The sequence below is a fragment of the Nycticebus coucang genome, chromosome 6 (assembly GCF_027406575.1).
Source record: "Nycticebus coucang isolate mNycCou1 chromosome 6, mNycCou1.pri, whole genome shotgun sequence".
NCBI lineage: Eukaryota > Metazoa > Chordata > Mammalia > Primates > Lorisidae > Nycticebus > Nycticebus coucang.
This window is the reverse complement of record NC_069785.1, coordinates 127,314,963-128,447,092: the sequence shown is the minus strand read 5'-3', so window position 1 is coordinate 128,447,092 and position 1,132,130 is coordinate 127,314,963. Positions and strand designations below refer to the sequence as shown.

At 43.2% G+C, this 1,132,130-nt stretch overlaps 33 protein-coding genes, 1 long non-coding RNA gene, 2 other non-coding genes and 3 pseudogenes across 58 annotated transcripts; 21 read left to right on the top strand and 18 right to left on the bottom strand.

Moving 5' to 3' along the window:
* The first annotated feature begins 6,848 nt into the window (after positions 1-6,848).
* On the top strand, positions 6,849-6,994 carry LOC128589574 (uncharacterized; annotated as a pseudogene).
* A 5,721-nt stretch (positions 6,995-12,715) lies between these two features.
* LOC128588573 (olfactory receptor 8D2) lies at positions 12,716-13,749 on the top strand. Its single transcript, XM_053595474.1, has one exon. The coding sequence runs from the start codon at positions 12,797-12,799 to the stop codon at positions 13,730-13,732; it is 936 nt and encodes a 311-aa protein (XP_053451449.1). The 5' UTR covers positions 12,716-12,796; the 3' UTR covers positions 13,733-13,749.
* An 11,903-nt stretch (positions 13,750-25,652) lies between these two features.
* LOC128588958 (olfactory receptor 8D1) lies at positions 25,653-26,666 on the top strand. Its single transcript, XM_053595791.1, has one exon. The coding sequence runs from the start codon at positions 25,718-25,720 to the stop codon at positions 26,642-26,644; it is 927 nt and encodes a 308-aa protein (XP_053451766.1). The 5' UTR covers positions 25,653-25,717; the 3' UTR covers positions 26,645-26,666.
* Positions 26,667-31,963: 5,297 nt separating this feature from the next.
* Positions 31,964-32,893, bottom strand: LOC128588873 (olfactory receptor 149-like). Its single transcript, XM_053595634.1, has one exon. It carries the CDS (start codon positions 32,891-32,893, stop codon positions 31,964-31,966), a length of 930 nt encoding a protein of 309 aa, XP_053451609.1.
* A 9,715-nt stretch (positions 32,894-42,608) lies between these two features.
* Positions 42,609-43,544, bottom strand: LOC128588872 (putative olfactory receptor 8G3). The gene has a single exon (XM_053595633.1). The coding sequence runs from the start codon at positions 43,542-43,544 to the stop codon at positions 42,609-42,611; it is 936 nt and encodes a 311-aa protein (XP_053451608.1).
* A 6,678-nt stretch (positions 43,545-50,222) lies between these two features.
* On the bottom strand, positions 50,223-51,194 carry LOC128588871 (olfactory receptor 150-like). Its single transcript, XM_053595632.1, has one exon. The coding sequence runs from the start codon at positions 51,189-51,191 to the stop codon at positions 50,223-50,225; it is 969 nt and encodes a 322-aa protein (XP_053451607.1). The 5' UTR covers positions 51,192-51,194.
* A 16,742-nt stretch (positions 51,195-67,936) lies between these two features.
* LOC128588979 (putative olfactory receptor 10D3) lies at positions 67,937-68,875 on the bottom strand. Its single transcript, XM_053595828.1, has one exon. The coding sequence runs from the start codon at positions 68,873-68,875 to the stop codon at positions 67,937-67,939; it is 939 nt and encodes a 312-aa protein (XP_053451803.1).
* Positions 68,876-75,709: 6,834 nt separating this feature from the next.
* On the top strand, positions 75,710-77,828 carry LOC128587874 (glycylpeptide N-tetradecanoyltransferase 2). Of its 2 annotated transcripts, XM_053594330.1 has the most exons (2): positions 75,710-77,193; positions 77,270-77,828. In XM_053594330.1, exons 1-2 carry the CDS (start codon positions 75,718-75,720, stop codon positions 77,312-77,314), a joined length of 1,521 nt encoding a protein of 506 aa, XP_053450305.1. In that variant the 5' UTR covers positions 75,710-75,717; the 3' UTR covers positions 77,315-77,828. The 2 variants fall into 2 exon arrangements, with proteins under 2 accessions (XP_053450305.1, XP_053450306.1); XM_053594331.1 differs by having other exon boundaries at positions 75,710-77,828.
* Positions 77,829-82,099: 4,271 nt separating this feature from the next.
* On the bottom strand, positions 82,100-83,041 carry LOC128588870 (olfactory receptor 958-like). Its single transcript, XM_053595631.1, has one exon. It carries the CDS (start codon positions 83,039-83,041, stop codon positions 82,100-82,102), a length of 942 nt encoding a protein of 313 aa, XP_053451606.1.
* Positions 83,042-98,459: 15,418 nt separating this feature from the next.
* On the bottom strand, positions 98,460-99,395 carry LOC128588551 (olfactory receptor 149). Its single transcript, XM_053595451.1, has one exon. The coding sequence runs from the start codon at positions 99,393-99,395 to the stop codon at positions 98,460-98,462; it is 936 nt and encodes a 311-aa protein (XP_053451426.1).
* An 8,430-nt stretch (positions 99,396-107,825) lies between these two features.
* VWA5A (von Willebrand factor A domain containing 5A) lies at positions 107,826-134,367 on the bottom strand. Of its 2 annotated transcripts, none has more exons than XM_053594333.1 (18): positions 134,295-134,367; positions 131,797-131,854; positions 131,505-131,707; positions 130,964-131,186; positions 130,673-130,848; positions 130,300-130,414; positions 127,261-127,430; positions 126,945-127,033; positions 126,592-126,736; positions 125,839-125,918; positions 124,666-124,780; positions 123,763-123,927; positions 123,383-123,483; positions 122,867-123,102; positions 113,348-113,467; positions 112,340-112,476; positions 109,333-109,459; positions 107,826-108,837 (listed from the first exon to the last, which is right to left on the bottom strand). In XM_053594333.1, exons 2-18 carry the CDS (start codon positions 131,837-131,839, stop codon positions 108,758-108,760), a joined length of 2,325 nt encoding a protein of 774 aa, XP_053450308.1. In that variant the 5' UTR covers positions 131,840-131,854; positions 134,295-134,367; the 3' UTR covers positions 107,826-108,757. The 2 variants fall into 2 exon arrangements, with proteins under 2 accessions (XP_053450308.1, XP_053450307.1); XM_053594332.1 differs by lacking the exon at positions 113,348-113,467 and adding an exon at positions 113,123-113,293.
* A 9,701-nt stretch (positions 134,368-144,068) lies between these two features.
* On the top strand, positions 144,069-145,004 carry LOC128588869 (olfactory receptor 148). The gene has a single exon (XM_053595629.1). It carries the CDS (start codon positions 144,069-144,071, stop codon positions 145,002-145,004), a length of 936 nt encoding a protein of 311 aa, XP_053451604.1.
* A 5,885-nt stretch (positions 145,005-150,889) lies between these two features.
* On the top strand, positions 150,890-151,825 carry LOC128588868 (putative olfactory receptor 10D4). Its single transcript, XM_053595628.1, has one exon. The coding sequence runs from the start codon at positions 150,890-150,892 to the stop codon at positions 151,823-151,825; it is 936 nt and encodes a 311-aa protein (XP_053451603.1).
* A 17,732-nt stretch (positions 151,826-169,557) lies between these two features.
* LOC128589061 (putative olfactory receptor 10D4) lies at positions 169,558-170,490 on the bottom strand (annotated as a pseudogene).
* Positions 170,491-177,109: 6,619 nt separating this feature from the next.
* Positions 177,110-178,072, bottom strand: LOC128588867 (putative olfactory receptor 10D3). The gene has a single exon (XM_053595627.1). It carries the CDS (start codon positions 178,040-178,042, stop codon positions 177,110-177,112), a length of 933 nt encoding a protein of 310 aa, XP_053451602.1. The 5' UTR covers positions 178,043-178,072.
* Positions 178,073-188,490: 10,418 nt separating this feature from the next.
* Positions 188,491-189,426, top strand: LOC128588915 (olfactory receptor 10G7). The gene has a single exon (XM_053595678.1). The coding sequence runs from the start codon at positions 188,491-188,493 to the stop codon at positions 189,424-189,426; it is 936 nt and encodes a 311-aa protein (XP_053451653.1).
* Positions 189,427-196,079: 6,653 nt separating this feature from the next.
* LOC128588957 (olfactory receptor 10G9) lies at positions 196,080-197,006 on the bottom strand. Its single transcript, XM_053595790.1, has one exon. The coding sequence runs from the start codon at positions 197,004-197,006 to the stop codon at positions 196,080-196,082; it is 927 nt and encodes a 308-aa protein (XP_053451765.1).
* A 7,795-nt stretch (positions 197,007-204,801) lies between these two features.
* On the bottom strand, positions 204,802-205,734 carry LOC128588976 (olfactory receptor 10G9-like). Its single transcript, XM_053595821.1, has one exon. It carries the CDS (start codon positions 205,732-205,734, stop codon positions 204,802-204,804), a length of 933 nt encoding a protein of 310 aa, XP_053451796.1.
* A 9,060-nt stretch (positions 205,735-214,794) lies between these two features.
* Positions 214,795-215,718, bottom strand: LOC128588865 (olfactory receptor 10G9-like). The gene has a single exon (XM_053595626.1). The coding sequence runs from the start codon at positions 215,716-215,718 to the stop codon at positions 214,795-214,797; it is 924 nt and encodes a 307-aa protein (XP_053451601.1).
* Positions 215,719-227,156: 11,438 nt separating this feature from the next.
* LOC128588864 (olfactory receptor 10G6) lies at positions 227,157-228,146 on the top strand. The gene has a single exon (XM_053595624.1). It carries the CDS (start codon positions 227,208-227,210, stop codon positions 228,144-228,146), a length of 939 nt encoding a protein of 312 aa, XP_053451599.1. The 5' UTR covers positions 227,157-227,207.
* Positions 228,147-233,672: 5,526 nt separating this feature from the next.
* Positions 233,673-234,644, top strand: LOC128588863 (olfactory receptor 10S1). The gene has a single exon (XM_053595623.1). The coding sequence runs from the start codon at positions 233,673-233,675 to the stop codon at positions 234,642-234,644; it is 972 nt and encodes a 323-aa protein (XP_053451598.1).
* A 20,546-nt stretch (positions 234,645-255,190) lies between these two features.
* On the top strand, positions 255,191-260,789 carry LOC128588862 (olfactory receptor 6T1). Its single transcript, XM_053595622.1, is given in 3 exon segments — positions 255,191-256,102; positions 258,376-258,493; positions 260,743-260,789. Coding segments are annotated over 3 exon segments (1,077 nt in total).
* Positions 260,790-261,312: 523 nt separating this feature from the next.
* Positions 261,313-262,256, bottom strand: LOC128587184 (olfactory receptor 4D5). The gene is given in 2 exon segments (XM_053593095.1): positions 261,313-261,347; positions 261,350-262,256. Coding segments are annotated over 2 exon segments (942 nt in total).
* A 15,643-nt stretch (positions 262,257-277,899) lies between these two features.
* Positions 277,900-278,916, bottom strand: LOC128589179 (olfactory receptor 8D4). The gene has a single exon (XM_053596094.1). It carries the CDS (start codon positions 278,896-278,898, stop codon positions 277,948-277,950), a length of 951 nt encoding a protein of 316 aa, XP_053452069.1. The 5' UTR covers positions 278,899-278,916; the 3' UTR covers positions 277,900-277,947.
* Positions 278,917-296,661: 17,745 nt separating this feature from the next.
* Positions 296,662-300,255, top strand: TMEM225 (transmembrane protein 225). The gene is made up of 4 exons (XM_053595621.1): positions 296,662-296,842; positions 297,560-297,706; positions 299,033-299,167; positions 300,023-300,255. The coding sequence occupies exons 1-4, from the start codon at positions 296,662-296,664 to the stop codon at positions 300,253-300,255; spliced, it is 696 nt and encodes a 231-aa protein (XP_053451596.1).
* Positions 300,256-314,932: 14,677 nt separating this feature from the next.
* Positions 314,933-315,880, top strand: LOC128588860 (olfactory receptor 6M1). The gene has a single exon (XM_053595620.1). It carries the CDS (start codon positions 314,933-314,935, stop codon positions 315,878-315,880), a length of 948 nt encoding a protein of 315 aa, XP_053451595.1.
* Positions 315,881-344,181: 28,301 nt separating this feature from the next.
* LOC128588214 (olfactory receptor 6X1) lies at positions 344,182-345,228 on the top strand. Its single transcript, XM_053594894.1, has one exon. It carries the CDS (start codon positions 344,224-344,226, stop codon positions 345,160-345,162), a length of 939 nt encoding a protein of 312 aa, XP_053450869.1. The 5' UTR covers positions 344,182-344,223; the 3' UTR covers positions 345,163-345,228.
* An 8,750-nt stretch (positions 345,229-353,978) lies between these two features.
* ZNF202 (zinc finger protein 202) lies at positions 353,979-368,044 on the top strand. Of its 2 annotated transcripts, none has more exons than XM_053594885.1 (7): positions 353,979-354,100; positions 361,404-361,902; positions 362,561-362,771; positions 363,121-363,209; positions 363,933-364,062; positions 364,872-364,991; positions 365,487-368,044. In XM_053594885.1, exons 2-7 carry the CDS (start codon positions 361,501-361,503, stop codon positions 366,476-366,478), a joined length of 1,944 nt encoding a protein of 647 aa, XP_053450860.1. In that variant the 5' UTR covers positions 353,979-354,100; positions 361,404-361,500; the 3' UTR covers positions 366,479-368,044. The 2 variants fall into 2 exon arrangements, with proteins under 2 accessions (XP_053450860.1, XP_053450861.1); XM_053594886.1 differs by lacking the exon at positions 353,979-354,100 and adding an exon at positions 354,184-354,410.
* A 56,617-nt stretch (positions 368,045-424,661) lies between these two features.
* SCN3B (sodium voltage-gated channel beta subunit 3) lies at positions 424,662-449,770 on the top strand. 7 transcript variants are annotated; one of them, XM_053594893.1, is made up of 6 exons: positions 424,662-424,818; positions 426,027-426,102; positions 433,875-434,038; positions 437,205-437,430; positions 443,398-443,536; positions 445,058-449,770. In XM_053594893.1, the coding sequence occupies exons 2-6, from the start codon at positions 426,048-426,050 to the stop codon at positions 445,119-445,121; spliced, it is 648 nt and encodes a 215-aa protein (XP_053450868.1). In that variant the 5' UTR covers positions 424,662-424,818; positions 426,027-426,047; the 3' UTR covers positions 445,122-449,770. The 7 variants fall into 7 exon arrangements, with proteins under 7 accessions (XP_053450868.1, XP_053450867.1, XP_053450866.1 ...); XM_053594892.1 differs by lacking the exon at positions 424,662-424,818 and adding an exon at positions 425,003-425,148; XM_053594891.1 differs by lacking the exon at positions 424,662-424,818 and adding an exon at positions 425,271-425,471.
* Positions 449,771-450,357: 587 nt separating this feature from the next.
* Positions 450,358-713,750, bottom strand: GRAMD1B (GRAM domain containing 1B). 12 transcript variants are annotated; one of them, XM_053594643.1, is made up of 21 exons: positions 713,310-713,750; positions 631,490-632,311; positions 584,130-584,219; positions 494,767-494,977; positions 488,824-488,844; positions 478,478-478,562; positions 477,833-477,936; positions 476,731-476,826; positions 474,995-475,075; positions 471,947-472,062; positions 469,759-469,915; positions 468,460-468,649; positions 467,486-467,629; positions 466,398-466,516; positions 466,022-466,164; positions 464,164-464,267; positions 463,457-463,660; positions 462,229-462,319; positions 458,368-458,475; positions 457,964-458,081; positions 450,358-455,128 (listed from the first exon to the last, which is right to left on the bottom strand). In XM_053594643.1, exons 2-21 carry the CDS (start codon positions 631,861-631,863, stop codon positions 455,039-455,041), a joined length of 2,646 nt encoding a protein of 881 aa, XP_053450618.1. In that variant the 5' UTR covers positions 631,864-632,311; positions 713,310-713,750; the 3' UTR covers positions 450,358-455,038. The 12 variants fall into 12 exon arrangements, with proteins under 12 accessions (XP_053450618.1, XP_053450619.1, XP_053450621.1 ...); XM_053594644.1 differs by lacking the exon at positions 713,310-713,750 and adding an exon at positions 644,871-645,159; XM_053594646.1 differs by lacking the exon at positions 631,490-632,311 and having other exon boundaries at positions 713,310-713,747.
* A 12,845-nt stretch (positions 713,751-726,595) lies between these two features.
* LOC128588086 (uncharacterized) lies at positions 726,596-851,121 on the bottom strand. The gene is made up of 3 exons (XR_008380709.1): positions 851,015-851,121; positions 792,788-792,884; positions 726,596-726,719 (listed from the first exon to the last, which is right to left on the bottom strand). It is a non-coding gene; the product is annotated as an uncharacterized LOC128588086 (long non-coding RNA).
* Positions 851,122-861,726: 10,605 nt separating this feature from the next.
* On the top strand, positions 861,727-964,320 carry CLMP (CXADR like membrane protein). The gene is made up of 7 exons (XM_053594711.1): positions 861,727-862,116; positions 939,607-939,764; positions 954,888-955,089; positions 956,179-956,346; positions 957,096-957,218; positions 962,761-962,902; positions 963,477-964,320. Exons 1-7 carry the CDS (start codon positions 862,089-862,091, stop codon positions 963,775-963,777), a joined length of 1,122 nt encoding a protein of 373 aa, XP_053450686.1. The 5' UTR covers positions 861,727-862,088; the 3' UTR covers positions 963,778-964,320.
* On the top strand, positions 917,440-918,171 carry LOC128588085 (60S ribosomal protein L23a-like). Its single transcript, XM_053594714.1, has one exon. The coding sequence runs from the start codon at positions 917,595-917,597 to the stop codon at positions 918,087-918,089; it is 495 nt and encodes a 164-aa protein (XP_053450689.1). The 5' UTR covers positions 917,440-917,594; the 3' UTR covers positions 918,090-918,171.
* Positions 964,321-976,816: 12,496 nt separating the features above from the next.
* On the top strand, positions 976,817-981,931 carry HSPA8 (heat shock protein family A (Hsp70) member 8). 3 transcript variants are annotated; one of them, XM_053594706.1, is made up of 9 exons: positions 976,817-977,118; positions 978,142-978,351; positions 978,701-978,906; positions 979,129-979,281; positions 979,383-979,938; positions 980,146-980,348; positions 980,576-980,774; positions 980,971-981,203; positions 981,495-981,931. In XM_053594706.1, the coding sequence occupies exons 2-9, from the start codon at positions 978,147-978,149 to the stop codon at positions 981,690-981,692; spliced, it is 1,953 nt and encodes a 650-aa protein (XP_053450681.1). In that variant the 5' UTR covers positions 976,817-977,118; positions 978,142-978,146; the 3' UTR covers positions 981,693-981,931. The 3 variants fall into 3 exon arrangements, with proteins under 3 accessions (XP_053450681.1, XP_053450682.1, XP_053450680.1); XM_053594707.1 differs by lacking the exon at positions 976,817-977,118 and adding an exon at positions 977,262-977,401; XM_053594705.1 differs by lacking the exon at positions 976,817-977,118 and adding an exon at positions 977,262-977,406.
* On the top strand, positions 980,403-980,488 carry LOC128589295 (small nucleolar RNA SNORD14). The gene has a single exon (XR_008380891.1). It is a non-coding gene; the product is annotated as a small nucleolar RNA SNORD14 (small nucleolar RNA).
* LOC128589294 (small nucleolar RNA SNORD14) lies at positions 981,274-981,362 on the top strand. The gene has a single exon (XR_008380890.1). It is a non-coding gene; the product is annotated as a small nucleolar RNA SNORD14 (small nucleolar RNA).
* Positions 981,932-1,053,864: 71,933 nt separating the features above from the next.
* Positions 1,053,865-1,061,728, top strand: BSX (brain specific homeobox). The gene is made up of 4 exons (XM_053594713.1): positions 1,053,865-1,054,397; positions 1,056,663-1,057,251; positions 1,059,227-1,059,423; positions 1,060,372-1,061,728. Exons 2-4 carry the CDS (start codon positions 1,056,990-1,056,992, stop codon positions 1,060,615-1,060,617), a joined length of 705 nt encoding a protein of 234 aa, XP_053450688.1. The 5' UTR covers positions 1,053,865-1,054,397; positions 1,056,663-1,056,989; the 3' UTR covers positions 1,060,618-1,061,728.
* A 14,367-nt stretch (positions 1,061,729-1,076,095) lies between these two features.
* On the bottom strand, positions 1,076,096-1,130,579 carry JHY (junctional cadherin complex regulator). The gene is made up of 9 exons (XM_053594704.1): positions 1,130,447-1,130,579; positions 1,127,055-1,127,465; positions 1,112,731-1,113,250; positions 1,096,214-1,096,327; positions 1,087,943-1,088,607; positions 1,086,356-1,086,650; positions 1,079,570-1,079,650; positions 1,078,702-1,078,830; positions 1,076,096-1,076,599 (listed from the first exon to the last, which is right to left on the bottom strand). The coding sequence occupies exons 2-9, from the start codon at positions 1,127,378-1,127,380 to the stop codon at positions 1,076,402-1,076,404; spliced, it is 2,328 nt and encodes a 775-aa protein (XP_053450679.1). The 5' UTR covers positions 1,127,381-1,127,465; positions 1,130,447-1,130,579; the 3' UTR covers positions 1,076,096-1,076,401.
* LOC128587700 (mitochondrial genome maintenance exonuclease 1-like) lies at positions 1,104,100-1,105,368 on the bottom strand (annotated as a pseudogene).
* Positions 1,130,580-1,132,130: the final 1,551 nt, after the last annotated feature.

The following is a 1,132,130-nucleotide window of genomic DNA, read 5'->3' as shown; positions in this document are numbered from 1 at the left end:
AGAAACCAGGGTGAGATGTGGGTTGGGAGAAGTGTATTTTATATAGTGGAAGGAAGTTCTGAATGATCTGAAAGTCCAGCTGTGTCCCTTACTAGCTGTGGAGACTTGGCAAGTGATTTTGTTTTCCTCCGTCAGATTGTTATCATTTATAGCATGAGGTTCTATCATAGTAGCTCTATTTGTCAATAAAAATAATGGACTGCTATTCATTTTAATGTATTAGTTTCTCATTATGTCAGTAACTATGCATCTTTATTTTTCATGTACTGGAAAAAAAATATATTGGGTCTGGAAATTGAGGAACAGGTCTTGACATCTTGTTCACCACGAGAATGCTCCACAGTGAGACCTCTAGAAGACTTATCCTACCTCCCTAGCTTTCACGCCATCTTAGTTGATGCTCCTTTTAGAGAGGAAAAGGGAGAGAGAGGTGGAGGAAGAATTTGGTAAAGAAAATTATAATTTCAGGACAGGTGCAGTGGCTCACACCACTTTACCAACATTCTGGGAGGCCAAGTTGCGTGGATCCCTTGAGCTCAGGAGTTTGAGAAAGCGTAAGCAAGACCCCATCTCTATTTAAAAAATAGCTGAGCACTGTGGTCCATGCCTATAGTCCCAGGTACTTGGGAGCCTGAGTCAAGAGGATCTCTTGAGCTCAAGAGTTTGAGGTTACTGTGAGCTATGATGACACCATGGCACTCGACCCAGGTGACAAGGTAAGACTCTGTCTTAAAAACAATATATAATTTCAAAAGAAATTTCTCACTAGAAACTAGAAACTAGAGTATTACTCATACTCATTTCATTTGGATATTAGAATTTAGCAGTTTTCACAACCTGATTTTGATTTCCTTGAGAAGAAATCCCTTTGGAAGTTGAGATAGAAAATAAATTGCCCTCCATTTTACATCATGAGCCTTCAAAATTCCCAAAAGTTGGGGGGGGGACTTTTAATAAATCCATAAGGCATTTATCTCCTTCAGGACACAAAGAGGACTTACCTTGCGAAGTTCATTTTATTTTTCTACTGAGAGATTGTGGCTCTTCCTTGTCATGTAAGGGGGTTGGGAATAAGCTTTGGGACTCATTAAACTAACTGCAACTTTTGAGGGAATTCTGAACAAAAGCTATACAGTTAAGGTTGGGTATTAGAGAGAACCTTACTCTTTCTTGCCTTCTTCCCTTCTTGTTTTTAAATCCTGTTATTGCCTGATGTGTATTTCATATTTAAAATTGACCTTTCTTCCTTAGTTAATGAACCTGAACTGTAAAAAAAACAAGGAACCAGGCTGCACACTAGTTATTATTGAATTTTTATGACTATAAGTAAAAAATGAATATTTTGTTCAAAGATACAGACATAGATATAACCAAACCATCATTACATTTACAGAAGAAGATTCAGAGCAAATTATACCAATACATTAGCATCCTGAAATATATTCATTTACTTAGTCAAAGGAATTACTCAGCACTTCTTGCTGTGTATATCTATGTAACACTACCCCAGCATTCTAAGCACTGGGATGCAGAAATTAATAAGGAAGATATATGGTGCTGGCCTTCAAAGACTTACCACCTAGTCAGAGTTGCTCAACCTTTTCAAAGCTCTTCCCCCTAAAATGCATTTTAATTCTTCTCTATGTACTCAGAAGACTAGACATGGTACAGAATTCAAAAATTTGAAATCTTCATCATGAAAACCATAGATGTACTTAATGTATATTTTCAAACTGCAAATATTTTATAGGCAACTCCTGTCACTTCCACTATCCAGTTAGGAAGGACATCTTTTTAATTTTATAACACTTATCATTAATGGTTTATTTACCTTCTTGGGATCTCTTTCCATCTCTTAAATCTAATATCAGGTAGTTAGAATTTTAGATAGATCAGACAACCATTCAACTGATACAGTTTTATAAGGTCAGATAATTAAGCTCACAAACTCATCCTAAAAAGAGTGTTACATACCTTGCTGATGAACATCACTATGGTCACCAGATGGCCAAGGGGAGTACTTCAAAGGTGACCATATTGATATTCAGCAATGAGGTTCTATTGTTGGGTATAGTGGTAGCTCCATAGAATATAGGTATGAACCATGCCTTCACTTTCCATTTGTCCTTTTTCCACCTTCTGAAAAGATTTCATTCACTCCACATAACTTCTGTCTTATCACATATATTAAGGTAACTTTCCTTTTTATTTTGCTAGCTTTATCTTCTTCAATTCATCATGACCACCAGTAATAATAAGCACCATCAAATCTTTTAACAAGGTTCTACAAAGTGGAAAATCCTTTGTAAGGTTCTTTGAACAAAATACAATTCCTTCCTTTAAAGAATTTACAGTCAAAAAGGAGAGACAGTAAAGTCTCTCAGGCACACAGGCAAGTTCAATACTCTAGTAAATTCTACAATGGGGTAAAAAAGCATGGAGGTTCAAGGAGAAGAATCCAATTCAGTCATGGGGAAAGCAGTGAAGTCTTCCTGGAGATAGGGGAGACCTAGGGAAGTAGGAGCTTGTTTACCTAGGAAGGGGGCAGTCTCAATGGTGGTGGTGGTGGGGTGAGTAATATAGACTTGCATTTTAATGTGCTTTTTAGAACATACCGAACGCAAGCTGAGTTGTGTCTTCGTTCTTCACATTACCAATGGTGAACTCATCAACATTTCACCCCAAACTAGTTTCTTCTCATTCTTGTTAATGACAATGTCATTCTCCTAGTTTCCAAGATGGAAAAACATGGTAATTTTACAATTATTCCTTAAGTCTGTATCCCATATTTTCCATGCCATGTAAAGTCCTCTTGTTTCTCTCAGTCACATCATTTTCATTGTCACCTGACCCTTCTGCTGAGCCCTGTTCCAAGACTCTACCTCTGATTTATTGTGTATCATCTCTGAGTTCATTTATCTACAAAAGTTATTTAATCATGCCATTCTTCTATTCAACATCCTTTTAATGATTCCTTATAGTATTCAGTCCATTTCTATAAAAAGAGAACTCAAATCTTTGAAACTTTGTTCTTAGTTTCATGAATAGACTTTTAGCTTTCCCAACATCTACTCTTGGCCTCAATTAAACTGAAATGGTCTTTCTTTTTCTAATGTATTTTGTGTTTTTCTCCCTCTAAATCACTTTAATTCTCAAAACTAAATTCTCTTGAGAATTCCACTGGTCAATCCATCAACTTCGAGATTTCTCTCTTCAAACTTTCCAATTTGTTAGTAAATTTTTGCCCTGGGAAAAATATACATTTTTGTATTTTTTTATCAGTGCATAGCATGAGAATGCCTATACATGGAAAACAGCATGGAATTTTCTCAAAGAACTAAAAATAGAACTACCGCATGATATGGCAATCTCATTTCTTAGAATATGTCCAAAAGAATTGAAATCAAGATCTCAAAGATATGTTTTCACTACTATGTTCATTGCAATACTTTTCACAATAGCCAAGAGGTGCCAGCAACACAAATGTCCATCCATGGAGGAATAGATAAATAAAATCTGGCATATACATACAATAAAATATCATTTAATTTAATTTTATTTTTTTATTTATTTTTTTATATCATTTAATTTTAAAGAAATAAGGAAATCCTTCTATTTGTGACATGGGTAGACATGGAAGACATTATGCTTAGTGAAATAAGTCAATCAAAGAAAAACAAACACTAAATGATTCTTACTAAATGAGTCATCTAAAACAATCAAAGGAATAGAAATAGGCAATAGAGTAGTGGTTCCAGGGAATGGGAGCAATGAATATAAAATTACAGTTATACAATAGGAGCAAATTCCAGAGATCTGCTATATATCATAGTGTGTATAGTTAACAATATGTTACTGTGCACTTAAAAATTTCTTAATAGGATATATCACATGTTAAGTGTTCTTATAAAAAAATAATAAAAGATAAAAAATACCAAAAGCAAAATCCAAGGAGATATAAGGAAACTTCTGGAGGTGACAGATATATTTATTAACTTGATTGTGATGATTGGCAACAAGAGTGTATGCATACGTCCAAAGTCATCCAATTGTATACATTAATTATGTACAGTTTTCGAATACCTGATATACTTTAATAAAGCTGGAAAATATGAATACATCTGGGATGAATAGTTCCATGTATTGCTTTCAAATAGTTAGATATAATGTAAGACATAATAATTTACTGTTACTTTAATTTCTATCATTTTAGCAGGCTGACTCTAGAGGTTGGCCCCCATTATAATAGCTGCTATACTCTATACGGAAGACTTAAAATAAATGTAGTCTTCCATATTTGTAGTTCAAATGTAGATGCTTTGTAAGTGTAAAAGATGCGTTAGATTTTGCATACTTAATAAGAACAAAAATTGTAAAAGATGTCAATATTTTTTGCAATACTTATAAATTGAGATGATAATATTTTGGGTGTCCTAAGTTAAAAAATATATCATTAAAATTAGTTTCAATTGTTCCCTTTTCATTTTTTAGTATGGCTACTGGAAATTTTAAATTACTTCTTATTTGGCTCATATTTGTTCACTCATACTATATTTATGTTGGACAGTTGCTTTCAGGTGCATTGAATACAAGCAAATAACTGTTCTACATGCTTCTTCCATTTGTACCATAATTTATGCCCATTAAGAAAACATCTAGGGCCTCCTCCTAATAACAACTCAATAGTAAGGAAAGAAATAATCCAATTAGACAATGTGCAAGGAACCTAAGTAAATATTTCTCTAAAGAAGACATACAAGTGGCCAACAGGTATAAGAAAAATATTCAACATCCCTAATCATCCGAAAAATGCAAATTAAAGCTGTGATGATATACTTTACTAGAATGACTATTATCAAAAAGACTAGAGATAACAAGTGTTGGTAATGGTGTGGAGAAAAGGAAACTTATAAAGCACTGGTAGGAATACAAGTATAAATTAGTACGGCCATTATGGAAAACATTATAGAGATTTCTAAAAAAAATAAAAATAGAAATATTATATAATCCAGCAATCCCACTACTGGGCATATAACCAAAGGAAATGAAATCAGCATATTGAAGAGAAATTTGCATTCTTCTGTTTATTGCAGCATTATTCACAATAGCCAAAGTGTGGAATCAACCCAGTATTTATCCATGAATAAATGGATAAAGAAAATGTAGCATGTATACACAATGGGGTACTATTCAGCCAGAAAAAAGAAGGGAACCTAGTCGCAATAACATGGATAAACTTGGAGCATGCTATGTTAGCTGAAATAAGTTAGGTACAGAAAGACAAATACTGCATGATCTCACTCATACATATATATGGAATAAAAAAAAAGTGATATCATAGAAACAGAGAGTAGAATAATGGTTATCAGGGACTGAAGTGGTTGGAAGGGTGGTTAGGAGAGGTTGGTCAATAAATACAAACTTTCAGTTTGGAGGAATAATTTCCAGAGGTCTATTGTACAACGTGGTGACTATAGTTAATAATAAATTTTATTCTTGAAAAATGCTAAGAAAGTGGATATAAAGTATATTCACAAAAAAATGTTTACTATGTGAGATAATGCATATTTTAGTCATTCTACAATGTATATACACTTAAATACATCATGTTATAATAAATAAATACAATTTAATCTATCTATATAAAACTATATACATATACAAGACGTAAAAGAAAGAACAGTCATGGGCGGTGCCTGTGGCTCAAAGTAGTAGGGCGCTGGCCCCATATACCAGAGGTGGTGGGTTCAAACCCAGCCCCAGCCAAAAATTGCAAAAAAAAAAAAGAAGAAAGAAAGAAAGAACACTCAGAAACTCTAGAACAGCGGTTCTCAACCTGTAGGTCGCCACCCCTTTGTAACAATGAAAATACATCCTGCATATCAGATATTTACGTTACGATTCATAACAATAGCAAAATTACAGTTATGAAGTAGCAACAAAAATCATTTTATGGTTGGGGGTCACCACAACATGAGGAACTGCATTAAAGGGTCGCAGCGTTAGGAAGGTTGAGAACCACTGTTCTAGAAGAATTAGAAGATACTTTCTGATTTAGTTGCAGAAAAAGAAATTTTACTAAATTTTGGTTTGGGGGGACTTAGGAAGAGTGACAAATGAGGCCGTATGCGGAATATAGAGTCTGAAATTTTAAAAGCACTGACATAGAGACTTCCATTTCAGTGAAATCGGCAGAGGCTCTGCCTACAGGATGCTGTTGTAAGGAGACAAGCACTGACCAGCCTACACCTGACCTGCATGTACCCGTCTTAGGGACTGTAGTTCTGATACTCCTGGCCTCACAAGTTTCACCCTGTAAAACTCTAGAGACAATTGCCAGGTAAATGACCAGTATTAGGGCAGCACACTATTACTTAACATCCAGATGCAGGGCTAGAAGTATCTAGGGAGTACTGCTCAGCCATTAAAAAACAATGGCCTAGACCTTTTGCAACAACCTGGATAGAACTAAATCAATACTAAATCGGATCTAGTGAATCAACACTTATGTGGACATATAGAAAGAAAACTCAGTGTGAACCAAGTAGGTGGGAGGGAGAAGAGGGGTTGGGTTAATTCACACCTAACTGATGCAATGTACACGTTCTGAGAGAAGGGCACACTTATAACTTTGACTTAAAATGAACAAAAGCAAATTAGATAACCAAAATGTGTATATGCCTGAAATTAAAAAAAATAAAATAAAAAATTGGGACATGACTTAAAATGCCAGGTACAACAAATAACATCCTGATAATACCATCGATAATTCTCTGTAAGAAATGTGAAAACTTAGATGCAACCTTTTGAAAGGCCATAACTTAACAAAAACTTGTTTTAAAATGTTCATCGCTTCTCGGCCTTTTGGCTAAGATCAAGTGTAAAATGTTCTGAATATAACTGTAGTAATAAATGGAATAAATCAATAGTTTGTAATTTTTATCTTCCCCAAATTACTAGAGGTAGTTTTACATGCAAATTCTACTTAACTGCAAAGATAGATTATCCTTAACCTATGTGAACAATTTTATGGATTCGAAATAAAAGGATAACTCTCCCAAATTGTTAAAGTAACATGTATAGCTCAACGTAACAAGGAGAGCATCCGAAAGGAATATTAATAGCACAATCTGACATATTTTGAACTGTCAGTGATTTATTCTTATTGTTATGCTACAGAAATATTTACATTACCTGACATCATATCACACACTAGAAAGTCGAGATTTGAATTACATTATTGAATCTCGTATTGATTTTATGAAAAAAAGCAGATGGACTATTAGGTAGGAAAACTTCAGAAGCTTTCCATATAGCAAAACTCTTTGGGGCTGTCTGAGGTAAACTAGAGCAGAGATTCAGACAAGTAATCTCTTTGTAAATTGACAACACACTTTGTAAATTCTAAAGTGTTATGGAAGGACAAAGCATAATTTATTATTTATTTCTACTAAGGGAGACCAATTTATTGGGTGATTAAATCTTTCTGAGATCAGGTGGAAAAGCTCTAGTTTATTTTTTCATTAATTGTGTATTACACAGAGCGCCAAATCTTGAGAGATTTTGTAAACCTTTGGGAATTAGTCATATACTTCTAAGCTCCATCTCAACATTTCTGCTAAGTACTAGGATTGCAGTTTTTGAAAGGCAAATGTCTTAAGTAAGTGGTTATCCATTTTTATAAGTACTACATAGTGTTTGCATTGGCTCTACTTACATGCTTTAATTAGCAATTAGTTCCTAAAGATGAGTAGTTTATAATGTCTTGCAGTTGTATCACATTAAATATGTGCCAGGCTTTTTACTATTTCAGATTTTATCGTTGCATTTAGTCCCTAAAAAATAAAATCCCTGTAAGATGTGTTTTACACATGAGGACACTACGGCATAGCAAATAGGTGTATAATTTGCCCAAAGTCACAAAACTGGTAAGTGACAAAACTAAGATTTGGTTACAGGTAGAATGGCTTCCAAGTGGCATTAAAACTCACCATTATGCCATTATATGCACTTACTTCTTGAGATTGTACTCATCTATTTTTTTTTAATACTGTAAAAACATACATTGCAAGAAAAGCCAAATGCTTTGAAAATTTTGCCTGGAAAAAGGTAAGCCTGAATTTTACATATGCAGATTGTCTCTGATTTGTGATGGTTGAATTTATGATTTTAGGACGTTAAGATGGATTTATCTGCACGTAACTTCATTTTAAGTTCCACTTATGGTTTTTTGGCTTTGCATAGGATGGGCTTGTTCGGGTATTAAATGACTATTTTCACACTATGATTATTTTATTGGGACACAACCCCATTGTAAGTCAAACCATATCTGTAGTTACTTACCTATTTTCTGTCAGAGTGGACCCAGAATGACTTTGACTACCCTTTCTTTGATGCAATTTCCCAGTATCTGCATCTCAGCTTTCGTGTTTCCACTAATGAGCCAAACAAATCTTGAAGGGACCAACATTTTAGTGTCTTATTGTCCCGAAATTTGTTTCATTCCAGGCTTACCTGGAAGGTCTTTTCTTTTACACATCATTTTAGCTAGTTAAATCATGTCTAATGGAAGACACAAGCCGCAATTATGGTACTAATTGTCAAACTTAGGTTGTGCCTGGGCACTAACTTATTCTTGATTATATTCACTTGGTTGTGCTTTATCAAATATTGTTTGCAGGAATAGAGTTGGCATAATTGCCCATGTGATCCCTTTCTACATGGGAATCAGAATATTCTATTACTCATAGCCTCCAAAATGTCCCTAGATCTTGGCAATTCTTCCAGAGTAACTGTAAGAACCCCAGGAATCTCTTAAGCTCTGTGTTTCTTATAAATTTTTATTTTTTTTTTTGCTCTTCCAACTTGAATGAGAGGGCTCTTCTTGATAAAAACCAGGAAGAAATGCTGCTTTTCTTTTGATGATCTCAAACAATGCACACTCTCATCTACCTTCTTGTTCATTCCCCTAGAGAAGGCGGCCCTGCCACTTTGGGGAGCTTTGGAGTAAATTAGAACAACAAACTCAGAAATTAGTTAATAAATGTAAAAAAATATAAAATAGTAACCAATAATTACACAGTGGCTTAACGTTTGCAAAACTCTGTACAGATCTTTATCTTTCTAACTACCCTATTTATAGATGAAGAAATAAAGAGTCAAGGTGACTGCTGTAGTCACATACGTGCTGTCCCAAGCAGTGAGGTCATCTCACACCCCACTCTTCTGACTTCAGAGAAGAAGCTTTTCCCTCTATGTCATTATAAGATAATAGCTGAGAATTCTTGAAATTAATAGAGATTTCATTCTGACGAAAGTTATACAGATGTTTTGTAACCTTTGCTTTGGGTAAAATAACAAACAAATGAGAAAAACACTCCAGATTTCTTCAACAACTATAATTCCATATTCCATACTCTACAACAGATTAATTTAGGTATTTTTAAAAAAATTAAATGTTATCTTTCTAGTGGGAGAAAATAACAGATTAATTCCAGCCCTAGATAATTGTATGTTTAAAAAGTAGGGGGTTTGCATGAAAGATTGTCTTGTATTTATGTATCTATGTTAAATAAAAGAAGAAAAATGACATAATTTAATATATTCTAATTAGGCAACTACATGCATAATTTAATTTAAATCCTGGATATTCATAGTTAACTTGAATGAGACCATGTTTTTGAATAGCTGATGGTGCAAATAACCAGTTACTTTTCTTGATGAATTTATGCTTCTCAAGCAAAAGAGCTGGCATTTTTCTGTCTTGCAGTGGTAGCATTAAAAATCCTTAAAATTAGTAAAATTGTAGGCCACCAGCCAAGGGGGAAGAAAAAGATTGGGAGACAGACGAAGCACTATCTTTCTCTGCCCACAGAGGAGCATACCGCCTGGAAAAATAGGTCAGTCACTTTCACTTTAATTTGGTGCAATATCATTTCATTTTCATTAATTACATAAATGCTTTATTATTTTTCTTAACTTTAAAATGCCTTGTTTACCTAATTACTTTGATAGAAAATTTACACATTGCATTTCATGTCCCCCTGCTGTTTTGGGTTGAAGACAGTGAAAACAAGGAAATGCTCTCTTGATGACCCAGGACAATCATTTTTATGCCCATGAGCTGTTTTGTGTACATATGTGTTTTCATGGGGTACAATTTTCTGCAATCCTAGATAACTACGCAGTTTGAGGATATTTTTACTGTTTTTTAAAATAATTTTCTGGAATTCTCTTTTGATGCTGTTAAACTGGTCTTCTTTCTACCCTTAGCTTTATTTAACAGCTTAGTCCTGTATCCCTTTCCTTTGAATTTGCTGCTTCATTCTGGTTTCTTTCAGGTGTGTTAACACTAAGGACCAGTATAGACTGTAAAGTGAATAAACTTTAATAAAAGGATATTGTGAAATTTAAATTTATTTCTAATGGGCTTTGTAAACTCTGATAGATCAGCCATTTTATTTTATTTATTAAATCGTTATGTACATTAATGCAATCATGAGGTACAACATGCTGGTTTTATATACAATTTGAAATATTTTCATCAAACTGGTTAACGTAGCCTTCATGGCATTTTCTACGACTACCTTTTTTTTTTTTTGTGGTTTTTGGCTGGGGCTGAGTTTGAACCCGCCACCTCCAGCATATGGGACCGGCGCCTTACTCCTTGAGCCACAGGCGCCGCCCGGCATTTTCTTAGTTATTGTGTAAAGACATTTTACATTACATTTAGTAAATTTCACATGTAGTACATTTAGTAAATTTCACATGTACCCTTGTAAGATGCATCAGATCAACATTTAGTAAATTTCACATGTACCCTTGTAAGATGCATCAGATCAACCATTTTAGTCTTAGCAGGAGGGATATCTTTACAAAGACAGAGAGAGAGAGAGAGACTGACTGACTCTGGTTCTGACCAGAAGATAACTCGTCCTAGTGGTAGTGATTTCTATATTGTTTGGAATTACACTAGGAAGTGTAGTCAGCTCTGAGTGAGCCTATCTAACAACTTGGGTGCCCACCAAGTAGACCTTAACCCCAAATGCCCCTCTTTTCTCCCAGCTGATTTGCATAGCTTGTTGGCTTCTGTAGGAGTTACAAAAATGTTAGGCTGTATTCTGACTCATGTGATTCAGTGAACAAGGTCAGAACATCTAACTGAAGATGGGCCAACATTGTATTCCTTATTAACGGGGCTACGTAGAGTTGCACACTGGCAACTCGGATTCTTTTTCTCTTAGAGTATTACCTAATTTCCTGAAATCAGAAACATGGCCTTCCTGTGTTCTTGAAGATAACAGCATTCCATCTAATTCAGCCTTTAAGTCAACACATACATTTAGCACTCTTAATATAGAGCAGGGGTCCTCAAACTGTGGCCCACGGGCCACACGAGATGGTGTTAATTGTATTTATTCCTGTTTTGTGTTTTTACTTCAAAATAAGATATGTGCAGTGTGCATAGGAATTTGTTCATAGTTTTTTTTTTTAAACTATAGTCCAGCCCTCCAACGGTCTGAGGGACAGTGAACTGGCCCCCTGTTTAAAAAGTTTGAGGACACCTGATATAGAGTATAAGGTGTATAAAATATATTGCAGTAAATTTTCATAAATTTTTTTTCTTTATCATAAAATTGCTTTTTGTAACAAAATAAAAGCAAACTATATATCACTCCATTTGGTGTTTTCCTCCATTGATATTTTTTTCTCATTTTGGAAATACATTAACAGAGTTTATAAAATGTAGATATTGCATATTTATCTCTTGGGTATTATTAATCAAAGGAATAATTTATGCTTTTAAAACAACCCAAGGAAAAATTATCAAACTTGATTCTTCAGGTAATATAGTGTTTCAGCTGACAGCAAGAAACCCTGAGTCCTCTGTTTGAAATTCAGGGGAAACTAAATCATTGCGTGAGAACTCTTCCAGTTCTGATCCAACAGCTTTGGGAGAGCAATATCACTGAGAGTTTGGCCATCAATAATAGACAGTCAAGAGTGGTTGGGGACAGAGGCTGTGATTCATTGACAGCTTAGGTATTACACCCGACAGTCATTCCTATTTCTTTCTCTTTCTGGAACAGGAAAGGTCTAAAGTGTAAACTGAGAGTGGTCTTTGGCTCCACATTTCTGGCTACCAGGTTAACACTGAACAAAGAATGTCCTGGCCCACTCCATTTTCCATTCAAAGAGCAAGAGTGAGATAATGAGGATATGAATTGATTAGAGTCATTTTCTAAAATTTATTTTTGTGCTCACACTCTATTTGCAGAGGTTCTTTTAGTTTTCTTTGATCTCAGTTCTAAAGAATGCTAATTGTGCTGATTAATGTAGATGGCTTGGGAAATTGAAATACACTACTTTGATACCATTATAGCTAAACCGAAAGCCATGTTGTAATGAAGTCTGAATGTTCTATTGGTATCTGCTCAGATAAACAGGGTAGTCAGTCTTATTTTAATGGTAGCAATGATAAGCTAATTAGATCTGGATAGTTTGTGCTTTCAGAGTAAGGTAGTTAGGGGTTTAAGTCTGGGCACAGAAGGAAAGGATTCTGACTTAAAAAGGAGTATTCAACAGAATTGAGCAAAACCAAGGCTCTGGGTTATGCTCATAGTCTTTGTCCTTGAGCTTTTAAGGGGTTGGGGGAAAGAACCTAGTCATGGCACAGATGAGGCTATCAGGGAAGAAAACAGTCAAGACAGGGCATAGCATTCTGTTTTGGGAGTCAGAAAACGCTTAATGTCCTTCTTTTCTTTTATTTCTTCCTACAGCTAATACCTTGTAAGAAATGGCTACTTCAAACCATTCTTCAAAGACTGAGTTTATCCTTGAAGGGCTAACAAAACGATCAGAGCTTCAGTTGCCTCTCTTTCTCCTGTTCCTTGGAATATATGTGGTCACGGTGATAGGGAACCTGGGCATGATCCTCTTAATTACTGTCAGTCCTCAACTTCACTTTCCAATGTATTTCTTTCTCAGTCATTTGTCCTTCATTGATCTCTGCTACTCCTCTGTCATTACCCCTAAGATGCTGGTGAACTTTGTGTCAGAGAAGAACATTATCTCCTTTTGGGAGTGCATGACACAGCTTTATTTCTTCCTTATTTTTGTGATTGCAGAAGGCTACCTTCTGACGGCTATGGCATACGACCGTTATGTTGCTATCTGTAGCCCACTGCTTTATAATATTGTCATGTCTAATAGAGTCTGTTCTATAATGATGGCTGTGGTATACTCTCTGGGGTTATTTGGGGCCACAGTCCATACTACCCGCATGTCAATATTGTCTTTCTGTGGGTCTCATATTGTCAGTCATTATTTCTGTGATATTCTCCCCTTGTTGACTTTGTCTTGCTCCAACACCCACATCAATGAGATCCTGCTGTTCATTATTGGAGGAGTTAACACCTTAGCACCGACACTGGCTGTCCTCGTCTCTTATGCTTTTATCCTCTCTAGTATCCTCCGCATTCGCTCTGCCGAGGGATGGTCCAAAGCCTTCAGCACATGTAGCTCCCATCTCATGGCTGTGGGCATCTTTTTTGGGTCTATCACATTCATGTATTTCAAGCCCCCTTCCAGCAATACTATGGAACAGGAGAAGGTGTCCTCTGTGTTCTATACCACGGTGATTCCCATGCTGAACCCTCTCATCTACAGCCTAAGAAACAAGGATGTGAAGAATGCACTGAGGAAGGTGGTTGGGGATAGATTGACATCTTGACAAAGTGGGATCTCATAGAAAGCAGGAAAACATGAGTCAGATGAAAAGTTGTCATGGCTTTTTGTAATTGTTTTTCTCTTTTACAGGGTGAAAAATTCATGATTATTTATGAATTTTCTACTTGAGAATGATTCAGACTTTTTTGGAGATTATCAAGCAATATAATTTTCTTTTTTTTATTATATTCTTTATTTTATTTTATTTTTATTGTTAAATCATAGCTGTGTACATTAGTGCAATCACCCGTACCCATTCTAAGATGCACCATAGATGTGGCCCCACCCATTACCCTCCCTCCACCAAAACCTCCCCCCTCCCTTCCCCTTCCTTGGTCCTTTCCCCATAGTCTTGTGCTATAGTTGGGCTATAGTCTTCATGTGAAAGCTATAATTTAGCTTCATAGTAGGGCCGAGTACATTGGCAATATAATTTTCTAATCTTCAATATGCTTTGGAAAAGTACTAGAAACAAAGAAGTTGACAGAAGAGGGAGGGCAATGAACATAAAAAAATTTTGGCTATGTTAATTTTGAAAATGCTTGATATGAGAACTAGAGAGTTAGTTAATTGGAAAATCAAAATCCCTGAAGGGCAGAAAGAATAATGCTTTTAAACATTTTGAGAAGAGGAGTTGTTTTTCAATCTCAAAGCCTTTATATAATTTGGAGGATATTGAGAGGGAGCAGGGTGGGAGTGTGTATGTGTGTGTGTGTGTGTGTGTGTCTGTGTGTCTGTGTGAGAGAGAGAGAGAGAGAGAGAGAGAGAGAGAGAGACAACTATGTTTACACTGTAGCTTAGTATAAAAAATGTCAAAGACATAGGCTAATGTTATCAAGAAAGTATGCACATTTAGTAAACATCACTAGTAACTATCCTGAAGTTGCCTATTCCTTCTCTTCAGAGGCCATCGCTCAGGCTATCACTGTCCAGAACAAAGTTCAGTAGAGCATAGCTCCCATTTGGGCAAGTGAATTCAGTTTTGACTTTGTGTTAGAATAGCTATTTTAATGATACCAATGATGCTTCTTTTCTTTTGGAAATATGTAGCTGTTTCTTACCCCCCCCCCCATACGATTACCAGTTTTTTCATAACCTGTGACATCGCCTCTATCCTCACTTTCCCTTTGGTGCAGGAATTCAATCCTTTCAGAAAACGGAAATAATATCTCATTGGGACATCATTCCAGGTATCAGGACATGACCTTCAGATCACTTTACACCTAACTACAGAGCTCTCTATTAGAGATATGTGCACGAAGTAGCTAGGAATCAAGCTGTATGATATAGTACTTCTTTGTGCCAATGATTTGAACAAGAATGTTAAAGAGAACAAGAATGTTAAATATGTTTGGTCATATTTTCAGATGATGTGAAGTTGTAAAAACAATTGATCTAATTGATAACAGAATCTTGATTCACAAGGTGATTGCCACATTTAATGATATTAAAATAAACATGGGTAATATGAGATTCTATACTCAAACAAAAACAAACAAGTGTGGGAGAGACATTGGTTGGCTACAGAGAATTAAAAGTTTTTGATGATAATGGAGTCAATATAAGTAAAAAGCGGAGCTCCATAAAAGTTAATGTGACCTGTCTACAGTAGCTACATTTGGTATTTAGAGTGAGAAATGTTCCAGTCATCATTTGCACTATAGTAATTAGACTAGATCTATTTGAATGAATTTATTTAGTGGATATCACTACTCAAGGGGCCATTGAAGTATATTCTGAGGACTATGGCCATGGTAAAGGAAATTGAAATCACATATTCATTGATTAGTTCATTCTCTTGATCATTCATTTTACAAATACTTGTTGAATATCTAGTAATTGCCTGACAATATTCCTCATGTGATAAGGAGATGAACCAAAAATACAGAGTTCTTTCCCTTATTAGATTTAGGTTTTAGTTTCAAGAAAAGTTAATTAACAGGCAGACACATACACAGTACAATCTCAGGAAATAAAATGTTCAGAGAGAAAATAAAGCAAGATAAGAGGGTAGAGATTAATTGCTGATATTGGGGGACTGTTAGGTTATACATTAGCAGGGCTGAAGGTTAGTTATTGAAGTTGTAGGAGTTTTTAACATAGTAGTTTTTATTGAATAGGAGAAAGTTACAGAAAGGCACACTTTTTCTTAATTAAGGAAGACCCTTCCAAAAATCAGAATTGTCCAAAATATAAGCAGTCAGTTTAGGAATTTTTGAACAATAGGGATTGAAACAGACTAAATGGTTCTATCTGGCCTACTTTAGAGAAGAATCAAACCCTAGCTAGGGAGATGATGAAACTGATCTTTGTTTATTTACAACATTGAGGCTTTCAGACTCATTCATTTTATCACCTTCTGATTCTATTTCTTCCCCTTTCTTTCTACTCTCTTATAAGGCCTCCCCACCCCACCCTTTTCCTTTAACCTCTTTTATTTCCTTTCTATTTTCCCAGCCATATGGTCTTCTTAACAGTGTGAATTACATTGGGACACACAGTTTAATCTCTAAGGCAGGAGGGTGGTAGCTGTGCATAGGAGTCAGCCATGTTCCTTTCAAGGGGACTCCAAGTTCCTAAGGGATTGATCTCTGCCAAAATTTTGCTCCTTCTTATTCTCTTCTAAAATTTCTTCCCATGGAATCTCTGGTAGCTCCTGATACTTTTTCTACATTTAATGCTGTTATTATTATTTGGGAAAAAATTGGAACTAAAACATGCTACTGAGTAAATTCAATTCTAAGTCAACTGGACCAATGTATTATTTATGTATTAACTTCACTAGAGATTTTTGGATGTTCATAATTCACTGCACTAAAGAAGGCACTTCACTGGGGAACTCTGGTGTTTCTAGTAGGCCCAGCCTAAAAATCTCAGGTACCTCCAAAGTACTGCATCCTCTCTGACAGCATCTCTATACCAGGCGAGCATATTCCTCAATTGAATGAAATGGGAAGTACCCTTGACAGGATTAATTGTGAAAATAGGCTAAAGCTGCTTAAGCCATCGAATGACATTAACTGCATCAGAAGAAGAATAATTATTCCCTAATGAGGGAATTATTCTTTTTTTTTTTTTTTTTTTTTTTTTTTTGTAGAGACAGAGTGTCACTTTATGCCCTTCGGGTAGAGTGCCATGGTATCACACAGCTCACAGCAACTTCCAACTCCTGGGCTTAAGCGATTCTCTTGCCTCAGCCTCCCGAGTAGCTGGGACGACAGGAGCCCGCCACCATGCCCAGCTATTTTTTGGTTGCAGTTCAGCCGGGGCCGGGTTTGAACCCGCCACCCTCGGTATGTGGGGCCGGCGCCTTACCGAATGAGCCACAGGCGCCGCCCCGAGGGAATTATTCTTTACCTGAATTTCTGTAAAGAGAAATTCAGGTAAAGATTGCTTCAGTGGGCAAGAGTGCATGGAAAATTTTCTGAAAGGTACTGAAAGATGTCTAATCTGAATCCTTTTATAGGAGGAGCAATAGAGCATTTGATCTATTTTAGTCAACTCTATACTTCTGAGAATTTGGATTTCCTACAACAACAATAAATTTCAATAAGTGACCATGATAGGACTGCCAAAAATTTATTTTGGCAAGTAAACACAATATACAAAATAATAAGGAAGCAACCAAAAATTATAACTATTATTTACTGTCAGAACCATATCAAAATTTAAAGACTATTTCAAATTCCAAAATATTTTAAAAAGTAAACATGAGTCATAGTTCTTCTCATGACTCATAGTTCTCCTTGCAGAGGTCTTTTACCTCCTTGGTTAAATACATTCCTAAGTACTTTACTTTCTTCGTTGGTATTATGAAAGCTATTGAGTCTGAGATTTGCTTCCCAGCTTGATCACTGGTGTACAGAAATGCTACTGATTTTTTTTATTAAATCACAACTGTATACATTAATGCTTTTATGGGGTACAATGTGCTGATTTTATATACAATTTGGAATGCTTACAACAAACTGGTTAATGTAGACTTCATCTCATTTACTTAATTATTGTGTTAAGACATTTAAACTCTACACTGATAGATTTGACAAGAACATTTGCAGTATTCATCATAGGTGTGGTCCCACCTGCATCCAACCTCCCTCCTTCTCTTCCATCTCCTCTTCTCCCTCTTCTTCCCTCCTTCATCCTGGGATAACCTGAAACCTTCTTGAATTTATTTATCAATTCTAGGCGTCTCTTGGCAGAATTGTTGAGGTTTTCTAGATCATATTGTCAGCAAAAGTGATAGTTTGACCTCTTCTCTTCCCATTTGGGAAGGTCATTCTCTACCCTTGATTTCATTCTCCTGTCTGATTGTTTTGACCAGGACTTCCTGCACTGTATTGAGTACAGATGGTGACTATTGACAATATTGTCTAGTTACAGTTATGAGCAGAATTGCTTTCAGTTGTTGTCCCTTCCATATAAGATTGTGGGTTTGCCATATATGGCTTTAATAATTTTGAGTAATATAATATCTATGCCTATTTTGTTAAGAATTCTTATCATAAAAGGGTATTGAATATACTGAATTTTGTCAAATGCCTTTTTCTGTATCTACTGAGAGGGTCATATGGTCTTTATTTTTGTTTATGTTTATGTGGTGAGTAACATTTATAGATTGATATAAGATAACCATCTTTGCATCCTTGAGATGAAACCCATGTGGTCATGGTGGATTTTTTTTTTTATGTGCCACTGTATTCAGTTTTCTAGAATTTAATTGAGAAATTTTGCACTTATATTCATAGGGATATTGGTAAGTAGTTATCTTTTTTTGTTGTGCAGTTTCCCAGATTTGGTATCAAGGTAATACTGGCTTTATAGAATGAGTTTGGGAGGATTCCCTCCTTCTTGATGTAATGAAATAATTTCTGTAGTATGGGTACCAATCTGTCTTTGTAGTCTGTTAAAATTTGGCTGTAAAACCAACCAGTCCAGCACTTATACTTGTTAGAAGATATTTTTATTGCCGCCTCAATTTTGTTACTCAACGTTGGACTATGCAGATCATTGAGGAAGGAAATCACAGAAGATATAAACACCCGGAAAAACATATCATGCTCATGGATTGGAAGAATCAACATTATTACAATGTCTATAGTACTCACAGTAATTTAGAGATTCAATACAATCCCCATTAAAATACCAATGTAATTTTTTCAGGTCTAGAAATAATAATTTTATGTTTCACAGGGAACCAGAAAATGCCACAATAGTCAAAGCAACCTTAAGCAAAAAGGACAAATTGGGAGGCATTACTTTACCAGACTTCAAGGTAAACTATAAGGCAATAGTAACCAAAACAGTATGGTACTGGTATAAAAACAGAGACATAGACCAATGTATCAGAACAGAAAACCCTGATATAAAACTATCTTCATATTGTCATCTGATCTTTGACAATGCAGAAAAAAAATGCACTGGAGAGAAGAGTTCCTATTCAATTAGTGTTGCTGGGTAAACTGGATTGCCACATATAAAAGACTGAAACAGAATCTGTGTCTCTTGTCAATCACAAAAATTAATTTAAGATGGATAACATACTTAAATTTAAGGCATGAAACTATGAAAATTCTAGAATAAAAAGTTGGAAAAACTTTTATAGATATCAACCGAGGCAAAGCATTTATGAAGAAGACCCCAATGGCAATCACAGCAAAAACAAAAGTTAATGAATGGGACTTGATGAAATTAAAAAGCTTCCGCATAGTCAAGGAAACAATCAACAGGGTAAAGAGACATCCTACAGAATGAGAGAAAATATTTGCATGCTATAAATTTGGTAAATCTATAGCTGGCTAATAACCAGAATCTACAAAGAACTCAAGCCAATCAGCAATCAAATAACCCCATAAAAAATGGGCAAAAGATATGAGCAGAAAGCTTTCAAAAGAAGATAGGCTAATGACTAATAAATATATGAAAATGTGATCAGTTTCTCTAATCATCAGAAAAATGCAAATCAAAACCACAATAAGTCATCACATAACTCCAGTGAAACTAATTTTTATCAAAAAATCCCCAAACAGCAAGCGCTGGTATGAATGTATAAAGGAACACTTATACCCTGAGCTTGCAAACTACTACAACCTCTATGGAAAGTAGCAGGGAGATACCTCAAGGAACTAAAGGTAGACCTAGAATTTCATCCAGCAATCCCACTACTAGGTATTTTCCCAAAGGGGAAAAAATACATTTTATAAAAAAGAAATTTGTACTAGAACGTTTATTACAGTACAATTCACAATTGCAAAAATGTGGAATCAACCGAAGTGTCCATCAATACATGAGTAGATTAAGAAAAAGTGGCATATGTATACCATGGAATACTACTTACCCATTAAAAATGTTAAATGGGGCAGCGCCTGTGGCTCAGTGAGTGGGGCGCCGGCCCCATATGCTGAGGGTGGCGGGTTCAAACCCAGCCCCGGCCAAACTGCAACGAAAAAATAGCCGGGCGTTGTGGCGGGCGCCTATAGTTCCAGCTGCTTGGGAGGCTGAGGCAGGAGAATCCTGTAGGCCCAAGTGTTAGAGGTTGCTGTGAGCCGTGTGATACCACGGCACTCAACCCGAGGGCGGTACAGTGAGACTCTGTCTCTACAAAAAAAAAAAAGTTAAATGAAAACCTTTTGTAACAACCTGGGTGAAACTGTAGACCATTCTTCTATAAATGGAAAAAGGAGCACCATGCACACTCATTTTGAATTGGTGCTATTCCATCAACACTCACGTGCATATATGGAGGTAAAACTCAATGGACATCAAGAAGGTAGGAGTGGGAGGCAAGTAATGGATAAGATCATACCTGACAATACAATTCACACTATCTGGGTGAGGGGAACACTCATAACTTTAACTCTAATGGTACAAATTGATGTAGTGAAAACATGTGTACCCCCATGATATTCTGAAATTTAAAAATTAAAATAAGGTCCAAAAAACAGTGCTAACATTGGACAGTGAAAATAAACTGTTAAAATCCATAAATTCCGAATATATGCTTATTCTTTTCATTAAAAGTGCCTTGCATAGGAGTTCAGAAAATGTATTTACAATTTCACTGTCTGCAGTATAATCTTGCTCATTCTGTTAGGGCAGCCATAGTGGGGTCCTATAGACTGGATAGTTAAACCAACAGACATTAAAACAGAAAAAAGGAAAAATGACAATCTCAGAAGAAGATAGTCTTTAAATTTAGTTTTAGAAAACATTTAAATTACCATTGTCCCCCAGTTTCCCACCATTGTCTTTTAACTAATTGATGAAATTTTTAGTTCTTAGACCAAGCGATTGACTTTAGACAGGCTCAATCCTGGGAATCACTGATCTAAATTCCCTGTGTTACAAAATCCTTTTTAGTGACATAAAAAAAAAAAATAAGAAATCTCTTTTGTGATCTTTAGAACTCTTGGGATAGATAGCCTTAGGGAGCACAGAGCAGATGATATTTTCGCAGAGGGTCATTAAATGCTGAGCACATCAGAGATCTCTGGTTTCCATAGGTCTTGGGGGACTTGAGTGTGCCTTGTGTGTGTTTAATATTTCTAATGAGGACCCCGAGGTCCCTAAACCTCAGATGAAAGCTATATATCATGCGACCCTCTTGCTTCTATGATTGGGAAAGCTGATATCATGATCTGCTTCAAGGTGCCAAGAATTCGTACTCCCTTATGAAGTTTGATGTTTTACTTTTAGCCAACCAAATAATTCAGTCATTGGCGTATAAAACGTGTATTGGGCAATAGGAGAGATTTTGCTCTTTGTTGGCTGTAACAGGGATCTGGGACATAAAGTCAGCAATTCCTAAGAACGTCAATCTCTGTGCAGGATCAAGGTGAGTGTCCACTTTCATTTATGGCAATCAGATCATATCCAGTGGAAATAGTGGCGGTGCTGAGGAACACGCAGCATTTTACCTGTACCCAGGAGCATTCGCCTCGCTATTCTCTCCATTTGGTTATGTCCCCCTTTTCCCTCTTCTATCAATCTTGCCTTGTCACTTCTTTAAATTGGGTTCACAAAATCTGCAGGGATGATTCCCAGGTTAAATTCAGTCAACTCTGGTGTGATGAGCTTCACTGGGATTCCATGTGACTCTGAAGAGTTTCTTCCCTGAAGTGCTTCTGGCTTCTGTATTTGTTACTATTGTCTTCTTGTACACAGGCCCACACATACAAGTTTCTAAGAAAAAAAGATACAAGGGCAGATATAATCCAAAATAGAGTATTCATTTTTAGAATATTAAAAAATGAATACTTACCTTCTCGTCTATCTTGAAAGAATGTTCTCAGGATGCTAGGACATAGAAAGAGGGCCCATTCAGCCTGTGCAGCCCTATTTGGTCTCCTCGGCTTCAGAAACACTTGCCCCTTTGGAATAAAAACCCTTCAATAAGTTTGATGAGACTATTTCAGATTGAATATGAAACCAGCACATTGTACCCCTTGATTGCACTAATGTACACAGCCATGATTTAACAATAAAAAAAAAACCTTTAATACCTCAAATCCTCTCCCCAAAAGGCTAAATATTTCCAACTCTTCTCAAAATTTCCAAACCTAGACACAGGAATATTTGAAAATTTAACTAACCCCAAATGTTTAAAATGGTTTCATCTTTCATACCAAGGTAATAGATCTAGGTTGAAGAAGAAACACAAGTTTTCTTCATACCAGGATAGTGTTTACATTTTTCATATTGTATGACTTTCTATATTCAATCATATTCAAAAATATGTGCCACATTAAAAAACACTATACATTTTTTTTTTGAGACAGAGTTCTCACTATGTCTCTCTCAGTAGAATGCCATGGCGTCACAGCTCACAACAACCTCAAACTCTTGGGCTTAAGCGATTCTCTTGCCTCAGCTTCCCAAGTACCTGGGACTACAGGTGCCCACCACAACACTTGGCTATTTTTTTGTTGTAATTGTCATTGTTGTTTGGCAGGCCTGGGTTGGGTTCAAACTTGCCAGCTCTGGTGTATGTGGCTGGCACCCTAGTTGCTGAGCTACATGTGCCAAGCCTATACAATGTTTTTAAAGAATGAATCTTGGGGTGGTGCCTGTGGCTCAAGGAGTAGGGTTCTGGCCCCATATACCAGCGGTGGTGGGTTCAAACCTGACCCTGGCCAAAAACTGCAAAAGAAAAAGAAATGAATCTTTACATTTAATATTTTTAGCTGATCATAATAATCATTTGCAACAGGTATTATCATTCCCACTTCACAGACTAGAACACTGAGATTTATATTACATGACTTGCCCAGTGTTACAATCAGATCACAGTGAAGCCAGCCCTGGAAATTAGTTTATTTTGACACCAAAACCTTCTGACTGGTTTGCTACACAGACTTTAAGTTCCTCTTGTTAAACTCATTCAAAGTTTTGTTATCAAATAGGTGTGGGAAGTGTTGAGTTCACAAAATCAAACGAACTTCTTTTTATTGATGACTTATAGCATTTAATGCACAAATGTTCACTGTGAACTTTTAAGAGAGGTATGTGGAAATACTTTAAAATAGGAGCTCATCTATTTTGTTTTGTTTTGCCTTACAGAACATCTTGAACATTGGGAAATGCTGTGAACATCATGACTCAGTACACCCCTTTATTTACTCTTTAAATATTTTTTTGTACACTCAATATTCTATTATATCAATACAATAGCTGAAAACATCTCTTTTTTTCTTCTCCATTTTCTCTAAGCTCCCATCCAGTACAGGTAAAATTATGAGACAAAGACGTTTGAGCCGGGTCTCTGCTATTGCTGCTTTGAACCACTTCGGGATGTCCCATGTCCCCAGGTTGCTCACTGCACAGGAGCCCCACACCTTGTTTTTGTACCTCATTTGTCTTTTCCCTGAAGTGTTTTGAAAGCTGTCCCATTCTATAACATCTCATAACATTCAAATATCCTCAGAATCTCTATTCTCCCAGTTTTCTCACGAGACAGAAGACAATAGCTACTCATGATAGATTTGAATTCATCACTTAAGTAAAAACAGCAGAACTTGGTGGGAAAAAAGAGATTCTGCTCCCTGTACATCCTAGATTCTAATCTCAACTCTACTCTTAAATTCTGTGCTTCAGTTTTTTTATCACTAAAATAGGAACATAAATAATATCTATCATTTTGACAAATTAAATAATATATGTCGCACACTAAGGAGTAATGTGCACTCAGTGAAAGAGAAGGAGGAGGCAGAGAAGGGAAAGAAGAAAAAGAAGGAAAAAGAGGAAGAGCATCTCTATTGCTATTTCTGGTTATGTTTTCTTTCTTTTCTTTCTTTTTCTTTTTTTATTTTTTTTTGCAGTTTTTTGGCCAGGGCGAAGTTTGAACCTGTCACCTCTGGTATAGGGGCCAGCGCCCTACTCCGTAAGCCACAGGTGCCGCTCCTGGTTGTGTTTTCTAAATGGAAAAACAGAATACCTAGTATCCTGACAACACACAGTCATCTGAAATGGCTCACCAGGCAGCCAGTTCATGCTGAAAAAGGGTAGACCAGCTAGATTTCCAATGCCTCCCCTGGGAAAAAAATGCAGCATTTTTTTTTTTATTTCTTCAGATTCAAAGGCCAACCCACCAGGGTTCCAAGCTTTGGAAAATTCAAGATTTATAACAGTAGTAACATTCTTCTCAGACACACTCGGAAGCACTTTTCCTGCCAGAGTAAGAGCTGTTCTGTAGCATTTGGGAGGCTCCTAAGTCAACGGATAGTTCACTACTACGTTTCCAGGGAGCTGAGTTGGTTAAGGTCTGAGCAGACTCTCCCTTGTGATATAAGAGCCCCACTTTCATCAGTGATTCCAGTGGAGAAGCTTCTACCTTCTCCCTCCACCCCCAGGCTATCAGGGGACCAGGAAGTGTTTGTTATATGAGTACTGTCACCATGGACTGGCAGACTGGCATTTCCAGTCATAGAATAATGATTAGACCCCTTAATTCCAGGTCCTCTATTAGTTTAATTGAAAGTCATAGACTATTTTATTTTATTTTTTTGCAGTTTTTGGCCAAGGCCAGGTTTGAACCCACCTCTGGTATATGGGGCCGGCTCCCTACTCCTTTGAACTACAGGTGCTGCCCTGTCATAGACTATTTTCAACACTCTGAGGCTGAGTCTTTGTTTTCTCCTTGTTTAAAGATGTTATGGGAGCTGCCTATAGGCCTTAGAGTGGGAGGAAACTGGGGAAATTGAAAAAGTGTTTACATTTCTGTTCTAATCCAGGGGTCCTCAAACTGCGACCCGTGGGCCACATGAGGCGGTGTGATTGTATTTGTTCCCGTTTTGTTTTTTTTTTTTACTTCAAAATAAGATATGTGCAGTGTGCACAGGAATTTGTTCATAGTTTTTTTTTTTTTTTTAAACTATAGTCTGGCCCTCCAACGGTCTGAGGGACGGTGAATTGGCCCCCTTTTTAAAAAGTTTGAGGACGCCTGTTCTAATCTGTCAAGTGTAGAACATAAATGTCCTAACACAATAAGCGAGTAGATGAGGCGAAAGCTATGTTGATTGGTTTGATGTCAGCACGTCAGATTGTATAAAAAAATCAACACATTGTACCCCATATATGCATAAATGTGTTCATAATCTATGTGTATATGACTTAATAAAAAAAAAGGAGTTTGAGACAAAAAAAGAAAGAAAAAGTGTTTACAATTGTCCATCAATCTCGTTGACTATTTAGCTGTCAACAAATGGCTCTTCGTGGTTCTTCTCATAAAGCACACATTTTGTTTTTCTGCCTGATTTAGAAGGTAAAGATTTCTTAGGGAACAATTTTTGTGACTTGAGTTCTGGACCAACTCGGAGGAGGCCAAGGGAGCTTTAGCGCAGAGGTACCAGAAACAGAGACAATGAAAACTATGGCTCAGTCTTTCTGCTATCGTCTACCTCCCTTATGCGGGTTTGATTTTGTTTGAAGAGGAGTGGAAGTCCATGTGAATGTAATTCTTACTTTCCATTTCCACAGAAATCTCGGAAGAGAAATGGCCGTGGGAAACCATTCTGCTGCAGCCACCTTTCTCTTAGTGGGTTTAACACAGCGGCCAGAGCTGCAACTACCTCTCCTCCTCCTCTTCCTGGGAATCTATCTGGTGACCGTGGTGGGGAATCTGGGCATGATTCTCCTGATAGCAGCCAGCCCTCTGCTTCACACCCCCATGTACTACTTCCTCAGCAGTTTGTCCTTCACTGATCTCTGCTATTCCTCCGTCATCACTCCCAAAATGCTAGTGAACTTCCTAGGCCAGGAGAATCAGGTCCTTTATTCTGAGTGTATGGCCCAGCTCTTTTTCTTTGTGGTCTTTGTGGTAGCTGAGGGTTACCTCCTGACTGCCATGGCATATGATCGCTATGTAGCCATCTGTAGCCCACTGCTTTATAATGTGGTCATGTCCTCTCGGGTCTGCTCACTGCTGGTGCTGGCTGCCTTCCTCCTGGGCTTTCTCTCTGCCTTGGCTCATACGAGTGCCATGATGAAACTGTCCTTCTGCAGAGCCCACATCATCAACCATTACTTCTGTGATGTCCTTCCCCTCCTCAATCTCTCCTGCTCCAGCACACACCTCAATGAGCTTCTGCTTTTTATAATTGCGGGTTTTAACACTTTGGTGCCTACCCTGGCTATTGCCATCTCCTATGCCTTCATCTTCTACAGCATCTTCCACATTCGGTCCTCAGAGGGCTGGTCCAAAGCTTTTGGGACTTGCGGCTCTCATCTCATGGCAGTGGGAATCTTCTTTGGGTCTATCACCTTCATGTATTTCAAGCCCCTTTCAAGTAATTCCCTGGACCAGGAGAAGGTGTCCTCTGTGTTCTACACCACAGTGATCCCCATGCTGAACCCTTTAATATACAGTCTGAGGAACAAAGATGTGAAAAAAGCATTGAGGAAGGTCTTGGTGGGGAGATAAGTCTTAATTTTGGAGGTTTATAGATGGGAGAAACGAATGGTTCCAGGAAAATTATGTTCTTCTTGTTCTTCTATTGTAACATAAATAATATCGACATTAAAAAATTTTTCTGATCTATAATTGGTTCAATGGAATCAAAAGGAACTTTTTAAGCATATTTCAAGGATACAAGTCGAATCTGTCAAGTGTAGAACATAAATGTCTTAACATAATAATCAAGTAAATGAGGTGAAAGCTATATTGATTGGTTTGATGTAACCACATCAGATTGTACTAAAAAAATCAACACATTGTACCCCACATAAGCATAAATGTATTCATGATCTATGTGTATATAACTTAATAATAAAAAGAAAACAGGAAAAAAAAAGAACTTTGTAAATCAATTGCCAGAGAAACTGAAGTTTGGATAGTTTTATTTTTTGTTACTGTGATAGGAAAGGAATGAGAATTCAGATCGTTTCTAATGTTAATTAGTCTTCTCTTCCTAATATTATGTGTTTGCTATTGAATACCCACTTTGGGGAGGTATTGCAATATCCTCTGATATGAATGCTAAGAGATATGTTAACCTGATGCCAGATGTCTATTAATTCTCAAGGGAATAAATCAAACACAAAAGAAAAAGGAAAGAAAAAACCATTACAAAGGAAGAATAGCAATTTTCATCAGCAGGTCTTACTCAAAAGACTTATACTATTTTTTTCTATTCAATGTATACACAGTCTTTTTATTTCCATTTCCTTGTTGATCTTCATGGGTTTCTTTTATATGTATGTATTTTGTTCCACATTAAGGGATTACTAAGTAGAGGTTTTCAGGACTGTGTCACAGTGGGGTTTTCACTACCAGTTGCAATGGAGTTGTTGAGGTAGATAAGCCCTGCCTCCTGGGAAAGGTATAATCCCCACATTCGTTTCTGTTGAAGAACTGCCCTCAGCAGATTCCTGAAGTGAACTTATGGTTGATGATTCTGAACATGTGACCTTATAGTACAAGTATCATGAGCTTGCATCCAAAGTTTTCCCTGGGTTTTCATATTTCTCAGGCCTCAAGTAATGTTGCCTCCATTTGGGGGAGATGTGTTGCAGGAAGTAGTACTGAAATGTTTTGAATCCTTTGTATGTTTCCTCTTCCTCCAAAGAACGTTCTGTTGAATTTCTAGTATTTAAACTTCCATCTCAGATTTGTTCTCTTCACTCTATATCATACAATGAATTAGTAGTGTTTGTTGAAATTAGTTGTCTTTTTCCCTTTACTTTTTATTTAATTTTGAAATGTAGTTTTTATGACATAATGCTTTAGATTTTATCTTAGAGAGTCATTCCAATTGAGAAATACAAAATCAGTATAATTCTACAGCTACCAAAATCCCACACTGTTCTAACAAAGCTTATCTACCTTTAGCTCCTTTCTTTTGATAACTCCACCCATAATATATCTCCCCATCACTTTACTTAGCCAGATTTTAGAAATTTACCATTGCCTTGTCCACCTTCCCATTTATATGTAATCTCTTTTGTGTGCCTTGCCTATATATTTCTTTTATGTTTTCTCAGCATCCAGATAGTATCTGTATCTTCTCAAGCCCTCGCATTCCTTAGTATAGTTCACTTTGAAAGGTGTCTGTTCAGCAACAGCCACATATTACAATGAATGGTTTTCTAGATCCAGATACCTGGACTTCAAAGTATGATTTCTATCACATGCATTTCTGGTATATTCTATTATTTTATTCTGCTGTAATTAATTTTTAATTAAATTCTAATTAATTTATTATACTTTTTATTTTTATGCTACTCTTACTAGTATTATAAAACTGAAGAATCTTTTATAAATCAATTTCCCATGCAGACTTGATTCTTAGAAACAAACCAAGTGTTTCAAGTCCAGGTTTTTATTTTTTTTTGCAATTTTTTTGGCCAGGGCCAAGTTTGAACCTGTCATCTCTGGTCTATGGGGCTGGCACCCTACTCCTTGAGCCATAGGCACTGCCCAAGTCCAGGTTTTAAAGTATGTTCATAGTGTTCAGGTTTGCAATAATTCAATTGGGCTGTTTCTCTATCTCAATATAATAGGATACAACATACATTTTATGATATGACCTTACCCCATTTTTATTTGTTAATTAATAAATATACTACTCCTTTAAAGAAGAAGACTACTGGTTAAAAGGTGGATATTTATAGCCCTGGTCAGTGCTTATGCATTTAACAGACTCAGGAACAGCTTGAGAATGATTGATGGGAGTTGACTCTTGAGCTTATGGACAAGCTTAAAAACAAAATGGAAACAGAAACAGTTTTCCCACTCCCTATTGTCTTAAAGATGTTTACATGAAAAAGTCCTCTTTTATAATCAAATCATTAACTGCTTGGAAAAAGCTTCTATATGTTCGAGTTTGAAGTGCAACACTACTTGCTGATTTTTGAGTGGTTTGGTGCTGTTACTAAGATTTGCTCAACCCTCCCAACCTGCACTTCCTGAGGACATTAGATATTGACTTACAACAGGTTTTCACAGCTTGTACCGATGGAACAAAGATAAATTAGATTGTACCTGGTTACCAAACAATATCATTTAGCACTTAGTGACAGTGTCTTTTAGGAAGATCAGCATGGATATTGCCTTGCCTTGGGTCCCTGGAAAAATAAGTTTAGCTCACAAATAAGAAAACAGAATTTTTCAAATTGTATAAAACAAGGTATAAAGACACAAATGGCTTGGAAGTAAAATTATAGTACACGTGAGAAATATGGCCTGTCTATGTTATTGCCAGACAAAATAGATTCAGAACAGAAGCTATTACTAGGAATCGAGACAGACATTGTATAGTGACAAAGGAGCCAATCCTCCAAGAAGACGTAAAACAATAAATGTGTATGTACCTAACAACACAGTATCAAAATACAAGGCTAGTATAAATAAAAGAAGAAATACACAAATCCCAATTACAATGTGAGATGTCAGTTCTCTGTACCCAATAAAAAGAACACTAAAAATTAGTAGAGACAGAAGACTTGAAAAACCTATCAAATTAACCTGATTTAATGAACAATGTAGAATAATTCATATAACAAGATATACCTTTTTTTTGGAAGCACAAGAAACATTTACCAAGATAAACTGTACTCAGGGCCATAATAATAGCTTGTTAAATTTAAAAGAATTAATATTATATAAATTATATTCTTAGAACTTAAAATAGAAATCAATAATTATAAGATACCTAGAAAATACCCAAATATTTGGAAATGGAATAATTCACTTCTAAATAGTACAGAGTAAAAGAGATAATAAGAGAAATTAGAAAATATTTTATATTGGGTGAAAATAAAAGTGTAACATTTCAAAGTTTCTGGAATTCAATAAAAACTTTGCTTAGAGAGAAAGTTATAGCATTAAATGCTTTATAACATGAAAGAAGAAAAATCTTAAATCAATGATCTAAGCTAAGCTAAAACTAAAAGTAGAGACCAAATTAAAGCAGAAGAAATAAATTAATGAAGCCAAACACACAATGAAGGATATTTAGATAAGAAACAGAATAGTAAAAACCAAAAAAAAAGCAAAAAAAAGAAATGCTCTCTTAAAACTGGGTTCTTTGAAAAACATGAAGTTGATAAACCTCTACCCAAAATGATCAAGGAAAAACACAGAAAAATTTCAAATCAATAAAAAGGAAATATCAATACATGTATTACAAATATTAAATGATAATAACAAAGTACTATACATAACTGTTCACATTCATTTAACATCTTACAGAGTGGGCAAATTCATTTGTTTTATATCAAAATAGCCATTCCAGCTCTCTCATATTTATTGTTTACATTGTAAATCCTTTTGAATCCCTTTCTTTCATTTGTATCTTTGCATCTAAAATGTGTCTCCTATAGACAACTTATAGTAGAAAACTGCTATTATTCAATCTAGTCTGAAAATCTTTAACTTTTGATTGGAATATATAGTCAATTTACATTTAATGTAATTAGTGACATAATTTGGTTCATCTGACATTTTGCTGTTTGTTTTCTGAATCTTTCATTTGTTCCTTTGTTTCTCCATTACTCCCTTATTTTGTGTTAAATAAATATTTTAGTACATCCCTTAACTCTCCCCAATGCATTGTTTTGACTGAAAAATCAACTTAATTGTGTATATGCAAACAACTGACTTGTAATACTTAACACAATACTCTCCACTATACAACATTCCACCCAATAGTAATGAACAATTTACAGGCATCAACTCAGCACGCTGACATGAGCACCAAACATAATGTTGTGTCTAGTTCAGTCTGGCAGATTCCTTGACTGATAATCATCCTGAAAAGAACCAAAAAGAGGGAAGACTTGCCTTTGCTCCTTCCATTCCCATCACCTTCTCCCACATTATCTCCTTCTTTTCCCATCAGACCCTTCTTTACCCTCTTCCCTTCTCATTGCCTCTCTCCTTTCCCATCACCACCTTTTTTTCATCAAATTGCTGTATGGATTATAATAGCACATTTCTCATGCTAAGCCCACTAGGAAAAAAAAAAAAAGAAATATAAGGGTGAAGGAACCAAGGTCAAGCCTTTGTATAAGAGGAGTAAGCAAAATCACTAAACAATAGCAGCTTGGACATCTCCTTGCCACATCTGTGAAGCCAAACTCAAATTTTCTAATACTGAAAAGCAACAGACTCATCACCCCTTCATAGAATCTATGTATCTATCTGCTCCACATTCTGTTTTACCCACTACCTCAGCACCAGTTCAATACTGATTTTTTAGGTCTAAGGGCAACAGACAGGCCTTGTTAATGATAGATCACATAGTACCTCTGATACATTCATAAGAGACTGGTCTTAATGTTCCATCTACAATTTTTTTTAAACACAACCTCCTTATGTTTCAGAAATCACAGGATACCGCCTGAGCCATGTAAACTTCACTGACTTTTTCAGGAACTTCTAGACTATCAGATGGTGACTTACCCAATTTAGACATTTCAGGAGATAATAATACCAGTGCAGATGACATAGTGCTAGAGTAAGGAGGAACAGAAGAGAAGAGGATGTAGAAGAGAAATAGAAAATTGAAGAGAAGGTTCAGGATCTTCTTCCAACTGGGAAGAGATCATTCTTCCTGGGAAGGATAATTTATTAGTTATTTCACCTCAAATCATTTGCTTTATTTATTTAAGTCTTACCTTCTTCATCTGTAAAAGGAGGCAGTGATAATACCTGTGTTCTCTATTGCACCAAAGGAAATACCGGGTTAAAGCAGTGTGGTCTTATTGAAGTGTGAAGCTACTGGGCTTTCTCTATCACTTCTCAGGAAGGCAGGCAGGTCACCTGCCATAGCACCTTCCTCAGGGAATATTTAACTTCCTTATTTCTCAGGCTATAGATCATAGGATTCAGCATGGGGGTGACCAGGTTGTTCAGAATCTGAACAGTTGCATTAAGCCAGGGATTGGGGGTAGGCTGTAGGTAGATGAGAACCACTGGCATGAAGGAAAGGAGGATGGCAGTGAGGTGGGCACTGCAGGTGGAGAAGGCACGGCGTCGGCCCTCTGTAGATCGAATTTGAAGAATGGAGCAGACAATGAGACCGTAAGAGGTAAGAATGAGAAGGAAACAGCTGAGGGACATGAGGCCCACGCTGATGAACCCCACCATCTCCAGGGCTGAGGTGTCCGCACAAGCCAGCTTCAGCATCACTGGGATATCACAGAAGTAATAGTCCACCTCATTGGGGCCACAGTAGGGCAGTTGGAAGGTGAGAGTGGTTAGAAAGGTGGCCTGAATGCAGCCAAAAAATGAGGTCCCCGTGGCCAGGATGGCGCACACTCGGTGGCTCATGATGACGGTGTAGCGTAGAGGGTAACATATGGCAACAAAGCGGTCATAGGCCATTACCGTGTAGAGGAAACACTCGGTGCAGCCCAAGAAATGGTAGAAGAAGAGCTGGGCCACGCAGCCTGCATAGGAGATGGTGCGGCTGTTCCCCGAGAGGTAGAACAGCATCTTGGGGGAGCTGACAGAAGGGAAAAATATGTCAAAAATAGACAGCTTGCACAGGAAGAAGTACATGGGAGTGTGAAGCCGAGAGGAGGAGACAATGGCCAGCAGGATGAGCAGGTTCCCCACGAGGGTGAAGATGTAAAAGGACAAAAACAAAACCAAGAGAGTCGTCTCCAGGCCCTCGGAGTGTGGGATGCCCAGCAGGATAAATTCAGTCACCACTGAGAGATTCCTCATTTTTGTCAAAATGTTGGACTTCAAGAAAACACACAGGACTCCAAAGTGTGAACACTGATGTCAAACTGAGAAGCTCTCTAATGGATCTGTTGGTTCCACGTGACTAAAGTCAACAAGCAACCTTCTTACGTAGGAGCAGATCTAAAAACAAAGTACAAGAGAAATTCTTGACTATATCCTGAAACTTTTGGTTTTTGTCACCATAGACTATCTCCCGGATTACATTTAAAAATCTAAGTAAAATAACAAAAATTATTTTCGCTGATAAACTCCAAAATGTAAACAGAGGAAGGCAGATTGGGAAGAGGAGAGAAAGGCTGGAGGACAAATCCGTACTGTGAGTTTCTTTTGTTTTCCCAGCCAATCTTGCAGTTTTGAACTGAGTGTGAGCCACAAATGCAGAATTGTGTGGTGGTTGCTCAGGATGCTAAAACTTTGGTGAATAACCCACACTTTTGACATAAGAAACTTGACAAAAGGAGCCTCTGTGATCAAAGTGTATAAGAAAACCCCCACTAATGAAAGCAATAAAAGAAAACAAAGGAGTAGGGCGCCAGCCCCATATACCACAGGTAGCGGGTTCAAAACCAGCCCTAGCCAAAAAAAAAAACTGCAAAAAGGAAAAAAAAAGAAAGAAAGAAAATATATATAGGTGGAGAAACAAACAATGTTCATGGGCCCAAAGACTCAGTGTTGTTAAAAAAAAATTACCATTCTCTCCCAACTACTGTATAATCCATGTAATCCCAGTCTTAATTCTAAGAGAATGTTTTTGATATTAATAAACTGACTGATACTGAAGTTTATATGAAAAGGAAAATAATTATAATAGAAAAACACTTGAAAAAGTATAAAGCTTGAGAGCTAATACTACTGGATTATAAAACTTACTTTAATGCTACATTAATCAAGATTATGTGGTATTAGTGAAGGAAGAGTTGCAGAGCTCAAAGAACAGACTGGAGAACCTGAGGCTAGACCACAGACATGTGGTCAATTAATTTTTAACAAAGGTAAGTAAATGGAAAATAAGCAGTCGATTCAACAAATAATTCTGGAACAACTATTAATTTAAGAAACAAAATAAGGTTCGACTCCTGTAGCACAGTGGTTACGACGCCAGCCACATACACCCAGGCTGGCGGGTTCAAACCTGGCCGGGGCCAGCTAAACAACAATAACAACTGCAACAACAACAAAAATAGCTGGATATTGTGGTGGGCACCTGTAGTCCCAGCTACTTGGGAGGCTGAGGCAAGAGAATCGCTTCAGCCCAAGAGTTTGAGGTTGCTGTGAGCTGTGACGCTACAGCACTCTACTGAGGGCGACATAGTGAGACTCTGTCTCAAAAAGAAAAAAATGAAAAAGAAACAAAATAAAACAAAACCAATAATTCTAAACCCATTCCAAGTATTAAAATATACTTCAATGGATCATACGCATATATTTACCCACGAAATGAGAAACTATTAATGTAATACCTCTGAATACTCACATTGCCAGCAGGGACATAGTGGAATTTCCTACAGTATCATAAAAGGTAATCCAACTCACATTCTCTGGTTTCCAGAAGGGCAGTCTGTCCCAGCCTCAGGAACTGAAATATGGTGTTCATAAAGGAAGGTTCCAAGGACATACATGTACTATGAACACTTGAACATACTCATTTTGCTAGATCACTTTCTTCAGATCTTCTTGGGCATATCACATGATTCAGTCATTGGTAGGTCTAAGGGAGCAATGACATTGAAGTTAAGCACATGTGCCACCCAAAGTCAAATAATAATAAAATGCTTTGATAAAGGAAATACCGATATCATTTCCCAGTCTGCTTGCTTTGAGAATGGACTCTAATGCTCACCTTCGCGTTTCTTGCTTCTTTTTGTTTCTTAACGTGTTTAAGTCTTTGAACGTAGCCACGTTGTAAGACTTCCACTTCAATTATAAACACGTTTCTGGAATTATGTAGGTGTCAACAGTTAGCATCACTATTTAAGACAGGATTTAATAAGTGATAAACAAGCATTTAATTATCATCTATGTGTTCCTCCTAGACACACCTTTAAAGCAACATTAATAAATTTTGTTCATTCAAAGGAAGATTATATATTGGTAAAGTGGCTGTAAACCATCCTAGATGAACATTACTTATTATAAATAACAGTTAATATTGATCGAGCATTTACAATAGTACTATGATAATTTTTAGGTTTAGATGTTTCTTTTCCTTTTTCTTAAGTCTCAACGCAATCCTGCTAATTATGAGAGGAAACTAAATCACAGAGAGCTTGCCCAGTTTGACCACACAGCTGGAACATGACCATGAGAAGAATACATTTCAGGTCTGATCCCAATGCCAGAGCCTCTAAGCCTTCCCTGTGAGAGCTCCCCTACATGGCACTTGATTTCAGATACTCGAGTACTATGTAAGTTTGCTCTGTGCTTTTCCATGGTGAATAATCAATTAAAGGGTGTAGAACTACTAAAAACTTTGATTTCAGCTCAGTATAGATAGAAAAAAACAAAACAAAACAGTGAGGTAAGTTGCCTTGTGAAGGACTGAGTTCACCACCACTGGAAAAGTTGAAATATAGATCAAAAGACATTCTTTCAGGGATGTGATAAAGAAGATTCTTCATTAGAATGCAAGATTATCTTACGTGAACCCTTTATATCCTTTTAACTCTGAGAGTCTTTTATTTTGTTACACAGTCCATCTTTTCCCACATAACCCAAGTAGGTGCAATAAAGCTTAATAAATGTTTCTCCCAGTAAGCAAATGATGGTGGATTAAACAGGGTATATATCCACATTTAAAACAAATAGCAGTAACAATAATAACAGGCGCCTGTGGCTCAGTGAGTGGGGCGCCGGCCCCATATGCCAAGGGTGGCGGGTTCAAACCCAGCCCCGGCCAAACTGCAACAAAAAAATAGCCGGGCGTTGTGGCGGGCACCTGTAGTCCCAGCTGCTCGGGAGGCTGAGGCAAGAGAATCGCGTAAGCCCAAGAGTTAGAGGTTGCTGTGAGCCGTGTGACGCCACGGCACTCTACCGAGGGCAGTACAGTGAGACTCTGTCTCTACAAAAAAAAAAAAAAAAAAAAAAGAATGCATCTTAAAAGAAGAAAAGTACATACCTTAGGGAAGGCCAGAATATCACTACAGAAGAGTCTCGGGATGGTAGAATCTCACTGGGATGTTTTTGTGTGTGGTATGTAGTTGAAAACCAAACAAAAACCTAAGTTACCTTAAAACAAGTATGCACAAACATTGTACTGAATGCTGTAAGTATACTTAACTCTTTCAGTTCTTACTACAACGCTGTGAGACATGTAGAGAGAATTCCTATTTTACATTGAGAATTGAGGTGAGACTTTAAGTATATTTAAGTATCTACATCACTTTGTGGGTATAGTTGGGTCCCACACATAGAATGACTTGTTGAGTAGTTATCAATTTTGACTCCTTAATACTCATTCAAAATTAATGGCAAAATCTAAATGATGTTATTTAGATTCTATGCTTTTTAAATTCATTCTCATAAGATGCCTGTAAGATTGTGGTAATCGACCTCAGTTTTCATACAAGAGAGTTAAAAACTTTTCTTAAAACCTAAAAGTGAAGAGCAAATCATACCCAGATCTTCTGACTCCAAATTTAGTGTTCTTTCTGATATATCATCACTGCCTTCAAAAAGACTTGATACAGAGAACAATTGCCCCTATGTAAGAAAAAATTCATTCACAGATTCAATCTACAAATTTGGAGAAGTCTTCCTGGCATGCCTGCAAAATCAGCTTCCTGGCATGCCTGCAAAATCAGCTTCCTGGCATGCCTGTATTTATCAACTATTCTCTGAATAGTTTATTGTACTGTAGTCTAGCTCAGGAGAAGGATGCAAATCTCTCAAGATTATATTATGCATAATTGAGTCAATAGGTCCCAGAGCGACAGAGACATTTTCCTACCCAAAGATGATTCCCCAAGAGTATACCTCATGTTATGATAAAACATAAAGGAAAATTTATGTCATTTTATATTTGGTTCCTTTAGAAGTAATAGCCTGTCTCCTTGTTTAACTCTGAAGTTCTAATATTTGGTAAGCTTGCAGAGATTTCCCCCCACTAACTGGCCTAAAATGACCTCCCCTGCCTAAAATGACCTCACCCATAGAGGTAGATCTCATCTCTTTAAATGGCAGTTTTAAGTCTTTAAACTCAGGTACTACAAAAACACATGCAATACATATTCAAGAATAAAGAGGTAAAGGCTCCATCTTTTAGTACATTGGATTCCTACTACTCCATTCTTGTGATATGTACTAAGAAGAATGTTCTCCAACTCTATCCAGGTTAATACAAAAGATGTAAAGTCTCCATCTTTTTAATGGCTGGATAGTATTCCATGGTGTACATAACCATAGCTTGTCATTCCATTGGTGGGCATTTGGGCTGTTTCCAGATTTTGGTGATTGTAAATTGAGCTGCAATAAACAGTCTAGTGCAAATGTCCTATAGCTAAATGGTTAGAGCACTGGTCCTTTGCACCACCGATATTTTTTTTTAAAGACAGTAAAAGGAAAATAAAATAGAGAATAAATAAGATAGATCCACAGTAAACAGTATCCAAGACTTTTATGTTTAAATATCTAATGCTCTCGTTTTAAGTCTAAATGGCAAGAAAATCTCCTCTATGATAGCATGAGTTATTTTCTACTCTGTGTTGTTTGGTCCCCAGACATCACTCTGTCACCTGATTTTTTATATTGACTTATCAGTTGCAAATCTATGTAAATATGTTTGAGTTTTTATGCTGCATACTTTAATTCATTTCAAGAATAAACTTGACTTGCTTCAGGAACTCCATAGTTGTCAAAAGGATTTAATGGCTTAAGGAATCAGGTATGCACAGTTATCACACCTGTGTGGGATGTGCCGCAGAAGGAAGGCAAGACTAACATTTGTAAATCATTACATAGAAATAGCCAAGGATGTTGCAAGTTACCTTACAAATCTTAAAAGTTTCTCCCAGCTTTAATGTAACTCATTGGAACAACAACAGAAAGAAAAACTCAAAATATCTGTGCGTAGCACTTGAGTGACGACTATGTTGGCTGTCTGAGGGCTGTCCAGAAAGTATCCAGCCACACATGTCTCTAATTTGCATCTTGCCCAGCTGGAAACTTTCCGGACGGGCTTTTTATATAAATATTTTATAGCGGTAAAATATCCAAAAATGTATCAAGGACTTCACAGGCATCAGGCGTTCAAGTCGCTCTTAAAAATGTGGCAGTGAAGTACATATCCGGGAGAATGTTTTCATAGAGGGGGTCCATGCAGAATTCAAAATAAGCAGGCAATTAGAAACAAGAAGGATGATTGGCAAAGCGGGGGTTTACTGGATTGGATGTAATGACAGTACACACGTGGATGTGTTACTCAGATGCTCAAGTTCTGATTGAGTTTTCTTTAAATAAAAGAGAGAGGACATAACCTTGAAGAAAAAGAGGTGGAGTGGAATATGGTAGGGAATAGACTTCTTTTTGTTGGCTGGAAATGTACAAAGCGAAGGCATACAGGCATTCATTGCTATGGTTTATATTGTTTTTTAAGTGGATAGAATAAAAGAGGTTGTTAATCATGGCTAGAGATGGTGTTATTTTTATTATGTTGAGGATTATGTTTTTATCAATTTTACAAAAGCACATGAGGGTGATGAGGATGGCCTTACTGGGTACATGTATCCATATCATCCTCAGTATTTCTTATAATCTGTGTTTCAGTGATACATACCAGAGAAAAAAAGCCAAGGGAAATGGAATTCAAAAGTCCATAAAATAAGAAATAATTCAATAGTATCCCATCAAATGAGGAAAACCATTAACAGAGACACTAGAATGAAATGTGTTCATAGAATGTGTTAGCCAAAGCCTTAGATCTAATACGATCTTCTCCACGTTAATCTGTTCACAGAGGTATTCTTCTCTTTAGCATTTTCTTCAAGGCAACATTGGCATGTTTATTCTGAAGGCTATAAATTAGTGGGTTCAGCATGGGCATCACAATAGTATAAACCACAGCAGAGACTTTCCCTTGGTCCATGGAGCTGACTGCTGACGGCTGCAGGTACATGAAGGCTGCAGATCCAAAGAAGACAGCAACAGCCGAGATGCGGGAGCTGTAAGTGCTGAAGGCTTTGGACCTGCCCTCACGGGAACAGATGCGGGGAATGCTGGCAATGATGAAGATGTGGGAGGCAAGGACGGTCAGGCTGGGGATGCGAATATTAATTCCACTAAAGATTAGAATCAGTGATTCATGGACATAAGTACTAGAACAGGAGAGCTTCAAGATGGAAAGAAGATTAAAGAAATAATGATTGATCACATCAGATTTACAGAATTGCACCCTAAACATGCAGCCTGTATGAGCTGTTGCACAAACCAGGCCGATAATTAGTAGATTTTAGAGCACCAGGCATATCCTGAACAGTTATCTTTCTGCTAATAGGACCAGAAAATCTTGCATTTTGAATTAAACCACTTGTTTCTTATATATACAAAAATATACATTATTATATGTATTAGATATACAAAAATACATATAATTTATTTTATATGTAAATAGGTATTATACTTAACCCGGTTCAAAAGTAAAATCTATAATGAGATTTTAGAAATAATGGGGTAACATTTCAGAGTAGTGATGTAGTATTTCCCTTTCTGGCATCCTTAATAATATTGTTGTTGTTCATTAATTTGAAGATGTACAGGAAATGCTTTATTTATTTTATTTTGTATTCTTATGTTCCATGTTACTTCTTATTTCTTATAAACTTTTACATTTTTTCCTCAAAATAGAAATAATTGCATGCAGTCTTAGCAGTTTACATCAAGGGAAATGTGGACATTCATCAAAGTAACTTTTATAAAGTAGGGATAAACATGTTAGGCTAAATTAACATCTCATAAGATGAAGAAGTGCGATTTCAAAGTTGTAAAATGAACTTATGTCACATAACTTTTCATGTGTAATTTTTCTTGCAAAATTTATAAATGAAAAAACAAAGATTAAGAGATTGATTATAAATAATAAGGCAACATGCTTTCAGAGAAATCTTTCCATTTACAAAAAAGAGAATCCCATTCTAATTTTCCCTCCCCAAGAAAATTTCTCACAAGTACCAGGTAGACTAACATCCAGTTACAATTAATACCTGAAATAATTTCTAGATTATCAATTCAATATGCTCCATAAGACAATTCCTGAAGTGACAGAATACTCTCTCTGAAGTGTTGCTTTCGTGCTTAAACTAGAGAATGTTCTAATGCCGTCAGTGAAGCTGACGTGTACACGTATTGCTGCCTTGTGAAATGAAGTGGAATCCTGGTACAAAGACCCCTGCGGAAATCATTTACTTTATCTAACAGTGCCTGTTTGGAACCTATGATTAAAAACAAAAAGACTATTCTTCTTAGAGGCCGAATTCCCTAAAGTACCATTTCAGTGTTTGTCCATAACCTGAGGATAGGTTTCTTTCAGAGTTTTTTGTTTTTGCCCTGTTTGAAATCTCTGAGATGCTGTTTCCAAAGCTTTCTTTCTTAAATTAATTTCAGGAAATCCATTTTCTCTCTCATTTTGTTCTTCAGTTATTTCTTCATTTTCAGAGGAGGCAGGAATATTATATATTATTAAATACTATATATAATTATTTATAGAAATTAAATAATTATTATATATTAATTACAGAGCTTGGTAAGCTGTACCTATTGACTTTATGTTAACAAGATAAAAGTCTTGCATGCTAAATAATTGAAGCATAAAATTTCAACATAAATTCTTCTTAATTTTTATAGATCCATAATTTTTGGAAAACAGCATATAGGCATGATTCATTTGATTGTAAGCATATACTCATGCTTCATGACGTGGACACTCCATTGCTTAATAACTTCTCTCCTATTTGAAGATAAATCTGCAATGCCAGAATATAAGGTGCTTGTAAACAATGAAATCTGCAGTAGTTCAGAGTGCATCAAAGGCAATGTAGCTCATCTCTTGCTTCAGTTTGTTGTCCTTTGTTATAAAGGAACTAAAAAATATTCATTATTACTTTTGGTTTTCATTCAAAGTATCTTTTCTTTTTCTTGAGTGTAGATCCATAGTGAAATGATTCTTTAACCGCAACAGTTTGAGTAGGTTTTACTGAACCAAGCTTGTTTTCTTGATGGAGAGTCTTTGAATTTCTAGAGGCAAGAGGCTTGGTGATAGGAATTGTAGAATTACCACTGGTCTCCCCTGTTCAACGAAGAGTGAACTGTGATCCAGGCCCTTGAGAAAATGTTTCAAACGAAAGAAGCCTCTTTCCATCAAGAATCGTCTTTCAGGTTGCTCTTTTCTTGCTTATCAGACATCACGTTATGGTTGCTGTGCTGGCATTTTTCTAACTAAACTATTTCTTTACCTAACTATGTTATTTACATGGATTTACTTTCTACATTTATTGCTCTGAGTTATTTCTGATTTTTAACACAGAGTATGGGACCATGAAAACAGTCCAAGAGCAGGACATCAGAGAAGACCCCAATTAGGCCATACACACAAGTCACAGAAGTGACAATTAACACTCAAGCTTTTTGCTCCGGCAGACAGATGCTTCTGGTCAAGGTGACAGAAGAAAGATATTTTATATCCTTATCTGGTCTGGAGAAAATCTTGCCATCTTTAACAAAGTTAAAACATTCTGCATAGCCTAAGTCCACAAAAGCACTCCCTCTCTCAGAGCAAGTAGCCCTGCCCATCCAGAGGAGTCTCTCCTGCTTAGAGACCTCCACAGCAGCAGAGTCACTTGGGGGAGGGGTGAGATTTCAACAAGATGCTTATTGACTTTTAAAGGTGCCAGGCCTCAGGCAGGGCTTTGCACTGGGTTCAGGGTTCTCCACATTCACTTCTTTCCTGTTTCTGTTTTCCTCTGCCCATCCTCTGCAATCATTTCTTATTTAATTCCTAACCTACTTATAACTAGTACTTGAATATTGGTTTTAAGCTTATTCAATCACTATTACTAGCAATGCAAGTAACCAAGATGTGACTCTTCCCTTAAGTACTCGCACATGTACCTACAACACTTAATGTGTAGAAGGGAATTCTTAGGAGTGCTTAGACTAACCCACAAGTACCTGGGCAGAGTAGCAGTTGGAATAATACCACAGGTCCTGGTGCCAAAATTACTAAGATAAATCTGGACCCTGAGGCAGTCACTCAAACTAAATAAGCTTTAACTTTTCATCTTTGAAATCAAAATGCTAAGATTTTCTCTGGAGGAATACTGCAAATAATAAAGTGATCCACCGAATGTGCTGGACACTGTGCTTAATATCGCATAAAATCTCAGTCATATATGTTATTACTACCATCATCATCACTGTCATCATTATCATGGTTGGCCTTGTTATTTCTTGTATTATTACAGATAAAAAGTACAACTAGAGCTCCTTTAAACCTCATGAGTCTTCTGATTTTATTCTTAATATTTTTCTAGATACAGTCACTGCAATATAAGTTCAAAAGAAGCAAGCTAGAGAGGAAATTTATTTGAGATCTGTTACATAGGAAAACATCCCCTAACTTCCAAAATTGAAACCTGAAATCTAAGAAGTTATATAACTGATCCTCTCAAAGGCCTGATTTTATGTGACAACATGACATTGATCTTATTCACGAACAGAATTTCCTCCCCACAGTTCTTTTCAGGGCAAATTTGACATCCTTATTTCTCAGGCTGTAAATCAGGGGGTTCAACATGGGCACCACAGTAGTATAAAATACAGAAGACACTTTCCCTTGGTCCATGGAGCTGACCGAGGAAGGCTGCAGGTACATGAATGCTGCAGATCCAAAGAAGAAAGCAACTGCTAAGATGTGGGAGCTGCAAGTGCTGAAGGCTTTGGACTTGCCCTCAGTGGAGCGAATTTGGAAGATGCCGGCAATGATGAAGACATAGGAGGCAAGGATGGTGAAGGCAGGAGTCAGGATGTTAAAAGCACTCAGGACCAAAACCAGTAACTCATTGATGTAGGTGCTAGAGCAGGACAGCTCCAAGAGGGGAAAGAGATCACAGAAATAGTGATTAATCACATTGGTCTTGCACAAATAGAGTCTCAGCATAAAACTTGTATGGATCGTAGAACCAAGGACACCCAAAATATAAACTCCTGCTGTGAGGCAGAAGCAGACACCACGAGACATGATGACATTGTAAAGCAAGGGGCTACAGATGGCCACATAGCGGTCATACGCCATTGCAGCCAACATGTGACACTCGGCAATAGCAAACATGAGGAAAAAATAGAGCTGAGTCATGCATGCAGGGTAGGAGATGATGTTCTTCTCTGTCACAAAGTTCACCAGCATTTTGGGGGTAATGACAGTGGAATGACAGAAATCAATGAAGGACAGACTGCTGAGGAAATAGTACATGGGGGTGTGCAGGTGTGAACTGAGCCCAATCAGTGTGATCATGCCCAGGTTCCCCACCGCTGTGACCATGTAGATTGCCAGGAAGAGGACGAAGAGGGGCAGCCGGAGCTCCGACTTCTCTGTAAGCCCAGCCAGGATGAACTCAGTCACTGAAGAATGGTTTCCAGGGTTCATTATTCTGTTACCAGGTCTAAGCTAAAGAAAAGAAAGTATGTTTGTGAGTGCATGTGTTTGGGTGTTTGTGGGGTTGGTGAATGAGAGAGAGAGAGAGAGAGAGAGAGGGAGATCACTAATGTGATAGAGATATATGTGGTACATGACATTTATATCCAAATGTTCAAGTATTAAATGATTTGTCTTTTTAGGGTGGCGCCTGTGGCTCAAAGGAGTAGGACGCTGGCCCCATATGCCAGAGGTGGCGGGTTTAAACCCAGTCCCGGCCCCAAACTGCAAATAAATAAATAAATGATTTGTCTTTTTCACAAAAAGGCAATCGGTAGGCTCTCAGTTTTAATTCATAGTGTTTCTTTAGCTTCTGTCTTCTATCACTCCTATCCTGTGAAATCCTACTTAGTAGTTAAGACTCTTTAGGTAAGGACCTTCATAGAGTAAATGCCAGTTAATAAGAGACCTTTTTTTCTGTGCCTGTGAATGTTTCTTATGTTTGTATGTAGCACTTGCTTAACTCTGTTTTAATTATTATAAGTTGTTTTATAACTTTCTTCTGTGCTAGGCTGCAACCCAATATAGTGTTTGCACAGTGCCTTGCATAAAATAAGTCTGCAACATGTTTTCCATAAAATTGCTGAAAGAACTTTAGAGATAAATTAATACAGATTTAAAATATTATAATTGAACAAAGCCCTCATACTGCATGAGCTAAGATGAGTGAACAAATAAGTGTTTTCCATAACTTTATACTGCAGAGGACTGAGCAATGACAAGAAAACTTGTGCTCATCTGAGAGTGTGCATCTTAGAATGAGGACAGATATAGGTAGGTAAATAGCCACGGACATCTCCCTTTGCACTGGGAGAGAGGCTAGAATAGAAGACTCTAGGATTTTAAAGTTCAAAAACTGGGATTCAACTAGTGTATGGTGCCCCATGATCACATTAATGTACACAGCTATGATTTTACAAAAAAAAAAAAAAAAGAAAGAAAAGATCATTGTAACCGCAAAAAAACAAACAAAAAAACCCTGGGATTCTGACATACCCCTTCTTTTTTTTTTTTTGTAGAGACAGAGTCTCACTTTATGGCCCTCGGGTAGAGTGCCGTGGCCTCACACAGCTCACAGCAACCTCTAACTCTTGGGCTTCCGCGATTCTCTTGCCTCAGCCTCCCGAGCAGCTGGGACTACAGGCGCGCGCCACAACGCCCGGCTATTTTTTGTTGTTGTTGTTGTTGCAGTTTGGCCGGGGCTGGGTTTGAACCCGCCACCCTCGGCATATGGGACCGGTGCCCTACTCACTGAGCAACAGGCGCCGCCCTACATACCCCTTCTTCTTCCCAGACAGCAGTCTTGCAGATTTTTTCTTCTTATTTCTCTAGAGGGAAAAAGGATTCTGATGATATGAGGAGATCATAGCCCAAAAGTCTTCTTGGCAGTTATTTGGAGCCATTCATCTTTATCTCCAATAAAGCTGATAACATAAGGCCATCAGTTCTCTGTAAAGGTTGGTTAACAGATGATTTTATATGTTGGGTACATAGCCATTAACAGTCTGATTAGGAACAAGTAATGATAATGACCTCCCACTAGAATCTTATCCCACTAACATCAGCTCTTGGGAAAAGAAACGATTGCCCTTTTCCCCATTGGCTCTCAAGTGTTTAATGTTGTCACTTAGGGGTGATTCATTGTTTTGGTTAGATTATAGAATGGGAACAAGAATGTGAGAGACATTATTGAAATTCAAAATTTCAGAAAATTATTAAGATACACACTGAAGAAATTGTTACAAGGATAAAAATTGAAAACATGAAGAGCAACCAATGTCTCAGACTTGGAAGTTTTTATTTTCTTTGGCCTCTACTAACTATACTTAGACACTGTGATATGTTCATAAAACAGTAATACTTGAAATATTTTAACTTGGGGGCTGAATTCAGCCAAAGACTGAATTCGATATCTTTGGTAGATATGTAATACCAAAGCCAAAGATCCACAACAAGTCTAACAAGAAAAGTGTGATTTTTTTCTTCTAAAAATAAAAGATAAATATTGAGGAAAATGAATATCATGTGTTGTCGAAATTATTTTTGTACTACATAAAGACTAAACTATTTGGAAGTAAAATTATATTTAATGCTTTGTTTGATATTCATTAAATATATAATTTTTGAGATAATTGCAATAAATTTTCTTAATTTACTTTGAAATGCTTTAAATTATTGTTATATGTTGGAATTTATTTATTTATTTATTTATTTTTGTAGAGACAGAGTCTCACTTTATCACCCACAGTACAGTGCTGTGTCATCACAGCTCACAGCAACCTCCAGCTCTTGGGCTTAGGTGATTCTCTTGCCTCAGCCTACTGGGTAGCTGGGACTACAGGTGCCCACCACAATGCCCGTTTATTTTTTTGTTGTTGCAGTTGGCTGGGGCTAGGTTTGAACCCGTCACCCTCAGTATATGGGGCCAGTGCCCTACCCACTGAGCCACAGGCGCTGCCCTGGAATTTATTTTTTAAAAGTTATTTTTGCAAATTGCTGTGAAAAGCCTAAAAACTTAGTAACAATAAACTATAAACTCCATGAAAAATGTGGCTCATAAATAATCAAGTGTTAGAATAAGAAATATGATACCATGCAAACATGATTTTTTTGTTCCCCAAAATTTGAAAATTGCTATATATATACATATCCTCATAAGCATTCATTATCAAAGAAGACATCATAATATTATAGTTCTGATTTATAACCTTGAGAAGAAAGAAATACATTAGAACAAAACCCTGTGTTTACCACTGAAAGGTATATAAATTTGAAAAGGCACGATTGAGTTCAAAAGATATTTTAGGATGAGGCAGCAGCATAAATAAAGACATGGTCATAGGACACAGGAATGAACCCAGGAATTATTGAGAGACTGTAGGAACAACTCCACCTAGAAAGGACATACACCTTTCTAAAAGATCTTTATCATTATTAAAATATTAGTATATTTTATTTATGCATTATACATTTTACTTTAATCATATCAAGCACCATTCTTCTTCTCCTTCTTCTTCTTCTTCTTTTTTTTAAGAGACAGAGTCTTATTTTTTTGCCCTCAGTAGAGTGCGGTGGCATCACAGCTCACAGTAACCTCCAGCTCTTGGGCTTAGTTGATTCTCTTGCCTTAGCCTCCCGAGTAGCTGGGACTACAGTCACCCATCATGATGCCCGGCTATTTTTTGTTGCAATTTGGCCGGGGCTGGGTTTGAACCCACCACCCTCGGTATATGGGGCAGGCACCCTACTCACTGAACCAAGGCGCCGCCCCCTGCTATTTTTTTCGTTGTTGTTGTTGCAGTTGTTTAGCTGTCTCAGGCCGGGTTCAAACCCGCCACCCTCGGTGTATGTGGCTGGCGCCGTAACCACTGCTACAGGTGCCGAGCCAAGCACCATTATTCTTCTTCCGTGCAATGCTAAACCCAAATACGAAACACTTGAGATAGCAAGTCAGCTATGACTACCTACAGATATTGGAAATTGTGGATGACACTGTTAGATAGTCCTAATATTCCATCTTCCCTTTTTGCTCAATACTAAAGTTTCCGAATCTTAATTGGCACATGGTCATGTAGGTAACCAGGGCGTTTCTCAGTCCTTCTTGCAGTAAGGTTTGTCTATGTCACTGAGTCCTTACCAAAAGGATATAGGTGGTGATGAGGTCTGTCACTTTCAGGCAGTGTTCTTCACCTTTTCTCTTCAACTTCTCTTCTTTTTATATATCAGAATATTATGGGGGTGCCAATGTTCAGGTTACACAAATTGCTTTGTACAGTTTGAGTCAAAGTTATAAGTGTGCCCATCACCCGGATAGTGTGCATTATTCCAGTTCATTGTGAATTTGCCCTTCCCCTCCTACTAATGGCTTGCTTTCCATTGAGTTTTATTACCATACCTGCACATGCGTACTGATCAATTAGTTCCAATTTTATAGTGAGGACACGTGGTGTCTGTTTTTCTTGCCACATATTTCTATCTGATCACTGGGTGAAAGATGGATCTGCTACCATTATTTGAGCTGTACATGGATTGTACGTGTTGTAACCAGTAGGGCGACAATTTAAAAGAAGCTTATGTCTGTGATGAGCCATTGTACCACACATGAACCATCATCTGGCTTAAGGCACTGTGGTGTGTGTGTTTGTGTATGTGTGTTGCACATGTTGTGTGATGCAAAATCAAGCCTAATTACAATTATTACAGATGGTAAAACAAGATTCTGTCTAAACTCTGTGGCTCGCTGATGGCTTCCATTAATGTGAATTATACATGAGGAACTGTTTCCTTTTGTTAATTAATATATGATTGTATTGAAGAAATGAAACACCAAGGACATTATTCAAGTTTATCATAGTGCCTAGTGTCAGAATATATTTACCCTGTCACGTTCTTTTCAATTGTTAAAATGTTTGATTACATGTATTCTTTTGTAGTGGTGCTTGGTAAGTCTTATATATTTGCATGGTTTTCCCATTTGTGATAAGTCTCCATCTTCAAGGTCTTTCTCTCTTTTTTGTGGTAGTATTCCATCTCCATTTTGGAATTTGTAGGATAGCTATCCTAATAATGTAATAGGATATTTTCCACCAGTTCTCAGAATCTCTAGAGATGGTTCAGACATTTTTGTCCTTCTGAATACCTTTGAATAGTTTTAATACATAAATAATTGCTTACCAACAGGAAAAATAATGGCCATTTGTATCACCTATCAATATGAGAAAAAAATTGTTTTCTTTTTAGTGCTTAGAGTAATAAAATAAAAAATACATATACATAATAAAAATACATACACAGCTGAGCAATGCAGATGTGTATTGGTTTACAATACACACATAACTGTTACACATAAGTGTATTACACATACATGGATAGGTATACAGGCATATGGATATTTTTGTAGAGTAAATAAAATGGAGTGTGAAGATAAGGACTGATTAGTATATAGAAAGTCAAGAAAGAAGTTTTCTCTAGTTTTCAAAGAGGGAAATAATCTTGTGTCTCCCGTGGCAAGTTTTCATTTTATGGTAAGATGAAGTGACATCACATTGGGGTGCTCAGTCCATATATTTGAAAGTAAGCTGATGACAAAGTAAGTACTTTTTTTTTTTTTCTTGTGGTTTTTTGGCCGGGGCTGGGTTTGAACCCACCACCTCCAGCATATGGGACTGGCGCCCTACTCCTTGAGCCACAGGCGCCGCCCGTAAGTACTTTTTATACCTGTGAGATAAGATAGATGATCGTAAAAATGGACTTTAACCAAAAGTAAATTCTCATGCTGAGTTAAAGCAAAACAAGCAGCCCCGTACTCTGCCTCTGGGCATAGTGTAATGGAAGGAATAGTGAGGACCATGATGTTATTTGGAGATTACCAAGCTTGATCCTCAATACAGCTTTTTTTTTTTTTTTTTTAAGGCTTTGAAGCTCAGAGACACCAGAAAGAACACAACCTTGGCCTGTTATCTAAAAGTTGCTCTGAAATATATGGTCCCTAAGGATCTACAGAGCTTATTCTAGGGAGAAATAAGAAGAAAAATCTGTGTGCTGGTGGAAGCAGCATCATCATTTGGCCAAGAGATGGATTCTGCCAAGAGAAGATGTGGGAATTGGCAAATTGATGGATTCCGCCAAGAGCTACTGAGACTTAGTCATGGGAATGTCTACCATCCAGAAGGACAACCCAGTCTTCTGCTTGCTGTTCTCAAAAGCAGTAGTAGGAGCTTAATTGGGCAAAGGGGAGAAGAGATTTATTAGTTAAAAGTCTCCTTCTCCACCCCTCAAAAAATATCAGTTTTGTTTTTTTTCCAGAAGGTATAGTGAGTTTGGGGAAAGAGGGGTTCTTGTCTTTAGTCAGAAAATAATTTTCCAATTTTAACTTTTCCAAGTGAATAAATAACCCATACAATCATGATAGTAAAAGTATGTCAATTCTAAATCCGAGATTCTATAATGTGGATGGAAAAAGAATTATCCACCCACTTTGGGGACAGGGAAAATAGGTATGGGTTTTTGGGGGGGAGGGGAGGGAAGGGTGGTAGCAAAGTCCCCAAACTGTGGAACAGGGAATTTTGCATAAATATAGATCAAGAAACACATTCTGCTTTAATTCCTCTTTATTATTTTCCATTTCCTCCACTATAGTTTCATCTCCTTATAGGTAGCAACTATCTTATCACCCATGATGTGCCTCCATGTTACCTACTGTAGTTCTAGGCACTTAGTAGGAATTACGGATTAAATTCTGTGTGTTCTAGGTGGTGAAAATTATTTATTTTAGGTAAATCACTCAGGAATGTTTGCCTGTACACTTAGTAGAAAAGACCAGGTACTCAGAGTGTGGAGAATATCAAAGGATACTGATGAGATGTATTTATTCTTTGAATTAAGATGAACAAGACTTGTCTAAAAGGTGCCACATTCCAGACATACACAGTATAATCATCCACATGGAGACCTTCAAAGATTTTAAGAAAATATTTAGAGGTCATACAGGATAGTCTGAGTAGATGGACATTGGGTGTCCCAGAAATAGTGCTTCCCCCATAAAATAATTAAGCACTGGCAGTAATTTCATTACTTATGGACATGGCTTGCTATCTCTGAACTGTTTTCTTACCAATTCTTCTCCAGAAATTATAAATTTTTACTAGAGCAAAATGTCCTTTCTACTGAAACCATCTTTTTTTCAAAGAACTTATTTAGGGCGACTTTGACATCTTTATTCCTCAGGCTGTAGATGAGGGGGTTCAGCATGGGCACCACAATAGTATAAAACACAGAAGAGACTTTCCCTTGGTCCATGGAGCTGACCGAGGACGGCTGCAGGTACATGAATGCTGTAGATCCAAAGAAGACAGAAACAGCTGAGATGTGGGAGCTGCAAGTGCTGAAGGCTTTGGACCTGCCCTCAGTGGAGCGAATTCGAAGGATGCTGGCAATGATGAAGATGTAGGAGCTAAGGATAGTCAGGGTGGGAAAGAGGATATTAAACGCACTGAAGCACAGAACTAATACCTCATTGATAGAAGTGCTGGAACAGGAGAGCTCCAATAGTGGGAAAAGATCGCAGAAATAATGGTTGATTGTATCAGTCTTACAGAAAAGCACTCTTAGCATGCAGGCTGTGTGAGCTGTGGCCCCGACCACACCCATGATATAAACTCCAACTATTAGCCATGAGCAGACCTGATAAGACATGACGACGTTATAAAGCAGTGGGTTACAGATGGCGACATAGCGGTCATACGCCATTGCAGCCAACATGTGACATTCTGATATAACAAAAACAAGAAAGAAGTAGAGCTGAGTCATGCATGCAGGGTAGGAGATAGTATTCTTCTCTGACACAAAATTTATCAGCATTTTGGGGGTAATGACAGTGGAATGACAGAGATCAATGAAGGACAGACTGCTGAGGAAATAGTACATGGGGGTGTGCAGGTGAGAACTGAGCCCAATCAGTGTGATCATGCCCAGGTTCCCCAGCACTGTGACCATGTAGATTGCCAGGAAGAGGAGGAAGAGGGGCAGCTGGAGTTCCGGCTTCTCTGTAAGCCCAGCCAGGATGAACTCCGTCACTAAGGAATGATTTCCTTTTGCCATTTTCCTCTGAGAACTTTATGGAAGAAAAAAGAAGAAAATTTGAGTTAAGTATTTGTTGTCTCACTACTCAGTAAAGGATGAAACAAAATTCAAGTCTTTTCAACCACGTGTCTCTAGTTCTTTACCTATTCTTTGTCTATTTAAGTAGTCAAAGACCCTGGGATCCCAGAAATATGGGACATGTAAATGAATATTAGATATTACTATCTTTATTTGTGTTATATGCTGTAAAAGTGGGTGTATTTCCCAGCTCCTGAACACCCAAAGGCTACTCTGATTACTTTAATTGAATGTCTAAGAATGTCCCATGCTTTGCTTGCAATCCTCTCAATTCTTTTGCAGAGTAAATAATAGTATATCTATTTTACTATCAAGTGACTAAGGCTTATGGTGGTTGAATATCACCCCACAGTTAGGCATGTTCTAGGTAAGCAATCAAAAATATGAGAAAAGACCTGTATGTCTCACTTTCCATCTCTTATTTCAGCTATTCATAGCTTCCATCCTATCTTTATGTCTTTGTTGTATGAGAAAAAACTCTCACAGCAATGAATGTTAAAGACAAAAAATTTCATGAAGGACCAACAATGGAGTATCAACCATTGGACTCTCCTTTACTGAGTACCTTGGTTACTGGCACTGCTTTGAAAATGGAGAAATAGTAACTTCAAAAAATAATGTTATTAGTCAACTTGAATGCCACATCTGGGAAAGATGTGAGTTTCCCATTGAAAAATTGGAAGAGAGAAACAAGAAATGCCCAACTTTAATGTAAGTAGCTGGAATTTTATATGGCTGTCAAATAGATTAAGTAATTTTTAGCTTTCACATTTTCGAATCTATGCTTCAAAGAGTGATAATGAAGTATAATGAACATTCAAAACAAAATTATTAAGTGCATTTTATTTCAAATCATGTGCTTGAAGTATAATAAAAGATACAAAAATTCAAAGAAACACTAATAATTAACTGTTTTGATCATTTTGGATTTTGTAGTAAGCTTGAATTTTGCCTTGCATATTAAATATCTAGTATATAAAAACCATTGAGTTATGAATTTTATACAAGTCTTAGCACTATAAAAGACTCAAAAGCCATTATTTCCAATGTAATAAATTCCTAATTTTTAAAATATTTGAAAATCCCATGTGTTTTCAAAAAAGATTTTAAAAATCATCTAAATAGCTTAGAAGCACAAAGTTCTGGACTCAAGCATAAAATAAGCTTAAACATTAGGGGAAAAAATCTTAGAAATATGGCCAGGGCATAGCTTATAGTAATGTGTATGCAATATACACTGCAGTTACACTGAATTTCTAGTATGCTGTATCATAAATTAATCCCTTCCAATTTTTAAAATGATTCCCATCCGCTTTCAGTGTAATAGTGTAAGTCATGTATCTCCAAGGCAGGGCACCACATTTTACAAAATACTGAAATGGGTCAAGTATCATCTTGCACATTAGCAGAATTTTGTTCATATATTTCTTCTCTAGCTGGGCCAGCTTTCTTGAAGCTATTGAGGGGTAAGGCTGTTTGTTTCACAATTTCTCCTGAGTCAGCTCACTGCAACCTGCTTCTCGGCTACCACTTGACCTCTGTCTTCCATTGTTAGCATGATGGGTCTTTCTCATCTTTGCCACACACTAAGTGCTGGAACTGATACAACCGTCCAAGCTTTTCTTATTTTATTTTTATTTTTTGAAACAGAGTCTCAGTCTGTCACCCTGGGTAGAGTGCCACAGTATCATAAAAGCTCACAGCAACCTCAAACTCTTGGGCTTATGTAATTCTGTTGCCTCTGGCTCCCATGTAGCTGGGACTATAGCACTTAGCACAACACCCAGCTAGATTTTTCTATTTTTAGTAGAGACAGGGTCTCCCTCTTGCTCAGGCAGGTCTCCAAACTCCTCGGCTCAAGCAACTCACCCACACAGGCGTGAGCCATTGTGTTCAGTTCTTCTTACTTTATTTTTTATTTTTATTTTTTAATTTTTTTTCATCATTCTAGAAGGATTTCTTCTGTTTACAGTTACCTCATTTCCACTTACAGCCTCAGGCAACCACTAATCTTTTTCTGTCTCTTGTTGCCGTCCACTGGCCTAGTCAGAGACACGGAGGCAGACACTGCAGATGAAATGAATGATTTATTAAGGGATGGCTGGTGCTCGCTCAGGCACAGCAGCCCTTACTTTATTTTTTAAAGAGCCATTAACTCATGACTTTTGGGTACTATGTATAATATATTTTCACTACAAGCTTGGGTAGAAGAAAGTGGTTATATCATAGGTATAATTTTAAATTGAATGTTCTAAAGTCGTGGTGTGGAGAATTTCATTCTAACTATTTTAACACTGTTCTTCCAGCACTCTGGATTTGTCTGCTGTTTTCCTATCTTTCTGAAAAGGAGTCATAAATTGCTGGGTTTAAGCAGAAGTAGTCCAGTCAGTATGTTCTGTTGTGGGAATACAGCGTTTCAGAAATAAATTTGCATTCAGAGTCTTTCACAGAACGTGCATTTTCCAAATCATAACAGTACTGTCTTAAACCCTTTATGTACTCCTGTACCTGCTTGACCTGTGAAAATACTTGATTTTCTGAAACAGAATAGAGAACCAAGAGATGAATCCAGCTACTTACTGTTATTTGATCTTTGACAAGCCAATTAAAAACATTCAGTGGGGAAAAGATTCCCTATTTAACAAATGGTGCTGGGTGAACTGGCTGGCAACCTGTAGAAGACTGAAACTGGACCCACACCTTTCACCATTAATGAAGATAGACTCTCACTGGATTAAAGATTTAAACTTAAGACATGAGACTATAAAAATACTTGAAGAAAGTGCAGGGAAAACTCTTGAAGGAATCGGCCTGGGTGAATATTTTATGAGGAGGACTCCCCAGGCAATTGAAGCAGTATCAAAAATACACTACTGGGACCTGACCAAACCAAAAAGCTTCTGCACAGCCAAGAACATAGTAAGTAAAGCAAGCAGACAGCCCTCAGAATGGGAGAAAATATTTGCAGGTTATACCTCCAATAAAGGTCTCATAACAGAATCCACAGAGAACTTAAACGTATTAGCGAGAAAAGAACACATGATCCCATCTCAGGGTGGGCAAGGGACTTGAAGAGAAACTTCTCTAAAGAAGACAGACGCACGATCTACAAACACATGAAAAAAAGCTCATCATCCTTAATCATCAGAGAAATGCAAATCAAAACTACTTTGAGATATCACCTAACCCCAGTAAGAGTAGCCCACATAACAAAATCCCAAAACCAGAGATGTTGGCGTGGATGAGGACAAAAGGGCACACTTCTACACTGCTGGTGGGAATGCACACTAATATGTTTTTTCTGGAAGGATGTTTGGAGAATACTTAGAGACCCAAAAATAGACCTGCCATTCGATCCTATAATTCCTTTACTAAGTTTATACCCAGAAGACCAAAAATCACAATATAACAAAGACATCTGTACCAGAATGTTTACTGCAGCCCAATTCATAATTGCTAAGTCATGGAAGAAGCCCAAGTGCCCATTGACCCATGAATGGACTAGCAAATTGTGGTACATGTATACCATGGAATATTATGCAGCCTTAAAGAAAGATGGAGACTTTACCTCTTTCATGTTTACATGGATGGAGCTGGAACATATTCTTCTTAGCAAAGTATCTCAGGAATGGAAGAAAAAGTATCCAATGTACTCAGCCCTACTATGAAGCTAAATTATAGCTTTCACATGAAGGCTATAACCCAACTATTAGCACAAGACTATGAGGAAAGGGCCAAGGAAGGGGAAGAGAGGGGGAAGATTAGGGTGGAGGGAAGGTAATGGGTGGGGCCACACCTACGGTGCATCTTAGAATGGGTACAGACGAAACTTACTAAAGGCAGAATACAAATGTCTATATACCATAACTAAGAAAATGCCACGTAGGCTACATTGAACAGTTTGATGAGAATATTTCAGATTGTATATGAAACCAGCACATTGTATCCCTCGATTGCACTAATGTACACAACTATGATTTAACAATAAAAAATAAAAGAAAATACTTGATTTTGTGATGCCTTTCTAAATCCTTTTATCAAATCCCTTGTTTAGGGAAAAAACAAAACAAAACAACCTCTTCCCTGAAGGGAAAAAGTATGACAACTTCAAAGTTCTATTTGATTTCTCAAACTTGTCAGCTTAATGTGAGAAAATTCGAACTAAATAGATCACAATGAAATATGAAAAGTACATGTCCTCTTGAAAAATGCTCTGAATTAATTTTTACATGAAATAACAGTAGCATTTACAAAAACTCACAGCTAACATCAAAGTTAACAGTGAAAGAATAAATGATTCCCCCCACCAACATAAGACATGATGTCCACTCCCTACGCATTTATTCAACATTATGCTGGAAGTTCTAACCAAGAAAATCAGGCAAGAAAATGAAAATAAATGACATCCAGATTGGAAAGGCAAAAAGTAAAACTGTATTTATAAATGACATGACTTTGTATATAGAAAATCCTGAGTCTGGGCGGCGCCTGTGGCTCAGTGAGTAGGGCGCCAGCCCCATATGCCGAGGGTGGCGGGTTCAAACCCAGCCCCGGCCAAACTGCAACCAAAAAATAGCCGGGTGTTGTGGTGGGCGCCTGTAGTCCCAGCTGCTCTGGAGGCTGAGGCAAGAGAATCGCGTAAGCCCAGGAGTTAAGAGGTTGCTGTGAGCCGTGTGACGCCACGGCACTCTACCCGAGGGTGGTACAGTGAGACTCTGTCTCTACAAAAAAAAAAAAAGAAAGAAAATCCTGAGTCTATCACACACACCCACATGCGCACACACACAAACTATTAGAATTAAAAACGTATGTTTCTTGTAGAGCATGAGAAAAACATAAAAGTTCAATTGTCTTTCTATACATTTGCAATGAACAATGCAAAAATCCATTTGAAATAGTATTAGAAAGAACAAAATGCTTAGGAATATATTAAATTAAAGAAACAAAAGATATCATATTGAAAACTACAAAATGTTGAAAGAATTGAAAGAAGACCTACATCAATGAAAATATATCTCATGTTTAAAATTCAGAAGGCTTAATATTACGAAAATGGCAATAACTTCTCACCTTGAACTACAAATTCAATGCAACCTCTATCAAAATGCCAGCCCTGCATTTTGCAGATATTAACATGCTGATCGTAGAATTCTTATGAAAATTCAAGGGACCAAGAATAGGCAAAATAAAGACTCATTTTGGAGGTCTCACATGTCTCCTCTTGAAAATTACTACAAAGTTACAGTAACCAAGACAACGTGACACCATCATCAGTTGTAGACATACAGACCAATGGAATAGAATTGACATTTCAGAAACAAGCTCATACATCTGTGGTAAATTGATTCTTGGCAAGGATTTTATGACCGTTGGATGAGGAAAGAATAATTAGTTCAACATATGGTACGAGGACCATTAACAGCTATATGCAAAATAATGAATTTGAGACCTCTTCCTGACACCATTCAAAAAAATTAACTCAAAATAAATCACAGAACTAAATGTAACAGCTAGAACTATAACAATCTCAAACAAAAACGTGTGTAAATCTTTGTGACCTTGGATTTGGTGATGGTTTCTCAGCTAAGATGCCCAACCAGAAGCAAACATAGAAAAAGCAACAACTAGATGCTATCAAAATTATACTTGTTCTTTAAAGGACATCATCTAGAAAGTACCCTCATACCTCACTGGTGGGATTGCAAAATAATGTGGATTCTTACAAAAGAGTTTGACCAGGAGAAACAGAGCGTTACCATACGCCTCAGGTATTCCACTGCTGGATACAAGCCCATGAGAATTGAAAAGATATGTCCACACAAAAAGTGGTACATGAATAGTCAGAACAGCATTACTCATAACAATCCAAGATTGGAAACCACTCAGACTTCCACCAAGGACAAACAAGGTGTGGCACATACATGTAAGTAGAATAACATTCTGAAATAAAAAGAAATGAATGAACCTGAAATATGCCAAGAGAAAGAAATCAGACACAAAAAGCTATACATTTTATGATTCCATTTATAATTATTAAGAAAAGACAAATTCGTAGACATAAAGCAGTGTCTTCCAGGGGCTGTGGGAAGGGAGGTAATGGATGTGACTGATAATGGGTATGGAGATTTGGGGGGATGGTAATGAAAACATTCTACAATTAGAACATGCTGATGGCTGTACAACTCTAAGAATATACCAAAAAATCACTGAAACGCACTTGAAAAGAGTAGATTTTATACTATGTCAAGTACATTTTAATAAATGTTATAAAAATTTAAACAACAAAATAATGATGACACCATGCTGATCATATAAATATTCCACCACAAGTTACTACGTTGCCACCATCCTCTCAGCCTTTGCTATCTAGGCTATGCCTGGTGTATGCCTCTTTATTTAGGCCAAATATGTTCATTAACTTGGTCGCCAAATGATATATTTCTTTCTCTGCGCCCCCCGAAGAAAAAAAAATGCTATCTTGACTCATGAATTATAACTACCTTCTACCATCATATTTTTTCCTTTCATTCATAAACAAGAAAAATATGGATATTTCTAACCTTTAATTATTAGTAAGTTACAGAAATAAAACAGACACATACACAATTTTAGATCTTTCTTCTTTCATTAGAGAAAAAACATCAAATACAAAAATATAAACATAGACACGGAGGACTGAAATCACAAAGTACCCTGTTTTCCCCAAAATAAGACATCCTCCGAAAATACGACCTACTTACAGGAAAGATAAGATGTTCCCTGAAAATAAGACCTAGCTCATCTTTGGGAGCACACCTTAAAATAACACTGTCTTATTTTCGGGGAAACAGGGTAGTTGAAGAGACTGTCAGAAAATATGCAGGAGGCTTAAGAGAGGTGTCCAGTACGTGTTGTGTGGCACCTGCTTTCTTCTGACTTCCCAGTTTCCCATCTCCTGCAGAGGGCAGCCAACCCTAACTCTAGGTCACTTTTATACTAGAAAAGTTTAAGGATGTCTAGAGTACAAAATTGTCAACTCATGATCTAGCCAAACTATCACTGATTTTTGTAAAGCCAGAAATGATAGCTTCCTGATTACCTTTTATAAAATCCCAGTTTTTGTGTTAATATATCCTGATTTTACTACTATTAAAAGAGCTGAGTTTCCATATCCTTCAAAGTTTCTGACTCTTTTTTTTTTAGAGACAGAGTCTCACTTTATCGCCCTCAGTAGAGTGCTGTGGCATCACAGCTCACAGCAACTTCCAACTCCAGGGCTTAGGTGATTCTTTTGTCTCAGCCTCCCGAATAGCTGGGACCACAGGTGCCCACCACAACGCCTGGCTATTTTGTGTTTGCAGTTTGGCTGGGGCCGGGTTTGAAGCCACCACCCTCAGTATATGGGGCTGGCACCCTACCCACTGAGCCACAGGCACCACCCTGTATGTTTCTGACGCTTTACATTGGCCAGGTGACTTTTGTTTTCTGTGTACTTTGTCTCTTGCAAGGCTGTCCCACTACAAACTAGCTTACACACAGAAACCCCAGTATCTCTTGTCCAATCTTTGCAGCTTTGACATCTGGTGTGGGTTTTGGACCCAATAGATGTGACCAGCTTCCCAAGAAGTCTGACTCTGACACCTTTCTTAATTCCTACTGCTTTCTGCAGGTCTGTCCTGTTATCACCACTTTTGCCCATTACTTGTGGAGAATTTCCAGATAACCTGGCCTGTATCAGCAGTCTTAGCCTATCTTTGCCTGATTCATCTTAGAGATGAATGAATCCTAAGCCAAATACCAAAACAGTTTAAGGTAGAAAGGAGATTTTGTTTTGTTGTTTTTTTAAACAATTTTATTGAGGTGGAATTGACATACAAAGAACTGTGCATATTTAATGCATATAATTTCATAAGTTCAGACATATGTAAACACCCATAATGCCATCACCACAATCAAGGTAATTAACACCTGTCTCTACCCAAAGTTTCTTTGTGTCCCTGTGTGTGTTTTTTGTTTGTTTTTGTTTTCATACTTTGTCATAAAAATATTTAACATATCTACCTTCTGAACAAATTTTGAAGTCCATATTGTTAACCATAGGCACTATGTTATACAACAGATCTTTATAACTTATGCATCTAACATAACTGAAAATTTATACCCCTTGAACAACTCCCTCTTTGTCCCACCTCTCAGTCTCTGGTAACTATTATTGTATTCTCTGCTTCTATGAGTCTGACTGTTAACAGACTCCTATAATTGGAATCAGGCAGTATTTGTCATTCTGTGAATGGCTTATTTTTCTTAGCATACATGTAATTTCCTCCAAATTCATCCACGTTGTTGCAAATGGTAGGATTACTTTCCAGGGGGAAATGTTTTATAAAATAATACAGTGATGACCCTGAGACAGCAGAAGACTGCTAACGTACACCAAGAATTTTTGTTTTAAGTTTTATTAGATTAATACAGTTAGATAATTGTATACTTTATTTTAGTAAAGTATGTGTCAAACCTCTTATAATACATGTATTATGGACATGATACATTGCATTGGCCTAATAGCATATTATGCCAAAAGATCTGGATCTGAAGGAAAACATCTAGAATGGCAATAAATTCCAGAGGATTTATTACAAAAAATAAAATACCCCAAATGAGGGGAGTGATGGCCACACAAGATCAATTGCGTTCAGTGAATTGTGTTTAATTCTGGGAGTTCTATTTCATGATAGTGATTCATAAATTACTATTATGCAGGAAAATTTAAGATTTAGATTACAATAGTTTACACCTAGTGTCTATGTGACTAATTACAGAAATTAACATTGGAATTACTGTATGTTATCACAGAAGGCTGAGCTACAGCTGATAAGACACCTTTTGTCTTAACAGCAAAATCTCTGTTGGATATGTCTGAAAGTAGTATAGTTTGAATCATGAAAAGGATAATTCTCTGTCTGTAGATATGTTACATCAAAAGATGAATAATCATTTCCAGGCAGTTTTGGAAAATTCCTATAGTTGCAAGGAGGCTAGACTTCCTGAAGGTCCTTCGACATACTAGAGTTGAAAAGTTCTACGACAGGTGGAATTCAGATACTCACCCTTTCTCTACCTGGAAACCTGTGAAAGCTTCACAACAGTGTGGTTTCTGGAAAATATCTCTCAATAATGGAGATGGTGGCAGTTCAAACTAGAGACTCCTGGACTTTCTTTTACTTACAGGTTCAGAATTAGGAGTTCAGATCGCAATTTCTGAGTAGCCCACATACATATTACCAATCAAAAGCCATGATTCCATCTTGTAACTTCTTCATAATGCTACTCTACTCAATAGACTAATAGCATTATTTTCATGTAAGGCTTTGATATATTAAGAGGTATAATTAAAAACATACAGATGAAGTTCCCATAAGATTTACTTTCACCAGGGATGAACAACTGGGACATAAGAGCAATTAAAATGTGCTTTACTCATCCTTTGTGTGAAACTCTTTATTAACTCCCTTGTGTATAATATTCTGTCATAGCATTGACATGGTAGCAGTTGATAGATGAAGGGCTATCTTCTGAAGCCTAGCAGACATGATTCCAGGAGGTCCTCATAACAACAGCTTCCTATCTGAATATAATCTTTAAGATCTTTGGAGTTATGATTATCATCTTATTCCTTTTCTTAAGGCTTGGGGAAATAGTTAATTACATATAATTTTAGTGGAAGTAGCTTTCTATGGTTTTCAAGATACGTTACTTTTATGTGCATAAATCATTTGTTCATAATGATAATAGCCAAGCTTTATTAGACACTTATTATGTGTGTAATAATATTATTATATTCACTAACTCATTTGTTACATTTACTAACTCATTTAATATTTACTACCTCATTTAATTCTCACAACAGCTCAATGTGGAAGATAATATTAGGTTGTAGTTTCATATAATTCAACTTACTATGCCTACTTAAAAAGAAAAGACGCACACATAGTTTGTGTCATTTGTCCACACTTATCCAGGTAGTAAGTTATGGTTTAGTTTGCTCATAAAATTATTATATTTGGAATATTACACATATTTTCAAGCTTTTTATTCCACAGACATGCTATATCCAGTGTTATGTATTAAGACCTAAACTCAAAATTGCAAACTATGCTTTATTTTTTATTTATTTAATTATTTTGCTTTTAATTTCAGCTGGCTTTCACTCTTCTTAGTTTGAACTTTATTTTTTTTTTCTTATTTTCTTTTTTTTCTGTTCTTCCTTTAGTGATTCTCTTGCCCTTTGCCTCCCAAGTAACTGGGATTACAGGCGTACACCACAACGCCCGGCTTTTTCTTTCTTTCTTTTTTTTTTTTTTTTTTGGTAGAGACGGGGTTTCACTCTGGCTCACTCCTGCTCGTACTGGTCTCGAACCTCTGAGCTCAGGAAATCCACCCGCCTTGGCCTCCCACAGTGCTGGGACTACAGGCATGAGCCACCATGCCCAGCTCAAACTATGCTTTTTAAAAATTTTCTTACAATTGAACTTAATGCCTACATAGTAAAGAGTCATATAGGATTTACTTCGTGTCAAATAACATTTAAGCCCTTTACTACTTTATCCTTATAGATTTACCTATACAAGAATTCGTCTCATGTTATGGGTGAGGAAATTGAAGTCTAAAATGTGCATGAATATTTTATAAATAATTATGAAAACACAACATGCCTAAAACATGATCACGCCTGGCAAAATGAGAGATGTGTTTACCATACTTACCAATATGGTAGCCCTGGCCCTGTGTCATTCAAACTTTAACTAAATTAAATAGAACTAAAAATTCACTTTTTCTGCCAGAAAAAGTCAGCTGAGTCAGAAAAGGTTACACATGGTGCACTTCCATTTATATGATCTTCTGGAAAAAGAAAACCTATCTAGTGAGTAACAAACCAGTGGTTACCAGGTATTTGGACAGGGGAAAAGGTTGAATAGGTGAAGCAGAGAGACTCTTCATGGGTGTGTGTATGATTCTGCAGTGGACAATACGTAATAGTAAACTTCATCAAAATTGAAAGAATATTACAGCACAAATAGTAAACTTTAATATAAGTGAACCCCAAAAAGCTAATTAGGAGACAAGAGACCCCATGATACAATGTAGACTGTGGCAAAAGAGTCTAACTGCATTGTAAGTGTATGGCATAATTTCAGTGAAAGAGTTGGGGAAGACCGGACTGAACTTTGTAACATTAGAAATGAGTGGAGATTGCAGGATTAAAGATAAAATAAATTGTACGTAAGCACAGTACTTTAGTATACAAGGCAGTTGATAAAGTTGCTGGTAAAATGGTTTCCCACAGGCGTACAGGCTAACGATTGTGAAACCATTGTAATTTTTTCTACTAGGAATAAACAAGTAAATAAATGGGATATGGATAATACCAACTGGATGTGGATAATGCAGTGGAAGGTCACAGATAAACAAGGGGGATGTCAAATTAGAAGGTAATTCAGAAGACTTCAGGAAAAGAGGTTGACAATACAAAGGAAGGTTTGAAATCTTCATGGTCTACATAAATCTGCTCCATTACATAACTCAACCCAAATCTCATTCTTCACTTCTTTTTTCAGAGTCACCTAATTGAATGAAATTTGGGGGAGAGATGATCAAATATGGAAATAAGGAGTAAACCTCCTAAAGAAGTATCAAAGATAGGGAAAGATCTGATGGGCGAGGTGGAGGGCAAACATCATAAGGTTGTGTTATGGCATCTAGGTGTAAAGAGAGCCTTCAGATTTGTTTATTTGGAGCGTGCTAGAAAGAACAATTTATTAGAATGAACGGGAGAGATGAATAAGTAAGAAGATCTGAGGCTTTAGACCAGTGACTAGAGAGGTGTGGTAGCAGAAAGAAGCTGATAGTGATCGTTGGGTCTGTGGCCAGATGACTTTGAGATTTTTTTTGCACCCTCCTGGTCATGTGTCTTGTGAGCATGAGTGCAAACCACATCCTGCTCATTATGGGACTTTCCACTTAGTAAAACAGAACATGCCTTTATCTGATCCTTTGTGGTAGGATTATTTCCAGGCCGGAGTGTGCTTTAAGAGGGACCCTTAATTTTTCCGTGGCTTTTCTCTCAATGTCTAGTCGCTATCACCATCACATATGTAGATTAGCAGGCAGAGGGGCTTATGCAGGATTAGTTTAAATTTGGAAAATTAAGAACCCACGATATATGTGATTTTACCTAACAGCATGTAATAAAAGGAGACATTATTGCTTACATTTGAAAAGAAGTTTAAGTGGTATAGCTAACTGAATTTAGAACAGAGAAATGAGACAGTCCTAATCTAGTCCCAGCCTTGCGGGGAGGTTGCTGAATGAGCTCAGGTAATGGATGAGAAAGGGTCTTTTCAGCTGAGTGGCTGAGCTCATACACCTTACATCTGATGATGCAAAACTCAGTGGGTGTTAAGTACTCCTCATTGGAGTACAAGACAGCAGAGTCCTCTCTGTTCTGATAGTGGAGCATCCTGCCCACTTCATTCTTGGTACTAGTTCAACTGGCAAATTTTCTCAGATGACTTTTTTTTTATTGTTAGGGAATCATCGAGGGTACAAAGAACCAGGTAACACTGCTTGCATTTGTTAAAGTCCCTCTTATAATTGTGTCCCACCCCCAAGATGACATAAGTCATACTCAGTCTCCACATGCTCCTGAGTCTCCACCTCCACGTCATCCTTAGCTTTGCAGAGAAGTAGGGTGTCCATATAGTTTATCTTATGCAACAAAACACTCTTGAGGGTGTGGACAGTATTAAAAATCATGTGTAAATTCTTCTGGTAAAGCCATGTGTGTGGGCTTTCTATCTAGAGGGCCCTTCGCACTATGATGCTTTATCTCTTTCTTTCACTCCCATCTCTGTCAATCCCTTTTCTACCAATATAATTTTCCCTGCAAGCAACGTGCTCATTCCACGTCTACACAGCCACACGTCGTCCCTTCTCCCCGATTCTACACACTTCCCAACCTCTTTAGTCTTCACTCAGCCTCCACCCACTGATCTCTCACAGCCCAGCTCACATGTCACTTTCCTCCAAAGCCTGCAAAAGGGCCCTTTACAAAAGTAATCGGTCACTTCCACGTGCTTTTATTTTTCTTCTGTACCATGGTGTTGGGGTTATAATGAAATTATTCAAAGAAAGAGCACGGAAGTCACCTGCGGGATTCTAATCTGATCTTTATAACTTACTAGCTATAAAAATTTCTTAACTTCTCTGCATCTCTGTTTTCTTCTGCATAAAATAGGATAAAACTAATATTTCATAAGCTTGCCATGAGAATCAAATGAGTTAATGTAAGTGAAGTGCATAAAAAAAATACCTAGCACATGGTAAGACCCAAAAAGTGAGTTTTGCTGTGATTATCATATTTCATTATGAATAATTCCATTATTATCTGATTCTATCAGCTTTTTTTTTTTTTTTGAGACAGAGTCTCAAGTTGTCACCCTCGGTAGAATGCCATGGCATCATAGCTCACAGCAACCTCAGACTCTTGGGCTTAAGCGATTCTCTTGACTCAGCCTCCCAACTAGCTGGGAGTATAGGCGCCCACCACAACGCCCGGCTATTTTTTGTTGTTGTTGCAGTTGTTTAGCTGGCCCGGGCTGGGTTTGAACCCGCCACCCCTGGTGTATGTGGCTGGCACCGTAACAACTGTGCTATGGGCGCCAAGCCTCTATCAGCTCTTGATAGACTCCTTCAGGGCAGGGATCTTTTTCCTCTTTATAGATCTAGCTTAAGATTAGGATCTGCTGCAAAGCAGGCATTTGACAAATACGCACTGACTTACTTCTCCAGGTGTCTTGCAGCAAAAGAGATTTGAGGATGCCAATCCTGACCTTTGGCCAAAATGAAATCTAGAGAGAAATATTTCTATGTGCCCTTGGATCTGCCTCCTTGCCTTTCCTCCCTCCAATCATAAATATCTCTTTCTTGAACTGGGTATCATCGCATTTCTGTTGCTTTTGAAAAAGAATATACTATTAGTTGGAGAATTCGTTGTTCACTAGCAGAATTTCAGGCACAAAATTAAGCACACCTTGAAACAAGTGCTCTGACTACCCTGACTCAGGGTACACCTTCATGGGAATTGAAAGGCTGACTCAAGAAACACCTGCTGTGTCCTTGCTGTATTATGATGGTAAGAAAAAGAGTGAGAGGTCTGGAGCCACTTCCAGCAGTGTTGGGACATTACAAATTGTTTCCGCCACAGACTGGTAGACTTCAGGCATCCAGGGCCTCCTAATCTGTCTCTGAGAGATAGTTTATGAGATATAATATTGATACAGGATTTTTCCACTCAGGGTTAGGCAGAGAACTCCCATTTTTCAGGCTCAGGTGAGCTCAGACATCAGACTCCCATCTCTAGAACAAACATGTTGCAGGCCATACATACCCTTTGAGCCCTAGCAAGGTCATGAACCAAGCAGTCCCAAACATTTTGGATGGCTCCACCCTGAGTAGAGAACACACATCCTAATCCCCTCCCCAGACATAAACCCCAGCAGGGACCTAATAACCTTGCCCAAGGTGAGGGTCTGCATTCATTCATTTGCTAGAACACCCATTCAGTTTGTAAAGGTATTTTTCCATTTACCAAGTCCTGGCCAAAATATCTCCCAGGGACAATTATTTACCCCTAGACAAAGGACCCATGCAGGAAACCTCTGACTTTGGCCTCCTCCCTCCTTCCAGAGGCTGTTCACCTTGTACACCTGTTGCTCAATTCTTAAATTCCTGAGACCAAGGACTCACTGAAGAAATTCTAAAGTTTCGTTATTCACTATGAAGTAACAAAACTACAACAACATCCTTTCTAATGTCATTTAATTTTCCCCCAAGTCCCACATTGCCACACCTAAGACAGAAAGCAGAAAACCTGGAACTTCCAGTTTCTCTCAGAATAGCCAGGGGGCCAAGTTGGAGCAGGGAAGAGGGGCACACTCACACATTGGTTTCACCCCATGAATGGGGGGTTGGGGGGGCGGCAAAACCCCACCTATTGTTGCTCATTTCAGTCATTCTCCAAGCACTCACGTGTGCATTCTCCACGCACACAATTCCAACACATTTCTTGACTTGGGCAGACGTGATTTCCCACTTGAGCTGCCACTTAGCCATAGGAGGCAAACCAACACTTCCCCAGGCCCTGTGAAGGGAGGTCCAACTCCACCCTCGGAGTTCTGTCAGTCACACAACATTCATACACCCTTACACACCTCTCAACAGAACTGCCTGCGATCTAATGCCCAAGGAGTTGATCAGGCTCCGTCTTCCACTAAAACTGTAGTGGGACACCCAGATCAATCACACCTTGCCTTAGACATTTCTCTGCTTAGGTACCTGTTCCTGCATGCCAATCCTCCCGGTGTTTGACTCCTTGAAGACCCACAGATGGGGTCCTTTCTCAGCCCAGTCAAGGCGTCCACACAGGGAGGCCAAACTGCCTCCCTAGTGTGCTCTGTGGTTCATGTCACCCAGGCTGATCAGGGGTCCCCACGTTGGTGTCCAGAGGATTGGTGGCAACTACCAGGTGCGTGTTCTCTCCAAGGGTGATCTGGCTTCCCAGTCAGGGAACCAAAAATGTTGCAGGAAGACGAGGCAGAACGGAGAGAAATAGCACCCAAACACCATGTTTATAGGAGGAAGGGCTTTATTTACCAGCTGGGAGCTTACAGCATAGAAAAATTCCAAATGGCCGTGCTCCAACATTTTGTTTTTAACTAAAAAATGAGAGAGAGAGAAATTAACGCACAGAATGCTACTCCACAGTCTCTATTTAGCAATCTAAACAAGAGAGAATATAGAAGGACTTTGCTGTTATGAAGATGAATGATCCCAAACAGATTTGTATAAGAAGCATAGCTTTATCCAGGCATGGGGATGGTGGCTCATGCCTGTAATCCTAGCACTCAGGAAGACCAAGGAGGGTGGATCTCCTGAGTTCTGGAGTTCAAGATCAGCCTGAGCAAGACCAAGACCTTGTCTCTACTAAAAATAGAAAAAATAGCCAGCTGTTGTGGCATGAGCCTGTAGTTCCAGATACTCAGGACACTGAGACAAGAGGATCACTTGAGTCCAGGAGTTTAAGGATGCTGTGAGCTATGCCTTGGTACTCAACCCAGTGTGACTGAGTGAGACTGTCTCCCTCTGTCCCCCAAAAAGCATAGCGTTAAAGTATATTGGAAGAAATGTATTAAATAAATGCTTCAACTCTGGTAATAGCAAGCTACTAGGTAATGACTCATTATTGAGAAACTTTAAAAAAATTAAAATTGCATAGGATTCTGCCTTTAATAATGTGCACAATGCAAGGGTACATTTCAAAACAACTAAGAGTGTATTATAAATGTTGTACCACAAAAATAAGTAAGTGAGGTGATGGTTATGCTAGTTTGATTCAAACATTCCACATTGTACATCAAATCATCACATTGTACTCCATGAATGTATACAGTTGTGATTTAATAAAAATTATGTTTAAAAAAATGGGATAATACAAGGAAATATGATACACAAAAAGAAAATGCATTGGTCCATACCACCTAGTAGGTGCAGAAAATCCCACATCATCATCGTATGCGAGGATTCAAGAGTGAAATTTCACAGCCGAATAGAAGTTATTCTAGAGTTGTGCACCCATCTATCAATCTGTACTAACTCTCAGAAACACAGCCTGTTCTGTGCAGTATTTTTTTCAGAGCTGTTTTTACTTCCTTATTTCTCAAGGTGTAGATCAAAGGGTTCAGCATTGGTCCTACGAGATTCATCAGAATTTGGACCACAGTTCCCAGCATGGGGTTGGGTGTGGGCTGCAGGTAGACGGTGATGATGGGCCCATAGGCACAGAGGATGGCGATGAGGTGGGCACTGCAGGTGGAGAAGGCACGGCAGCGGCCCTCAGTGGTACGGATACTCAAGATAGACACTGTGATGCGAGTGTAGGATACAAGGATTAGGAGAAAGCAGACGAGAGATACCAGGCCTACATTGGTGAAGCTCACCCTCTGGGCTAAGGATGTGTCAGCACAGGCCAATGGCAAGAGTGCTGGGATATCACAGAAAAAGTGAGCCACTTGATTGGGACCACAGTACGGCAGGTTGAAGGTGAGGAAAGTCAAAACGCTGGAATGAATGCACCCTAACAGCCAGGTGCCCGCAGCCAGGGCCGCGCAGACTCTAGGGTTCATGATCACTGTGTACTGCAGAGGGTGACAGATGGCAGTGAAGCGGTCATAGGCCATCACAGTGTACAGGAAGCACTCGATGCTCCCAAGGAAATGGAAGAAAAAGAGCTGGGAGACACAGTCTTTGTAGGAGATGAGTCGGCTCAGTCCAACAAGGTAGAGAAGCATTTTGGGACAAGTCACGGAGGAGAAACCCATGTCAAACACAGATAAGTTCCCCAGGAAGAAATACATGGGTGTGTGAAGGCGAGCGGAAGAAATAACAGCCACGAGGATGGAGAAATTCCCCAGCAGGGTGCAGGCATAGAAGGGCAAGAATAAAACAAAAAGTATTGTTTCCAGCCCTTCTGTGTGTGGGATTCCCAACAGGATAAACTCCGTCACCACAGAGCTGTTCTGTGTTTCCATGGGAATCAGTCCTGGGGGAGGAATAAAAAGCAGAGGGCCATGACGGCGACAGGAGGCGGAGCAAGATGGCAGCCGAGTAACAGCTTCCTTGCATCTGGGCACCGTGAGTCTGGGGAGATAGGACTCCAGGCATCTCTGGCTGGTGGGAACTGCCTATCATCACTCCTATGAAAATACAGGGAGTCAGCGAGAGACTTCTGGACCCCAAGAGGAGGACTAAAACAGTGGAAAGCCGGCAAGTGGTCGCGTGTGTTCAATCCGTCTAAACCCGCCCACAACTGTAAGTTCAGTAGCAGCGAGACTGCAAACCAGAAAGGCCTTACCTGTGAACTGTTTTGATGTCCTTGGACTTGGCACTGAGTTGAACTGCCTTGGGGAAGGCCTGAGCGGGAGTGCGGAGAACTTTGGCCGTTGTCTAGGGCCCCAGTCTGAGCCACTGAGCCAGACGGAGCTGATAGTGTTTGGTGGTGGGTCACACGGATCCATTGTCAGGGATCTGCCCCGGCAAGCTCTGCCCTCAGGGTCGCAGAGCTAGAAACGGGTGGGAGCTGGTAACCCAGCAACCAAGTAGCCTAAGGGTGGGGTCTGAGCCGCCTTGCAGCCCTAACCCTCAGGGGCAGAGTGAGATCGGTTTTGGCACACTGAGTAAGTGCATAGCCACTTCAGCAGCGATTCCAGCGAGAAAGCTGGGAAAGCTTCTGCTCAGCAAGTTTACAAGTTCAAAGTGCCTTTTAAGTAGGCTGAAGAGAGATTTAGGGTGTCTACCTGCTGGGGTTTGAGAAATCAGCAGCCTCCAGTCGTATCAGAACTGTGACTAACATCTCATACCCCAGAAGACCACGTGTTGCCCAGACAATATTCAATAACATATACAAACTGCTTTGTTTTTGGTTGTGTATTTTTTTCTTCTTTTATTTTTTTGGTTTGGTTGTTTTTTTTGTTTGTTTATTTTGACGTTGCTGATGTTCTTTTGTTTTTTTAATTTCAATCTTTTCCACACAGATCCCTTTTTCTTTCTCAATTTTCCTAGTTTAATTATAATTTCCCATTGCTGCCTTTTTTAATAACTTCAACTTCATTTTTGCTAGTGTTTCTACCGATATAATTTGGTTTTTCACCCAATTTTATCCCCGTAAAGTTTTCTGTTTGCTTCTTTTGGTTTGATTTATAGCATTTTTGTCTTTCCTCTCTACTTGGTGGAGGTGGGGTACTGTGTCTGATCAGGTTAGCAAAGAGCTGCTGACCTCAAGGGAACCACGCAACTGGGCACCCCCAGAAGGTGGGGTTTTTTTAAGGTTGTGTCAAAGTACCCTACTGTACACCTATATTGCCCTGTCTCCCTCTTTCTGTGCCTCTCTTCTTTTTGTCCATATTCCTTATACCCACCCCCTCTCCTTTCTCTATCTTTCTTTTTTTCTTATCACTCGGTCCTCCTTTCTTTCATCCCCTTTTTTTGCTCTTCAACCTTCTCACCCTTCTGGTCCTATAACCCTTAGTCCACAGGCATAAGAACTTAAAGAGCAAAAGGAAGTGAAAGGAAAATTAGGGCAAGGAAACAGATAAAAGAAATCACTCATGAGGAAGAATCAGCAGAAAACTCCAGGCAACATGAAGAACCAGTCTAGAACAACCCCACCAAGGGACCATGAGGTAGCTACTGCAGATGATTCCACCAGTATAGAAATGTTAGGAATGACAGAAAGGGAATTTAGAATACACATGTTGAAAACAATGAAAGAAATGATGGAAACAATGAAGGAAATTGCTAATAAAGTGGAAAATAACCAAAAGGAAATCCAAAAACAGAATCAAATAAGAGATGAACGATATGAAGAATATAAAAAGGATATAGCAGACCTGAAGGAACTGAAACAGTCAATTAGGGAACTTAAAGATACAATGGAAAGTATCAGCAACAGGTTAGACCATGCAGAAGAAAGAATTTCAGAGGTAGAAGACAAAGTTCTTGAGATAACTCAGACAGTAAAAGAGGCAGAAAAGAAGAGAGAGAAAGCAGAACGTTCACTGTCAGAATTATGGGACTTTATGAAGCGTTCCAACATACGAGTTATAGGAATTCCAGAAGGGGAAGAAGAATGCCCCAGAGGAATGGAAGCCATACTAGAGAATATTATAAAAGAAAATTTCCCAAACATCACCAAAGAGTCTGACACACTGCTTTCAGAGGGATATCGGACCCCAGGTCGCCTCAACTCTAACCGAGCTTCTCCAAGACACATTGTGATGAACCTGTCCAAAGTCAAGACAAAAGAAAAGATTCTGCAAGCTGCCAGGAGTAAGCGCCAGTTGACCTACAGGGGCAAATCCATCAGAGTTACCGCAGACTTCTCTAATGAAACTTTCCAAGCAAGAAGACAATGGTCATCTACCTTTAATCTACTTAAACAGAACAATTTTCAGCCCAGAATTCTGTACCCTGCTAAGCTAAGCTTCAGAATTGATGGAGAAATCAAATCATTTACGGATATACAAACATTGAGGAAATTCGCCACAACAAGACCAGCTCTACAGGAAATACTTCAACCTGTTCTGCACACTGACCTCCACAATGGATCAGCAGCAAAGTAAGAACTCAGAAATCAAAGGACAAAACCTAACCTCCACACTGATGCAAAAGATAAAATTAAGCAATGGACTCTCACCAAATAAGACGAATAGAATACTACCACACTTATCAATTATCTCAATAAATGTTAATGGCTTGAATTCCCCACTGAAGAGACATAGATTGGCTGACTGGATTAAAAAACACAAGCCATCCATTTGCTGTCTGCAAGAAACACACCTGGCCTCAAAAGACAAATTAAAGCTCCGAGTCAAGGGTTGGAAGACAATTTTTCAGGCAAACGGAATTCAGAAGAAAAGAGGAGTTGCAATTTTATTTTCAGATACATGTGGATTTAAAGCAACTAAAGTCAAAAAAGACAAAGATGGTCACTTTATATTGGTCAAGGGAAAACTACAACAAGAAGACATTTCAATTCTAAATATTTATGCACCCAATTTAAATGCTCCCAGATTCCTGAAGCAGACCTTACTCAGTCTGAGCAATATGATATCTGATAATACCATCATAACAGGGGACTTTAACACACCTCTTACAGAGCTGGACAGATCCTCTAAACAGAAATTAAACAAAGATGTAAGAGATTTAAATGAGACCCTAGAACACCTATGCTTGATAGATGCATATAGAACACTCCACCCCAAAGATAAAGAATATACATTCTTCTCATCACCCCATGGAACATTCTCCAAAATTGATCATATCCTGGGACACAAAAAAAATATCAACAGAATCAGAAGAATTGAAATTTTACCTTGTATCTTTTCAGACCATAAGGCACTAAAGGTGGAACTCAACTCTAACAAAAATGCTCAAGCCCACCCAAAGGCATGGAAATTAAACAATCTTCTGTTGAATAACAGATGGGTGAAGGAAGAAATAAAACAGGAAATCATTAACTTCCTTGAGCATAACAACAATGAAGACACAAGCTACCAAAACCTGTGGGATACTGCAAAAGCAGTTTTGAGAGGAAAATTCATCGCTTTAGATGCCAACATTCGAAAAACAGAAAGAGAGCACATCAACAATCTCACAAGAGATCTTATGGAATTGGAAAAAGAAGAACAATCTAAGCCTAAACTCAGTAGAAGAAAAGAAATATCCAAAATCAAATCAGAGATCAATGAAATTGAAAACAAAAGAATCATTCAGAAAATTAATGAAACAAGGAGTTGGTTTTTTGAAAAAATAAATAAAATAGATAAACCATTAGCCAGACTAACTAGAAATAGAAAAGTAAAATCTCTAATAACCTCAATCAGAAACGATAAAGGGGAAATAACAACTGATCCCACAGAGATACAAGAGATCATCTCTGAATACTACCAGAAACTCTATGCCCAGAAATTTGACAATGTGAAGGAAATGGATCAATATCTGGAATCACACCCTCTCCCTAGACTTAGCCAGGAAGAAATAGACCTCCTGAACAGACCAATTTCAAGCACTGAGATCAAAGAAACAATAAAAAAGCTTCCAACTAAAAAATGCCCTGGTCCAGATGGCTTCACTCCAGAATTCTATCAAACCTTCAAGGAAGAGCTTATTCCTGTACTGCAGAAATTATTCCAAAAAACTGAGGAAGAAGGAATCTTCCCCAACACATTCTATGAAGCAAACATCACCCTGATACCAAAACCAGGAAAAGACCCAAACAAAAAGGAGAATTTCAGACCAATCTCACTCATGAACATAGACGCAAAAATTCTCAACAAAATCCTAGCCAATAGATTACAGCTTATCATCAAAAAAGTCATTCATCATGATCAAGTAGGCTTCATCCCAGGGATGCAAGGCTGGTTTAACATACGCAAGTCTATAAACGTTATCCACCATATTAACAGAGGCAAAAATAAAGATCACATGATCCTCTCAATAGATGCAGAAAAAGCATTTGATAAAATCCAGCATCCTTTTCTAATTAGAACTCTGAAGAGTATAGGCATAGGTGGCACATTTCTAAAACTGATTGAAGCTATCTATGACAAACCCACAGCCAATATTTTACTGAATGGAGTAAAACTGAAAGCTTTTCCTCTTAGAACTGGAACCAGACAAGGTTGTCCTCTGTCACCTTTACTATTCAACGTAGTGCTGGAAGTTCTAGCCAATACAATTAGGCAAGACAAGGAAATAAAGGGAATCCAAATGGGAGCAGAGGAGGTCAAACTCTCCCTCTTTGCTGACGACATGATCTTATACTTAGAGAACCCCAAAGACTCAACCACAAGACTCCTAGAAGTCATCAAAAAATACAGTAATGTTTCAGGATATAAAATCAATGTCCACAAGTCAGTAGCCTTTGTATACACCAATAACAGTCAAGATGAGAAGCTAATTAAGGACACAACTCCCTTCACCATAGTTTCAAAGAAAATGAAATACCTAGGAATATACCTAACGAAGGAGGTGAAGGACCTCTATAAAGAAAACTATGAAATCCTCAGAAAGGAAATAGCAGAGGATATTAACAAATGGAAGAACATACCATGCTCATGGATGGGAAGAATCAACATTGTTAAAATGTCTATACTTCCCAAAGCTATCTACCTATTCAATGCCATTCCTATCAAAGTACCTACATCGTACTTTCAAGATTTGGAAAAAATGATTCTGCGTTTTGTATGGAACTGGAAAAAACCCCGTATAGCTAAGGCAGTTCTTAGTAACAAAAATAAAGCTGGGGGCGTCAGCATACCAGATTTTAGTCTGTACTACAAAGCCATAGTGCTCAAGACAGCATGGTACTGGCACAAAAACAGAGACATAGACACTTGGAATCGAATTGAACACCAAGAAATGAAACTAACATCTTACAACCACCTAATCTTTGATAAACCAAACAAGAACTTACCTTGGGGGAAAGATTCCCTATTCAATAAATGGTGTTGGGAGAACTGGATGTCTACATGTAAAAGACTGAAACTGGACCCACACCTTTCCCCACTCACAAAAATTGATTCAAGATGGATAAAGGACTTAAATTTAAGGCATGAAACAATAAAAATCCTCAAAGAAAGCATAGGAAAAACACTGGAAGATATTGGCCTGGGGGAAGACTTCATGAAGAAGACTGCCATGGCAATTGCAACAACATCAAAAATATACAAATGGGACTTCATTAAACTGAAAAGCTTCTGTACAGCTAAGGACACAATAACCAAAGCAAAGAGACAACCTACACAATGGGAAAGGATATTTGCATATTTTCAATCAGACAAAAGCTTGATAACCAGGATCTATAGAGAACTCAAATTAATCCACATGAAAAAAGCCAACAATCCCTTATATCAATGGGCAAGAGACATGAATAGAACTTTCTCTAAAGATGACAGACGAATGGCTAACAAACATATGAAAAAATGTTCATCATCTCTATATATTAGAGAAATGCAAATCAAAACAACCCTCAGATATCATCTAACCCCAGTGAGAATGGCCCACACCACAAAATCTCAAAACTGCAGATGCTGGCGTGGATGTGGAGAGAAGGGAACACTTTTACACTGCTGGTGGGGACTGCAAACTAGTACAACCTTTCTGGAAGGAAGTATGGAGAAACCTCAAAGCACTCAACCTAGACCTCCCATTCGATCCTGCAATCCCATTACTGGGCATCTACCCAGAAGGAAAAAAATCCTTTTATCATAAGGACACTTGTACTAGACTGTTTATGGCAGCTCAATTTACCATTGCCAAAATGTGGAAACAGCCTAAATGCCCACCAACCCAGGAATGGATTAACAAGCTGTGGTATATGTATACCATGGAATACTATTCAGCTATTAAAAAAAATGGAGACTTTACATCCTTCGTATTAACCTGGATGGAAGTGGAAGACATTATTCTTAGTAAAGCATCACAAGAATGGAGAAGCATGAATCCTATGTACTCAATCTTGATATGAGGACAATTAATGACAATTAAGTTTATGGGGGGGGAAGCAGAAAGAGGGATGGAGGGAGGAGGGTGGGGCCTTAGTGTGTGTCACACTTTGTGGGGGCAAGACATGATTGCAAGAGGGACTTTACCTAACAATTGCAATCAGTGTAACTGACTTATTGTACCCTCAATGAATCCCCAACAATAAAAAAAAAAAAAAAGAAAAAAAAAAAAAGCAGAGGGCATGGAAGAATGCCCTGGCTTGCTGTCAGTGGAGTGACTGTACCAAGTAAATAATTGTTTTTAAACTCAAATGACTGTTTTGATTCTAAGTTTTAGAAAGACTACTTGTGGAGCCCGCGCCGCCGCGATGGCGGAGGACAGCGAGTCTGCGGCCAGCCTGCAGAGCTTGGAGCTGGACGACCAGGACACGTGCGGGATAGACGGGGACAATGAGGAGGAGACCGAGCACACCAAAGGAAGTTCCGGAGGGGATTTGGGAGCCAAAAAGAAAAAGAAGAAACAGAAGAGAAAAAAGGAGAAAGCAAATTCCGGGGACACCAAGTCAGACTCCGCCTCTGATTCCCAGGAGATTAAAATTCAGCAGCCCTCCAAGAATCCCACCATCCCAATACAGAAGCTGCAGGATATCCAGAGAGCAATGGAGCTGTTATCTGCGTGCCAGGGCCCAGCCAGGAGCATTGATGAGGCCGGAAAACACAGATACCAGTTCTGGGACACACAACCGGTACCCAAACTAAATGAAGTCGTAACATCTCACGGTGCCATTGAACCGGACAAGGACAACGTGCGCCAAGAACCGTATTCTTTGCCCCAGGGCTTCATGTGGGACACTTTAGACTTGAGTAACGCTGAAGTGCTCAAGGAGCTGTACACGCTGCTCAATGAGAACTACGTGGAAGACGATGACAACATGTTCCGCTTCGACTACTCGCCCGAGTTCCTGCTGTGGGCTCTGCGTCCCCCAGGCTGGCTCCCCCAGTGGCACTGTGGGGTCAGAGTGTCTTCAAATAAGAAACTGGTGGGGTTCATAAGCGCCATCCCAGCAAACATTCGGATTTATGACAGTGTGAAGAAGATGGTAGAAATCAACTTTCTTTGCGTTCATAAGAAACTGAGATCGAAGCGGGTAGCCCCAGTGTTAATCCGAGAGATAACCAGAAGGGTGAACCTGGAGGGGATCTTTCAGGCTGTGTATACAGCTGGCGTTGTTCTGCCCAAGCCCGTGGCCACGTGCAGATACTGGCATCGATCACTAAACCCCAGAAAGTTGGTGGAAGTGAAATTTTCTCACTTGAGTAGAAATATGACTTTGCAGAGAACAATGAAGCTATATAGACTGCCAGATGTTACAAAGACATCAGGTTTGAGACCCATGGAACCAAAAGATATCAAAGCAGTTCGAGAATTAATCAACAATTACCTGAAGCAGTTTCACCTGGCGCCAGTGATGGACGAGGTGGAAGTAGCCCACTGGTTCCTTCCCCGGGAGCATATCATCGACACATTTGTAGTGGAGAGCTCCAGTGGAAAACTGACTGACTTCCTGAGCTTCTACACGCTCCCTTCAACAGTGATGCACCACCCAGCTCACAAAACCCTCAAAGCCGCCTACTCTTTCTACAACATTCACACAGAGACGCCCCTGTTGGACCTGATGAGTGATGCACTCATCCTGGCCAAGTTGAAAGGATTTGATGTGTTCAATGCCTTGGACTTGATGGAAAATAAGACTTTCTTGGAAAAACTCAAGTTTGGTGCAGGAGATGGCAATTTACAGTATTACCTGTACAACTGGAGATGTCCGGGAACAGATTCCGAGAAGGTTGGACTTGTACTACAGTAGATGGATATTTTTATTTCTAGAACTCTGACATCATTTGTTAATATTCTATTTAAAGATTTCTGGAACTGCTATTCCAAAGAAGAATAAAAGCACAACTTAAATGAACCCGAAGCAGTGGATAACAATCAGAAAAGATGAAAAATCCCTGTGTGACCAATAGTGTCCATGTCCTAGCTGGGATGGTAAAATTCATCCTTTTTTCACTGTTTACACATTGGTAAGAGGGATGAAAGGGTACAGAAGAGCACATTCTTCTAATGTTCAAACTTTGGTTGTCTCTTCATGAAGAGAGAGGTATTTTTCCTCTAGAAAAGGGATTTTTTTTCTCTGTGGACTAAAAGGTCACAGAATCATGTAAGAAAATCTTTGCTGTTATGTGAAGATAAAGTGCTGCCTTTCTATTTATTAAATGTATTTGTCCATGTAACAGAATGAAGGATCCACTTGGAAAATTCTTACTTCTGTTGTACACGGTATCGTTGGGAACCTATATGGAATTAACACTTCCGTAACTCAGTGACCAGTGGTGGATGGTGAAAGTGGGGAGCAGTATAAACATGTACCGATGACGAGTCCATCTCTTTCTCCCTAAGCAAAGTTGCCAAATCAATAAATATACAAATGCGTATTTTGTTCTTCACCAACAATCAGTGGATTATTTCAAAAGCCAAGTTTTGTACACACGTTGTGTACCCTCTGAAAGAGCATATGCCCCTTGACTGACCAGACTTTGCTGCTGCTACGAAAACTCCACTTTCTTCTCGGCAACATCAAGGATATGTGAGGAAAAGGAAATGAAAGCTGTCAAGTCAAAAGAGATGCCCGGTGGAATTTATTAGTGCTATCAGGACATTGATAGTTTGAATGTTTTTATTACTTATGCAAAATTGCACATGTTCCTTTATGCTGACTTTAATTTATCATGAAAACTGTCATGCTAATGGAAGATATCTTACTTGTAAATAACTATTCATAATTTTGTTACTGCCGGTGTTTTTACCTAGAATTTGAAAACAAAGCTTCATAGTGTACATAGACGTGTATATATTGCCAGTCACCCAAGGGAAAAGATGTTACAAGAAGCCACATAGACTGGCCTTGTCTCAAACACAAAATAGATACTTCCTGCCTTTACTGTAAAAAAAAAAAAAAAAAAAAAAAGAAAGACTACTTGTGATCCCAACTATAGGGCATTATAATTAGAATATAACTAACTGCCATAGACCACTTAACAGAATCTGTAGCAAATGTTATTATTGCACTCATTTCAAATATAGATGCCCTTTATTAGAAAAGATGTTTCAAATGTTAAAATTTTTGAAGAGAAAGACAAACCTTCCCCCACCCCCACCAAACATATGTTGCTTCTCGCAGGGTAGAGGGATATCAAGTCTCAGGATCATTCAGTGTATTTTTATATATACAACTTGAGCTTCACTGTATTTGTGAGCCACTATTCATGACAACATTTTGTTTTATTTTAATGTTTTCTTAGAAAGGGATCACAAACAACCTTGTAAAGCAGGTTGACCACATATTAATGTGGGCATATTAACTTCATTTCCTCAATATTTTAGGATTTCTCTGTTTGCCTCCATGGCACCTGCACCCTGAAAGAAGCTTGGCACTGTGCTCTGAAAGTCGACCAGACCCAAGAAAAGAGCTATGCATAATGTAACTGCCTCTAAGAAGGGCCTGGCTGTCATACATCACAGAAAGAATCAAACCGAAGGTATCTGGGTGAAGGTTATTTAGAGTTTCCATTCTTTAATCATATAAAATCAAGTCCAAATTTCAGGATCTATAAAAGAAAAACCGGTCATTTTATAAAAAGGACAGCTGCACTCAAATGATTATAGCAGCACATTAGCAATCACAAAGACATGGAATCAATCCAAGTGCCACCAACACATGAATGGATTAATAAAATGTGGTAGACGAAGAACTACCCAGCTGTAAAGAAAAATGGTGGTCTAGTATTGCTTGTGACAACCTGGAAGAAACTGCTTCTAAGTGAAACATCACAGGAATGGAGAAATAGGTACATGTACTCAAAATGAGGTTGGAACTGACTGACCAACACTGAAGTGCGCATATGGAAGTAAATCTCAATGAAAATCAACCTGGGAAAGGGAGAAGGATGGGTAAATTCACACCTATTGGGGAATGGTGCATGCTGTCTGGGTGAGGACACACTTACAACCTTGACTCCATTTGTGCAAAAAACAAAGTATGTAAATAAAATACATGTGCCATTAATATCCTGAAGTTTAAAAATAAATAAATAAAGGAAAATAAGAAGAATGAAGTTTGAAAGCTGATGGACTAACATGGTGGACTAAAGAACAAACCAAACAAGTAACATCCCATTCTTATGGCCAGTAACCCCAGGCTCCTATTCATCCTAAACTCTGGGAAGATTTGTTAACCAAGGACTCCAAGTCCTCTTCTCCACTGAATATGTGATGCATAAAAGAGAAGTATCAAAAGACATGCGTATGGCATTTAATTTGACTTACAGGGAGGAAATTTGGTCCTTTCGCCATCTGTCTTTCTAGGATCTTTAGCCCAAATTTGCCTTTGACATCCCACCATAAGCCAGGGTCATGGATCTCCTCCCATGATCTGAATCTCCTTATTCTTAGCCAAATAAACTCAGACTGCATGACATAAAGTTGAACATGCCTCTGTCTTCTGTAAAGATGTCTTCCAAGACACTAATATTAATAGGTACATTGTTTTCTTCTATGTGGAAATTTAAATGTCCTTGGAGCCCTTGGGACCTTGTTCCTGAATGGGCCTATTCAAGGAGGTTGTTGAGCCAAGGGAGTAATTAGATGTTACTGAACTATCTAGTTGAAATGGATATGGTAGTGTTTCCCTTTGCGACATTACTGTGATATGAACTAGATGGAGCCAAACCTATACTTCCTATGTCTCAGAATGGTTTAGGAATGTGAGAAAAAAGTGAAAGGTACATCTCAATCCTAGGACATATACAGAATCCATTTACTCAATTTCAGGAGATTGGAATTAAAATAACAACTTTATACCTCAGACTTGTAAAAATATCTCATTTCAAATGCTTAATCACTGTTTTCCTCAAATAGTCCATTTTTTCTGCCGCTCTTCTGGTCCTTCTTTCTTTCACTTCCCTAGACTGGATCCTGATATATCAGACATGTAACTTTCCCCCTAAAACCGCTATTGGATAACTGTCACAGTAGAAAGTAAAGGACAGGTCAATGACCAAAAAAAGAAAAATAATATTGAGTCAAGGTCAATGGCTATACAAACTCCTACCCAAATCAAAACCATCTGTGATGAATAACAACCTTTCCAGACAACATCAAACTCAGCAATTGGTGAGATGTGTGCAAAATATTCTATAACAATTGGCTCCTGTCCTTGGGAATTCATGTGTATTTTACATTCTTCCAGAGAATTAGAAATGGCAGAAAGAGCATCTCTTAATCTAATGAGGATTTTGAAAAATTCTGGGTAGGTTGGCACCATGAAGTTTTGTGGGGTTTGCCTTTATGGAGAAGTGAGTGGCAAGTTGACCCAACACAGCTAGAATAAAAGGCATATATATATATATATATATCCTGCTTTCTTTATTTTCTATAGATATCTATATTAAATAGATATAGATATCAATTTATCTATCCTGTCAAACCAAGGCCACCTCTGATTGCCAGTATCACTCTGAAAACCCAGTTGGTGGAGTTAGTTATACTAGAACTAGGTAGGTCCCGAGCACAGGTGATGATGGGGGTTTGGTCCCTATAGAGACCAATCACTGCCAACAGAGTTTGCCTTTCTGTGATGATAAGAGGACATCATACTTCATATTTCATACTTCATACATCATACTTCCTGGTGCTCTCTATCCATCTGACAGGGCCTGAGCCCACCACCAAATTAGCCATAACAGCTCCTATGCATGTATGACCACATCACACATTTTTGTCTTTCATCACAGAGCAGTCAGACTAAAGACAGCAGGAAGAGATTCCCTTTCAATAGAAACCCTCTCACCTGATACAACATCATCTTGTGACAACGGTTTGGTAACACTCATCAATGGAATATTCACACCCCAACCTCATGGTGGTTTATGAATGGAACGCTCATGGAGTGATGATACTGGGAGAGGAAAGTTGAGCGACTTCTGAGGTGGTGATGCTGAGATCTGAAATCTCTAAGGTGAAAGCATTTATATTTAGGAGAAAGAGTAGTGGTCATTTACCTTTATAGCCATCTAGGGTACGAGGACCAGAGGAACAAGTATGTTTCTAGGTGTGAACATGGATCCCAGGCAGATGGGTCTGCCTCAAAGAGTGGTTCTCACTGTGTGTAATTGGGATATAATGAAGTTCTCCTTAGGGCATGTTCACTGTGCCCCTCAATATCCAACACTTCACTGCCTATTTCTGATTAGTAATTAAACTCCTGTCCTGGAATCCAATCTTAAGCCATTATAAGCATTGCTGTAAAAAGAGTGTTTTCAAATTCAGCTAGTCTTTATGACAGGGGTCACCAAATTAGGGCCTGTGGGGCAAATCTTGTTCACCACGTGTTTTTGTAAATAAAGTTTTATTAGAACATGTCTTCACCCATTTCATTATAGATTTTCTATGGCTATTTCCATGCTACAACAGGAAAGTTGAGTATTTGCGACAGATTATATGACCCATAACACCTTAAATATTTACTATCTGGACTTCAGAGATATAAGGAAGATGGCAAAGGTTTTTAACTGTTAGAATTTTTCCCAGCTGTTTTTACTCCAGAGGGACCCTCACAACTTGCATGGACAGATTTTTTTTTAATTAGTCTAATACACAAATGAGAAGATTGAAAAGCTTCACCCCCAAGGGGACTAGTGACGTTCTTCTGAAACAGTCTGGGCCCCGGATAGCTTCTTCAGGGCTCCCTTTACATCTTTGTTTCTCAGAGTGTAGATTGTGGGGTTCAGCATGGGGGTCACCACATTACCAAAGATCTGCACCGGGGTCACCAGCACTTCGCTCAAGGATGGCTGGGTATAGATGAGGGCGCAGGGACCAAAGAACAGCGTGACCACCGAGAGGTGGGACACGCAGGTAGACGCCGCCTTGCGCCTCCCCTCTGCAGAGCGCATCCTCAGGATGGCGACGACGATGCGGACGTAGGAGGCGAAAATGAGCAAGAAGCAGGTCATGGGCACCAGGCCGATGTTGGTGAAACTCACCGTCTCGATGATAATTGTATCGCCACACGCCAATTTGACTACAGGGAAAATGTCACAGAAGAAATAGTCCACCACATTAGAGCCGCAGTAGGGCAGCTGGAAGGTCAAGGTGGTGAGAATCGTGGCGTGGAAGGAGCTGGTGAACCAGGTGCCGGCAGCCAGCAGGGCGCACGCGCGGCGGTTCATGACGACCGTGTAGCGCAGCGGGGCGCAGATGGCAGCAAAGCGGTCGTAGGCCATCACCGTGTAGAGCAGGCACTCGGTGCTGCCCAGGAAGTGGTAGAAAAAGACCTGGCACATGCAGCCACCCAGGGAGATGACGCGGCTTTTCCCCAGCAAGACGGCCAGCATCTTCGGGGTGCTCACGGAGGAGAAGCCGATGTCCAGCACGGAGAGATTACAAAGGAAGAAGTACATGGGGGTGTGGAGGTGGGAGTCAGACACCACAGCGACCAGGATGAGCAGGTTCCCCAGCAGGGTGCAGAGGTAGAAGGTCAGGAACACAGCGAAGAGCACAGTCTCCTGCCCCTCTGTGTGCGGGATGCCCAGCAGGACGAACTCGGTCACCGAAGTGTGATTCTTTAGCTCCATAGAAGTTAGATGTTATCCTGAGAAAGAGGGGAAATGACAAGTTGATCATCCAAGGGACTCGACTGATTGCCACCAGTCCATTCACAAGGAAAACATCAATCACAGATTGATAGAAAAAAATCACATTGATTCACATAGGAAAAATCAATCATAATGAAAAGATAATGTTTATCCTGATCGTAAATGAGCAGATTTTATCTCACTATCATCAGACAAAGAGGAGCAAATGACAGAGGGGAGGTGTTGAGGAATGAGAAAGGCAGGGAAAGGCAAAAAAGGAAATAGAGAACATGTGAAAAAAAAAAAAAATAGGAGGGCGGTGCCTGTGGCTCTAAGGAGTAGGGCGCTGGCCCCATAGGCCAGAGGTGGTGGGTTCAAACCCAGCCCCGACCAAAAACTGCAAAATATAATAATAAAATAAAATAAATGTTTATAGCATTCATATTTTCCATAGAATTTTCACCACGATTTTCTAGGCAAACATGAACGTAATTCTGTAAGGTAGATGTGAATATTTTCATTTCATAGATGATGAAGAAATTATGAGTCAGGTAATTTAAATAATTCAAATTCTCTTCTACAATTCATGGCAAATCCCAGGTTAGAATCTAAGGATTTTTAATCTATCATCATTAGGAAAGATTTAAAAAAAAAAAACAAAAACCTATGGAAATGTAGATAGGAAAAAAAATTAATGTATTTTTTTGAGGTGGCAACAGTTCAAAGATAAGTTAGCTTAATTGTTTATCTTTTCATTTGGATTATTTTATATGCATGCTTGTCAAAATGGTCTTGAATTTCTCCCTGGTAACTTTTGTATTAACCCCCTTCTTTTAAATATTGTTCAGCACTCCAGACAGCTAGACAAAGAAGAATGTTTTCATTGAATCCTTTATTTTTGTTAATGCATTCTAAGATCAAGTGAGATTTCAAAGAAGTCACTAGATAAAGATAAAGCTCTTAGGAAGCTGAACGTTTTCATTTGTATAACTGTAAAGAAGCTTTCACACTGGTTTCTACTCTGCCGTGTTAGGAACTTTCTGTCTCTCTGGTTTTTAAAATTTTGTTTATACAAAAACACAGGTTCTGGGGTGGCGCCTTTGGCTCGGTGAGTAGGGCGCTGGCCCCATATACCGAGGGTGGCGGGTTCAAACCTGGCCCCAGCCAAATTGCAACCAAAAAATAGCTGGGCGTTTTGGCCGGCGCCTGTAGTCCCAGCTACTCTGGAGGCTGAGGCAAGAGAATCAACTAAGTCCAAGAGCTGGAGGTTGCTGTGAGCTGTGACATCACAGCTCTCTACCAAGGAGGGCAACAGAGTGAGACTCTGTCTCAAAAAATAAAAAACAAAACAAAACAAAAAAACACCACAGGTTCTGTTATATATCATTTTTGGCTGTCCAGTTTCAACATTTTGATATTCATGCATCATTCTATCCTATCAAAACATCTTTGTGGATTTCTGCTCCATCATCCAATATAGACTGTACTTTTTCCAGCATGAAGTTCTTCATAAGATCTCTCTATGCCTACCTTTAAGACCTTGCTTACAGAGAAAAATAAGCATTTTTCTTTCAAATGAACTGGTAAAAATATGTTAGAAATGGTCCTGATTTTTTCCTTTACTAGAAGAGTTATGAATATTATACACACTTTACCTGATCTCAGTGGGTAAGAAAACCATATAATCTTTATTGATCATTTCCATTTAATTAAATTTGGGAATAGTATTTTATGTAGCAATGCAAAAATGTTTTTCGGATCTTGTGGATAAATTAAGTGACTTAGAAGATGGAATATTTCATAAAATTTTAGAGAGTTTTTCTGTTCAAAAGGGAGTAAGAAAGAACAAATTCCGTGACCTACCTGTAATAGAATATTTTCTGTTCATGACTCTACCTCATGAATACAGTTAGACTTAATAATCTAAACAGTTTTTTCTCACGTGTAATGGGTAAACAAACTCCAAGCGAAAAGTTGGGATTAATATGTATAATAAATCAGGAAATAAGATTACTAATTTTGGGGGTGGCGCCTATGGCTCAGTGAGTAGGGCGCTGGCCCCATATACCAAGGGTGGCGGGTTCAAACCTGGCGCTGCCAAACTGCAACAAAAAAATAGCCAGGTGTTGTGGCAGGCGCCTGTAGTCCCAGCTACTCGGGAGTCTGAGGCAAGAGAATCGCCTAAGCCCAGGAATTAGAGGTTGCTGTGAGCTGTGTGATACCATGGCACTCTACCAAGGGTGATAAAGTGAGACTGTCTCTACAAAAAAAGATTACTAATTTTTGGAAAATCCATCATATCTATACCTATGTGGCTTTTACTCTTCATTGCATTAGTGAGTAATAATAGAACCTATATTTTATGATAAAATAGGCCACAAGAGGTAATTTATACTGTGCTATTTTTAATGATACATTTTGACCTTTTTTTGAAATGTTGGATAAGCAGAAAAAAAATCCATTCGTTCTACAGGCTCAAAAGTTTATGAAAGGGAAAGAGATTACTACACTAGAGCCTAGGAATTATAACATCAAGTTGGGCAAAATTTTAAATGTTTAGATGTTAAAAGGAGGAAAATGCATAGCTGTATGCTAATTTTTTTATTCAGTAAACATATGTTGATTACAATCTACGGTCATAAACCACATGAGATGCTGAGAAATTATTTATTATTAATAATTAATTAATTGTTTATTAATTATTAATAATTAAAAATTAATTATTAACTAATAATTAAAAATTATTCATAGACTCTTCTTTAAAGAAGAACACAGACGTTCCCCTTTAGGGAAAATAAAATGTAAATACATTAATGAAATAAGATAAAGTATATAATTATATAATTAAATGTATTTTCTTTCTTTTTTTTTTTGTAGAGTCAGAGTCTCACTGTACCGCCCTCGAGTAGAGTGCCGTGGCGTCACACGGCTCACAGCAACCTCTAACTCTTGGGCTTACGCGATTCTCTTGCCTCAGCCTCCCGAGCAGTTGGGACCACAGGCACCCGCCACAACGCCCGGCTATTTTTTGTCTCAGTTTGGCCGGGGCTGGGTTTGAACCCGCCACCCTCGGCATATGGGGCCGGCGCCCTACTCACTGAGCCACAGGTGCCGCCCAATTAAATGTATTTTCATGGCACAGTTTTGAAATAATACTAACCGTTTAAGTTTTGAAGGGAGTTTTCACAAAAGAAGAAAGTGTCCAGGGTCTGTACCATGAAAGGTACAGGGATGAAAAATGATAAGCTTTGTGTTTGAGATAGTTGACTTCAGTAACAATATCTAGTACATTTTACAGGGTGAATAATCTATAGCTGAGGAGACAGGCTGGGAACATAAAACAATCATCCAGGCAAAATTCACATACAATGATGAAGTAGGATTGATGTCTTAGTAAATAGAAAAGCAAGGTGGACTATTAAATGATATATGGAATTAAGTGAATTATAGAATTAATATCAATTTTTTCAAGACAAATAACGAGATTACTTTTATATATGTTGATTTTGAGAAGTCTGTGGTTCGACTCATAGTAATGTCCACAAGGGAGTTGGATACATGACTTTGAAACTAAACAGAGGACTGGGGCTAGACAGGTACTTAAAATCATGGAAGTAGGCAGGGCGCCATGGCTCACTCCAGTAATCCTAGCACTCTGGAGGTCGAAGCAGGAGGATTGCTTGAGTTTAGGAGTTTGAGACTAGCCTGAACAAGAGTGAGATCACGTCTGCACTAAATCGAAAACTAGCTGGGCATGGTGGTGGTCACCTATAGTCCTAGATACTCAGGAGGCTGAGGGAGGAGGATCACTTGAACCCAGGAATTTGAGGTTGCTCTCAGCTATCATGATACTATGCAGGATGACAGAGTGAGACTTTGTCTTGAAAAATAAAATAAGGGGCGGAGCCTGTGGCTCAGTGAGTAGGGCGCTGGCCCCATATACCAAGGGTGGTGGGTTAAAACCCAGCCCCGGCCGAACTGCAACATAAAATAGCTGGGCGTTGTGGCGGGCGCCTGTAGTCCCAGCTACTTGGGAGGCTGAGGCAAGAGAATTGCCTAAGCCCAGAAGCTGGAGGTTGCTGTGAGCTGTGTGACGCCATAGCACTCTACTGAGGGCCATAAAGTGAGACTCTGTCTCTAAAAAAAATAAATAAATAAATAAATAAAATAAAATAAAATGAAGGAAGTAAATCATATTTCTTAGGTAAATGAAGAAGAAAAGTACTGAAGAAAGACCATGAAAGAAGAGCTAAGAGGACTCAAGTGTGAGGAGATTGGATGATCCCTTTGCTACTTCCCCTCACTACTTCCTCAATAATGAGGAAATCATTATTCTGTGGCAGAGATGCAGTTAAGATCAGTACACTTAAATACATACATAATGACAGCTAATCCTTATTTTTCACCCCGTGTGAGCTAGAAAGACACCATCTTAGCCTTTTATATAAGTTAATTTGTTCTATTCTCTTGAAAACCACATGCAGTTGGACACTATTACTATTATCAGTTTATCAAGGAGTAAACCCAGAAGGAGAAAGTCAAAGTTAATTTGCCCAAGTTTATCATAATTTTGGAGCCAAATAAAAATAGAGATCTGGGACTAAGGAAGCTACAGTTGCTCTATTTAGAATATTTGTTTTCTGAGTTTTTAGAGCCCTACTCTAGATTCAGATCATCTCTGTAGGTTGGAGAAAAACAAGCCTCATACAGTTCTGTAAATGAGATTTCATAGGAAAAGTGAAAAAGACACAGGTTCATGTGTGATGATACTGAAGTTAATTCCTGAAAATGATACCGTGAGCAATGCTAGTGATTTGAACAACCTTCAGGGACAAGAAGATTTTAAATATGTTAGGACGGTGACTGTTCTTTTCAGCAACTACCAAAATTCATGAGAAAAATCATGCCTGGGACATTTAACAGACCAGGAACCCAAATTAAGGTTTTGATGTGTAATCCTATGGTACAGTGCCTCCGCTGCACCTTCCTCATCATGAAATTAAAGACGGCCATAGATATATCATGCATTGGTACTAAGGTAGAACATATCTTGGATGATGAAACCTAGAAGAAAGCAAAAATTAAAAAAAGAAACTATTTCATTTTGTGTCTCAGATATTATGTATTAGAAACAATATATATAGAAGTTAAGAGAGAAGAAATTTTCCCAAGGTCAACCACCCAGAATCAGAATTTAGGTCCAAGGTATGATGCAGTAATTCTGAATCAGTTCTGCCTTAACCCTTAACATCCTTTGACATTATATTTAACATTTTGTGAAAAGTGACACAAAAACAACAAACACACTTTTTCTGGGGAAAGATCCTCCAATAAATAGTATTCCTGTGCTCTTTAGAGGATCCGCAATCACCCAATGGTGAAGAACTGCTACTCAACGGACTTAACAAGAAAAATGACACATTACATCTGTTATGGAGCAGATTAAAGTGAAGGCAAAAAAATAATTTTTGTTCATGTTCTATAAAGAAACCATGAAAGTTTTGGACTAGCCCACTTAGAGCAAATGATGAAAAATAAAATAATAAGAAAGGTGCAGACAGAGAGAAAGAGTGATGAGAAAAAACATAAAAGGTGGGGGGGGCGGTGGGAGAGAGAGGAGAGTGCACAGTAAATAATAAAAGAATAGTCTTACAGCTTTCTTGTATATCATGTTCTGGTCCAAGTCAAATTCAGGTTTATTGTCTTCTGGTGCCACATATACAGGATTTGGTAGGTCACCTAAAAAAGAAAGGGGTCTACACTGGCTTGGTCTTGACACCTTTAGAATGGTGGTTTTTCTGTGTCTCTACTCTTGAGCCAATCGGGGATTATGTAAATAAACTTGCAAACCAGAACTCTTTGATCCCCTTGTCCTCTCCATAGGCTTTAAGGCCTCTCCAAAGGGTGTGTATCCAAGGTTTAAACAGAGCTGGCATGACGAAGGGACCTAATCCCCTAAAGTCTGTCTTGAAGACTGGAGGCTTTGAGGTTGCATCATTTTCTCACTAATTAGTTTGGAGAAACTATTATAATAATTTATTTTAACTGGGTCATAATCAATTGGTTTATGTACACAAGATGATGAAACTTTTGCTCGATATTATTCTGGAAGATTTACCATACAACTTGGAGAGTATCTAACTTATCTCAACTGGATTCATTTTACTGGAAAGCAAAAAGATAGTGTTCTTTTAAAAAAAATTTCATTTGTGACCCTTTTTCAAAATTCTCAGTGATCAATTACTCCCCAAATAAGATTGCAATGTAAAAGTTTTTAGAGCATAGGACTGAATCGTAAGATCTGAGTTCAAATTCTGAGCATGTGATCACTGATGTATAAGTCTGTACAGGTTTCTTAAACTGAGGATTATTTCATTTCTTTATCTATATTGGGCAGCACCTGTAGCCCAGTGGTTACAGCACCAGACACAAACACCGAGGCTGGCAGGTTTGAACCCGGCCCAGGCCTGCTAAACAACGACAGCTGCAACCAAAAAATAGCTGGGCATTGTGGTGGGCACCTGTAGTCTCAGCTACTTGGGAGGTTAAGGCAAGAGAATTGGTTAAGCCCAGAAATCTGAGGTTGCTGTGAGCTGTGACGTCACGGGACTCTACCCAGGGTGACAGCTTGAGACTCAAAAAAAATAATAATGATAATAATTTCTTTATCTATAGAATTGAGATGATAATACCTCTCACACCTGTTTTATGTGTTTCAAATGGGATACTATATGGGTGAACTTTTCTTAAAACATAAATCTGTCTGCAAATGTAAAGAATTTGCACTGTCTACATTATTTTTAATTTAATAATAAGTACTGATAAAATGTTTGACATGTCTTTACGAGACCTCAACCACTGTTATTTTTAATAACAAGTTTATTAAGACATAATCCACATACCATAAATAAATCTTTGTAAAGTGTAAAAGTCAATGATTTTCAGTAAATTTACAGAGTTTTACAACAAAGCCATAGTCCAATTTCAGGACATTCCTGTCATTTCAGAAGGATCCTCCATGTCCTTTTGCCTCCTGTTCCTACCCGTAGGCCTGGGTATTCAGTAATCTACAGTCGGTTGTATGAAATTCTTTTCCTGAGTAATTAATATAAATAGAATAAGATAATATATGGTCTTTTGTATCTGAGTTCTCTAAGTAGCGTAATATTTTTAAGATTCACTCATGCTCTAGCCTCATCGGTTCTTTCTTCACACAAAAATGTGATTACTGATATTCCGCTGGGTGTGAACAGGGCCTGAAATATAATGGCCAGGAGCAGAATTATGAGAAAAAGATAACAGTTCTAAGTCCATACAGTGGACTTTGAAAATTATTTGACCAGTGTGTTATTCTGCTTGCAACATTTTCACTGACCTTAAAGCTCACACCGCATTTCACATGGCTCAGTGAATTATCTGTGGTCTGCTGCTGACTCAGAGTCCTCTCTAGAAAGGTCTCCGTGGAAACCAAAGCAGATAGAAAGGAGCGTACATTAGATAAGCTAACAATTTGAAGCCCATTATTTCCTGTTTTCCAAATCCTGATAATAGAGCCAGTCCTTTTAGCATGGCTTATAACAAATGAATATAAATTGATTATAGAATACTAAGTTCAATGTAAGCATTTCACATTGTATATCGAAGCAGTACCCTGAACCCCATAAATGCGTCAATGTACAAAGTTATGACTTAATAAAAAATAATTAATAATAAAAAATAATAATAATATACTATATAATAAATAGTATATATACTAGAAAATATTGTATTATAATAACAATGTAACAGAAAAATATATACAGTAAATAATATTAAAATATATACAAGAATATTATAATATTTAATATTATAAGAATCCTATGTTATTATTTTTTAAACTACAGAGAAAAAGAAATGAAAACTAATTGCCTTTCTCCCATCTTCTTGCCATCTCTCTTAAAGTCTTAAACTTTCCCAGATTTTTCCTCTAACATCTACAACTATTCCCAAGTTTTCAAAGCCTAAAGGCAAATAAAACTCATTTTGAATGTCATCTCCATCTTCAGACCTATCCTGACATACACACCTCAAATTAACCTCTCTCTTTTGTACCGACTTCAGATGTAGCCATATTTTTCTATAGACGGTAATACATGATTTACTTCAAAGTTAATTTCATCAAACCCTCTACCTAATTCCTCTTTTTTATTTTACTGTATTCATTCTCATGCAATCATTTAGCTATATAGGATTTTTTTTCTTCATTTTTAAGATCTATGTTTATATTATTCTTCCCCAGTGTCCCTGCTAGTTTAAAAGTTCTATATAATAATCATCATATAAAATCAGATAAAATTATGGTGCATTAAGGCCACCTTTTGTTGTGTTCTATTACACATTTGCTTCCAAGTGGTTACACTTGTATCTATAAATGAAGAAATTGGCAGAGGACTCCGGGATGGCTCCATAAGGATATCAATTACCAGGCGATATCTGACCCAATGTTACAAATAGTTCCAGTCTTCCAGCTATGCTCAGCATCCTGTCCCACTAGGAAAATACAAACAGGATTAGTGGTAACAGATGTATCTGGTACTACCCTTAGGGAATTTGCAACATCTATAGTAGATAAGACAAATGTTTAAAGATACCTAAATGCTATTTGTCCTGTAGCTTTATAGAATAAAATAAAATAATTGTTTTACATGATAGTGAAGGTCCCATCCACATCTATCCACTTATGTCAAAAGGATATAAACATTTATCTCCCCCATTTTGATAGAGATGATTTGTTTATTGTGAAGCCTATCATATTTTTATGCTATTTAATTTAAAACAAATCCCAGCCTATTAGAATATTATCAAATTATGATCCCAATTGATTAAGTCATATATGTGTGGGTATGTGTGCATGTTTGGAATGCTTGTGGGTATTTAAGGTAATTAAATAGTCTTTAGTGTCATGAAAATAACTAAGAACTTAAAGTACATCTTACTTAGGGTTTAAAAATGAGGGGGGGTGGAATTTCTCATAAGGTATAATACATCTTCAGAGCAAGCTCTGATGGAAAAAATCAGCAAGTATCTGGTTCATTTAAGCTATGAGGACTGTCATGGTTGATAAATTGAGCCCTCTGCATTCCCTCTTGGAATTCGACCGAGTATCAAATTGCTTGCCCTGGCCCTGTTCAGTCTAACTGCCCGATTGTGACTCTGCTTTTCACCATGTGCTGGACAAGGCCAGTTCTGAGCATACGACTGACAGATTCCACTGATGCTTCCTTGAGTGGACTTCCTTGGAAAAAGTCCACAGTCAGAATATGTAGCCATTTGGAGCTTTGACATTAGAAACTCCACATTTTCACTGTCTCTCCTAACAATTCCACTCAAGCCTGTTTAATTGCATTGTAATTGAAAAGTGGCATTTTTATCACTAATTCCCTCATAAGAAGTAATATTATACGAAGGCTGGAAGTTTTTTATTTATTTTTTTGTGTTTGTGTGTGTGTGTGTGTGTGTGTGTGTGTTTTATGGTAGTGGTGTAGAGGGAATCAGCCTCATCTTAGAAGTGCTGGAAAAATTGATATGAATGAAATTGGCCATGAGCATGTGTGTGAAAGGAGGCTGTGTGTTAGCATATGTGTATCACACTCATGATTAGATTTTCCTTGAAATAACAAGTGCAAAGAGAATTCGAGACATAAGCCTAAGCCAAGCCACTTTGTCCCATGACACAACCACAAATGGAGGCAAAAAGTTAGCAGGCAAAAAAAGCTCATGTAACAAGCATAAGAAGCATCTCATAGGAGTAAGTACCTTCGAGATTAATTAACCAAAACAGTTTTCATCTCAGCGATTCCCTTAGAGAGATCTTCTAGCTTGATGTAGGAGGTAAAAGAAGTTTTTGTAAATGTGTTTCTTCTCAGGAGTTTCCCACTATCTAATTTAAGAAACAAGAACCATTTCCTGAATGTTAACTAAGTCTATCAATTTGCTCATCTAAGTCCAATTCAGTCTAATATAACTTTTAGTCTTCGATTGAAAAGACTATTGTTGATTCTGTTTAATTACCTTGGCAAAGTATAGGTTTTTGGTAGTAGTTACAAGCAGTAGCAAAGTCATATATTTCCTAAGAATTTGAGAATAATTGGAAATGGAAACTATTTCTCTGCTTTTTTTCCTACTAAGTCTTTGTTTATATTTACGTGTAATTTATTAATTTGGTCAAAAGCCCAAATATGTGCTGGGTTGACAGAAACAGTGCAATTCCAATACCTACTACTTTTGTGGGGTCATATATGCAAAGGTTCAGCATTTCAACAACTCCACATGTAAGTCATTGTGACAACTACAGTGGAAACATGGCTTTATTCAATATTGCTTCAATCCAATATATTGCATAAGTATAAATTAAAACATAATATATTTTAAATTCGATTCCACTCTAATGCTTTATCATACACAGTATTCAATATGAGTTTTGATAGTTAATGATATGTGTGTCAACCTGAGTGGGCCACAGCATACCCAGATATTTGGTCATCAGCCATTATTCTTGTTATGTTTGGGAAGGTAATTTTCCATGAAATTAACATTTGAATCAGTAGACTGAGTAAAGCAGATTGCCCTCCTTAAGGGGTGTGGCCCTCATCCAATTCGTTGAAGGGCTGAATAGAGAAAAGAGATTAAGTAGGAGAGAAGTTTGGCAGCTTAACTGGTTGAGCTGGGACATGAATCTTCTCTTGCTGCCAGATTGAAACTCCACCATTGACTATCCTGGTTCTAGGTCCTTCAGACTCAGACTGAGCTTCATTATTAGGAATCAGGTGTCCTGGGTCTCCACATGCATATCTACACACACACACACACATCTATACATACATACACACACATATACACATCCCTCCTGTTGGTTCTGTTTCTCTGGAGAACCATTACTAATAAGACTAATATATTGGCTAATTAGTATATTAGCTATTAATATATTGGCTAATATTTATTAATTTTTTACCATATGTTAAGCTCTCCCCTAATCTCTTCACATCGATGACATCGTTGTATCTTCTATATAATCCCGTTATATACTTTTATTCCCTCACAAAGCAATTCACAAGACTGTATGTGAAGAGCTTGCATAGGGCCACACAAGTGATAGGAGTAGGAACTTAAACTCAGATCTGTCTGATTATAAAGTCCAAGACTTTCTTAAACACTGTTCATAATCACTGCTCTCTGCCACGAGAGACACAGTCTCTTTTTTCTTTGAGACAGAGTCTCACTATGTCACCCTCAGCAGAGTGCCATGGCATCACAGCTCATAGCAACCTCCAACTCTCAGGCTTAAGCGATTCTCTTGCCTCAGCCTCCCAAGTAGCTGGGACTATAGGTGCCCACCACAACGCCTGGCTATTTTTTTGTTTCAGTTGTCATTGTTGTTTAGCAGGCCCAGGCCAGGTTCAAACCCACCAGCCTCCGTGTATGTGGCTGGCACCGTAACCACTGTGCTACAAGCGCCGAGCCAGCCACTAGCATTCTTGAAAAGTTGTTTCCAAAAAAAAATTCTGTAAACTGAACACTCATTTTCTATTGCTATTTTTGTGATAATTTATTTATCCGTTTCTCTGTTATTTTATCATTTATAAATTTTATTTTTATTAATATATAATAGTTGTATGTATGCATTTTGGAGTATAGATAATAATTGAATAAATGTATATAGCTTGTAAAGATCAAATCAGTGTACTTTGGATATCCATCACCTTAAATATTAGTCTTTTATTTATGCTAGAAATATTCTAACTATTCTCTTATAGTTATTTTGAAATATACTCTCTACTTGTGTCCATCAATCAATCTCTTTTCATTCCCAACCATCCTACCCTTGCCAGTCTTTGGTGACTATCAGGAGTCTATCTTCATGAGATACTCTAGTATTGCCCCATCCCACAGATGAGGGAGAACATGCAGTATTTGTCTTTCTGTGTTTGGATTCTTTTCCTTGGTGTATTGACCTCTAGTTTCATCCATCTTATTGCAAATGGCAGGATTTCATGTTTTTATGGCTGAATAACGTTTTATTGTGTATATACTTGTAAACCACACTTCCTTCATCCATTCATCTATTGATAAGCACTTAGATTGAAAGCATATTTTGGCTGCAATACACATGTGAGTACAGATATTTGATATTCTGATTTCCTTTTATTAGATGGACTTTCTCAATCTTATGGTAGTTACATTCTTAATGTATTGAGTTACCTCTATATATAGTTTTTCATAGTGTTTACATTTACAATTTACATTCCCACCAAAAGTGTATGAAAGTCCTTTGCTCTCCACATCCATTATTCCTGGGCTTTTTGATGAAAGCCACGTCAACTAGGGTGAGATGATGACTGACTATGGTTTTATTTGCATTTATATGATGCTTAGTGATGATGAGCATTTTTCATATATATGTTGACCATTTTTGTATGTTTTCCTTTGAGAAATGTCAATTCAGATCTTTTGCCCAATTTTTAATCAGAATATTTGGATTTTGGTATTGAGTTGTTTGATTATATATTCTGGTTATCATTCCTTGTCAGATGGATAGTTTGCAACTATTTTCTTTTTCAGATTGTTCACTGCTGGTATACATAAATGCTATTGATTATTGTAATAATTAATAAGTTAACAATAATCTCTAAAATAATATTATTAATATTCTGATTATTATTAATAACCTTACATATCTGAATTTCTTTTCTATATTGTTATCTCTGTGTTTTCTTAAGAGTACTATTTTGAATTCTTGATCAGAGAATTCACATAGCAGTGTCTCATTAGAGTCAGTAACTGGTTATTTGATTTGTCCAGTTGAGGAGAACATGGTTCCCTGTTGGTTGATGTTTCTTCTGTATATATGTATGTGTGTCTTATACATGTTATGAGACACACACACAAGTCTTTTCATTGAAGGCTTGTTTATTCTATATCTTCTCTCTGACTTGTTTCAGTTTTATATTGTTTCAGTACATTTTGATTAGCAATTGTTTGAAACTTACCTGTTGATTTTCTTTCACCTTCCAAGTAAATTTCTTATACCCAAACCTTTGTCTCACTGTTTGCTATTAGGAAAATCCAAACTATTTATAAATAAAATTTTTGTTTCCTCTTTTTTCTAGTAGCAGGAAATCTTGAGAGGCTGGTGATGGTATTTTTGAGCCATAGGTATACACATTAATGGGTACGCATAACTCACCAAACATTTTGCTTATTTTTAAAAAAGGAGTCCTTACATTTTGGAAATTCATATTTATTTATAAATAAAAATAACAGCAGAAAAAAATATTTATAGCTTCATACAATGGGATACTGCATTTGGGTGTTACACAATATGTAATTAGGTTAGTTAGGCAAAAGACATCGGGCACAGAAAGATAAATACCACATGTTCTCACGCACATATGGGAGCTAATAAAACTTTAGCTCAATAAAGCAGACAGTATAATTGCAGTTATTATAGACTGAGAACGGCAGGAGAGAGGGGAGGATAGGAAGATGTTGGTTAACAAAAAATTACAGCTAGACAGGAAGAAAGGGTTTTGATATTATATAGCACTGTATGGTAAATGGGATTAACAATAATTTATTGTATATTTTTCAAAAGTTAGAAGAGAGAATTTTGACAGTTCTTAGCACAAAGAGACAATAAATCTTTGAGGCGATTAATATACTAGTTACCATAATCTGATTATTAAACATTATGTACATATAAATTATGACAAGTCAATTAAAAGAAAAAAATAATATTTATGTGAAAAAGCCAATTTTAGTAGAATTTCATTGGTAAAAGTTTAAAGTCTTTCAATATAGTGTTTAAGGACACTACAATATGAGGTAAAACTCAAAGAAAAACAATGTTATATGAATCAAAAAATTCAGGAAAATGCTGATTTCTAGGGAAAGTAAAATGGATAGGTTCAGGTCATAATGAACTGGGAACCTCCAAGGAACTAACATTACTCTTTCCTTTGAACTAGGGAATAGGACATAACTGTTCAGCATATCATAGTTCTTAATACTTTATATATTTCTCATTAAGATTATTTTCTAACTATTTAATATTTAATAAAAATTTACTTTCTAGCAAAAGATACCCAACAATGAAGAAACTTCCTGGGGTGTCTTTATTAAAGAATATTACTATACTATTATAGGATATTACTGATCCAATAATAAAAATAACATTTTAGGGCGGCACCTGTGGCTCAAAGGAGTAGGGTGCTGGCCCCATACCCCAGAGGTGGTGGGTTCAAAACCGGCCCTGACCAAAAACTGCAAAAAAATTAAAAATAATAATAAAATAAAATAACATTTTAGACAATACAATGTAAAATAAAAGAATGATAAATAATAGGCTTGACTGTTCTTCACTAATTTAGCATTCCATGAATTATAGGCATTATTTCCCCTAAACTTCCACATTAGCCTTTTTTTTACTGACAAAAAAGAAAGAACAAGAGAAGTGACCAGGGAAATGCTTGTCTTGCTTCTGGGAGATGTGGGCTCACCCCAGATGAGATGTGGTTTATTCTGGCAGGTTTCAAGTCATCAAAACAGTAGCTAACCACATTGAAAGAGCACAGTCATTCTTAGCATGTTTCAGCCAGAAAATAAAGACATGGAAGGGGGGAGACCAACGTCAACCTCTTTCAGTGAACAGAGAAGCTGAGAACGCACAGCGATGGCCATGTGGACCCAGCGCATCCCCCCGGGGGATGCTGAACAAGACAAAGCCAAATATGGATTTTCTCACCCATGACAGCACAGTCACTTCTCCATGCATTCCCCTACCTGCTTCCTCTTCTGATTCACAAGCCACCTGTTCACATCTAGGTCTAAGCCCACTGGGCAGGGTTTGGAAGTGATGTGATGGAGCACACTGCTTCACCTGTAAGAGTCCTGCTTTAGGTTCTGGCCAGCAGTCTTACTCTTTATATGACTTTATGGTACATTAGGAGCAGGATCCAATTGGAAGGCATGGAGATGCCCTTCTCCTACTTTTTCATCAACTCTGAGGACAGTAAGGTGAGGGTTTATCCAATGCAGGCATTGGAGGCTGCAATAATGCAGCCAAGATGAAGTACCATGGTGGGGGTGGGACAGGTGAATGGGATGGAGGATGAAGAACATTAGGATGGAGACTCAGAAGGTCCAGGTTCTTCTCCCTCCTGGGAAGAGTCCTATCCCTCTATCTTGAGCAGTACTGTGTCTTTGAGAGAGCAAGGTCTTGGAGTAAGACCACCAGTTAAGTGCCCTTGGACACGTTGCTTTAACCTTAAATTATTAGTCTCCATGTTGTGAAATGGAGATAATAATGATACCTGTGTTCTCAAGCTCAAAAATATTTGGGAGAATAAAACCCTTTTCTAAGCTACAACATGTGGTTCTCTCTCTACAACTGCTCAGGAAGGAAGCCCACTTGATGTAGGACCTTCCTCAATGAGGATTTCACCTCCTTATTCCTAAGGCTGTAGATTAAGGGGTTCAGCATGGGGGTGACCAGGTTATTCAGGAGCTGAACAGTTGCATCTAGCCATGGGCTTGGGGTTGGCCTCAGGTAGATGAGAACCACTGGCATATAGAAAAGGAGGATGGCGGTGAGGTGGGCACTGCAGGTGGAGAAGGTGTGGCGTCGGCCCTCAGCAGAGCGGATCTGCAGGATGGAGCAGACGATGCGACTGTAGGAGGTAAGAATGAGAAGGAAACAGCTGAGGGGCATGAGGCCCACGCTGATGAACCCCACCATCTCCAGGGCTGAGGTGTCCGCACAAGCCAGCTTCAGCATCACTGGGATATCACAGAAGTAATAGTCCACCTCATTGGGGCCACAGTAGGGCAGTTGGAAGGTGAGAGTGGTTAGAAAGGTGGCCTGAATGCAGCCAAAAAATGAGGTCCCCATGGCCAGGATGGCGCACACTCGGTGGCTCATGATGACGGTGTAGCGTAGAGGGTAACATATGGCAACAAAGCGGTCATAGGCCATTACCGTGTAGAGGAAACACTCGGTGCAGCCCAAGAAATGGTAGAAGAAGAGCTGGGCCACGCAGCCTGCATAGGAGATGGTGCGGCTGTTCCCCGAGAGGTAGAACAGCATCTTGGGGGAGCTGACAGAAGGGAAAAATATGTCAAAAATAGACAGCTTGCACAGGAAGAAGTACATGGGAGTGTGAAGCCGAGAGGAGGAGACAATGGCCAGCAGGATGAGCAGGTTCCCCATGAGGGTGAAGATGTAAAAGGACAAAAACAAAACCAAGAGAGTCGTCTCCAGGCCCTCGGAGTGTGGGATGCCCAGCAGGATAAATTCAGTCACCACCGAGAGATTCCTCATAGCTGTGAGTCTATCCGACCTCAAAACCCTCAAGACCCCATGGTCTAAAACACCGATGTCGAATGATCAGCTTTTTGCAGATGAGTGCATTGGCTGTATTTTTAACAAGCAACAACCTGCTTTCTTTTGAAGAGTGAAAGTGAGATCTTTATAAAAATATCATGTAATGAGAAGTTCCTAGTTCAAGAATCACAGTCTATTCAACTCACGAAAAGAAAGTTTTATATTGGCAGACACTTATCTTCTATAGCAAGATTGGAAGGTTAGAGATTTTCAAAGCCTTCTCAAGTCAGAAACTATTTTATCTGTTGATTTCATATTTGTAATGCATCTTCTTAACTAGTGGGCGCAATGTAAGGGTATATGGCACACTCCCAAGGGGAAGGCTTACCTTTACCTCTACTCAAACTTTACCTAACAAATGCAAACAGTGTCACCTAATCATTTGCACCTTCATAGTAATGTGAAATTTAAAAAAGAAATCATTTTATCATGGAGATCATGGATTTAGTCTGTTTGAGTGTTTTCACATTTGAAATGTTAATGTCTCTGTGTAGCAAACTCCCACTATTCATTACCCTCTGCAAAGCAACAGAGAAAAACAATTGTATGTATTAGAAATAAGAACACGTAATATGAATTCTAGCATTGCTTTTTATTAGCTACACTAGTTAAAACAATTTACACAAAGTCTTTACACACACAGTTTTGTGGCCCACAAAATGGAAATCATAACTATTCTAACAACATTAGCAACAAAATATATCCTGGTATTATATAAAGTTTCTGAAATTGCTGTGAAAATGTCTAATAAAAGTATAAGTCCTAATGAAAAGTTTTTGTTTTTGTATCTTAGACTTAGCTCTTAATGCTGATATCCTTTAATGCTGGTGTTCTAATTATGGGCAGACAAATGTTTTATTAAATAACATTATTGGATCGACTTGAATCATATCCTCTTCAAATTACATCCTTCCGCACATCTTGAGAGGGCTAAGATTCCCAATTTCATCAGAAGATGGTGCTCTGGTTCTTCTGTTTTTTAGTTTTTTCTAAGTGTAGTTAATGCAACTCTGAAATATTAAGGAAAAAAGAAAAATACCCAGTAGCAATGAAGAAAGCATCCAGTTGATGTTACTGCGACATATTAATGGCAAGAAATTCAGTGACCCAGGTAAAGAAAGGCAAAGAACAGCATTAATGACGTAGGTTATACAAGTTAAAAGCAGGATATGGTGCCTGTAAAGTACAGAGTCCTCTTCACCTCATTACTCAGTAATAATAATAATACATATATAATAATTATATGTGTATACATATATACATATGTGTGTATATATGTAATATATAACATTTAATGAATACATTCTGAGGATTGATTCAGCAATTTTAAATTTATTTTTTTAACCTACCTATTAAGAAGAAACTACTATTATTATTACTATTCTCCTCTACACATAAAAAAGCGAAGCTTAGAAAAATTAAGCAAGTTGCCCAAAGTTGCAAAGCTATGTGACAGATATGTTTCGGTCCATTGTTCATGCCCTCCACGTCAGGAAAAATGTCCCTCTGTTTCCCTGTGCCTTTGTAGAAAGCCTGTTTCACTGCTGACAACAACACCGTTCCAGGCGGTTTCACATCATTGCTTTAGAGGAAAGTGGGAAAAGTTTTCATGTCTTAGTTCCTCCTGGTTGTTTCCAGTCCTGACTTTAGAGAATGCATGGTTAATATTTTATCCCTGTGATGCCAGATCTTAGTGTCTGGAGTTCTCAAGTTGTAGAGCCACATTCTAAAGTAGGATTTCAATCATAAACTGTGGCCTTACCCCTGGAAAACATTTCTAAAGAGAAAGACCAAGCCAGAATGAGTCACCTATCTGCCACCCTAGAACTGGACAAAAGTGAAGACTGTAAAGAGAGGAACAGTGACATTCCAGGGGAGAAAGGCTTCCACAATCTATTCCTTGCTACTAATTCTAGCTCACTTGTACTAGTCTTACTGGGCAACTCAAATTCCTATGAGCTCTTCATTGCCTTCCTTTGGTCATCAAAGGCTGTCAGAGATCTTTGGTTCCTGCCTATAATCAGAAAACATGATGTTCTTTGATTTTATATTCCTGTTTGATTTTTAAGTTCATTTCAGGAAGAAGTTCCCCAAAGACCAGGAAGGTCCCATGTGTTGACTCACTAAGGTATGAGAGGCAGAGGGTAACAGGGAGACATGGGGAGAAGTTCAAATACTCACACCGCCCACCTTGGATCTCTGTCAAGCATTACAGCGTGATCCCACGTTTACGGTTTCTGAACAGTGCACCACATGCCCCAAACAAAGGAGCATAATTCTCATGTTTATAAAGGACCAAGTCTCATAGGGTTTGTACATGTGCTGCACACTGACTCTCCCCGGATTGTCGTCTCAGAAGTCTGTTTTCGGATCCCCTTAATCCCTCCTTGGAACTCAGAGTTAGCTCTGAGGGAGCAATTACTTTGTTAACTTTTTCATCATTCAATCCTGAAATAAAAGTATTGATATCACCAGAAAAGAATGCTCTGAAGGGGAAATATGTTCCTCCAAGATTGTTTGCCTAGTAGAATACACTCACAGACTCCAATTATCCATTAACTCTATAGTTATATCTAATAAATATCAATATTCAAGACAGAAACCTAATCAGGTGATAATTATTTATTATCCTTCTATTACCAGTATCAGGCCATTATTCCTAAAAACATTCACCTACTGACATAATCCTGGGAGGATAACCATTATAAATAAAGGAGCTATAGACTATGTCAAAAGAAAAATCATCAACTAAATAGCTCATTTTTAGTTAACAATCCTCTGTAAACACTTACCATATGCTGTCATGCTAAATTTTTAATTCACTGTCACATTTAATCTCCAAGAGAAATTTTATAACGTAGGTGATACTATTTAGCAAAGACTGAAAAACAGATTGAATAACTTAAAGGGTACACAACTAGAAAGTAAATGATCTGAGACGCTAATTTAAAAACCAATGTTTTTAAGCCTGTGTTATAATGAATTCCAGAGATTTTGGTCTTGGCATCTAAAGGAGAAAAAGATATAATATCGTCTTCAAATGCTTGCAGAGCTGTTGGGTAGCCTTAATATGAGCTGTCGCAGGCAGAGACTCCGGAATAATTGGAAGATACAATAAATAGATTTATTTTCAGTGGAAAAAGGAATTATTAGAAAATGTACATCTACGAAATAAGCAACCTGATGTAATTATGTCACCACTTAAAATATTTAAGAAGATGCAGAGAGAACCATCTTTCAGGTATACCATTAAAATAATTCCAATTAGAATGAATAAGTTGAGTTAAAGTTGTAATTGTGAAGTTATTTTTGTTTTTACCATAAAACTTTTCAATGATACTGACCTAACACAATAAAAAAGGAGTTTTAAAAGGATGATGATAATTTGACTAACCATTATAGCAAAAGCAGGTATAAATAGGTCCATAGTAGTTTCAAAAGTTACAGCAGTGTTACTATTATTATAATACCAAGACTATTGTTGAAGCATTTTAAAAGAGAAGAAATATGTTGTGAATGGAGTACAGATACTACTCAAACAGGGCTTTCCTGGCTAAATGTGGCCTGTTGGGATGTCTTAGTAAGTAGAGCACAGTTTTAATAAAAGCCAGCATTTACTGTGCATTTGTGTTGAGGGCTCTGCATGTATTATCTCTTTCAATTCTTACCAGAAATCTATTAGCCAGCTATACGTACGGATCTCCCCTATTTTTAATAGTAGAAAATTTAATCTCAAAGGGTTTAAGCAAAGGAACCAAGGTAAGAGAGTTGGGTAAATAACAGAGCTATGTCTCCAATCCAGAATGTATAACTTCTCCATCTGAGTTATTAAAAAAAAATAAGTTCATTACTAGTTCTGATGTTCAAATAATCATAACTAATATCACCTAACATTTGTAGTTGACCTGGTTTTCCAATGCACTTTTATGTGGTTTTAATTAGCTTTAAGAATTGTGTAAGGTGATGCTTCTTAACCTCTTTTTACAAACAAGGGTATTAAAACTCAGAGCAACTGTGACTTTCCCAAAGTGAGGCAGTGGAATAGCCCAGGCATTCCAAAGCTTAGCTCTGTTACCATCACCTCACAACTGCTTACAAAAATGACTCCATATAGAAGACAGCTGTCCTTGGATGAAAGATTTATTAATAGATTCATTTAGAGATCTGGATAAGTCTTCTGTATATCCTTATAGTTATTACTGTTCTAATCTTGTATTCTCTGACAAGATTATGGCCTCAAAATGTAAAGAGATAGAGAGGAAGAGAGAGAAAGAGAAACTCTTCAGCTCTTAGGGAATAAGAGCCAACAGATAATCCTGAACAGAGCTCTCTTTCCATGGTATCACTTTCTCCCATCTCAGCTAAGGAGGGGGGGACAGCTAAGAAACATGTGCAAAAGTCACAGCTGAGGGACACAGACCCTCTGAAGGCTAAGATTTAATTATAAGGTTATAGGATGTTTCCCCTTAACATATCTTGCCATCAAACCAATATATCTTTAGTATAAAACCAGTAGATTAGAACTGGAAGAGCCACAAGATACAGATTCTCTTTGAGGAATAGCACTTGTGGATGACTGCAGCCAGTAGGCAGAAAAAAATGAGGGGCATAGAGGATTTGGAAGCTACTGGCACCTTCAGCAAAAACAAACAAACAAAAAAACATTAAACACAGCCAAACCCATGGCCACATTAACACAAAACCTGACGAAAGTCTCCTTAACTCAATTCTTATTACCTAATGTCTCATGTCTGACTTGCAACCGAAAACTCCGAGACACACTAAAAGACAAAACAGTCTGAAGAGAAAAAACAAGACACAGGTGGCGCCTATGGCTCAGAGAAGTAGGGTGCTGGCTCCGTATGCGAGAGGTGGCAGGTTCAAACCCAGCCCTGGCCAAAAACTACAAAAAAAAAAAACAAACAAAAAAACAAGACACAGAGCTAAACTTAAATATGACAAAAATGTTAGAATTATCAGATAAGAAATTTTAAATGGCTGTGATTAATATAAGGATTCTAATAGAAAAGGTAGACCATATACATGAACACCTGGATAAACAGAGAGAAGAAAAATGCTAAAAGGAATCAATATGAAATCTATCTATCTTTGACTCTTTTCTCTGTCAAAGATTTTTACCTTTTAAAATCTTCTAAGTAGAAAGAGCGACGGAGGGAGGGGGGTGGGGCCTTGGTATGTGTCACACTTTATGGGGGCAAGACATGATTGCAAGAGGGACTTTACCTAACAATTGCAATCAGTGTAACCTGGCTTATTGTACCCTCAATGAATCCCCAACAATAAAATAAATAAATAAATAAATAAAATAAAATCTTCTAAGTATCAGTTTGACTAAGTGAATTACTAACTTTATGGTAAATTGTGATCCTGTTTTACGAAAAGCATTTTTGGTTAAAAAAAAAAAAGAAGTTAAATAGAAAAAAAATAGCACTGTAAAAAAAAAAACAAAAATCTTCTGTGGCAAAACTTTTTCCTGAAATAGAATGACTGGTTATTTAAGAAAAGAGAAAGTGAAGACAAAACAGAAAGTTTTTAATATATTTGTAGATTATCTATGCATATTGAATAAAACTCATAAAAGAAAATTTTTAAAAGAATTTACATGTGATACAGTTTGCTAGGATTTATGAAATTTGGCTAAAACATTTTCTTGAAATATTTCTTCACTCTTAATGAAATTACATGACCTTTTTCTCTTTAATTAAAAAAAATATCATTACAGAAGGTTTTTTAAATTACCTTTTCAATAACTGGCCTGATAAAAACAAAACTTTTATGCATTATCAAGATGATCTCTGTGTTGTCTTTATTAGCGTTTGGTTAACTAGAAAATAAAGCTAAACTTAAAAAGAGTTAAGGTTTATACCCATATAACCTCCTGTATTGCCTTAAAAAAAATCTATTGACATATAACCCTATTTGAACAAATGATGTAAGTTTTTGATATGTGAGAAAACTTCCAAAGTCAAAATTTGGAATTTAATCTTTTTGACCTCAAATTAGCTTTTTAAATATTAGAACCTCTGAAAGTCTAAGACAGACATATTAAGCTTATTTGGTGTGTTAAAACTGTATAGGAAACATGTCAAATATGAAATGGTGTTTAATTTTATTTGCATTGTTTGTACATACACATTGTTAATATGTTCTGACATTGCAAAATATTGAAATGTCTTAATGCATGTTATCAGTAATTATAGTTATTATGTTGAATTGTTGTGTTCAACAAAAACGACCAACTTTGTCAATCATCTCTTAACTATGGCTATTCTAGGAGCTTTCTCTTCCTTAGACAATTATTTAGATTCATCTCAGAAAGTGTTTTTCTAAGTAGCTAAGTCCAAAGTTTGTCCTTCAAGGAAAGTAATAGGCTGATAGGTTCCCTCAAATTCAAACTTCTGATAACTTTGGAAATTATATACCATCAAACTAACAAACTTCCAGGACTTTAATTAGAAAGCTGACATGTTCATGAGTATTGCTAACTTAACCTCAAACAGAACAGAAATTAATTACATAAGACTAAGGTAAGTTTTATGACTTTTTGTTTGAAACATCGCCAATTACTTCTGAAAGGACACACTTTTCAATAAATGATCTGTGAAAACCGGAAAGCTCCACGCATAACTATATCCCTATCTCTCACCACATACGAAAATTAACTCAAGGTCAATTAGAGACTTAGAATCTATCTAAGACCTAAAACAAAAGCGTTGCTAAGAAAACCTAGGAAAAACTCTTCTAGACATTGTCGTAGGCAAAAAATTCATGCCTAAGATTATTAAAAGATAACTTTTAAAGTTGTAATAGTAACATTTTTGATAGCTATAATATATGAATTAAGTAATAGAAGTAATGTTCTTCTTCTGGTCTATAAAATACACCAGAAAACAAAGGGACTGTTTTTAAGGAAGCAAAGGGTGTGAGCTGGGAGAATAGCAGATGCTAAATGACCACTAGTGTGACAGAGTTGGACTTGGGGCAGGTAGAAGTGCATTTTATCAGTATGTCTACGTTGAACAGGGCACCCTCCATTGCAGCTCCTGGCCTGAGTTTGAGTGGGAGACCCCCGAGGCAGGGTTATCTGCCATCCTTCCTGTAGCCAAGTTTGCAGCAGATGGGAAATTTGAGTGAAAGTGAGGCCAACCAATGGGAGAGAACAGCTTCTCTCCTGGGCTCCTTACCCAGAACATCAGTTTCTGAAAACGCAGATGGTTCATTACATTTTCCTAAAACGCAAAGCACCAACCTTAAAAGGGGTTTCAACAATTATCCCAAAACGCTATTTCCTGATGACGAAGACTGGTACTTGCTTAGATTTGAGAAATTCACAGCTGTCACATTTCATTGTGTGGGAGCTCAAATGGAAAAATAAAACCACGCAAATTTAAAACTATAGTTGGTCCTACAGTTTGAAGAAAACAAAAGACCATTGATTGTTTTGTTGGTTTTGGTTTGTTATTGGGGTGTTTTGATTTTTGCTTCAGAAGGCTCGCTCTCCACTAACTCCCCAAGCCCTATCCTCATCTGGAAGCTGAAGGGTAAGAAAAGAAAAATAATAAATGTAACGTGTGTTCTGCATAAAAAATTTAAAGTGACATTTTTGTGCAGAGGGTAGTTGTAAAAGTTTCGTGATCCTTAGTAAACAGCATCTTGTTATATTACATAGATGGAGTCTGTCTGGATGACAGTCTTAGATACAAACCTTTTTCATGAAAATACTAAGCCCTTACTGCTCAAACTTTAACTGCATACCAATTAGCTGGGAGCCTTGATCAGATGCAGGGTTTGATATAGTTCTTGGGGTTGCCTTTCTGCATTTCTAATCAACTTCCAGGTGGTGCTACAGTCTTATTCCATGGGTCACATTCGTCATAAACAAACTTGGAAGACTTGGGAGATAAAACTCCACTACAAAAGTCACGCAAGTCTTCCTAATCCCAGTTCCCTCCACAGCTCAAACTCAGGCCTGTACCACCCATTATCTGAGTCACAGGTACCAAGGTCCTGCTAGGAGTTCTTCATTGTACAACTGGAAGGTGGTAACAGAGCTCTAGTTTAATTCCTTAGTTTTACAGATGAGGCTACTGAGCTCCTGAGTTAAATCCTTTGGCCATCATCAGGTAACTATTAATATGTACAATCAGGATTCCAACAGCAGTCTTCTGACCAGTGTGCTTTACTGGTGTCACAGAGGACAAGTACACCTACAACAGAAGCGTCAGGGACAGGATCTGTGTCAACAGAGAAGGGATCAGCAAGGTGGGCCAGAAAACAAAGGACGATGAAACCAGTGTACGTCCAATCAACGCATCCACAAAAGACCAGACACCAACAAAGTGCTGTACTACTAATTTAATATTAACACAACAGTTATGGAGAGCAGCACATCCAGAAGGGCCACTCCCACTAAGAAAGGCAGGTGAGGCCTAAGGGTCTGGGGCAATCACGTGAGCTCCTTTCCTCCTCGTGTGGTAAGTGATCCAGGTTCGGGTCTCAAGCAAAGCTGCCATTAAACCCCGTCTTCCCTTGATTACACTAGATCAGAGCCTGACTTAGAGGTCGCCCAGATTCAGGTGAGGACGAAGGAGTCCATTCTATCGAGTTCTAAGGCATTTAAGGATCAAGGAGAAACACTTCTCTCCATCAAGGATAGCTCAATCCAAGTCTCAGAGGCAGTAAGAACAGTAAAGGAAAGGCACGTAGGGTAGGCCAGCACAGCACAAGGTCCCAACAGTGCCGACTCTCACAGTGGACCGCTTTAGTCTCCCTTTGTGATCTTGAGCTTACACTGATCCTAATGTTTGGCTTTCCACCTCCCTCTAACTCCTCTTCCTAAGGATGGAAAACTTCCAAGCTCACCAGTATGGTCCTGATAAGTATTAAGATTAAAATTGAATAGACAAAGAGAGTGCAGAGAATTATCTAAGTCAGGCATCCTGACATCAGTGTTGCAGCCTTTAGTCTGAAATCCATGTCACCTGTTTTTCATGTTGTCACTATGGGAAACCAAGTGTGTATCAATCCTTTGAACTTCTCCAAGAAAGGGAATAGGGCCTAGGACCACTGTCACTTGTCTGAGTGAACATGGCAAGGAAGGGAAAATCAGAAGCAAAGGGAATGTGGAACAGAGGAGCAAGGGGTGGGGGGCACCCTTTACTTTTATGGCAGGAAACTGACAGAAGAGGTATAAGACCCAAATCATTATCACAGCAGAAGAGATGGTAACGGAAGTGGCAGAAGCCAACAAGAGGCACTTCTGTTCCTGGATGACGTGCTCAGATGGCAAAGATAGCAGGATCCACGGGTGATTTCAGGAAGCTAATAGCGGCTTTCACAATCGTTGGCATGATGGGGCCTGTGGGGAGGGAAACCAGAGTGAGGGCTGAGCGACAGCAATCAAAGTCTTGCCTAACCCTCCCTGATCATCTGCCCTCAGTGAGTCCGGCTCCTACCCTGATAATGCCCTCCACTTTCCTCCTCTTAAGTCCAGCTTCTCCTTTAATCTTCTCTGGCCCCAGAACCACGCAGCAGTAGTGAGCTACTGACTAACTCAGGGGTCCGTGCTCCCAGTCCAGACTCACACTCAGCTCAGTACCCAGACAGTGAGGGAGATAAATGCCACTTGTCCCCCTCATTCATACTCCTCCGCCATGTTCCTGTCCCTCTTTACTCACCTCCTCCCTCTGTCCCAAATTTAAGATCTAAGATTCCTTCTTCCAGGGAAAGAACTAGGTAGGAAACCAGAATGTCTAAAGCAGGGAGCTGGAGGGAGGGGGCAGTGGGACTCTCGTGGTCACCCTCTGCCAGCCCTAGGAAGATGGCTGGTTGGGTCTCAGGATTGTGCTCCTACCTGTACTGTGGCGAATCCAGGTCACAGCCTTCCTTTCCAGAAGGTTCCACTCACACTTCAAGTCCTTAGCATTGGTATGCAGCCAGATCACCGCCAGGATGGTGGCCCAGCCTAAGGGGTCCACGAGCTGTGCAACAGAGAGTTCCCTGCAGCTTCCATGTTGGAGTGGGAAGCCCCCACGGGCATGCAAAAAGCTTCACTCACCATCCTTCAAACTGCTACTAAATAGAATTACCTGGTCTCTCTCTACCTCCATCTACTACTCGTAAGGCATAATACCAGGCCCTGAACCTTGGGGCAACAATCCACTTACTCTCAGGGTAGACAGGTTGGAAGTTTTAAATCCAGTGTTGCCACCAGGACTGTGCTGGAAACACCTGGGCAAGTATTAACCAGCTCCGGTAGGAAAAACAAATGCATTTATTAAGTCCCTTAAATGTTCCTTTTTTTAATTTGAACCCTCTCGACCCCAAACAAAATCATGAGAAAATATTAGTAACTACATTTTTAAGAAAGAAAACAGATTCATGCAGAGGTAAAATGATTTGCCCAAAGTTAGGCTTCCAGCAAATGATGGAAGTAGAATTGAAGACCAAATATTCTGAGTCTAGTCACGTTGCTCGTACTTCTCAACAGAAAATCCCAGCCACAGAGCAGAAAACCGCCTCCCGTGAGCTTATAGATCCAGAGAAATTCTACTTTTATATGACGACTGTTAAAATTTAGAAACAGCTATCCTGTCCTGAGTTGTCTTCTTCCAGGTCAAAATTCTCAATTCTTTCAATACTTCCTTAAAGAGGACTTCTTATGACAAAGCAGTAAGAGTTTTCACACTTGTCACCTCAATACAAAATACAAGTATCATAATGATTTTTAAAATATATCTCCTTAAATGGTTGCGCCTGCAGAGAATACTGCAGCTTTTCAGCTAATCGTGCTGCACTGACCCACTTACGTTTCAAACATACTGATTTATATTGCTTGGAGTCATCTAAAATCTCTGATTTCCACGTGCAAGTGCTCCCGTTATTTCGCTTCTCTTCTGCACTTCTATAGCTGAAAATTTAGTACCTGAAATAGTCCCTGAATTTTTTCCCTATTAACATTTTTCCATGAAAAATTGCAATCCATTGTTCAGAGGCCTTTTGGCCATTTGGATTCTTTTGTCTATCTCATATGTGTATTTTATTCTCCAGTTTTGTACCTACAAACAGGAAAACCTTGATCTATGTTTTCTTCTAAATCTTTACTGAAAACTATGAACCTCCAGAGCCAGAGAATTCAGAGCCTGATGGATGTAAAATTATGTTTCAAATTTGAAATCAACTTATTATTCAGCGTTAAGGGTTTTCAACTAGTTTGCACAGGGTCCATGTACTCGTCCTTTAAAAAAATTCAAATCCGGGCACAGTGACTCATGCCTGTAATCCTAGCACTCTGGGAGGCCAAGCTGGGTGGATTGCCTGAGCTCACAGGTTCGAGAACAGACTTAGCAAGAGCGAGACCCTGTCTCTAAAATAGCAGGGCACTGTGGCAGGAACCCATAGTCTCAGCTACTTGGGAGGCTGAGGTAAAAGAATTGCTTAAGCCCAAGCGTTTGAGTTTGCTGTGAGCTGTGACGGCGTATCACTTTACCTAGGGCAACGAAATAAGACTCTGGCTCAAAACAAACAAACAAACAAAAAAACCAACAAAAAAATAATCTTTATAAAAAAAAATCAAATTGTTTACTGAAATTCAAATATACCAGGTTTGACGGTTCCTGATTTATTAGTCTGGTTACCACGAGAAAGGAGGAAATATCAGTCTGATTTTTCCTGTTGTCAGTGAATCTAAGCTAAATCCATGATCCCTGTACACTCCCCCAAGTGTTTCTGAATTAAATGATAATTTTAATTACTTGTTCTTACTGGTCCTGGCACAACATTTTCCAGAAATTATCAGGCTAGACGCATATGTAATTTTAGATTTCCTAGAAGCTACCTTGAGGAGTAACGAGAAAGAGGCACAATTATCTTACTAATATATTTTCTTTAACTCAATATATTAAAAAATATTAATAGGCAATCAGTATAAAAATAAATATTAATGAAATATTTTATTCTTGTTTATATTCTTTGGAATCAACATGTATTTTCTACCATAGCACACCTCCATTCAATTAGAAATTTAGTTTCTAATTTGCATTAGCCACATCTCAAAGGCTCAATAGCGGCATGTGACCAGTGGATAGATACTGTATAAGAGCAATTACAGAATACCTAAAGTTTATTTAATCACTTTCCACATTTGGCAAATTCAGACTATTTGTCCTTCAAGGTTTTTGTACCTGTCTCCTATTTAACAATTTCTCAATGACGATGAGATTTACCAAGTTTCCTTGAAATTCTGAAATGTAATTTATCTTTGTCAGCACATTTTAACACGTTTGAGATAACGAGATGGCTCCAATGAACCCTTCCCTTACTCTGACTTCAGTCAACTTTTTCTAATATCTGGACCACTTCCTTTCGTATGAAGAGGACCAAGAAGGGCCTTATTACTGGGGATTCTGAAGAAAGATAATCCTAGAATTGAATTTGGCTCTGCCACTGTCTGGTGAGGGAAACTCAGATGCATTATTACACCTCCTTAAGTTTCACTTTGTTTATTTACAAAATGGCAACACAAAAAGTCTCTACCTAATTAATATAATAAAATAAAATCATAAAAAGATCACTTTTTTCATAAATGCTTAGCACGACGCCCAGCACAGAGTAACTGGTCACTAAATACCATTTACATGACTAAGTTTTCGCTTTCCCTTTGCACTAAACTATCAACTCCTACTAGGTAATCCATTAATTTCTTGTTCTTCTTGTAATCTCTGCTAACTATAAATTCGTTAGTCCATGGCCCGCTATGTTCTCCCTCTTCGGCTGGGTTCTGGTCCACTTCAATGATCATTTCTGACCTCCCTCCCTCAAAAACATTCCTTTTCATGTTTCTTTGGTCCTTTGGATCTTACCTCAGTGGGATGTGCAGCCATTATATCTTCCAAACTCATGTCAAGGGCCTTGGCCAGATCTTCACTGGGATCCCAGGAACCATTTGCATTTTGGAGGGATATCAGCTGTATAACAGGGTTCCCCCTAGTGGCTTTGGCTTGGGGGAAGAGAGAGGATGAGAAATTATATATAGAGCTACTGGCCCCTTCAGAGAGGCTGCTAATTTCAGAGGCAGGGAGTAGCAAGAGTGCTATTATAAAGTCACCAGAAGCATTAAAAGATCCCTCTTCAAACTCAACTTACGGAAAGACGATCAGAGCACAGGGCCCCAAACAGGCTGGCAGTGGAGTTCTGCAAAGGGAAGGCCCAGCCTGCAGGCAAGCTGTGTGGGCTGATGTGGTAATGGGGTTTGTTAAAGTAGGGGTCACTTCAAACTTCACTGGGATAGCAGGTTTCAGGGTCCTATATTATACCTTAATGAGGCTGGCTGAGCTGACTCTTATAAATACAGAGACTGAACAAGGGACACCTTCTGTCTGATGCTTTTCAAACATATTACCTCCTCGGTAGAAAAAGACAAAAGAGGGGGCGGCGCCTGTGGCTCCAAGGAGTAGGGCGCTGGCCCCATATGCCGGAGGTGGCGGGTTCAAACCCAGCCCTGGCCAAAAACTGCAAAAACTGCAAAAAACAAAAACAACAACAACAACAACAACAAAAAAAGAGAGACAAAAGCTAGCACAGCTTTGAAGCTGAGTTCTTCAGTCTCTACAGATCAAAAAGACATGAACTGAGGTCCAGCTCACCTGTACGGTGAGTTCCCAAGTTGTTCCTATTGGTGGCAGAATGAGTCGTTTTCATTTTATACTTTGCATGAAGAGGACTGCTAGACTGAATCTGCGGCAGGTTATAGTCTGCTTTAAAAAGGGCGCACATCATCAATGGGTTGAAACCAGGAGGTTGGGCTGCGCCTACTCCTGCATGTGTGACAGACAAACAGTGATGAGAGAAGGTCCTGTCAAGAGGCTCACCCAGATGACGATTCGTTGACTCAGGGATACTGAAACCATCTGGCTGGTACGTCATGCTTGCACAGTCAGCAAACTTGCTTTGAGGCAAACATGCAAAACGCAGAGAACGGCAGTAAGGAACTGAAAAAATACCAAGACAAATGTCAGGACTGAGGCTCCCTACAGTGGGCAAAGGATGTGGATCATGTGAGACATACCCTCCCATACACAATGACTTCAGTCGCCACCTTTATCCTGTACCCACTATCCGCCTCTGAACTCCTCCCACTTTCTACTCTGTCCTCTGCAACTCCTGACATAAGCTAAATAAGCAATCTCACCTGCATCTTTAGTTTCAGGACAGGAGGCATCTTCCAGTTAAATCTTAAGACCCATTTGTCCTCCTTACACAATTATTCCCCCTCATCCCCCCTCAAATGGTTGTTGCTCAATTGCATCAAACTCCAAGTACAAAGCTCACAGTGCTGCATCAGAACATCATTCCTCCACCCTCACCTGGGCCACCTGCCACATGTCCTCACTACTGTCAACTTGTTACCTCTTTGTCCCTTCCCATGATCCGCTCAAGTATCTGAAAGCTAGACCCTAGATCTCCACTCCATTCTAAGGCCTGCCATGACCTGGAGATTCCAGCACCCATGCAGACAGCCCATGCAACACCCTAATGCAAAACTTCATGATTTCCTCAAGTCCAGAGACTTGTACTCCATTCTACTTCACCCACTTCCTCCCAAGCCACTGTTATCATGCAGAATTATTCTACCTGGAAAAAATAAATTGAAAAAAAAAAAAAAATCCTACTTTTAAAGTATAGTACCTGAATTTTCCAGCTTCCTAATTCAGAGATTGCTATTTTTCCTGATGCTTGGCCTCATCTGTACCACCAAGTCTTTAACTTATCTTTCTTTCATCTATACCTCAACCCTGTTCTATTTTTACCTTTGTCTCTACTCAGCCTAAATCTCAGGCCCAACACTTTCGCTACCAATATTGTCAATTCTATGTCCCAAATTTCTGTTCCTCACACCTGTCTGGCAAAACCCAATTCTGGAAATTAAGCCAACACTCTAGCCCTGTCATTTTTCTCCCAAAGCTGTTTAGTGCTGGAATCAATCACATCAACCGTGATTCTCTTAAATAGTTTGGTAAAGTATACAAACCAAAGTGTACACTCAACAAGCGCTGACAAATGTTTCTGTTTCTCCCTGGGCACCCCACTCTTCAGCTCTTCCCAAAGGCTCTTTCAAACCCCCTCCTTTTCCTCAAATTCTCTGTTCCACCACTTATTATTGCCCATTAGCTAATCTTGCTGTCTACTTAACTAAAACCACAGAAAAAAAATCATCAGAAAGAAACTCCAAAGACTTATTTCTCAGGCTATAAACCACAAATCTAATCCTATCACATTTCTTCCCCTTCCTAACAACAGTGGGAGAATGGACTCGTCTTACTGAGGTGAATCCTTCAAGTCTGGTTCTGGACTTCGTCCCTTTTCACGTCCTTCAATACCCTTCCCAATCAGCTACCCGCTGCGTCCCAGGATCTTTAACTCTTCTCTACTGACACTTTCCTATTTGTATCGCACCATTCTCAAATCTCCCCCATCTAAAAATTTAAAGAGATACAACATAAAAGACCCCATCTCAACACCTCTACAGATAACACCCTCTATTCTCTCCACTTTTCAGCCTAACATTTGTGACAAGTTTCTACACAAGTGGCCTCTTCCTACCATTTACTTGCTCTGTCCTGGCCACACGGATGAAACTCTTCCTGATAAAATCAGCAAGGACTTCTTTGCTAATACCCTACAGTCCCTTTTCTCTTTTTGCTCTGAATTCTCCACAACATCTCATACTTTGATAACTTCTTGTGCTATAACACAGTTTCCTTTGGTTTTGAATAGCTCCTTTCTCTTCCTCTTATCTCATTAATTCCTTTTTACCCCCTTTGCTGTCTACCCCTTACCTACTGGGTATTCTTCAGGGTCTCAGACTCCACCTCCTTTATCTCACTTTCTACCTGCCCCCTAAATAATCTCATTCATTCTCATGACTTGAATTATGACCTAGATGTTAAATATTGCCAAATCCCTATCTTCGCCCCTGACATGGCTTTGAACACCAAATCTATCTATATCCATATCTACCTGACATCTCTGTGCAGATCATCTATAGGCATCTCAAGAGCAAAATGCTCTAAAAATAATTCAATATTTTACTCCCTAAACATATTCCTCTTTTTCCCCCCCCCGATTTAAATGATACTATCATCTACTCAGTTGCCAAGCCTCTCAATCATCCTCAATGACTTTCCATCTCCACATCCACCTGTCCCTGAACTGACCCTCTCATAATCTACAACACCTGCTCTCTTCTTTTTTAGACTTACCACTAGTTTTATCCACTTCTTTCTCCTGGTCCAATATAACACGTTGTTATCTAGTCTCCCCAGAAACCTTGCTTCTTTTCAAACCATTCTCCACATCAATGTACGTATGAAAGTTATAGCACAGGTAACACATCAATCTCCTGCTACCACTCATTCAATCTCCGTCAAAATATGGGTTAAACTCTTTAATACAGTTAGCTTTAAAAAGAGAGTTAATAACAGTGCCTAACTGGTAGGGTTGTTGTGAGGTTTAATTAATATGTGAAACGTACTTAGAAAAAGCGGAGGCCCATGCCAATGTCAGCTATCGTGGTTATCAGCATCATCATTCACCAGCTTCTTGGTCCTACCTCATCATTCACCTGAGAGTTTCGGACCTGGCCCACCCAGCGTTGTTGTTATCCTAAGTTTTACATCACGTAAATGATCAGTATCCTTAGACCTCTGTTTTCCCTGTCTTTCCTCATTCTCCACTTTTTCCAGTATGTTCCAGCCGAAGTACAACACACATACATCACTTGTATCACTGCTTACTCTTTCTTAGAGATGGGTCTGTTCAGATGTTAACCCATATACCTAGAATGGTTTTGTTCCCCACTTCTTGAAGGATAACTTATACAACCCTTGAGGTCTCGGTTGAGATGGTACTTATTTGAGGAAGAGTTCCTTGATTTCCATACCACCACTCCTGGGGCTGAAACCTCCCCACCTGCTCTCACACTCCAAGGTTGTGGTCTCCCTGTATCGTCTTGAAAATCTTCATCTGTTTGCTGCCAGACCCGATAACCCCCAACCCCAACTCATTGGAACTATATATTTATCCCTGTATCTCTAATGGTAAGTACTATAACATAGAATAGGTATTAAAATAGTTAAATGTTAAAGAAATAAATGTTGCATAATGACATGGGACTCAACTTGAAGCCTGCCTTTAGACAAGTATGATACATTCTCCTAAAGCTATAGAATTCTTCGGGAATTTCTTCACCTGACCCCAATCCTCAAGCACATAATCTCGATAATCAAGACAACATGGTTATGACTGAGACACTCCTGGCACTCAGCACCCACTCCCCAAGACTACCAGATTTTCCATCAGCCGTCTGTGTGGTCATTAACCATCTAATTATCAAGAATTTTAATCGGGACATCAGCCAAGATAGCCAACTAGAGGTGCCTAACACTCACCCACCACCACCCAAAAAGGACCAGAACAACAAAGGAGCAAGGACACGTGACTAGTGTCTAAAGAGCAGCACCGGAGTACAAAGGGCAAAGGAGCGGTGAAACCCCGTGGAGCACAGGCATTGGGGATGGCTGCACAGAGAAGGGGAGAAAACACCCCACCTCTGCCACACTCCAGTCTACCCAGCCAGGATCAGCTCAGACCAGGAGGTTCTCTGCCTACAAAGAAAAAGTAAGCACACACCTGCAATCTCTGCTACAGGAGAATTCTACAGTTCTCACAAGTCCCGAGCCCTATATAGGGAGGTTCCTAGAGTTTGCGTGGCTGCATTACTACCCAGGAGCCAACATAGTGTCCCCCACCCCACAGCCCAGATCATTACATCACAGCACCGTCTTGAAACCAGGGCATCCTGCTGCTCCAGGAGACACTGGGCACCGTGTCTCTCTGCCCTCTCACATAGAGTACTGTACCGTTCTCCAGCTGGCTGCTGCATCACTCCTCCCTGAAAACAAGTGCCTAGGAACCAGCAGAAAATCTAAACAGACCAGTAAAGCGAAGGGAATACTTCCAAACTCATTTCACAAGGTCAGCATTACCCTAATACCAAAACCAGCCAAGGATGTAACGAAAAAAGATAACTACAGGCCAACATCCCCAATAAATATAGATGCTAAATCTTCACCAAAATAGTAGCAAACCAAAATCAAAAGTACATTAAAATGGTCATTTGCCATGATCAAGCGGGATTCATCTCAGGGATGCAAGGTTGGTTCAACACACACAAATCAATAAACGTGAATCACATGAACAGAATAATGGACAAAAACCATATGATCACTGCAATAAGAAAACGTATCTGACAACATTGAACATCCCTTCATGATAAAACTCTCAGCAAATTATGTACAGATGACCTCAACGTAAGAAAGACCATCTAAGACAGTTCTACAGTTAATATTATGCTAAATGGGGAAAAGGTAAAAGCTTTTTCTCTAGGGTGAGAAAACAAGACAAGGATGCCCACTTATATTCAACATAGTACTGGAAGTCCTAGCTAGAGCAATTAGGCCAGGAAAGAAATATAAGGCATCCAAATTGGAGAGGAGAAAATTAAATTGTCTGTTTGCAGCTGACATGACGTTGATACAGGACACGTGGTGCCCCAGCCGGCTCGGTGTAGCTAGGGGGGCAAACTGGCTGCCTCCGCCTTGGGGATGTTGGTGTGGTGGCAGTGAGCAGAGGAACCAGCTAGAGGGCTGGAGAGTAGGTAGGGGGAGCCCCACACAGGAGGCTCCAGTAGCCAGAGGGACTGGGCAACTGCTAGGGGAGACACCAGCACCTTAGGTTTCCCTCCCCTTGTACTTATAGCTGAACAGGGAACCCCTATTTCCCAGGCCTGGTCAATTTCATGTAAGTTTCCTAGGCCTGGGAATGAAAGGGATCCTAGCCATTCATTTGGGACCCAGGCATGACCCACGCATGTCCCAGACATGCCAGGCATGTCCAGACATGTCTCACACCTGCTGTCCCAGACATGCTAAATGTAACCACTGAGCCCTGTACTACTGAGGGCCTCATGCGACTGTACCCCTAGACAAAGAGCCTGGAGTCAGACAGACAGACAGAGCTTTTCTCTCCTGACTTGGGTTTTCTCTCCCTGATGGGAATTTTGGTGTTTTTGTATTCTTTTCTGTAAATAAATCGTATCTTACCACTGATCTGTGGTCTGCAGATTCATTCTTTGAATCACTGAGATCAAGAACTAACTTAAGACAAAATTCCAGTATCGATGTTACATATAGAAAACCAAAAAGACTATTAAATCTAAAAAAGGAATTCAATAAATTTGAATTTATTTAAGGATACAAAAATCATTATGCAAAAATCTATAGTGTTTCTATACACCAGTAGCAGACAATCTGAAAAATCAAGAAAACAATCCATTCCTAATGGCTACAAAATAATTAAAATACTTAGGAATAAATTTAACGAAGGATGTGAAAGATCTCTGCCCTAAAAACTACAAAATAGTGATGAAAGAAAATTAAAAAGGACAAAAGATACCCTATGTTTGTAGATTAGAAGAATATTGTTAAAATGGCCATACTACCAAAGCAATCTACAGATTCAGTGTAATCCCTGCCAATGTACCAATGACACTCTTCACATAAATAAAAAAGTCCAAAAAATTGTATAGAATCATAAAACATCCAAATAGCCAAAGAAAACTTGAACAAAACAAGCTACATGCATCATGCTATCTGACTTCAAAATATTCTACAAAGCTACGGTAACTGAAACAGCATAGTACTGGCATAAAAACAGACACCTAGACCAGTGGAACCGAATAGAAAGCCCAGGAATAAATCTACACACTTACAGCCAACTAATTTTTGACAAGGTTGCTGAGAATACATAATGGATAAAGGACAGCCTCTTTACCCACTGTGTAGAGCAAACGGTGTGGGGAAAACTGCACATACACATGTGGAAGAGTAAAACTAGACCCTCGTTCCATGTCATACGCAAAAGCTAACTCAAAATGGATTAAAGTCTTAAATGTAAGATCTGAAACTGTGAAACCACTAGAGGAAAACAGGGAAAGCTCTGGGCAATAGTTTTTGGGATATGGCCAAGCATACGCAACAAAGCAAAAGTAGATAAATAGATTAAATCAAACTAAAAAGCTTCTGCATAACAAAGGAAATAATCAAGGGACAACCTACAGAATGGGAAAAAATATAAGCAATAAGGGGTTAATATATCCAAAATATACAAGGAACTTAACTCAATAGCATGAAAAAAAAATAACCTTATTTAAAAAATGGACAAAAGACTTGAAAAGACATTTCTCAAAAGAGGATGTACAAATGGCCAACAAGCATATGAAAACAAGTCCAATATCACTTATCAAAATGCAAATCAAACTCACAACAAAGTATCACTCAATGGCTATTATCAAAAAGAAAAAAGAGGCTCAGCACCTGTAACTCAAGCGGCTAAGGCACCAGCCACATACACCAGAGCTGGTGGGTTCAAATCTAGCTTGGGCCTGCCAAACAACAATGACAACTACAACCAAAAAATAGCTGGGCGTTGTGGCGGGCGCTTGTAGTCCCAGCTACTTGGGAGGCTGCGGCAAGAGAATCGCTTAAGCCCAGGAGTTGGAGGTTGTTGTGAGCTTTGATGCCACGGCACTCTACCCAGGGCGATAGCCTGAGGCTCTGTCTCAAAAAAAAATAGGAAAAAAAATAATAGGTGTTGGTGAGACTATGAAGAAAATGGAATCCTTACACATTATGGGTAGGAATTTAAATTAGTAAAGCCATTATGAAAAACATCTTGAAGACTTCTTGAAATATTAAAAATAGAACAATGACATGAGCCACCAACCCTTCTACTGGATATATGTGTATATCAAAAGGTCTGAAATCAGGATGTGGAAGAGATACCTGCACCCCCATCATTTACTGAGCACTATTCATAACAGCCAAGACCTGGAATCAACACAGGCATCCATCAGTGAAGGAACAGATATTGAAAATGTGGAAAACATACACAACGGAACGCTGTTCAGCCGTAAGACAGAAGGAAACCCTGCCATTTGAGACAATGTGGAGGAACCTGGAGAACATAATGTTAAATGAAATAAGCCAGGCACAGACAGAAACGCTGCACCATCTCACTTACACGTCAAGATAATGATCTCATGCAAGCGGACAGTGATGGTTACCAGAGGCGTGGTAATTAAGGAGTGGGGGAATGGGAGGATTCTGGCCAAAGGTGATGCAATTGATACCAGAATTTCGCTCTTCAGTAGGTTCTTGGTCTCGGTGATTCAAAGAATGAATCTGCAGACCACAGATCAGTGGTAAGACAGGATCTATTTACAGAAAAGGATACAGAAGCGCCAGAGCTCCTGGCAGAGAAAGAAAACCCAAGTCAGGAGAGAAAAGCTCTCTGTCTGTCTGTCTGCCTGCACAGGGCCCTCAGTAGTTACATTTAGTGGGGCTTGGCAGTTACATTTAGAGTGTCTGGGACATCTGTCTGGGACATCATGTCTGGGACATGTCTGGAAAAACATGTCTGGCCCTTGGTAGTTATATTTAGTGGGCTTGGTAGTTACATTTAGCCTGTCTGGGACATTATGTCTGGGACATGTCTGGCCCTTGGTAGTTACATTTAGTGGGCTTGGTAGTTACATTTAGCCCGTCTGGGACATCTGTCTGGGACATCGTGTCTGGCACATGTCTGGAACAACATGTTTGGGACATGTCTGGCTCTCAGTAGTTACATTTAGCCTGTCTGGGACATCATGTCTGGGACATGTCTGGCCCTCATTTAGCCTGTCTGGGACATCTTGTCTGGGACATATCTGGAACAACTGTCTGGGACATGTCTGGCCCTTGGTAGTTATATTTAGCTAGCGTCTGGGACATATCTGGGTTGCAAATGAATGGCTACAATCCCTTTCATTCCCAGGCCTAGGAAATGGGCCCCCCCTGCCCAGTCTCCAACCCGCTGGTTCCACTGCTTGCTGCCACCACACCAACACTGCCAAGGCGGAGGCAGCCGGTCTGCGGCCCCCAGCTCCATTAGCTGGCTGGGAGGCCACTTGCCCTGTATCACAATTACAGTTAGGCAGAAGGAAAAAGGTCCAGAATAGTCAGATACATAGAGATATAAAAGATTTGACACATACTGAGACACAGAAAGCAGGTGGACGGGAGAGGGGTGAATAGGTTAGAAGAGAGGCAAGGTGGGGGCCAGGAGAAGAAATGACTGCGCTTGGCAGTGGACTTTATTTCTTAGGTGATGAAAATGCTCTAATGTTGATTTTATTAATTGTCATGATGGCTGTACAACATACTAGAAACCATCAGACTGTATACTTCAAAGGGATGAATTGTATGATATGTGAATTGTATCTCAATAAAGCTTCTTGTTCTTTTAAAAAAGAAGATAAATCTACTTCAAATTTTGACAGTTTGATTAGTCAATGCTTATGTGCACTTTCTATTTTTTGTTTTGTTTTCTTCACTTGGATTATATTAAATCTCCTTATGAATGCGATATATTCTAGTTCCCTAGGACAGAAAAGTTTAACATTAGCCAGAAATCCTAGATGTGGAAGGACAAGGAAAACAAGACAATTTCAGAATGTTTCACTACTTTCTCCTTTAAATATTGTGCTCAAATATTCAGGACTTTTTGTTCTGTAGGAGGTTCAATGAGACAAAACTCACCACCTCCAAGATATCCTCTAACCCCAGTGAGAATGGCCCACATCACAAAATCTCAAAACTGCAGATGCTGGCGTGGATGTGGAGAGAAGGGAACACTTTTACACTGCTGGTGGGACTGCAAACTAATACAACCTTTTTGGAAGGAAGTAGGGAGAACCCTCAAAGAACTCAAACTAGACCTCCCATTTGATCCCGCAATCCCATTACTGGGCATCTACTCAGAAGAAAAATCCTTTTACCATAAGGACACTTGCACTAGACTGTTTATCACAGCTCAATTTACAATCACCAAAATGTGGAAACAGCCTACATGCCCACCAACCCAGGAATGGATTAACAAGCTGTGATATATGTATACCATGGAATACTGTTCAGCCATTAAAACAGATGGAGACTTTACCTCTTTTGTATTAACCTGGAAGTGGAAAACACGCTTCTTTATAAAGCATCACAAAAATGGAGAAGCAAGAATCCTATGTACTCGATTCTGGTATGAGGACAATTAATGACCTAGTACATGGTGGGAGGTGGAGGAAGGGGAGAGCAGAGAGGGAAGGATGGAGAAGTGGGGGGTCACGGTGTGTGACACACCTTTTGGGGGTGGGATACAAACTTAACAAATGCAGTCAGTGTAACCTGGTTCTTTGTACCCTCAATGAATCTCCAACAACGAGAAAAAAAAAACAAACTCACCACCTCCACGTAGACGGGGCATCAGAACTGGCCTCGGAACCTCCATTTGAGACAAGGGCCCCTGAACTGGCTCGTTGAGCTCCTTGTTGATGGCAATGAAAGCTGTGAAAGAGCTAATGACTCCAGTCTCAAGGCTGATATTTAACACTTCTTTTCTGTTACTTGCCGGTGTCTCCGTGAAACCCATGTCCTTGGTCTGGATAAAGGACTTGGCAGCAAGGCGGTGAATGGTGAAGCTGAAAGAAAAAAAAAGAATAACAAAACTAAGGGAAAAACGCCCAACGCAACAGTCACTCAGAGCTCTTAAAAGTTAGAAATAGCAGAGAGAAGAAAAATTCAGATAAGGGGAGAGATAAAACTTGGGTGGCTTAGAAATAAAAAGTGATTGAGCCCAGAATTACGAGAAGAATTCGACCTCCAAGAGGGGGAGAAAGAGAGACAGAAAAGAAAGAGAGAGAGAGAGAGAAAGGGAAAGAGAGAGAGGGATAGAATAGCAAAGGAAAACAGAATTCTCACTTGGCATCAGGCTTGGGTTGTAGAGAAAATGTCACCTTATCCTCAAAGTGCTTGCCCTGGAATGCATACTTGAGGCACACTTGTCCTGTTGTCTCTGTTGGCTATAAATTAGAGAAAAGTAGAAGAGACAGGAGGAGGAGCCCACCAAGAAAAGGATTAAAATGGGGGCAGGTCCCCTGCACAATCCATGAAAAATTCCTGACTAGCAATCAAACAGCCCAGAAAACCAGAGCCCTGAATTGATGGGGCAGGGCGCAGGCTGGCTCTACCTGGCAAGTGCCATCTCTTCCTTTGAGATCCAAATCCACCCACCAATTTTAATGAAATTGTCACTAGGGTAGCTTCTCCAACTAGAGGAACAAACATGAATGGGGACTCACTGGCATCACTCCAGACAACTGGGCATAGACGATTAACCTCTGACCCTTAAAGATGACAGTCCCTTCCGGGGAAAGCATTTTAGCAGACAGACCAGGAGGCAAAACCCAGCTGACAGAGACGTCATCCACTGCAGGCTGCAGAGAATGTTTCAGGGTCCTAAGAGCCTAATGGAGGAAAGGGAACAGAACATGCATAAAAAGAAATACCAACAGTGATAGCTCATATTAACTGAGTATGAATTACATATAAAATGCCATGCTATATGTCACGCCTACTTCTTAAGACTGTACTGGGAAATGAGCGTTGTTTCTGTTGCTTTACATATGAGGAAGCTAAAGCTCACAGACGTAATAACATCGATATGAACGAAGAAAATGTTTAGAAACAAGACTTTTGCAGAAGAGGATTAGGTAAGAGACAGATCAAATGAAAAAGAGTAGCTTAGATAACAAGATGTCTTCTTGGGCAGACTGACTAAATGGAGTATCACTTTATCACCTCTTCCCATCTGTTAGATCACACTTGTTCCTTCTTCACTTCTTTGTATCTTTGCACGGAGGTTTAAGAAGTCCTAAAGCACAGACCTAGAATCTCAATCATGACAACCAAAGCGCTTAGTTTCTCTGTCTCTGCTGTTCAATGCAAAGGCTCTAATCCCTTTCAGCATCTCGTTTTTGGCCTTTCAGCTACAGATGGACCAGATGCCATTTCTTCAGATACAACAGGGCTCCCCCTTTACAGGAGGCCAAAAGTAGTCCTACTAAGTATATAGTGCAAGGCCTTGGGCATATAGAAAAAGGCATCCCAGGGGCAGGTTGCTGCCCCTTGCGCTTGCAGGGTCCCCCACCCTGTTCCACACGAGGTCCAGAATGTCATCTCTGAACACACAGCCCTTCTCTCACCTTGGCCTGCATCCTGTCCTTGCCTGTGATGAATTCCGACGTGCCCCTTGATGCCTGGGCAATGCCTTTTATTAGGCTGGTGGAGGCACCTTCTCCAATACCAAATGAGAAACACCTGCAAGTGTCAAAGCATGAAGATCAGAGACAGGCGCTAACGAGCGATGTGGTAAACTTAACACCTCACAGTCAAAGGTACGTAAACAGAGTCTACTTTCTTGATAAAAGCACAATAGCTACCATTTACTGAGCATATTCTGTATTTTAGGAGCTATGACAATGCCTACCATTTAATCATCCCAATACTCCTAACAGGCAGGCTTCTACCTTTATTTTGCAGATAAGAAACTGAGGCTCAGAGAATTTAAGAAACCTGTCCCAGGCCACACAACTACTGAATAATAGAGATGGCCGGGAGCACTAGTCTGTCGTCCTTCCCTAGGCTGATCAGATTAAGAGTGTTTCCTACACTTTCTTCTAGGGTCTTTTTAGTTTTGTGTCCTAAATTTAAGATCTTTCATTTATTGTGAGTTAATTTTTGTAAGTGGTGAGAGATACAGGTTTCAGTCTTTTACATGTGGCTAACCAGTTCTCCCAGCACCATTTACTGAATAGGGACAATTTCCCCAGTGTGTGCTTTCCTTTGCTTTGTCAAAGGTCAGATGGCAGAAAGAGGCTGGTTTCATCTCTAGATTTCTCTGTTCTGTTCCAGAGATTGGTGTTTCCATTTTTATGCCAGTAGCATACTGTTTTGACTTCTATACCATAATATTAAGCCTGGTAAAGTGATGCCTCCAGAATTGTTCTTATTTCATAGAATTGCACTGGCTATTTGGTTTTTGTTCTGGTTCCACATAAAATGTAGAACTGTTTTTTCAAGATGTTCAAAGTGTGATCAGATCCTATGAAATTTAATAACAGTATCAGGCAACATCATGGACCCCATCTTCCTAGTCAAATCTTGTTCCATTGTGGTTAAGAATGAGGGATGAAGGTTCTGCTAGGTTGATGTTATTTGGAAAATTTTGTAGTCAGTAATAAATTTTCAGCTGATAAAAATAAAATTGTGGAACCGTTCTGTCCTCTACAAGAAATATCAACACTAAATGACACAGCAGCAGATGACAGGGGGCACCATGTGGACACAGCCACCCAGAAATCGCACTGTCTTCCTACCTGTGTTTATGCTTATTGATTCCAACTTCTTTAATTACACTGAATGTGTCATTAACTTCTCCATCCGTGAAGACAAAAAGCTGTACAAAGAAAGAAAATGCTCGTCAAGCTCTTATCAAGTTCATTTTAAGAGAACAGAATTTACCCTTGAAACACTCAACTATTTCATTCCAGAGGCTGTGATGCCTGTTTCAACAGCCATGAGACCCTTCATGTCCCACAGCCGCTAGCACCACATTCTCACGTGGTCTGTTCAGAACCCTGGGAATTTGCAGCACCTCCCCCAACTAGCTTCACTTACCTTTACAATGCAACTTCCATCGCTCATCACATGGAGTTAAAGAAGAATAAAAATGCCTTGTCTTTTTTTATTTTTCCTCTTTACTATATAAGACTCTGAATGAAACTATCTTTCAACAATCCCACTCTTTTTTTTTTTTTTTTTTTTTGAGACAGAGTCTCACTTTATCACCCTCGGTAGAGTGCTGTGGCATCACAGCTCACAGCAACCTCCCAACTCCTGGGTTTCGGTGATTCTCTTGCCTCAGCCTCCCGAGTAGCTGGGACTACAGACACCGGCCCCAATGCCTGGCTATTTTTTTGTTGTAGTTTGGCTAGGGCCGGGTTCGAACCCGCCACCCTCGGTGTATGGGGCCAGCGCCCTACTCACTGAGCCACAGGCACCACCCAACAATCCCACTCTTGAACAGAATCTCTCTCCAACCCTTCTGCTAGCTCTGTTCCGATTCTTACCTGCAGGGGGTGGCCTGGGATCGAGGGCACCCTGTAAATGTTCTGGAGTGGTGCCAAGATTTCAGTGCCTCCTAGGTTTGCCCGCATAAGCTTCACCCTCTCCACGGCCTCAGTCATTGTTTGCTGTGTGTACTTCACACTTTGCCTGGGAAAAACAAACCCACCCAGTAACACAGTTAACACAATGGCTGCTGGACACTGCACAGTGCTGAGTCTCTGAATTGAAGTCCTCCTACCAAAAGCCAATCTTGCCTGAAATCTTCAATGCCAAATTCTGCAGTAGCCCTTCGACAATGGAGGCCCTTTTTTTAAAGTATCATTCTGGACTCTCTATGGCTTTTTCAGACACTTACTCAAAGAATGCCTCGTAGGTAGAGCCGAATCCGTAGATGTTGAAATAACAGCCTATGGGTAAACTCTTCAGCAGCAAAATCAGCGTTTCCTGAAGAGAATAAGAGGCAGCAGAGTGAGCGATGACCCTCTTGCAGGCACAGACCCTGCCTTTCTAACTCAAGGGTGTGGGCCATCAGGTCTCCTTGCATTCCTTATATTCCAAGGCTGGGCTCAGGCTGAAAACACACCTACAGCTTCCAATGCCCCCTAACTTAACCGTTCAGATTCATCCTCCCTTAAGCACGTCAGCAAGAAAAAGAAAGCTATGAGTTTCACCTTGGCCGCCTCTATGCGCTGCTGAGATGTGCTCTGGCTGCTCATGGGGGTCTCCATACTGCCTGAGCGGTCCATGAGGAAGATGAATTCTCCGCAGGTACTAGGCGGCTCGGCTTCTGGGATATTTGGATAGAAACTCACCATTGCAGATGGCTCTCCCAGCAAAAAATCTACAAAGAAAAGATAAACTATGAAACAAAGAAGAACGTATGAATCCAAAAGTGCCTAAGAATCAATGGTAAGGACTCAACAGAGAGCTGAGAAAACTCAGATCTCTAACACTGTGTTTTATCCTTATGCTTTGTCTCTTTGTAAAGGGTTTGAGGCGAGTTACAAACATATAAAAGAGATAAAATCAGAATAGATACGAAAGACAAGAAAGAGGGCCGAGGTTAGCAGACACAATCAGTAATTAAAATATTGCGACTGGATGCTAGTTTCCCGGCTGCTGAGCAAACACATGAAAGACATTAGGTTAACACGTTTCAGAGTCTGCCAAAACAATCAGGCATGTTTACCAGCAGAGGCAAACCTTCTCTTCAAATCAAACCAATGGGGAGTCTAACACATGGGTCCTTGGGTAAGTCTTTAATTACAGCTTTGAAAAAATGATAGTTCTATGGACAATTTTTAGGCTAATTTACAAAAGTTGAGAATATAGCAAGTGTTATACACAGCAAGGCAGGTTTGCTTGCTTTGGTATGAAGTACTCGCTGATGGTCCCCAGAAGAAAGGGAAGCACCGGGATGTGGGTTAGATTCTCACAGCATCATTTAAACAAGGGAGTGGGAGTGACCAATAGGGCCTAGCCTCTGTGGCTAAATTGTCACAGCCAGAGTTGTGACTTTACTTTTAGGGGTAAGGGAAAGCTGGTGTAGGAACTGAAATGCCACAGTTGAGATAGAGAGGAAATGAAAATGGCTGGGTTCTATCAACTCTAGTTTTATAGTTGAGAGAATATAAAATTAAATCCCATTATCCTATCTTTACAAAGTGATTCTGGGATTATAGATTTATATTCTCAGTAGCCCTGAAATTCAGTGTGATCCCAGGGAATACCAACAGGCAAGGAAAAAACAAATAACCACTGTACAAAGAAATAGCATGGAGCTTCGCTAAGAGCCAGCCAAGCTGGCTGAGGCTGAGAGCCCCTCCACTGCCCTTAGCATGGACATCTGGCCTTGAAGAGTGAGAGTTGAACAAAAGAGGACAAACTAGAGTTCCAATCTGTGAGCTCAAAGATGAAGCTACTTTGGCCAAACATTAACAAAGAGAGACTGGGTGGCTTACTGAAAACCAGCTATAGGGAATGTCCTCACAGCAGCTACAATTGCAGAAGCAAGAGCCTAACCAAGCCATGTCACTTTAAATAGGATCGTCACCAAAGATACTTCTGTCCCACTCTGTGCAAAAGGCTTCAGAAGTGGCAATACTAGTCCTGCTGCTGCTGCTTTTTTTTTTGTTGTTGTTGAGACAGAATCTCACTTTACCGCCCTTGGTACAGTGCCGTGGTATCACAGCTCACAGCAACCTCCAACTCCTGGCCTTAGGCAACTCTCTTACCTCAGGCTCCAGAGTAGCTGGGACTACAGGCGCCCAGCACAAAACCCGGCTATTTTTTTTTTTGTTGTTGCAGTTTGGCCGGGGCTGGGTTTGAACCCACCACCCTCGGTATATGGGGCTGGTGCCCTACCCACTGAGCCACAGGCGCCGCCCTAGTCCTGCTTCATGAAATCCACCAGTATGGCAGCCTGGGAAGTCCCCAACAGCACAACAGATTGATATGGGTTATAATTTTAATTGTAAAGAAAAGTACATATATATATATTTTAATTTTTTAGTTTATCAATAAATTGTATAGAGCAAGTAGGGAAAAAGTTAAAGTTCAGTCAGCATAAAGGCACACCAGTTATCAATTAAATATACAGTCCAACTACCATGTATTTTTAAAAATGTAAGAATAAGACATTAAAATAAACTAAAAAACTAGGGCAAGATAAAAAAATTGAGAGATAGATGGTGGTCAAGGCTACAGAACAAGGTGAATATACTTGAGGCCCCAGAACTGTTCACTTAATATTTAAGGAGGTTAATTCTGTTAAGCACATTTTCCCACAATAAGAACAATTAAGAGAGACTGTATGAAGGTGTAATGAATCAATCAATAAAAGTTATTTATTAAAGAAAAATTTAAAAAACAGTTTTAATCTAATCCTAATTACCACTTGCATGGTTTCCTGTTTTTAAATGTTTTCCCTAATTTTTGTGGTAATTAGCCAGTATAACTTACTTTTCTTTTACTTAACATTCTTTGGAAGCCTTTTTTCCAAATTATTTAAATCTGTCTCTGTACACTGTTTTAGCAGCTACATGATAACTCATCTAGACCTTGCACAGTAAATATAGCCACTTAAAAATATTTTGATAATTAATATTTGATATCATTAAAATGGCAAGGGACAGCTCGGTGTACCTTTTTACTTAGATTTAGATTTTTTTCCTTAGGTAAGATTCCCAAAATTGAAATAATCAAAATAAACATTTATTTGACACATATGGACAAATTTCTCCGCAGAAGGTTGACACCTCATTGTTTTGCTTCAGGTAATCTATGATAATGCCAAATTCATCACAGCTTTAAAGCATGAGGCATTAGACGTTTGGAAAAATGATAATTTGCAAGACGAAACTATCAGGATTATTTGATTTGTATTTCAGATGAAATAGCATTTCATTACAATCTGCCCTGCAAGACTGATCACTGTCTCGGTGTTTATAAACTGTTGTGTTTTGTTTCATTAATTATTTGTTTATATCCTTTGCCCGATTATCCACTAATCTTTTTAGGTTTACCTACCAGACGTAACTAAGTATACTGACCATTTTTGTTTGCTATGGGTAAGCTATGTTTACCTCAGTATTTCACATGGATGTCTTACCTGCTACTGGAAAGGAGAAAAAAGTGAGGGTAATTTGAGGGTAATTCCAAGACAGGAAGTTACCTCTTAGGAAGTGACTACAAAGGAAAAAGGAAAATACCTGGGCCCATATCCGGCATCCCCATCTCCACAGTTACATTGGGGGTATGCACTTCATTGTAGTAAATCAGGAGTTCCACGTCCCGGTCATACTTGTGTCCATCAGCCAGGGACACCTGAGTTGGGGACAGGCAAAGAAGCCACATTAGAACTATCACTAACTGCTTCCTGGAGCGGAGGTCAGAGCGGGGGGCTACGGGCTTCCTCCTTGAGTGAACATGATCAGGAGCAGAAGGGAGAATGGAGAGAAAATTCTGGATATTAAACAGAGATAAGGAAGGACTCCCTTTGAGTTAACACTTGGGATGGATTATATGAGGATGAAGACCCAAGGAACAGGGAAACTGGAAAAATAGTACTCCTTCATTAATTACCTGAGCAGAAGTCTTATCATCTCCAAGGTACTCAGTAGGACTCAAGGGGCAGTTGGATTGGACTTTCTCGATGCCATGCTGGGAACTGATGGTGGCGACCATACTGAGTGTGTAGGGCAGGTCCTCCAAAGGGACTACAGGAGTCACCTTATTAAGGCAGCTGTCCTGAGAACTTCCTACAAAAAGTTATTTTAGTTGTGTTTTACTTTTTAGCATGGTCACACGCAACCTTAAGGGGATTTACCCCATTAAGTCACCCATCACCAGGATTCACAGGGGACAGGTATTCACCAGAGAGCTGGTATCTAGGGTTCAGCACAGTTGGCAGCACAAATCGCAGGGCTCCATCTGCTTCCAGGGACAGCTCCTGCACGTACTTCAGAGTGAGTGCCGCCTTTGACCCAGGTTGGAGGTTCCCCACATTGCAAGAGAAGACATCCCTGGAGCTCACATCCTCCTCCAATAAGAAGGCCTGGTGGCCCTGGGAGATGGCATTCTCATAGTTTTCATGGGCCTATGAAGAACAGGGTGATAGTGGGAAAGAAAGGCAACATCAAAGGTGACCTTGTTGATGAACAGACAAGTAGCATGGAAAGCAAACAGGTGCATGTGTGCGTGGGGGGCAGTTCAGATTGGTCTTGTCAAGTTCACAGCTACACTATGAATGTCTCTGATTCCCCCCCCACCAAATGATTTTAGGAAAACAGCAGTTAGAAGGAAATGTAGGAAAGAGCTTTTGGTATCAGCATGTTTTGTGAAGTCGCATTTGGTAGATATTTTAAGAAACGCACATTAATAAGAAGGGAAGAAGCAGTGTGCCCATCCCCAGTACCTTCATCCTATCCTGTAATTCTGCTACAATTTTCTTTCCATCTACCAAGGCTTCAAAGCTGTAGACAGCAGAGTCTTCATCCATGGGGAATATAAAGAAGACCTCCAAAGGAACCTTCTGCTCATTTTCATAGTTTAGAGTTGCAGACACACCAGCCACAAACTCATTAATGGACAAGCTCACTGAGATACTCTTCAGGGCCACTGGAGACAAATCAGATTTTGCAAGTTTTAACAGAATGCCTTCTGCAGACCCAGTCTTGTGCTAGAAAAGAGTCACAAATCGGGCTTACCTGGCCCCTGTTTGTTGGTGAGTAGGCCACACTGGGTCACCATGATGACGCAGAGTTTCTACAATAAAGACACAACACAAACAGAGTGTCATGTTGTCTGTTTTCACACCAGTAGCTTATGTGCTTTTGTCTGGCACAAGAATATATTCAAAGGGCTGATGTTGGTGCTAAGAAGGGGGCAGAGAGTCCAACAATATGGCTCCTTCATTTTTTTTTTTTTTTCATGGCTCCTTCTAAATATCAGTCTCACTTGGGGGAGCTGTAAGATACAGTTGTACCCACTGAACAGGAAGTTCTTTGAAACACCCCGAGGCTAGATCAAACACTGATCCCACTTTTCAAAAAGTGTATTTAATACACCACTCTTTATCCTACTGATTAGTTGTCACTGATTTAACCCCTCTGAAACTCAGTATTGTTTTTGTAAAATGAGAACCATAATACCGGCGTATCCTATACGAATTAATATACATGCAGTCCCTGGAATAGCGCCTGGCCCGCAGGAGGTATTTAATCAATTAGGACAATCAGCATCGTTCCTACTGCTGTGGTTCCTGGTGTCTAATAAACCTCTGTTGCTATTCACTTTGGATCATACTATTCAGAGATCTGTATAGGAAAAGGTGCATGATCCAAAATGGACTCCTGTACCTTAGACTGCTTGATTTTGGGACTCATAATTGAAGTCACTGTTTTCTCTAAGATATTCTGATGTACATAAATATTACTTGTGTTCATGCCCTGCATTTTAGACCAGGCTGTCCTAAACATATCTCTGAAATTCTATTAAAATCTTGGACAACCATTTCATTTAATATAACAAAGAGATAAATTTTACAAGTCTTGGTTATTATTTACATTATGATTTTTTTTTTTTTTATCCAGGGAGTCTGGTCCCAGTGATGATCCCTAATATCCCTGGAGAATGTTCTGGAACCATTATGAATCGAATCATTCGCTTGCTTTGCCTATCCCTGTTTTGTCAAAGCATTAACTGACCTGCAATCCCCAGCACCAGTAAAAGAGGTTTTTACTGAAAACACATCTTACCAAGCTGAAGTGGCATTTCCTGACACACAGGAAATACTAAAGAAAAATGAAGGTGACGTGTTTATCCAGATAAACAGATAAATCAGTGAAGACCAATCTTCCCTAAGGAACCAACAAGCCAGATAATCTCTGGTTCTTGAAAAAGGCAGCTTCCCTTCCTAGAAAAGTACCAGCTTCAGGCTTCTGAAGCGTTCGCCAGGACTATTTCTACACCCTCTCTGCTCACCCTAATCACCCTTGAAAACACCCCACCCCACCCCAATCCACCTTGTTCACCCATGGAATGGGGAGAGTGTTTCCATACACTTTGCCTTATCTCCACAAATCAGCACCCATAAATCAGGCTTTTCAATTCATATTTGCAATGATTTGGGGCCAATGGATAAAAACTGAGTGGCGAAATAGTAGACAATTTGACAGCAATACAGGGACAGCAGCAGGTGTGAGGTAAACGGTGCTTAGGAAAGGAGCTTCCGTGTAGATTCCTGACTGGGGCAGGTTCTCTGAAAAACAAGCTGGAGGCGGGGGAGCGAGGAATTTCTATTAACACCAACAGGGACCTTAAAGCAGGAGAATCACACAGGAGTGAAACAGCTGAAAAAAATGTGTCTGGTAAGCCAAGAACTCAGGCTGGGCAATACTCACCAAGGGGGCCTGTGAGTGGAAAATACAGCCAAGGGACGTCCCCTACAAAGAAACAGCCTTAATTCCCTAATCGTACACCAGAACAAAACCCTCGGGGAGGGAAATTTGCTGTTCTGCACCATTCCCCCTACCCTTTCCAGTGAAAAACAAAAATTAGTTGGCATCAGAATTAGTTCTGGTTCTTGGGATGGCAGAGCATAGGTAGACTGGCCATAGTGGCGTGACTAGGGTCAAAGCTTTGAATCTGAGGAAGATGGAGAATACAGGGCTTCTCCCTGAGCCAGGGAGCTGCTTCTCAGCTGGACCCTCGGGAATAGAGTCCCAGCTCCACAGGAGGGAGAGGAGAGGGCTGGGTGGCACCGCCTGCCTGAACCCTGCTCGCTACCGCAGAGAAGTGGAGAACCTGGAATTCGGCCAAGAACGAGGGATACGGCGTGGGGCTCGACTGGAGTCCCAGAGTCATTTAATCCTTCCATTTTCGATCCTAGATTTTTAACGTCCTCGTATTTACAGAGGGTCAGCAGCGTGAAGGGACTGCAATTGATTGGAATGGGTGAAGGCTTACAAACCGAATTTCCGCAATATAAACTTACATGAAATTAAGAAAACATCCACTGTCTATATCAAAGGAAGAAAGGAAAAAGGAAAAGAATGAGAAAAGTAAAGTAAAAGAGAATAAAAGTAGGAAGGGGGGCCGTCAGATTCTAGCACGGTGGGTCCCCCCCGCAGCCCGCACGCGATCCCTCTAACCAGCCAAGTCTGCAGACCGCCCCGGAGACCACGCGCCGGACTAAATCCCCCACCTCGCGGGCTGCAGATCAAGAAGCTCCTACAGGTTTCGGATCCGGGCCCAGGGAATCAGAATGTGCGGTTCTGCGTCCTCAGGGGCAGGGAGTGGCGTCCAGCCCCAGGACCCGCGGCGAACCCGCCTACCTGCTCCCGCAGTCACGAGGGCTCTGAATCACCGCGGGGAAGCGAAAGCAAACGCTCCCAAATTTCCGGTAAGAGTGGCCGGCTTCTAGGGACCGTTAATAAAGTAGCAACTACGTGGCTAAGGGATCGATGGAAAATTCTTCTTCTTTTTTTTTTTTGAAAAAGAGCCTGACTTGGGACGACACAGGCTGGAGTGCAGTTGATGAGCCTAATTCAGAGCAACCTCAAACTCCGAGGTTCAAGCGAACCTCCTGCCTCAGCCTCCGGAGTAGATAGGACTGCAGACCCGCGTCACAATGCCCCTCTAATTTTGGGGGGTTTGTTTTGTTTTGGAGGCAGTTTCACTTTGTCACCCTCCTTAGAGTATAGTGGCGTCATAGCTCACGGCAACCTCAAACTCTCGGGCTTCAACAATCCTCTTGCCTCAACCTTCAGCCCAGCTAGTTGTTTTTTTTTTTTTTTTTTTTTTACTTCTAGTAGATATCAAGTTTCTCTTTTTGTTCATCATGCCGGTCTGGGACTCCTGAGTTAGGATTCCACCGCCTGAGCCTCCTGGAATGTCCTTTTAATTTTTCTGCTTTTAGTAGAGTTGTGGGGGGTCTCGCCCGTGCTCAGGCTGGTCTTCTGAGCTCGAGGGATCCTCCCACCTCAGCCTCCCACAGTGCTAAGATTACAGGCCTAAGCTACCACCAGGGGATCAATGGAACATTATTAAATACAAGCAGCCACTGAGGCGATGCTTTCCTGAGAAAGTCTTGAGGTCAGATTTGCACGTAACGTGGATTCCTGATGAACAGCACATCCATGGTAGTAGTAATAATAATAATACTATAATGGCATTCACGTGGCTGTGTCATACTGCCACGACAATGCCTCAGTACTGTCCTATTAACCTGCAGAAACCATCACGCTTATTCTTTTCATTCAAACAAACAAAAACAAGCTCACACAAAAACTTTCCATAGGAGATAGGAGAAATTTCAAAAGAGAATATTAAAGATAAACAACTAACCTTGCATCAATGTCTTGCTTACTGGAAGGGCCTTTGGGGGCCGGGGGTTTGGCAAAAAGGTAGGCTAACCTTAATCAGAAGATGATAATGAATATGGTTCTGGACAGGATGGAGCAGGTTCTGGAGAATCAGGATTTGCTTCTCTTGGTGGAGGAGGGACGCTTACCACTGAAGCCTGTTTCTTGAAAAGGATATCCTGGGTTGTTCACACCCCCTTTTTCTTTAATTACAAATGGCCAGCTGCTGATGGTCTCACTAACTACGAGGTAAACCTTTGTAAACCGCTCAGTGTTAGGGTCTCACTCCTGAAGCTTAGCAAATCCTGTTCAATGAGAGGAAAGGCTTCAGCCAATTCTTTTGACATTGACTTTCTTGGCTTCGAATCTGCTGATTCTTTATGTTCTTGCATTTCTAACAGCTGCGTGTCTATCTGTGCGACCAGCTGCTGGGGTAAAGCTGCTGCTCCAACCCACTGCTATATAATGCAGGTTTGTGTATGTGCACAGAGAAAACTAGGTCCCGAATCATTAATTCAATTAATTAATTAATTATAAATTAACCTTACAGGGAGCCTTGGAAGTCCATTTGTAAGTATGGAACACCTTAAATCACATCATCTGTAACCCAGGTACTATTTGTTATCAAACTTTCACTTTTCTCTGGGTCAATGGAAAAATCTTCAATGTTGGAACCTTTGCTGTTTTCCTTTGATCTTCCCTAACGAACAATACAAGGACAGGAGAGACCCATTATATCTTTTTAAAAAACTACACATTTCTGCATGGGCGGCGCCTGTGGCTCAGTCGGTAAGGCGCCGGCCCCATATACTGAGGGTGGCGGGTTCAAACCCGCCCCGGCCAAACTGCAACCAAAAAATAGCCGGGCATTGTGGCGGGCGCCTGTAGTCCCAGCTACTCGGGAGGCTGAGGCAGGAGAATCGCTTAAGCCCAGGAGTTGGAGGTTGCTGTGAGCTGTGATGCCACGGCACTCTACCGAGGGCCATAAAGTGAGACTCTGTCTCTACAAAAAAAAAAAAACAAAAACAAAAACTACACATTTCTGCAACAGAATTACTTACCAAGGGCTCACGGTGTTCAGGGTCCTGCCAATAAAAACTATGGTATTTTGTCAGTCACTCCTTATTTCTTTTTTGAGCATTTGTCCCAAATTGTGCCCTGCCCACAGCACTGGGGAAAGGTCAGCAGTTAGGCTAATAATATACACACTTCTGCTTTCACGAGAGAACTTCCAGTCATACAGGGCCAGGTCTTCCCATCACAAATCATGTAGGGGTGTATCAAATGTTTTGGGCAACAGTGTAAATAATTGAAAATATCTGTGTTCAGTTTCCTAGGCAAAGGACACAAGAAGAGATCAAACTTCCCTTATCGTCCCTATTTCAAAATGACTCATTAAACCTGCAGCTTAAAGAAAGAGTCATGTTGCTGCCAGAATTCGTTTAGGGTAAAGAATATATAATATATATGGAAGAATCAGCCTGATTTTGGTGTCTGTGATGTATTTCTCTTGGCAATTTTCTTCTCCCTGACGTATCTGTTCTCTTTATCTGTAAAGTGAGGATAATGCTGTATCTACCTCCTCTGGTTAAGATCTAGTACATCTTAATGGTATGAAAGTAGTACGTCTCTGTGTGTGTGAGAATAGTATATGTGTACACACACACACAGACATATATGATGCACACATGCACACGTATACATATATATATACCCATACATATATTTACAGTATGCGTACGAGCATATATAATAAAGTACAATATAAGCACAAATTCTATTTTCGTGGCCCTGGGTACGTTTTTCCATGTACCAAACTAGTTAAAGAGAGACTGATCCTTTTCTCTGGGTAGAAATCATGTCTGGTATTGCTTTCTGTGGATGTACCTTCTTTCCATCTGGGAAATGTTACCTTTTTTTACACTAACGGGAACCCCAAGTTTAGCAATGTCTATGGTCATGAAGAACAAAGACATTTCCCAGCCTCCCTTAAAGCTGGTATGACTTTGTGACTTTGTTCTGGCCAATGGGATGAAAGAAACAACATCTGCAATGCTGCATCACGCCCCATCACGTCACCCTCATCCTGCTCACTGGCGGGACTGTAGATATATCTTGAGGCATCTTGGACCATGAAAAATGCTAAAACGCTAAAAAATGCTAAAAAACGGAGAAGCAATGACATAGAAAGGTCTTGAATCCCTGAGACTCTGAAGCAGCAGAGCCCATGTAATATCAGAGACGTTTACAGGAGAGAATAAATATGGTTTATAACACCTCTAGGGCTCCACCTCACATAATCCGTATCCTAGGTAACACACCTGATTATGATCAAGAAAAAGAATAGACATTTAAGAAGACTACCTTATTTTGCATATGAAAAGCACATTTGCATAAAATGAGAAGAGAGAATTGTGTATGGCGTGTTATGTGAACAGTATCCAATTCATCTTAGCACCCACCAAGGTGCACACGTGTGTCTTCCACTATGTCCTTGTACGTCGATCATAAACAGCTGCTTATTTTTCTACAGTCCTGGGAATCATTTCTGTTCCTACAATAAGGGCTAAATTGTTTCACACATCCTTCCATTTCTGTTATTCTTTCTTCAGCGTTCTCTATCTTTATGTCCAAGGAGTTTTTTTTTTTTTTTTTTGTAGAGACAGAGTCTCACTTTATGGCCCTCCGGTAGAGTGCCATGGCATCACACAGCTCACAGCAACCTCCAACTCCTGGGCTTAAGCGATTCTCTTGCCTCAGCCTCCCGAGTAGCTGGGACTACAGGCGCCCGCCACAACGCCCAGCTATTTTTTTGTTGCAGTTTGGCCGGGGCTGGGTTTGAACCCGCCACCCTCGGCATATGGGGCCGACGCCCTACTCACTGAGCCACAGGCGCCGCCCGTCCAAGGAGTTTTTTTAAGTCACCTGTTCTGTTTGTTCTCTCTCCTCTGATGTTTTCATAGCAATTCATTTAACACTTCCTATAGTTCTTATCATGCTTGAGCCCTTCATGTTCTCTAAAAACTTACAAACCTTTAATAAAAAAAGATCCAAAATGCATACAACTAAATGATTAATGAATCAATTCATATCAATACTGGTGGTTGTATAGACTCTTATGTCTTATAATTGCTACCCACCATAGGTAGTATAAGACAGATTTCAAAGAGATCAAATGAACTGATGTGCAGACTTGTGCACAAGCCTTAAACATGTATTACCTGGTAATAATGATTAAAATTAATAGGCATCATTTTCATATGATCACTCACGACTTGGAAATTTAGTACTTGAAAAAGTCACATACAAATTGGGCTTATCAGAAACGTAACATGGATAAATAGGTAGGGGTGGTCCCGCCTTTTACCCTCCCTCTGTCAAACCTCCCATAGAGACAAATTCCTGCTTACAAAGCCAAAGCTTGCACAAGTGAGGCCCCACTGGGATACTCCTATGGTGCATATGACAAGGGTACAAGTCAAATTTGTCAAGTGTAGAACATAAATGTCTTAGCACAATAATCAAGTAAATGAGGTGAAAGCTATGTTGATTGGTTTGATCTAATGGGTCAGATTGTATAAAAAAAAAACAACAACACATTGTACCCCACATATGCATAAATGTATTCATGATCTATGTGTATTTGACTTGTTAAAAAATAAATAAAATAAAATAAAATTGTTTTAAATAAATTTAAAATAATAAAAAAATCAAAAAAGATAAATAAATAGGGTAGATTTATATATATGCTATACATATATATACCACATATATATACATACATATCTATTTAATATACATACACTCACTATTCTGTGTGTATATATATAGTTTCTATTTGAAAGCAGTGCTGAATGTTTTACATGATACATCAACCTCCATTAGTTGCAGTCAGGAGTAATGCCTGTTGTATGTAAGCCCCTTAACTGTTGGAAATTTCTTAGAAGATGCTGACTTCTGCTTAAGAGTGCAATTTTCATCACTTACAAGCAAATGCAATTCTGAGAAACCAAAAGCATAAGTTAAGTGCCAAAGAGGATGTGCAAGATTAAGTCTAAGGATCTAAACCTCTGAGGACTACTAAAGGTCATACCTCATTCACCCAGAAGGTCAAAAAATTTGTGGCAAAAACTAGGAAGCAGGTACTGATGTAGCGGGGTCAACTTGGTTCCGTCACAGAGTTGAGTGTGTGAGCTTTAGATTCAGGCAAGCTAGGGCTCAGTTTGTACTTTTAGGGCTTAATAATTGTGTAATCTTGAGAGAACAGTTTACTCCGAGTCTATGTCATTATTTGGTAAATTGACTAATAATATTCACCCTATACGCATGTTGTGAAAATGAAGTAAAATATGATTTTGTTAAGGCATCCTTCACAAGTAGGCACTCGCTAAATGTTAGTTTCACTTTTCCTTGTTGTGTTGGGCAGATGAATCCTGAGTCAGGAAAACCGGATGCCAGCTCCGTATACACCAGGGGATTTTTATGAAAAGGATTCCGAGATTTCCTACACTGCTTCTACATCTAGTAATACTAGTTTTATTTTGTTTGGTTTGGTTTCATCTTTTCCCTGTAATGACACATACTTAAAAAAAATGAAACAACCAAACAAACAATAAAAAAAAAAAAATCCCTCATCTTAAAATTGGGAACAGAAGAAGGAAAAAGAGTAAGAGGGAAGAAGAGTTCAATGACGAGGCGAAGATGTTGTAATCCGTCCAATTTCAATTAATATCAATACAATGCCTAAAATAAATAAATATACTTATTTATTGTATTGATTGAAATTATAAATATCACAGGAGCATGGGGTATATCAGGAGGTTTATAAGCACTATCTTATTTAGCCCTCACGATCACGGCATGAAATACCAGTATAACTCCATTTTCCAAATTACAATACTAAGGTTCAGAGGGAACTGTTCACCTGCCCCACAGACTTGGTCTTCACACATGAAAATCTGGTTCCAAGGTAAGTGCTCTTCATTATGTTACAGTTTTTCCCACAGCCATAGAGCTAAGGGGATAGCTAAAAATAAGAGAAATTACAGATTTGGCCTGCTAGATCCTTGAGGTCTTTAGAGAAGGAAAAGGGTCAATGGAATTGACACTAAATAGAAAAGTAGGGGTGGTCAAGAGAAATCCACAGCTCTTCCATTCCCTATTCTTTTAAAGATGACCTTGATTGCTACATCCTATTTCCTGACTCCTGAACTCTCTCAACATCTGCCATGTAATGCTCCCTATGCTCAGAGGGCTCCTGCTCCCTGAGTCTCAGGATATATCACAGAGGAGGATCCGTAAGATCCTAAGAGATTATAAGATCATTTAAAATCTCCTCAAAGACAGGAGATGTTTTCACTCCTGCTGACACTGAGGAAATCATCCTAGGTAATATGATAGACTCTCTGTGTGTTATTCTGAATGAAAACTTGAAAGGCCATCTGGGATTGGCAGCAAAAGAACCCAAACCCAATTCCCTGACATCTAGGAAAAAGAAAAATTGGGGGTGGAGAACCCCAAGCTGTATAGAAGACACTGAAAATGAAGAGGGAAAAACATTTATTTTTCTTACTTAAGCCAGTCACAACCTTTCAACTACATAAGTGTTCAGAACTTCTCATTTTCTAAATTTTTACTTTTTACCCTCATGCCAGAGACCTGAGTAGTAAAGATTGTGGGAAGAAATCACCATGCGGGCTTCCTTCTCACTGGATGTGAGGACCAGGGTCCTTTCCTTTCTTCACTCTCTCGCACAGCGTGAAGGAATGAATTTCATTTTTTTTTTATTAAAATCATAAAGAAGTAGATTATGTATACATGAATGCATGTGGGGGTACAATGTGCTGATTTCATATACAATTTGGCATGTTTACATCGAAGTGGTTAATATATCTCTCACCTCGTTTATTTAATTATTTTAAGACATTTATACTCTATACTTAATAGATCTGACATGTACCCAGGTAATATGCACCATAGGGGTGATCCCACCATTCACCCTCCCTCTACCTAACTTCCCCTCCCCCCTCCCATGCCCCCGGGGCCATAGTTGTGATCTGTTTTTCATATGAAAGTGTGAGTGATTGTAAATTGGTTTCATCCTGGGCCATAGTTGTGATCTGTTTTTCATATGAAAGTGTGAGTGATTGTAAATTGGTTTCATAATAGTCCCGAGTACATCGCATACTTTTTCCTCCGAGATACTTTGCTAAGTAGGAAATGTTCCAACTCCATCTACACAAACATAAAAGAGGTAAAGTCTCCATCTTTTTTTAAGGCTGCATAATATTAGGAATGAATTTCATTATTCTGTTCTCTGTTTATTACTCATTAATTCAGCAGCCCATCATGTTCCATGCACCACTTGCTTAGAATTAAAAATTAGTTGGATATATTCCTTGACACGGGAGAAAGTATATTGCTATGACATGAAATAACAATCTTTATAAGACAAGGATAAGTAAAAGATTTTCCTGATTTTCTTCCTAATTATGGAAGAAATGCATTTCTTCTTAAATGACTCCCTCTCCTTCTTTTCTGAAAACGTAGTATTTCTCAAGGTTTGGCTTCCAGTCCTATTTTGCCCTGTGTCTCCTAGTGACCTAATTCAGGTTTAAGACATCATCTCTATGCAGGTAAGTCTCCAAATTGTTCAGCATAAGACCCCCTATGGTGAATATATTGCTAATGAACTGTTCTATAGCATCTTTTTTGTTGTTGTTCTATAGCATCTTACTGTGTATGAAACTCTTTCATAAACATCATCATATTTGATCATGACATCAACTCTCTGAGTCCCATATTATCCCAGTTAATAAAACACAAATATTTAGTGGATACTTGCTATATGCAAAATGTTTGGATTGGAGTTGAATCTTCTAGAAAAGCTGTACCAACTCTGAATTACTATTTAAATTATCATTCTCTGTTCAGTGTGTCTTTGATACCAATGAATCTATCTGTTTATGGTTCTAGGAATGGGTGAAGGGCTTAAATGCTAAAAATTTTGTTTAAAAAATTATATTTGGGGCAGCACCTGTGGCTCAAAGGAGTAGGACACTAGCCCCATATGCCAGAGGAGGTGGGTTCAAACCCAGCCCCAGCCAAAAAAAAGAAATTATATTTAAAGTTATGAGGACAAAACTTTTTAATTATGATTAATAAAATCTTAACCTGAAATAGTGTTATTTTCATCAGCTATTTCTCATAGATTTTCTTTGCTTTGAATTTTTGCTTATAGAAAATAATGTTTTTACTATACTGCTTGGGTGTCAACAGCAGTGGGGCTGGTTTCCCCTGTCTATCACTGATGTAATATCAGAATAATTCATCTTTACTGTGTTTTGAATGGCTGGAAAGGTACTCACATGTGGGATGTGAGACTTGCAAGAAGCCACTTAACCCATGGCTCCCGATCTTCTCCATCACATATGCTATTTTTGCACCTCAACATGATTCAGTGGAGACCTGAATGGGTGCTCAGAGGTATTTTCTAAACACCTCCCCAAAACAATGTTATTTAGCATTAGCTATGCTCATGCTAATATAATAAGAGCCTGGAGGATAGGCCTACATAATAGTTGGTGGGCACCGGCAGTGTTTCAGGCACTGTATTAGACACCTCAGACTGCATTATCCCATTCAATCTACTGAAAAATCCTCAGCATGTACTACTTTTCCTATTTTACAGGCAAGAAGCTAAAAGCATAACAGTCATAAAATTTGTAAACAAGAGCCTATATTTAAAATAAAGTCTATCTGCCTTTAAAACCCTGTCTTTCCTGATCACCAATCCATGGTCTCCTTTCCTCCACAAAGACAGCAACAGAATTCTCTACATTTTCCAAGGTTACATCAGGAATATTATCGTGTTTATTCTTTACAGCAATTCTATGAGATAAATATTATCTCCGTCAATCAAAAGTTAACATTTAATGGGTACTCACCATCTGCCAAGCACAATTACAAGAATACCTCATGTTTGCATGATTATTTTTCTGTTTATTTGATCTTGTTTTCTAACATCAATTTCTTTTTCTATTTATCCCCCTACATTGTCATGGTTTAAAAATCACATATTACATTATACCTTTTTTCTGCACTGTGTTATTAAAAGTCTTTTCCTAGGACTATGTTAAAACACACATATAGCAGTTATATTTTTTGTACCCTTAGTTCTTTGAGCCTGTCTGAAATGGTTCAGAACCTGCCCCGGATGTCTAAGAGATGACTAATGCAGAACACAGAGGCCACCAGTGGCCACATACTCTTTCTCCAAGAACTTCAAATTGACTTCAGATCCAGATGATCCCCCATGGGAAGTAGACAAAAGCAGTTTGAAGAAGGAAAAAAAAAAAAGTGAAAATACTGGCTTTCCTCCAACAAGAAACCAAAAAGGATCCAGGAACTCCAAGTACCCAATACAACGAACAGAATCTCTATCAACTTGATACCATAGAAATCAAGAAAGGGCATGCATTTTATTAATATGTTGTGATAACACTGTTCTAAATCTAATTATCACATAGACCAAGATACATGTAGCATTTGCTGTTTCAGTCTTCACATTCATATTTTCATGTCTTTTGTGAAAACTCGACCCCTGCTCCATGCACATGAGGAATCACACACTGCTGAATGAGTTCATTCTCCTGGGGATACCTCAGACGGAGGGGCTGGAGGCTGTGCTCTTCGTGACCTTCTCATCCATCTACCTCTTCACCCTGCTTGGAAATTCACTCATCCTTACAGCCATCATTTCTTCCTCTACCCTTCACACCCCCATGTATTTCTTCCTGGGACTCCTATCAATTTTTGACATTTTATTTCCATCTGTAACCTGCCCCAAGATGCTATTCTATCTCTCTGGCCAGAGCCCAGTCATTTCTTTTAAAGGGTGTGTTACACAGCTATTCTTCTATCATTTCCTGGGTTCTACCGAAGGCTGCCTCTATTCTGTGATGGCTTATGATCGCTTTGTTGCCATCTGTCACCCCCTGAGGTATATGCTCATCATGAAACCTGGAGTCTGCGTTGGTTTGATCGTGGTAGCCTGGTTGGTGGGCTGTCTTCAGGCCACTATCTTGACATCCTTTACTTTTCAGTTGTCTTACTGTGGCCCCAATCAGGTGGAACACTTCTTCTGTGACATTCCTGCTGTTTTACCCCTGGCTTGTACTGACAGTGCCCTGGCCCAGAGAGTGGGTTCCATAAACGTTGGCTTTCTGGCTTTAATGCTTCTGTTCAGTGTTTGTGTCTCCTACACTCGCATTGGGATTGCCATCTTGAGAATTCGTTCAGCAGAGGGCAGGCAGAAAGCAGTCTCCACCTGCAGCGCGCACCTCACTGCCATCCTCTGTGCCTACGGACCTGTCATTATCATCTATCTGCAGTCCACACCCAACCCCTTGCTTGCTACCGTGGTACAAATCTTAAATAATATTGTCTCACCCATGCTGAACTCATTAATTTATTCTTTAAGGAACAAGGAGGTGAAAAGATCCCTGAAGAGGGTGTTCCAAAATGTTTTACTTACTGTCAGGGATATATAGTGGATTTCAGAAATTTAATGTCTCTTAACACCATCCTCCTGTTTCCTCCTCTTAAATAAATCAGCTCATATTTGAACCTGCCTCCTCTAAAAGCATTATATTTTGTTGTCTAAGAAGATTTCCTATATTTGTGTGTCTCTGTAATCCCTGAGGCCCTATAAATAACTCAATAATTAATATGATTCTTTGTGTCTTAATTCTGGGCAAGGAATCTAAGGAGCATAGCAAACAGCTGGAGATAGATTTCTTGTCCCCAGAATAGTCAGTCAACTTTACCTGATTGAAGATAGAGAGGATCTTTGTCAACACAAACATTGCCCTTCAGAAATCCTGCTCTGTGCCAAATCATTTCTTTTTTTTTCCTCTCCACTTTCTTCTCTTAGAATGTAATGGTTCCTCTTTTCTACCTAAAACATTCCAGTTCTTTTGTCTTGCAAAGAGGAGTGTTAGCTAACATTTATAGAGCAGGATCTGTCTTCCAGTCATTGTGATGAACATTTTACATGTATGAACTCATTTAATCTTCAAATCGCACTGTTAGTGGAGTTAGTAGAGGAACTGCAGGATCAAATGGTGGGTCTACTTTTAGTTCATTGATTATTCTTCAAATTCTTTCTAAAAAGGTCATATTAGCTTGCATTCCCACCAGCTGTCAGCCCTTTCTTGTTGTAGCTTTTTATCAAGTTCATGGTTCTTACCCAATATTATCATTAGTTCCAAATTGCTCAAATCCTTCCCTCCACCACGTCTCCTTGCCCGGTCTTCAGTGAGCTCATCTGCCTCATTAATATTCATGCACCCACCCTGTTGTTTCTAGAGAAAGTTACAAGCCAGGCATTTGTGCAATGCTGCAAATTTATTTATATCATTATTGCCCACCTCAAGCATTTGCTAGAAATTCTATTATTTTTCTTCCATGGTATTTCTCACATTCCTCATCAAAATGACTATGGATGTGGCTTCTGGGCCTGAGACTTCTACTTGACTCCTAGGTTCTAACTCACAAAGAAAGAAAACAGGAATCAATAGCAAATAGGGTATGAAAAAATCAGCAAGAGTTCAATATTCCCCGCCAATAGAGTTCTCTGGTAAGGTGAGTGGGAACTGTGGCTCAAGCTGTGTTCAAGTGTAGACTCTTCTTTCTTGGCTGAATTGGACACAACAGAACCTGTAGAATAGGACCTGCCTGACTCACTCACCTGTCCCAGGAGGGAAAACTGAAACAAGGAGAGAAAGGGAGAATAACTTTCTTCCCTCACTAGTCCTCCTCACCCCTGACCCTTTCTCTGTTTCTCAGATGAAGAACCCAACTCAACCTCCCCACTCTATCATTTCTTTTTCTGTATGATCTTTATTTCCAGGCACAGGGCTAAATGCACTGCAAGCTTTCATGAGTACTTAGCCTTTTTTTTTTTTTCCCTTTTACTTATTTTTCTATTCATTTACTTGTTAAGTTCCCCGCCCTCTTAGAGCTTATATTCTAGTTGTAGGAGGTTGTGTTAATTATATTTTCAGGTATAAGTAACAATAAAGCCAACTAAAATTGGCTTAAGTAATAAAGGAACACCTTCTCTCACCTTTAATAAATTTCCTAAAGGGTAAAATATCTTCTGCATGATAACTTCCTTAATCTATCATTTTTCAGTTGAAGAAAGTAGAAATCCTCAGTACATTATTTTACTCAGTAATAAAATTGGTTTCATAGTAGGGCTCAGTACCCTGGATACTCTTTCTTCCATTCTTGAGAAACTTTGCTAAAAAGAATATGTTCTACTCCATCCACGTAAACAGGAAAGAGGTAACGTCTCCATCTTTTTTAAGGCTGCATAATATTCCATGGTGTACATATACCATAATTTATTAATCCATTCCTGGGTCGATGGACACTTGGGCTTCTTCCATGACTTAGCAATTATGAATTGGGCTGCAATAAACATTTGGGTGCAAATATCTTCGTTGTAAAGTGATTTTTGGTCTTCTGGATATATACCTAGTAGGGGAATTGAAGGTTAGAATGGCAGGTCTATTTTTAGATCCCTAAGTGATCTCCAAACATCTTTCCAAAAGGAACGTATTAGTTTCCATTCCCACCAACAGTGCAGAAGTGTTCCCTTTTCTCCACAGCCACATGAAAAATAATATTTTAATGTCTTACTTAAGACAAAAAATTCCAGATGTATTTGAAATGGTGTAACTACTTAAACATTCCCCAAACACTGAAACTTTATAATCAGAAACTTTATGGCCAAAAATCCTAAAGAGAGCATCAAATCTCATTGCCTTCCAAGGTAAACAGCATGGTTTGGGGAAAGTTATTTGAATTCTTCAACTCTTAACTTCCCTCATCTGTAGAAGACTTCATCATGGTTTTAAGGATTAAGTAAGACATTAAAATATTATTTTTCCCGTGGATGTGGAGAAAAGGGAACACTTCTGCACTGTTGATGGGAATGCAAACTAATACGTTCCTTTTGGAAAGATGTTTAGAGATCACTTCGGGATCTAAAAATAGACCTGCCATTCTATCCTTCAATTCCTCTACTAGGTATATATCCAGAAGACCAAAAATCACTTTATAACAAAGATATTTGCACCAGAATGTTTATTGCAGCCCAATTCATAATTGCTAAGTCATGGAAGAAGCCCAGGTGTCCATCGACTTATGAATGGATTAATAAATTGTGGTATATGTACACCATGAAATATTATGCAGCCCTAAAAAAGATGAAGACTTTACCTCTTTCATGTTTACGTGGATGGAGCAAGAACATATTCTTTTTAGCAAAGTATCTCAAGAATGGAAGAAAAAGTATCCAGAGTACTGAGCCCTACTATGAAACCAATTTATAGCTTTCATGTGAAAGCTATAACCCAATTATAGCCCAAGAAGAAGGGGAAAAAGGAAAGGGAGGGGAGGGGAGGGGGAAAGATGGGTGAAAGGAGAGAAATTTGTGGGACCAAACCTAGGGTACATTTTATAAGGGTACATGTTAAATTTACTAAGTGTAGAGTATAAATGTCTGAACACAATAACTAACAAAATGTGGTGAAGACTATGTTAACCAGTTTGATAAAAATATTTCAAATGGCATATAAAACTAGCACATTGTACCCCATGATTGCATTAATGTACACAGCGATGATTTAATTAAAAAATATTATTTTTCTGCCATAGATTACAAGATTTTTTAAGTAGAGGAAATATATCTAACTTACCTGTTCTTGCGCCCAACTTTCTATCTCTCCTGGCAAATAATTAATGCGTGACATGTAAATGACACACAATATCTGTTAAAATAAATGGATTTCATGTACGCATAAATAAACAAATAAATGAACGTATTCAATGAAGAATTTGGTATTCTACTCCTCCAATATTTATTAGGTATTCAAGAGATTTATCTTAGAAGCTTTAATAGATGCCAAATAGTACAGGATGAATACTTTGAGTGATACCTTAAAATTGTTTTTTGCCTCTCAGCCCATTTGTTCCCCTTTCTTCTGGCACTAGCCTCTCCCCCACCTCCTCTAACCTTTGGAGAACTGCTCATCTCCATCCCTTCGTATCCTATCCCTGGTCACAAGGGTAGGCATGTGTCTCTGCAAAGGAAATCAGATTTGAATCTTGATCTGGGGCACACAGAAATAAAGCAACTGAGCCCCAAGCATGGGATGACAGCCCTGAAGCTGCTCCTTAGCAGGTCCCTGGAGTTGCCTCGTTCCTGTCCTTCCTGGGCCTGGTTTTCATGGGTTTCTTTAATTTTCTGAGCTACCCTAGTTACTAATGCTTGCAATAAGTCCACCCTGTTGGTACTATGTAGTAAAATTAGGTTTAATTTATTCATAAAACAACACATATACATGAAATTCAGTAAATAGAAAAATGCACACATAAGGCCAGGAGCAGTGGGAGTTAAAGGCATAGCTGTAATCCTAGCACTCTGCGAGGCTAAGGCACGTACACTGCCTGAGCTCACAAGTTCCAGACCAGCCTCAGCAAGGGTGAGACCCTGTCTCTACTAAATACCCCACTTTAAGGACCCTATTGTAAAGAGAAAAATTAGCCGAGCATTGTGGCAGGCTCCTGCAGTCCCAGCTACTTGGGAGACTGAGGCAAGAGGATTGCTTGAGCCCAAGAGTTTGAGGTTGTTATGTGCCACAGCACTCTACCCAGGGCAACAGAGTGAGACTCTGTCTTAACAAAAGAACAAAACAAACAAACAAATCACACAACTATGTGTGACGTAACGTGTCAAATGAATTTTTTGAAAATTGTTATTCCATTGAAGTATATTTTACAAAAGAAATTAAAACAATCAGATACTCTCTCTTTCATCGCCAAGGTCCAATTATACCAAGTAGTTAATTGCTCCCTTGCTCAATAGGTTCCTTAACGTAGGGTATTAATACCCAAAGGAAGACCAGGCTTATTTAAAATCTCCTGTGTCTGGGAATTATTGCAGTTCCTGGAGTGAGACAGGAAATTACTATAAGAAGCTAAAGCGCATTTAAATTCATGGCATTCTATTTGAAAGTGACTAGAAAAGAGAAGAATTCAAGATTTGGACTGAAGACCGCAGCCGATGGGGATTTAGACTGGGGTGGCCCCTTCCTTCTGCTTGGGAAGGAAGGGAAAACAACAGTTGCTAGCATCGGGAAGTTATGTCCCTGGTTTGCCATGTAAGTGCCCAAATTTCGACCTTCACTTTTTCCCTGGACTCTCATTTCTCTCCTTCTCACAATCACCAGGAGAAAAAACCAACAACAAAACAAAACATAGTTTAGAGAGAGATTGATACATACACAGATAAATAGAGAGAGTGTGTGTTAGGTACTAGAATAAATGCTTTAAATGGAGCTATAATTTAAAGATCTCACTGTGTTGGAAAAGATCAAATTTATAGAAAAATAGGTTAGATTTTTTTTAAAAATATGAAGCTTGGACAGGAGTCTTCTGTACTTTCTCTTGCCACAAAATTAGAGTGGGGTCCAGCTTGGATCTGGTTAGGCCATCACAGACTTGGGAGATTGCAGTTATTCATGTAGACTAAATTCTGCTGACTCCAGAGGATAAGAGCCCTGTCATTTTCTACTCTTGAACAGCTATCTAAGACCCTCCTTTTGGCTTGTAGATCATTGACCCTCATACCAAAGAAGACAATGTGGGATGCTTTATACAGTAGAACTTCTGTAAGTTGACCACCCAAGAGACTGTAACAAACTGGTCAACATATGGAGGTGGTCAACATAAGGAACTAGGCCTACTGTACTGACATGTCCGTGTGGTGCATGTCCACTCTGTGAATGTTAGGTCAACTTAAGGTGGTCAATGTGATGAGGTGGTCAACTATGGGGGTTCTACTGTATTTTGTATGTGTGTTTTACATAATCATAAATGACTTCTGGAGAGTTCATATAACCAGTTTGTCTTAGACCAGTGGTTCTCAACTTGTGGGTCGCGACCCCTTTGTAACAATGAAAATACATTGCAGCATTAGGAAGGTTGAGAACCACTATCTTGGAGGAATATAAGAAATTTGGAAGAAACTTAATGCTTGTCTCTTCAGAATCACAAAGCAGCATTTGGAATCAATGCAATTTAATGGTGAATACATGTAAGAATAAGGGGGATTAGTTGTGTGAGGTTTCTTGGTGAGATGATTAATGAGGGGCATTTGCAATTAGAACTTGCTCTGCAGAAAACTCCAGAACAAGATGAAGCAGGCAGATCAAGATAATTCTACCAAGAAGCACCATTCTACAAATGTCCAGATCTTTTGCTCTTTTTCCATTTCACTGACCTCACCACAGATAATTTACATACAGAGTAAATTTAGCCACACATATCTTTTCACAGACATCCAAGAATTGCTTCTTCCATAACCATGAGAAATCGCACAACAGTGACTGAATTCCTCCTGCTGGGAATCCCCGAGACCGAAGGCCTGGAGATGGCCCTTCTGTTCCTTTTCTCCTGTTTGTATATGTGCACTCTCCTGGGAAATGTGCTCATCCTTACGACTATCGTCTCCTCCTCTCGGCTTCACAGGCCTATGTATTTCTTCCTGGGAAACCTCTCTGTCTTTGACCTGGGTTTCTCTTCGACAACCGTTCCCAAGATGCTATTCTACCTTTCAGGAAACAGCCGCGCCATCTCCTACGCGGGCTGCTTGTCCCAGCTCTTTTTCTACCATTTCCTGGGCTGTACTGAGGGTTTTCTCTACACAGTGATGGCCTGGGACCGCTTTGTCGCCATATGTTTTCCTCTGAGATACACGGTCATCATGAACCACAGGGTGTGCTGTGTCTTGGCCACAGGGACCTGGATGAGTGGCTGTGTCCACGCCATTGTCCTAACTTCCCTCACTTTCCGGTTACCCTATTGCGGCTCTAACAAGGTGGGCTATTACTTCTGTGATATACCGGCCCTGTTGCCTCTAGCCTGTGAGGACACGTCTTTAGTGCAGAGGGTAGGTTTTATAAATGTTGGTCTTTTGTCTCTCCTTTGCTTTTTTCTCATCCTTGTTTCCTATGCTTGCATTGGGATCTCCATATGGAAAATTCACTCAGCAGAGGGCAGGCAACAAGCCTTCTCTACCTGCAGTGCTCACCTCACCGCCATTCTTTGTGTTTATGGGCCAGTAATCATCATCTATCTACAGCCCCATCCCAGTCCCTTGCTTGGTGCTATAATTCAGATATTGAATAATCTTGTAACCCCAATGTTGAACCCACTGATCTACAGCCTGAGGAACAAGGATGTGAAGTCAGCCCTGAGGAACGCATTTCCCCAGAAAAGCTTCACTCTGAGACATACGTGAGAAAATCTAAAGCTTTGCTGGACAAAGTTTGAGTCTCCATTTCTTAAGAAAAATTCTTAGGCGGTGCCTGTGGCTCAAAGGAGTAGGGCGTCGGCCCATATACCAGAGGTGGGGGGTTAAAACCTGGCCCTGGTCAGAAACTGCAAAAAAAAAGAAAAAATAATAAAATAAATAAATAAATAAAATAATAATAATAATAATAAATAGGGTGGCGCCTATGGCTCAAAGGAGTGGGGCGCTGGCCCCATATGCCAGAGGTGGTAGGTTCAGACCCAGCCCCAGGCAAAAACTGCAATAAATAAATAAATAAAAAAGAAAAATTCTTCTCGTGGGACCACATCTATGGAGCATATTGCAAGGGTACAAGTCAAATCTATCAAGTATTGAACACAAATGTCTTAACACTGTGATTAAGTCAATGAGGTGAAAGCTGTGTTAATTAGTAGGATGTAAGCACCCCAATTTGTACAGGTAATCAACACATTGAATCCCACAAAGGCATAAATGTATTCATGATCTATGGATATATGACTTAATAAAAAAAAATTATAGGAGAAAAAAAAAGAAAAATTCTTCTCTGCAGATTTCAAGTCATATTGAAATGAAATGTCTTCCAAATCAATCTACCATTTCACCTTGCTGTTTTAAAATATGCCTGGTTTTAGGCACAGAAGGACAAATACCACATGATCTCACTTACATGTGGAACCTAAAAAAGTTGAACTCACACAAGTAGAGAGTAGACTGGTGGTTACCAGAAGCTGGGCAGGGGTGGGAGGGGATAGGGAAGATGCTGGTCAACAGGTACAAGGTGACAGGTGGTTGGAAGAGGTTCTATGTACTAATGTTCTAACAGGGGTGGTGACCGTAGTTAATAATTACGTGTTGTATATTTCAAAATAACATTCAGGATGCTGAATGTTCTCACCACAAATAAATATAAACGTTTGAGGTGAGGGAAAAAAAAATAATAAAATATGCCTGGTTTTAACAGGTGCCGGGCTTTAAAATGAATATTCAGAGTCACTGTGATTACGCTGACCCTTAAGCTGTGTGGATTCTCTAGCATTGCCAGTTCCCCTAAGTGCCCCTAGGCCCGCAAAAAAAAAAAAGTCTTAGTTCTTAAAACCTTTGAAAGAGTGAATAGAATACATTTTCTTTTTCAGGGTCTGAGCAGTAAAAATGCATTCATCTACATTTACAAGGAACGGAGAAGGAAAGAAAAAAATATTCAAGAAATCCTACCTTATCACAGAATATAATCTCTTGTTTTCTTCCAATCAATAACAAAGCTCGAAGTAATTTAAGTAATGTTTACAGTAAGATCTTTATAATGTGCAGTTTTGTGTTATTTTAAGATTTTGCTAATATACAGTTTCCTTTGGTGTCTAGATATCTCTTTATATTTTAGATTCCTGGAAGGCTATATATACATTTGAGTTTGTTTGCTTCCAAGATAAAAATTTTTAGAAGAAGTGTTGATTTATAACTGTGTCTATCACTGAAATCCCATGTTAGAATTTTCTTTTAAATTCAGGTTACAATAATAAATTTTCCTCCCCACGGGAAAGTGTACGTTTCTGCCTTTCTCCTGATAAGATCTATCGAACATCTATACATCTTATTTTGCTTCCTCTAATCTCTATGTTCCGTAACGTTGAGGAAAAATAGGGAAATTTTTTGTATAGGAATGAAGTTACCTTTTATAATGAACTTATTCTCATGGCTCTCGTTATGATTTTGTTTTTTTTTCTTTCATTCTATATTTTATCTGCTACTTATTTATGACTTTCCTTGTAAGCGGCATTAAGTCCTTTTGGGAAAGAAATAGGGGATAAATAATACACAGAGAGAAAGAAATGGAGGTTAAATAATACACAGAAATAAATAAATAAAAAAAAAGGAGACAGAGAGAGGCAGAGAGAGACCAAGGGGAAAGGTGGAGGATAGGAGGGAGGGAAGGAGGGACTTAGGAAGAAGATACAAGTAAACAAGCTAGCTATGCTTTGTAAGTAAAATAACAATTGATAATGGAATAATTACTTCAATTCTTATCTAGCAACACAGATGACTAAACATCAGTTCTCTAAGAGGAAACTGTAAGTTGTCACACTGAGTGTGCAGTGAGCTAGGAGAAAATATTAAACAGGCTTCAGTGACAGTCCACGCCAGTAACCACTGCTTTCTTATCCAGGGTGTCCAAAAGTTGTTCCCAAAGTTGCCATACACAGAGACTATGGAAAACTGTACCTCAATGTGCCTTTATTTACAAAATATTTATTACAAAAATTTACAAAAAGTGACCAAAACATAGAGAATATTTTTGTAAATATTTTGTAAAATTTTGTAATGGATGTTTTGTAAAAAAGGTACATTTAGGCTGGGCACCTGTAGCTCAGTGGCTAGGGTGCCAGCCACATACACCAGAGCTGGCGGGTTCGAACCCAGCCCAGGCCTGCCAAACAACAATGACAATTCCAACCAAAAATAGCTGGGTGTTGTGGTAGGCAAGTGTAGTCCCAGTTACTTGGGAGTCTGAGGCAAGAGAATCAATTAAGCCCAAGAGCTTGAGGTTGCTGTGAGCTGTGATGCCACAGCACTCTACCCAGGCAACATAGTGAGACTCTGGCTCCAAAAAAAAAGGTACATTTAGCTACAATTTCCCATTTTCCCTATGTATGGAGACTTTAGGGGTGCCTATTGGGATATCTTGAACAAGAATCTCTACTGTAAGATGCTATAAATGTACTTCAGAAGCAACCAGCTAGTCACTCTAACTAGAAATCGAATGGATCCCAAGCCAATTTCAGAAAATCTTAGTGACACTGACGTTTGTTTAGAATAAGGAACAGTTTGGATCGGAATATTAAACATGTCAACATTAAAGGATAAAATGTAAATAACAGCTTCATTTTCCCTTATCTCTTGAACAGAAGCATCAAAAATGTAATAACTATCTATTCTAGCAAGGTTGTTGTAATTCTAAATGTCCTGTTAACTGGGACACTCATCACTCACTGCTGCCTGGCTCACCAAGTGTTTCCTTTCCTGCCCTTCCTTTTTTGGCAGGCAAATGCTGATCTAGTCTTCTGTTCTTTAAACATGCGAACATGTACACACACACACACACACACACACACACGCACACCTTTGTTTTAATTATTTTGCCCTTGTCAGAAACAGATGGCAATACCACAAAATAATAAACACTTGTAAAGTTAAAGGGCTTAGCAAAATCTCTTTGCCTTTTTCACAGCAGTTTGTATCTAATGGGTATGACAATGTACTTTCAGCCAGCCCTGTCTCTCTCCTCTCCCACAGTTTCTCTCTTTCCTTAATTTTTCCTTTATTTATTAATGTGAGGGTACAAACAACTAGGTTACACTGTCTGCATTTGTTAGGTAGAGTTCCTTTTGTAGCTGTGTCCTGCACCCATGAGGTGTGCCTTATGAGCTTAGGTGGTGCCCATTAAGTGTGAGCACACAAATCTTTTCACCCAAGGGTCCGGTTGATAGGCTAAGAGCTTTCCTTATTAATAATGGTATTTTTGGAGGGAGGGGTACTTTGCAATTATGTAAATATCTTGTTACTCTTGAAATTTTTACCTGCCAGTTTTAGCATCCACGAGTGATGTTTACCTGAATCTATTATCATGATAATTGCCAAATAATTATTTTATAACTGAACTATTCCTACTACACTAACTGGTTTTCTACCATGTGGAAGATCTTTCTCTCTCCCCATTTGTTTATAACAAAATGATACCCTAACAACTGGATAAAGCACACGATACTTATCTTGTTGCATGGTCAGCTAGAGTCACGGGCTAAGATGGTTATCTCTCATTAAGGGAGGAACATCCCTTTTTAGGAGAGGGGATATAAACAAAATCAAAGAAAAATGTTTCCATGGGCTTAGAGGACTCTGAAATACTGATTCCCATCCAACTCTGAAATACTAATTCTGTGATTTCATATGGTTATCTCATAACCGTTGACCTACTTATCTGGTTAGAGAAATGAAACTATGGCTGGAGGAGGGGAAGGCAAATAGGAGATTATAATGGAACAAAAAGAAAGATTTGTTCTTTAGAATGAAATCTTTGCTCAATTAGTCAACAAATTAAAGAAAAATCGTCTGTTACTTGCCTTTTGCTGGCTAGTTCTAAATATTAGATATGAAATACTAGGCAAGTACATCAAACAAATAATGAGAGGGATTTGTTCTGAGGATAGGGAAGAGAAGTGACAGAATCAGGATATATTACAGAGAGATTGGGAACATTTGTCAAGACCAAAGATGCAAGGTCCCTGGACTCGGATATCACCGATGAACACAAGAATTTTTATGATAACATAGAAATGAGTAAATTTATACCAAAGCCTCGGGAAACGTTGTAAACTCCCTTTACACTGTACGTTAAAATATAAAGCTCAAATTGTGAAAAGAAAATTAAAATCTTATGGCCATCTCCTCAATTCCTTATGCAAAAGAGAAGGTAAACTCTTCAGCCACTGGTGAAGAACTGGCCCCAGAGATCAGTCATTAAAAAAAAAAAAAATCTTGCTAACCTCTCAAAAGCAAGGTCATGCAAATCATACCCATGTCTATTCAATTCCACAGGAATAATGAATTACAAGATTAACTTACAGGTAACAGAACTGGAGACAAGACAGAATCTTTCTTCCACCTACTCAGGGACATCTAAGCAACTGACGCTTCCTTTACTCCCTTATTTTATGTAAAATGTTTATTTTTTGGGCCTCACATGAACATAGCCACTTCCTCACCAACCGCACCACCACACACACACTAGGTCTTTACCACAGCCCTGTTTTTCTTCTCTTTGTAAACCTTTAAAATGCTGAATGTTCAAACCTCCCCTTAGGAAAAACATGTACAGCTTATCTGCAGTTCACATTCTCCCCAGGTATGTCCTCAAAAATCTTGGCTTAATAAACCTCCATTGATTGAGATTTTGGCCTCTGTCATTTATTTGGGTTGACAGTTTGTGCTACCAGCTGCTTCAGCCTGGGGCAGATGTACCACATCAATCTCCGCGTGGTGTGTAGGATAAAAGCCCAGGGACCCCAGACCATCACAAAGTTCTCACCCCCTGCCCTCTCACTCCGCGGTTCATGCATCTGTGGTGAGTACATTTCTGAACTGGATCGCGCAGAATGCTGTTTCCCAGGATTCTTGTTGGACTAGTCACTCCCCAGTCCATCTCAATCAACGCTTTGTTTCAGTCCACACCCAAGGCTATTTTTCTATTTAATATATTATATCAAACATAATTTGGGCTCGGCACCTGTGGCTCAAGTGGTTAAGGCTCCAGCCACATACACTTGAGCAGGTGGATTTGAATCCAGCCTGGGCCCACCAAACAACAATGCTGGCCAAAAAAATATTAGCCAGGCGTTGTGGCGGGCACCTGTGATCCCAGCTACTTGGGAGGCAGAGGCAGGAGACTTGCTTGAGCCCAGGAGTTGGAGGTTGCTGTGAGCTGTGACGCCACAGCACTCTACCCAGGGGGACAGCTTGAGGCTCTGTCTCAAAAAAACAAACAAACAAAAACCAAACATAATTTGTCCTGTATCTTGTACTAGACAGAAACCCTCAAGTCAAATGGCCTGGTACTAGGACACTTTACAATACAGGGGCTTTGCTCATGAAGACCTTAATATTAAATCTCCATGTTTTCCCCTAAACTATCAACTGTGAGCACACGATATGAAATAACCTTGTCTAAAACTCACTTAAGCGGGCAAGGATTAGTTAAATGGCAAGCCTCTAAACAGTTCCGGAAGGTTCATAGAATATGGATACAATCATACCTAGAGCAAATCCCCTATAGAATGAAGGAGTTTTTCATTGGAGACAATACAAAGCCATAAATATTGCTTGGAGAGTTATAGATGTGGGGCATCAAAAGAAGGGTGCCTTAAGTAAAATCTGGAGACCGTGATGTCACCACTGTAAATTTCTGAATATATATATAAAATACATATATTTTAAAGGAATTTCTGAAATTTCTCTATAAAGAAAGATACATCTCTAGGGGAATCCTTCCCCCAGATATGGCAACCTAATACCCTATAAATTTCTCCATAAGATATTACTCACAATTAAATTCTAAATCCAGACTGAAGTTTACAGGCTCTTGGCAAAATTCACAGACTGACCAGCACCCAGACGAGGCTGATTTTCTCCTTTCCCTCACATTGCCTCTGTCTACCCTCCTACCTCCCAGAACCACTAATGACCTCACACAATGTTTGAAATTATACCATGAACTGGGTCCTAAGAATATTATTTTGCTTGGAATTTTACTATATGGCTGGGAATTCGTTTTTGTTATTCATTTTTCAGGTCCTGGTCTGGGATCGCAAAATTAAACACTGTCATGTTGGAGCAACTCCAGTTTGGAAGCACCAAGGGAGCCTCGCATTATTTCATAAGGAGAGAACTCGGAGGTTAGCCACAGAAGGAGGAACCAGGACGGGAAATAAGGCACTCATCCTTAGAAGAAGACAAAATGAAACTGTGGAGGAGAAATTCTGGACTCTCAATTCTTTGGACTTTAATATCCACTAAAAGGCTATTTCAGATTAGTATTTTTATTTCTTTCTGAACATTTAACAATAAGAAAAATTCATATCCACGGTTGATGTTCATATGCAGTTTCATTTTGTTGGTGTTACATTATTTGGCCTATTTTAACACTGTTGTGAGTGTGCATTTGACAGCTTTTTCTGTTGAGCTGCACTGAGTGTCATGGCTAGTCATAATTGGTGGAGAGAAATAGATTAGAGAATGCATTTTGGCAGAGGGTGAAGTTCATCTTTGATATTAAATCAATTTAAGACAGCGCTCCCTGGGTTGCCTGGCAACAAGCTGGCTGATGTCAGAAGCCTGCTTTCTCCCCAGCAGAGGAAAGGGCAAGCGATGATGTCCTCGCCTCCAAGGTTTTAGAACAAGAGAGAGAGAGGATATTTATTCTTGCATTCTTAATCCAGCTTTATCATCAATAAAACTAACAATTTATTTTAATCCTCAGTTTTATCCTTACGCTCCTTCACAATGTTTTAGTGCTCAGAGATGAAGCAGGCAGACAGGTGATTGATTATGCTCCTTCGGTATACACTGTTACATCATTCTATCTGCACGTGGTCTGGATACGTCACACAGCCCAAGTTGATTCCAAGTGAATGGATGAATTGGTGGAATAGGATTTGATACATTGGTTTTAATTTCTTCCTAGCTTCCGCTTAATATATATGGAAAAGTGTCACAAATCCTCTCCATGTGGACGCCACACTAAGCTTCATGCTGGACACACCAGAAAGAGAGTAATACTCTATCAATCATCACAGCCTTTTGATAAGACCCAAGGTAAGATACTACACAAGAGAAATTAGCATCTCCCTTCTTCCATCTTTGGAATAAATGGCCTCACAATGTGCTCAGATGCCAAGTCAGAAGCTAAGATGTGCGTTTAGCGTTCATCCCCCCCCCGCAGACCGTGCATTCAGTCTCACTACTCTGGGTCTTCCCTTTTTCCTGCTATCTCTTCTTCCCAGTTGACACCACCTCATTTCACCCTCATCCTATCCTAATAGCCTTTGAAGAGGAATTCTAGCCTGTGTCCAGCTGCCTGTCCACACTGACTCATATCACCTTTTCGGAATACCATCTGATTACCCTGCCCACCTACGGCTCTGCTTGACCCGTCTGCACAGGGTATCTTTACAGACCGGGTGCAGTGGTCATCCCTGTAATCCCAGCACTCTGCCAGGCCAAGGGGACGGGACTGTTTGAGCTCAGGAGTTCACGATCAGCCTGAGCAAGAATGAGACTCGGGCTCTAACTGGCCAGATGTTGTGGCAGGGCCTGCAGTCCTAGCTACTTGGAAGTCTGAAGCAAGAGGATGACTTGACCCAAGAGTTTGAGGTTGCTGTGAGCTATGACCACACGGCACTCTACCCAAGGCAACAGAGTGAGACTCTGTTTCAAAAAGAAAGGGGAATAAAAGGATCTTTATATTCTTTATATTAAGCAAAATTTTCTTTTCATATATATCCTGTGTTGATTCTTCTTTAAAATGGGAAATCCCACAGGAATATCTGAATTTGCTCTACTGTGCATGGCAAAGGGCTGGCAAATGTATTTGATTATTCTGATTTTTATCATGTACCATCTTCGGAAACATTGCATTGGAGACTATTGTTTGTTCCTTTGGACTTTAATGTATTTTTTTTTCTTGAAAAATATCTTGGGCGGTGCCTGTGGCTCAAGGAGTGGGGCGCCAGCCACATATACTGGAGGTGGTGGGTTCAAACCCAGCCCCGGCCAAAAACTACAAAAAAAAAAAAAAAAAAAAGAAATAACTGAAAAACGCCAGGAAGGCTATGTCAACCAGTGTGATGAAAATGTATCAAACGGTTTATGAAGCTAGGGTGTGATGCCCCATGATCATATCAATGTACACAGCTATGATTTAATAAAATAATAATAATAATAATTAAAAAAAAGAAAAGAAAAATATCTCGGTGTTTGACCTGAGTTTCTCTCCCATTTTGGGGGTTCTGCTGCCCGCGTTTTCTTCATCCTTTGCCGTGCTGTCAGCTTGTCACCTGTGGTCAGCCGCTGGAATACCCAAACACCAAGAAGCACCAGCTGCATATTCTGCTCACCATAGCAACCTGGAGAGCCCGCTGGCTATGTGTCAAGCTGCTGACCCTTCATTTTACAGTTGCCCTTAATCCAGTTTCAAAAAGCATTCCCATGAAATTCCTAAAGTTCCTAAAGTTAACTCATAAACCCAGAAGGAAGGTTTTCCTAATGCTGGTATTTTCCCCTCTCTCTCTTCTTTTTGTCTTTATTTCCATATCCTATATTTGCAATAAAATTGCCAAACCAAAACATGTCTCAGCAGATGGCATACATGAAGCTTTCCCACCAGACTGTAATTCTTGGTGGCCATGAACAGACGCTTACCCCACAGACCTCTGTGGTTCAGCTACTAAATTTGTGGGACCCTTTTGTGGAACTCCCTGATCTCTAGTCTGAAAAATTAAAGTGCGAAACAAGTTCCAAATAAAATATTTAAAGGACAAACTGTATTCATGAAAATAATTAAGAAGCCTCAGAACTTCTAGAGACATCTTGACTATCTTCTATGAGCAGCTTTCAAGAATCTATGATTTAAATGGTACTGTGTCTTTAACTTCATGTCCTGGTGTGAAAATACACTCATGCCCATGCTTTATAGCTTATTATATACATAGCAGATATTCAATTTCTATTTCACATTTGATCTGCCTCCAAATTTAATTTTTGGTTCTTTTTCTGATTTCCATGAATCTATGATTCATTATCTCCCTTAAGTTAGGATACTAAGTATCAAACATTTTTAGAAGAGATCTTACTAAAAATTAAACCTTTTCTAATTCCTGTACCTAAAACAAAAGTTAACAAGAATTTTTTTTAATAAGGCAGGGTTCCTTTTTTGGAATAAAGCTAAACTAGGTAGAGAAAAATTCACCTCGCTTGGTGTAATAGAAAATCATCTCTTTATATTCATGTAGTGAGAATTATCTTAGACTCTCTTCTATGCACTTATTTTCTATTAATTAGAGCAAACTTCAAGGAATGTTGTTTAAAGAAAATTGTGTGTGTTTAATACATGCTAACTTCAACTACTAAAATGTTGACCATTGGTGCCTGATGCTTTAATTACATACATTCCAAATAGTAAGAGATAGTTGAAAAGTGTGTGACTCCCAGTTAGATTAAGACTGTTGCTTATTGTTATGTACAATAAAGAGGAAAAGTTGAAAGGGAGAACTAGGAAAGAAATTGGTAGGGCTCTATCTCATAAAGCAAAATGCTGATTTCATTGTAAGGGAGGCAATCTTGCAAATTATCATATTTTAAAATATATGGTTCTCCTCACCAATATAGACTATACTGATTCTGAAAATGAATGTTTTTCCATGGTAGATTTGTAAGGCTGAACAGGTAGCTTGTAGACCCTTAGGAATATTTGAAACAAGCTAGTAGAAGTCTGTAGTACTGGTGGGGGTAAGGTGATGAATGTTGGGGTAAGACTCATTCCAATGCGTAGGGATTAGGCTTCCTAGAAATTTCATCACTAGTTAAAGGACAGAGTTAGAATAATAATTTTTAGAAAAATGTGGGTGTGAAGGGAATAAAACAATATTAAAAACTGTAGCTATCCAAAGGCAAAGACTTCTCTACAATGGGTTTAACTTCTCGGGGGAATTTCTGTTGTACCATCAACAAAACCAATATTGAAGTATTTATTTTATAGAATTCTCTTTACCATGGTTCAGCTCCCGTAGCTCAAGTGGCTAAGGCACCAGCCACATACACCAGAGCTGGCAGGTTAAAATCTAGTCCAGGCCTGCCAAACAACAATGACAGCTACAACCAAAAAATGGCCAGGCGTTGTGGCAGGCGCCTGTAGTCCTAGCTACTTGGGAGGCAGAGGCAAGAGAATTGCTTGAGCCCAGGAGTTTGAGGTTGCTGTGAGCTGTGATGCCACAGCACTCTACCCAGGGCGATAGAAGTTATACCACATCTGGTATAACTTCACAAGCCATGGGTGGATGGGTGGTACATTGTAAAGAGAAAAGGAAAAGAAACAGGAAGGGGAGATGTGACCTGTTTCACTAGAAGGAGGAGACTTGATGGCTGGACTGTCAAACTCCCCTCCAGGCCCAGAGGTGCCCAAATGGAGCTCCCAATTCCTCTCCTAGGTATATACCCAGAAGATCAAAAATTACTTTACAACAAAGACATTTGCACTAGAATGTTTATTGCGGCTCAATTCATAATCGCCAAGTCATGGAAGCAGCCCAAATGCCATCAACTTATGAACGGATTAACAAATTGTAGTATATGTATACCATGGAATACTATGCAGCCATAAAAAGATGGAGACTTACAATTTGGGGCTTGGAGAAGACAAGGAAAAATATATATCAGAGATGTTATAGAAAAAAATAAATAAATATATTTATATGTTGTCAATGGAAAAGAAGCCACATTCTGTAAATAATTTAAAGAAGTATATTTTGAGCCAAATTTGAGGACCAGGACCTGAAACCATTATCCAAGAAGCCTTGAGCAAGTGGACTCACTGTGGTGGGGGTCACAGTTTGGTTCTATACATTTCAGAGAGCCCACAATTACATGTAAAGTCATGAATCAGTACGTGGAAGGCATACGTTGGTCTGGCCCCTAAAGGGTTTAAAGATTCTTCAGTTGACAATTGGCTGAAAGAGTTAGGCTTTGTCTAACAGACCAGCAGTCATCAAAAAGGAATGTTTGAATTAAGATAAGAGCCTGTTCATTAGGGACAAACTAGTGGACATATGCCCAGACTCAAGTGGTTTATTGTGTATATTGAGGACTTGTGGGTAGGTCTTGCACAGCCTTAAGCCTAGTAATGAATCACAAAGGACATTATTGGTAAGGAGGGAGGGGGACAGGATGAAGCATGTCTTATCTCCTTTTTCAAGGCTAGCACTCAGTTTTAGGGCATCTCCTTGGCCAAGAGGGGTCCAGTCAGTCAGCCACTGGGGAGGGTGACTTAAGATATTATTTTAGGGCTCAGCACCTGTGGTTCAAGTGGCTAAGGCGCCAGCCACATACACCTGAGCTGGCGGGTTTGAATCCAACCTGGGCCCGCCAAACAGCAATGACGGCTGCAACCAAAAAATAGCCAGGCATTGTGGCAAGCGCCTGTAGTCCCAGCTACTTGGGAGGCAGAGGCAGGAGAATAGCTTGAGTCCAGGAATTGGAGTTTGTTGTGAGCTGTGATGCCACAGCACTCTACCCAGGGCGACAGCTTGAGACTCTGTCTCAAAAAAAAAAAAGAATATACAGAAGATGTTATTTTAGTTCACAATACGCACACACACACACACACACACACGAGTAACAAAAGAAAAAATGTATACATATTTTAAGAAAGAAAAGAACTGAATTTAAATTGAAATATTCAATATATGCTGGTAACAAAAGGTGACTACGAGTCGCATTGGGCACCTCTAGTCATTGAAGAAGTCAACTGTGACTACAATATTAGAAATTTAATACAGTTTTTCCTTTCTTAAAATGTGTATACATCATTTTGGTAGTCTCTGTATATATATTGTTTTCTTCATATATATATTATAAGAATATAGAAGAAAGCAAATGAAAAGGATGTGGGAAGGGTAGACACAAATCAGCTTCTCCCACAGTTCTAACTAAGACAAGAGTGTGGTGTTTCAAGGCAGCATCCTAAAATGTGGGGCTTCTGGCAGCTGCCTAGGCCCTCAGTCCTTAGAGTGCTCTTGATCAGAAAATGACCAGAGCCCCAAAGTAAGGCAAGAATGAAACAAAGTTTATTGAGGGAGAGAGAGAGAAGTGTACAGATTAGGAGAGATTACAAAGAAAGACATGTTTGCTATAGATAGCGAATGAGCCCCCAGTGTCATGGCAAGTAGACAAAGAGGCCAAGAGGCCAAGAGGCAAATGCTATGGCTGGGAATTCTGTTTTGTACCTCCTGGTTCAGGCCTACCTTGTGGTCCAGAGGTCACTTTGGAACTGGAGTTTCACAGTGCACCTCGACCTCTCAAGAGCCTCTCTGAGAGCCCTTTGCGGGGTGTGAACTACAATGTAGATTTAAGCTAATGACATGACAATTAGTCTTAAGGCTATTGTAGGTCACTGTGTTGTACCTTTGGTTGGGCTGGACAGTCTTCTATATGTTTGTGCAATTGGCACGTTAAGTTCTGATTGGTAGATTAGTAAGACGTCCCCTGCCTCAGGTGTGAGTAATTATTTGAGCCAGGATTAAAGTGGGCAGTGCCAGTATGGGGTCTGGGGGTCCCCCCCTTGTCCTACCTACCTAACAAAAGGACATGTGCTTCTCTCTTTCTTTCAGATTTAGTGTAAATTATTATTATTATTATTAAATCATAGCTGTGTACATTAATGCAATTGTGAGGTACAATGTGCTGGCTTTATATACAATTTGCAGATTTAGTGCAGCCTTTATGTAAAGTAATAGTCATGATATCTTCTAGTAGGAAAGTCCCTTTATTCAGCTTCGTTTTGTTGAAACTAAAACTTGGGTTATGTTATGATAGCTCAGTTTCCTATGTTAAAATTAACTCCTGGGACTTCTTGACAAAGGAGATCAAGCTCCTTCTCGTGATGAAAAAAAAAAGTCCAATATTCTTCTCTACTAGCTGAAGAGTGGAAATAATGAAAGTGTAGGTTGAATTAAAAATGTCTTATGCCAGCATGAGTTGGCTCTTTTGCAGGCAATAAACATAATGAGGTGCCTGTGACCTCTACCAGCCATATTTCCATCGAGACCTTCTCTCTTCCTACGTGAAATACGTTCCAATGTCTACTGTTACACACGAAGAGCAGTGCATCTTCTGGCATCAACATTAAAACTGGTACCCTGATTCCCTGAAAATAAGACAGTGTCTTATTTTAAGGTGTGCTCCCAAAGATGCGCTAGGTCCTATTTTCAGGGGACGTCTTATCTTTCCCGTAAGTAGGTCTTATTTTCGGAGGATGTCTTATTTTCAGGGAAACAGGGTAGTAATAAGGGTATATGTGAAACTTAGTAAATGTAGAATGTAAATGTCTTAACACAATAACTAAGAAAATGCCAGGAAGGCTATGTTAACCAGTGTGATGGAAAATATGTCAAATAGTCTATAAAACCAGTGTATGGTGCCCCATGATCGCATTAATGTACACAGCTATGATTTAATAAAAAATAAATAAAAACTGATAGTAATAATTGACCATCTATTTGAAGCTGTTTCTTTAAAAAGAGTTTAGCACAGGGTGGCCTCTGTGGCTCAAAAGAGTAGGATGCTGACCCCATATACCGGAGGTGGTGGGTTCAAACCTAGCCCCAGCCAAAAACTGCAAAAAAAAAGAGTTTAGCACATGGTGGTGTCATCAGAAATCGTGACCATCGCAGACCTCTCTCACACAGTTTTATAATCGTTTTGTTACTGAAATCTCAGCCTTTGTTCCTAAGGCTGCATCAGAAAAAGAACAAGTGGGTTTTGAGAAGAAAAGGCAAATTTATTACTTTGATGGCAAAAGAGGAAAAATGTAAGGCTATTGGTCTCAAAATACGATTTTTGTTTTTCTGAACAGAACACATAGCTTTTATAGGGGAGGCACTATTGTTCTTCAGCTACAGTGAATGATTCTAGTCTTCCCATCTCTGCAGAGGATAAAGTCCTGAATAACCTGCCCACCTGGAAGACCCCCCCCACTCACACTTCTGCCAACCAGGTAGAAACAACAAAAGCACCAGCAAAAAAAGAAGCAGGTGCTGCTTCTGTAGCGCAAAGAACAGAAAACACTCCCTTGCCACTCACAACCGCTCCCAGTGGCAGGGATACAGATTTCAATTTTCAAAAAGAGTGGGGGAAGATTTGAAGAGACAGAAAACATCAGGTCCTTTCCTCTGTTATGATTTTAACCAACTTTATCCTAACAGTTCATTTCCAGGATCTTTATTGCTGCCAGCTAGTCACTGTGGAGATTAGTCAAATTGTCAGTGCCCCAATAGTGCCAACTGCTGTCCAATATTGGGCATTTCACCTTTATGAAATCTCAAGATCAGGATCTCAAAATCAATAGTACTAGAAATAGAAATCATTGCCCTACTTTTCTCTTCCTGCAGGATATCAGGTGATTACCTTCTACTCCTCTCCCAAAACAAGGTAGAACCCTGGCATGGAGCCAGTTCCTTTAATATGTAGACCCACCAGCACTCAGGATATCTCAGCTAGAGTCAAGGAACAGGAAAAGCTACTCAGCACAACCTCAGTAGCACATGGAGCTTAGTGCGTAAGTGGCAACCAATGAGTTCTAGCGCTGGAATTACGATTTTGGAATTGGGAGAATATAGCTAGAGAAGGTTTTAGTTACTCCCACATGTATCAAGGTCTGAGATCTTGGTCTGCTAATTTAAAAAAAAAATATATATATATATGTGTAACTTTGTACCTTAAGGATAACATGGATAGTCATTATTGGACCTTAAAAATGTGAAATAAAAAATCAAAGTAAATTTAGGTGACTATGTACACATACAATTAATTCCACTTGATTTAACATGTACTTAGCAACTTCGATGCCTCAGATATGGGGTTAATAAAGTAAGTCTCTGTATGAAGTAGCTCACAGCATAGTGTTTATGTGAATGTCAACTAGGGAGGGTTATATCAACCAATTTCTTATTTTAAGTTCAACTGTAATTATGCTCTAGACATAGTGACATAAAACAAGAGGAAACCACTGCAGTTAGGCTGGATTAGGGAGATATTCCCAGAATAGAAAGAAGATAACTGAGCTGTGTGGATAAGAATGGGAATGATAGAAAGTTGTCTCTTTTTTGAGAGTCTAGAATGGGCTTGATACCTGGTGCCAATTATCTCATTTAATTCTTACAACAACCGGAAGTCTCTGGATTATCACACCCATTTTACAGATGATGAAACTAAGACTGAGAGTGATGAGGGTAGAATTTGCAGCCACAACCTCTAGTTTCCAATCTTTCATTTGATTGTCTTGCCTTAACTATTGATGGGAGCCTAGACAAGGAAGTGGAGTATACTTATGGGAAGATATAGAGGCATAAATTATGTAACAGCTCATTTAGTAGCTGGAGTTTGACTATGTACGAATGAATGATTGTGCATGAAAACAGACAAAAAGACAGGAGATTGTTCTACTGAAGGCTTTGAACACGTTCCATTTAGTCAGAGTTTTCAGAGTGGTAAGGGAGCATTGAGGGCAGGGATAGCTGGAACTCAGCACCCACAAACCTATGCCTACTATGTAGAAACTAGAATAGATTATATTAGCTCTTGGTAAAAGTAGGAGAAAATGGCCTGAATTATGAAGTGTTTTCTTACCTATGACAGCAAAAGCACCAGCAACAAAAGAAAATATAGACAAATTGGACACTATGGAAATAACTTTTGTGCATAAAAAGCATTATTGAGCTTTCATATGAAAGCTATAACCCAATTATAGCCCAAGAATATGGGGAAAGGGGGAGGGAGGAGGAGGGGACAGGATGAGTGGAGGAGAGTAATTGGTGGGACCTCGGTGCATCTTACAAGGGTACATGTGAAATTTACTAAATGTAGAATATAAATGTCTTAACATAATAACTAAGAGGGTGCCGTGAAGGCAGTTTGATGAAAATATAACCAGTTTGATGAAAATATTTCAGATCGCATATAAAACCAGCACAATGTACCCCATGATTGCATTAATATACACAGCTATGATTTAATAAAAATAAATAAATAATGACTATGTCAAAGAAAAAAAAGAATGTAAAAAGATAGCTCACAACATGAGAGAAAATATTTGCAAATCATTTATTTACTAAGTGTCTAGTATCTGAGAATGTATAAAGAATTCTTGCAACGCAACAAGAAGACAACATACTAATTAAAAAACAAAGAACTTGAATAGATTTATTATCCAAAGAGACAAACAAATGGCCAACCAAAAAAATATTCTTTACATGTTGGTTACGTCTTTATAAATTTTGTTGTGACTATTTTGTAAATAAAATGACATTTAGCTACAATTTCCCATTTTCCCTGGGTAAGGCAAGTTTATGGGAGACATTTGGGAGACCTCGTATTCAAAATATGATGTCAACTATCTACATCTCATATGTACATATATAGATATGCCTATAACCATAGATACAGATAATATAGAGATGAAATGATTCTAAATAAGAAGCAGGAAATCCTAGTTCCACTCTAATGAAAGAGGAAGAACAAATTACCAAAATTTTAATAGCGGTTCTCTTTTAGTTATGAGATTAGTAAGTAGTTTCTATTCACTTTACTTTTTTGCAGTTTCCTGGTTTTCTTCAAAGGTATTTACATGAGAAAAAATTATGATCTTTGGAAATCCACCAATTCTGGAATTCCAATTCGGTCCTTAACTGAACAAATGGAAACCTGTCATTCTTCTTATAGAAATCATTGTCATAAAGAAAGAATATACTTGAGAATAGAGACTATTGCTAATTTATCTTGATAGATATAGATATCTTTTTTCTAAAATATAAGAGAATTCCTTGATATCAGACTCAAATAAGGTCATCCATCAAAATATAGACTAAAAATTATAAAAATGGAGCAAATGTCATCAACTACAGATTTTTTTTTTTTTGTACATTGGAAAACATGCTGTATAAATTGAAAAGAAGTACTTCCAAGTGTTTATGTTGCCATCTTGACAATCAGGAAGCATTTCCCCAAATTAAGACCCTTGGAGTCACATCCTAGCTCAGCAACTTTTTAACTCTGTGACACTGTAGACATGTCTTAGCCTCTCAGTACCTTAATTTCTTCCTCAGTAAATTGGATTAATAATATTATCGACTTTGTATGTTTCATATGATAATTACATATGTCAATATTATAAAGTGCCAAAAATTGTGTCTGTCACAGAATAAGCATTCTAAAGGAGTTTGTTAAATAAAGTTATATAAATATATAGACATAAATCATAACAGAATCTATTCGTTCTCACCTATGTACCCTAGACCTCACTTAGTAATCACAGCAAATATAAGAGACTAATTGCCCACAGGTAAATACAAGACAAAGTTGCAAAGACAGGTCTTGACATAAGCTTACTCTCCACCATCACGCACTCCTTGAATCAGTGCTTTTCTTGGCACCGACTTTACCTCTTTGTTTCTCAAGCTGTTGAACAAAGGATTCAGGGAAGGGGTGACAATATTGTTCAACACCTGAACCACAGAATCCAGCCAAGGACTGGGGGCAGGTCAGAGATAAATGAGGACCACTGGTCCATAAAATAGCAAGATGGACGTCAGATGGGCGCTGCAGGTGGAGAAGGCTTGGCGCCTGCCCTCTGGGGAGCTGATTTTCAATATAGAGATAATAATGCGAGTATAAGAAACAAGGATAAGGAGAAAACACATGAGTGCCACAACACCTACATTGACAAAACTCACTGTCTATACTTGGGAGGTGTCCGCACAGGCCCAGGGCAACACCACTGGAATATCACAGAAAAAATTATCCACCTCACTGGGGCCAGAGTAGGGTAACCTAAAGACAAGGAATGCGAGAACACACGCGTGCAGACAGCTCCCCATCCAAGTGCCCAGAGTCATGATGACACACATCTGATGGCTCATGATGACAGTATATCGCAAAGGGTGGCAGATGGCTGCAAAGTGGTCGTAGGCCATCACGGTGTACCGGAAACACTCCGTGCAACCCAAGAAGTGGTAGAAGAAGATCTGGGAGGCACAGCCCCAGTAAGAGATGGTCCTGCTTCATCCCGTTAGGTAAAGCATCATTTTGGGGGAGCTCATTGAAGGAAAAAATATGTCAAACACTGACAATTTTCCCAAGAAGAAATACATGGGCGTGTGAAGGTTTGAGGAGGTGAGGATGGCCAGAAGAAGGAGCAGATTCACCATCAGAGTGAGCAGGTATAAGGCCAGAAATAAGACAAAGATCATATTTTCCAGCTCTTTTGTCTGAGGGATTCCCATCAGGAGGAACTCAGTGACTGGAGTGCGATTCCCCATCTCCGTGTCTGGTTAGTCATAGAAGATCACAGCCTGGCTTCACTGAGATGAGTCCCCCCCACCCACCAAAAAAAATCTAATATCTTCATAGAACCTGCTGGAAACTCATAGTTACTAAACACAGTAAAGAACTTATAAACAGGAGTCAGTCCAATTCTGTTACTATTGTGTGACATTCATATGGGCAAGTCATCTATTTTTCATCTTTTCCCTCAAAAGTAAAATGAAGAGATGACACTAGAGGAGGTAGAGAAGAAAAGGCATAGAATAAACTTTAAGATTGAAAATACCTGAGTTTACATGCTAAATCTGCTGCCTACTCTGTGGCTTTAGGTAATTAAAAAAAATTCCAAATCTCTTCTGAACCTTTGTAAACAGTATGAGACTATCTTAGGACCCTTGTGAAGATTAATGCTTTCCAAAGTACCTGGTATACACTCCTATCCATCTTTGTTAAAAATAAATTATTACAGCTACGACTGTGCCGGTTTTAAGAAGACTTCATTCCCCATTATTTCTATAGGTTGACTTGGAGCTGTTCTAGAATTATCTACCCATGTGACTGATTCACAAAGCTACTTCCTCCTTCAGCTGGAACAACTAAAAAGTGGGAATTTTCTAGTAGGCACAAAATTAAACAAAATGGAAAAGGAGATATTTGATGTAGGAAAAAGAAAGATAATTACCAATATTAAAACCGACATCGTCTTTTAATATAGACTTTAGAATCCATTAGCAATTTTGCCTGCAGCGTGACTGCCCATATGCAATCACCATTAAGGTTTTTATGATAAGCTTCATTCATCAGGGAATATCTTAAGAAAATACCACAGAGTCAACTAAGTCAGAATTAGCCCAAACTCAGATACAGCCTATCCCCACATTCTTCCTATCTTCCGCTAGTGCATGTAACCCATTGGAAGGTGAGGAGAGCAAAGCACTTTAGAGAGAAAAGTCACTTGCAGACTGAAGGGAGATATGGCAGAGTTGGGCTGAAAACCAAGCCCCACATCCACCACGCCTATGACCTCTGCCTTTAAAGGCTATGGAACATCAGTAGCTCTGGGGCCAGAAAAGCTGAACATTCCTTTTTCTCAGCTTTAGCCACTCCAGCCTGAAATTCTAGATCCAGCAGTGTCTCTGGCCCCTGAGTGAAGGAGTGGCAGTCAGCCCCTGGACAGAGATACATGTGTTTAGCTCCCTCTGGAATCCTCTTCCTTACGGGGCACCAGGGAGCAATCAGACTGGAGACATTCTTCCCTTCCCTCCTTCCTTGTTTTTCCCCACTGCCTCTACCTCATTACTTCTTAGACCAAAATATAATTATACAGTGGTGTTTAGCTAGATTCAGTGTTTAAAGCTCTTTGATTAACAAGAACTCTTGGATATACTTTTCCTATAGTAGAGAACCACTGGGTGCTATAGCACAATGGATATCACATTGGCCCTGCACACCAGAGGTAGCAGGTTCAAACCTCACCTGGGCCTGATTAGAGAAACATCCGCTGGGCTCAGATATAAATGAGATTGCCCAGGGATCCTGTACTTGGAGGATCCGGGCTTGAAGAAAGAGCTGGTGATGAGGAAAGTACCCACTTAAACAAAAGAGGCTGCAGTCCCATCTGATTGGTTAAAACAGAACAAAACACACCTGCAATTCTTTTTCCCTACCATTAGGTTTTTGGGGTTTTTTCCCCCTACCATTAGGTCTTTAATCCCCATTAGCATTTCCAGAACTGATTACATTCATATCTTATTCATTTTCTGAAAACTCCTCTTTTTATATTCCTTTTAGACTGCTGCTGAAGTTTTAGCATTTATTAATTACTGAAATTTGCTTCACATGTACGTTAAGAATTCAATCTGCTGACTACTGTGTAAAGAATGGACAGGATGGACAGGGATGGATTAAGTAGGTCTGTGAGCACATCATTTTACTGGCTGTCCAATGATACAAGCACATGGGCTTATCAAAAATGATAACTCCCGGGCGGCGCCTGTGGCTCAGTCGGTAAGGCGCCGGCCCCATATACCGAGGGTGATGGGTTCAAACCCGGCCCCGGCCAAACTGCAACCAAAAAACAGCCGGGCGTTGTGGCAGGCGCCTGTAGTCCCAGCTATGTGGGAGGCTGAGGCAGGAGAATCGCTTAAGCCCAGGAGTTGGAGGTTGCTGTGAGCTGTGTGAGGCCACAGCACTCTACCGAGGGCCATAAAGTGAGACTCTGTCTCTACAAAAAAAAAAAAAAAAAAAAAAATGATAACTCCCTTTGAGAAAAGGTAGAAGGCATGGAAATTATCACTACCCTGAGGTATAAGTAATTTTAATAGCATTCTTAGATTCATGGCCCTTCTTCATGATAGAAGGAATACAGAAGAGACTCCTAGCTCCAAGGATTTGAAATAGTAATTCCTGATTACTGGGCATAGCTCTCTCTCTTTCTCTTTATTTCAAACTAGACTGTGAAAAGTCCCTTTATTTCATTATAGCATCAATGTTATGAGTTAAATGTTATTGTCTGTCTTTTTTTTTTTTTGTTAGAGACAGAGTTTCACTTTATGGCCCTCGGTAGAGTGCCGTGGCCTCATACACAGCTCACAGCAACCTCCAACTCCTGGGCTTAAGCGATTCTCCTGCCTCAGCCTCCCGAGTAGCTGGGACTACAGGCACCCGCCACAACGCCGGGCTAATGTTATTGTCTTTTAAAGACAAAAGTGGGGCTCAAATAGTTCAAACATTTGCCAAAGTTTACTGCTAAAGCCAATCATAGAGCTTGAATTTGAACTTTGATTTGCATTTAAAACTTAGGTCCAATAGAATAAATACTTTAAGTAGCAATTATGAAAATAAATATCTTGCGTAGTTAGACATTCCCGCCCATTTTTTTGTTCTCTAGCTTTGTATTAGATCAAATCAATACGAAAGTTAAATTTTTTAAAACTAGCAATGATGTCTATATACTTAAATAGCTTTGGTGAGATATACTGTACATGCCATAAATAGTACTCATTTTAAGTGTGTACAATTCAGTGAATATATATGTAAAAAGAATATATATTTACAGAATTTAAAGATATCATCATAATCTAATTTTAGAACATTTTCTTCACACTAAAAAGAAACTTTATATCCATTTATAATCATTCCCATTCCCACTCCCAGCTTTAGGCCACCATGAACCTACTTTCTGTACATATTGCCTTTTTTGAACATTTCTTTTAAGTGGAATAATAAAATATGTGTTAATTTTGATCTGGGTTCTCTCACAGACTGTAATTTTTTCGAAATTAATTTCTGTTGTTGCATGTACTAGTATTTTTTTCCTTTATAGCAGCTAATAATTTTCCATTATGTGGATGTTTCTATTTCTTGGACCACAAGCTAAGATTCTAAATTTATTCTGGTGCCTGTAGGCCCCTAAAAGATTATGAGTGTAAACTTAGAAACATTTTGCAGATTTCAAAATCATCATCTAGTCGAAAATGAATTATTTGGGATTGTGTCATATATCAAATAGCTTAGTGTATTTGGGGAACAATACATGACTTTGACTTTGATTATCCAGTTTCAGCTTGTCATCTCAATTTCTTCCTTCTAAATCACTATGACAAACGGTATTAAATTAGTGAACAATCACCCCAGTGCTGAAATAATTTATAATTAGCGATGTGTCCCAATCTTCTCCTTTTCAACCACCCTTATCATCAATTGAGTATTTTACACTGCATCTAAGTAATTCCAAGAATTAATTCGTCAAGCAGTTTGTATATCTCATAATTACTTTTCCTATAACTCATTAAAACACACAAGATACACACAGAAATTAGGAAGAAATTAAAGCAAACATGAGCTTCCAAATACACACCACTCATTTCAACTTCCCAGAACTGTTCCTTTCAGTAAAATCTTAAGCATCACTGAAGTAGCGAGCAAGTAACATGCCAGATTCAAAGCATATCAATCTTTAATCAATCCTCTCTAAACTTTGCAAATCATTCATTCATTTACATGGAACACACATCAACCCTAGAAATTCCATAGTTGTCAGCCACCCAGATTAATCAGTTCCTTGAGACATTCACTCTCAAAATACATATGATTTGCATCGACATTTATGAATATATTATTTATATATATTTGATATCAATACATAAATTTTATAAAGAGAAATAAAAGACCATATTCACTAGAACACGTTAGTATATTAGCATATAACAAACAGGAAAACGTGTTAGCTTACTCCAAATAGTATGGAGTTGTACATTCAAAACAGAATACTCTCCTAAGAGGCTGCTAAGTAAGTGTAAAGTTAAGGCATACTGAACTGGTGATTATAACTAGGTGTTTTCCTGTGACCATAGTTGACACACTTTTCTTCACTGTATCAGTAAGCCTGTTAATTGGCCAAAATATTCCCATCAGTTGATATTTATTCTCCCGTGGGCATTAGAGATGCACCACTCACATGTTTAAAATCCACTTTCTTTTTGTTTTTTTAACAGCTTTATCAAGGTATAACTTATAGGTCATAAAATTCACTTGTTCTAAGTGTCAAATGATTAAGTGTCATTTGTTAATGACACAAGTGTCAAGTGTTAATGATTTTTAGTAAATTTATAAACATTGCCAAAATTCAGAACATTTCTATGACCTCCAAAGTTTCTTGGAGGCCATTTTTAATTACTTCTCATTCCTCCTCCTACCTTTAGAAAAGCACTAATTTGCTTATTGTCTCTATCAATTCGTCTTTTTTAGGTATTTCATATAAATGAAATGATAAAATACACTGCCTTTTGAACCTGGTTTCTTTCAATAAGCATAATTTGAGTTTCATCTGTGCTATTACGTGTGGAAAATGGTTTGTTCTTTTTTATTGCTGGATATTTCATTGTATGACAATACCACATTTTGTTTATCCTTTCACCAGATAATGGACATTGGAGATGTTCCCAGCTTTATAATATGATGAATGATGCTCCTATGAACTTTCTCATACAAGTATTTGCATTGATCCTTTTTTTTTGTCTGTTACCAAAGATTGTAAATTCTTTTTTTTTGAGACTGATAAAATTATCACAATATCTTCTTTCTGATATCAGTGATAAACCTCATAAAACCAAGCTATGCTGTAGAATGTCTTCTGAAGACATCTAATCTCACCACTTACATATTTTTTTTTAATATGTAACTATTGCAGAGAGTGTTCTTTCCTTGATCTATTGGGTCAGCCTAATATAACATTTCTAGAATGGAAGGAAAAGTATCTAGTGTACTCAGCCCTACTATGAAACTAATTTATAGCTTTCATATGAAAGCTATAACCCAATTATTACCCAAGAATATGGGGAAAGGGGAAAGGGAGGGGAGGGGAGGGGAGAGCATGGTGGAGGGAGGGTGATTGGTGGGATCACACCTACAGTGCAGCTTATAAGGGTACATGTGAAACTTACTAAATGTAGAATATAAATGTCTTAACACAATAACTAAGAAAATGCCATGAAGGCTATGTTAACCAGTTTGATGAAAATATTTCAAATTGTATATAAAACCAGCATATTGTACCCCATGACTGCATTAATGTACACAGCTATGATTTAATAAAAAAGAAAAACATTTCATATATACAGTGCCCAGAGTTGGATATATCTAATATCTAGCCTGAAACCATACAAAAATTTATTAGAAATAAAAACAGTTCACTTTGAAATAGTAGTTATCACTGTGCTGATATGTGAGGTCTTCCCTACTCTTATTTTCTCATGCTGCAACTCAGGGGTGGCCGAAAGCCTAGCTTACTTGGTAACAGTGGAGCTATCATGCTAATCATGTGGTTTAGAAACGAATAAGTCAGATACAGCCTTAGAAGAATATATCACCCCAACAGGGAAACTGAATTCACTGCATTCACTGAGGAAAAGATTAAGAAGTATAGTTAGCCACATACCCAAACCACATTCTTTAATTTAGTAATTATATAACTTAGTCATCAGTAATTAAGTTGTGATGTAGTCTGACACCTTTATTTTTTAATCTCAATTATTTCTGGACTTAGCTGCAAAATAGAAGCGGGTTTTTTATTGATCTCTTCAAACATCAATAAATAGGAGGGAATCCACAGATTCACACATAAGGAATGAATCACATTTTATGCCAATCAGGATAAAAGGCAATTAGCATAAATGAGGGATTTGTGAAGAGTTGACCACGTGTTCATGTGAGTCAGTACATTAACGGTGAGTTGACAGTGTAACACTGCAGTAGAAAAAGGGCAGATGTAAATTTTTAAATGATTAAATGATGGGAAGATGGAAGGGAGGGAGGGAGGGAGGACTGGAAGATGAAAGGAAGGAAGAAGGGAAAGGAAAGGAGAAAGGGAGGATGTAGTCCAGGGCCTCTAAAAACTTGCTGCATTGTGATCTAAACAGAATTCCACCAAGTACAGACTTGGGTGATGCAGAAAGTTGCATTGGCTCAGTCTACCCATTTCATGCCACATGACTGGTAGGACTCCCAGGAGCTGCCTGATAATCACTTTGCCCACCTTGCTATTTGGAAACAAACCTGATGTAAAACTAGTGCATGTGTAGCAACTCCCCAAAGAATTTCAGAGAGGAATTGATCCTATACCCCAGAAGCGTGCACCATTTGAGTTAACATCTTCCTTAGGGCCAATTTCACATCCTTGTTTCTCAAGGTATAAATCAAAGGATTAAGAGAAGGCGTGACAATATTATTTAAGACCTGAATAACAGAATCTAGCCAAGGGCTGGAAGCAGGCCGGAGGTAGATGAGCATCACAGGCCCATAAAACAAGAGGATTGACAGCAAGTGAGCACTGCAAGTTGAAAAGGCCCGGTTCCTGCCTTCCGAAGAGCTGATTTTCAGTATGGAAAAAAGGATACGACTATAGGAAGTGAGGATAAGAAAGAAACATACAAGAGTCACAACATCCACATGAGTAAAACTCACCGTCTGTGCTAGAGAGGTGTCTGCACAGGCCAGGGGCAGCACCACTGGTATGTCACAGAAAAAATTAGCCACTTCATTGGAGGCACAGTAGGGTAATGTAAAGGTGAGAAAGGTGAGGATACTTCCATGTACACAGCCTCCCAGCCAAGCGCCCACTGTCAGGCCGGTACACACCCTGTGGTTCACAGTGACAGTGTATCGCAAAGGGTGACAGATAGCCACAAAGCGGTCGTACGCCATCACAGTGTAGAGGAGACACTCAGTGCCCCCGAGGGCGTGGTAGAAGAAGACCTGGCAGGCACAGCCCTGGTAGGAGATGGTTCGGCTTTGCCCCATTAGGTAGAGCATCATTTTGGGAGAACTAACGGAAGGGAAAAATATATCAAACACAGACAGGTTTCCCAGAAAGAAATACATGGGGGTGTGGAGGTTGGAAGAAGCCAGAATAGTGAGGAAGATGAGCAGGTTCCCCAGCAAGGTGAAGAGGTAGAAGGCCAGAAAGAAGACCAAGAGCATGTTCTCCAGCCCTGCAGTGTTAGGAATGCCCAGCAGGATGAACTGTGCCACGGAGGTGCAGTTCCTCATGTTGACACTTGGGGGAGTCCTGGAAAAGCAAAGTAAGAATCGCTAGGTGAGGCCACAAGTAACTGACAAAATTAACCTTCTGAACAAAGTGATTTCTAAGACGGGGGCTGCAAGCAAGAGAAGTCCAAAAGAGGAAAGGGACATCAATAATATATCTGGCCTTGACACTAAGTAATGTGTCTTATTTAGTCTCGGTTTCTCCATATGTTAATTGAGATAGCAGAATAATTTATCTTTATACTTGGCAAAACTCTTCCAGTAATCAATTCTTATTACCAATGTTGTGTAGTTTCTCCCAGTAAAAAAACTGACAGGTTTCAGAACCACCTTCTCCACTGGAAAATTTGACATCGGGTGACAACTTCATTTTAGTATCAGCCAGACCATATAAAACCAACAGAAAAGATCTCCACTTTACCTAATTGTTTTTACTTTTCACAATATTTTTTCAATTCTTTAGATGTCATATTCAATACAACAACAATGGAAAAGAAACCAAACTCTGTGAAATAATATAAAGAGATTTATTTTGAGCCAAATCTGAGGACCGTGGCCAGGAGCCATGGCCAAGAAGCCTTTAGCAGGTAGACTCATAGTGGTTTGACTGCAGTTTGGTTTCATACATGTCAGTATAAAGTCATAAATCAGTACATGGAAGGTGTACAGTCATTTGGCCTGAAAAGGGGGAACATCTGAAAACGGGGCTTATAGGTTATAGGCGGGTTTAAAGACTCTGATTTGTAATTGGTTAAAGAAATGAAGCTTGTCTAAAGGCTCAGAATGCTTTAAGTTAAGGACGTCTGTTAATTAGTGACAAGCCATTGAGACACATATCCAGACTCAAGTGATTTGTTATGGACTCACAGGTTTGTCTTGTACAGTATTAGGCCTGTTAAAGAGTTACCAAGGACAAAGGAGGGAGGTATGATGAGGCATTACTGATCTCCTTTCTCATGGCCATTAACTCATTTTAAAGGTATTCCCTTGGTCAAGAGGGGGTCCATTCAGTCAGCTGTGGGGGACTTAAATTTTATTTTAGCTCACATAATTCATATTTATAACCCATTCACGCACATACAGAAATTGGATTGAGTCTAAAAGATATTGCATAGGCATTGGAAATTACTGCAATCCACCAGAAATTATCCCTCCTCAGCTAGGTTTTCCTTTCTACACTACAGATCTTACAAATACAATTTTTCTTAATTGTTGGAGATTCATTGAGGGTACAAAGAACCAGGTTACACTGCCACAAAGGCAAAGTTTAATAGCATTCATATTATGTACCTTTATTCATAAGTATGAATCCTAGATAAAACTAAAAACTAAGCTGAATTCTATTTTCTGAAGCCCCACTTTCTCTCCATTTGCAACCCGTTTTATGTCAGCCCTTCATATGTTGCCACTAGATATAACTAATTTCTCTCTTCCGTGATAAATATTTGTTCACAGGAAAAATTTGATAAATATACTTATACTACTTTATATATTGCATTTGTTACCATTTCCTGCATTATTTCAATTTTTCCAAGGATAAAAAGGGCATGAATAAAAATCTCAATAAGTGAAATTACTGCCAAGGATGAAGAGATAAAGGAAACAGGAACTTTTCAGATCACTGCTGTAATCAATCTATATATCCAGCCCTGTGTAGAGTTGGTCCTGCCCAGAATGTTTACACTGAGTTTTCTACCAAAGGCATGGACAGAAAGACAAAAAGACTTCTTTTTGCAGCCCTAAATGCCACTTAAACATTGAGTTTGGAACACAGCAATCAATTTAGTCTTGCATTTTTTAGCTGCCTTCTAAAAACATAAAGATGAATAAAATAAACCACCATCCTTTGCATGGCTCACTCTAGAGTTCTATATTGTTTTCTAATCCTGCAAAACATCCATTCTACCATTTGCTCTCTTTAGAGAGACTTACTTCACCTTTTATAAACCTCATCTCCTTCAAAAGAAAAATGGATAATAATAAAATTTTCTGAGCTAGGAATCGAAGTTCATATCTGTGATCCCAGAAGCACTTTGGGAGGCTGAGGTAGTAGAACCTCTTGAGACCGAGAGTTCAAGACCAGCCTGAGAAACATTGCGAGACACCCCTCTGCACCCTGCCAATCTCTACAAAAACTTTAAAAATTAGCTAGGCCTGGTTGCCTGCACCAGTAATCCTTCCTACCTGGGAGGCTGACACAGGAGGATAGCTTGAGCTCAGGAGTTCAAGGCTGCAGTGAACAAGCTATGATCACACTACTGCACTCTTGTCTGCACAACAGAGGGAGACCCAGCCTCAAAAAACAAAACAAAACAAAAAAAATCTGCATTATCATAAGAGTCTTTTCTGTAAGTGAGATAAGGAATAGGTAAGGTTTTGCTCCGTGCTTGGCACTTAGGGGTGAATGTTTAATGAATTTGGTTTAACAAACAACCCTCATGACCGTAGAACTACAGTGAGAATAGTAATAACGGAAGCATTGCAGGTGCGAGGGAGATAGAATCAAAAAGGACTTCGAAGACTCTGTAGGATTTTAAAAGGCAGAGGAGGCACACAGGTCAGGAGAATACCATTTTCTTCAGACTCAAATGGTTTCGTAGGTAACTACACTGACAGATTAAAGATCATTTTGTAGTCTACAAGTCCAAGTGCACAAACTCTCCCCTTAATCTGAACCTTCCTGATTCTAGCTCAGCAGGGAAATTCACACTGCCAGTTGGCACAAATGTCTAGTCCAGACTTGTCCTAGGCAAAAGTGTAAATTCCATAAACGACCCTAAATCCACTTTCAAAATCTTCATTCTTCCTCGGTAGTCAGTACTCAAAGTTCTTTTTTTTTTTTTGTAGAGACAGAGTCTCACTGTACCGCCCTCGGGTAGAGTGCCCTGGCCTCACACAGCTCACAGCAACCTCTAACTCTTGGGCTTACGCGATTCTCTTGCCTCAGCCTCCCAAGCAGCTGGGACTACAGGCGCCCGCCACAACGCCCGGCTATTTTTTGGTTGCAGTTTGGCCGGGGCTGGGTTTGAACGCACCACCCTCAGCATATGGGGCCGGCGCCCTACTCACTGAGCCACAGGCGCCGCCAGTACTCAAAGTTCTGTCTTCATCCAAGCCTATTCTCAGGAAAGGCTCTGACGTCATCCAGGAGTTGGAGGGCAACTAAGAATAGTTATCCCCTAAGTACAGAGAGTCACTTGTTGAAGAACTGAATTTTCATCACTGAAGATCTTCAAGTAGAGACTCTCAGACTCATCCCTCCGGAAAACAGAAGAAGGAGTTAGTGTCCTACAAAGCAGGGTAGACAATGCTTTTTCCAATTCTAAGTTTTAAAAGTTTTACATTATTAGCTTCTATAATTTCTGTTTCACTATTGTCACACTTATTGCACTTATTGTATATTTACATTTCATGCTTTAGTCTTTAACGATAAATATAAATATACAAGCCTATTAAGGGAAGTTCTCATATGAGTAAGAAGAATCCATGCTGAGGGTAGGGACTTTTTCTGATTTTTATACTGACCGCAAAATAAAATTTCTAAACAAAGATTCCATCTCCTTCAGCGTCACCCCCATTCCCCCTACCAGGCTTTCTCCTGTCACAATGCTCATCCCCGAGACTTCTCCCCCATTGCGTCTTTCTCAGCGCCAGCTTAACAATGTATCACTGAACTCGACCACAAGTAAGAATTTTCTTACGGTCCACAATTCTCCTCCTTTGTTTGGTTGAGCAGGTGAAATAACCAGGACATGAAGGAAGTCTAAATGGGGGACAGGGAGAAAGAGAGAGAAAAAAAAAGAGAGAGCAGCAGTGTAAATAGAATAGGAATTAAACAGAAGCAGGTAAAGTTTAAAACACAAACCAGCTGATGGAAATCACATCGAATATGGGTGATGAGATGTTTTGCTGAGGTTTCTAGGCAAGAAGAAGGTGTCTCTAAGACCAACACTCTGTTTCGCCTAAGATGCCATGGCATAAAGTCAAGATTTTGCACTTCTCCTCTTGAATCCTAGACTCAGGGACTCCACATTCAACTCTGCTATTAATCCGGACCTGAAATTCTGAATTTATAACTTTTTCAAATTGCAGAGTATTAAGAAACCTGGCTTCCTTTGAGACAATATTCTCAATGGTCCAATCCCCAGACTCAAGAAGCATACATGAGCACAGGGACTATTTAGAGGCTTCCTCTCTCCCCTCTGCCCCTTTCTCATCCCCTACCTCATGAATCTATGGACCACAGATAGGTGGTAAAATAGGATTTATTAGAAAGGAATACAGAAGGATAAAAAGCACTAGAGCTTCTGGCAGGGGGAAGACCACAAGGGGAAAGTCTCCATATAGGTCCTTTTTCTAGGGGTATAACGTTTTGAGAATTAGTAGATTGGAGACACCTTGTCAATGTTAATAAATGTATTAACAAATGAATGAATGCAGTCCCTCCAGCTGGGGCAAACCGGTAGGGCCTTCCCTTCATGAAATTGCCCAGGCTTAGGAAACTGGGGGCCCCTGTCCAGCCTTGAACGGGGGAACCCTGTGTCAAAATGAGCTGAGCACTTCTGTTGAGATGTACAGCAGGGACCATGGTGCATGATGGGGTCTCAAGTAGAGCAAAACAGTTTTATTGACTTGAGAGGACAGAGTCAGGAGCTCACATTAATAAAGAAATAGCTGGGCGCGGTGGCTCTCACTTGTAATCCTAGCACTTGGGGAGACGGAGGTGGGTGGATTGCTTGACTCCGGAGTTCTAGACCAGCCTGAGCAAGAGCTGGAGCCCCATCTCTAAAAAAAAAACGGCTGGGCATTGTGGCAGGCACCTGTAGTCCTAGCTACTTGGGAAGCTGAGGCAAGAGGATCACTTGAGCCCAAGAGTTTGAGATTGCTGTGAGCTGTGACACCATGGCACTCAACCCCAGGGTGACCAAGTGAGATGCTGTCTCAAAAAGAAAAGAAAAGAAGAAAAGAATACCAAATTTATACAAAGTCTTTCAGAAAATTGAGTATCTAGGAAACCTAACTAATTTGATGTTTCCAATATTACTTTGATTGCAAAATGAGACAAAGACATTATAGGAAAAAAGCTACAAGTTTATATCCTTTATTAACAATGATATGAAATTCTTAACAAAATTTTACCAAACTGAATCCAATTTGGATTCAATGGAATCCAGGTGTAAAACTTATTTACATATTTTTGTACATATCGTCACTCACAGGAATGTAACTGAGGTTTAACATTAAGAACTCAAGGAATATAATTTACCATGTAAACAAACTAAAAAAAAAAAAGAAATGAAAAATTCCCTGTTTTTTTTACAAAAACAATCTCAGCTAACTAGAAATAGAAGGAATCCTTCTCAACTTGTTAAAGAGCAAACAAAACAAAACAAGAATCCACAGCTAACATCATACTTGATGGTAAAAACAGAAAAGGATGTTTCCCCCCCCTAAATTTAGAAACCAAGGATATCTTCTTTTATGATTTCTATTCAACACAGAACTTGACTTTCTAGACAGGGCAATTAGCTGGGAAGAAGAAGTAAATAAAATGCGGATTACAAAGGAGAAGTAAACTATATTTGCAGACAACATGATCATCTATGTAGAAAATGTGACGGAAAATCTAAAAAGGCTTCAAGAACTAGTAAGTGAGTTTAGCTGAGTTGTGGAATATAATACTGATCTACAATAAGCAATCGTCTGTTTACATACATGTATTACCAATCAATAATTATAAATTGAAATTTTTAAACTACTGTTTAAGATAGTATCAAAACTTTAAATAGTGATAAATCTGACAAAATGTGCTGGATCTGAACACTGCAATTATACAACAACTATATATATATATATATATATATATATACAATTTTTTTTTTTTTTTTTTGGCCTGGGCTGGGTTTGAACCTGCCAACTCTGGCCTATGGGGCCGGTGCCCTACTCCTTTGAGCCACAGGTGCCGTCCTAAATTCAATACAATTCTAATTGAAATCCCTGTAGGCTTTTTTTTTTTTTTTAAATCATAAAGACACTTGCACTAGACTGTTTATTGCAGCTCAATTTACAATCGCCAAAATGTGAAATAGCCTAAATGCCCACCAACCCAGGAATGGATTAACAAGCTGTGATAAATGTATACCATGGAATACTATTCAGCCATTAAAAAAGATGGAGACTTTACATCCTTTGTATTAACTTGAATGCATTATTCTTAGTAAAGCATCACAAAAATGGAGAAGCATGAATTCTATGTACTCAATTTTGATATGAGGACAATTAATGACCTAGCACATGGTGGAGGGTGGGGGAAGGGGAGAGCAGAAAGAGAGAGAAGGCGGGAGGGGGTGGGGTCTCAGTGTGTGACACATCTTTTAGGGGCAAGACACAATTATAAGAGGGACTTTACCTAACAAATGCAATCAGTATAACCTGGTATCTTATACCCTCGATGAATCCCCAACAATAAAATTAAAATAAAATAAAAATAAAAATAATTAACAAACTAATTCTAAAATTCATATGGAAGTGAAAAGAACTTTGAATAGCAAAAATAATTGGGAAAAAAATTATATAAGAAGAAAGGTTCGGTGGCAGAGCAGGCTGAGTGATGAACACCAGTGGTAAATACATGCCTCCGGAGTTCTACCCTTTTCTAGTCTCTGTTAGAGAATTAGCAGAAGTCACCAGAACTCATCTGTGCCTTTTTCCATGTGCAAAGGACTATGGGCACAGAATTCCTGATAATATTAGAAGCAGTGGCTCGTTTCTCACATAAAATCCTATTGCATTTAGTGAAACATAGCCAAAAAAGAGGGAGCATTCCTTTCTTACTCTTTTTTTCTTTTTTTTTTTTTATTAAGTCATATACACATAGATCATGAATGCATATGTGGGGTACAATGTGTTGAGTTTTTATACAATTGGGAGTGCTTACATCAAACTAATTAATACAGCTTTCACCTCATTTACTTGATTATTGGGTTGACATTTATGTTCTATCCTTGATAGATTCGACTTGTACCCTTGCAATACTCTCCATAAGTGTGGTCCCACCATTTACCCTCCTTCTACCAAACCTCCCCCCTCCTCTCCCTTCCCACTCCATTTCTCTCCTTCACTTTCTTACCCTTGAAGAAGATAAAACTCAGCAAATGTTGCTACTGATCTCCTCTTGATGGAAAAACGTATTGTGTAGTACTCCCAGGAAATCTAAGTAACCCTTACACAATGGAAAGATGGGAAACAACCGTGTTTTCTTCCAATGTGGTGAGACAGGAAAGAAAATGAACATGTATTTACTTTGAAAAGGAAAGAGAAAAATTAGTATTTTATAATGATCATATAATTTTTATATCTCTGTGACCCAAGAAAGTCAAATAGAAGTTGATAGCATTCATAAAAGAAAAAGAGAAGTCAGATAGAAGTTTAAATTAACAAAAATTAATAGCATACACTTGATTAAAAGATTTAGAAATATATTATTAACTGGAGTAATTTCAAATAATTATTGAAATGGCCTTTCAAGATAGGATTGTGATTTTACATTAATTAAAATGCCTTATACTAAATGGATAACCAGTGTCAGAATATTGGATAATGTGATAGATTAATTGGAAGAAATCAATTCAGAAGACTTTAGCTTCTCCAAAATTTATTCTACAGAGAGCTATATTTTCCAAATACAGGTGAGAGTATTTGTATTAGTACAAAAGGCCCACGAAGCTGCTAGTTTCTTTCTTTGAAAGTAATAGTGCTTCGCGCTTTTACAGCATCAGACTAGTTTTTCTCCTCACTCTCATAAAACCCATTTCCTAATAACTAAAGCAGGCATTAATTTTGGAAGAAACGTATCACTTCCTTCTCTTTAGTTGCATTAATTCAAGCTAAAAAATAAAAGCAACTGTCACAGAAAGTTTAAAAACATTTTAAAGTTTAGAAGATATGAAAATACAAAGACAGAAAATGTCTGAGAAGGAGAGAAATCTCTGACTAGAACAAGGGGAGGTAGCCTCCATTCTTAGCCAGGAACTCGCAAAGGCAGAGACTCTCAAGCCCCAGAGGGAGGAAGTCTAATTAGTAAGATGTTTATCTAGAAGGAGGAATACTGCGATCATCCCTGGAGCACAGCAGAACCAGAGCTCCTTCTTGTGACTGGCCATAATTCCCCAAAAGTTAAATATTCATCAGAAAAACTCTGCACCTCACCAGGGAATTATCTCTGTGCTGATAAAAGCCCGTTTTTTTTCTACTTCTGAATGTAGAGATGAAATAAGAAAAAAAATCTTTCCCTGCACAAGATATTTCAAAGTTCAGAGTGTCATGGTTATTTCTTTTGGAAATTAATTCTGGCGTAAATAGAATGGCTTATGAAATGATGGCCTATCAAATGCAGAGGCAACTTTAATTGCTGTATCTGGAAAAAATGCTAAGACTTTGTCACAATGTCAAAACATTATCCTCATCCGTGAGGATGCCACGGCCAAGGCAGTATCTCCTGAGCTATTAAACCAATTTTAAGCTCTATTTTATAAGTGTTTAAAATATGGTTTCATCTGTGTAAGAGAAAGAATTATGTTACTCATCAAGGACAGAGCATTTCTTTAAACCGTGTAAACTTTGAATTTTGTCTTGTGACCCCAAACCTAGTAATAAAATTAGTAAGTAGCAAAAATTGGGAAGAACCGCCACATTTTTCATTCCTGGATGCTTTGGAGGTAATTACAATATGTTTATGGTCATAGCTTTTCTTTTTGTTTTTGTTTTTTTTTTCTTTCCCATTCTTCTTCAGCTTTGACTTAGATTGCTTAACTCAAGACTCCATAGAGCCAATTTTGGGTGATTTTGTAAAAGACTCAAATGTGTTATAAAACCATAAATAAATAGAATGTTTCTCTATAAAACTTAGCAGTAGGACTCTGATTTTCCAACTCGGTTCTGGCTGAGTTCCATAGTGGAAAATGTCTGTTCCTATTAGAGATTCCAAAATGCAAATGTGCTGCTGATGTGGTCTATGTTGTACGACAGAAGCAACGTAGAAATTAGTGAAGAAATGCCTTCTTTCTATCAGAGACGCCCCATCAATCAGAATTGCCCTATGCAATCAGAATTCCCTATCTTTCTAAGCCATTTCATTTCTTTCCTCTTTGAATATATAATTTCTGGGACATCCAGCATGCTCTTTAAAGAAGAAAAAGCTTTTGGTTTGAGTTTTGCAATATTAGAAATTCTAAATTCTAGAAATAACAGAAATAATTTCGGGTTATGTATTTTTTCTTTATTTCTAAAGGCATAATTTGTGTTTGTTTTAGAACGACCATGTTGATATATTTCATTCAGTCCTGAAAGCCGAACATCAGAGCTACAGTTTAAACCTCCTGATTCCTAAAGTGTTATCTCATTCTTCTTGGCCATCTCCAAATATATTAAGAGATGATTTGATCGTGCTTTAGAGGGAGAAAGATTGATTGCTTACAATCCCACAGGGAGAAATAATAAAAGTTTATAAACAGAAGACCTGGGAGAAGAAGAGTTGATGAACACAATGATACTCGATTTTATATTAATTTGAGATTAGATTCTGCAAATGACCAGGAAGGGCTAGTGAACAGAGAAAGAGAAAGAAGCCCCCATGCTGGACCATTCCTGAGATCTTGCGTTAATTACTCCAGCCATGGACCAGGAAGTTTCAAGAAGGCAGTTTTCTCCCAGCCACCCAGGATGAAGATTGCTTTAGAAATTTGTATTTATAATGGAAATCCTCTGATGATGAAAGAGAAGGAATCTGTGCGTTTGAAGTATATATAAAGAGAGAGAGAAAGAGAGATACTTGAATATAGGCTCCTTAATACTGAATTGTGGCTACTGTGGACATAGTTTTTCTCTTTCTTTCTTTTTTTTTTTTTTTTTGATGAGAGTCTCACTAGGTAGCCCTGGGTAGAGTGCAGCAGCATCACAGCTCACAGCAACCTCAAACTCTTGGGTGATTCCCTTGCCTCAGCCTCCCTAGTAGCTGGCACTACAGGTACCCCCCACAACGCTGGTTATTTTTTGGTTGTAGTTGTCATTGTTGTTTGGCAGGCCCGGGCTGGGTTCGAACCCCCCAGCTCTGCTGTATGTGGCTGGCACCCTACCCACTGGGCTACAGGCGCCGGCTAGGACTTATTTTTTCTAATCTAACAAAAACACCATGTAAATGTTTGTCTATTTTTGGAAGTTTGGCTGATTTTATATGAATTCCCTCCTTTCTATTTGGTTGATTTTGATACTGGAATAAACACACACTCATTTCTCATCAAAGCCACACTTGGAAGGTAAAAGATAAAGACAATTTGACCCTCCTGTTCTCCATCAGGAAAAAAAAAGTATTTGCCATATTTCATATAAAATATATTCCTAATAAATGCTAACTTTTCTTTTCTTCTTGTAAAGATCGAGCCCTGTGAGAAGAAATGTCCAACGTGAGCCTTGTGACCGTGTTCGTCCTCACTGGCCTTCCCCGGGCCCCAGGGCTGGACACCCCCCTCTTTGCCATCTTCCTGGTGATTTACGTGCTCACCGTGCTGGGGAACCTCCTCATCCTGCTGGTGATCTCGCTGGATTCCCACCTCCACACCCCCATGTACTACTTCCTCACCAACCTGTCCTTCATCGACATGTGGTTCTCCACTGTCACGGTGCCCAAAATGCTGATGACCTTGGCGTCCCCGGGGGGCGGGGCTGTCTCCTTCCACAGCTGCCTGGCCCAGCTCTATTCCTTCCACTTCCTGGGCAGCACTGAGTGTTTCCTCTACACGGTCATGTCCTATGATCGCTACCTGGCCATCACGTACCCGCTCAGGTACGCCAGCTTGATGAGTGGGAGGACGTGTGTGCTCCTGGCCGCCAGCACGTGGCTCGGTGGCGCTCTGCACTCTGCTGTCCAGACCTCACTGACCTTCCGCCTGCCCTTCTGTGGGCCCAATCGCGTCCAGCACTACTTCTGCGATGCACCGCCCATCCTCAAACTGGCCTGTGCGGACACCTCCACCAATGAGATGGTCATCTTTGTCAACATTGGGGTAGTGGCCGTGGGCTGCTTCCTGCTCATAGCGCTGTCCTACGTGTCCATCGTCCGCTCCGTCCTGAGGATCCGCACGTCGGAGGGGAGACGCAGAGCCTTCCAGACCTGCGCCTCCCATTGCATCGTGGTCCTCTGCTTCTTCGGCCCTGGTCTCTTCATTTACCTGAGGCCGGGCTCCAGGGACGCTGTGGATGGGGTTGTGGCTGTTTTCTACACCGTGCTGACACCTCTGCTCAACCCTGCTGTGTACACCCTGAGGAACAAGGAGGTGAGGAAGGCGCTTCTGAAGCTGAGACGTGCGCCAGTGTCCGCTCAGGGTAAATAAATAATCAAGATGGACCACACACGGCTGACTTCCTTTTCTTACTTGTATTAAATTAAACCTTCAACATGAGCATTGTACATAGAGACAACATTTCGATTATTAGATCTTAATTTTTAATGGGCAGTTAATGAATCTTCAATTTTTATCTTTAGAATGTTTGTTAGAATCTCAGCCAAAACATCCATTTAATGGTTATAATCTAAGAGAGAGGATTATAGTCTGTTCTTTTCTTTTTTGTTTTCTGTGACTTTTGTAAAAACGTAGTCTGTTCTTCTATGTTCCGTTAAGTAAATCATCAGAAAATTAGTTTACTTTTAGCATCTATATAAATATTTTCCAGAATTTCTATCTATTAATGCTCTTATAGCTTATTTTGTGTGATTTAAGTCAGAACTTTGTAAGCAAAATGTTTTTTATGTTTTAACTTTACATATTAAAAAATCACTTATAATATTCATAATCCAGGATATAATATAGTATCCACATGATAGAATTTTCACTTTACAAAATACTAGACAAAAAATGCTTGATTCTCAAGAATAATGGTTTTATTCACATTTATGAGCTAATACAACTGCATAACTATTTAATTTTTTCTTTATTTTTGCTTCCAAAATTAAAAAAAATTAATATTTGTCCACTAATATACTCTTTGCACTGCATATATTGTAGCGGTCACTGATAATAGCTATCTAGAATTTTCTTAAATATTTGTAGAGCAGCTGAGCTCTTATCCTAAATACAAATCTTCCATTTTCAGCAATATTAAAATTATTTTTGTAAGTTAACAGGTGACAAATAATAAATATTTAAAAGCCAAGCCAATAACCTTAATAGACAAAAAAAATACAGTCAAAAAATATCAAGGTCATCCATCTATGTGAACGAAGTACTAGAAAATATTTCCCATATAATTAGAATATGTCTGTTAATTACATTTGTTTGACTTATAAGATGAACTTTGGACACTATGTAGGGAGGTAGAACATGAACCTCAAAATCAGTCATTCAAATACACACAGACATTGAAAGCTTAAATTAATTTTTCTCAAAATAAATACTAAAGTGTCAGATGTATTCTATTAACCCAATACATGCCACCTCTACCGCGTATCAGGAAGAGTCAAAGAGAAAATGACAGCTGATAGAACAGAAGAGTGTTTCTCAAACTCCTCAGATCTGCAGTAGCTGTCTTGCAAAGTCACTTTAGCAAGACGTCCCCTCGAGCCTGGCTTGCCGTATCTTGCTCTGAGTCAGCTGTGAAGCTGTACTGAAAGGAAAATCATACTGACTTAAAAGCATAACCTACAGTGATGACCTACTCATGAAACAGTGATCTATGTAAGAGGTTAATTATCAGCATTCCTCCAATTAATCAGATTGGTATGGGCCAATTACATAACCCAGCTCATTTTGCAAAAGAGAATATTGTACAAATAGACTAAAATTACTTAGCCATGAGATTTACTTTGATACTTTCCAACTCCTTATAACATCACACTATTGCATGTAAATCACAATTACATAACACGTTACGGGAAACTTATTGAGTGCTAAAGTACGTAATAAGTAATAGATACACAATAGTAATGGACTAGGCCTCAATAATCACCTAGTTCATTGGCAAGAGAAAATAATTGTACCATGATTTAGGGTACAATGTGGTGCCTAAGGAGAGATCCATTATTAGTTTTGACTTAGCAATATGCTAGAAGATTCAAAATACTGTAACAATATGTATTATACAAAAGTGTTTTGAAAGAAGTTTAAATATTTAGTGGTAATATATAAAGTAAATATCGGTGTTTTTATTTAATTGAAAGTGTTATTGAAATAATTGTAGAATCAAATGAAGTTATAAGAAATAATACAGAGAGAGCCCTTATACATCTTGCCCAATTTCCCCTGGTGGTAACAATTTTCAAAACTATAGTTTAATATCACAACCAGAATATTAACATTTATATAATTCACAGATCTTATTCGGATTTCCCCCATTTTACTTCTACTTGTGTGTTAAGTTCTGCATAATTTTAACAGCTGTGTAGGTTTATGTTCCCATCACCACAGTCAAGAGACCAAATGTATCATATCTTGAACCGTTCTAAGACTCTAAGACTCCTTATGATGCTTTTATAACTAGTATGAACATGACCATTGTATGAAGCGGTCAAATATGAGTATTTCATATGTTTGAGGATTAGATAAACCAACTTTTAGTTAAATTTCATTTTTTTTTTTAGATCTTTTATGTTCTCCTTCTCTTTCACAAAGGGTGGGATCTCCCTACCTAAATCCACCTGTTAATCCATTCAATAAATAGACATTCATTGAGTGGTGATTATGCGCTACCCATTCTGAGTACAAAGATTCAATAAACATAGACCTCCTTATAAGGAGCTTATAGTTTCAATATAAAAGAAGCATAGGGTTCATAAGAGATGAGCCATAAAATCAAATCATTAAGTAACTTGTATACAACACTAGGAAGAAGTATCCTTATCTTTCAAGTTTGGGAGAGTTACTGAAATAACCTCATGATGTAACGGTGGTTCTATAGCATTTATTTAGAGACATAAGTAGCAACAACGTGGAGGACCAACTGGAAGAAGGTTTGTTTTAGAGCAGTAAGGTAAACTAAAGGGCTTTTTCATCAGTGTATCAGGAAACTTCTGTGCATGCACACACACGCGCACACACATATGAAGACCCAAGCTCAGGCAGCAGCAGTGGGAATCAAGAGTGGGGAAATGGATGGCGAAAGGTTGCCCATTGTGTGAGGAGGCAAAGCTGATGGAGAAGTTCATATGCTTTGGCAATTGTGGCGGCGTTTGCCACAATAGGGAAAGTAACAGGTGTAGTCTTAAGGTAAAATTATCTAATTGAAGCAGCAGAAACTTACAAAGTTAAGTTAGGAAGAGGATTGATTAGTATTTTCTTTGGTCTGTGCTGTCTGTTAAACGTCTATTTCTTAAACATGGAGAAGCAAACTTCTCTTATTCCATAGTAGCATTAAAATGAGGCCAGGAGCACACCTACGGTGCATTTTACAAGGGTACGTGTTAAAGCTATTAAGTGTAGAATATAAATGTCTTAACACAATAACTAAGAAAATGCAGTGAAGGCTATGTTAACCAGTTTCATGAAAGCATTTCAAATTGTATACAAACCCAGCACATTGTACCCCATAATTACATTAATGTACACAGCTATGATTTAATTAAAAAATAAATAAAATAAGGCCAGGCAGGAAGTATATTCACACACTATAAACAATACTTATGGAAATTTTTTAATTGAATAAAATTAATCAAAGTGGAAGAATGGAAGTGAAAAAGAAATAAATAGTAATAGGGTATTTATAGGGTAAACATAGAGGTAAATATACAAGACTGTTCACTGTGTAAAGCCCCTACAATAACATTTTGTCACGTTTACAACATATTTAGAAATTAAATATAGTGCAACAACAATGTATACAGTTATGATTTAATTTAAAAAAAAGAAACAATAAGCTTAACTGAAACAACTATAAAAAAAAAATAAAAAAAAAATATACAAAGCAGCTTCACAGAGCTAAATTTGTAGTCCTTGGAGAATTTAGGATATAGCAAAAGTACTAATATAAGTAGACGATAATGCATTGAAATGACATTGAATTTATCATAAAAACATAATTAAAAATGTTTTAATTTTGTAAAAAACATAATTAAAAACAGTTAAAGTAAATAAAATACTGAAAATACTTAGTTAATGCATTAAATATTTCGACTAACACGAGAAGGAAAAAAACAAGAGTAAAAAGTTCAAGGTAAGAACTGAAAATAAATAGTAAAATGTTAGACTATTATAGTAACCCACTACATATAAAAGAAAAATATTGACAGGCAACGTTTAAAAAAGGAACACTTAATTACAACTGGTTTATAAGAAACTACAAGGTTAGGGTGTATGGCACACCTTCTGGGAGAAGACACAATTATAAGATGGACTCTGCCTGACATTGCCAATATTGTAACCTAATTCTTTGCACCCTTAAACTAACCTGAAACAATAATTTTAAAAAAAGAAACTACACTAAAGACAAACACACACACACAAAAATAGAAAGTAAAAGGGTGAGAAATTTATGCCTAGAAAAATACTAGAAAAAGTAAAACTGGTATGGCTCTATTATGTGTGTTACCAGATGAAGTGGACTTTCAAGTAGGAAGAATTCATGTAGGGAGGGAATTAATGAAGGTCAAGAGAGCCTGAATGCAGCCTTTTTGACCTTATCAGGCCCTAACCACCCAGATGGAGGAAGTCACCAGCAAGTCACCAGCCCAGGACCCCCAAAGAAGGATGAATTACTAAGGCAGATGCCATACAAGCTCACCTTTCTGTGACACCAGTATATGGTTAACCTTTATGGTCTGACCCCAAGAAAATGTTGGCTTTGTATGCCTGTCTCCCAATAAGGTTTCCGAACATTTAAAAATGTTACCATTGCCTGGTAAGGGGTCCCCTGCTACTCAGAAGAGCACCCCTACTCTAGGTAGTAGGATCTGTGTGGTCTGTGCCTCTCATTAAAATTTCTGTGGCTAGTTGGCTCATTCTTAAATTTTTTTCCTTAGCAAAGCCAAAAACCCACTTGATGAGTTCAGGGGGCTTTCTTCCCTTCCTTGGGACACGCCTTGCATCCGTATTTTTAGCGATTTCAAGTGCATTTTATAAAGATAAACATGTCAGTTTATCTTTTAGGTGGAGCCCATCACATTCATAAGTTTTACCTTCATCAACTCCCACCAGTTTCCCGTGGTGAAAAACACGATAACTAAGTAAATGAGGTGAAACCCTATATTAACTAATTTGATCTCAGCATTCCAAATTGCATATAAAATCAGCACATTGTACCCCATAGATGCATGACTTAATAAAAAAATTTAATTAAAAAAAAAGAAAATTACCATCTTGGATCTGGGAAGATCAGGGGGAAAATAATCAATGTGAAATAGACTCAGAGCCACCTCCATAACAAATGCCTATTGCCTGGAGCAGAGGCTACGCCAGATCCTCATACCAATTGTGGAATGGCATTTCTCCCCTGTAGTCTTCTATCTTACTTAAAGAGGAGAAAATAGTCAACAGGGGTCAGGGCAACTAGGAATTAGATTTTAAAAGCTTTGACCTGTGTTTAGAATTTATTATGAATCAACATTGCTCAGGGAACTTCTATTAACTCACTCGAATCCTCCTAAGAGTATATCGACAGGGGTCTCTTATAAGTGGAAATTAAGGTACAGACATAAGACACCTTCTAAACGTGTTTGAATGTGTTTGTTTTGGCTGCCCACAGTCCCAGCACTTCTAGTCCATTACTACAGGCAGATGTCTGCAAGTATGTGCTGTGTGGGGGCTGGGTAGCCATGCTTTAAGTTTTGTAGAGTGTTTTGCCTGTGCTAGGCCCATTTTTCTAATTTGTTAAAGAAATGTATTGAAATTCCATGATCATGTTGCCTAATTGTATTCTCATTTTTCTACTTTTTAAAGAGAAAAAACCATTGGCCCACCCGGTAATGTGGGGTGTACCTGTCCCAGAGTAGGTTGTAGTTTGGTGTAGCTGAATTTCCAAGACTCGGAGAGAGTGGGAGAAATTGCTGTCTGGATAGCATGACCAGCCACCACCATCTCCGAGAAAGGAGCCAAGGTAGCCCTCCAAACAGGTATCTCATATTCAAAGTCAGAATCTGTGATGGAAACTAGAGCATCTGCTACTAACTTCATCATGAACCAGCTAAAAAGTCTGAAGGGCTCTAACAAGATGGCAGTGGCTCCCAGGTACTAAAAGAAGAGGGTTCGTGCCAGAGACAAAAAGACAGCATGAAAGGAGGTTAGGACTTTTCCAGGGTAGGAGCAATTAACAATGTCAAAATATACAGTGTTCTCAACCTGTGGGTCGCGACCCACAGGAATCGTATTAAAGGGCTGCAGCATTAGGAAGGTTGAGAACTACTGTGCTAGGGGAAGGTTAACCACCTTGGCCTATCTCTCCCTCGCTCATATCACACACAAAAGCACACACATACACGCACACAAGCACAGCTGCCAGAAGAGTTAAGAAAGCCTTTGCACACCTGCAGCCTTAAAGAAATGACCTTGTTGCCCATTTGTCGCTACCCTTGAATGGTATCCCCATGATAGCAAATTCTCAAGTCTGTAGGCACAAAAATTAAAAAAAAAAAAAAAGAAAGCATATTATAAACTTAGATATGTGAATAATTCAATTCTGGTGCCTGGGATCAAATTAGAATATTTATTTTTTATAAAGGGAAAATAAACCTACTCAGAAGAAAAAAATCAGCATTAGGAATATGTGCGCATTCATCATAAAGAAAAGGAGAAGCTATGAATGAAAAATTTCCCACAGATGTCTGCAAAAGAAATATTCTGAATAGGTGGCTTGGAAAAATATTCAACACTGATAATTACGTGTTCAATACATTTCATGTTAATAATTTCAATTTTATTAGTAATTTTGAAAAACATGGATACATTTACTCTCGACTGCCAGAAGAGTTAAGAAAGGCTTTGCACACCTGCAGCCTTAAAGAAATGACCTCATTGCCCATTTGTTGCTACCCTTGAATGGTATCCCCGACTGTTGATTTGCTCTAAGAATGTGATATTTTTTCTTTAAGCTTTAACAGAGATTTCTTCACTTCTTTGTTCCTCAGGGTGTACACAACAGGATTGAGAAGAGGGGTCAGCACGGTGTAGAAAACGGCCACAACCCCATCCACAGCGTCCCTGGAGCCCGGCCTCAGGTAAATGAAGAGACCAGGGCCGAAGAAGCAGAGGACCACGATGCAGTGGGAGGCGCAGGTCTGGAAGGCTCTGCGTCTCCCCTCCGACGTGCGGATCCTCAGGACGGAGCGGACGATGGACACGTAGGACAGCGCTATGAGCAGGAAGCAGCCCGAGGCCACCATCCCAACAGTGACAAAGATGACAGTCTCAGTAACTGAAGTGTCCACACAGGCCAGTTTGAGGATAGGTGGTGAGTCACACAAATAGTGCTGGATGCGGTTGGGCCCACAGAAGGGCAGGCGGAAGGTCAGTGTGGTCTGGACAGCAGAGTCCAGAGCACCACTGAGCCACGTGCTGGCGGCCAGGAGCACACACGTCCTCCCACTCATCAAGCTGGCGTACCTGAGCGGGTACGTGATGGCCAGGTAGCGATCGTAGGACATGACCGTGTAGAGGAAACACTCGGTGCTGCCCAGGAAGTGGAAGGAATAGAGCTGGGCCAGGCAGCTGTGGAAGGAGACAGCCCCGCCCCCCGGGGACGCCAAGGTCATCAGCATTTTGGGCACCGTGACAGTGGAGAACCACATGTCGATGAAGGACAGGTTGGTGAGGAAGTAGTACATGGGGGTGTGGAGGTGGGAATCCAGCCTGATCACCAGCAGGATGAGGAGGTTCCCCAGCACGGTGAGCACGTAAATCACCAGGAAGATGGCAAAGAGGGGGGTGTCCAGCACTGGGGCCCGGGGAAGGCCGGTGAGGATGAACACTGTCACAAGGCTCACGTTGGACATTTCTTCTCACCCTCTCTCCCTGTGGGGATCTAATGACCACCCAGAATTCAATGAATTCAGTGCTGAGAATTCTCCAGATGACAGCTATGTAAATCTAGAGTTGACTGGACTTTGTCCATTACAAAGTTGCTTGATAACCATGATCAAATGACTCAAAAACTCTTTGTCCCCCACACAAGAACATGAACACCCAAATCTCTGCTACTGCAGAGATACGCAGAAGTAGGAGAAACACATTTCATTTCTATTGGTCTATTTCAAATTACTGCAAACTTAGTGGCAAAAAAACATGCAAATTTAGTCTCCCACTTTTTCTATGGGTCAGGTCCTCTGCTCAAAGCCTTAAGGCTCTCATCACTTTGATCAAGGTGTAGACTGGAGCTGCTGTCTCATCTCAGCCTCAGGATGGTCTGCCAAGCTTATGGGGTTTATTGTAGGATTCAGATCCTTGTAGCTTTAGGTCTGCGATTAGTTTTCTTGATGGTTTTTGGCCGGACATACCACCCTCAGCTTCCTGTTTGCACTCTGGTTTCTAGGATTCTAGCCACCAGGCCTTCTCTCAATAGTACAGTTCACTTCTTCAAACCCAGCAGGAGAAACTTCAGTTTTCTGTGACAAAGTATTATGTGATAATGTAATCAAGGAGGTAATACCCACATTTAAAGGGAGATTATTAGTAGAGGCTACTTGGAATTCTGTATAAGTGTATTTTTTTTCTTCAGGGCTCATGGGAAATATTTTTAAAAAATAAAAATTTGGGCAGCGTCTATGGCTCAGTGGGTAGGGCACCGGCCCCATATATTGCGGGTGGTGGGTTCAAACCTGGCCCCAGCCAAACTGCAACATATCAACAACAAAAAAAATAGCTGGGTGTTGTGGCGGGCACCTGTAATCCCAGCTGCTCGGGAGGCTGAGGCAAGAGAATCGCTTAAGCCCAGGAGTTGGAGGTTGCTGTGAGCTGTGTGATGCTACGGCACTCTACTGATGGTGATAAAGTGAGACTCTGTCTCTAAAAAAATAAATAAATAATTGGGCGGCGCCTGTGGCTCAAAGGAGTAGGGCACCAGCCCCATATACCAGAGGTGGCAGGTTCAAACCCAGTCCCGGCCAAAAACTGCAAAAATAAATAAATTAATTAATTAAATAAAAATTCAATTGTTGGTAGCAGTGACTATTCACAAGCAGATACTACAGGGAAGTGATTCTCTAGTTTCCTCATATGTTACCTGGCATGACGAACATCACCTATTTCACTGAGAATTTGTAACATGTTAAATAAGATGAAACATTTAAAGTGCTTGCTACTATGCCTGTCATGTGATAGCTGCTCAGTAAATGTCAGGGAATCTTACACTTTTGTGCCTTGCAGCAGTATTACGAAACTGTAGCGTGTGATGTTAGAGAGAAAGAGAATAGGTGCCTTCTCTTCTGTTTCCAGAGACTTTGTTTTAAAAGGTAGGTCTTTGCGGAACATTTCATTCCTGGTACTGTTCATGATGCCCCCACCATCGCCTGCTTCTAAGGAGCTTCTCTCAGATCTCCCAGAACAAGAGTCTCAGTAAAACTGCATAATGAGATCCCTGTAACCTCCAAAAATGATGCAGAAAACACCAAGCTTGATGCATCAGTGGTCCACTGTTTCCCTTATGTGTGACCATCCCCTACGAGGATCCAGGGACATGGGGTCCATATGTGCTCTCCCAGCCATCTACTCAGTAGCGCAGGCCGGTTGTCCATCATATGTCAACCTGTCATAGATGTCTTGACATGTGCTAGCATTGACCTTATCAGAGATTGTCTTCACCCCACCTGCCCCTACTCCTCATGTCCATAAGCCCAGGCAGTGCTCGATAAAAGGCAACAACCCCAGTAAGTGTTGGTGTCTCCTACTTAACAATTACAACCTGAGAGAGGAAAACATGGACTCAACACAAGAGGAAAAGACTGCATCAGCCTGACGTCAAGATAAGCTGGGAGTGTACACCATTGAAATCAGGGCAGAAATAAGGTTTTTGACTCATACCAAAATGTCATCTTAGTTCAAGATTTTATAAGTTGTTTGGTGAGAAAAGGCCATGAAACTGGTTCAGCAAAACAAGAGAAACTAAGATTTCTATTCTTTGAAAAGACAAAAAATGTCCCTTATTTCTATGGAATGTGGTTTAAGCTACATTTTTCAAATATATGAATAAACATCAGAGACAGGATTGTGTGATCATCAATAGGAATGTCAGAATTTCAAAAATGGAATGGACGTGACTCCAAAATTTCTACTGCACTGGGGAAATACTCCCTAAGATAGATTCATATTCTGATTGCTGAATAATGACGTTTTCATCAGCAAAAGTCGAAATAGCCTGAACTGAAATAGGAGTCTCCACTGGAAGGGTCAATATCCGACTTGACTATTCCCTGTGTGACAATGTCGCCCCTATTTGCACGCACTCACTACCTGTATAGCTGTCTGTCTCTTTATCTATCTAGATAACTGATTTGAGAGTGAAGCATAAAAATTCCCAAATGTTATCCACAAATAGAAAATTGAAATAAAGAAAAGAAGGAAAGCGGGGGAAACTGTGACATCTTACTTTGTAAGAACTCACCTTACGACATGTAAATCATTTCAGTGGTAAAGCTCATCTGAGTTTTCCTCTGTCTTCACTCTCCCCACACTATTAAGAGGCACTGGCCTCAGGCATCACTCAGAGAACATGTACGCAGTGTTGAGAAAGAGAGGTCCATTTCTAGTCACGGGCCAACCATGTGGAAGTGCAGGGAACAGAAAATAACATGGGTCTGAGTTTCATTTGATTTGTGCCTCAGGGGATGAGATGGCTCCTGGGTTTTCAAGTTCCCTTGAGCACAAAATCAAGAGACAAATGGCTGTTTCTTGATGTGCGTGCACAAGTTACCCTGTATGTTTCTTCTTGGAACCCTCCTGAGAGAAGCCCATGTATGCCTGGAACTGATCTTATACCTAAGAGGAAGGAAGGAGGACTTAGTCTTTTCCCTCGATTACAGGAAATTGAGAGACACAACTGCCTGCTCTCAGCTTGTAATTGGCCAGAATCCATAATGGTCCCCGCCTGTTTGAGCTCCCTGACTGATAATCACCCCCTCAGTCATGATCTTTGCACAATGTCTTAAAACATCCCGATTCCAAACTGCCTTTGTGGTTTACAGTTTTGCAGTGGTTTTCCCCAAAGAAACATGCATATATGTAATTATTTCCCAGTGCAGAAGTAATAATGAGATTGCATTGCTGGCATGATTCTTACTGCTTTCTATAATCATGAACAAACACTTGGATATTTTATGTTTATATCTCTTTTTGCAGATTAGCGTTTCAGGATCCTTATTCATTTTTTTTTTCTTTTCAGGTAATAACCTTTATTTTATTGATTCTTCTGAAATTTTACAAAGAGAACATATATTTAAGTTTAACCATGAAGTAAAATGAACTTTTAAATTTATTATCATTCAAATATATATTTTTTATATATATGGATTTTCTAAATGTTCTAGGGAATTTCATCAATTGATGTGCATATGTTTTTCATCTTGGTATTTTGCTTTAAAAGAGTTTCTCTTGCATAAAATATTTCCCAGTTTTCACTTATGTAATATTTTAACGATTTCACATTTTATTGCATCATGTAAATGCTTAATTCTCTGCGATTAATTTTACTTTACCTGTGACACAAAGATGTTTTTATTTTCTAGATAATTTGAGATTGTACTTATAATTACCTCATCAATTGAAGGGCATTTTTAGGAATTTTGTTTAAGTTCTCAAATTATTTTTCTTTATTTTACTTTGATTATTAAACTATAGCTGTATTACCTTGTAATGAATGAAAATGATCTGCAAAATGTTTATTTCATAATGTAATAATTTTAGTCTCATATATTACTTTTATGATCAGCTTTATTTGTTTTCTTCTGTCTAACATATGTTTCTCTAAACAAATGTCATACTTTGTTTATCTACTATCTGCTGTAATTCATTTTTTGACGTGCCCTTTGGGGTCAAAATTGACTTTTTTCATTCTGAGAATTCAAATTACCCCAAATAATTTTTGAATAAAGCCATTCTTGCTTTTCTCCCCTGCAATGTCATCATTATCACGTGACTATATATCATTCTATTTCTACACCTTCTCTTCAGTTCTACCTTTCCATTTCTCTAGCCTCATATAAACACTACACTTCATAAAATACAACAGCTACATAATAAATTTTGAGGTTGGCGCCTGTTGCTCAGTGGGTAGGCTGCCAGCCCCATATACCGAGGGTGACGGGTTCGAACCACCCCGGCCAGCTAAAACAGCAGTGGCAACTGCAACAAAAATAGCCGGGCGTTGTGGCGGGCGCCTGTAGTCCCAAGTACTCAGGAGGCTGAGGCAAGAGAATCGCCCTAGCCCAAGAGCTGGAGGTTGCTGTCAGCTGTGACGCCACAGCACTCTACCGTGGGCAACAAAGTGAGACTCTGTCTCAAAAAAAAAAAAAAAGTTTTGATAGCTGGTGCTGTGAATTATCTAGTTTCCTTATGCTTTTTAAACATTTTCTTGACCATTTTGAGTGTTTATTTTGTTTTCCATACAGTGTAAGATTCACATGTCCATATCTACAAAATCAAATGCTGAGATTTTATTTGGAATTACATTGAATCGGTAAGGAAAAAACTGCAGAGATTTGGCTTTTTAAAAAGCTATGTCTTATTTTTTATGGTTACATTATAATATTTAATTCTTCAACAAGTTTTCTACTTCCTGAAAATATTGTATTATTTCTATTGTTGTGGTCTTATACAACTTTATTGACATCATTAAACTTAGATAAAGGTTTGTCAACTTATTGACATTTTGGGAAAATGTCAACTGATTGGCAAAATAGGGTCTGGCAGTGCGGGGATACCCTGTGCATTGTGGGAGGTTTAGCAGCACCCCGACTTCTACCACCAGATTCAGTACCTGCTATGAACCCAGTGGGAAAAAAAGTGCCCCCAGTTGAAAGCCACTGATTAGATATTTAAGAGATATTTAATTTTTCATATTGAATCTTATCAAACACAAATAGGCACAAAAGATAAATGCATAAGCCATTATATATGTAGTTATGGATCATATATGATCACTGTAGTACAGTAACACATTGTATGAATGTAAAACAATTTATTTTCCATAAATTAGTGGATAGTCAGATGGATTATTTTCTATTTTGCCTACTAAAAATAATGACTGTGGAAATAATGTTTAGGGTATGTGTATGCACACGCACATAACAAAATGCCTTTAATAATCTTCTATAAATTACACACCTTCTCTGCATACACCCTTGGATTTGTACACACACACGACTGCACAGATCCAATAACAAAAACTGAAAAGATATTTGAATAGCTACAACCAGAAAACAAATGAATCTGATATTTGTTGATGTTCTCAAACAATATCCTCAAGATTGTAAATTCTACCCCGTAAATGCATCAATGGACAAAGTTATGATTTAATGAAAAAAAAAAGCAAAAAAAACAACTGACATGTTAGGAAAGGATAGTTGCATATTTTGAATTGGATAGGAACTTGAGAACTAGGATCTACAGAGAACTCAAATTGATCAACATTTAAAAAGCCAACAATCCCTTATATCACTGGGCAAGAGAGATGAATAGAATCTTCTCTAAAGAAGACAGACAAATGGCTAACAAACATATGAAAAAATGTTCATCATCCCTAATTGTTAGAAAAATTCAAATCAAAACCATCCTGAGATATCATCTAACCCCACAAGAATGGCCCACATCACAAAGTCTCAAAACTGCAGATGCTGGTGTACATGTGGAGAGAAGGGAACAATTTTACACTGCCACTGGGACTGGAAACTAATAAAACCTTTTTGGAAGGAAGTATGGAGAACCCTCAAAGAATTCAAGCAAGATCTCCCATTTGATCCTGCAATTCCATTGCTGGGCATCTACCCAAAAGGAAAAAAAAAATCCTTTTACCACAGGGACACTTGCACTAGACTGTTTATCGCAGCTCAATTTACAATCACCAAAAATGTAGAAACAGCCTAAATTCCCAACAACCCAGGAATTGATTAACAAGCTATGGTATATGTATACCATGGAATACTATTCAGCCATTAAAAAAGATGGAGACTTTACATCCTTCATATTAACCTGGATGGAAGTGGAACACATTCTTCTTAGTAAAGCATCACAAGAATGGAGAAGCAAGAATCCTATGTACTCGATTCTGATATGAGGACAATTAGTGACCTAGTACATGGCGGGGAGTGGGGATGGGATGAGCAGAGAAAAGGGAGGAGGGAGGATGGGGGGACACAAGGTGTGGTACATCTTTTGGGGGTGGGACACAATTATAAGAGGGTCCTTATCTAACAAATGCAATCAATGTAACTTGATTCTGCGTACCTTCAATGAATTCCCAACAATTAAAAAAAAGAAAATTGGAAGTAATAAATGCAACTGTCCAAAAAGTTAAAAAAAAAAAAAAAGATTGTAAATTCTTAATTTGCAAAAGGTGGCTTTGTCTCATATGTGCTCCTTGAGGTACGGGAGAACCTGGGAAGGGAAAATTCCATTCTCGGCCATAAGCGAGACTCGGGAGTTAATTCATCCCTGCTTGCTAAAACAGCAGAGGCAGTGGTTAATTCCTCCCTGTTTGCTAAAAAGGCCTTCAGATATGATTCCCTGAGGTCCCCCCCACCAAGTCGTAGCTGGAGATTTAGCACCTGTCTGAGGCTGAACTGTTGCTCTTCATTCCCTAACTTCAAATTACACAAAAGTTTCATTTAACCTTTTAGGGAGGTGGGCAAACAGAACAGACAGCCTGGTGTCCTTGTAGTTTATCTTTAAGTTAAATGCTCCAGACTTAGAAATAACATGTATGTGCTTTGTAACATTTATGCTGAGGAGAAATTTTTATGGCAGTCTCAACTAATGCTTTTGCTCTTTATTCTTACTTATTCTTATCTGATGAGTTTGGATATATAATACAGTGAATAAAGATGTACAATTGCTGATGGCTTGAGCGAGCCCCCAGTCTTCCCTTAATTAATAAATAATTCATTCTGTCTGCAGTGATACCTCTGTGTCATTGATTGGGCTAGCAGACAGCAACACACAGCATATCAGCAAATAAAATTTATATATAATTGACATAATTCTCTGTCTCAGATCTGATTAAAATATGTACATTTAAAAAAGGGAAAAATCTCTTCCAGAGAAATGAGGTAATACATCAGAATAGAAGTGTGTTCGTCATAAACAAAAATTTACTTAAAATTTTAAAAAATTCTGAGGAAATCTATGAAAAATATACAATTGAGTATATGGTTCTCCACGTTTAACACAAAGAAATATACATGTAATAATTCTAAAGGCATAACTGAATCATATCACTTATTAAGAGAAAATAAGTGTTTTTACTTCCTAGTGTTGATTCTTTAAAAATCACTTTTAAATGATTAAAATCTAATGACCACCCAGAAAAAAATCACTTTTTTAGAGAATCAATTTAGTGTTACATTGACTTTAAGCTTTTTTTTTTTTTTTAGAGACAGAGTCTCACTCTATTGCTGTCTGTAGAGTGCTGTGACATCACAGCTCACAGCAACCTCCAGCTCTTGGGCTTAGGCAATCCTCTTGCCTCAGCCTCCCAAGTAGCTGGGACTACAAGTGCCCACCACAACACCCAGCTATTTTTTGGTTGCAGTTCCACAGAGGCAGGTCCCCTGCCACCCTCTGTATAAGAGGCCTGCGCCCTGCTCACTGAGCCACAGGTGCCACTCTGCCTTTAAGTCTCAACAGAGCGTTCTTCACCTCCTTGTTCCTCAGAGTGTACACAACAGGGTTGAGAAGAGGGGTCAGCACAGTGTAGAAAACTGCTACAACCCCATCCACAGGGTCTTTGGAGCTTGGCCTCAGGTAAATAAAAATACAGGGAAGAAAGAAGCAGAGGACCACGATGCAGTGGGAGGCGCAGGTCTGGAAGGCTCTGCGTCTCCCCTCCGACGTGCGGATCCTCAGGACGGAGCGGACGATGGACACGTAGGACAGCGCTATGAGCAGGAAGCAGCCCACGGCCACTACCCCAATGTTGACAAAGATGACCATCTCGTTGGTGGAGGTGTCCGCACAGGCCAGTTTGAGGATTGGTGGTGCATCGCAGAAGTAGTGCTGGACACGGTTGGGCCCACAGAAGGGCAGGCGGAAGGTCAGTGAGGTCTGGACAGCAGAGTGCAGAGCGCCACCGAGCCACGTGCTGGCGGCCAGGAGCACACACGTCCTCCCACTCATCACGCTGGCGTACCTGAGTGGGTACATGATGGCCAGGTAGCGATCGTAGGACATGACCGTGTAGAGGAAACACTCGGTGCTGCCCAGGAAGTGGAAGGAATAGAGCTGGGCCAGGCAGCTGTGGAAGGAGACAGCCCCGCCCCCAGGGGACGCCAAGGTCATCAGCATTTTGGGCACCGTGACAGTGGAGAACCACATGTCGATGAAGGACAGGTTGGTGAGGAAGTAGTACATGGGGGTGTGGAGGTGGGAATCCAGCGAGATCACCAGCAGGATGAGGAGGTTCCCCAGCACAGTGAGCACGTAAATCACCAGGAAGATGGCAAAGAGGGGGGTGTCCAGCGCTGGGGCCCGGGGAAGGCCCGTGAGGACGAACACGGTCACAAGGCTCACGTTGGACATTTCTTCTCAGGCTTGATCTCTCTCCCTGTGGGGATCTAATGACCACCCAGAATTTAGCAGTTAATTGTGAACTGAGTGTCCATTCTCTATGTGGCAATTGCATCAAGGATGATGAACAATTCAAGAGTTCTGCTGAAAGTGCTTGTTGCAAAGCTTTGGTGAGAGTGTTGATGTTGATGAAATGATTTCTGCATCCCTCTCTCTCACATCTATGCACACACAGACACTCATGACAAAGAGATAAGCATAAACACCTTGTGTTCGATTTCTCTTGGTGTACTAAAAATGACTATATATTTAGTGGAGTAAAACATGCAAATTTATCATCTCACTTTTTCTCTAGGTGGGGAGAACTGGGCCTTCTGCTCATAGTCTCTCCAGGTTTGAATCTAGATGTCAATGGGGGCTGCGTTCTCATCTGAAGTTTAGAATCTTCTACCAAGCTTCCTGAATTTTTTGACCAGCCCCTCTTCTTAGACTTTGAGGAGTGAGGTCCCAGTTTTATTCTAGTTCCCACCCTGGGTCTTGGCATCCTAGCCACCTAGCCTTCACAACCTGACAGTTTCTACAAAGCCACCAGGAAAATCTTTCTCAAGTTTTCTATGATAGCGTTGTGTAGTATAATGCAATCAAGGGGGGATAACCCATTGCCTTTCTAGGTCCCAGCCATACTCAAAGGGAAGTTATTGAATGGTGAGTGTAAATCAGTGGGCAAGTAATGTTGGTGTTCACTTGCCATCCTACTTACCATCTTGTGTGTTTGCTTCAGACTTCATAGAAAACTTGAAACAACCATTTGTTGGCAACCAATGATCTGTCAGAACTCCAGAGTATACCCAAATCATTCTAATTTCCTCATAAGTCATTTGGCATTACTAACATCACCCACCTCACAGAACAGTTGTATTTAAAAAGATGGTACATTTAAAGTACTTAAGACAGCCTGGCAGGTGATTCCTGCCCAATAATGATAGTGCATCATACAACATTACACCTTGCAAGAGTATAATGCTTTTTGGATCTTAGAGAATGGTAAATAAATACAGTAAACTCCCATTACCTGGAACTGGAGTAACTGGTACTGTCAAGCAACCAGCATAGGACCCGGAACAAAAAAAAAATCAGAGTTTGTTTTCAGAGTTTAAACTTGGTGCCCCATGTCACCAGTCTGCCCATTCTTCATGCACCATTCCTGTGGCTCCCTGTGTTTCAGCACCCCCCAAACATCCATATTTAGGACCTCTACTGCTTTCCCGGCTGGTCAGAATTATCTTTCTTCCACTGCCTTTATCCTACCCTGTGCTTTCTGTGGGACATTTTGGTTACAGGGTGGGTATACATAATACAGTTAAACTGTATTATAGTAAGATAACTTTGCTTTTATTTTCATTTGCTTTTAATTAGTATATTTCAATATTATTATCAAGTCAATACCCAGTTCATGGTGTAGTATATTATGCAGTATAGAATTAGGCCTATTTTTAATAGTAACTTTCAAGCAACCAGAAATAACATTTATCCCAAATCTACAAATCCCCAGGGGTGCCAAATAAAGGGGAGATTATCACACTCAGTGTTTCCGGAGATGACTTTTCAACTTAATAGCTAGGGTTTTCTGGCATGTTTGACAACTGGTACTCTTATGGTGCCCCCACTCCTACCTACTCTAAAGGACTTCTCCCAGGTTTCTCTGGCAGGTAGGAATCTCTGCAGGGCTCTATAGTGGAATTCCCACCACCTCCCGATGATTCAGAAAATATCAGGCTTCATACATGACTAGCCCCGGTTTCTTTTAGATAGGACTGTCCCCTATGAGGCTCTAAGTAGATAAAGTTCATACATGCTGTCTCATCCACAATGTGCTGGGTAAGGCCAGCTTTCCATCACACACCCTTCTATGTTAGATGCCTAGGTATTTTCTAACCGTGGCTTTCCTAGAGATCCTGTTTCCCCCACCCCTCATCTTTACAAACAGCGTTCTCATAAAAGAAGACAATTCCTCCAAGCCAGTGTTTCTGACTTAACCACCTATGCTCTTAGAAAGGAAAAGCAAACTCAATGCAAGAGGAGGAAGCTAGGCTGCTTGATGTCAAGAGAAGTGGGGATTATATACTGTTGACATTGAGGCAGAAATAAGGTTTTAAACCAAACACAAAGTGTGAGTTCAGGATCGTGATTATTTGCTCAGTGAGAAAAGGATAGGAATGTGGCTCACCAATCAAGAGAAACTTGGAGCTCTGCAAAGCCCAGATGAAATGTGTTCTATCCCTTGGAAATATGGCTTAAGTTACATTAAGATTATATTTTTCATTATTTAAATAAATAGTGGAGACTGGATTAGTGTCATCACCAACTCAGATCTTAGAACTCCAAAATGGAACAAAAATAACTCTGAAATGTCTACTGTGTTTGGGGGACCAAATATGTAGAATGGCTTTATCATCAGATTTGACAAAACATGAAAATTTGCATACAGTGAAGTCTGAGGTAGTCTGAAACTTAGGGCAAGAGTCTCCATGCTTGACTTGAACACTCAGCACACAGCAACTTAGTCTTTTTTGCACCCCTCCATTATCATCTATCTCTCCCTCTATCTACATTATTGATTTTAAAATGAAAAAAATAAAATAAAATGAAAGTCTAATAATCCCCAAAGATCTTAGCTCTGAACAGAAGATTAAGATGAAAGAGTGAAAACAGGTGAAACTCAATGAAACCTACCTTTCTAAGAACGCACCTTACAATAACACATGAATCATTTCAGTGGTAAAACTCAGTTGAGTGTTTTTTTTTAATTTTTCACTCTCCGCCTTCTATTTTAGGGACTAGCTGCAAAGCATCCCCCCTAGAACACATTGACAGTGTTGAGAAAGTGGGGTCCATTTCTAGTTCAAGACCAAACTAGTTGAAGTGCAAGGAACAGAAAGTAACCAGGGTGAGAGCTTATTTGATTGGTGTCTCAGGAGGTGGGACTGCACCTGGGTTTTCAGGTTCCCTTGATAAGCACAAAACAGGAAAGGACCAGAGGCAGTTTCTTGATTAGCGCGCACAAATTACCAAGTATGTTTCTTATTCGAACCCTCCCAAGAGACACCCAGGTATGCCTGGAACTGATATTTATACCTAAGAGGAAAGAAGGAGGATTTCACCTTTTTCCCTTGCCAGATAATTGAGACACAACTGCTTACTCTCAACTTACAATTGGCCAGAATCCATGACTCTGGTCTCACCATTATGATGTGCTCTGTCACGCCACTGTCTCAGTCACTATCTTTGTGCAGTGGTTTTAAACATCCCAACTCCAAACTGACTTTGTTGTTCAGAGTTTTAGGGTAACTTTTCTCCAAAGAAATATGTACCATACAAAATTATTTCCCAGTTCTGTGAGTAATAGTGAGACTGTATTGCTGTCATGATTTTTATTCCTTTTACAACCACTTTGATATTTCATTTGTATGTCTCCTTTGCAAATTAGCTTTTCAGGGTCTTACTTTCTTTCTTTCCTTTGAAGCAATATTCTTTATTTTATTGATTCTTCTGAAGTTTTACAAAGAGAACATTAATTTATGTTTTATGGTAAGGTCAAACTTACCATTATTTAAGTATATTATATGTATAGATTTTTCATTTTTTTAAAGATCTTAGTTGGCTTTCATTTGCAATTCTGTAATCATGCAACACCTCATTCTGTACCATAGAAAGAGTGTTCTAATGAACAGAGGAGAGGAGGTTGGCTTTATAAGCAGAAAAGGGCTGAGAAAAGCAGAAAACAAACAAAAAGAGGATGGGTCATTTCAAAGTTACTTTCCTGTAGGGGTTAAAGCACACGGTACTCCCATATCATGTTGGCTAGAAGCTGGCTTATTTGGGGATTTGGCAATTATTTCTATCTGATTTCTTGGAAAGTCAGATAAGCAACTTATTTTTAGCTCAATGAAGTACCCTGTTTCCCCGAAAATAAGACATCCTCCGAAAATAAGACTTACTTACAGGAAAATAAGACGTCCCCTGAAAATAAGACCTAGCGCATCTTTGGGAGCACACCTTAAAATAAGACACTGTCTTATTTTCAGGGAAACAGGGTAGAACCTCAGCATGAGTGACTTCATTTTGGTTTGGTCTGTTAAGCCTCATGCTCAGTCCAAACCAATGGGCTCCTATAAGTTTTATTTAACAAGTGACTTGGATGGTGGTAAGGCCCATTTATCTTCTGTACAATAGATCATCAAGACATTCACATTACACTTTTCGGATGACTTTCCCTCCACCACTAACCTGAAATTCTGTGTGTGTGTGTGTGTGTGTGTGTGTTCAAGTTTTACTTTGTAGAACCAATGAATTTTCTCAAAAATCTGTCTTTTTAGCAACATTAGAGACTGGCATTCCATTTACACTTTTTTTTTTCTTTTGAGACAGAGTCTCATTTTGTCACCTTCAGTAGAGTGCCAGGGCAAACTCTTGGGTTCAAGCGATTCTCTTGCCTCAGCCTCCCTAGTCGCTGGGACTACAGGCACCCACCATAATGCCCAGCTATTTTTAGAGACAGGGTCTTGCTCTGGCTCAGGCTGGTCTTGAACTTGTGAGCTCAGGCAATCTACCTGCCTTGGCCTCCCAGAGTACTGCGATTACAGGTGTGAGCCACCATGTCCGGCCTCATTTACACTTTCTATTCCCTCCAATTCTATTCCTTCTCTATTAATCATAGAAGTACCATTTGATTATTTTTTACATATTGGAGTTTTGTGAAAGATTTTCAAAACATGTATACCCCTAATATTTTGTGTAGACTTTTTTTAAATGTTTGTCAGGTTCATTGAGTAGACACCAAGTTCATGTCCCCTGGTTCTTGGTTTTTGCTACCAAAGACTGGTACTGAGTTAATGGAGTAAAGGAGCACCCCAAGCAGGTGTAAGCAAGCAAAGCACCAAGATTTATTAAGTAAGAGTAGTACATGTCAGAGAGGGAAAGGGTCTATTCTATGAATGAGGAGACCCTGGCTTTAAAGATGTAGTATAGAAAGTGTAGTAAAGGGTGGCGCCTGTGGCTCAAGGAGTAGGGCGCTGGTCCCATATGCCAGAGGTGGTGGGTTCAAACCTAGACCGGGCCAAAAACAAACAAACAAACAAACAAAAGAGCAAACAATCCCATTAAAATCTGGGCAAGGAATGTGAACAGAATTTTTTTCTCATGAGGACAGACAAATGGCCAACAAACTCATGAAAAAATACTCATTATCTTTAATTATTAGAGAAATGCAAATCAAAACCTTTGTTTTTTTTTTTTTTGCAGTTTTTGGCCAGGGCTGGGATTAAACCCGCCACCTCCGGCATATGGGGCCAGCACCCTACTCCTTTGAGCCACAGGCACCACCCAAATCAAAACCATTTTGAGATATTACCGAAGCCCAGTAGAATGCCCCACATCACGAGGTCCCAAAACAACAGATGCTAGCATGGGACAAAGAGAAGGTAGCTCTCCTGCACTGGGGGTGGGATTGCAAGCTAGTACAGCCTCAATGGAAAGAAACATGCAGAGTCCTCAAAGAACTTAAAGTAGACCTTCCCTTTGATCCTGCAATCCCAGTACTAGGTATCTACCCAAAAGAAAAAGTCATTTTACCATAAGGACATAATGCACTCACATGTTTATAAGGGCCCAGTTTATAATTGCAAAGATGTAGTGCCCTTTGACCAGGAATGGATTAATTAATAGACTGTAAATGTATAGCATGGAGTACTATTTAGCCATAAAAAGATGGAAATTTTGTATCCTTTGTTACTATGTGGATGGATTTGGAGAACTCTCTCCTGAGTAAAGTATCGTAAGAATGGAAAGACAGGTATCTTATGTACTCTGTGTTAATTTGAAATTTATAGATTAACATTAACAACGAAGTGCTCACATGAGAAAAAACTCAGTTGAAGCCATGGAGGAGGGAAGGTAGGTTGGCAGGTTCCTTCCAACAAGACACAATGTGTGGGTGTGTGGCACACTTCCTGTGTGAGGGACATAGCTCCAATTTAGACTTTGCATTGTGGCCTAATTCTAGGTACCCTCATATTAATCAGAATTATAAAAAAAGAAATAATATTATAAAAAAGAAAAACAAGTTGGTAGAGAGCAGACTGTTCCGTTAAGGAACAGCAGCTTGGGCAGCACTCATAGCTCAGTGGTTATGGCACTGGCCACGTACACTGAGGCTGGTGGGTTTGAATCCGGCCAGGGCCTGCTAAACAACGACAACTGTAATAAAAAAATAGCCAGGCATTGTGGTGGATGCCACCTGAGTTCAAGGTTGCTGTGACCTGTAATGCCACAGCACTCTACTGAGGGCGAAATAGTGACATTCTGTCTCAAAAAAAAAGGAACAGCAGCTCTCCGGGGTTATGGTCTGCCCATTTATGCTTGTCCCTAATAATATGCTAAGCTAGAGGTGGAATATTCATAAATATTCTGGGAAAGAGGTAGAGAAGTATCAGAACTTGGACCCTCCCCTTTCCTGACTGTATAAGGTAACTTCCCGTGTCATTTGTAAACAGTCATGGTGCTGGTGGGTGTGGTTTTTACTTTGCTCATGAGGCTAGATCACTTGAGGACAATGTCACTTGATTTGTACCCATGCTCTAAAGACCCCCTTGTGTGACTTTGATCATATCTCCACTTTGTAGTTTCTATACTTCTTTCTGGTTGGTTCAGTCTTTGGAGACCCCCTGGACAAGGCACTTGTTGCTTCTTAGAAATTACCTCCCTCTGGTCAATTTCTTCCCTCTAGTAGGCAAAGGGTTCATGTTTTCTTTCATGTTTAATTCATCAGAGATTAACTGTACTCTGCCTGGGACACAGGGATTTGTTATTTTCTATATAATTTGATATTGGACTTGGACTTACCTCATTATGTGAACTGTATTTTTTGAGAATTTAAGTTCACAAAAGATTTTTCTTTATTTTACTTTGCTTATTAAACTCTGGCTTTATAACATGATGAATGAAAATGAGCTGTAAAATGTTTATTTCATAATATAATAATTTTAATCTAATGTATTATTTTATGTATTATTTTAGCCTCTTTTGTTTTCTTTAACATATCTTTATCAAAACAAATGTCACACTTTGATAATTACTCTTGTAGGCTTTAATTGATTTTTTAAGGTGTCTATTGTGAAAAAGGGGTCAAAATTTACTTTTTTCATTCTGAGGACTCAAATTACCCATAAAAATTTTCAAATAGGAAGACATTATTCTTAGTAAAGCATCACAAGAATGGAGAAGCAGGGGCGGCGCCTGTGGCTCAAGGAATAGGGCGCCGGTCCCATATGCTGGAGGTGGTGGGTTCAAATCCAGCCCCAGCCAAAAAAAAAAAAAAAAGAATGGAGAAGCATGAATCCTATGTACTCAATTTTGATATGAGGACAATTAATGACAGTTAAGGTCATGGGGGAGGAAGGAAAAGCAGAGAGAGGGAAGGAGGGAGAGGGGTGGGGCCTTGGGGTGTGCCACACTTTCTGCGGGCAAGACATGATTGCAAGAGGGACTTTACCTAACAAATACAATCAGTGTAACCTGGCTGATTGTACCCTCAATGAATCCCCAACAATAAAAAAAAAAAAAAAAAATTTTCAAATAAAGCCATTCTTGCTCTTCTGCCCTGCAGTGGTCATATGAATATGCATGACTCTATCTCCAGAATCTATCTCTACACCTTCTTCAGTTTCTATTTTTCTATGTTTCTAGCCTCATACAAATATTATACTCACTAAATTACTGTAACTTCATAGCAAGGTTTGTTATCTGGTGGGAATCTTCCCGTTTTGTTTTGTTTTGTTGAGATTCTCTTCACTATCTTGAACAATCGTTTCCTTTCACGGTGCAGCGTAGAGTCCACAAGTCCACATCTACAAAATAAAACGCTAGAATTCTACTTGGAATTACACTGAATCTAAAAGAAAAAAATTGAAGAGATTTTGCTTCTTTAAAACCTAAGTCTTAAGATTCTGTGGCTACGTTACAATACTTAATTCTTCCACAACTTTCCTATTTCCCTGAAAATATTTTGTTATTTTGATTGTCATGGTCTTATATACATTTATTTACACAAGTTTGTCAACCTCAACACTATTGACATTTCTGGCAAAAATAATGAGGCGCTGCCCTGTGCATTGTGGGAGGTTTAGCAACACCCCTGACTTCTACCATCAGATGCGGGTACCTGAGAGCAACATCTGAAGACATTGCCTAGAGAACCCAATAGGGAAAAAGTACCCCCAGTTGAGGACCACTAATCTAGATATTAAAGAGATATTTAATTTTTTTAAGAGATATTTAATTTTTTATATTGTATCTTAACAAATATAATTAGGCACAAAAGACCAGTTACAACTTCATGTCCCATGACAATTTATGACTACAGTTTTGTAGATCATAAATTATCATAGCTGTATAGTAACTCACTGTGTGAATATTCAACAATTTACTTTTTATTCATTCATGGATAGCCGTTTAAGCAGTTTTCTGTTCTTGCTATTAAAAATAATGTTTCTAGAAATAATATTTTGAGATATGTATAGAAATATATATAGATATATGGAATTTCCATTCGCAACCTTATCTATTATATACTTTCTATTGCAAATACCTTTAGATTTGTATACACACAAAAATGCACAGATCCAGTAAAAAAAAAAAATGAAAAGAGTTGGAACAGCTCCCACCAGGGGAAAAAATGACATCTGATAGTTGTTTGCTATTCTAGAACATTATCTTCATGATTGTAAATTCTTAATTTATCTGTACAAAAAATAAGTCAAAAAGCGCATATCATTGATTTAAATATTAGAATGACTTGATCTTCTGTTCTGGAGATTCAATTAAAATATAAATTTTTTAAAAGATAAAGCTATTGCAAATAATGAATCAACAGATCAGACTTTAAAAGTTTCTTAGGAAACATGTGAAATAAATATAACTGAGTAGATGGTCCCTTAATATTTAACGCGAGGATAACTAAGTTAGAGAACTTATTTTGAACAAATTAGTGTTTCTACTTCCTAGTGTTTATTCTCTCTAAAAATGTGCTTTGGCTTTAAGTTTCAACAGAGCGTTCTTCACCTCCTTGTTCCTCAGAGTGTACACAATAGGATTGAGCAGAGGGGTCAGCACGGTGTAGAAAACGGCCACAACCCCATCCATAGTGTCCCTGGAGCCTGTTCTCAGGTAAATGAAAATAGCAGGGCCATAGAAGCAGAGGACCACGATGCAGTGGGAGGCGCAGGTCTGGAAGGCTCTGCATCTCCCCTCCGACGTGCGGATCCTCAGGATGGAGCAGACGATGGACACGTAGGACAGCACTATGAGGAGGAAGCAGCCCGAGGCCACCATCCCAACAGTGACAAAGATGACAGTCTCAGTAACTGAAGTGTCCGCACAGGCCAGTTTGAGGATAGGTGGTGAGTCACACAAATAGTGCTGGATGCGGTTGGGCCCACAGAAGGGCAGGCGGAAGGTCAGTGTGGTCTGGACAGCAGAGTGCAGAGAGCCACTGAGCCACGTGCTGGCGGCCAGGAGCACACACGTCCTCCCACTCATCAAGCTGGGGTACCTGAGCGGGTACGTGATGGCCAGGTAACGATCGTAGGACATGATCGTGTAGAGGAAACACTCGGTGCTGCCCAGGAAGTGGAAGGAATAGAGCTGGGCCAGGCAGCTGTGGAAGGAGACAGCCCCGCCCCCCGGGGACGCCAAGGTCATCAGCATTTTGGGCACCGTGACAGTGGAGAACCACATGTCGATGAAGGACAGGTTGGTGAGGAAGTAGTACATGGGGGTGTGGAGGTGGGAATCCAGCGAGATCACCAGCAGGATGAGGAGGTTCCCCAGCACGGTGAGCACGTAAATCACCAGGAAGATGGCAAAGAGGGGGGTGTCCAGCGCTGGGGCCCGGGGAAGGCCCATGAGGATGAACACTGTCACAAGGCTCACGTTGGACATTTCTTCTCAGGCTTGGTCTCTCTGGCTATGGGGATATAAAGAATTTAGCAGTTGACTGTGAACTGAGTATCCATTCGCTATGTGGCAATTGCATCAAAGATGATGGATAATTCAAGATTACACTAAAATTGTCTTATTACAAGGCTTCTTTGGTGAGAGTAATGGAATGATTTCCATCATCTCTCCCATGTAAGTACCCAGAGACACTCACACTAATAGGTACACAGAGAAGCAAGCAGGAGAAATATATTGTATTAAGATTGTATTGGTATCTTAATAATTACCACAAACATAATGGCCTGAAACATGCAAATTTATTATCTCACCCTTTCTGTGGGTCCGGACAGTTGGTCCTCTGCTCATGGTCTCTTCAGTTTTGAATCTAGGTGCCAGTTGGGGCTGCAATCTCCTCTGAGGCTGAGGATTCTGTCCCAAGCTTCCTAAAGATGTTTGTCAAGATTCTGTCCCTTACCATTTAGTACTGAGGTTCCAGTTTTATTCTAGTTGCGACCCTGGGTCCTAAGAACCTATACTAAAGGTTCGTGGCATTAGGAAGATTGAGAACCACCAGGATAGGGAATGTATGCTAATGAGAAGAAGTCTCCGAGTTTACTTGCAATCCTACCTATCATATCCTATTTTGTTACAGGGTTTATAGGAAAACTTCACAAAACAAGAATCTGTTGGTAGTCATGATATATAAAAAGTTCCTGGTGCACCTGAATTATTACCTAATTTCCTCATAAGTATGTTGACATGACTAATGTCACTTCTCACTGAGAAGTTGTATGGTTTAAGTAAGATTCTCTATTTACAGTGCAGAGCCCAGTAGCCGGCATATAATAACTGTTCAGTAAACGATAGTGTTTATGGCAAGTTAGAACTTGCTACAGTACTGCAGAATTGCCTTTTTTGCTTTTAGAAAGAGAAAAATAAATATATTTTTTTCAGTGTTTCTAAAGACTTCTAATCAATGTAATAGCTAGGTCTTGTGGAATATTTCATCCCTGGTACTGGTGTTCCCACCACTGCGTTTAAAGGGTTTCTCTCCAAGTTTTCACAGTAAGGATATCAGCAAAACTACATATTAGGGTACTCCAGAACCTGCTAAGTGATTCAGATGAGTGGAGCTTCACCCAAGACTACCCCCCATTTCTCCTGTATTTTTCCCTCCCTTTGAGGTTTAGCAGATGGTGTTCATATGTGTTGTCTCAACCGCAATCTACTGTGTAGGACAAGCTTTCTATCACGCACCCTCCTATTGTAGATGTGTAAATATTGTCTAATATGGGCTTTGTTAGAGATCATATTTCCCCACCATCTTCCTACCCTTCATGCTCATAAACCCAGGCAACACCCTCACAAAAGAAGACATTCCATCATGTCAGTATTTATCGTGTAACCACTATGACCTGAGACAGGATAAATGGACCTCAAACAAGAGGAGGGGACCATGTCAGTTTGATGTCAAGAGAAATTGGGATTATGCACCATTGAAAGTGAGGCAGAAATGGGGTTTCTGGGCAAACACAAAATGTTCTCTTAGTTCAGAGTTTGATGAGAAAAGACTGGAGCTGGTTCACAAAGACAAGAGAGACCAGGATCTCTGCTCTTAGCAAAGCTTAAGTTACATTAAAGCTATAATTTTCAAATATGAGAATAAATAACAGGTACAGGATTATAGTAATTACCAACATGGACAATAGAACTCCAAAATGGAACATATAAAACCAAACTATCTACCATATCCAGAGGAACAAATAGCCAGGATAGCTCCATAATTAGATTTGATGAAATCTGAACATCTGCATCTTATCCCAGGTAGTCTAAGATCTAAGGCAAGAGCCTCAACCAACAGGGTCAACCTTTACTTGAGTATTCATGGTGCAGCAACGTGGTCTCTGCTTGTACTCAGGTAGTGTCTATCTACCTACCTATCTATCCCTCTAACTGATTTTAGAATGAAATCTAACAATTCCCAAATAATTCGTCCTGAATGTAAGTTTGCAATAAAGGAAAAAAAGGAAACTGGAGGAAACTAAGTTAGACCTACCTTTCTAAGATCTCACCTTACAACGCATGAATCATGTCAGTGGTGAAACTCAGATCTGAGTTTTTGTCCCCAAATTCTTCACCCTCCACATGCCATTTACAGGCACCAGCAGCAAAGCATCACTCAAGAGCACAATGCTGAGAATGAGTGGTGCATTTCTAAGAAGAACCAAAGTAGTTGAAGTGCAGGGAACAGAGTGACATGGGTGGGACCTTAATTTGATTTGTGTCTCGGGGGTGAGATTGCTCCTGGGTTTTCAGGTTTACTCGAGCAGCGCAAAAACAACAGGGAGAAACCAGGGGAAGGCTTTTCATAAGCACACACGTATTTCCCTTTGGGTTTCTTGTTTGAGCCTTCCTGGCATAGCTTTTGTCTTCTTGGAACTAATATTTATGCTAAGCGGAAGTTAGGAGGATTTGGCCTTTTCCTTCACCTGTATTTGATAGACATTCACAAATGCTTGCTCTCAATACAAAATTCCCAGAATCCATAATTGTTATCACCTTATTGTGCTCAATATTACTATCTATTTCTCTATTTTTCCTTTTTTTTTTTTGAGACAGAGTCTCATTATGTCACCCTTGGTAGAGTGCTGTGATGTCCCAGCTCACAGCAAGCTCAAACTCTTTTTTTTGCAGTTGTCTTTGTTTTAGCTGGCCCGGGCCAGGTTCGAACCCGCCAACGCCCTACCCACTGAGCTACAGGCACCGCCTATTTCTCTATTGTTTATGGAGAGTTAGAACATTCCCAGTTCCCAAACTTTTTATTGTTGTTGTTTACAGCTTTTGAGTGACTTTTTCCCTAAAAATTCCTATGGGTATTTAATTGATTGTTCAATTATATAATAATTAGATTTTATCATTGTCATAATTTTCATAGCTTTTAACAAGCATGAGGAAACAGTTAAAATATTTTATAAGTGCATCTCACTTGTAAGTTAGCCATTCATAAACTTTTATTTCTTTATTTATGATAATAGTCATTTTGAAAATTTCCCTGTACCTTTACAAACTAAGAAACTAATTTGTTATTTTATTGTAAAATAAAATGTGCTTTCAAATTTGTCTTTTTAAAGTGCTTTTTCTTACTATACATATTTTGTAATGTTCTAAGAAACTTTATTGATCAATTTCAGTATGGTTTTTGATGTTGGTCTTTTGCTTTAAGCAGGTTGTTTTGCATCCAACATTTATCAGTTTTCACTTATCATATCACTTAATATTTGATGCTTTGAGTTTTACTTTCCTTCATTTAGAATTAATTTTACTTTAGCTGTAGTTGTAGAATAAAGACATTTTTAGTCCATATAATTTGAGATTGGAGGTGTAATTACTTCATTAATTAAGTGTTTTCTTAGGAATTTTGTTTAAGTTTCTAACTTTTATTTATTATAATTTGCTTATTAAGTTCTAGGTTTATTAAGCTCTGCCTTTGTTTGATCTTTATTATGATCAAGGAAAATGAGGTAGAAAATTTGAATTTCAAAATGTAATAACTAGTTCAAAGTATTACTTCTATAGGTAGCCTCTTTCCTTTCTTTTTCCTAATCAAATGTCATAAAGACTACCACATTTGGCCAGGGGTGGTGGCTCACGCCTGTAATCCTAGCACTCTGGGAGGCCGAAGTTGATAGAATGCCTGAGCTGAGAATTCGAGACTAGCCTGAGCAAGAGCAAGACCCCATCTCTAAAAAATAGCCGGGCATTGTGGCGGGCACCTGTAGTCCCAGCTACTTGGGAGGCTGAGGCAGGAGGATCACTTGAGCCCAAGAGTTTGAGGTTGCTATGAGCTATAATGCTATAGCACTCAAACCCAGGGCAACTGAGTGAGACTCTTGTCTCAAAAAAAAAAAAAAAAAGACTACCACATTTGTATCTTCAGCCTATCTGCAATTAATTTTTTGATGTGTACATTTTGAGATAGGTTCAAGATATTTTTATTTTTTATGTGAATGCCCAATTAATCCAATTTTTAAGAAGTCAGTCTTTATTGCCTTGCAGATCATCTTTGTCTTATGAATATGTATCCATTTTTTATTCTCTACTCTGTTTTATTTTCCTCTAGCTTCATAAAAATACTACACTTTCTGAATTATGACAGCTTCATTTTCTCCCAGAAAATCTTACCTGCTAGCCTGCTCTTTGGATCATTCTCTTTCCAATTCTGAGATTCCTTTCAACCTCATAAGCTTCAAATGTCCTTTTTCCCCTCTGCCTCTTTCCCTTTCTTTCCTTCTCTTCCTTCCTTCCTTCCTTCCTTCCTTCCTTCCTTCCTTCCTTCCTTCCTTCCTGCCTTCCTTCCTTCCTTCCTTCCTTCCTTTCTTCCTTCCTTCCTTCCTTCCTCTTTTTCTTCCACTATTCTATCTAAAATATACTTACTAACAGCTTATTATTATATACCATACAGTAATCCCACACTGCGCTCCCAATTTTGTGAGGTCGCCCTAAGGCATCTGGCATTAGAGCTGCTTCCGGGATTGCCCTTCTGGGAAGGATGGCCTTACTTCCCTAAACCTTTCTATCCTTTTCTCCCACAGCACGTACATACTTTGCCCAAAGGAGGAAGGAACAACATTTACCAAGGTTTTTGTCAGGCTGCAGGATCTTGTATTGACCCATTCATGAGAACTGGCAAGTTCACTTTTTAAGCAAAGGGATTAATTAAACATTTGATCTCAGTGAAAGGTCATCTCTTTTTACCAGCTCTGCCTCCTGCTCAGCCTCAGAGAGCAAAGGAACTTTGGATAAGACTGGAGCATTTCTTTTTTTTTTTTTACTGTGAAGGACATGAGATTTTATTCTGAGGGCACATGGGAAATCCTGAAAGATTTTAAGCAGGAGAATGATATCATCAGGATTGTGCTTGGAAAGGTCACAAAGGCTCTGTGCTGACCATGACCAGAGGGGCACTGGATTAAATTTGGGGAATTTTATGTTACATGAAATGATGATGAATTGGTGGGAAAATCCAGGCTAGAAGAAAATAGTTGGTTCTGAGATATTTAGGAGGCAAAATGAATAAAATTGTTGACTGTTTGGGTGAGAAGAACATGGGACACAGCAAGGAATGCTTGTGGGTTTTGCTTAGATCATGAGTGGGTGAGTGGAAGGCCCATGTTGAGAAAGAATGTGGTGATGGAGGGGCAGGTTAAGTATTGACAAATCTGTCACTCAACATCATGACAATTATGTCTGAGAAAGATGATGTTTATGAGCCTTGCTTCAAGGGTATGCGATCCATTTATTTCTCAGTATTATCTAGATTCCATCCCTGTATTGAGTGCTGTGCTTCATAAAAACATTGTAGTCCTCCTCAGAATCGTTTTTATTGATTGTTGTCCAGTGTAATGGGATCATTTTATATGGGGGTGGTGTCAGAAAGGACCACATGAATCTTACTGCACGTTTTTTTTTTGTGAAGCTCAGGAATGTCTCCATGAGAAATTATTCTGTGATCTTGGCACACGATTAATAACTTTCTGGTGTGTTCTTAATTTATAGATGTGGAACCAGGAAAAAAGTTGAGATTCTTTCTTTGTATGATAGGCTGTTTGAAGGCTTGGAAGCAATCTTGCTGACCTCACTCTTACCTACTATCCTCTTTAAATTCATTTAACGCTTTGTTTCTTCTTGTTGAACTGAATGTATTTCTGGTAAGCTGCTTTTAATTTTTCTATAACAAATTGGAATGCAAATAAGCAAGCACAAATCCAAAACTAAGCCACTTGTGAGTTTGGAAATAAGACTGGAGCATTTCTTTTAAATTTGTTTTTCCTATCTTTCTTCTGTCTTACTTTAAATGTGGAAGATGGCGTCTCTTCAGGAGAAGTCCCTCCACCTCCTCCCATATTCCCATCCTTGTAGAAAATCAAATGGAAAGCAAAGGGAGTTCTAAGGAAAAGAAAACCACTAAGTTTCCCTGATGTAGATAAAAGTTCTTTACTACCTTCCTAAAGCCAAGGATCCTTCTTGAAATTTGCAACCAAAGTCACAATTCGTAATCAAGGACTCCTTTGCCTTTTTTTATTCAATGTATGTATATGTAGTACAGATGAACTTCCATAGTTGACCACCTCCCTTACGTTGATCTATGAACTCATGCTCCATGTGTACATATCAGTTCAGTAGGCCTAGTTCTTTAGCTGAACACTTCTGTATGTTGACCAGTTTGTTACAGTCCCTGGTGTGGTCAACTTACAGAGGTTCTACTGTCTTTCCATCAGAGACATCATAGTGCATGAGAGCTCTCTGTGACTGGGGAGGATCAGGCACATGGGGTCTTAGGTCCCTTTAGTCTTCCTTGCTAGATGTAGACTTATCTATTAACAAAACCCTAAATCTAACTTAAGTTCAGTAACATGAGGAAGTACAAAAAAACTGGGAAATCATGTCCTTATAATAGGGAAATATACTAAAAAAAAAGCTAAAATACTTGATGCTGACTTTGATTCCTTAAGTGGAGGATGGTTCATTAAAAAAAAAAACAGACCAAGTAAAGTGCCGTGTTTCACAAAATACTACTTACACGTTGCAGACAAGCAGCGGATCAAAGTAAACCATTAAAACATATTAAACACAGACGAAAAGTATTTTAACAAATATTTATTGATCTATAGTTTTCCCAGTACTAGTTTAGAGCTATGAGTTCCTCTATTCTCAGGGCTGAGGGAACCCATATCATTTATCTACACAAGTGTGTAAGAGATTTTTTTACCCACTAAGCAGTATGACTTTTCACCTTTGGAAACGTCCTTATTCTTTTGAGTTATTTCTCTAAAGGTCCTTCCAGCTTTAACTTAAGTGTGTTTGACTTTTAAGGAATTGCTACAGTTTTCATATTCCATCTAGCATAGTCTCCTGTTTGCCTATTACATGATCCCGACAGTTCCGCCTGAAATATGTTGTCTACCCTATGAAATGTTCTAGTAATTTACTCCTTCTGAGTTAAATTCAGAGGGTGGATTTTAGTAAATCACATATGGCACGCATGTGGTACCTTTGGCTTTAAAGCTCTTTCAGATTCCATGCCTGTACCTTTTGGGGATAAGTGAGTTAGGCATCATTATCCCCAATTTGCAGGTGAGAAAACTAAAACCCAGAGAAATGAGAGGGGCTTCCTGACTCCTGATCAAGGTATGTAATCTTAGCAGGATCCTATGCTATGGGGACACTGGTAGCCAGTAGGTAAGCTCCCTGGAATTTCTGTAATTCAGGTTTTGCTGTTAATAAAGCCCACTGCAACTTATTTTATGTAAGGTAATTGCCGAAAGAGTGAAGCAGAAGTGATGTCAGCCCCCTTGTCTCTTGTCCCTTAGGGACCACAGGAAGGAAGAAACTGTTTGCCAGAAAGTGAGCTCTCAGAGGTCAAAGGATTAGCCTGCTGCCAAAAGTTTCAAAAGGGATATAAAGGGTGGAGATGCGCCCACAGAAGCACACAGAAAGTGTGTGGTGACCAAGCAAGAAGGGGCATGTCAAAGGAGAAGACTGGGGAATGCACTGAACTCAACAAGGGGCCTCCACAAGGATCAGTGAAGAGCAACAGGCAGCTGAGGCTGGAGTCAGGCAATGGCCTCCGGGCAGGCGCACACGTAGGGAGTGGGCTCTCGCAGAGGAGGATCCAACAGGGAGGTAGATGTGTACTCACAAAATTCTGCTGGGATATATAGTTATTCAAATTATGTTGGAGATGTGGGAACAGAGAAGGCATAGTAAGTTCTCCTAATGGCATTATGCTTTACAAATACCTGGGGTTTGGAGAATGTCTTTGTACTCTGCTCACCAAAAGGCAAAGACCTCTTGGGTCTTTTCTGACACGCATGAGTTTTCTGACACACATGAGTTTCAGGATCTACTTCAGACCTACCCTTCACTCATACAGGGTTTGAATAGTCCATAGCATATGGGTATATATAGCTAGTATCTTTTCTCCCCCAAGACTTTTTATAACACGGGCAGCACCTGTGGCTCAGTGGGTAGGGTGCCGGCCCCATATACCAAGGGTGGCTGGTTCAAACCCGGCCCCAGCCATGTAAAACAGAGTGACAACTGCAACAAAAAACAGCCGGGTGTTGTGGCGGGCGCCTGTAGTACCAGCTTCTTGGGAGGCTGAGGCAAGAGAGTCGCTTAAGCCCAAGAGTTGGAGCTGTGACCTGTGATGCCACGGCACTCTACCAAGGGTGACAGAGTGAGACTCTTGTCTCAAAAAAAAAAAAAAAAGACTTTTTATAACAATTGCTTCTTTTCCCACTACACAGATAAATATATCATATGTTGATAATATAACGTGGCATTGACTAAAACGTATACACCAAATAATTGGAGCAATTTTAGTCTTTAATGCATAAAGCAAGAGGTTTTCTGTCTTCCTAGAAGAAAAATAATTACTACTTTTCTGTAAAGAAAATTAAATTATAAATATGAATGAGAATTGAGATGTCAAGCTAGCAAGGAGGCAAAAACTATAATGGTATAGGAAAGAATTGTGAATAGGAGGAAAATTGATTTTCTTTAAGAACAAACTTTAATTTGGGGAATTGATTTAATTTTGGGGAATTGCTACAGATCCGGAACAAAATGGTTTTCTTCAGTGGAAAATCTAAACCTTCCCTTTCCCTTTATTTAAATAAGAAACCAAAACTAGAAATTTTAATATTTTTGCTCGGAATACTAGAGCTAGTAAGCAGTGATGGTCTCGGTACCAGAATTCGTATGATTTTGGCTGCCAGATTTTAAGACCTTATTGATATTATCCTGGTTTCAGTGTCTACCTAATAAGGACATCCAGGCAGAGGAAAATGCATGTGTTCATCATTATTTGAAAATCTTTCTATAAAAGGTATGCTGTAAACTCAGGATGAAAAGGAAAGTGAGACAAAGCCTCTGTAGGAGCTCCCAGCCTCATGGGGAGGTCAGGTACACACAAGAGTACAATGCACCTTGCTTCTAGAAAAGCCCATCATAGAAATGGGAATGTTTTTGTGGCAGCTGCAAAGAAGGGATGACCATTGTGGGAAAGGGAGGACAGCTTTACTGGTAGGTGACATCTGATCGGGATCTTAAAAGATAGGAAAAAGAAAAAAAGGAGAAACTTTGCAGACATCAGATGAGCAAGTCTATTTCAGATTAAAATGGCTGATGTATAAGAAAATAGAAAGAATAAGTTTGGTTACAGCCCCAGCATGAGATAGAGTGCTGAGAGAGGTTAGGGCGGCACCAGACTTCCAGGCTCTCTGCTCCTGTAGGCCCTGAGTTTGCACTTCTCCCTTGGGCCATGTGGTACCATTAAAGGTTGGTTATCAAGGAAGCACCTAGGTAATCACTACAAATTGCCTCAGAAATTGTTTTAAAGTGTACTGCAGTTAGTTACATTTTAAGAGATTATTTAGTTTTTATTCAGTTTAAACCCTTATTTAGTGCAACTATTTTGGTTTACCAGGGACTCTCTTGATTTAGCACAGAAAGTCCCAAGTCCCTGAAATTGCTGAATCCACCAGGCCCTGTGGCTCACGCCTCCTAATCCTAGCACTCTGGGAGACTGAAGGGGGTGGAATGGCTCAGCTCAGGAGTTCAAGACCAGCCTGAGCAAGAGCAAGACTCTGTCTCTACTAAAAATACAAAAACTAGCTGGGTGTCATGGCAGCTGCCCTTAGTCCCAGCTACTCGGGAGGCTGAGGCACCAGGATGGCTTGAGTCCAAGAGTTTGAGGTTGCAGTGAGCTATGATGATGCCATGGCACTCAAGCCCAGAATGACAGACTGAGACTCTGTCTCAAAAAAAAAAAAAAAAAAGAAAAAAGAAAAGAAAAGAAAGAAAGAAATTTCTCAGTCTCCAGCCAACTTATTTTCACTAGGAATAGTCTCTGAGTAGGTAAAGAAGATTGAGAAGGTATAAAGAATATTCCTCTTATTCTATGAAGTTTAAACCCTTATTTAGGGTGACCTACTGTTTTGGTCTACCAGGGAGGGACTCTCCTAGTTCATACCCACTGTGCCCCCACCCACCCAGGAGGAGTCCAGCTGGAAGTCCAATTTCATTTCACACCCTCTGAAGCCTTTTGAGTGACTGTGGGTTGCCCTTGAGCCTTTGTGAAGCTGACAGGTCATTCGGATGTTTGCCTTCTGTGTGTAAACAAGGCCAGTAGAGCAAATATTAGTGGAAGGAGAGTGGCACTAGGAAGAAAACCCCATGGGGGCCTCTCAGTGTCCAGCAGTGCTCCAGCGCCTCTCAGCCACTTCCCTGCCTCCTTCCTTTCCCTGTGGCTGATGACATTCACCAGAGTTCCCAGGAGAAGAGAACCTTGGTGATGCTGCTTCAACTTCAGAAGCCCACAACTCACCAAAGCCACAAGTTCACTCCAAACTTGAACCAGAAATAGGACTGCAACACCCATACGTCATGGAAAATAACAGCTCATGTTTATTGAGTGCTAGTATGAATTGTGTGAATTAATTTAATTAATCCTTACAAGAATCCTATGAAGTAGGCGCTATCACTGTCTCTACTTACATTGTAGAAACAGGTAAAAAAAAATGTTAAGTGGGTTTTCCGAGTAAAAGGGGAAGGGCTAGATTTTTTAACTCAGGAAGACTTTAGAGGTCATGCTCATAACATATAATATACAGTGCCCTACTGTATAGACAGACGGATAGATGGACAGTTGGACTATACTTATCCAGATGTACAGAAAATAGAAGACAAACAGGTGCCTTGGGGCTGGAATTTTATTCTGCTTCACTGTTCTGAGGGATTTTAAATAACATGTGAATTTTTATAGATAATTTTTGAAAATCGGTATTTCTAGCTAAACCTTCAGAGATTCTGAATATATTAGGTTCAAGGTACAGCCCAGATAGTATTTTTAAAGATCTGCCCAATTTTTGGGCACACTTAGATTAGGAAATACAATAATTACAACTCTCATCTTCCTAGAAAATAAGTAAGATGTCCTTAACTCTTTAGTATATGGATCAGAGATCAAACTGAAGGAAAACCACAGAATAGATATTTCTTTATTGGTTAATTTAGATTTTACGTGATTATACGTCTTCCCTCACTGTCCTAAATTATACACATGTAATCTGTTACATTTAACCTTGGAGGAAACATCTGTTCCTGGGAAACAGAATCTCAGAATCAGGAGTTGGCAGGAAGAAAAGAGAGAATAATAAAGAGAGAAAGAGAGAGAAATGGAAAGAGAGAGAGGGAAGGAGAGAGAGTAAGAGAGAGAGAAGGGAAGGGCCACAGGACAAGAAAGAGAGAGAGAGAGGGAGGGAGAGAAAGAGAAGAGAGAAGAGAGATGAAGAGAGAGAGATTGAGAGAGAGAAAGACACTTTCCTGTCCGTATTTGGGAATGACACAGAACAGAGGGGCCATGCCTAGAGATTTCAGAGGGGTACTGAGCATTCCCTCTGCTACTGTTGGCAGATGTGAACAGCAAGATGATGCCCAGCGGAAACCAGACCTGGGTGTCCCACTTCATCCTGGTGGGCCTGCACTACCCTTCACCACTAGGGGCGCTGCTCTTCCTGCTCTTCCTGGTCATCTTCCTCCTCACTGTGTCCGGCAATGGGCTCATCATCCTCACCGTCCTAGCAGACACCCGGCTCCACCGCCCCATGTACTGGTTTCTATGTCACCTCTCCTTCTTGGACATGACCATTTCTTGTGCAATCGTCCCCAAGATGCTTGCTGGCTTTCTTTTGGATAGTAGGGTCATCTCCTTTGGGGGCTGTGCAGTCCAACTTTTTTCTTTCCATTTCTTGGGCTGCACAGAATGCTTCCTTTACACACTGATGGCTTACGACCGTTTCCTGGCCATTTGTAAGCCTTTACACTACGCTACCATCATGACTCGCAGAGTTTGCAACTCCCTGGCTTTAGGCACCTGGCTGGGAGGGACCATCCACTCCATTTTCCAAACCAGTTTCATATTCCGGCTGCCCTTCTGTGGCCCCAATAGGGTGGACTACTTCTTCTGTGACATTCCTGCCATGTTGCGTCTCGCCTGTGCTGACACTGCCCTCAATGAGCTGGTCACTTTTGTGGACATTGGCTTCCTGGCCCTCACCTGCTTCGTGCTCATCCTCACTTCGTATGGTTACATTGTGGCAGCCATACTTCGAATCCAGTCGGCGGATGGGCGCCACAACGCCTTTTCCACCTGTGCCGCCCACCTCACCGTGGTCATCGTGTACTACGTGCCCTGCACCTTCATTTACCTGCGTCCTGGCTCACAGGAGCCCCTGGATGGGGTGGTGGCTGTCTTCTACACGGTCATCACTCCCTTGCTGAACCCCATCATCTACACGCTGCGTAACAAAGAGATGAAGGCCGCACTGCGGAGGCTGGGAGGCCGCGGGGAAGTGCAGCCTCCCTGACTCCAGCCCCCACAGACGTGCAGGGGGCACTTAAATGCAGGGGATAGGCCTGGACACTGAGGCCTGGACACTAAGAAAACTTAGTATGAAAAAGAAAGATTCACACAGAAAGTAGAGGATCCCTAGGTAGAAAAGTGGAAACTCGGAAAGATGCACATCGTAACCTGCTCTCAAACATGATTTTCCATAGGTCTTCCGTTAGCACCAGTGAAAATCAGAGCAACTCAGCAAGGGTGGTACCTTAAAGGAAAGATTCAAGATGCATAAAATGTCCATATGAAAGCTCAGCTTCTCTGTGGCAACCATCGCCATCTATGTTATTGCTTCTAATCCCTACACTGATACCTGCCTACCTCTTCACAGGCTCTAAATAACTTTCAAGCCAACCATCTGTTTTCACCTTGACAAATACTATGTGAGGTAGGTTATTATTATTATTCCCATGTAACTATAGGGAATCTGGAGATCAAGAAGTAAGTGGATTGTCCAAATTTCTTCTCTTTCCTTTTACCTTGAAAAAAAAAAAAGGTATATGACCTTGGACTTGAACTTGAGGGGGTCATTACATGTGCACTGCACCAGGACCTTCATACATCTGGTCTTTTGAACTTACACAGGGATCCACTTAGGTAACATGGATGTAGGTATATTGAACAAGAATAAGATTTCTTGCACTGCAAACATCGACTGGATCTCCATATTACCTTCATGGATATTAATAAAGCAGAGCATCTGAGATGGTGAACAAATGTATGTGCTACCACACTCTCCTGACTGTTACGTAGCTCTGGGCAGGGTGGGATGAGGCATGATGCTCAGTTGCAAGAAGACAAATAAAAATGACCTGAAGCCCATTCTAATGACTGTCCTTATTAGAATGTTGTCAGTGTCTAAATGTGGGTCTTTTACTTTCAGTACCTCTTGGATGCTAGAGGTGCTTTTTTGCTGATGTTTCAAAAGTACCTGGGCAAATACAGCCCAAAAGGATTACTATGTTTCCCAAACAGCTCCAATTGAGGAGAACTGATTTTTATGCACCAGGAGCTTTGTGAGAAGAAATGTATGTTGTCAGTGACTTTCCTTATTGTAATAGCAGAGATGGCAAAGTTAAACATCAAAATAAGTATGAATAGGCAATCCAAATCAACTCAGGAAAATTTATTCAGTATAACTCTCAAACTGTGACATTGTCATGTAAACCAAATGAGTTTATAATCTATGAAAAAATGCGCTCATGTATGAGATATATAGTCACTTTCTATATGACTATAAAATAAATAAGAAATAATTTAGATAACTCAGTATATAATAAGTATCATTATTGAAAAGAAGAAAGAGGGAGAAAGACAGAGAGAGAGCAATCATTAGGTCTATAATTTATAAATCTGAATTCCAAGGAAAGATAAGATAATCTGTGGTTTAAAGTTCTTGTAAAATCTAGTCCAGAGGTGGGGAAACTACAGCTATAATGGCACATGTGGCCTGCTAGGTCATTAGGGATGTCCTTTTGACTGACTCCAAATTTTACAGAATAAATTCTTTTATTTTTATTAATACTATTTCGTTCATACTTTATACATTTATTTTTTAAAAATACCAAAAAATGAAATAAGTTTTTATGAAATAATCCTCCCAGATGGGTTAGCACTATTAGAACATTATTAAGCGATTAATCACACTAAGCTTATGATTTAGTTCTAAAAACCCCTGCATGACTGGTGTCAATACCACACTACGCTGGTTGGCGAAAGTTTATAGCACTCAAGTAAGACGATCTTTGTCAGCTTTTGACAATGGTGCACTGTGTTTCTGTTTGAAGTGGAATTTGTGAATAGTGGCAAAGTTTGACAGTATTTTTTAATTCTGTCTGCTTAATAGTTCCTCATATCAAAGAAGACCAAAAGAACACTGAAGGAAGAAAACAGATTTTTAATTAGTATTGGGAATTGCCATCTTATCTTGTTTCTGCTAAAGATGAGATGGTTTGCTTGCTTTGTGATACTGCAATGTCAATATTAAACAAATTCAATGCTCATCATGACACTCATAAAGATCACAAATATTTTAAATTACTGGGAGAGGCATAAAAGGCTGTATTGCAGAAATTAAAAGACGAAAATCAAAAGCAAAGGCAATTCTTTCAAGGCAGCAATAAGACCTGGAAATAATGCCACTGAAGCAACTTATAAAGTAGCTTATATATTCAGGGGGTGGAGGAAGGGAAACAATTCAATGGGTTAGAAATTGTGAAAGAATTCACTATCAAGGTTGTGGGATATTTAGACTCTGATAACATTTCAAAGTAAGAACAACTTCCTCTTTCAAGAATCATGACTGATCAGCAACATGAACTAGTTTTCAACTTAACAGAACAACTTCATGCGATACATTAAAAGGAAAGCATATACAGTAGAACCTCTATAAGTTGACCACCCAAAGGACTGTAACAAAGTGGTCAACATATGGGGGTAGTCAACATAAGGAACTAGGCCTTTATCCATGTAGTGCATGTCCCATGTATGAAAATTGGGTCCACTTAAGAAGGTGGTCAAGGCAGGGAAATGGTCAACTAACGAGGTTCTACTTCATATATTATTCTATCACTTTGGATGACTCAACTGATACCACTGGTAGGTGCAAGTTTTATACCTCATTTTGGTCATAACAGAAGATTTTCTTTGATACAGATAGTTACTCACTGAAGATAAATATCATGAAGTTGGACTGAATTTGGTAAATTTAGTGAGTGTACGTAGACAGTGCACCTTCCATGACAGGAAAACATGAAGGGTTTATTGCACAGATCAAAAAAAGAATTAATAGATTCGGATGGTCTCATTTCTTTTCATTGTATCCTGCATCAGCAAAATCTCTGTACTAAAGCTACTATTTTAAGTGATACTTTGCAAAAAGTTATAAATATTGTTAACTACATTCGTTCAAATGCAATATGGCATCATCAGTTTCATAACATGCAAAAGATGAAGGGATGAAGAATGCGGTATTCAGTGTGGATTCTCCATATCATTCTAAAGAGCAATAACTACCACAGGGACAGGTGATAGCCAAAATTTTATCTATGTGAGAACAGATAGTTAAATTTTATGAATAACCGAATCAGCAATATGAATCATTGAAAGAAGATTTCTATAGGGATGCAGCATTTTTGTGCGATATCATGTCAAATAAAAGTGACTTGAATATTTCTTTGCAAGGTAAAACTAGATTTATGTATGATATGTGGAAAAAAAAATCCAAGCATTTTGCAAAAAGCTATCTTTTTCCAAAACACTTCTTCATTAGGAAGTTTTGGATGAATATTTTCCCTAGTTAGCAAAGGTCATTGATGAGCAGGTATAAACTATTATTAGTATTTTGTCCTCTCTTATTGATGAACGATGCTCTGTTGCATGGATATACCCTTTTTTTTTTTTTAATCCATTCATTAGCCAAGGATCAAGAAAATGTCTGTTTCCAGGCTTTGGCCACTGTGCAGTATTCTACTATAAACATTCATATGAAGTGTTTGTATGCACATAAGTTTTCATTTGTCTTGTATAGATTGCTAGAAGTAGGAATGCTGGGTCATATGGTAAATTCATCTTTAAATTTTCAAACTAAAAGACTATCAAACTATTTTCCAGATTAGGCTGTCCATTCTACACTTTCATTAGCAATGTCTGGGAGTTTCAGTTTCTCCCCATCCAATAATACGTGTTACTCTTCGTTTTTATCATACCCTTTCTAGAAAGGTATGAAAAAGAAAATCTGAACATGGTTGGTTGCAATATTGGAAATACATATACAACTGATGTAAATAACAGTATAATATATTGATTAAGCCAACATTGGAACACTCTTTCCAAGTAGGGATTGCTTCTTTGTTGAACTTCTTCTAAAGTTTCATAATTTTTTCTCAGGAACATCATAGGAAATGTCATTACATTGAATAAATTATTGAATATAAAGAAATTTAAGGTTCCACATGCACTGCTCTATCAGCTGGGAAATAATAGTAACTACATTAAATGTAGCACCAATGATAATATCCCTATTTTAAATTTGAGAAATGAAGAAACAGAGAAATCAAATACCATGATTCATATCTTTCGAATAATAAGTGGGAAACATGGGTTTAAAAAGTGGCAGCACCTGTAGTTCAGCGGTTAGGGCGCCAGCCACATGCACCAGTGGTGGAGGGTTCAAACCCGGCCCTGGCCTGCCAAACAGCAATGACAACTACAACAACAACAAAATAAATAAATTAAGTTTATAGGTGTTCAAATAAACTTGACTTCTTGCTATTTCTACTGTTCTATCCCCCAAATGTTACGAAAAGTTTAGATTTTTTTCCCTTTTGTTCCTCTTAGGGACATGACATGTGTACATAGTTCATTGAAACACTACACAGTAGTACATGCTCTGATACTTATTAATAATTATCATACATGCCATTAAGTTTCAGAAATTAGTGAATCAGTATTAGAGAAAATATTTACAAATGGCTCCTAAAAGAATTAACGTTCAAACTCAACCATCAAAAATAGATTCGAGAAAGTAGAGATTAAAGGTCTTCTATTCAAAATGAATTGCCATGATGAGCTCAGGGAGTGGGTATGGAAAACTAAGAAGATGGGACAAGCAGCAGTCTGGATAAAAGGAGTTTTTAGGGAATTGCAGGAGATAAAGTTTTTTATGATAATGAAAACAATTTATAGATAATTTTAAATGTCAGACAAAAATATACTTTATGTCTCCGACAGTAACAGTTAAAAAAAAAAGAGATTAAATGTGTCATGTTAAGAAAACTGACAAAGCAGTGGAATACAGAATCTTTTTATTTATTAGGGAGTATGTAACAGATAGGACATAAAATGCCCGTGTGAGAGTCTAGGTATAAAATATGCAGAGGTAGAGTTAGGCAAATCTATAGAAATTGAAGCGACAATAGAAGAGGAAAAAGCAGTTTAAAGAAAATTTTCACCTAATGCAACATCTAATTAGTTTAGTAGGTTGAAAAAAAAATAGGGGAAAAAAATCAAAGAATTCTTAAAATTTTATTATGGACCAGTGGAAAAATCTCAACAACAACAACAAAAAAAAAGAAGAGCAAAAAATTCCCAAAGGTTTAAAACAAAGTTTTACAGGAAGAAAATGAAATGTTCTGAACAAATTGTCCTGGTGAATTATTTTACTCTCCAGGGCTTCACTATCATACACCTGAGGGTGGTGGGTAGCTGAAATTCTAGAGCACTCCCTCTGGGGGTAAGGTGGGTGGGGCTGCTGTGTTTCTGGCTGATGTAATAACACCCAAACTGCAGGCAAGACTTACCCCAAGATGGGATGCTGACACACAGCATAACGACCCTGCTTGTCCATATCTGCAGCAGGGCAGAGTAAATGGGGACGACCAGAAGCATCACAATTCTAGAATGCGAGCAAAAAATATATAATCATTGAGAACAGCGTTTATAATCCATATTATTTTGCATTTCTTCAAATAACATTTGTTGTGTGGCAAGGGGGATGTCCCGCAGGGGGACAGAGAACCCCAACCAGACGGTGGTGAGCCACTTCTTCCTGGAGGGTCTGCTGTACACAGCTGAACACCCTGCCCTCTTTTTTCTCCTCTTTCTCCTCATCTACACCGTCACAGTGGCTGGGAATCTCCTCATTCTCCTAACTGTGGGCTCTGACCCTCACCTCCGATCCCCCATGTACCACTTCCTGGGGCACCTGTCCTTCCTGGATGCATGTTTGTCTACGGTGACGGTGCCCAAGGTCATGGCTGGGCTGTTGACTCCCGATGGGAAGGTGATCTCCTTCGAGGGCTGCGCTGTCCAGCTCTACAACTTCCACTTCCTGGCCAGCACCGAGTGCTTCCTGTACACGGTCATGGCTTATGACCGCTACCTGGCCATCTGCCGACCCCTGCACTACCCAGTGGCCATGAACCGTCGTAGGTGTGCAGGGCTGGCTGGAGTCACCTGGGCCACAGGTGCCATGCACTCTGCAATCCACACCTCCCTCACCTTCCACCTGCTCTACTGCGGGCCTCACCACATCGCCTACTTCTTCTGTGACATCCCGCCTGTGCTGAAGCTGGCCTGTGCAGACACCACCATTAACGAGCTCGTCACGCTCACCAACATCGGCATAGTGGCTGCAGGCTGCCTGATCCTCATCTTGGTATCCTACGTCTTCATCGCCAAGGCTGTGCTGCGCATCCGCACGGTGGAGGGCCGGCGGCGGACCTTCTCCACCTGCACCGCGCACCTGACCTTGGTGTCCCTGTACTACCTGCCGCCTGTCTCTATCTACCTGCAGCCTCGCTCCGGTGGGGCAGGAGCTGGGGCCCCTGCCGTCTTCTACACAATCATCACTCCCATGCTCAACCCTTTCATTTACACTCTGCGAAACAAGGAGGTGAAGCGGGCCCTGCGGAGGCTTTGGTGCCTTAGTCCCCGAGAATCTCAGGTAGGCAGCCCACCACCCTAACCTGGGTCACCCTCTTGATTCGCCTGCAGGCAAAGCAATTATTCACATCACTATATGAGGAGGGAAAATCGTTCAAGTGGAAATCGGAACAAGTGAGTTGCAGCTCGGCCACAAACTTCCCACCCTACCCCTGCCTGCTTCAGTGTCCGGGTCACAAATTTTTTCATCCATAAAATGAATTGGCTGGATTAAGTAATATCCAGAGCATCTCCAAAATCTAAGTTCTATGGCTCGGAGGTATGTGAAAGGCTATTCATATCCTCATTAATTTTACTAAGTGATTTTTGTAATCTTTTTATGAAATAATTTTGTTAAATCTTTATGACTAAAGAATAATAAAAGAATATTACTAAAGAATATCGTAAGAATACTGAAAACAAAAATGGAAGGAGCAAGCGATATGATGAACCTTTATACACATATCTCTCAGAGAAGAAACCACATGTTTTAGAATACTAAAATACGAGCACAAGGAGAAAAGTGACTTGCCTAAGATTACTTAGAAAGTGTCATCATTATTCCACTCACAGTAGCACATAGCTAAGGCCATATGAGTAGTAGAAATAACATGAGTTTGGAGCCAGTTGGACCCACTAGTAACCTGATGCTGATCAAACCAGCCATTGATTGTAGAGTTTTGTACAAATTTTATACCTGGAGTTTTACTCTCCTCTCTTAACAGTAAGATTAAGAATACCTACTTTGTAGAGTTTTAGGAGGACTAAATGAGATAATTATTTTAAGTACATGGTGTTAAATAGATGCTTTGGTAAAGCTTCCAACTGTCTGAAGGATTGGCAAGTTTTTTTTTATTAAATCCTAAACACATAGATCATGTATACATTAATGCATGTTTGGGTACAATGTGTTGATTTCATATAGCATTAGGAGCATTTACATCACACTGGTTAATATAAACCTCATCTTGTTTACTTAATTATTGAGTTAAGATATTATACTCTATACTTAATAAATCTGACAAGTATTTAATATCTTCATTGAATAAGCGTTTATAGAGCAACCACAAAACAATGGACATTCTAAACGTCAAAGTGATAAAACATAGTTCAGAGTTGTAGTTGAAGTAGCTTGCCATATAAGTAGGAAGAGTCATGCTGTGTTAAGAAAATGAGTGAATGATCCCAACTACTCTGTGGACCGAAGAGGGCCTTGCCTTAAATGCCAAACAAAAGAATTTAGATTATGCTCTAAGTAACCTACCTATTTATTTCTCCTTTTCTTCACCCTCTATAGAAATATCTTTATCATGAGAAGCCACTGTTTTAAATGCTAAACCATGGGATAAAGGAGAAAAGAGAGGTAGTAGTTAAAAACTATAATAGTGTTCTAGATATAAGAGAAAAAAATTTTGTCATACTTGGGTGATGACATTAAGGATGAAGAGACATTTTATACAATTAGACGTGTTTTAAATGGGGAAAACTGAAAGAATGGGAATAGTAACTACAATCATTTTTGATGTACATATCTGCACAGCACTATATCAATCCTCTTGAGATCTATATTTCAAGGAAATATATATATTTTTTGAGACAGAGTCACACTATGTCGCCTTAGGTAGAGGGCTGTGGCATCATAGCTCACAGCAACTTCAAACTCTTGGGCTGAAACAATTCTCTTGCCTCAGCCTCCTAAGTAGCTGGGATTACAGGCTCCTGCCACAATGCCTGGCTTTTTTTTTGTTTGTTTATAGTTGTCATTGTTGTTTGACAGGCCCTGGCTGGATTTGAACCAGCCACCTCCGATGTATGTGGCTGGCACCTAAGCCTTAAGGAAACATGTTTATTTATGTTATGCAGATGAAAGAATGAAGATAAGAGAGGTCAAGTAACTTTTATAAGACCATGCCAATAATAATAGTTGAAGCCAAGATTTAACTCAATCGTGTATGGCTTTGAAGACTATGTATTTGGCTTGTACAATAATACCTTACAGATATCAAATCCCATCCTTATTGCTTACTCAATAATATTAGAGGTCTCAAAATCATTCTAGGCTTTTAATCAAAAAAAGGCCCTCCTTGAAATAAGGATTCCCTGATCTATGAATAGTGCCTATTCTTCTGTAAATACAGGATCTGAACCTAGCATTTCTGGAATGGAAAAATACCTAGAAAAAAAGAGAGAGAAATGCAGCAAAAATGCGGCATTCATCCAGAATTCAAAGTTATTCTCCCTTGTCCTACTATCTCAGAGTTATTGATGTATCTGTAGGAATGCCAGAAGTAATTCTGACCAACTCATCATTCCCATAAAAGTAGATTTAAAGTACAGGTAGAATACAGAGATCTGACAATTAAGTTCTGAAAATTCATCCTAGAAATAAAGCTATGTACCTCATTGCTGAGTATCATGACAGTCACCTTGAAAGCATTCCCCTTGGGAAACTATGCACTGATGCCAGCATCTAGTCCACCTTTCAAAGCAATTTTGGAACTCTTTCTAGAACGACCATCAGAGCTGTCCTCATACAAAAAGTTATGACAATTAAGTTCATGAACTTGCTACCCTGCACTTACATCGGCAGCACTGTACACAAAAAACAACTCAGTACGGTTTTATAACCTTGGTATATTAGTGTCTTACAGCTGTGTTTATGTTGATGTGTAGTGGTGTCTTCATTATTGTTGTGTGTGTTTTTGTGTGTGTATGACAACTCTGATGGCCATTCCAGAAAGAGTTCCAAAATTGCTTTGAAGGGTGGACCAGGTGCTGGTGTCAGTGCATCGCTTCCCAAGGGGAGTATTTTGAAGGTGATGGTAGTGATGATTCAGCAATGAGGTAGGTAGCACTTTTCCTAGAATGAGTTTGTAAAATTCAATGTCAGATCTCCTATACGGAGAGTCAAATATAGAATGGGAGGTGGTGCTGAAATCAGCTATGATCTTGTCCTACCAGTCCTCAATCTCATCAAATGGCTGCCTTCGGAAATGAAAGGATAAATTACACAAGAAGATTGTGACTACAAAGTTCCTGTAATATTTTTCTCTTCTCCTCAACTTTGGCCTTAACAGTCATTTCTATCCAGTCAGAATCATTCCCTCTCTTGAAATCTACTCCTCCATCTTCCTATTTCTTGAGCATCATGGATTAAGCATCCCATTGGCTCATTGATTATAGACCTTCATAACCTGTCTTATATTGTTATTAAATGTTTCATGTGTTGGGCAGCTCCTGTGGCTCAAGGAGTAGGGCGCTGGCCCCATATACCAGAGGTGGTGGGTTCAAACACAGCCCCAGCCTAAAAAATAAAAAATAAACGTTTTATGTGCATAACTACATTGGGAGAACTTGAAGAGCCAATACCCCTTATAATTCTTGTGTTCCAAGTTTAAAAAAACACTAGTAAAATATTTGTTAAGTGCAGGATCTGGAAATAAAACAAAACACATATATATTCTTCACAATAAACTTGTCAAGAAGGAATGTTCATTTTGTACCCAGTAGGGGAAAAAGAAATTGCTACTCCCAGTTGTTTTTCTTCAGTCAGATATTCCTATCTTTGGGTTTGAATTTCAGAGTTAGGAGATTTGGTGTGTATACAGTACATTCATGTACATATTATAGGTTTACTTGAAATATGAAGGGAAAGGGGACCAGAGAATTAACTAGTCTTAATTAAAATGGGAAAAATTCTACAAAAAGAGGACAACTACATATAGAACTGATATTTTCCTTATGATGAATATGTGTCAAATAGGAAATAAAGGTTATTTGCACACGATAATTTACAGGGAAGAACATGCCACAAGAATGACTCAGCATTCTTACTATTGGTCATTCTATGCAAGGAAGTTTCTGAGGCAAGTTCACCAATACTCTTGAAGGTGGAGGGTACAAAAGGAATTATGCATGTAGTCAAGTAGACTAAATGCCCTCAGGTAATGAAGGACTTTCACAGTAGCAGTTGCATGTAAGTAATGAACATACAAATGATTTGTAATTTCAGCCTATTTTTTTTTTTTTTTTGCAGTTTTTTGCCAGGGCTGGGTTTGAACCTGCCACCTCTGGCATATGGGGCCAACACCCTACTCCTTTGAGCCACAGGCATTGCCCAATTTCAGCCTATTTTTAAAATTATATAAAGATCTGTAAAACAGTAATTGTCTCTAATCTCCCTGGCAGCAATAATGTTTAATAAAATAGCATTTCTTCAAAACTATACTGTTACTAGGATGTTTTCTGGCACACTTACATCTGCTTCTCATTTAAATTATTGCTAACAATTCTGCTATGTAAATTAGAGTAAATGTTTGAAGACTAAAACCAGGAGAGCACAGGCGGTAGAGAAGCTATGATGGATGAGGTAATGTTTGCCCAGGAATTCTGGAGTCAAATGTTCCCGAACCAGTTTATCACACTTGATTCAAAAGAAGTTTTCTTTGAGACAAGGACTACTAATCTTTGAATAAAAGTCCTTGAATGTAAATAATTTTCTATTTTATATATAAATTTACCAAACTCTAAAATATTGGAATAGATTGTATTTTCCAAAGGTGACTGTAACATCTTCTCCAAAACAATATCTCCCATCTTTGCCTTGTTCTTGATCTTAAAGGGAAAGCATTTAGGTTCTCATGAGGTTACCTTAGGTTATCATGATGCTAGCTGTGGGATTTTCATAGATGTCCTTTATCAGGTTGAGGAAGTCTCCTTTTATTCCAATTTGTTGTGCATTTTTATTAGGAATGGATGCTTGATATTGTCTGTTGCTTCTTCTTTATCTACCAAGATAGTCATACATTTTTTCTTTTTTGTATGTAGTCTGTTACTATAATGAGCTATAATGTTTGGTTTTCAATGTTAAACCCACTACATTCCTGAAATAATTATCTTTTTATTTATCGTTGAATTTGATATGTTAAACATTTGTTAATTGTTTTTGTACATATATTCTTAAGAAACATTGGTTTGTAGATTTTATTTATTGCAATGTTTTTATGTACTTTTGTTAGCAAAATAATGCTATTCTCTTAAACTGAGATGGTAAGTACTCTAGGTCCTTCGATTTTCTGTAATTGGCATTATTTCTTTTCTTAAATACTTGACAAAAATCATAAGTGTGATTATTTCCATATATTCTACTTTTACTTATATACCAGTTAAAAACTCCACAAGGTGGGCGGTGCCTGTGGCTCAGTGAGTAGGGCACCAGCCCTATATACCGAGGGTGGCAGGTTCAAACCTGGCCTCGGCCGAACCGCAACAAAAAAATAGCTGGGTGTTGTGGTGGGCGCCTGTAATCCCAGCTACTTGGGAGACTGAGGCAAGAGAATCACCTAAGCCCAGGAGTGGACTTTGCTGTGAGCTGTGTGATGCCCTGGCACTCTACTGAGGGCAATAAAGTGAGACTCTGTCTCTACCAAAAAAAACAAAAACAAACAAAAAAAAAACTTCACAAGGCAAATTATAATTATTTTTTGGTCTGAGTAGGTTATTATTTTTTAGAAGAGATTAAGTAGTATGAAAATGGCTTTACATTTATCCCAGTAGTTATTTCTGGTACCCATTCTCCTTTCGTGTCGCAAAGCTTTCAATCTAGTATTATTTTCCAGTGTCTTGAAGAAGTTCCTGGAAACACTACACTGCAAGTGAGCTAGTGATTAATTCCTTTGACTTTATTTTTTCTGGAAAAGCCCCAATTTTACATTCACTTATTACTAAACTTTTATTTTTGATAACTATAGGTTTACAGGCAGGTGTAACAAATGATGCAAAAGAATTCATCGAAGTGGCAGAATGAGAGTTCCCAGCATTTTTCCTAATACAAAAACATCAATTTAAATAACTATCAACACACAAAAATATCTTTGCAAGAGCTAAAAGAAAAACCTATAGGGACTAATAAACTAAGTTGTAAGATGCAAAATCGACATGCAAAAATCAGTTGTATATTTTTACACACTAATAGTGAACTGTCTAAAAATAGTAAGAAAACAATCTCATTTACAATAGGAGCAAAAAGAATAAAACACTTAGGAATAAACTTAACCAAGGAGATGGAAGACTTGCACAATGAATACTAGAATACACTAATGAAAGAAATTAGAGACAAATAAATGGAAAGATATCCCATTTTTATAACTTGGAGAATAAATATTGTTAAAATGCCCATACTACTGAAACCAATCATATATTCAATGCAATCCCTATCAAAATGGCAATGGCATCTTGTACGAAATTTTTAAAAAATTCTAAAATTCACATGGGATCACAAAAGACACTGAATGGTCAAAGAAATCTTGAGCAAAGAAAAAAAAACAATACGCCGAGCACAGTGGCTCATACCTAAAATCCTAGCACTTTGAGAGGCCAAGGTGAGTGAATTGCCTGAGCTCAGGAGGTCAAGACCATACTGAGCAAGAGCAAGACCCCACCTCTAAAAAAAAAAATTAGCCAGACATTATTGCAGGTGCTAGTACTCCCAGCTACTTGGGAGGCTGAGGCAAGAGGATCACTCGAGCCCAAGAGTTTGAGGTTGCTGTGAGCTACGATGCCACGGCACTCTACCCAGGGCAACAAAGTCAAACTCTGTCTCAAGCAGAGTCATTACCCTGATTTCAAAACATATTACAAAGCTATAGCAATCAAAACAGTATGCTAATAGTATAAAAATGGACATGTGGAGCAATGAACAGTATAGACAGGATAGAAATAAATCTACATATATCTATGTATGATCAACTGATCTTTAGTAAAAATGCCAAGAATTCACAAAGGCGACAAAGATAGTCTCCTCAATAAATGGTGTTGTGAGAAATTGGATATCCGTATGGGAAAAAATGAAATTATACCTTTATCTTACACCACACACTAGAATTAACACCTACTAGATTAAAGACCTGAAAATGATACCTAAGGATTTAAAAGTTCTAGATTAAAATACAAGGGGAAATCTTCTTAAAATTTCACTTGGCAATGATTTCTTGGCTATACCCTAAAAGCATGAACAATAAAAACAAAACCAAAAAATGGATAAATGGGACTACAGCAAACTAAGAAGCCTCTAAACAACAAAGGAAATAATTGACAAATAGAAAATAATTCTAAAACTCAAAAGATAAGTTGACAAGGATGTTGAAAAAAACGTTATACCATTATGAACCAGAAATCCCACTTCTGGGTATATATCCAAAAGAATTGAAATCAGAATCTCAAAGAGGTACACATATCTGCACTCTGGTGTGCATTGCAGCACTATTCAGAAAAGTCAAGACGTGGAAGCAACATAAATGTCCATTAAAATATGGGTATAAGCAAAATATGGTATATACCCACAGTAGAATATTGATCAACCTTTGAAAGGCTGATCTCTTTGTGGGCCCTCTAATTCAGGGTAAAGCATGCAAGTGGGCCATTCCTGCAGCTCCTTATCAAGACCACCAAAGATTAAAGGAGCCCCAGAAGCAGCCCAGACAGGGTAACTTCATTAAGACCATCCCTACATGGAGAATCAGCAGGCAGGTGGGCTGAGACCTTTGGACTCCTGCTGGGCAGTTAGATTAGGGAAGCTGGGTTGTTTGCCCTGCCAAGATAAAACTTCTTTTCCCTTTCTGAATGAATTATTAGGCTATTATTGACAATTTATAAAGCTATGTTCCCAATTATCCAGGTGCAACTCTTCTACCCAACCTTCCTGGGGGCTTGAGACTCTTTCAATCCTATTTTTGAATTTTGACACCTTTGCATTTTTTCACAAATGCTTAGGTTTAGAGATCAATAAAAAGTTTCTGAGGCACTGGAGTGCTGCAGCACTGCCTCAAACTGCCACTTAGCAGGTGAGACAGTGTATGCCTCTCCAGGTTGTCCAGACTTTATACATTAAGTTTGTATGAAGTCTCCTTCTTTCAGTGTCATCTTTCTTGTCTGCCCCCAGCCCAGGTTGGGGTACCCCTGGAATCCTGACATATAGTAAGAGAAATAAGCACAACACCGAAGGACATTTTCCACATTATAGCTGCCTGAAAATTTACTCAATCCAATACTTATTTAGGCTAACCTGACTTTTTAAAGATTTTAATATTTCTGGAAGTCTTATGATGCAATCAGTAATCCACTCTTTTTTATGGATAACTTACTCATATAACAAAAAAGGTAAATTTTTATGGCAAAGGAGGAAAGATTAGAAACATTCCATGAAAACATGTAAACAGTGCATAAATGTCCTTGTTTAGGAAAATAAAAATCAGATTCCAAAAAATCAGGATCTAGAACGTTACCTACTCCACATACATTCTCAATGTGGACAATACCCAATAGAATAATGCTGTTGAGTAGTTTATGAGGTAACTCAATTAATAAATAGATGTTTCAGTTTTCCCTAATCCATTTGTGTGGGCTAATCAAATTAAGTAGGCGTATAAAAATAAAAGGAGCCAGACACAGTGGGTCACACCTGTAATCCCAGCACTGTGGGGGGGACTGAGGAAGGAGAATTGCTTGAGCTCAGGAGTTCCAGACTTTCCTAAGCGAAAGTGAGACCCTGACTCCTAACAAAATGAAAAAACCCAATCGGGCACTGTGGCAAACACCTGTAATCCCAGTGGCTTCCAGAGGCTGAGGCAGCAAGATGCCCACAGCCCGAGTCTGAGGTTGCAGTGAGCTATGACACCATTGCACTCTGCTCAGGGCATAGGGTGGGACTCTGTCTCAACAAAATAAATAAATAAATAAATAAATAAATAAATAAATAAATAAATAAATAAATAGAAAATAAATATATTTTTCATTTATTTAAAAAAAAATGTTTTGGAAACAGTCTTACTCTGTTGCCCAGTCTAGGGTACAATGGCCTCAGCCTACCTCATAGTAACCTCAAATTCCTGGGCATAAGTAAACTTCCTGTTTCAGCTTCCTGAGTAGCTGGGACTACAGATGTGTGCCACCATGCCTGGCTAATTTTTCTATTTTTAGTAGAAACAGGGTCTTACTTTGCTCAGGCTTATCTCAAACTTCTGATCTCAAGCTATCCTCCTTCTTTGGCCTCCCAGAGTGAGAGGATTACACGAGTGAGCCATGATGCTCAGCTTAGAAATGCATTTAGAAAAAATAAAAATTAACAGTGATACCAGCCTCCCCTCAGACTGATATTCTATCTTTGCTTTAAGAAATAATGTCGGACTTCAATCCAAAGTATCTGTTTCACTAGGGTGGAACAGAAACCAGCTGAAAACAAGGCAGAACCATTTAGCCCCACCACACCAGACAGGGCCCCAGTTTCTCAGGCCACAACACTGTACGGGCCCTCGACAAAGCCCCAGGGGAAAAAATCAGAGGGAGTAAAACAACCATGGGGCGGAATCAGCGGAAAAACTCTGGTAACATGAATAACCAGAATAGATCAACCTCCCCCAAGGAAAGATATGGCAGATGCAATTGAAGATCCCATTCATAAACAACTGGCTGAGATGTCAGAAATCAAATTCAGAATTTGGATTGCAGACAAGATTAACAAAGTGGAATTAGGAATTCGAGGAGAAATTCAAAAGTTGTCTCAAGAATTTAACGAATTTAAAGATAAAACCACCAAAGACTTAGACACACTGAAGCAAGAATCTGCAGCCCTCAAAGATATGAAAAATACAGTAGAATCCCTCAGTAACAGAATGGAGCAAGGAGAAGAAAGGATTTCTGACATCGAAGATAAAGCCTTTGAACGCTCCCAAACTCTCAAAGAGGAAGAGAAATGGGGAGCAAAAACAGATCACTCTCTCAGAGACCTCTGGGATAATTCGAAGAAGGCAAATATCCGAATAATAGGAGTTCCAGAAATAGATGAAGTGGCCTCACTGGGCACAGAGGCCCTTCTGCATGAAATTATGAAAGAGAATTTTCCAGACATGCCTAGAGATTCTGAAATTCAGATAGCAGACAGCTTCAGAACCCCAGCACGACTCAACCCCAATAAGACATCCCCAAGGCATATCATAATTAACTTCACTAAAGTTAATATGAAGGAGAAAATCCTCAAAGCTGCCAGGAGAAAGAAAACCATTATCTTCAAAGGGAAGAATATTAGAATGACTGCAGATCTCTCTGCTGAAACTTTTCAAGCCAAAAGAGGGTGGTCACTGACTTTTAATCTCCTAAAGCAAAATAACTTTCAACCCCAGATCTTGTATCCAGCTAAACTGAGTTTCATTTATGATGGAGAAATTAAATACTTTAATGACATTCATATGTTGAAGAAATTTGCCATAACCAAACCAGCTCTTCAGGATATTCTCAGACTTATCCTCCATAATGACCAACCCAATCCTATACCACAAAAGTAAACTCACTCAGAAACTTCGGATCAAACTCCAATTTCCACACTGGTGAAAGGATTAAAAATGGCCACTGGACTTTTGAAAAACTCAATACCCAAAACTTCACCAGACTTATCAATATTCTCCATTAATGTGAACGGCTTAAACTGTCCTCTAAAGAGGCATAGGTTAGCTGACTGGATACAAAAACTCAGGCCAGATATCTATTGCATACAAGAGTCACATCTTAACCTAAAAGACAAATACAGACTCAGGGTGAAAGGATGGTCGTCCATATTCCAGGCAAATGGTAATCAGAAAAAAGCAGGTGTTGCAATTTTATTTGCAGATACAATAGGCTTTAAACCAACAAAAGTAAGGAAAGACAAGAATGGTCACTTCATATTTGTTAAGGGTAATACTCAATATGATGAGATCTCAATTATTAATATCTATGCACCCAACCAGAATGCACCTCCATTTATCAGAGAAACTCTAACAGACATGAGCAACTTGATTTCCTCCAGCTCCATAATCGTCGGAGATTTCAACACTCCTTTGGCAGTGTTGGATCGATCCTCCAACAAGAAGCTGAGCAAAGAAATCTTAGATTTAAACCTAACCATCCAACATTTGGATTTAGCAGACATCCACAGAATATTTCATCCCAACAAAACTGAATACACATACTTCTCATCAGCCCATGGAACTTACTCCAAAATCGATCACATCTTAGGTCACAAGTCTAACCTCAGCAAATTTAAAGGAATAGAAATTATTCCATGCATCTTCTCAGACCACCATGGAATAAAACTTGAGCTGAGTAACAACAGGAATCTGCATACTCATACAAAAACATGGAAGTTAAATAACCTTATGCTGAATGATAGCTGGGTCAGAGATGAGATTAAGAAAGAAATCGCCAATTTTTTGGAACAAAACAACAATGAAGACACAAACTATCAGAACCTCTGGGACACCACAAAGGCAGTTCTAAGAGGGAAATTTATAGCACTGCAAGCCTTCCTCAAGAGAACAGAAAGAGAGGAAGTTAACAACTTAATGGGACATCTCAAGCAACTGGAAAAGGAAGAACATTCCAACCCCAAATCCAGTAGAAAAAAAGAAATAACCAAAATTAGAGCAGAATTAAATGAAATCGAAAACAAAAGAATAATACAACAGATCAATAAATCAAAAAGCTGGTTTTTCAAAAAGGTCAATAAAATAGATAAACCTTTGGCCAACCTAATCAGGAAAAAAAGAGTAAAATCTCTAATCTCATCAATCAGAAACAACAAAGATGAAATAACAACAGACTCCTCAGAAATCCAAAAAATCCTTAATGAATATTACAAGAAACTTTATTCTCAGAAATATGAAAATCTGAAGGAAATTGACCAATACTTGGAAGCACGTCACCTTCCAAGACTTAGCCGGAATCAAGTGGAAATGTTGAACAGGCCCATATCAAGTTCGGAAATAGCATCAACCATACAAAACCTCCCTAAAAAGAAAAGCCCGGGACCAGATGGTTTCATGTCTGAATTCTACCAAACCTTTAAAGAGGAATTAGTACCTATATTACTCAACCTGTTCTAAAAGGTAGAAAAAGAAGGAAGACTACCCAACATGTTCTATGAAGCAAACATCACCCTGATCCCCAAACCAGGGAAAGATCCAACAAGAAAAGAAAATTATAGACCAGTATCACTAATGAATATAGATGCAAAAATATTCAACAAGATCCTAACAAACAGAATCCAGCAACACATCAAACAAATTATACATCATGACCAAGTCGGTTTTATCCCAGGGTCTCAAGGCTGGTTCAATATATGTAAATCCATAAATGTAATCCAGCACATAAACAAATTAAAAAACAAAGACCATATGATTCTCTCAATCGATGCAGAAGAAGCTTTTGATAATATACAGTATCCCTTCATGATCAGAACACTTAAGAAAATAGGTATAGAAGGGACATTTCTTAAACTGATAGAGACCATCTACAGCAAACCCACAGCCAATATCATATTGAATGGAGTTAAATTGAAATCATTTCCACTCAGATCAGGAACTAGACAAGGCTGCCCATTGTCTCCATTGCTTTTCAACATTGTAATGGAAGTTTTAGCCATTGCAATTAGGGAAGAAAAGGCGATCAAGGGTATCCATATAGGGTCAGAAGAGATCAAACTTTCACTCTTCGTGGATGATATGATAGTATATCTGGAAAACACCAGGGACTCTACTACAAAACTCTTAGAAGTGATCAAGGAATACAGCAGCGTCTCAGGTTACAAAATCAACATTCATAAATCGGTAGCCTTTATATATACCAACAACGGTCAAGTTGAAAAAACAGTTAAGGACTCTATCCCATTCACAGTAGTGCCAAAGAAGATGAAATATTTGGGAATTTATCTAACAAAGGACGTGAAAGATCTCTATAAAGAGAACTATGAAACTCTAAGAAAAGAAATAGCTGAAAATATTAACAAATGGAAAAACATACCATGCTCATGGCTGGGAAGAATCAACATAGTTAAAATGTCTATACTACCCAAAGCAATATATAATTTCAATGCAATCCCTATTAAAGCTCCACTGTCATACTTTAAAGATCTGGAAAAAACAATACTTCGTTTTATATGGCATCAGAAAAAACCTCGAATAGCCAAGACATTACTCAGAAATAAAAAGAAAGCAGGAGAAATTACGCTACCAGACGTGAGACTATACTACAAATCAATAGTGATCAAAACAGCATGGTATTGGCATAAAAACAGAGAGGTAGATGTCTGGAATCAAATAAAGAATCAAGAGATGAATCCAGCTACTTACCGTTATTTAATCTTTGACAAGCCAATTAAAAACATTCAGTGGGGAAAAGATTCCCTATTTAACAAATGGTGCTGGGTGAACTGGCTGGCAACCTATAAAAGACTGAAAGTGGACCCACACCTTTCACCATTAACTAAGATAGACTCTCACTGGATCAAAGATTTAAACTTAAGACATGAAACTGTAAAAATACTAGAGGAGAGTGCAGGGAAAACCCTTGAAGAAATCGGGATGGGCGAGTATTTTATGAGGAGGACCCCCCGGGCAATTGAAGCAGCTTCAAAAGCACACTACTGGGACTTGATCAAACTAAAAAGCTTCTGCACAGCCAAGAACACAGTAAGTAAAGCAAGCAAACAGCCCTCAGAATGGGAGAAGATATTTGCAGGTTATGTCTCCGACAAAGGTTTAATAACCAGAATCCACAGAGAACTCAAACGCATTAGCAAGAATAGAACAAGGGATCCCATCACAGGCTGGGCAAGGGATTTGAAGAGAAACTTCTCTGAAGAAGACAGGCGTGCAGCCTTCAGACATATGAAAAAATGCTCATCATCTTTAATCATCAGAGAAATGCAAATCAAAACTACTTTGAGATACCATCTAACTCCAGTGAGACTAGCCTCTATCACAAAATCCCAAGACCAGAGATGTTGGTGCGGATGTGGAGAAAAGGGAACACTTTTGCACTGCTGGTGGGAATGCAAATTAATACATTCCTTTTGGAAAGAGATATGGAGAACACTTAGAGATCTAAAAATAGATCTGCCATTCAATCCTGTAATTCCTCTACTGGGCATATACCCAGAAGACCAAAAATCACAACATAACAAAGATATCTGTACCAGAATGTTTATTGCAGCCCAATTCATAATTGCTAAGTCATGGAAGAAGCCCAGGTGCCCATCGATCCATGAATGGATTAATAAATTGTGGTATATGTACACCATGGAATATTATGCAGCCTTAAAGAAAGATGGAGACTTTACCTCTTTCATGTTTACATGGATGGAGCTGGAACACATTCTTCTTAGTAAAGTATCTCAAGAATGGAAGAGAAAGTACCCAATGTACTCAGCCCTACTATGAGACTAATTTAGGGTTTTCACATGAAAGCTATAACCCAGTTACAACCTAAGAATAGGGGAAAGGGGGACAGGGAGGGGAGGTAGGGGGGAGGTAGGTAGAGGGAAGGGGATTGGTGGGATTACACCAGCGGTACATCTTATAAGGGTATATGTGAAACTTGGTAAATGGTCTGTGAAGCTAGTGAATGATGCCCCATGATCATATCAATGTACACAGCTATGATTTAATAAAAAAAAAAAAGAAAAAAATCATTTTGCAGGTGGCGCCTGTGGCTCAGTGAGCAGGAGGCCAACTCCATATACTGAGGGTGGCGGGTTCAAACCCAGCCCCAGCCAAACTGCAACAAAAAAAAAAATAGCTGGGTGTTGTTGACAACTACTCAGGAGGCTAAAAAAAAAAAAAAAAAAAAAAAGAATAGGGCGGCGCCTGTGGCTCAGTCAGTAAGGCGCCGGCCCCATATACCGAGGGTGGCGGGTTCAAACCCAGCCCCGGCCAAACTGCAACCAAAAAATAGCCGGGCGTTGTGGCGGGCGCCTGTAGTCCCAGCTGCTCGGGAGGCTGAGGCAGGAGAATCGCTTAAGCCCAGGAGTTGGAGGTTGCTGTGAGCTGTGTGAGGCCACGGCACTCTACCGAGGGCCATAAAGTGAGACTCTGTCTCTACAAAAAAAAAAAAAAAAAAGAATAATGTCATATAAGGGCATCCTTTTTCAGAGTGAAAATAGATATCAGATGTAATACTGAACAATCCATTTTGGACTCTTTTTTTAATTGGTCTATTCCTATAAAGGAAGCCTTTGGGGCAAAGTAGCACAAAAAAAAATTCTCTGAATAAGGTAATTATTTGACAAATTTCATCCTAATATGATTTGTTTTAGCAAGGAGCCCTAACTGTTTTCAGCAAAGAAAACAGAAATAATTTCAGGAATTTTAAGCAAGAAGAATTATAAGGGATTTAATGCTTACAAAATCACCAGGTTTGCTTAGGAAACAGAGTAGAACCACCAGGGAAGGTAAAGGTGGTAAGAACTTATCTGCAGGGCCCATCCCAGTATTCAATATTTTGGGAGCACTTTCTCTAATTACTGAAAGTCAGAACAAGGCTGATCACTGTTCTTTTCCCATATTAAAAATGGATCACTTTTATTGAACTCACCATTTTATCTTATAAAGATTTGGGGATCATAGAATGATTAAAATTTTTTCTTAACTGATACTTTTGATTACCACTTATTTGTTGAATATTTTAAAATCATAAAATCTTTAGCATGTAAACCACTAAGTGTACAATAGCTTTTCATTTTCGAGGAGAAAGAGAAAAAACATAATTTACCAAAAATAAAATTTCCCAACAGTTTGACATGACTTTACATTTTCCAGTTCCATCATCAGTAAAACTTTTATTGTTTATGTTTTATTGAATCTCTGCAATTCATATTATGCTCTAGAGTATGCAAACGGTTTCAATAGAATCACCCTAGAAAGATACTCACAATAGTTCACACTGTGGTTTTAATGAGCTATATGTTTAACATCTGTTAAGAGGGTGGGTGGAGGAGGCAGGGAATTTGAGAAGTGGACACTTATATAGAATTTATATAAATGAGATGAGAATTTTCATTTATTCTATTTGATAAGCAAGAGTCAAATGCTTTCTCTAATCTCCATAGATCACCAAAGTGCAAACTACATGCAACTCTGTCTTGAAATTCCTGTAAAACCCATTTTATAGATGAGAAAACTGAAGCTCAGAGAATTTAGGTAATTTTTATGATTTCATTGTATGGTCAAAATACTCAAGTCATCACTACCCAGTTTAAGAGAATTTCCCAAAATTTAAATGCAGTAACAATTGTTTTCTGCCCTTGTATCCACAAAATAGCTCTCTCTTTTGTTTAAAGAAGTATGGATCCCACTCTAGGACAAATCTCAAACACTTCACCTCCTATAGCCTCAAAGGACTAATTACATTGTTTATTTCTAGTAAGCTTGGGTCAAAGTTGTTGTCTATGGGGATTTTCCTTCAAACAAGCTAAAGTAAATTTTAATTAATTGAATGTGTAAAGAAATAATCATGCAAAGTTATGGTAAACTCTCTTACAACATTGTAAAGGAGTTTTGCTTGGTATTACTTGAAGCGAAAAACCTGTTGATGAAAGAAGCCTTCGGTGGGTTCCACTGTCCACAAGCAGGAACCATACATGTCCTCTGAGTACACGTCCTTCAAACTGGCTAGAGGAAAAAGCTTAAGAAATGCAGCATTGGAACAGGTACAAGGGTCAACTTATATCAGCCTCCTCTCTCAGGCACCTCTGTATACCCAACATTTATTCTTGACTCAGGGACTCTTGAGGAATTAAGGATTTTTGTCTGTAAGTACTTTAAGGCATAAAGATTTGCATTATTGAAAAATATGGTACATCCTATTGTACATAGCTATGCAATTTCTGTTTATGGATAAATGATAGAAATGGGAATCATCTATTAATATATTTAGCTATTGGGTTCCACATAGATAGATCAATATTTGTGTCCATAATGTACAGATTGCACCATGGGAAGTTCTGATTTTCATCTTTCGAGTAGCCAGAAAATGAACCTAACAACTTTACCTTTGATTAGGGGCTGAAGTATCAAGACTCCAGCTTTTAGAAAATTTTACGTACTCACTGAAGTGTGATGTAAAGATTAAGTTTTAATTGTAGAGGAATAATTGGTAACCTCTTATATTTGAAAGAGCACAAGACAAAATACCCTACCCAAAATAGACAATATTAAGGATTATTTTTTATTCCACAATTACAATGTTAGCCATTTAACTGAAAGCCTTTATTGCAGCTGGCCTGTAATCCCAGCAATTACAACATTGTAAATGCCTCCTTGGGAGTCCGAGGCAGGTAGATTGCCTGACATCACAGATTTGAGACCAGCCTGAGCCAGAGCAAGACCCATCTCTAAAAATAGCCAGGAATTGTGGCAGGCAGGTGTCTGTGGTCACAGCTACTTGGGAGGCTGAGGCAAGAGAATTGCTTAAGCCCAGGAGTTTGAGTTGCCACAGCACTATACCAAGGGTGACAAAATGAGACTCTGTCTTTAAAAAAAAAAAGCCTTTAAGATTTACCCAAGTATCTTTTTATGAGAAGAAAAATATCAAAATATTCACATCTCTAACACAGTAATAAGATTATTTGACAATTATTCAAAAGCCCAAGACTTTGAGGTTGCTGTGAGCTGTGACACCACAGTTCTCTACCGAGGGCGATAAAGTGAGACTCTGTCTCTTAAGAAAAAAAAAAAAAAAACGACAACAACAACAACAAAAAAATAGGTAAGTACTTAGATGTTATTTTATGTCTGTAACTAGTTAGTGGTTAGAAATAAACCATGATTAATATTTCATCTTTGTATCCAAGCAGTATGCTTCACTTTCTACGTGATATAAATGTGGCATACCCTGTGATAGAACTTGAAGGACAAGGTTCAGGAAAGAGGGTGCATCTTCTAGGAATGGGGCCATAGCCCCATCTGGGGTGCAGGGTCCCCTGCTTCCACTGCTCTGGAGGAGGAACTAAAAGTCTCTTAGATAAGGCCCCATCTAACACACATTCTAAAAAGTATTTTTACTATTTCAAGATAAAATCTTTAAAGTATAACAATGTTCATCTGCGGAATTTTTATTATTAGTCAACAGATGATGTAAGGTAACAAGCAGAAATCGAAATCAAATCAAATTTGTAGTCACAAACTCTCTGATATAAGACCTTATGGCTTGGCAGTTAAAAGTTCAGGCTCTGAATTCAGACCGCCTAAAGCATAATCACTAACCCTATTACTCATTAACATGGGTCCATAATCCCCCTAACCCTACTCCTTGCCTGTAGGATGGAAAAAATATGAATGCCTGTAGGCACGGTATAGTTGCTGAGACTTAACAATGGAATCAATGCAACGTCTCTGGCACAAAACTGCTCAGTAAATTCTAGGTGTTGTTACTGTGGGTATCATTATATGATGGCATTCCAAATCCATATCCTTTTTTCCCCTGGCAGGTTCAAGTTTCACAGTCATATTTACTGGTGCCACGGTCAGATAACCAGAGTCAGATAAGCCTAAAAAACACACATCTTGCTCTACTTCTCAATTCTTAAAAACCTGCTGTGTTATAGTTTGCACAGTTATCAAGTGGACGATAATGACAGCTAATTGTGTAAATTAAGTTATATGTTGATCAATATGTCACAGCTCTAATTCCTTTCACTGTTTCTCACCTTCTTGAGCAGTAATGTTAGTGCAAAAAACAAAAAACCAGGGCGGTGCCTGTGGCTTAAGGAGTAGGGTGCTGGCACCATATACCTGGAATGGTGGGTTCAAACCCAGCCCTGGCCAAAACTGCAAAAAAAAAAAAAAAAAAAAACCGTGGCTCAAGGTGTAACGTGCTGGCCGCATATACCAGAAGTGGTGGGTTCAAACCCGGCCTTGGCCAAAAACTGCAAAAAAAACAACAACCTTTTCCAACAATAACAAAAAACAATTTCTAACTGTGTGACATTAGGGAAATTATGCTAGGCTCTACACCACAGCCAAGGTTACGCTGAGATTTGGTAAGATTTTAAACATGGATGTAGGAATGATATTGTCATTATCTGGAGTTATATGAGAGATAACCAGCCAACTGAGGAAGATACTCAAGACCTCATAAGTATTTATTCACGTTAACTATTGAAAGAATGCTGAATAACAGACTTCAGTGTATATATTTTGTAACAGTAGCCAGAAGCTGGTATTGATTATTTGACAGCTATACTTTATAGTTACTTTTAATAATATGTAGCCAGTACTTTGGAAATGACCAGAGGAGCACATTTTCCTTAGCTGAAATGATCATGTTATCCTTCAATGGTGCTCTAGAATCCTTTTATGGGTTTTGTTAAGGTGATTTTATTCATTTGAGAGATATAAGCCCCAGACTAGCAGTAGGAAGCATCATTCCTAGCTGGCTATTTAAATCTGACCATTTATTCCTGCCAAAATGGATATGGAGAGAACATTCCCTGAGTGCCTCTCTCATTCACTCTTCAGATGTGGATTCCGGGCCTCGGTTTACAATCTTTCTTAAGGCAGCTTCAGACACAATTGAGAAAATATCTGTGCTCCTCATCATTCACACTGGAGCAATAGATGGTCTTGGATTCAATTTCATCAAAATACTCAACTCTTTATTCCTCGTTAATTAAATAAACAAAGTACCTTGAGGGCAGTTTTTATTCTTTTTGTCTTAGGATATTTTCCAGTTCCTAACTGATAAGCAGGACCCCATGTGTGCTTCTAAGTATTTGGTATATGGTGCTGGATATAAAAAAATAAATAAGTAAATAAATCCTGGAACCAAGGTGTCCAGTGAAACCCAACCCTTCAAAATTTGTGGATGGATTTTACAAGAGGCCAAAAGTCTCCAGGACAAGACAAACATATCTCCAAATCAAGGCCAAAACTGAAGAGGCGAGTTAATACGTTCCATCTCCTTGATTCTGTTCTCTCTCCTTTTCTCCATCTTATACCGTTAGAATGCTGGGGGAGATGAGACTGGGAGAAGGCTAGAAACAGGGATGTCTCATCGGGTGGGGGAAAGAAGAAAAAGAACACTTTATGACATTACTGGAGCTTTGCACAATCTAATCCGTCCTATTCGGCTTTCTTACTGACTCATGAAAATTAAATCTCTAAAGGTACTGAAAGCCTAGATTTTTATTGTTATTTTACATTAAGCCAAGACCATAATGGCCACTAATACTAAAGTAATTTTTCTTAATTCTACTAAAATTTTGCTCATTGCACATTTATTCTGTAAGGTCTCCACTGACCTCTCTACTCCTCTGGATTCTGCTAAGACCACCGTACTCATGTGGTTCTCTGCCCAGTAAACAGAGGAAGTAGTATGTGTTTGAAACTCACAGAGGCTCATAAGGAAATTCTGCCTCTACCACTTGCTCCCTATTTGATCATAGAGGAGTCACGAATTTTCTTTGTCATCTTTTCCTGCTCTATGAGAACAGTCATACCTACTTTGAAGAGTTAGAAGATATCTCTGCATACGTTATAAATTTCCTGATACATGATTGTGTTTAATATCATCCTTGTTATTATTTTTTTTTTTTTACTGCTTGCAATCATAATTTGTTTCTTTCTTTGCAAGTGGGTGTCAGGCAGAAATATAGAGCAATCTATTCTCAGAATGTAAGGAACAGAGTCAGGTACTCAGTATGACTTTATTGATTGATTAACTGATTGTTAGTAGCTATAGACCAGTTGCAAAGTTCTGTTGCGTTTCTCCTGCAGGTAACTGGAGATGAGCCCTGAAAACTGGACTCAGATAACAGAGTTTGTCCTTCTGGGTTTCCCCAGCAGCCACATCCTGCAGATCCTGATGTTCTTGGGGTTAATGGTGACTTATGTTACAACAGCCACAGGCAACCTGCTAATTATCGTGCTCAGCTGGAGGGACCGACGCCTGCACACACAGATGTACTTCTTCCTGCGGAATCTATCCTTCCTGGAGCTGTTACTGATATCTGTTGTGGTTCCCAAGATGCTGGTCATCCTCCTCACAGGAGATCAGACCATCTCGTTTGCCAGCTGCATCACCCAGTCCTACCTCTACTTCCTCTTGGGCACCACCGACTTCTTCCTGTTAGCTGTCATGTCTCTGGATCGTTACTTGGCAATCTGCTGACCACTCCACTATGAGGTCCTCATGAGTGGCCCTGTCTGTTCCCAGCTGGTGCTAGCCTCCTGGCTGGCCGGATTCCTCTGGGTTCTCTGCCCCACCATCCTCATGGCCAGCCTGCCTTTCTGTGGCCCCAACAGTATTGACCACTTCTTTTGTGACAGTTGGCCCTTGATGAAGCTCTCCTGCGGGGACACCCGCCTGCTGGAGCTGGTGGCTTTTGTGCTGTCCACGTCCGTGTTGCTGAGCTCACTGGCCCTCACCTCAGCATCCTACATCTGCATTCTGGCCACTGTCCTCAGGGCTCCCACGGCAGCCGAGCGCAGGAAGGCCTTCTCCACCTGTGCCTCACATCTCACCATGGTGGTCATGGTCTACGGCAGCTCCATCTTTCTCTACATCCGCCTATCAGAGGTTCAGTCCATGCTGCTCAGCAAAGGTGTCTCGGTGCTGAGCTGCATCCTCACACCGCTCCTGAACCCTTTCATCTTCACTCTCCGCAACGACAAGGTCAAGCAGGCCCTGCGGGACGCCGTGTGGCACAGGTCTGTGGCCGAGAGGAGATGAGGAGGGTCACGCAGCAAAGGAAATGCTCCTCTTAAGTAAGAGGTTAAATGTTTACTGGAACTTTTTAAAACATGCTGGAAGTTCAGAGGGCTCAGACAATACCCTGCTCTTTAAACAACAGTCTTCACAAATATCCAGCGTGAAATATGGAGTGCCGCCTTCATCTCCCTGCCATCTTCCTTTGGCCTCCTCGTTCTGTGCAGAAGGCTCACCCAACCGGTCAAATTTCAGGCTTCTGGTTAGGACACACTTCCTTTGAAATGGAATCCCGGGATTGGAGAGCATGTAGGAGCTGGTAGCCTTGAGGCAAAGAGGCTGCTCCTCTTCCTCCTCCTGTGAGTGCATGAACACCTCTACTATCCTGTCAGTCTCCCGGACCACGTGGCCAAACAAGGGATGTGGAGATGAAGATTTGGAGTTCAGAGGAGAGTAAGAGGCCCTCTGAGGCCTTCTGACCAGGCTGGGTATTACGAATGAGATTAACCAGAACCTCTGTGTTGGGAAATCCCATTCCTGCTACAGGAATAAATGTCTCTTTGACTCTCATTTGTTAATACTCTTTATGTGACTAGCAGCTCCTGTAGGCATCTCACAAAGGAAGAACGCAAGACCACTGAAATATTTGGACAGCTCTAATTTCCAAATGAAATTCTACCTAGCAGATTCCAGCTTCAGGGGCAATCATTCAGTTGTGCATTTAAGACATATTATTAAAGACCTAATATATTTCAGGCCCTGCCACCTGAGAGTGCATATATATAAGCCACTTTCTCACTTTTCCTTGGCTTCTCCATGTGTAAAATACAGGGACTGAATCAAGAGGTTTTAATATGCAGGAGAATCATATATCTCTTTCAGAATTTCATAAAATCGGTAACTCCTTTCGTCTAAATAATTCATATATATATATACACACACACATATATTATTTATTTATATTTTTAGTTTTTTGAGACAGAGTCTCACTTTGTCACTCTCAATAGAGTGCTGTAACATCATAGCTCAAAGCAACCTCAGACTCTTGGGGTCAAGCAATTATTCTTTTCCCTCAGCTTCCTGAGTTGCTGGAACTACAGGCACCCACCCCAACACCCAGCTATTTTTAGAGATGTGGTCTCGCTCTTGCTCAAGCTGATCTCCAACCCATGAGCTCAGGCAATTCACCCGCCTCAGCCTCCCAGAGTGCTAGGATTACAGGCATGAGCTACACATATATAATTTAGCATACAATTTTAGGTTGGTTTTGGAGCACTTAAACCCATCTCTGGAACCCTAACTTAGATAATTAGAAGTTCTTTTTGGGTCTGGAAATTGATGATTCTATATGATTTTGAAAGAACTGTAGATTATGTGGGGTTCTGTTCAAACAGACTAATACATTTCAATACCAAGTGCCATCACTAGCATTATATTTCAGTAGTAACACAGATGGATAGACAGATGGATGACAGAAAGATGTGGAGAAGTAGATTTAAGAAGGAATAGAAGTAGAGAGAGAGCCGTGGTATCCGAGACTGTGTACATTAACGATGCACCATGGAGGAATAATAGGCAGGCTCTGTTGTATCCTGCTGGAAAGACGAATAAACTCCACTGTGTCTTATGTAAGCCATTTGGAAAACCAGAAAATACTGTGGACATAGTGAACTCTTAAGTTGCATATGCTTAATAGTATGGAAAGTTACACTGTTCCATATCAGTCCACTGTCCTAAATTTCTACTACTTTTAGTACCACTTGAGCCGTATGATTTGGGGGGGTAGGGGGTAAGTAATGATTTTTGTAGGTATAGCAGGATAAAGTTGATAATCTTTTGGCCCTTGCTCTACCAATTTTGCTGTACCAATTAAATCAGGTAGTCCTGGAAAACTACATTCCCTTCCTAGAACAAAGAACAGGCAGATACGTTATTATCTGTCAAGGAACTTCAAAATACTTTCTACATGTGACAATAAATCTCTTTAGATGCCTCAGCCTCCTAAATCCCATGGCAAATGAACCCTATTTAAAGTCTTCATTCAGATCTGCACCAACACAGAGTAAAAGACATTTAATTCTTTGATTATCTTTGCACTTTTCTAGAACTTCTGCCATTCTACTAAGACACATTGATTTTTAGTTCACAAGAACCATTTTGCAGTATAATGAAAAAATAGTTTGCAATCAATCAGCCAAAACATTTAAACCGCCTCCTTGAGCCATGCAGTCAGAAAGATTTCTACCCCAAAGGCTTCTTTGGAGTGAGGCTTTCCAAGGCTCACAGCCCCAGAAAGAAAGGGAGAAGATAAGAACAAGGAAGATACCCACCCGTTTGGAGTCTTGCAGCATTTTTATGAAGATAACAGTTATGAAGCACAAGGTAGGACTGAGAATAAAAAGAATTTTATCTCTCTCTTTAATGCCCCCTTCACAACCAGGATCTAGGCCTGAGAAACTTACTAGAATAAGAGGGTTTGACCTGAAGAAGGTCTTGCTCAGACAGGAAGCGAATGAGGGAAATAATAGGAAAACAAGGGAACCCAGGGCAGAGTGGGCAGAGGATGACGGGTGTGTCTTGACCGTCTTTACTGCGCTGCCTCTGGGATACACCGTGGGCGAGTGCCAAAGGCAGGAGGCCTCTCCCTGCTTCCCACTGAGGCCTCCTGAAGGGGAAGCCCCACAGCACTCACAGAACTTGCTGTATGTGGTGACATTAAACTCATGAATGAGAAGCAGGAGAGTGAGGCAAAGGCAGGGAAGTTCCGTGTGGTGTGGGTAGAATCCAAGGCCCTGGATGCCCCTGAAGCAGGATGCTGAGAGTTGGCACATGTCATAGGGTTCTTAGTGTCCAGGGATGAAATGATTGAGCCCTAGGGAGTATGGGGAATCCTTGGCCGAGAATGTACGGAGAGAGTGCAAGATAATCAATGGGGTTTATATTCCAATCCAAAGTTTAGGTGACATTAATTAGTATGGGAGCATCACCAGCCCTGACCAAAAAGAGAAACCAGACTTTATCATTCACAGCTCTATCACTCCCAGACATTAGCATCAGGGGTCAGCAGTGCTCAGAGGTAGAATTACTCTCCTCTCCAGTCAACAGTCCAGAAAGTAGCCCAGGTCAGCCAGAAAGTAGCCCTGAGTTAGCACTCAGAAGACATTGTGCAGATAGAAGGACTCGGGCCTCCTTCATCATCCTGGGTCAGGTAAACCACACACCCATCCAAACTTTCATATTTTAAAACTACTCTAAAAGAGGTCAGGGTTAGAAAAAGTGACAGGATAGAATCCTAATGGAATAAATTATTTTCTAAAGAAAATTGCCATTTACTTAAGGGACTATTCAATGATTTTTTTTTTCCTGCAGAAGTAAATGTATAAAACTTGTCAAAATTTGTGCTATTTTTTCTCTCTACTGTCCAGCAGGTGACACTTGTGAGGAAAATAATATCACTTACAAAATAAAGAAGCTGCATTTATTTGCACATGACCTTGCTGAAAATTTATGGTAAAGAGGCAAGAGGACTAGACTCTTTCAAGATCGCATCTCCCTTTTCTCTAACCCTATCCCTTTATTCTTTGGAGTCTGACCCATGCTTTAGCACTTATACTAAAATGTTCCTTCTCAGCTGGTTAATATTGTAAGAAGCAAGTATGCTTCTACTGATGTACTAAACTATAAGTACTGGACAATGACTTAATGCTAAATGGCAGGTAGATTTGCTGAATGTCATGTTCTTGCTATACTATATCCATGAAGGTTATCATTGAATAAGTAACATTTAACAAGTTAAATAATCAAAACTTTGCATAGTTTTATTTTAAAATGGATTCTTCACTATGGAGGTGGGATAAAAAGGTATAGGCCCTCTGATACAGGTAAGAATCAATTGATAGGAGATACAGAAACTTCATCCCCAAGGAAAGATGAAGATGTTGGGGAAGAGTACAGAGAAGCTAAGACAGAGAGCCAGGACCATCTCTCCATCCTGTCTAAAGTGGAATCAGAGATGCTAGGGGTGCTTATGTCTTATCTGACATCACTGTCTATTTAGGGACCAGAGGCTGAAAGCCCATCACAGCACTCAACTGTGAATCTACACAGATTAAAAGATAGCTGGATTAAAAAGGCCAAGTTTCTGAGCAGGAATGTGAAAATAAAATTCTCACACACAAGTCTTCTGGGGACCAGTCCCCTCAAGTCAATTCCCCTTTGCTTCGTAACTAACCTCCCCCAATCCCACATTCTTCAGCTCTCTATGAATCATCTTCTACTCCATCTCCCCACATCCCCATATCCAGCCTTCCTGACTCTCCCAGCCACACTTGGCCTTGGCCATTTTAAAATAGCAAGTCTATCCATGATGCCAATCTAACTGATAGAAGCTTACAATGATATATTGACCCTTAAGATGCTATAAGATGTTTTAGATACCATCAAGAACTTGGGCTCCAAAGTTATATAGACTTGAGTTGGATTCCAGAAACAAGTTCTTAGTTTTTGTACTTGGTTCATCTTTAAAATGAGGATTCTATCCACCTCATAAGAATGCTGAGAGAATTAAAATAAATATAAATCACATGATACAACGTCTGATACATCATAAGTTCTTACCAAATGTTATTTAGATGATGATGATGACGATGACAACAACAGTGACCTTAAGAAACTGTGAGGAAGAAAACAATTTGCCCAAGGTAATTTCTATTCTCTTCATTCACCTTCATTCAGTCAGTCTCCTAAAAACAGAACTCCAGAGTCCTACATGTCTGTCAGTCTCTAGATCCCTCTTGTCTTCAGGAAATTTAAAAATGTTTGAGCTCTTCAAATATAGTTTCCAAGAACTGTCATCAGGAAGGAGACACTAGACTTACCACCTCTCTGAATACTGCAGTGGAACATTCTTGGCATGGCTAATAGCATGCTTATCTGGGAAAGTGCCCTCTGACCCAAATAGTACTTCCATCTAACACTTGATCCTTTTTCCCTTGGAGGCACTTAGGAGCGGTTCTATGATATTCATCCCATGCTCCAGTTGAATAAAAGTTCAGATCACCAGAATTTGTCTTAGGTTAAGAAAAATAGAGAAGCAGTAAGCAAGGACTTTTACCTGCTTTGTGAGTCCTCTCAAACAGGTTAGGTTGGTCCACTGAAGCAACTTTCAAATTCTCAAGTCCCTGCCTTTGCCAACCTAGGGGTCAGTGCTCCAGGCTACTGATAAGGTCCTTTTGCTCCTCCACAGCTTCTTCATAGCCATGATTACTTCCTTATTTCTCAAGGTATAGATGGCAGGATTCAGCATGGGGGTGACCATTGTGTATAGCACAGAGACGGCCTTGTCCATGGGGAATGTCCGAAAAGGCCTTGCATAGATATAGATGCAAGGCACAAAGATCAAGGTCACCACAGCAATGTGAGAGGCACAAGTGGACAGGGCCTTGCTGCGGTCCTCCCGCGAGTGGCTCCGGAGCATAATTAGCAGTGCTGTGTAGGATCCCAGCAGCACCAAAAAGCACATCAGGGTCACCAGACCATTGTTAGATACCATCAGAAGCTCTAAAACAAAAGTATCTGTGCAGGCCAATTTGATCAGCTGAGGCACATCACAATAAAAGTTGTCCAGCCTGTTGGGCCCACAGAATGGCAGCTGGATAGTCAGTCCAACCTGTACTATGGAATGGATGAAGCCCCCCACCCAGGCGGCTGCCATGAGGAGTCCACAGACTGTCCGATTCATAATCAGCATGTAGCGCAGGGGGTAGGAAATAGCGACATAGCGGTCATATGCCATGACAGTGAGCAGGAAGATCTTGATGCCACCAATGAAGTGGAAAAAGAAGAGCTGAGTCAGGCAGCCACCAAAGGAAATGGTAGGGTTGCCTGAGAGTAAGTCAACCAGCATCCTAGGTGCCGTGATGGAAGAGTAGCAGAAGTCCAGGAATGAAAGGTTGCCCAAGAGAAAATACATGGTTGTGTGCAGATGTGGGTCCGATGTCACTACAGCCACAATAAGGAGATTTCCAGTTACAGTCATAAGATACACAGCAGAGAAGACAAGGAAGAAGGAAAACCGAAGTTCCCATATCTGAGAGAGCCCCAGCAGAACAAATCCTGTCACCTGGGAATGGTTTGTTGGATTCATCTAGTTGGTATGACTTGGCATATGAACCTGCTAAGACAAATGGACATATTTATTAGGGGATCTGTGACCCTCTCTAAAATAATTTTCTCTATCCCCTCTGGGGGGAATTCTCCACTATTTAATTCACCATAGGAAGAATGTCGTGAGTGGTTCCACAGGACACCTAGCATTTGGACATCATATATTGGTATAATTAAACACCAAGGGAATAAAACTCAGTGTAGCACTGATATTATGTCTGGTTTATAACAATCAAAAACGATCAAAAATTGGAAAGTGGGATATAGATGAGAGTTGCTAAACTAAAAACAAATTTCAATTCTATCAGTTAACTAGTCGTGCAAATAGGAAGAAACCTCTGAAATTCTTTAAGGCTCACTTCCCTCACCTCTGATATAAAATTAACAAAGGTGTCCTCAAAGTCTCCTGTAGTTTATTATTTTATGCTATATGTTGCCTTAATTTAGAAAATCTGATAAATCCCCACATGCCAGACACTCAGAAGGTGTTTCCACAATGTGATATGTTTCTCATGTTTATCCCAAAACAAGAGAAAGTGCAATTTGCCCATCATAATCCAGGATAAATATTCAGTAGCCTTCTGAGATAGCTCTATCCTGGATATATATTTTGAGCCTCAGAAGGATGCTAAAGTGATAAATAAGGGAGTAAAATTGAAAAGAGACTGCTCCTGTGTTTTATGAGAGTAATGAAGAACTACCATTCCCTCTAAAATTAGATAAGAAAACATGAACGAAAAGTTTCCTATCTTGTGCCTTGGAGGAAATGCAGGGGAGTGCAATTAGAATATTGAACCCCTTCAGAAGAATTTAAGTGTCAATGTTCATTTCAGGAACATTACTCAGAAAATAATTTCTTACTCATATAGGAAGCAATAAATATTCATTGAAATTTAAAAATCACCATTGAAATGCAGAGCTGATTCAACACGTGGGAACGCTGAAAATAAAAGAGGTGTTTTTATACATTTAAGTATTTAAAAACATACTAAGAAAGCTGACAAATTCTAGAATAAATCCCTTCAGATCCTTTCATAGAAATGGTATTTCAATTTAATTTAATTTTGGTATGGGTTTTCAACTGTATTTTCCCCTGTGTTTAGTTATACATTCAGTAAGCATTCAAAAACATCCTTATATTTATTAAGCACTATGCTAAATGCTGAGGTGAGAAGAGGAATAGGAAATAGACAATTTAATGCAACTCTAAGTATGTAACATTCTGCATAGAACCTTCACCTTCTAACCCCTGCCCACCTATGCAGTTTCCTCATATCATGTACATAGCTTCTCTCATTCCTATGCTATGATCTGGAGCAAACCAAACTATTTGGAGCTCCCAGAACTTGTCATGCTCAATCCATGCTCCCTGAATTTCCTTTATTAATCTCTATGTATTTATTTGGGTTTAATTTTAATAACACATTTCAAATACACAAATAATTTGGAATTTTTAGCTTCAGTTTCAATATGTAAAGACTTTGAAAGTCAATACTCATACCCCTAAAATAAGAAAAAGCAAAAATGAACAAACTGAAAGTCAACGACTTTTCTTGGCCCAATCAGAGAAATGAAATCAAAGGACAAACCGTGATCTGAAAACCTAGAGAGAAATCTAACAAAAAGTGAACAAAATTTACAGGAGAAAAACTGTAAAACTCTTGTAAAAGGACTTTTAAAACTAAATAAATGGAAAATATTCTACATTTATGGATAAGAAAGCCTGATATTATCAAAATGTCCATTGTTCCCAGCATTACCTAGAGATTCAGCACAAAACTAATCAAAAATCCTAGCATTTTTTTTTGTGGATATCATAAACATGATTCTAAAGTTTATATGGTGAAGTAAATCATGTAGAATTGCTAATACAATATTAAAAAGAAGAACAGAGCCAGAGGACTGACACTGCCCAAGTTCAAGACTTACTATAAAGCTATAGTAATCAAGACAGCATGGTATTAGCAAAGATGAACGATCAAAGATACAGAACAGGGAGCTCATAAATCAATCCCCAGAAATACAGCCAACTGATCTTTGACAGAGGAGCACAGATAATACAATGGAGTAAATAAAGAGTCTTCTCAATAAATGGTGCTGGAATGGAACACTCAGAATGGATTAGATTATGGAGACTTCACTACCAGTCTGTTGTAACTGATAGATCAAAGAGAAAACCATAAAATACTGTGTACCTGAACAGTCAGTCAACCTGGTCTAATTAAGATTTATATAATATTCCATTGAATAAAAGCAAGTAAACAATCTTCTCAAGGTCACATGAAATGTGCTCTGAGATAAACCACATCGTGGACCAGAAAATACACCTTAACAAACTTAAAAGAGTAGAAATCATACAATGTATTCTTCAGACTACAGTGGAATTAAACTAGAAATCAGTAAGGTTAAGATAGCTAGAAAATGCGTAAATATTTGAAAATTAAATAACATGTTTCTAAACAACATATGAGTTAAAGAAGAAATCACCAAAGAAATGTAATTTTTAATGTAAAGTAACGAAAAGGAAGTACAATGTCAAAATTTGTGGAATGCAGCAAAAGCAATGTTTAGAAGAAAATGTATGTCAAATACATATATTTGAAAAGAAGAAAGATTTAAATTAATAATCTAAGTTTCCACATTAGAAAAGTAGAGAAAGAATCACAATTTAAGCCTAAAGATGCAGATGAAAAGAAATAATAGAAATTATAGTAGAAATTAATAAAATTAAAATTAGGAAACCTATATAGAAAAATCAATGAAACCATGGCTGGTTTTTTGAAAATATTAACATCTGATAAACTTGTAGCCAGGATGATCAATAATAAAGAGAAATTCCACAAAAAATATCAATATCAGATGCAGGAAGGGTTATCTTGTAGCTATTGTGTAGATATTAACAAGCTGATCCTAATATTTAGACATTACAAAGGAAATAGTACTACTGAGAATAAATTTATACCTATAAATTTGATGAATTACATAAAACAATCAATTTCTTAAAAGACAAAGACTAACACAGAGGTAAATAAACAAACTAAATAGACATAAACCTGTTTAAAACATCAAATCAATAATTAATAATCTCCAAAAGAAAAATCTTGCTGCCTAGGATTTTTGTGACTAAATTCTTAAGCACTTAAAGAAGAAATGATACTAATTCTCTACAATATTTTCCCAAGTAAAGCAGAAGGAATACTTCCTACATGTCGTATAAGGCCAGCTCTACCCTGATATTCAATTTAGGTAAAAACATTACAAAAATATATATATAGGCCAATATCTCCCACGAATATAGATGTAAAATTGCTCAACAAAATATTACCAAATTGAATCCAATGATGTATAAGAAATCGCACAACCAAGTGAAATTTATTCCAGATACACTCAGCTGGTTCAACTTTCAAAAATTAATAATTGTAATTTACCACATCCACAGACCAAAGAAGAAAAACCAATTGATAACAAAACCACATTTGGCAACATCCAACACGCATCCATAACAAAAACTCTTATCAAATAAGGAGTAGAGGGGATCCTTCTCAACTTGATAAAGAACATTTATAAATGGAACTTTACCCTGAGAAGGAGAACAATGTAACCTAAATATTGTACCCTCATATTAATTTGAATAAAGTTAAAAAAAAAGAATATTTACAAAAAACCTACAGCTACCATCACACTTAATGGTAAGAACGTGAATGCTTTTTTTTCCCCTAACATCAGAAAAAAAGTAAGGATGTCTACTCTCATCATCCATTCCTCTTAAACATTATTCTGGATGTCTTATCCAGGACAATAACACAGGAAAAGGAAGTAAAAGGTATGCAGAATGGAAGGAAAAAAATAAACGCTATTTGTTCACAGTCGACGTGTTTGTTTATGTAGAAAATCCAACTAAGAAAATGCTACAAAAGCTATGTTAACTAATGTGACGAAAATGTGTCAAACGATCTATGAACCAGTGTATGGTGCCCCACGATCATACTAATGTACACAGCTATGGTTTAATAAAAATAAATAAATTAAAAAAAAGAAAAAAAAGAAAATCCAAAAGAAGCAGGAATAACAAAGAAAAACCAAAACCTGCAACAACTAACAAACTATTATAGCAAGACTGCAACATATAGGGTAATATAAAAAAATCATACATTGGCAATGAACAATTGGCATTTTGAAGTTAAAAATAATACCATTCGCAATAGTACAAAACCAGAAATATTTAGGTATAAATTTTAAGGTATGTATAGGTTCTATCTGTGGAAAGCAACAACATTCTGATGAAGAAATTAAAAACCTTAATAAATGGAAAGATATTCTGTGTTCAGGGATGGGAAGATTCAATATTGTTTAGATATTCTTCCTCATTTGATCTACGATGCAACATGATCTCAACATTTCAACAAGCGTTGTTGTACATATTAATAAGCTGATCCTAAAATTTATCTGAAAAGGCAAAAGGTCTTTCCAACACAAATATTGCATGTTCTCACTTATATGTGAAATCTAAAACAACAGAACTTGCATCGTGACTACAGTTAACACGAGTGTATTATATACATACATTATAACATACATATGTTATACTTTGTACTCCATAAATATATACAATTATAAATTTCCCAATTTAAAATATTTTTAAATGTAAATCACTTTAAAATTCACTTAAATTTGCAGATCGGTTTTTTTAAACCTGCACTGGCCATGTTTCAAAGGCTCTCAACAACCCTATGTTAGTTATACAGCACAGATACAGAATATTTCCACCACCACAAAAAGTTGTTCAGAATCACGCTAGAAAAAAAATCAAGTTCCATTTCAATAACCTTCAAGATTAGTTGTGTTGCAATGATTTAAATTCTCTATCAAAGTCTCCTTTATACTACACAAGTTATTTGGAAAATCATAACATGAACAATGGCTTCAAATAATCTTGATATGAAACGTCTTGTAAGATCAACCTTAAAACCTTGACGTCCTGAACAAGACGTCTTGTCTAGACGACCAGAGAATACAGTATTACAGATTTAAGCTCCTTGGAACAGTCTCGCAAAATTCTCTGTTTGTGGAAACCACATCAGAAAACCTGAATTCTTGTTCTGGCTTTGCAATAAAATATGTGTGGTCTTGGGAATTTCACACAACTTTATTGTTTTCCCGTCTGTATAATGGAAATGATAAAAAAAAAAAAAAATACCAAATTTGCCTGAGATTTTTTTTTTTTTTTATTGTTGGGGATTCATTGAGGGTACAATAAGCCAGGTTACACTTTTAGTATCATATAATGCAAGGTATGTAAAAACAGATGTCTAAAGCATGGTGTTTTTCCAACCTTTGTCAGGGTTTTAGCAGATTCACTGTTACAGATGAAACTAAAATAGAATGAGAGTTTACTATCTTTCATCTACTGGAAACCTTCCTTGGAGTAAATGGAGGTTTCTTGGTAATCCATCTTATCACTAAAAGCATAAACGTACATTTTATATTTTTAACTAGCATGCTGGGTTTTTATTCAACATATATTTTTAGGTTTAATTCTATATATACATTTGGAAATGTTCTAATTCAGTAACATTTATTCTCAGCATATTTTGTGTAATGCAGAGAGTACTAACAAGTACAGGAATAGTGAATACGGGCGGCACCTCTGGCTCAGTGGGTGGGGCGCCGGTCCCAGGTACTGAGGGTGGCAGGTTCGGGCCCAGCCCCGGCCAAACTGCAATAAAAAAATAGCCGGGCGTTGTGGCAGGCGCCTGTAGTCCCAGCTACTGGGAGGCTGAGGCAAGAGAATCACCTAAGCCCAGGAGTTGGAGGTTGCTGTGAGCTGTGAGCTGTGACGCCACGGCACTCTACCAAGGGTGATGAAGTGAGACTCTGTCTCAAAAAAAAAAAAAAAAAAAAAAGAATAGTGAATAAGTTGCTTAACATCTTTCCCTTCTTGGATCTTATTATAGATAAAAAAGATAAGGAAAAATCACTTTGATAAATTTAAAATAAAATAAAATAATTGAAATAAATTTAAAATATGATAAATTCTCTAAAAGATTAAAGAGGCAGTGCTCCTGGGAGGAACAAATTCCTTCCCAGTCAAAGTCTGAGGACTAGGAGACCTCAAGGGCTTAAGTAGCATCTCTATGCTGTGCACTTAGTAGGTGTTCAATAACCATAACGTTTGCTAACTCTACAGAAGCAAGCTTTCATAGAGAAAGTAGAGTATGCTTTGGAACTTTGTACGATGCGTGCAGACCCGGGCTTTGGCACCCATTAACTGTGAACACTCAGACGAAGTCCCCAATTGTTCTGAATCTAATCTATATGATGTGGGTCGTGATGCCTACCTTGTAGTTTTCTAAATTGTAAAATGACGCAGTGCCCATAGCTCAGTGGGTAGGGCACCGGCCACATACACCAAGGCTGGAAGGTTCGAGAACCCTCCAGTTAAACAACAAAGACAACTGCAACAGAAAAATAGCTAGGTGTGGTGGCTGTAGTCCCAGCTACTTGGGAGGCTGAGGCAAGAGAATCACTTAAGCCCAGGAGTTGGAGGTTGCTGTGAGCTGTGACGCCATAGTACTCTACTGAGGGCAACATAGTGAGACTCTGTCTCAATAAAAAAAATTAGTAAATAAAATAAAAGAAATTGTAAAATGAGGATAAGAACCCTGTAGGGTTGCTTTAAGCATAAAATAAAATAAGGTATAAGAAACATTCAGCCTGGTGTCCAAACAATGGTAAGTACTAATATCTTGAATATAGATACAGATGATGGATTTGTCTTGAAATTTGACAAAGATTTGTAACTGTTCTAAATAGGATGGGACAGAGCTGGTGCACTTAGAGGGAAGGGACCAATATGTGGAGATGTAACAGTGCAAGGTATGGCAGAGTAAAAGTGAAAAGGCCCAGTTTGAAATAAAAATATCTCCCAGAGATAATACTGGGAAAGTAGATAGAAGGCAGATTATGGCCTCAGCCTTAACTGTCAGATTAAGGAGTTCCTATTTCACATAAGGTTTCTAAGCAGGGAAATGAGGAAATCAAATCTCAGCTTCAGGATCACCCTATGGGGGCATCTGCATATTCAATTTAAGTAATGTTTTAAAATTCTGGTATTTTTCCCTTAGCTAGTGGAATTACAGATACTTAAATCTTTTGTTTAATTACTCTATGTAGGTAAACATGTATTTCAATATAAAGAGGAAGCCCTTGGCGGAATTTTAAATCTTATTCTTTATCTTAAAGTAGAGAATCCGTATTAGGAAAAATGGTCTTAGACTCTATTTATATAATAAAGTTGAGGCCCAGAGAAGTGATATGACATTCTAAGTTCTTGGGCTCAGTTAGTAGCACAGCCAGGATGAAATTCCATGCTGTGTTCTTTCAATGTATAATTTCAAGTTCAAATACATCCAAAAAAATGAGAAAAAGTTTAAGAAGTACATGAAATAGTTATGGTTCACTCACCTGGAGCTTCTCTTTTAAAATATTTCTAGCAATCATAGATAAACAAATGCAGGTCCAAATATATTTAACACTTCAAAGATTCCATCAGGCCCTTGAGAGGTCCTTGGGGAGTTGAAGTTGGTGAGTTCTAGTGCAAAGGGATTATTAGCAGAGTGGGAGGTAAAAACGTCAGGCCTGTGGCAGGTGAACCCCTGAGCTCTTCCAAGCCAGATGTCACTGGGGAACACACCCAGGCCTGAAAGAGGAGTGACCCAAGTAAGATATCATGTAGGATAAATTAACTGCTCTCCCTCATTACCCAGCAACAGACCCACAATTCAAAGATTAAATTTTTCATTCTTTAACTCCAAAATTCTTTTTTTCCTATCTTTCTCTTCTATTTCACAATCACACCAAACTGCTACATATGTGGGTTAGAGATTTAAATGCAAAAGGCTGCACAGGGAGAAAGAGTTCAGCCAACTATTTCAGAGCTACACCTCAAGTTGACTTTATTTTTCTCTTCTAAATGCTTTTGGCACAACTTTTCTTGGCAAAGATTTAAAAAGCATATTAATAAGGTGAATTATATGCTACACAAAATCCTGCAATCTGTTGCTGCCTTAGCTAAAAATACCCCTGAGAGGGTGGCACCTGTGGTTCTCAAGGGGTAGGGCACCGGCCCCATATAGCAGAGGTGGTGGGTTCAAATCCAGCCCTGGCCAACAAACTGCAAAAAAAATAAAAACCTGAGAGATATGTAAATTCTACTGTATGCTTTGTATATACTAATTTTGAGAAAATGTACACAGTTTAGGTATAAAAATATTGTCAATTTTTATAACATTTCAAGTGAACTTTCTAAGATTCTAATTTTAATATGCATTTTTAATTATTATTAAGAATAAACACTTTTTTTGCCTTTCAAAAATTCTTCAATGACTTTCATGTTGGTAATAATGTCCTTTGCTTTTTGCTCATATTTGCCATATCTTGTACTGTTAATTTGTGAGCTGTTTACCAAAAATAGTATCACTATTTACATTATATTAAAAAACATGTCTTATATGTGCACAAGTATTTATAAACAGCTCTATGTGCACTTATTAAATAGTATAAACAGCTCTATGCACACTTATTAAATAGATGTGTGTTGATATGTACACTTACAATTTACAAACATTGTTATGTTCTTAACTGTTAGCATTCAAGAACCACTCTTTTTGCTTTTATTTATTTTTTTTTTAAGACAGAGTCTCAAGCTGTCACCCTGGGTAGAGTGCCATGGCATCACAGCTCACAGCAACCTCCAGCTCTTGGGCTTAAGCAATTCTCTGGCCTCAGCCTCCCAAGTAGCTGGGACTACAGGCACCTGCCACAACGCCCGGCTATTTTTTGGTTGTAGTTGTCATTGTTGTTTAGCAGGCCTGGGCTGGATTCGAACCCGTCAGCTCCAGTGTATGTGGCTGGCGCTCTAGCCGCTGAGCTACAGGCGCCAAGCCTCTTTTTGTTTTTAAATACTATTCAATAATCTGTTTTTTATGTTTAGAAATGCCTGACCCATTCTACTGCCTGTACTATATCACCTACATTTTTAAAAAATTTTTTTCATTTATTTTTTAATCTTCCATTTAAATCTTAAATAATCTGGGATTTTCTTAATAATTAAGATAATTAAAATTAATTTTAGTTTATTAATAAACTACATTTCTGAGCTCTGCTTTTTGTGTAAATTAGCCCCTTTTCTTCATATTTTTACAAGAGCTATTTTTATAAATCATATGCTAAATGTTTTTGTATACATAAAGATTTATTTCAAGAATGTTGATTTTATCTCATTGATGATTCTGTCAATTCTCTTCCCAGTATGACCTACTTTTACATATTTTTAAATAATATACTTGTTTTATCTGTTCAAAATTAGCTATAAATCCAGAAAATATTAGCTAATAATAGTGATAGCAAACACCTTTGTTCTTGCGTCTCTCCTTTTAATCTAACTATAGCTTTTTCCTTGTTGAGGGAAGGTCTTTTTATTACTCGATTGTTAAAGATTTTGAAGAGTTTTGGTTGCAATTGCTTTGTCTCAAATCAAGAACTGGAAAAATACAAGGCGTCTATTGAGATTACCAAGACTTTCTCATGGGATCAATGTATATGAATTAAATTTTGATACATTCCTTAGTTAAAGTAATTGTAAATTTTCGGGATGAGATTTCAACGTGCCATTGCTTTGGTTTATTGGTATTAGTTTTAAGACTTTCACATCTATATTCACTGGTGAAATCAGTTTTCAGATTTTGCTTTTTACGCTGTCTTGGTCTTTGATATCAGAATTATACCTAATAAATAAGGGACCATCTCAAGTTTTTTTAGGTGCTAGAAAATTTACTGTCCTAGGACACTACAAACTCTGCCACAGCCTCACATCCTGCTTGCCCTGAGCCTATACATGGCCCCAGTGAAAGCTTAGAGTCATTTGAGGTATTTTCTTTGTAGGTATGCTACTAGAGATTTGGGATATCTCTAGTAGGTAGGCTGCCCTAGACCTATGCATGGATTTCAAAATTCTCCTGTATCACAGCATTATGAATGCCCTAATTTCCTAAAGCCTCTTCTCATAGGCTTTTCCTCAGTTGTAATCTTTTCCCCCAGGTGAAGATGGGTTGTTCATCTGTTTTATAATGTTTTCTTTTTTTTTATTATTAAATTTTAGCTGTGTACATTAATGCGATCATGGAGCACCATACACTGGTTTTATAGACCGTTTGACATATTTTCATCACACTGGTTAACATAGCCTTCCTGGCATTTTCTTAGTTATTGTGTTAAGACATTTATATTCTACATTTAGTAAGTTTCACATATACCCTTATAAGATGCACTGCAGGTGTAATCCCACCAATCACCCTCCCTCCGCCCACCTCTCCCCTTCCTCCCCTCCCTCTCCCTCTTCTCCCTATTCTTAGGTTATAACTGGGTTATAGCTTTCATATGAAAGCCATAAATTAGTTTCATAGTAGGGCTGAGTACATTGGATACTTTTTCTTCCATTCTTGAGATACTTTACTAAGAAGAATATGTTCCAGCTCCATCCATGTAAACACGAAAGAGGTAAAGTCTCCATCTTTCTTTAAGGCTGCATAATATTCCATGGTGTACATATACCACAATTTACTAATCCCTTCATGGATCAGTGGGCACTTGGGCTTTTTCCATGACTTAGCAATTATGAATTGGGCTGCAATAAACATTCTGGTACAAATATCTTTGTTATGATGTGATTTTTGGTCTTCTGGGTATATACCTAGTAGAGGAATTATAGGATTGAATGGCAGATCTATTTTTAGATCTCTAAGTGTTCTCCAAACATCTTTCCAAAAGCAATGTATTAAGCTTTACAATGTTTTCAAGGAATGCCTGTTGAGCCAGTGACTTTTGAGTTAGTCAAAACAAAGCTACGTGACTTGTATCATTTGTCCACAGGTTAGTAGAGACAAACACAATTCTTTGCGAATAATGTCTGGTCTGCTCCTTCCAAGACCAGGAACTAGGGCTCCACACTCCATCTTCAAGTCTACCCTGGAGCTACGGAGGAAAATAGGACAAGTAAAAATGCCATGAAGAGTTTTACCATTTTTAAGTTGTCTCTTTCTTGATTCAACATTTTCATAGATGCTGTAAATCAAGATCTGACAAAGTTGATTCTGGCAGTTTTTCCTGGTTTCTATGGAGGGACAGGCCCTTGGAGCTATCTCCACTCTGCCACTTTTGCTGATGTCACTTCCTTTGGTTACTTTTAATATCTTTGATTCTTTCCTTTTTAGTCTTCTTTTTTCTTTATATTTGTACAAGAGCTATTTTGAAGTTATATTCTCCCAATCCTACCATTTTTGTTGTTTCTGTGTTTGTTTTCATTAAGTGATTTTTCTCTTGCTGTGGCACACAATTTCCTGCTTCTTGTGAGAAGTCGAAGACTGAAAATAAAAGATTATTCCAAAATGCGAACGAAAGGAAATGGAGTCCAGGTTCTTGGGTGGGCAACATCGGCCTTTATTTCCAACCAGGTGTGGGTGAGCTGAGCTCCAGAAGGAAGGCAGCATGTGGATGATGGTGGATGGGGGTTTTGAAGGTCAGAGGGGTAGGGGCTGGTACGTTCCTTTTCCTGGATGGTACATCCTGGATGGTAGGGTGGGGGTGGGCACATTCTATATGGGCAGGGCCCTCCATTTGACTTTATCATCTTATATGTAAAAACTACAAGGAAATGAGTTTCCTATCACTCTTCAAATGATAGTGACAGCCTTGAGTACTGGGTTAAAATGAATTTTGAGGCTGGGTGGTACCTGTGGCTCAACAGAGTAGGGTGCCTGCCCCATATGCCAGAGGTGCTGGGTTCAAACCCAGCCCCGGCCAAAAAAAAAAAAAAACAAAAACAATGAATTTTGAGGCTACATCTGAATTTTTTGGAGTATCATAATATAGAAGTGATGCCTGCCGTGGATATGCATAAAAGAGGACATGTTCTCAGTAATAAGTGGGAGTTAAATGAGGGGTACACATGACACAAAGTGATATAAAAAAAGCCTTTGGAAACCAAGAACTAAAGAGGGGTGAGGGATACAAACTTATCTGCTGGGTATAGTGAACACCATTCTGATGAAGGGCACATCAACAGCCCTCACTTACGTATCATGCAAGTTATCCATGTAACAAACATTTATATCCTCTTAATATTTAGAAATTTTTTTTAAAAAGCAAATGCAGGACAGCCATTGTGTATTAACCTTGGATCAGTCTGTTTCTAGCCTTCTTTCTCTTAATTTTCTTGGGTGGGGGCACCTGTGGCTCAAAGGAGTAGGGTGCCAGCCCTATATTCTGAAGGTGGCGGGTTTAAACTCAGCCCCAGCCAAAAACTGAAAAAAAAAGTACTCTTAATTTTCTTAACTGACTTTTTAAATATGGGTGAGGAAAAAAAATTAAATAGGAAAATATCTTAAGTCCATCTTAACTCATGAGTAACATGAGCAGCTTTCCATGATGGAGACAAAACAAAGAAAAATAAAAACTTCATGTAAGAACACAGCTTTTCTCCTTTCAAAAGCTCTATCCAATAGCCTCTTTCAGTAACTCTCATATAAATTTCTGTGTTGATTGCTCTTATTTCTTAGGAGGAGAAGGAAGAAGTTAGAAGTAATTTTTTACAAAAAAGAAAACGTTGCTTCTTACAACAAACAGAATTCTTTCTTTTGTATAATAGTGAGAATTGAATAATTAACTACCATCTTTATAATTGTTTTGGCTACTTGGAAACCCAAACAGATATGAAGTTCAGACATTGCAACTATTTAGGCTTTTACGGTCTGTTTGCATTTTTATTTCAACTGGTCTTGACTCACTTTTATTGCTTAATATTCCTTATTTCTAAATGTCTCTTTTAACTTTATCAAAATTTATTATCCTGAAGCATCACATGCTCAGCCGTAAATCTTATTGATTCAATGTCAGAAATGTATCTTGAACTCATCCATTTTTTCCCCTTCTTTACTGCTATTACTCTAATGAAAAATCACATTGTTTCTTGCCAAGATAATTCCAATAGCCTCAAAAGCATTCTCTCTGTTTCTGCTCTGGTCAATAGCATCACCTTTCCCTAGCCAACATACCTACAAACACACACATACACACATACATCTATTTTCTCAGCAATAACCAGTGGGTAGTTCTCAAATGTTAAATAGATTGCATCACTCTACTTTTGAAACATACCAATCACATCTATTGTGCTTAGAATTAAAAATCCTGCATTTTTAATTTGCTTATTTAAGTTTGCTTATTTACCCCCCAACCTTCTTTGGCACCTCCTTTACCTTCTTCACTAAGCTGCAGCCATACCATTGCCTCTATTTCTTTTTTTTTTTTTTTTTTTTTGTAGAGACAGAGTCTCGCTTTATAGCCCTCGGTAGAGTGCCGTGGCCTCACACAGCTCACAGCAACCTCCAACTCCTGGGCTTAGGCGATTCTCTTGCCTCAGCCTCCCGAGTAGCTGGGACTACAGGCGCCCGCCACAAGCCTCTGTTTCTTAAACGTGGCCAAGTTTGTTCAGCCACGGCCACATTGTACTTGCTCCAGCCTTTCCGTTTCTACATAAGTATACCCTTTTCTTCTTTTAGATTTCATCTTAAATGTCCCTCTTCAAAGAACTCTATTGAGAGTAGCTCTTGAACCATTGAAAATTACATGACTTATTTTTTCCAAAGTTCTTATTTATGTCTGTAGTTATAATTAATTCTATTCATTATAATTATGATAATATTGTAACTGACACTCATATTATGAAAATTTGCTTAGAAAATACCGAGCAGTATGATGGAAATTATTGCAATTTTACAATAAAGGTAGAAGAATTTTTGTTAATTGTGTCTTGTAAAGAGCTTATGAAAAGCCAATATGTTAAAGTGAAATTCAGTGCAGAAGATTCAGCAAAGGACTAAGCCTTGTTGAAACTCAGACAGATGTGAAAGCTGTTTTGGAGTTTCAATGTTAAATTACTTATATTATCTGTAATATAATATTATATTAATATAATATAATATATTAATTAATTAATATTTCCTAAAGCAAATATAATATTATATTATCTGAAGTCCTGCTCCACCCCTCAGAATAAAGAGAGACAGTGTCTATCATCTTCACCGTAATAGTCCAGCATTTAGAAAAGTACCTGGCACATAGTGTCCATGATAAGCGTATACTGAAGAAATGAATTAGCTAATGGATCATGCTCCCCACACAGCACATTATCTGGATCAATTGTGTAAGAGTTTCCTCCTTAAAAAACACAAACTTTTGGCGGCGCCTGTGGCTCAGTGAGTAGGGCGCCGGCCCCATATACCGAGGGTGGCGGGTTCAAACCCGGCCCCGGCCAAACTGCAACAAAAAAATAGCCGGGCGTTGTGGCGGGCGCCTATGGTCCCAGCTGCTCGGGAGGCTGAGGCAGGAGAATCGCCTAAGCCCAGGAGTTGGAGGTTGCTGTGAGCTGTGTGAGGCCACGGCACTCTACCGAGGGTGGTACAGTGAGACTCTGTCTCTACAAAAAAAAAACAAAAAAAAACATAAACTTTTTCATTATGTTAATTCAAAACGTGTTCCATGGATGAAATTAAAGATACCTAGTTTCCAGCCAAGAGAGAAAAATACCAACTCCAAAGGAACAAACAGAAAGTTGTAAAATCCTGTGAGCTGACAAATACATAACACTCGGATAGGACTGTAAATATCACTGCTTCACCTGGATACTGTAGGTCTTATTCTTGGGTGATTTATTCAGAGTAGAAGGATACCCCCAAACTGAGATCATACGAGCTTAGTCCTTTGCTGAATCTTCTTCATTGAGTTCTACTTTAATATTTAGGCTTTTAATAAGCCCTCTGTAAAAAACAATCCAGAAAAATTCTTCCATGTTTATTGTAAAATTGTTGTAATGACTTCCATCACGCTGGTCAACATTTTCTATGTAAATTTCCATAACTGAAATGTCTTTTTGTCTTCTTTTTTTAATTAAGTCAAATACACATAGACCATGAATACATTTATGCACCTGTGGGGTTCAATGTGTTGATTTTTTTTATACAATCTGACGTGGTTACATCAAACCAATCAACATAGCTTTCACCTCATTTACTTGATTATTGTGTTAAGACATTTATGTTCTACACTTGACAGAGTTGACTTCTACCCCTGCAATATGCTCCATAGGTGTGGTCCCATCATCATACCCTCCATCAAACCTCCTCCCTCCCCTCCCTTCCCACTCCATTTCTCTCCTTCATCCTGGGCTATACTTGTGTTCTATCTTTCATAACAAAGTGTGAGTAAATATAAGTAGGTTTTGTAGAAGGACTGAGTACCTTGGATACTTTTTAGAAATGTCTTTTTGAAATACAGTGTGCTTTTCCTTCTACTCTGAAGTATACCACAATAATGTCTTTCTTCTTAGCCTGGATTCAGGGAACTAAAGATAAAAATTAATGTTCAATGGTATTAAATTTAAAATATTTACTACTTTTCACTTTTGTACATTGTTTTACATTTTATTAGTTTTATTATGTATTCTTTAGATTACTAAACCACATAGAGCAATATATTATATATTAACTGAATCGCAAAATCACATATATAACCACAATTATGAATACATAAATACATATTCATAAAAAGCATGTTTATTATGAAGATATTTTTCTTCTTAAAAGTTTTACCAATGCATTTTTCACTTCCTTGTTCCTCAGACTATATATCAGGGGATTCAACATGGGGATCACAGTGGTATAAAATACCGAAGACACTTTCTCCTGGGTGAGTGAACTTCCAGAAGCAGGTTTCAGATACATGGACATGAGAGACCCATAAAATATAAGAACAGCTGTCAGGTGGGAGCTGCAAGTGCTGAAGGCTTTGGACCTGCCCTCTTTAGAGCAGATGCGGAAGATACTGGTCAGGATAAATGCATATGAAATGATGATTGTTAGGCTGGTGGCCACCATGTTAAATCCACCAATGGCAAAAATCAAAAGCTCATCAATGTAAGTGCTGGAACAGGAGAGCTTAATGAGAGGGATGATGTCACAAAAATAATGTTCAATGATGTTCGATCCACAGAAAGACAACCTTAACACACAACCTCCATGGATCACAGCATCGGTGAAACCTACTGAGAAGACAGCAGCCACCAGCAGAGAACAGACCCTAGGGGACATGATGACATGGTACAGCAGTGGGCTGCAGATGGCCACACAGCGGTCATAGGCCATCGCTGCCAACATGTAGCATTCAGAAATGACAAAAACACAGGAAAAAAACAGCTGAGTCATGCATCCATAATAAGAGATAGATTTATCTCTGCATAAAAACCCAGCCAGCATCTGGGGAATAATGACAGAAGAATAGCAGAAATCTAAGAAAGACAGACTACTGAGGAGATAGTACATGGGAGTATGAAGGTGAGGACTCAGCCTGATGATGGCGATCATGCCAAGGTTTCCCATCACAGTAACGATATAAATTCCTAAGAAGAGCCAGAAAAGGGGCAGCTGAAGTTCTGGTTGTTCAGTTAATCCTGAGAGAAGAAACTCAGTCACTGTGGAATGATTTCTTATGCCCATTCTCCTTGGAGACATCTGTAGAGATGAAGAGAGAAAGAGCTAAAGGAAACTGCAGAATCCCAGCTCGCCACTAACTCCTCCTAGCGCAGGTACTTCTGGCTATGAAAACACTGATTATGTGTTAAGAAAACCAAAAAGTCCGCATTCGGACCATGTGGAGTCAGTAAGCCTCTACCTACCCACAGATTTTAGGAGCCATATGTAGACTTCTCTGTCCCCTCCACCCTCTCAAATCCCTTTAGCAAAGGTCACAACCTTTCACTCTGGTTTTAGAGATCAGTGCTAATCTCTAAGCACTAGAGATTGATCTCTAGTGGGGGGAGATTTCCTAAAGCAAATCAATTTTAAAAGGTGCATGAATAAGAAAATACTTTTTTGCTTTTGACACATTTTCCCGTGGCTGTCCCTGCCTGCAGAACTTCCTATAACAGTGGTTCTCCACCTTCCTAATGCCGCGACCTTTTAATAGAGTTCCTCATGTTGTGGTGACCCCCAACCATAAAATGATTTGCATTGGTACTTCATAACTGTAATTTTGCTACTGTTATGAATCGTATTGTAAATATCAGCTATGCAGGATGGTCTTAGGTGACCCCTGTGAAAGGGTCGTTCAACCCCAAAAAGGGGTCGCGACCCTCAGGTTGAGAACCGCTGTCCTATAGAGAAGGTGTCTATTGTTAGAGTCAGTGATTATTTTCTACATCAAGGTTTCCAAAGGTGTTCAGCAAAATATGAGTAATAATTCCAGGGAGACGTTTAAAAGGCATTACGTGAAGTAAGCATCCAAGTATCATATGATTTCACACATGCTGAGTTAAACAGAGTTAAACAGGTTTCTCAAGTGAAGGAAGTGAAGGTTGCCCTCCTCGAGGACTACATCACCCCCAATATTTACCAGACTTCATGGATAATTGACAACTGCGTACTTCTTTTTTTTTTCTTTTTTTTTGTAGAGACAGAGTCTCACTGTACCGCCCTTGGGTAGAGCGTCACACGGCTCACAGCAACCTCTAACTCATGGGCTTACGCGATTCTCTTGCCTCAGCCTCCCGAGTAGCTGGGACTACAGGCGCCCGCCACAACGCCCGGCTATTTTTTTGTTGCAGTTTGGCAGGGGCTGGGTTTGAACCCGCCACCCTCGGCATATGGGGCCGGCGCCCTACTCACTGAGCCACAGGCGCCACCCGAGCATGGCTACAATATTTTAGGACTAAACATCATTTTAGGACTAAGTTTTCATTTGTGTGTTTATTCTATTTTTAATCTAACCATAAGTTGACTTCCAGATGGGACGTTTATTCTTCTTACGCTTCAGTAAAGCTGATAGAATGGCAGACCTCCCAAACTTGTTTCTGCCTTCTGAATCCTTGGTCACCCTCTGGACTAAGCCTGCTTCTTTCATCAAGGCTTAAGTACAAAATAAGGCACCTGTGCTGCTAAGTTGGCAAGGCCAACAGCCGAGATATTTGTCTTTCTCCATGTGGAGGCCCCAGGTGCACTTCCCACCCCCACAGCTCTTCTTGGAAAGGAGCAGAGATGGCGCATGTCCTGGGCTTGCCTGCTCTAGGGCCAGTGATGGCCTTACCTCTGAAAAGGCTGACTGATTTTTTAGTGTTGGGCTACTCACAAAGCCCTTTCTAGATGCTCATGTTTGCCCTGATTAGATGTCTGGCTTAGCATTTTCTTTTTTTTTTTCTATTTCTTTCTTTTTTTTTTTTTTTTTTTTTGTAGAGACAGAGTCTCACTGTACCGCCCTCGGGTACAGTGCCGTGGCGTCACACGGCTCACAGCAACCTCTTAACTCTTGGGCTTACACGATTCTCTTGCCTTAGCCTCCCGAGCAGCTGGGACTACAGGCGCCCGCCACAACGCCCGGCTATTTTTTGGTTGCAGTTTGGCAGGGGCTGGGTTTGAACCCGCCACCCTCGGCATATGGGGCCGGCGCCCTACTCACTGAGCCACAGGCGCTGCCCGGCTTAGCATTTTCTCAGCCTTCCCAGCCTAGGATTTACCTCACTTTCTGGATCTTCAAGAAATTATTTATGTAAGCCAGGCACAGTGGCTCACACCTGCAATCCTAGTACACATAGGAAGCCCAACTCCTAGCACTTTGGAAGATGATTGGTTGAGGCCAGCATTTAGAGAACAGCCTGAACAAGAGGGAGACCCCATCTCTACAAAAAAATAGAAAAATCAACCAGGCATGTTGGCATATATCTGTAGTCTTAGCTACTTGAGGCAGGAGAATCTCTTGAGCCCAAAAGTTTAAGGCTGCAGTGAGCTATGATGACGCCGGTGCACTCTAGCCTAGGCAACAGAGCAAGACCCTGTCTCAAAAACAAAACAATAGAACACAAAGAACTTGCTTATATCTTCTTGCTTCCAATATATTACTGCAATACATGTATTAGACCAAGGCATACATTTTTGCGGCTGAGCTTCAGGGGTGCAGATACTCTGCCTTATTTCCCAAATCGTTTTCACAGTATAAAACAAAGAAACTGCATAACACCAAACAGCTGTTCTCTGAGAAAGTTTCCAAATTATCCAGACACACATCGTTTGTGTCTCCTCCTCTTCTCTCATTCTAAGGGATGAAGGTGGGAAATCATATGCAAAAAAAGAAAGTGTCCAGTCATCCCCTGCCTTTCCTGAAATACTCTGGAGTGTTCCTTTCCCATCACCTCTCACCGACTGACATGCACACGTGTGGTCTTGTCACAGAGATTACACGGTGAGGGAAGTATCAAAGTAATGCTCAAGGAAATTCATCAGCTTGGGGTTCTGCCTTTAATAGAATGGTTTTAAAAATAATAATAATACGTGACTTTCTTTTGCCCTGAGTGTCACAAACACCCTCAACACATGTCTAATTCCCATACATCGCCCCTAAGTGTTACTGGTTCTCTACTGAAGGAAAATGTCTTCCGTCTGCCCAGGCTCCTTGTTTTATCCCAGCATCCTGCATCCTTCTGCCCTCTGCTCAAGCCCATGAGGTTTCTCTTTTTTGTATTCTTACTTCTCAAACATGTCTGTGCTCCAGGCTGCTGATACTCAGTGTTTCTCCATGGATGAGAAACATCAACATCACTCGGGGATTTGCAAATCAAATGAGACCATGAGGGTGAGCCTACTTTATACATTGCAAGATCTGTATAAATATATTTGTAAATATATCTTTAATCTTATGATTGCACAGATACATTCACATAAGGAACACGAGGAGACTTAGACGATGTGAGTAGGCAATGCACAGATGAGGCTAACATGGATACCCACGGCCTCTTCCGTCTACTCCGGGGACTCGGAGGCCTTCAAACACGCAGAAACTCTAGAGCTCACATGCACAATCAGGAGATGATGCGAGAACATGTTCTTTTTTTTTTGCAGTTTTTTTTGGCAGCGGCTGGGTTTGAACCCACCACCTCCGGCATATGGGGCCGGGGCCCTACTCCTTTGAGCCACAGAATAGCCATACGATATGAATATCGTATTCCTGAAACTCACCTTCTTTCTCCTGAAGGTTGTAGCTGAATTTCTTGTTTCTCCCGTCCTCATCACTTTAGAGGTAGAGATAGATTAATTATGCCTTCTTCCTTAAGTGTTGACAGCCACAGCTAATAAGAAGCTCTGACTTTTACTATCAGTTCAAGTATTTTATGTCGGTAGTCCCAAGGGTTTCTTTTCTCCTGAGGTTCAGCAACCTGTGGACTTGACAGAAACATCCCAGAGCTGGCCTGTCATTTTACTTATCCACTCTACAGTACGCACACTGAAAAAAATTCAAAATGAGTCCCTTCAGGCTGGGCACAGTAGCTTACACCTACAATCCCTGAACTCGGGGAGGCTGAGGCAGAAGGATCACTGGAGCCCAGGAGTTTGAGACCAACCAGAGCAACATAGTGAGACTCCATATCCACAAAAAATTAAAAATTTGCCTCAGCACCCATGCTCAGTGGTTAGGGCACCGGCCACATACACTGAGGCTGGCAGGTTCAAACCCAGCCAGGCCTGCTAAACAACAATGACAACCACAACAAAAATATAGCAGCACTTTGTGGCAAGTGCCTGTACTCCCAGCTACTTGGGAGACTGAGGCAAGAGAATCGATTAAGCCCAAGAGTTCGAAGTTGCTGTGAGCTATGACAGTACAGTACTCTACAGATGGCAACATAGTAAGACTCTGTCTCAAAAAAATCAATAATAAACTAAAAACATAGCAGGGCATGGTGATATGTGCCTGTAGTCTCAACTACTTGGGTGGCTAAGGCAGGAGTTTGAGGTCATAGGCAAGATTAGGCCACTGCATACTAGCCCAGGCAACAGAGCAAGACCTTGTCTCTAAAAACAAGGAAAAGAAAAAATAAAATAAAATAAAAATAAAAACCAGGAAAAGGGGAATGAATTCCTTTAGAACCTTGCCATCTGGTGAGGTAGATGTTACACACGCCTTGCTCTGACAAACTGTTTTGTTTTTTTTGTTTGTTTTGAGGGGATTTTTGAGACAGGGTCTCACTCTGTCCCACGGGTAGAGTGCCAAGGAATCATCATAGGTCACAGTAACCTCAAACTCCTGAGCTCAAGTGCTGCTCCTGCCTCAGCCTCATAAACAGCTGGGACTACAGGCACTTGCCACAATACTCAGCTAGTTTTTCTATTTTTAGTAGACACAGGATCTCTCTCTTGCTTAAGCAATCCACCTGCCTCAGCCTCCCAGAGTGCTAGAATTATAGGCATGAGCCACCGTGCCTGGCACAACAGTTGAATGAATGAAGCACCACAGGAAATAGTTGGTATAATAAGCAGTAGGAACTGTTGGAGCTCACAGAAGAAACAGACCACTGCTATGTCCCATGATAAAGACAATCTTCATGAAAGTGGAGATTTTAAACTACTGTCAAAGGTAGGGAGAATTCACTTAATCTGAGAGGACACAAAAGAATATTTAAGATATAGATGAAGGCATAAGCCAAAAAAACTAAGAAGCAGAAAACCTAAGGAATATGTAACGAACACTGGGAATGGCTGCAGCATTTCTTGGATAAAGGCAGTTGGGTCAGTTTTTCTCGTACCTAATCGTGGAAGCAAATTGCATCAAGCATGACTCTGAGTCCAGCCTCCAGTCTCTAGTGATGGCTCTCCCGAATATCTGGCAGAATGTGGCTGGTGACCTTTGGGTGAACCATTTTTGGTGCTCTTAAAACAACACAGGTACTTGGCGGTGCCCATAGCTCAGTGGGTAGGATGCCAGCTACATATACTGGGGCTCGCGGGTTCGAACCCCGCCCGGGTCTGCTAAAACAACACAGGTATTTAAAACCTTCAAATTTTCAGTGGCAAAGAATTATATTCAGGTTTGGCTTTCGGAAAAATTGTGACATCACTTCAGATTATTCTATGGGGCCAGTCCCCTACACAACTCTTGGGTGTCCCCAATGCTTGGTGGTGACAAGAGAATGAAAGAAATAAAGACAAAGAAACAAAGTATGATTTAAAAAGAGTGGGCCGGGCGGCGCCTGTGGCTCAGTGAGTAGGGTGCGGGCCCCATATGCCGAGGGTGGCGGGTTCAAACCCAGCCCCGGCCAAACTGCAACCAAAAAATAGCCGGGCGTTGTGGCGGGCGCCTGTAGTCCCAGCTGCTCGGGAGGCTGAGGCAAGAGAATCGCTGAAGCCCAAGAGTTGGAGGTTGCTGTGAGCCGTGTGACACCACGGCACTCTACGGAGGGCCATAAAGTGAGACTCTGTCTCTACAAAAAACAAAAAACAAATAAAAAGAGTGGGCCCAGAGGACCTATGCCACCAATGGGGAAGATGGCAAAGGCTCCGTGCTCTGGGTTAACTCAGTATTTATTACAAACATTATCGTTAAATCAGCAAATGAATAATCATGGGGGAAAGCAAAAGAACTGTACTATACATTATCCTTTTTGTGACATTTGCAATTTCATCTAAGCTACTCTTTAACTAACATGTATAACCTTTACTGTTGCAGTCTATACTAATTATAAACTAAAGAAATAAGCTGTCATTTAGAGAACAAAGAACTGGACTTAGAAGCAGGATGGGAGAGCAGTCGGCAGGTTTGACCACGCACACCGTTTCCACAGGAGGCAATTAAGTCTTCAGGTCCCTGAGAGGCAGATAGGCTGATGCCATGCCCGTACTGGGAGCAGGGGAGAAAGAAGTTGTTCTTATCCAGTCCTGAGAGCTTTTTCCTCTTATCAAAGAGCCAGCTGCCCAGGCTGTTCCCAGCACATCTCACACCACTCATTTGCCCCCTAGAGATGTTTGTGTAGGCTCTCTGTGGGGGAAAGGTCAGGCCTCAGTAAGAAATCTCTTGTCCTCTTTTCGTAAGGCCTGTGCTGTCATGTTCAACAGACTTTTGCAGCTCCTGATATGCATTGCGGTCTCCCTGCACACAAAGGCTTTGAGATGATCCCATCTTCTGTCTGTCCTTTATCCCTTGCCTCACAATCTATATTCCCTAATTGTTAAAATATTTCTAAAATTCCAATCTACATAAATGCTTCAAGAGGACAGCTTCCTCTGCCTCTACTCCTCCGCCTAGTCCTTCCACATTTCCACCCACAGATTACTTCATAATCAATCACTGAGTGTCTACTATGTTAAAAAGACTAATATCCTGAATATGGAGTCAAGGTAAATAAAACCTGGTCCTTACCCATTCGAATTGGAAGGGTATTAAAACATGTTCTAAAAATCAATGTATTTTCTTGTGAAGACCACACAGCTAGTAAATGACAGAGCTAAGAAGCAAATCTAGGAATGGACAGGAGTCCATGCCTTGCTGCCCTGGGAGCAAGCAAGCACGGAGGTATTTACTGAGATCTGTACAGTGATAAAGAGAATTTTTTAGCATCCTTTTAGGTGACTTAGCACAGATCACAAAATCTGAAAAACAAACACTGTTTGGGCAGAGGCTCTACCCAATAGCACGGTTCGCGCGCTTGGCCAGGGAAATAACTGCTAACTCTTTGTCACTGACATCTCCAAGAAATAATGCACCAGACTCAAAAGTTTGCAGAGATATTCACGGGATTATAAAGAGAAGTCCCAGAAGCCAAATTCTCTACATTCAGAACCCCTGAACTTCTGGGTCTCTTCTCTCAAAGAACCTGAGCTTTGACTCCATATTCAGGATATTAGTCTTTTTAACATAGTAGACACTCAGTGATTGATTATGAAGTAATCTGTGGGTGGAGCTTTGTGAAACAGTCCTAACAAGGTAAGGAACATCTCTACAAGCTAAGTACCACAAGAAGTCCCTAAATGATGCCAGACTGTCAGTGCTATTGCTGGAAAAGACTCTCAAATGTTAATGTGCTACAAATGTCATCTAAGGAACCGGGTGAAAATCAGCTTCATCTCCCACCCCCAGAAGTCAGAGTCTATAAATCTGGAATTAGAAAAAGGAATCTTCAATTTCAATAAGGGTTCTAGAGAGTTCATAGTCAAGAAATCCTACAACGTGGTAAAGCCCATGATCCAGTCTCACACATCAGGAAATCCTGTCCCAATGATAACACACCCTCACCTTGGGAAGATATTCTCAAAAAGAAGAGAACAGGGAAGCCAATGGCATATATAAAAAAAAATCTGAGTAGAAGTATGGACACATATTGCAAACACATGCTGTAGAGATGCTGCCCACCCATAAACACCACAATCATTCCCTTCAGTAAAGCGCAACAGGTGGAAAGGAAAATTTCCACTTTTATATATGTGCCCACTGGTTTTACAGGGATTCTTTGTCCTTTCCCTGCAAGAGGATGTCAGGAATCGCTGTTGCAGATACAAAGAACATGGTATACAGTATGGCCTTACGCACATGTCTCTTGGGCAGGAATCAGACTACCCAGGTCTCAGATGGTGAGGGCTGCCAGTCAGTGGCCTCTCTCCTCCAAGTTAAAGATTATTTCTGGTAGTGCAGAGAGAGGGAGATACCATCCTTTCACTTTGAAGTACTGTCATGCATCATTTAATGATGGGAATATATTCTGAGAAATGAATCTTAGGCAATTTCCTTGTGTGCAAACATCGCATAGTCTATTTACACACACCTGAATGGTACAGCCTACTATACACTTAGGCTACATAGTATAGGACTATTGCTCTTGGGCTACAAATCTGGACAGCACGTTTCTATTTTGGGTACTGCCCAGGGGTGTCCAACCTGAGTCCCATGGGCTCCGTGCTGATTTTCAGAGGACTTGTTTTGCTTATCTGTGGTGTCAGATATCATTATGTACAGACCTTTTATTTGCTAATCAGCCTTCGCTGATGTTTGTGTATTTAATGTGTGATCTAAGACGGTTCTTTTTTTTTTGGCCGGGGCTAGGTTTGAACCCGCCACCTCCGGCATAGGGGACCGGCACCCTACTCCTTGAGCCACAGGCACCACCCGGTTGTTCTTCTTACAATGTGCAACAGAGGGAAAAAAAGGTCGGACCCCCTGCATGCAGGCATTTGTAATGCAATGGTAAGTATTTGTGTATGTATATTTATTCATTTATTTATTTATTTTGAGAGAGAGAGAGAGAGTTCAAGCTGTCGCCCCAGGTAGAGTGCTATGGCGTCATAGCTCACAGCAACCTCCAACTCTTGGGCTCAAGTGATCCTCTTGCCTCAGATTTTTCTTTTTTTTAGTAGAGACAGGGTGTTGCTTTTTTTGCTCAGGCTGGTCTCGAACCTGTGAGCTCAGGCTCTCCACCCACTTTGGCCTCCCAGAGTGCTAGGATTACAGGTGTGAGCCACCGCGCCCAGCCGGTATTTGTGTATTTAAACATATCTAAACATTAAAAAGTGAAGTCAAAATACAGTATTGTAATCTTACAGGACCACCATGCTATATGCAATCTATGGTTAAGTATCCAGGGGACAGTTCCAGAAACAGTACAGTTGTTAAAGACTACCCATGAAATCTCACCCCTACGGGACAGCAGTCTCAGAAGTTTACTGTACCTTATTAGTCCTTCCCATTCCTGCAATTATCGTTTAGATCACAGAGGTATCTACCCAGGCTACTAAGTGACAGACTGATTTAGATTAATTATTACTCTGTTTTCCTTTATGGTCTCCAGAGCTTGTGTTGTTTATAAAAAGTTTTAATTAGCCCAGATGGGAGTATGTTCAATTATTTGTGAGTGAATCCTGTAATCATCAATGGCATAATACTATGATTTCTACTTTCTAAGATTCCTACTGATGGGAATACATTTGTATGTGTGGACATAGCCCCAAGTGGATTCCAGTTGTTAAAAGTATCCCTGGTTATTGGTTATTGATTATTGATCATAGGCTGATATAATTTATGATTCATGTTGTACATTTTTCTTGTAGACCCTGCTAATCTAATAACTGAATATGTGAAGAGAGCAGATGTTCAGAGAGGGAGGAGAGAATGCAAACATGAACTTCTCACTTTTCAGACTTATCAAGGTCCATATCTGCTATTTATTGCTTGTTTGTGGTCTTTGGACAAATTAGCTTACTCCCTAAGGCAAAGTTTCTTTTTTTTTTTTTTTATTAAATCATAGCTGTGTACATTGATATGATCATGGGGCATCATTCAGCAAGGTTTCTTTATTTTGTTTTATTTTTAGTTGACATGTAATAATTGTGTATTTTTTTAATTTTTTTTTTTTTTTGTAGAGACAGAGTCTCACTTTACCGCCTTCAGTAGAGTGCTATGACATCACAGGACTCACAGCAACCTCTAGCTCTTGGGCTTCCACGATTCTCCTGCCTCAGCCTCCCGAGCAGCTGGGACTATAGGCGCCCGCCACAATGCCCGGCTATTTTTTGGTTGCGGTTCAGCCGGGGCTGGGTTTGAACCTGCCACCCTCGGTATATGGAGCCGGCGCCCTACTCACTGAGCCACGGGCACCAGCCAATAATTGTGTATATTTATAGGATAGAGAGTGATACCTTGGTGTACGTATATACAGTATAATGATCAAATCAGGATAACTAGCCCACCCATCATCTCAAACACTTATCACTTCTTTGTGTTGTGAATATTCAAAATTCTCTCTCCAAGCCTTTTGAAAATATACAATAAACTATAGTTACCATCTTCACCCTGCGTGCTGCAGAACCCAGACCTCATCCCTCCCATCTAGATATAATTTTGTATCCATTGGCCAACCTCCTCCCTCTCTGCTGTCCTTTCTAGCCTTTAATACTCACAATTCAACTCTCTACTTTCATGAATGCTAAATAATTTTTCAGCTCCCATATATGAGTGGGAACGTACAGTATTTATCTTTCTGTACCCAACTTATTTTGCTTAACATAATATTCTCCAGGCTCATCAAGTTGCTGCAAATGACAGGGTTTCATTATTATTATTTTAATGGAAGAATAGTATTTCATTTTGTGGAAGAACAGTATTTCATTTCATACTATGAAATAGGAATACTATGAATAATATTTCACATACACCACATTTTCTTCATTCATTCGTCTTTTAATGGACATCTAGGTAAATCCCATACCTTAGCTATTGTGAGTAGTGCTGTAATAAACATGGGAATATTCCTTTGATGTGCTAATTTACTTTCATTTGTATAAACACCCTTCTAATTTTAGTTTTCTGAGGACTCTTCATACCATTTTGATACGGCTGTACTAATTTGCATTCCCACCAACAGTACTCCCTTTTCTCTATATCCTCACCAGCATTTGTTGTTTGTTGTCTTTTTTTTTTTTTTTGTCCGGGGCGGGGTTTCAACCCACCACCCCTGGTATAGGTATATGGGGCCGGCGCCCTACTCCTTGAGCCACAGGCACCACCCATTTGTTGTCTTTTTGATAATAGCCATTCTAATTGGAATGCACTCTCCCGTGAGTTTGATTTATGTATCCCTGACGATTAGTGATGTTGAGCGTTTTTTCATGTTTATTGGGCCTTAGTATGTCTTCTTTTGAAAAATATCTATGCAGATCATTGGCCCACTTTTTTAAGGAATAGCTTGTCTTTTTGCTGTCAAGTTGAGTATTTGTATATTCTGGATGTTAGTCCCTCCTTGGATGAATAGGTTGCAAATGTTTTTTCCCATTCTATAGATTGTATCTTCATTTGGTTGACTGTTTTCCTTCCTGTGCAGAAGCCTTTCAGTTTAATATAGTCCTATTAGCCAATTTTTGTTTTTGTGGCCTGTGCTTTCAAAGTGTTAGCCATAAAATCTTTGCCTAATGTCCTTAAGCATTTCCCATCTGTTTTCTTCCAGTGCTGCTATAGTTTTAACTATTATGTTTAAATCAGGCAGTGCCTGTGGCTCAAGGAGTAGGGTGCCGGTCCCATATGCCGGAGGTGGCAGGTTCAAACCCAGCCCCGGCCAAAAACCACAAAAAAAAAAAAAAGTAAACTATTATGTTTAAATCTTTGATCCATTTTTAGTTTACTTTTTTGTTTCTGATGAGATAAAAGGGTCTAGTTTAATTCTTCTGTATATGGACATTCAGCTTTCTCAGAATCATTGATTGAACACTGTGTCCTTTCCCCAATTTATGCTTTTGGCGCCTTTGTTGAAAATCAATTGGTTATGTATCTGTGGATTTATTTCTGATTCTCTATTCTATTCCATTGGTTTATTATGCCTGTTTTTGTCCAAGTTTTCTTTGTCAAGGTTTTCTTATTAATAAGATATATAAGGCCATGTGTGGTGGCTCATGCCTATAATCCTAGTACTCTGGGAGGCCGACATGGGTGGATTGCTTGAGCTCAGGAGTTCAAGACCAGCTTGAGCAAGAGTGAGATCCCATCTCTACTAAAAATAGGAAAAAAATAAATAAAAACAATAGCCAGCCACTGTGGCAGGTGCCTGTAGTCCCAGCTACTTGAGAGGTTGAGGCATAAGGATCACTTGAACCCCAGAGTTTGAGGTTGCTGGCAGCTATAACACCACAGCACTCTACCCCAGGTAACAGAATGCTACGCTGCCTCAAAAAAAAAAAAAAAAAAAGATATATATGAGTGATGCCTGTGTGGCTCAGTGGGTAGGATGCCAGCTCCATATACCAAGGGTGGCTGGTTTGAACCCGGCCCCAGCCAAACTGCAACAAAAAAATAGCTGGGCGTTGTGGCAGGCGCCTGTAGTCCAAGCTACTTGGGAGGCTGAGGCAAGAGAATTGCCTAAGCCCAGGAGTTGGAGGTTGCTGTGAGCTGTGACACCATGGCACTCTACCAAGGGTAATAAAGTAAGACTCTGTCTCTAAAAAAAAAAAAAATATATATATATATATATATATATATAAAACACTAATTGTTATTCTATTAGGGATGTTTGATGATCAAATAAGAAATACATACTGGAAGCACCCATAGCTCAGTGATTAGGGCACCAGCCACATGCACCAGGGCTAGTGGGTTTGAATCTGGCCCAGGCCTGCCAAACAACAACAACAAAAAAAAAATAGCCAGGCGTTGTGAGGGGTGCCTGTAGTCCCAGCTACTAGGAAGGCTGAAGAAAGATAATCACTTGAGCCCACAACCTAAATGACCATCAAGCCAGGAATGGATTAACAAACTGTGGTATATGTATACCATGGATTACTATTCAGGCATAAAAAAGATACAGACTTTATATCTTTTGTATTAAGCCGGATGGAGTTGAAACACATTATTCTCAGTAAAGTAGCACAAGGATGGAGAAGCAAATATCTAATGTACTCAATATTAATATGAAACCAGTAGACAATCTAATACACGCCCACATCAGAGAAAAACTCAATTCAATTCAAGTTGGGGGATGGGGAACAAGGGAGGGCTTAGAGGGAAGGGCGGGAGGGGATTGGGGACTCCCACTTAATGAGCACAATGTAGGGGTGTATGGCATACCATTTAGGTACAGGACATAACTCCAAAAGGGACTCTACCTAACAAATGCAAATATTGTATCCTAGTTTTTAGTACGCTCACATTAGCCTGAAATGTTAAAAAGAAGTGAAAAATGAGCTGGGCAGGGGAGCATGCATCTGTAGTCCTAGTGACTGGGAAGGCTGAGGCAGAAGAATTGCTTAAGTCCAGCAGTTCAAGGCTGCAGTGAGCTATGATTGTGTCACTGCACTCTAGTCTGGACAACAGAGCAAGACCCCATCTCTGTTAAAAAAAAAAAAGCAAAAACACAATAAAAGACCAACAAAACTGATAGATCTCTCAGAAACCAGATTAAGAAAAGAGAAAGAGGGTGGTGGCAGCAGCGGCGGCCCTGGGGGTGTAGGAGCGGGGGAGCGCGAGAGTGAGTGAGTGGCTGAGTGAGTTTACCCCTATGAGGCGGTGAGAGGCCCGGGGCCTACCTCAAAGGAGCGGGGTCGCGGCGCCGGCTAGCAGGAGGCGGGGAAGCGGGCGTGCGGCTCCCGCCATGGAGGGCATGGACGTGGACCTGGACCCAGAGCTGATGCAGAAGTTCAGCTGCCTGGGCACCACCGACAAGGACGTGCTCATCTCCGAGTTCCAGAGGCTGCTCGGCTTCCAGCTGAACCCTGCCGGCTGCACCTTCTTCCTGGACATGACCAACTGCCCTATCCTGGATGATGCTCATCTATTAATGGGAGCCTAGTAGCTGTGGATGCACCAGAGGTGATAGACATGAAAAGAAGTGTCTCTGAAGAACACAGGCGCACGGCCTACAGACACATGAAAAAATGCTCATCATCTTTAATCATCAGAGAAATGCAAACCAAAACTACTCTGAGATACCATCTAACTCCAGTAAGAGTAGCCCACATCACAAAATCCCAAAACTACGGATGTTGGCGTGGATGTGGAGAAAAGGGAACATTTCTGCCCTGCTGGTGGGAATGCAAGCTAGTACCTTCCATTTGGAAGGAAATGTGGAGAACACTCAGGGATCTAAATGTAGACCTGCTGTTTGACCCTGCAATTCCTCTTCTAGATGTATACCCACAGGACCAAAAATCATTTGGCAATAAAGATATTTGCACCAGATTGTTCATTGCAGCTCAACTCATGGTAGCCAAGTCATGGAAGAAGCCCAAGTGCCCATTGTGGTCTATGTATAGCATGGAATACTATGCAGCAGTAAAAAAAAAATGGAGACTTTACCTCCTTACATGGATGGAGCTGGAAAATATTCTTCTTAGTAAAGTATCTCAGGAATGGAAAAAAGTATCCAATGTACTCAGTACTACTGTGAAACCAACTTATAATCACTCACACTTGCATATGAAAAATGAAACACAACTTTAGGCTATCATGAAGGAGGGATGGGGAGGGGGAGAGATGAGGAAGGGGTGGGAGGGATAGTAGGGGCTAGAAGTGGGACCACAACTATGGAGCACATTGCAAGTACAAGTTGGATCTATCATGTGTAGAACACAAATGTCCTAATGCTATAATTGGGTAAATGAGGTGAAAGCTATGCTGATTAGTATGATGTAAGCACTCTAATTTCTACAAATAATCAACACACTGAAATGGGCATAAATGTATTTATGATCTATGTACAAAAGACTTAATAAAAAAAGAAAAGAGAAAGAAAGTAAGTAAATCTATTTATGATAAAAAAAAAATCCTTATATTCAGGCAGTATCTATGGCTCAGTGGGTAGGGCGTTGGCCCCAGATACCAAGGGTGGCGGGTTCGAACCCAGCCTTGGCCAAACTGCAACCGAAAAATAGCCGGGCGTTGTGGAGGGCACCTGTGGTCCCAGCTACTCGGGAGGCTGAGGCAGGAGAATCGCCTAAGCCCAGGAGTTGGAGGTTGCTGTGAGCTGTGTGACGACACAGCACTCTACCGTGGGCAATAAAGTGAGACTCTGTCTCTAAAAAAAATCCTTATCTTCTAGTAACACAAACATTTACATATTTACCTGTGATATTATGTCTATGATTTGGTTCAGAATAATTCAGAGGATTATCTTTGAAGCCAGATGAAGGACATGTAGAGATTTATTATGCTATTCTCCAATATTTTTCAAAATTATACATTTTCCCTTGAAGCTACAATTCTACTTTTATTTTTCCTTTTATCATTAGTTATGACTCTAGTCATTCATTTTAAAAAAGTAAATTTTGTCTCTACCTCCACTTCTCCCATAATTTACTGACAGTGCTACTGCCAGAATCACTGATGACATTTTGATTGCCAAATTCAGTGTCCTGTGTCCACCTGCTTCCACTTAATCTGATTTCTCTGCAGCATTAGAAATCATTGCTCAATCTCTCCTCAACACGATGGCAATTCTTTTTAATTCCTCAGCAACATTTATATTTCTTTGCCATCTCCCTGATCATTCCTTCTTTGCACTTTCTCATAGATTTTCTTCTCTACTTTCATCACATTCTGGGAGATATTTCTACATGGTGACAAGCACACCTATGTTTCAATTACCACCCCCAAGATTAATACTCTCCTAATTTGTCATCAAGTTTCAGACCTAATTTTTTTGTTAATCTCATGTCCTATAGACACCTTTAACTTAACCAGAGCCAGTACTTATGAACTTCCTCCTTCCCCCCTCCCCTCATTATCAATCTTAATAAATGGTATCTTTGACTATTCTTCTTCCCTAGATGGAAACTTGATTTCGTCTTTGACCAGTTTTTCAGTCCTCTCTCACATCCTATCTGCCTATCTGATAATTTGTCAACATAATTTGAAACTTTATTGTCACTACCTATTAAAACTACAATGAAAAATAAATCTTTCAACCCAGGACTCCTACTGCTCAGAATCTATGGCATATAAATATAATCATCAACAAAAAAGAACATACTACTATGAGTATTGGTGTTGTATGCCCTCTTCATCCTTCCACTGCACTAGGCTCCAGGGTCAAGGGTCAAACCAGGAGATGATTCTATGGCAGTTGGCAGCCCTAAACACAAGTCAGCCCTGATACAAAAATAGGGAAGGGTGGCGCTCACTCCCAGAGCTACCAGAAGTGTAGACTGTGGAGGCTCGAGCTTCTGAGCGATTTAGGAATTGTCCTTGAGACAGAAGTGAGATGCCCTCCCAGGGGCAGCCTGCGTTCAATGACAGAGTGATGCTCAGTGTAAGGCCTGAGAATTTTTGCCTCTATTTAGGATCATGCTAAAGGACCAGCCCAGATCAGACCTCCTGATGGGGTCAGCTAAGGTTTTTTCTGTTATAAGCACATCTCAGTTTAACTTCTGTTCAAACCTGCTTTCCATCATAAAAATCTCTGCCTCGGAGTCTTTCACAGTGGAATCCAAATTAATAGTATTGTAATTGCTAACAGATCATTTTCTATGTGCCAGGAACTCTTTCAAGTGCTTTATGTCTCTAAACTTATTTAAACTTTACAAAACCCTCATCTAGAAGGAAGCATTATTATCTCTTAAGACAACACAGTGGCTGAGTGGTAAAGTCAGGACTTAAACGTGTTCTGAGTTCATTATTCTTAACCATAAAGCCTCCCTTGTAAGACTAAATATATTGTTAAGCATTGCTTTTGAAAATTAAAAAGATAAAGAAAATATAGGGGCTGAGCATGGTAGTTCATGCTGTAATCCCAGCACTTTGGGAGGCCAAGGTGGGAGGATCACTGAGGCCAGGAGTTTGAGACCAGTCTGAGCAAGAGCAAGACCCCATCTCTATACAAAATAATAGAAATTAGCTGAAGGTGGTATCATGCACCTATAATCCCAGCTATTAGGAAGACTGAGGTGGAAGGATCACTCAAGCCCAGAAATTTGAGGCTGCAGAAAGCTACGCTGAGGCCACTGCATTCCAGGCTAGGTGACAGAGTTAGACAGTATCTCAAAAAATATATAATATACTAATATAATAAGATGTATAGAGAGGTCTGGAAGAGTGGTTGTTTGGTGTTTTTGAGGTTATAAGAAAAGTTCATTTTGGTCCAAGGAAAGTGACCTGTAATAAGGTCAAAGAAACAGGCCAGAGGGACGCCTAACTTTCATCTTAGGTTAGTAAAAGACTTTTTTAAAATTTTTATTTATTTAAGATTTCAGTAAAAAGTCCTCTGGTCCTGAGACCAGTACATACCACAGTTACCTGTTCAAGGAATCTGAAAGTGTTTCCTCTGCCAAGTTTCAAAGGCAATTCTGACTAGAAAGGATTGCCTACAGCCAACAGATGATATTAGACAACAATGGTCAGCACGTCAGGCCAGCTCTTCAGCGTCTGGGCATTGGTTGAGTGCCTGAAGGACTGCCTGACTAAACTGATTGGGCCCTCCCCATGAGGACCCAACTTTCTTTAGAACATCCTACATGTTGAATGGCCATTCCCTTTTGTGATGTTAGCTAGCTGACCATTCATCTCGATCATCTTGAAACCCTTTTCCTCATCATTGACTCATCCCAGGGCTGAACTAATCTTGGAGCATATAATTCTAATTCATACATTGCACCTCTTCCATCACGCATGTCTAATTTCTTTGACGGCTTCTAATTATCCCTGTATCTGTTAGCTCTCTCTGCATGTGACGTCACATCTCCCACTGTACCTCGAAGTTCTCTCAAGACTCAGGTTCTTCCACTGCACTATGCCTCAAGGTCAAGGGTCAAAACAGTAGATGATTCCAAGGCAGTTGAGAGTCTTGACAACAGGCTAGCCCCAAGAGACATAGGAGTGGTCAAGGGTGGGCGTTATCCTCTCTGTTCTATAGGCAACTTCAGCTTCTGCCACTGCCTATGCCTCAGCAATCAGGCAAATTTCAGATTTTTCTCTTCATCTGTGACTAGTCAAATCAGAGAAGAGACATGGGGAATATTGGTGGTAGTTTCAACTAGGAATCCCTGTGCACAATGGTGCATATATCAAACCGGAATATCCAGGCCATGAAAATCTTCTTCTCCTCCTGGATCATAGTCTTGTTGATAGTAGGAATCATCATAGATGAATGGGTTGAATTGATTCTAGAAGGAAAAGGTACCACGGTAAAACACAGCCCATGGATGGTGTGCTGTAGCAAGGATTGGCCAGAAGGTCAGAACTATCCCCTGTAAAGAGATGGGTGGAGAGAAAGGATTCCTTTTCCCTTGACTTTCACTCACCTCACCAGCTGATCTGTTATTCTCTGATACAACTTCCTCAGGCCTCCTTTCATAAACAACATAGCCAAGGCAGACTCCAAAATCTCACCACTTGAATGTTTGGGGCAAAAGGTTACATGCTCACAGACTTAGTTGCTGGACCTTTGAGAAGTCCTGGCACTAGCAGCATGGTGGTCAGCACAGCTAGAACATGACCGGTATGAAAGAAAAGTAACTGGCAGTAGGTAAAACAGGCCGTGCTGCCACTAGAAGAGGACAGGGTGAATGAAGTTTTCTAACAAGAGTTCTGAGAAGAGTGGCACCTGTGGCTCAAGGAGTAGGGCGCTGGCCCCATATACCAGAGGTGGTGGGTTCAAACCCAGCCCCAGCCAAAAACTGCAAAAAAAAAAAAAAAAAAAAAAAAGAGTTCTGAGAAAAGGAAAAAGAAGCTTATCCAGATACCAACATAGACAACAATTTCTTCTTGTTCTCTCTCCCATTCAGCTTCAAGTCCCCCAACTCTTTATTCTTTCCCACCTTCTCTATTTATTGTTCCCTCAAACTTTTTCCCCTACTCCAATTTTGACCCAAAGATTTGTGGACTCCAGGTAGAAATGACCCTAGAAGAAATATCTGTCCTTCTCTCAATACAGCTTCTGCTTTCCAACAGATGAACTGAAACTGATCAGGGTTATGATGATTTTGATCCTCAACCTCTCCTTCTTCCTTAACTTGATTCTGGGTTTGGAATCCACCTATATAATTCCTGAAAGTATGTATTTCCACCTCATCAATGCCAGCCTCAGTTTCCTCACAGGTAATTTCCTGGCTCCCCTAACATCAGCTGGGAGGTGTGCTTGGTTTGTGGGTCCTGGTTGCCATGTCTGACTAACTGGCCTTCCTAGTTTTTGACATAGAGAGATGATTGAGATACAGATATAGATATAGATTAGGGATATGTCTAGGCATAGGTGTGGACATAGGTATAGGTATAGATTACAGATATAGATATATAGATATAGGTACAGATAGATATACAGATGTAAGTGTAGGTATAGATTATAGATATATATGCTACAAATATAGATATAGATACAGATATAGATATAGGTGTAGGTATAGATTATAGATATGGATGTATAGATATAAATACAGATACAGATATAGGTGTAGGTATAGATTATAGATATAAATACAGATACAGATATAGGTGTAGGTATAGATTATAGATATAGATATATAGATATAAATACAGATACAGATATAGGTGTAGGTATAGATTATTATAGATATAGATATATAGATATAAATACAGATACAGATATAGGTGCAGGTATAGATTATAGATATAGATATATAGATATAAATACAGATATAGGTGCAGGTATAGATTATAGATATAGATATATAGATATAAATACAGATATAGGTGCAGGTATAGATTATAGATATAGATATATAGATATAAATACAGATACAGATATAGGAGTAGGTATAGATTATAGATATAGATATATAGATATAAATACAGATACAGATATAGGTGTAGGTATAGATTATAGATATAAATACAGATACAGATATAGGTGCAGGTATAGATTATAGATATAGATATATAGGTATAGGTATAGATAGACATAGGTATAATTATAGGTATAGGTATAGATATAGATACAGATATAGTTATAGGTATAGGAATATATTATAGATATATATATAGGTATAGGTATAGACAGACATAGGCATAGTCATTGGTATATATATAGATCTATAGATATAGGTATAGGCAGGTATAGATAGCTGTAGATATAGATATAGGTGTAGGTATTGATTATACATACAGATATATAGGCATAAATAGGCATAGATTTAGACATAGAATAGAAATAGACCTAGGTATAATTTTGGATACAGATGTAGATGCAGACCTAGGTATAAATAGATACAGACACGGATACAGATACAGTTATACACGTAGATACAAATATATTCCCACACACAGACATACAGCTTCTGAATTAGATCCACCACCAAGGATCAGTCTTTGGGTGAGGTGCAGCTGGACAGGGTGAAGGCGGAGTCAAGTGCCCCTTGGGTGAAGACTGCAGTAAAGGGGCTCTTTTCTCCCCCGTCTGCTCGTCAGGTGTCCTTCTGCTCTGCGCGCTCCTCCTGTACCACCTGAAGCTGAGGGAGGGCCAATCCGTGTACTTCACTAGCTACAAAATCAACTGGATGGGTTTCACTGGCTACTTAAATGTTTTGTTTTTTTTCATCTGTGGTGAGTGTCTCCAGGGCCCTTGGAGGGTGTTGAGAACAAACCTACCCCCGACGGAGGGAAGGGTGAAAGAGGCAGGCTGGGGAAGTGGAGGAAAAGATGCCCAACCTCGCATTTTAATAGCTGGAACTCCCCTGGACTCATCCTCGGAGGACGGTTCCTCCAGGGAGAGCGCTGGAGACCAGCTGTGGGAAAAGTCTGCTGTCCCTGCCTCAGAGGCCAGCTCTCCACGGCCACCTTTCCTTTTCCCTTTCACACGCCCTCCACTTTAGATCAGAGATGACCTTCAAAATCACAAGGAAAGGAGAGTGGCTGAGACTGAATGCTCAGTCACGGGTTGGGGGGAGTGACCAGGTACAGTGCAAAGCCAGACAGTTTGAGGGCACTGGGAAACCACGTCTACCCAAACCAGAGACCCTCTCTTCCTAAGAAGTCTTTAAAAGTCTTAAAAGTTCACTTGGAATTGTACATCCTAATCCATATAGAAGCAAGTGCTCTTTCAAAAAGAATCCTCCATTTTCTTGAGCTGAGCCGCACTTGGGCCATTGTGCATGTACTTCAGGGTCCCCTCCCCTAAAGAGTTTCCCTGCCAGATGGCTTTGGGTAGGGAAGGGATCCAGCTCGGCTTGGGTCAGTGGGTAGGGAAGGGATCCAGCTCGGCTTGGGTCAGTGGGTAGGGAAGGGATCCAGCTCGGCTTGGGTCAGTGGGTAGGGAAGGGATCCAGCTCGGCTTGGGTCAGTGGGTAGGGAAGGGATCCAGCTCGGCTTGGGTCAGGATCTTCTGCCAAGGTGGAGGGAAGCATCCCTGTGACTCTCCACTGTTCCTTCATCCCACTCCCCGGCGTCTCTTTCCCCCAGCAATACTGTCTCTCCTACAGTGCAAGAAGACCAGTAACACCTGTGCCTGCCCGAACAGGGCAGAAAAATCTGCCACGAAATGCGATGAAGTGGGGAGTTCAATCCAAGTGATCTCGCTGCCAGAGCGCTCTGGGATGCCCCGGAGCATCGTCCGCATTCACTCGGATACTGGGAAGGAAGACGACCACAACAGACAGCAGATCCACGCGCGGCGCGTCACCTGGGCTCTGTGATTCCACTCCCTGGACCTTTCAGTCCAGATGCTCATCTTTACAAAAACCTCCGTGCATATGGGCCGTCTGCGTCTCCAGTCTTTTCTCTGTTTAGCATTATGTAAATGTCTGTGCATTGGGTCTGTAAAAAGATCCAGAAGATGGCTTGTCCAAAATCCTGGCCTGCTGAACAAAGAGTTCCTTCTACATTTGTTATTAATACAATAAATTATTAATATAATAAATTATGAAAATAATACTGCTTCATGGTCAACTCTGGGAATCACAAATACACGGAGACAACACAAAACAGTATGATCAAACGTGTTCACATCAGCTAATTTTATGAAATTTTAACGTTACACCCTATTTCCTTTAGAAGTTTTTCACTTTAATGGATAGATGTAACTGTAGTTGTTCTACAAATGTCCCCAATCTCATTCCTCTCCCTCATATTCCATCAGAAAGCACTTTGTAAGGATGCGTTGCTGATCATTTTACATTCATGTTGATATTTTTACTACATCATCTATAAAAATGATATAGCCCAGCTTTCCAAATGTTTGGAAATTAGTAAATATCATACACTATAGATCGTTTTTGCAATTTGCTTTGTTCACTAAACTCTTGTGATTTTTTTCGTTATTCATTGATAAGTTTAGTACACGTCATTCATTTAAACTACTATAGGCATTCCTGTGTAAACATACAATGTAAAATATTCATTAGGGCCACTTTAATAGACATGTGCTGGTTTCCTTTTATCCTGTTACAAAGTTGCTCTGAATATTCTTGTCCATATAACTCCCTTTGTTTATGAGCTACAATTTCTCCTATATTTTTCTAGGGCTGGAATTTCTGGGTCAGAGAGCATATACATTTTGAAGATTCCTTAATATTAACAAAATCATCTCAAAGATGGATGTACCAATTTACACTCTTGCCAGAAGTGTGACAGTTACGGTTCCTTTTGCCAACACTTCCATGATCACCCTTTCGAATCCTTGGCTATTTCAATTATTACTAAGTTTGCACATTTTATCTCATCTTATTGAGCATCTGTTTTTCTCTTCTGTGAATTACTGTTTGACCGTTTTCCTAATGGATAGTTTGTCTATTTTTTACTGGTTTGTAGGTCTTCCTATACCTTGGAAAAGAATACTAACTGGTTATATGAACTGAAAATATGGTTTGAAAAAATTGAATTCAAAATACTTGAGGCTGTTTCTTTAACTATTGATGATACCTTTTTGTTTTAGAGAAATATTCATATTTGATATGATAAAATGTACCAACTTGCCTTTTAGTTGATTCCTTATTGTTTCTTATTTTTTGTTTTTGTTTTTTTGTTTGTTTGTTTGTTTTTTTGTACCTCCAGCATATGGGGCTGGTGCCCTACTCCGTTGAGCCACAGGCGTTGCCCTGTTTCTTGTTTTAGAAATCTCTACTCTCAACACTTTTGCATTGCCGGTCAGATTGAGAAAGAAGCATGGAGAATCCTCAAAAAAAAACTAAAAAGCTGACCTTCTATTTGATTCCACAATCTCATTACTAGGTATCTACCCAGAGGGGGAGAAATCATTTTACCACAAGGACACTTGTACTAGAATGTTTATTGCAGCTTCATTCACAATTGGCAAGACAGCGGAAGCAACCCAAGTGCCCAGCAACCCATGAATGGATTCACAAACTGTGGTTTATATATGACATGGAGTGCTATTCAGGCATAAGAAAAGATGGAGACTTTACATCTTTTGTGTTTACCTGGATGGAGTTGAAACACATTCTTCTCAAAGTATCACAAGAATGGAAAAAAAAAAAAAAGTAAGTATCCAATGTACTCGATACTGAAGTGAAACCCATATATAAAAACTACAAACCCACAGGAAAGAAAAACACATATATATTCTAGTGAGGGTGAGGCAAGAGGAGGAAAGAGGAAAAGGGAGCTGCAGGGGTGGGGGGGATTGTCAAGTTCTCAGCTAATGTGCACCATGCAAAAGTATTCAGCACGCCCCCTGGGTGAAGGGCTCAACTACAACTTGAACTTTGTAGTTGAACTTTTACCTTGGAAATGAAAAAAATGTAACCTAAACATTTGTATCCTCGCATTAATCTGAAAAACTAACAAACATACAAACAAACAAAAAAGAAATCCCTACTGTTTACTTCAACTGGAAATAATTCTTATGAATTATATAAGGAGTAGATTCAATTTTATATGCTTTTCATATACTAGGTAACAATCTAGAACAATCTTGTGGCTTAATTCCGTTCCCTATTGATTTTTAAGACAACCTTCATAATATATCAAAATATACACCTATAAGTCTGTTTCTGATCTGTCTAGTTTATTTTCTTGGTCTATTTTTATGTCCCTGCACCATACCACACTCCTAATTACTTTGTAGTAGGAATAACCATTGATATTTAATAGACCCAAGTCCTTGCTTTTGTCCAAAATTATCTTGATCGTTCTGAGACTTTTGATCTCCATATACATAGCAGGGTCAGCTTTTATGGTTCCACAGAAATCCCAGTTATTATTTCATTCAGAATTGACGTGACTGATTAACTGATTTGGAGATCATTGATGATAACTTTAATATTTATTCCACACATACATACAACAACATCTACTCTGATCTTCTTTTATCTTTCTCAATAACATCTTGTAATTTTTTTTATCCCCAGAGAAATTTTTCCTAGGTTGAGTCATAGGTGACCGGTAGTTTTGTACTTTTGTGAATTGTAATATTTCATAATATTTTCTGATTGTTTATTACTGGTGTAAACTTGATGATTTATGTATCTAGGAACTTTATGAAACCCTATCTTAGCTTTTTGGGGGTTTTTTGGTTGTTTTTTTTTTTTTTGAGACAGAGCCTCAAGCTGTCACCCTGGGTAGAGTGCTGTAGCATCACAGCTCACAGCAACCTCCAACTCCTGGGCTCAAGAGATTCTCCTGCCTCCGCCTCCCAAGTAGCTGGAACTACAGGCACCCACCACAATGCTCAGCTTTTTTTGGTTGCAGCCGTCATAGTTGTTTGGCGGGCCCAGGCTGGATTCAAACCCGCCAGCTCAGGTATATGTGGCTGGTGCCTTAGCCGCTTGAGCCACAGGCACTGAGCCAAAACCCTACCTTAGTTTTAATAATTTATCTGTAGGTTCTCTTAGATTATCCTGGGAGGAAAGTAGGTTGTCTGCAGAAAAGGTAAGATGCATTCCCTCCCAACTCTCCTATCATTTGTTTCTTTTTCTTTCCTTTTTTCTTTTTTTGAGACAAAAATCTCATTCTTTTGCCCTTGGTAGAGTGCTGTGGCGTCACAGCTCACAGCAACCTCCAGCTCTTGGGCTTAGGTGATTCTCTTGCCTCAACCTCCCAAGTAGTCGGGACTACAGGCACCCGCCACAAAGCCTGGCTATTTTTTTTGTTGCATTTCGGCCGGGGTCAGGTTTGAACCCACTACCCTGGGTGTATGAGACCAGCACCCTACCCACTGAGCCACAGGTGCTGCCCAGTTTCTTTCTTTTTCATTGCGTTGTCTTATTCATTGACTCAGATCTTCAGGATAAGGTTAAACACAGGAAAAAAAAAAAAAACTCTTTCTTTATTTTACTAAGAATGTCTCTCAAAAAATGTATTTTTTCATTAGATCGCAGAGAGGGAGCTACATTCCTACAAAACCCTGACCTAGAAGCAGGTAGTCTACAATGATTTGGCACTAGATTCCCCATGAACAGGTATCACATGACAGGCTAGGGGACAGCCACCTTTCTTGGCACACCCTATTTCCCAAAACGATGGATTGTTCTAATTTATTTATTTATTTATTTTTTGTAGAGACAGAGTCTCACTGTACCGCCCTCGGTAGAGTGCCGTGGCGTCACATGGCTCACAGCAACCTCTAACTCTTGGGCTTATGCGATTCTCTTGCCTCAGCCTCCCGAGCAGCCGGGACTACAGGCGCCCGCCAGTTGTTCTGTTGCAGTTTGGCGGAGGCTGGGTTTGAACCCGCCACCCTTGGCATATGGGGCCAGCGCCCTATTCATTGAGCCACAGGCGCCGCCCTGTTCTAATTTATTTTTAAGAGATGGGGTCTTACTATGTTGCCCAGGCTGGTCTCCAGCTCCTGGCCTAAATGATCCCCTGACCCTACTCCTTCCTTCCAAAGTGCTAGGATCATAAGCAGGAGCCTCCATGTTCAGCCAAGTTGTTTTCAATTAAAGTTACAGACTCACCCAATGTGTCTGCACAAAATTCCCACTTCACTTTCATCCCTGTGTTCTGATCATTAAACCCATTGCATACCCGGCGAAATCGCTATTCAATCAAGCTGTCTTTTTTTCCACAAATTGCTGAAATGGATTTCCTATTATTTCATAATTCTTGACTCTAAGTACAAACAAAACTTGGATATATTTGCTCCTTTTGCACTCTTCTTATGCATTTTATGTTATTTTTATGGTTTTATTTGGTTTCCAAAGAAAGTTCGAATACACTTTTTGAGAAATAACATTCTATGGGGAAACTCACAAGTGATAAATACAACCCTTGCAATAAACAAGCAGGTGCAGGTATCCATCTGAAATATTGATTAGTTTTCTTTTGGATAGATAACCAAGTATGGGATAGCTAGATTGCACAATAATCTCACTTTTTAGTTTTTAGTAACTATTCTTTTTTTTTTTGTAGAGACAGAGTCTCACTCTATGGCCCTCGGTAGAGTGCCATGGCATCACACAGCTCACAACTAATCCAAGTCCACTTTCAAGTAACACTAGACCACATCACAGGTAGTGCAAATATGCAATATATATAGTATGCAATAACAAAATATCAAAATGCAATATAGGTAGTATATAATAACAAAATAAAGAATTCTTTATTCTTTCATCCCATTCATAAAACATTGCTGTCATTTATTTCATTTATAGATAAGCTATAATCACTAAGTGTGTTTCTATTATTATTTTGAACAAACTCTGCTTAATTGTACACAGCTGATGCTTCTAGTATTGTTTGAGCAAAAGGGATAAAGAGCAGCAAAGGAATCAAATGGCTGTGTGAAGCGACAATACAGCACTGTTAATTACAGCCCCAATCAAATTCAGTTCTTTTCCTGCTAATTTTGTTAATTCAAAATTCTCAGATGTTGGCTGGCTGTGGTGGCTCACACTTGTAATCGTAGCATTCTGGGAGGCCAAGGTGGGTAGATCGCCTGAGTTCAGGAGTTCAAGACCAGCCTGAGCAAGAACAAGACACTGTCTCTACCAAAAATAGAAAAACTAGCTAGGCATCATGGCCAGTGCCTGCAGTCCCAGCTACTTGGGAGACTGAGGTAAGAGGACTGCTTAAGCCCAAGAGTTTGAGGTTGCTGTGAGCTATGATGAGTTGGAGGTTGCTGTGAACTATGATGAAGCTGCAGCACTCTACCCAAGCATGATAGAGTTAGACTCTGTCTCTAAACAAAACACATCATTCTTAGTAAAGTATCACAAGAATGGAGAACCAAGAATCCTATGTACTCAATTCTGATAGGAGGACAATTAAGGTCCTAGTATACAGTGGGGGATGGGAGATGGAGAGAGCTAAGAAAGAGAAGGTGAGAGGGGGCAGGAGGGTCAAGGGGTGTGGTACACCTTTTGGGAGCAGGACACTACAGGGGGGGTCCTTATCTGACAAAGGCAATCAATGTAACCTGGTTCTGTGTACCCTCAATGAATCCCCAACAATTAAGAAAAAATTCTCAGATGTGATACAATTTCTCTGGAAACCAAAGAACTGCTCAATCTCTTTGCCTCTTATTTTGATTTCAGAGCTTTCTGAAACAATTACTTATTTAATAGTTTCTTAAAGAATATCTCTAGTGGCTCTAGTCTGACCAACTCTCAGAATTGCATTGTTTCCCTGGGTTCTATACTTCAGCCTGCCACTCCCTATTCATTTGATTAACCAGTATCTGCAATCCAGTCTTAGTTTGATCTTCAGATTGAGATATCAACATAATAAATAACAATGCTTTTCAGTTGAATCATAGCTAAGAAAAATTTCAGAAAATGAAAAACAAAGTCACATATTTGAAGAAAACATTTGCAAAACATGTATCTAACAAATAACTTGTGTCTGGAAAATATTTTTGAAACTCACCGGCCCCATATACTGAGGGTGGTGGGTTCAAACCCAGCCCCGGCCAAACTGCAACAACAACAACAAAAAAAAAATAGCCAGGCATTGTGGCCGGTGCCTGTAGTCCCAGCTACTTGGGAGGCTAAGGCAAGAGAATCGCCTAAACCCAGGAGTTGGAGGTTGCTGTGAGCTGTGATGCCATAGCACTCTACCGAGGGTGATAAAATGAGACTCTGTCTCAAAAAAAAAAAAAAGAAGAAGAAGAAGAAGAAAAGAAACTGTTACAACTCAATAAGAAGATAAATAATCTGATGCTTTTTTAAGTTGGTCAAAATATTTTAACAAATACTTCAACAATGATGATAAACAAATAAATACATAAATAAATCAGCAATACCATCAGTCATTAGAGAAACGTAAGTGAAAAATAAAATTAGATGATTCCACTATACATGTACTAGAATGGCCAAAATTAAAAAGACTAACAACACCAAGTGCTGGCAAGAATATGGAACTAGAAGTCTCTCATACATTGCTGGTAGTAATGAAAAAGGTACAATGATTTTGGAACACATTTTCACAATTTTTATATAGCTAAACATGCACTTATCAACATTCCTTTCTTAAGAATGTATCCAAGAGAAATAAAAACAAATATCCACACAAAAACATAAACTCAAATGCTCATGGAAGCTTTATTCACAATTTCCAGAACTTAAAACAACTCAGGTGTCTACTATCTGGTGAATAGATATGTGTAAACAAACTGTGGTATGCTACATATCTGTAAAATCTATACAGTTGATCACTCTCAGTAGTACAAAAGAGGAAACTAATTATACTCAAAACACTCAGATGAATCTCAAAGCATCAAAATAAGTGAAGAAAAAATCAGTCACAAAACACTATAGATGTAACATTCCATTTACATAAAACTCTGGAAAATTCAAACTTAATGTAACAGGGAGCATATAAGTGTTTTTTTAGGGGCTGGGGTGGAAAAAGAAAAGGATTCACTGCAAAACAATTAAGAACTTCTTAAGGTAATGGATTAAGGTAATGGAAACCATTGTTGTGGTGATGCCGGTAGTTACATAACTGTATGGCATTTGCCAAAATTCAACAAATTATATGTTTAGAATTGCTTATTATATGTAAATCAAACCTCAATAAAATAGACTTTAAAATATATACATAGAAAAAATAATAAAATATACACATAGACACACACATGTAAATAATCTCAGTTTGAAGAGCAGCTTAAAGTTTAGTTTAAGATACTCTAAATATTTATGGGTTTTGTTTTTTTTTTTTTTTTTTAGTTTTACAAGTTTCTGTTTCCCTGAGGCTTTAAAACTAGGCTCTCAGTTTTCTTTAAATAAAAAAGAGCACCCAAGAGAGTCTTGCAGAAGAACTTAACTTTGTAACTGTGATTACTGACTTCAATTCTAACATTCTCTGACTGCAATAATAATTAACCTTTTTTAGGCAATAGTCCCAAGAGCGATTTTAATCCAAATCTCTAAAGGTGAACAACAACAACAAAAAATCATTAAAGATCACAACTGGAATCACTTCACTATGGACAAGGTCATATTATTTTCTGGAGAAAGCAAATAAGGAAGAGATACCTAAAGTCAAGTCACAACATCCCTAATGAATAATCAGGAGTGCCTAAACAAAATTATGAGGCAAATATGCATTTTTCTAGCAATCAAGGCTGTCAAAGTAAAATGAGATGCTTCAAGAAGAGCAAGTTTAACATCACTAGACAACAACTTAAAAAAGATATTGCAGAACATTTTAGGACCAGATTCGTTCTTAATACCTTTTGTTTTCTAACCTAACATTCTATGGCTTCTAAACATTTCTAACTTTCTGGATGGATCTGCTAAAGAAATAGAAATTGAATGAAGAGACAAGAAATTACATTTCTACAACTGAAAGAAAAATCTAAGAGTTGAGACGTTTTCAGTCATTTTTACCAGATATCTAAAATAAAAGTCAGAAGGCCTAAACTTACTTCAGTTGTGTCTCATTAATTCATAACCAAACTTAACCATCTTGCTACTCTTGGCAAAAATGTAGTCTGAATATATATTGTTTGAAACCTAGAGAAATATTCAGACACGAATATTTTGGAGAAATATTAAGACACCTTGGAAGTGTTAAAGATTAAATGATAGTGTAATACTTGGATTTATTCTTAGTATAAGCCAAGGCTTAAACTTCCTTAATGGGTGTAAGAAAAAAAAACTAAAAAGAAAAAATCAGATATTACAAAAAGATAAGTTTTCAATCAAGAGAAGGAGTATTTAAGCAGAAAATTGAATAACCACTGGGTGTGGTTTTGAAAGGTTAAGTATGATATGGGGAAAAATCTTGGATGAGACAAAGGTTTATATAGCACTCAGAATCGGAGTAATAAAAACTTCTAAGGAATAGTGGATGATATATAGTAGGAAAAAATACTCCAATTTCAAGTTTCTTAACTTATGTGAATGAAGAAGATGCCAAGTGTTCTACAATCAGTGTGATGTAAGTATACTTTATTATATGATGATTTATATTTATGTGTTAAACAGTCTGAATCTTACCTAAATTTATATGCATATTGTATAAATTAAAGTATAACTACTGCTCTGTAAATGTAATGGAGGCAGATGTCAAATGTTATAGCTTTAAGTATATTAGCAAATGATCTTAATATACTTCAATTAAAAAGTAAGTTTTTTCACATTTTACTAATAGCAGCAAAGATCTTAAATTTTCTCCAACACCCAACTGCCACCACATCTTTTTTTTTTTTTTGCAGTTTTTGGCCAGGGCTGGGTTTGAACCCACGACCTGCAGTATATGGGGCCGGCACCCTACTCCTTTGAGCCACAGGCACCGCCCCAACACTATGTTCTTAACAAACATTTACTGAGCACCAACTAGGTATAATCCCTGCGGTGGGCACTGTCATAGGATTCTAAGTCTGACATTACGACTGTCCCTCCTGCAGAGATGAGAAGCCTAAGATTCACAATGCTTAAGACTCTTCTTGAAAGATCACAAATCCACAAGTGACCAAACAAAAATTACAACACAGGTTCTGTGATTCTAAACCCTGCTATACTTTTTCCATGATGCTACATTTTCCTCAATAATTCTTAAATCTTGAACTATGCAATTTATTTAATTTTCCAAGGATTTATAGGTACGCTAATGAGAAAAATGGCTCCCCAAAATGAAAGCCTTCATTTGGGAAGATGGTGATTAAATTGCTACACACAGATTGTAACAGTCAAGGAGCCAAGAGCCTTTTTTCCTAGACATGATGAAGCCCAGAGATCATCTGAAAAAGATCGGGTTATTTTTTCTTTCATTCTCATGAAGTTAAGAGACTCCACTTGGGATAGCAATGCCACATCTTTAATTCTTCTCCAATAGCTACATGTGACCCAAAGTACAGCAAAATAAATCTGTACAAAGTACAGCTCTCAATATCATTTTTCTCCATACTGATAAAATTTTTAGGACAACCACAACAAATAGCAACTTCATTTGTCTCCACCTATCCCAGATTTTGATTGTTAAAAAATGGCAGAATTCTAAAAAAAAAAAAAAAAAAAAGGCAGAATTCTTTTGAAGATTTCAGGTTGTTCAGCTCCTACAAGACCAGAGGGGAATCAAGCCCCTTTCTGGGCCCTAAAAGAATATATAGGCAAGGGCGGCGCCTGTGGCTCAGTGAGTAGGGCACCGGCCCCATATACCGAGGGTGGTGGGTTCAAACCCGGCCCTGGCCAAACTGCAACCAAAAAATAGCCGGGCGTTGTGGCGGGCGCCTGTAGTCCCAGCTACTCGGGAGGCTGAGGCAAGAGAATCGCTTAAGCCCAGGAGTTGGAGGTTGCTGTGAGCTGTGTGAGGCCACGGCACTCTACCGAGGGCCATAAAGTGAGATCTGTCTCTACAAAAAATAAATAAATAAATAAATAAAAGAATATATAGGCAAGAAAGAAAATGCAGGACATTAACGATGTTATAAAGCAACTAACTAGACAAATGGGAGGAGCAACAGGATAAATGATAGGCAGCTACATGAGAATTCCCATTATTCATCCAGAAGACACTTGTCCTCTAACCTGTCAGCAGTGAAGAAAGGAGGAAACAGGAAATGCAGGGGAATTCTAAAATGTTTCTGCGTGTCCCCATAATGCACTCTATTCTGTTTTTGTATTAGGCCTCAATAACATTATCCCTTGTCTAATCAAATGTAATTTTGCCCTTGGAGCAGAAGTAAATAAGTTTGGAAGTTTATTATCTGAGCAGCACAGGAATAGTAGGGAAGGGACAGAATATCAGAACAGGTGCAGTAAAAAGAGTTTCTATTGCTATCAACACCCTAGTTCAGTAGATATGACTCTTTGGAGTTCTTTGAGAACAAAATGGTTAAACAGCTCACCTTACAATAATTTCAAAAATGACTAGAAGATATTAAATAATGGACCTTGCTATTGTAAATGTCTCTCTTTTATCCTTGACTTTTGCCTTCTTATTACCCTCCCATCTCCAAACCATGAAAGAGCTAATATAATAAGTACTTTGGTGTTTGAGTCCCTTTGTAAGCCCAGCGGTCAATATTGTAGCAATCAGCTTTTCAAAACTACATAGATTCCAAAACAAAATAACAACTAGAAAAAGTAAAACATGCCACGAAAGTGCAAGATATGATAGATGTCTAAATTAAATAAATGAAAATATCAATTACAACTTACCATTGTTTATTCTTGGGGCAGCCTAAACCCTATACTTAAGAAGCTCCCTGGCTCGATGCCTGTTGCTCAGTGCTAGGGCACCGGCTACAGATACCAGGGCTGGCAGGTTGAAACTCGGTCCAGCCCTGCCAAACAATAACAACTACAAAAAAAAAAAAAAAAAAAGCTAGGTGTTGTGGCAGGTGCCTATAGTCCCATCTACTTGGGAGGCTGAGGCAAGAGAATTGCTTAAGCCCAAGAGTTTGAGGTTGCTGTGAGCTATGACACCACGGTTCTCTACCCAGGGAAAATAGTGAGACTCTGCCTAAAAAAAAAAAAAAGAAAGAAAGAAAGAAAGAAGCTCCCTCAATTCTGATTAATTTATTTAGTAAATAAATGAGCACCTATTATGCTCAACTTAATGGGGAATTAAGAGTTCCTGACCTCGAGAAAAACAAAAGAAATTTTTAGACTGAGAATAAATATGGAAATGATCAATAGTCTTCTTTTATAGATGTAGAAACCAGGACCAAGGTTATCAAGGAAGTAAAAAGAGCTCTGCTTCTAAATTCAAGGGCAAGTCAACTTATTCCACTCCAATCACATTTGAAAATTACTCATAGGTTGACAAAAACCACTGTGCATTTGTAAAGGAGATGTGTTTACTTACCAATACTCTAGAAATGTTAAATAATTCTAAGAAAGCAGTATTTCCTTATCTAGAACAAAGAAGATGACAGAAGCCGTTAGCAAAAGAATTAGGATACCTTGATGCATGAGATGAATGAGAGGCAAAGAGAAATAATTCTGTTTATAAGAAAAAGTCAAAACTAACTTTTCAAACAAAAAATGTTTAGAAAAAAAGCCATAGCTCTGAGACTTACCACAATAAAGATCATAGCATTTTTTAACTTATTTATTTAACCATCTTCCTTAGCTATGATTATAAGCTTCATAGAGGCCGTTTTTGTTGTTGATGTTTTCATTTTATTTTTGCTTCACATTTTTTATTTTCCACTGACATAGCTCTAGCACCTGAAACTTTAGATGATGCATAACATATGCTTAAAAAAAAAAAAAAAAACAGGGCAGTGCTGTGGCTCAGTGAGTAGGTCGCTGGTCCCATATACCAAGGGTGGCAGGTTTGAACTCAGCCCCAGCCAAACTGCAACCAAAAAATAGCCGGGTGTTGTGGTGGGTACCTGTAGTCCCAGCTACTCGGGAGACTGAAACAAGAGAATCGCCTAAGCCCTGGAGGGTGCTGTGAGTTGTGACACCACAGCACTCTACCAAGGGTGACAAAATGAGACTCCATCTCTAAAACAAACAAACAAAACAAAAAAACCTATTCACCAAAAGAATGAATTTTAAAATAATGATAAGGGCTCAGCACCCATAGCACAGTGGTTACAGCGCCAGCCACGTACACTGAAGTTGGCAGGTTCTAAACCAGCCCGGACCAGCTAAAACAGCAATGACAACTGCAACAAAGAATAGCTGGGCATTGTGGTGGGCCCCTGTAGTCCCAGCTACTTGGGAGGCTGAGGCAAGAGAATTGATTAAGCCCAAGAGTTGGAGGTTGCTGTGAGGTGTGACACCACAGCACTCTACCCAGGGTGACACAGTGGAACTCTGTATCCAAAAAAATAAAATAAAAATAAAACTAGATGCTGGCAATCGCTTTTCCCAGAACAGAATCTGGGAATCTGAGTGGGTGCTCCAAGACAAGAAAGTGCCTCGCTCAGGGTTTGCGTATTGGTTAACTGAACTGAAAGTTGAGGAAGCCACAAAATAATACAACAAAGGATGCGGCTTCAATTGAATTATATAGACTTGCAATAGAAGATGAAAAGCGGAGCAGCATTCAGATTTAAGCTGAGTGTTTCTAAAAGATCTCATGGCATCCAGTTCTTCACACTGCTCTTTACAACCTCATCAAATGGCTGACAAAAGAATGTAAAGTATGGGCTCAGCGCCTGTGGCTCAAGCGGCTAAGGTGCCAGCCACATACCACTGAGCTGGCAGGTTCGAATCCAGCCCCAGGCCTGCCAAACAACAATGACGACTGCAACCAAAAAATAGCCGGGTATTGTGGCACACACCCGTAGTCCCAGCTACTTGGGAGGCAGAGGCAGAAGAATCGCTTGTGCCCAGGATTTGGAGGTGCTGTGGGCTGTGATGGCACAGCACTCTACACAGAGTGACAGCTTGAGGCTCTGTCTCAAAAAAAAAAAGAATGTGAAGTATGAGAGAAGTTTTTGAGAGAACTTGTAAGAATCAGTTGGGGAATGAGAGGGGATAATTTTGTTACTATCTTGGATGCTGCTATTGATATAACATGGAAAGGAACAAGTATAAAAACAAAGCAAAACAAAACAAATCTACTAACCATTTTCCCATAAAGAGTTTTTCAAAGTATACAAAATAAGTTATATAAATTATGAATTGTATGTCATGGACCTACTTATTCTGTAATAGTGTGGACATCAAAACATTATATCATTATAAAAAGTAAAAACAAAGAAAACCATGTCATTTTAGGGAAGCATTGTCATTTTATCAGAATAACCTCTGTCACATGGATGGAGCTGGAACATATTCTTCTTAGTAAAGTATCTCAAGAATGGAAGAAAAAGTATCCAATGTACTCAGCCCTACTATGATACAAATTTATGGCTTTCACCCAGTTACAACCTAAGAATAGGGGGAAGGGGGAAAGGGAGGGGAGGGAGGGGGAGGTGGGCGGAGGGAGGGTGATTGGTGGGATTACACCTGCGGTGCATCTTACAAGGGCACATGTGAAACTTAGTAAATGTAGAATGTAAATGTCTCAACACAATAACTAAGAAAATGCCAGGAAGGCTATGTTAACCAGTGTGATGAAAATGTGTCAAACGGTCTATAAAACCAGTGTATGGTGCCCCGTGACGGCATTAATGTACACAGCTATGATTTAATAATAAAATAAAAATAACTTCTGTCCAACTGGATATTACATTCACACTCAACACACGGTACCAATAACACAAGTGAGTAGAAACAAGTACAGTTTCCTGGGCGGCGCCTGTGGCTCAAAGGGGTAGGGCACCGGCCCCATATGCCAGAGGTGGCGGGTTCAAACCCAGCCCTGGCCAAAAACTACAAAAAAAGAAAAAAAAGAAAACAAGTACAGCTTCCCCTTCATTGGACTGCCTTGGCCAGTTTTCATAGTTCCTCCTCTTTGATTTAGAAAATATTATACCTTCAAAATTGAAGTAACTTTGAGAAAAATGACTCAAGTTTTATTAACGTGTTCTTTCTCCATTTTCCAAATGATTAGCTGTATTCTCCATTAAGTATATATCTCTCGGGCACAGAACTCAGGTGAAATAGTAGGTCAGGACAAGCAGAAGAGAGAGTCAGGAAGGACCATTGCATAAAAGAGTCTAAAATCACAAAGACTGTCACTTGGAGGGACAAAGGAGACAATTTCATTCAACCAAAAATTTTAAATATAAGTTAAAAGAAATAAGATCGTTGGGCAGTGCCTGTGGCTCAAGGAGTAGGGCGCTGGCCCCGTATACCGGGGGTGGAGGTTTCAAGCCCGGCCCTGGCCAAAACTGCAAAAAAATAAAAATAAAAATAAAAAAGAAGTAAGATCATTCACCCAAGGGCCCATATATTGGGATCAGAGGAAAGATGTGAACGAATCACACTTGATTCCTCACACAAAGTTTTTTCTACTTCACTCTTATCAAAGGTACTAGGAGTTGGAAACTTCCTCGAGCTGAATTGTTTCTGTATTTTGTTCTGTTTTCAGAGATTTGCTGCCTACTAAGCATTTTCTGCAATGGACGTGCAAAATCGGACCACAGTGACTGAATTTACCCTGACTGCCTTCCCTGCTCTTCAGAAGCTTCAGATTTCCCTTTTTGTGCTCCTTTTGTTTACTTACATGCTCACCCTAACGGGAAATAGTGCCATCATTTCCCTAATATGGGCTGATCAGCGCCTCCAAACCCCAATGTACTTCTTCCTCAGTAATCTGTCATTGTTGGATATTTTATACACCACTTCAGTTACTCCAAAGCTGTTAGCTTGTCTCCTGCAAGACAGAAGGACCATATCCTTTGCAGGCTGCATCGCCCAAACATACTTCTTTTTTTTCCTGGGCACAGTGGAGTTCATCCTCTTGGCAGTGATGTCCTTTGACCGCTATGTGGCCATCTGTAACCCCCTGCGCTACACCATCATCATGAGCGGTAGAGTCTGCCTCCTGATGGTTCTGGGATGTTGGATGGGGGCCTTCATGTCTGTGTTGTACCCAACTATTGTGGTGTCCAGATTGCCTTTCTGTCATAAGGAAATTAATCACTTCTTCTGTGACATTGCCCCTCTGCTACAGATGGTCTGCATAGACACTCATTTCATAGAGATGATAAACTTCCTCTTATCTTCTCTTGTCCTCCTGACCTCACTGGGGCTCACCACTGTGTCCTACATCTATATCATCTCTACCATCTTACACATCCCCTCAGCTCAAGGACGTCACAAGGCCTTTTCCACCTGTGCTTCTCACATCACCGTTGTTTCCATTGCCTACGGGAGCAACATCTTCATGTATGTGAGGCCCAGCCAGAGTCGGTCCCTGGATTTTGACAAGGTAACAGCCATCCTCACCACAATGGTGACACCTCTCCTGAATCCCTTCATTTATAGTTTACGAAATGAAAAGGTAAAGGAAGTCTTGAAAGAAGCAATCAACAAAATTACGTCCTTATTGTGCAGAAGAACCTGAAACATCAATGAAGTCCGTTTGTTTGCTTAGAATGGTTATTTTCAACTCTTTGACTCAGTGTGGAGAAAGACATGCTTAAAGAACAGAAAATCAAAGACATGTAGGAAGGCAGGAATAGACTTGGTACCACCTCAGAGGCAAACTATTGTAGTCAAGATTCAGAGGAGATAATTCAGCCATAGAGAAAAATAGCATTTTCTGAACTCTACGAATGGACCACCATCCACACCCACAATAACATAGATTTATGAAAAATAGTGACCCCAAGTAAGAAAATTTGAATTTTAAACCTGGCTTGATCATTTTTTTTAAATCATGTAACACTTAGTCTATTTGAACTTTAGTTTTCTCATCTGTAAAGTGGGGAAAGTTTTCAAACTTTTTGTTCTTGTAAGCTTAAACGAAATAATTTGAGAAGTGGTGGCATAAATACATAGAAATTAAAGGCAGACACTTCTCACTGGGTCTATTCTGATGTTGCAAGATGATTGCCTTCACCCGTAATGGTGAAATAGCTAATAATAATAAAAACAACAACGGGAAAGAGAAATAATGGCACCCTCGGGTTTGTATAGTATGTTACGGTCTGGAAATTAAGTTTGCAAACTCATCTTAGGTAAAGTGCTATGTACCTCATTGCTGAATATCACTGCAGTCACTTTCAAAGTATTCCCCTGGGAAGCCATGTGCTGGTGCCAGTACCTAGTCCACCTTTCAAAGCAATTTTGGAACTCTTTTTCTGGAATGACCATAAAACCTGTCATTATGGTGGTGCCTGTGGCTCAGTGAGTAAGGCGCCGGCCCCATATACCGAGGGTGGTGTGTTCAAATCCAGCCCCGGCCAAACTGCAACAACAACAACAAAAATAGCCAGGCGTTGTGGCGGGCGCCTGCAGTCCCAGCTACTCTGGAGGCTGAGGCAAGAGAATCGCCTAAGCCCAGGAATTGGAGGTTGCTGTGAACTGTGACACCCCGGCACTCTACCGAAGGTGATAAAGTGAGACTCTGTCTCTTAAAAAAAAAAAAAAAAAAAACTGTCATCCTATTACTGTTGATGTCCTAAGTGGCATCAAAATGTCTTCCTTTCAATATTTCCTTTATCTGTGGGTAAAGAAAAAATTTATTGGGGGCCAGATCAGGTGAGTAGGGACAGTTTTCCAATACAGTTCCTTATTGACTGGCTAAAAACTCCCCCACAGATAGTGCTGTGTGAGCTGTACATTGTCATGATATGAGAGCTCGTTTTGGACACACCTTTCTCAGTTAAGATTTTCCCATTTCTCTATAAATGTTTACTTGGTCTGCTATGCTTCTCACAGTCAGCTGACAATTTTGATGCATGATTTGGTGAATTTTTGCTATGTCTTCATCAGGTCTGCTCGTTACTGGCTGCCCTAACTTGTCTTCATCAGTGATACTTTCTCTCCCCTAAGGAAAACGTTCAATCCATTTGTACACTGCCATTTTCTTCATGGGCTCATCCCCATAACTAACATGGACTAACATGTCTCTATTTTGACTTCCATTCTTGCCAAGTTTAAAGGGAATTTAATGTTTGTTTGTTGCTCTAATTTAAGCTCCAGCATTCTCGCAACAACATTCATGAACACTACTCAGCAAGACATCACCATATGTCAACGCAAACCAAAATACCAAGGCAATGAACTTTTACCAAGTTGTTTGTATGATGCTGCCCTGTAAACACACAGTGGCAAATTCATGAACTTCATTGTCAAACCTCATACTTAAGAATATACATACATATCTCATGTAATCCTCTTTGTAAACTTAAGAAGCTGACATTACTAAATCCATCTTACAGAAGAGGAGACAGGGGTTCAAAGAGATTCAATATGTTGCCCCCAATGATTGCATTAATGAGTGGCAGAAACTTAGAGTATGTAAACTCCAGGCTCCATTAATATCTTACTATATCATAAAGTGAAAGGGAAATTTAAGAGGAAAAACCAAAGCTAAACTGAAAGTTACCCACATTTTTCTGAAACCTGAGGCCTTCCCTGGCTGTCCTAATAGTCAGGCAGACCTGAAGATCAGAGCAAAGCTTCAGTTCAAAGTAGACCAGGAGTAAGGCCCAGTCACAATAGATTGAGAGGCAACTGGTTTGAAAGGAAACCATTTATCCAGATGCCATTACTGCCCACAGGCTAGACAGATCATCTATAGCCATTGACCAACGTAGTCATTATAAACAGAAGAGTAAGTACCTAGAATTCACGTGGTTGGGGGAGGAGGAAGACCTAGAAAATTAATCAAGCTTCTATAAGCAAAATAGGTTTTTATCGCAATAATCAAGAGTGCTACATGGAACCCCATGATATAAGAAACAGCAAGACCTAATAAGGGACAAAAAGAAGGAACTATAAATCCTTAAGGAACCAAGGTAGGTACTGTCTTCTCTTTAAATCTCTGATCTCTCTCTCTCCAGATCTCTCTGGAGTCACATGTCTACATATTACAATGTTTCCATATACCTTGTGGTAGGCTGAGCAACGGCTTCCAAAGGTATACAGGTCCTAAGCTCTGAAACCTGTGAATGTTATTTTTTTTTTTTTTTTTGTAGAGACAGAGTCTCACTTTAGGGCCCTTGGTAGAGTGCCGTGGCATCACCCAGCTCACAGCAACCTCCAACTCCTGGGCTTAAGCGATTCTCTTGCCTCAGCCTCCCAAGTAGCTGGGACTACAGGCGCCCGCCACAACGCCCGGCTATTTTTTGTTGTTGTTGTTGCAGTTCAGCTGGGGCCGGGCTTGAACCCGCCACCCTCGGTATATGGGGCCGGCGCCTTACCAACTGAGCCACAGGCGCCGGGATCTCGTACATGTGATTAAGTTAAACATTGTGAGATGGGGAGATTATCCTGGATATTGTTATTGCTGTTGTTATAAGAGGCAGATTAAAGGAGTACTATAAAAAAGAAATCCTGGCCTTGGTGTGTGCCACACCTTCTGGGGGCAAGACACGATTGCAAGAGGGACTTTACCTAAAAAATGCAATCAGTGTAATCTGGCTTATTGTACCCTCAATGAATCCCCAACAATAAATTAAAAAAAAAAGACAAAAGAAATCCTGACTGGGTACCTATGGCTCAAGCGGCTAAGGTGCCAGCCACATACACCTGAGCTGGTGGGTTTGAGTCCAGCCTGGGCCCACCAAACAACAATGATGGCTGCAACCAAAAAATAGCCAGGCAGGTGCCTATAGTCCCAGCCACTTGGGAGGCGGAGGCAGGAGAACTGTTTGAGCCCAGAAGTTGGAGGTTGCTGTGAGCTGTGATGCCACAGCACTCTACCCAGGGTGACAGCTTGATGTTCCGTCTCAATAAAAAATTTTTAAAAAGAAATCCATGTAAAGACATATGCAGAGAGAGATTTGAAGATGCTGTCCTGCTGGCTTCAAAGATATAGGAAGGGGCCATGAACCAAGAAATGCACCCCTAAAATCTGGAAAAGGAAAAGTAAGTGTTGCTCCCCTACAACCTCCAGCATGGTTCTATCAACACTAGGTTTCAGCCCAGGGAAATGGGCTTTGGACACTGGTTTCCAGAACTATAAAATAATACATTAATGTTGTTTTAAACCATCAAGTTTGTGGTAATTTGTTAGAGCAGCCAGAAGAAATGAGTATATACCAGATTTGTGTTTCTGTCTGCAATGTTTTTTTTTTCTTTTCTGTACACTTGGAAGATAACGGCTGCTTCAATCATTTACAGATATAAGTATAGATTCAATGATAAATATACATACTATATATGGGAACATATATACTGAATACATTTGAATATACTGATAGGTATTGAAGTGGATACACATTTGGAATTATTTGTGCTCAAAATCCAAATTTCTGAAAGAAAGATGTGAATAGTCCAAGTGGAATGAGATATTCTCTACTAATTCACTTGTTTGTAAGAAAAATGGGTTAGCAAGGAGTCGAATCACCCTGTAGCCACATAGCCACTGAGTAGTTGCCATGGGGGCAAACACTCCAAAAAGTGTGTAAGAAACAGGTGAAAATAGGGCGGCACCTGTGGCTCAAAGAAGTAGGGCACCAGCCCCATTACCAGAGGTGGTGGGTTCAAACCCGGCCCCAGCCAAAAACTGCAAAAAAAAAAAGAAAAAAGAAAAAGAAAAGGGTGAAGACAATGGACGTCTCTAAGATCAAACAGTCATGACTAGTGTGGTTGTTGACTTTCTAGCTACATTGACAAAGATGGGAATCTTTAGAATTTGCGTGGAATCTGCAGGGAAAGGAGGTAGCCAAAGTTCTATCTTGAGAATGGATTCAGAATAATACATGAGATCACAGTTCCATATAAAATTATGCAGTGTACAAATGTTTAAAGCTCAAAAGGGGATAGAACAAAGTCACCAAGAATGAAGCAGTTACATAATTTTCTTCTCTGTACTCATAATCAGACACCAATGACAATGTGATTTCAAATCCTGGCATGGTGCCTCATGCCTGTAATCCTAGCATTCAGGGAGGCTGAGGCAGGAGGATCTCTTGAGCTCAGGAGTTTGAGGTTGTGGTGAGCTCTGATGCCACCACACTCTGGCTGGAGCAACAGAGCAAGACCCTGTCTGGAAAAAAAGAATGTGATTTCAAAAGTTACTGTATTAGTTTCCTATTGCTGCCGTTACAAATTTCCCCTAATTTAGAAGACTAACACCAATACCTAATAGAATCTTATAGTTCTATAGTTCAAAAGCCCAACACACAGATGACTTCCAACAAATTCTGGGTAAGCAGACTACACAAGATATTCCAAATGAAACAATGGCAAAGCATCTAAAATTGACAAAACAGATGAAAGTTGGAGGATATTTACAACTGATTTAAAAATGTCAAGACTTTTCATAAATACCAAGTATATGATATTGGCATACAAATAGGAAAAGATCCATAGAAGAAAATCCATTTTTTCAGTAGGTATATCGCTGATCTTTCAGGAACTTTCTCAGGATGAGGGTGGAAAGACCAATGCGTTAGGGTTGGAAGACCACGTCTATTAGTGGCAAAGAGACCTCTTCCACTAGCAAAGAAAACTCATCAGAATTGAAGAACTTACGTTCTCGCTGTCATCAGGCTCTTCCAACACATCCTTACCCCAGGATGCCATTCTTTCCCAATCGATGCCCACACTTTAACAGTAGACACTCTGCTACCCTACTTAGTCGGATAACTACTCAGCCCACATTCCCAGCCTCCGTTGGATTGAAGAATTTGACAAATGAAATGATAAAATTCAAATTACCAAATACCAAAAAAAATGTCAGCTTATTACCGATATTTTTGTATTATAGCAAGATACTGAAATTCTTTCTGGAAATGGGGTGAATAGATGAGATTTACTGCTGACTGAGCTTCTGTGCAGAGCTCTCAGGTGATACACCTGCTCTTTCAAAATCGTATTTTCAATTATAAACACCTTTAAGTTTTAGTGGGGGGGGCATTTAATATCTCTAGAAAAGAGTTCTCCTCAGTTGTTTTTTTTTTTTTTTTTTGAGAGTATAGGTGGGTCATTACATAAGTTTTGAGACACACAAAAATTAAGAAATGTAAAATCTTCACTGACAGAAACAAATAAAGCCCTCCCAGCAACAACTAACAAGAAGAACCTTGCACAAGTGAATCAGAAAGGACGCTGTTGGCTCGGTGCCTGTAGCTCAGTGAGTAGGGTGCCGGCCACATACACCAAAGGTGGTGTATTGGAGCCTGTCCCAGGCCTGCTAAACAACAACTGCAACCAAAAAATAGCCAGGCATTGTGGTGGACACCTGTAGTCCCAGCTACTCAGGAGGCTGAGGCAACAGAATCGCTTAAGCCCAAGAGTTTGAGGTTGCTGTGAGCTGTGACGCCGTAGCACTCTACCAAGGGCAACATAGTAAGACTCTGTCTCAAAAAAAAAAAAAAAAAAAGAAAGAAAGAAAGGATGCTGTTGACTATTTCTTGAAGTGAAACAATGGACCATAACACAGTCTGTGTCAAAATTTTGTAGTGACCTACATATGCATATAATTTCCAAAAAAAGAAAATGAAGTGGAAAAAATTAAAGAAACAGTATAATAAGATATCCCTCGACTAAAAATATGAGCATGTGAATGAAAAGATTCCACAAAAGCATAGCATCTTGAAATTTCAGAACACCAAGGCAAAGAGATGATGATGGTTTTAAAAAGGAAAATCGGGCAGTCCCTGTGGCTCAGCGGGTAGGGCGCCGGTCCCATATGCCAGAGGTGGCGGGTTCAAACCCAGCCCCGGCCAAATTAAAAAAAAAAAAAAAACAAAAATAAAAAGGAAAATCATTTATAAAGACTTGGACATGAATTTGGCGGTATAATAACAACAACATTGTGTGCTAAATACAGTAAAAAGATTGCTTCAAAATCCTGCAGGAAACTTATTTCCATTTAGAATTCTCTATTGGTAGAGTCAGATTATTATTTAAAGATAGAACAAGAACATTTTCAGAAATGCAGGCACTGTGGAATATAAAATAACCTACAGATAAATGAGTTCAGACTGAAGCAAGGTAAACCAGTCCAGAAGTCAGCAGGAAGATAGTCTAGTGAAGGGAGGAGAACCAATAAATTATTTGACAAATATTTTTGTAGAATGTGGGAGCTAAATGAGCAAATAGAACATAGGAAACTATGAATGGAAAAAATTATGAGATTAACTTTATTAAAAAATATTTTTCAAAAGTAGAAACACTGATAATACCCTTTCTAAATCGACATGAACAAAATTTAAGAACTCAGTTTGTTCAACCAGAAATTATATTTCTGTACAGCAGATATGGGAGAAAGAAAATGAACAAGTAATTTAAAGCTCATCTTTCATAATATTAATTCAACATATAATGTGTAAATTCAATAAATTAAGAACAGTATAAGCATGTATCTAGAAATCCAAAGCTAATTCTAGAAGAAACTACCAACATGTTTAAATTAATTTCCTATTAGAAAAAGAATTAAACAGAGAGGAGGAAGCAGAAGACCTCCCTTTTCTGTAAAAAAAATGTTACTATTCATTTACTTTTACCTATGTGTCTGTATTACTTTAAAAAATAAAAATTAATTTACAAGCATAAAACACACATAGGTTTAGAGTGGGAGAGAAATGATACCAGAAGAACAGCTGAACTCACAAACAGGAGAGATTTGAATGAAAGACACAAGCTCTTGTAAAAATTCTTCATGAACAGTTAAAAAGCACACGGTACAGGGGACAACCAATAGTTCATTTTCAGGGTAGAAACTGGGAAGTGCAATTTGAGCGTCTGCTATGGTTGAAATGTGCCCCCCAAATTTCATGTGTTAAAAACCTAACTTTCAAATGTACACGTTGATAACATTTGGAGATAGGGCTTTGGGGAGGTTATTAGAATTAGCTAAGGTCATTGCGGAGAGTGGGGGTTCCCCTGGATGGAACTAGTGGCTTTGTAAAAAGAGGAGAGACCTGAGCTAATGTGCCCTTGCTCACTTTCCACATGATGCCTCCGTTATTGTCACATCACTTGCACAGGACAGGAAAACCCTCACCAGATGCTAGTGACATGTCCTAGGACTTCCCAGCCTCCAGACCCATAAGCTAAATAAACCTCTATTCTTTATAAATTATTTTGTCTGAGATATTCTGTTAGAGCAATAGACAACTAAGACAGTAGCTTGGCACCTACCCATGAGATACACAGCAGGGATATTTGGCTTTTAGCTAACATAATAATAGGGCGGTGCCTGTGGCTCACGGAGGGTGGCGGGTTCAAACCTGGCCCCGGCTGAACTGCAACCAAAAAATAGCTGGGCATTGTGGCGGGTGCCTGTAGTCCCAGCTACTTGGGAGGCTGAGGCAAGAGAATCGCTTAAGCCCAGGAGTTGGAGGTTGCTGTGAGCTGTGTGATGCCATGGCACTCTACCGAGGGCCATACAGTGAGACTCTGTCTCTACAAAAAAAAAAAAAAAAATAGTGTGAAAGCTATTGTTGAAGAGTCAAAACAATATCTTTCAAGTTCCTAGTGATCCCTAGGAAGAACAAAAAAATTCTACCCCCCAAACACAAGTTATGTATTCACCCAGTATATTCCTGCATTGTGGGGACTGACTTATGTAGCAATACCCGTAGTGTACACAAGTAGGCAAAAGGAACAGCAGACAGGGACCCCCTTGAAGAAATTTAAAGTGGAGATCAGTTCTCCCATGGGTAGTACATAAAGGATAGAAAGAGAAAGACTTTAAGTAGTTATGTTAGCATTGATAATCTTGGTAAAGGGATTAGGTTGATTGTATTTTTCTTGCTATATTTTCAAATTTATCTTCATGCATTTATGAGCATGTGTTACATAAAATGTTTAAATTTTTTCGAAAGAATCACTGTTGTTTCAAATAAATATAGTAGAACTCTGTCAATTGACCACCCACAGGACCATAACAAACTAGTCAATATACAGAGGCAGTTAACATAAGGAACTTGGCCGACTGTACTGATACATACATGGGATGCACATCCAATCTATGAAAATGGGTTCAACTTAAAGAGGTGGTCAACATAGGGAGGGTGGTCAACTGTGGAGGTTCTACGGCAATTGCCTATCTGGCTTAGGGCAAGACACAACCTAAATCAGACTTAGTTCTTGCCTATAATTCATGAAAGATCTGTGAGACTATTCCTAAACTGTTAGATTTTAATAAAACATTGTTTAATTCATAGGTCAATAAGCCTTTTGAAAACAAGTTCAGTCTAGCTCACAAAGTCAGAAGGAAAATTCTACTCAGGAGAGTGGTGTATTTAAAATAAAGACTTGGGTTCAGTGCCTGTGGCTCAATGGGCTAAGGCACCGGCCCATACACCTGAGCTGACGGGTTCGAATCCAGCCCGGGCCGCCAAACAACAATGACGGCTGCAACCAAAAAATAGCTGGGTGTTGTGGCGGGCACCTATAATCCCAGCCACTTGGGAGGCCAAGGCAAGAGAATCGCTTGAGCCCAGGAGTTGGAGGTTGCTGTGAGCTATGATGCCATAGCACCTATCCAGGGCGACAGCTTAAGGCTCTGTCTCAAAATAAATAAATAAATAATAAAATAAAAACTTGTACAAGTCAAAGGTCAATAGCAAGATACTATACAACTATTCCCTAAATAGTCTGGTACAAAGGAGGAATCTAATATTGAATGAATGAGTAAATAAACAAATAATAAATGAATGAAAAAGTAAATTAAATGAACAATGTTAAGAAAGCACCTAAAATTTCAGAATTCCCTGGAATTCTTAATGTAATTAAAATATTTAAGGCTGCCAGCACATTCAAAGATACAATAGTGGTGTGATATCTATAGGAAAGTTTCTCACAAGTCCTATTTCCTGACTACTCTGAATTTTTTATAGCAGAACTATCTATAATTTCCTCTTTAGACTCAAATCTTCTAGGTTAATTTTACTTTTTGCTCCTTTTCTTTCTTTCCAGGGTAACTATCTCTCCATTCTCCTGCCGCTGCCTTGCCTGATTCTACTAGGAATAAGCTAGAAATGGCAACGTGATAAAATGAGGCTGGGGAATCCGAGCATTAGAAATGTACCAGTTGACTTTCTAAATGTGAGGATTAGAATGCAAGATGCGAGCAAGAAAATTAAAACAATAACAGAAATAAAATCAAGTAAGTCCCATGGGGGGAATTTATCCTCTGAAAAAAACCACAAATATTCATAGACTTAATTTTTTTCATGCAAGTACAAGTTCACCGACTTCTTTAATATGTATGACAGGTCGATGAATATGGATTAAGAATGTTTAATTCTAGACAGAAAAATATTTCTCCATAAATCTATATGTGAAGGCTTATGGTAATTCCAATTGCAAATCCATCAGCAGTCTGTCCTAGACAAAGCATTCGTATTTATGGAAACACAGAAAACATTGGTCCTTCAAGCGCTAATCCTCGGGGAGTTAATGAGTTTTACCCCAGTCATTACTAACTAAAATATTTACCACTTATCATGTGCCAGAAAACCTTGAGAGGTTTCACATGTTTCATTTTATTTCACTTCTAGGGTAACTCTATGGTGTTAATATTATCCCCATTTTATAGAGGAGATAGTGAGGAGGGGGGGATTAAGTGCTCTAATGTCACTCAGGGAGTCAGTGGGGTCAAACCAGGAACTATTGGACTTTAAAACTCATGCTCTCAATTACTACACAATATAATTTCTTTCTTTGTTGCAAAAATTGCAGTAGACGGAATTGCAGGAAGTAAACCTCCGAGACACAGACATAAAAATCAAAGATCTGAGGCAGCGGGGAGCTTAGGGAGCACCCTGCTTAAATGTTTTATTTTATAGATGAGATAAATGAGGCTCATATGAAGTATAATTTTCAAGATGTAGGTAGTAAGAAAATGATGGAGAAGAAATCCTCGGGACCCTGACAAAAGTATAGGCATTTGGGAGACAAGTAGCGAGAGAAAACAGGCCAGAAACCAAATTACATGATTACAGCAACCCTCTCCCCATACTCCTGTAGATCTTCATGACTGTACAAGAGTATAGCCATCCTGGGAGGATGGTGATAGAGGTCAGAGACCAAAGGGCGTGGTCAAAGCAAGCTCCTGAAATGCTTCAAGGCCAGTGTTCCTGGGAAGCATCAGAATCTCCTACTCTGGTCCTGGCTGGCACTAGCGGTAAGGCTGTCATGCAAATCACCATTTGTAGAAGGCAGCAATTCTAAAATCAGTCTTGGACACAGCATCCTTTTCTCTGCAGGAAAGATGATTTCCCTCACCTCTCACGACCTCCTCCCACATTCCAACAACACTAATAAAAGTCCCTTGAAACTGGGCGAGGGGGGCTGACTTCTGGTCAGACTCCACTCTCCTCTTTTAAAATAAAGCCTATCCTTAATCCCTAGATGGGTCTTCTTTTTTCTTGCAAACCCTGGCCAGACTATTTCTAAACCTCTCAGAAACCTTCCATTCTGTCTGTGAATTTAGAATGATTCATATTTCCCATTTGGCTTCTTGCCTACCATTCAGTAAGCCTCTCTCTCAAAAAGAAAAAAAAAAAGAAAGAAAGAAAGAAGGAAGGAAAGAAAGAAAGCAAAATTGTTCTCTTTATCTAGTAATTTACTAATCTTATACCTTACCACCAGAAGTTGTTCTTTTTTGTTTGTTTGTTTGTTTTGTTTTGGGTTTTTTTTTATTTTTTTTTTTGAGACAGAGTCTCACTTTGTCACCCTTGGTAGAAAGTGCCATGGCATCACAGCTCACAGCAACCTCAAACTCCTGGGCTCAAGTGATTCTCTTGCTTCAGCCTCCCAAGTAGAGAGGGCTACAGGCACCCACCACAATGCCTGGCAATTTTTAGGTCTTGCTCTGGCTCAGGCTGGTCTCAAACCTGTGAGCTCAGGCAAGCCACTTGCCTCAGCCTCCCAGAGTGCTAGGATTACAGGCATGAGCCACTGTGCCTGGCATAAGATAGCAGATTTTTAAATCAACCATATTAATCATTACATTAGTTATAAATAAATTAAAAATAGCAATTAAAAGGCAGAGATTGTCAGACTGAATAAAAAAACAATTATAATCTGTCTACTAGAATTACACATGAAATATAAAGACATAGAAGATAGTTTAAAATTAATGTGATTAAAAGGATAATCACTATAAATACTAATCACAATAAAGCTGGATTAGCTAGCTACACAGTATAATATCTGACAAGGTAGAATCCTAGAGCAAGAAAATTAGAGAGGTAAAGAGACATTTCATTATGATAAAAGGACAATTTCTCTAAGCCTAAAGTAGGTAGAAAGAATAATAATTATAGATGCAGAAATAAGTAAAACAGCAAATGAACAGATAATTACAAAAAAAAATCAATGAAACTAAAGTATGGTTCTTTGTAAAGATCAATAAAATTGATAAAACACTAGGCAATCTGATCAAAAAAAAGGGAAGTGACAAATTAACAATCATTCAAGGATAAAAAAGATGTCAGCAAAAGAGAAAGAGCAAAAAGATTTATCAACCTGATAAACAGCACCAGAGCTCCAGTGGCACAACCGGTTAGCGTGCAGTACTTACATGATAAACAACACCTATAAAACTTTTACAGCTAACATATTTAATAGGCAAATCTGTTCCCCGGATATCAGGAACCAGGCAAGAATGTCCACACTCAGTGTTTCTATTGAACATTGTATTGGAGGTCCTAGTTTCCAATGGAAAGAATGAAATAAATGCTCATTATTACAAACGGACATGTTTGTATTTACAGAAAATCCTGAAAGTGAAATTAACAAGATAGCAAGATAGAAGAGAGTAAGATGGCGGCCGAGTAACAGCTTCCCTGCAACTGGGCACTGTGAGTCTGAGGAGATAAGACTCCAGGCATCTCTGGCTGGTGGGATCTGCCTATAATCATCCCTTTGAAGATACAGGGAGTCAGCGAGAGACTTCTGGACCCCAAGAGGAGGACAAAAATAGTGGAAAACTGGCAAGTGGTTGTGTGTGTTTGATCAATCTAATCCTGCTGGCAGCTGTAAGTACAGCAGCAGTGAGACTGCAAACCGGAAAGGCATTACCTGTGAACTGTTTTGGTGTTTTTGGACTTGGCACTCGGTTGAACTGCCTTGGGGAGAGCTTGAGCAGGAGTGCAGAGAACTTTGGGCGTTGTCTAGGGCCCCAGCCTGAGCCACTAAGATGGACAGAGCTAATAGTGTTTGGCTGTGGGCCACAGGGAGCCATTGTGAGAGAACTGCCCCGGCAAGTTCCGCCCTCAGGGTCTCAGAGCAAGGATTGGGCAGGAGCTAGTAACCTAGTGACTGAGCAGCCTAAAGGCAGGGACTGAGCCACTTTACATCCTTAACCCTCAGGGGCAGAGTGAGACGGGTTCTGGAACACTGGTCCACAGGCACGGGATCTTAAAGAGCAAGAGGAAGGGAAAGGAAAAATTAGGGCAAGGAAACAGATAAAAAGAAATCACTTAGGAGGAAGAATCAGCAGAAAACTACTGGCAACATGAAGAACTAGTCGAGAGCAACCCCTCCAAAGGACCATGAGGTAGCGACAGCAGAGGATTCCACCTATAAAGAAATGTTAGGAATGACAGAAAAATAATTTAGAATACACATGATGAAAACAATGAAAGAAATGATGGAAACAATGAAGGAAACTGCTAATAAAGTGGAAAATAACCAAAAGGAAATCCAAAAATAGAATCAAATAAGAGATGAACCATATGAAGAATATAGAAAGGATATAGCGGGGCTGAAGCAACTGAAGCACTCAATTAGGGAACTTAAAGATGCAATGGAAAGTATCACCAACAGGTTAGACCATGCAGAAGAAAGAAATTCGGAGGTAGAGGACAAAGTTCTTGAGATAACTCAGATAGTTAAAGAGGCAGAAAAGAAGAGAGAGAAAGTAGAATGTTCACTGCCAGAATTATGGGACTTTATGAAGCGGTCCAACATATAAGTTATAGGAATCCCAGAAGGGGAAGAAGAATGCCCCCAGAGGAACGGAAGCCATATTAGAGAATATTATAAATGAAAATTTCCCAAATATCACCAAAGATTCTGACACACTGCTTTCAGAGGGTTATCGAACCCCAATTCACCTCAACTCTAACCGAGCTTCTCCAAGACACATTGTGATGAACCTGTCCAAAGTCAAGACCAACGAAAAGATTCTGCAAGCTGCCAGGAGTAAGCACCAGTTAACCTACAGGGGAAAATCCATCAGAGTGACTGCAGACTTCTCTAATGAAACTTTCCAAGCAAGAAGACAGTGGTTATGTACCTTAAATCTACTTAAACAGAAAAATTTCCAGCCCAGAATTCTGTACCCTGCTAAGCTAAGTTTCAAAATTGATAGAGAAATCAAATCATTTAACGATATACAAATATTGGGGAAATTTGCCACAACAAGACCAGCTCCACAGGAAATACTTCAACCTGTTCTACATACTGACCATCACAATGTATCAGCAGCAAAGTAAGAACTCAGAAATTAAAGGACAGAACGTAACTTCCACACTGATGCAAAAGATAAAACTAAGCAATGGACTCTCACAAAATAAGATGAATAGAACACTACCACACTTATCGATTATCTCAATAAATGTTAATGGCTTGAATTCCCCACTGAAGAGACATAGACTGGCTGACTGGATTAAAAAACACAAGCCATCCATTTGCTGTCTGCAAGAAACACACCTGGCTTCAAAAGACAAATTAAAACTCCGAGTCAAGGGTTGGAAGACAATTTTTCAGGCAAATGGAATTCAGAAGAAAAGAGGAGTTGCAATCTTTTTTTTTTTTTTTTTGTAGAGACAGAGTCTCACTTTATGGCCCTCGGTAGAGTGCCGTGGCCTCACACAGCTCACAGCAACCTCCAACTCCTGGGCTTAAGCGATTGTCTTGCCTCAGCCTCCCGAGTAGCTGGGACCACAGGCGCCCACCACAACGCCCGGCTATTTTTTGGTTGCAGTTCAGCCGGGGCCGGGTTTGAACCCGCCACCCTCGGTATATGGGGCCGGCGCCTTACCGACTAAACCACAGGCGCCGCCCTAGGAGTTGCAATCTTATTTTCAGATACATGTGGATTTAAAGCAACTAAAGTCAAAAACGACAAAGATGGTCACTTTATATTGGTCAAGGGAAAAATTACAACAAGAAGACGTTTCAATTCTAAATATTTATGCACCCAATTTAAATGCTCCCAGATTCTTGAAACAGACCTTACTCAGTCTGAGCAATATGATATCCAATAATACCATAATAAAAAGGGACTTTCACCTAAACTACTCAAGATAGGCAAATTCAGGGTGGAAGCTAAATTTACAAAATAAGAATAGGAGATAGGAAGTGAAGGACAGATAGGACCTAAACAAACCAGACCAACTGTGTCATGTCTGCCCTAGCCTGACAGACTCCATCGTATTCTCACTATATGTGCTTCAATGCCACTGCACTACAGCCCAGGTGACAGAGTGATACCCATCTCTATGAAATAAGTAAATAAATAAAATCAGGTTTGATAAATGTGAAAAAGGTTTATAAAGTGAAGGGCTGATTGTTAGGTATTCTACTGGGAAATGGTAAATTTTTAAAAGAATACTGGTCTATAAATCTGTTCATATGAAAAAAAACAAAAAATAAATAAAAGGGGACTTTAACACTTCTCTTACAGAGCTGGACAGATCCTCTAAACAGAAATTAAACAAAGATATAAGAGATTTAAATGAGACCTTAGAACAACTGTGCTTGATAGACGCATATAAAACACTCCATCCCAAAGATAAAGAATATACATTCTTCTCATCACTCCATGGAACATTCTCCAAAATTGATCATATCCTGGGACACAAAACAAATATCAACAGAATCAAAAGAATTGAAATTTTACCTTGTATCTTCTCAGACCATAAGGCACTAAAGATGGAATTCAACTCTAACAAAAACGTTTGACCCCACCCAAAGGCATGGAAATTAAAAACCTTCTGTTGAATGACAGATGAGTGCAGGAATAAATGAAAGAGGAAATCATTAACTTCCTTGAGCATAACAACAATGAAGACACAAGCTACCAAAACCTGTGGGATACTGCAAAAGCAGTTTTGAGAGGAAAATTTATCGCTTTAGATGCCTACATTCGAAAAACAGAAAGAGAGCACATCAACAATCTCACAAGCCATCTTATGGAATTGGAAAAGGAAGAATAATCTAAGCCAAAACCCAGTAGAAGAAAAGAAATATCCAAAATCAAATCAGAGATCAATGAAATTGAAAACAAAAGAATCATTCAGAAAATTAATGAAACAAGGAGTTGGTTTTTTGAAAAAATAAATAAAATAGATAAATCATTGGCCAGACTAACGAGGAATAGAAAAGTAAAATCTCTAGTAACCTCAATCAGAAATGATAAAGGGGAAATAACAACGGATCACACAGAGATACAAGAGATCATCTCTGAATACTGCCAGAAACTCTACGCCCAGAAATTTGACAATGTGAAGGAAATGGATCAATATTTGGAATTACACCCTCTCCCTAGACTTAACCAGGAAGAAATAGAGCTCCTGAACAGACCAATTTCAAGCACTGATATTAAAGAAACAATAAAAAAGCTTCCAACCAAAATATGCCCTGGTCCAGATGGCTTCACACCAGAATTCTACCAAACCTTCAAGGAAGAGCTTATTCCTGTACTGCAGAAATTATTCCAAAAAATTGAGGAAGAAGGAATCTTCCCCAAACAAATTCTATGAAGCAAACATCACCCTGATACCAAAACAAGGAAAAGACCCAACCAAAAAGGAGAATTTCAGACCAATCTCACTCATGAATATAGATGCAAAAATTCTCAACAAAATCCTAGCCAATAGATTACAGCTTATCATCAAAAAAAGTCATTCATCATGATCAAGTAGGCTTCATCCCAGGGATGCAAGGCTGGTTTAACATATGCAAGTCCATAAACATTATCCACCATATTAACAAAGGCAAAAATAAAGATCATATGATCCTCTCAATAGATGCAGAAAAAGCATTTGATAAAATCCAGGATTCTTTTCTAATTAGAACACTGAAGAGTATAGGCATAGGTAGCACATTTCTGAAACTGATTGAAGCTATCTATGACAAACCCACAGCCAATATTTTACTGAATGGAGTAAAACTGAAAGCTTTTCCTCTTAGAACTGGAACCAGACAAGGTTGTCCTCTGTCACCTTTACTATTCAACATAGTGCTGGAAGTTCTAGCCAATACAATTAGGCAAGACAAGGAAATAAAGGGAATCCAAATAGGAGCAGAGGAGGTCAAACTCTCCCTCTTTGCTGATGACATGATCTTATACTTGGAGAACCCCAAAGACTCAAACACAAGACTCCTAGAAGTCATCAAAAAATACAGTAATGTTTCAGGATATAAAATCAATGTCCACAAGTCAGTAGCCTTTGTATACGCCAATAACAGTCAAGATGAGAAGCTAATTAAGGACACAACTCCCTTCACCATAGTTTCAAAGAAGATGAAATACCTAGGAATATACCTAACGAAGGAGGTGAAGGACCTCTATAAAGAAAATTATGAAATCCTAGGAAAGGAAATAGCAGAGGATATTAACAAGTGGAAGAACATACCATGCTCATGGATGGGAAGAATCAACATTGTTAAAATGTCTATACTTCCCAAAGCAATCTACCTATTCGGTGCCATTCCTGTTAAAATACCAACATCATACTTTCAAGATTTGGAGAAAATGATTCTGCGTTTTGTATGGAACGAGAAAAAAAACCCATATAGCTAAGGCAGTTCTTAGTAATAAAAATAAAGCTGGGGACATCACCATACCAGATTTTAGGCTGTACTACAAAGCCATAGTGGTCAAGACAGCGTGGTACTGGCACAAAAATAGAGGCGTAGACACTTGGAATCGAATAGAAAACCAGGAAATGAAACTAACATCTTATAACCACCTAATCTTTGATAAACCAAACAAGAACATACCTTGGGGGAAAGACTCCCTATTCAATAAATGGTGTTGAGAGAACTGGATATCCACATGTAAAAGACTGAAACTGGACCCACACCTTTCCCCACTCACAAAAATTGATTCAAGATGGATAAAGGACTTAAATTTAAGGCATGAAACAATAAAAATCCTCAAAGAAAGCATAGCAAAAACACTGGAAGATAATGGCCTGGGGAAAGACTTCATGAAGAAGAATGCCTTGGCAATTGCAATAAAAATAAATTGTTACAAAAATAAACAAATGGGACTTCGTTAAACTGAAAAGCTTCTGTATAGCTAAGGAGACAACAACCAAAGCAAACAGACAACCTACACAATGGAAAAGGATATTTGCATATTTTGGATCAGACAAAAGCTTGATAACTAGGAACTATAGAGAACTCAAATTAATCCACATGAAAAAAGCTAACAGAGTGATAAACACTCAAAGTGATGGAAAAAAAAAAAAGCTAACAATCCCATATATCAATGGGCAAGAGACATGAATAGAACCTTCTCTAAAGAAGACAGATGAATGGCTAACAAACATGAAAAAATGTTCATCATCCCTATCTATTAGAGAAATGCAAATCAAAACCACCCTGAGATACCATCTAACCCCAGCGAGAATGGGCCACATCACAAAATCTCAAAACTGCAGATGCTGGCGTGGATGTGGACAGAAGGGAACACTTTTACACTGCTGGTGGGACTGCAAACTAGTACAACCTTTCTGGAAGGAAGTATGGAGAAACCTCAAAGCACTCAAGCTAGACCTCCCATTTGATCCTGCAATCCCATTACTGGGCATCTACCCAGAAGGAAAGAAATCCTTTTATCATAAGGACACTTGTACTAGACTGTTTATTGCAGCTCAATTTACAATCGCCAAAATGTGGAAACAGCCTAAATGCCCACCAACCCAGGAATGGATTAACAAGCTGTGGTATATGTATACCATGGAATACTATTCAGCCATTAAAAAAAATGGAGACTTTACATCCTTCGTATTAACCTGGATGGACGTGGAAGACATTATTCTTAGTAAAGCATCACAAGAATGGCGAAGCATGAATCCTATGTACTCAATTTTGATATGAGGACAATTAATGACAATTATGGTTATGGGGGGGGAACAGAAAGAGGGAAGGAAGGAGGTGGGTGGGGCCTTGGTGTGTGTCACACTTTATGGGGGCAAGACATGATTGCAAGAGGGACTTTACCTAACAATTGCAATCAGTGTAATCTGGCTTATTGTACCCTCAATGAATCCCCAACAATAAAAAAAAAAAAAAAAGAAAGAAACAAAAAAAAATGGAAACTTTACATACTTCATATTAACCTGGATGGAAGTGAAAGACGTTATTCTTAGTAAAGCATCACAAGAATGGAGAAGCATGAATCCTATGTACTCAATTTTGATATGAGGACAATTAATGATAATTAAGGTCACAGTGGGGGTGGGGGAAGGGGAGAGCAGAGAGAGAAAGAAGGAGGGAGGGGTGGGGAAAGGAAAAGCAGAGAGAGGGAAGGAGGGAGGGGGGTGGGGCCTTGGTGTGTGCCACACCTTTTGGGGGCAAGACACGATTGCAAGAGGGAGTTTACCTAACAAAACAAATGCAATCAGTGTAACCTGGCTTATTGTACCCTCAATGAATCCCCAACAGCAAAAAAAAAAAAAAAACAAGATAGTAAGATAAAAGAAATGAAAACTTCTGTGTTTCTATGATAGCAATACATACTGGCAACATACATTAGCAACAAGAAAATTGAAAAATTAATTTTTTTTAAAATATCATTTACGAATAGCATCAAAAAACAAGGCTTGGAGCAGAGGGCCAATGCCTGTAATTCCAGCACTTTGGGAAGCCAAAGCAGGAGAATCACTTGAGGAAGACAGGAGTTTGAGACCAGCTGCACAACATAGCAAGACCCCATCTCTAAAGCAAACCTAACAAAAATTAGCCACAACAGGCTTGTTTCTTACCTACTTGGGAGGCTGAGGCAGGAAGATTGTTTGAGCTCAGGAGTTCAAGCTTATAATAGTTTACAGTGAACTATGAATGGGACACTGCACTCAGTGTAGACTACAGAGATTGAGTCTGTCTCTAAAATAATAATAATCATGTTAGTTAATAAATAAATACCATAAAACTGAGAGATAATTAACAAAATACTACACTGAAAACTTGCGAACTATAAAGCATATTGAGAGCAATTTCGAAAATTATTGTAGCAATGTTCCCATGATTGACTCCATAAAAATCACAATCAAAATCTCATTAGGTTTTTTTTAGAGAAAATGACAAGCTATTTCTAAAATGTATATAGAAATATATCACAGCAATAATAATACCGAGTACAATTTTGAAAAAGAATAAGTCAAAGGACTTAACACTACCTGATTTCAAGACTTACTGTAAAAACATACTAACTAACAGGTCACGGTGCTGGAACAAGAACAGATCAGAAGGATCTAGAAATATGCTCATGTACATATAATCAATCGATTTTTTCATAGAGGCACCAAATAATTTTAAGGGGGAAAAAAGTCTTTTTAATGAATGGTACTAGAATAATTAGACATTAAATAGGAAAAAAATGAACCTCAACCTTTACTTCACATCATACAAAAAATAAACCCAAAATGGATCACTAACCCAAATGTCTAAAAGAAGACATAGAAGAAAATTTTTGCCATCATGGAGTATGCAAATACTCTTACACAGATGCAAAAAACATGAACCATAAAACCAAAAAATGACAATTTAGATTTAAAAATTTAGGATATAAAGAAAATCAATAATAAGGCACTGACTAGGAGAAAATATTCTCAATATTTGATCTGACAAAAGACTTACATCTGGAATAAAGAATTTTTTTTTTCTTTTTCTGAAATAAAGTCTCACTCTGTTGCCCAGGTTAGAGCTGCCGTGGTGGCATCACAGCTCACAGAAACTCAAACTCTTGGGCTCCAGAGATCCTCATGCCTCAGCCTTCCAAGTAGCTAGGAGTACAGGCACCTGCCACAACACCTGGCTAGTTTCTTTTGCTTTTACTAGAGATGGGGTATCACTCTGGCTTAGCCTGGTCTTGAACTCCTGAGCTCAAGTAATCCACTGGCCTCAGCCTCCCAGTGTTCTAGGATGATAGGCATGAGCCACCACACCTGACCGAGAAGAAAGAACGTTTATACTCAATAATACAAGGAAAATCAATCCATTTGTTAAAATGGGTAACATAGTCCAAATAACTTCACGAAAATATTAAACATATCAACAGTCAATAAGCATATGAAAATGTGTTCAATATTACTAGTCATTAGGAAAATGCAAATTAATGAATAACAAGAAAATCCTACTCCTACTATAATGTCTGACCTTTTTAACAAATGCTGGTGAAATGTGGCACAGCTAGAACTCTCATACAGTTGATGATACTGTAAAATGGTGCAACCTCATTGGAAAACAGTTGGGCAGTGCCTTAAAAAGTGAAACATACACTGACCTTATGCTGCAGGATTTTTTTTTTTTTTCGAGACAGAGTCTTATTTTGTCACTCTCAGTAGAGTGCTGTGGCATCACAGCTCACAGCACCTCCAACTCTTGGGCTCAAGTGATTCTCTTGTCTCGGCCTCCCAAGTAGCTGGGAGTACAGGTGCCCACCACAACGCCTGGTTAGTTTTATAGACAGGGTCTCACACTGGCTCAGGCAATCCACCTGCCTCAGCCTCCCAGGGTGCTGGGATTGCAGGTGTGAGCCACCATACCTGGCCTATGATGCAGGAATTTCATTTTTAGTCACTTACCTAAAATAAGTGAAAATACATGCCCACAAGAATATTCCTATATGAGTATTCCAGACTTTATTAATAAGGACAACTTTGCTTATAATAGTAAAAAACTGAACCCAAATCAACTAGTAAATGAATAAGCAAGCTGTAGTGTATTCATACATTGAAAACTTAGCAATTTAGGGCGGCGCCTGTGGCTCAGTCGGTAAGGTGCAGGCCCCGTATACCGAGGGTGGTGGGTTCAAACCTGGACCCGGCTGAACTGCAACCAAAAAATAGCTGGGCGTTGTGGTGGGTGCCTATAGTCCCAGCTACTCAGGAGGCTGAGGCAAGAGAATCGCTTAAGCCTAGGAGTTGGAGGTTTCTGTGAGCTGTGTGATGCCACAGCACTCTACTGAGGACCATAAAGTGAGACTCTGTCTCTACAAAAAAAAAAAAAGGAAAGAAAACTCAGCAATTTAAAATAAGGAGCTTTTTATACATAACAACTTGACTGAGTTGCAAAAACATTGCACTAAGTGAAAGCATCCAGACGTGAAAGAGTATTCATACTGAATGGTTCGATTTACACAAGATTGTGCAACCACTGAAACTAATCTACAGACACAGAAATCAGATCAGTGGATGTTAGGGTGGGAGAGATTGTCATGAGGTGAAAATGAGCACAAAGCAACTTGTTATACTGCTAAGCAAACTCTGTCTCTTCATTGAAAGTGATTACATGTGTGCACATAATCTGTCAAAACTCATTGCACTGTACATTTTAAATGAATGCATTTCATCTTATAGAAATTATCCTCATTAAGTTGATGCTTTTAAAGTTACAATTCCAACTCTATTTACCTGTTTTGCAGAGAGCCTCCTCCAACAGTTAGTTATTCCTGCTGTATCCATCAATGTGACCCTCAACATTTTGGGCCCATGCCTTTTCATTTATATGATCATAGATAATTCGCAAGAAAGTTGAATACCATTCTATTCTGTTCACGCTCATATTTCTACATACTGGACCATTTTTCAAATTATTAATCAAATTTCCTACATCCAGTTCAAGTTAGTTCATTAGAGGACCCTGTTTAATTACTATGATATCACTGATTTCCCTTTTTGGAGAAACTGAAAAAACTAAGATCTAAAACACATACAATTATAAGATTCTCAGTCTTTGATTAATTATCTCAGATGTGGGAATGTTTGCTACCAATTTAGAATTTAGAAAACTGCAAATTCTTTGGCCTGATGTATGAATAAACTTTTAGTGAGAACATTCTGGTCTCCTGGGACTCGCTGGAGCATATCCATGGAGATCAACGTCCCAAAGGCAGCTGTTGTAAAAATGCCCCACTAACAAATTGTTTTCTTCAGAGAAGACGTCTTGACTTAGTGTGAACTGATGTATTAATCACTCTCAATACAGCTCTCCTCAGTGTTGAAGAAACTTTGTCACGTCTTGAAAGCTTTATGTTATGCATAAAGGCATTTGCATTAAATTCTAAACAGATTTGTTTTTCTTGTGCAGAAAAGAGAAGAAAAGTTTTCTGTTCCAATTATACCTGTTCCGGTCTATCCAGACCTTCCTTTTTTTATCAGGTCACTCCTGGGCAAGGACACTCCTCAAAGCCAGCAGTGTTTCCCTGGGAATCATTAGTGCTGTGAGTATTGCTTTGTCACACACAGTGAATGAGTACTATTTGGGATAAAATTTTGCTTTTCTTAAGAATGCATAGATACAGATAGACTGGATGCCTTGAGCCTTGAAGAAAAGTCTAATAAATGAATGTCAGTATCACGTAGAAAAGTCATGGCAATAACCTACACTTGGACCCTCTTCAATGAAAGCCGTCTTTATTCACTGCATCTTACCAGAACCATCCTTGGGATGAATTTCAAACTGGTAGCCTTTCATTGAGTTCCAGCTGAGTGCAGTCTCCCAAGCAGTAATTCTGGGTTTATTTCTGTTTTTAGAGCTCACTTGTATATGGATTTAGCGTCTCTGTTTCATGCTTACACACTATTGGGCATCATAAAATTCGCTACACGATCAAAGTCTTGAAAACTGAAATTGCACCCTGTCAACAATTAAAAAACCAAACAAACAAACAAAACTTAGAACATTTTGCTCTTAGCCCAAATCTAGAAAAGAAAGTATGTTAATACTTTCCTTCTATTTGTCTTTTTCTAAGACTATAAAATTTAGTTGAAGGAAATGCACCATCAAAACAGCTCAGAAAAAATGAGGGAATACTATCTCAAACCTGAGAGCACAAAATGAGGTTATCTGTACTCAAGAAGTCTGGAGTAGATGGGGAATAAAGCAGAACACAGTAAGAAACAGCATATCCCTGCTGAGGGACAGATAGAGCAGAAAGCTTTGAACAGCAAAACTTGCATAAGAAAAAGTCAGAAGCAGCAGCAGGCAGAGACAATTTGTTCAGCAAACAATTAAATGACTTGAGCATTTGAAATACGAAAGGGAGGAGCACACTTGAACTTGGCCAAGTATGAGTCTACATAAACTTACAGGTAACTGGGGATAGAGTGCCAACAAGATATCCATTTATATACTCATTCAGAAAATATCTTTTAAGGGTTGATTTTGTACCAAGCCTTATGCTTAGGCTTTCAGATGCTATAGCTACCTGCAAGGAGCTTAGAGTCTTACAGCGGTAGCCAAGCAAACGGTAAATACACTGCTGTAAAGAGTTCAGAAACAGGTGTGCATGGAGCATTAGGGAAGCCCAGAGGGGTAGCTCCTTAAGTGGACGCAGAGGCAGAAGTTAGGGGAAGCCTTCCTTTGCGGTGGCTTCTGACCTGAGATCTAGAAGTCAGACAGAACTTAGCCAAATAACGAAGAAAGTAGGGAAGGGCTTCGTAGGCGAAGGGAGCAGGATGTGCAATGAATAGAAAGGAAGAGGAGGAAGGCACCTTCAGGGAACTAGAATAAAAGGCAGCAAACTGTTTCTGTAAAGGGCCAGGTAGTAACAGTTTTAGGCTTTGAAGGCCTAAAGGCCTAGGGTCTCTGGGGCTAGTATTCAATTCTGCCGTGATAGCACAAAAGCCTCCACAGACAATATGCAGATGGAGAAGTGGGGCTGTGTTTTAGTAAAACCATACTGACAAAAACAGAGCTGTAGTTTGCCAACCTCTGAACCTGAAGAATTCAGTAAGTGTAGAGCAGAGAACACAGAAGGCAGAAGGAAAAACGGCAGAATGTCAGGCTGGAAAGGTAGGTAAGGCCAGATGCTCCTTGGCCTTGAATGGGATGCTAAGGAGCTGGAGGTGTGCCCTCAAGGTTCCCGGGAGTGATGTGGTCAGAATTGGGTTTTGGAATGGTCATCCTTGCCCCAGCACGAACTGTGAATAGGAAAGAGTGTGGCAAGTCAGGAGACAGGAAGGTCACTTAGGAGGCCAAGTTCATGCCCTGATGAAAGATGACACCAAGGGGCGGTGCCTGTGGCTCAAAGGAGTAAGGCGCCAGCCCCATATGCCGGAGGTGGCGGGTTCAAACCCAACCCGGGCCAAAAACTGCAAAAAAAAAAGAAAAAGACACCAGGGACTAAAGGAGGCTTAAGGGAATGGAGAGAAGGGAACAGAGAGGACAGTGAGTACGCAGGTAAAGGAAAGATGACTCGGTGACCAACTGACACAGGAAAATGAGGAGGAAAATGTGAGACCCAATACACTATGATTTTCCTTAAGGAAAAGAAGAATCTCTATCTAGAGCAGTGGTTCTCCACCTTCTAATGCTACGACCCTTTAATACATTTCCTCATGTTGTGGTGACCGCCAACCATAAAATGATTTTTTCATTGTACTTCAGTTGTTGCTATTTCATATGTGTTTTCCGATGGTCTTAGGCAACCCCCGGGAAAGGGTCGTTTGACCCCCAAAGTGGTCGCGACCCACAAGTTGAGAACCGCTGACCTAGAGTATAGGATCAAATTTTAATAAGCCTCTAGACTGCAAAGCTTAATCCAGTACCTTACTCTCTGACTCTCCTTTCCTAAGGTTGCTTTCCTGTGTTTCTGTGACTATTGCTTTTACTCCTAACTCAAGACATCCAGCCTCGGGCAGCGCCTGTGGCTCAAGGAGTAGGGTGCTGGTCCCATATGCCAGAGGTGTCAGGTTCAAACCTAGCCCCGGCCAAAAAAAAAAAAAAAATTTATAAGTAAAATAAAAATATGAACTAGGTGAACTGCAATAAGTCATAATATGTAAAATAAACATTTAAAAAAAAAAAAAGACATCCAGCCTCCCTCAAAATCTCACGAAACTTCACAGGCACTCACGACACAGTTCATGCAGTGATCAGGGCAGCCACAGCCTGGCTCCTGCCATTTCTGATCATTTCTGCTGCCACCACTATTGCTACTCGTGGGTCCTCATGATGCCCGACCAAGCCATCCCTTACAAAAGTGGAGGGAATATGTCCCTGCCCTGTATGTGCCACACGTGGTCACCTGGAAACCACAGCAGTGCTGTCTGTGACCAGGATCTCAAAAGCGCTCATTCAGGTCCCACCTGTAGCCGCTTCCCAGGGAGCAAGGCTGACACCATACTTCACACACAATTGCTCACACACATTTCCGAACTCCCCGACTCAAGATCTGCCCCCCTAAAAAATTCATGAAAACTGTCCCACTTTTTACTTTATCAGATGTTCAAAAACAAGCCTTATTCCCAGCTCCTAATCAAGGGGGATTCTTCATGCTAATTTATTTCAAAAATATTAGATCAGGCGGTACCTACAGCTCAGTGAGTAGGGAGCCGGCCCCATATACCGAGGGTGGTGGGTTCAAACCCAGCCCTGGCCAAACTGCAACTGCAACAACAACAACAACAAAATAGCTGGGTATTGTGGCGGGCGCCTGTAGTCCCAGCTACTTGGGAAGCTAAGGCAGGAGGATCGCCTAAGCCCAGGAACTGGAGCTGGAGGTTGCTGTGAGCTGTGACACCACAGCACTCTACCGAGGGTGACAAACTGAGACTCTGTCTCAAAAAAAAAAAAAAATTCTACTACATAGCCTTTGATTAAAGAAGAAATCAAAGAAAAATATTAGATCCTTGCCTAGAATGTATTTCCCCTCCCTACCCCACTCTCTTTTTCTTGTTAAACTCTAGGACTCAGTTTAAGCCTTTCTTTCTTTGGAAAACCTCCTTTAATCACTGCTCAGGTTAGGTAAGGAGTCCTTCTGAGTGTTCCCAAAATAATCTCTGCACAACTCTACACCTTTACTAGCCGAGTCATGTTGTAATTATACATATGGATATGTTTTCTCTCCATATCTGAATGATACGCTCTTTAGTCACCTAGTAAGACTTGAGGCATAATGAGCTCTCAACAAATACTTGTAGAATGGCTCAGCACCTGTGGCTCAAGCGGCTAAGGCGCCAGCCACATACACCTGAGCTGGCAGGTTCGAATCCAGCCCGGTCTGCCAAATAACAATGACGGCTGCAACCAAAAAATAGCCGGGTGTTGTGGTGGGCGCCTGTAGTCCCAGCTACTTGGGAGGCGGAGACAGGAGACTTGCTTGAGCCCAGGAGTTGGAGGTTGCTGTGAGCTGTGACGCCACAGCACTCTACCCAGGGTGACAGCTTGAGGCTCTGTCTCAAAAAAAAAAAAAAAAAAAAAATACTTGTAGAATGTATAGGTCTAATTCCCCAAATTGTGGAATTTTCAGTGCTTAGAAATTTTATATTGGGCTGGAGAGATCAGCACTCTTCTTCCCGTGGGAGATGAAGATAATTCTATATCTATTCTATGTAGAAGGACAAGGTTCATAGCCAGTTATACTGGACATTAGAACAAATTCAAATACTTGTCTTCTCTTATTTCATGGAAAAGCATGGAGCTTGTGACATAGACAAAGAATAATCCTTTCCTGGTCTAGAAAAGAGGTGGTAGGAAATGGAAGTTTTTCTTCCCTAAACACTCAGAAAATTAGTTATCTCACACGGAGGAAAATGAAACAATCTATCAATGAGCCACAATCTGCTTCTTTCATGGTAAATTTTCTATGTACTTTGAAAATTGTGTAATTCGTTTCCAGGCAATTTACTTAAAGAAAACCCAACAATAAAAAAATAAAATAAAAAAATAAAGAAAACCATATGAAAGAATAGCCTCACAAGAAGGGAAGTAGTTGTACTATTTTCTAATGAGCTTTAATAGCACAAAAAGAAAGTTCTAGGCCCATGAATTTGCATATGCAAATAGGAACACTTTCTTTAGTATAAAAAGATATTTAGTTGCAAAGGAATGTTTTAATAGGAATGTACTTTCCAGGAGTTCCATTTTGTTAGCCTTATCATTTACTAACCTTTTCACTTTTTAGGATGGTAATTTTTAGATCTTTATCCAATATACGTGTATTAGGCTCTGAGTGAACTGGTCTTAGAATTTTGCTTTTAAGTTTAATATATTCCCATAGCTCCAAACCAGGTTTGTTCATATAGTTTTACATATTACTTTAAACTTTTCTTTAAAAGTGTCTGGAAAAAAAATCATTTCTATTATCTAAGTTGTATCTCACTACTAACCAAATGGCAATGATTTTTAGTTCTTTTACTACGCACACACACATAAAACCAGCATTCTTGTGATATGGTCACAGACTCTTTTTCAGAATCTAACATAAGAGTGGGGATATATACACCATGTTTATATGCACTATATTTTAAATAATCGTATGGATTATTGACAGATAAGCCATCACATTTGCTACATTTATTCTCATTAATTGTCAAGGGTAAGAAAATACTTTTTCATTTGTCATGTATACTTAATACTTTCAAAGTCCATTGGCTTTGATGAAATAAAAAAAAAAAAGCAAACAAATCATCAGTAATGAAAGGTGCCTGGGTGCATCTATGTGTGGGGGAGGAGAGCCTGAAATAGGATCAGGTACTAAAGGACCTCACGGAGTCAGAATGCCCCTTTCTTAATCCCATCTAGACTTGAATCTACGCCAAGATTCTAAGGAACTACTTCCTTGCCTGTCTTTCTAGGGTCTCAAGGGCCATGAGAAATGGCACAGCAATTACAGAGTTCATCCTCCTAGGATTTCCTGGTACCCAAGGACTACAGACCCCTCTCTTTACCACGATCTTTCTCATCTATATACTAACCCTTGCAGGCAATGGGCTCATTATTGCCATTGTCTGGGCTGAGCCCAGGTTGCAATCCCCAATGTACTTCTTCCTTTGTAACTTGTCCTTCCTAGAGATCTGGTACACCACCACAGTCATCCCCAAATTGCTAGAAACATTCGTGGTAGCAAGAGCTGTCATCTGCATTCCCTGCTGTCTGCTGCAGGCCTTTTTCCACTTCTTTCTGGGCACCACCGAGTTCTTGATCCTCACTGTCATGTCCTTTGACCGCTACCTGGCCATCTGCAAGCCCCTTCGCTATCCTACCATCATGACCAGCAACCTCTGCTTGCAGCTGGCCCTCAGCTCCTGGGTGGTAGGCTTCACCATCATTTTTTGTCAGACGATGCTGCTTGTCCGGCTGCCATTCTGTGGCAACAATGTTATCAATCATTTCTACTGTGATTTTGGTCCCATCTTGAAAGCAGCCTGTGTAGACACCAGCATTTCCGAGCTCCTGGGTGTCCTGGGAACCGTCCTTGTGATCCCAGGGTCACTCCTCTGCACTGTGACTTCTTATATCTACATCCTGTCCACCATCCTACGGATTCCTTCAGCTGCTAGTCGCCAAAAGGCTTTCTCCACCTGTGCCTCTCACCTGACAGTTGTCTCTCTGCTGTATGGAGCTGTTCTGTTCATGTATCTCAGACCCACAGCACACTCTTCCTTTCAGATAAATAAGGTGGTATCTGTGCTAAACACCATCCTCACACCCCTTCTGAATCCTTTTATATACACCATTAGAAACAAGGAGGTGAAAGGAGCTCTAAGAAAAGCAATGACTTGTCCGAAGACTGGTTGTGCAAAGTAAAATGAGCTTACTGCAAATAAAAAGTTAAAGGTGAAACAGGATTGTGGAGAGGTTTGGTAAAACTGGTTCCCCACAAATCACAGAAGTTCTAGTCCAATGATATAGCAAGATAAAGATGTGAATACGGGCGATGCCTGTGGCTCAGTGAGTAGAGCGCTAGCCCCATATACCAAGGGTGGTGGGCTCGAACTCGGCCCCAGCCAAACTGCAGCAAAAAATAGCCAGGCATTGTGGTGGGTGCCTATAGTCCCAGTAACTCAGGAGGCTGAGGCAAGAGAATCGCCTAAGCCCAGGACTTAAAGGATGCTGTGAGCTGAGATGCCACAGCACTCTACCGAGGGTGATAAAGTGAAACTCTGTCTCTAAAAAAAAAAAGAATGTATGGGTCAGCACCTGTTTCTCAGTGGTTAGGGCACCAGCCACATAACTGAGGCTGGTGGGTTCAAACCTGGCCCAGGCCTGCTAAACAACAATGACAACTGCAACAAAAAAATAGCCAGGCATTGTGGTGGGCATCTGTAGTCCCAGCTACTTGAGAAGCTGAGGCAAGAGAATCATTTAAGGCCAAGAGTTTGAGGTTCCTGCAAGCTGTGATGCCAGGGCACTCTACCAAGGGTGACACAGTGAGACTTTGTCTAAGGAAAAAAAAATAAAAAAGAATGTGAAAGCAAATCATGATGGGTAGAGCCCCCCATAAGAGTTTATTACATATAAATGAACTGGGTCTTTTTCTTGAAGAGAAGTGACCTAATTCTCCAACAGGAAAATCCCTCAGATGCATAAGATGGAACCCAGGACTTTCTCAACTATAAACTTAAAGTAGAGACTTAGTTAAGTCCAAGGACAAACGTCAGCAACTTTTAAAAAGTGTATGGAATTTTATCTCCCTCTTTCTGTTTAACAACCCTCATTGTCTGTCTCCTTGCCAAAGCTGTAAGACAGTCCACACCTTATTTTCTCAGTTCCCACTACTTTCACCATAAAAGATGTACCCTAAAATCTTCTAATCAATTATAATGGATCTTCAGAAATGTTTGAAATGAGTCAGTTTTTTGTTAACAGTATCTCACTAAGGAGACTTCCACTTTGATATAACACAAATTTTTACATAAACTTAAAGGTGTTCATTCCCAGATCATTACAGTACTTGAGGATATTTTATAAAAAATTTTTTCGATTTTTAAGAATTAAACTTGTCAATTTTAACATTGCTGTTACATCTGAAATAAACTTATACGATGTTCTGGTAGTGCAAAAAAATTTTTTCAATTTAAAATTCATGGATTATGCCAGTTTCTGGGATTTGATATATGTAGACCATGTGCCTAGGAAGCCAGTAGAAAGCTTGGAGCCAAGATTTCTATAAAGCCTTTGTTGCTGGAAAATTTAGCCCTTAGGCTAGCTTAAGTTCAAGGCTCACAAGTAGGGTTAGCAAAGTCTCTCAGAACAGGCAACAAACCTACTGATTTAAATTTGTTCTCAGGCAAGATATCTGGCAGAAAGACTTTTTGTGGAATGATGATGGAGGTAAATCATGGTTCATAACAATGAGTATTATATATGTCCCTTTTTGAACAGTAAAGAAAGACTATAATTAAAAGCCCATTAAAATTACAATCTTTTTAAAAAAGATTATTGTACATCCCTTTCAGTATTGAATTGAAAACTGCAAATTCAAAAAAAATGCAATGAGGTGAAAAATGTGATTATCTCTACTGCTATACATGATTTTCTCCTAGAGAGAGAACTGTCTTGGGGCTGGGCAGAAGAAACAGATCACTTGAAGATAAAGAGAGCAAGAAAACCAGAGGACATGAATATTATCCAGAACCTTATCATCAAAAGAATGGTGTAGATTGCCCTGGATGAAAAGTGAGGGTAATATATAAAATACTTCCCAGAGAAAAATTAGCAGAGAAGCGAGAGAGAAAAGGGGGCTAAAAAATAGAGTGAAGCAAAAAATCAGTGAGAATTCCCCAAAGTGGGGATGCCTAAGAAACTATTTAAGAATGGGGATGCCTAATGTCCACTGTAAAGTCACACTTCTATAATGTTAATGTCTTCCCCTCAAACCTTCAGTAAAGTCACCTCTATTACCAAATGCACATATGGCCAGAATGTGTATGTTACACACATTTGTGTATATGTGTGACGAGTGTAAATCAAGGAGGCCTTAAGTTTCATGTCTGGAATGATGCAGTTTGGATTAGAGACAGCCCCCGGAGGAACTGACAGAGATAACCATGGATAATGCAGGAATTTTAGCAAACACCTTAAGTTTGCAGGAGCTCAATCAAGAGCTCCAGATAACAAATCTAAAACAGTGTTCTTCAACCTTTGGTATCTCACGACACACTTGAACCTAGAGTTAAACATGCATGGTACACTAAATTACGTTGACAAAAAAAAAAAAAAAAGAATACATTTATTATGCTTTGAACTTATTTAGGAAATCATTTAATTAATGATGTTTAAATATTTTCGTGGCACATTTAAGATCCTCTCACAGCCCACTGGTTGAACATCACTGATCTAGAGGAATTGGGACATCTGGATTACAGTATGGCTTAAAAAATATTTGTAAAACTCTACTTTTGAGTTTCATAAACATGAGTTTTCCTGGACCTAGTCTATTATCTTAAGAGTTTTCTTATCTGATGGCAAAACACTTTGACAGATCCTACAAAGAAAAGAATGGGTATGAGAATATACCTAGGTTTCAATTCATGAAACTCAAAAATAGACCCCATTTACTCATGTATTTTTATGTCCCTTTTATGTATTGATATCACGTACCAAGTAATGTTCCTGGTATCTGAATATATAGAGAGAGGGTATCAGTTCTAGAAATTGGAAATACTGGTGTTAGAAAGTCTATCCAAAAAGGAAACCTCCAATACCTGGACATCTAGAATGATATGAATTACAAGACTTCCAGGGAACCATGCCTTACATTTGACGTTCCTTTACCTACACTGTAGACCAAAGACCCTAGGAAGGGTGTGGTCTTCCTCCAGTTCCTGGAGCAGTTGGAGTGCTCTTTTGAGGAAAAGGAGCCCTGGCTACAGCAACAAAAAGACAGCTTAAAACCTCACATTGTACACTACTGGCTCTTAGATCTCTAGAGCCCACATGACTTTCCAAGATGTCTGTATCCACTTTTCTCCAAGAGAATAAGGAATCACACAAGAATCCATCTAAACAATATAATAAACAACCTCTTACCCAGATCCCTGGATATTAATTATTTTTCTACTATTGGTATATTTAATGACAAGGTTGTGCACCCAGATAAATCTGCACCAAATCCTTGGCAAAGAGCTTTTGAGATTATTTGTTTCTAAAAATGTACACACTTAAGTAAAGCAGTGTTTCTATGATATGTTCCACAAGATATTAGTTATTATAAATAAGACTCAGAATTCCAGCTGGGGTGGGGGATCCAGTTAGACACGGATAAGCAGGTTTCTTCACTACTAAATGTTTCAGAATCCTTAAAATTATGTTGGAGAAAATATTTTCCAAATCCCAAACTTATGCATATGACAGTACTTACCACATGACCCTGAACTCAACACAGCTTTATTCAATCCATTTTGAACTTCATTAAGAACTGTGCCCATAATTATTGTGAACTAGAGCAATACCCATTCCAAAGGAGGACTTTACAATCCTGCTTTATGTTGGCAAAACTCCCAATTCTTATCGTAGATCTTGCCCTTGCCCTTTTAAGTCAGAAGGACACACCAACAACACATTTAAGTGATAGGGCTCTCCATCCCTTGTCAGGTAATAAATTCAGCTTTGCTCTTTCAGTCCTCAGGAGCTTCATGTGCATTGTACATCCCCAAGACAAGGGTAGAGTCTAGGATCTTTCCTAAGCTTATCCAGCTACCCATCATTTTGCTCAATGTGCCTCAGAGTACATTTCCTACTGTCTTCCTTATGGTAAAATCTCTAAAGCCACTTCTGTTTTTATTACGATTTTATCATTCCATGGTATTCACAAATGCCCAACTAATTTGGGAATCCAGTTTTAAAAATCCAATATGAGAAAATATGAAGTACAATACAGACAAATTTGGATAATTACATGTTTACCAAAGTCTCTAGTGCCTGACCAAGTGGCTCACTACCAGGTCACTTTGAATTACAAATATTCCATGCAAGGTTAAATAACTCCAATTACAAAAATATCATGTACACACACATAGCTCTTCCAGAACCATTCACTTTCTAGCTACACCTCTATTCAGACAGACTTGACCTGAACAACTAAGAAAATGGAATTCCTACACATCCTTTCAGCTGAGCTCACTTCACTAATTACCCCTGCCATTTTTTTTTATTTTTGGAAAATAACTTCTATCTTAAGTGCACAACTAACCATTTTTCTAGCGACTACCTTTTTGCTCTACATCAAATAATTTGAAAGAAATAACCCCATGCCATCCACCTCTACAACTATCTCTTTAGTCCAAGTGCCTGACCTACAATAATGGCTTCCTACATTATCTTCCTATACCCATTCTTGGTTCCCTCCATTCTTCTCAGCAGACCAAAGAATAGTATTAAAATGCACAGTTAATTAGTTGCTTAGTAATTAAAAACCTTCTATGGCTTCCCATTAACTTTAAAAGACAGTGCGTAATTTGCTGTATAAGACCTTTAGTCTATCAGATCCGATCCCCGTCCACAATACCAGACCTCACACACTTCTCTTGCTCTCTGTCCCAGCCATACCAGTCTTCTCTCAACCTTTCCAATATCCCAAGCTCCTTCCCATCTCAGGGCCATTTGCATCCACTATTTCCCATTCTTCAAGTATTTTTGCTTACTCACCCCATCTCCTACCTTCATTCTCAATCTCAGCAACCTAGGAATCCTACAGACTCAGTTCATATGTTACGACGCAAAAAGCTTTCCCTAACCCCCTCTCCAACAGTACCACCACCAAGATTAGGACTTCTAATTACATGTTCTCATGGCATACTGTATGTCTCCTTTGGAGAAACGACCACAATCATAATTAAGTTAATTTCTCGTAATTAAATAACCATAGTTGATTGTGTAAGTCAAACTCTGTTTTCTTCCTCCCAAACTCTTTCATGTCATACACACACACATACCCCACTTGAAAGTTTGCTCAGTGAAATCAGATATTACATCTTTCTTCTTCTCCACTCTATTCCATATAGCTACCACAATGTCTTGCAATAGCAATGGCTCATAAATCACTGAAAAGTGAAGGATCAGATAACTGGAATGACAGAATTCATATCACATGGATTATTTATTTCACATGTAGATAATATTCTCTATTATGTAAATATCTCAGACTCCAATTTCTCAGACTCCACTGTTCAAAGTAGAAATCGATTACCACTGATATTAGATTAGGACCCCCCAATTTCTGTCATTCACAAAAATCAATCCTAAAGTTAATCATAAAAAGGAAAATCAAAAAGTAATAGCAGAAAATACAGGAGGAGCTTTTATAACATTGGCGCATAAAAGATGTTCTTAAATAAAACACGTAATTTAAAACGACTAGGTAAAAGAATGTGTCAGATTTAAAGCTTTAATACTACAAAGTTTAAATATAAGCTATAAAACTGAAGAAAATATTTGCAATACATATGGCAAATGAGTGCTCACTTCAGCAGCACATATACATATGGCAAATGAATAGGATCTAGGATTTATAAAGAATACCTAACCATCAATGAAAAGAAGACAGAAAGTCCAATGGGAAAACAGGCAAACTCCTAAGAAAATTATGAATTATTCTTTCATTCTCCCATCTTTCAAATACATGAAAGAATATCCAGCCTCAGCACGAATCATGAAAAGGCAAAGTAAAACAATTAGATAATATTTTGTCCTCTCCAGATTGTCCAAGATTTACAAAATGAATTAAGGGCATAGAAATGTCCCACACTGATGTTAAGATTATAAATTGACACATTCATCGGAAAGGATAACTCGGCAGTATTCATTACATGTGTGCTACCTATGATTCAGCAATACGTTTGCTCAGTATCTGTCCCAGAGTAACATTGGCATGTACACACAAAGAGGGGAATCATTATGGTACTGTTTGTGATAGCACAATTATAAATGACTTCTACGTTATCAAGACGCAAATGGCTACTCAGACTATGGAATGTTATATGGAGGAATATGGGAGATTTTCTCTAGTAGGGTGAACACATCTCCAAGGCCCAATGCTAAGAGAACACAAATCGAGGATTTCAACATGAACACACAATATTACATATTCTTTCTATGGATACACATATACATAGCATTTAAAAATACAGCAAAAGATCCAAAAGATAAAACTTGAATACTACACTAGGCTCATAAGAATAGCTAACTTCTAACGCCGGAAAGGCTATGTTAACCACTGTGATAAAAATGTGTCAAATGGTTTATGAAGTGAGTGTATGATGCCCCATAATCATATCATTGTATACAGTTATGATTTAATAAAAAAATTAAAAAAAAAAAAAAAGAATAGCTAACTTCTGGGGAGATGAGGAAGCCAGGATTGGCAAAACGTCATAAGCTTTGACACGACTCCTTCAGCTGAACGTTAGTCAGACTTTTGATCCTTCTCCTAAGCCCATGGGTGTCCTTCCCTGTAAAATTCATTTTAGCAAAGACCCCTGCTAAGTCATTTTAGCAAAACTCCCTCATCCTCCATATGGGGTCATTCTTTGATCAGGTTCTTCCATCCTCTACCATCCCCCAGGTCATGTCTGATTACCCTGACCTGTACTCAGCAAAACCCTACTAAGTTGGTTTAGCCAGAATCCCTCAACCTTTAATGTTTCTTCTTAGTAATTTTCCATCCCCTCGCCCCCACACAGCTCCTTGCCTATAACCTCCCACTTGCCTCTGTTGTATTCAAAGTTGAGCCCAATCTCTCTCTCCTACTGCAAAACTCTATTGCAATGGTCCCTAACCTTATCACCATGGCCCCGAAAAATGTCTTTATTACTGTGTCATAACAAGTACCATTGAATAATTTTTGAACACCATAATGTTTTAAATGTTTAGAAGAACATATTTATGTGTTATTTATGGACTTAATTTTAATATTTGAAAATACTGAGTGACACTTATAGAGAAAACATCTGGTCTCCACCAGGCTTTCATGGTTAATTTTACTGGATAACTTGACTGGGGCTAAGGTACTCCCAGACTGGTGAAACATTATTTCTAGGTGCATCTGTGCGATGTTTCTGAAAAAGATTAGCATTTGAATCAGTAAACAGGAGTAAAGAAGACCCTTCTTACCAACGTGGGTAGACATCATCCCATCTCTTGAGGGCCAGAACAATTCAAAAAGGCAAAGGAAGAGTATACTCAGTCTCTCTCTCTCCTCTTTTGAGACAGTCTCACTCTGTCATCCTCAGTAGAGTGCAGTGGCATCATAGCTCACAACAACTTCAAACACTTGGGCTCAAGTGTTCCTCCTGCCTCAGCCTCCCAAGTAGCTGGGACTATAGGCACCAGCCACAGTGCCCTGCTAGTTTTTTCTATTTTTAGTAGAGATAAGGTCTCCACTCACTCTTGCTCAGGCTGGTCTCAAATTCCTGAGCTCAAGCAATCCACCTGCCTTGGCCTCCTAGAGTGCTAGGATTACAGGTGTGAGCCACCGTGCCCAGCCACTCTCCTTCTCTTCTTGTTCTGGGACATCAGAGCTCCTGGTTCTTCAGCCTTCAGCCTCCAGCCTCCAGGACTTAGGCATCCTAACCCATCCCCTCCTGTTTCTCAGACCTTCAGTCTTAGACTGAATTACACCACCAATGTCCAGGTTCCCCACCTTGCAGAGAGCAGGTGGTAGAACGTCTCACCCTCCTTAATCATGTGAGCCAATTCCCATAATATAGTATTAATAATAAATCTACTTTTATGTACTTACACACATCCTCTTGGTTGTTTCTCTAGAGAATCCTGACTAATACACTCTCCCTCCACCAGAGGTGATTAATACTTTTAGTTTAAAACATGTCAAACAGATCCCTGCAATGTGTCCCATGAACATGAACATGTCCCATGAACACATAAAGAGTGGTAACTTACAGGGTAAAAGGAACACAAAGTAAAGTGAAATGGCAGGTATGAACAGAAATGTCACCAACCAGACAACAAGGACAAATGAGATTAGCGTTGACTGTCTGAAAGTTAAGGAATACAACGAAACACTCTAAGGAAAAGAGCGAACAATGATGCCGTAACTATTCTCTTTCTGAGCTTCTACTACGTTCCAATCAGTTATATGAAATGCATCATTTAGACCTCTAAAGCAACGGTATTATTCAGCCCGTTTTACATGATGAATACTTTGGTTCAGAGAAGTGGAGAGACTGGCCAGAGACCCTGCTGCTGATAGTGAACGCAAGAGCCCCTCAAATCCAAATCAGCTCTCTTTACTACCATGCTTCAGCGGACCATGCAAATAAGAAAAAAGTCAGGCAAAACACACAGAGGTATGCAAATGCAAATAAATGCACAAAATATCAAAACCAGAGAGAAAGCAAAAAGCTAAAAAAACAAAAACAAAAAAACCCTGCACAAGTGTGTGTGCATTAACTGAAGGCCCGGGGTGTTAGTTTATTTGCCGCAGAAAGGGGTGGAGTGCGGACGGAAGCGGGGCGGCCAGAGGGTTTCTCGCCCTGAGCCCTCGCAGCGCGCAGAGCCGCAGTCAGCGCAGGGCGCATGGAGAGGACCAAACCTCCCAGCGCCTAGAAAGGCTCCAGCGCGGCGCGGCGGCGGGGGTGAGCGGCGCTTCCGGTTCCGGGCGCAAAGGCCCCACGTGTTCCGACCCGTTAGGCCCCGCGCGGCTCGGATCCGGCGGCGCTGTTTCGGCCAGGAGTGGGTGGAGTGGAACCCGGGCAGGGGAGGAGCCGCCGGAGCTGTCGGAGCCGTGAGTGCTGGGGGGCTGGGCTGGGCTGAGCCGGGCTGAGCCGGGCCGGGCCGGACCTAGTCGGATCAGGCCGAGCCGGGCAGGACCCGGAGGAGAGGGAGGGACGGGAGACCCCGCCCCCCAGGGCTTGGGGGAAATCGTTCTGTCCCGGGGAAGGAGTGGCGGCGGTGTGCCGGAGGGGCCGAGACGTTGTGGTTTCCGTGTCTCCTGGTGGCGGGAGCCAGAACCTCTGGAGACGTGGATGGCGCTCCGGGCTTCCTTCTCTTTACAGCCACCGCCCTCCGCCCCTCCTGGGGCCTGCAGAAACACGGTTTGTCCCTACCACCTATTGCTTCCGCGCCTACCATCCCCCCACCCCCCCGGAACCGAAAGAGGAGTGGTATATGCCCCTTTATTTCCCGCAGCCTGTTCTCACCCCGCCTCTCTGATTGCTCAAGAATCCTCCCCGCAGGCGCCCTGCCCGGACGATTCCCTGCTCCTTCCACCACCAACCCCAACCCCCTCCAACATACACACGAGATACACTCACCTGTGATCTTATCACCTGTAATCATACTAGGCCCGGGAGAGGATCTGGCTTGTGGCTTTTCAGCTGCCTCTGTGACAGACCCCGAGCTTCCTCTCAAAGCAAAAGCTGGTGTCTCCACTAGCAACTTTTCTCCATCACCGCCCCTAACAGCCAGTTTTGGCAACTCTTTTCAACACCACAATTAACCTCAGCAGGAATATACCTGCTTCTTGTTTGTCTTGACTGAAAGTTTGTTAGTTTATATGTCACAGATAGGCTGTATTCTCTCAGAAAGGTGTTAGCCCAGTTCTTTTTCTGAGCTATGAATGTTCTCATCTCTTATGCGCTTTGATTACCTGTCTGCCTTAGAATCTGCACTGGCCTCCCCAAAGGGAGACGCTTAGGCCCAACCCTTCTTCAACTACCTTAGTCCTGGGGAGCAGTGCCACAACCAGGCTTTTGCTTAAAGGATAGGCTTAGAACCACGTTGCTGTTTTTTTGTCCATACTCTGCAGGTGACAGACACCCAGGGCAGCTACACACAGAAGCCACAAGGAATGCTACTGGAGTCCTTCATCTGTCCCCACTTCTCTTCCAAGCTGCCCCCTGGGTCTTTATCCAGAAAGCTCTTTCAGAAAAGTTGTAGGATGGCCCTGGGAAGAATGTTGGTGGGAAGTGTGTGACAGGAGAGCAGTTAGAACTTGTGTTCATTTGTCTTGGATAACTTTTCTCCTGTTAGTATCTAGAATAAGAAGGTGGGCAAGGTTGGAGAGAGGATGGGAATTTTCCTCCTAGGACCAGACTTCTGGGATTCATAATCTCACCCCCTTTCTCCTCCAGCTGTATTCCTTTTGCATTCTCTCTATATACTATAAGGCAGTCACAGTCATTTCAAGGGTACAGCAAGGTCTACCATCATGTGAAGGACTCTTGATTATTAGAAACTGTACAAATGAGGTAAATTACAGGTTTACAACAGGTTTTTTTTTTTTTCGCTCCAGTTAATGTACCACAGACACAGAACATGAAACAGTTGTAGATTCTTCCTTCTTTAATTTGGCCAACACTGAAAAAGTTGGTTCCTTTCTGCATGAATCTCAAGTTTATTTCCTTTACCTTAGGTAATGACTCTTAAACTTAAGCACTGAAGGGCTTGTTAACAGATTGCTGGGGCCTAGTACTAGAGTTTATGGTAATTGGTCTGGACTGGAGCTTGAGAATTTATAGTTCTAACAAGATCACAGGTGTTGGTGTGCAGATCTGGGTTCCCCACTTTGAGAATTACTTCCTTTGGCCAAACATGACATACATGTTGCAGTGGTTTGGTTTTGACTTTTTCTGACCTGTTTCATATTCTCTCTATGGTATTCTGTTCAATTTTTATCTCACTGTGAAAGCCTTCCAAGGACAGGCATTAAAGAAAGGTATTAGAATAGAAAATGCAACAAATCGCAAGGCAGACTTGTGGTATAGTAGTACATCCTGTGAATTATAGAACAAAAACACAGCATCCACTTTCTGTCTCTGATACTTAATATTTGCCCAGCACATTTTAGCTCATAAAGCTCTAACATCTCAAAAAATCTGATGAGTTAGGACAGTGGATGTCTACAGAGGGCTTTATCCTTTGCGAGGGCTCTTTGTATGTTACTTCATAAAACCCTTAGAGTAGCTCCAGTTACTCAGGAATCTGGAGCTGGGACATAAATCTTTGGGTACCAAGTGTGGTGCTGTGCACAGTATGTTCTGCCTCCTTCCCATCTCTCACCTCATCAAAGACTCCTCTCTTCATTTCCACTGTTGCTAATCTATTTTCCCACATCTTACCTTCCTTGGATGCCAAAGTAAATGCAAAACAAGCAACAGAAATCTCAACTTATGATTTCTGAAAGGCAAATTTAAATGGCAGATTTTGTGTGGTACTGTTCTTACATTCTGAGAGTAGGAGTCCTGTCAGTGTATGTTAGTGTGGAAGCGCTGTGCCTGGTGTTACAAGAAAATAAGGAAGATTCCTATTCCACTGGACATTGGTCCTTACACTTTTAAGATAATAGAAATCCTTTTATTAAGCCAAAAGACCTTATGTATTCTTTCTTCTCTCCCTGCCTTGCAGGAGTACGGAGTTTGGGAAGCTTTGTCTGGATAAATATTCCTTAATTGTAGTTGCATTAAACTACTTGATGTCTGTTTTTATGCTTATTAAAGTTGATTCAAATGCTCAAAGGAAAATGCTTTTTTTTCTGAATGCCCAATCTTGTATGACTTGCATTTGGATTATTCCTAGGATAGCATGAAGATTCCTTGTGATGAGTTATGGTTCCATTGCTTTAGGAACTGCTTAAGTATTCTGCTTTAGTCACAATCCAAACAATAATTTTTTTCCCTGTTTATTCATTTATCCAGCACACTATTTGCTGGAAAAATGAATGGATATGGATTAAAATGACATGGTATCTACTCTTCCAGAAATGGACTTAAAAAACTTGAATGTTCTCTATTTTCATCAGATATGAAGTGAGTACCCGCTGTGTTCTGGGCATCAAGCTGGGCATGGCAGGTCCCTGCTCTCAGTCCACTGAGTTCAAGATTAACAATTTATACAACACAAAAAATAGATTCATGTGCATGCTGTGATATGGGGTGGTACTAGTGCCTATGGGAGCGTCGTCTGGGAGGACCAGGGAAGTCATCCTGGGAAAACGTGAAGGATGAGGAGAGTTAACCATGTGAAAGGCGTGGAGAAGGATATTTCATACAGGGAGCAACATCAATAAAACCCAGTGAGGAAGACAGAAGACTCTTCTGTCTTCCTTCAAGCATTGGCTTTGAATGGGACTGGCAGTAATGGGAGAAAAGGGGGATAAGCAGGGGCCAGGTCCTAAAAGGCTTTGGGTATCAAGTTTTAAGGAGTTTAAATTATATCCTAAGGACAATGTGAAGCTATTGGCAGATTTTGTATGTTAGGGAATTCACCACTCAGACTTATTTGCCATGTGGCAGATAGAGCTAATGTGGATGGGCCTCCTGCTAATTATTATTGCCCGTACTCACCTGCACATACTACTTCCTTGTCTCCCACCTCCCCTGCCATCAAAAACTAACAGTAAGTGTACAAGTTCCAAGAGCCAAAGCTAAATGAGTAAATATAAGCTGGCTTCATCATGGCCCAAAGAGATTTCAAGCCAAAATAAGGTAGCTGGAGCTTGAGATTTTATTACCAGTACTCCAGCAAGGAGACAGGACTTAGGGAGTTGATGGGGTACGGAGGCTGTAGAATTGAACAGCCTGCAAACCTGGAGCCTTGAAGAGCTACCTCCATGAAAATTGGCCTACTGACCCAGAAAATTAAAAGGAAGTATGAGGCTTTCCATAACCTGGGGTAGGACAGAAGTCATTCAAACAGCATAAATTCAAATAATACACTAAAAACATGATTTAGAAACATCTAAGAAATTAATCTAGAAACTAATCCAAGATCTTATTGAAACCACTAGCTGATAGAAACAAATGAAATTCCATTAGGGCAGCGCTTGTGGCTCAAAGGAGTAGGGCACCAGCGCCATATGCCGGAGGTGGCGAGTTCAAACCCAGCCCCGGCCAAAAACTGGAAAAAAAAAAAAAATTCCATTGAAAGGGTTCACTTTTACAACCTAGGCCTCTGAGGACCCCCCCCCCAAAAAAATAACAAATTTCTCTGAAGATGGACATACAATAAAAAATTAAAACCACCTGATAAGCCACTATGATGAGAATTCAAAAATTACAGAGCTAGCCAAAATAGACTATGAAGGTATGTTGCAAATGATTGAAGGTAATGAAAAAATAAAAGCATGAATGAAAAAGAATTTCAGAAAGAACAAAAATAATATACGGTCATTGACCATGAAGTCACTTCATGGACAACGACAGTTGCGACACAGGTGCCAAGAGTGGAGTGATGACCTTGAAGGTGTATCTGAGATGCTCATGGTGTAACAAGAAGACTGAGAAAGAAGGAGCTCTCAGGCTGCACGTGAACCTGATCTGGAGGGAGACGGGACCAAGACAAACACTTATGAAACTTGAACTAAGTAATTTATTTGACTTATCAGTGCCTGTTATGTTCCAGTACCATTTGGGGGATGAGGATATGGTCACTTTTTTATTTTTATTTTATTTATTTATTTTTTTTGTGGAGACAGAGTCTCACAGTACCGCCCTCGGTAGAGTGCCGTGGCGTCACACGGCTCACAGCAACCTCTAACTCCTGGGCTTACACAATTCTCTTGCCTCAGCCTCCCGAGTAGCTGGGACTACAGGCGCCCACCACAACGCCCGGCTATTTTGTTGTTGCAGTTTGGCCGGGGCTGGGTTTGAACCCGCCACCCTCAGCATATGGGGCCGGCGCCCTACTCACTGAGCCACAGGTGCCGCCCATGGTCACTTTTTTAAAGGTCCTCTTAATACCTTCTAGTTGGTCATAATGGCTCAACCAGGAGAGTGGAAGTGAATGGAGATAAAGAGATAGATGAATGTGAAAGACAATTTTGAGAAGATAGACAATTAACAAGACTGGGTGGGGCGGTGCCTGTGGCTCAGTTGGTTGGGTGCCGGCCCCATATACCGAGGGTGGCGGGTTCAAGCCCGGCCCTTGCTGAACTGCAACCAAAAAAAAAAAAAAAAATAGCCAGGCGTTATGGTGGGCGCCTGTAGTCCCAGCTACTCGGGAGGCTGAGGCAAGAGAATCGCTTAAGCCCAGGAGTTGGAGGTTGCTGTGAGCTGTGTGATGCCATGGCACTCTACCGAGGGCCATAAAGTGAGACTCTGTCTCAAAAAAAAAAAAAAAAACAAGACTGGGTGAATAAAAAGTAGAAGCACAATGGAGGAAATGGTTTCTGTTAAAGTAGGAAGAAAACTTCAGAATGGAGTTCATGCACTTTATCATAGGTGTTGGAGATTAATGGAAAATGTTCTGACTTCAAGGATTTTGCAGGAGAGATAAACAATGACTATGTAATGTGGCAGTTATTATGACAGAGATAAGCCCATTTGCTCTGTCAGCATTAAGGTGATTTCTAACCACATCTAAAGGTAGGGGGAATGGGATCAAATCAAACATCTCAGAAGACATGAAGCCTGAGCTGTGTCTTGAAAGATGAGTAAAGTTTAACCTAATCAAGGGTAAGAAATCAGAAGGATTTCTGAAGAGCTTGGTGACTCTTGTGTGCTTTGTAGGCACACTGTGTGTGTAAGGATTAGAGAGAAAGGCAAAGGGATTCACAAATTGAAGGTCAGCCTGGTATGTAATACTTAGAAGTTTGTATTTCCCTTAATGAGACAAGGAAGAGTTATTAAAGGATCTTAAGTAGGGGACATACAGGACTGGATTTGCCAAAATAACTAGTTCTGGTGATACTGTGAATGATAACAAACTTGAAGATAACAAATGTAGAGGCAGTTAACAGTAATCCATGTGAGAACTGATAAGGACCTAAACTGTAAATAATAGGAATGAAGAAATAGGAACACACCATGCAGTGTTTAAGGGGGAAGGACAAGGGGCAGGGAATATTCCACGTAAAGGCAACTGCTTTCAAAAAAGCATGGAGGCTGCAAATGTACCCTGTTGTGGAGAGATCAGCAAGGCATTTGTTATAGCAGGTGATACAGGGAAAATGGAGGGTATGAGACTGGAAAAATAGAGTAGGAAGCTAATCGTGAAGAGCTATGAACTGATCTTACATCAAAAATTTATTTTGGGATGGTGCCTGTGGCTCAGTGGGTAGGGTGCTGGCCCCATATACCGAGGGTGGCGGGTTCAAACCCAGCCCCGGCCAAACTGCAACCAAAAAATAGCCGGGCGTTGTGGTGGGTGCCTGTAGTCCCAGCTGCTCAGGAGGCTGAGGCAAGAGAATCGCCTTAGCCCAGGAGTTGGAGGTTGCTGTGAGCTGTGACGCCACGGCACTCTACTGAGGGCAATAAAGTGAAACTCTGTCTCTAAAAAAAAAAAAAAGGAAAAAAATGTATTGTTGTAGTTGGAACTATAGAAAGATAATAACGGGTGCCATCACACTTCTAAGCCCTTCAAGATAGTAAGACTTCTAGCTCTCACAGTAAGCTTATTAGATACACCATTATTATCTCCATTCTGTAGACAGAGTAACTGGCACAAGGTGAATGAGAACTTGCCTGTGGCCTGCTGTGGGAATAGTAGTAGGCAACAGAACCATTATTTTAACCCAGGCAGTCTGACGATGGGACTCTCTCTCTAAACTTGACACACCTCCTTCATGGCTGGTGTTTCTCAACCATGGATGCACAGTAGAACTCCTTGTAGCATTGCTAAAAATAGTTGGCTAAGTTGACTTCATCAGAATGTTCAAAGAATGTATTTGATACTGCATTTTGCAAAAGCTCCACAGATAACGGTTGTCTTTGCTGAATATTATAGGGATCCAGTTATGAAGTTATGACATTAGTTCAGGCAGGAGAGGATGACGGCTCCATCTAAAGCAGTCTGTATGAAAGAAGAGGAGTCAACAGATTTAGAAACTTAAGAGATAGAATTGGAGGTATTTATGAAGTAGAAAGTGTATTTTCCTGTAGGGTCTGAACCTCACCTGGGGGCAGGGGGTAGAGTACCATACTTCAGTTGGGGATTCTTCTCTCTCAACTGGATGTGTTTACAACACATTTAAGGAGATAGAGGGAAAGGGGATTTAATCATTGAAGTAGTGTCTGTACAGGATTATGAACTGAGAACTGTTAGCCTTGTGTTTAGTCTCATGCTTATTTGTCTTTATTTCTCTATTCCAGGTTCCTTGGGAGAAACTCCTGAAGGTGTCCAGGCTGAGACTAGGGGGTAATGGCGGTGTGAGCTCTTGATGGTGTGAGACCACCCCAGAGCCAGGAAATGGCTACAGCCTTGGAACCAGAGGACCAGGATCTTTGGGAAGAAGAGGGGATTCTGATGGTAAAACTGGAAGATGATTTCACCTGTAGGCCAGAATCAGTCTTACAGAGGGATGACCCTGTGCTGGAAACCTCCCACCAGAACTTCCGATGTTTTCGCTACCAGGAAGCAGCAAGCCCTCGAGAAGCTCTAATCAGACTCCGGGAACTTTGTCATCAGTGGTTGAGGCCAGAGAGGCGGACAAAGGAGCAGATCCTTGAGCTGCTTGTGCTAGAACAATTTCTTACCGTCCTCCCTGGAGAACTGCAGAGCTGGGTGCGGGGCCAAAGACCAGAAAGTGGCGAAGAGGCCGTGACGCTGGTGGAGGGTTTGCAGAGACAGCCCAGGAGACCAAGGCGGTGGGTGAGGAGGGGAGTCCTGATCTGTGTGATGTGGAGGGGGACTATTTGCTGGAAGGCTGGATTGGGGGAGGGTTTACAGGACCCCCATGAATTATTCTTTCAATATAATGGACTCTGTCCTTGGGCCGTTCCTAGGTCTGTGAGCCCTGTGGGTCAGGGGTGTGTGTGTGTGAATGTGACCTGGTTTTGGAAACGCTTGCCTCAGGATCATCAGGGGCCTCAGGCACCCAAGGGGTCAGGCTCTGGTTTTGTCAACTTTAGATGTTGAGCCTTGGACTACTGAAGAGGAGAATTTGTGACTTCCCCAAAGGTTTTCACAGACACCCCCTCCCTCAGTCACAGATCTCCCTTCTAGGATGGTAAGCTAGGGAGGCAGCAAGGATTGCTGCAGGTGGGAGAGACGGAGGTGGGAGGAGGCTGGGTGGCAGGGCAAGGGCTGAGGGAAGTGAACAAGTGGTGGTACCACGTGTCTCCTGCCTTGTCCTGGTGATGATAACCTTCAGCTCCTCTTTGCATGCCCTAGTGCTACTGGAGTTTCCCCTCCTCATCTGGGTTCCTCTGGGAGTTTTTCTCTTGGCAAGTTCTCCTAAAATAAGCCCTAATAACAACCAAGAATTTACCTCAACTCTGTGGTGACTGGAAATTGGAATTATTCCCAGGTGACTGTCCATGTTCACGGCCAAGAGGTCCTATCAGAGGAGACGGTGCATCTAGGACCAGAGCCCGAGTCACCTGCTGAGCCACAGGATCCTGTGCAGACCTTGACCTCTGAGCAGTCCCATGAGGAAGCCACACAGAACCCAAATCTGGGGGTACCAGCACAGCAAAGCCTGAGCCAAGACGAGGAGCTCCAGCTGCTGCAAGAGAGCGGTGGGAAGCCTTGACAGGAAGTGGGGTTGGTGGCAGAGAGAAGAAGCTGGGTACATAGTAATGGGAAGAAATCACAGGGTCCAGGAAGTCAAGAAGAGATAGTCCCAGCTAGTCTCTATAAACAGGGCCAAGCTAAGACAGTGATATTCTTGGTGGTTCTCTTGGCATTTTAATGGTCTTATAAGGGGTTAGGTTGGGATGACTTAAGCTGCCCTTGGGCCAGTTTCTTGATTCCCATAGTAGGGAGGGTAGGGCCACCCTCCTACCAGTGATGATGGGGGATGCTACACTTTTGCTGACTATCAGGTTGCATTACATACCCTTGATCTGTGCTTTCTTTTATTCTTAGAGGTTGCAGTGCCCCAGGGCCCAGACCTGCCTTCAGAGAGGAGCTCTGGAGACCCAGAGATGGTTGCTTTCCTTACTGCTCTATCACAGGTACACCCTAGATCCCTCCACATATCACAGAGAATTTGTTTAATGAACCATTGTCATTAGCCATGTGCTAAGTAGGTCAGACAGAATGCAAATATACATTCTCCTTTTGCCAATTGTAAGTTCTGAGTTCTGTGGGAGCCTGGGAGGGGAAGAAGTAATGAGGTTAAGTTATAATAGTCTCTGTGAGATCTGCAAGCTCCAAAGCCTCTTTATTTACCATTGACCAGAAAGACTAACAAAATGGTATTATTTTCTAACACTCTAATACAACCTTCCAGTTTGTTTTTATAAGGTACAAATTTGATGGTATTTGAAGAATGAATGACTGTACCGCCATGACATTTACAAAGTATTCATTATGTTCAAAGTCCTGAAACTAAGTTACATGGCTGGAGAAAAAGCTATGTGGTTTTAGGCTATAGTCTGGCTAAGGGGAAAAGTCCTGTATTTGCTTTACAGTGTGTTAATGATAAAGGTGATTAGAGTCAGTTCCTAGGAAAGATGAAGTTTTACAGAAATGTGTTAACACTAAAGCATTAAATAAGGAGTTGAATGATGACTTTTAAGATCTTTTTTAAAAGGGATGCACAACTTCCTGGAGAAGGAAGTCCAAAAAGCCCACTCAAGTTCCTTTCATCTCTTGCATGGATTCTCCCTATGTGTATAATAAAACATGAGGCTACCTAAGCATCACATTTTGATTAAATCCTTGTATTTTTTCAGGGACTGGTAACTGTGAAGGATGTGGCCGTATGCTTCTCCCAGGACCAGTGGAGTGATCTGGATCCAACACAGAAAGAATTCTATGGAGAATATGTCTTGGAAGAAGACTGTGGAATTGTGGTCTCTCTGTGTAAGGAATTTCAAGTGTTACAGAACATTCTGAGCACAGACATTTTTCCTGCTGGAAATTTGGGGAGCTCTTAGACCTTAGATTGTTTGAGCTTCCCTTATGCCTCCCCACCACCAGTGAAACTGAGGGATTAACTGAAGAAGGTAGTATCTGTCCAAGTTAAAGAGAAGAGAAAATGTTTGGAAATGGAAACCTCTAATAAGAAAATAAAATTAGCATAGAAATATTTGAGATATATATGAGTTTTGAAAAAAGTAGTAGGAGTAGGAGATGGCTTAGCACCTGTAGCTCAGTGGTTAGGGTGCCAGCCATATACACTGGGGCTAGTGGGTTCAAACCTGGCTTGGGCCTGTTTAACTATAATGACAACTGCAACAACAACAACAACAAAAAAAAAAAAAAAAAAGGCATTGTGGTGGGTGCTTGTAGTCCCAGCTACTTGGGAGGCTGAGGCAAGAGAATCACTTGAGCCCAAGAGTTGGAGGTTGCTGTGAGCTGTGACGCCACAGCACTCTACCAAGGGCAACATAGTGAGACTCTTGTCTCAAAAACAAAAACAATTAGAGATGATCTGTTTCTTGAACAAGGCCTACATTGGTGTAATTATTTAGTTCCAGGTGAAAGACACAAGAAAGGCAAGAGATAGGCAGTGCTTGATTGAAAGTACTCAAACCAAAAAGACCAAAGATCTGATCGAATGACCTGGCTATGTATTTGTTCTATATATGTACAACTTAACCAAATCAAAAAGATTACTTAACATAAGAAATTGCTGAACAAGTCATGATCTGTTTCCCTCTCTTGTGCAGCATTTCCAATCCCAAGACCTGATGAGATCTCCCAGGTTAGAGAGGAAGAGTCTTGGATCCCGGATATCCAAGAGCCTCAGGAAACTCAAGAGCCAGAAATTCTGAATTTTACCTATACAGGTGAGGAATGACAGAAGGCTTTCCCCCTGTGAGTGACAGTGCTTCCCTCTCCCTTGAGGGCCCTTCTTTCATTGGCTCTTCTAACATGTCAGGAGGTACTGCTGTTTCCCTCTGAAAGTCAAATTGTTCTGTCATTTTCTTCTTTCCTCTTCCCACCATTTGAGAGCTATGTAATACAAGCTGGTGAAAGGAAAATAAGGCAACTGAACTTTTGCATCTGAAGCTATACCATTCACTACACAGTTTGTGTAAACCTTACTCAGTCTCTACATCTGTAAAGTGAGAATCATAGTATTTGTCCATACTAAGGCTTGTTGATAGCATAGAACCTGACAAAGTGCCTGGGATGTGACAGGCATGCTGTTGACTGGTTATTTCCATATGGGTTGCTTTCTACATGGTCTTGCTCTCCCAAAACCCTGTTAAGTTCTTCCATTGTGCAGAAGGCATGTTGCCCCTGTAATGTCCCCTTTTCTCCTCTCACCCTTTCTACAGGATATCCGAGTGAAGAAGAAGAGTGTGTTGAGCAGGAAAATCCAAGTTTGGAGGATGTACACAGGCCTATTTTGGGAGATCCAGAAATTCACCAGGCTCCAGATTGGGAAATTACCTTTGAAGATAATCCAGGTAGACTTAATGAAAGAAGATTTGGTACAAATATTTCTCAAGTGAATACTTTAATGAATCTTCAAGAAACTGTGCCTGTTCAGACCGTGTTAGGGAAACATCATGAATGTTCTGTTTGTGGAAAAAGCTTCACTTGTAATTCCCACCTTGTTAGGCACCTGAGAACTCACACAGGAGAGAAGCCTTATAAATGTATGGAGTGTGGGAAAAGTTATACACGCAGCTCACATCTCGCCAGACACCAGAAGGTTCACAAGATGAACACTCCTTATAAATACCCTGTGAACCGTAAGAATGTAAATGAGACTTCCCCTGTGATCCAGACTAAGAGAACTGGATCTGTTGAGAAACCCTATAGATGTGATGAGTGTGGCAAACACTTCCGGTGGACTTCAGACCTTGTCAGGCATCAGAGGACACATACAGGAGAAAAACCCTTCTTTTGTACTATTTGTGGCAAAAGCTTCAGCCAGAAATCTGTGCTAACAACACACCAAAGAATCCACCTTGGAGGCAAACCCTACTTGTGTGGAGAGTGTGGAGAGGACTTCAGTGACCACAGGCGGTATCTGGCACACCGGAAGACGCATGCCGCTGAGGAGCTCTACCTCTGCAGTGAATGTGGGCGGTGCTTCAACCACAGCGCGGCATTTGCCAAGCACCTGAGAGGACACGCCTCAGTGAGGCCTTGCCGATGCAACGAATGTGGGAAAAGCTTCAGTCGGAGGGACCATCTTGTCAGGCATCAGAGAACACACACTGGGGAGAAACCATTCACATGCCCTACATGTGGGAAAAGCTTCAGCAGAGGGTATCATTTAATCAGGCATCAGAGGACCCACTCAGGAAAGACCTCCTAGCTAGACCCTCTGTAAGGAGGTCTGCACTCAGCCCTTCCTGTCAGCCTGGGAAGGCCTTTTCTAAGGAGTTGCCCAGACCTTACATCACCTCTTCCCACAGCCAAATCAGAGCCCTGGGCAGAACCTCTCAGCCTTCTATGCCTTGAGGAGATGTTTTGCCCAAGTACAAGCTGAATTGAGGCTCCTCCTCCATGGGAGTGCTCCTGCCTCTACCTCAGGGGTATGAAGTAGGAGAACTAGAAGACAAGAGGTTATGTTCACTGTATTGTCTAGAAAATAGGCTGTTACACCCCATAAAGACTGTTTAACAACCTCAAGTTCAAAGTGGCCAAGGATAGACCCTTAGGTTAGGTAAGGGACCAGCCCAAAGGATTCTGTCCTTACTGGGCAAAAATCTTAAAGCACACAGCTCTGAACTCAAGACAGGAGGTTTGCGTCCTGATGGCTTTGCCACACATTCACGGGTAACTGTACAAAACCCTTGCTGTCTGATTCACTTCTTACCATGCACTTTCCTTTGATGCTGGGGAGAAGTGGGCAAAAGCCTTAAGGCTGCTTCATATGGACCTTGTCAAGCTGCTCCCTCCCCCTCTGTCAACATGTTTATCGGGTGCCAGACTCTGCTAGAAAGGAGGCCCTAGTCAGATGCCTCTTTCCTTGTGGGGTTTTTTCTGTTAAAGTATTCATGCCTTCAGCCTTCCTACTCTTCAGCCAGTCTCTTGGTTTTGTCCCTAGCACGCCTACTGCGAATGAGATGTAGCAACTGGGTGCTGAGGGATTCAGTAAAGCATAATTAAATCATTTACGTTCTCACATGTATACAAACCCAGCCACCTGCCTCACCCCCTTTACATGGGTTGTGTCGTGAGGGGGGTTTGGAACACTGTCAGCTTACAAAGGCACCATAACAATTACAGAATCTTGATTGACTGGGTCACTTCATTTACATGAAGAAAACCAGAGATTAAAGTACAGAAAGATAAGAAAAAGCTCTTGCTGCTGGCCAAGGCCATGAAGACTGTTCTCCTGACACTCAGTCCCCATCACCCCTGCCTCAGTGCTGTTACGTCACGGAAAATAAGGAACCCCAGTACGTGGGACACTGAGGAATTTTCCAGGAGTAAATGGCTTTCATGTATTTATGTTGTTTACTTTTTCTTATCTGATTTAATTTTCTTGTAACTGAGAACTGAATAGTACTATCTCATGATGGCCCAAGGTTGCCTGTTAAAGGTTCCATGGAGATGAGGCTAAATACTTAAACTCCTGCTCTGATCGTGGGAGTGGAAAGGACTGGGGAGACGTCCTCCATGAATGGAGCACAAGGTACAGGGTTAAAGCATGGAGGGAGACAACCTTCTGCTCTTATTCACAATCCACAGTCCATTGTGGGCCAGATACACCAGAGGTCAAGGGGGAGTTAACAAGGCTCCAACCCTAACATCCCAACAAGGAAATTTTTATTTTGGTCAAAAATATTATGATGGACTGGTTTGGTTTTGATAGCAGTCAACCATTGTCCTTCTGGAAATATACACATACAAAATAAATAAAGGTAATACTTGAAGCCAAGTTCCCTGCTTTCTGGGACTTTTCATCTTACCCACCACTATTGCAGGACTTAAGGGTCCAGACACTTCTGAAGGTCATTCACAAAAATAGATCTGGAAGTACAGAGTAGTTTCCATGAGGATAGGGAAGGCTTGGAATGGATAACAGAGCCACAGGTAGATAAGCGCCAAGCCTGGAGTTTACAGAAGGCTATCCTCAAGTCTAAGCACATCTGTCCTGGGTAAAGTGTCACAGCTTGCACTTGGCAATTATTGAAGTTGCTGACGTAGTGGAAGTGACAGAACTTCTGATTTATCTGCATTATTGTTGCAGTCAGTGAAAACCTGTCAAGAGAATTCTATATAAGAGAAAGTTTGAAAGGGGCTGATTCAGTTTTTTGGAACACCAAATGTCTTCTATTGCTGATTCCCCTGCCAAATTTCATATGCAGACACTAAATCTCTGGTCCCTTTTGTAATTACTGAATTTTCTGAAGTTCCTGCAGGACATCCTGTCTCCCAAATCTGAACACAAACAGAACCACAGTTTGTAGCAGCAGGAAAGCAGGGCACAGCTGAACATGGGAGGGGAGGCTGGAGCACAGGATATGCGTCTATGAGGCCCCTCTAGAATCTTGGAGACAGGGGAATTCTAGTATCATTGAATACTACACTGAATAATTTCTAAGGTAGAAAGGATTTTAAAGATATTTGGAGAAAGTTCTAGAGCAGTCTAGTGAATTTCACAGAACTACTAGGTTGGAAATTGTGTGTTAATAAAGATGAATAAAAATGATCATGGAAAGAGTTGTCTAGGTAGTTTAGGAATAACTAATATTTAGCCTAGTCCCAAGAGAAATAAATGCTGAGATGAAGGCAAAATATTTTTTTATTATCAGGGACTTAGGCCTCATATTCCAGAGGAGAATCTAGCAAACTCAGGTGAACTCCATGGAAAATATCAGAAATTGATCTAACATCATAGTACTACAAGAAAAACCCACTAAAAAAAACTTGTTGCTCCTCCAAAGCCCAACTCAAGTAGTGGATCTAATATAAGATACTGTTTCCACTGAGCAGCAGAATTGTGGTAGAGAAAATGTCCCCACTTCGCAGAGAGACCATTTGTTCCAGTCCTTTCTAGTCTAGCCTCTAGGTCACCCTGAAAAAGGAGATAATATTTAAGAAATACTAATATTTTTTAATACTGTAGAAACAAAAAGCATTTTCACTCACCAGGCTCTTGGGCAGCAATCCAAATGACAGAGTTAATAGCGCCCCATGATGGCTTTGTAGAACTAAAACTAGACTTGAGAAATAGTAATCTGCTGTGCAGATTACTAATTTGGTGCACAGCACAAATATTTTTTAAATAGTTTTTCCTCTAGCATTTCCATCACCTAACCCAAGTATTTATTCCAGCCACAATAATTCTGAGAGAAATTTACCTATAATTATTTTCATCTCCTTTTATTTCTAGTTATGTTGGCTAACTGACGGACTCACTCATCTGGTTTATGACAGACTGGAAGAGCCGCAGAGTGGGTGTTCTACCCATAAGCTTACTAAGCTTTTTTGTGGCAAAGTGACTAATGTCCTTGAGCTTGAGTGCATCTCCTTGGAAGTGGAATAACTTGATTCACCCTTGGGGAAGTCCTGAAGAGCAGGAAAGGAAAAGTTCTGAGCTCTCTTTAGACACAAATTATCTATTTTTTTCTTGAATATTTTGCACTTGTTTCAGTTTGAAGTTTTTATTTTTTAGTTTAGTTTTATTTGTTTTTATTTATTTGTAGAGTCAGAGTCTTACTTTGTTGCCCTCAGTAGAGTGCCAAGGCATCACAGCTCACAGCAACCTCAAACTCTTGGACTCAAGTGATTCTCTTGCCACAGCCTCCCAAGTAGCTGGGACTACAGAGGCCCACCACAATGCCCAGCTATTTTTAGAGACGGGGTCTCGCTCTTGCTCAGGTTGGTCTCTAACCTGTGAGCTCCGGTGATCCACCCGCCTTGGCCTCCCAGAGTGCTAGGATTACAGGTGTGAGCCACCACGCCCAGCCAACACCAATTATCTTTAATAATAAGGAACAAAGTGGTTGTCAGGGCAGCAACAGTAAAGACATTCCATAATGTGCGATTCCTGTTAGCGTGCAGCTGTGTGCATGTGCTGAGCATGTGGGCACATATGCACACAGGTTTTAGGTAGAAGGAGAAATACAATTAGAATTCTTACCAAATTCAGTCACCAGAAGTTATTTAGTAATCCATAAAACTAGTGTCTCCTCAGAGTAGATTGGGAGCTAAAGAATAAAATTGAAGACTTATGTAAAGACTTCCATTAGCAGTAGATAACTGCAGAAAGATGATCCAATCCTCTTCAAAATAAGACAAATAATCAAATCATTTACATGGAGTGTTAGTTTTAGGAATGTTCTGTGCAGAAAGAATATAACAGCTGCAAAAAGACCATCTGCACAGGAATAGAATTGAAACTGCAGATTCCCAAGATTTTCTGTAAGACTACTGCTTTCGCTCTTTTTTCTGTGATTACATCATTAATTGCACATCTTATGATCTCTTTGATAAGTCCGAGGGACTATTTGTCAGAGAAGATTCCAGGAAGAAGAATACAGCAATTGCTTGATGCTTGGTCTCATTCACTGAACAGACTTCTGCGACAGGTCTACAGAGAAGTATTTCCTGGGCAAAAGAGCCATGAGGCAGTCTGAATAATCCTCCCTAACAAAGAGCAGTTAACCCTTAGCCAAGAAACATCAGTACAAAAGCAGAAAACTGGGTCAGCAAAAAAGAGGAGATCTCTGCTTCCTTCACTGCCCCCAACAAGATATTCTGAAAGGCCATCTATTGAAATGCAAAGGCATTTTTTAAAAAAACTATTAAAATACAGAATAGAAATACCTGTAATCAGTAATTTGAGATAGGGTAATCTGAATTTAAGTATTTTAACATTAAATGTTCAGGACAAAAGCTATAAGATATTAGCTCAAGATGGCTAAGTATACACTGTATAGTATCATGGATGCTCTTTACAAGAAGTAATTTTCTAAGAAGTAGCTGGGTGGTCCCTGTGGCTCAAGGAGTAGGGTGCTGGTCCAATATGCCAGAGGTGGCGGGTTCAAACCTAGCCCTGGCCAAAAACCAAAAAAAAAAAAAAAAAAAAAATTTCTACGAAGTGGAGGGAAAAATGGGAGTAAGAATTTAAAACAAAAAAAACCCTCAATGAATCCCCAACAATAAAAAAAAAAAAAAGATGACAGTAACTCCTGATTGTTTGAAGGTAAAAAATTATAACATAAATTTTTAAGTAGGTTGAAAAATAGAACTATGAAGAGGACACAAAGCCCAAATACATGCGTACAATAGACTAGTAATGTTTTTGAAAGGATTTTAATGATTTTATTTGGTTATCGCTAAGCAAAGAAACTGGGCATGTTGGCTCACACCTGTAATCTTAGCAGTCTGGGAGGCTGAGGCAGGTGGATCCCTTGAGCTCACGAGTTTGAGACCAGCCTGAGCAAGAGGGAGACCCCTTCTCTACTACAAATAGAAAAACTAGCCAGGAGTCGTGGTGCACGTCTATAGTTTCAACTACTCAGGAGGCTGAGGCAAGACCATCACTTAAGCTCAGGAGTTTGAAGTTGCTGTGAGCTATTATGTTGCTATGGCATTCTATCCAGGGCAACAGAGTGTGACTTTGTCTCAAAAATTACTAAGCAAAAATGAAATAATTGCAAATATAAAGTAACAAATGACATTTTATATCTATTATGTTCTAAATTCCATAATTATTACTGCTGATAGAATTCATAAACATTGTAGAATAGATCAATGAGTGATTAGCCATCCTTTTCATATGAAAGTTTCCAACTAAAAACTTAGTTATGTTTCTTCAGAAATGATTTTTCTTACAAAAGGAGAAAATATTTTTTGTAAATAATTTCAGCTGTAGGGGCAGCGCCTGGGGCTCAGTGGGTAGGGCGCTGGCCCTATATACCGAGGGTAGCGGGTTCAAACCCAGCCCTGGCCAAATTATTTCAGCTATACTTTTTGTCCAGTAGTTAGCATCTCTCTTTTTAGATTTCATGGTCCCAACTATAAAAATGCCTTGGGGCCAGGTGTGGTGGCTCACGCCTGTAATCCCAGCATTCTGGGAGGCCATGGCAAATAGATCACTTGAGTTTATGAGTTTGAGACCAGCCTGAGCCAGAGCAAGACCCCCATCTCTAAAAGTAGCTGGGCGTTGTGGCGGGTGCCTAGTCCCAGCTACTTGGGAGCAGCAGGAGGTTCACTTGAGCCCAAGAGTTTGAGGTTGCTGTGAGTTGTCTTGGCAGTCAACAGGGACATGAAAGTGAGACTTTCTCAAGAAAAAAAAAAAATGAAAGCCTTCCGATTGCAAGTTATGATGATGATGATTATAGGATTCATGATACCTTTGCTCCAGAAGACCCATCCAACCTCAAAAGATGTGGTTAGTTGCTGCCAGACGCCTGTCAGCTCGGTTTATGTGTCCAATTCCATTCAGCAAGTCTAAGTGCGGTAAGCATAGTTCTTGGCCCTTGTCACAAGAACAAAGTGAAATTATAGTCTCTGGGCTGAAGGAGCTGCACTCTGCGTGCATAGCAAGGAAAGTAAAACATAAATATTCATAATACAAGGTCAAATGTGCTACGGGCTCCAAAATGGCATAAATAAAATGTGGAAGGATTTTGGGAAGGATGTGCTTACTTCCCGTGGGGCTATCTGCAGATTTCCGGGCCTTAAAGGCTAGGTCAGCCAATGGGAGGAGGCAGAGGTTAGGGGAATGGGATAGCGGATGGGGAGAACCAAAGGGAATCCTACCGCTCAAGACAGGGAATGGAAACACTCGGATAGCTATCAGTTCAGATGGAGATCAGGCTCGGCACCTGTGGCTCAAGCGGCTAAGGCACCAGCCACATACACCTGAGCTGGCAGGTTCGAATCCAGCCTGGGCCCACCAAACAACAATGACAGCTGCAACCAAAAAATAGCCGGGCATTGTGGCAGGTGCCTGTGGTCCCAGCTACTTGGGAGGTGGAGACAGTCTCAAAAAAAAAAAAAAAAAAAGAAATGGATCATTATAAAGTAATTTATAAAGTAAATTATAGATAGAGGTCATAGACAAGAGATGCACAAAATATAAAAATAGAGAAAGATTAAAAGGACTGAAAAGATAGACCAGGGAAATACAGATCATAGAAAGACGAGGGAGTCATTTTATTTATTTATTTTAATCATAAAACAAAGTTTATTGAGGAAGAGTAAGAAAGCTTACTTGGCATAGACAGTGAATGGGCCTCCATTGTTGAATACTGAACAAAAAAGCTTTAAACATGAGAAAGCCTCTAGACAATAAAAAGTTTAATCCACCAGGAACATATAACATGTCTAAATGTCTGTGTCCCTCAACAGTGTAACAAAATTGATAGAATTACATGGGAGAATTGATAAATCCATTATTTTATTTTATTTCTGCATTTACTTCTTTTTTTTGAGACTGAGTCTCACTCTGTCACCCTAGGTATAGTGCCATAATGTAGCTCACAGCAACCTATGGAATGCAGGCCTGCACCACCATACCTGGCTAGTTTTTCTATTTTTAGTAGAGACAGGGGTCTCATTCTTGCTCAGGGTTATCTAAAGCCATTATTTTAGTGAGCAATTTGAATGTATCTCTCCCTATTATTAACAGATAAAGCAAGTGAAAAAAAAAACCAATGAGGAGGTTCAGCACCTGCAGCTCAAGCGGCTAAGGCACCAGCCACATACACCTGAGCTGGCAGGTTCAAATCCAGCCTGGGCCCACCAAACAACAATGACGGCTGCAACCAAAAAATAGCCGGGTGTTGTAGCAGGTACCTGTAGTCCCAGCTACTTGGGAGGGGGAGGCAGGAGAATGGCTTGAGCCCAGGAGTTGGAGGTTACCGTGAGCTGTGATGCCACAGCACTCTACCCAGGGCAACAGCTTGAGGCTCTGTCTCAAAAAAAAAACAATGAGGAGATATTTATACAATTTAATAACTTACAGGCAACAAAGATCTGTGCCTCAGAATTATAGAATATATATCATTCTCAGACATAAAAATGTTTAAAATAATTGCTAGTGTATAGTTCAATAGTCAATCTCAAGAAATATGAAAAAGTATTATATAGATGATGTCCTCTAACGATATCTTTTTAGAGACTTTAAAATGCCCTTATAAATAATCTTTGCATCGGGCGGGTGGCTCAATCAGTAAGGCGCCGGCCCCATATACCGAGGGTGGCAGGTTCAAACCCGGCCCCGGCTGAACTGCAACTAAAAAATAGCCAGGCGTTGTGGTGAGTGCCTGTAGTCCCAGCTACCCGGGAGGCTGAGGCAAGGGAATCGCCTAAGCCCAGGAGTTGGAGGTTGCTGTGAGCTGTGATGCCACAGCACTTTAATGAGGACCATAAAGTGAGACTCTGTCTCTACAAAAAAAAAAAAAAAAAAAAAAAACAATAATCTTTGCATCAAAGAAAAGATCATACTGGATCTTTGCCCTGACTGTCAGCTGGGATAGCTGAGCTCAGCACGTCTCTCCCCATCCCCTCCACCCAGTGAGGATAACCCAGGTATGTTCCCTACCAGGGACCACAAGGTACAAGGAGAATGTTAATAGACACCTTAGACGCCAACATTTTTTATTAATTGTAAACAAAGCTCAAATTCTGAGCTGCTCTGAGTCTAGGAAATGAAGGCAAATTCCTAAGGTCAAGACTTGTGGTTTAAAGAATCATCACTAGAAGTCAACTCCCAATGCTGGAGGCTCATTCACTCCACAGAGACTCAAGGTCTGCAAAACCAGGTATTAGGTGGGAAGAGGGAAACGCCCGCAATTACAAGTTTTTGAAAGTTTCCCGCTGCTGCCTCAGATTTTCAAAAGATACAGGTACAAGGCCGGGCATGGAGGCTCATGCCTATAATCCCAGTATTCTGGAAGGCTGAGGCAGGTGGATTGTCTGAGCTCAGGAGTTCGAGACCAGCCTAAGCAAGAGCAAGACCCCCATCTCTAAAACTAGCTGGGTGTTGTGGTGGGCACCTGTAGTCTCTGCTACTTGGATGGCTGAGGCAAGAGGATCACTGGAGCCCAAGAGTTTGAGGTTGCTGTGAACTGTGATGACACCAAGACACTACCCAGGGCAACAGAGTGAGATTCCGTCTTTAAAAAGGATATAGGTACAAAACCCAGTCTGCTTATGACCATCTAGGAAGGTCTTTGGATTCAAATCTCTCATACACAGCTGAGCTAGGAGATGATAACCTAACCAAGTGAGCAACAGTGATCAGAGCACTTAAGGAAATCCAACACAGAAACCAACACCACACTGCAGCTTTGCACCTGTTTTCTTATTACACAGAAAACCCATTAGTCCTCCCAGAAATGAAAACAAGTTGGGGTGGAAAGGGGGAAGGAAATCATGTCCCCACTAAAACCAATACCTTCAAATCTATTCTCCCTAAAAGTGGCCACCATCCACCTAAATCAGAAACCTGTAATTTGTTCCAGATTCTTTCTTTCTTTTTTTTTTTTTTTCCATAGAGACAGTCTCACTTTATTGCCCTCGGTAGAGTGCCGTGGCATCACACACCTCACAGCAACCTCCAACTCCTGAGCTTAGGCGATTCTCTTGCCTCAGCCTCTGGAGTAGCTGGGACTACAGGCACCCACCACAAGGCCTGGCTATTTTTTTGTTGCGGTTTGTCTGAGGCCAGGCTTGAACCCGCCACCCTCGGTATATGGGGCCGGCGCCCTACTCACTGAGCCACAGTCACTGCCCCCAGATTTTTTCCTTTCCCTTCCTTTCCATATCTATCAGTGGTACTAATTCTACATTATCCTTATTGACCCACATCTGCACCCTCCCTTCCCCTCCCCTCCCCGGTTGCCACTGCAATGGTTGAGGCCTCATGTGAATTATGAGGCTCTCTAACAGACTAGACTGCTTACATTGGTACCACGTCATAACTCATCCTTTATATGACTGCCAGCAGATGTTTTAAGTATTAAACAGCATCCTGTTACCTCTCAGGTTAAAATTGCTCAGTGGCTCCCCAGCACGCTCAAGGAGAACGCAAGCACCGAAGCTTTGCGTGAGGCTTCTTCCATCCACGCCCCAACTTACCTATTCTTGCAGGCTACTTCCTTCGTATTCTTAAAACTCTACTCAGGCTTCAGTTTATCCAAAACATTTGCTGTCATATTTCCTTCATATACTTCCATCCTAGCCCTTTGCATATCACAATCACTGGTTGCCTTTTCCCTTGGATGGCAAACCCTGTGTTTCATGTCAGTTTGCCAACACCTAGCACAATTTGGGTTCATGTTAGGAAGTTAATAAATGTTTATTGCATGGTAATATCTGAAAAAATCTGGGAGGATGCATAAAAGTTGACTGGCGTACAGGCACTGTTTGTGACCTGGTGTGATGGAAGATAGAAAGGAGAAGACCTGCCAATTTAACAAAGTTGTCATTTAAAGGACTAGCGAGTCCTTCTTTTGATCAGTTACCACGTACCACAACCTTCCCAAGGGAGACATGAGCAGAGAAGAAAGTAACAAAGTCAGTTGAGACTTTAATCCCAAACCCATGCCAGAACTTCAGTGAACCTGACCCAAACACCATGCCCAACCTTTACCCCAAAGCCTAAATCTGAGGGTTAGATTTCACCACTCCAGTGTACAGAAATTCCAGAATGTACCTGCTTACAAGAAGCAGAAAAAAATATGTGATATTATTTGTCATAGCACTTGGAATGTAGCTAGCCTAAGGCACCTACTACTGGCCTTTCTCAGAAGGAAATTGATACCCTGACCAATGCTCTCTAACAGGATGGCAGGGACCAAAAGGCCACATCCATGGGGGCTCTGGTTTGTGACCTGGACAAGGACTTTATGGGCAAAGGAGCACTACAATGTTTATGAAATTGATTAACCCATTGTTACCTTTTTTCTTGGTAGTAGACTAAGGAGGAGTTAATAGAGGGGAGAAAAAATTGAGAACAGCAATGAACTTTACCGCCTCCACTCCACCTTAGTACACTTCATGGAAAAGCACTTTTGTCTAGGGTCATCTTGTTCTATGTGTAACCCTACAAGAAGGTGGGTTCTCACGTGGCCCACTGTCTACAGAGATTTACATTCAAAGAAAAAAATAAGACCACAATTCAAAATATAATTAATAAAAATAATGTATGTTAGGCTCAGTGCCTGGAGCACAGTGGTGATGATGCCAGCCACATACACTGAAGGTGGCAGGTTTGAACCCGGCCCGGACCAGCTAAACAACTGCAACAAATAGCCAGGCGTTATGACAAGCGCCTGTAGTCCCAGCTACTTGGGAGGCTGAGGCAAGAGAATCGCTTAAGAGATTGAGTCTGCTGTGAGCTGTGACGCTATAGTACTCTACTGAGGGTGACATAGTGAGACTCTGTCTCAAAAGAAAAAAAAAAAGAATTCTCCAAAAACATATTGGCTTGGTGCCTGTAGCTCAGAGACTAAGGCACCAGCCACATACATCGGAGCTGGCGGGTTTGAACCCAGCCGGGGCCTGCCAAACAACGACAATTACAACCAAAAAATAGCCAGGTGTTGTGGCAGGTGCCTGTAGTCCCAGCTATTTGAGAGGCTGAGGCAAGAGAATCACTTAAGCCAGGAGGTGGAGGTTGCTGTGAGCTGTGATGTCATTGCAATCTACCAAGGGCAACAGCTTTAGGCTCTGTCTCAAAAAATAATAATAACGTATATTTTTATCATAGTTTTTCTTAGAGCATTCACATTTTAGGGCACATAATTTTACTACCTGTAACAGTGTCTGGCACATAATGTATGTTTAGTATTATATAAATGTATAATGAATGAACAAATACCAATTTTAAGGCATTTACTATTATAATACTTTAGTCTGATTTTTTTTTTTTTTGGAACAGAGTCTGACTCTGTGGCGCTCGGTAGAGTACCATAACATCATCATAGCTCACAGCAATCTCTAACTCCTGGGCTCAAGCAATCCTCTTGCCTCAGCCTTCCAAGTAGCTGGGACTATAAGTACCAGCATCAATGCTGGCTAGTTTTTCTGGTTTTTTTTTTAGTTTTTCTGTTTTTAGTAGAGACAGAGTCTCACCCTTGCTCAGGTTGGTCTCAAGCTCAAGGGATCCACCCACCTCAGCCTCCCAGAGTGTTAGGATTACAAGGATTACAGACATGAGCCATTGCACACAGCCCTGATTTTTTTTCTTTTTTTGAGACAGAGTCTGATTCTGTCATCCTGGGTAGAGTGCCGGGTCATGATAGCTCACAGCAACCTCAAACTCTTGATCTCAAGAGATCCTCCTGCCTCAGTTTTTCTATTTTTTGTAAAGACAGGGCCGTGTTCCTGCTAAGGCTGGTCTTAAACTCCTGAGCTCAAGCAATCCACCTGCCTCAGTCTCCCAGAGTGCTAGGATTACAGGCATGAGCCACCGTGCCTGACATCAGTCTGATTTTTTAGTATTTTTTCTTTACTTGCCTATGAGTAAGTCTCTTGAATATACTTCAAGGCTAACTATAGTAAGCACTGATTGACTATTGTACCTACGAAAATAGCACTCAACTTTTAAAAATGTAGACAATCACTAAATAAGTTAAAGTACTGAAATTCCAAATTTAAAAGGATTTTTTAAAATGAAAAATACACAAGCAGTGGGGGGCCAAGGCAGGTGGATTGCCTGAGCTCAGGAGTTCAAGCCCAGCCTTTTGAGACTTTATCTCCAAAAAAAAGTACACATGAAAAAATTAAAAAATATCAAGTATGCATAAGCAAGATGTATAATGATCTTTTTAAATAATCATATAGGAGAGAAAGTTCTAATGGAAGGCCTAAGGAATTGCTCAGCCAGAAGGCTTTGCATTCTCCACGTCTCATTCACTCTCAACAGCAGATGGCGACATTTTGCCGTGAATCTACTGAGTCCTGGACATGTTGATGTGTCCAGTGATACGTAGTGAGAGGCTTATGCTAGGCACTAAAATTGATAAATGAATGACGCTTTGACCTTGAATATCAAAGAGCATATAGTCTATCTGTATAACTGTAGATAGTTATACAGATAATAAAATACAATCACAGTAATACACATATTCAATAGCAGCTAATATTTTTTGAGGGACACAGGACCTGAAAAAAACACTTTATCACATGAGGAAACCTAAACAAAAAAAAACAAGAAAAAGTGATTGACATTATTATTTTTTTTATTTTTATTTTTGTGGTTTTTGGCCGGAGCTGGGTTTGAACCCGCCACCTCCGGCATATGGAACCGGCGCCCTACTCCTTGAGCCACAGGCGCTGCCTGATTTTTTTTTTTTTTTTTTTTTTTTGTCAGCCTCAGTAGAGTGCTGTAGCGTCGCAGCTCACAGCAACCTCCAGCTCTTGAGCTAGGGCGATTCTCTTGCCTCAGCCTCCTGAGTACCTGGGACTACGGGCGCCCACCACAACGCCCGGCTATTTTTGTTGCAGTTGCCACTGCTGTTTTAGCCGGCCAGGGCCGGGTTCGAACCTGTCACCATTAGTATATGGGGCCGGCGCCCTACCCACTGAGCCACAGGTACTGCCCATGATCAACATTATTAGTCATCAGGAAAATTCAACTTAAAAAGTCATGAGATAGGGCGGCGCCTGTGGCTCAGTGAGTAGGGCGCCGGCCCCATATGCCGAGGGTGGTGGGTTCAAACCCAGCCCCGGCCGAACTGCAACAAAAAAATAGCCAGGTGTTGTGGCGGGCTCCTGTAGTCCCAGCTGCTCAGGAGGCTGAGGCAAGAGAATCGCGTAAGCCCAAGAGTTGGGGGTTGCTGTGAGCCGTGTGACGCCACAGCACTCTACCCGAGGGCGGTACAGTGAGACTCTGTCTCTACAAAAAAAAAAAAAAAAAAAAAAAGTCATGAGATATTCACTCCTGTAATCCTAGCACTTTGCGAGGCCAAGGTGGGTGTATCACCTGAGCTCACAAGTTTGAGACCAGCCTGAGCGAGAATGAGATCCCGTCCCTGCTAAAAATGAAAAACAGAGGCATGAGGATCTCTTGAGCCCAAGAGTTTGAGGTTGCTGTGAGCTGTGACGCCATAGCTCTCCACCCAGGGTAACAAAGTGACGCTTTGTCAAAAAAAAAAAAAAAAGAAAGAAAGAAAGTCATGAGCTACTACTATGTCCCCATTACAGTGACTAAAATTAAAAAGTCAGAAACCCCAGTTATGGAGACCCAATGAAGCCAGCGTGAATCTTACACATTGCTGTATAGTCGCTTGGAGAATTTCTTGGTAGCTTCTATTAATAGTAAAGTTACGCTTATAAATACTCTATGACCCACCAATTCCATTGCTGGGCATGTATCAGCAGAAGTGAGTGTTTACATGCACCAAAGACATGCAAGTATGCACACAGCAAACTATTTGTAATAGCAAAAAATGGGAGCAACTCAAACGTCCATCTATAGTACGGTATGTAAATTGGGGGTATATGGCCAGTGGAGTAAGTGGAGTATTACACAGCAATAAAGCAATGTGAGTGAATCTCACTAACAACATAATGTTGATTCAAAGAAGCCAAAGCCTAAAGATCACATAACATAGACCGGGCGCCATGGCTCACACCTGTAACCCCAGCACTCTAGGAAGCCAAGGCTGGTGGATTGCTTGAGCTCAGGAGTTTGAGACCAACGTGAGAAAGAGCAAGACCCCATCTCTAAAAAACTAGCCAGACAGGGCGGCGCCTGTGGCTCAGTGAGTAGGGCGCCGGCCCCATATGCCGAGGGTGGCGGGTTCAAACCCAGCCCCGGCCAAATTGCAACAAAAAAATAGCCAGGCGTTGTGGCAGGCGCCTGTAGTCCCAGCTGCTTGGGAGGCTGAGGCAAGAGAATCGCGTAAGCTCAAGAGTTAGAGGTTGCTGTGAGCTGTGTGATGCCACGGCACTCTACCTGAGGGCGGTATGTGAGACTCTGTCTCTACAAAAAAAAAAAAAAAAACTAGCCAGACATTGTGGCAGGCACCTGTAGTTCCAGCTACTAGGGAGGTTAAAGCAAGAGGATGGCTTCAGCCTAAGAGTTTGAGGTTGCTGGAAGCTATGATACCACAACACTCTACCAAAGGTGACAAAGTGAAACTCTATCTCAAAAAAAAAAAAAAAGGCTCAGCACCTGTAGCACAATGGTTATGGCGCCAGCCATATACCCTGAGAGTAGTGGGTTCAAACCCTGCCCAGGCCACTTAAACGACAATGACAACTGCCACAAAAAATAGCCAGGCATTGTGGTGGGCGCCTGTAGTCCCAGCTACTTGGGAGGCTGAGGCAAGAGAATTGCTTAAAGCCCAAGAGTTGGAGGTTGCTGTGAGCTATGATGCCACAGCACTCTAACAAGGACAACACAGTGAGCCTCTGTCTCAAAAAAAAAAAAAGAAAAGACTGAAATAAATTTTTCAAGTTTAAAAAAAAAAAGAAAAGAAAAGATCATATGATTAGGTGACATTCAAGAATAGGAAAAACTAATCTATTATGATTAAAGGTCAAAATACTGGTTACTTTGGTGTGTGTGGTAGGGGTGTGTGGGGGTGGATAATGATCAAAAGGGAGTAAAAGCGAGCCTTCTATTATTGTGCTAGAAATATTCCCTATTTTGAGCTGGGCGTAGGTACAAAAAATATGTAGATGTAAAACTTTACTGAGCTATGTAAGATTGGGGTACTTTACTGCATATAAGTCATTCCTCAATAAAGAAGTACATATAAAGAATGTTTATTAAGTACAAGGCATTTTGTTGATATATATAAATTATCTCAGTCATCACAGTAACTCTAGGAGGGATTTCCAGTTACTAACCCCAGTTTGCAGATCAGAATTAGAGAGCTAAGAAGCTTACCCAGGTGCATATAATTAGCTCAATCTGGTTCCAAAGCCCAAACTCTAGTCATTTATTCAATTGTTTCCCCGTTTTTACAAGGCCCTATAGGAGTGATAAATTCTAGTTTTCGGGGAAATAGATTAAGAAAGACTTCAAAGAAGAGGATAGGGGCGGCACCTGTAGCTCAAGGAGTAGGGTGCTGGACCCATATACTGGAGGTGGCAGGTTCAAACCTGGCCCTTGCCAAAAACTGCAAAAAAAAAAAAAAAGAGGATGGGATATTTTGTACCAAGCAATAACCCAAAATGTTATCAATTAATTTCCTTGCCTGCTACTGTAACTATAGATTCCTAGATCTGGGAAGTGTCGAATCCAATCTCTTTATTTTATATGTGAAGGAAATAAAGCTCAGAAGACTGACCACAGTCACTTAGTGTTAACAAAGGACAGAGCTGAGTTCAATTGTAAAATAGCTGACCTAAAGCCAGAGGTTAAAGAAACTTGCCAAGGCCACGCAGAAGTAAGTGGTGGGGCCAGTAACTGAAGCTAATCCAGTGAGCAGTGGAGGCTGGACTCCCACCCCACTGCCCTGTCCACTGCCCCAGCTTGCCTTTCTCAAATACACTCAAAGTCAGTAAATTAGGAGCCATCAGAGGGGTCTTGGTCAACTGGGACAGGACATATTCAACCCACACCACAGTTCAACAAGCCAAGACCAGCAGGGCAAAGGAAAGAGGCCAAAGGAAAGCATATTTAAAGGAGGGGATTTCGACCTCAGAGAGCTTAGGTTTTCTTATCTGTAAATTCAGAATTCTCATTTTTCATAAGGATTAAAAAATAATCTGTTAAAAATGGTTAGTACTAGTAACCCAATAATGCTATTTTTGGTGTTTTTTTTTTTTTTAAATAAGCAGAGACCACAATGAAATTGCAGGAAGATCAACACGAATGTTATTTTAAAATGAGAGAGCCCACTGCTGTTTGAATAGGATAAGTGAATGTGAAAACAATAACCGAAAAGCAGTAACTTAGAAAAAAAAATCATTGTACCCTCAAATATAAAAAGAGGCCTTATATTTATATAAGGCTGCAGAACCGCAAGAAAGGATAGTGCTGGTGGGGGGACAGGCAGAGAGGCAGCCAGGGAGACTGATATGCTCCCCTGTTGAGTCAGGCCAAAGCCAAATGCAAACGAATCGGGCAATAATTGGGGATTGCCAGTCAATCAAAGTCAACTTCGTTTGAGCAGAAAGGAAGCAACATTAGAAGACCACGTAATTTAAATCACGGGATCATTTCAAGACCCAAATATAAACCTGAAGGAAGAAAACAATAGTTTCAGCAAAGTTCAATTAAGGCATAAAAAATCCAGTTTTGCTTGAATTGGTAGGCCTGTCTCAACACCGGGGTAAGATGCTTACCTGGCCCAGGTGCCTTGGCCCAGAAACCACGGTTGTCCCAGCAGCTCCACTGTCCACTCTTTCTCCAATAGAAGTTCCTCATTTGCCCTGTGACCTTTGCAAGCCTTGTCCACTTCTCAGCATCTCATTTCATTTATAGTGGTCAGTCTAATATCCCGATGGTCTTGGTACAGTTGTTCCTGTTCAGTCGTTTCTTGCAATGAATTCGTTTGCTGTAGCTGCTATAATGAGCTTGCTATCAGTTCCTCGAAACAGAGTTTTATTTTGTCATAGTTCTAGAGACCAGCAGTCCAAACCCCATTTCCCTGGGCTGGAATCCAGGTGTTGGCACGGCTGCACTCTCTCTGGGGAGTCTCATGGAGTTCTGCTCAGGGGGCAGCTGGCAGAGCGCTGCTGTGCTTGTGGCTGCATCACTCCCATCTCTGCTTCTATCCTCACGTGCCTCCTCCTCCTCCTGCAAGTCTGATCTCTTTCAGCCTAAGTGATGGCATTCAGGCCTCACCTGGGTAATCCTAGCTAGTCCCCTTGAGATACTTAATCACATCTATTTCCACATAAGGTAGAATTTGTTCTTTTTTCAATTAAGATAACAATTATAAATTCCAGGTGCTAGCACTGGCTCACGTTGGGTGGTCATAATTGAGCCTACATTAAGTTTTTTGTTTGTTTGTTTGTTTGTTTTTTGTAGAGATAGAGTCTCACTTTACTGCCCTCGGTAGAGTGCTGTGGCGTCACACGGCTCACAGCAACCTCCAGCTCTTGGGCTTACGCGATTCTCCTGCCTCAGCCTCCCAAGCAGCTGGGACTACAGGCGCCCGCCACAACGCCCGGCTATTTTTTGGTTGCAGTTTTTGGCTGGGGCTGGGTTTGAACCCGCCATCCTCGGTGTATGGGGCCGGCGCCCTACTCACTGAGCCACAGACGCCGCCCAATTACATTAAGTTTTCAAACACTGGGCCGGGCATGATGGCTCACACCTGTAGTCCCACCGCTGTGGGAGGCTGAGGCGGGTGGATTGTCTGAGCTCAGAGGTTCGAGACCAGTATGAGCAGCAGTGAGCCAGAGTAAGACCCGGTCTCTACTAACAACATCAAAAACAGCCAGCACCACCAGAGGAAGAAGAAAATCAACAAAAAAAGGAGTACTTCAAAGAAGAATGAACAAGCAAACTGAAATTAAAAATAAAAAAATAAAAATAAAAAAAGTTTTCAAATTCTGGAACCCAAAACTGGGAGTCCCCATAACCCCTCTAATTCTCATATCTTCCACGTCCTACCCACCTACCTGCAAATGTTATTGGTTTCTATCTTTATAAAAGTCCCAAATCCTTGGCTCGGTGCCTGTGGCTCAAGTGGCTAAGGTGCCAGTCACATACACCTGAGCTGGCAGGTTCGAATCCTGCCGCCAAACAACAATGACGGCTGCAACCAAAAAATAGCCGGGTATTGTGGTGGGAGCCTGTAGTCCCAGCTACTTGGGCGTCGGAGGCAGGAGACTCGCTTGAGCCCAAGATTTGGAGGTTGCTGTCAGCTGTGATGCTACAGCACTCTACCTAGGGTGACAGCTTGAGGGTCTGTCTCAAAAAAAAAAAGTCCCAAATCCCATTACTTCCATCTACCTGAACCTATTACCAACTGGGAGCCATCCTCACTCCTCACCTGCACTGTTGCAACGGCCTCTTTTTTTTTTTTTTTTGAGACAGAATCTCACTCTGTTGTCCTGAGTAGACTGCTAGCATAGCTCACAGCAACCTCAAACTCTTGGGCCGAAGTGATCCTCTTACCTCAGCCTCCTGAGTAGCTGGGACTACTGGTGCCCATCACAACACCTGATTAGTTTTCCTATTTTTAGTAGAAAAGGGTGGGGGAGGGTTTCACTCTTGCTCTCACTGGTCTCAAACTCTCAAGTTCAAGGGATCCTCTTGCCTTGGCCTCCCAGAGTGCTGGGATTATAGGTGTGAGCCACCGTGCCTGACAAAATAGCCTCTTTTGTTGTTGTTGTTGCAGTTTGGCTGGGGTCAGGTTCGAACCCACCACCCTCTGTATAAGGGGCCAGCACCCTACCCACTAAGCCACAAGTGCCGCCCCAAAATAGCCTCTTGATTAGTCTCCCTGCTCCTTCCCTGAGCTTTTTGCAGTCTATATGGCCATGAAGATCCCTTTATATGTAAGTTTCAGGGCTAGGCATGGTGGCTCACACCTGTAATCCCAGGATTCTGGGAGGCTGAGGTAGATGGATAGCTTGAGTTCATGAGTTCGAGACCAACCTGAGCAAAGGCTAGACCCCCACCTCTACTAAAAATAGAAAACTGAGGTAAGGCTTGGCGTCTGTAGCTCAAATGGCTAAGGCACCAGCCACATACACCAGAGCTGGTGGGTTTGAATCCAGTCCGGGCCTACCAAACAATGACAACTACAACCAAAAAAAAAATAGCCAGGCGTTGTGGCAGGCGCCTGTAGTCCCAGCTATTTGGGAGGCCAAGGCAAAGGAATTGCCTAAGCCCAGGAGTTGGAGGTTTCTGTGAGCTGTGATGCCATAGTACTCTACCTAGGGTGACAGCTTGAGGCTCTATCTCAAAAAAAGGAAAAACTGAGGCAAGAGGGTCTCTTGAGCTCAAGAGTTGGAGGTTGCTGTGAGCTATGATGCCACAGCACTCTACTCAGGGCAACAGCTGGAGACTCTGTCTCAAGAAAAAAAGAAATGTAAATTTCATCACGTCATTGCTTTCTCAAAATGTTCTCATTTTGAGAAATGATCAGATTTACAGCCAAATCCAAAATCCCTGTCATGGTGCAAGACGCCTGGTCAATGTGCCCTTCACAGTGCTGTCTCAGGACCTAACACCTTCTCTCCCCGCTCCTGGGCCCCTCGTCCCAGGTATTTCCCCAGCTTCCTCCTCACCTGCTTTCAGGGATCTTTTTAGTTGTCATTTCCTCAGGCAGACCTCTCCTGACATCTTCCTTAAAATAGCATTCCTGGGGCGGCGCCTGTGGCTCAGTCAGTAGGGCGCCGGCCCCATATACCGAGGGTGACGGGTTCAAACCCAGCCCCGGCCAAACTGCAACCAAAAAAAAAATAGCCGGGTATTGTGGCGGGCGCCTGTAGTCCCAGCTACTTGGGAGGCTGAGGCAAGAGAATCGCTAAAGCCCAGGAGTTGGAGGTTGCTGTGAGCTGTGTGAGGCCACGGCACTCTACTGAGGGCCATAAAGTGAGACTCTGTCTCTACAAAAAAAAAAAAAAAATAGCTCTGTTACCCTCTGACCCCAAATACTCATAATTATTTCTGTGAGATACTCATCACTAGCTAACATCATCTTACCTGTTTGTCTCCTTCCTTCATTTCTACCTTTCCCACTAACACATCAGTTGTTTGAGGGCAGGGAACACGCCTCTTTTGTTCACCACTTGATCTCCAGTGCCCAGAACAGTGCTTGACCCAAAATGGGAGCATGTTAAATTGTTTTTGAATGAACACAGGAAGGCGTGATGGAAAGACTTCGAAGGGCTGGGATGCAAAGGGAAAGCTCTCAGAAGTGACTGTCCCCTACACCCCCAACCACAAACTCAGAGAACTGTATTATAGCTGGGCTTCCTCCCAGCCGGAACACACTGCCAGCTCCCACAGAGTGTTAGTCAGACGCAGGAACTGTGCTGCCCCCACCTCGGCCTTCTGTTCAGCCCCCCAGGGGGGTGTAGGAAGGGAGCTCACTAGGAGGAAAAGGCAGAGTAGAAGAACAGAGCCAATAATGGACTGTGTATGTGTTACGGCAACTACTGTGGCATGCACACGCTATGGGTAAAAAAAAAGCGGGGAGGGTGGCTCAGCACCCACAGCACAGTGGTTATGGCGCTGGCCACATGTACCGAGGCTGGTGGGTTCGAACCCCCCCAGGCCAGCTAAATAACAATGGCAACTGCAACAAAAAAAATAGCCGGGTGTTGTGGTGGGCGCCTGTTATCCCAGCTACTTGGGAGGCTGAGGCAAGAGAATCACTTAAGCCCAAGAGTTTGAGGCTGCTGTGAGCTGTGACACCACAGCACTTTACGGAGGACAACATATGAGACTTTGTCTAAAAAAAAAAAAATTAATAAATAAAGGGGGTTACCCATTGGGGTTCTCTGAAAATTCTTAGCAGAAAAAGCTGCATTTGATGGGTGACATAATGAGGCTCTGTCACAACAATAAAAAAAGGGGGTTACCCACTGGGGGCTCTCTGTAAATTCTTTGCAGAAAAAGCTGCATTTGATGTTGGAAGAGAGTGGCTAGTGGTGAATATGTCAAAGGGCCTGTTGGGGGGGCCTAACACAGCCATCCCATAAACCCTTCCTCCCTCTCCTCCTCCTCCTCCCTCTCCTCTCCTCCTGAGACCCAGTTAGCCCCACTCTCGAGAAGTTCACACCAAAGGATCCTCACTTTCTGGGCAAACTTTGGAATTTGCCCACCCCCTAGACCTCATACAAAAGAGGTCTCTAACTGCCCCCACCCCCACCCCTGGGCACAGATGCCACCTTTGCACAGCTCAGATGGGTCACCCGCCCCTCTCCATAAGCCTGGCCTGAACATGTCCACTCCAGTGTCATCTCCGGGCACCACTGCTTGCACCTTTTAGGGCCTCTATGGGGCACAAGCCTGAACACAGTACCTTCCCACCACATGGGACAACGTTCCTACCAATCCTACTATCCCTGAGGGGAATGAAGTGTTTGTCCAGAAACCAGTCGAAACCCCCACAGTGAAGTAGTGTAGCACTGATTAATAAACGACCTCAACTTTAGAGTAATGCCTTCATTAGAATTCCCAAAGTATATTGTTTGCTGTGTATTCTTGGATAATTCTTATCCATAAAATCAAAATCACGTCTATCGCTTAGGTCTGCTGAGAGAAGAGCCTGTTCTGGGCCAGCACAGGACCAGCAGAATCATCCTAGTCAGCCTTTATGAAGGAGAGGCTGGTAAAAAGGAGAGTGACAACCGCCAGCCACACACCACTCTGGGCGGGTCTGGCATTGGAGTGTGACCAGCCCCAGAATCACAGAATGATGGGGTTACAGAAGACTTTGGAGATTAAAAAACAGCAGCAACGGGTGGCGCCTGTGGCTCAAAGGGGTAGGGCGCCAGCCTCATATGTCGGTGGCGGGTTCAAACCCAGCCCCGGCCCAAAAAAAACCCGCAAAAACAAACAAATCAACAACAACAACAAAAAAAAAAACAGCAGCAACTAAACAAGCACCACCACCACAATAACAACAACAGCAACAAACAAAAAAACTTCCATTTTACATAAAAAGGAACTTGGCCTGGGGCAGCACCTGAGGCTCAAAGGAGTAGGCACCCGCCCCATATGCCGGAGGTGGCGGGTTCAAACCCAGCACCCCCCACCACCCAACCCCGGCCAAAAACTGCAAAAAAAAAAAAAAAAGGAACTCAGCCTACAACCATGAACTGACTTGCCCAAAGTCATACAACTAGCTATGGCAAAGCCAGACCTGGACTCTGCACCAGACCTCTCACCCAGATGCTGCGCAGGTATTTCTACAGGTTTTCAACAGCCCCCTGACTGCCCAGCCCTCCCGCCCTGTCCCTGCTCCAGCCGCAAACCGCACCATTCAGGACCAGCTCTCACAGCAGAAGTGCTTAGTCCCTGCCACAGCCTCCGGAGGCGCCAGCGAGGACTCTGAGTTTTCTTTCCCCATCCATATGTCCCCCGTGTGTCCCAGCAGCACACACAGGGCCCATTGGCCTGTTGCAGAGTACATTTCTGGAGGTGGAATGTAGACAAACCGCAAGGCCAGTCTGAGTTTCCCTGTGCTCAGGTGGCAGCAAAAGCAATCAAGGTAGGGCGGCGCCTGTGGCTCAGTCGGTAGGGCGCCGGCCCCATATACAGAGGGTGGCGAGTTCAAACCCGGCCCCGGCCAAACTGCAACCAAAAAATAGCTGGGCATTGTGGCGGGCGCCTGTAGTCCCAGCTACTCGGGAGGCTGAGGCAAGAGAATCGCTTAAGCCCAGGAGTTGGAGGTTGTTGTGAGCTGTGTGAGGCCACCGCACTCTACCGAGGGCCATAAAGTGAGACTCTGTCTCTACAAAGAAAAAAGCAATCAAGGTAATGCATTTCCCAGCTCAGGCCTTTATAGGATGATGTGTCTTAGTTTCCTCATCTATAAAATGGAGCTAATAATTTTATCTCTTCCACTGGTTTTTTATGAGATTGTGAATTGATACATGCAAAGGACTTATAGAAATGCCTGGAACGAATGGGCAGCGCCTGTGGCTCAGTGAGTAGGGCGCCAGCCCCATATGCCCAGGGTGGCAGGTTCAAACCCAGCCCCCGCCAAACTGCAACAAAAAAATAGCCGGGCATTGTGGAGGGTGCCTGTAGTCCCAGCTGCTCGGGAGGCTGAGGCAAGAGAATCACGTAAGCCCAAGAGCTGGAGGTTGCTGTGAGCTGTGTGACGCCACAGCACTCTACCGAGGACGGTAAAGTGAGACTCTGTCTCTACAAAAATAAATAAATAAATAAATAAATAAAACTTAAAAAAAAGAAATGCCTGGAACGAAACCAACCCACATTGCTGTCTATTATTATTATTACTAGGAAGTAGAAATAGTGACTTCTCTGTTCGAAACGGGAATTTATTATGAGACTCTCCTTGCCCTGTAGTATGGATTTCCCTCCCTTTTACGCCCATAATTAAGTATATTTTAGTGCATTAGCTAAAGTAACCTCTTTATTGCTGGTTCTTCTGTCCAGTGGTCAGTGTCTGACCTAGGGGGTTCTAGCTGAGCAGGGACCAGACCTGATTAACTTTCTGAACCTCACTCTCCTCCTCTGCCAAATGGATCTAATTATTAGTACTTTGTACTAGTAAAATACTTAACTGAATAGCATCACAGAGTAAATGGTAGAAAATACTGTCACTGGCGGTCCCTGTGGCTCAGTGGGTAGGGCGCCGGCCCCATATACCAAGGGTGGCAGGTTCAAACCCGGCCCCGGCCAAACTGCAACAAAAAAATAGCCAGGCGTTGTGGAGGGCGCCTGTAGTCCCAGCTACTCGGGAGGCTGAGGCAAGAGAATCACCTAAGCCCAAGAGCTGGAGGTTGCTGTGAGCTGTGACAGCACAGCACTCTACCAAGGGCAACAAAGTGAGACTCTGTCTCTAAAAAAAAAGAAAAAGATAATACTGTCACCCTCATACAAGATTATCTCTCTGGCTACTAGATTTACAGGAGAAATGATTCATTTTTATACATTAAAAAGTCAGTAGTTTCATGTGGCTCAACTTTATACTATTAGACATAATTTTTTTTTTTTTTTTGAGATAGAGTCTCACTTTTTCACCCTTGGTAGAGTGCTGTGGCCTCACAGCTCACAGCAACCTTGAACTCTTGGACTTAAGTGATCCTCTTGCCTCAGCCACCCAAGTAGCTGGGACTACAGGTGCCTGCCACACCTGGCTATTTTTAGAGATGGGGTTTCATTCTTGCTCAGGTTGGTCTTGAACTCCTGAGCTCAAGCAATCCACCTGCCTCAGTCCCCCAGAGGGCTAGGATTACAGGCACGAGCCACCATGCCCAGCCATAGTAGACATAATTGTAATAAAAAAAAAAAATCAAGACTAGTATCCAATGTCTATTTAATGCTTCTATGTGCCAGCTATTGTCCCTTCTTAGTTCACATGCATGATGCCATTTAACCTCCATGACCTAATGAGGTATGTACGATTATCATCCCCATATGTCACATGGAGAAACTGAAGTACCCACTGAAGTTCAGTGTATACCCAAGAATAACACAGCAATGGGAGGCAGACCCAGGGTGTTTAATTCCAGAGCTAATCTCGATTCCAGCAACTACTCTGTACTGCTAGGCCTTCTGAATTGAGGACTCTGCCTTCTTATTGTCAATCCATCCTCCAGTCCTCAACAACTGGAACCCCATTTTGACATCAAAGCAGTGGCCAGGTTCCTGCTACCTGATAGGAGACGCCCTGACGCTGCCTTCCATTTGCTTGAGCCCCGGAATGCAGCTTACTCTTATTTTCTCCTATAGTCTGTGCTAAGAAGATCCACCCACTGTTCTTGTTATTCTTGTCAGAGCTCCCTGATGAAAAGCCCTGTACTGAATAGTTCTCCTTAATAAATTCTGTCCTGTTAATCAGATGCTACATTCTGCTTTTCAGACAGTACTTGCTTCTTAAAACTTAAACAGTCTGTCCCCTCAGTCCCTTCCCCATTTCTACAAGGATTCTGGTGCCACTTCCGTGCCCACCCATCTGTTCTTTTCTGCCTTCCTAAGCAGCTTGTACCTACCCTTGCTCATGTATATGGCACTGTGGGGAGTCCTGGGGATGCAGAGAGCCTGAGACCTGGTCCCTGCACACAAAGGGCTTGCAATCTCATTGGCAGACAGAAGATAGAAAAAAGAAATGCAGAGTGTGGGGGTCAGTGTGCAGGACGTGTGGCTCTAGCAGGGTGGGAGGCAAGGCTCTGGCCAGTGGGGGTGGAGTGCTTGGTCTGGCAGGGCTGGTGAGGGGCGCTGCTCATGAGCCTCCTCCCACAGTCTCTGCAGGGGTTAGGCTTCTGGTTCATCAGGTAAGGGGGGAAGGGTGGACTGGAAGTTCAGAATGGCAAGGAAAATAAAAAAATAAATAAAAATAAACCTAACCCTAACCCTAACCTGTGGCTCAGTGAGTAGGGCGCCAGACCCATATACCGAGGGTGGCGGGTTTGAACCTGGCCCTGGTCAAACTGCAACAAAAAAAATAGCCAGTGTTGTGGCGGGTGCCTGTAGTCCCAGCCACTTGGGAGGCTGAGGCAAGAGAATCACCTAAGCCCAAGAGCTGGAGGTTGCTGTGAGCTGTGATGCCACAGCACTCTACTGAGGGTAACAAAATGAGACTGTCTCAAAAAAAAAAATTCTAGGTAGTGCCCATTGAGCGGTGATAGAGTAACACATTTATTATGCAATAAAAACCTAGCATGAGGGAGAGAACAGAGAATCATGATCAGGGCACAGTGGATAGGACCTGCTCATCATGTGCACCAAGCGCTGTATTCCAGTACTAAAGGAGCCCACAGGAGTACACATAGAGCTTGCCAACAAGATGGCAGAGCAGCTCTGTGAAGTGTCCCTTCACCTTCTAGCTCACTCCATGGAATTGCAATAGATCTTGTTTCTGCTTCTTATGGCATACGACCCTAACCCTTCTATCCACAGATCAAAAATCTAGTGACTATAATTTAAGTCTCCAGTCTAGCCTGGCTAGGTCATGGTAAATTTCAACCTAAAGAGCTGCATTTTTTTTTTTTTTTTTTTTGTCTTAAACTCATACAATGTGTTTTCAGGCAATTTTTTCTGTCTTCCTTCTGCCAGCTGAGCCTCGTTTATCTGCAACCATTAAGTCTGTCCATATTCAGGTATCAGGCATGACCAGGAAATCAATATGAGCCAGTGAAACAGGATATATCCTCTCTCCTCTGCTCGTCTAAATGAGGAAAGCATTCAGCGACAATCAGAAAGCAGGCGGCTCCTCAATGCCCTTCTCTGCCTCCACACATGAGAAACACAGAAGTAACTGTCTGCCAAGAACATGGGCCACCACTAAACTCAAACTCTTTAATAATGTGGAAGCCAGCTTGAAATACCCTTTACATTTTAGAAGAAATTCCAGAATCTGTTCTGGGAAAGGGTGGGAGGAAAAAAATCAGACTCACTGGGGAGAGATGTACCAAATGATCAGGCTTTCTATTTCCAGACAGGACTACAGAAAACCATCCACATTTACCTCTAAAAACTCTCAGAAACCTTTATTTCCAAATCCCTTTCCAAAGACTTGCATCTGTGTACACTTTGGTTAGTCCAGTGTTTATTCATCTACGATAATGCATTATTAATTGTGACCTTTTATTCCAATCCTCTCTTGTTCGATAACACTTTGGAACTTAGCAGCTTTTTGACTAAACAGTAGACCACATTCACCATCACTGGTAGAGGTAGACACTGGACAAAGTTGAAGAAGAAATCCATGGCCAAGGTGCTTGTCCTAGTCTTCCATAAAATACAGATACATAGATGATTGATAGATAGATGGATGGATAGATAGATAGATAGACGGATAGACGGATGGATAGATAGATAGATAGATAGATCTCATAGGCTGAGTGGAGCTTTGAAAACAGAAATTTATGGGCAGCGCCTGTGGCTCAGTGTGTAGGGTGCTGGCCCCATATACCAAGGGTGGCGGGTTCAAACCCAGCCCCAGCCAAACTGCAACAAAAAAATAGCCAGGTGTTGTGGCGGACACCTGTTGTCCCAGCTGCTCGGGAGGCTGAGGCAAGAGAATCACCTAAGCCCAAGAGCTGGAGGTTGCTGGGAGCCGTGTGACGCCACGGCACTCTACCGAGGGTGGTAAAGTGAGACTCTGTCTCTACAAAAAAAAAAAAAAAACAACCAGAAATTTATTTTCTCACTCTTCTGGAGGCCGGAAGTCCAAGGGCAAGGTGCCAATGTGTTGGGTTTCTGGTAGTAGCGCTCTCCTTGGGTTTCAGATGGCTGCCTTCTTGCTGTGCACTCCCATGACTTCTTCTTCTTGAACATGTTGAAGGAAGAGAGCACAAGCTCTCTCTGTGGTCCTTTCTGCACAGGGCACAAGTCCTACCGCAAAACTTTGTCTAAACCTAATTATCTTCCAAAGGCCACTTATCTAAAGTAGTCAAGCTCACAAAAGTAGAGAACAGAAGAGTGATTACTAGGGAGCTGGGGAGAGGGGAAAGTTGGGAGTTGTTTAATGTAGATAGAGTCTCCATTTTGAAGACAAAGTTGTGAAGATCTGTTACACAACCCTGCTAATATACTTGATGCAACTGAACTGTACGTTTAAACACAGTTAAGATGGTAAATTTCATGTTATGTGTTTTTTACCACGATTAAAACAGGAAAACACAGCAGTTTCAAGTCCAACCTTAAGCAATGACTAGCAATGAGATAGTCATTTCAATTTTTTTAAGTTTAGGCTGGGTGTGGCAGCTCATGCCTGTAATCCTACCACTCTGGGAGGCCACAGGAGTTCAAGACCAGCCTGAGCAAGAGTGAGACCCTGTGTCTAAAAATAGCCACGCACTGTGGCAGGTGCCTATAGTCCAGGCACTTGGAGGGCTGAGGCAAGAGGATCACTTGAGCTCAAGAGTTTAATGTTGTTGTGAGCTATGATGCCATAGGACTCTACCAAGTTTGACAAAACGAGACAGTCTCAAAAAAATAAAATTAAACTAAAATAAAAATAATAAATTTTATAAGTTTTAGTTCTTTCATCTGTAAAATAGGCAATAATAATACCAATTTTACAGTGAAATCTAAATAAGATAAAGTAGGCGGGAAGGTTTTGGACAATTTAATATTTAATGTCATACAGAAGTAGTGAGCTAATATTGTTGAAAATCACCCTGCAGCAATTTCAATAATATTAAATGCATTTGTTATCTAGAGGTGTTTTAATTCTGGCCTCTTATGCAGTGTGGGCCCAGGAACTGCCTGCTGTATCCCAGTTAGGGAGGATGGTGTACATTTTGCAGAAAATTTCAAGATTAGCCATAGATCAATTTTAGAAATCAGTAAAAAACAGAACAAGTTACTTAAGTCTAAGAGCATTCAACTAGGATTTGTAAATAGTAACCTGAACTGATTAATAATTTCTGTTTTTGAGAGAAGGGTCAAGAAAAGTGGTTCTGTGTGGTGCATTCCTCAACTGCTACTCAGGAAATGCCAAACCGATAAAATCCATTTGTGGGCTTTGAAATACTTAATGCTTATCTGCACTAATGTTTCATCATGAAAAAGAAGTTCATTTTATAATGGGGGCAGCAGATATCAGGAAGTAGCACACGTTCCTAACTAACCTGTCTCTCCACCTTCAGGAAGTTCTGTTTCCAGATTCTTGAGTTTTGTAGAAAGAACCAGGGCAGAACATAAGCTCCTGCTACCCACCTAGACAAGAAAACCAAGATCTTTTTTCCTTGGTTCTCCTTTGACTAAAGAATGGCCAATCCAGAACCCACTTCTCCTTTGGACATCTTCAAAAGAGGCTAGAAAAGTACTTTTAGAAGGAAGATCTTGGGTGGCACCTGTGGCTCAAGGAGTAGGGCTCTGGTCCCATAAGCCAGAGGTGGTGGGTTCAAACCCAGCCCCAGCCAAAAACCAAAAAAAAAAAAGAAAGAGGATCTTCATTCCTTCTTGGTAGGTAATTCCCAGAAAGGAATTGTCACACCCAGCAGAGCGCCTAGTCAGACTTTCTTATTGAGGAGAGATGTGAGTAGTGTCTGGATGGATTCCAGAATGTCGGAGATGGGGAGAACGAACATACTTACAGTGCTGTTAACTCTCATGATTTTGACTACCTAACAGAGCAATGAGCAACAATAAGGCTAATTTCAAAGAGTGAGTTACATTTTTTTAGAAGTTGAATTGGACTTTCAAACATGGCTGTTTCTTTAAATAGTTTATTTGGTTAGATAAAACTTTAAAAAGTTAAGGGAGGTGGTGCCTGTGGCTCAAGGAGTAGGGTGCTGGTCCCATATGCCAGAGGTGGCAGGTTCAAACCTAGCCCTGGCCAAAAACCAAATAAATAAATAAATAAATAAATAAAAATAAAAAGTTAAGGGAGCCTGGGCATCATAGAGAGATCGTGTCTCTGAAACACAAAATTAACAACGCATGTTGGTGCATACCTGGGGTCCCAGCTACTCAGGAGGCCAAGGCAGGAGAATTGCTTGAGCCAAGGAATTTGAGGCTGTAGTGAGCTATGATTATACTCCAGCCTGGGCCACAAAGCAACATCCTGTCTCTAAAAGAAATTAAAAATAAATAAAAGAAGTTAAAGGAAGCTTTTCCAAAAATATTTTTTCTGTTTTTCTAAGAAAGTCTTGGGTCTATTTTTTTTTTTTTTTTTTTAGAGACAGAGTCTCACTTTGTTGCCCTCGGTAGAGTGCCATGGCTTCACAGCTCACAGCAATCTCCAACTCCTGGGTTTAGGCAATTCTCTTGCCTCAGCCTCCCAAGTAGCTGGGACTACAGTCACCCACCACAGTGCCCAGCTATTTGTTGCAGTTTGGCCGGGGCCAGGTTTGAACCCACCACCCTCGGTATATGGGGCCCGTGCCCTACCCACTGAGCCACAGGCGCCACCCAAATCTTGAGTCTATTAAAAAGTCAATCTCGGGTGGCGCCTATGGCTCAGTCGGTAAGGCGCCGGCCCCATATACCTAGGGTGGTGGGTTCAAACCCGGCCCCGGCCAAACTGCAACCAAAAAATAGCCGGGCGTCGTGGTGGGCGCCTGTAGTCCCAGCGACTCGGGAGGCTGAGGCAAGAGAATCGCTTAGGCCCAGGAGTTGGAGGTTGCTGTGAGCTGTGTGAGGCCACGGCACTCTACCCAGTGCCATAAAGTGACACTCTGTCTCTACAAAAAAAAAAAAAAAAAGTCAATCTCTCTTGCTATCCTGGTAGCCTGCCGGTTATGTCAAGGATCCAGGGGTTGATAGATAGATGAGTTTCCCTGACAAAACCTCGGTACAACCACACACCACACACCTATATCTCATTAGAACGTGAGGTAAGCAAGAGAAGAGATTTATCTGTGTCTTGTTAACTGTTTTATTCCTAACACCTAGAAGAGTTCCACATACAGAATATATAATAACTATTTTTTAGGTGCACGAATGAATACTGGCTAAACACTCATACCACAAACTTATACAATTGGTGATAGTGAAGCTACCAGTTTCCCAAGCAAGGGAAACATGCATACCATATATACTTCTAATCTTAAAGATGATTAATTTTCTAGACAGTGTATCTAAAACACCAACAATTGTAAAGAAATGAATGACGCTTGTGCTTTATGTCCAAATATCATGTCCAGGCCCGAGCAACATAGGGAGACCTTATCTCTACAAAAGAAAAAAAGAGAAAAGAAAAGAAAACTTAGCCAGGTGTGGTGATAGGTACCTGTGGTTCCAGCTACTTGGGAGGCTGAGGCAGATGACGGATCTCTTGAGTCCAGGAGTTTGAGGTTGCTGTGAGCCATGATGATGCCACTGCACTCTACTTCAAGCAAAAAAAGCAAGATCCTATCTCAAAAAAAAAAAAAATCAAAGGGGCAGCACCTGTGGCTCAAAGAGTAGGGCACCCACCCCATGTGCCGGAGGTGGTGGGTTCAAACCCAGCCCCGGCCATAAACTGCAAAAAAATAATCAAAAACTAAAACCAAATATCATGTCTAATCCAGACTACTAAGAATGCATTTAAAGAGGGTGGAGCAAGGTGGACCAAAGACATCTCCACACACACACACACACACACACATAGTTACACATTTTTTCTTCTTTTTTCAATTTTTTTTTTTTTTAGGGAGTCTCACTCTATCGCCCTTGGTAGAGTGCTACGGCATCACAGCTCACAGCAACCTCTAACTTTTGGGCTTAAGCGATTCTCTTGCCTCAGCCTCCCAAGTAGCTGGGATTCCAGGCACCCACCACAATGCCTGGCTCTTTTTTTGTTGCAGTTGTCATTGCTGTTTTAGCTGGCCGGGGCTGGGTTTGAACCCACCACCCTTGGTATACGGGGCCGACACCCTACCCACTGAGCCACAGGTGCCTCCTGTCTTTTTTCAATTTTTGTAGCTTGTGAGATCCTGTGAAATCCAGCCTCTAGTCCTGCTTTACGTTAAGTTAGTACTGCGTCCTGGTGCTGGGTCTCTTTTCCCTTGCCTCACTTCCTTTCCCCTTGATCTCAGACCTTGGGATTACACTCCCAAACAAATAACGTAACCCATAAAATGTTGCCTCAAGTTCTGCTTTCTGGTGAACTCAGATTTTGGACTTCATAAGTTAAAGACCTCACCCAACAGGAAATAGGTGATCTGAATAATTGCACAACTATGAAAGAAACTGAATCCATAATTTGAAAGCTTCCAGAAGAGAACTCTTCAGGCCAAGATATCTCCACTAAGGCTGTATGTGGTGGCTCACACCTGTAAATCCTAGCACTCTGGGAGGCTGAGGAAGGTGGATTGCCTGAGCTTAGGAGTTCGAGACCAGCCTCAGCAAGAGCAAGACTCTATCTCTAAAAATAGTTGAGTATCATGGTGAGTGCCTATAGTCCCAGCTACTTAAGAGAATCATTTGAACCCAAGAGTTTGAGGTTGCTGTAAGCTGTGATGCCACGGCACTCTACCCAGGGCAACAGCTTGAGGATCTGTCTCAAAAGTAAAAAATAAAAAGATATCTTCACTAGGGAATTCTATGAAACATTTAAAAAAGAATTAGCAGCATCGGTGCTCCATAAACACTTTCAGAAACTAGGAGAAAAGAAAGCATTTTCCAACTCATTTTGTGAGGCCAGTATTACCCAAATACCCAAACCAGACAAATAAGTAATAAGTGAATAAATGAATATATAATGAAACCTAGAGACTAATATTTCCCATGCACTTAGGTACAAAAATATTAAAATAGAAAATGCTAGCCTATCAAATTTAGCAATATATAAAAAGAACATATATACCCCAACCATGTGGTTTAAGTGCTAGAATAAGCCAGTAGGGCTGATTCAATTATATATATATTTTTCTTTTTCTGCTCCTGGAGGAACAGAGTGACATCAACATTTGGAAATCAATCAGTTTATAATGAATAGCCATTTGATAAAATTCAACGTCTATTTAAGATAAAAATTCTCAGCAAATTAGGAATAATGGGGAACTTCTTCAACTTAATAAAGACCATCTATAAAAATCTATAGCTAGGGCGGCGCCTGTGGCTCAGTCGGTTAGGTGCCGGCCCCATATACAGAGGGTGGCGGGTTCAAACCCGGCCCCAGCTGAACTGCAACCAAAAAAAAAAAAAATAGCCGGGCGTTGTGGCGGGCGCCTGCAGTCCCAGCTACTCGGGAGGCTGAGGCAAGAGAATCGCTTAAGTCCAGGAGTTGGAGGTTGCTGTGAGCTGTGTGATGCCACGGCACTCTACTGAGGGCCAGAAAGTGAGACTCTGTCTTTTTTTTTTTTTTTTTTTTTTTGATGTCATCTGGTAAAATTTTTTTTTTCTTTTTTTTTTTTTATTGTTGGGGATTCATTGAGGAAGACTCTGTCTTAAAAAAAAAAAAAATCTATAGCCAACATCATACTTAATCAAAGACTGAATGCTTTCCTCCTAAGACTGGGAACTAAGCAAGGATGTCTATTCTCACTGCTCTTGTTCATTCGAGTTGTGGAAGTCCTGAGCACTGCAATGAGAAAAAGGGAAGGGAAGAGGAAAGGAAGGGAGTTGAGGGGAACGGAGGGGGAAGGAGAAGGAAGGGGAGGGAAGGGAAGGGAATACTTATTGGAAAGAAAGAAAATAAACTGTCTGAATTTGCAAAAGAAAAGATTAACTATGTACAAAATCCCAAGGAATTGGGTGGTGCCTGTGGCTCAAAGGAGCAGGGTGCCAGCCCCATATACCAGAGGTGGCAGGTTCAAACCCAGCCCTGGCCAAAAACTGCAAAAAAAAATTCCAAGGAATCAACAAAAACTTCAGACTTTTATGTTCAGCCAGTTCACAATCCAAGACAAAAATCAGTGAACATGTGGAAAACAAAAACAAAAAACACAATACAATTTACAATTGCTCCCTCAAAAGGAAATACTTTGGTGTGAATCTAGCAAGGCATGTATAGCTCTACGTGCTCAAAAATACAAAATGTTGGTGAAAGAAATCAAAGAAGATCTAAATAAATAGTGAGCTTTATAATATTCAAAGATTGAAAGACTCAGTCGGGTCAGTGGATTATACCTGTAATTCTAGCACTTTGGGAAGCTGAGTTGGGAGGATCACATGATCCCAGGAGTTCCAGACCAGCCTGGGCAGCACAATGAAACACCAAAAAATTTTTTTATCTGGACACGAAAAACTTCTTTTTTAATTATCTGAGCCTGGTGGTACACACCCGGAGTCCTAGCTACTTGGGAGGCTGAGTCAGGAGGATTGCTTGAGTCCAGGAATTCAAGGTTGCAGGGAACAATGATTGTGTCACTGCACTCTAGCCTGGGTAGCAGAGAAAGACTCTGACTCAAAGAAAAGTAAAATAAAATAAAATAAAATAAAAAAACCCTACAAAACCCCACAAAGATTGAAAAACTCAGTATAATAAGGATGTTAACAAGATTATTATAAAACGTATATGGAAAGGCAAAGATATAAAATAACTTAAATAATTTTAAAAAAGAAAAATAAAGTAGGAAGAATTATTCTACCTGATACTAAGACTTACGTAGATACAGCAATCATGATAGTGTGGGATTGATGGAGGAAGAGACACGTAAATCAATGGAATATTCAAAAACCCAGAAATGGACTCACAAAACTATGCCAAATTGATTTTTGACAGGGTCAAAAGCAATTTAATGGAAGGATAGTCTTTTCAATAAATGGTAATGAAACAATTGGACCTCTATAGACAAAAATAATAAACTTCATAGCACATACAAAAATTAATTCACAATGTATCATAGGCTTAAGCATAAAATGTGAAACTATAAAACTGTCAGAAGAAAATACCAAAGACAAATAGCAGGGCATTGTGGCGGGTGCCTGTAGTCCCAGCTACTCGGGAGGCTGAGGCAAGAGAATCGCCTAAGCCCAGGAGTTAGAGGTTGCTGTGAGCTGTGTGAGGCCACGGCACTCTACTGAGGGCCATAAAGTGAGACTCTGTCTCTACAAAAAAAAAAAAGAAAATACCAAAGACAATCTTTGGTCTAGGTAAAGATTTGCTGGAGATGATAATAAAAGCACAATATATATAAGAAAAATTCATGCATTGGACCTAATCAGAATTAAGAAATGTTGGCCCGTGAAAGACCATGTTAGAAGGAGTTAAAAACAAACTATAACCTGGGAGAAAATGTGTGCAAACTGTTGTTATCTGACAAAGGCCTTGCATCTAGGTTATATAAAGAACTCTTAAAAAAAAAAAAAAAAAACATCAAAAACATAATAATTATGAAATGTGTAGAAAACGTGACCAGACACTTCAACAACAAAAAGATACAGATGGGAAATAAGCAATTGAAAAGCTCAAAGGGGTAGGGCGCTAGTCCCATATGCTGGAGGTGGTGGGTTCAAGCTCAGCCCCGGCCAAAAACTGCAAAAAAAAAAAAAAAAAAATTTTCAATAACATCAGCTTTAGCAAGTTAATACTACAAGTAGATTTCACTGCATGCCTTTTAGAACAGCTAAAGGAAGAAACAGTGAACCCACAAAAAGCTGGCAAGAATGCTGAGGAACTTGATCGCTCACACTGCTAGCCAGTCAGGGTGTAAAATGTTACAGTCATCCTGCAAAACAGTTTGCCCATTTCCTGTGAAACTAAACATGCGGTTACCAAATGACTCAGCAATTTTATTCTTGAGCAATTCATCCCAGCAAAATGAAAATTTAAGTTTGTACAAAAACTCGCACTCATTCTGAAATGACAGGCCTTTAAAAACAACTTGTAGGCTCAGCACCTATTGCTCAAGTGGCTGAGGTGCCAGCCACATACACCTGAGCCCGTGGGTTCGAATCCAGCCCCGGCCTGCCAAACAACAATGACGGCTGAAACCAAAAAATAGCCGGGCGTTGTGGCCGGTGCCTGTAGTCCCAGCTACTTGGGAGGCGGAGGCAGGAGAATCAGCGAGCCCAGGAGCAGGAGGTTGCTGTGAGCTGTGATGCCACAGCACTCTACTCAGGGTAACAGCTTGAGGCTCTGTCTAAAATATGCATGTATTTAAATGAAAATAGAAAAAACTTGTATACAATGTTCATAGCAGCTTTATTTATTGATTGATTGACTTATTTATTTTTGAGACAGAGCCTCAAGCTGTCATCCTGTGTAGAATGCCCTGGCATCACAGGCGCCCAGTGTTATTTATAACAAAATTCTGGTAACATTTGAGTGAATGGTTGCACATGCCTGATGTATCCATATGATGGAATAAAAACAGGAATGAACCAACCTGGTAAAAACCTCAAAGGCATTATGCTTACTAAAAAAAGTCCATCTTGAAAGTTCAGTAGTGCGTGATACCATTGATAGAACATTCTAGCAATAACATAGAGATGCAGGACAGTTTAACAGTTTCCGGAGTGGTGTGATGGTCAGCATTCATCTGAAGATGTAGTACGGGGATGTTCTTTTTTTTTTTCATTAATTAATTTTTTTTTTTCCCCAGTTTTTAGCAGGGGCTGGGTTTGAACCTGCACCTCCGGCATATGGGGCCGGCACCTTACTCCTTTGAGCCACAGGCGCCGCCACACGGGGATATTCTTTTAGGGTGATGGACAGTCCTGGGTCTTCCTCAGAGGGGTGGTTACATGAAACTATACATGGGAAAATTGCATAGAACTCTATACACACAAACATATAAATTCATGCAGTTTTATAAAATGTCAAAAACTGAATAAGACCTGTGGTCTAAACCCCAATATAGCAGCGTGGACTTTGATATACAACAACTAGGGAAGATGTCACTGTTGGAAGCTAGGTAAAGAGTACACAGAGCTATTTGTACTATTTTTGCCACTTCCTATGAGCCTACTCATTTTTTCAAAATAAAAAGTTGAAACCAAAAAGAAATAAGGAAACTAAATAAAAATAAATTTTAAAAATGACCTACCTCTCCCAAATTTTAAGGCCCTCTGAGGTGGCTTTAATGACTCTAAGAACCTTTGACAGTCATTACTGAAGACAGGCGTGGGCATGGAATGAAAGCCCCAAAGGGAGGCGACTGCTAAAGAGAAGAGAGCCCTGGAACCTACAAGAAGAAAAATAACATGCCTCCAGCAAAGACGTGGGTGACGGGTTTAAGTAGAAGGAGGCTGTTTGTTCACTGGCATTCAAGCACAGAGAAATTAGCAAGAGCAGACAGGCTGGAACAAATCTGGCTTTAGGGAGTTGGAGTGGGAGGAAGAGAAGGTCTCTGCGAGGTGGGTGGAGGGACAGGAGAAGGGAATCATTCTGGAATGAGAACACAGAGCAAGTCCACACCATGAGTGCAGCTGGGATGGATGTCCACCCTGTGAGCACCGATCCTCTGGGAATGAATGAATCAACCCCTTGCTAAGAGAGGGCTGCAGCCCCGACCCCATTTGAGCCACACCATTCACATGTAAGGCTGCCAAGGAAGATGTTTTAGTAAGGTAATAAAATGAAGAAATACAGAGGTGGCTTGGCGCCTATGGCTCAACGGCGAAGGAAACAGCCACATACACCTGAGCTGGCGGGTTCGAATCCGGCCCGGGCCCGCCAAACAACAGTGACGGCTGCAACCAAAAAATAGCTGGCGTTGTAGTGGGCGCCTATAGTCCCAGCTACTTGGGAGGCGGAGGCAGGAGAATCACTTGAGCCCAGGAGTGGGAGGTTGCTGTGAGCTGTGAGGCCACGGCACTGTATCCAGGGCAACAGCGTGAGGCTCTTTCTCAAAAATAAATAAATAAATAAAAAAGAAATACAGAGGTTTCACTGACTTGTGTGGATAAGGGGCTATATTTCAGGTCTCAGGGCTGTGAATTCTGAAATGTGAATCGTGTTCCCTGTGTTCCTACTGGACGGTGGCGACTCTGGGTCCACAGGCTCTTTTGCAATATGATGTACACGGAATAAGAAATTCAGAGAGGGGCGGCGCCTGTGGCTCAGCCGGTAGGGCACCGGCCCCATATGCCGAGGGTGGCGGGTTCAAACCCAGCCCCGGCCAAACTGTAACAAAAAAATAGCTGGGCATTGTGGTGGGCGCCTGTAGCCCCAGCTACTTGGGAGGCTGAGTCAAAAGAATCGCCTAAGCCCAAGGATTTGGAGGTTGCTGTGAGCTGTGTGATGCCACGGCACTCTACCAAGGGCGATAAGGTGAGACTGTCTCTACAAAAAAAAAAAGAAATTCAGAGAGAAAACCTACCGGCAAAATCTAGCCTCGTAGAAAGAGCTGTGCTTTTCAAGGAACCATAATGATAAAGCATCAGTTCATTTACTTGCATTTACTTGTAGGTTTTATTTTTCTTAAGAAGGGAAATGGAAATGTGCCAATTTCACTCTGTTTTTAGGTTTTCAGGTATTTCCTGAGTCTCTGTCCTACATGGGTCCTGGATTAATCAGAATTTATTTTTATCTCCCAACCTTCCAGCTGAAGCTTAGAGTGCAGTTCCTTGCCTGCTGGGGAGGTTACCATAGAAACTCTTTCAGGGGAAGCAGTGTCTCTCTCTATAATGTTGTGACTGCAGGCAGGGACTCAGACAGACCAGCCATGGCCAGGCAAGAAAGACGGGAGCCTGGAACTCAGAAGGTGCTCCATTCTGCCTCCTCCAAGATTTCCTGTGTCCTGACATGTGTAATGCTCCCCAAACAAATCAATGTCCACAAATACAGAAGAAAATGTCTTTCGTTCTCTGATCTTCCTTGGCCCCTCCTTGGAAGAAGGCTGGGAAGCCTAGATTGCAATTAGGAGAAGCCCAGGAGAAGCGCTGCCCTGCAGGAGCCGGCGTACACTGGCTCACATCAACATGTGCATTTCCGCCCAACCCCGTGTTCAGGGACGCCACGATGGCGGCTTGAATTTAGCCCTGGAGGGAGTACTTATAGCGCTGAAATTGGTCAATCCTACAGATAGGGCTTCCCCACCCCCACCAGATCATTACTGATATATTTATTTTTCTCCAAAAACTCTCAAAATGTTTTTATATATTTCTTTTTAGAGACTAGATTTCACTATGTTGTCCAGGCTGGATTTGAACTTTTGGGCTCAAGCAATCCTCTTGCTTCAGCTTCCCTGAAAGGGGTAATCTATGGCACCCAGAGAGGAGAAAGGAACAGAGATGTCCAGGCCAGGTTTACTGAAAGGGGAGGGTAACACGCTTGGCTCCTGGGGGCAGTTAGAGACCTCTTTTATATGGGGCAGTGAAGGGTGGGCAAGTTCCACATCTTGCTCCAAAGTGAGGGTCTTTGGCATGAACTTCTTTGGGGGAGTGGGGCTAGCCAGGAGAGGAGGCAGAGGAGGAGGGGAAAAGGTTTGTACGTGGCTGTGTTACGCCCTGCAACACTCCAAAATAGCTGGGAATAAAGGTATATGCCCCCTCTTCCAGAAAAGAGATCTATTATCTGATTCTGAATACTTTGTCTTCCAAACACTCCTGGATTGGCACACCTCCTGGCTATGGGACACAACTACTATAGGGATTTTACCTAACAAATGCAAACATTGTAACCTAACCATTTATACCGTCATATTAATCAGAAATTTAAAAAGAGAAACAAATACTCTTTGTTTATAGGGATCTCTGAGTCCAAAAGAGATAAAGTAACTCAGATTTACATCTGAGACTAAGTGTAGACCACAAGTCTCCTCTTTAACTTGTACCATGCTTATAGCTTTTACGTGTCTGTATTATCATACTGTATATTATTTTTTTAAATGTACTATGTCACCTACATTAGACTGCATCTCCATAAGAGTAAAGATTCTTTCTTTTTCTTTTTTTTTGCAGTTGCTTTTTGTTGGCTGGGGCTGGGTTTGAACCTGCCACCTCTGGTATATGGGGCCGGCGCCCTACTTCTTTGAGCTACAGGCGCCGCCCTAAAGATTCTTTCATATACATTATTGTATCCCTAGTGCCAAGCATAGTGCCTGGCATGATGCAGCAACTGCTGAACAGATATTTGGTAAATGAGTTACTGAATAAATAGTGATTGTTAGAGCTGGAAGAACCAAGAAATAATCTAACACGGTGATAGTCTGGCAGGAAAATGACTTTCAAGAAAATAATAGTCACTTGCCCAAAGTTACGTGTTGCAGAAAAACGAGGCCTGATGGAGAGAAAGGAACACCCAAACATCTGTGTTTTAAAAGAGGAAGGGCTAGGTGGTGCCTGTGGCTCAAAGGAGTAGGGCGCCAGCCCCATATACCGGAGGTGGTGGGTTCACACCCTAAACCCGGCCAAAAACTCCAAAAAAAAGAAGAAGGGCTCTATTTCAGTTGGCGGAGCCACAGCAGACTAGAGTCCAAAAATGGCTGAGCTGCCAGACTAGCTCTGTCCTTTTCTTTTTATCTCCACCAAGGGCTGCTTGTCCACAGGTACCCTTCTTTGTTTGTTTTTTTTCTTTTTGAGACAGTCTCAGTGTCACCCTCCATAGAGTGCTGTGTTGTCACAGCTCACAGCAAAACCTCAAACTCTTGGGCTCGAGCGATTCTCTTGCCTCAGCCTCCCAAGTAGCTGGGACTACAGACACCCACCACAATGCCTGGCTATTTTTAGAGATGGGGTCTCACTCCTGCTCAGGCTGGTTTCAAACCTATGAGCTCAGGTTATCCACCTGCCTTGGCCTCCCGGAGTGCTAGGATTACAGGTGCGACCCACCAATGAGAACGTTACCCACTACGGGTAACCTTCTCATTGATCGGTTTGAATTGAGCTGGAGGAGGCAAGCTGGGGCTTTCACGGAAGGGCTGGCTTTTACAGAAGCAGAAGCAAGCATTAGTTTCAAGGTCCCAGGAAGTTAAGTTTCTACAAATTCCTAAGAGCTGAGTCAGCATGAGGAGGACTTTGCAAGAGTGTCCTTGGGCACTTTTCCTGCGAGAAGCCTTTTGTTCTTTCAGACCTTTCTCCTGGGTATCTTCTCCCAACAAATCATATTAACAGTAGAAACAAGATAGCATATCTTTTTAAACTGAGCAATGTTGTCACCTAGTTCCAAATTCCCAGTACTTGCAACAAATGACACTTTTGATTTGCGGCCTTGGCCTCTGCACTTACTTCTGAACATTACTCCCTATAATCTTATTATTATATGAGAAGAGCTCTCCTCGTTGCAAATTTTTCTACTCATCTGGGTGTTCCTACCACCCATAATCTCCTGTTCCCACTCCAGTTAGGCATAGCTATAAGAAAAATGGTACCCGACCCTTACATCAGACCAAAATTCCTACTCGTTTCCTTTCTTCCTTCCCTCCTTCTCTCCCTTCCTTCCTTCTTCTTTCCTCCCCACCTGTAGTCCTAGATAAGTTTCTTTCCTTGAAAAGCAGGAATCTGACCAGGTATGGTGGTGCACGTCTGTAATCCCAACAACTCGGGAGGCTGAGGTGGGAGGATCACTGGAGCCCAGGAGTTCAAGGCTGCAGTGAGCTATGATCACAGCACTACCACTCCAGCCTGGGTGACAGGGTAAGATTTTGACTCTTGAAAAAAAAAAAAAAAGTGGGAGGGCAGCGCCTGTGGCTCAAGGAGCAGGGTGCCGGTCCCATATGCCAGAGGTGGTGGGTTCAAACCCAGCTCTGGCCAAAATCCAAAAAAAAAAAGTGGGAACCTTTCATAAATCCTGTCTTGTGTCCTTTCTCTACAAATCCTTTTTTTTGGCCAGGGCTGGGTTTGAACCCGCAACCTCCGGCATATGGGGCCGGTGCCCTACCCTCTGAGCCACAGGCACCACCCTCTCTGCAAATCCTTAATGTAAAGTATTAAATGTTATCTGTGTCTATAGGAGGAATATCACATACAAGGAAAGGTGAAAAAGAAAATCACATGAATCGACTTTTTAAAATCACCTTTGCAGATGGCATAGTTCCTAATAGAGGGTCTCAGTAAATCATTTGTTTCTCTTTTGCTTTCCTCCCTGTGACCTTGGCTCAGAGTGCTTCTTTCTCTCCTCCCCTTTTTCTTCTCTCTTCCTTGTTCTTCATAAAATAAAACGCAAGTGTGAACATTATGAAATGATGTGTTGAGGGCTGAATAGACTATTTGTTTGTCAAAATGATAAGATGCTTCTGGTGGTTTTTACTAGGAGATATAGAGAGGGAAAAAGCATTTGCCAAATCAGTAGTTGCATGCTGGTCCTCAGGGTTATGTGTTGATGTGGTCTCGTCAAGGAAGCACTGCCGCCTGAAACAGCAGCTGTGACTGATGTCACCACCTGAATACGTTTACAATGATACGCTATTGTATTTTATTTTATTGTTTGAAAAGAGACAATAAAAGGAGGTTTTTTATTCAAAGGTATTACTGGATAAGCAGATTTGTTTACAACCATTCTTGTGAAATACTTTCTTAAAAAAATACGACCAACTACTTTGCAAATAGCATACACATACCTCAACTATGATGCTTTAATTTTTACACTATCATATTTTAAAATCCATCTGCCTGTTCCACAGATTCAACCATCAAAGTAAACTGTTAGAGCCACTCCCAGCCACTCAGGCTAAAATGCTGAATACAGAATCTCTTCTCAGTGCACGCGTTATCAGTAATTTCTCCCTGATCTGACCATTTCCATACATCTTCTTGGGACTTTTTAAAATAAAAACTGTCAGGGTGGCGCCTGTGGCTCAGTGAGTAGGGCCCTGGCCCCATATACCAAAAGTGGCCCGTTCAAACACAGCCACAGCCAAACTGCAACAAAATCAATCAATCAATCAATAAATAAATAGCCGGGCGTTGTGGTGAGCACCTGTAGTCCCAGCTACTCGTGAGGCTGAGGCAAGAGAATTGCCTAAGCCCAAGAGTTAGAGGTTGCTGTGAGCTGTGACGCCATAGCACTCTACCAAGGGCAATGTAGTGAGACTTTGTCTCAAAAAAATAAATAAATAAAACAATAAATGTTTCTCAATTAAAAAATAAGAGACTGGGTACAGCACACCTGTAATCCTTATACTCTGACAGGCCAAGGCAGGAGGATCGAAGGAGCTCAGGAGTTTACCAGCCTGAGCAAGATCAAGAATCTGTCTCTAGGGCGGCGCCTGTGGCTCAGCGGGTAGGGCGCTGGTCCCATATGCCGGAGGTGGCGGGTTCAAACCCAGCCCCGGCCAAAAAAAAAAAAAAAAAAGAATCTGTCTCTAGGGCGGCGCCTGTGGCTCAAAGGAGTAGGGCGCAGGCCCCATATGCCAGAGGTGGCAGGTTCAAACCCACCCTTGGCCAAAAACCGCCAAAAAAAAAATATATATATATATATATATATATCTCTATTAAAAATCGAAAAATTCGGGCATCGCCTGTGTCTCAGTGAGTAAGGCGCCAGCCCCATATACAGAGGGTGGCAGGTTCAAACCCGGCCCTGGCCGAACTGCAACAAAAAAAATAGCCAGGCGTTGTGGCGGGCGCCTGTAGTCCCAGCTACTCAGGAGACTGAGGCAAGAGAATCACCTAAGCCCAGGAGTTGGAGGTTGCTGTGAGCTGTGTGATGCCAGGGCACTCTACCGAGGGCAATAAAGTGAGACTGTCTCTACAAAAAAAAAAAAAAAAAGCAGTGTCTGCATTCTGATTTCTCATGATTGTGGGTATTTAACTTTAAAAATCCCCAGCTGGGGCCAGCTGTGTCCAAAGACCCTGTTAAGAAAAAAGAAAAAAAAAAAAGAATGAGAAATAGCCAATTGCGTAAAGAAGGAAAAATAGCATCTCACTGAGAGAGAACAGTGTATGTAAACACCCTGGTAGGGGGATAAAAGCACTTGAAAGGTACATAGCTGGAGTGCAATGAGCAAAATGTATGAATTGAGGTTGGGGAAGTAAGCACATAGGGCCTAAGACATTGGTTCGACCCTTTCAGAAGGAAATACTGAGTAAGTTTGAGTATCTATAGTTCATTTAGGGGGTAAAGAAATGGGGAAGTGAGGGCAGCGCCTGTGGCTCAAGGAGTAGGGCACCAGTCCCATATGCCGGAGGTGGTGGGTTCAAACCCAGCCCCGGCCAAAAAAAAAAAAAGAAATGGGGAAGTGAGAGAGGGGAGAAAATGAAGCCAGTGAAGGGTATGTGAACAGGTCGCCACTGGGGCCACCTGTGCCTCAATCCCCTTGGGAAATTCAGGACATGGTATGTGTATAACATGTACTTGGGAGGCCAGGAAGCTAGGTGTTTTTTTTTTTTTTAATTTATGATTTTTAAGTTGACATATTGTAATTGTACATATTCATAGGGTACAACTTGATATTTCAATGCATTCGTAAATTGCATAATGACCAAATCAGGGTATTTAGCATATCTATCAACTTATGCATTTGTCATCTCCTCTTTGTGAGAACATTGAAAGGTCGCTCCTCCAGCCACTTTATAATACACAGTACCTTACTGTTAACCGACTTCACCCTACCGTGGTTCCTCAAAAAATTAAAGATAGAACTACTCAATGATAAAAGCAAAGCCAGTTAGCACCTTTCTTTATTCCTAATTCAAAAATTCAAGTTAACTATTTTGCTTATACACCATGACTGCAGATACAAATATTATCATTATCGAATCATTAAAAAAAAAAAAAAGAACTACCAAATGATCTAGCATTCCACTACTTGGTAATTTTTCTTTCTTTTTTTTTTTTTTTGTAGAGACAGAGTCTCACTGTACCGCCCTCGGTAGAGTGCCCTGGCGTCACACAGCTCACAGCAACCTCTAACTCTTGGGCTTACGCGATTCTCTTGCCTCAGCCTCCCGAGCAGCTGGGACTACAGGCGCCCGCCACAACGCCCAGCTATTTTTTTGTTGCAGTTTGGCCGGGGCTGGGCTGGAACCTGCCACCCTCGGCATATGGGGCCGGCGCCCTACTCACTGAGCCACAGGTGCCGCCCTACTTGGTAGTTTTTCAAAGGAAAGCAAATCAGGATGTCAAAGAGATATTTGCATTCCTGTGTTTACTGCAGTACTATTCACAATAGCTAAAGTGAAATCAACCCAAGTGTCCAACAATCTATGAACAGATAAAGAAAATTTGGTTGGGGTGGGCACGGTGGCTCACACCTATAATCCCAGCACTCTGAGAGGCCGAGGCGGATGGATTACTTGAGCTCAGGAGTTCCAGACCAGCCTGAACAAGAGCAAAGCCCTATCTCTACTTAAAAAAAAAAATTAAAACAAGTTTTGGAAAAACTTGCCAAATGCTGTGGCAGGCACCTATAGTTCCAATTATTTGGGAGGCTGAGGCAAGAGGCTCTCTTGAGCCCAAGAGATTGAAGTGCTGTAAGCTATGATGATGCCATGGCACTCTACCCAAAGCAACAGAGTGAGGCTCTGTCAAAAGAGAGAGAGAGAAAAAAACTATAATTTGTATACATACATAATGGAATATTATTTAGCCATAAAAAGGAATGAAATCCTGTCATTTGTGACACATGGATGGGCTGGGCTCTTGATTAACCAAATCACTTACTCCATAGGTCATTAATTCTCTGTGACTCTGGCTTGCCCTGTGCAGCATTAACACAGTCTGGGCCAGAAAAACAAGTCCAAGAGCAGAAGTTACAGACATACTCAGAAAACAGCCTTCCGTATATAGAGGTGAATGCTGAGGGGATGGGATGTGGAACGAAGAAGGTCTTATTAGACATGATTCTAGTCTAGAGAACTAGAATAATTCTGAAGGATTATAAAGGATTGAACAGTATTGTGATGCAATATGGTTTAGTTTGCCTAGGTACACTGTAAGATCCTTGAGAACAGAGGACACACTTAGTATTTCTTTAACACTAGCCTCAGCAATGATACAATGCCATTCACAAATGAGGTATTGAATAAATATACTCGATTTACTGTCCAGTAGTGAAAACATATGATGAATCCAAGTTAACCGGACCACAAAAGATCAATTAAAACTTATACCCACAAAGATGTTTGGCATCATTTTATTAACTCTGTTAAAGTAGCCAGATGATGTGTGGGCCACCTTGATATCCAGGAAATCTGGGCTATTTGTAGAAAATATTTAGAAGTAATTCAATCATCCTATGGAAGAACCAAGCCCCTTTTAACCTTGAGAGGAGCAGAGTTAATGCCATGGTTGAAAGCACTGACTTTAGAGTCTCAATCAGATCAGACAAAGCTTTAACCCTTAGCAATTATGAGACCTTGAGAAAATTATTTAAGCTCCTTAAACCCTCAGTTTCCCCCTCTGAAAATGGACATAATAATAATAGTAATTATAATTATTATCTTTTTTTTTGAGACAGCCTCAAGCTGTTGCCCTGGGTAGAGTGCTGTGGCATCACTGCTCACAGCAACCTCCAACTCCTGGGCTCAAGCGATTCTCCTGCCTCTGCCTTCCAAGTAGCTGGGACTACAGGCACCCGCCACAATGCCTGGCTATTTTTCAGTTGCAGCCGTCATTGTTGTTTGGCAGGCCCGGGCTGGATTCGAACCCCCTAGCTCAGGTGTATGTGGCTGGCGCCTTAGCTGCTTGAGCCACAGGCACAGAGCCAGTAGTAATTATTTTTACCTCGAAAGGTTAGTATGAAGATTAAATACTCTCTGCCCAGTATGTAATTAGCATTCAGTAAATGTAATTATCATTATTAATATTTTTACTTTACTTAGGGTTATTCTAATAGATTTTCCGGAATATGGAAAAGATTTACTCTTAAGTTTAGTCAAGACACATAGGATCTGCTTGTCTGCCTGTGCCTGTTTGTTCAAACCTGTACTATGGGGGTGGAGGGGGATCCTCATTTCTAATGGACAATTCTTCTCAGAAACAGACTTTCCCCCAGGACTTGCTCCTTATCACCCCAATTTATAGAGTGAACAGAGAAGCATGTAGGATAACAGAGAGTGGCACCCGCATCCTCCCCTGTCCCCTCAGCTGCCTGGCACTTGTCACCACTGCACGCTCCGATCCACCTGCTCCCAGAATTCCGACCCAGGTGCTAAGTACCTTCACAAAGTACCTTTCCAGGCCGCCAAAGGCCTGACCCCCAGGATGGAGCTGAACTGCATCTTAGCACTCATGTTTTGTTACTTGAATTTTTTTTCTCTGATTTCATTGAGACACGTTCTCCTTATAGAAATTCTGGGAGGAAATGTGATAAAGTATAAAAAAGCAAGAAAATAAAGACCTTAAAACCACTCTTATCCCTCCTTATCCTCAAGTCTCATTTTCCAAACCCTCTTTCATTCCTGCTATCAAATGTTTTGAAATCGTACTTAAGCCAATCGCACCACTAGGTTTGCACCCACACTTCTTGCTTAACATCGTCTGGTATATATATTTCTCTCTCTCTCCCCTCCATCTAAACTCCTCGTAAAATCATCAGTGACTTCTAATTACCAAGTCTCAACATGGGACAATGTTTTCCCATTCAGCTCTGTGCTGTAGCACTTCCTGTTGACATGGAACCTTTCTCTCTTTCCCCTTAATGTGGCCCTGTTCTGATCTCCTCCTATCCCTTTGATCACTCTTTTCTCCTCTCTGTTACTGACTCCACTACTTCCTCTATCCCCCTAAATTTGGGTCTCCTTGGACCTTCTATTTCCTTGTTGTTTCTCTTTTAATTAGCAGCCATATTGCTCTATTGATAGACATTAAAAAGCTCTACAAAAGATAAGACAAAGCTTAACAGTAGAGGGGTGGCTGAAATGGGTCACCCAGCCTTCCTTACTTAAATGTTTAGTCTTGAAAGCATGCTGGAGGCTTAAACAGCAGGTGCTTGGGTGGTCAGACAAAGATTTGAAAGACAGGCTACTAACGAACACAGAGCCACAAAACAGACTAGGACATGTGACTGTCCCTTGGGAAAAGAGAACCAGAAAAAAGTAAACCTGCTTGCCACCCTCGTGGGCAATCCATCCATGTCCAAGCCACACTGGGGAGTACCCTGGTCAGAGGCTTTCAGTTGACAAACCCCTTCTGAGTGGACAGGACAACTAGGATGAAATGAAGAGTACATGCTACGTTAGAGTGATCAGAGTTTATTCAAAGATATAAAAACGTTCTACAAAAGTTAAGACAAGGCTTGGCAATAGAAAGGTGGCTGAAACGGCTCACCAAGCCTTACTTAAATTTTTACTTATTCTATACTCAAAGCTACCCTTTTTCCAATGTGGTATTCTTTTTTAATTTGTATAGTTCAAAGCAAAGACCACATTAACTCTTAGCATAACTCAGTGACCTAGTACAACATTGTCCTTCAAAAGTTAATCTCCTAAATCAAACCACCTAAACTACTCAAGATAGGCTTCTGTAGGGTGGGAGCTGAATTTACGGGAGACAGAAGGTGAAGGTCAGGCAGGACCTAAACTGACCAGACCAGCTGTGTCATGTTGGCCCTAGCCTGACTTACTCCATTTTTTTCTCATTACGTGTGCTTTGAAAGACATTTGCACCAGAATGCTTATTATAGGTCAATTCACCATTGCCAAGTCATGGAAGTAACCCAACTGCCCGTCTTTCTTGACTTAGTAAAGTATCTCAAGAATGGGGCAAAAAAAATCCAGTGTACTCAATACTAATAGGAAACCAATATATAAACAACTACATGCCCACATGAATGATAGAACACAAATATAGTCTAGCAAGGGGGAGGAGAGATGAGGGAGAGGGCAGGGAGAATAAGGTAGAGCAACTGGTAGAGAAGGGAGGGCATTTGGCGGGATTTCAGCTCATGTGCACAGTGGGAGGGTGCTCAGCACGCCCCTGGGTAAAGGGCTCAACCACAACTTGAACTTTACTTTAGAAGTGCAAACAATGCAACCTACACATTTGTATCGTCACATTAATTTGAAATAAACATAATAATAATAGAACTGAAAAAACTATGAGGTAATAATTTTCTATTATTTCACTTTACAGGTTTGAGTCTTTGAGTCCTAGTTTGACCACATGCACCCGAGGGACCAAGACATTCAACTTCGCTTGTATTTATTTCCTCAAAAAAAAAAATAAAGAAAATAGAAATTGAGAATGGTGCTTACCTTAAAATTGTTAGGAGGATTAAATGAATTAAGCCATATAAAGTGCATACCATTGTTCTGGGGCCAAGGGATGCCCCCAGATATATTATGATGCTGAAGATAATGATATTGGAGTTGATGACAAATCACGTAAAGCTGGTTCTTTTTCATTACACTGAACTTAACAGCTGAGCATTTCTCTACAAGGAGAATAGAAATGATCTAAATAGGAGCCTAACACTTCCTGCTGTGTAGGACGTGACAAAATCTAAGACACATCTACTCATATCATCACTTTTGAGTTCCTGGGAGGCAACTCTGTGAAGTAAACAATTAGAGAAAGAAAATTGGTTCAGAGAGGTTAAGTTCAAAGGTCATTGCTGTGCTATCTCAGAGTAGCTCTAGGTCTGGGACACAAGCCTCCTGTCTGCCAGTGGGTCTGGTTTTGTTTCTTTTTTTTCTTCAATTGTGTTTTTTTTTTTTTTGTAGAGACAGAGTCTCACTTTATGGCCCTCGGTAGAGTGCCGTGGCCTCACCCAGCTCACAGCAACCTCCAACTCCTGGGCTTAAGCGATTCTCTTGCCTCAGCCTCCCGAGTAGCTGGGACTACAGGCGCCCGCCACAATACCCGGCTATTTTTTTGGTTGCAATTTGGCTGGGGCAGGGTTTGAACACACCACCCTCGGTATATGGGGCCGGCGCCCTACCGACTGAGCCACAGGCGCCGCCCTTCAATTGTGTTTCTAATGAGCCAGAGTCAACCAGAGCTCAGTGCTGCTTCTGCTCATAACACCAGAAAAGCTACCAGCAAAATCTAGCCTTGTAGAAAGAGCTGTGCTTTTCAAGGGGCCATAATGATAAAGCATCAGTTCATTTACTTGTAGGATTTAGATCAGCACCGAAGATAATAACAGCACTTATTTCTCTTAAATAAGTGTCTTATTTAAGACACTTTCTCCTCCTGCCTGTCCTGAGAGCTCCTGCTACATCCATGCTGGAATCCATAAAAAAAAATTATGCCACACTAACAGCAATATTTGAGATATAACTCTTTTTTTTTTGAGACAGAGACTCAAGCTGTCAGCCTGGGTAGAGTGCCATGGCATCACAGCTCACAGCAACCTCCAACTCCTGGACTTAAGTGATTGTCCTGCCTCTGCCTCCCACATAGCTGGGACTACAGGCACCTGCCACAATGCCTGGCTATTTTTTGGTTGCAGCCGTCATTGTTGTTTGGTGGGCCGGGCTGGATTCAAACCCACCAGCTCAGGTGTATGTGGCTGGTGCCTTAGTTGCTTGAGCCACAGGCGCCAAGCCAGAAATATAACTTTGTTTCTTGGGAGCTTACAGCACTTGGTCATTCATTATATTTCTCTCCCTCCCTCTCTCTCTCTCTCTTTTTTTTTTTTTCTTTTTGGAGACAGAGTCTCACTCTGTCACCCTGGGTAGAGTGCCATGATAGCATCATCATAGCTCACAGAAACCTTAAACTCTTGAACTTAAGAGATCTTCTTGCCTCAGTTTTTCTATTTTTACTAGAGATGGGGTCTCACTCTTCTCAGGCTGATTTAGCACTCCTGAGCTCTACCAATCCATCCTTCTCAGTCTCCCAGAGTGCTAGGATTACAGGCGTGAACAACCATGTCTGACCTGGTTATGTTTTCTTTATTTCCATTTACATGTTTAGATGATCAAAACTACATGCTGACAGCATTCTCACTGAAGCATAACCATGGGCTTCCTAGCAATTGGCCAAGAGCAGGTGACATTGGCTTTTATACATGGGGTGTTGTTATGGGTGACAGGGTAGGTGGGAACTGCTGAATGTCAGGAAAGCTTTGGCTTCTCCAATCATTCAGATGAAATCCAATTCATTCAACAAACATGTCTTGGCCCTAACTGACCTGCCAAGTTCTCTGCCACATGCAAATCAGGAAGGGATTGCATAGTCTCACCACTGTGTCATTCACTGCTTCCTGTTCTAATCCCAAATTTCCTTCGGCTGGTGACAATACCACACAGCTGGCCGGCAGAATGAGGGAATGATGTGGTGGCACCTGATATCTCTCATTCTTTCTTTTTTTTTTTATTAAATCTTTCGTACATAGATCATAAATACATTTATGCCAATTTCAGTGTGTTGATTATTTGTACAAATTGGAGTGCTTACATACTAATCAGCCTAGCTTTCACCTCATTTACCCAATTATAGCATTAGGACATTTGTGTTCTACACATGGTAGATCCAACTTGTACTTGTGATGTGCTCCATAGTTGTGGTCCCCCTACTATCCCTCCCACCCTCTCCCCTTCCCTCCTTCATCCTAGGCTAAAGTTGTGTTTCATTTTTCATATGCAAGTATGAGTTATTATAAATTGGTTTATCTCATTCTTATATGTGTTCTTTGGTCACAGTTTAAAATAAACATGTGTCTTCCCTTTCCTTGTCCCCCAGGCTGTGCACTACTTTTCAAATCCACATAGAGTAGATAATAGCATAGCAAAAGCAGGTCACTTGACTTGCCTTGGTTGGGCTCTGATTTCTGCATCTTGATTCTTCGTTTAGGTATATAGAGATCTTGAAAAGCTTCTCTAGACATTCTTGTATGTGTCAAGAAGGGGCTCCTGTGATTCAGACCATCTGCTTTGTCCCAAGGTCTCCCATGCCTCCACACCGCTTCCTATGAATGGCTTCATAGTCCAAGAGCAATATGTATGTCTCAGGGTCTCATATTTATTCACTATGTCACCGTGCTACTGCTGTCTCTAATTCCTTCCCAATTATCTTAGGGAAATGGGATTATTCCCTCCGGAAAACTAACCCCTTCCTGAATAACTCAGCTGTCATTCTTCTTTCAGCAGCTGTCATTCTGTCCCTTCCGCCTTACGATCTCTGAATACCTCATCCTCTTCCTCCATCTCTGAGCTTTATCTGCTAGAGTCCTCCCTAAGGAGGGATGTCGCTCAAGCCTAGAAACCTTCTTTTCTTTTTTCTTTTTTTTTGTAGAGACAGAGTCTCACTTTATGGCCCTCTGTAGAGTGCCGTGGCCTCACACAGCTCACAGCAACCTCCAACTCCTGGGCTTAAGCGATTCTCTTGCCTCATCCTCCCGAGCAGCTGGGACTACAGGCGCCCGCCACAACGCCCGGCTATTTTTTGGTTGCAGTTTGGCCAGGGCCGGGTTTGAACCCGTCACCCTCGGTATATGGGGCCGACACCCTACCGACTGAGCCACAGGCGCCGCCCTAGAAACCTTCTTTTCTTTTGCCTACCATGGCATTACTTCTTCTTCTTCTTTTTTTTTTTTTTTGTTTGTTTTGTTTTGGTTTTGGCCAGAGCTGGGTTTGAACCCACCACCTCCGGCATATGGGGCCGGCGCCCTACTCCTTTGAGCCACAGGCACTGCCCCATGGCATTACTTCTTGCTTAATCGTCTCCTATTTCTCCGATGACTCTTTTTCTGTTCCCTGTTTTGATTCTGGGCTCAGCTCTCCACTCTTCCCACACCATCCTTACTTCCTCATCCATTCATTTATTCATTCATTTGGGTTCCCTATGAGGAGGACCTGACATCTGCCTGGTACTGACGTAGACATCAGAGTACAGAAATGCATGTAACAAACAAGGCTACCTTCCCGGAAGAGAAACATCCTGATGGACAAAGGCAGACGATCAGCAAGTGCATCATTTAAAAAGAAGATAATTTTTAGGCCGGGCGTGGTGGCTCACACCTGTAATCCCAGCCCTTGGGAGGCCGAGGTAGGTGGATTGCCTGAGCTCACAGAGACCAGCCTGAGCCAGAGTGAGACCTCATCTCAAAAAATAGCCAGGTTTTGTGGCAGGTGCCTGTAGTCCCAGCTACTCAGGAGGCTGAGGCATGAGAGTTGCTTGAGCCCAAGAGTTTGAGGTTGCTGTGAGCTGTGAGACGCCACGGCACTCTACCCAGAGTGACAAAGTGAGACTCTCTCTCAAAGAAAAAAACAAAGATAATTTTTGATAGTGAGAGAAGATATGAAGAAGAAGAAACAGGGTACTGGGAAGGAAAGTGAAGGCACAGGAGTGAGAACAAGATGGAGTCGGACAGGCTGGGGCAGACAGGACACAGCTGAGCTGCTGCGGTCAGTTCAGGTCCTGCCTGACCTTCACCCCCTGACTTCCATTTTTACTGTTTTGTAAATTTAGCTCTCCTCCTAAAGATGCCTCTCTTGAGTAGTTTAGGTGGATTGATTTAGGACATCAACTTTTGAACTGGAATGTTGTACTAGGTCACTGAGATATGCGGATTATTATTTGGAGTAGAAGTTGGTGTGGTCTTTCCTCTGAGCTTTTATGTATAAAACTGCAACTCTGGAAATGGGAGAACAGAACAGTCTTGGAGAGGGTATGCTCACTGTTCTCCAGAATCCCGGCCTTCTGACAAATGAAGTTTGGTGGACCTGTCCCCATCTCTGCATATTGGTTGACAGTGACAGGCAGTCGGATCCTCTTCACCCAGTAACAAAAGTAGCTTGCAGTGAGGGAGGTGAAAGAAAACGAGTTTCAAGTGACCAGGGAGTGCTACTCTAAGGTGAAGTATTATTATTATTATTATTTGAGACACAGTCTCTGTTGCCCTGGGTAGAGTCCCCTGGCATTATAACTCACTGCAACCTCAAATTCTTGGGCTAAAGCAATCCTTTTGCCTCAGCCTCCTGAGGCTCCAGCCACAACATTAGGCTATTTTTAGAGTCGGGGGTCTCACTTTTGCTCAGGCTGGTCTTGAATTCCTGAGCTCAAGCAATCCACCTGCCTTGGCCTTGCATAGTGCTAGTATTACAGGTGTAAACCACTGGGCCTGGCCTGTAAGGCAAATTATTTTGAGCCAAGACCAAAATGACAAGAAACAAGCCACAATGTGAAAGGCATTCCAGGAAGAGAAGGACTCAAGGGCAAAATCTGTATTCAGAATACTAATGAGGGCTCAGCACCTATGGCTCAAGCAGCTAAGGCGCCAGCCACATACACCTGAGCTGGCACGTTGGAATCCAGCCCAGACCTGCCAAACAACAATGACAGCTGCATCCAAAAAATAGCCAGGCACTGTGGCACGCACCTGTAGTCCCAGCTACTTGGGAGGTGGAGGCAGGAGAATCGCTTGAGCCCAGGAGTTGGAGGTTGCTGTGAGCTGCAATGCCATAGCACTCTACCCAGGGCAACAGCTTGAGGTTCTGTCTAAAAAAAAAAAAAAAAAAGAATTAAAAAAGAAGAAGAAGAAGAATGGGAAATAGTAATAATGGGGAACAGTCTGATAAGTCTGATGTACATTATTAAAAATTAAATGCAGCTGAACCATGATGGACAAGACACAGGGAGTGGTAGACACGAGCCTGGAGACACAGCCAGGGCACAGGTGAGAGGTCTAGATCTTATTCCAAGGCAGTAACATGTCATGCCCAGGCTTTAAGCAAGAGAAGTTCATAATCTCTTACAGTACAAAGATTGCTCTCTCTACTGTTTGGAGAATAGAGCACATGGTTTTCACCCATCAGCTAATAGGGGAGAATAACCATCAAATTGGAAAAGACCAAACACATACCAGCAAAAAGGGATTGAAACTAAAATGGCAGAAAAGAGGAAGATAACAATTTAAATGAGCTAAAAACTCTCAGAACAAGGTCACATATACTTCAGGGAACTAAATTGCAAAAGTGACTGAAAGCCACGGCCAAAAATCCAGGGAAACCCAGCAGATGACTGAAGAGACCAAATGCTCTAACTTTCAGTCGAGGAGAGGACAGAAGTGACAATTAGATACTAGAAGCAAAATCCTCTAAGTGTCTGTTTAAAATGGGGCTGGTTAACATTTAGGAAAGAACATTATGAATATCAACAATCAGCACAAGTAGACTTAAAAAATTATGCAAACCTAAGTCAATTCCTGCTGTGATAGTTGTGGTGGTGGTTGATAAAAGGACCAGAATGAAAATATCTCAGTCACTTTGTATCTCAATCTTCATAAGACTTTTCAATAAAATCATAGAATCTCAAAGATGACTAGAATAGTATCACAATTTATTCCAAATTTCTAATCCACAGAAGATTTTCCCCCTATTCCGGAAGCTTTTTGAATAACAATTGTTTATACATAATAAAAAATGAGGGCTAGGCCAGGAGTGGTGGCTCATGCCTATAATCCTAGCACTCTGGGAGGCGCAGGCAGGTTTATTGCCTGAGCTCAAAAGTTCAAGACCAGCCTGAGCAAGAGTGAGACCCCCATGTCTAAAAAACAGCTGGGTGTTGTGGCAGGTGCCTGTAGTCCCAGCTACTTGGGACGCTGAGGGAAGAGTATTGCTTGAGCCCATGAGTTTGAGGTTGCTGTGAGCTATGACGCCACAGTACTCTACCCAGGGCAACAAAGTGAGACTCTGTCTCAAAAAAAAAAAAAAAAAGTAGTGATTCATGGCCAGGTAGGGACGCCTGTAATCCTAGCACTCTGGGAAGCCAAGGTGGGTGGATTGCCTGAAGTCAGGAGTTCTAGCCCAGTCTGAGCAAGAGCAAGACCCCAAACCAGTGGTTCTCAACTTGTGGGTTCGCAACTCCTTTTTAACAATGAAAATACATTGTGGCATTAGGAAGGTTGAGAACCACTGCCCCAAACCTACTAAAAATAGAAAAATTAGCTGGGCATCATGCAGATGTCTGAAGTCCCAAGTACTCTGGAGGCTGAGCCAAGAGGATCACTTGAGCCCAAGTTTGACGTTGCTGTGAGCTGTGATGATGCCAAGTCACTCTGCCCAGGCTTATAGAATGAGATTCTGTCTTTTATTTTTTTTATTTTTATTGTTGGGGATTCACTGAGGGTACAATAAGCCAGGTTACACTGATTGCAATTGTTGAGATTCTGTCTTTAAAAAAAAAAAAAAAAAAAAAAGGGGTGGCACCTGTAGCTCAGTGAGTAGGGCGCCGACCCCATGTACCGAGGGTGGTGGGTATGAACTCGGCCCCAGCCAAACTGCAACAAAAAATAGCCGGGCGTTGTGGCAAGTGCCTGTAGTCCCAGCTACTTGGGAGGCTGAGGCAAGAGAATAGCCTAAGCCCAGGAGTTGGAGGTTGCTGTGAGCTGTGATGCCACAGCACTCTACCGAGGGCAACAAAATGAGACTCTGTCTCTAAAAAGAAAAAAAAAAAAGTGGGCCAGTAGGTAGGGTGCCAACCCCATATACCGAGGGTGGCAGGTTCAAACCCAGCCCTGGCCAAACTGCAACAAAAAATAGCTGGGCGTTGTGGTGGGCACCTGTAGTCCCAGCTACTAGGGAGGCTGAGGCAAGAGAATCGCCTAAACCCAGGAGATGGAGGTTGCCATGAGCTGTGACACCACAGCACTCTCCTGAGGGTGACAAAGTGAGACTCTGTCTCAAAAAAAAATTTTTTTTTTAATTTAAAAAAGGGTGGTGCCTGTGGCTCAAGGAATAGGCTGCCAGCCCCACATACCAGAGGTGGTGGGTTCAAACCCGGCCCTGGCCAAACACTGGAAAAAAAAAAGTGTTTATTCCAGTTTGTATTGGTTTGAAATGTATTACTGAAAAATCTGTTTCCATGTCAGTGTAAACCACTAATTCTGTTTCTTCCCTGGGGATTATAGTACATTCCTCTCACATAATACCTTTTATTTTAAATTTTTGGAATGTGTCATACTATACATTGGGAAATAAGGATATATGTTTGGTTATGTATTTGTGATTGAGCAACTGTTAATATAGAAGTTAATTAGTTCTATAGTAGAACTAATAGAACTAATTAATATATATAACTTGTTAATTAGTATATTAATATATATACTTGTTAATTAATATATTAATATATATAACTTGTTAATTAGTAGCTTAGTAGAACTAATGAATATATATAGTATATTAATATTAGTATAATAATATTAGTATATAAGTATATTAGTATAATATTAGTATATAAGTATATATTAGTATATTAATATATATTAATATATATAACTTGTTAATTAGTAGCTTAGAACTAATTAATATATATAACTTGTTAATTAGTATATTAATATATATACTTGTTAATTAATATATTAATATATATTAATATATATATAACTTGTTAATTAGTAGCTCATTGACAAGCTAGAGTGAAGTCTTTAGAATCACCCTAGAGGGTTTTTGTGCATTTTTTTGGAAACAGAGTTTCACTCTGTCACCCTGGGGTGAAGTGCCCTGGAGTCATAGCTCACAGCAATTTCAGACTCCTGGGTTCAAGTGATCCTCTTGCTTCAGCCTCCATAGTAGCTGGAACTACAGGTGCCGGCATGGCACCCTGCTATGTTTAGTAGAGACCAGGTCTCACTCTTGCTTAGGGTGGTCTCAAACTCCTCAGCTCAAGCAATCCACCCACCTTGGCTTCCCCAGAGTGCTAGGATTACAGGTGTGAGCCACCTTGCCTGGCCTCTATTCATTTTTCCAATAAAACTATTGGAATAAGGGATTGTCAAGGCTAGGGGTGAAATAAGGCAAAAGGAGAGAGCTATTTGGGTGACTGAAACCAAATTCAATGAAAGTATTAGTAGAATATGATACTTGGTTGCAACCAATGAATTTTAACAGCAATAAGTGCAAAGTTTCATAATAAATTTTAAAAATTCTCTGTAAAAGAACAAAATGATTCCTCCACAAGTCAAGTGAAAAATACTTAGGAATTTTAATTAAATGTAAGCTCATTATTACTGAGACGTGGCTGTAAATATATTTGAATAGATACACCTTCTAAAACCAAGGCAGCCAGAATTCCACTGGATTTTTTCAAGTCAGATCACACAGGAAACATCAGCTCCTGTTCCAGATGTCACTTGGAGAATCATATTCACAAACTAAAACTCCTCATGAGAAAACAAACAGGGTGGGAACGGACTGGAAACTATTAAATACTAGGAAATGCACTGAAGAAACCAAAGAGGGTTAGGCCCAAACGAACAGGGGGCCATGGCTCTTTTAAAGGGAAAACAGTAAAGGAGTTTGAGGAGGAAGGTGGTTGGTACAGAATTCAACTGAATATAAGTAACTTCCTTAAACATTTGGAAGAGATGAACTTAGGAAGTACAAAGTTCTCCTCGCTGAAAAAGGTCAAGCTCGTTCATCAGGAATGTTCTGGGGGAAAGGAGTTTGAATTAAGTCAACTCTAACTTCCCACCCAAATTTAACACAGTATGCTTCAAATCTGGTCCTCATAACAGCATAGGGTTGCTGGCCTGGTGGCTCCCTGCCCAGGAAGATCTTATGGGGACAGTCTGTTGCTCTTTGGTATGTTAGGAGGGACCATTTCCTGCACGTGGTTCACTTACGGTCAGCTGTCACTCTGCCACTCCCTTTTGGAACTCAGTGATAAGCTTCCTCTTTTGGAAAGAGAGCAGGAGAGGATTGGAGGGTGGGGTGGCGGGGTGGATTAACCTTTCTTCCACTTCAGTTCCATACATTCCTAATCTGTTATGTCAACTAGAGTTTATAACTGAAGGTGAAGGTTCAGGTTTCCCTCCCAGAGACGGACGGAGGCGCTCAGCTGCCAGGGCGAAGGAGTGGCTAATAATTTGGAAGACGCCAAATACAATCTATCTGCTTAAATATAAATAATAATAATGGCTAAAGCAAAAGGGAGGATGCAAAGAACCTGGAGAAGGAAAGAGGGGCCTTCTCCCCGCCGCTGCCACCACTCCGGCGCCATGTGGATCACCTCCCTGGTGAAGAGGCGAACGTGGAAACAGGTGCGCCTCACCCCTACCTCACTTGCCCTAAGCAGGGGTTAGCTAGCTGCGTTCATCATGGCCGGAACGATTAATCAAGGCTAGACAAAGGCCCCAGAACCGGAGGGGCTGGGGTCTGGCGAGCCGAGCCGGGATGACATCACTGCCCGAACCAGGTCTGGCCTTCCCCTTCCCGGAGCTGGAGGCCGGCCCGTCTGCGCGGGAGCAGGAGTGGGTTTGCCCGGCGGGTGCGAGCTGGTGCGAGGCGGTGCGCCAGCACTCGGGCGAGGTGCAGAGACTAGAGCGGGAGACGCCGAGGGAACCCGCGAGCCAAGAAGCCTCGGGCCCAAGGTGTTTGCGCCGCTCGGGCTCCGGCTCCGCCCCCGCCCGGCGGCGCGCTCCGCCCTGGGAGGGGCACGCCGGGTGGTGGGTGGGGAGTGTGTGCACTAGGGGAGGGTCCGGGGGTGGGGGCGGAGAGCCGCCTGCGCATGTCTGGCTGACCCAGCAGAGGCTTGGGGGCCCTGGGGAGGGCTGCTGGTCACCTGCCACCTAGGGCCGGGGCCTCGCCGGACCCGGTGGCGAGCTCCCGGGAGGGGCCCACGTTTCTCCCCCACCCCCAGCTCTGAGGTCGCTGGCCCAACCCGAGTTTCTGCCTCCTTCCCCGGCAGCCGAGGGTGGGTGTGGAACGACCGTCGTGGAACAAATTCTGTAGCCCAGACGGGCCGCCGGGGTGGCTTCGGGTGTGAGGACACGCCCAGCTGGAGCAGCCAGTCCGGGCGGATGAAGCCGGAGCTCCCGGGTCTGGGTGGATCTTAGTCCGAGCGTGGCGGTTCCTAGGGGAGGCGAGAGGTGAATCAACATGGACCCCAGCCTCCCGGGACCAGCCGTGCGGCTCCCTTTGGAGCCCAGCTTCCCCTAGGCGCAAACGCTAAAGGCTGAGGAGCGACTGGAACGTGAAGTTCCGGGGTGGGCGGGGAAGCTACTGTCCTTGGTGCTGAGCCGGATCCCAGCAACCGGCTCGGGGGGAAGAGCGCGGAGCTGCTGATCTGCTCCCTGGAATTGGGGCGCTGTGCTGGGGTAGCTGCGAGCCCGCAAAGCCTCCGCAGGCGCGGGGGCCCGGCCTTTCTTTCAATCGGAAAGTCGCCCCCTTGGGGCAGTTCGTCCCAAAGGGTTTCCTCGAAAGAATCTGAGAGGGCGCAGTGCTTGACTGGGGAAATCTCTCTGTTTAGCTCTGAAGCCGCCAGCCGAAGATGCCTGCCTTCAACAGATTGTTTCCCCTGGTTTCTCTCGTGCTTATCTACTGGGGTAAGTACCAGCACCCCGCCATGCGAGATGAGATAGCTGTAATAAGGCTAACGGTAATAACACTTACGGGTGACAAAAAGGAGCGCTGGTTATCTTTCCTCCGTGCCAAGTCTTCCAGACATGGAGATCCACAGGGGTTCCACGAGAGCTGGGATTTTCAGATTGGAAAGGCGCCTCCCCGCTGCCCTGCTGCGATATCCCCCAGCCTCCTTTGGTGATTCTGCCACCATTCCTCCAGTTTCCTGTAATTCCGAAGTATTTTTTTTCCTTTCCCTTTACCGAAAGGAAATGGAATCACGTTCACTATTTTTTTTTTAAAAGTATCATTTGCAGTTACATTTAATTTCCTAACGAGGAATCGATGCTACTGGACAGCTTGCTGGATCGTCACATTTATTTTCTATATTTAATAATAAAAGCTGGTTGCATGAATTTTGAAAGTGAAAATATTTTAGCTGTTGATCATCTTTATTTCGATAATAGGAGCAAAACAGGCTTCAGCCATTTGCTGCTGTGTATTAAATAGGCAACAGTGAAATGCATCTTTCCTTTTTTTTATTTTTTGCATGAGATGTAGAACTAAGATGCTTTGGTGTTTGGGGAGCTGGGTTTTTGCCTTCGAAGATGAAGAGACTCTCGCTTGCCAGCTGGGAGAGACTGAGGTGACCTTCCCCCTCCAAATAAGGGAGGCTAACACTAAAGGAGAGGGTCAGAGATGGTCTTGGAGGAGGGTGCCTGAGAATTAAGAGTCTGTGTGATAATGCCTGAATGTGTACAGGGATAATGTGTTACTGTGTGTAAATCTCTGTCTCAGTGTCTGAATGTGTTCACTAATATGTATCTGTGCATTTTATTATAGACATCTGAATGGATTGGTGAGTGCGTACTAGTGTGTGTGTGTGTGTGTGTGTGTGTGTGTGTGTGTGTGTTGGGTCTAGTTCTGGGCATCTCTGCTCCAGTGTCTCTAATCAGATCCTTAGATCAGATATAGGCATTTTTCCATTTGTATATTGATTTATATGATCTTAAGTACCTTCCTCCACGCTGAAATTGGTAAACAGGATAATTGGACACAATTATCCTGCCTACTGAAATGATGCCCTCGTGGTTGGCATGAAACTCATTCTCCTGTGCAGTAGCAGACAAGCTGACATAGCGTCACTTTGTCAAGCCTCCAGACTAACTCTGGGAGCGTTATCTGGGTTTTGCACGTGATCAGAGGCAGAACCAAGCTTTCTGTTGAACACAATGCTTGACGAGACAGTCAAGGAAGTTCTAGGAGAGAAAGTAATGTCAGCTTCAAGGGCAGACTTACCGGCAACCGTCCTCTGTTGAGTAGACCAGACCTGGAGATGAATCAGATATAGTGAGTTTCAATGATCTCCCTTGCCTTGTATCAGATTAAAGGCTGAGATTTTCTCAGGGGAGGTTAAGGCTAGGAACGAGAGCCTTAGCTTAGTCTTAATAAAAGAGTATGAAATTGTAGAAAGGGGTCAGGGCGAGATTTTGCAGAGACTTTCTTCCCAAACACTAGTTTAAGACGTTAGGGTCCCTGGCTGAATTCCATTTGAGGGAGAGAGCATGCAATAGTCCGAGAATCTTTTGACTAGGACTTGCTCAGCCTGCATGGGGTCTCAGCATCACCACTAGTTTACTATTTAACAACCTTAAAGTACTATGTAGTTCCTGTTATGTAAAGTCTGGATGTTGGCACATAGGAGATCAAACATCCCCTTCAGCTCCACCACTAAATGGTAGGGAAATATTTACAGAATATTGCTTAAAGTATCAGAGTGTCCATCATCCCCACCCCCCCAAACTTTACAAGATGTGTACACATTCTTACTTACTCTCATCTTCTTTGTAATCTGAACATTGTCTCACCAAACTGAAAGGGAAGCTGTGGAAGGGAAAGAAGGATGGCTCAAGATGCCTGGCTGTTGCATGTGAGAAAAAAGCCACGCTTCACAAATGCAATTTCATTTTATTTGCCTATAATTCCAATATTGGAAAGCACATAGCTTAGATGCATTCTGCCTTCCCAAGTTGTTGTTGTTGTTTTTGCAGTTTTTGGCCGGGGCAGGGTTTGAACCCACCACCTCCCGTATATGGGGCCGGTGCCCTCCTCCTTTGAGCCACAGGCGCTGCCATCAAGTTGTTTTTTTTTTTTTTTTATGTGATGCCTAAGATGAAAAGGAAGTCTTTTCCATTTACTTTCTGCATGTGTGGAAAAAAGTTTCCTTATTCCCTTTATTAAAGTATATAATAGCTATATACATATATATGTTTTTTGTTAAGTGACAGGATAGAGTTTATTGACAAGGAGAAAGATTGATAAGCAATAGGAGACATAAGCAAAAGGAGGGTGACCAGACCCTGCAGCAGCGGGGCAGGGGGGAAATCTGAGTAGAAAGCTCCCATAAGAATGTGTTTTTTAAAACCTGCATTTGCCTGAAGCTTTACATTTTACCAAGCAATTTCAACCCCTTGCTTCTTTTGGCTCCCATATCAATCCTATGGGGTTGTCAGGAGAAAGAGTGTTATTTCCAGTTTAGAGCTGAGGAAATGGGCTCAGGGAGGGAAAAGGATTTGCTGGAGAATCCTTCTCTCCTGTTTTCTGTTTTTCAGAGCTCCTTCTAGCACCTGCTGTGGATGCATGCTGCTATGCACATTGCCAGGAGGGCACCTGTCCTTCCATTTCTCTTCTGAGCCACCCCCCCACTCTCCCCCATGCCATCAGCTATCCTGGTGCCAACTTTTAGCTCCTAGTGCCTTCTTTGCTATCCCTCCCTTCCCAGCTGCACCCTATAGCCTCCCAACTTCTCCTAGTAGTCCTTCTTGGGTCCCATTCCTTCAAGGCCCTGCTAAGTGACTGGCTAATCTCAGCCCAGATCATTTCAGCATGTTAATACCTACAAATAACTTCATTTATTATTGAAACTTGTTGACATTCTAATCAAAGCTTTCATTATCTTAGTGCAAAAGAAAGTGTTCTAGAGCAAGGTCAGGAGGGGTAATTTGGCAATGCCCAAAGAAGAGAAAGATTTGGGGATATCAGAGGTGTTAGTTTAAGACACATCACTATCTACCACATGATAGATTGATGCTACACCTTAGTTCAATTTAATCATCATTATTACATGCCATTCTTCCTTTTCATATGTTTCTTCTTTCTTGTTATGAAAATTGAAGAGAAGATTAAAGGCTACATGACGTGGGCAGTTAATACTGCCAAGAGTTTATCATTGATAGTCAGTGATGTGAGTTTAATTCCTGCCATCCATATGCACAACCTTTTTTTGGATACCTAGAGAGCTTCATAGAAAGAAAGGCAATGAGGGCGGCGCCTGTGGCTCAGTGAGTAGGGCACCGGCCCCATATACCGAGGGTGGCGGGTTCAAACCCAGCCCCGGCCAAACTGCAACCAAAAAATAGCCGGGTGTTGTGGCGGGCGCCTGTAGTCCCAGCTGCTCGGGAGGCTTGAGGCAGGAGAATCGCCTAAGCCCAGGAGTTGGAGGTTGCTGTGAGCTGTGTGAGGCCACAGCACTCTACCGAGGGCAATAAAGTGAGACTCTGTCTCTACAAAAAAAAAGGCAATGAGGCTAGAGACTTAAGGGGTGGAGAAACAGACTTCACCTTGAAAGGAGCAGCAGGTCGTATTGTGAAAGGCAAGCAAAGCAAGGTGGGAGGACTCTGTGGCCATTCTGTAGTATGCTCTCCATGGCTGCCCGAGCAGAGTTCTCCTGTGGTGTCACAGCTCAAGGCAACCTCCAACTCCTGGGCTCAAGCGATTCTCCTGCCTCCACCTCCCAAGTAGCTGGGACCACAGGCACCTGCCACAATGCCTGACTATTTCTTGGTTGCAGCTGTCATTGTTGTTTGGCGGGCCCAGGCTGGATTCGAACCCACCAGCTCAGATTTTTTTGTTGTAGTTGTCATTGTTGTTTAGCTGGCCTGGGCCGGTTGTGAACCTGCCAGCCTCAGGGTATGTGGCCGGCACCCTACCCACTGAGCTATGGGCGCCACCACACACAGATATTCCTATAGTTTATATGCTTATTCCTTTCCTTTGGTGTCTGTTCAGTGATACCTCCTCAGGCAGGCTGTCCCCAGTGACCCTTGTACTCTCTCTCTCCTCTGTTCTGTTTAATTTTTCTCATAGCAATCTTTATCATGTCGCTTGTTTTCTGTCTCTCCTCACTGAATGTAGCCTCCAGGAGGGTAGGAATTATTCTGGTTTTTTCTTTTTCCCTGTTGTGTTCTCAGTACCTAGAAAAATGCCTGGCGCACAGTAGACACTCAATATATCTTTCAAATAAGCAAACAAATGAAAAATAAAATAACAAGAATAAGTGACATTTGTACAAAGCCTGTGTATGTAGATTAATCCATAGAATTCTCATAACAAATCTACTAGATATCATTCTCAGCATTTTGTTGATGAATACACTCAGTCTCAGAGCATTTACATAGCAGATCAAACCTAGGGCTTCAGTCGCCAAATTCCATCTTAATCCTGGGTCTGTAATTGTAACTATGGATTCCTTATCTGCTTCTGAGATCATCAACATTGAAGTAACTTACCTTTATCACTTCTCATTAAATATGAATGTGCCCTAAGGTCCAAAACTCACAAACTTTTTTTTTTTTTTCTTTTGTGGTTTTTGGTTGGGGCTGGGTTTGAACCCACCACCTCCAGCTTATGGGACTGGCGCCCTATCCCTTTGAGCCACAGGCGCCGCCCAAAACTCAAAAACTTTTGTACATCTCATTAAAAAAAATTAGTTCTATAATCAAAACTTCAAACTCATTACAAGCTGAAGATATTTCTGATCACTTCTCCCTAGATGTGGACCGTTTATCCAATAGAGCAGTGCTCCATCTGCAGAACCAGTCGGCGCTCTTGGAAAATGCCAGATAAGACTGTTCCAGCTTTCATGAGACTTTAAAAGTCAATTACATTTATTTTACCTTGATTTTTTAAAAAGTTTATAGTGCAACAAGGTCTCAAAGCATGTTTAAGTCTCTTCCCTCCTACATCAAGTGCAGCATTTAAGTTTTTTTTTTTTTTTTTTTTTTTTTTTGTGGTTTTTGGCCGGGGCTGGGTTTGAACCAGCCACCTCTTGCATATGGGACCGGCGCCCTACTCCTTGAGCCACAGGGGCCAGCATTTAAGTTTTGATTCAAAATTAGTTTTTATCGGTATCATTTTATACCCAAATAAAGCTTTGGTTTATTTTTAGAAAAGAACTCCCTGCCAGTAGATGAACAGACTGAACATTTACAGTAGACTAGCTTTTAAATGTTAATGTATGTTGCTTAATTTTTTCTTTTTAGGGGGTTTGTTTTTACTATTAATTCATGAGAAGGCAGCATCAGAAGGGACTTTCAAAGTCCTAATACAAGAATCTTTGGTGGGCATCTTACTTTTGAATCTTCTAAACAATGAAGTATAAACTCTCTTACCAGATAGTTTTTTGCATTTGTGAACAGCTCCAACACCAATCTTTATTTTTTTAATTTCACTAAACTTTTTTTCTTTTAACTTTTGGATTTGGGCAGGATCCAATTTCTCTTCCACCTGCCAGTCTTCAAATAGTTGAAGACAGGTATGTTCTGGGTCCAAGCTAACATAAAAAGTTAAAGCTAAATCCTCCCACTTTTTCCTCCCCAGCCTTTGTCTCCAGACCCTTCACCCTCTTTCTCGCCTCTGGGCATGCACTCAGGAACAGCTTCCTTTTGTAAAATGTGACAGCCTGAACAGATCACAACAGTACCGATTTGTTCTGAACATCTCCTCCTCCCTTCTGCACACTGTCTGTTTACAGCCCACATTTGCACTTTTTTTCTTAGCAGCTTTGTTCCACTTTTGACATATCCTGAATTTTATTTTTTTTGGCCGGGGCTGGGTTTGAACCCGCCACCTCCGGCATATGGGACCGGCGCCCTACTCCTTGAGCCACAGGCGCCGCCCGACTTATCCTGAATTTTCAATCAGAAGGTTGCCTTTTGGGGCTGGGCAAAAGCTTATGCCTGTAATCCTAACACTCCGAGAGGTCAAGGTGGGTGGATTGCTTGAGCTCAGGGGTTTGAGACCAGTCTGAGCAACAGTGAGACCTGTCTTTACTAAAAATAGACAAACTAGCTGGGCGTTGTGTAGTCCTGTAGTCCCAGCTACTTGGGAGACTGAGGCATGCGGATTGCTTGAGCTCAAGAGTTTGAGATTTCTGTGGGCTGTGATGCCATGGCACTCTTTCCAGGGTACAGAGTGAGACTGTCAAAAAAAAAAAAAAAAGAGGAAGTTGCCGTTTTTAATGGGCTTTGAGTTTCTGAAGGGTATGTGGCAAACAAGGTGTCCCTCACCATGACCTCGCTCCAGATTTTAGCTTTGTCCCTCTCTACTCCTCTGCAGAGAGCATTCATCATTGCCAACTCCATCTTCCACTCTAAGGCTAAATTACTGACAGTTTTTCTTAGTTTTCTTTTTCTTTTTTTTTTTTTTTGAGACGAAGTCTAACTCTGGGTAGACTGGCGTGGCATCATCATAGCTCACAGTAACCTCAAACTTTTGTTCTCAAGTGATCCTCTTGCCTCAGTCTCCTAAGTAGTGGGGATTACAGGTGCCTGCCACAACACCTGGCTATTTTTAGAGATAGGGTTTTGCTTTTGCTCAGGCTGGTGTCCAACTCCTGAGCTCAAGTAATCCACCCATCTCAGCCTCCCAGGGTGTTAAGATTACAGGTGGGGGCTTGGCGCCTGTGGCTCAAGCAGCTAAGGCACCAGCCACATACACCTGAGCTGGCAGGTTCGAATCCAGCCTGGGCCTGCCAAACAACAATAACGGCTGCAACCAAAAAATAGCCGGGCATTGTGGCAGGTGCTTGTAGTCCCAGCTACTTGGGAGGTGGAGGCAGGAGAATCGCTTGAGCCCAGGAGTTGGAGGTTGCTGTGAGCTGTGATGCCACAGCACTCTAACCAGGGTGATAGCTTGAGGCTCTGTCTCAAAAAAAAAAAAAAAAAAATTACAGGCACGAGCCACTTTGCCCAGCCTACCTACAGTTTTCATACAGTGCAGATATGATTACATCTCTTCCTGGCTTTAAAACATTTGATGCCTCATACTGACAAGGCCTTTCTCGCATGCGCCTCCCACCTTTCTAGCCTCAAGTCTCCCCATTCTTCCCTTCCTTTCTCCCCAGCCCAACCGGAAGTAACTGTCCTTCCTCTGGGAACACAGCATGTCACTAGTGTGTTGTTGCTGAGGTCTGGTTAAATCACAGTTAGGGTTATGTGTTCCCAACCAGATTACACATGCCTTTGGGGTATGGTTCATATTCTATTCATCTTTATATGTCTGGCCTCAGACCTGGCGTGGAGTGGATTCCAGTGAATGGTGGTTGAATGACAGCAGGGGTTGGGAGATGGACAGCCGACAGGTGGATGCATTTGTTGTGTCTGTCTCCCACGGGATTCAAAGGCTTAGAAGGCTCAAATAGATACTGCGCTGCGTCTCCACGGCTTCCGGGAGAAGGCTCTCGGTCAACGTCTGGATCATGGCTGTCTCCTCCATGTCACTCTGCACCTGTTCTGAGCGGGTCCACTCAGGAAGTGCAGGTGAAGGTGTAGACACGTGTCCACGGCTGTTTTCAAGCTTGTCTCACGATTCTTCCTTCTCTGCCTCTCCGCCCTCCCTCCCTGTCTCCGATGCCTCCCTGCTGTTGCCTTCTCCTCACCACCTGCTGCTCCTTCCCTGTCCTCCATGCTCTCTGCAGTCAGCGTCTGCTTCCCCGTGTGCGTGGAGGTGCCCTCGGAGACGGAGGCCGTGCAGGGCAACTCCATGAAGTTGCGGTGCATCTCCTGCTTGAAGAGGGAGGAGGTGGAGGCCACCACGGTGGTGGAGTGGTTCTACAGGCCCGAGGGCGGTAAAGATTTCCTTGTATGTCTGCCTGCTGATGCTGGCCTTTCCTCTGCTGGGTTGTGAGGCTGCCTTCTGACAGGCCGGAGGATGCTGAGCTCACAAACACTGGCCTTTTTTCTTCCAAGTGCTGACAGCTCCTCAGCAGATAACCGGCAGTCTTAGTTTGGCCCAGCTTCTGTGAACGGAAGGGCATTTGGCCAAGTGCAAGCACCCCTGGTGGTGAGCAAGGGAAGTACAAGAAAGAGATAAACTATGGAAAGCCAGCGGCCTGATGGGCACCAGTCAAGCAGGTGTTTTCATTTAATATGATGCACCGTCCTATTAGATCAGGGGTCCTCAAACTTTTTAAACAGGGGGCCAGCTCACTGTCCCTCAGACCGTTGGAGGGCCGGACTATATTTTAAAAAAAAACAACTATGAACAAATTCCTATGCACACTGCACATATCTTATTTTGAAGTAAAAAACAAAACGGGAACAAATACAATCACACCGCCTCCTGTGGCCCGCGGGCCATAGTTTGAGGACCCCTGTATGGATTAACACTCATGCAGTGGCCTAAATTCCATTTCAGGAAGCATGAGATAACACAAGATAGAGCGTTTGAGTGTCACAACCCGTGAAGTAAGAATGACAGGGATGACCAAGGCTGGTGTTCAACTGTTATGCCCAGTACAGCCACATCAGTGGGTAAACTATTTAGATAGTTCCACTGTGAGTATTTGCTGTGCCAAGGCTCCCAAGTGGCCCCACCACCACAAGGAACCTCCTAACCTCCCCATGATCTAGAAACTAAGGGATTCACCATTAACTGACCCTGGAGCCAGGTTGTCTGTGTATGATGCTTGACTCCACGTGTTGTTGGACAGGTTAATCCACCTTCCTATGTGTCAGTTCTCCCCATATTTTTTTTTTTTGAAATTTTTTTTTTTTTTTGAGACTATGTCACCCTCGGTAGAGTGCTCTGGCATCACAGCTCACAGCAACCTCCAACTCTTGGCCTTAAGTGATTCTCTTGCCTTAGCCTCCCAAGCAGCTGGGACTACAGGTGCACACCACAATGCCCGCCTGTTTTTCTGTTGGAGTTGTCATTGTTGCTTTGCTGGCCTGGGCCAAGTTTGAACCTGCCACCTTGGTGTACGTGGCTGGTATTGTAATCACTGTGCTATGGGTGCCGGCACCCTACTCTGCTGAGCCACAGGCACCGCCCGAGCTGGAAATTTTAATGCATTTAAAATAGCGCCTGGAATGTAATAAGCACTGTGTTAAGTGTTTGCTAAAGAAAAGAAACGAGGAAACTGAGGCTCAGAGAAGTTAGTAAGCTTAGATTTGAGTCAGGTGGTCTGACAGCAGACAAAGGCCCTTCTTACTGCACTACTCTGCCTTTTGGAGGGCAAGTTTCTCCTCCACAAAGATTCTTTAATGCAGAAAACAGCAGGGTAAGCCTGAGTTCCGCTTGCTTTTCTTTCTAGCTTCCCTAAAGCTGAGCTCCTTTGTGAGTCTTGGTCCCATGTGCCATTTGGAAGTAGATTTGCTCCAATCAGATACCAAGACTGGAACCATCAGACACGTCCCAGTCTGCCTCAGGCCTGCCACCGACACATCAGCAAAGCGCCAAGCAAGGCCACTGCCCAGATTCCAGGAGGCTGGACGTCTCGGCCAGAAGCAAAGGCCCCTCTGGGCCTCAAGCCTGGCCATGTGTCAGCCGCCTGTACTGCTTCTGGGCAGTGAGGAGAAAGTGGCGCTAAAGGAGGAAAAGGAACTGAACAGAAAAATGGTGGCAATCTGGCAGTGCTGTCCAATAGAAATGCCTGGGCTGATGGGCGTGTTCTCTATCTGTGCTGGCCAACACCGCAGTCGCTAGCCACATGTGGCTATTTCTCTTCTTTCTTTTTACCTTTTTTATAATGTGGCAACTAGACAATTCTTTTTTTTTTTTTTTTGTAGAGACAGAGTCTCACTGTATGGCCCTCAGTAGAGTGTCGTGGCATCACACAGCTCACAGCAACCTCCAACTCCTGGGCTTAAGCGATTCTCTTGCCTCAGCCTCCCAAGTAGCTGGGACTACAGGCGCCCGCCACAACGCCCGGCTATTTTTTTTTTTTTTTTTTTTTGGTTGCAGTTCAGCCGGGGCCGGGTTTGAACCCGCCACCCTCGGTATATGAGGCCAGCGCCTTACAGACTGAGCCACAGGCGCCACCCCAGACAATTCTTTTTTTTTTTTTTTGGTTTTTGGCCAGGGCTGGGTTTGAACCCGCCACCTCCGGCATATGGGACTGGCGCCCTACTCCTTGAGCCACAGGTGCCACCCAACAATTCTTTTTTATTTGGCCGAGGCTGGGCTTGAACCCACCACCTCCAGCATATGGGGCCGGTGCCCTACTCCTTTGAGCCACAGGCGCCACCCATCCACATGTGGCTCTGAACGTTTGAAACGTGGCTAGTGCAAGCGAGAAACTAAATTTTACGTTTTAATTTCTAGGAATTTGACCTTGAATTTAAGTAGCCATATATGGCTAGTGGAGACTAGAGTGGACAGGACAGCTGCAGAGAAAAAAGGGCGTGGCGTGCCAGATGGTGGGAGTGATTTTGAAAAGAAATGTAAGATGCCGGATTTCAGTTACAATTTGGCCCAAAGCAAAAGACCGATGGCGTGTGCCTCTGAGGTGGCTGCTCTCTGCTCCTCTGCCATGGTCAGTGTCCTGGATCCCCTTCCTCAAGGCCTGGCCCAGACTCCCCCAAGGACCCCAGTAAACACCAGCTTGGAGAGTCCAGTTGTGAGGCCAGGATTCTCAAGTGTCTTCATTACTAATGAAACTGACTCTTGGTCTCTGCACCTTGCTCTCTCACCGGCAGCCCCAGACACATCGTGCCCTAGCTCTGTTCTCGCCTTCCATCTCCCTCCAATCCTTTCTTGCTCTCTATTCCCTCTCCTGGTCTCCTGTATGTTTCTTCCACCTGTCTGTTCTGCCTCTTTCCACCTTTTTTTTTTTTTTGTCAAGCTTCTCGCTACCCCTTGCTGCCCAGAGACTCCATACCTCTTCATCCCACCGCACATTCCAGGGCTCCCGGGGACATGTCCCCTCCCTTCTTGCCCGTGCTCCTTTTCACTGCCCTGCCCCCGTCCCGGCTCTCCTGCCCTCTGTCCTCTCCTGGCCCACCCTCTTCTGCTCCTCTACCTGCAGATCTACGAGTATCGGAACGGCCACCAGGAGGTAGAGAGCCCCTTTCAGGGGCGCCTGCAGTGGAACGGGAGCAAGGACCTCCAGGATGTGTCCATCACTGTGCTCAACGTCACTCTGAACGACTCCGGCCTCTACACCTGCAACGTGTCCCGGGAGTTTGAGTTTGAGGCACATCGGCCGTTTGTGAAGACGACGCGGCTGATCCCACTCCGGGTCACTGAGGAGGGTGAGGCTGAGACACAGAGTCTCCTGGGCATCCTGCTCTTTGGGGGCAGCAGTGAAGGTAGTGGATTACCATCCAAGTGAGACCCTTAAGAGAGTACAAAAACCCATCTTGTGTATTTAGAGTGGAATGTCGCCACAGACCCATCGTCCTTTGGTGGCCAGCTTCCTACAAACTTCCCAACCCTCTTGCCTTTCTGGGCCTTTCCTCATAGCAGAAAGTCTTGGAGATGAGAATAGAATGACTTTTTCCAGGTCCCTTTGAGAAAGATAGCCCCCATGAGGTCTAATGCTTCCGATTCAGATGCTCTTTCTTCTCTGGCCTGTGTTGAATCCCCGACTCAGTGGGCTCAGAGAAATTCCATGAGGTTGTCTAAAAGTCATCTCACTTCCTGTCTATAAGGGATACATGTCTCTAAACCAGTGGATTTCAAACTTCAGCATGTCTCAAAAACCCCTACAGGGGTTCTTAAAGCCCAGACTCTCTGACCACATTGTCTAACAAATTTCTGGGCCTCGCGATTGCTGCTGAGGACCACGCTCAGCATGTCTCAAAAACCCCTACAGGGGTTCTTAAAGCCCAGACTCTCTGACCACATTGTCTAACAATTTTCTGGGCCACGCAACTGCTGCTGAGGACCACACTTTGAGAATCACTCTTTAAACCAAAGTTGGGTTTTTTTTTGTTTGTTTGTTTTGCAGTTTTTGGCCAGGGCTGGGTTTGAACCCACCACCCCGGTATATGGGGTCGGCGCCCTACTCCTTTGAGCCACAGGCACTGCCCTCTAAACCAAAGTTTGACAGTCTATTTGTCTTTCTCCAAAATAATTACTCATGCAACCCCTTTCCTAACTGTGGCATCTCTTGTTATATAAATTCATTCTTAGCTAGAGGAAGAGGACAAGTCGATAGCTTTCTAGTCTGGAGTTTAAAATCTTCAGACTCCTATAGCTGTTTCCTTATGAGTGAGTGAGAAGTCCTTCTAGTGACCCGACTCAAATGTTTCTGCTAGTCCAAAATCCTGGGGGTAACATGATAGCCTTTCTCAGACAGTCTATTTCCAGCATGTTCTTAGCATTACCACTGCCCTGAGATGCAGGCTAGCGAGCAGGCCACATTGTGGGGCATGAAAAAAGTGATGAAGATAAAGATAGGGCTCTTCCTAGAAAAAGGATCCAGGGATCCCAACCTCCAGGCCACAAGTTTGGGTTTGTTTTTTTTTTCATCCTGTCATTGTGATAAAAATAACGAAGCAAAGATTGTTCTGTCTTGAGAATGAACACAGAGAGAGGAATGTAACAGGTCAGATGCTGGGACTAAAATGAAAGGTAGGCCACTTCTGAAAAGTGCAGAAGGACTCTTAGGCCACCTGAATCAAGGCTTGATGAGTCACTTCCCCTCTCTGAGCCCATCTCCTCTTGTGTAAAATGAAGGGCTTGGACAGGAGCTCCCTAAGGTACCATGGTATGCGGGCTCCATTATTCTCTGTTTACACGCCTCTCCTCCAGGGGTGGGGGGCTGCGCCCTCTACTGGTCACCATCAGGAACTACTGGCTGATGCCACACCTAGTAAGGTGCACTGGTCTCCACCTTTGGCTGCTCAGGCTTTTGCCCCCAGGGACCTTTGTGCTCAGCTGGTGAAAAGCCTGGCAGAGCTGAGCTAGTCCACCTGCCAGGCACCAAAGCAAGCCTTAGGTAAAAAGGGAAACAAGTTTTATTATCACAGCCTTGGTACCTTGCAGATGGCCAGCCTGGGAGGAAGCTTGGATATCCAGGGCTTCTGAATAAACAGCAGGCATCAAAATCATGCATTGGCTTTGTCCAGAAACTTCTGTGTTCCCTTTGCAGGTGTGAGTTCAGTAGATTTGGCTGAGGTCTGGCACAGGCAAGTTGAAATGACTCCCCAGGTGGTTGGCGGGTGCAGTTCGGACACCCCTCATTTTGTGCCTAAGGGAACAGAGTTCTGCAAGAGCTGGGGGGCTTGTTCAGTGACAGGAAGCAAAGTAGCACCAGAGGAGCTTTTGCCCATATGACTGGCTGTGTCCACTGCCTCTTTTTCCCACCACTATTCCTACCTCCTGCTGTTTTTTCCCTTCTTTATTTGCCTCTATGACCCCTTCGCAGTCCTCCCCACCAGACACTCACTGCCCTTACATTCTCAAGAGCTACACCCTACACTGTGACACACCTCACCCCATCCCCTACACTGTGACACACCTCACCCCATCCCCTACACTGTGACACACCTCACCCCATCCCCTACACTGTGACACACCTCACCCCATCTCCTACACTGTGACACACCTCACCCCATCCCCTACACTGTGACACACCTCACCCCATCCCCTACACTGTGACACACCTCACCCCATCCCCTACACTGTGACACACCTCACCCCATCCCCTACACTGTGACACACCTCACCCCATCCCCTACACTGTGACACACCTCACCCCATCCCCTACACTGTGACACACCTCACCCCATCCCCTACACTGTGACACACCTCACCCCATCCCCTACACTGTGACACACCTCACCCCATCCCCTACACTGTGACACACCTCACCCCATCCCCTACACTGTGACACACCTCACCCCATCTCCTACACTGTGACACACCTCACCCCATCCCCTACACTGTGACACACCTCACCCCATCCCCTACACTGTGACACACCTCACCCCATCCCCTACACTGTGACACACCTCACCCCATCCCCTACACTGTGACACACCTCACCCCATCTCCTACACTGTGACACACCTCACCCCATCTCCTACACTGTGACACACCTCACCCCATCCCCTACACTGTGACACACCTCACCCCATCCCCTACACTGTGACACACCTCACCCCATCCCCTACACTGTGACACACCTCACCCCATCCCCTACACTGTGACACACCTCACCCCATCCCCTACACTGTGACACACCTCACCCCATCCCCTACACTGTGACACACCTCACCCCATCCCCTACACTGTGACACACCTCACCCCATCCCCTACACTGTGACACACCTCACCCCATCCCCTACACTGTGACACACCTCACCCCATCCCCTACACTGTGACACACCTCACCCCATCTCCTACACTGTGACACACCTCACCCCATCTCCTACACTGTGACACACCTCACCCCATCCCCTACACTGTGACACACCTCACCCCATCCCCTACACTGTGACACACCTCACCCCATCCCCTACACTGTGACACACCTCACCCCATCCCCTACACTGTGACACACCTCACCCCATCCCCTACACTGTGACACACCTCACCCCATCCCCTACACTGTGACACACCTCACCCCATCCCCTACACTGTGACACACCTCACCCCATCCCCTACACTGTGACACACCTCACCCCATCTCCTACACTGTGACACACCTCACCCCATCTCCTACACTGTGACACACCTCACCCCATCCCCTACACTGTGACACACCTCACCCCATCCCCTACACTGTGACACACCTCACCCCATCCCCTACACTGTGACACACCTCACCCCATCCCCTACACTGTGACACACCTCACCCCATCCCCTACACTGTGACACACCTCACCCCATCCCCTACACTGTGACACACCTCACCCCATCTCCTCCATTCCTGTGCTCCCAGGTTGTCTTTGTTCAACTTGGATTTGTGCTGACTGAGGCTGTCACCTCCTGGCCCAAAGACAGAACTCTGAGGCCTCTTCACCTAGTGATAACTCAAACTTCTGAGTATATCTTCCTGTCTTACTACTTCTGGGCTACTACATTTAAAAAGAAATGGCATGCTTTACAGCAAACACGTCACAGTCAGTGCACCAGGAAGTTGCCAGCCCATGACAAGGCATTTGAGGCGTATGGTGGTATTCCCGTTCTAGCTGAATGGCTTGCTATGGCTTGCTATGCTATACTTCTAACCAGCAAGGCCTTGGGGATGACTTGGGTGCTATGACCATGAAGCTAACTTGCTGGTTGGAGCTGGCAAGAGCAGAGGAGGCTGCAATCTTCGTCCGACTAGCAGGGAGTGTGTGTGCACGTACAGCCAGACATCTGCACATTGCTTGTTTTAATGATCATTTTTGTTGGTCATGAGAAAAGAAGATCAATACTATTTATATTCACTCATTCAATGAGTGAATAGTCCAAGATGAGGCCAGGTATGGTGGTTCCTACATGTAATCCCAGCACTCTGGGAAGCCAAGGTGGGTGGATCACTTGAGTTCAAGAGTTCAAGACCAGCCTGAACAAGAGTTGAGACCCCATCTCTACTAAAAATAGAAGAATGCACTGGCCATCACGGTGGGCACCAGCTATTCAGGAGGCTGAGACAGGAGGATCACTTAAATTCAGGAGTTTGAGGTTGCTACAAGCTACAATGACACCACAGCATTCTTCCTAGGGTGACACAGTAAGACTCAGTCTCAAAAAATAAAATTTAAAAATAGTCCAAGATGAGACAGGAGGCTTCTAATTCGGAAATAAGTATATTCTCATAAGCACACAGAGTAGAAAAGCGGGACAAACACCTCAAGTACAACCTAAGAACCCCTTGGATGGTTCCACAAAGGAGGGGACCTCAGTCTGCTCCTGGGAGACTGAATGGCAGGAGAGGAAATCAGGGCAGAAGCAGCAGGGGGAGTGGGAGATGCAATTCAGGAGACGGGAAGAGGAAGCAACATCTACAGATTCAAAATTAGCACAGTGCACATGACAAATCTTTCTAGCCAACCAAACAGAGGTGAGGAGAGAAGCGCTGGGCTGGGAAGGGCTGGCCTGGGAAGGGCCTCGCATGCCACGCGAATAGAGTGCAGGCAGCCTCCTAGCCGCAGCATGGACGCAGAGAAGTGGCAGGCTCTGATCTATGTTTCAGATGTAGAACTCTGAGGACAGTTCGGCCAATACACTACATCTTTAATGCTTATTTCTGTTTGGCTTTGGGATTACATGGAAGGTCCTTGTTTCTGATCCAGACTTGTAGAGTGTGTTTATATCACTGGGTCAGCTGACTTAGACACTACACAAATTTTCCAGTGCTCTCTCCCTAGGGATAGCACACTCCACCATGGGCTCAGAGGACATAGGTGGTTGGAATAAGGCTTGTTCCTTACACCTGTGTAGGCTATTACATCTTACAAGATGTTCTTAAATACATTCAGTAATGTAATATTCACAACAACCCTGCCTGGTATAAATTATTATTCTTGCCTTACAAATTAAGAAACTGAGTCTCGGCTCGGCGCCTGTAGTACAGTGGTTATGGCGCCAGCCACATATACCGAGGCTTGTGGGTTCGAACCCCGCCCAGGCCAGCTAAAACAACAATGACAGCTGCAACAGAAAATAGCTGGGCGCTGTGGCGGGCACCTGTAGTCCCAGCTACCTGGGAGGCTGAGGCAAGAGAATCACTTAAGCCTAAGAGTTTGAGGTTGCTGTGAGCTGTGAGGCCATAACTCTCTACTGAGGGTGACATAATGAGACCCTGTCTCAAAAAAAAAAAAAAAAAAAAAGAAAAGAAACTGAGTCTCAAGTTAGGGAAATGACTATTTACAAAGTTGGGATCCAACTTGATGAATTTCATTCTGAGTCCAAAGTGAAAGTTTCTTACATCTTTTCTCACCCATCCCCCATCCTAAGCCCTATCTCCAGAGCAGCTGATCAAAGTTACCGAGAAGGCTGATGCATAGGAGTCCCAGGACAGGGAATTCCTCGGACATCTTCCTGAGTTTCTTTAGATGTGGTGCTTAATTAAGCCATACTTAAAAATAGGCCTCGTATTGGGCGGTGCCTGTGGCTCAAAGGAGTAGGGCACCGGCCCCATATGCCTGAGGCGGCGGGTTCAAACCCAGCCCCAGCCAAAACTGCAAAAAAAAAAAAAAAAAGCCCCATATTTCTTACCCCCGTGACAGCCATGGGTTTGTTGGACATATGTATTCTGAGCCTCAGTCTCTTCCTTCCAGCCGGAGAGGACTTCACCTCCGTGGTCTCAGAAATCATGATGTATATCCTTCTGGTCTTCCTCACCTTGTGGCTACTCATCGAGATGATATATTGCTATAGAAAGGTCTCCAAGGCGGAAGAGGCAGCTCAGGAAAATGCGTAAGTCCCCAGATGCTAAAGAAATAATGATAGCTAGTGCCGTCAGAACACCTGCCCTCACAGGTGAGGTGCTAACCAGTTTACATACCTCCCCCACTTTCTTCCTAGTAACAACCTGTGAGGTAGACACCGTTCATATGCCCATTTTACAGATGCAGACATTGAGTAGGAGAGTTCTCCTGAAACCTGATAGGTGACAGAGATGACCTCACAGTCCCTGAGGGAAGACTGAACTAACGAAGGTGTGGTCCAGTGAGAATGCCAAATTCATAATGAAAAAAGTAAAATTAGATTCCCAGTCTTTCATATTAAACAAAAATTGTGAGTGGACTGAAAGTAAAATGTAAAACTTGGAAATTCTATTAAGATAAGAGAATATCTCTCTATTTATTTATTTATTTGAGACAGAGTCTAAAGCTGTTGCCCTGGATAGAGCGCCCAGGCATCAGAGTAGCTCACAGCAACCTCCAGCTCTTGGGCTCAAGGGATCCTCTTGCCTCAGTTTCGCTGTTTTTTGTAGAGATGGAGTCTTGCTCTTGCTCAGGCTGGTCTCGAACTCCTGAGCTTGGGCAATCTACCGCCTCAGCCTCCCAGAGTGCTAGGATTACAGGTGTCAGCCACTGGGCCTGGCCTGAGAATATCTTTATTACTTTGGGATAGAGAGGATTTCTCAAACAAAATTGCCAAAGACACAAATCAGAAAAAGAAAAATAGGCATGGCCCATGCCTATATTCTTAGCACTTTGGGACGCCGAGGTGTGGATTTGCTTGAGCTCAGGAGTTTGAAACTGGCCTGAGCAAGAGCAAGACCCTGTCTCTACTAAAAATAGAAAAAAGTAGCTGTGGTGTGCACCTGTCGTCCCAGCTACTTAGGGGGCTGAGCCAGGAGGATTGCGTGAGCCCAAGAGTTTGGAGTTGCTGTGAGCTATTATGATACCACTGCACTCTACACAGGGCAACAGAGAGAGACCCTGTCTCAGAAAAAAAAGGGGGGGAGGGAAGGGAAATAAATTTGATTACATTTTATGCAAAAATCAATTACTCATGACAAGAATCCATAAGCAAAGTTTATAGATAAACAACAGACTGGGAGAAATTTTGAAAATCCAAAAAATTATCAATGAATAAAGACAAATAGCACAGAAGAAAAACTGGCAAAACAAATGAAGAGTTGAATTTCAGATGCAGAAACCCCAATAGCCTGTAAACCTAAGGAAAGACGCCTAACATCACTAGTCATCAGGGAAATGAAAATGAAAACAACTATTAAATATAATTTCACGCCCATCAGTTTGACCAAGATTTTAATCCAAGTCCCGAAGACAACATGGATAAATGAGAAGATGCACAGTGCAGGCAGAAATGTTTATATGCAAATCTGGGGAGGTACGTTATTCTACAAGGGTCATTCTGGTTTTCTTTTGGGAAAGACATCCCTGTTCCTGGGCCCTGCTCCTTCTCCTGCCTCGTGTTCCCACCACCAGAGTGAAGCTCTGATTCTGTCCCCCCATATCCTCTTAGGTCTGACTACCTTGCCATCCCCTCAGAGAACAAGGAGAACTCTGCCGTACCAGTGGAGGAATAGAACAGAAGCAGTGAGACTGGAGGTGGTGAACAGGGACTTGGGAGGGGAAGGCCAGCGTGGATGGCAGGTTGGACAAGTGATGTCACTCACAACTGAAGTGACTTTTAATTTGATCCCTTAGATCCATTTCTATCCCCACCTTGAGGATACTTCTTTAAGTTGATGCCCGAGTCACTAAACTCTGTGTGATGTCAAGACCTTCAAAAGGTGAATTGCTCTGGCCTGAGGTGTTGGGACGATCTGAACTTGCCCGCTGTGATAAAGGGATGATAATTCTCCCACTCCCTCCTTTGGCCAAAGAGTCTTTGGGTTGGGCTGGAAATTCTCAGTGGATTGTTTTATAATTGGTAGGTGGCCCAAACACTGAGGGACTAGATATCCCAGGTTCAGTGATGTCAAGAGCATCAGGAGGGGGCCCTAGCTCTTGCTTTCCTGTGTCCATCTTTCTGTTCATTCATCCATACATCCACCTGTCCTTGAGCTTTCACCTCTGACTGCCTAACTCCAGCAGACCTCTCCACACCGTAAAACTTTGCCAGAACCAAGAAGCCAACATTTTTACATGGACTGAACCTCACCTTGTCCCTTGCTCTTTTTGAAACCTAAAGCCAACTGGACTTCTCCCCTGTGCTTCACATGACTTTGTATAAATGCTGGACAGGTAATACCTTCCTCAGCCTTAACTGGCTGGAAACTGGCTCATTCTCCATTGCTTCAAGAGAATGGATGTCTTATTGGAAGGAAGCAGAGTTAAAGCAAAAGCGTGTCATGAACTTGGATTAAATGATGTCCATTTTTTCATGTTCATGGCTCACTTGGCTAGAGCATCAGAGAAAAGGATGCCTCTCTAGGTTCTCCAGAGATAGATCTTTGAGTGTATACTGACATGCTACATACTGACTGGTCTTTAAAGCCTGTGTTGGACTCAATCCTTCCAAGAATCTAAGGACAGAAGACTTGGGAAGGACCAATGATAATTTCAGTCGCTCTTTAAAGTTCCTGATCCTATCCTGATAATATATGTGTGCCCTCCCTGGGGTGCACACCACTTGGGCATTGGAACTGAATTCTGAAGTTCTTCCTCTCAAAATTTCTGTGGATCAGTATTATTCCTCATTTTACAAGAGGCAACTGAGACTCACACAGGACTCAACTCAACTGAACAGGAGGCTGAAAAGGATTCACTGGAGCAGAAATAAGCCTTAGGTGCTTCCCGGGCTATACTTTTTGGGAGGGATAATCTTGATTTTGAAAAGACATGGACCTTGGCCATGGCCATGGTCATGCCTCTTTCACAAGTGCTGACTGGGCAGAGGTTAAAGCTGGTAGACTCAGGTGACTAGAAATTGGCCAAAAAGAGGAGACATGAGGTAGACTTGAAGAATGTCCTTTCTGTAAAGATTTGATAATCTGGAACATCCTTCAGAGAGAATTATATTTAATCTAAGAAAAATGCTTTTGGACCTGAGATGGATGACAATTAAAGAAGCAAAATGATGTGGGAGGGACGGGTAAGTGGCTTCCAAACACTTCACCTATGGATCTGTAATGTTCAGAATGTTTTCCCCCTAAATTTTGAAAGAGCAGAGAAATAACAGAAAAAAATTTTAGTCAAAAATCTCATGTTTCATTTTAATTGAGTGACTGGTCCAAGTGTGCTATCCTTCAGCACCTAGAGATAAGATGGGGGAAGATGCTTAATGGCTATCAGAAGAGAAAGGTGACTGGGATTCAGTGAGAGAGGTGTCCCTCAGATCTCAGATTTATGGGGACAGAACATACTCCATTGGTTTTGGGCTTTACTTTTGGGCTCAGTCCCTCATCTCTTCCATCCCTGGGAAAGCAATTGAAATAAGACCCTTAACACATTTTAAAGAGTCTGATTTTCTTAAAAGCTTGGCAATAAATTCAAGAATTTTATTGGTAATTTCCCACGCAATCCCTAGGAAGTAGAGAAGAGAATATAACCATTTTTCTTTTCCCTTTTTTTTTTGTAGTTTTTGGCCAGGGCCGGGTTTGAACCCGCCACCTCTGGTATATGGGGCCAGCGCCCTACTCCTTGGAGCCACAGGCGCTGCCCCATTTTTCTTACTTCATAGTGAGGATACTTGGCCTTAGGACGAAGTTTTCCCAGTCCCATGGTTGGTGTTGATGCCACAGCCTACAGTAATAGCAAGCTACTAACCACCACTCCATTCTCCTCTTGGGTCCAGTGGACCACATGTATGACTTGTAACCAAGTCATGGTTGCCTTTATTTTTCGTGTTTAAAAATTCCAACTCAGAAGTTTCCTGAATGGTTTTTAATGAAGCTGAATGTACCGATCATGTATCTATTCAAGTTATCTTCTCTGCTCTTTCCCTTTTTCTAACTTCTCAACTCTTCTCATCCTTGACACTTTCATGAGAACTATATGGCTTGCTGGCCGGGTACAGTGGCTCATACCTGAAATCATAGCACTCTGTGAGGCCAGCGTGGGAGGACCGCTTTAGGCCAGGAGTTCGAGACCAGCCTGAGCAACAAAAAATACAAAAATTAGCCAGGCCTGGTGGCAGGTGCCTATAGTCCCAGCTACTAGGGAAGTTGAGGCAGGAAGATCACTTGAGCCCGGGAGTTTGAGGTTGCTGTGAGTTATGATGATGCCATAATGCCACTGCACTCTAGCCCAGGTGATGAGTATGACCCTGTCTTTAAAAAAAAAAAGAAAAAGAAAAAAAGGGAGAAAATCGAACTATATGGTTTACAAATCATTCTCACTTCAATTATTTTAGTTCTTCTCTACAACTGGCCTTGTGAAGCGGATGTTAATATTCACATTACAGAAGAAAGTGAGGCCACGGTTAAGTAGCTTTATGGAATCTTAAGGTCCCCTAACTGCTAAGCAGAGAGCTAGAATCCAGATCTCCTGACTCCTATCCCATTTCTTTCGGCTTAGACCACAGCTGCTTGCTTCCTTAGTTTAACTTCCATCTAACCTTTGCCTCACTTGCTTGTCCTGATTTCACCAGCTCCTCTCACCCCTGAGCATACTCACTGCTCCTCTACCACTGTGTCTCCTGGTAGACGCCAGAAATGTGCTTTCAGAGTCACTCCTATTTGGGTTCTCTTTCCAGTTGGTTTGCACGTCATTATTTCTCCTGAATTGCAATGAAATTCTTTCCTGGGACACTTGATCATGATGACTATAACTCTACAAGATACTGTGATCACCAGCCCATGTTACATCTTCACCCACCTCCCTATGTCTTCCCTTATCCCTACAAAAGCCCCAGGTTAAACGTGTGTGGCTCCTGAGCTTTCTCTGGCATGCTGTTGCTTATTAAAGGGCTTAGAAGAGTTTTCAAGGGCTACTAGCACTTTAGAAACCCCATCTGTTGTCTTGGTGCTGGATATTTCCCATACTTGGTCCTCGGGAACACGATTCACTGAAGGCCAAACGAGGCTCAGTCTGATTTTTCCCTTTCTTACTAACAGCCATGAACTTGACTGCTCAACTCAGCCGGCCCTGAAAGCACGTTGCTGAGCTTTACTGTCAGCTCAGTCTTGTATTAAAGCCCCGACCCCTGCATGGACAGTCAGTGCCTGTCCCTACCGCAGCCTTTATTCTTAGTCTGTCTGTCAGCATGATCCTTTAGTCCTCTGTCCCCAAATGCCCACACACCCAGACTCCCTTCATAGTTTCTGGTTTCGTCTCAAATGTCAAACTAGAAATATCCCTAGGAAAGGGACTTTTCAAAGCAGGAATAGGCTGGGAGAAGTAGAAGATGGTTAACAGAAGAGACAGGAGCTTCCTCCTCTCCCCGCAAAACTAGATCAAAAAGGAAAATACTCCCCATCTCAGCATCTGTGAATCCACATCACATAAATTGGAGAGAAAAGGGTATGTCACTGCCTCTTTTCAGGAAGAAGAGCTAGATGTGTTCCAGAATAGATCTTGGTTCCCCTTTCCCATTGTAACATGGAAATGGAAAAACAAAAAGCAAAACGAAGCCGCCTTCTCACCTCATTTTAAAAAAACCAAAACCTTAACTCAATGAATTCACTTAGTTGCTGCAAATGTATCCAGTCACCCATTCATTCTGCAGACGTTTTTCAGCACCCACTGTGTCAAGCACTAGCTTAGTTCCTCAATATGACCTGCCGTTGTAGGTGTAAATATAGCATCATCCAAGCCTTATTAATCTCCAAAATTGATAGTAGTTGAAGCTTGTGTTTAGTTCAGCTCACTTCTTGTCCCTTATGTGAGTTTATCGCAGGACCCAGGAGATGGACATTTGTAAGCAGGTATGAGTGACAGATCAGACTCCACCGTTTCCCCAGGCCAGTTACACTTCAGAGCTGGCAATCTCCGGTATCACTGCTTGGCAAGAGCTACCTCTGCTGGGCAGTGGGTCTGGTGCAAAGGGAGGTCACGGAAGGCGAGTGCTTGCAGGTTTGTGAACTGCCAGCAACACAGCCGACTCCAGCAGTCTTGCAAAACATGGAACTGTCTTCCCCACTGTCACCTTCATGTTGCTTTTACTTGATTTTCCAGCCAGTCTTTTCCCTGAACTTTAGAAATGTTCCTGACCACCCAAGCCCTCAGTAGACTAATGCCTGTTTGTGAAGTTTCAATAACCTCCCTGTTTGTGTCAATAAAGTATCTCTGAAAACCACTTGCTCTGGTATGCGGGTCTGCTCCATGGACTGTGGCTCCCCCAGCACCCCAGCCTGCAGTCCTGTACCCGGTCGGATATGGCAGGAAAATGGAAAACGCCTTTAACAGTGTGGAATCAAACACACACCAAAAATTGCGTGACCTAGCCTCACCTCTCCCGGCTCCTCCTCTACCCACATACAAAGAAACTGTAAGAGTCACTTGTGCTTCTTGCCTGGCGGGAAGTGAGTTTCCTAAGCAGGTGTCAAGGAGCTAACTGCAGAGCTAATGAAGGCAAGGGCCAAACTGGCAGTAAGATTAAAAATCACCTTAGTATGTGCTGGCTGCCATAGTAAGAAAAGTATGTGTGTATTTAAAAAGTAACATCTCTGTAATACTGAGGTTTGGAGTGATGCGTGGGACCCAAGGTCGCACAGTTGGCTTTACACTCAGGCTGCCTCCCTCCCCTGAGAAGGTGGATGGCCATGTAGGTACAGCTGTGCCCACACAGGTGGCTTAAGGACTTGCTGTGGGCACATCTGGAAAAAGGGGACATGAACACGGAAGACTCGAACAAGAAACACGCACATCATTTATTAGTGTAGTTCAACACTTTTTTCTTTTAATTCATACTGTACTCCCATGGTTCTAGCTACTTTACATTAAGATTTGGCTGGGTAGCCTTGTGTGTTTCTAGGTACTAGCAGTAAGTTTTCAGACCCTGCGCACAGCGCCAGGCAAAGTACAGTTATAGATCCACATACAGACGGCCAGACAACTCCACTGCAATCCATCCGTTCTTTCTGGTATATGGCCCAGTGCAGTGTTGGGGGCTGCTCCCTTCTGCCCTGCCCCGCCCCACCCCACCCTGTGTCAGGATTATCCAGGGGCCACCTGTGGCCTCTGACTTGTCCCTCCCCACCTTGGAGTCTAGGTTGAGTGGGGGGGAAAAGCACCATGGGTTTGGGAAGATGGTCTGGTCCATGCAGAGAGTGGTCTGGCCCTAGAGTGCAGAGCAGGGAAATGTGGGGAGTCACACACAGCTGTCGGCAAAGATGGTTGCTTTCACAATGTGATCTCAGCACATGGCACCCAAGCCCACTCCACCTCCCCAGACAGAGCCAGCTGTCCTCCCTGGAGCAGAGGCAGCCGTTTTGCTTCTGCAATGTCTTATTGTGTGGACAGAAGCCAGGACAGCTGAGGGGCAGAGATGACAGTGTTCTTTAAGCCTTCACATGTTGGGGAGATCGTTGGGTAGCAGCTCTTCTTGGCAGGCAAGGTGCTTCTTACCGGCAGCAAAGGCTCCGATCCGGGCTCCAGGGCCTGCAGAGGACCTTGAGTCACAAGACCCTTGCCCTGTCCCACAGAACATCAAAATCGGGAGCTGGCTGGGCTCACCACAGCGGTGGCCAGAGCAGGAATGAGGTAATGAGGCTGGGCAGAGAGGTGGGAAGGAGAGCTCTCTACACCATGTGCAAATTCCTGCTTCTCGTTTGGAAAGCAGGCATTAAAAGACGTCCTTCCCAGAAAAATGCTCCTCTGCAACCCAAAACACATCTTCTAGAAGAAAACACAGAGGCGGAGGGGAGTGGGGCCAGCCTGCTAGAGGTTGGGGGAGGAGGGTTCAAGGATGTCAGAGGAATGGGATGATCACCCCATAGCCTAGACAGCTGGGGGGGGGGAGGGTCAGGAAGAGAGGTCCTGCAGGTACCTACTGGAAGAGGCAGTGGGGGTACCTGGGGTGCAGGGCCATCTGGGGCAAGAGAGAAGAGTGCTGCTTCGCCTGGGGACCCTTGGAGGGAAGGGTTGGCTTTGGCTGTCCTACAGAGCTTAAGAAGTGGCATAGTATGGCACAGAAAGGACCCTCCTGGAGCCACTAAAAGTCCAGAAAGATTCTTCCCCTAGTCCCTAACCCAGGTTCTCATCCTAGAGCTGCTGGCTGCAAACGTAACAGGCATAGTCTGCGTGGGACATGGAGACAATCTACTTCTAACAAAGCCTTCCTCTAAGGTCTCTGTTCTTCCTCACTCCTTATCTCCTAGGTTCTTAGTGTCAGGGCTCGAAGGCAACCCAGGGATTTTAGCCAAAGCTTCATACTTAGTCCAAACCCCAACAGGGTTCTGGCTGAGAAGTGCTAGAACTGGACATGGCTTCTCTCCACTGCTTCCTCTATCTGAGGAAGTTTGGGTAGAAGAAAGGCATCATAACGCCTAGAGATGAAAGATGGGTGCCCTCTAAGATAAGACGATCTTTTCCTGGCTTAGAAAAAGCCCAAGGGAAGGCCCTTCCCCAAACTAAGAGTAGGCAAGAGAAGGAAGATCCCCCCCCCCAAAGTTAATACTGAGCAATACATCAAACTGAATCTCTCTGACACTGGGCCTCTCTAATCCTATAGACATTTTCACTATCCTGGATTTCCTAGGATCTTAGACATGCGTACCACACCTCTAAATACCAAGGAAGCTCTAGCCCAGAAAATGTGTTCCCTCCTGGCAGGGCAACTTCCAATTCTGAGGAAACTCAGTCTTGCCAGCCTCAGGCCTAATCTCAAACATGATACCAACACTGGAACCCACCTTCAAGTTAACCTAGTGACCCCCACCTCCTGTTACAGGAGGCTACTGAAGCTCTCAGAGGGGGGTGTGACCTGCCCAAGGCCCACGAAACTAGTCAACAGCAGGGTCTAGGTCTTACAACTCTCAGTCCGGTGCTTTTCAGAGAAAGCGTCAAGTTGCTGATCTTGGTGGCCTGAGATGATGTCCCCATGCCCCAGGGAGGTGAGTGGGGAAGGGCACGCACTGTGGGCATGATGGGCTTCTTGGAGGCCGACCTTATCACCCTTCCACAGTAAGCAGAGCAGACGTTCCGACCCATTCACCTGTTCTTCACCTGGTTAGAAACTCTGCAAATTCTTTAATTACTGAGTGCAAACTCTCAAATGGTCTGCCACATAAATCCTCGCAGAAAGACCCCTGTGTGGTCTCAGAGTTCCTGTGTTAACAACAAGAGCGCTGGCTGGAAGTAACGTAAACAGTGGTAGTTTGCCCTTTCTCACGCGGCAGTTACAGTGCTATTTGTTTCACTCCCAGACTGCAAGCGTGAGTTCCCTTTTCTTTCGAAAGTTATTGACAAAGGGGAAAAAGATTTTGTTTGGGGATGAATTGTTAATTTTCTCCTGGTTTCAAAGTAGAAAATATATATGTATTTATTTTCATTCAAGAGTTTCTGGGAGTAGTTTTGACTTTCAGCTACCCCAAGGGGAAATTTCTGGCAGTCTGTACCATGCTCAGGGCCCAAGAGCATTGACCCTCACTCACGTCCTGACAAGAACTTTACAGGGACCTTCGGGGGGGATGCAATGTAACTTCGCATCTCCTTCTCTGGGGGACAGATAGCAACTTTAGCTGGCTACCTGGAGCCTTCTTATCCTTCTCCCTTGGGGAGTGACCTGGGCATGGACCCTCCTCTTTTCTGATCCTGCTCCTAGGGAAATATCTAGGCCTTGGGCTCACTAAAAAATTAAACACTTTCTTTTTTTTTAATTGCCAAAGGTGCCAGAATGTTTAAAGAAAACAACTGTGTCACTGAAGTAGGACAGTGATAAAATTTTCCTCCCTTTGTGCTGATGCTCTGGGATATCTGGGGTTCAGGGTTCCCTCTGTCTCTAACATGAGAAGGCCAGAAGGAGAGCAAGCAATCCTGAAGAGCTCTCCCTGCCAAACTGGCTGTGATTCTTTCCTATTCAAGAATCTCTATGAGCTCTGCCTGGGGCTGGCAGGACTCTTTTGCTCATTAAATGGAGAAACAGAAATTAGCCCGAGAAGAAGGATGAATGTGCCCAGAAGGGGCCCATGAATTCAAATCTATGCACTGGTCCCAGTGGGCCAACCCTTCGGCTCCAGATGGCTCCCTCTTCTAACCCAGAAATTTCTATTCCTTTGTGATCTTACACTTCTCTGGGGCCAGAGACCAGAGAAGGATTTGCACCCCTTTCTCCACCAGAACTCCCGCTCCCAAGTCTGAGAAACTCAGAATTTAGAATGGCTCCCCTGGGGCAGATATATCATCAGGGCTTTTTTTGCCCAGACTTCTGCGCCTGGGCCAAATCCTTCCCTCCAATGGCTTAGATGTTTTCTCCATATGCAAAGTATCCCAGATAATTGTCTCCATTGGCTAATGGTGGCTCTACACTTAGAACTAAGTGCTACTGGCAACCCAGCGCGTGCCTTGGCTCACTTCTCACACAGCATTCTGTGGGTAGACCCTGCAACTCCGATGTGGCTAGGGCATCCTCCCTCTCTCAAACCCTGGATGGCCCAGGACACCCTAACTAATCCTAGAAATCAAAACGACAGCTCCAAGTGAAGGAGTTAGAGCCACAGACCTGACTGGCTTATAACCACTAATAAAAGAGGTGTAACAAGGTCGAAAACGCTCCACCCTGGCTAATAAACAATGTGCTCTTAAGGCACAGAGAAACAAGAGGACTTTAGGCACTAGAAAGTGACACTTCCCCCAGATCCAGCCTGGGGGAAGACCAGAGAGAAAGGAGGTGGGAAAATCAGAAATCCCCAGCCCTTATTGGGTCCACACCCCACACAGGTCGGAGGAAGGTGCAGGAGCGATTGGTGGGAATCCCCTTCCGAGCGCGAGTCCTCAGGAGCCTGCAACCCCACAAACGCAGCCTTCCCAGCTTTCAGACAGTCCTCTCCACCTGACGCTTCCTGTATGGTCCGTATCAAGTGGGTGGCCTCCTACGGGCCAGTTTAGATGGGGCTCCTGCCCTTGGTGCTTCCATGTTCCCAAGAGAACGCCGGGGGAAGTATGGGGTAGAGAAGAAACGATTCTCCTTTATTTTGGAAACAAATCAAAAGGGGATTAGGGAATGAAGCACCTTAAGCAATGCCCCCGTGAGACTTCTTTTCCAGACCCTAGGGTCTTCGTAGGCATGGCTTTGGCTCAGCATTTCCCTTCTAAGAGCCAACAGTGGCCAGCAAGGGAAGGGGTGGGGAGCAGAGGATGGGAGGAGGGTCAGGGGAGGTCGGCACTGAGAGGTGGTCCCTGCCCTCCTCAGCCCCTCTACAGAAGGAAAGCGCTGCTCCGGCCAGCACAGGGGGCGGGAGGTCCCGCTCCTTCTCCCTGGTACATAAGCATTATCTGTTTAAAATCTGTATATAATATATATATTTATATTCTGTATATATATCTATTTATATATATTTATATGGTCTATGTACATGTATTGCACAGGCCTCTTGCAGCCACCCCTGCTCCTGCCTGGTCAATGATAGCGGTTCCTCTTCTCGTCACTTTCGGACGTGTAGTCCCGGGACCTGATGCCGCTCTGGAGGTTGATGAGCGAGTCCTTCATCTGTAAGACGGGAAGCCCACCTCAGGCCTGGGTCTGTGCCCTCAGGGGGCCTCTCCTCCCACCAGCATCCCGCAAACACGCCTGAGGCTGGTCCCCAACCATGCCACAGAGCTGAAGGGAGATGGGCTTGTTAAGACAAGGGTGATTCTCAAGGGCACAGTTTCAAGCAGAAAGGGAATAGGCGATATAGCATGGGGACCCACCCCCTTCCACCCCAGAGACTCCCTGGGTCTCAGAGGTCTGAATCAAGACCTCTCAACGTGTTCAAATGCTCTCAGGACACAGACTACCACTTACCTGACCTCTCATTCCATCCAATTTCCTTTTTGACCCTTAATGTACTATGTCTATCTTTGTAATCAGCTGAGGACTCTTCTTGCCCTTGCCTATTCCAGTCTCACTCATCTCTTTAGGCCCAGAACGAATCCAAACTTTGGTTCCCAATCATCCTTCTCTTTCCCAGCCTCTCATATACGACCCACAAGGGCTCTGCACGTGGCCATCTTTAACTACTTGGTTTTGTGTCTCCTGAGATCAGAGCCGTGTCTTATCCTTCCCTTGTACACTCAGGGGTGCCATGCAGAGAACTGAGGGGTATCTGTGAATTAATGCTTTTAGGTGCTGGGATGGAGTCTAAATGGTGCCATTCCAGCAGGGGAACCTTAAAGGGCCTATGATCATAACACAACGTATCTAAATACCGTCTCTGAGCTGAGCTGTTACAACACTAGACAACGTTTCCTGGGTAAATGGTTGTGGACTAGGGGATCCTCCGGTCCTTCTGCTTGATTATTTTGTTTTCTCTGGTTCTTTTATACCCTCTGCTCAACAGGGATGGTGGGGGGGGGGGTGTTCTTTTAAAAGTTACTCTTAAAAGGAATGAAACAAATCACCTCTCTTAACACTTGTAGAGTCCTAGACATCTGACAGCCCTGAGCCCCACTTTATTGGGATCCCTCCTAAAAGAGAATTCGGAGTTGGAGGAGACCTCTGGGTCATCCAGTCCCACTGTTCTCTATTTAATCCCTAAGTCCCCACCCATTGTCATTCCCATAGTCCCTCGAACACTTTCAGTGTTGAGTTCTCAGCCATCCACTTAGCCTACTCCGTTGCTGGATAGCTCTAACCCTAAACTAGTCTGTTTTTATTTGATGACTCAGAATTTTTCAATTGCTTCTACCCCGAATTCGGTGCTCTTGAGTTTTACTGTAAGTCTATCTCTCCTTTACCTGTTGGTCTGAAGACCATCCTGTCCTCCGCATCCCCGTGTTCTTTCCTCCCGGGAATATGCGTAATTCCATCACCCCTTTTCGATATGACAGGGTTTCCAACCCCCTCACTATGCTGGTAACCCTTTCTTGGCAGGGGTTGGGGGGAAAGCCCTCTTTAAATGTGGCTCCAAAGCTAAACATAATACTCTAAACACATCAAACAGGATCTTGATAGAGGCAATTAAGATTCTCCTGCCTCAAATAGTATATAAAACCAGCACATTGTGGGCAGCGCCTGTGGCTCAATGGGTAGGGCACCAGCCCCATATACCGAGGGTGGTGGGTTCAAACCCGGCCCCAGCCAAACTGCAACCAAAAAATAGCTGGGCGTTGTGGCAGGCGCCTGTAGTCCCAGCTACTCGGGAGGCCGAGGCAAGAGAATCACCTAAGCCCAGGAGTTGGAGGTTGCTGTGAGCTGTGTGACAGCAGGGCACTCTACCGAGGGTGATAAAGTGACACTCTGTCTCTAGAAAAATAAAATAAAATAAAAAAAAAAAACCCAGCACATTGTACCCCATGATTGCACTAATGTGATCATACACAGCTATGATTTAATAAAAAAAAAAATTCTCCTGACTCAATTTAGAGATAAGACCAAACTATAAAAGCGAAATAATGCTTAATATTAATAAATACCTGCCTTGTGCCATCAAATCCTGACAGCAGTTCCATAAAGCCAAGATGACAATTCCAATTTTATAAATGAAGAAACTAAAGCTCACTAATATGAAGCCCTTAGTCACCAAAGTAGTTAAGTGGCAAGGCTGGGATTCCATCTTGGGTTTGGCTGACCATAAAACATCAGAAAGCCACCTTTTTAGGAACAGAAATTTTATTACCATAGGACAGATCCTCAGGCTATTATCTTCCTAATTCTCTTGCATTGCAAAGGTAGGGTCCTGCTTTCTTGACAACCCCATGGGGGCACTTTTTATAAGGTATTAAAGTTGTCTGGGGGAAAGAGGAAGCTCCCTTCCACCAAGAAAACTAAGCTAATCATCGATTTTGCGCTAGGATGACTTTCTTAAATAGCCAGATACAGTTTTTTGCAGGAGTACAATGATCTTGCACTACAAGAAATGATTTTATGACATGAAGACACAGCACAGCCTTCTTCCCAGACTCTCCCTGCAGTGCCTTTGAGGAGGAGTAACTACCTGCAGCTGTATGTCTTGGACAGGAATTCGAAAGATATGCCCTTTGGGGAGGCAGATCTCTGTAAAAGGGGAAGTTCTTTGTTTAAATGTTGGTCAGATAGCTCTGGACCAAAACAACAATAAAAATAAAAGTAGTTCTCCTTGCATCTAACCTATAGCCTTTCTGCTGCAAATCCAGCATGGTGGTTATTATATTTGTGACTGTACCTGTGTTTTTAACAGCCCATTGAAGAATGACTCTACAAGTCGAACAATAGATGGCCTGAGAGAAGAATGAATGGGAGGAAGAATCCTGAGTCTGGAGGGTGGTGAGAGAGAGAGGGTGGTCTTTTTCAGAGCACGAGGGGAAAGAGCTCTGTCTCTGGAAGACTTGGGCAGCGGGGGGGGGGGGGGGGGGGGCGTCTCACCTGGTCCAGGAGCATCACTGAGGATTTGATGATCTCCCTCCATTTTTGTAGCTCAGTATCGTGGTACTTTTGTTGGGACTCTAAAAGCTGGGCCCATTCTGTCTGAGATTGGGGTAACCTGTGGGGTAGAAGAAGGGGCACCCCAGCAGCTGGAGTTATGCTCAGCGAACTGTCCTGTGCTCCCAGACCCCTAAAGGACAGAGAGTCACATCAGAGTGCTTTGTCCTCTGCTCACTGCCCCTGGTTCCCTGGTGCCCCAGATTAGAAGTAAACTGGAACTACGGGGACACATTTAGAGGGTCATCCCCTGGGCAAGGGCAGGAGGACAGTCCTGAGGAAGGCAGGTGCTGGGCACAGTTGTCAGGCTGGTGGAGAAGGTGGCGCGGGGATGAGGCCAGGATTACCTTTCTTGTAGCCTGAGACCCTGCCAGGCAGTGAGGGTCTGTGTGGTATATTCCAGCATCCAGAGTTTATAGAAGAGCATCATGTTAAGAATGACCAGCAGCACCAGACTAAGAAGGGGGGAGAAGAAACAGCAGTGAGTTATCATCTGAGCCAGCAACGTCCCTTTCCCAGAGGGTGCTGTCCCTAACTGGTGGGTCTTCCAAAGCACTGCGGTGAGTGAGCAAGTGAGCAGAGGGAGGTGGTGCGAGAGGCAGCCTCCTCTGGAGGGGTCGGGGCACGGGAGGAGAGCCAGGGAGAGTGGGGTGAAGGCTTGTGAGGGGAGACGCACACGGGTACCTGGACACCGGGTGCCTGGGGGGAGAGAGGGGAGGTGGAGAGGGAAAGAGATGAGGGGGTCAAAGGAGTAATCATAGAGCCAGTACCTGAAACAGATCCTAATGGGAGCAGGGGAGAAAAACAGGGAGGAGGCAGAGGTTAGAACAGACGAAGAGTCGGGGAGGGGAAACCATGTGGAGGGGAAGGGTGCAGCGGGGGAGGGAGTGAGAGAATGCACGTGTGGACAGACTCCGGGTTTCACAGGTGCTAAGTTGAAATAAACCTCCTACCAACCCAATGTAAGGACACAACTGCAGGGTGAGATGGAAGGAGGAATTCCAGGGGGAGCCCCAGCTCTGCCCCAGGTGTGCTGTACGGATGCTAACATGGCTCCCCCGGGATCAGTAAGCCGCTGCCTGGACCTGCCACCACCCAGCAGGGGTGACAGGGACCGGCTGAAGTCTCACAAAGTCCGGGTCAGAGACAGGGAGGAGGCGAGGATGATGTGGGGCTGGAGAACCCAGAGAGATGGTGGAAATCCTCTTCTCTCAGCCCCACCCGCTGCCTAAAGATCATTCTGTGAGAGAATCTCACAGAACAGAGGATGAAGACATGGGGAATGAAGGGGTACAGGGGCACACGGAACCGGGCGCAAATCCCGACTCGCCGCTTAAAACATCTCAACTTTTAGTCAAGTCTCCCAGTTTATCTGACCCAGTTTTCTCAGTAGGGCCGATAAATACCACACCCTACGAAGGGTATTACGTGGATTAAAGGGAAGTGCATCAGATACCCTAGCGCACAGTAGGTCCCCACTCAGGATGGTTTTTGTCACTAAAGGAGGAGATACAGACACACAGGAAGACAGAAGATGGAAAAAACTAGCAGATCAAACAACAGAGACGGAGGGAAGAAAAAACGCAGACAAGGAAGACCAGTTCCTACTATGCCTGGCAAGTTTTCCAAACGTGTGTGGGTGACACAGTACTTCCCACTTGCGCTTCTGGCACTGTGGAAGGTCATCTTCCCCAGCAGCTGCAAATCACTGGGGCTACTCAGCTGTGTCCTCAAGGTTTTTTGAGTTCTCCAAGAGATCTTTTAAATTTTGTGTTAAATTTCCACACCACTGTGTTTAATTGTATCAGCACACACTGGATCATCTGAATGCTCACCTCTGGCGCATACTGTGTGTAATCTCAAAGCCTGCATTTGGGCTTATGTTGGCAATCCTGCCTGTGCTCAGGGAAGGTCAAGACCCATATGCCGTCTGAGTGAAGGCTCCTCGGAGCTCTACACTGAGGAAAGAGGCAGGAGGCTGAGGCACTTTGCAGCAGGTGTGTGGTGGCAAGAGCCTGCCAGACACAGGGTGAGTCGTGCCACGCGGCCTGTGCCACATGCAGGCTATCGGCGGACCCTCACCTGGATTGTGTCGGGCTGAGTTAGAAGATCTGACGACCCTCAACTTACCAAGCCTCAAAGTTAGTTAATACAGGCCGGGTACGGTGGATCACACCTGTAATCACAGTACTTTGGGAGGCTGAGGCGGGAGGATCCCTTGAGCTAAGGAGTTCGAGACCAGCCTGAGCAAGAACCAGACCGTCTCTGACAAAAATCAAAAAAACTTGGCCAGGCACTGTCGGGGGCACATGTAGTCCCAGCTACTTGGAAAGCTGAGGCAAGAGGATCATTTGAGGTTGCTATGAGCTATGATGCCACAGAACTTTACTCAAGGTGAAAGAGCGAGATTCTGTCTCAAAAAAAAAAAAAAAAAAAAGAAAGAAAGAAAAAAAAGGTAGTTAATATAATACTACCCAACATACTAGGGGAACAGCAGGAGCATTGAAGGTCAATATGCAAAAAGAGCTTCAATAGGGAACTAACCTGAGGTTATGGTTTCTATTTACCAAAATCCAGTATCAGAGATTTAATTTTAACAGAACAATGAGATGAGTCAGAATAAATCGATGTTGCTAGATGTGAACTTGATCAACTTTACTTTTGCCTTTGTATTTAATTTTGTAATGTCTCGGCTTCGCATGCCATAGTCAGAAGAATTTTACATCTATTTTTATGTCATATATTCAAGTAAGGTTAAAGAGAATGCTAATTGTGTTCCTCACAAACTCTTCCGTAAGTGCCCCCAAGGTTGTCCTGGGCCCTGTCTTCTCTGTCACACTCTATATCCGACACAGTTGGCCTCATTCATGCCATGGTTTTAATGCCACAGATAATTAATCTGTGGCTGCAGCCTACACCTGCCTCCGAAGCTCCAGGTCCACAGTAGGAAATACCTGTCACTTCATCTGGATCATATATGGCAACTCAGACACACCTGGAACAGGATCAAGTGTCTTCCCTGACAATCTTCACTAAATTCCAGATTTCTGCTGATGACACAACCATTTGCAGTCCGTTGAATCAGCAGTCCAGCTGGCAGACAGGTGACGAGTCTTCACCTTTCAGGACCTCGTGGTCCAGTCCCTCATCTCAGTCTGAAAGTGGTCTCACCTAGATGGCCACGGTCCACTCTGACTGACCTCCCTGCCTCCAGTCTTTGGTTCCTGAGTCTATATGCCATATATTGTTTTTGTTTTTTTTTTTTTTTTTTGGCCGGGGCTGGGTTTGAACCCACCACCTCTGGTATATGGGGCCGGCGCCCTATTCCTTGAGCCACAGGCACCGCCCCCATTTGCCATATTGCCATAAGAGAAGGGCCCAGCAAAGGCCAAGGCCAGTCACAGAAGCAAGAATGTATTAGAGACCACCTGCTGCCTGTGGGTAGCAGGTGGAGTCCCACACTCTCGTAGCACACCCCCGTTCAGGGAAGGCATGGGAATGGGATGCCAGGTTAAACCAAAAGGAAGAACTGTCCCAGCTGCTTCCTGTTCAAAAATAGTTTAGAAAAGTCCTGGCCAGGCGATGGCATGGACTCACAGTTCAGACAGCGAGTCCTTCCGCCTTATGTCTACATTCCTGTCACCCCTCTTTCTTCATTGTCCAGCATCCTTCTGTACAAGTTACTGAGCCTACTGATTTACAATGTCACGGCCATCATTTAAGTCCTCTACGCTAAAATAAGCACCTACTTTCCTGTGTTGAAGTCATTGATTTTGTCTGGCTACCCTGCCAACATGTGGGCTCCGTGAGTGCACAGTTCTAGCGCCCGGTACTTAGCTGACATGGGGAACAACATCTCTTACAAATGAATGAGCAGACTCCTTTCTATGTCCACACTTATCCGACTGCGTAGAAATTCTGAATGTCTTGTCTGTTTCACTCACTTGAAACTGAGCTCCTGAAGGGCCAGATGCTGCATGCAGCATTGTCTTCTGAAGGCCTAGCACACAGTGAGCACTGAGCAAAACACAGACAGGTGCAAAGAGGCTAAGAAATGATAGACAAAGCGACCAACCCAGACGGAGGAGAATAGAGGACGAAGAAAAAAGAAGCAGCAAGGGCATGTATATGCTTCAAGAGGTGGGGGACGGATGAAACAGCAGGCGGGAGCGGGCAGGCTGGGGGCGGGTGGGAGGAGAGTCCCTTACACACAGCTGATAACCAGCAGCAGCTTGGACACGCTCTGCAGGTGGAAACCGTTGGGGCTGTCCTCGGGGATATGCCGTGTCTGCGTGGAACCTGGGGGAAGGACAAAGAGCCCATCACCGTGGTAACCCACAAGTCAACCTAGTGCTTTTGTGACACTGGTCAGGCACTGAATTTCAGGGGATGAGGGGGAACTGTCCACGATGCTGTCACAGCAATGATAGGACCAGATATCCCCAGCCCTCCAACAGGAGAAGCTGAGCTCCTTAGGGGAAAGGTCACCCTGGGTTGGGTCAGGCAAACACCGAACAAACAAGAAAATCCGTAGACAGATGTAGCTGGGATATACGGGTGCAGGCAAAGTGGTCCTTAGCTGTGGAAGATGGAAATGGTGCTGGGCTAGGACTTCTGGCTATGGCTTTGGCTTTATTTCTAATCAGCTATGTAGTGCTGCACAAGCCCCATAAGTTCTCTGGAAGTCGGTTTACACACATGCAGTGTCAATGAGAAATCTTACATGCACAATGGCTAACACAGGAGTCCCTGGGGTGACAGTGGGGAGAAGGACATGGGAGGCTGGACTCCCCCCACCTCGCCCCCCAGCAGCTCTGATGATCCCACAGGGAGCTGCAGAGCACAGCCTGAATAACACTGTATTAGTTGGTCTCTTAAGTTCCTGTATAGTACAAGGTTTCCATGGTTGAGCAAAGACATATGGCTTTGAATCACTGGATGGGGAGAGGAAGGGAGGCTTGGCAGGGCAGGCCTTTAGTGGGCCATGGGGTTAAGTGAGGGGGCTCCATGGACTCTGTGGTCCTTGCGTTATTTGGGGTTGGACCTTTGATTTCTCCTTAGTACATTTCTCAAGAACCTGGAAAATGCCTAATTAAGCCAAAGCAGGTAGCCCTGAAACTTGAGCAACACAGAGACATAAATATAAAAACCAACTTTCGTTAATCAGTGCACACGGGCAGGGACTGTGCTGGCCCCATATACAGAGGGTGGTGGGTTCAAACCCAGCCCTGGCAAAAAAACGGCAAAAAAAAAATCAGCAGGGGCTGAGGAACTTAAAGGGCAAAGAGAACTATATGGGTCAATTCGAGCCTCACATTTAGTGAGTTATGTTCAAATTAGATGGAAATTATACCCAAGATACAAAATGAATGTGCATCTGTGTACAACGGCTTAAAGCCCCAGTCTACGCCACCCGTGCCCACTGGGCACACACACCTGCCACGTGCTTGATCCTGTGGCCCACATCTTCATCAGTGGGCGTGGTAACAGGGCTCATCACCTCTTCCAGGTGAGGGACCCGCAGGTGGGCATGGGGACGCTTCCTTCTCCGCACCGTCGGGGGCTTGCTGGCCTTCTCTTTGGGAGACTGTCTGTGCATCTCAGCCAGGTAGGCGCTCTCCATTTTGGTCAACTCACTCTCTGTCAGAGACAAAGGGCCCATTCAGAGGCTGCCTTCAACCCCACACAGAGGCCTCCAGAAGCAACTGTCTGCAGGAACCAGCTTCCCAGACTGTGCTTGGGAAGTTGGCTGGGCAGCAAGACGGCCCTCAGGGATGACCGTGAGGCTCAGGGAATGCTTTGGGGACTCAGCGCCCCTCAAACCCACCCTCTGAGGTCATTCAACGTTGTGTGGAGCCACGTTTTGAACATCTCTTGCATATCATCTGAGGCACATCACACATTTCTAAATATATCACTATACTTATGGCTCATGGTGGGGGATTAAAGTTATAATCTTTTAAAGAATGTCCACATACACGCAAAATTTGGTGTGCATTTCTAGGGCAGAATTAGGGACCCCATGAAAGCATTCTCAGCCTCTGCCTCTGCCCCATTCTCCACATTTCCCTGTCCCCTGAGTGCTGGGCCATAGCCATCCACTCAGTTTCTGCAGCTGGACCAGCAGCAATGGTAGCACCCACCTAGATGGCGGAAGTAGTCCTCCAGCCCACTCCAGAAGTTCTTCTCGATGAAGGCTTTCACTAACCCCCAGGGCTGTTTCCGATAGCGCAGCTCTGTGGAGATCCTGAGAGAGAAGCCAGAAACAATATCAGTCCTTTCCTGGGTCAACTGTTTTCTGCTGGGAAAGGGGAAATTCAGATCTAAGGCCAAAGCAGTGTCCCGAGTGCTCTGCACTTTGCAAGGTAAAAGATCCTTGCACCTCATCACATTATCTGATCTCCCCAACCACCTTCTGAGGTCAGTGGAACTGTTGGATTTATCCTCATTTTATGGTGAGAACTGAGGGATAGAGAGTCTGAGCAGACACAGGCTGACCACTGGGCTTCTCACTCTGAGCCCAGCATCCTTTCCCTGTGGGGGCTTCTGAGGGGCCCAGGCAGCCTGGCAGCCACCCACAGAGAGGCTTGGGCCTAAAGTTTGACCCTTTGGAGCAACAGACACCAAAACAAAGTCAAGACAGCCCACCTTCTGTCAGGGTCCTTCTTTACTTCTCTGGAGATTTTCAAGTGTGAGGTAAGGTCTGGGGTTTCATTACTTTCACCTTTAAGAGCAAAATTTGCTGCCCCCCCCCCCCCGGTTCCCGCCTGTCCACTGTGGCCCAGTCCTCAGTGTTCACTCTCCCCTAAGCCCGGTCTCTCCCCCCACTAGCCACACTACTGTTCTCTCAGGCAGAATCAGCTCCTTTACCTACACAATGCCCTGAGCCTCCTCCTTAAGTCCACAGGTCTGGAGAGTCTCCCAGCTCTTCCCTCCAACCCCCAGGTCTCAGCCTGCTGGTCCTGCCTCACCCCTCTCCCTGAGGATGCAACCTCCACCCATGGCCTGACCGTGGGACATCTGTACTTGGAGCCCTTGCTCTAACATCAACCAACTGCACAGAAAAGATCCTCTAGAAGTAAAAAACCTAGACACGGTGGAGGAAAGGAAAAGAGGAACAGGAGGGACAGGTGCATGCTCAGAGAGCAGCACAGACTCGCCACCTCCGCGAACAGAAAAAGAGGATGACAATAAGGAGGCGAGGCTTCAGGCCCTTCTCCTGGTTCCTGAGATCTTTGTGCAACCTTTTCCTGAACCCCTATCTCATTTGAAGGACATGAGTCAATTTCTGCAGCTTACAACCAAAAGAAATCGGTCTAAGATACAGGTATACGATCTGAGAATTTTCAAATGGGCATGTGGACTGACTTTTCCATTAGCCTACAAGCTTCTTAAAATGTCAAAGTCTAAATCTGTCCCTTCCTCTGAAAGCACATTACAGTGCCCAGAACTATCACTCAATCAACGTTCTCTAAAGTCTGCTGCGTGCCTGTGCTGAGTGCTGGGAATAAAGTGGTGAACAGAGAGGGGCTCTTGCCCTTGGGGAGCTCACGGTGAACAGAGGAGACCAATGGTCATGCGCGTGACACAGAGGAGAGCACACAAGTTTATGTGACTCAGAGCTAGGTTTCAGTACTTACTAGGGACAGCACTCTCGGCAAAGCTACACAAACCTCGCTTTTCTTATCCGAAAAATGAGGATGGATCCACCCACTTTGCATCATTCTACAGATTCCAGAGAACGTAGGAAAATCCCCTACATGGTACTTTATAGACCACCACTAAATAGCAGTAAGTTTTATTTAAGAGATGTGCACACTGCGGAGAGAATAATTTAAACTCCCACAAAACAGGGAAGGCAGGAATGTCAAAAGGCTTCAGACAGAAGGTAAAGTGAAGACGGCAAATACACCCCACCTTCTCCTTCCCTGCTGGGAGCAAGTGAAAAGGGCCCTGATATACAGATGCCCCCGTGGACCCCGGGCCCTCAGCACAGCGCACCTGAGTCGACTCTTGTTGCGAGCCACGCGGGTCAGAGTATAGCGATTGATGGTGTAGAAGTAGTCGTGATACGGCACGTCGTGCGTGAGGACCTCGGCGTCAATGACGTAACATTCACTCTCCTGGCTGGCCTTGTACATGGTCTGTGGGGAGGAAACTCCATTGCATAAATCTGACAGGGGCAAGCCATTCAGAAAATCACCTTCTCCACCTCCCCTGCCCCACCCAGAGACTGCTGAGGGGGAGGATCCAGAAACATAGGGAAGGGTGACACCTGCACCCCCCCATCTTCTTCCTCACATCTGTCCTTCCTTCTTGGTGATAGAACAGGAGATCTGGGGGCCTGCTGCTGTTTCCCACCACCCGCTCTGCTCACCTGGGTCTCCCTGACAGTGGCAGTTTTGGGAGCCAGAGGGTTGGTGAGGGTGATGGTGTAAAGAATCACTCGGCTCTGGTTTCCATTCTCTTCCTTTTTCCAAGGATGGAAAATGATATCTGTGGATAGACAAGAGCCCTGGGATGACGGAGGATGCAGAGCCCCCCAGCCCCCAACATGCATTCTCTTCCAAGTGAACTTCTGACTATGCTGATTCTGACTGACAGCCCCCCAAAGGGAAGCCAATGGGTGCCTGAGGGCTGAGGGGAGGGTGGGAGGAGGGGGAGTGAGAGCAGAAAGAGGCTCATTGTAGCATTGCCGAAATTCTACACAGGGCTCCAGAATGCTGATTGTTCCTGGGGCTGGGACAGGCAGTCTCAGGGCCACCTACGGGGGTGCTGGCAACACTAGTGTTACTGTGGTGAGGGCCTAGGGTCCCTTGGGAACAAGTTCCCTCCTCTACTGCATGACCTCCCCATGCCCTCAGCATGTCCTCGTCTCCTGGCACACGGGGCCGCTGGTGCCCAAACGCTTTGTCACAGAGTGGGAGCTTAGCAGCTCTGGTGGGTAAGAGCCACAGTCCCTTAGCAGGGGTGGAGGGAGGGTCCGAGGACAAAAATCTCAGAGGCCTAGATGTGAAGGCCAGCCCAGCCCCTTCTCAGGTGCGTGATGTCAGCCAGGTATCAGCAGTTTGAATTTCAGGGTCTTGGTCAGCATGGGGATCACAATGCCCACCCACGGGACATTTGTGGCGACTGAATGAGATACTATAGCATGGCACAGAACAGGTACCGCCCACAGGTGGGAGCTGTGTCCTTCATTAGGTGGTCAGCCCCAGGAGGCAGAGGCTGGGCAGGTCTCTTTCTCTGGGGAGTCTCAGGGGCCGGCACCAAGTGCGTGGTGCACGGTGGGGAGTATAGGGTTGCGCACCAGGGAAGAGAGGGCAGTGGGGTGTGGGAAGCTCAGCACCCTGGGAGGCTGGGAGGAAGGTGTCTGGGCCACCAGGTGGCCAGAGGCAGGAGGGGAAGGGAGTAAGCACAGGATGGACAGACAGAGAGGGCATGGGGGGAGGACCCCGCAGAACGGACCAGAGAAGCGTCGCTGCTCCATGAAGTCCCGCTGGAAGGGTGAGTTGGTGAAAAGGAGGTCGTACAGCTTGTCCACGCTGAAGTTGAAGACTTCATTCACATACTGCCGGCCGCTCAGGTCCTCATAGAAGGCCTGGACTTCTCCTGCACAAAGACAGGACCGCAAAGTAGACAGAGATGGCGGGGGATCCAGGGACACCTTACTAGAGAGAGTACGTCCCTGGCTAAACACCCCAGGCTGGAGTCACCAACAAGTTTTGCAGCTTTCTTAAGGAAGTTTCATGTCTATTAAAAATCATATTTCCCATTCCATGGAATACTATGCAGCCTTAAAAAAGATGGAGCCTTTACCTCTCTTATGTGTATATGGATGGACCTGGAACATATTCTCCTGAGTAAAGTATCTCAAGAATGGAGGAAAAAGTATCCAATGTACTCAGTCCTTCTATGAGACTAACTTATATTTACTCACACTTTCTTATGAAAGACAGGACACAACTATAGCCCAGGATGAAGGAGAGAAATGGAGTGGGAAGGGAGGGGAGGGGGGAGGTTTGACAGAGGGAGGGTAAAAGGCGGGACCGCACCTATGGAGCATATGACAAGGGTACAAGTCACGTCTGTCAAGTGCAGAACATAAATGTCTTAACACAATAATCAAGTAAATGAGGCGAAAGCTATGTTGATGCCTTGCCTTGCGTGTCTGTGGGGGACAGAGCCACAAGGCACACCATGTCAACAGGGGTTATATGTGGTGACGAGACTGGATGCAAAACAGAACGTTTTCTGTTGAGCATCCTGCCGCAAACACCAGAACAGAGAGACGTGTGATGAGGACAAATGTGCCTTCCAGGCTGGTGCCCTGCTTCCACCAGGAATCTAGAGACTGAGTCCAGTTCCCACGCGGAGGCCTCTTTGTAGCCCTCAAAATGCAGAGAGAAAGGGCCGCTTCAGGCCCCTCTTCCAATGCCCACCTTCGTCATGGGTGTCAGAGGAGTCACTGAGCTCGGTGGGGATGTCCTCGTTGTCGTTGAAGTCCAGTGAGGGGGAGGTCACCGGAGCGATGATGTCCATCTTCTCCCCTATGATGCTGTCGATGGCCAGCTCCTTCTCCAGGGACCCATCTCCCTCCAGTGCCTCCTCCTCCAGGGCCAGCCCGTCGAACTGCAGCCAAGACAGAAGAGTCACCCTCAGCGACCAGGGCAATCTGCTCTGGATCTACTCTCCCTGCAAGCAGATCAGGGACCTGGTCTTGGTAGCCCTCCCGATGCCAACACGGCTGGCTGGAGTCACCTTCTGGGGTGCGTCCCCAGATCTGCTATGGAAGATAAGTGAACGCATCTGGGGTGCTGCCACCCTGCTCACACGTGACACCCTGATAGCACACCAAGCCCCACAGAGGACAGAGTTGACTGTCTCTGGTCCGGGGCCTCCCCTGGAGCCACACCTCCACTGTGCCACAACAATGCTAGCCTGCCTCAAGACTGTACCATTTTCATTTACAAAGCCCAATGGGCTTCATAAGCAGTTTTTGACTCATTCTCCCATTACCCCTGGAAGGGAATCAATGCAACTCTTTACATTTTAAAGATAACCCCAGGGACAGAAAATGAAGACTAGGCATCAGTGAATGATGGTTTCATTCCAAAGCCAGGTATTGTAAGTCTCTAAGCCACTGGAGAACAAGGCTCCTCTTCTGGAAAGTCCTTTCCTCGGCAACCCACTCATCTGCCTGCCAGCACGTGCCCTGACCCTCTTGCTTCATCGAGGTTCTACCTCCTCTGTAACAAAGTCCCAGAGGACTGAGGGCCTCTCCTACATTCATGTAGCTCCCACAAAGTCTACCATAGCTGGAAAAGAAACCACAGTGCATATACTGAACAAATATGGGTATTAATCAAACGAGTGAATAAACAATGCAGAGTTGTACAGTTCTGTGCCTGTACATGACTCTGACTTCAGGTCAAGGCAGTGAAAAAGTCCTGCAATAGTTCTTCACCGGGGGGCTGATCTGGAGCAACCCACCAAGGGCGAAGATCACACAGTGGACTGAGAAAGGTTTTCATATGTCCCAGGCACCCAGAACCCAGCTAGGAACCCTGGAACTACGGCACCAGAGTACAGAGAACCCACCTGCTCCAGGATGTCTCTGTGAATAAAGTGCCCACAGGGTAACTGGCCTCCCCTCTCCCCGCCCAGGCTGGGTTCCTGTGGCATTAAGGAAGCTCAGAAACGCTGGCCACAGGATACAGCAAAGAGCCAACTATCCGTACCGAGACGGGGGCTTCGCTGCTGCCCGTGGACGTCAGCGTGCTGTTGGTGATGGATTTCTTGGGCAGCTGAGGGCTGGCGTCCGGCTTGGTCTCTATGCTGCTTTTGGAAGAGCTGTCATTCACTTCGTTCTCTTCCACAGGGATCTCCTCACAGTAGCTGAGAGAAGAGGCCAGCAAGCCTGCGTTAACCACCACGATCAAGACAGCCAGGGATTCTAACCAACTCCAACTCGCCCCTCCAGAACGATGGGATCCCCTGCTTCCTTGCACTGTGATCTTCCCCTAACCAAGATCAGCCTCCCCTCGACCACGGCCTCCTTCCCACCCGGCTCCACTCATCCCTGACCCCGTGTAAAATTTCTAGCCCCCAACTCACCTTCTCTAGGTGATCTCCTTAGATTTATCCCTAACTAAATATAACCACTATTATTCATCTGAAGCTGTTTCTTGCCCCATCCCATCCAGAAGCATCAAGTATCTGGGTTCTGAGGATACATTTCATTTCCCAAACAGAGACTAACCCAGGACTTTGGACAGAATGCTCCCTTGGTGGCACTGTCTAATTTCTGGATCATAACCGGTACAATCTCTACATTGTACACCTGAGAGGGAAAGCTCCTTAAGATGAAGGTGGGTGTCCTTCTAAGGACACTTCAGGGCTGCCAATGCAGCTCTCCCCGAGGGAGCCATCATCATCTTCATTGTAATACCTGGCTTACCTCTATACACCTTCCAGATGTGTGACGACTCTTGGCAAGTCATCACGTGCATGTTAGAGATAATCAGAGGGGTGCGCACGGAGGGGAAGCCCTGTCGCAGTTCACACCCACGCCCAGGTCCAAGTATGGCTACACACTCAACGCTCTTGTTTACTGCTCCTCTGTCCCCCTTACACTGCCATCTACCTTTCTAAAAGCAAGAACACGTTGTGCCAGTCCACTTGCAGTCCCCCCCCCCACCTTCTTACCCGAGCAACAGCCCATGTCACGGTGATAACAAGCCCTTCTCCTTAGCTTCCCTCCCCTGGCTTCCAGGATTCACAGCCATCCTAGCATGTTTCTTTCCTTGCTGGGTGTTCTTCCAGGATCTCCCCAGCTGCTGCTTCCTCTTGGTGAGTGCTCCCAAGCCCAGACCTTGAACTTCTGGGTTCACTCAGTTACTTGGGGATTTCGGCCGTCTCATGCCTATCTACTTGTGAGTTCATGGTGCTGGCCCAGGATTCCACGTGAACTTCACACTCAGACCTGAACACCCACTCAACATCTCCACTTGGCTCACAGGGATCTCACTCCTGACTTCCCTAAAACCAACCTCCCGGCCTTCACTTCAGACCTGCTCTGAGAACAATGCTCCTCATCTTCATTTACAACAACTCCATCTTTGCAGACGGTAAAACCAAAGAAAACCTTCAAGTCGCCTTTGGTTCCTTTTGGTTCCATCAGCAAATCTTTCAAACTATATTCAGGATCTAGCCACTTACTGCCATTTCTATGGCTACCCTCCTGGTCCAAAGCACCACCATCTCTCATCTAAGGTACCTAAATAATTCAACAGTCTCATAACAAGTCTCCCAGCGCCTGCCCTTTCCCCTCTTAGTGTATTTCAAACACAGAAGCCAGGGTAATCTTGCTAAAATCTGAAGTCAGACCTTATCAATTATCCACTCGAAACCTCCCAATCCACTCTGAGTAAAAGCCAATCATCCGTTGGCCAAAAGGGCCTCAGACTTTGCCCCCAATGCCTCCCTGATCTCATGTCCAACCACTTCCCCTGGTTTGCTTTCCAGCCACACCACTCTCCTCGCTGCGCCCTTGCCCTGAACATTCTTCCTGTGGGTATTCCCAGGGCTCACTCCCTCACTTCATCTACGGCAGCGGTTCTCAACCTGTGGGTCGTGATCCCTTTGGGGGTTGAACGACCCTTTCATAGAGGTCACCTAAATACATCCTGCATATCAGATATTTATATTACGATTCAGAACAGTAGCAAAATTACAGTTATGAAGTAGCGACCGAAACAATTTTCTGGTTACCACAACATGAGGCACTGTATTAAAGGGTCCTGGCCTTAGGAAGGTTGAGAACCACCAATCTACGGCCTTATTCAGAGGCCATTTTCCCAGTAAGGCATTGGCTGCCATGCTGCCCCCAAGCTCCCCGAGCATCCTGCCCCCACCAGCCTTGCTCACCCCATCGTGTTGAAGTCATCATCAGGGGGTACATAGTCCTCGTCATCACTGGTGAGGCCCAACTCGTTCCCGTAGCACTGGTGGACAAAGTGCCAGAGCTCCTTGGGACATAGAGGCTGTAAGGGGAGATAGGACGATGCTGATCCCCACTTTCTCAGGTCCCCCGTTCTGCACAGAGGCACTGAGCTGGGCTGGGTAGGAGAAGGCACCTCTCTCTCCCTAGCTGAATGGAACAGAGTGGGCACCTCCATGATGACTACACCCAGCTTGGGGATCTCAGCAAGATGCCGATTTTCTGCCAGAAAACATGAATCTTGGCAAAGCCAAAAATGTGGCCTTTCCTTGCCTCTTCTCTCAACAGAGATTTGCAGAATGAGGGTAGTACATGCTTCACCTTCTCTTCTGACTGATGGGGTCCAGCATTAAGTGGCATAAGCCCATGTTACTCAGGGGTCCTGGGATCCCACAGCTTCTGATTTGGACTCTGAATGAGCGCCCAGAGGTCCCCTGGCACCGTCTCCTGACCACCATGGAAATCTTCTGTACTAACTGTGGCCACACAGGCCCTATTAGATCACTTCCAAGACTGAGGCTTGACCTCAGAGGTAACCCATCCCACAGCTCTAGGGTTCCTGTGGTTCTGGAGAGTTCTCCATCCTCACAGTGAAAGGGGCCCAACCCCCAAGTGGGATTGGTTTGCTGACAGTTCTGTGTGTTAGTTCCAGTGTTTTATTTCACTGGGTATCTATGTGGGCTACTTAAAAAGCACTATCCTGAAACAAAACAACAACAAAAAAAAAAAACACTGTCCTAAGACAAGTTGATCCTCATAGCATTCAGAGTCTCCAGAAAGAGTAAGAAAAACCGTCAAACGTCAGAGGTAGAGATGGTGATTGGGAGGAAGGGGGAAAGGTGGTGGCAAAGGATGTTGAAAGTGATGGCAATGATGTGAAGGAAAACAGAAAAAATCAGTCTTTTTTTTTTTTTTTTTTTTGTTAATCAAACATAAAGAGTGTGAGAGGTCCCAAGTCCTCCCTTTCAAAACACCGTTTAAGAATCAGGTGGCTGGCAGCACTGCATGAGCCAGCACTCCAGTGTTCTGACTAGGGAGAACTGCCTGGGACTGTGGAATCAAGACTTGGTCTCTGGGCTGGCAGCTCCCTGGCAGTGCCCAAGGGAGGCACACCCCCTCCTTTATCTGGACCTACCTTCCAGCCCCCATCTCTGGTCTTTAAGCACAACAGTCCCCCTACCTGGAACACATCTGCCTCTCTGCCAAACCATGCCCTACTCTGCTCTACTGGCCACTCTCCCCAGGCAGCTTCCCTGACCAGCTCCCCGCCGCTCAACATGGCTCACCACACCAGCAGGATAAACACAACTAGCAGACCCCCTTCAGCAGGCAGAAATTCTCAAGAAATATTTTACAAGGGCATTTGCAAAGCCTATGGATGGCCTGTGTTTTATTTAGAAATGGTGAACTGGAAATTCAAAACTGCCAGAAGAGATCTAAACACATTAGCATTTTACTACTATTATTGGTGGTTAATAAAGGCAGAGGACCCCACCACCACCACCCTAGCTCAGGTAATTTTCCAGGATTGGTGCCAGAGCTATCAACCGTCAGATCAGAAGAAACTCTAAGTAAGAAATTTACTCAATTTTCGTATATAGCAATTCGTTTGAACTGGAGTCAAGGCAAATGCACATGTCCAATTAAATACACATATGTCAATCTCATATGTAGTGTATATATATTTAAAATGCGCTGGTACACACATATATACTACATATGTACACACAAACAGACATATGTATACATATACACTTCTTTTCCCTTATGTCTCTCTGGCTGGGGACAGTCTCTCAACACCTGACTGCCTCTGAGAGGAACCCTCCAAGAGTGGGAACCATGATGCTGCCTTCATCTGTACCTCCTCACCACGTAATTTAAACATGAGTAGTCACCGGTGGCCGTGTTAACTATATTTTCTTTTTTTTCTTGAGACAGAGTCTCATTTTGTCACCTTCGGTAGAGTGCTGTGGCATCAGCAACCTCAGACTCTTGGGCTCAAGCCATTCTCTTGCCTCAGCCTCCCAAGTCGCTAGGACTACAGGCACCCGCCACAACGCCTGGCTATTTTTTAGAGATGGAGTCTCGCTCTAGCTCAGAGCTGATCTCAAACTCGTGAGCTCAGGCAATCTGTCCGCCTCGGCCTCCCAGAGTGTTGGGATTACAGGTGTGAGCCAACTGCACCTGGCCTGTATTTTCTTATTTTCTGTATATTTTCTGGAAACTTGCTGACTGAGGAGGAACCCACCTACTGGGGTTAGCTGATTGCTAGAGAGAGAAATCAACTCATTTGGGAGCGTGCCTGTAACAGGCAGCCAACCCATCCAAAGGCCGCATCTCCAACTATTCCCTTATCTATCTCCAGACCAGATTTCCTATCCTAAGTACCTCAAGGCCAGGTACCAGGCAACCAGAGACAGCCCAGGTGCCCTGAAGCCTGCTGAATTTATTCAACCTAACTAACCCCCACCCTGCTGGCCTGTCCCCTGCCTCACCCCTCCTTCCTGGCCGCACTACCCTGTCCCCTCACTCCCTCTGCCTCCTGACACACCCCAGGTCGTCCCCTGTGACCCCATAGGACATACTGTACTTCCTGTCTCTGGAGCTCGGTGAATATTAAGCTTTCTTCCAGCATGAGAGTGTGTCTCTTTCTGCACCTGGTTAAAACCAATCCTGGTGCATTTTAAAGCAGTGGAACTCAAGGGCCTGAGGTCACCGAGTGCCTTACTCCCTCCCACCTGTCACGGGGCCAGACACAGAGGAGAATGAACTAGTTTCAGGACCCATGTCAATGCTCTGGGAGGGAGAATGCGTCACCCACCCAAGTCTGGGGATTCCCAGATCCCTGAGGGGGCCTGGGCTTCTCTGCAGCTGGTTGATGCAAAGGCAAACTCCCTGGGGGGTCCACACTCAAGGGAAAGAACATTCTGGTAAAGTCCCTGCTGGGCTGGAGGAAGCAGGCGGTCAGTACCTACCTTTTCTAGGAGCGCGTTCTGCCAGAGCCGAAACATCATCATGTACGTTCGATCCCGGGCCCCGAAGGAAGTGAAAAAGTGCTAGATGGGAAGAGCGATGGCAAATGTCTGCTTAGACTGACAGTGATACAGATGGAGACCTGGTCATCCTTCCCTTAAGAAAAGAGACTGAGGCAGCGCCTGTAGCTCAGGGGGTAGGGGGCCAGCCACATACACCAAGGCTGGGGGGCTCGAACTTCGACTGAGCCAGCTAAAACAATGACAACAAAAAAACAGCCGGGCATTGTGGCAGGGGTGGGGGGCGTGTGCCTATAATCCCAGCTATTTGGGAGGCTGAGGCAAGAGAATCACTTAAGCCCAAGAGTTGGAGGCTGCTGTGAGCTGTGACGCCACGGCACTCTACCCAGGGCGACAGCTTGAGACTGTCTCAAAAGAAAAAAAGAAAAGATACCGAGTCCACCTTCATATACTAATGATTCTCAGTGATCCATTGTCACACACAGTCGCTTTGGGGATGGGGCCAGCACACTGGGGGCCCGGGGACTTCTGAGCCACCACTGTGACCAGGTCTTTCAATATTTGCCCACACTTTGCTCAGTGCTAAGACCCTGCTCTTTATCCATTATTGAGGATTCCATAATACGCGGGAAGAAGGCAACAGAAAACCAGATTTTCCTGACCACCCAGGAGGTGCTACACAAATGCTGTTTCATTTAGATCCAACAAAAAGACTTAAGGCAATAAAAGAAGCTGCCGTTACCTAATACAGAGTAACAGGCTGGTGAGGCTACGCAACGTGTATTATCACACAGCTGGTTAGCATTAGAAACAGAATTCCAGCCTAAGACTATTTGGCCCCCAAGTCTGCTGGTTCTTGCCACTGAACTGCCCAAGTCCAAGGGAAATGTATATTTTGTCTTCAGCAGAGACCTAGTCCACCCTTAGCCTGGACTCTGTCAATCTTAAGGCTCTGGTGGAAAGTAAGCAACACTTTTCTGGCTTGGCGCCTGTAGCACAGTGGTTACAGAGCTGGCCACATGCACAGAGACTGGTGAGTTTGCACCTGGCCTAGGCCAGCTAAACAACAGTGACAACTGCAGCAACAACAACAAAAAAAATAGCCGGGCGTTGTGGCGGGCGCCTGTAGTCTCAGCTACTCGGGAGGCTGAGGCAAGAGAATCGCTTGAGCCCAAGAACCTGAGGTTGCTGTGAGCTGAGACACCATGCACTCTACTGAGGGCAACATAGTGAGACTCTGCCGCAAAAAAAAAAAAAAAAAACACTTTTCTCTGTCCTAAAATTCATCTACCACATTCTCCCCATATCAAGGAAGACTCCTCATCCTCTTGAGACACAATCAGCTATGCTACTGGGCAATGATGACAACTTCCACTCACGTCCTGCCTACCAGGGCAGTGTTTTTATATGGAATGTTATTTTGAGACTGTTAAATAGGTATTCCTGGCTCCATTTTAAAACTGAGGCTCGGAGAGGTTAGATAATCTTCTCACAGTGGAGAAATTCTAATTTAGGTGTTTTGGCTCCAAGTCAAACGTTCTGCCAATCCACACTTCCCTGCTCAGCCTCCAATCACCCTGCCCACCCAGGAGGTGGGCCCTGGAGTTGGCACGGCCTCTCACCCCCATTCTGTTCATGTGATTGAAGGGAAAGGAGCAGAGGGAGTGGGGCATCGGGACCAGGGGGAAGTAGAAAGGCCAGAATCGGACTCTGCTTACCTTTTCTGAATCAGTGCAAACTTGGATGGCGTTAGGAATGAGGCGAGCTGTTTTTTCTTTTGTCATGGAGCAGATGTCTTTCAAACGGACTGTCAGCTGGCATCCGACGGCACAGAGAAGGGACAAAAGTGAGAAGGGACTTGAGCGAAGTCAAAGCGTTCACATGACAGCAGTACAGGCTGAGGACACCAGATCACAGTTCACACCCTTTCTAACCCTGGCAGAGGCCACTGTCAAGGTCACCTGGTTTGCCCCCTTATTTCACAGAGGTCATGCAGCAAGGTAGGGACTGAGCCTCATCTGCAGCCCTGAGTATTTAGACTCTTGCTCCAGGAAACTTAATCTCTCACTTCTATGCAGTTGCTGAGTGTGCAGAGGTCCTGCTATTATTTGCCACTTACAGAACATAGAACATTGGCACTAGGACACAAAAATCTCCTATTAATCTTTCTCCACCTAATTATACAGGGTCTCCCAAAAGTTGCCATACATAGAGAAAACAGGAAATTGTAGCTATCTGTACCTTTATTTATAAAATATTCACTGCAAAACAGTCTCTATGTGTTGGCCGCCTCTTTCTACATACACACACGAAGTCCTCTCTCTCACTCATGGTCAACACATGCCAACATAATTGTGAGAGCTCATTAACTATGCCCATTATGGAGGCTTTTGGAGGACCCTGTACAAGATAAGGAAACAGAGGCAAAGAGATAAAGGACCTGCCTAAAATCACACAGTTAAATCAGCTGGAGAGCCCAGAAAGGGTGAAGGCTAGTTCTCCTGCAGCCCAAGCCATTCAATATCTTTTTTTCCACTTTACTATCCTTCCTCCTGGAGTAAATCATTCCCAATATTCACCTGCATTTGTCAAAAGCAAATGCTCTTAAGTCCTTCCACACCCAAGAGGGAGGGAGGGGAACACATGGTGGAAAAGATTATTGGGACTTGGAACTGGATACCCTTCAAGACCAGGCATGTGTTTTTGTTGATTACACAGAGACTCAGGGAGAGCACAGAGTCAGCAGAAGGACGCGAGGGACGGCAGCCTGCTCAGCCGCAGCCGAGGGAACAGCCCAAGGGAACAGCCCCAGGTCTTTACCAGAGTTTCCCAGCGGAAGATGTTGCTATAGAAGCAGATCCAGTTTTCAGAGAGGTAGAGTCGGCCCTGAAGGAGGATGTCTCTTTGGAGTGCGCATGAGTAATCTGCGGTAGGAAGGAGGATAAAGGGCGCTGGCTTGGAGATAGGAAGCATTTTGGGCACATCATCCTTCATACCAGCACTGGGGGAGCCCAATTGCCTGCCACTGACTAGGGCTGCCAGACACTTGATTTAGTGGCAGAGGAAGTCCCTGGCATCTCCTGATCAGGAACGCAACCATAAAGATGTTGTACTCTGCCTAGAGGCAGAGCAACAGGATAGGGGCAGATGCCGCAGAAGTCAGAGGTAGGAAGGACTAATAAAATTCAACTTACTCCCCACCCTACACCCACCGTGATGATGATGTCAGCCCCTCCCACCTCTGGGCCAGCTGCAGGCTAAAGTGGCAGTGACTTCTTTCAGGTCAAGGCTGCCTCAGAACTGGTACTCAGGCCTGAGCACTGACAGCTGGGCCAGCACTCTGCACACCTCTCTCCCTGTTCCCATACAGATGTGCTTACTTGGCTTGGATCACAGCTTCCAGACAGTTCCATGCTGTGGACTCCTAGACTCCCTCCCCACCCTCTCCCAGGTCACCCAGCTCACCCACAATGAGGCGCTCCGTGTCTGGAAGTTGCTTAAAGAGCTTCCTGAAGTCTTCATTTCTCTGCTTGTAAGTGGGGCTTAACACCTGCATGACAATGGCCAGGGTTAGGAGCATGCACCCGGGTGTGGGTTTCCTGGGGTCAGGGAGGAAGGCACAGAGGAGCACTTGCTCATATGTTACAAAAGGCCAAGACAGGCAGCGCCTGTGGCTCAAGGAGTAGGGCGCCGGTCCCATATGCCGGAGGTGGAGGGTTCAAACCCAGCCCCGGCCAAAAACCAAAAAAAAAAAGGCCAAGACAGGGCTCTGCAATCCCCTAGAAGCCAGACAGCGGGGAGAAGCTGGTCCTACAAGCACTTTGTAGCCAGGGCTCACCAAAGAGGAGATGTCAAAAGTACGAGGCGGGGCCCACATTACATCCAACAAAGAGAAGTCAGGACAAGAAGGACACCTCCAGGGGGCTTTCCTGGACCACATGCCAGCTACTGCTATCCTCCCTTCTGCCAGCTGCAGCACCATTTTGACATTTTGACAGTAAAGTGCGGGTCCCGGGGGGCTTCCCGACCCCACAGCAAGGCCCAGGAAATGAAGGTCCCTAGCACACATCTCAGGAGAAGGTGTTGACACAATTAGCACCATGAGCACTTGGCAGTGTGTGAAAGACAAGCTTGTTTTTGTTTTTTGTTTTTTTTTAATCCTAAAGACAGTACTGAAAAAAAAATCCTAAAACATATAATAAGTGCTAACATAGGTACACAGGTAGATCATTCAAAAGCACATCAGGCACACTAGAAGTACCTGACTTTCACTCCCAACCTTACACGATTACCTAATCCAGATTACCTAATCACAGTAACAGGGAAGAGATTGAGGCCAGAGCGACGTACCTGTACCAGGTCCCCAGCGGGTCAGTGGCAGAGCTCACGCCCCTCGTCCTGTGCTCACCTTCTACCCTGCTACCCACAAACTGCCTTAGCAAATCCTCCTTGGAAATTCTGTGAACCAACAGAATAGACGGGAACCCCAGCCTCTCGGGGCTACAGTCTTAAAGTTAAAAAAGTAAAATAATAAAAACCTCCATGCCCATAGAGGAAGAGCACCCAAGGGTAGCAGACAAACACCATGCGTGGCTCAGACACGTCTGCTCCACCCAGGGATGCGCTGACCTACATAAGCAGACAACACCACTGACCCCCAGCCAGGAGCAGGTGCCTGCAGATGGGATTCTCCTGCTGACCTGGAGAGACACTCGGGCCTGGGCTACTTACACTTTCTCATCCACTTCCCTGGGAATCCACAGGCATACAGCTGTGGTAATGAGGGAGTGAGCCTTAGATGTTTCATCTTTTGGCTCTCTGTAAAGCTAAATGGCACACAAGGAAACTGAGGCTGTGGCTTGCCCACAGCCTACGTGAACTGTGGCCCGATGGTTCGTGCCAGAGGGAAGAGGGGTGCATCAGGAAATTACAGAGAAATGGCATGACTTGAGTTTGGAGAGGTTTTCCAGAAGAGAGAAGAAGGTGTTTTGACCATTTTGTCTATAGTTAATTTGAACTGTAAACTTTTGTACTGGGCTTATTTGTAGAATGCATTCCACTTGCAATAGGAAGTGCCCTGTTACCTTTCCAAAATCATTGCTAGGCTGTCACAGAATTGCAGACTTCTGAAGTCGGTCTGCCGTATGTTTGAACCCAGTATTGGGGCGGCTGAGAGTGAATATCTGGAAGCCAGCCCCTCCCATGACGTCTATGGCTAGAAAAAAACTTAAGAGGACGGCATTCCTTGGGCCCATACACTGGTTTCAAACTGGTATTGAGTTATCAAATCTGGATGGCCCCTGGGCCTCCTGGAACAAAGTCCGCTCTCTGAAATCCCTCTCATGACCACCTGATTATTAGTAAGTTCCTCGTTCTGTCTGACTGTGTACTCTAGAACTCTTATTAAGCTAATCTGGAGTCATTACCATGCAGTAAGGCACAGCCAAAAGACCTTTGCAGGTATCACTGCCATTGACCACAGGGCTGTTTCTATTCTCCCATTTTACACTCTAGAAAATCGAGGAACAGAAACATTAGGCAACTTGGGAGAGCAGAATATGAACCAAGGCTGTCTGACTCCGTTGCTGGTCTGAGCTTTCATTCCTGGAGGGTTTGTGCTCCTGGACCTTGTGCCAAGAGGGAATTAAGGGGGCTTCCCCACAAGAGCATACTCCCTTGGCGATGGGATGCTCATCTGCGCTGGGGGCCCCCACTAGCCTTCCATGCCTTCTAAGGCAGCAGTTCTCAACCTGAGGGTCACGACCAATGAAAATACATCCTGCGTATCAGATATTTACATTACGATTCATAACAGTAGCAAAATAACAGTTATGAAGTAGCCACGAAACTAATTTTATGGTTGGTGGTCACCACAACATGAGCAATTGTATTAAAGGGTCGCGGCATTAGGAAGGTTGAGAACCACTGCAGGGGTCTTTATAAACTTCTGTGATGAGCCTTAGGAGCAGCCTATGAGGTGGCCCCAAAGCCCCTTCAGGGGCAACAACCTCAAGCATCCAATCCCCAGAAGCCTGGGAGCCCTCCCACTTCTGATACGCTTTCACCCGTGCCCCCTCCACCTTGCTTCTCTCATATCCAGTGACTACCCAGATATCTACAGAGGTGGGGGGCAGGGAGTTTGGTGACAGTCTCTAACCCACGGGCAAATTAAGGTAGCTGCTCCTCCCCTGAGAACAAAGCGACAGTGGCGGGGAGAGGAGCCTACAAACTCAACCCTGGCCTCTGCAGTCACCCAGTACTACAGACTCATTAATCCAAACTTGCTAATAGATGGCTTCTTCCACTGGGCTCTAGCCACCTCTCCCTGGTGGAGTCTGAAGAATAGACCCCTTAGGTGGGTACACTGGGCCTGCCACCACCTGCCTCCACGACGCCAGAGACCATAGGGCTCTCCGTCCCAGCCCCTGTACTCTTAAAGCAATCTCCTGCAGAGGTGAGGCATAGCTCACCTATTTTTTTTTTTTTTTGTGTGTGTGTGTGTGTGGTTTTTGGCCGGGGCTAGGTTTGAACCCGCCACCTACGGCATATGGGACCGGTGCCCTACTCCTTGAGCCACGGGCACCGCCCAGCTCACCTATTTTAATTTAAAATGGCCAAGAATTTGGTTCCAGTATTGTCAAATCCGGGCCCTCAGGCAGCACCGCCAAGTGAAGCATGACAAGGGTACTCCCTGCAGAACTGTCACAGAGACACAGAGAAATCGGGTCGCACACTCACGGCAGGGATTTCCTCAGATCCATGCCAGCAACAGTGTTCGGCACCCGCGGGCACATCGGTAAACCTCGTCAGGTGACTCCGCAGTGCCTGGCTGTCCTGCTCCAGCAGGAGGCTCCAGAGGACCCCTGACTCCGTCAAAGATTCCATCGCCTGCCCAGGCTGCCCCTCTCAATGAAGCCCACCTCCTTGAGCTCTAATTCCCAACTGTCCCCACAGGATGAAACGAATCAGCCTCGCCTGTCCTGAAGCAGCTGGGCGACCTCTGGTTTCTCGGCAGAGGGTCTGCGAGGCGCTGATGTCCTTTCCTCTCCTATGGCGGAGTCCCCAGTGTGAAAGCCCCACATAAGAAGTCAATATAAGAGGTCAGTGTGGCTCTCAGACCAAGCTGACCTGCCAGCCTCCCATGGCTGGGCTCTCTGTCCGCTCTGTCCTTCTCTGCTGCCTGAGAGGATCCCAGAGGGGGTGTGGTTGAGCACCTCCTCCTGGTCAATGCGGTTACCCCAAGAGTCCAGAGGACGCAGACAGCACGGCAGGTGCGCTAGGCCAGCTGAGGGTCCTGAAGGGCAGGGCCTGCGGTGGGCAGGTAGGCAAACTTGGCAGGTAGATGACTCAGAGCTGGGTCCAGGCTCTCACTCCGCTGGTTACTCACAGTCTGCAGAGTCACCCATGGTTGGTCTGAAGCTTCCAGGAGGAAATCAGCGGCTCAGCTCCCCACATGTAGTCTGGCCCATCAGCGGCACGTTTAATCAGTGTGCAATCTCTCCCCTGGGCGGGGGCTGGTCACTATGACTCACAGCCCTCACCCAGGCACAGTGGCGGCCAGTGGCTGTAGCAGCAGGGCCTGCTCTCACCCCCAGCCCGACACACACCCCTTTTCTCAGCCTGTGCTCCTCTTGCCCGAGCAGCAAACAAGTTCTTTGTTAGAGTCACCAGGGGCAGGAGGGAGGGGGGCAGGGCGGGTGGGCGGGCAGGGCAGGAGCCCTACACCACATGCTTCAAGTTACAAGATCTGGGTGATGGTCCTGGCCAACGTCCTCCAGTAACCCTCAGCCTTGCCTGGCCTCCCCAGCAGATGTTTCCTGCCACAGAACGTTGCTGGCCAGGGCTTTGGGGGGGGGAGCGGGGAGGGAGGTACCAGGGTACTGCTGTTGTGATGAAATCTGAAATTTGAGACTCAAACAGCCACAGGCTTCTTGCAGACAGCACTGTCCCCTCACTGACCCATCTATCCACCAACTTCCCTGGAACAGCAGTGCAGACTGGGGCGTCCCCTTGAGCTAGTTTGAACCCTGCTGGTGGGGAAGAAGTTGAAGTCAACAGCTCTGGGGTCTGTCTTAGGCATCTCCTTTCTTTCCTGGGGTGCTACCCCACTTTGAGCACTGGCAGGAGGGGACCAAGGCGGAGAGGATCCCCAGATGTAGCCCAGACCTTGAGGGTAAAGCAACAACGCTAAGGGTAGAGAGTTGAGTATTTGCTCAAAAGGAAGCAGCAAAGTCCAGGGAGAGAAATGGTCCAAACCAGGTCCAGGAGGGCAAGAAAGGCTCCAGGCTGAGGCCTTCAGCACAGGGGTGAGACAGCAGTGGTCCTGGGGAGATGTGGCTTCCCAGGAAAAGTCAGACCCTTGAAACAAATAGGGTGCTCTCTCCCCCTGCCTGGAAATGCCACTTTGCCTATGGCACCTCACAGAGGATCTTGAGGCTGCATATGACAAAAAAAAATGAAGAATGGGGACTTGGTGCTAGGAGTCTTGGACAAAGTCACCTGCACTCAAACTTGAGTGTTCTTAAAGATGACTCGGTAAATACATTTAAAAAATGTAGACTCTGGCAGTGCCTGTAGTTCAGTGGGTAGGGTGCTGGCCACACAAACTGAGGCACACAGGTTCAAACCCAGCCCGAGCCAGCTAAAACAACAATGACAACTGCAACAAAAAATAGCCAGGCATTGTGGTGGGTGCCTATAGTCCCAGGTACCTGGGAAGCTGAGGCAAGAGAATCGCTCAATGGTCCCGAGTTTGAGGTTGCTGTGAGTTGTGACACCACAGCACTCTACCCAGGCCGACAGCTTGAGACTGTCTTTAAAAATAAATAAATAAAAATAAAAACAACAGCAACAACAACAAAATGTAGACTCCCGGGTTCCAAAGCCGAAGATACTAACTCAGAAGAAGCTGGGTCCACCCAGGTAAACAGTGTTTGACAAAATAGAGGAAGAGTGTGAATCTTCCCTGAAACCCTCTCCTGACGAGCTCCTACATGCCTGTCTCCACGGGCACCCCCCGGCCCCGGCCATCGCTCCATTCATCATACACTCAGTCACGCCTTAAGACTACCAGCTTCCCCAGGGAGGAACAGCACCCCCTACAGGCCTGCATCTTCTCCAGCACTTAGCCCAGTGTTTCAAATACAGGTTGAGCATCCTTAACACGAAAATCCAAAACGTTCCCGAATCCGGAACTTTCTGAGCCATGACACAAGGGTACGAGTGTAAAATCTCACAGCTGATCTCGTCAGACAACTTGCAGTCAAACTACAGTCAAAACGTTGTTTCATGCACAAAATTATCATAAAATACTGTAAAACGTTACCTTCAGGCTATGTGGATAAACAGCAGATGAAGCATAAATGAATTTCATGTTTAGACTTAGGTCATTACAAATATGAAACTATTTCCACGTCTGAAAAAGCTCTAAATCCTAAACACTTTTGATCCCAGGAATTTTGGATAAGAGAGAAACAGGTATCAGGGTGCTCACAAAATATTTACCAAGTGAATGTATTCATTATCCAAAAGAATGCCTTCCTCATCCCCAGCTCAAACAGTTCCTAATTACACCATATCTTATCTGCAGCACAGCAAGCCCTTATCCTACATGTATGGCTTCTCAGAACCCCGCTCCTGCCCACACTCTCTCCAGCACACATCCGAGCTTCCCGTGTGGCCCTATCCTGAGCACCATAGCAGGCGAACACGATAATCCCATTTCCCAGGGGGACCCAAATGCCTCTCTCTGGGTAAGACCAAACCCCAAGACGTAGGCAGTCGATAGCTCCACAAGGCTCTGAATCTTAAAGGTAATTACCTGGAAACATATGAGTATTTTTGGAGGCCAAATGAAAGGATGACTGTTTGAGCTATAAGGGTGACACAGGGACAGGACAGAGCCAGAGAGATACTGCCCTGGGGGAGGAGTCTCAGTGGGCTCAGCCTTTGTCTCCTCCACCCCCTGGCCAAGGGCAGGGCTGGGCAGGGCCGAGGCCTGCAGAGAGGGAATTGGCCCTGGGCTAAACATTAACTCCTTGACAAACACTGGGAGCTGGGACCGAGTGGTACCCCCTCCCCAGGTCCAACAGGAAGGAGGATGTGGAGGAGGCAGGAGAAAAACAGATGGGTGTCAGTGAAGCGCTGACCTCATTGGGGAAGAAACCAGTTAAGATCCACAAAGGAAACGCTCACTCTCTGGCCAAGTCCGGGTGGGCAGAAACCACAGGTGGGAACAGGAGACAGGGAGGGGACAGGGCACAGAAGGGAGAGACTCAGGGTGGGGCTGGGCGTGGGGGCTTATATGGAAAAAGTTGAGGATGGGGTCACAGTATTCTTCCACTTAGAGGATAAATGCAGAGGGGAGACGGGCAGAGGTGGGGGAAACAGCATTAGCCTCTGGGGACACTCGAGGCTACCAGGCTTGTCCACTGCATCTCTCCTCTGCCCAACCCCTAACCCCCTGAATTCCACTCCTACAAAGCTTTGTGCTTTTATTCTCAATCTCGGACCAGCCAGACGTACTTGGCCCTTCCAAAGGCTCAGCACTATCCCTCTCTCCCCTCCATATTCCAGCATTCCCTACCAGAGGTGCACCAGGCAACCGAGGTACTGCCGGGCCTGGGCTCCTGTCTTCTGATCTCAGAAATTATGTCCCCCTGCAGGAATGAGTAACAGTAGGCAGAGGAGAGGACATCTGCCCCCTGAGGCATAGGGAGACCGTGTCAGTGGCTCTCTCCTGGGACTTGAACCCACCATGCCTAGCAGGAGCTGTCTTGGGGGGAAGGGGGCAGCACATTACACCCCTCCTACCCCGAGGGCCCTGACCAGGTCACCTCCACCTCTGCCCTTGGCTCCCTGCTTAAGGCAAAACCCTGTTTCTTTTTTTCCCTCCATCTCAGGTCCACTGGGGCTATCTCCAGAGCTGGGGACCTTGAGGAAGAGACAGGGTGGCAAACTGGGTGCCTGTGGTGAAAAGAGCAGGTGTCATTAGGGCTAGGTAGATGGCATGGCCTTCAAACCCCACTCTTGACCCCACACTCTCAGGCTGAAGCCTTTCCGCATGCCATACATGCGGGCTCCATACATGTTCCTCCAGGTGCCACACTCATTAGAACAAGCTGTTTTGTCATCATGGTGACAGCTCCTCCCTGGTTAACCATGTAAAAGTAAAATGCTATTTTTTTCTGCACACAGGTGGCAGGGAAGGAGAAAGGCTGGAGCAGGAGTGTAAGGTGGGGGTGGGCTTCCTCCCATATCCGGCAACCTCTCTGGGCCTGAGATATTGACTCTGCAGAGTCCTGGCCCCCATGCTCTGAATCCACTCAGGGGCTCCTAATATTCCCCAAGGCTGGGGATGACAAAGCCTTCACCTATCTGAAAAACTTCTAGTGCCCTGATGGAGCTTTAGGCATCAGAATGGCTGGAAGGAGGATACTAGTACCCGGAGCGAAATTATAGAGGACAGAGCGGAGCTGAGTGCAGGAGCTAGGGACCTTTCCAGTTGGTTTGATTCTAGCCAGCCCAGGGAAGCACAGATGCAAGGCAGGAGGGCTGAGCTCCCTAAGGGAAACAGAACAGAAGGTTAAAGCAGCAGGGTGGGGCAGGAGCCTAACCACATGGACCACTGGGGGGGGGGGGGTCACCAGGGAGTGGGGCCTGCTCAGCTGAAGTTTCCTGATGAGGCATCTGGGCATGAAAGCACAGGTGCGTGCCAGGCACACTGAAGGAGAATGCCTTGGCACCCAAGGGCAAGACCCAGAGGGAGAGCGCAGACGGGTCCAGGAGCGGGGGAGGCCCCTACACCTGCTCAGCAGAGCCCCCCGTGAGCTTCTGAGATCATACGTCCTGTGCTGAGTAGAGAGCCCATGAGGCTTCCTCCATTCATTTGTGGCAAGGGGGAGGAAGGTACCTCCCAGGATGAATAAAAAGTGAGCGGCAGGACAGGACAGGACGCAAGCATGTCCCACAGGGGGATGCAAAACTCGGTGGGGTCTGACTGCATCGGCTAGTCTTCAGCTGCAGGTGGGTCAGTCAGAAAGCAGGTCCCTGGCCATGCCTGGCTCCCCTGACTTCAGGCTCCAGCAGCAGCTGGCCACCTACATCTAAGTCCATCCCTACTGGGGACTCAGATGTCAGCCCTGACACAGGGCTGAGGGAGAAGGGAAGTGAAAGGATAGATGGCAGAAACAGACAGGGAGAGAGAAAAATCAAACCTGTTAAAATGAGAAAGAAAAGGAAAGCCATCTGGAGAATGGAAACCAGAGAAAGGAGGTAAAAGTGGAGAGGGGGAGAAGAGGGGAGGGGCAAAGGGTGGGGCAGATACAGGGAAGCAGAGAGCGCGCTGATACGAAAACCTCAGCTGAAGAGCAGCAAAGAAAACATTAAGACGGGAGGAAAAGGAAGATGAGTGACAAGAACGAGGATGTCCACACCCACCTGGGGTGTTGGAACTAAGAGGCCAGGCGCTTCCTCTCCCCTCGGGAGGCCTGAATTTGTGCAGTGATGCTCAAAGGGATTCAAGGGGTGGCCGAGAGAAGGGTGTTAGATCCCCGGGGGCTCCCGGAAGCCTGGCCCCCCACAGCCCCCTTCCACGACAGAGAAGGAGGCTCTCTCTTCTCCAGGTTATGACCTCTGAGTAGTTGGGGAGACCACAGGCCTGGTGACTCCCTGGAGGTCAAGAGGGAATGGAATGAGAGGTACAGTCTGGCTTCTCTCTCACTCAGGACCATCTCGGCCCACAATGTCCCTCTGCCAGGACGGCCCATCAACCCCGTGTCTGCACAGCCTTCCAGGGTGCTGGGAGAGTGGAGGCTGGTGGATCGATCACAGCCCCCTGGCCAGGCAGAGCACTGGGCAGCAGGAGCCTGACTCAAGTAGGGAAACAGCCCACGAGAGTGACCTGGAACCCGTCCCTGCATCTACCCATGTTTCCCTTCAGCCTCCACCGGTCTGCAGGTCCCTGGTCACAGAACCCACCCTGAGACCCTGCCTGTCACGGCCACTTGCCCTACCAGCCACGCCACGCCCACACCGCCTATTGGCACAGGATTGGGGGACGGCAGCAAAGACAGATCAAGTGTGAAGACAGCAGGTTCAGGGGAGCAAAGACAATGGCTGGGCCCTCTCAAGGACAGAGTACGTGTGGCAGGGGCCAGCTGCTCTGCAGGGAGAAAGGTTGACACCTCACAACCTCTGTGGGACTGAGAGGCTGCGGCCTTTGTAGGTACTGCTCACTCCATGACACAGCTCCTGGGTATGAGCACCTGGACCTAGAAAATGGCCCCGGGGCCACGTCTTCCCCATACAGCCCAGGGTTAGAGAGGTCTTCCCGAAGGAGCAGGCTTTTACCGCTGGTGAGGGAGTACCCTGGGACAGAAGTCGAATTCCATCACACGGGACAGCCTTTCTTCCAGTGGGGGAAACGTTTCTGGCAACAGTTCCCCCAAAATGCCCTAGTGAACGCCCCGCCCTGGCTCCCCAGCCCCTGAATTCTGTCTGGCCTTGGAATGGTTGCTCCTCCTGTGACTGGCCTCCTCCCTTAGCCCAGGAAGAGCCTTGTCCAGCAGCCTGGGCAAGGTGGGGAATAGGGTGAGCCATCCCTCCTTTGTTTCCCAATCAAACCCGCCCTTCACCAGGAAGGCTGGTCCCATCCTGTGCAGAAAATAATCTCTGTGGCCAGTCTGGGGCCAGGGAGCTTTGAGGACCAAAGCCCACGGGGAGCCCGACTGCACTCTACAACCCTCCTCTGCCCCCCCCACACCCCCTCCCAATGCACATGTACCCAACAAGAAGAGAACGAGGATACTTACGTTATACCAACTCTGGCTTTTCTGAAATAAAAAAATAGAAGAGAAGGTAAAATTAGTCCGGGAAGGGATGCGGGGAAGGGCCAGGCCATTTCTGGCGAGGAAGGTTACACAGACAGCAGGGAGTGGGCGGGAGGGGGAGTCCAAAGGCAGCTGGATGCTTCCCATGTTGCTGCCCAGGAGGGGGCCCCCTTTCTGAAGACATTCCCAGAAAGGAGGCCCAGGGAGCAGTCCATGCCGGAAGCCCCCCGCGGGAGGGGTGGCAGGCAGCAGCGCCAGCTAGAGCTCAGCCACAAGGGAGGCGGAGCCCCATCGTGAGTTCTGATGGGGGCAGGGGATGCGTGAGGCATCCAAGACCCAGACCCCAAATGGGCCCTGACCAGAAGCAAAGTGCCGGATGGAGGACAACCCAGGCCTCTGGGACACGTGGGTGGAAGAGAGAAACAGTACCTTTAGGTGCCCTCCACCCATGCTCTCAGGGGGGCGGGTGAGTAAATCTCTCCTTGATCTCAAGAAGGGGCTGATCCCTTAATGGTGGGAGTGCTTGGGGGTTTTTCTGCTTGAAGAGGAAGACTGAAGAACAAAATCACTAAGCATCTTTTCCAACCCTGTAGGGCCATAACTCAGTACTAGCAAAAGCAAATCCTGCCCCAGCTCAGAATCGCAGTGTTTTCCTACCTATGAGGAATGTGAGGGTAAGAGGAGGATGGCTAAGACTATGCCTCGTCTGACTGCAGTCCCTACGGCCAGGAGCCCTTTGCGGACATTCCACTCAGAAGATAGTCGCGCACGCACATGCGGACATGGCCCCATCTCTCTCTTTTTTTTTATTAAATCATAGCTGCGTACAATAGGCCCCATCTCTTGAGGTGCTGATCTACTAGGCTGAGAAAGACTGGGCCATTTTCAGTTTGAAGAAGCCTGCCAGGGTATAATGAATGTGGAAAATGACTGGGGAGAGGGGAGCTTTGTCCTCAGGTCAAACTCTCCCCAGATGCCTGGATGCTGGGCACGATTAGCGACTCTGATGCCCTCCACTCCCCTTGTAAGGGGCCCTGATTCACATGGGCAGACCAGGGGGGTTGCTGTCTCAGCATGGCCGCCGTGCACGTGTCTGTCAGGAAAAGGTGACTGTGTCCCTGTGGGTGGGCTAGTGCAACTGTTGCGATGACCAATAGTCACGTGATCTGCCTGCCCCTCTCAGGCTCCCCAGTCCACCCGAATAACTCTGGACAGATCTCCCACCTCTATTGTGGAGGCGGAACTGGAGGTGGGTGGTTGAGGGGGCCCGGGCACGGGTGCTGCTGCCTCTGAGCGGCTTCACCCTCACACCCAAACTCAATGGCCAGAATGTGGCCAGGGAGCAGGTGGCAAGGCCAGCTCCCCACCCCCCTCTGCGATGCACCTCCATGGTCATTTCCCAACAGAGGCTGTCGCCATGGCCCCGTGTGGATGTCACACCTCCCCACCACAGCCTCATCCCCTCCTCCAATGCAGCAGCCTCAGCAGGTACAGGGGCCACATCCAAAACCAATGATTTTATCACTGAGGGAGGTGCCGGCACAGGGAACCCTGATCTGAAAATTCACCCACGTCAGGCAGAGGGTGGTTGGGGCGAGCAGACTGCATCTGACTTCATCCGCCCCTTGGATGTTTTACTTCCTGGGTCCTCACACAGTAAGCCTCCCTGGAGACTGTGGGGCCTGCGGCTATGCCGATGGTCATTAAAACACACTTCCCTGCAGCGGGAAGGTGAATCCTGGTGCCGTCACCTGCAACCGTCCCACAGTTCCTTGTGCCTCAGCAAACCTAAGGTCATCAGATTGCAGCCTCACAGCTGAGAAACCCCACCACCTATGCCCCCCAGCTCCTTGACCCACAGCCCTGTTCTTTCTGTAAGGAGGGAAGGGAACAACTGGAACTTGGGTGGAGTGGGGGCACCCAAGATCCTCCAAGACTCCTCCTACACAGGGCCCCCTCCTGCCTCGGGTAGACAGAAGGAGGACCTTGTCCCTTTTCAGAAACTGACACATCCTTTCTGATTCGGTTTGGAAATGAGCTTCACGGTCAGCAGCCTCAACCAGGGAACCCATGTCCTGTCTCTAACCAGCTCTGTGATCTCCCATGTATCTAATGCTACCCTTTGTAAAGGGTGGATAAGAGCACGTTTCTGAGAACTGAAAAGAACTATGAGATACATCAAGGTCTTTTGAGATTCTGCCCCTAACCAGCTATCACTGGGAAGCTTCTTATCTGTGGCTACTGAGAATACAACTGGGAAAAAATGGGCCCAACCCCTCCAGCCAAATCCACGGTAGACTACCCATGTGGGCAGGAGCCCTGAACTTTAACCAGCCTCTTGGAAGCAAATTTGACCCTTGGGGTTCTGCATTCCTGGGACTGAGTCCAGCAGGAGATACCTGACAGTGAGCACCCAGCCCAGAGGGGCCAGCGGCTCTCAAGAGGGATGTCCCCTGGCACGTAAGTTGAGAGGACAGGCCCAGAGGGAAGGTAAGCACAGAGCCTGGGTGAGCGCTTGAGAGCTTGTGAATGGATTTGGCTAAAGGGGAGGAAGGAGTCAGGACAAAACAGAGTTTACTTCTGCCTTAAGTTGCCTTCCTTAAAGATGTATGAAGAGCAAGCACCAAAAAGAACGTGAGGCCCCTGGAAACAGACCCAAGTCAGTGCAAGGTGGTTTCCAGACACATCTACTGCAAAGGCTCAGGGAGTCTGGAGGACAGTGGAGGGTGGGGAGCGGCAGAGACTACAGAAGCTCTACATTTAGAAGTTAGAAAAAAAAAATCTTACTTTGATCAGGTTAAGTTTGTCATACTGGAAAGAAAACCACAGAAATTAGAATTGACAAAATGGGCAAATCCCAAGGAGCATTCTTGCCACAGTGCCAGGTGCCCACCAGAGGGAGGCACACTACAGGGAAGAGGCGAGGATTTTTTTTCCACGTCTGCTAGGGCAGGTGCCAGCCCAGGTCCCGGGGAGCTGTCCCAACAGGAAAACAGCTCCTTGCTCCCTCTTGTGGCCACAGACCATCACTACAGAGCAGAAGCTGGGGCCTGCAGGTGGAGGGCGCAGGCTCTGGGCAGTGACAGATCCAGAAGAGTGGGGCCTGCGTGACTGCCTAGTCCCATCCCTGTGTCACCAACTGAGGATCGGAGGTCCAGAAGGGAAGAGACACTATGCACCAGGCCTGCCCGCAGGGAGAAGTGTAGTCTCCCCAGCTTGCTTGAAAATTATAAGGGGTCACCTCCTCTGGGAGGTGAGCAGGAGAAAGGGAGTGAGGGGGCAGCGTTATGGTAAGAGAAGTGACAGCTCCCACTATCAGATCCACCTGGGAAGATGCTCCAGGGGCGGGGGTCAGGGTCAGGGTCAGTGCTAGGCATGCACCCAACCTGCTGGCACACCTTCCTCCTCTCTTCCCTCACCCCTGCAGCTCTCCCTCAGCACCTGCCACAGGCCCTGGCCTGTTCAGAATCCAACTCCTCCACTGGGTCTGGTGCTCCTCTTCTGAAGTCTGTGGGTTCTGTATACGCACACCCCAGGGCGACCGAGCTGCTCCCAGTACCACCTGGGGTTGTGCAGGGACACCCCCCACCCACGTAAGTTGGTCCTATTTTAACTACACTCAGGATGGTGGGATCAGTGGTGATGGTAACAACCAAAGCCAAAGAGCTCAGAGAATGCGTCTACAGGGACAGGCATCTCCCCAGACCCTTATGAAAGGGGCCGAGATCAGTTCTTGACTCGTGCTCAGCTCTCCGTCCCTTCATAATACTTCATTTCTGCCTGCTCCCTGACACACGTCCTGGCTAGCCCACTCATAAATCATTTACACTTTCTCCCGCCTCTGAATTCATATAACATCCCAAACCACTTAAGTGGTTCTAAAAGCCAGGCTCGGTTTGCAGAGAATGTGGGCAACAGATTATCATGGGTGAGAGTGTGTGAGGACTCCGGGCGGAAGTAAAAAGGAAGAAACTAATGCCCGAGTCAGGCCAATCGCTCTTCTTTCTAGGTGGATCTCAACCACCTCCTAGTCCCCATATCAACCAAGCCAGAGGTGCGTGGGCTCAGGAGGGTTGACACAGCTCACAAAACCCTGTGTGTGGACATCAGACGGGCCAGTATCTGCCACCCTCAGGCGTCCTAACTCTACACAGAGTTCCCCCTCTCATGCCCACAGCCGGCTGTAGCCATTTAAAATCCTCAGAGCTAAGATGTGATTTTAGTATGAAGGTCACAGACTGCAGGATTAGCCATGGAGCCTCCTGTTCTTCCCTCAGGAAAGGGAACAGCTGTGCGCCCTCCTCCTCTCCGAAACACTTACAGAGACTTTGGGCTATTATTAAGTCATCCTCAGCTTTCTCTCCTTCAGGTTGCAGCCCGCCCTGGGCCCCATGGGTATGGTTTCCTGAGCCTTGTTCTACAATACGTATTGTCCACACTTCACCTTCTCCTCAGGCCTGGCAATGGGTCGTGCCCTAGCCACATCTTTCCAGGCCCTGATGGGCTACTGTCAAGGGTCGCCAAGCACCAGGTGTTGGCACTGCACTGTCTGGGACAAAAGTTCCCATATGTGATCACAATCCAGACTCCTGAGAATGCTGTGGGCCTCGGGGCTGGGCAGTGAGTGGCTGAGCAGCTATCAGGGTGGGGAGCCCCTGAGGTCACTGCTGCTATGCCAGGGAACTTGCCCTACTGAACTCCAGCCCTCCATCAGCACATCGTTCTTGCCTCCCCTAATCACTCCTGTTAGAGAATCAGGGATCATCCAAAGGTGGGAGGTCGGGACTGTGGAAGGATCAGATGTGGTCTCCCACCCCAAAGGAGTGAAACCAACCCGTGTCAGGACTCTGCTTCTAGATGGCACCAGGTAAGGAAACCATTCCCAGCCAGACGCAGTGTTTGGGGAGCAGGCAGACAGGGTTGTGGGGTGAGGGTCTGTCCTGTGACATCGGGTGCAGTGGGAGTGGGCCCTCAGTGACTTCCAAGCCAGCCTGCCAGGGATACAGTGGGGCCGGCCCTTCTGGGAAAGGGACCAAGCAGGACACACGGGCCAGAGTGGGCGGGGAAGGGGTGCTGAGCACTACAGACAATCCAACGTTAGAGGGAGGAGTAAATAGACAGACACAAAGATGGCTTACTTTTGAGAGGCGCTTGTGAGACTAAGACCATGCAAAGAAGGTGTTTGGGGAATGGTGGGAAGAAGAGGAAGAACAAAAAATCAAAAGACAAATTCAGGTGCGAAGCCGCCCCCTGCCTCCCCGGGGTCCCAGCCCCGCCCCAGGCCTTGGGAGTCCACAGGCAAAGAAGCTTCTTGAGGGAGCACCTGGGCAAAGATACCTCCTACTTCCCAGAGGACTGGGGGTCTCCCAACTAGCCTTGACCAAAGACCCCCCCGTGCTCAGGTGGTAGTGCTGACATACTTGGGAGGGACGGAAAGGCCCCGCCATTCTGCTCTCTGCCAGAGGAAAACCAAGTGGGTTATAGTATTCGGTAAGGCAGCATGATGGCCAGGGAGGAGGTTAAAAATAGCATTCTGCAAGGTTCCCTGAGGACTCTTTCCCTGGCATTATAGCTGTCCCACATAATGTTCTCTTCCTTGCCGGCTCTAGGGACCAAATTTGAAAAAGGTAGCAGGTACAACCCAATGACCACCTCCTGTCCCCCAGAACATCACTCCTCCAAACCCCAGAGAATGTGGGGCTCCCTAGCTCACAGCCCCTCTCAGAGAGATTAGCTGAGACGATATTAAACTATGGTCTCACCTGCCTGCCTCACCCTGGCCTCATTAAATACAGACTGTCTCTGGGAACCAGGGCCATTGGATCACATCCGTCGAGGGAGTCCTCTATCTCATGGTCCCCCAGTACCAGCTTCCTGCAGCCTCCTACCATGGAGGTGCCAAGCCTCCAGCAGAGCCCAGCTCACCTTGGAATTTTTGCCACCACTCCGACCGGACTGGGAGGAGCAGCTGCGCTGCACGCCCTGCTCCGGTGTGGACGGGGACTTGTCCGAGGAGTGATCTGAGCCCTTCTCCACCATGGTGTCTCCGTCCTGGTTCTGTGGGGTTGGTGAACGAGACCGCTTCCGGAGGATGGGTGAGCAGGCTGGAGTGCTGCGGTTTGAGTTACTGGCAGTGCTGCAGGGGCAGATGGGGAGGCGGAGGAAAGGCAGGCAGTCAGTGATCTGAGGCCAAAGACAAGTCAAAAGGTGCCAGCTCAGGAAGCTGGTGGAAGGGGCTAGGGAGAAACAGGGACACCAGGGCCCAGCTATGGACTTAATGAACCACAAGCAATACTGCCACTGGCCACGAGAGGGCAGTGATGCCTCCACGGAAGGGGAAACAGGAATGGGAAGGGACAGGTGGGGCGATGAGACCCAGAGTTACCCCCATCCATCCACCTGTCCAAATATACTTTGAGCAACTATTAAAGTCAAGAACTATCCAGGGAAAACACAATTTAAGATATGAAACACTCGTCAGAGATTATCCAATATAACCAGCTCATTTTATATATGCTACAAATCCAAAATTTCTTTTGTTTTGTAGCGGCTTTTTTGTTTTGTTTTGTTTTTGAGAGAGTCTCACTCTGTCACCCAGGCTAGAGTGCAGTGGCATAATCACAGCTCGCTGCAACCTCAAATTCCTGGGCTCCAGGGATCCTCCTGGCTCAGACTCCTAAGCAGCTGGGACTATAGGTGCCTGCCACCATGCCCGGCACTTTAAAACATTTTTTGGTAAAGCCAGGGTCTCGCTATGTCACCTAGGCTGGTCTCCAGCTCTTGGCCTCAAGCAATGCTTGAGGTTGGCCTCCCAAAGAGCTGGGATTGCAAACATGAGCCACTATGCCCAGCCCCAAATCAAGTTTCTACATTTTGTTTGGGTATTTTTGTTCATAATAATAATATTCCTACTTTTTCAAAGTCTTTGCATACATAATATTTCACTAGGAGTTCTTAAAAAAACATTCCAGAGCAAAACCAAAGGTCTTCTGAGCACAGAGAGCTTATAAAAACTTTTTAGTCTTCTGATCTGTAACTCCCCTGTATCATATTATTTCCTTGTAAGCCACAGTGGTTCCTGTTTCCTCTGCCCTGGGCAAAGATGAACATTTCAAATCACACTACCCCCAAATTCACGTCTAACAAGTCCCTTACACTTCCCACAGGACCAAGTCCACACACACCAAAGCTTACAAGCTGTAAAGAAATATTTGCTATTCGATTATTTTCCTTGTGTTTTCAATGGACTACAGAAGATGAAGGACAGAAGTGGAATGAGAAATTGAATGTAGTTAAATTCCAAGAGGTATTTGCTTTGCTGGAGAGAATAAAAGAAAGAGATGAGAAAAGAGAAAGGTTAAACAGAAGGAGGCAGAGGAGATGGGTAGGAAAGGGCGTGTGAGCCTGGGAAGCCCAAGAAGCACAGGGTGGTGGGGAGAGAGGAAACAGGCAGGGGGATCAGGCCTTAGGGTGCCCAGGCCTGGGGCTGTGAGTGAAGCAAGCACTCTCAGAGGCTCAGAGCGTAAGGCCCAGACATTTGTCATTTGCATAAAGATTCACTGTGACCTCAGATATCCCATTGGCTCTATTTGCAATGAAAACCAAGCCCCTTTCAGCAAAACCTGGGCATCCTCAGCAAACACAAAGAAACAAACCTCAGGAAGTTGGTGGGGGAGAAAAAGACAAAGGCGGGCGGGGTGGGGTGGGGGGGATAGACAGTAAAATGCACAGCCCACTGATCTGCCTCTTCCTAAAAGGGAAATTGCATTTAAAATCTCCTGTCTAATGCTAACAATAGCTGTGATTTGGAGACGCCCAAGAAGATTCAAGCAAGTGGTGGGCAAAACATTCTAATCTGGAGTAAACTGATACCAGGTTTCCAAAAGCACAGGAATCTTACACTAAATGATCAAAGTGACTGAGATTTCCGCATGGCCCAGTGGTCCCACTTCAGCCCACCTTGTATGTGCCACTGGAAAAACCATCGCCTAAAATTCTGCCCTCCACATATCCGTCAATAAATGACCTATACTGCTAAGGCTGGTCACTGGTGGTGTTCTTGAAAATCTCCCTTCTCTGCCTTCTCAGGAGTCTGTCTCAGACTTCCTGTGAGTCCTCTTCTACTACCCAGCCTGAACTTCAGTCTTTCTCTTCCCTGGCCACCTCCTGCTTTCTCTGACTTCGACCAGGCCTCTAGAGGCCCCTGCTAGATCAATTGCTAGCCTTGCCCCACTACCTGCTGCCAAGCGGACATTTCCTCCAGATGGAAATCTCATATGAGTCCTGCAAACTTAGGACAGAGCTAGCCACCTCCCAAACCTCACTCACCTGCACCACTCTTTGGTGGCATTATCATTTCGTAGCCTCTCAGGCTATCTACTCATCTCTTCCGTGTCACCCCACAAAAATATGAGTCCTCAAATCCCACCAATTCTACCTCCATAAAGCTCTTCACTCCATCCTTCCCTTCCTTCCCCAGGGCCCTAACTAGGAGGCCAAGACCTCTTACCTAACCTCTTCCAACAGCCTTCTAAGTGGACTCCTGAGTCCTCTTCCTCCTTATTCACGTCTGTCATTTACTCTTTCTAAATACAAGCCCAATATTATTCTGCTCCCCACCAGCAACTCATATGAAAGTCCCAGATCCTCAAAATGGAATTTAAAGCTCCCTACTAAAAAGAAACAACACAACTGTATTTCAATATTTCCCTTCGTCTACTTCGTATCTTCCACTGTTTAAGTTTTTACTGATAGATAATAGTTGCACATACTCATGGGGTCCATGTGGTATTTTGATACATGTATACAATGTGTAATGATCAAATAAGGGTAACTGGGATACCTATGGGCTCAAACATTTATCTTTGTGCCTGAAACATTGTAATTCTTCTCTTGTAGCTATTTTGAAATATCCAAATAATTATTGTTAAGTATCAATATAATGTCCCTACAGTACTATCAAATACGAGAACTCATTCCCCATCACTAAATGTAACTCATCAACCCCCCTGCCACCAGAGTTTAGAATGGGGGCATCCAGCTTCCACTTTGACACGTGAAAAGCCTGAGAAATAGGGAAGTTTGGTGCCCGGTCAAGATGATATAACCTTGCATCGGGCTCTTCAGTTCCACCAATATTTCCTGACTACCTGGCGGAATGTCAGGCATTCAAGTTCACATTGGTAACTAAGAAGGGAGCCTTGGGCCTAGGACGTTTATAGTCAGGAAAAGAGTCAGATGTGCTCATATTATTATAAAGGAGCAGCATGATAAAAGAGAATAAGGGAAAACAGAAATGCCTCCTTGAGGATACGGCACCTAAGCTAGATTCAGGAGATGAGTGGAGTTAGCCAGATGGCGGGTGTAGGGGTCGGGGAGGGCACGGTAGTAGAGAACAGAATGTTCTAGAAAGAAGGAAAGAAAAAAGGGGAAGCATGAACAAAGGTGTACAGATCATTACAAGAAACTATGTGTCATCAAAATATAATGTGTTTAAGCTGATGCTTTGGAAATTTCAATAATCAACCCTCCCCAATAAGAGAAGTCTTCCAAGACCAGCCATCTTTAGGCCCTGGCAGGCCCCAGGTCACTGGTTCCCCATCTTTCCTGTTTTAAAGTCCTCTAACAAAGACCTTGTCACTTCTCTCCTGGTTGACCCAAAATACTGCTTCATACTATCTCATGCTACATACCATTGGATCCTACTGCTACAGTTAGGTCTAGCTGGTGTCCTTGGGAAACAGGGAAATATGGAGAGTGGCCGAGGACTTTTCAGGCTTTCTGCAGTGACTTTGCAGCTCCCTCCACCCCCACCTCAGACGAGGTGGCCACTGCACCACTCTGCATGGCTTTCTTCCCCCTCCTCACCCCCGGCGTGGTCCTGCAGGCCCAGGCAGACCTTGTCAGCAGGCCAGATCTTTGATCGACCATCCATGCACTGTTCAGAACCATGAGCAGGGCAGAATACCTAGTTGGCGTTCCAATGTTCCCCACTAGAGTTAACTTGTTGGCCTTCGGGAAAATCATTTCTGCCCTAGCTATTGCAAAATATGTAATAGGTATCTGTCTCTCTGAACCCCGGCACCTCCACCTGCCTGGATGGCGGCAGCTCCTTCCTACTTTCTTGCCATGGTATGTGCCACTGGCCACCCCAGCCCCTGCTCATTCCTGATCAGATTGCTGTCCCACCCCCCACCCCCCACGCCTGGATGCTGTATTCACTTCACCATTTCTCCCCAGCCTGGTTTCACGGAGACCTGGATGATCAAATGCACCTCAGTGACCAGGGTACTGGTAATTATAAAAAAGAAAGTCTGTCTGGTATATTCCAGGGTACCCTCACCTAATGGGAAGAGCATTTAATTAAGAAATGGAGAAAGCCAGCCTCAATGCCGCCTCTGTGTGCCGAAGGCCTGCCTGGCACCACACAATCGGAATTAATTCCCTGTGGCATTCATGATATCTGGGCAAGGTCCCACGTTGGCCACTTTCTTTGCTGTGTGGCCTCAGCTCCCCAGCCTCATTTGTCTCATTGGAAAAATGAGAGATCCTGACATGAAACTGATAGGACTATTGCATCACATGAAATAACGTTAGGTAAACTACTTAGCACAGGGCCTGGTACCTAATAAATGCTCAATAAATATTTCCAAGGTATTATTAAGAAAGTTCCTGTTCCCATGTGGAGTAAATACCCTCAGTGGCTTTGACTCTTCCCAAGCTTCATTTCCCACAGCAGGGGGGGCAGGAACACACTGGGTTCTTCCTTAAAGAGCAGAATTCCAATCTCCTGGTTTGGCGCCTGTGGCTCAAGCGGCTAAGGCACCAGCCACATACACCTGCGCTGGTGGGTTCAAATCCAGCCTGAGCCAGCCAAATAACAATGACGGTTGCAACCAAAAAATAGCCGGGCGTTGTGGCAGGTACCTATAGTCCCAGGTACTTGGGAGGCGGAGGCAAGAGAATCACTTGAGCCCAGGAGTTGGAGGTTGCTGTGAGCTGTGATGCCACAGCACTCTACCTAGGGTAACAGCTTGAGGCTCTGTCTCAAAAAAAAAAAAAGTTCCAACCCCCCCCCCCACCCATTCCCATACTATCACACCCAATAAATGAAACTGTCCAACAAACAGTTTTAAAAATATGCATTTTAAATACAAAACACAGGTGATTTGCACTAAAGTTTAGGAACCACTCACTGCTCTTGCAAGGAACAATCCTTTTAGTAATAAGTAGGATATGATGTGTCTGCCCAGGTGGCAAAGACCCATTTACAGCCATTTAGTGACTACGGAGTGAACGGACGCACTGGAATGGTGCCATTACCTGAGCTTGTCATAGAAACTGCTGATCAAGAATAATCCAAAGAGGCACTGATGGGATGTAGGTAGGAAGGTGTGGCCAACACAAGCAGTAAATGATGGGACACCATCTTCTTCTAGAAGCCTGACAATGACCATCAGCCGTACTACGAGCATCCCCTCCCTCCCCACCTTTCATAGCCTCTCCTCTGCTAAAAGCTCGAGAGGCCCCTACTTCCAGACAACTAGCCTATCATCCAGCTACATACGTCACATCCCCATGCTGATTCTGAAGTTTCATCAATAATCCTCCTCAGTTCTATATAACACCACTGCAAATATCCACATGAATTAGTTAGCTCCCCTTTGAGTTTTCCCACAGCACATGCTCAAGTGTCTGAGGTAAGGCCACAGGTGTATTTGCATAACATTTGCATGAAATTTACATGCCACCTGCAAATACCCGTTTGTAGATCTGTCCACCTAAACCAGTCCCGAGTTCAGAGATTTCTATGAAGACTCCTATTATTGCTTGTCATTTAACAGTGTCTTCACGCCTCTGTACCCGCTAAAAATTATATCATAGTGGGAGGGGCATGAATGGCGTAAGTCACAAATTCCAGTAGCGTCCCCTGAGTTTCCTCATCTCTGTCCTTTTATGCATGAAAAGAAAACCATAGTCCAAAATCCCCAAGACGATTGGTTGAGAGAAGAACTGAAAGTTCCAGCCCAAAGCTCTTGCTGTTATAGATGGGGACACTGGTCTAGAGAGATGACATGATTGTCCACCAAGAGCAGTGGTTCTCAACCTTCCTAATGCCGCGACCTTTTAATACACTTCATCATGTTGTGGTGACCCCCAACCCTAAAACTGTTTTCATTGCTACTTCATAACTGTGATTTTGCTACTGTTATGAATCGTACTGCAAATATCTGATATGCAGGATGGTCTTAAGTGATACCTGTGAAAGGGTCATTGGACCCCCAAAGGGGTCACAATCCACAGGTTGAGAACTGCTGACCAAGGGGTTCATCAAGATGCCTGCCCAGACCCAAGGCATTTAACAGTTGAGTCTCCATGGCTTCTCTCCAACCAACACTTTTGAAGATACTGGATAGGGTAGGGGTTTCAAAGGATGAGCCATGTACAGCTGTTCTCACCGAGAGGAGCTCTTGTGACCATGCATAGAATCTACTGTTTCTTTGCCTATCGCTTGGAATCTAAACCAGGTGATAACTCCACCACCAGGTCTAGTTCCCTCTCTAAAGGAAAAAAGTCAACTGTGCCTTTTGTGTCCAGCTGTGATTACCTGTTTAAAAGAAGACTCCAGACAGCTTCGAGGATGGGCACTTTTTCTTTCCCCCTAGAGGTTCTTTGCCCAAATTTACGCTAAAGCTGAGTCTCAACCTGATCCCGGCAGGCCAGATTTTGGCCTCTAGTTAGCCCTATGTTGCATTTCTGCAAGGGGCAGGAAGCAGAACGGCTCCCAGGATAATCTCTCCCTTTGCCACCACATTCATAGGCATACCAACTACGGGTCTCGACAGAGTGGGCCTCCCTGAACGGCGGCAATAGAACATGAGCAGAGATGAACATCTTGTTCCTTCTCCAGTTTGGGTAACTTGCTGAAATTCCTTAGGCGCTTGCCAAGTTTGGGCAGTCAGGTGAAGTATGCAAGGTGTTCAGGGATGGGTTCAATCTGAAATTTGGAACCAAGAGACGGAAATGGACTATTGCCAGGTCCAGACTACCAGTAGAGACACCTGACGATTCTCCTGGCTCACTGACTAGCCTCTGGTCACCTAACTTTTGCTCACAGTGTCCACACAGCCCACGCCCTCTCTGCACCCATCTATCACTGGCCCTCATCTCTGCAGATACTGTTTGAGATAATCCAGGGCACTTATAATGGGCAACAAGCCGCACTTAACACGGATTCCTTCTACCCAACCTTATTTAAAGAAAAGTTGAAAAATAAAAGCTTTTAAAAACCATTACAAAGTAATTGAAAAATGACAGAGCCCAAACAAAAATATTTGGAGCCAGATGATTAATTTAATAACTAGACATAGTCTTATAAGGGATCTACTTAAGCCTGGAAGGAATTACTCGTTACGGGGGGCGCGGGGAGTTCTACCAGTGACTTGGGTTGCTGATGAATTTATTAATTGGCTAATTAACATGAGGGCAAAGTCCATGGAGTGTTTTTGAACAAGTAGAGAAAAGCAGAACTTCGGTTACCCTTCCACTGGCGTTTTCAATCTGGAGTGGTGATAGGCAGAGCAAAGGCTGGGCCTTGGCAGAGGTGGGTTGCCTCTCCTACTCAAGCCACAGGGAAGAGATCCCTCATTTTCCTTCCGCCCCACTTCCCCCCACTGCCTGCTTTGCTGCAGCTTCTGTTCAGCCCAGATTTTGGAATTCAATCCAGGAACAGGCATGACAAACACTATTTTTCATTTCCATGGAGACAAGGGCCTGCAATAGAACCAAGACTCCATGCCTGAAATGCCAAAACAGCCTGACCCACTTTTCCCCCTTCCTACAAAAACAAAATAAGTTTGTTTGGGTCCTGCCAGAGCCGAGAGGGAGAAAAGCCATAGCTCTTGCTATCTCTATGGATATCTCAAAGGGGAACAAAATAGGATAACCTTTGAAAACCCTGAGGATACTGCAGAAAGTGTCAGAAGTCAGGCGTGAATTCTATCACCCTAAGTGCTCCTAGGCAAATCCATTCTTAACCTTGTTACCACCTTTTATGAAAGGTTCACAATCCCCCCCAGAGAAGTACATAAGGACCAGCTGTTCAACTCCTTCTAGAACCCAACTGTTCCCCCAACGTGTCCCACTTTCTCCTTCATCTTTTTTTTTTTTTGTAGAGACAGAGTCTCACTTTATGGCCCTCGGTAGAGTGCCATGGCATCACACAGCTCACAGCTACCTCCAACTCAGCCTCCCGAGTAGCTGGGACTACAGGCGCCCGCCACAACGTCCAGCTATTTTTTGGTTGCAGTTCAGCCGGGGCTGGGTTTGAACCCGCCACCCTTGGTATATGGGGCCGGTGCCTTACCGACTGAGCCACAGGCACCGCCCATCCTTCATCTTAAGATGTACAGAGGCTGGACCATTTTTTTCCTTGAACACACCAAGTTCATCCCTGCCCCAGGATATTTGTACTTATGGGTCCCTCTGCCTGGAATTCTTACTCTCTGAAGCTTTGAATTCTGTTTTTTGGGTTTTTTTCCCCTAGCATTCAGACCAAAGCTCAAATGTCATCTCCCCCAAGCACATCTTCTTAAAGAACCACTCCATGGAAGTGGCCTCCCTGACCCCAACCACTGTCACATGGTCATGCACTGCCCTTCACTGCACTTATAGGAGCTGAAATTGCCTTGGGTTTGGTTGTTGTTCAGTAGTTTACCACTAGGAAGAACATTCTGTGGGGGCTGGGGCCTTGTTTGTCTGTGGCCCCCCCAGTATCTCTGGCAAAATGACTGGCATACTGGGCCCACAGATGTGCAGCACATGAATAAAGAACTGAGCTCTCATTAAAGCCACTCATCCCATCGTCCCACTACTCTCCTAGACCCCAAAGCTGACCCCAAACCTGCATTCTTTATATCACCAGCCCATCGGTCCCTATCTGACTTCTGAATCCATGAAAACTACAGCGTGATATCCCTTCCAGACTCTTTGTTGTCCTGGTCACTTTTGTCTAGACATTGGGAGGTCTGAGATGAAACTCGTGACCTGTTTGATACCCTTGAGAAACTCACTTTATCTTTCCGTGCAGTTGTGTTCTTTGTTGAATGATTACAACCTACCTTATCAGGAGAATCTTAAAAATAATAAACCTCATTAGATAATACACACCAAAGTAGAGGGCTCCCTGACGTTGTTCAGGGAGTGCAAAGCAGTTTAAAAGGAGAATGCGAATTCCCAGTTAAGAAACTGAACCCTCTTCCTAAATTAGGTCCTTTCCACTGTGGCAAAGACAGGGCGAGAAAATAAATTACCACCCTTCCCACCTTTAGCTGTTCCCTAGTTCTACAGATCTGGAAAGATAGTTTTAAGATGAAGGACAGAAGGTGCAGTGGCTCATGCCTGTAATCCTGGTATTCTAGGAGGCAGAGGCAGGCAGATTGCCTGAGCTCAGGGGTTTGATACCAGCCTGAGCAAGAGTGAGACTCCATCTCTACTAAAAACAGAAAAATTAGCTGGGCATTGTGGCGGGCACCTATAGTCCCAGCTACTCAGGAGGCTGAGGGAAGAGGATCACTTGAGCCCAGGAGTTTAAGGTTACTGTGAGCTGTGATGCTACGGCACTCTACCCAGGGTGACAGAGTGAGACTCTGTCTCAAAAAAAGAGAGAGATTTAGGAGAAGGTACTGAAATCAAACACTGGAACTTACTGGTGTTGCACAATTTCCTTTTCCTGAGATTGTTCACAACAGAACACCTGACATTTGGGGGGGACAGTCCTGCCGGGTTGAGAGCAGAGTGTTGGCTGAGTTGATCTATAATCAATCATCTGTAGTTTGCAAGGGGCCTTAGTGGTCATGTAATTCATCCTCCCACTGGATGTAAGAGTTCCCTCTGCAAAGCTTCAGATTTCCCATGACAGCACTCACTAGGTGGCGGCACACGTGTGCGGACAACTCTAAAGGCTCTCCGGAGTACCACAGTCTTGATTTCTCCAGGACCCTCGGTGATCATCCTCTGTCCAACCCTAAGTTGAGTAGTCTTTAGAAATTAAAGCTAACCTTGCTGGTGCAATGCCATTAACTGAGCACTTTCTGAGCACCTCCAACTTCGTTAATACATGTTCATCCTGAGGGACCAACAGGTCAGCAATGATACCACGGTTCTTTGTATCTGTGCAATATTAAACACGGCATTGGGCACACAGGATGGACTGAATACTGTTAAACTGTCAGCCGAGCCTAAGGACAACTCAACATTCAGGGTAACAGGACTTCATGCAAGCAGCAAAGGAGCTAAGCTATCTCACGAAGCCCCTTCCTTAAAGGAGATTGCCAGTCGGCTGGGACCAAGGCAAGGAGTTCAACTGAATAGAACTTCTGGCCTCTTCTAAATTTGCTCACGCAGGACCCCTCCCCCATCCTCAGCATGAGAAATGGAACCAGGGGTAGCACATCAAAAGTCAGACCGTCTTCCTAACTCAGGCCCTTCCCCTGAGTATATGGTCTGGGAGCAAACCACTCCTCTGACCTTCTGCTTTTATTACACAGGTAGAATAAATATGGACGCTGGCTAACCCCTGCAAGGACATGAAAAGAAGGTGACAAAGAACAAATAAAGAATGGTACTGTGGGCTCGGCACCTGTGGCTCAAGCGGCTAAGGCGCCAGCCACATACACCTGAGCTGGTGGGTTCGAATGCAGCCCGGGCCCGCCAAACAACAATGACGGCTACAACCAAAAAATTGCCGGGTGTTGTGGTGGGCGCCTGTGGTCCCAGCTACTTGGGAGGCGGAGGCAGGAGACTTGCTTGAGCCCAGGAGTTGGAGGTTGCTGTGAGCTGTGATGGTACGGCACTCTACCCTGGGTGACAGCTTGAGGCTCTGTCTTAAAAAAAAAAAAAAGTACTGTGAGGTACTGAGAACAGGAGGCCAGGAGGCTCTCTGAGACAGAAGGCCTCACATCTAAATGAGGCAAAGCATCCAGAAGCAAAATCTAGGCGGTCAGGGCCCATAGTTAATTCAGCAACACCAGTTGCTGACACTGGTGGTTGGGGACACATCACCTCAGGTGGCAGAGTGTTCCCAGCGTGGGCGGTCGGACTAAGGGGTGGATAGGTGGGCGAGACGTCAACAACAGCATTCCAAGTGCCACTCCCCACATCTCCTTCCTCCCCTACTCTGGTTGACCCACCTGGATGGCTAATCCCTTCCTGACCCCTAGGATACACACCCAGCTCTGATTTATTTTTCTGCTGGAGATCAGAACACAAGACTCTGAAAAATAAGCATAATGTCAAGATCATAGAAATTTTAGAATAAAGAGAACCGTAAGAGGTGAGTCCATGTGCCTGGCTTCAAGAAAATGCCTATATCACCCAAGAGGGGCTTTAACTAATTCATACAGGCAGTAGTCAACTTACAAACATCTGACAGAGGTATCAACGCACAACTTGCATGAATAAAGCCTATTACAAGTAACAGATAAATGGACGTGTTCCAACCTACATACATATTCAACTTAAGAACAAACCCATAGAACCTATCTTGTTCATAACCCGGGGACTGCCTGTAATTTATAATACAATCAGGCTACAATATCCAAGGCTTTTCTTTTACAGTATCTCCTGCTACCATCAGGGAATTATTTATAAACATTTTAAAAGTTACACTGCAGTTCATACCATTTTCTTTTATCCCAGCTTTCCCAGACTTGAGATCAGTTTATTTAACCGAAATCTTTTCTCTGTTCCTACCCTTCCCTTGAGTGAAATAATCCAACTTCGGGCAGTGCATGTGGCTCAAGGAGTAGGGCACTGGCCCCATATATTGGAGATGGCAGATTCAAACCTGGCCCCATCCAAAAACTGCAAAAAAAAAAAAAGAAAGAATCCAACATCTTCACATCCATTCTCAAAAGTTAAAAACCGTTTCTTCTACAATATCCCCACCCAGTCTTTGTTCAGAGTGAGCTTATACCTCAAGAGACAGAGACATCATTAACTGATATGTAACTCATTTCACTTCCGGACAACCGGTATTTTGCTTGAACTGTTTCTTTCTGTGGCTTCCTCCCCCAAAAGTCCTATTCCATGTCCTTGGAAGCCACTGAACAGATCTAATTCCCTGAACCTGCTGGTGTCTTTCACACTATCGTGGCTATGAATCCCTCAGCCAGAAATTGCGCTCTCTCTCTCTTCTGAAGGGACATCAATTGATCTCAACTCCTCAAACTGCAGAGCCCAGACAGGGTAGTGATGTTGCAGAGAAGTGTTCTGAGCAGCTCAGAATAGAGTAGAATGATCACCCAAGCGCTTTGGGAATCAGAGTGCCAACATGTATTTTTGGAGTCATTTTCTGAATCAAGGGAGTCTGGAATTAGTCACTGTTCTTTTCTAAATCTCTGGGCACCGTGCTTCAACCTTATCCTGCAGGCTGAGGAAAGTGTCTGCACACGTAACAAATATATGCACATCCCTCCCAGGAGCACGCCCACTCACTTCTCCCAACTTCCGGTGGGAGGATGAAGAATTCACCAAGCTTTCATCCCAAACTCAGTTATACTGCAATTCTGAGTGTTTGTATGAATGTCTAAGCCAGATGCCAAACCATAGACCTTAGAGATTCTCTTACCTGGACAGAAGAACAGTGTTTAGATTTTTAAAGGGTTGCAAAAAATCCATATGAAAATAATACGAAATCCACATTTCAGAGACCATAAATATTTATTGGGAACACAGCCATGCTCGTTCCTTCTTAAACTGTTCTTTGCCACTTCCACTGTGCAAAACAGAGTTGAGCGGCTGTGATGGAGACAGCTTGGCCCACAAAGTCTCCAATATTGATTATCTGGCCCTTTATGGGAAAAGTTTGCCAAGCTCCTGGCCTAAACATATGACCTTGAAAATATCTTTTCTGGGCGGCACCTGTGGCTCAGTCGGTAATGTGCCGGCCCCATATACTGAGGGTGGCGGGTTCAAACCCGGCCCCGGCCGAACTGCAACAAAAAAATAGCCGGGCGTTGTGGCGGGCACCTGTAGTCCCAGCTACTTGGGAGGCTGAGGCAAGAGAATCGCTTAAGCCCAGGAGTTGGAGGTTGCTGTGAGCTATGTGATGCCATGGCACTCTACCTAGGGCCATAAAGTGAAACTCTGTCTCTACAAAAAAAAAAAAAAAAAGAAAATATCTTTTCTTTGAGAGTTTCCTCTTTGTTGAGTCAAGGGAAAGGTGTCTGTGTCCCGACTATTGGGAAAAAGGGGTACAAGCCTGCTCCTACTAGCAGAAGAAATTTGCAGGGCTAAGACAAGAAGTTTTGTTCTAGGGTTTTTTCCTTCCTTAAGTAAGATAAAAAAAGCTCTATTGGTAAAAAGGGGTACAAGCCTGCTCCTACTAGCAGAAGAAATTTGCAGGGCTAAGACAAGAAGTTTTGTTCTAGGGTTTTTTCCTTCCTTAAGTAAGATAACAAAAGCTCTATTGGGAAAAAGGGGTACAAGCCTGCTCCTACTAGCAGAAGAAATTTGCAGGGCTAAGACAAGTTTTGTTCTAGGGTTTTTTCCTTCCTTAAGTAAGATAACAAAAGCTCTATTCCCTCATTCTCTCTCCTAAGTGATGGTTCTTAAACACCTCAAGAGATGACCAGCCTGGCTGATTTTCCACTCAGCACCCCCACTCACAGCTCTTGTGGAGTATTACCTACTGATCAAGGCTTACCTTACCTCTCCACTGCCTTAGGTGGGCTCCCAAAAACTTGTTTCCCTTACGCTTCTTCCCTGGACAGCTTTTTCCATTTTGGTCCTAAACTTCTCTAACCCGATGGGGTACTACCCAAGGCAAAGGCTAGAAATATGACCAGCATTCAGGGTTAGCTGCAGAAAGAGGAGAGGCAGAGGGAGCAAGGCAGTCTGGGCAGAGAAGAGTTTGCTGGCAAGTGTTGGGGAGGGGCAAAGCTGGCCTTCTGCAGCTCTGGCTGAGGTCCCAGGGAGATAGCAAGTTCCTCATCCTCCCCTGCCCCTCCACTTCTTAAATCAGGCTAATAACTAACAATGCAAGGAAGTGTGGGGGAGTAAGGCCTAGCCACTAGGTATTTATTTTCTCAAAACCACATGGCAAATCTCTGAGCCAAATGCCTGCTAAGCCAAAGAATAAGCAAATGCTTTTATTTCCCCAAGATGGGAGCTATCATCATCTCTTCTCATCCTCTCCTGCTGGCCAGATCCATTTGTCCCATGACCCTGCCCTTGTGGGAGAAGAGGGTCTGCCTGTATCTTCCTGACCACTGTTCTCCTCGGTTCCTACCCACAGGGGCATCACAGAGAGAAACGAAGCAGGTGGGTGGGGAACAGGAGCACATGGCCTGTCCACACCTCCCCCAGAAGCTCTCGGTCAGCTCTCCATGACGCACAGCACTGCTAATTCAATCCTCTGCTTCCTTTCTCCACATCAGCGGGCCTGGGAGTAAGTCTTGCTGGTCAAGGAGACCCCATCATCCCCAGCCAGCCCCTCCCTCCAGCCCACCCCAGGGGGACCCCTCCGTGATCCAGAGCTCAGGCCAAGCGGTACACATGTAGAGAGGCGGAGAAGAGAAAAGGGTGAGCGGGGATAAAGAAGGTGGCATCTCTGCAGCATGATGTCACACCGGCTGCTTTCGGATCCCCTGAACAGAGAACAGAAGCAAACAACATGGACTCCGGATTTATTCTGCCTTGAAAGGTTTGTGTTCTTGGCAGCGCTGAGCAGCCTGCGCCAGCTGGGAAAAGCACACGACCAGACGGGCAGGTCCTCGCTACAGCCCCCAGGACAGAGCTTATACCCCCTTCATCCCACGAGGACACAAAGATAGACTGACACACGCACACACAAGCGTCAGCACGAGTGGACACTAACCTGGAAGCCATTAGGAGCCAGCAGAGTGCGGAGCAGAGAGGAACTCATTCATTCATGCATGGGGCCGAGGGGGGCGGGGGCGGGCAGGGGGGCCCTGCGGAGGCTGGAGGGCGCTCACCTCCATGACCCTCGCAGAGCCCAGTTCTGACAGGGAAGGGGCTGGGGGCAGGGCTCTAAGCTGGGGGTGGGGTGCGGGGGGAGGGGGGCGCTTCCTTGCTCTGCTGATTAGCACCGCTCTGGAATTTTAAGCATGACTCCCCTTTATTTTCTCTCCCCCACCTCCCTCTGCGGCTGTTAGTTGGTGTGGCTGTGCCGCCTTCCAGAAGCCCTGGCTCCCTCGCCCCTGCTCCCTTTCTCTCTCTCTTTCTCCGACTCCCTCACAGACAGCTGTTCCGAGCTGGGCCGCGCACGCGCACAGGCGCGCAGACACACTCAGACACGCACGGCTCGCGCGCAGACACACGCGCGCGCGCCGCCGCCCGCCGGTTTACATAATGCAACGGTGCAGTCCGCTCGCCAGCTCTCAATTACTCATGCCAGCCTGGCGGACAGAGCGGCGGGGGCCGCTCCTTCCTCTTCGCCACCAAATCTGACACGACCCAAGATGATGCTCCCGGGAGACTCTGCTCCCTTTGCTGCCAAGGATTATTTCCCAGGTGTCGCCCATTAGGTCGACCTGTATCGAGGAGGTGACACTAAATAAACACACAGGCGCCCGGCTCTAAATAGAGCCTCGCAGTCGTCAAAGGATGACAGCTGCACTGGAGCTCAAGAGACGATGGCTGCGGACCTCTGAGGGGGGAGGGGGCCCTCCCACACATCTGAGGCAGGGGACCCTGAAGCTTGTTAGAGCAGGTCAGACTCTTACAGATGAGAAGAATAACCCTCAAGAAAAGAGCACTTATGTTCATGACAAAGCGGGGTCATCTGAGTTTTCAAACTCTAGGTTGCACCTCTTTTTTTTTTTTGAGACAAGAGTCTCACTTTGTTGCCTTCTGTAGAGTGCTGTGGCGTCACAGCTCACAGCAACCTCCAGCTCTCAGGCTTAGGTGATTTTCTTGCCTCAGCCTCTGGAGTAGCTGGAACTACAGGCGCTTGCCACAAAGCCCAGGTAATTTTTGTTGCAGTTTGGCCAGGGCCGGGTTTGAACAGCCACACTTGGTATACGGTGCTGGCGCCTACTCACTGAGCCACCCTGCCTCTTCGAAGTGTTTTTTCTCTGTCCATTCACTGAAGTGCACTGTTGGTACTCAGCCCCCAGAGGAATGTTCCGTCAGATGAGAGGTGTTCTACTCAGTCAAGATATTAATATTTTCCAAGTCATTCACGGCGTACAAAGCACTTCTGCTCACATTAAATCATGTGATTCTTAATACAATGCCCCGAATAGGCCTTACTGACCCATTTAGCAGATAAGGATATTGAGTCCTAGAAAAGTGCTAGAAGGTCCTATGGCAAGAAGGAGGCATAGCTGGAAATCCAGATCACCTGTGTCTAAACCCATGATCATTCATTGCCTGTATCCCAAAAGAGCTTGTGTTTGAAGAACCACTGTCATCTTTTCAGGGGAGAGGCACAGAACCAGCACCATCACCAACAAGAATGACAATGGCTAGCTCGGGCTTAATCAAACTTCAATCACTGGAGAAATCTTGTTAATCCACAGATTCTGATGGTGCAGGTCTAAGGGAGTACCAAGTCTGCCTTTCCAACAAACCCCCCAGTCAGTGCCCAGGTTGCTAACCCAGAACCACGCAGAGCAATAAAAGATTGGCTTATGCATTTTCACTCTTTGGATCTTCCTCAAGCACAGAGTAGTTTCATCTGCCTGCACCAGTTGCCCAGGGAAATATGCTGTAGATGAATAATAATTATAGTCTGCTGACGTCACACGTGCCTGCTCAAACTCATGCTGAGAGATAATACCTCTTGGGCATCTGTTGGCAAAAAGTCTCATTCTGGGAGTGCCAGGCCCTGCAGGCTCATCATGAGAGGTCTTTCCGAGACTGTTTCTGTCTGTGGCCTGTTGATGGCATGAACAGCAGCCTCATTGTATCTGAGAAGCTGATAGGCCTAAGCTGTCTGGCTCCACCTCGGTTACCTAGAGGAATTCCAGCTCTAAAGAAAGGTACGCTGGCAGTGCCCCAATTCTACCCACTCCTCCTTGTTCAGCTCAAGTCCCACCTCTTCTCTGTTAATCCACAGAAAGATCCTGGACGGGAGCCAGATCTGGACCCAAACCTAAGGCCTTGCTGTTTGCTAGTCACCCACCCCCCTCTGTCTCAGACTCTGTTTCTTCATCTGAAAAAGTCAATAGTAAGTCTTTTCCCCATTACACTATTGAAAAGATGATGAAATAAAACAAATGCATATGAAAGACCCAAGAAAAGTGGGGCACCTCCCCTGTTGCTGCCCTCGGAAACTATAGTACACACTTTATAGAGACTAATAGCAGTTTATGTTGTTTCCTGTTGGTTTTACCTCTGTGCAAAAACTGTAGGCTCTTTCTTTCATGTCCCTCCAACATATACAAATATTGAGTATGCAGGTATTCAGTAAATATCTTTGTGCCAAATGTCCTGCTCTCCATTAAAACAGTAGACAAAAAAAAAAAAAAAAACAAAACAGTAGACAAAGGGGTTGGTGGAATCAAACAGGCAGTGTCCTAGTCCTAGAGTCCCCATCACTTAGTATGTGACTTTGAACAAATCATGCTAATTTTTCAGAGATTTTCCTTCCTCTACTATAAAATGCACGGATTCTTCTTTCTTCCAAAACAGCCCTATTTTCATGGTGCATATCGCTAACAATGAGTTAAAAGGGTAGGCCCACAGACCAGATAAATGTGACTTAACATTCTGGTTGATAATTTTGTGACCTTTGAAAACTTCACTAAGTGCTTTCCATGTGAATGCAATTCACTAAGCCCTTGATGAGACTTATCTCCTTCAATTCTAACAATGTAAAGAAACGGGTACCAATTATTAACTCCAACTTTCAGTTGATGAAACTAAATGATAGGGAGTTTAATAATAACATTCCCATATTACATTTGTTATTAATCAGTAGAACATATTATCTGAAACCCAGCCTCCTTGCTTGAGGCCCACTACATCGTATTTATAAAGATGATGTTGTTGACCTGCTATTAGGAAGGCACAGGCCTTTTTTCCTTAAGTGTTTATAAATTTGCACTGAGGCATCCATACTTTGTGCCCTTGTCTTCCTCCAACAGTACAGTACAAACTCCGAGGGACTCAGCAAAGACCAAGAATATGTGCTGTAAACATAAAGCTCAGTGGTTAGCTATGCCCCCCCCCCCCCCCCCGGTACTCAATCTCCACACTTTAACAGCTATCTGGAGCCTAAATTCCCAATCTCCTTCTTGGTAAATAAATTTAGCAAATTGAGGTATCTCAACAGGTATCTTTTTCCAAATTAGACCCTTCCCTTAGAGATATGGAAAACTGACATTAGCTTCTATTTTTAAAAGGAAAACAGGTTTCTGAGTGTCCTGTGCGAAAAGCGTTTTCCAGAGAGTGACTTTTGGAAGAATCAGGGTTAAGAAAGAGAAGGTAAGTCTGCAAATCTTACTGAACCAAACCACTCAACCCAGCCCTTTCCAATCACATTGTATAAAAAGAAGATCAGTGTCCACACAGTATTTTATTCACCTCAAGTACTTAATACTTCTTGTTGACAAGAATGGGAGATATTGATGATAAAAAAAATAATTCTTCTTGTATTTCTGAATCCTGCTCACTTCCCCAATGAAAACAAGACATTGACAGAGTGGGCAGTCCAAACTCTTAAGTTGTATCTGAATTTGTTGAATTAAGAGAAATGGTAGGCAAAAAATATACTATCATCCAAACCATGGGTGCGTTTTAAAGTATAAACATTCAGGAGACTCCTGAAGTCTGTAGAATATGTTAAAGAAGGAGGAACAGGCATCTGTAATTTATGGAGATATGATCATGTGGTAGGCACAAGGGTAGGTGCCTTTACATATTTTATTCTTTTATAAAACTGATGAGGAAACTGAGTGTCAGGAGCCTATTCTCACCCACGATGACTCAGTTATTTCTAAGATCCATGTTTTCACTACACTATGCTACTTTCATAGGAGAAGACTTACTAGGTAAAAGATACTTGAAAAGCTATTGCACTGGGCGGCGCCTGTGGCTCAGTCGGTAAGGCGTTGGCCCCATATACCGAGGGTGGCGGGTTCAAACCCGGCCCCGGCCAAACTGCAACCAAAAAATAGCCGGGCATTGTGGCGGGCGCCTGTAGTCCCAGCTGCTCAGGAGGCTGAGGCAAGAGAATCGCTTAAGCCCAGGAGTTGGAGGTTGCTGTGAGCTGTGTGAGGCCACGGCACTCTACAGAGGGCCATAAAGTGAGACTGTCTCTACAAAAAAAAAAAAGAAAAGCTATTGCACTTAATCACAGCCTGTTACAGTATTGCATTTAACCCTCAAAACAACACTGCAAGATAAGTTCCATTGATGCTACCTGAACCACTTATCAAGTTGCTGCCCCTCAGCTCCAAATCCACACCCTTCTTTGCCCTCCCTTGTGATGCTGAAGCTGTACCCTGTGAACGTTTCTCCTTTGCCAGCTGGTACCATGTTGGGTCTTGTCAGTAGAGGGCACTAGAGGGACACTGTAAATAAAAAGGGCTTCCCTTTCTAGTCCTGGTGCTTATGTACAGAGCTTACCAACCTCCCACCTCCCAGCAACTCTCACTAATACCCCAAGGGATGGTTTCCAGCTTCTGTGCCCCAGTCCCCAGCACCTCAGGAACCTTCTACACCATACACTGGGCCATGCCACACCCTCTCTAATGAGCTCTAAATCTTTGTCTGGGGGTGGAAGGACCCTCTTATTATACAGAATGTTCTGCCTCAATCCTAGAGGTAGCAGCTACTCCCTATAATTGCTATAACTGTGTTATTCAGATTCCTTTCCACACTTTTACTTATTAATGATTCTTTTTGGGGGGCAGAGTCCCACTTGGTCACCCCCGGTAGAGTGCCATAGCTCACGGCAAACTCAAACTCTTGGACATATGTAGACCTCTTTGGCTAATCATTGAGCTTTTTTCTCTTCAAACTTCTCCAAAGAGTGTTTATATATATTTCCTACCTCTGCTTCTAGAAGAGATTTTCCTGCCTCAGCCTCCCAAGTAACTGGGACTACAGGTGCCCACTACAATGTTGGGCTATTTTTTTAGAGATGAGGTCTCCTTCCAGCTCAGGCTAGACTCAAACTCATGAGCTCAGGCAATCCACCCACTTCAGCCTCCCAGAGTGATGGGGTTACAGGCATGAGCCACCGCACCCAGCCTGAAGATTCTTAATAATAAATTTTCCCTGTTCAAACTGTTGATATGATTTCTGTCTCCTTGCTGGGTTCTCACTGATACATTACCATAGGAACAGAAAGATACTCCAATGAATGAGACATCATTCCTGCCTTCAAGTTATTTACTAATACTAAAATGGTTAGGCTGGTGTGATGGCTCACGCTTGTAATCCTAGCATTCTGGGAGGCCAAGGCAGGTGGATTTCCTGAGCTCAAGAGTTTAGGAGCAGCCTGAGCAAGAGTGACACCAAAAAATAGAAATACAAGCCAGGTATGATGGCAGCCGCCTGTAGTCCCAGCTACTTGGGAGGCTAAAGCAAGAGGATTGCTTGAGCCCAAGAGTTTAAGGTTGTTGTGAGCTAGGGAAGCCATAGCCACTCAACCTCAAGGCAAGAGAATAAGGCTCTGTCTCAAAAAGAAAATTTAAAATAAAAAGGCTTCAAATATTTAGACTCACACAGAGGTCCTAAAACTTTTTAAACAGGGAGCCAGTTCACCGTCCCTCAGACCGTTGGAGGGCCAGACTATAGTTTTTAAAAAAAAACTATGAACAAATTCCTATGCACACTGCACCTATCTTATTTTGAAGTAAAAAAACAAAACGGGAACAAATACAATCACACTGTCTCATGTGGCCCGCGGGCCGGAGTTTGAGGACCCCTGATAGAGGATCCTATGAGCCAGGCAGAGTTTGTAGATATTTACTATGTATTCCCTCCCTTTATCCATCAACCCTCCTTTATAGAAGAGGTAACTGAGGTATCTAAGAGTTTAAATCATTTCCAAGATCATACACATAATAAGTAGAGAGACCAGGCTCTGACTCCAAGCATGTGGACTCCAGAGTCCCTTCTCAGTCATCCTGCAAGGCTGCCTCCACCAACTGGTGGCCGTCAAAGAGTGAAAGAGGGGAAAGAAACAGAGGTAGGAAATATAAGACATTTGAAGAGGAAAAAGCTCAATGGTTAGCCAAAGAGGTTCACATATGTCCAAAGATTTTTAAAAATGAGAAGGGTCATTAAAGATGTTCTAAGTCAGTCCTTCAAGTGTGTAACGTTGGTAGAGCACAACCGTCAGGAACTCTGGACACCCTGTTAAATGACTCTTTCTAGTATAGAATTAATGCTCAAGATGTGCATATAGTCTCTGATATGAGCCATTGATGCAAATGAACTGATGTTCCACAGATGTTCCCCCCCCAACCCCGCCCTCTCTCAATTCCTTAACTCAGACTAATCTGTAGAAGCTGGGGAGAGGGTGTCCAAATGGGTATGTTGATTGCCTCTGACCCAGCCGTAATCCAAGACCTCTCATTAATACTGCATCTCTCACATGAGGAGCAGTGATGTCTAAGTAATTAAAACCTGAAGCAAGAAACGGCCAGAAGGATGAAGAGAGGGGAAGCTGAACATTCAGACAGCTCCAACACAATGCTCGCGCTACGGCAACCAACACTGCCATTAAACCATGTGCCTACACTTCAAGTCCACGTATACCTGAATCCACAGACACGAAAGCCAGCCCTGGGACCAGAAGCAGCCCAGCAAGATAAAAAGATCTTCCTCCTGCCCACTGGGAATACAGCCCTTTTCGGGGGTAGCAGAGCTTTGCCAGGATAAGGGCTTCTTCTACAGATCAGTTAAATCTCAACTTCACCAAGCTTGCCAATTCTCTTCCCCAATTTTCTTTAAACCCTATCCAAACATAATAATTGGCTACTGAGTATCACCTTTTTCTTTTCCAAATGTTCTCTACATCACTTCTAGACTTTCAGCCAGGATCAACTAACTAAAAATCTGCCGAATGCTCTATAGCAGCGGTCTCCAAACTTGACTGCACTTTAGAATTATTTGGACATATCTCAATGCCCAGGCTGTGCTCCGTGGATATCTGGGGGTGGAAGCCAGGCAGCAGGTACTTCTTTAAGAACCTCCAGCAATGTGGGCAAAGTTTAGGAATTGTTGGCCTATATTATTTTAACCTAATTACCTAGTAATGGGGAAAACCTAGTACTGGTTTGTGTGTTAAGTTGAATTTTTTTTTTTTCAGGGGCGGCGCCTGTGGCTCAAGGAGTAGGGCACCGGTCCCATATGCTGGAGGTGGCGGGTTCAAACCCAGCCCCGGGGCGGCGCCTGTGGCTCAGTCAGTAAGGCGCCGGCCCCGTATACCCAGGGTGGCGGGTTCATACCCGGCCCCGGCCAAACTGCAACCAAAAAATAGCCGGGCGTTGTGGCGGGCGCCTGTAGTCCCAGCTACTCGGGAGGCTGAGGCAAGAGGATTTCGTGAGCCCAATAGTTTGAGTTTGCTGTGAGCTGTTATGCCAGGGCACTCTACCAGGGTGATGAGACGTTTTTCTTTTTTTAAAGAACACACCTAGGTGGCGCCTGTGGCTCAGTCGGTAAGGCGCCGGCCTCGTATACCGAGGGTGGCGGGTTCAAACCCTGCCCCGGCCAAACTGCAACCAAAAAATAGCCGGGTGTTGTGGTGGGCGCCTGTAGTCCCAGCTACTCGGAAGGCTGAGGCAAGAGAATCACTTAAGCCCAGGAGTTGGAGGTTGCTGTGAGCTGTGTGATGCCATGGCACTCTACCAAGGGCCATAAAGTGAGACTCTGTCTCTACAAAAAAAAAAAAAAAAACCAGCCCTGGCCAAAAACCACAAAAAAAAAAAAAAAAAAAAAAATTTTTTTTTTTTTTTTCAATGCAAGACACTTTTCATCTCTTGATAAGTTTCCCATATGATAAGAGCTAACACTCATTGAGAATTTACATGGCAGGCATTGTTCTAGGTACTTCATGAAGGGTGCACTGGGTTATATCTCATTTAATCTTATTATTATAATTTTACAGAAGAGAAAATTAAATCAAAGAGATTATGAGCACATCTGCAACTCTATTTAATACACCAATGCCCTTCATCAGGGACTAGAGACATAAACTTTAAATAGTCAAATCTTTCTGTGTTATGTCTCCCTTGATTTTTGGTTTGTTTTTTGGATTTTTGTTTTTTTGAGACAAGATCTTGCTCTGGCACCAAGGCTAGGGTTCAGTGACACAATCATAGATAGCCTCCAATTCCTGGCCTCCAGTGACCCTCCATCTCAGCCTCCCAAAGTGCTGGGAATTTACAGGAGAAAGCAACCCCACCTAGCCCGATCTTTGGGTTTTAATTCAACCCAATTACACCTATGCTATTTAGACTTTGAAAATTGCTTACTTTGGAGAAAAGACAACCTCATGTAGATAACTTTGCTGATCTTCTGGGAAATATTAAAAAGAATAAAAATCATTCCTTTTGCTAGATCAGAATTAGAGTGAAAGTTCAGGGGGCACAATGAACCCTCACCGGATGTGCTGCCTGGGAGGGAACTGGAGTCTATTCCTGAGGAGGAGAAAAACAGGATTGGGGAAAAGAAAGATAAATACAATCATCTATGATGGTAATTCTATGGGAAGCTGGTGGTAGCAGAGTAGACGTGTGGCTGAGGAGCTGGCAAGATGGACAGGGAAATGAAGGTTACAAAGGAAACAATTTTAAAAAGTGAGAAGGATGATGGGTGGGAATGGCAACTCTAGGGCAGGACTCAGAGTCTCAACTCCCAGAAACGGTCCGGAGACAAGTTGTCCTTTTTATAGGCAATCATAACTGCCCAAGCAGAAAGACCATGAACCATGAAACTGCCAGGATGGGGGCTTCAAATAGGGCTGGAGACTTTTAAAATGAGTATGCATCTCATCTTTTTTAATTATGAACATTAGAGTAGTTTAACTTGCTGGCAATCCCAGGTTACCATAGAAGAGAACTAAACACTCACATAAACAACGCAGTTCAATGTTCTTTCCATTAGCCAAAGAGTCGCCGCGTTCTGGACATGGCTGGCCCTTAACTACCCTCCAAAGTTTCACATCCGGCTTGCCCTCAGTAGAAGTTCCTTCAAAGGGAGATGTCACCTGTTCTAGAAGAGGGTGACTGTGAGAACGAAACGGTAAGGCAAAAGGACATCCTACAGTCACAGTCCAATGCGGAGGGTTGGGGTGCAGTGGTCACACCTTGGCACCCTGCTCCAAATGAGGCCCACATTTCCCCATTGCCTGGAGTGATAGCTGTTGATGAGCCACAACCGTGTCCCTCTGTGGGGACAGCCCTTGACCAAAACCTCACTTTAGCCTCACTGAAGAATACGCCCCATCCGAGGACAGACCACATCTAATGGCCACTCCAACAGAGGACACAAAAACCCACCCTTTGCCTCCATTTGGAAAAACTCCGCAGGGCCAACCCAGCTCCAGAGCTTTCCAGGGGGCCCCAAGTCTCTTTCAGGAACATCAAAGACCTGATTTTCCCTCTGCCCCATCTGGATTTTCTCGCTTGCTTACAGCTTTGTTCCCAAGGACACTTCCCAATAATCCTCCTGCAGGCAAATCCGTCTCTCAGTCTTTCCCAAGGTTGCTTCCCAACCTAGGATATACACTAATTACCAGGAAGGAATGTTTGGGAATAGAGGAGACAGGACAGGTTGCTAAAGCGTAAAAGAAAGGCCCAATCTGAGGCTCGGGGAGTTCAGGGTGGATAGCTACAGAGTCCTGAATCCCGGGGACAGGCAGATGACCTCTGCCCTCTGCCCACTCCAGGATATTAGGAGACTAAGCCCTTCTCCAAATCACCTCTTTGACCTCTTCTTAATCCTGGATTAAGGTCTTAAAGAGGGAAGCCTGTTCGCTGGGTGCCCCAGTTAAGGTGCTGACAGACATGTTATACTTCAGATCAGACCTTGAGTTCCTCCTGCCACGTGGACATCCCCACTATCTTCCTCCACTCCAAGCCCACTTGTCCTTTAAACTAGAGAGAAGTAGCCAGCCTTGGCAGCTGATAGAGCTCACATCATGAACGCTCTAGGGGTGGGTCTCTACTCAGCACTGACAGCTAGTAAGGGAGGGAAGGAGACAGCGTGTACGTACAGGTGTGTATGGGGGGTTCCTGATGAGGAAGGAATCTCAATAAATCAACAACCTAGTCCCATGTGGGGGGCCCTCCTGTGTGCCCGGGATGCTATCACTTCCTGGCCCCCATTCCACACATACACATGACGCAGGAGGTTGGTCCGTGGGGTCAGCCCCCACTGAGACCCAGGCGGAAGGTCTCGTGTTCCAGCATCCAGACACAGCTCCTCTTTTAACTCAGCCTGGACTCTCCAGAGGGCAGCAGGGGGACTCTGATGCAGTTACTGAGCGATCCTCCATGATCTCTCTTTCGTGGGGTGGCACAGAGGTGTGGACTCCAAAACTGGCTGTCTAATGCTGGGCTTTCTGAAGACGTGCCCAAGCTGCTGCTTGGAGAGGCTGCCAGATGCTGCCTGGGTTCACTTGTGATGCAGATTATTCTTACCCATGGACAGCTTTTCTTGGTGTCCATTTTCCCCCATGTGTCCAGCTGTGGCATTTAGTCTGCTCACTTACCCTCCCCCAGGGCAGCGCCTGGCTGCTCACACTCTCATCCCTGGAGAGGCCTCCCCCTACTTAGAGACGAAATATATAGTTGGCTCTTAGGATGATTCAGGCTAAATCTGACATGCACGATCCCACGCCAACTTTATAAGACAGCAATTGCCTTCACAGGGTATGAACACGGGTGGTATGACACGGGTGGATGTATCCCTCCCTTTCTCTGGGTCTCAGTTTCCCCATCTGTTATAAGAAAGGGTTGGTCCCAGATGACTTAGATGACCTCCTAAGTTACTTCCTGCTCTGAAAGTCCATGAGCGCTCTTCACCTTACACCTCTGCAAATGCTAAGAAGATGCAGAAGAGATGGACTTTGTGGCCACAGAAAGTGAGGCAGGGGAGGGCAGCAACGCTGACCTGGCCATGCAGCACTGAGCCCTGCCCTTTCTTGATGCTTTCTCTCTTCTAACCCCACTGTTGCCTCCAACTAAATGCCTTTCTTCTCCCTCTCTGCATCTCCCTAGCTCTTCAAACAACAGCTACACCACCGTGGTGCAGGGGCTGTGCTGGGCAGCTGGGAGGCTGGAACACACTCTCTTTTTTGAACACACAGCAAAACTCTTCTAGTCAAAACCTAATGGGGACAGAAAGGGGACAAGTAGGTACAGAGAGCTCTCACTAAGAAGAAAAGTAGCCATGTGGCAAGCTGGGGACACTGACTCCCCCGCAGGTACATGCTGTGACATCCTGGCAGCACCATTTCTCCCACCCCCATTTCTGATCTCTTCTGACAACGAGGCTCTAACCAAATTCCCCCATATGTCAGAGCCTGCCTGAACTAAGAGGTCCGGCAGAATAAGCCTGGACCCTGGGCAAAGAAAGGCCTTCCTTCTACAAATCTGGAAGGAACATTGAGAATCTAGTTTCCAGTGGGCAAAGACCACAAAGCTTGGCATGGACCAAAACTTGGCTGCAAGAATAACTAATACATTTGGTTATTCTATCACTTAAGCAGCTAAAGGAATGTCGTAATCCCACCAAAATAATGCCAGTGAGAGCAGACCTATAAAGTCTCACACTCTATAAGGGGTATTGTTCAGAGAAGACGAGGGTAGTGTGGGTCTGGAAACCCTGCCCTACACAAAACTGTACAGTAACCAAGGAAATTTCTACTAAAGGAGTGATGCCCCAAGTAAACGGGATATCAGCTATTGGGGAAGAGGAAAAGAAGAGTCAAAGGAGCAAAGAGTCTGACTTTTTTGTCTCTCCAGAGGGAGGTTATCAGATGGCTTAAGTAGCTTTGAAATAATAGGGAATATTCTGAAGACTGGGCAGCCAAACACTGCAAGAGGCTGGGCTCCTAGTTAACAGGCTGGTTTCACATCCTCATCTGGGTCCAGATAATCTCTACAAAAATCTCCCAGCTCGGAGCCATCACCCGTGACTGCACAGCGACCAGGAGCAGGTGACAACCGGTGATGCTCCAGAATAGCAGGAACCACAGGGCCTTCTGATTCCCATGTTGAAAACCACCAGACATCTCCACCTGCTTCTGTCCCATGCATCCCTTTTCTCTGTGAGAGTTAGGGTCCTCCCTCTACTGTTGGGGGCCAGGCCTGTTGATCTCACTCAGCCCAATGTCCACCTGAAGAGAAGGTTATAGAAACAGAAAACTGCAGGTCAGGCGCAGTGGCTCATGCCTGTCATCTTAGCATCTGGGAGGCTGAGACAGGAGGATTGCTAAAGTTCATGAGCGGGAGACCAGCCTAAGCAAGAGTGAGGCTCCATTTCTACTAAAAATAGAAAGACGAGTTGGGAGAGTACTAGTTGGGTATTGTGGCAGGCACCTGTAATCCCAGCTACTTGGGAGGCTGAAGCAAAAAGATTGCTCAAGCCCAACAGTTTGAGGTTGCTGTGGGGTATGATGCCACTGCACTCTACCCTGGGTGACAGAGTGAGACTCTTGTCTCAAAAGAAAAAAAAAATAGTATTAAAACAAAAAAAGAAAGAAAAAAGAAAAGTCTTTTCCATTGGCCTCCAAAAGAGTGAACCAACATTCTTAATGAGGAAGCTGGTAACCAAATTCCTCTCCCAAGTCAGGTTGACAAAATGTGTCTCTCAACACACTGAGGTCCTGCTCCTGTGCATCTTTCTGGGTCCAGAATGGACCAAAGGTGCCCAAACCCCCCACTGAGAACAGAGATGCCCCTGTGCAGCTTCCTGCAAGTCTTGGAAAATATGCTCAAGTAGGAGGGAGTGGATGCTAGGAAAACTCTGCCCACTGCCTGGTTCTTGCGTGCTGACATTTGTAATCAAGATGGAAAATTTCCATGAGACGCGCCCCGGAGGACTGGCTTGTTTTCCTCTACATAATCTAACCTTTGACCCGCCAGAGACCCTGATAACAGGATCCCTCAAATGCCACTGCCTGCATGGCTGCCATTAGAATTCTCCATTTAGGGTGGCGCCTGTGGCTCAGTGAGTAGGGTGCTGGCCCCATATACCGAGGGTGGCGGGTTCAAACCCAGCCCCGGCTAAACTGCAACCAAAAAATAGCAGGGCTTTGTGGCGGGTGCCTGTAATCCTAGCTGCTTGGGAGGCTCAGGCAGGAGAATCGTGGAAGCCCAAGAGCTAGAGGTTGCTGTGAGTCCTGTGACATCATGGCACTCTACCGAAGGCGGTAAAGTGAGACTCTGTCTCTATTAAAAAAAAAAAAAATTCTCCATTTAACCAACAGGCTTTTTCCAGCCTTGATCATTTTCTAGAACTCCCTGGGAAAAGGAGAGCAGGTAGGAACCAAATGGATGGATCCTCCCAGCCCAGCTAAACTTCTCCCAGCTTAATCCTACCTCACACCGTGTCCAGGCAGCTGGACCTATGTCTCTCCTGGGTAATGAATGCAGAGAGAAATTACAAAGCACAGGAAGAAAAGAAACCTTAAGTTGGATACCAGACATGGGAGATGTAGTCCAACAGGATCATTTTCAGCAAAGTAATGGTTGAGCAAAACCAAGAAGTTATAATAAAAACTTGGCCACGTGCTGCAGCATAGCGCGCACCAGGGCTCAGCAGTGCTGAGGGCAGCGCTTCCCACGTGCCCTTGGTTACACACACGCCCGAGCCCCCACAGACAGGCCTGTCCTTCCTCCTTCCCTGAAGTCATTAAGATTGTGCAGAGGGTTAAATTTAACTCAGGGGATGGAGCTGGGTGTGGGTAGTAATTATAATACCTTGTATTTATGTCTAGCTATTCCTGGCCTCCAGCTTGTTTTTTCTTCCTTCAGTTCCCTCTGAAGAGGTCAGTGGGATTTACAGATGTGGTTTTCTGGGCCCTCCTGTGACAGCCTCTCTAACGCTGTCCACATCGCTGGAGGTGAAAATCACAGAGGGCCTGTTCTCTTCTCTCTACAAACCAAGAGTCAGGGAAGGCAGGTAGCCATACAGACTGAACTGGGGCTCGGTACAAAGAACTGCTGCTTGTTTATTACGGCACGCGAGGTGCCCCCGACTAAAGGCTGCTTCTTGATGCTGAAAAATGTTTCATATTATGATCTTCGACCTGGATGCTGGATGGCCAGTTTACCAAAAGAGAGAGATTTCGCATTAATTTAAGCGATCAATACTCCATCAACGTGCCAGTTCTGTTCTAAGAACATTATACGTGTAAATATCAACTCCTTTAATCCTCACAACAAACCGATACAGTAGGTACTACCTATCCCAACCCTATTTTAGAGGTTAGAAAACAGAGGTACAGAATGGTTGAGAAACTTACCCAAGATCATACAGATAGTAGCTGGTAGGGCCTGGATTCAAACCCAGGGGGCCAGCTCCAGGATACCTGCTCTTCACTGCTGAAGAGACGCTGCCTTGCTCAAATCCATGGACCCCACACAGACTCCCTGATTCACTAGGTCCCCACATGATTGCAGTGAGTGGCCACGTTTGGGAATCCTGGGGTCAGTGGTTCTCAAAACACTGGTGTGATTATTGATGTGCAGAGTCCTGGGGCCCATAAGTTCTGGAATCAGAACCCAGAAACGGTAGTTTTAACAAGCACTAGTGTTGGTGCTGGTGGAGGTGGTGTAGGCACAGCTCCTTGAGAAAGGGCACATAAGAGTCTCAGCACCTCACCCCAGTGACGGGGTCAAATAAACAAGTGTCTGGGCACCTCACTAGAGTCTACAGAGACCATTCTTTCTCCCACTAGAGCAGCAGCCCTGAGAGAGGGGAGCCAGCCGTGTGTGTGAAGCTAGTCTGTGCTTTAGCCTTGGGGACAAGGCTGCCTTCCGAGGGAGAGGGTGTGATGAAAGGCAGCTCGCCGTCCTTCCACACTTGACGCGCTGCCCATCAGAGGGAGACATATAGTTGGTAATGAGAAAAGAAAGAGAGACTGGGTGGCCTGAGCCCCCTCTTGCATGGCCAGAACAATGGCCTCTTCAGATCCCTGGCATCTGAATTGGCACAGAGCCACCAGGAAAGAAAAGAGTTCACTGTCCCTTTAAGGACGCCCTCTCTCCACAAAGGTCAGAAATGCCAGCTCAGCCTGCTGGGCAGCTGCCTTTTTTTACCACTTTGGGGCCCCCTGAGCCCTGAGCTGCACTCTCCATTCCAGCTGGTTCTCTGGGCAACTGCTCTCTTCTGAAGGCAGGTCACCTGGGTGACAGCTGCTGCTCCAGGCAAGGTTCAGTGATAGGGCAGGAACTGCTGATGGGGAAGGCAACCCAGGACTTGTGTGCCCCAAATCTTCCTCCCAGAGAGAGTTAGTAAGGAACAGTCCTTGGGGGGCAAGGTCAGAAAGATGGCTGCAGAAGGAAGGGGAGGAAACAAAAGGAGAGCTCGTCAAGGAACGGATGCTTCAGAAGAAATGTACTTGAACCAAAAGAGCAAAGGCTGACGAGTGAGAAATCACACAGAGGAGAAAGTCGTAAGTGGTTCGGGCTCAGTAGAAAACACGGGGCAGGAGCTTTGAGTGAATGAGTGAATGAGTACATGTTACTCTCAAATCCTGGCACTTTACGACCTTGGGCACTCTTAACTTCCTTGAGCCTCAGTTTCCCTATAAAATTGGCATACACTGAGTAGTCAGTAAGCATTAGAGGTTAATGATGTCCACTATTCCAGTCAGATGGTCAAAGCGTGTGTTCGGACACCAAATTCCCAGATGGCACCCACAGTGCCAGTAAATCATCTTGCGAGTAAGTGCCATGAGCAAAAGGGGTGCTCACTATGAAAACTGCATGGGCGGGTACAAACCATGACTCTCATGGGAAAACAACTCAGAATGAGTCACCTACTGATAAAACAAAGATGGGTTGGCAAATTTTCTCTATAAAGGCCCAGATCGTCCATACTGTCAGCCTTGCAGACCACGGAGTCTGTATCATGACTGGTGAACTCTGCTGCTGTCGGGGGAAAGCAGACACTGACTGACCACATGTACTGAAAGCCTGTGGCTATGCCCACCCCAAAATCTATTAAAAAAAAAAAAACAAAACAGGCTTTCAGTACATGTGGTCAGTCAGTGTCTGCTTTCCTCCGACAGCAGCAGAGTTCACCAGTCATGATGTTTGCGGACCCCTGAAATAAAGGGTGGCATTAATGGGGGGACATGGTGAAACCTTATAGGAAATGGGATAAAAGAGAGAGGCAGAAGCCTATTTCTTGCTCTTCTGCCTTGGGACTCCAAAGATTTCACCCAATGACTTGGTTTTCAAGCACTCTAGCCAACTGCCATGATTCTTTCCATGGCGGTTTCTTCACCATCTATGTCCAGAGTTTGCTCAGCAGCTCTCTCCACTTCAGAGGTTTCTTTTTCTAGCTCTCCAGTGACACTGGGGGCTTCTGGAGGCAGGCTTTCCTACTTGAGCAGGGTGAGGGAGAATTGAAAGGCCTGGCTGGTGGAGGTGTCCACCCAAGCATCCTTGATAGCTGTCTGTCTCTCGCCCAGCTCCCCAGGGCACAAGCCACTTGGGATCCTGCAGGCCCACTTGGCTGCTTGAACAGCTGCACTTCTCAGAGATTCTGTGCGTATCTGTACTCATTCACTCATTCATTTCAGTAGTGGAGTGCTCACTACCTTCCTTATCAATCTCAGAAAACAAATACTTCACCTCCACCTTGGGTGACGGTGGGAGGACGGCAGAGAGACTCTGCCTGGAGGTCTCTCTGGGAACACGTCTCTGAGCCCTACTCATTTCCTGCCCCCTGGTGTCTTCCCTCCCACAAGCTCAAGCACTGTGAAATGACAATTTCTAAATGGCAATAAAAGCAAAATATGTAAGAGACGTCGAGAAGGAGGGAACAGATCAAAAACAGTCATGTCACTATTTCGATTTTTTAAACCAAGTGCTTGCTGACATCATTCCCACTGTGTAAAATGGTCCCATTCCACGAATCCACTCTGTTTGGTCCAAGTTCAAAGTCCCGCTCACAGGGCATCTCCACCAGAGAGACTTCCCTGATAACCTCCCACAGAATGAATTATCCAGGAGGGTTCATGCCTGCCTTCATCTTAGGCATGGTCTGTGAGTGTCTATGGGCTTTGTCCTAACCCACAGACCTTCTCGAAGCTATGCTGGAACTTTTCCTTCTCCCTTATTCCCCCAAGACCTTGTAATTGGTGACTGCTGCCCAGCATGATCCTGCTTCAGGGTAAGAGTGTTGCACTTACACTGTCCTCATCTGCCGTCCTGTTCACGTCATCACCTACTCATTCACATGTTCATGTTCATTCAACAAGACGTCTGGAATGGGGCAGCGCCTGTGGCTCAGTGAGTAGGGCGCCGGCCCCATATGCCGAGGGTGGAGGGTTCAAACCCGGCCCCGGCCAAACTGCAACAACAACAACAAAAAAAAAAAAAATAGCCGGGCGTTGTGGCGGGTGCCTGTAGTCCCAGCTACTCAGGAGGCTGAGGCAAGAGATCGCGTAAGCCCAAGAGTTAGAGGTTGCTGTGAGCCGTGTGACGCCACGGCACTCTACCAAGGGTGGTACAGTGAGACTCTGTCTCTAAAAAAAAAAAAAAGACATCTGGAATGTTCACGTGTTGTGCAATGTGCTGTAGACAGTGGACATGACTGTCAAAGTCCCCTCCAGTCCCACGAAGATTTAGTCATTTACATTTATAAAAAGAAGATACAATATTATATCAAAATGGGCCAATAGTTTAACTTTAAAACCACCACAGGACTCAAAGAAAGCATAAGTGAATATTTTCAAAGTTCGGGAACTTTCTGGAATAATCACAGCAAAGATAAACGATTGATGTGATCACATTCAAACAGACTGACAAACTGTACACGTATATGCCAAAATCAGTGTAAAGTTAAAAGACAAAAGAAACTCTGGGAAAACGCTTGGCACATATGTGACTAAGGGTTAATATTTTTATTACATTAAAGTTTTAGTTGCGTGCAATGAAAAAGACAAACATGTCAAAGGGAAATGGGCCAAGGGAAAGGCAATTCAATTCACAAAAGAAATATAAATGGTTAATCAAGAAACTAAAAACATATCACCAGTGATGGAAGAAGCACAAATTCATGCAACTCTGAGATACCACTTTTGGAGTATCAGATTAGCAAAGACTAAAACGAATGGAAATATTGAGGCAAGCAAGCACAAGGGGAGGAAGCGAGCACTCTCACAACTCGCTCCTTGGTGTGTGGATTGAACAACCTTTCCACATGATAATTTGGACTCTGGACCCAGAAGTCTGATTTCTAAGACTTTATGTGAAGAATGTTAGCCATGATGTTATTCTTAAATTGAAAAAAGCAGTAATAACCTCAATGTCAAATGTGAATAGATCAGCGAGATAAGAGATGCATACTTGCAATGCTACCCTTAAAGGTAATTATGAAAAGCATGGCCAGGTGAGTGGTGCATGGATATAATCCCAACACGTTGGAAATCTAAGGCTGGAGGATCATTTGAGGCCAGGACTTCAAGACCAGCCATAGCAACAGAGTGACCCAGTCTCTACAAAACATAGAAAAATTAGCTGGGTGTGGTGGTGTGCACCTGTAGTCTTAGTTACTGGGGAGGCTGAGGAAGGAAGACTACTTGAGTCTGACAGTTGAAGGTTGCAATGAGCCATGATGATGCCACTGCCCTGTCTCAAATAAAATGAAATGGGTTGCTGGGCAGTGGCTCACGGCTGTAATCCTAGCACTCTAGGAGGCTCAGGAAGACAGATTGCTTGAGCTCAGGAGCTAGAAACTAGCCTGAGCAAGAGCGAGACCCCATCTCTAAAAATAGCTGGGCATCGTGACAGGTGTCTGGGGAGGCTGAAGCAAGAGGCTTGCTTGAGCCCAAGAGTGTGAGGTTGCTGTGAGCTATGATGCCACGGCATTCTACTGAACGCGACAAAGTGAGACTCTGTGTCAAAAAAAAAGGAAAAAAAAAAAACAAATTAAATGAAATAAAACAAAAAAACGATTTGTTATACAGAGATGAGATAGCTTATTATCAGAACGGTATATAAAATGCATGTTAATATACATTGAAAGAATAATTTGAAGAATATAAATCAACAGATTAATGTAGGAGTGTTATTAAGACCAATTTCTTTTTCTTTGGATTCTATATTTTGTCATTTTCATATAATGCCCCTGGATACTTTTGTATTGTAAAAACAACCACCATTCAAATTATTACTATTGGTAACTTTTTCTTCAAACCATCCTTTACTTCCGATTTTCAAAAGAGAAGACACATGTAAAAAACTTAGAAAAGCGAAAAGAACTCTACATGAACAAATGCTATCAATTATCAAACAAATAGTTGGGGCTCCCACTGTGTGTAAAGGCTTATAGAAAAAACAATGCGAAAATTAAAAACTAGGATGACTCCTTGCTTTGAGAGAATATTTAATATGTTGTAAAAGAATGACAGGTAATTTAAGACACTAGAGTTATGGGAATCTGGGCAAAGTGCTCACAGAAGTGAAAAGAATTAACTCTACTTGGTGATGTGATACATGCGGATTTTTTTCAAGGAGGTGGTATTAAAGTTCAATTCTGAAGGATAACTGGCATATCCACAGGCAGAGACAAGAATGATAACCAAAGACTCGGTGTAGCTAAATAACTACAGCGATAGGCAAGAATGGATAAGCAAGAATCCAATGTACTCAATCCCGATATGAGGACAATTAATGCTAGTCTATGGTAGGGGGACAGGGAAGGGGGAGAGGGTGGGGAGTCACAGTGTGTGACACATCTCTTGGAGATGGGATACAATTACAAGAGGGACTTTACCTAACAAATGCAAAAATAATAATGATAATAATAATAATAACTACAGTGATAGGTAAAGGTACCTGAGGTGCTCTGGGAAGTGTAGGGTGTGTCAGTGGAGGGCTTAGGAGGTTAATGAAAGATGAAATGTGGGATGAGGTTGGAGCCAGACTGAAGGCAGCCTCGTGGGCTGTGCCTGGCGTCTACTGTACTTGTAGGCAACAGGACCAAATTCAAGTCTTGAAGAAAGGATGGTAATCTGACTTACTTGGCTGAGTGAGAAATAGACTCTGAAAGTAAAGAGATTAGATCATTAGATCACAGGGCTAGGCCAGGTGGCCCACGCCCTATAATCCTAGCACTCTGGGAGGCTGAGGCAGGTGGATTGCCTGAGCTCAGGAGTTCGGGACCAGCCTAAGCAAAAGGGAGACTCTGTCTCTACTAAAAACAGAAAAACTACCTGGGCATTAGGGCCAGTGCTTGTAGTAACAGCTCCTGGGGCGGCTGAAGCAAGAGGATTGGTTAAACCCAAGAGTTTGAGGTTGCTGTGAGCTATGATGCCACAGCACTCTACCCAGGCAATAGAGCAAGACAGGAAAAAAAAGGGGGGGGGGGATTATTTAGCCACAGAAAGCAATGATGTATGGATACATAGGCTACCAACTGAAGTTTGAAAACACCACTCTAAGTGAAAAGCTAAACTTAAAGTCTATATGATTCCATTCATACAGAAGCACAGAATGGAGAAATCTATAGAAACAGAAAGTGGGTGCCTAGGGCTGACATGCGGGGTGGGGGTGGGTAGGGAATGCCAGCTAGTGGGTGTGGGGGCTCTTTTGGAGGTGATGCAATGTTGTAAAGTTGACTGTGGTGATGGTTGCATAACTGGGTGAATTGACTGAAAACCACTGCTAGTACACTTTAAATGGGTGGATTATATCACAATGAAGCTGTTGAAGGGGGGGATTATTCAAGTGGCTGTTGCTCCCTGCCAGGCAAGACAATTGAAGGGTTTAAATTAAAACCATTTTAAGAGTCATGGTAAAGGGGGGAAGAAGGGCAGAAGTGACCACATGCAGAGTGAGGAATAAGGAATAAAAGTGGTAATAGGAGTTTCTAGGGTAAATGACAGGCAGAGGAGGTTGGATGGGAAACCATTATTACAAATCTCTTTTCATGCCCTGAATGCGAGGAACTTAGCTCATCCCAGGAAGAGAAAAAACAGAGTAAGAATTGCACATTTGGAGATGACAGCCCTGTTCCTGGCAACGTTGGCTAAGGGCAACTTATGACAGGTGATGACCATCATTAATTATATTGAGCACTAGTGAGCAGCATAGAGATGGCTCTAATGAAGGCCTAGAAATATACTTAGGAGAATTTAGCCAGAGAAAGAAGTTAAGAGTGCAGCTAGCCGGAAGAAACAATTCTCCAGCTGCACACAATATTCTTGGCATTTACCGGTGCTGACTACTTACTGGTCCAAGCACCCATTTTTGTAAAAATAAGTCCTATCATTGCTGCCATCGAGGTTAGGTTTACAAAGACTGCTCAACAGCTAACGGGGAGTGATTGGCTCTTATTACTGAGGGGCCTCACAAGATTACAAATGTATTTTGCTTCTTTGTATCCAAGAAGGCACAAACATAAAGTGGAACTCTTGGCTAATGAAATCAGAGGGTTAAAAGAAATCATTTGAACACCCCAGAGTTAACAGATGCAAAATAAATACATGACAACGTACATTTTAGACCAAAAAGATGGCTGAGGAAAAATAAAGTGCACACTGCAAAGCAGATCACCTTCCACTGCCCAATGGTCAGTTCCCAAAATTTGCATCCTGAGGTTGGTCAATTTAAGCCTCAAGGAAACAAAGGAACTTTGTATGTCATTGTCATAATGCCCCTGGATGTAAACTACTACCAAGCAGTAGGGGGAAAAAAAAAAAAAAAAAAAGCTGAGGTCGCTGCAGGGAAGCTATTATGAAACAAAGAGGCTCCTGGTCTCAGGAGAAAGGTTCAAAAAAAGATCTGAACTGAAAGATAAATCTATTTGCACCACAGCAGAAGAGGCATCTGAGTCTCTTTAGTGGAATTTTCCTGTAAGACCCTATGGAAATGTGGAAGTCCAGCCCCGGCTCCCCCCAAGACAGAAGGCACCTTGCTGGAGCAAGGACCAGTTCTTACTCATCTTTTCATTTCTACCACTCTGAGTGATCAAATAAACAAATTAAAGAGATGGTAGGAAGAATCAATCCAGGGGGAACTTGGGAAGAATATTAAGGGTCTTGTGCACCAAACACTCTTCGCCTGTGGTTTGTGGGGGTCCATAAGACACGGAATCTGCTGCTGTATCCTGGCCTCTCAGAGATGAGGGCACTGGTGTCCTGCCCAAGGTCACACTCCTGTGAATGGTGAAACAAGTTCCGGCCTCCCGTAAAGTGGTCAAGTGACCATACTCATGTGGGCCAGGGAGATGGAAGAGTTCCAGCAATGAAGCCAAAACACATGACAGGGGAGGTTGTTCACTTGAAAGGCAGGGTCACGCTCACTACAGTGGCCTTGTCTCCTAAGGACACTTTAAGAAAAATTATAATCAGTGTTTTCTGAATACATCTAGAGCAGCGGTTCTCAACCTGTGGGTCATGCCCCATGGGAACTGTATTAAAGGGCTGCAACATTAGGAAGGTTGACAACCACTGATCTACAGCAAGGTCTTTGATCATGTCTTTTTTTTTTTTTTTTTGTACAATGCCAAACACAAAACAATAGTTTTTCTTTTTCTTTTCTTTTCTGTCTCACTCTGTTGCCCTGGGTAGAATGCTGTGGCATCAAAGCTCACAGCAACCTCAAACGCTTGAGCTCAAGCAATCCTCTTGCCTCAGCCTCCAGAGTAGCTGGGACTACAGGCACCTGTTACAACACCTGGCTATCAATAAAGATTTTTAATAGCAGCTAACGTTTTAAGTGGCTATAATGTGCCAAGCCCCTTCTTAAGTGCATTAACATGAACTGTCTCATTTACTATTAACAATCCTTACAGTGGCCCTCTGAAGCAGGTGTCATTAGCTCCATTTGTAAATGAGACAGGTAAAGGCTGGGGGGAAAGTAAAGTAACTGGCCCACAGACATACACTAGTAACCAGCTGAACAATCTCTTCCTTGGGGTCTACCACATGGTTAAAGAGAGGGAGCTCCTTGCCCCGAAGCAGCCATTTATCGCCAGCTACTACAAAGAGGTGCCAATTGAGAAGTACAGCCCACTTCCTCTAGGGGGCAGTCTCAAGGCCAGACTTGAGCACTCAGCTCCCAAGGTTTGCATTCTCAGGAGCATGCCCTCCCAGCCTTTGAATATTGTCATAGGTATAGGTAATGTTCCACTCATGCTTAACCAGATGGTGAACAGATAATGGGTTATTTGGGGTTTGTTTCTCCCTTGCTGTTTCCCCCGCTGGAGTACAGCTGGGCAATCAAAACTCACCACAACCTCCAACTCCTGGGCTCACACCATCCTCCTGCCTCAGCCTCCCAAGTAGACCAACCCACACCCCACCTCCTCTCTTCAGCCCTTCTTGATTTCCTTTGCCCATTACTCCCTCTCTCTGTTCTCACATATTTTTGGTAATTATATGGTTGACCCTTGAACAACATGGATTTGAAGTAGGAGAGTCCACTTATATGTGGATTTTCTTCCACTTTCTGCTACCCCGGAGACAGGAAGACCAACCCCTCCTCTTTCTCTTCCTCCTCAGCCAACTTAACGAGAGGACAGTAAAGATGAAGACCTTCAAAATGAATCATTTCCACGTAATAAAAAGTAAATACATCCTTTCTTCCTTATGATTTTCTAAATAATATTTTTTTCCATTAGCTTACTTTATTAGAAGAATATAGCACATAATTCATATAACATTACAAAATACATATTAATTGAGTATGTTAGCAGTAAGTCTTCTGCTTAACAGTAAGCTCCTAGTAGTTAAGTTTGGGCAGTCAAAAGTTATCCGTGATTTTCATCTGCTCAGAAGTTGCCGCCCCTTGGCCAGTTGCGGTGGCTCCTGCCTGTAATCTTAGTACTATGGGAGGCTGAGGCAGGTAAGACTGCTAGAGTTCAGGAGTTCAAGACCAGCCTGAGCAAGAGTGACATCCCGTCTAAAAAAATAGCTGGCTGGGCGCAGTGGCTCACACCTGTAATTCTAGCACTCTGGGAGGCCGAGGCAGGTGGATTGCCTGAGTTCACAGGTTGAGACCAGCCTGAGCCAGAATGAGACCCCATCTCTAAAAAATAGCTGGGTGTTGTGGCAGGTGCCTGCAGTCCCAGCTACTTGGGAAGCTGAGGCAAGAGAATTTCTTGAGCCCAAGAGTTTGAGTTTGCTGTGAGCTATGACATCACAACACTCTACAAAGGGTGACAAACTAAAACTCTGTCTCAAAAAAAAAGAAAAGAAAATAGCTGGGCGTTGTGGTGGGCGACTATAGGGAGGCTGAGGCAAGAGGACTGTTTGAGCTCAAGAGTTTGAGATTGCTGTGAGCTATAATGTCACAGCACTCTGAGGGTGACAAAGTAAGACTGTCTCCAAAAAAAAAAAAGTTGCCACTCCTAAACTCCACCTTGTTTAAAGGTCAATTATAATTCATAACATGAAATGCTGTCTTCATAAATTACCCTAGAATAATTCTCAAACTTTTCCTATTAGTTTTCTCTTGATAGGCAAAGACCTGTCTTCTAATTGCTTTGTAATTGAAGCAGGTTAAGAGCATGAACTCTTAATTGACCTTGAGCAAATAATTTAAGACTCTGTGCTTTAGTCTATTCCCTTGTAAAATACAAATAATCTGTACCTATTTCCAAAAATTGCTGAGTTTATATGTAATATTTTAAATATTCTGTCATATAGGAAGTTGTGTAAATATTAGACATTATTTTCGTGTCCTTTTCATCACCACCATTACTATTACAAGTAATCAAGTAAAAACATACTACTTATTGAACTTGAGAAATCTCTCTACTTGCCTAACCTCAGGAGCAGCAAACTCCATGTAAAGGACCAGGTAATAAATATTTTAGTAATGTGCATGATGCAATGGAACATTTCAAAACTATTAAGAAATGAGTCTAGGGCGGCGCCTGGCACAGTCGGTAAGGCGCCGGCCCCATATACCCAGGGTGGTGGGTTCAAACCCAGCCCCGGCCAAACTGCAACCAAAAAATAGCCGGGCGTTGTGGCGGGTGCCTGTAGTCCCAGCTGCTCGGGAGGCTGAGGCAAGAGAATCGCTTAAGCCCAGGAGTTGGAGGTTGCTGTGAGCTGTGTGAGGCCACCGCACTCTATAGAGAGCCATAAAGTGAGACTCTGTCTCTACAAAAAAAAAAAAAAGAAATGAGTCTAATTGCGATGGATGTGTTACTTAGTTCAATGTAAGCATTTTACATTGTATATTGAAGCAGTACCCTGAAGCCCATAAATGCATCAATGTACAAAGTTACGATTTAATAAAAAATAATTTTAAAAAGAATGTTTTAGGTTTGATGACCACAGGTCTTTGTCATGAGTACCCAATTCTGTTGTTGTAATGTCAAAGCGATCGCTGACATTACATAAACAAACAGGTATGTCTGTGCTCCAATAAAATTTATGGAATTTTATATAACTTTTCAAATGTCCAATTACCCTTCTTTTAATTCCTTCACAATCCATACAAAAACAGGCAATTTTGGCCCATGGGCTATAATACGCCAAGTGCACTTCTAAGGTCATAGAAGGTCTCCCATGATATCTCAGATTAAGGCCCTTATTGCCCAGGATGGAAGCATTGCTGACCTATGCTCACCCTTCCAATAAAAGCAGCAGTAGTGTATATCAAGGGTGCTCTCCCATATTTCTAGTTCTCTCCTCCTCCTGCAGTCAGAAGACCGCACTTCCCAGTTTTCCTTCAGTCAGGCAGAGCCAAGTGTTCTCGTCAACATGGGGCCAAGTACAAGAACAGTGTAGGTATTCACTTCCAGGGAGGCACATTAAGAGCCATGTCTTCCTACCCTGTGGTTGACTATAGAGGAGCTGCCCTAAGATCCTACAGCCTGGAGCTCTGAGCCGCCTGTCACGTGCAGGAGGGTTTCCCTGGAGAGTTTTCCAGAGCCTGAGGGGACATAGAGTGATCAAGAACTAAAGTTAGGATGAGGAATAGTTAAACTAGGGAGGGTGGAAGGGTGGATATCATCATAGCATAACCCAGCCTATCATGTTTAATCCAATATCCTTCTGCGAACATAAACCAAGAATCCCTATCAACTCATTTAGGGAACTAATGTCCAGCTTTCTGGACAATTCAGAAAGAGATCAGAAGTATCTTCAAGTTCTCTCTTCAGAAACTCTAATTCGTCTCTTCCAGCAATAAGCTCAATGGACAATACATCTCAGAACAACCAGGAAGAAGGCTTTTTTTTTTTTTTTTTTGAGACAAAGTCTTAGTTTGTCACCCTCCGTAGAGTGCCATGGTGTCATAGCTCACAGCAAGCTCAAACTCTTGGGCTCAAGCCATTCTGTTGCCTCAGCCTCCCAAGTAGCTGGGACTAAAGGTGCCCGCCACAATGCCTGGCTATTTTTAGAGAGAAGGTCTCACCCTGGTTCATGCTGGTCTCAAAACTGTGAGCTCAGGCAATCCACTTGCCTTAGCATCCCAAGTGCTGGGATTACAGGCATGAGCCACCGGGCCCAACCCTAGGAGGAAAAAGGATTTTGAGCCAGAAGCATCCAAGAACCTCAGGCACTCACAATCTAATTTGTCACAATCTCTCTCACCCACAATTTCCATTCTTTTTTTCTTCTTAAGGTAATAATGACATGGATGACCATTGCCCAGCAAAGCAAATGATGTTGTCACTTATTTCAAGCCAAGGTACAGCATCCTAAAGTAGAAACCTGGGTGTGAGGTAAGGCCTATCCTTCTAAGAAAACCTATACAGTCAGAAATTGCAGCCATTATTGAGTCTCCTGCTCACTTAGGGGATTTCAATGCTCAGACAACCAGCCCTGGCCGCCCAGGCCGTTCAGGACCTTGGGAAAACTCCATTCGCATCCCATCAAATAAAGTAAATCTCACACTGTTGGCAGGAGGCTGTGCCTGCTGTGCAGTGTTTGTAAATGAATATTTAATATCTTCAAATGAATGTTTACAGTCAGTGTCCCCTGCTGGCTACAGAAGGGCACGAACAGTCCATATCACAAGCGACCTGCTCTGTCAGGACTGTGTGGCCTTTTTCTAAACCATTAGTTAAAAGGGAAGCTGACAGCCCAACTAATCCTCCTAACACTGTCATTTAATTCCACTTTCAAAACCGCCACCACCACCCAACGCAAACAGAAGTCACCTACCAAGTCCACGCAGCAGGCCAAAAGGTGATTGCAAGATTCCAATTCAAGAGTCGAAGCTCAAGCCCTGGGGTGACTCCAACCTTGACTGCAAACATTTCCATAGTGGGGAAGCCTGGCTCTAAAGGAGGCGAGCAGAGGCCATGTCCAGGGCGCCCTCTTCCTCTGGAGCAAATCTCACAGAAAGAGCCTCAAAGATAGATCTAGGACAAGAGCTAAAGAAGGAACAGAGCGGGCCGCGCCTATGGCTCAAAGGAGTGGAGTGCTGGCCCCATATGCCAGAGGTGGCGGGTTCAAGCCCAGCCCCAGCCAAAAAGAAAAAAAAAAAGAAGGAACAGAGCTCCATTCACCAACAGATGGAAGAGAAAGAGTGCAGTGGGCAATTGACCTTTGGTAGCAAGTAAAATACGATTGACCATTAATCTCCATGAAATACGGAGTATAAAAAAAATGGACTCTATCCCAGTTACCTGGGAAGAATGTGAGTCAGGTTCTCTCCCACAGCACTCACCTTCCTAAATAAACAGCGTGAACGTGGCCTGACTGCTCACTCACCCACTCACAGAGAAACACAAAACTCCTCTCATCTGGGGACCAAGACCTCGCCACAGACAGGCCTCACCCAGGGTGAGTCAAGAACTGGACCTTCTCTTAAACTGCTTTTCCTTGGCATCAAATTCTTACAACATATTCACTTTTCTGAAGCTCCATCCCAGCCCCCAGGTTCTATGGAGACTACACACCAAGCCAGACACACATGAGGACCAAGAACGCGAGGTAAGAGAATCAAGACAGATGTCACTACAGTCTGCCTAGTCCCGTGGGGGCCGAAATGATCTGAGGAGGCAGCAGCCCCATAAAACTGGAGATCTTAGTGGGTAAGGTTCTAAAGCTCTACAGATATTAGTAATATATCACCAAAAGGAAAAAATATATATTAACCACGCAGAAGCTAAGGAAGATTAGCGAACTTTTCTTAGGGAAACAATAATTTGGCTTCCAAACTGCCACATGACCCACAGTTCTACTTTTTTTTGTTTTTTTGCAGTTTTTGGCCAGGGCCAGGTTTGAACCTGAACATTACCTCTGGTATATGGGGCTGGCGCCCTACTCCTTAAGCCACAGGCGCCGCCCGCAATGACCCACAGTTCTACTCGAAGCACAGCCCTGTCTGCTTGCCCATGCCACCTCCTCTCTCTCCCTCTTCCACTGCTGCCCTGATCTTGTTACCCAAGAAACCAGCCACAAAGAATCACAGAATCATCTTTTGAGAAAGTCTAAAGCTTCTGCCCCCAGAGAGAGAGATTTCTTTTATTTTTATTTATTTATTTTTTTTTTGTAGAGACAGAGTCTCACTGTACCGCCCTCGGGTAGAGTGCCGTGGCGTCACACGGCTCACAGCAACCTCTAACTCTTGGGCTTACGTGATTCTCCTGCCTCAGCTTCCCAAGCAGCTGGGACTACAGGCGCCCGCCACAACGCCCGGCTATTTTTTTTTTTTTGTTGCAGTTTGGCTGGGGCTGGGTTTGAACCCGCCACCCTCGGCATATGGGGCTGGCGCCCTACTCACTGAGCCACAGGCGCCGCCCCGAGAGAGAGAGATTTCTATCTTATAATCCAGCCACTTGTCAAACTCAGTCATACCATGGTCCTCTTCTTCCAAAAACATCCCCTGTGACAAGCTCACAGGTCCATGAGGTATCACAGAGGGGCTGCACAAAGCAAAAAACATTATTTACCCAATTGTCCAGCCTCTGAACCCCCCAACACATGTCATCTACCCCAAGAAGCCTTCTCTGCCACACTAGCTGAAAGGGATTTCCAGAGTCCCTGCTGTTCACTGCGCTGATCTGTCCTTTAGCACTTACTGACGCACACGTTATGCGTGCGCTTACGTGCGCACGTGTGGGTGGGTGGGGAGGCAGCATCTCACTCCATCTGTGAGGCTACCAGTCCCTGCAAGACCAAGGCAATGTCCTTTTACATTTTTTTTTTTAACTCTCACAAATACCTAGGCACAGGACTGGAAGAATAAATACTTGATCCACATTTGTAGAATGGAATCCATTATACACCTGCTCTCAGGAAAAGTAGCTGTGACAGACACACTCTGCTTTTGCTGGGATAGTTCCCTCACTGAAATAACAGTCAAGCAACAGAAGTCTGCACCCCACTTTTGCACACACTAGTTGCATGAATTTAATCAAAACATGCTACTACTCTCTACCTCAGTTTCCCTATCATGGGATATACTAAGAATCAGTTTAGATAATGCCTTTGCACACGCTTTTAAAAATCTGATCAACTGGCCTAATGAACATAAGCCAAAGAGAGCAGAACAGAACTGAAGCTGGTATGTGGTTCAGCATCACATACCAGGGAAAGCACTGTAGTAGAGTAACCAGGAACAGGTGAATCACTGGGGGGAATTATCCTGCAGCAAATCCAAAGCCTGGTTCCTATACTTGTGCCCCCACATGGGCCACTCAACCTTACTGTGTCTCAGTTTCTGTGAGTTAATGCACGTGAAGTATTCAAAACGATGCTTGACACAGTATCCACAAATGTTAGTCACCATTACTCGTGTTAGCATTTACCATCATTGTTAATGTCACATACTAGACATTCTAGAACTGTTTCTAGAAATGATTCCCAAACATTATTATGTTAATTAACTCCATCCTTTTCCATATGCCCGCAGTCCTCTCTAGAACACAGTAACCAATACATTGGATCATCTTGCTTCGGTCAAGTCTCCCTGTTGGGAGAGGAGGGAGTGCCCCAACATCAGCTACTACCAAAAGGAGCCGCATTTCAAACCAAAACATTCACAACATAGTTCTGGCCCCGGGGCCGAAATGGAACAACATATCTGTACTTAATGAGATGGTGGGTCAAGGGAGCTCACAGTATCCAGGCAGATGTATGTGACAAATTTTTCCCAGCTTGTAAAATTATACTTGGCTAAAGACGACAAACAAGGTTAGCGAAATTATAGTTCACAGCTTACCACTGCTTTTCTTGTTGAAATGCATCAAGAGATACTCAAAGCAGATTTTTAAAGGCAAACATTCTTGCACGTCCCAGAGCCAAGAGGCATTCTATGTTAAAGTGATGTCTCATCCTGAATGACAGCCAAGCTACCCCTCAGTCTCAAGCTGGGTGCATGTGCCAGGGGGCATGGAAGTGATTTCTGATGAAGAGCCCAGTGGCCCTGTGCTCCCAGCAGCCCCTGGGCTTTCCTGGAGGCCTCACCTAACATACAGACCCAGCATGGCCCCACTGAGGAATGAAGGGGCAGCTCTGGCTGCTGATCTGGGCCTGGAATTCCCAGCCACAATCTACTCTGCTAATACCTTGCAACCCAGAAGGAGCAGGGTACCTGGTTCCAAGTAAGCAAGGGCTAAACAGAGGAAAGAGTGATATCAAAGTTGGAAGAAATGAACTTCATGCTCCTCACCTCTCAGGGTCTCATAGTTACTGAGAGTTACCCTTGCAGGAACTGAGCACCTCTCCCTTTGCCTTCCATATAGTGCCTTTTCGAGACCCACCAGAGGACCCTCTTGCCTACAGACTGATTCCATCAGGCCTTAATTCAGGGAAGGGGTTTCTGGAAAGCAAGATGTATCCTAGAGCCAGGCTGGGACTCCATGCTTAAACTCCTTGACATGTATTCCTGACTCTGAAAATCAACACCACCACCCCACCCCACCCCAGAGAGATGACCAAATACCACCCCACTAAGACAGCCAGCCAATGCAGGCAGGACGCACCCCTGCAGGGAGCTCTCCCAAGCTCATTCTCCTCCTCCCACCTTCCACCCTCTTCAGGGAGAGAAAGCTCCTTCTCCAGCCCAAGGAGCCTTTCTCCTCCAGAGAGGCCTGCAGGGCAGCTGCACAGACAGTTCTGCAGGGTACCAGATCCCTCCGAGCAAAGTTCTCCAAGTGAAATCTGCAGTTTCCCTGTGAGATAAAAAGCCGGATTCACCCACCCACCTGATAACTCCTGGGTCAAAGGAGAAGAGGGATAAATAAGGGTTTTATTTTTTAAATGGAAGGTTAAAATATTCCAACTACTTCTGTAGCTAGAACACAGCTACCCCCACACCCCGAGCAAGAAGTGCCTTTTATTTCCCAACAGTAAACCCAGGAAGAGATGCCTGCAAAGCATCAAGGTGTATGTCTGTGTTGTGGTAGGGGTGCACTGTCCTGGGGACACCAGGCATCCTAGAAGATGAAGCCTGGGCCCTCAGGGCGATTCCTCTCCAAGAGGTCAGAGGCGCCAGCCCTGAGGAGCTGACGAGGGAAAGTATCCCCACCATGCGCCTAGGGCAGGTCAGGAATGAGCAGAGTACAGCTGTGCCCCTAGCCCCATGCAGACGCACAAGACAGTGCAAAAAGGAAGAGATCTTTCTTTAGAAAGTTCCCTCTGTGTGCACCACCCCTCATGCCCCTCAAAGTTAGACAACAGTTTCAGCTACAGTTTGAGTCTCTCCACTGCCCCCCCAACTTCCACAAAACCCCTACCCCCCAAGAAGATGCTGACAGAAAAGACCGCAGCGGTGCAGGAGCCGGGGAGAGCACCCCAACTCTGTACAGTGCATAGTCACCATCTTAACCCCTCACTGCCCATCTAGTGAGGTGGCATCTCTAGAGAAGACCTCTTGAGGGTGCTGGGGGAGCACGGGGCTGAAGAAAAAAAACAGAAAGGAAGGAGTCCCATCACCCCCCCACCCCCCACTCACCAGGAGAGCTTGAATCCTTTCATTAGTACAGTCACGATAATCCACTGGCCGTGTCCTTAGCATCCCCGTTATAGCTCCGGAGGTCCCAGGACATATTGGAAAAGATGACGAAGTCCCAAAAGAACAGAATCCCATGTAATGAGACTTGAAGAAAGAGAACGACAGACAGAGAGAGCGCCGGAAGACCTGCTGTCCCTTCTGTCCCCCTCTCCCAGCTGAAAGCTGGGCTTGAAGGCAAAAGACAGATTCTGCAAACCCAGCCCCGGGCTGGAGCTGCCTGCCTGAGCCGCGGCGTCTGCTGCTGCCAGTTCCCGACGAAGATGGGTAATGCTGGCAAGGCTGTGCTGGAGTTGCCGTCAACAGGCAGGCTGGCCGGCCACCCACCCGCCCTCACCTCATACCGGCTTGGGGCTGCCTTAGGGAAGGAAGCCAAGCAGAGCCCAGGAGAAGGAGAGCGCAAATCCAGCAGAACCTGCACCTCTCTTCCCCCAGGCGGCAGCTCCCGCAGCTCCATATAATCTCCTAATCAATGCAGTACCCAAGCAAAGCACTGCCAGCCACTTCCGCCCATTTAAAGACACAGCACATGTTTTGTCCCAGGATGGGACGAACGTCAGAGATAGGGTGCGTGAGGTATGTGGTGCTTGGAAGGAAGAGAAGGAGGGCAGAAATAGGTGAAGAAGAGAACTTCCACAGGAATCCACCAATGGGTTAAAACACCTGGGGAGGGGGGAGGGGAGTTTGGACCCCCAGGTCCTCTGCAAACTTTGGGAACCTTAAACTGAGCCACCAACCTCAGAGGCCCCATGTGCCTAGGTGTCCCAGGGCAGGCTGGGCAAGACCGCTTTAAATAGTCCCCAGTGAGGCAGGCAGATGGCAAGCTGGGCAGCCTGTAGCTCACAGAACACACAGTTCTCTCTCCCTACTGGAGAAACTGCCTGGGCACACTGTGAGGCAGCAACTTTGGGTGGGGGTGGTAGGACAATGCATTTGCTCAGCTGGGGCCAGGGATCATTTTAAGGCAGCCACAAAGGCATTATTTAGGATTTAACAGTACTTTATCCCCAACGCCAGGCTCCAATACCAGGCTCAGCACCGCAGTAAGGAAGGACTGAGGTTTTCAACTTTAACTGGAACATGCAATTCACTGGAAAGCGAGGAGTGGTTCCTCCTAAACTGAATCCTCCAGGCGGAGGCCCAGGAATTCCACTACTGAAAACTTCCTGGGCTGTGCGATTCCTTTCTGTCCTTCCCTACATCACTATCTGGGTCAGTAATGCGGATGGGTGACAATGAACAAAGAGGAGATTAATTATGAAATAGTAACCTTCAACTGAACCATAATAATAAGCCTTTACCCTGAGACTTGCCCCAAAACAATCTAACCATGCAGTGAGCCCTCACCCTGAAATCTGCACCCATCTACAGACATCCATGCACATCATCTACACTTGACCTTCTAAAGTGAAACTCTTTATAAGAACCAGAGTGCAGAGCTGGGTGGGAACAGTCAGCACACCTGTGAATACTTATTACCAGCCTGGCTCTTTTTTAAGGGTAAGCTCCATGGAGGCAGAGACTATGTCTTGCTTAGCGCTCCATTCCCACTGACTAGAAGGGGCTGCATTCAGGAGGCGTACTATTAACAAGAGTTTAATTGAAGAGACTTTATGCAAACTGAACTAAAGTGCTGCAGTCTTCCTCCAACAGACAGAGACAGATTTCCAAAGCAGCCCTCCATCAGAATTTCCGTCCATCCATAGCCTCATGCCAGACAACACTCAAATGCTTCCTGGACTTCTGAACACATCCATGGTTATGTTTTTAAAGTTCCTTGAGGCTGTATCCAAGTCACTTTCAGCATAAGTACGGAAGGGATGCTACAAGATTCCAGAAGTACATAGAGTTGTCCTTTAAGACCTAGATAATTCACTCAAGGGAACTCATAGGTCATGGGATCCAAACATTAGTACTCAAGATACCTGTCAATATGGTTTTCAACCTGAACAGTACCAACTGATCACAGGTAACATACAGACATAGATCAAAGCTTTTCAAGGACAGCAGAACCTACCTCCAGGGCTGGTCACCTCTATACACTGACCACTGCCTTAAGGTGACTTAATTTTCATAGACAGGACAGGTACCACATGGACATATCTGTACATGTAGGCCTAGTTCCTTATGTTGACCACCTCTATATGTTGACCAGTTTGTTGAGTGGTCAACTTACAGACTTCTACTATATTATACAAAAAACACGTTATTGTAACTATTAAAATGTTTTGGCCTCTATTCTGTTTTGCAGTTTTGACCGGGGCCAGGCTTGAACCCGCTGCCCCAGGTATATGGGGTCAGCACCCTACTTATTGAGCCACAGGCACCACCCATTAGCCTTTATTCTTTAGTTGTTTTTTTTTTTTTTTAAACTCCCAGTCAAACAAACTCTATATATATATATATATATTTTTTTTTTTGGTAGAGACAGAGTCTCACTTTATCGCCCTCGGTAGAGTGCCATGGCGTCACACAGCTCAAAGCAACCTCCAACTCCTGGGCTTAGGCGATTCTCTGCCTCAACCTCCAGAGTAGCTGGTACTACAGGCGCCCGCCACAACACCCGGTTATTTTGTTGTTGTTGTTGCAGTTTGACCGGGGCTGGGTTTGAACCCTCCACCCTCGGTATATAGGACTGGCGCCCTACTCACTGAGCCACGGGCGCCGCCCAAACTCTCAACTATTAATAAGAACGTATTGAAGACTTATGTCAGGCACTGTACATTTTATATGCATTATCTCATTGAATCCTCCCATCCATATTGTAAGGTAGCAACGATCATGATTTTTCAGATAACGCTGCTGAAGACGGAAGTCTGGTATCTTGATTTGCCTAATCCAAACAGGGAGCAAAGCTGCAAGTCTGGGATGCAAATGCAGGCATAACCAGCTCCCAAACCCATTCCCTTAATCACTATGCATATTTATTTTAAAAAATTCTATTTCTCTACCAGATAAGCTAATTTATTAAAGCTCATATACTCTCAGGAGAGAAAGAATCCAGGCAATAGGTAAAAAGGAGACTAAATCAAGGCAGCCTCTTCTATTACTGACGTGTTGGCTGGCTTGTGTGTCTGTGTGCAATGTCAGAAACCATAAAGGGAAGGAAGAAAAGGACAGCCTGGTCAGTGGGTAACAGTCATCTGCCTCAAATTCCCCTTGGCCCTTTTTTATTTCAGAAAAGAGGACTTTTCACAGAGCTCTGGAAACAAACTCCACTTCTGCAGTCCATAGAGAAAACCTTGCCAAGTGAAGTGACTCACGCCAGTAATCTGAGGATTGCTTGAGCTCAGGAGTTCAAGACCAGCCTGAGCTAGACTGAGACCCTCCATCTCTACTAAAAATAGAAAAATGAACCGGGTGTTGTAGTGGGTGCCTGTAGTCCCAGCTCTTCAGGAGGCTGAGGCAGGAGGATTGCTCGAATTCAGGAGTTTGAGGTTGCTATGGGCCGGGCCGATGCCACGGTACTCTAGCCTGGGCAATAGAGAGACTGTGTCTCAAAGCAAACAAAAAAAAAAAACCCCTCAAAATATGATCCAAAGGTGGCTTTGGAGAGACATGGAAGTGCTGCCCTTTTCTGAGATAAATTGAAGTCATAAGCAAAATGAAGACGAGTTCCCCATCACACGTATTTCTCCACTGCGTGTTATTTCCTTATCTCCTCGCCTTGTATGGTTGGAAACCTGGAGATTGTGTTTACTACCATAACCTCCAGGAACGAACATACAGATTCTGCCGCTTCTGCCTGACTTTGCAATCTTGTTGCACCATGACATTCATCATTCGGGAAGGATAAGCATGATGTAGAAAAAACTAGACTCCAAAAGCCTCTCTCATGGGCAATATGGCATATACATGGATAAATAGAAAGAAAAAAAAGAGAGAGAAATTCTTGAAAGTGCTTAATGAGCTATCAAAAAAGTAAGAAATAACAAGAGGTCAAAAACCTAGGAATGGCAGAAACCAGTGAAGCCTGGCTTAGCTTTTCGTGGCCTCAGGGAAACTCGCAAGCCCACCCGTGATGAGAGGTTTAAAGGGAGTTCCCCCCACCCCCCAGGACTCCATTCACACTATAAGGAACTTAAAAGAAATTCACAAACACTGCCCCATAACCAAAGAGAAAATTGCCCACCTTAGACCTTGACATTGAACAAAGAAGGAAAAATCGTCTCCCTTGATAAACCATAATGACAAACTGACCTCATACCAATGTAGCCTGAGAATTCCCCAAGCAACTCACCAAACCCACAATGTCCTTAAAGGTAAAGAATAATAGATTCTGGCTTGGAGCCTGTGGCTCAAACGGCTAAGGCGCCAGCCACATACACATGAGCTGGCGGGTTCGAATCCAGCCTGGGCCCGCCAAACAGCAATGATAGCTGCAACCAAAAAAAAAAAAAAAAAAAAAAAATAGCTGGGCGTTGTGGCGGGCGCCTGTAGTCCCAGCTACTGGGGAGGCGGAGGCAGAAGAATCACTTGAGCCCAGGAATTGGAGGTTGCTGTGAGCTGTGATGACATAGCACTCTACCCAGGGCGACAGCTTGAGGCTCTGTCTCAAAAGAAAAAAAAAAGAATAACAGATTCTTCTCCAATATTATTAAGAATTTCTGATCTTCCAAAGAGATCAGAAAGAAAAGGCGAGACTTTTCTGGAAGAAACTATTTTCAATATACATTAAGAAATTGTTCACAGAATTTATTAAACATTCCTATAAACCAATGAGAAAAAGACAATTGGAAAAATGGACAAATTATTTGAATGAGCACTTTCAGAAGAGAAACCATCGATAAAATAAAAAAAAATGCTCAATTCATTAGTATTCAGGAAAATACAAATTGGAACTATGAGATGCCATTACACACCTAGCTGGTTGTCAAAAACTACAATTAAAAAGTCAAGCAATTTCAACTACTGGAAAGGCGCTAATGGGAGTGTATACTGGTCCAGCTACCTAGAAAAACAATTCAGTATGATAAGCAAAGTTAACAACTGCATCCCCTAAACATCTAACTTCTACTCCAATGATGGAAACAATTCACGTGTGCCAAAACTTTACACAGTACTCCATGTAATAGCAAAAACAAGCAAAACAAAAAAACTAGGAACAAAACAAACGTCTAGCAACAGAAAGGATAAAATAGTGGAACAGTATACAGCACTGAAAAGGGATAAATCACTGCCACATGCAGACTACAGATGAATCTAGAAACATGTTGAACAAAGAAAACAAGTCAACTGAGAATGCACAGTATGGTTCCATGTATAAAGAACAAATAAAATAGATATAGTAGGTATTTTATATCCATAAAATCCAAAAGCAAGGGAATGATAAATTCAAGACTTGCCTTGGAAGGGTGAAAGAGAATGGAGTCAGCAACTTGAGTAACAGGTACACCTGTGTTTGATGTATCTTTTTACTTTATACTTTACACATATTTTATGTTATAAATACATTATATCTGCTTAATAGTCGATTTTAAACAATTAAAAAAACAACAATTAGGGAACAACTACACAACATCCTTCCCTTTTTGCTTTTTTATAAACAGATTTAATTTCGGGGGCGAGTACTCAGGGGTCTCATGAGGACAATGTTGTATAATTTTCATTTCCACAAATTTAAGTTCACAAAAATTGGCCTTTCCAAGCTCATTGATATCGACTTGATTAACACAAAGTTGGTTTGTATTACTCCAAGTAATGGTTGTAATAGTTTCTTCCAAACTTTACTGGGTTTGGAATGAAGGTTGGAAAAAGTTCCCTTTTGATTTCAGCTTCTTCCACTTCTGGCCTCATAGGAGCCTTGAGGTCTCATCCTCCCTGATACTGTTCCTCTCCCCACTCCAACACAAACATGATCTGTGTTTCTGGCTTCATCCATAAATAGCTACGAGACCAGTGAGAGGTCCCCATTCACCCAGAGCATGCTGCTGGTGACCTTGCCTGCAGATGCCAAGGCCCCCAGGCAGAGGGAACCCTGGAAGCTAGGAACCCAAATGTCAAGATGTCAGGTCCCATCTCAGGCTTCAGCCAACCAGCAGCAGAACCCGAGGGAGAATTCAGCCCTCCCAACTCCCACCTCCCCATCTAGAGCTTGTTCCACCAACAGATGCCTATGCCTCCTGTGACCTTGGGTAAGTCAGTTGGACGGAGCCTCTGCTCCCTAGCTGGAGTGGAAAATGGGCGACATGATCCCCGAGGGTCCTCTTCTATCTCTAGTTCTTGGACTCTGCGCTGCTGCCCCTCCACCCCCCTTCGCAGGAGGAGCAGAGTGCGCCGCAGTACCAGGGCATAGCTGCATGCCTCTAGTTGCTGGAAAAACTGGGGCAGAGCAGTGCTGCAGTCACACTCTGGGGAACCAAAGCTCCAAGCTCAGGCAGGGGAGTCATCAGGCGCTGAGAGTGTTATATTTAAGGAGCATTTTGGAGGTCAGGAAACTAGTGAGAGAGGAGCAGCGGGGGAAGGGCAGCCTCCTAAACACTGTATTTCAACAACAAGCCTTCTCCTAGTCCTCCAGCCAAAATCCGCTTCCAAACTCCAAACTGCAGTCAATAGAGCCTGTGTGAGCAGACCGGCAGATGGCCAGGGCTGCACCCCCATCAGGTGCTCCCTGCCACTTCCCTGTCCCCTCTCTCTCCCTCCCTCGGAACTCTCCTCTCCCCACCCTCCACCACTATTAGTCACTGGCTCTGGGGTGACAGTGTGGGCTGCAGGCATTGGCCTCGCCTTCTGGTCTGTTCATCTGTGTCAGCTCCCAGCTAGGAGCCTCCGGAGCCAGCCCCTCCCTTTCTATCCTCGGTACCCCCTGCAGACCCCTGCCCTCTAGTCCCACTGTCTGGGTTCAACAGAGCTGTGCAGCTCGGTTGGCACTGGTGTAGCCCCGCAGAGGTTGGCAGGCTGGTGGGCAGGGGCTACAGAATGCTTCCTTCTGCCTCTACAACCCCAAGGATTCCCATAGGGCACTAGAGTATGAAAAGAAAAAAAAAAAAAAATGGGCAGAATCACCCCCCACCCCCAGCTTTTTTTGCCTCTCCTTTGCAATCTGCTAATCCAGAATGTTCCTTCAGGCAATGAACATGAGGAGCAAAGTCAAAGCCAAACTCCACTCAGCTTCATCCTTCCCTCAGGAAAGAGTGAAGGACAAAGGCAACCAGGGCTCCCACTGACTGGTCTCTGATCACTCCAGAACTTAAAGTGGTCACACATCCTGCCACGTGGTCCTCACGGCAGCCCACTGAGATGCTAAACCCTGTTTTGCAAACGAAAGGGAGGCTCAGGGAGCTCTGGTTCGCCTCCTTCTACTACTGATGAACTCTGCTGGCCACTGTGTAAGGTGGTTGTTGGTAAAAAACAGACAGGACCAAACAGTAAAGAACCACACGTGGCTATCACAAGCCCCCACATCCAACTCTGGGCCAGGCCCTAAACTGGAATTATCTCCTTCACTCACCTGAGTACAAAACCCACCTAAGTCACCCCTCTCCCCTTCTTGAAGCAGCTCCTTCTCCAAGACTTCCCGCTTGGTGCAAAGTCAAGAGCTTCCTCTGGCAATAGAAATCCCCAAAGAGAACTTGCCTCTCTGCCCCACCTTCCCCTCCCCTCCAAAATCATTCCTCCAGCTTCCTGAATACTTGGCAGCCTGACGCAGCGGTGTCTTGTTCTTCTTGGTACCTGGTAGACAGAAGGGTGACTGCCAGGCAGTTTAAGAGCCCTCTGTCGGGGAAGATACACATACCTTAGAGAAACCCCTCCAACCCACAGAGGGGGGTCAAGCCTGATGCTACTCACCATTTTAATTACATGAACAACCAAAGAAAACATCTCTCCTGCCAGATAAACGAGGCATATTTCTTTCTTTTTTTTATAAGAACATAGCCATTCTTATTCATTTTTTTTTCGCTTTTTATTATATTTATTTATTTGTGGTTTTTGGCCAGGGCTGGGTTTGAACCCACCACCTCCGGCATATGGGACCGGCGCCCTACCCCTTTAAGCCACAGGTGCCACCCAACGAGGCATATTTCTAATTACCCCCCTGGCTCTGGTTTGTTCCCAGGAAACATTCAGGGTGACTGATGGTGTTAAGGACCCAGGAGGCTGCTTATAACTCAGGTTCTCTCAGGGAGGGAGCACCCAGACGCCCACAGCCAGATGCTTTCTGCTCTCTTCTCACCAAATGGGAATTTCTCTTTTTTTCAACTAAGTTACATATGGGTATTACCGTTAACAAAAAAAAAAAGGAAGGATGAATTGAGTATTAACAGTGAAAGTCTCTTGGCCAAGGGCAGAAGTAGAATCTTCTGTTGGCAGAGAAATTGCCTGCCGAGGACAGGACAAGCCTAGAAAAACCGCGTTCTTCACTGACCAGATACTGACAACACTCCCAGAGGAGCCTGTTGTGGTTTAGCCCCGGGATTCTAGAATTAGCCTTGAGTTCAAATCCACTTAACAACCATGTGACCTTGAGTAACTTACTTCATTTTTCTAAGCCTCAACTCCTTTATCAGTAGATAAAAGGGTGAGGAACAGCTAGGCGTGGTGGCTCACACCTATAATCCCAGCACACTGGGAGGCAGAGGCAGGTGAATTGCTTGAGCTCAGGAGTTAGAGACCAGCCTGAGCAAGAATGAGACCCCATTTCTACTTAATATAGAAAAACGGGGGGGGGGGGGCGGTGGCACCCGTAGCTCAGTGGGTAGGGCACCGGCCACATACACCCAGGCTGGTGGGTCCAAACCCAGCTCAGGCCGGCTAAAATAACAATGATAACTGCAACAACAGCAACAACAACAAAAATAGCCGGGCACTAGGCATTGCCTGTGGCTCAGTGGGTAGGGCCCTGGCACCATATACCGAGGGTGGTGGGTTCAAACCCGGTCCCTGCCAAATTGCAGCAAAAAAATAGCTGCGTGTTATGGCGGGCGCCTGTAGTCCCAGCTACTCGGGAGGCTGAGGCAACAGAATCGCCTAAGCCCAGGAGTTGGAGGTTGCTGTGAGCAGTGTGACACCACGGTGCTCTACTGAGGTGATAAAGTGAGACGCTGTCTCTACAAAAATAAATAAATAATAAATAAATAAAAATAGCTGAGCATTGTGGCAGGCGCCTGTAGTCCCAGCTACTTGGGAAGCTGAGGCAAGAGAATCGCTTAAGCCCAAGAATTGGAGGTTGCTGTGAGCTGTGATGCCACCACACTCTACAGAGGGCAACACAGACTGTCTTAAAAAAACAATGAAAGGAAGGGAGATAGGGAGGGAGGGAGAAGGAAAAATGGAAGGAAGGAAGGAAGGCAGGAAGGAAGGAGAAAAGAAAAAAAAGAAGGAAACAAAGAATAAGAAAAAGAGGCCCAGCACCCATAGCTCAGCTGTTAGGGCACCAGCCAAATGCACTGGGGCTAGTGGGTTCGAACCTGGCCGGAGCGTGCTAAACAAACAAGCAAACAAAAAATACCCGGGTGTTGTGGCAGGTGCCTATAGTCCTAGCTACCAGGGAAGCTGACGTAAGAGAATTGCTTGAGCCCAAGACTTTGAGGTTGCTGTGAGCTGTGACACCACAGCACTCTACTGAGGGCATACTGAGACTCTGTGTCAAAAATATATATGTGTGTGTGTATGTATAAAGAGAGAGAATGAGAACTAGCTGGCAATCATGGAAAGAGCCTGTAGTCCCAGCTACTTGGGAGTCTCAGGCAGGAAAATCGCTTGAGCCCAAGAGGTTGATGTTGCTATAAGCTATGATGACATAAAACTCAAGGCAGGGTGGCAGAGTGAGACTGCCTCAAAAAAAAAAAAAAAAAAAAAATGGGGGTTGGGTTAGGAAGTAACAACCTTCAGGTTGTCCAGAGGGGCCAGGGCTGAACACATTTTCACCATCCTGATGATTATTTCCAACCAGTGTCCACAGAGCCAATATGATATGCTACAAGAACCGTGGGCTCTAGTTCTCTGGTCCTGATCTACTTTTTCTCCTTTATGTAAACAAAGTTTCAAATTTTTCCTATTTTTATAGTGATATCTTTGTATTTTTTGGTGATCTGTTAGGTCAGTCAGCTATTTATTCAATAAGAACCATACTTACTGATGGTCTATAACTTGTTCATAACTCAGGCAAATTATGACAATATTTCAAAGTTAAATCCAAGGTCCTCCTTGATCTTTAACAGTTTATAATCTAGTAAGGAAAATAAACATGGGTATTAAATAATTATATAAAAGAACTCTAACTTAAAACATAAGGTAGTAAGTTCCATAAGAGAGGCCTCAGAAAAATTACCTGTTTCCAAAAACAAACATACGTTTGTAATAAGTATGCCATGTTTTAAAAAATCAACTAACAATTAGCCAGGCGTTGTGGCGGGCGCCTGTAGTCCCAGCTACTCGGGAGGCTGAGGCAAGAGAATCGTGTGAGCCCAAGAGTTAGAGGTTGCTGTGAGCCGTGTGACGCCACGGCACTCTACCCGAGGGCGGTACAGTGAGACTCTGTCTCTACAAAAAAAAAAAAATCAACTAACAATTAATAGTGAATACTCTGAGCTAACCTACACTAACTCTATGATATTTCTAGATTAGTCTGGTCTTAACACAAAGGAGTTAGCCAGAAAAAGGATCCAATATTTGTCATCATCTTTTATAGAGATAAGAACTTCCTGTCTGCACGACACTGGTCCAGAAATAGGGCCTTTGGAACGTATTGCTAATAACACCACCAAGACACACAGGTTTATTTGGACATAGCAGACTGCATCTAATCAGTTGGATTTTGAAAAATTTCATTTCCAATCATCAGGACATTTTCTTCAGCGCCTTACGTTTGGGAAAAAATGCTCAAAGGTGTTTCAGAGTACTACATCCTCTCAACATCACAACATGCATGATACTGGCATATCATAAGTGAACCAAAGAGTTCACTTCCCTGCGTATTGTGACCAGTGCTATTCAGTAAACCCACCTGTTCTCTTCCATACATTCAGCCACCAGCTACATTTGGTAGTTCGGGGGCACCCACATGCTGGTGCATACACCAGTTTTTACATAGATTGCTGATGAACCGAGAAAAATCAGGACAAGAGAAGTTTCAAAAAACTAAATACATTGAATTTGACACATCTTTTGGTTCTTTTTCATTCTGAATTAAAATAGTTCTTTGTAGTCCCAGCTACTCAGGAGGCTGAGGCAAGAGAATCACGTTAGCCCAAGAGCTGGAGGTTGCTGTGAGCTGTGTGACGCCACGGCACTCTACCGAGGGCCGTAAAGTGAGACTCTGTCTCTACAAAAAAAAAAAAGTTCTTTGTTTACAAACATATTTGTCATAGCTTTATATTTTAGGTTTTTGTTACTTTCTATCAGCAAAATTCGTAACTGGCCAGTCTATGCCAGTTCCCTGATTTTTTTTCCAATTCTTCAACAAAATCCAGAAGTCCAGACTGCTCTGTAAAGAAAGTGTTCTCAAGCTTTGAGACCTCCCCTGGCCCTATGAGAACTGCCATCTCTCAAATGCTGTGACCAGGAGTCTGCAGGGCAGGGCCTGTCCAGGCAACTTGCCCTTGTCTTAGGTGGTCATCTGGGTCTCGGAGGCTCCTAATCCAGTCTTGATTGTTTTTTTTTTTTTGTAGAGACAGAGTGTCACTTTATCGCCCTTGGTAGAGTGCCGTGTTGTCACACAGCTCACAGCAACCTCCAACTCCTGGGCTTAGGCAATTCTCTTGCCTCAGCCTCCCGAGTAGCTGGGACTACAGGCGCCTGCCACCATGCCCAGCTATTTTTTTGTTGCAGTTTGGCTGGAGCCGGGTTTGAACCCACCATCCTTGGTATATGGGGCCGGCATCCTTCTCACTGACCCACAGGCGCCACCCGAGTCTTGAATGTTTTTTTTGTTTTTTGTAGTTTTTGGCCGGGGCTGGGCTTGAACCTGCCACCTTTGGCATATGGGGCGGGCGCCCTACTCCTTTGAGCCGCAGGCGCCACCCAAGTCTTGATCATTTTGACAATGCCTTGGAGATACGCCGGTGACTCCCAGATACATAACATATTTCTCTTACTAAGTATCTTGGGAAATGCTTGGGACCAATTCTTATTTTGAATTTTTTGGGCTTTTGGAACATTTACAGACAATATAACAGTTGAGCATCCCATATCTGAAGATCCAAAATGTGAAACATCCCTACCAGTATCTCATTTATTTCTTTCTTTATTTATTTTTTGAGACAGAGTCTCACTGTGTTGCCCTCTGTAGAGTGCCGTACCATCACAGCTCATAGCAACCTCAAACTCTTGGGCTTAAGTGATTCTCTTGCCTCGGCCTCCCAAGTAGCTGGGACTATGGGTGCCTGCCACAACACCCGGTTATTTATTTTTTGTTGTTGTTGTTTCAGTTGCCCTTGCTGTTTAGCTGGCCCGAGCCAGGTTTGAACCTACCAGCCTGGGTGTATGTGGCCAGCACCCTACCCACTGAGCTAGGGGTTCCACCTGCGCATTTCCTTTAAACAGCATGTCAGGGCTCAAGAAGTTTCAACTGGCGCACGGTGCCTGTGGCTCAAGGAGTAGGGCACTGGCCCCCCATACTGGTGCTGGCGGGTTCAAACTCAGCCCTGGACCAAAAAAAAAAAAAAGTTCAGCTGTTAAAGCACTCTGGATTTCAGATTTGCCGATGTGGTATGCTCAACCTGTACCACTCCCCTAACAACTTCACCTAGAAGTTCCTTTGACACTTCACAGCAAGCATGAATGAATAAAACGCCTGGGTGTCCCACTATTTCACCCTCTGATTCTGCTCCTGTATCTATCTCTATAAATGCTGCCACCAACTACCAAGTCCCCCAATCAGAAACCCTCCTTCCTCCAACTCCCATTTAATTGGGTTCTACATCATGTCAATTCCAGCTCCTGAAATAGGACTAGCGTGTGTTTCCTGCTGTCCGTTTTTAGATTTGCAGTTGCACTTACTCTGCCTTTCATTCAACAAAGGTTTACTGAGCATCCATCATGGGCCAAGTCAAATGCGAGATGCCGGGGTCTCTGAGGATTAAAAAACACACAAACCCTGCCCTCAGGGAGATCACAGTTCAGTGGTGAAAAACAAACATGTAAAAAAAACAAACTTGTCAGGGATGCAGCAAATAAAGATTTTATCTTATTTGTCTACCTTGGAGCTAGAGAATACAGCACTTTCTCAAATGCAAACTTGATCGTATCTTAAAGTCCTCCCACTGTTCCTAGGGTCTACACAATCTCTCTACCAGACAAGGCTCTTTAAGTTTCTAGTCTCATCATCATCGGCCTGCCATCTTCCACGAGCACCTGAAGCTCCAGCCCCGCCAAATTCCTTGCAGTGTCCTGGACCGAGCCTTGTTGATGCTGTCTGCCTCTCCTGTCTTGAAGACTTCCACACCCACAGCTACTGCTCAGTGACTGTCTTCATTTAACCAAAACTATCTCATTTAATATTCACAGCAACCCTGTTGTGTCAATGGTATCCTCATTACAAACAAAGAAACTGAGACCAGGAAAGGCCAAGATAACTCGCTCAAGTTCACTGAGCCAGAGAGGGGACAGGACCAGCACTTGAACCTTAGGTAAGTCTGACTTCAAATCATAGCCAGATCACCTCTCTTGTCTGCCTGATAAAATCCCACCCATGGTGCAGGTCTCAGATCAAATGTTACTTCCTGTACAAAGCCCTTCATGGCCTGTGCACTCAAGTCATTCTTTGCTGCTTCCCTGGTGACTTGCGCTTTTATTATAAGGCTGATTACCTTGTACCACCCTAATTTGTTTACTCCTGTGTTCCCCAGGAACCGTGAGTACCTGCTCACAATGACTGTTGCGCTTCCCTTCTCTAAGACCTCCACACTGAAACGAACTTCCTCTTTTTATATAATTGTTGAATCAACGGATTAATGAATGTTCTCTAACTGAAAGCGCAACCTTTAAAAAAAAAAAGTAGCCTTATGTTGATGCAATAATAGATCTTCAAAATCCATACCAGAGGACGTGAAGTCACACCTCCAAAAGCCCCTTCCAGGAACTGAACACAGAGTGTTAACAAGGAGCATTCCCATCAAGAATGATCAGGTGGCGCCCATAGCTCAAGTGGCTAAGGCGCCAGCCACATACACCAGGGCTGGTGGGTTCGAATCTGGCCCAGGCCTGCCAAACAATGACAACTACAACCAAAAAACAGCCGGGCATTGTGCGGGCGCCTGTGGTCCTAGCTACTTGGGAGGCTGAGGCAAGAGAATCGCTTAAGCCCAGAAGTTTGAGGTTGCTGTGAGCCGTGACGCCAGAGCACTCTACTCTACCCAGGGCTATAGCTTGAGGCTGTCTCAAAAAAAAAAAAAAGAAAAGACTGATCACATAACAAGGAGTGTTCCCATCAAGACTGATCATACTGCCACCAAAAGCTATTTCATTCTGGGGTAATTCAACCCAGGACATTGAGGCTAAGGGAAATTCTGGGAAGAGTATCTCAGAAGTAAAAGGGGAAAGGCTGAGGTAAGGGGGATGAATTTACATATATTTAGATATTTAAAAAAATGATATCCAAATCATATGTAAATGACTTAGTCACAATATGAATTTTTACATGCTATGTAATATGAATTTACATATTAATAGTGAAAGAGATTCAGTACATCTCCCATAACAGGTTGATGGGTTCACTTTGTGCCTAGACCACAGGCTTTGCACTTGAGCTATGCAAATAGTCTCTCCATTGGAACATCTTGATCAGTTAAAGATTCTTAAACTTTCTTGAGTGCTACGCCTTCTGGAGAGCTGATGAGAACTGTGGATACTCTACCGAGATAAATGCAGGGATGCAAATTTCTACCTACAGATGAAGGAGGCTCATGGACCTGAATGGTTCACAGGCTCAGACCGAAAATGCCTGAACTAAATTTCCAGAGTCTGGATTAGAGATGGTTTAAAAAAAAAAAAAAAAAAATCACAGTTCTGTGGTTAAATGACATCTGTTTTTGTTAACCAATCAATTCACTCTTGTGGCCAAGGTCCCCAAAGTAAATGTTTAACTTTAGGAATGATCCAGCTCTAAGGTCTGATGCTGGGCCTGATTAGATCATCTGCAGGCTGGACTGAGGGATGGTGAGGGCCTAAGAAAAATGAGGCCCCCTATGTGCAAACGCAGACATGGAACACACCTCTCCAAACTAACCACAGAATAACTGTCCGACGTCCCCACACCACACCTTTGCCAGAGCATTCCCCACAGCCACAAGAGCCAGCTGTTGGACAGCAAACCACTTACAACCGTAAGAGCTACTACCATAGCTCGCTAGCGTGTCTGCAAGGCCCAGGCAAAGACATCAGACAGTGGCCTTCCAGCCAGATACCAAACTGCTTGCAGCAAATTGTTCTGGATCCAAACACAGTTGCAAATATCTGCTCCCCATGGGCGCCATTGCACAATGCCAGGGGCAGATAGCACTTTGCACCACACGGTGGTCAGAGTGAGTACTCAAATTTTGGTGGAAGAAGGGAAAAGGAAAGACAGAAGAAAAACAGGGAGACCTGTTCTTGTTTACTTTTGCTCTCTCTGACTCCTTTTTAAGAGAACTAAGTATTTGACAGATCTAAGGTGGCTAAAACAATGCATGTGTACTCCTTTCACCTCTGTGCAGACTAGGAGAGGACAGCTCTGAACAATTAAGTAACGTGGATCTGATCACGCAGGATGGGGAGTGGGAGGAGGGACAGAAAACCAAGATCTGTGATTCCTGGAGACATATCCTAATCACTGCCCATCACGGTCGCACACGGCTGCCTGTTCGTGCTGGCAGCGCCCCTGCTCTTGGGCCCCTTTCTCACTCTCTTCCATCCACAACACAGTATGAGCCGACTGTTACAGAAGCCTGAGCCTTGTCCAGACTTCCACCTCTAAGAGAAAGGGGACCCTGCCATCAATCTGGCCAAAGACCAAGGCCCCCAAACTAAGGGCAGAGATATTCTTGGAAGGATCGTGGGTCTCTCCCTGCACACAGGAGCAGTGGTGAGGCTGTACACACTCAGACTCCTTAGATCCCCCATCTCACAACAGCTCAAACTCCTTGTTGCGAAAACAAATTTCAGATTGCAAGCAGGAGCCGGGAGAGATTCAAAAGCTATCTCAGGAACGCCCTCTAGTGTGCCCAGGAGGTTCCAGCGGCACAGCCCCCAGGTACCATCCCCGAGGTGCACAGATCCACACTGCCAGTGGGGCACCCCGCGTGTGGTGGGAGGGCACAGAGGCAGCATCTGCCACTCAGACACAAACTCCTCACCAATCCCAAGGCAACATCTGCTGTGGGAGGAGAGGCAGTCTCTGCAGCCTGCACCAACCCCACCCGTGCTTTGCACAACAGGGAGAGGGAAAAGAGAAGCCAAGGAAAGGTAAAAAGAAAGTGTGGAGACTGCACAATTGGACTCTGGTGCAGATGAGAAGCAGAGGAAGAAGACAGAACAAGAAGGAAGGAGAGGAAAAGAGGTGGGCAAAGGTAAATGCAAAGGGCAAAGAAAAAGACACATTCCGTGACAAGCCCCAGGTACTTGACGCCCCCAGTACCCCTGTCCACCCACTGGGACTTCCACCTCTAAGAGAAAGGGGGGAAAGCACACCCAGGTGGGAAGCGTGCCTCGGGGGCACCTGGCACCTCCTCCCTTCTCCTGAGGCCTCAGTGCTCACGGCCTTGCCCTTGCCCTCCACTCGGACACAGCCCCTGAATGCTCAGGAGTGGTGGGCTGAGGAAGAGGAGAGAGAAAAGTGAACCAAAGGCAGAACTCGCCAAGCGAAGCCACTTACGCACAGTGCGGCCGGCAGCATTTCCATCCTACCTTTGCTGTCGCCATGTCAGCCGGCTCCATGATCTCTGCTTGGCCTGGGGAGCAGCGGCACCACCCAGAGAGAAAAGGCAGAGTCACAAATGTCCACCCAGAAAAGGAACAAACCACCCCTCTGGACGGCTGGGAGACAGAAGAGGCCTATTTCTACTCTCTGAGAGGACTTCTATCGTGGGGAGAGGAGAGACTCTTAGGGTCCCCAGCAGGCTGGAAGCCCGGCTTTGTGTCCCCACGGACGCCCATGAAGCTGAGTCAGGGTTTTCCCCTGGCCTGGTCCTCCTTCCCAGGAGACAAGTGTGGGTCCCACCAGGCTCCGCCTGCTGGGGGAGAGGGCAGAGATGGAGGCCTGCCCCCCCATCACCCAGCCTGCCTACTGGTACCCACAGGTCAGGGTCAGGGGGGCACATGGGAGGTGGCCAGCGGGCAGGTCTGGAGAGAGCTGGGGAGCAGGGAGGGAGCAGGCCTGGGGTGACGGGGGCAGGCACTCAGATGGAAGCAGAAAGGCACTGTGCAGGGAGGTGCCAGAGCCACAAAGCCGGGCCCTGGCATGGCAAGGTGCAGAGTGCAGAGGGAGAGGAATTGGCCGGGCGAAGCCACTCACCTTGCAATAACATTCAGACTGACTGAGGCCTACACAGGAGCCAGGAGCGGGCAGTTCACACACCCCCACTCCACTCCCAGAGACTCACAGCCTCTGTCTAAAGGTACATGAGAGCAGCCGGCAGCCTGGCTGGATCTGCAGAGGCCCCTGGCTCTCTCGGAGCAGCCTGATTGGAGGAGCAGGATGACTTCATCCAGCCCCATTCATCACTCTAGGTTTCCTGCCCAGCAGGGACAGGCCACTCTGCTCGCAGTGACTACAGCTTCCTCTCTGGCCTACTTTACTCAGGCAACCTGGGGTAGGCTGCATCCATCAGGGGCAGCCAGGGAACAGGCTTGGAGAACCCTGGGCCTTGCAAGAAAGAGGAAAACAGGCTGCACACATTTCTAAGAAAGTGCAAGGATTCTACTTCAGACACATAATCACTGTGTTTGCCGGTGGCACCGTAAATGCAGAAAAGCAACAATTCTAGAAAGTAGCAAGGAAACGAGATGTGTGCTCTGACAAACCACGGACTTTCCTGTCTCCAAATTCAGATAAACACATTGACGTCTTTAGAGACAGTTCTCCCAGTCAGAAAGAGTAAAGTACAGAAAAACAGATCCGTGTCTGTGGGCATCTTCAGATACTCCCCTAACATTTCTTCCTCCGCCTTGCCCTCTGCCAGCCTCTCCAGTGTGCCAGCCTGGGCTTCTGTTATAGACACTCTACGCCTGTGGTTTCAGATCCAATAGAGTTTACAGGTGGATAGGACATTACTGCTTCCTTTCCATTTTTAAGATGAGGAAATTAAGGCCCCAAAAAGTCAACGCAAGGGGCGGCACCTGTGGCTCAAAGGAGTAGGGCGCCGGCCCCATATGCCGGAGGTGGTGGGTTCAAACCCAGCCCCGGCCAGAAACTGCAAAAAAAAAAAAAAAAAGAAAGAAAGAAAAGTCAAAGCAAGGATGTTGGGGTCTGTTGGGGTTCACTGCCAGGTAGAATTTTTCCTCATAAATGGTGAGATCCTGAGAGAAATGGCTCCTCTTCACTTCCTTTCTCCCCAGCACCTCCTCCCAGTCCAGCCCCTCAACTATAGCAAAACCCCAGAAAGCAAGGATTTAATGGATTAAAACATAAGGGAATGAAAAAGACAAGAACCGTGTGTCCACTCGTCAGTTCCCACCTACATTTCCACTCACTCTTTCCATCTCCCCCGAGCTTGCCCGGCTCCATGACCAACCACACCACACAATCAGGTAAAGCAACTCAGGCTTCTAAAGAGTTTTCCAAATGAATGACCAGCTTATACACGGCTCATGGGTCTGGCTTAAAACAGCAACCATAATTATGACAACTACCATTTGTACAGTACTCCGTAAATTATAAGATATTTGTTTCTGCTATAGTCTGAATGTCCCCTCCAAACTTATGTAGAAACTTAATTGCCACTGGGATAGTCAAGCATGCAAATGGGGGAGATTTAAGAGGTAATTAGGTAACGAGGGCCCCTGCCCACATGAATGGATTAATAACGTAATCCCAGCAGTGAGTTATCACAGGAGGGAGCTTCTGATAAAAGGATAGTTCAGGAATTTTCTCCCTGTCTCACGCTCTCTCTTGCCCCCTGACCCAGGGTAACTCAACACAAGACCCTTGCCAGATGCTAGGGCCAGGCTTTTGGACTTCCCAGCCTCCAGAACTATGGTCTTCATAAATTACCAAAGTCTGTGGTATTCTGTTTACAGCAGCGGCAAAAAGACTATTTCCAAATCCATTACTTTCTTTGGATACTCCAAGAACCCTGTGAGATTAAAAACTGTTTCCCTCATTTTTATTTTATTTATTTATTTATTTTTGAGGCAGAGTCTCACTTTATGGCCCTCGGTACAGTCCCGTGTGGTCACAGCTCACGGCAACCTCCAACTCTTGGGCTCAAGCAATTCTCTTGCCTCAGCCTCCCAAGTAGGTGGGACTACAGGCACCCGCCACAATGCCCAGCTATTTTTTCTTTTTTTAGAGACAGGGTCTCCCTCCTGCTCAGGGTGATCTTGAACTCCTGAAGCTCAGGCAATCCACCTGCCTTCGCCTCCCAGAATGAATGCTAAGATTACAGGAGTGAGCCACCACGCCCGGCCTCTTTCCCTCATTTTAAAGATAATTAAACTGAGATTCAGAGACTTGGAACGATTTGCCCAAGGTCACAGTCAGCAGAGAAGAACTGAGACTCAACCCCTTAGATTCACTGAATCCAAATCCCTTTCCACTAACCACCATTACCACACCTACCATAACTTTCCTGGCACTTCACTTTTTCATCTCTAATCACTCCCAACGTCTGTTCCCTATTACTGTAGACTCAGAGAAGATAAAACTTCAATTAATCTGACATTTCCCTTTGAGATCTTTTTTCTGAAGATGGCAAATTATAAAAAAAATGTATTATCGAACATCAGGAAAAAAAATCTTGGAATTTTTTTCCAATTTAATCCAGAGGTTAGTGTATACATTTAAACAAACCTCCCGTGCGCAGTGAAAATTGCTTTTAGATAAAAAAGAATTTATCTAAATTACTCGGGTTCACTTTAATTCAACCACCCAGATTTAAATTAATGTGGGGGGGAGGAGGAGGTTGGGCATCCCTGTCCCCAGAGGTACATTTTTTTCCAGCCATTATAAACTATAAACATAGAATCCAATTATTCTCCCATTCCCATTCCATCTCACTCTAACAAAAAAGGACAGGGTCGAGAGGAGAATAATGTAGGCCAATGACTGGTTTTCTTTAACTCACTGCCTAGTTTCTACGAGCCCTGGACTGTGGTCACGAGTGCAATCAACCTGAAAGGGTAAGAGGCTTTGTAGCCCTGGGCAGAGGTAATCCATCACACCCCCACAACAAACCAAAGGTGCGGGGGCCGTGCCAGTCCACGCGTCACCATCTCTGCCCAGAGGCTTGTAACATTCCTTCTGGCTATTGCCATGGCCTGCGGTCCTCTCTGTTCCTGGGCTGACAGTCAAATGTGCAAACAGATGGCGAGCAGAAAGCTAGTACCCACGAAGAAGGCTGTTCTAGTTCATCAAAATCGCACAGAAATCAGACCCATGTGAACGGGAGTCTACCCAGTCCCCAAATGACCAAAAACATTTATTCTTAAAGAACTGTCACACACCCCTCAGCGGTGAGCCCATGAGGACAGCATTTATGAGAGTAGCTGGCTGGAAGGAAGCACTTGTGTGTTAGGAAGTGTTTGACGTCTGAACTCAAAGCAGCAGAGAAGATGTATCAGCTGCAGAACAGACAACCTAGAAGATGGGGCAGGGTGGAGGTCGGGGCTTTAAAGAGAGGGCGTGAAGAAATGTGTCTCAGAGACAGAGAAATCCTAAGACAGACAGACAGACAGGAGAATGACAAGGAGGTTAAAAAGACGGGGGAAAGTGACACACAGGGTCTAATGAAAAGCCCTCGAATCCACACTTCTGCTGCTTTAATCTAAACAATTTTCTCCCAAGATAAATAAATCCTCTACCCTGAGCATTTGCTTTCTGAACTAGATACCAGAAGCTCTTTCTTCTCTAATTTCAACTCATTTCATTTTGTTTAATATTTCATGAAAGATGGAGAAAGAAATTCCTCTTAATAATATCATTCTCTCTCCAGGGCAATTGTTTGCACTAATTAGTTTACCCTAGGTACTACTTTCTAACTCCTTAATCACTGTTCTTATACGTGAAGTTAAGGAAGGGGAAAAGGAAAAAAAAAAATCAAATGCTTTCGAGAAGAGGCTGGATAGAGTTTTGGCAGGGATGAAGGAATTGTAAGAAGTAGGGGCACCCAGGCTCCGTGAGGACAGCTCCAAGGCTGGACACTGAACCTACTTCTTTACAAAGAGGCTCTGCCCTGAGGGTAAAATGAGTTTTTTTTCTTCTGGGTAGATACCTAGTAATGAGATTGTGGGATCAAATGAAGTTTTACTTTTAGCTCTTTGAGGATTCTCCATACTTCCTCCCATCGACACTTAGTTTGCAATCCCACCAACAGTGTAAATGTGTACACTGCAACTCAATTCATAATCGCCCAGACGTGGAATCACCCCAAGAGCCCATAAACCCAGGAATGGATTAATAAAATGTGGTTTATGTATGCCATGGAGTACCACTCAGCCGTGAAAAAGATGGAGACTTTACATCTTTTGTATTTACCTAGATGGAGTTGAAACACTTTCCTCTTAGTAAAGTATCACAAGAAAGGAAAACCAAGTATCCAAAGTCCTCAATACTAATACGAAACCAATAGAAAAACAACTACATGCCCGCATGAGAGAAAAACACAATCTTTTCTAGGATTTGATAATCCTAGAAAAATTCAAGTTGGGGGAGGAGAAGGGAGGAGGATTGGTAAACTCCGTGCATCTAATGTGCACAGTGTAAAGATATACAGTTCTCCCAACGCCTGTGAAGGGCTCAACCACAACTTGAACTATACCAAGAAATGCAAACAATGTAACATAATCATTTGTACCCTCCTATCTACATGAAATCTAAAAAAAAAGAGAGAGAGAAAGAGCCTCCATGGCAGCTGCCTCTTGGGAGATGGTACTACAAGGAAACCAAGTAAGGCTATTTCAAACCCCAGTCAGGTGAACTTTCCCAGGCCACACTCTGGGGGATAGAGTTCTCTAGATGGCAGCAGGGCTATGGTCACATTAGCAGTACTTGCGAAGTGTGCAACTTTATCTCTGCCTGTCCTGAGACTATTAATATAGAGCAGATGCCTTTACCCCAAAGGCGAAATCCCTTCTCTAGACTAGAGTCTGGGTGCTGACTATACAAATAAAAGATGGTGATAAAACAGGAAGAGAGTCACAGAGCTACAGGTGGAAAGGGGAGAAAAGAGGAAAATGTCCCCAGGAGTGTGTCTACTGGAGTGACTTCTCACCCCACACTTGTTAACCATCAGTTCTTTAGAGATCCAGCTGAGCTTGAAGAAGAGCTTCAACTAGGAGGGTGGTGGCTCACGTCTATAACCCTAGCACACTCTAGGAGGCCAAGGCAGGTGGATTGCCTGAATTCATGGGTTCGAGACCAGCCTGAGCAAGAGCAAGACCCCCGTCTCTAAAAATAGCCAGATGTTGTGGTGGGCACCTGTAGTCCCAGCTACTGGGAGGCTGAGGAAGGAGAATCACTTAAGCCCAAGAGTTTGAGGTTGCTCTGAGCTATGATACCACAGCACTCTACTGAGGGCAGGAAATTTTATGTCCCCTTGGAGTTGACGCTGCTAGAAGTACACTAGACAGAACCCAGACCTACCTGCCACTTCAGGTGAGCAACAGCATCAAAACAGAGGGGGCTGTCAGGAGAAGGTGAGGAGCAGGGAATGTAGTAAGAGGCAGGTGCAGGAACAATGAACAGCAGCAGATGTAACGAAGGGCATTTGGGAGAGTTGCGAGAAAAGTCATGAAAAGTAAGTTCCAAGGCCAGGTGCGGTGGCTAATGTCTACAATCTCAGCACTCTGGGAGGCCAAGGCAAGTGGATTGTTTGAGCTCAGAAATTTAAGACTAAACAAGTCTGAGACTCTGTCTCTACTAAAAGTACAAAACTAGCCAGTCGTTATGGTGAGCACCTGTAGTCCCAGCTACTCCAGGAGGCTGAGGCAAGAGGATCACTTGAGCCCAGAAGTTTGAGGTTGCTGTAAGCGACGACGCCACAGGCACTCTATAGCCTAGGGCAACAGTGCGAGATTCTGTCTTAAAAAGTAATAATAAGAGTTCACTGGCTTGGCAGCTAGGGTGCCGGCCATATACATCAGGGCTGGCGGGTTCGAACCTGGCCCCGGGGCCTGCCAAACAACGACAACTACAACAACAACAAAAACATAGCCAGGCATTGTGGCGGGCAGCTACTTGGGAGGCTGAGGCAAGAGAATCGCTTAAGTCCAAGAGTGTGAGGTGCTGTGAGCTGTGATGCCATGGCACTCTACCCAGGGTGACACAGTAAGACTCTGTCTCAAAAAAAGAAAAAAGAGTTCACATGGAAAATAAAGGGAAAGGTCAAAGGAAATCAGGGAAACTGCTCTGCAATTGAGAGAAAGGGATATTAAGGGTCCAAATGAGACTGTGAGAGGGTCTGGCTGAAGCACCAGAGAAGGGCTGAGGATGGAGAGAAGTGCCGGCCCAAGGAAAGCTGGTGCGACAGGAGGCACGACTACCAAGGTCAAGGCTAAATTGCTCATGCAAAGCTGGGCTGCTCTCTGTAGTCGTTGGGCTGCTGTGTAAGACCCTGGTACGGAAGTTTCCAAAGCAGTCGGGATACGGCAGGAAGAACCCAGGTGTGAGAGTTAAATTTCAACTTTAGGAGAAAAAAAAAAGTAGCTAAGCATGAGGGGCCAGTCACCCCTCCTACTGCGTCCCGGGCCACGAGGGAGACGTCAAAAGAGAGAAAGGGCTACTTGAGTGCAAGTCGTGCTGGCTGGATAAAGGGGGGCAGATGGCCTCCCTGGGCAGCATGCTCGGGCACGCCTCCCTCCTGCAACACTGGGGGCCTCTGCTGGCACCATTGCCACTGTATGCCTAAGTTCCTCAGAGTAAAACAAGATGGGCAAAGGGGAAATACACTTTCTTCAGCTGCCAGCAATTCCTGAGACCCGCCACGCCCCAGAGCAACAGGAATAGTAGCGATTATCACCCTGACCTCAGCTTCCAGATGTAGACGGTACCATGTAAAATCTAGAGCCAAACTGCCTGGTTCAGATCCTAGCCCATTATTTATAATATCTTCCAAGTTTTCTGCACTTGGTGTAATGCAAAACTGGTCTGGTTATGCAACTCCTGCCCTTACCTACCGTCTCCAGGCACAATCACACCACCTCCAGTCAGCAGCTGGTCCCTGCACTGTACTTTTAGATGACAAAGTTGTACAAGTGGTTCAAAAATGGAAAGGATCATAACCACATAAGGCTGCCACCCCCTGCCCTGGGGGCTCAGTCCTGTGCCCGTACCAATGTGCACAGACATCCCACAGCCAGGCTGCAGAGGACTTCAGAACCCATCGTAAGGGTTCAGAGCAAGAATACAGATGATGGGCGGCGCCTGTGGCTCAGTGAGGAGGGTGCCGGCCCCATATACCGAGGGTGGTGGGTTCAAACCCAGCCCCGGCCAAACTGCAACAACAAAAAAAAATGGATGTTGTGGCAGGCACCTGTGGTTCCAGCTGCTTGGGAGGCTGAGGCAAGAGAATCGCCTAAACCCAAGAGCTGGAAGATGCTGTGAGCTGTGACACCACAGCAGTCTACCGAGGGCGAAAAACTGAGACTCTGTCTCTAAAAAAAAAAAAAAGGATACAGATGATCCCCAACCTATGATGGCTCGACTTACGATTCTGGCTTTATAGTAAGTTAGGTATAGCAAATGCATCTTTGATTAACTGGAAGGGGTGAGCAGCAGGGTGGGGGAGGGCCCAATAACACTGCTTGACCTTGTCATGGTGCATGGAGAATGGAAGCTACATACATACATTTCCATCGTTCCACGAAAACATTCCTTTTAGGGGGGGCTTTTGAAATTTTCCTACTTAAAACTTCTTAGTCAAAAAGTAAAGGAACTTCCTAAAATCAACAGGCCATCAGAAACATACTCAAAAAAAGGTAATTTAAGAAAAATACTATTTGACCAGAAGGCATATTTTTAACTAGATCATTTAGAATCACTGGAATCTATTCTGCAATTGTTTTTCTTGTTCTGCCTGGTTTTGAAGCTTTCCAAGGTGATAACTTTCATCAGAAGACTTGTTCACACACCTCCACATCTGAAGCTCCAAATCCAGGCAGTTGGTAAGAAAATTCCAACAGCCCAGGCACGGTGGCTCACACCTGTAATCCTAGCACTCTGGGAAGCCGAGGTGAGTGTATTGCCTGAGCTAGGAGTTTGGCCTGCAAGAGCAAGACCCCTGTCTCTAAAACTAGCCATGCATTTAACAGGCACCTGTAGTCCCAGATACTCGGGAGGCTAAGGCAAACAGATTGCTTGAGCCCAACAGTTTGAGGTTGCTGTGAGCTAGGACACCATAGCACTCTACTGAGGCCTACAGAGTGAGACTCTGTTTCTGTTTAAAAAATAATAATAATAATCATCCCACCAAAGCCAAGGAAAAACAGGCTTGGCACAGGGTCCCAAGAACCCTAATAGTCATGTCTCTGCTCAACTGGAAGCCACAGTGTTGCAAGTAACAACTTGTGCTCTGGAGTTAAATCCCAGTTCTGCCACTAACAAGCTTTGACAGCAGACAATCTAAGCCTCATCAAGAAGATGAGTATAATAGTAATTTCCTTTGCAGGGTTGCTATTACGGTTAAATAAGGTGGCACAGGTAAGCACAGTGCTGAGCACACAATAAACCCTCAAAATGGCATCTGTTGTTATTGAAAATAACAAATTTAACTCCAGAACTTAAATATTGCTCCCTCACAACACAGATATTCTGCATGATCCTGGATTTACCTACAGAGTTTGAGAGTTAGCTATAATTCAGTTTCTTTGCTGAAAGAGACAATTTCCTTAGCAAATTTCCTTTTGTAAAAGTTTATTCACAGAGAGGCCTACAACCACTTGATGTAGGTATTGAAGAAGCAATCTGTGGATTGGGAAGGAAGTCGCTGGTCGGGGGCTCCATCTGTGAGTCTGTGTTCTATGCTCTTATTTGCGAGGACAACTCGAGTGATGGAATCCGTCCATCAGTTCAGATGTCCAGAAAAACAAACACAGACAGGAATCTGTTTCACTTCTGGAGGGAGAGGAGATGAGCAGGTGAAACCGTTCACTTTGTAGATCTCACAGGAAATCTGTCGTTCGAAACAGTACGAGTTTCAAAAGTCTAATCCTGACTTTGATTTACTACTTCACTCATCATGCTCACATTAAAAGATAACACCAGGGAGCTTTTGTGGGTGGGGTGTGTGGTTTCGGGGTGCACTCAGACATTCTCTGCCCTTTCAGTTTCCTTCCTCAGCTTTCCTGCACCATTTGGGTCAGGGTCAAATTGGGTTTTTCTGTGTCTCTGTGGAAATTTCACCTTCAGATTAAAGAGAAATGGCCAAGGGGGAGGGAGAGAGCCCAGGAGCTAAGTCCCTAGGCTCTCATGCAGGTAAGATGGAATGATTAATTTAATTACATACCCCCCCTCCTCCACCCGCATTTCTCCTTCCTACAGAATGGTGGTAATTCTTGGGCTATGCAGGTACAAGGAAACGGAAGCTGTGTCCCAAGTGTTTCAGTCCTTTTTCTGTTAGTATAACAGAAAATCACAGACTAGATTATTTACAAAGAAAACAAATTTATTTCTTACAGTCTTGGAGGCTGGGGAGTTCAAGGTTAGGGGTCTACCTTTGGTGAGGGCCTTCTCACTGACTCATAACGTGATGGAGGGTCACGTGGTGAGGAGGCCAGAGCCCCATCATAGGGGCCCTGCTTCTTAATGTTGTCACACATGAATTCTGGAGAACACAAAACGTAGTACCAAGCTAGGTGCAAGAAGGCCCTTCTGCACCCCAGGACTGTTAAACTACGTGCTTGATATGAGCCACAGCATGATCGCAGGAGTTTGGGGGGGGTCTGTGCATGTTTTTCAAAGCATGGTCCCAAGACCACCTATGTCAGAGTCACTTGGGATTATGTGCTAATTATGCAAATTCCTTTGCCTACCCTGGTCCACATGACTCTGAATGTAAAAGTAAGGCCCAGGGACCTGCATCTCAAATAAGCTCTGCCTGTGTGGCTCTGACACACATTAAAAGGCTGAGGACCACTACCTTAGAACCACAGAATCCCAGCTGCGTTGCTCAGTATCAAGTGGACATGAGTGCTTACTGATGGCCGTGCAGGAAGAAAATATTAGAACTTGTATTAACATTTATGTTTTCCTCATCCTTTGAGAATGTTTCATTCTATTACAATATGTGCAAAATACTTGGCACAGAAGTACACGTATATGGGCGGCACCTGTGGCTCAGTGAGCAGGGCGCCGGCCCCATATGCCGAGGGTGGCAGGTTCAAACCCAGCCCCGGCCAAACTGCAACAACAAAAAAAAAAATAGTTGGGTTCTGTGGCGGGCGCCTGTAGTCCCAGCTACTCGGGAGGCTGAGGCAAGAGAATCGCTTAAGCCCAGGAGCTGGAGGTTGCTGTGAGCTGTGTGATGCCACAGCACTCTACCAAGGGCCATAAAGTGAGACTCTGTCTCTACAAAAAAAAAAAAAAAAAAGAAGTACATGTATATGATTCATACATGTACTATATTGGTGGTACATGCTCAAAAGTTGTACTGATAGGAGCTTGCAGTCAAGGCAGAGTACAACAATTTCTAGATGCATTAGAAGGGGTCTCTGCAGAGAGCCATTTGGCTTACATTATTAATCAGTGAGTGACTGAGAAGGGAACCCAGAAATTTTATCCCATGACTTCATCACAACCCCAGAATAAAAGGGAGGTAAGGAACGCACACGGTACAGAGCAGGGCAAGCCTGGATGCTCTGCCTTGAGCCCCAGAATCGTCACCCACTCACATTCCATCTTTGCCAAGGCTGGTAGGAGGATGGGATTTCTCCCAACAGGAAGCAGGGAAGCTGGGGTATAAAAAAAATACCACCAATCTACTTGTCCACACCTCAATCCCAACTATGGCATCAGCAGAGACCAAGAGTAGCCTGCAGAGCTATAATTAACAACCCCCTCTCTCAGGCAGAAAGAAGTGCTGGAGTAGGAGAAACGCAGAGCAGGTGATGGTTACACCTGCAGACAGTTCTGCTGACAGTGACAGAAGCAGCCGGGGCTGCCAGAGAGGAGCTCGTAAGCTGGGAACTCAGGCAGGGAGGGGGAAGACAGGGCCACCCACTTGCTTCTCTGCCCTGCCCGCAAAACTCAGAGCTTAGCCTAGACCGAAAAAAAGCCTGTATGCACTGCCTTCCACAAAGCCTTGTGATCGCCTAAGCATATGAGCATGTGGACCATAGAAAGGAGAAGACAGCAGGGTCAGCCACAAACGAAACCATTTCCAAGGCCGTGCAACATGCAAGGTGATTGGTAAATGGACAAAGGCTACCCTACAGCCCTCGATGTGGGCTGAGTCCCAGAATCCCATGAGCAGAGAATGTGACAGCCAGCAAAATGCCTTAGATGGTTATCCACTGAGTTCATTCACTCATTTACCAAATATTTATCAAGTACCTATCATGTGCCAGGCGCTGTGCTAGGTGATGGGGTAACAAAGGTGGGCCCTGCCCTCAAAGGTGGGGGCAGACAGAAAACAACCAGTCAATAAATAAACAAAATCACAGCCTGGGATTCGTGCTGAGGTGGAAATAAAGCCAGGTGGCAGCGCAGGTTAGGAGGGGAAACCCTACCAGGACAGGGGGATTAGAGGCTGCCTCTCACAGGTCTAACAGCTCCAAGATGAGGAAACTGAGGCTGATGGAGGTTTAGGGGGCAAGTTACTAACTGGGAGGAAGGCAGAACTATGGTTTTCCTTCCTTTCCACCCAGGCAGTGAACTTTCTTCCTGGGATCGAGCAATGAGAACATCTGGGACCTTTACTGGAATCATTAACAAAGGGATCCCATCCTGCAGCATTGACAGAGAGCCTCCCCTGAGAGGGGGCCCTCTTCCTACTCAGCTGAAAGGGGCTGACCCCCTTCTGGGCCCACAGACCATGTGCAGTCCAGTCCCAGCAGGCTGCCTGCAGGTGGGCCGGGAAACCTATGCACACAGCCCACCACTCTAAGCTCCTCCCCGCCGCTCAAGGCAGCTGTCACTCACGGGGAGTGTGAGAACCACAGTGTCCAAGCCTGGCTTCCCCTGTCAACTAAGAAATCAAACATAACCTCCCATGGGCTGGCATGGAGCTTACCGTCATCTGTTCTTGAACCTCCCGGTTCTCTTTAAGCACTCACGACTCACCTTCCACGCACCTTACAGGCAAAGCCCAAGCCTACTGTTTGCTGTCAATGACAAAAGTCACCACTTATTGAGTGCTGACTATGTGCCAAAGACACAGTGGTAAGTGCCTTTCCTATTTTATCTCATTTTGATCCCCACAACCTCCACAAAGGAGGTATAATTATCTTCAGTTTTCAGGAAGGAAACAGATTGGAGAGAGGACAAAATGATTTTGTAAAAGCACCACAGCCAGTAAGTGGTAGAGGAGCCAGAATGGAAATGAAGGTCGTTGGTCCTCAAAGCCTGAGTTCCATGAAGCCATTTCTGAGTCCTGCCCTTGCCACCAGATCAGAGAATCTCTTATTCTCCCACTGTCTGCTGAGGGCCCTCTCTGGGCAAGGCACTCTGGATAGTCGGTACCCGAGAAGTCACATCTTACCAAAGGAAGGACAGTCTCTGCTCACCAGCCTCAAACTTCTGCCACAAGAACTTCGCTGGGTAGAGAACTCTTGTCAACAGATGGCTAAACAATCAGGGCATCTATGCCTATGTCTGTGTGTGTGTGAGAGAGAGAGAACCGACATCGAGCCACTTCCACCTCTGTCCCCTCGCCTCTCCCTGACATCCATTTAGCCCTCGTTATCTTTCTTTCTTCTTTCTTGCCTCACTTCCTTATTGTTGTTTTTCTTCACATAAATAAAACTCCCCATAAGTCTACATACCCCTCACCCCCCGTTTCTCTTTCTCTCTCCCATGCCTGCCAGCTTTCAACTTTTTTTTTTTTTTTTTTTTTTTTTTTATGGTTTTTGGCCGGGGCTGGGTTTGAACCCGCCACCTCCGGCATATGGGACCGGCGCCCTACTCACTGAGCCACAGGCGCCGCCCTCAACTTTAACTCTGATCCTAGAGGCTGGAATCTCTTCCTCCTGCAGGAAACCTCCTCCCCTCTGCTGCTCATAGGGGCAAAAGTGGGGCACTCAGCAAGGAGCCCCCGCAGCCCAATTCTGCCAGAACAGGGACCACATTAGGGAAAAGCACCCTGCACCTCATTTGCACACAAGCAGCTCATCCCCAGTGAGTGAGTGTAAAAAGTGAACATGCTAAGTCAGCACTCGCCAAACACCTCACTCTGTGCTCCGTCAATGTCCCCAAAGACACCTGTGACCCTGCCCAGGGGACCCTAATTCAGGTCCCTACATTTCTCGACCTCATCTTTCTCTCATAACCTCCAGGTTCTTTACCGACTGAAGGAATTGACCATGAAAGATGATCCCTGGCCAGGCACGAAGGATCCAGAGAGCCAAGTCACCTTGAGAGTCACACAGTGACACACAGACCCAATCTCCCAGTCAACATCTGCCCGGCTGCACCCCCACAGCCTCTTACAAGAGATCACTGTGTCTCTCTTGGGCACCTGTCACTTGGCAGGGAATATAATACTTCCCAAGATGGAAGCCAACCCAGGCAGCCCCAAACCTAATCTCCAGGGGCCCCCTGCCACCTACTTGGCACGTAGAAGGGCCAGCTTCTTCCTCAGGGAGGAGACATGGTAGTGACAAGCCTGCTTTATAGCCGTGCTGCAGGAGACGGTCCTGGAGCGCAGATTCTGCACCATGCTGGGCTCAGGGGAGGGCCGGCCACATGGCAGCTGGGACCTCAGGGGCTGGGGACTCGCTGCCTCTGCAGCTACCCCAGCTGTCGACTGTGGCCTCCTACACGTAAGATATCCTTTCCCTGCTGTTCCATAGGAAACACAAGCAGGTGGAGTGCCCAGGGTGGGTGAGCCTGGAGTTCCGTGTTACCGGGATCCCCTCTGCCTCCAGCCCACACCACGGCTCCAGTCGGAGCCTTCCTCCATCTTTCAACATCTGGCAACGCTCTGAGCACTTGGTGAGTTTCCTCCCCTCCTTTGTCCTCAGACAAGGAGGATGGAGCCGTACCTGCATGTGATGTCAGCTGCCGGCTGGCGGGAGTGGGAGGGACGGTGAGCACCGCTCCCAGGGGGTTTGCAACTTGGCTCCTGCCCCATGGTGAGGATCACCTGAGTGTCCGTGGAGCCACAGGGAATTCAGCAGCCAGGCAGGTCGATGGAGCTAGCATGCTCTGCAAATATGCTACCAGGGACAATGTCTGGGATAGAAGGAGCAGAATTTAAAACACTTCTTCTAAGAGGAAGCTAACCCAGTGGCTAGAACTGAGTTGGAAATGGCGGCCCTATATTCTAGCCTGGCTTCAACTCCTGAGGCTTAGCCCATGAAATCAAACACCAATACCTTGGTTTTTCCATCTGTTCACTCCAGGATTCCACAAAGAATTGCTGAGCACTTGGTCTGTACTGGATACAAGAGAGACAGATTCTGTCCTCCAGGGTCTCATCAGGTAGTGGGAAGACAGATAAGCAAAGCAAAGAGCATGCGCAACGGCAAGTGGTGTGACGGAATTAACCACAGCCTGCACCTGTCAGAGAGGTGTGGCAAGACCCTCTCCTAAGCCAAGTGGAAGAGATGGGCTGAGTTCTCCAAGATACGAATGAATGTCTTTTGAGGTAGTTGGAGAAAAGGTGATTCTTTAAAAGTCCCCAACTATTCAAACGTCATCCTATTCCCTTCCACCTTCCCTCATCTTAAGAGATGACTGACTCCATTCTCTACTACACAGACCCTGCTGTTACTAACCTCCTCACCCTCCCACACCACCTACCAACTCACCTGCATCCACACACATTATTATTGCCTATCCCAGGGCAATCCTTTCACCTGTGATCTGGATCTCTTTCCTCGCTTCCTCTGAAACTTGCCAATCAGTGGCACTACCCAGATGAGCAAATTGGAATCCTAGGACTCAACCATGAAGTCCTCTTGTCCATCACACCCAGAGTATTCAATTCACCACCCAGTCCTGGACACTGATTTCCTAAATATATCTTGAATTTGTCTACTCTGCTCACTGTCACCATCCTAAGTCCAAGATACCAAAATCCTTGGCTTAGACTAGGTTGTAGCATCCCGACCACCTCAGCATCCCAACCAGAGCAGCCTCCATCCTTTTGCCACAATGCAGTGTGAACTATCTTTTCACAAGCAAAGCAGATCATGTCATCTCCCTTCCCAAAGACCCTTCATTGGCTTCCTGGCATGCTAAAATAAAGACCCTAGTCCTCATCATGGCCAGCCCAGCTCCTGCCTCACCTAGCCCGTATCATTTCATCTGTCTCACCTCCCTGGATCCTGAACTTAGTCCAAGCACGGCACTCTTGCCCCACCCCTCTGGCAGTCCAATCTCTTCTTGATACAGTTTTTTCTTCAATGCACATATCCAAGTTTGCATTTTCTCAACTGTGTTAATATTCTCTCCTCAATAAGACTGGGGACCCCAATAGAAAGTGCATAATTGATTAGCTTGTTGAATAAATGAATGAATGAACTTATCCTCTGAAATTCTCAGCTTTGAGCTATCAGTTTCTATTTCAGAGACTTTAAATAAAAAGGTGTTACATCTCTCCATGTTAAAACAAAAATTCTCAGTCACCCCTGCTTTCCCCTCTGGGTATCATCCTTATTTCTTCTCTTTCCAGGAAAACTAGAACAAAATACCTTGTATAGTCTCTTCTCCCCTCCTTTAGATCTGCTCCTCTAAAACTGCTTTCTGGTTACCAGTGACGTCCAAATAACTGCTGTGGAGGCCCATCTTACCTGTTTCTACCTCTTTGACTAGTCTTTCCTGCTTCGATAATCCTGTCTCCCAGTCTTCCTGGCTTCAATGGGAAATCTGTTTTAAATTCTTCCTTCATCTTCTTCCAATTAAACTTAGCTAATCCTAAGACTCTTGCCTCAACGATATTCTCACTGCTTTGCTCGACCACAGGAGTCAAATACTTTTAGTCCTGTCGCTTGAGCATTAGAGGTACAGCCAGCTGCCTAGTCTATCCATCCATTTGTACATTCTGTGGGGGTTCACACTCCACTATCTAAATTAAATTCACTAACACCCCTGCTCTTCAAATCCTTCCTCCTTTACCCAATATGTTAATGATGATGATGATCATAGCCAAGCACTATTTCTATTTTAATCTTTACATACACACCCCACATCCCAATCCTCTCGCAGCAGCCCTGTGAGATATGAATTATGATACCCATTATAGAGATGAGAAGAGTGAGGCACAGAAGTGAAATATCCTTTGCAGATCACCCAGGATGTGGTGGAACCACAATTACAGCCCATTCAGACAGCCATTTTATTTTATTATTTTCTGCCCTAGCTAGAAAACAGGTGCAAAGTGTGCAAAGTAGGCAACCTCCCTAACCCACAAAGTTAGAGTTAAGTCCTGTCCAATCTACTTCCCAAACACCTTTGATTGGTTCTTCCTGTTCTCTCCTCACTACCATAATTCAGAAACATAACCCACATGATCGGTCTCGGCTTCAACGTTTTCATATCGGTAAGTCTTTTCGGCCATCCAACTTGGAGAGACCCAAACCTTGGCCGACTCAATCACCCTTTTTCATTTTCTTCCTGGAATTTATTACTCCTGGATGTTTGTGTAATTGTTTACTGTCTGTCTCCCCTGGCTGGAAAGCAAGCACCGTAAGAGAAGACATTGGCCATCTTGTTGACAGCCACACCCCCAATGCCTACCAGGGGCGACGTGTAGTACCTGCTCAATGAATAGGTGTTAAACAAGAGAATGAATGGGGAAACTAATATCGAAATTTCCTTCCTGGTTTTGCTTCCACTCTTTTCCCTAAAATTCATTTTCCTCACTGGGACCAACATGACGTTTCTCACACACATACCTGGGAGTGACCTTGTGCTACAGGTGAACGTTTGCACCTTTACACCCAAATGCATATGCTGACACCCTAACACGACACCCAAATGCGTATGTTGACACCCTAACCTCTAATACGACAATAGTAAGAGGTGGGACCTGTGGGAGGTGCCCAGATTATGGGAGTGGAGCCCTCATGAAGGGGTTCAGTGACCCTATAAGCCAGGGATGGAGAGACCAGAGTTTTTGCGCTATGTGTCCGTCTAAGGGATGGACAGGCCAGTCCTTTTTGCCCTGTGAGGACACAGTGAGAAAATGGGCTGTCTATGAAATTAACAGACCTTCACCAGACAACAAATATGCCCACATCTTGGTCTTAGACTTCTCAGTCTCCAGTACTAAGAGAAATACATTTCTTTTCTTTGTTTCTTTCTCTCTCTCCTTTTTTTTTGAAAAGTAAATTTATTTCAGGTCAACGTGAGGGTACAACCAACCATGTCAAAATATTTGATTTCGTTTGGTAGAGTCACTCTGGTGGTTATGTCCCACACACAAAAGGTGTCCCAAATACTCCCACCCCATCTCTTGTTACCACTCCCTGCAACTTGAAACAAAGTGAGTTTTTCTATTGGGCATGCATTAGATCATTTACTGGCTTCATATCAGTATTGAGTACATTGGATAATTGCTTTTCCATTCTTACAATACTTTATCTTTTGTAATATCCTGCATGGAGTTGAAACACATTCTTCTTAGTAAGGTATCACAAGAATGGAGACATACATTTCTGTTGTATGTAAGACACTCAAGTCTACAGCGTTCTGTTACAGCAGCCCAAAGTAAGACACCCAGGGAACCTCTTTCTCGACATCTCAAAGTTGTTTCCTATCCTGAATAAAGAAACCCACACCCATGGGCGGCACCTGTAGCTCAAGGAGTAGGGCGCTGGCCCCATATACTGGAGGTGGCGGGTTCAAACCTAGTCCTGGCCAAAAACTGCAAAAAAAAAAAAAAAAGCAAAAGAATTCCCACACCCCACATTGGGCAAAGTAGCTCACACCTGTAATCCCAGCACTTGGGAGGCTGAGGTGGGTGGATCGCCTGAGTCACCAGTTCAAGACCACCCTGAGCAAGATCGACACCCCTGTCTGTAAAAAAATAGCTGGGCATTGTGGCGCATGCCTGTAGTCCCAGCTACTTGGGAGGCTGAGGCAAGAGGATCACTTGAACCCACGAGTTTGAGGTTGCCGTGAGCTAAGGCACCACAGTAAAGTCTCACTTTACTCAGGGTGACCAGTGAGACTCTGTCTCAAAAAAAAAAAAAAAAAAAAAAAAAAAATCCCACACCCCATCACAGCAGGATGTGGCATGAGCAGGCACCTGCCTGCCTGTCTAAAAATCATTTCTGGCCACTTGCTAGCTACCCCCTCCTAGGACATGATGCTGCAGCAACACTGAAGTATTTGTAGTTCCTGAACACGCCCTGTTTTCTCCGCCTCCATGCTCAAGCACATCTTGTTCCCTCGCCTGGGGATGCTGTCCATGTGACAGCCTCCTACTCTTCTCCCAGCTCTCAGCTCAAGCTCAGCCCCCTCTGTGGAGTTCTCTGGATACCCCCCGCCCTCAACCCAAACAGAGTAGCTAACGTGTTGCTCTTGGGCAAGTTTCTTAACTCTGCCAAGCCTCAGTTTCCTAAACTCTAACATGGAGATCACAGCATCTGCTAGATAGGGCTGTTGAGAGGAATATATTTAACAATGTCCGCAAGAGGCACTGCAGAAAAAAAAGAAATAATGACATTGTAAGCACTCAGTAATCAAATTCTTCTATTACCTTATACACAATTCCATGTCAGTGATCACACGGTACCTATTTATGCGCAGGTATGGCTCACCGTAAGACAGTAAAGTTCCTGAGGCGAAATACCCTGCATCCATCTATTTATTAATCGCATTTACATCTGACATCTGCGGGTGTTTTAACCTTCTGAACCTGTTTATGCTTCTAGTGTAGATCCACTAACAAACGGAGAGTAAAATCTCATAGCAGACAAAGTCATCTGAGTACTAACAACGATGATTTATTAAGCACCTACTAAGTGCAAGCCGCTTTACAGATCATAGATGTTATCTCGTGTATCCTTTATAAGAAAAATGCAATAGACAACAAACTACAGATGAGGAAACTACAGTTGAGGAAAGCTAAGTAAATTGCTTTTTATAATGCACAATTAATAAAAGCACTGTATTGGATGGTGCCTGTGGCTCAAGGAGTAAGGCACCAGCCCCATATACTGGAGGTGGCGGGTTCAAAACTGGCCCCAACCAAAAACTGCAAAGAAAAGAAAAGCACTGTATTGTGAGCGGAGAAAGGAAAAAGAATTCACAACTAATAAGAAGCAAAGAAGGTACTCAAAACTGGGTCTATCTGGCTTAAGGCATTCACTATTTCCGACACAGCACACGGCCTGCCAGCAGCCAGGGAGCCTCTGTGGTCGGGTGGTCCGGCCTCGAGCTGGCCCCGTTTCTTGCAGACACGTCTCACAGAGGACTGTGGCACATACACCTGCTGTCTGCAGTCAGGAATAAACTCATGAACGTGTGCAGATGACAAAGCCCTGATCCAGCTCTCAACTTTCCTATCACTTAGAGGCTTCCCATCTATTGAGATCATGTTCTCTACTGAAACTCACCTGCTGTACATAAAAGGTCCTTAGGAAAACAGCTCCTTTTTCTATAGTGCTGGTTTTGCTAAGCAGTTCCTGCCAGTGGGGTAAACATTCCAAATAAAGATCTGCAGACTTGAGAAATCCTAAAAGTTAGTGTAGTTTGGGCTGAATCTAGGAACTTTTTTTTTTTTTTTTGGCAGTTTTTGGCCGGGGCTGGGTTTGAACCCACCACCTCCGGTATATGGGGCCGGCGCCCTACTCCTTTGAGCCACAGTTGCTGCCCGGAACAAGTATTTTCTAACTTGGACCTCGGCTTCCCTCTGAAGCATGAAAATGGATTAACGTCCTACATTCTACTACATACAGACACACATACACACTCATTTTGAGCAAGTGATTTATTTAGCTTTCTCCTACCTCTGAGACAATTCCCATTTCCCAATAAACAGATTACTTTCATAAAAATCTCTTCACTGATGCCACATCTGCCCAGGAAATAACTGTCGCTCAGCACCAACCTACTCTCTCACCCCAACATGGTCCCAGAGGCTTTCCTTCAGAGCAGAACAGTGGGAAATAGGGACCTTCAGATGCATTTAAGTCTTAACACCATATTGAGGCATCTTCACCTACCCATATGTAGCAGGGGAGCTGTGTTATCTCTAAATATTACCTTTATGTTAAACCTTAAGGAAAGAAAAAGAAAAATCAATGTTTTATTAAATCAGCTGAAAGTGGATCTTATACTGAGGGATTATAATTTTGGTCTTTAAAACATTAGAAATTAATATTAATTTTTTTTGCCTTCTCTACGAAACAATCTTTCACTGTATAAATGACCAAATGGTTTGAAGAATTAGAAGCAGCCACGGAAAGGGGTCCATTACACCCACTTCCTCCTTGGTCATTTTCTTTTTTATTTTTTTTTTTTGAGACAGAGTCTCACTATGTCACCCTCACTAGAGTGAGGTGGCATCAAAGCTCGCAGCAACCTCCAACTCTTGGACTTAAGCAATTCTCTTGCCTCAGCCTCCCAAGTAGCTGGGACTACAGGCACCGCCACAATGCCTGGCTATTTTTTGTTATAGTTGTAGTTGTTTAGCTGGCCCAGGCCAGGTTCGAACCCACCACCCTCAGTGTACGTGGGGTGCCATAACCACTGTGCTACGGGCGCCAAGCCCCTCCTTGGCCATTTTCAGTCAGAGGTAATAGCACCCGCTCCACCTGCCTCCCAGGGGGCAAAGAGTTAACAAGATGATTACACAAGGGCCTGGCCAGTGTAGGAAATGCCACCATTAGTAGCACAGTACTCTGCTGGCCCTCAAATGGACCCCAGTGCCAGAAACATAGGCCACATTCCCACCACTGTCAAAAATCTCCCCAAGGTTCAGATCTCACCACTTGCCCCAGGCAGGGACATCACTGACCAACATCTTAAAAGCCCAGAGAGACTTTCAATTGGGTGGAAAAACATTAAAGAACTAGGTGCAAAGTGTAAGAGTTAGTTCTGGGGTATTAACTGGAGCTCTGGGCACCTGTCCTCTCCACTGGCTAAAAGAGAAGATTTCATTTGGGAAGGCCACGGTGAACACTGGTGCCAAGGTTCAGAGGCAGGGGTGGGGACCGCACAGGAAGCTTACTTCTGACCACAACCCCTCCATTCCTCCTTTTGCCCCAAAGTGAGCTGATGACAAACCAACACCCAAGTCCACCAGGGAAGAGCTTAGGAAGCTGTGATGGGGCCAGATGAGGAAAAAGGACAAGGAAGAAATCTGGTGAATTTTTCTGCACAGAGGTTTAGAAGGGAGACCTTTGTAACATTTCATTTGGTTGGAGGAGTGAGTGATCAGAGAAGGAGCTAGAAAATTACATCAATGTAAAGTCCCAAATAGCAAACAAAAGGCAGAACTTTTTCTAGCTAGCAAGCAGCTGCATCCTTGGGAAAATCGCACTGGGGTGTATGCAATTCAGCACTTACTCATCTCTGCCAGGAATGCTCCAAGCAGAGACAATGAAGTGAGCTGAGAGGTTGTCAATCACAGATCTGACAGAAGAGGAGCCGCCCAAGACAAGAGGGACAGAAATGACCAGGATGCTGCTGGAGAAGTTTGGTACACCACACAGAGAAGGGAGTAGTCCTAGGGGCCTCCACGGCCTCTTCCAATTTTGAGAGTATGATTGTTAAAATACAGAAAGCCTAGCCTGTAATCCCAGCACTTGGGAGACCAGTGGGGGTGGAATGCTCACAGGTTCAAGACCAGCCTGAGCCAGAGCTAGACTGCATCTCCAAAAATAACCAGGCAGTGTGGCCGGCACCTGTAGTCCCAGCTAATTGGGAGGCTGAGACAAGAGAACTGCTTAAGCCCGGGAGTTGAGGTTACTGTGGGCTATGATACTATGATACTCTACCAAGGGTGACAAAATGAGACTCTGTCTCAAAAAAAACAAACAACAAAAAAACCAAAAAGCCTTGCAAAGAGTGCAAGCTTCTCTAGGGACCGAGAGAGCTGCCATCGGATCATAACTGAGTAAGCATCCTGACAAGAATGATTAGTCTTTGCCCCTGAGGGCCCCCTGTCTCCATATACACTTAGTCTAAATTGAGCTAAACTGTTAATTCTGGTTAATAATGGGCACAACACAGAACGGGGGTAGAACTCACAAGATTTCATAATCTAAAGAAATAACGATTAGAGGCCCCTTCCTCTACCTAGGATGGAATCCCTTCTACCACACCACCCAGCGTTTATTTGAACACTTCTACGGAGGGCAGAGCTCTTCACAGTAGCCCTCTTTATCTGTGGTTTCACTTTACACGGTCACAGTTACCCACAGTCAACTGCAGTAAGAAAATATTAAATGAAAAATTCCATAAACAAACAATTTCATCCATCATCCCTTTGTCCAGCAGGTCCACACTGCATACACTCCCCACCTGTTAATCAATGACGAACGCCTTGGTTAATTTATCAGTTAGAAAATGAATCGTGTATATAGTTCGGTGCCATGCTGAGCTTCACATAATCACTTGGACCGCATCCCCTGTGGGTTTGGGGGGTGCTGCTGTACTCTGCAAGGCCCACTCTGAGGCCAACCAGCTCTATTACGTGAAACTCCTTCCTTATCCTGAGCTGCTGGAGAAGTATGGTACACAGCACAGAGAAGGGAGTAGTCCTGGGGGCCTCCACGGCCTCTTCCAATTTTGAGAGTATGATTGTTAAAATACAGAAAGCCTAGCCTGTAATCCTTCTTGCTATAACTTCCACCCCTCTAGTTCCCTTTCTTCAGCTTTCAAATTTTAAAGAATGCTGTTTCACTCACTTAAATCTCTTTTCCAGGCTAAACTCTTATCATTCAACAACCCTGAAATGCTATGGTTATTATCCTAATCATCCTTTTCTGGTCTCTAATGTATCAATACCCATTTCTAAAAAACTAAACATAATATGCCAGATACAGTCAAACCAGTACAGACCACAGTGAGAAGTCCATTTTTTAAATCCAGGCACCATGATCCAATTAAAGAACTCTAAACTTTCAAAGGGGCCAGACACTGTAGCTCACACCTATAACCCTAGCTCTCTGGGAGGCCGAGGTGGGAGGACTGCTTGGAGGTCAGGAGTTTGAGGTTCCTGGGATCTAAGCTGAGGCCATAGCACTCTAGCACAGGAGACCATGAGACTGTCTCAAAAAAAAAAAAAAAAAAAAAAAAAAACCTCTCAAAGGTAGCCATACCATATTACCTCATGTTTTGTTGGCAAATAAAATCCTTACATTCTTTTTCACATGAAATCCTATCAAATTAGGTACCCTATGGCAACTCTACGCTTAAGAAATGAATCTTTTTTCTTTGTTGCTGTTTTGTTTTTAAGACCATGTTGCAGGGCTGGAGTGCTGTGGCATCATCATAGCTCACTGCAACCTCAAACTCCTGGCTTCAAGTAATCCTCCCACCTTGGCCTCCCGGAGTGCTGGGATAATAGGTGTGAGACATCACACCATTTTCTAACATAAATATATAACACCACAATTCCTAAAAAAAAAAAAAACTCCCCTTGGTTTTCATCCATTGTTCTATCTAAAATAATAAGTGTTTTAAATCTCAATTCTATTAAATCTCTATTCCCTCTCAGCTAAGGTTCCACCGTCAATCTGACAGCTTTTTCTGCTTTTTCATCCAGCTTGTAAACCAAGCTAGACCAAAAGCAGAGCCTCTGCGGTGGGCCAGCTAAGACCTCACAGGCTCACACCAAACACAGTCAACCTCTAGGCAAAGACGTTCAACTGCTACAAGCCCACCTCTCTGACCACCCTTCCCAGGGATTACACAAAGCTGATGCCAGGTGGCCCCAGCTAATTATGTCTCAAAGCCTCAACCCAGCTTTGGAGAGTTGCCATATTCTCATCACGTCCAATCTCATTCTCCATTAACCTCCAACACGTCAGATGCATCCAACGGTCTCCCTCTCCGCTGCCATCCCACACCACACCCACTACCCTGGGCTATCCTGGGCCACGCAGCTTCCCCAGGCATAAAATACCGAGGATCCACACTCCGCCCAACCTAGTGTGTGACTTAAGTCCAAAAGATACAAGATTCCCCCACTCAGGGCTGGATAAGGATCCACCCTCATTCTCTAGGCCCAGGTGAGCTCAGAAATCAGACCCCATCTCTAGGCACAAACAGGTTGCCCTTTCTAGGCCACTCCCTCTGCGCTCCAGCAAGATCAGGAACAAAGCAGCTTGAAACATTTTTGGGTGGGTCCACCTTGGGAGCACACACCCTAATCCCTTCCTGGAAACAAAAACTGGAAAGATCCATTAACCTTGCCCCAGTGGAGGGACTGCACTCATTCATTCGTTAATATACTCATTAAGTTTGTAAAAGTATTTTTCCACCTAACCAAGTCCTGGCCAAAATGTAACGTAGACCTCTAGACAAAGGACCCGTGGGTTGACTTCCAACTTGGTTCTTCCCCTTTGCCAGAGGCTCTGGTACATTTTATTCCTTCTGCATTCCTTTCTGTCTAATAAAATCCTATCTCACCACTAATTTGTGGTCCGTGGGTTCATTCTTTGAATCCCTGAGACCAAGGACCTACTGAGTTAGAAATTCCGTTAACCCTAGGCCTGCGATAACGTCTTCACGGCATGTCTGCTTTGCCACACGCGAGTCCCCTGCCCCATGCTGAACACTCATCGGCCCCTTTGCTTCCTTTCCGACATCTCGTCTTTCTAATCAGCTTTCAAAGCAGCACAAAGCCCTCCCTCTGCTTTTCCACAGGCCTCACCCAGAGTCGAGGTGTGAAGGATCCTATCCCAACACTTTCATATTTCAACATTCAACCCATATCCCAACACTGCACCCCATAGTCCACACTCCACCACGTCTCCGGTGTTCTCTGCTCCGATCCTCTCCCCCTCATTCCACTTTACCTCTCTTCCCGCGCTCGAGGACTCAGGAACCTGCTGGAATCATCCTCGTGGCTGCTCTGCTGACTGCTTTGCTGGCTGCTCTGCTGGCTGCTGAGACAAGACACAGGATGAGAACCGTTAACATTCAGCTTCTTTCTCAACCCCGGGGGAGGTCATTCAACTAGACAAGGAAATGGGGGTTACAAAATTTTAAAGATACAAGTTCCTTCAAGCAAGTTGAGCACAGAGAGTAGCCATAGAGGAGGGATGTGAGAAATGACTCAATCTGGTGAGAACCGCGCCCATCACACCTCAGGACAGCTGCCAGCAGCACCAGAAAAGGGATCCACCTGTCAACTTGCTCTCCCTGGGCTATATATAAGAGCAAAGGCCTCCTTTACCTCTTAATCTCCCTGCCAAAATAATCCCATTCTGCCTCAACCTACCAGCGATTCTCAAAGAGGTGGTGTAAGCTGGGAGGAGAGGGTTTAGGAAGGAGTGGGAGATGGGGCAAAAGATGATGGGGTCAGGTGTCACCAGGTCAGCTTCTCTGCCTCCAGGGAAAGCTGAGGGTGAGAAAAGATAAAAGGAAGAATAAAAGCCACAATCCCTCCCTCTCCCCAAAGCCCTGGAGGCAAGATGATTACAAAGCCTCAGTTCACAGAGTTCTTTTTTTTTTTTTTTTTTTTTTTTTTTGTGGGAAATGTGGCCTTTATTCACTGGGGTACAAGAGGGCTGAGTTCGTTCACAGAGTTCTTTAAAGAGCACATCCATCCCATGTGATAATGTGGAATACAACTGCCTAGCCTCATTCCAGAAAAAGAAAAGCTGCTCCAACACCTCATAACACTCACAGCTTATGCAGCCAATGAGCAAGTAATTTTTTTTTTGAGACAGAGTCTCACTATGTTGCCCTCGGTAGAGTGCTCTGGCATCACAGCTCACAGCAACCCCAAACTCTTAGGCTTAAGCAATTCTCTTGCCTCAGCCTCCCAAGTAGCTGGGACTACAGGCGCCTGCCATAACGCCCGGCTCTTTTGTTGCAATTGTCATGGTTGTTTAGCTGGTCTGGGCTGGCGGGTAGCACATCCATCCCATGTGATAATGTGGAATACAACTGCCTAGCCTCATTCCAGAAAAAGAAAAGCTGCTCCAACACCTCATAACACTCACAGCTTATGCAGCCAATGAGCAAGTAATTTTTTTTTTGAGACAGAGTCTCACTATGTTGCCCTCGTAGAGTGCTCTGGCATCACAGCTCACAGCAACCCCAAACTCTTAGGCTTAAGCAATTCTCTTGCCTCAGCCTCCCAAGTAGCTGGGACTACAGGCGCCTGCCATAACGCCCGGCTCTTTTGTTGCAATTGTCATGGTTGTTTAGCTGGTCTGGGCTGGTTTCGAACCCGCCAGCCTCTGTATGGTGCTGTCACCACTGTGCTACAGGTGCCATTTGGCCATATATAGAAAAAGGTAGCTGACCCCTGCTTCATATAGTACTAATAATAAATTCCTATTGCCATAAATGTCACTAAAAGCAAGGCTGACAGTAGACTCAAAATCATTTCCTTGTTCTGGTGGATTATCCACTGCAACAAGGTACACTGATCTCTGTAGAGTGTACCTCTCTTCAGCTGAGGTCCCCGGGAGACTGCAAATGCTCAACAGCCCAGTAGGGTACATGCCTGCTCCAGTGGCCACGTGCTCTCAACCAAAGGAGCATGTGACGTATTGTTACGGTTTTTCTGTGGTACAGTTCTTATGCTCTGTTCTTCCAGCAAGAAATTAGTGGTCTTAGAAGCAGTTCACATCAAATTTTCAAACACACACATAAGAAATCATATAACACACACCAGAAACCAGACTAGCACCCGACAGGAACACCATCACCCCACCCACCCACCCTTCACCCCTGCTATTTCGCACAGGTAGGACTGGGGCCACACTCCCTTTCTCTTTACTCTATACAAAGTTTTTATGGCTGGTTCACTAAGAAGGGGCTACTCTCCATTTTCACTTGGGTAGCTCTGTGAATTTGTTTATTAAAAACTCCTCACAACTGGGCGGCACCTGTGGCTCAGGGAGTAGGGCGCCGGTCCCATATACCGAGGGTGGCAGGTTTGAACCCGGTCCCAGCCAAAAAAACAGAAAACAAACAAACAAACAAAAACCTCCTCACAACAAAATTTCAGTATAATATTGTCAACCCCTAGGACTTCTTACTTGGGACTGACCTGTTATATACATCAAGCACCCATGATGATTGGAATTCCATTTCCAAAGCAGACCCGGCTCCAGAGGCAAGGATCAGGGCTGTAGCAGTCTACACCGTGGGCAGTCCAGGTGAGAAGCAGCAGAGGACATATCTGGGGCCCACCGTCTTGCACCGTTCACAACAGTCACTGGGACTCAACCAACCCAAATAACTACCATTAACATTACCACCTCCTCAAGGAAGAGGTCAAACTTGACCTCAACTTTGACAAGATGGGCTGGTTCTTCCTTCTCACCCTCCCCTCCCCTCTGGCAATCAAAACATAAAACTAAGCTAATCCCAAGGGCTCCCTGAACAAAACTGCCAGGCACCAGAATTTCAGAAAAATTCTGAGATGCTATTAGCAACTCATACCACTAGATGGCACTGTTGACTTCCAAACCACAACCACGACAAGCAAACCAATCAGGAACGTGAGAAACCCAGACCCAGGGCCAACCCTCTGGCGCCCCCTCCTGGCCCTCCTTCCCATGGCTTAGAAAACAGTAGAGAGGAAAACCAACAATGAGTCACCTTCAAAGTGTTCATTATCCTAAATAGTTAAATACCCAACAGCATGCATTTGACCAGTATTCATATAACGCCCTCTAGGCACATGCACAAGAGGCCATGGTCAAGAGTCTGTGCTCTGGTGGTGCCTGTGGCTCAAAGGGGTAGGGCACCAGCCCCATATGCCGGAGGTGGTGGGTTCAAACCCAGCCCCGGCCAGAAACTGCAAAAAAAATTAAAAAAAAAAAAAAAAAGAGTCTGTGTGCATGCTGCCTAGGATGGCATCCAAGCCTCTCCGTCTCCTAGTTACATGACCCTAGCAATCTATTTGATGTCACTTTCCTTACCTTCAAAACACGAACAGATGTTAATGACAGCTCTCACCTCACAGGCTGCTGTGAGGTTTAGAGAAGGAACACATGTGAAGTATGGAGAATAGCCTGGCACATAGTAACTGCCATATCAATGCTAGCTGTCATTATCACAGGCAAGGCATTTTGTGGGTTACGGGGAAAACAAAAGACATGACTCAAACAAGCATCCAACTCTCAAAGTGGTTGCCATCTAGAAAGTAAGATTCAATTAAATCATGACTGTAAACATTAATGCAATTATGGGATACAATGTGAACTGATAAATGTGGAGTGCTTACACTGAACTAACAGGCGGCGCCTGTGGCTCAGTGGGCAGGGTGCCAGCCCCATATACCGAGGGTGGCAGGTTCAAACCTGGCCCCAGACTAACTACAGCAAGAAAATAGCCGGGTATTGTGGCGGGTGCCTGAAGTTCCAGCTACTCGGGAGGCTGAGGCAAGAGAATTGCCTAAGCCCAAGAGCTGGAAATGACTGTGAGCTGTGACGCCACTACCGAGGTCAACAAAGTGAAACTATTTCTCTTAAAAAAAAAACATTGAACCGTTTAATGTAACCATCACCTCGTTTGCTTTTATGACTGGTTCATTATGAAGTAGCTACTCTGTGGATCAGAGTAATAAAAAAAAAAAAAAGGTAATAAAAAATAAAATAAGGGCAGCACCGGTGGCTCAGTCGGTAGGGTGCCGGCCCCATATACCGAGGGTGGTGGGTTCGAACTCGTCCCCGGCCAAACTGCAACAAAAAAGATGGCCGGGTGTTATGGCGGGCGCCTTTGGTCCTGGCTGCTTGGGAGGCTGAGGCAAGAGAATCACTTATGCCCAGGAGTTGGAGGTTGCTGTGAGCTATGTGATGCCATGGCACTCTACCTAGGGCTGTAAAGTGAAACTCTGTCTCTACAAAAAAAATAAATAAATAAAATAAAATAAACAAAAAGGAAATATAGCTTGCAATGTTACCCCAAGTAACATGGAATCCTTTCTAATGAACACCTAACACCTCATGTAACGTCGTTCTTCAATCTTCAAATAAAAACTTCTAGTCCTTAAAAAAAAAAAAAAAAAACAGTACGATTCAATATAAACAACTACATTTCAAAGTCAAACATGGTAACTTTCACAAGTATATAGTAAATGCTATGAGAAAAGAGAATAAAGAAAGGTCACATCCTTCTTGGGCCAGTAAAGAAGATTGTCTTGAAATAAGATTTTTGAGCTGACACTTAAAATTGGATAGACTTGGGGCAAGCCAAAATGAGAAGAAAAGGCATTCTAGTTAGCTCCATTTACCCGTCCATGTACCCTGCAATGCACTAGAAGATACGGATGTAAAGAGGATCATGACAGTTTCTCTAGCAAAGAGCCCCCAGTCTAGGGTCACACTGTATATTACACTGTAGCAACTGCAGGAAGACGGACAAGGTGCAGATGGTGGACGCTTCTGTTGCAAAGTTTCAGGGATCATGTCAGAGAGGTGGACGCTGAGCTGGAGGGACTGTAGATAAATCCATAATGCCAGCAACAGGCACACTGTATATAGAATCTTTTCTCCTCCTGGTCCCCCAGGGGAAGCCTGGTCCTCTATCCTCCCATTTTTTTGAATTTGTTTTTTAACAGCTTTAAATAAGTTAAATGGATGCAAACCACTCCTCTACTCAGTCCTATGAAATAATATTGTTGAGCAGAATGTCCAGAGATTCAGACGGTGTCTCACCCTTCACGTACACACTACTTTCACAATACTTCTCTCTCACATGAGCTTTTTCAAATGATACAGGCCACCTGGCCTCTGAGCAACTTGTGCTGCTCCCTAAACAAATCTGCCAGTCTTCTAAGGCCATGAAAAAAGCAGCCACTATCCGTGGGTGTTTATAAAGGAGTATGGAACGTTACAAGGTCAAGGACCACATCCCCATCCACTCCATATTAGTCAAGGCTTGGGTGGGCCTTGCTGGGTCCAGTCTGGGCTTAAGGAAGTTTTTAAAAGAACTTTGAGAAAGCCCAGCAGAGGGCAGTAGCAGATGTTGTAGCCTGAAAAACAAACTCTAAATAAGGATTTGGGATGACTTTAACTGGGCCCCAGACAACGAAAAGATGTCTTAACGTCACAAGGAAAGGAATTTGTATAAGCAAGGAACAGTTAAACAACACACTAAGATCCCTCCTGTTGTAAATTCAAACTTCAGATAAAAATCGCTGTATGAATTACATTTTGGAACACTAGACCATGTTACCAAATAAGGTGAGGGAGCTTTTCCTAGAATTCTAGAAGATTCCTGAGGGAAACCAGCTGAAGCAGAATCCTGGTTTTGTTTACCACCAGCACGCCAGTATAAGAGCTTAGCCTAGGAGGTCACATTAACACCAGCAGCACTAGGAAGGGCTGGGGAAAATCCACGGTCATTTGAGCCAAAGCACAGGCCAGAAGGCAAAAATTCACTAGGCTGTGACCAGGAAGCTCAAAAATGCAGGCTGGGCAAATTATCATAATTCCAGTGATCTCCCTTCCTCCTTCCCCCTACTCAGGACATGTGCAAAAAGTACAAGCTAAACCTCAAGGAAGTGTCCTGCCTCTGGAAGGCACAGACTTTACTGCTACAGAGACAGAAGCAGCACCCATCATAAGCAGAAACGCCTCTTTCTCTTATAAACCACACTAAAGAGGTCAAACCTTTCCAGACAGGGTTTTGAGAGCTTCAGGTGGTCTCCAGCAGTCAGGGGTGTGTGACTGTTATTTAGTATTTCCAGGGCCTAACAGAAACTGAATATTCATTTACCATACTAAGGCTTCACAGACATATCAAATGTCTTTGCTTTTGGCTGCAGTTGAGGTTACCTAGCCTGTTAGCACCAATTATCTTATACTAATTAGACGTTTTGAAAGGCTCTGAGTGGTGGATATAGATGTCTCTGATTAACGAAAGTGGGAAATAAATTATTTTAAGCAGCGATATAGTAGAAATAGAACAGAAGCAAACCAACCCAGACATTTGTCCCTGGCTTTATTTCTACTGGCCCTAGAACCCCGACCGAATCACTTATCCTCTCAGCCTATTTCTCAAAGAATAGGGACTTACTGTGATTACTTACAACCTACTCCTTAATTTATAGAACTGCATTGAAAATTAAGCTGTAGTAATCCAATCATGGTATCAGGATTTGGAATTGAGACAGAGTATTTTGAGACAGAATATTGCTGCTCTGCCGCCCTGGCTAGAGAGCAGGGGAATCATCACAGCTCACTGCAACTTGAAACTCCCTCCTACCTCAACCTCCCAAATGGCCAAGTACCTGGGATTACAACCATGTGCCACCATACCCAACTACTTTTTTTATTTTTTGTAGATACAAGGGTCTCGCTCTTACTCAGGCTGGTCTCGAACTCCTGGGCTCAAGGAATCCTCCAGCTTTGGCCTCCCAAAGTGCTGAGATCACAGGCCTGAGCCACTGCGCCCGGCTTCTAAATGACTTAACTTATCCGTGTCCCAATGCATGCCTTGGAAGACTGCAGTGAGAATTAGAAATGGCAGAAATCAGTCACAGAAAGTGTCTGGGGCGGCATCTGGCCCTTAGTAAATGGCCTATAAATGGTACATCTGTATTGTACTTAATAATCACCGCTTGTTTGGCAGGTAAATCTTTTGAAACATTCAGTGCACGGAAGGAAGATAATGGCAGAAACCTAAAAATAGGGCCACACTAACCCGGGTAAAAGAGAGACTAGACAGCTGGGTTCTCACGCTGACTTCTACGTGTAAAATGATGCTGGCATTTGCAATTTCAGTTTGGGCAGGAAAAGTGTACAGGGAAAGAGAGAGAAGGTAGTGAAGGAGCAGAGAATAAAGGGAGAATGGTTTGTTTGTTACCTGGCAAGCAGGTATGACAAAGTCTAATCATAGGAAATAAGTAAACAGATGTGATTGGGGCGTTGCCAAGGCCTGCCTACCCCTTACACCACACACCTCAATATCCTCAAAGAATACTTGGAAAACAACATGTTGCAGGGGAAAATTGAGAACGGGGCCACCAAGTCGGCGGCTTCGCTTCTGCCTGGTAGCTCTCGTGGGAACCTGCAACAAGGTGGGTGGCCAGCTGGGCAAAGAGTCAGGGGTTCAAAATGCAGCAAAATATCCTTCTAACTCGCTCTAATTAACAAATACTTGTCCAGCTAATGGTTCTTCACCTGTAAACACACCCATGTCCGGCTTTATTTTTATTTTTTGAAACAGAGTCTCACTCTGTCACCTTGGGTACAGTGCAGGGGCGCCATAGCTCACAGCAACCTCAGTCTCTTGGGCTCCCGAGTAGCTGGGACTACAGGTGCCTGCCACAACACCCGTCTAGTTTTTCTATTTTTAGTAGAGACCGGGTCTTGCTCTGGCTCAGGCTGGTCTTGAACTCCTGAGTTCAAGCAATCCACCTCTTCAGCCTCCCGGAGTGCTAGGATTGTAGGCATGAGCCACTGTTTTTAAAAAAAGAAACAGCTGGGTGGCATCTGTGGCTCAGTGAGTAGGGCACCGGCCCCATATACCGAGGGTGGTGGGTTCGGACCCAGCCCCGGCCAAACTGCAACAGAAAAATAGCCGGGCGTTGTGGCGCGCGCCTGTAGTCCCAGCTGCTCGGGAGGCTGAGGCAGGAGAATCGCGTAAGCCCAAGAGTTGGAGGTTGCTGTGAGCTGTGTGACGCCACGGCACTCTACCCGAGGGTGGTACAGTGAGACTCTGTCTCTACAAAAAAAAGAAAAAAAAAGAAACAGCTCTCCCTCCTCTACACGGCCATTTTATTGACAGAATATACTATTTGATGATTGCCAAACTTCCATCTAAATGGTTATCATAATAAAGTCAAAAGCTTTACTTGATTCCTTGACATTCCCCCACCTCCAATTTACTAAATCAAAGTCTGAACCCCTTGAGGCTTTAAAATGTGTATTTTTTAAAAGCCTCACAGTAATCCTGGGGCAACCAGGATTGAGACTTTCTGGGCTTTATACTTTATATCCTCACCACTGATTTGTGGATTGATTTATGGCAATCCAGACTCCATGCCCACCACACTTCTGTTGTATCACCAGAGACCGTGGGTACTGCCAAAGCCAAGGGCAACAGTTAAATCCTAATCTTACTTGACTACCCAGACAGGTCTGACACTGACGATTGTTCCTATTCTTGAAGCTCTGCCCACCTTGTCTAGTATGACACCACTCTCTCCTTGTGCTTTGCCTCACTTTCTTTCTCTCTCTTTTTTACGGAGTTTTGTGAGTGCTTCCTCTGTTTGATCTTGGACTCATCAGCCACTCATTTAATAAATTATCAACTATGTATTAAACATTGCTCTAAAATCTAGATACCAGGTATAGAGCAGTGAACAAAACAGACACCGTCTCTGTTCCCAGAGTTTATCTATTGGGTCACTTCCTCTTCCCGTTGTACCAGGACAACCTCAATTTCACGGCCCTCTGAAATTGTTATCAATGTAATGTACAATCATATTGCACACTCAGGAGACAAGTTTACAGCTTTCATCAGATTCTCAAATATGTCTATGAACCTGAAGAGAGGCTATAATCCATGACAGGTCAGGCACAGGGCCTCACACCTATAATCCCAGCACTTTGGGAGACTGAGGCCGCAAACTGAGCGACACAGAAGGAACCTGTCTGTACAACAACAACAACAAACAAAAAAAAAATTAGCCAGGTGATCACTTGAGTTTAGGAATTTGAGACTGCAGTGACTTATGATGATGCTTCTGCACTCTAGCCCAGGCGACAAAGTGAGACCCTGCCTCAAAAAAAAGAAAAAAATCACTGCTATACATCTCTTTGTGGGATCTTAATCATACCCAAGGCTTCAATTATGATGGATACACTGATAACTCCCAAAGATAGCAGAGAGCTCAGCTGTCCCACCCAGGGGACACCACTCACATGTGGCTCTATATAGCAGAGCCCCCATAGGTAACCGCCTCCCTACATTGAACACCTCCTTAAATTGACCTAATTTTCATAGACTAGACATGCTCCACAGGTACATATCAGTACGGCAGGCCTAGTTCCTTATGGTGACCACCTCTGTATGTTAAGCAATTTGTTATAGTCCCTTGGGTGGTTAACTTACAGAGGTTCTACTGTATTTAAATTAAATAGAAATTCAGTTCCTGCAAGACATGATTGCAAGAGGGACTTTACCTAACAAATGCAATCAGTGTAACCTGGCTTAATGTACCCTCAATGAATCCCCAATAAAAAAAAAATAATTAATAATAATAATAATTTAAAAAAAAAAAGAAATTCAGTTCCTTAGTCACACTAGTTACATTTCAAGTATTCAATATCCACGTGGCTAGCCGCTTCCAATGGACATACAGACAGAGAACACGTCCATCCTTTGCAGACAGCTTGACTGGACAGCACTGGTGTAGATGTAGATGTTTCCAGATCAAACCCAGGATTTGGGTTCCAGCTCTGTCACTGGTCTTTGGAGTAACTCAGAGCAGATTTCTTAACCCTTCTCTACAGTTCCAGCCTCTTATCTGTCAAAACAGAAGTAATTTCACAGACCTGTTGTGAGGATTAAATGAGTTAATTCATATGCAGCCCCTAACACGGGGATCGGCAAATAAATAAGTTCCCAGTGCATATCAACGCATTTATTTTTATCATCATCCATTTGCAGCCACACTGAGCTCTCTTGAATGTCCAACAGCATCTCAGACTGAGCATGCCCACTACTGAACTCACCGTAAAGACGCTGAAGGAGAAACGGGCCGCACATCAGTTGGAAACCAAGTCCTGTAGACGCTACTTCCTATTTCTCAAATCTCCCCATCCCCCATCCGCCGCCACATGGCCACTGTCTTAGACCAAGTGCTCCTCACCCCTTGCCCAGATTCTTTAAACAGGCTCCCGCTTCACTGCTCTACCAGCTGTTGCCAATCTGGTCCGACCACAGCCTTCCATCAGCAATAACGTCCTGACACTCTGTCCGCTTCTTTCTTCCCTCCCCAGCCCACCTCTGGCTCTCACGCTCACTCCAGCCACACTACTTGCCTCGGCCTTTGAACTTGCCACTCTCCTGTCCTGGCCTGGCCTTTTCTCTACCCTCTTCTTTGTCTCACTAATTCCCACCAAGGAAGCAAAAACGGTTTAGGGTTCAAGCCCAAGCTCTCTGGCTCTATTTAGCCTGCCTGCATTCAGATCTTGATCTTCCACCTCCACCACTCAATCCCAACCTCTATAAAACTGGGGGTGATAATAGGATCTATGGTATAGGGGTGTTGTGAGGATTAGATAAATTAATATCTACTTAAAAAGGTATCTGGCTCTGAGCAGACACTCAGTATCATAGCTCTTATTACCCTTCAGAAGTAGCAGCTTCTCAGGGAAATCTTCACTGAGGATCACCACCCATGCTATGGTCTTATGTCACCCTGCACTACCCTCTCTCATCAGAGTTGTTATACTCCTCAGGAGACAGCAATTAATAATTCACTTCCCGGGCGGCGCCTGTGGCTCAGTCAGTAAGGCGCCGGCCCCATATGCCGAGGGTGGCGGGTTCAAACCCAGCCCCGGCCAAACTGCAACCAAAAAATAGCCGGGTGTTGTGGCGGGCACCTGTAGTCCCAGCTGCTCGGGAGGCTGAGGCAAGAGAATCGCTTAAGCCCAGGAGTTGGAGGTTGCTGTGAGCTGTGTGAGGCCACGGCACTCTACCGAGGGCCATAAAGTGAGACTCTGTCTCTACAAAAAAAAAAAATAATAATAATTCACTTCCCTACGCCTTGTACCACATTTCAAATCACCTTAGACCACCGATCCTATGTTGTCATTTTTTTCCAATCCCCGTGCCTAGTACATATTTGGTGTGCAATACACACCCGATAAACTAATGAGCAAATATCTACCCTGTCCTCTCTTGCAGTATCTGAAAAGGTCTTCATTTCCACTGAGAGCCCTCGAGTCAGCCCAGAAAGACACCGCTGAGTGCTAGTACACGCAGCACGTCCTGCTCAATCCCTTCTGTTCATCAACACTTCCCAAATGCCTGTTGAAAATACTCTGTGGGATGTGTAAGGCACGGTCTGGGACCTCAAGGAGCCCACCCACGGCCTGCATTCCGGACGATTCATTCATTTGTTCATATTTCCACTGATGTATGTTTCAGGCATTGGTGGCAGGCTCTGAAGATCCCAATTTGAATGAGAAGTATGTGGACTCTCCATATAAGGAAGCCACTGTAACAAAACCTACCGATATTCTCATAATGCCAGCCCTCCTCTCCCCTACCTCACTCCTGTGCCAAAGCTGTTGTCCACCTCTCAGTTACCCAACGTGAGGAAGCTGCATCCCACACTTGACAGCGCCTCCATCCCAAGGTGGGAAGGAAAGAATATGGCTCACTACAGGTAAAAGCTAGCAGGAAAAGTGTCCGAACCCAGGGTATAACTGTCTTGTTTGTTTCTTTCTTTCTGAATGGTTATGGCATATGGGGCTAGTACCCTACTCCTTTGAGCCACAGGCACTGCCTGAATGGTTATGGATTTTAAATTTTCATGCCAATTCTTGGCTCTCATCAAACTCTGGCTGAGGAAAAACAAAATATTCTTCCTAATGTCTTTTTTTTTTTTTTTTTTTTTTTTTTAATTTGGCCGGGGCTGGGTTTGAACCCGCCACCTCCGGCATATGGGACCGGCGCCCTACCCGCTGAGCCACAGGCGCCGCCCCCTTCCTAATGTCTTGTTCTAAAGTATTTTTCACTAAGAGGAATGGACAATTCCTCCCCTCACCCACACTAAAACTCTCTCATTTAAACTCACCACACCCAATTAAACTATACTCACCCCATTCGTTATATTCCTCAAATAGGTCCTGAAAAGGGAAGCAAGGAGGCCTTGTTTCAGCTTCAATTGCACCTAGCTACAGAAGCACACAGCTCTTTTCTAGTTTCCCATACCCTACCGGCTTCATTACCTAGCCTTGAATCATTACCTAGAATTACCTAGCTTCAGAGTGAAATCTTGGGCACTCTTCAGAGAAATCAATATATAATTTAACCAGGTCACTTAGCAGTAAACCTTGACTCAGGAAGTAATGTGGTTGACCAAGTTGCTTCCCGGAACTTGAACTTGAAGTCTATGAGGATTGGTCAAGACCCTGGGCAGTGGAGACTCTAAGACCAGCAGTCTCTCTGCACCCCACCTCCACGTACCCCTCTTCCCTCCCCGATCCCTGCGTCTTTTCTTCATCTATAGGGATTTTGTTGCCCTGGGTAGAGTGCGGTGGCATCACAGCTCACAGCAACCTGAAACTCTTGAGCTCAAGAGACTCCCTTGTCTCAGCCTCCCAAGAAGCTGGGACTACAGGCGCCCACCACTGAGATCACAAGGCTATAAGAGAATCCGTAGAAATAAACAAGCTTCTGACCATACCAAAAACAAAACAAGACAAAACAAACCCAAAAACCCTACACCTAAAAGTAGAACTGCCTTAAGAACAATCAGCTAATGAAAAAACAACAGGCAAGCTAAGTAAGACAGAGCACTGTGCCAGGGGACAGGGCAGGACTTCCCAGAGCTGCAGCCAGGGCTCAGAGACTTCTAGTAAGCCAGTGCAGGGCTGGCCTGCAGTCCAAGGAAGAGGCTTGGGAAGCAGCAAGGCCAGTGCCCTCCTATTTCAGCACAAAGGCAGGGCTCACAAAGGCTAGGCCAGCCGCACAACAGAAATGCTAGTGTCAGAAGGGCCTCCTCGCAGAGAAAGGTTTAGAAAACAGTGCTAGGGGTGATGCCAACTTGATTTAGGAGTCCACTCTATGCATTGAGGCAGCTAAATCCCCAGAAAAAGCTTCTAAACTACAAGAACATTTTAGGAGAAGCCCAAGCAAAAGGAACCCAGCTTCACTTACATCTGATCAAAGACCACATCAATTAAGTACAAATATGTTTTCAGGATGTTTTTATGACTGTGGCTTCCCAACTAGAAATTAACGGCACCATCGCCTGTTCCCCTCTAGTTAACAGAAGTCAAACTTCTTAAAAACTGAAAATATGTGAGTCCTGAAGGCCAAAGGTGGGGAAGGTACAGAGAGCCTTGGTCATCTCTGGAGGCCAAGGAGAAAGATGCCCAAGAAAAAGATAAGCTGATACATCTGGAAAGAAGGACAAATTCTTGGGTCCTAAAGGACAAAGGAACACGGGTGGGGTGGGGGGTGTGGTTAGGGGAGTGGGGGAGGTGTTCGCACAGCAACCCTACCAGGGACAAATTGCTCCAGTGACCACGGATAGAGCTCAAGGACAAAAAAAAACGGCAGCCTGAGTGTTTTCCAGAAAGAATTCCTTCTGCTTCCCGCCCCATCCCCCACCCCTCCAATTCAACTTCATTTGCACCTAGCTCTAGGAAAAACTAGTTTACGGTAAAACTTTATCTTGTTTTTTTCCAACTGGAAGAAATAAAAAGCGTCCCAACCGAGAACTCTTGTTCATTTACCAACTCACAGAAGGCCTTTGGGGGCTTGGAAGAAATCATAGCACTGATTGGACGTGGAGTAGGATGGGCCTTGGTATAATATCCTGATCTGTTTCCACAACACCATTTTCCATGCAAGATTAAACACCGTGTTTTCTTTGCCAATCACTTTAACAACTTTAGCATAAAGTATATATATACACCTTGCCTGGTCACTTTACATTAGCATGAAGGCAACAGATACAAGATAATTCAGGGGCAGCACCTGTGGCTCAGTGGGTAGGGCACCAGACCCATATACCAAGGGTGGTGGGTTCAAACCCGGCCCCGGACAAACTGCAACAAAAAAATAGCCGGGCGTTGTGGTAGGCACCTGTAGTCCACCTACCCAGAAGGCTGAGGCAAGACTATCGCCTAATCCCAGGACTAAGCCCAGGAGTTGGAGGTTGCTGTGAGCTATGACACCACAGCACTCTATTGAGGGTGACAAAGTGAGACTGTCTCTAAAAAAAAAAAAAAGATAATTCAGAATGTTCAACAACAAAAGAAGTTGATTAAATTACAAAGCATTTATTTTTGACTTAAGAATTTTAATTTCACACACATACACACACCCAATCACCTTCCTGACCTGTGTCCAATTAACCCTCTTCAATTCTGAGGTCCACGCCTTGGACAAGGCCATAGAAAGGACTTTGATGGCCCCACTGTGAATAATACATTCATTCAAAATACGTTCAGAAAACATTTTTTGAATGGCAGCCTGTACTCCCAGAAAAAATGAGACAAAGTATAAAGAAAATTATGACTAAACCAGAAGTTCACACCACAAGGAAAAGAGCTTCTAACATGTATTGGGCACCTACTATTTGCATTTTTCACATACTACCTCATTTAAAAGTCAGGATTAAAAAAAAAGTAATATTCTTCTCTTTTTTAAAATCCAAACTCTGTTCTTTTCTCCTTCATTTGTTTATATTAAGAATACAGGTGGGGTGCAGCGGCTCACACCTGTAATCCTAGCACGTTGGGAGGCTGAGGTAGGGAGATCGCTTGAGCTCAGGAGTTTGAGATCAGACCGAGCAGGAGTGAAACCTTGTCTCTATTTTTTTTAAAAAGTGTCTCATCTCTCTATACACACCAGGCCTTACAGGAGTAAGCCTGTAAGGCTTACTCAAAACTCTCCCGTTCTTCTGTCTTTTTTGATCACTCCTCCAAGGGGTGGATGGTGAATGAGAAAAACCCTGGCCTTTCCCTGTATCCTCATCGAGGACGTTCAACCTACAAACCAAGGAAGCATTTTGTGGGGCAGCACCTGTGGCTCAAAGGAGTAGAGCGCTGGCCCCATATGCCGGAGGAGGCGGGAGGTGCTGGGTTCAAGCCCAGCCCCTGCCAAAAAATAAAAATAAATAAATAAAGCATTTTGCTTCAGACTTTCCCTTATGTCCATTTTCTCCTCCGGGCGACTTAAGGGGAAAAGGGAACGGAATGGCTGATTTTAGGTGTCAGCTTGACTGAATTAAGGAGCTCCCAAGAATGTGGCAAAGCATAATTCTGGATGTGTCTGTGTTGGACTTTCCAGAAGAAATTAATTAGTGAGTCTGAGAGGACTAGGTGGGAAGGATTCGCCCCCGGTGTGAGGCAGGCACTGAAGAATTCTGAACAGGTAGTGATCTGCTTATTAGAAATAAGAAACCGGGCGACGCCTGTGGCTCAGTGAGTAGGGCGCTGGCCCCATATACTGAGGGTGGCGGGTTCAAACCCAGCCCCGGCCAAACTGCAACAAAAAAATAGCCAGGCGTTGTGGCGGGCACCTGTAGTCCCAGCTATTCAGGAGGCTGAGGCAGGAGAATCGCCTAAGCCCAGGAGTTGGAGGTTGCTGTGAGCTGTGTGAGGCCACAGCACTCTACCGAGGGCAATAAAGTAAAACTCTGTCTCTACAAAAAAAAAAAAAAAGAAAGAAAGAAAGAAGAAACCAAAGAGGCAGGCCAAGAAGGAAGCCCTCTCACCAGAGGGGAGGTGATGAAGGCTCGAGCAGAGGGAGTGGAATAAGGAGAGAGAGAACCAGTGAGGGAGCGATTTAAGAGGTGCCTGACCCCAGGTAATGGGCGAAGGTGAGGGAGACACCCAGGATATCTCGCCTCCTCTGCCCGCTAGCTCCTGCGGGCAGTTCAGTCTTCTTTATCTTCACCATAGCACCATGCAAAATAAATGTTCAGCAAGCAAATGAATAGCTGAAGACCAGTGGGTTACTGCCATCTTCATCCATCGGCAGTGGGTAAGTCTACAGCAAAGGTTCACTGAGCCTTGTTCCTTGAAATAAAAGCCCAAGGGCTGCTAAATTGGGTAATGAAAAGATTTCGGGGAGCTCTAGTAGGGTTCTATGTTGCATACGTATACCCGTCTTGGAGGCACGCATGAAGTGACACCCATCTGTTAAAACATAAAACAATGTTGGCTCGACGCCTGTAGCACAGTGGTTACGGTGCTGGCCACATGCACCAAGGCTGGCAGGTTCAAACCCAGCCCGGGCCTGCTAAACAACAATGACAACTGCAACAAAAAAATAGCCAGGCATTGTGTCAGGCACCTGTTGTCCCAGCTACTTGGGAGGCTGAGGCAAGAGAATTACTGAAGCCCGAGAGTTTGAGGTTCCTGTGAGCTGTGATGCCATAGCACTCTACCAAGGGGGACATAGTAAGACTCTGCCATTAAAATTAAAATAAAATAAATAAATAAAATAAAATAAAATGGAAAATAAAGTACAAGCACATGGGAGCCCAGCTCAGAAGTCTGGGTCCAGCTCTGACTTCCACCAAGTCTACAGAATACGGAGCAAGTCACAACACCATTCTGAACCTCAGTTTGCTTCTCTGTAAAATAAACAGTGTGCCGGGCGATCACAAAGGCCCTGTCTAGCCTTAAAAGTGTAATGAAGCTGGGGCGGCGCCTGTGGCTCAAGGAGTAGGGCGCCGGTCCCATATGCTGGAGGTGGCGGGTTCAAACCCAGTCCCGGCCAGAAAAAAAAAAAAATAGTGTAATGAAGCTGAGCTAAGAAATCTTCCAGTAAGCCAGTTTGAAAGCTAAGTGGAAGACACGCAGATGGATGTTGACAAGCGTAAACCAGATCAGGAAACTAGCCAGCTGCTGTCTAGCCCAAGAGGGAGGAACTGAGCCAAGAGCACCTAGACAGTGGGGAGAGGATGGCCACCGGAGAACAAATGTGGTTTAGAGACCCAGAAGGGCAACGGCCACAGAGACACAGAAGAGTGGCTTCCTGGTTCGCCTTCTGCATGGCCTTTTTTGATCTCTGCTTCCTTTTATTACTCTCATTTTCTTTCCAGTTTATTTTATAATAGTCTGACATTTTATTTATTTTATTCATTTATTTATTTGGAGACAAAAGTCTCACTTTGTTGCCCTCGGTAGAATGCCATGGCTTCATAGCTCACAGCAACCTCAAACTCTTGGGCTCAAGCGATTCTCTTGCCTCCGCCTTCCAAGTAGCTGGGACTGCAAGCACCGGCCATCAGACCTGACTATTTTTTAGAGATAGGGTCTCACTCTTGCTCAGTCTGGTTTTGAACTCCTGAGCACAGGCAATCCACCTGCCTTGGCCTCCCAGAGTGCTAGGATTACAGGCGTGAGCCACCACACCCAGCCTATAATTTTATTAATAAAGTTACGGACTGACACTGAATAGCAAGAAGGGGCCTCAAGGATGACTTAGTTTAACCCATTTTCCGAATAGGAAGCCGATGGCCAAACAAATTAAAGTCAAGTCACAGCTACGAGGCAGGAAAAAATAAAACTCAAGACTACTCACTCTCGGAGCTCTTCCCACAACACCATGCTGCCGGTGGGGTACAAGAACGTAAACTCCCGGAGAGCGGAGAATGTATCTGAAGTTTCTTTTCTTAGCCCTTTGGTTTTACTTCTCCTAATGAAGATAACTGCTACTAGTTGTTCATTCCACAAAGCAGGTGCACTGTGCCATTGCTGAGTGTTCTCTCTGTGCCCGGCTCTTGTCTAACCACTGGGGACACAGTAATAAACAGCACAGGCAGGCTGGGCATGGTGGCTCATGCCTGTAATCCCAGCATTCTGGCCAAGGCAGGAAGATTCCTTGAGCTCAGGAGTTTGAGACCAGCCTGGGCAAGAGCGAGATCCCATCACTATTAAAAAAATAAAAAATAGAAAAGCTAGCTGGGCATTGTGACAGGTGCCTATAGTCCCAGCTATTCAGATGGCTGAGGCAAGAGGCTCACTTGAGTACAGGAGTTTGAGGTTGTTATGAACTATGATGATGCCATGGCACTCCAGCCTAGGCAACAAAGTTAGACTTTGTACCCCCCCCCCAAAAAAACAGAATAGTCAAGGCCTTTTCTCCTGAAAAAAGCTCGGCACCCGTATCACAGTGCTTATGGCGCCAGCCACATACACCAAGGCCGGCGGGTTTGAACCTGGCTCAGGCCAGCTAAACAACGACAACTGCAACAAAAAATAGCTGGACATTGTGGTGGGCGCCTGTAGTCCGAGCTATTTGGGTGGCTGAGGCAAGACAATCACTTACGCTCAAGAGTCAGAGGTTGCTGTGAGCTGTGACACCATGGCACTCTTCTGAGGGCAAAATAGTGAGACTCTGTCTCAAAAAAAAAAAAGATAATTTCCAAAGTAAAAAATGCTACGAAGACAATAAAACTGGGGGGTAGGGTAAGGAGGAGAGTCTCAACACACAAAAATATATGTTAAGGTCACACCAATTGTAGAGCCTGGACTTGAACCCACGCAGATCACGCCAGAGTCCATGATTTTGCCAACCATCCTGTGCTGAGAGACTGGTGCAGCAGTTTGCATAACAAGTACAGAATGAATGACTGAAGGTGAATACACAGCCTCAGAAGGGTTCCCAAGGTATTTTTAATTTGGAAGGGAATTCAGAGGCAGAGTCTGGAGAAGTCTGTTTTGATTCCATTTCATCCTCAGGAATCTCTAGCTACTCATATGGAAACACGGATTATAGTTCTAATCAGATATTTTACCCGCTCATTGTATATCTCTATCTATTGGGAGAAAAACAGACTTCAATGTTTGCTTTTCTACTTTCCCAAATATTAAACAGGGTTCTTACACACACTACATATTCAAACACTATTTGTCATTTGAGGTTGGTGGGCACAAAACTGATCACAAGACTAGCAAGAATACAAAATTAAGTGTTCAGAAAATGCCATTCAGTGATCATAAGTTAAAAGAATTTTTCAAAACATAAGAGTTACATTTACCTACAATTACCATAAATCAGTCTCATGAAAGATGGAATAAGCATTTCAGGATACACACACAACTGTTCTTACCTCTGTCTTATACCTTCCTCTTAAAGGACGTTGTTAAATCTTACCTTGGCTCACACTCACACTTTCTAAAAGTTCTCACTCTGCATCTTCTCCCTAGCCCCAAGAGCATCTTCTCCAGTAATCACACCCCGTACCAAAGAACGCCACTCATCTCAAATCCAAAAGAAAACCCTGCCCTCCATTCATTGAGCGTCCTGCACAGAGCCTCATGGAAGCACTGCTTCAGCTGCCACCAAAGATTCATGAAGCCACACCACAGGAAATTCAGCATGACCACAAAGAGAAGCATAATATCCCCCTGCCTGGCTAGCTGTCCCCTGCCCCTTACCATCAGAAGGGAGGATCAGATTCCAGAAGCACACCAGGAAATACAGAGAGAACACAGCCCGCCTCAGCTGATCACACACGGTCCTAACCACTTCTCGGGACCACTATCTTTTCTGGGTCTGCCAACCCCAAATGACTCAGTAAAGGTACCTGGCATTGACAAACAACCGCAGCCCCCCCCCCCAGGGCCTTTCGATCAGATAAGCTTGGCCCCAAATGTCACCAACTGGAAACTCCTCCTTCTCTTGAATGGAAAGGGGAGGACGACAGAGTAAGCACCTACTATGTGTCAGGCAATCTGAGAAGTGTTTTTGTGTGTGTGTGTGTGTGTGTGGTTTTTGGCCGGGGCTGGGTTTGAACCCGCCACCTCCGGCACATGGGACCAGCGCCCTACTCCTTGAGCCACAGGCGCTGCTGAGAAGTGTTTTATTATTTCACCTTCAAACCATTCTGCAAGGTAGGATTGATCACAACCTCCTGCTGATGTAAGAGGCACTTGATGATGCAGAGCAATCTAGGGGGAAAACTTGTTCTAGGCTGGAAGTTTACTCCATGGAAGAAGGCTGCAAATTGCTACAGGGAAGTCATGTACAGTGGCCTTGCTGGAGGGAGGGGTAGTGCCAAACTGTGTGGGCATGGACTGTTATGGAAAGGAGTTTTTGCAAAGAAAATGAGACCTGGGGCTCGGCGCCTGTGGCTCAAGCGGCTAAGGCGCCAGCCACATACACCTCAGCTGGAGGGTTCGAATCCAGCCCCAGGCCCGCCAAACAACAATGACGGCTGCAACCAAAAAATAGCTGGGCGTTGTGGCGAGCACCTGTGGTCCCAGCTACTTGGGAGACGGAGGCAGGAGAATCGCTTGAGCCCAGGAGTTGGAGGTTGCTGTGAGCTGTGATGCCACAGCACTCTACCCAGAGTGACAGTTTGAGGCTCTGTCTCCAAAAAAAAAAAAAAGAAAGAAAAGAAAAAGAGCCCTGGAAGAGACTCGGTGCCTGTGACTCAAGCTGGCAGGTTCGAATCCAGTCTGGGCCCGCCAAACAACAATGATGGCTGCAACCAAAAAATAGCCGGGCATTGTGGCAGGCGCCTGTAGTCCCAGCTACTAGGGAGGCTGAGGCAAGAGAATCGCTTAAGCCCAGGAGTTGGAGGTTGCTGTGAGCTGTGATGCCACAGCACTCTACCCAGGGTGACAGAGCTTGAGGCTCTGTCTCGAAAAAAAAAAAAAAAGCCCTGGGGGCGGCACCTGTGGCTCAGTCGGTAGGGCGCCGGCCCCATATACCGAGGGTGGTGGGTTCAAACCCAGCCCCGGCCAAACTGCAACAAAAAAATGGCCGGGCATTGTGGTGGGCGCCTGTAGTCCCAGCTGCTCGGGAGGCTGAGGCAAGAGAATTGCTTAAGCCCAGGAGTTGGAGGTTGCTGTGAGCTGTGTGATGCCATGGCACTCTACCGAGGGCCATAAAGTGAAACTCTGTCCCTATAAAAAAAAAAAAAAAAAAGCCCTGGAAGAAACAGAAACACACATTCCTCTTTCTCAGTGGTCCCTGATCCCTCCCAAATTTCCAAATTCACAATCAGTAGTGACCTGTGACTACAGATTCTCCATCATTCAGACCCAGTTGGGTTTACCTTGCCCTCACCTGTAACAAGGCAGGTAAAATACGAATCTCCCTGGGGTGGCTGGATTTGAATACGATTGCTGACATTAAGACAAGTATAGTATTCGACAGGCAAATTAAAATTTCCCCTGATAAGAGTCTGAGTCACTGTTCACCACAAAAAAGCAACTAGCAAGCCACAGAGATTATTCAGGCTTAAGAAATATATACCTATTGGGCGGCGCCTGTGGCTCAGTCGGTAGGGCGCCGGCCCCATATACCGAGGGTGACGGGTTCAAACCCGGCCCCGGCCAAACTGCAACCAAAAAATGGCCGGGTGTTGTGGCGGGCGCCTGTGGTCCCAGCTACTCGGGAGGCTGAGGCAAGAGAATCGCTTGAGCCCAGGAGTTGGAGGTTGCTGTGAGCTGTGTGAGGCCACGGCACTCTACCAAGGGCCATAAAGTGAGACTCTGTCTCTACAAAAAAAAAAAAAAAAAAAAGAAATAGATACCTATTTATAAACATACATATATACTTACAATGTATTTTTACGTATATTAAATGTGTACATATATTTATTTGAACAGATTTATGCGTGTACATGTATCGATTATCTGTATTTGTCCTCTTAACCTGGATGAGAAGTTTGGAGTTCTTTGCATGGACCCAACTGTTTCTTCTTTTTTTTGAGACATCTCAACATGTCACCCTCGGTAGAGTGCCGTGGAGTCACAGCTCACAGCAACCTCAAATTCTTGGGCTCAAGCAATTCTCCTGCCTCAGCCTCCAAAGCAGCTGGGACCACAGGCACTGACCACAACGCCCAGCTATTTTTGTTGCAGTTGTCATTGTTGTTTAGCTGGCCCAGGCTGGGTTCGAACCCTCCAGCCTTGGTGTATGTGGCTGACACTGTAACCACTGTGCTATGGGCACTGAGCCGACACAACCTCTTTTTGAATCAAGTTTCTATCATGGCTCAGTTGTATGGACGTGGCCATGTTTCAGAGTCTCCATTTCCTTAGATGCCAAGTGAGCATGCTCATTATACCTGCCCCATAGGATGCAGGAACAAATAAGGTAATGGATTCTCCTGCCATAGGCCTGTCATTGGGATGCCTGATGTGTGCCAAGCACTGTGGTAAGGGGTGGGGCAGAGACAAAGAATAATTATACTCTGATCCTGCTTTCCCAGAACCCATGACCTGGTAAATCACTCTGTAAAGGATGAAGTGCGGGCCCAGATTAAGAGATTATGATAAATTGCCATTGCCCACCTTGTTTTCACTTGTGTCCGTTTGAGAGCCATTCTCTGCCACTCTGATGGGAGTCCCTTCTTTCCTGTCCCTTTGGAGCCCAGTTCACGGTTCCAACACTTCATGGCAGCTTAATAAATAGCATCCACTGGCTGCTTTCAAGGCTGTCACTATTGAATAATAAAGGGCCATTTCTATTGGCAACCTTTTGGCTCTTGGTTCCCACTGGGGCCAAAAGACTCCTACAAACACCAGGAGAACAACTGCTTTGGCATCAGACAGCTGCAGAGGGAGACCCAGCCTAATCCCATTATCCTTCGAAGTCTCAGACCATACAACAGCAACACAGGCATCTGCATTCCAAATGCCCACACCACGTCAAAGTCCCACTCTCAGTGGGAAAGGAATCAGCTTCCCACTTGGCCTCCAGCTCCCCCCCACTCCACATCTCTCTTCAAAGCAGAGCAGAAGACATTACTTTTACAACTCATGATTTCTGAGTTTTATTTATTTTTTGAGACACAGTCTCACTTTGTCACCCTTGGTAGAGTGCCATGGGGTCATAGCTCACAGTAATCTCATCAACTCTTAGGCTCAAGTGATCCTTTTGGCTCAGCCTCCTGAGTAGCTGGGACTACAGGCACCCACCACAATGCCTGGCTATTTTTAGAGATGGGGTCTCCCTCTTGCTCAAACTGTGAGCTCAGGCAATCCACCGGCCTTGTCCTCCAAGAATGCCAGGATTAGAGGTGTGAGCCATCGCACCTGGCCCACGATTTCTGAATTACAGAAAAACTAAACTTGGCACGGTGGCTCACGCCTATAATCCTAGCACTTTGGGAGGCCAAGGTGAGTGGATCGCTTGAGCTCAGGAGTTCAAGACCAGCGTGTGCAAGAGTGAGACCCCATCTCTACTAAAATAAAAAAATTAGCTGGGTGTTGCGACCAGAGCCTGTGGTCCTAGCTACTTGGGAGGCTGAGGTGGAAAGACGACTGCTTGAACCCAGGAGTTCGAGGTTCCATGAGCTAGGCTAAGGTCACTGCACTCCAAAGTGGGCAACAGAGTGATTCCATCTCTAAATAAATAAAGGCCAACGTTGCGTTGATCATTTGTTGAGTGTCTCTCTACTCCCACCTAAATGTAAGCACTACTAAGACAGAAACTATTTTTGCCTCTGGTGTCAAGAATAGTACCTGGCACATAGCATGTGTTCAATAAACATCTGTTGGATTGGTTAGCAGGGAAAAAAAGATGGAAGGAAGGACGCATCTATTCCAAAATGCTTCTCCCCTACAGGAGGAACAACTGTTGCCCTGACCTGGAATCAGAGAATGAGAAAACGTATTGTGTTACTATGGCAACCACAGCTCCAAAAATAAACATCCCTCAAAGCCGCCTTGGGTCTTTGGTGGGGAAAAACCTCACTGCTATTCGCAGACTCTACCAAGGCCCTGGGTCAATCATCAGACAAAATATTGCTCCAGTGTGCTCTTGCTTTCTGGAGCCTCATTTTGGGAAAGGTCGGTCACTGTCCACGATGCTGCGTTGGGCTTCCCTGACTAGAGACCACCCTTAGGAGAACAGTAGTCCCCGGCACTTAAACAGTGTGATGGCAAACACAGACCAAACCAAGAAAAAAAAACAGAAAAGAATCCAACAGGCTTACGACAGACAAGCCAACACATAATAATTCAGAATGACGGAAATGGCACAGGAGGGGTATTTAGCTTCAAGAGGATTTCTTGCTTTGTAAAATGATTTACAATAGAATTCCATGAGAATTGAATTGCCTTACAGGCTTTCATCATGTTATTATTCATTCATCCCCTAAACACATGTTTACTGAACCCCTACTATGTTCTATGCAAAGAGCATAACAGGCTCTGAAAAAACAAACACCAGGGCAGCGCCTGTGGCTCAGTGAGCAGGGCGCCAGCCCCATATATTGAGGGTGTCAGGTTCAAACACCACCCCGGCCAAACCGCAACAAAAAATAGCCAGGCGTTGTGGCGGGCACCTATAGTCCCAGCTACTGGGAGGCTGAGGCAAGAGAATTGCCTAAGCCCAAGAGCTGGAGGTTGCTGTGAGCTGTGATGCTACAGCACTCTGCAGAGGGCGACGGAGTAAAATTCTATCTCTAAAACAAACAAACAAAATGAATTCTGTCTTCACAGCTTAGACTCCAGTAAAGAAAGCAATGTGAGCGCATTATCACATCTCGGAGATTAGGAACCTCGAGGCTACTATACTCAGTGCTGGAGGCTCAGGAACAGAGATTTCCTGAGTCAGGGAATGTTCCCTAGAGCAGGGATTTTCAACCTTTTTTTTATCTCACGGCACACTTGAATCTATAAACTTCCACTTAAATTACATTGATCTAAAAAAGAAAGTGTAGTACACTGGTTCCCAGGCCAGCCACATACACCAAGGGTGGCAGGTTCGAATCCGGCCAAGGCCAGCTAAACAACTGCAACAAAAAAAAGAAAGTGTAAACAAAAGAATATACTTACTGTGCTTTGAATGCCTTTCAAAAATAATGTAATTAAGGATCTTTGTAACTTTTTGAGGCATGCCTGAGATCTGCTCTCAGCACACAAGGCTGAAAAGCACTGCCCTAGAGGAATGGTGAGCTAAGCCAGAGGAGGCCTTAGGGTGACAAAGCGGGTCAGTGTTATAAAGAAGGAAACCTGGGGCGGGCCTGTGGCTCAAAGGATTAGGGTGCCAGCCCCATATGCCAGAGGTGGCAGGTTCAAGCCCAGCCTGGCGAAAAACTGCCAAAAAAAAAAAGAAGGAGCCCTGCCGGAAGGAACAATGTCTGGGAAGACCTGGAAATAAGAACATATCCCATTGAAGAAACTGAAAGTCCACGGTGGCTCAAAGCAGAAAAGACAAGGAACAGCAGGAAGTGAGACCAGAGTGAGGAACAGAAGTGACATCGTGAAGCCCGCTCAGAGGGCAGAGGGCAGAATAGAAGGGGGGGCTATATGTAGTCAAGGAGACTAGGTAGAGATGGCAACGGGGATGGAGATGAGAGGATGGACTTGGGAACTTTCTCCTCCGAGGGAGGGAAACCTTCTGAGGTTGAAGGTTACCGATCCCCAAAATAAGGACCAGGGTGGACAGAGCTGGTATGCACTTCGAAGTATGAGCCTAAGGCTCAGGAAAGAGATGAGGTCTGAGATTTAGGAATAATTAAAGAAAATGAGGTCAGGTACTCACACCTGTAATCCCAGCACTCTGGGAGGCCAAGGCAAGTGGATTACCTGAGCTCAGGCGTTCAAGACCAGTCTCAGCAAGAGGGAAACCCCCATCTCTATTAAAAATAGAAAAACTAGCTGAGTGTCCTGGCAGGCGCCTATAGTGCTAGCAACTTGGGAGGCTGCGGTAAGAGGATCACTTGAGCCCAAGAGTTTGAGATTGCTGTGAGCTAGGACACCACAGCACTCTACCCAGGCATAGAGGGAGACTCTGTCTCAAAAAATAATAATAAAATAAAATTTTAAAAAGTCAAGAGCATGTATAAAATAGCCCAAGGATAGCGTTCAGATTGACGAGAAGGGGAGGAGAGAGAAGGAACGGGAAGGAGAAAGAAGGAAAACTTAGAGAAATAAGAAGGTGGAGTCAGAACTTTAACCTAGCACGAAGAAGCAGACAGATACCAGCCGCCCTTAAATTATAAAAACTCGTTTTTCTGCTCCCAACCATAAATAATAACAGAGACATCTCATATATAATCAAAGCAATAAACCCCCGTTACAGCTCACACAAACCAGAGGAGCCAGCTGAGAGGCCTCACAGAGGGCCAAACATGTCTCCACTTTTATTAACCAATAAACACACTGGCATAAGTCTCCAGACACGGGTACTTTATTTTATCTAACAAGATGAAACAGAAATATGTACTTTCCCCTTCACAATCGCACTGAGGCCAGGGCCTCAGAGGGAGAAAATCAGCAGATCCACATTGCCCACCCCACCTTGCCTCAGCCACTCTTCAGGACTGGAGCTGGGACGGATGTCCTAGGAAAACTATCACCCCACCTCAGAAACAGGGAGGCTGCCCGAGCAGTGTCCACAGACCCACTGGACAGCCAGGGAGGTGTAAGTAATTGCCAGCACAAAGTCAGGACTTTCCTCAGAACCCAGGAGCAACAGGCCAAGCTACCAACAATGAGTCTCAAGGCTGATGACCTGCTAACTAGTCTTCCATCTTCACAGAAGACAAAATAAGAGAAAATGAGTTTTAATTATACCATGGAGGATTTCAGTTAGATCTTAGGTAGAACTTTCTTAGGTAGTATAGCTACTGAGTAACCAAGAGAAGAGTGCAATCTTCTTTCCTAGGGTCTTTTTTATCTTTTTTAAATGAGATTTTCACATGTTAGGGTGATGTGGTTCATCACTGACACAGGTGGAAAAAACACACGTTATCGCCCAAGCTAAGGGCAAATTATTCCCTGGAGAAGCTCCACCCTGTTCAGAGTAACCTTTGCAGCTGCCATTCCATCCAACCCCAAGAATCAACAGAAAGGTCAGAAAGAGATTCAGAGTATAATGACCTAGCCAGAAAACGAATGCTCCAGGCAGCTTGCTCTGAGGGGTCAGCCTGGCACTAACTGACATGCTTGGGGACAAAAGACCATGACAACAAGGCTAAGTGATATAAACACCTGGCAGGGCTCTTGCCCCCACTTTGGAGAAGTATCTCCCATCCTCAGGTCTTCTCAAGAAATAGTGCTTTAGAAATTTACTTTTTTCCTTATTTCATAGACTTCCTATGATATAAATCTGAAATATATATATATATATATATTTCTTTTTTTTTTTTTTTTTTTTGGAGAGACAGAGTCTCACTGTACCGCCCTCGGGTAGAGTGCCGTGGCGTCACATGGCTCACAGCAACTTCCAACTCTTGGGCTTACGCGATTCTCCTGCCTCAGCCTCCCGAGCAGCTGGGACTACAGGCGCGCGCCACAACGCCCGGCTATTTTTCTGTTGCAGTTTGGCCGGGGCTGGGTTTGAACCCTCGGTATATGGGGTCGGCGCCCTACTCACTGAGCCACAGGCGCCACCCTAAATCTGAAATATATTTAGTCTTTTCCCCCGGGTTCATATCACAAAACTCCTAAAACTCTTGGCATTTTCTGAGTGAGAGGAGCCCTCCTGGTCTTCGTAATGAGCTCCCAGGAGCCAGGTGACTTAGGAGACTCTCAAGATGGGGCCAGAAAGACCAAGTGATTAGAGGAGGAGAGGGTTGGACCTCAGCCCTACACACTGACCTCCAGGAAAGGGGAGGTAGGGAGTGGTGGCTGGAGATCAAACTCTGTAAAAAGTCTTGGACAAGGGGGTTTGCTGTGCTCTGCAGGTTACTTAGTTCTAGAAGGTGCTGGCTGTTTCCAGAGAGAGAATGGAAGGTCCACTCCTTCTCCCTCACACCTTGCCATGCACCTGTTTATCTGGCTGTACATCTGTATCCTTTAGAATAGCCATTATAACAAACCAGTAAATGTAAGTAACAGTTTCCCTGAGCTCTGTGAGCTGTCCTAGTAAGTTAAGTGAACCCAAAATTCACGAGCGGTAACTTGGATTTCATGTCTTATTTCTTTTAAATAGCGCTCGTTGCCATGACGCTGGGCTGTGGTGTACACCTATCTTTCTATCAGACTAATTCTTTGGAAAGGAGAGCACCTGGGAAGCTTAAAGGACTTCCCAGATTCCAGGAAATGGTCAGCTCTGAAATATAAACTATAAGGTGAAGCAGTGAGTGTGCTAACACTGAGGCTGCAGCAAGTTATGCAGAGATCTAGCTGAGATAATTGATGACAATGGCTACACTAAACAACCATTTCTCAATGCTAACCCCCCAAAAGCATCCTATTGGAAGATGATACCATCTGGGACTTTCAAGCTGGACAGGAGAAGTCGATGTCCAGCCTCCAAGCTGCAAAGGACAGACTGACTCTCTTGTTAGAGCCTAATGCGCCTCATGACTTTAAGTTGCAGTCAGTGCTCATTTGTCATTCTGGAAATCCCAGGGCCTTTAAAAGTTATGCTCAATCTACTTTGCCTGTACCTTATTAATGTTACAACCAAGCCTGGATGACAGTACATCTGTTTACAACATGGTTTACTGAATATTTTAAGCCTGCTGTTGAAACCTACTGCTCAGACAAGAAGATTCCTTTCAAAATATTACTGCTCGTTTACAAGGCACCTGGTCGCCCGAGTACTCTGATGAAGATGGACGAGGTAATTGATGTTGTTTTCATGCCTGTTAACACACCATCCATTCTACAGCTCATGAATCAAAGAGCATCATTATCAAGTCTTATAATTTAAGAAATACATTTTGCAAGGCTATAGCTGCCGTACATAGTGATCCCTCTGATGGATCTGGTAAAAGTAAATTGAAAACCAGATGAAAAAGATTCACCATTCCATATGCAATTACAAACAATTACAAACATAGGCTCACGCCTATAATCCTAGCACTCAGGAAGGCAGAGACAGGTGGATTGTCTGAGCTCACAGGTTCAAGACCAGCCTGAGCCAGAGCAAGACCCCCATCTCTAAAAATAGCCAGGCGTCGTGGTAGGCGCCTATAGTCCCAGCTACTTGGGAGGCTGAGGCAAGAGGATCACTTGAGCCCAAGAGTTTGAGGTTGCTATGAGCTATGATGCCACAGCACTGTACAGAGGGCGACATAGTGAGACTCTGTCTCAAAAAAAAAAAAAAAAAATCATAAAGAACATTCATGATATTTGAGAGGGGGTCAAACTATCAACATTAACGTAAGTTTGGAAGACACTGACTCCAACTTTCATGAATGACTTTGAGGGTTCAAGACTTCAGTGGAGAAAGTAACTGGAGATGTGGTAGAAATAGCAAGAGGATTAGAATTACAAGTGGAGCTTGAAGATGTGACTGAATTGCTACAATTTCATGATAACATTTGAATGAATGCGGAGTTGCTTATTGCAGATAAGCAAAAAAAAAAAAAGGGTTTTTCAGGGATGGAAACTTCTCCTGGCAAAGATGCTGTGAACACTGTTGAAATGACAAGAGATTTAAAATATGACATAAACCTAGTTGATTATGCAGTGGCGGGGTTTGAGAGGACCGACTCCAATTTTGAAAGTTCTAGTGTACGTAAAATGGTATCAAATAGGATCGCATGCTACACAGAAATCTTTTGTAAAAGGATAAGTCAATCACTGTGGCAGATTTTAAGAATTGCTACTGCCACTCCAGCCTTCAGCAACTACCACCCCGATCAGTCAGCAGCTGTCAATCAATCAAGGCAAGACACCCTCCCCACCCCCCCACCGGCCAAAAGATAACAACTCACTGGAGACTTAGATGATCATTTGTGTTTTTTAGCAATAAAGTATTTTTCAATTAAGGTACGTACATTGGTATTTTAGACGTAACAGGGCTGCACACTGCACAGACCACGCAGTACAGTATAAATGTAACTTTTTTTTTTTTTTTGGCAGGGGCTGGGTTTGAACCCGCCACCTCTGGCATATGGGACTGGCGCCCTACTCACTGAGCCACAAGTGCCACCCTAAATGTAACTTTTAAATGCACTGGGAACCAAAGAAATTCACGTGACTCACTTTATTGCCATATTCTCCACTGTGCTATGGGCGCCGAGCCAAGCTTTTTCTATTTTTAATAAAGACAAGAGTCTTGCTCTTGCTCAGGCTGCTCTCAAACTCCTGAACTCAAGCCATCCAGCTGCCTCAGTCTCCCAGAGTGCTAGGATTACAGGCATGAGCCACTGCGTCTGGCTGGTTTTTTGTCTTTTAGAATTGGTATCAAAAATGGGATTTGCTACAATGGCCCAGACTCAGGGAAACACACAGTTTCAGAAGAGAAAAGATAAAAGAGTAAGGAAAGGCGGCCCTTTTCATGCCTGGGTGGTCATCTGGTCACTCGTGGTCCAGAGTCGCAGCTGTGCAGCAATCAGTCATTAAAGGTCAAAGTGACCAGTGGAATTTAGAGGTGGATCGACTCCTGGGGAGTTCATTCACTGGATCCGTAAGGAAATGGAAACTAATAAGAAACTAGCAAAATATACAATGCCTTGCTTATTATTATCTGACATAGCTAAAATGAAAGTAAAAGGGAGCCCTGAATCACACCTTGATACTGGACCAAGCTCAGATTTCAGTTAGTTCCGAGCTTCTTCCACGAGCCTCAGAGTTGCCCTCTAAGGGAAAAATCATGCAGAGACAACAGATAATAAACACCCCAAGCCCCCTGGTTACCAAGAAGCCCATCAATGTGAAGGAAAGACAACACCAAGAAACTACTGAAACTAGAGCTACAGTAGGATGAAATTGTTCTGTGTTATAGATTGGCAAAGCTTCCCGAGGAATCTTTACTAAAATGGATTGCAAGTGTAACAAATTTAGGGGTAGTGACTTTGATGTAAATGCTTCAGAGTGGAAGAGCATATTGTGGTTGATCCAGGTCCCACTGCTTGCTAAGGAACAATCACAGATGGCATGAGTGATCCAGGAGGTCATTCCCCAGGAAACGGCCAACCGGATAAAAGCCACCGGCAAGGTCTGTTTACCCTGAGAAGGGGGACTGCCCCTCTCTCCTGTACATGCCAGTGGAACAGCACAGAAGCAGATGGGACTGGCTTTATGAAGACCAAGATACTCACCAGGAGCATCCCCATTACCCAGGTCACCATAAATGCTGTGGTTAAGGGGCCCCTTCTGCACAGGCTGCCCATGTGTCCTTAATGCTGCAAAATGGAGCTAACAGTCCAAAAAGCTTTATCAAAGTTGCTATCTCAGCTTCCCCTCATGGGCCTTACAGATGCTAATAAAAACACAGGTTAATTAACCCCAGGAAAAAGCAGAGGGAAGAGTCAAAGGAAGCTTCCTGAGAAGGTGGGAATTTTTAAGCAATTATTAAGAAATAAGGTGAATGCTGGACTTGGTGGTGGCTCACCTGTAATCCCAGTTACTTGGGAGGCTAAGGCAGGAGGACCGCTTCAGTCTGGTTTGGGGCTGTAGTGTATGATCAAGTATCCACACTAAGTTCAGCATTAACTTGGTGACCTCCCAGAAGCTGGTGGTCACTAGGTTGCCTAAGGAGGGGTGAATGGGCCCAGGTAAGAAATGGAGCAACTCCCATGCTGATCTGAAGTGAGACTGCACCTATCAATAGCCAGGGCAACAAAGTGAGACTCCATCTCAAAAAACAAAAACGAAGAAAATAAAAAGAAATAAGGTGAAGAAGAGACAAAGAAATAAAAGAAAGGGGTATATTATGAGACTTGTCCCAGCAAGCTGGAAAGCTTTAGCTGTTATTAAGAAATAAAATAAATGGGCTGGGCGCAGTGGCTCATGCCTATAATCCTAGCACTCTTGGAGGCTGAAATGGGTGGATTGCTTTAACTCAGGAATTCAAGACCAGCCTAGGCAAGAGCAAGACCCTGTCTCTACTAAAAATAGAAAAGCTAGCCAGGTGTAATAGCTGCAGTCCCAACTACTTAGGGACTGAGGCTAAGGCAAAAGCCCAAGAGTTTGAGGTTGCTGGGAGCAATGATGCCACAGTACTCCACAGGGCAACAGAGTGAGACTGTGTCTCAAAAAAATAAATAAAAAATAAAAACAGGGCGGCGCCTGTGGCTCAGTGAGCAGGGCGCCGGCCCCATATACCGAGGGTGGCGGGTTCAAACCCAGCCCCGGCCAAACTGCAACAGAAAAATAGCCAGGCGTTGTGGCGGGCACCTGTAGTCCCAGCTACTCGGGAGGCTGAGGCAGGAGAATCGCCTAAGCCCAGGAGTTGGAGGTTGCTGTGAGCTGTGTGACGCCACGGCACTCTACCGAGGGCGATAAAGTGAAACTCTGTCTCTACAATAAAAAAAAAAAAAAAATAGCCAGGTGTGATAGCTCACGCCTGGGAGCACTCTGGGAAGCGGAGGCAGGTGAATTGCTTGAGCTCTCAAGTTTGAGACCAGCCTGAGCAAAAGCAAGACCCTGTCTCTACTAAAAATAGAAAAACTGAGGCAAGAGGATCACTTGAGCCCAAGAGTTGGAGATTGCTGTGAGCTATGACACCACAGCACCCTACCCAGGGCAACAGCTTGAGACTCTGTCTCAAAAATAAAAATAAAACAACAACAACAAAAAAATGGACATTGATGGTATTAAAGCAAATATCTTTTTTTTTTTTTTTTTAAGAGACAGAATCTCACTTCGTCGCCCTCAATAGAGTGCTGTAGCGTCACAGCTCACAGCAACCTCCAACTCCTGGGCTTAGGCGATTCTCTTGCCTCAGCCTCCCGAGTAACTGGGACTACAGGTGCCTGCCACAACACCCAACTATTTTTTTGTTGCAGTTTGGCCGGGTGTGGGTTCAAACCCGCCACCCTCGGTATATGGGACCAGCACCCTACCCATTGAGCCACATGGTACTATCTCAAAGAGCAGACCAAAAGTAGCCCTGACTGGTCCACCAACATTAAAGGCCTTCAAACATGTTTGCTCTACCTGTCCTAATTTGAATGAATTTTAAATCAGAAGGCACCTGGGTGTGGTGGCTCAAGCCTATAATCCCAGCACTTTGGGAGGCAGGGAGAATCACTAGAGGCTAGGAGTTAGAGGCCAGTCTGGGCAATATAGCTAAACCCTGTCTCCAAAAAAAAAAAAAAAAATCAGAAGGCAAAGATTACAATGGGAAGTCTGATTTGAAATTGCCTGGGGCTATAGGCAGATTAATCAAGATAAATATTAACAAAAGGCAGGCCATGGTCCCTTGACTCAAACACATGTGCCCCCACCCACCCTGACCCAAAGTCTTTTATACAATAGTGGGTAAAATGGTCGGGAAACATGGAAGGGAAGTTCCTGGAACTTCCTGGTATAGGAGCCCCATGCTCTGTAGTGAAGCTCTGACAGGAATACCATCAGATTGAAAGAATATAAAAATGTAAGGATTGATGGATTAGGAAAGTTGGAGTGTTTAAACAAGCTTTAGGTAAAGAAGTTGGGTCTCAGGCTGAATGTGGTGGCTTGCGCCTGTAATCCTAGCACTCTGGGAAGCAGAGGTGGGTAGGCAGCTTAAGCTCAGGAGTTCAAGACCAGTCTGAGGAAGAGCGAGACCCTGTCTCTACCAAAAAAAGAAAAACTGGCCAAGACTGTGGTGGGCACCTGAAGTCCCAGCTCCTTGGGAAACTGACACAAGAGGACCACTTGAGCCTAAGAGTTTGAGGTTGCTGTGAGCTGTGATGCCACAGCACTCTACCCAGGGTGACAGAGTGAGACTCTGTCTCAAAACAAAAGTTGCATCTCCTTTACCCGTTTTACAGAAACGGATATTACATCTAGCTGGGGAACACTTCTCCTACCCAGTATTAGAAAATAAAGTCCTAAAAAAAGTCCTGGGCGGCACCTATAGCTCAAGGAGTAGGGCGCCGGCCCCATATACTGGGGGTGGAGGGTTCAAACCTGGCCCTGGCCAAAACTGCAATAAATAAATAAATAAATAAAGTCCTAATGAAAGCTGGGAAGGTATGGGTCGATGGGATTAAGGTAAAAATCTGTAAAATTAACATCCCTGAATAGGCTTTATGTGAAGGTGCCAAAATCTTTCTACCTGATTGCATTAGGAGAATGGACCTTGTATTCTACTGGGAAATGTTTCCTGTCCCTGGTATTATAAAATACACTGGGATCAGTGTTTTTTTTTTTATTATTAAATCATAGCTGTGTACATTGATATAATCATGGGACATCATTCACTAGCTTCACAGACCGTTTACCAAGTTTCACATATATCCTTGTAAGATGCACTGCTGGTGTAATCCCACCAATCCCTTTCCCTCTACCCCCCTCCCTCCTCCCTCCCCTCCCTTTCCCCCTTCCCCCTATTCTTAGGTTGTAACTGGGTTATAGCTTTCATGTGAAAACCCTAAATTAGTTTCATAGTAGGGCTGAGTACATTGGGTACTTTTTCTTCCATTCTTGAGATACTTTACTAGGAAGAATATGTTCCAGCTCCATCCATGTAAACATGACAGAGGTAAAGTCTCCATCTTTCTTTAAGGCTGCATAATATTCCATGGTGTACATATACCACAATTTATTAATCCATTTGTGGATTGATGGACACTTGGGCTTTTTCCGTGACTTAGCAATTATGAATTGGGATGCAATAAACATTCTGGTACAAATATCTTTGTTATGATGTGATTTTTGGTCTTCTGGGTATATGCCCAGTAGAGGGATTACAGGATTGAATGGCAGATCTATTTTTAGATCTCTAAGTGTTCTCCATATCTCTTTCCAAAAGGAATGTATTAATTTGCATTCCCACCAGCAGTGCAAAAGTGTTGGGATCAGTGTTTATGTGTAGACCAGTTAAACGGTTTCTACAGGATTATGCTATCTAGGGAATAGAGGAGGAGAGAGTCACAAGCAGGGAGGCTCCCTTCCAGAAGACTGACTCTGCTACGGTGTGAGAAGCAGTCGGATCCTACCCACACGTGGACAGCATCCCATAAGCAGCTCTTGACTGACCAACAAAGAGCTGCTGGGTTTGTAGATGACAGTTTAAGGCAAACATCTGGATAACACTCTGATTCAAGGTGGTTAAAACAAATCATCTCTGTGGGCTGAACTGCATGCTGTTCTCCTAGCAATAATGGAAGGACTGTTTGGTTTTTTATTCACCCATAGGCACTGGTCAGTGGCCTCCCCATACCATCAAGCAGGAGGGCAGGGGAAAACTGGCCTGGTCAGAGAATGGAGCGGATGGGGCACGGCCTGCAGAAAATGCTATGGGAATTTGTGATTACATTAACAGTACAATGTGCCAATGCCCATCCGAAGAATCCCCCTGCTTCTAGTTTGGAAGGTAACTTCAAAACAAACAAAAAAAAGGGGGCGGTGCCTGTGGCTCAAGGAGCAGGGCACAGGCCCCATATACTAGAGGTGGTGGGTTCAGACCCAACCCCAGCCAAAAACTGCAAAAAATAAAAAATAAAATAAACAAACAAAAAAAGGAATAAATGTATACCAAAAGAAAAGACCAGGGGATTGGCCAGTAGAACAATTAGTAAGGGGGCTACAAAGCACAAGACCAGGGGATTGGCCTATAGAACAATTTGGTAACGGGGCTACAAAGCACAAATATAGGTATGATCCAGCGGTGGAGAAGCCCACTAGTTTTATATCTTTGTAACCCTTCTCTATATGAATGGGAGTGAATTGAAAGAGAGGCATTTGCTAGACTAGGATTACTGCCCAAAATCCAGGCCAGAACAGTGGCTGAATCTAATGTACCTTCCAAAAGTAGAAAATTTCAGACAAGAATGGAAAGAGAGGGGTGGCGCCTGTGGCTCAGTGGGTAGGGCGCCGACCCCATATACCAAGGGTGGCAAGTTCAAACCCAGCCCCAGCCAAACTGCAACAACAACACAAAAAATAGCTGGGCGTTGTGGTGGGCGCCTATAGTCCCAGCTACTCGGGAGGCTGAGGCAAGAGAATCACCTAAGCCCAGGAGTTGGAGGTTGCTGTGCACTGTGACGCCACGGCACTCTATCAGGGCAATAAAGTGAGACTCTGTCTGTAAAAAAAAAAAAAAAAAAAAAAAAACATGGAAAGGGAGGAACAGTAGCTGAGGGTAAATAAATGAATCGATTATGTGATAAGGGAAATCCAATAATACACCAACATCTTAAAAGAGACTCAGAGCAAGAAATGAGACCATCTCTTAGCTCAATTATACCAGACACTAGGACGCATGAGGCCATATACTGCTGAGACCACGCTGCTTTTAAAACCTGGTAAGATCAAATGGAAAACTGTAACCCTGAGAGGCCTAGCATGGGGAGACATTTTCACACAACATAATGATGGACTGGGCTAATCATTAATGACTGAATGGGACTCTGCCAGGGTCTTCTAATTGTTAGTCTTTTCATTATAAGGGGTCGGTGATCAAAGACCAGGGGATTGGCCTATAGAACAATACGAGATGATTATGGTCTTTGTCCTTGGCTCCTGCCACAGAACTCTTAAAACCCTTGGGATTTCTGAGTGTTAGGAGTGTCTTGTGTTATTCACCATAAGCCCATGTATAACACCAGGGTTTTTTGTTTGTTTATTTTGTTTTTTTTGAGACAGAGTCTCACTATGTTGCCCTGGGTAGAGTGCTGTGGCATCATAGCTCACGGCAACCTCCAACTTCTGGGCTTAAGCAATTCTCTTGCCTCAGCCTCCTGAGTAGCTGGGACTACAGGCGCCCGCCACAACACCCGGCTATTTTGTTGTTGTTGTAGTTGTCATTGTTCTTTAGCTGGCCCGGGCCAGGTTTGAACCTGCAAACCTGGGTGTATGGGGCCTGCGTCCTACCCACTGAACTACGGAGGCCATCCAACACCAGGGTTTATGCTGGTGAGGTGACTTAGGGTAGAGGCCCTGGAGTCTCAAGATGGGGCCAGAAAGACCAAGTGATTAGAGGAGCAGAGAGATGGACCTCTATAAAAACTCTTGTACAAGGGGATTTGCTGAGCTTTGGAGCTGCTGAATGCTCAGAGGTGCTGGAAAGGTGGCATGTGTAGAGAGAGCATGGAAGAGCCGTGTTCCTGTTAGCCCCCAGCCTTGGCCTATGCAATTTTATATCTAAAATTTTCTGCTTTTGGAAGGAACATTAGGTTCAGCCACTGTTTTGGCCTGGATTATGGGCAGTAATCCTAGTCTAGCAAATGCCTCTCCCTCAGTCCACTCCCATTCATATAGGGAAGAGTTACAAAGATGAGGTTACAAAGAGGAATATCTGGCTATTCCTCTATAGCTTTTATAATGTTCTTTATGATAAACCAGTAAACACAAATGTTTCCTTGTATTCTGTGAGCCACCCTAGCAAATTAACTGAACTCAAAAAGGAGGTCAGGAACCCTAATTTGCAGCCAGCGTGCAAATTTTAAGTTCCCTCTGCTTAGAATTTTAGGGGACTGAACAGAAAGGAGACCCCAGTAAAACCTTAAAACTGAGTTCCTGGATATAAAAGAAAGCAAGGGAGGTCAAACAGGCCTCTTTCCACCTTCTCCCTTTTGGAGTTCAGATACAATTGACCAGTATTAATGTTAAAGCTGAGACTGACAAAACAGACTCTTGCTGGCAATAACATACTAAATTATTAATAGGGCCTGAGGCCAAGCAAGGCAAAGGTTAAATCACACCTGCAGGTCATCAATTTGTTTGACAGATCACTTGAATTAGTATATTGGGGCTTGTGTCTGATTAACAGACTTCTTCATTTTAACTTAAAACACTCCAACCCTTTAGAAAAAGTTTTATTTCTTTAAACAATTACAAATCAAATAATCTTTGAACTCAACAATAACCTGGTAAACACTGCCCTCCTCACCCCGATGTCCTGTCTTTTAAGGACAAACCAGTGTACCCCTTGTATTGATTTATGATTTTACCTACAATTCTTGTCTTCCTAAAATGTATAAAACTGAACTGTAACCTGACCACCTCAGGACCCCTTGCCCAAGGCTTCTTGAATGTGACTCACCAGACCCATGGTCACACGTATTTGGCTCTTTAAATTACTTTACAGCGTTTGCCATTTTTTTCCGTTAACTCTAGTTAGTTGGAAATACAGATAGCCAGAAGTTGCAACTGGTATTGGAAGTGGGGACAGTCATGTAGGGCTGAGCCCTCAATCTGTCTCTATGTACATAGCATCAGAATTGAATTGAATTATAGGATGCCCAGTTAGTGTCTGCTGGAGAATTGTTATGACAACTGGAGAAAAACTCTAGCAACATCTGGTCACAGAAATGTTCCGTGTTGAGTAAAAGGAGAGGCTGAGCCGGGTGGCGGAAAGCTGCAGTTCCAGCTATTCAGGAGGCTGAGGCAGGAGGCTCGCTTGAGCCCAGAAGTTCAAGGTTTCAGTGAGCTATGATCATGACTGGACCACTGCAATCCAGCCTGCGAAATGAAGTGAGAACTTATCTCAAAAAAGAAAGAAATGAAAATAAAGAAAAAACAGTTTGACTATTCCTTCCCTATCTTGAACCTGTATACTAATGTGCCCCTCACCTTCCACAGGTACAGGGTACAGAAGAGCAGACAAAAGAGAAAAGAAGAGCTCAATTTAAAAAAAAAAAAAAAATCTGGGGTGGCACCTGTGGCTCAGTGGGTGGGGCGTTGGCCCCATATACCAAGGGTGGCAGGTTCGAACCTGGCCCCAGCCAAGCTGCAGCAAAAAAACAGCTGGGTGTTGTGATGGGCGCCTGTAGTCCCAGCTACTCGGGAGGCTGAGGCAAGAGAATCGCGTAAGCCCAGGAGCTGGAGGTTGCTGTGAGCTGGGTGAGGCCACGGCACTCTACCGAGGGTGACAAAATGAGACTGTCTCTACAAAAAAAAAAAAAAAATCTGAATAAGAAAAAATACTGGGAGGTAATACACCAATCATGCCCCTAATGGTTGGGTTAGCATAGTAAAATTACAAACTACTGTCCTCTTTTCTACTATTCAAAATTTTACAGTTAACCAGCTATGTTATTAGATACACATTGACTTTCATAGTGTAAAAAATGATTTCTTTTAAGAATAATAAGCTGTGGGGAGGCGCCTATGGCTCAGTGAGCAGGGCACCAGCCCCATATACAGAGGGTGGTGGGTTCAAATCCAGCCCCGGCCAAACTGCAACAAAAAATAGCCGGGCGTTGTGGCAGGCGCCTGTGCTCTCAGCTTCTTGGGAGGTGGAGGCAAAAGAATCGCCTAAGCCCAAGAGCTGAAGGTTGCTGTGAACTGTGATGCCACAGCACTCTACTGAGGGCGACAAAGTGAGACTCTGTCTCTTAAAAATAAATAATAACAAGCTGTAAGACTTAGGGAGGCTCAAAAGGGGTTATTAAACTAATCATCCCTTACCTTTCAGCTTTTTCCTAATTATAGGGAGCAGATACTATGAGGGTTACCATCCCCCAAACTGGGCCCCCCCAGCAAATTCTTTTCCCCTTATTGCAAAAGAAAAGGGGAAAAACCAAATAGGTTGCTGTTTCTGTGGGCCCCTCCTTTGGCCTGTCACTTCCTGGCTAAGCTTGCCAACCTCAAGCAACAAGACTGAAAATCTCCTGCGGTCAGACTGGGGAAGTCTGAGGCAGCAGGCTGGCAACAGGCTTGATCACAGTGACCTTCAGAGATGGAGAGACCTCAGCAAGAGTGAGGATGCTCCCGAGGTGATGGGTCAGTTAGAAATGGGCCAAGATTTCAGGTTAGAGGCCCAAGTTCCAGCCCCTAATCCAGCTCTGCCATTGTGACGTGCCTGGTCATTTCAAGGCTCTCTCTCATCTACTGGTAGGGGTTGAACGACCAAGTTTCAGCCCAGTCACAGTTACATAAAGGCTGCAGAAGGCTCCACACCATCTGACCAAAAATGTGTCAGGGCCTCGAAAGCCCATAGCTTTGTCTATTCCTCCCCTCTTCCACAAAGACACAAGACGCAGGTCCCCATTTTCTTAATGATGAGTTCTAATACATTATCTGAATAAAATCCAGACATATGGTATAAAAACAAGAGAATAAAATCAGGAGTCTCTTAGGAGGTGGCTTGTGGCTGCCTACAGTGGCGTGGGGGTGGCAGGCTACTGGCTAACATCTCACCAGATCGAAGCACGTCCATCCCACCTCCCTTATCCCACTCGAAAGCCCACATTCAATTTTCTTTGTTGTTTTTTTCTTTTTCAATTTTATTAATATTTTAAAAAATACATAAAGATACAACATCCAGGGTGGTTCCTGTGGCTCAAAGGGGTGGGGCGCCGGTCCCATATGCCAGAGGTGGTGGGTTCAAACCCAGCCCTGGCCAAAAAAAAAAAAAAAAAAGATACAACATCCAGTGTCTGATTAAATATATTTAACACATTCAATTTTCTGTTCTACATCCCTGAGAGAAGCTTTACCATCTCCTTTGTGAGAAGGAAACTTCCTCCTGGCTCTGAATTCATGGAGGGAAGGGCTCACAGACCCTCCCAGGACAATTTAAAAAGACCTCAGACTTCATAAAACTCTGGTAAACACAGAAACCCAGCAACCACTTCCGGGCTCTCTGGGCCAGCCCTGACTCAGAATTTAAACACCTGCTTCAGGGCCAGCGGTGGTTCACTCACTGGGGTTAGGAAGAAAATTCTCCACTGGCAGCTTAGCCATTCAGAAGCCTTAATGAAAACTTCTGACTTACGCTGGAAGCTATTATCAGTGACCAGCGTAGCAACTGGAGGATATATAAGACTTGGAGAAACCAAGTACAACAGAATGACCACCTGTTCATCTGCCCCACGTTCACACCAGTCTCTTGCCTGGAGAGTAAACTGGCACCTTCTGAGAGCATAACCATGTGGAAACTCTCAATATGTCAACTCCCACAGAGGAGGCTGGCCAGTGTGAATCAGCCCACGAGGTTGCATCTACCACCATTTCCATTTCCACAAGTTGCTTTCATCTGAAAGCCGCATCTACAGCCAAAGGCTGGCTGTTTATCACGGAGGGGTCCACCTAGACCAGCAGCCTCGTCCTCACAATGCTGTGCTTCCCTCCATCCCCTACACACATGAATCCTCAGTGGCCTTCCCTTCCTCCTGACCGTGTTCCTACCTTCCTTCAGAATCTCCCCCCACCCCCACAAGAAAGAGCTCGGGCTCTGGAATCAGAAGAACATAGTTCAAATCCCAGCCTGGCTTCTATTCCAATCTCTCAATGTCAGGTTCCTCAGCTGTAAAACCTACTTGGAGGGTAGGGGGTGCTGCAAGTATTAAATGTGATAATGTATTTAAGGCTGCTCAGCACAAAATTCTGCACATAGAGCAGTCCCTGCCCTAGAGGAATTAGGAATCTGGTGGAGTTTTTTTTGGTTTGTTTGTTTTTTGCAGTTTTTGGCTGGGGCCGGGGCCTGGGCCCTACTCCTTTGAGCCACAGGCGCCACCCTGGTAGAGGTTTTTGTCAGTTAATCCTATCCAGCACCGAGTACTTCACTTTATCTGCTGACAAATCACCGGTCTCCTTTGCATTTATTTGTTGCTTTGTGTTAGGAAGGATGTGAGTTTCTCTTTCTCTCTCCCATGCTCCCTGTGCCTGGGCTCTCATACACGGGGAGCTATACAAAGAGTGGCTGGCTGACAGGGAGAGCACTCAGATGAGCAAAATTTCCCATGCTCTGTGTGGAAACAGAGCTGAAACCTGAAGCAAGTCTCCCTCCAAAGGTCAGAGGAAGGGGATGAAGCATTAAAACAAATGCACCAATGATATATACTCAGTACCTGCAAACCACATGCTGGCTGGGCTGGCACCAGAGACGTAACCTAGCCTACCAGGCCAGGCGCGATCAGTGAGAGGCACTGCTACCAGCTACCAGCGGTCAGATGCAGAATCGAGCAGAAACCCTGAGGCTCCAAGGGGAAAATACTCTCTAGCCTGCCAGACTGCTAGCAACCATCACAGGGTAAGTATGTTATACAGAAAAGGGGACAGAACAGCTAAGGAAAGATGGTGTAAAAGGTGACAGTGGAGGTGCGCTGAGAAGAGAGACAGGTGCCACTGAGTCCTCCAGAAAAGGTCTGCAGTTGGCCACCCCCCAACTCACTTGCCTCTCATCAGCTTTCCTGCCCCCCTCTGGAGGGTGATGACCACATGCCATCTGGAAGATGTGGCTCCATCCAATTTTTGATTTTTCTGAATCCAGCAGGTCAGAGAGGGGCTCTGATCTGCAGTTTGGTTTTTTGTTTTTAAAATTGAGACTGGATGGGTGGTGCCTGTGGCTCAGTGGGTAGGGCGCTGACCCCATAGACTGAGGGTGGCGAGTTCGAATCCAGCACCAGCCAAACTTCAACAACAACAACAAAAAAAAATAACAGCCGAGTGTTCTGGCGGGAGCCTGTAGTCCCAGCTATTCCAGAGGCTGAGGCAAGAGAATCGCCTAAGCCCGGAGTTGGAGGTTGCTGTAAGCTGTGATGCCACAGCATTCTACCGAGGGTGATAAAGTAAGACTCTCTCTTAATAAAAAAAAAAAAATAGAGACTAGATCTACTTCTATTACCCAAGCTGGAGTGCAGTAACACAATCATAGCTCACTGCAACCTTAAACTCCTGGGCTCAAGCAATTCTCCCACCATAGCCTTCCAAGCATGTACATGAGTGGTACATACCTGTAATCCCAGTACTTTGGAAGGCTGAGTTGGGAAGATCACTTGAGGCCAGTAGTTACATGTGCCTGACCACTTTTTTAAAAGTTGTTTTTTGTTTTTTTTTGAGACAGAGTCTCATTATATCACCCTCGGCAGAGTGCCGTGGCATCACAGCTGACAGCAACCTCAAACACTTGGGCTTAAACAATTTTCACCTCAGCCTCCCAAGTAGCTGGGGCTACAGGTGCCCACCACAAGACAAGCTATTTTTTGGTTGTAGTTGCCATTGTCATTTGGCAGGCCCGGGCTGGGTTCGAACCCCCCAGCCCTGATGTATATGGCCAGCGCCCTAGCCGCTGAGCTACAGGCGCTGAGCCTTAAAAGTATTTTTGTAGAGATGGGAGTCTTGCTATGTTGCCCAGGCCAGTCTTGAACTCTGGGCCTCAAGGAATCCTCCTGCCTTGGCCTCCCAAAGCAAGTTTGGGTTCTGAACAATCACCATAAGCCGATTTGGGCAAGGGATTTAGGAGGACACGCAGGTATTAATTTTAAGAGCTTCTTCCATCAACTTTATTCCCTAAGCTCAGAGGGCAGCGTGGCCAGCAAAAAGATCATACCACCAAAAGTTAAATGGTGGTGAAGGCAATGTGTCCTAGTTAGTCTACTGAAAGAGCAGTGCAAGGCTTTGGGCCTTCCCCTTACCACACTTCCACTGAGATACACAGAATTAATTGCCTCACATACCTCTCTCGGCATGTCTCTCCCAGTTCCCAGAATCTACACCAGCTATCCCTTGAGTTAAATCCTCTTTACATAAAAAACATTCTATAAGTCAGATTGCAACACATTTTTGACAAGTGACTGCCCACTGAAATTCAAACTCTTTGGCATAAATCGCAGTCTATCAGTCTCACCACCCTTATTTTTCCATATTCCTCATCAAGATCCCACCTGGGCTTTCATTACCATCTTCAAGCAAACCAATCTAAAGCTCTTTCACCAACAGAAGTTTGATCACGCTTCAAGACTCAACTCTCCACTGAAACTAGATTAGTGCTTATCTAGGGCCAAGGACAGGATGGGGGCACTAGAGGGTGCCGGTTTATCTGTGAGGTGACAAAAGTGTTTTAAAATTGATCATGGTGATGGGTGCATGTATCTGAGTATAGTAAAAGACACTGAGTTATATTGCAAATCGTAGGTTACGTAAATTATATCTTAGTTTAAAGAGACTGAATTATATGTAAATTGTATGTTACATAAATTATATCTCGATAAAGCTGTTTAAAATAACTCAGCTCTGGACTCATCTGTAGGAAATTTCCCCAAGCTCAAGAATAAGGAGAATTCTACTTTCACCAGCAGAGGAAAAACAATCATTCATTCACTCATTATTAATTTATTCATCAATAAACCTCAATGGATCACCATGGGATGACCATGTATAATGCCAGTGAAGATAAAAAAGATAGGTAAGGGCTGGACATGGTGTACTCCTAGTACTTTGGAAGGCTGAGTTGGGAAGATCACTTGAGGCCAGTAGTTACAGACCAGACTTGGCAGTATAGGGAGACCCCGTCTTCACAAAAATTTTAAAGCTAGGCATGGTAGTGTGTGACTGTAGTCTTAGCTACTTGAGAGGCTAAGGCAGGAAGACCACTTGACCCCAGGAATTCAAGGCTGCAGTGAGATACGATCACACCCACTGCACTCCAGCCTGGGCAACACGGCAAGACACTGTCTCCAAAAAAACAAAAATTGTAAAAAAAAAAAAATGGACAAGATTGGACTTGTACTATTTTAGTGCTGTACTCCTTAGATCCTCCAATCATGCTAACTTCACTATTTTCTCCGCTTCTTCCTTCCTAGGTTTCTCAGAAACAAGAAAGGACCTCCTGGTCTTCTTTACATTTTCAACTTTGTGCAGTTAAAATTCAGAGGCCCTCTCCACTCTACAGCAAGCCGGAATGGTGTTTTTTCTCTGTTGTGCAGAGGTAGCCTGGGTAGGGAATGTGAAGACGCCATGCTGGGCCTGGTATGCTAATTCCCGCTAATCCAGGCCAGAGAACCATTTTCCAAACATTTCCAAATCACAAAACGTGTTAGGCATCCTAGGCTCTGCTCTGGTTACACATGAGTATGTAACCTCATACTTTTAAGCACACAGCTACTCCATGTGAAAGACTCACAGAATGGTGACAATAAGCCTTCACCCTTAAAGAGCAAGAGGAAGTCTGCACAACATTTTAATACACAATCCTCTTGAAATTTCCCATTAACCCACAGATATCCCCTTCGATAGATGAATGAGGTAAAACTCATGAAGGTAAAGTGAGGTGTCCAAGGCTCCATAGCTAGTCAATGATAGAACTTAAATATAAGCTAAGTCTTCTGACTCTGAGTCCAACATTCCGTATACTTTATTACCTCTCAATGCAGAGTCCTTCTCAGATGACCTTGGTAGGTATTTGTAAGCACCTATTGACCTGATTGCTTTTTTTCTTTTCTCTCCAAAGCCTAAATGATGGAGTTTTGTTTTATACACAATCAAGATAGATTCCAATAGTGGTTAAAGGTAGAGGTTTGAGTCAGCCAAAATTGGGCTCAACCCAGAGCCTGTCCTTTTCCTACATATACCCATACACACATATGTTGTCCTAATACAATAAGCCACCATTTAAAATAACTGCCTGAACTTCCGCTAGGGACTAAAAGTCCTACCCAATTTTAAGGGTATATCCCCTACTGCAACAAAAATTAAGATTCCACTGCACCCACTGACAACTCTCTAAACTAGGAATACCTTTCTTAAATCTAGTCACCACCACATGCATTCCCCACCCTAACCAGCAATGCACTACTTTTCCATTCTTATTTATTTATTTATATTTAAGAGACAGGGTCTCATTATGTCACCCAGGCCGGAGAGCAGTGGCCTTTTTCTTTTTTTTTTCCTGAGACAGAGTCTCACTTTGTCACCATCAGTAGAGTGCTGTTGCATCACTGCTCACAGCAATCTCCAACTCTTGGACTTAAGCAATTCTCTTGCCTCAGCCTCCCAAGTATACTGGGACTACAGGGACCCACCACAGTGCCTGTCTATTTTTTAGAGACAGGGTCTCACTCTGGCTCAGGCTGGTCTTGAACTTGTGAGCTCAGGCAATCTACCCACCAGCCACTCCCAGTGGCCATTAACAGGTGTGATCATTAACATACTGCAGTTTCAAAGTCCTGGACTGAAGTGATCCTTGAACCTCAGTCTCTGGAGCAACCAGAAGTATAGGCTTACACCAGGACGCCTGGTTCTTTCCACCATATTTTGTCCTCAGTATACGTGACAGAATTTCAAGGTCAAAACGGGCCTCCTTTAGGTTCCCCTACCTTTGAAGGTACAGATGACAAGTTGTGACAAACTCTTTTAGTTCAAGATCCCACTAAGCTTCCCCTATTTCCCCCTACTCTGTGGAAAAGGCAACAGGATAAAGTATCAGAACAGAAAGAACTGCTATCCCCAAGGTCTACAAAACAGAGCTCTCCATCTGCATCTGTAGGGAGAAGCATGCCTAGTCATTGCAAAAGGAAGAGAGGAACTCTGGAAGGCTCAGCATGCTCACCTGCTGCAAAACCCAGCCCTATTCCTCAGCACCCCCTCTAAGACAAGCAGCTCACCCACCCTGTTTCCTCTGTTCATACTGCTCCCCTGCACCTGACTCCATACTTTTGTACTATTTTAGGGCTGTACTCCTTGGATCCCCAATCATGCTAACTTCACTATTTACCACAATCTGAGCCTTTTCCTCCCAGTGGTTTTCCTCCTCTTCTCTTTCCTTGTACAATCAGTACCACACAGCACATGCATAGTATATGTCTTCCATTGGCTCCACCTTTCCAACACAAGTGAAATTCTCAGGCTTTCATTTCTTATACAGGTGTCCTCCATCTTCCTTCTCAAGTTGCATAACCCCTCATTCCACCCAGCCCTCCCCCCCATATCGTCCTCAACATCACCACCACTAGCTGGTACCAGATTGGGCTCACAAAACCATTCAGTAAATACTTGTTGAATTGAAATGAATGAAACTGAACAGATTGAGAGGAATCCTGGGGAAGGTGGTCATGACTCAGTTGCCCCACACAGGAGCACAAACTGCATTGAGACAGGGCCTTCAGAGTCTCAAAGTAAGTGCATGGAATATAGGGTACCAAGGAGTCTGTGAGTACCCCCGCCTTCCACCAGGAAAGAGGCTTGGCTCGAACACAGCTCCCTGATGCTCTCCTGACCCAGGCTGTGTGGAACCGCCCTATGGTTTCTACGCCAATTTTCTGCATGGCAAGAGTTCAAACTTCTTTAATCACTCAGATGCCACCTTTACCTAGGCTAAAAAAGCAAGTGGCACAAGCCACAGGGATATAGACCAGACCTAGATGTTTAAAACTCTGATGTGGGGTGGCGCCTGTGGCTCAAGGAGTAGGGCACCGGTCCCATATGCCGGAGGTGGCAGGTTCAAACCCAGCCCCGGCCAAAAATCACAAAAAAAAAAAAAAAAACCTCTGATGTGACTCAACAATACTCTGCCTCCACACACATGGATCAGTTAAGTCAACACGGTGTGGCCAGACATAAAGTAATAAAAATTGAAATGGAATTCAGAAAAATAAGTCTAAGTGCAGAAGCCACTTAGCCTTTTCCCAGACTTCTGCTATATCCATCTGTAAAACAGGAATTACAGTAGTACCTACCCCAGAAAGTTTGCACGGGGATGAAATTTGGAGACGCATGCTCAACGTAGTAAGTCAAAAGGCTACCTTTGTATTATTCATTTTGCTAGGAGGATCAAGGGGGATGGAAAGCTCTGAGAAGCCCCAAATAAATGTGTCTCGTGATCTGAACCCCTAGCCCTGGGCTGGGGAGAAGAGCGACACGTGGGGAAGCTGAGATGCCACCGCCCCTGGGACCAGGCGCAGAGCCCGGACCTGCTTCTGGCGACCGCTTTCCGCCTCCAGGTTTCCGCTAGGGTGCTCTGGGGCCCTGGACCGCTGCGGGGAGGGCTGGAGGGAAGGGGAAGAGGCCGGGGCGGAACAGAGACCTACCTGCTTTCACTGCCCTCCTTCCGCTCCCTCACCCTCAGCCACTTGCGGAGGAGGAAGCGTTTTCGGCGCGGGGAAGCGCTGGGCGTGGAGCAGTTGGACCAGGGGGTGTCCTCGTCGCTGGAGGGCGTGATCTCGATGGACGGCAGCTGCAGGAACTCCTTGCCAGGGGCCAACTCGCCGGACAGGTCCCGGGCCAGCCCGGCCTCTAGGCTCTGCTCTTGCACGTTCTTCATCCGGCGCATCTTGAAGCGCCGGCGGCGGAGCGTGGGGGTGGACGAGCTGGACCAGACCGGGCTGCCCTCGGGCGCGCCCTGCGGCTCGGGCACCTGCAGGGCAGGCGGCTGCAGGTTCTCCATCATGTTGGCCGCCGGCATGGGCCCGTCGCCTGCGCGCTCGCTCTGCGCCCCCCGCCGGCAGCCTCGCTCGCGTCTCGTGCACGCTGCTCCCCAGCCCTGGCCCGGGGCACACTCTCCCCTCTCGTTAGGGAACCCTCTCTGCTCCAGCTGCTAGAAAAGCGAGTTCCTTTTCCTGGAGTGCCGCGAGGAGGGGACGGGGCGCGCCGCCGCCCGGAGTCTAACTTTTCCGAGCGTGCTTCCTCCCGGCCGTCCGCTGCCGGCGAGGCTACCCGGGTGCCGCGAGAGCCGCCACCAGCCGCCCGGCCGCTCTCCTGGGGCTGCCCGCTCGCGCCCGCTTGTTTTTCTTCCGCTGCGCTCGCTCGCGTCTTTGCCTTAGCGGGACTAGGCAGCCCGGGCCCCAGGGGGCGGCACAGCAAACTCTCAGCGGTTTGCGTTCAGCAGAGCAGGTTGGGGAGCCGGCTTGGCGCTGCAGGGAGGTAGAGAGCGAGAGGAAGAGGCAGTGGTAGGAGGGAGAGGGAGAAAGAGGAAGCGAGACACTGGATAAAAACAAAAAAGAAGGCGGGGAGGACACTATTCTGAAAGGGCACGCACTGGAGGCGGCTGCTGGTGTAACTGTACACGCAGTCCCTTGGGGAGGGACTCCACCTCTGAGCCAAGGCTGCTCCAATCAGCCTAATGAAATAAGATCACAGCCCAAACTTTCTCAGAGCAGCGATTGGCCAGGCAGCTCTCATTAGCTGAACTCTCTGCTTTTTCCTTCGGAGAGGGGGTGTGGAGGGAGGAGAATTAATGAATTCAGTCCATACTCTCTCAGGCCACCTAAGATACAGGGTTGAGGGAAAACCAGGAGACTTTTAACTGGATCTCTTCTCCTCAGAAAGGTGCTTTGAATTAGTGGGGGGCCTGGGAGGCGTGGGCATAGTCAGAGAAAGAGAGCAAGTTCCTGGAGGCTGCTTCCAAAATGACAAGCTGAGAAGAGAGGACAGTTCTCCTGCGGCATGAGCCAAGGACGCCAGACATGACATACCAAGGAAGGACAGACAGCACGATCTGAGAGACAAGGGACACACAGGACCAGCAAGGAACAGGACTGAACCCTGTACTTGTGTGTGAGGCTGGCTGTACCACAGCTCCCTCCCCAGCAAAGAATAAAATGAGTGGAAGGTGAGCACTCCCAAGGCAGTGTGTCCAGCTGAGCCCCTGGCAGTTGAGGCAGTCAAGTGCACCCCTCCCACATTCCTAGAGGCTGATTCAGTTCCACTTCAGCCTGCCAGGGGCATGGACTGGCTCACAAAGTCTAGCTGCCCCCAGGTCGTGGAACCTAGAAAGTCTGGGTCAGTCCTGGTAGTGTCCCAAGATGTGCTGAACCACTAACTCTCTAGCCCCAGATAACAGTCCTAAGAGATGGGCAGCCCTAGAACGATCCACCCTATTTAGGCCCTCTCTGTCGAGACGGAATCTAACCCAGCCCAGCGTCTAGAGCAGAAGCTCTAGCATCCACCTTCCTCCCCAGGCACCTGGTACATTTGCCTCATTCCTTAAGTGACTTACGAACAAAACATGAGAAGCACCAAAGAAGACACTGTAAAGTTTACAATCTGATCCTCTCTCTTCTCTATCCCTCCATTTGGGAGCTGATGACCAGCTTCTATGCCAGGACAAATTTGGGGGTCACATTTCACAAGTGTCCCAAAGCTGAGGACTCCAAGAATTCACTTCAAATAAGTATATTCCTGCAGTTGTGCCGTACATCAAAGGTGACAGCTGGCTGTGGGTCCACCATGCCCTGCAATTCCACATGGGAGAAAGCTCAAGGATCCCAATGTTGTACAACCTCTGAGAGCCCAGCAAACTGAGAAAAAGACGTATTGCTCAGCCAGAGAGATACTGTGCCGAAATGTCAAGGGCAGACCCACCCACAAATGGCTCCCCAGAACATTGGCCTCTGTTTCAGACTCTTCACATCCGGACATTGGCTCACTCAGGAATGATTTGGTATCATTCTATTTTAACTCCCGGACATGGCACAGAAAGCGGAAACCCCTTCCCATCAGGTGTCAAGCCTGGTGAGGAGCAGGATACCTCCTCCAGCTCCAGGGAAGCTGAGGAAGCTAGCCTGTAACTCTAAACTTGAGGATCCAGAGCTAAGCCAAGGTTCCACGGAGTTAGTTCACTGCCTCCAAGTTCCTCCAAGGGCGAGCAGTTTGCAGGGAATCTGATAAATTACCAGGTCGAGGGACTTGCTTTTGCATAGGCTGTTGAGGGAGGGGACAGGGGTCCCAGGGCTTTTTGGGGAGAAAGGAAGCTAGGACACAACCATTCACTTGGAGGCCAAAATAATAAAAAGAAGGTTGGGTGTACCTGTGGCTCAAAGGAGTAGGGCGCCGGCCCCGTATGCCAGAGGTAGCGGGTTCAAACCCAGCCCTGGCCAAAAACAGCAAAAAATAAATAAATAATAAAAAGAAGGTCCACAAGACAGAGGACAGAAAATCCTATCAGGGGCGGTGCCTGTGGCTCAAGGAGTAGGGCGCCGGTCTGATATACCGGAGGTGGTGGGTTCAAACCCAGCCCCGGCCAAAAACCACAAAAAAAAAAAAAAGAAAATCCTATCAGAAAGGAGGATCCATCAGGGGAGCAGCTGCTTTTAAGTTCATCATGGGCACTCAGTTGAAATGTATGCCTCTCAAGAGAGAGAAAAGCCACCAGGTCCCTCTTCCCACACATGTCAGCCACTTTTCCCACCCACAATGGACTCTGGACTTAAAATTCTATGAGATTTAATTTCAGCCTTCAGCAGTAGCTGAAAATGATCATTTCCATTTCACCTGGCCTGAGGGAAAACCTCCTCCAGACTGAATCTGAAATGGTCTCACTTGGTTGGGAAGCAGAAACCCAGAGCACTTGAGTCCCCAAAGCTGTCCTCACTTGCTTCCACCTGCAGTCCCTTCTTTTCTTCAAGCCATAACCTTTCATCCATTATCCAAAACACATACACCCAGCCCTTCCAGATGTTTCTGTTGCTGATGGCGCTATCAAGTAGGATAATAAATATGATAAAGGGACAGGGCCCTGAAGGGCAAAATGGCCTGCAACTGTGAGCCCTCATTACTGTTAAGACTGGGAGCTCTATGAAGAAAGAACCAAGTTTCTTCTTCAAGTCTCTCCAGTATCCTGGGCTTCTTACGTGTACGGTGACCTTTATACCTTTTTAAAGACCTTTCATACATCACATTGTATCTTCCCAGAAGCCCAGGAGTAAAGTAGAACAAATGTGATTACCTTCATTTTATGGCTGATGAAACTGAAACAGAGAATCAGTCATTTATCCAAGGTCATAGATAAATAATAACTGATCAATGACAAGGCCAGAACTTAAACCTGGGATTCCTGAAGCTAGGTTAGAAACCACCAAAAGTTTTGGAAAATGATTTCTCAAAGCAGTTGGTGTTAAGACCAGAGTTCCTAGGACTCCCTACAAAATCTCAGCCATTGCATCTGCTCCTCTAGTCTCTCTCCTCCCCATATTTCTTCTCAGATGTATTTGGCTCTCCGTAACTCCCCCATCCTCTGGGAAACTAACCTTACCTCTGTCCCCTTCCCAGACAACTGGTGGCCAGAACAACTCAGCCTCCCCTCCCCCTACAGCTCGGCCAGGCTGCAACTTTTAAATGAAAGGAGCTCAGATTACCAGGCAACTGTTGTTTATTCTCAGTGGTGCAGGCTCCCTTTTCAAACTACAGATACAAGACACCCAACACCTGTCTGTTACTTCCAGAATCCCATGAACGACATAGTCCATTCTTCAGTCAAAACTTCCAGGAGAAAATCTAAGTGAAAAATAGCAGCTTCAAGGCTAGATTTCTTCTGATTGCACACCAAGTGAGTGAGAAAAGACAGCAGGCACCCCCTGATCCATTATATATTCCACCTGCCCCGGAATGCCAAGGACAGGCAACTCTGGAGAACACAACAATGTCGCCTCTAGCACCTTTGCTGCATGAGACAGTCCTCACCCTCAAGGCCGGAACAACTCTCTCCCGAACAACACTCAGAATGGCCAACCCCAACAGCAGGCCCATGTAGAAGGAAAAAATGCAGGCAGTGGGGCATTAGGGCAGGGGAACTTGTGGCTAGCAGGGAATTGGAAAGACAGAACACGGGCAATGCTGGAGAGCAATGCTAACTGTTGTCTTTGTGACCAGACTTCGCCAGCTCTCTTTCTGTTGCTCAGTGAGAAGAAATGAGTTTGGGCAGAGCACAATGTGGAGGATTCAGGACGGATGATAATCATTTACCTAGGGCAAGGCTGGTTAAAGACTAGCAAGGCCCTGTGGAGAGTGGCTTTCCCTGTAGACCTTTAAAAACAATTGGAGCCTAGCTAGAGGCAGCAGCAAGGAAAGAGATTATCTCCTGAAAAGCCCAGTCCCACCCTACAATTATGGGTCTCTAAGACCAAGAACCTCCATCTTTAAAAATAAAAATAATTCACTATGCAAGAACCTAAAACAAACTTGTTTGAACTGACCTGTTTCTGGCTTCAGCCATTTTGATCACCAGATGCTAAACACCTCCCGAGACCCACAAGCAGTTTTAATATCTTGCCCTGGTGAACCAGAGACATAAGATTGAATCAGCAGAGTGTGATGTAAGGAGCTAGAGGTGGGGGGGTCAAGGTGAGGAGAAAGAACTGGAGAAAATAACATAAACACCTTGTAGGGTTTCATGATCCTTTCTTTCCTTTCTCTTCCTTTCACTAATCCTCCCTCATTTCCTCAGGGGAGGGCCTGGCTACTTAAGAAGGGTCAGAGGAAACTGCACGGAATGGTTAGAGAAGGAGGGTGGACTAGGAGGCCAATTTTGGCTAAACACAATCTAAATAAAACCACAGGTGACCAGCCACCGGGTTCAGGACTTTGATGGAGACTCCATTCTCATGTTCTCAGCCTTGAGGAATGCACGCAGTCGCCAGAGTGATCGCCTGAGCTGGCCTTCACAGGAGCCAGGGTGAGCAATGACATCACTCAGGAGAAGGACAGCCACCAGATAAGCCTCCCTCATTAAACTGCTCATCAAAGGTTTAGGAGTCAAGAAGAATGTCTTGCACAACAACATTTGGCTGTCCTGTTCTCGACGCCAAGGGTACCAAGGGACAGACAAACATCATCTCTTGTCCTCTTAGTCTTACAAGGACAGTCTGTGTGTGCAAAGCAGGGCTGAAAAAGGCTTCCTGAGGTTGCCCCATCCATCCCTTGGCTGCCCTCCCAAGGAAGGCAGGTGGCATGCTCTGGATATTCTGGGGCTGCTTTCCACAAAAGTTTCATGAAATACTATCAGCCTACCAACTAGTGATTCAGCGTGCAGGTCCAGAGTGAAATGATCTGAGCTTTGGGCCCCTTTCTATCACTTACCACAGTCTGATTGTGGCTAAGTTATTTAACTTCTCTGCGTGTCAATTTCCTCACCTATCAAACCAAGATGATAGATAGCATCTCTCTACTGGGGTGGTTGTGAACATTGAACCGAGTAGGGCACTTTGAGCTTGGCACGTAGTGATTATTCTATAAATGTTAGCCTTTGTTAGGTCTAATTCAGGGTCCTTTATGATACCCTTGTTAGAAAACAGAACTATTCACATTGAATTTCAATCCAATTTGTTGCCACAAGTAGTTGCCAAACTAGAGTAAGGCTCCTTACTCAGCAGGTCCTGGGGATATAGCTACATGAGTAACACGTGATTTGTGCATTGCTGCACATTGTTTTTGTTTGTTTTCTATTTTTTTGAGACAGAGTCTATGTCACCCTCGGTAGAGTGCTGTGGCGTCACAGCTCACAGCAACCTCAAACTATTGGGCTTAAGTGATTCTGTTGCCTCAGCTTCCCAAGTGGCTGGGACTACAGGCACCCGCCACAATGCTTGGCTATTTTTTGGTTGTAGTTGTCGTTGTTTGGCAGGCCCAGGCTGGGCTCGAACCCGCCAGCTCTGGTGTATGTGGCTGGCGCCCTAGCCGCTGAGCTGCAGACGCAGAGCCACGCTGCACAGTTTTGCAAGGCAGAATTGAATGCAAATGCAAGTGTGTATGAGATGCCAGTGGAAAGATCAATACATTTTAACTAGAGGGAAAAAAGAGGTCTAGACAGGTCCTACAGAGGAATTGACATGTAAGACTTCAAGTATGCATTTCAGTAGAGAAGAAGAATAGGGCTTTAACAGCTTAGTACAGTCACAAAGGAGTGAAAACTCATAGAAAGTTTTGGAAGACAGGGAAAGATAAGTCAGAGCAGAGGGAAGGACAGACAGCACCAGGTGATAGGGCCTGACAAACAGGAGATGAGACTGTGGAAAGTGCTGAAGTTTAAATGTCATTCTCTAGACGAAGGTTGGTTTAGGGTGCTTATGGGGAAGGATTATTGACCTGTATGTGAAGAGTATCAGCTCTGTGGACAGGGTGAAATATACACTGGAGAAGCGACAGATGAGAAGCAGAGAAAGCATCAGCCGAAATTGTTGGAGAATTGACCACATGAATGTTCAATTTCCATCTCCTAGTTCAGTAGGAGATGGAAAAGATCTGAGCTAGGGCAGGCAAAAAGTGTGGAATGAGAGGAAATGGGTATGAAAAAGAACAAGCCGGGCAGCGCCTGTGGCTCAGTGGGTAGGGCACCAGCCCCATATATGGAGGGTGACAGGTTCAAACCCAGCCCTGCCACAAAAAATAACCGGGCGTTGTGGTGGGTGCCTGTAGTCCCAGCTACTCAGGAGGCTGAGGCAAGAGAACCGCTGAAGCCCAGGAGTTGGAGGTTGCTGTGAGCTGTGATGCCACAGCACTCTACTGAGGGTGATACAGTGAGACTCTGTCTCTTAAAAAAAAAGAAAGAAAAGAAAAAGGACAAGCCTATGAAGAGTTTTTCAGAAAAGTAGACTGGAAGAAAACCAAGAAGCAGCAATAATTAGGAAATTGAGGGAAGAATAGAATCAACAGTTACTACGCGGCCCCAGGAAGCCAGGTGCTGTGCTGATTGCTTCTTGTGCAAAATCCCACTTGACCCTCCCAAGGATCATTTTGATAAATATCAAAATCCTCATGTTAAGATGATGACAGATCTTATAAGCTTTCGTGCCCAAGTTCACACAGCTAGCAAGTAGAAGATGAGCAGAAATTTAAACGAGGGTCTCTCTACTTTAAGCTCGGACTTTTTCAACAATACCATATTTCAAAAAGATAAATGATGCCAAATGCCATAATGAAATCAAGTAGGAGGAAGACTGAGATAAGTCCATTATTAGATTTTGTAATTAGGTCACGGATGACCTCTGAGACAACAATTTCAGTGGAGAGGGCAGAAAAGAAATGAGATTGCTCTAGGTTAAAGAGTAAACAGGGAATGAATGAAGGTTGCAGGATGAGATGCTCCTTCAGGAAATTCACTGGTAAAAGGAATGAGAGCTGTCTCTTTATTCTCAAGTAGTTTTTGAACATCTAGGATGTGGGCCTAAAGTTAGATTGTAAAAAAGGGGTGTGTGTGTGTGTTCATGAGAGAGAGAAAGTGAAGGGAGGGAGAAGAGAGTTGTAAGGCAACATTTGGAGGATAGGGATAAGGGTTATTTTTTTCCTTTTAACTTGTGTGTGAGTGTTACTGTTGGTAGATGTTATGTTTCAAAAGAACAAGATGTGACTGCATGATTATGCCGCTTAAAATGGAATCTTGCCTGTATCTGCTAAGAAAACTGAAGCTTGGTGGTAAACCTGGTAATCTAGCAAATCAATCAAAAAAGCATTTAATCTTTCTTCCCAGGCTCTAAGAATACCATAATTTTGGGTACTGTGGAAAGTTTCTGAAAAGTTTATGTAGAACTATTCATTGCTTCCTAAAAATATTTCTTTTTTTTTTTTTTTTTGTAGAGACAGAGTCTCACTTTATGGCCCTCGGTAGAGTGCCGTGGCCTCACACAGCTCACAGCAACCTCCAACTCCTGGGCTTAAGCGATCCTCTTGCCTCAGCCTCCCGAGTAGCTGGGACTATAGGCGCCCACCACAACGCCCGGCTATTTTTGGTTGCAGTTTGGCCGGGGCCAGGTTTGAACCCGCGACCCTCAGTATATGGGGCCAGCACCTTACCAAGTGAGCCACAGGCGCCGCCCCTAAAAATATTTCTTGAACACCTATCAAGGATGACCCTGGCAGCTCGGTGCCCGTAGCACAGTGGTTACAGCGCCAGCCACATACACCAAGACTGGCTGGTTCATATCCAGCCTGGGCCAGCTAAAACAACAATGACAACTGCAATAAAAAATAACCGGGTGTTGTGGCGGGCACCTGTAGTCCCAGCTACTTGGGAGGCTGAGGCAAGAGAATCTCTTAAGCCCAAGAGTTTGAGGTTGGTGTGAGCTGTGATGCCACAGCACTCTACCAAGGGCAACATAATGAGACTCTGTCTAAAAAAAAAAAAAAAAAAGATGACACTGGCCTGTAGCCTCAGCTTCTTGGGAAGCTGAGGAAGGAGGATCACTTGAGCTCAGGAATTTCAGGTTGCAGCAAGCTATGATGACACCACTACACTCTAGCCCAGGCAACTGGACTGGGTGCACTGGCTCACTTTAGAAGGCCAAGGTGGGAGGATCATTCAGCCTAGGAATTCAAGGTTACAGTGAACTATGATCATGCCGCTGCACTCCAGCATAGGTAACAGAGTAAGAGCCCTGACTCAAAAAAAAGAAAAGAAAAAAAAAGGGTGACTCTGGGCTCAGTTGCTTCAAATGTGGGAGAGAGAAGGAAGGAACAGCAAACCAACTCAAGAACTATAATTTGGTAAGAAACTTCAATAGAAATGTGCACCAAATGCAGCATGAGTACAGGGGGAAAAGATTCTGATCCGGAGAGAATTTCACAGAGAAGACAGTACCTGAGTGAGGTTTGAAGGTTAGCAGAGGAGTTTTGCAGGAAGTGGAGGCATGCTTCCAGAAGAGGAGCCACATGTGCAAAGGCACTGAGGCATAAAAATAAAGTATGGTTTAGTCTTAGAACAGCAAAAAGAACAGTTTGGAGCATAACAAACATTTGGGTGAGTGAGGGGTGAGTGCAAGAGATTATATCTACTATACTTCTTCCGTTCACTCACCCGTTCAACATATATTCATTAAGCATACTATGTTCTAAGTGTTAGAAAACAGAAGCACAGAAAAGCAAGTGTGGGCCCTGGAGGAGTTTGATCCTAGTGATCAAATCTCAGAATGGTGGAACAAGATCTGATCCAACCATTACTTTATCTCCACTGTTCATTTAGTTTTACAGATTAGAAAATTGAAGCACAGGAATGCTATATAGTTTTACAAAAATTACATATCAGGGCAGTTCCTGTGGCTCAGTGAGTAGGGGGCCAGCCCCATATACCAAGGGTGGTGGGTTCAAACCTGGCCCTGGCCAAACTGCAACAAAAAAATAGCCAGGCGTTGTGGCAGGCGCCTGTAATCCCAGCTACTTGGGAGGCTGAGGCAAGAGAATTGCCTAAGCCCAAGAGCTGGAAGTTGCTGTGAGCTGTGATGCCACAGCACTCTACCAAGGGCGACAAAGTGAGACTCTGTCTCTAAAAAAAAAAAAAATTACATCTCAAAAAGCCTTCACATATTACAAAGGGCTTTGCGTGCAAACACCAAGACTGTAAGAAAAGACAAGGGCTTCAGAGTTCTAGAAAATGATACTTTTTAAGTGTAAAAACAACCTATTTCTGATAAAAACTCAAGCTATTCCACGGCCCCTAAATCAGAAAACAGTAATCACCTTTTACAAACAAGCTAGCCAAAATCCAGGGAGCTAGTGATGTCTGAGAAACTGTGTTCCAATCAGTTTCAAGGGTTGCGGAAAACTGTGATAACTTACCACCCTGACAAAAGATGCTGACATTTTAAAAGTAAAACTAGAAAACAGCTGCCTGATTTGTTCTGATGGAACAACACATTTGCCGAGCACTAGGGAGATATTAGCCTTTATATACTATGTCAGGCAAAAAATTGGAATTGCTTTTTTTTATTACCTAGGAAAGAGCTGGAAAAGCTGGGCTCAATGGAGGATTTGTACTGGTGGTCGCTGTAATCCAGCCATTCCCACTGCACCCTGAGCTGTTTATCTTTCTGCAAGCAATGCATATGAAGCCATGCATCTGCCAATAATTCATTCCTAAACAATTTTGCATTTGCCATGAACTCTTGCCTCAGTGATACTCCCACTTTTCAAAATTAGTCCACTTCTCGGCTCAGCACCCATAGCACAATGGTTACGGCACCAGCCACATGCACCAAGCCTGGCAGGTTTGAGCCTGGGCTGGGCCAGCTAAACAACAATGACAACTGCAACAAGAAAATAGCCAGGCATTGCAGCAGGTGCCTGTAGTCCCAGCTACTTGGAAGGCTGAGGCAAGAGAATCACTTAAGCCCAAGAGTTGGAGGTTGCTGTGAGCTGTGACACTACAGCACTCTAATGAGGGCAACATGATGAGACTCTGTCTCAAAAAAAAAAAAAAAAAAAAAAAAAATTTAGTCCACTTCCTCTATCCTGCTGCACTCTGCTCTGGACCTGTCCCTAATGGCAAGCACCACCCCTGGAAGCTAAAACTCATGACGACTGTGCTCAGACTTTGCCTCATTAATTCAGTAACTGTGCAGTACTTAAATGCTGTGAAATTGAGATTTGGGGATGGGTATGCTATGTGATCTCCGAAGTCTTTATTGTAGCTCTCAGAATCTATAAACTAGAAAGGTCTTTGCCTTAAGAAATCTTTTTTTTTTTTTTTTTAGAGACAGAGTCTCACTTTGTCACCCTGGGTAGAGTGCCATGGTATCACAGTTCATAGCAACCTCCAGCTCTTAAGCTTAGGTGATTCCCTTGCCTCAGCCCCCCACCCCCACCCCACCTCCAGAGCAGCTGGGGCTACAGGCTCTGCCACAACGTCTGGCTATTTTTTTGTTGCAGTTTGGCGGGGGCTGGGCTTGAACCCACCACCCTTGGTATTTGGAGCTGGCACCCTATGCACTGAGCCATAGGCACCGCCCAAGAAATCTTGATATATGAAAATATAGATTTAAAAAATTATCTGACTCTACCATGATCCTTCATATACTATAAATCATTTGTTTTGTAAAAAGGATTTATTAAAATAGATTGTTTCTTTCTTTCTTTTTTTTTTTTTTTTTTTGAGTCAGAGTCTCACTCTGTTGCCCCAGGCTAGAGTGCCACAGCATCAGCCTAGCTCACAGCAACCTCAAATTCCTGGGCTCAAGTGATCCTCCTGCCTCACGCTCCCCTTGTAGCTGGTACTACAGCTGCCCAATATGATACCTGATAATTTCTCTATTTTAGTAAAGACAGGGTCTCACTCTTGCTCAGGCTGGTCTTGAACTCCTGAGCTCAAGCCATCTGTCCTCCTGGGCCTCCCACACTGCTAGGATTATAGGCGTGAACCACCACACCCAGATTGTTTCTTTACATGTATAGGATTTTTATTCAATTAATAAACTTGAATAAGGCATGCTCTATGAGGAAGCCATCTGTTGAATACCTTTGCTTGTCCATATAGAAATGAAACATGTCGCTGGATGCAAAGTGACCTTATTTTTCCTTATTTGCAGGAAAAGAAAGTTCCATTTCCTATGCCCTCAGTTACATCCTCGATGTAAGCAGATACCTTTGGAAGACACATTAATTCTGTCTGACAGTTGGAATTTCAATGAGCAATAAACGTATTACTTTACTTAGGTGACAGAATTGTAGGCCCTGAATACAGCTATTTCATTCATTAGCCATCTTTCTCCACCCTTGTCTCACCCAGGTTCCCAGATGAAAAACTGAAGCACAAGATAAATCTTAGACCAAAGTCACAAAGCTGGAGCTGAGACTGCTTTATGTGAATCATACATCTTTTGATCAGATTTTCCCCTCATGACTTCCAGTATTATATTGGAGGTAGCATTTTGACTTCAGAGGACAATTAAAAACTAAATGGCATCGAAAACACTCATTCTGCTTTTGTCAGCACACATTCCCCCATAAGCTCACACAGAGCAAGAAGTTAATCAAACACAAATGCCTCGCTAGAACTAATCTCAACATGTGAACATTTAGATTTGCACAAAAGAGAGAATAGAATCATTACTTGGGCGGCGCCTGTGGCTCAGCGGGTAGGGCGCCGGTCCCACATGCCGGAGGTGGTGGGTTCAAACCCAGCCCCGGCCAAATTAAAAAAAAAAAAAAAAAAAAAAAAAAAAAAATAGAATCATTACTGGCTTTTGGGAAGACCTTTTTGCTTTACTCAAACAATTTCCTATATGTGGAAAATTCCCTTGATACATTTTAAATATTACTTGATTTGTACATGGTTTTGCAAGATCACTACTTAATAAAACTATATTCATAAATAATCAATGTATACATGGTTTTACCCTTTTGGTTTGAAGTAAATACATGATATCTAGGATTTAAAACAACTGAAAAATCTGCTTCAATCAGGCATAGATCAAAAATGTTTCAATGTCCAAAAAATTTCCTCTTCACCTAAAAAGTTTCCTCTTCTTGAGCCAGGCACTATATTTTCTCATTTAAGCTTCATAATAATCCTATCAGATGTCATTTTTCCCATTGTAGAGATGAAGAAACTGAGGCTTAGAGAAATTAAGAACTTAGGGACAAGGTCTTGTTCTATTCACCCAGACTGGAGTACAGAAGCACAATCATAGCACAATACAGCCTCAAACTCCTAGGCTCAAGGGATCCTCCTGCCTCAGCCTCCTAAGTAGCTGGGACACCAGGCATGTACCAGCAAGCCCAGCTAATCTTTTAAAATTATGGTCTCACTATGTTGCCCAGCCTAGTCTCAAGAGAGGCCTCTCAGCCTCCCAAAGTGCTTGAAATTACAGTTGTGAGCCACCACACCAGGTAAGAGATGAACTTGAGATGAATTCTGAATCCAAAACCAGTGTTTTCTCCACTCCACTGTTAGTCTATGCAACTTTCTGTAAAACACATATTTTCTCTTACCTCTTAAGATGTCTACCTGCAGATCTGAGACAATTCAGCAGGGCTGTGTATATCCTGGTGCTCCAAGGCGCCAAGCAGGGACTTTAAACACACACAAGCAAAAACTGCTGGCTTCTTACAAATGGGTCAGCCCAGGGCTCCACTAACTTGATTTACTTAAAATGAGGCTTGCCATCCGCAGCTGAAATAGTAGCTTAGTAAACACTAAAAGACCTTTACAAGTAGCTGCTCAGTAGTCTTATAGTTCTACTCTGCTTCCACAGGCAGCTCTAACTTGTTTCCAGGCCGCAGTCAGCCATGGCTTGAATGTAATTTGCCAGAGCAGAGTCACCCTTCTTAAAGACTAGCTCACATGATATCATTCTGTGCAAGTTCACCACCTATGGACCTTGGAACCAGGATGTAGGTTTCATCTCAACTGTTAATAAAATCTCCCTGGCTTAACTAAAAAAAAACAGCCATTGGGGCCATACGTCCTTCAGGCAGAGGCCTCCTAAGATACTGAAAATCTCAGCGACTGCCGCCTCCTTTCTCTTTTACACACACACTCCCCTACTCCCTTCTGAGACCAGACTCTGTTAATTCAAATATAAACAGTGAGTTCTCATGAGGTTAAGGCCAGACAGCCCCTGAGGTCACTTCCAGGTCTAAGGCTCTAGAGCAGTGTATTTCAACCTTTTTTATCTCACAGCACACTTGAACCTATAGCTAAACTTCTGCAGCACATTTAAATTATGTTGATCAGAAAAAAGAAAGTTAAAAAAATATACTGACTGTGCTTTGAACGTCTTTTAAAAATAATTTAATTACGCTCACCGCCTGTAGCTCAGTGAGTAGGGCGCTAGCTGCATACGCCGAAGCTGGTGGGTTCGAGCCTGGCCCAGGCCAGCTAAACAACAATGATAACTGCAACCAAAAAATAACCGGGTATTGTGGTAGGCGCCTGCAGTCCCAGCTACTTGGGAGGCTGAAGCAAGAGAATCGCTTAAGCCCAAGAGTTGGAGGTTGCTGTGAGTTGTGACACCATGGTACTTTACCAAGGGTGACATAGTGAGACTCTGTCTCAAAATAATAATAATGATAATGATAATAATAATTTAATTAATGATCTTTAAAAATTTTCACAGCACACCAGTGAGCCAAGGCACACAAGTTGAAAGTCACAGCTCTAGAGCCTAACAAGGCTCCAGGGTTCCATAGCCAGACCCTGCCCTTTGGCTCTTCTGTTACTTTGTGACATTTTCGCTTTTCTTTCTCCTTTGAGAATGTCCTCCATGTTTAATTAAATCCATCTTCACTAATATGCAAACCCGCAAAGAAGTTTACTAATACTTCTTCTCAAAGCATTGTTTCTCCACCTTGTATCATAATTAGGGACTTGCATTTTCTATCTGCCCTTAGACCCTAACTTCCACCAAGACAGGATTTAGGTCCCATTTCCCACACAGTCTTTGTTGTCTGCTACCCAGCTCACGGCTCCATGCTGAGCACTTACATTTATGCAGAAGGAATGTCAGTGAATGAAAAAATGATGGCTAAGGGCTGGGAGAGGACAGGGGACAGGGAAGGAAGTTTGAAGAGGTGCCTAGTGCAATTAGTTTCCCAGCCTCAAACTCTCCAGAGACTGTTCTGCTGCTGCAAGGCCCTTCTGGAGAGATGAAAACTGCAGAATATTGGGCGGCGCCTGTGGCTCAGTGAGTAGGGTGCCGGCCCCATATACCGAGGGTGGCGGGTTCAAACCCCGCCCTGGCCAAACTGCAACCAAAAAATAGCCGGGCGTTGTGGCGGGCGCCTGTAGTCCCAGCTACTCGGGAGGCTGAGGCAAGAGAATCGCTTAAGCCCAGGAGTTGGAGGTTGCTGTGAGCTGTGTGAGGCCACGGCACTCTACCGAGGGCCATAAAGTGAGACTCCGTCTCTACAAAAAAAAAAAAGAAAAGAAAACTGCAGAATATTGTCTGCTCAGCTCTGCACCTTCTTTCCCCAGGGGCCGTTCTGACTGCGGTCACTATTTCCCTTGGATTATCACGTCACACTCAGTCCAAATCACATAGGAAGCCTCAGGAGCAGTAACCTGGGACCATAATGCTCTTCGCCCAGAACATTCATTCCTGATTAACTAAAAGCTCAGGTTTCTTGTAGAGGGTGTTTGGACTATGGATCTTTGGGGAGTAATTAAAGGGAGGTACAAGAATGTACTTGGAAATAGCTGCTTATCTATCAATGCTTGAAAAAAATACCCTGAACTGGAGCTTAACCAATCCTCCTTCTCTTATGGTGGGGTCTCAGCTTAACCATCGCCGAGAGAAGGGATTTTATCTGACTCTCTTGCAAAGATGTCCAGATGAGAAAATCTCTCTTTTTTTTTTTTTTTTTTGAGACAGTCTCACTATGTCGCCCTAGGTAGAGTGCTGTGGCATCACAGCTCACAGCAACCTCCAGCTCTTGGGCTTAAGCGATTTTCTTGCCTCGGCCTCCAAAATAGCTGGGACTAAAGGTGCCCACCACAATGCCCAGCTATTTTTTGTTGAAGTTTGGCCAGGGTCAGGTTTGAACTCACCACCCTTGGTATATGGGGCCAGTGCCCTACTCACTGAGCTACATGCACTGCCCATGATGAGCAAATCTCTCAACTCCCCCTTGGGGAATCCTAACATACTTAAGTTCTAGTGCTACTCGACCCTCCAGAAAATAAGCATCTTTTTCCATGGTTTCCTGTTTAAAGAATGTCTGGCCAGGTGCAGTGGCTCACACCTATACTCCTAGCCCTCTGGGAGGCCGGGGTGGGTGGATGGCTTGAGCTCAGGAGTTCAAGATCAGCCTGAACAACAGCAAGACCCGATCTTTAAAATAAAAAAATAGCTGGGTGTTGTGGCAGGCACCTATAGTCCCAGCTACTCTGGAGGCTGGGAGAGGACAGGGGACAGGGAAGGAAGGCAAGAGGAACACTTGAGCCCAAGAGTTTGAGGTTGCTGTGAGCTAGGACACCATGGCACTCTATCAAGGGTGACAAAGTGAGACTCTGTCTCAACCCCCATCCCTCCAAAAAACAAAACAAACAAACAAATCAATGTCTTCCAGGCCAGGCCTGGGAGCTAACATCTATAATCCTAGCACTCTAACAGGATGGCTAAGGTCAGGAGTTCAAGACCAGACTGAGCAAGAGCAAGACTATATCTCTACTAAAAATAGAAAAATTAGTTGGGTGTTGTAGTGGGCACCTGTAATCCCAGCTATTCAGGAGGCTAAGGCAGGAGGATTGCTTGAGCCTAGAAGTTTGAGCTTGCTGTGAACTAGGCTGAGCCCATGGCACTCTAGCCTATGACAACAGAATGAGACTCTGTCCTGGAAAAAAAGAAAAGAAAAACAATGTCTGCCAATCCTGATGAAAGGCTGACGTTAAATCGTCATTTAATTCCCTCTAAATGTCTGTTTATTCCATTTGAATTCCAAAGAAGAAAAGTACAGTAGAGGAAACCAGCCTCCACATTTTATAGATGAGAAGACACGTCAAGAAGTGTCAACACGATGGCCACTTTTGTTACCCTGCTTATACTGTGGTACAAAGAAAGATGAAGTTAACCCATTACTTATGAAAGAGAGGCTGAGTCTTTAAACACATTGCCACATACTTAAGAAAAAAAAAAAACAACTTTATTTTTAAAACAGTTTAGGTTTTACAGGAGTTATTGTGTATTTTCTTTTTTTTGCAGTTTTTGGCCATGGCTGGGTTTGAACCCGCCACCTCCGGCATATGGGGCCAGCACCCTACTCCTTTGAGCCACAGGCACCACCCATGTATTTTCAAAAGCTAAACGACTTCATCCTTTCTGTTACTATTTTCACTCATAGGGCCCTCACATGCCCTTCCCTGTGCCCACCAGAGTATTTTGCTTTCCACTTTATTGATATAAAGTACAACACCATCATGGGTGTTCAGCCTCTATTTCAGGAGCATTCTGCTTGTTTCTTAGGAGAAATGGGATGAAGAAGAACTTTTGTACACAGGTTCTACACTGAAGGCGAAAAGATGGTTTTATTTATTTACTTTAATTGATACATGACAGATGTACGTATTTGGGGGGGCACATGTGATAATTTAATATATCCATATAGTTTTTAAGGATCAAATCAGCATAACTGGGATATCTATCACCTTCAATATTTTTCTTTATTCTATAAACATTTGAATTAGTCTCTTCTAGCTATTTGGAAACATACATGGTGGCTCAGGCTCATAATCCCAGCACTTTGGGAGGCTGAGGCAGGAAGATCGCTTGAGGGCAGGAATTCAAGACCACTGTGGGCACCAGAGCAAAAACTACATAAACTGGAAAAACTGCCTCGGCACCTGTAGCACAGTAGTTACAGCACCAGCCACATACACCGAGGCTGGTGGGTTCAAACCCAGCCCAGGCCTGCCAAACAACAATGAAAGCTGCAACCAAAAAATATCTGAGCGTTGTGGCAGGCACCTGTAGTCCCAGCTACTTGGGAGGCTGAGGCAAGAGAATTGCTTAAGCCCAAGAGTTTGAGGTTGCTGTGAGCTGTGATGCCACAGCACTCTACTGAGGGCAACATAATGAGACTCTGTCTCAAAAAAAAAAACCTAGAAAAATTAGCCAACTTCGGTGGTTCATGCTTATATTTTTAGCTACTAGGAAGGTTGAAGCCAGAGAATCACTTGAGCTCAAGAATTCAAAGATATAGTGAGCTATGATAGGATCACTATACTCTAGTCTAGGAGATAGAGCATGTCAAAAAAAAAAGTTTATATATATATATATGTGAGGGGCAGCACTTGTGGCTCAGTGGGTAGGGTGCCAGCCCCATATACCAAGAGTGGTGGGTTCAAACCCAGCCTCAGCCAAACTGCAACAAAAAAAATAGCTGGGCGTTGTCATGGGCGCCTGTAGTCCCAGCTACTTGGGAGGCTGAGGCAAGAGAATCACCTGGGCCCAGGAGTTGGAGGTTGCTGTGAGCTGTGTGATGCCACGGCACTCTACTGAGGGTAATAGAGACTCTGTCTCTACCAAAAAAAAAAAAAAAAATATATATATATATATATGTATACACACAATAGATCACTGTAAACAATAGTCACCCTATTGATCTATATAACAACGGGTCTTATTTCTCTATCAAACCTGTGTATTTGTACCCATTAATCAACTTCTCTTCATCTTCCTCTGTCCATCCTTCCTGGTCTCCGGTCACCACCTATCTAGCACCTTCATGAGATCCACTTTTCTAGCTCCTGTGTATGAGTAAGAACAAGTTGTATTTGTCTTTTCGTGCTTGGCCTATTTCACCCAATATAATGACCTCCAGTTCTATCCATGTTGCTGCAAATGATGACGGACTTTCATGCTTTTTATGGCAGAATAGATTTCATTGTGCATGAATACTACATTTTCTTTATCCATTCATCCACTGATGGGCAGTTAGATGGATTCCATATTTTGACTGTTGTAAATGGTGCTGCAATATACATGGGAGTGCAGCTATTTAATATATTAATTTTCTTTTTTTTTTTATTATTAATTTTCTTTATTTGGATGTATATCCGGAAGTACAACTACTACCCTGTTTTCCTGAAAATAAGACATCCTCCGAAAATAAGATCTACTTACAGGAAAGATAAGACGTCCCCTGAAAATAATACCTAGCGCATCTTTGGGAGCACACCTTAAAATAAGACACTGTCTTATTTTCGAGGAAACAGGGTATGTGATCCAGAAATTCCATTTTTAGGATTTTTTTTTGAGGAACTTCCATACAGTTTTCCATAATGCCTGTGTTAATTTACATTCTCAACCACAGTATATGATATCGCCCTTTTCTCTGTATCCTTGCCTCTGTATCTGTTATCCCCTTTTTCATTTTAGAGACAGCGTCTCTGTCACACTGAGTACAGTAGCACAATTATAAGCTTACTGGAGCCTCAAATTCCTTGGCTTAAAGAGATCCTTCCACTACACCTCCCAGGCAGCTGGGCATGAGCTCCTATGCCCTTCTCTGTCTCTTTGGTAAAAGCCATCTTTTTTTTGTTTTGTTTTGTTTTGCAGTTTTTGGCCAAGGCTGGGTTTGAACCAACCACCTCCGGCATATGGGGCTGGTGCCCTACTCCTTTGAGCCACAGGCACCGCCTGGTAAAAGCCATCTTAACTAGGGTGAGACAATATTTCACTGTGTGTGTGTGTGTCTGTTTAGAGACAGAATCTTGCTATGTTGCCTGGCTGGTTGCAAACTCCTGGCCTAATGTGATCCTCCTCCCTCAGCTTCGCTAGTAGCTAGGACTACGGGCACGTGTGGCTGCACCCAGTTTCACTGTGGCTTTGATTTGCATTTCTCTGGTGATTAGTGATGGTGATCATTTCCCACATATAGATCTGTTGGCCATGTGCACATCTTCTTTTGAAAAATATCTATTCAGGGTGGCGCCTGTGGCTAAAGGAGTAGGGTGCCGGTCCCATATGCCAGAGGTGGCGGGTTCAAACCTAGCCCCGGCCAAAAAAAAAAAAAAGAAAAATATCTATTCAGATCTTTTGCCTGTTTTTAGTTGGAGTATCTGGATTTTTTGTTATTGAGTTGTTTGAGATTCTAATAGATTCTGGTTCTTAATCCCTTGTCAAATAGACAGTTTCTAAATATTTTCTCCCCTTCTGTGGGTTCCACTTTGTTGATGTTTCCTTTGCTATGCAGAAACTTCTTAGCTTGCTGTAATCCCATTTGTCTATTTTTGCTATGTTTTTGTGCTCAGATCAATGTCTTAGAACATTTCTCCAACATTTTCTTTTAGTAGTTTCATAGTGTCAGGTCTTACACTAAGGGTTTAATCCATTTTGATTTTTTTTTTAATATGGTGAAAAGTGGGGGTCTTGTTTTAATCTTTTGCATATGATTTTTTGGGTTTTTTTTTTTTTTTTTTTTGAGACAGAGCCTCAACCTGTCACCCTGGGTAGAGTGCCATGGCATCACAGCTCACAGCAACCTCCAACTCTTGGATTTAAGCAACTCTCTTGCCTCAGCCTCCCAAGTAGCTGGGACTACAGGCACCCACCACATAGCCCGGCCATTATTTGGTTGTAGTTGTCATTGTTGTTTGGCAGGCCTGGGCTGGATTCGAACCTGCCAGCTCTGGTGTATGTGGCTGGCACCTTAGCCACTTGAGCTACGGGCGCTGAGCCTCTTTTGCGTATGATTATCCAATTTTCCCCGCATCATTTACTGAAGAGACTATCCTTTCCCTAGTGTATGTTCTTGGTATCTTTGTAGAAAATGAGTTGGCTGTAAATGCATAGATTTATTCTGTGTTCCCCATACTATTTCATTGGTTTGTGTGTCTGTTTTTATGCCACTACCAATAATTTTTGTTGCAGTTCAGCCGGGGGCCGGGTTTGAACCCGCCACCCTCGGTATATGGGGCCGGCACCCTGCTCACTGAGCCACAGGCACTGCCCAACTACCAATAATTTTATTTAAATTAGACCAATACCCAAATACAGTCATAATAAGACTAGCTACATTTATTACATACTTACTATAAATTGGGTATAATCTCAATTCACCTTCAAATCAACCCAGTAAGTTGGTTATTTTTCCCATTTTCTTTTTTTGTTTTTTTTTAGAGACAGAGTCTCACTTTGTTGCCCTCGGTAGAGCGCCGTGGCGTCACACAGTTCACAGCAACCTCCAGTTCTTGGGCTTAGGCGATTCTCTTGCCTCAGGCTCCTGAGTAGCTGGAACCACAGGCACCCGCCACAATGCCCGGCTATTTTTTGTTGCAATTTGGTCGGGGCTGGGTTTGAACCCGCCACTCTTGGTATATGGGGCTGGTGCCCTACTCACTGGCGCCCTACTCACTGAGCCACAGGCACTGCACAATTTTTCCCATTTTCAAATGCAAATAAATGAGGCTTGGCAAAGTCATCTAAAGGCACACAGCTAATCAGCAGCTAGTCTGGGGTTCAAACTAGGTAATCTGATGCCAGAGCATATGCTTTTATGTGGTTAGCATGGCCTCCTCCCACATGGAGTGGTCTCGGTCTTTAATGTCAACATCTTGGTCCTAAGCTGGAACCTGTTTTGGTAACTCCTAAACATGCACCTATAGTACCTATAGCATACAACTATTGCGTGTGCCCATACAAAATACAATGTGAGTTTTTAATCTCTATCACATGACCTATTAGAGATAAATGTAACCCTTGCATTTCATTGCTAGTCACCCTACCTCCTATAAGTGAGGCGGAAGAGTTCTAGAATTAGAATATTTGGGTTCAAGTTCTGGAACCATCACTTTTTAACAGTTAATCTCTCACTGCTTCTGTTGACCCATGTGAAAAATCGGATTGATCATAAGAGTGACCATCTTGGGTGGTGCCTATGGCTCAAAGGAGTAGGGCGCTGGCCCCATATGCTGGAAGTGGTGGGTTCAAACCCACCCCTGGCCAAAAACTGCAAAAAAAAGTAAGAGTGCCCATCTCAAGGGCTTGTCGTGAAAGATAAACAAGATAGCACCTACAAAGCACTCAGCCCAATCTCTACACATAACAAATGCTAGGAAAAGTCCACAGTTGCGTCATTTTTAAGTCTGCAGTCATGTACGTAAGCCTCACACTTTCTTGTGTGTTTGTTTTTTTTGAGACAGAGTCTCAGTTTGTTGCCCTTGGTCGAGTGCCACAGTGTCACAGCTCACAGCAACCTCAAACTCTTAGGCTTAAGGGAGTCTCTTGCTTCAGCCTCCCAACACACAAAAAAATCCCCGGCTATTTTTTGGTTGTAGTTATCGTTGTTGTTTAGCTGGCCCCCAGGTTCAAACCCACCAGCCCCCGTGTATGTGGCCGGCACCCTAACCACTGAGCTATGGGCGCTCAGCCAGCAGCACACTTTCATCACTCATGTAGTGAGACACATCCAAACAATTAGGTACATCTGGTGGCAGGGACACATTATACACATATACACACCCTAGAGCACTATAAAAATCCGCCTTTTCGGGTGGTGCCTGTGGCTCAAAGGGGTAGGGCACCGGCCCCATAGACAGAGGTGGTGGGTTCAAACCCAGCCCTGGCCAAAAACTGCAAAAAAAAAATCCACCTTTTCTTTTTGGTTGCAGTTCAGCCGGGGCCGGGTTTGAACCCGCCACCCTCGGTATATGGGGCCGGCGCCTTACTGACTGAGCCACAGGTGCCGCCCACCTTTTCTATATACTACCATAAGGGCTGCATTTATGAAATCCAATCATCATTTCAGCAGCTTCCTAGACACACACACCAAAAAAAAAAAAAAAAAAAAAAAAAGGATAAAAACTAAAGTCAAGTTAATAGCTTAAAATACAGATTTATTTTAAGACCTATGGAGAAGGGGGGAGGTGAAAAATGGGAGCAACTGGTACAATTATGATCGTTATTGCTATCATTATGATTATCACTGGTATGAATAGAGCTCCTGGGCTTGTCAGCATCTCAGATTTCTGTACTTGCCTTTTCTAAAGGAACTTGGTTTCTCCCTTACAAGGGGAGTGGTTTTGCCATTCAATTATCATCTCCATCACACTCAGTAGAAGTTACAAGGTAGCACTTTGGTCTTCTATGCCTTTCACTACAGGAGAAACAACTGGTAAAGCTAATGCAATGGACGTAACTAATGCCCAGGAAATGCCCAAAGCACAACAACTCTAATCCACTTTGAAGACTAACTATATTCAGCATGCTAGGTTTTATATTAAGCTATATATTACCGTAAAGTCAGCTCTAAGGGAAAATCCTCTTTGAACCAAAGCTAAACCATTTTTATTTATTTATAAAACTTATAAGAGCCTGATGCAATAGGAAAAAAATAACCCTCAATAATAAGATAACTGTTGGCTGAGCTAGTGTAATGGTTTTTGCACAAAGGCTCCGTGTGTATACATGATATCTAGAACTCCCATGATGCATATCAGTCCAAAAAGTAATGGGACTATTTTTTTTTTTTTTTTTTTTTTGTAGAGACAGAGTCTCACTTTATGGCCCTCAGTAGAGTGCTGTGGCGTCACACAGCTCACAGCAACCTCCAACTCCTGGGCTTCGGCAATTCTCCTGCCTCAGCCTCCCGAGTAGCTGGGACTACAGGCGCCCACTACAACGCCCGGCTATTTTTTTGTTGCAGTTTGGCCGGGGCTGGGTTTGAACCTGCCACCCTCGGCATATGGGGCCGGCGCCCTGCTCACTGAGCCACAGGCGCCGCCCGTAATGGTACTGTTTTAATAGAAAACACTTACAGCAAGCCTCAAAGTCACCATTTTGCCAATGGTGCATAATGACAAAGGATAGTTACATAAACAGTGTCTAACAGGAGAGCCACTTTAAGACACAGTGAATTACAGAAAGAAGAAATGAGTGGTTCAGAAGAGAGTAAATGAGAACTTAATGACATTTGTTTACCCTGACAGAAGAGTAAATGGCCAGAGAAGTGCATTGCACTCAGATCAAGGGCCTTAAAGAATCCTATGACCTTCCAAGCTTAAATCAAGAAGAAATAGAAATCTTGAACAGGGTGGCGCCTGTGGCTCAAGGAGTAGGGCGCTGGTCCCATATGCCGGAGGTGGCGGGTTCAAACCCAGCCCCGGCCAAAAACCAAAAAAAAAAAAAAGAAATCTTGAACAGACCAATAATGAGTAGCAAGATTGAAACAGCAATAAAAAAAAAATCTCCCCTGGCTCAGCACCTGGAGCTCAAGCGGCTAAGGCACCAGCCACATACACCAGAGCTGGCAGGGTTCGAATCCAGCCTGGGCCTGCCAAACAACAATGACAACTACAACCAAAAAAAAAAGAAAGAAAGAAATAGCTAGGTGTTGTGGTAGGCATCTGTAGTCCCAGCTACTTGGGAGGCTGAGGCAAGATAATCGCTTAAGCCCAGGAGTTGGAGCTTGCTGTGAGCTGTGATGCCACAGCACTCTACCCAGGGTGACAGCTTGAGGGCTCTGTCTCAAAAAAAAAAACTCCCCCCAAAGAAAGCCTAGGACCAGATGGATTCACAGCTGAATTCTCCCAGACCTATGAGGAAGCGCTGACACCTACTCTGCTGAACCTGTTCCGTAACATCGAGAAAAAGGGGGTCATCCCTGACTCATTCTATAAAGCCAGTATCACCCTGATACTAAAGGCAGGAAAAAGACATTTAAGAGAAAGAAAATTACACCCCAATATCCCTCGTGAACATAGATGCAAAAATCCTTAACAAAATACTAGCAAACCAAATCCAAAAGTATGACAAAATGATAATATGCCATGATGAAGTGGGATTCATCCTAGGGATGCAAGAATGGTTCAGCATACGCAAATCAATAAACATAATGAAAACTAAAAGCCATGTGATCCTCTCAAAGAAAGCAGAATGCCCTTGATCTCTCACATGGACATAACACGCATTGCTCTGCTCCTCAGAGAAATGAAAGGAACAGTAAAGTTGGAAGGTGGGGCTAGAAATTTCTCTCCATTGCAGGTTTACAAGAGCACGAAAGCCTAACTTTGAGCGAGAGTGAGAGCCCAGGACTAGGTGAGCTCAGGGCTGGCTGTGGCATAATCCAGGTCCCATTCCAGAGAGGTCTTACTCAGGATGGATTCAGTTCTAAAAGCAGCATTTAGGGCCGGGTGCCTGGGCTCACGCCTGTAATCCTAGCACTCTGGGAGGCCGAGGTAGGTTGATTACCCTGAGCTCACGGGTTCAAAACCAGCCTGAGCAAGAGCAAGACCCCATCTCAAAAAATAGCTGGGTATTGTGGCAGGCACCTGTAGTCCACTTTCTCATTAAATCATAAGGTAGAAGTGAAGATGAATATGTGTCTGACAGGCAAAAAAAAAAAAAAAAATTAAAACTTGCCTAGTAACTGGCAGAGTGGGGGCCTGAGCTTATGTCTTTTCCTGACACACTCTGTGCTCGCTTCCCTCTGTCCCAGCTTCTCCCTCTGAAAGTTCTCTTGCCAGCATCTTCTTTCTGGGTCTTGTCCTTCCTCAGACCCTAAGTAACCAGGCGCTCTTTCAGCTCTCAAGAAGAAGAGCATGGTGGCTCACACCCGTAATCTCAGCACTTGGGGAGGCTAAAGCAGAAGGAGCCAGCCCTTGAGCCAAGGGTTCAAGACCAGCCTGGACGACCAGCAATATCCCTGTCTCTACATAAAAATTAAAAAGAAGCAGAAGAGGAGATGTCCACACTGCTTTCAGGGGATATGGCCTGCAGCTACCACTGCCCGGTGGAGCATGGACTAGGAGCAGGGGCCTGGTCCCAGGGCCCTGTACAAGCAGAGAACTGTGCAGGCTGGACTCTCTGGCAGGGTCAGAGCTACAGAAGGCATATGTAACGGACCATGAAATATTTATTTCTGCTCCATCTCAGGAAGAATGTGGGTCAGAGAAGTCTCATCCTTCTCTCCAGACCTCATCTCCGTCCCTTGTACTTCATCCTGGCTTTTTCTTTCTTTTTTGCAGTTTTTGGCCGGGGCTGGGTTTGAACCTGCCACCTCTGGCATATGGGGCCAGCGCCCTACCCCTTTGAGCCACAGGTGCCGCCCCATCCTGGCTTTTTCACTCCCCTTGTCTCCTTCACTTCTTTCTCTCTACTCTTCTCAGTAAGAATTCTCCCACACACCCTTTTCCCACTTCCTCTGCTTCTATAAGCTCTTTTCTTTTTGTCCCCTGGGTCTTTTGTCTTAGGAGCCCTGCAGGTCTAGTCCCTGGCCTCATGACTATAACCCTGTGGGCCACGTGCAGGTGACCCTGCTGATAGAATCAGTCTTGCCTCGCAGGGACATAGTGGGGAAGGGGCAAGGGCAGAAATGGAGAACCTATTTCTAAAATCTGATCTTGTGACTCAGTAAATCCAATTCCACCACAATTTGAATTAATTGGAACTTAGTGAGACTAAGTCTTGGACCTGTTTAATAGGCCACTAACGGGAACCGTGAAGGCAGCACTCGCTACCTTTGGAGAAAGAACATGGTAAATGTTCCAGAGCTGCATACTTTGGGCCATTTGTTTGCTGTGGGTTTTATTTTTGTTATTAGTTTGTTTGAACTACACGTTTCAGGGACAGACTTGGAAAGCAGAACTAAAGCCATCATTATTTCTCACAGGTACATGTTTGCAGAAAGCCAGGCCGGCTGCAGGCGCTTGTCCCAGCATGCTGATGCGTTTGCCAGCAGATAAGCAGGCTGTGCCATGGTCACTCAGCAGGCAGGGACCAGACAGTGCACACATTTTAAAAACCAAAGAAAAATAAACAATGGATGATAGCGATCTTATTCTCAGAAACTTCTCTCTGGGTGTCAGGACAGGAAAGGGCAGGCAAAACAGACGGAAGAAGTGTCTCAGCTGAGAAATGCAGGTGTTCAGCTGTGCCAAGGGAGCCAGGATGGGGCATTTCAGTGACCACAGGAGATGACCGAGGCGCAGCGACCAAAATAAGAACCCACGTCTCTTTGTAATCGAGACACCTTACACATGTACAACACCTCGGTAAGGACAGTAGCACAGGTGTAATGTTACTTAATAGATGAGAAAACAGGATCAGAGAAATCATGCAACTTGCAGGATTCCCATAGTCAGAGTCCAAGGCCAAGTTTACAGTGAGGTGTGTTCTTTCTAAATTACCATAATAACAGCTAAGACAGTAAAACAGTGTTGGGAACCCAACTCTTCTTAATTCTATGTCAAAGGTGTTCTTACTACTAAGATACCGAAGGGTCCGCACATTTCTTTTCCTCTGGCTCTTGGTAAGGATTACGCTAATCAGCACTGCCTCTGGGCAAATATGATAAAATGTAAAAGAGGGCAAGAGTTGTTGCCCTGCGCAGTCTTAGCAGTCTTACTAAGCTAGTCTTCTGAAACAATCAATACCACACTTTATCTGAAGGGGGGGAGGCACATTCTACTTTCAACTGCAGTAAGCTTTTGTCTTCAGAGGTCTAGTTTAGGAAATCACAAGAACGTATGACTTGCTGGGTCAGCATTAGTATTAGGAATCAGGGGGCAAGGTTTTCCTGCATGAATTCATGGTCAACACAATTTAGAGATAATCCAAATCATTTTACCAGTGAATTCCACTTATTTCCAAACGCCCTCGGGCAGCGCCTGTGGCTCAGTGAGTAGGGTGCTGGCTCCATATACCGAGGGTGGTGGTGGGTTCAAACCCAGCCCCGGCCAAACTGCAACATAAAAATAGCCAGGCGTCGTGGTGGGCGCCTGTAGTCCCAGCTACTTGAGAGGCTGAGGCAAGAGAATCACCTAAGCCCAGAAGCTGGAGGTTACTGTGAGCTATGTGACGCCATGCACTCTACTGAGGGCGATAAAGTGAGACTCTGTACCAAAAAAAAAAAAAAAAAAAAATCCAAACGCCCCCTACTCATTAGTGCCTTAGCGCATGGGTAGTCTTGCCAAACATTTTCAATCTGCCCTCTGAACAGCACCTCCCAGCTTAAGGTCTGTGGCGCAGGGTGGGGTGGGACGGGGTGGGGCAGGGGTGGGTCCCCCTACTTTTCCCCATTCTATTCTTCTGTTTTCTTAGGAAGTAGTGAGCTCTAACATGCCATTCATTTACACATAAACTCATCCAAGTTACTGTGTAAAGTTAAATAGAATTCTGACCCCTTGACTGGATAATGATTCACTTATGGGTTCCACTTCTAGTTTGAACATAACCTAGACCTCATGCTTACACAAAATAAGAGCAGTAGCAGAGGGGCTACCAGTCCTGCAAACAACAACGAGCTATAAAGACATAACAGGGGGCAGCAAAAACCCCATTCGTTTTCTGCACCTATGTAAAGTTCCACGTCATGATTCTCTTCCATTTCACTTGGTTTTCTACTGGCCAACAGTGTCAGCATCTTGATCTTTTCTGAGAGCAGCTGGAAAAAGTTGGGTCCAGAAAAGCTGAATTAGTCCTCTAAGTTTACACAGCAGAACAGTGACTCCTGGCTTAGGCTTCACTTGAGGCTAAGTCTGCCCCACGTTGGTTTTCCAAAGTTTAGCTACAATATCATGAAAAGGCCCCTTTCTCCTATCCAATGCACAGAGATCTACATGCTCTCATTTGAAAGCGTCAAGATGATGAGCCTGAAGCCTAGAGCCTTTGCTTTGCTCATCACCTTGGATTCAGGATGATGTGAAGACATCTTAATGGTCATCAAACAATTTATCTATTGTCTCTGGGAAGAACCTAGACTGTGGACCCTGGAGAGCAAGGCTTTGCCATTTGGAAAGTTGTTTTTGCAGAGCTTGGCACATAAATGGTACTCAAGAGATACCTGTTGAGGCAATGCATGCCCACGTTTCATTTGAGAGATGAAGAAGATATGCCTAGGCCTGTTGACTTGCTCTGACATTCTGGGACTCCAATTCAGCTCAACATCCTTTGAAAAGGTCATGGAACTCACCCTGTTTCAAACTTCCAAGCTATAATCCAGACAGAAATGGCGAAGCACCTGGTGGTATGGAACACAGGTTTCTAATGCCCCCTGGTGGCCAGGATGGTTCCAGATGCCCAAGTACCCACAGCTCTGCTAACACTTTCAATTAAGCATCCTAGAAGCCCAGAGAGTCTGCAGGTTTTATTTGATCCCTCTCCTCCCCCAAATGAGGCAGCTCTTGGACTGTGAGCCAGGGGATGCCCAGAACTCGAAGGAGGCTTCCCATCCCTGTCCTGAGAGCAGATGAATTTGTAAAGAAACTGAAATTGAACCTCTTAAAGCAAACTGCCTTTCACTGAATGATCTGTGGTTCCAAGAGTGCCTCAAAAAAAAAAAAAAAAAAAAAAGGACTATTCAAGGAAAATAATAACTTCTGAGCTACAATGTTCAGATTTCCATTTATTTGGAAGTTTTAGGTCAGGTTAGCCTTCTGAGCATTAAAGACCTTCAGAAACCTTTCGAACCTCGTGTTGCCCGCATTCCATGACCTTGGTTTCCATGAAGAGAAACTAAGGGTGCAAATCATTATTTTAAAAATAGGCCAGGCACAGTGGCTCACACCTATAATCCCAGTGCTTTGGAAGGCCAAAGTAGAAGGATCACTTGAGGCCAGGAGTTTGAGACCAGCCTGGGCAACATAGTGAGATCCTCATTTCTACAAAATTAGCCAGGCACAGTGGCACATGCCTGTAGACTCAGCTACTTGGGAGAATCCTTTGAGCCCAGAAGGCTGCAGTGGGCTATGACCTCACTAGAGCAAGACTTCGTTTCTTTTTAAAAAAAAAAAAAAAAATGAAAGGAAACAAACAAAAATCCTCTCAAGTCTGCAGAAGGCCGCCTTGTTTTGTTTTGTTTTAAATGTGTGGTAAATGAAAAAAGAAATGTGAACTGCTGTGGGGAAGTCTTGGGTAAACACCACACGCTCAGAGATTTGTGTTTTATCCCACTGTTGACTCGCCATCCCCAGGAACAGTGTCTGGCCCATAAATACAGACTTGGCAAGTGAATGAATGAATGAATTTAGCCTAAAGAAAAAGAGAGAAATTATTGCACTAGTTAGTCTTTATTTGGAGACAATATCATTTCCTCCCTTAACAACCCTTAAAAAAAGAAAAGTTGAATTCTCATTTATCTCAGAACTTATTTCTAGAACTTGAGGGCTGGAGAAAATCTCAGAAATCATCAGTCTGATCTCTTCATTTGGTTTCATCCATTTGCTTCACAGAGAAGTAAAAGGACGCTCAGAGACATTAAACAACACACCATAGATCACAAAGCTACGTAAGGGCAGAGCCTAAAGTGAATCCAAGTCTTCACTCCTAACACTTTCGAAAAGAATAATGATGTACAAAGGTTTTGGCTGTGATCCACAGTTAGAAATTCCATGTGGGCCGGGCATGGCGGCTCACACCTAAAATCCCAGCACTTTTGGAGGCCAAGTGGAAGGATTGCTTGAGGCCAGGAGCAAAAGGCCAACCTTGCCAACATAGTGAGACCCAATCTCTACAAAAAAATTTGTAGTGTGGCTGTGAGCACCTGTAGTCCTAGCTACTCTGAAGCTAGGAAGATCACTTGAGCACAGGAGTTAAAGGTTCAGTAAGCGATGATTGGTGCAGGGAATATTGCCTCTAGTCTGGGCAACTAAGTAAGACCCTGTCTCAAAAAAAAAAAAAAAAAAAAAAAAAGAAGAAAAGAAGTACAGTGTGACCCACTATAAACATGCACGTATGTGAACACACACATAATACTAAAACAAATTTAATGAAACAGTCACCTTCTTTATGTTATGTACCCTGGTCTGTTGTATATTGTATTCTATTTCATTTTGTATAATATTCTGGTCATGACTCACTAAATTAACTTTAACTTGAAATTTTAGAAAACACTCCACCATAGAAACTTGCCCACTATGTACCCTCCCCCTTGGGACAAGGCTAACATCTTGTGGTGTCTTCTGCCACCAAAGAGAATTGGAATGATCCACTTCTTGGGATCTCTTGGCCCAAAGTTCCTAACTTTTTAATTTGATAGAGGCAAATCTCCCACTGTGAAGTTGCATTTTGCTTTCAAGATCTCAGTTCAAGCAATGCTCCTGTTCAGCCTGGGTAACCACAACAGTGTATTTCAAACACAACCAGAGTCGTCAGCAGCAGTCTTGTCCTTGACCTGAGTCCTCTAACTCGCAAGTTAATAGGGATTTACAGCCCTGTGTAAAATGGCACGCCCTTATCTCCCACTGGCCACTGGCCATTCCCCTATCCTGGGAGCCTGCAAGGGGGGGACGGTGGCAGCAGCAGACCAGAGAAGGTCAGGACAGGACAAGTAGGTGGGCCTGAGGTCATCAGCTACATAAGTATGCACGAACAGATGGACTGCTGGACGGTCGTAACGTAGCAGATAGTGACTCTCTCTCCCCTCCACTCCCCAATCTCTCTCTCTCACACACACACACTCATACAGCTGAATCTCCCTTCTCCTTAACCCTGTTTAACCATTTTCTCTACCATCTCTTCCCCCAACTTCTACCAAATTCTTTCCCTCTCTCTCTCTCTGGAACTAAGGTAGTTAGTTAAGGGAAGACAGTTTCTTGGCTATTTTCCTTCTAGCTGGCAGGTTGGTACTTTCTACTCTGACTTCCCATTTTCCTGCTGAGAATCAGCAAGACAGGATTTGGCAAGAGGGTGCTCTGTGGCAGCCAGGACTGAAAACCTCCCCACAGCAACCTGGGCACATTCCCACGACTCCCTGACACCAGGCAGACTTTCCAAGATTGGCGATTCAGCCCCTCTCCAGAGCCTTGCAAAAGCTGCAGGCTTACCCTGGCTCCCACCAGTGAGTCTTAGGATTAGCTACAAGGCTGAGTGGTGAATGTCATGAGCCAGGAAGGGAAGCTGGGCAATGCTTTGAATATGTGCTGCCCATTCTAGATTTTTTCATAAACAGTTTTTGAGACTAGGACTGGGGTTTTGTTCCTGGAAGGGGAAGATTAAAATGAAGGTCAGAGGCAGGAGAGTATCACCCTAACTCTAGCTCTGCCACCAAAGTATGGTGCGATTTTGAATCAGTTCCTTAACCCCTCTGGCTCTGAGTTACCTCATTTTTTAAATGTGAGATTAGATTTAGAAAACAATAATTAATTTGTCACCTTCAATGGTCCTTTCAACTGTTCAGGGAACTAATTCATTACCTTCAATACTGCCAAATAAATGAATCAAGTATTTATCTCACATTCCTATATTGACTACAACACTGGGAAATTGAATAACTATTGAGGGGAAATACCTCCTTTAGAAAGCATTCCAGGGCAGTGACTGTGGCTCAAAGGGGTAAGGTGCCGGCCCCATATGCCAGAGGTGGTGGGTTCAAACCCAGCCCCAGCAAAAAAAAAAGAGAAAGCATTCCAATAAATAAATGAAAAAGAAATGATGCGGTTACCATTTTGCACCATCGGAAGAATCGATGAGTCTAGACATTGATCATGTTACAGAAAGAAAGAGAGCTAAGCACTGTGTGCTTCCCGATAAGAGAACAGAACACCACCCACAATCTTGCTAGAAAGATTACAAAGAGTCAGAACCAACTTCTGGATCCAGCAACCAATATGCAGAAAATAAAAATGATGGAGAACTCACTGAACGGCCCTTCGAGTATCCAATCAGAGGAATCCAAACAGAGAAACTCTGCAGGTCGAATGCCCTGGGTTCCTCAAGAAAAATTAAGTGCATCTAAGAGAAAGTAATGCAAGGTGAATTTGTAGAGTAAAAGAGACTTACAGACATGTTAATTATTTGCTAAACAAAGAAGACTACATTAGCATGTTGGATGATACAACTAAGGAAATGTAGGGAAAGGATTAAGAGCAATGGAGTGTACTCGGGAGGCAAGAGAATCGCGTAAGCCCATGAGCTGGAGGTAGCTGGGACCTGTGACACCATGGCACTCTACCGAGGGTGACAAAGTGAAACTCTATCTCTAAAAAAAAACGAAGAGCAACAGAGTGATGACTTTTGGGGAGGGAAGAGTCTGTGATTGGGTTGGGGTACATAGAGGGGCTTCTGAGGAGCTGAGTTCTATTTCTTTTCTTTTTTTTTTTGCAGTTTTGGTCAGAGATGAGCTTGAACCCGCCACCCCCGATATATGGGGCCAGCGCCCTACTCCTTGAGCCACAGGCGCCGCCCGAGTTCTATTTTTTGTGTATCTTTTCCTGTATGTGTATTTTATTTATTTTTTTGGAGACACAGCCTCAAGCTGTTGCCCTGGGTAGAGTGCTGTGGCATCACAGCTCACAGTAACCTCCAACTCCTGGGCTCAAGCGAGTCTCCTGCCTCCGCCTCCCAAGTAGCTGGGACTACAGGCCACGGCCACAGTGCCCAGCTATTTTTTTTGGTTGCAGCAGTCATTGTTGTTTGGCGGGCCCCGGCTGGATTCGAACCTGCCAGGTGTATGTGGCTGGTGCCTTAGCCACTTGAGCCACAGCCATGTATGTGTGTTTTATTTAACAATAAGATGATGTGAGTTTCATTGTTTTTTTTTTTTTGCAAGTGAGAGAGTAAAAATAAATCACCTTTAATTCCTCACAGAGCTGGAACGTTGGGATTCTGGGACTCTGATTCTGGAAAGCTACAAGGATTTCAATCATGAGACTCAACTGTGAGACCACCAGGAGGTTAAGACAGCCCTGGGTGTGGGACCAGGTAGACCTGGCCTTGAGTCTTGACTCTCCCACTTGCAGCTAACACCGGTAAATTCAGCTAACCAATCTAATCCCATTTTCCTCACCTAATAAGTGAAGATAATAATAGTTTCTGCCTTGCTGTTGTGATAATTAAATGAGACAACTCCTGAGAATTGTTTGTGCAGACTCTGAAATACAGTAAGTACTCAGTACAGGCTGGTTAATTATAATAATAACTATCATTACCTTTGTTACTATTATCTATCTGGTTACCAGGACACTCCTAATCAGAGATCAACCAGAATGGGGCATCCTAGAACATGGCCTCTTTGGGACACCAGTGACCAGGGTGGCTGCAGATGGGTGGCCTCACAAGCCTTCTGGCTGGCTCACCCCTGTGTTTTGTCCAGTGGACATGCGGCCTCCTCAACTCATTCTGTTCCCCTCATTACACACTGAACTTGGCTTCTACATGAAGGCAGACTAATCAAAAACTATTCTCTTTAAATTAGTCTGGTGACTTGTCTGTCCTTGGTCTTACAGTCTCTGGGTGGGGGAAATCACAGGGTACCATTTAGGACACTTTGTGTGAGGGAGACCACAGGAGGAACAAATGCACCTGAGAAGCAGGAGAGTCCCACAGTTAAGAGTGTGAGCTCTTGCGTAGCACCTGTGGCTCAGTGGGTAGGGCGCCGGCCCCATATACCGAAGGTGGCAGGTTCGAATCCAGCCTCAGCCAAACAGCAACAAAAAAATAACCAGGTGTTGTGGCAGGCAACCATGGTCCCACCTACTTGGGAGGCTGAGGCAAGATAATTGCTTAAGCCCAGGAGTTGGAGGTTGCTGTGAGCTGTGATGTCACAGCACTCTACCGAGGGCAATAAAGTAGGATTCTGTCTCTTAAAAAAAAAAAAAAAAAAAAAAGAGTGTGAGTTCTTGGCTCAGCGCCCGTAGCTCAGTAGTTAGGGTGCCAGCCACATGCACTGGGGCTGATGGGTTCAAACCCAGCCAAGGCCTGCTAAACAACAACAACAACATAGCCGAGCATTGTGGCAGGCGCCTGTAGTCCCAGCTACTGGGAGGCCGAAACAAGAGAATCGTTAAAGCCCAGGTTGCTGTGAGCTGTGATGCAACAGCACTCTACTGAGGGTGACATGGTGAGACTGTTTAAAAAAAAAAAAAAGAGGGTGGCACCTGTGGCTCAGTGGGTCTGGCACCAGCCCCATATGCTGAGGGTGGTGGGTTTGAACCCGGCCCCAGCCAAACTGCAACAAAAAAATAGCTGGGCATTTTGGTGGGCACCTGTAGTCCCAGCTACTCGGGAGGCTGAGGCAAGAAAATTGCTTGAGACCAGGAGTTGGAGGTTGCTGTGAGCTGTGATGCCACGGGACTCTACCGAGGGCCATAAAGTGAGACTCCGTCTCAAAAGAAAAAAAAAGAAATAGCCAGGTATTGTGGTGGGCACCTGTAGTCCCAGCTACTCAGGATGTTGAGGCAGGAGAATCGCCTGAGCCCAAGAGCTGGAGGTTGCTGTGAGCTGTGACGCCACGGCACTTAGGGTGATAAAGTGAGACTTGGTCTCAAAAAAAAAAAATTATAATAAAAATAAAAAGAGTGTGAGCTCTGCACAGGGCTGATGACCCACGCTTGTGTCCTGGGGAGTGTAAGGATCAGATCTGGAGTGGACACAACGGAGTATGGAACTGGGAAGCACCACCCCCCCCATGTCAGGAGTCTCCGTGGGGCTGGCAGTCGACTGGCCAAATGTCCCCTGTTTTTCTTCCTTTAACTTCTTGGGAGGCAGAGGAGAAAATAGGAGAATCTGGTGCCATTTGAGGCTACAGTTGAATCAGTCTTCATTCAAATTATTGCTCAAATGATTTCATCATCTCTGTGTGAAAGAGGGCAAATGACTTAACCCCACTGTGCCTTTGTCCCTTCATGTATAAAATGAGAATAAGACGGCCGGCACCTGTGGTTCAGTGAGTAGGGCGCCGGCCCCATACACCGAGGGTGGCGGGTTCAAACCCAGCCGCGGCCAAACTGCAACCAAAAAATAGCCGGGCATTGTGGCGGGCGCCTGTAGTCCCAGCTATTCGGGAGGCTGAGGCAAGAGAATCGCTTAAGCCCAGGAGTTGGAGGTTGCTGTGAGCTGTGTGAGGCCACGGCACTCTACCGAGGGCCATAAAGTGAGACTCTGTCTCTACAAAAAAAAAAAAAAAAAAATGAGAATAAGAGAACATACTCCATGGGGTTGTTATGAGGATTAAGTGTAAGATAAGAAATAGAAATCATTTTCAACAATGCCCGGCATGTTGTCTGTTAGAGAGCGAGAGAGAGAAAGAAAGAAAAAGAAAGGGAGAGAGAGAGAGACAGGAAAGAGAGAGAGTGAGAGAAAGAGTGAGAAAAAGAAAGAAAGAGAGAGAGAAAGAGAGAGAGAGGAAGAGAGTGAGAGAGCGCACGCTCTATTTTTAGACTTCCTGAGTCCCCACTCCAGCTCCTTCCCTTCTTAGTTCAGTAACATTGGACATACGTCTTCCCCTGTCCATGTCTTTGCTTTTCTATCCTTAAAGTGAGGGAATAACAGCACCCAGCCTTCTACACAGCAAAGAAAACAACCAGCAAGATGAAAAGGCCACCTGTGGAGTGGGGAAAAGTCCGGGTGAAGCATGAACTGTAGGTAATGTTGCCGATCCCCCGGAATTCATACGTTGAGATCCTCGCTCCCCGTGTGATGGTGTTAGGAGAGGAGGCCTGTGGGAGATGATTAGGTCATATAAGAGAGACCCCAGAAGTTCCTGCACCACTTCTGACACATGAGGACATAGCAAGAAGACAGTATCCCTACCAGCCAGCCCATCTGTCCACACCTTCATGTTGAAGTTCTAGCCTCCTAGAACACAAGAAACACATTTCTTTTGTTTATGAGCCACCTGGTCGATGGTATTCTGCTATACACCCAATTGGACTGAGACACCCTATGTTCGATCATTTTTTGCTGTTGTTGTTGCAGTTTTTGGCCAGGGCGGGGTTTGAACCCACCACCTCTGGTATATGGGGCTGGCGCCATACTCCTTGAGCCACAGGCGCCACCCTCTATGTTTGATCTTTGAAAACAAAATTCCAAAGTCCACATCTACAGGTTGAGTAGATACGTTATGCTACGTTCAAACAATAGAATACTCCTCAATGATAATTTTTTAAAAAGAGAAAACTACTGTTACTTGCAGCCACCTGGACGAATCTCGAAACCATTACATAGACTGAGGGTAAGAAGCCAGATGTGAATGTACATACTCCATGTGGATAGAACATTTCAGAATAGGCAGAGTTAAGCTGGAGGGAGGGTACAGTGATGGTTCCCTGGATCAGGTTTTTGCAGTTGTTTTGTTTGTTTGTTTTTAATTTCAAATTAATATGAGGGTACCCACTTTTGGTTACATTGTTCTCACTTCCAAGGCAAAGTTGGAGCTGTAGAAAAGCTCTTTACCCAGAGGGCATGTGAACACCCTCACCTTTTTTTTTTTTGACAATCTCAAGCTGTCACCCTGGGTAGAGTACTGTGGCATCATAGCTCACAGCAACCTACAACTCTTGGGCTTAAGCGATCCTCTTGCCTCAGTTTTTCTATTTTTATTGGAGACCGAGTGTCGCTTTTTGCTCAGGCTGATCCCGAACTTGTGAGCTCAAGCAATCCACCTTGGCCTCCCACAGTGCTAGGATCATAGGCATGAGCCACCGTGCCCGGCCCTTAGTTAAAATTTATTAAGATCCTACAACATTCAATGGTTCATGCAACATTTATCGAGATCCTTGTTAAATGAGTATGACAGTTCTGTACTCAAGGAATTATAAACTCATGGGGGGATGCTATGCTTTGAATGTTTGTCTCCTACAAAACTCATGTGGAAATATAATTGCCATTGTAACACTACTAAGACTCAGGAACTTGAAGAGATGCTTCAGCCATGAGGACTCCACCTCCTTGGTGGGATTGGTGCTGATATAAAGGGGTCAGTTTGAAAAACAAACAAACAGACAAATAAATAGATAAATCTATAAATAAAAAAGTAAGGTTGCTTCACTCTTGTTCTCCTTCTTGCCCGTCTGCCGCATGGGAAACAGTGTTGTTCTCTCCAGAGACACAGTGCTCAAGGCACCACAGTTTGGAAGCAGAGACAGAGCCTTTACCAGACTCCAAACTTGCTGGCACCTTGATTTTGAACTTCCCAGCCTCTAAAACTGTGAGAAATAAATTTCTACTGCTTCTAAATTACCCAGTCTGTGGTATTCTGTTATAGCAGCACAAAACGAACTAAGACAGGGGAGAAGACAAGTTATGTAGGTTCACAAATAAATATAAGAAAAAGTTTCTGCAGGCGGTTCCTGTGGCTCAAGGAGTAGGGCGCCGGCTCCATATACCGGAGGTGGCGGGTTCACACCCAGCCCCAGCCAAAAACTGCAAAAAAAAAAAAAAAAAAGAAAAAAGAAAAGAAAAAGTTTCTACTAAGTACACGATCATACTTAGGACAGTGCTTAGGACATAGAAGACGCTCAAGATTTATCTAAAGAGGCCGGGCACAGTGGCTCACACCTGTAATCCTAGCACGCTGGGAGGCAGAGGTGGGTGGATTGCTTGAGCTTGGGAGTTCGAGACAAGCCCCAGCAAGAGTGAGACCTGTCTCTACTAAAAACAGAGAAACCCTAGCTGGGTGTAGGGGCTCATGCCTGTAGTCTCAGCTACTCAAGAGCAAGAGGATTACTCACGGCACTCTGTCTCAAAAAATAAAAATAAAAAATTATCTAAGAAAAATGAAAAGGAGAAAAGATGAGAGTTAGAAAGAAGGGACGGATGGAAAAGGTAAAAAATGACTATGGAAGTTTCAAGATAAAACATGGCAATGTGTTCAGAGGAGGTCACAATTGCAGCCTTGAAGAGGAGGTTGGAGTCACAAGATTTGGAAGTGGAAAGGCCATTCCATTTGGAGGCAATGACATATGCAAAAAAGCAGGAAGATGTGAAAACCTGACTGTGTTTGGGAGACACAAAATGGTTATCATCGGATGGAGCAGAAAGACTCTCAATGCTGGTAGCAAGAAAGAAAATGATTAAAGGGAAAGCTGCTGCTAGTCTTAAAAAACGAACAGAATAATGTCCTTATTCTTAATTGGTAGGCAAAGATGACCATAAGTTCTGGTCTTCTCAAGACAGTCTTAAATTACATTTTTGGTTCATGCATAATTACTAATGGCATCTCATTTCATTCTCAAGATTGCTCTGGTTTGCATGATAAATTACATGATCCTCTTATCAAGGAGAAACCTTTACACTCTTTTAAAAATCAGAGTGTGAAGGGATGACCTTCTCGGAGTCGCATTTTACCAGGACTCATCAGGCAGCTCTATGAGCTTTGCATTAGAAAGGGAAAGAAGCTGGTTAAGGATGGGAAGGGTATTCAGAGGTTACAGGTTTGTTCTAGTCAAAGGTAAAAAGAGCTTCAACTGAGATGCTGGCCAAATGTGGTTGGCAGCCTGTGAAATGGCCCAGTGATCTCTACCTGCCGAGCCCAACCCTGTGCAAACTCCTCCCACATTGAGTAGGGCTGACCTGCGCAACCAATGGGCTATAAGAATTGACGGGGCTGATATCTGAGATGAGCTTGTGAAGAATACTACGGCTTCCAGCTTGCATGCACCCCTCCTCCCAATCACTTACTCTGGGAGAAGCCAGCTGCCACGTCATGTTATCAGGACCTCAAACAGCCCAGTGGCATGGTGCCTGTGACGAGGAACAGAGACCTGTCAGCAGGCCCACAAATCTGCCAGCCCTGTGCATGCCCCACTGGAATTGGATCTTCCAGCCCCAGCCAATGCCTCTGATGACTGGGGCCACAATTGCACTTAGCAGAACCTCGTGAAAGATCTCAAGCTAAAACCATCCTGCCAAGCTTCTCCTGAACGCCTAACCCATGGAATCTGTGTGAAATAAAACATGTTTATTAGTGTATCAACCTACTTGAGTTGGGGTAATGTGTTATGTAGCAACTAATAACAGACCACAGAAATAAAAAGAAAAGGAGAGAGAGAAAATGCACAGAGAAACATAGAGTAACTAATTGGCATTTATATCCTCCCAGCTCTTCCTTCATTAACTGTGTGTTATTGGAGAAATTACTTCATGCATACGAGTCTTGATTTCCTCAACTGTAAAATACAGATGCTTGGCTAAGGATCTAGCGTCTAAATTAAATAATTCCCGTATTCTAAAAGCACTCTGATTAGTCACAGAGCAGAGTTTAGCAATTATCATATTATCTGGAAGGCTCTCCACATGTCAAGCCTCATCCTGTTCAACAATCTTTTTTTTTTTTTTTTTTTAGAGACAGAGTTTTCTTTTGTTGCCCTCGGCAGAGTGCTGTGGCATCACGGCTCACAGCTCTTGGGCTTAGGTGATTCTCTTGCCTCAGCCTCCCGAGTAGCTGGGACTACAGGCGCCCACCACAACGCCTGGTGATTTTTTGTTGCAGTTTGGCTGGGGCCGGGTTTGAACCCGCCACCCTTGGTATATGGGGCCGGCACCCTCCTCACTGAGCCACAGGTGCCACCCCTGTTCAACAATCTTGACTGAATTGAAGACAAAAAAAGGCATCCTTGTCAAAACCGAAGATGATGTGAAACTCAGAGGGTAGGGAATCATAGCGGATGAAGCAAAATGCCTCAAAATCTTGAAATCCTGGAGCAATGAGTCAAATATGACAAGATGAGATGGAAACTCAGACTCCCAGCCAGCCTGTGAAGATATGAAGATTTATCTCCAGGAGCCTGGGAGTATGGTAGGAGTGATATTAACTATTAGTCAATAGTATGAATTGGTTGCTAAGGAATGAATCCTGTCTTTTTTTTATTGGATTCGTAAACTCATTCAACAATCACCCAAGCACAGTATGAAGCATCAGGGCAAGAGACTAAGTCACAGGTTTGGGCTACATTTATAAAAAGGATAGAACCTAAGAATAAGGGAAGAGAGAATTGCACTTTGCTTGATCAGACATAACATAATATTTATATTATATAAATATTGGACTACAATTCCATAGCCTTCTAAACAGAGTTTGGTCTGAGAAAGGCTGCAGAATGGACATGATACTGACGGCAATCAAAATCAACTAACCTTTATTGAATGACTTCTCTGTCCAAAGAGAAGAGAGGGTGGCTAAAGATTGAATTTTGCCAAACACCGATATTTAGAGGACAAGTGGGGGAAGACCGTCTGCAAAACAAGCTGAGTAGCAATAGCAAGAGAAGGAGAAAACCTGGAAGCTGAAATGAGGATGTTGCTTAAAGATCAAAGATACACGATCCGGCTACTTCTCCCTCCTTTCAATCTTCTCTTCCACCCTCTCTAATTTACTCATCCTGACCCAACGACCTGGGTCTCCTGGTTGTTCCTCAAACACACCACACTGCTTCCTAACTCTGGACCATCATCTTTTCCGTTCCTACCATCTGGCATGTTCTTCCCCTGGACCTACGGATGGTCTAGTCTGTCCCTCCCTTCCGATCTCAGTCAGCTGAGACGCCATCTTTGAGAGGATGGTGCTGATCACCTGAGCTAAAACAGTATCTTTCCACACTCTCCTCTCAGTATTTATCACCAATCTCCTGACATTGTATAAATTTACTTGCTCCTTTATGATCCTCAGCACCCCCCACCCCTACCCTGCACATACACTGTGGATTTGTAAGAACCGTGATTCCGGCCTGGCACAGTGGCTCACACCTGTAATACTAGCATTCTGGGATGCCGAGGCAGGAGGATCCCTTGAGCTCAGGAGTTCCAGACCAGCCCCAGCAACAGTGAGACCCCATCTATACTAAAAATAGAAAAACCAGCTGGGCATTGTAGCAGACACCTGGAGTTCCAGCTACTCGGGAAGCTGAGACACGAGGATTGATTGAGCCCGAGAGTTTGAGGTTGCTGTGAGCTATGATGATACCAGGGCACTCTACCAAAATGACTGAGTAAAACTCTGTCTCAAAAAAAAAAAAAAAAAAAAGAAAAGAAAAAAGAGAAAGAAAAGAGCAGTTTTTCTACCTGTCTTTTTCTTTTTTTTTTTTTTGAGGCAGAGCCTCAAGCTTTTGCCCTGGGTAGAGTGCTGTGGCATCACAGCTCACAGCAACCTCCAACTCCTGAGCTTAAGCAATTCTCTTGCCTCAGCCTCCCAAGTAGCTGGGACTACAGGCACCTACCATAATGCCAGACTATCTTTTGGTTGTAGTTTTCATTGTTGTTTGGCAGGCCCAGGCTGGATTCGAACCCACCAGCTCTGGTGTATGTGGCTGGCGCCTTAGCTGCCGAAGCTACAGGCACCGAGCCTCTACTTGCCTTTTTCACAGATATATTCACACTGCATAGTATTCTGTCTGGTACATTTTACATGTTTAAATATTTGACAAAAGGACTGATTAAGTAAAATCAAAATACCAAGGATTTTGGTGATCTCAACAAAAGCAATTTCAGAGAAGAAACTTCAAGTCAGACAAGTAAGGGATGATATATTATTAAACAAGGTATGAGAGCAGGAAGGGAGGAGATCCAAAGCAATTTTAGAACTCTTTCTGGAGTGACCGTGAGAGCTGCCATCGTGTGAGGGCTGACAATAAGTTCATGAACTTATCCTACAGAAAGTGTTTTGAAGGGTGACCATAGTAATAGCAATGAGGTGTGGAGAACTTTTTTTAGGACGAGTTCGTGAACTTATTCGTCCAACTCTAGTAGTAAGAATTTATCATCTGAGATCAAGTGGTAGGATTAGGGTTTGAGGAAAGTAGGGTAAAGAAGGTTTAAAAAGGGAGGAGAGGGGCGGTGCCTGTGGCTCAAAAGACTAGGGCGCGGGCCCCAAATGCCAGAGGTGTTGGGTTCAAACCCAGCGCTGGCCAGAAACTGCAAAAAGAAAAAAATAATAATAATAAAAATAAAAGGGAGGAGAGCTGGACAGGGAAAGAAGTTTGACGTGCAGCAAAAAGGGCCAAGTATTGAGTGGCGCCTGTGGCTCAAAGGGTAGGGCGCCGGCCCCATACACCGGAGGTGGCAGGTTCAAACGCAGCCCCAGCCAAAAAAAAGAAATAAATAAATAACTGCAAAAAAAAAAAGAAGAAAGAAAGAAGGGCCAAGTGTGGATGTGAGACTGTGAATTTCAAGTAGCATCAATCCAAATGCTCATGTGGTTTCCCTCAGCAGCAGTCAACAGCCTGGGAGAGGGGAATGAGGGCTGCTGCATGGGTCTCAAGCTGGGCTGCAAGGTGGATTCAGTCAAAGGCCAATTGGCATGAAGGTTAAGTATATTGGGAAGAAAGTGGCTGGAGGAAAGGCCATGGTAATCAAGTGGGATGGGGAAGAAAGGGGCACCAAGGGGGAGGGGGTCACAGAGAGGTCCTGTAGAACAGTCAAGAGACTAGTCTGAGATCAGAGAACAGTGGCTCACCAATCATCACTATCAACCAGTGGAAGGGACAGAGATTATCCATCCCTTATGGGAAATGAGTAAAGGAAGTGGAGAAGAGGAAAAAGTATGTCTTCAAAAAATAGAAAAAATCACCCCGGGAAAGCTGTATGTCTACATGTATTCTATAGGGACTTAAGGACATTAAGCAGAAATTATAAACAGATTTGGCCCAATGTAAAAAGAAATGCTAAGAATAATAGCAGTGAAAATTCATAAAAAGTTAAACGCTGTCTTTAGGGAGAGGGTGCCCATTTCTAGAGATGTCTGAGGGCAGATTGGGGTGAGCAGGGTTGGTGGAGAAGGGTGGTGGACTCCGAGACAGCAGCCTTGGGGGATCACACAGGTGGACCAGGGGCTCCCTCTCCACTTCAGCCAGAGAAAATCTACATTAATTGATTGCAATTGGACTTCTGCTTAATACTGTGTTCGAATAGCGTTTTGTATAAAAATGTAAACATCAAACACCATTGGACTAGGTGATTTTTAGGGGGGAGGGACAGAGTTTCTATTGCCCAAGTACAAAGTGCTGTGGAGTCAGCCTAGCTCACAGCAACTTCAGACTCCTGGGTTCAGGCTAGTTTTTCTGTTTTTAGTAGAGACAGGGTCTCGCTCTTGCTCAGGCTGGTCTCAAACTACCCAGCTCAAGAGATCCTCCCACCTTGGCCTTCTAGAATGCTAGGTGTACACGCATGAGCCTCTGAGCCCAACCCCCCCTTTTTTTTTCTTTTAAAAACAGTGCCTGTTGACCAGGCTAGAGTTCAAACATGCTAATCATAGCTCACTGTACCTCAAATTCCTGGGCTTAAATGATCCTTTCACCTCAGCCTCCAAGTAGCTGAGACTATAGCTACTGTTTATGCCACATGGCTAATTTTTCTGTTTTTTTTTTTTTTTTTTGTGTGTGTGTGTGTTTTTGTTTTGTTTCGTTTTTTTTTTTTTTTTTTTTTTTTTGTAGAGATGAGATCTTGCTCTTTCTTAGGCTCATCCCAAACTCCTAGACTCACGCTTTCCTCCACCTCATCCTCTGAAAGTGCTAGGATTAAAAGAAAAAAAAAAAAAAAAGTGCTAGGACTACAAGTATGAGCCAACCACACCTGGCCCTGACTAGGTAATTTTTTAAGTTTTTCCAAAACTAATAGCCTTTTATTTTTTAATGAATTGGTTTGAACAAAAAAGTTATGAAGATAATACCCAGAGTTCTTGTGCACTCCACACCCACTTTCCCCAAATACTAACATCTTACATAGAATGGTACATAGAATATTTTTTTCATGGTATCCTTAGATTCCTCTTAAGTTTCTTAGATTTTCCTTATTTTTGACGACTTTGACAGTTTTGAAGAGTTCTGGTCAGGTATCTTAGAGAATGTCCCTCAGTTGGGATTATTATTATTATTTTTTTTTTCATGATTAGACTGGGCTATAGGTTTTGAAGACGTTATAAAGTGCCATCCTCAACACATCATATACCAAGAGCACATATCGTCAATAAGACTTATCGATATTGACCTTGATCACATGTCTGAGTGTCATAGTCTGTCTGGACTGCTGTAACAAAAGATGCTAAACCAGTGGTTCTCAACCTTCCTAACACTGTGACCCTTTAATACAGTTCCTCATGCTGTGGTGACCCCCAACCATAAAATTATTTTCGTTGCTACTTCATAATTGTAATTTTGCTACTGTTATGAATTATAATGTAAGTATCTGATATGCAGGATGTATTTAGGTGACCCCTGTGAAAGGGTCAATCAACCCCCAAAGAGGTCAAAACCCACAGGTTGAGAACTACTGTGCTAAACGAAACGTATGTATTTCCCACAGTTCTGGAGGCTGGAAGTCCAAGACCAGGGCCCCAGCACAGTTGAGTTCTGGTGAGGGTTTTCTTCCAAGGCTGTAGACTGCCAGCTTGTCACTGTCCTCACTCAGCAGAAAGAGCAAGCAAGCTCCATCTGGCCTCTTGTATAAGGGCACTAATTCCATTCATGAGGGCTTCATCCTCATGACCACCACATAAAACTATCCCAGAAGGAATTATATTTCAACATATGGATTTGGGGGACACAGATATTCTGATCATGGCCCTGAGTCATGTTTTTCAGGTTTCTCCACCATAGATTACTATTTTTATCCCTTTCCATACTAACCATAGCTGTTTTTTTATTGGCATGTGTAATTTGCATTTATGGGTCTTATTATTTGAAAAAAATATTACACATTCCTAGGTCAAATAGGGTACTTAGGGGGGCATGAACAGTCTGATGCTTGTTTTTATACACAATGAGGACCAGAAAACAAAACTCCAAGACCTTTGGAAATGCTGGAATCTTAATCCGAGTAAGGAATTTGTTGCGCCCCTTGCTTTCTGGAATGGTAAGCATAGGGCAGAGGCTGGGGGTGGGTGAGAAGCCTTCAAAGCCCACACTCCCTGCAATGATCATCTCTTATTTGTCATCCAAAGAATTCTGCTTCAGCGACTTTGGGGAGCTTCCCTTCCTCCTTTCCTTCTAAATACAGTCTGTCTATGCTGATAAACACTGAGCCTCATGCACATGTGTGTAGGCCTCTGTGTCAGCAAACACGCTGCCTTTCTGGAGTGCGTGGCAATCCACTGTGAGCTGTGACTCCATGAGAGGACGGTGCCAAATTAGTGCTTTTCTGAAAAATCTTCCTGGGGATACTTCACATCCAGAGCCACTGCTCAGGAAGCCAAACGATACTTCTTAAAATGCCAGCACGTTGGTGCCTAACAGCTTCTCACACACACACACACCAGCCTGGGAGGCTTGAAGATTGCCTCTAGCCATGTCTACCTTCCTCATCCCACCTGCCTCCTGAAAAGAAGCCAGCACAGAACACCTCTGCAGAAAGCTCCTCCAAGCAAACAGCTACTATCACGGTCCAAGAGGCCCTCAACAAACATATGGTGAACTGGGTCAGGGCTTGAAAAGCAGAGTAGGCACTCCTTCCTCTTTCCCTCACACAAACTCAAGACAGGGGCTGATGTCACCTCCCTCCACTCCCAGATGAGCCCAGCAGGGTTGAAGGATCTGCTAACCATCCCACAACCAACGAAAGGAGTTTGTCCACTGAGTGTACCGTAGCTAGCAGCTGCTACTACCCTTGTGGCCAGGAGGGACTGGGCTGATCTCTGGGGTTTTTTGGTAAGATAGGAATGTATTATGGGTTATATTCAAAGCAAAATTCGAAGCATCTGGAGATGGAGGAGATTGAGACTGAGACGAGAGAGAAGCAGTCCTCTTAGGACAGGATCCCCTGAATTGAACCAGAATGCTAGAAGCCCCCAATACCTGAGTCCCCACATCTATAGGAACAGTAGAGAAAATCCAGCAGAGGGAAGGCAGGCATGGAAGAGAAAACTGTGTTACGTAAAACCTGATTTAATCCTCATAATAACCTTGAAAGTTGGTATTTGGAGCTCACTCAACAGATGGGAAGACGTACGCATACAGAGATTTAATAACTTGTTCAAGGCCCACAGCTAGGTCAAAAAATGAGAATTCACCTTAGATCTGTCAAATTTCAAAGCCTCTATAATTTTCTGAAATTCTAGGATGTCTGCCTCACAAAGGTGGGCAAAGAAAGTGAGAGGATGTTTTCCCAGACCTCCTCTGGCCACTCTGCAAAGTCTAACGGTGAAGACGAGGAAGGGGATAAAAGAGGCAGACACCGGAAGTGTCACTGCACACACAGGTACACACTCGCGCGCACACACACAGTGACGCAGCCAGGGACCTCTGATCTCCATCAGCCCCTGGGACCCATCCCATGACCCTTGTAAAGGGTTCTTGGGGTACAGCTGTAATTCAGTTCCACTAACAATACCTCAGTGTACAAGGCTGAAAATTAAATTAGAATTCAGTTCTAAAGAGGAGAAGCCGTGTGAACCACCAACCACACCTGCTGTACAAGGCGGACGGGAAGCACAGGGAGACTCAGGCCGGGGAGGGACTGACGGGGAGGGCCTCCAGGCGAGCAGCAGCTCATCTGGGTCCTGCAGCACAAAGATTTTCATGGGCAGCGGACAGGAAGGGTATTCCAGGATGAAAGGAAAGACAGAACAAGGGCATGAAGGGATGGGTACAAGCCAGGAAGGAAAAGAAGAGGCTGGAAGTGATGTTAAAGGATTTAAACTGTATTCGGTAGGCAACTAAGAAACCAAGAAAGGTTTGAGGGGAGTGAGTCTGGTCAGACGGGTTCAAGGCCAATTGGGATTAGGGGTGACAAGGGGAAGGCAGTGATAGGGGTGAGGTTGAGGAGACCGAGCCTGAGCCACAGCAGTGACTGAGGGAGGGAAACTGCAGAGAGGCAGCTGTCCAAACTGGACCTCGACTGGACTTGGGGGAGAGGACGCTAACCCAGGTTTGTCTCCTGGATGACTCCAAAAGTAGAGATGATATAAACTGAGCTGAGTATCACAGCGAGTGCAGAGGCTTTTGGAGAATGAAGAAAGAAAAAATAATTTCAGGTCATAATTGAGATACTGTGAAGGCAGCCACCTGACAACGTGTAATAAACTTCTGGAAACATGAGCTGCAGTGGGGTTGTGTACACTATGGCCCACGGGCTGCGTGCTTTTTAAATAAACTTTTTTTTTTTTTTTGAGACAGAGCCTCAAGCTGTTGCCCTGGGTAGAGTACCGTAGCATCACAGCTCACAGCAACCTCCAACCCCTGCACTCAAGTGATTCTCGTGCCTTCGCCTCCCAAGTAGCTGGGACTATAGGCGCCCGCCGTAAGGCCTGGCTATTTTTTGTTTGTTTGTTTGTTTGTTTTTTGGCCAGGGCTGGGTTTGAACCCACCACCTCCCGTATATGGGGCTGGCGCCCTACTCCTTTGAGCAACAGGCACCACCCACGCACGCCTGGCTATTTTTTGTTTGCAGCCGTCATTGTTGTTCGGCGGGCCCAGGCTGGATTCGAACCCACCAGCTCAAGTGTATGTGGCTGGAGCCTTAGCTGCTTGAGCCACAGGCACTGAGCCTTAAATAAACATTTAAAGGAACACAGCCACCCCTGTTGATTTATGTATAGTTTATGACTGCTTTTACTCCATAACAGCAGGTTTGAGTAGTTGTGACAGAGACCATATGGTTTGCAAGTCCAAAATATTGACTGTCAGGCTCTTTAAGAAAGAATGTGCAGATCTCTGATCTAGAATCTTTTAAAAAATAGGTCAGAAATGTCTGTTTGGGAACATATAGTTGAGATGAAGGCTGAGAAATTTACCTGAGAAATATTCTCATCCATTCTTTTTTTTTTTTTTTTTTGGTTGAGACAGAGTCTCACTCTGTCACCCTTGGTAGAGTACTGTGGCATCACAGCTCACAGCAACCTCAAACTCTTGGACTCAAGCAATTCTCTTGCCTCAGCCTCCCAAGTAGCTGGGACTACAGGTGCCTGCCACAACACCTGGTTATTTTTAGACATGAGGTCTCACTGTGGCTCAGGCTGATCTCGAACTCCAGAACTCAGGCAATCCACCTGCCTCGGCCTCCCAGAGTGCTGGGATTACATTCTAATCCATTCTTCATTCAAGTAGCATTTGCTGAGCACTTACTCTGTATCAAACTCTGGGTCACTGGGTTACATGGCAGGAATAAAACAATAAGCCAGACTGAACCTTATAGTCTTAGCAGCAGAAGGAAACGACGGAATAAAGTCAGTTACTAACGAGCTATACTCTGTGCATGAGAAAGAAAAGAGAAGTGAGGGGGGTGGAGGGTTGGGGGCTGGACCCGGGCAGGAACTCTGAGCACCAAGAAAACACATCAGCTCAGAAACCAAGGAAGAAGGTACTTGGAGAGAAAGACATGCCAAATGCAGAGGAGCAGGATGAGGTTAAAAGAGGACCTTGGAGATGGCATTTGCGAATTAGAGACTGCTGGGATCCTTTTTGGCACAATGGAAGAAAAGAAACCAGTTTGCAAGGGGGAGAAGGGGAGTGGCAGTGTAAAAAATCCGGGGGCGTGAAGAGTATGCTAATTTTTAAAGATACATAGATGCAAATGTACATTATACATATTCATGAAGCAAATAGTGGCCAAGATACAGCAGATAAGGAGGGATTAAGGTTGAGAGAGAGATTTCTTCTTTCATATGGGGAAGATACATAGTTATGAATAAAAAGGAAAGAGCCACTAGAGAGAAAGAGATGGATGATTTAGGAAAGGAGAAATAATTCATGAAGGTAAGTACAAGAGAAAATGGGTAAGTGTGACCCAGAACACAGGGGCGGATTTATGAGAAAAACAGCTGGCGTTTGCTGGACGCTGAGCATGAACCACTGTCCTAGGAGATAAAGATACGGGTACAGATAAGTAGAGAGCTACAGTCTTTAATCCTCACATCAGCCATGCAAGGAGTTTAATATTACCTACATCTTACAGATGAGGAAACTAGATCTTGGAAGTTTAGCAACTAGCTGGGGTCTGCATTTAATAAGTGACAGAGCTGGGATTTCAAACTAATATTACTTAGCTTCAGAGAACGTGTGCTTTCCATTTAATCAAGAGGCCACAATTTGGAAATTAGGTCCCTCCCTGCCATAGGAAGAAAGAAACAGAATAGATGGAGGTAGGTAGGAAGGGAGACAGACTCTGAATTAGAAAACTTAGAAAACACTCTTTTTTTTTTTTTTTTTGGAGACAGAGCCTCAAGCTATCACCCTGGATAGAGTGTCATGGAGTCATAGCTCACAGCAACCTCTGGGAGGTTAATCTCTCCTTATCTGCTGTATCTTAGCTACTGTTTTCTTCAAGAATATGTATAAATGTACATTTCCATCTATGTATTTTTAAAAATCAGCATCTCCTGGGCTTAAGTGATTCTCTGGCCTCAGCCTCCCGAGTTGCTGGGACTACAGGTGCTCACCACAATGCCTGGCTATGTTTTGGTTGTAGTTGTCGTTGTTTGGCAGGCCCGGGCTGGATTTGAACCTGTCAGCTCTGGTGTATGTGGTTGGCGCCTTAGCCACTTGAGCTACAGGCGCTACCAGGAAACACTCTTAAAAGTACAAGTTCAGGTTAAGACTGGTTTAACAACACCTGAGTTCTCAGAGTGCAATCTTACCCATCACTGCACATTCAGCTCTGGATCTGGCCTCCAAGCATCCCACCTTGCTCTGTGACCCAGGAGGCTGCCCCTTCTTAGCAGCATAACCAGTTCTCTCGTCCTCTGCCTTCTGGCTGGGTCTTGCCAAGGGAGGCACTGGCAGAAGGGGAATGGGGACAGGGTCTTGTCCCTCAACTTCCTCCTTGCCATAAGCCCCATCGACTACATCTTTGTTCCAAAGGCCACAGCGAGAGTCAGGCGACCCTCTTCTGCACTTACTGCTGCCCCAATGTCCTGGGCCCTTGCTGATGCCTCTTCATGCTGCCCACAGCTTTGAAAAGAGTCCCTTTATTATTAAAATCCCCCTTATTACTCAGCCTGACAGCGCCATCCATATCCTGCCAAGCCACATGGTCACATATGATCCTAGATGCTTTTTCATAAATCCATAACGTAGTCACCCACGTTCATCCACACCCTTAAATGTCACTCTTTCACGTGCACATCGACCAACTGCAAGGTCTTTGGAATGGAAACACTGAGGCATTTTTCACAATGTAAGAGAGTTCTAAGCTGCACTGGGAAGTTCAATACCAGTTTAAATGTCACAGCCAAAATAATTTAAAGATCAATGATGCTTCACCGGGGACCTTGGTATTCTGAACGCCTCTAAAATCCCCTAAAAGTACAAATTCTGGATTCAACTAACCTAGGTTCAGAAGGGAAAAGAAAGGAGGCAGATCTGAACGTACAATTAGGTTCGGTTTCAAAGCTACCCCCAGTTCTGGTCTTGAAAGGGAGGCGGGCCAAGCTTTCTGCTATGATTCACACTTTGCGATTAGAAATTTAATTTAAAATATTAATTTGCTGTTCAAAAGAGAAATGAAAAAAATCAATGTCCTCAGAACTGCTACTTCCTCGTCCTCCCTACTCCCCCCTGCAAAAAAAAAAAAAAAAACCCTAGTTTTTCTACTGATGTCATTCACTTATTCTGGGAAGGTGAAACCACGTAAGTTTTACTTTTGATGTGCAGTTTCTTTCCCAGGCTCCGAGCTAGTCCTGGCAGGCGATGGGCAGAGGACACCTCCTCCACCCTGAGACAGCACCTTCCACAGTGCAGGTGAGCAGAGCAGAAAGTGCCAGCTACCAACACCAACCCCACCCAAAGCCTCCAGTCCTCGCTGGCTGACTTCAGGCCAGTCATCACCTTACTTTTTCTTTGTACCTGAGCCCCTGTTTACGTCATTTGTCACAAAACAGATTTCTAAGAAAGCAGTAGTTCCCAATTTTTTCAAGTATGCGGGTTGAAATCCATGCCTGAGGTCTGAAAAACAAAAAAGTATTGGTGTTGCTTTTTGTCATGAAAAAGACAGCATAGTCCCAAGAGATGCCGGCTCTGTTTATGCATTTGACCCTCGGTAGTGCTCAGAGCACACTGGAGCCTTTGCTGGACCTCCACGGGCCCACAGGAAACTTCAACCCAAGTATTGGAAGCTCTGGACTGCAGGGTCGGTGCCGTGGCTCAGGCCTGTAATCCCAGCACCCCGGGCCACTGAGGCAGTGGATTGCTTGAGCTCAGGAGTTCGAGACCAGCCTGAGCAAGAGTGAGACCCCATCTCTACTAAAAATAGAAAATAACTAGCTGGGCTGATGCCTGTTGTTCCAGCTACTCAGGAGGCTGACGCAAGAGCCCAAGAGTTTGAGGTTACTGTGAGCTATGATGCCATGGCATTCTACCCAGGGTGACACAGTGAGACTCTGTCACACACACACACACACAAAGTTCTGGACTGCAAAGTCCCCTCTATGCAGCATGTTACTTTTTTGTTTTTTTTGTTTTTTATGTGAACGCCTAAGACTCATCATTCATATAAAGACCCTGATATAAGAATCCCAACTGGACAGACAGGGAAGGGCCTGCGGGAGGTTATTACAGCCACACCTTTGCCTCCAGAAGGCCTTTCCATGCCTGTCCGATAAGGAAAAGATAATGATAGTGATTTTGACGGCAGCCACTGTTATCCTAAGTAAATATTATATACAGGGAGCTGCTGGACAGGCCCTGGCAGGGCTGGATGAGTCAATGTGCCACCATCTGGAGTTGTTTATTCACATCCAAGGCCTTCTGTCACAGATAAAATCTAAGGAACTGGACACTCCAAGGACCCTGGTGCCAGTCAAGGACCCAGTGTACGAAGTGCACTTATTAAAGTAGTGACTAACTACAAATTTAATCGACAGTAAGGATGCTTTGAAGATACAACCACTTTAAGATATTGTGTAACCTTGTAACCTGTAAAGAAACATCTGTTTAACATATACTATCACACTGACGTTGCTGATGCTTGCTTTTACTGTGAGAGTACAAATACAATAAAACAGGAGCCTCTAAATCCCCTAAAAGTACAAATTCTGGACAGAATAGCTCTCTGAAAGAATATCCTCACTGTTCTTAGGAATTGCTTACTTTTCTGTAAATGAAAGTGAAATTGTTGATCTGTCATTTGCTTCTCTGGTGATTGGCTTGAATGACATGTGGAGTCCCTGGTCTGGCAACAATCTGGGATGCTGTTTTTCTTCTTCTTCTTCTTCTTTTTTTTTTTTTTTTGCAGTTTTTGGCCGGGTTTGAACCTGCCACCTCTGGTATATGGGGCTGGTACTCCTTTGAGCCGCAGGCACTGCCCAGGATGCTGCTCTTCCAATAGAACTTACCTTCTGATGCAGCAGAGAGAACGTGGATCGCCGCTAAGCCCCCTGCCCTTTTCCTGTGAAACACACCAGATCTGAGCTTTGCTGAAGCTGCCAGACAACCTACTCAGAAGCCTCCTCTAGGGCTGCCACTGTCAGAGCCACTGACACCACTGTCTGTTCTACGCCAAGACAAGGTTGTGGGGCTCCCGGACCATCTCATGAAAACAGATCTAAGAGCTGCCCAGGGAAGGGCTGGACAGGGAGCTGGGAGAGGAGTAAGGGAGACACTCCCCGAGCTGCTCAGAAATGAGCAAAGCTGGCTTATCTCACCTCTGTGCAAGAGTCCCCTACTTCTGGCCAGGGTTTCCATGGAAACTTTATAAGCTCTATGTATAGGAAGAGAAAAAAATAAAAAATAAGAAGCACCCTGAGGTATGTATGAATTAGCTCCAAGGCAGGCAGGCAGGGGAGGAGTGAGTGGGGGCTCACATGGGAGGAAACAGAGCCGATCATTATCCTGATTCATAAAAGAGGAGTTGTGAGAACCACAGCGTCTTCAGACAGACAATCAGCAGGCAGTGGGGGCTCGTGGCGGGGCTGCACTGGGCACGCACAGGCAACTACATAGACAAGAGGGGACCAAGAGTCACCTCCCAAAGGACCTCAGGCCAATGGACACAGAGGAGGAATGACAGGACAGCAGAGAACAGAGCCAGTGGCAGTGCTCAAATGCGGACAGGCAATAGCTTCCTATACTCTCTCTACCCTTAGGCCAACCGCAGAGAGTCGGTCAGGTCCACCACTCATATTTCCAGGTTTGAACACCTCAAATATCAAGGTCTGTGGAGGTGTCTAGTACACTTTTGTTTCAAGGAAGGACTCTGCTAAACTCTTTTTCTCCTAATCTTGATTTCAGATGAAGTTTGAGTGAGGAATGAGTATCTAAGTTTTAATGTCATGCAATTTGCTTTTTATTTCATATACACTCACACACATACACATACTAGTTCAGACAATTAATTTTGCGAACTCGTCCCAGAAGAAGTGCTAGGATGAGCCTCACTCTGTTGCCTGGGCTGAGTGCAGTGGCATCACCATAGCTTATGGCAACTTCAAACTCCTGGGCTCAAGGGATCCTTCTTCCTTCGTCCTCCTCGCCTCACCATTAGCTGAGACTACACGTGTGGGCCACCACGCAGGGCTAATTGTTCTATTTCTATAGAGAAGGAGTCTGGCTTCCTGACAAGTTACTCAGGCTTGTCTGGAACTCCAGGCTTCAAGTGATTCTCCCAAAGGGCTAGGATGAAAAGCTTGAACTATCATGTCTGCAATTTGCTTTTGAAAAACAGACCACGGGTGGGCGGCCCCTGTGGCTCAAGGAGTAAGGTGCCGGCCCCATATACCAGGGGTGGTGGGTTCAAGCCCGGCCCTGGCCAAAACTACAAGGAAAAGAAAGAAAAACAGACCACGGGGTAAGAACTAAAGCTATAAAGCTCTTCGAAGATGACACAGGCATAAATCTTTGCGACCTTGGATTAGGCAATGGTTTCTGGGTTATAACACCAAAAACACAAGCAATAAAAGATAAGTAAGCTGGACATCATCCAAATTTAAAACTTTTGTGCTTCAGGCTTGGTGCCTATAGCTCAAGCAGCTAGGCCACTAGCCACATATACTGGAGCCGGCAGGTTCAAATCCAGCCTGGGCCTGCCAAACAACAATGACAACTACAACCAAAAAAATAGCTGGGCATTGTGGCAGGTGCCTGTAATCCCAGCCACTTGGGAGGCTGAGGCAAGAGAATTGCTTAAGCCCAAGAGTTAGAGGTTGCTGTGAGCTGTGATTCCTCAGCACTCTACCCAGGGTGACAGCTTAAGACTCTGTCTCAAAAAAAAAAAAAAACCCAAAAAAACTTTTGTGCTCCAAAGGACACCATCAAGAAAGTGAAAAGACAATTCAAAAAAAGTGTTGTGAATCATATCTTTGGTAAGAGACTTGTATGTAGAATATACAAAGAACTCCCACAACTCAATAAGAAAAACACACACAAAAAATCTAACTTTAAAATGGGCAAAGGATCTAAATAGACATTTCTACAAAGAATAGTAAATAATGGTCAGTAAGTACATTAAATAATACTAAACATCATTAGCCATCAGGGAGATACAAATCAAAAACAAAAGGAAATACCACTTCATAGCCACGAGGATGGTTATAATAAAAAAAGACAGATGATAACAAATGTTGGTGAGGGTGTGGAGAAGTTAAAACTTTTGTAGACTGTTGCTGGGACAATAAAATGGTGTGATCATTTTGGAAAATAGTCTAGCAGTCACACAAGGGATTTAACAGTGAGTCACCCCATGACCCAGTAATTAACTTCCAGGCATATAGCCCAGAGAAATGAAAACATACATTCACACCAAAATTTGCATATGGATGTTCATAGCAGCATTATTCACAACAGCCAAAAAGTAGAAATAGCTCAAGTCTCCATGACCTGATTATCAGATAAATAAAATGTGGTATATCTCCATACAATGAAATATCACTCAGCAATGAAAATAAATGTAGTGCTCCATGGTACAATAGAGATGAACCTTGTACATACTAGTCAAAGAGCCAACACAAAAGACCACTTATTATATGATTCTATTTACAAGAAATTTCCAGAATAAGCAAATCCATAGAGACAGAAAGTACACTGGTGATTTCCTGGGACTGGGGAGACTTGGCTGGGGACGGGGGGAAGGGGGTAGCAATAGGGAATGACTGTTAATGGGGACAGGACTTCTTTTGGGGGCAATAATGAATTGTTTTGAAATCGATTGTGATGATGGTTGGACAACTCCATGAGTATACTAAAATCTACTGGATTCTACAGTTTAAATTGGTGAATTATATGGCCCATGAATTAGAGCTGATAAGACTGTTATTAAGAAAAATAGACAGTTAGGCGCCTGTGGCTCAAGCGGCTAAGGCACCAGCCACATACGTCTGAGCTGGCGGGTTTGAATCCAGCCTGGGCCTGCCAAACAACAACAACGGCTGCAGGCATGGCGGGCGCCTATAGTCCCAGCTACCTGGGAGGCAGAGGCAGGAGAATCGCTTGAGCCCAGGAGTTGGAGGTTGCTGTGAGCTGTGATGGCATAGCACTCTACCCAGGGCGACAGCTTGAGGTTCTGTCTCAAAAAAAAAAAAAAAAATACTAGGCCAGGCAGGTGGATTGCTTCAGCTCAGGAGTTCAAGATCAGTTTGAGCAAGAGTGAAGCCCTGTCTCTACTAAAAATAGAAAAACTAGCTGGGCGTTGTGGCAGGTGCTTATAGTCCTAACTACTTAGGAGGCTGGGGCAAGATGATCGCTCGAGCCCAAGATATTGAGGTTGCTATGAGTTATGATGATGTCACTGTGCTCTACCCAAGGTGACAGAGTAAGACTCTGTCTCAAAAAAAAAAAAAAAAGAAAAAAGAAAAATATACCATATAGCAAAGACATGAATAAACATTTCTCAAAAGAAGACATACAAATGGCCAACAGGTATATGAAAAATTGCTCAGCATCACTAACCATCAGGGAAGTGAAAATCAAACCACAGTATTATCTCCCCCAAATTAGAATGTCTATTATGGAAAAGACTAAAAATAATATAGTAGATGCTGGTGAGGACATGGAGAAAAGGGGAAATTTGTTTTATTATTATTTCAGGTTAATTTGAGGGTACAAAGAATTAGGGAACAATGCTTATATTTGTTAGGTAGAATCTCTCTTATAATTGTGTCCCTCCCCCAAGAGGGACACATATACCCTAACATTGTGATCATTAAGTGGGAGGATACCCATTCCCCTCCCTTCTCCCCTCGCCTCCCTCCCACTACACATCCTGCCCTCTGATGCTCTGTCCACCCAGCACACTTCATCATACCAGAAAGTCTCATCCAACTTGGCTTGATCATTGAGTTTATATGACTGAGAGAAATTCTGGAATTAATTTGGCTGCTGATGTTTTTTAGGCATTTATCTTTGGGTTTTTATAACAGTCATCACCCTAGTGCAAGGTCTACAGACAAGACAGAGGAGATGCTTCCCAGGAGAAATCAGGCTAAAGGAAATGCAATGATTCGGGCTTATTGGACTATCTATTAGACTGTCAGAAGAATTCAGGAGCTGAGGAGAAGAAATTTGGAAGAGAGTTGTGGTTTGTTTGTCAAAGTAGACATTTGTGGGTTTTTTTTTTCTTTGTAGAGACAGAGTCTCACTTTGTCACCCTCAGTAGAGTGCCATGACGTCACAGCTCACAGCAACCTCCAACTCCTGGGGTTAGACGAGTCTCTTGCCTCAGCCTCCCGAGTAGCCGGGACCATAGGCACCTGGCTATTTTTTCGTTGCAATTTGGCTGGGGCCAGGTTTGAACCCACCACCCTCGGTATATGGGGCCAGCACCCTACCCACTGAGCCACAGGCGTCGCCCAACATTTGTGTTCTTTAAGAACAGTTCTCAAGAATGATATGAGAAGGTCAAAAGGGATGGGAGAGAGGAGGAGAATACTGAAGACTGTAGGTGGAACTCCATATACTTTTTGCAGGTTTAAGACATGTAGAACTTAACTACTTCCACATGTGTTGCTTTAGCTATCTAGGAGCTACTGAGTTTCCAAAATCTCCAGCAAGTCTTTTCTTTTTTTTTTTTGGAACAGAGCCTCAAGCTGTTGCCCTGGGTTGAGTGCTCTGGCATCACAGTTCACAGCAACCTCCAATCCCTGGGCTCAAGCGATTCTCCTGCCTCCGTCTCCCAAGTAGCTGGGATTCAGGCGCCTGCCACAACGCCCGGCTATTTTTTGGTTGCAGCCGTCATTGTTGTTTGGTGGGCCCGGGCTGGATTCAAACCCGCCAGCTCAGGTGCATGTGGCTGGTGCCTTAGCCGCTTGAGCCACAGGGGCCGAGCCATCTCCAGCAATTCTAAAACACAGCAACTCCTGGGATTACAGAGTGAGCAGGAATGGCAGCCTTGATATAACCCTTGTGGGAGGAAAATAATTCAAATTCCAAGGACTTGGTCCAAGTTCCCCCACATCCCTTGTCTAAGAAAAATCCTATTCCTTAACCAGATGCCAGGCAAAAAGGCAAGACATGGGCAAATAGAAACAAAAAAGAGAATCGTGCCCATGTTCACAAATGTGAGAGTCTTTGCACTTAACAATGGCTCTCAATTGGACTGGAGGGATCCTTATTTTGCCCCAGTCCTTTAGGGCTCCATGTCTCCTGATTCCAGGCTAAGATTATTCCCATTATCTGTATCAAGACTCAAAAGCTACACTTTAAAAGCAGGATGCCTGAAGAGCTTCATTGCCCTCTATTTATATAGAGAATATGAAAGCCATTTATGTTAACAACAATGGAGTACATAGTTAAGAATGAATTGTTCTTGTGAAGACTATGCATCAATGTTCATTTACTCAACACATTTTTAAGAGCTCTAACTCTATAAATAAAGCAGGATGCAAAATTGTACATACCATCTGATTAGAAGCCTGCAAAAAAAAGCATTATTTCTGTGCTAAAAAAAATGAGAAGAGATTACAAATCTTAGTTGTATTGGGGGTAGGATGATGGGTGATTTGTTCACTTTTTTTGAGACAGAGCCTCAAGCTATTGCCCTGAGTAGAGTACCATGGCATCACAGCTCACAGCAACCTCAAACTCCTGGGCTCAAGTGATTCTCTTGCTTTAGCCTCCCAAGTAGCTGGGACTATAGGCACCTGCTACAATGCCTATCCATTTTTGGTTGTAGCCGTCATTGTTATTTAGCAGACCCAGGCTGGATTCGAACCCGACAGCTGTGGTGTATGTGGTTGGCACCTTAGCTGCTTGAGCTACAGGTGCCGAGCTGATTTGTCTATGTCTTCCAAACATTATTTTAACACTGCTCTATTGCCTTAATACATTCTTTCTTTTTTTCTTTTTATTTGAGACAGAGTCTCAAGCTGTCACCCTGGGTAGAAGGCCATGGTGTTACAGCTCACAGCAACCTCAAACTCTTGGCCTTAAGCGATTCTCTTGCCTCAGCCTCCCAAGTAGCTGGGACTACAGGTGCCCGCCACAACGCCCAGTTATATTTTGGTTGTAGTTGTCATTTGGCAGGCCTGGGCTGGATTCGAACCCACCAGCTCTGGTATACATGGCTGTCACCCTAGCCACTGAACTTCAGGCACCGAGCCACCTTAATACATTCTTTATTCAAGTTTAGAAATAAGTCAGTAAGATGATATGCCACAGCTGTTTTCTTCCCTCTGACATGTTGGTCAGGGAAGAAAGGTTGGGGACAGGGCACATTACGGTGAATGTGTGTGTACCTGCAACAGTGAGAGTGGAGGCTGTTGATCAAACACTGATTCTAGGCATGTTTGCATGAGGCAGGCCAGCTAACTCCGCAAAAAAAAAAAAATATATATATATGTGTGTGTGTGTGTATATATATGTATATGCGTGTGTATCCTCCTTCCCCTACAGGACATTTCCCATACAGGAAGAACTCAGTTAATATCTGACCCCCAAGCAGATAAGTACACAAAAACTAAATTCCTGGAAAACTCACCCTCTACCCTTTCCATCATCGTCCACCCTTCAATATCATCATATGCTTTGTGCTTGCTCACCCTTAGGGCTTGTTCATATCACCTCCCTTGTGTGAGATTTTTTTCCTATTAATTTTCCATCTATGTCAGTCTTGTTCATAGTTCAAGGCCCATTGGGATGCTCGCCATCTCCAAGACCTCCTCCTTATTAATATTTATTATGTTCCACATACTGGGCACTGTTAATTATTAAGTGTTAATTGTTAAGTACATTATTAATGATTTTTCAAATGACATCTTGTCCAACATTTGCAGCCACGTGGGTATGGGGGGGTAACTGATGTTTCTTTACACTGCTACCCCCGTAAATCCGGTTATCTGACAAATCATTTCTGATTCCTTGTTTTGTGCAACGTAGTTGTGTTAGAAGCTCAGACTCTGCGATCACACCTAGATTTGAACCCCAGATGGGCACACCAGTGAAATAACCCTGAGAAAGTTCTTTGGCTTCTCAAATCTCAGTTTCATTATCTCTAAAATTGTGAAATGAATAATACTGAGTCACGGCGGTGGTGTAAGTTTAGTGAGGTCATGGATGTACTGTGCTCGGCAAAGAGTTTGACACAGTAAGAGACTGATAACAATGGTGATGATAAGGATGATGAATATGGTGTGTCTTCAGATATGGCTCAGACGGGGGTTGATGCCAAGGTCAAATGAATATCATTTATCGAAATTCTGTGACGACTTCGCTCTATGTGACATTGAGGCAGATAGATGCCATCACGCCCCACCTAAAGGCAACACAGGCCCAGAGCTTTCGATCATGTTTAAATGCAGCCCAGGTCTCGGATTGCGTCTTTCACATCTGTTATCTCCTGACCCAAGCACTCAGTCCAGAATGAGAGCCCATTAGCACTAGCCTGACGCGATCTAGAAATAAAAGCAGAGGGTCACTATCTGTCGCTTTGCAGTAATTTAACCAAATGGCAGACGTGTACACCAGCAGGCTGTTATCAAAACAAAACTCGAAGGCCGTAGGGTCAGGATCTCAAAGATGCCAAGATTGTTTTTTAACTTGCCCTTCCTGCAGTAGATGTGATTTCTCTTGGGCTTTTATTCCAAAGATAGTAAATTTGTGGTTAGAAATCTCTGGACCTTAATGATACCCATGCTTGAGAGATGCCTGCTTTAAACTCTGCACTGTGGTTTTAGTTAAAAGTTCAACAGAGACAGTGGTTTATTGTGAGAGAGGAAAGGGGTCCTAAGCCGGACAGTAATGTTTATTTTGCATTATCGTTTTCTGTCTCCAAGACTTCACAGCAAAACGGCCTACCTTCGAAAATGAGGTTCAGTTTGACTGGGTCAGGGGAGAATGAAACAGACAAAACACAAAAGTATTTGATGAGGTTATTTAAGAACAGACAGAAACAATAACACAGATAACAAAGAGACAATCCAGACCACAAACACATCATTTATAGCATTTTGGAAGCAGTTAATAGCATTTGAACAGACTGGGAAAATAGTCAGAGCATAGATACCATTGATATATTGAAACACCTACCACATCTCACAATTCTCTTCATAGCTAGCATGTCTGAGCAGATACTCAGTAAAGCTATTAACATGGATGACTACATGGCTGTTAACTGAGAGTTTGTCCAGATGGGATTCTCCCTGGGGAAAGCGACATCGGAGAGCAAACCAATCAGCAAATAGGGAACAATTCTCCAAAATGACCGTGAGTGCTGTGCAGAGGGATCTCAAGCTCTGGAAAACAAGGGTGACTATATAGTTTCTTTGAGTATTCCAAGACATAATTGTTAACTTGTGTCCTATGGAGGCAGAGATGGGAGACCAGGAAACTTTCTCAGCGGACGTCCTTAATTTTCTTATGAGCAGTTTAACTGGTTCCCATACATTTTCTTGTGTATAGTCAAAATCCCTTTCTCCCATCTGTAAATGTAAGAGACACACCTTGGAGATTCTTCCTTTCTGAGCTTTTTTTTTTTATCCTTTCCTTGTATTCCCCTTTTGTGAGGTGACAGATATCCCAGGTGTTTGCGAGCTACCTGCAGCAATAAACATGTAACCCACCAAACTGACAAGGCCCCCCAACAGTGGTTTGGGAGACCGTCTACCTCTTCTGAAAGGCAAAGCTGGATTTGTGATAGCACCGATTTCCTCTCCTGGGGAAGACCACAGAGACTCTGTGCTATACCTCGGCATGCCAGAAGCCAGGTGACAGATGACCATCAATCAAAAACACCAGTGCCCTTGCTATCTAAAGCTCACCTGGAGCTTATTCCCTCCAGCTACAAGGCCAGAATAAACCCTGTTGCTCCATTGCCCTTTTAGACAAGGTCAGCTCTCAATTATCAACATACACCTCTGCCTCCTAATAGGGAGGGACACATCATAAATGACCAAAAGATGAATTTTTATTTGCTACTCTTATGCATGTGATTTGAACACATGTGGTGACAAAACCATGTTCACCTGCTCCAATCATGGTCCCTTAAGCACACATTCACCACAAAACAGGGGAAGAGGAGTTAGTGGGCACAGGAGGAAAGGTTTGCAAGGTAACTACATGGAGGCCAGCTGAGGATGGACACTGTGCATGCTGCTCCCCAAGCAGTCACCAACATGGGTGCACCATCCCACCTCGCCTCAAAGGACACTTCTGCCGCAACTGGAGAGTGGGGCTCTCCCCAGAGAGCTGCAAAGTGCTAAATTCTGTATCGGGAGATGAGGGTGCTAGTCCCAAATCTACCACCAGCCAGTTTTATGAACTTGAGTGACTTAAATGAGTAACCTCCCTTTGCTAGGCATCATTTTCTTCATTGGTAATAGGTTAAATGAAACAATTCTGGGGTCCCAAATGATCAGGAACATATAAAATTTAAGCCATAAAAGTCAACAGAGATCTTCGCTTTTAGTATTTCTTACCCAGAAATTGCCATACAACGAGTTGACAACTGAATCACTAAAAGGACAATCTTAACAGATTGTTTCCTGTGTAATTGTGTTTGACGTCTAAATTGAAGTCCCGGGCAATTACCTTTAGTCTCCTACAGTAATAATAGTGGAAGAAATCAGAACCACCTGTAAGGCAGGATAACGGATGGGCATAGAAAGGATGTTTAAAGACTTGACTTCGTTGCTCTGTAATCAAAGTGAACAAACAAACAGGCAGATAAAGCACTGCTGAGATTTATTATTAGCTTTATTTCTAAAGCTCTTTTTGGATGATGCCAATTGTTTACAGATAGTAGAGACCTGTGTTCTTTAGGTATTTGTGTGTAGAACAGAGACATGCAGTCGTACCATACTACAGATGTTACGGTGGTCCAGCCAACACCACGTGGACACAGGGGAGACTGAGGCTGAACCTGGGGTAAGGACAGTGAGTAAGAGAAACAAACCACAGAGAACTCTAACAGAACAAGTCAGAAAGGGCCACACAGGCAGGGCTGTCACCTGCCAGTGTTGTTCCTTGATGACAGCAGGTCCATCCAGAAGCCAGTGCCTTGTAGAAAGCACAGGGCTATGTGGTGAATCAATCCCCTACCATAAGCAAGACTGGATGAGATGGGAGCCATTATTTCATTTCCCTATAGCAAAGGTCACAGGGGTCCTCAAACTTCAGCCCGCGGGCCACATGAGACCGTGTGGTTGTACTTGTTTCCGTTTTGTTTTTTACTTCAAAATAAGATACGTGCAGTGTGCATAGGAATTGGTTCATAGTCTTTTTATTTTTAAATGATAGTCCGGCCCTCTAACGGTCTGAGGGACAGTGAACTGGCCCCCTGTTTAAAAAGTTTGAGGATTGAAGTTCAGCCACGCGGCAGCGGGGTGTAGACTGCCTTTGCGGAGCCCCGCAGACACCCGAAAGTGTCCGCTGGTATTGACGTCTCTACGATTTAAAATCCTGACAGAAAGTCTGTGTAGGGAGGCGGAGCAAGATGGCAGCCGAGTAACAGCTTCCTTGCATCTGGGCACCGTGAGTCTGGGGACTCCAGGCATCTCTGGCTGGTGGGATCTGCCTATCATCACCCCTGAGAGGATACAGGGAGTCAGCGAGAGACTTCTGGACCCCGAGAGGAGGACTAAAACAGTGGAAAACTGGCAAGTGGTCGCGTGTGTTCAATCCATCTAAACCTGCCCGCAACTGTAAGTTCAATAGCAGCGAGACTGCAAACCAGAAAGGCCTTACCTGTGAACTGTTTTGGTGTCTTTGGACTTGGCACTCAGCTGAACTGCCTTGGGGAGAGCCTGAGCGGGAGTGCGGAGAACTTTGGCCTTTGTCTAGGGCCCCAGTCTGAGCCGCTGAGCCAGACGGAGCTAACAGTGTTTGGCTCTGGGTCACAGGCAGACATTGTGAGCGATCTGCCCCAGCAAGCTCCGCCCTCAGGGTCGCAGAGCTGGAATTGGGTGGGAGCTGGTAACCCAGTGACCAAGTAGCCTAAGGGCGGGGTCTGAGCCGCCTTGCAGCTCTGACCCTCGGGGGCAGAGGGAGACCAGTTTTGACATACAGGGTAAGTGGATAGCCACTTCAGCAGTGATTCCAGCGACAAGCACTTCCCTGAAAAAGCTTCTGCTCAGTAAGTGAACAAGTTCAAAGTGCCTTTTAAGTGGGCTGAAGAGAGATTTAGGGTGTCTACCTGCTAGGGTTTGAGAAACTAGCAGCCTCCAGTCGTATCAGAACTGTGATTAATATCTCATACCCCAGAAGACCACGTGTTGCCCAGACAATATTCAATAACATATACATACTGCTTTGTTTTTGGTTGTGTTTTTTTTTTGTTTGTTTGTTTTGGTTTGGTTGTTTTTTTTGTTTATTTTGATGTTGTTGATTGTTGTTTTGTTTTTTAAGTTCAACCTTTTCCATACAGATCCTTTTTCTTTTTTTTTTTTTTGGCCGGGGCTGGGCTTGAACCCGCCACCTCCGGCATATGGGACCGGCGCCCTACCCGTTGAGCCACAGGCGCCGCCCCAGATCCTTTTTCTTTCTCAATTTTTCTAGTTTAATTATAATTTCCCATTGCTGCCTATTTCAATAATTAGAACTTCATTTTTGTTAGTGTTTCTACCACTATTATTTGGTTTTTCCAGCCAATTTTATCCCGTAAAGTTTTCTGTTTGCTTGTTTTGGTTTGATTTATAGCATTTTTGTCTTTCCTCTCTACTTGGTGGAGGTGGGGTACTGTGTCTGATCAGTTAGCAAAGAGCTGCTGACCTCAAGGGAACCACCCCACTGGGCACCCCCAGAAGGTGTTTTTTTTTTTTTAAGGTTGCATCAAAGTACCCTACTGTACACCTATATTGCTCTGTCTCCCTCTTTCTGTGCCTCTCTTCTTTTTGTCAATATTCCTTTTACCCACCCCCTCTCCTTTCTCTATTTTTCTTTTTTTTTTCTTATCACTCGGTCCTCCTTTCTTTCATCCCTTTTTTGCTCTTAAATCTTCTCACCCTTCTGGTCCTGTAACCCTTAGTCCACAGGCACGAGAACTTAAAGAGCAAGAGGAAGTGAAAGGAAAATTAGGGCGAGGAAACAGATAAAAGAAATCACCCATGAGGAAGAATCAGCAGAAAACTCCAGGCAACATGAAGAACCAGTCCAGAACAACCCCGCCAAGGGACCATGAGGTAGCTACTGCAGAGGATTCCACCTATACAGAAATGTTAGGAATGACAGAAAGGGAATTTAGAATACACATGTTGAAAACAATGAAATAAATGATGGAAACAATGAAGGAAACTGCTAATAAAGTGGAAAATAACCAAAAGGAAATCCAAAAACAGAATCAAATCAGAGATGAACGATATGAAGAATATAAAAAGGATACAGCAGAGCTGAAGGAAATGAAACAGTCAATCAGGGAACTTAAAGATGCAATGGAAAGTATCAGCAACAGGGTAGACCATGCAGAAGAAAGAATTTCAGAGGTAGAAGACAAAGTTTTTGAGATAACTCAGATAGTAAAAGAGGCAGAAAAGAAGAGAGAGAAAGCAGAACGTTCACTGTCAGAATTATGGGACTTTATGAAGCATTCCAACATATGAGTTATAGGAATTCCAGAAGGGGAAGAAGAATGCCCCAGAGGAATGGAAGCCATAGTAGAGAATATTATAAAAGAAAATTTCCCAAATATCACCAAAGATTCTGACACACTGCTTTCAGAGGGCTATCGGACCCCAGGTCGCCTCAACTCTAACCGAGCTTCTCCAAGACACATTGTGATGAACCTGTCCAAAGTCAAGACAAAAGAAAATATTCTGCAAGCTGCCAGGAGTAAGCGCCAGTTGATCTACAGGGGCAAATCCATCAGAGTGACTGCAGACTTCTCTAATGAAACTTTTCAAGCAAGAAGACAATGGTCATCTACCTTTAATCTACTTAAACAGAACAATTTCCAGCCCAGAATTCTGTACCCTGCTAAGCTAAGCTTCAAAATTGATGGAGAAATCAAATCATTTACGGATATACAAACATTGAGGAAATTCGCCACAACAAGACCAGCTCTACAGGAAATACTTCAACCTGTTCTGCACACTGACCACCACAATGGATCAGCAGCAAAGTAAGAACTCAGAAATTAAAGGACAGAACCAAACCTCCACACTGATGCAAAAGATAAAACTAAGCAATGGACTCTCACAAAATGAGACGAATAGAATACTACCACACTTATCAATTATCTCAATAAATGTTAATGGCTTGAATTCCCCACTGAAGAGACATAGATTGGTTGACTGGATTAAAAAACACAAGCCATCCATTTGCTGTCTGCAAGAAACACACCTGGCTTCAAAAGACAAATTAAAGCTCCGAGTCAAGGGTTGGAAGACAATTTTTCAGGCAAATGGAATTCAGAAGAAAAGAGGAGTTGCAATCTTATTTTCAGATACATGTGGATTTAAAGCAACTAAAGTCAAAAAAGACAAAGATGGTCACTTTATATTGGTCAAGGGAAAAATACAACAAGAAGACATTTCAATTCTAAATATCTATGCACCCAATTTAAATGCTCCCAGATTCTTGAAACAGACCTTACTCAGTCTGAGCAATATGATATCTGATAATACCATAATAACAGGGGACCTTAACACTCCTCTTACAGAGCTGGACAGATCCTCTAAACAGAAATTAAACAAGGATATAAGAGACTTAAATGAGACCCTAGAACAACTGTGCTTGATAGACGCATATAGAACACTCCATCCCAAAGATAAAGAATATACATTCTTCTCATCACCCCATGGAACATTCTCCAAAATTGATCATATCCTGGGACACAAAACAAATATCAACAGAATCAAAAGAATTGAAATTTTACCTTGTATCTTCTCAGACCATAAGGCACTAAAGGTGGAACTCAACTCTAACAAAAATGCTCGACCCCACACAAAGGGAAATTAAACAATCTTCTGTTGAATAACAGATGGGTGCAGGAAGAAATAAAACAGGAAATCATTAACTTCCTTGAGCAGAACAACAATGAAGACACAAGCTACCAAAACCTGTGGGATACTGCAAAAGCAGTTTTGAGAGGAAAATTCATCGCTTTAGATGCCTACATTCGAAAAACAGAAAGAGAGCACATCAACAATCTCACAAGAGATCTTATGGAATTGGAAAAAGAAGAACAATCTAAGCCTAAACTCAGTAGAAGAAAAAAATATCCAAAATCAAATCAGAGATCAATGAAATTGAAAACAAAAGAATCATTCAGAAAATTAATGAAACAAGGAGTTGGTTTTTTGAAAAAATAAATAAAATAGATAAACCATTGGCCAGACTAACAAGGAATAGAAAAGTAAAATCTCTAGTAACCTCAATCAGAAATGATAAAGGGGAAATAACAACTGATCCCACAGAGATACAAGAGATCATCTCTGAATACTACCAGAAACTCTATGCCCAGAAATTTGACAATGTGAAAGAAATGGATCAATATTTGGAATCACACCCTCTCCCTAGACTCAGCCAGGAAGAAATAGAGCTCCTGAACAGACCAATTTCAAGCACTGAGATCAAAGAAACAATAAAAAAGCTTCCAACCAAAAAATGCCCTGGTGCAGATGGCTTCACTCCAGAATTCTATCAAACCTTCAAGGAAGAGCTTATTCCTGTACTGCAGAAATTATTCCAAAAAACTGAGGGAGAAGGAATCATCCCCAACACATTCTATGAAGCAAACATCACCCTGATACCAAAACCAGGAAAAGACCCAAACAAAAAGGAGAATTTCAGACCAATCTCACTCATGAACATAGACGCAAAAATTCTCAACAAAATCCTAGCCAAGGGGCGGCGCCTGTGGCTCAACGGGTAGGGCGCCGGTCCCATATGCCGGAGGTGGCGGGTTCAAGCCCAGCCCCGGCCAAAAAAAAAAAACAAAATCCTAGCCAATAGATTACAGCTTATCATCAAAAAAGTCATTCATCATGATCAAGTAGGCTTCATCCCAGGGATGCAAGGCTGGTTTAACATACGCAAGTCTATAAACGTTATCCACCATATTAGCAGAGGCAAAAATAAAGATCACATGATCCTCTCAATAGATGCAGAAAAAGCATTTGATAAAATCCAGCATCCTTTTCTAATTAGAACACTGAAGAGTATAGGCATAGGTGGCACATTTCTAAAACTGATTGAAGCTATCTATGACAAACCCACAGCCAATATTTTACTGAATGGAGTAAAACTGAAAGCTTTTCCTCTTAGAACTGGAACCAGACAAGGTTGTCCTCTGTCACCTTTACTATTCAACGTAGTGCTGGAAGTTCTAGCCAATACAATTAGGCAAGACAAGGAAATAAAGGGAATCCAAATGGGAGCAGAGGAGGTCAAACTCTCCCTCTTTGCTGACGACATGATCTTATACTTAGAGAACCCCAAAGACTCAACCACAAGACTCCTAGAAGTCATCAAAAAATACAGTAATGTTTCAGGATATAAAATCAATGTCCACAAGTCAGTAGCCTTTGTGTATACCAATAATAGTCAAGATGAGAAGCTAATTAAGGACACAACTCCCTTCACCATACTCTCAAAGAAAATGAAATACCTGGGAATATACCTAACGAAGGAGGTGAAGGACCTCTATAAAGAAAACTATGAAATCCTCAGAAAGGGAATAGCAGAGGATATTAACAAATGGAAGAACATACCATGCTCATGGATGGGAAGAATCAACATTGTTAAAATGTCTATACTTCCCAAAGCAATCTACCTATTCAATGCCATTCCTATCAAAATACCAACATCGTACTTTCAAGATTTGGAAAAAATGATTCTGCGTTTTGTATGGAACTGGAACAAACCCCGTATAGCTAAGGCAGTTCTCTGTAACAAAAATAAAGCTGGGGGCATCAGCATACCAGATTTTAGTCTGTACTACAAAGCCATAGTGCTCAAGACAGCATGGTACTGGCACCAAAACAGAGACATAGACACTTGGAATCGAATTGAACACCAAGAAATGAAACTGACATCTTACAACCACCTAATCTTTGATAAACCAAACAAGAACATACCTTGGGGGAAAGACTCCCTATTCAATAAATGGTGTTGGGAGAACTGGATGTCTACATGTAAAAGACTGAAACTGGACCCACACCTTTCCCCACTCACAAAAATTGATTCAAGATGGATAAAGGACTTAAACTTAAGGCATGAAACAATAAAAATCCTCCAAGAAAGCATAGGAAAAACACTGGAAGATATTGGCCTGGGGAAAGACTTCATGAAGAAGACTGCCATGGCAATTGCAACAACAACAAAAATAAACAAATGGGACCTCATTAAACTGAAAAGCTTCTGTACAGCTAAGGAGACAATAACCAAAGCAAAGAGACAACCTACACAATGGGAAAGGATATTTGCATATTTTCAATCAGACAAAAGCTTGATAACTAGGATCTATAGAGAACTCAAATTAATCCACATGAAAAAAGCCAACAATCCCTTATATCAATGGGCAACAGACATGAATAGAACTTTCTCTAAAGACGACAGACAAATGGCTAACAAACACATGAAAAAATGTTCATCATCTCTATATATTAGAGAAATGCAAATCAAAACCACCCTGAGATATCATCTAACCCCAGTGAGAATGGCCCACATCACAAAATCTCAAAACTGCAGATGCTGGCGTGGATGTGGAGAGAAGGGAACACTTTTACACTGCTGGTGGGACTGCAAACTAGTACAACCTTTCTGGAAGGAAGTATGGAGAAACCTCAAAGCACTCAAGCTAGACCTCCCATTTGATCCTGCAATCCCATTACTGGGCATCTACCCAGAAGGAAAGAAATCCTTTTATCATAAGGACACTTGTAGTAGACTGTTTATTGCAGCTCAGTTTACAATCGCCAAAATGTGGAAACAGCCTAAATGCCCACCAACCCAGGAATGGATTAACAAGCTGTGGTATATGTATACCATGGAATACTATTCAGCCACTAAAAAAAATGGAGACTTTACATCCTTTGTATTAACCTGGATGGACGTGGAAGACATCATTCTTAGTAAAGCATCACAAGAATGGAGAAGCATGAATCCTATGTACTCAATTTTGATATGAGGACAATTAATGACAATTATGGTTATGGGGGGGGAAACAGAAAGAGGGAAGGAGGGAGGTGGGTTGGGCCTTGGTGTGTGTCACACTTTATGGGGGCAAGACATGATTGCAAGAGGGACTTTACCTAACAATTGCAATCAGTGTAACCTGGCTTATTGTACCCTCAATGAATCCCCAACAATAAAAAAAAAAAAAGAAGAGAAGAAAAAGTTTGAGGACCTCTGGAATGGCCTAGAAAATTCACTTCATTAACCTAAAATTTCATAAACTGAGAGACAGGGACTGTTCTCTGGAAGAAAAATTTATTTTAAGGCATCATGACATAACATAAAATAATAAAACAGTCCATTAAAAAAAATTTTGTGATTTTGATCTTTAAAAGTCCAAATTAGAAAAAGCTTGCAGGGTGGCACCTGTGGCTCAATGAGTAGGGCGCCGGCCCCATATACCAGAGGGTGGCGAGTTTGAGCCCAGCCCTGGCCAAACTGCAACAAAAAAAAATAGCCGGGCATTGTGGCGGGCACCTGTAGTCCCAGCTACTTGGGAAGCTGAGGCAAGAGAGTCGCCTAAGTCCAGGAGTTGGAGGTTGCTGTGAGTTGTGTGATGCCATGGCACTCTACCAAGGGAGATAAAGTGAGACTCTTGTCTCTTAAAAAAAAAAAAAAGAAGAAGAAAGAAAAAGCTTACAGGCACATTTAAAATTTTTTTTTCAAAGGCTAGGCGTAGTGGCTCACGCCTGTAATCTTAGCAGTCTGGGAGGCTGAGGAGGGTGGATTGTTTGAGCTCAGGAGTTCAAGACCAGCCTGACCAAGAGCAAGACACCATTTTTACTTAAAAAAACTAGCCAGGCATTGTAGTGGGCACCTGTAGTCCCAGCTAATCAGGAGGCTGAGGCAAGAGGATCAATTAAGCCCAAGAGTTTGAGGCTGTTGTGAGCTATGACGACGCCACAGTGCTCTACCCAGGGTGACAGAGTGAGGTTCTATCTCAAAAAGGAAGAAGGGAAGAAAGAGAGGAGGGGAGAAAGGGGAAGAGAGGGGAAGGGAACGAAAGGAAAAGGAAGGGAAAGGAAGAGAAGAGGAGGGGATAGGAGGAGAGGGGAGGAAAGGGAAGGGAAGGAAATGGAAGGGGAGGGGAGAAAGAAAAAAGGAAAAGAAAGTCTTTAAAACCCTATTCATTAGGCTCTGAATCTGTGCACAAGACCTGAGCAGATGGACCCACGATGCAGCATCTAGCACAGTATTCAGGTTCCAGAGAAGCCTACACCGAACTGATCCGGATGGACAAGCGTTATCCAGTGTGGACTTTCACAGCCTTTCTTAGTGACCCATTCAGCATAAACAGCTCCATCTTTTGATCATACAAATAGATCAAAATCAGCTCAAGGTAGGAGATCACAGCCATGCATCCTAGTGAAGCAACCTTTAATCCAGATGTCAGCCTAGAACCTCAAAATGCCTTAGCATTGTCAAGATCTCAATCTCCAGTCCATTAACATGTCTCATTTGCCTCCTCCCTTAAATCTCTTCCTGTCATTGTTCTCCAAGTTTATCAGCCACCTCCTGGCTTTGCTTTTTCTGGGCCCATTCAGCATCTCGGCCGTGCCTCCTGATTCTGCTACTGAACATTCCCATGTGTCTACCCAAGGGGACTCCAGCCAGCTGCTGTTTCTGCCCCACGCATAGGCTACAGTGCAAGTGGAGACAATCGTCCCACACAGAATATGCTTTCCAATTCCAGCAAGTATTAGCACTAGATGGAAAAAATTTTTTCCTTGCCCACAGTCAAAAATGTTGACTCTTCAAAACTTTTCCATTCTCTCTGAACTCCCGACTCCCTCCCTGCTACTCTCCCAAGATGATGTCACATCTTCTTCCCAGATGAAGAAGAAGTCACCTCTTGAAGAGACTTCCAGGGTCCTTCACAGCTGCACTTCTGATAATAGGACTTGTCCCCTGCTATTTCCCCACTTTCTCTAAGAAAGGGGCATTCCTTATCTCCCTTTGTAGGGTCTTAATGAAAATTAAGTAAATCAATAAATGTAAAATACCTAGCACAATGCCTGGTGAGCTACAAATATTAGTTCCCTTTCATTCTTCCCTCTACAAACTTAATTCCTCTAGTTTTTATGTTCCTTTTCTGGCCTTTTTTGCCTAATTCTGTTACCTTCTGAGTTCTCAAGGTTTCTACTCTCTTAGCCATCTCTTCTCTTTTCTGTGTTTTTTTTTTTTTTGTTGTTGTTTTTTTTTTTAAACAGCATCTCACTCTGTTGCCCTGTGTAGAGTGCTCTAGTATTATAACTCACAGCAACCTCACATTATTGGGCTCCAGAAATCCTCTTGCCCTCAGCTTCCCAAGTAGCTGGGACTACAGGTGCCTGGCATTATATCCGGCTAATTTTTCTATTTTTAATAGAGACAGCGGAAGGTGGGGGTCTCCCTCTTGCTCAGGCTGGTCTCAAACTCCTGACCTCAAACAATCCACCCACCTCAGCCTCCCAAAATGCTAAGAGTCCAGGCGTGAACCACCAAGCCCAGCTCTTTTCCGTATCTTCCATCTCCCTTTTTCCATCGACTTCCCACTTATTGATAAACATATTCAAAACAATCTCTCTTTTTCTATGTAGGTATTTCTCATTTGTTGATAAACATTGATTTCCCTCTTTTGAAAACTCGTATTTCATTCTTCTTTTCCCTTGTAAGTTGTCATTACATTTTCTTCTTTTCTTTCACGTATTAATTTTGACCCCAAACTCTATTACCTTCAACTCTGAGCTCTATGCAATGGTCCTCTTTCCCCTGCCCCCACCCCCACCCCATTCCTCTGCAACTTCATTGAAAACTATTTTTGCTAAATTTACAAATGATCCTTTACAGCTGTACTACAATAACCTCTTTTTAATCTTTATCCTGCTGAAATTTCTACCTCGTTGCCTTATGTTTCAACTCCTCGTTTTTGGTACTTTATATGTCAAGGTATGGCCACTGGCCTAGCTCGGATACCATTAAGCTAGAGCATTGATGAGATCTAGAGCTCCTCTCCTTTCTTCCTTTAGCCTACACCATTCACCTGCCACCAAATTTTGATGCCTTTTTTTTTTTTTTTTTAAGAGACAGAGTCTCACTTTATCCCCCTCAGTAGAGTGCTGTGGCGTCACAGCTCATGGCAACCTCTACTTCTTGGGCTTGGGCGGATTCTCTTGCCTCAGCCCCCTGAGTAGCTGGGACTACAGGTGCCCGCCCCAACGCCTGGCTCTTTTTTGTGGCAGTTTGGCCAGGGTCGAGTTCAAACCCGCCACCCTTGGTATATGGGGCCAGCACCCTACTCACTGAGCCATAGGTGCTGCCCCTTGATGACTCTTTTCTTAAACTGTTAAATCTAGATTTAGATTAGACACTTTCTAATCTTTCTTGCAGGCGTTCAAACTCCATCAAATCTCACATGGACCACTCAACAGCCACTTCATAGCATCTCGGCATAACTTCAGACTCTGTCTGTTTCTGTTCCTCTTCCACACTGCTTCTAAGTTATCTTCTGAAAAAATTATCTGCTCTTCTTACCCTCCTGCTGAAAAATGCCTTTTGCCTCTGTTAAATACATGTTGTATACTGGATCTTCATGAACTGACTCCGATCTACTGCACCAGCCTTGTCCCCCCTGCCTCATGGTCTGACTACATAATCTCTTCATAAACATATCAAACACCGCACAACCCCATGGCTCAGTGAGACTGTTTCAAAAAGGAAAAAAAAGTTCATATAAATACATTAAAAAAATTAACTTCTTCTGGCTTCTTAGAATCGCTTGGCCTTTTCTGCTCACTGCTCTGGATTTGGTGTCCCTGTGGCACCTTATTCTTGCCTCTTCGCTGTCATTAACAAGGTGCCTTTGACTCTTTTACTTTATGTTCACCTTGCTTACTGGATCCTGAGCTCTTTGAAGAAAGAACTGTGTCCCTTCCATTCTGTATCCCTAAGCCTGACCCAATTTCTTACTTAAGAAATGTCTACTAGAAGAACATAAAGAGAGGATATGGTGAAAATATGACAAGAATCAACAAGAACAGAATAAAATTGGGGTAAGAACACAATACACTCTGTCCAGAATTGGTAGAGATGAGATAGTCTAGTCGAAAAGGACACAAGGTTACATCACTAGTGCTCTAAAAAACCTAGATCCCATGCCATTGACCCATTACCTCCCACTGCCCAAGGAGGAATAAACTCCACAACAAGTGAAAATGTTTGTATTCTTCTCTTTTCTATTTCATTTTTCTTGGGATCACTTTTCATCCTCTGCTAAGATCAGTTGCCCAGACTTGATCACACTCCCATCATTTCAGTGCCCTGATACAGGGTAGCCCAAGGGCTCCACACCTAAATTAAATTTGGCTGTTGCTAAGAGATACCGGGCTTCAGACAGAAAAGTCAAAACCTAACATTGGCAATAACATTGGCAACTAACTCAGGTCCACGAGGCATACAGTTGTCTTAAATAAATTATACTTCGGGAGAAAGAAGAATAGGTAAAATTATATTTTAAACCTAATTTATAAGTCTTCTCGCTATCACGGCCATGTTATCTCTTCTGCCTGAAAATAAATACAGAAAAAATCCCTGCTGTTCCTGCTCACTTGTTCCTGCTTTTCGATAAGCCACAACGTATCATTTGGCTACAGTTGATCTAACTACTAAATAAAGCCATCAGCACAGCTCATTTACCTGGGTTTATACTTTCTCAGACAAAGAGCAGAAAGCTTGTGCATGGAAAAGACAGGCCAGGACCAGAAGTTAGCATTCTCTATTGATTGCTGCCAGCTGAGTTCAAATGCAGAGCATGGCCCCAGCCAAGATGAAGAAAGTCTTCAAAAAACCAATTGATAGAGGCTTGCATCCTAAGAGACTTGCCTTAGCTCTCTTTCAGAACTCTCCCTTACGTTTTGCTATCATTTCTTTGCCTTACAGAAATGCATTTAACCACTAGTACAGCCAAGGAGGATGTAAGAAAGGGGAAAGAGGAGCAACTGTAAGGAAAGGAGGGAATATTATCATCATAATAGAGGAGGAACCATCATGCCCACTTTCATGCAGTATTTTCTTTGACTTAAACAGTAAGAGAACTTGGCAGTGGTTAGTATACCAAAACCTAAAAGAAAGGCAGTAGGTCTTAAGAAAATCAATATAGGCTGTTCTAAATTTCTTTAATTAGGTTTGCCAAGGTAGCCGTATTTTTGGGAATCCCTTTGTATACCAACTGCAAGGAAGAGCTCGTATAGCCCACCTGTAGAGGCAGAGAACTAATAGCAAAGGATGGAGAAAGCTGTGAGAAAAAGCACTCAAGGAAAAGTCAGGGTGTCACCCACAAGGAAAGCGTAGTGTGAAAAATCATAGTCTTTAGAAATAGAACACTGGGGGCCAGCCACAGGCTTACGCCTGTCATCCTAGCACTCTGAGAGGCCAAGCTGAGTGGATCGCCTGAGCTCAGGAGTTTGAGACCAGCCTGACCAAGAGCAAGACCCCATCACTACTAAAAATAGACAAAACCAGCAGCATGTCGTGGCAGGCACCTGTAGTCACAGCTACTCAGGAGGCTGAAGCCAGAGGGTCTCTTGAGCCCAGGAGTTTGAGGTTGCTGTGAACTATGATGCCACAACACTCTACCCAGGGCAGCAGTTCTTTTATTTATCTCAAAAATAAAATAACATAAAATTGAAAAAATAAAGATAGAAGGCCAGGCACAGTGGCACATGCCTGTAATCCTAGCACTCTGGGAGGCTGAGGAGGGTGGATTGCCTCAGCAAAAGCAAGACCCCATCTCTACTAAAAATAGAAAAACTGAGGCAAGAGGACCACTTGAGCCCAAGAGTTGGAGGATGCTGTGAGCTATGATGCCACAGCACTCTACCTAGGCTGATAGCTTGAGACTCTGTCTCAAAAATAAATAAATAAATAAATAAATAGAACATTGGTTTGAGTCTTGTCTCTACTACTTACTGCCAAAATGATCTTGGGCACTGTCTTTATGCCTTAGTTTCTGCATCTATAATAGTAATTTGTTATGTGTAAGATTTTCATGATCATTAAATAAAACAACAGAAGAGCTCCATGAGTGATAACCCATGATACAAATGGCATTTGAGTAGTCACAAAATATTACTAATAACAGGGAAGCATTCAGAGGTGCTTTTGTTCTTGGGCCACACTCATGAGATGGCTGTGTCATCCTCATCAAAAAAATGGAAATTTTGGGATACAGACTTTGTATTAGCTCCCTACTTCCAAACAAATTGAGCAACTCATTTTGCAAATATGTTTTTAAAAAGACTTGAACCTACGAGGCTTAAGGCCCAAGTATAGAAAGAAGTCTGGGGAAAACATATGACAAAGAAGAAATGGGGACAGTCACTTTAAGATTTGTGGGATTGGCATTGCCACTCAACTCTGAGCATGGTTGAGCTGGGAGCTCTGAGTGACAAGAGACTTATATCTGGGAGGTCACACTTTGAACTTGACGGTAGTAAAGGAAGTCCTGGCTGAGGTTCATTTTTTTTCTCTTTCTTCCCCGAAATGCATAAAAAGACTCATTGGTTTCAAAGCCACATCAGGAGAACTGTCTGAAGCGGATAGCCAAGAAGACAGAACACCAAGAGAAAATGCACGCAGATACTGATTAGAGGTGGTAAAGGAAACTGGCTTGTGCTCTCCCCTCAATGGATTGTCAATCCTGCATTTCTGCGGGTCTTTGAACACACATCCATATGGCTCTGTCGATGTTCTCAGTCGCTCCCTGCGTCAGAGACGAAGGTACCTTTTTATAGTCACTGTAGGGAACAGTGTCTGGCTAGTAAGCCTGTTTCATTCTGCAGAGAAAGATCAGCCTCTACAAGCCTAGCTGGCAGAAGAGTTCCTTTCTGAGTTGAACTATTCCATCCATCACTCCCTTTGAAGTCAGAACTGACTCAACAGCACTCTTTATTGCAATCTAGTCTAGATACTGGACAAGTCAAAATAATATTTAAGAGGTTAATAGCTGGGGAATTATATAAACCTTTAATGTAGAAGGGAAAAATAGCTCATAAATGCTCTAGTAAACACGAATGTGCACAGCAGCAAGAAGGCTGTTGAATAGTCTTACAGTTTCAGTCTGATTAATTGGTCCCCTTAGCACACAATGTTGGGTTTGTTTGTTTTTTTCCCTCTAAAAGAATGGTTATATGCAAAGGGGCATGCATTTAATTGCTACAAAATCTCCTGGGACTCAGGGAGTCAGGCCATGTCTAAAACAATAAAATATTATCTGCTTTGTACATCATTATTCTAGCCGCCTAACACCATCACACCAGCAAAGCGCAGATGAGCTTTCCTGATCAAGCCAACAAATCGGGTGAGTGCCCTCATTCTGAGCAAAGCTTCCACTCCAGGCAAGTTCAGCCAAAGTGAGCCATTTTTTTGCCACCAATGAGATCTCCTAGGAGAACTGAACCAAGAAAACTCACAAAGACAGGAATCAAATCCAGTGCCAAAAAATAAATAAATAAATAAATAAAGAGCACGAGAGGGAAATACTATATGAGGGGGAAATGCTAAGCTCCACCAGAACGCAGTGAACCGGGGTTCTTCCTGCTAACAACCCCAAGCAAGTCAGGGAACAAAGCCATTCTTGGAGGCAGTTATCAAAGCCCAGGCTTCATGCCTGCACTCTCTCGAGGATGCCTTCTTATCTGATTAAATGGAATATTATGCTAAATATTCAGCCACCCCGGCACTGGCTGTGTGGGTGGGCTGGATAAAATCTTCATGAAAACGCCATTGCGGGGTCATTTGTTTAATTTCAATTCTGCAAAATGTAAAAATAGAACGAGTTGCCGGGAGGGGCTGAGGCTTGACAGCTTCAATGAGAAGCCTCCAAAGCAGAAAAACCTCGCTGTTCCGCGGGCTTGCCCGCTTTCTCCCTCTGCCAGAGGAAAAGGGGGAAGAGAGAAAATCCGAAAGCCAGGTGCTGCTTTTACTTCTGCTCTTTTCCCCTCTTTGCCCTTTTTTTTTGCACTTTATCCGTGCATTTCCCGCTGGTTCCATCTGTTTCCTCTCCCTCCTCCTGCTCGGCTGGCTTCCTTTCTCTGCCACCGGCCCTCCCCGCCTTCAGCATCTCTCTGTCATTTCTTGCTGTCTTCTTCCTGGGGACCGGTTCCCCTCCTCCCCCTTCTGGGGCAGCCTATCTCCAAGCCTGCTGCGCCTCCCAAACTTTTCTAGGAAATGCTCTGCCCCCACCCATCCCCCTCTCTCTACTTCCTCCCTCCTCTCCAAGTTCCGACACAGAGATGTCTAGAAAGATGGGAACTCAGAGATCACCAAGATCAAACAGCCGGTGAGCTGCAAGGGGCTGCCTTCTTCACCCTCCCCTATTAGATAAATATGCTTATTATTTGGGGAGCTCAGCAACTCGTGGTAGAGTGAGGGGAGCATGTAGGTAGTCTATCACTGGTCTCATGTTCTGTACAAGTTTTATTTTTTTATTTTTTATTTATGTATTTATTTTTTTTGAAGAAAACTTTTTTTTTTTATTGTTGGGGATTCATTGAGACAAGTTTTATTTTATAAAGAGTTTTTTTTAAATAAATGCTCAAATTGCTCTGTCCAGTTCTGATTGTTGAAGCCCTTGGCTCCCTCCAAATTAGCCGTGTGCCAATCTTCCAAACTTGGCTCAGGAAGGAAACACTTCTCTTTGACCAGAGGCTCCCTGGCTACTCCAAAAGCCCATGAGGGTGCTGAGTGGGGAGAGACGCTTCTTGCTGAGTGGGGAGAGACGCTTCCTGCTTTCTACCTGTTAAGGTCTCAGAAAGGTCTCTCTATTTGATCAAGTTTCAGATGAAAGGATTCTGGTTGTTTCAAGCCTGTTAATACAACTGATGAAACCTACTCCGTTTAGCTCCTTCAGTATGACTAGAATGAATGAGTTCTTTGCCAGTGGTGCCTGTGAACAATAGGGGATATCCTTCCCCTAGGGGCGACCACCAGGAACTTTCTCTCTGAAGACAAAACATCACTGTTGGTTTGAGGAAAGGCTAAGCAAAAAGGAATTTAACAGAACACTAAGTCACAGATTCATCAAAGTCAACCTATTCAAGAAAAGTGCTTAAATCTCTGTGTTTACAGCTATCTTACGCTTCTGCTGCCACGTTGTCCCCCCATCTAACAAACTCTAGTTTCACACACCCCATTGAAGCGTCAATAGATCCTAATGAGAGCATGGGTCTACTTAGGATCTCATTTCCTTTCCTCTTTCCCTCCTTCTTGGCTGTAACTCTGTTTCCACATCTTCTGCTGGTTATTGGCAAGGTCTGTTCATTCTGCAGATGTGTACAAAGCAGAACAGATTTTGGGGCATGCCTTAGAAGCTAGAGCCTCCTATCCGTGAAAACAAAGCGGCAAAAAGATACGTGCAGTTCTCCTGCTTTGTGCATGGTGGGACACTGGATCAAATTAAGGAGCTAACGCTTTCCTTTTGCTAATGCTTCCAAGAGTGACCGTGCCCAGGCAGAAAAAGAAATGTGGTTCCCCATGTACCAGTCCACAAGGTGAAAAAGAAAAGATCCCGATCGAGCTGAAAGATCCATGACAACAAACCTGACCACTTCCACTGGGCAAGAGGAATGGGTGATAACTCACAGCAGAACTGTAAATAGCAGCCCAAAGCTACAAACACCGAAAACTACATGTGGCCTGTGAGGAAGCTGCAGAGGGTGGGAACAGAGCAGTGGAGACACCTCTGGATGCAGCTACAGCCCTGGGGCTGGTGATTTCAGTGACAAGCATACATATTGCAGATGAGCCAACAGCAAGTGAATCTGCAAGGATACCAAGTGACTGCTAGGGCCCAAAGCAAAGGCTGGAAGGTGCTGGCAGAGACCAAAGCAATCTCCTTATAGAGATGTGATTTCATTCGAGGTCTCTGATCTTTGAACACAGGTGGCCAAGCAGCCAAATAAGGCCCTCGCTTTTGTTGTCAATGTCAAATTGGCACCCCCAGTTTGGTTGGATCAGTTGCATTGAACGTTTTCTTTTCAACACTAACAACAAAGCCCAACCCCAGATTTTTCAAACCAAACAGCTTCTGAGCATGGACAGGGGAAAACTAGAACTTCCACATGCCCTTCTGAGACCCTGGGTCTCTTGAACACCAGGATGACCAGTGGAGCTCTTCATCCAAGTTGCCAAGTTGAGGACAAGATGTTCTGACAAAGTTACAAAGTAAATAAGCCAATGAAGGGGGGCTTTGGGTAAACACTGGTGACCTCACTGTACATCATCAAAGGTGGTCAGTTTAAGTTCTGCTATGCAATAAAGGTGACGTGGATGGAGACATCGGTATGAGCAAGAGACATGATCTTTGAGTTAGGGACAAAGGCGGGAGGCAGAGCTGAATAAAAGGAATAAGTATTAACTTCACTCTTAGAACAAAACTGAACTGAATACGCTACATGCCCACACTTTGCCCTTCCTCCTAAATGCTAGTCAATGAGACAGAGAGAAAGAGATGTGTGTTACTCTAGAAAGTGGGATTGTCTTTGACAATGCCTCTTCCACAATGAGCCTCTATATCAAAATAGGGGTAAAGAAGGACCTTAGGGTGAGGGGTATAAATGTGACATTTTAAACTTGTTTCCAATATTCAGTTTCCAAGATTCAAAGAGATAGCCCCAGCTGAGATTAGCCCCTCCTGAAAGGCACTCAGCTAGAAGACTCCTCATTTATAAAACACTGTCTCTAGCTCCGAAAGGCGATGTGTCCATGTAGGTGTTGGTAGAGGAGGCAGCTTACCCCCTGCACAAATTATTTTGTCCTCGCCTAGAGTGGTGGGAGTTTTACATCTGCTGCTCTCATGAAAACATTTTATTATTTTCTCATAAGCCTTTACAAAAATTATTATTTCCTTGGGGAAAAAAAATCTAGGGATCTTCCAAGCATATGGGATATGTACAATACTCCCCCACTTGTCTTCCCTACTGGGCCTGAGGCCTCCCCTCAAAATTGCTCCAGGTCCCCCAGAAATCAGAAGCTGGGTATCCCCCAACTGCTTATTCACATATTACCTTGGAGCATAAGTACCTTGCTAAGGAACTTTTCGAGGAATGAAATTCCTCCAGGTTTGAGGTTGGCTGATGTTTGCAAACAAGTTGGGCTCTACCAACTTCATTCTCCATCTACTCCACCTGAGTAACTTGGTTTCCCTTGGAATGGGCATTCCTAGGTCAAAACCAGCAGTTCCTCCAATTGCCCAACCTCTCACCTCCACCCTAGGAGGAAATCAGAAAAAGCAGGGCCTTGCCCTCATCTCACTGGGTACCCCATAACGCACACTTTGCCTTTTTGCCAAATCTTGTCCTTCTACCATGCAAGCGAAATAGGTATAAGATTGAGGGGTAGCTAGGCGGGGTGATGGAATAATCGGCCAGATCAAGGGGGGCCGATGCAGCTCAAACTTTTGCCAGCATGGTGGGCAGAAGCAGATGCCATCATGTCCCCAATCCAGCCCTCACCCCCTGCTCTGTGCACATCTCCAGTACTGAATGAAAAAAGAAGCCAGCTTCACAACCTCCAGAGACCCAGGAAGGAGGCAGTGTGTCCCAGTGATTCACCGGGGGAACCAACTCTCAGGTGTGGGACCCACAGCCAGGCCACAATCCATGTTAATAGCTTTATGCTGCTCCCTGGTAACTTTGATGTTTCCCTCAGAAAATCCGGATGAGAAAAAAATAGCGCCCCAACCCCCAACCCCACGTTTCCACAGCCTCCAGTTCCACCGAGATCCCCCATCCTCACCCCAGCATCCAGGTGTATCCTCGGAAGACTCCGGAAGGTCACCAAGTTCTTACCCGGGTCCGCTGGGAGAGGCGCTCATGTGGCCGCACGGTGCGGGCGCGCCGGCGGTCAGCGGGGCTCAGGACGCACCAGCTGCGGCTCCTGCTCACCGCGTCTCCCGCGAGCCAGTCCCAGGGGGAGGCGGGGAGGGGCCGCGGAGTCGGGGGACACTCGAGCCGGAGCGGCCGGGCGGGAAAGCCCAGGTCCGGGGCGCGGGGCACCCGGCGCTGGACCGCTGTCTGCGCCCAGGCGGGTCGAGCGGGGCCCGGGGCGGGAGGAAGCGGAGCTCCCCCGCTCTCCGTGGGCGCAGAGGCTCCCACCGTCTCCGCGGCTAGGTGCTACGGCATCGCCTTCCCTCTTTCTATATATACACTGGCCCCTCCCTGAGCATCTACGCTGCTCGCAGCGCTGTCCCCGACTCTACCTCTGTGGTTTCCGCTCCCGTCTCCCGCCGGCCTCGGTCCCTTCTCTCCGCACAAATTCCCCCCGTCTCCTCGCTCTGTCTTTCTCTTCCCCTCACCCTCCCTCTCTGGGTGAAGCCTGCCGCCCGGGTTCTCCCGGTATTGCCTCACTACAACATTTAGCACTGCAGTGTAACTCGGGGACACACACAGCCAGACAGTCCCTTTAAAGCCAGCCTTTAAAATCAGACCATCAAGTTTAGTGCGGAAACCAAAGCCAGAAGCGCCTCTGCCTTGCAGCTAGGAGGAGGTATTAGCCCATCTGGAAACCAGATTGCCATGTTTCCCAAAAACCTATGGAAAAGGGTGTAGGGAAGGCGAATGGCGTGGATTAACAGGAGTCCACAGGTGACGTGCAGGAGTTCAGGATGAGGAAGATTTCAAACTGGGGAGCGTGGCAATCAGGGCCCTGCAGAACACCTGGTTCAAAGTCATCACGTTTAAAGGTCTCATTTTGCAGACGAGAAAACGGAAGCTCAGAGAGGTTCACTGGCTGCCTGGGATCACACAGCTAGGAAAGTGAGAGCCGAGTTGCCCATACAGAAGAGAACACAGCTGTCTGGGACTCTGTCAGTGTCAGGTGGCCCAGGTGCTACTACACAGAGTTGTCAGTCACCACACCAAGTGACCATATCTCTGGGAGGTCACCTGGAGCTCATGAAGAAGATACAACCAGCCAGTTTACAAATTAACACTCCACTTTTACCAGAACCACTTCTAAGCCCTCTCTTCTTCCAGGAAGACTGTGAAAAATGAAAAGCGCCCAAGACACAGCCGGTGTTGATTTGAAGCCTCTGTTCTGAAGACTCGAAAGGGTGAAATGACAAATCTTTCTTCACTGCCATCTTTCAGAGACCCAGCTGACAGGATCTGCTTTCTAAAACCTCCAATTTCCACTTCATATTTTCCTCTCCTGTCTCCATCCTATCCGATACAGATTTTTTTTTTTTTTTTGTAGAGACAGAGTCTCACTTTATGGTCCTCGGTAGAGTGCCGTGGCCTCACACAGCTCACAGCAACCTCCAACTCCTGGAGCTAAGCAATTCTCTTGCCTCAGCCTCCCGAGTAGCTGGGACTACAGGTGCCCGCCACAACGCCCGGCTATTTTTTGGTTGCAGTTTGGCCGGGGCCGAGTTTGAACCCGCCACCCTCGGTATCGGTATATGGGGCCGGCGCCTTACCGACTGAGCCACAGGCACCGCCCCCGATACAGATATTTTTATATTACCCACAAAAGAGAAAACAGTTTCCCCATTTGATTCTTACACCTACACTAAAATACTACCTGGCGGTCAGGGCTTATAAATTGAAAGGGCTTTTGCACTGGAAAACCACCTAGTGGGGAGGGGTCATCGCATTAATTCCCCTTTCCCAGAAGATTCTATTATTCCTGGCTGACTGTTCTCATTCACAAATGTTCTTTACACAGGCATTTCACCAGACTGCCCTGGAACTGCTTCTCAGGGCAATGAATGGTATTTGGCACCCTCCACAGTTCTTTTCTGCTAGGTGATATCCAATATTTTTCATGACCTTTATACACTCTCCTGTGGGAAGTTATGAGAACCTAACCTACAACTACGTGCACTCAGGTAACTCGGAGAATATGAAACCTTCCCTGCGGTTATGCTACAAATCAAGGATTCCTTTGTCAGATGTGGTCTTTGAGAAACAGATGGCAGAATAAGAGTTTGAACTCTGGGGCTGAAAATGAGAAAGTTGACCCCTTTAATCTGCAGGCCTCCTTCTTGCTCCACAAAGCTGGAGCTACGTCCATAGGATGTGACGAAAGATCGCAACACACGGAAAGCACTTTCTTAGATTCTGGAAATTTAAAATGAAAACATCCCAGGGGTACTAGTTCCAACCTCTTCGTCTCAGTCACTAAAAGTGTGATCCCAAGCAATTAGCTTAACCTTTCTAAGCTTCATAAGGTTGCGAAGATTAATATAACATCTATAAATTATCTTGCATGTAAGTGGTAAATAGATGCGAATAATCTTCTTTCTCTAGCTAAATTGCTCAATATTTATCTTTACCTGGAAACATTTCCCCCTACATCTCATTCATTCTTCACTTCAGATCCTCTTATACCAATTTTCCATTTAAATGTGTTTATATCTTTTTCACATTCCTCCTTTCATTTGGTAAACACTTATTACATGCTTAGTCTGTGAGGCCAGGCACTGTATTCTTCTGTAACCATATAGGTATTTCTTTTATGGAATTTCAAATTTCTAGAATCTAGGAATGTATTCTAAGTTTTCATCATGTCCTATGGGTGTAGCCATAGTCATAGATTTATTGAGCCAGGAGGAGGCCTGGAGATGATATAGCTCAACTTTCTCATTTTATAGCCCAGAGAGTAATTGACTCATACACATTAATAAAGTGGGAAGTGTGGTGGCCTCTGGTCTCCTTTTCCAGTGTTCTTTGCACAACATAAACATTCTTTGAATCTCTTCCATAGGACTAGTGTCAAAATTAAGAGATGGCATTTCAACAAAGTGTCCTATGGCTCAACAAAGTGAGCTTGGGGGACAATGAATTAAGCAAAATAAATGACCTACATTTCATTTTGTTTGGTTTTGTTGTTGTTTTTTATTGCAAAACTTTGAAGAGACTTTATTATATTTTTAAGCGTTGTGGATTTCCAAGAGAAGGATATACCATATCTCAGTTATTAAACACATCCCATCAAGAAATTCTTTCCTGTAGTCATCTTGGGGAACTAATTATCTAAGACACTATGCTACATTTTGGAAATGCAACCAACTGATGTGACTGCCCAGCTTGTGTGACCCCCTCCCCCACCCCAGAGAGAAGGCTAACATTAACTCATCCTAGGCATTGGGTGAGTCCTAGTTCTAGATCTAGAATCATGAGGTGGATGCAGCCTCAGATGGAAGGGTATTAATCTCATCTTATTTCTCACTAGCTGTGGGAACTGGGAAAGTCGCTTAACCCCGTAAGCTTCAATTTTTTCATTTGTAAAATGAACATAATCACACCAGATGAAAATATTATTGTACTTGAACCTCTGGTACAGTGTTAACACCCCCAAACTCTAGTAGTATCATCAAGAGTGGTAATAGCAGTAGTCATAACACAGAGTTGTCAACATACAGCTTGGTGGAACAGCAGTTGTGCTGAATCCAATAGCTCAGGGGATGCAGAATGCTGAAAGTCAGTCCTTCTCTTTCCATTGTCCCCCTGCAGTATTAAACCTGTCACAGTCAACCCAACAAATGCTCTGTTGTCCCAGAGCTGGGAGAAAGTGAGTAATAGATACTTTGAGTATGTTCATAGGTACCTCAGTAGCAGATACTTTGGGGGTAAGCTCAGAAACAAACAACAGAGGATATTTTAATTATTCATATAATTTAAAAAGCTTACTTTAATTGAGCAACTACTATACACCAGGCATTGGTGATGTAATGAATGATTGCATGATGTCATTATCTCTCTGTAGCTATATCCATATCTTTATCTATCTATAGCTATGTCTATCTAGGTCTGTCAATACTCCTTATAGCACTTGTAGAGGGAGCCATTTAGATCCCTGTCTTGAAAATTTTAAAAACTGAGAATTCAGAAAATTTATGGAGAGGACAAATTAGTCCAATGACAGAATGAACTACCAGCTTCCCTGTAGTGGCAGCCATTCCAATCTTAGGGGAATGCAGGCATCGTTGTGTATAAGAACACTTGATGGGACGTGGTAGGGGCTGGGGATGTTTCTTTCTGGGAAATTGTGGAACAGATGTTAATTAATGCCCAATTAAGTAAGAAATGGAGCCGAGAAAATGACTTTCTCAGCTGTCTACCCCAAGGTCCCACTCACTGGATTCTGTGCCTGTCAGTTTACAGTACGTGAAGGATCTAGGACTCCCATTGGTCTGATTAGGAGATCAGAGAGGGCACTTTGCATAAACAGAGAGATAAAGACGTAATTTTCTTCCTACTGCTAACAGAGAACCAGGCATATGCAATCAGAACAGCGAATCAACACTTCCCCCGTCCTTCTCATTCTGACCCAAAATATCCATTTTGGGTCCTCCACACTACTTCGCCCTTCATCCCCAGCAAGGAAACCACCCTATCTAAGGTGAAAACGTGGCTTCTTCCAAACTATAATTAACCGCAGTTTACTCTTCCCAGGCCCTTCCCAGTGAGGTGAAGTTCATCACCAAGCGCCTTTTGGTAGCAACCTTAGGGTAAGAACAGGGCTGACATTACCCATCCCGGGAGGTCAGAACGCCACTCTACACATAAAACACAACTGAGCTATTTTTGTCAAGAGGATTTGAAGGGAAACACAACTAACAAGAGAGAAAGGGCAAGAAGGAAGAAAAAGCAAAGCTTTGTGATTTCCCTTGGCAAAATATAACAAGAAACTTCTTTGATAAAAAGGACACCTTCACAGCTGAGATTGGCAAGGACCAAACCATTTGGAAGAGTATGTTCTCTCATCAGAGGAATCTTCTATTGGGTTTTGCCTTTCCAGAAACACCTGCTGTGTGTGGGCGGCGCCTGTGGCTCAGAGAGTAGGGCCCTGACTCCATATACCGAGGATGGTGGGTTCAAACCCGGCCCTGGCCAAACTGCAGCAAAAAATAGCCGGGTCTTGTGGACACCTGTGGTCCCAGCTACTCAGGAGGCTGAGGCAAGAGAATTGCCTAAGCCCAAGAGGTTGCTGTGAGCTGTGACGCAGGGCGACAAAGTGAGACTCTGTCTCTAAAAAAAAAAAGAGAGAGAAATACCTGCTGTGTGGATGTATTAAAGGGCTGGGTAGGGAATGAATAAAACCTTATTATTTATAATAATTGTTACAACATATCAGTTGTAATTGAGTGCTCTCAATGCAAGATTTCCTATAACCCTCACAATTATCCTGGGAAGTTAGTTTAAACAAAGGCCAAGTAACTTGCCCAAAGCCACACAGTAACAAACAATCATCCCAATATTCTTTCATTTGAGTACTGCATTTCAAACACATTCTTACTGGCTAGCAATCTTCAGAGGCTGATCAAACACTTCTCCTAATTTGGGCATGAGGGAACTGAAGCTCAGAGACCTGTAGTAACTTCAAACAGGTAGAAAATGGCAGAGCAGGTGATGCCTGTGGCTCAAGGAGTAGGGCACTGGCCCCACATACCGGAGGTGGCGGGTTCAAACCCGGTCCCAGCCAAAAACTGCAAAAAAAAAGAAAGAAAGAAAATGGCAGAGCTGGGTCTTTACTAGGCTGCCACTACAACACAAGAGGGATTTCCAGATTCAGGAATCCTGATGCCCTCGTAGGGGGGAGGGGAAACCTGCCCTATTCCCCCAGAGAGTTAAACAACTAAGGCAGATTAATAAGAGAAATGTTTATTTCCAAATACCATGAATGGGGAGAATCATAAGAGTGATTGTTCAATGTCTCAATGATGGTCAGATACCTTTATATGCCTTTTAGAAGGGAGGGGGAATGTGGAGTCCAAGTTCAGCTAGTGGTTGCTAGGGAGGATGAATAGATGGGGAGCAGCTTGACTTGTAAGTTAACTTGAGAACAGGTGTTCCATTTTAAATGATTTGAGCCAGGTCTGCTCCCTTTCTAGGGGAGGACAGGAGGTCAGTTGCCCCTCTTTGATATTTTGATGAGGTCAGCCAGGTTTTATGTAGAGAGAGGGAAAGCTCCTTCCATACGCTTTCTGATCTCAGTAGTCTTTAATTCAAAGAATTCTTTATACAAGGAGTCATGTTTCAGGGTGAAATTTCCACAGCTCCTTCACCCTCAAGCATCAGAAACATGTCAGTCCTTAAAGAATACCCTTGATAAATTCCCATGGCCAAGCCAGTCACTAGAAAGGTCAAATGCAAGGGACCAAAATAAAAAGGAAGAAAAAGCCACAGAAAAATCCCTGGGATTTCCAGCCACGGGACAGTTTCCAGGAGCTGAAATCACACTCCTCCATCTCTCACAGACTTTTAGACCAAGGTTCAGTTTTTCATGTTTGGAAAAGAATAATATAAAATAAAACAACAGCCTACCCTTATGTAGCTCTTACCAATTCCAGGCATTGTTAGAAGTGCTTTACACTTTGCTCATGCTGTGAAGTAGGAACTATGATGATCTTCATTTTGCAGATGAGGAAATGAAACCCAGAGCAGGGACATGATTTGCTGAAAGGTGACACAGTAAGAGCAAACCTAGACCTTAAACCCAGGGAGTCTGAAGCTGGAGTCCAAGTGCCCAAGAGCTCCTGGCTGGATGCTCTGATGAGGTCCCTGAGCATCAGCTGCCAGGGGGGATCAGGGACAGGCTGGGGTCCACCTCTGCATCTGAAGGAGGGGTGCCCTGGGACATTATTCCCCTCCCCCAGGCTGGCTTTTGCCTACAGGCACTTGGCTAGTTCCTTCTCTCCATCTCCCAGCCAGCCTCACCAGCTGCCCCTTGTCAGCCCAGCACAAAGGGAAGCCAGATTGGCTGGGGGGGCTGGTGTTGGGGGTGGGGGGCATGGCGGCCTGCCTGCTCTGTCCCTCTTGCCAAACAGGGACTTCTCTTCCCCTCCTCCTCCTCCTGGGTCCTCCCATCTGGCCTATAGCACTAGCTTATTTGTGCCTGCAAAAGCCTGCTTTCAAGTGAGGGAAATGGGATTCAGTCCCATTAACCTGTCTGTTAATCCTATGGGGGCATTTTCCCTGATTCCTACCTCCTGTGACCCTGCAGGTCTCCGGCAGGCTTTGACAGGAGCTCCCCCCACCCGGCAGAGGGGGCCCTGCCGGGAGCACAGCCACAGAGAGGGATGAGGGCAGCCAGGCCTTCAGAGGGCACATCTGAGCGCAGGAAATTCAGGATAGCTTCTTCCATCCTCTCCCCACTGGTGTAGATAGAGCCCAATGTAGGACCCGCCCAGATAGAACCGTCTCACCCAGGAAGATGTGAATGTACCAATCTTTACCCCTCCAACCCTTTAAATTTCCATCCATCTTAACCCACGTGCTGACTCCTTTCTGGGACTCAGCTTGCTTGCACCTGGGTAGAAATAGAGACCACATTGTCCACACGGAACCCGGACTCTGATTTCTTTTGTTCACATTTCAGTATAATTTTATTTTTGATCTTTGACCTTTCAGGTGTTGAGGTCCACTGTTGAAGAAATAGAGGCAAAGGGACAGGAGTGAGGGACGGGGAGAAGGAGGATTGAGGTGGAGGGTAAATTCCAGCCCTGGACTCAGGAAGCCCATCCTCTTATCCAAAGCTCACCCGGTACAGGCTGCATGACCGTGACCGTGGGAGGGTTACTTTCTTTTGTTAGGTCTCCTACAACATGGAGGGGTTGGATTAGATGGACCCTGTGAGTGAGATTCCTTCCATGTTGTATGAAATGCAAAGACTCCTCGGGGCACTTCTCCAAGGAGGGAGTCGGAAAGAGCCCGGGGTGGCTGTGCACACCCCATCTGCTCTGCCTTGGTGTCATCTCTTGCCCTTTCCTTTGTCAAAGTCCCATAGCTCATTCCCTGCCATCAAATTCTTCTTCTTGGGACTCTACCCATTGCTGCACCCTCACAGCACCTCTGCAGGCTGCAGTGTCCAAATCTTTGACCCTGGAAGGCTGACTCCATCCAGAGCTTCCCTTTTTCTCAAAGCAGCAACTGCTCAACTCTGGGTGCTAAGAAATGTCATGGCCCACACTCGCAGATTCTCTCAGCTGAACCCCATTCACTGCAAATTTTAGGGTTCGATCTTTCTTTGCCTCTTGACTTTGCTTTCTTCTTCTGACAATTACAAAGGAAAAAATCTAATGAAAGCTTATGGGCTGCCAGGCAATTAGCTAGTCAGAGGTATGGTTAATAAAGTTTGCAGTGTAATGTGTCACCCACAGAAAATCTATCAGGTCTGTCAACCATGGCAGACTGTGTCCCTGACAGGCAATGGCTACTGAGACCAGCAGTTGGTTAGATGCTTTGATTTTTTAAAAGGCTTTTCTTGGCTGTACTTTCTCCTAGCCTGAAAGAAATAAGATGAGGCCAGAGAGCAGGTTAGATCACATGAGGAAAAAGTAGAATTTGGAAGCCACTGTGGTATCTTGGATTGTGCTATAAACCTCAGGGGAGGGAGCTGAGTCCAGGGATGATTGTGGACAGCACTAAGTATAGCATCATGCTCTGATAAGCAATCAATAAAGCCTTTTAGTAGTGATGGCTGTGGATGAAATGCCCTTTCCTTTGTCAAAGTCCCATAGCTCATTCCCTGCCATCAAATTCTTCCCCCAGTATTAGAGACAATTAGAATTGGAGTTTGTCTGCAGAGCATTCCAAACAAAGGATTTCAGACCCCAAAGTGAAGCCTGCTGCCATGAGTGGGGGTCGGGATGGGCACCATAGCAGACATTGAGAAAGAGCCATCCAGGCAGATGGCACATGACTCAGAGGTCTCCAAACAGGAGGTGCTCTGAAGGAGGAGTGTGACGATACTGGCAGTATAGGGATGTGCCGGTGGCAGCAGGGAGGTGCCCAGCTTCTGAGCCCCTCCCTCAAAGGGCACGTGAGAACAGGCAGGGAGCTGGGCCTGGGACGGGTTATAAAGTCACGATCATTTTCCTGAGGACCAAAGTGACGTTGCCGCACGTGGCAGAACTGGGGTGCAAACGCAGGGAGCCAGAGCCCAGATCCAAGACACTCTGCTACTCTGCTTCCTCCCAGAACTGGGCTGTTTAGGGGCACGCAGGGGACCCAAGGGTCATTACAGAATCAAGGAAGCAGCAAGAACCGCGAAGTGAACCCCGATTCAGTGAAGAGCCACTAAGGGCAGCGTCTTGTCACCCTAAATCAGTTCACGTGTCCAGGCTCAGACAATTTCATCCCAGAGTGCTGAAATAACACACCAAATGTAACCTCACACCCACGTCAGAAACTCTGAGAAATCACGGGAAAGTGAAGGACCAAAACCCAGAGCTTGTTTATAGGTTCCAGAAAAGCAGAGGTTGGTGAATCTGTAACAAAGCACTAGAAGAGATGATTAAATGCAAAACTTCATTCTACCAAAGCAGAATTAACCCAGGGTTCCCAGGAACCAGTCATGCCAACATAGATCAATTTGCTTTTTTGATTGACTTACAATGGAAGTTGAAATATACTTATCAAGTCCTAGTGTACGTCTTTTGTTCACTCAACAAACATTAATGAAAAGTTTGCTATGTGGAATTGTCTTAGTTTGTTTCCTGTTGATATAAACAAATATCTGAGACTTGCAATTCATGAATAAAAGAATCATATATATAATATATATATTTTTTGAAACAGAGTGTCACTTGGTCACCCTCTGTAGAGTGCTGTAACATCACAGCTCACAGCAACCTCAAACTCTTGGACTCAAGCAATTCTCTTGCCTCAGTTTCCCAAGTAGCTGGGACTACAGGCACCTGCCATAATGCCTGGCTATTTTTTAGAGATGAGGTCTTGCTCTGGCTCAGAGTGGTTTAGAACTCTGTAGAGTGCTGTAGTATCACAGCTCACAGCAACCTCAAACTCGTGGGCTTAAGCGATTCTCTTGCCTCAGTCTCCCAAGTAGCTGGGACTACAGGCACCTGCCATAATGCCCGGCTATTTTTTAGAGACAGGGTCTTGCTCTGGCTCAGTCTGGTCTAGAACTCGTGAGCTCAGGCAATCTACCCACCTCAGCCTCCCCAGTGCTGGGATTACAGACATGAGCTACCATGCCTGGCCACAAAGAAACATATTTCTTACAGTTCAAGTGTGTGGAAAATCCAAGGTTGAGGGGTGAAGGCCCTTCTTGCTGGTGGGGACTCTCTGCAGAGTCCTGAGGTGGCACAAATTATCACATGGCAACAGGACTCACAAAAGAGAACCAAACTGGCTTTTATAACAGACCCACTCTCATGATAAATCACTAACACATTAAGCCATGAATAGATAATCCATTCAGAAGGGCAGAGCCATCATGACCCAATCACCTCTCAAAACTGCTCCTCTGGAGACTAAGCTTCAATAAGAGTTTGGGAGGGAGGCCAGACACAGGGACTCACTCCTGTAATCCCAGCACTCTGGGAGGCTGAAGTGGGTGGAATGCCCAAGCTCAGGAGTTTGAGAACAGCCTGAGCTAGAGCAGACCCTTTCTCTAAAAATAGCTGGGCACTGTGACTTGTGTCTGTCACAGGATTCCCAGCTACTTGGGAGGCTGAGGCAAGAGGATCGCTGGAGCCCAAGAGTTTGAGGTTGCTGGGAGCTATTATGCCATGGTGTTCTACTGAGGGTGAAAAGTGAGACTCAGTCTCAAAAAGAAAAAAAAGAGTTTTGGAGGGGATGTTCTTTTTTTTTTTTTTTTTGAGACAGAGCCTCAAGCTGTTGCCCTGGGTAGAGTGCTGTGGCATCACAGCTCACAACCTCCAATTCCTGGGCTCAAGCGATTTTCCTGCCTCCGCCTCCCAAGTAGCTGGGACTACAGGTGCCCACCTCAACACCCTGGAGGGGATGTTCTAACCATAGCAAGGATGTACTAGTTGACAAGACAATTTAAAATCTTTTCTCTCATTCAGTCTTCTGGGAAAAAGTATGTGAAAAGCAGAAAATCAGTATGTAAATAACCAAAATTTCAGGTGAAGTTAAATGCTATGAAAAAAGTGAAGTGTAGCAATGAGCTGGGGGAGGATTATGAACATGAGGCTCCATTAGCCAGGATGATGGGGAAGCTTCTTTGATGGTATTTAAGCCAAGACCAGAGTAACAGGGAGGAGCCTAACATATTCCAGAGAAAATAGGAAGTGCAAAGTTCTTGATACTTGAACCAGTTTGGCGTGTTTCAGAAACCAAAAGAGGGTGGCGCCTGTGGCTCAAAGGAGTAGGGCACCGGCCCCATATGCCGAGGTGGTGGGTTCAAACCCAGCCCTAGCCAAAAACTGCAAAATAAATAAATAAATAAATAAATAAATAAAAGAAACCAAAAGAAGGCCACGGTCTCCAGCCTACAGTGAGGGAAGGGGAAGCTGGAAGGTAAGCCGGGGAAGTGGGCAGCTCTACAAAGCTCGGTGGTCTGTGGTCAGGAATTCAGAATTTGTCCTCAGAGAAATGGGAAGCAATTGAAAAATCTAAGCATAATAGCATGATTCAAATTACTTTTTAAAAATTTTATTTTATTTTACATATTTATTTTTATTGGTATAGTTGCACATATTTTGAGGTACGCGCGATGTTCTGATACACATGTGCAATGTCTAGTGGTCAAATCAAGGTAACCAGGATACTCATCACCTCAAACTCAAACTAGAAGAAGCTAGCTCTCAATGCTGCGTGGAGAACAGTTTGGAAGCAGAGCAGGGATAGAAACTCAATGTGTTTGTTTAGAGGAGAGAAGTTGGTGGCTTGCACAAAGGTGGTCCCATAAAGAAGGTACAGTTGAGTCCAATTTAGGATATATTTTAGATATTTGATATAATCAGCTTTTGAAAGTACTACATATATAATTTATTTTTCATTTTTTTTTTTTTTTGAGACAGAGTCTCACTCTGCCACCTTGGGTAGAGTGCCCTGGCATCATCATAGTACAGCAACCTTAAACTCTTCGGCTCAAGTGATCCTCCAGCCTCAGCTTCCCCAGTAGCTCAGACTACAGGCACCCTCCATAACACGGGGCTAATTTTTTTATTTTTAGTAGAGATGGAGTCTCGCTCTTGCTCAGGTCTCAAACTCCTGAGTTCAAGCGATCCACCTTCCTCTGCCTCCCAGAGTGCTAGGATTATAGGCAGGAGCCACCATGCTTGCCCAGCCACATTTTTAATTTGTTTTAATGAGTCTGAAGCTCACTAGGGCTGAATTCTAATGGAGCACTGTTCTTAGCCTCTTATTTGTTAATACCATGAACCTCCTTTCTGGGCCTATAACTGCCTTAGTCCATTCAGTCCTACCCGAATATTATAAACCAGGTAGTTTACAAACAACAGAAATTCACTTACAGTTCTGGAGTCTGAGAAGACTGAGACCGAAGCAGAAGCAGAGTCCTGTGGCAGCCTGCTTTCTGGTTCCTAGGCGGTGCCTTCTCACTGTGTCCTCACCTGGTGGAAGGGGCAAGGGAGCTCTCTGAGGCCTCTTTGATAAGGGTACTAATCCCATTTAAGAGAGCCCCACCCTCCCGACCTAATGAATTCCAACCTCCTAAGCTGTTGGGGGTGAAGAGTTCATCATACGAATGTGGGGGGACATTCACAGCAATGACTTGCATCTCCCTAGTAATCATTCCAGTAACAGATCTAATTTGGCTCCCGTATTTGTGAAATGCCTTCTCAGGCTGCTCTGACTGGATAAAATATGTATTCTTTGCATCCGACTCTAACTAGCTCTGGCCAGAAGGATAGGGATTAGGAGAGTGAACAGATCATATCTAGTGCAGTGATTTTCAACCAGTGCAGCGCACTTGTGTGCTGTGCAAATTTCTAAAGATCATTAATTAAGTAATTTTTGAAAGAAGTTCAAAGCACAGTAAGTACTTTTTTGTTCTTTTTTTTTTAATCGATGTAATTTAAGTGTGCCGTGGAAGATTAAGTATAGGTCCAAGAATACTGTGAGATAAAAATGTTTGAAAAACACGGATCTAGTGTACAGTGACTACTGCAGAGGCAAGTCCAGTCTCAGCTGAGAATTTGGGGCAATTTTATTGATACGCCAAAAGAATTTGGCCCATTCTACCACACTTATTACCTAATTGGTATCTAAGCCACAGATTTGGTTGGCCTGCTTTTCCTAGACTGTGTCCCATGTGTACACAGTTGGTTTTGTTTGTGTGTGTGTGTGTTTTTTTTTTGCCTGCACTACTCACGAAAGCAGCAGGAATGTATGTGTACCTTTTATTAACTGGGCACAGGAAATTTGGCAATCACTAGGCCCATACAGAATGCAGCCAGTCACTCCAGAGAGAAAAGGGGCTTCTCGGAGGATGCTGGGGTGTTCCTTTTCTTCTTAATCTGCCTGTGAAAGAGAGAAAAGAGAGCCCTAACAGAGAAAAAATAAAAAACTTTCATAAAGTCCAAAGACTGTAAAATGCCTAGGCTTCTGCCAAGAGACTAACTTCTAATTTTATTGATGCGCCAATTATTGAGTCTGCACTGGGAGCCTATTTCTCTTGCTGAGGATTTCATATATTTTGCACCTCCCCTCCCCCAGCAAAAAGATCAGTTTGCTCTGGAGACATGGAGTCGTGTAGGATAATAATCCCAGCAGACAAATGGGAGGAGACAGCAATAATAAATATCCCTGCTAAAGGGACATAAAAAAGTAAAAGCTTGGGGCATCTCTGGAGCACCAGCTGCTTAATAATAAAGGCAATAATAACATGATTCCTTGGCCAGGCTGCAAAAACAACTTTTAGTTACAGGTGTCAAAGCCTGTAACTGGCCCTTGTCAGTTACAGTGTCTGGCCCTTGTTTTATTACTGTCATTTAGCATGCCGTTGGTGTCTGCTCACAGCACAGACATTTTTTCTCTGACACCAGAAACATAATGCTTTCTCTCTTTGAATTCTCAAAGTCTCCCAATCCCAAGGCCCATTTGCTTCTCAATTTTCTTCTAACCCAAGATTTCCTGATCCCCTTTGCTACAGAAAGAAAGAGAATTTGCTTTCCAAGAAGGCCTAAATAATTGCATCTCTGTTCATGGAAGTATGAAGCCCTGTTCTGTCTGGGGCACATGATTATTAAAATGATAATGAAAGTAAAAATATAATTTTTTGACAAGTGCAATTCCATTTGCTGATCACAAGTCTTCTTAAGAGTTATAAGAAATGAAACAGCTCCCTCAGAGGGATTTGCAGTCTAGTAAGAAGGTTGAGAAAAACACAGAGTTATAGAAGTATAGAATAAGTTTAATAAAAACAAGGGGTCCTATGGGCAATAAGAATCTTAAGGGACAAATTCATGCAGCTGGAAAGACGGGAAAGATTAGGGATGGCCTTAAGGAAGGAGGTGGCATTGAAAGTGAGTCTTGAGGGTTGGGGTTAAGGAAGAGGGTGGTAGCAGAGGCTGGAGAAATGGTCTTAGTTAAAGAGACTGAGCTGATAAGAACACCTAAAATGTCTTAGGCCCATGTCACCCAGTTTCTATGGATGAGGGGAAAAGTAATGTAATTTAGAAGAGTATTGAACCCAGGAAAGTCCTTTCTGTTGGGTTAACATACAAGTATGACATCCCAGTGGTAAGGAAGAGTATCGAGGAAACATAAGGAGGAATTGGCAAGAGCCAACCATGCTAAGCTTGCCTGTCAAATAGGCCGGAGTTGGTGGCAGCGTTCGACTCTTGCAGTGATTATGGGGCCTGTGTGGGGTGCCAGACAGGCTGTATAACTATAAGGTTCAAGGCAAGAGTCCCGCTCTGGGGCTTGAAACAAAGTGAAGTCCAAAGGGCGATGCTTGCCTGAGTCCATTTTCTGTTGCTATAACTGAATACCCGAGACTGGAATATTTACAAAGAAAAGAAATTTGTTACTTACAGTTTTAGAGTTTGGGGAGTCCAAAGTCTAGAGGCTGCATCTGGCGAGGGCCTTCTTGCTAGGGGGACTCTGCAGAGTCCCAAAGTGGGGCAGGGCCTCACATGCTGAGCAGGCTCAGGGACTCTCTTTTCCTCTTAGAAAGCTACAAATACCCCACCCTTCTGACCTCATCTAATCCTAATTACCTCACATATATCCCAGCTCTCAAATACCAGAGTCGGATCTCCCACTCCCTCAATACTGTTACAATATGGATTAAATTTCAACATGAGTTTCAGAGAGGACAATCAAAACTGCAGATGCTGGCGTGGAGGTGGAGAGAGGGGAACGCTTTTACACTGCTGGTGGGACTGCAAACTAATACAACCTTTTTGGAAGGAAGTATGGAGAATCCTCAAAGCACTCAAATTCTACTTCCCTCTTGATCCTGCAATCTCATTACTAGTATCTACCCAGAAGAAAAAAAAAATCCTTTTATCATAAGGACATTTGCACTAGACTGTTTATTGCAGCTCAATTTACAATCGCCAAAATGTGGAAACAACCTAAATACCCATCAGCCTAGGAATGGATTCACAAGCTATGGTATATGTATATCTGAAAATAGATGAAGACTTTACATTTTTTGTATTAACCCAGTGGTTCTCAACCTTCCTAATGCCGCAACCCTTTAATACAGTTCCTCATGTGGTGGTGACCCCCAACCATTACATTATTTTTGTTGCTAGCAAAAATGTTTGGGGATCACCACCACATGAGGAACTGTATTAAAGGGTCACGGCATTAGGAAGGTTGAGAACCACTGTATTAACCTGAATTGAGATGGATCACATTCTTCTTCCTAAAGCATTACAAGAATGGAGAAGTAAGAATCCAATGTTCTCAATTCTAATATGAAGGTGGTAGATGAGCTAATACATGGTGGGGGTTGGGGGAATGAGCAAGTGGGGAGAGGGGAGGAGGACTGGGATGGGGGTCACAGTGTATGGCACACCTCTTGGGGGGCGGGACACAATTATAAGAGGGACTTTACCTAACAAATACAATCAGTGTAACCTAATTCTTTGCACCTTCAATGAATCCCAAACAATAAAAAAAAATGTACAGAATGTCAATGTTATGCTTGCATCTTTTTCCAGCCAGTTGCCAGATTGTTTCCCAGTATCCTCAGCACCAACAGAGAGGACTATGACAAGCATGGCTGCCACCCTCCACCAGGGAGAACCTAAAGTGAATAGCAGCTCACTTTGACATCAGAAAACTGATATCAAACCCAAGACAGGTGGACTCCAGACAGGTGAGTGATGCCCAAACCAACATGTCTTTGGAAAGTTCTCAGAAGTAGTAAAAGCCAAACAGGTGGCTCAGCAGGAAACAGAGAGACCAGATTTGTGACTGAAAAGGCTGAGCAACAGAGCAAGGCAGGCATTGCTGCTGGTGAAAGTGAACTTGTCATCCTCAAAAGTGTCCTTGAGCCTTTTTGTAACCCTCCTGCCCTTCCCCCTCGCCCTGCAAGTTCACCCCCAGAAACCACTGATCTGTTTATCTCACCATAGTTTAGTTTTTATTTTCTAGAAATTTATATAAAAGGAATTGTATACTAGTCATTCATTTTTCTTTAGTCTGACATCTTTCATTCAGCGTAACTGTTTTGAGATTCATCCATGTTTTGGGATGTACTAATAGTTCAATATTTTTATTGCTAAATAATATTCCATTGTATGAATATGCCATACTTGATCATCTACTATTCAACTATTGATAGACTTTTGGGGGTGTTTTCACTTTAGGGCTGTTGCAAATAAAACTACATGTTCGTGTAAAAGTCTTAGAATGGGCAGAGAAATTCACCCATTTCTTTTGGGTATTACTTAGGAATGAATGCCTGCCTACACAATGACAGGTGCTTAACTTCTTCCAACACTGCTAAACTATTTTCCAAATCTATTTTCCCAAAAATAGTGGGAGTCCCAGTTCCTTCATATCTTCGTCAATACTTGGTATAGCAAATCTTTTTAATTTTAGCCATTCTTTTTTTTTTTTTTTTTTTTTTTGCAGTTTTGGTTGGGGCCAGGCTTGAACCCACCACCCCCGGTATATGGGGCCAGCGCCCTACTCCTTGAGCCACAGACACCACTCAATTTTAGCCATTCTTAAAGAATATATAGTGATACCTCATTGTGGTTTTGATTTGTATTTCTCTATTGACTAATGCTTTGGGATTTTTTTTCATGTTTTATTCATCAGATGTATTCTTCTTTGATGAAATGTCTGTTCAAATCCTTGCCCGTTTTTAAATCAGGCTGTTTTCTTTTTATTATTGAATTTTAATATATTGCTATGGACTGAGTTGTGCTCCCCACCCCAATTCATATGTTGAAGTTTTAACTTCCAATGTCATTGTATTTGAGAAAAGAGCTTTTAAGAAGTAATTAAGATAAGGGCGGCGCCTGTGGCTCAGTCGGTGGGGCACCAGCCCCATATACCAAGGGTGGCGGGTTCAAACCCGGCCCCGGCCAAACTGCAACCAAAAAATGGCTGGGCGTTGTGGCGGGCGCCTGTAGTCCCAGCTACTCGGGAGGCTGAGGCAAGAGAATCACTTGAGCCCAGGAGTTGAAGGTTGCTGTGAGCTGTGTGAGGCCATGGCACTCTACTGAGGGCCATAAAGTGAGACTCTGTCTCTACAAAAAAAAAGAAGTAATCAAGATAAAAGAACACAAAGGTGGAGTCCTAATAGGATAATATTGATACCCTTATAAGAAGTGAAAGAGGTTTGGCACTCAGCACAGGGGTTATGGAGCCAGCCACATGCACTGAGGCTGGCAGGTTCGAGCACAGCCCAGGCCTGCTAAACAACAATGACAACTTTAACAAAAAAAATAGCTGGGCATTGTGGTGGGTGCCTATTGTCCCAGTTATTTGGGAGGCTGAGGCAAGAGAATCACTTAAGCCTAAGAGTTTGAGGTTGCTGTGAGCTGTGATGCCACGGCACACTCTACAGAGGGCTCTACAGAGGGCGACATAGTGAGACTGTCTCAAAAAAAAAAAAAAAAAAGAAGTGAAAGAGAGATTTCTCTCTCTCTCTCTCCACACACTGGAACCAAGGACAGGCCGTGTGAGCAGGCAATGAGAAGGCAGCTGTCTACAATCTCAAAAGAGAGCCCTCACCAGAACCCATCTGTGTTAGTCCTGATCTCAGATTTCCAGCCTGTAGAACTGTGAAAAAATAAATGTCTATTATTTAAGCCACCCACTCCATAGTATTTTATTATGGCAGCCTGAGGAGACTAAGACAGAAATAGATTTAAATGTAGATGTAGATATATGTCTTAATTCCTGGGACAAGTCCTTTATCAGATATATGCTTTGCAAATATTTCCTTCCAATCTAGTGTTTATCTTTCCATTCTCTTAACAGGCCTTCGGAAGGCTAAATACTTCCAATTTTAACCAAGTTCAATTTATCAATTTTTTTCTCTTTTACGAATAATGCTTTGGGTTAAATATATAAGAAGTCTTTGCCTAATCCAAGATCACATGTTTTCTTTTAGAAGTTTTATAGTTTTCTATTTTACATTTAGGGTTATCATCTCTGCCGAGCTAATTTGTGTATAGTATGAGAAATATGGATTGAAGATTTCTTTTTGCATATGGATATTCAATTACAGCTTTCCTGAGATCACATAATGTTAGACTTCCAAATTTGTGCCTGTTTTTTCAAAAAGACTATTCTAGGGCCTTTGCATTTCTAAATGCAATTTGGAATCACTTGCCAATTTCTATAAAAAGTCTGCTGGGATGTTGATTGGGATTGCATTAAATCTGTACATCAATCAGGGGGAAGTAACAATAGCAGTGAGCCTTCTGGTCCTGGAGTGTGTCTCTCCATTTACGTAGGAATTCCTTAGATCCCCTCATCAGTATTTTGTAGTTTTCACTGTACAGTTCTTACGCCTTTTGGGGTCAGGTTTATCCTTCTCTATTTCATTTTCTAGATGAAATTGTAAATGACACTTTTTATTATTTCAATTTCCAGTTGTTGATTGCTGGTAAACAAAAATGCAATTGCTTTTTAATCTTGTACCCTGAAAACCTGCCTAATGAGCTTCCTAGTTCTAATAGCTATTTTAAAAATACGATCAGATTTTCTGCCTAGACAATCGTGTCATCTGTGAATAAAAACAGCCTTCCTTCTTCTTTGCCAATATGGCTCCTTCTTATTTTTTCAAAAGCTTCAGAAACTTTCGATCTCCCTTAATAGAACTCATAATTTTACAGACGTACTTAAAGTTCAGAGAGGTGATATTTCAAGCCTCCTTTGTGCGGCGTCTAAATGAACATAACTGAGATTCTAACAAAGCTGACAGAACGTACCAGATCCAGCACTTCTAGGCTGGCACATCAGTTATTTTTAGTCATAATAATGGTCTGTGATGAACAATCTCAAAACCTCAGTTGCTCACAAAATACACCTGTGGGTTTCCCAGACTGGGCTGAGTTTACTGATGCATTGACCATCACCCGCAGTTGAGTAGGTCACCCTGCTGGGTCTTCTCTAGACTCACTCTTATGCGTGGGGTGAGCTCCAAATAAACTCTGTTCTACCAGTTTGCTACTCACTAGCAGTCTAGCCAGGTCATAGTCTTCTCATGGTAATGGCTGAAGGTAAGCGCAGTAAGCAGAAATGTACAAGTATTTGTCAAGCCTTGAGCCACATTTGCAATCATCCTATTGGTCAAAACCATGACCAAAATGAAACTATAATGTTACAGAATAAAGGGGAGAGATACAGAGCAACATGAAGAATTGGAGCCATGGATGTGATCATTAATGATTAGAGCTAGAGGGTTGGTTAGTTAATATACATGATAGCAAGGAAATACCATCCATCTCAGCTCAGAGACAATTACATGTGCATTTTGCCCCCTCTGGTAGAGTAACTGGTAAACTTTACCAGTAGTTCTTCCCAAATTGCTGTGTCAAGATCTGAAAAGTTTGCAAGAGTAGAGGGTAAGCGTGGGAGGGTACTGTGTGGATAGTTAGATACGTCCAATTTTCAAGAAGTTTTCAGAGGCAGAGGAAACCAGGCAACACTGAGGGGTCCATCAAATAAATGGATTCCAGGATCTAGAATATTACACACTAATTGGAACATTTTTGCTTGCAAGTGACAGAAATTCAGGTGAAATGATTTAAGTAGAAAAGACACTTCATCCCTCTCATAACTAAAAAGTCTAAAAATATATCAGGTTTCAGACACAGCAGGATCTAAGACCTCAAATAATGACATTTTGACTCAGTCTTTCACCATCTCCTGGCTCAGAATTCCTTTTTAAGCAATCTGATGGCAGCCAGCAGCTTTAAGCTTACATCTTCCATGTTAACAATTCCCTGGGAGAAGATCTTCGTTTTCCCAATAATTTCAATAAACTTCTAAAATTGAACTCATTATTCTAACTTATATTACTCATTGTTGTAACTTCCATTCTCATTATTCAAACTTCCATATTCCTTAATCCAAGGGATATGCTTACTGCCAGTCCTGCCTTGGGCTATCACTTTAATAATGCTGCATGTCCCCAAAACATACATTTGCTTAAAAACACTGCTGTCACTCAAGAATCAGTACTCAACCCTGGGCCAGCACACCCCAAAAGCCTAGACATCCACTCCTATCACTAACACCAGGTAGACCCACAAGAAATACTTCTTACATATTCTGCCCAGTGTCTTCACGACAAAAGAGAAACGGCATCAAATTGTTACACTATGTTTTACAGGTTGTGCTGTTCCCAACATTGGAAATAGGTACCACTTTGCAGTAACCAGAGAATTTCAATGGCAAGAAGCACTTAGATAAGAGAATAAGCACTTAAGTAATTGTAGGTTTTTGTGTTTTATTAATGTGTCATGTCCTTCCCCTCAGCATGAATGATATAAATTCTGGCCTCATGAAACATTTTTACTCAGTGGTCCTAATGGCCCTCTTTCTCATATAATTTTACAGTTTTACAAATACTCACAAATTAACTCCATGAGCCCAAGCCGTTAGCTAAGAAACATTTTACAATAGTAATTCATATCACTCTTCAATATTCATATATACATAGGTGCAGATGTAAATATAAAGGCAGCAAATATAAAGTACAATCCCAAGTCTTTCTTTTTTTTTTTTTTTCCAGTTTTTGGCCAGGGCCAGGTTTGAACCCACCACCTCTGGTATATGGGGCCAGTGCCCTACTCCTGGAGCCACAGGTACCACCCGATCCCAAGTCTTATCATAGGCAAGTGAATGGTCACTGAACTCTAAAGTTCTAAGTATTTTTATTTTTGTAAAAATATGTTAATAAGATATAAGCACATTCCCCGCCCCCAAATATAAACTATATGAAAATATTAATTATAGTAACATAATTGTGCTAGAATGAAAATCAGACAAATATATTTTATGAGATGAATAAATAATAATTTATAAGATATGTATTTTGCTATGCATCTGGACATCTGGAGTATTACACCTGGACATAATGAAATATAATTAAATTCAATTGTATTCACATTTAGTATTTTTGCTGACTTTTGATCATATAAAAGCCAAAGCTTTACACATATTTTCCAATTTTGGCATTTGGAAATGAAAAGCATAGAGCGTGTATTATGTAACAATTCATTTGCTCCATTGATATAACTTTTATATATTTAAGTATCTGATGTGGGGGCCTCCCTTTTGACTCTCATCCTAGGTCCTGCAAATGATAGAAACAAAATCAGGGAGATGTTCATTCCCCCAAGGGGGACCAAGCTGTTGGTATAGACAGAACGGGAGGGGAAACTGGGCAGGTTATAAACTGATGTCAATTAGAGCTGACACTTTGCTGCCAGGAGCCGTTCTATCAACTGCTACTGCTCTCTCTGATTCCAGACCTGTGATTAATAAGGTCCAAGGAAAAAACTATTATAGATCTGTGGAAGAATAAGCACACTATCTTATGACATTCCTTGTCAGTGTTTGATCAGAGACCAAATGGCCATTCAAGGGATCTGCAGAAGGGATTCCTGAATTAGGAAGGAGATGGGGCTAAGTCAGCTTAGTCAACATGTTATTTGCTGGGACATGTTATGTCCCAGGCTCTGCACTGGGTTCCATGGTTTGGGCAATTTTAGAGTTCAAATGCCCAGCTGAAAACTATGGGAATCAACACACCAGTTTCCACTGTCCTCAGCATGCGCAGTTCAGAATCAGACTAGCAGGCAGTCCAGCTTGGCTGCTAAGAGTGCTGGGTCTATTTATATATCAGAAATGCACAAACTCAGAAGCTGGGAAGTTCCCTATGGCCTTGACAGTCCGTCTTCAGAAGGAAGGATTAAGCAATCTTTGTAACACAGATCCCCCAGATACGATTTTATTTTATCTAATCAGTCTACCAAAGGCAAAAGGTGAAACTCTAACAAATTAAATTAAAACGCAATATAGGCCATTCTGAAAAACAAATTTCAAAACCCATTTTTCACTAATATCCTCTCTGAACCTGGAAGTTAAGAGGTCTGTGGGAGAGAAAGGATGCCTCCTCTTTGATTAATGTTATCAACTCAATTTATGCTGTTTCTAAAGGAATTAAAGGAAAGACACGTCACCATGTTTTATCTCATAGTAAGGGAACGGGGCTTCATTTTCATTCCTTAAAGAAAGACTGGAGCCAGATTTAGGCAAATGGTAATGAACAGAAATGTCTTTAGGGCTAGAATATGTCATTTCTCTCTTTTCCTGCCATTTCCTCCTATCCTTACAATCAGACTTTTTGTCTCAGCCTAAAGTCATAAAATGTTATTGTCAACTGAAATCATTAAAATGCATTTAGTTCTGGGCGGTGCCTGTGGCTCAAAGGAGTAGGGCGCTGGCCCCATATACCAGAGGTGGAGGGTTCAAACCCAGCCCCAGCCAAAAACAGCAAAAATAAATAAATAAGTAAATAAAAATAAAATGCATTTAGTTCCCTTAAGCCAGTCATACCATACCTACTATCTAGTAAAAGATATTTGAAGCTGGAAGGTGCTTTAGAGATCATCTTGAAAAGTTCTTTAGGGCTCAAGAATGCTACAAAAAGTGGCTCTAAGAAGCCAGAATTTTTGTTAATAGATAAAAGCTTATAACCCCTATATTTCGATTTTAATTTGAGCAGGCTTTCAACGGCACCATCAGTAAGATGGTAATAAGGAGGACTGGAGATGTTTTCATGATAACCCACACACGAAGTCCACTTTGAACTTCATTGTCCCTGGCTTATTGGCTCAGTGCCCAGATCATCCACAGAGATCTTTCGAGAAACCTTGTGTTTGTGTTCTGACTGTGACACTTCTTTTTTTTTCAAACTTTCCAGATTTTATTCAGACTATAAACCTTTGGATTGAAAAAAATTCAATAAACCCCAAACAGAATAAACAAAGTTCCAAAACATATAAAACCAATCACTATATTATTTAGGAATCAATACATATATGACAAGAATAAATAACACTGGCAAGATTAATCCAAATTGAGGATAGCAGTTAACTCTGGAAAGAAAAATGGACAACTCAAAGGCTTTAATTGTATTAGCAAATTCTTTTTCTCAAGTGACCTAAGAGGTAAACACATTTTTATTATCCTTCAAATAGAACACATACGAAATCAGGCAGGCTAAAAAGTGATAATTATTGGATTTGGTTGGTGAGAACATGGTCAAGGGTGACTCCCAAGTTTCTGGCTTGTGTTATAAATAACACAGAAAAAGGATACATGAATTTCATTAATTTTCTATTTATTGTGACTGTGACACTTCTTGAGTATTTATCCCTTGTCTTTTTAAACCTCAATTGAATCATCTGAAGAGTAGGGCTAATCACAAAACCACCTTGTAGGGCTGTTTCAAGAAGTAGATGAGACAAAATATGGAAAGTGCTTCACAAATTAAAAAGAAACATAAATATCAAGTGTTTTTGTAGTTGTTATTAGCCATAGTATTTCTTCAAGAAACTTCTTCGAGTCCACATTCCCTAGTCTATACCCTTTGCTGTCATTCATTCAACATCCATTCAAAATTGATCAGGCGTCTGTTGTCTATTGGGCGTCATTCTATGCAATGGAGCTTCAAAAATCAATGAGGTAAAATTCAGGTCATTGGGAACTCCACAGACTAGTAGCAGGTCTATAAATAATTATAATAAAATGCTTGTATGGGTACAAGGTGCTGCAGAAGCACAAAGAGACATTCTCTAGGAAGAACAGACAGTGGAGGTGACATCTGGATTGTTTTGAATTAAAAGCAGAATTTCTGCCAACTGGAGAGGTAAGGGAAAAGAAGAGTGGAAATTGGGCATTCCAAGCAGTTGTGATGGATTTACATGTTTACACAAATGAAACAAATGCAAGTAGCCTAGAAGTGGCTGATAAATAAGATGCAACAACAACTACATTACCTTTTGGAAAAATTTCTAAGCTCCATACTTTTTCTTGTTTGTTTTGTTTTGAGACATAGTCTCACTATGTCACCCTCAGTAGAGTGCAGTGACGTCACAGCTCACTGCAACCTCAAACTCTTGGGCTAAAGTGATTCTCTCACCTCAGTCTCCTGAGTAGCTGGGACTACAGGCGCCCGCCAAAACGCCCAGCTATTTTTTGTTGCACTTGTGATTGTTGTTTAGCTGGCCTGGGCCGAGTTTGAACCCACCACTCTCGGTGTATGTGGCTGGCACCGAAACCACTGTGTTACAGGGGCCAAGCCTAAGCTACATACTTTTAACACATGCTTATAATCTGTATGATAACCCTTCAAAGAAAGTAGCATGCCTAAAGATTATGAGTAAGAAAACTAAGGCTCACAGAGGCTAAGTAACTTGCCTAAGATCACACAGCTGGTATGTAGGAAAGACAGGTTTTCAGCTGAGGTCACCCCTAACTCCAAAGTGTGTGCTTTTACTTAATGTGCAATGAACTGGACAGTGTCAGAAGATGACTGGAAACGTAGGCAAGGGGCAGACTTCACAGAACTTGCAATACCAAAGCCAGGGAAACTGAATTCCATTTAGATTGTGAGAATCATTGAAGGATTATTATTATTTTTTTTAAGCAGATATTTTAGAAAAATCAGTCCAGGGAAAAGTGTGTAGAATGGATGGTACAAGGAAAAGTGTAGAAACATGAAGCACAGTGAAGAAATGATTACAAAAGTCCAAGTAAGAGAAAATAAGGGACAGCGCCTGTGGCTCAAAGGAATAGGGCTCCAGCCCCATATACTGGAGGTGGCGGGTTCGAATCCAGCCCTGGCCAAAAAAAAAAAGAGAGAGAGAGAAAATAAGCACCTTGGGAATTCCACGTTTGTTTGTCCACTCAAGTATGTGTGTGACACAGACCATTGTTTTATTAAGTAAGAATATTTATTATATCACATAATGGAAAGGGCAGAGAGAGAGCAGGCCCACAGCTGGTTGGCCAGCGGTTGATCAGAAGCTTTGCCCTCTTTCCATTTCTACTGCACAGTCTGCTATTATCCTAATGCAGGGAGACCCAAGATGCCTACCAATAGCGGTAGAGATCAAGTGTTTCCTTGTTCACATCCTAGCAAAGAAAGAACTCTCTCCCCATGAACAGGAAGGTTATCTGTCTTGACTTTAGTCTGCTTGGGTCAATGTGAGCAATGGGAATGACTAACTGTTGCTGGAGGAACCGTGTGTAGATTGACTTGGGTGGATCAGGATCTTGCTGTGGAGCAAGCACCACACCTGCTCCCAATCAAAGCTTCGTTAGGAAGGCAAAGTGGGGAGTTGATGCCAAATGGGCAATCAACAGTATCATGACTGACACCAGGCGGTAGCGTGAATAATTGCAGGGAATGAATGTCCCTACACATCTTTCCTAATACTGGTCTGCCAGAGCACGTGCTTCTCCCCAGCTGCCCTTCCAGGTCACCTTTCTCCCACTTCACAAAAGCAAGACATACTTCTCACCCAGCCAAAACACTCCCATAGCATGTTGCCTCCAGGTAAAAACGTTTTGTGTGCCAAAAAAAAAAAAGACAGAGGAGTATTTAAAATATTGTGCTTGGGGTGGTGCCTGTGGCTCAGTGAGTAGGGCGCAGGCCCCATATGCTGAGGGTGGCGGGTTCAAACCCAGCCCCGGCCAAACTGCAATAACAAAAAAAAATAGCCGGGCGTTGTGGTGGGCACCTGTAGTCCCAGCTGCTCGGGAGGCTGAGGCAAGAGAATCGCGTAAGCCCAGGAGTTAGAGGTTGCTGTCAGCCATGTGATGCCATGGCACTCTACCTGAGGGCAGTACAGTGAGACTGTCTCTACAAAAAAAAATAAAAATAAAATATTGTGCATGGTGTTGAGAAAGTGACTAGGTAACACATGCTTGTGCAGGTCAGATGATTCCCAATTCTCTAAAATTCAAGGAAGACCTAATGGAGTTGTCACCTGAGAGATCACTGAATCTATTTTCTAAACCATACGTCACAATGCTATTTTTTGACTTACAAATTACAAAAAGAAATAAAATAGGAATAAAATTAGTGCTGAGCTTTGTTTCATTCCAGTAATGTATTTATATTCAACCAAGATACATAAACTGACAGAGGAAAAAAAAAATAGAAGCCCTATCAATTTCATGAAGTGAAGCACTTCCAATAAAATTTACTTTTCATGTTTAAAAGCACAAAAAGTCAATAGATTGATGTTTTTATTAATCATACACTAATACTAATTCTCAAAACTCATTTTGAACACCTATATTTATGACATTGAAATAAATATTTTTCAACTTTAAGTTATATTTTTCTTGTGGAACAGTATGAAGGGTGATCCATAAAAGACTTCCAACCATGAGAACGGTGAAAGTTAAATGAAAATAACAAGTTCAAGGAGAAAATATGTGAATGTTTTAACCATTAGAAAGAGATTATTAGATTGAACTTTACCTAAGAAACACAAACAAGGTAACCTAATCACTTGTAGCCTCATATTAGTCTGAAATAAAAATAAAATAAAGCAAATAATACAGATACAGTTACAGTCTTAAAAAAAGAGCTTATTAGGGATCTAATGTATGGCAGGTAGACATCTAACACTTGAAAATTGCCAAGAGGGTAGGTTTTAGATACTCTTACCACAAATAAGAAAAGAAAGGTATAGAGAGAGAGAGAGAGGAGGGAGGGGGTTGAGGGAAAGGAAGAGCAGAGAGAGGGAAGGAGGGAGGACAGTGGGGTCTTGGTGAGTGACACACCTTTTGGGGGCAAGACACAATTATAGGAGGGCCTTTACCTAACAAATGCAATCAGTGTAACCTGGTATCTTGTACCCTCAATGAATCCCCAACAATAAAATAAAGAAAGAAAGAAAGAAAAGAAAGGAAAAAAATATTGACACAGAACCAAAACAAGAGAGAAGAGAGATTATGTCAGGCAAAATATGTTAATATTTCAAGAAATCATCTGAAAGAGATGTTGTTGGTTGTAAAGTCTTCCCAGAAATGGAAGGATTTAAGAGGGACTTCAGATGTTGCCCAGGAAGTATTCCAAAGACAGAGAACAGGTAAAACAACAATAGGTCCAAAGTAGTAAAGGAGATGATTAGGTAGCCCTGGCTTGAGGAGAGGCATAGACGTGAACAGTGGGAGATAAACTATAATTAAAAACCAAATACTGGGTTGGGTACGGTGGCTCATGCCTATCATCCTAGCACTCTGGGAGGCTGAGTACATTGCTTGAGCTCAGGAGTTGGAGACCAGCCTGAGCAAGAACAAGACCCCATCTCTACTAAAAAAAAAAAAAAAAAATTAGCCACGCATTGTGGTGGGCATCTGTAGTCTCAACTACTTGAGGGGCTGAGGAAAGAGGATCACTTGAGCCCAAGAGTTTGAGGTTGCTATGAGCTATGATGCCACTGCACTCTACAGAGGGCGACAAAGTGAGACTCTGTCTCAAAAAAAAAAAGAAAGTTAGAAAAGGGAGTCATGTGTTATTTCTCCTGGCTGGAAGGTCTTCATAGGAATGCACCTTTCTCACAGTTAAACTTCCTAAACGTGATGAATTTGACAGTAGGACCATAGACGTTGAGAAGGTCCAGGTTCAAATAGCAGCGAGACTCGGGAGGTGTGAAAATGAGAAGAAATTGATGTTGCACGTGTGGACATGGGGATTCATTCTCCCTGTTGGCACCTGCTATCGTGTGAGGTATGTGCGAAGGAGTGGAGATACCAGAAGTAAATAAGACATTTCTTTGCTATGGGGAATCATCCATGCAGAAGCGCTGGTTTACATAGCAAAAGGAATTTGAGATGGATAAGTAAGAGAGGACCCTGCCTGAATCTAGTAGATGGGCCTTTACAACCCACAGAGAGGGGGAGCGGTCAGGGAAGTGGTAGGAAAATCAGAAGCCTAAAACAATCCAAAAACCAAATAAATGAAGTTTTAACAAGACGGCAGCGTAGAATGCTACAGAGCAGCGGTTCTCAACCTGTGGGTCGCGACCCCTTTGTAACAATGAAAATACATCCTGCATATCAGATAGTTACATGATGATTCATAACAGTAGCAAAATTACAATTAGGAAGTAGCAACGAAAATAATTTTATGGTTGGGAGTCAGCATAACTTGAGGAACTGTATTAAAGGGTCACGGCATTAGGAAGGTGGAGAACCACTAGCTACAGAGGAAGGAAAAGAATTGAGGACAGGGGGCGGCGCCTGTGGCTCAGCGGGTAGGGCGCCGGTCCCATATGCCGGAGGTGGCGGGTTCAAACCCAGCCCCGGCCAAATTAAAAAAAAAAAAAAAAAAAAAAAAAAAAAAAAGAATTGAGGACAAAGGAAAAAGTCATTAGACTGAGTGATTAGAAAGCCATGGATGACCTGAGAATGAAATTTCAGTCCAGCTACAGAGGATTAAGTAACAAGTGGATGGTGGAAAAGAGGGGATATTAATATGCATTGCTCTCTGAGAGGTTTGTTGACACCTCTCTTTTCCCAAAGAGTCCTTTGGCTGCGTTTGTGTTCTGGCTGGTGGGGCGATATTACACACTTGGTCAATTAGGCACCTAAGAATTTAATGTCTTTGAAAATGAGAAAGTGCTTTGCGAGTTCTAGTCATATTACAGTTATGGACTCAGAAACAGCATGAATTTTCCCACGATGATAGCTCTTATCACAGCACTTAAGGCAAAGAATATACGTTCCAGCTCAGACACACTTCCTCATCATTAGTTAAGGAAGTCTCCTTTCTGTTTATGTATCTTCTTAAATGATCCGATTAAACATTTATCTTTCCCCAAGAGAGCTAATCAAGTACGTGATAAAACCACTTAGAGCCACATTATGAATTTCCTTCCTTCCTTCTTTCTTTTTGGCTGTAAAGATTTGCTACCTATCCCAAACCAAAAAGAACAAAATTTGCTGGTGAGAACAAGCACTCCATTTTCATTATAAAACCAATATCCCTCCCCTCAGAGCATCACGCGCTGTGTGGCACGCACCCCGTGTTTTCTGGCCTGTGATGGGGAGAACCAGGGTGTGCTTCCCAGAGGCTTGCCGTCTGAGAGTGGGCTTTGGACCCCAGGAAAGGGCTTGTTCAGTCCAACAGTAATGATTAGAACTTGACATGGCTCTTCCTATTTCAGATATTTGAGGATTTGAACTTGAGTTGAGAAACATATGGTTGAATGACTTGAAACTATAGCTAGTTCAACTACCTGCCCTGTATTTATATCCCTTCTATAACACTTCTGGAAGGTAATGAGGAATTTACTACCTCCTGAGGACTGAACTAACTCTTAGAAAGTTCTTCCTGGTAAGGGGCCAAAATGTGTCTTTTTTTTAGATTTTTGTCGGTGCTAGTTCTACCAGTTCAGGCCATGCCATTCAGAGCAAATCTAGTCCTTCTTGGCCCTGAAAAAAAAAAAAAAAAAAAAAATATATATATATATATATGTTTAGAGACAGAGTCTCACTTTGTTGCCCCGAGTAGAGTGCTGTGGCGTCACAGCTCACAGCAACCTCCAGCTCTTGGGCTTAGGTGATTCTCTTGCCTCAGCCTCCCAAGTAGCTGGGACAACAGGCGCCCACCACAACGCCTGACTATTTTTTGTTTTTGTTGCCATTTGGCCGGGGCGAGGTTCGAACCCGCCACCCTCAGTATATGAGGCCGGCACCCTTCTCACTGAGCCACAGGTGCCACCCGGCCCTGAACATATTTGAAGGTGATTCTGTTCCTTGAGCCCCTGAGTCCTCCAGCCGCCACTCATCAGATTGCCTTTACACTCTCCACTGCCTCAGCTGCTCTCTCTGCTCTCTCTCTCTCTCTGCTCTAGTTTTTGTCCTCCTAAAGTCTCACTGCATCATATGAAGTAGAGATGCAGTTTCTACTCCTGGGCTGTCCAGAGAAGGGCCTGCAGGATGGGGGTACTCACTCCCATATCCAAGATTCACCAACTGTGCCACTGCAGAAGGCTTCTATCTAATCCCATGTTAACATCTGGGCTCTTTCTGACACCCCTTGCTCACCCACCTTCACTGCCTTCCCCTGAATGTTCCTCTGTTGTCAACGAATCCCATCTAAGTTTCCCTGCTTGAATGTAACAGCTTTTCCTCATGTTTTTCTACTGAATTCATTCGATCATTTTATATTTCACTCTAACGTATACCTGTTACTTGAATCCTGTTTGGATGGTTATTTCAAACACACCATTTCCATTTGCTGCCATCACGCTGTCCCCCTATCAAAAATGCTCTTCCGCTTCCCCATCTTACTTCTCTCCATCTTCTAAGACCCTCAACTCAAACACCCTCCTCCCTATGGAGCCCTTCCATGTTATTCCAATCCATAATTATCTCCTATTTTTCTGAATGTCTTTAGTCCTCAGCCGACAGAGCATCCTTATATCCCAAGAGTACAAAACCATCTTAGTCCCTTGCTTGTATTAGTCACCATAACATATGCATGTAGGTATTACATTCCTCCTAAAGCATGTGTCAGACCTTAAAGTTCACTTTGTTTTGTTCACTGGTTCAATGCCAGCCCTGGAGCAGTGTCTGGAACATAGTAGACACTCAGTAAACATTTGCTGAATGAATAACCGAATAGTGTGTGAGACATGTTTGTCGATGAAAGTATTGGCCTGGGTTAGATGGATGATCAAAATGGACCACAGATTAAATAGCAGGAGAAGACAGGGTATCATTCCTAAAAATCAAACAGTACTCCATATCCTTGGGTCCAGATTTGCAGAAGGAGAGAAGAAAGTGGAGGAAGTGGTGGGCTGTCAGTAGAGAGTCTTTGAGTGCTCAGGGCACAGGAACTCTGACTCATCCTGAGAAATCATAGCACACTTCAATGCTCCCTAAAAACAGCAGCCCCCGGATGAAGCTCTGTGGCGGCTCTGGATCCTCCCTTGTCTTCCCCCCTTTGATATGAGGGAGCTCATTTTGCAGAATGACTTGTTCTGCCTCCCAGCTGCCGTGGTGACTTAGTATTCAGGAGATGTTGGGGTATGTCTTGCTGGATCAGTCACCTTCATCTGCGCTTTGCTTCTGAGCCCAGGAAACTACTGGAAGCAGGAAAAACGTGGATTCCAAGAGTGGCATCAACTCCACACACGCATGGCCTAATTACAGCCATCCTGTCCATACCCCCACCAGAGAGTCGTTCTGTTCTGCTTAGTTTATGGCACCATCACACTTTCTCATCCCCAAATGCTGTCCCCTCACCCCTTCCACATTCTCACGTCCAACAGCAATGTGGCTGCTCAGTCTCAGTTCTACTCCAAAAAGTCTCTCAAATCTGACTTCCCCTTTGCAATCCTAGGGCTCCTACCCTTATAGTCTCTTCTCAAATCTCTCTCCCTCTCCAGAGCATTCTTCACATTGCTACCAATAAAACCACAAAAGATCAGATCTGATGATTTCATTTCTCTGTTTGACTAGGGCCTAAAACTCTTGATCGAGTGTTCAAATCGAATCTTCCATATCAAATCATGACTCATCTTTGCTCTGCCCATCCACACGGGGTATCTAGTCTCCTCTATTCCTGAAATTTCCCCACCTTAAGATTTCTCCAGCTAAAGTTTTATCTTTCTGATCCCAGCTCAGACTTTACTTTCCCTGGAAATCCTCTATTTTAATGAGTGCAAAGCTAAGAGCAGTCAGAGATTGCTCATTGAAGGAGTATCGAGCAAAATTCAAATACATCTTGGAAAAAAGGTGGATTTGAGGAATAACGCCAAGCTCAGTTGCTGTGTGATTGTGGTCAAGTGTTCAAAGTCAGACTTGAGGATGCAGAACTAGCCCAAAGCATAGGCCAGGTTCAATTCCTAGTTGGCAGATCTAAGAGATGGGACTTAGCATTTGTTGAGAGCCAACCTGATATGACTTCTACATTAAGTGCACGTACATTTATTATCTTGATTTGTCATTCCAACCACTCTGTGGGATAACTGTTATTATCATTATATATATTATACCATTTATTAGATAAAGAGATTCAGAATTGGAGTTTTCACAGGTCTAATGTCACATAATGAGACAGTAGCATAAATGGAATGCAAATTCGAGCTATCCGACTCTCTAAACTTAGTTCCCACCATAGTGCCCACAGTAAAGCCGACCCAATCTCAGAGCCAGAGTACCAGGCAGGTACCGGGCCAGGAACCACTGAACCAAAACAGGGTGACAGGACATGGGCCTTCCAGACACAGCATGAGAGCAGGGGATTATTTCCAGCAGAACAGTGTCACGCTGAGACAGAGATCTGGAGGGGAGATCTCCTTAAAGACAGTCTTTGGAATTGGACATCTTCCCTGCTTTCCAGATCTCTCCCTCCCACTCGTCCTTCACCAATAGTACCATCTTGCTGTCTTCTGAGCCCCCTGATTCCTGGCTTTTGACATGTAATATGTAAGGCACAGTAGTTGTAAGCAGCACAAAACTTAGTGTCTTAAAACAAGAACACCCTTCCCTTTTTTAGCATATTATTTTGCAATTTGGGCAGGTCTCAAGAGGGACAGCTTGTTTCTGCTGCCCCATGGAGTTGTCTGGGGTAGCTTGACTGGAACTGGAGGATCTAAAATAGTTTTTGCTCATGTCTCACACCCCAGCTGGGGTGGCTGGGAAGATTTGGGGATGACTGAGTCTCCCTCTCAAGGAGGGTGGTTGTGTTTATTAACATTGTGGCTGGCTCCTAAGAGAGAGAGAGAGAAACAACCAGGAGTTTCAGTTTCAAGAAGTCTTAGAGCTTAGACCTAGATGTCAAATAGTATCACTTCTGCTACAATCTATGGGTCAAAACAAGTTACAGGACCAGACTAGAGTCCAGGGAAGGAGGGAAAAATGTGTCTCTTGATAGGATGTCAAAATCACATTCCAAAAGGTATGTAGAATGTTATGATCATCTTGGGAAACGAGCTACCACATTGCTTTTTATATCCATCTGTTTTCTCCTAGAGAACCTCCCAGAGTCCAATCTCTGTTGTATTCATTTTGTTTCTTACAGCACGTAGCACAATACCTAAGGCATCGCAAATGCTCCAATAGATTGAAAGCCTGCTACTCCTAGGTAAGCTTGCAGCTGTCTCACTCCACACCACTAGTCTTTAGGGAAGTGCAAATAAATTAGGGTGACAATGAGATGGCACTTCGCACTAAAGCAAGACAAAACAAACATAAAATAACAGGTGTTGCTCAGGATGGGGAGAAATCACAATATTTGTACATTTCTGGTGGGAGTATAAAAATGCCTCAACCCCTGTGAAAAACAATATGATGATTCCTCGAAAAATGTAACATAGAATTACCATTTGGTCAATGTGGTCCAGCCATTTCGCTCCTGGGTATATAACCCCAAAGAAATGAATTAGAAACTCAAAGAGACATTTTTACACCTGTGTTTATAGCAGCATTATTAACAGCAGCCAAAAGGTGGAAGCAACCCAAGCGCCCGTTGACAATGAACTGGTAAACAAAATGTAGTCCACACATATAATATTATTCTGCCTTATAAAGGAAGGAAATTTCTAACAATTTATCCATTGCAACCTGGATAAACCTTGAGGACATTATCCCAAATGAAGTAAGTCCATCACAAAAGGACAAATATTATATGATGCTTCTTATATGAGATTCCTAAAGTAGTCAAATCCACAGAATTGAAAAGTGGAGTGTTAGTTTCCAGAGCTGGAGGGAGAGGGAAAGGGGAAGTTAGTGTTTAATGAGTACAGAGGTTCAATTGGGGAAGATGAAAAAGTTCTGGAGACAATTAGTGGCAATGGTTACACAACAACGTGGATGTCCTTAATGCCATAAAACTGTACTCTTTTGAGGGGTTAAAATGGTAAGCTGTATGTTACGTATATTATGAATGCATGTTATATACATTGTACCATAATAAGAAGAAAGAAGGAAGTCTGACTCTACACTGGATCTCGAGTGCAAATCTTTAGACTCCTAATATGCTTTTAACTTTATCTTCTGGGCCCTCTTTCCACCATTTACGCTGTCTAACTCAAATGCCCTGCACGTCATCTGTACTTAATAAAAATTAGTTGTATAAGTGAATGCATACATAAATGAATGGCTGAAGTGGTAATTATCTTCAATTAGCACAAGTCTTATTTCCTGGCAAAGAGCAAACATTTTAATTGGTGGCACTTAGAAATCTGGAAAGTATCATGCAAGTTCAGCTCAGTGTCTTTCTTTGGGAAGCCTAAAGGTTCTGTCCTCACTAGCTCAGTTCACACATACATGTTCTCTGCCTGCAACACCTGTTTTGCCTGGTGTACGTGAATTTTTAGTGTGTTCTCTGAGAAGCACCTTGGAGGCATAGACACTTTTCTCTGTATGATCTAGTCCAAAGCCCTTATATGCCCAGCTGTTTCTCCAGAGCCCCATGGTGGATGCGGGAGTTGGGCTCAAGCAGAACGGATTTAGAAACAAGCCTCAAGCTTTAATCCACTCTCTCAGCCCTGTGGATTTTTGCATTTGTGATGTCTTCAACCTTCTTCATCTTCATTGCTACCACCCTAATTAAAGCCATTATCCTCTGGCACCTGACTCCTGGCAGCAGCCTAAGTGGCCACCTTCTTTCCTCTTGCATGCCGCCCACATCCCAATCCACTTCACACAGAGGAACCGGACTATTTTTTCAGACTCTTGGTATGATTACATTATACTTTGGCTCAAACCTAGTATGACTTGCCATTGTGGAAAGGTAAAGATAAAACTTCCTGACTTGGTCTATGTGGCCCTTGGATGGTCTGGCTCCTGCATAAACACTCAAACCTTGGAAAAAACATGTCCTGCATCTTGTCTGGGCTCTAACCAGATACTATGGGTCTTTGGTTTCTGGAATAAACACACCTTCCCTTCACAAATCTTGGTGCAGGCTGGATCTCTCCCCACCTCCAGCCGCTCTATCTAATTCTTATTTCTCCTTCAGTTTTTAACATTGTTAAATTAAACTAAATTTGGCTTGAGGACACCTCCATATTTTGAGTATAAAAATATGAAACCTAATTTAGTCCATAAACTAACTGAAAGTCTAACTTAGGAGTATACTTTTGTGACAAATAAGTAAGTTGCAGGCAATTGCAGCAGCCAAGCTTTAGTCGATCACAGGCAACTGACTGATCCAACCATGTTCAAGCTGAACTGTAACCAATCAAGCTGTCTATGCTGCAGAGTGGAGCTCTCTGAACCTCTCCTGGTTCTGAGGGCTGCCCGATTCATGAATCATTTTTCGTTCAATTATACTCTGTTTAATGTAATTTGTCTAAAGTTTTTATTTTATCAATACAATCATCATTTTCTCTGTAAACTCTTCCTTGGCCTCTTCTTACTCTCTTCCCAGGTTAGGTCAGTCCCTTATGTAATAAGCTGTAATAAACTGTGTTCCTTTCCTTCATGGCCCTCCTCTCAGTTGATCAGCACACATTCCTTATAGGACTACTGGACTGATGACAATTTTTGCATTGGACAGACTCTAAGGTCCATGAGAGGCCATGTTTGCTTTTGCCCATCATGAATCATCAATACCTAGCAAGAAGCCTGCTATATAATAGTTGCTCAGTAAGCATGTGTGGAAAGAGAGAGAGAAAAACAAAGGAAGAGAAAGGAGAAAAATAATAAGATTCCAACCCTGAATCTTAGGAAACCATACAGTCACATATTTGCTTAGAACCAGTATTAGTTTAACATAATAACTGAAATTCAGTAGGCAGATGTCTAAGTTTTATGTTGATTTTTTAGTCTTGGCCAAATTGCCAAAATTCTCTACTGTAGGGTTTCTTTCACTTATTTTAGCACATAGTTACAGAATGCCTACTAAGTGTAAGGCATGTTAGAAGAATGCTTCTCAACTGGAAGGGATATATCAGAATTTCAAGGGGAAATCTTTCTTTTCTTTTTTTTTTGTAGTTTTTGGCTGGGGCTGGGTTTGAAACTGCCACCTCCAGTATACGGGGCCAGCACCCTACTCCTTGAGCCACAGGTGTCATTACAAGGGGAAATCTTATTCAGAGTACAAATTAATCCACAACCAACATGAAGGACATATGTTGGGTGTATCAGTGAGTGACAGCAAGAGAATAATAGAGAGATGAGTAAGACAGCTCATGACATCAAGGGACTGCCTCCCTAATATTGGAAAGACCTGGAGTTACAACTATACTACAAAGGCAGCTTGCTAGGACAGAGACAAACTATGCATGCAGAGTACAGAGAAGTGGTTCATTCCAGTTTGGAAAGGAGGGAACAGGTTTGTTAGTAACTCTGGAGTTGGGCCCTAAAGGATAGGTAGGACTTTATGGGTAGCCAGGAGGGATAGTCACAAGGTTCTCTTTCCAAGATAGATAGAGAGGGCCAACTAGTCAATGGGCAGGAAGCTCTTGAAAGCCTTTTATAAGAGGCTCTATGAGTATCAAGTACTGTCTCTTGACAAAAGGTCATTCTAATATATTCAACTACACAACACTGTGGTTGGCTGACCAATAACATTACTCCCGTGAATTGAATGTGTCCAAGCTTTTTTCTTTCACTGCTCAAGGACTTGATTTACCAGCATAATCAGTTCATGGGAAGAATTATTCCAGCTACCAACAGTGGATGGTTAGCCAGGGAGGGTTGGCTCCTATCTAGAACTAACTGGTGATTTGTGCCCTGTTTCTGTTCTTACTAAGCAGCCAAACATCTGGCACTCTCTGCGACTTTATCAATTCAGTTTGACCCCTGGAGAGATACATAAACAAGGACAGTGTCTTCCAGGACATGATATGCAGAAACAGAAAACAGAGATGGTGCTAGACAAAACTGTGATGTGAACCACATTTGTCTGTGAAGAAGGCCTGGAGTCTCTGGTTGCAGTAGAGCTTACTGCTAACAGGGTTGACTCTTACTGTGTTCCGAATGTTGTTTCAAATGCTTCACATGTATTGAGTCATTTAATCCTCACCACAACCTATGAGTTAGGCAAAATAACGGCCATTGCCATTAAGAGGAGAGAGCTGAGCACAGAGGGACTAATTTGTCCAAGATCACACCGTGGTCAGATTTGAGCTCAGGTGGTCTTAAACACACTGTTAGACTGACCCTCAACTATAGAGTTGAAAGAAAAGACATCAGAGTCAGGAAAACCTGGCTTTAATAAGTTTTTTCCCCCATTTTCTATCTTTCTTTCCACTATTTAACTTTCCAGTGGCATCGGCATTGTAGTAGGACACAAAGCTTTAATGGGAAGAATATGGGCCCTCAGCCTGCTACCCTCCAGCACTTACCCCCGGCATTTCCTACATGCTCATTCCCCAAAGGCCAATTCTGAGTGCAGATGGACTACAACAGGCTCAGCTGTGCCAATCCCTGGAGGACACGTCCTGGAACACTCAGCCTTGTCGTATGACCCAGGCCCTGGAGAGCTCCTGTGGACCCTTGGCCTTCACCACTTACCTGACCAGTTGCAACACCTGCACTCCCCAGACTCCTTTATCCACGAGCAGATGATCCTACTGTTTATTTACTTATTTATTTCTGAGATGTGATTCAAATAACATAAAAGTTACCATTTTAACCATAGTAAAGTGTAAGTGTAAATTGGGCTTTTAGTATATTTGGGTGGTTATGCAATCATAACCACTAATTCCAGAACCTTTCCATCACCCCCAAAAGAAATGCCATACCCAGGAGCAGTCACCCTCCATTTCTCCTCCTTCCAGCCCCTGTCAGTCTTTAATCTACTTTCTGCCTTTATGAATCTGCCTATTCTGGACATTTCATAGGGATGGAATCACACAATGTTTTTTTGTCTGGCTTCTTTCACATGGCATAATGTTTCCAAAGGTCATTCACGTTGTAGCATGAATCAGAACTTTATTTTTCTTTGCGACCAAACAATATTCCATTGGGTGGATAAACCACACTTTGTTTGTTTGTTTGTTTGTTTTTTCAGACAGAGTCTCACTATTTCACCCTCGGTAGAGTGCTGTGGCGTCACAGCTCACAGCAACCTCCAGCTCTTGGACTTAGGCGATTCTCTTGCCTCAGCCTCTCAAGTAGCTGGGACTACACGTGCCTGCCACAATGCTCGAATGTTTTCTGTTGCAGTTGTCATTGTTATTTTAGCTGGCCTAAGCCAGGTTTGAACCCACCAGCCTGGGTGTATGTGGGTCGTAACCACTGTGCTACAGGCTCAGAGCCAGACCATGTTTTGTTTAACCATTCATCAGTTGATGGACACATGGATGGTTTCTAGTTTGGAGCTATCATAAATAATGCTGCTGCATACGATTGTGCACACGTTTTTCTATGAACATGTTTTCAGTTTTCTTGGCTATACACCCAGGATTTGAAGTGCTGGGTCATGTGCTATATTTAACTTTTGAGGAACTGCCAAACTCTTTACCAAGGTGACTAAAGCATTGTACGTCCTCACCAGCTATATACACAAGCATGTCAGTTTCTTCACATCCTCGCCAACATTTATTATTATCCTATCCGGCTACTTCTTGAATCTCCTGCCACTGTGTATTTTCATGCACTTAGTAATTTTTTGAGCCAAGTGGCTAAACTTTGACTTTGAACACAGTCTTCAGATTGGGTTGGCTCTACCATGCAGAATATGAAGGCAGTAATATTTCTTAGGCAATTCATTTTAATCTTTCTAACCCTCAGTGTTCTTGTCTGTTAAACAGGGATGATAATAAGTTTGCTGGGTAAACAGAATAAGATAACGCACAAAGCTTATAAACCCTTACCCCAATAAATGATAGCTCTTTATTCACCATTGTTATTTGCCTAAATGTCTGGACCTCTGGCCCGTTGGCCACTGTATCAGTCATTTGGTCAGCTAGCAGATATGTTCAGAGAGCCCACCACATGCTTGTCACTGTTTGAGGAACTAGGAATACAGCACCAGGCAAGAAAGAGCCCCGCCCTTAGGAATCTAGCACTCTCCTGGGGCAAGAGCCATATGTAAAGAAGGAAACTTTAGGAATTAGAGTCCCTTAATAAAATAAGATAGAGTACCATGGGAGTTAGCAGGGTGAGGGGCTGCCCAGCTGGTGGGCCAGGGCAAGCCTCTTGGAGGAGGGACACTGGAGTTAAAGCCTGGTTGGTGAGGGGAGGCAGCCGGGCAGAGGTCTGGGGAAGAAAACACCATAAAAGACAACCTTAGACACACAGTTCCTGGGACAGGGGACACTTGAAGGGGCTGAGGGGCTGAAAGAAAGGAGGGAAGGGGAGAAGGGAATGGCAATATCCCCCAAAAGCCAGGAATCACGAAGAGATGGCAGGAGCCAGAGGGCTGCTGCAGCACAGTGCTGAGAAGTGCAGCAAGGAAGTAAAACTGTCAGCGGGGCCCTGGAGAAGGATGTCGGTGAAACTGGGCCAAACCCCAAGCGTGATGTTTGGCAGGAGCTCTGGGTACTAAATGTTCTCCATCGCTGGCCGGAGTCAAAGGCAGCCTCGTGGGGGAGCTTCCGAATGGCACACCCCCTCGTGATCACCACTGCCACTCGCTCTTGGGAAGACCTGTCCTCATTCAGACTTCTTTATTTCTGAGGCCGATCACACGTCTGCTGCAGGTGTTTGAGCCCTGGGACAAGAGTGTGTATTGACACAAGGACTTGCACTTCACAAAAGGAAGGAGGAGGAAACTTGGGGTCTCCCTGCCTCTCAGAGAACATTCTGGCTGCGGCTGGTGAGGCTGATGGTGCTCAGGAGTTACTTTACTATAGACAGCCCGACTCACAGCTCATCAACTGCCCTGAGCGCTGCCTCTGACCTCTCCATGGCAAGACAAATGGCAAGTATAAAAGTTGAGAGCTACAAGATGGAAAGGGGGCCAAAATTAACATTACAGAATGCTAAATGCCAGACTAGGGTCTTTATATTTGTTACTGCATGATCCCCATCACAACCCTCTGAGATTGTTATTATCAATCCTACTTTACAGATAAGGAAACTGAGGCAGAAAGACCTAAGTCAGTCAGTGATGAGTTGGTATCCGTATGATGCCAATACTGATGGTCTTTTCTCTAAAACTTGAACCCATAAAGCTCCTCAAAGCCAACCTTATTATTACAGAAATCATAAGCTCTACAGGTCCAACTACACACCCCAATGTCACAGCCACCCAATGGCAGTTTTCAGGCAACAGCCAACCAAGTCCAGGGAAAAGACACATTCGCATCTAAACCAAATGTTTGAATGATGAAGGCTTTCTGTGGAACAAAGAACAAAACTGTGGCAGAGCTCAGAGGAAGAGTGATCCCTTCTGCTAGGTCTGAGAAAGAGTCACCTGGGATGGGGAGAAGAAAGCATGGGGCCTTTTACAGATGAAGAGAGTTGTAGGTGGGGCTCCCTGAGGTTGACTGCTGGAAGGGTTTGGGAAGGGCATTCGTGTGGACTGGGGCAAGTGAAGCCAAGATACAGAGGTGGGGAGGAAGGTGACCTGTGCAGGGAAAGATGTGGGCCACACGAACAGGGGGCAAAGGGCAGAAGAGAAGGGCTTAAGCTGCCACTTGAGGGCAATATGCCTTATGTGTTGGGCCACGGATTTCAGAGACTATGCTGCGGGCAACGTGGAGATACCACAGGCTCTGCAGTGGGTGAACACCCTGATCATGTTTATACTTTACAGCATCGCATCTGACCACCGTGTAGAGGATGTAGGAGGGAAAGGACAAAGGCATAAAAGAGAGGTCCTTGTCTGATGACTTGTGACACAGAAAACAAGAAAAACAATTTTAAAACTGTAAGAATAGGCTTGGCACGGTGGCTCACACCTGTAATCCTAGCACTCTGGGAGGCCAAAAGGGGAGGATTGGTTGAGTTCAAGAGTTCCAGACCAGCCTGAGCAAGAGTGAAACACGTCTCTACTAAAAATAGAAAAATTAAGAGGGCATGGTGGCGTGTGCCTGCAGTTCTAGCTATGAGGAAAGCTGAGGCAAGAGGATCATTTGAGCCCAGGAGTTTGAGATTGCTGTGAGCTCTGACACTGTGATACCATGGCCCCTACCCAGGGCAACAGAGTGAGTGAGACTGTCTCAGAAAAAAAAGTAAAAGTGAGGCTCTTCTAACTCACTTTGCAGCATGCCTGCCTTCACTGCCTTTGGAACCTTCAGGGCCCTTTTAGTAAGCAGTGAAGGGAGCATTTCAAGGAAGCTGCTGGGTCTGGTTTTTCAAAGACCTCATAGTAGTTGCCCATCCCTCCTGACCTCCCCCCAGGTTCCTGATGAGGAAGCCTCCCGGGGAAGCAGCAGGGCCCACCCGCCTTCCTTCCACTGCATGGAAAAGCAAGGATGGTGTTATTAGTAGAACAAGGGCTTTAGAAAGAGTAGCTGGCACATTGTACCCATAAATGCATTAATGTACACGGCTATGATTTAATAAAAAAAAAAATAGAAAGAGTAGCTGGATTGGGATATCAGCATTTTCAGAGCAGGCAGAGGTCTCTAATACCTGAGAAGTCTTCAGAAGAGAGCAACAGCCAGGATAGGCTAGAAGAACAGGAACGCTTGGGGCAGGGGAGGAGGCTTCAATCTCCACCCATTCATTCATGAACTTGTTTATAACGGTACATTCAATGCTGTGTATCACGCCTTGTCTTGAGTGCTGGATATGCCCAGGTGAAAAAGGTAGTTTCTGCCTTCAACAAAGCCATGGTCTAGTGTAGAAGATGAAAAACTAAACAGAAAATAATTACAAAATAGGAAAGGCATAATGATGGAGATTCTCAAGGATCACTTAGGAGCAAAACTATCTCAAATGCTTGGTGAGGTAGAATAAATATCAGGGACCTTCCTGTAAAGAGCCTGTGTATTGGGAGTGAGGGAGTGAAGGGAAACTTGCCCTTTCCCCCAAAAGTTCACTGAAAGATCAATCATAATTAAGGCAGATTAAAAACAGAAAGGATTTATTTACCCTGTATAAAATCATGGAGAAATCACGGAGTGATAACCCAATTTTCCAGAGCAGTTCAGGTTATCTTTATACAGGCCTTTTAGAGGAGAGGAAACTGAGGCACATAGGACATAAAGAACAAGACACAATCTGTCCCTCCGGCATGGCATCTATTGACATTGATAATTGGGCTCCTGCTCGTCTGTCCAATGTCATCTTCGACTACTCCTCCTTTAGAACTACATGCTCTAATACCCTCAATTCTTTCTTGTTTGCTGGCTTGCTTGAGACAGGGTCTCACTCTGTCACCCAGAGTACAGTGGTGTCATTGTAGCTCACTGCAGCCTCAAACTCCTGGGCTCAAGTGATCTTCCTGCCTCAACCTCCCAAATAGCTGGGACAAACTCATACCACCATGCCTGGCTAATTTTTCTATTCTTTTGTACAGACTGGGTCTTGCTATGCTGTTCAGGGTGGTCTCAAATTCCTGGCCTCAAGCAATCCTCCCACCTTGGCCTCCCAAAGTGCTATGTTTTACACATGTGAGCCACCACACCTGGCCTTTTTTCCCCTATTCCATTCTTTCAATTCTTTTTTTTTTTTTGCAGTTTTGGCCAGGGCTGGGATTGAACCCACCACCCCTGGTAATATGGAGCTAGTGCCCTACTCCTTGAGCCACAGGCGCCGCCCCCTATTCAATTCTTACATGATGGAGACTTAATAAATATGGAATGAAGACATAGTCCCTGATCTCCAAAACGATTTAGTAGGCCAAGAAATATTTCTGCAACCATACTAGCCCTGTCCTCCTGCTTCTTCAGTTGTCCCTAAAAGGTCCTCCGACTCCAATTACTTGTTCTTTCATTTATTCAGCAAAGTTGTCACAGGTCAACGGCTGTATTCTGCTTTTTAATTGGAAACTTCTAGAAGGGCATGAGTGTGGTTAGAGTTTAATGCATTGCGCAAGTAGAACATCCTCCAGGAATAGATCCTTTCCCTCAAAGTGCTTGATGCCTAAGACCCCAGGCTCCCCCACCACCCCCCAGCCCTGGGAGTCTCTCCTGACTACCCCAGCTCAACAGGCTTTCTCCACGCTCTGGAGTCCTGTTGTACTTGAGTCAGAACCAGACAGTTTGGCATTAACTGGTCTCTAATTATTTCAAGTGTGCTATTTTTATCTCCCCGGTACACTGCACTCTCTTTGCAAACAGGCCCGGTTGTCTGGTTTCCCATCGGCTTTGTGCCCCCACGCTCAGTGAAAGCGTGCCGATTGATTTTTCTGTGAGCTGTAATTATTTTTCTGCGAGGCTGCCAGGGACGTGGCTCTGTCCTGGAACTCTCTCGCTCCTCCCACCTCTGCCATCGCCTCCCCATTCCCAGGACTCACTGTGTCTTCTGTTCCTGTCCAGTTTGCTCTGTCCTGGAGTTTCTTTTTTCTTGTTTTAGAGACAGAGTCTCACTTTGGTCTCGGTAGAGTGCCGTGGTGTCACACAGCTCACAGCAACCTCCAACTCCTGGGCTTAGGCGATTCTCTTGCCTCAGCCTCCCGAGTAGCTGGGACTACAGGTGCCCGCAACAATGCCTGGTTATTTTTTTTGTTGCAGTTTGGCCAGGGCCAGGTTTGAACCCGCCACCCTCAGTATACGGGGCTGGCGCCCTACTCACTGAGCCACAGGCACGGCCTTGTCCTGGAGTTTCTTAGTTCTTCTTCTTTCTGAAAGAGCCAACTTTCCTTCACCTGCTGAGCTTCTCTCTCTGTCCCTCTGTCCCCGTCTCTGTCTTTTTCTATCGCTAGTCCTCCTTTTGCAATAGGGCTTTCTTGGCAAGAAATTGTATTCTTTTATTCTTTTTTTTTTTTTTTTTGGAGACAGAATCTCACTTTGTGGCCCTTGGTAGAGTGCCTCTGTTTTTCTATAGATTAATGGCTGTAATCATACCTACTTCATGAGGTTGTTACGAGAATTATGTGAGACCTGAGAAGCACTTAGCATAATGCCTGGCACATAGTAAGTGCTTAGTAATAAGTGACTCCTGATATTATTAACCCAGGTGCAAACTTCTTCCTCACCATGACCCCATCACAATACTCAGCCCACTCCTTCGAGGTCCCTGGACAAAGTGACCTGATACTGACCCATCTTGTGAACTTTTCCTGTGGGTTCAGTCGGGGAGAGGTGTTTGGAGAGGGGGACGCAGTGTGACCTCAGCCACTTGCAGGGCTGCCTGGCTGCAGTGGGCACTGACCCGGCCTCTTTCGTGGACCCAGTCCAATTCTATCCAACAAAGTACCCACGCCATACAATATTTTCCTCTTTGCCAATGAGTATTGTCATCTGGGTCATTTTATCAAACTGGTTTGGTGACGGATAATGTAATGTGTGTGTAATAAGCAAGTGATAGGGCAAAAATCTCAGGATTCAAATGATACCTCCATACTTATTACTATCCCCTAGAATGGTTATCAGCCTTGCTCGGAGAGCTTTGGTTTCCTCATCTTCAAATTGGAGTGATAAAAATCCTTTCTTATGGGGTTGCTGTGATGATTCAAAGACACCACATATGAAAAACACACAACATAGTGCCTGGCACGCTGTGATTGTTCCATACACGGTGGTGTGAGTTGTATGTAAAGGGAGGTAGTGATTGGTGATGTTCCTTCCGATGGGGACATCTGTGTGCTTTTTGGCTCCTGCCTTGCAGGTACCTGGCTCTCCTCTTCATACTCATCACGCAAAGCTCCTTTCGTGCCAACACGAACCCAAATTAATCTGCTCACCACCTCATCAGAGAGCTCTTCAGCTTACTGTGTCTTCATCAGCTAAGCTGGGACCAGAAGTCCTCGAGAACCTGGCAACGTTCCTCCGGCTGGCTCGGCACAGCAGGGGAACAGCAGCGTCAAATGCTTCTTTCCTACAAAGCGGTTCACGATACAGAGCAGACACTGCACGCCCGCACAAGTTCCTGATCAGCCATGCACCATCAGTGTCTTTCAGACGTGTGTCTGCTGTTCTCTGCCCTACTAATTAGCTGTACTAAACTTTGCAGACTTAAAGGTGGGGCCAGAGTTATTTGAAAAGCCTTTCAGGACCCAGCCCGGTTCAGGCCTCAAGACTGGAAAGCTCTAATCCAGCTTACCCCTGTGCTGCATGGAGTCTTCACCTGGTCACTTAACCTCCCTCCCCCTTTCTATAAGCAGGGGCACACCCGAGACGTTCTCTCTCTTAAGGTCATTACAACCAAGGCAGTCATGATGGTACCAAAGAGTGTTCTGGGAGGGACGGGGACCTACACAAATGCACACTCTAATTACCCCTGGCCTTCTCTGGGACGTTGGTGCTTCTTTCCTCTGGGGAGAAGAAGCCAACATTAGGCAAAAGTAGCCTCCTGAAATGTGAGTTTTACACACGTGATGTCCCGTGATCCTCAGCACCACCTGTATCCATGAGGAAAATTAACCTCCTGAGCTGAGTCCCAAGGGAATGGTCATGTGAATAATGGCTGAGCCACAAAATGCATCCAGGTTGATCTGATTTTTGTTAAAACTAAGAATTCCTTCTTCTCCCGTGCAAAATAGAATGCTCCTTGCGTAGCCCTCTCAGATAGTGCCGCCCTTTCTTTTTCATTTCTCATCCCTTTCCCTGCCCCTTTCCGCACCCCCCACTTTGCCCCTATTATAAAATGCTCTCTGCTGTCCCATGCTCTCAGAACTCTGCAGTCTCCCTTTCTAAACTAGTGACGTCTAGGTGACTTTGTGGAATATGCTGTCATTCTCCTCTCCTCCCCTTCACCCAGGTCATTTAATCATTTTAATAGGAGCTTTCTGGAAGGTATGTGACAGTCTCAAATCACAGCGGAGATCACCAGCTTTCTGCACGTCCACGGGAAGTTGCCCTGAGCAACCATGCTGGTAGAAGCGGGCGATCACATAGCAAGGCCAGCAGGTTCCACTCAGTGACAAATCACCAAGGATATTACTACAGAACAGGGTTAGAAGGGAGGGGACACAGTAGGGTGGGGCTGGACAATCACGTGGGCAAGAAGTTACCATGTGTTAGATCTGGAAACCCAATTTTACTTGGATAGAACAGAGGGACCAGGGAAATACAAAAGTCCCTTCTCGTAGAAAGACTCCAGTCTCTCCTTTCTGTCCAGAGCCTTCCTGGCCACAGAGGCAGTTCGTGTGCTATGAGTCACAGGTGGCTGCTGAACGGTAATTTGAATTCATTTATTCCTAGGGTCCAGGCATGGAAGAGGCCGTTGATAGGACCCCATCTGAGACTTTTGCCACAGAATCGATTGCAAGAGGAGGTTTGCTCTACAGGAGGACACTCGGGAGTCGTCTTCCAGCACTGCATAATAGATGATGACAGGCAGGGACAGAGCTGTCCTGGCGGTGCCACCTCGCTTTGCTGTCTCTCTTTCTTGTCCCCCCTCCACCACACACAAACTAGGAGCAGGTGGCTTACTGCTGTTAGACACTACAGTGAAGGACAAAGGTCTAGAAAAGAATATGTTCTGCTTTATAAATTTAGCAAGACATGGGCGTCTGGCTTCCCAGCTTCCTTAACGCTACAGTGGTTGCTCAGGGCCCCCTGCTGCCCCTCACGCCTACCTGCGTCTGCAGCGAGGCCCTTCCCGGGATGCCTGCTCTGTGATACTATCTAAGTCAGGAAGCATGAACCGAGAAAATGCTGTGGCCCCATGCCTGAATGTCCTCCTACTGGAGTCTCCATTACCTTTAAGATTTAATGAAAATTGGGTCAACAATCTCCATCCACTCAGCAAGTGAAAAGCTGGCCATCCTAACATCCCTGCAGGCTCTCAGCCCCTGCATCTTCTCTGTGCTGAATCTCTCTTCTCTCGTTTCCCTCCTGATTACACTGTCACCTTTCCTGAACAAGTCACCCCCACCGGACACCCCCAGATCTTGTCATCTCTTCCCTCCCTAATTGCCACCACCTCCAGGCTCTGTGTTGAGCAGACATTTCTGAAGGGTTAGGCAACAGAGGTAATGCTACTGGGAGCTAAGTAAATGACTTAAGACTGAATATTATGCATTCCAGTTTTTAAAATCCCCTTGAGCCATTCCTGCCACCAGCGGAGTTTTACTGACTACCTTTCTCATTTGCTTAGCCACTAACCAAACGAGAAAAGTAGACACCACCCTGGCAATGCCTCTGGACCCTTCCCCCTCCAACTCCTCTTCCTTCCCTTGCTAGTTACATTGCCTCACTCCCTGAAATTCCTATACATTCTTAGGCAAACCAATGTAATTACCTCTTATCCCTTCCCAGCCAGGCCCGAAAACTTAAGGGCCAACTCTTCACAACCTAAAAGGATCCAGCAAGGTATTCTGCTAAACCTGTACTGTCCAATACTTAAATTTAAACTTGATTAAAATTAAAATTCAATTCTTTACTCACTCACCAAGTGTTCAAAATGCAAGGACAGGTGCTCTGCTAAACCCGTGCTGTCCAATACTTAAATTTAAGTAAAAATATTTTGAAAGTTAAAATTCAATTCATTTTTCTTCTTTTTTGATACCAAGTCTCACTCTCTGCCCTGAGTAGAGTGCCATGTTGTCATAGCTCACAGCAACCTCAAACTCTTGGTCTTAAGTGATTCTCTTGCTTCAACCTCCCCAGTAGCTGTGCCTACAGGCTCCAGCCACAACGCCTAGCTAATTTTCTCAATTTTTAGTAGAGATAGGGTCTTGCTCTTGCTCAGGCTGGTGTAGAACTCCTGAGCTCAAGCGATCCATCCACCTTGGCCTTCCAGAGTGCTGGGATTACAGGCCTGAGCCACTGCACCTGGCCTAAAATTCTTCAGTCACTCTATCCGCATTTTAGATGCTCAGTAGCCACCTGTGACTAGTTGCCACCATACTGGACAGCAAAGATAGCTGAGAATTGTACTGAACGGCACTGTAACTAACCCGAGATCAATTTCTCCCCTAAGAGACTGTCACTGGCTATTGGACAAACGTTTTCCTACTGACTTCCTTAACGTTTATCCAGCCCTTACGCCCTGTAAAATCCTTTTGAGTTGTTGCCTTATTTCATCCTCTTAATGGTTCTTTCTTTCTTTCTTTATTTTTTGCAGTTTTTTTTTTTTTTGGCCGGGGCTGGGTTTGAACCCACCAACTCTGGCATATGAGGCTGGTGCCCTACTCCTTTGAGCCACAGGCGCCGCCCTTTAATGGTTCTTTGAAGTGGGCAGTGCTTTCCTCCCCACACGCAGCAGAGCCTGAAGTTCAGGCAGCGAGAGCGTGGCCCGTGCCAAACACTTGGGGTCGTGACGGTCGACGCAGGTGACACTGGCGAGGGAGGAAGGGAGGCCTTCGTCAACCACGTAGGATGCTTTGATTAAACTTTAGGAAGGACTTTCTTACCCTCAAAGGTTCAGTCCCAAAACACAGTCACCGAAAAGGAAGCTCAAAGGACGGAATGCACACTTGGCTGGGATGGATGTCGCTGCTCTGGCTGCTGGCGAGACAGGGACGCTTGCGAGGGAAAGAAGCCTCCTTAGAGGACAACCAGCAGCGAGAGGAGACTTGAATGGTGAAAAGAGCTCGTGATTCCTTCCATGTTTTCTTCTGCTCTCGGCTCTGCCGGGCAGCTGGCCGGGTCACCGTCGCCCCCTGCCAGGGGAAACCTGCGCTGCTGCGCCGGGAAGCGAGGCCGACCCGGGTCCACCGGCTCCCGCGGGAGGCCGGGGCTCGACGGGCGCCACCTGCTGGCCCCTTCTCGCGCTGCAGCCCCCGTGGGCGGCGCGAACAGCCCGGGAGAACCTAACAGAGGGAGACTGTTGGGCTTCATTTACTGGAGGAAACACTCAGGGTGAGCCCTGGGAGTCGCCTTCGGACAAACCCTTCGGGTCACCCTGATGCACACTAAAGTTTGGAAATCCAACTTTACCACTTATTCGTCGTCAAGTCCGCAATCATGAATGAGCATCTTTAAACTACAGCAACACAAAAGGAAGCAAAACAGACAGGATTCCTCCCCTCGCCACACACACACAGAATGCAAAGTGGCTTACTTTATCCTCACATCTCTATGCAACAGAAAAGACAGGCGTTGCAATGACCCTGACTTTACAGATGGGAAACTGGCCCAGAACCACTCACGTGATAAACGACTAGCCTGGGTGCCCAGGGCAGGTCTTCGCACGTCAAAACCTGGGCTTCTGCAGCACACCGCACTCCACCAACTTTCCTAGGATGACTTGTGGTTTGTTTCAAGAGTGGAGAAGGTGGGAGGGGAAGATGCCTCCCCAAGTCAAGACAATTGCCACTCTCCCATATGCAATGAAACTCTCCGCACTGCCTGGGACTCCTGGCAACCTTCCCGAAGGCAACAAATACCACCTAGCTAATTATCCCCCGCTGTAACCTTCCACCAAGCTGTTCCCTCTCTGTCCCTTTCATTGAAGATACAGGGCATTACGGAGCAGGCTGCCGTGGGACAGCAGGAACGAGTTAAATGTGTAGTGTGGATGCTGCCCAAAGATCACAGCTTAGGGATTCTCAGGGAGGTCGAAGTTTAACCTGAACTGCCTAAGTGAGAATTGAAAGGGAAAGGCGATGAGACCCAAAGCAGCAGGAAAATGCTCCAGGGAAGAGAGAACAGAAAACAAACAGAGTCTGCTCTTTTCAAGGTTTTAGTGGCCTCAAGCACCAACAGCAAACAGTCATGGAGCACCTGTGTTTGCAGGGCATCACCCATGCAGGTCCCTGCCTTTAGGGGACATGCTGCTCTGTGCGATTGTGGACATAATAAGGCTTAAATGTGCATAGACATTTCTGTGTTTAAAATGCCCTTGGCTAGGCCGGCCCCAGCAGCCTGTAATCCCAGCACTCTAGGAGGGTGAGGCAGGTGGATCACTTGAGCTCAGGATTCAAGACCAGCCTGAGCAAGAACAAGACCCTGTCTCCACTAAAAACAGAAAAACTAGCTGGGCATTGTGGCACATGCCTGTAGTCCCAGCTGCTTGGGAGGCTGAGGTAAGAGGATTGCTTGAGCCCATGTGTTTGAGGTTGCTGTGAGCTATGACACCATGGCACTCTACCCAGGGTGACGGAGCGAGACTCTGTCTCAAAATATAAATAAACAAACAAAATGCCCTTGGCCATAAAAATAAATCAACAGTCAAATAGGAATATTTTGTGTAATAACATAGTAACATTTATTGAGCATTTAACTAAATGCTAGGCTGTATCCCAGGTAATAAGGCTAGAATGGTCCAGAATTTAGCAGCACTTTGCAAAGTCCCATTGTGATCTTTAGCTTTCCAGGCCTGGAAAGCAGATTTTATTAGTTCCCTCGCAGCTTATCTCATGCCTACTAGATTCACACGGAAAGACAGGAGTACCTCTGTAAGTTGACCAGCCAAGGGACAGTAACTAACTGATCAACAAGCAGAAGTGGTCAACATGAGGAACTGGGCCTACTGTGCTATGTCCATGTGGTGCACCTCTGGTCTATGAAAGCCAGGTCAAGTTCACAAGTGATCAGTGTAGGGAGGTGGCCAACTATAGAAGTTGTACTGTATAGTAAGAGAATGGCAGTATGTCAGTTGACACTTAAATGTATTGCTGCTAAGTGGTAGCTGGTTGTATTTGTGAATCAGTGCCTCCTCTTAGGAAAATTTATAGGAGAAAGCATCTTCAGTCACTTGGTTGGATGAGATCAAAGCCAAGTGCATAGGATGAAGGTACTGGAGCATGTTAAAGGTTACATAGCCAGATGCTCTCATTTTTAGCCCAGTAAACCCACCTGGGATGGTCATCTGAAGTGCCAGCCACATGAAGAGCTCAAATGTAGGAAGGGCTTAGGCACCCCCTGCAGGGGTCAGAGCTGGGACACACAAATGGGTGCCCACTTCCCTCCTGCCTCCTTGCAAGATTTTAGCCAGGATGCAAGGAAGTCCTCTGCTTCCAGCTTTAGTCTCAAATTCTTGAGATAGAGATGTTCTGTTCTCCACTCCCCAGGATTATATTCATAACTACCTCTCAGGGTAGTTTCATATCAGATGGCATCGTCTCATCTGTTCTGTGCTGATTCTAAGAAGATGGCCTTTTCCTGACTATATCCCCAGTATTATGCTGAAGACAATCCTGACTTTTCTCAGCTCTCCTTCTAGGCTCTGCCTGTGCACTGTCCACTGGCCAGCCACACACACACAGTTTCTTCTTTTACACCAGAAATCTGGGATCCTATGAACTAACAATAAAATCAATTATCTGGATTTTCAAAGGACAGAGATAATAGGCAGAAATTCATTTTGAAGCCTGGGGTTAAAGTGAATAGCAGCAATAGAATAAGGACAGTTTCTGATCACGAATGCTATCCTCAAAATATTACCCGATCTCTCTCCCGATAGTCTTCCTCTTCCACCTCTCTCCCCTGCCTTCGTTTTTCCTGCTCCCCTCATTGTCTGTGACTAAAATTCATAATTGAAATGAAGTTTTGTGAAGTTTTGTGTAATAACCTTTTGGTATAAAATTGTAAAATGTCATTTCTCAATACAGAAAGCAAGAGAGTTGAGCATTTTTTGCATTCCTTAAAGACAAGCATTTTCTATATTTATTTGTATCTGGGAAGAGGTGATAGTGTGATAGAAAAATGATCTCCTGTTTTTGACACTGGTCTAAACTTTTCTCTTTGACTGTAAACTTTTTTCCTGATTTGAGGCCACCTTTTGTAAGCAGCCATATTTTCAACAGCCCCAGCATGGACTCTGGTCTGTAGCCAGATTAGTTTTCCTAATGTCCTTGCTTTGCTGTCTTGACAGCCTCCTTAAGGACAGACCCAGGGGGGTTTAATACCACCCTGGCCGCTTCCTGGCTGTGACAATCTCTGAACTTCAGTTTTCTCAACTGTAGTTTCATGCCTAACCTGCCTCACAGTCAGCAAGAGAACACAATTTTAAATAAAGTTGTGGGTATATGAAGTTGATTGTGAAAATGTACAGCTTTGTGTGAACAGTCTGTTCTCTATTCCCTGACCTCCAAAACAAGTTTCCCCATTTTTCTGGCCAAGTTCACTTCATCCTTCAGTGATCTCTGTCAATCCTCACGTTTTCCTTTTATTTTTACTAAGAAAAAGTTAAACATATACATAAGCAGAGAGACTAGGATAATGAACTTCCAGGTATTCATTATCCAGCTTGAACAATTATCAACATATGGACAAACTTTCATGTCTACTTCCACCTGTCTCCTGATTATTTTGAAGAATATTCCAGATAAAAGATAAAGACTCTTAAAAATAAATAAATACAATACTATAGCATGCCTTTAAAAATAAACAGTAATTCTGCGTGGGCGGCGCCTATAGCTCAAAGGGGTGGGGCGCCGGCCCCATATGCCAGAGGTGCTGGGTTCAAACCCAGCCCTGGCCAAAAACTGCAAAAAAAAAAAAAAAGGAAAGAAAAAACAAATAAACAGTCATTCAATATTGATTAACTGGTCAGAAATCATGGCTTGGTGCCCATAACACAGTGGTTATGGTACCAGCCACATACACCGAGGCTCGTGGGTTCGAACCCGGCCTGGCTAGCTAAATAACAATGACAACTGCAACAAAACAAAAAATAGCTGGGCGTTGTGGCCGGCGCATGTAGCCCCAGCTGCTTGGGAGGCTGAGGCAAGAGAATTGCTTAAGTCCAAGAGTTTGAGGTTGCTGTGAGCTGTGTGTGACACCGTGGCACTATGAGGGCGACATAGTGAGACTCTGTCTCAAAAAATAAAAGATAAGAAAAAAAAAGATTGTATATGAAACCCGCACATTGTACCCCTTGATTGCACTAATGTACACAGCTATGATTTAACAATAAAAAAAAATAAAGATAAAAAAAAGAAAGAAAAAGAAAAAAAGACATGTATGTCCCAACTGGGCAGCACCTGTGGCTCAAGGAGTAGGGTGCTGGCCCCATATACCAGAGGTGGAGGGTTCGAACCTGGCCCCGGCCAAAACTGCGAAAAAAAGAAAGAAAAAGAAATGAAATGCATGTGTCACAAACACATGTATGTATAGTCATGAGCCAAGTGATGTTTTAGTTTAAAACAGACAGACTGCATATACAGCTGTGGTCTCATAAGAATGTTATTGCCTATAACATCAAAGCCATTGTAACACTTGCAGCGCAACGTGGTACCGATGTGTTTGTGGTGATGCTGGTACAAACAAACTTATTGCTCAGCACATAAAATTATGAACAGTCGTATACAACATTTGATAATGATAATAAACCACTTATGTTACTGGCTTATGTATTTACTATACTATTTTTTTTTGTCATTCTTTCAGAGTGCATTTTTTTCTACTTATAAAAAAAATAAGTTAGCTGTCAGGCTAAAAACTCTGACTTCAGTTTTATACAATTCATCCATATAGCAAAAACATTTACTTGTACCCCCTTAATATTTTGAAAAATTTAAAAAAGTTAACTGTAGGGCAGCACCTATGGCTCAAAGGAGTGAGGTGCCGGCCCCATATGCCAGAGGTGGTGGATTCAGACCCAGCCCCGGCCAAAAACTGCAAACCCCCACCCCCCCAAAAAAACAAAAGTTAACTGTAAAACTGCCTCAGGTACGTCCTTCAGAAGATACTCACAGGAGAAGGCATCGTAACCACAGGAGACAGTTCCATGTGCGTCATTGCCCCTGAAGACCTTCCAGTGGGACAAGGTGTGGAGGTGGAAGACAGAATGTTGATGATCCTGACCTTGTGTAAGTCTAGGCTCATGTATGCGTTTTGTGTCTTAGTTTTGCACACCATTTTGAAAAGCAAAGAATTGATAAAAATTTTAAAAATAGAAAAACAATTATAGGATAAGGCTATAAAAACAGAAAATATTTTTGTGCAACTGTACAATGTGTTTGTATTTTAAGCGATGTCGTAACAAAAGAGTTAAAAAGTTTAAAAGAATTAAAAATTTTATATGGCAATAAAGTTACAATATGCTGTAAATGTATTATTGAAGAAAGAAAAGTATTTGTATAGATTTGGTGTAGCCTAAGTGTACGGTGCAGTGTCAGTATAAAGTTTATAGCCGTGTACAATAACATTCTGTGCCTTCAGATTCCCTCACCACTCACTGACTCGGCCAGGACAACTTCCAGTCCAGCAAGCTCCACACCTTAAACAGGTGTACCTTTTTGTTTTGTTAATCTCTTATGCCATATTTTACTGTACTTTGATATGTTTAGATACACAAATACCATTGTGCTACAATTGCCTACATATTTTCAGTACAGTAACATGCAGAAAGTTTATAGAGTAGAAGCAATAGGACACACCATATAGCCGAGGTGTGTAGTGCTCTCTACCACCTGGGTTTAGTAAGGACATTCTATGGTGTTTGCACAATGACAAAATCACCTTACAATGCATTTCTCAAAATATATCCCTGTCTTTAAGTCCTGTATGACTGTATTTATTAATTTAATTTGTAATATTATATGTACATACATACATGTGTATATCTATATACCGTGTGTGTGTAAAGTTTGTTTGAGTTAAGTAAAACAAGTTTTGCCCATTGCTTTTGGTTGATGTCTTTCAGAGCATATACCTGTAATTTCAGCTATTTCGGAGACTGAGGCATGAGGATCACTTGAGTCCAGGAATTCAAGTCCAACCTGGACAACACAGCAAAACATCATCTGGGGAAAAAATATCATGCTATGTCTTTCAGGTCTCTTTTATCTATGTGTTACCTTAACCTCTATTGTTTTTCTTGCAGTTTATTGAAGAAGCTGCGTCTGATAATTCTGTAAAATCTACCACATTTTAGATTGGGCTAATTGCATGCCCGTGCTATTATTTATTATCCTCTTTTCTCTGCTTTTTCTATAAACTGGTAATTGGAGCCTAAGGCTATATCCTATTTAACTTTGATTTATTTTTATTTATTTATTTATTTATTTTGTAGGACTATTTTGTGGTATGGTTGAGTACTTCTCATTGCCTCACAGCTCAAGGCATAAGACACATGATGCTTCGGTCTTTGTGCCGTGCATCTCCATCCATAGATTCGGGATGTGCCTGCTGAATTGCATATTGCATGGAGCACCCCAGCAGCTCCCACCAACAGCCTCAGCAGCCGTCAGTCTCCGTGGTGGTTTTGTGACACATCCGCTGGTCAGACCAGACTGCATTTCCCAGAATCCCCTTTCCTGCACGTTTCCCGCTCAGAGGAGCCCCAGGGGATTCTGGGAGATCTCCAGGGCGGAAGTGGCAGCGGCCATTTTTGTAGCTCACACAGGGAGGTTCATCTGCTGGCTCCCTTGGGAGGCAGGGACCTGCTGACGGTACTCCACCTTGCCTTGCATACTCTTTCGGCTTCTCCCACCCTGGGCCAGTGTGGGTGTGCAGGACGCCATACCAACAGCCTCAGAGAACTGAACTAGTTCCATCTTCCTGGGGTTCTACTTGTTCTCACTCCCCACAAGTTCAGTCCATCTTCCCTTTCCAAGTGCCCGTCCTGTGGATTTCAATCTCGCCCCAAATTCCTCAAATTGGATCTGTTTTTCATTAGGGTTTGGAAAATGGTGATATTCTAGTTATACCGTTCCTTTTGCATTAATTAACTGACATTTCTGGGTTGCAGGCTAGGCAGCAACAGCAAAATGAATACTGTTTTCTTCTCTTCAGTTTTCTTTACCAGTTTTCACAATAATGAATGTTGTCCTTAGCATCTTCCAAAGGTGTTCATTTAGTTTATTTATTTGCATTTTTAGAGTATCATTATGAATTCACAGATTTTAATATATTTGATGTGGCATTGAAGTTATTACTATTTATCGTTATTATTGTTATGTTCAAATTGTTGCATCTTTGGCTAGTCTGAGACCATTCATGTATGTGTCTGGATCTTTTTGCAATGACCCTTGTCATCTGTGATAGTTTCTTTGCTTTCCAGTACAATAGAATGCTCCAGACCCCATTCGGTGTTTCCTATCTCAGCCTTGAAATCAGCATTTATCCAAGAAGACAAGACTTTTTTTTAGCTGGGAATTCTATTTTGAGAACACAATCTGAGCATAGGGATGCTCATTATTTTAGTGTTAGTCACAACTTCTAGGCCTTTTCAACAAACAGTAAGGAAATGGGCTTATTTTTAAAGAAAGTACATCATAAGTTCTTATTAATTTTTCAAATGAAATTTAAAATTATAGGATTTTTCCCTTGACTCATCCAATTTTACATTTATATCTCTCCTATTTCGAAAGACTTGGTTGATAAATACATTAACATAATTATTTATTTGAAGCATATATACTTGGTTCAAAATAATCATATAGTATGTACTTACTAATATATATATATAATTATACTAATATACATAGTGTGTGTGTAGAACACTAAATATATTCTGAAACATATATATACATGCTATGGTTTAGGTATGGTTTGTTTAATCTCCCTTAAATTTGATGTTAGAATTTAATCCCTAGTGTGGCAGTGTTGGGAGGTAGGGTCTAGTGCAGCGATTCTTAACCTGTGGGTTGTGACCCACAGGAACTGCATTAAAGGGCCACGGCGTTGGGAAGGTTGAGAACCACTGGTCTAGTGGGAGGTGTTGGGTAATGAAGATGGATAAATTATGAGTAGATTAATGCTTTCTCTCAATGGTGAGTGAGAGCTCACTCTGTTAGTTCCCAAGAAATCTGGTTGTTAAAAAGAGCCTGGTGCCTCCCCCACTCTCTTGCTTCCCCTCACCATGTAATCTCTGCACACACTGGTTTCCCTTCATCTTCCACCATGAGTGGAAGCAGCCTGAGGCCTCCGCCAGATACAGATACCCAATCATGAACTTGTCAACCATCAGAACAGTGAGTCAAATGAACCTTTTCTTCTTGGTAAATTACCCAGCCTCAGGTATTCCTTTATAGTAACATAAAACTAAGACTAAGACTTAATAGTGTCAAAAAAAATAGTACTAACATTATTATTATTGTGATCACCGAAAACAGTTTAAAATTTCTTTAAAATTCTTTTTATCCTTTGGATATATTCTTCCAGGAATATACAGTCAAATTACTCTGTTTTTTAAAATGACTGAAGTTCACCTCACACCTGTCAGGGTGGCTACAACCAAAACATCAAAGTACAACAAGCATTGGCAAGGATCTATAGAAGTTAGAACCTTGCATGCTGTTTGGGGAAATTTGAGGAATGCCAAATGATGTAGTCACTATAGAAAACAGGACAGAGGTTCCTCAAAAAATTAAACTTAGAACTACCGTATGATCCAGTATCTAGCAATCCCACTGCTGGGTATTTATACAAAAGAATTGAAATCAGGACCTTAAAGAGATGTTAGCCCTCTCATGTTTATTGCAGCACTATTCAAAACAGTGAAGATGTTAAAACAACCTAAATAGCCATCAAAAAATGAATGGATAAAGAAAATACAGTATATACATACAATGGAATATTACTCAGCCTTAAAAGAAGGAAATCCTATAATATGCAATATCCGTGGCTGAGCCTTGAAATATTATGCTGGGTGAAATAAGCCAGTCATTGAAGTACAAATACTGCATGATTCCTCTTCTCTGAGGTATCCAAAATAGTCAAGTTCATGCAACAAGGAATAGTACAGTAGTTACCAGGGGCTGTAGAAAGTAGAAAATGAGGAGTTACTAATCAACAGGCATAAAGTTTCAGTCAAAGCAGATGAATAAACTCTAGATATCTGCTATACAGCATTGTGCCTGTAGGTAACAAGAATATATTGTATGTTAAAAAAATTGTTTAATAATTTTTTTCTACATGAGAGTGTAGATCTTATGTTAAAGATTCCTACCATAATAAAATAAAATAAATGACAAAGTAATTGAAGTAATTGCTGTCTCTGTGTTAACCATCACCCCGATAGATGTGTAGGTTCATTTCTGTTATTTTTCCTTCCATGTTTAGAGAATGCGTTTTCTTTTTCAATTTTATTTAATTTATTTTTATAATTGTGCAAAATATTAATATGGTCCAAAACTCAAATATATGACATTAGATTCTGTAAGTGTATAAAATATACTCACAAATTCTTTAACACACCTTAATAAAAAGTACAGTAGTTCCCCACCCCTTGAGTGTGAGTTAAAGTCAAGATTTTGCTTCTGTCAAATAAAATAAGATGCAAGGAACAGTGTGTGGTTTCCAAGACTAAGCTATGAAGGGCATTGCAGCTTCCTCTGTTGTTTTTGGCTAACTTGCTGTAAAAGGAGCCAGCTGCCATCTAGTGAGGATGCTTGAGCAACCCTTTGGGGAGAGAGAAACTGAAGCCTCCTGCCAACAGCCATGTGAGTGGGTTCTCTAGCCCCAGCCAAATCTTTAGGGCATTGAAACTTAGATCTACATCTTGACTACAGTCTCATGAAATACACTAAGCCAGAACCACCCAGCTAAGCTGCTCCTGGAGTCTTGACCCTTAGAATTTATGTGAGATATTATTATTTTAAGCCCCTGGATTTTTTTTTTGTAGCAGTAGATAACTAATATAGGCATTCAGACAAGTCAAGCTTACCTGCTTGCCTCTGAAGGATATCAATTTTTTACTTGCTCATTTGTCCTTCCATTGCTTTTCTTTTAAATGCGAGTGAATATTTCTGTTATCTACCTTTCTTAGATAAAACTGAGCACGTAATACACACTCTTCTGAACCTTGGGATTTTCAGTTAATGATGTTTACTAGAAATCATTCCCAGGCAAAATATAGAGATAATATTCATTCTTTTTAATAATTGCTAAAGTTCTATTCCATGGGCGAGCCACATTATCCATCCAAGCCCCTGGTAATGCTCTGTTGTTTCTAGGAGCTAGTGTCACAACAGAATGCACATATCTGTTCATAGCTTTGACGGTGTATCTTCAGGATAGGTTCTTTTTGACATTTTTTCCTATTAGCTGTCTTGAATCTCTGTTTCCTCTCTCCTACTACAGAATCTATTCCATATAATTTGGCAGGTTTTTGCCTTTATTTTTTATTATTCTGAGTTTCCCATGTATGGTTTCGTTCTGTATTCATAAGATTGTGCCATTGTAGCCCTCTTAAAGCAACTATATAGCTCTGTCCCACTGCTGTCAGGATATTGGATTTGATGCTGAGCTTGAGGGGATTAAAGAAGATCTAAGCTAGGAAGGGAGGGGATGGGGAGAAGGGGGGATCATAGTGCAACAAAATGGGAAATCTTTTTCAGTAGGCATTCTAAACATGAAACTCTTCTTGCCAAAGAGAGAAACATGTCACTCTCCCCCACCCTTGTCATGATGACTAGGAAAATGTCAGTCAATATTTAAGATATGGCATAAAGAATACTTGGGTTAGAGAGAGATATCCACTCTTGGGTTATTCAGCAAAGCAAGCAGCAAATATCTTGCCAAGCACAATGGCTGGAAGTAAAGACTTTGCAGAGAAAGATTATATACGTATACATATATATATATTTATTATTATTATTATTTTATTTTTTTTTTTTTTGCAGTTTTTGGCCGGGGCTGGGTTTGAACCCGCCACCTCTAGCATATGGGGCTGGCGCCCTACTCCTTTGAGCCACAGGCACCCAGAGAAAGATTATATTTAAAGTGGTGCTGCTATGAGGTGGCTACGTATTACGCTGTTGCTGAAGCACGTGGCCACAGTATTACCTAGATCCTCAAAAACTCACTGATCACCGACCAGATCCTTAGTTCCACATTTCCATCACAGTTGTGTTCTCCTTCTTGCCTTTCTCCTCTGTCTGCATGTGAATTAAATGTCAATGCACGGGAACCTTTATGCAGTGAATAAGATCTTTAGAAGTTCCATACAGGCTCGGCATCTGTAGCTCAGTGCTTAGGATGCCAGCCACGTACACCAGGGCTGGAGGGTTCAAACCTGGCCTGGGCCTGCTAAACAAACAACAATAAAAAATAGCCTGGCATTGTGGCGGGCACCTGTAGTCCCAGCTCTTAGGGAGGCTAAGGCAAGAGAATCGCTTGAGCCTGAATTTGAGGTTGCTGTGAGCTGTGATGCCGTAGCAGTCTACAGAGGGCAACAAAGTGAGACTCTGTCTCAAAAAAAAAGTAAATAAATAAATAAAAACCAAAAGTTCCATATAAAATCTGTTTTTTATTATCAACAAAGCACCTTTAAACACACAATGTGGACCAGGCATGTAACTCATGCCTGTAACCCTAGCACTTTGGGAGTCTGAGGAGGGAGGATCACTTGGGATCAGGAATTCAAGACCAGCCTGAGCAAGAGCAAGACTCCATCTCTACAAAAGATAGAAAAATTAGCCAGGTGTGGTGGTGTAAATCTGTGGTCTCAGCCACTCCAGAAGCTAAGGCAGGAGGATCGCTTGAGCCCAGGAGTTTGAGGATATAGTGAGCTATGATGATGCCACTGCACAGGGACACAGTGTGAGAGTGTGTCATTCACAAATCCCCCAAACCAAACACACGCCCTGCGCAGTCATGGAAGACACAAATACATGTTTACAATAGACATAATTTCTGCACTTCAGAAATTGATTATTTAGTCGGGGAGACTGGGTACAAACACAAAGATAAAAACAATCATTGCTAAAGTATTTCAGTTGGAGTTCATGTAGGGGGCCGCCTACTGAAAATCCATTTGGAGGCAAGTTGAACATTGAAGGGTTTGATGATTGACAAATGATGAAAACGCAGGAAGGCTTTTGGCAAGAGGAATAGTGGGAGCTAAATTGGGAAACTGGTAATTTGCCATGCTAATAATATTAGCTGGGTGGGGAGGGGGGAGTATCTTCCATCTGAACTGAGGATTTTTCAGCTGGAGAGGAAGAGGGGGAGACAGGGAGGAAGATGAATCGGCGGTGGGCCATGGGACGGAGTGGACAGAGCAGGGCTGGAGCCAGACCAGCTGGCTCAATGTCTGTAAATAGAACTATGTTTTTCACACTTACGACTGGGAGCCCAACGACAACTGATCATTTCAGAGTAGTTTCGTTTCCATTTCTAATTAAACTCTAATTCTACTTCAGCCTCCAGTGTCCATCACCATTCAAGTTTGGTGCCTTCACAGAAATACTGACAAAGAGTTGGGCTTTCCATTCTTGCTAATCCTTGAGATAAGTGAGGAGATGCTTAAGAGAGAACTAATGCTTGGTTAATTGGTTTCTGGCAAATTTCAGTCTTACACATTGTGATTGCCTCAAACTGAGGCACAGCTGTATTTTAGCTCATATGTGTGTATAGAGCCTAAATGAGATCCAGGAGGGATGCTGGTTTTGTCTTGTCTAGTTTTACCTTCCTTCACAATCATGAAACATTACCAGACCTAAGAAACTGGAGAATAAATATAACTGTGATGTATTTCTCTGTGGTGAGCTGGCAAGAGATAGCACTCCTATGCCCCAGGATATTTTTTTCTTTTCAGGAGTGTAGGAGGGATGGAAATGTCGGGGGTGGGGGTGGGGAATTTCCCTCTACCCTTTTATGTTCAGTGACGGGGGACCGTAAATTAAACTAACCGATTAACAGGAGAAAAGGCACACAATCTTTCCTTAATACTAATACTAATACTTACTGATATTAATACTTACTAATATTAATTTTACTAAATACTTACATGCATGGGAGTTCATAGAAAAGAAATGAAACTCAAAAAAGTGCTCAGACTGTGGGGCATTATATACCATTCTTAACACCCAAAAGGGGAGGGGTTGAGCTTCGAGAGATGTTAAATTGTGGGTGAGTAGGGGGGGACTCATGAAAGATAAGAGTTACTTTAGTAAGGTTTGCTTATACACTCTTCATCTCTGATGGTGAGAGTCACTCTTCTCTTCCTGATACAGAGGGAGGAGGGAAATTTATGTCACCTCATTCACAAAGGTGAATTTATGCCCTGCTTTTAAATAAAAAAGAAAAAGGCTACGAACTTTTCCTGCATCTGTTGATTCTCAATTGTCTTCAGCTCAAAATATTCCTTACACCAAAGTAGCATGAGTGGGGGTAGCCTATCCCAATGATCTTTGGAAACTAGAACATTTTGGATGCCTTGCAAGAGCCAGGCTTTTCACATGCACCATCTCACTTCATTATCACAGCCACCCCATGTATTCTATGAGTCCCAACTACAGAAAGAAAACTGAGATCTGGGCGGTGCCTGTGGCTCAGTGAGTAAGGCGCTGGGCCCATATACCAAAGGTGGTGGGTTCAAACCTGGCCCCAGCCAAACTGCAACAACTGTTAGGACCGATACCGCAGCTGAGAGACCACCAGACACACATGTAAAAACAAAGGAGTGTCTTTATTCAAGCATATGCTCTGGTCACTCCACTCCCCAGCATGGCTGTGGAGGGGCGAACCCAAAATGGCGCAGGGGAAGGGTTTTAAAGGCGCATAGGGGAATTCTAGCAGGCATTTGTTGGGGGGGGGGTTGCCATTGGCTGAGCTGTTATCTAGGGGTACTTGGTGCCACCTGATACGTTGGAGGGCCATAGGGTGAGTTTGCGTTAGAAACTTTTAGGAAGAAGAAACGCCTGCCCATTCCTGATAGGCTGGCCCCACCTGGGCTGATCGGTCGTGCCCAGAAGGGGCATCACTGTGGTCTTTTCCCGTAGCGGGGCTAGGTTTCAAAATGAAGCCTTTTTTACAAAATGGAGTCACATTTGGCCTCTTCACAACGACGACAAAAAAAAAGAAAACTGAGATCTACAGGCGTGAACTAACGTACTTAAGACGATAAGCTAATAATAAATGGGGATGCCAAAATACAAGCCCAGATCAGGCTGTCTCTGAAAGTGAAGCTCTTTCTTCTACTCCAGGCAGCCACACTGCCCCTGAAGAAGGAACTGTGGTAGATTTGCAGGGAGGAAGGGAGAAAGTGCACTGTTTGAAGGGGAAAGGGTGATAAATGACTGTTACTAACTCTGAAGGGGAAGAATTATAAAATACTGCCTGGACAGCTTATCTCCTTCCTGCTGTTAAGTTGCAAATGTTGACTGTTGCTTGGAAAATGAGGCTTTTTCCTGCATAGAGCTGTCTGTTATAGAGATTTTTCGAACTGTCTCACTAAATCACAATTACTTGTTTATGCTATGATGCTTTGCTGCCTAAAATGTCTTCATATCCTCAACTTGTTCTTCAAGACTCAGCTCAAACATCAGTTCCCCTCTGACTCAGCTCTTAGTGCTTTTTACATTGAGTAACCCCTTGGTCTGTCTACAACATTTGGGACAGGATTCAGCTATCATTAACTCTAAACAATCTTACTACTAGCCAATGACAAACTACTTAGAAGATGTTGAGAGCCTCCTGCTAAAGATACCTTAACTTTTTTCTTCCTGTCTTACCTTCAGACACACTTGCACTGGTTTGCTGAGCGTCCGAGAGGCCTTTTCCATCTTGTCTCCCTCCCTCCTTACCTTCTTCCTCCTCCTCCCACATTCTCTCCTCCATCTTAACCACCTCTCTGTCCTCTCGCCAGACCCTGAGCCCATCCTGGCAACCCAATGTGAACCACACTATGCTGACTGTCCTGGGCCTTGCTGGGTGGGGGGTGGAATAGGTCTCTGTGCCTGCCCAGTTGCAGACTAGCAGTACAGATGTGTGGAAAGATAAGCATGGAAGAAATTACCAAGGACATTCAGGTTCACTAGTGTAAATTACAATAGACTTAAAAGGGTTTCTTGTTTTTGTGTTTGGAGTTTTTGGTTCACAATATTTCTAATCTCGTGAAACTCCTTTGAAACGTCGCTGCTGGGGGCCCTGCACTTTTGCTTATCCAGTGGCATCCATTCTCCCTTCAGCCTTTCACAATGTTTAGGTTTTTCTTAGGGAACCTGTCCCACTCTTCTCTCAGGGTTTGGACAGGGCTTGTTTTTGAATACACTTGTAACCTAAGCCGGAACAATGGGAATATTGCATCTGCAGCCACTTGTGTGAGCCTCTTTGTCAGTGAACTTGACCTTGGGTGAACTATCACTAAAGCCATCCTGTTCTCTACTGAAGGTTCTGAGCCGGTTGGATATAAGCCTAAAGCAGTCTGTAACTATCCTGTCACCTATCCTGCTGGGAAGGACACTATAATAAAATGGACCTATTAATACCTGTCTGTAAGAACATGAGCACCTTAAAAGCAGGTGTCCCCAGAATCCAGCAGAGTGTGTAAAACATAGCTAAAGATGGAAAGTATTCATTGATTGAATAAATTTGAATTATTCATAGTTTTTAAGCTCTGGAGTCCTTTGGACCAGGGTTCAAATCCTGACTAACCCTTTACTTACCATGTTCTTCTGGCCAAATCACCTTTCTGATTTTGATTTCTTTGCCTAGTGAATATACACACCAAAAATACCTCTTTTGGGGTAGTGCCTGTGGCTCAGTGAGTAGGGTGCTGGCCCCATATACTGAGGGTGGTGAGTTCAAACCCAACCCTGGCCAAACTGCAACAATAAAAAAAATTAAAAAAAAAATACCTTTTTTGTATGTTGCAGGGAAGATGAACGTCTTAGACCATTTGGGCTGCTATTGTAGGATACTATAGACTGGTGCAGAAATGTATTTCTCACTGTTCTGGGGAGGACTGAGAACTCCAAGATCAAGGTGCTGGCTTATCTGATGTCTAGCAGGTCCCACTTCCAAAAGAGACCTTCTTTGCACTGTGGCAGAGAGGGTGAGGGAGCTCCTTCAGGTCTTTTTTATAAGGACGCTAATCCTTTCCGTAAGGGATCCACCCTCATGACCTAATCATCTCCCAAAGTCCTCACCTCCAAATACCATCACAAGTGAGATTACGCCTGGTGCATATCACGTAAATGTGATTCAATGATACACAAAAAATGTCTCAGCAACAAAAAGAAGTCTAGGATCTAAGTTTCTCACATGGAAATTTCTATATAATGCTATTTGCTATTGACATTTTAGCTTATATTGGTTTATTATATATTTATGTATAGCTATGTGATATTAGCCAAGTGATTTAACCTCTCTGAGCCCAATTTTCTTTGGGTGAGCATGAGTCTAATACCATGCATATTTGTTCTTAAGGTTAAATCATATAGGGCGTATTAACACACTTAGCAGGGGCCGGGCACGAAGGCTCATGACTACAATCCTAGCACTCTGGGAGGCTGAAATGGGTGAATTGCTTGAACTCAGCCTGAGTAAGAGTGAGACCCTGTCTCTACTAAATATAGAAAAAATTGGTGGGTATTGTGATAAGCACCTATAGTTCCAGCTATTTGGAAAGCTGAGGCATGAGGATGGCTTGAGCCCAAGAGTTTGAGGTTGCTGTGAGCTATGATGCCATAGCACTCAACCCCAGGGGGATGGAATGAGACTCTCTCTCAAAAAAAAAAAAAAAAAGTACTTGGCTGGAATATAGTAGTTGGATAACCTCTACCCTCTGGTGTTCATGCTCTTGTTTAATTCTCACTCCTTGAGTGAAGAAAGGACTTACTGACTCACTTCTAATCAATAGAAGTCATGCCTAATGTTGCTTCTAATATTAGTTACAAAAACACTACAGCTTCCTTCTTGGGGGTTCTCTCCTAATATCTGTCAGTGACTCTGGGGGAATCCAGCTGGCATGGCATGAAACCTCTCTGGGCATGAGCTTGGAAGTAGAACTTCTGAGACCTGATGCCACCATATTAGTTGAAAACTGACCCTCCCTGTGTTGAATCTTGAGACAATTGCAAGGTGACATTTTCTTAAGAGACTCTGAGCCAGAACGACTTGGCTAAAGATGCTTCTGGATTCCTGACCCTCAGAAACTGTAAGATAATAAATGGTTGTCATTTTCAGCTGCTATATTTTGGGGGGTAATTTTTGGTTCTGAAAGAGAAAACTAATATAGGAGTCATGAAATAAATGGTAGCTACTACCAAAAATATTAGCCTCATTCCTGACAGCTCCTCTCCTGTCACTGAGTCATCCCTTCTTGACGATGTTCTCATCTTATCACTAAGAGCTCAGAAATCTTCCAGCGATGATTAGTAATGATCACCACTCTTTACTACTGAGTGTTCGTAATGTGTCTGGCTCTACTTTAAAACACTTTAATGTGTCCTCATACCTCACAATTGTGTTGTCACAAAACAGGTATTATTAGCCTTATTTTATAAATAAGGAAGGTGAGGCTCAGAGACTTGAAGAGATTTGGGAAAAGACACTCAGCTGTGAACTGGCAGTGCCAGGACTCACACGTGTGATTGTCCGAGTGCCCAGCCAGTGCTCTTACCTGCTCTGCTAGATGGCCCCTCTGCATGTGAAGCCCATTCTCCTTAATGGTCTCCAGTACAAGCCTAGCATTTTCTTCAGCTTTGCTTTCAGCGTCTCCTCTTCCCAAATGCTACATTAGTCCAATAGAACTGTCCTCTCTTCCTGTCGGCTCTGTTGTCTCATCCACTAACCTTTTCTAGAGATCAAAGCTTAGGCTCCTTGCAGGGAACCCTCCCATACTCTGCCCTCCCATGTTCAAGAGAGCCCGGATTGCCAGCTCCTTCATGAAGCTCTTCTCATCCCTCTACTCTAATGCCCAATCAGCAGCCCTATTATCTTCTAGGGCACAGGGACGTATTAATGGGTGCTCAGTAAATACTGGTTGAGTCAATGATGCTATGAGAAAGTGTATGGGGGAATAAATGGGTGATTATGAAAGTAATAAAATTTGTATTCCTATTTCCGTCTTCTAAAATGATGGCATTTTTCATTATCTTCAATAGGTCCCTCTTAGGTCATTTTTCCAAGATTCTACATTCAACAGTATATTTATGAACAACCTATTTCAAAAAAATTCCAAATCATTAAAGGAAAAGGCATTTCTATCCTATTAGCAGATCCGTATTATTATAACTAAAAGGCTGAGGGATTTGGTAATTTGTATGCATGCATTCATTTACCAAAAATATATTTGTTACTTGAAAAAGGAACTATGGAGAGGGATGAGGGAAGGACATGGTGTGATTCTAATACATCTAGAAAAACAAACCAAGAGTTTACTCAGATGAGGCATCTGATTAATGTGGCCCCAGCTATTTGGGAAGCTGAGGCAAGAAGATCGCTTGAGCCCAAGAGTTTGAGGGTGCTGTGAGCTGTGATGACAGGAAGGAGTAAAGAAAGACTTCAAGCACTAGATATGATTTGAAGATTTACAATTATTTTAGGCACTGTCATGGGACTCAGACTCATTAGAAGTTTTCTGGATTTGACAACAGCCTTCTCTAGCCTAGTAGGAGATGGCAAATGATTAAAATGTCAGTAGAGCTATTTTTGCATTTACATCAAATTAATACCTGTAGTTCTGTATTTTCCTTGCCAACTTGTCCCAGTGAGCCTGAGAAACCATCCAAAAATTATTCAGCCTCTAATAATGCAGATGTCATCGGGTTCTAAGCAAATGGCATTAGGTGAGGGGCTCTGTCCCCAAGAGGAAAGCAAACTCCTCGTATCCATCTCAGACACTAGGTTCTGATGACAAGTTGTCTATTTCCACTTTTTTCACTTCTCTGGGAGTCAACTGGAAGTTTCATTCTTTCTTTTATATATATATATATATTTTTTTTTTTTTTTTGAGACAGAGTCTTACTCTGTCACCCTAGGTAGAGTGCTGTGGCATCATCACAGCTCACAGCAACCTCAAAGTCTTGGGCTTAAGCAATTCTCTTGCTTCAGCTTCCCAAGTAGCTGGAATTACAGGTGCCTGCTAGTTTTTCCATATTTAGTAGAGACAGAGTCTCCCTCTTGCCTAGTCTGGTTTTGAACTCCTGAGCTCAAGCAATCCTCCTGCTTCGACCGCCTAGAGTGCTGGACTGTGCCTGGCCTCATCTGGAAATTTAAAGTTACCAACCTCAAGTTGGAAAGAAACTTAAAAAATCACTTTATGTCACATGCTACAAGATGGATAAATCTTGAACTTGAAGACGTTATGCAAAGCGAAGTAAGCCAGTCACAGAAGGGCAAGTGCTGTATGATTCCACTGACATGAGGTGTCTAATGTACTGAGATTCATAAAAACAGAACGTAGAATGGTGGTTCAGACACTGGGGAAAGCAGGAAAGGCATTTAATAGGTATAGAATTTCAGTTTTGCAAGACCACAATGATTTGACCACAATGTCAATATCCTTAACATTATTCAACTATATACTTAAGAATGGTAACATGCTATATTTTATGTTATGTGGACTTTTTCTTGTGTCATAATTTAACAAAAAAATAACTTCTACTCATCCTGTACAAACTGGACAAAACATTGATGTGTCCCAAATGGATGGGACTCTCTTGGGTACTTAATCATAGTGAGAAAACTGTCCCCTGTCTGCTTCCTGCATCCATACACATGGTGCTCCAAGTCCACTCCTATGAAGGCTTCCTGTTTAGATAGGGCAGAATACCTTCTGAGCAGTCTGGCCTCTTTCCAAACTTTGGGAAGAAGAAAAGCTAAATTTACCACGTTAGAAGACAACTTTGGAAGCCATTGTGTGAAATCATTGGTTCCTTCCTCTCTTCCTGTCTGCAAAGCACAGGTGGGAGTGAGACATTGACCACCACGGTCAATATTTATATGTCAATGAACTTTGACTATGACGGTCAATGTTTATACACAGCAGAGGGTCGTGCCCGGTGGCTCACACTTGTAATCCAGCACTCTGAGAGGCTGAGGTAGGTGGACTGCTTGAGCTGAGGAGTTCGAGACCAGCCTGAACAAGACCAAGACCCCATGTCTACCCAAAACAGAAAAACTAGCCAAGCCTGGTAGCAGAGGTGTAGTCCCAAGTACTTGGGAGGCTGAGGCAAAAGGGTTGCTCAAGCCCAAAAGTTTGAGGTTGCTGTGAGGTATGACAACATAGCATTGTACCCAGGTGACAGAGTGAGACTCTGCCTCAAAAAAAAAAAAAAAAGAACCACAGCAGAGAAGGGGAGGTGTGAACTGTGAATGCTCACAAGCTCTCCCAATGCCAGACTTTTACATATGCTAACTCATTTCATCCTTCATGGTGGGGAGGAGGGGAAGTACGCTGATTATCACTCCTATTTTATAGGTGAGGAAATTCTGGCAGAGGTGTTAAGTAAATTACCCAATTAAGTCCCATACATAAAGTGGAGCAGTGAAGCCAGGATTTAATTCCTGAATGATGACAATGTGCTAAAACACTAGCCAGTCAGTGCTTAGACCCAGAAAGGGAGGTCCCCATCCTGTACCCCATCCGGTAGAGGACCCCACTCTGGCCCCCAGGCTGAATGGCTTCCCATGGAGAGAGGAGTCCATGGGCCAGGAAGCCAGGGCCACCCGAATCCTATCCCAATAGTCCCAAGGCCACTGAGGGGCCTCACAGGCTTCTCTCTTAAGCCCATCCCCCAAACAGGGTTACTTCACCCTGAGGTATGCACCCCTCGAAACATGTGGGGGCAGAGGTGACTATGGGAGTACCGATGGAGCCCTGATGTGTGGGCAAAGCTGTCCTCACAGGGCAGGTCAAAACCAGAGTGAAAAGAGGGCAGAGAAGGCCTCAGGCTGGGGTGGGGGTGGGGAGCTCTCCCCATGCCTCCAGCTTTGGGCACACTGCTCCCAGGGGTCCAAGAATTCTAAATTTAGACTGGGCCTTCCAGGTCCTTATATAGATCTATTTGTTTTGTTTTGGTGGGATTTTATTTTTTCCTTTCCTTTTCTTTCTTTCTTTTCCTTTCTTTTTTTTTTTGAGATAGAGTCTCATTCTGTTATCCTGGATAGAGAGCTGTGACACCACAGCTCACAGCAACTTCAAACTCTTGGGCTCAAGAGATCCTCTTGCCTCAGCCTCTTGAGTAGCTGGGATTACAGGCACCTGCCACATGCCCGGCTGTTTTTTGGTTACAGTTGTCATTGTTGTTTAACAGGCTCAGGCCTGGCTCGAACCCGCCAGTCCCAGTGTATGTGGCTGGTGACATACTCACTGAGCTACAGGCACCCAGCCTCTCTTCCTCTCCTCTTAAGACAAAGGATAGAGGGAGGTGCCTGTGGCTCAAAAGAGTAGGGCAACGGCCCCATATACCGGAGGTGACAGGTTCAAACCTGGACCCAGCCAAAATAAACAAACAAATAAAAAAAAAAAAAAAACTGCAAAAGACAAAGGACAGAAAGGACTTAGTTAGCCTCACTCCTAAAGTTCCCATCAAAAGATCCTAACTCACCAAAGCCCTCCAGGCAAGCTGTGGAATTTACCCACCCACTATGGCCCCACATAAGAGGGGTCTCTAACTGCCCCCAGACACAGATGCTGTCTTTGCACTGCCGGGCAGGCCACTGTCCCTTTCAATTAACCTGGCCTGAACATCCCCACTCCAGTCTCGTCTGTGGGTACTGTCGCTTTCAAAGAAGATTTCAAGGAAGATTTAATTTTATTCTAAAGGCACTGAATTAAAGTGTTGTCCTTTTCCTCAAGCACGTATCAAAAAGGTGGTTGCCAGAGTCCAAACCTGGTGCCTTATTAGTGCTGAAGGAGAGCACTGGCAAGGGACTGGGAAGCAAAATGAGCCTGCAAATCTGAGATTTCTCGCCCACCTATCTGAGCAAATAGGCTGTCAAGAAACAAGAATCCAGCAGTGCTATTACAGGGAGGACCAAACTACCGCCCAGTTCTTAGCTCCATCATTTGCCTCTGCAGAAGCTGTCACAAGGCATAAGAACCTTGTGTAATGACAGAGATATCTTCCCTACGAGTTCCCATCCAATTTCCCTCCAATGCCCCAGGCGTGGTCATTATGGAGATGGAGAGAGCAAAAGTTGCCAGAATTCAGCTTTTTTAGATGTAGGGCACCAAATGGAGGGCGGGCAGGTGGGTGGTCCTTTTGCAGCCTGGTTGTCAATAATCGCTTACCTAAAGCTGGCCTGCTTTGCCCTCTTATTTAAAAATAGTAAGAAGAGGAGGAGAGGGGGCGGGGGGAGCAAGGAATAGCTGCTCCTCCCCCCTCTTTTTACCCCCTTAAACTTGAATCTGAGAATTTGCCTCTGGCTTTCTCTTTCCAACCTATATAAAAAAAAAAGAAACTACACAAAACCAAACAAAAAACAAACAAACAAAAAACCCTTAAAAGAGAGGTACAAAAACAACCCAATAATTCTATTCAAACATTTTCAGTTTAAAAACTATGTGAAATCTGGCAAGCGGTATAAGAGCAGATGATAATTGGAAACACATTTTTGGTTTTGTTTTGGGCGTATGGTTTCTTGTCACCAGCTTGAGTCCAGTGTCAACTGAGATTGTCACGACTGTGTTCCCTGGGACCTTCTCTGGCCCTATGGCATCCTGCACTGTGTCATCACACTCACGGTGTTACACAGGATCTTGGCTACCATCTGAGGTCAGGTTCCCCAGGAAACAAAGTCTATGAGGGGGGTTTGAGTGCACATTCCCTGGGACTTGTCCTCAAAGACACCTGTAAGGGAATGAGGGAAGCAGAACTGGACAGAGGGAGAAGCTGACCTGCTGGGCAGTGGCATGAGAGGCCATAGGAGCCCTGGAGCTGGCACGGCCCTCCAAAGTTAGCCCAAACTGGGATGGGGGCAGAGGCTTAGGATTTTGTAGCTTCATATAGACCAGTCACTGGATGTAGACTGTCTCTCGTGGGGCAGACATGGCCTTGGGCCAGGCAGTTTCGCGCAGCCAAGAGGAATTCCCAGAGAAAGATGGGAATGTAAGCTAGAAATGAGGGAGAATAAGTGCCTTGGGTCTTATTTTGAAGGGGGTGGTGCTGGGTAGCCTACCACATTATTCACTGTAGCTGGGCATTTTTTCCTTCCTCTCAAGAATACCAGGTTGATGAAGGCAGGCACTGGGGATGTTTGCTCCCATCTGCAGCCCCAGCACCTACAGTAGAACTTGGGATGTAACAGGTGTTCACTATACCATTGTTGAAGACATACAGAATGAATTAACACTTTTTATTCTATATACTTCTTTATCATTTTAAACACGACTGATATTGCAGTCATGTAACACATTTCCCCCAGAAATAGCTGAACAAATATCTCCTAAGACCCCAGGATAGTTTCCTATGTAACCCTATTAAAATGATGACACTTAAAAAATTTACATGGACAGATGGTATTATTCAGTACACAGTCAGCTAAATAACTACTAAGTATCAATGGCACAGTGCAATCTCAATTACACAGTTATAATCTCAGAGCTTTGGAAGGTCAAGGTAGGAGGATAACTTGAGACCAGGAATTTGAAACCAGCCTGCGCAACATAGTGAGACCCTATCTATTAAAAAAAAAATTAGCCAGGCATAAGAGTTATCATAGCAGTACTAGTTATTTAGGAGGCGGAGGCAGAAGGACTCCTTACTGGAACCCAGGAGTTCAAGCTCTCAGTGAGCTGTGACAGGTACCACTGTGAGACTCTCTCTCAAAAAAAAAAAAAAAAAAAAAATTGGGTGATGTTTGAACCACAAAGAGAACCCAGCGTTGGCACCATAAAGCAGGACTCAGATTATAATCGGGGCCCTCTTGTTACCACAGGGGATCCATTTGTTGTCTGCGGCAAATGTATCTTACTTCATTCAATAAACGACACCTCGTGCTTGCCTTAAAAACAAAATTAATGAGTTACTATTCCAAGACCAATTTACATTTTTTAAATTTTGTTTAAAATTTCTTTTAGGCCAAGCACTGTAGCTCATGCCTGTAATCCGAGTACTCTAGGAGGCTGAGACAGGAGGATCACTTGAGCTCAGACGTTCTCGACCAGCCTGAGCAAGAAAGAAACCTTGTCTCTACTAAAAACAGAAAAATTCAGCAAGTGTTGTGGAAGGCACCTGTATTCCCAGCTATTTGGGAGGCTGAGGTAGGAGGACTGTTTGAATCCAGGAGTTTGAGGCTACTGTGAGCTAGGCTGATACCATGGCACGCTAACACAGGTGACAGAGCTCTCCAAAAATTTTTTTTTCTTGGGCAATGCCTATAGCTCAGTGAGTAGGCCACTGGCCCCATATACCGAGGGTGGCGGGTTCAAACCCGGCCCTGGCCAAACTGCAACAAAAAATAGCTGGGCGTTGTGGCGGGTGCCTGTAGTCCCATCTATTTGGAAGGCTGAGGCAAGAGAATCACCTAAGACCAAGAGCTGGAGGTTGCTGTGAGCTGTGATGCCACGGCACTCTACCTGAGGGCGACACAGTGAAACTCTGTCTCTAAAAAAAAAAAAAAAAAAATTTTTTTTTCTTTTAATTGACAATAATTGTACATATCTGTGGGATTTATACTGATAATTTGATACCTGGGTCACTAGGAAAGTTTTGAGACAGACTGTGTTATGGTCCATCCTTTCACTTCCAACAAACACAATAGGCGACATCTCTTCGGATTCACTCGTGCAAGTTTCTTCTTGCTCAGTTATTGGTGTAGCTGGGAAGGCTTCATTTGTCTCTGTCCATACAGATTTTATGTTTCTTGATTTCTATGTATCTCATAATGATCCACATATATACAATGTATAGTGATCAGATCAGGGTAATTAGCATATCCATCATTTCAGACACCTGTCATTTCTTCATGTTGGGAACACTCAATATCTTCCTTCTGGCTATTTGAAACTGTTCAGTGTATTTTTGATTTTTAAATTTTTTTTTTTGTTGCAGTTTGGCTGGGGCCGGATTCGAACCCGCCACCCTTGGGATATGGGGCCAGAGCCCTACTCACTGAGCCACAAGTGCTGCCCCCTGTTCAGTATATTTTTGATAACTATACACATCCTATGGTGATATGGAACACTAGAACTTTTTCTTCCCATCTAGCTGTAATTTTGTGTTCTTTAACAAATCTCTATCTGTTCCTCCCTGTCCCTAATTTACATTTTAATGAGAACAATTTGATTCAGAAAACATTTGTGAAGTGCCCTCCAAAAATGTTTTATTAAGCAAGCTGGAGGCGGGAAAGAGAAACCCACATTATCTTGGAGGTCAAACCAGAATTAGGCTCCACTCAAAATGAGGTCAATCAAAGAATTCCGTGTATGATGCGCAGGATGCATCCTGGGCCTGAGGAAAGTGGGTGGGGAGAGTGAGATAAGATGACTGTCACTTTCACATGTTCATTTTTAGGTTCTAGGGCACAGAATGTAGAGGTTGGGAAGACATCTGGCTTTGCCTGGGACACTCGTGATCTCAGATGGATGAAAAGGCTCTAGTTAGTGGGAATGTAGGTGAAGAGATAGATGTTCTCATCTTGGATTTTTTCTAGTTTAAATCCCTTTATTTTCTGATTGCAAAAGTAGTTGTGGTACACGGTTCAAACAAAAGAAATGAATCTTGTAGAAATTTAAATGTACGCTTATGGGCCTACCCCTATATACTCTCATTATTGCATGGAGGAATACTCTGCAGGATTTTTAATTCATTTTCTAATAATCTCTATCCTATTAACGTATCCATTTATCTTTCTCTCTACATACATGTATGTGTAAATATTCATGTGTGCATATTTTAAAGTGCTTATACTGCACATATTTGTATATTGACTGTGGATAACTGGTATGTAAGATGATGTATAAGTACACAGATAAAGGCGAGTTGTAGCCAGGGGCAGTGGCTTACGCTTATAATCCTAGGACTCTGGGAGGCCAAGGTGGGAGGATCACTTGAGCCCAAGAGTTTGAGACCAGCTTGAGCAAGAGTAAGACGCTGTCTCAAGAAAAAAATAAGAAGGCTGGGCGGTGCCTGTGGCTCAGTGAGTAGGGCGCCGGCCCCATATGCCGAGGGTGGCGGGTTCAAACCCAGCCCCGGCCAAACTGCAACAAAAAAATAGCCGGGCGTTGTGGCGGGCGCCTGTAGTCCCAGCTGCTCGGGAGGCTGAGGCAAGAGAATCGCGGAAGCCCAAGAGTTAGAGGTTGCTGTGAGCCGTGTGACGCCACGGCACTCTACCCGAGGGTGGTACAGTGAGACTCTGTCTCTACAAAAAAAAAAAAATAATAATAAGAAGGCTTGTCCTGGAAAACAGCACTACCCTGTCCCACATCCCCCTACACCCCATTCATTTTAGGTTTCCTGGTTTTAGATAAAGAAGCAATGGTGTGACCAAGTTATTGTCAGTCTGAGATAGTTTCTATTCGACATCCTACTGAGGAAAATAAGTGTTTGGTTCTCTTTCTGCACCCCCACAACTCTTTATTCTGTGGTTAAACATAATTTACCTATTGTTTTGATTAGATTACGATGTAAGGCTCATATTGTGGTGACGATGTAATTACTGCTCACATAGCTGTGCGGGGTGCTGCACTGTTCATTTCTTGTACAATATTTCTTTTGCTTATTCTCAAGAATGCTTTTAAGCCCAGGAGTTGGAGGTTGCTGTGAGCTGTGATGCCACAGCACTCTACTGAGGGGAACATAGTGAGACTCTGTCTCAAAAAAAAAAAAAGAATGCTTTTGTCTCTTCCTTTGTATAGTTTCCTTCCTTCCTTCCTTCCTTCCTTCCTTCCTTCCTTCCTTCCTTCCTCTCTCCCTCCCTCCCTCCCTCCACTCCCTTTTTTCTTTCTCATAGGATCTTGTTCCATCACCCAGGCTGGAGTGCAGTGACACAATCACAGCTTATTGCAAACCTTAAACTCCCACCTCAGCTTCCCAAGTAGCTGGGACTTTAGGGACTGCAGCACCACACCCAGCTAATTTTTCTAATTTTTTTTTTTTTTCTTTTCAGTTTTTGGCCAGGGCTGGGTTTGAACCCGCCACCTCCAGCCTATGGGGCTGGTGCCCTATTCCTAATTTTTCTAATTTTTCTAGGGACCGGATCTCATTGTATCACCCAGGCTCATTTGCATAGTTTTCTAAACTACCTTTCACTAATTCATCACCAAACTCTCAGCCAGCCACATACATCTCTTTTCATTATGTACATTTCCATCAGAAGCCTCAGATTTTTTAAAAAAATAAACCTATTTCGAGAACATCTTTCCATGTAAGAGTGTGACAATAACTCTTTTTATTGATTTGTTTACTAATGTTCTTGGACCGTCACTCATTTAAGCAATTTCCTACTTATGAACGTTTGGATTATTGCCAAGCCTTTGTTACTAAAACAATGCTGAAAGAAATTCCCTACTGTGAATATCTCCTGGAACACTAGTGTGTAATGTTTAAATAACAGACCCCAGAAATATAATTGCTGGGTGCACATTCTCTATTTCACTGCTCTCTGAAGTGTGCACGGCGCAGAGCAGCAGGTGCCTGAGCTCCTGAAGGTTCGGTCTGCATAGGCCTCATGCCCTGGGAATTGGTCCAGCCACTTCTCCCAGAAACCTGATGTGGGAAACAGCAGATGGAGCACCTGGGTCATGTTTAGAGCAGAGTGCTGATGCCAAGATTGTGCTCAAAGCAGTCAGCAGTGTCCAGCTGAAGATGAGCCAGGTCAACACTACAGGAGTTTAAAACCCTTTCTGATGATGAGAGGAACAATGGCCTCGAACAGGAACCAGCTGTATTTTCCTTGCCTCTGAAGCCGGGCATGAATAGGACGATCACGTGACCACTAATATGTGTTCCAGCCATCTCTGCAGGCACCTATGAACATCCTTCTTACACACTCAACAAAGAGAAGAGAGATAGCAGGAACTACAAGAGCCCTGATGAAACATAACCACATATGTCTCAACTTAGGTGATGACACCTAGGGAGCCAGAAATGACGGCCAGTCTCACCCCTGCCTGCCCAGGAACACAGACCACATGGCAGGCTCACAAGCACCCCCTGCCTGGCCTGTGCCCTTCTCAGATCGCTCTGCAGCTGTCTGGCTGCTCCCAATGCATCTACCATTTGCGAAAGAAAGTAAATGAAATAAAATTATTTAAATTTGTGCTTCAAACAGTTGGAGCAGGAAAGAAGCTCAGAGTCCTGGCTAAGAAAGACTTGAAGTAAGAATTTCTTTCTTTTTTTTTTAAGCATTGTATTCATTTTACTCCTAGCATTGTTCACATGTCAAGTAGGGTTAAAAGGCAAAAGCAAAATAGAAACAAAAACACAAAGACAAAACAGAGAACCCACCACCTAACATTTTCTTCCCAATATTTTATATAATTCCATTGACTCTTACTTCACTTCATTAGAGAGAGTTATAATGGATCACCTGCACGTTTTTAAAAAAGGCATTCTATCTATAATACATTTAAAACAGAAATCGCCCATAGTAATAGGTGTCACTTACTGAATATTTTCAAAAGAGCTTTAGATGCGTTATATCATGGGGTGCTCACAACTTCATGCAGTGGGTGTTTATATTACACTCATTTCTCTTTCTCTTTTTTTGAGACAGAATCCTACCCTGTTGCTTTGGGTAGAGTGCTTTGACATCACAGCTCACAGCCACCTCAAACTCCTGGGCTTCAGTAATTTTCTTGCCTCAGCCTCCTGCATAGCCGGGACTATAGGCATCCACTACCGTGCCTGGCTAGATTTTTCTGTATTACACTCATTTTGAATAATGCCCATCCGTTATCCCCATTCTACAGATGAGCAACTGAAGCTAAGAAAAGCTGAAGGAACAACCCAAGATCATAGGCTAGTAAATCGCAGCATTTGAGCCTGATGTCCTGACCCCCCCCACCGGGTGTTATGACTCCAATATCTAGTTTCATTTCTTCAAATTATCTTCCAGTCTTTATCCACACCCATGTGAATATTTAAAGCTATATTAAACTATACAAGGTATTTTGTGCTCTGCTCTCCCCCACCTGTTTATATCAAACATGCTCCATTCTGACCCCAGTAAATTCGAACATGATTGCTACTTACTGAATAACTGTGCATGTCATATATGGGATGGTGAGCTTTGAATGCATTAGGAGAGAATAACTCTACAAATGAACAATGGCCAGACCATGCATGACAATAAAACTCTGACCCTCGATCACTGTAGCAACCAGCCCTGGGATCCAAACTCCAGCCTCAGCAGCCATCAACCCAGAACAGTTAGAGTTTGGTCAATGACTGGCAGCTTCCCTTATTTTTGCCTTTACTTTCAACTGAAGATGAAGCAGAAAAAGCCAAATATACTCCCCAAACCGGTGGTTCTCAACCTTCCTAAGGCCGCAATGTATTTTCATTGTTAAAAAGGGGTCGGGACCCACAGGTTGAGACCCGATGCCCTGCTTCTGGTCAACCCTCCTGCCTGCTCCTGCTGACTATCTCCAGTCTGAGCAGACCTGAAGCCTTCCCCCTTTCTCACTGTAAAGTTCTTGCACTCCTCTGCTTGCCTACGTGATTCTATCAAACCAAGCAATGGAGGGTGGCCAACCTGCCTGCTATAGCAAGTGCTGTTTGTTCTCAGTAGGGTGATTTTCATTGATTTCCACAGTTGGGTTTATTTCTTTTTTGCTCTTTTCCCTCCCTCCTTTCTTTCTTTCTTTCTTTCTTTCTTTCTTTCTTTCTTTCTTTCTTTCTTTCTTTCTTTCTTTCTTTCTTTCTTTCTTTCTTTCTCTCTCTCTCTCTCTCTCTCTCTCTCTCTCTCTCTCTCTCTCTCTCTCTCTTTCTTTCTTTCTTTTCTTTCTTTTCTTTCTTTCTTTTTTCTCTCTCTCCCTCTCTCTTTCTTTTCTTTCTTTCCTTTTGAGACTCTGTCTCACTTTGTTGCCCTGGGTAGAGTGCCATGGCATCATCATAGCTCACAGCAACCTCAAACTCTTGGGCTCAAGCGATCCTCATGCCTCAGCCTCCCAGATAGCTAGGACTACAGGTACCCACCACAATGCTGTGCTAGTTTTTCTATTTTTAGTAGAGATGGAGTCTCACTCTTTCTCAGGCTGGTCTCAAACTCCTGAGCTCTGACAATCCACCCACCTCAGCCTCCCAGAGTGCTAAGATCACAGGCATGAGCCACTGCACCCAGCCAGGGTTTACTTCTTGCTATAATTCAGCAAGGCAGACATTATTACATCCATTTACAGATGAGGAAACTGACACTCAGAGAAGCTAAATAACTTCCCCGAGTCCTATACAGGACAAGTAAGTGACAGAGCCAGGATTCAAACCTGGTCAATCTGACTCCAAATCCTGATCTGACCCTATTATAACGCTATCCTGACCTACCCACCCACTGTTTATTGTCTCCCACTGAGATTATCTTAAGAAGGCCGTCTCCCTGATCAGACTGCTCTTTTCTCAAAGTTAGGATGAGTGATTTAACAAACTTTGTATGCTCAGCACTTACTTAAAGCGAGACACACCATCGATGCTCTGCTGTTACTCAGGAATGGTGCTGAGGAACCATCTGATTATCCTTCTCCAGGCAGGTGGCTGAGAAAAGCCTTGAGAAGAAAATAAAATCAGGTGAGTAAATGGTCTGAGATAGTACTGGACTTTCTCATTTTTCTCCTGGGCTGTGGGGTCAGGTGAAAATAACCCCTCAGGGAAAATACGGAAGAAGAGACCACCTTGTGTGTGTTATAGCCCAACCAAGTTCACTGCCGGCTGCTCAACAGGAAGCCAGTACACGAAGACAGCAGCGGCGACAGCAGAAAAAGAGTTTAATATCACAGGCGCCGTGTGAGAAGATGGGAGGAATTTCTCACATGTGTCTCCCCAAGAATTTGGGAGAAGGGCTTTTTAAAGATAGTTCAGCAGGCAAAGGGCTAGGGAATTGAGTCTGCTGATTAGCTAGGACAAACTTACAGGGATAGAAGTGAGAGTATTTTTTCAGTTGGCAAACTTCCTTGGTAGGAGTGGTCTCAAGGCTATTGGATCCATTCTTATGCCTATCCATAGGTCCCTGGAATAAAAAGTCTGAAAAATACTTCAAAGACTAGTCTTAGACTTTATAATAGTAATATAATCTGGAGAAGCTCAAGTCTTCCGCTTTACAATAGTGATATTACCTAGGCTGGTGCCGTGGCTCACACCTGTAATCCTAGCACTCTGGGAGGCCGAGGTGGGTAGATGCCCTGAGCTCACAGGTTCAAGACCAGCCTGAGCCAGAGCCAGATCGCATCTCTAAAAATAGCTGGGCATTGTGGCAGGTGGCTATAGTCCCAGCTACTTGGGAGGCTGAGAAAGAGAATCGCTTAAGCCCAGAGTTTGAGGTTACTGTGAGCTGTGATGCCACAGCACTCTACCAAGGTGAGACTCTGTCTCAAAAAATAAAAAGAAGAAGAAGAAGCACAAGTCCTCATGGAATGGTGATGTTATCTATGGATAGTAGGGGAAATCACAGTTCTTACATCTGTCAGGAAGAAGAGTGCAATTAAGCAGTAACAGGTTACAGCAGTGAGGAAGTTAGGGCACAATACTGCTTAACTTCCGGTTATATTCATAGTTTCATGAAAATCAGACTTTGATTACTATTTCCACTTTATGGCTCTACACATTTTAACATAGCTGGTTTCATGTGTGCTGATGGAGCCAGAGATGTCAGTGGGACCAAGGACCGAACAAAGCAGGAGCCAGGTGTTTTTGTTCTGCACCTGCACGTGGTCAAAACAAACAAAATCGAGTTCAAAAATCTGTCATAATAATTGTTTAGAATTTTGCAGTTATATGAAAAAGGGGGGTTGCCTCATTCGTCTCCTCTCCATACACAGTTATCTCCAGGGTTGTGAAAAATCCTGAGGATTTGCAGAAGGCGAAGCCCCAAGCCCCGCTCACCCCATAGAAGTCCGAAGGGCCAGTAGGGCCCGCAGGTGCCGGGGTGGCCACTAGGTGGCACTAGCACCGAGCTAAGGCGGCTCCGGCCTTCCCTCCTCCCCTCCGCAGGCCCCGGGGTTTATTCGAGAAGCCAGGAGGATGTGGTGAGACAGAAACAGGAGCCAGATGTGTTTTATGCGACTGTGAATTTTATCATTAATAGCACCAGGACCCTGAATTAAAAGAGGCTTAAGAACCGAAAACAACCTAACGTGTAGATTAAGCTGAGCAAGGTGACCAGAGCGGTCAGGGAAGTGACCTGAGCCCTCTCCCAGCAGGATTCATGTAAATGAAGTTTTTCTTTGATTAACTTCGTTCTGCTGCCCTGGGCTTTCAACAGCTTTTCTGAGATCCAAGCATAATGACACAATCATCCGAAAATAATATTTAATACAGCACCAAGCAAACAAACACCACAGAAACAGTTCCCAAGCTCTTACCAGCTCCAGCAGGCAGCCTGGGAGTAGGCGAGAGAGTGGCTTTTGGAGTTGAACCTGCTTTTGAATCACAGCTTTACCTCTTCCAAGCTGCGCATCTGTGGGAAGGTTCTTTTATGCTCAGAGCCTCAGTTTCTTTATGTATTAAAGTGGGACGGCGAGGCACACCTCATAGAATTGTGTGGGTTCCATGATGGGTGGCATTTAAATGGCATCTAAATGCCTACATAGCTTAGTGCCAGCCACATACAACAAGGGTGGCAGGTTGGAACACGGCCAGGGCCATGTAAACAACAATGACAACTGCAACAAAAAAATAGCCCAGCATTGTGGTGGGGGCCTGTAGTCCCCCCTACTTGGGAGGCTGAGGCAAGAGGATCACTTGAGGTTGCTGTGAGCTGTGACGCCACCGCACTCTCCCGAGGGTGACAGGGTGAGACTCTGTCTCAAAAAATAAAAAATGCCTACCACAGTGCATGGCGCAAAGTAGGCATGCGGTAAATGAAAACCTCTTTCCCATTCACAGCAGGGCTTGGCATCAGTAACTAAAGTGAATATGCTGCCTTTTGTAGCCTGCGTGCCAGAGGTTTCATTTCTCTGAAATTGCTGGGGCCAAGAGCAACTTTTCCCTTGGCCCTCTGAGGGTTTCCTGGAAAATCAATTCACAAAAGGCAGTTTAATTAGAGAAAAAGACATAGATGTTTATTTAATGTGTATACACGGAGCCTTCAGCATGAAGACCCAAAGGCAAAAGGGAAATTGTCCATTTTCATGTCTAGGATCAACAAAGTACAGAATGTCCATTGGACCAAAAGTCTTATCAGAGCTAATAGAAACCCTGCCTGGCTGGTCTAGAGGCTTCCTGGCTTGAGTATCCATCCCTTCCTAGGGAGGGTGGGGGGCAGGGTCCTCTCTGGAGTGGGGGCCTTATAAACTAGGTAGGTCAGATAATTTCTTTATGGCCAGTTTTAACACAGAAAGGCAGAGAAAAACTTATAGTGGTATTTTTAGGTTTTATGGCTGGATTTGGAGAAAAGGGGTTCTGGTTTCTCTGACCTGCCATGGGGAAGAGTGGTGCTACTCTCTACGGCTGACCCCCACTGAGAGGAGGGCAGGAGAAGGTCAGAGACTAACTTTTGCTTCTGAAGCCTTCATTTTGGGGTATTATTTTCTGAGTTCCAACAGAATCATTCCTCATCCACCATCCCATTTTGGCTTGCAAGTTTAGGAACACAGCTACCTAGGACCTGTGTGGGATGGAGGGTTATTGTTTAAAATGCAGATGAAGGCCAGGTGTGGTGGTTAATACCTGTAATCCTAGCACTCTGGGAGGTTGAGGCTGATGGATCACCTGAGCTCAGGAATTGGAGACCAGCCTAAGCAAGAGTGAGACCTCATTGTCTACTCAAAATGGAAAAACTAGCCAGGTGTTGTGGTGGGCACCTGTAGTCCCAGCTGCTTGGGAGGCTGAGGCAGGGGGATCACTTAAGCCCAAGAGTTTGAGGTTGCTGTGAGCTATGACACTATAGCACTCTACCCAGGGTGAGACTCTGTCTCCAAAAAAATTTAATAAATAAATTAAAATGCAAATGAGGAAAAAGAAAACCCCACTTGCCTATAATCCTAGCACTCTGGGAGGCCCAGTTGGGTAGACTGCATGAGGTCCAAGAGTTTGAAAACAGCCTGAGCAAGAGCAAGACTAAAAATAGAAAGACCAAGCCAAGCACTGTGGTGGGCACCTGTAGTCCTAGCTACTCAGGAGGCTAAGGCAGGAGGATCGTTTGAGGTTGCTGTGAGCTATGATGCCACGGCACTCTACTCGGGACAACAGAGTGAGACTGTCTCAAAAGAAATGAATAAATAAAATAAAATGAAGATGAGGAAAAGAAAACTTCACTTGCCTGTAATCCTAGCACTCTGGAAGGCCGAAGTGGGCACACTGCTAGAGCTCAAGAGTTCGAGACCAGCCTAAGCAAGAGCAAGACCTCATCTTTGCTAAAAGTAGAAAAATTAGCTGGGCATTGTGGCAGGCACCTGTAGCTACGTAGGAGGCTGAGGCAAGAGGATCACTTGAGCCGAGGAGTTTGAGGTTGCTATGAGCTATGATGTCACAGCACTCTAGCCTGGGGCCACAGAGTGAGACTCTGTCTCAAAAAAAAAAAGTACATCTGGGTGGCGCCTGTGACTCAGGGGAGTAGGGCGCTGGCCCTATGTGCTGGAGGTGGTGTGTTCAAACCCAGCCCTGGCCAAAAACTGCAAAAAAAAGTATATAAATAAAAATAAAATGCAGATAAAGATTGCAGACCTCCACAATTACGGTCTGTGCTAGCACCTCCTACGTGGCTTGCTTTCAGAAGCCCTGTGTCTTCCGGATGTCAAGCTTCCTGCTAAGATGGAAGAGGCTCAGCACGTTGATTTGCCAGCATCCTTCCTGCTTGGGGTTTATTATCTTTGAAATGTGGAAATCGGATTGTGGGTTGGGTCTGGTGGGCAAAACGAAAGGACAGGATGTGGTTCTGACGCATCCGAAGCCTCTCTCCAATTCTTTACATGGTTGAAATACATCATGATTTCTTCCTTTCTCCCAAACTCATAGTCAGCAAGCCAGGGACGAGCCAGGTGCTCTGGCACAGAAGAAACCACTTGGCCTGGAGTCTTGCAGACACAGAGTCAAGACCTACCTTGCTCTGCTATTACAGTAGAATAATTTGGTCTTTATCTCAAGTTTCTGAGACTGGGCCTCTAAAACCTTTGGCATCCCCCAAGGGACAGGCGTGTCTTTGTTATTCATGAGCACCTTGGGCCACATCTGAGTTTATGACCTTGAGATGAGGATGGAAGCTGATTCCCAGAAAGACCAAGCTTGTGATTAGAGGGATGAGGTTTTGGGTGGGTTTGGGAATATCAGTTATGCTTCTGTAATGAAACCCCAATAAAAACTCATTGAGCTTCTTGGTTGGGGAAGACGTCAATGGGCTGAAGAAGGGTGACGTACCCTATCCAGAGACAGGACACAGGCACTCTGTATCAGGACCTGCTCCGACTTTGTCTCAGCTGTCTCTCTCTTCATTTGATTGGTCCTGATTTGTATCCTTTTGAATCACACTGTTATGTTGAGCCAAGAACTTTTCTGAGTTCTGTGAATTGCTTTAGAAAATTATTGAAACTAGGGGATTGTGGGAACCCCCTAGATTGTCGCCAGCTGAGCAGAAGTACGGGTGGCGGGGATCCCGCCTGCAGATGAGCTCTAAGTGGGGCAGTCTTATAGGGGATGATGCCTTTAACGTGTGGGGTCTGCACTGACTTGGCAGGGTTAATGACAGAGTTGAACTGCACAGCACAGTTGGTATCAGAACAGCCATTTACAGCTTCCGGTTTCTCTGGCGAGTCGCTCACCATCTGAGGTTGAGTTTCTCCATCTATAAATAAAGCTGGCTGTGATGACAATTACAGCCACTTACAATGAGACAGTCTCAGTAAAGTGCTCAGTTCACTGCCTGTATCAAATGCTTGTTCCTGTTCCTACCGATTCACCTGGTGACCTCTGGCAAGTCCAGCTTTCCTGAGCCTTCACTTCCACATCAGGAAGAGGGGCCCACGAGTTCCTATACCTTATGGAGTTTTTATGAGGACAGGCAAATGAAAATTTGCTTGGTGTTTATTATCTTCGAAACGTGGAAGCGGATTGTGGGTTGGGTCTGGTTTTAGATGGGCAAAACGCAAGGACAGGATGTGGTTCTGATGCATCTGAAGCCTCTCTCCTTTCTCAGTATTAGAAAATACTCCAAATAATTTCTCTTTTTTATTATTATCTAAACACATCCCACAAGGACAGCAGAATTCATTTTTGCTAAATTTGAAGGATGTTTGGTGTAGTTAGACTTAAGAGAAAGGTCACAAGGTGATATATAAAAAAATCACTCCAGAAAGTGCCAGGAATGATACCTCAAAGAAAGAAACAAGTATCCTTCTGAGGAACAGAAATTGAAAACCTTAGTGACACTAAGGCTATACGCAGGGTACCGCAGATGCTAGGTTGCCACATCAGGAAGAATCAGACAGGGGGTTTAATATGAACCCCGAGAGCAGAAGAGAAAAGGAGAGTCACAAATGTTGATTTGTAATGAGTTTGGTTTACACGTGATGGATGACGATTCTTTCCAGCCACTCTGGGCAGGTCAGTTCACAGACAGATAGAAATCTAATATGGTTAGAGATTTGGATAGATAAGCACAGAAATCTACACTAGAGATTTCTCAAAATGATGAGACTCCCATGAATGGAGCTCTTTCCCTCTTCATCTCAGTTGGATTCTCCTGTGAACCAGGATGGGGGATTGAGGTCATTCTCTTCATTTCAATGTGAAAAAGCTAAATTGAAATAAATTGTTGTAGGCCCCTGTAAGCCCAGCACTGTGGGAGGCTGAAGAGAGAGGATTGCTGAGGTCAGCCTGAGCAAGCCCCCGTCTCTACTAAAAATAGAAAAATTAGCCAGGGGTCCCTGTGAATTCCTGTAGTCCCAGCTACTTGAGAGGCTGAGGGAGGAGGATCACTTGAGCCCAGGAGTTGGAGGTTGCTGTGAGCTAGGCTGACACCAAGTCACTCTAGTGTTGGCAACAGAGTGAGACTCTATCTCAAAAAAAATAAAAACAGAAAAAAAAGATAGATGTTGTTGTATGCCCAAGTATGTTGCTGGGACCTCAGTGGGTGGAGGGTGGAGCTCTCCCCCTCTCTTGTTCCCCCGTAACCTGCTTGTCCTCCTCTGGGAACTTAGATAAGTTTCCAGTCTTGGTGGGAACTTAATGGAGGCCACAGTCCACGCTGCTGTTCTAATGAGAACTCTGGCCACTCTCTTCCTTACCCCCTGCTTCCAATCCATTACCAAGTTCAATTCTTTCCACCCCTTAAAGACATTTCTCAAATCCATTTTTCTTCTCTCCTACTCTTCACTTTGACCTTTGTCCAGGCTGAGGCAGGGCCTGAGTCCGTGGGTGAACTTCAGCTAGTCACAGACTTGTTCAGAGAATTGGAGAGCTAAGACACAATTCATTGGGGCAGGGACATTGACATTGTGGGTTTAGCTTGAAGGAGTTGAGGAAAGTAAAACCCACCAATGTCCCTGTCTCTTTGCCAAACAAGAATAAAGTCAGAGGCTGTGGGGTTCTTGTCTGAGTCTCAGATTTTGTACCAGTGAGAAGGGCCTATTTTACTCAGAGCTGTCTAACCTGTACTTTATACCTGATTTCCCTAGAATCACTTCAAAGAGTGTCACTACCACTAGACTTTCATCTGGAAACCAGCAAAGAAACCGCCCAGATTAGGACACACCGGGTGAAGGGGGTGACTACTGTGAGTAGAGGTGCAGGGAGGAGATTACTGGCCCCCAGGCCTGCTATGGTTGCCATGACAACTGAAGAAACACCTGCTCCACCCATTTGAAATTCCCAGGCTCTTAGAATGAAAGTCAGTTCAGGGCGGCGCCTGTGGCTCAGTGAGTAGGGCGCCAGCCCCATATGCTGAGGGTGGTGGGTTCAAACCCAGCCCAGCCAAACCGCAACAAAAAAATAGCCGGGCGTTGTGGTGGGCGCCTGTAGTCCCAGCTGCTTGGGAGGCTGAGGCAAGAGAATCGCGTAAGCCCAAGAGTTAGAGGTTGCTGTGAGCCGTGTGACGCCACGGCACTCTAACCCGAGGGCTGTACAGTGAGACTCTGTCTCTACAAAAAAAAAAAAAAAAAAAAGAATGAAAGTCAGTTCATGTAAGGGTCAACCCAACATCCTTGCAATTATAATGATTATCTGAACGATTTGGTAAGAAGTCAAAATGAGGTCTCAGAGAACTTAGGTCTGAGATATATTCTTGAAATATGCGTTACCATGTGAATTTGAGAAGATAGAAAGATGGGATGGAAGAGTATTCAGAAAATAGCAGATGTGACAAGTAGGGGAGGGAAGAGAGCGGGACACAACTTTACTTGATCCCCACTGCTGGGACAGCCGTTTGTGCCCTCAGTTGTTCCACAACCATGTCTCGAGCGTCCAATACACGGCTTGCCCAGAGCTAGGCACTAGCCACACAAAGACAAAAAGGCCAGTGTGATGGCTCACACCTGCAATCCCAGCACTCTGGGAGGCCTGGGCATGTGGATTGCCTCGGCTCCGGAGGCTGAGACCAGGCTGAACAAGACTGAGCAAGATTGAGACCCATCTCTACTAAAAACAGAAAAACTAGCCAGGCATTGTGGCAGGTTCCTATAGTCTCAGCTGTTCAGGAGACTGAAACAAGAGGATCACTTGAGCCCAGAAGTTTGAGGTCACGGTGAGCTATGACATCATAGCTCTCTACCCAGGCTACCAGAGTGAGACTGTCTCAAAAAAAAAAAAAAAAAATTAGCCAGGTATTATGGCGGGTACCTGTAGTCCGAGCTACTCAGGAGGCTGAGGCAAGAGGATCCCTTGAGTCCAAGGGTTTGAGGTTGCTATGAGCTATGACGCCATGGCACTCTACTGAGGGCAACAAAGTAAGACTCTGTCTCTAAATAAATACGTAAATAGAAAAAATGAATAAGAATAGTCTCTGTCCTTAAAGTGCTGTTTGAAGTACAATATGAAAAGAAATTGAGAATCTAGGTGGATTTCGCTTAGTTTAAGTGAAAAGAAAGCCCCTTTGCCAGAGAGCAACCTAAATGCCCTTTGAATAATGTAAATGAGACCACGTTAGACCCATAAAACCTTTCAGGTGTTTCTGCTCACATGTAGGATAAGAGCTCGATTTCCCACGGCCCCACTGCCTGGCTAACCTCATATCCTCCCTCTGCCCCGTTTGTTCTGTATGCTGCGACCTCAGCAGCTTCATTCGGACCCTCAGGTGCAGCGGGCTGACTCATAGCATAGGGTTCGCACTTGCTCTTGCATCTGTTCAGAAGGTTCTTCCCAGGTAGACACGTTGCTCACTCCTCGTCAATATTTAGCTCCCAGATTAAACGCTATCTACTCACAGCAGCCTTTCCCTCCATCCCCCACCGAAGTAGCAGCCTCCTCCATCACCTCACTTTGCTGCTTCAAAGCACTCACCAAACTCTAAAACCATTTCCTTGCTTTAATGTTTCTCTTTTCTTTTCACTTAAACTCCATGAAAGCAGAAACCCCATCTACTCGTTTATAAATCACCGAATTTCCAAAATCTAGACTAGAACCTGACAACACATCGTAATTGCTGAATGATTGTTTTATTTTGTCTTGTTTTTGAGACAGAATCCCACTCTGTCACCCTAGGTAGAGTGGCATCGTAGCTCACAGCAACCTCAAACTCCCGGGCTCAAGCAATCCCCCTGCCTCGGCCTCCCAAGTAACTGGGACTATAGGCACCCACCATAACACCCAGCTAATTTTTCCATTTTTTAGTAGAGACCCCGGGGGTCTCACTGTTGCTCGGGCTGGTCTTGAACACCTGAGCTCAGGCAATCCACCCTCCTCAGCCTCCCAGAGTGCTAAGATTATGCTGAATGACTGTAGACGGAAGGAATGAAAAAGCCCAACAAAGTGTTGAATGAAGGAATAAAAAAAATTGTAGTAGACCTAGGCTTAATATGCTCTAATATATAGGAGTCTTTATTAATCAGTAAGGAAAATTTGAGCAGGCCCAGAATGGATGAGCCAGAGGCTTCCAGCCAAGATCCAAAAGTACATACTCTCAGCCTAGATAACACTTAGACACTGCCTGTTCCTTTCTCTTTCACTGAAAATCAAGAAGCATATTAAAAGCAAAAGGGAGAGGATATTTGAGTCTGTGGGTGGGATTGGAAATAGACAAAGGTCAAGAAAGGAGAAGGAAGAAGGACTGTGTGGGTCCAGTGTCACTTAAAAGGACCAGGCTGGGCCACCAAGGAGAGGAGGTGGTCTCATTTCAGAATGACCACAGCCAGCCCCAGTGAGGCAAGTCCACGGAATGAAGCATCATTCGTTCTCTCTCGTTGTCCAGTCTCCCTTCTACTCTTCTCTTCTCTGTGCTTTCTTATTCCTGGAATAAATGAGCAAGATTAAAGTGGGACCAGGAAAGAGAAAAGTGGGAAGTAGAAAAATTGTAGGAGGGCCACATAGAATCATACACAAGAGAATATTTGTTTGCTAAATGATAGATGGTGGACATCATTTAAAAATTTTTTCTACAATAAACATGTTACTTGTAAAATTTCTGAATTTTGTTTTTTGTAGTTATTGTGGGTTGTGGCCTATGTATTTGCAGAATCCCACCAGTTGGGCCACATGCCATGTACCCTTAACTCTCACAGCTGCAATGGGGTAAAACATTTGTATCTCCCCAAATCAGCATGGGCTGGATGTAAACTCAAATAGCAACAGAAGCTCAGGACAGTGGGAAGGATAGAAAGGCAAGCCGTAGGCCCCAAGGATGTTTTGAGCTAAGCCGCAGGCTCCCCTGCGCCCAGCAGGACCCAGTGATGCCAGCTGCCCACAAGGGGGCGATATCTGACCAACTGTGAGCTCTGCCCAGCTTGCGCGGCTGCGGTCCTGGAAAGTAGCTATTAGGGAGACCCTCAGAGATGGACAATTCTGGCCATTGATTAGTTTATGTGTCTGTGTTGCTATAATTTTGACCCCAAAGTGCATCGAAATACCGAAATTAAAAAAAAATAAAAAAAAACCAAAAAACGAAATACCGAAATTAAATACCTATTTCAGAATTAAATACTTATTTTCAGAACCAGTTTCTCATACGCTTATAAGACCAACAGCATTTAATGTCAATCCTTTGATGACCTCCCTGCCCACCACACACAAAACTCATAATCTTATTTCAAGGCCAGGCAAGGGGTCCCATGTCTATAATACCAGCACTTTGGGAGCCTAAGGTTTAAGGATTGCTTGAAGCCAGGAATTCTAGCCCAGCCTTAGCAATGGAGCAGACTCCATTTGTACAGAAAAATGTAAAAATTAGCTGGGTATGGTGGTACATTCCTGTACCCTCAGCTAATCAGGAGGCTGAGGCAGGAGGATCACTTGAGCCCAGGAGGTAGAGGCTGAAATGAGGCCTGATGGTGTCACTGTACTCCAGCCTGGGTGACAGAGTGAGACCCTGTCTCCAAAAAAAAAAAAAAAATTAATTAAAAATTACAAAGTCTTATTTAAGAGCCAAAAGGAAGGTGAAACTATGTCTCTAAATGAGAAAAACACCTGAATAGAGGGTCCCTTCCAGTCTTGGTCACGTCTTGGACCTCCTACCCCACTCCAAGAGAGGCCTCCAAAAACAAAGTCCATCGGGAAACACCAGACCTGTGATATCTGAGGCTAGGATTTGAGATTACTTTAAACCCTCAAATCTCAATAGATCATAGGAATCAAACTCAATTCCTAAATCCCTAGTCCCAAAGCACTTGTCTCGGTAAAGAAAGACAGGACCCCAAAGACCAAATCACTCTCTGGTTACACCTCAACAGTTTGTTTCCTTAGATTAATAGCACACCACACCCACAAACGCACGAACCTTTATCTAGAATCAGATATCGAATCTCAAACTGAATGCCCTGTAGGGTTGTTAAACCACAGACAGCTGGGCCCCTCCGCTGGACTTTCTGATTCAGGAGGACGCGGGTGGAACCTGAGAATGTGCATTCCTTTTCTTTTTTGGAGATAGAGTCTCACTTTGTCAGCCTTGGTAGAGTGTCATGGCATCATAGCTCACAGCAACCTCAAACTCTAGGGCTAAAGCTGTCCTCCTGCCTCAGCCTCCTGAGTAGCTGGGACTACTGTTACCATGAGAGACTTGCCTTTCTGTCAGTCACATCACTCTTCAGCTCTAGTATGCTCAGAAACACATATCCACCAAAAAGAAGAAAGTAATGTTTATTTGACACTGCTATATGGTGATGCTTTACATGCATTACTTCTTAGTTAATTCTCACAAATTTCTGGAATTAGGTATTGTCATACCCATTTTCAAACATGAAAACAAGGTTTACCAGAGGCTATTTGACCAAGGTCCTTTAGCTAGTAAAATGTTGGGTCCAGGATTTGGGCCTGCTTTGAAGTCCAGAATATTCTACCTCCCATATAAAAACCAGATGAAGGCTGGGCGCCCATAGCTCAATGGTTAGGGTGCCGGCCTGTAGTCCCAGCTACTGGGCAGGCTGAGGCAAGGGAATCACTTGAGCTCAAGAGTTTGAGGTTGCTGTAAGCTATGACATTATGGCACTGTACCAAGGGTGACAAAGTGAGACTCTGTCTCAACAACAAAAAATAATAAGAAAAGCAGATGAACTGAAATGAACAAGAAAGTGTTCACATAAGCAGTTTTTAAACAAAAGGAGGGATGTAAGTAGTGTAGAATAGCTTTGTAGTCACAACTGGTATCAGAGGTGGATGCCAGGTTGCCCTGGTGCCCCAGGAAATCTGTATCTCTTGGAAGAGAGGGTCAGACTAAGCCAGGAGCTCGGCTGATGCCTAAGGGGAAGAAGCAAGGACAGGTCTTAACTGCCTCAGAGAACAGAACGCTCCGCGTTATTTAGAATAGCAAGTGGTTTCTATTTTTGCATTCTGAGAAGAGGTATCCATAGACCAGGTTGTTAGGGATGTTTGTTAAAAGGCTTTTTGCAGCTCAGAAATCCCCAAGCCGAGACTTTTTTAAATGATGAATCAAAAAAGTGAAAAACAAATGTGATGCAATGCTTAAATGCCCAAGAAACTGATTAACTCCTCTCCCAGCTTTTAAGTTTCTGCCTCAAAATGCAAGTGTTGGCTTCCTTAAGCATCCCCTTCCTGTTTATTAGTCAAACAGGAAGAATTTCTGATTCTGAGTTTTTTTGGGTTTGTGCGTATGTTTACGTGTGGGCAGGAGAAGTTTCTATTCAGAGATGAACCCTCAGGAAACACAGCTCTTACATAAAAGAGTCCTGATATCCAAAACAGATTCATAGTTGGTTTGTGTTTGAAAACAATTACGTAGCTTTTAATCACTAGCAATAGCGTGAAAAATAGTCTAATTTCAGCTTATTACGTTATGTACAATTTAATTCAACCAATAGAGCCTCCTTTGTGCAACGAGGCATTACCTTCAAGAAACTCGTAATTTAATCAGAGTAGAGAGCTCGATGTACTAATACTATGGTAACCGGGATCCAATGAGGAGCAAGTCCAGCACCAAGAACCACTTCCTTCTTCATCGTCGCTCTCACGAGTTCCTGCCATCCTGGCTCATTGAGGGAAGCTGCTATCTAAATGATTCCAGCTCTCCTAATGGCCTTGTTGCCCCTGGCTCTGACTCCCCTAACACACTACTATCAGGCTTATCTTCCTAAACCAAAAACATACAGATGCCCCAGCTCAAAGTCTTTCTTCAGATTTTCATTACCTGCAGAGCTGAAGTTGCACTGGCTGTCAACGTCCTCTGCCATACGGCTGCAGACTAACCGGCCGGCTCTATTACCTTCGGGTCCTCTGTGTATGTAAACCTTCAAGTCCAGCCTCACTGCACATGTTAGGAATCTTCCTACTGAGACCCACATGGCCCCGGCTGTACTACTCAGTTTTTTTTTGTTTTTGTTTTTGAGACAGAGCCTCAAGCTGTCACCCTGGGTACAGTGCTGTCGCATCACAGCTCACAGCAACCTCCAGCTCCTGGGCTCAAGTGATTCTCCTGCCTCGGCCTCCCAAGTAGCTGGAACTACAGGTACCCGCCACAACGCCCAGCTATTTTTTTGGTTGCAGCCATCATAGTTGTTTGGCGGGCCCAGGCTGGATTCAAACCCGCCAGCTCAGGTGTATGTGGCTGGTGCCTTAGCCGCTTGAGCCACAGGCGCGGAGCCTGTACCACTCAGTTCTGGCGGGACATGTGCTGCCTTGAGATACTTCAGTATGTCTATCTCCTGGCGTGGGAGTGCATGCTACCTGTCTTCACATCTCCAGTTCTCAGCACGGCATGGACGCATAATAGGCACTCAATTAATCCAGCTAACAGTGACTATGGCTTTAATTAAAGCTATCAAGTCTTATTTCTGAGTCTTGTTTCCAATGATCTACACTGAATTTCCATCCATCCAAGATAAACCTGAATGCACAAAGTCGTATCAGAATCTCTTGGAGGGACATCAAATATAGTCGGGAGTTAAGATGCCAATAGTCTCTATAAGTAGACACATTTGTTGTTCTTTAATAGGGTAATTTCCTGGGTCCTTTCTTTCTTTTTTTTTTTTTTTTTGAGACAGAGTCTCAAGCTGTCACCCTGGGTAGAGTGCTGTGGTGTCATAACTCACAGCAACCTCAAACTCATGAGCTTAAGCAATTTTCTTGCCTTAGCCTCCCAAGTAGCTGGGACTACAAGTGCCTGCCACAACGCCCAGCTATTTTTTGATTGTAGTTATCATTGTTGTTTAGCAGGTCCAGGCTGGATTCGAACCCTCCAGCTCCAATGTATGTGGCTGGCACAGGTGCCAAGCCTCCCAGGGTCCTTTCAAAGTAAATGTCATGTCACATGAAAATACAATGGGGTAAGCACTATCTCAGTGTACTTATATTTATTTCTTGGGTTCCGAAGACCTGACCTTCTACAAAGGGAACCAAGCTGGGAATCAAAGGAGCTTCTTGGTAGTTGAATTATCTGAAACAGCTTAACCAACTGAGTGTAAAAAGCCCTCTGATGACTCTGCTAGACTCTTCAGACTTATTAGCAGTTTTTCTTTTTTTTTTTCTTTGAGACAGAGTCTTAACTCTGTGGTCCTAGATAGAGTGCCATGGCAACCTGGCTCATAGCAACCTCAAACTCCTGGGCTCAAGCGATCCTCTTGCCTCAGCCTCCCAAGTAGCTTGGACTGCAGATGTGTCCCACAATGCCTGGCTAGTTTTTTCTATTTTTTGACCAGCCTCTTGCTCAGGCTGGTCTGGAACTTCTGAGCTCAAGCAGTCCTCAGCCTCCCAGACTGCTAGGATTACAGGCGTTGAGCCACTGCACCCAGATCTAATTAGTGATTTTTCAACACAGACCTCAACTCAAACATTCCTTTTCCTTATGGGGTATGTTTCCTATTTTGTTTTTGATCTGGCATACTGTTTGGGCCAATTAGTTACTTTTTTCTCAACAATGGTAAAGTAAGCTAATTACTTTCTTCTGACCTATAAACATCATTTGGGGATATTGTTTAGGGTGGATAACAATAAAATAGCAGAATGTATATAATTTGTAAAATGCTTCTCTCCTTCTTCTCCTCATTACCACCCACCCCCACACCTTCACCAAAAGGGCTTATTAGCCATTCAGTTTTGTTCAGGAAAATGATTCTGTTTTATTAAGGCTCACTCAGAATAACAACAGAGCATCCTGGCAAAGTGCACTGGCCGGTCTCACCACCAAGCACCTATCACCAACCACCCTGAACTCAGCTGGATATAGAAAACACATTTGGGGGCAGTGCCTGTGGCTCAAGGAGTAGGGCACCAGCCCCATATACGGGGGGTGGCAGGTTCAAGCCTGGCCCCTGCCAAAACTGCAAAAAAGAAAAGAAAATGCATTATTGACTTGGCACCCGTAGCTCAACGGCTAGGACGCCAGCCACATACACCAGACGGCAGGTTCAAACCCAGCCCGGGCCTGCTAAGCAACAATGACAACTGCAACAGAAAAATAGCCAGGCATTGTGGCAGGTGCCTGTAGTCCCAGCTACTTGGGAGGCTGAGGCAAGAGAACTGCTTCAGCCCAAGGGTTGGAGGTTGCTGTGAGCTGAAAGACTACGGCACTCTACCGAGGGTGACATACTGAGACTCTGTCTCAAAAAAAAGAAAATGCATTATTTATTTAAGAGCTGATGAACCAGACAAAACTTCGGCTATTTATTAATCAGTCCTTTTGCCTAGTATTGATTTCCAACTTGGCAAATCTGAAGCATCAGTATCACGCCGGGTTTCTGGAACCCAATATAGCAGAATGGTTCAGAGCCAAGGAATTGCTCGGAATTGCTGACTCTAAACAGTGGGCAGAGAGAGGGGAAAGGTCCTCATGAATTTTCAGTATTTTAAATTTTGTAGTCTGGATTTGGATCATTTTCGATTGAGATTTTAGTGTTTTTGTATTTCAGGATTTCCTTCGTTTAGAAGTCTTACTTTGACATAAGTATCTCTCTGATCATTGGAGACAAACCTTAGCACCTGAGTATAATGAGCGGAGGAGCCCAGACTCAGCCCTTCCGGTGCCTCAGCATGTGTGCTTTCCAAATTAGAAACTTCCAAAATACGCTAAGACATCATCACTACTGCCCTCTGCTGCCAGCCTGCTGCTTCTAGCCCAAGCCCTTATCCAGGCATTAAAGCTCCCACAAGTGAGTGGAACCCGACCTCCAACCTCACGTTCTCAACCTCGGTGCCTTTCCATCCCGATTAAACTATCCTAGCCCCATGTTCTCCTTGCTTTTGACAGTTTCTATGAAGCAAAGAAGCAATTATTGATCACCTGTTGTGTACTTGGCAGGACACCAGACATTTTCACATACTGTCCAGGACGTGATAGTGTCACAGATCCTGTCCGTGACTCTGGGGCTTCGGGACTTCCCACTCCTATAGTTTCAGCTCCTGGTGTGTCTTCTCTGCTCCATGTCAGCTGTACAAAGTCTGCTCAGGCTGGAGGCTGAGACTAGCCTGCCTCCTCCTAGAACCTCCTCCTAGTCTTCAGAAACATCTCTCTCCTTGGAATGTGTAGAATTTACCAACATTCAAGTTCTATACATAGTGTCTTGAATAATTTATGTATTCTGTGGTGTGTGTGTGCACTTGTAGTATTTCTCCCACTAGACCGGAAGCTCCTTAGAACAGGAATCATGAATTGCTAGTGGTGTTTCTCAGTACAGTCCCGGGTTATGATAAGTTCTATAGGTGTGTTCTTAGGTTGAATTTGTATATAAGTTGGGACAGGCACATTTACCTGTTACTTGTAATAGCCTCCATTCTTAAGTGAGTTGTGTATAAGTTGGATGCTTGTAACTCAGGTCTGTCTGTACCGGATGTGTCTAATGCCACACTTGGGGGCAGTTGGGCTCATTCAGAACAGTATCTAGCTAGCGCAAGAAAATGCAGACACATGCTTGACAAGCAAATGGAGTCTTTTGGAAAGGATAAAGGGAAAGAGGTAAGGTTTGCAGAGGTTGTGGAGGCTTGTGCTATTTGTAATAATGATCTTAAAAGATAAAGTATAAAAAAAATCCCTGGTTATAATTGATAGAATCATATTACTGATCTGCCCAGGTAGAACTGACCTACTCAGGAAGGACCGAGTGTATGTCCCTCCCAGGAAATAGTGAATGGACCAATCCCTGCCTCTCCGACCCTTTAAAATCCTCATCCGCTATAGCCCACGCATGGATTTCTTCCTGGTCAGGAATTTCGCCCCACCTGTACCCAGTAAAACCCACATTGATTGCACAGAACTGGGACTTCATCTTCCTTTCGTCTGGTGCCTCGGAATAATCTTTCATCTCTGGGTCTGGAACCTCTCAATAATAATCAAATGCTACATGAAGATATGGACACCAGCAGTGTGGCCATAAGATGGGTCTGGTCCTCTCAGGAAAGTGCTCGTGATAAACAACTATCTCTCAGAGCCTGAATTACTTGCCCACAAATGCATAGTTAACCCCTATCATCTGCACAGTTCTCCAGTGGTGCTATGGAGCCGTAAGGATTACTCAGGGCCTGCTCAAGAAACGATCTGCAGGTCAGGCCTGGCTAGTACTTGGATGGGAGACCACCTGTGTGTACTGGGTGCTGTAGACTTAAAGAGAGAGGGAGGAATCTACGCCTTAATTGGCAAAGAGGGCAAATACCTGCAGAGCAAAAACACCATGCTGTATTATATGAGGAGCTACAGAATGAAGTACATTGAAGTGGGTGCTGGTTGTGCTTACAAGAGGGGAGACTCTCATAAGAAGCAAGTCAAGAAGAGGAAGCTGAAATTAGAATTGCACCTTGAAGTAAGGGCAAGACTTAGAGAACACAGGGAAGAGGTTATGGAAAGAAAATTACAGGAAAATGAGCTTTGAGCACTGGCAGGAACCCAAATTCCTAGGGAAGGCCACGCAGACATATAGAAATAACATCCCACGTGGGGCTGCTTATGTTACGACCCAGAGTGATACCTGCCTCTTTACAATGGCTCTTGTAACTTTGCACTGGTGCAAACAAAACAAAACAGCCAAACTAAACCAGTTTGTGACAACTGACAGGTAGAAATCAAGCACGGTGTGTCCTGTTTGGTGCTGGGGATTGTGGAGGAAACAAGATAAATATAAGATACGTTCCTGGCCCCCCAAAAGCTAAATACCTACTTTGAAAGCAAGACTAACTCACATGCAAATTGTTTTTTATTTTTATTATTTATTTGTTTTAATTTATTATTATTATTATCATTATTATTATTATTATTTTGGAGAAAGCGTCTCACTCCGTTGCCCTGGGTAGAGTGCTGTGGTGTCATAGTTCACAGCAACCTCAAACGCTTGGGCTGGAGCAATCTACCTGCCTCAGCCTCCCAAGTAGCTGCGACTGTAGTACATCACAACACCTGACTAGTTTTTCTATTTTTAGTAGAGACGGAGTCTCGCTCTTGCTCAGGCTGGTCTTGAACTTCTGAGCTTAAGCAATCCACCCACCTCGGCCTCCCAGAGTGCTGGGATTACAGATGTGAGCCACTGCGCCTGGCCTCATGGCAATGTTTAAATATGATTTCAATACTAATACAATCAGTGCTAAATTATATTTTTCTGACTGTGTAACATTTTAAAGACATTTGAGAGACTAAAAATACTGGCACAAGAACAGGTGTTTAGTGGCAGTAATGTTAAAGGAAATTCTCAGAGATGACCCACCCAAATGCAAATTCAACTGTAGTTCAGGCTGGGTTTGCCCCACTTTCGACTTTAGCAATCCAGGTTCCACCAGACACCTGGAATCTTGTGTAAGCGTTTCAGAAGTAGTTTCAGTTCTAACCTAAAACCTCTAGGAAAGAGAACAGTTTCAAGGGCAGGCAAGTCATCTGACTCGGCAGCTTGGAACCTGGGGGAAGCTGGTGACGCCACTCTCTTGCCGGATCCCATTTGCACTGAGACCCACTCAGTGAGAGACATCCAGTTATTTGCAAGATATTAAAAGCGGTAGACACAGTCACACCGCGAGGGGCGTTGCGACTCACAGACCTGAGTCAGTGTATTATTCATGAGCCAGCCTCTGATTTTTCCTTGTTATAAACCCCACAAAACCAGTCTAGGGCAGAAGCAGCTGTTTTGTGCTGGCATTTAAAAATCTGTCCGAAATCATGCATGTGTCTTATTTGAACAGTTCCTGAAACATTACAGCAGCACCCTAGTCAGCTCCTGAGTTTGCTAAAAACTCCTTCCCACACAGTCCTCTCCATCATGTTTGTGAAATATAGGAATTCAGCACCCTGGTAATATCTTGCAATGAGTCAAGCATGGAAGAGAAGGATGCTAGGACGCCCTCGCCTGGAAGCACAGCGACTCCCTGTGGGTGTCACCTCTGGAGAAGGAAAGAAGAATCTCTTCTAATGACAGAGGAGAAAGCAGAACCAGCCAGAGATTCAAAACAAATTCTACCGAGGAATCAATTTGGCCAGTGACATGTGGGGTTCTCTGCCCTGTGAGGAGAAGCAAGGAGTCTAATGTCTAGATGTGTCGAGTGAAAAAATGAATGAATGAAGTCACAGTTTACTAGAAACCAAGTGCCAGACGGAGACAGAGGAAGAGGAGTCCTTAGTAACACAAGTCACTGTTGCTGGATTGACACCTGCCAGTCATTCTTCTAAGTACTTTGCCTGTAGTATCTCATTTTGCACTCATGAGCCCCTAGGTCAGGTGCTCTGTCCTCCCCATTGGACAGAGAAAGGGCAAGATTAATTCCCTTGCTTGGCTTGGGAAGGGAAGAGACAAAGGTAAGACTTGAAAGGAGGCATTCGCACTCTAGAAGCCAAGTTCTGTAGCTGTATGCTCTACAGCGAGGTTTACAAAAGTTAAAGGAAACTGCATATTCATTCATTCCTTCATGGTCCCTGTCCTCAGAACAGCCTGGGGCCTGAGAGAACAGGCACAGTGTGAGGAGCACTGTGTGAGCAGCACTCCGAGAAACACCAGCCTGGGATCCAACGAACGGGAGGACACAGAAGGCCAGACAAAGCTTCCCGGGGCAGGTGGTGGCCGAGTAGATGTTGAACCATAAGTATAAATTTGGATTGGAGAAGAAGGATATGGTAGATGGATTGCTAGATGGTGATAGTCACCCTTGTTATGCCAGTTAACAGCCCACCCATCGCCAGACCTCAGAACAAACCCATATTGTAGCAGCCAGCTCCCAGACCAAACTACCAGTTGACTGCTGAAGCCTGGGTGAGCTCAGTGAAGGTTGGCCAGGCCTGGTGTTCTCATAAGGTGAAATTAGCTCCTGGGAAATGCAATTGTGATCAGAAATGTTGATTAACTTTAGCTTTGCAACAGAAGAAATATTAACCATCTTCCTTAGACCCTGAAGAAACACTCAGCTAAAATAGGAGAATTGAATTGGAACTCATATAAAATATTCAGGTGTATATGGGAATGTGATGTTCTTTTTTGAAATAACAGTCTAGGCTGGGCACAGTGGCTCACACCTGTAATTCTAGCACTCTGGGAGGCTGAAGCAGATGGATTGCTTGAGCTCAGGAGTTCGAGACCAGCCTGAGCAAGAGTGAGACCCCATCTCTTAAAAAAATAGCTGAGCATTGTGGTGGGCTCCTGTAGTCCCAGCTACTCAGGAGGCTGAGATAAGAGGATCGCTTGTGCCCACGAATTTGAGGTTGCTGTGAGCTCTGATGCCATAGCACTCTACCAAGGGTGGCAAAGTGAGACTGTGTTTCAAAAATAAAGTAAAATAAAATACAGTCTAGAAATGGAAAACAAAAATAAAGTAAAATAAAATACAGTCTAGGGCTGCGCCTGTGGCTCAGTCGGTAAGGCGCCGGCCCCATATACCGAGGGTGGCAGGTTCAAACCCAGCCCGGCCAAACTGCAACCAGAAAATAGCCGGGCGTTGTGGCGGGCGCCTGTGGTCCCAGCTACTCGGGAGGCTGAGGCAAGAGAATCGCTGAAGCCCAGGAGTTGGAGGTTGCTGTGAGCTGTGTGAGGCCACGGCACTCTACCGAGGGCCATAAAGTGAGACTCTGTCTCTACAAAAAAAAAAAAGAAATTAAAAAAAAAAAATAAATAAAATAAAATACAGTCTAGAAATGGAAAACAAATGGCAAGAGGTTAAGTAGGAGGGAAACTGAAAGAAACCTTTGGAAACAACCCGCCTGATGCTCTTGGTGGCCTGCAATTCCTGCCTCTCCTCTACAAGTTAGTTTTTTCTCTTCTTCTGATATTCATGGTGTGGAATGCACGTGGTATGCTGAGCCAGCTCCCGCCCCACTCAGAGCAAGCTTCAATAGGAGCTGGAGCAGCTCACAGATGCCCCGTGTTGAGCCCTACCTGGCTGTGGCCCCTCCACTCTAATGGGCTCACGTAGAGCCAGAGCCTGGTCCACCACTGGAACTGTCTTATAGAAAAGACTGCCCGGTTTGGGAGGCGGGGAGGCTTTGAGTATTTGGTAACTAAAATTCTTTGCATTGGTTTCTAGACCAGGTTCTCAACTGGAGGCAATTTTGTCCCCTAAAGGACATTTGGCAATATCTGGAGTCATTTTTGGTTGTCACAATTAGGGGTGTTAGTAGGGAGGGGTCACGGATGCTGCAATATGTCCTACATTACACAGAACAGCTCCTCACGACAAGAATGATCTGGCCCAAAATGCCTAGCAGATGGAAGGCAGTGAAAGAAAGTTAAGCATTTGCTGACTTCTAACTCATCCGCTGGCCCAGGAGGTTCATTGATAAGCATATTTCAGACCTGTGTCCTTTGAGACCTTAAGCAAGTTTCACTTCTGTAGTTTTAGTTTTCCTCTAATTAAAAACAGTTTTTGACTTTCCCGCTTTATGGGAAAAACTTATAGGTTCAGCTACAAATACGTGTTTAACAAATTCATGAAAACTAAAGAGACCATCCATTAAGAAAAAGAAGGACAAATCAAAGTTGATGCTATCTTGAACTCTAAATTCTTAGCATCTCATAGGCAGCTCTGTTTTCCTGCTTTATTTAGTTTCCCAGTGGAACTGTGTCCAGTCAAGCATTTTAGGAGTGCTTCAGGAAAGAAAAAAAAATAATAAAAGCTGAAATCATAGATTCTTAGTGGCTCAGTGTTAGATGCAGCCAGACTTTATGAAAATGAACTATTAGTTCACTCTCTCTGTAATTCAATTGTTATTTTTCCTGCAGGGTTTTGTGGTGATGGTTCAGCTTTGTAAATACATGGGTAGATTAGGGTGAAGAACAGAGAAAAAGGTTTGAGAGTTCAGGTGAGTTTTCCCCTAAGGTTGTTTTGAGAATTCACATCAAATCTAGATGTTGAAAATGACAAATTAGTCAGAGGTTTCAACAAGTAGGAATATTTTTCATAGAACAGGAAATACAAACAGAGTCTCATCAGCCGGCTGCAGAGAAGGCTGCCGATGGTACGACCAGAGACTCAAGTTTTAGCTTCAAGGTTGGGTGGGGGAAGGTAGCCCCAGGAGGACCTGGGCCTGCAGCTCCACCTAGGTCCAGCAGGTGATGCTCAAGGGCGCTTGGCAGCCTGCCAGGCCCAATACAGACAAAAGACCTTGGATACTTGGAAAGAAAAGATGCAGCTTACACTCTTGCGCCAGGCTGCTCACAATCCCAAACCTTACCTCCTCTATCTCAGCAAACCTAACAAAACACTGCGAAGAGAAATGGCAATTTCAGTATATATTGTACCTTGCAGACTTCACAGTACTTTTTCATAAATTATTTTGTTTATCTTCAAAACCCTGTAACAAACGTAGTGAAGTTTAACTCTCGTTTATGAGACAGGATTTCACTCTGTCCCTCTGGGAAAGTGCCCTGGTGTCATGGCTCAACGCAACTTCAAACTCCTAGGCTCAAGCAATCCTCATGCCTCAGTCTCCCCAGTAGCTGGGACTATAGATGCCGCAATGCCTGGCTAATTTTTCTATTTTCCGGAGAGACAGGTCTCACTCTTGCTCTGGCTGGTCTCAGAACTCCTGAACTCAAACAATCCACCCGCCTCGGCCTCCCAAGGTGCTGGAATTACAGGTGTGTGCCTCCGCGGCCGGTCTGTAACTCAAATTTTTAAAAATGAAACTGAAGCAGTTAAAGAGCTGCCTCATGATTGCTGGACACGCTGAGTATCAGGGCTGGAATCCGGGCCTTTCTGACTCCAGATCTCAAACTCTTCCACCCTCGTTTGCTTCTCCAGGAACATCTGGGAACGCGGCTTCGGGGCGATGTTTCCCTGCCCTTGGCCGCTGGTATCAATACCACCTTCACTCTCATTCCCAAACCAGTGTAGGGCACTCAGCATCCGGGGCCGAGATGGTCTCAGAAACCAAATAAAAGTGGCGAGGGCTCAAGGTCCCTTCCACTGGTAATTGGTAGGAAGACTTAATTCCTTTTCGTTTCTCACCTGTTTCTTCCGCACGTGGGTGAACATACGGTAAATAATACTAATAGCAGTTAACAAACAAAGCCTTAGCTGATTACACTGTGCTGAGCGCTAGACAGGTTTGCTGCGTGGGGTTGCGGGAGACCGGCTCTGCTGGCGGTGCCCAGCCCTGGGTGAGTGGGGGGTGGAGTTCAGTCCCACCCCCAGTCTCTGAGTCTCGCCGCCTGCGCAGGGCACTTTTTTAGGATTCTGCGCTATCAGTCCTTGCTCCTGAAGGGTAACATCCACCGAGAGGGGGAGCCTTTTGCTAATTCCCACCGAGGTGCTCCGGGGCTGGCGGCAACCTGGTCTTGCACTTACAATATCTCATCTACTAATGGGGGGTGGGGGGGGGGGAGACGGTGTCTGTGCTCAAGGAGTAGGGCGCCAGCCCCATATACCGGGGATGGTGGGTTCAAGCCCGGCCCCGGCCAAAACTACAAAAAAAAAAAAAAAAAAATCCCTATGGGGTAGACGACTTATCCTCCTCATTTTGTATGTGACCTAAGCAAGGCCAAGGCTTCATAGATGGTAAATAAAAGAGCTGCTCTGCAGAATCCCGGGGGGTGACCTAGATACTACTATAGCATGTCAGGACCGTTCCCACACAGACAAGACTCAATGGTCAGTGAATCTCAGAAATTCAGGAAAGCGACCTCAAGATGATCACCAGTAAAAAAAAAAAATATTTACCACTTTTCACTTCCATATCTTAGCCAAGTTTCCTCTGGCACACGTTTCACAGGTGATAAGAGCTCACGCTTTTAACACTTCTATTGCCCAAGAGAACTTGGGAAACAAAACTAGGCTGTTTGTAATGTAATAAGGACATTTGACTTAAGATTTTATTTTAAAAAAATCCAAAAGGATCTGAAGAGGTAGAACAAAGACTGGCTTCTTGATTCTGAAGAGTTGATAAGGGCAAGAACACCCAACCTTCCCTGCAGACTTGCTGGTCCCCTTCCTCCCATCTCCCTAATTAAATACTCCATACAGCTGTTGTCACAGTAACAGCTTGGGTCATGAGGCTGTCACTTTACAATCTGCTTAGGGAGCTGCTTGTAATTCTCACTCCAAGGCATAGTGACAGCTCATTTAGAATCAATCAAACATTTATTAATAGAGAAGGAACCAACGGGCGCAATCTCCTGATTGAAATTCTCTGGTTCCACTGCAAGGGCAAGAGCAGAGAGGAAAATAATTCAAGGTGAGGGGGTTGGGAAATAATTCAAGGTGAGGGGGTTGGGAGGCGTATTGTGCAGGGGAAGGAGTCCACTTTGTAGAAGCTGGACAAACTGAAGGGTCAAAGCCTGGCTCTGCTGTTTTCTAGTGATGTGTTTCAGGCAAGATATGAAATCCAGCTGAGTTTCAATTTCTTGTAAGAGCTTGTTGTGAGGCTTAAAGATAATGAAAATAAAAGGCCGGACCTCCCAGGAAGGAATTTGTAACTAACTACTGTTATAAAAGAGAGAGTTATAAAATGTCTTAGTGAGCTTAGTTGCTATAACACAATACCTTAGTCCAGGTGGCTTAAATAGCAGAAATTTATTACTTGCAGTTCTGGGACCTGGGAAGTCCAAAATCAAGGGGCTAGCACATTTGGTGTCCAATAAGGTCACTCTTCTTAGTTATTAGACAGCTGTCTTCTCTGTCTCTTCACAAGGCAGAAAGACTGAACGTCTCCTATTAATGGCACTAATCCCATCATGAGGGCACCACCTCAAGACCCAGTTACTTCCCAATATCCCCCATCTCCTAACACCATCACAATGGGGGTCAGGATTTCAACATGTAAATTTTAAGGGGACACAAACATTCACTCCACAGCAGGTAGAAAGTGAAGTGAAACAAACCAAAAAACTCACAATTTAAGTTTGCCTACTGAAAATGGAATTAAAAGGGGCAGGCTTGCAAAAATAGCAAAAAAAAAAAAAAACACAAGAAAACACCTAATCTTACACTTAAAAACAGTTAACAAGCAATCTTATAAGTTCCCTTGCTAACAGGTACCCCACCCCATGGGAGTTTTATTTTGCACCACTTCTGAAAAGGGCTGAACAGACAAAAAGAGTTGCAGACCTTTCTCTTTAGAATTATTTTCTGAGAATCTGCTTTTACAGAGATCTGAGGGAACAGCGGGAGAACAGGCTGCAGCCATGTCTTGAGGGCAGAGAGGAAGGGGAGCCGGCACTTAGACTTTGATATCTGGCCAGCTTATCTTTGTTATCTGCCTGCAGCCAAGAAGAAAGAAAGGAGCAGAGGCAGCAGTCTCTGAACTGCGCCCACCTATTTACAACCCTCTCTAAAAACTACAAACCTCTTGACCTCTGGGCCGGCTTTTCCCTTCTCTTCCCTTGGCATGTCACCTGATCTTCTCCCTGCCTGCTTTCTTCCTCTCTCTTTCCCCACTCTCTTTCTCACACCCTCACTCCTAAGAAGATATGAAGTCTAACAATTAAGTTTGAGAACTCATCCTAGAAAAAGTGCTACCTACCTCATTGCTGAAAATGAGGAAAATCACCTTCAAAGTACCACCTATGTACTGACTCTAGCACCTAGTCCACCTTCAAAGCAATTTTGGAATGCTTTTTCTGGAACGGCCATCAGAGGAGTCATCACACAGCACACAAAACACACAACAATAATGAATGACACTCAGAAAGATACCACCACACGTCCACCCAAACACAGCTGTGAGACACTGATATACCAAGGTTATGAAACCTTACTGAGTTGTTTGCACAGTGCTGCCAATGTAAGGGTGCAGTGGCAAGTTCAAGAACTTAATTGTTAGAGCTTGCACAATGATGACAGCTCTGATAGCTATTCCAGAAAGAATTCCAAAACTACTTTAGGCTGAGCACAGTGGCTCATGCCTGTTATCTTAGCACTCTGGGAGGCAGAGGTAGGTGGATTGCTTGAGCTCAGGAGTTCAAGACCAGCCTGAGAAAGAGCAAGACCCCATCTCTAAAAATAGCTGGGTGTTGTGGTGAGCACCTGTAGTCCCAGCTACATGGGAGACCGAAGCAAGAGGACCTCTTGAGCCTAACAGTTTGAGTTTGCCGTGATCTATGATGCCATAGCACTCAACCCCAGGGCAAATGAGTGAGACGCTGTCTCAAAAAGTAAAAACAAAACAAAACTGCTTTGGAGGGTGGACTAGGCACTGGTGTCAGTACATACCTTCCCAAGGGGAGTAGGGAGTACCTCAAGGGTGATTGTAGAGGTATTCAACATGAGATAGGTAGCACTTTTTCTAGGATGAGTCCTTGAACTTAATTGTCTGACTTCCTAAAATACATGTTTTTACTTTTATATCCTAGTCTTGTTCTGGAGAAACCTTTCTCAAACTAATGTGCACTAGCTTATACCCAAACAGGAATTATTTAGACTAGAAGCTTCTTTCAAACAGAAGTACTTTTAAGCCACAGGGGACATCAGTGGTCTAAGTAAAGAACAGGACAAGGCAGAGGGCTAGAGAGCTGGAAGGAAGAACTCATGATGGCGAGCTTGGTTTTCCGTTGTGTGCTTTACCAGACACTTGACTAGGGGAATGCCTTGAAGTCTCTACTCTGTTCTTTCACTCATTGTGTGTTCTTGTCTTTACAGCATAGGAGATCCTTTTAGAAACCCAACCATAGCCTATACAATGCCTGGAATATATCAGGCCCTTGTAACATCATACTTAAATACATAAATTAATTCATTCAAAGAATATTCAATGGACCTAATAATCCCATAAGAAGGCCAAGACTTTATAAAAAGGGAGAAACTGGTGCTAATACCCAGTGACTTCCCTCTATGCCCTAGTTTCTTAGATTTAAATGTGTTAAATATTCTTCCTGGCAAAGGCATTTGGAAAAAAAGAAAAAAAGAAAAAGCTGAACTGTCCAGATGGATGTGACATGGGTGACAATCCCCAGAAGTAAAAAACTCAAAGATTGATAGACCTCTGCCATCCAGACTGAGCCAGTGGAGTCTCATCCAACATTTTTCTGTTTGAATCGTTTACAGTCTAAAGGATGACATTGACTCTGGTCTTACTCTAGTTCCCCATCTCCTCTCAGCCAGCTGAAGTGGCTGAGGAGGCCGGGGCCAGCACCTTGGGGAATGCAGTGCATGGCCACTGTGAGCAGAGGTGACCCTCGCTGTGATCCAGGTCATTTTCTTTTCCTTATCTCCTCGCCCCAGGAACCTTTCTTCTACCTTTCCCACCTCTCTCCTTACTTCTTCATTTTCCTTTTCTTCCTCATCTTTCTTTGCCAGTGCTCAGAAATTGTTCCTTGACATCAGTGTTACTCAGAGCTAAACAACTTGCTGCTCTTTAGCTAAAATAAAGTTACCTTGTCACACTCAGTCCCTGAAGACTCCAACTGTAGGTCCACATTTATCTTACATGATTAATCCATTAAACTCCACTGCGGTGACAGCCATAAATCCCAACATGAGTTTCCCTCCTCCCAAAAATCTATCTGAAATCATCTTGTCCTACCCCACCCTTACCCAAGATGACTCTAATCTCTCTCCTCCAAGACTTCTTTGCCGTGGACTTAGCTTCACAGACAGAGCACATGAGCTGCTAGCACTGTAGCATCTGTTTAGAATGATCTCAGTGATGCCTGCTTCACCCTTTGTGAAGGGTTCAACTACAACTTGGACTATTCCTGAAAAATGCAAACCATGTAACCTAATTGTTTATATCCTCAAATTAATCTGAAATTTAAAAAAAAAATGACTCAAAGTCCATCTCTGAAATATGTGCCCATCTTTTCACCGAGTTGTAGCTGCTGGTGACTTTCTCCACAACTTGCTTGGTAGAAATGTAGTTTCTTGGCCAGATGCAGTGGCTCTTGCCTGTAATACCAGCACTTCGGCAGGTCGAGGTGAGAGGATTGCTTGAGATCAGGAGGTTGAGACCAATCTGGGCAACATAGCAAGATCCTACTTCTATCTGTATTTTTTTGGAGATAAAGCTTCATTCTGTCTTCCTGGGTCGAGTGTCACTTAGCACCCTACAAAACCTGGCCCTCTTTTACCTTTCCAGTTGTATCTCCTTCTGGATAAACCACGCCACTCTCCACCACCTCAACGCTCTTCGTACTTCCCTGCCTCTTTGCCTTTGCTCTCCTTTGCTCATTTTGCCATTTTCTTTCCCCATTTCTAACTACCAAGTTTGGGAGCCCTCTTTCTAGGCCCTATTTAAATACTCCTCCTGGGCTGGGTATGGTCACTCACACTTGTAATCTTAGCACTTCGGAAGGAGGATTACTTGAGGTTAAGGGTAGAAAGTAAATCCTCACATCTAAGAAGAAGAAGAGGAAGAAGAGGAGGAGGAGGAGGAGGAGGACGACCACGACGACGATGACTAGACACAGTGGGTCACTCCCGTGATCCCAGCACCTTGAGAGGTCAAGGCAGGTGGATTGCCTGAGCTCATGGGTTCGAGACCAGCCTAAGCAAGAGCGAGACCCCTGCCTCTAAAAAAATAGCCAGGTATTGTGGCAGGCACCTGTAGTCCCAGCTACTTGGGAGACTGAAGCAAGAGGATCACTTGAGCCCAGGAGTTTGAAGTTGCTGTGAGCTAAGATGCCATGACACTCTACCAAGGGTGACAAAGTGAGACTCTGTCTCAAAACAAAACCAAAACCAAAAGAAGACTAAAAAACTCCTCCCCAGGAGTCCAGCCCTGATCACCCTAACATGAAATAAGTACATTTTTCTCTCTCACCCTATCATCTCTGATATTCTGCTTACTTTACCCTGCTCATGTGACAGCAGCATTGAGCACTTGCCAAGGCTCGGAACTGCTCTAGGGGACTCACTCCATAACCTTTATTCGTCCTGATAATCCCATTTCACAGATGAAGTGCCAGTGATCCTGCTCCAGATCACACAGCTGGTAAAAAAAGAGCTGGGAATACACCAGGCCTGTTACCCTCCAAATTTTATTCCATTACTTTAGGCCAGTGATTTTCAACTTGTGTGCTGTGAGACCTTAGGCATGCCATGAAAATCTTTAAAGATCATTAATTAAATAATTTTTGAAAAAAATTTAAAGCCCAGTAAGTATATTCTTTTACTTTTTTTTTTTTTTTGTCAACTTAATTTAAGTTGCCACGGAAGTTTAACTGTAGGTTCTAGTGTCCCATGAGATACAAAAGGTTGAAAAATGCTGCCTAAGGCTATCAAAAGTGGGATGAGTCTATGCCTGCTTTTCATTCACATTCATTTACTCCAGAAGATTTATGTGTGTAGAAGAGGCACCAGGCAGGATACTGAGAGCCAAGTGGAGGAGACAGACAAATAACCCAGGGTTAGCTGAGTGTAGTAGCTCATACCAGTAATCCTAGCACTCTGGGAGGCTGAGGCAGGTGGCTCGCTTGAGGTCAGGAGTTCAAGACCAGCCTGAGCAAGAGCAAGACCCCATCGCTCCTAAAAATGGGAAAAATTACCTGAGTGTTATGATGGGCACCTGTAGTCCCAGCTACTCTGGAGGCAGAGGCAAGAGAATTGCTTGAGCCCAGGAGTTTGAGATTGCCGTGAGAGGAACTTTTCACCCCAGTAGTTTAAGGTTGCTGTGAGCTATGTGATGCCACAGCACTCCACCCAAGGTTACAGAGTAAAATTCTGTCTCAAAAAGGGAACCAAAAGAAAACAAGAGTTCTTCGAACATGACTCATATTCATCTTTTGTTATTGGTATATATTACTATAATTTTAATACAGTTTTTTCCTTTCTTAAAATGTGTATACATATTTTTTGGCACAATTTGCATATCCCACAATTCATTTTTGGTATATGGGTAAATATTTTTTTCCTCCTTGTTTTTTTTGTTTTTGTTTTTGTTTTTGTTTTGAGACAGTCTCACTTTGTTGCCCTCAGTAGAGTCCCACAGCGTCATAGCTCACAGCAACCTCAAACTCTTGGGCTCAAGCAATTCTCTTGCCTCAGCCTCCCGAATAGCTGGGGCTATAGGTGCCCGCCACAATGCCCAGATCTTTTTAGACGCGGGGTCTCACTCTGGCTCAGGCTGGTCTCAGGCTGCCTCCCAAGTGCAAGGATTACAGGCAGGAGCCATCGTGCCAGCCTCTCTCCTTGTTCTTTAAAAAATTATTTTCTAAGAAAATGGACATACGTTTATGTAGATGTTCCTTGAGCTTACACACATCATCTTCTTTGAGACCATCTAATTCTTCTCTTCTTTTTAAAAGCAAAAAGAGTCTTTTTAAAATCTGCTCAGAGTCACACAACATCATGGGGCAGGGTGTTTTAGTCCATTTTTGCTGCTACAACAAAATACCTGAGACTGGGTAATTTATAAGGAACTGAAATTTATTTCTTGCAGTTCTGGAGGCTGGGAAGTCTAAGATCAAGGAGCTCGAACTTGATCTGGTGAGGACCTTCTTGCCGCAGGAGGACAACTGCCTGTAGCTCTTCTCTGAGGGCCTTGATCCCATGAAGGAGGGAGGAGTCCTCACGACCTCTCCTCGGTCCTGTCTCACGATACTGTATCACACTGACATTCTAACCACAGCACAGAGCCAGGGCGAGGAGGCAGGTCTTAGACCTGGTGGGGTTATTTTCCTCTTGTCCACACTGCAGGTAAAGATCTGAGTCTCTTTGGAGGTACCATGCTTAGGCCTTTTATGTTCTTTCTCTCACTGAGTTAGTTGTCAACATTTAATCTTGGATTGTTTCCAGACTGAGGCCTTCAAGTCTTAAGTCAGCAGAAGCTTGTGAGTTGCAGTGAGAAACTTCAAATTTGACACTTGCCAGTTCCCATGGAGCCCTGGGTGGGAAGTGTCCCTGCCCTCATGCATTGTTAATGGCAGTCAGTCTAGCGGAAGACGTCACCTCTAGGTAAAGTCATTCAGAACAAGGACTTTGTCATTTCGGTGCCATTCAACTCAGTTATATCACAGGGCCACTCTTTGGGGACAAAGGACCACAGTGCCAGTGCCAGTTTTCCCTGCACACCTTCCCTTCCTCACACCAGGGTAGTCAGGCAAATCCCCATGATGGCAAAGCTCTTGACAGACAGAGTTTCCTGGGCTCAAACCCCAAGACCACAGGGCTTGCATTTCTAGTCCCTGTTCTACTGCTGACTAGTTATGTGACCTTGAACCACTCACTTAACCTCATATGTCCCCCATCAGCTCATCTTTAAAAGGGTAATAATAGCACTACATCGCAGCTTGATTTTTGCAGACTAAGTGAGATCATCAGGACAGCACTCTGTAAACTATGAATCACCGTGTAAGCCTAAAGTGCCACCATTTTCAGGTTATGTTAGGCAAATGCCTGATTTCCTTGAGGGTGCAGAATGCTGGGGGAAAGGGAGGGGCAGTGTTCAGTAACTCAAAATAGAGAACAGATCCTTCTTTGCAGATATCTGTTTAGATGCACTACACAGCTCCCAGGAAACCTGTCATTCTTGGAGTGGCCTGCTTTACTTCATGTGCACAAAGAACAGAATAAGAGGAAATCGTTGTCAGTCAATAAACATCACACATGCATTTATTCATTCCTTCAAAGAACATCTACTAATTACTGAGTCACACCAGCCATTATGCTGAGCTAACCGTTAGAGACAGAGAGATGAATATTAACCTATGTGTGTAAACATTTAGAACAAAGTCTGGAAGGACAGCCACCAAAAGATCTTTCTTTCCTTCTTTCTTTCTTCATTCCTTTCTTTCTCCCCCTACCCCCTACTTCCTTAAGTAAAAGTGATTTGACAAAACTCTAAGTCCTGAGTCTAGATAATTCAAAATGTGATCAGTTCTAGGGTCAGTGGTATCTGCTCTGCCATCCTCAGGTAGCTCCCTTGGCAAAGCCAATATGCGCAGGAAGACATGAGATTAGGGAGCAGAAGCAGCCTGGCTCTGTCTTCCTGTGGTTCCTTTTTATGTCGGAGGGAAAAATTTTCAAGTAGAATAAAGAATTCCCTTCCTGTCTCCTAAGGATAAGTGGCATGTTCATCCTAAGTTACTGGCAAAGGGAACAGTATCACTGGCTTAATCCAGTGGTTCTCAAAGTATGCCATTAGGGTCCCTGGGAGGCCCACTGGTCCTATCTGGGGGTCTATGAGGTCAAAACTATCTTCGTAATAGTAATACTAAGTGTTTTGGGGTTTTTTTCTGCCTTTCTCATTCTCATCCTCTTATAAGTACACAAAAAATACAAAAAGCTTATAGATATTTTGTTTTAGTTTGGTTTTATTAAGATAAGATTCTCACTCTGATGCCCAGGCAGGAGTGCCGTGGCCTCAGTCTAGCTCACAGCAACCTCAAACTCCTGGGCTCCAGGATCCTCCTGCCTCAGCCTCCAGCATAGCTGGGATTACAGATGCCCAATACAACACCCAGCTATTTTTTCTATTTTTAGTAGAGATGAGAGCACATGTGGTGAAAATAAGATGAAGTCATTCAGGCTAGGGCCAACATGACCCAGCTGGTCTGGTCAGTTGAGGTCCTAAGTGACCTTCACCTCCTGTCTCCCATTCTCACTGTTCTCTAAATTTAGCTCCCGCCCTAAAGATGCTCATCTTGAATAGTTTAGAAGGATTGATTTAGGAGATTGACTTTTGAATCGGAAATGTTATAACAGGTCACTGAGGTGTGATGATTATTATTTAAAATAAAAGTAAGTGTGTTCTTTGCTTTGAACCTTTATGTATAAACTGTGCTTTTGGAAATGGAAGAACAGAACAGTCTTGGGGAGGCTACTCTCACTATTCTCCAGAATAACTGGCCTTCTGACAAATGAAGTTTGGTGGATCTATCCCCATCTCTGCATATTGCTGACAGTGACAGGTGGCCGGACTCTTCGTAACAAAACCTTACCTAGATAATCACACTGGGAGTCGGGGAAGAATGTGAGCTAAGCAGACTGGGTCAGCTGTACTGCCTCAGCTCAGCTTCTCAGACTCCATCTTGCAGAACTGCTTTTGTGGCCTCACAAGCATGGCTTTTTTTTCCTAAAAGTTTGGACATGAAGGGAAGGGGAGCAAGTAGTGAGGCTTGGATCAAGGAAAAGCGGACTTCTTTTAAATAAGAAACATAAGCGTGTGGACAGGTGCCTATGCTGAGGGGAGGATCTTATGAGGGGCAGGTAGACAGCAGAAGACAGGGAGAGACAACAGGTAAATCAAGGTCCCTGGCAGACAGAAGGAGCTCCCACAGCAGAGGTGGAGACATTAGAATAAGAAATGGAGATGGCTGGGTGGCCCCTGTGGCTCAGTGAGTAGGGCGCCGGACCCATATACCGAGGGTGGCGGGTTCAAACCTGGCCCCGGCCAAACTGCAACAAAAAATAGCCAGGCGTTGTGGTGGATGCCTGTAGTCCCAGCCACTCGGGAGGCTGAGGCAAGAGAATCACCTATGCCCAAGAGCTGGAAGTCGCTATGAGCTATGACGCCACAGCACTCTACTGAGGGCAACAAAATGAGACTCTGTCTCTAAAAAAAAAAAAAAGAAAGAAATGGAGATGGCTGGAAAAAGTATGGATGAGCATCAGAGGACGTTTGAAGGTGGAGGAAAGGGGTGAAGGGGATTTTGATTATGTGTCTTTGGGAGTCACCCATTGCAGAAAATCAGCTGTTAAGAGGCTGGGAAGATACAGCCTGCTAAACCTCGCAGGTTGTGCAGCCTGATGAGAAAGTGCCAATAGGAACATGCAGGTGTGGTCAAAAGTGAGCCAATTACAGATTGTAGAATTTTTATTAAGCTTATCGATATCTGCGAGCCTTTCAAGAGAAAGTGGTTTTTACAGTTGAAGATGGGGCCATTGTTTGGCAGGAAATGAGAAGGTTAAACTAAGATAAAACACCCACAGAAAGATGCCTGAGGACAGTGGTGGGCTGGTGGGTGACAGCCCCTGGAGCGTCTAGCCTCAGCCTCAGCCACCTTTGTGAGAGCTTTCCGCGGAGGCCGTGCCTCTTCTGGTCACCCCATTTTCCTAATGGTAGAGTTGGAAGCACTGCCGAGAAATACGAGTGAAATGTAAGGCCTCGTATGTGGCCTGAAGGATACGGCCATCCACCCAGGAAGATGAGGTTCATTCACTGGAAAATAAAACATATATACACACATATGTGTGTGTGTATATTAGAGAATGCACTCAAGCTACCTTGTTGGGTACAGATTGCTATGGACAATAGAATCTATTAAGTGAATTATAAAGAATACCTGAATTAAATAAAGGTTACCCAAATGCTCTCCCAGAATAGTTTTCCAAAGGAATGAGGGAAATTGTTGAATACAGATTTTTTTTATTTTTTATTTTTGGCTCTTCATAATGTTGTTCAGCTATCACAGCCACCCTGACTATCAGCTGTAATTTCCAAACTTTTTCTCCTTCTTCTGTCTGTACCTCCATTCTACATCCATCCCCTCCCTTCCCATCTTCTCCCCTTCCTGCCTTCTTTCCCACCTTCCTCCTTACCTCCTGGGTCAGTTCTGTTCATTTCTCTCTTTCCTCAGACCTTCTTGTTTTGTTTTTGTTCTTCTATCCTAGCAATGAAGTTAAAGGATCTTCATCTGCCACAGGAGACTAGTACTACATGAAAAGAGAACTCCATCCCCTCAAGAAACAACTTTAAGAATCCCCAAATCTCTGTTTTGAGCCCTGCTATTTATACAGCCATAATCGCATCCACTTGCTATCATAAAGTCCATATTAAGACAATTTTTGTTGAAGACAGCAATTACAGACGTATGCACAGGCTCCCAGTTTTAACAGTCCACTGCTCATGTAACCCAAACTTGGTACTGTGATAAAAAGCCAGACACTTGCATTGTGAAAGGATGCCAGGGAGCTCTAGAAAGGAAAACATGCGAGAGAAAAAGCCATCTCCTCTCCAATAACCGATGACTCGGGGCAGGAATATTCTCAGGAGTCCCTTATCTTCCCCACACAGGACTAATCCACCAAATTTATAGAATCCCCACAACTGGATAAAGATCCTCCTTTCTTTCCTCCCTCATCTAATAAAATGGTAGAAAATAACCCTACTCGTGGCAAGGGTTAGGCTGCTTTATATATCCATAAGCTATCATTTTATCTAAATGTTAGGTTTTGTTTGTTTGTTTGTTTGAGACAGAGCCTCACTGTTGCCCTGGGTAGATTGCCATGGCATCGTAGCTCACACCAATCTCAAACTCCTGGGCTTAAGTGATCCTCTTGCCTCAGCCTCCCGAATAGTTGGAACTACAGGCTCTTGACACTATGCCTGGCTAGTTTTTCTATTTTTGGTAGAGAGGAGCCTAGGCTCAAGGGATCCACTGGCCTTGGCCTCCCAGAGTGCTAGGATTACAAGTGCAAGCCACTGTGCATGGTCTTATCTAAATGTTAATTTGGGAATCTGCAGCCTGCAAGATCACTTAGCTCAACTTTGACACTCTTTAGAGAATAGTTACTTGTTTAAGCAGCCAACCCTTCCATCAGATGCCAACTTCTGGTGCCACAAGATTAAACAATAAATGAACAGAATCAACTCCTAGGTGAACCACAAAGCACTTTCACTCAAATCTTGAATAAAGGGTCTGCAGGGGGATGAGCACAGGTCCTGCCTAGTGGCCGGGGAATTTTCCTTTAATCTTCACAATGCGTGTAACTCCATGTGCAGATGATATAATCATTCCATTTTACAGAGGGGGAGACTGAGGTTTGGTTGCATGTCAGAATTGCATAAGTAGTTAAGGGTGGAATCAGACTCCAGTCCAAGCAGTCTCCTTCCCATATGATTTTAGTGTCTATTTTCTGAAACTGCACACCACACTTCTTCCTCTCTGCCCACCAAGAGTTCTTCCCCCCTCCTCTCAGAGCATCCAAACCCACTACTGGAAAAGGTATGCCACCTGTGGGAGCTCCACAAGGGCAGGAAATATGTCCTTTTGACCTTTATAACCCTAACCCCTAGCTCAAGGTACTTTCTCAGTAGATGTTTGTGGGCAGAGTAGATGTTCTATGAACCATACAGTTACCACAAAGGGTCTTAGGGAACAAATGCATGTTCCAGATAGTGACAACTTATAGCTCTCAATCAATATTCGACAGCCATTTTTTCTTCTAGTCATTCCATCTGCCCTCCTTGCCTTAGTTTGGCTGTTATTGAGAGAGGATACCTGGGGAAAGTAGGTCTGAAAGAACGAAAGACTTTGCACAGGAGCCCCAAGGACACTCCTGCAAAGTCCTTCCTGTGATAGCTCAGCTCCTAGCAATTTGTAGAAACTTAACTTCCTGGGGCCTTGAAACTAATGCTTGCTTCCGCTTCTATAAAAGGCCAAGCCCACCTGTTTCAGCGATTCAAACTGACCAGTGAGAAGGGTACCCATGGACAAGGAATCCTCTGCTGGAGATAAAAAGGAAAGGACCAAGCCAGTCAAGGAGCATGGCCATTTTGGACTTTAGTCTGTTGTGGCTCCTCCGGCTGAAATAAAGCTCTTCCTCTTTTAAACATGGATGTTCTGGTGTTTCTTTCTCTCCACTGGGCCTCATTTTCCTGTAACATTATAACAAAGTACCATAAACCAGTGGCTTACAAACAAGGGAGATGTATTTCTCAGAGTTTGGGGACTGACAGTCTGAGAGCAGGGCCCTCACTCACGTCGCTGACTTCAGCCTTCTTGTACCCTCCCATGGTGGAGAGGGGGTGAGAGAGCTCTCTGGGGTCTCTTTCATAAGAATGCTGATCAAATTTATGAGGGCGGGGCGGCGTCTGTGGCTCCAAGGAGTAGGGCACAGGCCCCATATACCAGAGGTGGCAGGTTCAAACCCGGCTCTGGCCAAAAAATGCAAAATAAATAAATAAATAAATAAATAATTTATGGGGGCTCCACCCTCATAACCTAATTGCTCCCCAAAAGCCTCACCTCCTAACATCATCACATTGGAGATTAGGATTTCAGCATTTGAATTCTGGGGAAACATAAACATTTAGTCCATCATATTCCTCTTTGTCAGACCTCAGAACTCTTTTTCTAATTACAATCTCTGTCGCAATTACCCTGCCCTCCCCCATTCATCACATAAAAAGTACTTTTTTAAACTTTGATATAATAAATTTCCCTTGGACTGTGCTTTTTTTCTTTGTTATTCATCTTCATTTGTTATATACTATATGTTCTAAGGCAGAAAGAATTGTGCCATAAATCTTAGCAGAGGATCTTGAACTTCATATGTGCTTAATAATAAATGAACAAATAAAGTCTCCATGACTGACATCTGGAATTGTTACCAGATGAAGAGGGTCTGGCTGCCTGTCACTGTCAGCCAATATGCAGAGATGGGGACAGGTCCACCAAACTTTGTCAGGAGGCCACGATTCTAGAGAACAGATAGAGTAGCCTTTCCAAGACTGTTCTGCTCTTCCATTTCCAAAATCACAGGTTTATACATGAAAGTTAAAAGTAAGAACCATATTAACTCTTATCTTGAACAACAGTAATTAACACTTATCTTAAAAAACATTAATCACCATAACCCATGATCCGTAATAAACAGTGATTGATATTACCCATGACCCAAATAACAACATTCTAATTCAAAAGTTAATCTCCTAAATCAATTGCCCTAAACTACTCAAGCTGTACACTTTTAGGTTAAAGCCGAATTTATAAAACAAGAATGGAAGACATGAAGTGAAAGTCACCTAGGCCCTAGACCAGCTGTGTTGTCTCACCCCTCAGCTTAATGACGCCATCTTTTTCTCACTACATGTGTTCTCATGATCCCAACACTCTAGGAGGCTGAGCAGGTGTACTCCTGAGCTCAGGAGCTCAAGACCAGCCTGAGCAAGAGCAAGACTCCATCTCTGCTGAAAATAGCTGGGTGTTGTGGCAGTCCCCCATAGTCCCAGCTACTCAAGAGGCTGAGGCAAGGAGTTTGGCGAGGAGATGGCTTGAGCCCAGGAGTTTGAGGTTGCTGTGAGCTATGATGCTATAGCGCTCTAGCCTGGGGCAATAGCATGAGGGTCTGTCTCAATAAATAAACAGACAAATATAATTCTCCTGACACATCATTTAACTTAATACCACATACAATTCAGCACTCTCTTAAGATTTGTTCATTCATTCATTCATTGAGTTAATGAACAAATAGCTATTACAGACAAAGTCATGTGTTACAAACTAGAAATACAAAGATGAAACAGATTTGAATTTAGCCTTCAGAAAGTATATGTCTATAGGCCAGGTTAATGGCTCACACCTGTAATCCTAGCAGGCTAAGGTGAGTAGATTGGTTAAGCTCAGGAGTTTGAGACCAGCCTGAGCAAGTACAGGACCCCATCTCTAAAAATAGCTGGGCATTGTGGCAAGCACCTATAATCCTAGCTACTGGGGAGGCTGAGGCAAGAGGATTGCTTGAGCCCGAGAGTTTGAGGTTGCTGTGAGCTTTATGATGCCACGGGTGACAAAGTAAGACTCTGTCTCAAAGAGAGAGAATGTCTACAAGGGAAAATAAGGAATTCTCCACTAAAAAATAATAAAGAATGACCTATGATCATTTCAGCTGAACAGATAAGGGCAGTCTTCATAGAGAAAAAGGACTTTGCACAAGGCCACAAGGATCAGTAACATTTAGAAATTTGGCAAAGAAGTTGACAGAAGGGCATTCCAGATGGAGTAAAGAATTTGAGCAAAAGCAGAAAAGTGGGAAAGCCTGGGGCATGTTCTTGGAACACGGGGACGCTCATTATGCTGGGGCATGGAGTGGGGCAAGAGGAACGCGAGGCGCAGAGATGGAAATGTTAGTGAATGCTAGATGAGGAAGCGCCCGAATGGGGCGCAGGCCGGGGACATCAGCCACTGGAAGACTTCCCCAGTTTACATAGCTCATCAGCAGAATGAAGTTTGAGCAGCACACAACAGATACCAGGTATCGAGGAACTTGACCTCCTGTGTGACAATGAAAGAGGGTATTCCAGCTGTGCCTGACACAGCTGGCAACTACACAAAAGAAACTTGCTCTCGGAGCTGGAGTAAGTTTCCTTACCTCTCTAAGTCTTGGTTTCTGGATCTGTAATACGGTGTGTAGGAGGTGAGGAAAGGATGCTATCACACACTTTGCAAGAATATCAGGAGGCTCTCCAAGATAATATACATGAACGACTGAACCCAACGCCTGTTGTCTAAGAAATGCTCAAGAAATGTTAACTATGTATAGTGAAAATTTTTTTAATTTATGTATGAATATGTGTCTTTTGCTGAATATGCCCCTTTCCATATGTGCAACTCTATACACAGGCATACAGATACACAGTGATTTTCCACATTACCTGATGAGGTAGGAAGGCCAATTTCCCAAAGAAACCAATCCCGTGGGCTTGGATTAGAACCCAAGGGTGCCGTTTAATCCCAGGCTTTTTCCAGCACAGCCTGATACCTGAGACCACATGTATGTGATTACAAATGAGCATCAGGAAATGAGCCAGAAGGATGCTGTGACCAGGATAGGGAGGGGAGAGGGCGCCTGCTCCCCTGCAGGTGGCTCATCTCTACCAGCACGTCTAGCTCTTCTGCGCTTCTCCACTGAAGCCACTTTCTAGGCAATCAGTCATATTTCTCTCCTCTCTTTTGGGCTTTCTTTAAATTCTTGGGGAGTTTCCTTCCAAGATGGGGGCCCCCAATGAAGTTCACTCTTTCAAGGAAAGGAGCTAAGGGTAAGCCCCTCAAGGCCAGAGTGTCTGTCCAGCACTTCCCAGCACCCAAAGCCTTTTGGGCTCTCAGGACACCTTGCAGAGCTGTTGAGTCAGGTTATCAGGGTCAAAGTCCGCACACCCGGTCTCTCTGGGACTGGCTGGAGGACAGAGCCAGGCCATGAGGATGATGAGGGTGACAGAGGATGGAGGATGGAGGGGCAGACAGATGACGAGGAGGACATGTCCCAAACCAGGCGCCATCCAGGGTGTTATGTCTTTTGAGATCTTGGCCCAAACCTGTTTTCTTCCTTTATCCTTCAATTCTCAGGCTTTGGTCAAGAAGAGTGTGAACAGAAAGCCATGACCTGGAGGTCTCAGAGCACTGAGGCAAATAAACCCAGGGGAAAAAAGCAGGCCAGGAATGTTAAGAGGATGGGGTCGAGATTATGCTGTTCCTATTGGGAGTGACCCAGATGTGGGTAATTGGCATCTGATGGTGGTCATCTGATGACCAAAGGTACCCACCAAGGCATGCTTCTCTCTGATGCAGCACTGTGCCTCAGGAAGCCATAAAGAAGAACCAAGAGCTCCATCCATATCTAGGAGGTAACAAGATTCAAGCTGAAGCAAATCAGATCGCTGACTTAACTTTGACCTTTATTATTATTATTGAGACAGAGTCTCACTCTGTCACCCTCAATAGAGTGCCATGGTGTCATAGCTCACAGCAGCCTCAAACTCTTGGGCTCAAGAGATCCTCTTGCCTCAGCCTCCAGAGTAGCTGGGACTACAAGTACCTGCCACAGTGCCTGTCTGTTTTTAGAGATGGGTCTCGCTCTTGCTCAAACTGGGCGGGAACTCCTGAGCTCAGTTGATCCACCTGCCTTGGCCTCCCAGAATTCTAGGATTACAGTCGTGAACCACCAGGCTGCCAACTTTTGCACTTTTGAACTTAGATTTTTTTTTTCCTTAGCCAGACTTTAAAGAGTAAGGGTGAGAAAAAGTGATGGAGAAAGGAAGGCCCTGAGACCCTTGCATCTAACTCACTCCCTAATGCTACAATTTGAGCCCCAGATTCCCAAGCAACATAGGGAAAATATAAAAAGCCAACTACTCTTGTGTTTTCTCACACTAATACCCACCAAAGAGCTCTACCTCCCATCCGGGGTGAGAAAAAATCAGAGGCTCAAATTAAAGTGTTATCTTGCTGGCAAAAGAACTGTGAAAAACTGCTGTGCCCTTTTCTAGCAATTCCAAGGAGCTCATGTATTTTCATTTTGAGGTGCTAAACATTGGGAGAGAGGGCTGTTCTGTGGGTATTTAGGTCAAATGCTAGGATTTCTTTTAACCCTTTAGAATGCAGGTGGAATTCCAATGATGCTAAATTGAAATCCTAAAATGGATGTGGTGGACCTTTTCTGGAACCTTTGCAGAGTAAGAACGAATACTATCCTTTAAAAAAAGCCCGTCTGATCTCAGATAGACCCAATGATCTCTTCCTGCTCTCAGAAAGATCCCCACTGTGAAATGGCCGTGGAGCTCCCTCCCATAAGGGTGTCCAGTTCTTCCCAACGCTTCAGTCCCCCACTGTATGGGGAAATTCAGGCTGGACTCCCGCTTAGGTGAGAATGGTCATCCTTGCCTGGTTGCTCCCCAGAAAATTTGGGGGGGGCGGCGCCTGTAGCTCAAGGAGTAGGGCGCCGGTCCCATATGCCAGAGGTGCCGGGTTCAAACCCAGCCCTGGCCAAAAACCACAAAAAAAAAAAAAAAAACATTTGGGGGGGCTTTAAGACAAAAGTAAAGTCATTTCTTCTAAGCTTCCTTACAAAGTAGGTCTCAGCAGGCCATTTGGAAGCTCTAACACTGGCAGTAAAAGCTGACTTTCAAAGTCCCTAGGAATGAGCCAGTCTGCCAAGAAATTACTAGCAATTTACTCTTCATCCTGGAAAGAGAATTGAAATCAACCCTCTTTTTCTCTCTCAGAGAGTACTTTCTCAGCTCCAGAAAGTACATGAAGGGTCACCCAGTCAGCAGATAGTTACCTTAGGTGTTTGGTGTGAGGTGTTAAGAGTTAACAGGGGCTTGGCACTCATAGCTCAAGCAGCTAGACACCAGCCACATACACCAAAGCTGGTGGGTTTGAAGCCAGACTGGGCCTGTTAAACAACAACTACAACCAAAAAATAGCCAGGTGTTGGGGCGGGCGCCTGTAGTCCCAGCTACTTGGGAGGCTGAGGCAAGAGAATTGCTTAAGCCCAAGAGTTTGAGGTTGCTGTGAGCTGTGACACCACAGCACTCTACCAAGGGCGACATAGTGAGACTCTCTCAAAAAAAAAAAAAGTTAACAGGAAAAGAAACCCAGTTAGCTGGTTTCTATACAATTATTTACAGAATTCAGTAACTTTCATATATACAAACAGCAAACCAAAGATATAATGAAAGAAAGCACTTATTTTATTTTATTTTGCTTTAGTTAATTAATTAATTAATTTAGAGACAGAATCTCACTGTGTCATGCTGGGTAGAACACCTGGGCATCACAGCTCATAGCAACCTCAAACTCTTGGGCTCAAGTGACCCTCTTGTCTTAGCCTCCCAAGTAGCATGGACTCCAGCCCACCACAACCGGCTAGTTTTTCTATTTTTAGTAGAGAGGGAGGGAGTCTCGCTTTGCTCAGGCTGGTCTCTGAACTCCTGGGCTCAAGCAAGCCACCCACCTCAGCCTCCTAGAGTGCTAGGATTACAGGCGTGAGCCACTGTGCCCAGCAAAACACTTATTTTATAACAATTAAACAATATTTGGAAATAAATTTAAGAATGATGGCCATGTTGATGAAAAGTAAAATCCTAAGCCCTCTGCTAACTGAATGCACCACTCTCAGCCAAGGGAATCCCAGAAACACCTTAAAACTGAGCTCCCATCCGTGACAGGATGGCAGAGACCAAACACAGTGATATGCATATAATTTCCCTTCATAAATACCCAGGCCCCTCCTATAGCTTGTTACATATGTACATTTGATCAGCTGCTCAATACACAATCCCGAGCCCTTTTATCTCTTCTTTGAAGCACATGTGCCTGGCTTCTGGCCAGACCTGGCTTCCCAACCTGCTGGAATGGCTACCCACAGGTTGTTACCTTTATGAGAAACAGAGCTCTCCATTTTTCAAACTATACATCTTGTTAATAATTTTTTTTAATTAATAGCCAAAACATCAAAAACCCTGAAACTAAGTTAAATGGGAACTTGACTAAATGAAAAGCCTTACCATGCTTTGTGGTTAGCCAGGCACAGCATTATTAAAAAGCCAATTGTCCCCTAAATTTAATGCACTCTCAGTGAAATGCTATATTTGTTTGCTTTAACCGATCACACTGATTCTGAAGGTGACATGGACAAGTAAACAGCACAAATAAACTGAAAATGTTTTAAACAAAACACGAGGTGAGCACCAGCCTTACCAGGTACTACGTATATTACTACTTACATTCTAAAGCTATATTAGCGTAAATCATACAATATTCATGAAATAAATAGATCATGGCATGGGGAGAACGTTTTTAAAAATAAACACAAGTACATATGGCATATTAGTGAATAATCAAGCTGGGATCTCTAAATTGTGGAGGAAGATTATTTAATAGACAGCTTAGGGACAATATTAGGAAAAAAAGTTGAAATCGTATTTCACGTCTAACACCAGAATAAACTCCAAATGAAATTAAAGATTTATATGTGAAACAGGGAACTATAAACGTGTCAAAAGAAAGCTGGGCAAGTTCTTTTATAATCCCAGTTGGGAAGACTTTTCTAAATGTGACACAAAACTAGAAACCATAGGAGAAAAATCTTGCCAAAATCAATGGTGTTGAATAAAAGTCCACGAAGTGGGCCAGGTGTGGTGGCTCATACCTGGAATTCCAGGACTCTGGGAGGTCAAGGGGGAAGAACCCTGAACTCAGGAGTTCAAGACCAGGCTGAGCAAGAGTGAGACCCATGAGCACCTGTCTCTACTAAACCCAGAAAAATTAACAAGACACGGTGACATGTGCCTATAGTTCCAACTACTTGAGAGGCTGAGTCAGGAGGACAAGAATTTAATGTTCACAAAGTCCACCAAAAATCATCAAAAACAAGATTTGCTTTTTTTCTTTTTTTTTTTTGTGTGTAGTTTTTGACTGGGGCAGGGTTTGAACCCATCACCTCTAGCATGTAGGGCCAGTGCCACCCTACTCCTTTGAGCCACAGGTGCTGCCCCAATGCCTTGCTTTTCTTTTCTTCTCTCTCTCTCTCTCTCTCTTTCTTTCTTTCTTTCCTTCTTCCGTTCCTTTCCTCCTTCCTTCCTTCCTTCCTTCCTTTCTGTCTTTTTTTTTGAGACAGAGTCTTACTCTGTCTCCCTGGGTAGAGTGCTGTGGCGTCATAGCTCACAACAACTTCAAATTCTTGGGCTCAAGGGATCCTCTAGCCTTAGCCTCCTGAGTAACTGGGACTACAGGCACCTGCCACAATGCCCAGCTAATTTTTCTGTATTTAGTAGAGATGGGGTCTCACTGTTGCTCGGGCTGGTCTCGAGCTCCTGAGCTCAAGCAGTCCATCCTCCTCAGCCTTGCAGCCTACTACGATTATAGACATGAGCCACTGTGCCTGCCCATTTTTTTTTTCCAGAAAGAAAAGGACTATTGAGAAAAACAATACTTACAACTTATATTACAGACTAACAAGCCAATCGGAAAACTGGCACAGAACATGGGCAGGCAATTCCCCCCAAAAGGAATTATTTTCTGTTATATGAAAAGAAGCTTCATCTTACTCATTAAAAAAGTGCAAGTGACAAAATACTATCTTCCCTCTCAAAGTTCCAAAATGCCACAACACACTGCTACGGTGTTGGCAAGGGCTCACATATATTACTGCAGGTGTGGAAATAAATGAATGCATCCTTGATAGAGAATAACCCAAAACTTCAAAAATGGTCCATGTCCTTTGACTGATCAAATTCACTTCAGGAATTTATTCTACATAGATGTATAAAATGATATATGTACACAGCTGTCTAATGCATCATTGCTTATTATTATCAATAAGAACCAATTACAGGGCAGCGCCTGTGGCTCAGTGAGTAGGGCGCCGGCCCCATATGCCGAGGGTGGCGGGTTCAAACCCAACCCCGGCCAAACTGCAACAACAACAACAACAAAAAAGAACCAATTACATATTAATAAGAGAGTGATTAGATTATGGTAAATTTACTCGGTGGAGTAGCATATAGCTAAGAACAACAAAGAGGATGCTTTTTGTGTACTAAAATTAAATAATCTGGCTGGGTGCTCGTAGCATAGTGATTACAGTGCCAGCCACGTACACCGAGGCTGGCGCGTTGGAACCCAGCCTGGGCCAGCTAAATAACAATGACAACTGCAAAAAGAAAATAGCCACGCATTGTAGCAGGTACCTGTCATTTCAGCTACTTGGGAGGCTGAGGCAAGAGAATCTTTTGAGCCCAAGAGTTTGAGGTTGCTGTGAGCTGTGACACCACGGCACTCTACTGAGGGTGACATAGTAAGACTGTCTCCAATAAATAAATAAATAAATAAATAAATAAAATAAAAACATAAAGTGAAATAATCTCCAAGATAGGGCTAAATCAAAAAAAGCAAGCTGCAGGACAGTACATAGACTATTTTACCATTTATAAAAAAATTAACAAAAATATATAAACCTATTTGAAGGTATATATAGAATATACTAGTAGAAGTTATACCTGTTGTCTTTGAAAAGGAAAACTGGGTGTCTGGACTAAAGGTGGGAGATGAAATCTTCACTACACACTCTTTGAAATTTTTGAACTTGAACTATGAGGATATATTATGTTTCTTTAGGAACCTAACATTATGAACATATATATTTAAAAAATCAGTACAAAGCATAATTTCCAAAAACGATTTAAAAACACGATTCTCTTCCACAATGGAAGGAGCACTTGTCATAGATTTTATTTAATTTATTAATCCATAAGGGAACCAGTAAGATCTAACAGGGCAATAAATATCATTTGCATCGGGTGGCACCTGTGGCTCAGTGGGTAGGGCACTGGCCCCATATACCAAGGGTGGCAGGTTCAAACCCAGCCCTGGCCAAACTGCAACAAAAAGTAGCTGGGTGTTGTGGCAGGCACCTGTAGTCCCAGCTACTCACAAGGCTGAGGCAAGAGAATTGCCTAAGCTCAGGAGTTGGAGGTTGCTGTAAGCTGTGTGCCAGGGCACTCTACCGATAAAGGGAGACTCTGTCTAACAAACAAACAAAATCATTTGCATCTTTACTGGGTCCATATCTACAAATTTACATGTCACTTCTCAGAGTCTGAGCCTTTAATTGCAATTAACAAAGTCAAACATTGGTGTATTCTCCTTTAGAGACATAACTGGCTACTTAATTTGCTGGGCCCAGTGCAAATGAGAATTCAGAAGAATTTGTTTATAAATAAGAGTTTCAAGACAGTGGCAGCAGAGCATTAAACAAATTAGAGGGCCCTCCTGAACTAGAGGTTCTGGGTGACTGCACAGACTGCATACCCAAAAAGATGACTTTGCCTGCAGAGCTAAATAATCTTTTGGAGAGTTTTAAACAATGCCCCCGAAAGGATATGCAGTCACCCTCCTGCTTTATTTCCAAGTTTTAGAAGATTTTTCTTTATAGAGTCAAAAGAACCAGTTCTTCCTTGTGTGGCGTTGGGCAAGTTCCTGCACCTGTGTTAGGCTCCATCACTTGCTGGAAGATGAGGATTATAAAGAATCCTTTCCTTATATTCTTCTCAGGGTTGTAACAATTACTAAGACATGCATTTGACAGTTTTATACACAAACCTGCACAAATATTTAGTACCGACATGTAATTTTGGCATCCCAGTCTGGTACTTCTTTCCGAATCTCTTTTGGAAGTCAGTTCTCTCAGCTCCACCAGTGAAAGTTTCCTGGGGAAAATGACCTTGAACCGCAGTGTAAAGAGAGGAAGAGATGGGATGTGGTTGCCAGGAGCGGGGAGGTTATCTCAGAAGTGAATGACAGTTGGGACAAAGGCCTGGTGACAGGAGGCGGTGAGCACATCCCAGGAGACCACGAAATGGCCAGCCTCGTAGGCTGACAGGACACGAGAGGCGACGAGTCAGGTGAGCAGAGACTGCAGAATTTCAAGAACTCACCTGCCCCATGAAACATCAGGGCGGCATCAGCCACATTCTCCCCAAATACTTTTTTTTTTTTTTTTGAGACAAAGTCTCATGCTGATGCCCAGGTCAGAGTGCCATGGCATCAGCCTGGCTTGCAGCAACCTCAAACTCCTGAGCTCAAGCAGCCCTCCTCCCTCAGCCTCTGAGTAGCTGGGACTACAGGAACCCACCACAACTCCCGACTAGTTTTTCTATTTTTAGTAGAAACGGGGTCTCACTCTTGCTCAGGCTGGTCTTAAACTCTTGAGCTCAAGCAGTCCACCCATTTCAGCCTCCCAGAGTGCTAGGATTATAGGTATGAGCCCCCATGCCCAGCCCCCAAATACTTCTAATAGCAGAAGAAAGAAAATACCTCTCCAAATAGGCCACGACAATTGGGACACTCTTAGAACACTTCTTGTGTTCATATAAATTTATGAAAAATTTATATTCTACTTCATCACTTATGCATGATTATTTTAGTATTAAAATTAGTAATTCTCTCCTCCCAAAAAAGATTTGGTAAAATAGAACTCTATCAAGACATCCCATATTTATTCTATGGTTCCCATACTTCAAGAGGCTCAAGTACCCCATCGTGAAGAGCAGATTCATCCCCTTTCTGTATCGTTCCTGACAATGCAATGACAAAGGCACAGGAGATGTCACACTCCACTGACGGTCTCTTGGCACCTCAGGAATGAGGGCTCCTTGGATGAGGACTGAAAGAGGGCTTTCCACACCACAGACACAGTCACTTCCAGCCTTCTCTGCACCCCCATCTCTTTGCACAGACACCCACCCATGTGCCTTCAGCCTGACCCCTTCTTGACACTCAGAGGACTAACTGGCTTTTGGAGATTTATGGGCAATTGAATTTTTCCTAAATTCCTTCATTCTCCTTTTCCAGCTGCTCTAGTTTCTCTACTCGGTAACTGGATATGGAGGTGGAGCAGAAGGGGGCAGGGCAGAGCAGGGTACAGCTGTAGAACAGAGGGATTTCTGTGAGAAGAGGGGTTTGGGAGCTGTCTCCCAAACCTGTGCCTTGGAGACCACCCAGGCTCGCAGCCTCCTGGTTCTGATGAGAGCGCATACCTACTGCACTGAGCCCCTTGAACTGTGCACATATTTCTACTCTCCAGAGCTCTCCCCTTCTGCAACAGAATTATCTTTTGTTTACAATGAGGACCAGGCTGCTGGATACAGAAAGTTCTCTAGAAAGCCCAGATGGCAGCCCTTCCGTCTCTAAGTGATTTTTCTGCACTGGCCTCTGCACATGTTGCTTGGAGTTTCAAGGAGAAAAATTCACGACTGCCTCTTTGTGTTTGCAAAAGGAATTAGAAGTAAGCTGATGAGTCTTTTTGATCCCTTCCTTCCATCCGGAGAGCTTGTTTTTATTACCAGCAAAGGGGCAGCTGGATTGTAACATAGAAGATCAGAAAGGCAAGTATAGTACCCTTCCTCAATTACTTCAAAGTGCTGGAGGCTGGGGACAAGATGCCTGATAATGACGGAAAAACAGCACAGATGAGCCTGGTGTGGCTGTCAACATGGGGTGATGGGAACACAAGGCTTTGTTACACTATTTTTTTCTGCCTTTTTTTTTTTATGTTTGAAATTTTCCAAATTTGAAAAGAGATTTTTTTTTTTTTAAATACTGCCCCCCACCCCGGGGCGGCACCTGTGGCTCAGTGAGTAGGGCGCCGGCCCCATATACTGAGGGTGGCAGGTTCAAATCCAGCCCCGGCCAAACTGCAACAAAAAAATTGCTGTGCATTGTGGTGGGCACTTGTAGTCCCAGCTACTCCGGAGGCTGAGGCAAGAGAATCGCTTAAGCCCAGGAGTTAGAGGTTGCTGTGAGCTGTGTGATGCCACGGCACTTTACTGAGAGTGATAACATGAGACTCTGTCTCTACAAAAAAAAAAAATTAAAAAAAAAAAATAAAAATCCTGCCCCCGTGGAGTTTATATTCCCTTTTAGTAAGGAGGCAGCATGGGAGAGCCCTCACACAGCAGGTGGCGGGCACTGTGCCATGGTGGATTTCTTTTCACGCTTTTCTCTGGGCTTTGTCCATGAGCCAGGCTGCACACTCACCTCTCTGCAGAGATTCTCATGGCAGGGGCTCCAGCCTTCACTCCTCTGCCCAACTCTTGCCAGTCTGGCGACCGGCCTCTTACAGAGGGCTCTTTTCCTCTACTCCAGAAAAAGAAAGAGATGAAACCAGGCCCACTAGGATCTCCCCTATAGGATCAGCCCTGCAGTTAGCAACCAGGACCAGCTCTGAGCAGATGACAACCACTATAGCACCATTATACCCTTCCAGACTCATGGCTGAGAACCAGAAAGGGAAGGGAGACTTAAAAAGATGACCAGGCCCCACCCCAGACATAACAGCTCAGACGTGGGGTGGAGAGACAGGAATGCATCATTTTGTAGGCTCCCCTTGCAGCTGTCACATTGCCAGGGCTAGACACCACTGCAGCAGGCTAGCGCTCAACATCAGATGGCCGAGGCAGGCAGCCTGACTATTTCAGCTGTAAAAGTTTGGTTCAACCCGCTGTTTCACCTTGGATTCCCTCTGTGGCCTTATTCTTAGCCCTGGTGGTGCTGAGAATTGCAGCGGCCCCACCCTGCTTGGGCACTAGTTTTCTCTGTTTTTCAGCAGCCTTGTCCCAGTGGGTAGCTCCGGTTCATGAATGCAGCCCCTGCCCAACGTCCCTTTTCTGATGTGGGTAAACAGTGATCCAAATTCAAGCTGGAGCGCTGGTCCTTATCCCCACCAGGACTTCTCCAAACGCAACAAAAACTAGTTTGCTGGGCTTTTCTCTCTCAACCATCCCCCTCTCCTGCCTTCAATATCTCTTCCTGGTTTTAGATCTGTGATTCTTCTTGTCATCCTGACGTGAAATACATGTTTGGTTTTGGGGTTTGTTTTTTTTTTCTGTTTTTATTTCTGAGTTAGAGTCTACCCAGTCATCCTGGGTAGAGTGCAGTGGCATCATAGCTCACAGCAACCTCAAACTCTTGGGCTCAAAAATCTCTTGCCTCTGCCTCCACAGCAGCTTGGGCTACAGGCACCACCAGAACACCTGGCTAGTTTTAGAGACAGGGTCTCACATTTGCTCAGGCTGATCTCTAAATCCTGAGCTCAAGCAATCCACCCGCCTCAGCCTCCCAGAGTGCTGGGATTACATGCATGAGCCGCTGTGCACGGCCAGTGAAATACAAGTTATAATTGACTTTCTTTATCCCTTCCACTTCTCACCCCCTGTTCTTTGAGGTATCTCCATATTACTTTCTATTCCCTGCTCCACTCTACTCAGATGAGGAAGGCTGAGATGTAGGTGCCACAGCCATGCTCATTATTAAATATCGAAGTCTTTCCATTCTGGTTGGGAAGTTTGAGTAGCTACCTCCCTGGGGCCCAGTGGCCCCTCAGCTGCTCTGGATTCTCCTCTGAGACCCCCTGGCCCCCTTGCATGGCCCAGCAACTCAAGCGGTGATACATGACACAGCTGAAGTTTTCTAGAATTAGTACGTATCTCCACAATAATTTTAAATATCACCCTTGGGAAGGAGCAACATCATTATTGAGTTAACAAAATCGACTTTTAGACAGGATACTGCACTCACCTGTGCACAGAAAGAACTAGACACCTAGATAACATTTCCTGCACATTTTAGAATAGGAATGTTCCAGTGGCTACAGGACATACCAATGTTGGTGATTACAGGTGAAATGTGGGTGGTTATTACTTTTAGTAGTAATAATGATAACGACAACTGGCATTTAGCAAAAACATTTTTACTTATCTAGTTTAATTTTCACCAGAACTCTTAGAAGCAACTGTTACTGCCTCATTGGACAAGTGAAGATGGAACCCGAGGATAGGATAGATAATAATGTCACCAAGTCCCCGTGGCAAGAACACACGCCATCACTGTCCATAGAAGTTCTCTGCTAATTATGCTGCTTAGAATCAGATGGCAATGATACTGTGTGCCTTAGTAGGAAGAGGGGAGGGAGAGAGAGAAAGAGAAGGGGAGAGGGGGAGAGAGAAGGAGAGAGAGAAGAGAGAGAGGGAGAAGGAGGGGAGGGGGGAGAGAGAAGAGAGAAGGGGAGAGGGAGAGAGAGAAGGAGAGAGAGGGAGAAGGAGGGGAGGGGGGAGAGAGAGAGAAGAGAGAAGGGGAGAGGGAGAGAGAGAAGAGAGAGAGGGAGAAGGAGGGGAGGGGGGAGAGAGAGAGAAGGGGAGAGGGAGAGAGAGAAGAGAGAGAGGGAGAAGGAGGGGAGGGGGGAGAGAGAAGAGAGAAGGGGAGAGGGAGAGAGAGAAGAGAGAGAGGGAGAAGGAGGGGAGGGGGGAGAGAGAAGAGAGAGATGAAGAGAGGGGAGGAAGGGAGGGAGGGAAGGAGGAAGGGGGAGGGAGGAGAAAAGGAGAGAGAAAAAAGACTCAAAAGCAGTCATCAGGGAGGTTGTGAGGCTCTCACGGGCCTTTGGAGACCCCACACATCATATTAGACGTATTAAAATACACCCAATCCCACTCGCTTTTGTTTTACTGTAAAAATGTTGTGATTTTTTTATAATTTTACTTTTGAAATTTGGCCCAACAATGATTCCTTGGCAATCACTGTGCATAATCAGGAATTCTTGCAATGAGGAAAATTTGCCTGTAAATTGTTTTCAAATGTGTAAAGATCTTCTAATAATAAATGTAACAACTAATGAAAATGATATAACACATCTTTGTAGATGTACTTGTTACTAAAGTGCTTATTAATGTCATTTCCTCGGTTTTCTTTTTAGATGATGAAGCCAATTACATCTTTTAGGTCTTCCACGTTTATAGGTCTCTAACCTGAGCCTTAGAGCTTAGCAGTCCTAGTCACAGGGTTTGAATACGTCAGCTGAGCACAATATGACTTAACCTGGGCGGCGCCTGTAGCACAGTGGTTACAGTGCTGGCCACATACACTCAGACTGGTGGGTTCAAACCTAACCTGAGCCTGCTAAACAACAAAGAGAATTGCAACAAAAAAAGAGCCGGGTGTTGTTGTGAGTGCCTGTAGTCCTAGCTACTTGGGGGGCTGAGGCAAGAGAATTGCTTAAGCCTGAGAGTTTGCGGTTACTGTGAGCTGTGATGCCACAGCACTCTATCCAGGGGGACAGCTTGAGACTCTGCCCCCCCCAATAAAATATATATGTGTGTGTGTGTGTATGACTTAACCAAGATGCTTGAGGTTACCATGGAAATGCCATCGGCCACACCCTCCCCAAGTCATCTTCCCACATCACTGGGTACAGGCCTTTGCTTCCACTGAGAAATTGATTTCATCTCCCAGTAGGCCTCTTCTGGAAACTCCTTCCCCAGTCTACATCTGGCAGAGCCCCCAGGAGAAGGGAGAAGCAGATGGGGAGCTGAGTGACACCAGGTGGGAGGCTGAGCAGCCAGAGGCCTTCAGCCTGGCAGCCCCCTCCCTCACCCATCCCCGGACCCCAGGGAGAGAATCACAGAGTGGTCACCAGTGAACACCGTTTACTTGGCCAACCTGAGTGCATTCCGAGCCCAGGCCGCAGTCACAGAGGATACTAAACAGTCTTCCTTTGCTTTGAGGTTGCTATGACAGCCAGGAATTTGCAAACCAAACCGGACCGGAGAAGAATTGTGTCCTTGGCCCCCAAAATTTTGTGGTTCCAAATGGTTCTGCTCATCATTCCTGCTGTCCCCTTTGGACACCCATCAGATGGAAGGATCTCTAAACCTGGGATTTGGAAAGGTCCCAACGGAAAAGCTATTTCCAAGCTGGCTAAAACTGCCTTAGACTGGATTTAGGTGTGATAGAAGGAACTTCTTGGCAAGAAAAGTTGGAAAATATTACAAAAGGTCCCAGAGAGAGCCTCATTGTCTTCTCTAGAAGTCTTTTGTATTTATTTAGCGTCTTGTGGTTTGCTAAGCACATTCACATAAATTAGCTAATTAGGTAATCGCATCTGCCTTGTCAAGGAGTCAAAATAGGCTGAACTAAGATTTGAACCTGGGCCTTCTGATTTGATATCTAGTTCTTTAATTCTATCATGATGATTTCCAAAAATGTAAAAGAAATCCTATTTGATCTGGAGCATTTAGGAGCAATTTTGTTAAAGCAATATTATAGATGAATGATTTTTTTATTGTGGCAAAATATACACAACATAAAATTTACCATTTTAGCCGTTTTTAAGTGTACAGTTAAATGGGCATTAAGTACATTTATTGTTGTGTAACTTTCACCACCATTCACCTACAGAACTTTCTCATTTTTCCCCCCCCCGGCTAGAGTGCTGTAGTGTCATAGCTCACAGCAACCTCAAACTCTTGGGCTCCTGCAATCCTCTTGCCTCATGCCTCCTAAGTAGCTGAGACTATAGACGCCTGCCACAATGCATTTGGCTAATTTTTCTTTCTTTCTTTTTTTTTTTTTGAGACAGAGCCTCAAGCTGTCACCCTGGGTAGAGTGCCATGGCATTACAGCTCACAGCAACCTCCAACTCCTGGGCTCAAGCGATTCCCCTGCCTCCACCTCCCAAGTAGCTGGAATTACAGGCGCCTGCCACAACGTCCACCTATTTTTTTTTTTGTAGAGACAGAGTCTCACTTTATGGCCCTCGGTAGAGTGCCGTGGCCTCACACAGCTCACAGCAACCTCCAACTCCTGGGCTTAAGCGATTCTCTCGCCTCAGCCTCCCGAGTAGCTGGGACTACAGGCGCCCGCCGCAACGCCCGGCTATTTTTTGGTTGCAGTTTGGCCGGGGCCGGGTTTGAACCCGCCACCCTCGGCATATGGGGCCGGCGCCTTACCGACTGAGCCACAGGCGCCGCCCCACCCACCTATTTTTTTGGTTGCAGCCGTCATTGTTGTTTGGCGGGTCCGGGCTGGATTCCAACCCGCCAGCTCAGGTGTATGTGGCTGGCGCTTTAGCCGCTTGAGCCACAGGCACCAAGCCTATTTTATTTTATTTTTTTTAGTAGAGATGGGGTCTGCCTCTTACTCAGTCTGGTCTTGAACTTCTGAAATCAATAATCCAACTACCTCGGCCTCCCTGAGTGCTAGGATTAAAGGTATGAGCCACCACATCTAGCTTCTTTTTCATCTTCTAAAACCAAAACTCTGTACCCATTAAATAATATCTCCTTAAACCCCTCACCCAAGCCCCTAGAAATTACCATTCCACTTTCTGACTCTATGAATTTGACTACCTTAGGTTCCTTACATAAGTAGGATCATACAATATTTCTCTTTTTGCAACTGGCTTATGTCACATAGCTTATGTCAAGGTTCATCCATGGAGTAATGTGTGTCAGAATATCCTCCTTTTTTTTAAGGCTAAAAAATACTCCTTTGTAAAGATAGCTCATATTTTGTTTATTCGCTTATCGACTGATGGGCCTTTGGGTTGCTTTGCTTTTGCCTTTTAGCTCTTGTGAATAATGCGGCAATAAACATGGTTGTGTAAATCTCTTTTTTGTGACCCTGCTTTCAATTCTTTTGGGTGCATCAACCTATGAATGGACTAATGAACTGTGGTATATGGATACCATGGAACACTATTCAGCTACAAAGAAAAGATGGAGACTTTGTGTCTTTTGTATTTACCCGAAGAATTGAGAGAACATTCTCCTCAGTAAAGTATCACAGGAACGGAAAGGCAAGCATCCAATGCACTCTGTATGAATTTGAAACTAATAGATGAACAATTATAGGCCCACATGAGAGAAAAACGCAGTTAAATTCAGAAAAAGAGGAGGGGAGGAGGGAGTTCAGTAAGCTCCTGCCTCTTGGGTACAATGTAGGGGTAATGGCCCACGTCCTGGGTGAAGGACTCAACTATAGCTCCGAGTTTACCTTATAAATGCAACACTGTAACCTAATATGTACACTTACATTTTAAAAAAGAAAATTATAAATTCCAAAAAAAATTCTTTGGGGTATATACCCAGAAGTGGAATTATTGGCTCATGTGATGATTCTATTTTTCATTTATTTTTAATTTTTTTTTAGAAACCACTAGATTCTGTCCATAGCGGTTGCACCATTTTATATCATTTGCATCCACAGTGCACAAAGATTCCGATTTCTCCACATCCTGGCCAACACTTGTTATTTTCTGGTTTTGTGTTCTACTAGCGGATATATAACTGGATGATTTTTAAACATGTGGTTATCTAGGTTGGTTTATTCAGGAGTTAGAAAATGGTCCTGCTGAAACCAGGTTAGCTTCCACTTGACCTGCTATCCCCAAGCCCAGCCAAGAATCTCACAGAAACATTCTACCAGCACCAGAGAAAGTACTTCACTTAGATAACTTGAGCAAACCTATAACTTGCTCTTGGGGATAATGAACTCAACATTCAGACCCTACTCATGGGAATTCCACATCTTTGACATGAGCAGGAATTCGTCATATAGATTCATACTGTGGAAATGTACCTCCCACATCCAGAGAGCATATGGGTGAGTCTATGGGTATGAGAATGAAGAAGAATGTTCCAGGAAGGATGACATGGCCAAGGGCATTGGCAGACTCTCTTTCCAAACAACTCTGGAATCTCGGAAAGTCATTTCACTTCTGTGAGGTTCTTTCTTTAGTCTTTACCCACCTCTCCCTACTTCAGAGGGATGAGTTAGAGATATTATCTTGAGAGGGCCTCAGAAGAAAGTGCTCTGTGGGTACAAGATGTAATTCTATCTGTTCATCTCCAGAGTTACAATTACATCACCTGGCAAGAATTGTTAGACTCCCCCTTACGTTGTTTGGAATAGTGGGGAAGGTCAGAGCATCTGAAATTGGGACTAGGACTCATGTCTCTGACTCTTCCAAAATTGGGTGTTCGAGTTCTGCCCACGTCAAATGCCCCGTCCTCCATGAGGCAGTCCCAGATGACTGCACAGGAAAAAACAGTTTCCTCCTTTAAAATTCACCTGTGCCTTTCCTAGAGCAATGGCTCAGTTTTAGGCTTAGGTTTACTGTTATTTAAGAGCATATTATATCGCCTCCCCTTAAACTCTTAAAAGCTAATCCGCTTCTGGTTTGCACAGAGTATAAAGCAAATGTGTACCCAAGGCTCCCACACAGACGTCTCCTGTGCCTGGCTAGCACTGTCAGAGAAAGGAAGACCACAAAGTAAATGCGTGTTGCTTTTTAGCCTCTATGGTGGGGGTAGGCAAGAGAAAGTGTTGGGAATGGGCTGGGCGTGCCAGTGATCAGTGTCTGCTGGACCTGTCTTTCTGCACATCCTATAAGAAGTCGAGGGAGATATGGGGAAAGGGGAAAGGAAGGGGAGGGGAAGGGGGAGGATGGTTGGAGGGAGGGTAATTGGTGGGACCACACCTATGATGCATCTTACAAGGCTACATGTGAAACTTAACTAAACGTAGAATATAAATGTTTTAACACAATAACTAAGAAAAAGCCGGAAAGGCTATGTTAACCAGTGTGATAAAAATATTTCAAATTGTATATAAAACCAGCGCATGGTACCCCGTGATTGCATTAATGTACACAGCTACGACTTAATAAAAAAAAAAAAAAAAAGTCGAGGGAGAGGTCCCACCCTGAGTTGGGGGCCTGGGTCCTGTCCCTTCTGTGTGTCCTACTGTGTCTATCGTGGGTCTACACCCAAACACTTGAGGACTGATGGATTCTCTGTGTCAACTAAGAAACACGCCATACAGAGAAGAGTGACCAACGAGATGAGGTCCTGCTGGCTCTTGCAATGTACTCCCCTAATCACGCTTACCTCACACTCATAAAAGACTTGAGTTTACAAAGCACTGGCTCCCCCAGTTTCTTCCTACAGCTGAGATGCAGAGAGGTTCAGTGAAGGACAGTGAGGGGAAGGCTCCATCCCCGTCTCCTGACGTCACCCCTCAGGGTATTCAGCACCCACTGCTGCCTCTGGGACCCTGGTTTCAGATCCTAGCTGCCTCACCTGCTTCCTGAGAACAGTATATTCAGGGAAAATGCGTGACAACACGAGAGGCTGCTAGGCAGCGGCCTGTGTGCGTGTCACGCGTCTGTGTGCGTGTTGGGGGCGGGAAGGTGGGGAGTGTCCCTTCTCCTCCCCATCTCCTCCTGATGGCCTTTGCTGACATCAGTCTTGTCACTGAGCAGCTGCAAGCAGCTGCTGACAGCTCCAAGCATCTCAGCCACAAAATAAATGAGTTCCCTGCAGGCAGGACAGCGGTGGCATAATCAGGCCTTGCATATATTGTCCTCAGTTTTATGGCTTCAACTGAGCCTCATATAATACCAGAAATAACAGACATCTCAGCTCTTCCTGGGCTCTGCCACACCTGTTTCTGCCAGCAGACCTGATGGGTTTTTTTGTTCTCAGTCCCGACCTTTTAGGAAGAGGCAGAGCCACTCTGTGTGATTATCTTCCACATTCTGGAGAGAGGACGGAGCTGGTCGCTAGGCAACCTGGTTTCCAGTTTGGCTCTGCCTCTAACTTCAGTGTGACCCTGAGACAGCACATCTCCTGGCTGGGCCTCAATCTACAAAATGAGGAAGTTGGACCAAAGGGAACGCTAAGAGCCCGTCCAGCTTGACAGTGGAGACAGCCGCTGCGCAGAGGTGGAACAATGCAGACTTAGAGGCTGGAACATATTTTTCAGGCTACATGAAGGAAAGTGCATGACACCTCAGGCAAGCTGGAGACAGTTAGCCGCCCTTGCCCAGCTGGGAAGATATGAACTATTTCTGTCCCTGGTTTGGTGGTTTCTGTTCTCTGCTATGTGCTTACCTATTAAGAGAGGGAAACAGGTTGGCAGATTCTTTTTTTTTAAAAAAAATCACTGATTCGTTCTCACTATAGAATGAACCAGGCACGGGTTTGTTCACTCACCTGGGAGGCAGTGGCAAAGGTCAGGCGAGGGTTCTTATAACTTCACGACCAGCCAGCTGTGTGGCCCCAGACACTTTGCTGTTCATCTCTGAGCTTGTGCGCTTTTCTGTAATACAAGGAAGTCACATCAGAGGCCTCTCATAGCCCTTTAGCTCCAACAATCTGAATGTTTTGTCTAATCTTATTCCTAGCTCATTTGTCTCCCTTGCGACAGCTTTGTCTTGTGGGTAATTCTGTGAATACCATTAGCCAAAGAAAAGCCGCCTTCTCTTGATCTCAACTCAGAGCCTGAAGAAGGATGGGCGGAAGGGAGAAAGTACCAGGTACATTTTCCTGCTCCTTTTGCTGTGTTCTAAGGAGGTCTGGACCTCAATTCCACCTCTAAAGGAAGGAGATGCTATCTTCGCCCTTTTTGAGAGGAGAAAGGCCTCTTCCAGATCCAGTTACAACATGTCCCAGAGTCAGGGCCTGTTAGGTTCCATTCATTAAGGGGAACGAGAGAAGGGAGCTAACTCACTGAGCACCAATGTGCCTACACACCTGTCTTCTTCACACAGTCTCATGCCATCTTCTCGACAATCATATGAGAATTTTTTTTTGAGAGTCTCACTCTGTCACCCTGGGTGAGTTCTGCGGCATCATAGCTCATAGCAACTTCTGTCTCTTGGACTCAAGAGATCCTCTTGCCTCCGCCTCCCAAGTAGCTGGGACTATAGGTGCCCCAAATAAGACCTGCTTATTTTTTCTATTTTCAGTAGAGACATGGGTCTTGATCTTGGTGAGGCTGGTCTCAAGCTCCTGAGCTCAATCGGTCCACCTGCCTCAGCCTCCCAGAGTGCTGGCCTTACAGGTGTGAGCCACTGCACCCATATGAGAAATCTTATGGACAAATAATGCAGGCTGAGAGAGTCAAAAATTGTGCCCAAGTTAGGCACAGTCAGGACATTAGACAGAATTCAAAATCAGTCTTTCTTTCTCTAAAGCCCAAACTGCCTCTCTGAGAGTGTGTTACTCTAGCAGAAATTGAATGTAGGATGGGGGAGGAGTTTTTGAACTAACATAAGTCGTGAAAGTAGCTTTTGCAGCACAAAGAGTCCTACTGTAATCCTTAGGCTCTGCAGCTATATAAACTTTCCCTAGTTCTTTTCTTTCTTTTTTTTTTTTGAGACAGAGTCTCACTATGTCACCCTCAGTAGACTGCTGTGGCATCATAGCTCACAGCAACCTCAAACTCTTGGGCTCAAATGATTCTCTTGCCTCAGCCTCCCAAGTAGCTGGGACCACAGGTGCCCGCCACAACACCCGGCTATTTTTAGAGACAAGGTCTCTCTCTGGCTCAGGCTGGTGAGCTAAGGCACTTTGTGTGTTTTTCACCTGGTTTTGACCCTCCCATTAGTCCCCTAAAAGCCCCACGGTGGTCACAGCACAGGCCTGTGCAGCCTATGTGCTGGCAGGCAGATGGGGGCTGAGATCTCTTCTTCACCAACAAATGTCCTACAAGAAACCCCAGTCCTACAAAGTCCCTGCCTCTCCAGCTGACCACATAGATCACAGCTGGGGACTTTCCCCAGAGGATGTGCAGACACAACAGGTCCCAGCTGTTCTCACCTCTTCCTTTGCTCCCAGGCCCTTTGGAGAGAGAACAGCTGTTTTCTCCACCATACCCCTTCGTCTCCGTTAGCACACAGGGTTCTTAGGCACAGCCTCAATAAAAGTTGTTCAGGCAAGACCATGAAAGCAGCTGGGGCCTCTTACTGTCCAGACTTAAACAGAGAAACAGTACACCAAACGGCCAAGCCAAGAAGCATCCTTGCACGACAGGAAAGAATATTTAAAGATAATTATAGAAGGTGCCAAAAAAGTACACATTTTTTTTTTTTTGAGACAGAGTCTCACTATGTCGCCCTCAGTAGAGTGCTGTCGCATCATAGCTCACAGCAACCTCAAACTCTTAGGCTTAAGTGATTCTCTTGTCTCAGCCTCCCAAGTAGCTGGGACTACAGGCGCCCGCCACAACACCTAGCTATTTTTTTGTTGTAGTTGTCATTGTTGTTTAGCAGGCCCAGGCCAGGTTCGAACCCGCCAGCCCCGGCGTATGTGGCTGGCGCCCTAACCACTGAGCTACAGGTGCCGAGCCATGTATACACCTTTTAAGAAAAGAAAAAACTATCAAGGCTGGGTGTTGTGGCTCACGTCTATAATCCTAACACTGTGGGAAGCCAAAGCAGGTGGGTGGATCGCCTGAGCTCAGGAGTTTGAGACCGGCCTGAGCCAGAGCAAGAACCTAAAAACAGAAAAACTAGCCAGGAGTTGTTGTGGGCACCTGAAGTACCTGCTACTTGGGAGGCTGAGGCAAGAGGATCACTTGAACTGAGAAGTTTCTGTTTGCTGTGAGCTGTGACACCCTGGCACTCCAATCAGGGGGCCTGGGTGAGACTCTATATCAAAAACAAACAAAACTGTATTAAAATTATAATAGTCAATATATACCTATAATTATAATATTCAATATATACCTATACATCTCTCGTATATTGCATCTTGTTTTTCTTATAATTGCAGAAGTCAAGTGTGACTCCAGTATTACAAATTTAATACAGTCTGTCTTTCCTAAAATATGTACATTTATATATTTGACATACACTTGTTGGCACCCTCTGTACGTAAAGATAACTTTGTCTGAGTAACATAATGAAATGAGACAGAAATGGGCTGTTTTTACTGCAGGGAATGGTGGAATCCTATGAACTTGACTTTAGTTTCAATTGAAACAAAAGTTTACAGAGCCTCCTAAGGTGCTGGACACTGCAGTAGGTACCTTCATCATAATTCTATTTCCTTGCTATAACGAGTTCAGCAAACAGGAAAGGAAGGCTCCGTGAAGTCAAGGGAACTCTTCTGAGCCACTAAGAGCCCAGAATGCCTGCCTGTTCACCCAGAGCTCTTTCCATCGTCCCACACCTGCCTTCTCCTGAATGTCCTCATGAACTGTACTTCTGCGAGGACAGAGGATAGGTGGGTACTGTATCACAAAAACATTATAAAAGATGTGGCCATGGTTCCCACATACCCTATGAGGGAGCAGCACAGGGTCCTCCTCCATTTATAGGGCTTTGCTGCCAAGATGTCTTCTGCAGCATCCCCCACACTGGGCATGGGGTCCTGCTTTGATCTCCACAGCACTCTGCACTTCACGCTTGCCCTATCAGAGTACTCCGCACTCCACATTGTGACTGCTTGCTTGTCTTCCGTCTCCCTTAACTTACTAGAAGCTCTGCAGAGCAAGCACACGTCTTCCATTAATTGTCATTGATTTCCCAGGACTTAGTGTATAGTAGGTATTTAACAAAGATCTGCTGAATTATTGATTGAAAGAAAGAATAGAAAGAGGAATGGAAGGATGAGTGGGTGTTGGTTTAGAATTCCCTCAAGGTTATCAGGTCTCAAAGCAATTGAGCCATTTCCCATTCTGTTCCTGACAAGTTAACTTACCCAACTTCCCTAGTTTGCCAGAAGCAGCATCAACAGTTAGTGAGGTGTAAGAGGACTGAATTTTATGACTTTCTATCCTGCCTCAATTGCCTACTGACCGTGGGATAATACGCCATTTATTTCATCTCTCTGAACCTTAGTTTTGTCATTGTAATATGATATCATGAGGCTTATTAATGATGCTTAGAATTTGGAATATGCTAGGAGGTTAAAAAAGTGACTGCTATCAATCTTAGCACTTATAACAATATATTACATCACTTTTACTTATCTTTGTTGCGTCTTTTGCCTATCATTCAATGACTGTTTTTTCTTTTTATTTATTTATTTATTTAATTTTGAGAGAGAGGGTCTCAAGCTGTTGCCCTGGGTTGAGTGCCATGGCATCAAGGCTCACAGCAACCTCCAACTTTGGGCTCAAGCGATCCTCTTGCTTCAGTTTTTCTATTTTCGGTAGAGACGGGGTCTTGATTTTGCTCAGGCTAGTCTCGAACTCATGGGCAATACAAGCAATCCACCCATCTCGGCCTCCCAGAGTGCTGGGATTACAGGCGTGAGCCACTGCACTTGGCCCAATGACTATTTTTTCTTTTTTTTTTTTTTTCAGAGTCTTACTCTGTCTCCCTGGATAGAGTGGTGTGGCATCACAGCTCACAGCAACCTCCAACTCTTGGGCTCATGCCATTCCCTTGCCTCAGCCTCCCAAGTAGTTGGGACTACCGGTGCCCACCATAATGCCTGGCTATTTTTAGAGATAAGGTCTTGCTCTGGCTCAGACTGGTCTTGAACCTGTGAGTTCAGGCAATCCTCCTGCCTCGACCTCCCAGAGTGCTAGGATTACAGGTGTGAGCCACCACACCCAGCCTAGAAACCTCAAACCCTTATTTTATTTTATTTATTTATTTATTTTTTGAGACACAGTCTCACTTTGTCAACCTCAGTAGAGTGCCATGGCGTCACAGCTCACAGCAACCTCCAGCTCCTGGGCTCAGGCGATTCTCTTGCCTCAGCCTCCCAAACAGCTGGGACCACAGGTGCCCGGCTATTTTTTTGTTGCAGTTTGCAGTTTTGGCGGGGGCCTGGTTTGAACCTTCTACCCTTAGCATATGGGGCCCGTGCTTTACTCACTGAGCCATAACACCACCCAGCAACCTCAAACTCTTAAGCTCCAGTGATCCTCTTGCCTCAGCCTCCCCAGTAGCTGGGACTACAGGCACCCACCACAATGCCTGGCCAGTTTTTCTATTTTTAGAAGAGACGGGGTTCCGGGCGGCGCCTGTGGCTCAGTGAGTAGGGCGCCGGCCCCATATGCCGAAGGTGGCGGGTTCAAACCCAGCCCCGGCCAAACTGCAACAAAATAAAAATAGCCGGGCATTGTGGCGTGCGCCTGTAGTCCCAGCTACTCAGGAGGCTGAGGCAGGAGAATCGCCTAAGCCCAGGAGTTGGAGGTTGCTGTGAGCTGTGTGACGCCACGGCACTCTACCCAAGGGCGGTACAGTGAGACTCTGTCTCTATAAAAAAAAAAAAGAAGAGACGGGGTTCCTCTCTTGCTCAAGCTGGTCTCAAACTCCTGATCTCAAGCAATCTACCCACTTTGGCCTCCCAGAGAGCTAGGATTGCAGGTGTGAGCCACACCCTCGCCATCCACAATGACTTTTAGATGGTTAACCTGTGCAATCCTTCTTCCAATGGCTTCTGTGTTCTTTCCCTCCCCTCATCTTACCTGCCTATTTAACGCAATAGCGTCTAACCAGCTTGTATCCTTCACGTTTCTCTTCCAATGCATCATGTGCTCTCGTGGTGGCTCTAAAATTCCTAGAAAGGACAGATTTATGGTAGCCATTTGGGTCCCCAGAAAGTGGGGGCGGTAGGAGAAGTGTCTAGAAGCTGCCTATTAACATCACTTTATAAAACTGAGACAATGTCAGTCCTCCATATCAAAGCAAGGGGGTAGGAAGCTTGATGCTATGAAAGGGGTGCTGAAGACCTCCACCCTTGGCCAACACTGGGGTCACTTGGAGGCAGAAACTGCCAATTTATACTTCCTAAAATATGGTCAGCATCAAGGTACTGTTTGTTAAAATTTTCTTTTTCTTTTTGGATGAGTCTAAAGAAGTTGCAGAGCAGGTTCTAGAATCCTTTGCCTCACATTAAGAACCTTTCCCAATTTAGCTTTAGACCAACTGTTCCAGAGCATTCTGCTCCAGCACCAAATTTTCTTTTTTTTCAGTTTTGGCGGAGGCTGGGTTCGAACCCACCACCCTTGGTATATGGGGCCAGCACCCTACCCACTGTGCCATAGGCGCCGCCCACCAGCACCAAAGTTTCATTTCATATGTTTCATTTCAGTCAATGCATCCTGAATGCAACACAGCTATTCCTAAGTCCACGTCTGGGAAGCCCCCATCCTGGCCCTCCCCAGGTGCTTTCTCCTAAAGTCTATTTAGCCCCCATGCCTGGCTCCAGCATAATTTCCCTTTAGACCATCCCAGCCTAAGGTGCTCCTTCTTTTGTTGGAACCCCAACTGCTTTTTTACTGTCAGGATAATTTTCTCTGGCACTTAACTACAGAACTTTCTTGTTGTTGAAACATTTCACGTGTTAATGTTTTCTCTCCCATTGCACGGAGAGGTCTATTTAGGATAAAGGACTGCCACACACCTCTTTGGGTCTTTTTTTCTTTCTTCTCTCACTCTCTCTCCCTCTCTCATTCTTTCTTTCGACAGAGTTCCACTCTGTTGCCCCAGGCTACAGTGCCATGGCCTTTACCTAGTTTACAGCAACCTCAAACTCCTGGGTTCAAGCAATCCTCCTGCCTCAGCCTCCCAAGTAGCTGGCCTACAGGTACCTCCCACAATGCCTAGCTAATTTTCCCATTTTTAGTACCCACTGAGGTCTCTCTCTTGCTCAGGCTGACCTTCTCGAGTATTAAGATTATAGGCACGAGCCAGCACACCTGACCATTTTTTTACATTTCTGTTTTTTGAGATAGGATCTTGCTCTGTCACCCAGGCTGGAGTGCAGTGGTATGACTGAGTGAATGCAGACTCAAACTCCTGAGCTTAAGCAATTCTCCTGCTTCAGCCTCCTAAGTAGCTGAGACTACAGGTGTGTGCCACCATGCCCAGCTAATATTTCCGTATTTTGTAGTAATAGGAGACTGGCTATGTTGCTCAGGCTGGTCTTGAACTCCTGAACTTGAACAATCTTTCTATCTCTGCCTCCCAGAGTGCTAGGATTATAGGCATGCGCCACAACCCCAGGCCCTATATACTTTTTTGGATTTACCCAAGGCACCCAGCCCAGTGTGGGGTCCAGGCAGGTGGGCAGCAGGTTGCTGAGTTACAAACCAACCCCAAAGAAGCTATCACTCTGCTTTTCTGGCTCTTAAACCCATTACAACAGAAAAGATACTTCAGATTTAGGGACAGTAATCTTCAGGGCCTCAAGAAACATGCTCCCCAAGAAACATGTGCCAAATACTTCCTGGCTATAATACTTTAGACCTGGGAAAACTGAGTGATCATGACCTAGTCTCAGCCTGATCTAATCATTTCCTGTGTTGGTGACTAATGACCCAGAGCTGAAGGCATCTTGTTGCCATCAGCTTGAGCAATGTGGTTTTAACACACATCTGCCTACACCCACACACATCTGTCCTCATGTGCATACAAACCCTCGAGCAATAAACAGCAATGGTGCAACCAAGTTCTTTTTCTTTTTTTTCTCCAGAGTAAATTTATTTCAGGTTAATGTGAGGGTACAAACAACCAGGTAAAAAATATTTGGTTCTGTTAGGTAGAGTCCCTGGCGTGGTTATGTCCCCCACACAAACCATTGTGTCAAACACCCCCACCTTGTGACCATTCAGTGAGAGCACCCCAACCTCTACCCCTCTTTCCCAACCCTCCCTCCAAGTTGAACTGAAATGAGATTTTCTCCTATGTGGGCATGCATCAGATCATGGACTGGCTTCATATTCCAAGTTCTTGAGAAAGGCCAGCGCCAGTGGTAGTAGAGTAGAGGCAGGGCTTTAAAAACTTGTGCAAAAATGTCATCTGTAGAGAGAAATTTAAAAGGAGAATCTGGGTGAAGAATTTTCGTGTAATTTTTTCAATTTTTGTGTATGTTTGAAATGTGGTAAAAGTTCTTAAAAATTGTAAAGCAGAAACAACAAAAAATTGCCTTTTCTATGCAATTGCCCTGCCACCTTCTTCAGCCTTTAAAAATTGTTTTTTCAGGGTGGCGCCTGTGGCTCAAGGAGTAGGGCGCCGGTCCCATATACCAGAGGTGGTGGGTTCAAACCTATCCCCGGCCAAAAACCAAAAAAAAAAAAGAAAATGTTTAAAAAAAATTGTTTTTTCAGGCAAGGCGAGGAGGCTCACACCTGTAATCCCAGTACTCTGGGAGGCCAAGGCAGGCAGATTGTCTGAGTTCACGAGTTTGAGACCAGCCTGATCTAGAGGGAGACACCGTCTCCAAAAATAAGTCAGTCACTGTGACAGGTGCCTGTAATCTCAGCTACTTGGGAGGTTGAGGCAAGAGAATAGCTTAAACCCAGGAGTGTGAGGTTGCTGTGAGCTATGATGCCACTGCACTCTACTGGGGGCCACAAAGTGAGACTGTCTCAAAAAAAAAATTAAAAATCGTTTTTTCAATATATTCAGATGCAAATTATGGTTGTAAATATATCAATTTCTCCTATTACACAAGAAGTATAAAATGTAAAATAAAGGTACTTCAGAGTTGAGACCTTTTAAATACTTTATAATATAAAAAATGATATTTTAAAATATTATAGTAATAACATTAGAATAAAGGATTTGAATCCTTAAAACCTCGTGATCTAAGGCAAGATATTCAGCCATTTCTAAGTTATGGTATCCTCATATTTAAGATGGAATTAAAGGGTGGCACCTGTGGCTCAAGGAGTAGGGCGCCAGTCTCATATGCTAGAGGTGGTGGGTTCAAACCCAGCCCCGGCCAAAAACCTCAAAAAAAATAAAAAGATGGAATTAAAAATGGCTATCACTTGGTGTTATCATGAGAATTATATAAAAAGGTAGATAATATGATCTCTGGTCCAAATATATCAGTATCCATGATATATTTGTTCTAAAATTTAAAAGAAAATGTCAGTTACTGAGTTCTACTTACTGTGTGTTCTCATGCCTAAAAAAGCATCTGGCAAAGTGGCTGAATAATAGTTATTGAAGGCAGGAGTGAATGAATACTGTAATCCTACAACTTGCGCCCCCACTAAGAATAGCCCCTGCTTTTCCAAATCTTCTGGGTGATCTAGTGAGAGACCCATAACCTTTCCAGGCCTCTGTTTTCCTCATCTATGAAATGGGGCTAAGCACTAGCCGATCGGAGAGGATTAAAAGCCCTGGAGAGATGGGAAAACTCAGCAAGCATGTGAGGGCTTAATTAATCTCTCTTTCTTACAGCATGCTTCTGCAGGCTCCGGCCTCAGCTCCTGTTAGGGGCTCAGCTGAGGCTGAAGGTGCGCAATTGCATCCTCCAGCCTCAGAGGGTGGAAGCAGCAGCTCTCCAGAGGTGACCAAAGACAAGCAGGTCCAGGGTTTCTGAGAGGCCCAGGGCTGGTGTCCAGGCGATTGCAATCTGAGCACGGCCTTTGCTGCCCTTTCTTCCTCTCTCCCCCTCCTGCCAACACTTAGCCCAAGGGTCCAGAGGGGCAGACCCCCAGTGACCGATCCAGGGCAGGTCTGCTCTGCTCCTGGACCTCGCCGTCCGCCCGCGTCTAGCAGCCGCCTCTTGCCCTCTGCCGGCCTGGTTGGCAGCGGTCCTGGCGCCTGGGGAGTGTGGACCCCAGAACTCCCCTAATCCCATTCCCTCTGCCTTTTCTTTTCTTTCTGAACGAAGCTGGCACTTATTTTGGCCAGGGCCACGTGCAAAGTGTTTTACTCCAATGCTTTTTTTTTGGAGACAGCGTCTCACTCTCTGTTGCCCAGGCTAGAGTGCAATGGCATGGCCATAGCTCACAATGTCAAATTTCTGAGGTGGCATCAGCCTCCCCAGGAACTGGGACTACAGGTGCCTGCCACAACGCCCCATTGACTTTTCTATTTTCGTGGAGACAGGTCTCACTCCTGCTCAGGCTGGTCTGGAACTCCTGAGCTCCAGGGATCCTCTTGCCTCCGCCTTCTAGAGTGTTGGGATTACAGACATGAGCCACTGTATCCTGGCCTCTAGTGCCTCTAATTTTTTTTTTTTTTTTTTTTTTTTTTTTTGGTTTTTGGCTGGGGCTAGGTTTGAACCCGCCACCTCTGGCATATGGGACCAGAGCCCTACTCCTTGAGCCACAGGCTTTTTTGAGACAGAATCTCACCATGCTGCCCTCAGTAGAGTGCCTGGGTCACAGCTCCCAGCAACCTCAAACTCCTGGGCTCAAGCGATTCTCTTGCCTCAGCCTCCCAAGTAGCTGGGACTACTGGAGCCCACCACAACCCCCGGCCACTTTTTTGTTGCAGTTGTCATTGTTGTTTAGCTGGCCCAGGCCAGGTTCCAACCCACCACCACCCTTGGTGCATGTGGCTGGCACCGCAACCACTGTGCTAGGGGCGCCGAGCCGCTCTAGTGCTTCTTCAAGGATTAGCTACTGTAAATACTGCAGAGAGAGAGAGAGAGAGAATATGAATGCAGTCGAAGGGGCCAAGGGAGAGCAAGGCCAAGTGCGGCTGCCGGGTGCCAAAGCAGGCCTTGGGTCAGAAAAGCAACAACCAAAGGCTGTGTGACGGTCTTAACTGCACACTTCCACGCTCAGCTGTCAGTGTGGTCAGCCTGGCAGCTTCATCCAGAAAAAAAAATCATAATAATAAAACAGACGAGGAGCGGAGGAGAGAGGAGGGAAGAGGGCCGAGAAGAATGTAAATAAGAGAAATGGAGAGAGAGTGAGAAAGAGATGGACGAGGAGAAATGACAGATTTGTGAGAAAAATGGAAGCAGAAAGAGTGTGGGAGAGAAAAAGAATGTGAGGGAGAAGCGCAGAGGACAGAGCGAGACCGGGCAGAGGCTCTCACGAGGCCTCCTCCGGGGGCTCCTGGCCCAAGTGTTACGGATTCCCTCCCCGATGGGATCAACCCGGCCCTGGTGCCCCTCGGCCCTCCCTGTCCGGCCCACTCACCCTGCTCCTCGGCAGAGCGGCCCCCACTGCTAACCCCCGACGCTGGAGGGAAGGAGGGAGGGCGCGAGGGAGGGGCTGCGGTAGGAGGCAACCATGTGGTTCCAGCTCAATTTTTTTTCCCTCTCTCTTTCTCCACTCCTTTTTCTTTCCAAACAGGGAAAAGTGTTCCACGAAGCGGTAGCGGCTTTTCGCTGCGCCTTTCCCTCCCTGACCCTGGTCTGGCTCCCGTCCGGGCGCGAGCCGGTGGGGCGAGCTTTGGAAGCCCCGGTGCGCCCGGGAGCGCAGGGCCGCCTCCCGCGCCCGCACATGGCCGCAGCCACCCCGCGCGCACCCCGAGGCGCCGCGCCCAGCTCGCCGCAGGTCCATCGGCTGCTCCCCGCCGCCCCGCAGCCAGGCAGCGGCTGAGCGGGGAAGTGCCCGCGTCCGGAGATCGGGATGTGCCCCCTCCTTCTCATCTTGCTAGGTGAGTGCCTCGGGGAGGGCGGGAGTGTGGATGGCCGCGGGCAAACACAGCCCTGCCTCGGGGGACACCGGTTCCCAACGGTTGTCGCCGCAGCCCCTGGGGTGAGTCGACTCTTCCATCCCTGCCTCCCGGCCACAGAGGAGCACATCTGGCAGCGGAGGAACGCCCAGTCGGCCATCGAATTGTCCAGCACATCTGGGCCCTTTAGCAGACTCAGGGGCCGGGGGTGCTTCCTGCTCGAGTTTGGCAGTGAACTGATGTTCTGGGTTCTTTTTAGGGGGGCGTTTAGTTTCAGGAACATCTGAGAAAACTGGGGGTTTGGGAGAGGGAAGGTTTATCCAGGAATTTTTGTGCCAGGTTCCTGCGGGTGGGGGGAATTTTCTTGTTTCCAGCGTGCGCCTCCGAGGGCTCATATTAGAAACAGATGTGTTGAAGGGTGCACCGCAAGGAATGGGGAAAAGGCAGGGGAGGAGAGGACATTGGAGAGGAAAAAAGGGCAAGGCACCCAGAACCCCAGGAAGTGCAAAAGCCCAGAGTGGCACAGGGAAGGAAGGAGAAGGGCAAGGAGAGAGGAAAACAGAGCCCTGGACTGTGAAGCTGAAGAGCAGGGCAGACTGAGCCCGCCCAGTGAGGACTTGGAGAAAACTGAGCAGACGAGCCCGGACAGAGGGAAATCTGGCCCTGTACCGCTTTTTCCTGAAACAGGCTCTGGTGCAAAAAGAGGAGGCCTCCCGAGGAGTTCCCTCCTGGGGTCCCCACTCCTGGGGTTCTCTCTCCTGGTGTCCCCCCAGGCGGGACCCCTGAGGCCTCAGAGGCCCTAACGCTCCGGCTCATAGCCTGGGCTGGAAGCAGGCAGCTTTGCAGAACAGGACCCCTCTGGGATGTGCACAGCAAGAGGGACAAGAAGGGGACTATGACTATCTGAGGTGCCACGGCAAGGGAGGCAGACCCGCAGGGCTGAAGAAAAGTTGTGCTTTGCACTGTGGCAGTGTGGGACCCACCTGGAGACAGGACCAAGAGTTAGATGGAGTTCAGAAGACCCAAAAGTTGACCAGGTGTGGTGGGAAGTGAGGGCTGCCCCGGACACCGGGCGGTGGGGGAACTAGTCCTGGCTTTGAACTGACAAGCTGGGTGACCTCAACTTACTCCCTACCCAGGCTTCTGTTTCCTTTGCTCTAAAACTGAAAGACTAGATGCTTCCGGAGTCCCATCTAGCTCCTACAGCCTACAGGAGTCTGGTGGAGGCTGGTGTCTAGAACTACCAAATAAAAGTGAATGGGCACTAAAAAGTCACCCTAAACTAGGTGGCTGGAATTCTCTGTCTTTTTTGAAACCTTACAGACAACTAGGTCATATGCACGCCTGTCTAGGCCAGCCTAAGACTGATCATCACTCAAGTTAGAGGAATTAGAGGGGTGGACTTGCCCAAATGATTGCTCAAGTAGGGCAGGTGGGAAGGCGCTGTTTTCTAAGTTCTTTTAGCCAAGTGTTGCAATACGATTCTTGTGCACACACGGCACAGCTGTATGACACCTTTCTTACCTTTACTGGCCTCTACCACTAAGCTACCAATCACCAGAATCAAACTTCAGAGTCCCCTTTTTAAAGCCAGCTAGCAGTCACTAAGGCCTTGTTATAAGGAGGACTTCTTACATACTATCTAGGTAACTCATTTATTCTTCACACCAACCCCATTGGTTGCCTATTGTTACCACCCTTATTTTACAGAAGAAATCAGGGTACAAAGAGATCAGGTAACTCACTCACGACCACAACTTATCATTAGCAGAGACGGGATTTGACTGCAGCTGTCTGCCTGCAGAGAGCACTCGCCGAGTGCCGTGCAGTACAGCCTCCTGCTACAGCAGTGACTCAAAGATACTCTCAGAGCCAAGACCAGCCCTCTTCTTCCAACAGAAGATGTTAGTATGATCCTGCCGTATAGGCGTAGTCCGAGGAAGGGAAACAGAACTAACAGTTTTTGAGCACAACCTGCTTCTATAGCAGCCCCATATTGGGTACAGTTTACAGTGGAAAGTGAACAATGACTTTGGTCACACGGTAAGTTGAAATCATCTGACGTGCTGAGATGTGACCACACCGGCGATTGTCATTCTCTTAGTTCACAAGAAGGGAGGAATTGACCAAAACATGGATCCAAAGATGTCACTGATGTACTGGCCTTTGTTCATTGAGTGCCTACTGTATGTAATTACACTTCTGATGAGAAAACAGTCTGTTTGAGTTGCTACTCTATCTTTATATAGAAGCTACCTCTCATAATGTCTTTCTTGGGTCTATTTTTATAAATTTGTTACAAACTACAGCCAGGAAGAAGAGAAAAGGAGACTGCTGACTTAGAATTCTATCTGACAGGATTCTCATCATCCATGCCTACTGTTAAGCTTTTGCCACACTTCAGCCTTTGTCAGGCATGCTCAGACTTAAGATTTCCCCACTCTCCATTGATTGAACTGTTTAAGTAAGAGATAGGCATGGGAGGAGAGCAACACTGAAGGACCCTCTGCCTGGGTCGGAAGCCCATAGTTGGAGCAGTTCATTGGACTGGATGGATTAGTCCTTACTTGCACGAAGGTTATGAGTTGTGGTGTGTTTGGGCACTCTTTAGTAAACCAAAACCAAAATCCACAGAATTTCCTGAATCTTAAAATCACCTAGTGGTCCTATAAGGGGGCGGTTCTGGGGCTGCTTCTGCTCACAGGTATCGTGATTTTTAGTTTCTTTTTTTTCTAGAGAATTCACAGTATCAGAGGGGGTCTGGGAGAGCTGAGAGCATTCACGGTCTCAGCAAGGACAGGCAGTGGGCTCTTTGCTTCCTGGACCTGCCAGAGAGTGAGGTCAAATCTCTACCCGTCTGATGTGAATGAACAAGTAGAGCTGTGACCCCCAAGGAGGAGAGAGAAGGGGGTCTCCAGCCCAGCCCCTCCTCTGGCCACTACCCTGGCCCCTCCCTTGCTGTTCAGGCTCTCATTATTCCACTATAACTTCTCTCTGGGACTGCTGCACCATATTTTAGTCCGGCCTGTCTTCCTAGTCATCTGACTCACTGCCACCCAAGTACCTTCATGAGGCAGCTAGTATGATGCTAAGAGCTTGGCCTTAAGAATCTGGCAAGCTCTCTGGGTTCCTGTTCTGACTCTGTTGTCTAAAATAGGGGTGTGGTGGGCTGGAGGATCTTGAATTCAGTATTTCTATAATTCTATGATCTCTCCTCTTCCAATAGTCTTTAGTAGTTTCATTGCTTTTAGTGTTAAGTATAAACACTTCATTCTGATATGAAAGATTGCACACAATATCATTCATCCCACCACCACCAGATTCCTCTCCAGGGAATGGATTGCTTCCTGTGCCCCAAACTTGTCCCATGCCTCTTTCTGATTCTGTGTTTTGTTTATGATAATCACTCCACCAAGAATGCCTCCTTATTCCCTGCCCTGCAGATCAAAATCTCATTCACCCTCAAAGTCTCACCTTAAAGGCCACTTCTTCCATATGCCCGTCCATGGTTCCACCAGCTGAATAAACTCACTCTGTCTTTCCTTTGAAGCCCAACAGCCTCCCTCTTACGTTACTTACATTAGAGTGCCCCAAATGCTTATCTAGAGTGTAAGCTCCAGGAAGGTAGGGCTGTGTCTTACTAGTCTATGTACCACCTGTGGTACCTGCAGAAACATTGTAAACTATTTGTTAAGATCAGAGTTTTTGAAACTTTTGAAATAGCTAATGTCAAGAGAGGGGAAAGATTTTAGGATTATTCCTGTTTGACTGTGGGACACTGGTCAGGAGGAGGACAGTTTCAATTCAGTTTCCACTTATGCTTTCTTGTCCATTAATCCAAATAAGACCAGGTCCTGTTTTTAAAAAATTCTCCATAGAACATTACAGGGATGGTGACCAGATAATAAATTTGTTATATAAACTTATTTTGTCATATTGAGTGTGTTAGGATGAGATTAACAATAGACTTCTCCATCGAAACTTCTGCCAGGATGAATGCATAGTCCTTTGGTCCACAGTATAACAGCAAGTCTCAGTAGGATTCCGTGCCCTTCCCTCGTCTTCCTACATTAATGATGATGGTCATAATAATGATATATTCCCAGTAGGCTCATATCTTGTCTCATCCTATTTTTGTCTTGTGCTCAGCTGGGCAGTGAACACACAAGTGTATTTCATGAATGTATCTAATGATGATAGACATTTTATAAAGTTAGAGTCAAAGATTATCAGAACTGGGGAAAAGCTAAGAGTCTGTCTAAAGCAGTGGTTCTCAACCTTCCTAATGCTGCGGCCCTTTAATACAGTTCCTGTGGGTCGCGACCCACAGGTTAAGAACCGCTGGTCTAAATCAATGGTTCTTAAAATTTTGAGTCACAGGCCCCTCTGAAAATCTAATGAAAACCACAAAACTGCTTCACAGGAAAAGATACATAGACATTAAACCTTGCCAATAATTTCTAGGCCTCATTGACCTCCTGGTAGCGTTCCTTGGAACCCGAATTAATCCTTTTCTTTCTCTCTCTCTTTTTTTTTTGAGACAGAATCTCATTGAATGTTGTGGCATCATATTTCACAGCAAACTCAAACTCTTGGGCTCAAGTGATCCCCTTGCCTTAGCCTCTTGAATACCTGGGACTGCAGGTACCCCCCACAATGCCCCACTAGTTAGTTAGTTTTTCTATTCTTAGTAGAGACGAGGTCTCGCTTTTGTTCAGGCTGGTTTTAAACTTCTGAGCTCAGGCAATCCACCCTCCTTGGCCTCCGGAGTGCTAGGATTGCAGGTGTGAGCCACCACACTCTGCCCCAAATTTATGTTAGAGAGATTTGGATAAGGTTCATAGCTAGTTTAATAAAAGAATCAAGATTAAAACCCTAATTCCATGATCTGTCCTGTTAGACATTCTTTTTTTTTTTTTTTTTTTTGCAGTTTTTGGCTGGGGCTGGGTTTGACCCCGCCACCTCTGGCATATGGGTCCAGTGCCCTACTCCTTTGAGCCACAGGCACTGCCCGACATTCTTGAAATAAAAGTCTCTCCCTCCTTTACAACTCATCTAGTTAAGCTTTAAGATCAGAGTTGCTCTCCTATAGCTTCCGTTAAGTGAGCTAAATGCTAAATAATTGGCATTGGTTTTTATGTTGAGAAATTGCCTGAAAAATAGGGCAGATGTCGCAACATATTCTGGAAACTTCTTCAGTGTCAGTGTCATGTAAGATATCTGTTGATGTATTCAGGAGAAAGAAATAATACCCAAAGTCCCAAAGACATTGGTGTACGTACATAGGAACGAGACTGAAAATCAATAGCTCTAGATCCTTTATAATTTTTCTGGGTTATCCAGGGCATGTTATATCACTCTGACCCTCAGTTTCCTCCTCTCTAAAAAGAGGATATTAGACTAAGGTTATCTCTCTAAGTTTCCTTATGCCACTAACGTTCTCTGAGTTTTTAATACTGAGAATTTGTGAGCTGGTTAAGATCTGGTTGTGATTAGGAACACATGGGTGTCCCTATGCTTACCTGATTTTTTCAGGCACTATCCACTTATGGCAATGGGTAGCATGTGATTTTAAGTCCAGAAGGGCTCACTGATATGAAGGGAGCAGTGACCTTCATCCTGGAGCCACTCTATGGCACTGTTAGCCAGGGAACACTACTCAGGGTCAGGATGATGGCCAGATCCCCCTGCCCAGGAAGTTTATCAACTGAAATACTCACCCAAAGGACCTTATCCCAAGCAAAGTTACCTACAAAACAACTCCAAGTCATGGAATACTATTCAGCCATTAAAAAAGTGGAGACTTTACAGCCTTTTGTATTAACCTGGATGGAAGTGGAACACATTATTCTTAATAAAGGATCACAAGAATGGAGAAGCATGAATCCTATGTACTCAATTTTGATATGAGGACAATTAATGACAACTAATGACGTGGTGGGGGTGGGGGTGGGGGAAGGGGAGAGCAGAGAGAGAGAAGGAGGGAGGGGGGTGGAGTCTTGGTTGTGACACACCTTTTGGGGGCAAGACACGATTGTAAGAGGGACTTTGCCTAACAAATGCAATCATTGTAACCTGGTTTCTTGTACCCTCAATGAATCCCCAACAATAAAAAACAGCAACAACAAAACCTCCAAGGATGGTCATTACGGATAAACTTTTGTAAAGGATCTGTGATGTAAAACTATCATATTTGTGAGCATTAAGCATTTTCTTCTATTTTTAAAATTAAGACATAATTTACATATAATAAAGTATATCTATTAATTATATAGCTGAATGGATTCCTTGCATGGATTTCGATTTGTGGCTGGATTTTGAAATATGAATTGCATGTAATTAGCCCACATTTAGTACCTTGAGAGGGTATTATATGGGTAGGAATATTGCAACTGTGTAATTAATTTCTAACATCTGTACAAGGCTTAGCAGTTTGCAAAGTGCCTTCACGTGGCTTATCTCACCTTCAAATCACTCTTTGAGAATAAATGTCATCATTACTCCATTTTAAAGATACATAAACAGAGGCTCAGAGAAATAAAATGAGATTCTCAAGAAGACCCCGTTAGTAAATAGCTAAACTGAGACACTAACCCAGGACTTAGGATTCCACTCACCAGGAAACACACAGTTATTCTGACATCAAGGCTCTGTGTTACCAAGAAGAGAGGGTCAGGCTGAAGCAGAGGCTTCATTTACAGGAAGCCAAAAGATAAATCCCAAGTAGAAAATTCTCTCCCCTTCCCCTAATCCATTTAAATGATTAAGAAATAGTTTGTTTGGGGCGCCAGCCCCATATGCCGAGGGTGGCGGGTTCAAACCCAGCCCCAGCCAAACTGCAACAAAAAAAAATAGCCGGGCGTTGTGGCGGGCGCCTGTAGTCCCAGCTGCTCGGGAGGCTGAGGCAAGAGAATCACGTAAGTCCAAGAGTTAGAGGTTGCTGTGAGCCGTGTGACGCCACGGCACTCTACCCGAGGGCAGTACAGTGAGACTCTGTCTCTACAAAAAAAAAAAAAAAAAAGAAAGAAATAGTTTGTTTGGATTACTGACTATTGTTTATAACCCAAAACTGATGCCTGTACTGTGTACGTGGATTACTAGTCCTTCTAATTATTCAAAAGACTCTTGCGGTACTCAAGGCTATTGTTATAGAGACCTTGCCCTGCTTTGGGGTCACAGAGCTTTCCTTACTAGCACAGATCCTGGGGCTGAGGAGGCAAAGGTTTATGGATTGGGTATAATTCTCCTTTCATCCTGCCTTTTCTAGTTAAATTCCTGTTTCCGGCAGTTCTATTTGTTTCCTAAAGAAAGAATGCAGTCTGCACCTTCCTCCTCCCCCAAATTCTGGTTATCTGAGCTTCCTAACAGTCTGGATTCTGGAAAAATAAAAGTTTGTTTCCTTTGGCACTCTATGGACCAAAATGGGAAAGAATGCTGAAATCAAACCTTTATTTTGTTAGCAACAGTCAGTGGGTCACTGTGTGTGTAGCCTCAGCCGGAGTCTGGCGGTGATAAGACTGAATGCGGCTTTGTTTCAAGGGAAGGCAGGGGAGAAAGCTGCTCCCTTTGAGCCCATATTGAGAGGAGAAAATGGGCAACTGAGCTTTAGAATAGCTCCCCAGTGGGTGTAGAATATTGGAGGATTTTCTAAAGAGAGGCAGCAGAGGGGATCTGGAGAGTTCAGGTCACAAAGGGTGACAGGGAGAAGAAAGGAAAGGAGGAGGGGGAGGAAGGAGAGGAGGATGAAGGCGTAGAGACAGCAGAGGATGAAAAACTAAGCCAAGCCGACCTCCCGGTGTTTGCAGAGCGGCTTCTCCGGGCACATTCTATTTCATGGATGGCAGGAGCAGCCACTGATCTTCCTTTTAAGCTCATCCTTAGCACTCACATCTATTCTGTACCATTTCCAACTTCATTCAGACACTCTCACAAAACAATTACAGAAGGGACACACCTTCTATAAAGACTCCAGGCCCTGAGAATCCACGAATACAAAAGGCACAGCTTCTAGCTTCCAGGAACTCAGCCCAGTGGGGGGAGACGTATTCATACACAAGGAGTTACAGATCTAGGAGGCTGCCATCACCCAGGAAAGTACCCAGGATTCTAGGAGTTCCAGGAGGAGGCAACTTCATTATGTGCTGTCTTGGGGAGAAGGGGCATTTCTTCTTGCACAGGTCCTCAGGGACTGTGTCTGATATTCCTTGCACATCAGCGATGGCTCATCCATCAGCATCAGAAAGGAGGGATTAATCAGTGTGTGTCCTTGGCGTTCAGCCAGGGACTTCGTGGAGGAAACAAGCCTCGCTATGTCCTTGCCCATTGAAAGTTATGGTCTCATTCTTCATCAGAACCTGCCAGCCACATAGCTACCTGAGTTCCTCATCCCCCATGGGGGATGTTTTAAAAAAGAAAGAAAGGCATATCCAGGAATGTGGATCTCTTGATGAAGATTAGCTGTCTCAGCAGCCAAGCTTTGGACAATGGTTTTTCCTTGAAGCCTTTCTGTCCCAGAAGCCATCCATTGCATTGAACAGGGAGTCAGCCCCTGACTCTTCTTTTCTTGGTCGGGGAGGAGAGAGGCAAAGTCAAATCACTGGGAGGGAAATGGCTTTGTGACTTCCTTGCTAAAATTTAGGTTTGGGTTTGTGGGGATTGTTCAGACTCGGAGCAATAAGCCTTCTAACCCTCTGTCACTTCTCATTATTTCCAATGACAGTTTCAATTATTTCCAATCACTCTTCAAGAGAAGAGTGGGGGAAGGGGCCTAGGGCTTCTGTGCGGACCAGCCCTGGGGCAACCATTCTGAGAGACTGGCCCCTGGGAGTCCCCAGACCCTGGCTTGAAGCCAGACCCAGCAGCTTCATAATTGTGTGACCTTGAGCAAGTTCCTTCACCTCCACCTTCAGAGTCCTGGCACCCTACTTTGTACATAATAAAGAGTTGATGAATGTCTGTTGTTATTATGACAGTTCATGGGCATTTGTATTTGGAGTGTGTGCTTGAAGTCAGCTTCCACCAGGCCACCAGGGCCAGCCTTCAGGACTGCAGCCACTGCTACCTTCACCCTGCAGGCAAGTTCCTAATGTCCTGTTGGGAAGACTGTCCTGCTCCAGGGCCCTGGGAGCTTCATAAAGCCCATCTGTGCTCCAACTGCAGCTGTTTGGGCAGCAGGGTTCCGTGTTGGGCAGCATCCTCTGTGATGCTTGGCAGGGTCACAGCGTGTGAGGCCTCTTTTCCCACCTGCTGCCTTTTCACTCACATGCTCCCCAACACCTGTGCCAACTTGGGCTGCCCCAGCCTGGGCAGATCACTGGTTGGTTCATTTGTGCTTTCAGTGGCAAGTAATGTTTTACTGAGCAACTCCTATGCACCAGGATATGCTAGAGACTTTCCAGCGAATAATTTTTTGCATCTTTGCAACAACCTGCGAGGTTGATATTATTGTCTCTATTTTCCAGGTCAAAAGGAGAGGCATAAGGGGTAAGGTATTCTATCCCAGGCTGTACAGCTTGCAGAGAGCAAAGTGACAGATTGCAGCAGAGTTTGCCTTCTGCTACTGAACTGGTCTGAGAGGACTGGGTCACAGGCAAATAGTGACAGCAGGTGGGAGGCCACTGGGAGCCCTGGCCTCGAGGGTTTGGTTGAACCAGGTGCCTTAAGTTCCATTCTCCCCCACCTATCAGGCAGTCATTTGTCCTGATCAAAATTAGACTCCAACCATCCCAACACCCAAATCCAAGATGTGTTGAATTATATTTCCCTTTTAGAGTCTAGACGCAAGGAAAACCTCAAGGTGAGAACAAAAATTTGTTGTTTTTTTTTCACTGACGTGAACAGCAAAGTGTAATTTTTCTCCTCATTAAAGAAGGCTAAACCGGTGTCCCAGATTCCTGTGGGCCCACAATTCCCACTCAGATGGGTTCTTGGGCCAGGCAGGTGGAGCCTGGGTTTTCAGCAGAGGATGGTCTCTGGGGGATTCCGCCCTGACCCTGTTCCCTGTAACGGGAAGGGCAGCAGCCTCCCACTGCTGCTTCTGTTCCACCCTTCAAGGAGGAGAGGGTGGAAACCAGGCCACCTCTCACAGCCTCCTTCTCTGCGTCACTGGCTCTCACAGCCCAACCTGAGCCCCGAGGGTGCAGGTGCCCACCCCGGCATGCTGCCCCCCCCGCCTTACCTTCCTCCCGCCCTCTCTGCAGGCCCCCATGGTCTGCTCTCAGACCTGGCTCTTAGAGAGAGAGAGAGAGAGAAAAGACAGACTCTGAACTCTATAGAGCCCATCTTTCTCCTTTCTGCCCCTTCTCCCATCTCTCCAAATTCTCACCCCACAACCGCTGCACAGAACCCACTCCTGAAAGGCTCTGTTCTCAACTGGCCACAAGCTGATGTCTGTGCTTTGTCCCCCTCCGCTCTGGAAGACCTCCACCCTGTTGACGACCTCCATCTCCTCGGCCCAGTGGGCTCTCTCCCGTCCTGCCAGATCAGGGTTCAGGCTCCCTGGCCCTTCCTCTGCCGAGGCTTCCTTGAACCACCAGGCAGAGGGCTTGTCCCCCACAGCACCTTGTTCATGCCTTTGAATAGTTTTGGCATGTACAGCATAGTTCCAGGCTCTCTGTCTTTTCTGTGTGGCTGCAATCAAGGGACAGTACTGTATTTTTAGAAATACCAAGACCTGCTGGGCGGGGGGCGGGCAAGGGGACTGATGCCTATAATCCTAGCACTCTGGGAGACTGAGGCTGATGGGTTGCTTGAGCTGAGGAGTTCAAGACCAGCCTGAGCAAAAGTGAGACCTCATATCCAGAAATAGCTGGACGTTGTGGTGGGCGCCTGTAGTACCAGACACTTGGGAGGCTGAGTCAAGAGGATTGCTCAAGCCCAAGAATTTGAGGTTGCTGTGAGTGAAGACGCCAGAACACTCTACCAAAGGTAACAAAGTGAGAGTCTGTTTCAAAAAAAAAAACAAAAAAGAAAGAAAGAAAAAATAAAGAAAAGCAAGCCCAGTGGCTGCCACGTGTTAGATTCTTGGAAAATGGACAAATAAGGGAACAAACAAGCAAATGATGAATGGATAAGTTAATGTGTATAAAATGTAACCTTATAAAAGATGTTACCTCTTCCAGAGTATTATTTTTTTTGAGACAGAGTCTCACTCTGCCACCCTGGACAGGTTACTGTTATAGCTCACAGTAACCTGAAACTCTTGGGCTCAAGTGATCCTCCTGCCTCAGCCTCCCCAGTAGCTGGGATTACAGGTGCAGACCACAGTGCCCAGCTAGTTTTTCTATTTTAGTAGAGACGGGATCTCACTTTTGCTCAGGCTGGTCTCAAACTCCTGAGCTCAAGCAATCCACCTGATTTGGCCTCCCAAAGTGCCAGGATTATAGGTGTGAACCAGCTCCAAGCTTCCTTTCTTTAACAGTGAATTCTTTATGATCAAAAAGACCCCAAAGAAGAAACAGTAACTTGAGGCATCGCACAGAAGGTGGTGAGAATGTTCACAGGCAGCAGGGCCCGGGTAGCCTTCCCTGAAAACACACCACCCAGGAGGCCAGCCACACGGAAGAGCTCCCTGAAGAGGACAGACTAAAAGTGTTTGGAAGGAGCAGGGAGAGCTGTGGAGGGAGCAGACCATGGGAGCTGGAGAGATACCGTGGAACCCTCAGCTTTGGATCTGTTCACAGGGAGCCTGCAGCTGTTCAGCCCTTTTAGGCTTGGTGATTTATTTTGCATGTAATAACTCTGGACATGTGTGCCTTCTCCTTCCAGCATTATTCTGAACTTCAGTCTCATTAGTGGGCAAGGCCCACCCAGCAACATTGACTGACACCTTCTCTGGCTCTTTTAGGTCCTCTGGAATGAATGTCAAGACTCGTTTATGGGCTCTTAGTCAATTCAGGGTCTCCTTCTCTGGCTCATGAAGTTTAAAACCCTTTTCTTCTCCTTTCCTCTTTCTCCCCTGCCTTGGCAGGTTCACCTGGCTCATCACTAATCCTGCTTGGGTGTCACTGAAGCAGGGTGAGCAGAAGAAACACAGGGCAGCCAATCATCACAGACAGTTTTTGTTTGTTTTTTTTTGAGATAGAGTCTCACTGCATCACCCAGGCTAGAGTGCTCGGGCATCACAGCTCACAGCAACCTCAAACTCTTGGGCTCAAATGATCCTCTTGCCTCAGCCTCCCAAGTAGCTGGGACTACAGGTGCCCACCACAATGCCTGGCTACTTTTTCAGAGACAGAATCTTGCTCTTGTTCAGGCTGGTCTTGAAATCCTGAGCACACCACCTTCGCCTCCCATAGTGCTAGGATTACAGGCATCAGCCACTGTGCCCGGCTAGAAAGTTTTGATGGGATTTTAAAAATATGACTTCTAGGCTCAATGTGTGTATTTCAGCACATTCGCTCTTCATGACAACATCATGAGGCAGATACCGTCAGTGTCCATTTTGCAGATAAAGATCAGAGAGGTTAGGAAATTTTCCTGGTATTATACACCAGTTGGTTTTGGAACCAAAACTGGAAGCCAGGTCTTTTGGCTCCCAAATCATTGTTTGTGCCACAGCCTTATACTTAGTGACCAAGAGCCCTGTTAAGAGTGGCTTCCCCACACCACAGCCACCAGCAGGGCTCTGCACCAGGCCTCCATCTTCCAATGTCCTCCTCCCCCTGCAGGTCATGCTGGGGTGTGGCCTCCAATGTGCTGCCTTTCAAAGATAGTTGCCAGATCCTGCTTTCCACTGTGGGAAGGCTTGAGATTTGTTTCATATGTACAGTGACCAACCACTCCAGTTTGCCCAGGACCAAAGGGTTTTTTAGGGCACAGAATATAGGATTTTCAGTGCTGAAGTCAGGAAAGTCCCAAGAAAACCATTTGGTGGAGCACTGTAGTAGTCGAGCCTCTGAATACAAAAGTGTGGCTCTCAGGGCTGGGTGTGGTGGCTCCTGCCTGTAATCGCGGTGCCCTGGGAGCCCGAGACAGGTAGATTGCTTGAGCTCAGGCGTTTGAGACCAGCCTGAGAAAGCGTAAGACCCTGTTTCTACTAAAAATAGAAAAACTAGCCAGGGATTATGTGGGCGCCTGTGGCCCAGCTACTAGAGAAGCTGAAGCAGGAAGATTGCTTGAGCCCAGGAGTTTGAGGTAGCTGTGAGCTATGATGACATCTCAGCACTCTACCCAGAGTGACAGAGTGAGACTCTGTCTCAAAAAAAAAAAAAGTGTGTCTTTCAGACTAGCAGCAGTGGTTTCACCAGGGAGCTTGTGAACCAGACCCAGACCCTCTGAACCAGAATCCACATGTTAGCAAGGTCCCCAAGGAAGGGAAACAGCATCTGTGAAGCTCTAGAGCAGGATTTAAAGGGGCATTTGGCTGGAGTTAGGGAAACAGAGGATTCACATCTGAATTATCTGACCTGGGAGGAGTACCTTCTTGGGTTTTATAAACTTACATTTTTACATTTTATGGCTTTGCTGTAACCTCTAGTGATGTGCAATGATGCAACAGACTCAGGTTTATAAACCGAGGAAGAAAAGTGTTAAGGGTCCCGACTGGAGTGAAAGGCCGCAGGGTGCCTTGGTGCTGTGTGGCATGAAGCAAGTCTGTCCTTGAAACAATGATATTCTTATAAAGCCTTTGAAGTGTCCTGGATTCACTGGCCTACACCTTCTTTACTGAGGATCGTTTGGAGTGTCACAGCTGACAGCAATTGAACCAGAGGGTGCTTGAGGACGGAGCCTGTGGTCTTGGGGCTGCAGACTCAGAGACAGGAAATAGAATTGCAGAAGGTAAAACAACAATAGGAGCCAGGCTTGGCAAATAGTAGCCTCTTCCAGCTATTCATTGAAGAAATAATGAGGCCCTCAGAGAGGTGTTCAAAACCTAATGTTTTCCTATGTGATGCCTGGATCTGGGTCACAAGACCCTAACCTAGCTTTGCAGACAAGTTATCAACAGTTACCCAAAGCGGCCCTCCCCATAGTGATCATTCCACCACGATGGAAATGGAAGAGATGGTATGGGAGCTTCAGGTGAGGAGGTGCTTATCAGCGTCAACCATTCCTGTCGGCCTTGGCTTACCTCAAAGTAAAGCTGGGTCAAAGTAGTTGTTCCAGCCTTTCAATGGGTGCTGTGTGATCTTTTGTTAATCTTTTGCCTCGAAAACCTGACCATCAGATGTTAAAATAACAGGTCCCAAGCAAGGTAGGAAAAGGCATTTGTATTTCTGGAATGGCAGCACAGCCTTGGACTAAAAGAAGCATAACCCACATTTGTTGATTTTTCTCTCAATTCCAAGTCACATGCCCAGTAGGGAGCCCAAAATAAGGGCAGTCTGGGGGAGAGAGGGACAGGCAGGCCTGGAGATGAATGAGTTCATCCATTCCGGTAGAGCCGTTTCAGACGAAGCTGATTTCTGCTGTGATCTTAATCCCACACTGACCCAGAGAAATCAAACTGTCACTTTTCTCCTAATAGGGTGAAATGTTTCTGACCTAGGTTTGGTTTTAGAACAATTTCTTCTTTGGGGGTTGTTTTCCCTAGGATCTTAAAAGGCTTGGTTGGGGGTGGGTCTTAGAAGAAGACACAGATTTCAGTTATGGAGCCAGCCGCTTGCTTGGTGCTGTGGGTGGAGACGGAGCTGTATGTGACTCAAGAGACTGCTCATGGCTGTGTGGTCAGGGGACCAGACTCACAGAGGGAGCAGGAAATGGGCAACAGGGTCAGACGGGATGGAATTAATTGCCAAGATTTTGGTACAAACGACAAGTAAAGATAGTCAGTAAAATGGAAAATCCTACTTTTCAGCAGGTAACAGTGGAGCAAGAACTTTGTGCCACACCGTGAGCACGGTCATTTGAGGACACGGCATCAGGGGCCAAGGAAGAGAAGGGGAAAGGACACCGGGCGGGGTGGAGATAGTTGTGAAATTGCTGTTCCGTTGCCCTCTGGACATAGCACGTGTTCGTAGTGGATGGGCCAATTTGGGGATCTATCTCAGGTGGCGCTGAGAAGTGGTGTGGACAACTTACTTTCCGGGTCTCCAGGGGAACTGAGAATGTGTAGTTCCCTTTCCGCCCTGCAGAGGGGGCTCTCTGAGGGTTTTCTTCTGTGAGGATCTGCAGACCAGACTCGATGGCTCATTGTTCTTTGCGCTGCAGGCAGTGTGAGTAGAGAGGAGAGCCAAAACCTCCTCCCTACACCTCCCCCACCTGTCCCCTCCTGCTGCTGTCTGGCCCTGCCCCCAGCATGCTCCCTCAGCTGAGAACACAGCCCATCCCTGTGCGCAGCCTCCAGGTCCCTACGAAGCCTGGCCTTGCCTAAGCCTCTGCCCCTGAGGATGCCGAAGTGGTTTCTGTCTCAGGGTCTTTGCACTTGTTCTTCCCTCACCCCGGAATGCTCTTTCCCCAAGTCCTTGCAAGGCCGGCTCCTTGCCGTTCAGACTTCAGTGCAAATATTGCTTCAGAGAAACCTTTCCTGAAACGCCCCCCTCCTCCCCCCCAGTCTAACCAGAACTTCTGACCAGTCACTATCTTCTTGCCTCGTTACCTTTCCTAACACTTACAACGCTCCCTTCTTTCCCTTGTGCATTCTTAGTCACTTCACACTGCTTTAACAAACTGCCATAGACTGGGCGGCTTCTAAACACAGTTCTGGAGGCTGGAAAGTCCAAGGTCAAGGAGCTAGCACATCTGGCATCCGCTGAGGACCTGCCTTCTGGTTCATGAATAGCCACGGGGTAGAAAGAGCAAGGGAACCCTCTGAGGCCTTTTTATAGGGCTCTGCCCTCATGACTTAACCACCCCTCAAAAGCCCCACCTTCAAGTACTATCGCGTAGGATGTCAACATACGAACTTTGTGAGGACACGACATTCAGTCTACAGCAATGTACTTGGCTACTGCCTGTCTCCCCAGTAGGCTGGACTTTGTCTATATCATGCAATTCTGTATCCTCTGTGCCTAGAGCAGAGCCTAAGAGATGCTTAATAAATATATGCTGAATAAACTCTTACGCTCTTTTCTGTAGGGCGTGCATAGCAAGAGAGACATTTTAGAAATGAAAGAAGTCATTCCATGAGTGCTTATGTGCAGAGCCCTTAATATACGTTATTTCATTTCATCCTCCTGACAACACTAGCAAATAAGTGCTATCAGGATCCCATTTGGCAGATAAGACACCAAATGTTACAGACTTGATGAAGGCGGCACAGCTAGTAAGCAGTGAAGTCTGGATTGGAACTCAGGCAGTCTGACTTTAGAGCTGGTGCCAAAAATTAATATGCAATTCAAGTCATCTAAGCTGGTGCTGCTTAGAATTTTAGGATTTACCTGGGGAATCTCGTTAAAACGCAAGTTCTCATTTAGTAAGTCTGGGGTGGGGCTGAAGATTTTGAATTTCTAGTACATTCCTAGTGTTGCTGGTCCATGGAAAACACCTCTCAGAACAGAAAGAAGAAAGGGAGGGAGGGAGAGAAACGGAGGCCCAAGAAGTTAGGTGGCTTTCCTTAAGCTAGTTAATGACAGAGCTGGGACGCCAGCCCAGGGTTCTGGCTCCAGCCCAAATCTCTCTGAACCCTCAGCAAGCCTAAGGATTTAAAAACATACCTATATTTTCAAAGTCTACTGATAGGAATGCAGTTCTCCAATTGCAAAGGGGTCCTGCTGGTCACTGCCAGGTACACTTGGTTGCCTCTGGGCCTTCCCATTATAGCAGTTTCCAACCTTTTTGGCACCAGGGACCAGTTTCATGGAAGACAATTTTTCCATGGACCTGGGGCGAGGGCATTAGACTGTCGTATGAGTACGCATCCGAGATCCTTGCATGCCCAGTTTACAGTAGTGTCTGTGCTCCTATGAGAATCTCATGCCACAACTGACATGTCAGAAGGTGGAGCTCAGGCGTGATGTGAGTGATGGATGCAGGAAGCCTCCCTTGCTCACCTGTCACTCGTCTGCTGTGCTGCCAGCATCCTAGCAGCCCACTGGCCGTGACCAGTCCTCAGTCTGCAACACTGCAGGACACAACAGTTCTTGTTCTGAGAGACCAAAGTGGTTCCTCCAGAATTTCCAAACGTCTTTCTAGCACAGACACTCAGGTGTGTAATCTTCACTTTTTCTGCCTTGTGGAGAGAACGGGCCGTTATCATGGGTTTGCCAAGTTCCCTCAGGCCACTCCGGGGTTTGCCATTATGGTACTTGTTATATGAATGTCAGCTGATTCCTGCGTCTTCCACCCTCCTCCAATCTTCTCTGTTCTTTCCTTCCTGACACAGAAGATGAAATGTAGACTTGCTGAAAACTTACGAGTCTGTCTGTCCTACCTTTCACCCGACAGAAATTCCTTTCTGGGAGACGATCATCTGCTTGTACTTGTGCAAACACCAGGAAGCTCAATGCTTGCAAAGAGCTTCTTATGCTCAAAGGCAGCTTTCTCCATGGAGAACTTTCTCCTCTGAGCTGGAGTCTTACTTTCTGGAAACTGTCAGCAAAAAAGGCCACAAAGACTAGTAACTGCCATCAGTGCCTTCCAGGTAAACGGCCCTCGAGTTTATAAAGTGACATTTTAAAAACATGAACCTGTGACAGACATAGTGCTAGACACGTTCATGTCACCTCATGTAATAACCACACCCTGAAGGAAACAGTATCAATTCCCATTTTACCAATATGGAAACGGAGGCCTGGGGGCTTTTTAAGGGACTTGTCCAAAGACAGAGGGCCAGGAACCTGAAGAAGCCATGTTCTGACCAGTGTGGTGGCTCTTGCCAGTAATCCTAGCAGTCTGAGAGCCAAGGCGGGAGGATCCCTTGAGCTCAGAGTTTGAGACCAGCCTGAGCAAAAGCGAGACCCCATCTCTACCAAAAATAGAACAACTAGCTAGCGTTGTGGCAGGTGCCTGTAGTCCCAGCTACTTGGGAGGCCGAGGCAAGAAGATCACCTGAGCCCAAGAGTCTGAGTTTGCTGTGAACTGTGATGACACCACTACACACTACGTGGGATGACAGAGTGAGACTCTGTCTAAAGTCATGTCTTTTCTATGACACCACAGCCACAAGTCCTCCTGCCACTCAGAAGCCCTTTAAATAAGCAGAGAAAGTCCTTTCACATGTGTCTCCCATTCGGGCCTTCTCTCTTTTACAAACCAAGCATTGCTGTTTCCTTTACCCTTCTCCTCAGTTACCCTAACAATAATCTTGCTGACCACGCTGCGTTGAAGTCCAGTTATATACCAGGCACCCAGGATGCAGACTGAGTTCATCTCCATACCAACCTGCAAGTAATTCTATTTTATAGACGAGCAAACCACTGAGACTCAGAGAAGTAATTTGTGCAATGGCGCCCAATTAGCAAATGTTAGAAAGCTAGGATGGAGCTTGGGTCTCTCGGACTGTGAAAATGAGAAAAATGCTAGGGTGAAGGGGTGGAATGAATACAGGGGAATCCACAGGAGAAACAATGCTTGGACATTTAAACAACTTCCTTGTGTTGGCAACCTTGGCCCCTCTGAAAGAATGAGTTAGCTCTAAAGATGGCTCTTCGGGGGTGCCTAATCTAGGCAAATAGGGGAATAGGGCCTAAGTTATTGAAGCCATTGCCCTGTGGAGGTCATTTGACATTAATTCTAAGTATACTTTAAAAAAAAATCTTTATTGGGGCTCGGCCTGTAGCTCAGTGGTTAGGACACCGGTCACATACACTGGGGCTGGCAGGTTCAAACCCAGCCAGGGCCTGCTAAACAACAATGACAACAATAATAAAAAAATAGCCGGGCATTGTGGCAGGCGCCTTTAGTTCCAACTACTTAGGAGGTTGAGGCAAGAGCCACAGCACTCTACCGAGGGCAACACAGTGAGACTCTGTCTCGAAAAAAATAAAAAATCTTTATTGGGATATAATTAACATACAATAGACTACACGTACTTACAGTGTACTATTTGTTAAGATTTGGTAGCAGATGTATACGCCCATGGAACATCACCAAAGGCAAAATATTTTAAATATTTTTATAAATCTAAAAATGATGGCATCCCTAGTAATGAAGTTTTGAGGCTCTGATCTTCGTGGAGGGGACAGTGGAAGGACTCAGGAAGGATGATGTAAACTCGTCCCTGATCCCTGGCCAGCTGTGGGGAAGGTTTAGACCTGAAGCTCAGCTACTGTCCAGATGGCCTGGGACCCATCAGCCTCCCTTTGCTTCTAGACTTCCATACTTCTTTGTGGTTTTCTGGTTTATTTTGATCTTGAAGCCAGAGTCCACATTTCAAATCCTGCTTAGCTTCTGTGGGATTTCCAAGAATCCTCCATCTGGGTTCAAGAATAAATTTACCATTGAGTTTTTGAGGCTGAAAAATTAAGTAAAATGTAACCCAGGGGTGTTGGTCCTCCAGCTCAGAGACTCTGTTTTTAGGATTCCAAATTCAGCCAGGAAAAAATGAGCCATCAAACCTCCACAAAGATAAGCAGGAGACAGAAGGCACAAGGTCTATGTCCAGTCCCCACCTTTCTGTCTGCTCCCTCCCTCCACCCTTCCACAAATACACAATGCACACTACATTAAAGAGAGGGAAAATACTCCAAAGCACTGAGGATTTCTGGATTCCTCCCCTCCCCTCCCCTCTCCTCTCCTTTTTTTTGACAGAGTCTCGCTCTGTTGCCCAGGATAGAGTGCCATGGCCTCAGCCTAGCTCCCAGCAACCTCAGACTCCTGGGTTCAAGCGATCCTCCTGCCTCAGCCTTCTGAGTAGCCAGGATTACAGGCACCTGCCACAATGCCTGACTAATTTTTCTATTTTTAGTGGAAACAGGGGCCTTCTCTTTTTCAATCTGGTATCAAACTCCAGACCTCAAACAATCCTCCGGCCTCGGCCTCCCAGAGTGCTAGGATCACAGGCTTGAGCCACCACACCTGACCAGCATTGAGAGCAGGGCTCTGAATTCAAAGAGGCTTGCTGTAGGACAACCTCAATAGCCTAAATACCATCTTTATCCTGAGGTCTTTAGTTCCCCCTCCTTGAAGCAATCTCTGTCTCTAAATTCCGTCAACTTTTCATCCTGCCATCAACCACCTTCTACTTTGAAACATAATTATTTGAAACATAATCATGCACGTGTCTTCTTCCCCTTCGTAGACCATCAGTTCTCTCAAGGCGTGATCTTTATCTGATTCTTCTTTGCATCTTCTGCAGCGTCTATCATGTGGGACTCAGTGGATACTTGTTGAACAAATGAACAAATGATCCATTTTGTCCTAAACCTCAGAGCTGAGCACAGAATTACTCCTGTGTCTCTCAGATGACATGGCATGTATGAAGTACTAGTATATGACGCCCGTTATTCTCACGTGTGTGATACAAACAACACCAGAGAGATGCACGTACACTGCTATTCCTCAGCAAAGGGGAGGCTTAGCTCATAAGAGAAAATTGAGTGCTGTCACAGGTAAGGCTGCTTCTGGGGGGAGCTAGAGCTCCACCTCCAATAATCCCAGCAGGTGCTAATAAGCAAGAAGAGAAAGGGCATTCCAAGAGACAAAGGGTGAGGGAATCGTTCTGAGCAAGATGAGGGGGATCTCAGCAACTGGGGCCCCCTTGGCTCAGTCTCAACCTTGGAAGGAAGTCTATGGAATCTCGGGGCCTGTGGCCACCAGGCTACTATTATTCCCTTTCCAGAGAACACACATGGAAAGGCCCAAATGGTTAAGGTTCTTTAGGTCATCAAAGAGGAACCTTTATGGATCAGACAAAATATTTGATTGAAGTATAGACATGTCTAGATTATTGTTTCTCAGATTTTTAGGTCTAAATTTTAAAAATAAATGTAGGCACAAAATCAGAGGCTCACTTTAAAAATATTGCTGACTGTAGACTTAAGCAAAAATATAAAATATAAACTACCATCCTATTGTTAAAATTAGTCCTAAAAAGAAATGGTACTTCAATGACAATAACGAAAAGGCAATTGGCAACCCTATGTGGACAGCTCTGTGTATACAGCAGCGAACATTTACTGAGCTCTAAATGTATACGAGGCACCATTCTAAATAGTTTACGAACATCATAAACATTACATGTAAACATCATTTTACACACATCATCTGTTTTTTGTTTTTTTACTTCCCTATGAAACAATGAAAATTTCTTTATGGGCCAGTAGCATGAGTTTATACCCTAGTGTTAGGGAGTCACTAGGTGAGAACTTTCTTGAGGTTAACTCATAGCTGTAGGAGTCAAAATGTCTATGAATTTTAAACTCTCCATCAGAGGCCAGGATGTGATCCTTCAGAGCAACCTCTTCTATGCAGGATCCAGATAACAAATATTTTCTTCTGAAGTTTTCTTTGATATACAGAACCGATTGAGTTCTGTTCCCAGCTGACAACTAGACTCAAAATAAGCTTTCTGCCTTTGTCAACAAATGCAGTGCCCCAAGTAAATTGCAATTTAGCCAAAGCTATAAAATGTTTCCAACTACATGTTTGCAAGAAAGATAAAGGAACAGCTACCACTTTTGTAATATAGAGCCCCTTTCCTTTCCTATACTTTTAAAAGCTTACATGCCGCTATTAAGTTTCACAATGAGCACAAACCAGATGGGGTAAGCCCAGGGAAAAAATGTTGGGTTGAGTAACTGGGTTATGAACTAAATAACCTTTAGACAAACATTAAAAAAAAAAAAAAAAAAACTCTAACTGCTTCCTAATTTCTAGATTAAAAGGTATTCATGTGGCCTTAAATAGAAAGAGTATAAAAGCCCTGAAGTTGGTGCTCTACAGAGAAGATGGATAGACCAGCAAAGGTCATCCATTGCAAAAGTTCTCCCAAGAGACCAGACACATCTTCCAAAGGAGGAAGGAGGCAGCAAGTGGGAGGCACTGTAATTTATTTTTTCAATGCTTAACAAAACAGCTCAAGGAGACCCAATGTCAGGCCTAGATGTGAAATATTGTATTTTAGGAGACAGTGCTTCAGTACAGATGGGAAAGCAGCCAGACCCAGGATAGAATGTGGTTTAGTTCAGATGATCTTTGCCTGTGTCATCCCTTCCTGTTAACTATTTTGCTTTTTCTGAATAGGGAAGAAGGAAACAATTGGAATTTCCTATTGTGCATAGTAGGCAACAAAAAATAAACCATTTCCTGTTCTCAAAGAGCTAGATATGGGGAAAATATGAGATAGCTCATTGTAGCAGAAAGAGCATTAAAGTAGATATAGAAACAAGGCAGGTGGATTGCCTGGGCTCATAGGTTCGAGACCAGCCTGAGCAAGAGTGAGACCCCATCTCTAAAAGAAAAAGACAGGTGTTGTGGCGGGCGCCTGTAGTCCCAGCTACTTGGGAGGCTGAGGCAAGAGAATCACTTGGGCCCAAGAGTTTGAGGTTGCTGTGAGCTATGATGCCATGGGCACTCTACCGAGGGTGACAGAGTAAAACTCTGTCTCAAAAAAACAAAAAAAGTAGATATAGGAAGAGCTTGCTCTGAAAGACAATGCCCTGGCCTCTACAAATGTAGAAAGCTTAAGGGTTATAAAAGTTTAGATTCCTAGGCCTGGAATTTTTTTTTTTTTTGGCCAGGGCTGGGTTTGAACCCACCACCTCCAGCATATGGGGCCGGCACCCCACCCCTTTGAGCCACAGGCACCACCCAGGCCTGGAATTTTTTAAATGTGATGTGAAAGTGGGGAATCCTGATAGCACTATTATTTGTAGGCTGTGTGAACTTAGGCACGTCACTTACCCCTGAGCTTCAGCTTCCTTATCTGCAAACTGAAGTTACTAACTCCCATTTTACCAAGGAGGAAGATGAGGCACTTAGAGGTTAAGAAAGTTGGCCAAAGTCACAAACCAGCATATACCTTATTGCCAAGCTTCTGCTCTTTTCCTTAATCACCCCGATGCTTGAGATGAGATCATATGCATTAAAATGTTTTGCAATGAGCCAGGCACTATGCAATCATTCCCTTGTGGTTATTATGCACAGACTTCCATCTGGCATATATAAAAAGGAATGTCAGCCCACATCTACATGGGTCCATGAATGCATTCATGTAAGGCTGTGCTTTACAAATAGAAGCAGCTTTATGGTCTGACCAGCATGAGAATAGTTTCGGAAGAGCAGGGTCGAGCCAGGGACTCTCCCAGCCATAGGAAAGCAGTCCGGGAGCATGGACAATTGCACAGGCTCTTATACCAGCATTGCAGCTGGCGCTGGCTTGTGGCCAGCAGATGAACACATGGCTCATTTTGGGATGATCCTACCTACCATCTTGTCCCAGAAAAAGAGTTCTTTCTAAGGGGCTAAAGCAAACCAAATCTGCTGTTAATGATAATTATCCTGGGGAAGCCTGGGAAAAGAGGGTGTTGACTTTGGAGAAATGAGAAAGAAGGAAGTGAAGTTCTTGGTCTGTATCCAAGGGTGTAAGGTGTGCCGTCTGTCATGCATCCTGAAAGGTGTCATGCAAAATGGTAAAGGGGAAGAACAGCCCCCCAGGAATGCTCATGCATTATTAGTGGGGTACAAATAGCACAAACCTTTTCAAAGAGCAGTTTAAAAGTCAGCTTCGGGAATTTTAAGACCATGCATAGCCTTGGCCCAGTAATTTCCTTGTTAGAAGCCTATGCTAAGGACATAATCAAATACCACCTACCAAAATATTTATTAAACTGGGCGTGGTAGCTCAGGCCTGTAATCCTAGCACTCCAGGATGTTGAGGCAGGTGGATTGCTTGAGCTCAGGAGTTTGAGACCAGCCTGAGCAAGAACGAGACCCTGTCTCTACTAAAAATAGAAAAACTAGCCAGGCGCAGTGGTGAGGGGGGATGGCCAAGGGACCATAGTCCCAGCTAGTCCAGATGCTGAGGCAAGAGAATCACTTGAGGGCCGTGCCTGTGACTCAAAGGAGTAGGGCACTGGCCCCATATGCGGAGGTGGTGGGTTCAAACCCGGCCCTGGCCAAAAAAAAGAAAATCACTTGAGCCCAAGAGTTTGCAGTTGCTGTGAACTATGATGACACAGGACACTCTACCCAGGGTCACAGAGTGAGACTCTGCCTCAAAAAAAAAAAAAAAAAAAAAGTTTATTGCAGCAAAAACATTGGTGCAAACTAAATGTCCCAAAATAGGAAAGTGGTTAAGTAAATTATGATGCATGAATCTATATAATCAAATAGAATGCTGCTAGTAAAACAAATGTCAAAGAAACTTCATGACTTGGGTAAACACTTGTCATATAATATTGGGTTTAAGGAACAGTGCAGATAAGTATTGAGTATGTATGGTGCTTAAAAGAAAGAAAGAAAGAAAGTGCGGAACTGTACGTACAATAGAGTGAAATCTCTGCTGTGGAAATGCCTAGAAAAATGACTGGAAGGAAATTTGTACTGGGACATTAAGAGTGGTTACAAGTTGATTGTTATTTTCTTTATTATTTTTGTCTTTATCATCCAAGATTTGGGTAATAAGTATGTATAACTTTTATTTTTAAAGGGTTACTTTAAGAATTGCTAAATGTCTAAATGCTACTCATCCCTAAATGGCATTCTCTTCTGCTTGAATTAGAACAATCGCCTCCCAGCTCCCCTCCTGCCTCCCGCCCTGTCCCCTTGCCCTGCTGTCTCCAGTGTTGTCTTCTGCTTACTCTGAGCGAGCATTCTGGCCCTCGGCTTAAAGCAGACTGTGGCGATGTGGTGGCGATGTGGTGGCTAGACTGGGAGCCAGACAGGCCAGACTCACAGATCCTCTGGCTCTTCCCTCTACTTAGAATACTCTTTGCCTGGCTTGGCACAGTGGCTAAAAGTCAGCTTCAGGAATTTTAAGACCATGCATAGCCTTGGCCTAATCATTTCCTTGTTAGAAGCCTATGCTGAGGACATAATCAAATACAATCTACCAAAATATTTATTACGCTGGGCGTGGTGGCAATCTGGGAAGCCAAGGCAGGAGGGTCACTTGAGCTCAGGAGTTTGAAGCCTGAGCAAGGGAATCTTGTCTCTACTAAAAATGAAGAAAAAAAATTAAGTGGATGTTGTGGCGATTGCCTGTAGTCTCGGCTACTTGGGAAGCTGAAAGGTTGCTGTGAGCTGGCCTGTTGCTGTAGCCCATGCAACAGAGTGAGACTGTCTCAAAAAAAAAAATTATCTTTCCCCACGTTTTCTACCTAGAAAATGCTTACTTGGCCTTTAAGGACAAACTCAGAGATGAGTCCCTCTGGGAAACCTTATCCTTCTGTCCCATAGCTGTTTGCTCTGCTCCCCAAAGACTTTGTTCATAGCTCTGTTTTAGCAAATACCATCATTTGTTGTGATTAATAAGGCCACCTCGCTGTGAGAATGAAGTTTGAATTCAGAATGCCCAGGGCCCAGCACAGAGCCATTGGCCAAGGAGGAACAAATGCACTCCCTGGGACAGAGCTGGGACCAAGGAGACAGCAGGGCATGCTAATCATAAGATGACTCTTCCTGCGTCATAGCAGCAAATAAAGCTTCATGTGCAGCAAATGTGACTTCCCCAGGGTACTGTCCTTGGAGTGGGTGAATAGCTGGGATAGTGGCATGTATAGGAATGGAGTAAAAACCTTCCTACCTGAGAGGGGCTGGACACCATCCTTCTTAGAGACTTGAAGAAGGACACGATGACCTCAGGCAGACCTAGGCTTCTGTGCATTGTCCAAGAAAATGTGGTGGAAGGTCTGCTTTCTCCCAAGCCCACTGTGGTTCTGCCCGGGCAGGGTTCCATGTCAGCTGCACTTCCAAACCCAGAGCTGCAATTTGAACCTAAAGCCTTGTAGACAAAGAAGAATGTGTTAAAAGTAGGCCCAATTGCTCACAAAACCCAGTGGGGCTCTTGGCTCCATAACACTCATTAGCATCATAAGTTCACATAAATATATATGAGGCCTGTGGATTCCCCTGGGAGTCCAGAGGCCCTCACAGCCAAAGCAAAATCTCGCCCTCCCTGGACCTTAAGAGCCCAGCAGCTTTTAGGGATTCCCCAGCTGGGGCCCAACAGCTCATTTTCAAAGTGTAAAAATAGACACTTAGTCGTTTGGGGGACCAGAGCTCTGTTCTGTCCCTTCCTTCCTTGTGGTGGTCTTTCACATCCAGGGGTCCCTGAGACTGGAGACTGCCCCATCGTTCCGTTGTAGGTGCTGATCCCACCTGGGTGCATGAATGCTGCATATTCCGTGCCAAGCCCGGAGTAGATGCTGTGGAACCCTGGCAGGTGCAGGAGGGTTGAGGGAAATGAGATCCGGGACATTTTGTTCTTAAAGGACTCCCAAGTAATGGAATGTACAAAATAGAGAAGGAAGAACAAAAAATAAAAAGCCAAGACGCAGTCCCAGACTCAGGTTAGCAGTACACGAACCTTGTGAATTCCACACAGAGGAGGCCCAATTCCAGAGGGCTTCCTGGAGGAGGTGAATTTTGATGGGAAAAAGATGGTGTTGGGAGTGTACTGACTGTTGGGCAGGCCGAGCTGACCCGCTGCCCTACCCGCTCCCAGGGGTACTGCAGGACAGTTGAGTGGAAGGAGAAGAGCAGCCCAGAGGCTCCTCACTGTCCAGTAACAGTCCTGCCTCATTCCCAACCGCCTGGCCCAACAACCGCACTTGTTTCCATATGTGGAAGAATGAAGGGCTTTCAGGGAAAAGCCGTGAAATGAAGACAGAGGAATCTTGATGCAGACGGGAGAACAGGGTCATGGCTGCCCCCTGGTGCTGTCTGGCTACAGCTGGAGTGCCCTGGCACCCCGCTCCAGGACACGATGCCATAGCACTGCCCTGTCCAGGCACGTGGCCCTCCTTCTGCACGTGGCCCTCTGTGACAAAAGCACTTGCACCACTCTGGGGGTGAAGTGCAATGAGGAAGCGCTGGTGGCAGATTTTCAACCCCAGTAATGTTTTTCAGCTGTGATTCTTGGGACTCCAGTTCTGCTTCCTGTGCCGACCTTGGCAGTGTGGCCTCCCTCTGCCAGTTACAAGCAGCTTTCTGCCCTCAGAACATCTTTCATGCTAAGTAGTTTGTCCGTCTTTCTTTCTTGGGCCTGATCAGAGCAACTCACTCTCTTCCTTTGCTTCTCGAGAAATCTGACGATCTTGTAACAGCTTTCTCCTCGTCACAGGAGGAACAGGTTCTCACCTGGGGAAAAGCTTCCCCTTTCTCTGAGGTCTGTAACTCCAAGTCACAGTGGGTTAGATCAGAACCTTCGAGGACATTAACTTCAACGCATGCTGCCAGCCCAGAGGGAGGAGGTGACTTAGGGAGAGCCAGAACTGTTACCCAGGGTCATCTCTTTGCCACTAGGGTAAGAGGTGGCACAGAATGGAGCTTACAGCACAATCTCCGCAATCAAACTAGTCTGGCGTCACATTCCATCTTTATAAATTGACGGCTGTGAAATCTTGAATAAATTGTTGAATTTCTCTGAGTGTTCCGTCAGCTTCAAAAGGCAATAATAATACCTCTTCCTAGGATGATTTGCAAGCTCACTGATAATAATAGCTATCACTTATTGAGCACTTACTATGTACCAAGCACATGAACACTATATGCCCGTTACTCCAAAGGTACTCAGTGCTATGCCCAGCACACAATATTAGCTGTCACGATTACTACATTCAGACCCAAGCAGTCTGTGTTAGCCATGGGCATGTCTCATCTTTGGCAGCAGAAGACATTTTTTTATGTCTTGTTTTGTTTTTAATTGACACATATTTATGGAGCATAATGTAATGTTTTGATACAGGTATGCGTTGTGTAATGATCCAATCAGGGTAGTTAGCATATCCATCACCTCAAACATTTTTCATTTCTTTGTGGTGAGAATGTTTCAAACCTTCTCTTCTAGCTATATATATATTTTGAAATATACAATTCATTGTGGGTTTTTGTTGTTGTTTGTTTTTAGACAGAGTCTCAAGCTGTCATCCTGGGTAGAGTGCCTTGGCGTCATAGCTCACAGCAACTCGAACTCAAGTGATCCTCTTGCCTCAGTTTTTCTATTTTTAGTAGAGACAGGGTCTCGCTTTTTGTTCAGGCTGGTCTCGAACTTGTAAGCTCAAGCTATCCACCCACCTCAGTCTCCCAGAGTGCTAGGAGACAGGTGTGAGCCACCGGGCCAGGCCAGTTCATTGTTGTTAGCAATAGACACTTTACCATGCCGTAGAGAGCACCGAACTATTTTCTCTGATTGGCAGCAGACTCCTGAGGTGGTGACACTCCCATAGACCCCTCTGAACTAAACGCAAGAAAGTAGCTCACGTTCAGGCTGCCCATGTCTCGCTGACCTGTCCTCCCGCACTGGAGAAGGGCCACTAGCCTTCTGGCCCAAGCACAGCCTGCTCTCATCTTGTTTAAACAAGGCTGGGGAGCCAGGCAGCTGTGTGTGGAGGGGAAGAGATGCAAAAGGGCTGCCTGGGATTCTGTACAGCATTTGCTGGGCTGTTGAAGCTGTCAGGCTGACACACAAGCTCTGTTAGGCTTATAGCTCTTGGCATTCCAGGCGCTTCCCCCATGACCATTTATAGTCAATCCCTCTGAAGAGGGTGTATGTCTGGGGCTGGGCGAAAGAGGTGAAGTTGGAGATGCCGCACCTGTGGGCTGGTAAGTACTACAAACCCACTGCAGCCAAACACAGCCGGTCAATTTCCCAGAACTGGGGCTCAACTGCTCCCCCTTTAGGCCCTGGAGGTAAGAACAAACCCCCTGCGGGGGAAGGGAGGTTGGAAGGTAGACTGCAAGGATCATGACCACAAATCAGGGGTTTGTAGTAGAGTTTTTATGGAGAACCAGTCTATATAGCTTTGTGTAGGGAATTTCTTATACCTATTGACTTTTTAAAAATTATCCCTTGAAATTTAGTTGAAACGTGTTGGAAGTAGAGTAGCAAGCCTTTAATAGAGCTCGGGAAAGGGAAAGACAGCTTGAATGTGTTGAGAGTTCAGTTTGGTCATGGTTGACCACTGGGAAGCCTTGGCTCTTTATGTCACCTTCCTTCCCGGGGAGAGGACACCAAGTCCCACTGGTCCTACATAGACCCTGTCATCTCTTGGTCCCTGGACTGGTGAAAGATCAAGGAGAGGGTTTGGAAAAGGCCTTGCAGACTTCAGGCTGGGTACAACGAACACTGTCCTTGAAGTTGACTGAATGAATTTCCAGCAAGTCAGAAAACTGTAAATAATGATGCTAAAGGGGGAAAGCTTCTGGCTTCCAAGGACACAAGGCATCAGTATTGGTCACCATGAACCTGTGTGCACCTGCCAGAATGCAGAATAGTAATAATGTCCTCATTGGCTGCGGAGGAACACCTGGGTGTGGTGGAGGGCTGGACAGACACTGGGTTAGTGGCTTCCTACATGCTGTTTTACCTTTTTAATGTTTATAACTGTGAGAGGTTAATTTCATTCTTATTTTACAGATGAAGAAACTAAGGCTCCGAGAGATCCAGTAAATTGCTCAAGATTTTAGACTTAGGTCAGGCAAGGTAGCTCACGCCTGTAATCTTAGCACTCTGGGAGGCTGAGGCAGGTGGATTGCCTGAGCTCAGGAGTTCAAGACCAGCCTGAACCAGAGCAAGACCCCATCTCTAAAAATAGCCAGGCGGTGTGGTGGGCACCTATAGTCCCAGCCACTTGGGAGGATTAGACCAGAGAATTGCTTGAGCCCAAGAGTTTGAGGTTGCTGTGAGCTATGATGCCGCAGCACTCTACCGAGGGTGACAAAGTAAGATTCTGTCTAGAAAAAAAAAAAAAAAGATTTTAGACTTGGCATATAGTGGAGCAGGGATTAAGCTTCTTTATACTCTCCGTATTGCCTGGCTGCTTTTAGCAGCCTGTTTATATCAAGGTTAGTTAGTCACTTGGAACACTCCCTCCTGGGGGACACTGCATGCCCGGAAGGCCAGCTGACTGGCCAGAAGTTGCTATGGTAGATGTGAGAATCCTTCCATCAGGCTGGTAAAACTAGAGAAGATGTTTCTACTCTTGAAAAGGTGTCTGTTTCTATCAGAAGACTAGCCTGTCCCATGTACAATGAATGATACTGTCAAAATCACATTTTTATAGTTCCTTTTTCTAGAACTTTGTAGAGATCATGACCCTTCTGTTATGACATCCTTTTTTGCTTGGCCAAAGTAAAATAAACTTGATTATGTTGTAACATTCTTTGGTTAGTTTCAATTCCAAGGATTTTGAGGTCACTTGTATTAACTTTAGAAGTTTACTATCATGTTCTAAAAACTTTTTAGTGCAAACTACAAATTCATTTATTAATCTAAATTTACAGATGGGTGGCGCCTGTGGCTCAGTGAGTAGGGCACTGGCCCCATATACCGAGGTGGCGGGTTCAAACCCAGCCCTGGCCAAACTGCAACAAAAAATAACTGGGTGTTGTGGCGGGTGCCTATAGTCCCAGCTACTCAGGAGGCTGAGGCAAGAGAATTGCCTAAGCCCAAGAGCTGGAGGTTGCTGTGAGCTGTGACACCACAGCACTCTACTGAGGGTGACAAAGTGAGATTCCATCTCAAAATAAATAAATAAATAAATTTACAGAGCAATTAGTCAATACTGGGAACAGGAAAATTGCTAAACTTCTCTCTTCCTATATGAGACAAATGCATAAACAGTGCAATGTGGGGTGTCAAAGTGTCAGGCTGTGTAGAGTGCTATGCAGACAGCTACTCTGATGTGACTGGTCTTTCATTCATTAAAAAAAAAATCGATGATTTCCTACTAATTTTCGTAAGGTCCTATTTTAGATACTGAGAAAGGCCAGGGAAGTCTATTGAGGGAGACAGAAAAATAAGTAGATAAACTATATGATACAAAAGGAGCAAATATCTAATGGGTAAGGACAATTTTTTGACAAGTATTACTGATCTTCAGAGAAGTAAATAATTTAATACTTTACCTATAACACAGTAAGCACTCAGTAAATAGTAGGCTTTGATGTTAGTATCACAATCATCATCGTTATTGGAAAATAAACATTTGGTCAATTAATGTGGTTTTTTTCTTATAAAATATAAATCTGTATGTATTATACATACAGATCTGTATACATCTGTAATCCTAGCACATTGGGAGGCTGAGGTGGGAGGATTTTTCAAACTCAAGAGCTCAAGACCAGCCTGAAGCAACACAGTGAGTCTCCTATCTCTACAAAAAATAGAAAAATTAGCTGGGTGTGGTGGCATATGCCTGTAGTCCCAGCTACTTAGGAGACTGAGGCGGGAGGCTTGGTTGAGTTCAGGACTTCAAGGTTACAGTGGACTGTGATCATGCCACTGCACTCTAGACTGGGTGACAGAGCAAGACCCTATCTCTAAAAACAACAAACAAAAGAAAATGGGCAGGTGTGGTGGCTCATGCATGTAACTCTAGCATTCTGGGAGGCCAAAATGGGAGGATCACTTGAGGTCAAGAGTTTGAGACCAACCTGAGCAAGAGCAAGACTCGTCTCTACAACAGAAAAATTTGCTGGGCATGGTGGCAGGCACCTGCAATCCCAGCTACTCAGGAGGCTGAGGCAAGAGGATCGCTTGAACCCGGGAATTTGACGTTTCTGTGAGCTAGGCAGAGGCCATGGCACTCTATCCTGGGCCCAGAATGAGAGTCTGTTTCAAAAATTAAAAAAAAAAAAACAACATAAAATTTGGACAATATTGTCATTTCTTCATTTTACAGTGTAAATCTGTGCCTTATGTGATTTAAGTGGCTCTGCTATATAATGATTTGGAGTAAAGATGAAAAATCCAACTAGAGACACTCTGACTCCCACATATCCCTCTCGTTGTAGCCCTCAGAACCCATAAACTAACCCGGTCTCCTCTATCTCAACACAAACTTTTTCTGACTCTGCCTCCACTCTCTTGTGCCCCAATCTTTGAAATACCTGATATAATCTCAGGAAACTTCCCCCTTCTACTCCCCACATTCCGTAGGTCACCAGGGCCTGTGGCCAGTACTTCTCTCACTTTCCTGCGTGTCCAGATCACCCAGGGTTTGGGGGAACATGCAGACTGTGACTCCGGGGTGGGGGGGGCCTGAGTGGGCCTGGATGTTGCTGGTCCCACACTTAGAGTAGCAGACTGCAGATACCACCCCTTTGTCTCTGTCAGCACCCTGCCTTTCTCTTGTTCCTGCTATCTCCAGGGCAGGCCGTGCTTATTTCTCTGGAGTCTAGACCGGGTTTTAGCACCTGAACAGTTTCCCCACCTCCAGCCTCTTTCCACAGCCCCCTGTATGAGTTTGCTAAATCAGTCTCCCTAAAATATAACCTCCCCATGTTACTCCCTTGCTGAAACTCCTCTAGTCACTCCTCACGGACTGGCGAAATGGACAGAAATCTCTGCACTTGAACTGAAGACCCTCTAAGATTTAGCTTCAGCTTTTCCAGCAGAAATTCCCTTAGTTCCCCTTAGTTTATGCTCCTCTTTATCTCTGCGGCCTCTTTCCCTCAGGGACTTCGTGGACCCTCTTCCTTTTCTTGAGGCTCTTTCCTGATTCCATCTGTGGCCCTCATCTCCCCTTCCTTCAGCACCCAAAACCTCGCCTCCTTGGAGGCATGGGTACCCACAGCGGAAACCATCTCTCCTGCCTTGAAACTGCCTTAGCCCTTTGCCTAAATCGAGCCTTTTATGTTCATGTTTATCTTCTCTGTGGACTCCGTGCTCCTCCGTCTCTCTCAGTAAACCCCACAGCACCTCTCAGCACAGTGTCTTGCTGCCAGGAAGCCCTCAATTATTTCATCCCAGGAGCCTAAACCTTCTATTTCCCAGTTTCTCTTAGTGAGTCTCTGTTCTATTTGCATTATTTATTTTCCCGTTTCAGATGTGTTTTAACATTATAAACCACCTTAAATCCTTTTTTGGGAATCAGTGAGCTATAAATCATAATTAATCAGCTGCAAAAGGAGACACTCAGGACATGTTTGTTGAGTGAATAATTGAATACTTCCTTCAGGGCTGGGTAAAGAGTAGGTTGCTGTCTGCTCCTCCCAGTTCTTCCTGCCCTTGGCCCTTTTCCACCTCTGTCCTTCTGAAAGAGATTCCTGCAGACCTTTGAGTCTTACTCAACTCTCAGGTGAGCTCCAGCTCCCCCAGGCACTTCCCCCTCCACAGAGCAGTTCTCTGACATTCACTCTGCTTTCATGCACTGAACTATGAGCTCCTTCAGGCTGGGGCCGTGCTCTCTGCATCCGGCATCTGTCACGTTGCCAGCACGCTGCTTCTCAGCCCTGGCTGCACATCTATTTACTCGGTGCAGACTTTTGGACACCAGGCCTACAGAATCAGGTAGTTCTCACTCATGAGTGTGTGTGCAATTATTGGCACCCCTGGAGGGCCTGTGTAAACACAGATTGCTGGAACTCACCCCTAGAGAGTCCAGGGCCAGGAATTTGCATGGGTACCAAGTTTCCAGATGCTGGTGATGCTGGTCTGAAAACCACTCTTGGAAGATCACAACTCTGGTGGATGACCCAGCCAATCATGTATTTTAAGGAAAAAATCAGTGCTGCTCACAGGCGGGCTGAGCATGGCTGATGTCGTGCATGGTAAGGGCTTGATAAATACTTACAAGGTTAAATGATTTGCTCCATCTATCTTAGATCTACCTCCCCAAATTGATTATAAATAACTTGTAGTTAGAGACCACATCTTAAAGGATTGCTTTTGCCAATCTCACTGGGCAGGGACGCAGTGAGTGCCTCACATACCTTTGGACCAGTAAGCGTCTTTGCTGCTCCTTTCCAACGTTGCTGTCAGAGGAAAGTTAAGGAAACCTAATCAGTAAATAAGGGGGGAAGTTCCTTGTCCACTTCTTGGAAGCATTCGTGCCTGAGATTTTTACAGAGAAAGAGCCTTCAAAAGGAAGTGAACTCAAGCAGGACTGAGCCACTCTATGCATCTTATGAAACTAGTAAATCAAAGACTTGTCTGTAACCTAAATCATCCCAGATAATTCTGCATAATTCAGCATCAGGTCCCGCGGGGCTCATGTTGTGTAGCTGCTGTGCTCTGCAATTTTCCCCCGAAATGAACAGTGTTCACATGAGCCAGCATTTAGGAAATCATTAAAAAGTCCATGGAAGATACTTAGCCATACATGCTTCTAAGGACGGTCTTTCCCCAAATGTCAGTATTTATTTACCTTCTCAGGAAAAAAAAAAAAAATACCATTTAAATTCATAAGGGTATGGTGGAACTGTTGAAATAAATTCTTAGTGCCAGAGTCTGTTTCATGGTTGTCCAAATATTTAACAGCTTGTTAGAGAATTAAAGTCATTGCCATTATCAGGCAGGCAGTCTTAATAACAAACAGTGTAGTTGTAAAAAAATTGATAAATTCCTTGTTTTTTCCTTTGGGGGCTAGAATTTCTTAAAGTAACAATGATTAATTGACTGTGAGGGTTCACAAAGAATTATGGAAAACTCCTACTCGTACTTAAAAAACCAGGGCATCACAGCCACCCCTCCTGTGTGTGTGCCCCATGGCACACCTGGGCCTCCCGCCACACTGGTGACTCTTACCTCACTGCTTTGGTAAGTGCTGGTTGCCTCTCCCTTATTCTGGGAAGCCTGAGTAGACAAAAGCTAATATAAATTAAAACTGACACAATACACCAATTTTAAGGATTCACTGACTCCACCCAGCAAACAAAACCTTCTCATGTTTTCACTCCGATATTACCTATGCTCAGACGCCCCACATCTGCCTGGAGGGATCCCTGGCTGCCTGCAGCATGGGGCCGACAGCGCCAGGGGCAGACACACCTGGACTTTCTCACGCACCACGTCTGGGTCTTCCTCCTCCTTCCCACCAAGTGCAGGCTTGCCCACCAGGGGCTGCACTGTGAAGACGCAGTTCTGTCTGCATAGTGACCCGCAGGCTCCCATGTGGGCTAATTCCGTAATCTTTATGAGCACCTTCCCGAAGGTGCTTAGGCTGATGTTTTCATCCTGTTTAAGAGTTCCTAGGAGATATTGTTTTTTTGTAGAGACAGAGTCTCACTTTATCGGAGAGTGCGAGTGCTGTGATGTCACAGCTCGCAGCAACCTCCAGCTCTTGGGCTTAGGCGATTCTCTTGTCTCAGCCTCCCGAGTAGCTGAGATCACTGGCGCCCACCACAAAGCCCAGCTATTTTTTTTTTTTTTTGCAGTTTTTGGCTGGGGCTGGGTTCACCCCTTTGAACCACAGGTGCCACCCTGCCCGGCTATTTTTTGTTGCAGTTTGGCTGGAGCTGGGTTTGCACCCACCACCCTCGGTATATGGGGCCGGCGCCCTACCCACTGAGCCACAGGTGCTGCCCTGAGATATTGAGTTTTTGCTGGGCTTTCCAGACATGCTTTAATTTTTTTTTTGTAATACACACATTCTTAAGCACAGGTCGGGTATGGTATCTCATGCCTGTAACCCTAGCACTCTGGGAGGCCGAGGCGGGCTTGCGCTCAGGAGTTCAAGATCAGCCTGAGCAAGAGTGAAACCCCATCTCTACTAAAAATAGGAAAAACAAAACAAAATGAACAAACAAATTAGCCAGGTGTGGTGGTGGGTGCCTATAGCTCCAGCTACTTGGGAGGCTGAGGCCAGAGGATCACTTGAGCCCAAGAGACTGAGGTTGCTGTAAGCTATGATGATATTATGGCACTCTACCCAGGGTGACAGAGTGAGACTGTCTCATAAAAAAAAAGAAAAGGAAAGAAAGAAACTTAAGGACATTCATTTCATTTCTTTAATGCTTTGACAGATCATTTTCCCTCGCTTTTCCCACATTTCCCAAATGTCTTAGAACCCGGCCTGTACAGGAACCCTTTCCTGGGCTTGGTAAGGGAAAGACTGTCTTTTATGTGTATTTGAATCCCCAGTGCCTCGCACAGTACCTGGCACATAAAGGAGGCTCAGTGAATTTGCTATTTTAATATAAACTCGGTGCTTCCTCTGTGTCACACACTTTGTGTCATCTTCTCTGTGACCCTCATGTCACACCCTGTGCACTCCGTATTACTGGCACCACACTCTGTAAAGGAAAACAACGTGGGACTCTGAAGTATGAAATAACTTATCCAAGTTCAAAGGCCAAGAAGTGATAAAGCAGAGTTTGAACCCTGCACTGTCTAGTTCCTATACTCCTGCGGTGAACCCAACATCAGAGGGGGACAGCAGTTGAACTTACCCTGATTTTAGGGACTGTAAATATAGGGTGGCTAAAAGTTCGTGTGCAATTTTAAATAGTTGTCTATTTTACCTTGCACATGAACTTTATGGACACTCTGTACTTGGGTAGTTTACTCTTTTTTTTTTTTTTTTTTTTTTAATTGAGACAGAGCCTCAAGCTGTCACCCTGGGTAGAGTAGTGTGGATCACAGCTCACAGCAACCTCTAACTCCTGGGCTCAAGCAATTCTCCTGCCTTCGCCTCCCAAGTGGCTGGGACCACAGGCGCCTGCCATAATGCCTGGCTTTTTTTTTAGTTGCAGCCGTCATTGATGTTCGGCAGGCCCGGGCTGGATTTGAATCCACCAGCTCAGGTGTATGTGGCTGGAGCCTAAGCCACTTTGGCCACAGGCGCCCAGCCAGTTTACTCATTTTTTAATGTATTATAAAACAAAATAATATACTCAACAGCATGACACGTGTGAGAAGACAATAAGGTGACCTTTTCTTAAATTTTTATTTATTTTTTTTGCAGTTTTGGCGGGGGCCAGGCTTGAACCCACCACCCCCAGTATATGGGTCTGGCGCACTACTCCTTGAGCCACAGGTGCCACCCTATTTATTTTTAAGACAAGGTCTCACTTTTGTCACCCTTGGTAGAGTGCCGTGTGTCACAGCTCACAGCAACCTCAAATTGTTGGGCTCAAGTGATTCTCTTGCCTCAGCCTCCCAAGTAGCTGGGACTACAGGCGCCCGACACAATGCCCAGCTAGTTAGTTATAGAGATGGGGTCTTGCTGTAACTCAGGCTGGTCTCGAACTCCTGAGCTCAGGCAATCCACCTGCCTTGGCCTCCCAGAGTGGTAGGATTACAGATATAAGATACCACATCTGGCCTTTTTGATTTATTTTTTGAGACAACCTCACACCGTTGCCCAGGCTAGAGAGCTGCCATGTAAGTCTAGCTCATAGCAACCTCAAACCCCTGGGTTCAAGTGATCCTCCTGCCTCAGCCACCAGAGTAGCTGGGACTACAGATGCCTACCACAATGCCTGCCTAATTTTCTTCTGTTTTTAGTAGAGATGGGGTCTCACTCTTGCTTGGGCTGGTCTCAAACTCCTGAGCTCAAGGGATCCTCCGGCCTCAGCTTCCCAGAATGCTAGAATTACAGGTATGAGCCACCGTGCCAGCCACCACTGCCCTTCTAAAGAGGGAGGCAGTGAGACCAGATAGGTGGGTCTACCCAGGGCTGCAAAACCTTCAGGCCAAGACCGCATAGCCCCAGGGGTCTCGAAGTCTGGTATCTAATGATGGAGACTGACACTCAAACCTTCCACCATTGTTCTTGCTCTTCAACAATCTTCTCCAGGAGAGAAGCAATTCTATCAAGATCGCAGCATTATATTATCTAGGCAGGCCGAGAGTTGGCTGGATAACTCATTAAAAGGGATTGCTTCCTCTGATTTATGGGAAGGCGGGCTATAATTGGAAGGGCACTTAGGCTGAGAAGCAGTACGTGACTTGCTTAAAGTCCCAGTGTGGCCCCGTGGCCAACATTAGAGACCAGACTAACCCGGCAGTCTGGGGCACTTTCCACTACACCAGCTTCCTGCTCTGCCACAGGCTTACTGGGCATCAGAGTTTCCTCAAAGCAGCGTAGAGCACTTTTCAGATCAATGTGAAAGCCTAGGAGACCAAACCTGGGGATTTTGTGCAGAAGGGAGCAGGTTAGTTGGAGCGGGAAAAAAAAATCATTTAATAAAGAAATGGTTAGTGCAAGTTTCAGAGGCATTAAAAAAATAATAATAAAGAAATGCCTCTGGAGAGGGCAATGGTGCAGTTCTGAACTGTTTTACCATATCACTTAGAAGGAGAAAATGTTCCCCAATCTCCCCCCAGTGCTGGAAGGCAATAGAACCACCTGCATTTAAAATCCAAAGACCAGGATCTCTGTCTCTGCTCCATCACTTACACGCCACGAACATTTAGGCTGGTGAGTTCACCTCTCGGCCCTCACTTCTTCTTCATTCGTGATGTAGAGATTGCCCTGGGCGAGTTCTGGGCTAATCTACCTCTGGAATCACAGGACTCTCCTAGACTGAGATTATTTAAGGTTAGGTCTGAAGTCCTAAGGCTACTCAGAATATTCCACTCTGCTGTGGCTACCCCATGATGGTCACCTCTCCAAGTTCCTGTGAGTTTTGTCTTGGAATGCAGAACCAGATGACAAATTGGTCCTAGGTTTTTAATTTCTGTGACTCCTCCATTTTCTTGGGAATTAAGGTATACCTCAGTGTTGTTTCTTTAATTTCAGAATATTATGGGGGTACACATTTTGGTTACATTGCTTGCTTTTATATATTTTAAGTCAAAGTTATAAATGTACTCTTCACCCAAAAAGTGTGTGATTTTTTTTTTTTCTTGGTTTTTGGCCGGGGCTGGGTTTGAACCCACCACCTCCGGCACATGGGACTGGCGCCCTACTCCTTGAGCCACAGGCGCCGCCCAGAAAGTGTGTGATTTTATCCATCCCTTCCCTCCCACCCTCCATCTACTTGAATTCCATTGAGTTTTGCTTCACTTTACTGTTTTTGTTTCTAAAGCCATTAAACATTATTTTGGTCAAAAGCCTCAGCTATTCAATAGAAATCTGAACCCAAATAATTTATTAGCAAAGTCAAAGACAGTGTCCTGGAAAAAAAAGTGCCCAAGTGATGATATTCATGGAGGTTTTGCCTGGAGCTGTGTGCACTGCTTCTGGGGAGGCTCAGCAATGCTTTCTGGAAGGAAGGAAGCATCATTTGTGGGATGAAGCACAGCTGGGCATCTCTCCACATTTCTCCAATGTGGCTATGGAGTATCCTGCCTTGGGACAAATGGCCCTGTCCCTTATGCCTTCCATCAAGTTATCTATTGTTGCATTAAAAAAAAAATCACACACACTCCCAACTTAGTGGCTTAAAACAACACACATTTATCAATTTCTGTGGATCAGGAATTCAAAAGCTTAGCTAGGTGATTTGGCCTTAGGACAGTTCCTGAGTTTACAGTCAAGGTGGGGCTACAGTTGTCTGAAGGCTCGATGGGGATAACAGATCTGCTTCTGTATTAGTCTGCCTAGGCTGTCATAAAATGACACAGGCTAGAAGACTTAAACAACAGATGTTTATTTTCTTACAGTTCTGGAGGCTAAGATTCCTGATCAAGGTGCCAACAAATTCAGTGTCTGGCGAGGGCTCTCTTCCTACACCCTCACATGGCCTTTCCTTGGTGCACACAGATGGGGAGAGAAAGGAAGAAAGCTCTCTGGTATCTATTCTTACAAGGACACTAGTCCTGTTGACCAGGGCCTCACCCCTCTGCCCTCATTTAACCTTAATTATGTTCTTAGAGACCCATCTCCAACTATAGCCACACTAGGTGATGTGGCTTCAATATATGAATGAAGGGGACACAGAGACACTCAGCTGCCACCACACCTTCCCAGATGGCTTATTTACACGGTGTTGGTTGTTGGCAGGAGGCCTCAGCGCCTCCCTGTGTGGACTGCTCCATAGTTTCCTTTATTGTCCTGGCTTCCCCCCGAGAGAGAAATGCAAAAGAGCAAAGGAGAAGCCACAAAGCATTTTATGACTGATCCTCAGAAATCACACATTGTCATTTCTGCAGAATCCTACTGGTCACAAAGTTCAGTCTTATTCAGTATAGGGACTATACAAGGACGTGAATACCAAGAGGCAGGACTCATGGAAGGGCCATCTTGGAGGCTGACCATCACACCTCTGGATGAAAAGAAATTATAGTATCAGGGGGAAAAAAGTGTTTTGAAAACCAGCAGACCCAGAACGAAGTAAAATCCTAGCTCTCCCTCTTGTAAGTTATGCAAAACTAAACCTCTCTGAGCCTGTTTCTCCATCATTAAAATAACACCTAAAATGACAGAGTGGATTTGCTGAGTCACAGATCGTGGCCATGAAGTAGAAACCACCCCCAGCCCCTGGCTGTCTCTGGTGCCTCACGGCCTGGCTATCTCTACCTTCTTGAGGCTTGCTTGTTGCTCATGTACATCCCACATACAGTAACACAGACACAGGACAAGAATTCTAGAATGTCAGAGTTACCAGGGACTTCTGTATTGTCTGTTCTAATAGTCCCCAACCTTTTAACCACCAAAGCTCTTTCTATTGTTTTCTTCCCAGTAAGCCCCATATATCAAAATACATCTGTAACTACATATTTTGTTTCCCATTATATTCATCCAAGCCATGCATAGCTGCCCATCAGAACTTCTGATCAGTGAGGATCATCAATGTTTCCACAATAAATTATGATCATTTTGATGAAAAGTGAAGCAGTTATTATTTCAGGGGCCCAGAAAGCTAAGGGGCATATAAGCAAGGGTCACTGGGAATGGGAATAGTGAATGATAGAACTAGGGCTCAATCCTGCACCTCCTGATTCTAAACCAGTGTTCGCTCCCTAATTCTAAGTGGCCAGCCCTAATTTATTTGACATGATATGCCATGCTATGTTTCATTATATCTGATATAATAAGAGATCTAAGTTCCCTTCTCATCTACTATTGTAATTACAACTCCAGGGTAAAATATCTATTTTCTCGAGGAGATACTTACATAGATAGTTAGCCTGAATGGATAAGCCCTCGACACCCACAAATGTAGACCCATAAATACTTCAGAACATGTTATTGCCTATGTGGCCTCCATGAAAGGTTGTCCTGCCAGCCAGCATGCCTGTAAGTTCTACAGCTACATAGAGCTTTAGGACAGGGGGCTAGTTTTGTGTCTTCAAGATACCTATCCTGTTTCCCAAAAAATAAGACAGTGTCTTATTTTAAGGTGTGCTCCCAAAGATGTGCTAGGTCTTATTTTCAGGGGACGTCTTATCTTTCCTATAAGTAGGTCTTATTTTCGGAGAATGTCTTATTCTCGGGGAAACTGGGTATTGCTGACCTATCACCCCAATTACAAAGAGAAACCAGCTTCTCATTGTCAAATCAGGATGGGGTGCAAGAATGTCATCCCTGAGCCTGTGTGCTGGAGGAGATGAGAGAGGGCATCTCGTGCAGACTCTGTCTTGTCATAATGAACTAGAACTGGAAGTATCTGGGCTCCATATCGAGGCTAAGGTGGGCCATCATTTGTGGACTACAAGGTCAGCATTATGCCTTCTCTGAAAGGAAACAGAAAAGAATCAAAGGGGCTGGCCTGGTGGCTGACACCTGTAATCCTAGTACTCTGGGAGGCCAAGACAGGAGGATTGCTTCAGTCAGGAGTTTGGGGTTTCTGTGAGCTAGGCTGACACCAGGGCACTCTAGCCTGGACAACAGAATGAGACCGTGTCTCCAAGAATTACAAGGGAATCTCTACTACATCCTTGAGAATAAGTGCTTATGAGCAAGTTAAGTGGGGGGCCAGTTGTTTAAAATCCAATATGTCACAAATGTTCTCATACTCCTTATGTATGTGTGTGGGTGGAGGGGGTTCCCCCACTTGAGTTCATAGTAAAGTTCGTTTGCAATGCCACAGCCTGCCTCAGATTTATTAAAGGACACAAGGAAAGAGGATCTTGGATTTCCCATACTTTGGCCAAAATTTTAAGCAGGAGAGGTAAATCTCGAAGGACATGTGTTGTCATAGCAATAGGACTCAAAGGCGAGAAGCTGGCAGGAGAGAAAGTAAGTTCAGAAAAAGAAAGATCGGATAAATGTTTTCCATTGTACCCTCCCCCTTGGAGAGAAAATATCTGTAACTCGCATTGGCTCAAACCCTGGGAGCTGCTCTGAGCCTGGGGGAGAGGACAGCGCAGTGTTGCCGATGACTGGCCAGCTTGAATGTCAGCGTTGCTGCCACGCGAGCCCCGAGACTTTGGGAGCTCCATCAGCAGCCGTCCAGCGAGACGCTGTAATGTCAATTACATTTAATGTCACTGCTCCGAAGTCACTCAGCCAGATGGGTTCCATGGAAAGTGATTTTTGTTTGCTAAAGAAAACATTTTTAGAGAAAAAGAACAAATGTCTTCAATGAGCTTCCTTCAAAAGCAATCTGTACCAGCCCAGAGTCTGAAGATAAGTGTCCGTGCTTCCCCACCTTCAGGTGTTCTTGCACCACCCCCACACTCAAGGGCCTTTACCAGGATGCTTGGGACCTGTAAGACATACGACGTGGAAAGACAGAGGGGGCAGCATGGAAGCAAAGGGAAAACCCGAGAAGGTACTTGGTAAGTACAGGATCTTCCAAATTTGAGCTTCGGAGGCCATCAAAGTGGCTGCTCCTTGCGGGGTGTATGCTTTGCATGGGCTGCCATAACAAAAGCGCCACGGACTGAGTGATTCAACAGCAGGAAGTTATTTTCTCCCAGTTGTGGAAGCTGGACGTCTGAGTGAAGGCGTTGGCAGGGTTGGTTTCTTCTGCAATCTCTCTGCTGGGCTTTTAGGGGGCCCCCTCCTCCCTGTCTCCTCCCTGTACCTGTTTGTGTCCCATCTCCTTCTACAGGCACCAGTCATAATGAATTAGGGCCCACCCTCATGACCTCATTTTAACTTTTAAAAGACCCTATTTCCGGGCAGCGCCTGTGACTCAAAGGAGTAGAGCGCCAGCCCCATATGCCAGAGGAGGCGGGTTCAAACCCAGCCCCGGCCAAAAACTGCAAAAAAAAAAAAAAGACCCTATTTCCAAATACAGTCACATCCTGAAGTACTGGGGGTTAGGACTTAAAATATATGAGTGGGTGGTGAGGGTGGGACACGACTCAGCCCATAACAAGAGACATTCAGGTTAGAGAAGGAAAATGAGTTCGCACGTGGAGAAATCAGACAAATCTACCAACGAGGCTACAAGCCAGGTGTGTGGTACTCCAGCAGGGAACTCAGGACATGGAGAAGTTGCCCAGCACCAGAGTGGTTTGAGGGAGACCTTACCAAGGAGGTGGGAATCGGAGTCAGCTAGAAAGGCAAGTAAGATTGGGATGAGTGTCAAGGGAGAGAGCAGGGGCAGACGTGAGAGCATTCCACGTGAAAAATGCCCAGGCATGGCGCCACGAGACACGTGGGAGGATGCTGAGTAGATGGACCTTGTAAGGTGGGACGATTCATTCTGTGAAGAGAAGAGAAGTGTGGAGTAACAGAGGGCTGGACTGCAGACAGACGTTCTCCCACCGCACACTTTTAAACTAGGTAGCTAAACATAACAATTACTTATGTTATTACAATTATTAAGATTGTTCATAAACATGATCTCATTTGCATACTGTAAATACTCAATGAAATCATGGGGGCATGGTCTGAACCATTCTCTAATGGTTATTACAGGAAATGAAGGTGGACAGAGTTTACACTGTTCTGGATTTAAGGGCTCCAATCAGAACTGTGCCACAGGCAAATTCATCTGAAGGGCTTGGGAAGAAAGCTCTGGAGAGGGAGAGACAGGAGGCCAGGGGCTGGTTGAAATCAGAACAAGAGTGAAGTGATGAAACCTGACTTAGGAGATTAACCAGAAACGTTTCAACAGATAGAAGACGGTAGCTTGGATTAATGAACATGCTAAAAATGAGGATGCTGTGGAATAAGCCTCAGGGCCCCTGGGGAGGGTAATGCACTTGGTTCCTTTTGGACCCGTATCTCAGCATGAATTAGTTGATCCAATTCTTCCCCAACCTTAAGTAGCAGCAACAGGGAGAAAACAGGTGCAGCTCTGTCTCCATGTGTCTCACAGGCATTTAGTATATTACCTTGCAATTGTGTGTGAGGTCTGACCATTAAGTCTGCAAACTTGCTACCATGCATTTACGTAGGCAGGACTGGCTTGGTAAGGTCTCCATAACCATGTGTTCATGTCGACAAGTGGCGATATCTTACTGGGCGGTTCTCTTTATTGTGTTTTTGTGTGCCATCATGAGTGTCAGACTTTGAGAGCAATGAACAAACATTAAATTTCTTGTTAAACTTGGTGAGAGTGAAAGTGAAATCAGGGACGTGTTAGGCCAAGTTTATGGGGGATAATACCATGAAGAAAACAAGAGTGTAGCCAGGCATGGTGGCTCACGCCTGTAATCCCAGCAGTCTGGGAGGCTGAGGCAAGTAGATTGCCTGAGCTCACATGTTCAAAACCAGCCTGATCTTGAAAAAATAGCCAGGTGTTGTGGCGGGCACCTGTAGTCCCAGCTACTTGGTAGGCTGAGGCAAGAGAATGGCTTGAACCCAAGAGTTTAAGGTTGCTGTGAGCTCTGATGCCATAGCGCTCTACTGAGGGCAACAAAGTAAGACTCCCTCTCAAAAAAAAAAAGAAAGAAAGAAAGAAAGAAAGAAAGAAAACAGCAGTGTACACATGGATTAATTGTTTCTCTGAGGGGAGAGAAAGCATCACTGATGGAGAGGTCAGGGCCCCAGTGATGAGAACTGACATTACAAAACTTTGTTGACTTGTGTGTCAAATCTTCAGCTGACCGTGAGAAGCACGGCAGACTCAAGAAACATCAACAGAGAAAGAGTTAGGAAAATCTTAACTGCACATCTTGCCATGAGAAGGGCCTGTGCAAGAATGTTCCTTAAGGAGCTCACTGACAAACAAAAGCAAAAGAGAGCTGAGGTTTGCCATAACCCTTTGGAGAGGCAAGGCAATGTTCTGGGCCACGTAATCACTGGTGGTGAAGCCTGGGTCTACCAATATGACCCAGAAAAAAATGTCAAAGAGCACAATGGAAGTCAGCTAATTCTCCACCACCAAGAAGGTTTAGTCAATTCAAATTAAGAGTCAAAATGACATTACTAACATTTTTTTTTTTTCTTTTGTGGTTTTTGGCCGGGGCTGGGTTTGAACCCGCCACCTCCGGCATATGGGACCAGCGGCCTACTCCTTGAGCCACAGGCGCCGCCCAACATTACTAACCTTTTTTAATATCAAAGGAATCATAAGCACATGGGGGCGAGTTCAAGACTTAATTGTCAGTGCTCATAGGTTTCTAGGCAGAAACCAATGGTTCCCTGTCCATGGCCTTGCTCCACTGGTATTCCAGAAGTCCTCTGCCGTAAGCTCCCAGATGGTGTCCCTATCCCTCCTGCTGCTGTCCCCATGCTATGTCACTGCCTGGCACATAGCAGAGGCCCCCAAAACACTGCTTGAATGGCCAAGTCTGGCAATGTCATAAAGGTGTTAAGATAAGATGGGAAGACCCAAAAACCTTGGGTTGACTTGGGTCTCCACTTAATGTGTCTATTAAGAAGTTCAGATGGCCTGGAGTCAGTTGGCCTGTGGTTCTCTTATTCCCCTGGGACAGAACTGTGACCAGGGGCTCCTAACTCAGTTTGTTTAAATGAGTATTGTGAAACATTATGAAAGCTATGAAGTCAGATAGCAGAAAGTCCCTGCCTTCCACGAATTTACTGGGTCCTTAAGGAGAGAAATGTCTAACCTGGAGGCACCTGTAGCTCGGTGGGTAGGGTACTGGCCACATGAGCCAAGGCTGGCGGGTTCAAACCCAGCCCGGACCAGCTAAAACAATAATGACAACTGCAACAACAACAAAAAGAAATGTCTAACCTATCAGTGTTGAGTTTGGCCTATGCCCTTGGTACACTGAGGAAATCCCATTCTCATGCAACAAAACTATGAAGATTTTGAGAAGCTAAACACCACTTGATTATCTGGGCTCAGTGGGCTCTTCAAAGACACATATTGTGGCACATATTTTACACCCATCTCCTCTGGTGTAATTTAGATGCCTGCTTCCTGAAATTCAGGACCTTGGATATTCTGCCCACCTCTCACAACATCCCAGCCCATCTCCCCTTGTTTGAGTACATGGTTTGACCCTACAGGAAATAGAATATAATTCTTGCCTTGAAAAGCAGTGAGTGAATATCGTGTGAGGATGTAGCCACAGTAGGGGGGAATAGCTTTTAATGTGCTTTTCTAAAACGGGCTAATGTTTCAAGAGGCAACTTACACATCTAGAGCCGCCTAGAGGGCAGCGCCTGTGGAGTACAACATAGGCAGAAAGTTGGCAAAGGACAAGTCCTGCTGATAGTGGAATTTCTTCCGCAGTAGGGCCTTGGTCTCAGTGATTCCAAGAATGAATCCATGGACCACAGATCAGCAGTAAGACAGGATTTATTTTACAGAAAATAATACAGAGAAAAAACACCAAAGCTCCTGACGGAGAGAAAAACGCACATGAGAAGAAAGCTGGTGCTCTCTCTTCCTCTCTCTGCCTGGGTTCTTTGTCCAGGGGTATATATAATCCCATCCTTCCTTTGTTGTTATATTAGGCCAGAACTTGGTAACAAACGAATGGATACAGTCCCTTCCACTGGGGCAAGGTGAATGAACGCATTAATGAATGGATACAATCCAGTAATGAAATTGACCAGGCCTAGGAAATTGTGGGGATTCCCTGTTCAGCCACACATACAAGGGGAGGGAGACACTAAGGCGCTGGTGTCTCCCCAGCAGTTGTCTGACCCCTCTGGCTACTGGAGCCTTCCGTGCGCCCCCACCTCAAACTGCCGGTTCCTCTGCCAGCTGCAGCTACACCAACACCACCAGGTCCGAGGCTACAGGTCCTCCCAGCAGCTAGGTCAAGCTGGCTGGGGCGCCACCTGCCCTGTATCATTGCTGAAATATATTTCTTTCTTTTTTCCTAGAGTCTTACTTTATCACCCTCGGTAGAGTGCTATGGCATCACAGCTCATAGCAACCTCAAACTCTTGGGCTCAGGCGATCCTCTTGCCTCAGCCTCCCAAATAGCTGGGACAGGTGCCCGCAACAACACCCAGCTACTTTTAGAGACAGGGTCTTGCTCTTGCTCAGGCTAGTCTCAAACCTGTGAGCTCAGGCAATGTAGCTGCCTCAGCCTCCCAGAGTGCTGGGATTACAGGTGTGAGCCACTGTCCCACCCGCCCCCCCGTATATATATTTTTAGTAAAGACCAGCACCCAGTTGGGAGGCTGGTCAGGGAGGTATGGACAAGGTTTATAGAGGGCAAGGATGGAAGTTTAGGGGATCAGACATTCAGACTTGAGTTCTTCACCAGAGGATGCATTCATCTCTTAGAATGTTGGGTGGCACCTGCGGCTCAGTGGGTAGGGTGCCAGCCACATATACCAAGGGTGGTGGGTTTGAACCCGGCCCTGGCCAGCTAAAACAGCAACGACAACCGCTATGTTAAAGTCTGCACCGGGCGTGGTGGCTCACGCCTATAATCCCAGCACTCTGGGAGTGCTAGGCAGGTGGATCACCTGAGCTCACCGGTTTCGAGACCAGCCTTAACAAGAACAAGACCCCCCGTGCCCCCCAAATAGCGGGGTATTGTGGAGGGCCCTTATAGTCCCAGCTACTTGAGAGCCTGAGGCAAGGGAATCTCTTGAAGCTCAAGAGTCTCTCACCATGGCACTCTACCAGGGGCGACAAAGTGAGACTCTGTCTCAAAAAAAAAAAAAAAAAAAATAGAACCAGCAAGTAAATATTTTAGGCTTTGTAGGCCATACAATTTCTGTCACAAATACTCAGCTCTGCTGCTGCCGCGTGAAAACAGCCCCAGACCACACATGGCTGAGGGTAGCCGTGTTCCAGTAAAATGTATTTATAGACACGGAATTTAAATTTTAGATAATTTTCATGTGTCAGAAAATAGTATCTCTTCTTTCAACTTTTTTCCAACCATTTAAAAATAAGGCCAGGCACAGTGGCTCACGCCTGTAATCCCAGCACTTTGGGGGAGAATATCTGTTTCTAGCATGGAAAATTTTTCAAAACCTCCTGACAGCAGAAGACATGTAGAAAGAAAAAGTACAAGACATGTATACTAGTAAAATCTAGTTTTTATTCAGTGCAAAATAAAGCTTTATATTTTTCTACATACTCGTGAGTACAAAGAAAAGGATGTTCATAAAATGAATAAAAGGAATTAGTTGGGGCGGGGAGAGATTGAGGGGAACAGATCAGGGAAGGCCTGGCAAGGCCTCCATTGGTTTCATCATGAGAATGTCTGTATTAGTCCTCTAAGCTTTTAAAGTTTTAAAGGAGTCCGTGTGTATCTCAAACTGGCTTAATGAATTTGCCTCCCCACCACAAATAAAACCCACCCTTCCTGCTGTCCTGTCCAGGAATCTCCCCCAGCTCAGCAAGCTCAGGCCCTGGGGTTGTTTCCAGTCATTTTCTGTGATGTTGTGTTTTTGTTTTTTGTTTTTGCCAGGGGAGGAGGATTGCACTTTCATCAAATTAAAAACCAAACTTACTGCTTTCTGTCCGGATACTGGTGGTCTATGGCCTTTGGAGGATCTGACTCTGGAGATCCAAAGGCCAAAAGGAGCGTGAAAAGCGCCACCGCAGCAGCAGTCTCGAGTCCGAGTCGCTGCTCACGGAATTCCTCCGCACATGTGGTTTCCATCACCCGGCCTGGCGCCTTCCGCCGCAGCCGCCGCCGGCACAGCCCAGCAGTTCTGGGGCGCCCATCTGACTTCTTTGTTTGCAGGGAGCTGGGCGCAGTCAGGGTGGCCGCCTTCAGAGAGGTTTTAGACTCAGCCTTCCCCTTCTATAAAATTCCGGAAATCTCAGCGCAGCCCCAGGCCACCGGCTGCAGGCGGCAGGCAGCCCGCTCCTGGGAGCTCAGATCCCGGGGGAGAGCCTAACCCCAAGACCTCCCGGCCAGCACTGTCCAAAGCAAACACCCAGCAGATGGCCCGGGCGCTGGCCCCTGGTGAAACTGTTTATTCTTAGGAGATGGCCATCTGCCCTCTGGGACCCCGCCTGCTCCGTCAGCTCTCCTCCTCCACTCCCAGATTCCCCTTCCTCCTTCTAACTGGGACTCCTCTGAATCTGATAGTACTTTGCGAACTTTAAGAAGGGTCTGCAAGGAAAACTCAGCATGAGCATTCCATTGTGGAACGTTAATTTGGTTTTCTAGAAGAGAGGGGAAACTGATGGAATCAAATCTGAACATGAAAAAACCCTTCTTGATACTGGGCTCCGGGAACTGGGCACCTGTGGTGTAGTCACCCAGCCTGGAATGAGGACAGACCCCGTCAGCCTGTGTCGGCAGCCAGTCACCTCTAAGACCAAGCACCCTTGGCTAGCCGTAAGTAGAATTCCATTTATGGTAAGTTACTAGCTAAGATTATATACACTTTGGGCCTACATTTCAGAAGATACTAGTTAAAAGTATTCATCTAGGTTCCAGCCAGGAAATGTTACACTGGAAATGCAAACCTAAAAGCAACCATCTTACTTCAAAGAAACTAATATCTAGCCTGCACCCCTGATTATCTGACAGACACCCCATTCAGGATTTTGTTTTCACTACCCGCTATTGTGACATTAACTGTCAATACTTAGCCACCACCATCTGTACATGTAATGCACAGGCTCCATAAACCAGGGTTGCCTTTTAAGTTTTTCTTTTTCTTTTTTAAATGTACTTTTAAGACCATTAACACAAACATTACAACAGTGCTTGATAGTATTCTCAGGTATTTTGTTGTTCTTGAGAAAAAGGAACATTTCACAGGATCAAAACCAATCAATTTGCTTATTGCTGCTCTTGGATTTACGGCAGCTGGTCGCCACGAAACCAGGCCCTGCCATGGTGGTGCATTTGTCACACTGGTGACAGAGCTCCTGAGTTGGAGTGCAAATCTTTTTTTTTTTCTTTCTTTTTTGAGTTAGAGTGACCTAGGTTAGACTGCCCCAGCCTCAGTGTAGGTCACAGCAAACTCAAACTCCTAGGTTCAAGTGATTCTCCTGCCTCAGCCTCTGGAGTAGATACGACTACAGGTGCCCATCACAACGCCTGGCTAGTTTTTCTATTTTTAGTAGAGATGGATCCTACTCTTACTCAGGCTGTTCTCAACCTCCTGAGCTCAAGGGATCCTCCCACCTTGGCCTCCCAGAGCCCTAACATTACAGGCAGGAACCACCACTTCCGGCCTTGGAGCGCAAATCTGAACATGAAAAAACCCTTCTTAAAAACCCCATTGGCGGCCAGGTGTGGTGGCTCACACTTGTAATTCCAGCACTTTGGAAGGCTGAGGCAGGTAGATATCTTGAACTCAGGAGTTTGAGACCAGCCTGAGCAAGAGAGAGACCCCATCTCTACTAAAAATAGAAAACGACTACCCAGGCATGGTGATGCATACCTGTAGTCCCAGCTACTACAAGGGGATCGCTTCAGAACAAGAGTTTGTGGTTGCTGTGAGCTATGATGCCCCAGCACTCTACCCAGGGTGAAAGAGTGAGACTGTCTCAAAAAACAAGAAACAAAGAAAACCCATTGGCTCCTCTTTGCCTATGCACCAAACTAATCCGTTTAGTATGTTTTGTTAAAGATGGTCAGAAAGACTTTATTTACAGGGAGTGTAGGAAAGGAAAAAAAAAATCTTTTCCTTCTATTCTTTTACGTTCTCAGCTGGGCTGTGTAACAGAAGACAGATTCACAAGAGAAAGCACACAAACGTATTTAATATAAGGAAATGAAGACCCTAAGAGATGATTACACCTGAGTGTTTTTACACTAGGTTTGATGAAGAGCAGAGATTCACGGGAAAAGGGTATGAACTAAGTAATAAACAGTGGGGAAACTTCACAAGGCCTGTTCATCCGGAGCCCTCTTCGGTCCCTCGTGCTTAGAGATAAAAGAGGCTACTTTCCTCTGGGTGTAGGGAGGGCACCTCTCATAAGACCGTCTACTAACCTGCTTTAGGGGAAGGCCGGAGAATTCTTCCTATACCTGCTGTTTCTCAAATTCTTTCAACTTAAAATATTCAGTATGCCGGGCAGCACCTGTGGCTCAGTCGGTAAGGCGCCGGCCCCATATACCAAGGGTGGCGGGTTCAAACCTGGCCCCGGCCAAACTGCAACCAAAAATAGCCGGGCGTTGTGGCGGGCGCCTGTAGTCCCAGCTACTCGGGAGGCTGAGGCAAGAGAATAGCTTAAGCGCAGGAGTTGGAGGTTGCTGTGAGCTGTGTGAGGCCACGGCACTCTACCAAGGGCCATAAAGTGAGACTCTGTCTCTACAAAAAAAAAAAAAAAAAAAATATTCAGTATGCCAAAGTGTCATATTTGGGGGTAGTGTATCCTAAACCCCATCAGTGGCTAGTATAATGACGTTTTGTACCCTGTTTCCCCGAAAATAAGGCATCCTCTGAAAATAAGACCTACTTACAGGAAAGATAAGACGTCCCCTGAAAATAAGACCTAGTGCATCTTTGGGAGCACACCTTAAAATAAGACACTGTCTTATTTTTGGGGAAACGGGGTAGTAAGGGAGAGAGATGGGGTTTAACTCCAAATACAATAAAGAAAAGCAGAGATTTATAGCCAATGAACAGGATAGAGGGATCAGTAGATGGAAAATTAATAAGAAGTATAATTGTTTTTTGCTCAACTGACATAACAAGATTTTTGCTGATAGCAGGCCAGAAAGATAAGGATCGAGGGTGATCAGACCAAGAGAGGGAGATTTTTCTCTAAACTGACTCAGTAAGATTCTTGCCAAAACTGGAGTTAGCAGGCTAAGACAGAGCCCAAGTTTAGGCCTAGTGAACAGGAGGACTCAGAGGAGCCTAACTAGAGTTAGGTCAAGGAGAGTCATTTGTCTTTCCTTTTCCTGATTTTTCCCAATCCTACTTTTCCAACCTCATTTCCAGTCATTAAATCCTGATGATTCTAAACTGAAGTCATTGGAAACTTCTCATCTTTCCCTGAACATATCTCCAGGTCATTCCAACAACTCTAGAATTCCTTAGTGGGCAATTACAACCTCAGAGCATAGAGAAATAAAAAAACGCTGGGGACATTATTATTTAGGAAATAGTCATCTCCACATGGACCCTCCAAACAGCTTTCTGTATTTAGCAATTGCCCAAAGTAATCATTCCTTTGCTGATTCCCTTATTAGGGTTGCTGCCCACTCACGGGTAGTATGCCCTGGCATGGGACTGAATCCGCCTGGAGGAAGATAGAAATCAAACTTTCCTGCAATTTGTTCCACAACAGTACTGTTTGTGCTAGCAGAGGTTCTGCCCCAGCACTTGGGTTCAGTTCTGCTCCCTCCTTAGAGGTGTCTTACATCAATGTGCCCCCTTCCCCGGGGATATTATTTCTGTTCACTGTTGTACTCAACAGCTAAGATATACTAACACCTAAGATATATTTTATGCCACGTGTTTTAAAATAAGTGTCATTGTACTTAATCCTTACACCAGCCATGTGAAAAGCTACTATTATCATGCTTATTATACAGATGACAAACTAGGTTTAGGAAAGTTAAGAATCTTATTTAAGGCCAGATGGTTTGGCTCACACCTACAATCCTAGCACTCTAGGAGGTTGAGGAGCTTGAGCTTAGGAGTTTGACACCAGCCTGAGCAAGAATGAGACCCTGGCTCTACTAAAAATAGAAAAATTAGCTGAGTATGGTGGCAGGCGTCTATAGTTCCAGCTACTTAGGAGGCTGAGGCAGGGGGATCGCTAAACCCCGGAGTTTGAGGTTGCTGTGGGCTAGGCTAACTCCATGGCACTCTAGCCTAAGGCCACAGAGTGAGACTTCGTCTACCCCCTGCCCCCCCCCCCAAAAAAAAATCTTATTTAAGGCCAACATAGTAAATTGGAGTCCTGACTCCAATTTGACCCACGCTGGCTTAGGTAACCACTTTCCAGTGTTTTCAAAACTACTATTTTAAGACTTTAGGAAAGGTTAGTTTTAGACTTCCTTTTTCCTTTCTTTTTTACTGTTCATTTGTTTTGTTTTGCTCCTAATCTTAAATACATACAATTAAACTAAGAGGAGTTAAAAATTCCAAATATATTGTTTTCCTTAGTTTTTCCTAACCTCCGTGGCTACCAAGAAATATTTCTCAATGGAACTGATGGGGCAAGTGAAATTTCTATACCCTTTACATTTGAGGGAAGAGAACAAGGATCTCAAACTAAATGCTCAGTTTGGGGCAAAGGAAAAATGATCACCTAAATCCTATTTTATAATACTGTGTATTATTTTTGAAATCCATTTGGGGAAGAGAAGCAAAGACCCTACCATACACTTTTTATGCCGTGTGTGATCATCATACAAATGTGAACCATGTTGTACAAAAGTAGCTTCCAGTGGATTTTTAGATTTGTGAACTATTTTCTGACTTCTGAACTACTTTTTTCCCACAACCATTTCCAACAGCTCACCCCTTATCCTTCTAGAACGCTTGCTCTACATTCTCCTATGCTGTGCAGGATACAGGAATGATGATGCTCACCATGGGTGCCCGGGGGGAGGGTGAGTTTCTTTCCATCTGAGTAAAGACATCACTTTTGTAAAACGAAAAGGTGCTGACATTTTTATTCTCTCTCTTGACTTGTTAAAACACCATCCAGCCCATACCGTTTTGCTTAATTCACATTGCTTGGCTGGTGACTAATTTTTCTTCCTTTTATTAATATCGTCAAACGGGCACAGCTCCTGAGCCTTGGTGCCCCTGGGGCTCCCTCCTGGTACCCCTCAGGGATCTCAGAGAGACCCTGGAGGTTGTGAGTGGGGATGGCAGAAACTGATCTTTGTCTACAAAAGGGCCAGTTTCAGGCCCCTGAGCACTTACAGCTGTGGACTCCCTTGTACAGTCCCCAGAGTTTCACATTCCTGAGAGATGAATACTGTACAGGGTTCTCCAGCCCCAACTTTAATTTTCTTTCCCTCCTTTCCCCTTTAATACTTATACTCTTTCTCACCATCTGCATTCCTATGAAGAGAGGATTCCACTCAATCCTGCTTGAACATGCTTTTTTCTGGGTGTGGGCAGAGTCTTCTCTGAGGCTTAGTGGTTTTGAATGCTAAACAGAACAGGAGACAAAATTCAAGCCTCGGCTCCACTAAGTTATATTTATTTCCCTAGTATTTCAGGCCTGGAGCTTCCAAGGAGGAAAAATGTGTATTTTGAAAAAGAGGAAGAGGTGGGTGGATTAGATGTGAAAGTAACACAGTTTCTGGGGAGGGGGGTAGACTACACAGCAGTGCCCCAAGAGCCAGAAGGCCTGGGGCTGCCTCATTTATCAGGTGAAGTGGTGAGATGGGAGGTGATCCTGAACAATGTTTAAGAGCACAAATTCCCACACAGCCATTTACTAGCTGTATTTCTGCAGGCAATTCATTTGATTTCTCTAAGCTTCAGTTTCATCATCTGTACCATGAGAATACAAATGGAACCTATTTTATAGGGTTGTTGTAAGGATTAAAGAAGACTATTCATAGAGCTTTCAGTGAGTGTCAAGGAAGTGAGCTATTAGCATAAAATTTCCACAAGGTTCTTCTCACCTCTGTACATTTTAAAGATTCAATTTGAAAAAAAGATCAAATTAGTTGTCAGACATATTAATAATTAAATTTTTAAATTTAATTATTTTTCACTTTTTATCTTATACTCCCATTTATTGTATTTATTTATTTATTTTTAGAGACAGTGTCTCACTATGTCGTCCTCTGTAGAGCGCTATAGCATCATAGCTCACACCAACCTCCAACTCCAGGGCTTAGGCCATTCTCTTGTCTCAGCCTTCTGAGTAGCTGGGACTACAGGCACCTGGCTATTTTTTGTTCCAGTTTGGTCAGGCCAGGTTTGAACCTGCTACCCTCAGTATACGGGCCGGCGGCCTACTCACTGAGCCACAGGCGCCACGCCTATTTTATTTTTTTTGAGACAGAGTCTCACTATGTCACCCTTGGTAAAGTCCTGTGGTGTCACAGTTCACAGCAACCTCAAACTCTTGGGCTTAAGTGATCCTCTTGCCTCAGAGGCCTCCCAAGTAGCTGGGACTATAGGTGCCCACCACAACAGCTGGATAATTTTTCTATTTTTAGTAGAAATGGGTTCTTGCTTTTTGCTCAGGCTGGTCTTGAACTCCTAAGCACAAGCAATCCACCACCCCAACCTCTAGGATTACAAGGCATGAGCCACCACACCTGGCTAAAGTTTTTTTCTTCATCTGCTAAAATGATACCTTTTTCCTTTATTCTTATCAAAATTGGGAATTACAATGATTGATTTCTTTGATGTTACATTCTGAGGATAAAACCCACTTGGTCCGATGCATTATTCCTTGTATCTATCGCTTGATTTGATTTTGTAAAGGGATGACTGCATCTATGTTCATGAGGGAAATGGGTCTGTGGTTTTCTTTTGTGTGTGTGATACCTTTATCTGGTTTTGGGGATCAAAGTAATATTGATAAATTATACGGGGACATGCTCCCTTTCTCTCTCTTTTCTGAAAAAGTTTGGCTAGAATTGCAATTATTTCTCCTTTCTGGGAAGGTTTAGCTATGGTTTTTAAATGAGAAGGATCTTTTTTCACAAGATGGCGCCGAAAGCAAAGAAGGAAGCTCCTGCCCCTCCCAAAGCGGAAGCCAAAGCAAAGGCATTGAAGGCCAAGAAGGCAGTGCTAAAAGGCATCCACAGCCACAAAAAAAAGAAGATCCATACACAACCCACCTTCCGGCGGCCAAAGACTCTGAGACTCCGGAGGCAGCCCAAATATCCTCGGAAGAGCGCCCCCAGGAGAAACAAGCTTGACCACTATGCCATCATTAAGTTCCCCCTGACCACTGAGTCTGCCATGAAGAAGACAGAAGACAACAACACACTTGTGTTCATTATGGAAGTCAAAGCCAACAAGCACCAGATCAAACAGGCTGTGAAGAAGCTTTATGACATTGATGTGGCCAAGGTCAACACCCTGATCAGGCCTGATGGTGAGAAGAAGGCATGTGTTCGACTGGCTCCTGATTATGATGCTTTGGATGTTGCCAACAAAATTGGGATCATCTAAACCAAGTCCAGCTGGCCAATTCTAAATATATAACTTTTCACCATAAAAAAATAAATAAATAAATGAGAAGGAGACTGCACCCTAGTTCTGCCTCCCGCACACTCCTCCATTCTAAACCAGTATGGAAAAGAAGGCATTATAACAAGAGGTAGGACAGTCTAAAGATACAGTTCAAATATAACTGTGTGAGATATTAAGAAATCAAAATGTGGGCGGCACCTGTTGGCTCAGTGAGTAGAGCACCAACCCCATATACCAAGGGTGTGGGGTTCAAACCCGGCCCTGGCCAAACTGCAACAAAAAATAGCTGGGTGTTGTGGCAGGTGCCTATAGTCCCAGCTACTGGGAGGCTGAGGCAAGAGAATCGCCTAAGCCCAAGAGCTAGAGGTTGCTGTGAGCTGTAACACCACAGCACTCTATGGAGAGCGACGGAGTGAAACTCTGTCTCAAAAAAAAAAAAAAAAAAAGAAGAAATCAAAATGTATTTAAAGTTGTAATTTTTTAAAAGATGTAATTATAGTTCATCATTTCCTGTACTTTATCTTTATAGCATTTATCACATTTTGCATTTAATTAATTATATTTAATTTATTATATTTAACATAGTTAAATACTTGCAATTTTTTCTTTTATTTCTGTGAATTGTCTTCATATAATTATAAGCTTCATGTGGGAAGAGACTAGTTCTGGTTTTAGTACTATTATCTTCATAAACCTAGGCTCAAGAGTAGAAAGCCAATAAATATTTAATTAGTGCATGCACAGATGAATGAATAAATTAATGTTTTTAGATGAGCTTCTCAGAGAATTTGCAAGTCCCTCTGAAAAATTAATTAGTTCAGTTTACATTCATTGAGGACCTATTTGGTGACAAGCATTATATAAATACAAAGATGGATAGGACGATGTCCCTGCCGGAGGAGTTTAATGTCCAGTGGGAAGGGCGGCACCTGTGGCTCAGTGAGTAGGGCAACGGCCCCATATACCAAGGGTGGCGGGTTCAAGCCCAGCCCCGGCCAAACTGCAACACAAATAAAAGAAATAGCCAGGCGTTGTGGCAGGCGCCTGTGGTCCCACCTACTCGGGAGACTGAAGCAAGAGAATCACCTAAGCCCAAGAGTTGGAGGTTGCTGTGAGCTGTGATGCCACCAGCATTCTACCACGGGAGACAAAGTGAGACTCTGTCTCTAAAAAAATAATAATAATAATGTTCAGTGGGAAAAAAGATGGGCAAATATATAGGCATAACAAAATGTAAGAACGATTGTAGAAATGTCTATAGAGTATGTGTATTATGGGGAAATGGATGAAAAAGAAATTCAGCGGGGAATGGTGGCTCACACCTATAATCCCAGGCAGTAGCATCCTTTGAGGCCAAGAGTTTAAGACCAGCCTGAGCAACATAGTGAGACCTCCTCTCTACAAAAATACAGATAAATTAGCACAGGTGTGATGGTGTGCACCTGCAGTCCCTGCTGGTCTGGTGTCTGAGGCAGGAAGATCGGTTGAGCCCAGGAGTTTTTGGTTGAAGCTGAGCTATAATAACACCACTGCATTCTAGTCTGGGGAACAGAACTAGATTCCATCTCAAAAAAAAAAAAAGAAAAAAATGCTTATGAATTCTGTATTCTCCTCCAAATATATTTTTAAAATATTGATTACACAATTATTCTAGAACTCTATGTGCCCCTGTCCTACTGCCCAGCACCCTCAGGGACATGAGCACACCTTTTTGAGAAGGTTGAAATAGGGAGAAACAGTGCTTGAAACCTAGCAAGTACTCAGCGAGTATTTATTAAATAAATGCATGATGGACGTGAAATGATCTGATCTAATATGACCAGCTATTCTAACAAGTGATACATCAAGTGGCAAGTGGCTGTTAGATTATTGCAGAGGCACAACTCATGTGAGGGGGGATTTTCCCCTTCCCCTTTCTGCTGCCAAATAAGCCTGGATATGAATGAAATATAGCCAAATCTCTTTTTTATTAGCTCAGTTTGTTCACTGTGATACCAAAGCCCACGTGAAGCCTGGAGATTTAAGAGGGGTTGGGGTCGGGGGCAGAAAAGTAGATCTTTACCTACTTAAATATTTATTATATTATCACAAAGAATGCTAAACCAGTCAACTGGGAAAATTGTAGATAAAAGCAGAGACTTACTGCTAAACTAACGACAACCAAAAATTAAAGTTTAGGCCAGGCTCAGTGGCTTGTGCCTATAATCCTAGCAATTTGGGAGGCCAAGGTGAGAGGCTTGAGGCCAGGCGTCCAAGACCATCATGGGCAACAAAGCAAGAACTTGTCTCAAAAAAAAGAAAGAAAATAAAATTAGAACTGTTCTCTAAGGGCCAGGGCCAAGGCCAACTCCCATAGTATTTATGTAGAAGCTTCCTTCTCCCCACAAACAAAGCGCTCCCTCCCTTTGCTCTTTCTCTCCTTCTTTGACAATCTAACCTTGAGTGATCAGGTTCCTTCACTGACTTCCATCATTCATTGATTGCCATCTCCTCTGAGCTGCTATGGTAGTGTCAGTTTCATGCTGTCTTATAGTTTTCACTAATTCTTTTTTTTTTTCTCTTTTGAGACAGAGTCTCATTCTGATGCCCTAGATTAGAGTGCCATGGCATCAGCCTGGCTCACAGCAACCTCAAACTCCTGGGCTCAAGCAATCATCCTACCTCAGCCTCTGAGTAGCTAGGACTCAGGTGCCTGCCACAAAAACCAGCTAGTTTTTCTATTTTTAGTAGAGACAGGTCTCACTGTTGCTCAGGCTGGTCTCAAACTCCTGAGCTCAAGAGATCCTCCCACCTTGGCCTCCCAGTATGCTAGGATTACAGTTGTGAGCCCCTGTGCTGGCCTTGTTAATTCTTTCATATGCCATAAAACTACACTAGATACTTCACAAGGGCAGGAATCTTCCATAGACTCCTTGTACAAGGTTCAAACACAATCACAGTCAAATTACTGGTTCACTGGTTGATATAGGACTTAGCAGTCCAGGAATTCTGCTTGTGTGACCCCTGCACCTCCTCACCAAACTGTCTACCAGTTTCTCATGAACAAGACTCTTCAAACTTCTGCTAGAGCTCTTTACACTTCATGTCCTGAGAAGGGTCACAACTGGAGGCCAATGTTAAATGCCTGGAAAAGCTGATTCCAGGACTAAAAACCATAGTGGCTTTTATAGACCACAGAAAAAAATAAAAGATTTAAACAAATATTTGTCCTAGGAAGCCCTCGGTCTCTGTTAAGGTCTCTAATCTGCAGACACAGCAAAGAGTTGAGAGTGGAGGAAAAAGCTCTGCTGGGCAGAACAGGGCTTCACTTATTTTGGACATGAGGGCTTCAGCCAGAGGATTTCTGTTCTTCTTTAATGTGTTCTGAACACCTTGACTCATTTTCCCTAATCTCAACCAAAATATCCCAGATACAGCATGCCTGGTGAAGAGAAAGAAAGAAAGGAAGGAAGGAGGGAAGGAAAAAGTAAAACAAAAGAATACCCCCAAGACAGTAAAAAAAAAAAAAAAATCAATCCAGGCATAGTGCACAGTGACTAGATAGATAGATAGGTAGATACCTTCTCCTGTTGTCCCAGGAGAAGAGAAATTTAGGAGACCCAGGCTCAGAGACATTGAGCCTAGCAGACAGCAGGAAAAGGGCCAAACTGTGCACACAGTCAGGGTCTGTAGGCCTTTCCTCTAAGACTCTATGGACTCTTCTATGTTCCTATTCCGAAACAGGAATCCTCTGAACCCCTTGCCTACCCTGCTCAGAGAACATTGGCAGCCATTACTCATCTACCACTGACAAATTTAAAAATTCTTCTCTAGAGAAATCAACAGCTTCAGAGAAAAGGCCGACAGACACTGATATTCAGGAATCCCACTGTGAAAAAGCCCACAAAGAAGCTGACTGTGCCCCAAAGTCCCGTGTAGTCACTGCATTTCTAAACAGCTTTTTAGCTTGTCTCTATCTAACATGAGACATTTGAAAAACGTAAGAGAAAAACAAATAGAAACAGAGGCTATCTGGTTAATATCCTGAGAAAAACAGGGAAGATGATATCCGCAAAACAACAATACGATATTATGTAAAAGGAACATGGGATAATAACAGCAGGTGTGGTGGCTCAGGCCTACAATCCCAGCACTTTGGGGCTGAGACAGAAGGACTATTTGAACCCAGGAGTTGGAGGTTACTGGGGGTTGTGATTTCGCCACTGAACTCCAGCCTGCATGATGGAACAAGACTACATTTCTGAAAAGAATAAATAAAAAAAAAAATAATAATGGCAATATTTATTGAACATTTACTATGTTTCAGACATGTATTAAAACTAACTTAATTCTGGGCGGCACCTGTGGCTCAGTGAGTAGAGCGCTGGCTCCATATATGGAGGGTGGCAGGTTCAAACCCGGCCCTGGCCAAACTGCAACAAAAAATAGCTGGGCATTGTGGCGGGCGCCTGTAGTCCCAGCTTCTCGGGAGGCTGAGATGAGAGAATCGTCTAAGCCCAGGAGTTGGAGGTTGCTATGAGCTGTGACGCCATGGCACTCTACCAAGAGTGACAAAGTGAGACTCTGTCTCTAAAAAAAAAAGGGAGGGTATCTCTTACAAAAGATTGAAATTGAAAATGGTATCAGACATCTCAATAGAAACTCTGGAAGCAGTCAATGGAGCAATGCATTCTGAAATTTGAATGAAAATATATCCAACCTAACATTTCATATCCAGCCAAACTATGAATCAAGAGTGAGACCCAGAATGCACATGAACTGATAACAAGTCATCAGGAGGGGAGCAAAGGCCAGATGTGGGAGGACTTACTTTTCACTATATACCATTTTGTTCTGTTCAAATGTTTACCAAATGCTTACATTATTCAAAAAAAGTATTTTAGGTTTGGTGGCTCATGCTTATAATCCTAGCACTTTGGAAGGCCAAGGTGAGAAGAATGCTTGAGGTCAGGAGTTCAAGACTAGCCTGAGCAAAAGCAATACCCTATCTCTACAAAAAATAGAAAAATGAGCTGGGTGTGGTGGCACATACCTGTCTTTGTAGCTACTTGGGTGGCTGTAGCAGGAGGATTGCTTGAGCCCAGAAGTTTGAGGTGAGCTATGATGACACCACCATTGCACTCCAGCCTAGGCAACAGAGCAAAACTCTTATCTCACAAAAAAAGTAATAATAATAAAATAAAAAGAAAGTTTTTAAAGGCCATTTTAGGGATGGTAATAATTAAAAAAGAAAGTTTTTAAGACCTTCTTAAAAGGATAGTGATAATTAACTATTACTAGATCTGGGAACCACCCATATTAGATAATAAAGTACTTGGGTGATTTCTTGTTCTTTATTACCCGTCTACTGCAAGCATGAAGCACACCAGGTCTTTACAAAAGGAGGTGAGAACTGGTTTGCTGCTCTGAGAACAGTGCAAAACTCTGAAAGACAATCCCCTGGCAAGGCAAACTCAAGCCTCATAGATCATTTGGATAAATACACGAGGGAATGAACAAATACATGAGTGTGAAGCAGCCATTTGAGTCATTTGGGTGTGGGTATCCGGAAGAAAGTAAAGTTACGGGTAATTACTTGGCATTCCAAGTCCTCCCTTGCTGAGACTTGACAGTTTCTGCAGGAATATATGCTGGGTGTAGGAAGCCACTCTGCAATGCTAAGTCTATTCTTGCCATCATAATGTGAGGCACTGAAGCCTGGTATAGTCCATTTATCTGCATACCACTGTTAGGTAGCACACAGGTCAAGGTGCATACTTTGAATTGCCCTTATCTGTCTCTGGTAGAAAAGCTACATGATTTTCCTTGTGAAGCATGAGCTAAGTCTGATTATAGTTCTGTTCAAATACTTGATGTTAAAAGCATATTAAAGCTTACTGAAGTCTTTGAGAATTTATCTAATATACTAGTTATTTTAAATCATTTTAAAAGAGTCTGTATTGGCTGGGCATGGTGGCTGAGTAATCTCAGTACTTTGGTAGACTAAGGCAGGAGGATTGCTTGAGGTCAGAAGTTCAAGACCAGCCTGGGCAACATAGCAATACTCAGTCACTACAAAAACTTAAAAATTAGCTGGGTATGGTGGCAGGCGCCTGTAGTCCCAGCTACTCTTGAGGCTGGAGTGGGAGGATGACTTAAACCCAGGAGATCGAGGCTGCAGTGAGCTGTGATTGCACCACTGCACTCTAGCTTGGGTGATAGAGTAAGACTCTGTCTCAACAACAACACAAAAAGAATCTGTATCAAATCAAGAGTATTATGAATATGGTCAACCTTCCACAAATACATCTGCATGAATATATTCCAAACATATATCCCTTAGCATGTAGAAACTGGTACATTGTAAGTATTTTATAATTTTCAGAGTATTATCAGATAAGTTAACACTAAACTATAGTCCCCACTTATTCTGCATGATAAAATTCACAGTATGTGTAAAAAAAGAATTGTGAAATCTGCAAAGTGCTATGCAAAGTTGTATACAAGCATAAAAGTGGTCATATCAAGCTTAGTATCAGATTTGTATAAAACAGAAAGACATCATATCTTGTAATCTATTCCTAAGGAATTTTGTGGTTACCAAAACCTAATGAGTTGTTTAAACATTTTTAATTCTGTAAGAAGACAACAACTGTCATTGTGAGCAAGGACGCAAAGGGAGTGTATGTATAATTCTTAATGTTTGCATTGCAGTAGTGGTAGGTAGCTTCTAATACGGTATCTGATGATTCCAGCCTCCTGGTGTTCCCCTCTCCTCAAGTATGAGCAGGAATGACTGAATTGCTTACAATGAGTAGCTGTGGCAGTGGTGATGAGATTTCTCTTCTGAGGTCCCATCTTGGGCCTCTCTTACATTCTTTTTCACATCACTCAGCCTGGAGGAAACTAGCTGCCCTGTACTAAGGCAGCCCTGGGGACAGATCCATGTGGTGAGGGACTGAGACCTTGCGGCAACCTCATGAGGGAGCTCAGAAGTGGATCTCCTATAAGACCCCAACCCCAGGCAACATTTGTACCTCATGAGAGACCTGAGTCAGAGCCACCCAGCTAACTCCTTCCCAGATCTCTGACTCACAGAAACTATAAGATGGTATGTTTGTTATTTTGAGTGGCTAAGTTTGGGGACAATTTGTTATGTACAATAGATAATACAGAGTAAAATATACCCATGGGAAAAACGCACAATCATAACTGCACAGCTTGATTCATTTCATGAAATGAACACACCCAAGTAACAACTAGCTCCTCCCTCTTGGAGTAACTATCATATTTAGTGTTTGAAAACTTACTCTAAAGTGCCATTGTTTAATCACAGTATTTAATTTATTCCAAATAACAGTAGAGTGTGAGCTTTTTTTTTTTTGTAGAGACAGAGTCTCACTTTATAGCCCTCGGGTAGAGTGCTGTGGCATCACAGCTCACAGCAACCTCCAACTCCTGGGCTTAAGCGATTCTCTTGCCTCAGCCTCCTGAGTAGCTGCGACTACAGGCGCTCGCCACAACGCCCGGCTATTTTTTTGTTGCAGTTCGGCTGGGGCCGGGTTTGAACCCACCACCCTCGGTATATGGGGCCGGGGCCTTACCAACTGAGCCACAGGCGCCGCCCCCGAGTGTGAGCTTTTATATATATGTAAAAAAATGGGAGCCTAAGTAAAGAAAGTTCAGAAAACACTACTATATATGACTAATAGTAAGAAAAAACATGATGAAAAGCTTTGAGAGGACCCTAGAACAATAAAATTTTTGTTAGCTGTGTGTACTGGGATATGTAATCCAGTACACCGCTCAGGATTTAGGCGTAAAGTTAAAATGTCTGGATTAGAATCAGGGCTCAACTCCTTACTGTGTGATCTTGGGAAAACTAATCTCTCTCTATTCAGTGTCTGCCTGTCGTATGAGGATAATAATAGTGCTTACCTTGCAGGATTACGGAGAACATGAAAAATGGAAATGAATACAGATCAAGTAACAATGCTTTGTACATAATAAGTGCTTAAAAATTATTAGCTATTGTTAAGAAATGTTTCATTTGGGAGTTTTATTAATAAAATATATAGGATGGCAAATTTCTTCTATTTGCCATTTTTATCATATAGGAGGTGATTTTTCCTGTGAGTAGAAAATGCAGCTCCCTCAATTTTTTGTTTGTTGGTTCATGGCTTTTCTGCCTTTTCCCAGAGAGTGAAGGAAGCGGGGCAGAGGTGAAGTTTAAACCAGTCATCGTCTCTCTGTTATTAGCTTTGATAGGCAGGTAGGGGTGAGGCGGATAAAGTCCAAGGCTGACTTGAGGCTTTGCTGTATCAGCAGATTTCAACTACCATCATAACCTCAACTCTTCCTTGCTATGGAACCCTCACAATTGACTACTGTCCTCTTACTAGTAAGTCTGTGTCTATTTTTAATTTTTCCCCTTTGTTCAAATCTCTCCGCTGAAGGTTATAAAAGATTTAGATTTAGAAAGCGACTTAGCATTTGGAATGAGACAGAGGCTATAAATAGATGTGTCAATGAAAGAGGTGAGCTCTCGGAGTCTCCAAGTCAGAAGCATGCATTCTGGTCTGATCTGTGGACTGACCTAGGCATGCTTACAGGGGTCTCTGGACAGGTGTGTGCATGTATGTTCCTGCATATGGAAACACGAATACATGCCTGGAACCTACACGAGCATATTGCTGAGCACAGAAGTCTGGAGATAACTGCTATATTTCTGAATGGTGGAGTGATCTTTGCTGGACCAGGTTGATGTTGTTCCCCTGACCATTATTACTGGAGAAATCAGCATAAAGCATTATTCCCAGATAGTCAACCTCCAGATTGTAAGATAGTGGCATAGCTTACACATTGAGTATGTGATACTATTTACCATCCTCTTTCCCAACACCAGACTTGGAGAACTTGTCAGGATAAGGGGTCCACGGTAATGTTTCATTCTGCCAAACACTGAAGTCAGCTTAGCAACTGGTTTGTTAAGCAGGAAGCCAGCCGTTCACAGTCTGCAGCCTCATCTCCTGCCATTCGTAGCTGCTAAAATTCAAACCTATTCTTCAACACCCAGGGTAAACACTTCCTTTTCTATGAAACCATCCCTGATTGCCTTAGTGATATACTCTGAATTCCTAAAACACTTCCTGACCCTCACACTTTGCCTTGAACTGAGTTTGTTGGGTGCCTGTCTTCTCTTTGCTGGACTGTAATCTCTCACGGGCAAAGACAACATCATTCATCTCATCTCTGTGTTCCCAGCAGCACCTCGTGTGGTAACAGAGGGGCTGCTCATATTTGTTCAACAAATGTGTACTCCTAGTTACACCCCTCTGGGTGCCAACTATTTTGTCAATGTTCTTGTTAATTTGTGGAATTCAGAATTGGAAGCATTAGAGATAAGGTGTTTGCTTAAGGAAATCAGTATCCCTGAATATCTTCAGATAGACAATAATAAAAAAAAAATGAGAAACTAATAGACCTGTCAGGATCTGAGAAGAGTTTTGCTGTGATTTCAGACTCCCAGTGATAGGAGGAGAATATGAACACTTTGATACATTTTCATATGAAATCAATTGGCCTGAAGGCAAGACAGTGATCTATAACTTTCTAGGGACTTGCTCAGGCTGAGACTATAGATTACATATAGCCACACTATTCCAGAATTTGATAAATTACTGGCCTAGAACAAAGATTAAACTTTAAGATGGAAAAGACCTTAAGAGTTCTTTTGCTGATTCCTTAGCCTCCCTAAACCATTTGAGACAGATTTTTCTTCTTTCTCTCTTGGTCTTTTCTAATTAACCACCTAGAAAAAACCACACCAACTGTTTCTGACAAATTGATTTGTCTCATAATAAACTCTTCAATTAAAATAAGTTTTCTGGTCTTAGACAAAGTAAACATCTGTTTAAAACAGTGACCTTAAGTTAGTAAAACAGAGTATGTTTCTATTTCCTGGATAAAGTTCCTCTCAAATGCCTGATCATATTTTCTAAGATTTTTTTTTCCATGAGTCCTTGAACATTAAATGCACATGGTTAGAAATTAGCACACAACCACAAATGGCAACAAAGTGCTTATCAAGCTAAATCCAAGGTAGTCATTAAGTCTTGGTAAATTATAATCCTCGTTACTAATAAAAACTACTAACGAAAGGTGAGGCATGGCTAATGCTGAGTACATTCTGCCCCCTTGTGGATTAAAAAGCAACAAATAGGAAAGAAATGACAGAGGACAGTGTATTGGCTAGTTCCTTTCAGTTCTTTCAGAGCCTTTCCACGATCTTTAAAAGTCAGGTTAACAATGGAACAAAACTAGACGCTTTGTATAAATCGTATAAGATCTCACTGATGGTGACAAAATATACTGACGAGAGTATACATTTGTATTTTATACTTTGCGATAAATTCAACTAGGACAGTGCCTGGAATATTCTAAGCACTCCATAATTATTTCATAGACTATCACAGTTAGAAAAGACTTTAAATACTGGGTCTGACATTCATATGTAAAGATCCCTTTACAGCCCCGGACACATCCTCACTTGAACGATTCCAGTAATGGAAAGTTCACTAAACAATAGAGCTCATTCTCCTACCGGACAAGACTGTCCAAAGTCCATCAACATTAAACTCAAATGGCATAAGTCTTTTGTAAGAGAATGATCTATTTTAAGAACTAGAAAGAAGTATTGGAGATCTCCCAGTCTATCGTTTCACGAGAATCTGTTACAGCCTCTGAACCTAATTCTGCCCAATGGAACAAAACCCCATAAGCCTAGTTAATACTTGTTTCCTAGCCTTTAGGTGCTAGAAGGTTACCAGGCTGCCCCTTTGCCTTCCGTCCTCCTAACTCACTCCCCTATAGCTGCGTCAGCAGCTCCTCATGACTTGTTTTTTATTTTTAGGTCACAACCCTCTGAAGGCCACCTTTTCTGCCAATATCCCTCCCAGTTTTCAGCATCTAGAACTGAACACAGATGCTCTGGATGTGCTAGTTTGGCTAAAGGACGATGGAGTCGCACACACACACCCCCACACACACGTTTGGAACAGCAAATTTCCACGAATGCAGTCACATCACACCGGTGGTCAGTGTGAATTCTCTTACCAGCCCCTCTTCCCGCCAGGCCTTTCCCAGGCTTAAACTTTTAACATTTGCCTCTATTAAAGTTTTCCTTGCTTTTGGCTCAAGATCCCAGCTAGCAAGATAATTATATATCTCCCCTGTGTCCAATCAGATTAGGTCTGCTACCCAGCTCTGGGCCATCTTCATTTATAAACATGATCTCTGTGTTTCCAACTTACTGATTTCAAGGTAAAGATAACGACTTTTGGTGTGGGAAAGAAAAAGGATAAAAACTGGAGGTAGCTGTGTCTCCAGCCCAGCTGCGGGTCGCAGTTGTGTGGTGGCAGCATTACTTGCTGTGTGATCCTGGGGCTCGCTTGAGATGAAGCATTTGAATAATTGTTCACTGTTAATATAAGGTACCATTAACTATTAGTTTTTCAAGGACTTGAGGGAGTAGAAGAGACTGTTCTCATCTTTGTATCCCCAGAACCATCCATATCTAATAGGTGAAGAGCTCAAGGCAATTTTTTAATGTAGATAAATACATGCAAAGTACATATTGAGACAGTTTTTCACAGAGGCAAAGGGAAATAAGTCAACCATTTTTAATCTGCCTGTGTTTAATCTGAGAACTTCTCAGACTATCTTCTGTCACTGCCAAGCTCTTCATTTTCCTCCTTCTGCTCCTTCCCTCTCCTTCCCCCCTCCTGTCCTCATTCCCTCCTTCCTCCCTTCCCTTCACTTCTCCCTCTTCTCTCCCTTCCCCCACCTCCAAAACTAACCCCTAGACTGGAAAGGGGGTGGAAGCTTACTAGTGGTCCCCCTGACTAAATCCCACAGCTCAGGCCACCACGTTGGTCCTCGTACCCACACCATTAATTTTAGGAACCCGAAGAACATATACTCACCCCCTTAGGGGAAAAATAACAAGGCTTCCCAGAAATTCTGCTTCTCAGAAATTCCACTGTTAACTCTCAAACTTCATTCCTTTACCTTTAGACTATGTCTAAATATGGCTCGTGCCCATTATCCTAGAGGCCAAGGAAGGAGGATCCTATAAGTTCAGGAGACCAGCCTGAGCAAGAGTGAGACCTTGTCTTTTCTAGAAATAGAAAAGCACCAGGCATGGTGGATTGTGCCTGTAGTCCCAGCTACTTGGAGGATGAGGTAGGAGGATCTCATCTCAGCTCCTACTGTAAGCTCAGGAATTTGAGGCTGCTGTGAGCTAGGCTAATGCCACAGCACTCTAGCCTATGTGAGAGTGAGACTGTCTCAAAAAAAAAGAAAGAAAGAAAATATATTTGTGTGTTTGAATTTGAAAAGATGTGTTCCAGTGTTAGACACTGTTTTTGGCCAGGGCTGGGCTTGAACCTGTCACCTCCGGCATATGGGGCCAGCGCCCTACTCCTTTGAGCCATAGGTGCCGCTCACTTTTTTTTTAATTTTGAGATGGAGTCTCACTTTGTCTCCCTCAGTAGAGTGCTGTGGCATCATAACTCACAGCAACCTCAAACTCCTGGCCTCAAGCAATCCTCATGCTTCAGCCTCCCAAGTAGCCGGGATTATAGATGCCCACTAGAACACCCAGCTAATTTTTCTATTTTTAGTAGAAATGGGGTCTCACTCTTACTCAGAGTGGTCTCCAACTCCAGAGCTCAAACAATCCTCCTGTCTCAGCCTCTCAGTGTGCTAGGATGACAGGCGTGAGCCACTGTGCCCTGGCCTAACATTTCCAATTTAAAAGTTAATCTTCAAAATCAAACATCCTAAAATACTCAAGATATACATCTATCTTTAGTGGAGCTAAATTTACAAACAAGGATGGCAGTCATGAGGTGAAGGTCACACAGGACCTAAACCGGTCAGACCTGCTGTGTGGCCGTGGGCCTGGCCTAACTAACTCCAAGCTATTCTCACTACATGTGCTCTCAAAATAAGAGAAATGGATTGGAAAATTTCCAAAGTCAGGCGGCACCTGTGGCTCAGTGGGTAGGGCACCGGCCCCAGATACTGAGGGTGGTGGGTTCGAACCCAGCCCCGGCCAAACTGCAACAAAAAAATAGCCAGGCATTGTGGCAGGCACTTGTAGTCCCAGCTACTTGGAAGACTGAGGCAAGAGAATCACCTAAGCCCAGGAGTTGGATGGAGGATGTTGTGAGCTGTGACGCCACATCACTCTACCGAGGGCGACAAAGTGAGACTCTGTCTCTAAAAAAAAAAAAAAGAAAATTTCCAAAGTCTCATTTATTTTTTTGAGTGACATTTGATGATTTTGACTTTTTTGAGGCTTTCTCAAATATTACATGTAAGGTAAAACACAGCGAAAATCTCTTCTGGTTTCAGGTAAGTGAGCAGTTGAGAAAAGTGCCATCCCCAAGTGGAAGAGGGGGCTTCCACGCCTGTCACCGTTGGTGGGTTGCTCTGCTGTAATCAGACGTGGCTCCCACACCTGGCATTGGACAGTTACCTCCTATGACTCTTTAATTGTGTTGCTTGTGAACTGCATAGTTCTATACAGTCTGGGAAACAACAACTCAATTCAAAAAATAAGCCCACTTATTCCTGACCCCCGCGCCAAGCACTATGGCTTCACTTGGATTGGGTGGTGGGAAATGTTGGATGCCTGTGCTGATGACAGCAGCACCAGAGTTCTGATCTTTGGGGAGAGCAAGTGTGTGGACCTAAGGAACAATTTGTGCCCTGTAGGCCTTCAGTAAATTATTTGAGAAGTAGATGAATTCTCTGTTAGAGAAATAAGAGAGAAATAGTTTTTTTTTTTTTTTTAACGCAGCATCCTAATATCTGTTAAAAGTTACTCCTGCACCATCTCTTTGAAGGAGGTCTTAAAAGCTTCAGGAGAATCTTTAATAAAATTTAATCTTTAGGCTGGGCGTGGTGGCTCAAGCCTGTAATCCCAGTACCCTGGAAGGCCGAGACAGAACAATAGTCTGAACTCAGGAGTTCCTGAGCAAGAGCAAGACCCTGTCTCTGCTAAAAATAGAAAAGCTAGCCAGGCATTGTGGTGGGTGCCAGTAGTCCCAGGAGGCTGAAGCAGGAGGATCACTTGAGCCCATGAGTTTGAGGTTATAGTGAGCTATGATGCTATGGTACTCTAGCCAGGGGCAACAGAGTGAGATTGTCTCAAAAAAAAAAAAATGTATTAATCTCTAATACATTTTAGAGAGTAAAATCTTAAGCCAATTTTGACTGAATGTAGGCAACATTCAACTGAGAAAAAGCCCCTCCTTCTAGCACAGAAGAGCAGAGCAAAGGATCTAACATTTACGGGGAGATTCCCATGTACCGTGCCAAGTACTTTACCTCCATATCTTGTTTAATTCCCATTTTGCAGACAGGAACACTGATGCTCAGAGGTGTTAGGTATTCTCTCAAGCCCCCAGAAGGGCCATTGTTAAGTGCCTGAGTTGCATGTGAAAGCCCCCTGAGGGAGGAGAGCCTGCAGCTCCCAGGATGGCATTTTGCCTGTGCACAGAAGGCAGTCCTCACCACTGCCACCTCCCAGCAGCTCCTCCCATAGTTAGATGCCATAACAAAATCCCCACGGAGACTACTCCCTCTTGCAATTCTGCCAATAATTACCTTTGTAACTTGACATTTCAATTTTCTGGGCCACAATTTCCTTGTAAGTTAAATTGATGATCTCTTTCTAAACAAAGATGATTCTTCAATGACTCCACAATCCAAGGGTAGCCCAGGGTGGCTGGAATGCGCCTTACCTCTCACTCAGCAGCCCCTTTGAGCATATCCTTGCCTTGGAGTTAAAGTTAGAGCCCAGGCCCCTGTCCCCTTAGGTGGGTTTTTTAAAGTACAGATGGATTTTAGCAATCTGCCGGAATCCATCCGGCCTCCTGCGTCTAAGGAGCTGAAGTTTGGGGAAGACTGAGAGGTTCGTGCGCTCTGATCTTGTGGCTCCCTGCCTCGGTAAAGCTATTTGTTTTCATTGAGGGGCTCCTCCCTGCACTGCTGCATTTAATTCTGGATATGGTATAAATAGAACCTGGCGCTCGTTCAAAGCGCACCACTCACGGCTCTGTTGCGGTCCCTTTGGAACTTCAACCAAATCTGAGCCTTTGATTCCCTCTAGTGGCTGAAGTCGGCAACTTTCATAGTTGATTCTTTGCATTCATGTATTGAATGTGTATGCACTGAATTCGTGCTGGGTTCCCTAGCTTTGCCTGAAGCACGGGGCACTGGTTTCATTTGAGCATTTTTGTGTCCAGTGGAAAATGATCAGGGGTAGAAGCCAGGGCTCCTTCTTACAAGCTCAGGTTAGTACAGTGTGAACTGGTGCATTTCCCAGCTGCGCTACAGCTGCTTTGTAGAGATTAGGAGAGAATGGGTAGTAAGAGGAGTTATTTCTGCCATTAAATGAGTTGTAGGGTCTTGGGGCCAACTCTTACCCGTAGGCCTCAGTTAGCTCATTGATAAAATGGGTGCATGGGTTAGAGTCACATCAATTCAAAGGATATTTATTAATTGAACACTAGCAGTGTGTGAGAGCCTGGGCTGCTGTGAGAAGGCAGTGATGAATGGGACTTAATCTCCAGGAAATTACAAGATAGTATGAGAACCAAATTTCTAGAAGCCACATGAAACAGGGCCACAGCTCTGCATTAAGACAGATATGGGGCAAGCCTGCCTCATCTGTCACTTCTTAGTTGTGTGACCTTGACAAGTTGATAACCTTACCTTTGACTTTTATTAATACATTTGGATGATAATCTTTTCTTGATAGGGTTGAGCTCCATGGAGAACCAAACTACAGGAAGTGCTCGCTAAATAGTGGCCTAATGGTACACATTCTTTTATCTTTACAAATTCTGTCTTCCATCCTTTATGGCTTCATGTCATAGGTTTCAAACTCTGAAACAGGCTGGATACAGTGGCTCACACCTGTAAGTCCCTGCACTTTGGGAGGCCAAGACAGGAGAACTTCTTGAGGTAGGCTGGAGTTTGAGACCAGCCTGAGCAGCATAGTGAGATCCTATCTCAACAGAATTTTAAAAATTAGCCCAGCATGATGGCAAGGGCCCATAGCCCTAGCTACTCAGGAGGCTGCGGTGGAAGGATCCCTTGAGCCTAGGTATTCAAGGTTGCAGTGAGCTATGATGGTGCCACTGCTCTACACACTCCAATCTACATGACAGAGTGAGACCCTATGTCAAAAACAAACAAACAAATCTGAAATAGTTTTTTCCATCCAAAGCAAAATTATGGTTTTCCATTTAGATACTGTTCATTCATCTATCCATGTAATAGTGCCCTTTGGCCAGTGGGAATTCAGTTCTACTTTTGGCTTTACCTCTAACTTACCAAAAAAAAAAAAAAAAAAAGAGGGGGTTACTGTCATTGCAGTTTCAAGTTCTGAACAGAAATGACAGAATCCTTCTTGAGAATGTCAGTAAGACCCTACAGGGCATAACCCGTCGGTTCTGAAGGCCCCTTGTGGTCCCCTCTCCTTGCCACTGTGCTTAGCAACTGACCTGGGTGAGTTGGCTTGGAGAGCACCTCCATGCAGTCCCAGCCCAAGCAGCCTTACTGTGGACTAAAACATAGTCTCCCCTGCTCCCTTCTTTCTCATTTCATTTCCCTGAAGGCAAAAATACAGGCCCTTTTCCTTCCCACTGATTACTTGCTAATCAATTTGGGGAAATGAACAGGGACTAGGAGAGGTAGTTGATATGCTTCTATCACTCATAGCTCTTGGTCTTTTAAAACCCTCCTGAAGTGGTAGCGTGAGTTCCCTCCAGGAGAAAAGACTTCACATGTGCCCTGGCACCCTGGAGGTTGTATGAGTCCATTTCATTATGAATGGCTTGAAAGAGATCACCTTTCACACTGAGTGTATTTATTTCTGTGTAAGAAAAGAAAAGAGGATCTAGGGCTAAAGCACACCTTGAATGGGAGGTGCATAGTACCTAGAATTTAGATGATGCTTCATCATATCAGTCATCAATACTATAGATTTGACAGTCAACAACGTCAGATCCTTGGCCAGGTACTGAAGGAGATTAACAGGAAGGAGAGAAGATGGGCTTGGAGCCTTGGAGTTCATGCTGCAGTAACAAACTGCTATGGCCTGGGAGGCTTAAACAATGGACCTCGATTTCTCACAGTTCCAGGGGCCGGGAAGATCAAGATCAAGGTGCCAGAAGATTCATTATCTGATGAGGGCCGGTTCATAGACACCATCCTCTGTGTCCTCACATGGCAGAAGGGGTGAGGGGCTTCTTTGGGTCCTTAATATTCCATTCATTATGACATTATCCTCAAGGTTTAATCACCTCCCAAATGCCTTAACCTTAATACAATCACATTTGAGCCTTATAATTTCAAATATGAATTTTGCAGAGGCATAAAAATTCAGTCTATACTGGAGTCTGAAATTGCTGAGAGGGTACTGTCCTTGAAAAAGATGTAGTTAGGAGGTAAAGAAATTCAAACCTGGACCTGAATTCCTACTGGCTGAAGAGCAATATTACATGGATGGAGGGACAGTATCCCAACGGGGCAATTCAGAATTTTGCTTTGGATAGAAAAAGTCTTCTCAGATATTTTTTTTCAGGGTAAGAAAGAGAGATTGTATTTAGGAAGAACAAAGAGAAAGTTTAGAGCACTTCCAAAGAGAATTGGAAGTGGGTCCCTCTCACAGAGAACAGGTGAGAGAAACAGACATGCAAAGGTCTGCAGGGGTGTAAATACTTCCTTTTTTTTGAGACAGGGTCTTGCTCTGTCACCAGGCTAACATGCAATGTGTCAGTATAGTTCATTGCAACCTCAGATTCCTGGGCTCAACCAATCCTCTTCCCTCAGCCCCATGAGAAGCTGGGACTACAGATAAACACCCCTACACCTGATTTTTAACTTTTTTTTTTTTTTTCAAGACAGTCTCACTTTGTCACCCTTGACAGGGTGCTGTGGCATCATAGCTCACAGCAACCTCCAATTCTTGGGCTCAAGCAATTCTCTTGCTTAAGCCTTCTAAGTAGCTGGGATTACAGGCACCCACCACAAGGCCCAGCTATTTTTAGAGACAATGTTCTAACTCTGGCTCAGGCTGATCTTGAACCTGTGTGCTTAGGCAATCCACCTGCCTCAGCCTCCCAGAGCGCTAGGATTACAGGTGTGAGCAACTGCGCCTGGCCTAACATTTTTTATAGAGGCAGGATCTTGCTATGTTGCCCAGTCTTGTCTAGACAGAGCAGGGTCTTGTTCTGTCACGCAGGCTAACATGCAGTGTGTCAGTATAACTCACTGCAACCTCAAATTCCTGGGCTCAAACAATCCTCCTCCCTCAGCCCCATGAGCAGCTGGGACTACAGATAAACTCCCCTACACCTAACTGATTCTTAACATTTTTTATAAAGGCAGTCTGGGCTCAAGCAATCGTCCCACCTCAGCCTCCCAAAGTGCTAAGATTATAGGAATGAGCCACTGTATCCAGCCTGTTTCAGATTTTGAAATAGCATGGCATGAAACAGCATGGCATAGAGAATGGAAGATAGAATTTGTAAAGATAAAGAATGTGTATCTCTTAGGGAAGCAGAGCCCACTTATACCCGGAGGCTTCTCTGCACTTAACCAAGAGGTCTGGGAAAGTAACTTGTCTATGAGAAGGCTGTAAGGAGTGACCCGGATACCAGCCTGTGACCTGGTATCAGAGCCTGTTCTGGGGAGGATGCCAACTTCCACATACAGTGTTTCTATGGAACGACCAAGGAAAATTCAGGGACTTAATACAGGTCAGCTCCGGTACAACTGATGGAACAGGAGTATTTCTAAGAGCTTGATTTGTGAAGCACGAGAGACATGATAAATGAAGAAGAAAGCATTGCCCGGGGTGCTGCAACTTCCTCTAATGCAACAACTGAGAGGGTGGACACTATTTGGGGAGCTGTGTGAGTATCTTCAGTGGAAAGGGAGGCGTTATGGTCAAGAAAAGAGCACAGGGAAGCCTGTTGGACGTTCCGCCTACATACTGCCAAAGCCTTAAATCTAAACTCGGTGTCTGCCCTCCCTCCTCACCCAAAATAAAACCACATCATGCACCTGACTTCCCAATCACTGCTAATGCAGTTACCATTCTATCAGTTAAACAAACTTTAGCTCTGAATCTCATTTCTTCTTAGATCTAGTAAGCTGCTGTATTGCAGAATTTTGAATTCCATATTACCTCTCAAATCAGTCCTTTTTTTTTTTTTTTTTTTAACCACTTTCACTGCTGTCTTGGACAGTATTTCCCAGCTGGAAAAATTTAACAGCTTTTCCACAAATGCACGTCTGGGTATTTCCCCTGTCCTGTGTCCTCTACACACAGCTCCCAAGTATCTCTGCCTTAAGCAAAGCAATGGATTCTGTCACACTGCAGCAGGCAAGGCCTTTTATCACATGAACCGCCCCATTTTTCCAGCCTAACTTGTTACTACTTTCTCACTTTTATTCTCCATGCCAGACAGCTGAGCTATTTATTACCATTCCCGGAATATCCGCCCCCCGCCCCCACTCTCCCATTCTGTGCCAGTTCCTGTCATTTCCCCTCCCCACATCTCAACACCATTTCTCATCCTTCATTTCCTTTTGGGGGGGGCCGGGGGGGCTGGGGCAGGGTTTGAACTCGCCACCTCCAGTATATGGGGCTGGCGCCCTACTCCTTTGAGCCACAGGCGCCACCCTCATCCTTCATTTCTATCTAAATGAGTTCCATTTTCTTTTTTTTTTTTTTTTTTGGCCGGGGCTGGGTTTAAACCCACCACCTCCGGCATATGGGACCGGCGCCCTACTCCTTGAGCCACAGGCACCGCCCAATGAGTTCCATTTTCTAAGGCCCATATCAAAAAGTACCTTCTTAGTAATAACATCAGTTGCATTTTACTCAGAGCTACTAAGTGCTAACTGCTATACTAGATGACTTATATACTGTATTTTTTTTTGGAGACAGAGGCTCACAGCAACCTCAAACTCTTGGGCTCAAGAGATCCTCTTACTTCAGCCTCTCGAGTAGCTGGGAATATACAGGTGTGCACCATAACACCACACCACTTTGTTATATTTTTAGTAGAGATCAGGTCTTGCTCTTGCTCAAGCTGGTCTTAAACTCCTGAGCTCAAGCAATCCACCTGCTCAGTCTCCCAGAGCGCTAGGATTACAGGCATGAGCCACTGCGCCCAGCCTTATATTTCTAACATTTACAAAACCTTTGAGGATTTAAACTTTCCCTGAACCCTATAATTAATCACCTATAATTTCTCTCCTCTAAACTTGCATAGCCTTTGATCATGAATAATTTCCCTATATACTACACTGTTTGTGTAGTTGTTTTTTCATCCTCCTAAATACAAGCTCCTGGTCAGCAACAACTGTTGCTAGATTTTAAAAATCTTGTTTGTAAAATAAGAAGGTTTATCTCTAAGGTTTTCTCTAGCTTCAAATGGTTATGATTCTATAATTTCAAGAACATGAGTTGCTGGGCAATTCAGTGCGTAGCTTCCATATGTATCATCCTTTTGGAAGCCTCTGTTAATAGCACACAGAGAGATCAAGAGGCACAGTTGGCTGGGCATGGTGGCTCACACCTGTAATCCTAGCATTTTGGGTGGCTGTGGCAGGAGAATGCCTTAAGGCTGGGAGTTCCAGCAATACAGCAAGGCCCTGTCTCTACAAAAAAATAGAAAAATGAGGTGGGCATGGTGGTGTACGCTTATAATCTGAGCAACATAGGAAGTTGAGGTAGGAAGATCACTTGGGCCCAGGAGTTTGAGGTTGCAGTGAGTCATGACAAGGCCACTGCCCTCCAGCACCTGCAAAAGAACAAGATTCTGCCTCCAAAAAAAATAATAATAAATAAAGGACACAGTTGTTGACCTCAGCAATTTCATTGTTCATGGAAACCCAGTAAGGTAGGAAAGACAGGCACCAGTAAGGTATAATTAGGTGGGGGATTAAAGAAGATGTGAGGGCTCGGAGCCTGTGGCTCCAGCGGCTAAGGCACCAGCCACATACACCTGAGCTGGCGGGTTTGAATCTAGCCCGGGGCCTGCCAAACAACAATGATGGCTGCAACCAAAAAAAAAAGAATAGCCAGGCATTGTGGCGGGTGTCTGTAGTCCCAGCTACTTGGGAGGCGGAGGCAAGAGCATCACTTGAGAACAGGAGTTGGAGGTTGCTGTGAGCTATGATGCCACAGCACTCTACCCAAGGCAACAGCTTGAGGCTCTGTCTCAAAAATAAAGAAAGAAAGAAAGAAAGAAAGAAGATGTGAGTAATGGAGGAACCACTGTGAGACTTTTGTTCTAGGATTCTCCCAAGATCTTGACCTGCTCCTTGCCCACAGGAACACCCAATAGTTATCTGTTGTCATATTTGCTCCCCACACACGGCCATCTACTTTCTGTGTTGCTCATTACATGTCTTCCTTTTTCAGTTTCCTACGACACTGGAACCTTGGGGACTCACACTGAGATCAAGAGAGTGGCAGAAGAAAGGGTCACTTTGCCCTGTCACCATCAACTGGGGCTTCCAGAAAAAGACACCCTGGATATTGAATGGCTGCTGACTGATAATGACGGGAACCAGAAAGTGGTAAAGACACATCTGGCCAGAGCCTCTCTGCTCCTCACCCTCCTCCACCTGCCTGTCTGCTGTCTTCTGTTTCTCTCATTGTGTGTAAAAGGGCTAGAATTCCTCTTTCTTATGGCTTATGCTCGAAAGGCTCCAGATACTAAACTACAGTACAGAAAGAATATCTGGGTTGTGAGAATAAGACTCTACGTCCTTTGGCCAAGCCAGAACAACTGGAAAGCCACCTGGCATTTGCCCAGGGAGGGAATCTGCGCTTAGTGTCTTTTCCTGAGGAGAGGAGGAAGACGCAGCAGCCTGAGTCCCTGGTCGAGTGGGCCGGAAGCTGAAACCTACTTAAGGCGGCCTGCTTCTTCTCTTCCCCTTAAATCATTCCCACCTGTCTAGGCTTCAGCTTTGCCCAAAGTCATGACCTCTAAGCTGTAAGGTTGTGTGATACGACAAGCAACTTTTGATGCAGAAAAACAAGTTAGAGGACATGAATGATAATGTTCCTCACATATATAACTGGCCAGAGAGAGAATCGATACTGGTTCTGCAGTGGAAAAATGAAGGAGTGGGCCCTGGATTTTCGGTTCTTAGGTTGGGTAGGGCCATGATGGTCCACTGGCTTCATGTGCTTCTGACTTTGTGGACTTAACTTGCCGTGCTCTGCCTCCTGGCGAGCAGTGGGGTGGCCAGTGTTAGAGAATGAGAACTCAGTAATCTACTGTCATCACCCCCTGCCTTGTCCACGTTCAGCCACAGAAGCTTTCCTCAACCCAGGCTTTCTAAGATAACTATTTACTGTTATCTGTTACTGATAACTGTGCCCTTTACTGTTGACTTTGTTAATGGAGGTGACAAACCTTATCTCTTTGTTAAAAAGTTTTATGATTTTTTTTTTAAGAGACAGAGTCTCACTTTATCACCCTCCATAGAGTGCCGTGGCGTCACAGCTCACAACAACCTCCAATTCCTGGGTTTAGGCAATTCTCCTGCCTCAGCCTCCAGAGTAGCTGGGACTATAGGCACTCGCCACAATGTCCAGCTATTTTTTTGTTGTTGTTGTTGTAGTTTGGCCAGGGCTGGGTTTGAACCCACTACCCTCGGTATATGGGGCCGGCACCCTACTCACTGAGCCACAGGTGCTGCCTGATTTTTTTTTTTTTTTTGAGACAGTCTCACTATGTCACCCTCAGTACAGTACTGTGGCATCACAGCTCACAGCAACCTCAAACTCTTGGACTTAAGCGATTTTCTTGCCTCAGCCTCCCAAGTAGCTGGGATTACAGGTGCCTGTCACAATGCCCGGCTATTTTTCTTGTTGTTATTGCAGTTGTCATTGCTGTTTTAGGTGGCCCGGGCAGGGTTTGAACCCACCAGCCCCGGTGTATGTGGCCAGTGCCCTACCCACCGAGCTGTGGGCACCGCCTAGCTTTGTAATTTTTAAAAAGTCTGTAGCTTAGGCCCAATGTGGTGGCTCATGCCTACAATCCCTACACTTTGTGAGGTCAAGGTAGGTGGACTGGTAGAGCTCAGGAGTCCAAGACCAGCCTGAGCCAGAGCAAGACTCCATCTCTTAAAAAAAAAAAAATTCCCCAGAAGACCACGTGTTGCCCAGGCAATATTCAATAACATATACATACTGCTTTGTTTTTGGTTGTGTTTTTTTTTGGTTTGGTTTTTTTGTTTATTTTGATGTTGATGTTGTTTTTTAAGCTCAACCTTTTCCATACAGATCCTTTTTCTTTCTCAATTTTTCTAGTTTAATTATAATGTCCCATTGCTGCCTTTTTCAATAATTAGAACTTCATTTTTGCTAGTGTTTCTACCCCTATTATTTGGTTTTCCACCCAACTTTATCCCGTAAAGTTTTCTGTTTGCTTGTTAAAAAAAAAAAAAAAAAAAATTAGCTGGGTATTGTGAGTGGTGCTTGTAGTCCCAACTACTTGTGAGGCTGAGGCAAGAAGACTGCTTGAGCCCAAAATTTTGAGGTTGCTGTGAGCTATGATGTCCTAGCACTCTACTGAGGGTGACACAGTGAGACTCTGTCTCAAAAAAGAAAAAAAACAGAAAAAACAACAACAACAACAGTCTGTAGCTTAGGGAAGCTAACTTTCTTTCTTTTTCACAGACCCTTTACTTCGTTCCCTGATAAAAAATGAAAAATTGTCTTTTTCTTTTTTCTGTCCATACTACTAATTTCATAAAATAGATTATGGTGGGAAAAGTTAAAGTTTTCACTAAAAATGAATTTCAGAATCACTGTTGGGAGTTTCACTTGCTGACATTAGTTGTCTATATCACCTTGTTTTTTTTTGGTACTGCCTGTCATCTGTTCTTTAAGTGCAGTGTCCGAAGACTCTGTTCTCTGTAGATCAAGGTCACCGCAACCTGAGCATCAATGCTAGACATGCTGCTCTCAGTTCTGAAAAAAGTAAATTATACTTCGTTCCTATAATAAAAATCCAGGAATGACTCCGATAAAGACTCCCTCCTTGCACACTCGGACGGGCTCCTGAGTTCTTTCTGACTATATTTGATCTTAGGCTTCCCTTTCTTGTAGAACACATTTTGAGCAAGACTCCTGCTAAGTTAGTTTAGCTAAAATCTCCCACTCTTGGTATCTTATCACCCTCAATACTTTATTACCCTGGCCTGCCTACAACAACAATCCTATCAAGCAGGCTTAGCCAGAAATTCCCTTACCCCTGATGTGTCCTCTTCGTAATTTTCTATCCACCACCTCCTACCCTGCCCCTTGGAGATAACTCTCCATATGTCCTTGTTAGAGTCAGAGTCAGGCCCTATCTTTGTCCCCCATCACAAGACCCTATTGCAGTGGTCCCTAGACCTTCTTGATAGACCCCCGTTGAAAAAAGTCTCCCTTACCATTTTAGTGTCACTGAATAATTTTCTAACATTTCCACATGTCTAACTTTCAAATGTTTTCACTTGAGCTACAGAAAAAGAGAATTGCTTAGTCATGTAGCCAAGTGAATGGAAGGGCTAGGAAGGTAATTATTGATTTTAAAAGGCTGTTGATGGCTGTAAGCCATCATAATTCCCTGTCTTCAGTTGATACTTTAAAGTAAGGGAGGTGATGTGTTCAATTATTCAGATTACACAAATTTATTTGGTAATTACTATATACCATGCTAAGTGCCAGGAAACAAGAGTGAAGAAGATTTCACAGTCTTTGCCTTCTTAGAGCTTACCGTGAAAAGACATTTAACAATTTTTTTTTTTTTTTTGAGACAGACGTTCACTCTGTTGTCCCAGGCTAGAGTGCTACATGGCATCAGCCTAGCTCACAGCAACCTCAAACTCCTGAGGTCCAATGATCCTCCTGCCTCAGCCTCCCAAGTAGCTAGAATGACAGGTGCCCACTGCAATGCCTGGCTCATTTTTTTCTATTTTTAGTGGTGACTGGGATCTTGCTCTTGCTCAGGCTGTCTCTAACTCCTGAGAGCTCAAGGAATCTTCCCACCTTGGCCTTCCAGAGTGCTAGGATTACAGGCCTGAGTACTGTGCCCAACCTTACATTTAGTAATTTTTAAAAGAGGAAAGAGAGAGAGACAAAGAGAGAGGAAGGAAGGAAGGAAGCAAGCAAGCAAGCAAGCAATAAATATTAGTTACGTAATGCCAGGTACAAATCTTTTTTTACTTTTTTTTTTTTTTTTTTTTTTTTTTTGCAGTTTCTGGCCTAGGCTGGGTTTGAACCCACCACCTCTAGCATATGGGGCTGGCGCCCTACTCCTTTGAGCCACAGGTGCCACCCAAAGGTACAAATCTATTAAGCATATATTACCTCATTTAATTTACTCCTCATGACTAGGGTTATTAGGCCCATTTTACAAATAAGGAACTGAGGTATGTTTACACACTCAAGGGAGCAGATTGCCTAAGGTCACCTATTTTGCATTTGTGAAATAGGCACTCTGACACCAATGCCTGGGCTGTGAACTACTACCTATTTGCCTTCATAAATAATTTGAAAGTATAATATGTGTCATGTAGAAAATAAGGAGAATGTGGACAGAAAATTATTCCAGACAGAACTAATTTTGCAAGGACCATCATGCAGGAAAAAGCTTAGCATTATTGGAAGTTATAAAAGATCAAAAGTCAACTTAAATTTAATAAATATTTCTTGGATTCCCAGTAAAAACAAAGCCCACAGCAAAGAACTAATTGAAGATATAAATGTATAAAAAGACAATTTCAGGCTGGGCATGGTGGCTCATACCTGTAATCCTAGCATACTGGGAGGCTGAGGAGAGAGGATCCCTTGAGCTCAGGAATTTGAGACCAGCCTGAGCAAGAGTGAGATCTCATTTCTAATAAAAATAGAAAAATTAGTCAGGTATTGTGGTGGTGCCTGTAGCCCCAGCTACTAAGAAGGCTGAGGCAGGAAGATCCTTTGAGCCTAGGAGTTTGGGGTGCTGTGAGCGAGGCTGACTTCCCGGCACTCTAGCCCAAGGCAACAGAGTAAGACTCTGTCTCAAAAAAAAAAAGACAATTTCAAACTGTGTGACAAACATCATGATTGAGATAAGCACAGGGTTCTAGGTGAAAGGAGAAGGCACAGCCAAGAGCGGTGGGAGGAGGGGGAACTAGAGAATGCCTGCCTGTAAGAAAGCACAGCTGATGTCAATCTTGATAAAAAGAACTACTCTGAAGAAATCACAACAGCATAGTGATAAAGGCTGGAAAATTCTGGGAATTCATTTGCAGCTAGTACACATAAAGTATAAGATATCAGTGTGCGGGCGGCGCCTGTGGCTCAGTCGGTAGGGCGCCGGCCCCAATTACCGAGGGTGGCGGGTTCAAACCCGGCCCCGGCCAAACTGCAACCAAAAAATAGCCGGGCGTTGTGGCGAGCGCCTGTAGTCCCAGCTACTCAGGAGGCTGAGGCAGGAGAATCGCTTAAGCCCAGGAGTTGGAGGTTGCTGTGAGCTGTGTGACGCCACGGCGCTCTACCAAGGGCCATAAAGTGAGACTCTGTCTCTACAAAAAAAAAAAAAAAAAAACGATATCAGTGTGCAGAGGTTGTGGGATCCACACATGGAAGATCTTACACGCCATACTAGGGAGCTTAGATTGTTCCTAGAACGTCATCAGTTCTTGTAGAATTCTAAGAGTGCAAGGGACACATCTGCATTTTAGGGAGATCGTTCTGACATTGCCTGGGACACATTGATTTAAGGGTGACCCACATAAAAGCTACATCAGTTAAACAGTTTCAGACTATACAATAAAGGCTTAAATGGCAATCACAGGTAGTTGGGATATCAAGGAAGGAATAATAAATACTAGCGGGTAAAGTTGCCAGAACTTTATAATTGCCAGGGTGTTGGGAACAGGAGTGAGGGTGACCAAGTAAAGGAGATACAGGAAGAGTCGGAATGGATGTGGCACTTAAAGCAGGCTGCCAGTGACGCGGGTCCTAAGTTTAGCTTTGCATTTCAATCTGAGAAACGCTTTCATCCCTTTTGTCTCGGTTGCTCAGACTATGCAGGGAACATTTGGGGGTGGAAAGGTAGTCTCTAGAATAGGCGTCCTCAAACTTTTTAAACAGGGGGCCAATTCACTGTCCCTCAGACCGTTGGAGGGCCGGACTATAGTTTAAAAAAAACCACAAAACTATGAACAAATTCCTATGCACACTGCACAGAGCTTATTTTGAAGTAAAAAACAAAACGGGAACAAATACAATTCACACCCCTTCATGTGGCCCGCAGGCTGCAATTTGAGGACACCTGCTCTAGAATATTTGGATTTCAGCCCTGATAGCAGAACCACTAGAACTCTGGAACTATCCTCCTGGTTCTAGGAATACAAACAACTAAATTTCCAAAGAGTGATCATTTCTCCTAAGATCAGTCAGGAACACACAACAGACAGCTTTCCCCCTATTTTTCAGATGGAGAAATTAACAGATGTTCCAATTCCCAAGGCTAGCCTTCACTCTTTCTCTTTTCTCTTTGGCATTGAGCAAGAAAAATCCTGATCTATAACCAGTGCTTGGTCATTAATAAAAAAATAAAACAAGAAAGAAAGAAAGAAAGAAAAATCCTGATCTAAAATATAGGAAGAGACCTGCATCTATTTCCATTCAAGGCAGTTCTACGATTGCTACAGAGGCCCCGGCACAGCAGAGCAACTGCCAGAAAGTTGAGCTGATTCATCTGTTCCATACAAGTCCTCACAAATTGTCCTAGGTCCAATATGAATGCCACACAGCAGCCAAACCCAGACAGCTGCAATTTATATATTTAATTTTTTTGTTTGTTTGCAAAAGCATGAAATTGATGTTCATTATTCCCCCATCGCACCCTGCTTGGTCTCAGTACCACATTTCTTAGAATTAAAAACAAAGAAACACACAAACATCTGAGTTCAAAGCATGTCAGCCAAATTACCAGGCTGTACTGAGACCCAAACCCTGCAAAGGAGTGTGTGTGAAATGTTCACACTAAATAATTGTTACTGAATTGTAAGGCTATCTTATAACTGTATAATCATAATCTTTGTTTTCTAGAGATGTCAGATGCTTACCTATATGTTATTTCTTTTTTCTTCTTTAAATATTGGGACTTTTTTGGCCTAGGAAAGAAAACAGGACCCTATCTCTTAAAAAAAAATAAATAAATTGGGACAGGATTTGGGGGCAAGGGGAAAATAAGCAGATAGAATTAGGCCATCCTGAATGTATCATAAGTGGTATGGTAGAGATATGCCCAGAAGGAGGGAGTCATCATTCCAATTGGAGAGCCAGGAAAGGGTATACACACAAGGTGGCCTTTGAGCTTGATCTTGAGGCCAGTATAGGTGTTGTTCAGGCAAAAATAAAAGAGAGAGAGGCATTTCAGAATGGGAAAACTGCATGATTAAAGCCAAAAGACATATCAGAAAACACTGTTCAAAATCAAGAAATAACAAGTTTGGGGACTAGGGGATTCAGAGATCTGAGGGCAAGGGTCAAAGATCAGGCATAGTCCAGACTGTACTCGCCTTAGGTGCCAAGTTCAGGAGGCCACAGTTTCACCCACAGCATGCAAAGTGGTGGGAAACAGATGGAGGTTTTCAGCCAGGGCAACTTTGCTACACAAATCACGAATGTATGGAATGATCAATATTCTTGGAGTACTGGGCTGAACAAGTTTGGAAACCTCAGGGCATTTTTTTTTTTTTTTTAAGAGATGGGTTTCTGATAGGTTGTCCAGGCTGGACTGGATTTGAATTCCTGGGCCCAAGCAATCCTCTCACCTCACACTCGGAGTGACTGGGACTGCAGGTGTTATCACCAGGCCCTTCCCCTTAGGGACTTTCTTGAACCCAGAATCACCCTAATAGAAATGATGATGCCAACACCTGAGTACTCACTATCTCCTTCTCTCAAAAATCCTATTAGGTAGCTTAGCCTCAATTTACAGTTAAGGATCTTAAGGTTTAGAAAGGCTTGTTAGCTGACCTGAGTGAGGCACACCGCCTTATGCTCATTCGAAAGGAGGAGTTCCCATGTGAATGTACAACATTTGACTTCCCAGACAGCCCTCTCAATCACTGTGCCCTTGTGTAGTGGTCTTTCAAAATCTAGGTCACAACCCACTAATGGATCCTAAGCAACCAGAAATTTTGCTTGGGTTTTATTTTAATATAGACTACATAATATCAGAGTGTATTATCCACACACTCCTCCATAATGTTTCAGTTACATATGTGTATGTTAGATGTGGTCTGGGTCATGAAGAAAAATGTATTTCTCAGTGTGAGTCTATGCAAAACAGTTGGAAACCCCCTGCTGTGGGGCATCCCTAGCAGTCTAAGGCAGCCAGATTTTACTCTGGATCCTACTAAGGCTCTCCAAAATCAAATGTACCTTTTAAGACAAAGACATCTTCTGATCCTAGCCCAAATATTAAAATAAACAAGAAAGAAATTTCACAGCCCTTAGGCCAAAAAAGTCATGAATCTTTTAAAGCCCATAAACCATAAAAGTTCCTCAAAATTACCCAGCTGTGTCTTCTAGGCTTCATATCTCTTCATTCTTCTTAGGAAGCACAAACGGACTTCATTGTAGGTAATTATGTACTCAGAATATAATACAGACTACACTGACAAGTCAGAAAGAAAGAAAGTAACCCTAGGGCAGTGCCTGTGGCTCAGTGAATAGGGCGCCAGCCCCATATACCAAGGATGGTGGGTTCGAACCCAGCCCTGGCCAAACTGCAACAAAAAAATAGCTGGGCATTGTGGTGGACACCTGTAGTCCCAGCTACTCAGGAGGCTGAGGCAAGAGAATTGCCTAAGCCCAGGAGTTGGAGGTTGCTGTCAGCTGGACACTATAGCACTCTACAGAGGGTGATAAAGTGAGACTGTCGGGCGGCACCTGTGACTCGTGGGCAGGGCGCCGGCCCCATATACCGAGGGTGGGGGGTTCATACCTGGCCCCAGTCAAATTGCAACAAAAAAATAGCCGGGAGTGTGGTAGGCTCCTATAGTCCCAGCTACTTGGGAGGCTGAGGCAAGAGAATTCCTAAGCCCAGGAGTTGGAGGTTGCTGTGAGCTGTGACACTGCAGCACTCTATAGAGGGTGATAAAGTGAGACTCTGTCTCTAAAAAGAAAAAGAAAAAAGAAAGAAAATAACCCTAATTGAGCTCCTGTTCCATATTCCAGGCTTACTTGTCCCATTTCCAGACGTCAGCCCTTCTCTTTCAGTCTTTGAGATAAGCTTCCAGGGGTACCCAACCATTTTTCTTTTCCGCTGCACATTGGAAGAATAAAGCATCTTGGGCCACACAGCAAATACACAAACACTAACAAAAGCCAATTAGCAAAACAAAAGAGGTCCGTGCACACTTTTCCTGATATGCAGTCCAGCCTGCAGGCAGTTTTTTTCCTGTTGCAATCCATTTTCTCCTCTCCCCACTGTCCCACCTGTTTGAAATTTCTGTGGCAGTTCCTTCCACCTGCCAGAAAACGTGCCATTTCTGTAGAGCATAACAGGATGTGGGGCCTAATGCCCGGCAAACTTCTAAAACAAACACATACTGCATCTGGAAGAAGGATTGTGATCCTTGCTCTTCGCGTCTGTGTCTAAAGCAGAGGGCTTTCAGTTGAGTGCTAGAAATGCTATAAAATTATTCACAAAATAATATGTGTGTCTTTCTGGGTCAGAGTTCATAGGTTTTATCTTATTGGGAAGGGAAAAAAGGCAGCGAGGTAAGACTAAGTAGTTACTGAGTAATTACTCAAATACAGTACAACCTCTGTAAGATGACCACCCAAGGGACAGTGACAGATTGGTTGATATACAGAGGTGGTCAACATAAGAAACTAGGCCTACTGTACTGATATGTACATGTGGTGCATGTCCAGTCCAGGAAAATTAGGTGAATTTAAGTGGGTGCTCAATGTAGGGCGGTGGTCAACTGTGGAGGTTCTATTGTACTTAGAAATGAGGCTGCTACACAGAGGCTGGTTGTCTTTTAAGGGGTACGAATAGGATAGAAACCCCTTCCTGACCCTAAGAACTCCCCAGAATACCCATCCTCAATGGGAAAGTACAGTTATTAATTAGTTATGTCTGTCACGAATACAGGAAGCGCCAGAAGAACTACCCCATTCTAGCAGGATTAAACTCCAGCTGTCTAGTTTTAGATTAAGATACGTGTGCCCACCTCATATGGGACACTCAACAAATATTTAAACAGAAGAATAGGCTTAAATCTAATCAGTTTATTGGCGACTCACCTCCATAATCTTGTTTTAAACTCAGTGTATCATGCTCTTTGTTTTTAATATAAGGAGGTAATATTTGTAAAATACTAAGAATGATGCCCAGAATAAAATAAAGGCCACACCTTTGTTAGAAAAAGACAAAACTCCGGTGGGAATGAACATCAGTGTATTGATGGATTTTCATTGCTATATCTAATTCACACTCAAAGGCCAAAGCCAAGCACCATGGTGGGCACAGAGAGGTCACTAACTGATCTGACTAAAGGAACAACCCCTTTCATATACACTGTTTCTTTTTAAATTCTTACTATAAGCCCCTGAACTCTGTGGGATAAGAACTGTTACCCAGGGCAGGACGTGGTGGCTCAAAGCTATAATCCTAGCACACTCTGGGAGGCCCAGGCAGGTGGATTGCCCTAAGCCTGAGCAAATGTGAGACCCCCATCTCTAAAAATAGCCTGATGCCTATAGTCTCAGCTACTTGGGAAGCTGAGGCAAGGGAATCGCTTGTGTCCAAGAGTTTGAGGTTGCTGTGAGTTATGACGCTACGCACTCTATGGAGGGTGACAAAGTAAGACAGAGTCTCACAGAGTGAGACAAAGAAAAAAAAAAAAAGAACTGTTACTCAAATTTCTTTTTCTTTTAATACATGAGGAAAATTAGACCCTAGTTCATCTCCAGGAAACTTGGACCCAAAACATTTTAGATTGTAAAAGGTGAAGGACCTTGGCCAAAATAAGGTTCAGAGTTCTGCCTGGAACCCAAGATTTCTAGAGATAAATCGTTTTCCTTCCCTGTGCCTCTGCCACAGCTTGTAGTTTTCCCCCACATACACCATCACTAGGTGCCTCTTGAACATCATCTGCACACTAAAAATTCTGAAAAGTACAGTAAACGCATTATTTCAGTCAAAAGTTCAGTCTTGCTGGGTGCAGTGGCTCCTGCCTATATTCCTAGCAATCTGGGAGGCCAGGGAGGGTAGATTGCTTGAGCTCAGAAGTTCGAGACCAGCCTGAACAAAAGTGAGACCCCCATCTCTACTAGCTGAGCATTCTGGTGGGAACCTATTGTCTCAACTACTCCAGAGGCTGAGGAAGGAGGATCTCTTGAGCCCAGGAGACTGAGGTTGCTGTGAGCTATGATGATGCTACAACACTCAACCCAGGGTGACAGAGGAAAACTCTGTGCCAAGCAAACAAAGCCCTTCCTCCCTTCCTTCCCTCCTTCCTTCCCTCACTCCCGACACTCAACCCAGGGCGACAGAGTAGGACTCTGTGTCAAGCAAACAAAGTTCATTCTTTCTCTCTCTCTCTTTTTGTTTTTGCAGTTTTTGATGGGGGCTGGGTTTGAACCCACCACCTCTGGCATATGGGGCCCCGGCACCCTACTCCTTTGAACCACAGGCACAGCCCCCACAAAGTTCATTTTTTCTTCTTAGCTAGATGTTTTGCCTAGAATGTCTGGATTCTTGTCAGTAGACCTACAAGGGTGCAAGTTATGCGGAGGAGCAGGAGGGAAGGCTGTATGTTATGCGGGCAGGAGAGAGGGCAAGGTGAAAAGAGATTTCTCTCCATAAATCTTGGGTTTTGATCTGAGCCCTGAAAATTCAACTTGGGCGAGGGCTTCACCTTTTGGAGCCTAAAAGGTAAGAGTCCAAGTTTTCTGGAGATGAATTAGGGTGTGATTTTTTTTCCTATATTAATTTCTGCAGAAATAGAAGTTAACTGGTAGTGAGGCTCACTTTTTTTTTTAGAGACAGAGTTTCATTTTATCACCCTTGGTAGAGTGCTGTGGGGTTACAGCTCATAGCAAGCTCCAACTCCTGGGCTTAGGCGATTCTCTTGCCTCAGCCTCCCGAGTAGCTGGGACTACAGGCGCCCGCCGCAACGCCTGGCTGTTTTTTTGTTGCAGTTTGGCCGGGATCGGGTTTAAACCCGCCACCCTCAGTATATGGGGCCAGCGCCCTACCCACTGAGCCACACGCACCGCCTGAGGCTCACATTTCTTATCCACAGCAATGAAAATCATTCTTGGTTATAAAGATGCAAATGAATTTGTCCAAAGGAGAACATAAGTCTATTTTGGTCCTAGTTCTCATTTGAGCTGGTTATAACAGTTTACTGGTTCTGTCACTAATTACCGAGTGAAGTAAAATCTTTGAGACACAATAAAAAATCTTTCATTTGCTATGTATATGGACTATGAGAATCACAGTCTCATCTTCTTAAAAAATGTTATTCTTTAACACTAAAACTTGTTTGTATTATTATGATCTCTGGCACCATGCCAAGCACAGAATATGTTTTTAATCAATGCCTGCTGAATGGAGGCCTGCAGAGTTGCAAAACAGCAGCAAAAGAGAAAGATCACAAACGTGTATAAAATCAGATAATGCCAAAAGGTGCCCTGGACAGCAAGTACCATTATAGAAAGGGCAATCAGTCTATTTGTCCATTACAAAGTCTTTTACAATTTCTCTTCAAATAAAAATAGTACAAAGAAATTCTATGGATGGGAGCAAAGAAAAGAGATCCTTCTCAGTCAGCCTGTCATATCAGGAAAGGTTTCATGAGGAGTTAACACTGATTTTGGACTTAAAGAAATGAATAGGGTTTCTTTTACATGAAGAGATAGAGAAAAGGGAGTTTCTAAGTAAGAAAATTCCAGGAGCAAAGGCCTGGGGAAGCTCAGGGGAAGCTCAACTCCTGTTAAAGAAAGGGAAACAATGTAGTGTGATTGCACCCAGGTATGTGAAGGGGACTGAATTAAGAAATGAGATTGGGAAGGTTAACGTAGAGGTTATTTTGAGCAACCTAGACTGAGTCAGTTCATCATTCAGAGGTGGTAGTGAGCCACTAAAGGTTTCTGAGCAGGAAGAGAGGTAAGGTGAGTATCCCATTAGCCAGCTTAACTTGGCAGCAGCATGGACGATAGACTGGAGTGGACAGAAATATGCAGCGGGCCGTGCCCATAGCTCAGTGGGTAGGGCACCGGCCACATACACCAAGGCTGGCGGGTTCAAGCCCAGCCCAGGGCAGCTAAAACAACAATGACAACCACAACAAAAAAATAGCTGGGCATTGTGTCGGGTGCCTGTAGTCCCAGCTACTTGGGAGGCTGAGGCAAGAGAATCACTTAAGCCCAAGAGTTTGAGGTTGCTGTGAGCTGTGACGCCACAGCACTCTACCCAGGGTGCCAGCTTGAGACTTTGTCTCAAAAAAAAAAAAAAAGAAGGAAATATACAGCAGCCAGGTATCCGGGAACATGGAAATGGAGCTGAAAAGTAAGTTGGGTATAGAGATACAGGTGTGCAAATTGTCACAATAATGACAATGTGCGAAACGAGGGGTAATATTGAAGGAAAATGCTTTCTAAGTATCTTATCAGTTAGTGTTTAATATTCTCTTACCTATTTCTTCCCTCCCTTGCGCCAAGACCATGAGCTCCTCAGTGTAGGAACTGTCTTATTCCTACCTGTTCTCTCAGTGCTGGGCACAGTACCTGAGTATTTGCTGAAAAAAAAAAAAAAAAGAATATGCGAGAAAAGAGAAAACACTATTCTCAGAGAGAGGGTAAGGGCAGAGGAATGATGATACTGAAGAGTTCTGATATCAGGGAGAGGGAACGGATGGACATTTCATTGGATGGCTCTGAATCTTTCCAGGAAGCATCTGATAAGCACAGAGCATCACGTGATTGAGGACAGGGTTAAGGGCTTAAGTAGAGTGAGACAATTTGGAACAGCTGCAGCTAGAAATGTGCTCAGGCGACTTGTAATATGCTTATATAGTTTTTTCAGTTCCCTTCTACATATCTGGAATGCTCCCTCCAGGACTCTCCTCCCTGCCTCCCTCATCTCATAGCCTACTCATCTTTCAAAGTCTAACTCAAACGCCATCAACGTTTCTGGAACACCCTCCCTGATACTATTAATATTTCAAGAAAATCACTTCTTTTGCTATGTTTACACTTCTTTCCTTGTTAATCTCACTTGATTATAATTTATTTGAAGAAGGAGGGTTTACTCATCTGAGTAACTTCTTCCAGATCCGTTGAAAAGCAGTCATTTCTCAACTGTTTGCTGAGGTTTAAACTGAATGAGTTTAAGAACATGCTTGCTGAGGGGCAGGAAGGATAAAGCTGAAGCCATACAGCCTGAAGTCTTGGTGGATTAGATCAGCATGGATTTTGTGACTCACAGGAGGCAACGGACTAGAGGCTATGATGCAGGCAGATAAAAATTCAGAAAAATCAAGTTGTTTTTTTTTCTGTTGGGGAAATCTGAACTTTGGTCTCCCTAACTGGGAAAACAAAGACATGAAGCTCAAGTGTATGTTATGGAAGGAAGGAATGTATTTTTTTTCCATCTGACTTACTATTCCACACTACAGCCAACAAGGAAGAAAACCCAACGAAGCCTTCAGCATCAGACTGTTCCCTTCTACTGCATTTTTTTTTTTTTTTGCAGTTTTTGGCCGGGGCCAGGTTTGAACTCGCCACTGCAGGCATATGGGGCCAGCGCCCTACTCCTTAAGCCACAGGCGCCGCCCTCCTTCTACAGCATCTTAATTCTTTGGTCCCTTCACTTGGATCCCAGCTTTTCTAAGGATGCCACAGTGATTTCTCAGTTTCACTTTTTCTCCTTCGCTTCCAAATTGTATGGAGGAACAGTTAATAAGCAGTTAAATGAACACAGGTGGGGAAAGAAACAGGGCGGGAAATAACTGTGCCTGTAACGCGATGGCTTCAGAGAACCTAGGTTCGAATCATAGTTCTGCCATCTGTGGAATGGGAATAAGTGCTTGGAAAAATTTTGGTGAAAAATAAACTTAATTAAAAAAAAAGTAACAACAAAAATAAACTTAATGGCATATAAAACTACCTAGCACAAGGAGAGTATTAGACTTGGAATAGAGCCCATGCAGGGGGTAGCAAATGCCAAATACAGAAAAGTGTATTCCGGAGAAAAGTAAAGTCTCCTTCCCATCCTCCTCCTCTGTTCTTTCAGTTCTCAGAGTCACCTGCTGCACCCAGTCTGTGAACCCTTCCAGAAATCTTCTATGCTGAATGTGCATACAGCTGTACACTTGTTGTTCCCTCTTTTCCTTGACTAAGTTGTGTGACCTTCAGCATTTAACTCCAGATGCCTTAGCTAAATAATGGGTGATTCTGAGCATTTAATAATTGGTACTTCATATACAAATATGAGGTGTTATTCTTGGAAGGAGAAGCAAAGCCCAGCAAAAGGACTTTTAATTAGAACAGAGGTCTCATGGACCCTTAGAATGTGCCCCGGGCTTGATCCCTTTGTGCCACTGGGAGTACTCATCTTGACATCAGCAGGAGAGGAAGGCTGAGAGCCACACTGCTTGACCCTGCCTCCGTCTGTCCTACAGGTAATCACTTACTCCAGCCGTCACGTCTACAATAACCTGACCGAGGAACAGAAGGGCCGAGTGGCCTTTGCTTCCAATTTCCTGGCAGGAGATGCCTCCCTGCAGATTGAGCCTCTGAAGCCCAGTGATGAGGGTCGGTACACCTGCAAGGTGAAGAATTCGGGGCGCTATGTGTGGAGCCACGTCATCTTAAAAGTCTTAGGTAAGATAGTGTGCCAAGGGTAAATGCCTACATCTTCACAAGGTCTCTGGGAGAGAGAGCCAAATGAGGCATGGTGGTACAAAACTTCACATTCAATACTTTAAATTATATTCAGAGGCCGCCCAGACAAGTTCCCTGGGAAGAGGTGTATATGTTCTGTATGTCAGCCATAATAATAAAAGAAAATGCAATCATGATTTTCCATGATAGCACTCGGCACCTGTAGCTCAGTGGTTAGGGTGCCGGCCACATGCACCAGGGCTGGTGGATTCGAACCCGGCCCAGGCCTGCTAAAACAACAATGAAACTGCAAGAAAAAAAAGTAGCCAGGTGTTGTGGCTCCCAGCTACTTGGAAGACTGAGGCAAGAGAATCACTTGAGCCCAGGAATTTGAGGTTGCTGTAAGCTGTGGCGCCGTGCACTCTACTGAGGGTGACATAGTAAGACTCTGTCTCAAAGAAAACAAATTAAAATATCCTCTGATATTTGAATAATATGCTCATATTTAACTTAAATCTCTCAGATATGATTCAAATTCACTTGTTCTTTAACAGCAAGGACTACTAAATTCTACTTAATTACTTCCAAATTGATGAACTTCTATTCTCTGCGATAGTATTAGTAAAATAATGCTCAACTTTCCTAAAAGTTCCCCTAAATAACAGTGTGTATTCTTTGAGAAGTGATGAGTTTCTGAGGCAGCCCCTAAAAATTATAACTGCACCACTGGTAGCAGCTGGAATTGGGGGTTGCTGGATGGAGGTGGATGTTTGGGGGATAATGTACAGCATAGCCAGTTGAATCTCCATTCAAAGTTAACCATAAGGAATGGCTGGAGAAACCATTCAACAGAACATGGTTTTCCCATTGAATGTGGTATTTGGTGATCTTTGTTTATTTACATTTTTTATTATTCTTATTGTCAGGGATTTATTGAGAATACAAAAAAACCAGGTTACACTGATTGCATTGGTTAGGTAAAGTCCCTCTTATAATTGTGTCTTGCCCCTCAAAGATGTGTCACACACCAAGACCCCACTCCCCTCCCGGTGTTTGATGATCTTTGAATCATTACTTTTTTTTTGCCAGTGAGACCATCCAAGCCCAAGTGTGAGCTGGAAGGAGAGTTGACAGAAGGAAGTGACCTGACTTTGCAGTGTGAGTCATCCTCTGGCACAAAGCCCATTGTGTATTACTGGCAGCGAGTCCGGGAGAAAGAGGGAGAGGATGAGCATCTGCCTCCCAAATCTAGGATTGGTAAGTCATCTTCCTACCAGCCGACTGAGCCAACAAAATAGTACTCTATCCACAAATTCTAAATCGGCTTTGTCAGCAACTCACTACGTGACCTTGAATACACTGCTGAACCTTGTGAACTTTTTTTAATCCACAAACTAGGGCAGGAAATCTGTCTTTTCTTTCCTCAAATGACATGTAAAAGTGATAAAAAGAGATTAGAAGAAATGTACTATAAAAATCCACTGTATCTATCTCATTTAATGTCCCTTAATTTTTTTTTTTTTGAGACAGAGTCTCACTTTGTTGCCCTTGGTTGAGTGCCATGGTGTCACAGCTCACAGCAACCTCAAACTCTTGGGCTCAAGCTATTCTCTTGCCTTAGTCTCCCAAGTAGTTGGAACCACAGGCACCTGCCATAATGCCCAGCTATTTTTAGAGATGAGGTCTTGCTCTGGCTCAGGCTGGTCTTGAACCTGTGACTCAGGCAATCCACCTGCCTCAGCCTCTCAGAGTGCTAGGATTACAGGCATCAGCCACTGTGCCCAACAGTGTACCTTAAATATTAACAATCGTTTATAACTTTTGAGGATGTGCTACAATTTAAAAGAACATTTACCTTTCTTTCCATGTTCCAAAAGAGATCTTTTCTATTATCTCATCCTCTTCAAATTGTGTTAGAGAATCTTATGTCAGTGATGCAATAAAGTAAACAGTAAATATAGATGCTGTCACTAAGGGATTTACAGTCATTCTTTCTGCTCGTGTAGACTACAATAACCCTGGACGGGTTCTGCTGCAGAATCTCACCATGTCCTCCTCTGGACTGTACCAGTGCACTGCAGGCAATGAGGCCGGGAAGGAAAGCTGCGTGGTTCGAGTCACTGTACAGTGTAAGCATCCAAAGGGCTTTTTTGTTTCTTTTTTTAATTTATGTATTATGGTCCAGTGTAAGACATTTTAATCATGAGTAAGGTCAAGGTTAATGGCTTTATTTCCAGAAGGATACCACTATCGCCAAATAAATTCAGTAGTTGTGCAAGGATTATTCAACAACTCTATCTGACTCTATATTTACAAACATTAAGAATTAACCAGCCCCCTAAAAAAATTTTCCACGTCCAGGAGAGGACTAAACAAATACTACTCTTAAAAAACAAATAAAAATGAACATAACTTGTTATCAGCTACCTACTACAGATGTGATTTCGCCCCTCCCCAGGGTGCTTGTGAACGCACATGTACATTTGTGCACACAGACACATGAGTGTGCGTATAAGTCAGAATCAAGAATTATTAATAGGTTTGTTTCAAGTTCAAGATGAGCAATTGCAGCAAGGAACTAAAAGCATTAGTTTTGTAGCCACATAACTGCCTAGATTTCAGTCACTAACTACATAGTTTCTCAGACATGTTTCCTAATCTACAAAATGGAATATGACTTAATTACCTCAGAGTTTTTGTGAAAATGAATTAAATTAATATATTTATTTACCACTGCCTAGAGAATTGACACATTGTAGGTGCTCAATAACATTAGTTATTATTATTGTTAATATTTTCTCTTAATCAATTTGGTAACTTTGTTTATTTCTTAATTATTTTTTTGGAGACAGAATCTCCCTCTGTTGCCTAGGTAGGGTGCTGTAGCATTGTAGCTCACAGCAACCTCATATTCTTAGGTTTGAGCGATTCTCTTGCCTCAGCCTCCCAAACAGCTGGGATTACAGGTGCCCACCACAATGCCTGGCTAGTCTTTTCTATTTTTAGTAGAGACAGGGTCTTTCTCTTGCTCAGGCTGTTCTCAAACTCCTAGCTCATGTGATTCTCCTGCCTCAGCGTCCCAGAGCACTAGGATTACAGGCATGAGCCACCATGTGTAGCTTCAATTTGGTAACTTTAGACCTTGGAACCAAAGCTTGTTTCCATAAGCCATGCTACCCCTGTTAAAATTTATTTACGTGGGCCTTGGCAACATAGCAAGACCCTATCTCTAAAAACATAAGAAAAATTAGTCAAAAAATAAAAAAATGAAAATGAATCAAGTGTGGTGGTGCGTACCTGAAGTCCCAGCTACTTGGGAGACTGAGGCAGGAAGACTATCTGAGTTCAAAGCTGCAGTGAACTATCATTATGTCACTGTACTCCAGCCTGGGCAAGACAGCAAGACCTTGACTCCAAATACAATATAATTGATATATAATATAATATAATATAATATACAATATAATATAGTTGCAATAAATAGTATGCCAGGCTTATAATCTAAAAATCAAGTCATGAAAAAGAACAGGATAAATCAAGTGAAAAGACAAAAATAAACTATGTATCTAGTGTCCATTTCTCTGTCACAAATTTACCCCAAACCTTACTGGCTTAAAATGACTTTTATTATCTGTTAGTTTCTATGGCTCAGAAATTCAGGGATGGCTTAGCTGGGACATCTGGTTCAATGTTTCTCCTCAGAAGAGATTTTGAGCAAAAGTTCACTAATGTAGTCACCACACAGCTAGACTGGTGCTGGAGATCTGCCTCTGAGACGGCTCGTGCACATGGCTATTGGCCTCAGTTACTCACTACATGGGCCTCTACACAAGGCTTTAAACAAAGTGAGTGATGTAGGAGAGAAAGGATCAAAGAAAAAGTGATCTGAGATCTAAGGAAGAGAGCTGCAATGCTTCTCTATGATGATATCTCAGATGTGACACACCATCACTTCTGCTGTATTTCACTAGCCGGGCATGGGGGCTCAAACCCGTAATCCTAGCATTCTGGGAGGCTGAGGCAGGAAGATTGCTTGAGCTCAGAAGCTTAAGACCAGCCTGAGCAAGAGCAAGACCCCATGTCTTGTAAAAATAGAAAAATTAGCTGGGTATTGCAGTGGGCACCTGTAGTTCCAGCTACTCAGAAGCCTGAGGCAAGAAGGATGGCTTGAGCCCAAGAGTTTGAGATTGCTGTGAGCTATGACACCAATGAGACTCTAGCCCAGAACAACAGAAACAGATTAAACAAACAAAAAAAAAGAAGTCAGCAACTATGTCCAGACCATACTCAAATGGAAAATAAAGCTGTACCTCTTGAAAGGAGAAATAGCAAATAATTATGTATACATATTTTTAAAATCTAATAACTAAAGTATAAATACATAACAAAGAACTCTTTTACCTGGGTGCAGTAGCTCATGCCTTTAATCCTAGCACTTTGGGAGGCAGTGACAGAAGGATTGCTTGAAGTCAGGTTCGAAACCAGCCAGAGCAAAAGTGAGACCCTATTAATACAAAATATAGAAAAATGAGCCAGGCATGTGGCACATGTGTGTAGTCTCAGCTACCTAGAAGGCTGAAGCAGGAGGTTCACTTGAACACAGGAGTCTGACGTTGCAGTGAGCTATGATGGCACTACGGCACTCTAGCCCAGGTATATGAGAGAGACACTGTCAGAAAAAAAACAAAAACAGAAAAGGAATAAGGCTTGGCGCCTGTGGCTCAAGCAGCTAAGGTGCCAGCCACATATACCTGAGCTGGTCGGTTCGAATCCAGCTCAGGCCCGCCAAACAACAATGACGGCTGCAACCAAAAAATAGCCAGGTGTCGTGGCGGGCACCTGTGGTCCCAGCTACTTGGGAGGTGGAGGCAAGAGACTTGCTTGAGCCCAGGAGTTGGAAGTTGCTGTGAGCTGTGATACCACAGCACTCTACCCAGGGCAACAGCTTGAGGCTCTGTCTCAAAAAAAAAAAAAAAAACAGAGGGCGGTGTCTGTGGCTCAGTGAGTAGGGCGCCAGCCCCATATACCAAGGGTGGTGGGTTCAAACCCAGCCCCGGCCAAACTGCAACCAAAAATAGCCAGGCATTGTGGCGGGCGCCTGTAGTCCCAGTTGCTCGGGAGGCTGAGGCAAGAGAACCGCGTAAGCCTAAAAGCTAGAAGTTGCTGTGAGTCCTGTGACGTCATAGCACTCTACCGAGGGCGGTAAAGTGAAACTCTGTCTCTACAAAAAAAAAAAAAAAAGAAAGAAAGAAAGAAAAAGAATAAGCAGCAAGCCGGATGCAGTGGCTCACGCCTATAATCCTAGCACTCTGGGAGGCTGAGGCCAGTGGATTGCTTGAGCTCAGGAGTTCAAGACCAGCTTGAGCCAGAGCTAGACCCCGTCTCCCAAAATAGCAGAGTGTTATGGCAGGCCTCTGTAGTCCCAGCTACTTAGGAGGCTGAAACAAGAGGATCACTTGAAGCTAAGAGTTTGAGGTTGCTGTGAGCTATGACACCATAGCACTACCAAGGGTGATGAAGTAAAATTCTGTCTCAAAAAATAAAGTACTGGAGAAACATAATGTTAAAAAAAAAAAAAAATAGGGTGGCGCCTGTGGCTTAGTGGGTAGGGCGCGGCCCCATATACCAAGAGGGGTGGGTTCAAAGCCGGCCCCGGCCAAACTGCATCAAAAAATAGCTGGACACCTGTAGTCCCAGCTACTTGGGCGGCTGAGACAACAGAATCACCTAAGCCCAGGAGTTGGAGATTACTGTGAGCTGTGATGCCACAGCAATGTACTGAGGACAATAAAGTGAGACTCTGTCTCTACAAAAAAAAAAAAGAATAAACAGCAAATTCTTCTGACTATACTTCCAAAACATAGGTAATATCCATCTACTGTTTCTACGTACATTACTTCTACCATACACTAGTGGTATACCATTGTAATCCCAGCCACTTGGAAGGCTAAAGTACGAGCATTGCTTGAGCTCAGGAGTTTGTGGCTACAGGGAGCTATTACATCACTGAACCAGCTTAGACAAGAGAGTGTGACTCCATCCCTAAATTAAAAAAAAAAAAAAATTACTGTTCTTCTGCCTGGAGTGCTCTATTCCTAGATCATCACAAGATAGTCAATTATATCATTTATGTTTCAACTCAAAGGTCATCTCCTCAAAGTCCTGATCACCCAAACATAAGTGGTATCTCTCTGTTCCCTCTCTAAAATATCATTCACTTTGCCTTCATAAAATTTATCCATCATCCAAAATTATCTTTATTTATTATCTGTTTTCCTTTTCTGGAACATAAATTCAACAAAAGGAGAAACCTGTCCTGGGTACACTAGCTCCTAGAACTGTGCCTGGCTCCTGCTAGGCACTTAATAAGTATTTGATGTATGAATGAAAGATTATGTGAGTTACTAATGTGCAAATAACATTTACCTTTATTTTTGAACCTCTAGGATCCACTGGCAAATCCCAGGGTCTAATGTTATAATTTAACATTATAAGTTAAATTACTATTTTTTAAACTTAACTTTTATTGTATTTAAAATTAATTTTTTTTTCCAGAGATAGTTTTGTTCCTTTGCCCAGGCTAGAAGCAGTGGTGCATAGCTTACTGTAGCCTCGAACTCCTGGGCTCAAATGATCCTCCTGACTCAACCTCCCAAACAGCTGGAATTATAGGTACATTCCACCACAATCAGCTAATTTATAAGTTGTTGGGTTGTTTTTTTTTTTTTTTTTTTTTTTGAGATGGTCTCACTTTGTTGCCCAGGCTGGTCCAAACTCTTGGCCTCAAGTAATCCTCCTACTTTGACTTCCCAAAGTGCTGGAATTATGGGAGTGAACCACCATGCCCAAACTAAAAAAAAAAAAAAATTTTTTTATATTACTTATTTTACTTGTGGGAGAAGGAAGAAGGTAGAGAAAGCAGAGAAGTTAGCAAAGCTGGAGGACTGCCCAAAACATCCTGATAAGGATGACAAATCTTTGAATACGGTACATTATCTCTCCCAGCCCCTTTTATTATCTGAACCAATCTATTTTTTCTTCTTCTTTTTAATTTTATGATTATTATTTTAAATTTAATTTTTTCTTTTTTTTTTTTTGAGCCTCACTATGTCCGCTTGGTAGAGTGCCATGGCATCATAGCTCACAGCAACCTCCAACTCGTGGGCTTAAGTGAGTCTCTTGCCTCAGCCTCCCTAGTAGCTGTGACTACAGGTGCCTGCCACAACTCCTGGCTATTTTTTTTGTTGCAGTTGTCATTGTTATTTAGCTGGCCTGGGCCAGGTTCGAACCGCCAGACTCAGTGTATGTGGCCAACGCCCTCCTCACTGAGCCATGGGCGCCACCCTAATTTAAAAATTTTAGGGTAGTTGATTCGGCAGGTGAGTTGTTACATACTCCTTAGCAGAGTCCAACTTCCATGGCCACCATTCTGCTCTCAGAACCAATCTAGACTTATTCATTAAAATTTGGACCAAATGCTGGGGAAGCCTGTGATTCAATAATTACAACTGTAAAAATATCCAGAGGGACGGCCACACAGTGAGAGAATAATGCAGAGAGAGACAGAAAGACCTGAAAATACTTATCTTCTCCAGGGCTTCTGATTTTGGGGTATATATTTCCTAACTTAAGTCTGTTTTTTTACTTGTGTTTTTGCTTCTGAGAAAACAGATGTACAAAGCATCGGCATGGTTGCAGGAGCTGTGACGGGCATAGTGGCTGGAGCTCTGCTGATTTTCCTCCTGGTATGGCTACTAATCCAAAGGAAAGACAAAGAGAGATACGAGGAAGAAGAGAGACCTAATGAAATTCGGTAAACCTTCCCAAATCCCCACTTGCACTGAGCTTCTTTCTTAGGGCCAGTTCTAGTGGCCAGTCAACATAAACGTCTCCTGTTTCCTCTCAACCATCAATCTGTTAAAAGGACTATTCTGGTAGGTAGGAAGTTCCAGCCTAGGCACAGAGATTTGTATGGTTTACCTGGTCTTTATGGTGAAACTATCCTCAACCAAGATCGAAAAGTTCAACTTGACATTACTTCTGGTTCACATCCATTCTTAAAAGGACATACAATAAGAATGGGGTATGGACCATGAAAGGGTTTGTGTAGACAAACCCTGAATCAGGAAGAGTGACATTTCAAAGGTGAGATCCCATCCTTTCCGGGAACAGGGCTGACCTCTGGGCTAACAAAACACACGTTTGCCAGACAAAGCGTTAAGCGTGGTGAGTTGGTGCCTATTTCCCTAGACGGCTGCCTTCCAGGAGTATTATTTGAGGTTTACATCTTGAGAATTTCTTGGGAAACCTCACAAGGAAGCAATGAGAGTGAGAGCTGACACAGTCCTGCAGTGTTAAGGTCTGTCTTTGCTGTTTTTTCCCTTCAGGGAGGATGCGGAAGCCCCCAAAGCCCGCCTGGTGAAACCCAGCTCCTCGTCTTCGGGCTCCCGCAGCTCGCGCTCCGGTTCCTCCTCCACGCGCTCCACGGAGAACAGCGCCTCCCGCAGCCAGCGGACGCTGTCCACCGAAGCTGCAGCCCAGCCAGGACCCGCCGCCCCGGGCCACAGCCTCGCGGGGCCGGAGGCCAGAGCTGCCGAGCCAAAGAAAGTCCACCACGCCGCCCTGACCAAAGCAGAGCCCACGCCCAGCACCATCCCCAGCCAGAGCAGAGCCTTCCAAACGGTGTGAACCGGAGTGGCCTCGACTCCCACGCTTTCACGGGACTCTTCTAGTCATGGGAGCTCAGTGACCAGCCACACCCCCCCCTCAAACCAGACGAAAGGTTATTTAAATAGCAGCGAGCATTGCAAGGAACCTCTTCAGAAGAGCACTTTCCTTATCTGACCCCAAACAAGCAAAAGGATGTCAGCTGATCATCTACAAAAAGGCCTCTTCTTGCACCGTTAGTCCAGAGTAGAGGAAAACAGGGTCCAAATCTATTTGTTGACCAGGACCTGTGGTGAAAAAGCTGGGGAAAGGTGAGATGTTCACATCTAAAACTTCTCGCCTGGCATGTTTGGTATCAATGCTTTGATTCACCAGTCAAGGAGAAATTGGATCTTGTTTGTAAATGTTCTGTGCATTTCTGCAAACCTGTTGGATTATTGTGATTATTGACATAATTGAGCAGCATCCACAGCCTCTATTACACCTCCTGCACCATGTACTGCGCGAACCACTTCTAAGAAACTCCAAAAAAAGGAAATGTGTTTTCTATTCTGAAACGTGTCTTCTATTCTGAACGTGTCTTCTGTCTTCATTTCTTAAGGTTTGAATATTAATTTCAAGAGTCGTTGAAATTCTGGGAGATGGAGAAGAGGGAATGACTTTTTCCTATTCTACTACCAGTATTCCTACTTACATCAAACCCTACATAAAAACTAAAACAGGAAACAAAATGTGTGCAAAAGACTGAAAAACTTTTCGTTATAGTGATTTCAGATTGCTGACAAACAGAAACAGACACTGGGGCAACTGTGGATTTTCCCCCAAATCAGATGAGTCGAAGGACTTTGCTGCTGGGTATCTCTGGAGGAAGAAAATATTCACAAGTCATGTAACGATGTTTTTAGGATTTTTCAAGAGAAAACATCTAGAAATGCTGAGAAATCACTCCGTACACCCTTGTAGTCTCCTCTTTCTGAGAGCATGTGAAGCCGAATTTCAAGACCGGCTGGACCAAAAAGGGAGATTAGATCAGTTTTCTCTTAAGATGTCAAGGAAGGCTAAAAGGAAATTTAGTATTGCACCAAACATTGAGCTTCCTCCATTTCTTCCATTTCAGGATATGAACCTAAGACTTTTGATGATTCTACACCTTAAATTATCAAAAAGATCAGGGATTGCCAGTATTTCCATAATCACTTCCTCCTGAAAGGTCAAAAATGAGAACAATTCAGTACTTTCCCAGCCTCAGCCTCCAAGAAACTCTAGCTCTGGGAAAAGCACAATAAACAGAGAGGAGATGGTGAGAATGACAAGTGGGTGGCAGGAAAGGGCTTGGCTAGTTAGTGCCTGCTAACATTTCAGCTGTCAGCATCTTGGAAAGAATTAGCAAAAATAATTTACCGGGATGAGTAAGTATTGGAAGAGTTGATATACATAAGGAAGGCATCCAAGAAAGGAAAACAGCAATGTTCAGTACAATGATTTGCCTTTTTAACAGTTTTGACTACTCTGATACCTACCTACAGCACAAATGTTGAACCTAGAATCACCCTTTGGGGATTCTAGCACAAATGTCAACTGATCCCGATCGGAAAAGCAGAATACTTCTTATCATTTAAAAGAGCCACAGACCAGAAGAAAGAAAAAGTAATGCTGAATATTTGTGTCTCAAATGAGAATTAGACGCTTACAGGGAAAATGTTCATCTAGGCTATGGCCCCATTACTCTGGTTTTTAATTCCAACATTTAATTCTCACAGTAGTATCCTTACACAGTTGCACAGCGCAAAAATATTTCCTTCTAAAGTTCCTAGGAGTTTATCCTTGGGCTAAAGTTTTAACCTGAGTTTTGTCTTCCTCTAAAAAAAGGTGGGAAGTAAGAGGCATTGAGGAAATTACATAAAGAACGTCTGCTATCAGTCTCACTTCAGAGGACTGGACTATTTGGAATGCTTTTTATATTAACACAATTTCATTGTAAGATATAAAACCCCTTACCCTCACTACATTTTTATTCTTGTGGTAGTGTGGTATCCAGGCAACATATCACTTCTGCTATGTAATTCTGAGAATTCTAATTCCTAGAGTACCTGAGCCAAACACACACACAATGGAAGCTGCAGCTGTGTCATCACTAGCAATTTGTTCTTATCATTTACTGCCTTAGATCCTAAGGTTTCCTGACTATGCCTTTGAAAGAAAGCAGTCCTCTTTGCATGAAAAAGGTCTAGATTATTTAAACACATTAATTAACAGAAGACTAAAATATTAATTGAGTATCCAAATTATTTTGGAAATCTATTCACAATGGAAATCTGCAACAGATACACAAAACAGATTACACAAGGAGCAGAGAAATTCTAAGGATTTGAAGATTCTGAAAAGATAAGGTATTGAAGTCTTAGCAATGATAATACACTTCTCTTTGAGTCAGGGTCAGATATGAGACAGGTTCTGGGCTTAAGTTAGAGCCATACCTGGTTCCAAACCATAATCCATTAACTTCGCAAGTCAAATAAGTTTGATTCCTAACTATAAAACAAAGAAGAGAAAATAACTAAATGGTAGAAGAAAACATGTTTGTAGGAAGAAGATGCAGAGGGAATGATGTGGATATTTAGAGAATAACCATTTCAATAAAATATATGAACCAAACTTAAATTTGTAAAATATTGGAAGTTGATGTGTTTGTTGTCACACTGTATAAAAAGAATTTCAGAATAACACGTTACAAAAAGATATATGTAATTTTGCTTTGTTCTGGTGTTAAGCTGTTTATATTTCAACTTTAACTTCTAAGTTGCCCTGAAATTGGACTATTTGTTTTTCCAGTATGCATAGTACTTCACTGATGTAATTTAGAAACACAAGTGTACAAAATACATTTTATGACTCTGCAGGGGTGTGTACCTGAGGACCTAGAGCAGACTTCTAGAGGGCTGGGAAGAGAGGGAGCCTGGGTCAGAGATGAAGGGCAAGAGAGAAAGATACCAAATTGAGGGCCCTTGCTTGGGCTGTGCACATGTATACTGAGAACAATGACAACTGAGACCCTTAAAACGACGTGAGCCCCCAGGCAGGACCTGCAGCTATCAGGGGTCTGTGCCACCTGTCTCTGATTGCTGGGGGGCTGGGGGGAGGGTTCATGGTCATGAAGGCCAGAGTAGGAGTGATCAGGGCTGAAAGAGGCAGCAGCCAGTTCTGCAAGGTGGCCGGGAGAGTCCAGGGCAGTGGGGATCTGGCTGAGAGTCCTCAATAGGAGAGGAGAGCAAAGGGCAGAGCTCTGAGTTGTAGGGCACAAGGGTGCCCAGAGAATGAACCAGGAGGCCCATTATGAGGGAAGGGCCAAGTGCTTCTTCAAGTAAGGAGGCCCACCAGTAGCACCCCCCACCACCACAGCTCAGGAGGCTGAGCTGGATGGAGTGTGGCACCACCTGTGGGGGCAGTGGCTGGGGGTGGCAGAGGAGCATGGGGTGAGGAAAAAAGACTAGAGGCCAGGGTGCCTGGCTGCTGACCTCCAACATGGGGACAGAAGCTGAGCATAGCCTTCGACCAAATTCAAAGCTTCAAGATGGCTGGACAGGATCACCGATCCAGAGATACCCACCAAAGAGCACCCATGGGCAGGGCTGAGGGGATAGGTAAGGGGACGACACAGAGAGCCCCCATCATTGGCCAGAGTGCTGGGGCAGCCAGAGCCACGTGGGCTTCCTTGGAGATCTGGAATGCGCACTGGACCTTCTGCTCTGCTTTCTTGAATGCCCCTGTGTCCATCCCAAAGGACAGCTGCTCTTCAAAGCCTGGATATACCCAGCAGGTGTGTTCCCTCACCAGGCTGACACCACACAGCTCCCTCCAGTGCTCTTGGTATCTCCTTGCTTTTCCCAGAATGTTTCTTTACAGCCAAGTTCCTGAAATGTTTGAGGTTTAGGCCACAGCAGCCGAATGCTCTCCAAAGAGGTCTTAGGGCTCCCCAGGCAGCACTGCAGATGCAGGCCAGGCCCCAGGTGCCTCAGGATGACTAAGGCCTGTTCTGGACCACAGAGTCCCTCTGCTGGGAGCCCCAGCCCCTGCGTATTTTTATAGGAAGGTGCAGGGTCGCTGTGCCATCTTGGACTTGGTGGGAGGCGTTTAGGAGCCTATCATGCCTCCATCTATCATGGAGGTGAGGAGCTGGCTGTGTTGACTGGATTATCCCGAAACTGGGACGGTTTAAACATCACAAAAACCAAATATTTATTATAGATGCATCTGTATCAGCAATTAAGAAATAAAAAATAACAGTGATAGTGTAGGAGAGGCTGAAATTCATATAACACATACTGGAAATTAATTTACCAGTTCCTTGGGCGGCGCCTATGGCTCAGTGAGTAGGGCGCCAGTCCCATATACTGAGGGTGGTGTGTTCAAACCCAACCTGGGCCAAAATGCAACAACAAAAAAATAAAAATGTTTAAAAAAAAAAATTTACCAGTTCCTGCTGACAGAAAAACTCTGACTAAATGATCTATTGATTTCAGTCATAAATATACCAAATAGTAAAACTCGACAAGCTGACCACCCAACATTCAGAGGTGGTAGACACAGGAATTAGGTCTACTGTAGTGACATGTACATGCTGTGCTTTAGGTCCAGTCCATGAAAACTAGGTGAACTGAAACAGACGGGCAATACAGGGAGGGGGACCACTATGGAGGCTGTACTGGACTTTTTTCTCTCATAAGGCAACATGCTAAGTAGTACGGGGGTTACCAAGGAATGACAGAGCAGCTACCTTTAAGGACTTTATTAAAATTACGATACTAAAATTAAGCAAATTATTTTGTGCCAAGGTAAAGTACCAACAGAGAAGCACACAATAGGCCGGGTGTGATGCTCATGCCTGTAATCCTAGCACTCTGGGAGGCCCAGGCATGTGGATTCTTTGTTTTTTTTTTTTTTTTTTTGTAGAGACAGAGTCTCACTGTACCGCCCTCGGGTAGAGCGCCATGGCGTCACACAGCTCACAGCAACCTCTAACTCTTGGGCTTACGCGATTCTCTTGCCTCAGCTTCCCGAGCAGCTGGGACTACAGGCGCCTGCTACAACGCCCAGCTATTTTGTTGTTATTGTTGCAGTTTGGCCGGGGCTGGGCTTGAACCCGCCACCTTTGGCATATGGGGCCAGCGCCCTACTCACTGAGCCACAGGCGCCAGCCGGCATGTGGATTCTTTGAACTCAGGAGTTCATAACTAGCCTGAGCAAGAGTGAGACCCCCATCTCTACTAAAAAAATAGGAAAGGAGTCAGGTCTAGTGGTAGGTGCCTAACCACAAGAGGCTGAGGTAAGAGGATTGCTTGAGCCCAGGAGCTTGAGGTTGCTGTAGTTTATGACACTAAGACTACTAGATTATGACTACTTAATGTATGCTGTAGATTAAGGCACTCTAGAATGGGGCAACAGAGTGAGACTCTGTCTCAAAAACTAAATAAATACAGGGCAGTGACTATAGCTCAGTGGGTAGGGCACTGGCCACATACATGGAGGCTGGCAGGTTCCAACCCGGCCCAGGCCAGCTAAAACAATGACAACTACAACAACAACAAAAATAGCTGGGCAGTGTGGCAGGTACCTGTAGTCTCAGCTACTTGGGAAGCTGAGGCAAGAAAATCGCTTAAGCCCAAGAGTTGGAGGTTGCTGTGAGCTATGACATCACAGCGCTCTACCCAGGGCGACAGCTTGAGACTCTATCTCAAAAAAAAAAAATAAATAATACAGAAGCACACAATAATGGGTTCATTGTCGTGTGCTAAGCACATTAAATACATTATATATTGTCTCAATCTCATACTCACACCAACCCTGAGATATCTGTATTCTCATTTTACAGATGAGAAAACTAAGACTCATAGAGGTTAGTCTGTGGCAGTCAAAATACAAACCCATGTTAGCATATACTATCAGGATGCTAGGTCCTGATTAATCACCATTCTCCTGCCTAAAATCCTCAAACCCTCACTCTAAACTATGGGTTGTCCCTTTTGCTTTCTTCCTTGCCCTAAATCTTTTTACCATACCTGAGACACAGTTCGCTCACACAATCAAAATCATTTAGCTTTTCCTTGTTCTACAAAATAGGATAAAATTTCCAACTTGTCGGGTTTGTTTTTATATGGTAATGATGGGCTTAGATAATGTAATGCATGTTTATTTGTTTTTTGCAGTGTTTGACTGGGCCAGGTTTGAACCCGCCACCTCCGGCATATGGGGCCAGCACCCTACTCCTTTGAGCCACATGCACCGCCCTGTTTTTTCATAAAATATTAAGCACAAAGTATCTTGAGCACGTAAAGTTTAAGAAAATTTTTTTTTTTTTTTTTTTGTAGAGACAGAGTCTCACTTTATGGCCCTCAGTAGAGTGCCATGGCATCACACAGCTCACAGCAACCTCCAACTCCTGGGCTTAAGCGATTCTCTTGCCTCAGCCTCCCGAGTAGCTGGGACTACAGGCACCCACCACAACGCCCGGCTATTTTTGGGTTGCAGTTCAGCCGGGGCTGGGTTTGAACCCGCCACCCTCAGCATATGGGGCCGGCGCCTTACCGACTGGGCCACAGGCGCCGCCCAGTTTAACAAATTTTAATTTGTCAGATCTTCTAAGAAGAGGTCAAAAATAAACTGTATTGAAAAACAACAAAACGATAGGTATAACTGATTCTCCAAAGATAAGGTCTTATCAATTGATGAACAATGTTCACAGAGTTCAAACATCGCAAAGACCCCATACCAAGAAGTAATTATGTTTACAATTATTTGGGCCTCACCTTCTTTCTTCCTTTTGCTTTTGTATCTTGTTTTTGTTATCACTCCTGAATGAAAAAGTTGTAAAAAAAGGAAAATTCAATGAGCTTTGCTATTTATAACTAGCTCTGATGAAGATTTACTTATTTTTTTGTCACTGTTGCTTTGGGTAGAGTGGCATGGCATCATCATGGCTCACAGCAGCCTCAAATGTTGTGGCTCAAGAGATCCTCTTGCCTTAGCCTCCAGAGTAGCTGGGACTATAGGCACCCATCCATGACACCAGGCTAGTATTTTCTATTTTCAGTAGAAACAGTCTTGCTCTTGCTCAGGCTGGGTTTGAACTCCTGAATGCCACTCCTGACATCCAACCATCTAAGCCTCCCAGAGTGCTAGGATTATAGGCATATATTGCCCAACTCTCTCTGATAAAGATTTAAATCAACAATTAAAAATTAAAAAGGGGGGGGCGGCGCCTGTGGCTCAGTTGGTAAGGCGCCGGCCCCATATACCCAGGGTGGCAGGTTCAAACCCGGCCCCGCCGAACTGCAACAAAAAAATAGCTGGGCATTGTGGCGGGCACCTGTAGTCCCAGCTATTCGGGAGGCTGAGGCAAGAGAATCGCTTAAGCCCAGGAGATAGAGGTTGCTGTGAGCTGTGTGATCCCATGGAGCTCTACCGAGGGCCATAAAGTGAAATTCTGTCTCTACAAAAACAAAAAAAAAAAAAATTAAAAAGAGGGGCTCAGTGCCTGTGGCTCAAGCAGCTAAGGTGCCAGCCACATACATCTGAGCTGACGGGTTCGAATCCAGCATAGGCCTGCCAAATGACAATGATGGCTGCAACCAAAAAAAAAATAGCCAGGCATTGTGGCAGGCGCTTGTAGTCCCAGCTACTTGGGAAGCAGAGGCAGGAGAATCGCTTGAGCCCAGGAGTTGGAGGTTGCTGTGAGCTGTGATGCCACAGCACTCTACCCAGGGCAACAGCTTGAGGTTCTGTCTCAAAAAAAAAAAAAAAAATTAAAAAGAGCACAACTTACACATCACCTCCTCTCCACACTGCAGGGGCTAAACAAGACAAACTTTTAAAAGGAGCTTAAGGGCGGCGACTGTGGCTCAGTGAGTAGGGCGCCGGCCCCATCTCTACAAAAAAAAAAAAAAAAAAAAAAGGAGCTTAAAAGGGGCAGCACCTGTGGCTCAAAGGAGTAGGCACTGGCCCTATAGGCCAGAGGTGGCGGGTTCAAACCCAGTCCCAGCCAAAAACTGTAAAATAAATAAATAAAAGGAGCTTAAAAGTGAAAAGAAATCTAGCCTAAGAATTAAAAAGATAAGCTGTGGAATAAACCAGATCTGAATTAGTTAAAATTAAGTTCAGCTAGGGATCGTAAACAAATTATTCAATCTTTTTGAGCTTCAATTTATTTATCTGAAAATGAAGGCAATAAGATCTGCCTTACAGTTGTAAGGGTCACATAAGAGAATATATGTTAAGGGTTCAGCAAATTGCCATGTACGAAAGCTTTTAATGAAATGGCAATGATAAGAGCTCTACTACCAATGTAACACTGTACTGGGCAAGATATGGAGAAAAAGACTGGGACTGTTTTCATGTATGCTGCTCTCCAATAGCAATAATTTATACATGGCACGTAGAAAATCAAAATATTAATGGCAGCTTAAGTCATTCTGGTTTCAAATTTCAGTGATGCAATGCAGTAGATACACTCAAGTCTTTGAGCAATAAGGGCATACATATATTGCATATTTTAGTCAGGACATTGGCTCCAAGGATTGTTTTTTTTGGTTTTTGGCCGGGGTTAGGTTTGAACCCGCCACCTCCGGCATATGGGACCGGCGCCCTACTCCTTGAGCCACAGGCGCCGCCCCCAAGGATTGTTTTTAATATCTGAGATTCTGAAGTAAGGAACTGTAAGTCCACCATTCTTAATATTGAGTAATTATTAAGAATGCATATTTAGTAATTATCACCCCACACAATCCTAATGCAAATTATCCAATTAAATACTAAACCTTAGGCCAGGCACGGTGGCTCATACCTGTAATCCTAGCACTTTGGGAGGCTGAGAGGGGTGGATCCCTTGAGTTCATGAGCTCCAGACCAGCCTGAGCAAGAGCGAGACCCCATCTCTACAAAAAATAGAAAAACTAGTTGGGTGGTGTGGTGGGCACATGTAGTCCCAACTACTCAGGAGGCTGAGGCAGGAGGATCACTTGAGCTCAAGAGTTTGAGGTTGCTGTGAGTTGTGACACTGCGGCACTCTACAGAGGGTGACAAAGTGAGACTCTCTGTCTCAAAAAATAAAATCTAAACATTAAACTTTTTCAAAAGAAAAAATGCTAACGGCTATCTACCCTAGGTTGATTAACTTGGCACTTACATACAGCTTAACGAATTGTGGTGACTCAACTATTTAGAAGTTTCTTCAATTAATAGTACTCCCATTTTTACTTCAATGATTTCTAATAATGATACAGTGAAACAATGTATCTATAAAACTAGTTCTTTTTTACATTGGTATGGCATTCTAGGTTCTTCTTTCCCTTCTCCCAGAATACTGGTGAAGTTGCTGACTTTATTAAATAACTTGCTCCTTAAGAATTTAATCACATTCTAAAAAAAAAAAAAAAAAGAATTTAATCACATTCTATCGGCACCTACACCCACAACATAAATGGAGCAACACCAGCCTGTTTCTCCTATCTTCCTTAACCAACCAACTCTGAATGGTAAGCAGCTATATTTTATGGGTCTTTTTTTTTTTTTGCAGTTTTTGGCAAAAAACTGGGTTTGAACCCACCATCTCCGGCATATGGGGCCGGTGCCCTATTCTGTTGAGCCACAGGCACCGCCCTATTTTATGGGTCTTAAATGTCTTCAAGAGTTTAGAACCCATATTTACAGAGTTAAGTCTCCCAGAGATTAAAGGGTCTGAAAGGACAAGTAAAGTATTAGATATTTTACATTACTTCATTTCATCCTCACATCCCTGGAGGCACTGCTTTACAGAAAAGGAAACTGAAATTATGTCTGTCACAACTAGCAAATGGCTTAAATTCTAATCCAGATTTGACTCCAAATCAAGTCCTTGCTCTTTCCACTTTCCTGCTGCTTACAGACAAATAAAACAAGCATGGATGCTTAATAAGGAATTTCAAAGGCAGGATACAGCCTGATAGGGTCGTCTGAGGCCACAATCTAGGCCTCATTTTAATGTGATTTTTACCCTTACACCAACATAGGTGTTTTAGAGAGCAGAAAGCAGTTTGTTTTTAAACATTTTGTTTATTTATTTTTGAGACAGAAACTCAAGCTATCCCCCTGGGTAGAGTGCTATGGCATCACATCTCACAGCAACCTCCAAATCCTGGGCTTAAGCGATTCTCTTGCCTCAGCCTCCCAAGTAGATGGGACTACATGTGTCCGCCACAATGCAGAGCTATTTTTTGGTTGCAGTTGTCGTCGTCTGGCAGGCCCGGGCTGGATTCGAACCTGCCAGCTCTGGTATATGTGGCTGGTGCCTTAGCCACTTGAGCTACAGGCGCTGAACTGAAATTCTTTCTTTTATTTTTTTTTTGTGGAGACAAGAGTCTCACTCTGGGCAGCGCCTGTGGCTCAAAGGGGAAGGGCGCCGGCCCCACACGCTGGAGGTGGTGGGTTCAAACCCAGCCCCGGCCAAAATAAAACTGCAAAAAAAAAAGTCTCACTCTATTGCCCTTGGTAGCGTTCCATGGCATCACACAGCTCACAGCAACCTCCAACTCCTGGGCTTAGGGGATTCTCTTGCCTCAGCCTCCTGAATAGATGGTACTACAAGTGCCTGCCACAACGCCCAGCTATTTTGTTGTTGTTGCAGTTTGGCCGGGGCTGGGCTTGAACCTGCCACCCTCAGTATATGGGGCTGGTGCCTACCCACTGAGCCACAAGCACCGCCTAGTTTTTTTTTGAGAGTCTCCTATCACCTGGGTAGAGTGCCATGGTGTCAAGAGCTCATAGCAACCTCAAACTCTTGGGCTTGAACAAGCCTCTTGCCTCAATCTACAGGTGCCCAGCACTACACCCTGTTAGTAGAGATGGGGTATCACTTGCTCAGGCTGGTTTCTGAACTCCTAAGCTGAAGCAAACCACACATCTGGGCCTCCCAGTGTGCTAGGATTATAGGTGTGAGCCACCACGCTTGGCCTTGAAAGAAAATGTTTTTAAGAGGACAGAACTGTAGCCCAACTGAATTTGAATTCTAGGTTCCACAATTTGGCTTTGTGGCTTGGCTTAATCATTTAACCTTTCAGTGCTTTAGTTTCCTCATCTACAAAATGAGAATGGTTAGATAATAGTTACATAGATATGTAATAGTTGCTACCTCTTAGATATGTTATGAGAATTAAACAAGGTTAACTATTTAAAGCTAAGACCTGTGCTTCACATGTGAGAGGCATACAAAAATATTATCCTATTCCCCACTCTGAAGCCCTAGGCTCCAGACTCCTCCACTGCAGTCCCTCAAATTTTGGTTTTATCTTGAATGTGTTGTTTGAAATGTTGTGTAAGGTAAGAGGTGGAGAAAGGATGTTCATCATGTTCTGTGTCTATGAACTCTAAAGCACTCATTTAATAAGAACACAGTCTAAGGCCTAGGACACATTTTGATAGTGACCAGAAACAGAAGTTATTTGTTCGGCTTTCTTTTCTGCCGAATGGGATAACCCTAAACCAGAAGATGGTTTAAATTATTAAATTTTCCTTGTTAAATTTTCCACTGGTTCACTGATTAAAATGTACTTACTTCAGAGGTTAATTACAAAAATGCAAAATGCAGTGTGTAGCTCAGAAAATGTACTTGTTAAACTTCAAGATCCAGAGTACGAAAAGAAAAATTGCAGATTATCAAAGGCAACTGAAAGGAGCAACTCAGAATACACATCTTCCTCCTTCAGGAGTTGAAGGGGGGGTTTTCAGAAAGAAAATTACACTATGGTGAAAGTAATTTAAAAAACCCAAAGAATTCGGAATCTGAGAGTTAGGTTTGACTTTAGCTTAGCCAGCTGTTTATTGTCCCACAAATAACATCTCTGAATCTCATTTTTCTCCTAAGGCAGAGATGAATAACGTAATACATACATCAGTGATTAACTGAAAGGCTGTAAAAACTTAATTTCTTAGGAAATAAGGAGACGCTAAATATTTATCTCCATGAACTCCGAGCCAACATTCCCCGCAAAAAGGGAACAAAACCCTTACATTCGAGACTGCCCCTAAGCGTTACTGGCTTTGACAAGGACATACTGTCCTCTCTTTACAGCCTCCTCCGCACTATCTAAAGACGTTCTAATTCCAGCCCGGCTACAAGTTCTTTGAGGATATACATAAATTTTTCACCTTTCTGCGCCCACCAATCCACTAAATAGGAACACCACCTGCTCTGCCGGTTTGAAAGGACACGTGGAAAGTGTTCAAGGTACAGAGAATGGCTGTGAGAATGACATGGCCCCGAGGGCCCGCCGCCAAGCACAATTTAAAATTCTCGGCACCATTGCCAGTGCGCTGTCTCAGCCACGCTGCCAAGGCGTCTGTGCACGGCCTGTCGTGTGGTTTCTGAGAAGTCAAGGCAGGAAAGCTATTATCTCACGTTACTGAAAATAAGTAAACACAAAGTGTAAACCAAGGACAGAGGGCCACCGGAAGCCAGGATTCCTAACGCCTGGTTTTCACCAAAGAAGCCGCCTTTTAAGCCTATTTTCAGCCTGAAACAAGGAAGTGCAGGGCTTGGGCGGGTGGGGGAAGGACTGAGCCTAGAAACCCACTCCGTTCTCGGCGGGAGACAGGGAAGGGCTCAGGAGTTTGGGCTCACGAAAAGCAGGTTTGGCCATTTAATTCGTGTCCTGGGCGAGTCGTGAGAAGTCGGGCCCCTCCAACCTTTTCAGCGAGGGCTGCCGGTCAACAGCTGCCATAGCGAAATGAGGCTCCTGGGGGGCCTGTCGGGCTAACCTGTCCGATGCCAGGGCGCCTAGCGGCTCCCTGCAAACCCAAGTCTGAGTTATCCTGGTAGCCTGAAGCCGGAAATTTCTCCCCAGCCCCTCGGGCTCAGCTTTCACCCAAAGCCCCTCTAGCTGTGATACGTGGGTATGCGGACCCAGGGAAGGCTTAGAGAGCCGTCTTGAGCACTGGGTTGAGGGGGTGTGGGGGTGGGGAAGGAGGAAAAAGGACTCGGGTGGAGGAGGGGAGCAACAACCTTCGCGGCCATTTTGTCCTCGCTTCACTTCCGTCTTCTCTTCCCGGGCTCCCAGGCCCAGACCCCTCCCTTCAAGCCCCGCGCTGTTCCTCTCGCGATTCCGCGCTGGTCAACATCGCGATTGGTTGGTTTCAAGTTGGCCCGCCCTTCTTCCTCCGCCTCCTTCCGCCCCTCTCTGCCCGCGCGAGATGAGGACGCATGCGCAGAGGCGAACGCTCCCTTCCCCCGCCGGGGGTGACTGAGGACTCCAGCGCGCGGACTCTCTCGGCCCCACCCTCCCTTTCCCGGGGCCGTTCGGGGAACGGGGACGAGCGTGAAAGTTCCAGAACGCTGCGGTGAGTGCGTCATCGCGAGGCGGAATGGGGTAGGGTGGAGTGGGGGCGGGAAGGGGCGGGGCCTGAGGAGTGAAGACAGGCTCGTCATTGGGCCTTGTGAAGGCAGCCGGGCGCTCATTGGTGAGGGACACCATGATGGGCAGCCAACAGGGGCGGTCCCCTTCTGGAAGGTTCTGAGATAGGGTATAAGAGACGGATCGGCGGGCGGAAACCGGTCTCATTGAACGCGGTGGCAGCTCTTGGGTCTTCTGTGTGTTCTACGTAATCCGTGCCGACTCAACGGGTAAGGTAGGGTCTCTTTGTATGAGCACTTGCTGATTATTAGGGGATCGTATGCCCTTGGACGCAGGCCGAGTGGTTTTGCGGCAGCCAGGAGGGGGGTTGAGTACAGTGTTGGTTGCAGCGTGTGGTGGACCTTCCGCCCTATTGGGCGGCTTTATTCTTCCACTCGGGCTGGTAACAGGTCGCAGCGGCCTGCGAATACAGCTGGCAGGACAGAGACGCGTGGGAGGCGGGCAGCCGGGGAGGCAGGGCGGCGCCCGGCGGCCGCGTGGCGGGGGAGAGTCGCCGCATCCGCTTGGGGATGCGCGAGGAAGTGGAGATAGCGCCTTCCCGGCTTGTTGCGTAGTTGGTCCCGCTTAATCTCTTAAAGGAAACGGTCTTTGGCAGCTACCCAAGGCGGCGGCGCCGGTTGGAGTAGTTAGAAAGCAAGCTGGGTCGTGACTCCAGGCACATAGGCCTTTAGAGAGGAGCGAAAGGCTCCGGTCGGGGCTGGCCACGTGGCTCGGCAACGTTGCAGGCCCTGGGGGCAATGGCTGTTTCTGCCTGGGACTCGCTTTGCTAGGCTTGGCAAGCAAACCTGGACTGCAGTATGAACTCTTACCCTCTCCTTGACCTCGGAAAAGAGGCCGAACCTGGTCTTATATCTGCGGCCCAATTTTAAGTTTACTCGGAGTGTTTAGATGGGTTTTCAAATCACGAACTTAATGTTTTTTTTTTTTTTTTTTTTTTGCTGTTTTCCAGCAACCATGTCTAAAGGACCTGCGGTTGGCATCGATCTTGGCACCACCTACTCTTGTGTGGGTGTTTTCCAGCATGGAAAAGTAGAGATAATTGCTAACGATCAGGGAAACCGAACCACTCCAAGTTATGTTGCCTTTACTGACACCGAACGATTGATTGGTGATGCTGCGAAAAATCAAGTTGCAATGAACCCTACCAACACAGTTTTTGGTGAGTCACTAATTTTAGAAAATTTAGGGATTGGGTGAGGAAAGAAATGGAGATATTTAAGAAACTAGGTTGTCAAAATGTAGCAACAAAGAGGAAGCCCTGAGGAGTAGGGAAACTCCTCCTCTTAATAGATTTGAATGTACCGAGGCTAGTTTAGTATAAAGCCTGTATTTTGTGACTGTTCGGGTTAACATCCAGAGGTGTCTTGGCACCACAGAAAATAAATTTGTGTGAACTTTTCATACCAGTAAGAATAGTTGAATCCACCTGCCACTAAGAACTTGGACCTTTGTGTGATCCATGAAAGTCTAATGAAGTGAGAAACCATTGCATTTGATTGCTTTTACAGATGCCAAGCGTCTGATTGGACGCAGGTTTGATGATGCTGTTGTCCAGTCTGATATGAAACATTGGCCTTTCGTGGTGGTGAATGATGCAGGCAGGCCCAAGGTCCAAGTAGAATACAAAGGAGAGACAAAAAGTTTCTATCCAGAGGAGGTGTCATCCATGGTTCTGACAAAGATGAAGGAAATTGCAGAAGCCTATCTTGGAAAGGTAAGATGAGTACATATTTAATAGTACCAGTGAATCCTTTAATGATTGCTATTCTGGGTCTTTGGAAAAGTTACATAGTTCTAAGCTTCTGCGGTTTCCAACTTTTATTTTCATAAATTTACTGCTGCCTGTCAAAGTAGATAATTGGATTGTGAGACTTAATTCATCACACTGAGAGTGCTGTTGTGGTCTTAATTTGGTCTTTATATTTTCTGTTCCTAGACTGTTACCAATGCTGTGGTCACAGTACCAGCTTACTTCAATGATTCTCAGCGTCAGGCTACCAAAGATGCTGGAACTATTGCTGGTCTCAATGTTCTTAGGATTATAAATGAGCCAACTGCTGCTGCTATTGCTTATGGTTTAGACAAAAAGGTATGTACCATTTCTGGTGCAGGTCTAGGTTACTTAAAGTTTAATTAATTGGTTATCAAAAATTTACATGTGTGATTTTTTTTTTTTCCCCTCAATGTAAGGTTGGAGCTGAAAGAAATGTGCTAATTTTTGACCTTGGAGGTGGCACTTTTGATGTGTCAATCCTCACTATTGAGGATGGAATCTTTGAGGTCAAATCTACAGCTGGAGATACTCACTTGGGTGGTGAAGACTTTGACAACCGCATGGTCAACCATTTTATTGCTGAGTTTAAGCGCAAACATAAGAAGGACATCAGTGAGAATAAAAGAGCTGTCCGTCGCCTCCGTACTGCTTGCGAACGAGCTAAGCGTACCCTATCTTCCAGCACCCAGGCCAGTATTGAGATTGATTCCCTTTATGAAGGAATCGACTTCTATACCTCAATTACCCGTGCCCGATTTGAAGAATTGAATGCTGATCTGTTCCGTGGCACCCTGGACCCTGTAGAGAAAGCCCTTCGAGATGCCAAACTTGACAAGTCACAGATTCATGACATTGTCCTGGTTGGTGGTTCTACCCGTATTCCCAAGATTCAAAAGCTTCTCCAAGACTTCTTCAATGGAAAAGAACTGAATAAGAGCATCAACCCCGATGAGGCTGTTGCTTACGGTGCAGGTAGGCCTATGTTGATTGACCAGTTTAAGGAATAAGCAGGCAGCCTCTTAAGAGTCTAAGCTGGTTTGCTGTAATGAGTGATAATTAAGCATTCAGTTTCTGTGACGATGGGGTAACAATCTTAAAACTTTGGCTGTCTTTAGTAAGCATATATGCATTGGGAGTTATATTTTGTCTTTCTGATTTAAAACACTTTTTCTTCGTTAGCTGTCCAAGCGGCCATCTTATCTGGTGACAAATCCGAGAATGTTCAAGATTTGCTACTATTGGATGTCACTCCTCTTTCTCTGGGTATTGAGACTGCTGGTGGAGTTATGACTGTGCTCATTAAGCGCAATACTACTATTCCTACCAAGCAGACACAGACCTTCACTACCTACTCTGACAACCAGCCGGGTGTGCTCATCCAGGTATGCTTATATACTGTTTGTTTCCTTTGGTCATGAAGCTGGGGAAGTCCTGACTCGCTATGATGATGGACTCCAAAACCATTCGTAGTTTCCACCAGAACTGCCATGTTGGCCAATTCCTTCCTTGGATGTCTGAGCGACTAACCTTCCCTAGTTGAACTCAAGTGAAAAGAACTAGCACAAAAGCGTGGGTCCATTGTGAAATTCTTTTTATATTCTCTACCTAGGTTTATGAAGGTGAGCGTGCCATGACCAAGGATAACAATTTGCTTGGCAAGTTTGAACTTACAGGCATACCTCCTGCTCCCCGTGGTGTTCCTCAGATTGAAGTCACTTTTGATATTGATGCCAATGGCATTCTCAATGTCTCTGCTGTGGATAAGAGTACAGGAAAAGAAAATAAGATTACCATCACGAATGACAAGGGTAAGGCTCATAGCATTGCCATGTGGTCTCAAAGATAGGTTCAAAAAGGATGGTGTGTTGTGTGTAATCATTGCTATTGTGTAAGGGCATCTAGCCAAGGAGTAAACCTTAATTATATACAGAGGGTATTAGGCTATGCAGGTTAATGTTTAGGTATTACAGGCCTCTGATTAAAAGATTTCTTAATTTTTCACAGGACGTTTGAGCAAGGAAGACATTGAACGTATGGTTCAGGAAGCTGAGAAGTACAAGGCTGAAGATGAGAAGCAGAGGGACAAGGTTTCTTCAAAGAATTCACTTGAGTCCTATGCATTCAACATGAAAGCAACTGTTGAAGATGAGAAACTTCAAGGCAAGATCAATGATGAGGACAAACAGAAGATTCTTGACAAGTGTAATGAAATTATCAACTGGCTTGATAAGAACCAGGTTTGTAAATGATTGTTACTTATCTGGGAAGGGGATACACAAAGCCTGAAAGCTTAAGTTCAGTATAGGGTCACAGTGATGAGTGGTTTCCAAACATTCGCGGTTTCCACCAGAATTTAAATCATGTTGGCAACTAACCTTCCTTGGATGTCTGAGTGACCCCAAATGTAAAGGACTATCCAAGAACTTGTGATAGTTTCTCAGACTTAGTACATGAAGTTTTGAGGAGGGTTTATAACTTTAAAAACTTGAAATAACAAATGTTGGGTTATTTTTTTTCTTTCTCTCCAGACTGCAGAGAAGGAAGAATTTGAACATCAGCAGAAGGAGCTGGAGAAAGTCTGCAACCCCATCATTACCAAGTTGTACCAGAGTGCAGGAGGAATGCCAGGGGGCATGCCTGGAGGAATGCCTGGGGGCTTCCCTGGTGGTGGCGCTCCTCCTTCTGGTGGTGCTTCATCTGGCCCCACCATTGAAGAGGTTGATTAAGCCAGCCCAAGTGTAGATGTAGCATTGTTCCACACAGTAAAATATTGAAGGATCCAAATTTGTAGAAAATTGCGTGGCAGATTTAAAGTTGGGCTGCTATAGTGAATTACTGGGCATTCTCAATACTTGAATATGGAACATGCACAGGGGGAGGAAATAACATTGCACTTTAAAAGTACTGTATTGTAAGTGGAAAATGCAATGTCTTAAATAAAGCTGTATTTAAAATTGGCACCATATGGTTGTCTGGAAATAGTAAGACTTGGGGTGATTTTTTGTGAACCTTTACAAGCCTATGTTGGGTGGGATCACCACAAGGACTGGGTGGTAAAATCACAAACTTTTTTGTAAGGTGGTGATGGACTAGAGGGTACTTAAAAAAGACACTGAGTATTTTGTCTGTTGAAACTATAAACTTGAGGCTGGTAAGGCAGATACATTTAACCTCAGAAGGAAAGATTTAGCTGGGTGGGGGGTCTTAACTCAGTATGTAAACATAAAAACCATTACCTATTCAAAGGTAACTTCACAAAGTTGAGTCACAGAACCTGATGGTTTGTTAATCTGCCACCTGGTGGCTAACTTGAGTTATAGCATTGTGGCATAAAACATCGGGTTGCTATATTGGCCACACAGCAAAGCAACCTTAAGTAAGTAAACTTAAATCTTAAGCAGTTGAACTGCTGCATAGTGGTAGTGCATACTTCTTTAGCATTTTTTTGGTAAACAGTTGAAAGTTAGAGTTTACCTTGTTGGAAAATGCCTTAAAAGGAGTATCAATATTTTGGGAGGGGAGGGTGTACAAAGCATTATCTTCATTTTCCCTAAGGGTTGGAGTGTGCAGCCTGTGTGCAGATTTGGTTTATGCTGTATTTATAGCTCAGGCTGCCAGAACGGTGGCATGTAGCTCTCTGGAGCTATGATTCCTGTACCACTGCAGAGCTATAGCATGTTTTTTTCTTTTTAATAGTCTTACTTTGGTTAGAGGGCTCACAGCAACCTTTAAGTTTTGGACTCAAGCAATCCTTTTTGCCTCAGTCTTCTGAGAGACTACAGGTAGCTGGGACTATAGGTGCCCAGCTAATTTTTTGTACGTTAGTAGAGATGCTGGTCTTCGATTCTTGCCCAGCTAATTTTTTTCTACGTTAGTAGAGAGTATTAAATTCACGAGCTTGGCTTCCCAGAGTGCTGGGGTTACAGATGTTAGCTACCAGGTCTGGCCTGTTACCATGCATTTTGAACTGGAGCAAGTTCACATAAAGTAGGGGACACTTGGCTCAAAAGGAATGAAGGGTAATTTTTAAATTTTACAATGAAAAGCAATTAGCTAAATCCTAATCAGTTAACTGAAGATTTCCTCCGTGTAGTTAGAAGTTGGCTTGGGAAGGTGGGAACTTAGCTGGCTAGGTTTTCGGTTTTTTTCCCCTTATGTCACTGTCTGGCATTCACACTTGCAGGCATTTTTTCAAAGGGGTTTTGTAATTTGTTCTCCACAGTCCCAGTGTTCATCTGATGATCCTCCACTTTGGGTTTACTGTTAAATTCACCAGTTCAGTACTTTGGGGATGTTAGAAGTTTTCCCAGTAACTTTCATTTCGTTAGGTCCTGTAGTAGGTTAGGCCCTTAATGAGATAAGGGTAGATAAGAAAGCTGACAAAGATGATGTAGCTTTATAAATTCTTCCCTGTTTCCCCGAAAATAAGAGCTACTTACAGGAAAGATAAGGTGCCCCCTGAAAATAAGACCTAGCGCATCTTTGGGAGCCAAACAATATAAGACACTGTCTTATTTTCGGGGAAATGGTGGTAGGTTGGCAGGTGAGACTCAAGTATGCAAGATGAATAGGATGGCTACCAAGTGGCAAAGAAAATAGTTACTGTGGGAAAGGCCTGGAAAGAAGTGGTTTAAAGTTAACTGGGGAAAGCATAGAGAAAAAACGACCACAGCACTATGTACCAATTCCCATTCGGCTTTTTTTTTTTTGGTCACAGCTCGCCTCAACCTCAAACTCTTGGTGCTAAAGTGATTCTCTGATTGTCTTGCCTCAGCCTCCCAAGCTGGGACTACAGAAGCCTACCACAACACCCAGCTATTTTTTTGTGTGTGAGTGTGGTTGTAGTTGTCATTGGCAGGCCAGGCTGGGTTCGAACCCGCCAGCTCCCCCAGTGTATGTGGCTGGCGCCCTAACCACCGTGCTACAAGTATTGAGCCTCCCATTCTGAGTTCACAAATGGCATTCACTTCTCTTACTGTCTTAACAACTATACAGGGAATGATGGCTCAGTGGTCTATGTGTATCAATCTGTAGGGTGGCTAAAATAATTTTGCTTTAGCAAAGATTGTAGGAAGTTATATATGAGAATGCCACCACCTAGATGGCTTTTTTTTTTTTTTTTTTTGCAGAGCACTGCCAAATTGGAAAGGGGCAAAAGATTCTTTCAATCCCCATGTCCAACTTTCAAGAATTGCTGCATTCTGCTTAATTTACTGGACAGTGACATTAGTCTTTTAAATGCACTTTTATTACTGTAGCTTTCATTTTTTACTCGACTAAATAAGACTTATTGGGAATAGGTTTTGTTTAAAGCCACTGTAGTGAAATTATTCCCACTATTACTATGATGTTTATGTAGTCAAAATGTAATATGGGAAATAAGTAATACCTGAAAACAATCATTTGTCCAAACAATATTGAGTGCCTGTGATGTTCCAGGCTCTAGGCTTTCACACAGAAACTGGCCTTTTGGATTCTGGAAAGGTGGGGTGGAGTGGAGTGATTCGTAGGTCCTAATAGGGAAAGTCAAGGATTTCTGTGGAAGTCTACATAGTGCTTTCTGTAAGGACATCTGTATCCACTAGATGTCAGTAGCTATTTATAAATAGACAACTACCAGGATCTCTGGGAGAAGATGACTAACAATGACAGAAGTGGGCCTGGAATACGCATATTGGTGTTCCAGACAAAGTGTTCCCAGGTTGCCTGGTACAGTGGCTTGTGCCTGTAATCCTAGCACTCTGGGAGGATGAGGCCTGTGGATTGTTTGAGCTCAAGAGCAGCCTGAGCAAAAGTGAGACCTGGTCTCTACTAAAAATAGAAAAACTGAAGCAAAAGGATCACCTGAAGCTAGGAGTTTGAGGTTGCTGCAAACTAGGATGCCATGGCCAGCCTTCAGCACTCTTACCGAGGGCAACAAAGTGAGATTTTGTCTCAAAAAAATATTCCCAGCTGAACAAGTGTCTTGCTGCAGGAGTGTGGCTTGAAAAGGTCTCAGGGTACTTGGGTGAGGTGGGGAGACAAAGGGTGGGGAATACAGACAGAGCTTGGAAATCCGGAGGGTGAGGGGGAAGAAAATGTTTAGTGGGAAGGAAATACAGCCTTTCTTCATGTGTTCCTAGCTAGTTTCAAGGTCCCATGTTATTCCCCTCCTCTCCCTGAACTGAGACTCATCAGACTTAACGTGAAATACTTGATTCCTCACCAAGTTCTGCAAGAACGGAGACACGCACGCATGCCTGTGTCCCGAATGTCTGCCACATGACAAATGTATGTTTGCCAACCAATAAGGAAATAAATAAACGGGGCTGGAGCAAGTACCCAAGAGAGTGGTAAAATGTTCTCCCTTTGGGCTCCACAGTGGTTTGATCGTGATAATGGCTCTTGGAGGGTGGGAGCACAGTTGGCCTGATGAGCTCAGACTCTATACACGCTGCTACAGTTGTTTCTTGCACAGTCGGGGAGCCAGCATTAGAGTTGTATGAGAAAGAAACAGCCAAACCTGGAGCAGCTCTAGGCAAGTGAAAGTTGGCAATAATAGAACTGCCAAGGTCTTTGGGGTATGAAATTATTCCCACTACTATTACCATATTTATGTACTCACGAATCACCTGATGTCTTCAGATTGGGGGAGTATGTGGAGTGGGTGGAGTGTAGCTAGTCTTTGTAATGTAAGAAGACAGGCAAGGGCTGCTTGGAGCAATGTCTGTTTGTCCCAGGGAGCTAGGCCACAGAACAGAACATCTGGAGCTTGCAGCCAGCACTCAATCCTCAAGAAAGGATACAAATCTTCTTGAACTTGGATTGGGCGAAAATTTCTTAGCTATAACACCCAAAACTCAAGCAACAAAATAGTAAATAGATCCTGAAATTGGGTTTGGATGAATTTAAAAAATAGATAAATTAGACTTCATAAAAATTACATATATGTGTGCTTCTAAGGACATTACAAAGAAGTGAAAAAAAGACAACCCCACTGAACTGGGAAAAATATTTGCAAATCATCTGATAAGTGACTATCCAGAATATATGAAAAACTCATAACTCAGACAAGACATTCCTCCAAAGTAAATACACAAATATATACAAATAAGCACAGGAAAACGATACTCAAATTCCTTAGCAAGCAGAGAAATGCAACAATGCAACCACTACAATAGGACAGAATTTCACACACACCAGGATGTCTATACCTTGGCAGGGATGTACCCACATTGGGCTCCTCACGCACACCTGTGGGGGATGTAAAGCGCTGTAGCCACTATGGAAAAGAGTCTGGCAGTTCAAAAGTTTAAAACACAGAATATATTCTGAAATTCCACTCCTAGAGAAATGAAAACCTACATCCAGGGCAGTGCCTGTGGCTCAGTCGGTAAGGCACCGGCCCTATATACCGAGGGTGGCGGGTTCAAACCCAGCCCCGGCCAAACTGCAACCAAAAAATAGCCAGGCGTTGTGGTGGGCACCTGTAGTCCCAGCTACTCAGGAGGCTGAGGCAAGAGAATCGCTTAAGCCCAGTAGTTGGAGGTTGCTGTGAGCTGTGTGAGGCCACAGCACTCTACCGAGGGCCATAAAGTGAGACTCTGTCTCTACAAAAAAAAAAAAAAAAGAAAACCTACATCCAACAAAAACTTACGTGTGAATGTCCATAGTATCATTATTCACAATAGCTAAAAAGTGTCAATGTCACAGCTCAAGTGTCCTTGAGTTGATGAAAGGATAAATATTATTCACCCTTAAAAGGAATGAAGTATTGGGCGGCGCCTATGGCTCAGTGAGTAGGGCGCCGGCCCCATATGCTGAGGGTGGCAGGTTCAAACCCAGCCCCGGCCAAACTGCAACAAAAAATAAAATAGCCGGGCATTGTGGCGGGCGCCTGTAGTCCCAGCTGCTCGGGAGGCTGAGGCAAGAGAATCGCGTAAGCCCAAGAGTTAGAGTTTGCTGTGAGCCATGTGACGCCACGGCACTCTACAGAGGGCGGTACAGTGAGACTCTGTCTCTACAAAAAAAAAAAAAAGGAATGAAGTATTGATGCATAGTACCATACAGATGATTCTTTTTTTTTTTTTTTTGAGACGGAGTCTCACTTTGTGGTCCTCTGTAGAGTGCTCTAATGTCATAGCTCACAGCAACCTCAAACTCTTGGGCTCAAGTGATTCTCTTGCCTCATCCTCCCAAGAAGCTGGGACTACAGGCGCCTGCCACAATGCCCAGCTATTTTTAGACACAAGGTCTCACTCTGGCTCAGGCTGGTCTCTAACCTGTGAGGGCAGGCAGTCTACTTCCTCGGCCTCCCAGAGTGCTGGGATTACAGGCCTAAGCCATCGCACCCAGCCCTCATACAGATGATTCTTTAAAAAAAAAATGTTTTCGGGCGGCGCCTGTGGCTCAGTCGGTAAGGCGCCGGCCCCATATACCGAGGGTGGTGGGTTCAAACCCGGCCCCGGCCAAACTGCAACCAAAAAATAGCCGGGCGTTGTGGCGGGCGCCTGTAATCCCAGCTACTCAGGAGGCTGAGGCAAGAGAATCGCTTAAGCCCAGGAGTTGGAGGTTGCTGTGAGCTGTGTGAGGCCACGGCACTCTACCGAGGGCCATAAAGTGAGACTCTGTCCCTACAAAAAAAAAAAATATGTTTTCATTTTAATACATTTGTGGGGTACAATTTAATGTTGTGATATGGATATACTGCATAGTGGTGAAGTTAGGGATTTCAGTGAATCCACCACTGGAGGGATGTGAAAACATAAGTAAAAGAATCCAGTCACAGGCGGGGCACGGTGGCTCACGCCTGTGATCCTAGCAGCCTGTGAAGCCGAGGAGGGTGGATCGCTTGAGCTCAGGAGTTAGTAGAGACTAGCTTGAGCAATAGCAAGACACCTCTTTAGTAGAGATGGCTGCACTAAAAATAGAAAAACTAGCTGGGCATGGTGGCAGGTGCCTGTAGTCCCAGCTACTCAGAGGCTGAGGCAAGAGGATTGCTTGAGCCCCAGAATTTGAGGTTGCGGTGAGCTATGACGCCACAATACACTACCGAGGGCAACAAAATGAGATTCTGTCCCAAAACAAAACAAAAAAACCAGAAATGTATTGTCTCACAGGGGTGAGAAGACTGCAGTCGAGGTGTCAGCAGTCCAGTCCACGCCCCCTCTGCAGGCACCAGGGAGGGAAGTGTCACGTTCTCCCCCAGCTTCTGGTAGCTTCCGGTGTCCCTTGCAAAATCCAATCACATGGCCGTCTTTTCCCGTGTGTCCTCATGAAGGCTTTTCTCTGTGCCTGTTTGTCTCGGGGTCCAAATTTCTCCCTATTATAGGCTCTCTATTGGATGAGGGCCAACCTTGATGACTTCATTCTAACTTGATTAGATGAGAAAAATAGATTTTTCTTTGGAAAAATCTATTTCCAAAGAAGGAAGGTCACATTCTAGAACTTCAGCACATTTTGGAGGGGAAGTGTCGGGGTGGAAGGATGCAAATCAATCCACAACACATTCCTTGTTATCACTGAGGAGGAATCCCCTCCCAGCTTTTGCACAAAAGTAGGAAGAACTACAAGGATGTGGAAAGAAAGGAACACTTATACACTGTTGTATATCCACTTTCTATGGAAAGTTATATACCTCAAAGGACTAAAAGTACACCTCCTGTTTGATCTAGCAATCTACTACTTGGTATTTACCCAAAGGAAAAAGAATCGTTTTACAAAGAAGACATTTGCATTCAATTGTTTATAGTAACCCTGTTCACAATCTCAAAGACGTGGAAACAGCCCAGGTGCCCATCAATATAGGAGCAGATTAACAAAATGTGTTATTTGTATACCGTGGAGAAATAGTATGAGCTAGTATCTTTTCTAACAACCTGGATGAAACTGGAGACCATTCTTCTCAGTGAAGGATCACGAGAATGAAAAACAAACGCCACATACACTCAATATTGAACTGGAACTAGTGGATCAACAATTATGTGGAAGAAATGCCCCCAAATGCAAATCTATAGAGACAGAAAGTAGATTAATGGTGACCTGGGGCTGGGGATTTGAGGAAAATCACGAGCAAGTGCTAATGGGTGTGGGGTTTCTTTTTAGGGCAATGAAAATGTTCTAAATTAACTCTGGTCGTACGACTCAATGAATGTACTAAAAAAAAACACTGAATCTTAGCCCTCTGGAAGGCCGAGGCAGGACAATCCCTTGAGCTCAGGAGTTCGAGACCAGCCTGAGGAAGAGTGAGACCCCGTTTCTACTAAAAATGGAAAAATTAAGCAGGCATAGTGGCGGGTGCCTATAGTCCCAGCTACTTGGGAAGCTGAGGCAGGAGGATCCTTGAACCCAGGAGCTTGAGGTTGCTGTGAGTGAGGCTGACACCACAGCAAGCTAGCCTGAGCAACAGAGTGAGACTCTGTCCCAAATAAATAACCACTGAACTGTAGACTTTAAAATTGTATAGCATGTGAATTAAATCTCAATAAAGCCGTTATTATGAAAAAGATAAAGGTAAGCCCCTAAGTAAAACCCAGATACCTGCTCTTCAGGGGGCCCAACAAGAAGGCCTTCTGTGGTTGCAGACTCTTCCCCCTGAAGCTGCTCCTGCAGCTGTAAGTCGAGCCCCTCCCCAGCCTGCCTCCCCTACTTCATCCTCCCTCATCCCCGTGGATTGCCAAACAATGCCCAATTCTATTCTTCCTAGTGATTTCCCCATGGGCTGTAGTTTATTTCTGTCATCAAGTCTCTGATGAAATCTTTAGCCAGGAAACGTGAGTCCAATCCCACCAAATCGCGCTTCGTGTTAACATGTCACAAGCTGCCCACGGCAGCATTATGTGGCAATTTGGAAGTGAGAGAAATGATAATCTAGGGCTGGGCTTCTTTTGTGAGCCTGCATTAATGCTGTAGCCGGCGATGTCAATGACAGCCCATCGATTTGGGCTAACAGTGCTCAGAGGGGGCAGAATTGGGGCAAGGCAGGGAATAAAGGATATCGACAGCCTGTCGCCAGGATCCCGGCAGCTTTTAATCTCCTAGTGCCCTCTTTTAATGCAGCTTCCGTGTCAACTGCATTTATTCCACCAGCTCTGCCTGCTGGGCTGAACTGTGCAGCCAGCGGGGTGCCACCACCAGAGTGGCTCCAAGTTCCCCAGTATTGATTCTCGGATGCTCTGGGGTGTGAATTATAATTATTTCATTAAGCCCTTTAATGGGTATCAACTATGAACCTTCCCCAGCCCAGGCTGGGGAGGCCGGGGCGAGGTCTGCATCATTAATCTGTGCTCATCTCGTTGCCACCAATCGTCCCACTCTCGACCCTTATTTTTTTTCCCTCCTATTATCGCGTCTGTGGTTTTAGTGGGAAGCAGGTCGATCTACTCCCAGAGAGGAACTGGGAAGAGGAGTTGGCTGATTTGGGGAGACCGGAGGGGAGACCACAGTTGAGCAGATTGCAGTGTTGGCCACTCACACTGAGGAATTACTAATCACCCCGTCAGATCTGCTCTGCCCAGCTCTCGTTGGCCTGTGCAGACTGCTGACACAGGAGACCCTGAGACAGAGCGAGATCTCACAGCTGCTTTCTTGTGTGGTTCTGAGTCCTCATCTAGTTCAAGAATATTCTGCTCTCTCACTTAAGTCATTCATCACCCTGACTAGGTTGGGGTGGATACAAAGGAGTTAAAATTACTGTCCTGTGCTCCCAAGGAGCTGAACCTCTAGCAATAAGGAAGTAGGGAAGAAGGAAGGAAATAGACAGGAATGAGACCCGAATGAGAACTGAGAGTTATGGGGCACCCATGGAAGGGGGGACCAAGCCTGGGGATCAAGGAGGGCTCCCTGGAAGAGCATATGGCTAAGCTGAGCCAAAAGTGTGAGTAGAAATATCCAGATGGCAGAGAGGAAGGGCATGCTGTCATAGGGGGCAGCGTGCTTCAAAGGCGTGGAAGGGAAGGCAAGAGGGCACAGGAGAGCTGGGACCTCATCTGGTCCAGTAGGGCTCAGACCTGGGGTGAGGGGCGGAAGAGTCCCTCTCCCCTGCCCATATTTCTTACCTTCTAACCCACCTCCTACTCCAGATAAATCTCACCAGGAGCCTTAAGAAAGCAAAAGAAATGCTCCAGGTGGCACTTCCTATCATTTTACTAGATGTGTTCTTTTCATTTTTGTAGAGACAGAGTCTCACTTTATGGCCCTCGGTAGAGTGCCGTGGCCTCACACAGCTCACAGTAACCTCCAACTCCTGGGCTTAAGCAATTCTCTTGCCTCAGCCTCCCGAGTAGCTGGGACTACAGGTGCCCACCACAACGCCTGGCTATTTTTTGGTTGCAGTTCAGCCGGGGCCGGGTTTGAACACGCCGCCCTCGGTATATGGGGCCGGCGCCCTACCCACTGAGCCACAGGCGCCGCCTAGATGTGTTCTTTAAAAAAAGAAAAAAGTCTCATCACCCTGGTAGAGTGCCCTGGCATAACAGCTCACAGAAACCTCAAACTATTGGGCTCAAGAGATCCTCTTGCCTCAGCCTCCTGAGTAGCTGGGACTACAGGCACCCACCACAACGCCTGGATATTTTTAGAGATGGGGTCTCGCTTTTGCTCAGGCTGGTCTCGAACTCCTGAGCTCAAGCTATCCCAGAGTGTGAGGATTACAGGTGTGAGCCACTGTGCCCGTCCTAGAAGCTTTCTTATTGTATGTACCACACTTTTTTTAGACTAAGAGTGACTTTTATTTTAGGCTCCTTCACTTCTTTGGTTCATATAGTGGTTTTAAAACATGTCTGCATTTTTTCTTTTTTTTTTAGAGACAGAGTCTCACTTTATCACCCTTGGCAGAGTGCTATGGCGTCACAGCTCACAGTAACCTCCAACTCCTGGGTTTAGGCGATTCTCTTGCCTCAGCCTCCCAAGTAACTGGGACTACAGGTGCCCCGCACAACACCCAGCTATTTTTTTGTTGTTGCAGTTTGGCTGGTGCTGGGTTTGAACCCACCACCCTCGATATATGGGGCTGGCACCCTACTCATTGAGCCACAGGCACCGCCCTGTCTGCATTTCTTTTGATACTCCTCTCATGAAGACAGAGTCTAATTCCTCTTGGTGACTGGACTGAACTTTTAAGTGTAGATTATTAAAGTCATGCGGCTTCTGTCTAGTTCTCTGAATAGCTAAGTACTCACTGTACTGAGTCTTCAGTTGCCTTAAAGGGAGTCTGGTCCTTCTGAGGCCTGTGTTTAGAAAGACCCCGTGAAGAGAGATATTCTCATGGAGCCTCAGCTGTGCTAACCACCCCACCCCACCCCAGGTCTTTGGGTCCTGGCCTGGGCACAGACATGTGAATGAGGACGTCTTGGAGAAGACTCCAGCTGTTTGTATCTTCATGAGAGACCCTGAGTGAGGACTGTCCAGCCGAGCAAAACAGTTAACTCCCAAGTTCATGAGCAAAATTAATACTCCCAAGTTCATGAGCAAAATAAATGTTATTGTTTTAGCAGAGTTTGTTACACAGAGATAGATAACTGGAACAGTTAGATTTAGTAACTTCTCTCTCTCTCTCTTTTTTTTTCTTCAAACAATCTCACTCAGTTGCCCTGGGGTTAAGTGCCATGGTGTCATAGTTCACACGAACCTCAAACTCTTGAGCTTAAGCAATCCTCTTGTCTCAGCCTCTCAGGTAGCTGGGACTACAAGTGCCTGCCACTATCCCCAGCTAGTTTTTCTATTTTTAGTAGAGATGGGGTCTTGCTCTTGCTCAAGCAATCCACCTGCATCAGCCTCACGGTGTGCTGGTATTACATACAGGTGTGAGCCACCGCACTCCATGCTCAGCCACCGCACTCCATGCTCAGCCCCTTAGGGCCCACCTCTCCACACTGCTACATTGAGAATTAAATTTCGGGTGGCGCCTGTGGCTCAACGGAGTAAGGCACCAGCCCCATATGCCGGAGGTGGCGGGTTCAAACCCAGCCCTGACCAAAAACTGCAAAAAAAAGAGAGAATTAAATTTCAACATGAGTTTTGGAGGGGGAAAAATATTCAAAGTATAGCAAAAGGCTTATTTCCTCTTTTTTCTTTTTTTATTTCCTTGGCTAGGACCATCAGTAAAATGTTGAATGAAACGGTGAGTGATCATCTTTGCCTTGTTTCTAATCTTAGGAGAAAAGCATTTAATATTTCTGTATAAGGTATGATGTTTCCTTTGGGCTTTTTATAGACATTCTTTAACAAATTGGGTTTTGAGCTGGACATGGTGGCACCCGCCTGTAATCCCAGCTACTCAGGGAGGCTGAAGCAAGAGGATTGCTTGAGCCCGGAAGTTTTTTTTTTTGTAGAGACAGAGTTTCACTTTATGGCCCTCGGTAGAGTGCCGTGGCGTCACACAGCTCACAGCAACCTCCAACTCCTGGGCTTAGGCGATTCTCCTGCCTCAGCCTCCTGAGTAGCTGGGACTACAGGCGCACGCCACAATGCCCGGCTATTTTTTTGTTGAACCCGGAAGTTTGAGGTTGCTGTGAGCTATGACGCCATAGCACTCTACCTAGGACCACAGAGGGAGACTTTGTCTAAAAAATAAAAATAAAATAATAAATGGGGTTTTGATATAATGCTCCTATTAAGGATAAATTTGTTGCGATGTCAACCTATCCATGACATAACTGCCAGTAGAGACCAGGATGAAGGAAGAGGTCTGATGCAAATAAACATAGGAGCTCACCATTTAAAGGAAATGACAGAAATGAAAATAGTAGAAAGTGTTGCAAGATGTCCTTATCAGAGATAGCCTGGAAGGAACGGAAGTAGGCAGGGCCCAGGGGCAACAAAATACTCAAGCGGGAGTTTGTGGACCTAAGGTTGCTTTCTCCTTCCTCTGTACCTGGTGATCTATTCATTTTTCAAAAGCTAGAAGAAATATTCCCTCTCTTGGAACTCTCCTAGGCAAAGTTGGTGCTCCCCCCTCCTCCCCTACCAGTGTTGCTTATGTGTAAATACACTTTACACCTTTAATAGAGACAGCGCTTTAAACATTTGGAGATGTCTGTGTTCCTGGCTGCTTCCTCTAAAGCCCTGCCTCTGTGAGACTCATGGAGCAGGAATCAGAGCTCCAGAATTTAAGTCCCCTATTCTCCCACTGTGCAAACCTCAGCAAGTTTTCCCTTCGAAAAATGCTTTAAGCTGAGCGCGGTAGTTCACATCTGTAATCCTAGCACTCTGGGAGGCTGAGGTGGGTGGATTTCTTGAGCTTAGGAGTTCGAGACCAGCCTAAGCAAGAAAGAGATCCCATTTCTACTCAAAATAGAAAGCAACTAGTCAGCACCTACTCAAATGCTAGTTTCATCTGGAAACATCCTCATAAACACTTTTAGAGATGTTATGTCAAATACCTGAGCACCTCATGACCTCGTCAAGTTGACACATTAAATTAACCAGCACACAATCTTCTTACAGCTTTTTCATTTTTCTTTTCTTTTCTTCTTTTTTTTTGCAGTTTTGGACGGGGCTGGGCTTGAACCCACCATCCCCGGTATATGGAGCCAGCGCCCTACTCCTTGAGCCACAGGCGCCACTCATTATTCTTTTTTTTCTTTCTTTCTTCCTTCCTTTTTGTCCCCCTGCCCCAGATTAGCACTCTGTTGCTCTGTTGCTCTGGGCAGAGTGCAGTAGAACCACATCAGGCATCATTATGGCTCACTGCTCATTGCAACCTTGAACTCCGGAGCTCAAGTGATCCTCCCACCTTGGCCTCCTAGAGCACTGGGATTACAGGCTTGAGCCACTTTCCCCTTGACTCTTTTTTTTTTTTTTTTTTAGAGCCAGGGTCTTGCTCTGCCACCCTGGCTGGAATGCAGTGGCATGATCACAGCTCACTGCTCACTGCAGCCTTGAACTCCTGGGCTCAAAGTGATACTCCTGTCTCAGCCTCTCCAGCAGCTAGGACTACAGGTATGCACCACCACACCCAGTTAATATTTTTATTTTTTGTAGAGACAGGGTTTTGCTTTTTTGCTTAGGCTAGACTGCAACTGCTGGGCTCAAGTGATCTTCCTGCCTCAGCCTCTGAAGAGAATTACTTATAGTTGTGAGGCACTGGATCCGGCCCTATTAAAATTTGAATTTCCTTTTTATGACAAATATTTTATAGCATATCCTCTTTACTATCCTGAAGTGAAATTCGTACATAAACTATTATATGATAGTTTCCAAAATATTCTATATGATATTCTAATTATAGATCTGGAGGAGAATTTTTTCTTAATTTTTTTTTGGAGGAGAATTTTTAAAAACTTACAATAAAATAATGTATGTTTCGATAGATAAATGCTCAAGTTCAGTTAAACTAGGAGACGTAAAGAACTACTGAGATTCTCACTCCTGCAGAATCATACACATGCAGATGGATTCAGGCCGATGTTTTGCTTTGCTAGCTCAGACATCCCTGGAAGCGTTATCAACACGTTTTTCTGAAATGGTGAGTAAATCTTGACGAAGTCTCAAACTAAACAAACTACTTTCATCTCTCATTTTACAGGGTATTTGCATTCTGGGAAAATTCACTGTATTTTAAAACTGAGCAAATAAACAATTTTATTATTTTTGTACAATATAGTTAATTACGGAAAGTTTTTCACCTACGTGAATGTCTTGGAAGATATTCAGAAGTCAAGTGAGATGCAGAAATTTCTTTGATGTGTTTGAATGACTTCTGCGTTACAAGATGTTAAGCATCCCTTTCCCCCTTTACCACTCAAGGCCAGCCACAGCCAAGAATATAGCCACAAAGTTTCCATGTGACATCTAGAGGATGGTTCCACCGCTGAGCTCTAATTCTGAAGTTAGCTTTCGGGTCAAAAAACCCTGGCTCTACCCCTTTTTGTCTATAGCTTTCATTTTCTTCAACTTTAAATGGAGAGTGATAGGCCGGGCTAGGTGGCTCACGCCTGTAATTCTAGCACTCTGGGAGGCCAAGGTGGGAGGATGGCCTGAGCCCAGGAGTTCAAGACCAGCCTGAGCAAGAGCAAGACCCTGTCTCTAAAAATAGCCGGGCATTTTAGTGGGTGCCTATAGTTCCTGCTACTTGGTAGGCTGAGACGAGAATCGCTTGAGCCCAAGAGTTTAAAGTTGCCATGAGCTGTGATGTCAAGGCACTCTACTGGGGGCAACAAAGTGAGATTCTGTCTCCAAACAAAACAAAACAAAACAAACAAACAAAAATAGTGTTTTGTTTTGTTTTGTTTTTTTGAGACAGAGTCTCACTTTGTCACCCCAGTAGAGTACCTTGGCATCATAGCTCACAGCAACCTCAAACTCTTGGGCTCAAGCAATTCTCTTGCCTCAGCCTCCCAAGTAACTAGGACTACAGGTGCCCACCACAATGCCCGGCTATTTTTAGAGGTGGGGAGGTCTCGCTCTTGCTCAGGCTGGTTTCAACCTGTGAACTCAGGCAATCTACCCCCATCAGCCTCCCAGAATGCTGGGATTACAGGAGTGAGCATTGGGCTTGGCCGGCACATAGAGATTTTGACATTTCAAATCAATGCTGAGAAAGCACCTGATATTTAAAAAGAGAAACATGAGGCAGAGTGGCTCACACCTGCAATCATAGCACTCTAGGAGGCCGAGGTGGGTTGCTTGAGCTTCAGGAGTTTGAGACCAGCCTGAGCCAGAATGAGGGCAATTCAGTCTCTGTAAAAATAGAAAAACTAGCTGGGCGTTGTGGTGGGTGCCTATAGACCTAGCTACTTGGAAATTTGAGATGAGAGGATCGCTTGAGCCCAAAAATTTGAGGTTGCTGTGAGCTATGACACCATGGCACTCTACCCAGGGCAACAGAGTAAGACTCTGTCAAATTAAAAAATAAAAGAAAAGGCTTGGCGCTCGTAGCTCAGTGGTTAGAGCGCCAGTCACTTGACTGGGGCTGGTGGGTTCAAACCCAGCCTGGACCTTCTAAACAAACAAAAATAGCCAGGTGTTGTGGTGGGCACCTATAGTCCCGGCTACTAGGGAGGCTGAGGCAAGAGACTCACTTAGGCCCAGGAGTTTGAGATTGTTGTTAGCTGTGATGCCACGGCACTCCACCGAGGGTGACCAATAAGACTCTGTCTCAAAAAAATTAATTAAATAAATAAATAAATAAAAGAAAAAAAGAAAACCACGTACTCTACATGTAGGTTAAGGTAGGTCGTGCCACTGACTGTTGGATTATATCTCCATTATTTGTTTCTTTTATCTGCCTGGCCCCTGAGGACATTTGAAAGTACCACACTGGTCTCTATGAAGCTCTACAGCACTGAAATGGGCACCTTGGAGGGAGGGAGATCCAGGCTCTGGGAGCGTCCAAGAAAAGGTTTGACTATCATGATTTTTGTTTTGTTGTTGTTGTTGTTTTTGAGACAGAGTCTCTCACTTTGTCACCGTGGGTAGACTGTGGTGGCGTCATAGTTCACAGCAACCTCAAACTCTTGGGCTCAAACAATCCTCTTGTCTCCATCTCCCCAGTAGGTGGGACTATGCTGGGCTAATTTTTCTATTTTTAGAAACAGAGAAGAGCAGGGTCTCGAACTTGTGAACTCAAGCCATTTGGTTTTGTTGCAGAGGAGATGCAAGAATGCTGGGGTGGGAGTGGGGAGAAGGGAGTTGCATTAAATCACTTCCCAGTTCCCTTCAGATGCCCCCCAGCACAGGGCCAGCCCTCCCCACCAGCACAGCTCTACTTTCTGGGGGGAGGCGGTCTGGGTTGTACTTTCATTCCCCCACCCTTTCATTTGCAGCAACCTGCGGCAGGTTGTTGGGCAGCCACCGCTTAATTTGAACAATGGGGCTCTGGTTTCCCAAGGCAAACGGTCCAGGCGCCTCTGCCATCCATCAGTATTCTCCCCAGTCTCCCGGCAGCTGCTCACTCCAGGCTGCCTCAACCTGCACTGACCTCATCTTCTCCCACAGAGCAGAGGAGGATTTGGAAAAAATTAGTTATATTAGTGACTCCCCGAAACACTCCGTTTACTTGTGATATGACAAATATTTCAGCCATTAGGATCGCTCTCTCCCTTATCATCTTAAATGCACTCACTTACATTCCAAATCACTACTTAATTTAAAAGCCTATTTGTGGAGATTGTGACAGGCCCAGGGAAAAGGAGAGACAGACACTCGGCTCTGGCTGGAATAGAATCAGGCTTGGCACTTTGAATCTTTCTCCCTAAGACTTATGCTCAGTCAGGTATGATCTAAACGCTTAAAAAGCGAGAGACTCAGAGGGCACCCACACTGCGGAGATCTATAAGCTCTGCTTCGAAGTGGCCAAGTGGCGTGATGACTTTGGGCAAATGACCTTACTGCTGGGTGTCTTCATGTTCCCTGACCCTCCCTCATACACTGACTCACTCAGTGAACATTTATTGAACCCCATAAAAGGTGAGGGGCGGCAATGTAGATTCTGAGGGTATAAAGATGAGTAAGCCTTGTTTCCAGGCTTGAAGCAGCTCCTCGTTTCTTATTAATCATAAACATTTATCAAGCACCTGCTATTTGCCAGCCACGTATCTACTACACGCTCTTTCTTCCATTTGGTCTTACCATACCCCTATGCCTTAGGCTGCATTTTATTCACATTTTATAAGTGAGGAGACTAGTCTGTCTGACTCTTTCATTCATCATATTAAATGCTGTGCAGAACTGTTTCCAGGTGCCAGTAAATGTTACCCTAGCAGGGGTCCTCAAACTGCGGCCCGCGGGCCACATGAGCTGGTGTGATTGTATTTGTTTCCATTTTATTTTTTTACTTCAAAATAAGATATGTGCAGTGTGCATAGGAATTTGTTCATATTTTTTTTTCTTAAACTATAGTCCAGCCCTCCAACAGTCTAAGGGACAGTGAACTGGCCCCCCGTTGAAAAAGTTTGAGGACCCCTGCGCCTAGTGGAATCTGTAAATGAGGAGTTTCCAGAACAGATCGTGATCCATAGACACGTGTGTTGATGTGCTGAATCCTCCTCAGCGTGTGGAAGTGAGGACGGGTAGTTTCATCACATCTGTCACCACTGCCTACCTGGCACACATCAGAAATCTTCTAATTTAAATTATTAATACATATTCTTTTTTTTGAGACAGAGTCTCACTATGTCACCCTAGGTAAAGTGGTATGGCCTCACAGCTCACAGCAACCTCCAACTCTTGGGCTTAAGTGATTGTCTTGCCTCAGCCTCCCAAGTAGCTGGGACTACAGGTGCCCGCCACAATGCCCTGCTATTTTTCTGTTGCAGTTGTCATTGTTGCTTAGCAGGCCGGGATGGGGTTGGAACCCACCAGCCTCGGTGTATGTGGCTGGCGCTGTAACCACTGTGCCATGGGCACCGAGCCTATACATATTCTTTATTTAATAGACTTTCGTTCTGTTTAAAGTTTTGGCTAACTCCCCTCCTCTCCTCCACATTTCAGCCCTTTTCATTTGTGCTCTAGGGAATTAAGGTACAATTCAGACTTTGGACTTTACCTTACAAATGCAAATAATGTCACCTAATTGTATGCACCCTCCTATTAACCCATAATAAAAAAATAATAATAGGGCAGCACCTGTGGCTCAAAGGAGTAGGGCGTTGGCCCCATATGCCAGAGGTGGCGGGTTCAAACCCAGCCCTGGCCAAAACTGCAAAAAATAAAATTAAATTAAATTAAAATAAATAAATGAATAAAATAATAATAAAAGAAATACAGGAGCAGGTGGTGGCTCATGCCTATAATCCTAGCTTTCTAGGAGGCTGAGTTGGGAGAACTGCTTGAGCTCAGGAGTTTGAGACCAGCCTGAGCAAGTGTGAGACGCCATCTCTACTAAAAATAGAAAAATTAGTCAGGTGTTATGGTGGTTGCCTGTAGTCCCAGCTAATTGAGAGGCTGAGGCAAGAGGATTGCCCAAGCTCAAGAGTTCAAGGTTGCTGGGGGTTATGAAGCCACAGTGGTCTACTGGGGGCAACAGAGTGAGACTCTGTCTCAAAGAAAAAAAAAAAGGAAGCAAGAAAGGAGAAACAACCTACCTGGGCTGGTCTTTTCTTTAAATAATTGATGAATTTTAACAAATTATAATAGTATATAATCACAATATATATATACACGTAAGGTGGAAGGATTGAATCAATCTAATTAACACATCACCTTGGGCGGCGCCTGTGGCTCAGCGGGTAGGGCGCCGGTCCCATATGCCGGAGGTGGTGGGTTCAAACCCAGCCCCGGCCAAATTAAAAAAAAACAAACAAACAAAAAAAAAAAACACATCACCTTAAATAGTTCTTTATTGCAGTTCTGTTTGACTGCAACTTTGTAACCTTTGACCAAACATCTTCGCATTCCCCCCATCCCCTAGCCTCTGGTAATCACCATTCTATTCTCTGCCCTGAGTTTGGTTGTTTTTGGCTCCACAAATAAGTGAAAATATGCCGCTTTTGTCTTTCTGTGACAATTGGTCTTTCAGTGATGGGTTTATTTCACTTAGCATATTGCTCTCCAGATTCATCCATGCTGTTGCAAATGACAGAATTTTCTTCTTTTTAAAGGCTAATAGTCTTTCATTTTGTGTATGCCCCACATTTTATTTATCCACTGATCCGTGATGAGCCCAGAGGTTGAGTCCATGTCTTAGCTATGGTGAATCAGAGGTACAGATAGCTCTGAGGCACACTGATTGTCATGTCATCCAGGTGGGCTTGCTGAAACAGTAACATGATCATTTTATTTTCAGTTTTTGGAGGAACCTTTCTACTGTTTTCCCTAATGACTGTACAAATTTCCATTCTCACCATCAGCGGACAAGGGCTCCCAATTTAAACATGGGCAAAAGACCTGAACAGACACATCCAAAATGACCAACAGATACACAGAAAGCTGCCCAACATCTGTGGGGGATGCAAATTAAAAACCACAATGAGACAGCAGCTCACACCTGTCAGAACGGCACCACCAAAAAGACGAAAGGTAAATGTTGGTAAGGATATGGAGAAACGAGCTGGGGTTTTGGAGATCAAAGGCAGAGAGAGCAAGCTCCCCGGGACATAGGGTGACTTGATGACTCATAGGACCCCTGTCTGTGCTAAGCGACTTGGCCCCTCCCCTTCTGGCCATAACTGCTTGATTAAGAAGTAGCCTCTGGGGTGGCGCCTGTGGCTCAGTTAGTAGGGCGCCTGCCCCATATGCCAAGGGTGGCGGATTCAAACCCAGCCCCGGCCAAACTGCAACAAAAAAATAGCTGGGCGTTGTGGTGGGCGCCTGTAGTCCCAGCTGCTCCGGAGGCTGAGGCAGGAGAATCACATAAGCCCAAGAGCTGGAGGTTGCTGTGAGCCGTGTGACGCCACGGCACTCTACCCGAGGGCGGTACAGTGAGACTCTGTCTCTACAAAAAAAAAAAAAAAGAAGTAGCCTCTGGACTCAAACTTGGCAATCATGGAGTGAAGAGCCCTTAAGAGCAGTCATGTCAATGACAACTCAGAGACAACTCCCCACGCTGAGAGCCCTGAGGCAGTCACCTATTAGATATCTAATAAACTATCCAAAGATGCTGCTCTCACCCGAAACAGCTCCATTATGTCTCATGGTTCTGTGAGTTGGTTCTTTGGCCTTGGTGGACTCAATCGTGCAGCTGCCTTTAGGGGGAACGTTAACTGGAAACAGCTCACGTGGGAGCCTGGCATGGCTTTCTTTCCACTTTTGTCTGCCTCCTCCTAGTCCAGGATGGGCTTCTTTGTAGGACAAAAACAGTGTTCCAAGAAGAAGAGGACCTTTCTCAGATGCTGTAGCCCAAGTCTTCTCAGCATTCTATCATTCAAAACATGTCACAAGGCCAGTCCAGTTCAAGGGGTTCACTTTTTTTTTTCCAGACAGAGTCTCACTCTGTCACCCTGAGTAGAGTGCCATGGTGTCATCATAGCTCACAGCATCCTTAACCACTGAGGCTCAACTGATCCCCTTGCCTCAGCCTCCTAAGTAGCTGGGACTGCAGGCATCTGCCACACGTCCACCTAATTTTTCCATTTTTAGTAGAGATGGAGTCTTGCTCTTGCTCAGGCTGGTCTCAAACCCTTGAGCTCAAGCAGTCCTCCCACCTGAGCCTCCCAAAGCGCTAGGATTGCAGGTGTGAGCCACTGTACCTGGCCAAGGGGTCTGCTTCTTGATAGAGAGAGCTGCAAATAATCATGGCACTTGGGCAGGTTAAAACAGACACAGACCGGGTGGCACCTGTGGCTCAAAGGAGTAGGGCACCGGCCCCATATACTGGAGGTGGCGGGTTCAAACCCAGCCCCACCCAAAAACTGCAAAAAAAACAAACAGACAGGAACCATTTGTCACCTTTCCTATTAGGAAGTGGAGTCTGAAATCTCGAATCTTGACTGAGATGTCTTGTTCATGTTTTTTGATCAACAGAACGTAGTAGAAGTGATGTTGTACAGCCTCACAGCATTTCCCATCTGTGTGATGGTGTTACCACACCCTATTAATCTGAATGGCCATTTTCACACAAGGCGCTGCTGGTCAGGCCCTGACAAGGCCGGATGACCTACGTGCTGACGTCTAGAGATTGTTCATTCACTTTCAAGGCCACTGTCATAGGTAAGTTGGGGTAAAGGACTCCATGGTACCGGTCAAGGACCCAGGACACTCTGTGCACCCAGTGGAAAGTTGACTAACTATAAATTTAGTCTAGAGTAAACATGCTTTCAAGACATAACCACTTTAAGACAGGAAGATACTGCATAACCTTTGTAACCTATGAGGAGGAAACTGTTTATACTATGATGAGTAATAACATTGCTGATGTTGACTTTTACTATGAAAATAAAAGTAACAAAGGGAACCAGGAAGACAGAGCCGTTCTTTGGGCAGATATCCCCACTGCTCTCCAGAATTGCTGGCTTTTCTGTAAATAAAAGTAAAAGTCTTGATCTCTCATCCGCTTCTCTGTTGATTATCTTGGGTGACAGAAAAAAAGACTCTTCCGTTTGGGAAGAAACCCAGTTTAGCCTCCTGGTAGAGAGAAGGACCTAGTCTTCACAGCTTTCCCAGCCGGGCCCAGCCCCCAGTCTACCACCAGCTAAATGATGTCATACAAGTGAGTCCAGAAGAAACCCACAGAAGAACTTCCAGCCAACCCTCCACACTATTGTGAGAAATAGTATATTGCTGTTGTTTTAAGCCCCTAAGTTTTGTGGTGATTTGTTATGCTGCTGTAGATAACCAAAGCAGCAGCCAAACTACTCTCCCCAAAGGGCCTTCCTTGTTAAGCACATCTTTTAATTCTGGGATGATATGCTGAACAGGATTTTTGTTTGAAGTTACACTCCTAACAAGTTACTTTTCTTAACAGGTTGTTTTTTCCTTTGAAATAATCCAGCATCTCTTTCTTTCTTTCCTTCCTTCCTTCCTTTTCTTTTGTTCTTTTCTCTTCTCTTCTCTCTTTCTTTCTTTCTTTCTGGCGTTACCTTCTTATCTTTTTTTTTTAACTTTATTCAAATTAATATAAGGGTACGATATTTAGGTTACATTGTTCTCACTTCCAGGGTAAAGTTCCATTTGTAGAAGAGCCCCTCACCCAGGGGGCTTATTCTACACCCTCAAATGTGCACATTAGGTGAGATCCCACCTCATGCCCTCCCTCCTTCTGCCGATCATCCTCCCCACTCCCCCCTCCTGCTTCCCTCTACCCCCGAACTAGACTATAATAGTGTTTTATTGTTTTTAGAAACATGTAATTGTTTATATGTTGATTTCATATTAGTAGGGAGTACATTGGATATTTATTTTTCCATTCTTGTGATACTTTACTAAGGAGAATGTATTTCTTTTTTTTGTAGAGACAGAGTCTCACTTTATGGCCCTCGGTAGAGTGCTGTGGCATCACACAGCTCACAGCAACCTCCAACTCCTGGGCTTAAGCGATTCTCTTGCCTCAGCCTCCCGAGTAGCTGGGACTACAGGCGCCCACCACAACGCCCAGCTATTTTTTGGTTGCAGTTCAGCCGGGGCCGGGTTTGAACCCGCCACCCTGGGTATGTGGGGCCGGCGCCCTACTCACTGAGCCACAGGCGCCGCCCCAAGGAGAATGTATTTCAACTCCATCCAGGTAAATGTAAAAGATGTAAAGTCTCCATCTTTTTAAATGGCTGAATAATATTCCATGGTATACATATACCACAGTTTGTTGATCCATTCATGGGTTGATGGACACTTAGGTTGCTTCCACAACTTGGCAATTATGAATTAAGCCGCAATAAACATTTTGGTGCAATTGTCTTTGTTGTAAAATGGAGTCTATTTCTATTACTTGTAGCTTGCTCTTGATCAGGCTGGTCTCCAACTCCGGAGCTCAGGCAGTCTACTGGCCTCAGCTTTCCAGACTGCTGGGATTACAGGCCAGAGCCACCGCACCCAGCCGAGATTAACCTTGTATGAAAGTCATTTTGAATTTTTGCTTGTGTATCTTGGGATAGATTCCTAGTAGTGAGATTTCTTGGGGCAAAGGGTAAATGCACATGTCATTTTTCTAGGTAATTACAAATTCCATTCTAACAGGCTAACACTATTTTGAGCCCTGTACCAATGTGGTTTCCCTACCACTTTATTGAATATACTCTCAAACTTTGGGATTTTTGCTGATCTGACGTATAAAAGCAGAGTCTCAGTATACTTTTATTCTGAATTGCTCTTATTCTGAGTGAGGCAGCGTATCCTCTCCCACGTAGGATGCCATTTTAATTTTTTCTGTTGTAGACTGCCTGTTAGAATCTTTGCATGGACCTATAAATATACTGACACAACATTTAATCTTCCAGTGACCCAAGGAGGCAGGGGGTTGGCCTCATTATTCCCCCATAGAAAGACGAGGAAACGGCAGATTAGAAAGGTTAAGTAATTTACCTGAGTTACACAACTAATCTGTGGCTGAAATCAAGCTGCTCAACTGTTAGGCCCTGTGGCTTCTCTATAGATCTATTTCCAGGAGTAAAACCTAGAGCTCCTGTGTTTTGCTTTTAATAAAGGGTCAGTGTGTGGATTCACATCTCTGAGACAAGACTGCTTTGGGCGGTCAAGCCTGGTGGATGGACGCTTGGAATGAGGAGGGTGGCCCTTAGGAGCGTCCAGGAGACTGGGCATTTTGAATCTCAATGTGGAGGATAACAGTGAGAAACCTGCAACCTATTTAATTCTGTTAGAGAATCAGTGAGGTGCTTGATGAAGCCATTAACTGGGGTTCGTGTCTCCATTCTACTTATACGACTCCAGGAGGGCAAATGCTGATGGAAATTTATTGATTTCTTTTTCTGCCTTTAGCGAATGGGTCAAAAACATGGTATAACGCTGCTGGTTCCAATTAAAATCACCTGTTAGCTTACAAAAGTTGGCCCCCTCCATCCTCCCCTTTCTCCCCCATTTAAAAAGGGTTTAAAAGATTTTCATTTAATTGATTTGCTGTAAAATGCCCTTTACAATTACCCAGATAAACTAGGTGTCACCTGTGGAGTAAGAGCCAATTTGAGCTGTTTATCAAGACTTCGTCTCTGGCCACTTCTCACCCTGGGATCTTGAGTCTCTGTATTGATAACTTGCATCTGTCAACATTGGATATTTTTAGTGGGCTGCAGAAAGCTTTTAGGGAGATGAGGATGGTGGGGCTGCTTCTTTGAGCAGGTGAAGAAAGCATGATGGGTTTTTTTGTGTGTGTTTGAAAGTAGAATGCCCTATTGTGCTAAAACAAGTTCAGAAAATCAGCCCTGTACCATATGCCTAAAGGTAATCAAAGGTAATCGGAGTCGGACCCATTTAAAAACCTGCCAGTGGGGCCTCAGGAAATGGAGAAGTGGGCAATGGACAAAACCGAGTTACAACATTTACCCAGTTTTTCTTGGTTTCAGCTTCATGTCGAGCTGTGTTTAATGTTAGGAAGGAGAAGCAGGAGAGCCTCTGCCAGAGTTCTCTGTGAAGTACCGTTTGTGTCCTTGGGAAGCGACAGACAGCGGAGAGAGAGACAAGGACCCAGAAACATAGAGTCCAGCTTGTGCAGATTTCTGAAACCATGCTGTCAACCTCACTCGGTCACAGAAGCGGTGTTTGTCCCAGCTAAAGAATTATGGATGAAATGAGCACCAGAAAACGAAAGACAGCTAAATACGAGAGGGGAGAAGTTAATGCTGGAAAGTATAGATCAGGCCAGGAATCTTGAAATTGATCATGGCAAAGCTCAAGAATAAATCACACCCCAAAAAATGTTTTGTGACCCTCTGAAAGAAGAATGTCACGCACTGAGGATGAGGGATAATTTCCATTTTGACTGTTGTCAAACTGGTTCTCTAGGGAAGTGGTATAGACACAGGAAGTGCTGTAGCCACAGAGAATAAATGGCAGGGCATTTACAAAGGGTCTTGATACATAGCAGATACACAAGAAATGTCAGTTGCTCTACTTCAGGCTTTCGTAATACCCATCACAATCAAACTACTTCACAGACTTTTCCACAGTTGCCATCTCTTCATCTTCATCTCCTCACTCATGATCCTTTCCTCAAACTCTGCTCTCATTCTTTTTCCAATGACCACCGCTCTGTGGCTACTCTCGGTTTTTCTTTTGCTTGAGTTCTTGCATCATTTTTACTTATTTATTTTATTAATTTATTTATTATTATTATTATTTGTAGAGACAGAATCTCACTTTATTGCCCTCGGTAGAGTGCTGTAGCATCACAGCTCACGGCAACCTCCAGCTCCTGGGCTTAGATGATCCTCTTGCCTCAGCCTCCCAAGCAGCTGGGACCGCAGGTACCCGCCACAACGCCCAGCTATTTTTTTGTTGCAGTTTGGCCAGGGCCGGGTTTGAACCCGCTACCCTCAGTATATGGGGTCGACGCCCTACTCACTGAGCCACAGGCACCGCACTCTTGCATAATTTTTTTAAAGAAGATGGGGCCTCGCTTTGTGGCCCAGTTTGGAGTGCAGTACCCCAATCAGAGCTCACTACAGCCTTGAACTCCCAGGTTCAAGTAATCTTCCTGCCTCAGTGTGCCAAGTAGCTGGGACCACAGGTGTGCGCCATCATGCTCTGTTTTCTTGAATAATTTTGATGTTAACTTCTCCCTTCTCCACAAATCTTTTTCCTGCCCTTAGATTCTCTGATACCACTGGCACCTAGATTTTCACTGCTCAATCTGGCCACTTTGAAATTCATTTGCATAATAGTTTTCCCTCGCTGTTCCTTAACAGTGCTACTTACTTACGGTCTTTCCTACATTCCAGTCCCAATACTTCTGGGAAGTGATTCCAACACAATTCCTATCAAAATCTCATCAAGAGGAACAACTAGATATAAGCATGCAAAATAATAAATTTAGACACCTACCTCACACCATCTACAGAAGTTAACTCAAAATTCATCCAAGACCTAAATGTTAAAATTAAACCTACAAAACTCTTGGAAGAAAACAGATATAAATCTTGGTGACTTTGGATTAGTCAATAATTTCTTAGATACAACACCAAAAACAAAAGCAACGACAGCAATAAAAAGCAGATAAACCAGACAGCGTCAAAATTGAAAATTTTTGCATGTCTCTTTTCTAGAAAGTAAAAAAAAATAAAAGAATGGGAGACAATTTTTGCAAATTATATATTCGATAAGAACTTATATCAAGAATACATAAAGAACTCTTACAGCTCAATAACAAAAAGGCAGTCTCATTTATTTATTTATTTTACACTTGATCTTAGGCAAAAGGGCCAAGAAGCAATATATATATATATATATATTTCTTTTTTTTTTTTTTGAGACAGAGTCTCACTATGACCCCCTTGGTAGAGTGCTGTGGTGTCACAGCTCACAGAAACTTCAAACTTTTGGGCTTTGGCAATTCTCTTGCCTCCTAAGTAGCTGGGATTCAGGTGCCCTCCACAATGCCCAGCTATTTTTTTTTTTTTTTGTAGAGACAGAGTCTCACTTTATGGCCCTCGGTAGAGTGCCGTGGCCTCACACAGCTCACAGCAACCTCCAACTCCTGGGCTTAAGCGATTCTCTTGCCTCAGCCTCCCAAGTAGCTGGGACTACAGGAGCCTGCCACAACGCCTGGCTATTTTTTGGTTGCAGTTTAGCCAGGGCGGGTTTGAACCCGCCACCCTCGGTATATGGGGCCGGCGCCTTACCGACTGAGCCACAGGCGCAGCCCATCCCAGCTATTTTTTTTAGAGATGAGGTCTCACTTGGCTCAGGCTGGTCTTGAACTCATGAGCTCAGGCAATCCACCTGCCTCAGCTTCCCAGATTGCTAGGATTATAGGCGTGAGCCACTGTGCCTGGACCCAAGACAATAAAATTTAAAGATGAAAAAAATCAGAATAGGTATTTCTTTTCTTTCTTTTTTTTTTTATTTTGGCCGGGGCTAGGTTTGAACCCACCACCTCTGGCATATGGGACCAGCGCCCTACTCCTTGAGCCACAGGCGCCACCCTTTTTTTTTTTTTTTTGAGACAGAGTCTCACTTTGTCACCCTGGGTAGAGTATCCTGGAGTCATAGCTCATAACAACCTCAAACTCTTGGGCTAAAGTGATTCTCTCACCTCAGCCTCTTGAGTAGCTGGGACTATAGGCACCCACCACAACGCCTGGCTATTTTTAGAAACAGGGTCTTTCTCTAGCTCAGGCTGTTCTTGAACTCTTGAGCTCAGGCAATCCACCTGCCTTGGCCTTGCAGAATGCTGGGATTATAGGTGTGAGCCTCCATGCCTGGCCTGAATAGGTATTTCTCCAAATAAAATATACAAATGACCAATAAGCATATGAAAAGATGTTTAATGTTATTTGCCATCAGAGGAAGTACAACTCAAAACTGCAATAAGATACCATTTTACAACAGCTAGGATGGCTACAATAAAAAAGACAATGCCGGGCGGCGCCTGTGGCTCAGTGAGTAGGGTGCCGGCCCCATATACCGTGGGTGGTGGGTTCAAACCCAGCCCCTGCCGAACTGCAACAAAAAAGTAGCTGGGCATTGTGGCGGGCGCCTGTAGTCCCAGCTGCTCGGGAGGCTGAGGCAAGAGAATCACATAAGCCCAAGAGCTGGAGGTTGCTGTGAGCCGTGTGATGCCACGGCACTCTACCGAGGGCAGTAAAGTGAGACTCTGTCTCTACAAAAAAAAAAAAAACAAAAAAAATGAAAAAGACAATGCCGGCTCCCAAAGCTGCAGATGCTGGTGCAGATGTGGAGAGAAGGAAACACTTTTACGTTGTTGGTGGGTCTGCAAACTAATACAGCCTCTTTGGAAAGAAGTATGGAGAATCCTCAAAGAACTCAAAATAGACCTTCCATTTGATTGCACAATCCTATTACTAGGCATCTACCCAGGAGAAAAAAAATCATTTTCTCATAAGGACATTTGTGCTAGATTGTTTATCACACTCAATTTACAATTGCCAAGATGTGGAAACAAACTAAATGCCCATCAACCCAGGAATGGATTAATAAACTAGGGTATATGTGCACCATGGAATACTATTCAGCCATAAGAAGATAGAGACTTTACATCTTTTGTATTAATCTGGCTGGAGTTGAAACATATTCTTCTTAGTAAAGTATCACAAGAATGGAAAAGCAGTATCCAATGTACTCAATACTAGTTTGAAGCCAGTAGACGATCTAATACACGCCCACATAAGAGAAAAATTCAATTCAATTCAAGATGAAGGAGGGGGGAAAGAGAGAGGGCAGAAGGATGGGAGTGTTCCCACCTAGTGGGCACAATGTAAGGGTGTCTGGCACATCTTTTGGATGCAGGACACAACTACAACAGGGACTCTTCCTAACAAATAAATGTTGTAACCTAAATGTACCCTCTGAAATAATAATTTGTTTAAAAAAGACAATACTGGGGGCTGGGCATGGTGGCTCATGCCTTTAATGCTAGTGCTCTGGGAGGTCAAGGTGGATGAATATCTTGAGCTCATGAGTTGGAGACCAGCTTGAGCAAGAGCAAGACTCCACCTCTACTAAAAAAAAAAAAAAAGAAAAAAAATTAGCTGGGTGTTGTGGCTGGAGCCTGTAATCCCACCTACTTGGGAGGCTGAGGCAAGAGGATCTCCTGAGCCCAAGAATTTGAGGTTGCTGTGAGCTATGATGATGCCATGGCACCTACCCAGGGCAACAGCTTGAGATTCTGTCTCAAAAAAAAAGAAAAGAAAAGAAAAGAAAGTCAACCATCCCATGTGTTCAATACTAAATTGAAACAAGTAGATTAACTACGGGCCCACATGACAGAAAAGCCCAGTTAAATTCAAGAAGGTGGGCTAGGGAAAAGTATGCTCTTGCCTAATGGGTACAGTACAGGGTCAGATGCATATCTCTTAGGTGAAGGACTCAACTACAACTCAGACTTTACCTTACAAACACAAACAATGTAACCGAATCATTACCCTAAACTTGGGTCAGTATGTACCCTCATATTAAAAAAAAAAAAGTCCTCTGACTATTCTAGCTCCAGTGTGGCCCGCTGGGAATCTTCTCTATAAATCTCCACTCTGCTGTCTTGGAGATCTTTCTTGTACGGTTTTCTTTCTTTCTCGTAGTTCATTCAGAATCAGAACTGGAGATCATTCTAATAGGCAAATAGAGATGATCCTCCTGCTGCAACATTGTCATGGCTTCTCCTAGCCTTCCAGGTGAGGTCCGGACTCCTCACAGCTTAAAAGGCCCCGTAGGACCTGTAGGTCCCTTTTTCTCTATCTACTCTCATTTCTTCCCACTCATCACTTGGGTCATTTGTTTCTTCCAGTTTTGCAAATCTCTTTGCCCTGTCTGAATTCTGGGCCCTGGCAAAGCCTGATCATTCTGCCTTGTGGGTCTCAGCTTACGTGCCACTTGCTCTGAAACATTTTTTATTAAATACTATCCTTCTTCATCCACTTCTTAGAAACCCTCTTTATCCCTGGTGCCAGGCACCATTCTAAGTATTACCTTTTATTTTTATTTATTTATTTATTTGTAGAGACAGAGTCTCACTTTACTGCCCTTGGTAGAGTGCCGTGGCGTCACATGGCTCACAGCAACTTCCAGCTCTTGGGCTTATGTGATTCTCTTGCCTCAGCCTCCTGAGCAGCTGGGACTACAGGCGCCCACCATAATGCCCGGCTATAAGTATTACCTTTTAAAACTGACTCATTGAGGGTGGTACCTGTGGCTCAGTGAGTAGGGTACCGGCCCGATATACAGAGGGTGGCCAGTTCAAATCTGGCCCCAGCCAAACTACAACAACAAAAAGATAGCTGGGTGTTGTGTAGTCCCAGCTACTTGGGAGACTAAGGCAAGAGAATCACCTAAGTTCCAAGAGCTGAAGGTTGCTGTGAGCTGTGACGCCACAGCACTCTACTGAGAGTGACAAAGTGAGACTCTGTCTCTAAAAAAAAAAAAAGTCATGTAAAACTGACTCATTGAATTTTCCCAATCACCATAGGATGTAGGTACTATTAGTATTCTCACTGTACAATTGAGACAGTTGAGGCACAGAGAAGCTAAGTAACTTTCCCAAAGTTGCACAGCTTGTAGTAAAGCCTAGATTTGAACTCAGGCAACCTGGCCCTATTGTTTGTGCTATCTATTATATTTTATTGCCTGAAATTGCTTAACACATCATCGCACTTATTGTAGTATATTGTAATTGACTCTTTAATCACATCTCCATGTAACTTTTAGCTCATTGAAGGTAGAGATTATGACTGCCGTATTCATTGCTGTGTTCCCAGCATGAAACCCTAGCCCTTAGTGCTTTAATTTAAAAAAAAATCAATGAATGAATAAACCAGTTCAGGAGTTAACTAGATACAGATATCTGCCATAAGAAGAGAGTTATTGGGTTCTAGCTAATAGAAAGACAATTCTCTGATGAATGAATTGATATTATGTTCAAAGTTCACTAATGTGCAGGCTACATTTTTCCTGAGAAATTATGTTCTGATAATGTGTGGGTGTTTTTTGTTTTTTTTTTTTTTGAGACAGAGTCTCACTCTGTTGCCCTGGGTAGAATGCCATGGCATCATAGCTCACAGCAACCTCAAACTGTTGGGCTTAAGCAATCTTCTTGCCTCAGCCTCTTGAATAGCTGGGACTTCAGGCACCGGCCACATGCTTGGCTAGTTTTTCTATTTTTAGTAGAGACGGGATCATGCTCTGGCTCAGGCTGGTCTTGAACTCCTGAGCTCAGACAATGCACTTGCCTCTGCCTCCCAGAGTCCTAGGGTTACAGGTGTGAGCCACTGCACCCGGCCAGTCTAATAATGTGCCTTATACATAGTAGATCATTAACAATTTTTGCTTAGTTTCTACTTTTTATATTTTTTTCTCCTGCCTGCCTACCCCCTGTGACTTAGTTTTTAAAAATTTTATAGTTTGAATTAATGTATAACTTACAAAAATTAAAAAATATGGCTCAGCGCCTGTAGCTCAGTGGTTAGGGTGCTGGCCACATACACCAGGGCGGCGAGTTCAAACCTGACTTGGGCCTGCTAAACAACAATGACAACTGCAACAACAACAACAAAATAGCCGGGCGTTGTGGCGGGCGCCTGTAGTCCCAGCTACTTGGGAGGCTGAGGCAAGAGAATCGCTTAAGTCCTAGAGTTTGAGGTTGCTGTGAGCTGTGATGCCACAGCACTCGACCCAGGGCAACATAGTGAGACTCTGTCTCAAAAAAAAAAAGAAAAAATTGGGCGGCGCCTGTGGCTCAAGGAGTAGGGCACCAGTCCCATATGCCGGAGGTGGCGGGTTCAAACCCAGCCCCGGCCAAAAAAAAAAAAAAAAAAAGAAAAAATTACAAAAATAATACAAAGAATTTCTATCTCCTTTTTATCTGACTTTTCCGAATGTTAATACACTATGTAACCAAAATACAAGGAATAAAATTGAGAAATTAACATTACTACTCACTTTAATACAGACATCATTTAATTTTCATTACCTGTCCTGATAATATTCTTTTTAAACATTTTTTTAGAATCTTTGTTTATTTATTATTTATTGTAGAATGGTGGTCTTGCTATTTGCTCAGGCTGGTCTTCAACTCTTAGCCTTGAATGAGCCTCCTGCCTCCTACCTCAGCCTTCTAAAACACTTTGAAAGGCATGAGCCACTGCACTCACCCCCCCAATAATATTCTTTTTATGATTCATGATATAATCCAATGCATGATACATTGCATTTATTTATTAGCCTCTTTTAAACTTGGACTAGGTCTCAGTTTTTCTTTATCTTTCACCACCTTGGTATACTGGAAGCTATTTTGTATAATATCCCTCCATTCGAGTATGTCTTCACTTCCTCGTGATTAAATTCAGGTTACACATTTTTGGTGAGGATGTCACATGAGTGATGCCATGTCCTTCCCCGTGCATTGTATCAGGAGGCACATGGTGACATTAACTCTGATCACTTGGTGAGGGCTGTCTCTGCCCGGCTTCTTCATGATGAAGTGATTGCATTTCTCACTGTAATTAACACTTATGGAGAGATACTTTGAGATATGTTTCTGGTCATATTTTCTTCTTTCTTTGTTTCTTCTTTCTTTTTTTCTTGTTTTATATTTCCTCTGGTCATATTTTCATCCACGGATTTTAGCACCTATTGATAACTATGGATACTTCCTTGAAGTAATTTTTATTGTGATGTTTCTATTTCTATATCATTCCTTCTATATTTATTATTTATTTGGAGGCAGAGTCTCACTTCGTCACCCTGGATAGAGTGCCATGGTGCTCACAGCAACCTCAAACTCTTGGGCTCAAGCTATCCTCTTGCCTCAGCCTCCCAAGTACCTGGGATGACAGGCACCCCACTACAACGCCTGGCTAGTTTTTCTTTTTTCTTTTTCGAGACAGTCTCATTTTATCACCCTCGGTAGAGTGCCGTGGCGTCACAGCTCACAGCAACCTCCAACTCCTGGGCTTAGGCAATTCTCCTGCCCCAGCCTCCCAAGTAGCTGGGACCACAGGCGCCCACCACAACGCCTGGCTTTTTTGTTGTTGTTCTTGCAGTTTGGCGGGGTCTGGGCTTGAACCCACCACCTTCGGCACATGGGGCCAGCACCTACCCACTGAGCCACAGGCACCGCCTAGTTTTTCTATTTCTAGTAGAGGAGATGTCTTGCATTTGCTCAGGCTGGTCTCAAACTCCTGAGGTCAGGCGATCTACCCGCCTTGTCCTCCCAGAGTGCTAGGATTACAGGCGTGAACTGCCCATACTCTGCCTCATCTACATTTATTAATCAGAATGTTATAGTAAGAAAGAACTTTCCCTCTGTCCTCATTTATTTCTACAACTTTTTATTTATGTAGTATGGACTCATGAATATTGGTTTCAATCCATTGCTAACATTTTTAAATTTTGTTGTTCAAATGTCATAGATCTAGGAGCCCCATCAAGTTGGCTCCTGTCATTTCAATGTCTCCATCATTTTCTTTCTTTCTTTTTTTTTATGTTTGTGTTTGTTTTTTTGAGACAGAGCCTCAAGCTGTCGCCCTGGGTAGAGTGCTGTAGCATCACAGCTCACAGCAACCTCTAACTCCTGGGCTCAAGTGAGTCTCCTGCCTCTGCCTCCCAAGTAGCTGGGACTACAGGTGCTCGCCACAATGCCCAGCTATTTTTTTTTTTTTTTTTGGTTGCACCGTCATTGTTGTTTGGCGAGCCTGGGCTGGATTTGAACCTGCCAGCTCAGGTGTATGTGGCTGGCGCCTTAGCCGCTTGAGCCACAGGCGCCGGGCCTCCATCATTTTCTTTTTTTTTTTTGTAGAGACAGAGTCTCACTTTATGGCCCTCAGTAGAGTGCCGTGGCATCACACAGCTCACAGCAACCTCCAACTCCTGGGCTTAAGCGATTCTCTTGCCTCAGCCTCCCGAGTAGCTGGGACTACAGGCGCCCGCCACAACGCCCGGCTATTTTTTTTGTTGTTGTTGTTGCAGTTCAGCCGGGGCCGGGCTTGAACCCGCCACCCTCGGTATATGGGGCCGGCGCCTTACCAACTGAGCCACAGGCGCCGCCCCTTCCATCATTTTCTTAAGCACCTCCTTACAAGCACCACAAGATGCCCCAAGTTCACTCTGTACTTTCTCTGCCCTAGTAATGTACTAAGCCAACTCTTCTTTTTTTTTAATACTTCCTGCAATGTTGTCAGCTGGCACTGCAACTGGACAGCCACGAAGAAGAGCTCATGATACAAAAGACAGAAATCCTGCGGCCTCAGGGACGCCAGTCTAAGTCAACTCTTTAAGTAGACCTGGTACCATTTTATTGAAGAAAAATATTTAGAAAGATCTGGGCAGTAGATACTGCTGTTGAGGTCATTGGCTCTTCACTCAGAAGGCAGGGCTACGAAATATATGGTAAGTGTACACTTAACTCATGTCTTCATTTTTCTCTTTTTTGCTATCTCTTAAAAACTATGACTTTAGGCCCAGTGTGGGTGGGTTGCTTGAGCTCAGGAATTCAAGACCAGCCTGAGCAAGAGCAAGACTGTCTCTACCCAAAAAAGAAAAAATTAGCAGGCATTGTGGTGGGCATCTGTAGTCCTAGCTACCCAGGAGCCTGAGGCAGGAGGATGGCTTGTCCCAGGAATATGAGGCTGCTGTGAGCTAGGCTGATGCCTCGGCACTCCAGCCTGCAACAGAGTGAGACTGTCTCAATACCTCCAATTTCATTTCATCTCTGAAAGACAGGGTTCATTCTTTTCTTTTTCTTTCTTTCTTTCTTTTCTTTGTTTGAAAAAAAATTTTTTTTTTTTTTTTTTGTGGTTTTTGGCCGGGGCTGGGTTTAAACCTGCCGCCTCTGGCATATGGGACCGGTGCCCTACTCCTTGAGCCACAGGCGCCACCCTTTTTTTTTTTTTTTTTTGAGACAGAGCCTCAAGCTGTCCCCCTGGGTAGAGTACTGTGACATCATAACTCACAGCAACCTCAAACTCCTGGGCTTAAGCGATTGTCCTGCCTCAGCCTCCCAAGTAGCTGGGACTACAGGCACCTGCTACAACGTCCGGCTATTTTTTTGTTGCACTTGTCATCGTTTGACGAGCCCAGGCTGGATTCGAACCCGCCAGCTCTGGTGTATGTGGCTGGCGCCTTAGCCACATGAGCCACAGGCATTGAGCCTCTTTTCCCTTTCTTATTTGTTAATTCCTTTCTCTGAAAGTAAAAAATCTGATGCTGGGCGGTGCCTGTGGCTCAGCGGGTAGGGCGCCGGTCCCATATGCCGGAGGTGGCGGGTTCAAACCCAGCCCCGGCCAAATTAAAAAAAAAAAAAAAAATCTGATGCTTATTACTCACAATACATTTACTTATTTGTTCAACCCTAGATTGTACATAAATCACTATAGCCTTACGAAAAATGAATTTACTGGAGTACCATATTGTGTACTCTTTACCTTTAAAGTACATAGTCAAATGATAATCCAAAGTTACTTGTTTTTTCCCCACCTCTTTTACTGTTATTATTATTTTTTTTTTTTCGAGACAGAGTCTCATTATGTTGCCCTCAGTAGAGTGTGACAGCATCATAGCTCACAGCAACCTCCAACTCCTGGGCTCAAGCAATTCTCCTGCCTCAGCCTCCCAAGTAGCTGGGACTACAGGTGCCTGCCACAATGCCTGGCTATGTTGTTGTTGTCGTCATTGTTGTTTGGCAGGCCTGGGCCAGGTTCCAACCTGCTAGCCCTGGTGTATGTGGCTGGCGCTCTAGCCACTGAGCTACAGGCACAGAGCCGGTTATGTTATTTTTTAAATTTTATTTTATATACTTTTTTTAATTGTTTGGGATTCACTGAAGGTACAAAGAATTAGGTTACACTGATTGCATTTGTTAGATAAAGTCCCTCTTATAATTGTGTCCTCCACCAAGAGATGTGCTGTACACCGTGACCTCCCCCCTCTCCCTCCTCCCCTCTCCCCACTTACTCATTCCCCTAACACGCACCCCCCCCATGTATTAGCTCATCTAGTGCCTTCATGTTAGAAGAGAGTGCACTGGATTCTTGCTTCTCCATTCTTGTATTGTTATATTATTACTTTGCAATAAATTCAATGCATATTTTTTAAGAGACAGAGTCTCACTTTGTTGCCCTCGGTAGAGTGCTGTGGCGTCACAGCTCACAGCAACCTCCAGCTCTTGGGCTTAGGCAATTCTCTTGCCTCAGCCTCCTGAGGAGCTGGGAGTACAGGCGCCCGCCACAACGCCTGAAAATGTTTTTGTTGCAGTTCGGCCAGGGCCGGGTTTGAACCCACCACCCTCGGTTTATAGGGCTCGTGCCCTACCCACTGAGCCACAGGCACCACCCTCAATGCATGGTAAAAGTGAATAGTATTTGTAAAAATATATTGAAAAATATCATCTATGTGGAACTGTTTCTTTCTCTCTTCCAGTCACCCAGAAGGCCAAGTACTTCAGAGCATGTAGGGAGGTTAGAACTTCCACCTCTTCCTCCCCTACTTTTCCCATCAGTTGCCCTTAACTGTTTTTGTAGCACCTGTTTCTTTAGTGCACTGGAGAAAAATGCCCACAAGTGCTTTTAAAGTCCTGAACTTCTTACTTCTTAGGTCTCAGGCTGAAGGCCGCCACCAGGTGGCGCTTTAGAACCTACTGCGGCCCCGTGGTAAAAGTCAGCTGCTTGGGTTAGGTTGACTTTAGGAAGCAATGCGTTCCTGAGAAGGGAAAGGATGTTCTAGTTGCCCTTTTAAATTGGTTAAGAAATGCCTTGCCATTTAAGTCCTCAGCTCAGCTCTAAGTAAAGTAACAAAAAAAAGGAAGCACATCTTAGCCTCTGTCCTCTTCTTTGTCTAGAAATCTTGGGCTCCTTCCCTTTTCCTTTATGAAAACTTCCCTTTAGGAGAAACAAACAAATTTGTTGACAGCCACAAGGCGTTCACCTGCTTCCACAGTAAAAATGCCTGAGTTCCTTAATCTATCAGCCTCTCTGCCAAAGAAGCTTAGACAGGACAACAGAGGCTAGAATTCAGGTAGAAACCCCACTACTAACTCCCTGCTCCCTGGAGGGGTCATTCAGCTTTGGAGGGCTTTCATTTTCCTTGTATAAAACAAAGGGATTGAACGCCATAGTCTCAAACACAAATCCCTCAGATGCAGGGTGGAGATCATAAATCTATGATGAGGTTGCAGAGTGGTTTAAGGCAACAGGGCATTGGACTGACTAAACTACAATCAGAAAGTACACACTCTACTAACTGCATTCAAATGCAAACTTTTAGAAAACATTGAGCAGTCCAAACAAAATACATCTGGGCCTTGAATATGTCCAGAAAGCCACTAGCGTGCAGTTTGGGGACTAGGGAATCTTTATCTCTGAGGTTTCTTCTAGGTCTGAGGTTCTTTGAATACTTTGGTCATTTGTTCATGCTTTTCTCTCTGCTTGGAATATCCGACCCCACCACCACCCACTCCATCACCTCTGCATATCGAAATCCTAATTCCTTCTCACAAAACCCATTCAAATGCCACCTACCCCAGAAAGTTTCTCTAAATTATAAAAGTTTCTCCTCTAAATTCTTCTAGCATTCTTTTTTTTTTGAGACAGAATCTCACTATGTCACCCCTGGTAGAGTGCTGTGGTGTCATAGTTCACAGCAACCTCCAATTCTTGGGCTTAAGTGATTCTCTTGTCTCAGCCTCCCAAGTAGCTGGAATTACAGGCACCTGCCACAATGCCTGGCTATTTTTTGTTGCAGCTGTCATTGTTGTTTAGCTAGCCTGGGCCAGGTTCGAACCCACCAACCTCAGTGTATGTGGCTGGCGCTGTAACCACTGGGCTATAGGAACTGAGCCTTCTTCTAGCATTCTAATATTCCCTATTTTGGGCCCTTGTTATCTTTTCTATCATGTTACTTATGTGCTGGTCATTGTTCTTTCCCTATTATAGTGCCAGTGGTTGAAGCTGAAGAGGTTGGCACTGGATTTGGACAAACTGAAAAAGAATCAAGGAGCTGAAGGTAGCTGTGACATGCCCTTTATTCAACTCACAGCAAGCAGGCATGGGGACATCACCTTCAGCTTGTAGAGACAGGCAAACTAGAGTAGGAAGCTTCTTTTCCCCACAGGCAGAAGCCTTAGGGCCTTAGATATTATACAGAACAACAGGGGCTCCAAATGAAACACTAACAGTGATCACTTAGGAACGCATGGCACCTGCCGGCTTAATCATGGTTATTCAAAACAATCGGGCACCTTGTGGCCTTCAGGTGACAAAGCCTAATTTAACTAATCTTCCCCACACCTACATATGTATTTTTAAGATCCTTGAGGCCAGAATCTACCTCTCATTAAGTTTTATATCTCTACCATCTAGAAAAATAATCAACAAATATTTATTAACTGCTTACTTTGTGTTAGACCACGGCTGTAGGCACTAAATCAGCACATAGCCGTGGGACTCAATAAATGCTTGCTGAAGTAATGGTATTAAACAGCCAACCAGAATAATGAAAACGAAAGACAGACATACCAAGTGCTTGCTGTGAAGATGTGAAGCAACTGGAACTCTCGCACTCTGCTGACCCCCATAATCTGTGCTGTAGTGTACTCTCACCAAAATTACATTGTGGGTGCAGCGGCTCATGCCTCTAATCCTAGCACTCTGGGAGGCCAAGGCAGATGGGTTGCCAGAGCTCCCAGGTTCAAGACCAACTTGAGGGAGACCCTATTAAAGAGGGAGACCCTATTAAAAAAAAATAGCGGGCATTGTGATGGGCGCCTATAGTCCCAGCTACTCAGGAGGCTGAGGCAAGAGAAGCACTTGAGCCCAAGAGTTTGAGGTTGTTGTGAGCTATGACGCCACAGCACTTTACCCAGAGGCAACAAAGTGAGATTCTGTCTCAAAAACAAAAACAAAATTACATTGCATGACAAGAATTTTGCAGATGTGATTAATTTTACTAATCAGTTGACTTTAAAATAAGGAGATTATGAGAGTGAGCTCAGTCTAATCCTCTGAACCCTTTAGGGGCTGAGAGTTTTCTTCAGCTGGTGGCAGAAGAAGACTTCAGGGAGATTCAAAGCTACAGGAAGACTTGACGCATTTTGCTGATTTAACAATAGAGAGAGCCCCTGAGCCAGGCAGTAGCCTCTAGAAACTGAAAGCAGCCCTCAGGTAACAGCCAGAAAGAAAATGGGGTGCTCAGTCCTATGTAAGTGCAAGGTACAAGTCTGCCAGCAACCTGCTGGATGGCTGTGGGAGCAGAAGTTGCCCCCTAGAGCCTCTGGATAAAAACTCAGACCAGCTGGGTTGTGGTGCCTCATGCCTGCAGTCCTAGCACTCTGGGAGGCCAAAGTTGATTGCCTGAGGTCAGGAGTTACAGACCAGCCTGAGCCTGAGCAACAGCAAGACAGCATCTCTAAAAAAAAAAAAAATGAGTGTTGTGGCGGGCACCTGTAGTCCCAGCTACTCAGGAGGCTGAGGCAAGAGAATGGCTTGAACCCAAGAGTTTTAGGTTGCTGTGAGCTATGACTCCATGGCACTCAACCCAGGGCAACAGAGAGACAGAGTGAGAGAGAAAAGGAAAGGAAGTGAGAGAGAGAGGAAGAGAGCAGGAAGAAAAGGAAGGAAGGGAAGGGAAGGAAAGGAAAAGAAAAACCCAGCCCAGCTGATACCTCCATTTTGGCCTTGAGAAGATCCCTAGCAGAGAACCCAGTTGAGCCTGCCTGGACTTTTGACTTACAGAACTGAGATAACAAGTGGCTGTTGTTTTAATCTACTAAGTTTGTGGTCATTTGTTACACAGCAATTAAAAGCTGAAACTAGCATTCAAGCAGCTCTGCGGAGAGACTCACAGGGAGAGGAACTGAGGCCTCCAGCTGAAAGCCAGAACCTGGTTGCCAGACATGTGAATGAACCACCTTGCAAATGTGGGCCTTCTGGCCCCCACAAATCTTTGGATACCTGCTGCCCTGGCTGACATCTTGACCACTATTTCACAAGAAGTCCTGAGCCAGAAACACCCAAGCTGCTTCAGAATTCCCGACTCACACAAGTCGTAAGAGACAATCTTGATTATCAGAGTTGTAAGCCACTAAGTTTTGGGATAAATTGTTACTGCAGCAATAGATCACGGATACAGTAAGTTCTCAGTAAATGTATACAGACTGATTGGCCACCCTACGTTATTATAACCAAGTAGGGAAATTTTAGGCACCTTTGAGGTCTGGCATCCCAGATATCAAACCATGCAGGCAGCTCACACTCAGTGAGGCAGATCCTTTATCCAACTACCCTGCCTTCCTGCCCCAACCCCTAGTTGGGGTTCCTGCCTTGAATTCTCAGGGTCTAAACTCGCTTGAGTTGCTCTGACCATGCTCAAGAGTGAACTAAACTTCTTTAGGATGCAAATGAGTGAAAAGTGTATTTTCCAAAATGGAAAACAACATTTTTTTTTTTTTTTTTTTTGTAGAGACAGAGTCTCGCTTTATGGCCCTCGGTAGAGTGCCGTGGCCTCACACAGCTCACAGCAACCTCCAACTCCTGGGCTTAAGCGATTCTTTTGCCTCAGCCTCCCGAGTAGCTGGGACTACAGGCGCCCGCCAAAAACAACATTTTTACTTCATAAGAGTGTTGTTAATTAAGTAATCTTAGCACGAACACAAAACACTATACAGTCATTAAAAAGAGGAAAAAGTTCATTGTAAACATATGTGGGACACTGACCAAGATTGTTAATAGTAACAGTAAACAGAACCAGGTGTGGTGGCTCACACCTGTAATCCCAGCACTCTGGGAGGCCCAGGTGGGAGAATTGCTTGAGCTCAGGAGTCCCAGACCAGCCTGACAAAGAGCACGACCCTTCTCTACTGAAAATAGAAAAAAAAAATTGCCAGGTGTGGTGATGTGAACCTGTAGTCCCAGCTACTCGGGAGGCTGAAGCAGGAGGAGCTCTTGAGCCCTACAGTTTGAGGTTGCTGGGAGTTATGATGATGCTAACGCACTCTAGGCTTGGCCAACAGAGTGACACTGTCTCAAAAAATAAAATGACAACTAGCAGATATATTTTTAAATGAAAAAAGCAAGGTTTAGAGTAATGAGTAAGTTTGGTCATCACTCTTTATGAGAAAGATATTTATAAATCTGTATTCTATAGGCATAAAATAGTTTTGGTAATAATATTGCCTTTGAGATAAGAATTGGATGGCTGGGCACAAAGGTAGGAGGGAGATTTCTTTCTATTGCATAGCTTTTACGTTTTTTGTTTTTGAGACAGAGTCTCACTTTGTCGTCCTCAGTATCACAGTTCACAGCAACCTTAAACTCTTGGGCTCAAAAGATTCTCTTATCTCTGCTACCCAAGTATCTGAGACTACAGGCACCTGACACAATGCCCAGCTATTTTTAGAGATGAGGTCTCGCTCTGGCTCAGGCTGGTCTTGAACTCATGACCTCAGGCAATCAACTTACTTGGGCCTCCCAGAGTGCTGGGATTACAGGCGTGAGCCACCGCACCCAGCCTTATTACATAGTTTTTTGTTCCTTTGAATTTGGAACCACGGACATGTATTATCTATTAAAAACAAATTTCTTCCTTGGCTAGAGCTATAGGAGCGTGACAATTTTCTGCCTCCCTACTCCTTTCCCTTAACACATTCACACATAACTAGAACTCTCTCCACACCTGCCTTCTTTCCCTATAACACTTGAGCGTGCAGCCAAAGACTCTCCTTACACAGCCCCAAGGTTTATACAAAGGCAGTGGTGCACCTGCTGCATTCAGGACACCCCCGTGCAGATGCCCACAAGCATGCAGTCTCCTGTGCATGCGTGTGTGTGTGTGTGTGTGTGTGTGCATATATGCGTATGTATGTGCCTTTGACCTGGCCCTCACCCTCTGCCTTCACCTGTGCCTGCGTACATCTGTGCATGGATGCACCTAATTACAAGGCGGAGTAGGTTAAAAGTATCCTATTCAAAAGCACTAATGGGCCTAATTACAGGTGACCTTAAAACTCTAATTAGGGGAGGACTCATTAGTCCCTAAAAAAGGGAGGGAAATGCAGACCTGAAATTAACAGACCTGAATGACAAATGCAGCCTCCTCAGACAGAGAAAGGGGCTTAATTGTCCATTGATAAAAGGGGGTGGAGACAGGCAGAAGGGGAGCCAGAAATCAAGAGCTGAGATCAGATAAGGGAGGACCGTTCACCCCCCACCCCCAGCTCTCCCTGGCCCATTTATCTGAGAGCAGTTACTTGCCTTAAGTGCCCACAGAAGGAAGGACGAGGAACTTGTCACTCACTCTGCTCTTTTCGTCCTCCACTCCCTGAGCTTCCTTCTGTGCTCAGGATCCCAGGGTCTTGGTCCCGTCCTGCCTGTCCAAGTCCACTCTCTGAGACCCCCAGGAGTGGCCGTGTGCATGAGACACACATTCTGATGCTGACCCCACCACTCACGAGTGGTGTGACCATCACTTCCACTAAGAGAAGCTGTTTTCTCACTCACAAACCACATGGGTAACTTGCATTTTACAGAGTTGTGGAGACGACACGCTGGTATATGATAAAGTGCTTTGTAAACAAGTTCCTTTATGATTATTAGTCTTTAGGGACCGATCCATGGAAACAGAAAGTTCCTGGAGGACAGGAATCATGTCTTAGTCATCTTTGCTTTTGGAATTCTGCAGTGCTTACCTATCAGGGTGGGGCTGAAGATTTACCCTCACTGTGGGGTAACTAGAAGACCTTAACCAATGAGTTCTCTGTCCTCTGCTGTGAACAGATGGACCAAACCTCTGGCAATGGGATGAAGCTGAATTAATTCTAATATTTATTTATTTATTTATTTTTGAAACAGAGTGTCACTTTGTCGCCCTCGGTAGAGTGCTGTGGTGTCATAGCTCACAGCAACCTGAAACTCCAGGGCTCAAGTGATCCTTCTCGCCTCAGTCTTCCAAAGCAGCTGGGACTACATGGTACCCACCACTATGCTTCCAGCTACTTTTTCTATTTTTAATAAAGACAGGGTTTTTCTCTTGCTCAGACTGGTCTCAAACTCCTGAGGTCAAGCTGTCGGCCCAGCTCAGCTTCCCAGAGTGCTAGGATTACAGGCATGAGTCACTGGGCCTGGCCTAATTCTAATATTTATTGAGATTTACTGTGTGGCAGGCACAATCCTAAGCAATTTGTGTATATTCAGTGTGGCTCAGAGGACAGTACCCCAACATGAAGGCCTCAGAAACAGAAGTTCTTTGACATTTTCTCATCCTCTTTTCTCTCAATCCCATTCTTACCTGAGGCTAGCCGTAGAAACTAGAATCCCTCTTCCTCCAGGTGAGTTATAAAAGCCAGAACCCCGTTTCCAAAAGCCAGCGATAAAAGGAATTTTCTGACCTACTTTATGTGACTGTCAGACCCCCATTCCAGACAGGACCCTGCCCACACCCGGAAGGAAGGAATGCTGCTCAGGGAGACCAAAAAAATTCTAGATGGACAGGGGCATCTGGGCATTCCCACTGAGTCTATTAGCATTAGATCATACCCTTTTTTTTTTTTTTTTGCAGTTTTTGGCCGGGGCTGGGTTTGAACCCGCCACCTCCAGCATTGGGGGCCGGCACCCTACTCCTTTGAGCCATAGGCGCCGCCCTAGATCATACCCTTTTTGTCCAATCATATTTGTACATGGCTGTCCATACTTCACGGAACCTAAGCATAAAAATGGACAATTTCATCTGTGTCCCTGAGTTTTTGTTCTGAAGGCTCCCATGTGTAGACATTTAAATAAATGTGCGTTCTTTTGCCCTCTATTAATCAACCTGCCCAATGTTAGATTTTTCGGTGAATCTTTATAGGTACAGGGGCCTTTCCTCCGTACAGTTTAGCAAAACTTTGGGGGGTCCAGGGGCTTTTGATCCCTACATAGTCATGTATTTGATCCTCTCAGTGTCCTTAAGAGGAGCATATTATCAGTATCATCCCTATTTTAAAGATGAGGAAATTGGGCAGCACCTGTGGCTCAAGGAGTAGGGCGCTGGCCCCATATACCAGAGGTGGCAGGTTCAAGGCCAGCCCCGGCCAAAACTTCAAAATAAATAAATAAATAAATATAAAGATAAGGAAATCAAGTCTCAGATTAAAGGATTTAATCCAAGGTATATAGCTAGTGAGTAGGGGAGCAGAGCTTGAACTGAGTCTGCACTGTAACTGTGTAGAGTAAAGCACAGCCAGAAGACGGTAAATAACATTTGGGTTTTGAAGCCATTTTGATCCCCTTGAATTATAGTTAAAACTATCATAATAGGTGGCACCCATAGCTCAGTGGGTAGGGCGCCGGTCACATACACCGGGGCTGGCAGTTCGAACCTGGCCCAGGTTCAAAACAAAAATAGCCGGTCGTTGTGGTGGGTGCCTGTCATCCCAGCTGCTTGGGAGGCTTAGGCAAGAGAATCGCTTAAGCTCATGAATTTGAGGTTGCTGTGAGCTATGACCCCACAGCACTCGACCCCAGGGCAAATCAGTGAGATTCTGTCTCAAAAACAAAACAAAACAAAAAAAATTAAATAAATCCTAGATATATCTGACTTTAAAATGTTCCCCCTATTACCCTCTTCGACCAGAGAGGCCTAGAGCTTGAGACACTGGGTTGAAAAAAGCCTGAGATAACCTGTGAATATGCAAAGTTGTGTTCCAGAAGGAGGTGCGGTCAGGGTGCATGCCTCAGAGGGAAGAGGACTGAGGCTGCCGGCAGTTAGGGTCTGAGGCTTCGACTTTGAATTTGTAAAGTATGCAGACTGCAAAATTTTTGCTTGATTAGAATTTCCTATTTCAGGCTCGGTGCCTGTAGTACAGTGGTTACGGCGCCAGCCAAATACAACTGCGGGTTCGAACCTGGCCTGGGCCTGCTAAACAATGACAACTGCAACAAAAAATAGACAGGCATTGTGGCAGGTACCTGTAGTCCCAGGTACTTGGGAGGCTGAGGCAAGAGAATTGCTTAAGCCCAAGAGTTTGAGGTTGCTGTGAGCTGTGATGCTACAGCACTCTACGGAGGGTGACATAGTGAGACTCTGTCTCAAAAAAAAAAAAATTCTTGTTTTATAAAAATTAATTTAGCAGCAGTGTAGGAGAGATGGGACTAGTGTCACTGACTTTTCAGTTGAGCTGAAGGTGACCTGTCATTAATAGAGATGGTAACGATAAGATTGGAAGAGAGCGATAGTGTCAGAGCAGGCTTCCATGCCCTGAGTCAGGAAGCCAGATCAATGTTTAGAGGTGGCCCTGCAGTGCAAAGTGGGCGAGGCAGCTTCTCTGGTGGTTCCTTCTCCCCTCCTAGAGTTGCCTCCAGGCAGGTGGCAGCTTCAAACTAATCATCTTCTTGGCAGAGCCTCTGGCCAGTCATTTCTTTAGCAAATATTTGTGATGCACTTAATATTATATACTCACAGCATCAACATGACCACTTTTTTTGCGCTTAGCTCAATAAAATGCATTAAGCGCATGCTGTGTTAGGGTTTGGAGGTAGAAGAGAAGAGGTGTGTGGCTCTGTCAGGATTCCTGCTTCAATCCATATGTGACCTCTGCCTTTCAATTTCTTCAGCCATAAAATGGGAATAATAATTGTACCTATCTCACAGGAGTGCTGTGCAGATTAAATGAGTTGATATGGGGAAAGTAAATAGAACAGTGCCCGGCATGTCGTAAGTGACTTGTAAGTGTTTGCTAATGTTATATGTGACTCAAAGCCCCTCTCCTCAACATGCAGTTCAGCAAGACACGGCTGTAATAGATGTGTACACAGGGACAGAAAGAGTTCTACAGGGGAGTGAGTCTTACAGATACCTTTTCCACTGTTCAACAGATCCCTCTGGCTGAGGGCCAAGCTTTTGTCACAGTTCCCAAGGCAATTCTTCTCCCCATACTCCTTGGTAAGAAAATGACTGTTAAATCTACCCAAACCTCCATGGCCCGGGAGTATGCAAGACCAAGAGCCCTGTGCAATTTTGGAGGTGACGTTTATCTTCTTCCAGCTCTGCCAACCTGCCAGGAATTAAAGCTTTGCCTGAGACAAATGAGATCATATTCCCTTTGGAGAGGAAAACAAGACAGTCTCCACCTCTCCCCAGACACAGACATTCATTTGCCCCATCACCTGCAAGGCACATGAACCTGAGAGGCATCTCTTTCTTGTTCACTTACGGGTGAAAAATTACTAGCGAGAAACCAATTAGCATCCTCTATGAGCAGATCCCAGCCTTCTGGAGCCACTTCTTTTACTGCGTCTTCTGCACACAAGCAGCATCTGCTTGGGGATCTTGTTCTAACTGAATTCAACCTGTGCTGTTATCATTTGTTCCTTGTAGCCCCAGGAGAGGGGGGGAGGGAGGGGAAGGAGGGGGAGGGGACTCTGTCTTCCTTTGTCTCTAGCCTGGAGGAAGGGAGTCAAGACAGAGGACCACTGGCCAAAGGAATCAGAAGTCAGTGATAGAGAAACTATGGACAGAGTGGCCGTCTTATGTGTAATGAAAACAACAGCAAGGCTCAGCACCTGTAGCTCAGTGGGTAGGGCGCTGGCCACATACACCAGGGCTGGCGGGTTCGAATCCTGCCCGGGGCCTCCTAAACCACAATGACAATTACAACAAAAAAATAGCTGGGTGTTGTGGCAGGCACCTATAGTCCCAGCTACTTGGGAGACTGAGACAAGAGAATCGCTTGAGCCCAAGAGTTGAAGGTTGCTGTGAGCTGTGACGTCACAGCACTCTACCGGGAGTGACAAAGTGAGACTCTGTCTAAAAAAGAAAGAAAGAAAACAACAACAAAAAGATGAATCTTTACACAGCTATGATTTAACAACAAAAAGAAAAAAAAAAGATGAATCTTGAAGAACACTTTACACTTTATGTGCCCTGCACTATTCTAAATGTTTTATATGGACTAACATTTTATATGGATTAACTTCCTATGAAGATTAATTAATCCAATATGGTGCCACCGAAGTTGGCTAATTTTTCTAGTTTTTTTTTTTGAGACAGAGTCTCACTGTGTTGCCTAGGGTAGAGTGCTGTCGCGTCACAGCTCACAGCAACCTCAAACTCTTGGGCTTAAGCGATTCTCTTGCCTCAGCCTCACAAGTAGCTGGGACTACAGGCGCCTGCCACAATGCCCAAATGTTGTTGTTGTTGTTGTTTGGCAGGCCTGGGCTGGGTTCGAACCTGCCAGTCCTGGTGTATGTGACTGGCGCCCTAGCCACAGAGCTATAGGCACAGAGCCTCAGTCAATTTTTAAAAATCATATAGCAATATACTGCCTAGATTTAATATAACCCTGTGCCAGTATCTATGAATCTGCTACACAAGGAGTTCTGGAGGTAAAGCTCATTCTTTAAAAGGGAACTGTTTGAGTGTTTGCTTCTGGGTAGTATCGTTTGGCTAGGAAGAGGCTGCTTAGAGCAGAGTGAAACGGAGAAACTCAAGGCTGAAAATATACATTTTAAACATTTGCATAGCATTTGACATTTTATTAAGTGCTTTCTGGTTGCTCCAGATCTACTCCTAGGGGCAGTATGTAATTAAATAAATAGGGATGTCACTTTTTGTTGAATAATCCTCTGCAACAAAACTGTGGGATAGGCACATGATCCCCATTTGCAAATGGAAAAACAGAAATTTGCAGGGGTTAGTTGATGTGCCCAAGGTCACCCAGCCAAGTTCAGGACAGGACTCAAACCCATGTCCTATTTCTGTTTAGCAGCCTTTCCCTCACCAAGGAAAGAGTTCATGCGACCACCTGGAGAGTCAGTCAAGCCAGTTGGGCAGCACCGAATGACGGGAAAGATACAGATCCCAACTAGACATTGCTGACACTCGAAGGGGAGAGAGAGGCTCTTGCCTGTAATCCCAGCACTTTGAGAAACTGAGACAAGAGGACTGCTTGAGGCCGGGAGTTCGAGACCAGCTTGGGAGACATAGTGAAACCCCATCTCTGCTAAAAAGATTAGCTGTGCATGGTGGTGCAAGCCATGTAGTTCCAGCTACTCAGGCGAGTGGGGCAGGAGGATCACTTGAGCCCAGGAATTCGAGGTTATAGGACATGATGATGGGACCACTGTACTCTACCCTAGATGACAGAGCAAGACCCTGTCTCAAAAATAAAATAGAAAAAAGTGGATAGACTCATTTCACACATGGGAAATGAGTTAATGACAGAAGAAATATTCCAAAGCAGTATAAGTGGTAAGGCAGGAATAGCATTTCTCAAATGTCAATGGGAAAGTCAGATTCAACGCAGATAAAAAGGATGTGTGTGCAAAATCCTATACCGTAGAACAGGGGGTCCTCAAACTTTTTAAACAGGGGACCAGTTCACTGTCCCTCAGACCATTGGAGGGCCAGACTAAAGTTTAAAAAAAAACAAACTGTGAACAAATTCCTATGCACACTGTACATATCTTATTTTGAATTAAAAAAACAAAATGGGAACAAATACAATATTTAACATGAAGAACAACTAAAGTTAAATCAACAAACTTATCAGTATTTCAATGGGAACTATGGGCCTGCTTTTGGCTAATGAGATGGTCAATGTTTGGTTCCATATTTGCCCCTGCTAGTCGTAACAAGTGATGCAAGTGTGCATCAGTTAGTCCCGAGACTGAGAGGAGTCGTGGAGAGACAGAGAGGAGGGGGGTCGGAGAGTGCGGCGCACGTTCCACACATGCGCACTGTAGCAGGGCAGGCAGCCGTGGCAAAAACACCCGGAGGGCCGGATCAATATCCTCGGTGGGCCGCATGTGGCCTGCCGGCCATAGTTTGAGGATCCCTGCCGTAGAATCTCCCCAGCTGACTATGTCCTTACCTTGACCTAATTTTCATAGACCAGACATGCACCCCAAGTTCATGTCAGTACCGTAGGCCCAGCTTTTTATGTTGACTACCTCTGTATGTTGCCCCCTTGTTACAGTCCCTTGGGTGGTCAACTTACAGAGGTTCTACTGCATATTGATAGTTCATATTGACCACATAGAGGAGGTGAAGAGGGGGAGGTTGTTGCCCTGCTAGGCCAGACTGCTCCATACTGCAAGATCTAAACCATCATACACAGAATCTGTCATTGCCACAAAACATCTTTTTCTCAAATTGTGTGTGTGTGTATGTATGTTTCATTAAGATTTTGATTGAGGGCTGGGGAATTGATGCCCTACAACTCTTCTCTGCAGCATTCTCATCATTTTAATTTCTTGAGCTGCCTAATTGCCTAAATACTTCTGGCCAAGAAGCAGAATGGGGCTGGTGGGGCTGGTATATCACCTTCCTCCTCTCTCCCCCAGCAGTTGCATCCCCATCTCAATTCAAAAGGCCTAACAGCTTCCATTGGAGTGTGGCAGCTCCATTTCCCTCCAATATTAATAATTATGACATTAGAAGGGTGATCTGCTGCAATTCAGCCTTTCTATTTGCAGGCTGGTGGCTGCATATCAATAGCGTGATTAGGCAAATGAAATCAGATTGGCACTGTTATGAAATATTTACATGGCTAGAATGCATATGCTTCAATCTCATTGTTCCTGTTATTAAGCCATTTTATAATCTCATAACATTTAGACTCACACTTTGCATTTCTAATTAACTTGAGAAGTGACTTCGCTGGGAATTAATTGCAACTTGTGCATTCTTATACACACAAACTCTCCGAGAAACAAACTATGGTTAGGAATCATGCAATTCACCCCCAAGATGGATTCCAGGCTGACTCCTGTTCTAAACCAGTCTTGCTGTCAGCTGGAAAATGTGGCTGGGGACCTTGATTTTTATTAAAATTTGGCTACCTATAATATGTAGGATCAGTCTGAGAGCAAGGGTGCCTTTGGAGAGACACATCCTACCTGAACAGCCTTTTACAAAGAAGCCGTTTGGTAAAGGGGGCAGTGGTTTTCAGCTGTTTGGATTTTGTGGATCAATAGCATCTCTATAATGATGATAATAACATAAAGAGTCTGGGCAAGTTGGCTCAGGCCTGTAATCCTAGCATTCTGGGAGGCTGAAGCAGAAGGATTCTTTGAGGTTGGGAGTTCAAGACCAGCTTGAGCAACAGTGAGACGCCCACCTCTACTAAAAATAGAAAAATTACCCGGGCATGGTGACTGGTGCCTGGAGTCCCAGCTACTGGGGAGGCTAAGGCAAGAGGATCACTTGAACCCAGGAGCTTGAGGTTGCTGTGAGGTATGATTACACCATTGTATTCTAGCCTGGGGCAAAAGAGTGAGAATTTGTCCCTAAAATAAAATAAAGATTTGTGACATCTAAATAGCTGTTATAGCGCCTTTATTTGGAATTACTTTTCTATGAAGAGTGTGGTCTATTTCTCGCACTTTAGTAGATTAGTTAGCCTTGAATATCTCTAATCAAAAGTCCATATCCTTGAAGTGGCTACTACAGGCACTTTAATGATCTTTATTTCCTGTTAACACCAGAGTTTTGTTAATGTGTTAGAAATGACTTTTGACTGGTGAAATGAGTGATGTTCAAGATATATGGATTGGTTAGAAATATTGACAAGGTACTTAAGAAAGGGAATGTGCTTTATTTCACACATGCCCCTTCAGAATAGTGCCCTAGGCCCCAAATTTTACCAGGTCATGTTTTAGGCAGTTTAAACAGAATGTAGTTGCCTGGCTCTGATTAGGAAAAGACTTGTATGGTCTGGGCAACATGGTGAGACCCCTATCCCTGCAAAAATAAAAAAATTAAAAAATTAGCTGGCCATGGTGGTGTGCCTGTAGTCACAGCCACTTGGGAGGCTGAGAGAGGAGGATCATTTGATCTCAGGAGTTTGAGGTTTCAGTGAGCTGTGATCACATTGCTCTGCACTCCAACCTGGGCAATAGAGCGAGACCCTGACTCTGTCTGAAAAAAATTAAAAGAAAAGAAATGATCTGATCCACTTTGAGAGACTCTTACTAGGAATATGCTTATTGGGGTGAGTAGTTCTCAACTGGGAACAATTTTGCCTCCCCCTCCAACCATTTGAGGGGACATTTGCAAGGGTTGCAATGTCTAGAGACATTTCTGGACATCTCAGTTATATATGTGGATGTGCTTGGGTGCTATGGTATCTAGTGAGTAGAAGCCAGAGATGCCGTTAAACGTCCTACAATACGCCAGAAAGCTCCCACAACAAAAAATAGCCAATCCCGGGCGGCGCCTGTGGCTCAGTCGATAGGGCGCCGGCCCCATATACCGAGGGTGGCGGGTTCAAACCCGGCCCCGGCTGAACTGCAACCAAAAAATAGCTGGGCGTTGTGGCGGGCGCCTGTAGTCCCAGCTACTCGGGAGGCTGAGGCAAGAGAATCGCTTAAGCCCAGGAGTTGGAGGTTGCTGTGAGCTGTGTGAGGCCACGGCACTCTACCGAGGGCCATAAAGTGAGACTCTGTGTCTACAAAAAAAAAAAAAAAAAAAATAGCCAATCCCCAAATGTCCTTAGTTGCAAAAGACAGACAATTTCTACTTCATTGAGTCCATGGAACTGAGTGTTTTTACATTTGATTGCTAATGTTTGGCTGTATGGCTGAAGATAATCTGTGCCTTTTTTGTTGTAGCGTAAGTCCTGGTGGTAAAGTTGTGGGGGGAGGAAGCTAGGTGGTTCTTCTATGTGAATTGTTAGAGGTTACCAATATCTATGAAAAAGTGTCTAGTATACCTGGCCAAGCCGTCTCAGGTCAGTTTGAAACAATAGTTTAGATACTGATTTTTTTTTGGTGGGGAGGCTTTAAATTTTGTTCATTCTAGACTTTATAAAGAAACAGCTATCATCTACCGTGACCCCATCATTCAATAGCAGCATTTAAAATGCAACACCAGAGACATATAATAAAGAACAGTATTTCAGATGAAACACATTTAGCCTGTAAGAAAAGATGCACTTATTTTCTCAATTTGTTGCACTGGAATTTCTCCCATTTCCCTTCCTGCTGGCAATTTAAAAGCAAATTTTGCCCATGCTGTCTTGAAAGGGATTTTTAGATCCAGGTATCAGCCTAGAAGGAAGAACATCTTTCCTTGAGAAGGTTGAGAAAATCTTCAGGCAGCCAGGCCTGAAGGCAACTTCCAAGGTTCTTTGTTCAACAGTGCTAGAAACCACACATGGTACAAGTTTGTCCGTCAGTAAAAAGGAATCTATATCCTCGTACATAAGCTAGAGTTCCAGACTCTGTGTTTTTCTGTATTGCTGTCTCACCTAAAGCTACTACAATGCTTCGAGTCAGCCTTATTCCCACTTTACAGGAGAAAAATAGGCTTGTGTGTTTTGCCCAAGGTTATGTGGGTAATTTGCATTTTCCAGTATCTTAACCCTGTTCTCTCTGCTTCCAAGACCTCAGAGGGGAAACATTTCTGCTGTGATTCAACTAACAGACTTTGAAAACATTCCCACTCCATATCTGATGGTTCTTAAGATTGAATGGTCTTTAAAAGATCATCTGGTCCAGAGATTCCCAGACTAAGACATTACAGATCAACAAAACTTTTTTTTATTTTATTTTATTTTTTTTTTTTTGGTTTTTTGGCCAGGGCTGGGTTTGAACTCACCACCTCTGGCATATGGGACCGGCACCCTACTCCTTGAGCCACAGGCGCCACCCCTCAACAAAACTTTTTAAAATAATCATGTAGCCGGGTGCAGTGGCTCATGTCTGTAATCCCAGAACTCTGGGAGGCCGAGGTAAGTGCATTGCCTGAGCTCAGGGGTTCGAGACCAGCCTGAGCAAGAGCGAGACCCCATCTCTAAAAATAGCCAGGCATTGAGGTGGGCACCTGTAGTCCCAGCTGCTTGGAAAGCTAAGGCAAGAGAATCACTTGAGCCCAAGAGTTTGAGGTTGCTGTGAGCTATGATGCTGCAGCACTCTACCGAGGGCGACAAAGTGAGACTGTCTCAAAAAAAAAAAACATATACTTCGACTTTTCCAATGAAAAATATTTTTAAAAACCAACTCTGCCACCTGTCATTAATAACATTTCATTGAAGAAAGAATTTTTTTTTTTTTGAGACAGAGCCTCAAGCCCATCACCCTGGGTAGAGTGCCCTGGCATCACAGTTCACAGTAACCTCTAACTCCTGGGCTCAAGTGATTCTCTTGCCTCTGCCTCCCAAGTAGCTGGGACTACAGGTGCCCGCTACAATGCCCGGCTATTTTTTGGTTGCAGCCATCATTGTTGTTTGGTAGGCCCAGGGTGGATTCGAACTCACCAGCTCAGGTGTATGTAGCTGGCGCCTTAGCCGCTTGAGCCATAGGCGCTGAGCCGAAGAAAGAATATTTTAATACTGAGAAACTAAAAAGAAAGTAATTCTTTATTCATTCCACAAATATTAGGTGCTGGGTGCCTGTTATGTACAGGTAATCTAGGTGTTGGTGAACAAAAAGAGAACAAGAACGTCAAATTCCGTGCCCTACTGGACCTCACATTCCAATGATATGATCTCAGAATAAAGAGTTTTTTCTTTCTTTCTTTTTTTTTTTTTTTCTTCAGTTTTTGGCCAGGGCTGGGCTTGAACCCACTACCTCCAGCATATGGGGTCAGCACCCAAACCTTTGAGCCACAGGCGCTGCCCCAGAATAAAGAGTTTTTTAAGTGAAATAAATTAAACTCTGAAACTTTCCTTACAGTGTCCTTACTGTTCTCATTCACTTAACAAAAACCTTGTTACATGGCCGCAGTGGTCCATAGACCAGCATTTAGGAACTCTGGATCTAATTCATTGGTCTGCTTCAGGGACAGAACACTAATGTTATCACAGATGGAAAGAAATCAGAACATATTTGAGATGCAAACTGGATTCTCCAAGAGACCAGGGTTCGTGGCTCAGGTGAGAAATAAAGGATGGTATTTATTGGGCACCATGGGTTAGTATGAGTCAGGTTTAAGAGAGTGCAACTCTTGGCTCTTCCGTTTAATCTGTAAAGTGCCATTTTTTTTCAGACAGTCTCACTATTTTGCCCTGGGTAGAGAGCCGTGGCATCACTGCTCACAGCAACCTCCAACTCTAGGGCTTAAACAATTCTCTTGCCTCACCCTCACAAGTAGCTGGGACTACAGGCGCCTGCCACAACGCCCGGCTATGTTTTGTTGCAGTTGTCATTGTTGTTTAACTGGCCCAGGCTGGTTTTAAACCTGCCAGCCTTGGTGTGTGTGGCTGGCGCCATAACCACTGTGCAAAGTGCTATTTTCTCCATCACCTTGCTTTGCCTGTCTTTCCCTTCCTTTCCTTCCTTTCTTCTCCTCTCCTTTCCTTCCCTCCCCTCCCCTTTTCTCTTCTCTCCTCTCCTTTTTCCTTTCCTTTTCTTTCTTCTTCTTCTTCTTCTTTTTTTTTTTTTTTTTTGGTAGAGACAGAGTCTCACTTTATGGCCCTCGGTAGAGTGCCGTGGCCTCACCCAGCTCACAGCAACCTCCAACTCCTGGGCTTAGGTGATTCTCTTGCCTCAGCCTCCCGAGTAGCTGGGACTACAGGCGCCCGCCACAACGCCCGGCTATTTTTTGGTTGCAGTTCAGCCGGGGCCGGGTTTGAACCCGCCACCCTCAGTATACGGGGCCAGTGCCTTACCGACTGAGCCGCAGGCGCTGCCCTTCCTTTTCTTTCTTAAGCCACAGAGTTGGCTTTGTTGCTCAGGCTGGAGTGCAGTGGTACAGTCACAGCTCACTATCATGCCACACTCATGAACTCAACCACTGCTCTCACCTCCGCCCTAGGATTACAGGAGTGTGCCACCATACCTGGCCTTTGCCTGCTCTTCCTCCACCTCACTAGTCAGCCTGGAAGTGCTCCAAAATATCCCAAGCAGAGTTTCATCTGTCAGTCTTTGTAGCTCATCAGCAGCCCTGGAAGGCTAAGTTCATTTCACACATAAGGAAACCAAGCCCCAGGAAGAGGTCACCTGGGAAGACAGAGGTGACTTGACGACCAAACCCAACTCCTCTGCTTCTGTCCATGGATCTATTCTTTGACAAGTCAGAGAATCATCTCTGTTCAGAATGGAACGGGCCAGAAGCATATTCTCCATGGCCTCTATAAGAGCAACCTTGTTTATTTTTTTCCCCCCTCAATTGTTTGGGTTCTAACTCTTCAAAAATCTCCCCTTTCCATTTTGCTCAAAGTGGGTGCCCTGGAAGTTCAGGATAATGAGTTTGCCGGACTAATATCTTTCAGTTCCTGTTCTGTGCAGAAGGCTTAAAATGGAAGTAAATGTTCAAACACTGATGAGAGAGGGGGCACAAGGAAGGGTTAAGAGCAAGGCAGGAGAAGCGGGGGCTCCAGCAGGAGCTGACGGTCCGGGTCTGGAAGATTGTTCTGATTCTCCCTCTGAGCCACTAAAATCCCCAATGTCAGAATGAGAAAGCCCTGTCCTACCCTAATACTCTAGGTGGTAAACACCCAGCTTTTCCTACTCTGTGTGAAAATGGCTGGTTAGTTTTGCTTTAGAGAAAGGGAATTCTGGCTGGCTGGAATATTTAAAAAGAATTATGTCCCTCCCTTGGCCTCCAAGCAGAGCTGGATCTGTACCATTCCTGGTGGTTGCCGTTAGGGAGAGCCCCTCATCTTTCTGCCAGACCTGTACGACTATCCTTCTCATCCCTTGAAGCGTCTGTTCACAAATATGCTCTTTCCAACTCACATCCTGCTGCTGAATGTGGCACGTTCCCAAGTGCTTCGGTAACTCATTCAATCTTCTTCATCAGTGATGGAATTCTTTCTCAGTCACTGGTGCTATTGAAGAAGAAGGGTGACTGGATGACAACACAAAACAGTGGCTAGGACCAAGATCTTTCTGTTAGGCACTGAGAAACATGAAGGAGATATATTTCCTTTTATTCTTTAAGCTAAAGCTAAAAACATATTTCCGGAGCCCATAACAACTAAAAACAAAATGAAGAATCCCAGGAAGGAAGGTTGGGATGGGAGCAACTTGCTTGGAATTTGTCCTTTGCCATGAATCATCTTCAACATGTACAATCAAGAGGCAATCTTTATAGGTAGTAATTATTATACTGCTTAATATGTATGCCATATATGTGACAGCATAGTTTCTGTTACTAAATATCAGTTTAATTAATCAATTAATGAATAAAGTATATGTTTTTATTCAGTGTTATTCAGACCAATCTTGGAATATTATGTTCAATTCAAGGTGTAAGAGGACTAAAAAATGTGTTAGGAGGAACAATGGAAAGTTCTGGGATATTTATTTTTGGAAAAAAATACTTTAGACAGTAGAGCTGGTTTTTTTCCTTTCTTTGAGTATTGGAAGGGCTTCTTTTGGCAATGAATTTTCTTCTATGTAAGTCCAAAGATATGAGTAGGAATCGGGTACATGGAAGTAAGTTGTGGTCTCCATGGGGAAGACATTGAACTGGCTTGGATTTTTTTCTTTTTTTGAGATAGAGTCTCACTGTGTCACCCTCAGTAGAGTGCTGTAGCGTCACAGCTCACAGCAACCTCAAATTCTTGGGCTCAAGCGATTCTCTTGCCTTGGTCTCCCAAGTAGCTGGGACTATAGGCACCATGACACCTGGCTATTTTTTGTTGATTTGTCATTTTTTTTTAGAAACAGAGTCTCACTTTATCGCCCTCAGTAGAGTGTCGTGGCGTCACAGCTTAGAGCAACCTCCAACTCCTGGGCTTAGGTGATTCTCTTGCCTCAGCCTCCCAAGTAGCTAGGACTACAAGCGCCTGCCACAACTCCCAGCTATTTTTTTGTTGCAGTTTGGCTGGGGCCAGGTTTGAACCTGCCACCCTTGGTATATGGGGCTGGCGCCCTACCCACTGAGCCACAGGTGCCACCTCGCAGTTATCATTGTTGTGTAGCAGGCCTGGGCTGGGCTCGAACCCACCAGCTTCAGTATATGTGGCCTGCGCCCTACTCACTGAGCTATGAGCGCTGAGCCAAGCTCGGATTTTTTAAATGGGAGGCCTACTCTGGGTGGGTGTTGGGTGAGATAACTTTTATGGCCTTTTTTTTCTTTTCTTTTTTTTTTTTTTCTTTTGTAGAGACAGAGTCTCACTGTACCGCCCTCGGGTAGAGTGCCGTGGCATCACACAGCTCACAGCAACCTCTAACTCTTGGGCTTACGCGATTCTCTTGCCTCAGCCTCCCGAGCAGCTGGGACTACAGGCGCCGGCCACAACACCCAGCTATTTTTTCTTTTTGTTGCAGTTTGGCCGGGGCTGGGTTTGAACCTGCCACCCTCAGCATATGGGGCTGGCGCCCTACTCACTGAGCCACAGGCGCCACCCTATGGCCTTTTTTTCCTATAAAATTTAGTATATGCATGTGTGCATGTGCATTACACGTAATAAGGCCTCTCCTATACTCAGGCAGGTCTTTGTATGTTTTCGAATGGGAGAATGTGCACAAGACTGTCCTCTGAAAGTATGAACATGGTCTGTACATGATTAAGATGCATGTACACACAGCAGTATTGCCTAATTTTTATTTATTGATTTATTTTGTAGTTTTTGGCCAGGGCCGGGTTTGAACCCACCACCTCCAGTATATGGGCCCGGGGCCCTACTCCTTTGAGCCAAGCACCATCCGTATTGCCTGATTTTTATGAAGCACTTACCAGGTGCCAAACACGGTCTTACCCACTTTCCCTACATCATCTCATTCAAATTATCTCAACCGTTCTGTGAGGAGGTAGGGGCCATTTATTTATGTCCCCATTTTACAGATGAGGCTGAGGCTCCAAGAGATCACAGGTACTATGCCCAAAGGCACACAGCTGGGTAGAGGTGCGGTGTGCCTTCTCTGTGTCTGAAGAGCAGCTTTAATAAAGAGGACTCGTGATTTGTACTTTTTTTTTGTGAGACAGTCTCACTCTGTCACCCTGGGTTGAGTGCTGTGGTGTCATCAGAGCTCAGAGCAACCTCAAACTCTTGGATTCAAGTGATCCTCCTGCCTCAGTCTCCCAAGTAGCTGGGACTACAGGAGGCTGCCACCACGCCTGGCTAGTTTTTCTGTTTTACTAGAGACCAAGTCTCCCTCTTGCTCAGGCTGGTCTTGAACTCCTAAACTCAGGCAATCCACCCGCCTCACCCTCCCAGATTACAGGTGTGAGCCATCACACCAGCCTCATGATTTGTGTTTAAACACAGACACATATTCTAAGACTGTAGGTGTGTTAGAGACCAGAGTCAAAGGGCAGAGCCATATAAATACCTGCCACTATACAATTCAATCCTGCTCATTGGATGATGGGGCTGGAGAGGGTGGGATCTAAGTCTAGTCTTAGTGAGGCGCTCTCCCTCCTTCCTGTAGGATCATCTGCAGGGGGCCCAGAGGTCGGTGCCCATGTGGACCATGATATTCACCAGGGTCTTCTTCCCATAGCTCATCAGGATATGTAAATAACCTCAGGATTTTTAGTTGAAACACATGAAATTTTCTGTGATTTAGTAGTTCTTTCTGGTATTTGTGTGTTTTGTGTTGTGTATATGTACAGGTGGGTTTTGGTTTTGTTTTTCTAATGGATGAAGTTGGCATCGGATTAGCTGAGCTGTTTTCAGCAGCCAGAAGCCGAGAAGAACAGGGGTGGCTAAATGAGAGGACACAATTTGTCCTCTCCTGCTTTCCGTAATTTGTCTCAAACAATCACTTAATGGATGCAGGAAATTTCTGCAAAATGGGTGAATAGCATAGGTCCATTTTGATCGGCCCCTCGCTGAAGTTAAAGCCTCCTAGCTTTTAAGACCCAGACAGCACACAAAAAGTGGTCTTTATCCTCACACACCAAATCTGTGCGTCAGTAAAGTGCAGGCCCTGACAGGAATTTCAATTATTTAATCAAAAAGAAAATGAAAGAGGTCTTAAGTGTTGTGATTCGAAGGCAGCCTTTTCATACACCAATCTAGGGTACGCTCCCGTTGAATATGAAGCAAAATGGGAAGGAAATTAAGGCAGCTTCGGCTTAAATCATGTGATTGCAGATAGTAAATTAGTTTCTCGATGTTTTCATTTAAGTGTTTAAGTGGAAGGTTTTATTCCTAATGTAGTGTGGCGCCAGAGAAGAGAACCCTCTCCCGCCTCCAGCTTCCCCATCCTCACATCAGCAATGCATTTGCCCAGGGGAGGGAGGGGGAGGATGAGAGGCTAAGATGGAGAGAGCAGAAGCAAAGCCTCAGCCACGTTAAGGTGCTTTTGTTTCAAAATGCTACCAAAGTAGGCTTTCACAGCAAACTCATTAATCGAGCAGATGAGTAACGTCTGTTGAAAATGTACTAAGCGAAATGCATTTAATTTGGAAGGGAAATCAGGAGCTGCATTAGTCAGAGCATGTAAATGGCAACATCGTCCTTTTGCCTGTTGTTTTGTTTGGTGTAAACTCGCCGAATTTGTTCCTAAGGGATAAGGGTGAGGCAAAAACGGTCAACCTTGTGCTTGAGAGAAAACACGGCCCTCCGGTTTTTAAAGGCTCTGGGTGGTTTTGCTGGGGTTGGAACCAGAGCCTGCTGCTGCGGTGAGGGCAAGGGTCAAAGGAAATCCCCTGGGAAAGTGCTAATTGGGTTAGGCTGAGATGACCTTGACTGGTGCAACAAGTACCTGAAGGTCATTTCTTTGCAAATGAACATCCCTTTGTGTTTGTAATTAGCTTTGATTATTCTGCTCCCAGCTCACAGGCGGTGCCCTGCAGGGGGTCAGGCTGGGTTCATCCACGGACCAATAGTGAGAGGACTTTTAATATCAAATTAGGCAGTGAAGGGCGGTGCCCGTGGCTCAAGGAGTAGGGCCCCGGCCCCACATACCTGGGAGTAGTGGGTTCAAACCTGGCCCCGGCCAAAAACTGCAAAAAAAAAAAAAAAAAATTAGGTGGTGAAGACTGGCTTCTCTGAGGGTGAGATTGGCCAGGGCCCCTTCTGCAGCCCGTAGTGGGAGGACGTGTTTCTAAACGGACACTGGCAGCTGCTTCTATGGTCACCAGCCCTTGACTCTGCCTGTGTACAATTTAGTTCCATTCATCCAAGTCCTACCTTTTCCATGGAGTATTCTTTGCCCACCTCAGGCCAAGAGATCTTTTTTTCTCTCGATTTCTAGAAAGTTTTTGACTTTTGTCATTGTTCAACTTTCTTTCTATGAGTGAGGGGTATCTTCCATACCCTCCTTTTCTTTCTATAAAGGGAATTTCCAACAAATAGAAAAACTAGAAAATGGTATAAGGAACCAGGATGTATCTATCACTAGAACGTAACCATTATCAACCTTTTATCAAATTTATTTTATCTCCCCCTCCCCAGGTTTACTTACATTGAGACATCATGATGCCTCACCCTAATTAGGAATGTTCCTCTTTTATTAAAGGCATTTTCTTTGTATAACCACATTGTCATTTCATATCTAACAAAATTAACAATGATTCTTCAATACCTTTTGGTGCCTAGTTCATATTCAAATTTTCCCTTTTCTCAAAACTTTTTTTTATTTTAAGACAGAGCCTCAAGCTGTTGCCCTGGGTAGAGTGTTGTGGATCATAGCTCACAGCAACCTCCAGCTCCTGGGTTCAAGCGAGTCTCCTGCCTCAGCCTCCCAAGTAGCTGGGACCGCAGGCTCTGGCCACAACGCCCGGCTGTTTTTTGGTTGCAGCTGTCATTGTTGTTTGGCAGGCCTGGGCTGGATTTGAACCCGCCAGGTGTATGTGGCTGGGGCCTTAGCTGCTTGAGCCACAGGCGCCAAGCCAAACCTTCTTTTTTTTTTTTTTTAAAGCACACCCTCTTGCCCCATCTAGAGACAAATCTGAACATCCATGACAGCTTCAAAATTTTACTTGGAATCAGCTGACGCTCTTGTTGAGTTTGTGTTACGACTCCAATTTTCTGTTTGAAACTTGAACTTCAATTTCAAACCTGCTTCCTTCCCTTCTCCTTAATCCAATTTCTGTCCCCAAACTGTCTTTTATGATTAGTTTGTTCAAAGCAATATCTAATCAAGGATCACTCGTAGTGTTTGACTTTGCCTAAATCTCTAGCCTTCACCTCTTTTTTTTTTTTTTTTTTTTGTGGTTTTTGGCCAGGGCTAAGTTTGAACCCGCCACCTCTGGCTTATGGGACCCGCGCCCTACTCCTTGAGCCACAGGCGCCGCCCTAGCCTTCACCTCCTAAAGATTTTCCTTGTCATGTTGCCTTGTTGAAGGAAAGAGGGAATTGCTTCATGGAATGTCAGACCTCCAGGATTTGTCTGACTGCCGCCTCCACGCAGTACAGTTTAGCTTCCTCTTTTTTTTTTTTTTTGAGACAGAATCTCACTGTGTCACTCTGAGCAGAGTGCTATGGCATCATTGTAGCTCACAGCAACCTCAAACTCTTGGGCTTAAGCGAGCCTCTTGCCTCAGCCTCCTGAGTAGCTGGGACTATAGGCAGCCACCACCATACCCAGCTAGTTTTTCTATTTTTAGTAGAGACTGGGTCTTGCTCTTGCTCTTGCTCAAGCTGGTCTTGAACTCCTGAGCTCAAGCAATCCACCCACGTTGGCCTCCCAGACTGCTGGGATTACAGGTGTGAGCCACCAGACCTAGCCTAGCTTCCTCTTCTATACTTTATCTTTTTTGTAACTTGAAGTTAGGTGTAAACCTGATTGGATTTAGGTTAAACATTTTGGTATAAATACTTTATAAGTATTTCAGATAGTATCACAAGAGGGGGTACCTTAGGGGTGCTAAGATGGATCACTTGGTTAAAGTGGGAACAGGCTGATCACTGCACGTAAAGGTATTCTGATACTGTCTTTTTATAAACAGCAAGTCCTCTTTAGCGTGATACTTAAGCACCATGGAAAAATCCAGTTTCCCCCGTTTCACAGCTAAAATCAGATGAGATGCAGGTATCCTGCATTCAAGAGCCTTCTATTTTCTGTAGATACGTAGTAACACTCAGTAAACACTCACTAACGGGTGAATGAATGAATGAAGACAAAATGTTTTGAGCCACTAACTTAAAAACTTAACATCATGAGAAACACTGCAACCCTACCTGTGATTGACACATTTGTGAAAAAGTCCAACACCTTTGGAAGTCATGAAATGCCAACATTTTACTGATGAGGAGGCACTCATGTTTTCTACTCTCAGCTTTGTCCCTAATTTGCTGTGTGACTTTGGACAAATCACTTACCTTCTCTGGAACTTATTTGTACAACAAGAAAAATACAAAAAATAATAAAAAAAACTCTTAGATTTTACTAGCCTTGGCATTCTAGAGTTGTAAAAATTACACAGCTAGTTGGAGCCTGCAGATCTTAAACCCACTTGAATCTGGGTTTTTCCTGTGCACTATAAGCTTGTGGTGTTTCATAAGCTTAAAGGTTGTCATAGCAACCACCCTCTCTGCAGCTTGTTATCTGATGACCAGCCATTCCAACTCTCTTGCTACCTAGAATTGCTGCCCCAATTGATATTGAATTGAACAAGTGACCAGGGATTGATTAGCCTTCATGCCATTTTATAAATGATGGAAAACACTTGCATCTTTCCCAGGCAAAGTAAAATCTTCCAGGGTAGATCATTTGAGCGGCTCTTTTACCAGTGCATTTATTTATTTATTCCTCATTCATTCATGTAGTCAGTATTTATTTAGACCTTACCATGCACCAGACATTGTAGTAGATGCCTGGGATATGATTGGTCCTTCTTGCACAGAGTTTGCAGTCTAGTTAGGAAGACAATTAAACAGGTAGCTATAACACAGTGAAACAAATTGGATGATGTCAGAAATGTATGGTACTCAGAAAAAGGACATGTAACCCAGCTGGGGGCATCATGGAAGGCTTCTGGAAAGAAGTGATCTTTTTTGGCCAGGTATGGTAGCTCACTCCTGTAATCCTAGCACTCTGGGAGGCCAAGGCAGGAGGATTGCTTGAGCTCAAGAGACCAGCCTGAGCAAGAGTGAGACCCTGTCTCTAAAAGTAGCTGGGCATTTATGTGTTCCTATAGTCCCAGCTCCTCAGAGGCCTAGGCAACAGAATCACTTGAGCCCAAAAGTTTGAGGTTGCTGTGAGCTGTGACTCCATGGCACTCTACCCAGGGTGACAAAATAAGACTCTGACTCAAAAAGAAAAGAGTAGTTTTTATTTATTTATTTATGAGACAGAGTCTCACTATGTCACTAGGGGTAGACTGCCATGGCATCACAGGTCACAGCAACCTCTAACTCTTGGGCTTAAGTGATTCTCTTGCCTTGGCCTCCTGAGTAGCTGGGACTACAGGTGCCTGCCACAATGCCTGGCAATTTTTTTGGTTGTAGTTGTCCTTGTTTTAGCAAGCCTGGGCTGGATTTGAACCCGCCAGTTCTAGCGTATGTGGCTGGCACCCTGGCCATTGAGCTACAGGTGCTGAGCCTCCACCAAAGAATTTTAAGAACGTACTAACTGGGCCGAGTGCGGTGGTTTATGCCTGTAATCCTAGCACTCTGGGAGGCTGAGGCAAGTGAATTGCTTGAGCTCACAAGTTTGAGATCAGCCTGAGCCAGACACCTCATCTCTAAAAATAGCTAGGTGTTGTAGCAGGCACCTGTAGTTCCAGCTACTCAGGAGGCTGAGGCAAGAGGATCACTTGCGCCCAAGAGTTTGAGGTTGCTGTGAGCTGCACTGCCATGGCACTCTACTGAGGGTGACAAAGTGAGACTCTGTCTCAAAAAAAAAAACAAAAGAATGTACTAACATAATCATATTTATATTTTCTTTTCTTTTCTTTTTTTGAGACAGAGCCTCAAATTGTCACCCTTGGTAGAGTGCTGTGGCATCATAGCTCACAGCAACCTCCAACTCCTGGGCTCAAACAAGTCTCCTGCCTCCGCCTCCCAAGTAGCTAGGACTATAGGCAGCCACCACAACACCCGGCTATTTTTTGGTTGCAGCCATCATTGTTGTTTGGTGGGCCCAGGCTGAACCTGCTAGCTCAGGTGTATGTGGCTGGCGCCTTAGCCACTTGAGCCATGGGTGCCGAGCCAATCATATTTATATTTTCGAATGATCCTTCTGGCTAATGGAGGAGGGAGTGGCAAAAGAGGGACAGAAAGACTGCCAGCAGTTACTATCATGCCATTACCATGAGATTTAAAAGACATGTTGTATTTATATCTTTTTTCTTTTTTGAGACAAAGTCTCACTATGTCACCCTCGGTAGAGTGCTGTGGTGTCACAGCTCAGAGCAACCTTAAATTCTTGGGCTTAAATGATTCTCTTGCCTTAGCCTCCCAAGTAGCTGGGACTACAGGCATCCACCACAACACCTGGCTATTTTTTTTGTTGTAGTTGTCATTGTTGTTTAGCAGGCCTGGGCCGGGTTTGAACTCGCCAGCCTCAGTGTATGTGGCTAGGGCCCTAACCACTGAGCTATGGGTGCCAAGAATGTATTTATATCTTTTAAGTTTAAAAGTTAAGTTAAAAAAACAGTACAAAAGAATATGTACTATCCGTTATGAAGAGGGAAAAGATGTGCATATATGTGAGCTCTATACAGCCATATCTCACTGTCCCCATGCGACTGGTTTCAGAATCTCTGTGGATACCAAAGTCCATGGATGTTCAACTTTCTTTTTTTTTTTTTGTAGAGACAGAGTCTCACTTTATGGCCCTCGGTAGAGTGCCGTGGCCTCACACAGCTCACAGCAACCTCCAACTCCCAGGCCCAAGCAATTCTCTTGCCTCAGCCTCCTGAGCAGCTGGGACTACAGGCGCCCACCACAACGCCCTGCTATTTTTTTTTTGGTTGCAGTTTGGCGGGGGCCGGGGGCCCTCAGTATATGGGGCCGGCGCCTTACCGACTGAGCCACAGGTGCCGCCCCGATGTTCAACTTTCTAATATAAAAAGGGTATAGTATTAATATTTGCATATAACCTATGTGCATCCTACTGTATACTTTAAATAATCTGTAATTACGTGTGATAACTAATACAATGTAAATCTTACAAAATAATTGATATATTTATTGGTTCTTTAATTTGTATTAAATTTTCATTATTATATTGTTGTTTTTTTTTTGTTTTGTTTTGTTTTTTGTAGAGACAGAGTCTCACTTTATTGCCCTCGGTAGAGTGCCATGACATCACAGGACTCACATCAACCTCTAGCTCTTGGGCTTCCACGATTCTCCTGCCTCAGCCTCCCGAGTAGCTGGGACTACAGGCGCCCGCCACAACGCCCGGCTATTTTTTTGTTGCAGTTTGGCCGGGACTGGGTTTGAACCCGCCACCCTCAGCATATGGGGCCGGCGCCCTACTCACTGAGCCACAGGCGCCGCCTATTATATTGTTTTTATAATTTTTTTTCTTAGTATATTTTTGATCCATGGTTGATCGAATCTGCAGATGGGCACCTGCGGATACAGAGGACCAGCTATGTATATATGTGTGTATGCATGTGTATATATATGCTTAAAATATCTCTGGAAAGACACCACGAATGTGATAATAGCAGTTACCTCCAAAGGGAGGAATTGAGTAACCGTAAGAGAGGAAAAGGGGGAGATTTTCAACTTCATAACTTTTTATACTTTTGACTTTTGAATTATTTGAATATATTATCTATAGAAATATAATATACCTTCTGGTTGGGAAAACAGAATGTGGTAATGAAAAGAGACAAAACATACCAATGTAGTATTCAGCCTATGCTGAAAGTCCAGTGAATTATACATCTGTTAATACTATGATGACTGGCTTGGTGCCCGTAGCATAGTGGTTACAGCGCCAGCCACATACACCGAGGGTCGGGTGTTCAAGCCCGGCCCCAGCCAATTAATCAACTGCAACAACAACAACAAAAAATATCTGGGCATTATGGTGGCTGCCTATAGTCCCAGCTACTTGGAAGGCTGAGGCAAGAGAACCCCTTAACCAGGGGTCCTCAAACTCCATATGAGGCGGTGTGATTGTATTTGTTCCCATTTTGTTTTTTTACTTCAAAATAAGATATGTGCAGTGTGCATAGGAATTTGTTCATATATATTTTTTAAACTATAGTCCAGCCCTCCAACGGTCTGAGGGACAGTGAACTGGCCCCCTGTTTAAAAAGTTTGAGGACCTCTGGGCCTTAAGCCCAAGAGTTTGAGGTTGCTGTGAACTGTCACAGCACTCTACTGAGGGAGACATGGTGAGACTGTGTCTCAAAAAAGTACTATGATGATTGAGTATTTAGACAGGAGTGGTTTTCTGGGAGAGGAGGGTACAAAATTTTAGGTTACATTGTTTTCACTTCTAAGGTAAAGTTCAAGTTATAGTTGAGCCCTTCACCCCGCGGGCGGGCGGGCTAAACATTGTATACATTAGGTGAGATGCCTGCCGCCAATTGCCCCCCACCCTCTTCCTGGCAATCACCATCTCTCCTCCCAGTGTTGATCTTAAAGTATTTTCTTTCTTTCTTTTTTTTCTCGTAGAGACAGAGTCTCATTGTACCACCCTCGGTAGAGTGCCGTGGCGTCACACAGCTCACAGCAACCTCCAGCTCTTGGGCTTACGCGATTCTCTTGCCTCAGCCTCCAGAGTAGCTGGGACTACAGGTGCCCGCCACAACGCCCGGCTATTTTTTGGTTGCAGTTTGGCCGGGGCTGGGTTTGAACCCGCCACCCTCGGCATATGGGGCCGGCGCCCTACTCACTGAGCCACAGGCGCCGCCCAGATCTTAAAGTATTTTCTAACCTGATGATTTTGACCTCTGAGGGCAAGTAGGGATCACAGGTCCAGTAGGAAGGATGTTTAAAATACCTTTAAGGTATCTTCTAGAGCTTAATAGAGATTCCCCCACTTCCACCTAGGAGAGCATTCCTTATTGCTGGTCACCACTTTCTCAGTACTTTTGGCATTAAACTCCTCTGGAATGATATAGGCCTTCTTTTATGTAACACCATGGTGTTGCATTTGTTAATCACCTGTGTCCATGGCAGCTCTGGAAATACAGTATCAAACATTTGGCCTTGTTTTTATCAACTAGTCCGCCCACCATTGCTTCAATATCATCATCATCGCCACCACCACTTCCACCACAGCCATCCCCAACACCCACATTAGTATCAGAACCATCACCACCACAATCACTGCCATCACCATTACCACTACCACAATCACCATTATCACCCCCGACACCACATTACTATCAGCACCATCACCACTATCACCATCCCAGTCATTATCACCATGGTCACCACTGTTAATCCCACACAATCATCAATATCACTGCCACCACCATTACCAGTACCACCACCATCACTATTATCACCATCACCACCATTGCTACCACCATCTCCAATACCATTGGCAGCACCACCACCATTACCATCGGCACCGCCACCATCATCATCACCTTCACCACTACCATTACCACCGGCATCACCTCCACTACTATCACCACCACCACTGTGACCCTAACTGCTACAAATCACCATGTATAGATAGCTAGCACCGCAATACTAGAAAGGCTGTTTTGAAGTATTCACTTTGGAATATGTGCATGTGTTTAATATCCTTTCTAGCATTTTAGGGTCTAGCTATTGCATCATAGCGTGAATTTTATAAGCCCTCCAATGAGAAAAATTGGGAAGACAGGCTTCTTAAATCAAGGGCTATAGTTTCAAGTTCCATTCAAGAGAAGAGATAAGCAGACTGTAACATTTCTTGTTTATTTTTCAAAGATAATACGGTGGAATGAACAAAATATGAATTCCGGGGTCAGATAAACTTGAATTCAAATCCTGGCATAAAACTGTGTAATCTCAAGCTCATAACTCTACCTAACTGACTCCCCTATTTCCTGATCTGAAAAAAAAAAAGAAAAAGGAAATTATAATACTCAAAGGGGAAGGCAGAGAAATATATGTGATATATAATATAGCTGCAAGAAATCAACTTCATTATCCAAAGGACCATCATAGTAATAGTAAAAAAGCATTCTTTAAAGACCTTCCCTAAAACCAAGTATGGTGGGAGTTTGAAACCAGCCAGATCAACCTTGGTAGCATAGTGAGAAACTGTATCTACAAAAACATTAAAAAATTAGCTGGGCTTGGTGACAGGCACATGCCCATAGTCCCAGCTACTCAGGAGGCAGAAGTGGGAGAATTGCTTGAGCCTAGAAGATCAAGGATACAGGGAGCTGTGATCAGGCCACTGCATTTCAACCTGGGTGACAGAATAAAACACTGTCTCTAAATAAGTAAATAAATAAATAAACGTTTCAAATGTCCTTCTTTTACGTAATTAGAAGACATTATCCTTAATTTTCAGGTGGGGGTGGGGTGTATTACTTTTTGAAATCACATATAACTCATATGAAAGTAAATAGTTGCACAACCTTTACATTTTATAACACTAAGGTATAAAAGTTGGATGTCCCTTACCAACAAATGTCAGTTAAATATAATTACGTATTTGGGTACAATAACATATGGAAAAGAGCTAAAATCATAATGGAAAATTTGTTGAATTTTGGATTTTTTATGTTGAAATAATATAAGTCTTTGTCCCTTGGTATTTCAGGTTTTGAAATTTTAATATTATTTACTTTTGAATACATGTTATATTTATATGATTTGTACTCAAGAGGTAAAAAAGGGTCCTCAGGGAAAAAAATTTCTTTTTGCCCATTTTAAAATTGTGGTCTTGACTCAGTGCCCGTAGCACACTGGTTATGGCGCCAGCCACATACACCAAGGGTGGTGAGTTTGAACCTGGTCCGGGCCTGCTAAACATTTGCAACAAAAAATAGCTGGGCGTTGTGGTGGGCACCTGTAGTCCCAGCTACTTGGGAGGCTGAGGCAAGAGAATCACTTAAGCCCAAGAGTTTGAGGTTTCTGTGAGCTGTGACGCTACAGCATTCTACTGAGGGTGACATAGTGAGAAGCTGTCTCAAAATCAAATAAAATAGTGAAGGCTCTGTTAACTAGTTTGATGAAAATGTTTCAAATTGTATATAAAACCAGCACATTGTACCCATGATTGCATTAATGTATACAGCTATGATTTAATAAAAATAAAAAATATATAAAGTTATTATTAAAAAAATAAATAAAATAAAATTGTGGTCTTAATAATTTTTCTTGTTGATTTATAGAAACTTCTATATATAACAAATGACCCTGTGTCTCTGATGAGTTGCAAGTACTTTTTCCTAGTTTCTTGTTTGTCTCTTTATTTTGCTTAAGATAATTTTTGACCTACAGAATTTAAAAAACAATATGGTTAATTTTATCAGTGTTTTTCTCTGATGGCTTCTAAGTTTTTATTTTCTACACAGAATGGTCTTTCCCTTTTTCTTTTTTTTTTAAACAGAGTCTCACTTTATCACCCTCAGTAGAGTGCGGTGGCGTCACAGCTCACAACAACCTCCAACTCCTGGGCTTAGGTGATTCTCTTGCCTCAGCCTCCGGAATAGCTGGGACTACAGGTGCCTGCCACAACGCCCAGCTATTTTTTGTTGCAGTTTGACCTGGGCCATGTTTGAACCCATCACCCTGTGTATATGGGACCAGAGCCCCACCCACTGAGCCACAGGCAACGCCCTGGTCTTTCCTATTTTTTTTTTTTTTTTTTTGTGGAGACAGAGTCTCACTTTATGGCCCTCGGTAGAGTGCCGTGGCCTCGCACAGCTCACAGCAATCTCCAACTCCTGGGCTTAAGGGATTCTCTTGCCTCAGCCTCCCGAGAAGCTGGGACTACAGGCGCCCGCCACAACGCCCGGCTATTTTTTGGTTGCAGTTTGGCCGGGGCGGGGTTTGAACCCGCCACCCTCGGTATATGGGGCCGGCGCCCTACCGACTGAGCCACAGGCGCCGCCCTGGTCTTTCCTATTTTTAAAAAAATCTTTTTTTGGTCTTTCCTATTTTAATTTAAGAATACATTTCCAATAATTTTCCCTCCTGTTTCCTTCTAGAAATATCTATCACTTGGTCCTTATAAGACAATTCATTTGAAAATTTACAGTGACAACGTTTGTACCTTCCTTTTTTGGGGGGGGGAAGGTCCATAACTTGATTACATTATTAATGGGAGTTATTAGAAGAATAAAGATCTATTTGGCTTCATGAACAGTCTTCTCAACAAAATGTAAACAATCTAGCATTTTTTAAAAAATGAAATGTTTAGCTCCACAAAGACCTTTCGAAAATGTTTACAAGCTCACCTTACAATACAATGAAAGGGTCTTACAATCTCTAACACCAGAAACTCATATGATAATAGCAATTCATGCCTTTTTATTTTCAAAACTATGCATACTAATTTGGTATTATTGTTTGAAACTTGTCATATCAGAAGGATGGTTTTGAATGGAAGAATATTCAAAAGCCATATTTGTCAGCTTCACAGGTTGTGTTTTGTTCCTGGTTATGTATATAACTACTCTTTTGGGGTCCAGTGGGGAAAATGATGGAATACTAATGAGAGATTGATTAAAGTTCTTTCTCTTTCCACCATGTTTTTAGAGGATTAAGAAATGGCACAGAATTTCTCTTACTTCAAGGCTTTAGTTCCCTGCTTCAGGTCTTTTTTTCTCTGTATCACTTTATGAAACATGTTTTGAATTGTGATGCCAAAGGCAGCATAGGGAACTTCAAGAGAAAGTGAAATGAAAAAATTTGACCCTAAAGAAATGACCCAGACTTGAAGGTGCAAACTGGATGGATTTAGTTCTCTTTATATTAGGAACACTGTGATTTGAATATCACATCCTTAAATGCTCTTGTATGGGATCATACCCTAATTTCTGGTGCAAAAACATTATTTTTGAAGATGCATTTGCCAGAAGCAGCCATCAACTCCCTTTCTTTTTGTAGACATGTCATCCACTTTGATAGTGCTTAAAATAAAGTACTCAGCTAGAAGGTGAGTTGAAACAGACAACAAGCAATATAATACAAAATGTTATGAGTAAAGTGTGTCACTCAGATACTTCTAAAATACATTTCTCCCTTTATTTTGAAGGCCACGGTATAGGCATCTTGGCTAATGGAACCAGTCTCTCCCTTTGATCACCAATGGAGTTATCTTTTCAGGGAAACTAAGTCCCAGCTCAGATGACCATGTTAGCTGAAGCTGAAATAAAAGAGAGAGGGACTGTTTAATTATTACCCCTCAAAGAGTGTGATTTTCTCTCTCTTTAATTCTCCAGTTGAAACCACAAACAGGAGCACTTTTGGGTTGAGGGGGATTCATTTGATCTTTATTTCTGGGTGTTTTTTTTTTTTTTGGTTGTTATTGTTTTTAAGATAGAGTCTCACTTTGTCACTCTTGGTAGAGTGCTATGGCATCATAGCTCACAGCAACCTTAAACTCTTGGGCTCAAGTGATTTTCTTGCCTCAGCCTTCAGAGTAGCTGGGACTATAGGGGCCTTGCTACAACATCTGGCTTTTTTTTTTTTTTGCAGTTTTTGGCCAGGGCCAGGTTTGAACCCACCACCTCTGGTATATGGGGCTGGCACCCTACTCACTGAGCTACAGGTGCCTCCCACGTCTGGCTTATTTTTAGAGACCAGGTCTTGCACTTTCTCAGGCTGGTCTCAAACTCCTGAGCTCAGGCAATCCACTCACTTCAGCCTCCCAGAGGGCTAGGACTATAGGCCATGGCACCTGGCCTGATCTTTATTTCTTTACTCTGGCCAGTGTGCGGGATCTGGTTTTATGTGTCAGCCTTGCAGACAGATACAGTGTGATAGCCTTGGGTGACAGATTTTAGTCAAATAGGAATCAAAAGTAAATATAATTTAGGTGTGCATTTATTTAATCTCCTAAGACTTGGGGAAAGCTTGGGAAGGTGTGTGGAAAGGAGCCTAACATATAGTAGGTGCTCAACGAATGCTCAAAATAATTGAATATATTGGATGCATGAAGGGCTGACATTGAGAATGTGCTGGGCTGGGTTCAACAACTGGTCTTCATTTTATGTGTATCAATCTACATGCCAGAGGGGGTCATAGGGACTCTGCCAATTAACTATGAAAGTGTTGTGCAATGCAGTAGCCACTAGCCATCTGTGGGTATTGGGCACCCGAAATGTGGCTAGTCTGAATTGAGATGTGAGGTTAATACACATTGGATTTTGAAGATTTAGTATGAAAAAAGAATGCAAAACTCTCATACATAATATTTATATTGGGCCTGGTGTGGTGGCTCATGCCTGTAATCTTAGCACTCTGGGAGGCCAAGGTGTAGGGATAGCTTAAGGCCAGCCTGAACAAGAGCTAGACCCTGGCTTCACATAAAGGAAGGAAGGAAATTTGCCAGGTGTAACTGAGTTCTTCGCCTATAGTCCCAGCTACTTAGGGAGGCTGAGCAGGAGAACTGCTGGAGTCCAGGAGTTTGAGGTTGCAGTGAGCCACGATGACGCCACTGCACTCTCGCCTAGGCTACAGAAGGCGCCTCTGTCTTTAAAAAAGAAATTATATTGATTATAAATTTAATACTAATATTTTGATATGTTAGGGTTAAATAAAATACGTTCACATCTCACCTGCTTTTTCCTACTTTTAAAATGTGACTTCCTGCTCTTTAAAAGAAAATATGACTGGTGGAAAATTTGAAATTAGCCACGTGGTTCGTATCATATATTTATTGGACAGAGCTGGTCTAGACTTTAGAGACAAACCAGGCAATGAAACATCTCTGCTTTAAAAGTGAAAATTGCCTCTCTGCCGTCGACAATCTTTTCAGACTGTCTAGAAAGATAACGTGTCCTCGCTGCCTGGGCTGCCCTGGGGCCGGCGGGGCGGGGCGGGGCGGGGAGCGAGGACCAAGGGGAAGCAATGCGGCTGGGAACTGCTGGCTTTGCTGTGCCTCTTCCAGGACACCCCAAGGATTGACTCTAGAGAGCGATTTATCCTTAACTCCACGGCGGAAATAAGACCCGCCCGCCGGGTCCGGGCTCTGATCAAAAATCACCTGGCGACCCGCCCCTCCCCCCACGCGCCTGCAACCCCTCCCCACCTTTGCTCCATACCCCGCAAAGGAGCTTTCCTGATTTCCCTGTGGGTTTGGGACTTAGCTATAAAAGGACAGGGAGGCCTGAACAGGACCAGAAACCTTTGGAGGACAAGCCCCGCCTGCACGGCCCGGCCATTCTCCCGCCCGGCTCAGGCTTCTCAACACGGTCCGGAAAGCCCCAGCTTGTGATTGATCTGGGAGCCCGGAAAGAAAGGGGTCTCTGTCTGCGCTTCCAACTTCGGATATCGAGTCTCCGCCTCCGAGCCCCCGGGAGCCGGCGCTGGTCCTCGCGGCCTGCGGGGTCCTCTCCGCCACGAGTTTTGTTTCCCAGTTCGCGGAAAGAGAAAGTGGTTGGGCGGCGCGGGAGCCGCCTGGGTCACCCGGGTCCTGACACTTCCTGCAGCGATCCAGTTTCTTCCCTCCGTCTTCCGTTCCCTACTGGGGCCTAGGCAAAGGAGGGGCAGCTGGACTTCCAGGGAAATCCCTTAGAGTCTCCTTCCCTCGGCAGCGCTCATCCCGGCGGGAGCAGAACTGGAAAAACAGAGCGTAAGGGCCGCCCCGCCCCTTCGCTGACCGCGGCTACTGCTCTGGGAAGCCGGGCCAGGGCGGATGGGGCGGCAGGCAGGACGCTGAGCCCAGGGTGCGCAAGGCGAGGGGAGGCAGGACGCTGAGCCCAGGGTGCGCAAGGCGAGGGGAGGCAGGACGCTGAGCCCAGGGTGCACAACCCGAGGGGAGGCAGGACGCTGAGCCCAGGGTGCTCAACCCGAGGGGAGGCAGGACGCTGAGCCCAGGGTGCTCAACCCGAGGGGAGGCAGGACGCTGAGCCCAGGGTGCACAACCCGAGGGGAGGCAGGACGCTGAGCCCAGGGTGCACAACCCGAGGGGAGGCAGGACGCTGAGCCCAGGGTGCACAACCCGAGGGGAGACACGCGAGCTGAGCAGGCGGCGTGCTCCTCCCCTCCTGCGATCCCTCAAACCTTCTGCGAGGAGTGTAAGGCTGAGTTCTGAGCAAAGGGGTGCAGAGCTTTGACTTGAATATAAGTGACCTGAAGACGCTTGTACTGCCTCTGCTCTCCAAGGGACATTCAATCTCTTCCACTTCTGGGCTGAAGTTAGTCCCGCCCCAGAAGGAAGCTGAAACCCCGCCCCCAAGGTGAGGTGCAAATCTACGTTCTCCGTGCAGAGATGAAGTACAGGGCGCGCGCGGGCACAGGGCACAGTCTGATTGTTCACGCGCTCAGCTCTCAGGGAGGCTTTTTGGCTTTGGGAGACAGGGCGGCCTGATTTCCACTGGTCAGATACAGTAAGCTCCAATGGAAGGGAGGTAGACGTGGGTAAAAAATGGACTGTCACCCCCCAATGTCTCTTCACCAGGTTCCTCCGTCTCCCCTTAGCCCTGCATGACATGATGGACCAGGGTTTAGGGGTAGGGAAGGACTTCTGGAAAGTTTACTGTCTTCCTTTCCATAGCCACCTGCCCCCACGTTTTCAGTGCTATATATCCATTTATGTATATGTAGGTATATAGTGTATATAGGGATATATAAGAGCATATATATGTGTGTGTGTTTAAATCACATTCCTGACATCAGGACAAAGCATACTGACTTCATTTAGATGCCTATTAGCCAATATCTCATTTTAAAATTCCCCCCACCCCCCTTCCTCCTTTCTTTCTCTATCCTCACCCTCTTGCCATTTACCAGTTCATCCGTATGAAATAGAATGCTCCTACTTCCAGGAGCACCGCAGTTTGGGGCCTAATTGATTCTGGTAATTAATTTGTTCTACCTGCTAGATCAGATGGAAATCCTACTCATGTGCCCAAGGATTAGCACTTGGCTTTCTAACACCTCCTCTAATTATCTAATAGCATGGGTTGTGAGGACTCAGTCTCTATTAAAACACTTTTACTATTAGCAGTAGTGATTGGAATTGTGATGACGACTAGATTTCAAAAAATTAGAGCTTAAAAATGGGGAGATGGAAGAGAAGTGGCTTCTTTTAATTTCCCCGAGTTTAACATCAATAATTAGAGCAATTTCCAGAGAGGCAAGCTGTGTTGTAGATGATCACCTTAATTTTAGCAAATTGATTCTAGGGAAATAAATGTGACAGGTTAGAAAAAGACAAACAGAAAAAAAAATGATTGAGAAGGATACAAAGGAAGAAGGAAGGGAAAAGGAGTGGGAAACAAAACCCTAGTTCAATTTTGGGGAGCTAGGGTTGAAAAAAGTAATGCACATGTATTTTGGGAAAATGCAAACCATGTGAGTGACATGAGGAGAAAGTAATGGAAATTTGAGGGGACATGGAAGATGGCCTGAGGAGGTGGTTCTGAATAGATTTATGCGACCAAATAACTTGACTACTGTAGCTATAACCCTCTTCTTGCCTACTCCCTATAACTGAAGCGAAGACTTACCATCTTCATGATCATTATCTTTATTTTTTAATTTACCTCAATAATCCAGTCAGCTCTCAGCCATCAATTAAGTTGAGTCTAGCCATTTAAAGTAGCGGATACTCTTTGCCTCCACTTCTCCCCCTTTCTTTTTGCTATCAGTTACAGGAACTCTGAAAATCCAGGCCTAAAGGCTGAAAATAAGTGCTTGATCTCTATTGCTTTGCCATAGGCTCTTTTAGTGTCTGTTCTTCTCCAAAGAGGAGTTTGTTGGACAACAGGGACTTTTCACCTTTAACTTTCTTTAAAAATGGCTGGGAGAGAAGCCGCTCTTGCAGTGGCAGAGCAGAATTAAGGCCGCAAAATCTGGTAAGGAGCTGGAACCCTACGCGCTCTGCTCTCCGCAGGCTTGGCCGGGAGTATTCAGCACCGCGGACAGCTCCCCGCCCCGCCCCGAGCCCACCGCACCCTCCCCTCTGCCTCTGGCAGCCTCGCCATTGGCTCTCCTGGATCCCTCTCGGAGCTGCCAATTCTCCAACACGTAGACCCAACCTACCCAGGAGCCGGTCTTCTCGCCTCTCCAGCGTCCAGGGTAGCCCAGGCCGAGGAGAGAGCAGCCGAGATTCCAGCTTCGGGGGGCGGCTGCCGGCTTTCACCGGGCTTGCGGAGTCGCTGCTGCCCGCTTTCAGCATTTCTTCCCCGGCCCTTGCCCTGTGGCAGGTGCTCTGCTCAAGATGAATCTCAACTTCACCTCTCCTCTACACCCAGCGTCTTCTCAGAGACCCACCTCCTTCTTTATTGAGGACATTCTGCTGCACAAGCCTAAGCCGCTGAGGGAGGTGGCTCCCGACCATTTTGCCTGCTCTCTGGCCTCCCGGGTGCCTCTGCTTGACTATGGCTACCCCCTCATGCCCACACCCACCCTCCTGACTCCTCACGCCCATCACCCCCTGCATAAGGGAGACCACCATCACCCTTATTTCCTCACCACCTCGGGTAAGTAACAGGGGTCTCATGGTGTGAGCAGTGAGAGACTAGGTTTTCTTGTGCAGATCCCAATCCTGTGATGAGCTAAGGAAAGGTTGGCTCAGCCTGGCTTGGTGGCCTCCTTCCCTAAAAAGAAGGTTGGGAATATGTTTGCGAGCACCTGGAGCCCTTTGAGGCATGCCAACCCGCAGGGGTAATTCATGCTCACTCTGCACTTTTATAACAGAGGAGATGTGTCCAGCCAGGAGGTAGCTGGAGGTGAATGGGTTTAACATTGCCTTGGTGGATAATGCTCAGTGACTCTACTCATGGTCTTCCCGGCCAGTTTAGTCCATCTCTCAATTCGCATTTTTCTCTGCCTCTCTCTGTTCAGAGGGAGACCCTCAACCATCCTGCCCCAAGGAATGGAACTCAACTTTTGGTATCAGTAGCTTGAAATGCTCCTGGAGGTCAGCTGTTTACTCTCAAGTGCTGAACATTCACAGGTCCTGCTGAGGGCACAGAAGTGAGGGTTGGGATTCTCCAAGGATAAAAGGTTGGGGCTTGCCTGAATAAGAGAGAAAGGATAAGGAGAAGGAGGGAGGAACCCAGCATCACAACACTCTTCACCCCCAACACCTAACATTGAACTCACAGTCTTAGCTAGGGCTTCCCTTCTCTGTCCCAGCTGCCAGAGTCTCTGGAATTGGATGGTAAAGTATTTTGATTTCTCTGGCCTGGCAAAAAGTTGGGACTAGCAAAGTCTGGCTGGGACAGGGTAATGTGGGGGAAATAAGATTTTTTTCTATCTCCCTCCTCACAAGCTACACGCATACCTTTTTCTCCAGCATCTTCATTCTAGCCAGAACAGAATAATTCATTGGGTCCAGTTTCAGAGCACAGGTAGAAAAAACCCTGCTGGGGCAAAGGGCTGGAGGAAGACAGGAGGCAGTTTGTGAAATGTAGGGGCTGGAATTCAGAACAAAAGTTGAAAGTGTTTGTAGAGCAGTGAAACCCAGACTCTGAGACACTGGCTTGGAGAGGCGATCGTATAGCCTGCTTCACAGCCCTGCTGGCAGCAGTCTCCTCTCGGGGACACCGATGGTCCCCCCCATAGCAGCGACCAATGCTGGCCTTACTGGCACTGGGAGTGTATGTATGTATGTGTGTTTTTCTCATGATATTGGGTGAGGACAGATTCTGTCTGCTTGATGTGTCTCAAGACACGAAGTAAAGCTTGCCAGGGTCCCAGGGTCAGGAAAGACAAGACAAGAGAAGTTACCCCCATCATGGCCCCGAGAAAAGCTTCAGCCTTCCTGCTTTGCTGGGCTTGGAATCGGAAGGATAGGAGAAAAAGAGTAAGGACGGATTAGAGAGCAGGCTCGCCGCCAGAGCAGCCAGAAACTGCCAGGCAAACGTGAGAGGCGGGAATTTCCCCTTTTCTCTCTCCACTGCTTCTCTGGAGCAGAGGCGGCTCTGCTCCTCTCAGCTGCAGGTGGACAAGAAGAGCTTTTTAGTGAGGCGAGATGTCCGCTCTTCTAAGATGTAGAACAGTAAATATCATCTCGGGGCTGGGAGGATACAGTGGGAGCAGAGGTAGAGGGGAGGACGGCTCCTGGGACGTCTGACATTTGCAAGGAAACTTCTCCAGGTGCCACAGACGACTAGGTGCTGGCAGACGCTACGGAAGTCTCTCCAAGAAAAACACCTTAAAAGGCCCCAGGTTCTATTTTCCAGTTTTCTTTTTCGTTTTCTTTATTGTGTATTGTTTGCATTTCTAGAAGGCCTTCCAGATGAAGATCTCCAAGCGCTGGTCTTGCTGTTTTTCGCTCCCCAGTCCTGGGATTTCTAGGAGAAGGGCTTGAGGGACTTTGGGGCGAGCAGGAGACGGGTGGAGGCACCAAGTGGAGGGAGGCGCTGGGGACTGAGGGACGGGAGCCGGGCGGACCGCGGTGGCTCCCTGGTGATGCGGGATCTGCCCACCTGCTCGCTCTGCCCTCCGCAGGAATGCCGGTCCCGGCGCTGTTCCCGCACCCGCAGCACTCGGAGCTGCCGGGAAAGCACTGCCGCCGCCGCAAAGCTCGCACGGTTTTCTCGGACTCGCAGCTCTCCGGCCTGGAGAAGAGGTTCGAGATTCAGCGCTACCTGTCCACGCCGGAGCGGGTGGAACTGGCCACGGCCCTCAGCCTGTCGGAGACGCAGGTGCGCGGAAGGAGAGGGAATCCTCTGCTTGGTTCTCTCCCAGCTTAATACTCTCAGAGCCCATGGCGGGGTTCTTCGAGTGGGAATGACCATGCTCCTTTTTATTCTGGGCTTTCCCCGAGATCCTTAGTAAAAGTACCTACACCCCAACCTCATGTCAGACTTACCGAGCAAAATTTCTGGAGCGGGGCTCTGGACGTGAAGGAAAAACTCCTCGGGTGATTCTGATGGTCATCACCAGTGTAGGAACTTATTTTTACGCCTTCCTTATTCCCCTTCGACCAGGGACATACCGAGTCACAGGTAAAATGATAAGAACTAGATGGGTTCTTGTCCTGAGAGAAGTTTTTTTCTTATTATTTCTTCTATCTCACAGAAGCAAATATTCTCCGTATCTCCACGCCCCCCCAACACACACCATGGCCTAAGCCCCTTCCCTGTTCCCCTGTCCTGAGTGGAAGAACTGTTTTCATTTTCCTCCAGGCCCTGTTCACCCGCAACATCAAAACTCCTTCCTGTTTCCCCTCCCTCATGTTCTTTGTACCCAGAAAGGCGACTTGCTGTGAAGTCACGAGCTTTGCTAGGTCTGGGTCTGATACATCTTTTTTTCTCCAGCAAGTTCAAGTCTCACTTTTCTGTGCAGGAGTCTTGCTACAACAGGTATTTAGATGTCTCAATCAGAGGAACGCCAAGTTCAGCATAAAGGCGCCTCATCTAAGCAGCACTTACTATTAGTAATTTTAATTAATGATGGTATTGATAATTATAACCACATCATTTTGATCCTCGTTATTCCCGCACAGTTACTCCTGGGAGCCTTAGGAAGTTTGATTCTCATTCAACCCAAAACGAGAATTTGTGGGCAGTTGCGGTCCATTTTTCTAAAGCCCAGCAACCGTTCAAAAAGAGAGGAAAGACAGGATTTTATTTTTGTCTCCCCAAAATCAGGTGAAGACGTGGTTCCAGAACCGGCGGATGAAGCATAAAAAGCAGCTTCGAAAAAGTCAGGACGAGCCTAAAGCGCCAGACCGGCCCGAGAGCCCCGAGTGCAGCCCCCGCGGCCCGGAGTCTGCTGCTGCTGCCGCCGAGGCCCGGCTGGGCCTGCCCGCCGGCCCCTTCGTGCTCACCGAGCCGGAGGACGAGGTGGACATCGGGGACGAGGGGGAGCTCGGCTCGGGGCCGCACGTCCTCTGAGCCGCCGGACTGGGGAGGGTTGGCGCGCGAGCGGACCGCGGGGACCCGCGCGGTTCTTCCCCGGACCGAAAGACTCTTGAGACCCCAGTGTCGCCGCGGGCCTCGTAGATCAGCTCCTGGAAGACAAAACCCAAAGTCAACCTTCAGCCGCGCAGAGCCGCGTAGCCAGCGGCTCGGCCTCACGCCTCCCTCTCCCGCCCGCCTGGTCCCTGTCCCGGGCAAGTGTGCGCCCGGGTTCGCCCATTCCCGCGCCCCGCAAGGTCAGCGCAGAGGACCGGCTCAGCACCGCGTCCTAAGCTGAAAATTGGGCTCTCGGCTGTGTGTTCGGTGGGGAGACGTGGATCTCGGTCGCGATCGTAGACCCCTTCTCTCATCTCTCAGCCACCTGCCGCCAGCTCGGTGATTCGGATCCCGCGGCCTTTCCACGCGGACCTTTTGCCCCCACCTTGAGCAGTTCGATTGACTGCAGGTCAGGGGCAGGTGTCTCGGACCTTCCGACTCTTGCGGGGATCCAGGCAAAACCATGGCCCGATCTTTCAAAGGCCCAGGGCCAGGACAGACTCGCGCTAGTCATTACCCTCAGACTCGCTTCCGCCCTCTGCCCCTACACCCCATCTCTGACTCAAGTAGTAGGGTGACCCCTTCTTCTCTGGGCCGCAGCGTACGTCTTCTCCCATCGGGGTTCCCAACCAGAGCTAGGGGTTCTGCACCCTGGCACCCTTCCTGAGCTTGGGGTCCGCAGGCGCCGATGCGCGTTATGTCCTCCCTGCCCTGTGCCAAGAGGCGCCAGTGCGCGCCGGGAAACTTGAGCAGAAAAATGCCCTAGAGTAATCTCTGCTTCCTCAACTCGTTGCGCTCCGGTCTCGAAACTCTTCCACTGCCCACAGGCTACTGATGTTTAAAATGTCAGTTTTCCTCGGGTTGTGTGCGCGAATGCTCATTCTTAGTGCATTTTAGGGAATAAGACATTTTACCAAGATTAAGGCGAACGGGGTTTCCGGCGTGCACCTGTTTGGGGGCAAGATGCGGTGGGGGTTTGATTGGTCGTGTGCGTTACTCTCCTCCGCTCCCCACTGAGGGTCTCTCGCTATCTCCCTTCGGGTTTGCGGTCTTTTAAGATAATAAAGTCTACCGGGCGTACTGGGAACCGTCACGCGTTTCTGGGAATTGTTTGTTGCAGCGTCCTCCTACGCGCACGCTCCTCCCCCCCTTCTCCAGCCAGTTTCCTATTCCGGGTAGAAATGAACTTGGCTAATAACCTTTCATTCACAGAAGAAGAAGAGCAACTACCAAATGGGATTTAGGAAGAATCTTTAAAGTGAGTTGAAATATCGTGTATTTGGGGAAGTGTGTGTGTGTGTTTAAATTAGGTGGTGAACACAAACTCTAAAGTACGAGGCAGTTATTCTTTTCTTCCCCTGCCCTCACAACAAGCGGACAGGGATTATTTTGAGTCTCCAAGGAGCAGGTTGGATGCATTTCACGACCTTTTGTTTCGAAAAAGCAGGTAAACAGGAAAGCTGTTTAGCAGATGCACAGCCCGGCTTGATTGAAGGCTGGATGAGTTCTGGAGCCCTGGGAATAGCCAAATCTTTGATTCATGAGCATCAAACACGGGAAGATGCTCCTTCCCTCCCTCCCCGTCCTCTCTTCTCTGGCTGTTTCTTGTTGGATTAGATGGGAAGGGAAGAGGTCAGAATTGCAACACCAAACCTGCTGCTGATGGTTTGGTTTCTTATCAAAAACGTCCTTGAAATTGGTGGCAAATAGTCCAGTAGCAGAACTCTGCGAGTTCCCCTTTCTTATGCTCATACGGTTAGTGATGGTGGTAGAAGAGAGATAGGATTTACTGTCAGTTTAATGTAACCACATGACAACAGTTTTTTTATTTTGGTTTTTCATAGTGATCAAGGCTTCCACTGGCCAAAGAGGTATTTTGTCTGGATAACCTAGGCTTTTGCTTCAACTCCCTTTCACTTGGTGGTGAAAGCTGACAAAACTATATTCCTTACGATAGATTAAAGAAAGACAAACATAAGTCAGATTTTGAAGAAGCAAAAAACATCTCAAGATAAGATGGGCAAGTCATCCCAGATCTAATCTCAAACGGGATAAATAATTGGTTCCTTATTGGTTGTCAATGCTCTGTTTCTGATGGTCTTCATTTTATAGATTCTCAGAGAAGGACTTTCGATAATAATTTTTGCTCATAGAAGAACATAAGAAATGGACAACATACCAGCTGGCCCAATATTAGCTGATGGTGGCACTAAAAAAATGCTTAATTGGATTCTGTGACATCACTTTGAAAAACAGAGCATTGGCTTCCACGGATGTACAAGATAATTAGAGAGTTATAGACACAAAGGCACAGAATGCTTTTTGGTGCTAAGAGTATTGTGCAATAAACATATTTAGTTGAAGCAGCGACTCTCTGGTCTTCCTGAATTGGGCTCAATTATGTGCAAAATAATGAGGAAACTGAAATATCTTACATATTATATTTTTGTTATATCGTTGGCATTGCATTTTAAAGAGAATGTTGATGAGCTAACTTTTATCCAATATTCAGGAACTGGGCTAGTAAAGGGTATGGGAAAAATGAAGGAGAATGAGAGTGAACTTTTTAGCTTGGAGGGGCAGAGCTTTGGAGAGGAGTGCAGAGGAGGTTAGCAATGGTAGTTGTATGTTAATGGTTAGGAGGCTGCTGATTATCAAGGGGTGTATCTGTTCTGCTGTGCTGAAGATGTCAGAACCAGAACCAAGGGTTGGTTCCAGGGAAGCAGATTTTGGAATAGCATTCGAGTGCCTCCTATCGGCCAGTACTGTGCTGCACAGCAAACAGGCTACGTCTGAAAATCACTGAGCATCTTTTCACTAGAAAAGTTAAAGAAAAAGCTGGAGGCAGACATAAATAAGGGATTCTTTAATATAAATTTCCTCACTGGAGAGAGATTTGGCTGGATATCGTGTACGGGTCTTTCTAACTCTTTTTTTTTGGGGGGGTAGAAAAGGTACTGTAAGTTCCAAGTTATTAAAATTCTTACCTCACTAAGGTTCGAGTACATATACTCTAATTTAAACAAATATATCCATTGCTATGAAGAGAAACAAGAAAGAGAAGAAAAGGATTATTTCTTTATTTATTAAAGAAGTCTCGGGCGGCGCCTGTGGCTCAAAGGGATTGGGCGCCAGTCCCATATGCTGGAAGTGGTGGGTTCAAACCCAGCCTCAGCCAAAAACCACAAAAAAAAAAAAAAAAGAAGTCTCAACACTTCATTCTATGAAGTAAATGAAAAGAAAGTGATGTTCCACTAAGGACAAAGATATAGTCAGAGAAAAATTGTCAGTGTTCGAAGAGATGTTTGACAAATTTCTAATCCCTTTATTTCATTTTGTTTATTTTTTTTAAATTATTTTTTATGAATCATAACTTTGTACGTTGATGCATTTATGGGATTCAGGGTACTGCTTCGATTTACAATGTGAAATGCTTACATTGAACTAAGTAACACATCCATCACAATTAGACTCATTTCTTTTTTTTTGGCTGGGGCTGGGTTTGAACCCGCCACCTTCAGCATATGGGACCGGCGCTCTACCCCTTTGAGCTACAGATGCCGCCCTAGACTCATTTCTTAATAGTTTTGAAATGTACCATTGCATCGTGCACATTAGGTGAGGTTCCCCCAAATTCCCTCCCTCCTCCCTTATACCCCCCTCTTTATTTTATAAATTGGGGAAGAATTAAGGCTGGGAGTACTTTGTCAGTGAGTAGAAGCCAGTTTTAATTTTCATACCTCACAAGTAACTCATGTTGTGGTAAAAGTGATGGTGGGGCTCTTGTCACTGTAACACATAGAGGACATACCTGTAGCAATTCTGGGTGTCAACATTAAAAAAAATTGTAGCTAGAAATTATCTAGTGAAAATCTTAGATCAACTTTTGGAAAAACTTCTCATTAAGAACAATTTGCAACTTGAATGGGATTTTCTAAAGGTACTAAATCCCTTAGCCCTGTTTTCCTCCAAGTCAAGGCTGAATAACCAATTGCCAGGATGTTTTAGAAGATGTTCCTATATGCACAAACAATAAGACAATCTGTCACCCATCTCCAATTTCTGTATTTCACTATTCTAAAAATTTTGACCCAATCTCTCTTAATCACACAGGGAGATGGAGAGGTTGCTTTGTCCAATGTCATACAGCCTATTAGTTTGGTGAGTTACAGAATTAATACCTCTAGAGGTCAGAGATAATTCGTATAAATATTTAGGAGTGAAATGAAAATTCAAAATGGTTCTCTTATTTTCTCTCCATTGTATTTTCTGGTTGTCAAATCCCCTCTCCCTGACACATTTTCCTTCCATTTTATTTGCTCTTTCCCTCTCAGACTTCCCAGTGTGTACACCAATGACCCTTTCTCCATGATTTTAGTTATAATATTATGAATTTTATCTTATTACTCTCTATATGGCATTAGGGAGCCACACCACATTTAGCATCATAGATGGCTTGGCTTATAGGCTTACATTTCAACCTTACTTTTGTGAATAGTGATGTAAAGTATCTTAATTGCCACTTGAAAAAGAAGGTGAGTGCTCTGTAAATCAGTTAAGGATAGTAATGGGTTGTGAGATAAGATCTATGAAAATACCTACTGTGAGATCTTGGATGAAAAGAAGTTAGAGGAAGATGATGAGTTATAACATGGATCTGAACATATCAGGGATACAGAGTCCTCGGTACCAAACTTCATTGAACTACAGCTGTTACTACATGGTAACAGTCTCATGCCTCATCACATCCTTACAAAGGAGTTATTACATCTCTTTCAAAGAAATTTAATTATTCTTGTTTTAGTAACTTCATCTTATTTTCTTTTTGTCATTTCCATTGGGGCTAAGAGAGGACTTGTAAGCCCCGAATGACATAGGATCCAGAGCCTTCAATGAGGATGTTTCATTTCGAACACATCTGTCCCCACATTGCCTAGCCCCACCTTTATCCAGCCCCAGGGTTCCTGTTATCCTAATGGTGACAGATACAATGTTCTAGAGGGAGGGAAGTTAGAATTCAAATCCATGAGAGCTCTCTCTTTTTTTTTTTTTCTTTTTTTGTAGAAACAGTCTCATTGTACCGCCCTCGGTAGAGTGCCATGACGTCACATGGCTCACAGCAACCTCTAACTCTTGGGCTTACGCGATTCTCTTGCCTCAGCCTCCCGAGCAGCTGGGACTACAGGCGTCTGCCACAAAGCCCGGCTATTTTTTTTCGTTGCGGTTTGGCCGGAGCTGGGTTTGAACCCGCCACCCTCGGCATATGGGGCCGGCGCCCTACTCACTGAGCCACAGGCGCCGCCCCATGAGAGCTCTCTTAAGGGAGAGAGCATTGTCTATGATTCCAATATGGAATTGGAAATCCACAATTTAAGCTTTTACTTTTTTTTTTTTTTGCAGTTTTTGGCTGGGGCTGGGTTTGAACCCACCACCTCCAGCATATGGGGCCAGCACCCTACTCCGCTGAGCCACAGGCACCACCCTGAAGCTTTTACTTTTTAAAATCAGTTTCTTTTTGCTTGTAGAGACAGGTTCTCTCTTTGTTGCCCAGGCTAAAGTGCAGCAGCATGATCACAGGTCCCTGTAACCTTGACCTCAGAGTAAGTAGGACTACAGATACAGAACACCACACACACCTCATTTTAAAATTTTTTGTAGAGATGGGAGACTCGCTATGTTGCTCAGGCTGGTTTTGTACTCTAGGCTCAAACAATCCTCCTACCTTAGCCTCCCAAAGTGCCGGGATTACAGGTGTGAGCCACTGTGGCCAGCTCCTACTGAAGTTTTTAAAATAATTTTTTAGCTTGAAAAAAAAAAAAGCCTGGTGAATATATAAGATGAAAATAAATTTAAAAGTAGTTTAAAAATATTGACTAGTACAGGGCGGACATAAAATTTGTGCGCCAATTAAAGTCATAACTATTTTAAATTGCACATGAACTTTTATCTTTGGGGCCAAGCTGAACATTTTTTTTCTCCTTTTTTTATTGTTGGGGATTCATTGAGGGTACAATAAGCCAGGTTACACTGATTGCATTTGTTAGGTAAAGTCCCTCTAGCAATCGTGTCTTGCCCCCAGAAGGTGTGGCACACACCAAGGCCCCACCCCTCTCCCTCCTTCCCTCTCTCTGCTTTTCCTCCCCCCCCCCATGACCATAACTGTCATTAATTGTCCTCATATCAAAATTGAGTACATAAGATTCATGCTTCTCCATTCTTGTGATACTTTACTGAGAATAATGTCTTCCACTTCCATCCAGGTTAATACGAAGGATGTAAAGTCTCCATTTTTTTTAATAGCTTGGAATACTATCAAGCTGAACATTTTTAACATCTATTCTCTCTCTAGCTTCTATGGATATAGATGATGGAGAAATGAAATGTACTTGCCAGTATTTTAGCTGGAAGTTAAAGAATGGCCATGTAGTCTTTATTCTTCCTCAGTGCTTGACTGGGGATGGGAAATAAGATGTGGAAAGCAAAGGGAATGGGGATAAAAATGTGGCTCCTTCTCCTGAGTTTCAAATGCAAATCATTGACAAGCTGACAGCAAAAAACTAATACTTGATGCTTACTCTGCTCTTTTTCCATCTATTTTTTCCCTTCAACTCCTAACTTCTCTATTTTTAATTTTAAAGATTAGGATTTTGACCATGTGTGGTGGGTCATGCCTGCAATCCTAGCATTTTTGGAGGCTGAGGTAGGAGGATCCCGTAAGGTTAGTAATTTGAGACCAGCCTGGGCAACATAGCAAGACCCCATCTCTACAAAAACTAAAAAAAAAAATATATATATATATACACATTATCTATGGTTTGATTGTTTACACAGGCACAAGAGTCATTGAATAGTTCTATGAGGATAATTTTAAAAAGAAAAGTCTTGTTCCCCCTTCCTCATTTACTTCACTACAGAGGCAGCCATTTTCCATTTTGGGCTAATAATTTTGGTAGCTATCTTCATGTTTCTAAGTAATTTCACAGTATAAGAGATGGAAATTTTATTTTTCTTCCTTACTCCCACCACGTATGTGCACCCTCTCCATTGCTCTTCCCAATATGGTAATTCGGGTTAGATCTTGATTATGTTATATCTATGCGATTCTCAGCTGACCCAGGTAATTAACTACTTTCCTCTTCTGTAGGACTTACTGTTTTCCTTGGAATTAATACTCATTTTATTATTCTTAATTTCAATGTACTTATGACTGTATTCCATTCCCAAGATATTTACATATTCCTAACATTTAATTTTTCTGAACAAATCTCTTCCAGGGTTGTCTTCCGATCTGCTCCATTCTGGATTCTGAATTAGTGGATTTCCCTTCCCCATTAACTTAAGGATTTTTTTTTCATGTTTTACTCTTGTTTTCTACGTCTTCTTTCTTGCTTTATCCTCTCATTTTGGTGGAGTCCAGTCTTCTCCAGGAGAACCAGTACATGAGAGGTAAATGTTCTGAGATCATCCTTGTCTAAAAATACCTTCATTCTGCTCTCATACTTTATTGGTATAGAATTCTAAGTTGGAAATCATTTTTGAATACTTTTAAATAATTTTGCATGTATTACTCCACTGATTTTTAGTTTGTAGTTGTGATGGTGCTGTCTAAAGCTGCTTCTTGCTTCTTTGTGTCCTGTTTTATTTATTCATTTATGTAGGCATTGTACTGAAATTTTATAATTATGTGCCTTGTTTTAGGTCCAAATCCTCCATTATTCTGGATGCTCTATAGCTTCTTCAGTCTGAAAATTCACTTTTTTTGGTTATGGGGGATTTTCTTGAATTAATTCTTTGGTGATTTCTAGCCCCCCTTTTTTCTATGTCTGTTCTTTGTAGAACTCCTGTTATTTTTACCCCTGGATTTATCCTCTCAATTTCTTGTCTTTTCTCTCCTTGCCTTTTTGCTCTGATTTCTCGGGAAATGTCTCAGTGTTATCTTTTACTTTTGAGTTTTTTAATTTCTCTGCTGTATTTCCTATTCCCAAGATCTCTCCCTCCTTTTTTAAGTGGTATCGATGTCACATCTTCAGATGTTTAGAAATCCTTGGTTGTCTGTTCATATTTAAGAGGCAGTAACTGTGAGCACATGGGTGTGGCTTGGTGCCTGTGGGCTTTCCTGTAGGGTGACATGGTTGAGTTCTTTAGTTGGAGAATCTCTGAAATCAGGATTTTTAGGTCTTTTTCTTTTAGGCTGATCAGATTCCCCAAAGAAGAATTTTCTAAATTCCTGCTTGTGTGATGAAGTTTCAACTTTGTGGGAGCCAAGTGAAGAAGACCAGAGATCCCTGTATTTTCAGCACACATATTCACAATGGACCATTTTTTCATTACCAGGGCATCCTCCACAGAGCCCAGCGACAGTGGGGCAGTGGAAGGGCTGTGCTTGCAAATTCCATTGCTGTTAAACAGGCTTTCACCCAGTCATGCTTTATTTAGCCCCTCTCATCTCTGTTCACCTCTGCTTCCCGAGGTGATTGACGCCACTGATCTCAGAGCATTTGGAGTATTCTACGTGTAAGTCAGATTGATTTTTGGCTTTTTCCTTTGCTAACTTAGAATTTAGTATTTTTGGAGTCTGACAGTTTTTTTAAACAACACATTCATATGTTTTTCAGTTTCCGAAATTTTGTTATTATTTTCCCCCCCTCCTGTTCCCTCTGTTCTTATATGTTTATGCCTTTCAAAACATTTTATGGGCAGTACCTGTGGTCAAATGGGTAGGGCGCCGGCCCCATATGCCGGAGGTGGCAGGTTCAAACCCAGCCCCGGCCAAAAAAAAAAAAACATTTTACTGGGGATGTTTTAAGGGTGTGAAGTAGATTGTGTGTGTGTGTGTGTGTGTGTGTGTGTGTGTTTAGTCTACTATATTTATCCAGAAATGTATCGATTTGATTTTTTTTTTTTTGAGACAGAGTCACCATCTGTCCTCCAGCTAGAGTACCTGGGTGTCATCACAGCTCACTGCAACTCAAACTCCTGGGCTTAAATGATCCTCCTGCCTTAGCCTCTGGTAGGTTGGACTACAGGCACATGCCACCAGGCCTAGTTAATTTTTCTGTTTTCAGTAGAGACGGGGTCTTGCTCTTGTTGAGGCTGGTCTCAAACTCCTGAGCTCAAGCAATCCTTCTTCCTCGGGGTCCCAGAGTGCTAGGGTTACAAGTAGGAGCCACCCCCCACCCCCCAGCCTACAATTTGAATTTAATCTTATTTATTTTGGCTTTTACAGTGAGTGAGAGGTGTTAATCTTTTATCTTGGAATTTCTTTTATGCAACTGAATTGTTGAGGTACAGGTGAATGGTGTTATCACTAGAGCCGATTAAAAGGCTCATTTGCTTGCTGAAGCACAAGTGATATTAAGTGACAACTGTACCTGTGGCTTGGGATTTTTGGGGTCAACAGCATTAGAAGTTAGAAAATTAGCCCCTAAGAGTCTTTGTCTGTGCAAAGTCCTGAATAATTCTACACAATATTCTCATAAGTTTCAAGGTGAGAGAATTTATGTTATTTCATTTTCCTTGGTTTCAGATTAATTTAAAACCTAGGTCCCTAACTGAGGAGAGGAGAGAAATGGGAAGTCTTTACACAAGAAGCAAGGCAGAGGTACAAACCCACAAATGGACACACAGACACACACCTTTACGGGCTTCTAAAGAGAACGGTGCAAACACGACGGGAAAATTGGGAGGTGATCAATTAAGACATTAAGTGTTTTGTGACACAGGGACGCATCTGCATTTTGCCCTGAGAAGAAGGGCCATCAGCTCATTTTCAGAGGGCTGCTGCCCACTGCCGCTCACACTGCAGATCAAAGCAAAACTGTCTGCTTGCATTTTCCAATCCGAATAGGGATGCTAATTTATACTCCTTAATGTGTGATGGTAAGAGACTCCTTCAATTAACTGAATTCTATGGCCAGCAAAATAAAAGGTATACAAAGAGGCTCGGGCTGGAAGAGCCGAAATTCTCATTAAATCAAAAGGTCCGGTATTCATTACCTCGTGCATCTGAGGCTAAACACTAAATATGGGGATCATCAAAGGAGGTTTGATGGGTTAAATTGAGAATATAATCTAATTAAAATATTAGACATGGTTAAATAGTTCTTTGATATTCATCTAAAGGTTTCATTAAAAATGGGTGCTTGAGGACTGTAGCATAGGAGATTATCGATTTTAAGTAGAGACAACAAATTTAGGGAGCTCATCAGCACTACTTCAAAGTGTTGCCCTTGTATGGAAGCAGGGAAAACAGGAAAAGACATCTCTGCCAGGTGACAGGATGGGAATAAGATGGGAGACAGGGCTAACCAGGCACCAGGACAGTGATTTTAATCATTGCATGATGGTAAAAAATGAAGTGTAAGATTAATTTGGGAGATGATTTGCCACTGAGGAGGGGGTACAATGTAGAGCTCTTCATTGGTTTTACTCCATAGGTTCTTGACTTTCTTCCTCTGTGTTAACAGCTTCCCCAAGGATGCCTGGTCAATACTTTCTGCATTTGAAATGTTGGACAGTTATTTCCCCTGGTGTCAAATTTGCACCATAGAATACCTGTTACTTAAATAGCTCTTGCAAAGGCGTGAGACCTTCGTGACAGAGGGTACTCTGAGAAGCCAGTTTAGCAATCCCGAGATGGGGGCTGGTCTCCAAAAGCAGCCAGTTCAGTAAAGGGTATTTATGAAATTGTATCAGAAATTTCCAAGGCTTCCCTAAAGAAAGTTGCCTGGAATGCTCACATCATTGTAATCCTCTCAACCTGTTAGAGCTATTTGATAGCGGAAGACCATTTATTCAGCTTATTGAAAATTAATTACTTACATTACCCAGGTTTGCAAGGGGGAAATGAAAAGGCAGTGGAGAGGCAGCCAGGGAGATAGATCCTGTTCACCAAATTTTTTCATCCTCTCTTGCAATTTTCCAAGGAGTCCCTGTACTGGAGGGGTAGAGAGAGCTGGAAAATCTATTCATTTTGTCTCATATTGTTATCTTGTGATGTGCTGTTTTCATAAGATTTTGGGAAGGTCTCAACTTCCTGGTTATTTTACTGAACCAAAATTAAGTAACCATACATGAAAAACAGGAATATTTCAGACTGGGGAGAAATGGAGGGAGATGAATGAAGGAACATAAATGACAGAAAAGGCTGCCATCCAAAACCTTTTGCTTTTCACTGGCTGTGCAAATTTGCTTAGGAAATTGGGAGATTTTATGTTTTATCATTCCCTTGTGAGAAAGATGTGAGGTTTTGCTTTAATGAAGCTACAGAGAGAGTAGAAACCAATTCTTAGTCTAGAAGGCAGGGATGAGTAGACAGTTGTATGAGATTTTCAGCTGCTCTGAGAACATACTTCAGCATATTTTAAAAAGTGGAATAAATATTTAAACACAATTTTATTAGAATACAGATCTTACCTTTATCTTGCCTTTAGTAGAAAGGTATTATTTTGTCTGACAACGTACACAACGTCTTAAAATTGTTGATATAAGGAGACCAAGCACGATGGATAAATGAAATCCATAGTAATTCAAAAATCCCACTTGTTTCTACCATTTAAAATCCTTTCCTTACTGAGAAAACAACTAAAGCACAAGTGGAGTGTTTCTGTATATTTCTGTCTCTCTGTTTTTACCCACTGGGAATAGAAATTATGAAAACGTGGTTAGCATTAGGGAGGAGAAGTCCGGTAGTCATCCTGTGAATACTTGACAGCTGGGTGAAACATGTATTATTCAAGTCTTATTATTACTCTAATAGGAAAAGGTAATCTTGAAAAAAAAAAAAAAAGACCTATTCAGGACAGCAACCCTGATTTTTCCTTCAGAACTTTACGTTTGTAAATGTTACTTCTAATAGGATGGTAATATGGATGTTTTGAAGCACATCTTGGCAGAGAATTAGCTACATTTCAATTCATTTTCTGCTATTTTTCAATAAGTAATTAAAAAAGAATCCCCTCGAGTTGATCTGGTCTATTGTAAGCCATTTGCTATCAACTCAAAGTTCTCAATTAGCTCCTGTGTTGTTATAATTACTGGACGTGTTTTCAAACAACTCCCAGTTAATAACTGTTGAGATGAAGAGTCATTTTCTCACTATAGACTAGACTGTGCACATTCATGCTTGCTGTGATGTTTTGACAATGATTCATTAACCAATAATAAGGCCTCATTTGGAACCATTAGGCTTCAGTGCCTTTGCTAGGCTTACCTTTTATTTTGTTTCTCAATATTGTCTTTTCTTGACTTGGTTTCTGGATAACTCCCAAGAGAATCCCTACTATACAAAACAATATCCTGAAGACAGCTGTCATTAAATTCAGCTACTTGTGAAAAAGCTCCCTTGAAGAGGATGCTCTTGTTGGAAACTCAAGATGGAAAAACACAGGGAAAAAGAGACGGTAATAGGGGAGAATACACGGTTTAAAGGTCCTTTATTTGCTTCAGCTCGTGGGGATGGGGCGGCTTAGATAGTCTGCCTTTCAATGGCATATATGTATCAATAACATCTGGTCAAATGCACGTCCTCCATCATTACATCATTCAAATATGAAATTCTTTGTTTTCTAATAGGCAGATTGTTCGTCTTTGAAATAGAAATGCTATAAAATTGATCACTGACTCACTCGGGCCTATAGAAAATTGATATTGTCATTAGTATGAAAAAGGTGTTCATCATTCACTGTTCCTGCAGTGTCTCTAGCTGTCTTGGAATCACGATAGGTGAGTGACATTCTGTGGGAGCCTACCTTTGTGTCTCTCTGTTGCCCTGGAAAGAGTGCCATGGCATCGTCATAGCTCACAGCCACCTGAAACTCTTGGGTTCAAATGATCCTCTTGCCTCAGCCCCTTGAGTAGCGGGGACTACGGGCACCCACCACAATGTCTGGCTGGTTATTGTATTTTTGGTAGAGATGGGGGTCTTGCTCTTGGCTCAGGCTGGTCTTGAACTCCTGAGCTCATGTGATCCACCTGCCTCCGCCTCCCAGAGTGTTGGGATTATAGACATGAAACACTATGCCTGGCCATGAAGGGCCATTTTGATTCAAGCACCAAACTTTCAGCAAGTGTGTTTTATTTCTTTAGCCCAAGATACTTTAGATACCACCTGGCACTATATGAAGAATTTTGATGTTCTAGTTTCCTATGTACTGGATGGTGAGGACCTGCCTTGGGCTTCTCACTTAACCCTTACCTGCTTCATTAAGTCTGGGCTCTTGACAGTATGCTAACAGAGAAACAATTGTAAAGGTTTTGAAATACTCCAGAAAAAGAAAATAAATGGTGTCTTTTTTATTGGTCAGCATCTAAGTTTCAGTTGCTTTATCTATTACAACTTTATCAATGTAATAGGGAAGTTGCCAGCTTATACATGCTAAAAAATTGTTAGGTGCACAGTAGTGCGTATTTCTAAAAGTTGAACTTGATGGAAATTCAGGTTCAAAACTGAAATTCATAGCAACCACATGCTCCTTGCCCACACAAAGAAACAAGAGCAACCTCCTTCTCTAGACATACTCAAACAGTCCTATTCTTGGTGTTGAAAGGCAGGGGATTCGGACCTGGCTACTCTTCCCTTGCTCTCAGGGGGGCTGACGGATGAACTTCAGAGTCGCTTTCCTCTTCCTGACTTCCATTTCCTCTTCTGAAAAATTGGCAGTCAAAAAAGCCAACTCTTTTGAAGCTCTAAATTCCTTTAAGATACCCTAATAGAAATGGAATATTTAAAAGTTTTACCCCATTCCTTTAATAAGAAAACACAAGAATGTCTCTATAGATATACCCTTAAGTTTACATTTAAGGCCATTTAGAAAAAAGAAAATGAAGGTTATTTATTCTATTTCATTTTTCTAAAAATGTCTTCACTATGTGCCCCGAAAGTGGCCTAATTTTTTATAAATACTATATTTTAGGAGCAGTGTGGCCTGTGATTTTGAAAAAATTAATGCCTCATATATTTTTTCCAAATATTCCTGAGACATGATTTGCCAGTTTTCTGTTTATTTTCAGATACTTGTTATCTGTCCAGATTCCTGATTCTGACTGCTCGCAGTTTGAAGAGAAAGTTGTATACATGTAGCTTCTATACGTGTAACCCCATCATGGTATATGTGAAATGTATACAACAAGGGATTAAATCCCCAAAGCGAGTCCTTATGCCACATGTGTAGATAAACCGACTCGTTCCTAATGGGTGTTAAAATTATCTATTTCTAGGCATGCCCGCCTCAGAATGCAATGGCCGTCTAATATAAAAAAGGGAAGTAAAAATTAAATCCTCCAGTAATTATTTTAAGACTGGGAATTTTTACAATGTTTCAAAAGATTAAACAATATTCACAATGAGGAGTAAACTACAGAATACTTTTGTCTTATCTAATAATGTTATTCTTATTAATAATAATTGTTTTTTTTTTAGAGACAGAGTCTCACTTTGATGCTCTTGGTAGAGTGCTGTGGCATCACAGTTCACAGCAATCTCCAGCTCTTGGGCTTAGGCGATTCTCTTGCCTCAGCCTCCTGAGTAGCTGGGACTATAGGCGCCCACCACAATGCCCGGCTATTTTTTTGTTGCAGTTTGGCTGGAGCTGGGTTCAAACTGGCCACCCTCGGTATATGGGACTGGCAACCTACTCACTGAGCCACAGGTGCCACCACCCAATAATATTTTCTTGAGACAGGGTGTCGCTCTGTTGCTCAGGCTAAAGTGTGGTAGCATCAGCCAAGCTCACAGCAACCTCAAATTCCTGGGCTGAAGGGATCTTGCTGGCTCAGCTTAATAAGTAGCTGGGACTGTAGGCGCTCGCCACCATGTATGGTTAGTTTTTCTATTTCTAGTAGAGACAGGGTCTTGCTCTTGCTCAGGCTGGTCTTGAAGTGATCTTGAGCTCAAGTGATCCTCCTGCCTCCAGATCCCAAAGTGCTGAGATTACAGGTGTGAGCCACCGCACCCGTCTTACCTATCATTATTTTTTGTGTGAAAACACACATAGGACAATGTTTTAAGCTGTTTGTGATGGCAAGAGGCTCAGCAAATTTATATACTTGGAGTAAGTAGCTTTGGTAAAGTATGTCTCTCAAAATTGCCTGAGTTGGGAATTTCTGGACTTCTTGTAAGATTTCTAATTAATGTCTTGATGGTCTGTTAGAACAATAATGGAATTTGTTCTATTTGAGTAGGTTCATCTAGATTAACTCCATTTCATTCAATTTTGTAGGAAACCCTTTGCTAGTCTTGGCTATTTAAGTAATTTTTTGAAGTGTTATCTCAAAATTTACTTGTGAATAGCCCAATTGAGTTCATTTGAGGAGAAACTCGAGTGTTTATATTTTATTTCCCTATTAAGAAGAGAAAGACAAGTAGATAAATTCATTTCTGGGTAACTTCCAAGATTTTCATTATATTAAGGGAGAGTAGAGATAGTTTAAGAAATCAGAAGATCCAATATAAAACCAAAGGCTTTATTCTCTAGTTCTTATTCATCCCCAATTCTAATTGATTTGAAAATAAATAGTTGATAGTTTTTTCTTCCTAGAAAGTAAAATATGGCACTAAAATCTGATCGGGCCCCTATTTTAGGTCTTGCAGAAAGCAGACACAGGCAATATTGTTAGATGACCATAACGGGAATGCTAGGCTGTCACTCCCAGTGCTGACAGGTGGGGTGGAGATTCCGCTCTCCCTGTCCGTTCCTGGAGCTCTGGGTCTCCTACCTAATGTTGTCTACACGATGTGAAGGACTTTGAAAGCAGCCACAGCCTGTTTTTCCCTTTCGTGTCTGCTCTGCAGTATTTCCAGCAGTGAGATTTCGGGTAATCTTTCTTCTTTTCCAGCATAGGTTGGATTTTTTTTTTCCTTTGATGCTTGGTCAGTCACACTGGATGGTTTGGGTTTTGGGATGGTCTTAGCATATTCCAAAGCCTAAAAGCATAAAGGTGACATTTTATTTCAAATAGGAAATGAGCCTAGCTTCCTTCAATTAAATCTGGTCTTAAGACATGTTTATGAATGATGTGTAAATGGAGACTATGCTGCAATAACTTACTGAAACATGGGTGAAAATGAAGTTCAAATAGAAAATGCAAAAAAGTGCAATGGAATGCACAGTTTAAGCAAAATAAATTGGCCATGAAATAATATTGTGGGGGGGGAGGGAAGAAAAGCGTTGAAGGCTGATGCATACACCTGTGTCCTCTGAATGTTTTCTTTATAAAACTGAGTCTCATTCAAGTGTTTGGAAATATATTCCAGTGTATTCCAATATATTCAAATGTTTAATTTATTTAATTTTGGCAGTTTTATTAAACTTAAACATTTATTAAGGAGGTACTAACAGACTTCCCTATCCAAAGAGGACTTGTTATAGCTTGAGACCAAGGACATCACTGCAGTTGATATAAATTGAGCCCCTATTATTACATTGGCTATTCTTGTTCCTACATTGTAGAAAGCATTAGAGGCTGAATTTTTTTCTTTTTTATTATATCTATAGAAACTTAGATGCTGAAAAAAGGAAGGGTTTTTTTTTTTCAGTGATGTCATTTCTGAAAGGCATTACAACAAAAATGAGATTATTAAATATGATTCCTAAATTTGTTTTTATATTAGTTTTGTATTTAAATAAGAGTTGATTGAAGGCTGATATGGGAATGGCTATTATATTTTAGGTCCTGAAAGGGGAGAAAGAAAACATCTAAAACAGTTCTATAGGAATTTTTAATTATAGATTTGTTGCCTTGAAGCTCTTCATGAAAAAATAATGGATGGGAGAAAAAAGAAAAAGTGGCACCATGGAAACTCAATCAAGTGAACTGAGGTCTTCAAGGTCTGGGGATGAAAGGCAATAAATAGAAAAACATGATGGTCTGTGAAAGAGAACATGAAGTACAAATTCCTAGAGGCACCAGAGGATCACTTGTTCCTCCTCTAGAGGGTCCCTGTCCTTACTGGGCCTGCAGAGATCAATTGAGGCAGAGACTTGCATTGCGAAGCCCTGTGTCTCCACACGGCGTATTTCAGTCACATCACAACTGATGGCTGGGTGACATCGGAGAGGGAGAACATTCTGTATTTCTTGAAATCATTTTTCTTTAATAGAAGAACCTATGCATTAGGATCCCTATGGAAAAGTACAGGGCAATGGACTTGAAAGAAACAATCCAGGTCTTTTCTTTGACATAGAAACAGCAAAATGACAGCAATTTCCTTAAGAATTGGGTCCACTGGTGGGATTACAGCTACGGTGCATCTTACAAGGGTACATGTGAAACTTAGTAAATGTAGAATATAAATGTCTTAACACAATAACTAAGAAAATGCCAGGAAGGCTATGTTAACCAGTGTGACGAAAATGTGTCAAACGGTCTATCAAACCAGTGTATGGTGCCCCATGATTGCATTCATGTACACAGCTATGACTTAATAATAATAATAAAAAAAAAAGATTTGGGTCCACACCTACGGTGCATCTTGGAAGGGTACAGGTGAAATTTACTAAGTGTAGAGAATAAGGGTCTGAACACAATAATTAAGAAAATGCCATGAAGGCTATGTTAACCAGTTCGGTGAAAATATTTCAAACTGTATATAAAACCAGCACATTGTACCTCATGATTGCATTATTGTACACAGCTATGATTTAATTGAAAAAAAAAGAATTTATTTAATGATACCGAATGAAACTGATAGTTAATGGGGATTGCTAGTTTCTTCTAAGAAACTACCATATTGAATTTTTCTGGGCAACAAACTTAAGCTACTATACGTGGAAGAAAAGATGTGGAGACCGTGAACTTCAGGGGGAAACAAAAAGACCAACCTTAAAGCGTGTGTGTCCCTACCGGGTCACCATCTGTGAGCGACCGTAGCCTCAGGAATGGTAGTAGCTAAACAATCTGTGTTCCCCAAATGTGGGGACATCTTTTTTAAGAGCTCATGAAGTTTTATTTTAATTCTGATTGAAAATGATATTGGAAATGTAAATCAAGATATAAACGATCAATTACAGAGTGATTATCCATTACCTTCTGCCGAGGGATGGAAGATTTCTTTTCGGTTTTTGCAGTTTGCGGTTTTGACAGAACAGAGAGTGTCTTCGTGTTGTATTCTTTAACTTGTTTTGCGTATTCTTTTTGCTGTACTAATTTTTGCATCTGTTCAGAGAATCAAAGTTGGGATGAAGGATGGGTCATACTAGTTTTTTCTGCTCTCTAAAGTCACTCTGATTTGAGAGAGTTGGTTAGCTTGTATCAGCAGCACAGGAGAAATGGGGCGACCCTGCGTAAGGTGGCAGCAGCGAAATGGTTAACTTAATGTTTGTCCTCCAGTCTCTGAGAGAAGGCACATCACTGCAATAGCAGGCCCAGTGTTCCCTTAACAGTGGCTAAATCACATTCAGCCCCTTCTTTGTTGCATTTACCCAATTTATTTTCATTTTTGCTTCCAACTTTGAACTAGACTCTCTTTTTATGCCTTGAGTGCAACTGCAGTTAAAACACATTAAATGAAGATCCCCTTTCACTAGAGGAAAGAGAATAAAGTGGGTGCACTTTTCAGGGGTTGAAAAACTCTTACCCTAAGTGTCCCCTCTGTAGCCACTCTTCACAATTATCAAGGTAACTCTGTCAGGAAAGACCAACAACCACATAACATACCCATCTCTTTTCCTGGGCAGGCCTTCAAAACTACTCACTCAAAGATGGATAGCTGTAACAGCATGAGCTAAGTATTTTTATTTTATGGTGAAAGGAGTGTCTGGGTCTCTTTTCTGAATCTCTATTCAGAGTGAGACATTTGAATGAGAGCCTAATTCTGGGGCTGCTTCCTTATACAGTTTGCTAAAACAGATGGGCAAAGTCAAGATCGGAGACACGGTTTGTACATTTCACTCACTTTGTCTCTGATAGACTCGAAGTCAGGTCCGAGGCCACCAAGCTTCACGTCTCTTTTCTGATAACCTTTCAGCTTGGAACTCTAAAAATACAACCAGAGAAACAGTTTCTTTTAAGGACATGTGTGTCTCCCCCCACGCTGTCCTAGCCACCTACCCTAAGAAGGAAAATGAAGCAATGGAAGCCCCTGCGCACTGTCGGAGAATTGGGTGAATTTCCTGACAGTTCTTTCATTTTAATGGTAGTTATGGATAATGGGTCTCTCTGGTGATTTGTAGCTGGTTAACTAACATGTTTTGACTTCATGTCACTTCTTCAATGAGCAAAATTGACATTTTGAAAACTATAAATAAAAATGTTTAAGCTACTGATGTGCTGTTTTGTGATTAACCATTTTAATAGAACATATTTATTACTACTTTGCCACTGTTGCTGTTACAGTTATGCCCAGTCTCAGCCAGTTTGCTCAACCAAATGACTTCCCTGGAAGAAGCCATATAAATACATCAGGTAAGCACAGTGCTTGGAAAAGAGAGTTCCCTCTCCAGTGACGTCAGAGCATTGCCCATTAGAGATACTGTATAGAGAAAGAAGGTAGCAACCTTTATAGTTTTGCTATTGGTTGTCTGAGAAAAAACAGGTGCTTTTAAAGGAAAAACAAGTATAATGCATTTATAGTATTCAAAAGAAAGTGAGCATTTAAGAGTCTTGTCAAGACATTTTGTTCAGTCAGTGTGATTTTAGATATTTTGAAGGGCACACAGAACATTACTAGTTTATAGTAACTCTTTTTTTTTTTTTTTTTGGAGACACAGTCTCACTTTGTCACCCTTGTAGAGTGCTGTGGCGTCACAGCTCACAGCAACCTCCAGCTCTTGGGCTTAGGCGATTCTCTTGCTTCAGCCTCTGGAGTAGCTGGGACTACAGGTGCTGGCCACAAATGCCTGGCTATTTTTTTTTGTTGCAGTTTGGCTGAGGCTGGGTTCGAACCTCGGTATATGGGGCCGGCGCCCTACTCACTGAGCCACAGGCGTCACCCTAGTCATTCTTATTAGTACTATACATTTAGAAGCACAGAGCAAGAGGTGAGGGAATTTAATTATTAGATTATGACACTTGAGCCTAATGATAGGCAAGGAAAACCTTATGCTCTCCTGACCATGACAGAGTTTAAGATAGTCCTCAAACTACTGCTTTCAAAATCAAAACTGAAGTTTTAGACTTGCAACTTTGCCTCACGGGGAAACCAGATCCTTTTTTTCTTTCGGTTTGTTAATTGTTTCCTTTCTTGCAAAAGGTAGGAAAGACAATACGAGAGAGTTGGTTTGAATGGCATCTAAGCATCTAAATTTATGCTTAAAAATGGAGAAAAACTAGCCATACTGAAGGGCCAGCTGTTGTGTAGTGACTGTGAATGATACTACCTGTGTATACGGTAATGACGAGGCACAGGATTTTCATAAACTTAGAAGCTCCTTTTAATTATTAAGTCCTAAGATATACAACACGTCTAATATGTGCTTTTCTTTTTTTTTTTCTTTCTTTTTCTTTTTTGGAGACAGGGTCTTGCTCTGTCGTCCAGGCTAGAGTGTAGTGGTACGGTCATAGCTCATTGTAACCTTGAACTTCTGGGCTCAAATGCTCCTCTTGCCTCAGCCTCCTGAGTTGCTGGTGCTATAGGTGCATGCCGCCTCCCCTCGCTTATTTTGTTTTATTTTACTTTTTATTATCTTCTGTGTCAAGATGGGGTCTTGCTATGTTGCCCAGCCTGATCTTAAATCAGTGGTTCTTCCACCTCAACCTCTCAAAGTGTTAGGATTGTAGGTGTAAGCTACTATGCCTGGTCTAATTTGTATTCCCCTATCACCCAATGTTTTCCAAAAAATGTCTTTTTTATGCATAGCATCCTATCGTCTAGTTATAGCTAGATTATGATGCTAATCCTCTAAAGGTCGACCATTGAAGATCTCCTATGGGGAGCATTGTTTGTGGACTATTCTGATGATTTCTATGAGATAAGTTAATAGCAGTAGAATTATTCAGACAAAATGAACATCTTTCAGGCCATCGGTTAACACTTGCATTCGTAATGGAGCAATAAGATTGCTCTTTTTGCCTAAACCTTGATGACACTGGGTATTATCACGCTCTGAAACCTTTGCAATTAATAGGTGAATGAACTCAGATGACTTACACTTGGCAATGGCAAATTTATTCTTTCTTTCATGTGTGCCGTCGTAGGGTAATCACTGAATTACTATTTGCCAAAGAAAACCAGTAATGAAAAGGAAGGACCCCCTTCCCCCATATCCAAGCCATAAATCCAATTTGTTCAAAGATGATGAGAAAGAAATGATCAGTGCCCACAAATCACAGCCTTGGTTTAAAGAAGCTTAACTTTTAATCATTCCACTGACTCGCAAGAGACACATTGTGAGGGAGGGATAATTGCCCAGTACCCTCTAGCCACAGCTTTTACTGTCACCTCCAAGAGAAATCTTGGCTATCACAGAACAGAGCTGAGGGTCTGGCATCCCGTATTGACCCAAAGGGACAAGAGTGTGGCCCACAGGGGCCAACTCCAAATGCTGTTGATCCCTTTATAGGATGAAGTGCTTATAGCAAAGGGACATTTCTCAAGGGATAGTGATGGCTCCAAACGGGGTTTGTTCTGGGTGACTGGCAATGAACACGCCTAGGTTCATTTCAGTTTGGCGCAAGTAATCTTGATTTGTTCTCAGCGCTGAGATTTTGTTTGATCTCTCTCTGTCAGAAGTCTTTGTCACAGCTTTATTAAGATCTGACTTACGTTCCACAAAATTCATCCACTTGAAGTTGTACAATTCAATAGTTCTTAGTATATTCACTCAATTGTGGAAACATCACCAGAACCCAATTGTAGAACAATTTAGTCACTGTCTAAAGAACCTCTGGACCCATTAGGAGTCATCTCCCTTTCCCCCACCTCCACCTCCAGCCCTGGACAACCCTTAATTTACTTAAATTTACTCTTTAAATCCCCAGAATTTACTTTGATTTACTACTCTTTGGCTGTTACAAAACTAAAATGTCATAGCGACTCCATGCCAAAAAAGAAAAAAAAACCCATACATCAACAATGATAGTCTCGGAACAAATTGTGCACACTCAACACATCTCCGATGGGATTTGCTGCTGGTGTTTGCACAAGATACACACAAACGGACAGACCCTGGCACTGTCTCAGGAGTGTTAGGACCAGCCCAGCCCCTCTGCACGGACGTTCATAATCAATGGTTTTAGCAGATGACAGCGCGGCGGGACTTGCCGTATGGAAGGTTTCTACCCATAGTCAATCGTCAATCACAATTCTTCTCCAGCCAGGAGAGATTTTTAATCATACACTTGGGACGCATTGTGCCCAACTTGGAAATGACATTGACTGTTCTATCAGGGCTGGCCTGCTGTGGGGGACACTGCAGAGCTATTCTCTAGAAAATTCCTCAGATGCATAAGTATGAGAAAGTTAGTGAAAAATGGGACAAGAAACAATGCCTGGGATACCGGGGAACAGCGAGCGAAGGAAATTTGCTCCGCAGTTGCTAAACTTAATCCAAATAAACCTCTTCTTAGAAACAGTCAGGCAGCAATGGCCAGATTGTCTGTGACAACAGACACGTGAGTTAATTACTTCAGCCCAACACGGTCAACTGTCAGAGCTCCTTAAGCAGTTATTTTGTGCTGGGTTGCAACAGATGCTTTTATACCTTTGTCATCCTTGGCACTATGTTAATCTCCTACTGTCTGATGTCTGGATTTAATGGTATGGACAATGCCGAGTATTCAGAAATCGGTCACAATCGAACTGCCAGGAGAAGAGGAAGGGTACTTGGGCCTATTATCTTTACAAATCCTCAAATTTTTAATGCGATTCAGGGTGACTCCCTTGGAAACTGTGAGATTTGATGGGACTAGCAAATGGGCATGACCTGGGTAATGATTCCCTCTGTCTGGTGCCCCGGCTACCTGCTGTCCTATACAAATAGCTCATTTTACCTTCTGGAATAGCTTAAAGGACAAAGAGTGCCTCTGTGTGTTTGTTAGATGAAGGCTGGAGTGGCTGGACCGAGACGATGGGTACATATGCATTGCAACATCGCCGATGGAAACCAGGAGGGGATTTTCCCAGTGGGAAAGAGGGTTAGGACTGCAATAACTGGAAATTCTCCTTCCTCTTCCCTGCCCTCCTGTGCTTTTAGATTTCTGAGGGTACAAACTATACTTGGGGGACTTTACTTTTCTCAGTAAAACACAAATTCAAATTACTAAAAAGAGGAAGATGGGAAAGGAAACATGTTTAGTTGACGTGTATTTGGTGCCAGGGACTAAAGTTTTAGTACATGTTTCGTTTGACATCACCTGAAATCGACAAAGGGAAAGAATAATTTTAATTGTGCATTTGAGGAAATGGGGGCTCAGGTGAATTAATAACTTGCCCAAGTCACAGAGATACCAGGTGACAGTGCTGAGGTGAGAACTGAGTCCTTGACATTCACTAAACTCCGCTGACTGAGAGTTGAGTGTAAAAGGTTGCGTTTTCAACAGGAGTCCATAGTTGGCAAGAACTCTAACATGGAAGGTTCTCTTCTGAGGTGGTGTGTTTGGCTGTTTCTTAGGCTGTGGAAATCTATAAACTCCCCAGTAAACGGGCTGTCCTCAACCTTGAGCATGAGTTGGTTCCAAAGTTCAGAAGACACGCCCCTATACAATAATAATGTGTGTGATGTCCAGTTTCCTAGTCTAGTTTACAAACTTTGATTTATGAAACAAGAGTCTACTAGTATCTTAGTCCCCTTCTTCTCTTTTTTCTTCTCTAAAGGCCCCATGGGAGGGTCCTCTGACTTCACAGACCTGTTTTCTTGGACACTTTGCTCCGCATACCACAGCCAGATGGTACAAATCTGACCGTGTTCAGAATTCTCCAGTGTTTCCCTTCTGGCCTATAGAATGAAGTCCCTCTTCTTTGAATGGAAAACAAGATCCTTTAAGACCCAGTCCCTGCCTACCTCTCTGCTGACACCTCTCAACTCGCCATGCCTTCCAGGTTCAGTCACAGGGACTCAAAATGTTTCCCTTTCCAGCAGGGGTCATGTCCCAGCTTCAGAACCTTTGTTCATGCAGGTCCCCCTGCCTGAAATGCTCTCTCAGTCTTTCTTCTTTGCCAACTCTCCACCATCCTCTCAGAGGTTTGTTTGCCCTCAGGCTAGGACATGTGTTAGCTTTTGCGTTCCTCTGTGTTCCTCATGCGTGTCTACGTTTTTTGTTTGTGTTTTTTTTTTTTTTTGCTTGAAACCTTATAATGAAGCTATTTACATGGTATCTGTCTTCCCCAATTTCTTTCTTTCTTTCTTTTTTTTTTATTTTTTTGAGACAGACACTCCCTATGTCACCCTTGGTAGACTGCCATTGCAACACTGCTCACAGCAACTTCAAACTCTTGGGCTTAAGCGATTCTCTTGCCTCAGCCTAGGACTACAGGCGCCCGCCACATGCCCAGCTATTTTTTTGTGGTAGTTGTTATTGTTGTTTAGCAGGCCCGGGCCGGGTTTGAACCTGCCAGCCTCGGTGTATGTGGCCAGTGCCCTAACTACTGAAGTACGGGTGCCAAGCCATGTTAGTTTCATCTAACTCATGTAACTGTAAGCTTTTTTGGGGACGGCCATGGCTCTTTCTTTTCTTTTTTTTTTTTTTTTGAGACAGAGGCTCACTGTTTTATTCCAGGCTAGAGTGCCATGGGGTGTCATAGGTCGCAGCAACCTCAAACTCTTGGGCTCAAGGGATCTTCTTGCCTCAGAGTCCTAAGTAGCTGGGATTATAGACACCTGCCACAAGGCGCAGCTATTTTTAGAGACGAGGTCTTGCTCTTGCTCAGGCTGGTCTCGAACCTCTAATCTCAGGCAATCAATCCGCCTCAGCTTCCCAGAGTGCTGGAATTACAGGCGTGAGCCCCCAGGCCAGGCCTCATCCATCTTTATATCCCAGCACCTACCAAGTTCCTAGTAGGACTTCAACAAATACCTGTATATATTGACTTGAACTAGGAATGATTTGCTTAGTTCTTCCAACACTGCCTTTGAGAGGATGCCCTTCTGGACTGAGGTGCTCACTGCCCCAGGCCTGGGAGGGCTGTCTGCCAAGGGCTCACAGTAGAGCCCCTCCCTGAGAACTACTCTGAGCCACTGGAGCTGCGGCGCCCAGTCACCACCCTTCCCAGGGCAGTCATTGCCCAGTGGCTGGTGTGGGGGAACAAATGCCTGGGCCACTTGCCTTTAAGGGTCCTACCTGCAGAACCTGGAGGACCCGGGCTGAGGCTTCTGCTGCATCTGTCCACCTCTCCCTGTGCCCAGCTCTGCCTCCCTCACCCTCCTGCTGGGGAGTCACTCACTCAATCCCATGTTCTCATATTTCAGATGTGAGAATGAACCTGGGGAGACTCAGGTTAGAGTAGGGGTTGGGGTGGGGTGCAGAAGTTTTACTGAAGGAGGATCGTTGTCTGTAAATGTAGACCTCCCTGAGATGACTCAGACAGGAGGGTGGAAAGGACATCCTGGCAGCAACAACTTCTAGAAAGGAGAAGGAAAGGCAGGGAGCAGCAGGGGCTGGAGGGAAGAAGTTCCTCAGGGCCACCGTGTGGCAGCAGCTTGTTAATGACCATCCCCGTTCCAGGGCTATACTCAGGGGAAGCAAAACCGAGGCCCTGGTCTTGCTGGAATTTAAAGGTTACTTGTGAAAATGATGCTTTAATTACCTTGACGCTGCTCCTTCTCCTATGTTTTTTTCCTTTTTCCAGCTGGATCAGGTAACCTTCAGAATTGCTACGGCTGATTTTCTTTTGCTTTCTTTGGCTTCTCACTGACCTGAGCTGGGATTCGCTTTCTACCCTGGACAGTATGGGTGGAAGGGTGACGCTGGATGAGGCCTCTTCACCCGGCTGCACCTCGGTCAGCTGCACTAGGGCCTGCTGGTGCTGCTCCATGATCTGAGTGAGCCTTGAGTCTGGAGAGGCTCTGACAGGCTGGCTGTCAGAGGAAGAGTGGAATTTCCTTAACGGAAAAAAAAAAAACACAGCAAAAATCTATTAATAAAACTTGGATACGTAAGATCTCTAGCATAAAAGTCTTCACGAACCATTGATTTGATGTGGTTATCACCCCCAAATCATATTAATAGCCTTTGGCTTAATCTTTTCATGAATACATTAATTTCTTATTTATCTTCGCATCTTTCTTTAGGACCTTCTAGCTGTTAGTTTGAACTTTAATATGGTGCATTCAGAATAGGAAACACACAATTTTGAAAAGCTTCTAAAATATCTACAAAATAGCTAGAGATGTTGAATTAAAGCAAACATCCTTAAAATACATAGTTGAATTTCTGAGAGTGGCAGGAATCTCCAAGGACCAAAAATAAGAAGTTGATTTAAACGAACGTAGATCTGGGATTACCTGAAGCTGTGGGTTTTTTTTTTTATTTTTTATTTTTGAGACAAAAGAGTCTCACTCAGTTGTCCCGGGTAGAGTGCCGTGGCATCATTATAGCTCACAGCAACCTTAATCTCTTGGGCTCAGGAGTTCCTCTTGCCTCAGCCTCAAGTAGCTGTGACTACAGGTGTCTACCATGATGCCCGGCTAGTTTTTTCTATTTTAATAGAGCAGGGGCCTCATTCTTACTCAGGCAGGTCTTGAATTCCTGAGCTCAGGGGATCCACCTACCTGGGCCTCCTAGAGAGCTAGGATTACAGGTGTGAGCCACCATGCCCCACCTCTTTGTTGGAAATCTTGGATCTAAGGCCTGCAGTTTTGGTGATTTTTTCTTCTTGTGTGCACAACAGTAGAGCTCAAACGTCTTCACTTGATACCTTATATTTCTTTTTCATAGAATAATTTACACATAACCATCATTTTGAATGATTACAAGATACTAAATATCATAACTTATCTAATCATTTCCCTATTGTTGGATTTTGCGGTCATTTCTATAAGGATGTAATTTTTTTCTGTATTTTAGACTATTTTCTTGGGATTGGCCAGCACAGTGTCGAGATCCTTTGTTTCCTTACAACATTACTTGTAACCCTCGAAACACACTGAGCTTTTTTTTGACCGGGTTCCTCTGTCTTTCTCCCCCTCTCTAAGTTCTAGGTTAACTACAGTTGAAAAAAGTAGAGGGGACAGGGAAGAGGAAAAGAAATACTTTCAAATTGGACTATTTTCGGCAGGAACCGGAGTCAAGGACTTGGCCACCCTTTTAAGTTCCCCTTCCCCTTCCTCCCTCTCTGTTCTTTCTCCAGCGACACCTTTCTTTGAAAAACTACTTGAGAAAAGAGATTTCTTACCATAATATTTCTAAGTTCTTATATTTTGTCTCTGTATAAGGCTGTTGGACTTTTTTCTTATTTCCACTTGGTCCATGGATGTTTACGTTGTAGGCAGACTGAGAGCTTTTCGTCCCAAGGAGCAGCACGTGTCTCTTAGAAAGTTCATTAAGGTTGTTCAAATCCATATCGGAAAGAGTGCTGGTGTGTGGCTGTTGATACGAAAATCTTTTCTCTTCTTGATCTCTGGATCCTCTTTCTCTGTGGACATTCAGCCCTGAGTGATATCCAGTAGAGTTTTTACATAATACCTTGTCAAAAGCCTGTTTTGGTGGAGCAAATGTATTGGAGGTTACTTGGGGATTCTGGCTCCTGAGTACACTTGAGTCTTGTACCTCACTCTCAGAGGCATTCATGGTCACAATTGATTTGTGCTTTATTGAAGTATCAATAGGCTTATTTTGATTTTGTTGCTGTCTGGGAGAGTTATTCTGATTTCCTGGACTGACAACCACCTCTTCAGTCATGAAAGATTTTGGGCTGTTCTGGTGTTTATGTTGTTTTCTCTTCTTGGGCTTGGCTGGTTTTCTGGAACGTTGCTGGGCCCTACCTGTTTCAGAAGATTGATTTCTTGGTACGCTGTTTGATTTGGTACTTTCATATTGAGACCATTGTTCCTGATAATCCTAAAAAGATAGTTTTGGTTAATATAAGATCCGAAGATTGGCACTCAGCACAAATTTTAAATTAGTATTATTCAGACCGAGGGTTGGGACCACAAAATTGAAAGCAGATAAAAAAAGATTACAGCGGGTTCTTCCCTAATTTCAGGCATTTGGAGGGTGGATAGCTGAGTGATTCCCCCTGGAAATTTAGGATCAGAAACCTAGAAAGAAATAGAGAGCTTAGATGGGCTTTATATTAAAGGCAAGTCTTTTGACTTAAAAATTTAAGTCGTAAAGGTTGTTTTTGACTTCAAAGTGAAGTGTTGTCAAATTGTATGGATGGGTGTGAGGAGGGGTGAGGGTTGGATGAAGACGCTTTACCTCTAAAGAGATACGTAGAAAGTGCAAATTCAAATCAACATCAAGATATGCAAGCTTATTTTAACTGAAGTGAATATTTAAAAACCTTAACCAGAAAACACCAGGGACTTGCTTTACCAACCAAATACAAGTTTAATATGTAATACAATTCAGATTATCAGAATTTACTTATAGAAGTCAGAAGCTAGAAATGGCCTCTTCACTAGATGAAACAAATTACATTTTTATTCAGAGGGGTTATCAAAGAGTTTGTGCTGTGATAGGACATCTGTTAAACCACAAGGGTTGTTTTGCTTCTGTTCCTTAATTTAGCCTGCACTTCGGCAATCAAACATCTGGGGAAATATTTCAATTTCAGAACAGTCTTTGTGCTTTTCCGAGTCTCCTAACAACAAAATGTACTCCTGCTATAATAGATACACTATATAACTATATAGTCCTATACCCATTAGGAATATTTTCCGAGGAATAAAGCACTCATTACTTTGTAAAAAAACTGGCTGAGTTAAGAGGCCTTTGGAAAGAATGATTGAATGCTTATTGAAAACAGTAAGATGACAATTTACATCAGTGTATTCTATAACTGCAACATACTTCTCCCAGGTTAAAAAAAAAATCTCTGTAGACTGTATCTATGCAACATTAATCTGAAAATGCAACCATTAGCTGGATAATTCAAGGGAAAAAAAATCTTGAAGTGAGGAAACAATGCTGTGCTCAAAATGTTTTTTTAACTTGCTGTGAGGAATGATCAAATTATTGTGGTAAGAGTTCAGTTTTATTTCACTTCCCTGACACAATCACTAGATTCATTCTATTCCTCTATAATATTAAGTGCTTGTCTATTTCCAATGAAATCACATTGTAATGATCAAGTTGAGAGACTGTTAAATTTAAAAATGTTAATATAGAATGTTATTAACTATATTACATTTTTAAGACAATGACTTGTTTTTTGTTTGTTTTGAGACAAGGTCGTCTCACTCAATTGCCTAGGCTACAGTGCAGTGATGTTATGTCTCACAGCAACCTCAGACTCCTGGGCTCAAGTGATCTTCCTGCCTCAGCCTCCCAAGTAGCTGGGACTATTGTCGTGTAACCACGCCAAGATAATTTTTGTAGAGACAGGGTATCACTCTGTTGCTCAGGCTGGTCTTGAACTCCTGGTGACAAGTGATCCTTCCTCCTCAGCCTCCCAAAGTCCTGGGGTTACAAGTGCGAGCCACCATGCTCAGCTCAAAATTACTTCCAGTTTAAAATTTGGAGCATGTTCTCCTGGGAACTGGAACTCTTGGCAGAATTGGCCAGGCTCTGATTAGCTCCTACATACTCTAAGTATTTATCTGTGGTGCTCTTTAAAAAGAAAAAAAGAAAAACTTCCTTTCCTGTATTCCAGGTAAGAAGATGTCCTTCCTTCCAGGCAGGGTATTGAGATGCATGGGGAAGTGGGAATAAGAAATCTCTGCAGATACGTAGCCCCAGAAGAGTCCTTCCTTACAGTGAATCCAGAAAAATGTTCTGTCCTACAATCAGGGTTGTGTTCATGAAACACAACAGCTCTTTTTATGGCTGTCATAAAGTCATATGACAGGGCTGTTTTTTAGGCCTGTTCATAAAGGTCAAGAAAACTTCTCTTTACTATGGTCTACAAATACTAATTAATACTGATAATGTCATTTCTCCCCAATATTTGTTCAGACTCTAACACACTAAAGAAATAAGGGACCAGGAACTCTCTTTCTGCTACCATCTGAACATACTTTGTCCAGTTTCCTCTCCTCATTCTTACCATAAAAGGAAAACCCTATCAGTGATTTTTCTTTTCTTGGGTACCAGTTCTGAAATTCCACTTGATTTTAATCACGTTATTCCCTTTGCCACTGACAATTCAGATCACAACGGTACTCTTCTCAGGATGCTTTGTCAACAAGGCCAAGGACTCATCATTTTATGAAACTTCAATTGTCTCAAGTGTTAAATCCGCTATTCATGTAGATGTAAGTGCCCAGAGATGGCATTTCAGTCCCCAGAAAGGAAGGCATTTAGGGGCTTGATGTGATTTTCCTCACCTTCCGAGTAGCCTACTTGAGATCTGTGGTTTACCGAAGATTATTACCCTACAATTGGACAACAGGTGTTACTCTTTAGGTGGCAAGACCTGAGTTCCCTGAAGTTAATATACAAAGCCATTCTCAGGCGATTTAATCTCCATCAGCACTGAAATCCTCTATTCCCTCCTGTTCTCACTGGGGTTCTTTTGTTGCCAACACTGGCAGTCAGTATGTGCTGCAGGCACTCAGAGTAACTGCTTCGTGGCAGTTGGTCTTCACATCGCACACAGCGTTAGCATGGGGGAATCCTGTTGCCCAAAGCTGGGATGATGATGTCTTAGTAAGACCCATCCTGAGTTATTCATATTCATTCATATTGAACCATCCAAGGGGAGTTTGCCCCAACCCTGTGAAAGGCAGTGCCTGGTTGCTTCTCTTTTTCAGCTTTCTTGTCCATATATCACAAGCAGAAAGGAGAATGCATGCTATGACCTCACCCCCTAAGTTCATCTGCTCTAACACAAAGGTCACTCTGTCCTTAGTTAACCCCACTCAACCACAGAGTCCTGAGAGTTGGGCCTGGGCTTCAAGATGAGCTCTGATGTCGAGAAGTTTCTCTCATGTTCTGCTTTTTCTGTGTGTTTGTGAATAATAAAACGTGAGTACTTTGAACTTGGGTTGTCGATTCCACCTGATAATAGCGAGAAAATTTTGCACACAACCGTTCTTTGGCTCTGATTTCCACTATCGAGAGGGAAGAGCTGTGTTCAGGTAATAAAAGAAGCCCAGATCAAATGATATTGTTGGAGGCAAAACCAAAGTGGAAAGGTGGGAAGATTGCTCAGGACGTGATTGTAAGGACTTGCATGTTAAGTAGTGAAAGGTCTTACATACCTTTGATGCTACCATTACCTTTTCCTTGTCTGGAAAGTCAAGCATTATTTTAGAGGGCCAAGAAAGAAAACATCCTATTTTATTCTTTTGAAGGCTTAGGTAATGGTGGAACTTTCTCTTTTTTCTGCTAACAACGTGTTCCTTGCCTGCTGCTTTGGTTTGAATATTTGCTCCTCTAATTCATATGTTAATGACAGGTATTTAAAGGCAGGGCATAGGGAGGTGATTAGATCAGAAGGGCATAGCCCTATGGAGTGGCATGAGTGTCCTATAGACTAGTGCTCAAGGGAGTTCTTTCATCCTTCCCACTCCAAGAAGACACAGCGAGCAGGCACCACCTGTGAACCAGGAAGCCAGTCCTTACCAGACACTGAATTTGCTGGTGTTTTGACCTTAGACTTCCCAGACTCTAGAACTGCAAGAAAACAAATTTCTGTTCTTTATAAACCACTCAGTCCTATGGCATTTTGTTATATCAGCCTGATGGACTAAGATACCTGGGAAGGATTTTATGCATTTAGCAGTGTGCTCCCCCCAGCTGCCCAGCAACAGTCCTGGGAACATACCTGCCGTGGGATTTGGAAAACCTATGAAGATTCACAGGAGAACATAAAATGATTCAGGACAGTGAGACCTACATGAAAAGGTTAAATATAGAGGGATTCCGTGGCTTGAAGCAAAGATCCCAGGCATGTGTAAGATTCTTACATAGAAAATCATGACCATTCATAGTTATTCTTTTTGTCGTTGTTGCAGTTTGGCTGGGGCTGGATTCTAACCCTCCACCCTTGGTATATGGGGCCAGCGCCCTACTCACTGAGCCACAGGTGCCCCTCCATTCATAGAATTTTTAAAGTGAAAAGACATAGGCTTAACTCTCAGGCCTATCTTCTCTCTTTCCTCATCCCAGCTCTAGTTTCTTATTCTTTCTGGCATGTAAATGTATTTAAGTCTCTCCTATGGGAAAAAAAAAAATGACAGAAACCTCACTTGATGCCATTCTCTGGTTAAATCCTACCTATCTTTTAGTTCACAGCCAAGTGTCTTGCTAATGCAGGCTGCACTGGTCCCGACTGGCCATCTCTCATTCTGACCTCCACACCCAGCCTTCCAGCTCACTCTCCCCACCCCACTGAGGCTGCTCTGTGCATCAATAACCTCTTAGTGGCTAAATCCTATTTTTTCTTTACCTTTTTATTTATTATTATTTTTTAATTTTTTATTTTATTTTTTTTGTAGAGACAGAGTTTCACTTTATTGCCCTTGGTAGAGTGCCGTAGCGTCACACGGCTCACAGCAACCTCCAACTGCTGGGCTTAGGCGATTCTCCTGCCTCAGCCTCCTGAGTAGCTGGGATTACAGGCGCCCGCCACAACGCCCGGCTATTTTTTGGTTGCAGTTTGGCCGGGGCTGGGTTTGAACCCGCCACCCTCAGTATAGGGGGCTGGCGCCCTACTCACTGAGCCACAGGCGCCACCCTACCTTTTTATTTTTTAATTTATTTCCAGCTTATAGAAAAATTGCTAGTACAGGCAGCACTTGTAACTCAGTCGGCAGGGCGCCAGCCACATACACCTAGGGTGGCGGGTTCGAACCTGGCCCAGGCTTGCTAAGCACCAATGACGAATGCAACCAAAAAATAACCGGGTATTGTGTGGGCGCCTGTAGTCCCACCTACTTGGGAGGCTGAGGCAGGAGAATCGCTTAAGCCTAGGAGTTTGCGGTTGCTGTGAGCTGAGATGCTACGGCACTCTACCCAGGGTGATAGCTTGAGACTCTGTCTCAAAAAAGAAAAGAAAAGAAAAGAAAAATTGCTAGTACAGGTGGCGCCTGTGGCTCAGTGAGTAGGGCGCCGGCCCCATATGCCGAGGGTGGCGGGTTCAAACCCAGCCCTGGCCAAACTGCAAAAACAACAACAACAAAAATAGCCAGGCATTGTGGCGGGCGCCTGTAGTCCCAGCTGCTCGGGAGGCTGAGGCAAGAGAATCGCATAAGCCCAAGAGTTGGAGGTTGCTGTGAGCCATGTGACGCCACGGCACTCTACCCAAGGGCAGTACAGTGAGACTCTGTCTCTACAAAAAAAAAAAAAAAAAAAATTGCTAGTACAGAGAACTCTCAAAGATCCTTAGTTAGGGTCACCAAACTTTTATCTCTCTTTCATTCTAACATGAACACACAAATATATGTAAAAATATGCATATACCGATGAATATATAGTTTACACTATATTACTTAGAATTTTGGTATTTCATTTTTTTCTGAACCTTTGGAGTTGAACCTAAAGGAGTTGAACATATGATGCCCCTTCCTGGGACTATAGTGTGGTGTGTACAAAAGAAACAGAGGCAGCAACCAAGGAGACAGGCCCTGAGTGCGTGGTCCAGACAACAGACACAACAGGAGCTGAGAGTGGGGGTGGAGGTGAGGGGGGTGGCAGGGGAGAGGCTGGGAAATCTCCATGCAGTAGGTGGCACTTGAGAAGAGACCAAAAAGAAGGGTATGGAACTTGGGTAGTTGAAGAGGAAAAAGAAAGGCCGCCTTAGGCGTTTGGGGGGCTTGCCATGGGCAGCCCACACATTCTTTCTAAGGAAGGAAAGAGGAACATCCCTGGGGCCGTTCTTGGTTGCTGTCAGGTTCAGCCTAACAATCTTGAGCTGTTTTGCTTCACTCTGTCTTTATTCAGGAGTGGCTATAAGCACATTAATTACGCTTCCCACAGAGGATGAAAAGCATTCTTTTGGGTTTCTCGTGATCTCCTTCCATAAAAGGCTTTTCACCGCCTCTGTCCAGGGTCATACCATGACTCAAGCCTGGTGATGTTACCTTTATTATCTGATCATTGGCTGAGAATCTTATAATTTTTCCTTAGTGACAATTAGGGAAGCTCTGAGTCGGCAATAATCTTACACATTTCAAATAATAATTTAAATAACTAGAAATAAGCTGTCTTAGAATTATAGCATTTTGCAACTGCGATGGATCATTTAGACCAATCTTTCATTTAATAAAGAAGAAACATAAAGCTTGGAGTTGAGATTTGTCCCAGGTCACACATCAGGTAAACAGCAGGTGGAGATCCAGAAATCCAAGTCTTCTGATTCAGCCCATTACCATCTTGCAGGACAAAACTGTAAATATTTCCTTTGCCCTCTGGCTCCTGTTGGCCAGTTTCCTGGGCTCTCTATCGGGACTGGTAGTGGCCCTGTCTGTTCTCAGTGTCCCACTGCATGAGACCTTTCAGTCCTTTTCTTCTCAACTCCTGGACTGCAAACCATCCCCCTACCCATCAACTTTCAGGAAACTCTGGGTGGATTTCTGTTTTTTTTTTTTTTTTTTTTTCTTCACATCCCTCTTTTTTAAAATTTTATTTATTTTTTTTGGCCGGAGCTGGGTTTGAACCCACCACCTCCGGCATATGGGGCCTGCGCCCTACTCCTTTGAGCCACAGGTGCCGCCCTTCACATCTCTTTAAGAGAAGTCTGGAGGCCCCTGGGCAGAAAGAAAGATAATTTGGAGTGGTCCTCCTTTGTTACTTCTCTGAAGCTGGGATAAACTTTGTTATTTTTATTATTATTTTAACCACCGTCCAGGGTTTTATCTGATGATGTCCACAGGCTCTATGGGCTTGTTAATATCAAAAGTCTCATGCCTTCCCTAAGTAAGGATAAAACCTGGTCCAGGAGTGACTCCCCATAAATGCATACACTGGTTCAAGAAAAAATCAACTGCTAGTGTTTTTCTGTTTCTTCCAGAAACACCGTCAATGGTGACAATTTCAGGGAAAGCTTGCCTGCAATCAGGTTTATGATTTCAAAGTAGTAAATCCAAGGCAAAAAGGGCGGTTGGCATGTTAAATGACTACCTGGTAAGCATTCACATTCTAAGAATGATTGTGGAGTGAGGCTCTGAGGATTCTCACCCATTTTTAGGAATAACCTTCCCCTCACCTAAGCATCAAATGTAACTGCTGACCCCAAAAGGAAACAGACTCGAGAGGCAGTGCAGAATTGGATAACACTTTGGAACTGTGATTTTTCCTGCATTTTCCCTTATTCCTTCCTTCTGTGAGGGATTTTAACTCTAGATGTTTAAAGAAAGATATGATTTTCTTCTATGTGATAGAACCTTTGGAAGAAGAGGTAGGGCTGGTTGGCTGACGTGGGCAGCCAATAGCTCCCCTGGGCAGAAGCCAGTCTCACCCCTAGGAAGGTGGGTACCTATTCTCGGGCATAAAAATGAACCCTTATACGATAAGAACTCAGTCCCCCAAGCATCACTTAAAATGCAATCTAGCAGGTAACCTTTAGCTGCTGTGCTCTTTGATGCCATTTGTCTTCAGGATCGATTGCAGCGTTTTCAGTCTCTTTGGCGTTCTGAATGGGCGTCTTGTCAGTGACTCTGATGGGGTAGGAGATCTGGGTGGGTAAAACACATAAGCATGTTAAGTGCATTCATCTGATTGTCATAGACCCATGCAGCTCAGATCTGTGCACTCCAGACAGAGGCCCTGCAGGTTTTAGTCCTATTTTCAGTTAATTTCAAGGGTTCATCTCATCGGTCCTCAAGGATCTGGATTGTTCCTAAGGAAAATGGGAATGAACAAATAGTTGAAACCCTGTACAGTGGTTAAAGTCATAATAAAAACAATAAAATCCTCTGGAAACACAGCTTCAGAGAAGTAAGAAGGGAGGACCACTCCAAATGTTTTCTCTTGCGGCCTGAAGGGAGAACCAGGACTTTGAGGTCAAACTACTACTTAGTTTAAATACTCAATACATACTCAGGGGACCGGATTTTAGAATAGTTACGTGAACTGGATGGTGCAAGTAATGTTTGATCACGCCAACAGAAACACCACGAAATAGCTCTGTACTCCAAGATGTTGATAACAACAACAGAAGTCACAATATTTAATATGTACTTGATGCTTATGGCATGCTGGTAGCCATCCTAGGCTCCTAGTGTATAATTTACCAGTTAATCTTCACAACAGCTTTCTGAGGTATGTATGTATTATTAATCCCCTTTTTGCAAATGAGATAACGAAGGTACAGAGAGGTTAAGTAGTTTGCTTTGGGCCATCAGCTAGTAAGTGGAGGAGCCAGTCTAATTCCAGAACCTGCACATTTAACAATTCTGCTCATTCACTTACTCCAAATATCATTCTGGATCTGCGGAGTTTGTAGTTTGATACTCAGTGAATTTGAATGATGTAGAGCAGTGCTTCTCCATTTTAGTTAAATATTAGGAAAACCTAAAAAATACTGATGTGCTCTTTTTTTCCCAGTGGCCAGAAAGATGGCGGACATTTGGACTGGGTGAGCCTACCAAAAGCAGCCAATCATCTTTCACTATCTCCACCACATCCACAAACACAATTGCCTTGAACATGTCTGTGAACCTGTCCCCCTGCTTCAGGGATGTCCAGATCGAAAAGATAGAAAAACTAGCCAGGCATTGTGGCAGGTGCATATAGTCCCAGCTACCCAGGAGGCTGAGGCAGGAGGATCACTTGAACCCAGGAGTCTGACGTTGCTGTGAGCTGATGCCACAGCACTCTAGCCTGGGGCAACAAAGCGAGACTCTGCCTCAATACACCCATACATACATGCATATGTACATAAAATAAAAATATAGTATCTCATGCTTCCTTTCCCAGAGAGTGTAGAATGTACAGTATTTCCCTCCACTGGCTGTGTTGGTGGAAATCAGGGGCTGAATCACGCCTGCGAGAGTCTCTGGGCCACTCAAGCATACTTCTACATTATCTCTTTGAAAGTGGAATGGGACGCAACCTCTGCCAGCTATTTTTTTTTTTTTTGTGAACTATTCTATTAATACCAATCAAATTGAGAAAATGATCAAATGAAATTGCATTTTGAGCATCCTAAGCTGTGTAATGTCTATTCTGTTAAATTGGGGCCTATAATTGCTTCTCTACTGAAAAGATACAACAAAGACAGCAATCATGGCATGTCATTATCCCAGACTAGAAAACCGGCCTTTGCAGGGAGGACTTCAAAGGCTTGTGGTTCTCCAATTGCATTTGGCTGCTATTGTTGAAGCGCAGGCCATCTTGATTAGGTGTTTACACTGAGGTAAGGCGCAGAGCAGAGAGTCTGAGTGCCTGGGTCTAGAGCCATTAAAAAATTGTACATTATGTTCCTTGCTTTGAAGTGAGGGTTTGTAGGTAGGAAAGCAACTCAGATTGAGTACAGCTGAGCTAGATTGGGCTGCTACTTCTCTCTCAAAGAAGCTCATCAGGTTCTTAGAGAATCAGACAGCACCACAAAAAAAAAAAAAAAAAAGAAGTTGATGCTTTACTGAGAGCTATATGTGAATTAGTGGATCTGCGGAGATACTCAGGGAAACGTGGGTAAATAAGCATGTTGCCACTAAGTTCTCCTGTCCCTGGAGGTTTCGCCTCTCTTTTCCTTTATATTCTGTTTTTACTACTGACCTTATGTTTAAATGTTGTGGGGAGCCCCGTATTAATGTATTGGGTCCTTTGTTAATTTTCTTTGATGGCACATTCTCCTAGCACATACCCGAATTAAATAGGCCAAAGAGTTTGATTGATGAATGTAGTATGTGCTTAACCATCATTCCAAAACATCTGTTCTTTAGTTTCTTCTAGGCACAATCACTGGATCCGGTGAGCATTTCTTTATTAACGTGGCTTTATTAATGAGTGATCTGAGGCATTTATCTCCCTGTCCTACTTCTAAAAGGTGTTGCTGTATTGATTTATGCCTGCTCAGGTCAGCACGGCTGTGCCTGTATTTCTACGTGGCCTGCAAAAGAGGCTGAGGCAGCACAGTGCAACCAGTTGGCCACTGTCAGTTTGCAGCACTGATATTTAGCACAGCTGTTTTAATTATCCAAAGGTTTGTAGGATTCAGCTATTTACAGACTAAACACAGGAAATATTGGCCACTCTTCCAGTCCTATAGAACATTTCATGTGCAAGCTGAATAAGAATTTGTTGACACCGAATGAAGCCTTTGAATTTTCTACATTCATTTTCAGTATAAGGTACACGAGGTTTTAAAACCCACCAACTAGTTGTCAGTCACCTACTTAAAAATCCTTCCATGCTTTGCCACTGCCCTCAGTTGTTAGAGGCCTTCATGCCCTGGGCTTCTGTCCCCTGCTCCTGTGGCTCCCTCCCCTCCTCCTGGTTCTTCTTTCAGTTTGCTGAAGGAATATAGGCTGGATATTACCCTTCACTTCACTTATTCTGACCCATCCCTGTTCCCTGTTCCAGCATTGGCTGAAATATAACTTCCTCCAGGAAGGCATCCCTGATATCAAGAGCTGCCTCTGAGCTCCTGGCCTCAGACATCGTGCTTCCCTTCCCTTTTATAACAAGTAGCATCCTGGTGATTGATTGTTTTCCCCTCTGGACAGTAAAATCCAGGATGGCAGGAGAAAGGAGCGAGTGCAGAATGGCCATGCTGCCCGAGCTCTGGGGGCTACCAGCCTGTGCTAGGCAGTAGCCCTGAAGGAGCCTGGTGTACAGATGCTCAAAATATGGACGGATGAAAAGATCAGTCCACGTTGCTCGCTGAACTTCACATTTATATCAGAATGCATGTAATGTAATTGCTTATCCAGTTAGATTTGTGTTTTATATTAAAGCCAACTATCAACAAAATTAGGTGAAAACAGGGCCTCACCTTCCATTCCTCTCCCTCCCCCACCAGCCCTTCAGCCCCTGAATGTGATTGCTCCTCCCCCTTCCAGGTATCTGCTGTCCCCAGATATCTGCCTCGTGTACCTCCCACTTCCTTTATATCCTTCTCAGGGAGCCCCTGTCCCGTGGCCGACTGGAAACTGTAATTTCCCACCCCTTCGGCGATCCTCGCCAGTTTGCTCTGTTTCCCGTCTCTCCTTACCTCCTGACCTACAGCACTGGCCACGTGCTAATACACTGATTTATCTATTTTGTCTATTGTCCATCTCCAAGTCAGCTTCAAGAGGGCTGGGATTTTTGTCCTTTTTCTTCAGTGATGTATCCCAAGCGTGTGACCATGCTTGACACCTTATGAGCTCTCAATAAATACATGATAATGAGTGAAGTAACTGGCCATTTCCAAGAACGTGAAAGAGATTTTTTAGGAATGCCTTGTGTCACTTACAGGAAGGTTGATCATCCAGCAGTATGAACTCTCTATAACAAACTAAAAACATGTGTGACTTCTGAACAGTCACAGTAGAGATTAAAAAAAAAGAAAATCATTGGCCACAAAGCTCACATACATTATACTCAGATTGCTCCATTATTAAAATTCAGTGAATCTGTATCAATTAGAAGAAGGGTCCAACTCTTTAGCACAGGGGTTAAAAAACTAAGTATGTATCAGAATCTCTTTAAAGGCTTATTAAAACTCAGATTGCTGGGCCTCACTCCAGATTTTCTGATTCAGGAGGTCTGGGAGGGGTGTAAGAATTTGCACTTGTATCAAGTTCCCAGGTGAGGTTGTTCCCCTGTTCTGGGGAACACATTCTGAGAGCTTCTGCTTTCAAATGACAAATATAAGAGCTTACCTGAAAGGCACTTGCCTGTTTCTCTAGCCTAATTACTCACACTCTCAGCCTCATAATCCAGCCATATACAACTACAGCACTATCTACTTTCTCCCTAACTCACTGGATTGAGTGACACTTTCCTGTCCTGCTTGAGGATATCATACCTGAGGCCACAGCTGACTGCTCAGAGCTGGTAGCTCTCTCTAGTACGCCTTGGTGCTTCTGCTAGTTGTATGTTTACCAAGAATCCTTTACATTTGTTCCCAAACCTGTTTCTTCCTGTTGTGCATGTTATTAAAATCACAAAATCCACTCCAAGATTAGGTCATCTGGAGAAATCTGAGAGATTCAACTAGAGAGAGGAAAACTAAGTTAAATGATTTGGAATGACCTAATAAAAGCAAAGGGCAAAATAACAGGTGTGGGGTGGGGGCACTGTAAAAGATGAGGGGAAATGTTCACAAAAACCTAGAGATTATGTTCTAAGATTGCTTCTAAAGGCTTTTGAAGTTTTCACTTTGCTTTTAAGAAATTAAAACTGCGTATCATAGATGCTCTCAGGCTGATGCAAACAGTGTGAAACACCAGTTGACAGGATGCCCCCTGACAAAGAGACCTTGGTCCCTCAGTAAAAAACTGGTGAATCAAACAATGTACATTTATATACCCTGTTTCCCCGAAAATAAGACAGTGTCTTATTTTAAGGTGTGCTCCCAAAGATGTGCTAGGTCTTATTTTCAGGGGACACCTTATCTTTCCTGTCAGTAGGTCTTATTTTCAGAGGATGTCTTATTTTCGGGGAAACAGGGTACTTTCAGTGAAAGTCAAATAGTTATGGCATGTAGTTATTGTTTTTCATATCCTCTACGTAATGTTCGTTCGTATTTATAGGGTACATGTGACATTTTGTTGCATGCCTAGAATGCGTAATGATCAAATTGGTGTATTTGGGGTATCCATCAACTTAAGTATTTGTCATATCTATGTGCTGAGAGCACTTCAAGTCCTCTCTTCTAGCTACTTTGAAATATACAATACACTGTTGTTAACTGTAGTCACCCTCCTCTGCTAGTGAGCACTAGAATTACTCCTTCTGTCTAACTGCATGTTTGTACCCATTAACTGACCTCTCTTTACCCCCCTCCAACCCCCCTCCCAGCTTTTGGTAACTATCGTTCTACACTCTACTTCCATGAGATCTTTGATTTAATTGGCCAACTACCATTTCCTGCCTAGAAGTATCAAGGTTCCTGCCATAGTGACAAGTTTCTACGTGACTTTTTACCATTGCACAGCCCCCTCTACCTGCAATGCCTTTCTGACTCACCTCCACCATTTGGTGTCTATTTCTTTAAAAAATCAGTTCAGGCCAGGCGTGGTGGCTACATCTGTAATCCTACCACTCTGGGAGGCTGAAGAGGGAGGGTCGCTGGAGCTCAGGAGTTCGAGACCAGCCTGAGCAAAGTGAGATCTTGTCTCTACCAAAAATAGAAAAATTAGCTGGGCATGGGTGGCAGGGGCCTGTAGTTCCAGCTACTCAGGAGGCTGAGGCAGGAAGATCACTTGAACCCAGGAGTTTTAGGTTGCTGTGAGCTAGGCTGTACTCTACCAGAGAGACAGAGACTCTGTCTCAAAAAAAAAAAAGAAAAGAAAAGAAAAGAAAAGAAAAAATCAGTTTGATGATTTCTTCTGTGAAGCCCTCTCTCATTTCCCTGGACAGACTTAGGTACTTTTTCTTTTGGGTTCCTTTGGGACTTGATCCATATGAGTATAGCAGTTTTCACTTGGTACTATTCACATGTCTGCCTTTTACTAGGCCATAAGCCCCTTATGTTCAGAGGCACTAACAGAGACACGAAATGACCACAGACTCGCAGCAGTCTGGGTCTTTTAAGAGGCACAGACTCATTCACATCACCACAGCTTCGGTCTTTACTACAGAACGGAGCAATATACGCTGTATAAGATATCTCAGAATTATCAGGTACACTAGATAGACTTTTTGAAAGCTATCCTTAAAAACATTTAATTATGTTAAATTTTGGGGTTTCCAAAGGGCATGCTTTAGTCAGATGGAAAGTAGTTTTTTATGGATCCCTCCTCAATAATGTTGAGTTAATGAAGTGTCCACTTTACAGATCAGACAGATTGGTAGTTTAAGCAACTAAATGCTGGATAGGGCACGTAAGAAAGACGCCTTAAGAAATGTCTTGTATTGAAAAATCATAAGGTTCAATTGAAATTTACTGTCCTCAGTGAGTGCTCTTGAGGTAGTGGTACAGGGAAGAATAAAATGTATCAATCAATGAATATCTACGGAGTTGCTATTCTATAGGGATAGGTGGAATTCAAAAAGGACCACCAAACTGGAAGTCTGTAAAAAAGAGTGCTAGGTTTCTAAACAAATATAACTACAAAAAGATGACCATAATTTAAATAAGGGAAAGCTTAATATTATAGACAACCATAAGTTTCACTAAATTAAAAACTATAGAAAAGAGTAATTTATCACTTAGGTAGTAACCTTATCTGCTAGGAGGCTGACCGTATATTCAAACCAAACATTCACTAGTAAATACAACTTACATTTATATAGGGATATATGATTATAAAAAGCCTTCATATATGGTATGTCAGTTGATCATCCCAATAATCTTGAATCTGTGGAATAAGGTAAATATTTATAACTTTACTTTGATGAGTAAAAATAAAGTTCAGCAAGATTTTGTGATTTGCTAAAGTAATAAATGGCTCCAACAATAATGGGGCTCAAATTGGGTCTTTTGACTTCAAATACCAGTGTTTAAGTCAATAGCGCAAGTTTGGATTAGTCCTTTATTTTATTTTATTTTATTTTTTACTCATTTCTTGTATTTCGTTTCTCATAAATAATGGCTAATAAAAGAAAAAAGTCATTGTAGCAGCCTACTATTTTAAGGCAGCAAATGTAACTTAAATGCTAACAGACTTACTCCATAAAACAGGAAACCCGGGCGGCGCCTGTGGCTCAAGGAGTAGGGCGCCGATCCCATATGCCGGAGGTGGCCGGTTCAAACCCAGCCCCGGCCAAAAACCACAAAAACAAACAAACAAACAAAAAAAAAAACAGGAAACCCTCCCAGGGCTATAACGGGCATTTATGTAAGTTTCCCAAACCCCAATGAAACTAATAATTTTTATTACCTAGCAAACACAGAAAAAAAAATTAATGAATTTTATTATTTTCCCTCTATAGCTGAACAATTCTACGAATGATAAATTTTCTCTAGTTTATGATCCTCTTACTCACACCAGAAAAAGCTACTAAGACACCTACAAAGAAGATTTGCAAACTGGGGCCTGGCTACCAGTGAGTATAACAGCTAGTGTGACTGCCCGCCTTGCTTGCTCTCTTTTGCCCGCCTTGCTTGCTCTCTTTTCAGGCAAATAACAGAGGTTGCATAGTTGGTATTCTACATGCTCAAGTCTGGCTCCTTAAATCTAGACTTGCCTAGCTTTCTGTCCTTTTGGTAGCAATACATTTCAACAAATCAATACTTCTGCTTGTGTTAATGTAGCACTCATATCTGGTAGCACCTCCATATGTTTCTGGATTGCAGTAAACAGCATTATATCTTCCCAAACTGCTGAATGTTCCCAAATGGTGTCCTGCTTCCTAATCTGTTCTCTTCATATTCTCATCCTTATTCTTTTCTGTATATTTTTCTAGTCGAAGAAGCCACTTGGCCCAGAAGTGGGAACAAAGTTCTGCATCCATGACATGTGAGGGGGCAGGTGATCATCTCTGTAGGCCACCACAATTAAGCCACACTGAATTGATGTTCAGTCACACAGTCCAGCAGACCCGTGTATTTTAAGGTTTCAAGTTGAACAGCACTTTCAAGGGCTCGCACTCCACTGACATCTTTCAGAATATGTTGGACACTTTCAATGTAACCAGATTCAAGATTTTCATCTCTCTCTTTTAAATTTCCCTGGGGTGAAGGTGAAAGTATGCATTCCAAGTCTTCATGGGACTGTCTCCCTTGTAAAAATATATATTTTGTAGTTTATTTTCTACTTTCACAGAGTTAAGAGCTTCCTTAAAATTTTTAACACAAGACCATAAACATGAAAGTCTAGATTACAGGATTCCTTGGAATACTGATAAGCAGAGCAATGGGTATTTACTAAATTCTGATCAGAATGTTTAGCAAAAAACTAGAATTCTGTTTTCAGGTGACTTTTCATAGTCAAAGAAAACAAGCAATTCTAACATTACGTGTATAGCTTATAAAACAAACGCATTTTCTGTGTCCTTTAGTTGAATTCTTTGATCTCTGTCCTTCAGTTTCATCTGTAAAACGGGGATAACTATTTGTGCTTCATGGGACTGTCATGAGGGTTAAGTTAGTTAACACACATTAAATGCTATTTAATGCTAATTACTCTTACATTATTTGAAGGTAATTCTTCACCAGTAAGTTTTTTAAAAACCTCATTCTTCTGACACATTGCTCTATATTCTAGAAAACAGTGACTATACAGAACTAGAATTCAGTTACTTGAAGTATATTCTTTAAAGCCATCTTCTCCCAATTCCAGAATCACTCAGTGTTTCCACCTCTCCAGATAGACAGTCTGCTGAAGGATTCAGGTCACGCCTGGTATCACATTCCTTTGCAAAGGGATTTTCAAAGGAATTGAAGGATCACTTGCATTCGATTTAACACTTCCCTCTGGATTTAAGATAGGAAACCAATTGATGGAACTCTGTTTCCTCTTCTTGCTTTGGGGTTTCTCTGAGCAACGATTCTGGGGCATGCGCAAGGCCTCTGAATGACAAGACAGACTGTACTAAATGAAAATATTTTTCTCGATCCACTTTTTCATATGGGTTCACTTTTTTCTTCCGGCCACATAACAGAAAGTAGCGAAATCCACAAGGCAACAGGTTTCACGGGAAACCCCTTTGAACTTGGAGCCTCCTGCAAATGGTCTGAAATGTCTTCATCTTTAAATTTTGTTTTCACTTCTCTCTAGGTGCAATGTCGACGGCCTTTTTAATTTTTGTAAACCTGAAGTCGGGTTTCTGAAGGGTCACGTCACTTGTTGCAAGTCGGAGCTGGGCAGCGGTGGCCGGCAGGACAAGTGATCCACAGAAAGCTGTGCCCCCCCGGGCGGGGACCGGGCTGTTGTGACCCTTCGGGCGGGAGTTCGCATTAGGGAAAAGGCAGTTTGAATAGAAACCCAGCCTATAGCAGGGGTCCATCCCCTGGAAGCCAGCACGCTTCGCTTCGCTTCACTCCGGGGGCCAAACCACCTCTCGGGACCCGTACGTTCATCTCCCGCGCTTTGGACGTAAGTCAGGCCCGCGGTGAGACGGGCGGCCCCAGCATGCACTGCGGCGCCCCGCCCACCGCAGGCCCTCCGCCTCCGTGGAGGCGCCACAGGTAAGCAGTCCCTCCCCGCCGCCTTTATTTCGTTTTGGAACAAAGTAAAAACATTTAAAAATTACCTTCCTAGCATTCTGGGAGGCCGAGGCGGGTGTATTGCCTGAACTCACAGGTTCGAGACCTGCCTGAGCCAGAGCGAGACCCCGTCTCTAAAAATTACCCGGGCGTTGTGGTCCCAGGTGCTCAGGAGGCTGAGGCAGAAAGATTACTTGAACCCAAGAGTTTGAGGTTGCTGTGAGCTGTGGCGTCACGGCACTCTACCGAGGGCGACAAAGTGAGACTCTGTCTCAAAAAAAAAAAAAAAAAATTACATTTCTCTATCAACCATGTAGCTAATAGTTGCTGTAAGTCAAGCTCTTGGAATTCAGAGATAAACAGCCACATCACCTTAAAGAGCTCACAGTCATGTAACTATAAACAGACACTTCAACAAAACAGAGAATGTGGTCTTCTGTGTTTTGTGGTAGGTGTTCAGGTATGGGGGAGGAGTGGGAGGGAGATACTCAGAATGTCTTCATACAGCCAGAGACATTTCTCTAAAGGAGGGTAAAGTTTTCCCAAGCAGACAAGTGAGGAAGGAGTAGCTCATCCCTCTGCCTAACAAAGAAAGACCCAGTGGAAATGCTGGGTCTGGGCCCAAGGAATTCCTGCGTGTGGCTGCAGCATAGGCTGCAGTGGGGAACTAATCCAGAATTTTGTCTTGAAGATAACAGGGAGACACGTTAGATGGCATACTGAAACGATCACTTGGGTACCCACGAAGATCACACAGTGAAGGCAGTGGAGAAAACAGAATTGAGGAGGGTAAGTGTTGAAAGAATAATGCTGTGGTATTTTATTTCAAAAACCAAAGTACCAAATATATGATTCCAAATTATAAGTTCTTTATCATGAAGTGTAAATATTTAAAACAGCAGTTGAAGTTGATGTATTAACTTCATGATGAATTGTTCAAGTGCCAACTAGTTGAATATAAGATTGTGGAGTTCTATAATGCATGGGACAGTGTCTGCTTGATTGGGGACCCTCAAGGAACGGCATACAGATGTGAAGCGTGCTTGGGAAGACCTCCTTTGTAGGCAGTCTTTTGAGAGTTTCATGGAGTGGGCTACAAGGGCATATAGGTGGTGTTATTCTTTTGGCTACACTTTGTCCTTATTCTATCTAAAATTATATCTCTTTTATTTTGAGGCATTGTAGCCTAAAAGGTGTGGTGGACTACAGGCTAGGAATACAGGCTCACACCTATAGTCCTAGTGCTCTGGGACACTGAGGCAGGTAGATTAAGCTCAGGAGTTGGAGACCAGCGTGAACAGGAGTGAGACCCATCTCTACTAAAAATAGAAAAACTACATGGGCAAAGTGGCTCACACCTGTAGTCCCAGCCATTTGGGAGGCTGAGGCAAGAGGATTGTTCAAGCTCAAGAGTTTGAGGTTGCTGTGTGCTGTGATGCCACACAGGGCGACAGAGTAAGACTCTGTCTCAAAAAAGAGAGAGAAAGCTGGTTAGAAGGGCCTGTTTCTTGGCTGGATTCCTTTCTTTTCCCATAGCTTACAGAATGTCTAGTGGTAACAATAGGCTTTTATTGAGTATCTCCCACATTCAAATAACCCTCCAAGACAGAAATTGACCCCATATATAGCCGAGGAAACTAAAGTTCAGAGTCATTTGCTCAAATAGATAATAAAAATGCTATGCCAAGAAGCCAGGATTTAATCCATAATTGTCTGACTCTCAAACCAGTATTTTTTTTTTCTCCCACAATATTTTGTTGCACCCTATGCAAGAATGCTGCTATCTAGGCTGGGGCAAACCAAATTTCCTCCTTCAGATCCTGCATGTTTTTCTGTTTCTCTGTCCATTCACACCTCAACTCAGATGGTATCTCCTCAAAGCACCTGGCTAAACATCCTAGTTTACTACATTACTTACTTAAATAAAGGAAGTTATACCCCTGCCAAAAAAAGAAAAATAAAAGAAAGTAAATAAAGGAAGGAAGTTATACCCCTGCATTATTTCATTAAAGTTTATATTCAGTTTCCTGTTGGGTGTTTAGCAGAAGCTGAAATTATTTTGTTACTGTTTCTGGCCTTTGTCATGTGATTGGAATGTAAACTCCTTGAAGAGAGGAGCTCTGTGGTCCTGTTTTCTATTACATTCCTAGCACTAAGAAGAGTACCTAGTATGTATTTGGTGCTCAGTAAATATCTGTGGGCTGACCAATCTACTGTCTTAGCAACAACCACAAAGGTGTGTTAATCTGAAGAGTAAATCATGAATTCTACCCGTGGCTTTATGTTGTCTTGAAGACTGTAGGCGATTGAATAAACTTTCCATATTCACATTTGTAAACTGTCATTTCTTCCAAAGACATTATAAGGGAAGATCTTAACAACACGTATAAAGCACTTCTAGCTCTTTTCTGAACCTATACTAAATCACCTTCATCAGTCTTCAAAGTAGCATTAGAATCAAGATAGAAAGATAGTTCATTTTTCAAAACACAATTTCCTCTAATGTGGATCATAAATCAACTCAAACTGTAATGAGTTTCTGACAAATACTTTGGGCTACTGTGTAAATCACCAGTAACAGTAAGCACTGAATAGCCACCAGCAAAGTTACAGCCTGATCCTGGTATCTAGGGGCCCTCTAGTGTGTGTTGGTTTTTTACATCAGTTCCTTCCTTCAAATATCATATGATTAAGATGCTATCATGTATTCAAAGGTAATTTTTCCAGTGCAGTCTAATGTACAATCAACAGATCTATGCAAAATGGCAGAAAGATTGTGGAGCAACTAAATTTAAAAATCAATGATTCAGCTGGGTGTGGTGGCTCATGCCTGTAATTCTAGCACTCTGGGAGGCCAGGGTAGTGGGTGGACTACTTGAGCTCAAGAGCTCTGGACCAGCCTGAGCAAGAGTGAGACCCTGTCTCTACTAAAAATAGAAAAACTAGTCAGGTGTTATGGCCGGCACCTGTAGTCCCAGCTACTCGGGAGGCTGAGGCAGGAGGATTGTTTGAGCCCAAGAGTTTGAGGTTGCTGTGAGCTATGATGATCCCTCAGCACTCTACCCAGGGAGACAGGGAAAAAAAAAAAAAAGAACGAAAGAAATGCACACACTCTGAGTCCTACCCAAATCTACTGGCTTGGGAACTGTATTTTAATAAGATTCTGAGGTGGTTCATTTAAATTTTGAGAAGCAGTGGATCTCAAAGTGCAGGTCTAGTAGTCACAGTAGCATCACCTGGAACCATGCAGGAAATTCAGATACTTGGGCCCCACCCCACACAGGCTGAACCAGAAATTTGGGGGGTTAATTCTCAGAATCTAGTTTAACAAGTCCTCCTGATGATTCTGATGCATGCTAATGTTTGCGAACTTCTGCTTTAGACCAGTAATTCTCAAACTTGGCTAAACATTAGAATCACCTAAGGGAGTGTGGGAAAATCGCCCTGTTTATAGTGCAGCCCAGATGAACTGAATTAGAATTTTAGTGGTTCAGTCAAAGAATCAATATTTTTTCAAATTCTGCAAATGATTCCACTGTGAAACCAAGGCTGAGGACAATGCTCTAGCCTGGAACAATGATTCTCAAACCTGGCTTCACATTAGAGTTACCTTCTTCACATCAGATGAACAAAGAATACTAATGATTCTAATAATTCACATTAGAATCAGAGCTCAAAACAACAACAACAATAAAAAACCCCACAAAACTGATGCTCGGGCTCTCACCTAGAGAGTTAAATTGATCTGGATGGAGCCAAGAATCCTGTTTCAAAATTAGCTTCTCAGGTGATTCTAATATAAGTCGCTCTAGAAATGCCGTTTTCCCCATACAAACTTCAAGTCATACTAAAGAGACTTGAAGGAGGTGATGGAAGAGATATACTCCTATTTACTGAGTCCTGACAGTGTGTTAAGCTAGTTACTGTGAAGAATAAAAATAAGTACAAACCATAGTTCCTGCCCTTAGGGAACATAAAATCAGTATGGGCAGAACAGACATGCATAGATGAATAATGATTTTTTTTTTTTTTTTTTTGTAGAGACAGAGTTTCACTTTATTGCCCTCGGTAGAGTGCCGTGGCCTCACACGGCTCACAGCAACCTCCAACTCCTGGGCTTAGGCGATTCTCCTGCCTCAGCCTCCCGAGTAGCTGGGACAACAGGCGCCCGCCACAACGCCTGGCTATTTCTTTGTTGCCGTTTGGCCGGGGCTGGGTTTGAACCCGCCACCCTCGGCATATGGGGCCGGGGCTGGGTTTGAACCCGCTACCCTTGGCATATGGGGCCGGCGCCTTACTCACTGAGCCACAGGTGCCGCCCCGAATAATGATTTTTTAAAAACCCACATTGTTTCATGCTACTGAATATATTTCCCTAAAATAAGTTACACAAACATATCATTATGTCACTATTAGGTCAAACTCATTTTGATTCTTTTTAAAAGAATAGAAAGCCAGGCACAGCAGCATGTGACAGCCCAATTACTCAGGAGGCTAAGGCAGGAGGATGACTAGAATGTGGGAGCTTGAGGCCGTCCTATTCAATGACTGGACCTATTTTTATAGCCCCTGCACTCCAGCCTATGCAACATAGCAGGACTCATCTATTAAAAAAAAAAAAAAAAACAGGATTAAAAGGAAGGAAATATACATATGTTGGGAGAATAGTGAAGGAACAGTTTTGAATACAATTAACAAAAAACACTTACACATTTGGATCTGGAGAAAGTGGTGGAAAAGGTCAATGGCTCATTCAAAGAACAACACAAGAGTTTAAAGAAAGTTTTCGCTATGGCATAACAAAAAGAAAATTAGTCTATGAAATCACTGTGACTTAATCCTTTAAAACTAGAAAGGGGGTTAATGAATCCAGAAAAAGCAGGAATATTCATCTATCTTCTTCCATCAGAAAATGCCTAGAGGTTAGGACAGGGTAGAGTACACTAAATAGCACCAATTGGGATTTGGAATAAGTTTAAGGGCATCCACATTTAACATCATAACCTCTGCTTTGTATTTAAAAATGACCCCATGATAGTAGGTGATGAATTTTAAACTGTGGTGGATTGTGCAATCCAGGCAGACACTTTTCTTGTGTCCGTGGACGTATCCACTAGGAGGCAGCCTAATAAGATCTTTTTGTGCACCCATGAAATAGGGTTAACTGGTTCCAAAAGGTTTTGCATATATCATTTGAGATAGATTTTGCCCTCAAAATGATGAGATGAGGAAGAGAGGGCATTTATTATTTTTCCTGTTTAAAGATAAAAGACTAAGCTTTAATCACTTAATATCATTTGCACAGGACCATAGAAAAGGCTAAGAGTATAAAACAATACTCCATGTTGTACCCTGCTTTCTTCCCACTACCGTATAATCTTCAGTTGAGAAATCACTTCTGGATGTGAGTTGTGGTTATTGGTGAGTGTGTCATGTGACCACCAAGGTGTTGGCCCATTTAAAAGGGTTGAAAACCAGAGCTATGGGGTAAACAAAGGCAATTAACATAGGGAATGGAATGCTTAATCCTGTACTTTATTTTTTGGAATACACTCTTTAAAACAATTCTATGGTTCCTCAAATGGAGAATTTTGGATATAATAATTGAATTACAGCTATTACAGCACTATAAACCACTGAGGGCTTTTATTTTGCTTTTAAGAATTTGTGGAATAAAATAAAAAAAAGAAGGCCCAACAATCCCATATATCACTGGGCTAGAGAGATTAATAGAACCTTCTCTAAAGAAGGCAGACAAATGGCTAACAAACATAGGAAAAAATGTTCATTGTCCCTAATCATCAGAGAAATGCAAGTCAAAACTATACTGAGATATCACCTAACCCCAGCGAGAATGGCCCACATCACAAAGTCTCAAAGCTGCAGATGCTGGTGTGGATGTGGAGAGAAAGGAACAGTTTTACACCACTGGTGGGACTGCAAACTAATACAACCTTTTTGGAAGGAAGTATGGAGAATCCTGAAAGAACTCAAATTAGACCTTCCATTTGTTCCTGCAATCCCATTACTAGATATCTATCCTGAATTAATTATAAAAAACATTGTATCATGTATCATAAGGACATTTGCACTAGGACTGTTTATTGCAGCTCAATTTACAATCGCCAAAATGTGGAAACAGCCTAAATGCCCACCAACCCAGGAATGGATTAACAAGCTGTGGTATATGTACACCATGGAATACTATTCAGCCATTAAAAGGATGGAGACTTTACATCTTTTGTATTAACCTGGATTGGGGTAGAACACATTGTTCTTAGTAAAGCATCACAAGAATGAAGAAGCAAGAATCCAATGTATTCAATTCTAATATGAAGGCAGTAGATGAGCTAATACAAAGGGTGGGAGAGTAGGGGAATGAGCGGGGGGGAGGGGAGGAGAGAGTGGGATGGAGGTCATGGTGTATGGCACACCTCTTGGGGGCAGAAGACAATTATAAGAGGGACTTATCTAATAAAAGCAATCAGTGTAACCTAATTCTTTGTACCCTCAATGAATCCCAAACAACAACAACAAAATAATAAACATTTTTAAAAAATAACAAAACAATTAAAAATTAAAAGCTGAGATTCAAAAAATTCATTTACCTGCTTAGGGTCACATGTGTGATTGCAGCCCGAATTTCAAAAAGAAAAAAAGAATTTGTGGAATAATCCCTCTCATTCTATAAGCGTGAGCAACACAGGGTATGCTATCAGAAGTGTTTGTTTTACTAGATGTCACTACCCAAAGGAAGTGACATCTAGCCATTTCAAACAAAAACGCAAATTCTATCTTAGTGTTTCAGAAGAGATTTTAAAGTACCCACTACGTACCTGTTCTAGGTGAATTTCCCCCCTTTTTTTATTGTGAAGTTGAAGGTAGGAGTCCGGTTTAGGAGTGGGTAATCCCAAAGTCAGCTTGTTTTTTTCCACAAAGTATTGTTTGGACTTCCTCCGCCGAGTGCCACGTGATCCTGGCAGGAAAACCTCGTTGTGTGAACTTGAACTCTTCACATACTGAGAGGCATTGCTGGCTGACTTCTCCTCCAGGTCACTGTCACTCAGCTCGTAAGAGGGCTTGCTGTGATGGATGCCAGGCTCATAGCTTGGGCTTAAAAATTCACTACCCAGTAAGGAGGCTACACTCTGTGGAGTCCTTTTCTGTTCGCCATTATCCTTTGGGAGTTCCATTGAGGGCTCCTTGGAGGGGTACAGTGGGTCCAAAGGCAGGTTTTCTGAAGAGCTGTCTGTAGACTCCGGCAATGCTTCTGCAGTCAACAACTGCCCTCCCTCCTTATTCTTCCAGTTTGGGTCATATCGGAGGTCTGAGTATTTGTCTTCTATTGGTTGTTGTCTGCACAAAGCAGGAAAAAAAGGCAAGTCCTTAATCAAAATAAATTCACTCATTGTATTCAGTAGATCATTTTATTTGAAATCATCTCAATCTTTCCTCTATTATTTTCCTTTTACTATCTGTATGTTAGAGATGGAGCCCAGGCTCAGATAGACCCACATACTACACACAGGGCAAAAGGTCTTAATTATCCAAGTTCATTGAAATAAAGACAAGGGATAGCCAATTTCTAAATACCAGAAAACAACGTGAAATAGCTATTATGTTAAACCACTATGGTGCAAAGAATGCAATTACTGATGCACACCAATGGTGATTTGGTATTTCAGCTGGTGAAGATAAAACTGTATTTCATACTTTAGCTGAGCCATGGTGTTTTAGTTAAGGCATAAGATTATAATGGAGCTCAAAAATGCCCATTTTGTAGTGACATCATAGTCCTACACACAACTGTAATTACAATGCATTGTAATGCAACACACAGCTCACCTGTTTGTGGTGTGCTGGTGTAAGCAAACTACCACGCTGCAAGTCATATAAAGTATGGCAACACAATTATGTATGGTAAATAATACTTGATAATGATTATAAACCACTGGACTGGGTTTAACATAGTCTTTACCATACTATACTTATCATTATTTTGGAGTGCATGCCTTCTACTTGTAAAAAAACAAAACAAAACTAGGTAACTGTAAAATAGTCTCAGGCAGTTCCTTCAGAAGTTATTCCAGAAGAAGTCGTTGTTATCAGAGGAGATGACAGTTCTGTGCATGTTATTATCCCTGAAGACGCTTGAATGGGACAAGATGTGGAGGTAGAAGACAGTGATATTAATGTTTATGATCCTGACCCTGTGTAGGCCTTAAGCTAATATGTGTGTGTTTGTGTCTCCATTTTAAACAAAGTTTAAAAAGTAATAAAGTAAAAAAATTTTAAATAAAAAACTCATACAATAAGAATATAAATAAAGAAACTATTTTGGTAAAGTATAATATTTGCGTTTTAAGCTGTGTTATTACAAAAGAGTCAAAAAGTTAAAAAAATTTTAAGTTTATAAAGTATAAAAATTATAGTGAGCTTGGGCAATTTATTATTGAAGAAAGAAAGGTTAATTATGTTAAAGAAAGGTTAATTTATTGTCATGTGGTAAATTTAGAGTAGCTAAGTGTACTAAGTTTATGAAGTCCACAGCAGAGTATAGTAATGTCCCAGGCCTCCAGTGCACTCACTAATTCACTCAGAGCAATTTCCAGGCCAGCAGGCTCCATTTATGGTAACCACCCTCTACAGGTGAACCATTTTTTATCTTTTATGTTATTATTTTTTGCTGTATCTTTTCTATGTTTAGATGTGTTTACACAAACACTTGGCACTGTGTTACAGTTGCCTGCCATATTAATACAGTAACATGCCGGACAGGTTTGTAGCTAGGGGCAGCAGGCAGTATAGCCCAGGTGTGTAGTAGTCACACCACCATGGTCATATGACTAAATCACCTAGTGACTCATTTCTCAGAATGCATCCCTGTCTTTAAGCTCCTCATACATTTGGCTATTTACCTAGGAAGGGGAATATGGCTTGTTGCCTGGGCTGCCTCCTGTGGAGGAAAGAGATTTTATCCCAACTGAATACCTATATAGAGATTCATCCTTTTCCTCAGCGATTGTACTTTTCACTCCATTTTTGTCTTTGCAGATGTTTATCAAATGTACTATAGAAATATCCTTAAGGCTTAGACTCAGATCAGGCCATGGCTGACTGAAAGGTGCATGGATGTGTGGTTGTCAGGTCTATGCACACAAAACTCAGCAGGCAGACCAGAGAGCACTTGGAGCTGCAGGAGAGCCCTATGTGAATAAAAAGTTAAGCATATGGTCCTGCCAGAGGGAAGTGAGCCTGCCCATAATCAGTTCCTATGAACCCAAAGGAAGTCCTCCTTTTCCCATGACAATCTCAATCTATAAAGCTTTTCCTAGTCTTAACCAAAAAAGGAAAAAAAAATGCTGGTAATATGGCATATTTAATGGCCTCCTTGATCTTCAAAAGCTAAATGGGAGAGATTTTCCTTCCTTGAGTACAGTAGATGCAATCCTCTAATCAAAAAGAAAATGTAAATCTCCTAGGCTTTTTATGTTATTTGATATTCCCATTTACAGAGGACATAATTTTATTCTGAGTAAACAAACTAATGGTCCCCCTAAGGTTAATTTACTCTTTTTAATGTGGGCTTAGATTTCTTTGATTTGATGTAAAGCAAAAACCTAGAGCAAATAGCCCAAACTCCCATGCCTTGCTAAATTGTCATCTGAATTTTTTAGCTCACATATTAAGATGAGAAACTTCTGAAAATTGTGTGCTTTTCCTCAAGCAAGAGAAGAGAATACCTCTTCTCCAGCAAAATGGGAATGGTCTACATTTGCCAGGAAATGTTTCGGATGCCTAACTGTATACCACGTCTTATACCATGGGATCACCTGGGGCTTTGATGGGGAGGTTTTCCCATGTTGATGTCACTGGGAAAACGTTATATGAACTCACGGGATTCCTCAGCCTTGGCTTTTACGTGGCCCTAGGGTCATGGGTACATGCATGGGACATGGTATAGTCCAACAGGGCACAGAGACTGGGGCTCAAGGTCTGGGTCTGTCACTACCTGTGTTATGTGTCAGTTGGTAAATCATGACATCATGTCATCTCGTGTCAGCCAGTAAGTAGGAATAAATTACATTTGTTTTATTTCTCAGGACTCCATAAGGATCAACATGAGTGAAGGTACCTTAAAGTGCTTATTTAATTTTTTACATGGTGATCTTGAGGATAAAGATCACCTAGATAAATTTGTGGGCATCAGGGACTGTGGGTGATCCTTGCTCCCCTCCCCTTTGCTCTAGACTGCTGCCTTGGACTGTGGACAGAAGAGTCAACTGCCTCTATAATAAATAACTGTGCCTCTAAAATACTCTGGCCAGCACAAACTTAGCTATTAGCATATTTTTTTAAAATAGTAACGAATTAGGATCTGAACATGTAGAGGCTTATTGCATTAGATCAAATTAATGGATTTTTTTTTTTTAGGACTTATTTTGTACTGAGTTAAACTTAAGTTTCAACTGCGGCTGTTTAGGTGATTGAAGCAAACTCAATTATTATTGTCAAGTAAATAAAAACTTCTTTCTAATTGAAGAAAGGGGCTGTTTTCTCAGATTCTTGCTTATTAAAAGACAAAACTGAATTTAACTTTCCTTACTCGTGTGCTCACTCATTGATTCAACAGGTATTATTTATTGAGTACTAAACTGGGGCCTACATGGTAAATGGCATAGTAGTGAACTCCCAGCCTAAGGAGGGTACAGACCAGGAAAGAAAGAAACACTTGATGATTCAGAGTGATGAGGACCATCAGGCCATCGGGACTAGGAGTAGAGGCATCTGATCCTGTCTTGGGAGCTGGGGGAAAGCTTTCTGGAGGAAGTGAGCATCAGGCCTTCGGGAGTAGGAGTGGAGAACATCTGATCCTGTCTTGGGAGCTAGGGGAAGCTTTCCGGAGGAAGCAATGGTATAGCTCAGACCTGAGGTTAGGAAAGGCAGGAAAAGTACCCCACACTGAGGGAACAGCATGTACAAAGGAGTGAAAAGGAGAGAGAATGTTGTCCTTTCACAGAACAAACTGTTTGGGTAAGAGAGGGGAGAGAGGATAGAAGGCTGAGGGCTACACAGGTTAAGCAGAAGTCAAACCTTGAAGGACTTTGTAGACTCTGTGAAGTACTTTGGGTTTAACTAAACACTCTGAGAGTTTAATTAGAGAGCAAAGATTTTCGTAAGACAAATACTTTTGGACAAAGTGATGAGTTTCTGGAAGGAATTATCTACAGAGGCTTAAAGCCTTTTTTTGGAAGTTCAGAACAGATAGTTTTCTATTTTGCACTGTTCAGAGCAGAGCTGGCCAGGGACAGTTGCGGGGGACAACATTGCAGGTCACTGTTCTGCCACTCAGTTGTGGTGGGATGCATAAAGATAGCACACATCATTGTATGGATCTAGGGAATGTCTGCAATAAGTCTTCAATTTTTTTCCTTAGAACAAAGCTGAGGGAAGTACTATTATTACAACCAATTAATAGATGAGGAAATGAAAGCTTATGCAAGCTTAGAGAGCATATGCAAGTCTCTCATGGTTGCAGAGCTAACAAGTGGTGGGCCAGGGTGCAGAGGTTGGCAGTTTCTCTGGGATGGGCTCTGCCCATCACGATGCCTCGTGTCTTGCAGTTATTACCACATGTAACAGTGAAGCAGGCTCTTCACAGTGTCTGCATGTGGGAGTTAGTGAATGGATCAGGAAGTTGGCCATTCAACAGATATGTATTGAGCACCTCCCTGTATATATGCAGAATATCAGGCACAGAAGATACTAGAAAAAAGAAGCAGGCTGATGGATCTTACTCTCTAGCCGAGGACAGGCTTTAGGCACCAACTATAGTACAGTAATCAAGTAGTGATTTAGATGCCTAAATAAATATAGAAGTTATGGACATTTCAAAAAGGAGAGCATAACCCTGTTTGTCACTGAAAACATGTTAACTTACTTCCACATTCAATTGATAGCTAGTATCTCAAAGTTCATTCTAGCACCACTATTCTATGATCCTCTGATAGACTCACAAAAGAATCAATAATGGAATAATGCTCACTATTTTTTAAAATTAGATAGTATTCAATGATTGAAGGAAATGGATTCCCTGGTTTCCATTAGTGCAATTATGCTAAGAAATCTGCTGGACCCAGCCTGGTATTTAACCAACATAAGTTGATAATGGTGTTCCGTCTATAGTCTTGGCTAGAGACTTTCTTTAATCATATGTAATATTTGGGGTGCTTTGTTTCTCTTAATGATATGGAGTATTTTGGTTCTGAAAAATGGTATGGAAGAGCATTTAAGGACAAAGGTCCTCAACTGCCCACACTTAATTCTTGGTGCCACCATACTGTGTGAACATGGGCAAGTTATTTAACCTCTGTGCCATCATTTCCTCATCAATAAATTGGGGACAATAAATAGAACCTACCTCATAGGTTTGCTGAAAGTATTAGGTGAATTAATATACCTAAGTGCAGAGAACTATGACCCTGGCACAGAGTAAGGATTCTGCAAAAACTAATTAAAATGTAAGTCAGTGAGCTCCCCCATCCACCTTTGGTTGCTGTGTGTTACATTCAGTCACCATGACATAACTTTGTTGGGTATTGTGTTTCCTGCTGATGAATCTCAAGGGATTCTGCCTTCCCCAGGGCTTAAGTTATTTCAGAGCACAAAGTTGTCTGGTGATGCACTAAGTGGTACCTTGATGGCCTGAAAGAATGACTGAGGCACTGTGGAGAATATCTGAACCATAATTGGAAACAGGATTAAGAAATGTCAGTGTTGACAGAGGATGAAATATTTTAATAACTGCTGAAAGATGATGATAAGGTAAAACAAGGAGAATTAAATTATGTAGACCTTCTGAAAAAGCTGTAATTTCTAGCCGCAACACATTTCTGTTCTTAAATGGCTGCAGAAGTAATATCACACGCTACAAATTCAGGTCATACTTCTCTGCCTTTACATATATATAATCCATCTAGTCCTTTCAGCACTACTGATGTTTTCAGTAGAACCCAGAAAACACGGAGGGTTTAGAAACAAACCAGAGAAATCTAAGGCATGAAACAATAAAAATCCTCAAAGAAAGTGTGAGAAAAACAATTGAAGATAACAGCCTGTGGATAGATTTTATGAGGAAGACTTCCGTGGTAATTGCAACAACAAAAATAAACAAATAGGACTTAATTAAACTGAAGAGCTTCTGTTCAGCTAAGGAGACAACAACCAAAACAAACAGACAACCTTCAAAATGGGAAAAGATATTTGCATATTGTGAATCGGACAAAAGCTTGATAACTAGGATCTACAGAGAACTCAAATTAATCAACAAAAAAGAGCCAACAATCCCATATATCACTGGGCAAAAGACATGAATAGAACCTTCTCTAAGAAGACAGATGAATGGCTAACAGACATATGAACAAATGTTCATCATCCCTAATTATCAGAGAAATGCAAATCAAAACTACCCTGAGATATCACCTAACCCCAGTGAACATCACAAAGTCTCAAAGCTGCAGATGCTGGTGTGGTTGTGGAGAGAAGGGAACACTTTTATATGCTAGTGGGACTGCAAACTCATACAACCTTTTTGGAAGGAAGTATGGAGAATTCTGAAAGAACTCAAATTAGACTTCCCATTTGATCCTGCAATCCCATTACTAGGCATCTACCCAGAAGGGGGAAAAAAAAATCATTGTATCAGCAGGACATTTGCCCTTGACTGTTTATCGCAGCTCAATTTACAAAAATATGGAAACAACCTAAATGCCCACCAACCTAGGAATGGATTAACAAGCTGTGGTATATGTATACCACAGAGTACTGTTCAGCCATTAAAAAGGATGGAGACTTTACATCTTTTGTATTAACCTGGATTAGGGAACAATTAACATAGTTCTTGGGAAAGCATCACAAGATTGGAGAAGCAAGAATCCAGTGTACTCAATTCTAATATGAAGGCAGTAGATGAGCTAATACAAGGTGGGGGTGGGGTAGAGGAAGGAGAGGGTAGTAGGAAGTGGGATGGAGGTCATGATGTATGACACACCTCTTGGGGGCAGGAGACAATTATAAGAGGGACTTATCTAACAAACGCAATCATGTAACCTAACTCTTTGTACCCTCAATGAATCCCAAACAATTAAAAAAAAAACAAACAGAGAAAACGTGTTGTTTAGGATGATATTTTCGAACCAAAGAAACTCTATGAATGTGTACAAGCAAAGGTGAAGTCAGAAAACGTGGCTCTTGTAAGAACTTTAATTTTGGCATACCATTTACACCAGCAATGACTGTCTTAGAACAGCCCCTTTTCCCCCTTCCTAGATGGAAACCATATGTTGAAACAGAGGTTGTGTTTTGCAAAATCACGAGCATGGAAAGCTGTAATACTTCACAGAAACAAATCTAATGGCTGAAATAGAACATGATACTAAAGAACCCCATTGTTCTGAGCTCATGTGCTTAGAAGCTCAATTGTGTTTTTGTGGTCCAGGTCAACACACAGGGACAAAATGAGTGTGAAGTGCCCTTTCATCAGTAATGATCTACACACAAAACATGCACCTCTTTTCCTCCCCATTTGGTAGAAAGGTTACACAGACAATGAAAACACAACTCTTTTGTTACCATTCAGCCAACAGATGCCGGGTCTCCTCTTCAGATGCCTAGGTTAGAAATGGAGGCAGAGAGAAAAGGGGTGAGGGACGGTCTCACATGCATATGCCATGATATTTGCTGGCTTTAATGGACCACATTTGATTGCTTACTGTGATATTTTCAAACAAAATAAAATCAAATCTCCATTTAATGAGCAGCCTCATATTCAGTACTGTATTCAATCAAAAAATTACTAAAATTGGAGCATGTTCCTCGTACAATTAACATCCTTTGCACTCACAATAAAATATTCAATAACTAGCCATTTTGCCTGTTGAGAGGTGAATAAAAGCATTGCTATTAATCATTTAGCTGTTATGTATTTGCCACTTTATTTAAAGTAGGCAGTTAAATTGAAACTGCACATGTTATTATTGATTTAGGTTTAATTTAATCCTTTTCAACAGAATAATTATTCTCAATTTATATGCCATTAAATCTTTTATGTTTAAACAGCAAATTCATTTTCATTTAAGTGTAAAGTTTTTAGTGTTTCTTTAAAGAACTATAAAATTGACCACTGTTTACCAGGATTTCTAAATTCTATGCTCATCTTAATCTTCTTATCAATGGCTTTTAAGTAAACAAAATGAAATAAATCCAAAAGATTAAAAACTCTCGTTTGCAAGTATGAAATAAAATGGTTCTACAATATACTTGTGAGGCTTCTTGGAGGTTATTTATACTATGTAACCCAGAAAATGTCACTTAATGCAGGCATCTATTTCAAATATTAAACAATGTAAATAAGAAAAAAGATGTTTAAGGAGATGAAGACCAAAGAATGTCTGCAGAAACACTAACGTGAAGAGACTGGATTGTGATCTAGTGAATTTTATTTATAGCAGTTATACAATTTGGATAATTCCAACCAAAGCCCTTTCTTTTCATTTAACAACATATTTGTGGTTGAAAAATTATCAGATATTTGTCCTGAGTTCTTATTAGTACCAGACCTGATTCAAGGGCAATCTGTGAGTAAAGTGAAAATAAATTATCTAAAGAGGACATATTAGTAATTGCTATCTAAAATTCTAGTACCTCACTTCTATTAAGATTATGTTATGTGAAACCAAGGCTGCATCTTCACAAGGGAAATGCTGTGTGAACAGTATTTAGAATAAACGTAATTCCTCTCATTTAATGAGGGTTGACAATACTAATGCAGACATTTTCCATGGAAGGTGTGGGTGTTCCTTTCATGCTCCAAAATAGTAGCTAAGAGGCAGAGACTTAGATTTAGAAAATTTCCTAATTTTTTCTTTAGTTTCTTATATTTTAAATGCCAGATATTAACAGCATTAAAGTTTCATGGCAGCTGTGATATAGGAAAAGCAATAAACAGGTCTTGACACCTGGGTTCTAACCCAGGTTTTGCCAGTAAGCAGCAATATGCACTTGGGCGAGTCTCTTCACCACTGTGGGTCTTAGGTTCCTCCTTTGTGCAATAAGGGGAAGCGGCTCCCCAGAAAAGCCCTCACAGTCTAAGAGTCTATTATTTTATTAGATAGATTAGGCCTGTCATGGAAAACACAGCAGTGTATAGAAGTATTGGGAAAATAAATTAGTTTAAATGCAATACATTAAAAAATTATACTAATCAGTTTCTATATATTTTCAAGCTTGTCAGGAGTAGAAACAAATGAGACATAAAGATCATGGGTTAAACCATCCCTTTAGGTACTAATAAGAACTCAGGACAAATATCTGATTATTTCACAACCACAAATATGTTGTTAAATGAAAAGAAGGGGCTTTGGTTGGAATTATCCTAATTGTATAATTGTTATAAATAACTTGGTTACAATCTTCTTGATATTTTGATAAAGTCACAGATTTGTATTTGTCACACTTTGAGAGGTTTCAAAGTCCCTATTTACTTATTTTAACACAATAATACAGCCCAAATTTGGAATAATCTAGAAAGGAACTAGTGGTTGTCTTTGGGGGGCAGTAAACCCCAGGAGTCACAATGACTTTAACATTTCTGGCAGGGACTCTGCCTTTAATAGACACAATTCATGCCCACACACACTCTTCTCTTCCTTCTGACTGCTCATCTGTTATGATGGCACCATGCCTGCTCTGACGAGTGTGTTAGGGTTTAACCAAAGCATGGTTTGTGAGTGAATGAATGAACATAAAACAGAAATGACTAATACTTGCAATAAAAAGTAACTTCTGTGATGTAACTACTACCATGTCATTAGAAACAAATAAAACGGGCTAGTACTTTGGGAGGTGGAGGCAGGTGGGGTTCTTGAGCTCTGGAGTTTGAAACTAGCCTGAGCAAGAGCCAGAGCTCATCTGTATTAAAAGCAGAAAAAATAGCCAGATGTTGTGGCAGCACCTTGGGGGGCTAAGGCAAGAGGATTGCTTGAGCCCAAGAGTTTGAGGTTACTATGAGCTATGATGCCATGACACTCTACCAGGGAAATAGAGTGAGAATCTGTCTCAAGAAAAAAAAAAGAAAAGAAAAGAAAACAAATAAATAAATAAAAAATGCTGATAGTTATTCCCAAAAAACTATGTGGAAGCCCCTAGAACATGGGATGTAGTGTGATGTATTGGAATAGGTTGGCCAACAAATGGCTTTAATTAAAAATCTATCTAATAAAAGACAGTAGAAAACAGGATGGATGAATGTTGTTAGAAATCAACAGGAATGAAAGTTGACTTGTGGAGCCTCCTGGAATGTTCTCAATAATCCTAGTATATTAGAATTGGCCTCAAATGCCTTCTTTAATCTCTCAACCAGTACAAAAAAAAAAAAATCTCTATAACACCCATGAAAGACAGTAGTGTAGCCTTAGCTTAAATATTTCCAATATTTCTACACAATGGCCCTAGGAAATATGGGAGAAAAATTAAAACTCTTAAATTTTTTTGGCTGTGGCTCAAGCGGCTAAGGCACCAGCCACATACACCTGAGCTGGCGGGTTCGAATCCAGCCTGGGCCTGCCAAACAACAATGATGGCTGCAACCAAAAAAAAAAAAAAAATAGCCAGGCGTTGTGGCGGGTGTTTGTAGTCCCAGCTACTTGGGAGGCGGAGGCAGGAGAATCGCTTGAGCCCAGGAGTTGGAGATTGCTATGAGCTGTGACACAACAGCGCTCTACCCAGGGTGACAGCTTGAGGCTCTGTCTCAAAAAAAAAAACTCTTTAAGTTTTTGTTTTCACTAAGCCTCTCTTCGCCTACTATCTCTTTGGTGACACCGTGCAGCTCTTCAAGTCCTAGAAATTATCATTTGATACTTCAACTGGCTCTCATATGATTAATCAGAAACAACACACATGGAAGCATTTGAGAGAAAAAAATGATACACCACCACACAATAAAAATGCAGATTATGATTACTGAGTCTCTTTTTTACTTTCAGACAATTCTGAATACCCAATTTAACTAGTAATTCCTCATCATGCTTACCTCCCTCCCTCTAATATCTAATGCAAGATGGTTTATTAGATGGATACAGGCCTTTTTGTGGAAGTTATAGATCCAGGTAAGGACAGAGGAAAGCTTTGGAGACCTTACTGCATGAAAATATTTCTGTTTCCCAGGAGAGGTGCTAAAGAATAAAGGCTACTATGATGTCAAGCCTCAATGGAAAAGACAATTTTTGTCTATTTATTTCAAGGACACAGTACTCTTAAAAGTTCTTATTACTTTCCTAAAGTTTATAGTTTTTGTATTTTTTGTTGTTGTTGTTGCAGTTTGGCCAGAGCCAGGTTTGAACCCACTACCCTTGGTATATGGGGCTGGTGCCCTGCCCACTGAACCACAGGTACTACCGCTAGTGTTTATAGTTTTATATGCATATTTACTCTGGCCTCAGTTTAGTCCAAATCAAAATTCTTGTATTTTTAATTTTTACTAAATATTAAAATGGAATCCTTTACCAGATCAACCCTCAATTACCTAGCTAGATACTCAGGTTTTGGAGTTAAGAGAGAGTTCAATTCAGTTTCTGGCTGTGCTACTTAGTAACAATGTACGCCTACTCAACTATTATAGCCTTGGTTCCTTATTTGCAAAATGGGGGTAATAATGCTTATCTAAGAGCCCTTGTAAGGATAAATGAGATAGTCTACATAAAGCAAACAGTTCTACAAATGGTAGCTAATTATGTAAGTATTCCTGCAAATAAGCCTTATGAAACACATACGCACAGTACTGTATGGCTGCTGTCTGATTTCTTTCTTTTTAATATACAAAGTTTAAGAAGGCCCCAGGACTGAAGAGGTTATTTCTAATGCTCTAGGAATTACATTGATCTCTTTCTTTGTGAATGCTGAGTGTCATAAGGCCAGTGCTGGAGTGGGGTTTAAGGATTATCACATGAAGACCTTCTCTCCACTCTTAATTCATTCACTACAGTCAATGCTGCTCCAATTTCCATTAAGTAAAAGGTTTTCTCTCATCCATATAATATTGAACTATGGCTTGACTTTGGTGAGATACAAGGGAGTAATTGCTTTGAGGAGGTTCTAGAAACATCAAAACACAAGAGAAAGGCTCAAGTGATTTGTCAGGCAGCTTTTAAAGTTATTGCAATAAGAGCAAGAAGAAAGAAATTTTCCTAGGTTTTTTTAAAGCAAAGCTCTAATTTTTTTGAACTACAATTCCCAGAATTCCATCTACCTTACAGAAATAAAAGCTTACTTAATATTTAGAGTCTTAAAAGGCTCAACTACAACTCGAACAACTATCCTTAGAAATGAAAACAGTATAACCTAAACATTTGTACCCTCATATTAATCTGAGATTAAAAACAAATATATTGAGAGTCTGAGATCAATTTACTTGTCTATTTCATGGCTCATAAACTACTCAGACCAAAGCAACAATACATCAAAGAAAGGTTTCCAAGATTGAAGTGAGGCAGAGAAACAGGCAAATAATTGGATTGGCACCCGTAGCACAGTGGTTATGGTGCCAGCCACATACACTAAGGGAGCCGGGTTCGAACCCGGCCCAGGCCAGCTAAACAACAACAACTGCAACAAAAAATAGCTTGGTGTTGTGGTGGGTGCCTATAGTCCCAGCTACCTGGAGGCTGAGGCAAGAGAATTGCTTAAACCCAAGAGTTTGAGGTTTATGTGAGCTGTGATGCCACAAGCACTCTACTGAGGGCAACATAGACACTGTTTCAAAAGAAAAGGGGGGGGGCAAATAATTAAATGGTTATTTTATATTAAATATTATAAATATTAAACTAATATTTCAGAGGCATTAATTGGCTCAATTATTCAGTCTTGTTTTCCTTTGTAGTGGGAACTGGTCATCCTAATGTTCAATGTATGTAGCACTATTTAGCCAATTACAAGGGCTATCACCCACTCTAACTCTAGGGTGTATAGTTTATCAGTAAACTAGGAACTAGGCTGATGCCACCACACTCTACCCAGGACAATAGAGAGAGAATCTGTCTCAAAAAAAAAAAAAAATATATATATATATATATATACACACACACACACACAGAGTGACCATAAAGTTTGTGTACATTTTTAAGTTGCATACAATTTTAAATTACATCCCTAATTTTCAAAAAATCTAACACAATATAACTTATAAAGAACCATTCGCTGTTCCAAACGCTTTATATATATTAGTTTATTTTAGCCTCATGGTAACTATTATTATTATTATCCTATTTTTACTGGTGAAGAAACTGAGGTGCAGAGACATTAAGTGGACTTGGCCAAGGTCATAGTAAATGAGAGAACCAATATTTGGACCTAAGTGGTCTGTTTCAGATTCTATGCCCTTCACCACCACACTAAAACCCCTTTTAAATCAGTACTTTTAACTTCTGTGCTCTATCATAAGATTGAGTGCTTCAATTAAAACAGAAGAATATTACTGCATTATTTTATATTCCCTTACATTTTTTTGGCATAAAGTTAACTCCCATAAAAACTGTTTTTTAGAGCAAATCCTTATATGATCATACAAGCCCTGAGGGGTAGACCTCTACTAGGTCTGAAGGAGCAGGCTTTGTACTTTATTGACATTTGTAGCAATCTTGTGAGACAGATGGGCCAGACTACGTGACAAATGAGAAAAAGTGAAATGGAAAGAGTTATATGATGTATTCTAAATTATACATTCAACAGCAGTTCCTGGGCCAAATCAAGACCGTCTAACTCCCAGTCACGTTGCTTTGCTATGCCAGGCTTTCTAGGATTTCTGCAAGGTGAGGTCATAACAACGGAGACACTTGTTTTATGGACAAGAAATAAAAAAGAGTATGAGAAATTCAAATACACTTATTAACACCTACTGAGTTGTTTTTTTTTTTTTAATTTAAAAAATGAACGTGGCAAAAAGTAGGGCTCCCAGCTGTTATCACTGGGTGCTTGAAGACCTGTCTCTTACATGATCATAAGGCACTCAGTAAGGGGGCCTGCCTTGACTCTTAGTAGGAATGGCATCAGTTTTATTCAACAGCACATTTTAGAACCCATTATTATCTTACAGAAGCCAATTCCTCACCTGTCACTGGCACCATTGTCCTGGGCGTGGAGGTTTTCCTCGCTGGCCATCTGAGCTGCCCTTCCGCTTGCTTCCTCTTCTGTCTCACTCAGGCTTTCATCCTCCAGGCTGTCGGGCTCCATCTCATTGTCCTGGAGTCGGTCCTCAAGTTCAGGCTGGGACTTAACCTCTTGAGTGAGGATTTCTGAATCAGATTCCAAGGAGTCTCTTGAAATCAGATGTAAGTTTTCTTTCTTAAAAGATGGGTCTGTGGACTGGCTCTTTAAGTTCGCATGATGGACAGGAGAATGACAAGAAAGCTTGGGCATGAGTTTACTGTCACTCATCTTGAAAAATAAAAAATCAACAGGGGATACTCTTGTCGATAGGAGCAGTTGGCTGATGTTTGAAGTTGTGGTTCACAAACAGTACCTAAAAAATATATATTTGTTTACTCTGTGACTGTGGAAATCTCCTTAATGACAATGTTTTTTTTTTTTTTTTTTGTCGTGAGTCACTGTGCCTGGACTCATTTCTAATCTTTTTTTTTTTTTTTTTTAATTGTTGGGGATTCATTGAGGGTACAATAAACCAGGTTACACTGATTGCAATTGTTAGGTAAAGTCCCTCTTGCAATCATGTCTTGCCCCCATAAAGTGTGACACACACCAAGGCCCCACCCACCTCCCTCCTTCCCTCTTTCTGTTTCCCCCCCATAACCATAATTGTCATTAATTGTCCTCATATCAAAATTGAGTACATAGGATTCATGCTTCTCCATTCTTGTGATGCTTTACTAAGAATAATGTCTTCCACGTCCATCCAGGTTAATACGAAGGATGTAAAGTCTCCATTTTTTTTAATGGCTGAATAGTATTCCATGGTATACATATACCACAGCTTGTTAATCCATTCCTGGGTTGGTGGGCATTTAGGCTCATTTTGGCGATTGTAAATTGAGCTGCAATAAACAGTCTAGTACAAGTGCTTAATGACAATGTTAATCAAAAATTTAAATGAGTGAGAGAACCTTGTAGTGTAGGCTTTTGTATGCACCTTTTTGTGCGTATAAAAAAGGTCTACTGGAAAAACTATTTTTCTCTCTGCAGAAACACATCTGATGTAGAGCTGCAGAGTTCATAAACAGCCTGAGTAATCGAATGCAGTTTTATTGAGTAAATAAATGGCTGCTGGGAAGCAGGTTCCTATTTTTAGTTTTCAAGGGCTTGTTACTGACAAGCCTGGAAATAAACTAACCAAATGGTTAATTATGGATAGTTCTTTGACAGCCTTATTTCAAACGTCCAGGGCAATAATATAAACATGCCTGTTCAGTAGCATTCATGGATAGAATAAAACGGGTTTAGGGTCTATCCTTTGGACAGTAAAAAGAGATAGGAGGGTGATTTCCATAGTTGAAATTGTAAGTGGGAACCTGTTTTGTTCCTAGACCCGTTTTGGCTGACTACATTGTTTGGAAAAGACTCTTTTGATACCCAGCTTGCTACTAGATAAGAGTGTTTAATTTAGGTGGACACATATAGAGAGATCAGTCTCAGCTCAGTATTAAAAATAACCCATCATAATAATTAAAATTATTCAATGAAAGATTTCATGGACTTAGGAATTGCCACTAAGTGATTCAAAGCAGAGGCTGGAGTTCCACCTGCCAGGGATGCTGTCCTGGGGAAAGTTGGATGGGTGGGAGATGGGCCAGAATAACAGGTTAGAGTTAGTTGGAGTCCCTTACAACTTGCTAAGGGGGTGATTCCCAGGGAACTCCGGCTGTGTCTAAGGCTATTATAAAGACCCATGGAGAGGGTGCTTTGTGTTCAGATGGAATCGAGAGGAGATGATGTTTTTGAATTGTGCTTCTTTTAATCTCTACCTAGCATTTCTACTTTGGTCTGTCTTCTTTTTGACTTCCTTTATGCTATGATTTTTTTCTGTAAGTCAGATAACAGAAACAGTCCCCCTTAGAGATTATTACAAAATTTGTTTTAATGACTTGCTCTTGTTCTTTTGGCAAATCCTAACTTTAATTAAATAACACGAACATATTCCTCTTCCTAGGATTGCTTGAATGTTGACCTTGGTGCTAGCGTTTCTAAGGAACATCACCAACTCCTTGGAGGAAAGAAAGCACCTTAACAAACTCGACAAACAAAAGGTAAAATACACATGAAGTGATTTTCTATTTAAGTCACAGTTCCCCCTGTTGGTAGACTAATATATTACAGTGTAATTTTACCAAGTGATTTGCTGTATTAAGTCTCTTATTTAAAAAATGTATATTGCATTCTGCCTCCTGCCTTATTGTTTTAATACTGATAAGCAGATTGACTATGGCTTTTTAGGGTATTTTTTAAGAAAGCAGAAAGTCCATCAAATATTAACATAACACATTTTATCTAAAAGTTTGTAGAAATATTGGTTTTACTGTGTAAGGTCAATGAATTTGGAATCTTGAAGAACAAGCTTAAAATAATCATTACAATTCAATTTAGAATTACTCTTTCATAAAATAATTCAGTCCCTTTAATTTCTTTTCTTAAATGAGGTAGGCAAGGGTTTCTTGGAATTAATAAATAACAAAACGGGGACCATAAAAGGTACTTTTGTTGTCATCAATGGATTAATGCAATTCAGGAGAGTATGAAAGAAGCACAGCTAAATACTACAAAAGCCAAGTTTCTGTGGAGGCATGATCTTCTAAAAGCATGGGATTGAAGAAGGAAAAGCTGCCATCCTGAGTAAGTTAGAAAGTGCACGTTTTAAATTTAATGAATGTGGCTCCCGGGTACTATTGTGCAGGAAACAAACAAACAAGCGGTGTGCCACTGAAATTTCTGACCCAGAGAAGAGGAACAGTCTAAGTAAACAGAAAGACAGGGCTATATCCGATGGTATCTAGGGACTGAGAAACGGCCACTTCCCCAGGGATCCCTGCAAGACCGTAGGTCTAGTCCACTAGCACAGGGACAAACAAACTTCTGGATGTGAAAAGGAACCCACTTGTGCTCCCCAGAATGAATGGAAAAGGAAAGGGAGCCCAGGTTTGGAAGAGGCCGGAAGCTGCCGCTTCAGGGACGCGCGGGTTGTTTTCCACCTGTGCTTGTTTCCGAGGGACCAGACCCGCCGCAGGGGGCGTTTCAGGGTCCAGGAAGTGACGGGGCCGCTGGCCGGTGCCCTCACCTGTCTCTGCGATGGAGGACAGGGCTGCTGTGGGAGGTGGGGGGCCAGCCCTGCCCTGCCCGCCCGGCCGCCCTGCGTGCTTTCCACCCGCGGCCCCAAGGCTCTCGACCGGCTCCTTTGAGTTTCTGTCCCGATCCAGTTTGCTCCCGTGGTCTCCTGCTGTCCTCTCCCGCAGTCCCAGCCCTAGCCGTTTCCCCCTCCTGGGCGATGCCACCTACCGCCGTCCCGGGAGGCCACCACCCGTCACCTGCGCGGCGCTCCTCGGTGACCGCGACCCTGGCGGCCCCGCATCCTTCCGCGTTGTCGCAGCCGCCGGGAGGCGCTGCCCTGGCGACCGCTGGCAACACGGCGGGCGCCGGGCGGGGTGGGCCAGGACCAGCCCGCGTCCTGGACTGTACCGGCCCGGCCCGGATTTTGGAAACCACTGGGACAGTGGCGTCTCCGAGAGGCTGCTGTCGGCCACCCTGACTTTCCCAAGTGGGAAGGCACTAGAAAGGCAGGCCGCCGAGTGGGAGGAGATATTTACCACAAATAAAACTGCTAGGAAATGCAAGAACTCCTGCAAACCTAGAAGGAAAAGAATCCGACTCCACATTGGGTGAATGACTGGAACAGGTATTTCACACACACAAAAAGAAATCTAAAGGGCCAGTAAATATTTGTGGTTTATTGACAAGGCGCTTGATTCATTAATAATCAGAAAGGATACCACACTCACCAGACAGGCAGAAGTTAACTGGTTTGACAGAGCCATGTGTTGGGGAGGACCCTAGACAAAGAACTCCCTACTGCTGGTGGGGTGCGCTACTGCCACTGAGCCTTGGGGTGGTTTGCTAAACCAGGATACTGCAGGATCTAATAATTTCACTTCTAGGTATTTATCTTTAAGAAGTGTGTGCCTATATGTGTTTGAACTGAAAATAACTGAAATGCCCATCGACAATAGAATGGCTAAATTGTGTTATTCCATATACTGGCACGCTCCGCAGCAGTGAAAATAAATGAAAGACACAAAATACAACAGCGTGGAGGTATGTTAAATACTATATAATGCTGAACAACAACAAAAGTCCAGAAAAATGTATGCTGTAAGATGTAGTATATAAAAATTAAAAACAATAAATAATAAAATTGAAGACAGGCTAAATTACACACTACTATGTTTATGGATACATATTTAGTGGAGAAAACGATGAAAAAAAAGCAAAGTAGTGATTCGAATATAGTTAGGAATGTGGTCAGTTCTGGTATTCAGGGTGAGGGTAATGGGAAAGAGTGCTTTTGAGATTGCATTTCCTAACTTCAGTGGTGTTTACACAGATGTTCATCTTACAACAGTTTCTTAAGTTGTACATTTATATGTATGCATAATATTTCACTGTCTAAAAAGGTTTCAAAGAAAAGAAGTGATGGGAATTATCTGCACATTAAAATAGCATTAAAACCACATGTAGACTTGAATAACTGTTCTCAAAGAGGCAAGAATGTTTCAGTGCCAGTTGGCTCATTAGTAACAGGAAACACAGGAAAGTGAAAAAGGTCCTTACTACCTAGGTTTAGCATTTTTTATTAGCATTAGTTTTTTATTTATTTTTTTTTTAACTTTTTGGACAGTTGGAGCCTTATCTTATGAGTGCCTAGCAGGACCCCAATATCTATTGAAGAATTAAAAGCAAGGTAGGTGAAAACAGTGGTGTCATTCTGCCCAGTATATTATACTAATTATCAGTAGAGCAACCACTAATATGCAAACAAACCCCAAACAGAAGAACTTGTTCCTCATCCAGAATATGTTACAGAATCAATGTTGAGTCATTCACCCTGTCTGCCTGCTGATCTCCTGGTCAAGGGAAATTGATGCTGTGGTCCTTCAGTTTCTTCAAGTGCTTTCTGCCTATTCAG

Coding starts and splice junctions, on each gene's coding strand:
- LOC128588573 (XM_053595474.1), top strand. CDS start 12,797: ATGGCTACTTCAAACCATTCTTCAAAGACTGAGTTTATCCTTGAAGGG.
- LOC128588958 (XM_053595791.1), top strand. CDS start 25,718: ATGGCCGTGGGAAACCATTCTGCTGCAGCCACCTTTCTCTTAGTGGGT.
- LOC128588873 (XM_053595634.1), bottom strand. CDS start 32,893: ATGAGGAATCTCTCAGTGGTGACTGAATTTATCCTGCTGGGCATCCCA.
- LOC128588872 (XM_053595633.1), bottom strand. CDS start 43,544: ATGAACCCTGGAAACCATTCTTCAGTGACTGAGTTCATCCTGGCTGGG.
- LOC128588871 (XM_053595632.1), bottom strand. CDS start 51,191: ATGGCAAAAGGAAATCATTCCTTAGTGACGGAGTTCATCCTGGCTGGG.
- LOC128588979 (XM_053595828.1), bottom strand. CDS start 68,875: ATGGAAACACAGAACAGCTCTGTGGTGACGGAGTTTATCCTGTTGGGA.
- LOC128587874 (XM_053594330.1), top strand. CDS start 75,718: ATGGCGGAGGACAGCGAGTCTGCGGCCAGCCTGCAGAGCTTGGAGCTG. Junction 77,194..77,269: donor CGGGAACAGATTCCGAGAAG/GTTGGACTTGTA, acceptor TTCTATTTAAAG/ATTTCTGGAACTGCTATTCC.
- LOC128588870 (XM_053595631.1), bottom strand. CDS start 83,041: ATGGAGCTAAAGAATCACACTTCGGTGACCGAGTTCGTCCTGCTGGGC.
- LOC128588551 (XM_053595451.1), bottom strand. CDS start 99,395: ATGAGGAATCTCTCGGTGGTGACTGAATTTATCCTGCTGGGCATCCCA.
- VWA5A (XM_053594332.1), bottom strand. CDS start 131,839: ATGGTGACCCAGTGTGGCCTACTCACCAACAAACAGGGGCCAG. Junction 131,708..131,796: donor CACCAACAAACAGGGGCCAG/GTAAGCCCGATT, acceptor ATTTGTCTCCAG/TGGCCCTGAAGAGTATCTCA. Junction 108,838..109,332: donor CTGGATTCGCCACAGTACAG/GTAGGAGCACAA, acceptor CCCTCCCCACAG/GCCCCATCATGCCAACGATT.
- LOC128588869 (XM_053595629.1), top strand. CDS start 144,069: ATGAGGAATCACACACTGCTGAATGAGTTCATTCTCCTGGGGATACCT.
- LOC128588868 (XM_053595628.1), top strand. CDS start 150,890: ATGAGAAATCGCACAACAGTGACTGAATTCCTCCTGCTGGGAATCCCC.
- LOC128588867 (XM_053595627.1), bottom strand. CDS start 178,042: ATGAGGAACTGCACCTCCGTGGCACAGTTCATCCTGCTGGGCATTCCT.
- LOC128588915 (XM_053595678.1), top strand. CDS start 188,491: ATGTCCAACGTGAGCCTTGTGACCGTGTTCGTCCTCACTGGCCTTCCC.
- LOC128588957 (XM_053595790.1), bottom strand. CDS start 197,006: ATGTCCAACGTGAGCCTTGTGACAGTGTTCATCCTCACCGGCCTTCCC.
- LOC128588976 (XM_053595821.1), bottom strand. CDS start 205,734: ATGTCCAACGTGAGCCTTGTGACCGTGTTCGTCCTCACGGGCCTTCCC.
- LOC128588865 (XM_053595626.1), bottom strand. CDS start 215,718: ATGTCCAACGTGAGCCTTGTGACAGTGTTCATCCTCATGGGCCTTCCC.
- LOC128588864 (XM_053595624.1), top strand. CDS start 227,208: ATGATGCCCAGCGGAAACCAGACCTGGGTGTCCCACTTCATCCTGGTG.
- LOC128588863 (XM_053595623.1), top strand. CDS start 233,673: ATGTCCCGCAGGGGGACAGAGAACCCCAACCAGACGGTGGTGAGCCAC.
- LOC128589179 (XM_053596094.1), bottom strand. CDS start 278,898: ATGTCTCCAAGGAGAATGGGCATAAGAAATCATTCCACAGTGACTGAG.
- TMEM225 (XM_053595621.1), top strand. CDS start 296,662: ATGGTGCATATATCAAACCGGAATATCCAGGCCATGAAAATCTTCTTC. Junction 296,843..297,559: donor TAGCAAGGATTGGCCAGAAG/GTCAGAACTATC, acceptor GCTTTCCAACAG/ATGAACTGAAACTGATCAGG. Junction 299,168..300,022: donor TTTGTTTTTTTTCATCTGTG/GTGAGTGTCTCC, acceptor TCTTTCCCCCAG/CAATACTGTCTCTCCTACAG.
- LOC128588860 (XM_053595620.1), top strand. CDS start 314,933: ATGGACGTGCAAAATCGGACCACAGTGACTGAATTTACCCTGACTGCC.
- LOC128588214 (XM_053594894.1), top strand. CDS start 344,224: ATGAGAAATGGCACAGCAATTACAGAGTTCATCCTCCTAGGATTTCCT.
- ZNF202 (XM_053594885.1), top strand. CDS start 361,501: ATGGCTACAGCCTTGGAACCAGAGGACCAGGATCTTTGGGAAGAAGAG. Junction 363,210..363,932: donor TCCTTACTGCTCTATCACAG/GTACACCCTAGA, acceptor GTATTTTTTCAG/GGACTGGTAACTGTGAAGGA. Junction 364,992..365,486: donor TCTGAATTTTACCTATACAG/GTGAGGAATGAC, acceptor CCCTTTCTACAG/GATATCCGAGTGAAGAAGAA.
- SCN3B (XM_053594888.1), top strand. CDS start 436,626: ATGCCGGATTTCAGTTACAATTTGGCCCAAAGCAAAAGACCGATGGCG. Junction 437,431..443,397: donor ACTCCGGGTCACTGAGGAGG/GTGAGGCTGAGA, acceptor TCTTCCTTCCAG/CCGGAGAGGACTTCACCTCC. Junction 443,537..445,057: donor GAGGCAGCTCAGGAAAATGC/GTAAGTCCCCAG, acceptor ATATCCTCTTAG/GTCTGACTACCTTGCCATCC.
- GRAMD1B (XM_053594643.1), bottom strand. CDS start 631,863: ATGCCGGCGGCCAACATGATGGAGAACCTGCAGCCGCCTGCCCTGCAG. Junction 478,563..488,823: donor AAAGCCAGAGTTGGTATAAC/GTAAGTATCCTC, acceptor ATTGTCATGCAG/GTGTTAAGCCCCACTTACAA. Junction 455,129..457,963: donor CAGTGATGCTCCTGGACCAG/GTGAGACGCCCC, acceptor CCCGTCTTACAG/ATGAAGGACTCGCTCATCAA.
- CLMP (XM_053594711.1), top strand. CDS start 862,089: ATGTGCCCCCTCCTTCTCATCTTGCTAG. Junction 957,219..962,760: donor GGTTCGAGTCACTGTACAGT/GTAAGCATCCAA, acceptor CTGAGAAAACAG/ATGTACAAAGCATCGGCATG. Junction 962,903..963,476: donor GAGAGACCTAATGAAATTCG/GTAAACCTTCCC, acceptor TTTTCCCTTCAG/GGAGGATGCGGAAGCCCCCA.
- LOC128588085 (XM_053594714.1), top strand. CDS start 917,595: ATGAGAAGGATCTTTTTTCACAAGATGGCGCCGAAAGCAAAGAAGGAA.
- HSPA8 (XM_053594706.1), top strand. CDS start 978,147: ATGTCTAAAGGACCTGCGGTTGGCATCGATCTTGGCACCACCTACTCT. Junction 979,282..979,382: donor CTTATGGTTTAGACAAAAAG/GTATGTACCATT, acceptor CCTCAATGTAAG/GTTGGAGCTGAAAGAAATGT. Junction 979,939..980,145: donor GGCTGTTGCTTACGGTGCAG/GTAGGCCTATGT, acceptor TTTCTTCGTTAG/CTGTCCAAGCGGCCATCTTA.
- BSX (XM_053594713.1), top strand. CDS start 1,056,990: ATGAATCTCAACTTCACCTCTCCTCTACACCCAGCGTCTTCTCAGAGA. Junction 1,057,252..1,059,226: donor TTATTTCCTCACCACCTCGG/GTAAGTAACAGG, acceptor TGCCCTCCGCAG/GAATGCCGGTCCCGGCGCTG. Junction 1,059,424..1,060,371: donor TCAGCCTGTCGGAGACGCAG/GTGCGCGGAAGG, acceptor CCCCAAAATCAG/GTGAAGACGTGGTTCCAGAA.
- JHY (XM_053594704.1), bottom strand. CDS start 1,127,380: ATGAGTGACAGTAAACTCATGCCCAAGCTTTCTTGTCATTCTCCTGTC. Junction 1,078,831..1,079,569: donor TCGAGTCTATCAGAGACAAA/GTGAGTGAAATG, acceptor TTCTCTGAACAG/ATGCAAAAATTAGTACAGCA. Junction 1,076,600..1,078,701: donor CTTCCATCCCTCGGCAGAAG/GTAATGGATAAT, acceptor TTATGCTTTTAG/GCTTTGGAATATGCTAAGAC.